Source organism: Kogia breviceps, chromosome 17 (assembly GCF_026419965.1).
Source record: "Kogia breviceps isolate mKogBre1 chromosome 17, mKogBre1 haplotype 1, whole genome shotgun sequence".
Classification (NCBI taxonomy): Eukaryota; Metazoa; Chordata; class Mammalia; order Artiodactyla; family Physeteridae; genus Kogia; species Kogia breviceps.
The window spans coordinates 70765157-71918589 of NC_081326.1; the positions used below are offsets into that span (position 1 = coordinate 70765157).

Genomic DNA, 1153433 nt, shown 5'->3' on the forward strand with positions numbered 1-1153433 from the left:
CCAGGAAACCACCGGGAACAACAGGAAGCAGAACAAGTATTTATTGTGTGTCACACAATGTGCCGGATGCTCAGATGTACGCTGTCAGGGTTAGCCCTTAAAATGAACGAGGCAGGGCTTCCCTGGTGGCGCAGTGGTTGAGAATCCGCCTGCCGATGCAGGAGACACGGGTTCGTGCCCTGGTCCGGGAAGATCCCACATGCCGCGGAGCAACTAAGCCCGTGAGCCATGGCCGCTAGGCCTGCGCGTCCGGAGCCTGTGCTCCGCAACGGGAGAGGCCACAACAGTGAGAGGCCCGCATACCGCAAAAAAAAAAAAAAAAAAAAAAAAATGAACGAGGCAAACGGGGCGAAATCCTTTACCGCATTGTGTAGATGATGAAACGGATATTCCTGAAGGTTAACCAGCATCACAGTGAATCCTAAATGGGGAAGCAGGATTCAAACCGAAGCCCACCTTGGCTCCCAAGCACAAGGCCCCCGTGACCATTTAAAGTCACTCGTGTTGATAAGTACCCAGACCTGCACATGACCCAGCAGGTGCCCGGCGCATGCCCACTGAACAGCAGCCCAGCACAGTTACCATTCTTCAGGGGGTTTTATAAATTAGAAGAATAAGATCTTTTAATGATTTCGGGGTCACTGAGGAGGCAAAGAATGCACATGTTGGGTGGGACCCCCAGAAGTAGCCAGCTTTTGGGCTTCCCTGGTGGCGCAGTGGTTGAGAGTCCGCCTGCCGACGCAGGGGACACGGGTTCGAGCCCCCGTCTGGGAAGATCCCACATGCCACGGAACAACTGGGCCCGTGAGCCACAATTACTGAGACTGCGCATCTGGAGCCTGTGCTCCGCAACAAGAGAGGACGTGATAGTGAGAGGCCCGCGCACCGCGATGAAGAGTGGCCCCCGCTCGCCACAACTAGAGAAAGGCCTCGCACAGAAACAAAGACCCAACACAGCCAAACATAAATAAGTAAATAAATATATAAGAAGACCCCAAGATCGCTATTTAAAAAAAGAAGAAGAAGAAAAAGAAATAACCAGCTTTCGAGGGTAGCGGCATGCAGGACTGACCCAGCCCCGAAGGCACCCAGACTCTGAGCTCTGTGGTCATTCGTGCAGACAGCCCAGAGCTCCTGCTGAGCGGCTGGGCACCTGCCCCTCCACGTCACATGATCCCACCAGTTCTGGTCCAAGGCCTCGTGTCCGGAGACCTGGGAAGGGCAGGCTCCTCCCTCCAGCCTCACCCCACGGCTTACACCGAGCACGTGCAGTTAGACTCTTCCTTTTGTGCATTCATGTTGCATCTTTCCCACGAGATCAGGACCATTTTGAGTGCGTCGTCTGAGGGATGCTCATATTTGTGGGCCCCGTGACTAGGAGCACAGATAATCATGAACAATCACAGAGTGTGGGCCAGGTGCCCTGCTAATGGCTTCCCGGGCTTTGTTCAGCTAATGCTCTCAGTAATCTTAGGAGTTAGCAATTATCATCAGACCCCTTTCAGAGATCAGTAAACTAAAACTCAGACAGGCATAGAACATGCCATGGTCACTCAGAAGAGTGACAGAACTGGATCTGAGCCCAGACTCTCTGTCTCTGAGCTGGACGCTCAGCCATCTCAATAGAACTTACATGGATACTTGGGCGGGATTAATCTCTCTGGAATACCACTCTGACCTCTGCACCCTGGGTCTATTAAATGGCTACTGTGTCCCCATTTAATTTTATTGAGTTACATTTATTGAATAAAATCAATATCCATCATCTCCAATATCCAACCTGTTCCTCTAGGTTCTGGCTTCTGGTTGACCTTTCTGTCTTTCCCCTTAGAGGACCCACCAGCCTAATGGAAATGCTCATGGCTCACCGTTCATCCTCCATGCTGTCCCACCCTCAGGGGTTAGCGCCCCTGTTACTCTTCTTTGGAATCCCCTCCCTCTCCTTCAACTCCACTCCCTGCAAGTGCAAAGTCTCTCTAGTTTACAAAGCCCCAATCACAGGCCACCTCTACCACGAAGCTTTCCCTGACTTATCCTGAGTGGGAAGTGTCCTTGCTTCCTCTGAGTTCCAGAGGCACTTCTTGCCTTGCTGGCTTAGGGAAAGCAGCCACTCCTCTCCTTGTATTAGAGCAGCAGCTTTTAAGCTTCCCCCAGGAGGTCCCCTCTGACCTGGCTGGGGTGAGAGGGTTGTGACAATGAAGGCCAAGTGCATGGGGCTATGGACTCCACCCTCTTCATCCAGAATAGCTACCACTTCACCTGTTTGTACATCTGCTTATACACCTGCACGAGATTTCATTTGAAGAAAGGGTTCTCGGAGGAGACAAACCTTGACCTCAGTGAGAAGTTACAACTGACACCATACAAATACAAAGGATCACAAGAAATGACTCTGAGCCCCCAAATGACTATACACCCCAAAAATGTACAACTTAGAAGGAATGGACAAATTCCTAGAAACTTACAATCTCCTGAGACTGAATCAGGAAGAAATAAAAAATATGAACAAATTACCAGTCAAAAAATTGAATCTGTAATAAAAACTCCCAACAAACAAAAGTCCAGGACCAGATAGTTTCACAGGTGAATTCTACCAAACATTTAGAGAGGAGTTAACACCTATCTTTCTCAAACTATTCCAAAAACTCCAACAGAAAGGAACATTTCTGAACTTGGTCTACGAGGCCAGCATCATCAATACCAAAACCAGACAACGACAGCACAAAAAAAGAAAATTACAGGTTGATATCACTGATGAACTTAGATGCAAAAATCCTCAAACCAAATTCAACAATACATTAAAAGGATCATACACCATGATCAAGTGGGATTTATTCCAGCGATGCAAGGATAGTCCAATATCTCCAAATCAATCAATGCGATACACCACGTTAACAAATTGAAAAATAAAAATCATATGATCATCTCAATAGATGCAGAAAAGGCTTTTGGCAGAATTCAGTATATATTTATGATGAAGACTCTCAACAGAGTCGGTACAGAGGGAGCACACCTCAACATAATAAAAGCCACATATGAAAATCCCACAGCTAACGTCACATTCAATAGTGAAAGGCTGAAAGCATTTCCTCTACGATCAGGAACGAGACAAGAATGCCCACTCTTGCCACTTTTATTCAACACAGTATTAGAAGCCCCCAGAAAGAGCAATCAGACAAGAAAAAGAAATAAAAGGAATCCAAATTGGAAAGAAAGAAGTAAAACTGTCACTGTTTGAAGATGACATGATACTGTATATAGAAAACCTTAGAGGTGCCACCAAAAATCTGTTAGAACTAATAAATGAATTGAGTAAAGTTGCAGGATACAAAATTAATACACAGAAATCTGTTGTATTTCTATACACTAACAATGAACTATCAGAAAGAGAAATTAAGAAAACAATCCCACTTATAATTACATTAAAAAGAATAAAATAACCAGGAATAAATCTAACCCAGGAGGTAAAAGACCTGTATTTGGAAAACTCTAAGACTCTGAAGACAGCACAAACAGATGGAAAGATATACCATGTTCATGGATTGGAAGAATTAATATTGTTAAAATGACCACACTACCCAAGGCAATCTACAGATTCAATACAATCCCCACCAAAATACCAACGGCATTTTCACAGAACTAGAATAAATAATCCTAAAATTTTTATGGAAACACAGAAGACCCCAAGGAGCCAAAACACTCTTGAGAAAGAACAACAAAGCTGGAGGTATCACACTCCCTGGTTTCAAACTACACTACAAAGCCACAGTGATCAAAACAGTAAGGTACTGGCACAAAAACAGACACGTAGATCAATGACACAGAACAGAGAACCCAGAAATAAACCCAACTTACATGGATGGTCAATTAATCTACAACAAAGGAGGCAAGAATATACAGTGGGGGAAAGAAATTTCTCCAATAAATAAACGAAACCTCCAGCTGAGAAAACTGGACAGCTACATGTAGAAGAATAAAATTAGAACATTTTCTCACACCATATACATCAATAAACTCAAAGTGGATTAAAGGCTTAAATCTAAGCCCTGAAAACATAAACCCCCTAGAAGAAAACATAAGCAGTATGCTCTCTGACACCAGTCAGAGCAGTATTTTTTTTTTTAATATGTCTTCTCAGACAAGGGAAACAAATGCAAAAATAAACACATGAGAATACATCAAACTAAAAAGCTTTTGCACCATAAAGGAAGTCATCAACAAAATGAAAAGGCCACCTACTGAATGGGAGAAAATATTTGCAAACAATATATCAGATGAGGGGTTAATATCCAAATTATCCAAAGAACTCATACAACTCAACATCAAAAATAAATAAACAACCCAATTAAAAAATGGGCTGAAGACCTGAAGAGAAATTTTTCCAAATAAGACATACAGATGGCCAACAGACACATGAAAAGATGCTCACTATCACTAATCATCAGGGCAATGCAAAGGAAAACCACAACGAGATATCACCTCACTCCTGTCAGAATGGCTGTTATCAAAGAAACAGCAAATAACAAGTTTTGGAGAGGATGTGGAGAAAAGGGATCCCTTGTGCACTGCTGGTGAGAATGCCAATTGGTGCAGCCACTATGGAAAACAGTATGCCGGTTCCTCAAAAAATTAAAAATAGAACTACCGTACAATCAGCAATTCCACAACTGGGTATTTTTTCAGAACAAAAACAAAAACACGAATTCAAAAAGATATATGTACCCCTATGTTCACTGCAGCATTATTTTCAATAGCCAATATATGAAAGCAACCTAGGTGCCCATCAACAGACGAATGGGTAAAGAATATGTGGTATATCTACACAACAGAACATTACTCAGCCATAAAAAAGAATGGAATCTAGCCATTTGTGACAACACGGATGGACTTAGAGGGTATTATGCTAAGCGCAATCAGTTAGATAAAGACAAATACCATATGATTTCACTTACATGTGGAATCCAAAAAACAAAACAAATGAACAAATGTAACAAAAGAGAAACGGACTCACAGGTACAGAGAACAAACAGGTGGTTGCAGAGGAGAGAGGGGGTGGAGGGGTAAGTGACATAGGTGAGGGAGATTAAGAGGCACAAACTTCCAGTCACAAAACAAATGAGTCATGGGGATGAAACGTACAGGATGGGGAAATATGGTCAATAACTGTGTAATAACTTTGTATGATGACAGACAATAACTAGACTTACTGTGGTGATCATTTTGTAATGTATAAAAATATCCCACCACTATGTTGTGTACCTGTAACTAACGTAGTGTTGTAGGTCAATTATATGTCAAGAAACAAACAAACAAACATGACACACAGGCTTCTAAACACTAAGAGAAAAAAAAATCCATCATTTCGTTGTACCATTTACCTTTACCAAGACTGGTAAAAATCCACCCCCCTTATTAGAGAAATAATTCAAAGTTCATTCTTTACTGAAAATGGGTCAGTAATGTCTTCCTTGGAAACAAAGGACAGCAAACCATTGAAGGATTAAAAATAATTCTCAGGCTTTTGCTTCATTTGTTACTGAATCAAAAGTTTTGGCTGTTTTTAGTGCCCAAAGAGCATCAAAAACGTTGTTTCAGATGAACAGTTTTGTGAGCCGTCCTATGTAATATAGATGATTTCATTGTCTAGTCTAGAAACGTGAAAATCTAAAACCAAGAGGCAATAGCTTGGTATTTTACAACTTAAAAGGATGGTTTATTCAAACACTTGGTTAGAATCACTATAAATTAAATAAAATTTCATTTGATAGAAAAACGATCGTGACCTCAGTGAGCTGCATGTTGGGTGACAATGTCAGGAGAGCCCGGGGCTGGACGGGGGGCAGCAGGACTCCCCTCGGCGCCTCCACAAGGCTGTCACACGGCAGAGGCGCCAAAAGGTACGGGACTGATCACGAGCACCGGGACCAAAAGGCCGTCGGACTAGAGAGCATCACGAAGGCTCCCGACTGCCGGTTTACCGCTCCTTCCAAGGCGGGAAGGGGCTGCAGCAAACCCGATGCGAGGTGCAAGGACGCGGGGCGCCAGACCATCAGCCTCAAACAAGTGGCCCCAGAGCAAGGCTAATGCTTCAGAGCGAGAACGGCGTCGCTGCCGCAGGAGGTGGGGCCTGGGTCTCAGAGGCGGTGGTCCTGGGTGGGGTCCAAATCCAAGATTCTGACTTGGGAAGGGGAAAGGTAAAGCCACCAACCTAACAGGAGCAGAAGTACTCAGGCAGAGAATGCTTTTATTCTATCCGCCTCACCTCCTTAGAGTAGGAGGTGGATAGGAGAAAGTGCATTTATTTTAAAAGCAAAAGAATTCCAAGATAGTAAGCTGAGGCCACCACTTGCGATGGGAGCGGGAGGGCCATCAAACCATAGTTACTTCACATGATAATAAGCGCCCTTGCTGCCGGAGGAGGGTAGAACTGTGTACAGAACCCCAACCCTCTCTTCTCTCACAGGTGATTCAAACACCGTAAGGTCACTTTCTCTGACAGCTGTCTCCTGGTTACCAGGAGGCAGAGCAGTCCCAGGTAAAGATTCGGCACCTAGACAGGGGTCAAAGGTGGGCTGTGATCCAGGGAAGATGCTGGTGAGAACTGGGGGTCTCTGTTCGACACCTGAAGCAAAGGGGCTATGCGGTATGGGCCGTGTTCGGGGAGTTGAGGCACAGGTCTTTCTGGAAGCAGACGACGCGGGGGGAAGGTGTGTGTGCCTGTGCCGGGGGCAGCGCCCCTGTGTCGCCGGTGATGCTGTTCCCTCGCCCACCCAAAGCAGGGCCACGAGAGCCCCACGCGGCCGCCAGGGCGGACAGTGCTGCGGAGAGCGCTGCTCCGAGGCCTCCCCGCCCCGGGTGTCCCGGGGGCTCCGCAGAGGCCGGCAGCCCCGCCCCGTGGTGCTGTCCCACACTGCGCGTCCGCTAGAGCTCCGGGGCCGGCTGCCCCACGGCCTGCTCCTCCACCGGCTGCATGGCCTCCTGCACGTAGACGATGAACTCCGAGGCCTCCCCGCCCTGCGTGTAGACGGTTACCGTCTCAATGCCCTCCACGTCGTCGGAGGACACCACCAAATGGTGCTGCTCGGCCAGCTCCACGGAGGCCTGCTGGAGGGTCTCCTGGATCATGACCGTGCGGTTGGAACTGGGCTCCTCGTCCGTGACCTGTGGGAGGGCAAGAGAAAGGTCACACGGGCCCCACTTCCAGGTCCAGCAGGACAAGAGAGTCACAGCGACTGCCTATGGAGCATCTGGCACATTCCAGGAGCTGGTCCTTCCTGCACAGAATCATCTCAGCAATGCTCTACGCTTGCGCTCACCCCCGGTTTATAGATGCGGAGAGTGACGCTCACCGGTGCAAAGCAACGTGGCCAGGGGCCCCGGCTGGGGCTAACGGTGGAACCCAAGTTCAAACACCCAGTCCAAGCTCTTCTCGTGAGGCCTCCCAGAGGCGTGGGAGTTGCCGAGGCACTCTAGTAGGAGTTATTTCCTGCAACCGTGTAGAGGGTTGGGTGCGGGGTCTCCTGGAAATTCATAGCTGGTCCATTTGGTGGTGAAAAAGGGACTAGTTTATCCTGGGTTATCTGTCTCTCCACACACTCTGGGAGCTCAGCTCTGGGTATGAAGAAGATCAACATCACACCAGGCAGGAGGACACGCCCTTGCACGCCTGGTTTTTCCCAGGTGTCGTCCACCAACACTAGTGCCTCAGAGCCAGGGGAGGGGTCTGCTGATGCGCACTCACTGCCCCGGGGCTCTGTCAGCGGAGGGAGGGGCCTGCTCACTCCTACGGGCGGGCCTTTCTCTGCAGCTCCAAGCAGGCAGATTCCAGACAAGGCGAAATTCCAGCTGCGGCTAAGGCCCCAGCTCCCTGACTGTGCTTTCTGGTGTGTTTTACAACTGTCTTTGATTTTGAGAAAAGCAATAATACAAACAATATGGGAAAGATTTAGAAAGTGCTGAGACCCTAAGAGCTGCAAAAATGACTGAAGGATTAGAAAACCAGCCCAGGAGGACGGTGAAGGGGCCTGGACTGGCTGAGCTGGGGAATGAGAGCCCTCAGACGTAGGGAGGATGTCAGAGAGACCGGCCTTTCCCAGGGGGTCTGAGAGGCGAGGTGGAAAGAACTTTGTCCTGCACTTCGCGGGGCTTACACAGCAGCTCCCCCGCAGTTAGCTGTGAGCCTTGCCCACATTCCCCTATGACTCTCAGGTGTCTCATCTGTAAAACAGGGACGAAAATGCCCACTTCAGAGAATGGCTAGCAGAACTGAAGACGATTCCGTACGCAAAGTGGGTGCTTAACAACATCACCGCGCTTTTGGTGTCTTCGTTCGTGTACTGAACAACGTTTTCTTAAGGTACTGCGGCATGTCAATTATTCATTCATTCAACAAAACCTTTGTCATTTTATCAGGTCCCAGTGGACTGAGCTCCACGAGGGCTAGGACGGCACTGCCCCGGCACAGCTCCTCCCCCGGAGCCAGGTGGGCAGGGCGGATGCCTGGCACGGAGCAAGAACCCAGTATTTGTGCAACGACGCTCCACTGGGTGCAGGTGCCCTGATGGGCGCTCAGGCAGCACATGGTGGAAAAGCAGTCTAGCGGGGCAGACACAGGAACCGAGCGATGCTCTGATAGAGTGACAGGGCAGCCTCCGGAGGAGGCATGGGGACGGGACTCCAGGCAGAGAGGGCCAAAGGAGCAATGACTCCCAGGACCCCCAGGAGAGACTGGAAGCAGTGGGTTTGCTCAGGTGGCCTCCGTGAGCTCCCATTCATGACGCTTCTGACCCCCTTCCCAGCTGGAGCCTGGCGTGGGACGGTCTCCTCCCTGCCCGGCCCTCTGTAACAAGCCACGGCACCACGGCGTCTCTGGGAACGCCCCATGGGGCTTCCAGGGGTCTCCCTCGGGCCTGTGCCTGCGTCATTCCCTGACAGCAGGAAGGGCTGTTGTCAGACGGGGTCATGTTTAATGCAGAGAAGAAAATGGACGAGGCACCTCTGGGGTGGGCTCCACACCAAGTTACTGATTGGAAGGAACATTTAACTTGGACTGACGGAATTTACCAGAAGCTAGAGAGACACCCTGAGTGGAAAGTATTAATCCATTTAGCCTGAGCTGTTTTTCTGCAGTAGATGGAGGCCTTTTTCTTCTTCTTTTTCTTCTTCTTTTACTGTTTGTTTCCATTTCATTTAAATGGGAAAATGTACTGTGAACCAAGACTTTAGAAGTAAATATTGATTTATTTCACTTTGAAAGAAGGTACCTGACAGAAGGGTGGGAAAGGGGGAAGGAATACTCAACAAATGCTTTTCTCCTAACTGTCAGTAAATTCTACATGAAGAAAGAAGTCAGGCGGCATGGGTGATTTATGCTGAGGTCCCAGGACCTCAGGTGTGCAAAACAAGCTGATGCACTTCAGGTAAACAGATGACACAATGGTGACAAAAAAAAAAAGGGGTGAGATCAACCAATACACGAGCTTTGAGATACACTCCTGGCACTGTCGTTCACACACTGTGATTGCCATCATCAGAAATGAAGCCTAAAATGAGGAAGAAGTCGCCAGCCTAAGATTTCACTGTCCTTTTGGACAACTCTAGTGCCTCGATGGCTGAGTACTGACAAGGTCTGACACTCCTGCCCCGGACAAAGAGACCCCTGCTGGGCCCAGGGCTTTGAGGAGCAGAGGCTGCAGCTCCTGTTCCCATGGCAGCAGGGTGGACACACACCCAGGAGCCATCCCAGGAGACCCCAGGACGACTGAGGCGTGGCCACTGCCCACAGATGTGGAACAAGGGCAGAAACCAACATGAGGCCGCCGTGCTCGAAAGAAGGGCAATTATATGCTAACTCTGTCACATCAGGGCCCGGGGCCACTTCGCGGAAGGCGCCGTCTGCAGATGGTGGGAAAAGGCATGGCAGGCCAAGCGAAGACGGCAAAGAGCAGGCATGTGCCCACAGCTCCACCAGGGCCACTGCCACCTCCCAGTCAGCAAGCCCACTGGGCAGAGTTCCACCCTCACCTCTCCACACGGTCCTTTGCTGTCTGACGCTGCTGACCCAACCTCGGCTTTACTCACTGAGACACCCTCTTCACTGCTCCCACAACCCTCCGATTCCAGGCTTCCCATCACGCTTCTCGTGCCCTCCTTCAAAGCCCTGAGGACTCCTGCACCCCCATCCTGCGTCTCCTGTGGGCCCCTCGTCTGCACTGAGGCTTTGCTCCTAGCTGAGCGAGGGACCCCAGGCCTCGAGTGTGTCTGCACAGGGGAGGCTCCCAGGGGCTGTGTGTCTGTCACAAGTGCATGAGTCACAGGAGAGGCAGTGCTGGGGAGCAGGGGCAAGTGAGGCCTGAAATGAAGTTCTCAATGGTGAAAAACTGAAAGCATTTCCTCTAAGATCAGGAATAAGACAAGGATGTCCACTCTCGCCACTATTATTCAACATAGTTTTGGAAGTCCTGGCCACGGCAATCAGAGAAGAAAAAGAAATAAAAGGAATACAAATTGGAAAAGAAGTAAAACTGTCACCGTTTGCAGATGACATGATACTATACACAGAAAATCCTAAAGATGTCACCAGAAAACTACTAGAGCTAATCAGTGAATTTGGTAAAGTTGCAGGATACAAAATTAATGCACAGAAATCTCTGGCATTCCTATACACTAACAACAAAAGATCAGAAAGAGAAATTAAGGAAACAATCCCATTCACCACTGCAACAAAAAGAATAAAATACCTAGGAATAAACCTACCTAAGGAGGTAAAAGACCTGTATGCAGGAAATGATAAGACACTGATGAAAGAAATCAAAGATGACACAAACAGATGGAGAGATATACCATGCTCTTGGATTGGAAGAATCAACGTTGTGAAAATGACGATACTACCCAAAGCAATCTACAGATTCAATGCAATCCCTATCAAATTACCAATGGCATTTTTTTACAGAACCAGAACAAAAAACCTTAAAATTTGTACAGAGACACAAAAGACCCCGAATAGCCAAAGCAATCTTGAGGGAAAAAAAACGGAGCTGGAGGAATCAGACTCCTTGACTTCAGGCTATACTACAAAGCTACAGTAATCAAGACAGTATGGTACTGGCACAAAACTAGAAATATAGATCAATGGCACAAGATAGAAAACCCAGAGATAAACCCATGCACCTGTGGTCAACTAATCTATGACAGAGGAGGCAAGGATATACAATGGAGAAAAGACAGTCTCTTCAATAAGTAGTGCTGGGAAAACTGGACAGCTACATGTAAAAGAATGAAATTAGAATACTCCCTAATACCATACACAAAAATAAACTCAAAATGGATTAAAGACCTAAATGTAAGACCGGACACTATAACACTCTTAGAGGAAAACACAGGAAGAACACTCCTTGACATAAATCACAGCAAGATCTTTTTGGACCCACCTCCTACAGTAATGGAAATAAAAACAAAAATAAACAAATGGGACCTAATGAAACTTAAAAGCTTTTGCACAGCAAAGGAAACTATTAACAAGACGAAAAGACGACCCTCAGAATGGGAGAAAATATTTGCAAACGAATCAACGGACAAAGGATTAATCTCCAAAAATACATAAACAGCTCATGCAGCTCAATACTAAAAAAAAAAACAACCCAACCCAGAAATGGGCAGAAGACCTAAATAGACATCTCTCCAAAGAAGACATACAGATGGCCAAGAGGCACAGGAAAAGCTGCTCAGCATCACTAATTATCTGAGAAACGGAAATCAAAACTACAACAAGGTATCACCTCACACCAGTTAGAATGGGGATCATCAGAACATCTACAAACAACAAATGCTGGAGAGGGTGTGGAGAAAAGGGAACCCTCTTGCACTGTTGGTGGGGATGTGAATTGATACAGCCACTATGGAGAACAGTATGGAGGTTCCTTTAAAAACTAAAAATAGAATTACTATATGATCCAGCAATCCCACTACTGGGCATATACCCAGAGAAAACCATAATTGAAAAAGACACATGCACCCCGATGTTCATTTCAGCACGATTTACAACAGCCAGGTCATGGAAGCAACCTAAATGCCCATCGACAGATGAATGTATAAAGAAGCTGTGGTACCTATGTACAATGGAATATTACTCAGCCATACAAAGGAACAAAATTGGGTCATTTGTAGAGACGTGGATGGATCTAGAGACTGTCATACAGAGTGAAGTAAGTCAGAAAGAGAAAAACAAATATCATATATTAAAGCATACATGTGGAACCTAGAAAAATGGTACGGATGAACAGGTTTGCAGGGCAGAAATACAGACACAGATGTAGAGGACAAACGTATGGACACCAAGGGGGGAAAGAGGCGGGTGGTGGTGGTGGTGGTGGTGTGATGAATTGGGAGATTGGGATTGACATGTAGACACCGATGTGTGTAAAATGGATGACTAATAAGAACCTGCTGTATAAAAAAATTTAATTTAATTTAATTTAAAAAAAAAAAAGAACACTGCAGTCAGTCCTTTCAGGTGAAGTACTCCGCAATGTGTGTTTAAGCTCTGGAGAAGGAGCCTTACTTTTTACAGCAGTTAGGGTTTCACTCACTGCTCTAATTACAACCAAACAAGAGGTTCCTCTAGCATTCTCCAAAGGGGACTGCAGACCCATTTTACACGGTTAATAAGCAAGCACATTTACTGTCACGTCCCTAGGTCAGGTGTGGCACTGCATATGTCAGAAACAAAGGGAAATGGTAAATACTCTCCTGAATTTATAAACGAATGTGGCTTATAAAAAAGCATCATAAATTCCCAACCCTAAAACTGTACACATATATATGGTACCCAACAAAGGGGTAAATATTATGTGCAAGAAACTTGTGGAAATACCAAAAGATATTCGTAGGCAGGAAGAAACCATTCCATACATCAATGAAGATTTACAGCGTTTTAAGAAAAAGAAAGAATGCGCGGAAGTGAGGAGGGCTGTGATGCGTGCCCGTGTCAGGCAAGGCGCATCTTTCTTGAGGAGATGTCATAATGCCTCCCCCCTCCACCCTGTTTCTCTCTTGATTGTAAGGAGACAGCAGACATTTTCTTTTCTGTAGACCCCATAAACAGTCCAAAGCCCGGGTTGTAAAGACAGCTCACTAAAAACAGTCCCCACCAGTCCCCACGTGTGTGTCCTGGCTCTCGGAGATGCTGCAGGGTCCAGCTGGCCGACACTCGGCCACCCCATGCTGAGGCCCCAGAGCACCCGGGAGCCCCCTGCACAGGGTGGCCGTGTCCGTGGGGTCCCGGCCTGCAGGGGACAGACAGGTCCCACTCTCTTTGCTGTGACAGAGGGGCCTGGAAACAGGAAGAGAGGCGCCTCCTACTGGCCCCAAGCCCATCAGAGGATGTGGATGGAAAGGCTGGCCCGCTGGCCAAACCAACTCGGTAGGCAGCTGAGTTTAGCGGCAGGTGCGTGAGCAGCGAAAAGAGGGTGTGCACAGCTAGGACACCCCGTGTTTCTCAGGAATCTAAGCACAGGTGGGTGTGATCTCGATAACCACGTGACCGAGGAAACAAGACTCCCTCCTTCTCTTGTAAGCGGCGGTACAATGGGAAGGGCAGCGTGGTCTGTCTCAGCACACGTGAGAATAAGAGATGGCGGGGCGCCCGGCGCCTGGCGCAGGGTGTGTGGTGCTCACAACTGCTAGCGGTGTCATCCCCTCCAGGGGCGGCGTCCCCCCCAGCCCCACCTCCCCACTGCCCCTCAGGGTGCACGACTAGCACACCCACCCCCAGACAATGTCCACACAGCATGCGGTTTATAGTAGGCACTCCACACATGCCTGAGTTGAATTCTTCTGATGTCTGCCCCAGGAGATCGTCTCAAACTGAGCTCAAACAGAGCATATTCACAGCGACAGGGACGGAGGCAGGCGGTAGCTTCTGACCGCCTCTGAATATCTTCTGATATTTAGACAAGTCTATCGTGCATAAAGCTGCATGTTGGCGACCTTTCGGCACACTACATTGGATTCCACTTAGTACCACGCACTGCCTGGGCTCTGCACCCCTGTCAGGCACCTGGCCCGGGGGGCCGTGGCTCTCCGAAAGCCTCACCTCTGCCTGGTAGCCCGTCCACAGATGGGCCACGCCCGGGGTCAGGCAGGGCTTCACTGAACTCCCCTCCATGGCAGTTTGCGAACATCTCTCTCTGCACGCGGCTCAGGACAAAAGGCCTCCACCCTCCCGATGCTCACCAGACCCCACCCCCCCGAACCTGACGGGCAGGCGCTCGATGGAGACGTGGGGCGGCGGGTCCCTTCCGCCTGCCACCCCTGTGTGCTGGGCAGGCGCGGGCTGCTCTCCTCGGCCGGTGCAGACTCTTCTCCCCGCGACTTAACAAACTGTTTCCTCTAGCAGTTCCTCTCCCTGTGCTTTTACACAGGTGACGGGCAGCCTCCACCAGTCCCCACGGGCAAGGACATGGAGCTGGCAGGACGCACCCTGTTCCTCCCTGGACCTCCAAGCCGCTGCCCTCACCCGAGGGAGAAAGGCAGCCTAAGTTCCCAGCGATGGCGCACATCCGCGTTCGGTCTGAAGAATGTTTATCGTAACAAAACCGACACCACTTCAATCGCCCCTCAAACCCACCAGGTAAGCTCATTGGTGGCAAAGCAGGTCTAGGAAACGAACGAGGGCCTGCGATGGTCTTAGTCTGAGGCCTGCGCAGTGTTGACACCCAGCCCGTGCGCTGCTGTGAGCAGCCTTTAGGCCCCGCCCTGAGGCTGTGCGCGGATGCCGCCTCCCGCTCACCAAAGCCACTCGCCGGTTTCCCCCCTACCTGTACTTCTCTCTGCGAGCAGGGAGACCTGCCCACCTCGACCCTCTCTGGCCCTTCTCCCTTTGCCTGCTCTCCAGTCCGCTGCCCCTTCTGGCTCAGAGCTCCTCACCCAGCCGCCCCTTTACTGTGGGCAGGCGCTCGCATGATGCCACTCAGCTCCAGCCCTTCCAAATCGGCCTCCTCGAGGGCCCTCTCCAGGGAATGCCCCAGAACGTCACGACAACTGCACGTGGTAAGGGGTCAAACTGCCTCCAGCCACAAACACGGCAGTTTACATAACGCAACCGCCTGCCCGGACCAAGCAACAGGCTCGCCTATGAAGCGGGCAGTGTCTCATCCACCCTGGGAGTCCTACTGCTGAGCACAGGGCCTGCACGGCTGCATCAGTACCTGCTTGCTGAGCAGAAGCTTCCAGAAGCAAAGCAGTTATGGCTGAATTCTACGAGCACCTCGATGAGCTCAGAGAGGGGTTAAGGAGCTACGTCACTCCTATGACAGGAGCCAAGATTAGACCTAACCAGCGCCAGGCTCCCTGCCAACTTCTTCATTTGCATAATTACGCATAACCCCTACATTAGTCCCATGGGGTAGGTTCTATTACTGTCCCACTTTCCAGAAGGGAAAACAGAAGTTCAAACGGGAGAAGCGCTTTGTCCCTAGTCGTACACTGTGAAGTGACAGACGCGGGGTCACACCCGGGCCGTCTGGCCCCGAGCTGTGTCCTCCGGGCACTGTGACCTGGCCCGGGGCGACCCCCGAAATGGGCTTCTCGGGAGACGCCCGTGAGCGGTTCATCCAGGGAGGGGGCCTGTCTCAGAGGCCTGAGGCTCCCCAGGCGGGGCACCCACAGCAGCTGGAAATCACCAGGCTGCTCGGCCGGGCCCCGACGAGGGCACCCCCGGCCCACCCCCCGGCCCACCCAGCTCGGCTTTCCGAGCCTGATCCCCAGCGGTGCTTCTGAGCGCTCGTGAGGCCTTAATAACGCGCCAGGCCCTGAGCTACGGGCTGCAGTCCTCCTCCAACTTGCCGGGGAGAAAGGGCGGGTGGGCAAACCAGCTGACTAGGATACGGCTGGCGGCAGAGTCTCTGAGAACTGACTTCTGCCCACCCCCCGTCCTCCCCACAACCTAGGCAGACGGGAGGCGAGCTTCGGCCCCCTGCCCGGCGCCGGCCCCTCTGAAAACACCCCCTTCCTACTTCCCGACCGCGGAGGCGGCGGTCCGGCCCAGAGTCTCAGATCCAGGTCACCGTCCACGACAGGCCCACAGAGGGGCTCCCTCTCTGAGCCTCTGCTCCTCCTTGGAAGGGGCAGAGCGGCCTTCTCCCGCTGGACGGCCACGCCTCCCCCCGCTTCTCTGGTTACTCAGGGGGTGGACTTGGGGCTCCTGGAGAAGCAGGAAGCCCCCTGAGGCCTCCGGGCCGCAGGTGCACCAGAGCGGCCAGGGCGGTGCCCCCGGCACGCGGCTGCTGACGACGGGGCGCTTCTCTGCCCACGCGCTCCACGACCGCGCTCTCTTTCTACCACCGCCTATAAAACTACCGTAAAGGCAGCGGCTCAAAACACAGACCCTCCAGCCTCTAATCGTGCTGACGCCTGCCCCCAGGTGAGGCAGCACCCTGCCTTCAAGGGCTCAGGGCACTGGATCAGGCCCCCCTGGCCCTTCCCCCGGCTCAACTCCACTGTGCCATCTCACAACACAGGGCGGTTCCGGAGGACGGGCCCGACAGGACCCGAGAGGGCCGAGAGCCCTGGACCAGGAGTCAGCACCGCCGAGGGGAGGCAGGAGCGCCCAGGCCACGGGGCGCGGCCGGCGCGGAGGCCTGGAGGTGGGCACAGAGCAGCCCGGTGGGCCGGTGCAGCCAGAGCGAGGAGATGCCGTGGGAGGCCGGCGGCGGTGGCGGCGGCAGCGGGGCCAGGAGGCCGGGGCGGGGTCCTGTCCCAGCTCACCGGAGACTTTCAAGTTACTGGAGCGTTTCCAGGGAGGGATGCCGGGATCTGATTTACGTTTTGAAAAGATCGCTCTGCCTGAAAACTGCATCTTAGAGCAGCAGGAGAGACAGTAACAGCCAGGTGAAGAGCAAGGCCTGTGACCAGGGAGGAAGGCTGACAGCTCAGAGCAGAGCCCCTCGGGCTCCACCGTGCACGACAGCAGCCTGGGGCCAGAGGGGTGATTTAAGGTGCGTAGTGAAGGGAGCGCCCACAGCAGGGAGAAAACTTGCTGATGGATCAGATGTGGGGCTGAGAGAGGCTGAGGAGGGAAGACAGACCCCCAGCAGCTGGAGTGGAGCGCATGCATTTACTAGCTAGGGAAACTGGATGGAGAGGAGGGGCGGGAAGAGGTGTGGAGTCCACACCGCAGGACACTAGGAGTCCTGCTTAGGGGAACGCCTCTGGCTAGCATGGAGGCTACTGCCCCAGGGGCAGAGGCGCGCAAGACCCAGCCTGCAACAGCACTGCCCTGGGCCGAACCCAAGGAAGGCTGGACCAGAGCCCTCCGGATGGTGACTACAGTTCTGGCTTCTCCTGCCAGGGCCATCACAGCCCTGCCTTTGCCCCCAACCTCAAGCAGACTGAGCGATGTCAGCCACAAGGGGAAGCTGCAGAGAGGGGAGGAAGCACGTTAAAACCCACCCGCCCTGGCCAAGGATGTGGACCAGGAAATGGGCACCCGAGCAAACAGTAACAGGCACAGCAGTATTAAAACTCAAGTAAAGTGGGATTCTGCAAATTGCACCAACCGAGCTGCAGCTTCTTGGGGCGTAATGGGAAAATTGGGTCATAGAAAAAGGGAAAGAGAAGCAAAGTTCAATAACTGAGATCTTCAGGTCAGCTAAAGATGTTCTATATGAAAAAGTGTCAGATTGGAAAAGGGAAAAAGCCTTTATTCTCTACTTTTTCAGACAATTTCCCATATGGCCACAGATATATCATGGAATGTACTCTCACTTTTAAACTTTCACAAAGAAATGGAATTTTCAGTCACTGCTATGGAATAAAGGGGCTCAGCAAGTCATAAAAGAGCTATGAAAGGAAGCACTTTTGAGTATCAGCCATCAGAAATCATACCAGAAACAGAAATCTCTGAAGGAAGTTTTATTTAAGACAAAGAAAAAGAAAAGATTCAAATGGCTAAGGGAGAATTGAACAAGGCTCACAAAGGACAAGAGGTGGCATTAAGTGACAGGGGAGAGTGTAACCCATCGCCGAGACCCTGAGTGAACTGTCTCCATCTACAGGCTGAAGGTCACCATTCAGCAACTGCAGGACAAACGCCCTACAAGGAATGTGAAGTATGCAAATATTTGAAGAGGCTACCTGTGTGTGTAATTAGAAGCTTGATATAATTAAGGCTGGCAGGGCCCCAGGATCAAATAAATTGCACCGCCAAGTTCTTTAGGCAGGAGCCAAACCTCACTAATCAAAATACGCAGTTGAAAACGGGTTCTCACAGGAAGGGATAGGATGAGAGGGGAAAACAGAGAAAGGAGACAGTGAGACTTCCATATTTATACAGCGATCAAAAGGACTGGGAATTAAAAGATCAAAGATGTCTATCTGGATTGCAGGCGTCTCTACCACTAACAGAGAATCCAGAATTAGATCACCTGAGCGTCAGGAAGCATGGGGGACGCCTACACCCTCAGCCCTGCAATATGCACTGGATTTGATCACCTACAAAAGACACGTGGCTCCCCTGCATGGGCCTTCCAAAGGCATGAGTCCGTCGTGCCTGTAATTACACCACGGGGCCAGTGAGCGTGGAGTGGGCGTGCCATTTCCATCACGTGCTGAGGACGGATAGAAAACACTAGCAGTTGCGTCCAGAGGACAGAAACTGCAGTTACTATCAGTTCTTTTAACATTATACATGTATCCTTAATCTTCTGGGAAAGAATCCTTAGATGAACCACAACGATGGCAAAGCCACCGTAATGGGAAAGTGGAATAAATAAACGAGACAACTGAAGATGCAGGGGTTTTGTTATGAGGAAAAGAATAAAAATCAGCGATTATAATGTCACAGTTATGTGTCACTGCCACACTCACAGGCAAGTGATCTGAGGACAAATGAGGTTCTGAGCGAGAGAGGTGAGGAGAGGGAAAAGAACGGGTGGCTCTCCTGTAACCTCCATGCCTTTGGTAAAGTTAGCGAGAGGTGTGTTTACAGTAGGAGTCCAGCAGAGCCTCTGCAGGAACAAGAAAAAGACATCCCGTTAACTCACCGATGCCTGGAGCTTACAGGGATAACAGAACAGGGAGGCTTCACCCGGTCCTGTCCGTGGGCAGGACAAGGGGCCAGATCTCAACTCAGTCCCACTTTACAGCAATGCGGGCGGCCAATATCGCCTATGATCTTCAAAGGACTACAAGGGTATCCCGCTTGGATGTGACTCTTCTGTCAGGTCTTTTGCTGTGTAGTTAAATGATCTAATTCATGGAATGGAGTGATTGTTTTTAATTAAATAGTAATGAAAACAGATTTGGCAGCCTCCCACGAATCACGTTCCAGATCCCTCTCACCATTCTTTGGCCACAAATCTTATGAGATGTTCAACATCTGCCCCCAGAGGGGTGGGAGGCCCGTCCCGGGCTCCCCTTCCGGGTGGATCACAGGAGCGAGGCTCCCGCCAAGCCAGAGGCTGCAAGTGAGAGGTCCCCCCTGCAGAGCGGCTTCTCCCAACCAGATGCCCCTGTACAGACGGACAGTGTGAAAGAGTTTCCAGGGCCTAAAGAGAAAAAACGGACGGGCTGGACCCGAGTTTCCTGGCGAACAGGCAACTGATGTACGTGGTCAGCCACGGCAGTGGATTGCATTTCCTCGCAAAAATAATGAACTGCAAATAACAAACAGCCGTTCCAGTGCTGCCTGCCAACCGACATACGTCTTCCCGTGAGACCTGCTACCGCAAGCGCCTCTCAGAGTGGCACCGCGTGTTCAGCCTGTCAGGGAGGCTGGCGAGTCCCTCTCCTCCAGGCTGGCGTGTCCTGACCTCACCCTCCAGTGCCAGCCAACACAGGGGACCTGCCCGAAGGTGACACAGGGCGCGGGAAGCAGTCAGGAGAGGTGGGCTGCTTTTGACAAAGCTACAACTTCTGCTGTGGGTTTTGTTTTTTGTTTATTTTTTTTAACCAGCAGTTAAAGCAAGTGGGAAGAAAGGTTGGGGTGCTGAACAAGTCGATGGCAGCATAATTCTGGGCCTGCCAGGCTGAGGGTCTGCGTTGGGGGAGTGGGCGGGGTGCCTGCAGCTCTGGACGGTCTTATTGCTCCTTCCTGGTGTCCGCGCCACTGGCGCACTGGCTGCCCGCTTGGAAGCATCCGGCACCTCAGGGGAAGACAAAAGCAGGAGAGTGGCAATTCCAGGAGACGCCGCAGAGCAGCAGGACCGGGAACAGAGACACAGGCCTGCGACGGAGAGTCGCACTAATTACAGTCGCTACTGAACACCTTACTCCACGGGAGGAGGACCACTCAGAATGATGTGGTTGCTCTTGAACTGGGGATGAAAGCGGAGCGCTGGTGCTCAGCGGAGGACCCCTGGGGGTTGCCGCTCCTCAGCCGTGACTCTTTCAAGGACCTGCAAGGTGGCACTCATCCCTCAACCGTGAACGGAAATGTCAACTGCAATTAGAAATAAGGATATACCAAGGTGTACATGCTCCCCAGAAACTACCGCATCACCCCAAAATCTGTGATTCAAAATCATCTCTATGACAACTGAGTATTTCAGTAAACAACAACCTGGATTAACAATAACCCTCCACTGACAAAGAGTACACACTCTGAAATGTACTACATGAACGTGTGTGATGGCTAATTTTAATGGGCCAAGGGGTGCCCACATATCTGGTCAAACATCACTCTGGGTGTTTCTGGATGAGGTTAACATTTAAATGAACAGACTGAGTAAAGGAGACTGTCCTTCCTGATGTGGGTGGGCCCCATCCGATCAGTCGAAGGCCAGAATAGAGCAAAAGGGCTGACTCTCCCTTGAATAAGAGGGAAATTCCTCCTGCTCGACGGCTTTTGAGCTGGACATTGGTTTTTTCTTTTTTTTTTTTAATTGCTCTTCGATTCTAACGGAAACATCAGCTCTTCCTGCATCTCAAGCCTGCTGGCTTTCAGACTGCAATTTACACCATCACACCATCAGTTCTCCTAGTTCTCAGGCCTTCAGACTCCAAGTAGAAACTGCACCATCGGCTCTTGGGTCTCTAACTTGCTGACTGCAGATCTTGGGACTTGTTGGCTGTCAACCTCCAGAATCAGTGAGCCAGTTCCTTATTTTATACACACACACACACACACGCACACACACACGCACACACCATTGGTTCTGTCTCTCTGGACAACACTAACACAGCGTGTTTTCTCACGGGGTCTCAGCAGGGCAGGAAGCGTAACTGAGCCACAGAGAAGCAGGCTTAACGCAGCGTGAGCTCCTGAACAGCCTCCTCTGGACTAAATCTACAACAGGCGGGCCCTTCTACACAAGGGACACCCTAGCCTGTTCACACATGGCACACGGACTGAAGGGCTATTGTGTCTTTTAAAAGCAACACGGGTAAACGAATGACCCGAGCCGCTCCGCCTACAGCCCAGGGATCTTCTCCCAGACAGGCCGCTCCGCACCCCCAGAGGGCGGCACCCCACACTGCACCCAGCTCCGCCGTCTACGGTACAGGGAGGGGTACCCTCAGCAATGATAAATAGCACTCAAGTGTAACTCAGAAAGACCCCGCCTGGATCATCATAACGGTAACCTGTGGCATCATCCGGACCTTCTTAAAAGGAAGCAGCTGTGTGATTGTAAGGTCTTATTAGTCACAGACAAACACCCTGAGTGCAGCTGCCGGCGTGCCGGGCCCAGACCCTGGACGCCATGGCCAGCGTGAGCCGTGGCATCGGAAAGCCACAAGCTGCTCTGCTGAACGCCAGCTGGCAGGGCTGCTCAGTGCAGACTCCCTGCTTGCAAGAACCTGGAAACGGTGATTTGTTAAAAATGCCAACAAGGCCTTCAAGAGGTCAGGAAGCCCACAGAGGAAGGACGTCGGGCTTGGAGAAGCAACAGGAAGACGTGGGCTGCTTGGACTCACCCTTTCTCCGCTGGCCTTTGAGCCAGAGGGAGAGACCAGGCTGAGGCGCTTCCTGGACCAGGACTCCTCCGAACCCTTCACGCCCCCAAGGTGACGACGGGGCGTGTCATTTAACCCAAGTGGTGCCTCACCTGCCACCTCCCCCGCTTCCAGCAGCATCGACCACCAGCTCCTGCTCCCACCTCTGCTGGAGCCCTGCCCCACCCAACTCGCAGCTGCCTTCCAAGACTCTGCTCGGGCACGCACCAGTGCATCCACGGAGGCCGCCCTGCCCAGCACCTGCCGCCACCCCAGACCCAGGGCCAAGCTGGGCCACCCCCCAGCACCACAGAGTGCTCTTGGCCGACCTCCCGGAAGCATTCATCACTCTCAGTTGGAACTTCCTGTTTAAGGTCTGCATTCTCCAGACCTCTGGACCAGTTCTGACCATTTTTTCCCCATTTCCCCTCTAACATACTATCTTACTTACTTATTTATTATATGTCTGGGGGTCAGCTAGCTCCCTAAATTAGCACGTAAGCTCCTCAACCGAGCCATTTACCTGCTCTGTTCACTGAAATATCCCAAGCACCAAGAACAGCAACCTGGCGGGTGGAAGCAGCTTGGGGGCTGTGTGCTGGATGAAAAAAATAAAGCATTTCCCTCACTAGACTATTTGCCTCTTGAGATCGGGGACCGTCTTAACCCTGTAACCCAGAGCAGCAGGCAGAAAAATGCCCCCACCCCAAAGAGGGCGTGTCCTAACCTCCGGAACCTGAGAACGGTTCCTTACGTGGACATTAGCCCATGTGACTGAGTCGATGACCTGGAGATGGGAGAAGACCCTGGATTATCCAGGGGGGTCCGAGGTAGGCACAAGCGTCCTTATAGGAGGGAGGAGGTTGGTCAGACTTGGAGAGGGCTATGTGACGGCAGAGGCAGAGGTCAGAGGGACGGATGTGGGACAATCCGGGCCTGCCTTTGCTGGCTTCGGAGATAGAAGAAGGAAAGCACAGTGAAGGAACGCTGGGTGGCCCCTGGGCCGGAAAAAGCAAGACAGGGGTTCTTCCCAGAAGGGAGGCAGCTGTCGACGCCTTGATGTTAGCCCAGTGAAGCCCATTTCAGACTTCTGACCTCCAGAACTGGAAGGTCACCAATTTGTGTTGTTTTAAGCCACTGAGTTTGCGGTGATTTGTTGCAGCCGCGATGGGAAACGGATGCCCCCAGGCACTGAACACACAGCGGCTGCGCAGTGAATGTCTGCTAAACGGATGTCGGGAATTTCCAGTAAAATGTCATTTTCAGTCTCTACAATAAATTTCAACCCACAAGGACAGCAAAGAGTGATTTAATCCATGAGCCAACGGCGATGGTGGTTGTTATTTTCACTGCTCTTTCTTTTCCTTTAAATAACTAATTTTGACTCCGAGATGCTTGTGATAATATTTCCCCTCTGCTGGTACGTCTTACATTCAACCTACTTAGGCAGCTTTATTAATCAAATATAAGTTTCCTCCTCATAAAACCCTAAAGCAAAAATTTTTTTAAGGACGAAGAAACCAATTTATTTAATGGAAAGTGGTCTTAACAAACGCGCAAGTAGCTGCATTCAGAGTTGTCATGTGACTTCTCAGGCCAGGCTCGTGAGGCACATGCGAGGTTGCTTCTTTCTGAACATTTTTCCCAAAGAGAGAAGTGATGGGAAGTCACTGAGGACTCATTTCTGTGTCCAACTGAAAATTTAAATGGCTTGAATTATGGGCCAAATCCTTCCCATGTCTCATGAAAAACTAAGAAGAAAACAACCTAAGAAACACCCTCAGCTCTTAGCTTTCCAATCCCCTCAGCCTACCTACCAGGCCGGTTAGTATTTTCATCCCAGAAAATGAGAAGCCCTAAAGCCTGGAGATTAATAAATAACTTTCAGTTACCACTGCTAAACTCTGACATGTGAGATTCTTTTCAATTTACATTAATATTTCATGAAAAAATTATAAACAGAGCATATAACTAATTTTTTACATGGGAAAGAAATCTTGAAATTTTTGAACATCCAGAATGAATTCACATAGAACCCAGAATTTATTTTTGCCCCTTTGGAAGAGACACAGATAGACAGATAGATAGATAATAGGAAACTTTGAAAAGTTCTCAAAATATGCTATCCAATCGTCATTTAAAATCATTTTTTTCTACAATATATAGTACATACTTTATGACAGTGTGTTCTTGCTATTTTTTCTACAGGATATAATTGGAGAATCAAAACATAAAGCCCACAGCATACTCCATCCTGCTTAATAAACATTTACTGAGCAACTACGACGTGTGAGACCTTGAGCTGGAGAAAGACGAAGTCCCCAACATCAAGGGCTCCCCACAGGGTGAAGGGAGAGCATCACTGCTTCCCAACAGGTGCACCAGGGTCCACACCTGAGTGGCTTAAGGACACTCAATAAACAGATATAATTTCTCTACTGAAAAATCCTAAACCACAGTTTAATTAAAAGAAAAAGAGTTGAAACGGATTCATTTCTCTAATAAAAACAGCTACATTTAAACTGAAATGAGACAACTGAATCCAGAGGGCATTCCTTCACCGGGGAGAGCCTGACACAACGCACCCCCTTTGCCGTCAGAGTGGGCATCTGACGTCGCCCGCCCATCAGTCCGTTCATCCAATCTCCCATCCATCATTTATCAACAGCCTCGGTGCACCAGGTGCCAACCAGGTAGACAGGAGAATGACTAGGACACACATCCTCGGGAACATTTCTAAATGCAGTTACTCAAGACTGTGTAACAGTGACACTCCTCTTGGCCCTGTGTTTCCAATAAAGCACGAGACTGAGGGGTGCCACTGTTTTCTGCCACTGCAAACACTTTATACCTGTTTACACTGGCTGCGCCCGAGGCTCACCTGCCTTATCCCTTGTCATGCCGTCACTAACGCCTCAGAGCACCTCTAAGCTGCACCCTTCACCCGCAACCTCGTGTATCACCGCATCACCTGCGACACACAATAAATCACATCTCTAACGGCAAGTCAATCCACTTCCTAGAAGGAAGACGCCAGTCACAATCAGTGGCGCCTCCCTGCAGTTCTCTACAGGACTTGGCGCGCGTGAAACATCCAAAGTTCGCCTATCCCCTTCCTGAAGTGCCGGGTCTAGCTCAGGACTCCACACGCCGTGAGGCCAACCAGGAGTTTCAGAAGAGATTTACAAGACCATCTGCAGATTGCAGTCTAATGAATACAAAGAAAAGCTGCAGGAGTGTCTGGCCTAGAGGTATATGAGTCTGTTCTCAAACAATGCAGAACACCAGGCCCCTGCAGCCTGAAACATCAAACTCCTACTGTCCTGTCTGACTTCTGTCCAGGGTCTCGCTGACAGAAAGCACACTAATGGAGGAGGGTTTCCAGACCACGCGGTCCAAACGTTCATCTAGAGGCGCCAAGTCTTGCCTGTGGACCCAGACATCCAGAGGTGAACCAGCATGTGCTAATTCCCCCGGGAACTGCTCAGCCTGAATTTCATGCTTTGCACTGTGGCCCGGGCACACCGGGGGGACGGTCATGGAGACAGCCCTGGGAAGCCCACCGGGTCATCAAAGGCAGGTCGCAGGGGACGTGTCACTCACAGACGCGAGAGCCGAATTAAGAGATTATTTGTTACGTGCCAAGAAAAACTTACCTCTTCCACTGTTAACTGCTTCACGCTTCCTTCTTGTTTTTTGTTTTCAGATTCGGAACCAAGTGCACAGCAGAACTTGGATCATTCTAGTAACACCCACCTCCCCCAGGTCTGTGAGCAAATGTCCAACAGCTGCCCCAGCAGCCCTTTATAAAACAGCCCCCAACACCCCGGCGCCTGGGCCCACGCCCCTCCCCCTTTCTCATTTTACTTTTTTCCACTGCTCCCGTCCACCATTTGACATCTTTTCTGTCTTACTTATCTTTTTCCCAGGACAGCAACCACTTTGATGGCAAACGTCAGGTCTCTCCTGGAACCCCAGCAATGAGAACACCGCAGAAGCTTAACTACACGCTTCCCGAGCGAGTCACTGCGCTGAGAGACGGATATAACTGCGTAACGCTCTGTGCTCTGCAGTTCAACCTTCTCCGCGAGCGTGAACTTTGATTCTAACCCTACACCCTGGGTCTGCCCTGGTTCTGATGTGCTTACCGTCGTTTTCACTCTTTTAAGTATTTGTGTGCGAGCCAGCTCAAAGCTTGTGCACAGGGAAGCCGGAGAGAGTAGAGAGAGAGGTACAGACAGACACAAAGGATGAGCCGATTACCACACACACGCCGCACCCTAACAGATGGTGAAGTCTCCTCCGAGGTTAGAAAGGGAGGAAATGAACCAAAGAGTATGACAATTAACTAGAGTAACCTTTATTCAAACGCTGGCCGTCTTCCTCCTATCAGTTTAGTTCAGTCATCCTGCGCTGATCCCGTCTGGTGACGTTTAACACGTAAGAGGCCAGCCCCTCCTGGCCCCTCTGGCTGTCCGCCCAGTACCCTGCTCCACAGACTCCGGCCTTAGGGACCGAGGCTGCTTTTGACCATAGACGCGTCCAACCGCATCCATATCACGCTCGTTTCACTCTGGGATGCCTTTCATTGGAAGGAAATGAATCAAGTTTCCAGAACTTTTTGAAATATACTACACCTTTCCCCTACAACACAGCCTCACGTATGGCACTACCGCAGATACAATCCCATAGTAACAAGAAGAAACCGCATGAGACGAGACCGATTTCATTCCAAATTCCACCTTAGACAGGTGAAAGCCCTGAAACCCTAAGGGGGCAGGGGAGAGAGAGGGTGCGTGTCAGCGCAAGGAGACAGCGTTTAACGGGGAGGGCAAGGTCCTACCTGCTTCACCACAGTCAGCGTCCCGGGCGCCATGGCGACCACCGAGGCAACGGCAGTGGCGTCGTGGGTCTCGGTGCCCAGCTCGATGATCTGCTGGAGGATGTTTACAGCCGTGGGGTCAAGTCGGTCACCTTGCCAGGAAGAAGCAGACGGGAGACCGGTAAGGCTGTGGGCGATGAAGGTCACTGAACGCAGAAGCAGCCCTTAGCAGAGGCCATCCTTGCGTGGCGCCTTCTGCAGGGATGCACGGGTTCTCAGTAAGCGCTCATTTTGACCACAGAAATAACGTGCATGGTACGTCACAGCCGACAATGCACCCTCTATAAGAACATCTCAAAACTCCAAACAACCTGTGAGGAGATGACACTGTGACTCTATCATCCCCACTTTATAGATTAGTCACCTCACTGCAGAAAAAAATGGAAGAGGATCGTCTTAGGCCACTGGGTCAGTTATGTCACAAAGCCAGGGCTCAAGCCCAGATGTTCTGAATCCAAACTTGTTGATACAGGACTGCCTCTCAAAACAGAAACTCCTGAGAAGCACCAGCTCTGACGTCAAACCACAGAGCTGGTTTTCCTTGAGCACAGGCGTGGTAGGTGGTCAGTGAGCGTGTGCCAGATAAATTACACAGGATACGGGCAGAGCACCCAAGGGTGTCTCAGTTATCAAGCCAGTGGGCTTTAGAATTCTAAATTAATGTAAGCTGAGGATTCTCTTTCAATCATCTCAAAAGACTGTAATCCATATCATCAGGGCAGCTACTGAGTGTGTACCCTTCCACTCAGCTCTCGCCATCTGCTTGGCCATCTGCGACTCTGGAACACAGCACTCTGACCCTGATCATTACTTCACTACGAGGGAAATTACTACCTGATCTCCAGGCTAGCATAATATTATGAAGTCTTGACCTCTATCCCCCAAATACACAGAGGGCTGTGGTACATCGTATTAACTCGTACTCCTTTCCTGTTTTGAAAAGAGCATCAAGAAAAGGTTTTCTAAACGCAATGCCCCAACTGCCACTAGGCTGGCACAGTGGCTTGTTTTTTAAAATTGATCGAACATTTGAAACTGATGACATCTGACGTATAAAAATCCTGACTCGGGGCTTTTCAGAAGAACTGGGAAGAGGGCAGTCCCAACAAGAAGTCGGGAGGCCTCGATTCCAAGACCAGCTCCAACACCCAACAAGTGGGTGATCCTCAGCCAACCATTCACAAGGAGGCAATCTTCCAATCTTCCGCGTCTGCGAAGCGAGGACGCTGGGACCTGCTTCTCCCTGTGCGGAGAGGTGAGCCTATGTGTGGACACCCGGCAACCCCGTCGGGCGGCCCCACCTCGGCTGGGCCCTGTTCTAGAACACTGCAGGAGGGCTCTACCTCCAAGCCTGACAGTGGGGCCGCTCCAGTGGTCAGAAGGCAGTGGAAGGAGATCAACTGGCGGACATAATTCATCCGTAAAGGCATTCGCTCAGCGTGTCTATCAGAGACCAGTTCTAAGGTGTCAGAGGGAGGCGGGGAGCACGCTCTCACCACTGTCGGAGGTGTATCGCAGGTCCTGGAGGGCAGCCACCGCTGCCTGTGTGCCCTGGACGTCCTCTTCGGCTTCGGTGATATGCAGGTACTGGGTGGAGGGCTCCTCCGGAGTTTCTGTTGCTGGCTAAATAAAAACACAGTATCATCCATGTGACCTTCTAGAAGATCACCGGTTACCCAGAAGTCCCAGGATAATGGATTAAGACAAAACAAATGCACATAAGCAACGCTTTTGCAGCAGCTCATTAAGCAGGCACCCCTGAGAAATCAGTGCTCCAGTAAAAACCTACTTCCCAAAGACAAAACTTCTCTTTGCAAGTGCCGAGACTTTTTAAAACCAGCGTCGGTGGAAAGCTCCCTGCAACACGTTTTTGCCGTAGGGAACGGAGCATGCTGTTCATAACTAGAGATGACACACGCTCAGAAGTTCTCGTGTGTGCTCTTCTGCTGTCTCCTCTGCTCTTCCCATGGCCACCAACACTGCCCTAATCCCCCCCCCACCCCGCGCCCGGGCCTCCCGCCGTGAGGCCGAGAGGAAGGCACAGCAGTGGCGACGGTGGAAGAGGGGAGAGGACGGGTAATCACACAACACTCGGCAAGCTTCGAGCTCGGGTCCCGGCACAGAGCAAGATCTCAGCAAATCTTAGCTACTCATGCTGCTCTGATTTTTACAGGAAGGATATGAGAAATACAACTGACCCGAGAAAATATATCTGTGCAAAATCAGGGCTCATGAGAGTAGGAGAAGCTAAAGAGACATTCACAGGTATCTTATACCTAAGGAGAGAAGAGGTGGGATGGAATTTTCACAAGAACTAGATACTGATAATCACCTCCTTCTGGAACTGCAAGGCAGGAAACATGAATGTCGCCAATAAGGAAGAACAAAAAGGAGATTTTACATACAATTTATAGGAGCCAAAGTGATCACGCTCTATAAGCACTTCTCAGTTACTCACGCAGGTTCAGAATAGAAACTGATTATTCTTTTACTTGACCAAGTGGTCAAGTTCATTTAGGCACTTCCAGCCTGACATTTAGTAGACAGCCAATAAATGGCTGATGAATGCATAAATGAACAAAGAGAAGCATATTTCCTTTTAAGTAGCATTAAGCAACGTAGTGGCCAACACTGAGTGGCTCCGAGGAATGGCTCAGCCTGTGATGAACAGGCTTGGCGTGGACTGGCTTCCCCTCTTTGGGGTACTCTTTGTAATAACCATCTGTGGGAAGGACAGTGCTCTACAGGGCACTCCCGGGAGGCTGGCGACAGCCCAGCTGCTGTAACAGGCAGCCTGTCGTCACACGGGGACCACGCCCGGCCCAGCTTCTTAGCTGCTCTACTGTCTCACTTCTGGGGTCTAGTGCGTGGCTTGGTGTCAACTATTTTTATTGAGTCACACAGTTCTGCTGAAGGTGTCAGGATCTGTGAGGAGCGAGACCTCCAGGGGAGAGGGCCACGACTGCGCGAACAAAAGCGCCAGCTGGCCAGGAGAGACGGAGCTCTACGTCAGGAACTGGCCTGCCGACGTCTATGTGTAACAGAGAGCAAATCCTTGCAAGTATGAACTTGAAACACCAGAGGCCTGACTGTCTCCCACAGATGAGGATGTGACATTGATGCTGGTGACACCACCAGCTCCAATAACCGTGGCAGCTGCCATTTACTGGAGGCCTACTAGGGACTAGACAGTAACCCCAGCGTTTTACAGACAGAGCTTTAACATACTCCTTAGATTTTCTTATATAAAATGTCAAACACACACAAGACAGAGAGGTGAACCTCCATGTACACATCACCCAATCTCAACAATCATCAGCTCATGGCCAGTCCTGTTTTGCCTATCTCCCCATGCACTCCACACAACTGTCCTTTGATTTTGAAGCAAATGTGGATGTCATATGAATTTATCTAGAAATATTTTAGAATGTATCTGTAAAAGGTAAAACTCTTTCAAACCGTAACTACAACACCACCGCCACACTCAGAACACTTAACGGTAGTTCCTTAATATCTTCACATATCTAAATGGCGTTCTAATTTCCCCAATTACCTCATTTTTTTCACAACTTGTTCTACAAATCATATTTAAGTAAGTTATTGAAATCATACATTAGAACGGACTGATAAAAGTCTCATAAGACTTGTATTTATAGGCTCTCCCTCCACTCTTTCTCGCCTGCTTTTCTAGTCTTTGTTGGGAAAAGTGGTCGTTTGCCTTCAGAGTTTCCAACAGTCTGGCTTTTGCTGACTGCACCAGCCAACATGGAGTCACTGAATACGTCCCCTTGTCCACTGTATTTCCTGCAAACCGGAAGTCAGACGCAGAAGCTTAATTAGGTATCAGTCCCCTTTTTGGTAGGAAGGCTCCGCGGGTAACACTGTGCACTTCCGTCAGGAGACGCGCTACGTCTGAGTGTCTCTGTTTTTGCCGCGTTGGCAGGAGACTGACGGTCCTCGCTTAGACCCATGACGTCAGCAGAGGGCAGCAAAATGGCAATACTGAAAATCTTCGTTTGTTAGCTGGAATACTTCTAGAAAAAGAAACGTCTCTCCACAAACATTCGGTTACTCTGAGATATAGTTTATTCAGATGAGGTAGAAAAACTGTTTGATTCTGAGCCTTTATTTACCAAAACAGAGTTTTATTTATCAAAATAGAGTTGATTCCCTAATACCCTACAAAGGTGACTAAGGATTTTTCTCCCAGTATCATTATAAACTCATGGATTTAAACGCACTTGATGTGCTGCACTCCAGTCTGTGAACACTAACAAGAGCCTCAGAGTGACAATATCACCCCCACCACTGACAGTGGAATAACTGAGAACAGTACATTTTCTTGCAGTTCTTTTTGCCCTTAGGTTATATCCCAGTAGGGAGGACCAATCAAATTTCTATCTTAAAGTCTCTTGAAATAGTCCTTCTCTATGAGGTTCTGCCATCATTTCGATATATAGTTCAGATACTTTATTTCATTCTACTCTCAATTTGTAGGGTTAGGGTTTGCTTTTTAAAGTGTAATTTTGTTTTTATTATTATATAAGAAATGTATTTCTTATATTTATATCAGAGTTTTAGAGTCAAATCTGCACAGTGGGTCTCCTCAGACAAGTTTAGCTTCTCTCCTACCCTCTCCATCTTGTTATCTCCCTGCCTTTTCTACCTATGCTTTCCTCCCTTTTTATAACTGTTTCACTCTGAAATAATTTTAGATTTACAAACGAGTTCCAAAACAAATACAGAGACTTCCCACATACCCTCCCCATCCCACTTGCCCTAATGCTGGCATCTGCTGCAACCACGGTACAATGATCGAACCAAGATATCAACCAGATTCCACTGGCTTTTCCCCTGGCGTCCTTTTTCTGTTCCAGGATCCAATCTAGGACCTCACAGTGCATTGAGCGGCCACAACTCCAAAGTCTCCTCCAACCTCTGACAGCTCTTCAGACCCACTCCCGAAGAGAACAGGTCAGGCAGGTATCTGACCATCCACATCATCACTTCGTCTGGATAGATCGGATGTTCTCCCACGATTAGGGGGAGGCTGAGGACTTTCCGAAGAGCACCATGAGGTGACTGACCTTCTGATCACATCATATCAGGGGCACATAAAGTCACTACGTCTTACCACTGAGGATGCTGACCTCGATCACGTGGTGAAGGTGGTGTCTGCCAGGCGTCTCCACTGTAAAGTTACTACTTTTCCCTCTATAATGAATAATTATTTAGGGGGAGATAGTCTGAGGCTACATAAATACTGTATTTCTCCTTAAACTTCTGTCTACTAATTCTAGCATTCATCAATGGATTTTGCCATTATTTTGCCATTATTACTGTGGTGTTCTAATGGTGATTTTTCTACTTCCCTCATTCTTTCTACATTTATTAATCAGAATTCTTCTGCGGGGAAGAACTGTTCCTTCTCCACCATTTACCCAATCATTTATATATGTCAGTATGAATGCAGAGATATTTATTCTATTCTTTCACTTTTAGTCCAATACCATCATGATTTACTTTGTTACTCAAATTGTTCCAGCTCTGGGCCGTTAGGAACTCTTCGGGTTGTCTTGTGTGTCCTTTTGCCATGCCTCCATCTTATTTTTGTGGAGCACGCTGTTACTTTCTAGTACTGCAAAAATGCTCCAGGATCAACTTATGTAATTTCTGCCTCAGCCCTGGAATCAACCACTTTTCAAAGGGACCCTGGTTCCTTTTGTTGGAGAATCCTGAGAAACCAAGACCTGGATACTAGGTGTGCTCATTGCCAGCGGGGTGTCACTGCTTCTAGGCCCTCTAAGTGCAAAAAGCTAAGAAATACATGTATGTATAATAACCATGTATACACATATATCTGGAATTATTTCTACATCAATCTATTGTACACACACACACACACACACACACACACAAAATCTATCTACATATTATATATAACAGTGTTGCAATAAATAGCCTTGTGCAGACACCTTTCCTCATTTTTGCCAGTATAACTTTGGGATAATTTTCTAACGGTGGGATCGTCTAGTTAATGGAAAAAGAAACACATACGTAATTTTAGCTAAATTCCCCTTCATAAAGGTCACATCGTTTTGCATTCCCACCAGCAATGCATGAGAGTGCGTATTTCCCTTCAGCCTCTCCAACTGAGATGATGTCGAAACTTTTGGATTCTTGCCAGTCTACTAGGTAAGAAATTCTATCTCTGTCAAGTTTTACTTACATTTATTATGTGGGAGGTTGATCGTGCTTTCAGATATTCAAGGTCACTTGTGTTTCTTTTTCTATGAACCTTTCTCATCTCTCACCCACTGGGGCTGTCGATCTTTTTCATCAGTATTTCTAGAAGCCTTTCATAATGTAAAGATATTCACCCTTTTTTCTAGGATATGACTGAAAATATTTTTTTGTCATTTGCCCCTCTACTTCTTGAGTGCTTTTACATAGTAGTTTTTAAATTTTTTTACGTGGTCAATTTTTTTTCAGTCTTTTCCCTAATTGAATCTGGATTTTGAGTTACAGTTAGGAAAGTTCTCCACACTCCCAATTTATAAATGAATTCACTTATCTCTTCCTCTCGTATTTGTAAAATATCTCTTTTTTCAAATCTCTGTTCCTTTGCTCTAGGTTCTCTCGATAGACAAGTCATTGATTATTGTATATTGATGTTTTAATCTGCTGCTTATTGTGTGTAGAAGATTTTTGACTTACTCTTTCAGATTTTCAAAAACATAATCCTATGTCTACAGAGGTACTTTATTTCTTCTCTTCCAATTCTTACGTCTCTATTTACTCTGCCTTTGTCCAACACACCAGCTGAGGCCTCCCATGTGATGCTAAAAACCAGAGCCCCTGAGGCACCCTAATCCTGTTCCCAACTCTAACGAGAAACCCCCTAGTCTAGGATGCCAGCTTTTGGGCTGAAACACATACATTTTGCTTTTCATCTTAAAGATGTATTCATCAAATTCTACCTTATTGACTGCTTTTAATCAATGGATGCTCAATTTTGTCAAATTTTCATAGGTGCCTTTTCTGCATCTATGAAGATGATCATTTCATTTTTCTCCCTAGTTCTCTCATTATGATGGGTTACATGGACACATTAACACATTCCCTCCTACTGGACAACCCTTCCCCTGAATTCTGGAATACTCCTCACATTGTCACGATGTATTGTTGTTTTGCATGGGGTGTTGGATTTGTTTCAAAGCCCTTACTCTTAACTGGAGTAAGCCCACTGGATACTCTAATGCCCTAGAAAGTTCTCAGGTAGTGGTCCTCAATTGGGGGTGATTTTGACTCCTGGGGAACACTGGCAATGTCTGTGATAGTCTGGTTTTCACAGCTGGGTATGTGAATGGATCCCAGTGGGGAGAGGTCAGTGATACTGCTAAACATTCCGAAATGCACAGCACAGCCCTCTACCACAAAGAATTATCCGGATCATAGCTTTAGCAGGACTCAGTTTGAGAAACTCTGCCTAAGGTAAACTGCAATTTGGTGCGACCCCTGGTACTTGAAAAGAGAAACAACTACTGGCTTTTAAAAAACAGCTACTGGCTTTTATATAATTCAGTCAGGAAACTGGTTCCAACCCCTGAGGGGAAAACAAAGGTGACACGTAGGAGCACATGCCTCCGGTGGAAGGAGAGGAGGGCCTAGAATCAGCAAACGGGGCCCCTCCCTGTCCTCTGGGTGAGGACTGACAATATACATGCCCTGTTGAGCATTCTTCTTTCAGATGCAATTTCTGAAACTCTGAATCCGTGATAACAGAAGTGAAAATATCGATGAGTCCAACCCAGACGTTCACAAACCATCCTAAATGCAACGCAGAGTAAGAAGTCACATGCATGGCCTGGCTCTCACCCAGTGGTACCCCTCAGATATGAGACAGGGTTTGAAAAGATTTCCAAGTTTCCCCACCAGAAAACCCACTGCTCCGAGGAACAGCGCTGGGCTTGCCTGGTTTGTCACCTGCGTTTAGGAAAGTCACAATCGATACCAGGCTTTAAGAAGTACCTCCCACTTGGGATCTCCTTCGTTCTCCACCAACTTCAGGCCATGCTTGTTCTTCAAGTGCCTGTTGAACTCCCATTTGGTGCCATAAACGAAGCTGCACACAGGACACTTCAAACAACCTGAAAGCACAGACACAGGTAAAAGGAAGCATTCACAACACATGAATTCTGCCTTCCATTCAAATGCTTCAAATCTAAGGAATGTATTTTTCTGTCTCCAGTACTTACTTTCAACCCAAGCTTACCTTAATATTAAACAGAATAGCAACAGTATACGTGTTTTTCAGGGCAAAGGTTTAAAACTTAATGCATTTCTTTTCGTTTATTAAATGAGAATTTGCAGCGAACCTAATACACACGTAATATTTTAGGTGCCAGAGAGAATTAAGATGGGTAATATAATTCCCTTGGCCAAGTGGCTGAGCAGCTTAAGTGATTTTTTCATGTTTTTATTCGAAAACAACAAATAATTTGGAAAAGCAAAACAATAACTGAAGGACAACGGGTGCTGTTCTCAATCTCCTTCATCCTAAAACACTAAGACCAAGGGCCAGGTTCTCAGTCTCCTTCACATCAGAAGCGGAGCCAGTGATATAAATTCCCATGTGAATAGCCCGCTAAAGGACAAATGAAAAAGCTGGTCACATCCTGAAATGTCACGATTTATTTAATTGATTAAATCTTACACATGTTCCAGGAAGTATCTGGATGCTTTCATTAAGAGAATATAAAACTCTAGGATAAAAAAAGAAAAAACCAAAAAAACCGACACACCAAATCACACAAAGACTATCTTTCTAAAATTATATCAGAAGCAGCAACTAAATTAGGAGCGGGACAAAAATCACTGATTTATTTGTCTGTTTATGCGAAGTAGAGTTGATGTACAGTGCGGCGTTAGTCTCAGATGAACAGCAAAGTGATTTAACAGGTTTGCACTTCCAGAAGCAAACGCTAGCCCCTCGGGAGGCTAACTGTAGCCCCGCATCAGGCCTGCAAATCTACCAGGCATTTAGCAGGCCAGAGTCAGGCTAAGCGCTGGCGCCCTCAGGTGTGCACCCTGAGTTGTCCGGGGCAGTGAGATGGGACCACCAGGCACCTAAGTGGTCTCCCCGCAGCCACTGTGTGTCTGCTCTACACCCAGCACACAAAGAAAAACTCACACAAAATCACATCTCACGTAGGTGTAAGACCCTCTACTGCCTCCCCATCACACCCAGAATAAAACCCCAGCTCCTTGCTGTGGCCTGTGACCCCAGTGGCCTGGTCCCTGCCTCCCGCTCCAGGCTTGTCCCTTCCCCTCGCCCCCCCACCCCCCATCCTCGCCTTTCTCTGTCTTTTGCATTCCCCCAGCTCCTCCTCTTCTCAGGACACCTGCTGTTGTCAGTCTGTCTGCTGACCCGGTGCCCTGTCTCTGCTGGACCTGCTGTGCTTCCCTGTGCTCTCCCAGCATCAGTATTTATTTCTTGCTCACTGGGGCACTAAGGAGGGAGGGAGAGGAATTCTGTCCTCATGACAAGGTGTCTTAACAAATTATATAAGAACTAGCCAAATCTCATGGTATACATCACATAATTTAAGCATCTCCCAGATGCAGCTGGGATGTGCTAGCTCTCCTGAATCCATTCCATGTCAGTGACTCTTAGCACCGTTCTGTAACTGGGGTTTCCTGTCTATCACCTGAGGTGGTGGGCGATTCCCCAGAAAGTCATGAGAAGGAACGGAAGCCACCCCAGGTGGCCGACAGCACAACCCCTTAAACTTTCGGCCTCTCACGCTGGGAGGCCACAGGAGAGCACAGCGGATCCAACAGAGACAGGAGCCAGAGTCAGCGCAAAGACTGGCAACAGACACCAATTCTGAACTTCCAGAACATTCTACAGAAAAGGCAGCTCAAACAGATGCTTGGGGGGCTTCCCTGGTGGCGCGGTGGCTGGGAATCCGCCTGCCAACGCAGGGGACATGGGTTCGAGCCCTGGTCTGGGAGGATCCCACGTGCCGCGGAGCAACTGGGCCCGTGAGCCACAACTACTGAGCCTGCGTGTCTGGAGCCTGTGCTCTGCAACGGGAGAGGCCACGACAGATGCTTGTTTTCTGAAACTCAAATACACTGCACTTTTTTTTAAGGCAAAATCAAATGGGCTTGTTCTTTCTTGCCCAGAGGATAATTAAACTTACTTTTTAACCTTCTTTGTTATTGCTTATTAATCATCTAAAATGAAATATTTTCCTACAATCATCTTTTAAAACCCTCCAAGGTATGAGAACCATTACCTTTTCTTTTGGTTAAGCTGACATTGCTTCTATAAAGACTTAATATGAGGCAATGAACACAAGCAAACTACCTAAGGTTAAATTTAGGCTTTAAAATGAAATTGAAGGTTCCTTCTGGGCTATTCTTTAACAGAAACTAATTTAGGGAGAAAAACATCCTTATATTATGTTTAAATTAAAATTCATATGAGAATGCCTCCACATTAATTAAAACGTCCACCTTTGCCATGGTGGCTTTAATTAAAAAACAACAAATGGAAATATGTAATCTAGACCGAAGTGTAACTATGCCAGTTAATTGACATTAAAGCTGAGAAATATTAATTTCCATTTCAATTCATTAAATGTTTACTTAGGGCACACTCAGTAAAGGTCACGGAGAGGCCTGGTGAATTTCCTTGCAGCACTGATATCAAGTGTGCACCATAAAACCCTAAACATCCCCCCACCTACCGCCCAAATCGCAAATTCCTCCTGAGGAAAGACAAACCAGGCCAAAGAATAGAATTTCAGGAGCAATTTTAAAATTCCATCATGGAACCCTTTGTTCTTTTTGGAACGCAGTATACCCTGGAGGAATTCTGAGCATTAAACTATTTGCACTCCTTTGCAGTGGCTGACATTATGGAAAATTCAATTTCATTTTCAATAATATAACTCCCAGAATGGCACGGGACACTGGGTTGGACAGTCAGAAGACCTGAATTTGGCACTTGCTCACGTGACTCAGAACCACTTCCTTAAATTCTCTGGGTCTTGGTTTTCTCTTCTACCAAGGGAAAAATGCTAAAGCTTATATCCTTATAAAAGGCAGCGAGGTCAACAGAACAATGGGCCCCCCCCCCAAAGATATTCATATCTAAATGCCTGGAACATGTGACTATGCGACCTCCCAGGGCAAAAGGGATCTCAAAGGTAGGATTCACCTAAGGATCTTGAGATGGGGGGATTATTCTGGGCTATGTGGGTGGGCCTAATGTAATCACAAGGGTCCTCCTAAGAAGGGAGTGGGAGAGCAGATCCCAGTGACGTTACCTGAGAAAGACTGCTGGCTTTGGAGGAAGGGGCACGAGAAAGGAATGTGGGCAGTGTCTAGAAGCTGGAAAAGGCAAGAAATCAGATCCTCCCCTAGAGACCCCATTAGGAATACAGACTTGTTAGCAAACTTGACTTCAGCCTGTGAGGACCATCTTGGACTCCTGACCATTAGAATGGTAAGATAATAAATCCGTGTTGCTTTAAACCACCACCAAGTTTGTGGTCATTTATTACAGCAGCAATAAGAAACTAATACGGGCACTCAAGGGTAACTGGACCAAAAGCAGCTTAATTATCAAAGGAAAGTGGATACAGAGTAATTTGATTTTATTAACAAGTGAGATACGAAATTGAAATCAGACTTGGGAAATACTGCAGAGGAAAAACAAAGTGCACTTGACTATAAGCCAGGCTGACGTTCCAAGCCCCAGTGAGGAAGTGGTAAACGGAGCTTAAGCAAGGTCTCCCCCATCCCTCCTGGTCGCCTCACACACTCCTCAAAATCTTGGGGTCTGAGATCCAGCCCATCCGTGGTGAGAAACCAGACTCTGGATCAGGACCGCGGTCTGGCTTGACCACCGGCTCACTTTGTGGCCGGGGCCGGTCCTTCTCCCTCCCTGCATCTCCTCATTTTAAAATGGAAATGATGACGCCAGCCCCACAGAGCTTCGTGAGAGAGAAGATAACGTATAAAATAACAACCAACAACACGGCGTAGCGTCACCGCCCTGGAAGCGCCTGCCAATGATGTATGGGGTCTAGGCCCTAATAAAAACAATTTTAAAATAAAAATGTCCAGAAGTCAAATAAAGGACTCTGGGGTAACTGATAGTTTCTGGATTTTCTTCTATACTATTTTCCCTGAATCTGGTGTGAATGTACACCTAAGGTACAGATGTACACATATTTACACTTTTCTAATACAACTGTTCAAAATAATGCAAAGATTTTAGCAGATGCCACAAAACCAAGCTAAGCCTTCTCCTGGTCCTCTTCCTCACATCTTTTCTTATCTTAATTACCTACCCTTCCTCCATGGCTCCCCTAAAACGGGGAGCCTGAGGTAAGGCACACCTCCCAGGAGAAGCAGATAATTTTCCTCCTATGAGCAACACGGGGCCTGTTAAAAGGAACGTGTACTTTCTGTTAGAGGATCGGAACACAGAGGAGCCGCCCAGCCCTCGTCTCCAACCCAGAGGCAGGAACATGGCAAAAATGCTACCGCATCCCAGTGCCTTGCACAGTGTGGGACACACGAGCAGCTCAAGATACACCACAAAGAAGGACTTTGGGAATAAACATGACAGGGAATTTGAACCATTTATCAGGCACTTGTTACATGTCAGGCACGGTCTGGAATCTTCAAGAATAAGATCTCATCTTTGCAAGCGGATGCTCCGAGAAGGTAAGTGACTGGTCCAGGGGCCACAGTGATCACAGACCCACCTCCAGGGTCTGTGGTCCCAACCCTCCGCTCGTGCCAACCGCCTGGGGCGACTTGAAGGAGGACCTTGAGGTCACCGGAAAAGGACCAGCCCGCTAAGCCCCATCGTTAGCCCACCGTGTGCTCCAGGAATGAGCTGAGAGTTTGTGACACTTAGCATCAAAGCATCGGATGCCTCTCACAACCGGTGATTTAGTGACCCAGCTCCTGAGCTAGCTTCATCTGGGGGCGTTTTAAAAGGAGGAAAGGGGCAGGCCCACTGAAGCGATACAACGTGAAAAACGTGCATTTTGTGGGAAAACGCCTCGAATCCATATTAATGAACAAGTGATGGGCTGAGAAGAATAAACAAGAGATTGTCTGATCTGCTTTCAAAATATCAGAAGTAGGGCTTCCCTGGTGGCGCAGTGGTTGAGAGTCCGCCTGCCGATGCAGGGGACGCGGGTTCGTGCCCCGGTCCGGGAGGATCCCACATGCCGCGGAGCGGCTGGGCCCGTGAGCCATGGCCGCTGAGCCTGCGCGTCCAGAGCCTGTGCTCCGCGCAACGGGAGAGGCCACAGCAGTGAGAGGCCCGCATACCGCAAAAAACAAACAAACAAACAAACAAACAAAAAAAACACCAAAATATCAGAAGTACATAAAACACAAGCAGGGAATAAAACGCTTAAGTAGCATTCAGTACAAGTCTAATTGCCAAAAAGCACCGGAGCCCGAGGGAACTGGTGCCTCCTGACGGGGCCCAGCTGGCATGCGGCTGGAAGCGGCACCTGTGTCCCCAGGACCAGAGGTGTGCTGGGGCCGCTGGAACCATCTCTTCCCAGCTCAGCGACCTCACACCGGAAGCTTAAAATTGGCCCTGGGAAATATGCACGGCCCAGAAATTGGCTAATGCTACGAGTCAGGTTCCCTTCTCCCTGCCCCGGGAGAGCCAGCTGGTAAACACTCACAAAACACGAGGAGTGGATGCCCTAGCAGCCCCCATTCCCGAGTGCGCTGAAAATGACCCAAACTCCGTGGAATACACCATGTGCCTTTCCTCAGAAACCTACACGGAGCAGAAACCTCAGCCTATTCGGCCTTCTTCCCGCCTCTCCTGCGGTGCTGTGCACGGACACCCTCCCCCAAACCCCTGAGCGTGTGGGCAGTAGAATCTTTCCCAGCAATTGATGGCTCTGCCTGTGTCACAGTGCGACACCATTTAAACACAGCTGATGGACAAGGAGTCCCTGCACTGGTTTCAGGAGACTAGCATCATTTTGATAAAACTACATTTTATTTGTGGGTTTTTTATTACATCATCATTTTAACACATATTCCTCTATCTGAAAACCAGAAATTATAAAGTCCCACAAAGATATCTTTTGAGGGGTGATCTGAAGATGAAAATGAAACCAAGTGGGGGTAGGGAGAATTACATGAAATTAATCAAAAGGAAATGAACAATTCCAGTGGTACCGAACACCTCATCATTTCCAAACAGTCATTTTATCCAGTTCCACTTTCTTCCTGCCTCCTTCACTCTCCACAGTGAGAGCTGTGCGCTCTTGAGATCTCTGAGCTGCACTCACAGTAAACCAGCTCTCTGCTTTCAGAGACAGTTTTCCCACCAACACACAATGGCACAATGTCTCCTATGAGCCAAGAGACGTTTAGTTGTTTCCGTCCACAGTAGGTCTCTTAAAGGGGGGCACAGGAAAAATAAATAACACACACACACACACACACACACACACACACACACAGGCCAAAAATAGCCCTGCAAAGATGAGAAATAAAACCCAGACCCTGTCAGGGAATGCCAATTCGTTATAGAGAGTCTTGGAAAGTTAAGTGAAAACTTAGGGCATGAAGCAACTTGACCTCAGCACATTTTCTGCAAGGCAACGATGAAAGTTTGGAAGCCCGGAGCTACGACACTGTCATCAATCAGATCCCCACGCCTGTCCCAAGTGCCACAGTAAATGTCTATTTCCTGCCAATCCAACCCAAGAGTGTGAAGGATGTTAAAACGAATCGCTAGCCCGCTACTCCAATTATTTACTGTGACTCTAAGGCGATCCATCCTCTCCTCTGTGATTCCTAGACAGGGGAGTCATCAAAAATGATGCACCAGCTCGAGAAGGACTGGCATATTTTCAGAAAAAAAAACAAAAAAACATAAAAACAAAAGAAAGGAATGAAAATGCATTGAGTGCCAGACACTCGAGTGTCCTCGTTTCACTCTCCCCGCGATCACAAGGGATGGCTGCTGTGAACTCCACCCGAGGTGCGGGGCCTCAGGTAGAGAGGAGGGTGACTTGCCCAAATGGCACCGCACCCTCCTGCCCTCCAGCTCCGTGAAGCTGCCACTCAAGCCAACGCCAGGCCCACGCTCCCGTTACCCCAGACGGATGGCTTAAAACGATCCCGACTGTTCTCTGCTGCTCGTCCGTTTCCGTACATCAGCCCTGCCACCGAAAGTGCTGAAGGATACAGTCAATTCATCTGTTTTACATTAAGATGTCTTTCACGGCGATTGCAGCAAGTGGAGCTTCACGCTGCGTCGGAAAACTAGGAGCGGCCCCAGCTGCAGCCGAGTTTACAATCCCACAGCTCTGTTTACGGGGGCAGATTTCTAAAATGGTCTTCAGCTTCAAAGAGTCACAGGATTCAGGAAAGAGTAGCAACTGGCGCATGGCACGCTGCAATCATTTTTCAGCTGAATTACCGAAGCACAGATATAAATACAACAGCATGTCTCTGTGTGGCAACAGCACGTGAGCTAAAGCCTCTCAAGTGGGAATGTGATTATTTATTTAAAAAAGAAGCAAAACCCCGCCAAACTTCTCAATGATATTAGAGGTGTTCATCCATTCTCTTTAGTTTAAATGTTCTAAATAGTTTTTCCTTTTCAAGATGCATAAGTAATCTGAGCACTCAATAAATATTTTTGGATAATCTAAAGAATCCCACCTATAAATGTGATCAGTACAGCATTATTTACAACTGCAATAAAAGAAAAATCTGGAAACCCTACAGCGTTCAACAACAGGAGCCTAGTTAAATAATACTGGATGCTGTATCGCAAAAAGCCCTCAGAGGTTAGAGTAGGAAGACAGCGTACCGACGGAAAACAAAATGTGCATGTTAATCATTGTTAAGTAAGCCATGAACTTTCATTTGTGCAGAATGTGTGCACGGACCGAGGACCAAAGGCAATACAGTCAGCCCTTCGCATCCCCGGGTTCCGCATCCAACGCGGGGCCGCAGATACAAATGCTGACTGTTCTCTGCCATCGTACACGAGGGATCGAGCCTCCGCGGACTGCGGTATCCGTGAGGGTCCCGGAGCTGATCCCCCGCGGATACCGAGGGGCGACTGTACTGATAAATGAACATTATGGGAAGGGTGGTAAAACCCGTGGGTTAACTATCACTTTGTTCATTTAAGAGTTCCATTACGGTAGCTGTAATACAACCCCGGCATAAGTAACATGATATAAACCGCGAGGAGGAGGAGGAGGAGGAGGAGGAGGAGGACAGCGGTTATGATGAGGACCGTTCAGGAACAGGGCGGCGCTGCAGGAGCTCGCAGCGCCGCCCCGTGGGGCTCGGCCGGGCAGGACAGGGGCGGCCCGCTCGCCTACCTTGCTGGATGAGCGCGTCGGCCGCCAGCTCCCCGGTGCCCACGTTGGTGTACTCCTCGTTGGGGTGTTTCCTGTTGTAGTGCCGCTTCAGGGAGCCTGAGATGTTGCACGAGTAGTGGCAATGGGCGCAGCGGAAAGGCTGCGGGGACAAGGAGGAGGGTTAGGGCCCGGCCGGCCCCCGTGCGATCGAGCCCCCGCGAGAAGGAGGCCCAACTCCCCCCAGTCCTCCTCCACGACTCTCCCACCTGGGGGCGCCCGCTCCCTGGAAGGCCTGGGAGGGGCAAGCCGCCCGCTGGGAAATGCTCCAGGAAGAGACGCCAAGCTGGGGCAGCTGAGCCCTGCCTCTGCAGGGACCGTCCAAGTCACCTGGCAGGGGTCCCCAGGGTAGGAGGGTCTCTGCTAAATGAGGCTGCTCTGATTTCTTTTCTTTGCTGTCCACCCCAGATTTACAGTTCTTGTTTAAGAAGAAAATGACAAAAAGCAACCCAGGAATCTATCACTTTTCTTTTCTTTGCCATTCAAGCATCTCCCCTTCCCATTAACTCCCTGATGCACCTGCTTCTTTAACTAAATGGACTCCTCCACAGCGTTTACCTGCAGGCACCACGTACATACATCACTGTCGCCCCTCAGGGAAATGTGCCTGATAAAATCTATTTCCAACACGCCCACCTGGGCAAGACAAGGCTCTTTTAGGATCAGGGCACCAACGGGTCGTCTGTGCAGTCTTATCTGCCGACTCGCAACTGCTTCGGGGGACGCAGAGTGGTGAGGGGAAGGGGTGCCTGCTCAGGTCTCCTGGGAGGCCCACTGAGAGCCATCCACTGGCCAGGCGATGAATGGACAACTGGATCCCTGTCCTTTCCAGGCCCTTCTCCTGGTCAGGACGAAAGCAAGCGTCCCTCTGAGCCACGTGCTACATCGCTGTACAGCACAGGGCGAGGGCAATCCCAGTTTTGCATTCGGGGCCTGTCTGGTGACACAAGCAGCTTCTTGGCCCAGCGGGAACGGAAGAGCACAGAGTGGCCCACAGGACAGCAGGGGACTCAGATGCGGCAGCTTCCCCTGACCCCCAGCACAGCCTGGCCATGGAACTTCAGACAAGTAGTGAAACTCCTGTGAGCTCTGAGCCTCTTACCAGTTCAAAGGGGATGATACCACTACCTGGTAAGGCTGCTGTGAGAATTAAACGATCCAACATAAACTGGTATCTACGTTGCCAGAGAAAGCATTTACCGTTTTCACAATTTTACATTTACCGTTTTAGCAATTTTACACGACCCTTGCTATGTCTGCGGGAGCTGAGGCACCACTGTGTCTGGTGAGACCTCAAATCCACCTCGCCTTCTCAACTGTCCAAGTCACCAATATTCCTCCACTGTCACCTGGAAGAGCTAAAGCAGAGCCGTGCACCTCTGAAGCGGGGTGCACCGACTATGGGAAAAGTCCTCTCTTTGACACTCCAATCAGCCCCTCTTTCCATGGTTCTTCAAGCCTACACATGTGCTGAAGTCTCCCCATGGAGAGAAAGAAAGAGATGGAGGAAGGGGAGAAAATGAAAAGAAAAGCCATCTGCCTGTTTAAATCTCTCTACTCCTTGCTTCTAGGCCACCTCCCACCCCATGCTCTCGAAGCGCGGTCCTGCCTGCCGCCTCCATACCATCCCCTTCCTCTCAGGTCCCCCGATCTCCCAGGCAAACCGCTCCTGCGGGTACAGCCCGGGCTCCTCTGCAGACCTCGCCCCCCTCCTTCCCCACCTCCTCCCACTGGCTGCCACCTCCCACCAGGACGCGTAACGTGGTGACAGCACTGTATCACCAGGTTCTCTTTCTCGGGTTATTTTACTAGATCTGCTTCCCATTCCTGAGGTGAAATGCTGACTGTCTCCAAGTTTCTGCCCTGGGGTCTGTTGTGTTCTTCCGCTGTTGTTCCAATGATGGCTTTTACATGCTGATATAGCCATATATATCCAGTTGTGATGGCTCCCAAACCACAGATAGGAATTTTCAACTGTCTTCCAGGTATCTCTACAGGGATGCTCTGGAAGCACCTCAAAATGAACACACACGATTTCAGACTCACGACCTTTCTGCAGAATCAGCTATTCATGCAAAGACAGAAACCTGGGCGTCACCCTAGACTCTTCCTTCTCTCTTACCACCCAACCAACTACCGAGTCTGCCCAGCTTCCTCAGACACGTGTCCAGAGCCCTCCTCCCCCCCCGCTGCCCCTCTCATCTGTCACTCCAGCACAGAGAAAGTGCTGACCTGGCCTGTAAGGGAAATGCTGTGACTCCCAGGAAAGCACTTCTCAGATAGCACGACTCGGTGGAGGGTGGGGGGTGGGGGGGGAGGGGGTTCTCTGGTGAGCCAAACTGCTCCAAAAACCCTTCCCCAGGGACCCCACCCTCCGTCAAGGCCACACCTTGGTCATCGGATGCTTTGTGTTACACTGCACGTGCCACTTTCTGTCCTTCATGGAGAAGAAACCCATGGTTTGGCCTATGAGGGCTTATTAAACAAAAGGACCTGGAACAAAGGCAAAAATTAGCCAGGCTTCTCACCTATCTACTGAGCAGAGAATAAAGGACCTAAAACGCCAATATATGATTATCTGCAAAGTTAAAATAAAAGCTAAAACCTTCTGAAGTGCTTTCATCTCCATATAAGCAAGTTCTATGAAATTATTTTGCAAATATTAGTGTTCGCATAGCAATCAAAAAGAACCACCAAAACGGCTCCCCTGCCGGTGCTGGGTAGTCAGCGAGCACGGCCGGAAGAAGCAATTAAGATGAGAAATGGTCCTACAAACCTAACTTCAGGCTTGAGAGCCAATTCCATTCTTCTTCTAGCAAAGCGGATAAAGTGCCTCATGAGACTTTCGACTCCTTTAACTCCCCACGCCTGCTCCTTGGTAGAACTGCTAATGGAAAGAAGAATGGCCAAAACGTAAGCAGATAGGCCAAAAAATGTAGAGGTGAGCCCAAATGAGAAATCAGTTTCTGACCTTCTGATTTCTATGAAAATCTTCAATTCTTAAAGTTGAAAGGGACCCTTTCAAAGACTGACTTTGACCAAGCCTCCCTCCGTGACAAAACAGCCTTCTGCCGCCTCTGACAGTCTGTGATCTCAGCCTTTGTTAGAGGCAGGGAGGTCAGACCCCTGGCCCCTTGCACTGCTGAATGGCTCCAGGGGTTTAGGAGGATAAACCTTCCCGTTCTCTTCTACTCCCTTGAAGCCGCCATCATCTTTCCCACGAAATCAATCACCACCTAACTTCTTCTTAGGACCCTCTCTCTTTAAATGGTGCAGCTGAGCCGCATCTGGGCCTTTCACGCCGAACAAGTTTGAACTTGTGGGGCATTGCCACGTTCCAGCAGGGAGTTCTGCTGGGGCCGTTGCTGTGGAGCAGGAGACGTAGGCGAAGAAAAGCGTGGGTGACGCCCCTGCACCCACCCGATGACAGGCATAGAGTCTGACTGCATTATTAACAGTGCACATCTTGGGATTTCGCTTATGGAGCATGTATTTACTGACCTCCTGCTATGACTCAGACGTTGTCCTCTCACCCTGGGGACGTAGTAACGAATGAGAGAGATTCGTGATCCCCTGAATGCACAAGAGCGTGGGGACTTCAGATACCAACTGCAAAGATTAAATGTCACCCAGGCAAACACTAAATCGCAAAACTTGTCTCCTAAGTCTGATTACTTGCAGATAGCAAAGGACGCTGCAGCTCAAAGGGAAGTTATTTATCGAAAGCTTTCAGGCCAGAATCCGGCCAAGAGTTATGAGGAAAATATATGCAGGCTATAGTCCTGTAGTGCATGTGAGACAAAACATCCAAAAAGAAAGTGGATCAAAAACAAGGCAGAGACCCGCTGTCTTGCCTACAACGCAGTGTTGCACTAGATTTGTTAAGTAATGTGACCTAACATAATAACTATTTTAGCTCACCTTCACTGACAGCTTTCATATGCCAGACAGTTCTAAGTTTTGCATGGGATTAGTTCCTGGAAATCTCACAACCTCCTCATGCAGTAGGTGCAATTGTTATCTCCATTTTACAGATAAGAAACTGACATGTATAAGGATTAAGGAATTTGCCCGAAGTTTCACAGTCTCCCAGCCTGGCCACTTGGTCTGCACTGGATTTGGGGCCCCAGACCAGCCAGCAATGAAGAGATGATCTGACTTCCCGTTTGTCATTTCCTGAACATCTATCTTCCCTGGGAGGGGCATGGCTTGGTTTGCTTGGATTTTCTAGACATAAGGCGGCCCACATCTCACCATCAACTTCTACGAATGAGGACCGCCAAGGTGAGCTGGGAGGAATGCTGGCCGTTCCTGGGGGGCAGGGACGAGGCAGGGACAGGTGGAAGCCAAGCGGAGGGCAGACACAGCCAGGTCACAGCGGGACGTGCGCTGAATCAGGAAATGAGGTTTTTAGGATATGGGGTTTCCGGTGGCTATCGAGCAGGGGGTGACGTGCCAACTTCACAATGTTCACTCTGGAAATTAACAGAGGGTGGATTTGAAAGGAACAAGACTGAAGGCAGGGAATCGACCGTCCAGTTGCTGCAGTGGTGTAGACAAGGGATCTAGAGGCCTAGAGTGAGAGAGTGGAACAAAACAAGGGGAAAGGAGGAGCGAGTTTAAGAGAGATGGAGGAGGGAAGATCAGCCGACCTGAAGATGGAGACGCAGTGTGAGAAGACAGAGACGGAGAGCCTCGGGATGACTCCCGAGTTTCCAGCGCGGATGACACAGGAGGAGGGTATCCGGGCAGCTGTGGAGGAAGTTCTACAGATACTGAGAGAAAGAGGGAGAACGCAGAGCCCTGGACATCCAGGAGGGCAGCCCAGAAAGCATCTGAAGCTATAAGGTGTTCGGAGTCTAAAGCTCAGAGGGCAGTTCTGGGCTAGAGGTACAGATCTGAGCTCGGGCAACCAGAAAGTGCCCTAGGACAGAACACACCCATTGTCAGCGAGTGTGTAAAGTGATAAGACAAGTGGCCTTAGAACAGCACCCGGGAACACAGGAACAGCAAGAGAGGAGCTCGTGAGGAAGGACAAGAAAGAACGGCAGCAGGCTGAAGAATCAGGGGTGTCTGGAGACGAATGTCCTTCATGGAGGGAGGGGGTGACAGCGTCAAGTGCACTAAGAAATCCGACAAGGCCTAACAAGTGTCCACTGGGACTGGCCATCAGGGAGGTGGGCTTGTGGCCTGACTGAAAAGAGCTGGTTTCAGGAACACGCTAAGAACAAAGGCCAGGTCACGGGGAGGAGGCAGGGGGAGAAGCTGGATTTGAGGTCAGGCGTCAATGATGTTTCAGCAACGCAAACGGTATGCCTTCTTCAAAAGGCGCATCAAACGATCCCCCCTCAAAAGGTACACTGACAACCATCCGAGGTGAAAGGAAAAGTACAATTGAACTTGTGGAGGCTGCAACTCTAAGTTCTCAGACTTATGTCAAGAAAGCGAGGAAAATACACTTTGTCACAAGTGGAGGATTTGCTGTTCTGGTTCTTCAAACAGAAAGAAAGAAAACAGCAGAGGACAGGAAGTCCTATCTCACATGTGAAATCGGGCTCTGACAGACCTGATGAGAAGACATCGAACTGCATGAGAGAGGCTAATGCAATGTCCCTTGGGCGTCAAGAGACGGACTCAGAGGAATGTTTAAAACAGACGAGAAGCTGGTGAGGAGGTGATGTCCATGGTCGTGACGTCGGTAAGCAATCACAGAGCACAGGATGGCTTTCTGGTAGAAAGAGAGGGTGCCCCGCTGGCTTCCGTCCACAGCAAGCCGGAAGGCTGTCACCGGGCAGGACCCCGCGGGCCGCTGTGTGGAACCACGTGTGGCATCACGGTCCTACAGCTACATCCACAGGCTCAGAGATCAGAATGTGAGCCTCTCCCTCTGTGATGGGCCTGACGCTCTCTGAAGAGGACGGGGAAGCATAATGGCGAGGGAGAAGGTTCCGGATGACCTGTGGGTAAAACCTGCGGCCACGAGTCAAGATTTCACAGCCTAAGTTTAACAACCTTGGCCAATGGAGAGACAGAGGTAAAGAAGGAGATAAACCACAAGTCTAATTGGTATTCAGATGACTTTGGATCCAAAATGCAGGAAAAGACTATATAATGGTTACAGCCTAAATTAAGTGGGCTGGTTGGTACGAGACCATTTAGACGCTGTTTGGTAGAAGCCAGCCTATTAGAACGTGGCAGCTCTGCACCAGAGGGAGACCTTGGTGTTGACGTGTGTACAGAGCCCCAGAGGGCCTCACCTGCCACGCCGCTCTCACAAGGTGAGTCAGGCTCCGGGCCAGGTAGCGCCCAGGGGCTCCTCCACATCTCTCCTCTGCTTCTACTCATGCTGTCAGGCTGCTCCTTTTTCTTAGCAACACCCCGGCCTGCCCTCCTCTAGCTGGCTAACCTCCAGGACACCTCGTGGGGCCCAGGTGAGCTGCCCCGGTCGCTCGGCGGGCCCCCCGGGCTGCTGTACGAGGCATTCATCCCTGCCCTCTGACACGGAGCCCCCTTCTACTTGAGTTCCTTGCGTCAGGCTCCATCTCTCTTTTTCTCAGTAACCTCGAGAAAGAACCGATTGATTCTAATACCACACGAGCCAAGACAAGAAGGGGACGCGGCTGTCTCGGTGAAACATGTCGCGACAGTGGAGATCAGCCCCTCGTCCGGAGGAGCGCGCCGATCCGGTGAGATTCAGCGCTGACCCGGTCATTCGAAGCAAAGCCTCCAGTCCTGCATCCCCACAGCATGAATCACCGGCTTATACCAGCGGATATACCCACCCTCCCCCCACTTAAAACAAAGCGCCTCTTGGCTATGAAAGAAAACAACACCACTGTCCTTCACAGACCCCAGCCCCACTGGATGAGCTCCACTTTCTCTTTATCCCGAAGTCACTCACTAAACGTGTCTACGCTTCGTCTGGAAACGTTCACCAGACAAGCTACCATCCATTCTGCAAAAGTCTTAGCTCACAGGCTACTCCCCGCACCTTCACCTCTGAAACCTTCCCTAACTCCTGGAAGATGTGACTTTTCCTTCCCACGGGGCCCCCAGCACCTAGGAAAACCTGGCGGCATGAACCCTGCTGCGGCGTAACTGTTCTCTGGAGGCCCAGCGCCCGCCTCCCCGACCCCCTCCAGGCTACAGCGCCCGGAGAGCAGAGTCTGTCCCCGCGCGGCTCGCCTGTGTTTCCTTGGCAGCCAGGCCGGCCCCGCACGGGTGGGCCCCCTACTACACCCAGGTGGCCAGAGGAGAAAGGGCAAACCACCTTCCTCTTTCTGTGACTGACTGGTAAAGCCGCCCAACAACTGAAGCTAAAACCCTGGATAGGACGTTTCTTCAAACGACATTCAACTTAGCAACTGTAAAAGATACGGTGTGGGGGAAAAAAAGCCACAGCACGGGAGACTGCATTCACAACATGCAACCAAAAACATGACCCACACCCCCGATATATAAAGAATTCCTGAAAACAAATAGGAAAGCAAAACCACCCAATAGAAAAAATGAGAAAATAGTTGAACAATATATTTTTTTTAAAAAGGAACGAGAAATAAATACAAATGGCCCAAAAACATATGAAAAGGGGCTCAATTCCACTAACCACCATGAGAATGAAAATACAGCCACACAGAGAGGCCAGCGCAGGCCCAGCAGGTCGGCCACCCTGAACGTTCACCCCGGGGGCATGGAGCAACAGAGGCTCCAGGCCGTGCACCTCTACTGCTGGCGTGACCTGGTGCAGACACTGTGGAAAACGGCTGGGCGTCGCCTCGTAAAGGTGAAGAGGTGCCCACGGCCTGCACGTCCTCTCCAGGGGTGTTCACCCCGCAGAATCTCGTCGACGAGCACACCAGGACACGCACGCGGACAGTGCACAGCAGCAGAGCTTGTAACGGCGACACAACAGAAGCAGCCCCACTGTCCGCCTACGACTCAACGGACGGGCTGATCAGATGGACGTTCCCGCAAGGGCTGCGCAGCACGCGCTGTGTCCCACCGGGGGGTATGACGCCACAGAGGGCGGACAAAGGAGGGAGACATGCAGTCTCGCCAGCATAATGCTTCACAAGGCTTTTGAGGACTACAGGTAACTTAGATCAAATGCCTTGAATGACACAGCACCCAATGAGTGGCAGTAATGTTAATAACAACAACAGCAAAGGCACTCACACCCTGACACGTAAAGCGATCTTTACCCTCATTTCTCTCATCGGTGTGACAAAGATCACGTTGATACTAGAACGGGCTTCTGGCATATCTGCCCTTCATAACCCAAAATGTCCAAAAAGAAGACTGCAGTCGGGGTGTCTCTCTAAAGAGAGACCTGGTCACAGGCCTGGAGGAAATATTAACTGTAACACTGGCATCGCCAAACTTAAATCACGTTACATGGTGGAGAGAGACGGTCCTGGATTATGCAAGCGCTTCCCTGGGGTCTGGGCTGTAGAACATCTATAAGATTTACAGCCGCGCTTCTGCAGCTGAGAAAACCCGACAGGAAGATGGAATTTTTTTTCATCAATGTCTGAGGTAGCCATCAATTCCCTCAAATGCAAGCTAGCACCAAGTCACCCCGAGAAGCGTGCAGCTGGGCTGGGGGGAGGGCAGGACCTGGGGTTCTCGAGCACTGTTAATTCAGGGCTCCCCTCTCTCAGAGACTTAATTCAGTTATGTCTGAGACTTAAGAGGCAGTTTTATGTCATCAGAGCCTGGAAAGGACAGGATGAAGTGTGACAGCTTCTTCTAACTGTCTTACCTGGATTTTATTTCTGGAAAGAAACAATCAGAACAGATGCATCCCCACCGTTGGCTACGGTGAGCTCTGTGGTCCAGAATGTTTTGCACAGACTTTGAGTGGCAGGGGTTTCGGGGGGGCAAAGAGACCTGGGCTCAAGCGGGGATCTAGCGCTTCACAGCTGTGCAACTCCGGGCTCGTTTCCTCATTTTAGCACAAGGAGTAGCGGTAACGTAAATAGAGCGGCCTGCGTGGAGACGCTATCAGATTATTATCATTGACGGTTTAGACACAGAAACTCAGGGCAAACTGCCTTATTAAAAAAAAAGAAAGAAAGAGAGAAAGAGAGAAAGGGAAGGGGAGGGGAGGGGTATTCCTTCTGGCCTGCATACTTGCATGTGGGATTTGAGGGTGTCCATGTTTACATGTGGAGCACTGGGAGAGGCCAGATCAAGGAGGGGAGCCAGAGTGCACTGGTGACAATGACCGTGAACCCCGAGTCCCCACCGCAGGCCTCACGACCACCTTGGCAAGAAACCTCCACTCCCCAGGTGAGGACGTAGAGGCCCTGGGAGGGCGAGTGGCTTGCTGAAGGCCGTACAGTCACCAGGAAAGCTGGCTGTGAGCCAAAGTCTGTCTGGGCCCCAAAGCCCACGTGCCGCTCCCCTTGGCCGCTGGTGTACTAACTGCAAGGCCCCCCGCCCACAAGCCCCGCTTCAGCAACCATCTCCCCCATGGGAGGATTAGACAGGTGATTTCTGGGGCTCTCCCTATCATGGTATATTTCCAGCTTCGCAAGTGACTTCGTGTTTCCAATTATAACAGGATCAACAAGATAGTACTGTTTTCACAGCAGTATTTCCAGCACATAAAGTTCTGGTACACAAACTACTCACTTTCCTTCCCCTTGTCTCCCTACTCCCCCCTTGGGGACCTGGCTCTGCACAGCTCCCCCATCTGGACGGCCCACGGGGTTGCCTGCTACCCACCACTACCTCTAAAACTGCAGGTTAGACAGTTAACAGCACTGCCATACTGAAGTCCATCATGTCTGCATTTCCACAGATTTTCAGGGAACACACCAGGAAAAGATTACCCACGCTCCCTTTGGCAGGAATCTCCTCTGAGATATATGTCGAACATAACACAATGATGAAGCGAGGCTCACCGTGCCTGACACAGGAAAACAATACACTTCCCGATATTAAATCTGCTTTTTGCTAAGAGAACAGCTCCTGGTGGGCTGCACTGAGCCTGCGCCTCACGCAGTGCCTGACTCTCAGCAGGGGGCCAACGGCGCTGGGTGAGTCTAGAGAACCCCACGACCTTGGCGCCACGCTTGACTACGTGTGCTTTTTCTCACTTTAAGCTCACTGCCCCTCGCTGCTGAGGGACGGAAGTGCCGAGAGCGCGAGGCCACACAGTGAGCTGAGAGCAGAGTGGAGAGGAAGTAGGGCCCGGTGGTGAAGAGCCGCTGAACCCCGTGCCCTTGTGGCTACAAGCCCTCCGAGGAGCCCAGAGGCCCACCTCCACCTAGATGACCTCCAGGATCAGCCCATGTCACTAAAGTGCTATAGAACCTATTCATCTACTCATCTGTTCACACAACAGGTGTTTATTCAGTGTTGCCCCCCTGCTGAGACGAGAACAGAAGCTAACAGCGCTCCCACAGAATGCACATTCCAGCATCACAAACAAGGGACTACACAACCTGCCAGATGTTGTCAGACAGCAGGGAAAAAATAAAGCATTTGAACCAAGACCAGAAGAAGGGGAGAGACTCACGTGGCTTTCTGGGAGAAGGGCAACGAGAAGAGGGCAGGGCAGGGGTGAGGCCAAGTGAGGACGCGCTGTGTCTGCTGCAGGGGCGCGGGGCGCGGCGGGCAGCGGGCGGACCAGCAGGCGAGGCCAGGCTGCGCAGCCACCTGCCGTCTGCAGGGTGTGGGCTTTAACTCGGGGGCTGATCAGAGGCCTCTGCAGGGCAGATACATGTGGGGTTCGATACACTATTTTTTTCTACTCTTTGATTCTCCGATAACCAGCATTTCCCAAGTTGTTTCACAAAACCGAAGTGCTGGGAGGGAACACCGGGGGGAAGAAAAGGGAGGAAGGGGTCCTGCGGTGAGATAAGTTTGCGAATCCCTGCACGCTGCGCCCCTCCACACAACGCCTGAAACATCCCACAGGACCAGTGTTCTAAGGAACACACTCTGGAAAATCCCACCTTATGCCATCCTCCATCCCCCAGGTGGACCCTGTCCCCCTGAGCCACATGCCTTACACTTCTGCTGAGTCGCCCACTGTAGCCAACAGAGATCAGTGGGTACCAGAGACTCGCAGAACAAGCCATGCAAGACAAAAACCCCGACTGATTGGCCGCTGGCTTCAAGATCTCCCTACTCAGCGGTAAAGGCGCCCGTGAGAAACTTCTTTTCCACTCAGAGAAATGTCACCGCGTTGGATCTGTGAACCGCCAAGTCCCGTTACCCGCACAGGGGCATCCAGCAAAGCTCGTGGCCCTTTGAGAATGTTCTGGATGATGACATGGGCTGGGAGACTGACATGTTTCGCAGATTTACAGAGTGCATCCCCACAGCTGCTCCGAGAGCCCCTTCAGCAGAGCCACATGCAGGCCCCTCACCCTGTAGCAAGAGAAAAACACACTGGGCCAGGTCAACCGCCAAGAGACTGGATCTGTACCCCTGGGCTGGGAAGTGAGCCACTCAAAATGAAAAACATGCATATTCATAGGAAAAAAGACGGAGATGGTAAATCATAAGACACGCGGTGAGGCCGATATGGGAAATTCCTAAAGAGCATCTGCGTCTGGAATCCTGGCTCCCTCACCTCCTCCTCTAGCCTGGGCTCAGAGGTAGATGTAAACGACACACACGCAGAACCAAGTGGGGGGACGGGTAAACTAAGCCCCAACCTGACATACACACAAAGAGCCGAAGGATGCACAGTCACAGGGGACCGACAAGGAGAAAAGGGACACAGGCGCAGAAGCAAAGAGACACACACCAGAAAAGAAAGGACCTGCATCCCAAGGAGGGCCGGGCGCAAGTGGACGTCCACAGACTCACGTTCCTCGGGGTCAGCCCTTAAACAGGTTTGTGCCAAAGCTTTCAAAGCAATGCTGTCAGTGTGAATGCGAGTAGCACCCCGTCTCCTTGTCCCACTCGTCACCCTGTGGTCTGTCTACAACCCAAGCCTTCAGTCAAAGCTGCCCTGTACCATCTGTGCAGAAGAGAAGAGTTTTGTAATTTTCTTTTTTTTTTCTTTTTTTTTTTTTTTGGCCCTGTCTCTTCAGGATTACAAGCCTGAGAGCACAAGGTTGGAACTTCATTCCTGGCTTGGCCACAACTGGGACAAATCCAAGCTTAGGGCCAAGGATCCAGAGAGAAAAAAGCCAGGTCTTCCTATATTTCACCAAGCACAAAGTCACCTCTGTTGTAAAATGAGGCCCAAGACAATTAAACAATTTAAAAGAATAAATGTTTTAAAACCATGGAGTACCACAAGTTCCAAAATGTCTTATGTTGAGGCAATTACCTCATCACAATAAATAACAGTAAATCAATCCATACTAATTGCTTCTCGTGCAAGAGCTTAGAAGACTCTTTAAATGTTCTCCAATTATTGATTCTTTTGTAATCGCTTATGCTGTCAAAATGCAATATTTCCAGAGAATATACTGCACACTATTAGACAGGATTTTAATTTAACATAAGACAATCCGATTTCATTTACTTTATCACCCAAAGTGCTTAAAAAGTCTAAAATACAAGAAAGCTGAAGATGGTGTAACAGGTTTTCAGCAGAGACATTCCAGTTCAAAACAACTTAATGAATGGCCCCTCTGACCACCTGCCCCCCTGCCATGGCCCTTCTTCCTCCTCATAGGCATACACATGCTTAAAGGAAAAGAGGGAAACACGTAATCTCAGATTCTCCACTTTCAGTGAAATTAAGAGCTGAAAAGCAAAATAAACACCACCGAGAGCAGCCCTACAATGGACTTCTAACTCTCTTTGCCCCACGGTTCAGTAATTTCCACTCATTTGGGGAAATGCTACAGCTGCTAAGTTTACACTCACTCAGCATTCTGCTTAACGATTTTGCTTGAGTCTTGATAGCTAAACATCTAACTGCAGGCTTATATAATCTAAGCAGCGAGGGGAAAAAAGAGACGAGGAAGCCAGAACGTCCCTCTGCTTGGCTTGAGAGTAGAAAAGTGGAGGGTAACGCATGGAGGGGTAGCTTTGTCTATAAAGACACAAGGCTCAAAATCCCAGCTCCCGCACTTACAAATCGTGTTACTCTCGAGTATGTTACTTAACTGGACTCTGGGCCTGTCTCCTCATCTGTAAAATGGGAAGATGAATATCTACATCATAGTAGTTTTGAGGGCAAAATAAGGTAACATACATGAAACACCTGTTGAAATACCCAGCAGATGGCTATTATAAAAGGGATTGGGGTCCACCTGTCTTTTTTTTTTTTTTTTTTTTTTTTGATATGCGGGCCTCTCACTGTTGTGGCCTCTGCCGTTGCGAAGCACAGGCTCCGGACGCGCAGGCTCAGCGGCCATGGCTCACGGGCCCACCCGCTCGGCGGCATGTGGGATCCTCCCGGACCGGGGCACGAACCCGTGTCCCCCGCATCGGCAGGCGGACTCTCAACCACTGCGCCACCAGGGAAGCCCCCACCTGTCTTTTTTATTCTGACACAAGATACTTAAACATTCCAACACTGTGGCGGAAGTTTCTGATGGAAAGATGGAACCATCTCCTGGGTGACTGAAGAAGTTATAGTAGAAATAAAGCCACAGTGCTTGCTATATAAGCAATGCCAGGTGACTCCGCATTCTGGGGGATACTGAGGATTTCAGACTGAGGAATAACTTGAACTCTTTATAAATGTGTGGTTCTAAACATTCTGCTTCTTTGAGATCACTTCTGTACTTTCACTTCCTTGTTTATTAAGTTTAGAGTGGAAACTAGGAGTAAATTAGTTCACTTCCTGGCTGAACTCATCCAAACACCACCTCTGTTCAATTTAGTATCCAAGCCCCTTACACAGCCTATGAGCTCAGCTGCCTGGCATCTTCTATATATATATAACTTGATTCTGCTTTACATGGACACATTATGAACGCCTTTGGGACCCATTTCATTGTCAGAAATACAACAAGGGAGGGATTACACTAATCCCTTTGATTTGTGGATATCAGTCGATCAGAAACTTTTGGTTACTATAGGTTTCAAAAGCTATAGATTTTGCATGATAAGATAATACTATATTAACTCAATTAAAACATAGCTTTTAAAAAATGACAGAATTGTAATAATTAGTTAGTTGGTCTTCTGGGTTCCTACAGAGCTTAGTACCTAAGTTTCTTCCAGCAGTTAACATACTTGCTGTTGCTTTTTATGCACAGGTGGCTCTCCCCAGACCCGTGAGCTGGGCAGACAGAGACCTGGCATCATCCCAACATCCTCTACCCTGGCACACAGTGGGTGTAGAGAAAACAGAGCAAGGGCTCCAGGGCTGGAGCAGGTCGGGGAAGAGAAAGTCCACCACCATCCTCATCAACAGTACAAAGCCTTCACCAAGTACACTGTAGGCTCTCCTGAGGTCGGGCTGGGCAGAGAGGGGAGAGAGCTCTGCAAGCGGCAGAAAGCCAGAGGACTGTCTCAACAACCACATACCAACCAAGGGCCAAGCTCGCAATTACAGCTTTGAAAGGACAGCAGTCAGTCCTGCTATTCTCTGTACAATCCCCACTCTAATGGCCTGATACAAAGAGGCATTTACTTTCCCATGGACAACAGTCTCTACTGTTCTTTCACACGTAATATCTAGCGTCCAGGTAAACATTATGAGATATGCAAAGAAGAAAACGTGACCCAATTCAAGAAAAAAGTCAACAGAAACTGATGCACAGATCACTCAGATATTGAAATTATTAGACAGAAACATTAAAATAATGATGATAAATAAGTTAAAGGCTCTAATGGAAAACATGTGTGAACAAATGATAATTTTTAGCAGAGAAAATAATTATAAAAAAGAACTAAATGTCAATGCTATAAATAAAAAAAAATCAGAAATGAATAATTCATTTGAGTATCTAAATAGCAGAACTGACATATGAGAGAAAGGATAAGTAAACTTGAAGATCAATACAAATCATATAAACTGAAACACAAAGAGAAAGAAGAATTAGAGACAGAAAGAGAGACAGATCATCTGAATGCTGTGAGATATCAAATAGTTTAATATATGAGGTATAGGCCTAGAGGAAAAAAAGGAAGCAAATGAAGCAGAAGTAATACGTAAAGACATACTGGCTGAGAATGGTCCAAACCTCATGAAAGGTATCAACCCACAGATCCAAAATCTCAGCAAGGTAAACACTAGGAAACCACACCTAAACATAATGTTAATATGATGAAAAAACAAAGAACAAGAGAAAAATCTAAACCAGAGGGGTAAAAGAACCATTACCTATAGGGGGAAATGATAAGGGTTAGAAATAATGAAGGACAAAACATAATGGGACAACATCTTTAGAGTGGTGTCCTACTAGAAATCTACAGTCATCAAAATATTCTTCAAAAATGAAGACAAAGAATTTCCAAATAGACAAAAGCTGAGATAATTCAACTCCAGCAAAACAGATATATATAACAAATGCTAACAGAAGTTCTCCAAACTAAAGGAAAATTTATCAGATGGAAGACAGGCCTGCAGGATAAAAAAATAAAGAACACCAGAAAGGCTAAATATGTAAGTAAACATAAAAGACATTTTTAAGATTATATTTTCTTACATATATTTTAAATACCGACTACACCAAAAAATAACACTATATTGAGGAGTTTAGAACACAAAGAGAAGTGATCTGCATGACAACAAGAACCCAAAGAGTAGGAGGGGTGTAACGTAAACTATAATGATTCATGGTTCTTCCACTGTTCATAAAACAGTATATTTGCAGCTAGCTAGAATGTGTTAAAATACAGATGCATACTGTGATGTCCACAGCAATAACTAAAAAGAAAAACAACAAACAAAGAAAGTATAGTTAAAAAGCAAACAGGGACTTCCTTGGTGGCACAGTGGTTAAGAATCCACCTGCCAATGCAAGGGACACAGGTTTGAGCTCTGGTCCAGGAAGATCCCACATGCCAGGGAGCAACTAAGGCCATGCGCCACAACTACTGAGCCCGTGTGCCACAACTACTGAAGCCTGCGTACCTAGAGCCCGTGCTTCGCAACTAGAGAAGAGAATCCACTGCAATGAGAAGCACGTGCACCACAACGAAGAGTAGCCCCCGCTCTCTCCAACTAGAGAAAGCCAGTGTGCAGCAACGAAGACCCAACGCAGCCAAAAATAAATAAATAAAATAAATACATTTATTTAAAAATAAAAAAGCAAACAAATCCTAATTGAGGGCTATACTATAAAACACCTCATCAGTACTCCTCAAAACTGCCAAGGTCATCAAAAACAGAGAAAGTCTGAGAAACTGTCAGATCCAAAAGCAGCCTAAAAAGACATCATGACTAAACTGGATCCTAGAACAGGAAAAGGACATTAGGTAAAATCTAAGGAAATCTTAATAAGATATGGACTTTAGTTAATGATGTATTAATATTGGTTCATTAGCTGTAGCAAATGTACTATTGTAAATGTTAGATGCTAACAACAGGAGAAACTGGGTATGTGGAATATGGAAACTCTCCATATTACCATAACAATTTTTCTGTAATTCTACAACTGTTCTTTAAAATTTACCTGAAAAAGAAAATCTCTTCTCTCAGGGGAAAAAGTCAAATGGAATACTAAAAAATACCTGATTCACCCAAAAGAAACCAGAAAAGGAGAAGAGAGGATCAAAGAACTGACATGACAGAGAAAATAAACACCAAGACCACACTTTTCAAGTGAGACATGCCAAAAATTACATTAACTGTAAATGGACTAGGCACTCCAATTAAAGAGCAGTGATTGTCAGACTGGTTGTGTGCGGGCACATGGACACACATGGACACACATGGACACACACATACACACACACATATACAGGCAACAACAAGATCCAGTTACATGCTATTTACAAGAACACACTTTATATAAAAACTCAGAGCGGACCTTTCCTTCACACAGTTCAAAACCCAGTTCAGTGGCTGGCAGATAATGATTTGTGGAGCCTCTGCCTCAGAACCACATGGGAATGTGGCGTAGTCAAGGATGCTGGGCTGGCCTCCAGGTTTACTGAAAGCGAAGAACTAATCTGATGGGAAGGGTGGCAGGAGGCCAGAGCTGCTCCCATTAAAAAGAAAGCCCCCCAGCTGTTGTTACCAAGAGAGCAAGCCTGAGGCCCTCCCAGCACCTCCTCCCTGGAGCTGGCCTGCACAGGGCTGATGGTCCAGGTCTGTCCAAAGCAATGGGGGCACATTCCTTCCAATCTGCTCCCTCAAATCAACCTCTCCTTCTTAATGTAGCCCTTGAAATAATGGTATCATTGTTCCCAATTTTCAAACAAGGAGACAGTGACCCAAAAAGGCGAAGGATCAAAATCCCCAAAGGTCAGCTAGTTAGTAAGTAGTGGCATTAAGATTTTGATCCTTATCTGCCTAACTCCAAAGCCATAAGCAACAACAAAAGTAAAATAACACCAACATCTAAAAAAATATATAAGGAAAACACAACACCTGGAAAATATTTAGAATGAGTGATTTACAAACATAAATTGAAAGCATGATTAAACTGGTTTATAATCCTTGCTTTGGTTCTTTTAGGTACTGGAGTCATTTTTAAGAGACAGGGGAGAGGAAAAAGAGCCAACATTTACTGATCATCTACCATGTACCAGATCCACTTCTCATAAAAGTGATATTGCCTTTAATATCTTCAATACCAGGAGACAGATATTGCCATCAACATTTTACAAACAATAAAACTGTATAAAGAAGTTAAATAACACAGCCTATAAGTGGCACAGTCTGTCTAGTTCTAAACCTGAGTCTGCCTTGTTCTAAAAGCCTGTGTTTTTCTACAAGATCTCATTGCTCTCAGAAATTTTCAAGTGCCAAACAGAATCTCAATGAACTTCCAAATGGCACAGCTACCGTGGTACAAATGGCATGGTCACTTCGGAAGAGAGTTTGGGGGTTTCTTACCAAACTAAACACTCTTACCATACAATCTCGCCATCGCACTCCTTGGTATTTACCCAAAGGAGCTGAGAATATATGACCACACAGAAACCTGCAAATAGATGTTTATAGCAGCCTTATTCATAATTGCCAAAACTTAGAAGCAACAAAGATGTCCTTTAGTAGATAAATGCATAAACTGTGGTCCATCCAGACAATGGAATATTATTCAGTGTTAAAAAGAAATGAGCTATCAAGCCATGAAAACACATGGAGGAACCTTCAATGCAATTACTAAGTGAAAGAAGCCAATCTAAAAGGGCTACATACTGTACCATTCCTACCATATGACATTCTGGGAAAGGCAAAACTATGGAGACAGCAGAAAGATCAGAAGTTGCCAGGAGGCAGTGGGAAGAGGGCGATTAACAGGCAGAGCACAGAGGATCTTGGGGGCAGTGTAACTATTCTGTATGATACCGTAATTGTGGAGACATGTCACTATACACTTGTCCAAACCCGCAGAGTGTACAGCACCAAGAGTGAACCCAAATATTAACTATGGGCTTCAAGTGATTATGATATATCAATATAGGTTCATCGGTTGTAACAAATGTACCACACTGGTGGGGACGTTGAAAATGGGGGAGGCCGTATGTGGAGAGGAAGTGGAGCCAGGTGGTATATAGGAAGTCTCTATATTTTCCTCCCAATTTTGCTATGAACCTAAAACTAGTTTTTGTTTTTGTTTTTGTTTTTTCGGCTGTGCCGCATGGTTTGTGGGATCTTAGCTCCCCAACCAGGGATTGAACCCGGACCTCTGACAGTGAAAGCGCCAAGTCCTAACCACTGGACCGCCAGGGAATCCCCCTAAAACTACTTTTAAAAATAGTTTCAAAATTTAAAAAAATAGATAAGACTGGTAAAATCCAAATAAGGTCTATAGTTTAGTTAATAGTAGTGTCGCCAAGTCCGTTTCCTAATTTTGACAATATGCTATAGCTAAAGATGTTATCACCAAGGGAAGGTGGGTGCTAGGCACACAGGAACTCTGAGACTTTTCGTGAGTCTAAAATTATTTCAAAATGTTTTTAAATTAAATAAAGCCACTCTTGGGCTTCCCTGGTGGCGCAGTGGTTGAGAATCCGCCTGACGATGCAGGAGACACGGGTTCGTGCCCTGGTCCGGGAAGATCCCACATGCCGCGGAGCAACTAAGCCCGTGAGCCATGGCCGCTAGGCCTGCGCGTCCGGAGCCTGTGCTCCGCAACGGGAGAGGCCACAACAGTGAGAGGCCCGCATACCGCAAAAAAAAAAAAAAAAAAAAAAAAAAAAAAAATAAAGCCACTCTTTATTATTGATGTGTGAGGAGACTGGCACAGAATCCGCCAGCCCTATGACTGAGAGCATTTCTATCAGCAGAGTTATGGGTTCATATGAGCCTAATGGAGAAAACTCCACAAGTGCGTCTGCCTGGTGATCACATTGCTTATAGAATGGCATGCGGCTTGTTTATGTGCGAGAAGCACAGAGCTGAACAGCTGGGCCGAGGGAACAAGCCTGTTCCTGTTTAGAGACTCCCGGCTCAGCACTGGTTCTTCTCATCCGACCATCTTCTCTGGTACATCTTTAAGGTCGATTGTGTCAGCCCCACCCTAGGGAATGCATTTTATTTACAGCTGCAAGAAGCACATAAACACCTTCACTGTCTGTGAGCCCTCAGTGGTTTGGTGGGCTTTGCCCAGTGTTTCATAGTCTTTGGATTTTAGGGTGACATAGAAATGCTTTTGGTATGATGTCCACTGTAGGGTTATTTCTAACAGCAAGAACTGGAAACGACCAAACTGTCCAATTATGAGGGGAGTGTTAAATTAAACTATGATACTCATCCTTATGCAGCCATTAAAGGTAGTTAATAAATGTATTTTCATAAAATGAAAAAAGGCCTATGAAATGAGGATAAAGAAAAAAGGCAATATTTATAATGCCTAAAGTATGTAGGTGACCCTGTCTGGCCTTTGACTGTGAGGTTATTCTAACTCAGAAGTGAAGTATCCTTAGCAAGCCATCTGGCCACTCATCTAAGCCACATTCTCCAGTAGAGCTTCATCACTGATAAAGCTGACGTTTTAATCTCCATCAAAAAAAAAAAAATGCTCATTGACAGTGTGACCTCAACCATGTCTAAAAATATACCCAAAAATTCCCCCAAGAAAAAGAACCAAAAAGCATTTTCCAAATCTTATTTAGTGAATACATTATTTTTTTATTTTTATTTTTATTTTTTTTTTTGCGGTACGCGGGCCTCTCACTGTTGTGGCCTCTCTGGTTGCGGAGCGCAGGCTCAGCGACCATGGCTCACGGGCCCAGCCACTCCACGGCATGTGGGATCTTCCCGGACCGGGGCACGAACCCGTGTTCCCTGCATCGGCAGGCAGACTCTCAACCACTGCGCCACCAGGGAAGCCCTAGTGAATACATTTTAATTTCATTCTTAAAATAAATACATGAATGACACCATGTAATTTTAAAAGGCAATACAGGAGTTTGCCTTTATTACAGTGCTCCCTGACACAAATTATATATTGAACATTACACATCCAGATCTGGAAAGGCAAACTGGTTTCCTCTAGCAAGCCAACTGCAATGAATTAGCAGTATTTGCCCAAGATGTTGAAGTCTCATCTCGGAGCAGTAAAACAGTGACGCTTGATTTCTTCATACTGCTTGCTGTGGGTAGGAAAAGGGAATGTAGGAGATGCACACTACATACTTTCTGATATGGATGAAAAATTTCTACCACACAGATAGATGTGAAAGGAAGAAAAAAGAACGGAGGAATGCAGTGGGCAGAAAAATGCCCTCCCCAAAGATGACCACGTCCTAATCCCTGGAACCTTATGTGGCAAAAAGGCATTAAGACTACAGCTAGAATTAAGGTTACTGATCCTCTGACTTTAAGATACGGACATTGTCCTGGGTTATCCAAGTGGGTGTGCTGTAATCACAGGGTCCTTTCAAACTGGAAGAGGACAGCAGAAGAGGAGAGCCAGAGGAGGAGAGAGACGAGGAATGCCCACCTGGCTCTGAAGACAGACGAAGGGGCCACGAGCCGAGGAGTGCGGACGGCCTGTAGGAGCCAGAGAAGAGCAAGGAAATGGATCTTCTCTTAGAGCCTCCAGAAAGAACATGTCACCTGCATGCTAGCTCAGTGTGACCTGTGCTGGAATTCTGAACCACAGAACTATAAGACAATAAACTCGTGTTGTTTACGTTACAAAGCTGGAGTAATTTATCACAACAGTAATGGAAAACTACTACAGGGGTGGACAGAGAGGAAAGGGAAAGGGCAGTTACAGTGAGGATGAGGGTGGCTAGCAGGAATCAATTTCATTTTGCCTCATCAGCCCCAGTTAACTGAGAAGCACGACTTACACGCACGTGTACAAGAAGAGCATCCTGACCTGGAGGAAGGGAGAAGCCCGGGACTGAACTAGTGGTCCTCATTCAGGCTAAATTTCATCCGCAGCTGGGGCACCACTCCGCAGGGGGACGCCTACATCCACAGAGAGTCCGTGGGAAACTGGTCGTGACCCAGGGCCCAGCTTAGTTGGGCTCCCGAGGCCCCGGAGCACAACCATGTGACGGCAGGAAGAAGCCGAGAACCGCACGTGAGGGGGCGCCTTCAATCAAACCACCCCCAAGTGCACTTCTGCACACCAACCAAAGAGTCCACAAATCTGAGGAACAAGTCAGGGAGGACTTCAGGGCAGAGAGACCGTCTGCTGTGTCTGGTTAGGAAGGGAAGATGCTCCACACGGAACCTGAGGAAGGAGTGAGAAGTCTGGCTCCGATTCTGAAACAGCGAGGACAGAAATCAACCTGCCGGGGTCTACATTTCTCATCTATAAAGTGAGAGTTGCCCTAACTCTGCATCCTCTAGTCCTACAATGGCACCAGTCTAAGAAAATCCAGAGTCCCCCAAAGAAACACATCTATGAGAGGTGGAATGCAACATTAAGCTCTTAATTTTAGTTATGTGCAAAGTGTGCAAAGATGGAACATCCCAGTTGAGACATTTTGCACTCCTGCTGGGTGACACGTGGGTCTCACCTGAGAAACTCGTGTTCGGTGCAGACCTGAAGGCAGCTACAGAAGCGACAGGCACAGCAGCCTCAGGTTCCCCAACTGCCCCCTTCCTGCCGCCAACGAGGGACTGAGAAGATCTGGTGAGAGACGCTCAGGCCTAGGACTTGGAGGCTAAGCCCCAGTTCTCCCTCCCTCACCTCCTGGATAGTCAAAGCACGTGAGCCCTCATCCCCCCCAAGCCACCTGGTTTCTTAAGTACAAGAGGAGAGATCATTGAGGCTTCACGTGACTTCATCCCAAGGCTGTTCTGAGCATAAAATGAGCCTGTCGTCAGGGAGGGTCCTCGTACCTCAGAAGGGGTGACAGACGGCATAGGCTGGCCACAATTACAACGGCGACTGAGGCCCGTGGAGATGGGCCTCGAGGGAAGATTCGTGGGGGTCACTTAACTTATGTGAGATGCAGGTTGTTCAGTGGTCCAATCCGGGCGATGATATCTACCGTGTGGAGATCAGAGTGGAGGGGGTGAAGCTCCTGGCACAGTGCAGGGACACAGTAGACGCTCAATAGATATAATGCACCTCTGAGTGTGGCAGCCCAGGGTCCTTCCACGTTCTGCCTACCGCCCTCTGGGACTTAGCAGCAGACACGATTTCAACAAACATCTCAGAGCATCGTGTTCCCACCTTCACATGCACGTGCCAGCAGCAACAGCATCGATTTTAAGGGTCAAGCTGCTGAGTGCTGAGCAGAATTTTTTATCAAACAAATTCACTGGACCGGCGTTCTTGCTGTCAATAACTGCACCATAAACAGTGGCCAAGGGGATATTACCATCTACATGAAAGAAACATCAACTGGAGGTATTAAAAGAATAAGGAAAGCCGCGGTCTCCCGAGCCCCTGTTACACGCTGGCACCGCGGCGGGCACACGAGCGCCATTTCCGGCTCTTACAAGCGCCTGCCTACCAGGCATCATCACACCTGCCGTATCAGGGGTTCACCTGAGACAATCCAGGATCTGACAGCACACACTTGTCCTTAAAGCACGTACTCTTTGCTCTAAATCACTCCAGGTTTTTACGGTGAGAGGGTGCCTATCTCTAGTCTGCGTCCTCTTACACTCTGTTCCTGGACTTGGTCCCCGAAGTACAGAGGAGCGCTACCCTTGCAGAGGGAGAGGGCATGCAGTCAGCCGAGCCACGCCGCAGACTCCACGGGCACTGGCTGAGCAGGCCCAGAAGGGAAGGGGACGCTCCAAAACAACGAGAGGAGGCTCCCTCCGTCTTTATTTTGAAGAGCGGCGCACTTCCAACCTGAACACCCGCCCGGCGCGGAGCCCCCTTACCTTGAAGGAGGCGTGCTGCTCCATGTGCCGCAGCAGCTGCGGCTTCTGGGCTGCCGTGTAGTCGCACACCGTGCACTTGAACTGCTTCCCTGAAAAGGAGGGAGAGGAAGGTGAGCGCCGTCGGGCTCACAGCCCCTGAGTGTGAGTGGAGCGTGCACGAGGGCACGGGGATGCCCCGTGCCGTCGCGGGTGCCCGGAACCTCGGGGGGAGCTGGCAAGGAAGTGCACAGCCGCAAGGCAGCATATGCTCCGTCCAGCCCGGGGGAGGCTGGGGGCCCGGACGCCAGGGGCCTCAGTGTCTCCCGAGGAGTGTGGACGCCATCCCGAGAGCCAACAGCACCTGCAGAATGCCCTTCAGCAAGAGAAGAGATCTGTGTTTTGGAACTCGTAGGAGTGAGAAAGGCCGATTTCAGGAGAGGCTAGAGAGAAAACGACAGAGAAGTTTGAGACGTGGGTCTTTTGAGAGGATTCATGTTTCAGCAATTTATAAACATTCAGTAATGTAATAAACAAGCCCACATGTTAAATCAATGGATATATGGGGCAGGCTACATTTTTTTACCCCGGAGGAGCAAAAATAAAACCTCAACTTGCAATAATACAAATGTGCAACCAAATAAAAACATGGCCTACTTCTCACAGCAGCGGCGTTCACCACGCGGCTTCTAATGGCTCTAAGCCTCTGGGGGCAGCAGTGACCACAGTCACCGCACGTGGTCCACAGAAACACTGGCTCCCTCCGGGAACCTCTCACACCTTTCCTTCCCAGACAAGCGGGGTGGAAAAGCTGTCCACCTCTGCAGCCTCCATGCTCCTTTTCTATCCACTCCTAAGCCCACCCCAAACTGGCAGATGACACCAGCTCGCCCCAAAAGCTGTCTCGCCAAGGTAGCCAGGGGCCTCGACGACGCCAAGCCAATGGCGGACTTCAGCCCGTACTTGACAGGACTCTACCGCACGTGGCCCTGCAAACAGGCCACGCTCGGGAAACCCTCTGCTCCTCTGACGCCACGCCGCTACTGCCTCTCCGCGCCTCTCTGTTCGTTCTGTGTATCCTCGAAACACTCTCTCCCAACTGCAGCTTTTATACACTGAGGCCCCAGAGCGCTCCGGCCCCCACCCCCACTCCTCTCCTTCTACAAGCATCCTTGCATGGGAACCTCTGAGGTCAAAATCTACATTTTCTACTCATACTTTTACCCCTTCTACCCTTCCCTAAACTTGAGATTTGAGTATTCAGCTATCTGCTGGACTACTGCCTAGCTGTCCCAAATGTCCTAATTTGGACTCTTCGCCTCACCCATCATATGGGTTCCACCTCCAGCTTTCCTAGTTTATCACCCACCTGATCGCCCAAGTCAGAGACCCAGTAGCCTTCCTCAACATCTCCATGACCCCAACTACACTCACCTTATTTTTTAAGCACCTGATTTCAACTCCCAGTATTTTTCTATTTCTCTCTGTTTCTGAAACCTCCACACTGGTTTAGGCCCTCCTCGTTTCTTTCCTGGACAACGGCAAAAGCCATTGCTCAAATAAATTGGTTTCCTTTCTTTCAGGCAACCCGCCCATCCATCTATCACCCACCCAGTGCCCCCCCCTCCATCCATCATCCATCCATCCTGGTGCCCCATCCTCCACCCTTGATCTAACACACAAACTCGTCCACAGCCCTTGCCGCAGAGCCCACGGATGACTCCAAATACAGATCAAAGTTGAAGTTCCAAAGCATGGCACAGAAGGCACCCAAAAGCAAAGTAACGCTCCCCTCCTGATCCCTCTCTCTGATTTCCTGTTTTGCCTTTGCAGTCCAAGAAGCCTGAGCCTCTGCTAGCATCTTCCATGCCTGAGATGCACTGTCTCTTGGCATGTGGTCACTCTTCACTTTAACTCAGAACTCCAGTTGAACATCATCTCTGGTATAAGCGCGCTAAGAGCCAGCCCCCTGCAGCCCCCCGACACGCTGTCACACGCTCTGTCCACGCCCTGGCCCTGCAGCACGGTCACGACCTGCCACTGGCCTCCCATCGGCAGGAACCACATCTTAGTCACCTTGGCACCCCTAGTGCCTGAGCGCCCGGCACACACTCAACATATTCTGTGCATTCTACTAAACTGAGCTGGGCAGGAAGCAAAAAGGAAACTTTGTACATCTTACGTGACTAATGCTCTCCATAGCAGCAGCAAAAGGGAAACAATAATACAGGCATGTTAATACTGCAGCTGTACCTATCATTCCAGGCGAGGGACCCCCAAACTCTAGTGCTACTGATTCTGCGAGTCCACAGTGTGAGGAAACCTTTTTCATGTGTAAAAGGCAGAAGAGTCATAATCAGAGCACAGTTAACACCTTCCCCTGAACACAGGACCATCTTTTCCAAACAGAAGGGCTACGCATGGCTACACGTCTCCTGTATAAACTCGGACCCCATGCTTCCCCACTGGTGTGTGACTCCCCTAAATACCCCACGACTGCGCCAGGCACAGCCTGAGCAGAATGGTGTCTAGGCTCCCCGCCGGCACCATGCGGAGAGGAAAGCGGACAAACCCATTCTCCACGTTGATAAATGTTTTCACTCACCACCAATACACTTGGATCAAAGAGTAGGAGGTTAAGCTAAAAATGATTAGTGCCTGAGATGAAGAAATGGCATCGCCTCGTTTGAGGTCCACAGGGAACCTTTTATGAATACACTCCCAGGGCTCGCCAGAGACAAGGAAAGAAGGCAGCTCTTAAAAGCCATCCCTTATGAGGCGTCAGAGCGCAGGCAATAAATATTGCAAATGTTTTCAGCGACCACTGACGCCCCCCCACCGAACAGGCTGGGAGAGCGCTTGACATCATCTTTTGCTGCCTAATTAAAATATGCAATATAGATGCATGACTAAACATAAAAATGTAATGATTTGAGACTATCAGATTGTTTTCTATCAAGACACTCCTGAGAGGGGGCTTCCCTGGTGGTGCAGTGGCCAGTGCAGGGGACACGGGTTCGAGCCCTGGTCTGGGAGGATCCCACATGCCGCGGAGCAACTAGGCCCGTGAGCCACCACTACTGAGCCTGCGCGTCTGGAGCCTGCGCTCCGCAACAAGAGAGGCCGCGATAGTGAGGGGCCCGTGCACTGCGATGAACAGTGGCCCCCGCTCGCCGCAACTAGAGAAAGCCCTCGCGCAGAAACGAAGACCCAACACAGCCAAAATAAATTAATTAATAAACTCCTACCCCCAACATAAAAAAAAAAAAAAAAAAAAAAAGATACTCCTGAGAATCACAGGGAGAATTGTCTAGAAAACGTAGTGTTTACCCGAGGTTAGAGTGGCCTCAAAGGGCTGGTAGGGGCACAGCAAATGACTGTATAGGATGCGAGTCACAGAGCAGTCCAGGAAAAGAAAAGAATGATGACAAAGAAAAAATGAGGTGGACTCTTTAAAAAACTGAATTCATTTTGCACACAAGGTGCCCGCCTAGCTCTACCTACCGAGCTGCTGGCCGTCAGCAGCTGTGTCGGGACGTGGCGTGTCTGAACTCCTCGTGCTCCCCAGAACCCGGGGAGGCAAGGCAGGGCACCTCTCTTATGGATGAGGAACTAGGAACAAGAAGCTGAGGAACTTGCCAGGTTGTGAAGCAGTCGGTGGCAGAGCCTGGATTTGGACCCCAAAGCTCTGACTCAGCTACCTAAGAATCCCCTCGGCTCATAAGGACATGGCGCGATTTCCCCAAAGGGAACAAGGAATTTCCAACAGCAAGGGGCACGTGGGAACCACACGCGTAAAGCCTGGTCCCGCAGGATGGTGGCCCCAGGAAGCACCAGTGTGGCAGGGGAGGGGCGCGCTCCTGCAGCCCTGGCCAGCTCACCTGTGAGGCCTGGGGCTCATTCCTCCCTGCTGCTCGGCATGTCCCCACTAGAAAAACGGGGAGGCAACCTCTGCCTGCTGCCAGGATGGGCTCAGACTCTGGGCGGCAAGCACCCGACAAGTGGTCCCCTGAGAGAAGAGGCTGAGGGTGTGCGCAGGTGACCCCTCAAATCCTAGCGCTTTGACCTCCCTGACACTCTCGGGGACAATCCAAGGATAGGTCCAATTAAGTCAGCCTGAGATAATATTCCTTAAAATAGAAAGAATACAAACAGAGAAAGGAAAATGATAACATGTAAGTAACTTATAATATCAAAGAGTTCACAGAAGGCCTTCCGCATCCTGCCCCCAGCAACTGCTCTGGGCTTGTCTCCACCCACAGCAAGCCGTGACCACCTGGCAATGGCCGCTGGGACCCTCCCCGTTACCTCCCGTGCTCAGCCATGATCCTCGCCCCTCTCTCTCCACCCCAGGGACATAGCACACTCACGCCACCTCTGGGCCTTTGCACCTGCTGTTCTGGGGCCTGGGGTGCCCTTCCTTCCATGCTCTGCTGGCTGGTCTCCCTTCCGTGACCATCCCCATCTTCCTTTACTGATTCCTTTGTGACATCCCTCATCTTGTAACATTTTCATATTGAAATTGAACCATTTCACATTTTCATATCTCATTTTTCTCAATATTTAAGATATTTTTGTCATATCTCAATTGTAATATACCCCCTATTTTATGGATTTATCTTGTTTCTCATTTAGCTTCATGACAGTGGGGTGTTTAGCTTCTGCTTTGGTTGTTGTTCGTACTACCCGCTGCTGTATCCAAAGTGCCTAACTCCAAGTGGCTCACCAGTTCATCTCCGGTTGGTCCATCTGGCGCCCTCGGTGGGTTGCAGGTACTTTGGGGACAGGGACAGTAGACTTCTCACTCCACATCCTTGTGGCCGGCAGCGAGAGCATGCCAGCTATGAGGCTAGCAGCAAGTCACAGGGCCGTCCCAGCAGGACGTCTGCTCAGCCACGTGCCCTCCCCCTCCCCACCGTCACCACCGTCACACAGGGCACACCAGAGCCTTGTATATGGCCCTGCCCACCATCCCTGCACCCCCAGCCACAGGTGACGGGACCGCTGTGGACCAGTGACCCAAGCTGAGCCAGGAATCTGAACTGTCGGGATCCGAAGCATGTAACTCGGAAGCTATTGGTCATTGTGTTTTCAATCTGTGGATGAAATAAGAACACAAACCAGTCTGCAAAGGGAGGCAGAGACAGAACGTCAGAACAAGGAGGCAGAGAGGAGCAAAGGTGAGTGACGGAGACATCCACTCAGCAAGCACTCCCTGAGGGCCCACTGTGTGTGGGGACCAGGCCAGGCCCCTAAGCACAGCAGCGAGCGGACAGCGGAGCCCTTGCCCTCATGGAGCTCACGGCCTATAAGGACAAGAGGCAAATCAACCACGACAAGTCACAATGGGCTATGGAGGAAACGGACAGGGCAGTGGAGGATGAGGAGGCCAGGACGGGGTGTGGCCACGGGGCTGAGCCATCAGGGAAGGCCTCTGTGAGGAAGCAACGGGCAAGCTAAGGTGGGAGGTTGACGGGGCCCAGCCACACGAAGAGGAGGTGAGGTTAGGACAGTCCTGTGAAGAAGCAACGGAAAACGCAAGGATCGCAAGTCTCTGGAGTTTAGAATAAATGCCCCTTTTCTGTCTCAGTGACCTCAAATAAGTTTCTGACAATGGCAACCAAGAGTCCCAGCAAATGCAGCTGTTGAATGAATCGGTGGGTGCATGAATATAAAACGCAAAGACCCCTCAAGGCAAAGACGTAAAAAAGGACACGAACAAACAATGCACTCAGGAGAGGATTAAATCCGACTTAATTAATCAAAAGAAGTCCAATGGCAGCAAACACCTGCACACAGCGCTAGGGACCCATCAATGTTACAAATTCCTCCCGCACGTTACTCATGTCATCCAGCTAATCCTCTAATTCACCTGATTGACTTCATGATTCTCAAATCCCTAAAAAGTATAATAAAATGGTAAGATCTGATATCCATTAAACTAAGAAACTGAACATGTTTAGTATCATGCAAAAATGAAAGAGTTCAGTGAGAACACTGTCATGTTTCTGGTACAGTTGTTTTGAAAAGTAAGCTGGCCGTGCAATGCATGATTGAAACCACCAAAACGAAAGAGCCACCCCGCTCCTAGAAATATGTCCTAAGGAATGAATTCTTGCATTAATTAATTAATGCAAGAAAGCATTCCCTGCAACATAAGCTGTAATAATGGGAGGAAAAAAGAAAACAATACATTGCCCCAAAATAAGAGAATGGTGGTGTAACTCATGGATCACCTTTCTTAATGGAACATTATATACCTCTTAAATGTATTATTCATGGACTCTACAGCAACAAAAACTAATAGTAATTTTAAAGCTAAAAGAATGATATTTATCCTTTAATCACAACTACGTAACCATTCCATCTGAACAGGAATAAAGGTTGAAAAACAATTTTTAAAGAATAATTCATTTGTAGAATTGTGGGCATACCTGTAGGAAGGGGTTAGATTTTTGTGACTGCGGTTTTAACGTTTTCTGCGTAACAGAAAGGCACTTCTGGTGAATTATCACCCGTCTCTGAAAGGCTGGGATGTTGGATCCCATCTGCTATTGCCTGCAGTCCGGAAGACGGGTCTTTCAACGTGGAACAATAAAGTGCTATCAGTGGTTTGCAAACCTGAAGCTCAAAAGGGTCCACTGTCTTTTAAAACACCGCCCAGCCTTGACTAGCTGTACACTGACTGAGGCATCTCTGCCCCTCCTCTTTGCACGGAAAAGACAGTGGCCTAATTTTACGAATCATCTCAGGGTGGTCATTTCTTGTCTTCTGAGTCAGGCTTGAGCCTTTCTAAAACAGTCAGAAGTCACTCTGAGCTAATGCTCGTCAGTAAGGAGAACAAAAGAAAGCGGAGTCATACCACTCTCTGGAGAAGCACTCTTCTGAGGGAAGCACTGCAAGCTTACCGCGAAAACACTGGCACAATGAGAAAAGCGAACTGAAGGCACAAAGTCTTCCTCACTACAAACTACAGAATGTAGGATCTCAGTTACTTACGAAATTCTCATTTGACGCAGAGGTCCAGATGTTAAACGTCAAAATCACAAGCACCCAGATAAACCTTACAAACTTAACGTGCAAAGGAAAAAGCCAGACACAGAAGAGCACGTTTATATGAATCGGTTTATATGAAGTTCAAAGACAGGACAGATCACCCTCCGGTGTCAGAAGTCCAGGTAGTAGCTACGTTGAGGAGCAGTGAACGGGAACAGCGGGGGTGGTGGGTGAGGAGGGCTCCTGAGGGGCTGGCAGTGTTCGTGCCTCACGCTAGGATGCGGTTACACGGTGTGCTTCCTTTGTGATAATCCACTGAGTGGAGCACTTACCGATTATGCATTTTTGGTATGTGTGTGATACTTTAGAAAGGTGAAAGCAACAACAATACAAGAACCCGACAGTCTGGCTACCTTCCCCAGAAGGGGCTCGGGAACTGGCACCACATTAGTTCAGGAAAGAAAAGGTGTGACGGGTAGTTCAAGGGTAAAGTGTGAGGACTGCATGGCGGTGTGTGAATGACCCTGGCTGCTGCTGCTGGTGCTAAGAAAAAAGACACAGTCGGCAACCTCTGCACCTGTGCCTCCCGTCAGGCACCTTTCTGAGTGCTGGGCTTGCTGGAGGTGTCCCCTGCGGCCACTGCTGCTCGTTCTGGGAACACAATGTTTCACCAGCGGCTCCTATTTTCCTCAAAATGCGTGATGGTGCAACTCCCGTTCAAAGATGGGAGATCGGGGGGTAGAAATGTCACCTCCACTACTTCTGTTCATCCCTCAGTAGGTGAGGTACCATCTTTGCAGCATCTCCGTTTTCAAGTTTCCTCTGGGAGGAGTCTGTTGCTCTAACTTGAGCTCTTCAGCCAGTACTTCCTGGCCAAGTGGCTGATGGAACAAAGCTGATCTCTGTCCTGTGGACACTGGCTGCACCTGGCACTGGGATGCTTGGCTAAATCAGGTGCCACCAGAAAAAGCCCAGGGTCTGGAGGCAGGCAGTCCTGAGCTCAGCCCTTGACTCAGGTCTCAGGCAGAAATCTACTCAGCTTGTCCTGCCAGGTAGCGGAGACAGGATTTGGAGGTGGGATGGGGGAGAAAAAGAACAGAAGTTCGTGCTATTCTGCCTTGGGTTAGATATCGAGAGGTGCCCCCACCCCTGGGAAGGTTAGGACTGCCCTTCCTACTAAATTTCCTTCTGCTTTGGAAGGAAAGGTGAATGTGCCAGAGCGCGGGGCCGGGGGTGGGTGGGGGGCAGTGGAGCACCCGCCCTGCTGAGGCCCCTGTGCTCAAGCAGAAGATTCGCCTGAGTAGAGGAGACGGGCTCCACTCCTAAAAATAAAGATAGTCATCCTCACCTGCTGGCAGCTGTGTGGGGCTCACTCCAGGATATACAAAGCCCACAGCGTCGTGACCAGCACTTAGAAAACGCACAGCACCCTGGCGAGGATATGGTGAAAAGGGAACACATACACTGTTGTTGGGAATGTAAACTGGTCCAACCACAATGGAAAAAAATATGGGGTTTCTCAGAAAATTAGAAACTGATCTACCGTATGATCCAGCAATTCCACTACTAGTATATACCCAAAGGAAATGAAAATAGGATTTCAAGGAGATACATGCATTCCCACGTTTATTGCAGTATTCACAATAGGCAAGATATGGAAACAACTTAAATGCCCATCAACAGATGAATGGATAAAAAAACATGTGGCGTGCACACACACGCACACACACACACACACACACACACACACACACACACACTGGAATATTGTTTGGCCATGAGAGAGGACAATATCCTCCATTTCCAACAATATGGATGGATCTTGAGCACATGGCGCTAAGTGAGATAAGTCAGACAGAGAAAAACAAGTACTGCATGATATCACCTATACGTGGAATCTAAAAAATCAAAAGCAAAGAGTAAAATACTGGTTAATGGGGATGAGGGAGAGAAGGAGGGAGGGATAAAAACTGATGTTATTTAAGGGTACAAACTTGCAACAAGTAGTACATATGCCATAGTGATGCTTTTTTTTTTTTTTTCACTTTTTGGCTGCACCACACGGCATGCGGGATCTTAGTTCCCTGGCCAGGGATCGAACCCACGCCCCCTGCAGTGGAAGCACAGAGTCTTAACCGCTGGACCACCAGGGAAGTACCACCATAGTGATCTAACACACAGTATAATGAATATAGCCAACAATACTATCCTACAGCTATGTAATGAGATAAATATCACTGCAATGGCAACCATGTTATTGATACAATATATAAATGCATCAAAGCAACATGTTATACACCTTACATTTACCTAATGTCGTATGTCAAATATATTCAATAAAATTAAAAACTACTTAATCATCTCAAGAAAGAAATTTTAACTAGGTGATGGATGTTAACTAAACTTATTGTGGTAGTCACTTCACAATATATACATATATCAAATCATTATGTTGTACACCTTAAGCTAATACATTATATATGAGCTATATTTCAATAAAACTGGAAAAAAATACTTAAAAGAAAAGGGTAACACACACCACCTGCTGGCTTCCTTTGTTTGCTACTGCACCCTCATCTGCTTGATGAGTTTCCCCGAGGATGGTTCCAGCTGCTTAGTTTCTTTAAATAGAGCTCCATATGAAACCAGGGCTGAATGGAATGGCAGAAAATCTTAAACCGTCAGAAGAAAATCCAACTGCCCCCTTGTCTTCTGGCATTTGGATTCCATCAGAAACCAAAGAAAGACAGTGATGGGAAACTTCTGTTTTAAGGCAACATGTTTGGAATAGCTGCTAAATTAAATAACTCCGGCCAAATCAAACTTCATGTGTACCTCAAACTTGAAGGAACACTAAAATATTTAAAGAAAGAAATCTGCATAAATATGAACTATTACTGGTAATATCTGGAGGCATAAAAGTGAAAATGCCTTCTTATGACTGTTTATCCAGTCTTACTGAAAAAGGTGATATTTTGCATAAGCAAATTTTTCAGAAAACTGCCTTTACCCTTTTCAACACTGATATTCACTCTTTAAATATTAACTCTTGCACTGTGCCTTCCTAAAGAAGGAATATTTGAGAGAAGAGTAATTTGATATTTCCCAAATGACACAGTTGATGTAGATTAATCACCACAAATATCCATCTGTACACTGTGTCGAGTGGCTGGGAACATGAGAATACCGATCCCTGACGGAGCAGGTATACGTACACCACTCAGAATGAACCCACACTCCATGTGAACCCAAATTAGCTCCCCAGAACCCCGCTGCGGTAAGCTGATAATGCCCTCCCCCCAAAATACCCAGGTCCTAAACCCCAGGACTTGTAAACATTACGTTATATGCAAAAGGGATTTTGCAGATGTGCTCAAGTTAAAGATCTTGAGAGAGGAGATGAGCCTGGATTATCCAGGTGGGCCCAGTGAAATCGCAAGGGTCCTTATAAGAGAGAGGCAGGGGGTTCGGAGTCCAAGAGGAGATGTGATGAAAGAAACAGAGGGGGGGGGTGAGAGCTATGAAGGGGGTGCTCATAAGCCAAAGGCTATATAGGCAGCCTCTAGAAGCCAGAGAGGTTAAAGAAAGAGATTCTCCCCTGGGGCCTCCAGAAGAAATGCAGCCCTGCTGACAGCTTGATTTTAGACTTCTGACCTCCAGAGCTGTCACATAATACATCTGTGTTGTTTTAAGCCGCTAAACTTGTGGTAGTTTGTTACAGCAGCCACAGGAAACTAATACATCCCCACACACAGGAAACTTCATCACGCCCATGTTACAAATAGGGATGACAGACCACCTGTTCAAGGTCATGCAGACAGGAAGTGGCTCCGACCTGGGACTGGCCCCGTAAGCCCAAGGTTTTACGCACTCTGCCGTACTGCCTCTCTACATAGCCTGGTACACACGGGTCTGCCGCCTAACGTGAGAAAAGCACCCTGCAGGAAGCTTAACAGGCATTTTGCAGCAGGCATTTTGCAAAGCACACATCTTCGCAGTTCTGGCATCTGCACTAATTTGTGCGATGGCAACTCAGAACAGAAATAGCTACAGCAATAAACAGGCAGTTTAAGAAGTCTCTGCACTTTAACAGCTGAACTTGAAGCAGCTTAGAGACGGATGACTCTCTGTAATTAGTACATCAGTTTCCATACAAGGAGGAATGGATCAGCATTAGACAGAGAAAGAAACAGAAGGCAGAGCTCGATAAAAGACCAGGAAAGAGCAAGGCACCAGAACAGGACTAAATTAGAGTCTCTGTGCCAGGTATTTGCAGCTGAGACTCCTCTACCCAAGTGAGGTTGTAGGTAACCAAGCCTTATTCAACAGTTAATCTGTGTATTAGTCTAAGCTAACTGTTCAGTAAGCTGTACAGTTCATTTTATAGTATGAGCTCAGTTATTCTTTTTTTTTTAATTGGAGTATTTTTGCTTTACAATGTTGTGTTAGTTTCTGCTGTGCAAAGAACTGAATCAGCTCTATGTGTATACATATATCCCCTCCCTCTTGGACCTCCCCCCACCCCATCCCACCCCTCTAGGCCATCACAGAGCACCGAGCTGAGCTCCCTGTGCTCTACAGCAGCTTCCCACTAGCTGTCTGTTTTACACACGGTCATGTATTTACGTCAATCCTAATCTCCCAATTCGTCCCACCCTCCCCTTCCCCCACTGTGTCCACATGCCTGTTCTCTACATCTGCCTCTCTATTCCTGCCCAGCAAATAGGTTCATCTGGACCATTTTTCTAGATTCCACATATATGCACTAATATATTCTTATGGTTTATAAAAACCTCAGGAAAAGAGCTTCCGGTGGCCCCAGACAGGGTACACACAGAAACCGGGACTCCTGGGTCCTAAAGTCAGCCTCCCCTCTCCTGCCCATCACCCAGACACCAGCCCGTGAGGATAAGCCACGGAAACCTACTGTGTTCACGGCTGTTGCCCCACTCCCACCCCCGACCCTCGACCTTTTCTCCAGGAGTAAAAGCTGGAGGAAGGCTTAGAGGGACGGGAGCAGTCTCACCGAAGCCTCGTAAATGAACCTGGTCAGATCAACCATCTGGCTGCTCAGGTACCATTTTCTTTTAACTTCTTGGTTCTAGAGTGTATGTTTATAGACGTAAAAAGACTATGGATAAGTGCAGCTACTCTATGCTAGAGTGACTGTGTTTTTCAGAGAAAGAGGAGATTTTAAAACTCCATACTTACATCTCCTAGAATATTTCAATGTGTAGCCATGGGATCTCTTATTATAAATCGAAGAAGCAAGGGAAAAAGTGGTACTTCCTCCACTCAGACCTAATTTCCACATTCAGCTTCTCCACTTGCCCAGTTACTACACACACAAGAGTGGTTGGAGCTTGGATAATTCCTCTTTGTAAATTTTACCAGAAAACTTCTTATCTCCAGTGTATGAGGGCAGGTTGGACTGGGAGAAGGAGGGGACCTAAAGGAATTAGCACTGAACTTCAAAGAGCTTTTTATTTCATGATTAGAGAATTCTTGTTTGATTAGGTAACCTAAAGGCACCGCACCACTTAACCTCCCCCATCTGCTCTGGGTGGGCTGAATCATGTATAAAACTCTGGACCACACATCACATGTCTAGACCCTCTTTAAAGTCAAAAGCGGGGAGATGTGTTACCAGCATGATTTCTGCATTAAATTCTTGCACCCACTGGCATACACGCAAAGGGTTTAATCGGGCCCTTTATAGCTCAGTATCTCTCTTCGTACATATCAACTGGCAAACGTTTCTAACAGAAACCTTCACCCATTCTGGCCTATCTCTTCTAAGACACAGTAATGAGCTCCTCTGGGAAACAGAAATGAATAAACAGGAATAGATCACTTTAAAGAAGCCAATACAAGTGAAAAATTAGATTCGCAAGCAGGTAAAGGAGAGGCTAATTACTCAATTCTTTTCTACTTCATTAAAAGATACCCAACGGCTTCCCTGGTGGCGCAGTGGTTGAGAGTCCGCCTGCCGATGCAGGGGACACGGATTCGTGCCCTGGTCCAGGAGGATCCCACATGCCGCGGAGCGGCTGGGCCCGTGAGCCATGGCCGCTGAGCCTGCGCGCCCGGAGCCTGTGCTCCGCAACGGGAGAGGCCACAGCAGTGAGAGGCCCGCGTTACACACACACACACACAAAAAAAAAAAAAAAAAAAAAGATACCCACAAAAAAAAAAAAAAAAAAAAAGATACCCAAGAGGATTCATTTAACAGTGAGTTCCTCTACCGTATTTTAAGATTTCTAACTCACAAGCATTTGATTTGCTAGAACTATCTGGGAGATGAGATGCAGAAAAGAAGTGGCACTTTCTGAGTGCTCCTACATCCCATCCACTTTATGTAAGGCACTTTACATTTTCCTTCACTCTGTCAATCAACAAAAATTTATTGAGCACCTACTACAAGTCAGGCACTGTTAGGTGCTGGGGATACAAAACAAAACCAATAGAGTAAGTCAAAAATCCCTGCTTGAGGAACTTACAGTCTAGTGGAAGACACAGAAAATCATGAAAATATATATATATTACACATTAGAGAAAGACAGCTCTAAGAAGAAACAGTAAGAAACATGGAAGAAAGTATGAAGTTAGTGGGAGAGTTCCAGTGGGAGAGACAAACAAGAAAACTACACAGTACACTAGAGAAAGATAAGCCAAAAGAAAAACATAAACACGAGGGGATTTGGGATGATCTGGTGGAATGTTAAGATTTCAAACACACAGTGTAGCCAGGGAAGGCCTTCCTGAGAGAAGGACTCTCGCGTGGGATCTGAAGGCCGTGAACGAAGTATCCATTCAGGAATCTGGCGGGGAGAGCACACCAGGCAGGGGGAGGGCAGGTGCCCTGAGATGGGCATGTACGTGGCAGACCTGCAGGGCAGGGAGGAGACCGATCCGTCTGGAGAGGTGAGAGTCAGGGGAGAGCAGCGCAGATGAGGCCAGAGAAGGGGCCGGGGTGAACGGGTCAGAGAGATCACAGTTAGGATTTGGCAGTTACTCTGAGACGCGTGCAGCAGGACAGACTGTGGGGACAGGGCAGGAGAAGCAGGAAAAGCAGCTGGGATGCTCCTGCAAGAACAGACGCAAGAGGGGCCAGCGGCCAAGCCGTGGGGACGCCCAGAAGGGGCAGAATTCTGGATCACGTCGAGGCAAGGACACACAGGATTCGCTGAAGGACCATGTGCAGGGTGGGAGCAAGACAGCCAGGAGTGACTCGAAGTTTGTGACCCGAGCGCCTGAAAAGGAGCCGCAATACCGAGATGGGGTAGAGCGGGGGTCGGCAACCCACGGCCCATGGGCCAACTCCAGCCTGCTTCCTGTTTTGTAACAGCGGGGGGTTAAGAATGGCTTTGACATGTCTGTTTAGGTCTTCTGCCCATTTTTGGATTGGGTTGTTTGGGTTTTTTTGTTATTGAGCTGCATGGGTTGCTTATAAATTTTGGAGATTAATCCTTTGTCAGTTGCTTCATTTGCAACTATTTTCTCCCATTCTGAGGGTTGTCTTTTCGTCTTGTTTATGGTTTTCTTTGCTGTGCAAAAACTTTTAAGTTTCATTAGGTCCCATTTGCTTATTTTTGTTTTTATTTCCATTTCTCTAGGAGGTGGGTCAAAAAGGATCTTGCTGTGATTTATGTCATAGAGTGTTCTGCCTATGTCTTCCTCTAAGAGTCATTTCTACAAAGAAGATATACAGATTGCCAACAAACACATGAAAGAATGCTCAACATCATTAATCATTAGAGAAATGCAAATCAAAACTACAATGAGATATCATCTCACACAGGTCAGATTGGCCATCATCAAAAACTCTAGAAACAATAAATGCTGGAGAGGGTGTGGAGAAAAGGGAACCCTCTTGCACTGTTGGTGGGAATGTAAATTGATACAGCCGCTATGGAGAACAGTATGGAGGTTCCTTAAAAAACTACAAATAGAACTACCATACAACCCCGCAATCCCACTACTGGGCATATACCCTGAGAAAACCATAATTCAAAGAGTCATGTACCAAAACGTTCATTGCAGTTCTATTTACAATAGCCAGGTCATGGAAGCAACCTAAGTGTCCATCAACAGACGAATGGATAAAGAAGATGTGGCACATATATACAATGGAATATTACTCAGCCATAAAAAGAAACGAAACTGAGTTATTTGTAATGAGGTGGATAGACCTGGAGTCTGTCATACAGAGTGAAGTAAGTCAGAAGGAGAAAAACAAATACCGTATGCTAACACATATATATGGAATCTAAGAAAAAAGAATGTCATGAAGAGATTAGTGGTAGGACTGGAATAAAACACAGACCTACTAGAGCATGGACTTGAGGATATGGGGAGGGGGAAGGGTAAGCTGTGACGAAGTGAGAGAGTGGCAGGGACATATATACACTACCAAACGTAGGGTGGATAGCTAGTGGGAAGCAGCCGCATAGCACAGGGAGATCAGCTCAGTGCTTTGTGTCCACCTAGAGGGGTGGGATAGGGAGGGTGGGAGAGAGGGTGATGCAAGAGGGAAGAGATATGGGAACATATGTATATGTATAACTGATTCACTTTGTTGTAAAGCAGAAACTAACCACCATTGTAAAGCAATTATACTCCAATAAAGATGTTTAAAAAAAAAAAAAGAATGGTTTTGACACATTTCAAGGTTTGTGAAAACAAACAAACTAACTGAAACGAAGAATATGCCACTGGAAGCCCTAGGTGGCACTCAAAACCTAAAAAAAGTACTGTGCCTTTACAGAGTTTGGTGGCCCCTGGACCGCAGGAGATGCACGTGCTAAGTCTGAGGGGCCTTCCCGACACAGGCGCAGAGGCCGAGCGGGCAGCAGGAGACGCAGGGCTTAAGGCCGGGGGCGAGCACGGGGCTGCAAATGCAAGTTCGGAAGCCTTCACGGAAACGGTGCGTGAAGCCACAAGGCAGAGAGGATCGCCTAGGGCGAGGGTGCAGCAGGAAGAGTCCTCGGATTGCGCCCTGCGGCCCTGCAAGATGTAGAGGTCAGAGCTGAGGGGGCACAAGGAGAGGGGACTGAGGGGCGGCCAGAAGCGTGGGAAGAAGCCCAGACGAGGGGGGCGCGTCGCCTGCCCTTCCAACCTCGCAGCCACTAGGCGAAGGAGGTATAATTATCCCCACTTCACTGAGGAGGAGACTGAGGCTCAGAGAAGGCACTGGGCCAAGGCCACCCTACCAGGCAGTGGCAGGCAAGACTGAAGCCTCCCCAGCTCTGCCTGCGCCACGTAGCTTCTCTGAGAAGCAACCTGCTCAACTGTTACTGGTACAACTGCACGGAAAACCAGATAATTTCAGGCAGGCTCTAAAGCCAGGCCTACTTCTAAATAAAGAGCTAACTATGGTTACAGGCTGGGAGCCTCATCGAGGTGGCCAGGCCCCTAGTAGGAGCATATTTCCCCGAGGAATTCAAAGCATGTTTCAGCTGGTGTCAAACAGCTCGTGAGGCCATCCAGTTTACCCGAAGAAATAATAACTAAATGAGAAAAAACGAGATGTCCACAAAAAAAAAAAAGAAGAAAAAGGAATAATATATGCATGCATAATATTATAATTTTTAAAACAGTATCTTGCAAAACAATGTACTAGAGCAAAGATCATCAAAACAATCCAAAATCCCAGAATACCCCCAACATCTTGAGAAATTCTGGCATTTCAGAACAAAATGGAAAGGACTGATTTCTCAATAAATATGCTGAGTCAACTGATAACTGTTGAGAAACAAAGAATCCTATGACAGACCTTGCACCAGAATAAATGTCAAGAATATTAAGTTTCTTAAATGTTATAAACGCACAAAATAAAACTTGAAGAAAATACAAAAGAATTTCCCCCTAAGATGGGGAAGGTTTCTTTTAACATAGAGAAATAAATGGAAATTGGAAAGAGACTGATAAATTTAAATATGCTAGTCATCCAGCATCTATATATAAAAAGATACACTAAAAACACAGAAGCAAATGGTAAGTTGGAGGGAAATATGTGCACACTATGACAAACCAGTGAGATACAAAAAGCTTTCAGAAGTCAGCAAACTAAAATGTGAGTACTACCAAAAAATGGGTGAGAGAAGTAACTAAAGTTTTTTAAAGCTTTTTTAAAACTGAGAAGGAAAAGAATAGCCTATGTGATGTACAGAACAGATCACCAGTGGAGATGAACAGCTGGTCTACAACCCAGGACTCCACTCACTCACCAGGCTGGCCTTTGAGACGGCCTGACACCACAGCAAGCGTCAAAACAGACACACAAAGGAGTCCCAGCAGGCCTGGGGAAGAAGTGGTCACCCCAAAGTTAGACCAGAGAAAATGACATTGCACCGCACATTTCCACATCCGAAGCACTCCATTACACTTGCCTCCTAGAATCACAGAGCGTCAAGGCTAAAGAGACCCAAGAAACGTTAAGGTGTCACGTCCTTATTTTGCAGCATAACAAGACCGAGGCCCAAGCAGGGAAGCAGGCTGCCCACGAGGACGCCCCTGTCCCACTGTCCTCCCGGGGGGTCACACCCGAGGACCGATGCCCTGCTGCCCAGACTGGCGAGTGTGTGAAAAGAAGACATGACTTTACAAATACCTCATCCTCCCAAGAACGTCAGGAAAGAACATGAAGAGTAACAGTGCAAACTTCCCGCTTTGTTAAGAAAATATTTCATGAAGTCTTTTGGGAAGGTCGTGTTACTGCTTTGACTCCACACAGGTATCTGTCCATCTGAACTCCCCTTCCTGCTGAAGAGCTCGGGGAAGCAAGTGAAGTGACAGGCGGGACAGGCTGAGTGTCCCTGGGATGCCTGCTGTGACACCACGACTCACACCAACCCCATCCCTGCATGACCCAGGACGGCCTGTCCACGATCCCTGGTCAGACGCGCGCCCCACCTTCTCAAAGCCTTTCGGCACCGAGCCCAGACCTCGGAGCCGGGCACGAGGCCACGGTGCCCTTCCCAGCCCCCCAGACCTGCCCTCACAGCCCAGTGGACACGCCACACCTCCCTGGCTCTGGGGACGGCTGCTTCTCGTAACTGGCACTGTTTTCATTAGGGATTTCAGTGAATATCGTGCGACCATGTCAAGAAATACCATTGAGGCTTATTGCTGGCAGAGGTGTAAGAACTCACGAATAACTACGGGACTTAATGCTTTCGTTACTCAGGATATGACCGCGTTACTGTCGTTGTCTCTTTAATTACTTTGACTATGGATTTTTAAATTTACAGCGCACTGCTTAAGTCTGAATAGCAGGGCTCTGGCTCTGGTTCAGCCTGAGGCAAGCCCCCATCCTCAATTCTGACGAATCCCAGGCCGAGCATTCGGCCGAGCCCCTCGAGCTCCCGGATGGCACACAGGTGTCACAGCAGGCAGCCCAGGGACACTCAGCCTGTCCCGCCTGTCACTTCACTTGCTTCCCTGAGCTCTTGGAACAATCTTAAAATAAAGGTAGAGCCTAACGGCTGGATCATCCTCTACGCTCTGAAATCAAAACTCTCTGTTGAAATCACTTCAGTTTTTATAGTGGACTCCGATTTTTGTATATCATTGTGCTAAAATAACAACTCATTGGTAGAGCTTATTAATCTCATTACATTTAATATTGACGAGACCCTGACAGAACTGGGGTTCTGAAGGAAAGTTTTAAATGTTATAGGTTTTTTATGGTTTGGCTGCCTGTCTTCCTAAAGTAATTTTGTGATTCAGCCTTTCTTTCTCTGTCGGGCCCCCCTCAGGGTGGCCCTTCCCAGTCACGGAGACGCACACCCTCCTCCCAGAGCTCCCCGCGCCTCGCGCCGCCTCCCCCATGGCCCGCCAGCTCCTCTGCCTCCTGCTGGCCTAGACACTTCTGGAAGGCAGGAACTGTTCCTTCTTGACCCTGTACCCCAGGCAGAGGGCAGCACACAGGAGGAACTGGGTCAGTGGCTCTTGGTGAATGAATAAAACCCGAAATCCATGTAGGTGTACTTTATCGAGGTCAAACCTGCCCAAATGCTGTTTGTATGTTAGACTGAGTCTCACTGTGGACTGAGTACGGAAACCCTGAGGTAGCATCCCCTGGAAGCGTCAAGTCAGGTGTGGTCACGGCCACCCCTCAAGACCGTCAGGCTCGGGTGGGGATGGAGGGCTGAACAGGACTGAAACTTCCAGATCAAGGCCTCCCGAGGATGCCTTATTCCCTGAAGGAGCGTCCCCTCCACATCCACCCCCAACAAGTGCACGCACACGCGCACACACACACACGCGCGCGCACACTCTCTCTCTCTCTCTCTCACACACACACACACGCACGCACGCACGCACGCACGCACAGAGCGAGTGTTTAGCCAGCACCGGTGGGGCCGGCACGGCTCCAGCACTGAGCACAGAGCAGTGAGGAAGCAGGTGAGCTCACTCTGGTCTCCTTCACCACGGACATTCCAAGGACAGAGGCTCCTTCCTGCTCGAGGCGCAGCCACGGTCTCCGCTGGACTCCGGATGTAAGATTCCAGCCACAAGTCTAGGGGAAAAGCTGCCTGTGGGGTCGCTCACTCACCGTCAGCCGTGTGCAGGAGCTTGTGGCTTTTCAGCGTCCCCTTTGACTTGAACTTCTTGCCACACAGGTCGCACAGGTGGGTCTTCTCGGCGCTGTGGCGGTTCATGTGAGCCTTGAGGTTGCTCTTGCTGCGGGCCGCGTACTCACACAAAGAGCATTTGAAGGGCTTCACGCCTGCCGCAGGAGAAAGAGCAGACATACACGCGTATTCACGTATACGTGTGTGTATCAGAAGGAACATATACGTCTACACATGTGCACACACACCTCCTGGTCCCTTCTGAACAAACCCGTGCACCCGCTGGTCCCTGAGCACGCCGCACACTTCCCCAGGCCACGCTCCCACCCGCGCTACGCCTTCCACCTAGGACGCCCTCTCCTCCTGGGCCTGCGGTAGAACTCCTTGCGCCCCCAGCAGCGCACCCAGCTCCCGCCTGTCGCTGCTGCTGCTGCTCTGCTCACAGCACTGGACAGCGAGTAGCGGACACCTCCTCTCCCCACAGTCTGGAACCTCTGAGGGCACAGACTCGAGCATTTGGAGCAGCAGACGTTCATTCACCTGAGTTGAGTTAAAGTGACAAAAATTAACCAAGGGCCTTGGCAAAAGTCACCAGGATCAGGCACGCAGGATCACATGTGAGAGCATATTGTAGGTCATGAAATAAGCAGAGCTTTACAACGCTAGTCGCCGCGGTTGGGCTAACGGCTCGACTGCGGGGGCGTCTTACCATTTGGCTACTCCTCCTTCGTTCCACAGACATCTACCGAGGACCTACTCTGTAGTAAACACCGAGGGCTGATTTCAAGGCGAGAAGCCCTGGCCCGGCCTTCCCTGCCCAGAGGGAATGGACCAGCAAAGGGCCCTTACCACCCGGTGTGACGCGCTGATGGCGGAGGGGAGCTGTGCCTGCACCTGCCCGCGGGGTATGACGGGCACGTTTCAGTGAGCCCAGCACGGCCACCCCTCGTCTGCACTACCTGCGACCTTGCAGTCGAGGAGGCCAGGCTTTAACGAGGCTGCGGGGCGCGCCCGGCGGCACAGCGCGGAGGCGCATGCGTGCTGGTCAGCCGAAGAGCAGCTCCCAGCCTCGGCTTCGGTCCTGCCCCTCTGCCGTGTCCAGGTTCCTATTGCATCAGCTACCGCTCTCGTGGCCGAACCGTTCACTTGATCCCATATCGTAGGAGAGACTTATTCCGTCCCCCTGCGGAGCCGTCCTTCCTGTTGGCCTGCCAGCAGCACGGCAGGTTGCTAACTCACAGGAAGGGCTCTCCCGGGCCCCAGGGCTCCGAGCCTCATCACCTGGAGGGTGGCGTCCTCTTCCGGGGAGCAGAGGCACAGCCCCGCCGTCGCTAACTGCACCCTGACCTCCAACTGCGCAGCGTCCCAGAGCGCGGCCCACACCTCCCTTCACAGGCGAGCCCCCCAAGGCACGGCCTACCTTCCTCCTCCCCGCCCGGCTTCGTCTCCACCCAGGTCTTCCCCCGCCGCCGGAATCAGAGGACCCGGCCGTCCTCCTGGCCTTCCTTCACCCGAGACACCAGCAGCTGCCCCCGCCCCGCCGCGCCTACCAGCACCAGCGCCCCGGGGCGGCCACCAGACTTCCCACCGTGACCAGGCCAGCGCGGCTGCTGCTCTCCTGAAGCTTGCTTTCCGCCCAGGAGCTGTGGTGATTTGCTCAACTACAGCTCCAACCAGAGCCGTGAAGAATGCACAGAGCTGCCCACCGCAACAGCAGCTGAGTAATGCCTTAAAGCTGGCTGACGGACACATTTCTCAGCACACTAAAGAAATTCTAACCACAGGGGATGTGGAGGTACAGCTTCCTCCTAAAGAATCCCCAAAGGAAACACAAAATCACAACGGGGCTCCATTTTGATGGAGGAATACTCACCTTCATGAGCCCAAATATGACGCTGAAGGTCTGAGCCATTCTTCATGAAATAGAAATCACAATACGGGCATTTCATGGCTCTCTTCCCAATGAGCCCTTTCAGCTGCACCCTCCTCCCGAGAACCTCGGAAATGGTGCTCATGGAAACCTCTAGAAGAAAAGCAGGATGATAACCAGAAGCAGCCCAAGAACCTCGGTTCAAGTTCGATGTAAGTGAGCCTCCTGACAGAGCCTGAACCTCCGGTCAATCCCAGCAGCTCTGAGGCGGCGAGTTAACATGTGCCTCGTGGCGTTCACGTGATAGGACTTTTGCCTAAAAAGTCAAACCAGAATCTAAGCGAGTCTCGGATCTAAATTTCTGTTAACACAAACTGTGAGGGATGGAGAAACAGTATCACAAGGCCACAGTAGGACAAAGGCAGAATGTGAAACCTCTCAGGAAAAGAGACCCAGTTTCCCCAACAAATCAACGTCATGGGGAAAAAAGCAGGGCTGGGGGTGTCCTGCAGAACACAAGAAACTCAGGTGACATAACAACTCGATTCAAACAAACCAGCTGTAAAAAGGAAAGTCTGTGTCAACTGAGGAAACTTTAAATGGACTAATACTAACTGATAATAAGAAACTACTTTTAATACTGTTCTAATGGTGATGTGTTAGTTCTGTTTTTTAAAAGTCCTTGTTAGTTGGAGATGGAGGCTGAAGCTTTCTTATGGGGAAATCACATCATGTTGGGATATACTGTAGAATATTTGAGGGAAAAAAGTGAGGGTCAGTTCCTGCCAGCAGCTTGACCAAACGTAGACAACTGTGGAAGCCGAGTTATGGGTACCTGGGTGTTCTTTATATTATTCTGCGTATTTTGTACACATTTGAAAATTTACATAATAAAAAATTTAAAATAATAAGCAAAAGTTGAAGGGGTTAAATGGGTATCCCTGGCCCACACTGGACACAGGTTCCACAGGACGCGGGTTAACACGGGGAGGACAGAACTGGGCGGTCAGAGAATCCCATAACCCACGGGGTCCCCACGGGGTCCCCACGTGGAGGAAGGCTGCAAGGCTCCCCGATCCCAGAAGAAACATGAGGGTTACTGCACTTCCGTTATTTCTTCATTTTTCTCCAATATCATCTTTAATCAGTGGGTCAGCTCCCCAGTAGGAGGAGCAGACACAAAGTAGGAGAAAGAGAAAAGGGACACGGACCTAGCTGCTCTGTTCCCCAGTTATGCGCACACAGCACACATCTGCACTCACGGGCCCCGAGCGATGTGGCACCGGGGGTCTGGGGACAAGCCAGATGGATGGCGGCCCTGCCTCAAGGCTCCTGGGCAGCGGAAGGATACCAGTGCCTAGAGTGCAGGGGTGAGCGCACCGTGACGGGCCACGTGGAGAGGGGGGCACCAAAGTCTCCCCAAGGTGACTCTGAGGGAGGACGTTGAGAATACACAGGAATTGACTGGGCAGAACCAAGGAGCGGGGTCCCAGGCGGTGAGAACAAAAGTGACAAAGGCAGGTGATGCCCAGGGAGTTTGGGGGTTGAGGACACTGACGGTGACGCTCACTCCAACTCACGGGGTTCCTTGGCCTGGGAGGGAGCCTACACCCCTCGTAAAGCATCACTTGGTTCAGGAACCAACAAAGGGCGCCAAGGAAGTAGAATCTGTGTCGGGTCTGCACTGGGTAAGTGACCCGTCTAAAGGCAGTCACAGTTACTATTAAAAGGGGAGGGGAGCACACAGAATTCTACTCAATACACTGTAATGGCCTCTATGGGAAAAGAATCTAAAAACAAAAAGAGTGGATAGATGTATATGTATAAATGACTCACTTTGCTGTACACCTGAAACTAACAGAACATTGTAAATCAACTATACTCTAATAAAAACTTGTTAGAAAAGCTGGGGGGAACCATGAGACTGGGGTAGACGTATCTGAAGACCAGATAAAAGGATAAAATGAAGCACATAATTATATAAACTCCTGAGCTTTAAAAGAAAGTTAATTCTTGCCCTTGAATTTACTTATATCTTTATTCCCTCTTATACTTCCACTTAATACAGTTGATATATAATGCTGTGTCTTAAAACAAACATAAGCATTTAAAAATCAATCTCCCACTCTAAGATGCATAACCTTACCGGGATGGTTGGTCTTGATATGTGACTTTATCAATCGATCTTCTGAAAAAGACTTTTCACACACAGGACAAGAATAACTCCTTTTGTCCTTAACAGAAAGAGAGCATAATCAATGGACTGTCTCGTTTAAACTCAGGCTCTGTGGAAAAATACCACCACCACCACCACCACCGTCACAGCTAGATGCACAGCGCGCCTTTCCCAGCGCCTGGCATGCAGCCCGCAGCCGGCCCTGCACAGCCCGGGGAGCTCAAGGGCAGTGGGGCAATGGGCTCACCTCCATTTCAGGAGGGAGGGACGGGCCTTAGAGACAACGGACCTGTGGGGGTGGCCAGGCCAGGGGAGGGCGGGGCTCGGCCTCGAGGTCTACCACGCAGACCAGGGCTGCTCCACAGCCCGACACGTATTCTGCCCTCCAGTGCTCAAGGCATGGGATGTGTGAGGGGTTCATAAAGTTATCTTATTGAGACTCATGACCACTCTTGAAGGACAGGCAGTATTTTGCTGTTACAGGTTAAGAAACCAAGACCAAGAGCAAAGAGCCCCAGGTCTGTGAGAAAGAGGCAGCGTCAGAACCCGCGGGGACGGACGCCCACACCAGCCTCCGACCACTCCAAGGGCAGGTCCCACCCAGGCTGCAGGTAAGGGGTTCGCTCTGTGCAGCTGCTGGCTCGTCAACCCACCTGCCTGCAGTGCTACGCTCTCAATTAGGAAGAAGCTTTTGTGAAGGATCACGCTATTGCTCATCCGCCTTTCCTCTCAGAGCTCACTTTAATGCCATTTCACATGACAGTTCTTCAGAGGGTGGGTGTTATAGGTTAAATTCTGCCCCCACAGATTCATGTGTTGAAGTCCTAGCCCCCAGTACCTCAGAATATGACCTCATTTGGAAATATGGTCATTACAGATGTAATTAGTTGAGTTTGCAGGCCCTAATCCAATATGACTAGTGTCCTTGAGTGGCATGGACTTATATATACACTACCAAATGTAAAACAGATAGCTAGTGGGAAGCAGCTGCATAGCACAGGGAGATCAGCTCGGTGCTTTGTGACCACCTAGAGGGGTGGGGTAGGGAGGGTGGGAGGGAGACGCCAGAGGGAGGGTATATGGGGATGTATGTATATGTATAGCTGATTCACTTTGTTATAAAGCAGAAACTAACACACCATTGTGAAGCAATTATACTTCAATAAAGATGTTAAAAAATAAAAAAGCTTTTAAAAAGAGGAAATGTAGACAGAGACCTGCAAGAGGGAGAATGCCATGTCTTCATGCGAGAAAGAAAATACCCAAACCCACCCCAAGAGAAGAAAATTACAAGCCAGTATCTCTCAAGAACATAGATGCAAATATTCTCAACAAAATATTAGCACATAAAACCCAAAATGTTTAAAAACAACTATACATCACAACCAAGTGGGATTTATCCCAGGTACAAGGTTGATTCAACATTCTAAAATCAATTAATGTAATCCATCACATCAACAGGCTAAGAAATAAAAATCACATGATAATATCAATAGAGGCAGAAAAATAATTTGGCAAAATCCAATGCCTATTCATGATAAGCTATCTCAGTAAAGCAGGAATAGAGGGGAACTTCCTCAACTTGATAAAGAATATCTACAGACAACCTATAGCTAACATTATACTTAATGGTGAGAAACCAGAGACTTTCCCACTAAGATTAGAAACAAAGTAAGGATGTCCCCTCCCAGCACTCCGTTTTAACATCATAGCTGAAGTCTTAGCTAATGCAGTAAGACAAGAAAAGGACATAAAAGATATAGAGATTGAGAAAGAAGAAATTAAAATTGTCTTCGTTTGCAGATGACATAATCACCTATGTAGAAATTCTAAAAGAACAGACAAAAACATTCCTGGAACTAACAAGCGATTATGGCAAGTTACAGGATACAAGGTTAATATACAAAAGTCAACTGCTTTCCTATATACTAGAAATGAACAAATGGAATTTGAAATTAAAAACACAATACTATTTACATTAGCACACAAAAAAATTCAGTGCTTAAGTATAAATCTAACAAAATATGTACAAGGTCTATTATGAGGAAAACTTCAAAACTGATAAAAGGAATCAAAGAACTAAATAAACGGAGAGCTATTCCAGGTTCAAGGATAGGAAGACTCACTGTTGTCAGACGACAGTTCTTCCCAATTTGATCTATGGATTCAATGCAATCTCAATCAAAATCCCAGCAAGTTATTTTGTGAGTGCTGACAAACTGATTATAAAGTTTATATGGAGAGGCAAAAGACCCAGAAGCCAACACAAAATACTGGAGGAGAAAAACAAAGTTGGAGAACTGACATTACTCAACTTCTAGACTTACGATAAAGCTACAGTGATGAAGAGTATGTGATATTGGTGAAATAACAGACAAATAGATCAAATGGAACAGAACAGAGTCCAGAAATAGACTCTCTTAAATACAGTCAACTGATCTTTGACACACGAGCAAATGCTACACAATGGATCAAAGATAGTTATCTCAGGCCTCCCTGGTGGCACAGTGGTTAAGAATCCACCTGCCAATGCCGGGGACACAGGTTTGAGTCCTGGTCCAGGAAGATCCCACATGCCACAGAGGAACTAAGTCCATGCACCACAACTACTGAGCCCGCGTGCCTAGAGCCCGTGCTCCGCAACAAGAGAAGCCACTGCAATGAGAAGTCCGCGCACCACAACGAAGAGTAGCCCCTGCTTGCCACAACTAGAGGAAGCCTGAGCGCAGCAACGAAGACCCAATGCAGCCAAAAATAAATAAATAAATTTTTTTTTTTTAAAAAGATAGTTATCTCAACAAATGATGCTGAAATTGGACAGGCACATGCAAAAGAAAAAAAATGAACCTAGACAAAAACTTTACACCCCTTCCACAAATATTAATTCATAATGGATCACAGATCTAAATGCAAAATACAAAACTAGAAAACTCCTAGAACACGTAGGAGAAAACCTGGATGACCTGGAGTATGGTATTGATTTTTTATATATAACACCAAAGGCATTATCCTTAAAAAAGAAAAGAATTGACAAACTAGACTCCATTAAAATTAAAAATTTATGCTCCGTGAAAGACGCTGTCAAGAGAATGAAAAAACAAGCCACAGATTGAGAGAAAATATTTTCAAAAGTTATATCTGATGAAATAGGCCAAAGACCTGAACAGACACCCTACCAAAGAGGATATACAAATGGCAAGTAAGCATATGGAACGTTGTTCCACATCATATGTCATCAGAAAAATGCAACTCTAAACAACAAGGTACCATTACATACCTACAGAATGAGTCAAGTCTAGAACACTGACAACACCAAGTGCCGGTGAGGATGTGGAGCAATGGAGACTCTCATGCTTTGCTGGTGGGGCTGCAAAATGGTGCAGACATTTTGGAAGACAGTCTGGCAGTTTCTCTCAAAACTGAAATACTCTTTACCATATGACCCAACAATTGCACTCCTTGGTATCTATCCTAATGAACTGAAAACTTATGTCCACACAAAAACCTACACACGGATGAAGCAGCGTTATTCCTAACTGCCCAAACTTAGAAGCAACCAAGATGTCCTTCAGCATATGAATGGACAAATTGTGGTGCAACCAAACAATGCAGTTATTCAGTGCTAAGAAAAGATGAGCCATCGAGCCATGAAAAGATGTGAAAGAGACTTAAATGCATATTACTAGGAGAAAAAGCCAATCTGAAAAGGCTACATAGTATATGATTCCAACTATAAGACATTCTGAAAACAGCAAAATGATGGCGACAGCAGAGGGATCCGCCCGCGGTAGCCAGGGAGTAGTGGGGAGAGAGGGGTGGACAGGAGGAGCGAGGAGCGTTTTCAGGGGAGTGAAGCTATGCCGCAGGATACTATAATGAGGGATGCGCATCATTAAACATTTGTCCAAATCCCCAAAATGTGCAGCACCAAGAGTGGACCCCAACGTAAACTAGGGACTCTGGGTGTCACTCAACGTGTCAACGTAGGTTCATCAACTGTAACGAAGGTAGCGCTAAGGTATGGGACGTCAAGAGTGCAGGAGGCTGTGCACGTGTGGCGATAGCACGTACGCGGGGAAATCTCCGCACTGTCTGCCCAGTTTTGCAGTGGCCGATGCCACCGACTTCCACCCAGGCTACATCACAGGGTCCAGCCTTGTCAATGCACTCCCGTCAGTGACCTCCTATGCCCGTGACCTTCGGGGTCACCCCATCCCTCCCGGCACCTGCAGGCAGGAACTGGTGCTCTCACGCCCTTTTGAAAGACGTCCGGGCGGCACACATCCTGGAGGAGGTCTGTCGCCACCCCCGGCTGCCCCAGTGCCCTCATTATCAGAGCTGATGGAGGCATTCAGAAGGGCTTTGAAGGCGTTTACACGGATCGCTCCTGAGTCCTTGCTATTTGATTTTTTTTCTTTTAATCTCTGATAGTCTGAAAGCAATTTATCTTAGCGCTCATCAGGGTCCCTCATTTCTTGATGCCTTTGAGGACTGTCGGAAGGGTGCCCGCAGTGGGAAAGGGTGCTGCAGAAGGGTGCACTCTAAGGACTCATTTATTTCTTTTTCAGAAACCTCGGTTCCCGACCGGAGATGAAAACCCAAACTGACACAGCAAACTCAAAAAGCACAGTGGTGAAAAGAGTTCTCGGCAGAGGAGGAGAGAGGGCCCCGTGCCGTAATGGCGGTAAAAGAGCCCAGCCCTCGCCGTTTGTTTGCTCCGATGGAAATGGCCTTCAAAGCCACACAGGACTCTTTGAAAGAAGTTAGGTGGCAGCAGGAGGCAGTGGCCGTGGGGTGTGGGGCGGAGGCGGGGTGGGAGCAGCTCCGGGGCTGAAGCTCCGAGTCCGGCTCGCAGCCCTGTGCGAACCCCGCCTTGGCCTACGCCTCTGTGGCAGGTTCCTCGGCCCCCCAAGCCACAGGGCGATTCTCAAGTCTGAAACCAGCGGTGGGTGGAAAATATCAAATCTACCTCCACCCTGCCACCACGTGTAGTAACGATCACATAAGTAGACCTATAAAGTATCTGACATCATGTTAAAAAAATAAGGTGGGAGATTCCACTTTGAACAATTTCTCAGGAATAAAAAGGCCACGGTTCCAGCATCTGCTGACCTCTATGGACTCACTCATTTATTCCTCAAACCTTCCGGGGCCCCTGTGTTGCGGCAGACACAGCACTGGGGACAAAGGTGGGAGACTCTGGCCCTGCCCTCAAGGGGTTCATAAGCTGGTGAGAACTGCCAGCACACAGCGGCCACTAATCATCGTGGGACACAGAGAAAGTGTGACGAAGACAGGAAAACTGACACATTGTGGCTAATTTAACAAGTTAGAAAAGAGCCAGAAAGGTGCTCCATATGGGATTTCGACTCCGGGCTCTTCCTGTCCACTGAGCGCTGCTCTGCTTTGCCAGGCCGTGCCCCTCACTTCTGGCCCTCGGGCTTGCTAACAGGCAGCTGTTTTAGACCCAGGAAACTCCGCTTGCCCGAGGTCCGCAGCACTGCGGATAGATGCTCAAACAGGGCAGCACAGGAACAGGCAGTCTGCGACCAGGTAAGAAAAGACCGTACTCTTGCAGCTCTTAGAAAGGAAAAATATTTTGTCCGATGGCTTTAGTTCAGTAACATTTTACTCTACTAAAAAAAAAAAAAAAAACTACAGACAGATCCATTTATTTCCAGAAAGATACTGGAGGTCGCTCCCTCTACTCCTCTGTGTTGGCAGTATATTATTTTAGTTTACTTCCAGCAAGCACATGTAAGATTTCATAAATACATTTACCTTTATAGCCAAATACAGCCTACACACTTCTCGAAGACAGGCATTAATTGTAAACGTTTATTGAAAGGCCACCACACCCTGGACGGAAGCACCACCACCACTGTTACTATTCCTCCTCCCTCGTCCTGCTACCGCTACTAAAAAGGAGGAGCTGGTGTAGACTGGCCTCCCCGTCACGCCTGGACCTGTGCTGGGTCCCTCACAATCGTTATCCCACTAACTTCCCACAGCCACCGCGGAGGCGGGGACTGCCACCCCACTTTACAGACGAGGGGTCAGAGAGGTTAGGCAGTGAAGCCAGAGCACTTGCAGATGGTGGAGTCTGAACGCAAGACCAAAACGTGCCCGCTCTTCCCAAGTGTGGACTTGTAACTGCTACAGTGCCCTGAGCGTCGGGTGCCTGAGAGATCTTCTGAGAAGGAACACAGGCCAGAGACAAAGGGGACAGGCTGACATATCCTGAACATCCACCATAAGCTCGACTTCCTGCTATGTCAAATGTCTGTATCAGGGCGAACTTATTTAAATAACAGGTTCCCAGGTCCGCCCCCCCCCAATTATGGTGGAGGTCTGAGCCAGGAATCTTATCCATAACGTGTACCCCCAAGTAATTCTGATTCAGGATGTCATAACTTACATGACCGGGGCCAATGACTTACAAAGTTATTTAATGGGACCTACACAGGAGGTCACCCATTTGACATCACCACCCAGAACATACTTTCACACACAGTGGCATATAAACACACTGAAACACAGGACAAATGGTCTCAGAAAACAATACCTATTACCTTGTCATGGGTAAACAGTGCTGATCGTTTCTATTTCATTCTATTCCATTTCATTTTTAAAATAAACTGGTTGTAATCCACTAATTTCACAACCCTATAATGGATCGTGACCTGGGGGCTGAGAAAACACTGACATGGCCGTTCTATACTTATTTTCTAGCTTAATACTCACAATCCTGAGAGGTTGGAGAGAGCACCATATCTCCATTTTAAAGGTGAGAAAACGGAGGCTTAGGGAAACTAAGCAGTTTGCCCAAGATCACAGAGGTGGATATGGGGTCTTAACTGTAACATGCTAGAACCCAAAGCCTGCCTTTTATTGTACAGAAAGCATGTGTTCTCAAGCCTCCCGTTCACAAAGTTTGCACAGTGCTGTAAATAAAATGGGTTTGCTCCAGTCATTGACTGACTACTTTGACCAGGTCCCCACGTTCCCTTGATGCCAACACATCCTCGACTCCAAGCCACACCACTTGGCTACCAATGGGAGGGAGGAGGTGGTAGGAAGAAGTTACATTAAATGTACACGCACCTTCCAGTCATTAGGTGTATCTTTAGCTAAGAAACGGCTGTTGAGAGTCACAGAAACGGGCACTCAGCCAAATTATCCCGGAGTCCTAGTGCAACCGGAACGGACGTGGCTATAGGCTCACCGTGGGAGGGACAGAGGGGGATGCATTCTACTTCAAATTTCCTTAGTTCTTCCACCACATGGGAATCTGCGTTGCAAAGAGCTAAGTGTTGGTTGGAATGTGAGGGCCCAACCAGACCTTCAGCGCACCTGGCCCCATCTCTCGGGTCACAGGCAAGGAAACCAAGGCCCACACGGACGTGCGGACTGGACCCAGGTCAGAACGGCCCCGGGCTCCCTGCCGGAGAGACGCCTCCCCACGCTTGACCAGCGTCCTTAGGCACCTTCACATCACAAAGCTCGTTTGTGCTCTGTCCTTGGAGCGTCACCACCACCCTGAGAAAGTGGGCTGCGGTATGCACACCATTATTGCATGTGTGTGTATATATATATATATATATATATATATATATATATATATATCTTAGGACTCCTTTTCCAGGAAGTGTCCAGAATGGGCAAATCCACGGAGACAGAAAGTAGACGGGTCATTGCCTAGGACTCAGGGAGGGGAACTAAGCGATAACAGACGATGGGAGGTCTTTCCGCCGTGTCACCGTCCCCTTGGTGCCTGTGGCTTCTTCACAGACATAAGTGATGGGCTCTAAAGACAAATGCGGTCTAAACGCAAGATACTGGAGCCTGTTTTCATCAAGAATGCTCTCTTCCCACGTCGGCGATGCGGTCCGCCTGCCTCAGGGAGAGCACGGAGTCACTCGGTGCCCCAGGTAAACGCGCGTGCGGCCTGTGAGTCAACAGGAGTAGCACATCTTTCGTGCCCCACGCGCACGGGGGGAGGTGGGGGGGAGAACAGGAACTGAGAGGTACCAAGTGACACACAGCCGCTGCCACGCAGTCACCCACACAAGCTCTGAGCCAGGTTCTTTACCTAGAGCACTCCATTTTAACCTCCCAATGACCCGGGAGGCCCGTACACATACACAAAGGCGTACACGTGCGCACACGTGCGTTGTGTGTTCAGGGGTGTGTGCGGTACGTGTGTGCACATCTGTGGATGGCATGGGTGGATGTGTCTGCGCATATGTGTGTATAGATACGTGTGTGTGTGTGTGTGTGTGTATACAAAGCTGGTATACTTTTTAATACATATTTTATATAGAAGGCTACCAAGTCTCAGAAAGGACAAGTGACTTGTCCAGCACCACACAGCCCGTGCAGATACTGGAGACAATACCTGAATCCAGGTATCCAACCCCAAAGCAGGTGCTCTCACCTACCCGCGAAACCCAAAGCACCCTGACTTCACCCCTGGTAACAAACTGCTGGAGCGTTCGTGATTTTTAGGCCAGAAAGCGGAGGTGGCGCATCAAGTTTCTGAAGCCTCATGGTGCGCAGTCTGCGGCCTAGAAAGGAACGCAGTTAAAGCAGAACCACACCTGGGGCCAGGTGCGCCTCCTTTAGAACTTGGAGAGTCTCAAATCACTCTCGGGTGTCAGCCTCTCAAGTTACAGTAGCATTTGCTAAAATGAACACTCACTCATTGTGTTACATGTCCAACACCCACCAGAGAATTACACACATTTTGCCACCATGAATATTAACAGCACCTTGAATTAACATATCACTTTTTTGGAAAGTGCTTTACAGACATTCTTCCATAGACTTTCCAAGAAATAGCACGGTAATGGCGACAACGGTGATCATCAGCGTTTCCCGTGCTCTCACTATGACCCGTACTTAGCACTTGACAGGCGCCACCTAACTCACTCTCTCAACAGCTTTTAGTGGCGGCTATTCTTATCATCACCCCTGCTATGAAGGGTTCTTTAAAAGGTCATTTAAGAAACCCTTGCTTTATTCCTATTCTGTAGATCTTTCTTCTGTAGATTTTCTCCGATGCTTAAAAATCTGCATAGAAAAGCAAATTTATTCAATGTAATCTTTTTTTCCAACATATGTGCGACTGTCCCTGTGACAGGGACCCTGGGATGGAGGCCTCTGTAAAGTGAAGGGCCTGCTTCGTGAGAAGGACCTCTCCGTTCTCCGGGGTGGACGCCCACACGCTGGGCTCACAGGGGGCAGGGCCACCTGTGTACGCATCACCGTGAGGAAGCAGGGGGCACCCGGGGGAGACGGGGCTGCCGCTCGGGCATACGCTACTTACCAGCTCTGTGTGCACTTTGAGATGTGCCTGCAGCTTATATTTATCTGGAGTCGAGTAGTCACAGCCGTCAGTGGGGCACTTCAGCAAGATGTTACTGTGTTTCTGAATTACATGGCGTTTAAGGCAGTTTTTGGTGATGGAGGAATAGTTACACTGGGAGCAATGATACAGATGTTCCCGGGTGTGGGTGCGGACATGCATGTCAAAATGCACTTGGTACCAAAAAAGTTTGCCTAAAAAAATATTTTCACATGAGAACAAGGAAGTTTCTTTTATCCTGAAGTTGATCTCTTTTAATTAGTATTATTTTTTAACTACTACATTTCTCTCCCTCTCGTGCTTGTCCGGGTCACCCTTCACACTTTGCACCACATCTCTGGCTGGACATGACTTTTCAAAGGTGGCAGGTGGCAAATATTCAGGGTGCTACTACTTCTGCATGACGTCACAGCTGGGAGAGGAGGAAACGGATGTTTATCGAGGACCAGTTACGGTGCCAACTACCTTTAGGCACACGCGTGAAATCAACGAGGCTCTAAACTCTGCTGACACCTGGGCCATCTACATCCTGTCCTGCCAGCTCTCCACGAGACCCAGAGGCCACGCTTTCACGGCGAGCTGGGAGGGTTGCATTCGGGGTCTCCCTACAAAGAGCTGCCGCCACTTCTGTGATCTCTCTCTGCTCATCTAGGACATGGCCACAGCTTAAAGCTCGACTTTAAACCTGTCACGTGCCAGAAGGAAGCCGCTTCTTGGCTAAAGTTCTGGCAGAGGCCGTGGGCTAAGCGTCCGCCTGCACGCCTGGCGGAGCCAGCACGGTTAGCTGTCCCGCCGTCCTGGCTGCCTGCACAGGCTTCACGTGCTAAACTGCACGCACCACGGTGCACATCACTATCTACGAAGGACGGCTAGCTCACTTAGAAGGCGTTCTGTGCAAAGAGACACGAGCTCAACTCAAACACCAGGTGACCCACAGCCAGGCGGGGACGGGAGGGGCTGCTGGGAAGAGAGCCCCCAGCCGCGCGCCCCGGCGCCCCCCTTACCACAGTATTCGCACTCCAGGTCGCCATACACCTTCCGGATCCTCTCGCACAGGCCGGTATTCATGCGCCTCTTCTGTAAACTGTCCAGGATCTTCATGAACGCAGTGATGCCCGCCCGGTACTCGGGGGCGGGCGTGCAAGAGCCAGGCCGGCACGGGGCCGCGTCCCTCCCACCAGCTCCCGGAGGAGGGTCCAAGGCCTCGGCTGGGTTCGCCCTGAGAGCCCTGCCGGGATCTGGGCCGTCGGATGGGAGGGCGGCCGCTTGCTGCCCTTCGGCCGGGGGGCTCTCGGCGCCCTGGGCTTCCGGGTCTGCTGCGGCGCCTTTGGCCTCGGACAGCAGCGGTGCGACGTCCTGGCCCCGAGCTGGAGGGGAACCTCCCCGCTGCGTGTGCAGGGTCTTCTCCGGAGCAGCCAGAGCTTCGGCAGAGGACGGACCGCTCTTCAACAGGAGCTCATCGGAAACCCCCGCGTGCGGACGAAGGTCCGAGGACACCGCGGAGGCGGCCAGCTCGCAGGGTGCTGGGGCGGCGGCTGAGCGCACAGGCGTGGGGGGCACCTCCGTTGGGGCCTTGGACCCCTCCTCGGGACGACCGTCCCCAGCGCCGGCCGCCTCCTTGGGCGCATTCACCCCCTGGAACACAAACTCCTCTTCGGCCAGCTGCGGCTGCCCGCCCAGGGCCTCCTGCTGGATGTCCCCGCCGGGCCCCAGGAGGCAGAAGCTCTGGTTGATGGAGCTGGTGAAGACCAGGGTCTCCTGGGCGGCCCCGTGCGCCTCCTTGATGTGGGCGCGCAGGCGGATGGAGCTGACGAACTTCTTGAGGCAGAGGGCGCAGACGTACACGAACGGGTGCTTCCTGACGTGCAGCTCCAGCGCCTGGTACTTGGTGGCCCCGTGGCCGCAGAGCTCGCAGGCGAAGGGCCACTTGTCACCGTGGACCAGCATGTGGCGGTCGCGGTCCAGCTCGTTCTTGAACTTGCGCTCGCAGATGTGGCAGTCGTAGAGCAGCTGCCGCTTGCCCTCCCTCGTCATCAGGCAGAGCTCGTCCAGGGCCTCCTGGACCTTCTTGTCCTGCGGGTCGTGTGCGTCGCGGATGTGCTTGATGAGGTTCTTGACGTCGGAGTACTTCTTCTTGCAGAAGCGGCAGTGCTGCTTGATCTTCTTGTGCACCCGCTCCACGTGCACCTTGAGGTGGCCCTTGCTCAGGCAGGTGAAGGGACAGCAGTCGCAGGCGAACTTCTCGCCCGTGTGCTTGCGCAGGTGCACGTTGAGGTTGGCCTTGATGGCGCTGGCGTAGCTGCACTGGGAGCACTTGTACGGCTTCTCGTTGGTGTGGATCCTCAGGTGGGCCTGCAGCGAGTGCTTGAACTTGAAGACCTTGTTGCAGTACTCACAGGTGAAGATCTTGAGCTGGGTGGGCCCGAGCCTAGGAACAGAAGACGGCACCGTTACCGGTGGAGGTCCCGCCCCTTCCTGATGACCCCTACTTCCTTCCAGCTGCCAAACACCAAAAAGGCTTACAAGTGAGCTCAAAGGGGCTGAGGATGGATGCATGCATTCACTCATCGGCACACGGGACGGGAAGACCTGGAGCGGACCAGGCGCACACGGCGAAGGAAGAGCGGGTCGCTGCTCCCCTGGCGCTGGGAGAGAGGAGACAGGCCTGCACACGGCTGCGGGACACTGTGCAAGTGGTGACAGGTGCGCGTGCAGGTAGAAGAGAAGGAGCCCTCTAACGGAGATTAAGGTCGTTGGGACGAGGGGACGCCTGAGTGGAGGGTGCAGAAGGAGGCGGAAGGAGGCAAGAGAAGGCGGGGGGGGGGGGGTGTCATCTGCTAGGCACACAGTAGCCAGCGGTGCTCCAAAGCTGACCCGGACGAGTCCCGAGCTGTTCTAACAGGACCGAACTCAGTCTGCTCCACAAAACTAGATACGACCTGCTTGGGTTTGTTCAATAGTTTTGATCATCCAGACTCGCCTGTTCATTCCATCAACTGTCAGGCTAACACTCTTTCTCTCTGCTGCAAGTCTCCACGTGAGGGCCACTCTTTCCTGAAAGACCCCTGGCCTTTCTCCACGTCCTCACTTCTCCCAGGAAAAGGGCACTGGCGTATCTGAGCGGGGACTTTAGAACAGGACCAAGCCTCCACGGCCGCGCTCACTCCTGCCTTTCTGGTGAGAAGGCGTCTGCCTGGGGACAGCACGTGACACGGTAGGCACTGAGCCGGGAGAGTCTCACGACAGCAGTCAGGGACCGAGGTGGGGGGAGGCGGGCGTGCAGGGCAGCCAGCGGGAGCTCAGCGTGACCTGCCCCAGGCTCCCTTCTCCCATGGCCCCACCGGTCATGGGCCTGATGTGTGAGCCCCTGTCTTCCTCCTCCTCCAGCATGGCTGGCTCAGAACTCAGACAGGGAAAATAAGGTTGCTCAATTGCCATTTGTTAAACTCAGACATCATTAATTAATAAATGATTGCCATTTTATTACCACTCGCCTACGGGTTTCGGGCACTGTGTTAGATTTTGTGTATGCGATAGCGAATGAAAGCCTGGTCTGCCTCACGGGTCCTCTCTCTCTCAATACGGCGACGTGTATGCTGAATGAGACGGTAATAGTAATCACAGCTAACAATTACTGAGTACTTACAACACTCAAGACTCTCTGCTAAGTATTTAATCTCAACGCTATCGTTATGCCCATTGTACAGGTGAGAAAACTGAGTATAACCCAAGGTCATACAGTTAGTAAGTGGTGAAGCCAGGATTTGAACCCCAGCGGACTAGAACCTGCACATTCTTCCACATCCTCCTACTGTCTGGAAACACTGTGAACACCAACCCCCCTCGCCGGTGGGACCGTACACGCGGAGAAGACCTCCTGTGCGGGGCTTCCATGGCTATTGGAACCGGTGTGCCTTGTTTCTGAAATCAACAAATGACAGTCACCAAAGTGCTGCAACTTGCACCCAGGACAGGAGTTGGCAGGTGAGCCCAGGAGGCAGGTGAGGCTTCCTCTCTCCATAACTGCTCCCTGGGGACTCTGCCCAGGATATCCAGGTAGGTCCTCGGAAACACTGACCATCATTTAGTGCCATTAATCAGACACCGTTAAGCTGTACCCACTGTAACTGTAAAGTCTATATTTATGGAACTATCCATACAACTGTGTTTGACCAACACAGGTTACCTTATGGTTTTTTTTGTTTGTTTGTTTGTTTGTTTTTTGCGGTACGCGGGCCTCTCACCGTTGTGGCCTCTCCCGTTGCGGAGCACAGGCTCCAGACGCGCAGGCTCAGCGGCCACGGCTCACGGGCCCAGCCGCTCTGCGGCATGTGGGATCTTCCCGGACCCGGGCACGAACCCGTGTCTCCTGCATTGGCAGGCGGACTCTCAACCACTGCGCCACCAGGGAAGCCCTACCTTATGTTTTAAATGAAAAATATTTAAGCAAACTGCCCATAAACACCAGAGGGTAGAAGTCTCAAGTTGTAATTAAAACATGCAAATCTGAAAGTCAGTACTATGCCTGCATGCTAAACCCAAGGCTAATTTAAGGAAACTAATTTGGACCCTTCTTAAATGACAAAGATACCCAGAAGGCGATCATTTTACTGGAGGAAGAAACTCCGGATCCACAGCATTAATTAAACAAGTCACGGTATTTCCTTCTCTAATGCAAGGTCTAAATGGTCTGAGGAGCATCTCTGACTCTGATGTTGTCGTATTATTACCCGAATACCTGGTCAAGCCCTCAGTGCTGCCTCCCACCGAGGGCGATGAATCGGAAGAAGTGGCCAAGCCTCCAGCACCAGGCTCTCAACCTGTCCTGCGGGCTGATGCACAGAGCTGCGACGTCGGGTGATTCCTATCACATTATTTCACTCCGAATGTCCCCTATCCATTGAGAGAGGCACTCTCTCCCACTGCATTTTAGAAAGCATTCAGCCAGAGCTTTAAAAGATCAGACCCCTTGATCCGGTTATTCCACTGCTGGCGATCTAGCGAGAGAAAGAATACGGAATTCAAGCAGAGGTGCTCATTGCATGAGTTTTCACGATAGTTTAAGAGTAGAAGCTGCTTGAAGGTTCCAACGTAGGGAACTAGTTTGGACATTTTTTTTTTAACTCACATTCATTCATTCTTTCAAAAAAGTATTCCAGGGCTTCCCTGGTGGGGCAGTGGTTGAGAGTCCGCCTGCCGATGCAGGGGACGCGGGTTCGCGGGTTCGTGCCCCGGTCTGGGAGGATCCCACGTGCCGCGGAGCGGCTGGGCCCGTGAGCCATGGCCGCTGAGCCTGCGCGTCCGGAGCCTGTGCTCCGCAACGGGAGAGGCCACGACAGTGAGAGGCCCGCCTACCGCAAAAAAAAAAAAAAAAAGAGCAGGATACAAAACTGCATATAAAATATAAACTCGATTTTATAAAATATATGGGCTGAAAAAAGGCTGGAAGGAAATAACATTAAAAATATTAACAGTGCTTATCTTAGGGAACATTAAAAATATTAACAGTGCTTATCTTAGGGTAGTGAGATTACAAAGAATTTTTTTCCTTATAGATTTCCGGACTTTTGTCATACGAAAAGCCTCTTTTGTCACTGTTTTACAATTTAGACTATAGAATATTAATAGAATGCTTGACAACAGGAATACAGTCTCAATCTACTGATTCAATAGTGACTATATTTACCTGTAACTAGATTAGCATTGAATTGAAACCCTCCCCAACAGACCTTGAAATATTATGAAGATAATTAACTAAGGTCTACAGATCAACCTGCGTTGAGACAAGAAAGATCTTCAAAATTAATTCCATTTCAGTTTTGCCAAAGGAGTGCATATTTTTACAGCTTTAGCGATTAATTCAGCTGCTCACATTTGCAAGAAGAGAGGAGTGAGGCTACAGATTAATGAAGCACCCAGATGACATGATGTCATAATTCAACAAGAGCACTTTCCATACGTGTTACCATTTATTCCCACCACAAACCAGATGACATGATGTCATAATTCAACAAGAGCACTTTCCATATGTGTTACCATTTATTCCCACCACTAACCAGATGACATGATGTCATAATTCAACAAGAGCACTTTCCACACGTGTTACCATTTATTCCCACCACTAACCTAAGTCAGATTCGACTGGACAATCTCGTGGCCGGTGTAAGAGAGGCTCAGAGGCAAAAGCATTTGTGTCCCTTCACAGCAGAGCCTCATCCAGGCAGTGGCCGTGTCTGTCCTAATCTCTCTCACATCCCCAGTGCCTGGCACATAGAAGGTGTTTAACCTGTTGAACTGAAGTCCAGCAGAAGGGCCTAGAGCCAACCCAGGTCTGTCTGGTGCTAGAGCTTACGCTCTCATCAAGAACACCTCATTTCCCCTCTTCCAGAAACAGAAGGAGCCCACTTGCACTGGCACTTTGTCGTTCCCCTCAGCTGGAAAAATGTGTACAGAACTCAGGTGATGAGAGTTTGCTGATCTGCGTCAGCAGGTACGTATCACAGCTGAGCTGGTGACCATGGGGAGGGTGGGGGGACATGCAGGCTAGTCACCTATGGGACATCGACTCACCCAATGTATTTGGAGGACAGTTTTCAATGTCGATTCAAGTTTTAAGCACTCATATCCTTTAAGATGGCAATTTTAATTCCAGCAATTTATCCCACAGGAAGTCTTGAAGAAGTATTGAAAGAGGGAGGGGCCAAAACCTTGTCCGTCAAGCAAAAACTGGCTATATATAAACTGTAGTGCATCTACATAACAGCAAACACACTTTAAAAAAATATGTACTGAAAAGGAAGTCAAGGTGTGGTAAGTTAAAAAAAAATAGGTTGATAACAGTGCCTTTGGTATTTTATGCTAGGAAAAAAAAAATAACAAAATTGAAGTGCTATATTTTAGTATATCATGAAAAAATTATGGTGGCCTGTGAACCACGCTGTCTATAGAAGTGACCGCGACCAGAAGAGGCGCTATGGGTTACCGTAACTGCACATCACACGGATGCTGGAACCTTCTACAGGATGCTTGTGCTACTTTTGAAAGTAGGGGGGAAAGAGAGATTTTCTTTTTCATTATAAGTTGTGGAGCTATGAAAATCTGCTAATTTACTAAGTAAGGCCTTGTTCACACCTCTTTTTATTCAGGTGAAGTATATATCTGCCTTAAGCAAAACGCTCCACCTTCCTTAAGCCGCGGCGCTGCGTTTCCCAAGCGAGCTCGCTGATCTGCCGCGCATCCCACAGAGGCTGCCTGCGCTCGGCCAGCACTCTAGGGCCGTAATGGAGGGGCTGGTTCTCAGGTTCAGTCAAGAAACCAAAACCCCTCACAGATGGGTTTGCACACAGCGTCCTGAAAAGCAAACACGCCCGTCTCTCGCCCTCTGCAGCGGTGGCTGGAGTCGCACGGAACAGATGCTTTACCTGCTCGACTTCATGGGCTGCTCGTAGGGTGTCTGCTGGATGGCATACTCCTGGTACCCTCTCCGGGGCGCCAGGTCGGCCGCCGCGGCCTCGGGGTCTGCGGCTCCTGCTTCCGGGGGTCCAGCCTCCACCGGAACAATCTTGGTAGCACCTGAGATGGAGGTACAACGCACCGCGTATTAAAGAGGCGCCGTGAGGGCCCTGACCACCCCCTGCCCCCAGAGCAGGGGACAGAGCCTGGGAAGCGTATTTCTTTACTGTGTGGCACCCATGCAAGGGACTAGTTTTCCTTCAGTTCAGACCTTTAACTTGTGTGTTTGTATATGTGTATGCGCGCGCGCGTGTGTGTGTGTGTGTGTGTACGTGTGTGTGTTTGGGGGGACAGGGCAAGTTTTCCAATAATCGAAACCTTCTTCTGAGATACATTTTCACTTGCTCTCTTTATTAAAAAACAAAAAAATAGATCCATATACACATATATGCTTCCCTGCAAGATTTCATATAGATCCACATGTGTTAAACTTTACGTAAATGTAAAACAGCATGAAGACAGAATGGAGCAGTGGAATCAACTGTGCACAGGATCTAAGCTGCCTGGGATCTGGTCCCAAATATGACATCACCCTCCTGCCTCTGGTGCTCTGTGTCCACCCTGTGAAATGAAAGGTCTGGAGTGGAAAACTCAAAGGTTACCTTTATTCGTGCAAGTCCAGGATGTGAAACGATCAAAGACCGTTTATAGCAGCGTGTGTGCACAAGGGTACATGCACACGCACGTTACATATCAAGTGCACTAAAGAAAAAGCTCCAATCTACCCCTCGTTTCTGGAATAGCAAAGGAAATTAACCACTTTTCACCCCCCCTTACAGAAATCTCCAAATACTACCATCAATTCTTAAGAAATCATTATAGAAACTTTCTCTAGAGACAGCTAAACACAGGAAGCTCTCTCCTGGCATTTCCATTTCCCGGAACAACACTTCTCTGAAGTAGGGTGGGGCAGACAAAGCGACTTTCCAGAAACAACTTCTAGTCACATAATCTTATACGGCTTTTCTCTACTGATTACCTTACCCTGCACTGAAGTATCAAGAGGCATTTACTTAGCGTTTTCATTTTAAATAATGAGTTATCAATACTATTAGCACTGAAAAAAGATGTTTAAAAAGGCTCTAGCTGTCCTCAAAAACCTAAACTTGATTTTTTTTAATTTTATTTAACAGCTATCACCTCAAATGGATAGGAAAAAACCCATTATTATACTTTGGAATCTACTATCATAAACTGCTTTTTGTCTAAAGTAGCCTTTCCTGGAAGAGACCTTTTTAAAAAAGGGTAGTATAAGAAATCCACTGGCTATTTTAATGTGAAAGGAAGAGGAGATAGGAATTTCTAGTATCATAAAATATATGATGAACCCACTAAAAAATGCAAAGAAAGAGGAAAAAAAAGTTAGGTGGAGGGTTTTGGAGAAGCAGCCGACCTCCATGTGGTGCGAGTGGTCTTACAGTCAGGATGGGGCGGCAAGGGCGGGGAGGACATCCAGGAGAGGGGCCCGTGAGGGGCAAAGAAGAATCACTCTCCTTGGCCGCTGCTCCTCTGAGCGGCCATTCAAACGACAAGGACAGGTCGCGGCTGCGGAGGTGGTGGAGGTAGCAGCAGGGGCAGCCCTCACTCCCTCTCCTCTGGACGCGCTCGCCCACCACAGCCCCGGGCAGTGACAGGCCAGCCATCACGCCACGTTACTGGGTAGTTCAGTGGAGAGCCCGGCGGTGACGAAGCCGCTCAGGGCACAGCGCCAGCTGTCAGGCTGCCTGCGGCACAGCCCCGCCCAGAGAGCCCCATTCTGTCCCCTCCCGCTCGTCTGCTCACCTGGAATCACTTCGTGAGCCGTTAAAACCACACTTATGATGGGCTTCTTGGCTCCGGAGATCTGCGCGGCCTCTTTTCCCGAGCAGACCTTCTGGACTTTCTCCACTCTCTGAGTCCGCAGTCTCTTCGGGGCCTTTTCTCGATCATCTTCCTTATACTTCTTCTCCAGTTCAAGGTCAGATTCGTTACCTAAGGAGCAAATACCAAGATGCATAGAATATCCTCTTATGTAACTGACAGAGTCAGGGAGTGCATACAACCCCAACCCTCTTACGGGACGACAGTGAAGGAAATATACACGTGTGATACAGACACTGGCCCACGGTGCCGTGCAGGCCCCTTTACCACTTGGGGCATCATCTTTGCTTCTTCAGTCTTTCATGTGATTCAATAAATGTCATCCCCCTGCCACAGGCCACCACGTGGGCACGGGGAATACAGCTGACAGGGCAGGCAGAGCCACTCATCTTGTTTTCATGAAGCCAACCAGACCACAGAGTCATCTATCATCAGTCAACACCGCGGAGAAGACATGGTCTTCTTCAGATTTACAGCCTAAGAAGAAGTCGCTTAGTTACTCATCTCCCAGTTAGTAGGTACCTTCCGTGTGCCAGGCAGGGTAGACATAAAGGCTGACAAGGTTTTGTTATACAGCAGAAAATAACACACCACTGTAAAGCAATTATACTCCAATAAAGATGTTAAAAAAAAAAAAAGAAAACAAGAAAACAAGCTTAGCTACAAAACAAATAAATAAATAAAAGTAACCTAAAGAGATTGTTAAAAAAAAGACTGACAGGGCACAGAGCCAGACCCTGCTCTCGAAAGCCCTGCAGCCTGAGAGATAAGAAACACTTCATATCAAAGTGAAGCATAAAGGAGTGCGTGCTATTCCCAATTCCTAAGTGAGAAGGAAATACGGGGAAGGAAAGGACAGGAGTTGTCTCTTTCCAAGAATCACAGCCACAAACCTGAAGTAGCCTGCCCAAGAACTACTTCTTCAGAACATTCTAACAAGGAGACAGGAGCCACTCGGCACAGCCCTGCGTTAGAGACAAACACGGGGGTGGGTGGATGGTCACGGGACAGGCACGTGGTGCAGGCTTGGAAAGCGCTGGAATAGGCGTTGTCAGGGAGGTGAAGTCAGAACCAGGAGGTAATAAAGCAGAAGTCGGAGCAATGGGAGAAGCCAGAGGGAGACACAGCCTGAGGCAACTCAGGAAGCCTGCGCTTCCCACGATTTAAGTGCCCACAGCCGGGCCCACACGCCTGAACGGAAGACAGAAAATGGAGAAGTGCAAGCTCCTAGGACGGCATGCTGGCTGAAGGAAGTCTCTCTCAAGACGAGGCCAGGAAAAACCTTGGCTAATGGGGCAGGTGGATTGAAACGAACAATTCTCTGTGTTCTATAAATGAGAGTCTTTTCGTGCTTCTCCCAATCATCCAGGCGCTTGAACATTTTTAGACCTGGTAGAAACAGTCATGGGTTTTTTTAACTGCTGGAAAAAGGTCCTTAGTCATCTAATTAGTGTCAGCACCAAACATGATCACAGCAAACTGAAAAGAAATGTTAGTAAATGAGATCATGACTCAGAGTGTATGTACTCTGCAAGGCCAAAGGGAAAGTCAAGATGGTTACATATATCCACCCTTTGAAGAACACAATGACTCCTAAAAAGCTAAAGAACGGGGCAAAACAAGTTACCCCCAAAGTCACTGCCAATGCTTCCCTGATGTCCTCTGATTTTTGATCTGCATCGGGCAGTTTTAAGAAATAAGTGTGCATAAATAATTACAGAATATACTGCATGCTATAAAGAGGTAGAAACATAATATAGGACTTTCTGCTTTTAAAAATGACGCTTTACTTTATAAAAGAATTCACCACAGATTACAATTCAATACGTGGATGACACAGCAGGAATAGATAACGTTTACATAAAAAAAAAAAAAACAAGAATTAGAGCTTGCCAAAAGCTGAATCTGGGTTTACATCATGAATCAATTACAAAAGCCGAGAGCGTACACACGATGGCAGCCGGCGCGACCACGAAGTAGCTGAAGCGATCACGGTTACACTCCCCACGCTGCCCTGGGTTGACCATGTCTGGACTCACCTTTACACACCGTATGTTAAGAATACACTGCAGAACTGGGTGCACGAGGATGGTGGACAGGAGTGGAAGAAAGTCTGGAGGACTGAAACCCGCTAAAGACACGGGAGCTGGACTCCGGCCTCTCAGCCCCACTATTAGCACAGCTCCTATTCGTGTCCTTGCTTCAGCCGCCTTGCCGGGTCCCCAGGACAACGAAGAGGCCGCTCCAGCCATTCTGGCAGCGGGAACTCCAGGCCCCCAGCATGGCCAACGGGCTCTGGGGTGAAAGCTGCCAACGGCTTCTGGGAACGGTTTCCTTCCCTAAGAAAACCTCTCCTTCACTGGGCATCACTATGTCCACTGCCTGGAACCGAGGCAACCACCCAGAACCTCCAAGAGATCAAGGGAAAGCCCAGGTCGACGCCTCGAGGGTCCGGAATGAAGGATGGACCCTGGGACGGCAATGGCACATCTGCGCTCCCCGACCCGACCCGACCCTGGAACCGCCGATCCCCATGCATCTGTGACATGGGAGAATGGACATTCCCACTTTCCAATTCGTTTCTAACTGATGCCTCTACGGAAAGTATCTCAACTAACACACTCTCCAAACCATTTTCCATCTTGACCAGAGAGTGAATCGTTTTTAAAACCCAAATCTGGGGGCTTCCCTGGGCGCAGTGGTTGAGAATCCGCCTGCCGATGCAGGAGACATGGGTTCATGCCCTGGTCCGGGAAGATCCCACATGCCGCGGAGCAACTAAGCCCGTGAGCCATGGCCGCTAGGCCTGTGCGTCCGGAGCCTGTGCTCTGCAACAGGAGAGGCCACAACGGTGAGAGGCCCGCATACCGCAAAAAAAAAAAAAACCCCAAATCTGACCCTGTCACTCCCCTGCTTAAAACTCTTCAGTGGTTTCCCTCCCACCTCCATGAGCAGAAAGTGCTAGATAAAGTCCTCCAAGATTTGCCATCAATCATCTCTCCCAGGACCCCTGCACCCTCAAGGCCAAGATTCCCAAGTACGCACCCACGTGTACTCATCTGCTCACCCCTTCAGGCTCCAACAATACTGAACTACTGCCCCTGGAACTGCACGCAGGTCCACATAACATCTAACACCCAATCCACAGGCCCCTGCTTGTGCAGATGACAAAGGCAGTTCAGATTCACACACACACACACACACACACACACACACACACACACACACACACACACACCCCACAAGTTATCAACATTGTCAGGGGCCGGACTCCCCACACTGCTTTGCAATTATCTGTTTGGATGCCTCCTCTGTGCTGTGACCTCCAGGGAATTGGGTCTGTGTCTTCTTGTTATTTTATTGAGCCTGACGCAGTCCAATAGCAGAGGACCTAACCTAGAGCACAATGAAGACCGGCTCTGTTGTGCTCAAAAAGTCGAAGCTAGGACCAGTGGGTAGAGGTCAGCAAGAGACGTCACCAGAGGGAGAGATGTCCCACAGTCAGAGCCATCCAACAGGGAGGGGTGGCTTTAGAGATGCGTTTCTCGGGAGTTTTCGAGGAGCTTCACATAGCAATCGTGATGCTGTGAGAAAGACTGAACCACATAAGGGGTCAAATCAGACAAGCTCCGCATCTCTGAATTCTGAGACCCTCCCGACAGGGAGACGGAGCTGCTACATAAGGAGGACGGCAGGAGAAAGGAGGTGGAGGGGCGGGCAGCACGAGACAGTAAAAGAAAACGCGGAGCAGGACAGCGGGCGACGGGGGAAGATGCGCCTTCCACCTCCTGGGCGGCCACCAGCACCCTCTGGGCCCACGTGGGCTCTGATCCTCCCCGCAGCAAATGCCAGCGGCTCACCACGTCCCCGCGGCCCACACACGACCTTGGCAGCAGCTACAGTGGACCCTCAGGCTCACCCTGCACCCCAGCGTCCGCCCTCAAGCTCGCAAAGGTGTCTTGTAGCATTCGAGCTGGGACCCTGCGGCGCAGAGGTGGAGACGGGTCGACGTGGTGGGGACGACCCCCAACCAAGGAGAGATGGGAACCAATGCACAACCATGCTGGGCCCCAGCCTGAGTGCACATTTCTGGGACACATTCTGGAAGCTTCGAGATCCTGGCAGAGTCAAACGCCCAGTGACCACGGCTGGAACCCAGCAGCAAACCCCTGTCTCTCCCCCCTCCCTGTCTCACCCTCCCCACACCTCACTCCTGCTTCCTGGGATCCCCACCCCAATAACTGCCTGCAGCCGGGGCGGCGTGCAGGGAGCATAAGCTAAGTCAACCCCACTCAAAACTGTCCCAAACGGGCTTCCCTGGTGGCGCAGTGGTTGAGAATCCGCCTGCCGATGCAGGAGACACGGGTTCGTGCCCCGGTCCGGGAGGATCCCACGTGCCGCGGAGCAACTAAGCCCGTGAGCCATGGCCGCTAGGCCTGCGCGTCTGGAGCCTGTGCTCCGCAACGGGAGAGGCCACAACAGTGAGAGGCCCGCATACCGCAAAAAAAATAAAAAATAAAAAATAAAAAAAAAATAAACTGTCCCAAACGCGCACCTCCAAGCCCCCATGCCCTCCATCAACTCCATGTCGCATGGGGTCCATTCGCAACGGGCCCATCCACAGCCCATTCAGCTACATTCCACTCTCGAGAGCTTCCAGAAATTTCCACAGTAAGTCTTCCCACCGATCCAGGCACCACGTGGCAGACACTGTACAAGCAGCCTTGGAAATGATTCTTGGAGTTATCTTAGCCCAGTTCCTTGATGACTGGAGCACGGTGGAAAGAACACAGCCGCTACAGAACAAGAAGCGCGCGCATGCAGGCAACAGCAGGTAATTCCGGGTAAAACACCCCGCATGTAAGAAAGGGGAGCCGGGAGGTGGAAGAAGGGCCGGCAGGGGCAGGGCATGAGGACCCTGGACGACAAAGGCAGGTGCCGCCTGTAGAGACATGAGGGTTCTCTGCCCCGTCCCTGAGCGCGTCCTCCTCGCAAGCCCGGGGCCCGGCCCGCTGCAGCCCACACGACTATCTGTTCTCATGCCCAGCAACAGGTCAGGCACGTAGAAGGTGCGACACACTTGTGTGTGGAAAACAGGGAGGGCGGAGGGAGAAAGAGAAGGACTTCTGAATAAAAGTCGTGTGGGCAATTTTGTGCTCACTCCCTTTGGACTCCAAAGAGGTCCTCATTTCCACTTGACCTGCTTGTCCGGGGATTTCCCTGCATCCTGACTTGACCCATCTTTGTACTTTTCCAAGTTGCCACCGAACCACTCCTGCATGCAGCCCAGGAGTCCTGCCGGCGCCCACCTCCCTCCCTCGGCTCACCTGCACCACGGTCTCCCACACAGAGCCTCTACACAGGCCCCTGCTCCAGCCACGCTTCACCACATGCTAAGGCGGCACAGAGGAGAAGTGCGGCAACGGGCACGTCTGAGTCTCTGCCCACCTCCTACCCACCAGGCTGTCCTCTTTCCCCGTCTCTCCCTCCACTCTGATCTCCTGCCCTGGTGTTCTGGGATATGCTATGTGTAGCACTTGCTGCAGAATGAGGTAGGGGTCGATTCTCTGGTTTCCAGCCTCTAGAGGTAATTGGACTTAATCAGCAAGGGTTCCCACTGCCACAGCATCACTAGTCCTTTGGGAGTCGGGAGAGGAGAGAGTCCCAGGACCTCACAAGAACCTCCACTGACAAGTCCCGTCTCTCCGCCCACATCTCCCACCCAAACTAGCCCAGGATGGGCCCGCTCTCCAGGCTCACGGTGGAAACACCCTCTCACTCCAGACCTGACACTGCTGGAGCCCGAGACAAATTAACCCATCAGGCTCTGTGGACACACTCACTTTTATTTGTAGGACTCGTCCTGGCTGTGACTCAGAAAGGCCAAGTCCACGATGGGTCTGACTCCAGGTCTGCCTCTCCAGTTTCTCTGCCTGTTTGCTACTTATGACCCTCTCCTCAATCTCGTTAAGGACTCATGTCAAGCAGTGTTCTTCTGAAAACAGAATTTCTATTTCTAATACCAAGTTCAACAATGATTCCCTCGTACTTAATAAGACATTCTCTTTGTGAGCTTTTTTTTCCTTGTTCTCCCATTTCCAAATTTTCTCAGGGTCCATCTTCAATCAAGCCATCATTTCTACACAAAAGAAAGAAATACTTACTTGTAAATTATCCCAGCGCTACAGAATGTATTTGTTCTTTAGCAGCCACAGTTCACTCAACATATACTCATGGAGTGCCAGGGCCTGTTCTAAGCATTTGTGATACTGCAGGGTACAAAACAGAGAGACCCTTGCCCTCTGGAGTTTACGTAACTGGTGGGGAAAGACAGACAATACAGTTAAAACATAATAAATAAGTAGATTACATAATATACCAGAAGGTAACTTTAAAATTTCTCATTTTACCAAAGCCTGGTGAAAGAGCACAGGCATTTAGAAGATGAACAAGTCTGAATTTTTTTTTTTAAGAGAACAATTCTTTAGAGGGCCCTACTCCATTCTACAAAGGAAAACCAATCTTTGATCAGAATCTCATAAAATCAAAATAAAAAGGATCTCATAAAATCATCTGCCCCTTTTGCAGGAATAAAACAAGTCTGAATTTTTAGGCGGGGTGGTCCAGCGCTCTCACGAACACATCTCACGCGACCAGTCTCTACCGATGGGGAAAGTAATTGTGACAGGGCTTGTTTATTTACCTGTTGACTTTGCTTCTGTCCCCCTAGACAGTGTAAGTGCAAGGCAGCCTGGCAGGGTTGAGCCCGTTTTGCTGGACACCTGCCACCGGGCCACTACCCTGAAGGGCCCCGTGAAGTGGAAAGAGATGGGTGGGACCTCACCTTCACAAAGCGGGAGAGTCAGCCCTTCATTCAACAGATTACAAGGGAAGGCCGCTCAGACACCTGGCCCTGTGCTGGGCTCTGGGGGCCCAGAGAAGAACCCGGCCCGTCCCTGCCCTCGGGGAGATGAGCAAACGCGGACGGCTGCCCCACCCATCAGAAAGCCCCTCCCGCCATCTTCTCCTTTAGTCCTTGGGCCCTAGAGAAGCTGGACTGTTCCTGAGTCTGTTACAAACACCCAGCATCACGCCTGAGTCCCTCTGACTGCAAAGCGCGGGCTCCCCGCCGCCCCCTCCTGCCTCCGATGGGCCAGCAGGAGAAGTTTAGACAAAGGACCAGAGAGGAACCAACAAACAGAGGGTCCCGTGGTGAGAGGCAGTGGTCAAGTGGCAAAGCCTAGTACTGTCCTACGGGGACCAAGAGGACAGGTGCGTCTGGCTGGCCAGCCGAGAAGTGAGGTCCACGACCACTGCTCTGCTTTCTCCGTGGGGAATGGTGCTCAGATGAAAGGCTCTTCGTGCACCACGATGCCTGGTCTTATTTCTAAGAAGCCCCTCTCCTCCCCCCTCCTCTGTCTGACAGGGCCCTGGTCCATCTGTGCTGGAGGCTGGCTGAGAGAATAGAGGCTGGCACTTGCTCAGTGCGTCCTCAGCTGAGTCCCCAGAAGCAGCAAGAGGCCATTTGCTCCTGATCACTGTGTAGACGAATGGCCCGGCTGGGCGCCCGCCTGCCCGCATGAACACACACTGTGCAGGGACTGCACAGCTGGCGGCCCTGGTGCAGCACGCGGCTGCTCCGGGCCCCGCTTCCAGGGTCAGGCATTTAAAGTCCTGTCATGCTTGGCGACGGCGGCCCAGTTCTGCTCTGCAGTCACGCTCCTTGCTACAAAGAAGCAATTCTTGGAAAGTGAAGAAAACTAGAGTTTCTGTTCTGTTCAAACTGGTAAACGTCTATCTTCCCTGCACCGAGACAGACTAAACCCTCTGGCGACGCACAAGGCTAACTGAAGGTGGCTCTTCTGACACAGTCGGAGAACCCCAGCTGACACCCAGGCTCCCGGGCTGATGCCAGTGGGTAATCTGGGGTAATTTACTCACTCTTGGTTCGGAGAATGCCCAGCTGACCCCCTGGGCTGACCGAGAGTGCCTGGTGAGGAAGGGGCAGCAAGTGGATCTCTTTCAGTAAGTACACCCAGCACGGAAAATAAAGGCAGTGAGGGGAGCTGGGCGTGAGGGAGCGCCCGGGCCCCCCTCCAAGTCCTCTAGGTAGTGCTTTCCGGATGAACCGCCTCCCAAATATGCTGCTATTCTGCATGTGTTCATTACGCAATGAATGTTAAGGTTGTAGTTTATCTTCAAATTGTATGAAACATCTGTAATACCTTCACTGAGCTCTACAAAAGACTCTATCCAAAAGAAAGCAGGATGTGATTTTAAGTGAGATCAAGAGCGGAAATCTGTCTGAGGTGCTTAGAAGGCAGGAGAGATGGGATACCGTCAACCCGCCCCGGTGGACCAGCAAGGGCACAGGAAGGAAGGTCAGTGTTAATCCCACCAGCAACACTGGGTTTCAGACTGAAATATCTGACAGTGGTCTACGCCTGTCTGGTATTTTTCCTTCAGTCAATAATCATGAGAGGGAGGTAACCTGTACCACTATAATAGCACGACCATATCTTCTGAGAGGCACATTACAGTTTGCAAAGCACTTTCACGAGCATTAACTAGCGCCTGTCACTCTACTGCATGTGTCTTTTTAATCAATCCTCTTACATTTCACTTTTTCCTCCAAGGCTCTAATAAAATGTGCTTTTCCAGAATACGAGGTGCTTGGCTGAAGTGCCCTTGTCCAGCAAATTTCACACCATGCTGCATCACCCTCTGAATCCAACTGTGATCGTCACTGCCTCAGGATGTGGTTTTCAAACATTTTGTTTTTTAGCAGCAGGACATTTTGAGTGAATTCTTTAAGCAATTTCAACATAAACAATCAATAAAAGGGCATGACTGCTCTGGTTACAGGGGGTAGGGCCCAAGCTAGCCCCCCGCTAGCTCCCCCCCTCCACGGCCCTCCCAGCCCTCCATCTCAGCCGCAATTGCCTCGGCTTTAAAACACGTGGGTGAGGACGCAGGAGGGACTGTCAAATACCACTTTCACCACAGTCACTGCTCTGAGCGGCCAGTGCAGAGTCAGGGCGTGTGAGCTACACTCCAGCTCTGCCTTCGAGCTGGACCAGTCTGGAACTCTCTAAACCTAGGGTCCGAATCTGCAGAGTGAGTCACTGTGAGGTTTAGGTGAGGGAAGGTCGCGGAGTCCCCTCACCGGGGGGCGGGGGGGGGGGGTCACGCAGTCGCCCCCAGGCCGCACGCGTCTGGGGCCGGCAACTTCATGCCTGAAGACGCACGCGCACACATGCCGCTCAGGGCTGGGCTGGGGTCATGGCTTCGCGGTGGTTCTGGCTGGTCTGTGCCAACAGGAGGGGCGCAGGAAGGGCTGCCTCACCCCGCCCCCTAGCCTGGAGGGTTCTGCGGAGCCACCAACGTCCCGGGAACGGTATCGTTCAGTTTCGTGGCATCTGTGCCTCACTGCTCTTCAACCACAGCACACTGACGGAATTCTTCACATTTCCTTTCCTTCTGAAAAGACGGCGTTTAAGAAGTGGCAACTCTGCAGCATGGAAGCGGGAGTTCCCAGGTGGGTGCACGCGCCCCTCGGTGCCAGAGGCTCCTACGACAGCACCCGGGGCCCTCAGGAGGGGAGGCGTCCTGACTTCAACCGCAGGCGGCCCTGCTTAAGGAGCAGAGACCAAGCATGTGCTCCATTCTAAGGGTAACGAGCAAGGATCCAGGGTCCCCAGTGTTCTAGAAAGTTCCCACTTGCCCCTCCAGGCCCCCCCTCATCTGACTCCACCCAGCTCCCGGAGGCTCACCTGTACGGGGCACACAGGGGCTCCACTGCCCTCCGGCTTCCCACAGGCTTTGGCCAACAGTCACCATCAGAAGGCGGGAGGGAGGGAGGGGAGTGGGGGACGGATATTCTCCAGGCCCCCTCCCTCCCACAACTGCCTGCTTCCTGTCCACATCAAGCTGTTCCCAGAGCCTGGGAATCACACTTCCTCAGCAGCTCTAGAATACACCCCCTTCTTTGACGCCCACTGCCACTGCTGAAACCAGATACGGCGGATGCCCCACCAGGCCCTGCACCAGCCTCCTACACAGTCTCCCCACAGGCACACGCCGCCAGCAGCCTCCTCCGGGCCTTACGGGACGTGACTTCCTTGGCCAGGCTGCCTTCCACACGCCTCCCCGGTCTCACCTCCAGCCCCACCCACCCTTCAGAACCCCAGGCCCACGTGCACGGCAACGCTCTGCCCAAGCCTTCCTGACCTGCCCTGCTCTCCCAGGCTGCCTCTGAAGTCCCGTCTCTGAGCTCCCTTAAGAGCCCACGTGGCCTCTGCTCATCACACTTACCCCAAAGGGTCAGTGTCACCTGTCTGCCCCGCCCACCAAACTCTGAACAACTTTACTCTACAAACTTCCCTTCACTTGACATCCCATAGCCCAGCAACCACCGCACACCTGGTACACAAACGGTAGGGGCTCAGTCGATGCTTCCGATGAATTAAGGAAAGGTCTACAGCAGCAGTTCAAAAATATTCCCACTTTTCTCAGCTCCTAACCATACACACACACGCACACGCACGCACACACACACACACACACACACACACACTCCTTTAACTCTGATGAGCTTCTCTGACTTCACTAAGAAAAACGAAGCTCATTTGATACAAAAGCTCTCAGCTAAGTCCCCTTTATCTCAGAGTCTCCCTGCTCTTTGCTCACCGTGCCCTCCTGTCCTCGAGGAGCTCCTCTGGGAGGGACACTGCTCCCTTTTCCAACCCCCCACTCTCAGCAGTGGGGTCTGTGTCTGTGTTTACCCTCTAACTCCCCAAGGGACTCCGCAGAGTCCCTGACGTGGAATAACGTGCAAGCAAGGCGAGCTGATTGAGGACAGGGCAGGTGCAGAGTTAACCGTATGAGCAACCACACATTTGTACAAGTTAGCTCCTACACACTCCTTTATAATCAACACAGCGCTAATATTCTCAAGTACCTATTCCAAATTGCCCAAGAACTAATTAAATCTCAGAACACCCCAGAGAGTCAGGTGTTATCAGCCACATTAATAAAAGGCCCAGAACAGTGGTCAGAACAGCAGCCTGATATGGGACTATATTCTGGGACCCCGCCGCTGATGCACGCCACACGGCTAATGCAGCAGTCTAAGAGACTTACTAACCCAAGATAGTTCCATCCAACCTGCTGACTATGCATCACTCTCACCCTGCCTCTTCCCCTCAGGCTTTCCCAAGCCTTCCTGTCTCTCTTGCTCCGAGGCAAGGACAGGCGAGCACCTGCTCCGAGCACAGCGCTCCCACAGGCGGCAAACTGCGGGCATAAGCACACGCAGAGCATGAGGCCGTCAACCTTAGACACGGAGTTCACGGCCCCTCTCTCCAGGGAGCCCTCCAGGATACGCCCTGCCCACACCCTGCGTGGTCCTGCCCTGCCCCCCCTGCACTGGGCCGGCCCCTCCAGCGTCCTGTATCCATTCACCCCTTGGTCCTCCTCCCCAGGCTCAGCTGCTCAAGGGAAGAGACTCCGTTTACTCACTTTGATCTCCGAAGTCTGCCTTAGCGCCCAGCAACAAGCTCAGGAAGGAGGAGAAAAAAGAGAAGAGGATCGGCCGCTGCAGGGACCTCACTCAGCCCTTGGCTTCAGACAGCTCCTCAGCAGCTGTGAAGCACCAGGCACAGCAGCAAGTCCGGCTTTAAAGGCCGCTGGACCACAGGCCACGGGCCATTCATTGCAGCACTTCTCAGTACTTGGGTTGTTAATGGTGAGAGACTCCTTTTCAAAACGGGGGTGGTGGGGGGGAATAATAAGTAGCTGCTACTTGTCTGAAGAGCCATCACTTGGAGCAAAGGCCGCCTGTGTCACAGGCTCCGTCCCTCCCATCACGTCCCTCGAGGAAGGATATAGGCAGCCCCCTGAACTGCAGACGGCACAACGGAAAGGGGCTGCAGCACAAGAGGCCGGCCTCCAAGATGCTGGACAAGATAGTCCTCCTTCCAAAGTCCTGACATAAAGCCCCGCTTGGGTGGGATTTACTTAGCTCCTCTTCTCCCCTGGCCCCTGCCCCCCCCCACCGTGAAAAAAGGCACTGAGTGCCCTCTGGTCACCTGAGAGTCACAGCAAGTCTGTAGTAGAGAGCACGGGGCCAGCTCCACGTCTGACTTATGTCACGTGTCTCACGTTGGGACACTTAGTCACCAAAGGGACGGGAGGTTTAATTCAGGTGACTCTGGGCCAGGGCAAGGTGGAGAATCAAGAGGACCGGCATTCGAAGACGGCTGGATCCACGTGACAAAAGCTGGAGCTCGGAAGTCGAAGGGACCAGGATTCTCATAATTACTAGCTGGCCTCGGGCAGCTTCCTTTGTCTAGCAGAGCCTGTATCTTCATCTAAGCGATGAGCCGGCAGCCCTGCCTTGGCACCCAGCAGGAGGATGAGAACAGATGCTCAGCACCCTGACAGCAGCTGGCACAGACGGGCACAGGGTAAGAGGAGGCACCATCACCCCTGCGGGGCCCAGCTGGGGCCCACAAGCACCACGCTCCCGCTGACCTGGGTCTAGGATTCTGTGGACCTACAGGAAGCTCTGGACCAGCTCGTCTCTGGAATTATGGACGCATGTAAACAAACATCTGCCAAACTTAGCAGCCTGAGCCATACCCACAGTTTGCTCAGCCAGGGCCCGTCTCTGGGGCCTGTCAGCGCTCAAGGCTGTAGATCTCACACTCTCTTCCTTCCATAAACAACTCTGACAATGGATCCCATTCTCATTTATCTGAATTTTATTCCAAGTGTCAGGAGCTACTGGAGAGAGAAAGGTCATGTGCAGGTGTTTTCCTTCAGCGGACGTTTAGCAGGGCTGCCTGCACTAGGGCACCTAGTGCCGGCCTCAAGAATGAGAAACAGCTAGGGAGCTGGCCTAGAGGGCTGAGGGCAGCTTTCCAAGAAGAAAAAGCTGCCTGCGCAAAAGAGCCCATGGGGCAAGTGGGGCGGAAAGCAGGCAGAGGTGAGGCCCCTCCATGCAGCGGGGGAGGCCACGGGAGGACTCTCAGCAACAACGTGACGTGTCACCTTAGCATGTGACATCCTTCTGTGAAGGGCGAGCTTATGGGGAGCAGGTCTAGAAGTGGAGCAGCCAGTCCGCTATGCAACGAGTCCATGTGAGAGATGAGAAGGCCAGACCCGGGGCGGGGAGGACGCCCGGAGAGGAGACCGACCGAGGGCTCCAGAATCGTGGGGAGGGAGTCAGCAGGCTGACGGGGCCGGCAGGCTGGAAGTGAGCCAGAGGAGGACTCGGGCTGACTCCAGACTCTAGCTCAGATGACTCCCTAGCACCAGCAAAGGAGAGGTAACTTTCACAGGCAACCCTCAAGTACAGGTGAAAAGAATGACAGAGGAAACCTGAAACGTGAAGAGCAGGGTAGAAGGAGGAAAGAAGGAAAACAACTAGAGAGTCAAAAGCCGAGCGGAAGCCAGTACAGTGGCCAGACAGACAGTCGGCAACACGGACCTGGGGCCTCTCCTGCGTCACGTGACCCACTCCGCACAGAAACGCAAATGGAAGCGATGGAACGTGCTGAGTTTCCCCCCATTAGACGCTGCACAGTCCTAGTTTCTGCTCTATGAAGATTCATGCTTCACTCACAAGACGTTGACTGGGCACTGGCTGCGGACAAGTGTAGTTTTTCAGAGGCAAAGGGCGTGAGCGAGGAATGCCCCCAATTACACACAAAACAAAAAACCCTAATAACTGCAGTGAGAGAGTCCACGAGTGGCCCAATAGAGGCAAATTAAAATCATTAAAGAAGATTGTTCGCATTAGAGATTAACAGGATAAAAACGGACACAACCCAGGATAAGAGGGTAAAGGCAGATACGAGGACACAGGCAACGTAGGAAAAATGACTGACAGACACAGTCTACCGGGTAGCTTGACAACATGCGTATGTGTCAAAAGGTAAAAGATGCCCTATTTTTTGTTTGTTTGTTTTGTTCAAATAGTTTTATTGTTATTTTATCAACTAAAGTTTTCATATGATTTATTCAGATAAAACTCACACACCCTAAAATTAACCATTTTAGAGTGAATAATGCAGGGACACTGAGGACATTCATAATGTGGTGCAACCGTCACCCTTATCTAGTTCCCAAACTTTGCTATCATCCAAAATATAACCTGTACCCATTCAGCAGTTTGTCCTCATTCTCCCCCCCCCTCCAGCCCCTGGTAACCACCAACAGTCTTCTCTCTCTATGGATTTATCTCTTCTGAATATTACATATACATGGACTCATAAAATACGTGACCTAAAAGATGTCCTATTAACCCGAGAATTACATTACTAGGTATTTACCTAAGATAATAAAGACACAAGTGCAAATATAGTAATAATAAAATAAAAATGCATGCTCGATTGTACACCTGGGTAGTTTTTTGTTTGTTTGTTTTTAATCAGGGAGAAAAATCTAAAACAATATTCAGTGTCAATCAACTGGAGACCAATGAAGGAAAACTTATGGCCCATGCACACAGTGAAATGCTGCGTGGCCTTTAAAAGTGACAAAAATCTACATTTACTGACTGTTTTCAGTCAGAAAGCAGAGCATCGCAACCAAAAGCACAGACCCTGCAGCCAGAATGTGTGCATTCAGAGTCCAGCTCCACCCCTTACGGGCTGTGTGATGTTAGCAAACTCCTGAACTTCTCTGTGCCTCAGTTTCCTGGTCTATAAAATGGGAATGATAGTAGTGCCTCTGATGTTGCCATGATAATGAAATGAGCTATTGATAATAGTTGTAAAATACTGAGAACAGTATCTGCAACATAGAATGTGCTACAAAACAGCTTGTTAAAGAAAAAATACTGACATGAAAAATTTATCTGCTCCATTAGTGAGTGAAAAAAGATCACAGAACATTATATATGACCTCACTTCTGAAAAATGTATATGAACATACATAGAAGTGAGAAAGATCTTTCTTCACTTTTTTTACATAGTGTAATAGATCTTATACCTAGGCAGTGAAATTTTGGATTATTTTGACTTTCTTCTTAGTATTTTTTGTATCATTCCAGGTATTAAAAAAGAAAACAAATAATAATGATAATATCCAATTGGTACTCTTGGATACTTTTGGAATCTAAATTGGTGTGAGCTTTCTAGGGGGCAATTTGGCTATAGGAAATACACTTTCTGGCCCAGTAGTTCTACTTTTAGGAATTTATCCTACAAAAATAACAAATAATAACCCACACATACACATATATACACATACACAAACACATACATGTACATAAGGGAATGTTTATCAGAGTAATATTTCTAACAGCAAAAAATATGCAAATAACCTAAATTTCACCAGATGTACGGTGGTTGGCCTCAACAACGGAACACTACATGGTGTGGAAACGTGGCGCCGCAGAGCTCCGTGAAAGAGCCTTTCGGTGAGGGCTGTGAGTACCCAGGTGAAGAGTTTGCACTTTGCTGTGAAGGGGAGACACTGCAGAAGTGTGTTTCGGGAAGAAGCCCCGAGGGCAGCACAGCCTGGGGCAACATCCATGGACCGGGCTGAACTTCTCAAGCGCCCTCCAAGTTAGATCTAGGCCTAAGGCCCGGAGGAAGAAGCAGCCGGAATGTTCGGTGTTGCCAAAGAGGGATATCCCTGATTTCTAACCGCAACTGCGCAGAAAGCCCGGGAGCCTCTCAGAGGGGGACTGACAGGACAAGGCAGCCGCGTGAGGGAACAAAACCAAACCAGACTCTCGATGGGACAGCCCTGCCTGAATCTGAATGAGCAGAGAGACTTGGGTTCTCAGAAGGCCTCGGGCCAGTACAAGCAGAGCTGCCTTGATGGCTAGATCCGGCCCCTCCGGTTAAAACGAGACAACCGTTGAGTATCTGTGCGAGAAAAAGAGAGCGGGGGCCGGGGCGGGGTGCGTGTGTGTGCGCGTGCGACACACTCAGAGGGTGGGGCGGCGGTGGAGAGAGGAGGGGAGCAAGTGCATGGCCAGGGCCGGAGGGAACGGGTCCCCTGGAGGTGAGCGCCTCAGGTGCAGGGCCGTGGCCTCCTAACCCTTCCGCCATCGGCCACCTTACTGCTCAAACCCTGTGCACGTGCCCAAAGGACATTAGGCTCTGAAGCAAGAGACGCTGCTCCCCCCGAAGCCACCGTGCTCTGCCCCATCTCTCACACGGCGAGGACGCGCGCTCTATCTCGCGACGGCTGCCAGCCCTCTGCCTGATCTTGTCTGAACCCGTGTCCGCTATTTGCATCAGCCCCTGCAGCCTCGTAAGAGTTCACGTGGTCACCTTGAGAGCAGTTCTTTAAAGGAAAGAACAACATTTTGTGTTTTCTACCACTTGCACGGGTGTTGGCAATGAGCCTTGGCCACCAACCTAGATGTCTGATAAATATTAGGTGATGTCTTACCTCAATAATTCACCCAATCTGTGCTAGGATTTTACACACCAAGGGTCTTGCTCCACTGTTGGGAGGTGTTTCTAGGACTTAAGAATTGGGGTTCAGAGTCAGACAGTCTGGGCTCAAAGGCCAAGATCCCTTTCAAGCTAAAGAACCTGGGACAAATTGCTTAATGTCTTGGTGTCTGAATGCTCTTATCTATAAAACAGGAAGAACAGCAGTAGCACTGTGTCCATATGGCTATGAGTAACAGCTAACATTTATGGGGTGCTTTTCTTTTTAACTTTTTATTTTATATTGGAGTACAGCCAATTAACAATGTTGTGACAGTTTCATGTTCACAGCAAAGTGACTTAACCATACGTAAACATCTATCCTTTCTCCCCCAAACTCCCCTCCCATCCAGGCTGCCACGTAACATTGAGCAGAGTCCCCTGTGCTACACAGTAGGTCCTTGCTGGTTATCCATTTTAAGTAGAGCAGTGTGCACATGTCAGTCTTATGGGGTGCTTTTGAAATGGCAGGTACCGTCCTAAGCATTGTACAAAGTCCTGTCTCACTGAATCCTCAGAGTAATCATATTAGCTAGTGCTGTTTTTATTCCCATTTTACAGATGAGGAACATAAAGCAGAATGAAGTTAACAAGTACCAGAGCTAGGATTCAAACCCAGGCAGGCATAGTCCAAAGCCCAAATCCGTAACCAGAACTGCATGCTTAACGTGGTACAAAACACAGTAAGAACTTCCTGAATTCTCAGACGTGGCTTGCAAACTCCAAAAATGGTGCAAGAATCAAACAACAGCAACAGCACGACAGCAGAGGCCCTCAGATCTCCGGTGCAATCTTGCCGTTTCAGTCCTCCTAGAAAGCCGTCTAGGAGACGTTCCCCGCTCACACTCACACGTCCTTCGGCCTCTTTTAGAAGTTAGTTACTTCAGAGCTGAAGCCTTGCTAAGTACTTACCTGGAGGAAGCACCTGGTATCCTTTACGTTCTTCAGGAATGCCTGCCACAGTCTAGGCCATCAAGGTCACTCACAGGGGCCTCGAGCACCCCAGTGCCTGCTCTTCTGCTCACACGGTCCCACTCGTCCACAGAGACACCCTCCCTCCTTTACTCCAAATGCCACCCAAACTGCGACACCAGGCTCAGTCGGAATTCCCATCAGAACACTTTCTCAACTCCTCATTTGTTATCCTGTAACACTTTGCATTTTAAAAGCCCATCGTCTTGCCCCAAACATAAGCTCGAGAGCACAGAGACTGTCTTACCCTCTCTGCAACCCCCCGCAAGCGTCTACTCAAGTACCCCCGTGAGCTGTGCTCTGTGGGCATCAGCTACCAGATGATACCCTCGATTCCAAGATGACGTACAGTAACAGTCAGTAATCACTGCAAACATGAGCACTTTCCAGATAGGTGGGGCATGTATAAATATGTGCGATTTCCAAGTAACAAGTGAACCAGTAAAAACGGATGTGAGTAGTTACATCCGTGTGAGTTATCAGAAAGCGACGCGGTCGGCCCTCGGGCAGCACTTACCGGCCTCTCCCTCCTCCTCGCCCAGGTTCAGCACGATTATGCAGATATGCTTCCTCAGCTGGCGTGGGTTGGAGAACTTCCGGCAGCACTTGCTGCACTCCAGGCTGCTGGGAGTCAGGCTGCCCCCTCCCTCCGGGGCCCGCGGGCTGTCCCCGCTGGGAATAACGTTGTTTTCCGCCAGTTCCTCTTCGGGGCTGGCCTTCTTCGTGGACCCCTTTGGCCTGCCTCTCTTCCTCTTCATGACCGAAAACTCTATGAAGGAAGCAAGAGGGCACCATGTAGTCACAGGAGGAGACAGTGCAGGGCATGCACTCAATTTCCAAGAGTGGAAGTATGTTTGGTTCCACGTTTTATTAAAAAATGAAAGTCTGAAGCAGTTCCAGAAATGAACAGCTGCAAACAATCTTTAGTGCTAATATCTCCGCACCTCTATGCTATTGTATAATCCATTTTGTAATAATGTGATTTAAGACTATCACTTTAGGGCTTCCCTGGTGGCTCAGTGGTTGAGAATCCGCCTGCCAGTGCAGGGGACACAGGTTCGAGACCTGGCCTGGGAAGATCCCACATGCCACAGGGTAACTGGGCCCATGCGCCACAACTACTGAGCCTGCGCGTCTGGAGGCCGTGCTCCGCAACAAGAGAGGCCGCGACAGTGAGAGGCCTGCACACCGCGATGAGGAGTGGCTCCCGCTCGCCGCAACTGGAGAAAGCCCTCGCACAGAAACGAAGACCCAACACAGCCAAAACTAAACAAATACATAAATAAAATTTTTTAAAAGAAGAATATCCCTTTATCAGAACCTTTGCACGTGCTTCTTCTGTAAGGCGGGGAGGATGTTTTTGTTTTTGCTTTGGCCGAGCAGCCTGTGGGATCTTAGCTCCCCAACCACAGACCAGACCTACGGCCCCTGCAGCGCAAGTGTGGAGCCCTAACCATCGGACCGCCGGGGAAGTCCCGGGCAGGATTTTAAGTTGTGACCATCAGGCCCCAGTTCACAAACCGGGCTCCTTGTGAACCACCATTTCCACTGAAATCCGGTTCTCAGAGACTCGCCAAGGACTTCTTTGCAAAGCATTCTCAAAGGCTGCTTGGTTTTTCATGCTCTTAATGAGTTACACAATTATTCAGACTATTTCAAGGCATCATAATTATTAGATGCAAATTGTTCTGATGAAAAAGAGAAAAAATAATTACAATCTAAAGCCACCAATTATAGGACTAAAGACAATATTTTTCAAGTTTCCTAGAAACCAAATGATTTAAATGTCATGATCAGAGCTGCTTCAGAGTAAGCTTCAAATCATTTTTCCTCTTGTATTTCTTCTTAATGAGCATTCATCGTTAAGGCACTTGTCTCCAAGGGAAGGTGGGAATTAAGATGGGTGAGTGGGGTCAGGGGGCACCGTGCTGCTGTGTGAAGGTGGAGTGGTGTGTCTTAGGTGATGTGACTTGAGGGGTACCCAGAGGAGGCCAAGCAGGGGGCCAGCGCAGCCTGGCCGCCGTGCCATCTTTGGAGAGCCATCTGTCTGGCTAAGGCACGGCATGTCAGCAGCCCTCTTTGCATCTGAACATCAGGGCCGAGGAAGGGTCCTAGGTTCTAGCACCATCTTGAGGGAATGTCATCTGCGGAATTATGATACATTCAAGGTCCCTCCTGCTCTCCCCAAGGCTACGGTTCTGCCCAGGAAACATCAGCCACAGTGCCCACTGCTACCACCGTGAGGACCCCTTAAGTGGGTCACTTGTGCTCCCAAATCAGACAGGAAAGCCATGGGGCGGGAGAGGAGGGCAGGCCGGTTCTGGAGCAAAGTCTGCAGGGAAAGAGCAGCGTGACAGTGAGGGCTCTGGACAGAGAAGCCCGCTCTGACGTGGGGTTGCCAAGAGCTCAGAGGGACCAGGCACCAGCGTGGGGGAGGAGCCGAGAGAGGGGAGCTCCCTGGGGAGCAGAGTTTCCACCGAGCTGCAGAGCCAAGGGTGGCTCCCCCTTGACCTAGAGCTCCGAACCAGGGCCTTCCATGGCCAGGGAAGCCCAGCCCAACACACAATCACTGCCTTCCCTCTGTGTCACCGCATGTCAGAGACGAGGATGGGGGCCGTCAGGAACAGGGGAGAAAAAAGTGCTAAACAACAAGAAAGCAGACAAAGAGTCCAGAACAAACGAGCAGGGGCACAAGCCCCCTGGACCCCTCTGCCCACACTGAGACTTTACCAGGGAGAATGACAGCTGTGTGGACCGGAAGCCCAGCCGCTGCGGAAGGGAGGCTGGAGGGGGAGGGGAGGAAAGGGGGGTGCAGAGTAAGGACAAACTCTTCACCTCGGAGTCGGTACAACTCTCCTCCTCATTATTCTTTCCAACAGCTACTTACTGAAGCCGCAGCTAATAGAGGAGTGGAATTCACGAAGAGGCTATAAAGGCCCACCTCATGTCCCATCTGCTGAGCTGCAGAAACGTGATGCTTAACAGTTTGTAGGAGACCGTGGTCCAGCCCAACCCCGACGCCAGACCCCGCACCCCGCCATGCAGACAAAGGTCCTCCTCTGAAATGTCCTGAGGATGCAGCTGTGTAGTGAAGAAGGGGCTTTACCCGTGGACAGGTCTGGCTGCTGCCCTCAGCCACTGGGGGTGACCTCTAGGCCCCTGGAAGGCCCTGCTTGACAAGCAGTGTGCATGTGCACAGGGGCTTTAGCCACAGGACCAACACTGTGATTTGTTTCAGGGGCTCTGCAACAGGTCAGGTCAGTTCTGGCCTCTGGATGGACTGGAGAAGAGAGGTACTAGTCTGACCCCCAGGAGAAGCTGGAGACTGGGGGCCAGCCACGTGAGCAGTGCGTCATTGAGCCCCAAACATCTCTGGACACCAAAGGCTCAGGCAAGCGTCAGCGGTTGGAAATACTCTTGAATCCTGTCATGTAATGTAGCCAGAAGAAGGCAGCGGCGTCCAGGACACCACGGGTGTAGGAGGGAGACCTAAAGCCCCTTGTCTGGAACCCCCCCCAGTCCCGGCCTCACCCAGGCATCTCCCCCTTTGGCTGGTTCTGACCTGTACCCTTGTTGTTTAGAACTGTCATCACAAGTACAGTGCTTTCCTGAGTTCTGTGAGTCGTTCTAGAAAATTATGCAACCTGAGGGAGTCCTTTGGGTGCTTCAAGCTTGTACCTAGCTGCAGAAGTGTGGGTGGCCCTGGGAACCCCCAAATTTGCAGCTGGCGTCAGCAATCCTGGGCAGATGTCGAAGTCTTGCAGAAACCGTGCCCTTCACCTCAGGTTCAGATTCCGCACTCATGGCAGCAGGGTACCCAGCGCCCTCTCCCGGGGGACGCCCAGAGCAGCGGCAGCCGCAGTGCCCACGGGCGCGACCCCTCTCCCCGCACAGCGGGAGTGCAGCACGGCCAGCCGGACCCGAGAGTCGTGCGTGTGTCTCCCCAAAGGCAGGACCCCCTGAAGACTGAGTCCCGTCCCGATGGCTTTTTATCCCCCAGCACGTGACCCGGTGTCCCGCCCAGGAGGCACCCCGTAAATCGTGGTGACTGCATCCCAACAAGCAGGGTGCAATCTGTTGTCAAGGAAGAAACATAAAATCAGCCCTGAAAGCTCTGGACAACCTCTAACACGACGGTGACAAAACTAATCTTACATCTTGCTTCATCCATAATTCAGATCCTCAAGACCAATTAGTTAGCTAAAAATGAAATATTCATAAATGAACTTGGAATCATTTAAGCACTGAAAACAAGTTGCTGCTGTCAACTACCCCCATGGTACAGAAGAGCGGAGAAGCCTAGAACTGGGCGAGGAAAATCCTGTCGCCTCTAAATCGACACATTTTAATGGTGTCTGAATGGAGGAAATTTCAATTCCTGTTCCTGCTCCCTGAATTCCTCTACTCAGGCATCACTGAACTCTGTGTATTCTGTCCTGAAGACACCTGCCCGTACACCCCGTCTCCGCTCACCTAGACCCCTGCACGGCATCTCAGAGTCCAGCTCTCTGCTCTGGTCTCTCTCAGCCTCCACCCCCTGTCTCACTGCCACTCCCTTGCTCTAGAACTTTCCACTGTTCTTGAGGACTTTGCCCCACGACTCTGAGACCTGGCTTTCCAGGCCCTTTATCACACAGTTCACCCTATACATGTGTGCACGCGTGCACAAACACACACGCACGCGTGCTCACTCGCTCTCTCAACCACTCAGGGCAGCGTTCCAGGCCTCCCTAAACATGCAGAGGGAACACCTGCCTCTTTCTTACTTCCCTGTGCTGTGCGCCGTCCTGCACCCCAATCAGAACCCCAACTCCAGGCCCAGTTCACATCTCAGTACCTCCTCTGTGAGGCAGCTCGGCCAACCCTGGCTGGCCCCGCGGTGGCGTGTAAGGCACACACGTGTGCAAGCTCACCCACACCATCTCCTGACTGTGTTTCTCTCCCCCCACCTTCCTTCATACACCCTGAGGTCCCACAGGATCTCGGGCAGAGCTGGAGATGTAGCAGATACTTAATACAGAAATGCACGTGGATCAGCCGCTTAATAATAGGAAAAGATGCACTTCGAAAACCAGGCATTTCCTAGGTCCCAAGTTTCCAACAGGAAGAAAGGGGCAAGCCACGGTGCATCTCGACCCCGTCCCAAATCCATTACTGGGGACAGCTTCCTCACAGGCAGAAAATTATCCTTGTAGATCCAAGGCCCGACCTAGCAAGGGACAGAAAGAATCAGCCCAAGGTTTTTAAATTTAATCAAAAGACGACATGAGCATTATGAAAAGAAAACTCAACATTATCAAAAATCTAATAAGTCCTTTATTTGTACATCACTCAAGTTTGTGAGGCACTTTCCTGGCTATTATCACATTTTATCCTCATAAAAACCTTCAGAGATAGATGCAGCAACTCTAGCTCCTCAATAGGAAAAGAAGGACGGACCCAAAGGTTGAAGGGACTTGGGACATTTTCCAGAACCTTCCACTGAGCTGGCAGACCCGGGATCTGGGTTCCTTCTTCACCGCCCAGATCTTTCTGCTGAGTCTTGTGGCCCTCGGGTCCGTTCTGGACATGGTAGTGGAGGCAAGAGGTGCACTGCAGAGAGCAGCAGCTGGGAGTCAGGCAGACCTAAGTTCAAACCCCGCCAGCCTCAGTTTCTAACATGAAAAATAATCACAAAACTGCCTCTATTTTATAGAGTCACTATTAATAAAAAGCAGTCCATTAAAATGCTGAGCACAGCTCTTAGGAGGTGATCGATATTTGGCGACAGCTTATTACTATGGCTACAGGTATGAGAGCTCTGACTTGGACTGTCTCTCTGAAGACACTATTGCCTCCCCAGTCCGTCCACTGTTAGGTCGTGTGATTCCTCGGCATACACCCATTCGTGTTCATTAGGCACTTTTTCCTCGATTTCTTCATTTTAAAACACCTCACACACCGAGAAAGCCAATATAGAATTAGAGGTGTATAAATTCCACTCTGCCTAAGACCAAGGATAAAGCCAGCCTTCCAACTCCCACTTGCAGCTCAACCTCCAGTCACACCAACTCGAGAATTTAGGAATATCCTGAACCACTAACACTGCCAGGCGCTGACAGTCAGCCTCCCCGACATTTAGTTCCCAGGAGCCCAGGCAGCAACAGAGAGACAGTGAATGATGTCAGAAACAAGGGACCGTGGGGCTTTTTGGGGCATTTAGGTTTACAGGGATGTAGCGCCCCTTTACAGGACAGGCTGCAGCCTGCCCTACAATGCAAGGCTCCAGGGAGGCAGAGGGCACCCCAAGACTGCTCCCTGTGGTTTTAGCAGCAATAATGTGGAAATGCCACATAAATAACAGCAACAATTAATAATCACTGGGCACATACATCTCAGGCACGTGCTAAGCCCTTCACATGCATTGCCCCAGCAAATCCCTGAGGATTTCCCATTCTACAGAGGACACTGAGGCTTAAGAAAATTAATCAGGACTTCCCTGGTGGCGCAGTGGTTAAGAATTCACCTGCCAATGCAGAGGACACGAGTTCGAGCCCTGGTCCAAGAGATCCCACATGCCGCGGAGCAACTAAGCCCGTGTACCACAACTACTGAGCCTGTGCTCTAGAGCCCGCGAGCCACAACTACTGAGCCGCGTGCCACAACGACTGAGCCCGTGCACCTAGAGCCCATGCTCTGCAACAAGAGAAGCCACTGCAATGAGAAGCCCACGTACCGCAACGAAGAGTAGCCCCCGCTCGCTGCAATTAGAAAAAGCCCATGCGCAGCAACGAAGACCTAAGGCAGCCCAAAATAAATAAATTAATTATTCTAAAAAAACTGAGAAAGAAAATGAAGCAGTCTGCCCCAAGACCCAGAAGTAGCCGAGCGAGGATTTGAACCCTGATCTGTTTGCCTCAGTCCGTGAACCTGACGTCCATGCCAGTCAGGTTAATATCAGAACACAGAAATAGCACATTTTGACCTCTACTCTGAGATCTGCAGGAGAACGATGATAGTTCACCCAGCCACAAGCTTCAGTGTGACCCAACTACCGACCTGAACAGCAAATGGATACACAGGGGTTGGGAGGGCTAGAAGGGCACCGTGCACACACCAGGTTCTAAGATGTTAGGTACTAACATGCATTTGTCTCAGAATCCGTTTTTAAAAAGGCTAATATCTTATCTCCCCTTAACAGATAACAAAAGCCACTTGCCTAAGCTACCAGCAGCCCCTCCACGGCTGTGGTGCAGGCTGACCCCTGCGTGAGGGCCACAGAGGGCAGGCGGGGCCCTGTCCCCATCCCTGTCCCTATCCCTGTCCCAGGCCAGGCTCCACTAGCAGGCAGAGCGCCCTGCACTGCCTGCATCAGCCCTGAGCACACTCTATCCTTGTTCACCCAGAAAGAACGCCCATTGCTAACTCATCGGCCCAGGATGGAGGCACCTTTTTGTAATCCCCACAAAAGCAGCAGGTGCGCCAGCGCAGCCGCAGCATCCCATGAGAGCCCCAGCACTGAAACCTGAGTCCGTCGGAGCCCGCTGCCCCCAGGCTGCCTGCCAGAGCAGACGAGAGGGCTCTCGGGGTTCAGCGGCTCCTGGGACAGCAAGTCCAAGATGCCTACCGCTCAGAGTGACTTTATTCGTGCTAAGTGCACAGAAGAGACAACACAGAGATTTAAATTTAGACGCCAACCTCCCCTGGGAAGCCTCCTTTCACCCTCCAACTAGACCATGTGTCCCCCCTCTTTAGCAGCCCAAACCTAATCCCAGAGAAGCACCTTCCAGACTGCCTCTTTGTCCAAATGCTACCCACCGGCCAGGAGGCAGAGCCAGCAGGAACAGTGCCTGGGCCTGCTCTGTGCTCCCAGCACCTAGCACAGCACCCAGGCGCACAGCACCCAGGCGCACAGCACCCAGGCATACAGCAGGTGCAATTAAGGAATAAATTAAGAAGGAGGGAAGGCGAAAGGGAGAGAAGAGAGAAAAAGGAGAAAAGAAGAGTTCCTATTAAAAGTATGAAAGGGGAAGATGATGGAAGAACCAAAACCCAGCTCTCAGCAGACCCACGTAAATTCCTGCTCAGGTAAGCCCAGTGTCTCCTCCTCCACCAGGATGAACAAGTGTGCGCACACACACTCAGATACACACACTCACGTGCACAGATTCTCTTTTACTCACTCAAACATACACACAAGAGGGAGAATGAACTTGGTCCATTAGGGAATTTTTTTCTTGGACCAGAGCCAGAGATTTGATTAGCAAGAAGGGAGAAAAATAAAAGGCTCTTCTGCAGACCTTTGCCAACACGAGCAAAAGAGATTAAAAGGCTATAAAATAAACCAGAGGATTTAGGAACCTTCATGTTATAAAGGGAGACCAAAATAATAAATCAATTACTACTCAGTTAAAGGTTTAATTAAACCATTTCAAGCATCTCTCAACTTAAAATGAATTGTGAAGGTTAAACCTGAATGGAAATCATTAGAGAGAAACTAAGATTCTGGAAGTCTCAAATTTTATAGACTTGGACAAAGAGGAGAGGAAGGACTTGGGGTTCTTAATGAAAGACTTGAAGAAATGTTCTCATAGTAACAGTCTAAATCTAATTAAAGTCTTAAGAAATACTTTTTTAAATTAAATTACACAGGCAACTAATCTTCCAGTATACACACACACACAAAGAAAATGTATTCAAGAAGAATTTAAGTGAAAAGTAAATGAGTTAATAAAGGAAAATAACTTTTAAAAGGAGTTCAAAGGTAAGAATCTGATTATACCAAGAGTACCACAAGAACACCGTACGGTCAGACCGCTCAAGATGGCTGCTCTCTTGCTCTCTGTCCATCCCCTGCCCTACCAGGGCTGCTTCCCCTACACCCTGCTCACATGACTGCCCTTCCTGTGTACTTGACCCAGGCCCCAGCTAGTGACAGCTTAGCAAAGGGGTGGTGAGGGGCGTGCCCCTCGACTGGTTTCCCTCGTAACTAATGAGCCCACCTGATGTCAGGTCCCCTGTAACTGGTAACCTCCCCTTCCCCCGGGAGCAAAGACTGCCCTATGTCCTGCCCTCCACGCCCCGCACACGGTGGGGTGTCCCTCCAGGACTTTGCTTCAGACCTGTAAGCTCCCCCACCCATTAAACCCCTGATGTCTCTGTTGCTGACTCGGGGCTCTTTCTTTGGCCTTGAAGCCGGGCGAGCACAGGCCTTGCAGGCCTGCAGGGTGCAGCCCAACAACTGGAGGAGCAGCCAGGAGACGGAGGAGACTCCTGTGAGCGCCGCGATGTCAGGAATGGAGAGTTTCCACCTTACGCCACTGACAGTAACAAGTCGAATTTCTCCTCGCTTCCCAACAACTCAATCTTCTGTCGGGCACGTTTCTCTGAGCGCCCTGGGAACGGCCAGAGGGACCCGACCAAAACATTTTGTGTCTGGAGTCTCTCCTGGTTAACCGTGTCAGACAGATGATCAACAAGCCAGCCTCTTTAGAAACGCCAGTCCAAAGATACCCAGGAAAGAGCAATTGGATTCGCGTGACTGACGAATCCTGCGGCGGGACGTTTACTGCCACAGACTGAGCTTCTGCACAGGAGACTGGCCATCATCTCTCATCGTATAAAAACAGTTCTGTGGGGACGTTTTCTGACTCCGGTTTTCAGCTGCTCCTCCTATACTATACATTTTCTTTGTCTGCGGGGACCTAATTACAGTGCCTGGATGGTTTCTCTAATCCATCCACCCGCTGCACCTGACGCCATTCAGTGGGAAGTGTCTGGACACTGCAAACAAGGTGTATCTCACTTCCGACGCTGACTGTGAACCTGGAGCACTCTGCGAATCAAAGCTCTGCGACGGGAATCCCTGTTCCAGGGACCCATGAGCAGTCCAGCCGTGCTGTTTCCAAGATTATGTATCCTTATTCATTCATGACGTACGTTAGCGTAACAGCTTCCCTTTCGTCTTCTTTGTTCCAGGCATCATCCTTGCCGCTGTCACCATATCTCTGACTTAGTCCTCGCAGACCCCCTTGCGACAGGCAGGTCTGTCTTCATTTTTCAGATGAGCCGAGTGAGGCCCAGAGGAGTAACATCATTTGCTTCAGGAAACGCTGTAGCAGGTGCTGGGGCTGCGTTAAACACGCTTCTCTGACAATAAGCTCGTGCTTGTTACCCAGCTGGCTGGTGTCGACTCCTTTCATTCATTCATTCATTCATTCATCCCTCCTTCCATCTACCAACCAGGCATTGGAGAAGCACCTACAGAGACTGGGTACAGGGATTTCAAACACACAATCTTACTTGAGCAGATCTACAAATGGAAATTATTGTGACTTCTGGTTGGAGATTTGGATTTTTATGAGACCCTATGCCCACCAGACAGAGACTGAGAATCAAAGTATTTGAGAGCAAATAAGCATCATCACGGCCCTCAGGCACACCGTGGGCATGGCGCCCTCTCCCAGCCCCCCAGCCCCCTTACCATCTCCGCTTTTGCCTGGGTTGGTGGGTTCAGGGGTACTCAGAGGCCTCAGGGGAATGATGATCTCATCCACATTAACCCCCTCTTCTGCGTGCTTCTCAGAAACGTGGGAGAGGAGTTCCGACTGACTTGGTGAGAAAAGGTTACAACATTTACACATGAAGATGGCCGGGTTTTCTGTAAGGAAAAAAAAAGCAAAATATGTTATTTCATCTTCACCAAAACAATGACTACATCCAAATGCCAAAGAAAGATATTGAAGGTTGCTCTTCTGAGCAATCTCCAGGCACCAACAGGTGTGTCCTTCCGGCGGACGCCACATAGCCAGGCAGCTCACTTCTAACTTCAGGTGGCCCCGGTTGCCAGAAAATTCTTTATTCAATATTCCAAAACCTCAGTCCTTCTGGACCATGTCTAACGTGGACCTCCCTGTTACCCTAATCTACTCAAGAGCCTAGATTCGGGATTCACATAGCAAAGTAAAAAATGAATATGGAACTTGAAAATTAATGCAACCTTCAAATGAATGAACCACACTGACAACAATGAAGTATTCTAGTGAGACTCACTCAAATTAGGTGCAAGGAAAAAATGATCAAAACAGCACTTCTTAAGAGCCAAGCACCTTTCACTGGCGGGCACAGGAGCTAAGAACAAGAAGAATGGGAAGCTGTTGCTTTTTTAAGCCATTTAATTGCTATTGAAAGCATTATCACCGTTCACAAATATTTATTAACAGTCCATTATGTTCCTCCCATTATACTAGGCAGGAAGACATATGGGGAAAACAACTCATTTTTGAGTCCAATAAAATAATTACGGGCACATATAGGAACATTAAATTTAGGATCCAATAACAAAAGCTAGATGGTTCCTCCACATTTACACTGAAAGGAAGAATTGGTGTGATGGCTTCGAAGGTTCAATTTCCAACTCCAGACCCTAAATGCTGTAAAGTTGGATGACCTCGGAGAGGTAGTGATAATCTCTCGGTTGCAACGCTGAACAGGACATGCAGGTAACAAGTCTCCTCTGCAGCGGGAACCCAGGAGGCTCAGTAAGCCGCGCCCTGATGCAGTGCAAGCCTCCACCTACTCTGTGCTCTCGCCCGGCGGCTGTATCCGCTGAGAACCCACCGCACGCTGCCGGGCTCCCGACACGCGCCACCGCCAGCCTCACGGGGACTGTTAACACGGCCTCGTGCAAGGCGTCGAGGCCACCGACTCTGCCAATGGCGAACAAGTCTATCGCGCCTCTTCCTACCCCCTCGCCCCCGTGCTCACCGCCAGCTGCCGACCGGCTTCCCATTTCACTGAAGCGGCCAGAAGACGGTGCCAGAGCCGCCTGGAGCAGCCGCCCCCCTGCCGCTCCTGCCGGGAGGAGAGGGGTCCCCGCAGCGGCACAGAGGGGGCTGAATGCGGCGTGGTCCGCCCCGGGGCAGGCAGAATGTTGAACACGGTCCAGCAGCTCGTGGAGGTGAGAGAAAGCAGACCAGCACGGAAACGCTGCTGACGCTTTCTCACTTTCTAAAGACAACGCACCCCGGCGCCTACACCTGGAAGACTGCTCGGCCGGCCCGCACCCGGGAAGGCACAGGACAGAGGGCAACGCCGTGGCCCGTGCGCTCCAAACCCCAGCCTCTCCCACCGCCTCAATGGCATGTTCTCGAAACTCTGCTTCTCTCTCCAAATCACCGACTCTTCTCTCTCTGCTAGCCTCCGCACGCCAGGACTGCTCCCATCTTACCGCAAAACCAAACAAAAATCTCTCTTGATCACCACTCCCCCAATCTCCCCGACCCCATTTTCCTCCTCTTTACAGCAAGAGCACAAAGGAAGCGAGGAAGCAAAGCAGTGGACCTACACGGTGCCGCCACAGTGAGGACGGAGCCCACGAGGCCCCGTCGCAGAAATGAGGCCCTCTCTGCCTTCAGAGAAAGGGTTTCTCCATGAACAAGCAGGCGAGATAATGACCTACGAGAATTCTTTCCCACCAAACGGCACATGAAATAGAAATTTAACAAAGCAGAACATTGCTTCGTCAATGAAAATCTCTCATGAATACCGTCAATCGATATTTTTTTCCAAGAAATGCTTGATTCCTAAGGAACTCAAAATGCTTCCACAACAGGAAGAGATTAAGTGATAGCGTTTTTCTCTGTAAGAGGCCATGTCGTTTTCAACGTGCGCCCTGCTGATCCTATGACGACCCTGTGATTTAGGCAAAGGGGGTCTGTCATGCCCGTTCCACAGCTGAGGAAACTGAGACTGGGAGGAGAAGCAACCTGCCCAAGTCGAACCCAGACTCTCTGCCACCTGCTTTTTTTTTTTTTGCAGTACACGGGCCTCTCACTGTTGTGGCCTCTCCCGTTGCGGAGCACAGGCTCCGGACGCGCAGGCTCAGCGGCCACGGCTCACGGGCCCAGCCGCTCTGCGGCATGTGGGATCCTCCCGGACCGGGGCACGAACCCACGTCCCCTGCATCGGCAGGTGGACTCTCAACCACTGCGCCACCAGGGAAGCCCTGCCACCTGCTTTTGACATGAACTCTGTTTGGCTACAGACCATGAGCTGAGCGCCTCCAAGTTACAGCTAAAACGCTTATCCCTGTAGCCAACTGAGTCTGAAATGGAAATCATTACAGAGCGGAGCATAATCCCCAAATCACGTATCAAGTTCTTTCTTGGTCATTTCAGCTTCCACAGAGCAGCGGCCACAGGGTGGGCCCCAGTGCAGGCACCAGGGATGCAAAGATGAATCAGGCATGTGGTCCTGCACAGAGGAGGCCACCAGCCCACGGGGGAAACAGACGCACCCAGAACAATGGCATCTCAGGGTTTTTACTGAAACAATTTCCCTACAGACCAGGACGTATTCTTGATTGCCGTTATGCTTTCAGGGGAAAGGGAATTCTGCGACACGTAACAGAGCAGCACTGCCGGGGACCACAGAGTTACTGTGAGGGGTCCCTTAGTTCCCAGGCACACCAGGCATCGTCTGGAGACCAAATAAATACAACTGCTTTTGCATCTGCATGTGACCAAGTGCTGGCATCAGCTGTAACTAACCTACTGCCCTGTGGCGCACAGAGCCTGGAGGCCTGAGCAGCCCAGAGTGCCGCCTGGCCCTGGCCATCTGCCATCAATCAGTATGTCTCCCGAATGCCCACCGTGTGTCCAGCGTGGGGCCTGGGGTCCCCGAGGTGCAGGCGGAGACAAGCACACGTGAGCACGGACAACTGTCACAGAGGAGAGGGTTCAGCGTGCGAGGGAGACGGCGTGGGGGACCAGCATCTGCACTGAGACCACGGAAGCCGGCGGGTCCCGGGGAGCCCGGCTCAGCAGCCCCGCTGCAGGGCCCACGCTCGGGATGGCTGACAGGAACACACCCTGCCACCAGCGAAGGGGCCAGGAGCCCTCGAAGACGCCCGCTCGTGTCTTCTGAGCAGCGGTTCCACTTCTCAAGATCCAGTCTTCAGGAGCATCCAAAACGCGGGCAAGGACTGTGCACAAAGATACTCAACGCGGAGGTCCCCGTCAAGTCCCAGAAGCCACCACGCGCTCTGCAGCGGGCACGTCAGGGCTCATCCCCCAGAGAAATTCCACACAGCCACTGGAAATCATATTTTCGAAGACACTGAGTGACACGGAAAATGCTCAGAATAAACGTTCAACTCTACAGAGTGGGACACACCACAACTCGGTATGTACATGACTTTGTTCCCAATGGAGAGACGTGGTTTATGGGCGCATGGATGGGAGAACAGACGGCCAGGCTGAAAGGAAATACAGCAAGATCCTCCTGCCTGCTGGGCTCTTCTTTACAGGCACTTATGGATTTTCCACAATGAACCTATGTGAGTTTTAAAACTCAGGGAGGTTGCTAGACCTCCTGAGAAGTGAGGTGACAGGTAAACAGAGGAGTCAGGACACGGCTCCGAGTGACGAGCGCTGAGCAGCTCCGGCAGGCGGCCTCTTGTTCAAGGCCGCGTCCCCCAGCCTGGCCAGGAAAGGTGTTCAAGGAACGTGCAAGCCGAGACGGGCGCTGCAAACGACAGATGCGGTGTGAAGAGGGAAGGCAGGGATCCTCGGCTAAAGTGCCCGGAAGGCTTCCAGGAGGAGGCACTGACTGGACTGTGAAAGCGGCCCTGGGGAGGGCACTCGGGCTCCAGGCCACTCCCCACAACATGACCTCCCGGCCAGCCAGGACTCTCTTCCCCACGTGACTGGGGCAGGCCTGGGGTTCGGAGAGGCTGACCTCGAGGCAGAGCCCAGCTTCACCTGGCCAGGCCCAACGTCTCCGATGGGCCACTCGGTCCTTCCGGGGTCAGCACTGGGAGGGAACACGGCTACACAACAGGTGGCAGGACCACAGAACGCTCCTGCACCGGGCCAGTGGGTGGGCCAGTTTTGCTCCCAGCGGTGCAGTCTTGTGCTAGGAGCAGCCTGTTCAGAAGCCCCGGCAGTGTTCCCGCTGGAACATCATCTGTGACGCGCCCCCAGGCCTCTGACAAGGAGGGAAGCTGTGCACTCTTTAGCTATGTTCGTACAGCAGTGTATCAGCAAGACGCCAAAACATGCAAAGAAAGTGTCAGATCAGGCTGCATCCCGCAAATATTAAGAATTGTTAACCTACCAAAATAACAACAAAGCAGCTCTTTTCATTTTTTTATAGTAGACTAATATGAAAAAAATGGATCTTATACCCTGAAATATAATCATAATTATGTTGTCAGCAAATTCTGATGAAGATGCCACAATTTGGATGCATTTTTTACAACAAAGCAGCTCTTTTCATTTTTTTTATAGTAGACTAATATGAAAAAAGTGGATCTTATACCCTGAAATATAATCATAATTATGTTGTCAGCAAATTCTGATGAAGATGCCACAATCTGGATGCATTTTTAGGTTCAATTACTGTGTACTCGTCCTTAACAAAAGGATTCAAAGGGAGAATGACGTGTTCAGCACAAGGAAAATCACAAAGGTTTGGGGTTTGAGCATTCGATTTCTATGAACTTGTGCCAGTTTTTAATCAGCTACTCTGTACTGTTAAAAAGGAAAAAAATCTTAAAATAACTGCATAAAGTCCTCATTTCTGCACTCTGATTTGCAAACACTCCCAGCCAGGAACAGCCAGGTCCTGTCTGCGACCTCTGACCCCCTACTGCTCACCCCTGCCTAGGAACCAGAGACGAACAAAGGGCCTCTGACCACGCCTCCCAGAGGAAGGTCATGAACTGGGGGGCCTGTGGGTCCCGGGAGTGCGGCTGGGCCGCTCTGACCCTAGGAAGGCCACCAGGAGCTGACAGGTCACCGGCGTGGCGTGGCGTGGCCAGGCCTCCCCCCTCCTCCCTTGGCAACGGGCAGCCCACACGTCGGCCGGAGCTGGCCTGCCCCTGAGGGGCGCCCCGCATTCTCAGGCCCTCGAGTAAACAGGCGAAGAAGGTCAGTCCAGCCTTGAGCTGAAGTCGTGCGCTCCGGCCGGCTCACAGGACGTCCGGCCCAGCACACAATCAAGGGCGTCCTTTCCTTCTTGCTGTTGTCCTTTGTAAGTGCATCTCCCGTGGGGGGACTCAAGGGTGGGACGACCAGAGCAGGACGCGATCCAAGTGCTCCAGGTCTCTCGGCCCTTAAGCCACCTTGTAAATTGTTATCATTAATTATCACGGCAGTCACAGGATGAATCTGCGCTCGCTGGGTCACAGGCGACACAAAGCACGTGGCGCAGAGACAACCACCTGACCGCCCCCGAGAAGAACAGCATCGCTGAGCGCAGAGCTTGTGCTGTGCGTCCAGGGACAGACAGAGACAGAGACCCCCCACGCACACGCCTCTGCTGCCCGCTGCCCCACCTCCCCCCACGCCCTGGGCCCTCCTCCCTCTCTCCGACCCCCAGCGCTGAGCTCCACACAGAAGGAAGGGACGGGGTGTCTGGTGTCGCCGACCTGGGGGCCTCAGGGACCCCGAGCAGAAGCTCAAAAGACGTTTCTGACAGAAGCAACGTTAGAAGTGGCCTCAAAGTCTGCGAGGTCTCATGGGGACAGCCGGGGCTGGGCGGGCAGGGTCCGGGATCCCAGCCCCTGACTGGCTGCGTACCTGTGGGCCCGGCACTGACTCTTTCACTCACAGTATAAAGGGCTGGAGGGGGTAGCCCAGGACAGAAGTCCGCCCTGTGGTGCTTTTCAGTCTGGGTTTAATGACACAGGCGTGACACAAACACAGCAGCCAGATTCACTGGAAACACACAGGCATCAGAGGGTTGTGGGGAAGGGAGACGGCGCAGGTAAGCTGGTTCCGACATCCCAACTTCCTCCTGCAAAGCACCAAGAGAGCAAGGGCGCACGGGAGGGCCCACGCATCTACCCGAGGCCGGGCCAGACCATCGGAGACCAGCATGCGGGAGGAGAGCTGTGGGACCTACTCAGGGACACAGACGCTCAGCCACGCCCTGAAACGTGCTTCATCCAAATGAAAGCTGACAAAACCCCAACAGGGCATCACGGAGGTAAGAAAAGGAAGTGGCAGGAAGGTAGCCCCAGGGACAGGTCATACACGGCAAGGCCCTCCACGTGGGAAGGCAACCGGCGGAAATGGCCGAAGCCGTCAGGGGTTAGATAACGGGGCATGGAGGGACGTGGCAGCCTGCATGGCCTAAAGGCTCCCAACGTACACGGACGTGGTTACAATCTCTCCTACGCTGCTCGTGGGGACGCAGAACGGCACGGCCACTCTGGAAGACAGTTTGATAGTTTTTTATAAAACTAAACGCACTTCACCGTATAATCCTGCAGTTGTGCTCCTGGGTATTTACCCAAAGGAGATGAAAATGTGTGTCCGCACAAAAAACTACAAACAAATACTTATAGCAGCTTTGTCATAACTGCCAAAGCCTGGAAGCAACCAAGCTGTCCTTCAGTAGAGGCAAATGGATAAACCGTGGTGCATGCAGACAGTGGCATATCATTCCGCACTAAAAAGAAATGAGCCATCGGGAAAGGGGAAGGGGCAACACAGGGGTACGGGAGTAAGAGGTACAAACTATTAAGTGTAAAATAAGCTCCAAGGATATATTGTACAACACCAGGAATATGGACAATATTTTATAATAACTATAAATGGAGTATAGCCTTTAAAAATTGTGAATCACTATATTGTACACCTAAAACTTATATAATACCGTACAGCAACTATACTTCAATTTAAAAAAAAAAGAAAAAAAACGAGCTATCAAACTATGAAAAGACATGGAAGAGCCTGAAATGCATATTACCAAGTGGAAGAAGCCCATCTGAAAACGCCTCATACTGTATGATTCCAACTCTATGACATTCTGGGAAAGGCAAAATTATGGAGACAGTAAAAAGTCAAAAGACAGTAAAAAGGTGGCCACACTTGGGGTGGAGGGGATGAACAGGCAGAGCACACAGGATTTTCAGGCTCGTGAAAATATTCTGCATTACACCATAATGATGGATACATGTCACTACATATTTGCCCAAACTCATAGAATGTACCACAGCAAGAGTGAGCCCTAATGGAAACTATGGGCTTTGGGTGACGCTGATGTGGCAGTGTAGGTTCTCCACCTGTAACAAACGCAACACCCTGGTAGGCCTGTTGATATCAGGGGAGGCTGTGCATACGTGTAGGCAGGGGGGATATGGGAGATCTGTACCTTCCTCTCGACTGCACGACCTTTGAAACTTCCTGTGAATCTACTCTTATTTTAAAATACAAAGTTAATTAAAAAAATACTCCAGCCAACAAAACATACCAATGGCTGCCAGCTTGGAGTCTCTGGAAAAGGCACTAAATTTGAGAAGAAGCGGGTATACTGTTTGATATACCCACGACCCCGTCGAATCCCAACCACCCTATGAGGTCCAAGAGTCCCGCGGAGGTGGACTGAGGTGGCTCACGGGGGCAGCCAGGGCTCTGCTCCCCAGCACCTTCCACACCACCTGCGCTCACCACCTGCAGCCAGAGCCCCGCCCAGGCCAGTGTCATCCATCCTCTTAGCGACGCTGCTGCTAGGGACGCAGTAGGCACTCCACGTTAGATGAACTAATGATCATAAATAGCCTTAAACATTTATCAATAACCATAAGAAGACAAAATGCTCATTACTAGACTATTAAATTCCTCTATTTAAAAGTGACAGTGTAAAACAAACTCTCTTCCTTCCTCTCCTTGATTAGTATAAATCATTCTTCGCTGCTTTTCAACTATGTTTTACTTGGATTGATTAACTTTAAAGAGAGTTCAAGAGCCAAAATTAAGGCCCTATTAAATTGCCTACCTTATGAGAAGAATAGGATGGCAAGTTCTTTCGGAGTTATATTTTTGTTTTCTTGTTGTTCACTTGCCCTTAAGTTATTAAATTCAAAAGAGCTGGCAGCTTCCCAATAGGAGTGGAAGTATTTTAGCAACATGCAGCCAGATTGCTGTCACATCCAAGGGAATGAATAAACTCTCGTATTGTGCAGCTTACTACAATCGAAAATACTCTTTTCCTTTATCTTCAGGAAAAGAAACCTGGGCTTGGACAAAACACTTTCCTTCCATTTAGTTTATTTTGCAGAACTTTTCATGAGCTGTGGATATGCCGTATGACATCATCATCACCATCACACTTACTGAGAACTTGCTGTAACCAAATAAGGGAATTCAAAGAGGAAGAGGGAGAGGAAAAGGAAGCTTAAATCAATTAAACCCTCACCGTGAGCTGGCACCACGCAAGCCTCATGCTAAGAGCATTCAATCTTCACAACAATCCTATGAAATAGGTTTCTTTATTGTATCTCCTCAAATCTAGGACAACATCTATTTTAAGAGGCACTGATACTTTACATACCACTAAAAAAGATTAAAATGCTACCAAATAAACTAAAACACGCTGGTTTCTTATCACACCAATTTTAAGACACCACCTGATTTTAGGGATGTTAAAATCAGTCTTTGAATCAGTGAAACTCAGGAATATTTCCAGATTCCGATGGAGATGCAGCATGGCCAAAGTGCCCGGGAGACTGGACTCCTAACCCCCGTTCTTTCCTTGTAAGGCCCCATTTCCCCCCTCGGCACCCACAACAAACACACCTGGGGGCCCTGCCTCTGGGCTCACCTCTATGACCTCCTGCTTTCAAGAGAGAAGGAGACAAGCATTTCCTGAGTACCAGGCACTTTCACACTCCTTATCACATGTAACCCTGACAGGCAGGGTAGCTGCTAGCAAGGCACCTCTGTGAGAAAAGGAAAAAGGCACCCTTTCCTTAAGACACTAGCTCCCCCTGTCAGAAAGTGGTCAGATACACTTATTTTGTCAGAACAAGACACTACCATTTGCAGAAAACTGTCATAATGAATATACAAATCGATGATGTGAAATGATCCCCTTAGAGGTGGTACCCTTGTGCAGTGTGCGACCTGCACAGCTGTACACAGTGGCCCTAATGAGTCAGCCACGAAGATTCTATTATCCCATGTTACAGATGAAGAAGCTACAACTTGCCTAAGAGGATCAAGTTCAGGCCTATATGGTTTCAAAGCTACCTGGTCAACTCACAAGGGACTTAAAAATCAGGTAGAAACACAGGTTGTATGCATGCATGTGTGCGGCGGTGGTGATGTCTATACAGGAACATACTAACCACGTGCCACCAGAGAGCATGGGGAGGACGTGGAAACCCCGTGGCTGAGGCACCTGGGGAAGGCTTCTCGGGGGAGGGAAGCTGAACGGATCCAGGAGGTAAGGAGAGCATGTGAGCAGAACAGAGGAGAGCCTCAATCCCGGGGAGCCTTGAGTGTGTAGGGGGGGGAACAAAGTCAAGGTCGGGGGGCAGCAACGCCTGGTCCTCGGAACACCCACCATGGGAGCCTGCCCAAGAAAGGCAAGGGCGCCCAGCCTCCAGAGCAGGAGGCCCATCGAGAGGGACGGGGACGGGGCACGGCGCACAGGAAGCTTGCCCCATCGGGAAGTCCCCAGTCCCGCTGACGCGGGCTGAGAAGATGAATCTGTAGTTGAAATCTGTGGATTTTTAAATGCTGGCAACTAAATGAGATTTTCCTGGGGAAAAAAAAAAAAAAAACTGTGCAGGCCAAACAAATCAAGTCTTCAGGTTACACCTATCCTGAGAGCTGCCAATTTGCAACTTCTGAGAAAAGGTTTTCCACCTGGGTGACTAGGACCACTGTTAAGTGGCAGGAGGAAAGCCAGAGAGCCCGGTCTGAAGAAACAGAGAGACAGACAGACGGACAGACACAGAGACAGAGCTGAGGCCCCAGACCCTTTCCCCACCCCTCTGGCTCCCCAACACCCAGCAAAACGCCGGGCTCTGGGTAGGCAGATTCTGAATGCTACTTATTTCCTATTTCATACACTCTGAGTTTTTCAGATCTTCCACAATGAGGCTGACATGTGTAATCCAAGAAAAAATTAGATTAAAAAAATGTACATTGACATTAGAAAATAGAGACACAGTAAGTGACAAAATAAGGTCTCCCTCTTGGGGGAGAAAGACACTGATCCCCAGACACCCTGGGCCCCAGACAGTCTGACAGGCTCACGGCCAAACACCAGCTGAGGAAGGAGAGCAGGGCCACAGCGGCCGACGCTCGCGGAGATGCAAACTCTGGTCACAGACAGAACGTGTCTCCCAGCTGATGGTGCTCTGACAGTCCTCCCTGAGGCTGATTAGACATTTGTGTGTGGCGGTGAGGTGGGGGGGACATCAAACCTTACGCCTGTCCCTGTCGTTCTCTCATAAGGATATATTAGGGTGACACCAAAAGTGCATAGTGTTCAGGTGACAAAAAAGAAAGAAAAAAGAAAAGGTGACAGATTTAGAATCGATGAGGAAAAGGCATTCTTGACACAAGAGTTATATTTGCTACAAGAAGATAGCTGGTAGGTGAGGACGGCCAAGCCTGGAAGTGCCCAAGTCCAGAGCTTGAATGCGTGGGCCAGGTGAGCCGGTGCCCAGGTGCACAGAGGGCCCAGGTGCACAGAGGGCCTCCTCGGAGTAGGGGAGGCCAGGCATGGAAAGGTACAGGAGCTCCCAGAGCTGGTTGTCCTCAGAGAGTTCCCACGTGTCGTCCATGGGAGGGGAGGTATGAAGACAGCATAGCCCGAAGCGGCTCCCCCAGCCTCCCTGCCCACCCCAGCTGCAGAGTAACATTGGACTGCCTGCTTTGTTCACAAAGATCTGCATATCAGTGAGCGCCCTTGACCCTGCCCGCTATCCTGTGGAGTAACCAAGTAGATGGTGCCACCACCACCATCACCACCACCACCAACAACATCATCATCACCACCATCACCACCACCACCACCATCACCACCATCATCACCACCAGCACCATCATCATCACCACCACCACCATCAGCACCACCACCACCATCACTACCACCATCACCACCAGCACCACCACCAGCACCACCACCACCATCACTACCACCATCACCACCAGCACCACCACCACCATCACCACCAGCACCATCATCACCACCATCACCACCATCACCACCACCACAACCATCACCACCATCAGTACCGCCACCATCAGCACCATCACCATCACCACCACCATCACTACCATCATCACCACCAACACCATCACCACCACCACCACCACCACCACCACCACCACCACCATCAGCACCACCACCACCATCACCACCATCATCACCACCAGCACCACCACCACCATCACCACCAACACCATCATCACCACCATCACCACCACGGGCACTGGCATCGCTATCACCGTCATCCCCATTTACAATGGAGAGAGCTAGGGCTCAGAGAAGTTAGCGAGATGCCAAGGAGCCCCGGGAAGACAACACACAAAGTCAAAACCTGACCAAGACCTTCCAAGTTGACCTCCGTATGCGCCCACCCACGTGGGTCCAGCGCTGCTCCAGGAGGGAGTACTGACAGTGGGGCCCTGGGAGGGACACGACGAGCCTCGGGCCCCACTCTGCACACCGCCTCGTGGCTAGAGAGACATTCCGAACGATTTGTTACAACTAAGAGTAGCTACACCAAAAAGGGAACTTGACCCTCTGTGTGTTTACTATAACTTACAACAGGCACTCACTTCAGGGAGCAGTAAGCTGGAAAATGAGAGTGCCAGACGCAGGGCCACCAACCCACCGGGAACACATAGTTAATATGCATGCCCCTGCACGGCCTGGCAAGAGATCTAGAACTAGGGACAGGGAGCCGCCACATACAGGGCATCAGCTTTTCTTGGCCAAAAAAAAAAAAAGGGTACCAACACACAGTAAACCCAGGGCCTTCAGGCAAGAGTGGGCACCATACATGTGCCAGCAGCACCCCCCGGTGGCCAGTCTGAGCACTACACCCTCCATTCCCAGGATGAAGCCGTTCCCAAGACTGAGCAGACAGACCCCAATGAAAGTACGGCTACCATTCCCTGAGTCCTAACTCTGCGATGCTGTGCTTTGCCCGCCACCCACTTCATCTTCACATTAATCCAGTGAGGGAGGGGCTGCTATCCCCATTTGCAAATGAGTAAACTGAGCCCAGGGAGGGGGCTGCAAGGTCACAGAGCAGGTGGGCACACGGCAGAAGCACAGCCCGGGCCTGCCTGATGCCTGTCCTGAATGACAAGTCACCACTTGGTGCACAAAAGCGGTCGACTTCTCTGCACGGAGTCGGCCGGGCTTTGCTTGGCGGGGCTGGGGCCGCGGGCTTCTGCCCCACTTCCATTTGGTCTCACAGTGAATTCAGTCTGTGAACGTTCACAGAGCTGTTCATCTCTTCGATACACACCTTTCTATGTGTAGGTTATACATCAATTCTTAAAAACTTAAACAGCAAACTTTAAAGGGAAAGATATAGGGGGGAAAAGGGGATTCTGATTCACAAGTGAATCTCTTATTTAAAATGACAAAGTGAGGTGAGAAGCCCAGACCTGGTCGTGAACCCACCTTGGCCATGTGTTCTTGGCCTCCCTCCTGAGCTTCCGCTTCTACATCTGCTGGGGCTGCAGGAGGACTGCAGGACACTCCCAGCCCGGTGACCAACACCTCTGAGGCACCGTGTCACAGGAAACCATAGAAGAACACCTGTCTGGGTCAGGACCTGGGTCCCCGGCCCCTAACCAGCCCCAGCTCCGGAGTCTGTGTAAGTCTCTGAACCTCTCCAGGCCCCAGTGGCAAGTGGCCTTCACATGGTTTAAACTGGAATCTGGTCTCCGAGCCTCACCCAGAGGCTAATTTACAGGGAGACAGACAGAGCCGCCTGGACAGAAGCCAGGGTGTGCAGACGGCTCCAGCCTCCCCCCTGGCCTGGAGGGGCCCGTTATGCACCTGCCCTCCCACCTGCTACCCCACTCATGGATCACCTCCAAGCTGCCCTCCCGGGTCTGAGGTTCAGGGGCTGAAGTTCCAACAAACGCACACCCTAATTTGTGGTATTATTACCATGCAGCTCATGAAATGCTGATGAGCGTGCTGACTTCTACAGCTCACAAAGTTAACATTTCTGTTAAATGCAAAGGAGAAAGCCCATGGGTGTTCCTCTGTTGAAACAGGATTAACAAAATAAAATGAGAAAGGCTCAGTATCAGCTATAATTAAGGCTGGGCCAAGAGTTGCATTATAATTTTATGCATGTTGAAACTTGACATAATTTTTCTAAGTTATTTTTAAGCACTCTCAAAGTGAGAGCCCCAGGCAATAGAGTCTACTATTCACATTTAACATAATCATAGCTGAAGAGCAGCCCCAGGGCCCTTTCCTTCAGAAAGTACCACAAATAATTTTATGTAAACAGAAACTGCACCCCCATCACCCAGTTCTCTAAGTGGCAGCACTGTCCCACCCCAGCGGACGTGTGGGAAGCTCTGAGGATGTGGGAGCCTCCGTGAACACTTCTGACACCACAGCTCCCCTTGTGCACATCACCGAGGTGGCCCCAGAACGTTTGACGCCATGCCTCCAAAGCGACCCAATCTCCGGGATCGTTTCCATGGGAAAAACAAAACGTGCAAAATTCTCTCCTGTTTTGCGGTATATTTTAGGGGGACTGCAATGCCTAGGGCTGCCACCATCACCAGGCCTCTGAGTTTCCGGTTTGGGGTTTTTGCTGTTTTCGTTTATTTTGGTTCCTTTCTGTGGTGTAGGCACCATTAGTCTTAACTTCGGAAGGTAAAGGGCTGCCTGGAACCGGCTTCAGCACTGGGCCTCAGGACAGAGGCTCCGAGGTCCAACCCCACCCTCATGGCCACTTCTGCCTGGCTGGAGGGACCTCTCCCTTCCCGAAGCCCGAGCCCGTAGTTCCCTGGCTGGAAACCCACAGTGGCAACCGCAGCCGCCCTGCTGACCTCATGAGGACGGCGGAGGCAGGGGTCACCACGTGGAGGGATGCTGGGAAAAGGGCTTTGTGGACTGCTGCACGCGATGCAGATGCAGAGCAGGGCTGGTTAGAATGGGTGACAGGGGCCTGGGAACACAACCCCCCAGGCAGGTGGGCAGGGCTCGGCACGCACACCATTGCTGTACAGACTCGGCAAGTTCTTGCAGATGGCAGGCGGGTCCCTGTGCATGGGTCACTGCCTCTCACGGGGAGACGCACACACGTGTGGCTCTCTGCAGAAGCTCTGGGAGGGCAGCCACCATGGCTCAGGAGGCCCAGCACCCCATCCAGGCCAGTGCTGTCCCACAGAAATAGAACCACTGGGGCTTCCCTGGTGGCGCAGTGGCTAAGAATCCGCCTGGCAATGTAGGGGACACGGGTTCGAGCCCCTGTCCAGGAAGATCCCACATGCCACGGAGCAACTAAGCCCACGCGCCACAACTACTAAGCCTGCGCTCTAGAGACCGCGAGCCACAACTACTGAAGCCCACGCGCCACAACTACTGAAGCCCACGTGCCTAGAGCCCGTGCTCTGCAACAAGAGAAGCCACTGCAATGAGAAGCCCACACACCGCAACGAAGAGTAGGCCCTGCTCGCCACAACTAGAGAAAGCCCACGTGCAGCAACAAACGCCCAATGCAGCCAAAAATAACAATAAATAAATAAATTTAAATTAAAAAAATTTTTTTTCAAGAAATAGAACCACTGGTGTGATTTCAAATTTTCAAGCAGCCACGTTAAAATGAAAAGAAACAAGTAAAATTAATTTTAATAAAGTTTTGTTACCCCAGTATATCCAAAATATTATCACTTCACTTGTAATCCATTTTTTAAAAGAGATGAGAAATTTCACATTCTTTTGATGTTGCTGCCGTACTAAGTATTCAAAATCTGGTGTGTATTTCCCACTTCCAGCACATCGCAGTCTGGACTAGAACACAGATCCAGGATTCACATTATTTCCAGGAAGACACCTGGCAACTTTTTCACTGCAGATCAGAGGAATGTGGTTTGCAGGTCCCACTCCCCGACAGCCAGTGAGACAGGAGAGGGCCTCCAGCACCCCGAAATCTTTGGGACCCACAGAGTTAGGAAAATGGAGACAAGGAATTAGGAAGCTTAGACCTTGCCGACCAGAGTTACTGCCCACACTGTTGAATAAGAGGCAGAAAATGAAGACATTTTCATTTATTACCATCACAGGCTTTAGACGCTGGCTGTCTGCTCCAGGCTCCTGAGGTCATAATCAAAGGAGATAAAATAATAGCCTGGGCAGGAACTGAAGGAAGATGCGGGAAACATGCAAACACAACTTCAAATTTTATTATTTTTTAAATAAGTTTATTTATTTATTATTTTTGGCTGCATTGGGTCTTCGTTGCAGTGCACGGGCTTCTCACTGCAGTGGCTTCTCTCGTTGTGGAGCACAGGCTCTAGGCACGTGGGCTTCAGTAGCTCTGGTGCCCGGGCTCAGCAGTTGTGGCTCACGGGCTCCAGAGCACAGGCTCAGTAGTTGTGGCGCACGGGCTTAGTTGCTCCGCGGCATGTGGGATCTTCCTGGACCGGGGCTCGAACCTGTGTCCCCTGCACTGGCAGGCAGATTGTTAACCACTGCTGCCACCAGGGAGGCCCCTAACTTCAATCAAATTTTAAATACCTGCTTTACTTATCATGAAAGCCTGCCAGTTGTCTCAGTTACAAAGTATTTTGAACTTGCAAATTAATTCAGGAAGAACTGCCCTCTAATATTCAGACGTGTCTAAGGTCTGTTCAAATTCCAGAACAGAGCTTTAAATTTAAGCAAGAGCCACAGGGAAAAGAAGAATTTTCCAAATCCCACCAGCCACCCAGCTCCAGCCTTCCAGAATGATCTGGTCCGTTCTTCCTGGTCACCAATATATGAAGTAAGCATTAGGTGTGTTCTCCACATACCTGGGCTATTCAGTTTTTCACTAGGGAAAAAAAGTAATTTTTAACTTAGTCTCACAGTTCAACGTTGAATGAATGCCGAATATATACCACATACTATGTATGCGAAGCACATTTAGAAATGAGTAAGACACAAACTCCAGAAACATAAACAAATAATGCCATGGTGTTTGTGAACACAATTTAAAGTGACTGTGGTTTTATTTGTGGCCCAGATTCACAGACTGCTGCCTTGGAAGGGACAGAGAGCCCAGACTTGCAGCCAGTGCCCGACCTGCCCCTCACCGGGTCTGGGCAGCTGCCACTCCTTTCACAGGGCAGGGACCTTTAGAAGGTCAGGCAGCCTGTCCTCCTCCCTGACTTGGCTCCCGCTCGTGCAGCCTTAGGGTGACCCTGGCAAGGCCAGCTCCTCCCACTGCCTCTGACCAAGCCAGCGGTGGCCCCTGGACCTCCTCCCCTGCAGGTCCAGCGTCCCTGTCTCAGCCATGCCCTGCCATGCCTGACGGGGCCCGCTGCCAGGACAGCGCCCACACGGTGGCCAGGCCAGTCCCCACGTGCGGCCGCCACCTCTGCAGGCACAGCTGTCTCCTAGGCTATCTCCACTTCCGCAGGGCCTTTCCCATGCATGTCCCCTAGGGGGCGATAAAGCGCAAAGGAGAACTCCGGCCTCAGGGCGCTAGTCCTGAGCTGCCTGCGATTCTGCCAAGTGGGGAGGGCTGGCGAGTGCCTGCTTTCTGATTACCAAACATTTTTTTTTAAATCCAGAAAACCTCATGCTTCAAGTTTCAGCTCCAACCTCAGTCTGTCAGAGAGGATTTTCTTAAATCCCCTTCAATATAAATTAGGTCCCCATTATTTTCTCTTGCCCACTCCCCCCATCCTCCTCTTTGAAGCAATTACCGCAATCTGTAATCATGTAGTTAACGGTGTATTTATTTATTTGTTTAGCCTGTCCCTCCTAAAAGACTGTAAACTCCAAAATTATCAATATCATTTAATTCAAAATACAGTTAAAAGCTTAAAGAGATCAATGTTTAAGGTTAACAAATGCTGCATTTCCTTTGTCGTGAGGACTAGAGCATTTCCAGAACGTTCACGTAAGAACCCCGGAGGCTACGGTTAACCAAGGCAGTCAACTCACACTTCCCAGAGAAACAGACAAGACTAAGGGCTGGGGAAGAAAGAGTGGCTCAGGGTGGGTCAGCCGCCAGCCGACCCACATCCCGGTAAAAACAAAACTTCTCGGGTCCTCTGACTCCTGCCCAGCGATGGGTAAGGGCTGCCGCATGGCCGTCCTGGGGCAGGGCTGCACAGAACTTCGGCTCCAGGGGCCCCTTCAGAGTGGAGGGAAGGGCCTCAGTCCCCAGGAAGGGTCTCTCTGAGGTGCTTCCAGTAACCCAGCAAGCCCTGCACCAACTCAGAAATAAAAACAGGGGGCAGAATTCAAAAGCTCTTCTCTCTACCACTGCAGGAGGGAATTGAGAATGAGGGAGCACGGCTCTGTGTATGGAGCCTGGAAAGTTTCATATCCCTGTACCTGTTCGGTTCATCACTGCTCCTTCCCTGAAACCAAACACAGATGCAGGCTGGCTGGTCTCTAAGCTAAAATCCACTCAATCACCAGTCCTATGGGTTTTTACTCTGGTCTGGTCCCTTTCTCTAAATCTGCCCCAAACCTCCACTGCCTTGGGGTGAGGGCCACCACCCCTGGGATGCCCCGTTAACAGCACCCGATGCCGGCGCTCGCTCCTGCCTGCATTTCTGCCCCGCCAGAAAATGTCCTCCTATTTATTCTCCATAATTTCAGAAATTACTAGACAGCTACAGTAATTCACAGTGCGGTGCTGATGAAGGATAAACAAGTAGATCAGTGGAACAGACCAGAGGGCTCAGAAATGGACCCGCATGTAATTTTCAACACAGGATCACAGTAACTAGGGGGCTGGGCTAGGTGCACCGCACCCCCTCGGGCCTTCAACTTCTCCGGGCTTACTTCCATCACAGTCTCGGGCACCATCTCCTAAAGGATCGGTTTCCCACTGCCAGGACTGTATGAGACCCTCAGGAGGCAACAGCGAATCATACCTGACTGCATTCTCACTTCCCGGCACAAACTTTGGCACAAACATCTGGGTGAACCAAGGAATCTGCTTGGAAGAAAAACAAAGGAAGAAAGAAGGAAGGAAGGAAGGAAGGAAGGGAGGGGGGAAGGAAGGGAGGAAGGGAGAATCCTAAGGAGCAGAGAAGTGGTGGTGGCCCCAGAAGAAGAGGCCTGCTGGCAGAGATGGGAAAAAAATATCTAACAGAAAGAAGGAAGCCAGCTAGGGCCCTACAAGGAGGCTTGGGGCTGACTTACAAGCTCCTCCATGTTGCCGGGAGCTCCAAGACCCTCTTTTTCCAGAATGCTGCTCCCAAAGCCCCCTGCTCCTTGGCTCCAGACGCAGTGGCTGATTTGGTCCCCTCATCCCCCTACACCCCCAACAAGGCCAGCAGCTGCCTCTGAAGTCTGGACCCCACCCTTCCCATCCTGCCTCGGCCCAGACCCAACTGGGGCACAAACATGCCAGATTCCAGAGTTCAAAAATTTGTGGCTCCATTTGTTACATGATTTAAAAGAAGAAAAATCTGTCACCCAAGGTAAAATCCTTTTTCTATTAATATGCCAAGCATAATCTGTTTATAAGCATATAATTATATATTTTGTTCCTTGAAAAAAAAAAAACGATGTAACTTCAAACCTACAATAACTGTTTAATATGACAATTTGTTTCACCCCCAGATTACTTTTCTTTCTTTAAAAAAAAAAATCAATCAGTGGGAATTCCCTGGCAGTCCAGTGGTTAGGACTCAGCGCTTTCACTACGGAGGCCTAGGTTCAATCCCTTGTCAGGGAACCAAGATCCTGCAAGCTGCACAGTGCGGCAATAAATAATTTTTTAAAATTTTTAACCAATCAAAGTCTATCCCACTTTCCAACCACAGCTGTTTTCAGGGAGCAAGTAGATCTCAATGCACTAAGCTGCAAAACAGAGAGACTGGGGTCTCGGTGAAAGGGATAAAGAACAGTGCCCACAGCATCTACAGTGCACCATAAACCAGGTAGTGAGTGGGCAGGTCATGTCTCCTGCAGACGAAGTGGTGGGTTCCATGAGTTATGTGACTCTCTCAGGTCAGGAATCTGGTGAGTAGCAGATCTCTGGCCCGCCCGGGAGCACTTGTTCATTCCACCCTCCAGACGGTTCCAGCCCTTAAAGTTGACACCTGCCCTTGAGAAATGGCAAAGACAGTGAAAGTTTAACAGAATAAACAGCTGCTAACAAAGAGAAAACAGCTCTAGGCTAAATTCCTTCTACATAATTAAATCAGCCCCTCTTGCTGCGGAGGTTTTCAGAAGCAGCATGCATGAAACTACCTACAAAGGAAATGCAATTAAGGAGAGTCTTTTTAATATACCCAATTCTTGACTGCCCTTGCCCTAGGCAGAAACTTAATTCTACTGAAGAAGAGCTGTCTTTGAAAAGTTGTTATGTAAATTGTAAGGGAAGGGAAGAAAAGACACAGGAACCGTTTTATAAGGTAAATGGGAAACCGGCTGAGAAGGGAGCAGTGCAGTAACAGGTCTCCAGTTCACGGCAATGACCATCGCGGCTGGCTTACCATCAAAAAGCTGGACCTTAGAGACCAAATGCGACTCCATCTTATCATTTATTTTACTGGCTCTCCTACGTTAACCCAACAAGCAAGCAAAACAGGAGACTCTTTTCAGGAATTAGCTGACCACAAGTTAACAGCAACGTATTTTAAAACATGATTTTTGGTCACTTATTACAGCTGAAAATTGAAGGAAACTACAACAAGTGCCAGTTTTTTTTTAAAAAAAACTGTTAAGTGAACTCCAGAAGAGGAGAGGTGGGCAGGGCATGTCGTATATCATCAGCAGTAGCCCAATGTCTTGGGAGAGGGAAGGCACCAAACAGAGAAGAGAGTACAATAGGGAAGAACAAATCTGACTCCATATTGGATCTGATTTCCTTTAAACTTTTTATTCTCTTGCTTTTGCTACAAGTTAAAAATGTTGCCTAAAATATACAGGTTAGTCCATTCTCAAGGCTCTGACCTTTAAAGGTACAACACTTCTCCATTCACACAAAGATAAAAAGTCATGACACACAGGATACCATTTGTCTTGGAGGTTTATAGGAACACTGTGACCAGACCTAGGTGCACAGCTGCAAGAACAACAGATTCCAGCACCAAGAAGTTCGCAGCAACCAACCAAACGCCCTCCACTTTGGGTATAAAAGAAGGCTGAATTCTAACTCAGGTAAGATGGTTCTTTGGGACACTAGTCCACCATCTTCTCAGTCTGCTGGCTTTCCAAATAAAGTCACTACTCCTTGCCCAAAAAACTCATCTATCTATTTATTGACCTGTCGTGCAGCAAACAGTATGAGCTTGAACTCATATCATCATTGTCAGAAAGAATGCCTGGCGTAGTTCAGAGCTCCTGAACCACCACTCCAGCTCTGGGTCTGCTCCATCACTTCACACACTCACACACACACACACACACACACACACTTGCTGGAATCTGACACAACAATGGGATGAGGGCAGGACCAAGGGTCAAAGGACTCTTTACCATCCCTGCCTGCCATGTCGAGAGGAGTGTCATGCAAAGCTGTTGGATTGAACTGAAGAAGCCAAGAAAAGTGCCCCCGGGGTTTGGGCACCAAACACCCAGCAAACATAAGCTCTAGGTGTCTTCTGCAGCCCTCAGCATGCAGGACACTCAGTATAGCTGCTTTGGTATGAACCCGTAGGCTCAGAAGGTGAAGCTGGAGAGGCAGTTGTGGAGGGTAAGCCCTGTGACACTAAGCTTATATTTCCGAAGTCACTGGGCTCTGCCAGGGAACCAGGCTGGAAGGGGGCAGGAGGCAGTCAGATAGTTCATTCATTCTTCCATTCAATAAACGCACCCTGGGCACCCAATCGGGGCCAGGCGCTGATCCAGGGGTTGGAAGTACAAGCCAGGTAGACACCCAGAAGTTTGGATTTCATCCCAAGTCAGAGGAAGTTGATTTTTAAAGCCTCAGCTCTGCCATTTCTAAACTGTATGAAGTTGACCTCTCTGAACTTTTGTTCCTCGTCCGTAAATGACACATAAATTAGAGGTGTCGGGAAAACTGAGTAGCAAAAAGCATGAGGTCAGTGCCCCAGTGTGGATGCTCACTGTTAATTACACAGGAAGGAGCCCCAAGGTCAACGTTAAGGGGCTTTGACCAGGTGTTCAGTGGAAGATCCATTCGCGGTCCTGCATCCAGCCAGCGGAAAGGCTGCGTCGCCCAAGAAGCCAGGGACGGCTGCCTGGAGGAGGTGGCATGTCAGCTTAACTTTAAAGAGTGAGGAACAAGGGCCCACAGAGCTAGGCGGCAAGTAGAGGCTAAATTACAATTTATTGGGCTTCCCTGGTGGCGCAGCGGTTAAGAATCCGCCTGCCAATGCAGGGGACACGGATTCGAGCCCTGGTCCGGGAAGATCCCACATGCCACGGAGCAGCTAAGCCCGTACGCCACAAGTACTGAGCCTGCGCTCTGGAGCCCTGCGAGCCACAACTACTGAAGCCCGCGCGCCTAGAGCCCGTGCTCCGCAACGAGAAGCCACCGCAACGAGAAGCCCGCGCACTGCAACGAAGAGTGGCCCCCGCTCACCGCAACTAGAGAAAGCCCGAGCACAGCAATGAAGACCCAACGTAGAGAAAATAAATAAATTTATAAATAAATAAATTACAATTTATCACAGGGTATTACTGGGTTACCAGCAGTAACCAGCTAACCTCTGGCGTTTATGGCTCCCTCCACAGGACACAAAGAAACTTTCCTTCAGCAGCTCGATGGAACCCTTTCCCTTCAAAACATCCTGGCCAAGTACATGGGTCTAAAGGAACTATCCATTTCACAGAGGAGGAAACTGAGGCCAGGCAACAAGGAGGCCGAGCCAAGGCCCACGCGGCCAGAGTCAGCAGCATCGGATTCGAACCTCCCGCCCGCCAGGACGCCTGCGCTGGGTCGCTAGCGCGCGCCCCGACCCCGCCCGTTGTCCCGGAAACGGCCCCGCACGCGCGAGCGCACTGCTTTCCCTTGCTCGTTCTTCCGCTAGCACCCTCGTTACTTTTTTTTTTTTTTAATAAAACCCCAAGGCGGCGGGATACTGCCAGCAATTTAACGTGCCGTCGAAGGACGCCGCTACGTCCGCTCTCCGCCCTGGGCCGCGGATCCCTCCGCCGCCCAGCGGCCTGCGAGCTTCTTCCCGACTCCAAGCTCGAAACAGCTTCCCGCGCGCCGCGCCGCGCCCCTCCCCCACTTCATCCCCACCCCAACCCCCAGCCCGGCTCACCTGCCGCCCTCGTCTCCATGGCAACGCCCCCACCGCGGAGGAAAAAAAAGCCTCGGGCTCTTCCGGGCCCCCTCCCGCGCCGACCGAGAAGGCTGGGCGCTCCGCTGATGCTTCGCTTTTTATTTTTATTTTTTTAAGAAAAGAGCCGGCGCGGTTATGGCGAATCTGCGGCATCCAACATGGCGGATGGAGTCTTCGCCCTCCTCTTCCCGGGGCGTCGCGGACGTCAGTCTCGGATGACCCTCCCCCAGCGGCGAGAGCGGCCTGGCTGGGCCGGGCTACTGCGCATGCTCGGCTCCGTCGGTCGTGCTTTGTGTCCCGCTCCGCAGATTCCGTCGCTCCGGGTTTTGAGCCTCTCCTGGGAAGGGGCTAACGAGAGGCGTGGAATACAGATTGGAGGATTGGGAGTCTTCACAGTGCTGCCAGAGCCAGCCAGCATCTACCTGCCGGCCCATCCTTGGACCCAACCTGGCACTCCACCGGGCTGGACGAGGTTAAGGCAGCGCTCCGGTCCCAGTTCCCAGTTCCCAGCGATTTAACTTTTCTTGGCTTTAGTTTACTAATTTGTCCATCAGGGCGGTAACAGCCTGCCTACCTCTCAAAGGTTGCAGTGTTTCCTGAAGTGGGATGCTTTCTGCTAGGAGTACCCAGACTGAATTAAACAACTGGAACCGCCTCGACAGAATGACTGCCTTCTCTCTGTCCTCCTGTCTTGCAGAAAGTCTCAGTTGGGTGTGAGCACGCCTCCCTAACCTTTGCTCGTCTCCCTGAATCTTGCTCACAGTCTTCTTTCTGCAGGCAACAGTATCTGGTTGAGATGTAATGACCTCGTCTTCCTTTTGGTCTACCACTTCCTTCAGATCTCTGCTCAAATGATATCTCCTAGCGGGCCCCCCCAGACCACCCCATCCAAAGTAACCCTCCTAAGTCACTTTCTGTTTTCTCCCTAGTATCAATTACTGCCTGACATTAATTTATCTCCATCTCGTCTTTGTCGCCTCTTTAATCCCAGAATGTAGAACAGCCTGACAGTAATTTATTGAATAAACTGAGTTCCCGTTGCCTATATTTTTAAGGTTAGCTTTTGTTTTAACAATGTTTTTCATTTATGGTAGTAATGTATAAAGTTTTCTTTTTAAACCCAACTTATATTTTTAAAAATTGGTCAACTTAAAATGGTGCAGGACCTCCCTGGTGTTCCAGTGGTTAAGACTCAGTGCTTCCAGGACTTCCATGGTGCGCAGTGGTTAAGAATCCGCCTGCCAATGCAGTGGACACGGGTTCGAGCCCTGGACCGGGAAGATCCCACATGCCACGGAGCAACTAAGCCCGTGTGCCACAACTGCTGAGCCCGCGTGCCGTAACTACTGAAGCCCATGTGCCTAGAGCCTGTGCTCCACAACAAGAGAAGCCACCGCAACGAGAAGGCCGCACACCGCAACGAAGAGTAGCCTCTGCTCCATGCAACTAGAGAAAGCCCGCGCGCAGTAACGAAGCCCCAATGCAACCAAAAATAAATAAATAAAATTTTTTAAAAATACTATTTAAAAAAAATGACTTCGTGCTTCCAATGCAGGGGGTGTGGGTTCGCTCCCTGGTCAGGGAGCTAAGATCCCACATGTCACGTAGCATGGCCAGTAAATTAAAAAAAGAAAAAAATAGTGCATGTGGTACAGAGACAAGGCCCCCAAAAATGTAAAAGTGAACTTCAAGTGAGAAATTTGGGAAATACTGATTTATTTTTATGGTTCTCTTGAAGTGCTAATCTGCGCCTGTTGTCTTTTCCAGGAATAGCTTTCCCTCTATTGCTGCTCAACTTGGGAAACTGTCCTTCAGTTCCTGCCTGTGTGTTCCCACACTCCCACTTCTCTTCACCCTCCCCACACCCGTTGCGTTTATCTGTTTGCTCAGCCCCCTCCCCATGAGCTAGACCATGAACTTCATGAGCACAGGTTTTTTTATCCTTGTTTCCCAGCTCCTACTGCACAGAAGTGTCTCTCAGCACATTTGTTCCCGCTGTCACTTGTTTTCCAGTTAGTAAAACTCCCATGAACACGTAAGCTTTAGGATGACGCTCTGATTTCTCAGGAATATTCTGCCTTGCTCCTTAATCCTGTTCTTGGGAAATAAAGAGTCATTATAAGACCCCAATTACCCAGTCCATTAAATATATGTTCAGGGATATCTCCTACCCTAACCCCTTCGTTTCATCCTCACAACAACTGGAGGGCTAAATTGGACAGATCTGATTACTGTGCTTTTCTTGAAGAGAAAAGGAATGTTCAGAGAGGTTAGGTGGCTTTCTGAGATCACACAGCAAGCCAGTGAAATCCCAGGTGCGGAACTGGACTTTGCATGCCCAATATTCTCCCCACATGGCCGTCTGGGATGGGCCCACAGTACCCACTACACCCCCAAAAGGGCCAGTTTCAAGGCAATCATAGGGTTATTGCCACCCACCGCATCCTACATCTCAAGACAGATGGCGAGCGAGGTGGAGTCCATCACAGTCCTTCATTTGCAAATGATCTGCGCAAGAAGCTGCACTGATGAGCTTTCCTTTTCAGAACGATGAATATTTGCAATAACCACTATTTTGCTGTGAATCGAATTCTGTCAGGAAATCAGAGTTGTTCTGAGTTGCTGACAGTATTGGTTTTGTGCTCGGTTGCCTTTCTGGCGACAGCATTTAATTGTTAGTTATTGATTAGCATATGGATTGCTCCTGGATGTTGTGACCAAAATGAATTTTGGAAATGAAGCAATTTAAAGTTTGTCTCAAAACCCCATTGCCTCCGAATATTAATACAGTCAAATTTTTAAAAAAAGAAAGTGTGGATTATGAATGACAGTCCCAGGTTAATGATTTGGCCAGTTATGATTTTCTCCGTTATTCTCATGGCATTTTCTTCCTTCTCTATTCAAAGAAGAATCACTGAGCACCTATCATAACTGAAAACTGGCCTGGCCACAGGCATACAGAAATGATGAAGAGCCGGTCCCTTTCTATGCAACCAGATCTGCAAATGGAGAGAAGAATCCACCCCTGGCTTTGCCGGGTGATTTGCACATTTTGAGTCAGCAAAAACCTTTATTCTTTCCATTTGCGTACTGTCCCAAAATGCCTTCAATTAATGAAGGCGCATTAGTGGAATTAAATATAAATTGCTCAAATTTGTATTATTAATGGCATCCTGCTTCAACGACAGTTCTTAGAGGAGATGAGCTTCCCAGCTGGCCCTCTGGTATCCATCAGCCTCTCAAGGCTAGCAGGGGAGTGAATTTGTGCCAGAAATGTATCACCATGAAATGGCATTTGGTTATATAATAATAAATTAACATAATTGAATACATTTGTTTCAATAATTTTATAGTTATGTCTAATAGGTATATGACAAATGAGCATTTATAGGAAAAGAGAAAAATTTAGATATATCATTTTATAAGATGTTTTCTTGAAAACAGATTCTGATAAAGTATAGATATGAGTGACCTCAAAATAATGGGCCTTGAGGCACACAGAAGTTGATAAAATCAGAGGTTGGGATAATCACAGTCTGAGTGAAGTGTTAAAATCCGAATAGGCACGTTATAGAGAAAAATCTATTTAAAACTGTATAAAAGAAGAGGTTGTAATAGTGGCATGATTTGAGCAATTTGAGAACATAATTATGACCTCAGGAAGCAACATCCTCTCTAGTTCTTCCTTTCAGGGGCCACAGCGGGCCATCTCATCACCAGCACGCACATACTGTACCCTCAGCACACACACATTGATCTCAATAGCATTTTTCGTTAGCGGTACCCAGGGCTCCTTCAAAGGACCTGAGTCCACATCTGGAAGCAGGGGAAAGTCAGAATGGCCTGAGACAACTTGCTCTCGCCAGAAATCCAGGCTGCTGTCAAAAGTGCTGGGCTATTGCTGAAAGGACAAAGGAGTTGACTGAAAAGGAAACGGGGTCCCTCTGGTCAGGTTGTGACAACTTGGATATAACAAAGAATAGCTGGGTCTACAGTTGTCGATTTACCAGAACAAGTTGAATCTGTGAAAAGCCATGAGTCCTTAATGATCAAAAAGGAAAAGTTAAGGACTTCCCTGGTGGCGCAGCGGTTAAGAATCCACCTGCCAGTGCAGGGGACACGGGTTCGAGCCCTGGTCCGGGAAGATCCCACGTGCTGCGGAGCAACTAAGCCTGTGCGCCACAACTACTGAGCCTGTGCTCTAGAGCCCGTGAGCCACAACTACTGAGCCTGTGTGCCACAACTACTGAAGCCCATGAGCCTAGAGCCGGTGCTCCGCAACAAGAGAAGCCACCACAATGAGAAGCCTGCACACCACAAAGAAGAGTAGCCCCCCTCACTGCAACCAGAGAAAGCCTGAGCGCAGCAACAAAGACCCAACGCAGTCAAAAATAAATAAATAAATTGATTTTTTTTAAAAAAAGGAAAAGTTAACATGTGTAGTGACAAAGCTAGTTATAACTCAAAGAAAGGATAAAAACAGAGTGTTTTCCTAAGTAGGTAAGTTTGGCATAATATGGGAATCTGTTCCTTACTTGAAGTTCGGTGTACCTATTTATGAAATGGTATATCTATATAAGTTGAGAAGAGCAGATAAGTTTACTGTGAGTCAAATATTTCCAGAAAGAGTAGGAACTGTACCCAAACCAGGAAAGGCAGGTCAAGACCAGTGGTCTCCTAAATAACCAAGTAGAAAGAGCGTTCATAATTGGTGTTGCAAGTTAATGGACTGGCCAGATGTCCTACGGGAATGGCTGACAGATTAAACTGCTCTATGGCCCTGCTAATTATAATGAATGCTAATGAGGCATAATGAAGTTAATTGTAAACTGAGGCCAAACATCATGTACCCAAAATTCAACAGATGTAGAAGTGAAGATTGCAAGAATTTGCTAAGTCCTGTTGCCTTAGCAGTTGAACCTGCTCTGAGAGAGGGCATCCCAACCAGCAAAAGCCTGCTGCCATCTGATTCACCTTGAAGGATTCAGTGTTCCCACTAAGAATCCATCAATCATTGATCCAGAGGCTGTGATTTCCATGCACCTGGGAAGGAGATAATCTTTCTCTTTTGGGTCTGATATTACAATCCTGGAAAAGTACAAAAATATGTTTTATATAGCTAACAAAGAAATTGGTCAAATCCATTGTTCTGATTTTTACAAATAAGCTTAAGTATGGGTACAGTAAAAACTTTTGTGTTGTTAAGGTGTTTGAAGCATTCAAGAGAAGTTATATTAGACTGAAAGTTGTAGTGAAACAAGATAATCTAAGTGTGTAAATGTTTAAGGACATTTGATTCATAAGGTTTTAAGTTTATCAGTCGCATTTAAATAGTTTGCCAAAAAAAAGAAGTTAATAGATTTATAAGTATAATAAATATCCTGTAAACCAACCGCAAGCAATAGTAACTGGGCAATGTAAACAAAAAGTGGCGGGGAGGGGTGGCCTTGGATCCCAGCAACAAGGAGGATAAAACAGGAGGACTGGGCTTCCCTGGTGGCGCAGTGGTTGAGAATACGCCTGCCAGTGCAGGGGACAAGGGTTCAAGCCCTGCCGGGAAGATCCCACGTGATGCAGAGCAACTAAGCCTGTGCACCACAACTACTGAGCCTGTGGGCCACAACTATAAAGCCCGTGCACCTAGAGCCCGTGCTCCGCAACAAGAGAAGCCACCGCAATGAGAAGCCCGCGCAACGCAACGAAGAGCAGCCTCCACTCGCCACGAGAGAAAGCCCACATGCAGCAACGAAGACACAACATAGCCAAAAATAAATTAATTAATTTTTTAAAAATTAGGCTGGTCTCTGCAAAATTCAAATATCAGAGGGGGCTGACATCCAGACTTGCTGGCCTGTTCTTCCATCCTTACACACACTGACACTTATGTCAAAAAGAAAGCAGAGGGGCTTCCCTGGTGGCGCAGTGGTTGAGAGTCCGCCTGCCAATGCAGGGGACACGGATTCGTGCCCCGGTCTGGGAAGATCCGACATGCCGTGGAGAAGCTAGGCCCGTGACCCATGGTCACTGAGCCTGCGCGTCCGGAGCCGGTGCTCCGCAACGGGAGAGGCCACAACGGTGAGAGGCCCACGTACCACAAAAAAAAAAAAAAAAAAAAAAAAAAAAAAGAAAAAGAAAGAAAGCAGAGAGCAGTAAGCAGAGAGCAGTCTGGCCTGGGAGTCATTTGCTGCAAACAAACAATCCTGAGAAGGTTGAGGGTGAAACCCGCAGGCCCCCGATGCCTCAGGCTACCATCCTCCAGTGACCAGGCTCGGGCAAGCATCAACTCCTCCCTCCCGAGTCACCCTCCAGCCTCTGGTGAAGCTCATCAGTGCCAACGTCTCCCATGATCTCACCTTCTTAAAGTGCATTTGGCACACTTACAGCCTCCCATGGACGATACGGGGTCCCCCCGGCACACAATCCACTTTCCCCTCCTGCTTCCTGCTGGAGCTGTGTGTATGACAGGAGAAACCCAGATCAGTGTTACCGTCATGAGCTGCTTCTGCCACAACTGGAACATCCTTGGCTCTCAGAAACTATGTCGGAAGGAAGAGAAATGGAATGAATATATGTCTCCATTTGCTACTGTCAGCAGATAAACATTAACAGGAACATTTAGGGGAGGGTGGCCCCTGTTTAGAAATGTATATGGGCATCTCTGCAAAGGTTCCCAAGGTAAGGTTTAGCACAGAATGTTGGAGTTAAAATGACTTTAAAGATCTTTGACTCAAACCTCCTTACTTTACAGATGGGTAAACTGAGGTCCAGAGATGCTAAGCCTGCTGTTCACCAGGCAACCAGGATGGTGCGGGCACGCAAACCATGTTTTCCAAGTGACTTTAAAGAAGCTGGAAATGTTTCGTGTTCTTTCCCTGGGAGAAGACAGCGTTCAGCGGGGACACACGTGTTGATCTTTAAATATCCAAAAGGTGATTCTATGAAGAAGAGCTTCTTAAGAAAACAAAGTGTCCAAAGATGAAACAGTTGCCCCCTAGATGCAGTGAGTGCTCTAACCCTGGAGGTGCCCAACCACACACTGAGAGAAAACTTAGAGAAAGAGGAGAAGCATCAAAATGGGAGCAGGGAAAATGGCTAAAGTGATAAAGGCAGGAAATACCAGTGCAGAGAGCATACAGAGCAAGTGGAACTCTCGGACACCGCTCATGGGAGAGGTGACGGCACAGCCACTTTGGAAAACTGATGGACGGTTTCTGATACGGTTAAACTCACACCTGCCCTGTGATCTAACAGATTCACTCCCAGGAACAGACGCAACAGAAGCGCACAAGCATGTTTCGCCAAAAGACATTTAAGAGATGTTCTTAGCACATTACTCTTAATAGCCCCAACTTGGAAACTACACAACTGCTCGTTAACAGTGAAATGAATAAATAAATGTTAGTATATTCGCACAATGGAATACTATATAGAAGTCCCAGAGATTTTTCTATAAAGGGCCAGATAGTATCTCCAGCTTTGTGGACCTTATGGTCTTCTCACCTTTTATCTCTGTAGTGCAGTGCAGAATGCAGCCACAGACATGCACAGAACTTAACTGGCATGGCTATGTTTAAAAAAACAAAAAACCCCACAACTTTATTTATGACAACAGATGGAAGGTTGAATTTGGCCTGCCAGCCGTAGAATGCCAACCCTACAATACAGTAATAAAAATGGACGATCTACAGCCACACCCAACAATATGGATGAATCTCACAAACACAGTGTTGAGCAAAAGAAACCAGACCCAAGAGCACATACTGCATGATTCCATTTATATAAGGTGCAAACACAGGCAGAGCTACAATCGAGGGTGTTGGAGGTCAGGATGGTGTACATGCTCTTGCAGGGTGAGCAACTAGAAGGGGGAGTAAGAAGGTTCTGGGGATGCTATTGCCCATCTGGGCCCTGAGTATACAGTGAAAATTCATCAAGGTGGAGAGTTATGAAAATTCATCAAGGTGCAGAGTTATGATATGTATATTTTCCTTCTTTTTTTCTTTTCTCTTTTTCTTTTTTTTGTGATGCTGCACAGCTTGTGGGATCTCAGTTCCCTGGTGGCACAGTGGATAAGAATCCACCTGCCAATGCAGGGGACATGGGTTCAATCTCTGGTCTGGGAAGATCCCACATGCCGTGGCGCAACTAAGCCCGTGCGCCACAACTACTGAAGCCCAAGTGCCTAGAGCCCGTGCTCTGCAACAAGAGAAGCCACCGCAGTGAGAAGCCCACGCACCACAATGAAGAGTAGCCCCTGCTCGCCAAAACTAGAGAAAGCCTGCGCACAGCAACAAAGACCCTATGCAGCCAAAAATAAATTTAAAAATAAAAAATAAAAGAAAATAAATAAATGGATGCATGTAGTTAAAAAAAGAAAAACAGATGAATGAATAAAGAAGATGTGGTGTATATATACAATGGAATATTACTCAGCCATTAAAAAGAATGAAATAATGCCATTTGCAGCAACATGGGTAGAGCTAGAGATTGTCATACTGAGTGAAGTAAGTTAGACAGAGAAAGACAAATATCACTTATATGCAGAATCCAAAAATAAAAATTGATACAAATGAACATATTTACAAAACAGAAACAGACTCATAGACTTAAAGAACGAACTTATGGTTACGGGGGTGGGGGGGAGGGATGGATTGGGAGCGGGGGATTGACATGTGTACACTGCTGTATTTAAAATGGATAACCAACCAGGACCTACTGTGTAGCACAGGGAACTCTGCTCAGTATTATGTCACAACCCAAATGGGAAAAGAATTTGAAAAAGAATACATGTGTATGTATATGTATGTATAACTGAATCACTTTGCTGCACACCTGAAATTAACACAACATTGTTAACCAACTATAATCCAATAGAAAATAAAAAGTTAAAAAAGATGTGAGATATATATATATATACACACAACAGTATACTACTCAGCCATAAAAAAGAATGAAATTTTGCCATTTGCAGCAACATAGATGGACTTGGGTATTATGCTAAGGGAAATAAGTCAGAGAAAGACAAATACTGTATGATATCACTTACATGTGGAATCTAAAAAATACAACAAACTAGTGAATATAGCAAAAAAAAGAAGCTGACTCACAGATACAGAGAACAAACTAGTGGTTACCAGTGGGGAGAGGGAAGGGGGGAGGGGCAATATAGGGGCAGGGGAGTAAGAGGTACAAACTATTGATGTTAGGCATAAAAGAAGCTACAAGGATATATTGTACAACATGGGGGATATAGCCAATATTTTACAATAACTATAAATGGAGTATAACCTTTAAAAATTGTGAATCACTATATTGTACACCTATAACATATAATATTGTACAGCAACTATACTTCAATTTTTAAAAAGGGTTTTCAATTTTTAAAAAGTTTACAAATAAATAGGAGCAGGGCGGCTGTTGGCTTGTGGTCTCCGATTTGTGACTAATTCCTAGACACAAAGTTGGATGATAACAAAGCTGGAACTAAAACCCAGGTCTCTAGCTCCAGTAAGGAGCAGACAAGGAACCGATGCTCAGTGAACATTTCTGTGTGTAAGCCACATGCAACACTCAATCTTCTTACCAGCTCTCAGAGAAAGCATTTTTGTGCTCATTTTTGCAGATGAGAAATCTGAGGCCCAGAGAGGGTATGGATTTAGCTAGTTAGCGGCAGCAGAAATGTCATCTGAGCCCAGGACTGACTGACTCCAGCCCCATGTTCTTAACCACAAGTTTTAAATGCAAACATGGTTCTTCTTATATGAATGTTGCATGAGCATAAAAATAAGCTGTCAACCTCATGTTAAGAAATATTATCCAGGTATCACTGGCTTTGGCTGCCGGCAGCCAGGGCTGCTAAATCTTATTGGGGGATGGCTCTGCCGGATGCTTCTGGGCAAACCCTGGCCACGGGCACAGCTGGGAGGGAGAACATAGGGCCTCCACGGGCATCTTCACTGTGCTTTCTCCCTCTGAATCAAGTGGGGTGGGTGGGAGTGGGGGAGAAAGAGGATGGAGTGAGAACCAGGTGGGATTCTGGGTGAGGCAGGCACACTGAAGGTGGAGGGGCTCATCCCAAGCTGAGCGAGCTTGAACCAGAAACCAGAAATCGGAAACCGGAAACCAGAAGCAAAACTGGAAACTGGAAGCCATGCTTCCTTCAGGAACAATTTCTCCCTCACGTTTGCCTCCACTTCTGAGATGACCCTTTCCCTCTCCCCCATCCCCCACCTCCAATACCGGTTGTAAAAAGCGAGAGAAAGGGTACCTCCTCATCCAGCCAAGAGAGGTGTAGGATGAAGGTCTACCTTTCAGTATTTTGTGACTATTTCAATTTATTTTCAGTAGTTAAAAATCGGGGGTTACGTGGAGGAAACTTAAATCCATATTTCCAAAATGAAAGAGGCCCATCTGAACAGGCTACATACTGTACAGTTCCAAAGATATGAACATTCTGGAAAAGAATAGAGACAGTGAAAAGATCAGTGGTGGCCAGGGGTTGCCGGGAGGGTAAATGAAGAGGGGTGAATGGGTGGAGCACAGAAAAGTTTTAGGGCAACGAAATGTCTCTGCTTGATACTGTGTTGGTAGATACATGTCATTATACATTTGTCTAAATCCATAGAATGCACAACACAAAAAATGACTGTAAACTATGGCCTTTAGTTAGTAATGATGCATCAATATTGGTTCATCAGTTGTGACCAATGTACCACACTAATGCAAGATGCTCATAATAGGAGAAACTGGAATGGGGCTGGGGGAGGAAGTATGTGGGAACTCCCTGTACTTTCCATACATTTTTTCTGTAACCTAAAACTTCTCTAAAAAATAGTCTATTAATTTTTTTTTTTAAGTCAGGTGAGTTCATGGGAAAATCTGGATTTCTGGCTTCAGTGGAAAAATCTGGTCTGTGAACACAGAGCCGGCTGCATTCCTCGGCCTGCCAGAGTCCGGCAACAATCAATCCCGTAGAAGCAGCACAGCTTTTCCTCTGGGGCTCCCTCTATTAGGACACCCCAATTTTGTCAAAGCCCAAACAAGCCAGTGTCACTCTTTTATGTTGTCCATCTGGACTTTGGGGTCATTCGAGTTTGGGATGCCAAGACTAAGACCAGTAATTTAGTGCAATAGGTTTCAGACTGGGTTCCTAAGAGACCTTCCTGCCTCCAGGGGTACTGGGTTCGGGGAGGAGAGGGGGAAGTGTGGGGGCTCTGGCCCCCTCACTGCTGCTTCTCCTTTATCTGCTGGACCTGTTGGACTCACTATATAGGATGTACTCCAAAAAAGTGGTCTGTGGCTAAATACACGTGCAAACACTGGGCTAACGCAATGCCTAGGGTTCTGAAGCTCCAAAGGGCAGTGTCCGGCTGAAGCTGATTGCTCAGAGGGGAGGTGGTGTTACTACGTCTCTTGATTGTCCCTCTTAAGTTCCCTCTATCAGACCCCTCAATTTCCATTTATGTCTCATCACTAACAGTTCATCATGGTGTCACCCATTTCTGATGTGACTGGTTTTGAGGGCTGTTTCCTGCTGATGGACCATCCCTTCCGGTCCGTACAGGACTGCCTCGTTTGCTGCACCAGCTTCGTCCTCCTGCAAAACCGCTCCTCCCAGACCCTCTCAACCCAGGGTTAAGGCCCAGAGATTTTATTAAAAGAAAACGAAAGCATGTAGGCCTGATAAACGTTGGGTCTGTGAGATGCACTAGGAAAATGAGACCTCTGCATGAAAACAAACTTTCAAATTGCTCGCTCTTGGGAAGTCCCTGGTGGTCCAGTGGCTGGGACTCGGCATTTTTATTGCAGGGGGCCCGGGTTCGATTCCCTGGTCAGGGAACAAAGATCCCACAAGCCACGGTGCAGCCAAACCAAACCAAACCAAGTGCTTGCTCTTGTTATAGAGCATGGGGAAGGCAGATGGAGACACACAGGACCTTCCTGCTCCAGGAAGCCCTTCGGGGACTCTGCTGTAAGCTGCTCTTGGGGTCCAGGCTCCAGGTTCAGAGCCTCTGGCCTGCCAGGTGCACCGTCTGTGTCCCCTTTGAGCTGCTCACGTATCACACTGCTCCCTCCGCTTCACGCTGCTCTTACATACCCTTGTGACTTGTCTTTACTTTTAGGAAAGAAGTTTCCGTGAACTTGGTGCCTCTCCGGTGTGTCTGTCTCCGACACGTGTGCTGTAGCATATACTGCTCACTTTCTCTTCGTAGGTTGACCATATATATATCACTCGGCCATAGCATCCCCCAAACTTTTTTTTCCTTTTTGGCCACGCTGCCCGGTTTGCAGGATCTTATCTCCCCTACCAGGGATCGAACCCGGGCCCCGGCAGTGGAAGCGCAGGGTCCTAACCACTGGACCGCCAGGGAAGTCCTACCAGAAATGTTTATAAAGTAACCGTTATGCGCCAGACGCTGTGTAGGAAGCTGGTCTTTGTCCTCAGGAAGCTCATCCTCTTGATAGACAATCAGGTGAAAAAATAAGTGCTGTAGGAGTCCCACACTTACCCTGTAATAAGCACAGGAAGAGAGGGGTGGGTGTGGGGCAAGAAAGCGCCAGAGGGAGCAGCTAACCCCCACCCCAGAACTAGGGCAACAGCTCAGAAGTGAAACCTGAGCCAGCCTCGAAGAGCAAGTGGGTACTCGACCGGAGGGGCGGGGCATCGCCCACAGAGGGAATGCCTGGGCAAAGGTGTAAAGAACATCGCCATGTGTTTCAGGAAAGGCTGGTGCCTCTGGGGGCCAGCGTGCAGCGACTGCCTGGGCAGAGAGACGTCTTGCATCCGAGGAAGAGCTGAGCTGGGGCAGCTGCTTAGTCCGAGGGCATGAGGGATGGTGGGAGGGAAGGCGAAACTTAATCCTCTTATCAGATCAGCACAGCCCGGTCCCGCCTCTGCTCCGTCCTTCTCACCGTGTCAGCGGCTTGCCACGGGGGCAGTGAGCCACACCTGCCGCTTGTCCAGTGCCGGAGCGAGCTGGCAGAAGTGAAGTCACGTGGGTCCAAGTGTGTGCCTGTCACCTGTTCCTCCTCTATGATTTATTAGGGTCAGCTGTCCAATTTGTGCTTCTTCATATGTCAACTTCATCGTCATCTTCCAAGGTCGGGGACTGGAAAGCATGAGTTTTTCTATCTGGGTCCATGGCTTTGGGGGGGATGTATCAGCATCCGGAAATTATGTACAAAGTTGAGTTCCCATGGGCACTTTCCCCAGGGAAAGGCTCCCAAGCTTTTATCAGAGCCTTAAACGGTTCTGAGACCCTTTGCATTGGAGGAAAAGGCAAACAAAACCTCCCCAGAGCCGTGGATGCTTTTTCCCAAGAACATAAGTACAGGAGGAGCAGCGCTGAGATCAGCACTGAAGTTGGACAGCGGGCGTAGCTGATCCTAAGTCCAACCAAATAAATACGTACTTCAAAAAACACTGTGCTTGCTAAAATTCAAAATAAAACGTGATCTTGACAATGCTGGACTCTCTAGTGTAACCATTATAATAGCAGTTCTAATTGGCTTTTTCGTATGTATGTGTGTGTGTTTTCATATTTTATTACCTTTTTGCTTATTAAGGGATTTCCTCTCATACCTAATCTGCAAATGAAACACTGAGGGAGCAGAGCAACCTGAGAGCTTGGGGTTCTGTTTGTTCGCTTGCTATAAAATAAGATCAATAGGGCTTCCCTGGTGGCGCAGTGGTTGAGAGTCCACCTGCCGATTCAGGGGACACGGGTTTGTGCCCCGGTCCGGGAGGATCCCACGTGCCGCGGAGAGGCTGGGCCCGTGAGCCGTGGCCGCTGAGCCTGCGCGTCCGGAGCCTGTGCTCCGCGACGGGAGAGGCTGCGACAGTGGGAGGCCCGCGTACCGCAAAAAAAAAAAAAAAAAAAAAAAATCAATAAATCCCTCATGAGGGCTGTAATAGAGATTAAGTGCATACGACTATGCCATGTCATGCCATTACCGTTAAAGTAAAGCTGACCTCATGATCCCAAGAGGGTGAAACATGATTTTCACTGGTTCCAGGGTTGCACGAAATAGGAGTCAGAATTTTTAAGAAGTAAAAATAACGACAACAACAAAAATGTCAAATGATATTGAATGCCAACTGTAAGTGCATCCCTGATTTATGCACTTTATAACCATCTCAGGAGGAGAGGCACCGGATCCAAGGAGGTGGGCAGAGACAGAAAAGGCCCCGCCTCCAGTTTTAGTCGGAAACCGGGGTCTCAGGCAGCTGAGAAGCAGACTGGGAAGCAGGGACCAGGGCTCTGCTGACCCCAGATGTTAGAACTGCCATTCATTAACAGGGTCATGAGGGTGAGGGTAAAGACCATGGCCACAGAACCCCAGTTATCAGAATGGGAACATGGTGGGTAGGGAGAGAGGAACGGATGCGGGTTGAGAATTTAAATTTAAAATGATCACCCCCCCGGCCACCTACTGCAGGTGGCCTTGCCTGTATGTTCTTTCCAGCACTGGGTCCATTTTCATGAATTATACACTGACGCTCACGACCACTATCCATGTGCAAAGGCAGACGCATTCACACATCAGAAGGTTTGGGGACCACAAACAAACATTTCAGGGCAGGACATGGGGGTCCTGCCTGCTGTATGTGAGCTCAGTCTCAACGGTCGACACCTTTGTTCTACAAACTTGGCCGCAAGTGGACTCGAGTGATTATTTGAGAGTGATGGCTTTCCCACTGCTCCCTAGAGCTGGATTGGCCTGGGCTGGCCTCCAGGTCCCCTGAAACCCTACAACACCAGCAGTTCCGCCCACATTGACCTCTATACTGAGGCGCCCTATAAGATATCACTTGGAAAAAAAAAAAAGGTTTTGCTGTTAGAACAACTTTTTTTTTTTTTAATTTAAAAACATGGTTCTAGGGCTTCCCTGGTGGCGCGGTGGTTGAGAGTCCGCCTGCCGATGCAGGGGACACGGGTTCAAGCCCTGGTCTGGGAAGATCCCACAGGCGGCGGAGCAACCAAGCCCGTACGCCACAACTACTGAGCCTGCGCTCTAGAGCCTGCAAGCCACAACCACTGAAGCCCGCACGCCTAGATCCGTGCTCCGCAACAAGAGAAGCCACCGCAATGAGAAGCCTGCGCACCGCAACGAAGAACAGCCCCCGCTCACGGCAACTAGAGAAAACCCACGCTCAGCAACGAAGACCCAATGCAGCCAAAAATAAATAAATAAATAAATTTTTAAAAAACACCACCTTTAAAAAATATATAAATAAATATATAAATAAAATAAAAACACAGTTCTATTGATCTTTCCATAATATTATTCTGTGAAGATCAGTGGAAAGGGGCCCTGAAAGCAATGACACTCATAGTAAGCTGGTCAAAAGCAGCGGCTTGTTAAGCCCAATAGGGACAACTCTTCAGACTTAAGCCAGGGCTCTGTGTGTTCAGCCTTCGGGGATAAACAAAGTTAAACAGACACAAAATGCTGGGGCACGGCAGGTGTCAAAGACTGTGTCTACAAAGTAATGAGTCCTTAAGGAACAGCTCCCTTTCTAACACGTGGTTTTCAGTGCTCATCATGTAGGTTCTTTTTGCACATGCAAGTTGGCACTGCCCAGCTGCGGCAGGCGTGGAGGTGGGGTAAATCTGAGCAGGATAGTGGAGGGGCTGGGGCTGATTAATTCATTTTAGTTTCCAGTCAGAATGGGTCTGGGGTCAGACAGCTGATATGCGTACCGAGGGTGATGGGTGGTGGATACAGGAGGGGTCTGACACTGCTGCACCCAGAGCCCCCATCTCTCAACTCCTAGGCCAATCATTGCCTACAAGAGCAGTGAGTTTCCAGCCTGCTTACTTTGCATTTATTTATTTTATTATTATTATTTTTTTTCTTTTGGTCACGCCATGCCGCTTGTGGAATCTTACCTCCCCAACCAGGGATCGCACCCGCTGCATTGGAAGTGCAGAGTCTTAACCACTGGACCAGACCACCGGGGAAGTCCCCACCCTGCTTACTTTGTATCCTACCAATTATTCAAGCAAAGAATGCAGTTCCCTCAAGATAAAAGAGCAAAACAAAACAAAACACAACACACACACACACAACCATTTTTGTGCAAGGAAATCGCTCTGCATTGTGTTGCTGTTCAGGTCTCTTGGTAGAACTGTTAGAGTAAACACCTGGCGCCCCACTTCATTGATTCCCACGACAGACCAAGGCCGAGCCTCACCTTCTCAGGATCTCCATTCCTCCAGTCTAGGGTTGCTTGCATCTCAGTTTCCTATCAACACAGAGAACTAAATAATTTCATGAGCATCAACAAAGAAAACAAACAGGTGGGACTCAAATTTCCCTAAATGACTCCATCCAGCCTTCCTCCCCAAGGCCCCCAAGCTGTTGAAATCAGGCAGCTCTAAATCCAAATGCTGAGCTGCCATCCTCAAAAGCTGTCTGGCCTTAGGCAAGCCCAAACCTTCTGAGTTTCTGTCTCCTTATCTATAAGATGAGATTAATAATGGTTATCTTGGGAGGAGCTGGTGAGGATTAGCTTTTAATTTGATCATTAATCCATTCATGCAATCCAAATATTTGAACACCAGCTCTGAGCAGAAGTGCTGAGCAAAACCAGACAGTTCCTTCCTCTCAGGGAATTTAGACTCTAAAAGGGGAAGTTGTCCTGCCCACAGATGATGCCAATAAATAGTGTCCACTTTTTTTTTTCAAACCCCACATTTGTTTATTTATTTATTTATTTATTTTTGGCTGTGCTGGGTCCCCGTTTCTGCACGAGGGCTTTCTCTAGTTGTGGCGAGCAGGGGCCACTCTTCATCGCGGTGCGCGGACCTCTCACTCTTGCTTGCCTCTCCCGTTGCGGAGCACAGGCTCCGGACGCGCAGACTCAGCAGTTGTGGGCTGGGCTCACGGGCCCAGCCGCTCCACGGCACGTGGGATCTTCCCGGACCGGGGCTCGAACCCATGTCCCCTGCATCGGCAGGCGGATTCTCAACCACTGCGCCACCAGGGAAGCCCAATAGTGTCCACTTTTAAGCTGGAATAATTGCCAAGAGGAAAGTAGCACAGTTTCCAGGTGAGCGAGTGTAAGAGGGCTCACTCAGGTGTGGAGGGTGAAGGAGGCAAAAGGATGCGTAGCGAGAAGTCTTCCCTCAGGAAGACACCAGAGCTGATCAATGGAGGGGGTACAGGTAATTAGGCAGGAGCAAGGGAACTGCTTTCCAGGCAGAGGGAATAGCATGTGCAAAGTCCCCAGGGTGGGGACAGCAAGACATTGGCTGAGGGATTCCCAGGAGCCCAGTGTGGCAGGAGAACAGAGCGACAGAGAGTGGTAGGACCAGGCACAGGGCCTGCACTCAGAAGCAAGCTTCAGAAGTCCTTCCAGGGTCAGAAAGAGAAAACCAAATATCATATATTAACGCATACATGTCGAACCTAGAAAAATGGTACAGATGAACTGGTTTGCTGGGTAGAAACAGAGACACAGATGTAGAGAACAAACGTATGGACACCAAGGGGGGAAAGTGGCAGCAGGGGGGTGGTGGTGGGGTGAATTGGGAGACTGGGATTGACATGTATACACTGATGCGTATAAAAGAGATAACTAAAAAGAACCTGCTGTATAAAAAAATAAACAAAATAAAATTCAAACATTCAAAACGGAACAGAACAAAACAAAGAAGTCCTTCCAGGAAAAAAGCCAACTGGCACCACTAAGCCTGCTAAGAGTCACCGAAATCCAAAACACCTTCAGGAGATACAGGGTGGGTATGACTCCAGGGGACAGTTCAAGGTGAGCTTGAGGGAGATAGAGCTGAAGCCACTCTCCTTCCCTTCCTTTTACATTGTGAAGTCCATTGGGGGCCATCCTGAACGGCCTCAAGATGGACAACTCCATAGACCCCGGCCGGGTTTGCAACCTGTAAATATCGATTGAGAATATTCTTGTTACCCCAAAACTGGGTTCACCTCTTGGTGGGTGTCGAGCCAAAAGACACAACCAAGCCAAAGAGCAGGAGAAGGAAGGATTTGTTACTTGCAGCAAGTGAGGACAATATCGGGGAAATTTCCCAAAGCACTGTCTCTCCAAACAGCTGTATTGGGGAAGTTTTAAGCTTCATGCATGTTCACGAAGGAGCTTGGGCTGTCAACAGAGTCAGAGCTTTAGTTGACTGAAGTCAGGAGGGTCAGAAAAGGTCAACATCATCATCTCTTAGGTTCCAGCTGATCTGGGGTTGAGCGCTTCAGGCTAATCTTTACCATACCATTGAAACTGATTGGGAGTCTTTACAACTGATACATTATCTTTGCTGTTGTTACTTCTCTTGCCTGGTAACAGTTTGTTCCTGCATGCTTTTGTTCCCTTAAGATCATGAATTACTGAGACCTGTTCCAGGGCAAGCACTGTGGCCAGGCTTAGATCACAAAATGGCTTAGGTGAAAAATGGCTTCTCTTCTGTCAAGAAAGCCATGCCTGCTTCCAAAAAAAAAAAAAAGGTATCAAGTATGTACAGATTGAGAGTCAAAAGTGTGTGTAGGTGTGTGCATGTTAGAGTGGCATGGGGGTAAGGAATGGAGATGAAAATTCTAGGTAGCTGTAATCAGACAAAGAAGAACCAGGATTTGGAAGTGGGAGACCTGAGTCTCCTACTGGTTAGCTACATGACCTTGCGCAGGTCACAGCACTGTCAGACCCTCGGTTTCTTCATCTATAAAATGAGGATAAAAGCAATCCCACCCTGGGGTGCTGTGAGGGTCAGAGTCATGCATTCCTCATCTTCTGGGTACTGAAGACCACACTCTACGATGAGGTTCAGAGATCGAGGGAACAGCCTCTGTCTCAGAGGAGCTCAAAGTCTAGGTCCTAGACTCTCTGGAGGCTGCACGCGGAGCACAGGCTGCTGACTCCGTCCTTGTCCAGCTGCCCCAGCCCAAGCTCCCTGCCTGTTCTCGCCTGGAAGCTCTCTGCACACTAGAGCCTGCAGGCAGGAAGTGAGGAAGGATTACCACCAGCAGCTCTCAACCTGTGCATGGCAGCTTTGCGTTGACACCAAACCCTGGGCCCCTAAGTGCACTGACTCCGAGGTGAGTGTCCCCCGATTTCTCAGAACTTCCCCCAGCAGGACCAAGGCCAGTTGCCCCCATGATGACTTGCTTATCATGCCCCCTCTTAGTGACTCCTTCCCTGCCTCGTTTCATTTGCCCAATCTCTTTAACAATTCTTTCTGGGGTCATTTCCCAGTAATCTCCAAGCACTCAAGTCCTTGTCTGGGGGCCTGTTTCCCTGGAAACCCACTGGAAGGGGGGGTGAGACAGAGTCTCTGGAATGAAGGCTCTGACCTGAGCTCGCTGGGTTCTGAAGGTAAACACGGTGGACCACCCCTAACCCCCCACCCCGGGTCACGGGTAAGGCGTCCAAATTAGCATCACTATTAAAAGAAGAAATTGACCAAAGCCAGGTCGTTGAACCAAGGCATGTCCCTGAACAATGTGTTACGGGTCCAATGACAGGAAGTGAGTCTACACCAAGAAATTAAACAAAACAAACCTTTATACAGATAGTTTGAGAAGCCCAAGCTTAGAATGCCCCATTCCCTTCTTAGCCATGTCTTTTTGTTTGTTTCTTTTGTCCACAAGCTAAACAACGGTACTTTGTCCCAAGTCTTTCCCAGGATAGGTCAACGCAGAGAAAAAATAAAGCACAAGGGCCCCTTGCATGGAATTTAGCCTCAGGCCTCCGGAACCATGGGATGCTCTGGCCTTAGGAAGGACCCTCTCCGCCCCCAGCTTTCCAAGGGCTCCAGCTCACGTGCTACCCCTCGGGAGGGCTGGGAGCCGCATCAGCACAGCCTGTTAATCACCCCTTGGCAGAGCCAAGCAAGCAGTTCTGGGAAGCCAATTAGTGGAACAATGTCTAGAAGACTGAGTACCAAATAACATCAGAGGCAAGGGTTGATGGTACCTTATCTACCAGAGCCAACCTGTTAGCATAGCTTTGAAGATGTTTCTAAGAATAGGGTGGAAAATTATTAACCTCGAATTGCAACCTTTCTCCACCCCTCCCCAACTACAGTATCCAACGCAGCCGGGGCCTTACACACAGTAGGTGCTCTGCAAAGTTTATAAATACATAAGAGAAAAATATGTTTCTATTTTTTTTCTTTTGATTTCCATCTTAGTTGAAGACCTTCTCTGTGATACAAAGAAGCAAATTTCAGATATGTAGTTGGATAAGTGGGTAAGCACCTTATTTCATTCGAGTTGCAGCCCAGTTTTTTTTGAGGAATTAAAAACTGTACTGTCTTACAAATCAAGTCTTCACAAGAACAGAAATGCGGCTCTAAGAAACAATTTAAAGCCCACCTATCCCTTTACCAATCCCAAATTCTCCCTCATCGTCTCAAAAGGCTTGCAGATATTGTAAAAGACCTGGGCTTAGGGAACAAAAGTCCTTCTTGGTGGAAGCCTTCTCCATCTACACTGACTCCTTCACGTCAGAATTCAAACCAATTCTTGCTCCCCCAAACAGAGTCCCTCACTGTCCTCCTCCTCCTGTCTCTCCCCACCCTGCACAAAGTTCTTTTTTTTTTAAAAAAAAAGATTTAATTTTATTTATTTTTGGCTGCATTGGGTCTTTGTTGCTGCACGCGGGCTTTCTCTAGTTGCAGCGAGCGGGGGCTACTCTTGGTTGTGGTGCGCGGGCTTCTCATTGCTGTGGCTTCTCTTGTTGTGGAGCACAGGCTCTAGGCACGTGGGCTTCAGTAGTTGTGGCACGTGGGCTCAGAAGTTGTGGCACACGGGCTCAGTAGTTGTCAGGCACACGGGCTTAGTTGCTCTGTGGCATGTGGGATCTTCCCGGACCAGGGCTCGAACCCGTGTCCGCTGCATTGGCAGGCGGATTCTTATCCACTGCGCCACCAGGGAAGCCCCAGACAAAGTTCTTGAAATAATGATGCTCCATCCTTATTCCGTACTGTATTTACCCGTCACATCACCTCGCTCTGGCTCCTGCCCCAATACTCCTCTGAAACTGCTCTGGCCAAGATCTCTGACAACCTCGTCAACCTTAAGTTGAATAAGCCCTTCTCAGGTCTGCACTGTACCTGCCTCTCCGCCGTGTTTAGTTCTTTGGATCCTCCCTTTTTCTCTCCGCTCTTCCTTGCCTCTCGTGACATCACACCCTCCCCACTTCCTTCCTGCCCCTGCATGGCTCCACTGCAGTTGGCTTTGCCAGTCTGCTCTTTTCTGGCTGTTTCTTAAATGTAAGTGTAGGTGTTTTCCAGGATTCTTTCCCACATCTTCTGTTCTCACCATTCACAATCTTTCTGGCAATGGAGACATCCACTGCTGCAGATTCCTTACCATCCATATGCAGATGCCTCCTAAAGTCACATTCAGTCTGGACCTCTCTTCTTAGCTCTGGACCCAGAAGCTGCCACATCTAGACTGGTAGGGAGGTACGTGGGTCTAGGCCTCAGAGCCTGCTTCTCCTCCTTGGCCTCCGCAGGACAGTGAAGATAATAGAACCCACTTATCTATTTCTTTCTACTCACCAGGCACCTGGGGAACCATATCTCCACGAGGCCCTGCCAAAATTTACACTTCCCTTCCCTTCTGAGCAAAGAAGGACATTGATTCTTTTTCCTGCAACGCCACAGAAAATGCAGGCTCTCAAGAGAAAATGACAGCGATGGCCAAATGGGTTTCTCACTCCTGCACACACTTTGCATTGCATGTAGTTACTGCAAAACATATTACCGCACATTTAGAGACTTAAAGCTGTACACATCTATTATCTCCCACTTTCTGTGGGTCAGAAGTCTGGACACGGGTTAACTGGGTTCTCTGGTCAGGGTCTCACCAGGCTAGAATCAAGGTGTCGTCTGGGCTGGGGTCCCATCTGAGGTTCGGGGTGTTAACGCTAAGCTCACTGGTTGTCGACAGGAGTCATCCCCTTGTGATTGTGTGGTTGAGACCCCCATTTTCTTGCTGGCTGTTGGCTGGGGCCCACTCTCAGTTCCTAGAAGCCTACAGTTCCTTGTCAAGTTGCTCCCTCTCTAGGCTGCCTCATGTGGCAGACTAATTCTTCAAAGCCAGCAGGAGGATCTTATGTACTTTAAATCTCTTCCTTATGAAGTGCCAGGTCCCTTTAAAGGGCTCCCCTGATTTGGTCAGACTCACTCAGGATAAACTTCCTTTGGAGTAACTCAAAGACAGCTGGTTTGGGACCTTCATTGTGTCTACCAAACCTCTTCCTCATTTTACCTAATAACCAACAGGAAACCCATCCTATTCACACTCCAGGAAGGGGACTCTGCAAGGATATACACCAGGGGTCAAGAGTCTTGAGCCACTTTGGGATTCTGCCTAGCACATCTCCTCATGTTAATTCCTCCATGACACGCAATACCAAGTCACGTCCGGGTGTCGCCTGCATTGCTCTTGCACTGTGCTGTGAGGGGTTGTGCAATCTGCCAAGCTTGCCTGGCTATGGAGACGGATGCAGAAAGATTCTGCCCTGAGTCTACAGCTGAGCAAATATTCCAGCAAGGAGAGGGTCGAGGTAAGTGCGAAAGATGGCTTTGAACCTATTACTGTCTCCAGGACAGAAATGGCAAAAATGGGGGCTGATGATAACATGAAATCACAACTTTTTTTGCCTAATTTGGGTAAAAGGGCCAAGTACTCCCAGTTTTTATAGAAAAATTCACCATAGGGAAATGTGATTTCTAGGCAAAGGAGACTTTATCAGGGGATAAAAATCGTTCTGCCTTGCAGGTTTGAGGATCTGAAGTAATTCCACTGAAGTAATTTCCACAAGGGTTATCAAGAAGAGCATTGTTTTATTTAATCATCAAAAAAGTTCTGTGAATTATATAGAAAATGGATATACAACAAGGTCCTACTGTATAGCACAGGGACCTATATTCAATATTTGGTGACGAAACATAATGGAAAAGAATATTAAAAGATAATAGATGTATATATTATATATATATAAATCACTTTGCTATGCAGCAGAAATTAACACAACATTGTAAATCAACTACATTTCAATTTTAAAAAAAGTCCTGTGAGATGAGTATGTTACTATTCCCATTATATAAATAAGGAAACCAAAGCTCAGAGAGATTAAGTAACTTGCTCAAAGTCACAGAGCTATTAAGTACAGAAAGATAGGATTGATGGCAGGTCTGTGTGGTTCTAAAGCCCGTGCCAGTTACCATTCGTGAGGTATTTATTATCCCTTGTTCTTACCTCGGTCCCTGTGCACTTGCTCTTCTGGATCCCTTGTGTCCAATACTTCACAGGGATGCCCCTTCCATGTTGCATTGGCCCAAACTGTAGGCATTCTTTCTTAATTTGAAATCTACCATTCTATGAAATTTCTCTGAATTCTACCCTTTGCAGCATGTTGGAAAAGCAACCAACCAACCAATGAAAAGAACTTCCTCCTTCTTTCTGATAGCCATCCAAATATTTAAAGACGGCTCCCAGGTTCCCTCTGAGGTGAAATATTCTCAGGTCTTCTCACATGGCTTGATTTCCAGATCATCCATAATCCCACTTGTCCTCTGCTCAGTTCTTGGTTTATCATTTCCCTCTCAAAATGAGACACTCCAAATTGAAGCGTATTTCTGCTCTAATGAGTCTAGAACCCTGTGAGAACATCACCCACTTGATGTGGACACTATGCTTGTATTAATACAGCCTAAAATCACGTTAGCTTTGCATGCGGCCACATCACATCGTTGGCTCAAATGTAGACTGCACTTGGCTAAAAGTTTGGGTCTTTTCCAACTACACTGATGTCAAGTCAGATTGTCTCAATCCTGACCTTGTGTTGCTGAACTTTTTCTAATCTACTGTTTTTCAATAGTTTCCGTCCTCTTTTGGAACATGTTTAGATCCTTCTACGTGTGAGTCTGCAGTGCAAGGTATAAACTCTTCTTCCAGTTCTGGGTCACATGTACAGTTGATAAATACATTTTCTTCCTCTTAATCCAGATATTTATCAAGTGTTATATGGGCAGGCTGAAGCATTGAGTTCTTTGAGGTTGGCATGACAATTTTAGTAACCTGACAGCTTTTAAAAAACATTAACTGCTTAACTGAACCAGCACCCATGCCTTGTGAACACTGAGATGTGGTATGTCTGTAACATTCTCTTTATCCATGAACCTCGTAACTCTCTTAAAAATGGAAGTAAGACTAATAAGAAAAATTTTCCCTAGAAAAACCATGCTGACTTTTAATCATTGCTAATGATCACAAACCGTCTGCTAACGTCCATAGGCTGCTGCTTTTAGAGGGTTGATGCTATTATAACGTGCTCCTGTAGTATACCTCCTTCACTTTTCTAAAGATCATTAGACTGTTTGGAAACCTTGTTTAAGCATTCTTTCGGAAATTTCATTCATGTAAATAATTGGCTTATATGAATATTTTTCCTAATAGATTTTCTAAAAAATTCAATACTTCTCCAAAACACCAAGTCGGCAAAGTCCTAACAAGGTTTCTGACTACTATTATTTATAACACACATACCTCCAAAAGATAGCTAAATATACCAAGCTTGTGAAATACAGTTATGGAACTTACAACTGTGAAGAACCAAATCAGGTAAATCACAGCCTCCAGATCAGCAGGGATGGAATCTAGGCCACTCGTTTTACTTCTTATTTTGAGATAATCTTTTCCACACTCTTTCTGGGGCCCTGGAATTTTGTGGTTTTAATTCCTTTTTTTATCATAGTGAGGCATCATCATTTTATTAAGCTCCGAGTAAACCAAAGGAAATGTAAATTAGTCTGAAGCCTCTCTGGTCTCTGGTGCTGGCTGACAGCCGCTTGGGCTTCAGTCTGGATGAAGCGCAGAGTTACTGAAAGGTGCATGACAATGATCAAAGCTTATTTCTGGTACTGAATATGCCTGGTGTGTTTGGATAGTTAAATTTGTCCATTTTACTACAGTATCATATCTCACTGCATCTTAAAAATATCTGGGATTTGAGATCGTTTTTTTTAAAGCATTTTGAAGTTTAAAATACATTACGTACACAAAGCATAAAATGTACATATAGAGTTGAATAAATTATTGTAAAGTGAACACCCATGCAATCACCCCTGGGCCAAGAAACACTCTTCTGCACCCCAGGAGTCCCCTCTATATTCTACCGATGACCATGTTCTTGCTGTGTCCTCACATGACAGAGAGAGAGGGAGGGAGACAGGGAGAGATCTTTGTTCTCTCCTTATAAGGACACTATCCCATTATGAGGACCCCATCCTCAAGACCTCATCTAAAAGTAATCACCTCCCAAAGGCCCCATCATAGGGTAGTTCTATTTGTAGTTTTTTAAGGAACCTCCATACTGTTCTCCATAGTGACTGTATCAATTTACATTCCCACCAGCAGTGCAAGAGGGCTCCCTTTTCTCCACACCCTCTCCAGCATTTGTTGTTTGTAGATTTTCTGATGATGCCCATTCTAACTGGTGTGAGGTGGGATACCTCATTGTAGTTGTGATTTGCATTTCTCTAATAATTAGTGATGTTGAGCAGCTTTTCATCTGCCTCTTGGCCATCTGTATGTCTTCTTTGGTGAAATATCTATTTAGGTCTTCTGCCCATTTTTAAAATTGGGTTGTTTGCTTTTTTGATATTGAGCTCCATGAGCTCATACAGAGTGAACTAAGTCAGAAAGAGAAAAACAAGTATCGTATATTAACGCATATATGTGGAATCTAGAAAAATGGTACAGATGAACCTATCTGCAGGGCAGGAATAGAAATGCAGATGTAGAGAATGGACGTGTGGACACAGAGGTGGAAGGGGAGGGTGGGACGAATTGGGAGATTAGGTTTGACATAAATACACTACTATGTGTAAAATAGCTAGCTAGTGGGAACCTGCTGTATAGCACAGGGAGATCAGCTCCATGCTCTGTGATGACCTAGCTGGGTGGGATGGGGGGGGTTGGGAGATGCAAGAGGGAGGGGATATATGTATACATACAGCTGATTCACTTCACTGTACATCAGAAACTAACACAACATTGTAAAGCAATTATACCCCAATAAAAAAAATTTTTTTTTTAAGTAATCACCTCTCAAGGGCCCCATCTCCAAATACAATCACACTGGGGGTTAAGGTTTCAGCCTATGAATTTGGGGAGACACAATTCAGTCCATAGCTCTGAGCAAAGAGGATAAAGTTTTAGGGGCTTCCCTGGTGGCGCAGTGGTTGAGGGTCCGCCTGCCAATGCAGGGGACACGGGTTTGTGTCCCGGTCCTGAAGGATCCCACATGCCACGGAGTGGCTGGGCCTGTGAGCCTTGGCTGCTGAGCCTGCGTGTCCGGAGCCTGTGCTCCGCAACGGGAGAGGCCACAACAGTGAGAACTCCGCGTAACGCAAAAAAAAAAAAGAGGATAAAGTTTTAAAATGACTATTTGTCCAGCATTCTGTTGCAGTACAGCACCTATGGTAGCAGGAATATGTTCAAAACAAGGTATCCTGCACGTAAAAATCTATGTACACTTTGTATGGATGGAAGCGAGGGAAATGAAAAATTGAGGAGTGTTGAGAAATGAGAGAGAGAGACAGGCAAAAGCCAGTTTGGGGGTGGGGTGGAGGGGGTCCCGCATTTACAAAAAAGTAGGGATTTTATCTCCTGAATGACTGGGAGCATGAAAAAATAGAGTCAATGATACAGTCACACGTGGTCGGCCGTTAGCTTTAAGAGCTCTAAAAATGTTCATCCTAATGATCCCACTTTGGGGAATTTATCCTAAGAAAATAAACCAGAAGATCAAGAGAGGTATGTACACAATGACATTTATCACATTAACAATAATAAAAACTGGGAGAAATCCACAAAGGAATACTTAAGTAGTTATTACGTAAACGTTTGTTGAGTGAACCAATAAATTCTTGCTAATATAAAGCGACAGTTAAAACAGTGAAGTCCAGGTTAAAAGAATGGAAAAACCTTTGAAGTAGGTCAAATAAAGAAAATATAAAATTATAACTACACAATAGTACAACTCAGTAAATACAGTAACAAAAGATGGACAAAACTAGGAGTAAATACAGATAAAGGTGACCGCAGACTATTTGTTAGGTTGGTGCAATTATGTGCCACCGACGTAACATGTCTACGAAAGATACTGCCATGTTACAAATAAAAAACAACGCATCTTGTGAAAGGTAATCTGGTCAGCTGGACTGCAGTCACAGCCTCACGGAGTAGCCTTTGTTTGTAGCCAGCCTGAATAAACACTTGGCTTTCAGTGACACAAGTGAATTGATGAAATACTTGGGGTCACTGTCGTGGAAAGAAGGATGTGTTTTCTAATGAAGCACAGAACAATGTGGTAACTGGGGGAAGCAGGGTAAAGGAGGAAGAGGATTTGCGCTGTTAAATGAACTACATGCTTCAGGACAAATCGTCCATTATCTCTCATGGGCAGAGGGTGAGACATAGGGAACCTAAACAGCATGATGACGGCAGAGCAGAACTGTGCTTATCCTCCCTGTAAACAAATACTGGAAACAGAGAGAACCAGATCCTTGGCACTAGTTAGACATTACTGGATGGTGCCTTATAGCTCATTGCGTAATACCTTCCCTCAAGGTAGAGCTGTAGAATTTCAGAGCTAGAAAAGGGGTTAGGTGATTCAGCCAAGGTCACATAGTTGATGTTTAACACTGAAATAGAAACACAGCCTCTCTGCTAATGGGTGGGGTTGTGTTCCTGTCTTGCTAGTTGTTTGGCATAAGGTGTCCAGCACTGGAGCTTGCTGGTCGTTGAGTGGAGCTGGGTCTTATCACTGAGATGGAGCTCTCTGGGAGAGCTTTCGCCGTTTGATATTACGTGGAGCTGGGAGGTCTCTGGTGGACCAATGTCCTGAACTCGGCTCTCTCACCTCAGAGGCTCAGGCCTGACACCCGGCCTGAGCACCAAAACACTATTTACGATAGCCAGGACATGGAAGCAACCTAAGTGTCCATCAGCAGACGAATGGATACAGAAGATGTGGCACGTGTATACAATGGAGTATTACTCAGCCATAAAAAGAAACGAAATTGAGTTATTTGTAGTGAGGTGGATGGACCTAGAGACTGTCATACAGAGTGAAGTAAGTCAGAAAGAGAAAAACAAATACCGGATGCTAACACATGTATATGGAATCTAAAAAAAAAAAAGGTTCTGAAGAACCTAGGGGCAGGACAGGAATAAAGGTGCAGACGTAGAGAATGGACTTGAGGACACGGGGAGGGGGAGGAGTGGGCTGGGACGAGGTGAGAGAGTGGCAAGGACATATATACACCATCAAATGTAGAATGGATGCCTGGTGGGAAGCAGCCACATAGCACAGGGAGATCAGCTCGGTGCTTTGTGACCACCTAGAGGGGTGGGATAGGGAGAGTGGGAGGGAGATGCAAGAGGGAAGAGATATGGGGATATATGTATATGTATAGCTGATTCACTTTGTTATACAGCAGAAGCTAATGCACCATTGTAGAGCAATTATACTCCAATAAATATGTTAAAAAATACTTCATAGAAGTAAAAAAAAAAGAAGAAGAAGAAGATCTTTAAAGGAGTTTTATAAGCTGAACTTGTGGGTGTTTTTGGAGCATATTTTTTCTTTAAAAAGATGAACACAAGCCAAGGTTTCAGGCAAACAATGGGCAAGAAATTCCCCTTCATCTTGGAAGTTCATTACAAATCCATTGAACACTCTGGAATGTACAGAATCAGAGAGCAAGATCCAGAAAAGTGGCTGAACGGCAAAAATTAGGAATTTGCCCATTGATCAAGGTTTGCCCTATTTCATAGTATCAGGCAAGATTAGAATTCCAAAGTTGACACGGATGGATTTCAGAATATTTAAGGTTAAATGTAAACTCTAAGTCAGAGGTTTTATTCTTTGGACTAACTGTGAAGAAACTGATGGAAGATTTTTTTATTATGTTATAAATGGAGTTTTGTATACTACTCAAAATAAAGTGATTCTCCTTAAAAAAACAAAACCAAAAATCTCCCCTGTAATTCTGAATATATAAACCTTTCAAAATAGATAAAATAGTAAAACATCTATTTTTAATATTTATTACATTGTTTCTTTTCCATTAGTTTATTACAAGATACTGAGTATATAGTGCCCTGTGCTATACAGTAGGACCTTGTTGTTTATCCCCCTCTCCTTTCCCCTTTGGTAACCGTAGGTTTGTTTTCTATGTCTGTGAGTCTGTTTCTGTTTTGTAAATAAGTTCTTTAATATTTATTACATTTTAACTCATATTTAAAATCACATTATCTAAAAATATATTAACTAGAAATATCGCTTTTATCCATTTTCACTTTACCTGAAACAATCTTTACACTCTACATCAATGTCTCTGGTACTACTAGAGCCACTTTGGAATATAATTTGTCATTAAAAAAAGAAAAAAAAAAGAAACACAGGCTTCAGAGTCACAGGGACCGAGTTTCAAACTCCAGAACCACCGCTTTCTCGCTATTTCAATTATGCACTCCCTCAAACTACAACTCCACCACAACATGTCAAGGGCTGTCAGCCTCCCCCTACCACCAGTGAAGGGGTCCTCACTGCCAGCTGGCCAGTAAGTGGTCCATCTCTAAAATCCCATTTTATTTTACTTTATTTTTAATTGATGTCCAGTTGATTTAAAATGTGTTAGTTTCTGGTGTACAGCAAAGTGATTCAGTTATGTATGTATTTTTTCAGACTCTTTTCCATTATAGTTTATTACAAGATATTGAATACAGTTCCATCTGCTATACAATAGGTCCTTGTTGTTCATTTCACATATAGTAGTTTGTATCTGCTAATCCCAAACTCCTAGTTTATCCCTCCCCTCCACCCCACCCCCCTTTCCCCTTTGGTAACCATAAGTTTGTTTTCTATGTCTGTGAGTCTGTTTCTGTTCTGTAAATAAGTTCCTTTGTGTCATTTTTTTGATTCCACATATAGGTGATATCTTATGATATTTGTCTTTGTCTGGTTTACTTTATTTAGTATGATAATCTCTAGGTCCATTTATGTTTCTGCAAATGGCATTATTTCATTTTTTTTTTTTAATGGCTGAGTGAAATCCCATTTCAGAGTCGGCTTCCCAGGACCACTTCCAGTACCAACTGCCTCAGACTGAGATCCCTGCAGACAGACTCTGAGATGGGGAGTTGCATGTTGAAAGTTTGTAAGGAAGGAAGTAACGACGGCAGGAACAGGTGGAGGGAAAAGTTGGGAAAACTGACATTGGCCGTGAATTGGGATGGGATACCGGTGACAGGGGGCATACTCCTGGTATAATATTTCTGGCACTAGAGAGGCATGATGAAAATGGTAACTAGAAAGACAGTGGAATTGGCTGCTGCAGAGCACCACTGATTTGATGGAAAGAGGATATAGGTTCAGGATGAGATAAGGAGAAGGGCTCCTATTCTGCAGAGTGAATTGCAGCAGGCAGGTTGTGGGGCTGGAGCTGCAGTGGCTGCTTCCTGATTATGCTGGTTTCCCCCTCGACCAGGACAGTGGCAACTGAGGCTCTGGAGCTGCCAGCTCCCTTGGCGGCTCAGGTTGGCAGTGCGGCTTTGGTTATTGCTCCTAGAAGCTCATGCCAGATCTATTTCTTTAGCCCTCCCAAGGATTCTGCAACTGAAGGCTGGTCAATTCCAACCCAAGTCTGCTGGATTTCAAAACCCATGTTCTGTCCTCAACACGTCGTGGTGACTGGGAGGACTGAGCTTTCATTACCTAAGATGAACTAAGTCGAGGAAAGGACACGTAGTTGGAGGGCACTGGAGGGTGAAATGTGCTCAGTTGTAGGCACAAGGAACTTGAAATAAGACCGTTGATTGGACCCTCTAGCAGAAATTTGAGGGTGAGGGATTGGCTCTTATTAGAGAGCCCGGGACTAAAAATGTAGATTTTGAATTCTCTCCTAGAAGTGATGGTTGACAGCTTGGTCCTGGGTACGACTGCCTAGGAGGAGTGTAGGAAGAGAAAAGGGCTGAGAGGAGGACTGTAGGCAAGGAAAAGGATTCAGTGGAAAAAATAAAAGCAGCCATTTGGGGATAAAATACTTGGGTTCAAGCCCTGGCTCTACATCATACTAGCTGTGTGATGTTGGGCAAGTTACTTGACCTCTCTGTGCTAGGTTTAGGAGAGAGCTTTAAGCATCTCACACTCCTGGCTCCAATCTTTGGTTCTGTTTGGAGGAGAGTAGAGAAGTTGCTTGTTGCCTCATATTTGTAAAATGGCTTTTCACGGCTCTGGCCGTTGTGTCTTCACATAACTGTGTTCAAGACAGGAAGAAAAGAAAGAGAGTGAGTGGGAAAGAGGGCCCTTCTTTAATTTGGAGGCAGCTTTTCTCGATATTCTTCAGCAAATGTGTTCTCAAGTCTCATTGGTCAGGATCAGGTTGCATGATCACCCTCAGTTGCGTGGGAGGCTGGGAACAAGCCAAGTTCATTCCTCTCTGAGAGCTTTTTTCTTGCTGGTCTCCTTAGAATGTTCTACCTCCAGACTCTGGAACGGCTTGCTCCCTCATTTCACTTAGGTCTTTGTTCATATCTTATATCTGACCTCCTTAACCTTCTCCATCACTCTCCTTACTCTTAGTAATTTTTTACAGTGTTCGTTGATTGATTAATGTTTATTTATTTAGCTACCTGAATATACGTTTACTAGAACGTAAGCTCCACAAGTGCAGGGATTTCGATAGACTCACTAGTGCATCCTTGTGCCTACAACAGTGCATGGCACAGAGAAGGTGCCTCTTGTTGAAGGAATACATAAACGGATGGATGGATGATCTTTGCCAACAGCTGTATGAGTCATGTGAGCATATGAGGTGTCACCCCTTTTATGACTGAGGAAACAGTGGCTTGGGAACGTCCAGCAGCTTGTCTAGGCTTTATAATCAATCACCCTATAGATTTCTAGGATTTCCCGTCTATCTGATTCTATGAAAACACACTTAGTCTAAGAGTTAGGATATCGGGCTTCCTCTCGTGGCTACGTGGACAATTTTCTGTATGACCTCGGGCAAATTAGAAAAGTTGAATTTTCTAAGCCTCATTATTCCAATCATGTGAATAAAGGCAAGGTGGTTGTTGTGTGGTGGTGTTTTTTTTTAACCTCCAAGGTCCTTACCAGCTTTACCTTTACTTCAATATCAAATAATTCACACTCGTAAGTTAATCATTGTTGTTATATTTGCTTCCTGCCGTGGGACGGAGAGTGTAATCGATATGTAGGGTGCAGCCCAGTGGTCCCACACTTACCAGCAAAGTCCACATGGGCCTTTCTTGTTCTCCCTGGCAGGGGACCTGGTCACTCCTGTATTCGCTAGACAGCTGCAGCCCTTGTTCTTGCTAGTTCTTTCATCTTGGGGAAAATGTGGCTTCTCCGAGCTTCAAATCTTTTCTGGGAAGATTAAGGGGGATAATATACATAAGACAGAGTTGAAACTGCTTGTTGCTCAGAAATTGTTAAAATGAATATCGGCTACATAGAGACAAATGGGCCATGATGTTGTTACACTTTGATGATTTCTATGTGTACCTCCTATACTGAAAATATTGCTTAACTGTGGAAATATAGTAAACACAGGATCCATGTATTGTTCTGGAAAATTTTTTGAAATGTGCAACCTCACACAGCTCATTAAAGGACGTGGCTCATAAAACCAGCATAGCTTTTGCTGGCCAGGGTGAGGGAAGAGACCAAGTGGCAAGTATCATGTCGGATGCTTATAGATACACAATCCCATATAACGCCCAATAAATACTGCTGACGTAGTGAATCCCTGCCCTCCACGGGCAACAGTTCAAACATATCTGATGTGCATTTTTTGTCTGTTCTTGAAAAGAAAGTCTGTTGTTTTGTACGTACTGAAATGAATAGTATTGTGTTATAGATCTCCTTCTGCTTTGGGTCCACGTTCCAGGACAGATGCTTGGCTGTTTCTTGGAATGCTGCACGGAGTGGCTGTGTCCGTCCTCATCTTACTCATCCTGCAGTGATGCACCTTGCGAGGGGGCTCTGGAAGCCCTTGGGCACTGCTGATGGGAAGGAAGGTAAGCTGCTATGGCCATTCTGGAGAACAATCTGGCAGAGTACTGAGTCACATGCCAGTCATACATCCTGTGATGGGGGTATAGGTGCCATAGAGAAATCTGTTTGCTGCAGTGTTGTTTATGAAATCCAAGAGCTGGAGCTGGGCAGTTGTGTGCTGGAAACTGGTATGCAGCTCACAAAGGACAATTGTTAAATTTTCAGGAATTTGATGAGCTGGTGTCTATATTCAGCCATTATTAAGAATCTAATTATATAAGTATTATATGTTACGTCTAAATATATGTTGAAACCAAAGGTAATAAGTACTTAAAATTCATCACTTCCTAATTTTTTATTATCAGTCACTGTTTGACTATCATCTGGGCCCTAGAGGTGATGACATCTACTGTATGGTGGAAATACTTTATCATACTGTACTTAACTGTCCGTCTCTTCCCCTCTCTGTGTTCAGGGACATCACATTGGCAGTTTGAAACAGGCCATTGTGGGAATAATTACACCATGAAAATTAGCAAACGCTAAAACCAGGGTTTCAGTTTTTTGTTTTTTGTTTTTTTTTTGCCCTGAGAGCCATTTGTTAAACATTTACCAGTTCACTGGAGACTGGTGTTCTCTCTCCTTTCCAAATGAGGAAAATGAGGCTCAGACAGGTTATGAAACTTGCCCCAAATCATACAACTTTTGAGTAGGAAAAATTGGATTCAGACCCAGGTCTGTCTCAGACCTTGTACTATGATGAAAATTAGAAGTGAGTTATACCATTTAGACTATACAATTCTTACCTTATCACCACCAGGGCACTTATATTTTTAGTTTAAAAACAAAACAAAAAAACTATTGGCTGCCAGTATCTGGGTACAGTGTGAAATCAAGAAAAGCAGACTTTCTAGAAACATGTGCTTTTACCCAGTGAGTGTCATTAACTGCTCACGTGAGGGCTCTGTCCCAAAACACAGGTGCTGTTGCTGACAGTACAGATGAAAAATAAACGAGCTGCTCTTCAGGTTTGTGTTGTGAGGCTGCATAAACTAATCATTCGACACCACAGCTAAGCTATTTCAGCTACTGTTTAACCTTATAGTATTTGTGAAGTAATACTATCTGCACACTGGAGGCCTTGACCCTGTCCCTGTCTGTTGGTGTGTGTTTACATACATGAAAGTTACTTCCTAGATTTTCCTTGGAGAGCAACTTGAAATTAACCACATTTTGTTCTCATTGTCAGATACCTAGTTCCTCCCTCATTCAGTCATTCAGTTAGCCCTCAAAGAACCGTTCTAAAGCCCCTGTTATGTACAAGACACAGGGGAAACAAGGATCAATAAAATATGTCTCTGACCTTCAGAAGCTAACAGTCCAGCATGAAAAACATACATTTTAAACACGGAACTCTGATTAAAGGCCCACAATAAAGGCAAATACAAAGCCTATGGGGATGTCTCAGTCCCCTCGGGCTGCCATAACAAGATACCACAGCCTGCTTGTAAGTAACAGACATTTATTTCTCACAGTTCTGGAGGCTGCGAAATCCAAGATCAAAGTGCCGGCATAGTTGGGTTCTGGTGAAGGCCCTCTTCCTGGTGGCAGATTGCTGACTTCTCTCTGTGTCTTCACGTGGTGGAAGGGACAAGCAAGCTCCCCGGTCTCTTTGGTAAGGATACAAATCCCATTTACGAGGGCTCTGCTCTCATAACCTAATCACCTCCCCAAAGCCCTACTTTCTGTCACCGTCACCTTGGGGGTTAGGATTGCAACATAAGAATTCGGGCAGGAGAGCACAAATATTCAGACCATAGCATAGAATAACGAATTTCATAGTATAAACTGAACCTCACGACAGTATTGGGTCTCTTTGGCCAAGGAAATGGTAACTTGGGCCCAGTACCAAAGAAACGAGTATAGAAACATCTAGCTTGAGTGAGGTTACTCTGGCAGAGATTAGACTACGTATTTATCAATTAAGCAAGGGAAGGTGTACAATGCGATGAATATTCGAAGGCACTGGTTAAATTTCTGACTCTGCTGCTTCCTTACTGTGTGACCTTGAACAAGAGGAAATTTCCCCTATCTGGGACTCAAACTCTTCATCTTGTGTATTGGTTAGAGTGAGGGCTAGGTTGTTATAAAAAAAGATACAGTAGCTTCGAGAAAATGGAAATTTCTCTCTCCAGTAATAGTCTGGCCAACCCAGTTGGCAGGATAACTGCTCTGTGAGGTCATTCTGAGATACAGGTTCCTTCCATCTGGCTGCTCTGGCATTCCTGAGAGTTGCCTTATTTGCTGAAGAAGGGCTGCAGGCATGCCCGTGTTCAGGCCATAGCGAGGTGCACACACCCTTCCTGCTTCCATCCCATTGATTACATGCCATACCTGGCTGCAGGGGAGACTTGGGGTGCTCTAGGCCCAAGAAAAAGGAAAGAAAGGACTTGGAGAGGAGAACCAGCTGTCAACCACAGCTTGAGACCAGAAAGTTGAGCAAACTGTTTCTAACATGACTCAGCTCAACACTTTTATGCATCAAATTCTCTCTGAAATATGAATGAGATGAACATTCCTTTTTTTTTTTTTTTAATCCTTACATCAGTTCTCCACCTCCCAGACCGCTAAATGGTTAAGTACAAAGATGAACTGAAGTGAGGGCATATAGATATGAAACGACTGGATTTCCTAGGCTGATATATTTTTTTAAGTATTTTTAGTAAGGAAAATTTCAAGGTACACCAAAGTACAGAATATAGTATAACAAATCTCTGTGTACCTACTCCTAAGCCTCAACTATTTTCAACGCACAGCCAATTGTGTTTCATGTATACCCCCAATACCTGGGCATTTCATTTATCCCATTTATATATAACTTAAGCGTATCCTCTATTCTAGACACTGTGTACTACATACATGATTCCACCAGAGCAAGCAGGCTTTCTGGTGCTTCTATAGTAATTGCCATCATTCATTTTGTAAGTTAAGGCATTTAATCTTCCAATAATCCTACGCAATAGATACTACCATTCTGCAGATGAAAGAACTAAAGCACATCCCCCAGTGGGTTAAGCACCAGAGCTGAGATTCAAACCCAGGCAGTCCGGTTTCGGTTGCTGTGCTTTTAGCCGACACCACAGTGTATCACACAGGAATTTACACTGCTCCACTGGATGCTGAACTGCTTATCCAGAGACTCTGCATTAAAATTGCTCCTGCCCTGCTTTTCCCAAGATCAATGAATAGGACTGTCCTTAAAACACTCTTCGGGTGGTCCACCTTCCCCCAAACAAAGTAACAACTTACTCAAAGCCATATTCTAATATATTTGTAATTTTGAAATGTTAGCTTCCTTTTCTTCTTCTTTCCCTTTAACTACTACCCATCACGGTTTCTTCACAAGTCTTAGAACTGAGTTTCTCTTAGGGCACGCTATTAAAATAACACATTTGTAAGTGTTCTAAACAAGATTATTAATTTTAAAAGTGTTTACACTTATCCAATCTTATCCTAATTAAATAATTTATGTGAAGTGCCTAATACAGTGGCTAGCGGAGTTCACTATAAATATTAATTTCGTCATTTACTCCGATAACCATATAAAGTAGGTTGGACAGGCTCTATTAATCAGACTTGACAGATGAAGAAACTGAACTACAAAGAGGTCCTATTGCTCAGCAGTTCGTTAAGATCCCCTCCAACACAAGGTCTCTTGATTCATGAGGTCTCCTGGTTCGCATTAGTGCATATTAATCAAAGCTTGCAATTCTCTGGGTGTATACAGTATTTCTTCCTAGAGAAGGAGTTGGATCGCCCCCCTTGGGCTGTGCTTGACCTGACTGCTGATCTGGAGGAAATAAGGGAGGTAGAGACAAATCTCAGGACAAACATCATCTTGTGAGGCTCTTGTTGCTGGTGGTGTCTCTGCAGTGTCTGCAGCCAAGAGAGACCACTGTCGGGACTTCCCTGGCCGTCCAGCGGTTAAGACGCTGCACTTCCACTGCAGGGGGCGTGGGTTTGATTCCTAGTCGAGGAACTAAGATCCTGCATGCCACTTGGCAAGGCCAAAAAATTTAAAAACAGCAAACAAACACACCCCCCCCCCGAAAACCCCACTGTCCTCTAGGAAGAGGGAGGGCACTGCTTCTATAGGCTAACCTATATGCGAAGACAGCCAGTGTCACACTGGCATATAGGAAATGCTCATTAAATATGTGCGGGGGCTTCCCTGGTGTCGCAGTGGTTGAGAATCCGCCTGCCAATGCAGGGGACACGGGTTCGTGCCCCGGTCCCGGAAGATCCCACATGCCGCGGAGCGGCTGGGCCCGTGAGCCATGGCCGCTGCGCCTGCGCGTCCGGAGCCTGTGCTCCGCAACGGGAGAGGCCACAGCAGTGAGAGGCCTGCGTACCGCAAAAAAAAAAAAAAAAAAAGAATTATTTTGGTCTAGGTTTTTTGGTTGTCTTCTGTGGGAAGATTGGTATAAGTCATTGAGTTTTCCATTTACCAGAAGGAGAAAATCCTTCTATTATTATTATCTCCTCCCAGAGCCCGTAATGGTTAAAATTATTTGAAAGGATAAAGAACTGTTCTCTATTCTAATAATACATCAAAACATGCATCTTTGATGTTGAGAGTAACAAAGAGAAATGAAAGGAAATTTTATTTCATTTTATTTATTTTGGCTGCACAGCATGTGGGATCTTAGTTCCCCGGCCAGGGATCGAACCGGTGCTCCCTGCAGTGGAAGCATGGAGTCCTAACCACTGGACCGCCAGGGAAGTCCAAAAGGAGATTTTTAGACTCACCTTGTTTTGCTTTCTTTATCATCATAATAAAATAGCAAAAGCTGTGACTTGAAATAAAACATTATGGTTAACAAATATTTTCCAATAAAAATGGTAATCTTTAAACCAACTCCTGGACTTTATTAACACTTCCCCCCTTCTTTGCTATGGATAGGTCACACTTCTTGACCTTATTTATATAAATGCTATTTCCAGCTCTTTTTCAGATTGTTACCCCTAAGTCTTCTTGGGTACAAACACAAGTTCCTTGGTCCATACATCATCTCACTTAACATGCTCAACACCGTTGTGTGGCATTATAGTACTCATTTTACAGACATGGAAAATGAGGCTTAAAGAAGCAGACTGCTCTAATATGAGCTCCTGGATCCAAATCCAGTGTTCTTCACACCCTGCCAATTTACCTGTTCATTTTGGGCAAGTCATTTCAAGGCCATCCCCCCTCCTTATTTTCTTAGAGTAAAATGTGAAGGTGAGACAATGCAACCACTACAGTCCCCCCTCCTCTGACACCTTCTGGAAAAGGCTTGGGCTTGTTTAGCTGGTGGACCTTTGTAGCAGTTACATAAGAAGTCTCAGGGAGAAAAGTGGGCTGGACACTCTTTTGGTGGTTAGAATTCTAATCTAAACCTCCTCCCTCTGCTCTGCTGAGGACCACCCTCATATCTTTTGGAGTAATGATGGTTTAACCATTTGCATGTGTTCCACTATGCCCATTTGTGGAATGTTTTGACATTTTTTGACGGAGAATAGTATCTACACATCCAGATAATTACAGCAGCATATGGAGAGGCTTTGTGAGTGAGGCATATGATGAAGCTAATAAATTTCATGTCTTAGAAGGATAAGCTTTTCTTGAGAAGAAACAAATGAAGCTCTGCAGAGTGAAATCCTCTTCATCCTTAAAGAAAAATCACGCATGTTCTCACTTGAGGATGCAGTGGAGAGAGTATCTGGAATCAGGACTTCTGGATTTAGTTAAAAGTCCTCTGCTATTAATTAGCTTTGTGACTTTGAGTAAGTCACAGATTTGGATTTTAATTTTCTCCATTGAAAAATGAGGATGAAATGAGATGTCGCAGATTCTTAGTAAACTCTTGAATTACTCTTCAAATGTAAATTATCATCATTTTATAACATCAATCTAGACACTGAATAGATTAGTGATGGGGGTGAGGGGTGGGAGGGGTAGCCAGGGACGCAGGTTTGCTCATCTTCTCCAAAGAAAGGAAGGGAAGAGGTAGAGAAAAGAAATGAACATCTTAAGGCACTTCTTTTGCTTCCTATATTTACATTTGATAACCAGGTTTCCGACTGCCTGGTCATTGGAACACAGTAAAATATTGCGAAAAAAATGGAGATTTAAGCCAGAGAGAACTGGTCCAACCCCTGTTTGTGCCACATGTTGTATGAGTGACAAAACTGCCTAACTTCTCCAAGACTGTCTCTGTATCTATAAAATGGAGATAGGCTTTTAGGGTGATCATGAAGATTTCCTGAGACACCTTATGAAAAAGTACCTAACAGTGTTTTGGACATTGTAGATGCTCAATAAATTCAAGTTCCATTCTCTCTTTTATACAGGTGAATTGCTGCATTTACAAATTTAATTGTGTTAACCTTTTATTGAGTGTTCACTGAGGCCCATCAATGGAATTACATACGAAAGGGGAAAACAAGTAGAAAACCTCCATAGAACTTTCTGCTCTGTGATAATTATCTGGGGGAAGTAATGTGCCAATTAGACTAAAACAAGAGGGAAGCTTAAGTATTATCTGAGTGATTTTGAAAACTGTGTTATACAATAAAATAATAATATACATTAGGTAACACAGCTTCCAATTCATGCCATTCCATGTTTCATTGACTCTCATCATCCTCTGAACTCAAATGTAGAACACTCTTCCTTTCAAGCATATGATTTACTGTGTGAAAGGAAAAAAAAAAAGCAGGCAAAACGATGTATCACTGGCCTTCTTCCTGCCAGCTTTCAAATTATCCCCATTTAACCTCAGAACAATCCGAAGAGCAGCATCCCTCAGCTGAAATTTCCGCTTAAATGTTTCTGTGGCTTCCCAGCTGCATTGTCATTTGTATGCCTCTTAAAAATTATTAAAACCATTTCCATTAGTCTTTTGCTGGGCCATCATGCAGTCATTTTTCTTGTGCTGTTTAACAAGTGACAAACCACCATCATTAGCTATAAATACACGGCACCAATATGGAGAGAAGGCATATGACTCATGCTGGACTGTTCCCTAGGGCTAACCCGGTGATGACTGTATTCTGGGAAGTGGTGTCAGGTCCACTCTTCATCTACACACAAACTCCAAAGCAGCTGGCCTTATGAAGAGCATTCTCTTGTCAGTTCCTTCTACTCCCCCTGCTTGGTTCAAGGTATTGGGACACTTCATGCACTTGGTCTGTTGGTAAATTCCTTCTTCTACCTGTTCATACTCCTGGCTGTCCGTCCACCCATCCATCCATCCATCCATCCATCCCTCCCTCCCTCCCTCCCTCCCTCCCTCCCTCCAGTAAACATTATTCATTACCTTACCAACCACGTGCTAACACAGGAGGCCGAAGATCAAATAAGAATGTGTTCCTGCCCTCAAAAAGAACACACCTGCAGGGGGCCTTCCCTGGTGGTCCAGTGGTTAAGACTCCGCCTTCCATTGCAGGGGGCATGGATTCAATCCGGGCTGGGGAACTAAGATCCCATATGCCATGGGATGTGGCCAAAAATTAAGAAACAAAAAAGCAAAAAAAACACACCTGAAATGTGGGAGAGTTGGACAAATAAATCAACTGTTACAGTGTAGTAACTTCTGTGATAGAGGGATGAAGTGAATGGTCTGGATGCCCGGACAAGGATATCAGGGAAGACTTCTAGGAAAAGAGCGTATCAAGAATGAGTAAATGCCATTAAAATAAAGATTCAGGAGGGTGGGGGAGCACTCTCAGTAGAAGAACAGCATATGCAAAGGCACAGGACTGCACAACAGGACTCTCTGGAGAAGTGGACATGGGTAAGAATGGCTGGACTGGAGAGTTTGTTAAGGCCAGTGGCCAAGGAGGAAAGTAAGGAAGGTGGCCTTACACCAATGGTGGTAAAGTCCTGCCCTTCCCATGCTGTGAGGGACAACTGGGGAAGCAGCCTAGCAGCTGGGCTCACAGGCATGTGCCTTATGTTGGACTTTGGTGAAATATTTCTTTTTTTTTTTTTTTTTGTGGTACGCGGGCCTCTCACCGTTGTGGCCTCTCCCATTGAGGAGCGCAGGCTCCGGACGCGCAGGCTCAGCGGCCATGGCTCACGGGCCCAGCCGCTCTGCGGCATGTGGGATCTTCCCGGACCGGGGCACGAACCTGTGTCCCCTGCATCGGCAGGCGGATTCTCAACCACTGCGCCACCAGGGAAGCCCGAAAGATTTCTTTTTAAAGAATATGTTCCATTATAAGAAATATTTGAAAACCACTGGTCTAGATAATGAAGCGTCTCTGCTAAGTCAAGGAGTATGATCCTTCTCCTCCAATGTTTAGAAGTTTGAGTGACACAGATGGTCTCGTTTCTGTCTCATTCCCCACAGGACAGTGAATCTCAGCAGGAATGAGTCTCAACAGAAGTTTAGGTCATGAAAAACCTATGGGCTGTTCTTAACAATACAAACTACAAGAAGTGAAACCTGACAAAACTGGCTGGTGGAAGAAACAAACAAACAACAAAAATAAAGCTGGCTGGTAGAATATGGGTTAAAATGTTACAAAGCACTGCTAGACAGGTAAACACAGTGCAGGATACACTGCAGGTGAAGGAATCTACTCATCTGGTAACTCACATACCCTCCTGACTCTGGTAACCAGCAGAGAACACGTAGGGTGGGGGAATTTACCATGTGTACTTTCATTAATCCGGTCATTAAAAACCTAAAAATTGAGCAGTTACAACACTCACAGGGCCTTATGTCCAAAGTGAGGTTTCCCCTGGCTTCAGGTACCACTTTTACTTGGAAAGTCGGGCTACCAGAACATGATTTAGTTCTCTTTAAAAGTCGTTGCCAAACAAAATGAAAAATATATAGATACCTATTTTATAAGCCTTTTTAAAAAATAAATTTATTTATTTTAGGCTGCACTGGGTCTTCGTTGCGGTGCGTGGGCTTCTCATTGCGGTGGATTCTCTTGTTGCAGAGCATAGGCTCTAAGCACACAGGCTTCAGGAGTTGTGGCACATGGGCTCAGTAGTTATGGCTCGCGGGCTCTAGAGCACAGGCTCAGTAGTTGTGGCACACAGGTTTAGTTGCTCCGCGGCATGTGAGATCTTCCCAGACCAGGGCTCGAACCCATGTCCCCTGCGTTGGCAGGCGGGTTCTTAACCACTGAGCCACCAGGGAAGCCCCCCATAAGCCTTTTAAAGTTAGGGGAGAAAGCCTTTAGAACCATATTAGAGCATGTTATGATAAACGCCCTATCATCATCTTTGCAGTAGGAATATGTCAGTGCTGCTGGAACATGAAACTCAACATCTACATCAAACTTCATATATTTCAAAGTATTCATATATTGGTTATTTTATATTCATGACCCAAAAGGTAGGACACGTGACTGAAGCTCAATACTCTCATATAATAAATGCATATAATCAGTGACTCATGCTAAGGGAAAAGGTATAGTATCCAGGTCTACTGCATTCTACCCCACTGTTTCCAAACCCCAACCCCTGTCCACCTCACATCAATAACTACTTTATAAAGGATTTTTAAAAAGGTATAAACTTTCTGTTATGAGATAAATAAGTACTGGGGATGCAAGGTACAGTGTATAGCTAACACTGCTGTATGGTATATTTGAAAGTTGCTAAGACAGTAGATCCTAAAAGTTCTCAAGGAAAAAGCTTGTTTTTTTTTGTTTTTTATATGTATAGGATATGATGGACGTTAACTAAACTTACTGTCGTTATCATTTCACAGTATATGTAAGTCAAGTCATTATGCTGTACATCTTAAACTTATACAGTGCTGGATGTCAATTATACCTCAATAAAACTGGAAGAAAAAATAAATTAAAAAATAAAATGACAGACTTAAGCAAACACTCAAGTCGGTTGCCATCCACAAAATGTTTACATGGTTCTCTGATGTGGTGTGTTTACAAAATTGTGAGAGTTACAGCATACGCTCTATCCTGACCTTGAGGCTGGGCCTTGTTCTTGACTTCTGGAAATGAGAAGAATCTTCTGTCATTCCTCCCTGCTGCCTCAGTAACTCCCCCATTTATCCACGCCTATTTCTTGTCCTGGAACCAACTGACTGCAGAGGCAGCACACCTTGTGAGTGTTCTCATCCCAAAGACGCACACTGCTGGGCTCAACTAGGTAGCAAACCCGTAAGTGGTCACCATAGTTACCACTTTCCCTTGCTGACAATGTTCATTCTCCTTCACCTTCCTACTTCCAGCTATCCTCCAGGGCCACCTGAAAGTCCTACCTGTTTCAAGAAGCCTCTCCTAACTGCTCCCCTGCCCACACTAGTGTCTTCTTTCACTTACTCCTCTACTATTGCTTCCCTTCCCCAGACTATTTAACTTTTAGATCCTAGCTTTCTTGTAGGTTGTTTTTTTCCTTTCTCTTTTTTAAATTAATTATTTTTTAGCTGCATTGGGTCTTCATTGCTATGCGCGGTATTTCTCTAGTTGCAGCAAGCAGGGGCTACTCTTCGTTGCGATGCATGGGCTTCTCATTGTGGTGGCTTCTCTTGTTGTGGAGCATGAGCTCTAGGCACGCAGGCTTCAGTAGTTGTGGCACGTGGGCTCAGCAGTTGTGGCTCGTGGGCTCTAGAGCGCAGGCTCAGTAGTTGTGGTGCATGGGCTTAGCTGCTCCATGGCATGTAGGATCTTCCTGGACCAGGGCTCAAACCCATGTCCCCTGCATTGGCAGGTAGATTCTTAACCACTGCACCACCAGGGAAGTCCTTGTAGGTTGTTTTTCAAAACGTTTTGAAAACTTTTTCAAAACGTTTTGAAGCCAGAAACAATGGGTTCAAATGCTAGCTCTGGATCCATTCGATTTTGAGTTAACTTCTCTGGGCCTCAGTGAGAAACAAGGATAATACCTCGTCAGGCAAATATGAGGACAATTAATATACCAAGTTCTTGGCTCCCCCCCCCCCACCTACATATAGTAGGTGCTCAATAAATGATGAATTGAAAAGAAGGGCATGAGCTGTGTCTTAGTCTCCTTTCATCTGTCATGCAACCTGGTATGGACTACAAAGACAGAGCTAGATGAATGTTAATCACTTTTCCTTATTCATAGCTGACAGGTCACCTCTGGCCTCAGGAAACCAAGAAAGCATGTTTTGTTTTATTTCCCTTCACAATTATAATTAGCCCACATGAGTGTCATCACAGCCAGGGTGATGATACTTTTTTATAAGACTCATTTACATAGTATTTTGACATTTATAAAAGGTTTCCTTTTTTTTTTTAAAACATTTATTATCTCATTTGATTCTCCCAGTAACTCCCTGAATATTGGTAGGGAAGGTATCATTAAATTTTATATACTAGAAATCTGAATTCAGTGTGGTTCACATTAGTACCACTTTACAGTGGTACTAATTTACAGTTTACAAAGCATTTAAAAAATCATTTTCTTATTTCATGATTACTTAAGATCCTAATAGTACTTAACTTTTTAGTACCCTTAAAATCTTCTAGATATCACTGCACACTAAACTTGGCATGATCACTATGACTGCTTCAAAGAGGAAATTTTTTTTTAAGAAATACAAGTTAGGTATATTTCCTCCATTGTAAACCGAGGGTGGATTTAGCAGCTCACCACCAGCATAAAGGAAATTAACCCCTGAGAAGACAATGCTTATAGACTGACAAAATTAAAAAGAGAAATTGATATATCTCTGGAATGTATACCATAACCCTTATGTCTTTATGAGAATCAATTTTCAAGTTTCCACAGTTCAAAATAACTGACCCTGCCAGCACTAACATACTTCCTACGGAACAGCCTCTTTAAACAAATAAGAATTCAGCAGGACCTTGGGCAATCCACTTACCAAGACCTGTTTCTTAACTGAGAACTTGAGGAATTTGAAGCAGCTGAGGTCTTTAGCACAATCATTCTATAATTCCAAGCTGATTTGGGGAAATAAGCCAAAAAAAATTAGTAAAATAAAACCTTTTCAGTTGTTTTACGAAACCCATTTTTCCCCCTTGAATCTCTCTCTTTTTTTTTTTTGTAGTACGCGGGCCTCTCACTGTTGTGGCCTCTCCCGTTGCAGAGCACAGGCTCCGGACGCGCAGGCCCAGCGGCCACGGCTCACATGCCCAGCCGCTCCACGGCATGTGGGATCCTCCCGGACCGGGGCACGAACCCGCGTCCCCTGCATTGGCAGGTGGACTCCCAACCACTGCGCCACCAGGGAAGCCCTACGGGGGCTACTCTTTGTTGTGGTGTACAGGCTTCTCATTGCGGTGTCTTCTCTTGCTGAGGAGCATGGGCTCTAGGCACGTGGGCTTCAGTAGTTGTTGTGCACAGGCTCAGTAGTTGTGGCTCGCGAGCTCTAGAGCACAGGCTCAGTAGTTGTGGTGCACAGGCTTAGTTGCTCCACGGCACGTGGGATCTTCCCGGACCAGGGCTCGAACCTGTGTCCCCTGCATTGGCAGGTGGATTCTTAACCACTGCACCACCAGGGAAGTCCCTGCATATTAGTTTTGTAAAAAGGAATCCTTTAATTAATGTTGTGTCAAGGTCTCCAAGACTACCCTCTAGTTCAATGACTCAGAAAAGTCAGAAAAGTGGTTATGCTGACAGATACAATTTATAGCAAAAAGGTACAGTTTAAAATCAGCAAATGTAAAAGGCACATAGGGAAGAGTCCAGGAGACCAGGCACAAGATTCCAGGTGTCCTCTCTGGAGACAGTGCATGGACAGACAGCAGTTAATTCTCCCAGAAATGACGTGGGACAACACATATAGACTCTTGTCAACTGGGAAACTCACCTGCGACTTCATGCCCAGGGCTTTCAGTGAGGGTCAGGTCTCACAGGCATGGAGCATCCACATGGCTGACCTTAGTTATTCAGTTTCCAGCTCCTCCAGAGATCAAACGGATCCTGTGCACTGCAGCGCCCCCACCAGAAATCACTGTTAGCATAATCCTTCTGACATGGCTCAAGGCCCCAGGTAGACACAGGCCCTCACAGAAGGCAGGATATTCCAAGGGCTTAAAGGTTATCTCCCAGGGACTTGGTCAAGGGGCAGACTTATCTTTGGAATGTGCAGGGTTTGAGTAAGCCAGACTTGCTAAGTCCTTCACTGCACACCTGTAAAACCGTTCTTAGCTTACAGGCCATAGACTTGATTTGACTGGAGACTCTAGTGCTAGGGTCATGTAAGTTACTTTTTTTTTCCCGTTACTTCAAACATTGCTGTAAGAAACATCCCTGTGGATGTCTTAGTGTATAAATACACAACATATTGTGGGAATAAAGACACAGGTAACTTCTTCCAGAAATAAAAAAATGAAATTAGAAATATGTGACTCTCTTTAAAAAGGAAATCAATCTATAATGCTTATCACTTGGACTTAAAAATTATGTATTTAGGGCTTCTCTGGTGGCACAGTGGTTAAGAATCTGCCTGCCAGGACTTCCCTGGTGGCACAGTGGTTGAGAGTCTGCCTGCCGATGCAGGGGACACGGGTTCGTGCCCCGGTCCGGGAGGATCCCACGTGCCACAGAGCGATTGGGCCCGTGAAATATGGCCGCTGAGCCTGCGCGTCCGGAGCCTGTGCTCCACAACGGGAGAGGCCGCAACAGTGAGAGGCCCGCGGACGGGGGGGTGGGGGGGAATCTGCCTGCCAATGCAGGCAGGGGACAAGGGTTCAAGCCCTGATCTGGGAAGATCCCACATGCGGAGCAACTAAGCCCGTGAGCCACAACTACTGAGCCTGCACGCCCCAACTACTGAAGCCCACGTGCCTAGAGCCCGCGCTCTGCAACTAGAAGACACCACAATGAGAAGCCCGCGCACCGCAATAAAGAGTAGCCCCGGGCTTCCCTGGTGGCGCAGTGGTTGAGAATCCGCCTGCCGATGCAGGGGACACGGGTTCGTGCCCTGGTCCGGGAAGATCCCACATGCCGCGGAGTGGCTGGGCCCGTGAGCCATGGCCGCTGAGCCTGTGCGTCCGGAGCCTGTGCTTCGCAACGGGAGAGGCCACAACAGTGAGAGGCCCGCATATCACACACACACACACACACACACACACACAAAAAAAAAGAGTAGCTCCTGCTTGCCGCAAGTGGAGAAAGCCCGCTCACAGCAACAGAGACCCAGTGCAGCCCCCCAAAATAAATAAATAAATAAATTTATTAAAAATGAATAAATAAAAATTATGTATTCAGATGTAAGACTATAAAATCTCAGCCTTTCTTAATAAGGAAAGTGAATTTACAACTAGTGAACTAAATATAAAATCTGTGTTAGATACTAACAGATTAAAGCAAAGGTCTCAAAGAGATATTAAATTTGAGTATAGTTACTTTATCACAAGCAACATGTTGCTGTTGTGTTATTCTGCTATTATATATGAAGGAACTTCTTTTGTCAAATTAATTTGTATACATATTTTCTTTTAATCTGAACTGTAACCTTCATCTGAATGAATGTCAAAGTTATGCAATGTCTTACATAATTGTGGAAAGTCAAAGCATGACCAATGTAGGAGACACTGGTAGTTCACAAACTGTATTTATTGTTAATATCTTCAAAGGTAGCTGGATTTAAAACAAAATATTAGACTTCTTTTTTATCAAGAGCTTTTTTTAAAAAAAAATCAATGAAAACATCAGTGTGACTTCCCAGATTTTGGAAAAAGCACTTCAATCTTCTATTTCCCTGCTACAAACGTCTGTAACAAGCTTCAAGTGTTCAATAATTTCTAAACCTAAGTATGATGCAGAACTTTAGTGTTGTAAAAAGACTTACATGTGGAACTGTTGTTATAAGCAATGTGTAATTTCAATTTTACTAAAGTAATGAAAAGAAAGTTGTGTCTCGCGGGCTTTAGAGCGCAGGCTCAGTAGCTGTGACGCGCGGGCTTAGTTGCTCCAGGGTATGTGGGATCTTCCCAGACCAGGGCTGAAACCCGTGTCCCCTGCACTGGTAGGAGGATTCTTAACCACTGCGCCACCAGGGAAGTCCCTAAATAGACTGTTTTGAGTGGAAAGGAGCACTACTAATTCTTGCATATTGATCTTATATTCCATTCCCAAACCCTCAACTTTCATATTAGTTATAATACTTTGTAATTTCCCTTGAACTTTCAAATAATTTTCTTGCCCACTAACAGTAATTGTTTCTTACTTTCCAATCCATATGACTATTTCTTCTTTTAATCTTACTGTACTGGCCAAGATCTCAGTGCAATGTGAAACAGATGCACAATAGCCATCCTTGTCCTATTGCTGACTTTAAAGGAACATCTCTAAAGTTATACCATTAACTCGTCATGTTAAACAGGGTTTTTAGTTATCGTTTATCATACTAAGGCAGCTTCTGTCTATTCATAATCTACCAAGAGGCTGTTTCATTTGGTTGATTTTTAAAATGAGTGTTGCACTTTGTTGTTTCCTCCTGCATTCACTGAGATGATAATATGTTTTTTCTCTTTAATCTATTAATGCGGCATATTATATGAAAAGATCTTCCAATGCATACCATTCTCCCATTTTGGCAATAAATTTTACTTTGTCACAATGAGTGAATTTTAATTGGTGAATTTGAAATGCTAATATTCAGGCTAGTTCAGCCATGTTCATAAGAGACTGAAGTATAGTATTTTTTCCCTCACATATCCTATGTGACTTCAGTATCATAGCTGAGCTTCCCCCATCCTTCCCCCTTTCTAAAAATTCTCTATTGCAATATTTATAAAGATTGTTTCTTTTGAAGGTTTAACAGACCACATCATAAGCCATTTAGATCTGGTGGATTACTCGGGAGTAGATTTTTAAAAAGATTCAGATTTAGTGTTATTTTATATACACACAATATCCTCATTTAAAAAATAACTAAAATTTCAAATTTATCCACATAAATTCACAAGTTTTGTCATTTAAAAAATCTTAACTATATCCTTACTCATATCATTTCTTTTATATTGTCTTTTTTATTGAAAAAAAAATTTTTGTGCCAGGGTAGTGGTAACCTCTATCTGATCCTATCACCATAGATTAGCTTAAAACCTTTTTACCTTTATGATTCTATGTGCTTTAATTGTTGCCTGCCCCAAAATCATTAAGATATTCTCCTATGTTTTCTTTATTTCTCCTTTTACATTTAGACTATATTCCATATGGGACTGATTTTTCTGCCTTGTGTCTGGAAGGGGTCTAGATAATTTTTTTTTTCTCGTATGGATATCTCACTCTGCACTATTTATTGAAAAGACCATCTTTTCACCCATTGCAGTGATGTCCCCTGGTCATAAATCAGATCATCTATATTTTTGGATTTGTGCCTAGGCTTTCTGTTACATTGGTCTATTTATCTATCCTTATGCCAACCAACTTTACAGTCATAATTATAACTATAGCTTTATAACAGGTCTTAATATCTGTTGGTGAAATATTTTCAGTTTTGGTGTTGTTCGTTTACCTTGGATAGTCTTGTCCTTTGCATTTGTCAGTTGGTTGATTTCTCAACATCCTGCTGGGATTTTGAAAACTGTGAAGTTAGATAACAAGCCAAACATTTATATCTTTTCAAATTTCTCTCAATATTATGATTTTCTTTCAAAAATTTATTTTTAGGTATTTGATATTTTACACTAGGGTAAATTGTATCATTTTAACAACTTCTATTTCTTTGTTTCTGACATAAATACAGTTGGTCTTTGTATATTGACTTTGTATCCAGCAACCTTGCTAAATTAATCTGTTCATAGATTCCTTTGAATTTTCTATGCACAATAGCAGTTGTCTATAAATAGTGTTATTTCCTCCTTTCAAAACATATGCTGTTATTTCAGGCCTCATTTCACTGGCTAGGATCTCAAATATAATGTTAAACAATAGTGGTTATTATTGCTATTAGACTTCAATGAACCAAACTTTTGGCTTTGTTGACTTTCTATGTTGTATGCTATTTATTTCATTGACCTTAAATCTTTTACTTTTCATTCTTCTTTTTCTAGCTTCCTGAAAATAGTTTAGGTCACTGATTTTCAACCTTTTTTCTTTTCTAATATACACACTTAAGGCTATAAATTTCCCTACATACACTGCTTTAGCTGAAACAAGTTTTGGTACCTTTGTTACTGTTCACTTCAACATATTTTAAAATGTTTTTTTTTGATCCAGATACTGTTTTCAAATGTATTACTTAATTTCCAAGCAGTTGGGGTTTCTTTAGCCGTATTTGTTACTGGTTTCTAGCTTAATTCAGTGTTAGGGAATACAGAATGAAGGCTTTTGATCTTTCACGATTTGTACAGGTTTGTGTTATGATTCAGCATAGGGTCAACTTTGGTAGATGGTTCACGTTTACTTGAAGAAAATGAATTATGCCTTTTTGATCAAGTGTTCAGCATACATAAATTAGTTGAAGTTCAGTAATGGTATTGTTCAGATCTTCTGTATTCCGATTTTTTTTTTTTTTTTTTTTTTTTTTGCTTTTGGTCTGACTATTCTATCAGCTATTGCAGAAGCTGTGTAAAAGTTACTAATTATAATTAGGGATTTACTTATTTCCCCTCTCCTGTCACTTTTGCTTTATATATTTTACATTTGTCCTAGGAACAAACACATTCAGGATTGTGTGGTTTGGGTGCATTAATTCCTTTACCACTTTAAAATGTCCTTTTTATCTCTAGAGATGCTTCTTGCCTGAAATCTCTGTGCGGGATAAAAGTATAGTTACACTGTTTCCATTTGGTTGTTTTATGTGATCTTAGAGTTGTGTCTCTTGTAAGAAGTGTGTAGTGGGATATTGATTCAGCTGATAATTTTTCAACTTTAATTCAAGTAATGAATCACTTTATGTGTTTGGGTTTATATTCTGCAACTTAAAAATCTGACCTACCTGTTTTATGTTCCCTTTTCCATTCTTGCCTTCTTATATTTTATCCTCTATTAAAGTGTTAGATACACATTCTATTGTACTTTCAGTGCTCAAGATTATAACATGCCTCCTTGACTTTACAGTATAATAACAGTATTAATTTTATCACTTACCTATTGCTAGAACCTGAGAGCACTAACTCCATTTACTCTCCCTGTGTCTTTTGTTATTATATGATATATTTTAATTCTACAGATATTTTAAATCCCACAGTTTTAGTTAATATTTACATGTACACATCTACCATTTCCATTGCTTTTCATTTATTCCCTCATTTCTAGATTTCATCTGGGGTCATTTTGCATCTGCCTGAAGAATATCCTTTAACATTTCTTCCAGTGTATGTCTACTGGTAACAAATTCTTATTTTTCCTGGAAAGTCTTTATTTTGCCATATTTGAAGTGTATCTTGCCCTTGCCTCTTCTTTCTTATCTGGAATGTGAGCACTGCAGCTGCCATCTCTTCACAAGGACGGAAGCCACGCACTAAAGATGGTGGGTCATAAGTAAAGAACAGAAAAAGCCTGGAGCCCCACTGATCTTGTGGAGCTACTGTACTGGACACCTGGACAACCAACATGTGAAAGAAAAGTAAACCCTAACAGTTTAAGCACCATTCTTACTTTGGTTCTGTTACAAGACAAATATCATTCCTGATAAAATGTCTTTGATCAATTCTGGAAGATTCTTAGCCACTTATCTCTTCCAATGTAGCTGTTAAGATATCTGTAATTTACAGTTAAATAATCCAGCATTTGTGGCACGAGTTACTCATGTAAAGTTGTCACGTAGGTCCTGCTAGTATTCTAAGAAAGTACAGTCCAGGATGATCAGCTCACACTCTAATTAGAGAATCCATAATCCAGAGGCAACTTCCCTAGGTACTGTTGTCTGTCTCTTGACCAACATATAATGTGCTTTGCTAATTTACATACTAAAGGTGAGAAATTTTTATTGGTGAAATTAGTGGCCTGTTAACTAAAATGATAAACTGCAAAAATTGGCCCCTGATGGTTAAAGGTTTTCAAGATTATGTGGATTGGCTGAAAGTAGAGTTGCACACCCACCCTGCAAGAACAGGACAAAGAATCCAGCTTGGTCTGTAGCCCTTACCCTTTGGGAAGATGTCCCAATATAATTCCCTGAAAGGTCCTCAGTGTCCAGCCAAGAACACAGGTTTTGTTAAGGGTAACAGAATTCTGTTTCTTGAAGGGCACTTTCAGGCAAGGTGGTTAGAGCATCTCAAAGGGCAGAGAACAACTTCCTTAAGCCTGCAGAACAGGCAGTTTTTTTTTTTTTTTTTTTTTTGCTTACTTTATATCTGTATTGGTGACAGAAGTTGGTGAGAAACTGCCTTCATTATAACCTGGCTGTTAGGGGGCGATCTGGGGGCAGGAGTGTGTTTGGGGTGGGTGGGCATTCAGTGGGTACTATTATCTACCAAGGGCTGTACACGAATACATTGCCTTAGGTCAGTCCACAATTGCCTCACCTCCAGTTCTATTTCCTCCTGCTTAAAACTCCTAAAATATATATGTACACTGGATCTTACTTGTGTGAATCTTTCATTTTTTTTGTTTTTTTTAAAAGATGATGTTGGGGGTAGGAATTAATTAATTAATCAATTCTTTTTGCTGTGTTGGGTCTTCGTTTCTGTGCAAGGGCTTTCTCTAGTTGCAGCAAGTTGGGGCCACTCTTCATTGCGGTGCACGGGCCTCTCACTGTTGCGGCCTCTCTTGTTGCAGAGCACAGGCTCCAGACGCGCAGGCTCAGTAGTTGTGGCTCACGGGCCTAGTTGCTCTGCGGCATATGGGATCCTCCCAGACCAGGGCTCGAACCCGCGTCCCCTGCATTAGCAGGCAGACTCTCAACCACTGCGCCACCATGGAAGCCCCGAAGCTTTCATTTTTTTTTCCATCTCTTTTATGCTGTATTCTAGCTTATTCTTGTCATGTCAAAAATTATCAAGTGTCTGAAATAGTAAATTTCTTCCCCGTGACACCAGAAGAGAGGCCCCGAGAGGGCAGAAGTTTGTTTTATTCATTGCTTTACCACCAACACCTTTCTGTGCACTGCACATTAAGGAGGTGGTCACGATAATTTTTAAGCTAAGCTTGGATACTGTGAGAGCAAGACTGTAACGGACATTTCAGCTCTTTGTCGTGGAAATCTTCCTTTCCCTCCCCCTAGTCTTAGGTTCAGAAGCTGCTTTGCAGCCCCCAGGCTGCTGTGCAGAGCTCTGCGCCCCCCTTCCTGAGGCTGCAGTACCTTGTAGGGTCTTGGCTTCCTGCAGAGGTCTCAGTCCCACCTTCCCTGAATTGTCAGGTCATGTCTCACTGTTAAAAGTCCCAGAGTTCACTGGTGAGGCTCTTAGCCCAGATGATAATCCTGCAGGTCGGAGGCACTTTGAGTGCCTCCGTTTACTACTTTGGCTTTGTTTTCTCTTCACTTCTGGCAGTTGGTATTTCCTGTTTTTTCTTTTGCTGTCAGCTGCGTGTACATGTTATGCTTTATTTGGCATCTTTCTGAGTTTGGAGCTATGGGATGGTGGTGGTAGCAAGGTTTATGTTAATTCAGTCTGCCATGCCACCAAGATTCCTGGAAACAAACTATGTGAGAAGGTAAAACAATAAACCACCATTTTAAGCCACTGATTTGCAGTTTTCTATTACACTGCAGTAAAATTCAATCACTAATTGATGCACTTTGAAAAGCAGAACAAATGAAGAAAACACAAACTGAGACTTGGAGGAAAATGTTTATTTCGTAAAAAGGTATGAAGGTACAAAACCAATAGGAACAGGTAAAGGAGAACTTACAAGTGGGGGATTTTGAGTCAACTGGGAAGTGATTTGGACAAAACTTTCATAGGCAACAGAGCTTCATATACCATAACCACTACACTGAAATGCATCTAATAACCAGCCAATTTTATCTGTATCAGTAGTAATAAGAATAATTCTCTTTACACTTCCACCTTTTCTAAGGAAAATGTAATCAGTGAAGACCTAGTTGGCTTTAATGTTTTCAGTGTGTGTCTCGAGTTATCAAAAACTAACTGTAGGAGAGTAGGATGAAGTAGAGACCTGCTTTTTTGTGTTGAGAAAATATTAACCTTTAATCGTGCAACTTGATTCTTGGGTACGCCTTTGCTGATTGACTTTTGTTTATTCTTCCCTACAACATTAGCAGGATGGAAGTATAATTACTTGGTCACCACTGAACATTTCAGTTGTTTTTCAACGTGTAACCAAGGGTACAATTAATATAAACACTTTTAACAGTAAACAATTGTGTACATGGTAAAATAAGTTGGCTTTTCTCAAATTTAAAGGGTATAGTATCAACTGAAACTAACTCCACTCAAGAAATAATTGAGTGTCTTCTATTAAGCAGGCATAGTGCTGGTACTGCATGAACATTACCTCCTATTAATCATTCTAAGAACTTTAGAACAGACTTGTGAAACCAGAGCACTACCAGAGGACTAACTGTAACCCTTCACACCCTGTGGTCTATTTTTCTTGCTGTTACAAGTAACATGAAGTACTCCCACTTTGTAGAGCCAGAGAGATAAAATCATTGATCACTGTCATATGGCTAGAAAGTAGCAGATGCTATAACATGAACCCAAGGCCTTGATTCCAAGATCAGCTCTTTTATACTGCCATTATGATGCCTTTATACAATTCTTCAGTGGACAGTTTTCTCCACCTGGCAGTCATTTTCTTACTTTAATTCTTTATAAGGAAAACACTATGAAGAAGCAAAGTAAAAAACTGATTTCATCCTTGGCGGTACAGTGGCAATTAAATAGCTGTTAAAAAAACAGTGTTTTAAGAACATGCCCAGGATTTTTGAGAACATTTCTACTGGACACCTTTGCTCTAAGCTTATCTTCCATTGAGAGAGGGAGGGGACCATATTTAAAAACAAGAATAGGGACTTACCTGGTGGCCCAGTGGTTAAGACTCTGTGCTCCCAATGCAGGGGCCCGGGTTCGATCCCTGGTCCGGGAACTAGATCCTGCATGCCGCAACTAAAAAAAAAAAAAAAAAATATATATATATATATATATATTAATAATAAAAATAAAATAAAAACAAGAATAAAATTTTCTTCTTTCAACAAAATTTATCATGTCAGACACTGTATTTATGAAGACAAACTTGTCTCTGTCTTCAAGGGGCTCATAATTTAAGAGGAGAACTATACATGTAAATAAATTAGTGATAATTTTAGTACCATCGATAGTGCTAAACTAGAAGATAGTAAAAGACATATTTATGACACAAAGAGAAGAACCCTCCCTCCCTTTTACCTGGAAGGTCCAAGATCCAGGTAATATTAAGACATCTGAACTGAGTTTTGAAGAGTCAGTTATTTCCTGAGGGCTTAGTTTGTGCCAGATAGTGTGCTAAGTGATTATCTGGATTATCTGATTATCACTGCAATGTAGGAAACAGGTAACCCCATTTTACAGATGAATCCAGGTGGTTTAACCTAGAACTCAATCTGCTAAATACTGTGAGCTACTGACATACGCAAACACACAGTAAGACCACTGGAGTCACAGAGATAAAGGGACTTATAAAACTGTAATGTTCGCATTTACATACAAGGCATATGAAGTGAGTATGCTTCAGGAATTAGCCAAAGGTCACATAATAAAGATAGAGATAATCTCTTATTCTCTCAAGGGCCTGTCCATTGTATGATCACGTTTCCCTGAAAATGTTATTCTCTTCCTGCTTTTCCCTTTAACTCCTTCAAACTCTCCATCACTGAAAGCCACCTCAAACCACATGCCAACTTACCAAAGGGCGAGGTCATTAAATGAGTACAGCGCAAGGACACACGGTTTGACAGGGTTAGCCTGTATTTAAAACAAGATATTTACTGTAAATGTCAGTGTTTTATAAGCAATGATCTGAAAAGATTGAGAAACAAGTAAAACAGGTTTGCCAGCTTTTATGAACACTGCTTCTTACCTACGCAACCTATTACACACGAAAATAAGTGCAAGGCATGAATTCAAATCCTAGATATCCTGAAAACTTCAGAAAAGACTTGTACTCTGGTCTACCCAGAGCTCTACCTACAACTGCACAGTACACATTCCAGTATGGCATGGCTACATCAAGTTTTCTAAGCACTTGGATTAGTTTTCCTAATGTCAGCCCTCGGAGCCGTCTACCTGCCCTGTCTGAGCTGCCTGGGATCTGTTCAACCACTTTTTTAAACATAAGTACAAACTGTTCATTGTTTAGTTTGAAACGAAAACTTTAAATGCTTGTGTGGAAACAAAAAGCTGAAATAGCTTCCTTAGGGTCATAATAAAACTCTATCATTCTTATTATATGTGCAGTTTTAAAAACATACTTTAAAGGTTCACGGTGGGTGACTATTAAGACTTTGAAAAAAAAACCAAAAAACAAAGACTGACTGGAATTCTAACGTAGATGACTCTGCGCGGGGCTAGTGCGCATGAGCACAGGAAACCTGTTGTGGGTCAGGTTTAACATACAGATGGAGAGAATGGATATGCAACATTCTCGGTACTACTGCGTTTATTTCCCACCTTAAAGTGAAGACCCAAGTATAAATCCTATTGATTCTACAACAGTAACAATATGAAAACTGACAGGAGCCAAAGAATCTCAGCAAACTTATTAATAAGAAAAGGAGAAAAGTGAGCATTTATTTGGTAGCAGAGCATACACTGGTTCTGAAAGGCATGAAAATTAGAATCACACATTTAATCACACACCTTTAAAAAATTATAGATGCTCCTTTCTAGATTGACTGTATATCTGATATATCTGAGGGTAGATCTCTCCCATGCATTTATTTCTTTAATCTCCACAAATGCCTGAGACCCACAGCCTGCATATATGAACCATTTACGGTACCCACGACACTTGCTCTGAGGTCAGGGATCTCCATCACTTTAACTGCTCTGTGATTATAAGCAACTTAACTTTCCTGAGCCCCAGTTTCCTGAACTGTAAAGTATACTAATAACACTTACCCTAAACCTAAAGGGCTGCTGCAAGGGTTAGATGAGAACATTATGAAAGTAATAAGTACCTGTACGGTAATAGGTGTTCCATATACACGGTGGTATTTATGAATACTCAGCAATAGTGACAGATGTATTAAAAGGAGTGACAAACTCAGGGGAACACCCAAGGTCTAAGGACTGTTAACGCAAAGATGAAGAACTGATAGAACAGACTTTCCTTTTTATAAGAGTTTTATGATTTTAAAAAATTGATCAGAATAAATGTCTTAAAAGAAATCTTTGGGTAACTAAAAATAAAATTTGAAATGAGGAGGGCTACTTAATTGCGGCCCCAGGGTTCCTTACTTATGGCTTGCCAGCTCCCTAGTTGCGGCACACAGGCTCCTTAGATGCGGCATGCATGTGGGATCTAGTTCCCTGACCAGGGATCGAACCTGGGCCCCCTGTATGGAGAGCACAGAGTCTTATCCACTGCGCCACCAGGGAAGTCCCCAGCATAATGTATTTATAATACTGAGGGTGAAATGGGCCTTCCTAAGACAACAAAACCAGAAGTTACCAAAAATTACATAGTGATTTAAAATACAGTTTTAAAAAACACATGACAGATTAGGAGGAAATATCTGCAACACATTTAATAACTTAGAAAGAAAAAAAAATCCAAAATACATACAGTTCCTAAAAAACAATAAGAACAAATTAACAAACCAAAAGAAATATGGGGGCTTCCCTGGTAGCACAGTGGTTGGGAGTCCGCCTGCCGATGTAGGGGACACGGGTTCGTGCCCCGGTCCGGGAAGATCCCACATGACGCGGGAGCGGCTGGGCCCGTGAGCCATGGCCGCTGAGCCTGCGGGAGAGACCACAACAGTGAGAGGCCCACGTACCGCAAAAAAAAAAAAAAAAAAAAAAAAAAAAAAAAAAAAAAAAAAGAAATATGGGCATAGGACATGAACATACAATCAAAAACATAAAAATGAAAGAAAGAAAACCAATGAAAATGTGAAAAGATATTAGCTTCACTCTTAGACAAGGGAATGAAAATAAAAACAGATACTTCTTTGCAACCATCAGATCAGCAAAAACGAACACAAATGGTAATGCTTTGGGGCAAGGACGTGAGGAAACAGGCACTCTCTTACATGGCTAGCAAAAGTATAAACTGGCACAGACTCCTTGGAGAATAACTTTGCAGTATCTGTAAGTATTTTAAATAGACATGTTCCTTGACACAGCAATTATACCTTTACAAATGGTTTTGTAGAAATAATCACACAAAATATGAATCAAAATATTCTGTATTTTGCTAGACTGCCTAAAACAGTGAAATACTGGAGCAACCTATGGTTCCACCAATAGGGAAAAAAGTACATTATGGTATATTTATATATGGAACTAAAAAAATATGTGATGCATAGATATGGAAAGTTCTCCAATGCATGAAAAAAAGTATGATTATATATACAGTATGATTTCATGCTATTATAAATCCCACCCATATCACCAAGGTATATGTGTGTAAAAACACAACAAGCGCTTGGAAGGATCACCACTGTTAATAATTCAGAGTGTAAGAAAAAGGCAGGCCGTGGTATGTGAATGTGAAGAGAATATTTTTATATACTCTTCACGTTTACTCTAAATATTACAGAATGAATGACCACACATTTAGAAAGTTATCTGAAGGGACTTCCCTGGTTGTCCAGTGGGTAAGACTCTGTGTTCCCAATGCAGGGGGCCCGAGTTCGATCCCTGGTCGGGGAACTAGATTCCACATGCGGGCGGCAACTAAGAGTCTGCATGTCACAACTAAGAAGGCCGCACGCTACAACTAAGACCCGGTTTGGCCAAAATAAATAAATAAATAATGAATTAATAAATAAATATTTTTTAAAAAGGAGTTATTGTTAACTTAAAAAAAAAAAAAAGAAAGTTATCTGAAAATGAAGGATTTGCCAGTACCCAGTTCCCAAACTCTGTTTCTCATTCATACTCATACCGTTACTTGAAAATAACCCAGTATTCTGGTTAACATGGAATCTTTTTGTGCTACTGACTATATTACTACATTATTTTATTTTATTTTATTAAATTTACTTATTTAATTTGTTTATTTTTGGCTGCACTGTGTCTTCGTGGCTGTGCGTGGGCTTTTTCTAGTTGCGGCGAGCGGGGCCTACTCTTGGTTGCAGTGCGTGGGCTTCTCCTTGTGGTGGCTTCTCTTGTTGCGGAGCATGGGCTTTAGGCATGCGGGCTTCAGTAGTTGTGGCACGCGGGCTCTAGAGCACAGGCTCAGTAGTTGTGGCACACGGGCTTAGTTGCTCTGCAGCATGTGGGATCTTCCCGGACCAGGGCTCGAACCTGTGTCTCCTGCATTGGCGGGCGGATTCTTAACCACTGCGCCACCAGGGAAGCCCTACTACATAATTTTAAACAACAATTATTAAATATAAACAGGATACCCAAAACAAAAATTTTCAGAGATAACCTATAGCATAAGGAAAATTTATGTCAAAATTATTAAGACAACTGTATACCATTAGCAACCTTTTATACTTTTTCAATCAAAGAAACCCTGCAAAAACCCTTATTTTCCCTGGGAATTTGAGCTCCTATAAAATTTGCACGAAGAACAAGTAGCAAAGAAACTTTCTCAAACTACTTTAAAAAAACAAAACAAATAGCCCAAACCCTGTTTTTAAGTATTTTTAGACAGTAGGACAAACACTAAACACATAGCTTAACAGTCTTTATAAAGAATCACTTTGAAATAAGCAAGGAAAAGGTCAGAACTTTTAAGCCAGTTATAATTGCATCTGGTTAGTCCCAAGACAGACAGTTAAGTGACTGAACAGGTTCTACTGCTAAGACTTTGATTCCCGGAACAGTTTTACTCAGCCTCACAGGAATCATGTGTATTAAATTATACAAATACCCTGGGATGTGTTCTTTTCCATAAAATTAAGGGAAGTTAAGGCTAATGTTAATGGTAGAATTGCTTTTTTAAAAAAATGAAATGAATAGAACTAAAAGGTAAACTCATGTGTATCAGATTCCCCATTTTAACTGACATTTTTCAATTACTGAAGCCACAGGACACATTTGTTTGGAACCATAAAATCCTACTATTGGGAACTGATCAAATGAGAAAGATATAATGAAACAGGTGGAAGTTAAATAATTTATGCCAAATGCATAGCAAATAATTATGAGGAGAGATATCAAATCTTCAAACTTGATAGAAAATAGTTGGAGTTTAATTTCGGAACATATTCAAATACTATTGAAAAATTCAACTTTATATTATGTGCTCTATCAATCAATTAAATAAAAAATGACAACTGGAAAATAAGGGGGGAAAACTGGGACATTTTAACATTTACCCAGATTCTGTAACATTTAAAACCGATAAGCACATGTTCATCAGAAAAAAATTTCTTTTACATTTCTAATAAATGTATGGTTTTTAAAGAAATCAAAGCATGTATTTTCTAAAGGATGGGAGACAGCTCAGTATAACAGAATAATTTACTGTATTAACTAAAAGAAGATAAAGTGAAAAAAATTTTTTCACTTAACTATAACTCAACTTTCATGTGAAGCTTCTTCTAAGTGATAAAGTGAGGCAAAGCTGATAGCCCAAATGATCAAAGACCCCACAATATAATCAGGAAAGTATGGAATATAAAGATATAGATACAGGGCTATTAAACAAAAGAAAAAAGCAATAAATTAAAAAACACTATAAATTAGGAATTTAACCTATAGGCCATTTGGGAGCCTAAACCACATGATACGCTAAATATTTTTTCATATTGGAGAATATGAAAGAAAAATTTTATATTTTGTTCACTGAGGTTCAAAGGTAAACTGATGGGGAACTCTCACATACGCTTAATCTGAAAAAATATATTTCATAAAACTACCCTTAGGTTATATGATGCTTCCATAATGCACTGCAATATTTCTCTTGAAGTATTATAAATTAGAAAATAACCTAAGCACTTGACAAGTTTTAAATGAACACGTGGAACTTACTGAAATATACATTTTACATCCAAGTACATAACAGAACAGCTCCCACTTAATAAAAAAAAAATTTTAAAACTTTAGTATATTGAACAAACAGAATACAATTAGAAAGATAGCACTCACCTATTCAAGAACAAGTCTCCCTGCCTTGACTTCACATTTTTATTTAATTGTGAATTTTTCATAACATATAGACATCTTCCAGAGGAGAAGCAGCAAACGTGAATTCTAATTCTGGATTTAGGCACAGATAAGAGTTTATGGATACTTGCCAATAATATGTACGTCTTAAGTCATTGTGATTTTGTGGTTGTTGTTTGCTTTGTGTTTTACCTGTACAGAATGTGGATGTGCCACCAAAAAAAGAAAAGTAGAGCTGATTTCATGGAGTTGAAAAACAAAGTTACAGAAAATTAATTTTAAGTAGAGTGTTTTCAATAAAAGCATGAAATATGAAGGTTATCATTTAAATCAAACAATTCATACTTAGAACTAGTTATCAGGTATTAGCTTGTCTTTATTTACAAATGTACAGCACAACTATACTCTGAAAAAAAACAAAAGGATAACAGGGGCTTCCCTGGTGGCGCAGTGGTTGAGAGTCCGCCTGCCAATGCAGGGGACGCGGGTTCGTGCCCCGGTCCGGGAAGATGCCACATGCCACGGAGCGGCTGGGCCCGTGAGCCATGGCCGCTGAGCCTGCGCGTCCGGAGCCTGTGCTCCGCAACGGGAGAGGCCACGAGAGTGAGAGGCCCGCATACTGCCAAAAAAAAAAAAAAAAAAAAGGATGAGAAACACATGTTTAAAATAATAATAATAGGTACCATTTTTCAGGAGCTTAGTATGTGCCAGGAGTTATTCTAACACTTTACTGGTATTAACTCATTTATAATTTTAATCCATTTAATCTCATAACAATCTTATTAGGTAGGTACTCTTATAATCCCAATTTAGCAGATAGAAGAAACAGAGAGAGTAATAACTTCCCCAAAATAACATAAATAGTAAGTGGCAGTACCAGGATATGAGTTCAAGAAGCTGGGCTTCAAAACTCTACCACTAAGTTACAGTGATTTCAAAGATTCAAACCATTTCCATTAAATCAGAAAGTTGGTATCATCTTTATTGCTAAAATAAAAATGAGTTAGATGTACTTTAAACAAAATAGCAATTGTTTACTGAACACCTGAAATATGCTATGTACTATTATGAGGCATTATAGCTGTTGGCATTAACAACAGCGAGCATGTTAGCATGTTATCAGGACTTAACGTGACAGGAACTGACGAATGAACCACTTTGCACTCATCACAGAGGTCGATCCTTACAACAATCCTGTGAAGTGGATACCATACCTATTTTGCAGATGAGAAAAACACCAAGGTGTGACACAGCGCGCTTCCCTCCTCCAAATCACATACCAACTGACTGGCAGGGCCCAGATGGCTACAAGTGTCTCATATCAGAGCCCCTGCTTGTCAGAGGACCCTGAAAGGGCGACAAATGCGATGTCACCGACCAAACAAGACATTCTTTTGCCCCAAACCCCAGACTCTTATGTCATGTTAGAGATACAGTAACACAAAAGATATGACAGTAATTAAAATTTATAGTTATTACATTAAAAAAAAAATCAAGCCTCTGTGTGCTATTTTTGCCAAATCCTGTATCAATGTTAATGGTTGATATTCCAAGTCAGCTGAAGTAAACATCCACCTCCCAGCCGACCCATGTATTACAGCTGAGTGTAGGATGTTTACATGAACTGAAAACTTGGTTTAAAGCAGGACTTACAATGATTGACATAAATGAGGCAAATGTCAAATCAAAAAGTATTTTGAGACAAAGTTTAAACTCCAAGGGAAAAGGCAGAAATGACATTCTTTTCACTGAAATAATTTATGGCAATGTAAGCAAACGTCTTGTAAATGTTCCCAATCTAAATGTGGCTGATTTTACAGCCTCTCATCTTCCTATATCCCTCTCTTCAAAACAACTGAACTTGCATTTAGAGGAACCCGGCTGATGGCCTTGACCATGCATCAATCACCCATTCTTCCTCAGGAAGGAGATTCCTGTTTTGGGTAAAAGACAAAGTTAACAATACACCTCGGAGGAGCTCAGAGCTTAGCTGTAGCCTTCCTTTTCCTCATTTCTCTTCCCCCTCCTCGAGCCTCTCCCCGTCTCCTCCCTCAACTCATAATTCAGTTAAATTCGCCTCAGTAACATCTCTCCCAGACTCTGGTCTCAGTACACCTTCTACTGGCCCAAGTGCTGCTAAATTGCCTCTCAGAAATCCCTCGTCTCTTTGCATTCCTCTGATTAAGAAAATATTACCACCGATACCTCTACAAAGTGTCTGTGGCCCGATCAGCACACTTGCACCAACGAAGAGGAACTCCTCAAATTTGGAAGTAAAATTAAATATTAAGAACCACTGCCAGCAAATTCTAAAAATCTCCGGAATTTCAGAGGCATTCCAGGACCTTCAGGAGCCTCCCGTCTCTACCTGGCCTCTCGTCCTCTTCGGGCTACTTCTCCTGAAGCACCAGTTCTCAAGATTAAACACACACATTTCTCTTCTCTACAAGTGTATGGTTTTCTTGTTTCAAGTATCCCACTGCAGTACTATTTTTCCCTTCTGCTTTTCTTTGCAAATCAAATAGGTTTTGTGGGCCAGACAATTAATATGATGCTTTCTCTGGGAGAAAAATGGGTCTCAGGTTTCCAACAAACCTTTTTCAAAACAAACGTTTGGCTTACTACATGGTTTTAAGTTGGGGATTTTATGCATATTTTTCTTCAGTCGCTAACTGGGCATAATACCGAACAGGGAAAAGAATGTTAAGATGAGCTCCGCGCTTCTGAAAGCCTGGACCCAGGACAGCAGCATCAGCAGCACTTGGGAATTTAGGAAAAACAATGCACATTCTATTCTCAAGCATCACCTCAGACCTACTGAATGAGAAACTCTTGCAAGGCCCAGCAATCTGTATTTTAATTAATAATCCCTCCAAGTAATTCTGATACATGCTAATATTTGAAAAGCAGTGGATTAAAGATTAAATTGTTTCACCAAATATGCTGGAAAGCCAGAGCAAAGATAGCAGTGAACATCAAACTGTTAGAAAGTCTGTCATATGCTACAGATTGGGGGGCGGGAGGGGGAAGGCAATGTCAAAACACCCATCACATGTCCACCCATAATGAACCAGCCTTGGGAAACTGTGGCAGAGACAGCCTGAAAAAGCATAATTTTGAAAAGTAATTAAGTTCAGACTGATACTCAAACTTGAAATTTTTTTCTCCCTGAATACACAAAGCAAACAGAGGCACATTCACTCAGTGAATAAAGTTTTAACCAGAGGAACGGAAGGGGCCACAGGCAGAGCCCTCTGCATGCAATGAGGACGGCACGCTGGGATCCGAGGCTCACCGCCCACTTCTGGGTCACCCCACGCCACCTCTGGCTCTGTGTAAAAGGGACTCGGGCATCAAGACCAATGAAGATCCGTCCAACAATGTAATTTTAACCAAGAATATTTGTACACGAGCGTATCTAATTGGAAATGAACTTGAAGACAATTCTGTAGTTGTCTGCTTAAAAAAGTAACCCCTAAGGAATCTCAAAGCAAATGCTAAGGACAAAACCTGTCATTTTCAGAAAACGGTATTCAGTAACTAAAAATGTTTTACTTTCAATATTAACTAGATCAAAATATCTTCTTAGTAAAGAATTCCTGAGGTTTCTAAGACGTGTCAGTAAAGACCACACACATCTTCCTCAATACTAAGTTAAAGAATGGGGAAATAAGCTGTTACAGGTTCACTGGCAAATACTAATGCTCTAACATTTTAAAGCGTTTGTTCTGTATAGTCAATTGCTAAATTTGCAGGCCACTGGGAAGTCTGTGGTTCTTCCAAATTGAAACATAAAGAAGTCATCTGCAAATGACTAAAAGGTTGCACTGAAGTACACTGAAGCAAGGGCATCCAGAATTAAAGCTGGCATGGTCCCTGATTCACCTCATTAAGGGCAGAATAACATGGAATAAATGTTACGTAAAACAGACTGTACATTAATCCTGAGCATCCAGGGATGAGTGGACGGCTGTGCAGTGTCACAGCTTTGTGCAGGACACCCACCCTTCTTTTAGCATAGATCTGGGCTATCATTTTAAACAGTCTTTCAAATTCAGCTAGGCAAATTATTAAACTAGGAAGTTTCTATCTACCTCACTGAATTTCAAAGCTATGTGACAAAATTTTTCCTAGGAAACAATGTCACCTTGTCTAACAAAATAACCCTATTACCAGAGGACTCTTTCTGTCTCTCCAGGGAACACTCCCTGGGCTCTTAGAGCAAATGGCCCTGTTTGCTGCTATCTGGAACCCAAGGCCTCCAATGTGCTAAATCAGAGGGTCAACTCTTAATAGAGCACGTTTATTAAGATTTGAGTATGAAGGGATACTTGCTGCATGCTAATCACCAAGCTTGAAAATTATACTTCAACTTGCAAAGCTACCTGTGTCTGAAGCAACTACCTACGCCACTTCCCTCCACTCTGGCCACGTAAGTCTTGTAAGCTAGCACAAAGGAGCATTTAAGAATCAGTGCTGCAGCACGAATACATCTGGGCAGCTACATTATGATCCAAACTGTCATTTGCTCATCTGTATAAAAGATATAAGCAAATGGTAGACACTGCTGCAACAAAACAAAATTGTTAGTGGGGCCGCATACAGGCAAGGTGCTCTACTGGACACAGATGGCAAGGAAAACTGGTAATTATAAAGATATAATGTCCTCACCCTCAGAAAGCTTATGATCTAATCAAGGAAGATATGCATGTAAAAAATTAGCAAGAACTTTACCTTTTGGTTTAATTATGCACTGAGCCTAACACAGTAAGATGTTTAGCAGTTTAATATTAATACATGATAAAAATACCAAAGCTTTATTGAAGAGAAAGATTTCAATAAAATTAGAAATGTTTCCCAGTGTCTAAAAGACAGAGATAAGAAAACAAATTTTCAACACTCAGAAAAAGAGCTGTTGTAAAATTATACGTTATCAATAGTCTGCCCTGAATGTGAGAAAAGCCCTGTATCGTTCAGCACTGTGAGGGAACACAAAAAATAGATACAGTGCACCTGCTCACAAGGCATCAGCATTCTAATGAGGAAGAGAAAAGGCAAGTGATAACCTGAAAATACTCAGGAAAATATATTCAATAAAGACAAATATAATCAATGGTGAATGTTGTAAATAGGCTCAGTGATTTGAAGTCCTGCAAGTTTTTAGAGGACAGTTCTGACTAGGAGCTGTGACATCATTCCGGGTGGAGAACAGGAAGTTGGGGCGGGCAGGGGGTTGAGAGGCGAGAGACGAAGTTTGTACACTTCTTCACTACAGAGAAAACTGAAACGTCTCAGTTGTGTACTGCTGGGCGGTAGGGTGGGGTGGTGGTGATAAATGTACTCTCAATAACGTCTCCAGAATTTCTAAAGGAGGAAATCAGTCTTCTGAACTGTTGGGAAGTTAAACTCTAGCCTACTTGGAAAGGCAATAAAGAATGAAAGTTCACTGCCAGGGCAAAAATAGAAATAAGAATTCATAGTGGAAAAAAATTTTTTTTGACTAAATTCTCTAAGGCCCAGCAGCAGCAGCATCTTAAGTCTGGGCAGCTCAGATGGCATCTGCTGCAGGATATCCTGTTCTTAGGACGGCATCCCACACTAAAGTCTAGCATAAAACATGCATTCTCACAGAGAGCAGTAAATGAAGAAACCTAAAGATTCCTGGTGTTTTTCCACACATTTTATAGCCTCCCCTGTTCCACTTCTTAGATATAACTATCCTGAAATGATGTCTGTGAAGAGCCGGTAGCAGCAAACATCTGACTGAAAGCTTAGCTATGTCTTACAGCTTCCAGTCGGGGATGTTTACAACAACAGACTTTCTGGACAACAAATTAACAGAAGGAACAAACACAAATGTTGCCACTCAGCATCTGTATCTAATGATTGATAGGCTTTTTAGTCCTGAACGCTATCTGTGACATCTTGGGACAAAAATGATAAAGTTAATGCTATTCATTGGCAAGAGATAAGCAGTTTATCAACAGCAATTTTTTCCTAAATAAATTACAAAAGACAATATGCATTATAAAGCTGTCTTGGCAAATATGGAACATTAAAGATTTTACCCAGTTATCCTACAAGATACATTTTCTCTTTGCTACATTCAAAAATGAGGTTTTCTCTCCCTAAACCCAGAGTTTCAGAACTAATAATAAACAACACACTAGAATGACAACCCCACTGATCAGACTGACCATACATCTGCCTGCACAGTCTCAGTTTATGACTGTTGCCCTGATGTTATCATTAAAAGCGACTCTCTTCATCAACAAAAGTGTCCTAATTTAGATTGCTAATACAGTGGGTTTTACTGGTAGCTGATCTAAACCGAGTAAGTGTCTAATATTTTCTTCCCCTGTCCCCAGCTGATTTAGGTTAGGGATGTGCAGTCCATGGAAATGAACAAAGCAAAGTAGATAATAAGCAAACAAACTCATGACCTTGGCTTTGTTTATAAAACAAGAATACACTGAAACCATTTTGTTTCCCACACCACTTTCCTGAAAGAGAGAAGGAAGACTAGGTGAAATATAAAAAATCTGCACTCCAATGAAACCAAGATTTGCTTTAATCTAAAGCATGTGAAATTACTGTCTCTTAAAAAAACCAATTAAAACAATTTGAGTCTACAATTTTCAGTGATTTCCAAGAAATGAACATACACACACACACACACACACACACACACCCTCTGCAGGATAAGTACCGAACACACCAATATACACAATTTTGAGAGGCTACTAATTTTCTAATATTAATTAATTTCTCTGAGAAACTATGGAGTAATTTCAGTCATTGATATTTACCGTGTGATAATATTTAAAGTTGCTTTCTGAAAAAAAAAATTTTTGGTTTAAATGTCATAAATAACTCTACCCATTACAGAAATAATGCTGGAAATAATGAGGAAAGTGCATGTGGTCTCTATGGATACAAGATGACCTTCACTGTTTCTGAAGACAAATACCTTAAAAACAAAAAAACAAAAAAAAACCCCAGTGGCTATTTCCAACGAAGGCTATTCAAGCTGTTCTACAACTGAATATTTCCAGATTTAAATTAGGAAAAAAATAGTCATTTCATGCCTAGGGAGGCATATGTTACTTGACTAATTAGGATGCTGTACATTAAGTTGCAATAAACCAGTGATTACAACTCTCTCCTTCAAACAATTTCCCCTCTGCTCTCAGTTTAATTTTTTTTAAAGGTTGATCAAATGACAAATGTTTATCAGAGCTACTATATTTAACTCACACATAGTTCTATAATACACAGAATCTTTTCTTCAGGGTTATTAGAGAATTTTGTCAAATGTTATACATTTGCTTATGATGTATTACTTTTTTAAAAAAGATGTTGGTTTTTATTTATTTTATTATTATTATTTAAATTTATTTTTGGCTGCATTGGGTCTTCGTTGCTGCGCGCGGGCTAGTTGCGGCGAGTGGGGGCTACTCTTCATTGAGGTGTGCGGGCTTCTCACTGCGGTGGCTTCTCTTGCTGCAGAGCACAGGCTCTTGGTGCGCGGGCTTCAGTAGTTGCAGCACTCAGGCCCTAAAGCACACGGGCTTCAGTAGTTGCGGTGCATGGGCTCAGAAGTTGTGGCACGTGGGCTCCAGGGCACGTGGGCTTCAGTACTTGTGGCCCGCGGGCTCTAGAGCGCAGGCTCAGTAGTTGTGGTGCGCGGTATGTGGAATCTTCCCGGACCAGGGCTGGAACCCATGTCCCCTGCATTGGCAGGCGGATTCTTAACCACTGCACCACCAGGGAAGTCCATTTAGGATGTATTCTTGAAGACAGTTGAAAATTAAATGCACAGAAGTTGAATAATTACATATATAAGAAAATCCATTATGAAATACATTCTATAATTAAAAAGTATCTTCTAGACACAAACTATAATAATAATATATAATCTATATTTCATAAATGTTCTTTTATTCATCATCAAAAACAGTAAGCAGGTCAAATCTAATGAAGGTATAGTTGAGGCTAAAGATTAACAATTTTTGGTGTGCTTAATGATTTCTATATTTGTCACAAATGTATTACATACTTGAGAGCTACCATTCTTACTACTAGTGTTAGCACTTTACTTTTCCCTTTACAAATTTTTATAAGAACGGCAAAACACACATTAGATTCATACGAACAATCTGCTGTTCAGACAGAAATGGGTATGAACTGTTGGCTGGCATAGTGCTACTGTGCAGAAACTGGAAATGTTTGCCAAATCAATCTATCAATGATAGTTTTGAGTATCCACATATAAATGTATGCCAGGCCACATTTTGCCACAGATTTTGTCACACCATAGATCCCACAAGTACAATGCTGAAAATGAGTTAGATACCTAACACATTCCCTTCAATGTGACAACCGGTTCATAATGAAGACATTATTCCTCAAAAGTACAGCTGACATTTGAACAACAGTTTGAACTGCTTGGATGCACTTATATGCAGATTTCTCCCAATACTTACATCCATACAGTATTGCAAGATCTGCAGTTGGCTAATCTGCACACACTGCAGCATGGATGTGGAGGACCGGCTAGGGGACTTGAGCATCTGCAGAGTTTGGAGTCTGTGGTGGGTCCTGGCACAAATGCCCCGCAGATACCGAGAGGCAACTGTATTATTATAAGGAAGTTTTCCTGGGTACAGGAACTTGTACTGGACTACGTAAGAAAATAGCTAAGAAATACCATTTTGTAACTTAAGATAAACATGATGAAAAAAAAAATAACTTCTCAGTTGGCCTAGATTTTGCATCCTCTAAGAGAAATCTAAGGCAGGGAAGCTGCTTGGACTAGTAGCAGAGAGGTTATATGCCAAGTCTTAAGGGAAGCAGGGTGAGACTGGGAAAAAAAGCTGGCAAAAGGCAAGAATTCACAGACCAGTGATAAAGGTTATGGAGCAGAAAACATCTACATTAAAAGAAAAAAAAAAAAAACCCAGATACCCCAGAAGATGTTCTATTCTCTTTTTCAACCTATTCAATAATACTTATCATCCTCATATGCTTCATGTTAAAAAAAAAGCAGAGATTAAAAAAATAAGGAAAAGAAAATGATATTTAAATTAATAAACTCAATCCATTTGAAAAATTTATAAAGTGATGAGGTGCTTAGGATAGACAGATGAAAACAACATGCTTCCTGTTCTTTGAGGCTTATTTATGATTTACTCATTATTACCAATTGCCATATGTAACAGAGGCCTGAACGTGTTTTCATACAGTTTCTCAAGTTGGTTTTATAACTAGTTCTAAGGTTAGTAGTAGAACAGGCATTAATTCTACCCTACAGATGAGGAAGAAGGTACAAACTGGAGAAGTGATTTGAGCAAGCTCAGCCATTGACTATGAGCCACTATCCAGGAACCACCTGCATGGTGACTACCTCTGAGGACAAAGCAGCCTGGCAAACCGAAACACCTGAAAACAATCAATGAGGTGATGAAGATGAAAGGGCTGAAAAGCAGTGCTCCGTTGTAAAGTACATGATAAGCATCGCCATGACATCTCATGTCTGCAGAGCACGTTCACACCTTTCATATGGATTTTCACAGTGGTAACTCTGAGAAGCAGGCAAGGTGGGTACTAGTATCCCTACTACACCCAGCTTAAATCAGTCCTGCTGTAAGAATGAATGTGTTCTCTGGAAGCAACGACCCATATCAGATACTTCATGTGATATTCAAATGAAAGTTTACCTAAAAAACGTACTATAATATGTGTGTGTATATACAGTGTGTATGTGTGTGTATACATACATATGCATGTGTATAAATGACTTGTTTTTAATTCGACTGTTTTTTGTTGTTTTTCTTTTAACCTTCCCCCCCACTTCTGTCACCTCTAACAGGATCAGCTGTTTTTTGTGCTGCGTGATCACAGCTCAGACACACAAACACCCTTTGGGATGGTTAGTGCTCAGGCCCGTCAGCAGAGAAGCAGTTCCTTTTCCTCACAAGTCTGAATACAACACCATCACACTCACACTGGACATGGCTTGACCCCAAACCAGCAGCCTCGGCTCTACCTCTGAAACTGTTAGAAAAGCAATTCTCAGGCTTCTACCCCAAACCTAATGGATCAGGAATTAGGGGGAACGAGACCCAGAAATCACTGTTTTACAAGCCTTCCAGGTAATTCTGATACACACTAAATTCTTTTAACCACTGATCTAGGTTTTCACCATAGTTCCCATAACATGCCTAAAGCCCACTGACAGAAGAGCTCTCTGTTAGGGTGACCACTAGCCCTGCATTAGGGTTTGTCTGGGACTGAAAGAGACTATCAGTTTTAAACAGTCCCGGGCACACAAGGACTAACTGGTCACCCTAATTGTCATTACAGATCAAAAATGAAAAAAACTATTCACTTAAAATGAAGCATTGATATTATGGACGAAATGCATGTTGCCTTTTGGGTGGAGAAAGAAGGTTATATTAAAACCCCAGGAAGTGTTAATGGATAACTTAGTTTACCATTTCAGTGTAATTATGCATTTTCTCCGTTAATGCTCGGAACAAAGAAAGTGTAGCTTTCCACGATAGGGGTGCCATATAGCTACATATAAGCACTGATTTGTTATGGACTTACTGAAAAAAAGTTTGCCCAGGAATGCTTCAAAGCTGAAAGGAGGTAGGGTAGGGCAGTGTTCTGGATAAAATGATCAACCACTTTTTATTAAACTATAGGGCAATCAGAAATTTGTATTTTTTAATTAAAAAAATTTTTTTAATGTTTTTCGCCACACCACATGGCATGTGGGATCTTAGTTCCCTGACCAGGGATCGAGCCCGTGCCCCCTACAGTGGAAGCCTGGACTCCTAATCAGTGGACCACCAGGGAATTCCCTGTATTTTTTTAAATAAAACTCTCTGACCACAGTCAAAACTGATAGTGAGTTGAACAGCAGCCAGATTTTTAGATTCTCAAGATTATTAGATTTTTAAGAATCCTTTCAGATTCTTCAAATACTGCCCACTGAAAGTCCTAGGTCATAAACAGGGTAAAATTAGTCACCAGTGACACACAGCTGGCTGTGAGTGTTAAGACCACTGACATCAGGTAAGCTGAGCAGGTCTGTGGTCCCACAGCACTCAGGTAACTGAAAGGCAGATTCTCTTTTTTATGAAAAATTATTTATTTATTTGCCTACATCGGGTCTTAGTTGCCGCACGTGGGATCTTCGTTGTGGCATGTGGGGTCCTTCATTGCGGCACGCAGGCTCAGTAGTTGCAGTGCATGGACTTAGCTGCCTCGCGGCATGTGGGATCTTAGTTCCCTGACCAGGGACTGAACCCATGTCCTCTGCATTGTAAGGCGGATTCTTGACCACTGGACCACCAAGGAAGTCCCAAGGCAGAGTCTCTTCAGCCAACAGGATGCAAGAGGCTCCAAACTCTTTTTCAGAGACTTAAACACCGTGAACTGCACCCAGAACAAAACCGATAACTCACAGACCTAGAGTGCTCTCCATGATTCATATATACCATACGCCAAACTACAACGGTGAAAATTTCCCATAATCCTGGAGGGTAGCACCATATAAATGCATCACGATGATGCAATTCACATTTCAACAAGTGTACTTCATTTTCAAAATCCACACCTGGAAGGAAAATTGCCAACTTCAGCCTCAATGTACAAGCAAAAGGAGATTTCAACAAATAAGGATCTAAGAAACCCTAACTGTGAACCTTAGTGACACAGAGAATATATATCCACACACTTATATATTAGACATACCTCTACATGTGAAACCTTAAATGGATGTCATGCTTCTCACTATGTATATCCTAATTTCAAAGCTGTTTTTTTCCTAAATTTAATTTTTTTCAAAGCTGTTCAAATCTTCAGAAATTATCCATTTATATCTATTTAGTTTTAAATACTGTTTTCAATTTTTCAGGCTTTTCTAGTAAGAAATCTACTTAATGCTTTACTTTGAGAAAAAGAATCCTTTCCGAAGGACAAGAGGTATAAATGACTCTCCTAGTAATTTATCTTCCATGAAGTCTGTTTACATTGTTTCCCTGAAGTCACACCTGTTCGATCAAATCCTTGCACTTCCACTGATGTACTGGCTGTGTGACTTTTAAGTTACTTAACTACTCAGAATCAGTGTCCCAATCTGTAAAATAAGAAAATCCTATAATGTGAAATTAAAAATAACCCTCACAGAGTAGCTGTGAAGTTTAAACAAATAAAATTATGTGAGTATAAAAGCATATTTGAAACAATAAAGCACTATAAAGATGTTAATAGCGTTTACAGGTTTGTACCTATACTTTCTGGAGATTTGGGACCCATGGAATGGGTACCACGCAGTATTACTTTAAAGGGTCTGTATTTGCTCACCCAACCTCACCAATCCTCTCAGCCCCAAGAGTGTCCAGCCTTATGTGTCATCCAGCTGTGGGTCTAGATGTGGTCAATCTAGGTTGCATCACAGCCCCTGAACGAATTTTGTAAGAATTTCTCTCTCTTTCACTTTTTTTTTTTGTAATTTATTTTTATAATGGGGTTTAGCTGATTTTCACTGCTGTGTTTATTATGCTGCTTTACACACACTTGATTCACTTACAGAGAGATTATCAATAAATAGTTTTTAAGATTAAAAAAAAACCAAACAAACTTTCCCCCTGAAAGCATGAGTCTGCATCTGAAAGACCTGACAACCATGAGGGTCATGGTTTGTGTGAAGACAACAGAGTTCTACAGAATTCTCTTTGACGTGGCATTAACTGACCTGGGCAAAAAACAAAGGAACGTCAACAACTCTGGCCGCTTTCACACTAAACACGCTAACTAGGCCCATCCATCAGTAATGATATAATGACAGTAATGTTGGGTTGGCCAAAAAGTGCCCTCAGTTTTTAGGTAAAACTAAAAGACCCATTTTTCATTTTCACCAAGAACTTTATTCAACAACGTATTCACCCTTTTGTTCCACTACCTTCTGCCATTTTTCAGGCACTTTCATAATTCCAACTTCCCAAAACATTTTATCTTTTTGAGCAAAGAACTGGTGCCTTATACAGTCTTCCAGGAAACTGAAAATTTCTCCATTAAGAGAATTTTGTAAAGACCGAAATAAATGGAAATCTGAAGGTGCAATGCCTGGTGAATACAGCAGATGAATCAGAACTTCCCAGCCAAGCTGTAACAGTTTTTGCCTGGTCATCAAAGAAGATGCGGTCTTGCATTATCCTGATGGAAAATTATGCATTTTCTGTTGACTAATTCTGGGAGCTTTTCATCGAGTGCTGCTTTCAGTTGGTCTAACTGGGAACAGTACTTATTGGAATTAATCGTTTGGTTTTCCAGGAGGAGCTCAAAATAGAGGACTTCCCTTCCAATTCCACCTTATACACAACATCACCTTCTTTGGATGAAGACCAGCCTTTGATGTGGTTGGTGGTGGTTCATTTAGCTTTTGCCCCACGACCTTTCCCGTTCCACATTATTGTACAGTATCCACATTTCATCCCCGACACAGTTTGTTTTAAAAACGGAATGTTTTTGTTACTTTTAAGTAGAGAATCGCATGGGGAAATACAGTCAAGAAGGTTTTATTGGCTTAACTTATGTGGAACCCAAACATCAAAGCGATTCACATAACCAAGCTGGTGCAAATGCTTTCCAACGCTTGATTTGGATTATTTTGAGTGTGTCGGCTATCTCCTGCTTAGTATAATGTTGATTGTTCTCAATTAACGTCTCAATTTGATCATTACTGTGGAGCATCGTCCAGTGAGAAATCTCCAGCATGAAACTTCGCAAACCACCTTTGACACGTTCGATCAGTCACAACACCTTCTCCACACACTACACAAATCTTTTTTTGCGTCCTGGTTGTATTTTTACCTTTCCTGAAATAATAAAGCATAATATGCCGAAAATGTTTTTTTCTTCCATCTTCAATATTAAAATGGCTACACAAAAATTCACCAATTTTGATAAGCCTTTTTTTTGAAATGCACGCTGATATGACGGCTGTCACATACAATCTAACAAAATGGTTTTGAATGAAGTTAAAGACAACTAAGTGCTACTAGAGCCATCTTACGGAAAAAACCGAATGAACCTTTTGGCCAACAAAATACTATAAACACTACTCTTCGTTTTCACTTTAAAGTGAAGAAAGGTTTTAAAATCTAAAATTATAAAAGATAAACTTGGTTTTAATTATATATAGTTCATGGACTGATCAGCCCATGGCTAACTTGAATGCTACTAAATGGGAATATGAGCACAGAAGTAACAAACGTATCCAACGTAAGTGAAGACAGAGGAGGCTTCTACCAGAAGCTGGGAAGCCCGGACTGACCTCCTGTGAGTCTACCCTCACTTCTGAGTAGCAGCACCTCTGGCTGTGCTGCTCAGGCACCTGTATCATAAGCTCTCCAGCAGCCCCGCGGCCCCTCACCTGCGCGGGCGGAGGGGCGCTCTGAAGCGGGTAGCTGAAGTAGGTACGCAGGTCGCAGAGCATCTGCTTGCCTGTGCTCAGCACACCACCAGTCAGCAGGCAGAGACCTAGACTCCAACTACTCTCAGGGGAGTCCCGGACGAGCCAGGCTCCACCCAGCCATCCCAAAGGTGGAAGGCACCCACCAATGCTTCTCAACAGACCTGTAACCTATGAGAGCCAAACCTAGGACCTGTTTTGGGGAAGCCCTGGCCTAGAGTATTTATGGAGAGAATAGCTGTTTCAGACACTGGTCTAGCTATGGGGGAAGTGGTGGATAAAACACCTGTTCTCATGGAGCTTACCACCTCTAGAGGAGGCTCCAAGGTTGAGTGCCGCATGTTAGGGATTCAGATAATACTACAGGCAATGAGGAGTCAGAGAAGACTTTAAAGCACAAGATTAGATGCCTGTTTAAGAAAGATGAGACTGCTGCTGATATATGTGATCTAAAAGAGGGGAGGTGGGCAGAATAACTGGCTGTAAGACCGCTGCAACGGTCCAGACGGGTCATAAAGGCCTGCTTCAGGGTACAGTAAGGTACGGTAAAAGTAAAAACCTTCAAAGTTTCTTATGGCCTACACGGCCAACATGAATGGTAAATTCACTGATAAATCCTGCTTGTTTCTGCTTTTTCTTTTGAAATTTCTGGCTAAATCTCTGATTTTTTTTTTTTTTTCTCTTAAAAGCAGAGAGAAAGATATAAATTCTAGGGAAAGATACTAGTTACCAAGATTCTAGTTCATTTCAGTCTGATTCTAGTTTTATAAAGGCTAGCACCTGAGTTGCTGGTTGTATCTTCTGGAAAGAGTAGTTTTAAATAGTATAGAAGGCATTAAAACTACAGAAGGAAAAAAACAGCCATCAGCTAATTAACGGAAGGAAGTAGTACACGGGGACAGAACAATTTAAAATTCAAGTCAAGGCCAGGGAGCTCCTTGAGACGAAAAGTATGAGGATGAAATGATCGATTCCATTAAAGGTTCAAAAGGAAGCCAGCGTGACAAACTAGTTAGAGGACAGAAGGAATAAATAGCAACAGAATTACGATCGTCCTCATTATATTCCAGACAAACCCCATGGACATGAAACCAAAAATGCTGAAGACTGGGAAGCAGAATTGCAGACACACCTAAGACGTAGGAAACTGAAAAGGGTACTCAAACAGCAGTTAATTTGAGGCAACTTAAGTTGAGGCACTGTAGTCCAAGGGAAATTTGTATAATTTCTGATGAGAAAAATCATGAAAACTTCAACAACCCAGTACTGCCATTCTCAGTTCAGAAAAAACAAGCACCTCCACACTGTTAGAATGACGGGGAACAGCGATATATTCGGCAAGCATTGGCACGCATGTTTCTCTTCAATCTTTTGAAATGACTAGCATACACAGTATCCAGAGTCTTTCACTGTGGCAAAGTGATCACTTGCATCCCTGTTAATCCCCAATAATCATAATTCTATGAATGTCTAGAACGCCAACCCCAGAGCATTCTTTTAAAATATTTTTTGGAATCATCTTCTGATAGTCTACTCTTAGGAAGGAAGTGCTGGATAATAATTAAGAACCTGAGCTTTACAGTCAGAACTAGGCCAAGCATTTAACTTGGTGACTCTGAAAAAGTGACTTTACTCTTCTATGGCTACTTTCCCATCTGTAAAATGAGATTTTAAAATACCTATCTGGTAGGGTTATCGTGAGGGTTGAATACGATTACGTAACACTCATCAACGCTGAGCTCTGCGGCAGGTGTAAAGCTAGTAAGCGATACATGGAAGGAGAAAAGGAGGGGAAAAGATTCTTCACCTCCTCTTTGCAACTTTTTTTTCATACAGCTTTCCCCATTTTAAACTCTTTATATTTCATTTTTACAAATCCTGTTTATCCTTTAAGGCCCAGTTCAAATGCCAAACTCTCTATGAAAACTGGCCACTTAAAATGTTATGATAGATATGCATCAATAATAAGAATAGTTAACACTTATCTAGTGTTCTAAGTGCTTCACACATATTAACTCATTTAATCCTCCTAGCGGCCCTGTTAGGTAGGTAGTATTATCCTCTTTTTGCAAATGAGCGTGAGACAGAAAGCAGTCTGCCCAGAGCGACACAGGAGCTGGTGGACTGGGCTCTGAACCCCTCACACAGCCTGGCTCCGGAGGCAGCGCTCACCTGTGCTACACGCCGTCGCTGTCAACTGAGAAGGATGAGTAATTACTGCAGAGACCTTCAGAGAGTTGACAGTTTTATATTTAGTAGAGCTGGAGATGTTTTCTGTACAAGCTACGGATGGCTCATTCACCTTTCACTAAAAACACCCCTATAGCTCAGTTCCTCAGTCTGCACAAAATAAAGGGGGAAAAACTGTTATTCACACACAATTTGGTTTTACTGTTTTTTAGGTTGCTAACTTGAGTCCAATTTTCTCAGTGCACACTTCTAAAATTCTAGTTCCCTTCTCTTATAAGGCCCAGGAGATGGATAACGGAGACCATAAAATGGAGATTTTACCCCCATATGACCCAGACGATAGAGAATGCCGTATCACCTACTACATTAGACAGTCAAAACTGGTTGTCATCTGATAATTCTATGCAAATAAAATATAGTCATCAGGAATTGACATCCTCAACAATGTATGCCATATTTTCAGGTTTTGATTTTACACACACACACACACACACACACACACACACACACACACATACACACACACACACACTGGGAGTGCCTTCACCTTTATCGCTCCTCCCTCTTTGGTCTTCCTCACAGTTCTTATTCTGACTTGCAATTATGTACTTTGCTTATTCCTTTACTTGTTTACTGTCTGCTTCTCCTGTCATAACCTGCCAGGTTGGAAGCTTTATGAGAGCAGGAACCTTGCTTATCCCTTTTCCTCCTGTAATTCTAGAGCACGGAACAGTGTCTATAGGCTTTTTTGGAGAATCTGACAAACTTCTTCTAAAATTCATTTAAAAAATGCAAATGTAAGTGTTAAACATTTGTTGAATAAAATAATAAATGTAATGGGAGCTATTATGTTTAAAAGCACTACTCCAGGCTCTTTACACAAAGCGGCTCGAGTAACTTCACGATGGCTCCATAAAATGGACGTTATTATTCCATGTTACAGATGAGGAACTGAGGCTCAAAAACTTAATCAGAAACAGAATGGCATAAAGGTGATGCCTACCGCTCTGAAATTTTCTAGGTTCTAGACCCTAAATCCACTTACATTTCTAATCTCTAAAATATTTAAGAACTGTTATAATGCTATGATAAAAAATAAATAAAAAGATGACTCAAATGAGGTAAGAACAGATTCTTAAAATGAAATTGCCATTTCTGTCAGATGATTCCAATAAACGAGAGAAGTGAGAAGTATGACATTATGAAGTACCTAAATAATTCCTATTTTTAAAGGCTACGTCTGAAAGGATGGAAGGTAATCCTACAGTAGAATGAAAAGACTGCCATTCATCTGTTTAAGAGTTGTGAAAAGGGGGCCACAGTTAAAAAACAACAACAAACTAGTGAGCTAGCAACACTGAACTTTAAAAATACGTATTTATAATAGCATTAAAAATATGAAATATTTAGGGATTGTGGTGGTTAAATTTTGCGTGTCAACTTGGCTAGGCTTTGTGCCAGCTGTTTGATTAAACACTAGTCTAGGGACTTCCCTGGCGGTCCGGTGGTTAAGACTCCATGCTTCCACTGCAGGGGGTGCAGTTCGATCCCTGGTCAGGGAACTGAGATCCCGCATGCCGCCCTGGGGCCAGAAAACACGAAACAAAACGAACACTAGTCTAGAGGTTGCTGTGGAAGTACTCCACAGATGTGATTAACATTCACAATCAGCCGACTTTACGCAGAGGAGATCACCTTCCACAATGTGGGTAGGCCACGTCCAAGCAGCTGGAGGCCTTCAAAGCAAAAAACAGAGGTTTGCTGGGGAAGAAGGACTGCTGGGTCAAGACCAGGACAGAAATCCTGCCTGAGTTCCCAGCCCCCTGGCCTACCCTACAGATGTTGGACTCAGGACTGCAACAGCAACTCGCTTGCCAGACACAGCCTGCTGGCCCATGCCGCGGATTTTGGACTTGCCAGCTGTGAGCCAATTTCTTAAAATAAATCTCTCTTTCTCTCTCAAGCCCTCCTTCTCCCCACCCCCCACCCTGACACCCCTACCTTACGATTCAGCCACTCCACTCCTGGGTATTTACCCAAGAGAAACAAGGGTGCTATGTCCACATAAAGACGTGTACATCGACGTTCACAGCAGCTTTATTTGTAAAGGCCAAAAACTAGAAACAACCCCTATCAAGAGGTGAATGGATACACAAGCTACAGTATATCCACGCAGTGGAATACTACTTAGCAATAAAAAGGAATAAACTATTAAATGCTACAAAATGGATAAATCTCAAAATGATCATGCTGAGTGAAAGAAGCTAAACTCTTTTGAGCGCATACTGTATTCTAGCCCATGCTGACTAAAGTAAGGTAAAAGAAAATAAATAGTAGTTGCCTAGGTAATAAAGCAGGAGGTTACCAAGAGGGACTAGAAAAATTTGGGGGCTGACAGATATGCTCAGTATCTTGACTAGTGATGGTTTTATGGGTATACACGTATGTCAAAGCTTATCAAATTATACACTTTTGATATGCACAGTTTACTGTATAACAATTATATCTTAATACAGCTGCTTCAAAAAAAGATATCTGTCAGAAGTGTTAAGGAAAATTTTTAAGGCTTAAAAATGCCTTCTCGGCGAATTCCCTGGCTGTCCAGTAGTGAGGACTCAGCTCTTTCACTGCCAAGGGCCTGGGTTTGGTCCCTGGTCAGGGAACTAAGATGCCACAAGCCCCGAGGGGTGGCCAAAAACTAACTAACTAAATAAAAAGCCTTCTCAACAAAATGAATAACAAAGGCCATCTCCTTACTTGGGATCAACTGTCAACAGATAACCTAAAGAACTATTTCTCTCCTATCTTGAGTCAGCCTTTTTAAATAAGAAGACTTCAATCTGGAAGGGTAAGTTAAGGATTAAGGGGGAAAAAAAAGAAAGAACAAAAATTGAAGCCCAAGATAGGAAGGAGACAGGAACAGAAGAAGGAATTGCTTTCAATTCATATTTATAGATTAAGAAAAATCACATCCTGAAATATATCTGAAAATTGGGTAATTTCCAAGGAATCATAAAGAAGTGTCATGAGAATGGATGTAGAATCCATGCAGAATTCTAGAACAGAGTTTTAAAAACCTGATTAATAAGGAACTTCTACAACATTATACTTGCTCCTGGTCCTCCACCCTTTCTAGTTCACCCTTCTGGGACTTCTTTCTGTGTTCTGGTTCCACCTGCCCCTTAAGCACTAGCGCTCTCCCGAGATCCTCGTTCGACTTGTATGCTCACTCCACAACAGGGTTTGCAACCTTCCATGGGAGTCATAATTCTCTTTGATAATTTGATGAAAGCTATAGCTCAGAACAATGTATATTTACAGAAAGTTTTACATGTAAATATTTCAAAGGTTTCAAGAGCTCCCAGGACCCTGGCCATGCAGTCCTTAGCTTCTCAGGGCAAGGAAATTCATCACAGAATCCCAGCCTGGGCTCCGTCTCTAAAAACCCATGCAAAGCGAGGTGCACACAGCTGTGGCAATGGAAAATCTGAATGCTAAGAAATAAAATTCAAATAGCACCTAGGATCTCATGATATTTTTTCTGGGTATGTTGGAGAAATAGTTCAGCTAGGCAGATTCTTGATTACCTAGTGGATGCTAATTAATAAGATTTATGAAGGAAGTTTCTAACAACTATTCTGCAGAAGCCCATCCTCTTAAACATTCGATTTTAAAAAGGTGATTTGAATGAGGACACAGAAAACATGTGTATCAAATTCTGGATGAGAAGTTGTGACAGTGAAGAGCTGGACCTTAGATGGTCCTTAGCTGGACCCAGGATTTAAAACATATTGACTAAGTTCAGCCTAGGGGTGAAGTGGAGTCGGGAAAGATCCTCAACTCAAAGACCTTTTCATACACATACTCTCCTCTTCCTCAGATACAAAAACTGATGGAAATTTAATGCACCCACCAAGACTGCACACTCCTTGAGATCAAGGCCTAAGTCTTATTTATCTTCATATATTTATCTTCATATAGCACCTTGAATAATGTCAGTATCACGGTCTGCTTGGGCTATATTATGTATGCTATGCTATCCAATAGCTCCAAAATCATGGTGCCTACGACACAAGGGTTTATTTCTCACTTACATTAAATGTCAATTGTGCATTGGCTTCAGTTCTAGCTGCTCCATCATTCTGGAACCCAGTCGGAAGGCTCCATCACTCTGGGACCAGCCCCAGCTAAGGCAGGCTGGTTCCATGACAGAAAGAAAAGAGCTACCGGCAGCACCACAAGATGGAATTTAAAACAGCTGCTCAAACATGGGACACATCACTTCCTCCAACATTTTACCAGTCTAGGAAAGCCAAGTGTCCAAACTTGATGTCAGCAGAGTAGGAAATACAATCCTCCGACAGAGAGGACCCTGGTAGAGACGCAACAAATACTGTGAACAATCATACAATCTACCGCAGTGCCTTCGTAAGAGAAGGTGCTCAGTAACTGGCAGTAATTATTTATATGCCAGGCCATAAATACCACTGGGCAGAGACTGTAATCTGTCTCGCGCACTGACGCATCAGCGCTGCACGGTGCCCGCCACACGGCAGAGGACACGCTAAATGTTTACTAAGTGAACAGGGATAAGATGAGCATGGGATCTGGAATCAAAAAAACCTGCGACCAAGTACTATGTCTGCCAATTCCTGACTTAGCAGAAAGCCGTTTTTCTCTTGATTCTGGGATGGTTGTTGTAAAGATTAAATAAAAATACATGAGAAACAGCACCACGAAAACTGTGCTCTTTTACACAGATGTTATTTCTCCAGATAGTCAAATGGGATGAAATTTGATAAAAAATAAACTCATTTAAACTTCTATAGTAATGCACTACATAATATCCTGCATTTATTTTCAAAGCATCAACTGGCAAGTAAAGAATGAGAAAGATTAGACTTAAAGCAGTTCACATGAAAAAGAGACAATGTTTTAGTTGACCATAAGCTAAATGTGATCAAAGGGTAATGTTGCTGCCGGAAACTGTAATGCAAACTTCAGGCTGCATTAATAGAAGGAGAGTATCCAGATAATAGCTTCACTGTACTCAGCAATGGGCAGTTCACATCTGAAGCAGCCAGTCAGTCCTGGCCACCGTATTTTAAGAGGTATACTGACAAAGTGACTTTGTCATGAGTTTAGCAATGTGCATGAAAAAGGTCTGTAAACCACGTCATGTGCATAAGGTTCGAGAATTGGGGCTTTTTTTCCCTTGGCGTGGCAAAAAGAAGACTCGAGTAGGATTTAACAGTCATTTTCAAACACCTTAAGAGTTAACTGTGTATAAAAAGAATAAGTTTCATATATATTCCGCTAGACTTCCAAGGACCAGTAAGTGAAAGTTAAGAGGGGAAACAGATCAAGCTCAATGAGAAGTTATTTCTGACACTTAGAAACCTAAAACAAGGAAGGGTGGATGATAACACGGTTACAGACGCTACTGAGGAAACTGAATTGGGTGGGAGTCGTACAAATCTTACTCACTCCTCTATGGAACCAAATATTTCTCAGGCATTTGAAGACGTCCAAACAGTATTTGTCTTTTCTGATTAAATAATAATACTATTAATACTACTAATAACAACAACAAAGAACAAGAACTGAGGTTAAGTAGTGAAACAAGAAGTTGTTTGGCCGGACAAACACAAAAAGGCGTGCTGTTGGAAGGAAATGAAATTTCAAGCCTAGATAACATTAAACATAGACACAGTGTCTAGGTCTGTACAGAGGAAATAGGCTTAGTCAAAATTGTATTTATTCTGGAAGTTGGTTTTCCTTGCATGACCTAACTCCTATCATTTTCACAGAGGTACAAAAGATTTTTTTAAAGTTCCTACAATGGCACTTAAGCAAAAATTTGCTAACATTAAACTAGTGCTCTTGTTGCAATACAGTACTGGCGTTATCGATCAACTTGTATAATCATTCAAACTTCCCACGGCAGACTATTACACAGAACACCACTGTCATTTAAAAATGGTCCCTCATAATATCTTATTTTGTTTCCTTAATCTATTCAACATCCAGCACTTTTCCAGTCTCATTCCCAGCTTTCAATTCCCAAGCATTCTCTGCATACTCTGGTCTCTCTAATAGGTCCTAAGTAGTAAAGATAAATGCCTGACTTATCTTTGTATCCTGGCCCCTCAGCTTCACATCACTCACAGCATAGCAAACGCTCAAAACTGTTTGTTAAATTCCTTTCTTTAATGAAATATATTTTTAAAAATAACCTAATGGGGCTTCCCTGGTGGCGCAATGGTTGAGAGTCCGCCTGCCGATGCAGGGGACACGGGTTCGTGCCCCGGTCCGGGAAGATCCCACGTGCCGCGGAGTGGCTGGGCCTGTGAGCCATGGCCGCTAAGCCTGCGCGTCCGGATCCTGTGCTCCGCAGCGGGAGAGGCCACAACAGTGAGAGGCCCGAGTACCACAAAAAAATAAATAAATAAAAATAACCTAATGAACTTTTCATTATATTTTAATTGTTACACAAGAGAGAGAAAGTCATAGTAGGCTGTAAGGATATACTGGATATTATATTCTTGTTATACTAAGTGAATAACCACTCTTTACAAAGTATCTTGGAATACAAATTTCCTTCTCCTTTAAAGTCCTCTTGGCATCCGAAAAGGGCACACTGAAAGCGATTTCACCGTACACAGGATTTTCAGAGTACTGACACAAGATGTTAACACCCCACTTACTTCCCTCACTACAGGTACGTGTGTAAAAATTGAGCTCAAAAACCAGGTTCATTGACTTAATAAAGTAAATCTGTATGTGCCTTTCCAGATTATATGTAAATTCAGATTTAAAAAAATCTATTCTTCCAAGCCAAAAACGTAAAGGAAAGTGTAAAGGAGAAAAGTTCAACACCTATTCTCTACCAAGAAGTATGAAAGTTTAGGACTTACTTGGTACAGGTTAAGGCTTGTTTAGGAACTTGTCACTGGATTCCTGTCCTTGTTCCTTCTCTCCTTCCTCTTTTGTGGCACTATCGAGAATTGCACAGGTCACGGGGACACAATGCTCTGCTGCAGAAATCAGGAGAACACAGTTTCACATCTCCCATGTCAATCCAAAGGACAGAAACGTCTACATTCCACTGGGAGACGGCAGAATGAGTCAGTAAGGAGATAAACCAGTTATCAGTTAAAAGATACAGTAACTAACTAAAAGTGTTAATTTTCTTTTAAATTAGATACTTACATATTAAAGCAATTATTTTTAAATGATGGAAATGATGTACAACTAAAAACTGTTTAAATAAGAAGCCACTAGAAATTAATTATAGCTAATACGTATTGAATGTTTTCTGTGTGTTGGGCATTCTTCTAAGTGCTCAACATACATTAACTCATGTTTACCCTTCATCACAGCCATATAAGGTAGTATCCTCATTTTACAGATTAGAAAAAGGAGACATAAGAAAATGTGGTACATATATACAACGGAATACTACTCAGTCATAAAAAGGAACAAAATTGGGTCATTTGTAGAGATGTGGATGGACCTAGAGACTGTCATACAGAGTGAAGTAAGTCAGAAAGAGAAAAACAAATATAGTATATTAACGCATATGTGTGGAACCAAGAAAAATGGTACAGGTGAACTGGTTTGCAGGGCAGAAATAGAGACACAGACGTAGAGAACAAACGTATGGACACCAAGGGGGGAAAGTGAGGGGTGGGGGTGGTGGTGTGATGAACTGGGAGATTGGGATTGACATGTATACACTGATGTGTATAAAATAGATAACTAATAAGAACCTGCTGTATAAAAAATAAACAAGATAAAATTCAAAAATTCAAAAAAATAAAGAAAAAGGAGGCACAGACTAGTCAGATAACTTGCACAAATCACACAGCTACTGACAGGCAGGAAAGGGACTGGAATTCAGGCAGGACAGCTCCAGGGCTCATTCTTTAACCTTTATTGGTAGGTATCACTATGGTATACTTTGACATTTGAAGGTTTTCTTGAGTCTATTAACATTAATCACATAGAAAGAAATTTTTTCAAGACTGCATAGAATTATTATTAAAATGCTTCCACAACCAACTTTTAGGATTAGAGGACCGAATCCAATACATTACTTCACTTAAACCACTAGTACCTAACCTAATCTAATTTTCCATATACTCTATCTTTTGGCTTTATTATACTTCCTGATAAGCGCAACTGGGCACCTCTTACACACTTAGCATCGTGCAAGTGCAACTGGGCACCTCTTACACACTTAGCATTGTGCCCGACAATATGTCACTAAAAGTACTTTGCACAGACTAGAGCTGCGATGTTTTATTCATATGAGTGTGCATTAAAGTAATTCTTCTACTTCTCAAGTACTGAATACAATTATTCAACAGACATTTGAATACTTAATGAACACCAAGTAGTATGGATACAAAGACAAATTAGATGGTTTCTGCTCTCAAGGGAGGCCACAGTTACAAAACAATGAAGCAAGTGCTTTTATGGAGCGAAGACCAAGGTTCCAAGGGAACAGAGTTCCCCCAGCATGACAAGGATGAGGGCAGCTCCATGTGCAGAGGCATGGAGATGTAAAAGAACATTTCCCTCTTGGGGAACATCAAGCAATTTAAGTAGGACTACAAAGCAAAGTTTAGAAGGAAAGCAAGTGAAACAGTGATAAGAGATGAAGGATGAAGCTGGAGCTAGATAAAGAAGTCTTGTATACAGTCAATATAAAAAGACTCAAGCATCTCAAGGATTTAAGGGACACTGATAAGATCAAATATGCTAACAATAGTGGTTATCACACTTTTTATTTTAAACAATAGTACCCTGATTTCATGAAATCATATGCAAACGTCCACACTTAAAACTGATCAACATAAAACTGCACTGGTAGAAACTGGAATGAATATGCTTGGAATGAACCCTTCACAGAATAGTTTCAAAACCACTGCTTTTCAAAGGAAGAATATAGCCACACAGTTGCGTTTTATTCACTTTATGCTTCTCCCAATGTGATTCTAACTTCTCAGGTGCCAGGATTCATTCTCATAGTTTCTCTTCAATCATAGAACTAGGAATACATAGAACTAAGCAAATAGTACTAGGCCTTCAAAATCAATGACAAAAGTTATAATATAGGAAAAGGAAGACAATCAGCTTTTTCACTTATGAGTTAAGCTATAATTTAAGTGACTACATTTTCTAACCTAAAAGTTAGGATTTATGGTTGAACAAATACTAGTGTATTTATGGCCACAGAATATTCAAAATTGGTACAGTGCTGGAAAATATAGGATATATGAATGTAATTGGTATTATGTAATTTTTTAAAGATTGGTATACTTGTTTTCTTAACAATGACTTTGTACCTGAAAGTGCTTCCCCATCTATCCCTTGAGAATCTGTTATCCCACCTTATAGAATTTGGAGCTCTAAATAAGATCTCTGAAAATGACCTTCAGTGTGAAACTGCTTCTCTTCCTCATAGCCATCTAATATGTCCCCAGCAATAACATGGAAAACTGATTAAAGATATGCATATGCCTCTCCTGCAATTCACTAGTCTTGATTCTTCACAGTGAGATGTGCTAATAAAAAAAAAGCAAGATTACCATTCTATGGAAAAGGTATATAATGATTAATTTAACATGTTTTATATCAAAACGATTATATTCACTTCATACAATTTAATCAAATCCCTATAATCCTTCTCTCTACCCTTCTCCTTCCCCACTGCGGGGAACATAACCACTTACACAGTCTCAAGAATTTTTAAAGTATCATCCCCTTTAAAAACAGACTGATTAAAAACAAATGTTCAAAACAATGTTTAACACACATTAAAAGAAAGTTAAAGAACAATCTCACTTTTCTCGATCACATAAGATACCAACAACCACCCCGGGCCACTCTTACCATGCGTTAAAAGTTGTCTCATAGCATGGGGTTCAAAGCCAACCGGTGACAATTATTAAAAGGAGGAAGAGGGGAGACAGGCACAGGATACAAATTAAATTCTTCCGTATATCATTCGACCAACATGTACAATATATTCACTTACAGACATGTTTAAGAAATGTTCCTTAAACAGAAACAATATAAATATTACTATAAGGAAAATACCTTCTCCATATGATACAGCAAACTCAGTCCAAAACTTAGTATTCAATGCATCATTTCGGGGCACACTCCACACTCCCTAAATTTGCAAAAATGCCAACTATTCTGCTATAAATTTGTTTGGGATGAAGATAACTCTCTTCATTATAGTAAAATAAATTTTATCACATGCATTTTAGGGAAGCAGCTTAATAAGTTACTCATTTATATTTCTTTCAAACATAAAAGTCTGAGGATTCTCAAATAATCATTAACAAACTGACTTTTAAACAAAAGCTTTTTATAAACAAAAATATACTGGAAAGTAATCCTACAAAAACGTACAGAGTCCTCATATGTAACTATCAAAACAATACCCAATATCAAACATTTAACTATACACATTTAACTACTGATATATATTCAAGTAGAAGGTTTCAGAGTAAAATTTCCATGTCTTTTCCACTTAAGGGCAAGTTTTTTGAAAAATATTCCACAGACAAATAGATATTTTTTAAAAAGACTGTACAACCATTATGTTGATTTTAACAATACCTCAAGTAAAGTTAACTTAGAACAAATACTAATAATAGTTAGAAATATTAAATTATATACAATGTTTAATTGCCCTTGCCTTAATACAAAGAAGTTCATAAATTATCTTAAGATAAGTCTATATTTTTCCCTAGTTTGTGAAAACGGCAATAACCTTTCTATTTAGAATAACTTCTGATTAAACCACCCTCAATAACTGAGATTCAAACAATCTCCCAGATGGAGCAGCTGGGAGAAAATAAAGAGGACAGTTTTAAAAAAGAACTTTGATGCTGTAGATAAGATGATATGACATTAAAAACCAGTGTGACTGGAGTCTGCAAAATATAAATACGTAACAGTGAAAGAAAACCCTTTAAGGCCAACGAGGAAAACGCAATTTACAGGATCATCTATGACTAAAATTCTGAGCTCAGCCTTTCTTATTTCTAAAATTTTTGCCCAAATTTCTGCGGATTACAAAGTCTAAAAACTTTTTAAAATCCTATATAGTGGACTTAAACATAGTTATTGGTATTAAGTAATGTTTTATGGTTAAGAAGTCTACCAAATATTATTTAAAAATCCAATTTTACATAAAGTATGTTGCACTACCGATTGCATTTTATAGAAAAGAAAAATTAAATGATATTTGAAAGTGACATTGGGTTAAATAATGAAATTGAGAACATAAATCAGCCTTAAGTTCCAATTAAAATTTCTCATCATTATTTCTATTCTCACAGATCTTGGCACAAATATTTTAAAAATGCAGTAGTCTACTTATTTTTTTTGCATGTATTTAAAAAAATTTTAAATTACATTCCCTCAATAATGATAAATCCAAGTAATGAAATTTTTACCTATGCTCTAAATTAGCAATTCTTTGAGACAGTCCTTTGAAATTAAAAAAAAAAAACAACGAAAAAAGAAAACTTGAAAACATTTCTTTTAACATCACAACTTCAATCTTCATTTTTTTTAAAGGAATAACTGGGTTTTCTTGTTTTTAAAAAATATTTATTTATTTGTTTGTTTATTTATTTTTGGCTGTGTTGGGTCTTCGTTTCTGTGCGAGGGCTTTCTCTAGTTGTGGCGAGCAGGGGCCAGTCTTCAACACGGTGCGCGGGCCTCTCACTATCGCGGCCTTTCTTGTTGCAGAGCACAGGCTCCGGACACGCAGGCTCAGTAGTTGTGGCTCAGGGGCCCAGCTGCTCCGCGGCATGTGGGAACTTCCCAGACCAGGGCTCGAACCCATGTCCCTTGCATTGGCAGGCAGATTCTCAACCACTGCGCCACCAGGGAAGCCCCAATCTTCATTTTTACTCATTTGTTCAACAAAGGAACTAACAGCCTATGCTAAAAAAAAAATCAATGGCATCATTCTAGCTGTTCCCTTAATTTTTATAATATTCAATTATGTTAAGAGCAATAAAACAGTGCCTGTTATCCCAAAGTTGTGCTCTCAACCCATATTCAACATGAAAATAATTTCTTGCTTTCTGTCTCATGCACAAGAACAAAACAAAAAACTATTAAAGTGCTCCAAAGATACTCCAGACAGTTACATACCCACATGCTTAGCTCTTAACCCTTAAATCCCTTCTCTAGAAATAAGACTTCTCTAAAACTGGGGAGGAAGGGTGTCACTCTTACACAGCCAGGCATGAAGAGCATAAAGCAAAGTAAATCTGACTGATTATCCTTAATTAAGTTTGTGTCCAGTTCCTCCTTTTCCCCCTTATCCCACCATAAAGTTTGAGCTAACTCATAAGCAAGTTCTACTCATATTAACTCACATTCCATTTTTCACAGTCATCAAAGTAAAATGATTTCAGAATGAAAACTCCCCAAGAACTTCATTCAATATCTCCTGCGATCTCAAATAAACCCAACTGCACTAACAAAAAGAGAAAAGGCTCCCTTGAAAGTCAGAGTATGCAGTTGCTCTTTTATCAAAATAGATTTTTCACAAGTGACCCAAACACAATTACAGCTTAGGAAAATCAAGCCTTTAATTCTGAAGAATAATTTGCACCTAGAGAAAAATTCAAGGTGATGGTTTTCAGTGCATGTGGACTTTAGACCAAATCTATTTATTTTGACTTTGCTGAAGTCTGCGTATAACCACTTGTTGGCCTATGTTGCAGGACCACCGTCCTAGTGAGAGCATCTTACAACAAGCTGCTTTTGATACCTTACTAATTAAACTACATTGGATAGGATTCCAGACAAACTTGACCATAAATTTGGGGATTCTAATTTGGTTTCAATGTACTCTAAATGGTACAACTCTAGATCACATGGCAACTTTTCCATTCAGGTAAAACCTTAATAGGTAGCATATAAGTGGCACAACTTTGAATTTAGTAAGCCCAGAAATATTAACTTTGCCCCCAAACACTTTGGGGAAAGATAATTCAAGGAACACATTGATAAATCTTAACATTATGCAAAATATGTTTTTTTTTTTTTTTGCCATACTGCACAGCATGAGGGATCTTAGTTCACCGACCAGGGATCCAACCACTGGACAGACAGGCACATCCCCAAAATCTGTTCTTAAATTGTTGTACGACAACGGACTTTTCATAAATCAAATCACATTTGATAAGTACCATATAAAAGGGATTATTTGAAGGTACCTTTTAGTAAAACCTTTTTGTAAAATTTAGAAGTCTCGTATAACATAACTAACCACTACTTGTTTTGTAATCTTACACTTGTAACTATCAAAGCTCTTGAACTGAAGCATAACTGCTTTCTTGGGCTAAATACATCCCAGCATTTCTGCCCTCCTCTCTCTTTCCCAAGTTTTAAAAATGTCACCCGAAAAACCAGCTGTTCGTCTGCAGTAGAATATACAACGCTAGGAAAGTCGAAAAAAGAAATTAAGTGATTTTTTAAATGTAAAATAGAAATGTATGTACTGCCAAAGATAGGTCAACGAATTATTTTTGGCAGTGATCACAATAAATGCCGAATTAAAATGATTTTTTTAAAAATCAAGATATGCATTTCTTAAATCACTTTCCCACGTGCCTTTGTCACCTGGAGGAAACTGTTCAAGAACTGTTTATCTCCATGAACACATGACCTCCACAATGGCACCAAGGTCAACGAGACCTACAGGAGGGGGGTATGCTGAGTAAGTGCTGATTTGCCCAGTTCTACAGTTCCCTTTAAAAAGAGAGAAGGAAGAAAAATAAAAAAACCTTTGGTACCCTGGCTACATGCTACAACGACTAAATTTCAAAGGGAGAGTCTCTGCTGACAGAACTTCTTGAGAAAAGACGAATAACCAAAGATCCATAAACAACCGAAGAAGCACCCGCATATCAGAAATGCTCAGGTAAGAAGTAAATTTGTATATGCTGAGCCTGCCAGTTAATGTGAAAAAGTTCACCAGGTGTCCCGGTGTTCCCTCATTCTTTATCAAAGATTCCTTCGGACATTTCCTCAGCTGTTACAATCCCCAACCTTTCACAAACCAGAAGTTTTCTTGGACGAGATTTAAACTCTAAAACACATTACCCACTTGGTATAACCTGTTTAAGCTGGACTTATACGCAAAAAATCCTTATCATGTGAAATTACTGTATTTCAAATTTCCAAACAACTTTCAAATATGAAACAAACATACGTCAGAGGTAGCACCTGAAAATTTAAAAGTGACTTAGCGGAGAGCAATTCAGCTATGGATAATTCATTCCAACGTTTGGTAAATAGGTTGCGTGCATTCTAATAGAAAACTAAAGAGGGAAAAAAAATCAGCAGAAGCACTGGGTATTCACAATCAGCAACTGGGCTGACAGCAGTCTTCCAAGTTACTTTCAGGGAAGCTCCTGATTGGTGGGCGGCACTGGGTCAATGTGATTACTTAACCCTGGCAGTTACAACTAAACTCCACTTTGACGGGCTCCAAAACTTATGACAAAAGGACGACTGCTTGAGCATATCAAGTACTTCGCTGTCCTGCTTCTATTTCTCTCTCACACAACCAGGAGCCTGATACCTGAAACTCATCAGAAAAACATTACCTCGTTTCGGGGCTTTTAGAGTTTTGTATTTATTATTTTTAAAGTCCACTGGGCATAGGTTCAGTTGGGGGGGGGTGATGTGAAAGATTAATCCATTTCCTGCACACACAGGGAAGAACTCATGACCATTCAAGCAGTTCCCTCTCTCCCTAGTAATAACTTTTTTAAAAAAATATCATTCAGTCCTAAAATAACCATAAGCAACAAACATCAAACATTGGCATGGCAACGTCCACACATCATGCCCTAGTGCTACCCACAGGCAGATCTGTTCGTCTCTGGTGCCCATCCAGGCGGGTCCTCCGGTCCCTCTCGCTTTCGTCCAGTCCAGCAAGGCTTCCCCTCGAGTTTTGCTGTAAAATCCGCCACTTTCGATGGCCCGGGCAAAAGCAAGGCGCCTCGTCCCCAGGGCAGAGTTTCTCCCAACTCCCAGCAAACATTTCCTGAGCGCTTCCAGCGGGCCTCCCGCGCGCACCTGGCCGGGCCCCTCGCCCCTTCCGCACACTTTACCAAGCCCCAGACAGGGGCCCACCTGCCTACCGTCGCCTGTCCCACGGCCGGGTCGCCCAGCCAACTCCCGCCCGCAGGCTGCACTCCCCCGGGTCCCGAGCCCCCATCAATCCGGGCGCCGACCCCGAGGGTCAGGGGCGCCAAGAGGGGCCCCCAGACAGGTTGACCCCGTGACGCCCCCCAGAGGCCGGGTCCCGCGCGCCTGTCAGCGCCCCCGGAAGGGGTCAGGCAGGGGGGCTGAGCTCGCCGGGTGCCCTGTACGCTCCTGACACCCTCTCCCCCCACCGCACTCACCTGGCGGGCTCCGGCCGAGGGGCCGGGCTCGGGGCTTGGGGGTCGCGCGAGGAGGCCGCCGGGCCGCCCGCCGCAGCCCCCACCCTCCCGCTCCGGCCGGCGCGCGCCCCGGGCCCGACGCGCGCCTGGAGCGCCGGGGAGGAGGGGGCGCGTGGACGCGCGAGCGCCGGGGGAGGGGGCGCGGGAGGCGGGGGCAGGGGGTGCGGCGAGAGCAGCGGCTCGGCGGCGTCGGCGGAGAGAAAGCAGCCTCGGCCGCGTCCGTCATGGCGCGCGGCGGCAGCGGCGGCTCCCTCCGGCTTCCCGGCTCCCTCGCCTTTAGTTTGACCTTTCCCTCCAGTGTGTCTCAGGGAGAGCGGCGATGCGCGCGCGTGTGCATGTCTCTCTGTGTGTGTGCGCGCGCGCGGGGAAGGGGCCGGGTTCGCTCCCCGACGCCTGACGTCACTGCTATGGCAACGGAAGCCCCGCCCCTTGCGCCTGCTTCCTGCCCCGCCCTCTGTGCACGTTCCGGGGCCTCACGTGCTCACTCACACGCACGCACGCACGCACTCTCGGAGCGCGCGCGCCCAGAGCGTTGACGGGGGGGAGTTGCGAGGTCATTTGGACCTCCTGGTAGCCTCCCTGAGTTCAACCAATCCAGTGAGAAGAAGCCGTGGGCGGGGCGGGCTCGGCTGCCAGAGCGGCGTGAAAAATTTCCCAAGGCAGAGCGAAAACCTTTCCTGAGCGACTGAGCATGCCCGGTGGTGAAAGGTGAGAATTGCCTGAGCGTTTAGGTGGCTGGAGGGGGAGGCGGTCCGGTTGTCGTGGGAAGGGAACTCCGGGGCCCAGTATTGGGATGTTTAACTGGTATGGAACTGGGACTGCGTGGTGTGAGACTCAGGCAACCCCGGTTGCAGTCCGGGTCGGCCGCTGTTGCTGTGTGACCTTGGACGTGGTACTTAACCACTCTGAACTGAATGTCTTGGGTAAAATAGGGTTACTAAAATCTACCATTGTGGTTGTGAGAAGTAAAAGCGTGGAAAACGCCTCACCCGGCAAATTGTAGACCCCAAACACTTAGTTATTAGTATGGAGTCCACAGCCTCCTTATTTTATGAATGGGGACACAGGACTCAAGGAGATTGAGTGACGTGTTCAATGTCAGGTAGTGGCAGAGACCCAGGCTTCAAGTTCAGTACTCTTTCCTACATGGTCTTCCCTCAGGGAGAGGGGGAAAAAAACACAGTACAGAGAAACATGTAAAGATGCTTCCTTTGCTCTCTGTGGATCCCTTTTTAATCCACACCAATTCTCTTCCCATCCCCCCAAAAGTTTAGAACTCTGGATATAAGGGTTGGACAGCCTTGGTGCAATTTTTGGAGGGCCGTTATTTGGCTCTCGATTTGCCCCCTGAACAAGCAACAGAATGGTGCTTTCCTCAATTCCCTTGGGGAGCCTAAATTTCTTCTAAAGTTTTGGTTAAAGTGTAAACACAGTAGCAAGGAGCTCCAGTTCCTCCACAATTTCTAGCTACCTGAGGAAAGATTAACTCAGTTAACCAATGTTTACCCAGCATCCACTGAGTAAGTAAGAATGCTTCTCCAGCCCACAGAAGGCCTGTGACCTCAGGTCTGTGCAGGTACCTTATGATTCAGACCCACTGGTGACCTCATCGTCCCTTGTGCTTCTAGTGCTTTCTCTGACTTAGCTCTTAATCACTTACTGTCTCATGGTACTTCTTGAATGATAGAGTGCTATTTAACTCTAGATTTGCTGTTAACTTTTTAAAAGTATTTGTCTCCTTTCCTGTCTTATACATCCCCCCCCTCCCCAAAATACCTAAATCTGATCTTGGTAAAGGACATCACCAGCTCCTCAAACATGCCCTTATATTCCCCACTTTCTCTCCAGAAATTAATTCACTTGAGCCTTTCAAATTCCACCTAAAACGTACTTGCTTCCAAAAGGTCTTGCTGGATCTACTCAGAATGAATGAGTCCCTTCTTCTGAGCGCTTGGTACATTCCTTGCTTCAGACATTGTTCCTAGTAGACTTTGTTTCCGTGATTTGTGCACATGTCACCTAGAGAAAACTTCTCTGAACATCCATGTATGGGTTGGCTGTTCCTATTCCTTGCTCTCATAGCATCTTATGGTTTAATATATTGCTTCTTACCCGTTCCTTTACGCTTTGATTTATTTACCTTCTCCATCAGATGTAAAACTCTCTAATGGCAGGAAACATGTTTAGTTCCACTTTGCATTTCCAGCATTAACCTCAGTACCACAGCTATAGAATGACTAGGTATTGAATGGCTGAATGGGCTCCTTGCCTACTGCATAAAGTCCTTAGGGGCAGACTTTCCTTTGTATTTATACCTCAGAACCAAAGATTTTCTGGGAAGTTATAAATCTTGGACTACTCTAAAAGGCACCGGAAATCACATGGTCACACTCATGGCTTTGGCAGTAGCATAAGATACTGAGCAGAGCAAAAAGTAGGAAATCCAGGGGAAAAGAGGTGATTTCGTAACTGCTGCTGTGGACGCAGAATGAGAGATTTTCAAATGTTGTTAAGGATATCAAGCAGATTCCTCCAAGGTGTGTGTTAGTGACGTTCCTCCCAGAAAAGGGGGACAGTTATGCAAAGAGGAGTCTTGGAAAAGAGATCAAGCAGTGTTTGCTTACTCTGAACTGGTAGCATTTGTTCCTTTGCCTAACTGGGCACAAGAACCTAAAGCCTGGTGCTATTCTGGTGTGTAATATTGTTCTCCCTCTGCTCCGCTATTTAACTACCTGTGTGTGTGTGTAGATGTGCGTAAATCCTTACCAAATCTAGTCCTCTTATTCCTCATCATGTGAATGGCACTGCCAAACACCCAGTAGCAGAAGTCATTCCCAGTTTACCCCCATCTCCGTTCTGTCAGTCTCTGAGTCCCATAACATCTTCCTCTTAAATGGCCGTGGTAGCCATGAACTGCCCTCAGGCTTCATGTGAGCCCTCATATCTCTCATCTGGACAAAACCCTCCTAATTGGTCATTTCACCCCATCTTGGCTGCTCCAGCCCAACTTTCACCACATCCCAGACTCCAGAGGGACTTTTCTGAAACCCAGAGAATTGACCATGTCAATTCATGTCAACAGCTTAAAAATCTTCCATGGCTCCTCCATGCCTCCTCAGGAAAAAAGATCACACTTCAGTAGTTTTTTTATGCTTCATCCTCAACCAATTTCTTCAGCCACGTCTCCCACTACTTTTGCAAGAACTCTTTTGCTCCACGGGTGTTGAAAACTTGCAGCTTCTCATACATACCATGTTCTCTGTGCACACAGGTCCACCTACCTGCGATTCTCTGCCCAGGCCCTCTCTACCAGGTTAATTGCATCTGTGCTTTCTAGGTCTATGAGGACAGTCATGCTCCATCCCTCTGGCATAGCTCTTCTTAATCTGTGTTGTGAATATACTCTATGTGCTCACATGTCTTATCTTCACTAGAATGTGAGCTACTTGAGGGCAGGGGTCTTGGCATATTTTATACCTGTATGGAACTCTAACACCTACCAGGGTGCCTGGCACAGGATAGATACTCAATGATTGTCTATTGAATAAATGAATGGATTATGAGCTCCATGGAGGAAAAAAAGTATTACATTTCTTTGATTCTTCACAAAGCCAGGCCCAGTATCACGGAAGTAATAAGTAGGTACTTAAAGTAACAATGAATGAATGAAAGGGTAGTAATGAGGCATTAAAAACCTACCGTGCACCCCTCACCTTCCGAGATGGCCCACACTCTGTCTGTGGAGTGTGTATCTCCCCAAATAAAACTTCTTTCAACAAAACAGAACAACCTACCATGTATCAGGGACTAAACTTAATACTTTCCATTCATTGGCTCAGTTAATCCCCCAGCAACCCTATACAGGAGACATTGGTATCTACATTCTGCCGATAAGGAAATCAAAGCTTAAGGAGGAGACATGACTGGGCCAAGGTCACACTGTTAGTTGTTGGCCAAGCCAGGATTTGATTTCAAGTTCACCTAACTTGGAAATGGACTATTATGGAAGGTGTTCAGCAGCTGCTGCCGTTGTGATGGTGGTAGTACTGCTGATGAGGGTGACTTTGACATCTGTTTTGTCATAACCAAAGGCTCCTACTTTTTATCAGAGAAATCAGTGCTCCCTGCGGTCCAACAGGAAGAAATGTGATTGCATTACCCATTACCTGCAGTCAATATGTACAAGTCAAGCTAAATGGAGGGGTCATATTTTTTCTTTTTGTTTTTTTTTTTCCAGAATCATTTTTCTGTAACTGAAATAAAGATTACTTAGTCTTAGGATACAAACGTTGCACATATAGGGATAAAATGTTTAAAATTGGTCTTTGGGATAAGAAGGACCCAGCGGAGGCCATTTTGGAGGCTAGAAAATGAAAACTTTTTTGGGTTAGTAACATGGGCAGTTCCTGAAGAGCTAAGGTAAATCTTAGTATTTAAAAGGCAATCCTTAAAAAGTTGGGTTAGGAAAAAAGACACTGGGTAAGTACCTCATTAGGAAGAGGCGGAGAACATTTGGTTCCTGTCTGGAGGGAGTCTCTTGCTCCAGGCTTACAGTACCAAGAGGTCCCTGGAGTTGGAACGGGGCTCCCACAGAGTTACAAGCACACCCTTGACTGGAGGGCATGCTCCCCTCTCTGGGAAGGTCAACATCTTTGACCAGAACATAGACTTGTAGGGGGAGGTGGTGAATGAGGAAGAAGCGGGAAAGGGAGAGCCCACATCTACCCAGTTAACCGACCAGTTCAATCAGTCCTGGTGTTGAGCAAGGGAAACCAGCTGTTCTACCCTCATAGCCTGTTCAGACTGACACATTGAAATTAGCGGCTATGTGGATGCTGTACACTGCACAACCCTATAGGGGGCGCTATTCACATGGGTGTCTATATGAATGACATCCTCTGTACCGTACTCAACGTGTAGCTGTCCTGATGGTAATATACTCCAGGCACATCTCTGTCTACTCTGGCAATTTAAATGATCCTGATTAAACCTTTGATAATACAAATAAATAAATATTTATTGACTGCCTGCCAGTTATCATCTCAGAAATTTAAATGACTTTTATTGTACAAAGTTATTTCTAACGATTTGTGCATATTTCAAAGTGCTTATTAGACTAATAGCATTACCATTCATTTATTAATTCTAATAAACAACAATTGAGCAGCTAAGTTCCAGGCATGATTCAAAAGGCTAGATTCAACAAACGTGTCGAACACTAACTACAAATCTTGCAAAAATTATTAACTGATTCCTTCGAGAATAAAAGCTTATGCATTTTTACAGTTTGTTTATGCCACTTTACATACGAAGGTAGTCTCCAAAGCCTCTTTATTTCATAGACAGTCATCTACTAAAACCTGGTTCTTGCATTTCTAACAATCCTATATACTAGGATGCCCCAGTGAATATAAAGCTTCCACATACTTTTTTTTTTACATACTTGATTTTTTTCCCCCTCCTAGCTCTATCAAGAGAAGGGCCAGAAAGTTAAGTTGGCTACTTTAAAGGTTTCCTGGATGTACTAGGGAAACCATTTTTCATAAAGTGTGTGACTGCATTGTCCAGGAAAGAGAGTGTAATCAGTCTTGGATCCCTGGATCCAAGCACTCTGGAAGAATGCTGATCTCCACCTAAAAACATTTCATTTGGACTGTTAGATGAGCAAGAAATAAATGAAAATTTGGGGGTTGGTTTGTTTTAGCAGCAAGCTCTACTCAACACCTTCACTGGAAAAGGAGACAATATGGCCATGTTTGTACCCCAGATTTGCTGAGCTGCTCATACAAGTAACATTACATTCTTAACTTTGGAACCCAATTAAGGATGGCTCTGCCTCCAGTCTTTATTAAATTGCTTCCAAGTGTTTGGATGGTCTAACTATGTGTGACTGTCAGTACTGGAAAATTGTTATGTGCAGTTCGAAAAGCTGATAATTAGCTTAAAAAAGCCACTCAGGAGGAACAAATACACACGTACATACATAGGGTCTCTCTCTCTCTCTCTCTCTCTCTCTCTCTCTCACACACACACACACACACACACACACACACACAGTAGTATGCAGAATTTCAGGTAACTTTTACCATTTTAACTATTGTCATTATCAGCATCTTCCTCATCATTATTTTTTAAGTCAAGAGGCTTAAAGAAATCTGGAATAAGAATCTAGAATATTCGCAACAACTCAGGAAGAATGAATGAGGTGACCCCAGGAAGGTAGTGGGCTGTCCTTTTAATGAATCGTCATCACAGTCTCCCTGTGCTGTGTGTCCTCTGACCTCAGGTGGCAGGCAGCCTCACGCCAGGCATCTGCGTCTGAGTGACCCTCCAGCTCCTCCAGAATTACCGTAAAGGTGGAGGTAGTAGTTGCTCCTGATGTTTTGTGTGAAGCATCGGTACGAAAGGCTGCAGCATGGGTGAGTGAGCAGTTTATTCTCCCTGAGGATGGGGCTCAGGATCCACCCCCTGCAGGCCACAATTTTGCCCTGGGGCAGACGGTTCCGTCTTTCTGTTGGACTGGCAATTTGAGCCAAGCTAGGGACCAAAAGCCATAATGGACTAAAAACTAGGGAGGTGAGTTCTGTTAAATTACAATAACATCCACACTTCCAGGGAAGCTGCAAAAGTCATTCCTGTCAGATGAACTCAAAATCAACAGCCAAATGACTCCTGCTAAATGCTCTGAGCTACTGAATAAAGCCCTGTACTGTTTTAAATAGTAACTCAAACCCTCCAGTCCCATGCCTCAATAATAATTATGAAAATTCTCATCAGTATCCTCTGTAATGCATGGTAATGATTATTTAGTTGATTGACTACCACGTGCAAGGTACTCTTTTAGGTGCTTTTTGTGTGCCGGATGCTTAAGTCTCATGACAGCCTTGCAAGGTTATAAGGAATAGCAAGAAATAAGGGTTGCTGTCCCTTCTTATAGATGGGGCAAGAGAAATTCACGGCACATAAGCAACTTGCTCAATGTCACCCCAGTGGTGATATCCATGTAGTTAAAGTATATTCTTCGGAAAAAAAAAAAAAAAAAGACTTCTGTATGTAAGAGCGGATTCCAAGCTCAGGGACATTTTAAACAAAGTTTTACTAGAAAAAAGTTACTATGGTAAACATTAAGAATAGAGAGGTGTCCTCGTCAAGCAACTCCTATCGTGAATAGTTTGGAATTAAAGGGTTTTGAATGATCTCTATCTTATTTTCCTTGGAGCAGAGCCAAGTTCTTAATAAGAGTTTCTGCAAAAGAGGAACCCGGGGCTGAATCTTATTTATAGAGGCAAAAGATTTTTAAAATTTCAGTCTCACATTCTTACTCTCCACTTGAATTTGCCAATTAACACAGGAATAGCAAATGATGTGAAGACTAAATCTTAGTTGTCTGGGTCCTATTCCTCCTTACTGCAAATCCTTAGTTTAGGTTTAAGGCAGGGTTATGCTGAGTCGTATAATTGCTCTAGTCCACAGCAAGACTTCATAGTCATACTGTGGAACAAGTATAGCTAACTTATGTTTAGTATGGTAATTTCTCAGGATCCCAGGGGATTGGTCCACGACTTCTACAGACACCAAAATCCATGAATGCTCAAGTCCCTTATATAAAATGGCATATCATTTGCATTTGACCTACACACATTCTCCCACATACTTTAAATCATCTCTAGATTACTTATAATATCTAATACAATGTAAATGCTATGTAAATAGTTGCAAATACTATGTAAATGCTATGTAAATATTGTCGTGCATGGCAGATTCCACTTTAGCCTTTTGGAACTTTCTGGAATTTTTTTTTTAACATCTTTATTGGAGTATAACTGTTTTACAATGGTGTGTTAGTGTCTGCTTTACAACAAAGTGAATCAGTTATACATATACATATGTTCCCATATCTCTTCCCTGGAATTTCTTTTTTTTTTTTTTTCAAAATATTTTCATCCTATGGTTGGTTTAATTCACAGATTCGGAACCTGTGGATACGGAGGTCTGGAGGCCCAACTGTAACTGATTTAATTAAAATGCGGGTAGATTCATTGCTGTGCTATAGCCTCTGTTCACACTTGTTCACAGAGCTGACTGCACACGCTACCTCACTCTGTGTTTAGTGAGGTCTCATTGGTATTTTGAAATCAGCCTTTGTGGGAGTATTTACCCCATGTAAACTGGCAAATGCTACAAATCAGGACTTTTGTTCCCCAGAGGCAGTTAAACGTTTACCAGCGGGCTACTGACTAGATTGTATTATTTGCTCAAAAATATCTGTTGTCTTCCCTGTGGGTCTGTATACCACCTTTCCCTGTGAGAGGACAATATTTTTCACCTACTGCAGTCAGGCTTGACTATATGACTGGCTTTGGTCGATGGAATGTGACCGGAAGCACGTGTGCCATTTCTAAGCAGAGGAGAGTGGGCCCATTTTTATTTTCCTCTGCCACAAGCTGGCACGTCCCACATAGTGTCTGTGCCTACAGTCTGAGTCCTAGAATAAAGAGGATGTGGAGCAAAATCACAGCCAACCTGTAAAGGACATAGACATAAGCAAGGGATACAGCTTTCCTTTGATAAGGATCTGGGTCTTGTTGTTACTCTGGCATTACTGAGGCTGAGCTGATTGATACAGCAATTGGGACTTAAAATTGAGGCTGCCAGAGTGGGAAACCTAAGTTGTGGGGCATTAACTCTGGGGCTTGGGAGTGGGAAGCAAAAAAATAATGCACTGAAGGATGGAAGAAGAGCAACTCATGTTATCTAGTGGGAATACATTTGGTAAAACTCTCACCTATGATCACTGGGAGGACAGATAGGTACTGGATGACCTTGTGGCTTTAGACAAAGAGGTTATGAAACGGAATGTTACTGACATGCCTGGGATGCTACGGTCTGCGTGGTTTGAAATATTATACGAAAAAGTTGAGTTTAGGAAAAAATTGTACATTTTGGAGAGATTGAAGGGAGTAGAAATGTCCAGAAATCTGAGGGCTCAGAGGAGAATGTAATTGATTCTGATTTCCGTACAAAAGATAACAGTGAGGACTTTAAGTGACAAAAAGGCTGATTAAAACTCGTACCAAGGGTCAATGGAAGGCATGGTCCCTCCATGAAAACCTCTGAATTGATGAAGGTGGCCCCAATTAAATCTTCTCAACTGGACAAAATGACTCTGGGAAAAGAGATTATAAATATGGTTCTCCCACTGAAGAAAAATGAACTCAAAATACCTGCAATTAAGTCTACAGAGAATATTAACTAGAAAAGAATTGGGGATGTGGCCATAGGCACATGACGTTTGATTTTGCAGTCTACCACTTGCAGCTAAGAGCATTCTCCATAATAAACTGCATTACAGGGTTATTGGCAGAATAAACTGAGACTGTATACATAAAACATTTAGCAAGGTAGAGTAGTTCTTTCGACTAACACGGGCCAGAGAGCAGGTAAAAAGTAGCCAAGAAATCTCAGTTAAAAGATTCAATGCTAATAATTTCAGCAGATGAAAATGATCCTGTATTGGGTCTGTGTGGTGGAATGGAAAGAACTTGGATTGTAGAATCATATAGAGTTGAGTTTGAAATCTACCTCTGCCACTTGACAAGCTGAATGGCACCGAGCAAATTGCACACACAAAAATTCTGGGCCTTGGTTCTCTCATCTAGAAAATGGGGATAATATGGTCTCCTTGTAATGATTAACATAAATAAATAATAAAGCATGAGACATCATTCTTGGTGTACATTCTTGGTATACATTCAGTATATACTGGACAGCTCTCTCCTCCAAAAGTACCTGCCACCACCACTACCTCATGCTGGCGCCTCCTGACAGAATATGATTTTACCTGTCAAAGGAAAGCAGGAGGGTTATTGCCCCAAAGCATCTTCTCCTATGATGCCTCTGACGAACAGGAGGGCTGTTGAAGGGCTGGAAAGAGGGGTGTATTGTTTTACACCCAAGGTGCTTTCTAATGAATATTTTATGATTTTCTCAGTATTTACTATTTTGCCAGAATTCAAACAAACAAACTTGATTTGCTTTAGAAAAGAAAAGAGAGAGAATCACAAAAACTAAGAGCAGAGCTCCTGGGTGATACAGAGCGCTGATTTGGTGAGCCCACCTCTGACTGCAGGGAGTTATCTATCCCAGTCAACGCGTAGCATTCCCACGGATGACCTGTGTTGTCTAAGGATGCTCATTTGCCTTCACTGGTACAGTAAACTGAATTAAAGTGTATATATTCCAGTATATTCCATGCCTGGGGTGAAGACTTCTCTCTCTTGCTGGCCATGAAAAAGAAGGCACAAAGCTTCAGGACTGTTGGCTGCCAGCTTGGAACTATGAGGGGACCCAGCCTTAGAATGAGCCCAGATGCTGAGGACAGTAGCACACAGGAACGGAAGCAGCTTGCACCTGTGATGCCATCTTTGAGCTGATAACCATACTGCATCTGGATCCCCATTCAACCTCTGGGTTTACAGTTACAGGAGGTAATGGATTTCCTTATTTTTATGCCAGGCTATCAATGAATAGAAACTGATCAGTAATGAGAGTGGGGCAGCACCAAAGGGTAGAGCACACCAGGGGGGCTGAGGGTCACAGCCCCAAAGTCTAGTCACCTGGGTTCCTATCCTGCTTCTACATTGTGCTAGCTGTGTGGCCGTTGGAAAATCACTCAGCCTCTCTCGGCTTCAGTTCCTGCATCTGAGAAGCAATGATAATAATAGATCTTATCTGATAGAGTTCCTGAGAGAATACGTTTGCACAATTCACACACTACAGTGCCTGGCACATAGTAAGTTTTAAGATAATCTGATGCATTATCATGATTACCTCCAGATGCGAAGATCATCTGAGGATCTACAGAGTGATGCTGAACTGGGGCCCCAATTCTCTTCCTTTCTGTCCTTGACTCTGTATCTCCTCAGTATGTCGGATTTTGTTCTCATTCCCTTTCTGGAGCGTCCTTCCTTCCCTTGTTCCTTTCACTAGCCATAATTGGCATTGATTCATCGCATTATTTGCTGTATATATTTTTTTAATTTATTTTTTTGGCTGTGTTCGGTTTTCATTTCTGAGCAGGGGCTTTCTCTAGTTGCGGCGAGCGGGGGCCACTCCTCATCAGGGTAAGCGGGCCTCTCACTGTCGCGGCCTCTCCCGTTGCGGAGCACAGGCTCCAGACGCGCAGGCTCAGTAGTTGTGGCTCACGGGCTTAGTTGCTCCGCGGCATGTGGGATCTTCCCAGACCAGGGCTCGAACCCGTGTCCCCTACGTTGGCTGGCAGATTCTTAACCACTGCGCCACCAGGGAAGCCCCTGCTGTATTTTAAAATATGTAATTTTGCATTTCTTCTTTTTAATTTACAAAGTCAAAGATAGAACATTTTCTATTTCCTTCAATTAAAAAAAGAACGTTTAGATTTGCTTTTTTTATATCCCTATTACATTCATCTTCTTGGCTTTGGTCCAGTGTTCCACTCTGTCAAAATCATTTTAAAGCTTGACATTGCCAGTTATTGCCTTCACCATCTTTCCTGGCTTTATATCATCTGCCTTTTAAGCTTTCACCAAGTCCTTGACAAAACCTGCAATTAAGGACTACTCTATCAGTTATCAGGTTAGGCATATGTGGTGGAAAACTCTAAATCAGTGCCTCTCAAGCTTTATTGAGAATATGAATCACCTGGAGAGCTGTTGAAACACAGATTCCTGGGCCTCAGAGCAGCTCTGTAGTGGGGACTGAGAATTTGCAGAGAAATAGTGCTGAACAGGGCTGCCCTAAATAGCGGCTTAATCAAGTTAGTGGTTTATTTTCTCTTATGTTAAAGAAATTCATAGGCACGTGGTCCAGGGCTGGTACTATGGTGTCAGAACCTAGGCTTCTTCTGTCTCCTTTCTGCTGTACATGCATGCGGTTTCCTATTCCAAAATGGTTGCTTGAGCTCCAGCCATTGTGTCCACATTCGAGTCAGTAAGAATGAGGAAGGGGGTGAGGATGTCCCCTCTTTTTAAGGACATGTTCCAGAAGTTGTTCATGACACTTCCACTTACATCTTCTCGAGAAGCACTTGGTCATATAGTTAAATCACACTAGTGAAACCAGTGCGGGGGTGGGTAACTTTGGGCTCCTGGGCACGGAAGCTTTTTTTTTGTCCGTCCCCCCCCCCCCCCCACCGTATGTTGTAGGCAAGACTCCCGCCTCCATGACCTTCCCTGAGTTCCAAAGGGCTATTCAAACAGTTGCTAATCAAGGGAGGAGCAGCCAAGAGACCACCTGAGGCGAGATTAAAAGGACCAGAGAAGTTCATCAAGATTAGGAGACCCACAACCTGAGACCCTGCACACACCCTAATCTCATCAGCAACCCCACCCTTGAAGTATTGTTATAAAACTCATCAAATCCTCCTGGGTTGGGACACACAGTTTTTTGAGACAGGAACCTGCTGTGTCCCCCTTTGCCTGTCAAAGCAATAAAGCTATCCTTTTCCACTTCACCCAAAACTCTTCTCCCTGAGATTTGATCCGGCACCCATGCATAGAGGCTGAGGTTTCAGCATCACTAGTTGCAAAAAAATCTAGGAAATACAGCTTTTATGTTGGGTGCCATGTACCCAGATAAAAAAATCAGGGTTTTTTGACAACATTAGAGGAGAATGCATTTCTGACATTACTGATTTTTCAATGTAGTCACATTCAATCTCTTCCCAACTCTCCAGCTAGAGGTTTGTGATCCAAACCCCACTATGTGCTAGGCAGTTAACTTTAAATTCTGAATTTCTAGGTCTGATCATCTTGTTTGTCTGTTCAGGCTACTGTAACAAAACACCATAGACTGGCTGGCTTAAACAACAACATTTGGTTGCAGGTGAGAATCTCATCCTGGCTTGCAGACAGTGAGAGAAAGAGAAAGAGGAGATAGATTGTGCTTTGGTATTTGGTGTCTCTTCTTATAAGGACACTAATCCTGTCACATCAGGGCCCTACCCTTATGACCTCATTTAACCTTGATTACCTCCTTGTAGGCCCCATCTCCATATATAGGCACGGTGTTGGTGAGAGGTGGTTTAGGGCTTCAGTATATGAATTTTGAGGGTGAAAATTCAGTCCATAGCATCTCCTTATAGGTAAGTATTACTACTTTAATTTTAGAGTTCAGGAAATCAAGTCTCAGAGAGTTTTTGTTTTTGTTTTTTAAAGATTTTTTTTTTTTTTTTTTGATGTGGACCATTTTTAAATTCTTTATTGAATTTGTTACAGTGTTGCTTCTGTTTTTTATGTTTTGGTTTTTTGGCCACGAGGCATGTGGGATCTTAGCTCCCCAACCAGACCAGGGATCAAACCCGCACCCCCTGCATTGGAAGGCGAAGTCTTAACCACTGGACTGTCAGGCAAGTCCCTCCTTTGAATCTTGGTTTGCGCATTTAGTTACTTTGGGACCTCAGGAAAATCATTAAAACTCTCTGAGGGTCTTCCCTGGTGGTCCAGTGGTTAAAATTTCACCTTCCAATGCAGAGGGTGTGGGTCTAAGATCCTACATGCCTCGTGGCCAAAACACCAAAACACAAAAAGCAGAAGCAACATTGTAACAAATTCAATAAAGATTTAAAAAATGGTCCACATCAAAACAATCTTTAAAAAAAAAAAGATTCAAATGAATTCTGTCGGAAGTTCAGGATCCTTCTACTGCATCATTCTGCATCACAGGAATGATACATTTGTTTGCTGGATGAGCCTCGCATCAGCCATATTGTTGCATAATATGTGACCACAAAAAAATCTCGGGGATAAGCATCCATTTCACTCCTGTGTCTGCATCATCTGGGGACCGGCTGATCTAGGCCGGGAACGACTGGGTGCCTCTAAGCCGGGGCAACGTCTGCCCCCACAAGTCTCTCCTCTTCCTTGGACCCATGAGCTTGTGAGGGTCTTATGACCCACCCCTCAGGCACATTCCAACCCCTGCTTGCAGTAGGTCTGCTTCTATTCGAAGGCCAAAGAAAGTCATGTGCGAAAGACCCAGGTAAGCAGTACGCTTGTCCCAGGAGGGAGTAAATATTTTGGAATGTATTCTGATCTCCCCCAAGCCTGTAGGCATATGCATTGAAGTGGAAAGAGCCAGACTGAGAATCAGGAGTCCTGAGCTCTGGGGCCAGGTCTGCCATGAATGGCTTGTGTGACCTTGGACACATTACTTATCCTTTCCTGATCTCGAAGGCCTATTCAGACTTTGGCCTTAAGAAGCTATGGCTTGAAAAAACAAATCACTGCCTCTCAAACTCCTAATCTCTTCTCAGTGTAGCTTAGTCTCTTTACTTATTCTGAGCTAAAATACACACAGCTCTAGAGCCCCTTCTCAACTGCTGGGCGAATGGTCATGACTGTTAATGATCAAACCGGAGCACCGTGCAGCAGTCCTGCTGGTCACGTGAAAGCTCAGGAAGAAATGAAGCCACTGGGAAAAGCCACTGATGCCATGACCCTCTGCTTCCAGGGCCCGAGTGCAGGCCAAGCCTCTGCTCAGACAGGTGAGCTTTAATTTTGGTGATTTATGGTAATGCCTCTGAGCGCATGGGTAAACATGCCATGGTTTATTTTGCAGAATTAATGAAGTCTGATTAATCTTTCAGTCCCCAGCATATTCTGTTCTGAGAAATGAAGCGAGACTGTCAAGCTTTTGTGTGAATTACGGAGGGAGGATTCACGACACGGGAATCATCTGGTGTCCTCACAAACGTGATCTTTTAAATCCCGAGCATCTCTGGGTGGAGGCTTTGCCATCCTTAGACGGGATGACTGCTGACTAGGGAGAGAGCCTTCTAAGAACACCATGTGATACAGTAATAGCTGCTACGGTTAATTGAGCTATTACCACGTGTCAGGCGCTCTGCTTGATCCTTCGCACACGCGGTCCCAATTATTGCACAGAGCACCCACCTTTTTTTTTTTTTGTGAACGCACCGCGCATGTGAGATCTTAGTTCCCTGACCAGGGATCAAACCCGCGACCCCTGCACTGGAAGCTCAGAGTCTTAACTACTGGACCACCAGGGAAGTCCCAAGAGCACCCACTTTGACTTGGATACATATTAGCTCAAATTCCAGCCTCATAATTTACAAGCTGGGTGAACTTCAATGTGTAGCATGGGCACGGTTTTTGCCCCTCACCCCATCTTTCAGCCACAACTTCTCTGCCTACCCACGTTCTATAGCATGGATCATTCCAGCACGTTGACATCTCACACTTTGGTAGGAGAGATAAATATGTAAACAGCAAACTATATTGAAAATAAAACTCATGAACCCTTGGATGGCTCCATGCTGCAGGCTGGAAAACTCAATTTATCTACAACACTGGGGCTAAATCTCTCTTAAAAAGAATTGGAGGTTATAAAGACTTGTCTCAAAATTTGTGGTTGCTATTACTGGGATACACAAATGAGGTGAAGGAGGTCATAATGTAATGGAAAGGTCATTGGGATAACCATCAGGAGAGGTGAATTTGAGACCTGATTCTATTGATCAAAATGTGTTATTTGGGGCAAGGTCACTAAGCTGTCACTGATTAGCGACTCCATTTTACAATTTTTTTTTTTTTTTTTTTTTTTTTACGGTACGTGGGCCACTCACTGCTGTGGCCTCTCCCGTTGCGGTGCACAGGCTCCGGACGCGCAGGCTCAGCGGCCGTGGCTCACGGGCCCAGCCGCTCCGCGGCATGTGGGATCTTCCCGGACCGGGGCACGAACCCGTGTCCCCTGCATTGGCAGGCAGACTCTCAACCACTGCGCCACCAGGGAAGCCCCATTATACAATTTTATAGATGGAGAAACTGGGGACAAAAATATAATGGGTGGGACAGAAGAAAGACAGGTCTCCTAGTATTTCTCCAACCTCATCTTGTACCACTGTTCTCCCCACTTACTCTGTTCTAATGATGTTGGCATTTGGTCCTTTCCTTGAATAAACCAAGCTCATTCCCACCTCACGGCCTTTGCCCTTGCTGTTTCCTCTCCCTAGAGTGTTCTTCTAGATCTTCATGTTCTTCAAGAAAGGTTTGGCCCCCTGTCCTTCAGGTCTCAGCTCCGACATCACTTGCTCAGAGAGGCATTCCATAGACACCCATCAAAGGTGTTCTCTCTCCCAGGCTCCCTTTAGCACATCATCCTGCTGTATTTTCACACAGCATTTATCATTTCCTGAGATTATCTTCTTTACTTGTTGGCTTGTTAATTTTCTCCCACCACTCTTTCTGCTTGAGAAGAGAGACCCTACTCATTTTCTGCTGCATCTCCAGTGCCAAGAACAGGATTTGACATGTAGTAGACACACAATCTTTTCTTTTTAATGAATGAACTAGCATGTATAGATTTAGCTTATTCTTTTTAATGACTTTATTACATCCCGTATGGATGTACCATAACTCACTTAACCAGGCCTTTCGAGATGGATACTACATTTGTTTTCACTCTTTCTTTTCCACTCTGTTTATTTTTATTAATTATTATTTTTTTTTTTTGCTATAAGAAACAAATGAGTATAATCTGTGCGTACTTTGTAGGTTTAGCTTTAGGTTTAGGAATGCAAAGTGCATGTTCATTCACTAACTGTGAGGTGTACTGACAAATTTCCCTATATAATGTTCCCATCAGCTCATGTCCCCATCAACTGTGTATGATGACACCAGAGCGGAGTTCCCTCCAAGTCCCTGCCAATAACACATTCTTTATTTATCTATTTTTATTTATTTTTGGCTGCACTCCATGGCTTGTGGGATCTTAGTTCCCCAACCAAAGATTGAACCTGGGCCATGGCAGTGAAAGCACTGAGTCCTAACCCCTGGACCACCAGGGAATTCCACAATAACACATTCTTACTGAGAAGATGTTATTGCCCTCCCCCGTGCCCTCCGAAGTGCTCCATCTTCTTTACTCGTTACCTGAGGAGAGGCTCTGTGCTCTGCAGCTCTGCTCTGTTTCTGTGTCATCTGAATGCTCTAGGCATGTTTTCTGCCTCTTTATTTGCATTCTACAGGCTGCTATGGCAAAAGAAGGGATATTTTAAATGCATTAGTGTCTGTAGAGATTATTTATTGTTCAGCAATATTCACTCCCTTTCCTCTACCCCCATGAGAGGAAAGTACTGTCTCTACTCCCTGACTTTGACCTTGCCACGTGATTAGCTTTGGCAGATAGGATGTTAACAGATGTGCTGTGAACAGAAGCTTGAACTATGCTTACATGGTTGGGCTTACTAGCGCTCCTGCCTTTTACCATGAGAATAACGTGCCTTAGGAAGTGCCTACACCAAGGAGGATGAGGGACACGGGGAGCACACCTGGACTCAACTTGCACTTGGGGCTAAACCTGAGGAAGCTCTGCTTAGATCAACAGAACTCCAAAAGCCCTGTAGATGTGTAAGCGTACTGTCATATGATGCAGAGATTTTTGTTCTTATTTGTTACACAGCAAAAACTGACTGGTACAAAGCTCAGGTTGAACATGGAGCTCCCAATTTGCAGCACCTTGGCACTTCCTATGTCAAATATTAAATATCTCCTAGGACAGTGGTAGCAGAGGAATATTTAAACTACTCATATTCACTTTGTGTGGGTTTCATTGGTCTTTGAAGAAAACAAAGGGCTAAGTGAGTCCTAGGTGAGGTGAGAAAGCAATACCACTGCTGGAACAGTATGAGCAAAGTTGTAGAGGAAGGAATGTGAAAGATCTGCTCTAGGACTTCTGAGCAGCCTAGATTTTAGATCACTTGTTGAAGAGTATTGGGAGGAGGCAGTACTCAGAGTATTTGGGTTAGAAACTAAGAAACTGAGGAAGTTAGAATTAGCTTTTTTACTCTTTAGCTACTGGCTTGAGCAGAAAAATGTAAGCTACAGAGCACCCTGGATGCTAATTGTACATCAATTATGGACAGTAAGTCACTGACATTCAGAGGTCAACTATATAATGCAGATGGGTAAGGGCCTAAGAATAGGCTGCCTGTGCCAGGTAGAAAAGGCTGGCAGGCAACTTCATTTATAATTTCTTTGTTTCCATTTAGAATATCATTATTAATTAAGTTGTGTCTAACATAGTGCCAGCCCACATTTTTGCTCCTAAAATATGGTATGAATGTGGGTTTGTGTTTACAGAAAACAGACATCAATTTTCATACTCAGAAGTCCTCTTGAACGTGGCCTCATACTTATCTGATTTTTAGTAGAGTACAATTTAAAACAATTATTCTGTGAGTAGTTTTTGGTATTTAATCAAGTAAATTATGCTAACATTCGTTCACTAATTTTATTTTATTTATTTATTTATTTATTTATTTTTAAACATCTTTATTGGAGTATAACTGTTTTACAATAGTGTGTTAGTTTTTCCTTTACAACAAAGTGAATCAGTTATACATATACATATGTTCCCATATCTCTTCCCTCTTGCATCACCCTCTCTCCCACCCTCCCTATCCCACCCCTCCAGGTGGTCACAAAGCACAGACGTGATCTTCCTGTGCTATGTGGCAGCCTCCCACCAGCCATCTAATCTACATTTGGCAGTGTACACATGTCCATGCCACTCTCTCACTACATCACAGCCCACCCTTCCCCCTCCCCATATCCTCAAGTCCATGCTCTAGTAAGTCTGTGTTTTATTCCTGTCCTACCACTAATCTCTTCATGACATTTTTTTCCCTTAGAGTCCATATATATGTGTTAGCATACGGTATTTGTTTTTCTCCTTCTGACTTACTTCACTCTGTATGACAGACTCCAGGTCCATCCACTTCATTATAAATAACTCAGTTTCATTTCTTTTTATGGCTGAGTCATATTCCATTGTATATATGTGCCACATCTTCTTTATCTATTCATCTGTTGATGGACACTTAGGTTGCTTCCATGTCCTGGCTATTGTAAATAGAGCTGCAATGAACATTTTGGTACATGAGTCTTTCTGAATTATGGTTTTCTCAGGGTTATATGCCCAGTAGTGGGATTGCTGGGTCGTATGGTAGTTCTATTTGTAGTTTTTTAAGGAACCTCCATACTGTTCTCCATAGTGGCTGTATCAATTGACATTCCCACCAGCAGTGCAAGAATGTTCCCTTTTCTCCACACCCTCTCCAGCATTTATTGTTTCTAGAGTTTTTGATGATGGCCAATCTGACCGGTGTGAGATGATATCTCATTGTAGTTTTGATTTGCATTTCTCTAATGATTAATGATGTTGAGCATTCTTTCATGTGTTTGTTAGCAATCTGTATATCTTCTTTGGAGGAATGTCTATTTAGTTCTTCTGCCCATTTTTGGATTGGGTTGTTTGTTTTTTTGTTATTGAGCTGCATGAGTTGCTTATAAATTTTGGATATTAATCCTTTGTCAGTTGCTTCATTTGCAAATATTTTCTCCCATTCTGAGGGTTGTCTTTTGGTCTTGTTTATAGTATCTTTTGCTGTGCAAAAGCTTTTAAGTTTTATTAGGTCCCATTTGTTTATTTTTGTTTTGATTTCCATTTCTCTAGGAGATGGGTCAAAAAGGATCTTGCTGTGATTTATGTCGTAGAGTGTTCTGCCTATGTTTTCCTCTAAGAGTTTGATAGTGTCTGGCCTTACATTTAGGTCTTTAACCCATTTTGAGTTTATTTTTGTGTGTGGTGTTAGGGATTGTTCTAATTTCATACTTTTACATGTAGCTGTCCAGTTTTCCCAGCACCACTTATTGAAGAGGCTGTCTTTTCTCCACTGTATATCCTTCCCTCCTTTATCAAAGATAAGGTGACCATATGTGTGTGGTTTTATCTCTGGGCTTTCTATCCTGTTCCATTGATCTATATTTCTGTTTTTGTGCCAGTACCATACTGTCTTGATTACTGTAGCCTTGTAGTAGAGTCTGAAGTCAGGGAGCCTAATTCCTCCAGCTCCATTTTTCGTTCTCAAGATTGCTTTGGCTATTCGGGGTCTTTTGTGTTTCCATACAAATTGTGAAATGTTTTGTTCTAGTTCTGTAAAAAATGCCAGTGGTAATTTGATAGGGATAGCATTGAATCTGTAGATTGCTTTGGGTAGTAGAGTCATTTTCACAATGTTGATTCTTCTAATCCAAGAACATGGTATATTTCTCCACCTATTTGTATCATCTTTAATTTCTTTCATCAGTGTCTTATAGTTTTCTGCATACAAGTCTTTTGTCTCCTTAGGTAGGTTTATTCCTAGATATTTTATTCTTTTTGTTGCAATGGTAAATGGGAGTGTTTTCTTAATTTCAGTCTCAGATTTTTCATCATTAGTGTATAAGAATGCCAGAGATTTCTGTGCATTAATTTTGTATCCTGCAACTTTACCAAATTCATTGATTAGCTCTAGTAGTTTCCTGGTAGCATCCTTAGGATTCTCTATGTATAGTATCATGTCATCTGCAAACAGTGACAGTTTTACTTCTTCTTTTCCTATTTGGATTCCTTTTATTTCTTTTTCTTCTCTGATTGCTGTGGCTAGAACTTCCAAAACTATGTTGAATAAGAGTGGTGAGAGTGGGCAGCCTTGTCTTGTTCCTGATCTTAGTGGAAATGGTTTCAGTTTTTCACCATTGAGAACGATGGTAGCTGTGGGTTTGTCATATATGGCCTTTATTATGTTGAGGAAAGTTCCCTGTATGCCTACTTTCTGCAGGGTTTTTATCATAAATGAGTGCTGAATTTTGTCAAAAGCTTTCTCTGCATCTATTGAGATGATCATATGGTTTTTCTCTTTCAGTTTGTTGATATGGTGTATCACGTTGATTGATTTGCGTATATTGAAGAATCCTTGCATTCCTGGGATAAACCCCACTTGATCATGGTGTATGATCCTTTTAATGTGCTGTTGGATTCTGTTTGCTAATATTTTGTTGAGCATTTTTGCATCTATGTTCATCAGTGATATTGGCCTGTAGTTTTCTTTCTTTGTGACGTCTTTGTCTGGTTTTGGTATCAGGGTGATGGTGGCCTCATAGAATGAGTTTGGGAGTGTTCCTCCCTCTGCTATCTTTTGGAAGAGTTTGAGAAGGATAGGTGTTAGCTCTTCTGTAAATGTTTGATAGAATTCGCCTGTGAAGCCATCTGGTCCTGGGCTTTTGTTTGTTGGAAGACTTTTATTCACAGTTTCAATTTCAGTGCTTGTGATTGGTCTGTTCATATATTCTATTTCTTCCTGGTTCAGTCTCGGCAGGTTGTGCATTTCTAAGAATTTGTCCATTTCTTCCAGGTTGTCCATTTTATTGGCATACAGTTCCTTGTAGTAATCTCTAATAATCTTTTGTATTTCAGCAGTGTCAGTTGTTACATCTCCTTTTTCATTTCTAATTCTATTGATTTGAGTCTTCTCCCCTTTATTCTTGATGAGTCTGGCTAATGGTTTATCAATTTTATTTATCTTCTCAAAGAACCAGCTTTTAGTTTTATTGATCTTTGCTATTGTTTCCTTCACTTCTTTTTCATTTATTTCTGATCTGATCTTTATGATTTCTTTCCTTCTGCTAAATTTGGGGGTTTTTTGTTCTTCTTTCTCTAATTGCTTTACGTGCAAAGTTAGGTTGTTTATTCGAGATGTTTCCTGTTTCTTAAGGTATGATTGTATTGCTATAAACTTCCCTCTTAGAACTGCTTTTGCTGTATCCCATAGGTTTTGGGTCGTCGTGTCTCCATTGTCATTTGTTTCTAAGTATTTTTTGATTTCCTCTTTGATTTCTTCAGTGATCACTTCGTTATTAAGCAGTGTATTGTTTAGCCTCCATGTGTTTGTATTTTTTACAGATCTTTTCCTGTAATTGATATCTAGTCTCATAGCATTGTGGTCGGAAAAGATACTTGATACGATTTCAATTTTCTTAAATTTGCCAAGGCTAGATTTGTGACCCAATATATGATTGATCCTGGAGAATGTTCCATGAGCACTTGAGAAAAATGTGTATTCTGTTGTTTTTGGATGGAATGTCCTATAAATATCAATTAAGTCCATCTTGTGTAATGTATCATTTAAAGCTTGTGTTTCCTTATTTATTTTCATTTTGGATGATCTGTCCATTGGTGACAGTGGAGTGTTAAAGTCCCCTACTATAATTGTGTTACTGTCAATTTCCCCTTTTAAGGCCGTTAGTATTTGCCTTATGTATTGAGGTGCTCCTATATTGGGTGCATAAATATTTACAATTGTTATATTTTCTTCATGGATCGATCCCTTGATCATTATGTAGTGTCCTTCTTTGTCTCTTGTAATACACTTTATTTTAAAGTCTATTTTGTCTGATATGAGAATTGCTACTCCAGCTTTCTTCTGATTTCCATTTTCATGGAATATCTTTTTCCATCCCCTCACTTTCAGCCTGTAAGTGTCCCTAGGTCTGAAGTGGGTCTCTTGTAGACAGCATATATATGGGTCCTGTTTTTGTATCCATTCAACCAGTCTGTGTCTTTTGGTGGGAGCATTTAATCCATTTACATTTAAGGTAATTATCGATATGTATGTTCCTATTACCATTTACTTAATTGTTTCAGGTTGTTCTTGTAGGTCTTTTCCTTCTCTTGTGTTTCTTGCCTATAGAAGTTCCTTTAGGATTTGTTGTAGAGCTGGTTTGGTGGTGCTGAACTCTCTCAGCTTTTGCTTGTCTGTAAAGGTTTTTTTAATTTCTCCATCAAATCTGAATGAGATCCTTGCTGGGTAGAGTAATCTTGGTTGTAGGTTTTTTTCCTTCATTACTTTAAATATGTCCTGCCACTCCCTTCTGGCTTGTAGAGTTTCTGCTGAAAGATCAGATGTTAACCTTATGGGGATTCCCTTGTGTGTTATTTGTTGTTTTTCCCTTGCTGCTTTTAATATGTTTTCTTTGTATTTAATTTTTGACAGTTTGATTATTATGTGTCTTGGCGTGTTTCTCTTTGGGTTTATCCTGTATGGGACTCTCTGTGCTTCCTGGACTTGATAGACTATTTCCTTTCCTATATTAGGGAAGTTTTCAACTATAATCTCTTCAAATATTTTCTCAGTCCCTTTCTTTTTCTCTTCTTCTTCTGGGACCCCTATAATTCGAATGTTGGTGCGTTTAATGTTGTCCCAGAGGTCTCTGAGAATGTCCTCAGTTCTTTTCATTCTTTTTTCTTTCTTCTGCTCTGCATTAGTTATTTCCACTATTTTATTTTCCAGGTCACTTATCCGTCCTTCTGCCTCAGTTATTCTGCTATTGATCCCATCTAGAGTATTTTTCATTTCATTTATTGTGTTGCTCATCGTTGCTTGCTTCCTCTTTATTTCTTCTAGGTCCTTGTTAACTGTTTCTTGCAATTTGTCTATTCTATTTCCAAGATTTTGAATCATCTTTACTATCATTATTCTGAATTCTTTTTAATTTAGACTGCCTATTTCCTCTTCATTTGTTAGGTCTGGTGTGTTTTTATCTTGCTCCTTCATCTGTTGTGTGTTTTTCTGTCTTCTCATTTTGCTTATTTTACTGTGTTTGGGGTCTCCTTTTTGCACGCTGCAGGTTCGTAGTTACCGTTGTTTTTGGTGGCTGTCCCCAGTGGCTAAGGTTGGTTTAGTGGGTTGAGTAGGTTCCCTGGTTGGGGGTCTAGTGCCTCTGTTCTGGTGGATGAGGCTGGATCTTGTCTTTCTGGTGGGCAGGTCCATGTCTGGTGGTGTGTTTGGGGATGTTGGTAGCCTTATTACGATTTTAGGCAGCCTCTCTGCTAATGGATGGGGCTGTAGACCTGTCTTGCTCTTTGTTGGGAATAGGGTGTCCAGCACTGTTCGTTGCTGGTCCTTGAGTGAAGCTGGGTCTTGGTGTTAAGATGGAGATCTCTGGGAGATTTTCGCCGTCTGATATTACGTGGAGCTGGGAGGTTTCTTGTGGACTAGTGTCTTGAGGTTGGTTCTCCCACCTCAGAGACACAGGCCTGGTGCCTGGCTGGGGCGCCAAGAGCCTTTAATCCACACGGCTCAAAATAAATGGAGAAAAAATAGAAAGGAAAGAAAAGGAAGGAAGGAAGGAGGGAGGGAGGGAAGGAAGAAAGGAAGGAAGAAAGCAAGAAAGGAAGGAAGGAAGGTGGAGAGGAAGAAAGGGAGGAAGGAAGAGAGGAAGGGAGGAAGGAAGGGAGGAAAGAAGGGAGGAAGGAAGGAAGAAGGGGAAGGAGGGAAGAAAGGAAGGAAGAAAGGAAGAAAGAAAGGGAGAAGACAAAGTAGAATAAAGTATAGTTATTAAAATAAAAAATAATTATTAAGAAGAAAAATTTATATTAAAAAAAAAAGAAAAACGGGGCAGTCTAACCCTAGGACAAATGGTGACAGAAAAGCTATACAGACAAAATCTCACACAGCAGCACACACATACACACTCACAAAAAGAAAAAAAGGGGAAAATAATAGTATATCTTGTTCCCAAAGTCCACCTCCTCAACTTGGGATGATTAGTTGTCTATTCAGGTTTTCCACAGATGCAGGGCACTTCAAGTTGATTGTGGAGCTTTAATCCGCTGCTTCTGAGGCTGCTGGGAGAGACCTCCCCCCTCTCCTCTCTGTTCGCACAGCTCCTGGGGTTCAGCTTTGGACTTGGCCCCGCCTCTGCGTGTAGGTCGTCCGAGGGCCTCTGCCCTTTGCTCAGACAGGACGGGGTTAAAGGAGCAGCTGATTGGGGGGCTCCGGCTCACTCAGGCTGGGGGGAGGGAGTGGCACGGGGGCGGGGCAAGTCCGCGGCGGCAGAGGGCGGCGTGACGCTGCACGGGCCCGAGGCGCGCTGCACGTTCTTCCGGGGAAGCTGTCCCTGGATCCCGGGACCCCGGAAGTGGCGGGCTGCACGGGCTCCCGGGAGGGCCGGTGTGGAGAGTGACCTGTGCTCGCACACAGGCCTCTTGGTGGCGGCAGCAGCAACCTTAGAGTCCCACACCCGTCTCTACTGTCTGTGACGACAGCCGCGGCTCGTGCCCGTTTCTGGTGCTCCTTTACGCGGTGTTCTTAATCCCCTCTCCTCGCGCCCGAGGAAGCAAAGAGGCAAGAAAAAGTCTCTTGTCTCTTCGGCAGCTCCGCGCCCGCCTCTGGGGCTCCTTTAAGCGGCGCGCTTAATCCCCTCTCCTCGCGCCCAGGAATCAAAGAGGGAAGAAAAGGTCTCTTTCCTCTTCGGCAGCTCCGGACTTCAACCGGACTCCCTCCCGGCCAGCCGTGGCGCACTACACCTTCAGGCTGTGTTCACGCCGCCAACTCCAGACCTTTCGCTGGGATCCGACTGAAGCCCGAGCCTCAGCTCCTGGCCCCGCCCGCCCCGGCGGGTGAGCAGACAAGCCTCTCGGGCTGGTGAGTGTTGGTCGGCACCGATCCTCTGCGGGAATCTCTCCGCTTTGCCCTCCGCACCCTGTGGCCGAGCTGTCCTCCGCGGCTCCGGAGCTTCCCCCTCCGCCACCCGCAGTCTCCACCCGCGAAGGGGCTTCTAGTGTGGGGGAGTCTTTCCTCCTTCACGGCTCCCTCCCACTGGTGTAGGTCCCGTCCCTATTCTTTGTTTCTGTTTATTCTTTTTTCTTTTGCCCTACCCAGGTATGTGGGGAGTTTCTTGCCTTTTGGGAGGTCTGAGGTCTTCTGCCAGCGTTCGGTGGGTGTTCTATAGGAGAAGTTCCACGTGTAGATGTATTTCTGATGTCTCTGTGAGGAGGAAGGAGATCTCCGCGTCTTACTCTTCCGCCATCTTTAAGCCGTCCCGTTCACTAATTTTAAATATCTAGCATCATGAGAAGTCCAAAAATGGGTGTTTGAATTCTGCATCCATCACTTACTGGTTGTGTGATGTTGAGCAAGTTGTTACTTGATGAGACTCAGTTCTTTTCATCTGAAAAACAGGGTGAATAAAATCCATCACATAGTGTTACTGTAATTCTTAAATGAGTTAATACATATAGAGCACATAGCACTGTCCCTGGTCCAAGACAGGGCTCAATAAATGCCATCTTCCATCATTCAGTTAAATATTTATTGAGAAGAAGAGGCAACTGTGAGGCAGGTGCTGTGCTGGGCATAGCAGAGGAAATGGGCTCTTTACCCTCGAAAATCTCAAGACCAGGAAGAAGCAAGTCAAGATTGGCTAAACGAAGTGAGAAGTGAAATGAGGGCTATGTCCTCAGTGCGGTGGACCCCCGCCTTTCTGTCTGCATATCTCAGTAGCAGTCATGCTTCCAATCACAAAGCCACCTCTTTGGCTGCCATGAACTTACAACCTCTGCTAGAGTGACTGATCCAAGGGGGGGGGGGGGCACCTGACCCTAACTGGGTCCATCAGTCCTTCTCTGGGATTCCATACTTATTCTGGATGGCAAGTGGACTTACTCCAGGCTGTAGACCACATTTTTTTTAATTTGATTTTTTTTTGGTTGATAGGAGTCTCCCATACCCACCTTGAAAGCAGAGAGGACCCTTTCCCTTGCTGTCTCATCTCAGTTTCTCCTTGAGGGGGTGATGTGAGTTTGTTGGTCAGAGTCTGAAACACGGATTAGGCTGGGCTCATCGCTGCGGGGTTCACAGTGTTTTGAAGGTGGTAGACTGGTTTTCATGTCTCTCTTTCTGACTTCCTTTTTTCCCGCAGGGTCTGGTTAGATAAATTGAGCCCTACCTGAGGACATTCTTCTCTCTCTTGTCCTCTTGTTTCCTCCAAGGTCAACATTGTGTAGTGGAACTTTCTGCAATGATAGGCATGTTGTACATCTACACTGTCCAATATGGCAGCCATTTGTGCGTGGCTGTGTTTTATTTAATGTTATTTTATTTTTGGCTGCGTTGGGTCTTTGTTGCTGCACGCAGGCTTTCTCTAGTTGTGGCGAGCGGGGGCTACTCTTCGCTGCGGTGCGCGGGCTTCTCATTGCGGTGGCTTCTCTTGTGGAGCACGGGCTCTAGGCGCGTGGGCTTCAGTAGTTGTGGCACGCAGGCTTCAATAGTTGTGGCTCGCGGGCTCTAGAGCACAGGCTCAGTAGTTGTGGTGCACAGGCTTAGTCGTTCCGTGGCATGTGGGATCTTCCCGGACCAGGCCTCGAACCCGTGTCCCCTGAGCTGGCAGGCGGATTCTTAACCACTGCACCACCAGGGAAGTCCCTGTGTGTGGCTGTTGAGCACTTGAAGTGTGGCTAGTGTGACTGAAGAGTTGAATTTTTATCTAATTTTAATTAATTTAATTTTAAACATAAATATCCCCATGTAGCTAATAGCTACTGTATCAGACAACACAGCTGCACCAAATAGAAAAGACTGGCAGGCAGCTTCATTCATAAACTTTATTACTTCCATTTAGAAAACCAGTATTAATTAAGCCATGTTGAACATAGTGCCTGTCCCACATTTTTGCTCCTTAAATGTGGAAGAGACAGTGGGAGAAGTCAAAATTTGGATGTGGATTTTGGGGGAGGAAGAGGTTACACTTAGTCTGTGGTCTAACATGTTTGTTTTAATTCCTCTTTAACAGGGAATGCTGAGTTCAGGTGCTGGGTGCTGCCCCAGCTAATAACAGAAAGGTATTTTATTTCCTTTGTGGCCCCTCCTTCTTGTAGATCTATTGGGACCTCTACAGTGGGGAGGGGTGATTGGCAGGGCAGGATTCAGACATTCAGGGGCCCCAGAAATACTACATTTGTAACTCCATCCCAATTCCCAGCACGTATTATAGCTTAGGTGGTGTCACTTCATCTCACGTGCAGCTTTACTAAATGCAATGGGATGAAGCATGTGCGACGGAAGTGCTGGCCCAGCTTGGGTTGCACAATGTCTACATTTGGGTTGAGTGGGTGGGGCGTCTTTTATCCTTGTCTGTGGTGCATCTCCAGGTAAGGGGACTCTACTGTGTCCAATGGTGAACCTCTGGAAAAGGGTGCAAGTGTGAGGTATCTATATTACCAGCTACACCCACCTCCCAATTTCTACATCCCTTGTCTGAATTTTGTCCACCTGGGCCAATTTTGAAATTAAAAAAATTTCTCTGGATTCTATTATTATGTTAGTATTATTATTATGTATTATTATGTATTATTATGATTATTCCCCTTAGCGTCAGCTGACACCTCCATCACAGCACATAATTACCGTTTCTTTTTTGTGATGAGAACATTTAAGAAAATATTCTCTGAGCAACTTTCAAGTATATGATACAGTATTATTAACTATAATCACCATGCTGTACATTAGTTCCCCAGAACTTACTCATCTTATAACTAGAAGTTTGTACCCCTTTGACCAACATTCCCCGCCCCAGTGCTTGGTAACCACCACTCTACTTTCTGTTTCTATGAGTATGGCTTTTATAGAATCCAAATAAAAATGATATCATACAGTTTTTGTCTTTCTCTGCCTGACTTAGCATAACGCCCTCTAGTTTCGCCTGTGTTGTCACAAATGGTAGGACTTCCTTCTTTTCTGAGGCTGAATAATATTCCATTTATCTATATCTATAGCTATGTATCTATATCTGTATTTCCAGTCATTCATTCATATCCATGAGGGATTGGTTCCAGGAGCCCCCATGTATACCAAATCTGAGGTTGCTCAAGTCCCGTAGTCAGCCCTCTGTATCCATGGTTCTGCATCCACAGATTCAACCAACCATGGATCGTGTAGTACTGTACCTATTTATTGAACAAAAATCTGCGTATAAGTGGATTTACATAGTTCAAACCCATGTTATTCAAAGGTCAACTGTATGTGTGTGTGTGTGTGTGTGTAAAACTGTATATATAATAGGTATAGATATATATAATATATATAACTATAAATAACTGTGTATATAATAAATATATAATTATAACTATATATATATGTGTTACATATCTCACATCTTCTTGATCCGTTCATCCACCAATGGATGCTTAAGTTGTCTCCATATCTTGGCTATTGTGAATAATGCTACAGTGAACATAGGGATGTGGATATCTCTTCAAGGACCTGTTTTCACTTCCTGTGGATATACATCCAGAAGTGGGCTTGCTGGATCATATGGTAGTTCTATTTTTAGTTCTTGAGGAACCTCCATACTGTTTTCCATAGTGGCTATACCAGTTTATATTCCCATTAACAGTGAACAAGGGTTCCTTTTTCTCCCCACCCTTACCAACATTTATCTTTTTTTTTTTTGATAATAGCCATTCTAACGGATGTGAGGTGATATCTCACTGTGGTGTTGATTTGCATTTCCATGATGATTAGTGACATGAGCACCTTTTCATGTACTTGTTGGACATTTTATGTCTTCTTTGGAAAAATGTCTGCTCAGTTCCTCTGCCCATTTCTTAACTGTATTTTTTTGTTTACTATTGAGTTGTATGAGCTCTTTATATGCTTTGGATATTAACCACTTAGGAGATATAAGCTTTGCAAATATTTGCTCCCATTCTGTAGGTTATCTTTTCATTTTGGTGATTGTTTATTTTTAATTATTATTTTTTATTTATTTATGTTTGGCTGCATTGGGTCTTTGTTGCTGCACGCGGGCTTTCTCTAGTTGGGGTGAGCGGGGGCTACTCTTCGTTGTGGTGCACGGGCTTCTCATTGCGGTGGCTTCTCTTGTTGCAGAGCACGGGCTTTAAGCACATGGGCTTCAGTAGTTGTGGCACACAGGCTCAGTAGTTGTGGTTCATGGGCTCTAGAGCATAGACTCAGTAGTTGTGGCACATGGTCTTAGTTGCTCTGCAGCATGTGGGAACTTCACAGACCAGGGCTCAAACCCATGTCCCCTGCACTGGTGGGCGGATTCTTAACCACTGCACCACCAGGGAAGCCCATGTTGATTGTTTCTTGTGCTGTGAATAAGCTTTTCAGTTTGATGTAGTCCCACTTATTAATTTTTGCTTTTGTTACTTGTGCTTTTGGTATCATATCCAAAAAAGACCAATGTCAAGGAACTTCTTCCTAGGATTTTACTATTTGAGTTCTTAGTCTTTAAGCCTTTTTGAGTTAATTTTTGCACGTGGTGTAAGATGCAGGTCCAGTTTCATTCTGCATGTGGTTATCCAGTTTTTTTCAGCACTATTTATTGAAGGGCCTGTCCTTTTCCTAATGAGTATCCTTGGCTCTAGTGTCAAATATTAGTTGGCCATATATGTGAGGGTTTACTTCTAGGCTCTATATTCTGTTCCATTGGGCTATGTGTCTGTCAAATATTAGTTGACCATATATGTGAGGGTTTATTCTAGGCTCTATATTCTGTTCCATTGGGCTATGTGTCTGTTGATAGGCCAGTACCATACTATTTTGATTACAATAGCTTTTCAGTATAGTTTGAAATCAGGAAGTATGATGCTTCCAGCTTTGCTCTTCTTTCTCAGAATTGCTTTGGCTAGTCAAGCTCTTTTATAGTTCCATGCAAATTTTAGGACTGTTTTTTCTACTTCTGTGAAAAATGCCATTAGAATTTTCATAGGGGTTCTATTAATCTATATGTGACTTTGGGTAGCATGGGTATTTTAACAGTATTAACTATTTGATCTATAAATAGGGGGTAACATTCCATTTATTTGTATCTTTTTCAATTTCTTTCATCAAAGTCCTATAGTTTTTAGTGTGTAGATCTCAGATATGTTAGTGTTTGCTTAATATGTTTAGGTGCTTTGATGTTGACTGCATATGTATTTATGATTGTTATAGCTTCTTGGTGAACTGACTCCTTTATCATTACATAATAAACTTGTCTCTTGTTACTGCTTTTGGCTTAAAGTCTGTTTTGTCTACTATAAGCATAGCTATCCCTGCTCTTTTTTTACTTCAACTTGCATAAAATATTATTTTCCATCCCTTCACTTTGAACCTATGTTTGTCCTTAAAGCTGAAGTAAGTCTCTTGTAGGCAGAATATAGCTAGGTCCTGTTTTTTGTGGTTTGTTTGGTTTTTTTTTTAATGCATCCATCCACTCTGTCTTTTTTGATTGGAAAAGTCAATCTATTTACATTTAGAGTAATTATTCATAGGTAAGGGCTTACTAAAGCTATCTTATTGTTTTCTGGCTATTTTGTAGTTCCCTTGTTCATTTCTTTCTTTCTTGCTGCCTTCCTTTGTGAACTGATGATTTTCTGTGGTGATAGGCTTTCATTCTCTTCTCTTTATATTTTGTAAATCTACACGAAAATCTCCTGGTTTTTGCTTTGGTTACCTTGAGGCTTACATAAAACATCTTATAGATATAACAGTGCATATTATGCTGATAGCAATTTAATTAACTTCGATCACAGAAAAACTGTACCCTTAAAGGAAATTTTTGTAAATATACTCAAATGCCTTACATGGCCTAAATGAAACTGTTTCAAACAGATGCAAACACTTGATTGTATCTTCTAAAGGAACTGTACTTAATTTGAGAGACCAAGAAAGAGTTAGGTGGCTGAGAGCTTGAAGGCAGAGCTGCCGAGAATTCCATTCCGCTGCAGATGAAAAGTAGCCCTCCACCCCCTTTTCTTGATGGGTGGCTTTTACTTTCTTCTGCATGAGAGATGAAGTGGTTTTGAGGGCAAGACCTATGTCTTTTTCAATTTTGCAGCTTAACACCCAGCATAGTGCATGAGTAGAGTAAGATGTTTAATTTTATGTTAGTAAGGTATTTATTTAAGTTTATTAATGAATATTGGACAAATCGGGTTGTGTATGCTTCATTGTTTTCATTTTGTAAGGCAGGAGTTCTCATCCTTAGTGCACATTAGCATCTTCCGGGGAGATTTTTTAAAATACCCGCTCAAATCTGCGTCCCTAGATGATCTGACTCACTTGGTCTAGGGGAAAGCCTGCACATGGTGATGGTTATCAGCTTCCTAATTAGTCTGAGTGGTCAGAGGTGGGCTCCACTGGTAAGGAGGAAGATGTAGGGTTATGATGAGTCAGCAGAACTGAATTCTGGTCTGTGTTCTGTCACCAACCTGTTGTGTGGTGTGAAGCAAGTTACTCGTGACTTGGGTCTCTGCTTTCTCAACTGTAAAATGTGAATGGTGAGTTTTAATCTTTTTAGTTCAGGGACTCATGAATACTGATCCTCTCTCTAGGAAAATATACCTCTGCATATTTACAGAAAGTTTGCATACTATTTCAAGGAATTCATGAAATCTCATGTATTGGTCAGGGTTCCTTTGGTTTCAGGGACCCACCTGAAACTGGTATATACCAAAAGGCAATGTCGTGGTCTGTGGTTCTCAAAAGTTTTGGAGAAGCTTCAGCTTTAGTCTTGGCTGGTTCCAGGAGCCCAAGGGGTGCCATTAGGAACCTATCTCTTTCTATCTTTTGACACTGCTGTTTGAGTTGTTGACTTTCTTTTCAGGAAGGGTCTCCCCAGGTGATGGCAAAAATGTCCATCAGCAACTCAGGCTGACATTCCAGCAGTTGAGCAACCCCAATATATAGGGCACAACTTCTTCTCATGGTTCTGTCAAAAGCCCAGCCCAGGTCTGATGTTCTCCCTGTGTTAGAGGGATGGATGCTGTACTGGCCACATGCCTGTCACTGTGACAGGCGAGGGCAGGCTCCACTCGGACCACAGGGAGAGTGAAATGGGGTGGTTTTCTCCCTCAAAGTTAGGGTATTGTTTTCATGAGATGAGACAGTGCATACTGGAAAGGCAAAGACTGCAGACGTCCATCTCACGTTTGAAGGCTGTGTGTCTATGGAACCCCTAGAGGTGCATTGCTCCAGGTTGAAAACCTCTGGACTCATGAGCCCTGAGGTCTCTCTCAGCACTAACAGTCTACAATGATAGGTAACACGGTGCTCTCATGAGCCCTATATTTGAAAAGCAATATATATATATATATATATATATTATATATATACATATATAATATATATATATATATATATGTAAGAAGAGCTGTTGATTTTTTTCCCATCTGTGTTTAATTTTATATTCCCCTTATTTTCTGGAGTGCTAGATCTTTTAGCCCTGTGTTTTTGGATGGCAATAATGAAGATTAAGGATGCTTGGGAACTATCAAAAAGAAGCCATGGAGGAAATATAAGGACTTGGGATTTGAGTCGTGGACTCCCAATTCCAAGCACAGCACTGTTTCCATGAAAATACTACCTGATGTCTTGTCTTACACGTTTTCTCTGTCTTGAGAGATTTGCCTCATGGAATACTGGTTAACATGAATGAATTGTTCCTTCTCAATCATTTAGGTGGAATTGTTTTCCTAGTGACAGTGGCCTGGTACCCCATCATTTAGAAACAGGGTAGTTTTTGTTTGTTTAAAGCTGACCCTTTTATTTAAGAAAATAATACATCCAGTGATTTTTACCTACCTCTTGGGGCTATACTTACCTAGTTTATATTACCTCCTGTTATTCAGGAAGTGAGCCTCAGCTAGGGGCACATGTCTGCAGTCAGTGAGGGTGACAATTAAGACCATGTCCAGAAAATCCTGGGTAATTAGTGGGAGAGGAGGTTGTTAGGTTTGGCATGCTAGAACATCTTGGGGTTCCTGAATTGCTAAGACCAGGAGAAATGAACTATATTTTTTTAAATAGTGTAATTTCAAAGGCAGTGATACAGCCCAGAGAAAAAGGACAGGATTTTTGTCTGAATTATGAAGTCATTTAGCTATGTAATCTAGTACCTCTAATGACGATCTAATGGAACAAATAAAAAGATTCACTGCTTAAGTTGCCAAAGATTTATTGCTTAGCTTCTACAGATATTTAGAGGATGAGTCTAAAGGATGAACAAAACATGGCTTCTTAATGTGTAAACAAATTTTGCTGAAGGAAAGGAGTAAAGTGAATGATCTGGAAAAAATACATTCACTTACTTTATTTGATTATAATCCATGGTAGAGTCCATGATAGATAACCAAGAGGATTTCTCTAAATAGGGTCTCTCGGTCCGTGTCACAATTGCGATACTTTTGTCTTTGAATTCTTCAACGTACTGGATGTTTATTATTCATGCTACTTCTCTAACAACTTGTACACATACTCTCCCCTCAGCGACCTGGGTTCGAGTCCCAGCTCCGGTGCTTACGTAGTCGGCTGAGTCAATTAACCACTGTTCACATCTTGTGACATTTCCTTCTAATCTTTGTCTTATGCATTTTTAATTATTGACATATTATTGCATAATTCTGCATCCTGCCTCCCTCACCTAAATTAAGCTCTTCGTTTCCCCATGTTATTGAAAGCTCCTCTTTATGTTTTATTTTAAATGACTGCTTATTATACATTTGCGTGGACACACCATGATCTTCGTGTCCCTTCCTCTGCTATCAGAGGAGTTTCACACAGTGGGTGGCACAATTAGATTGACACTGGTAGCTGTCTGGAGGGTGACTAGGAAGGGTGCGGATTGGGAGGGACCAGAGCGACTGAGAACTACTTTTATTAAATGATTATCCTAGGTGGAGTCGGAGCAGCTCTGCTGAAGAGGACCCTAAAGGTCTTTTAGTCCAGCTCCCTCATTTTATGGAGCTGGTTGAAGAATCAATGGGAGACTCGGGTAAAACGACCTCCCCAAGGTCTCCCAGCCTCACCTGGGGCTTCCTACCCTGGTCCAATCACAGCCAAGTAGTGGCTGAACGTCAGCTGAAACCCACTCCCAGGGGAATGTTTCATTAGCACATAGAAGTCTCGTCTTGAATTACATTTGACAGTTCTTTTTTTTTTTTTACAGATTGTCAGTGTGATTAGTAATTACTGGCTGCTGGCTGCAAATAATTTCCTGCCTACCCAAACAAAGCAAATTAAGGAGAACAAATGATGTAACCCTGTTCAAAAAAAAAACAAGGCCATTGGGAAGCTATTATTATCTCAGACTTATAAATGGGAAGATGAGAATAGGGAGGCTGGACAACTTGTCCAAAGTGATCAGCCCAAATTAGAAGTTAGAACTCCTGACGGCTACCCAAGGGCAAGACCTCTGCTGACAGTTTAGCTTTGTTGGCTACAGGGAAAGCCAAGTTAAACAGGACATAATTAGGGGCAAAATTCCGTGCTTTCTCCTGCTCTGTGACCCCCTGACTAAGAAGCTTTTGCCAGATTTCCTCACTGCTGTATCAACCTTCTGACCCCCATGCAGTCAGCAAGATGAGGCCGAAATATCTGGTGTGGATAAAACTCTTCCACTGCTTCCTAACCATGCCCCACTGGGCAAGTGGCTTCATCTCTCAGACCTCAGATGTCCCATCCGGAAAGGGGGATGAGAGGTAATTGCCCGCCCAGCACCGTGATCCAAAATGTAAAGTGAGAGAGTACATTTCCAAATCACATTTGCCAGGGCTTCTTTGCTGGCAGGCAAGAGAATGCCTGTTCAAAAGAGTTTAGGCATACAGAGTGAAGTAAGTCACAAAGAGAAAAACAAATACCGTATGCTAACACATATATATGGAATCTAAAAAAAAATGGTACTGATGAACCTAGTTGCAGGGCAGGAATAAAGAGGTAGACATAGAGAATGGACTTGAGGACATGGAGTGGGAGAGGGAAGCTGGGGCGAAGTGAGAGTAGCATCGTCATACATACATTACCGAGTGTAAAATAGCTGGCTGGTGGGAAGCAGCAGCATAGCACAGGGAGATCGGCTCCGTGCTTTGCAATGACCTGGTGGGGGTGGGATAGGGAGGATGGGAGGGAGGCTCAAGATCTTGGGAGGGGATATGGGGACATGTGTATGCATATGGCTGATTCGCTTTGTTGTGCAGCAGAAACTAACACAGTACTGTGAAGCAATTATATTCCAATAAAGATCGATTAAAAAAAAAAAGTGTTTAGGCAAAGCAGAAATTTACAGCAAGAACTCGGTGCCAGCAGTGACCACCTTTCCCTGCAAAAGTTAAGGTAATAAAAATAGGACTTGGGCTTCCCTGGTGGCGCAGTGGTTGAGAGTCCGCCTGCCGATTCAGGGGACGCGGGTTCGTGCCCCGGTCCGGGAGGATCCCACATGCCGCGGAGCGGCTGGGCCCGTGAGCCATGGCTGCTGATCCTGCGCGTCCAGAGCCTGTGCTCCGCAATGGGAGAGGCCACAGCAGTGAGAGGCCCGCATATCGAAAAAACAAAAACAAAAACAAAAAAAATAATAGGACTTGCTCCCAATCCCTACTAGAGAGGGAGCCTAAGTCTTGCATGACTTGTCTCATTAAATCCTTGTAAACTACGAGATGCCTCATTTTACCAACCTCTGGAACCAAGGCCTGAAGATCAGGATGCCATCAGACAGAACTGCAAGGTTGGATTATCTGACTCCAGACCCAGGCTCTAGGCCTCCACGCTCTTTCGCCTTCAGGATTTGAGGAAGGACAGACAGGCATTTGTAAAGCACTTGCGTCCTGGCATTGTGACAATTTTTTGAGGGAGGTATAATTATCCTCTTATCTCTACAAGAGAAAAATATTTGTCCTATCTTAGGAGTTTGTGTTTAATGGAGCAGGTGCATTACGTACTCTTTTCCTTATGGTTTGGGTCCAAACCCAGTCAGCAGGCCAGTGTGTCTGTGACTAAAAAGAAAGCAACTTGACCTTGGTCGGCTTAGGCTGAAGTCCTGCAAGTTGAGGGTGGTGGCTCCTCAGACCTTCAGTGTAGCTGTGTGAATAATTAATAAATGGACATTTGCTGAGTGATCCCTGTGGGTGAGGCTCTGTGCTGACCAGTCACATTTGCCTCCTCATTTAAGACTCACAGCCACTCTGTGGGATGGTATTATTTCCATTTAACAGATGAGGAAATCGAGGCTCAGAGAGTTTAAGTGACATATCCTGGGTTATTGAGCGAGTAAACAGCAGAGATAGAGTTTGGATCCACAAATGTCAGATTCTGGATTTAGGACACTTTCTATCATTCCTCAGTGGCTTCATTCAGAATCAGCACCAGAAACCTTCTAGATCTCTGGTTAATGAGATCAAAACAAACCTCAGAGATGCTTTATGTCCCACTACGTCACAGAAAATCAGACTGGAAGGGCCATCTAAGACCAGGAAATGTAGTGGTCCTTGAGTTTGGGGGGATGCCAAAATTCTCTGACACTTTTCTCTGAAAAATGCACATAGCACAGATACACAAACTCTTGCTTACAAGTCTGGGGAAACAATTGTCCTTTCCTTCATTTTCTTGTGCCTTCACATCAAGTGTGAATTTAGTATGATGAGAGGAAGTCGTAGTCAGTACCCTTCCCACTAGACTGTGAGTTCCTGTGTTAGTCATAGCTCTCTAGAGACACAGAACCAATGGGGGGGGGGGTGTTTGTCTATCTATCTATCTGGAGTGGAGAGAGTTATCTTAATGAATTGGCTCATGTGATTGTGAGGGCTGACAAGTCCAAATCTGCAGAACAGGCTGGCAGACTGGAGCCCCAGGAAAGAGTTAATATTGTATCTTGAGTCCAAAGGCAGTCTGGAGGCAGAATTTTCTCTTCTTCCAGGGACCTCAGTCTTTTCTCGAAGACTTCTTCAACTGATTGGATGAAGCCTACCCACATTACCCAGGGGGCATCTGCTTTATTCAAAGTCTGCTCAAATGAACAGTAAGCACATCTGAAAAATACCTTCACAGCAACATCTAGATTGATGTTTGGCCAAACCCCTGGGCACTGTGGCCCAGCCAAGCTGATACAAGAAATTGACCATCACAGCTCCTCAAAGCGGAGCCTGGGTCTTATCTGACTCTGTGTCCCAAGGGCTGAGCAGTGTGCCCTGCACAGTGGGTACTCAGGACATGTAGGTGCGTGAATGAGTCAAATTCTAAAGCTCCCAGGATGACCTTGGAGGAAGCAAGGAAAGAGAAAGGAACATTATGCTCAGCTCAGAAGAGTGGATGTGAGTCCAAGAAGCAATTGGGAATCATTGAAACTTTATTTTTTTAATTTAGTTTTTATTGGAGTATCCTTGCTTTACAATGTTGTGTTAGTTTCTGCTGTACAATGAAGTGAGTCAGCTATATGTGTACATATATCCCCTCCCTCTTGGACCTCACTCCTACCCCCCATCCCCCCATCTAGGTCATCACAGAGCACGGAGCTGAGCTCCCTGTGCTCTACAGCAGGTTCCCACTAGCTGTCTGTTTTACCCATGGTAGTGTATTTATGTCAATCCTAATCTCCCAGTTTGTCCCACCCTCCTCTTACCCCGCTGTGTCCACACATCCATTCTCTACATCTGCGTCTCTATTCTTGCCCTGGAAATAGGTTCATCTGTACCATTTTTCTAGATTCATTGAAGAGTTGTGGGTTAGGGAGGTGAACGTGGCAGTGACGTGCAGGGACCTTGGCAAAGGTGACCTTGCAGATGTAGCTCGTCAGAGCAACCTTGGCGGGGATCCACGCCTGCTGAGACCTGCAGAGCGAGGGCTGGGCTGGAGCCTGGCCGTCAGGAGGTCTGGTGTCCATGCTGTCTCTGCCGCAGGCAGGCTGTGGACCCTTGGTCGCCTCACCTCCCTGGACTCAGGTCTTGCTTCTGTGGTTGGGTCATCAACTGGCCATCTGTAGGCAGGATCCAGGCTGCAGTGGGGTTTATTGACTCAGGTAAATTTTTAAAAGCAGTTTAAATAAATGGCCAATATTTTTAAATGAGGGGCTTCCCTGGTGGCGCAGTGGTTAAGAATCCGCCTGCCAATGCAGGGGACACAGGTTCGAGCCCTGGTCCGGGAAGATCCCACATGCCACAGAGCAACTAAGCCCGTGCGCCACAACTATTGAGCCTGCACCCTAGAGCCCGCGAGCCACACCTTCTGAGCCCACGTGCCACAACTACTGAAGCCCACATGCCTAGAGCCCGTGCTCCGCAACAAGAGAAGCCACCACGGTGAGAAGCCCGCGCACCGCAATGAAGAGTAGCCCCCGCTCGCCGCAACTAGAGAAAGCCCACGTGCAGCAACAAACACCCAATGCAGCCAAAAATAAATAAATAAATTTATTTTAAAAAATAAAATAAAAATGGGTAGATTTCACAGAATATTATGGACCTATGGCTTCTGAAAAATTGTGAAGGGCTAACAGCTCTGATCCTGACTTTGCTGGGCAGACAGGGCAGCTGCTGCCTCGCCAAAGCTGTTAGGCTCTTTCCGCTGTGATGCAGAGCAGCCACTAGTCAGCACTGAGCTGGCATGGCTGTCGTTCATGCTTCTCTATTACCTGCTAGGCCTCTGCAGGCCTTGGAGTTGATGGTCCTGGCTCTAGACCCCTCCAAGGTCTTTTTACACCGATGCCAAGACATCCGGTGACTTGCCGCACTGCGTGTCGGGCACGGAGCGAGACAGTTTATGTGCATCTCAGAGGCAACACCCCAAGATTCTAAAGGCATAGACTGAGCAGGCTCGGGGTGGGGTGCGCACAGGGGTCGGGCTGGCAAAGGCTAGGGAGGGAGGAACGAGACAGACCACCGGCAAGTTGGTGGCTCCCAGCTGGGACGGCACTGAAATAATTTTTCTCTCATTTCCTGGGAATTCTTACATAACATGCTTTTTTTTTTTTAATTTATTTTATTTATTTTTACTTTTGGCTGCGTTGGGACTTCGTTGTGGTGCGCGGGCTTCTCATTGCAGTGGCTTCTCCTATTGCGGAGCACGGCGCGCGTGGGCTTCAGTAGCTGTGGCGCACGGACCTACTTGCTCCGTGGCATGTGGGATCTGCCCGGGCCAGGGCTCGAACCCGTGTCCCCTGCATTGGCAGGCGGATTCCCAACCAGTGCGCCACCAGGGAAGCCCCGTGCTTTGTAAATATACATCTCAACACCTTCAAGAGTCTGGAAAATTTTTATTTCCCCAAATTATTCAAATTTGGGGAATTTGGACTGGAAATGTACACAAATGCTTAGTTACAGCCCTTCACTGCCTTGTATGAGGATGCCCAGGGTGTAGCCTTATTACCTCCCGTAGGTGAATTCTTGAGCTCTACTCTCACTCAAAGTTGCTCAGTTAGAAGGACATTACCAAACTGCATTTTCTAGGATTCTTTTGGTGACAAGTGACAGAAAGCCAATTTGTAATGGATCAGGTACAGGGGAAAATTTAGTGGGAAGACTTCTGCCTGTATCCAGCGGTAAGAACTTCAGGGACCATAGGGTTATGTCCTTGATCTCAAGGAGTGTAGGCTGTTTCCCAAGAGCAAGGGGAGCCCATAAGAAAAATAACTACATTTGATTTCTGCATGGAAGGCGTGGGGTTTGGGGCCAGGAAGCCCGGCTTGGTCGCCCACTAGCTCAGGTAATAGGGTAAAGTCTGTTTCTTCATCTTTAAGATGGCTTCCTTCCTGGCAGGATTGTTTTGAGAATTAGCACCATGCCTGGCAATGCTCTGGCACACAGTAAGGGCTTAATACGTGGCGCTGTGGTCATTATTATTCTAATAGCCAATCGGTGGTTCTGGAGCTGCTGAGACCCCTGTGGTCTGGGGGTCTGGGGGTCTGGGGAGGGCTCCGAAAGGAGCTGGGCTGCAGCTGGGCCTCGCAGGGTGGAGAGGATGTGAGTGGGCTGCCAGCAGGGTGGAGTCACCCCAGGGGAGGGCACCGTGTGTGCCGGGTTGAGGCAGGAGTGAGCACTGGGTGCTCGGGGGAAAGGGCAGACTGGCCTGGCTGGAGAGGAGGGTTCACACAGGGGCAGCTGGTTAGAACAACACTCGGCCCTTGTGACAGCTGGTTAGAACTGCCCTGTAATCCTCTTTGAAACGCCTGCCCCTTTGCCAAGTGGAAATTGGCATCCTTTGCTCTGGCCTGGGACTCTTTCTCCCTTGCCTGCGTACATGTAGCCTTGGGCAGTGGACCCAATGAATTGTCCTCATTCTCTGCCAAGTATCCAATTAAGAATTGCATACCTGGCATTGGCATTGCTGTGGAGCTGGCCTTAGGAGTGCGTCCAGAGAGTGGGTCAGCCAGGCTCAAGGAGGGCAACGTTCAGTGACCACAGAGCGGCCAGGCTGGGGTCCCTCTGACTTGGGATGGCTACTTGCCAGGCTTCTCTCCCTCTCTCTGTGCAGACCTAAGGGACTGGGGTGTCAGAGCAGGATTTAGACACCTTGGGACCCAGAACATTTTTCTTGGAGGAGCCCAGGGAAGTCATGCAGTGCCTACCAATATCATGTGCAGCTTTCACTGCAGGCAGCGCTGCAGCTTTTCCAACTGGTGGTTGCAGCTCTTGTTTGCAAAACTCCCAGGGGGGCAGGCGGTGGGGTGGGGAGGCGGGAGCGGGGCTGTCCCGCAGCTGCCCTTCATTCTGTTGAAAGCCTTAGCAGTTTGCAAGCTTTTCCTTCCACTGGATTACGGACCAGCACGTATTCTTTTTCTGGTACTGATTTTTGTTTCACTTTTATTTATCGCATAGTTACAAGCGTGGATGACGTTTTCTTAATAGCTTTTAACAGGGTCTAAACTCTAGGAGGGGAGATGTGTAAATAAACGATGCAATGAAGGGAGCTGAGAGGGGAGGGAGTAGGGGGGTTCGGGCTGAGAACAGAGGCACACCCATCTCAAGGCTCCAAACTGGACATTTGACCTCAGGGGTCCCTCTGAGGCAAGGCCAAGTTGCCTAGTCCTGGGACAGGAGAGCAGGCTCGCTGGACATGGCTCTTTAGGATTGTCGCTCTGTAACAACCACCCTGTTGATTTCTACTCTCTGCCAAAGAATGAGTGACTCCCTTTCATGTGTGACGGCGCTTCTTTCCCTCCATGGGGTGAATAAGACAGTCCCTGCCCACAAGGACGTCACAGTCTAGTGGGGAAGAGAGATCTGGAAAGGAAACTGTGCTGACAGGAGTACACCCTGGGATGGGGCGTCTATAAGGCACTAACAGGAGGACGAGGGCCCTAATCCACCCTGAAGGGTCCTGTCTTTCCCACCTCACCCCACCTCTGGTCCATCTCCTGTACTTTGCAGGTAAGATCAGCGGTCATCTTAATCTTTCCTTTTCTAGCTACTCTCTGTCAGTCGTACTCTACTGAATACTCACTGCACTGGGTCCTGTGCTAGATGCTTCTCATAGATTATTTCAGTTAACAACCCACTGAGGAAAGGATTTCTCAGATTCCCCCCTTCATGACTGAAGAAACCTAGGACAGAGCCATGATGCAACCTGCCCAGGTACACAGCTAGAAAGAGGCAGAGCCAGAACCTGGATCCCAGCCATCTGACCGCACAGCCTACACTCCCGGCGCCCCTGATGTCAAAAGCTCTGCCCCTCTAGAGCTGAATCAAATCTCAGAGACAGAATTTTGGGCGAGGTAGAAAAGGATATCTTGATTGCTTTGCCGGGCGAAGGGGGCCTCAAAAAACTACGTGTGTCCCAGCCTCTGGAGGATTTGACGTGGGGTTTTATAACAGTGGTTCAAGGGTGGGGTCTCTGAAAAGATTAGGGGGTGTGCAGGGCCTGCTCGCCTCGCCTCTGGTGGTTTCTGGCTGCCCCTCCCTTGATGAGCAACTGTTGAATCCTCCCTTTGGAACTCAGGGAAGGTCTTGGAGGCTGGAGTCTTGCCTACAAATCAACAGGGGACAAAACAGTCATCCTTGCCTGGGAGCCCCAAAGGGTCCGGCTCCATTCCCCCCACCCCCCCATTCCACACGACCTCAGCACTCCACAGTCCTAATACATCATCCCATGACAGGTTTCTCCTAACAAATTAGGGCTAGTCTTGGGGGGTTATTCAGAAGCAGGTGAGACGAGAAAAACACATAAGTAGGTTGGAGGAAGTCGTGCAGAGCCTCGTATTTCACAGCTTCCATTTGGATTCAGTTCTGCAGGCCTCAGGGAAGCACTGCGGTGTTTTGAAGAGCGGTGCCCTCGGATTTGTACTCGAGGACTGTGTTTCTGGAAGCGGTGTGGGGAGTGCACTGTGTGGAGGAGAGGGGGCAGAGAGGCCGAGGGAGGCTGGTCAGGTTTTCCAGGTGAGAGGTGAGGGCGCGGGGAAGGCAAATATACTGAGAAATGCTAAGTGAGTTCCAGGCGTGGTGCTGAACACGTTCCTAATAATTGCATTTGATACTTAGAGTTTGTGTGAGGTGGGGATCACAGCAGAGTCTCTCAATGTGGATATTCCTATAATTACCCAGTGAGCTTTAAAGAGTGGTCTCCCCGTGTGGTCTGGACCCAGCCTCCCTAGGGACTTGTTTAGGCAGCAGATCCTCCAGCCCCACCCTAGACCTACTGAATCAGAAACGCTGGGGGTGGATCCTGCCAGCAATTTCTGTTTTAACAACCCCTCCAGGTGACTGATTGCAGCTCAAGTGGATTAGAGGTTAGGTATCTTCTCTGGCCTGGGGATTAGGCCACATGCTTCCCAGCGCCCCCAGCCCAGGTGCGCGGTTGGTCTGAGGCTGTGAGGACGAGAGTTGCAGGGTTCCCAGGGGAGAGTTGTCCTTCAATCAGGAATTGATTGAGTGCCCTGTGTGTACTCAGTGTCTCGCTAAATGCTCTCAGGCATTCGAAGGCCCAGCTTCAGAACCCACTCCCAAGGAGTTTAAAATATTTTATTTATCTATTCACTCAACAAACAACTCTTGAGCCCCTATGATGGGACAGGCAGTCACCGTGCTGGGCATGGGAGGTGACTGTGAACAGGATAGAAAAGGTTGCTGCCCTCAGCTTCTGCATCCTAGGTGGGGAAAATAAAAGGAAACAAGTAAGTTAGAAACAGTGACGTATACTGTAAAGGAGGTGAAGCTGGGTCAAATTCAAGAGTATCTGAGAGAGAGAGGCGGAAGGCATGGAGGGTATCTCTCGGAGAAAGAGAAACTTGAGCCGGGATCTGAATTACAAGCCAGGCGTGCAAAGATGTGCAAAGGGCAAGCCAGACAGAAGCTGGTGCCCAGTGTCTGAGGTGGGTGAGCGCTCGGGGAGCTTGAGGCGGAGGCGGGGGGCCCGTGGGCTGGATGCTGGTGAGGAGGAGCCCAGGACAGAAGGCCGTGTGGACCAGCTCTGCAGTGGGCTCGGGGGCGCAGCCGTGAGATATCAGCGGTGCCTGGCGGGTACACACGGGACCGAGGAATCCTCCCTAGGCTGATGGGCCCCAGCTGTGATTCCAGCACCTGCAAGTCGTGCGATCCGTCCTTGACCTTGAGATGCAAGGAGCCTCTGGATCCCTTAATCCAAGCTCGGCCTCCAGGAAACCCAGTTATGTGTCTGTCGACCTTTCTCTCTCTCAAAGAAAAATCAACCAAGGGAGGGCACCTTCCAGAAGAGGAGCCCGTTGAAGCCTTTACAGAGGTCCCACACTCAGAAACTCCCGTGTCAGAGATGAAGCATCCACAGCCTAAGTCTAACAGTCCAGTTTTACAGGTGAAATCGTGGTGCAGGGAGCAGACAGGGCTCCACGCCACTCAGAAGGGGCTGCCCCTGACGATGGCTTTCGTGCCCTTTTCTCCACCTTCTAATAATGCTGGACATGAACTCACTGACCCTCGGCCCTAAACCCAGCCTTTTCTCCTCTGCTCTGAGATGCTGGGACTGGGACTCTCAAACCACATTTCTGTCCCGCCACGGGCTCTGTGTTAGGTTCTTCCATAGCAGGTGCCAGAGGGCGTCTATGAAGACACGGGACACTGTGCACTCCAGTCTGTTCCTCCTCCCAGTTGTCAGTACAGCTGACCCCAGGAGGCAGATGGGTTGCGGTGACAGGTTCCACACTCCAGGGTCAACTTCCGTGTGCCCACGGCAGAAGAAGGCCCCCACTAGCCAGCTGCAGCCCCTTCCTTAGATGTCCGTGTTCCAGCTCCACAGGGGCCCCTCCTCGGAGCTTCGAAGCGTTAATAACCCCAGACTCTCCTTCCGTGTCCCAGCCCCGGGCTGCTGGCTGCTTCTGCAGTTGTGACTCTGTGATTTCCCAGTGTTCCCTTTGTTTTCTTTTCATTTCTCTCGTACCTGGTTGATGATTCTTTATACCAGCTTCTTTCTGTTCAAGTGGCTGGTAGAATTTCTGTCCTCCTGATGGGACCCTGAGATGTACTACTTCTTAATTTCAAGTATAGTTTTAAAAAGCTCCTTTGCATCCTTTTTCTCCTCTGGTCCTCATTTCCTTCTTGTAAATCAAGGCTTGTTCATGTTACCAGGGGAACTGAGGCCCAGGCCGCCCAGGCCCCTCAAGAAGTAAGTGGTAGGGTCAAGTAGTAAGAAGTCAAGTGGTAACTTGACTTCCGGTCCCCTGCCGTGAAGGGCACTGTGCGTCCTTCCAAAGCCTGGCTGCTTGTCCTGGTTACAAGGGAAAAATCCAGGATTCCCACCTTGACCCGTGAAGTTGAGGTTATTATGCACTTTGTTACAAGCATTATAAAACCTATGCGTTAGGGAATACATTCCTTGGAAATAAAAAGGCAAGAACTAGAATTTGTTAGTAAGTGCCCATGATAAATTCCAAAAGGAAGAAGACATCTCAATAAAATAGGATTATTCTATGAGGCTTACAGTTCTAAAAGGAATTTACGGTGAAAATGATGTACTTTCCAGTTTAACTCTTGTTCTTCTCTATGTGACATTATATTGGTTGTATGTTTTACAGCGAGTATTTTAGTTGTGCATTTTTCTGTATGTCTTGTATTTATAGGAGTTTTGGAGCACATAAAGAAAATGTGTGTTAACATAGTATCAGGGAATAGAGCTTCTCCTTAGGGTATTCTGTTGGAATGACTGTAATCATTATTTCGATCGACCATTTAAAAACAGAATAACGTGGCAAACACTTACATGATATTTACAAGATCCCAGGCACTGTTCTTAGTGCTTCATGTATACTACTTACATCATTTCCAAAACAACCCTAAGATAGGACTTATCTTATCCTTATCTTTTTCACTGATGTCACTAAGGCACAGGGAGGTTAAGTAACTTGTCCAGGGTCACACAGCTGATAGGTATGAGAGCTGGGACTTGACCCCATGATACCTGGCTCCAGAATTCTTGTTCTTATCCAGTACACTGATCCTATTTCCAGACTCCTCCTTTTTTTGCGTCTGCAGTTGCTGGCATAGTCAGGTTATATGATCTCTAAAAAATAAGAAAAAGCAAGGCTGATCCAAGTTTGTAGAGCGTGCAGTCGTGGTGGTGCAATGTTACTTTGACAAGGTGCTGCCAGCATTGGCCGACCTCGTTGGTGCTGGAGAGGGTGATGGATGGCATGCGTTCATCCTCCCAGCTGTCCACGTCTCTCTGTATCCCACCCTTTGGAAGTGCTCTGCATGCTGGCTCTGGGACTGGCCATGCAACTTGTTGTATTAGATTCCTATCTTGCATGACAAATCTTGACAACCTTAGCAGCCTAAAACAACATACATTTATAATCTCAAAGTTTCTGTGGGTCAAGGATCTGGGCATGGCTTGGTGGGTCCTTGAAGTTTCACAAGGCTGCAATCAAGGTATCAGCTGGGCTGCCTGCCTTTCTATAGCTCAGATTCCTCTTCCACGTTCGGAAGGCTATTGGCAGAATCCAGTTCCTTGCAGCTGTAGGACTGATGTCTGTTTTCCTGCTGGCTGTCGGCTGGAGGCTACTCTTCAGCATCTAGAGGTCACTCGTGGTTCCTTTCCATGTGGCCCAACATGACAGCTCACTTCTTCAAGGCCAGAGGGAGAAACTCTAACGCCAATCTGCTAACAGGTAGTCTGTTGGCAGGAAATCGCTCACTGAAAATCATGTGAGTGACAGTCCCACCTATGCCATATTCTGTTGACCAGAAACAAGGCACAGGTGCCATCTGTATCCAGGAGTAGGGGGTTATACATGGGTATGACTCACTGGGGCTCATCTTAGAACTCTGTCTACCATGATTGTTTTGACCAGTGGGACAGTAGCAAACTTGACCCAAGCAGAAGCTTGGAAATGTGCTTGCATGTTTCTGCTGGGCCCCTGGCATTACTGTGAGGCCATGGCTGCCTAATCTCCTGGAAGGAAGTAAGAGACATGTAAAGAAGCTCTGAGGCATCCCAATCAGAGCTTAGACCAATTTAGAACCAGTCCAACTCCAAACATGTGGAAGAGCCCAGCCAAAATCCGCAGAGTTGCCTGTCCAACCTTCAGCTGACTGTAGATGCATGAATAAGCCCAGTCAAGACCAGAACCATCATCTGGCCCATAAATTCATGAGCAGTAATAAATGGTTGTTATTTCAGCTGCTCAGCTTAGGTGATTTGTTATGTAGCACGATTGTGTCAATGCTAACCGATACAGAATTACCATCTGCTGCATACACACTCTTTGCCAGGTGCCATGTTAGTTTTTCCATGTCTGTTTTCTCATTTAATCCCCAAAACAGCCCTGCAGGAGAGCTTGGGTCTATTCAGTATTTTCATTATTGATGTGGGTAGGATATTAACGTTATGATTACTAAATGGCCAACAAGCACATGAAAAGATGCTCAACATCACTAATCATTAGGGAAATGCACATCAATACATCGAGATACCATCTCACACCCAATAGGATGGCTACTATTAAAAAAAAAACCCAGAAAATAATAAGTATTGGCAAGGACATGAAGAAATTAGAGCTCTTGCGCACTGTTGGTGGGAATATAAAGTGGTGCAGCTTACAGGTAAAACAGTGTGGCAATTGCTCAAAAATTAAACACAGAATTACCATATAATCCCGCAATTCCACTTCTAGGTTTGTACCAAAAAGAACTGAAAGCGGGATCTCAAAGAGATATTTGTACACCCATTTCAGAGCAGCATTATTTACGATAGCTAAAAGGTGAAAACGACCCAAGTGTTTGTCAATGCATGAGTAGATAAACAAAATGAGGTATGTATATATTATATATGTGTGTATGTATATATATATATATATATATGTGTGTGTATATATATATGTGTATATATATATATATATATATATATATATATATACATACATACAGTGGATATTCAGCCTTTAAAAGGAAGGGCATTCTGACACATGTTAAATTCTGGCTACATAGACTCAAATATTCTGACACGTGCTACAACATGGATGAACCTTGAGGATATTATGCTCAGTGAAATAAGCCAGTCACAGGGGGACACTGCATGATTCCATTGGTATGAGGTATCCAGAATAGTCAGATTCATAGAGAGAGAATGCAGAATGGTGGTTGCCAGGGGCTGGGGGGCAGGGATGGGGAGGGGAGTTGGGGAGTTAGTGTTTAATGGGAACAGAGTTTCAGTTCTGGAAGATGAAAAGCGTTCTGGAGATGGATGGTGGTGATGGTTACACAGCAGTCTGAATGGACTTAGTAGCACTAAACTGTACACTTGAAACGGTTAAGATGGTAAATTTTATGTTACGTTTATTCTCCCACAATTCAAGATTATGATTTCTGTCTCATCTGCTTGCAACACAAATCCTCCTGTCAGCAGTAAACAAGGCATGGAAGCTGCGGAGCCCTTACACTCCTAGGCTCTGATGGGAGCCTAGCTGGGTTCAACTCTGGGCTCTAGCTGTGTGCTGCAGCGGTAGGATCTTGGCAAGGCTACCTCAGCTCTCCAAGCTGCAGCTGCCTCATTTGCAAAAATCAAGATAATAATAGGACCTGACTCCTAGCATTATTGTGAGGGCTGAGTGGTGGGACACAAGGAAGATGCGGAGCGCAGTGCCTGGCAAGAAGAAAGCACCCGGCAAATGTCAGCTGTTGTTGGTACCTGGTGAAAGATAACACCCACCCCGGTGATCCTAAAAAACCACCCAATACCTACTCATCATTATGCAGAACATAATTAAGAATCTTGGCAACTGAAAAATAGCATATGGTTTCATACCTACTGTGTGATCATAAGAACAAACAACTTGTTCTTTTCCCTTTGGGTCAGTATTTAAAATTAAGGGAAAATTGCCCACAGTCAAGCCTGGGCACGATGAAAATGGGTCACAGTACAAAGCCTTCCACAGTCAAATGATTCAGTTAGAGTTGAAACAGCCAAGCCGCAGCTCCGGACCCTCCCTTCAACTCCCTCCAGCTTACAGACCCCTCTCTCCTCTGAAGCCCTGAGCCTCTCTTGAAGGTCTTGGGTCGCTATGTCTCACATCTGGAACTACGTCTGATTTACCCTCCAGTACATCACAGTGCTGTGGACACGAAGAAGGCCTTTCTGAGCACCCAGAGGATTGGGTTTCCTTTGCCCTGAGCACTTGGGGGACATAGTCAGAGGTTCCCTGAGAACTTGGAGATGAGTCTACACCCAGAGTATTCAACTCTAAATCCCGCCCATAATGGATTACAACAGAGATGCAAAATGTGGCCATTTAAGCATGAAGACATCCAGGTCACCTTCGACCGCAGTATCATCCCCTAAAGAAGAAGCGTGTCCATAAGTAGGCAGCCTTAGCTCCTGGTGGTGGTGGTGGTGGTGGTGGTTACTCAGCCTTGGAGGAATGGAAAGGCTATTTGTCATAGAGGCAAATATTGTCAGGACCAGCCCAGCTCTCATCAGGGAAGGAGTCATACCTGCGTCCACTGGTTAAGCCATGTCCATGGGGGAGGTGGACACCCTGGACTGTGTTAAGTCTGACACCATTGTGGCTCCAGTTTCATGCTCACCAAGCCTTTCGGGTAGACCTGTCTGCAGGGACATAACGCACTGGTTATATGAACTCAAGTATTCTTGTTCCCAGATGTGGTATGCAGAATAATGTCTCCACCCCCAAAGGCGTCGGGTGTCCTGATTCTTAGAACCTGTGACTATGTTATGTTAAATGGCAAATGCAAGTTAAGGTTGCAGATGGCATTAAGGCTGCCAATCAGCTGATCTTAGAATAGGGAGGTTATCCTGGATTATCTGGGTGGGCTGCATGTGATCACGAGGGTCCTTAAAAGCGGAAGAGGGAAGCGCGGCAGCAGCAGCAGCAGCAGCGTGAGGTCAGAGCGCTGAGATGTGAGCAGGACTCAGCCAGTGTTTCTGGCTTTGCAGATGGAGGAAGGGGGCAGCAAGCCAAGGAATGCAGCCACCTCTAGGAGCTGGAAAAGGCAAGGGAACAGATTCTTAGAGCCTCCACGGGAACGCAACCTTCTGACAGTTTGATCTTAGCCCAGTGAGACAGGTGCCAGACTTCTGGCCTACTGAACGGTAGGATAATAAATTTCTGTTGTTTTAAGCCACTAAATGTGTGGTGATCTGTTACAGCAGCAAGAGGAAACTAATACACCGTGGCAGTGATTTCTCAACGTAAATGAATAAATTGGCATTTTGATTTATGTTTCCGTTTCAGGGCATGTGGTTTAAACTCTCCATGGGCTGACAAAATCAGATTTCTGACTCTGCAAATCTAAGAAGACTCTGCTCCTGGAAGGCCTCTCCACTGACAGACTGTAAGATTAATTTCCATATTTTGAGAATGTCTATGTGTTGAGTGCTTTTGGTATATTTCCTAGAATTCTCTCTACAGCCCTGTGAGCTGGGTATGCTTATGCCCATTTTATAGATGAGGTAACTGTGGTTCAAGCCGGACCAAACAACCTCAGATGGTCTGGATTTACACCGCGTGTGGGTGTCTCTAGCGCACATAGCTCACCGCAGTGCTGTCCTAGAGAAGCTCCGTCCCCTGGGGGACAGTCCACCGGGTCCCGCCTCATGAGAAGAGGGCCTGGGAAGAGGCAGGGCGGCCAGCGTTTCCGTCTTCGTGCTCAGCTGGGGCTTTTACCGTTCTGTAGCGAGAAGGGGCTGGAGTGGACCCCACACACATTCTGTTACTTGCAAAGTGCTGCCTGTCAACTTCTGAACGCTCTCTGTACGTTAACTGTCTTACACACCGTATACAGTTCGTCGCACTGTGTGTTCTGTTATTCTCGATTGTTATTACTATTATTTTTGTCTTAAGGATTTCTGAGTGAAAGAACTCCCTTAGGGAACCTGAGCCAGATATATTTACTCTGAACCAGGTGTGGTTCACCCGGACCAAGAGTAGGCAACCAGCAAATGGTCAGAGACAGCAGCCTCGGAGCCCACCATCCTGCGTGGCTGAGGGCCTCCTTTTTCTACATCGGTCTCTTGGTGGGATGCTCACAGATAGGAAATCAGGGCCAGCAAACCCTCTTGGTTTCTCCTGTGCCTCCAGGAATGGGATTGGTGTACAGAACAGAGTTGAGGACAGATGTTGTTTGATCACGGCCTGCTCCAGTGGGTCTGCATGTCATGGAACATGTGACTGCTGCTCCCCGAGCCTCCTGACTCACTTGGTCCAAGAGGGGACGTGCCCTGAGGGTCGGGGCGATGTGCCCGAAGCCCTGCAACTTCAAAGTGGCAGGGCTGGGATTCCCACCCAGACTCCAGGCTCCAGCATAGCCCTTCCAGCTGTATCCCAGCCTCCGCTTTCCCCACGGAGCTTAACCTGGTGCCTGGCGTGGGTGGGGAGCCCCGAGGAGCTTCCTCGGTGAAGCTGAGGCTGTGCATGAGGGAGACAAGCATGACTTCCTCTCCTTGTCTGCCAGGGGTTTTGCTTGGGTGACTGTAGGCGTCGCTCAGCTGGCTTTCGTCATCTACCACTTGGGGGGGGTACTCACCTCTGGAAGGCATTCCGTCACTTGTGTTCTCAAGTCACTCCAGAGGTAGCTTGCTGGGGCCTTGCAGCTTTGCTCCGAATTTTCCATACAGATAAGCACGTACGTGCAGAAGCCCCTGATTCCAGCCACACCCCAGATTGCTGCTCTCTTTCCCAAAGGAAAGAAGGGAAACGTGTCTCGCGCTGCAGCCGGGCTGCCCGAGCGAGTCAAGAGCTGGGAGGCACTGATCGCTTTGGGGCCGGCATCTTCCTCGATTTCATCTTTTCATTTTTCTGCTGGGCTTGAGGAGACCCGGCTCTTATTATTATCATGCGCCTCGGCAGAGATCTCGTCCTTGCCACCTTCCCCACGTACGCTAGGCCCAGCCAATTCAGTTCAGCCCCAGAAGCACCGACTGTGTGCCCATCACGCCCGAGCCCTGGGTGGGGCAGAGGAACACAGAGCTGAGTGAGGGGCGCCTCCTCCAAGGAGGACGCACCCTGGCCGGTGACCAGCCAAGGAGGGGCTGGCACAGGCAGAAGTGTCTGTCCTCCCGTGCGGCTGGGGAACTCACGCCGGTTTGGGGAGGGGAACCTGTGTCAGGTGCTTCCCTGTGTCGCCTGCATCCTTGCTGTTCCCCCTGCTGCGCAGACAGGAATCCAGGCTCGGAGGCAGCGGCCAGAGCACGGGAGGTGGCAGGTTCCTGAGGCCCTGGCTTCCAACCCAGTCCCCGCCACTCCCTGTGTCTGTGACCTTGGGCGCTTTCCCCAGCTTCTCTGAGCCTCAGCTTGGTCATCTGTAAATGCAGAGGTACAGGGCCGTGGGGCTCAGTGAGAAAGCAAGGTTGGAAAGTTCAGGGCAGCATCCTCAGCGCTCCTGGAGGTCAGACAGCTCCTTGGGGGCGAGCTCGGGTGCTGCCTCCCCTCCGGCTGTCTGCTCGGTTCAAGAGGAGCTGGGCTCCATCACCCCGGAGGAAATGCCTGCGTGGATCCCATAGGAATAGGTTTAGTGGCCTTGTTCTTCATTATTAGCCTCCCCAGAGGGACGTGTGCCTTGCCTGCCTGGCAGGCGTGGAACTGATGGATGAGAGGGGAGGGCAGAGCGGCCCGATGGGTCTCCCCGCAGGAAGGAGCCTGGCCCTGAGGACAGCCACCCACGCAGCTGTGGCTGCACAGCCTTCCAAGCTCCGACCCAGACCTCCACTCCCTTTGCCCCTTGGGAGGAGGTGGTTGGAAAGCTCATTTGCCGGGACTGCAAGACGCTGTGCGGCCCTGGGTTTGGTGAAGGTGGCAAGGGGCCTGCGTGGGGGTATATCTATGGATTCCAGTGGCTTTCATTTCCTTCCTTGTTTCTCTCATCTTATTCTGTTCCAGCAGCGGCTTTCTTTTTGCTGCCTCTGAGAAGACCCTCGGGAGGGGCTGGCTCGGGGTCTCCCTCGCAAATGCACGTCTGGCTCTGGGCTGCTTTGATGGATAGAGGGCAATTCGCCTTGGAAATCAGCTGCAGTGTTGGCAGTTCTGCGGGACATCCATTACGTTCCTCCCGGAGAGAGCTTTTCCGGGGGGCCTCGCGATGGAGTGATGCTTCTCACAAGGGGGTGGGGAAGCAGAAATAACCTAAAGGGAAAGGCATCTATTTTAATGTTTTTGCAGAGCTGCGTCTCCTGCATATGGGTCCAGCCCACTCTTGTGAAGCGGATCCTTTTGGAAAACAGGGGAAAGCTAAGGAAACGAAGAGGAGAGGATACAGAAGCGTGTGTAAGCAGAACCCAGCGCCTTCAGCTGGGTTGGCAGGCGCCCGAATCCAAAATCCCTTGGTTTTCATTGGAGACCAGAGAGGCCTCACTTATCCTCATGGGATGGAAAGTGCCAGGTAGCCGGGAAGAAGGGGGCACCGTCATCCCCGCTGCCCTCTCTGAGTTGACAGCTTTGCTAGGGAGACATACACAAAAAAGCCCTCTTGGTATAAGAGAGCAAGTATGCCTAATAATAACAGCTAACATGCTTGCTGTATATTGGTGCTTTAAAAGGATGAAGTAATTTAAGTCCACCAAAACCTTGCGATGCAGATATTATGATTATCATCTCCATTTTACAGATGAGAAAACGGGGGTGCAGGGCAGTGAAGTAACTTGTCCAAGGTCATCTCTAGTAAGCGGAGGAGCTGGAATCAAATCCATGCTCTCTAGAACCCATGCTTATGTTCCTTACTACTCCTTGTTTCTGTCTCTTGCTCACCTTGGAAAATCCAGGCAACTCCTAGAGCTTTAAGTGGTGCATTTGCTGGCTCTTAAATCCCAGATCCCTGTTTGGTCGGCTTGTTGTACTTTTCTCCAGACTCACTTCTTTTTTATAGAAATAAATTTATTTATTTATTTATTTATTTATTTTTCGCTGCGTTGGGTCTTCATTGCGGCACGCGGGCTTTCTCTAGTTGCGGCGAGCGGGGGCTACTCTTCGTTGCGGTGCGCAGGCTTCTCGTTGCGGCGGCTTCTCTTGTTGTGGAGCATGGGCTCTAGGTGCGTGGGTTTCAGTAGTTGCAGCACGAGGGCTCAGTAGTTGTGGCGCACGAGCTTAGCTGCTCCGCGGCACGTGGGATCTTCCCGGACCAGGGCTCGAACCCGCGTCCCCTGCACTGGCAGGTGGATTCTTAACCGCTGCGCCACCAGGGAAGACCTTTTGTTTAAAATTTATAAATTGAAGTATAGCTGATTTACAGTATCATTTAAGTTTCAGGTGCATAGCACAGCGATTCAGTTATACACACAGATGTGTGTGTGTGTGTGTAACTTTTTCAGATTCTTGTCCCTTATAGGGTTCTACATAATATTGAGTACAGTTCCCTGTGCTGTACAGTATGTCCTTGTTGGTTATATATTTTATGCATAGTAGTGTGTATATGTTAATCCCAAACTCCTAATTTATCCCTCCCCCCACCCCCTTTCCCCTTTGGTAACCAGACTCACTTCCTCTTGAACCTTGGCCTTCTTCCTCCTGTGTGACTCACCTCACTGTGGCCGAAGGGCAGAGTCTGGAGTCAGCACAGGGTCTGGAGTCAGCAGGGTGCAGGCTGGGAAGGCAGAGGGTCTGGTCCGGGGGTGGTTGTGGGCTTCGTCTCAGAAGCATCTGCCTGGCACATAGGAGCTTGCTCTGAGCCGGGCTCTGTGCTGGGCACTGGGGATACACCTGGCCTTCTGGATCTTGCCGTCTACTTGGGGAATCAGACAATAAACGAATCAACATATAGAAACCCGGGTGAATGATATACAGAGCATCACAACTGGTTCACGTGTTCAAGAGTGATGGGTGTCTGTTTCGAGCTGGATGGCCAGATGAGGCCTCTCAGAGAAGTGACGCTGAAACTGAGATCTTCATGTCGAAATAGCCAGCCATGGGGTGCTCAGAAGGAGGGGTGTTCCCGGGAGAGGCGCCTGCGTGGCTCAGCGCTCCACCGGGAGGGCAGGATGGGTGTGTGTGGACAGCGGCTGTGTCGCGGGAACGTGGCGGGTGAGGAGTGTGGCGGAGATTAGGCAGCGGAGGAGGCTGGGATGCAGGGCTTCGTAGGGCACGGTGAGGTGCTACGATTTCATTTAAGTGCGTTAGAAAGCCACGGAGGCTGTGAGAGCGGGAGGGACAGGATCGCATGAAATGCTGCCATTTTGCTGACACCAGCCCCTCTGCTATGGTGCATGTGTCAGCCTCAGAGGCCAGTAGTGCAGCCTCATGGTTAGAGCTCTGGTCATGGAATGAGAACAGCTAGTCCATTCATCCTCTTGTTCTTCCTCCAGCAAGCGCCCTTGGGCACCGACCACGGCCCAACACCTTGCTTGGCACCGATGATACAAAGTGGGCTGGGGTACATCCCCGGCCTCCAGCAGTTCCTGCTGTGGGGACACAAGGAAAGTATTGGCCCAGCACTGGTCAGCAGAGGTTGAAAGTCAGCTTCCCAGAAGGGTACAGGACAAAGGTCTTTTACGAGATGCACCTGAGACAAATTAGAAAATAAGAGTAATTTTCTGACTGTTAAGAAATCTTAATTAAAATGACACAAATACAATCCATTGGAATAAATATTAACAGAACCACTAAGTTTGTCTGGTTATGGGGACTCAGAGAGCAGGTGGTCCTGGAAGATGAGGAGGAGAAGGGGTTGGGGGGACATCTGGGTAGAGGGGACCGGTGCTTGGCCTGGTGTTCTGGACCCTCTTACTAGGAGCGTCGGGGGAAGGAAGGGAGCATGACGAGGTCAAACTTGGGAAAAAATCCTCTGTCATCTCTCCTTGCAAATGTTACAGCCTCACATTTCAGTCAACACCCTTTCATGGTTAGGGACACTAGCAATGCTCCGGAGTAGCCAAGTTCCCAGCAGCTAGAAACTTACAAGACCTTGCTGACACCTGGGCCTGGTAGAGAAAAACCAAAACCAAAACCAAAACCAACTTTCTTCCCCTAAGTCCCAATGCATGTTATAGTGCCCTCCGGTGGCTGAAAGTGAAATGACAGTCCCACGGATCCCCGACAAAGCGCTCCATTGTTCTCTACTGTTTACTAAGTAACCAACCTATTTATTGTGCTTCACTCCGTGTACCTACCATTCACAGACCTGGCAAATGCTGTCTCTTCCATGATGTCCGCCTGTATTTCCATCCTCAAATAACTTCTGCCTACTCAGTCCTTATTACTCATCCACACATCTTTCCCTTATCTTGAGAAACTACTCTTATATGATGGGCTTTTCAGCATCTGCCTTGAATTCGGGGTACCTGTGAGTATTCCCCTGTCTTCCCAGGAGCTTCTGGAAGGTGGAGAATCAAACTGAGCCCCTCTGTGTTTGATAGAGGGGAAGAACATTAATAAGAACCAAACCAAATATGGCCACTTGTACCTGCACGAGGGGTGTGTGAGGCACAGTTTGTGCAAAAAGAGACATACAGTTCTTTTTTTCCCCTATGTTTAATTAAAAATTTTTTAAATTGAAGTGTAGTTGATTGGCAATGCTGTGTTAGTTTCAGGTGTACAGCAAAGTAATCCAGTTACATAGAGAGCATTATATACATATATATGTGTTCTTTTTCAGATTCTTTTCCATTATAGGTTATTACAAGATATTGACCATAGTCCCCTGTGCAATACAGTCGGTCTTTGTCGTTTATCTGTTTTATATATGGTAGTGTGTAGGGACATAAGTTTCTATTCTGGCCTTTTTCCTTTGCTGAGCTTTGCTGGAGAAGAAGCAGTTGTCGTGACTGCTGCTGATGCAGGGCCAGCTAAGGTACTGAGTGCTTAGGAGACCCGAGTGATGAACCTTTCTGCACCTCAGTTTACTCCTCTGTCCAGTGGAGATGATAGCCCCTCTTTCATAGACAGCTCTGTGAGCGTTAGCTGAGTTTCTGCACGTGATGTGGGTAAGAGACGCTCTGCTATCGCCCAGAATGGGACTGGCTCGTGGGAATACAATAGAATAATGACTGCCTTCTCGGTCTGCTGTGAAGATGACATTTGATAATGCCTGTAAAGCCCTAGAACATCATGAGATACAGTCAGCCCAGAGAGGCGTCCATCCACCCGAACGGGTGATTTGAATATATAGACTGGAAAAACGCATTTGGAGACATTTGTGGTTAACTGAACACAGGCTGGCTATTAGATGCCATTGGGAAAGAGACAAGTGGTCCCTGACATCCAGGAGCTGGCCCGATGCTCTCAGCCTGGCCTGGCTGTTGTCATCTGTTCTGTCTGCTTTTCGTGGCTACGGAAGTCTCTGTTTGCTTAGCTTAGTTGTGTGCTCATAACTGGACAGTTATTTCCCGAAATGCCGGGTCCCGTGAGTCGCCCAGACTATGCCAGAGGGCTTTGTGTGTGTGTGTGCGCTACTTGCCTTAAACACCCATTCACACGGGTAACAACCCTGCCTTGGCCTTCGCTTCCTGCTTGCAGGAAACCACGAGCGCAGCCAGAGGGGGGCGTGCTCAGGGCCTTCCCGGGGCTTTCCTGAGGCTGAGTGCGGCCCTGTGCGCACGTGTGACCTTCTACGTCCCTAGGAGTTGTGTCAGAACTTTCCAAAGCCACCTATGAGCATCTCGCTCCCCTGCTTGGTCAGCTGGTTGCTTCCCCAACCCTCCTCGGGCAGCTGTCACGTGGAACATTTGCCATGAAGTGTTTCCCAGAAATGTCCCAGGAAAAGGTCTCTTCCCACTTGGCGAGCTCTGAGTCAGGTCAAATAAAGATAGGCCGTGAAAGTGGAGAGTTCCAGCAAATGGCCAGACAGGTCCCAGAGTGACCATGCTTGGAGAAGGGGGCTTTGGAGGGGCTTCAGTCCCACCCTGTCCCCCTCCACAGGCTGCTGGTTTCCACTGTGACTTAGGGCTGTGGTTTCCAAGCCAGTTGTGAAGCTGGAGAGGAAGGATGGGAACACGGCAAGTGAAGATGCCACTTGGCTCACTTTTTTTCAAAAGAATGGACTTAGCCTTTTTTTCTGAAACAACTGTTTCCCAGATTGTTGCGTTTATGGAGGAGTGATTTTTTTTTTTTTTTTTTTTTTTTTGCGGTACGCGGGCCTCTCACTGCTGTGGCCCCTCCCGTTGCGGAGCACAGGCTCGAGACGCGCAGGCTCAGCGGCCATGGCCCATGGGCCCAGCTGCTCCGTGGCACGTGGGATCCTCCCGGACCAGAGCACGAACCCGTGTCCCCCGCATCGGCAGGCGGACTCCCAACCACTGCGCCACCGGGGAAGCCCCTGGAGGAGCGGATTTTTGAAGGGCTTCACTCCACCTCATCCCCATGGACGTCATCCGCCCAAGCCATTTTTAGGAATAATTAATCTAAGTCACTTGCATTGTGCTGGTGCAATCACTCCTTTCTTCTCTCCTCACATATTCAAACATTCTGCAAGAAAGCCCCACGCCTTCCGCAAGTACGTTTCTTTGTACGAGTCAAGAGGAAGGGTCTAGGGCTGTATCTGGGGCAAGAGGATTTAAAACAGGGACAAGAAGAAAATAGAAGCTACCCTTCTTCTATTTCTCTGTCTTGCCTCTTCTCCCAAATTCTTGGGGAGATTGCCCTGGTTGTGGGACTCAGGGTAATTTCATTTAAATTTCAAAAGACTGAGAACAAGGCAGATACCTGGGATGTCTCAAAAGAACACTTCCTGAGTACATAATGGCAGCCAGGGGTTGAGTATCCAGTGATGAGTAAGACACAGACTCTTTTGAGTCTCATACTTCAGGGGAGACATAAAGGTATTTGATTAAGGGAGACGAGGCAGGTGCTATGAAAGAGAAATCCTGAGATCTCAGTTGTTTAACATGAGGAATGTTTCTCACCCACCCCCAGCCCCTCCCCTTTGTGATGCAGGCTGTGGCAGGACAGGGACCCAGGCTCCTTCCACCTTGTGGCTCCTTCCTCTGTGGACCCTCAGAGTCCTCTCCATTCAGCCTGATGGACGGGGACGTGGGGGGTGGGGAAGGGGATCAGCACGTGGCTATGATGCGAGCCTGGAAGGGCTGGGTGTCCTAAGGGAGATCACGGAGGTTCTGGGTGGGGAAGGACTTCTTTTTTTTTTAAAGGTCAAGTCTTTTAAAAATTTATTTATTTTTGGGCGTGTTGGGTCTTCGTTGCTGCGCGCGGGCTTCCTCTAGTTGTGGCGAGCGGGGGCTACTCTTTGTTGCAGTGCACATGCTTCTCATTGCGGTGGCTTCTCTTTTTGCGGAGCACGGGCTCTAGGCACGCGGGCTTCAGTAGTTGTGGCTCACGGGCTCTAGAGCGCAGGCTCAGCAGTTGTGGCGCACGGGCTTAGTTGCTCCGCGGCATGTGGGACCTTCCCGGACCAGGGCTCGAACCCATGTCCCCTGCATTGGCAGGTGGATTCTTAACCACTGTGCCACCAGGGAAGTCCCTAGGGGAAGGACTTCTAACTGAGCGCTCTGGGATAGTTTTTTTGAGCAACCGATCTTTCAGCTTGGCTTCAGTGGCCCTGGCCTCATGCTGTAGACAGGAATACAGATGGGCGTGGGCCCTTCAGAGTTCAGCTTAGGCATCTCTAAGGGAGTCAGGATACATACTCCATGAGCTATCATGGCAGCTGGGAATCAGCAACATCAACACACTTTCTATCCTTTCTTTACTTGTGCATCGGGCTGGACTCTCAGCTGCACGGGACAGAAATAAAGCGGGGTGGGTGGGAGATGGGTGAAGAGGGTCAAAAGGCACAGACTTCCAGTAATAAAATAAACAAGTCACAGGATGTCAGGTACAGCGTGGTAACTGTAGTTAATGATGCTCTATTGTATATTTGAGAGTTGCTAAGAGAGTAGATGTTAAACGTTTTCATTGCAAGGAAAATACTTTGTAACTGTGGTGATGGATGTTAACTAGACTGATTGTAGTGACCATTTCACAATATATACAAATACTGAATTATTATGTCGTGTACCTGAAACGAATATAACGTTGTATGTCAATTATATCTAAAATATATATAATAGAAAATATTTCATATTATATAATATACAGTGTTACATATATACTATATATGTATGTATACTATATCCATATATTCATACATATATTATACAGTGCATATAAGTATACTGCCATGGTCACAGGAAGTATAAATAAATCAAGTACAGGTGAATTTAAAAAAGAAAGAAATTAGTTTGAGCAAAGAGGGGATTTATCATGTTGATAAATTGTATCAGTTTAGGTTCTAGTGGTCAGGGTACAGTCAGGAGAGAAAGAACCCAGTGCCCAGAACAGGGCAGGTTTGATAGAAAGAAGCCATCCTTGTAATGAGGGATTGGAGTGATGGAGGATTGGCCTGAGGAGGGCAAGAGAACCCTAAGAGGATGTAGCAAGAGGTGATGTAAGGAGCAGCCATCGCCCCTCGGGCTGAGATAGGGTGACCAAGGGAGGCCCAGACTGCACTGGACACGGACGGCATGGCTTCGACCCCCTGAATGGCAAGAGAAGTTGCTGCGGTGCTGGGCCAGCAGAACTTACTGGAACTTGCAAGGGGCTGAAGGTAAGAGAGAGAAAAGGTATACAGCCCCCATTATTTGCTTAACATCCTTCAGTGACTCCCCACGGCCTCACAATTTGATTCAAATCCTTGGGCTTGCTCCCAAGAGGAAGAAAGGAGGGAACTGAACTATGAATATCCAGTCATTTCCCTGTAACTTACCAACCAGGAAGTTCTCCACCTCCGTTCTCTCTCCCTTTGGCAGATTTCCTCCAGAACCCTCCAGCCAGTGCCTTCCTGCCATTATCTTTTCTATTCCCTTATCCTCTGCGGAGAGTGGCATGAAGAGGGCACACACCCATCCCACCCAAACAACCATTTCAGGGACAGTGGGGTCCAGATGCAAACTGAGACAGAACCAGAGGGGGTACGACACTTCTCCTAATGAAGACAGCGCAGTGTGTAATGTACAGCCCAGGGAATATAGCCAATATTTCATAATAACTTTAAATTGAGGGCTTCCCTGGTGGCGCAGTGGTTAAGAATCCGCCTGCCAATGCAGGGGACATGGGTTCGAGCCCTGGGCCGGGAAGATCCCACGTGCCGTGGAGCGACGAAGCTCGTGCACCACAGCTGCTGAGCCCGTGTGCCACAACTACTGAAGCCCGGGCGCCAAGAGCCCATGCTCCGCAACGAGAGAAGCCACTGCAATGCGAAGCCTGCACACCGCAACGAAGAGCAGCCCCAGCTCACTGCAACTAGAGAAAAGCTGGCGCGCAGCAACGAAGACCCAACACAGCCAAAAATAAATAAATAATAATAAATAGAGTATAATCCATAAAAAATATCAAATCACTAAGTTGTACACTTGAAACTAATACTGTAAACCAGTGATACTTCAATTAAATAAACAACAAAATAAGTAAATATTTAAATAAAACTATAAGAGATTTTGTTGTTGCTTCTCTAAAGATGGCGTCTTGATAGGACTTTTGGTAGCAAGGACAACCTAAGGAGGACAGCCGCTGACGTCTTTTCCCGGAGCAGTCGGGCTCCTCATTCCCAGCCCATTCCAGAATAGGGTGTTGCCCCTACCTTAGCACGGGCACCACCATCACGATTGCTTTTGTTATTATTATTTTTTAAATATAAATTTATTTAATTTATTTTTGGCTGTGTTGGGTCTTCGTTGCTGCGCACGGGCTTTCTCTAGTTGTAGCAAGTGGGGGTTACTCTTCGTTGTGGTGTGCGGGCTTCTCGTTGCGGTGGCTTCTCTCATTGCGGAGCACGGGCTCTAGGCACGTGGGCTCAGTAGTTGTGGCACATAGGCTCAGTAGTTGTGGCGCACGGGCTTAGTTGCTCCGTGGTGTGTGGGATCTTCGCGGACCAGGGCTTGAACCCGTGTCCCCTGCATTGGCAGGCGGATTCTTAACCACTGCGCCAACCAGGGAAGCCCTATTATTATTATTATTGCTATTATCCTTTGGTGGCAGTTCGCTACCAAAAGTACTATCAAGATATCTTTAGAGAAGCAACAACAAAATCTCTTATAGATTTATTTAAATATTTATGTATTTATTTGTTGTTTATTGAATTGAACTATCTCTGATTTGCAATATTAGTTTCAAGTGTACAACTTAGTGATTTGATGTTTTTTATAGATTATACTCAGTTTAACATTATTACAAAATATTGGCTATATTCCCTGGGCTGTACATGACATCCTTGTGTCTTTTGTGTTTCATATTTACATGTTTGAACACCTTAATCCCTTCCCCCTATCCTGCCCCTCTTGCCACCCCGCTCCGCCAGAGTAACCCCTCTGTGGTTACCCCATTGGTAACCACTAATTTGTCCTCTGTATCTGTGAGTCTGTTTTTGTTTTGTTATAGTTTTAAAATGACAGCTTTCTCAGTCTGTCTCTATCTCTCTATTCCTTCCTCCCCTCCACCAACTTCATTTCCTTTTTTTTTTTTTAATATGGAAAGTTCCCAAATCTATGTGAGAGCAGAGAGAAAAGTGTCATGAACTCCCATGGACCCATCAATCAACTGCAACAATGATCACAATTTTGTCAATCTCATTTATCTGTACTCCATCCCTCTTTGTATCTTTCACCCCATGCTGGGATATATTAAAGTAAATCCCAGACAGCAAATTATTTCATCTATAAATGACTCAGTACGTGTAACAGATAAAGTCTTCAAAAAATATAATGATGATACCATCATCACTCCTAAAACTTAAAAATAATTCTTTAATAGCATCAAATATACAGAGCGGTTTCAAGTTTCCCTGAAGGACTAAAAAATCTTTTCACAATTGATTTTGTTTGGATAAGCCTGTATATTGTATTTGTTTGATGTGTTTCTAAGTTTCATTTAATCTCGGATAATTTCTCTCTATCTCTCACTCTTTTGCTCTCTCTTACTCTTGTCAATTTCTCATTAAAGAAATCAGGTCATTTATCGTCTAGATTTTTCCATGTTCTGGATTTGATGGACTGTACACTAACATATTCCTGTATCTTCCATATTTCCTATAAAGTGGTAATTAGATATAGAGGTTTGATCAGATTCACATTTAACATTACGGCAAGATAAAATGACATTTTTTTTCACTTCGATCCATCAAGGTTTTGCACGGTGCACAGCATTACGCTGGTTAGGGAACTCAGGAGAGAGGCTAGTTGGGTGATGCTTCTGTGTGTATTATGAGGCTGGGTTTTGCATGCAGAGGGGCTAAGGGCTATCCCAGGCTAGTGATGCAGGGAAGGGCCAGTGCTTACAGAGACCCCCCCACACACCTCAACCCCCGTGCAAAGGGAGCAGAATTAACATGTGTTTTCTTTCATCTCTGTCTTCTCATTGGACATGTCTGCTCATGGTCTCCTGCAGACTGATTGTACTAGGAAAACAGAGGCAACTTAGAACTGACCATAGGATCTCCAGCAATAATCAGGCCTTTGAATGATGACATTTACCTTAGAAGATCTTTTTGATGACATGAAAGATATTACACTGACTCAGGAGCATGTGTTCACCATCATTTGAATGTTTTTCTTGGACTTAGCCTGACTTCCTCCCGATGCAGAGCCTGACCTGAGCTTGTGTACGTGTAGTTTCTTAAGGACAGTGATCCCAAGGAAGCCGACGGGGAGTTGAGAAGACTGAAACAGGGAAAGAGAGGAAACCAATGTAGGTGAGCAACTGAGTTGTTTGATGCTGTGGACAACTGGAGCTCAGTTTTTCTGAGGAATTTTCCACCTGAGAGATGAGAGTGAGCATCTTCATAACTGGCTATCACCTCCCATTCAAAAGTAGACACAGGGGGGCTTCCCTGGTGGCGCAGTGGTTGAGAGTCCGCCTGCCGATGCAGGGGACGCGGGTTCGTGCCCCGGTCCGGGAAGATCCCACGTGCCGCAGAGCGGCTGGGCCCGTGAGCCGTGGCCACTGAGCCTGCACGTCCGGAGCCTGTGCTCCGCAACGGGAGAGGCCACAACAGTGAGAGGCCCGCGTACCGCAAAAAAAAAAAAAAAAAGAAAAAAAAATTGTAGACACAGGGGACGTCTACATGCACCTTCCAGGTTTGCACATGCACCAGAATGGCTGATTTAGTCCTCAGCTGTGTCCCACAAGAAGTTGAAAAACCAATGCTGATACTGAAAACCAGAGTTATATGGTCCAACAAAGGCAAGGCCCTGTTCAGATGTACCTGTATGCTGCTGTTTGCTGCATCTTGAATTAAAAGGTGGACCATCGACAGGCATGTGAAAAGATGCTCAACATCACTAATTATTAGAGAAATGCAAATCAAAACTACAATGAGGTACCACCTTACACCAGTCAAAATGGCCATCACCAAAAAGTCTACAAATAATAAATGCTAGTAAGGGTGCGGAGTTAAGGGAACCCTCCTGCACTGTTCGTGGGAATGTAAATTGATACAGCCGCTATGGAGAACAGTATGGAGGTTCCTTAAAAAACTAAAAATAAAGTTACCACATGATCCAGCAATCCCACTCCTGGGCATATATCCAGAAAAAACCATAATTCAAAAAGATACTTGCACCACAGTGTTCATTGCAGCACTATTTACAATAGCCAAGACATGGAAGCAGCCTAACAAGCTACTGGGCGATGCCTTTGGTGACTGTCCCTGGACAAAACTTCGGAACTAGCTACACAGTATCTGAATGAATCTGTCCCCAGTACTTAGTAACTGTCACCTGGTAAACAGTGGGTAATAGCTAAATTTTCACTGGATGGATTAAAGAGTTATTTCAACCTAATCATAAAGTTGACAATAAAAGCCAATGTCTAAGCTTTTAATATCTGTCAGCCACTGTGATTTACATTAATTCTAACTAGCACTGTGTGAGGAACTTACAATCATTATTCCCACTGGGCAGATGAGAAAACGCAGGCTCAGAGCGGTTGAGTGATTGTCCTGAGGCTGAAGCCAGCATGTGAACACAAAGCCTGGGCCCTGAACATCTGTGGTATCCAGACTCTCAATGGGAGGGGCTATAGGTTATACTTCTGTGTCCCTAGCCAACTTGTAAGGGAGTTTTTTGAGTATGTTTTGGGCCCTCCATAATTTCTCTTATTTCATTGATGAACTGCATTTAAGTCAATGACATAGTTCACTAAAGTAGAAAGAGTTACCACTTTGCTCTAAAGCACAGATTTCCAAGTAATCAGGAGGAGGGAAGATTCTCTTAGTTGGGTGCTTGGAGGATCATCACGGAGCCTGAAAAACTCTAGATTGAAGTTACATGCAGCATGTTGCTCCCTATAACGTTGGCGCATTTTCTGGGAGGACAAACCCACAGACTTCACCAGATTCTCAGTATGTGAACTCAGAAAAGCTAAGAACAAGTGCTTTCGACGGTTAAAACTAGCTCTATCAAGAATTATCCGGATGGATATAATTTACGCTCCGGAATTGCCAGAGAGAGGAAGTAATTTTGAACATGTGGACAAAAGGGGCAGGATTGCCTAAGAGGGGTTGACCTGATTACAAACTGTCAGGCACGGTGGGCTCTCTCTTCTAGCTTCTACCAGATCCTGCTGAAACCTTTGTGTCACATCACGCTTCTCCCGTGAGACGGGGGCCATGTCCTACTCATCATCGATTCTGTGAAGCGTGGCTTGGTGTCTGGCACACAGCAGGACTATGAAGATGTCTGTGGAACTATGAGGTCTGGGAAGCAGTGGGCCTTTCTCTAGAGTTCGATTTCCCACCAAAATGAGGTCGGTCTCTTGTGCGTTCTGAGTCTCGGACGATGGGGAGATGAAGTTGTCGTCTTTTAGTCTACCACTAGGCGGCGCTATTGGTCCGCAGTTGGGTCCCTCCATTGTCTCCTCCTGCTCTGTGACAATGCATTATTCAGAAGAATGGTTGCTACCAACCGTTAGACTTACGGTGTATAATGTCACATAAAAATGATCAGTAACGAATGGGACGGGGCCGATGATTATCTGCATCCCGCCTCCCTTGTACCTGCTTTTGCGTGGGTGGTACCTGCAGGACCGACACCACCTTGCCTATGCTCTGAAAGATTCATAGATTTGTCGTGAGAACCCACGGGTTGCTGCCAACTATTTCAAAGGGATTTGCCTTCCTCGCTCCATATGCTCGTCATGAGGAGGATGGAAAATGATCCCTCTCGTGCAAGGTGCACCTATTTCCAGTCTCAGTTTTAGGTTAGCAACATCAGATTGTAGAACTTACAAGAGTCTCCCCTGGAGGGACGTGCAGGAAGTTTTAAGCGTGCAGGCAGCAGCGGGAGGCAGAACTAAGGTGGGGTCCCCAGCTAGGCCGAGCAGTAGATGAAAGGTGCCTTTGAGGATGCTCTCTGAGTATCCCTTCTTCCCCACCGCGGTCCTGCCCTCGCCGAGACATCCTGCCTTCCTTCGGTCCCCTTGCTCTAAGCTCTTGCCTCTAGGGGGCAGCATGGCATAACGACAAGCACTCTGGAGCCTGGGTCAGGGCACTGGGGTTCTAGCTAGCGCTGCTTTTGCCTGGAACTTCTGCTGTGTGATTTTGGGCAAGTCGCTACCTGTCCCAAAGACAGTCTTTGTTTCCTCGTCTGCAAAATGGAGATGTTAATACCTGCTTTATCAGAGCGTGTGAAGGCTCTTCCTATACTGTGCTAGGCTCTCTCAGTGGGAGGCATCTAGAGGATTAGAAAAACCCAGATTCTAGGTCCTTTTTAAATTAATTAATTAATTACTTTAAAAAATACAGCAGGTTCTTATTAGTTACCTATTTTTTTAATTTTTAAATTTTTTTATACTGCAGGTTCTTATTAGTCATCCATGTTATACACATCAGTGTATACATGTCAATCCCAATCGCCCAATTCATCCCGCCACCATCCCCACCCCCACACACACTGCTTTCTCCCCTTGGTGTCCATACGTTTGTTCTCTACATCTGTGCCTCAATTTCTGCCCAGCAAACGTGTTCATCTGTACCATTTTTCTAGGTTCCACATATATGCGTTAATATGCGATATTTGTTTTTCTCTTTCTGACTTACTTCACTCTGTTTGACAGTCTCTAGATCCATCCATGTCTCAACAAATGAGCCAATTTTGTTCCTTTTTTATGATTGAGTAATATTCCGTTGTATATATGTACCACATCTTCTTTATCCACTCGTTTGTTGATGGGCATTTAAGTTGCTTCCATGACCTGGCTATTGTAAATAGTGCTGCAATGAACATTGGGGTGCATCTGTCTTTTTGAATTATGGTTTTCTCTGGGTATATGCCCAGTAGTGGGATTGCTGGATAATATGGTAATTCTATTTTTAGTTTTTTAAGGAACCTCCATACTGTTCTCCATAGTGGCTGTACCAAATTACATTCCCACCAACAGTGCAAGAGGGTTCCCTTTACTCTACACCCTCTCCAGCATTTGTTGTTTGTAGATTTTCTGATGATGCCCATTCTAACTGGTGTGAGGTGATACCTCATTGTGGTTTTGATTTGCATTTTTCTAATAATTAGTGATGTTGAGCAGCTTTTCATGTGCTTCTTGGCCATCTGTATGTCTTCTTTGGAGAAATGTCTATTTAGGTCTTCTGCCCATTTTGGGGTTGGGTTGTTTGTTCTTTTAATATTGATCTGCATGAGCTGTTTATATATTTTGGAGATTAATCCTTTGTCCGTTGATTTGTTTGCAAATATTTTCTCCCATTCTGAGGGTTATCTTTTTGTCTTGTTTATGGTTTCCTTTGCTGTGCAAAAGCTTTGAACTTTCATTAGGTCCCATTTGTTTATTTTTGTTTTTATTTCCATTTCTTTAGAAGGTGGATCAAAAAAGACCTTGCTGTGATTTATGTCAAAGAGTGTTCTTCCTATGTTTTCCTCTAAGAGTTTTATAGTGTCTGGTCTTACATTTAGGTCTCTAATCCATTTTGAGTTTATTTTTGTGTATGGTGTTAGGTAGTGTTCTAATTTCATTCTCTTACATGTAGCTGTCCAGTTTTCCCAGCACCACTTATTGAAGAGTTTGTCTTTTCTCCATTGTATATCCTTGCCTCCTTTGTCATAGATTAGTTGACCATAGGTGTGTGGTTTTATCTCTGCGTTTTCTATCTTGTGCCATTGATCTATATTCCTGTTTTTGTGCCAGTACCATAATCTCTTGATTACTCTCTTGATTACTGTAGCTTTGTAGTATAGTCTGAAGTCAGGGAGTCTAATTCCTCCAGCCCTGCTTTTTTCCCTCAAGACTGCTTTGGCTATTCGGGGTCTTTTGTGTCTCCATACAAGTTTTAAGATTTTTTTTTTTGTTCTAGTTCTGTAAAAAATGCCATTGGTAATTTGATAGGGATTGCATTGAATCTGTAGATTGCTTTGGGTAGTATAACCATTTTCACAATATTGATTCTTCCAATCCAAGAACATGGTATATCTTTCCATCTGTTGGTATCATCTTTAATTTCTTTCATCAGTGTCTTATGGTTTTCTGCATACAGGTCTTTTGTCTCCTTAGGTAGGTTTATTCCTAGGTATTTTATTCTTTTCGTTGCAGTGGTAAATGGGGGTGTTTCCTTAATTTCTCTTTCAGATTTTTCATCATTACTATATAGAAATGAAAGAGATTTTTGTGTGTTAATTTTGTATCAGGCAACTTTACCGAATTCGTTGATTCGCTCTAGTAGTTTTCTGGTGGCATCTTTAGGATTCTCTATGTATAGTATCATGTCATCTGCAAACAGTGACAGTTCTACTTCTTTTTTTTCCAATTTGTATTCCTTTTATTTCTTTTTCTTCCATGATTGCCATGGCTAGGACTTCCAAAACTATGTTGAATAATAGTGGTGAGAGTGGACATCATTGTCTTGTTCCTGATCTTAGAGGAAATGCTTTCAGTTTCTCACCATTGAGAATGCTGTTTGCTGTGGGTTTGTTGTATATGGCCTTTATTATATTGAGGTAGGTTCCCTCTATGCCCACTTTCTGGAGAGTTTTTATCATAAATGGGTGTTGAATTTTGTCAAAAGCTCTTTCTACATCTATTGAGACGATCATATGGTTTTTATTCTTCAATTTGATAATATGGTGTATCACATTGATTGATTTGCATATTTTGAAGAATCCTTGCATCCCTGGGATAAATCCCAGTTGATCATGGTGTATAATCCTTTTAATGTGTTGTTGGATTCTGTTTGCTAACATTTTGTTGAGGATTTTTGCATCTATATTCATCAGTGATATTCGTCTGTAATCTTCGTTTTTGGTAGTATGTTTGTCTGGTTTTGGTATCTGGGTGATGGTGGCCTCCTAGAATGAGTTTGGGAGTGTTCCTTCCTCTGCAATTTTTTGGAAGAGTTTGAGAAGGATGGGTGTTAGCACTTCTCTAAATGTTTGATAGAATTCACCTGTGAAGCCATCTGGTCCTGGACTTTTGTTTGTTGGAAGATTTTTAATCACAGTTGCAATTTCATTACTTGTGATTGGTCTGTTCATATTTTCTATTTCTTCCTGGTTCAGTCTTGGGAGGTTATACCTGTCTGAGAATTTGTCCATTTCTTCCAGGTTGTCCATTTTTTGGCATAGAGTTGCTTGTAGTAGTCTCTTAGGATGCTTTGTATTTCTGCGGTGTCTGTTGTAACCTCCTTTTTCATTTCTAATTTTATTGATTTGAGTTCTCTCCCTCTTTTTCTTAATGAGTCTGGATAATGGTTTATCAATTTTGTTTATCTTCTCAAGGAACCAGCTTTTAGTTTTATTGATCTTTACTATTGTTTTCTTTGTTTCTATTTCATTTAATTCTGCTCTGATCTTTAAGATTTCTTTCCTTCTGCTAACTTGTGTTTTGTTTGTTCTTCTTTCTCTAGTTCCTTTAGGTGTAAGGTTAGATTGTTTGTGTGAAATTTTTCTTGTTTCTTGAGGTAGGCTTGTATAGCTATAAAATTCCATCTTAGAACTGCTTTTGCTGCATCCCATAGGTTTTGGATCGTCATTTCATTGTCATTTGTCTCTAGGTATTGTTTGATTTCCTCTTTGATTTCTTCAGTGATCTCTTGGTTACTTAGTAACGTATTGTTTAGCCTCCATGTGTTTGTATTTTTTACGCTTTTTTCCCTGTATTTCATTTCTAATCTCATAGTGTTGTGGTCAGAAAAGATGCTTGATATGATTTCAGTTTTCTTAAATTTACTGAGGCTTGATTTGTGACCCAAGATGTGATGTGCACTTGAGAAGAAAGTGTAATCTGCTGTTTGGGGATGGAATATCCTATAAATATCAATTAAATCTATCTGGTCTGTTGTGTCATTTAAAGCTTGTGTTTCCTTATTAATTTTCTGTTTGGATGATCTGTCCATTGGTGTAAGTGAGGTGTTAAAGTCCCCCACTATTATTGTGTTACTGTCGATTGCCTCTTTTATAGCAGTTAGCAGTTGCCTTATGTATTGAGGTGCTTCTGTGTTGGGTGCATATATATTTATAATCGCTATATCTTCTTCTTGGATTGATCCCTTGATCATTATGTAGTGTCCTTCCTTGTCTCTTGTAACATTCTTTATTTTAAAGTCTATTTTATCTGCTATGAATATTGCTACCTCCGCTTTCTTTTGATTTCCATTTGCATGGAATATCTTTTTCCATCTCCTCACTTTCAGTCTGTATGTGTCCTTAGGTCTGAAGTGGGTCTCTTGTAGACAGCATATATATGGGTCTTGTTTTTGTATCCATTCAGCAAGCCTGTGTCTTTTGGTTGGAACATTTAATCCATTCACGTTTGAGGTAATTATCATTATGTATTTTCCTATGAGCATTTTCTTAATTGTTTTGGGTTTGCTTTTGTGGATCCTTTTCTTCTCTTGTGTTTCCCACTTAGAGAAGTTCCTTTAGCATTTGTTTGTAGAGCTGGTTTGGTAGTTCTGAATTCTCTTAGCTTTTGCTTGTCTGTAAAGCTTTTGATTTCTCCATCAAATCTGAATGAGATCCTTGCCGGGTAGAGTAATCTTGATTGTAGGTTCTTTCCTTTCATCACTTTAACTATATCATGCCACTCCCTTGTGGCTTGTAGAGTTTCTGCTGAGAAATCAGCTGTTAACCTTATGGGAGTTCCCTTGTAAGTTATTTGTCATTTTTCCCTTGCTGCTTTCAATAATTTTTCTTTGTCTTTGATTTTTGCCAATTTGATTACTTTGTGTCTTGGCGTGTTTCTCCTTGGGTTTATCCTGTTTGGAACTTTCTGTGCTTCCTGGACTTGGGTGGCTATTTCCTTTCCCATGTTAGGGATGTTTTCAACTATAATCTCTTCAAATATTTTCTCTGGTCCTTTCTCTGTCTCTTCTCCTTCTGGGACCCCTGTAATGTGAATGCTGTTGCATTTAATGTTGTCCCAGAGGTCTCTTAGGCTGTCTTCATTTCTTTTCATTCCTTTTTCCTTATTCTGTTCTGCAGCAGTGAATTCCACCATTCCATCTTCCAGTTCACTTATCCATTCTTCTGCCTCAGTTATTCTGCTATTGATTCCTTCTAGTGTAGTTTTCATTCAGTTATTGTATTGTTCATCTCTGTTTGTTTGTTCTTTAATTCTTCTAGATCTTTGTTAAACATTTCTTGCATCTTCTCGATCTTTGCCTCCATTCTTTTTCTGAGGTCCTGGATCATCTTCACTATCATAATTCTGAATTCTTTTTCTGGAAGGTTGCCTATCTCCACTTCATTTAGTTGTTTTACTGGGGTTTTATCTTGTTCGCTCATCTGGTACATAACCCTCTGCCTTTTCATCTTGTCTATCTTTCTGTGAATGTGGTTTTTGTTCCACAGGCTGCAGGATTGTAGTTCTTGCTTCTGCTGTCTGCCCTCTGGTGGATGAGGCTATCTAAGAGGCTTGTGCAATTTTCCGAATGGGAGGGACTGGTGGTGGGTAGAGCTGGCTGTTGCTCTGGTGGACAGAGCTCAGTAAAACTTTAATCCACTTGATTGCTGATGGGTGGGGCTGGGTTCCCTCTCTGTTGGCTGTTTGGCCTGAGGCAACCCAACACTGGAACCTAGCTGGGCTCTTTGGTGGGGCTAATGGCCGACTCTGGGAGGGCTCACACCAAGGAGTACTTCCCAGAACTTCTGCTGCCACTGTCCTTGTCCTCACGGTGAGACACAGCCACCCCCTGCCTCTGCAGGAGACCCTCCAACACCAGCAGGTAGGTCTGGTTCAGTCTCCTATGGGGTCACACTGCCCCTTCCCCTGGGTCCCGATGCACACACTATTTTGTGTGTGCCCTCCAGGAGTGGAGTCTCTGTTTCCCCCAGTCCTGTTGAAGTCCTGCAATCAAATCCCGCTAGCCTTCAAAGTCTGATTCTCTAGGAATTCCTCTTCCCGTTGCCGGACCCCCAGGTTGGGAAGCCTGACGTGAGGCTCAGAACCTTCACTCCAGTGGGTGGACTTCTGTGGTATAAGTGTTCTCCAGTTTGAGAGTCACCCACCCAGCAGTTATGGGATTTGATTTTACTGTGATTGCGCCCTTCTTACCGTCTCATTGCGGCTTCTCCTTGGTCTTTGGATGTGGGGTATCTTTTTTGGTGAGTTCCAGTGTCTTCCTGTTGATGATGGTTCAGCAGTTAGTTATGATTCTGGTGTTCTTGCAAGAGGGAGAGTCTAGTTATCTATTTTATACATATCGGTGTATATATGTCAATCCCAATCTCCCAGTTCATCCCACCCAGGTTCTAGGTCTTAATTTGCTGTGCCGTCTTGGGAAAATCTCTCTGGGCCTGAAATTGCTGATCTGAAAAAGACAAGGTTGGAACAGGTGATGCTTAAAGCCTTTTCCATTCCAACCATTTATAAAATCTACCTGTCCTGTGTTTTACACCTGCACAGCCTTGACCTGGAAAGCAATCAGGGAAACTAAAGAATTATGGAAGCAAGTACATGAATGGGCTGTTAGGATGACCTGGTTTATTCCTCTTTCATAATTCATTTTTTACCAGGGGATGAAAATGTCCATGATACTTTCTTTTCGTGGTTTGCTGGTCTTACTACTACAGCTCAGAGACTACCACCCCTCCCCGACAAACCATTTCTAATATCCCCAGGCAATGTCAAGGCTTTTTGATTCTGTGCATTCTCATTGTCACCTCAAGACACTTGTGTATCTTTGAATTGTCTTACTTTTTTATTGCTTTTATAGTACGTTATAGATAAAACTTATTTTCTTTATTTTTTATAGCATGTTATAGATAAAACTTATTTTCGTTTTGTGATTATGTGTACATTCTTGTTTCACTCTGTATGTGTAATGGGGTTGCCGATAATTTCTGTGCTCTCAACAGGTAACACAGTGCCTGGCATGTGTAATCACTTGAGAAGAGATATTTAGATGAATGAATGAGTGGAGAGAGTTGATGGGAGACAGAATTGATAAATGAATAAATGAATGAAGTGTCTCTAATAATGGGTTTCAGGGTCCCTGGCAGTGCTGTGGTGAGGATGGATTTTAGAAATCATCTGATGCATTCATCCTCTACCAACACAGATGAAAATAATCCTTTTATGCTGCACGAACAATGGATGTCAAGTTCATACATTTGCAATCCCAGGTTCAGTCTTTTTTTTGGTATTGTATGTGTTCAAGTATAGAGTTCATGTTCTCTTTTATTTTCCTTGAAGGTTAAACTTTTGCTTCTTTTCATCTATACAGATGTTTTAAAATCCCATCTTGAAGCTTTAAAGATTTTTTTCTCACCAGCTAGATATAGATATATAAAATCCACCCACCTTACAAGTGAAAATGATTGATATACATCAAAAAAGTTATCTGCATCAGATAATAAAACCCAGCTCAAGTCCCTCTTTAACAGCTCACTCCAGGAATTTCACTGAAAAGCCAGGTTCCTTGGAGACTCAATGGTGGGGAATTTAGGAATGAGGAGAATTGGTGGTGGGAAGTGTCAACTGAAAAAAAGAAGCACAATGTGAGAATTGTGAGTTAAGTTATATCTGGGGCAAAATGAGGACTATAGCCTGGGAGACAGCATTTCAGATAACTCCGAGAAACCACTCCAAAGAGGTAGGGGGGGAAGGCCAGTGTTCTATAGGATTTTAGTGAAGGGGGGCGTGTGCATCAAGCACACATGTTGGCAGAGGCTGGCTGCTAGTCACAAGGAGCACATGCCTCCATTAATGATTTTAGTGCTTTTTCTAGATATGAGGAGGTGCAAGAATTGAGCTCATAAAATCTTCTCCTGAAAATATCTAACTATCTGAAGACCTGTTCTGCCAGTTTCTCCCAGAGCACAGAGGGCCTCATTCCTGATCTCCACCCTGAACTCCTTTCAGGGGATGTTGAAGGTCAGCAGCTGCAGCAGCTCATAATTGAATCCTTGTAGAGGTAGATGGCAAGTGTCAATTTGTAGCTGGCAGAAGGGAAAATCATATTTATGTAGGATTTATTTATAAATGTATATTTATTTATTTGTGTATCCTAGGCACTTTATATAGGATACATCATTTAATCCTCCCTCCTGCAAAGCAATTAGCATCAGCCCTAGTTTTGCAGGGAGGGGATTTGAGGCTCCGATATCTTAAGCAAATTGTCCAAAGTTGCACGTGCCAGCTGGTGGTACTGGCCTCCAGTCAGGTTTCTGAACATACAGATCCCTTCCTCACACTGTATGATTCCACCATTGTGGAACTTTGTGAAAAGAGACATCGGCAGGATTTTAATGCAAAAATTGAGTTCATCTGGTAAGTTTCTTTTGATTCCCTCCTTGCCCAAGGCTGAGTCCTGGTGTGTCTTTATCATCCATAGAGGTTAAGAGTGAGGGCTGAGAAGTCAGGCAGACATAGGTTCAAATCCCAGCTCTTCCACTTACTAGGTGTACAGTTCTGGACAAATTGCTTAACTAATTCTTGGTTTCCTGACCTGTAAAATGGGGGTTGTAATGTTGTCTACTTCATGGGATCATTTGGGAGATTATGTGATACGATATGCATATAAAGCACTTAGAGATGTGCCTGGACTCAGTAGGTGCTCAAGTTAACAGGACGAGGTATTGAGAAATTAATGGTGTTTTGACTTTTCCTGCTTTGCTTTGTGGTGGATTCATCCTCTCAGCCCCACCTCTAGCCCAAGAGAGAGTCCTCCCCTTCCTCAATTTATTTCAGTATTCTAGAAATGGCCTTAATGAGTATTTCAATCCACGATAGCTACTGATATGAATGGCGCCTCCTGGACTGATGCAGTGGACCACTTATACAACAGTTCTCTTGGGGGAAGGAGAAGTATTGTCCCTTTGCTAAGGGAGACTGGAGGTCTTCATGTCTTGGAGGGATGGACCTCCCTTGCCCCAGGGTGGAACTGGCCAGTGGATGAAGGCTCAGTCCCTTCTTGGTGGGGCTGAGGGTGGAGGCTGATTCTCCAGAGGGGAAAGGATCAGGGACACAATCCAAAACAAAGAGAATAGAAATTCCCGGGCCACCAAGAAGAAGGTGAGGGGTTTGCCGAGGCAGCAGGACCTGGAGCTGGGGAACAGTGGGAGGGTGCTGGGTGGACTAGGTTTGGGACTCCTTTAGTGGGGGACTTTGGCTGGTGGGCTCCCCATCAGCCTGGCCAAATTTTTCTTAAGTTAACTTTCTCTCCTTCCTAAGTGTCAGAGTGGCATGGTGGCTCTCCCTTCTGTCTCTGACTTGCTCACTGTATCCTTTACAGGTGTTTCCCGCAATAAATATTGTGCACATCTTACAGTATTTGTTTCTCAGAAGACCCAAACTAACACACGTAACATGATGACTCTGTGGATAATTTCGAACCCTGAGTTAAGTAATGTACTGTAGAAAATTTAAAAAAAAACATTTTGTGTCTTTCATTTATCTACCTTTAGCTATTACTGATAGCTGAAAGTAAGCTAGTACTTGCTTTTTTTCCCAAGGGACCTAACATCACACATGCCGTCAGTCTGTCTTATTTTCCTGAAGACCTCCCTCCAGGAGCACTCCGGCCCTTTCCACCGTCTGGGGTGGGCGTCCTTTGGGCTGGGATGCTGCTGGGATGCTGCTCTCTCTAGATCTTCCCTTTGCCTGTGGTAGATTTGCCGTCTTCCTCTTGACTTTCTTGTGTCACTGAAGCACAACTTCCAGTAGCTTCCCAAGAAAGGATACATAGAAGATAATTTTTGACTCTGCAAATATCTGTAAATGTCTTTATTTAGCTTCTTCAGTTAGAAATGGTCTGATGGTGTTCTGAGTCCAATTTTTTGTATGGGACCTCTTTTCTTTTTTTTCTGTCTGGAAGTTGATAGAATCTTATAATAGTGTCTTAGTGTGGACCTTATTTCCTTTCCTGTGCTGAGCATTTATGGCCCTTTTCCACTTGAAGATTCAAAAGTTATGAGAGCATGAACAACGCAAAGTTTCTCTCCTAACCCTGTCTGCTGGCCACACACTTTCTTTTCTCAGGGCATAATTGTTACCAGTTATTCATGTACCTTTTGGAGACTGGCCGTTGACACATGGACGTTCACATTATTAACATTTCCTCATTCCTTTAACAGGTCTTTGAAAACATCCCTTTAATCACATTGCAGTATTCTAATAAATGGATCTGCCATGAAATAGATGTAACCAATTCACTCTCGTGAAGTTTTAGGCTGTGTCTACTTTTTATACTGTCGATAGTGGTGTAATAAGCGTGTCTACATATCTTTGTGTACATATCAAATTATTCCCTTATTTTCCAAAGCGTGTTGAGGATCTCAGCTCTGGGTTAGAGTGGGCCTGGCTTTGTCTGGTTTCATATTCTTTTTTCCCCGTGGACAGTTGAGGATGGGACTCCATTTTTACTGGTAATGAAGTGTGAACGCCAGGGAACATTTGGTTGTCCTGTGCCCACACGCGGTGTTCAGAAATTCCCTTCCTGCAAATCACTTTTTGCTAAAGGGAGGCTTTCTCTCTCATGCCAGATGACATCATCTCCAGGCCCAGCTGTCCACAGAAACTCAAAGCTGTGAGCTTTGGAAGTCACAATTTCGAAATCCCTCATCGAGCTTCCAATAACCAAAAACATTACGTACCTATTTCTTCTTCTCCACACGTATCGAATGCTTAGAGTATTCAGATGCTTTCAGAATTGCGCTTTCAGCGAGGTCTGATGCACGCAGGATAAGCACCATCTTATATTGGTTGGACAGTTTCCCTCTTTAAAGCATTTTTATATCTGGAAACACATCTGGTCCCACCCACATCTCTGCAAGTTTTCAGAGCCAGGCTTGCAGTTCCTCCTGGTAATTAAATGGTCGCACAGGGGGTCATGGTCACAGAGTGACTTCAGGGCAGATCTGGGTCTTAATCCCTGGCTTTCAAGCCAACCTAGAACTGATTCCACTAGGCAACATAACTGGGGTGTTTTCAGAAAACAGAAAGAACCATCAGAGAATCAGAGCTACTGGTGAAAAGATTTAGGGGCTCTGGAGTCAGGAGGACCTGGCTGCAAACCCCGGAAACTCTCTCATCCTCTCTGTCTCGAGTACTTCTTCTGAAAAACAGGAATAATGCTACCTGCCTCACCGTGTTGTTAGGAGCATTAGGACACATACATGAAAGTATCAATCATGGCGCCTGTTGTACAGCAAGTTTCCAAGCACATGAATAGGATTGTTATATGAGTGATTTGAAATGCAAGTGAAAAACTGGAGTCAAAGTCTTTAGAATCATGAACTGCCACAGGTAGAATGGACCTCCCATATGGCAATCCGGACCCAGGAGAGGAAAAGGGACCCCTTAGGGGTAGAGCCAGGATTAGAACCAAGAGTGTATCTTCCTGTCGATTGTTCTTTTTGCCACTGCACTGAGATGGCCCAACCTAGGACCCCCATGACCTGATTGTGGCCAAGTTTAATAGACGTGGCTGTGCATGTCCATCTTCTTTTGTGTGTGTGTGTGTGGTACGCGGGCCTCTCACTGCCGTGGCCTCTCCCGTTGCGGAACACAGGCTCCGGACGCGCAGGCTCAGCGGCCATGGCTCATGGGCCCAGCCGCTCCGCGGCATGTGGGATCTTCCCGGACCGGGGCACGAACCCGTGTCCCCTGCATCGGCAGGCGGACTCTCAACCACTGCGCCACCAGGGAGGGCCTCTTTAACATTTTTAAAATTGGAGTATAGTCTTTCATACAGAGTGAAGCAAGTCAGAAAGAGAAAAACAAATATCATATATTAATGTATATATGTGGAATCTAGAAAAATGGTACAGATGAAGCTATTTGCAGGGCAGGAATAGAGACACAGACGTAGAGAATGGATGTGTGGACGTGGGGGGGGGAAGGGGAGGGTGGGATGAATTGGGAGATTAGGTTTGACATAAATACACTACCACATGTAAAATAGATAGCTAGAGGGAAACTGCAGTATAGCACAGGGAGCTCAGCTCGGTTTTTGTTTTTTTTTTTTAACATTTTAAAGAATTGTTTTTACATTTTAAATGGTTGAAAACATCAAAACAAGAATAATATTTTGTGATACATGAAAATCACATGAATTAAAATTTCAGTGTCCATAAGCAAAGTTTTATTGGAACACGGCCATGTCCATTGTCTCCTTGTTGTCTACAGCGGCGTTTATAAACTCCAGTGGCGGTATCGAGTCCTTGTGACAGAAATTTTGTGGCCCACAAAGCCTAAAATCTTTACTATCTGGGTCTTTAGAGAGAAAGCTTGCTGTCCTGTGTGCTACATTATCCTGCTGGGAAGACGGAAAGAAGGCGCCACCACTGAATTCAGGGAGTGAGGGGTCTGGTCTCAGCGGAGCTGGGCCTTTTTGCTGCTGGTGCACGGCAGGGTCGCTACCCAGAGAAGCTGCGTTGGAGAGCCCAGGTGGGGTGGCCGGCAGAGTCCAGTGCATGGGGAATTCAGGGACTCAGGTGCCCGGGGACTCAAGAGCTGGCTCAAGGTGGGGAACAAGGCAGGGGGGTGGCAAGAGGGCCCAGGACTTGGGTGGGACCAGAGCATGCATGTGGACGTGTCAGCAGGAATTGAAGGTGAGGTGGGTTAGATCAGCAGAAGTTCCTATCTGGAGCAGGTCAGGCCCAAGAGTCTGATTTGGGGTGAGCTGTGGGGTTAGGGAGCACGTATCACGTCACATCTTCCGGGGGATGGAGGAGGGAGGGCTGGAGATTAAGGCGTCAAGTCCAGGTGAAGAGTGTTTGAAGAAAGCTTGGCCCTGTGCCTGCAGACGTTCCACTGGGCCGCAGCAGGGCGTCGTGGTCTGAACTTGGCCCCATCTCTGAAGGACTGAGGGAGGACGGTGAGCATCGCAGGGCCGAAGGCTTGAGTGTCAGGGCTCCACCATCAGACGGCCGTCAGTCGCTGTGTGGTTTCCTTTTGCCGTCCTCCACGTGCAAGGGTGGGCCACGCAGATTTCCCTCACCTTCCAGGAGGGTTGGAGATAAAGTGCCCCTTGCCCTGTAGTTTTTACAGGAAACTATTTTTTCCCGTAAAAGATTTAGCCTCTAGTATAGTGAGTGATCCAAATCCATCATGGAAAAGTAGGAGGGAGGCTGGGGCCAGAGGGAGGAGAACGTGTTTGTGAGCAGGAGGAGGTGTGGAGGGGACATCTGCCAACTCACAGGACCAGCCCCTGGGAAGGCTGGGGCAGGGATAGGAGGCATCTGTGGGTCCAGGAGCTTTGAAGCCCGGTCCTGTTCCTTGGCAGGGCTTGGAGACAAAGTGGAGCAGCGTGCCGAGAAAGGAGGTAGGAAGAGGGCCGCTGCGTCCTGGGGTGCTGGTGTCATCACAGGCCTCCTAGTGCCCAGGCTGTGTGGGTGTGGATGCAGCCCCCAGGCTGTAAGGGGCCACGTGCCCTTGGGGCGTGAGGATGGCATCCGCAGCCGGGAATGGGTGGAGACAAGAAGCTGCTCCCTGTTCTCTGGGAGCCACATGGGACCCCTGGACTTGGGTGTGTCTTAGAAAGTGAAAGGGCCCCAACCACGCAACCAAGAGGGAATTTCCTGTCAGCCCACGTGGGATAGGGGCACAAAGTAGACATTAGGTTGATTTCAAAGAACGGAAGAGAGTGATCTTTCCTAAACATCTAAATCTTTGGACTGACAGTTGTGTCTGCTACACAAGCAAAGTGCGTATTATGGTAACGTAGCACCTAGCACCTAGACACTCAGTGTCAGTTCCTCCCCTCCCCCTCTCCCCCTCCTCCTCCTCCTCCCCTTTGCACCTCCTCCCCTGTCCTCGCCCTCCTCCCCTTCCTCCTGCTCATGTTCATCATTATTATTGCCCAACTGCAACCTGGGAGTATCCCCTCAGGGACACAGTGGAGCTTGGGGTTCCAGTGACATGCTTTTTCTGGCGGGAAGATCTACTTTACACCTGAGAACTGGTCCAAGTTCCTCTAAACAAGATTCCTTTGGACTCTTTGCCCACCACTCTCCGTTCCCTTCCAGAGCACTCGAGACGCAGTGGTAATCATCATCATCATCATATTATTATTATTATTAAGGCTGATCTGTGACTATTAACAGGACTATTAATAGGGACCTCTAGCCCTTATTGAACATGCATAATGTGCCAAACACTCTTCTAAGAGCTCTCAGTGTAACAACTTATGTTTTCCTCACAACTCTATCCCCATTTTACGCAGAAGCACAGTAAGAGCCTAAGGTTGCACAGCCAAGCGTGGTGCCTCAGGGGTCAAACCTGCTAGTCCGAGCTGCTGATTCTTCTGCCCCACTGCGTCTCGAGTGCTCTGGAAGGGGACGGAGAGTGGTGGGCAAAGAGTCCAAAGGAATCTTGTTTAGAGGAACTTGGACCAGTTCTCAGGTGTAAAGTAGATCTTCCCGCCAGAAAAAGCATGTCATTGGAACCCCAAGCTCCACTGTGTCCCTGAGGGGATACTCCCAGGTTGCAGTTGGGCAATAAATCAGATGGGGTTCCCAGGGCCCCTGAGGAATGCCTGGAAGATTCTGCTGGGTCTAAAAGACCTTCCAGAAATGCAGTGTTGGATATGGCGGCGGCGGCGGCGGCAGCCCTGCAGTGTCATCCCTAGGCCCCTGTCTGCCTCCTTTTGTTTATAGATGCTGAAGTCTTTTGCAGGAAAACGGGGTTTTCTTGGTCTTTCGAGGGCTTGGTTTCCTGCTGCTGATTCTCACCTGAAGCCATAATTCTCCATTTGTGGCTCAATAACCTTCTCCCGGGTGGTTAATTACGGGCCATATGCTCCTGGGGCTGGTGTGCTAGAAAGGCAGATGGGCACGTTCCGATGTCTGCATCCTCTTCCCATTTCTCTTTTGGGCTCGCTAGCTCCAAACCTGTCCTCCTCAGTGTCTCCCTGGGGCCTCATGAGACTCTTTTCCTTCTCAGGTAGTGTTCCATTTTGCAGATGACCCCAGCTGGGCTTAACTGGGCATTCACTAGTCTGTCTGCCAGCATCTCAGGGTTGACCAGTTGGCAAAAATCAACCAAAGGGCAGATGACGTCTGCCGTTTAAATCCCCTGCAAGTGAGGTGATGAAGTGGAAAGAGCCTTGGCCTGGAATTCAGGGAAGTTGACTTCTGCTACTAGCTGTGCTGGGAAATTGCTTTTATGACTTTGGAGAAATCTCTTTACCTCTCTAGTTCTTAGTTTTTAAATTTTTAAATAAAGAAGAAGAAATTTTGGTTAGATCAATGGTTTCTAACCTGATTTCTAGGTCTCTAAAAAGATAGTGATGGGCATAGGGGAGCTTTAAAACAGCGTTTGGACTCCCTCTAATTGCAGACTCTTAGAAGTGATTGCTGCCTATTCATCTTTGAGTCTACAGCATAAAAGAGTGCTTGGTACAGAAGACACAGACAATGAATGTTTGTTGAAATACTGAGGACTTTCGGAAAGTCCAACAAAAGTTGTTCTTTGGCCCTGATGAAGCTGTGCAGACTAACAGAAACCTTGGTTTCTTTAGTGGTTAGCATTACATTAAAGATGTAAAGCTGTCTCTGCGTACCCGACTGAGTAACTTAGGCAGGAAAGGAATCTTTGAGAAGGGTGCTGGCTAGATAAAGCACTGATGAAAAGGCTGAAAACCAGGCTCAAAACCTTGATGGACACCAGGGGAGCCAAGGCATCTGAGACCACAGGTGAGCTTCAGTGTTCAAGATGGGAGGTCCAGGACTTCCCTGGTGGCGCAGTGGTTAAGAACGTCCCTGCCAATGCAGGGGACACGGGTTCGAGCCCTGGTCCGGGAAGATCCCACATGCTGTGGAGCAACTAGGCCTGTGAGCCACAACTACTGAGCCTGCGCTCTAGAGCCCACGAGCCACAACTACTGAGCCCGTGCGCCACAACTACTGAAGCCTGTGCTCTAGAGCCCACGAGCCACAACCACTGAAGCCTGTGCACCTAGAGCCTGTGCTCCACAGCAAGAGAAGCCACCGCAATGAGAAGCCTGCACATGGCAAGAAAGAGTAGCCCCCGCTCGCTGCAACTAGAGAAAGCCCGCGAGCAGCAACAAAGACCCAATGCAGCCAAAAAAAAAAAAAAAAAAAAAGTACACTGGTAATAACATTAAAAAAAAAAACGTGGGAGGTCCAACTGGACACTCTGAGGCCATGTGACTGCCCACCTGCTGGGTGGGGAAGAGGCGTTATCTAGCTTCCTTAGGTTTCCATAGATGCGGTTCCCCACCAAGATTATCACACAGTTTGGGGATTTCCGCCAAACAGGAAAGAACTTTGGATCCTGGGTAGCCAAGAAAAATGACAAAGGACCACTGCGCCTGTTACTCTAGTCCTGCTGTGCTTACCTGCAGCTCTGTTTGGTAGTTATGGTGGCTTTGGTGAAAGGGAATCGGAAAACAAACTTATGCATGAATTTTGATAGAGAAAAACATCCGTGTCCCTGGATTCCATATGCAAGAAATTATACCAGGATGCTCGTAGATGAAGGTGGACACATTTCTAGTCTACAGAGCTGAGGTTTTCTACCAAGACAAGTCATGGGGAATCCCCTGCAGAGATGCAGGTGCAGGTGCCAAGGGAGACTCCCCTTTCGGGATCTCTAGCTGTTTAGTGGAAGCCTCAGTGAATTGCCTTGCCTGTTCTCTCTCAGTCTCATAACCCCAAACTGGATGACTTCACTGAGACTCTGTGAGAATAAATAAGATAATGGATTCGAATATGTACAACCCTAAGTGTACTCACGTTTCCAGTAACAATCAGCAGTGATGTCAGCAATACCGATATCTGTCTTGGTATTTTCCTGGAGAGTGTGGCCGGATAGCCATGGATGGGAAACACCTTCCCCTTTCCTTGTCCTTCTCATTAACTGATATTCTTTCTTTTGAATCAAGTGCTCTTATCTTGCTGTCCTCTTTTTTTTTAATATACAAATTTATTTATTTATTTATTTTTGGCTGCGATGTGTCTTTGTTGCTGCGCGTGGGCTTTCTCTAGTTGCAGCGAGCGGGGGCTACTCTTCGTTGTGGTGCGCGGGCTTCTCACTGCGGTGGCTTCTCTTGTTGCAGAGCACGGGCTCTAGGTGCACAGGCTTCAGTAGTTGTGGCTCACAGGTTCTAGAGCGCAGGCTCAGTAGTTGTGGCATACGGGCTTAGTTGCTCTGTGGCATGTGGGGTCTTCCTGGACCAGGGCTCGAACCCATGTCCCCTGCATTGGCAGGCGGATTCTTAACCACTGCTCCACCAGGGAAGCCTTCTGCATGGTTTTTTAAAGGGCATAGGTTGTGCCTTAATTATCTCTTCCAAGATTATAGGATTACTGCTCCATTTATGCTTTTCACAATACAGAATAAATGAATGAATAAGTGAATAAATGAATGAATGCATGAATACATTATTGGATAGAGGAATCACATCTGTGTTTCAGTATGATACTAAATGCAAGGAAAACAAAAACTGATATGTTAATTGAAATTTAAAAAATTTTTTTAAATTTCAAAAGTAAAATTAAGTAAAAATAATATATATGTTAAGTAAGATGAGGCTTAAGCATACTCTCAGTGGTTAGGATTTAAACTTGGGTATGCCTGATTCCAAAACCATGTTCACCATTTAATCTCCCCCAAATTACAGAGCCCCTGTCTACTACATGCACTGAGAATCACCTTTGTGCCAGATACACCCTTGGAGGAAAGTTCCTCTATTTATTTCTAAGACAAACTGAGTTCTGTTTTCCCTACGCATCCCAACCCACACATTGACATACACAGGCCCCCAAGTCACACCACCGCGCACAACCGTTTTCTCCTTTTCCTTCAAGCTGTCTTCCAGGCCTGTCTCTCTGGCAAATAGCCATCACCCGTGAAGACCTTTCTAGTGAGTACACATGTCGGGGAGGGTTTTCCTTAACTAGCTTGCCTCACCAGGACGCAGGCTGTCTGGATTTCTGTCTCCTCGCATTTCCTGGAGTGAGGACTTGTGACAGACACAATCATAAACAGCCTGTAGAGTCTATTTGTTCAGCTGGGCATCTCTTGACTGTGTCAGTGGACCTGACTCTTCATCCCCATTTAGGTTGTGGGGGGACCTTTTCCCTCCGCAGCCCCGTTCTCCACTCCACTGGCTTTCCTGGCCTGGGGTTGTGCAAGAGACTGGGAACCCAGAAGAAGGCAAGGAAGGGGCAGTTTTATGAGAATATACGGCTTGGTTCTGTGTGTGTGCATGTGTTTCTGCGTGCATGCACTCAGGGAGTAATGGGAGGGTACACTGAGCTGGATTCGGAAGGTCTTAGTTTGTTCTCTGGATTGTTTCACTGTTGCTGGACCTTGGCTGTGACAGCTCACGTGGGACCAGTGGGTAGAAGTTCTTGGAGTTATACTTGGAAACATACAATTACAATGTAGTATTATAGTAGACATGCCTTTGGTTGCCCTGAACCTTTGAACACTGGGGTGGGTTAGATGAGACCCCCAAATCTTCATGGCTTAAAGCAATAAAAGTTATTTCTCATTTATGCTGTGTGTTCATCATGGGACATCCGGGGGTCTACCTCACTCTGGGACTCAGGCTGACAGACAGGCCACCATTTGCCAGTGGCCCTGGTGGAGGAAAGTGAAAGAGCAGGTGCATCTCACACTGCTAACAGTAAGCTTGTTATTCAGAAGTGTCACAATCTCTTCTCCTGTTTCAGTGGCCAAAGCAAGTCCTAAGCGCATGACTATTTTCAAAGGGAACAAGGAAGTACAATATTACCATGTGACCAGAAGGAAAGAGAACTATAATATAGGTGCTAATGACCATCAGCATATCCCTTCCTGATTTTGGAGAATTTTCTACTTTCTGAATTCTACTTTTCTAAGATAGAAGTCAGAGATTCACTCTGATGGCGGAATAATGGCCACCCAGAGATGTCCAGGTCCCCAGAACCTGTGAAGATGTCTTACATGGCAGAAGGGACTTTGCAGATATGATTACATGAAGGATCTTGCGATGGGGAGACGAGCTGGGATTATCCAGGTGGCCCAACGTCATCACAAGGGTCCTTACAAGGAAAGAGGGAGGTGGGGGAAGCAGAGTCAGAGAAGGAGGTGGGAGGAGGGGCACAAGCTTGCAGTGATTGATGCAGAGAGCCTTGGGCCCCGGAATGCGGGCGGCTCTCAGGAGCTGGGGCAGTGGAGGCTCGTTCCAGGGGGAGGGTCTGCAGGGATCATTTCTCCCTACAGAGTAATGACGTGAGCAGATCTCTGTAAAAAGGCTGACTTGGGTTGTGAGATAATATAATTCACTTTGCTTTTACGGTTGCATTCAATCATTTTCTTCTTTTCACCTCATCTGAGAAATATTTGGATTATTTACCCATTAACGATATCCACAACCTACCACTGGCATATGTTATAGTGTATGAGAGATTTGCACTAATACATCTGGCTTCTGATTCAGAGCACGGTGCAGAGCTCATCAGGATCGGTGCTGCCCCCACTTGACGAGGATTCCAGTCTGTTTTGCTGTGTAACAAACATCCACAGAATCCCAGGGGCATAAAGCAATGGGCAATTATCCCCATGTTCATGGCTCTTCCTGTTGACTGTATCTATGGTATCTAGGCCGACCTGGGCTGAGATCACCTGGTGGCTCTGGCTTTCTGTAGGTCTGACCGCAGCTTGGGCTCAGGTCTGGGTCCTGGGCTGAAGGGACAGAAGCTCTCCCAGGTCATGGTAGACCACCAGGGCACAGAAGCAAGCCCACTGGCACCCCAGTCACATTCCGAGTCTCCACTCCTGTCCTGACAGCTAATGCCGCATCGACTAGAGCAGCACGTGTAGTTAAGCCACAGCTGGGGTGTGGTAAGGGGGAAGGGATGCAGACACTGTTATTGGGGTGTGAAGACCCGGACCTAATTCAATCTACCACAATAGAGAAAAAAACGTAGGTTCGGGGAAATTAAAGTTGTTTTCCTGGATCTCATAGAACTAAGTCTTTTGAGACAAGGCTACTTCTCCACTCATTACTCTACACTGTCACCAAGGCAGATCTCATGAAAACCTCCAGCAGGTAACCTTCTGGGCACTAATGTCTCACTTTGTCCTGGCCTTGTCTTTCTGTTTCTGGAGGTTTGTCTGTTTCCAAACCACAGTGTTTCAACAACTCAGCTCACCATTTATCCCTTGGGGGAACTCTCTCTCCCTCTGTCTCCCCGATCAATTCCATCCCTGTTTCTGCGATGACACATCGCTCTCCGGGTCTGTGTCTACTCATCTGTAATGAGATCCAGTTCTCGGCTGCACGTGTGGGGCGGCAGCTCCCTGCAAGCAGAGGATCTGGATCCTTCTGGTAGCAGTTTGCAGGCTGCTCCAGCCCTTCCTCTGTGCAGTGCTCCCCTGGTCCACGGGGTGGGGTGACAGCGCTGCCAGAAACGCAAACCGTGTCTCGGGCATACTCTGAGCAGGGGACTGTCCACAGGGAGGAGCTAGTTCTGCTTTGAGGGCCCTGGCCTGCTCAGACCCTGCGTGGAATACTGTGTTATAAGGGTGGCCCTATAAAGCAGAAGCTTGTTTCTGGGTGGAGGTTCTGATGTGATCATGGGGTCCAGAGGGGCTGAAGACTCTGAGTTGCGTTTGGCGGGGCAAACAGATTAGGTGGAGTGATGGCATGTCAGGTATTCACTTAACTCATTTCAATAAGTGTTTCTTGAGCCCTAGCAATGTGCCAGGACAGCTTCTGAGACCCGAGTTACAGAAGTGCCCAGTCAAATACAGACCCGGTCCTCGTGAGGCTTAGGTCCAGTGGGAGAGATGAGGGCATTAAATAAACAGTTACATGTTCTCCTTCAGGCTTGGCAAAAACCATGCAAACAAGAGCGGGAGTGTTGGGGGGTATTCTTAAGAGCTTTAGGGCCTTGTCTGAGAAAAGTAAGTCATTTTTTTCCTGTCTTGCTGCAAATAATGAATGGCTGTGTTGCACGGGAACCCTTAGTTTCAACTCTTTGTGTTTCTGTAGCGGGAAGGAAAATCGTGCTTTCCAAGAGGGGATGGCTTGGGAGGAGCACTGCTGACATTCTCCTCCACGCCTACAACCCACTCGTTCCGTCCCAGGGAAGGAAGAGTGATTCCGATCCAGTGAGTGAATTGGGGGCAAGGAACCGAGTGGAAAGCAGAGTTCATGATGAGTTGTAGGACCTCCAAGGAGAACTGGAACCTGTTTGGACCTGAGGTTCAAGGAAGTGAAGTGACTTGGCTTCCTTTGTCCTTGTGTGTGGCAGAGACAAGAGGCGAACCCATCTCTCCTGATTCCCTGGATGGGCAAAGAAGGGAAAGGCTGGCAGCCGGGACAGTTAGTGGCCGTGGTAATGATGGTGAGACAGATGGGCACAGACCAGGCAGAGTCGAGGAGATGTGGAGGCTCTGAGGGGTGATGGACAGGCATTCAGAAATGGTTCCAATGGGGACCTGAGGGAGGAGGGGCTGGGAGTGCAGGTTCCCAGCTCAGGTAAACGTATGGAGCATCTGTGGCCTCGAGACGGAGCCACGATCACTCGGTTTTGCAGTTGCAGGAGTCATGACACTGGACTTGGGCTCTCCCTGAGCAGCTGTGCAAATGGGGAGACTCTTAAACGGAATTTATGAAGTGGTGGTCTTCAGGCTGAATCTAGCTTGTTGATGTTTTTTTGTTTTACCCAGACAAAATTTAAAGCTGTGAATTAGCTGGAGGAAAAAAAAAAAAAGTGGAGGATTATAAGTCAAAATCTGAATTTTGATTTATTTTTTTAAGAAGAAAAGACTCAATTATACCCCAGTAAAGATGTTAAAAAAAAAAAAAAAGAAGAAGAAGAAAAGACTGAGGAATCCTTGGGCCCACACTCCTGATTGGCAGTTATCTCTTGAAGCTGGTCGGGGGTCATTCCCTCTCGCTGGGGTTGGAGCTCCCAGTTTGCCGCCGTCCTCGTGGGTCTGTCTGTTTCACACACTCATTCAGCTGCTCTTCCAGGGTACCTGCCTGGATCCAGTGGGCATTTGGGTTGGCAGCCCCCGTTCCACCTTGAATGTTGGGTTTAAACTCTCCTGGGTTAGAGATGCTTCTGAAATTTTATTAAATTAGAGACCTTTCCAGAGAGATGTGCTTTGCACTTGAAACTTTTGCATAAATTACTGGTGGTTTCCAGACCCTCTAAAGCTGTTTAGAACCTGATTCCCAGGTTAAAAACCCCTGCTTGGAAAAAAGGATCGCCCAGTTTCTTTGAAACTGCAGGAGCATTTTACAGCTTTTATAAAGCATGCCCCCTTTTCCCTGCAGAGCTTGTGGTGTCCCCTCTCTTAATTCCCATAGCACCTCCTTCCACATCCTTGCCTTATACCTTCTGTAGGCAAGTGTAGGGGTCATCCAGCCTTCTTTACAGATGAAGAGAGAGGTCCAGGGACTCTGAGTGACTGATGCAGAGCTGCACAGGCGGGATCTGTAGGGGCTGGCACTCAGCTCACCCCACGATTCCAGCTTTAGTCTTCCTTTCCTTCCATTTGCCAGTCGGTTATAAATAGCTCAAAGAAGATTTTATTTCCAGCTTGGAAGTGACATGTGCTGTCAGCAACACCACAAAATACTTCATTGATGTTTTTAAGGGGGTAGGGAAGAGGGAATAAAATTGCTTATTTGCCCAAAGCAATGTTCAGTGAAGTGAAATCCATCGACTCCCCGTGGGACTCTGCTTTTCCCAAGTGAATGGATTTTCAAATTTGGAACACAGGTGGCCTTCAGGCTGAATGGCCGCAGCCCGCCTCTCTGATCAGTGCCACACTTGGGGGAGCGCTAGGAGTCGCGGACACGCCCACTCCTCACCACCCACTGCTGGCCTGGGGAAAACCATGTGGACAGGAGCAGGGGAGTGGGAAGGGGGCCGTTCCCAACTGCTTTGGGGGCCTTGTCTGGAAAGGGTAAGCCGTTGTTTTTCTGTCTTGCTGCACGCACGTCTGGGTGAAGGCAGGAGGGAGAAGGCGTTTCTCTTCATGCTGAGCTTTCCCAGCACAAGAGGAAATCACAGCCAAACCTTTGCAATCACAGAGAAGGGTTTGTGTAAGACCATGTGGTGACACCGGGTGATTTTTGATGATATAACAGCCAGGGGATCCAGGAATAAGCTACAGGGCTGAGCACCAACATAGAAAAGGGAAGGAAAGTAACCCAGGATTATTATATAAGTAACCCCGAGACACAAAACCTGGTGCAGAAGGGTGGTAAATGAAGAAGGACGTTTGGGGCCCGTTAATAGCCGAAGAAGCCCGTCCTTGGCCTGAACTACTAGAAACAGCCAAGAGTTATGCAGTGCTTTACATACTCTGCAACTCGTGAGCCGCTTCTCCAAGACTCTTTGGAACGAAATTCATTCTTATTGCACCCATTCGGTGGATGAGATAATTGGGGCATGAAGCGGCTCAGTCATTTGCTCGAGGTCACACAGTGGTGTGTGGTTGAGTCTGACAGTTTCGCCCCAGAGTTTCTCTTTAACCTCTTTGCCGTATTGCCTCAGGGCTCAGGTCGCCTGTCTGAGAAAGAGAAACAAACCACTGGAAAGAGGAAGGGGCAATGAGACCCCCCCGCTGAGGGCTGACCCTGGGTCTGATCCCTTTGGACTCTCCAAAGGGAGAGAAATGAGAGCTGATTCATGTCCTGACCTTTTAACACTACTCTGAAAGAGGGTGGTGACCTTATTTATCTTGTTCACAGCTGTGTCCCCACGGGCTCCTCACAGGTGCTCAGAAAAGCCTTGTGGAATGAATGTGGAAAGTAACTGGTCCAATGTCAGCCACCATTACTTAAACTGAGGTCTGTTTGCGCTGAGGGTAAGCTGCATGTACTCATCTCTGTGCATTCAAGACGGTGAGAACCGATGGAATTTAGGTCCACGTGCCCTGGTGGAGCAGCTCGCTGGGAACCAGCCCTATGTCACCCATCAGAGTTTTGGGGGAAGTTCACCGCATTTATTATTCAGCTCGACTCAGCGTGCATCTATTGGGCTCCGACCATGTGCCCAGCATCGAATTTGGCGTCTGAATAACACTGAAGAAACAGAAGACAGGCGTATCTCAGCCTTTGAGAAGTTTCTCCTATAGACATGGAGATAAAGTGAATATATCAAGGAATCTTATTCTCTTTCTTCAAATGTGAAACGAGGAACTTGTTTTTACCAGATGTGTCTTCTTACTACGCTGGAAGCTCCTCCCAAAACTGACCCTGAGGCAAGACTTTGGGTGCAGTTTGTTTATTATGGATGTGATCCCAGGAAGCACCTGCATGAGAGTGGGATGGGTCCTGGGGAAGGAAGGAAAGCCACAAAGACTGTGTTGATGAAGGGCTCCTGTAGCAGGCGGCTGGAAGTCCATCTCACTGGGGACCTCTGGGAGCCAGTTTCGGACACACCCCAGCGCTGTCCTGCTGCAGGTCGAGGAGGCCGGGGTCTTCATCCACCAACGCCACCCCTGGGGTCTTCATTTACTGACTCTATCCGTGGTTGGTTCCATGGCTGCTCCTGCGTCACTGAGTCCCCGGCCTGTCCAGCCTGCCCTTTGCCCAGGGCACATCCTTAGGTGGAGAGATGCAGGGAGCATGGCAAGTACAGGGAGTCAGTAGGAGCCCCGGGTAGGCTGAGCGGGTCACAGGGAAGGGACCCAGCAACGCCTGTGTCTGTGACAGGAGCCATCCCCATTTTACCCACCTCTGTATCTTCATGTAGGAAGTGCTGGGTGCATTCGTGTTGAATGAATACATGAATGAATTCTCCCTCTGATTCTGACTTTCCCCATTTCGACGGCCTCTGAAACAACACTGATCGCTGGATAACAGAATATAATATAGTGCTGTCCTGCAGCAGGGCAGACCACAGGTGATGGAGGAGTCGGCCAAAGGGGGACTCAGAACTGGCTGGAGAGGCCAGGAGGCTGTCTGTGGGGATGGGTGGGCCTGAGCCAGGCTGTGAAGGACGGGTGGGGCTTCCAGAAGGGTGAGAGGGAGGCACAGCAGTCCTGGGCACGCAGAGAGGCAGGAAAGAGCGCGGTGTCCCGGATGGAACTCTCAAGGCCACACTGGCTCGTATCCCCCGCGGCCCGGGCCTCAGCCCCCTCTTGCTGATGGCAGTCTGAAGCGGACACCACAGGCCCGAGCTGCCCCGTGAATGCCATCTGTCCTGCTCCTGGGGCTCCAGCCTCTGGCCCTGGCTCCTCTCGCCCTTGATTTGGGGCCTGAGCGTGAGTCTGGAGTCTTTCCACGTGGCCTCCAAGCCTGGCTCTGCTCTTACTGGTTGAACGGTCCTGGGGAGGCTCAAGGATCACGCCGAGCCCTGTCTGTAAAACGAGATCATGACGGCACACACCTCTCGTTGTGGTGTTGTGAAACCAGCTAATGCACGTGACGGGCTTAGAACAGGGCGTGGCCCACAGCGCGCGCTGCGGGAGGGTTTCCTATGACTGCAGCTCAATCAGGATCCGGTTTCTCGCCCCGCCCCTCCAGGGGTGCTGAGGATACCCGGAGGGGCATGCGCAGTTCTCGGCACATCGTAGGTACTTCGACGGCACTTGTTATTGGAATTTATTTTAATAAATTTATTTTATTTATTTATTTGGCTGTGTTGGATCTTCGTTTCTGTGCGAGGGCTTTCTCCAGTTGCGGTGAGCGGGGGCCACTGCTCATCGCGGTGTGCAGGCCTCTCACTGTCGCGGCCTCTCTTGTTGCGGAGCACGGGCTCCAGACGCGCAGGCTCAGTAATTGTGGCGCACGGGCTCAGTTGCTCCGCGGCACGTGGGATCCTCCCAGACCAGGGCTCGAACCCGTGTGCCCTGCATTGGCGGGCATATTCTCAACCACTGCGCCACCAGGGAAGCCCTGGAATTTATTTTTATTTCACAGATGCTTCTCATTGTGTCTGAGGCCTGACCTTGGTTTCCCAGTGATCACTCCGCCTTTCCCCGCCCTCACCCACTTCCCACCCCACCCCACCCCCACCCCACCGCCGGTTAGCAGCTCACCCCGCTCCGCTCAGCCTCAGGCGCTGGTACCCGGGCACCCAGGCGCGTGTGGAGGGTGAGGAGGAAGGGAGCGCGGGTGGGGAGGACGTCCTCCGATCAGCGGTGGTGTGAGGGCCGGTGCTTCGCTTTCTCCCGCTGTGTGTGACCCGAGCAAGTTACCCACCTCGCTGAGCCTCAGGTCTGCTGCGAATCTGGAAAGGGGTCAGTTGTACCTATTGCCTGGGGCTGCTGGGAGAATTAAATGAAAGTGACAAAGCGAAGTGGCAAGCCCCGTTTCTGTCCCCGCCCCCTCAATTTCTTCCATTTCTGGGAGAAAGAAGAGGAGGAGAGAGAGGAAGCTGGGAACACGGGGCCGGAGGAGGCAGTTGGTGTTGGGGACCCGGTTCCGGGGCTGCCTCTCCTCACTGTGATCTTGGGAAAGTTGTTTTACTGCCCCCAGTGGGGTTCCTTGTTTGAAACATGGATCTAATCATGCCTGGCTTGTTATTTTCTTGCAGGATTGGGATGGAGATCAAAGCTCCAGTGCGTGAGAGGATGGCTTGTAAAATGTAATGCAGGATGCACATGTCAGGTGGTTGTTGTTGCTATAGATTCTCTTTTTTTTGGTCCAGCAACCTTTCCCTTTCTTTTCAGTAATATAATCCTGCTTTTCCTTCGCACAACCTCCCCTTCTTGTTCTCAGTTCCCAAGATTGGGCTAGGCTACTCCCACTCTCCCGGTTTCAGGAGGGACCTGGCTGGTTGTTAAATTCCATTTCTCTGGACTTACCAATTGACTTAGGGATGGGCAGGGGTCAGTCTGATGAAATGCAGTCCTGTGCTGGAACAATCCGGAGGGAGGATTTTTCTGCTGTGATTGTAAGATGCAAGGATCTCGTATGGCGGTGGTTTAAGGTGTCGGCTAGTCGTGTGGGCTCTGGAATCAAATTAGATTCTTGTTTCAACTCTGTCATTTATTAGCCGTGTGACTTTGGGTGAGTTACTTAACCTCTCAGTGACTCAACTTTGCCATCTATGAAAAGAGATTAAAATATCACCCACCTTGTGGCATTGTTGAGAGTTTTGTTTTTTTTATTAATTAATTAATTAATTTATTTTGGGCTGCATTGGGTCTTTGTTGCTGCGTGCAGGCTTTCTCTAGTTGCGGCGAGCGGGGGCTACTGTTCTTTGCGGTGCACGGGCTTCTCATTGCGGTGGCTCCTTCTGTTGCAGAGCACGAGCTCTAGGCACGTGGGCTCAGTAGTTGTGGCCTACAGGCTCTAGAGCGCAGACTCGATAGTTGTGGCACATGGGCTTAGTTGCTCCGCGGCATGTGGGATCTTCCCGGATGAGGAATCGAACCCTTGTCCCCTGCATTGGCAAGCAGATTCTTAACCACTGCACCACCAGGGAAGTCTATGCTGAGAGTTTTAAATGACTGAATATTTAAGAAATATTTAGAATATTGTCAGGACTGAGTAGGCACTTAATAGATATTAGCTAATATCAGTTGTTAGGTTAGCTTGGAACTGCCAGCAGTCACCATGAGAAGAGAGTCTGTCTGACATTGAAGTCAGTACAGCTTTATGACATGAGGAGACTGAGTCCTGATGTTATCACTTGAGCACCTGGATCCATCCATGCCTGAAGCCAACCATCTCTAGAATTTCTTATTTAAGCTGATTAGATTTGATTTTTCTATTACTTGCAACGGAAAGAGTCTTAACTCTTGTAACTATTATTCCCACATAAAAAAGACTGATTGTTGCTAGCACGTTAGAACTTTCTGTGATTCTCCTTCCTCTTCAGGCTAAAGTTCCAATTCCTTGGCTAAACCTCCGAGAGTTCATGACCTGGCCCCTGCCTAACTCATTGGCCTCCCTTTTCTCTGTATACACTTGTCCTCTACTTTCCCACCTTTCCCACCTTGCGGAGCCCTAAGCGCATCCTGCCCCCTCTTCCGCTGTGACTTTGCACATGCAGTTTCCATTCCTGGGAATGCCCTTCCCCACTGGCTTGCCTCTTTTGCACGTGCTCTTGCTTTGAGGAGCTCTCACCAACTCTTCTGAGAGTGGCTCAGTTTCCCCTCCTGTATCTTTGCATAACAGGCACTTTTTCCAGCAAGGCTCTTCACCCTTATCCCCACAGTGCGATTTCCTTGAGGGCAGGACCATTTAGATAGGAATAATCAGTGCTACATCCCCAGGGTCTGGCACACAGCCTACTGCATAGGAAGTGCTCAGTGTGCATTCCCGGATGGACTCAAAACCACCCATGAGAGTGGGAATGAGAGATGAAAGACAAAAGCAAAATGACAGCGTTTTGATATGCTAAGAGCCCCTAATGTGATTTGTTAAACAACCCCAAGCCTTTAGGGTACCAGAGGAGGCAGCCCGTTCAGAAGCTCTGCAGCGGAGGAGGTTCCTGTTGGATATTCGCTCATGGCTGGTTTGGCCATGTCACTGACAGTGAAGCCAGCTTCCCCCTGGCAGGTGCTTGATTTAATAAAACCCCCAGACTCATATAGGCCCTGACATGTCCAGTGAATAAGACAGCAAGTTAGAGAGATGGAAACTCTAGAGCAAGCCAAGATTTAAAAGGTCCTTGCAGCCCTTATTCATGGAGTTTGGGTTTCCCTTTAACTCTTCAGTGAGAATGGGATGGCTTGCCAGCCCTAAATACTAATGAATTTTGGGCTGTGTTCTGCCTCCTGGCAGGCAGTGCTTAATAAATGTTCCCATCTTTCTGCAGGGAACTCTCTCTCTCTGCTAATTGCTGTCAGCATCCATCATGATCACCGAGAGAGCAGTAACCCAGCCAGAGGGGCTTTGGAGCCGAGCTGAGCTCCATCACCAGGAGGCAAGGGGGCCATAAGGGGTTGTACCTGCTGGACATGTCCGCCGGGAGGCGCCAAGGCACATGCACAGCTGGAGTCTGGACCAGCAGTTCACAGACTGGGCACCTGGGAGCCCCTTGCTCTGGGAGAGGGCTGAGCAACCACCATGGGGCCTGGGGGTGGCTGAGCTGTGGGTACCAGATTCCATCAGCCTCTTAGTCAGACCAGCCCGCCTTTATCTCTTTTATACCTCAGACCAGCCCTAAAGATTTTGTCAAAGGAGTTCTGCTTATTTGGAAAGAAAATTTGAAAACCACAGATCTAGTCCAATTCTGACCTTTAACAGGTGAATAGACACAGTCTGGGGGCCAAGGAGTGGTGAGGAGGGAGGTGCCACAAGGTCAAAGAGAAAGTCAGGTTCAGACCTGGGACATGAACCTGGGTCTCCTGGTTGCACAGACAGCATTTCCGGGGTTTGGTTTGGTTTAAATTTTCCACATCCCACGTCCATCTGTTTTATACTTTAACGAATGCACAAGCACCAGGCCCCGCGTGTCAACCTTAGCGACTGTTAAGTGAGGGAGATTGAGCGGCCAAAGGGCAGAGCACAAGTCACACGTGCTGGTCATCGGTTGGGAACGTCACAGACCTACTCTCATTTATTTAGCGAATTTTTTTGCTGATTGCATGTTATACGCTGAAGGTACAGGCAAAACATCACACAGGTCCCGATGTATGAGAGCTTATGGGCCAGTGAAGGAAGGATAAGGAAACAAACAAGTGAACAGAAATAAAATAACTACAATCTTTGTTTCATGTAGTGAAAGAAACAGTGTTCTGTGACGGAGTGTGAGGGCGACGCACTTCACAGGGTGGTCTCGGGAAGACCTCTTCTGAGGAGGGGCCGTTTGAGTTGGGGCCTGAGAGCAAGGCGCCAGGCAATTCCGAGCAGGGAAAAGTGTTCTGGCAGCGGCCTCCAGGCAGATCCAGTGCCATCCAGGGGGAGCACGTGTAACCTCCTGGCCTCTGCATTCCTCGACCCCTTCCCCTCAGTGATTTTGCCCCAGGCATCTCCAGCCACTCACGCCAGGGCCATCTCTGAAACCTCCACTGAGAAGATCATGCTCTCTGGCCACCACCGCCCACTAGGTGTCCCAGCACCAAAATGGCATGAGTGAGAAGCAGTCAGATTAGGAATCCTTCCTGCATTTGCTTTTGTTCTCTCTCCATCTCCCCCTGTTTCAGTGGATGATGCTTCCTGCTTCTATCCAAGGGACACTCCCACCTGTGGTCTGGTTACAGGGTCGCTCCTCTACTGGGATGATTCATGTTCTGACACTTCCTGCCTTTACCGCTGCCCCCCTAGCTTCGGGTGCTTTCCTCTGGTCTCCATGACAGGGTCACATCTTCCGTGTCGTTTGATTTCCTCATCCTCCATTTCCTCTTCTGCCACCACCGTCTGGGCTGAATATGACCCCGTCCTCCGCTACAGCACCTGCTTTGTCAGGTCACCATCAACCTCCAAGCTGGTGAGTTCGAGGGTCTGTTCCGTGTCATCACATCTATTTCCTAGTCACATGTCACATGCCTGGCTCCTCTGGCTTCTTGAAACTGCTTTAGCTTCCCTCCCAGGCCATCTTCACACAGTCTTCTCTGCCGGATGCCCTCCCCTGCTCTGGGTCTGAATGTTGGATCAGCTCTGGGTCCCTTTTTCTTCTTTACCTGCACACTGTCCTTAGGTGACCTCATCCACTTCCATGGCTTTAAATACCATCTTCATGATAATGACTTCCAAATTTATATCTCCAGCACTAACATCCTGAAGCTGCAGACTCATATATCCTGTGACTTGACATCTCCACTTAGATGACTAATGAGCATCTCAACTTAATACATCCAAAAAAGTCTTAATTTTCTCACCTTACCTCCACAGTTGCTCCTCCTTTACTGTTCGCCATCTTGGTAAATGTCGCCATCTTCTCCCCAGTCACTCCAGCCCAAGCCCCGGGAATCACCTTTAATTCATCTAAGCACTTCACCCCACATCCAGCCCGCAAGTGAGCCCTGTGGGTGCTCCCCTTACGAGAGACTCTGAATCTGTTCACTTCTCTGCAGCTCCCCTGCTGCTGCAAGTGGCCCAGACGCCACCATTTCTCCCTCAGTTTTTACGGCAGTCTCCAAACTGGTCTCTATGTTGCCAGCATTGCTTCCTAGAATCTGTTCTTTATATAGCATGCTGAGTGCTCTTTGAAAACTGTAAATCAGATCTCGTCACTCATCAACTTAAGGACCTTCAAAAATTCCCACTTGCATTTAAATTTAAACCATTTGCCATGCCGAACAAATCATTATATGAGCTGGCCCCCGCCTGCCTTTGGCTTCATCTCATACTGCCCTTGACTTCTCTCAGCATATTTTGTCCACTCTGGCCTTTACCCTTTCTACCCTCGCTTCCTTCCTTCCTCTCCTCTCTTCCTCCCTCCCTCGTGCCCTCCCTCCCTGGTTTCCTTCCCTCTCTCCCTCCCTCCCTTCTCTAAACATCAAGTCCATTTCTGCCTGAGAGCCCGTGTTAGTTTTCTCTTGCTGTGTAACAAATGGGCAGAAACTTACCAGCACGGATAGTGGCTCCGTAAAGTCGGCAGTTTCTCTCTTCTTATTTCCAGTCTGCCGTGGGGAATCGGCCGTCTCGGGGCGAGTGGGGTGGAGAACAGGGGACAGCTTAACAAAGGGACCTGAGAGGGAGCCGGATAAAGCCATCCGGAACCTTCTTCCTGCACCAGCGTCTTCAGCAGAAGTCACACGCTATGACTAATCAGGAGCCGCAAGTCCTAAGGCTGCAGAGGACAAAAGGAAATATAAATGTTACATAAAGATAATAGCACCGATCTGAAAGCTCTGTGGTGAGGAGTTGCTCTTACCCCGTAATTGTCACCAGGCTGTGTCAGCGCCAGAGGCAGGGAGTCACTTTGGAGGGCCTGACAGATGGAGGGATGTTATGTCTCTGGGGATGCTTGCATATGGGTCATTCTGGAAACGGAGACAGGGCCAAATTCTTCTTCTGCCAGCACAGCTCCGTGCTGGCTGCTGGTGGGGCAGGAGCAGCATGGGGGAGAGATGGGAAGGGAGAGCAGCCTCCACCTGGTGCCTTCTGTGGTCAGGTAAGGTGCTGGGCACGCTACCCACCTCAGCCCCAGCAATGCCGGACTTGCAGTCTTGTGATAAGACCAGCTCTTGCTGACCATTGATCTGGAAAATATTTCTTCTCCCCTTCTCCTTGCATAAGCCCTATGGATTCTTTCAGCCTTGACTGAGATAATACACCCTCCAAAAAGCTTTTCCTGATTTCTCTTCTCCAGACTGGAAGAAGTATCTCTCTACCCTCCCTTAGCCTCTAGAACTTCCTTTCTTACTACCATGCCAAGTCTGCTGCTTATACTTTCTGAGCCTTTGCAGGCCAAGGACTATGGTTTGCTGCTTACACTTTCTGCGTATAGTTTGCCACTTATACTTTCTGAGTTTGCTGCTTATACTTTCTGAGCTTTTGCAGGCCAAGGACTATGTCGTTCTTTTTTCCATCTCTCTTGTGTCAACGCCAAGCACATTGTTTGGCAATTAGCAGCTGCTCAGTTTGTGCTAATGTAATGAGTCTCTAACGTGGCTCTCATGGAAATCCTGACATCCACCTTGTTGAATCAACATTGTAACTGCTCTCACGTTTCAGATGAAGAAACTGGACACCGTAGCAGTAACATAACTTGCCCAAGGACACAGTGCTAATGAACCCTAGAGCTTGTTTTTTTTTTTTTTTTTTTTTTTTTGCGGTATGCGGGCCTCTCACTGCTGTGGCATCTCCCGCTGCGGAGCGCAGGCTCCGGACGCGCAGGCCCAGCGGCCATGGCTCACGGGCCCAGCCGCTCCACGGCACGCGGGATCCTCCCGGACCGGGGCACGAACCCGCGCCCCCCGCATCGGCAGGCGGACTCCCAACCACTGCGCCACCAGGGAAGCCCTAGAGCTTGGTTTTGAGTCATCATTATTATTATATTGATAGTTTCGATTCTCTGAGCACGTCCTATGTGTCAGGCACCATACTTCGTTCTTCACATGTATTATCTCTTCTCCATCCTCACATTAATCCCGGAAGTTATATATTATCCCCATGGTATGGATGGAAAAACTGAGGATCAGGGAGACTTATTACCTTTCCGAGGTTATACAGATAGTGTAGTGGTGTGATGGGTTGGGATCCAGGTGTGTCTGCTACCAAAACCCATGGTCCTTTTGCTGTAGCGTGCTTTCTCCTAATCTACTAATAGAAGGCAAGGTGGATACAAAACGGGAACAGTCGAAGAAGTGGTTGATGGATTCAGAGTACGATGGTTGAATGTCCTCAAAGTCAATGTGAGGTATGAAGACAGAGCATCGTATAATCTTTGCTGGCAGGCACTTGACTGTAGCTTAAGCAATGATAGAAGATCATTAGAAGAAAGGATGTGTTCCCAAAGGAGGGTGGATGATCACCACAAGAAAAAACCTGAAATTCAGAGGAGCAAAATTGGTCAGTGAGTAGGGCCAAGAGACATAACGCTTTGAAGAGTGAGTGTGAGTGCCATTTTGCTGTTTTTGTTTCTCACCGGCTTTCTCTGCTGGAGTTTGCGCTACAGAGGGCGGGGTCTTTACTGGTGCATCCCCAGCATACAGCACATGAGTGGCACATAGTAGATACTCAATAAAGAAGTCTAGAGGCACAAATGATCCCAATCCTTCTGGTCACTAAAGGGGTGTCTTTTGGTCCATCACCATAATATTTCATTGGGTCTTCCCAAGTGGAGGTGAACTACTTTTCACCTCTGGAAAACCATTCTATTTTTGTTGTTGTTTTTCCATGCTCCATGCTGTTCAAGTAGTTTTTTTTGTTTTTGTTTTTTTTAAAGAGCTTTACCGAGGATCATTGACTTACAGTAAACTGAACATATTTAAAGCGTACAGTTTGATAAGTTTTGATATATGTATGAAACTATCATCAAATCTATGAAACATTTATTTTTATTGAAGTCTAGTTGATTTACAATGTTGCGCCACCCTTCTGTACAGCAATGACTCAGTTTTCCACATATGTACATTCTTTTTCATTATGGTTTATCCCAGGAGATTGGATATAGTTCCCTGTGCTATACAGTAGGGCATTGTTTGTCCATTCAAGATAAGAAAGATTTTAATCACCTCCACAAGTTTCCTCATGCCCCTTTGTGATTTTTCTCTCCTGTCCTTCTTGCTCTCTTGTCCCCTTTCAACCACTGATTTGCTTTCTGTCACTATACATTAGTTTATATTTCCTGGATTTTTATATAAATAAATCATACAGTATGTACTCTTTCTTGCTTGGCTTTTGTCATGGGGTATAATTACTTTGAGATTCATCGAAATTGTTGAGTGTGTATCAGTAGTTCATTCCTATTCATTGCTGAGTGGTATTCTGTTGTATGCAGGTACCCTAATTTGTTTATCCATTCAACTGTTGATGAACTTGTGGGTTGTTTCCAGTTTTCAGCTACACAGGTGAGGTTCGCATGAATATTCATAGATAAGTCTTTGTAGGAACATATGCTTTTACTTCTCTTGGGTAAATACCCAGGAGTGGAATGGCTGGGTCATGTGGTGGGTATAAGTTTAACTTTTTAAGACACTGCCAACAGTTTTCCAAAGTGGTTGTACCATTTTACAGTATATTAAAGTTGCAGTTCCTCCACATTTTCACCAACCCTCGGTGTGGTCAATTTTCCAACTGTTCTCCATTTGAATAGGTGTGTCAGCGGATCCTATTGTGCTGCTCGTTTGCATTTCCCCAACGAGTAATGATGAGGCGCTGCAAATATGGGGAGATCTTAGGTCCTTGATAAAGTCCTTGAACTGAGACTTAACCAGTCCTGGAAAACCTATGCTGAGATTCTTCTATGTGAGCAGATAACTCTTCTGCGTTGCCTAGGCCATGCTGAGTGTGTCCCTTACAGGAGACAGCATTGTCGCTGGTTTTCTAGGTTGACCAGCCTCATTCCCTACAAGCTGGAGTGGGTGGAAGCTGCACTGGCCTTCAGCCCCAGGAGGTCTCCGGGATGAAATGGTCATTGTGACAAGGGCAATTTCTCAAATCGTGATATCCTTTTGTAGCTCTTTCACACGTACTATGCCTTTATTCGTCTTTACTCTAAGACCCCAAGATCGTGGCATGATCTTTGTCTTACAGATGAAGAAACTGATATTTCATTCAAATTAAAGTGTAACAGCTTTGAGATAGATTACAGCTTCGATATGACTCCCACTAGGATGTTTTGTTGATGCAGCAACCAAAACTCTGCTAGTGGAATTTCAGGTGTGAACCTGCAGAGGAGATGGAATTGGAGGGGAATTAGGACTCTTTGTGCATCCCTGAGAAAGATCACCAAGGACGTTGTGTACTGTGCTATATAGGTAGACCTGGGGCCAGGAATCATGGAGATTCTCCTGGTTTCTTGGAGAATGACGTTTTTAAATTTTTTTGAATACTGTGTAATTTCACAGAAAGCTCGAGGGTCTGGAGCAGAAAGGAGGTTGCCTCTGATTTGGGGAGAAGTGGTCCAGTCCAACAGTCTCTCCGTTGTTGTGAGGTTATTTCTAGCACCCATGAAGGGGCTAGAGGGAAAAGGGGTTCCGCAGTTGCAAACCTTGGAACAAGCACTCGTGTGCAGGTGGCTTTTGAAGGATGAGCTCTCAGAAGGTGCCAGAGAAGGAATGGGGAAGCAAGCAGGACTGAGAAGGGGAGGCACAGAGCCAAGTTGCCATTTCAGCAAAGTCCCGAGGAGGACAGCACAGCCTGAGCCTCCAGGGAGCTCTGGGGCCCAGCGGTGCCGCAGCCTGGAGGGTCACGCCCAGAAGCAGGGGGGCTGGGTCAGTCTCCAGCACCTGGGGCCACTGGCTGAGGCCCTCCAGCAGGGGCTGCTTCCCGCTGTCCTTGAGCGTGAGGCAAAGTGCTTCAGAGCCGGGAGAGGAGTCCTCCTGTGAAAAGTTTCAGGTTTGGGGTTGAAACAAAAAGTCCACAGAAGCTGGGGAAGGGGGAAGGTACACTCCAAAGAGATCTACAGAGTCTGGCCACAAAGGAGGACTTCCCTCTCTCCTCTGGGTGGGTCAGAAGACTCTACTCCCCTTCTGGTGTGAGGTGCAAAATAAATGCAAAGAAGCACAGACCCAGAAGGCAAAGATTAGTGTTTGAGTCGTGGCTCTCTTATTCGTGACACATATACCTGGGCAAAGTAATTACTCTGAGCCTCAGTTCCTCATCTGTAACATGAGGACAAACGCATTCACCTGCCGGCTGCTGGGAGCATTAAATCAGATTGAGAGCTATGTAAACCATTGTTTAAGCTTTGGGTGTCAACGTTTTCTGAACAGAGGGCATCCTGTGATGTTGGTGACCACTTCTGGGGGAGCTCCTGGGTGAAGGAATGTGTCCTGATTTGGGGGAGACCCAGACAAGCACAGGGTATTGGTGAGAGGAAATGCAGAACAGCTCCTGTGTTCCAGAGGACATTATTTTGTTGAATCTTCTCAGTAATCCTATGGTTATTACTGCATCTCTTTTATAGATATGGAAACCACGGCTCAGCTTGTTCTGGGTATCTTCCCTCCTCTCCCGGAGCTGAGCTGGATGGACTGCTTCCATGGGTCCCTTGCCCCTTGGCTTCTGGTTGGGCATGTCAGGGGGGGTGGTGCCAGGAGATGTGAGATGGGAGGATAGGAAGCTTCTGGTGTTTCTGCTGCGGGTTGGCTGCCTCCCTCTACTGAAGGCTGCAGCTCCTGTCCACACAGAGGCTATTCCCTTCCACCCTTCAAGCTTTGGGCTGGTCGGGGTTCCCCTCCTGTTACTGGTCCTTTAGCTCTCCTGCAACGCTGCCCTTCCCGTCTGAATAGTTCTCCGTTAAACTCTCCCCATGGCACTCATTCTGAGTACCCTACCTGTTCCCTGTCAGAATGCAGAAACCAAGTAATTGGCCCAAGGTCACACCTCTAGAAGTGATGGGGTTGGGTCTGGAGTTCAATCACACTTGAAGCTCATGTTTCTTTCCACGACGTCATGGGACTTGTGTCTGTGCTCTTCTTGGACAGCCATCAGCAGGCTGATTAGCTGGAGAAGACTGCCATCCCCAGGGGTCTCCTATTCTCGTTTACATCTGACATGTCCTTAGGTCCAATCAGAGCAGGAAAAATCATCATGCAGGGGAAAAGAGAGAAGGCCTCGATGGGATGCGGTGAGTGTGACAGATGACCTGCCACTCAGGGCCTGCCCGTGTCTCGTCTGTAAAGCACACTCCTTCCTGAGAAAGCTGCTGAGTTCTGAGATGGGGACTCCCGGGGGTCCACCAGGGTCGGCCAGCTGTGGGCATCATCCGCCGTAATAGCCGAAGGGCCTGCACAGCCAGCTGACCTTTGCAGTGACAGCCCTTTCAGTCAGTGCGGGACCCCCCCCTTCCCCCGTCCACCTGGCCTCCCTCTCTTGTGTGGGCGTCCTGCGCTGAGGCATTACCAATAGACAGGGCCCTGGCCGAGGGAACTCGGCCCGTGAAGGGAAGCCCAGGGAAGGACATGGGAGGGGCCAAGCTGAGCATCTGGTGGACACTGTCACGGCTCCTGCCAGAGGTCTCTTTGGAGGCCCAGGGCCCCCAGGGGCAGGGCCGAGCCGATCAGCAAAGCCCAGGAGGAGGAAATGGGGCTTCAGTGCTCTCTGACTAATGAACAGATGCCTTTGCCCTTCAGGGAAGATTCCCTGGACACAGGGAAGGAACAGGGATTTTAAGGGCTTTGGGGAAAACTACCACCACCTGGCGATACTGGCGCAAATATATCGATTTTTTCAGGACCGATTTTCTCCCCACCTTGCAGGAAATTAGCTTTGATATATAAAACAGAAAGTGATTTTATGTGTATATATGTGGAAGAGATGCAGAGAGGCAGGGGAAGGAGAAAACAGCTGGAGGAGAGTGGAGACGCTGAGACAGGGACAGAGCAGAGAGCGATGGAAAAGCAGGCAGCCCCTTCCAGGATGGCACAAGAGCACCAGGAGCCGGAGAATTTCTGTTGAGCTGAGTGGGTTGAAGTGTGAGCTGATGGTCAGTGGGGTGGGGGGAGCCCTGTGAAAGGGCAGGTAAGCCCAGCCCAGGACGAATTCACTGCTCTCGGCCTCTCCTTTCAATTTGTTTTGGAGGGAGGAACCTAGAAGACCCAAGGAGAGTATTGACAAGATCAACTTCATAATAAAACAGAAATTGATTTGTGTATTTAATTTCATAAACGGTTTGGCAAATGCTATATGCAAAGTTATTATTTGTTTGTTTGTTTTTGTTTATTTTTTTGTGGTACGCGGGCCTCTCACTGCCGTAGCCCCTCCCGTTGCGGAGCACAGGCTCCGGACGCGCAGGCTCAGTGGCCATGGATCACGGGCCCAGCCGCTCCGTGGCATGTGGGATCCTCCCGGACCGGGGCACGAACCCGTGTCCCCTGCATCGGCAGGCGGACTCTCAACCACTGTGCCACCAGGGAAGCCCGCAAAGTTATTTTTTAAAGGCATTTGTTCTTTTACTGGGCTTCAGCCAATAAAAAGCATAGGACCCGTGAATGACAAGGTAGAGTCAGGTGTCACATGCCACCTTGTCAGGTCCTGGATGAAAAGCCACCCAGGGCACAAGCTTGGTAATGCCACTCACAGACCAGGTGACCTTGGGCTAGTTGCTTAGCTTCTCTCCACCCACTTTATCCCAAACATGGGGTGTCATACATGGACACGTCGGGGTGTTGCTGTGAGGAAGGAATGAGATGGTACCTCAAGTGTGAAGTGGGTGAGGGTTAGGGACACAGATGGGACACAGACCGGCTTGCCCGCTGACACCTTGGGCTTGTGTTGCTCTGTCCATCCTGGGGAAGTCACTCCTCTTCTAAGTTCGGTCCTTACTGCCCCCAACCCAGTAGGAAAAATGAAACAAAGCAAAACAGAGGCGGGGATGAAACTCTAAGGTACTATAAAAAAGCATCTTCACCTCTCTATGTGTTTGGGAGTGTATACACAGAAAACAGAGGTCAAAAGAGAAAGCACAACGCTATGAATTTGGGCAAATACCTTATAATTTCTAGAATGTGGGGCCTCTATTAAACTGAGCTGGGGACTGTGGCTTCTAACTGAGGCCAACACAGGTCTTCCTACCCATCTACCCTGAGTGCAAGAGAACCAGGCCTACAGAGGAGGTGAGCTCTGCCTTCTCCACCCACTCAGGGGTCAGAGCAGAGAGCCCACAGAGGGCATCTTGGACAAGGGTGATGCAAGAGGGAGCGGGGGCCCTGTTCATAAAGCCCACTTGCCAGCTGCCATGGTTTAACCCTCTCAGTCTTCAATGTCCATGAACATTGAATGTCAAAAGGTTAGGGCTTAGGGTCTAAACCATTTTGTTCCCAAGAGGCTCTTGGGTTCCTAGGCCGATATTTCCATGTTCTTCTTAGAAGAGAATGACAGCTATTGTCCAAGTCCCAGTGTACCCTCCCCCCAGTGCTGTTCTTCCTTGCTTCATGTGCATATAATTATATGGCCACTAAAGTGGATTATCTAAGGATTTGCTGTGTTCACTGTAAAAATAGAACAAAGCAGCAGGCAACCTTCAAATCCTGAAAGCTTCTTTCAGTTAAAAACAAAGCCATAAACCAAACTCCAGAGCTGCCCTTCCAATCCCAGACTACATCAACTCTCCAAGACTATAGGCTATGGCCAGGAGGGGTCAGAGAAGGATCACAGAGAAGGGAGAATTGGCATCAGGAAGGAGGAGACCCAGGTGGGACAGCCATTCCACCTTCTTTGAGGCAATTCTCAGAGGTGGGGACAGTCCACGTGTGTTTGGAGGAGGTGCTCTGTGGACCGTTTTTGTCTAGGATCGAGGGTTTGGGTAGTACAGGCTTTGCTGGTGAAGGCAGTGAGGTTGGCAAAGAAGGACCTGGTAGGGTTTGGTGATACCTTGTATTTATAGCCTGACTGGCGCTACCCACAAGGCACCTGGACCCAGTTGTCTCTAAAGCCTGAGCCGTGCCCTGCACATCCCAGGCATAGGAGTCAATGAATTCCCTTTCTGTTCATCTTGTTTGAGTTGAGTTTGTGTTGTGTTCAATCGAAATCGTTCTTATCATTTAGAAATGACGGGAGAAGCCAGGAGAATGTGTGAGATGTGTCCATGATGGGGGAACACACAGCGTGAGGGGTCGGATGATCAAGAGCGCTCATGGATAGAATGTGTGAAGAAGGGTGGAAAGAGCATGCAATTCCAGGAAGTTGGAGTCGGTTTCCAATCTTCCTGAGTCCTACGTGGGGCTCCCTGGGAAAACCATGGTAATATTTGAGCCTCAGTTTCCTCATTTGTATGATGGAGGCAATATTGAAATATGGGTACAGTCTGAGGGTCAGATGAGGTACAAGGTGCTTCGGCAACCCGGTGTGTGATGCCGTGTACACAAGCAAGCACAAGCGCAGCGGGCTTTCGGCCACTGTGATTTGCCTCTGTGCGATACCTGTTGTTTTCTTCAATAGTGAGAATGGTGATTACAGTTTACACACTGGGGTTTTACTCACCTCAAAATGCTATCTCCTGCGGTATCTCGTTTTCCTTCAGTGCATTTTTCTTTGGGTTCAAGTGGCCGCCATGCTCGGGGAAGCGGCTGGGGAGACGTTGGAACTGACATTTTAAAATCATTTATCTCTCCCAGGCTTCATGCACACTTAACCCTGTTTAATTATCTCAACAACCCTTTGAGGCTGGGATTGCTATTTCCATTTTCAGATGGGAAACTGGGTTTCTGCGAGGTTCGTTGACTCACTTTGGGTCACACTGCTGGCAAGTGGTGGAGCCTGAACCCAAAGCCAGGCTGGAAGGGGAGCGAAGCCCCACCTCCCGACCGGGAGCGAGGGGTGGGCGGTCTTGTCTCCGCCTTATGGCTTCAGCCAAGGAAAGCCCCTGACTTGGGTTGGGGGAGAAGCGGGGGTGAGATGCCATCCCTCCGTCTCTTCCGCCACCAGCATCCCTGGGCTGGTGCCTCGATGCAGGGCTTGCATGGACCTCCTTCCTCACTTCCACCTGTCTCTCTCCTGTGCCTTCCCTGAGGGAGTGGGACTGGCCCCATCGCTGATAATTAAGGCTTTTCTTTTCTTGATTTAAACACCAGCAAAGTCACCTCCTCTCTCTCCCACCTCTCAGGATGGCTGCTCGAAAGGAGTTGGCTTGACAACTCAGCAGAGAAGGTGCCTCAGACAGTAGCAAACTTTCTCTGACAGTTTCCCCTAAGGAGCCTGGGACGGGGAGCTGTCTACACCTGCAGGAGCACCAGATACTCTCCAGTTGTTGTTGTTGTTGTTTTATAAAGAAGAGGGTTTATACAAGCCCCCACACACATCCTCTTATTAAATGGAATAAAATTATAAATGGATATACTTCCCTGGGGGGATATGTGGTGGAGTCTTTCCTGCACTACTTGTATCAGTATCATTTTTCTAGACTGGGAAGCTGCCTCCACCATATATAAATATATGTGTATATACATGGTCCACTTTATATACATATATACTTTATATATATGTATAATAGCTCCTACTATGCACTGGGCATTGTCCCAGATATTAGGGACATGAAGGTGAATAAGATTCACCTTCTTTAAGGAGGTCACGGCTCATTGGAGGTGAGACGGGAGACACCAGGTAAATGGGAACTTGTAGTGAAGGATGTCACGAGGGTCAGTCAGGGTGCCCTGGGGGCACAGAGGATGGGAGGATGTCCCCTTGCCGTGGAAGGGAGCCTGGGAGAAGCAGAGTCTGAGCTAAAAGTGCGTGAGAAGTAGGTAGGAAGATACGGGAGAGGTGAGGAGGAGGAAAGAGCATTCTTTTTTTTTTTTAAAGTAGACTATTTATTTATTTATTTATTTTTGGCTGCCTTGGGTCTTCACTTCTGCGTGTGGGATTTCTCTCTAGTTGCAGTGAGCAGGGGATACTCTTCGTTGCGGTGCGTGGACTTCTCATTTCAGTGGCTTGTCTTGTTGTGGAGCACGGTCTCTAGGTGCACAGGCTTCGGTAGTTGTGGAGTAGGGGCTCAGTAGTTGTGGCTCATGGGCCCTAGAGCGTAGGCTCAGTAGTTGTGGTGCATGGGCTTAGTGAACTCCACGGCATGTGGGATCTTCCCAGAGCAGGGACTGAACCTGTATCCCCTGCATTGGCAGGAGGATTTTGTGTGTGTGTGTGTGTTAGTTTTTCCTTTACAACAAACTGAATCAGTTATACATATACATATGTTCCCATATCTCTTCCCTCTTGCATCACCCTCTCTCCCACCCTCCCTATCCCACCCCTCTAGGTGGTCACAAAGCACCGAGCTGGTCTCCCTGTGCTATGCAGCTGCTTCCTACTAGCTATCTGTTTTACGTTTGGTAGTGTATATATGTCCATGCCACTCTCTCACTTCCTCCCAGCTTACCCTTCCCACTCCACGTGTCCACAATCCATTGTCTACATCTGCATCTTTATTCCTGTCCTGCCCCTAGGTTATTCAGAACTTTTTTTTTTTTTAATATTCCATGTATATGTGTTATCCTATGGTATTTGTTTTTCTCTTTCTGATTTACTTCACTGGGTATGACAGTCTCTAAGTCCATCCACCTCACTGCAAATAACTCAATTTCATTTCCTTTTATAGCTGAGTAATATTCCATTGTATATATGAGCTACATCTCCTTTATCCACTCATCTGTTGATGGACACTTAGGTTGCTTCCATGTCCTGGCGATTGTACATAGTGCTGGCAGGCGGACTCTTAACCACTGAGCCACCAGGGAAATCCCGGAAAGAGCATTCTTGTAGAAGAAACAGTCTGGCCAAAGGCTTCAGAGATGAGAAAGTACACTGCTTTGGGGAGACCTGAATGCAGCTTGGCTACTTCCCAACGTTTACTGTTTCTAAATAGGGGTGAGGCAGGCAGACTCTGGGAACTTTGTGGTTAAGTGTGTCTGTAAGGAGATGGGATCAACCAGCAACTTTATGGCATCCAGCAATTCACAAATGCTCTCGTAGCTAAACCCCCATCTCACCAGCATCCCCCAATGGTCCAGAGAGGTGTGCGTGTCTGATCTTGTTGTGACAATTCCAGCTCTATGCTTGGGAAAACCAAGGCTTAGGAGATGGCCATGTCTCTTCTGAGCTTAAAAGTGTGTTGCCTCACACTTATATTGGGGTTTATTTTTTTTTTATCAATGCCTAGCAAATGAGCACACGTGTAGCAGCTTTAAACAACATATAGTTATTGTCTCACAGTTCCATAGGTCAAGAATCTGGGGCAGAGCTTAGCTGGGTTCTCTGCTTCAGGATCTCACCAGCTTGCAATCAAGGCGTTGGCTGGGCTGCATTCTTATGTGAAGGCTCAGCTGGAGAAGGATCTACTTTCAAGCTTTCTCAGTTGCTGTTGGAATTCGTTTCCTTGAAGCTGTAGGATTCACAGCAGCTTGCTTGTTCAAAGTCGGCAAGTATCCTAGGGCAATCTGCCAGCAGGACAGGGTTTTATATAATGTAATATAGTCACAGGAGTGATATCCCTTCTGCTTTGCCATTTTTTATTGGTTAGAAGAGGCTCTGCCCCTTCTCAAGGGAAGGATATTACCAAAGGCATGAATAGCAGGAGGTAGGGATCATGGGACCACCGTGAAGTCTGTTTACCACACACACCAGCCTTTACCCATGCTGCAGTCCCCTCCCCGGCTCTCTGTGGCACGTCCCACCCATCCTCCAAATTGCAGCTCAAATGCACCCCCAGCTCTCCTTGGGAAGGCTCTCTGACTGCCTCTTTCTCCTTCCACGGAGCTACTGCTCTCTCCCACCTCCATCCCAGCCGTTACTGTGAGGTATTGAACTCTCACCGCTGATTTGCAAGTTTCTGTCTCTCGAGGTGGGAACAGAACCTTCTCACTTCTGCATCCCCAGTGCCTGATGCCTGGTGGGTGCTCAGTAAGTATTTATAACTAATCAAATTGATGAATTAAGTGATTTGCTTTGATGGGTTAGAAGCAGCCTGTGTGGCAAGAGCTTAGCTCATGACGGAGCCTGTAGATGTGGGCAGAAGCCAGGTCGTGAAGGGTTTTGTAGGGCATTGCTAAGAATGGCATTTATTTGCTATAACTGGAAGTCTTTGAAGAGCAAGAAGCAGGGGAATGACATAATTCTCTGTATATTTACAAGGTTGCCCTGGTTCCTCTAGGAAACCTCACGGGAGGGACCACAAGTAGAGGAGGAGAGGCCAGATGGTGTATTTTGAAGGCAGGAGTGATGGTCGTTGCTGACGGGTCACATGTGGGGCAGCGCACGGAGAGCCTCTGACGGATGCTCTTGACCTGGACAGTCCCTCCGTTAGTCTCTTTATTATACAAGACACTTTCCTTCTCTTTGTTAAGCACAAGGCCAAGGGCAAAGGCTGACAGATTTGTCCAGTCCAGATACAATGGTCCATGTTTAGATGGAGACAGTTTATTACGCACACAGACAGTGAAAGGAAGGGGAGCCCAAGCCACCAGCTAGCTACTCAGATCCCCGTCCCACACCCCAAAAGGAGAACGCCAAAGCCACAGGGCCCAGATGACAGTGCAGCAAAGTGGTGGGACACGCCCTGCTGAGTGCAGCTGTGTGGGGAGGGGGAGGGGTGAAGGGTCTCACGTGTCATCAGAAGTCATGAGAAAGTATCTCCTCACAGCTTCCCGGGGGGATGGGGAGTGAGTGGAGATGAACTTGTAGTGGCTTCTTAAAAGCCTCCCATCCTCAGGTTCTTCTTTCTGCCAAGACTCAGACGGGCTGTGGCTTTGAGGCTTTGTCTGCCTGGTTTATGTGCCTATGTGTAAGGTCCCCAGGGCACGGGGGGAGCCCTTGTTCTTTAGTATCACTTATTACAATGAGCATTTGTATACAGCAAACACACACGGTACCCGCTATGAACACTTAACTGTGTTCTAAGTGCTCTACGCGTATTAACTCACGTATTGAATCTTCATGAAAATCCTGGGAGATAGGCACTATTTTCTTAGGTTGATTTGAAAAATGTTTAACTTGTGGTGAAAAAGACACAATTCACAACTTATCATCTTGACCATTCTATTTATTTATTTAGTCAGAGTCAACCTTGAGACTTTTATTGGAACTACAGGGAAAGAGAGGCTTTCCTTCTGCAGGGATTGCTGGGCTGTGACAGGACATAAACCTGAAAGCCAGTGGCTCCCTGGGGTCAGGCCAGCCTGAAATACCCCCATCACCCTTCCAGGAAGGCAGAGCCAGCAGAGGGGGCCCAGGCCCTCCCTGACCACATCCTCTGAGCCCCTGAATCTAGCCATGCTTAAACTTACGTCCATCCCAGGGTTTCTCAGTTTGGCGTCTTGACCATTTTAGAGTGCACAGTTCAGCAGTCTTAAGTATATTCACACTGGTGGGCAGTAATGCTCTTCAGCTTTTTCATTTTGCAAAATGGAAACTCTATACCATTTAAATAACAACTCCACAGAGCCCCTTTCCCTCAACCCCTGGCGGCCACCATTCCACCTTCTGATTCTCTGAGTTCGACTCCCTTAGCTACCTCATCGAAGTGGAATCAACACTATTTGTCCTTTTCTACGTGGCTTATTTCACTTGGCATAATTCAAAATTCATCCATGTTGTAGCATGACATAGGGTTTCTTTCCTTTCTAAGGATGAATAATATTCCATCATATGTATGTACCAGTTTTTAAAATTCATTCATCCATCCAGAAGTAGGCACTATTTTTAATCTCCATTTTTCAGATGAGGACCCAGGGCCAAACAGAGGATAAGTAATTTTCCCAAACTAGTAAGGGTTGGAGCTGGATTTGAACCCATGAGGAGAGCCATAATGTCCACCCTGATTTCCCTGGAGCTAGAATGCATGGCACACGTAAGGAATCTGACAAATGTCAGGGAGTTAATTGAAGACTGAGGCAAAGACGAATCAGATTTAGGGCTGATGGATGTAGGGCATGAGGAAGTTCGGGGGGTCAAGGGTGGCTGATCACCTTCTTGCCTGGTGATTAGGGTGTTTGCAGTGCCATCAACTGAGGTAGGGTATTCGGAAGAAGGGCAAATATGAGGGACAGTTAAGGAACTCACTGTTAGACATTTTGATTTAAAGACGTCTGTGGATCACCTGTGTGGAGATGTTCAGTGAATCGCTGAGTAAATAAAGAAAAATGAGATACAGTGTTCTCCCTTCAGGATGCTGACAGAAGTATCAGAGATATAATCACAATTCAATGCGCAATAAATAAATAAAGCTGGGAAGAGAAGAGGAGAAAGAATGAGAACAGGTAGAACAAACCTCACCTTTTGTATCATCTTTTATCATCCTACCTTGATGCTCTTTCACAGTGTTGGAGAGGAAGTGGAGTCATCGATCAGACTTTGGGAAGCTATTCTGGTCTTTACACTTCAGCAGTGGGGTGTCTGGAACTGAATCTACCCTGGTTAATAGTTCTTCGCAATTGTTCTCCCAATTAGGTGATGTTTCAGCTCTCTGTCGTACCGGATTTCCTTTTTTTTGTTTTGGAATAGGGCCTCCCTATAATAACCTGCTTTCCTTAATTAGCTTAAGTTGCTGTTCACCCACCTCCTGGTTGATGTCCCCGTGGTTTTGGTAGTCAGGTGTCCAGTTAAGGTGGACACGAGGGAGGACCCAAGATGTGTATTGAGACACAGATTCAAATGGTCCTTTAGGGACACATGGGTAGGCGATAGTTGTCACAAGAGACTCCGAGCTCCTAAGAGAAGAAAGAAATTTGAGTGTTTACTGCTTTTAGCATTCCTGACCATATTCTCCTCCATCCTTGTCCAGGGAGGTAGGTTTTTATGATGGAGATTTTGAAATTGGGAGAGGACGGGGACTTACAACAGAGGACTTTTGGTTAACATGGACTATTCCTGTGAAGCAGGCTTGAGGAACTCACATTTCTGCCTTTGTGTTGGCTCCTTGTCTCTGGGAAGATTGAAAATTCTCCCGAATGACCCCAGGCCTGATGAGTATCTATCTTCCTGCATCATGTGACTCTGCAAAGCCTACTTCCTGCATCATGTGACTCTGCAAAGCCTACTTCCTGCATCATGTGACTCTGCAATGCCTACTTCCTGCATCATGTGACTCTGCAAAGCCTACTTCCTGCATCATGTGACTCTGCAGAGCCTATAGGGACGTCCATTCATAGATGAGGATATAACACTTCCACTAATGTACACGGTTCCCATTTCGGTCACCCCCCTCCAACCCTGTGGGGTCTAAACTGTTATTTATCTCGTTTTATTGAATGGGAAGTTGGATGTTTACAGTGATGAGACTTCTCCAAGATCGTATAGCTGGTAGCGGCAGAATCAGAACTGGTTTCTAGATTTCTTGATTCTTGGTCCACAGCTTGTTGCTACCACACCATAGTGCTTAGCGGGGGCTCATGGACAGAGTCCTTCATCTCCTGAATATTTTCGTTTTTCTCCTTCCTTTACCTTACTGGCTCATTCACCTGAGTAGATAGGGCAAGCGTCTGACCCTCAGTGTGGGGCATGAAAATCGCACGAATCCCCTCCCATGCCCTGACGAAAATCTACCTGACACGAAGACAAGCCTGAAATGTGGGCAGGTCGCGTGAGCACTGCATGATGACTGGGAGACAAAGGCATGTTTGCGTGATACCCCTATAGCTAGGTGGGCAGGTGGAAAAGAGAGGTCGCTGACAAGGAAGTCAGAAGACCCAACCCCCAGGCTTTGCCTCTTCCTCGTTGTAACTCTGTTTGTAAGCCAGGTAGTCTCCCTGGGGAACAGTGTCCTTGTCTGTCAATTAGGAGAGCCACCCTGCCCGTCCCTACAAGGCAGAAAGAACTAGGTGATCTGTCAGGCTCTATACAACTCGAAAGCAGTGCTGTAATTATCCTAGATGCACTTGAACCTGAAACCTGATATATAATTGCTTCTCTCTCTATAGGAAATATGATGAGACACTTGCTCATTTCTTTCCCCCACTGGGGAATAGCAGTTATCTAGGGGGCATTTGGTTTGGTTTTTAATCATGCACAGGTGTTGTAAGATTCTGGCAGAATAGATCCTCTTTAGGTGCCCCTTCACAGTCTCTGCATGTAGAGACAGAGATAAGATTATTTACACCCCATTCCATTATTCACAGCCTCTTGGAATGTAGCATTAAATAATTCAGAGACCATACAAGCTTGGGGATTGATGGTGAGGCTGATAGTTTTTGCAGATACAGCATGCAGCAGCTGTAGAAAAGTACAAGTGCATCTGGGAACAATTACTGGGTACCCACATACTCATCGGGACCTTGGAGAGATGCCTTCTCACTGGTCTAAAAATGACTAGATCAGAGGGTTGGGAAGCCTTGTGTCTGGTGTGAAATGTCCACCCTCCAGCCACCTTCTAATCTGAAGCTCCTTGAGGGCTTCAGAATTATCCACCACACCTGGCATAGATCCAGACCCCAGTAAGTGTTTGATGGATTTTAAATAGCAAGCGGTCTTCATTTCTTAGCTGCTTTTGGTCTGCACTACGGCACGCGTGGGACAGGCAGGGCCTTTGGCCATTGGAAGACAGGGTCCTAGTTCTTCTCCTTACTAACCTGGTGATTTTACTGACAATGGGAAAGTGTAGAAAAAGAAGAGGAGAGGACGTGAAAACTGAATCCAGAGAAGCAGAGAGCTGGGAGGACGCTGAAGAGGGGAGAGGCTCAGGTAGGAAGGGTGGTCCGGGAGGGGGCGTGGGATCAAGCAGTGTGGCATCTGAGGAGGAAGAGTCCTGGGAAGTGATCACTGGGTTTGACGATGAGGAGGCAGTCCACGCGCATCTCTGACCTCGTAAATGAAACCTTCTTGCTCAGGCACTACACCGAGGCGGGCACGTGGGCAGCAGGCTGGCTCGGACCCACCCGGTCACTTAGCTGTCTGGCCTCTCGCTCCCTGCATTTAGCTCCTGAGTTCCCAGCCCCTCCGCTGGCTCTGATGTCCTCTTCTGGTCCTGCCCTCGGCTTTCAGGCTGGCCAGACTCTCCTCTGGCTCCGAGCCCCTTCCTCTCTCGTGAGAGTTCTGGTCCACTCTCACGCTGGCCTCCAAATTGGCTCTTGATTTCAGAGCTGCCTGCAGCTCTGGACAGGAGGACCTCCTTCTCTGTCAGCCTTCTGACCCCACGGAATCTTCTATGGCCAGGATGGTTCCTTGTTTCAGCGTTCAGATGGACATCCCTGGTGACTTGCCAAAGGGAAATTTAGGTAAATCTTTGTTAAGGTGCTAGACTTTAAGTAATTAGAAGCGCAATAATCAGCATGCTTAGGTTGCAAGTGGAAGACATTTGATGAGGGAGCAGGGTCCCAGATGAAGCGTGGGAGTTGTCAGAAGTCTCCTCCCAGGGGAGCAGGACCACGGTGCTATTGGATACGTGTGTGGGCAGTGGTCAGTGCAGTCCTGTGGTTTCCTGGAGCCATAAGGAATTTGAGCATCGCAGCCAGGTTGAAGGAGCGAGACAGAAAGAAGCAGCTTGGAGGTACAAGCCCAAAGGAGTTAGGCTGAGAGGCAAGAAATGGGTTCTGTCGTTAGCAACAGTTAAGACTGAGCTGTGACGGAGGAGCTTAGAAGAAGGTGGAAGTAAAGACCTTCTGAGGCTGGTTAGGTGGACGGAGGGCCCTTTAAGAGAGCGCTGCCGCCTTGCTGGAATGTGAGGAGGGACCAGAAAGAACGCAGAACCAGTTTGGACCGGTAGGGCCTGAGTGTGGGGGTTGAGGGGCTGGACTTAGACAGGAGAAGGGAGACCTTTTCCTGAGAGGGGAAAGCAGGATGCTGAGGGGAAGAGGAAAAGGAGCCCGAGGGGCCAGCTGTTGATGGCGTAGAATTTTCGCGATGCTGGCAGAATCTCAGGGAGCAACTTCCCTGGAGATGAGCATGATTTGGGGGTCAGGAAATGCTTGGCTATGTGGGGTCACTGAGAAGTTGGGGAGTCCAGCTTCCCGAGGGGCAGGGGGGGAAGCTAACGTTGCTCACCTAGATTCACATGGTAATGGAGCGCCTGCGATATCTCAGGTACTTGACAGGGGCTCTTTTACTCCTCAGAACACTATGCTATGGAGAATGTATTGCTCTTCCCCATTTTGCAGATGAAGTCATGGAGGCTCAGAGAGGTTAATCCACATCACCAAGGTCACAAAGCTGAAAGTGACCAAGATAGGATTCTAATCTTTGTCTTCTGATTGTGATGGCCATGATCTTTCTGTTTTGCCCATGGTAAGGGAAGTGGACACATCATCACCACGATTTATCATAAACTCCATTTAAGAGCATGGTCCAGCTTCTGAACAATAAGAATCATGACGGTTATAAGAGCATTCATCATTTCTACCTGGATGGCTTTCCACGGCTTGTCATTTACTTGTTTCATCAGATTCTGATCTTTACACCATTAATTACCATGGGACGACTGGTGTAGATACTGCTGTCCTGTTGGCAGGTGAGAATAAAATTGACCAGGGAGGCCCAGGGAAGTTGGTCCCCGGTTGTGGCTGGAACCAGATTTCTCCTATATTTTTATTCAGGCCTCTTTGCTTCTCACACCGCTTCGTGTATATTTTGGGGTTTACTATGCTCACAAGGGACGGATTAGCAGAGTGACTCAGTGACTGTGTGTGTCCTGATACCACTCCAAGCTCAGGCCTTGCGGTATGGGGCTGGTGCTATCATTTGCACTCCTGGGCACAGAGGACAGGAATGACTACAGGTTGAAAATCCAGTATGTTCCAGATTTGGAACAGATGTCATCTCATTTAGTTCTCCCCACCCCCCCCAAAGAACAAATGTGAGAGGTAGATCTTGCTGCTATACCCATTTTATAGGTGACGAAAAGTGTGTCCAGTGAACGGTGGCACCTGATCTTGTCTGAATCTAAAGCCTCTCCTCTTTCCACAGCTTCCTGATTCTCACCACTTTTCTTCCAAAATGCTCCCAGGCACTGGATGTAGCTCTGCTTTCGACAGCCTGGATGAGTTGGAAACATCACCCTCCCGGCTCTAAGAATCATGCTTCCTCTGACTGAATGGTTATCAAATTGATCGCAGTGATTGATTTCATTGCTTTCCTTTCTTGCTAGGTTGTAGATTCTATGAGGCAGGAATAGGTTCATTTTGCTGACCATGAATTCTATGTGTCTGGCACATTATAGGCCCCCAATAAATACGTGTTGAATGGATAAATCCTATTTTATAGCCGAGAGATCTCCATTCCTGAGATGTTAATAAAATGCGAAGTTGGGATTCAAATTCACCCTCTGCTTCTGAGTTGGCCCGCCTTCCACTTTTAGGAGGTTTAGAGATGGGTGGCGCTGGTGTGTATGACGGGGGGAGGGGGAGGCCAAGGTTGGGAATAAATAATTAAATTAAAACGTCCTGGGGAGACTGTATCCGTGCATGTCTGAGGGTGGCTCTAATAAGTTGACAAGGAGAATTTCCAGCAGAGCTGCTGTGCTGGTTGATATGTAATCCCCAGGCCTGTGTGCAGGGAAGGAAGAAAAGCCAGTGATTTGAAATGTCACAGCCACCGGGGTGGTATCTGGCGTCTATTTGCCCAAACTCTTGCTCTCCGCAGAGACTGTAGGCTGTGTGGGTTTGCTGGAAAGTGGCCACACGAGGAGTAGAGAGAGCCAGAATGCTGGAGGTGAAGATCCAGCCCCCCAGTTCGGACCCTGCCTTGTATCCTCGGTGCCTCTGGTGATTAGTTATTAACCACCTGAACCACGTGGGCGGCAGGCGCATGGTGAAGAGCGTGGCCCTTGGAGCCACAGGGCCTGGGTCTGAATCCCATCTCTCCAGCTTTGACCTGGGGCAGGTAACTAATGGCCTGCTGCCTTGGAATGTGGTCTGCAACATGGGGATAGGAAGGATATCCCCTGCAAAACCCTGATGGGAAGAGTAAATTAAATGATAAATGCCAAGTATTCACCCCAGAGCCTGGCTCTTTACAAGTCCTGGCTTCATGGGTTCTGGGCTATTTTAAGGATAAAATAAAATAATGAGATGAAAACACTTTGCAGAAAATCACAGGTGCTGCACTCCACCCTGTGCACCAGAGGACCCCATCACCAATTGCACAGGGTCTCCTGAAGGATTTTCACACCTGTGACCATATATTACTTGTCTTCTCTGCTCATGATGACAATCTACTACCTTGTCTCTTTGGCAAACTCCTACTCATCCTTCAATGACCATAAATGTCACCTCTTCCATGCAGCCTTCCTTGACTTTCCCAGATACTGCTAGTTGTTTGATCCTCTGTTTCCACAGAACTTGGTGTAGATGTTCAGACTCACATGTGTTGCATTGTCCTGTGATGAGCTGGTTTGGTGTCAGCTTCTTCACCCCTAAGCTCTGAGCTGAGAAGACTCAGCTCCTTGAGTTCTCACCAATCAGTCTTCCTCCCCTCTGGAGCCAGCACAGGGACTGACATATGGGTGGTCTGAAATCCATCCATGCTGTCTTGAACTGAAGCTCTGGTGATTCACAGGAGATAAGAAGTCATTTGGGAAATTTGAAAAGGATTATCTGATCTTTTGCAGACCTTGATACAGAAATACAACTGGGCTATGAATAGAGATTTAAATTACTTGCTTTCTTCAATTTTTTAAAAAACCTTTTAATAATGGAAGAAAAAATCACCAATGGGTTGTGTGGATATATGCAATTTTTTTCTTCCAAGAATTTGTTTTCTGCCTCATTAGTAGAAACTCTTTCATACATTGCAAGAAGAATCTTTTCCTCACCTTCGCTAGGAAGGACAGTCAAGAAATGACTTGTGCTTTATTTTTTCATGGGCGTGGAGTAGATAATTGCTTAGAGCTGAATTTTGGGCTGCTAATAATCCAATTAGGGTCTTGGGCATAATTGTTTCTGTGTAACCTGATGCCTTCTGTTCTCCATGGTTCTGACTTTTGAAGCTGGTTCTCTTGGCAACAGCCTATCTTTCTGGGGGAGGAAGAAATACAGCCCTTTGGGGGTATTCTTTGCTCAGCAGATAGGAGGTAACACCTGAGAAAACAGCAGCAATGGTGGGCATTATTCGAATAACCATTGAGACTTTATGAATATGCAGATACATCAGTGTCTGAAAGAGAATGAAATCTCTCTGAACCTTGACAGGAGTCCAGTGTTTCTTTCCTCCCATTACTCACCTCACAGTCAGAAGACCAGGAAGCAAATCATCTCTTTTCTGCCTTGTACTCTGGCCAAATGACCTGGCCAGGTAGGAGGGTGGGGCATCTGAGTTTTCTTGCTGCTATGTTGAATTTGTAATCTTCCTTTTCCAGTCCACTCCAGAGAATCAAAGAAGCAGCTCTGCTATGCAAAAGCCCAGAACTGGGTGACAGGACATGTGGATTCTGGTCCTGGTGGTGACAGGCCACTCTTCACCTCACAGAATCTCAGTGTCCTTGGCTGGGTTCGGAGGGAGATGGGTTAGGCTCAAAGGTCATGAACCATCGGCCCAAGGGACAAATCTAGCCCTCACAAATGTCTGTTTGGCCTATATGGTCCCTAAAATACTTTGATTATCAGCATTTAAAACTCAGAATAGGTTTTATACATACACCCCAGTGTTCATTGCAGCACTGTTTACAATAGCCAGGACATGGAAGCAACCTAAATGTCCATTGACAGAGGAATGGATAAAGGCATTGTGGTACCTATGTACGATGGAATATTACTCAGCCATAAAAAGGAATGAAATAATGTCATTTACAGCAACATGGATGGACCTAGCGATTGTCATACTGAGTAAGTCAGACAGAGAAGGACAAATATTGTATGATATTGCTTAGATGCGGAATCTAAAAAAATGGCACAAATGAACTTATTCACAAAACAGAAATAGAGTTACAGATGTAGAAAACAATCTTATGGTTAACAGTGGGGGGGGGAGGGGGGAGGGATAAACTGGAAGATTGGGATTGACATATACACACTACTATCTATAAAAAGATAACTGATAAGGACCTACTGTATAGCATAGGGAACCCTACTCAATACTCTAATGGCCTATATGGGAAAAGAGTCTAAAAAAGAGTGGATACATATATATGTATAACCGATTCACTTTGCTGCACCTAAAACTAACACAACCTTGTTAATCATCTATACTTCAATGAAAATGTAAAAAAAAAAAAAAAAAAGAAAGAAAGAAATTTCTGCCTTCCATTGATAATGGGAGAAATCTAGAATTCCTGAGCCCCTATTTCCGTGCAAAGCTGGAATTCAGCAGTTCTCTCTGTGAGCATCCTTAGTTCACCACAATCCCCACCACTCCCTATTGTCTAACACTAAGTTTGTTTCACTCATTTTATTATCTGCCCAGCACCTGTAGGCATTTGAGTTTGTGACCCCTGGACCAGAGAATCTTGAACTTCCAATTTAAATTTGTCAGTATCTGGCTAAGACACATGGGACTATGTTGCCTTTTTTGAATATCAGTCCTCATTTTACGGATGCAGAAACTGAGCTTCAGCACGGTTGATGAGCATGTCCTTGGTCACGAGGGCTGTAAGTGGTGGAGTCAGCAGTAGGGCTGCGGGGTTCCAGACTGCTGGTGCTGTAGCTGTGTCTAGGAATTACATTTTTCTACTTCATACCCAGGACCTTGTCAGTCCTGCATGTACTTATGCCACGGCAATCAGATGATCTGTATGTTCGGAACTATAATCAAATGACCTTGAGAAACCACTTGAAATGAGCCTGAGTTATCACTTAGCAGAGCGTTCTAGAGATGAAACTGCTGATTCAGATCGATTTTGACTCTGAGAAGGACCCCCACCACTTTGGATATTCTGAAAAAAATGGTCAGTCCTTAAATTCTGAGCACTTGGCCGTTTTTGTAGTGCTTTCACTACTGATTTAAAATCAGGATAAAGAAGTAGGACTTTCTGAGGCGCACAGGGTATAATAGCATTTAACAGCTCCTGTTCCTGATTTTGTGAATTGTGAGTGAATACCGAATCTGCCACTTTCTAGCTGTGTAAACGTGGCTTCTTAGTCTGTAACGAGGGGATGATCATTGCCACTCCTGACCTCACGGTCAACGTGCAATGACGTAAGACATGTGTGTTCCACACGCGTCGTACGGCATGTGGCCAATATCAAGACCCAACTGTATGCCCAGCCCTGGCCCACTATTTTCCAGACATTCACTCAGTGGGTGATATTATCCGCATTGATATTTGTAGAGTTCAGTCTCAGTGGCAGTAAGAAAGTTATGAAGGTTACACGGCTAAGGAATATTGGAATTCTGCTTTATTTCAAACTGTATCATGCTTTTCACTACATCCCAGCTGTTCCTCATCATTCTTGGCTTTGTACTATCTCCTTTACTAAATTCTGAATCAGTCCAGCACTGAGCCTTGGTTTCCCTTCTGCAAAATGAAAGGATTGAACTAGATGAGCTTGTGGGCCTCTCACAGCCCTGAGATTCTACGATTCAAGTAATGAATGAAGAGGAAAAGGACAACATTACAAGGCTTGTACAAATACAGCCTTAACTCCATTTTAGTTCGTTACTTAAGTAGGATCAGATAATTAAAATAATTAGCTGGAGTATAAAGAAAATAGTTTTTTCCCTTATATTGTATTCTCATTTTCTCTCTCTCTGTCCCACTTGGAAGGTTCCTTTGTACAGGACAAGCACTGGGGCCTAATCAGAAATCCTCCTCTTCCACGGCCCCAGTTTTGATTCAGAAAAGGGTTCTGGCACACCGTTATTGACGAAGACAAGCTCAGTATTACAGGAGCAAAAGCCCAGTGCCTTGTATTAGCACTCAGCCGGCAGGAGACAAAAGGGTAGTGACTATAAAAGGGAATTCGAACACATCCTCTGATTTTTAAAATTAGTCACAAGATCCGTTCTTTTTCCGTTTTCCTGGGGAGATTATTACAGGGGCAACAGCGAATAGTCCTCCGTGACTTCCTTTTTCTTCTTTGTCTTTGGAGGTGACAAAGCCAGGTTAGATGATCCCAATTTTGGTGATAACACCCCAAGCATCCAGGGCCAATCGAATGTCCTCCTCTTCGCTCCATCAGACCCAATCAGGAGGTTGACCCTGGCTTGTCAAGGTCATCGAGCTTTATCACAGCTTGTTTGTTCTGGTGCTTGTTGACCTGGATGTCTGCAGTGGACATGAGCATGAAGTTGTCTTTGATTTTGTTCGTGGCTGACTCCGTCGTCAGGGGAGTTTGATGATAGAAGAATGGTTGAGTTTGTTCCTCTCGGAGGGGCTTTTTAATTTTTTTTATTTTTAAAAAATTTTATGTATTTATTTATTTATTTTTGTTTAAAAAAATTAATTGTTTAACTTATTTTGAAGAGGAACACAGTGATGAAATATCAAGATTTATAACAAGTCTACATAGTACCTTTGAACCTCATCCATCCACTTTCTATCTGCTACAGCAATGAATCTGTGTGATTATTTTCAGGGGTAATATTCTAAATATTTACCAACAGACTGAACAACTGAACAGAACAGACAACGTGCCTGGCTGTTATGATAAGAACCAGCTGAATATCAGCCCTACATTAGTTTTGTATTTGTCCTTAGAGATTTTTGTTAAGTAGTATCCATTTTCCCCTCCTTCTTTTTTTTTAAAACATCTTTATTGGAGTATAATTGCTTTACAGTGGTGTGTTAGTTTCTGCTTTATAACAAAGTGAATCAGCTATACATATACATATGTCCCCATATCTCTTACCTCTTGCATCTCCCTCCCTCCCACCCTCCCTATCCCACCCCTCTAGGTGGTCACAAACCACCAGGCTGATCTCCCTGTGCTATGCGGCTACTTCCCACTAGCTATCTATTTTATGTTTGGTAGTGTATACATGTCCCTGCCACTCTCTCACTTCGTCCCAGCTTACCCTTCCCCCTCCCCGTGTCCTCAAGGCCATTCTCTCGTAGGTCTGCGTCTTTATTCCTGTCCTGCCTGTAGGTTCTTCACAACCTTTTTTTTTTTTAGATTCCATATATATGTGTTAGCATATGGTATTTGTTTTTCTCTTTCTGACTTACTTCACTCTGTATGACAGACTCTAGGTCCATCCATCTCACTACAAATAACTCAATTTCATTCCTTTTTATGTCTGAGTAATATTCCATTGTATATATGTACCACATCTTCTTTATCCATTCATCTGTTGATGGACACTTAGGTTACTTCCATGACCTGGCTATTGTAAATAGAGCTGCAATGAACATTTTGGTACATGACTATTTTTGAATTATGGTATTCTAGGAAGGGCTTTTTTTAAACTTGGGCTTCCTTGAGAGCTGCCAGGTCTTATCTGATGGAATGTGTGTGACATGTGGGTCTTTTTTTTTTTTTTGAGTGGACGTCTTTTATCACTGCTTTCTTGGCCTTTGGAGCCTTCCTTTGCTTTGGGCTCCGTTTTGGAGAGCAAGGGCTTTCTTTCAGCACCACCTTGGTGAAAATGTCTTTTTCTTCTTAAAAATGGCTTTTTTTCCCCCTGGAATAAAAATAAATCAAAGAACTGAAAGAAAAATAAATAAATGAAATACTATTTGTGGTAGAAATTTTAGAGAATCTGAAAGTTTAAAAAAATTGTGAGCATATCATCAGTTCTAAACACTGTTATATTTATAATATATATGTGTGTATTTGTGTTTGTATATCCTTCCAGTTTTTTCCTGTAATGAATATGTATGTATATATCCTGCCGAATATACAGACTTGTATCTAGATCTTTCACTTAACTTTATGTGTGAACATTTCTCCCACGTTATTGTATATTTTTGAAAATGACTTTGATGGCTGCACCCTTCATACATGGATCTGCTGTTTTGTACTCAATCTTTTGTCCCACATTTAGCTTGTTTGTAGGTTTTTGCCATCGTAGATGATGCTACCCTGAATATCCCTGTAGGTTTATCTTGGCTTGCACCTCTGATTGTTTGAGCTGGCAGGCATTTCTCAAGACTCTTGAAGTGTGGGACTGAGTGTCCCTTTTGCTTAAACAAAAATCCTGGCAAATTTCTTGACTCTGTCCTCTCCCTGTTGCTCTGCCCTCAGGAGAAATCCCAAGCTATTTGGCAAGTGTTTGAAGGCTTGCATGACGTGGTCCCTTCCAAAGCACCCAGAACCATCCGCACAGCACCCCCCCATCTAGTTTACGATTTCATCAGTGTAAATTACCTGTAGTGCTTACCTGCTCCGTGCTGTTTCACACCTCCCTACCTTTACTCAGTGCTTCCAAAGCTCCAGGTACTCTAGTATCACCTTCACAGTTTTGCCATAGTCCGGTACCACCTGTGCCGTTATTTTGTTAATATTTATTTTAAAGATTAACTGTTCCTTAAAAAGTAGGTTTTACCTTAACTACTATAGGTGCAAAAGCATGGGTTTAATGTACTGAACACATGTGTATGTGTGTATGCATATTTTTTTTTCCTAATGCACAGGAAAATAAATGTGTAACTATTGAATTAAAAAAAGATTCTCCCCACATTACCTAAAATTGTCTTCTCTGGTGGCACATACTCCCTATTTTGGGAGACATTATATTAGATCCATCTTCCTAGTATATTGTCCCCTCTTTCCTGATAGACTAACTCCTATTCATCTGTTGTGCACTACGTAGGCTGCCCTGACCCTGAGTCTGAGTTGGGGCCATTTTCCCCAGGGTCCTTCAGTACCTGGTGCTTTTTTCATCTTAGCACTAAGCACACAAAATTGTAATTGTCTATTTACTTACAGTCTTTACCCCTAAATAAACATTTATTGAAGTCCTTTATGTGCTAAGCTCCACATGACGATGTAGTGACAGCAAAAGAGTGATTGCTGCCCTTGCGTAGCTGGTAGTCTGGAGTTGTTTCTGCTTTGGCTGTGGGAACCCAGGAAAAGTCTTCCAGTTTGGTCACGGGCTAGATTAAAGACAGGGGCAGGGAAGGCTTCCATGTGGAGGTAATCCTGAGCTGGATTTTAAGGAGAATTACATTAGAAAATATCTTTTTTTTTTTTTTTTAATTTTTGGCTGTGTTGGGTCTTTGTTTCTGTGCGAGGGCTTTCTCTAGTTGCGGCAAGCGTGGGTCACTCCTCATCGCGGTACACGGGCCTCGCAGCATCGCGGCCTCTCCCGTTGCGGAGCACAGGCTCCGGACGCGCAGGCTCAGTAGGTGTGGCTCACGGGCCCAGTTGCTCCGCGGCACGTGGGATCTTCCCAGACCAGGGCTCGAACCCGTGTCCCCTGCATCGTCAGGCAGACCCTCAACCACTGCGCCACCAGGGAAGCTCCCAGAAAATATCTTTTTAACACAAAGGAAGGAAGTAACGAAGAAAGGAATAAGTCAGACCAAACTAAGTTTGAATTTCCGCTCTGCCTCTATTGTATAATCTCGATTAAGTCATTTTGCTCCCTAAACTCTAGTTGCCCTGCCGAGAAAATGGAAATAATAACAAGAACCTACTGTACAGCGAAGGGACCTATACTCAATAGTCTATAATAACCTATATGGGAAAAGAGTCTGAAAAAGAATAGACATATATATATATATAACTGAATCATTTTGCTGTACACCTGAAACTTACACAACACTGTAAATCAACTATACTTCAATTAAAAAAAAAATTAAAAGAAAAAAATAAAAAGAAAATGGAAATAATGATAGTATTTACAACACAAAATTCACCCATTCACTTTATTTATTTATTCATTCAGCAAATGGCAATTGAGCAAGATGATGATATTATACTTAAGAGCTTAGCCAGATGTCAGGTGCCTTAAGTTCTCTCCACTCTGAGATTTTCCCTATATTTGGTCCTTGACTGTTTTTCCTTCTTACGCTGCAGCCTTTCCTTGTGTGATGTCATCTACTCCATTGCAGGCCCTGGACCTGCCTATGCTTGGGTGACACCCTCAATCATAAAATCCCAGGACACTTTGCCTCTGAGCTGCAGAGGCTCGTGTCCATCACCTACCAGCCACCTTCTCCGAGAACGTACCGTAGATTTTCCCCAAGTGATGCCGGAAGTGAGCTCCTTATCCCCTTCCACCCACTTCGTCTGTTCCTCCTCCCATGCTGTCCCTTCTTCCAGAAAGTAGGGCCACCAATTCTCCAAGAGCCAGAAACTCTTCCTGAAAACCTTCCACGGCTAAGTATTTCCCTCTGTATGAAGAGTAGCTCTCCAGTGCTTCTCTCAGATGGGCATGCTAGACAGGGTCCAACTACAATTTCAAGTTTATCTCGTACAGTTCTTGTCAAAATCAATACTGGTTGAATTAAATGAGTGTGAACTAATGGTGAGAATTTCAGGCACCATAACAGGATTTGAGGGAAGCTATTTTGGGGCATCGAGTGCGTCACTGATCTCTCTGAAATCACATCACTTAGACAGCTACACATTTTATCATTCCTAAGCTGAGAGCTGGGGCTTCATAGACAATGAGATTGGCTCAAAATGAATTGATTGATTGACTGATTGATTGATTCTCTCATCGGCCATACATGTTTTGAATACCCACCGGGTGTCAGACACTTTTCTGGGTTCTGGGGATACTGAAATGAACAGAATATAATTCCAATGATCTCATGATCTGTTTTGGGTGAAGACTTGAAAAAAATATATGTAATTCAATGTGTACTCTTACAAAGAGCTGTACAAAATGCTCTGTGTGCACAGGGGACAGTGTGAGAGGGTCTGTCTCTGAGAATCAGGGTGAGCTTTATGGAGGTGGTAATCCTTGTTTGGGGCTTTTATAGGGAGGAAGAGTTTGCCATTTGGAGAAAGAAGTGGTGGTGGAGGAGGAAAAGGAAACCCTCGGCAGGGGGCGCAGCATGTATAGGTGGAAGTGGGAAGAGATGGGGCCTTTGGACACTGGTGAGAATCTCTCTGCAGCCACAACACCTACGGTGTATGTGAGGGTGAGTATAAGCAATGAGGTCAGGGTGGTCCATTGGGGCCCAAGGCCGTATATGCACAGTTGAGGAGCTCTCAGTGTCCGCGTGCATCAGAACCACCTGAACTCCGTCTACGGAGGCGGACTCCCGGGCCCCCCACAGACCCAAAGGACCACCATCACTGGGCTGGCACCTGGTATCCTGATGTGGAAATTCTTCAGAGGTGATTCAAATGCAGAGACGCGTTGGAGGTTCAGTCAGCGAGGTCAGCGACCTGTCCATCGTCACACAGAAAGCAGCAGAAGCAGATTTCCCGCTCAGGTCCCTTGGGTGATTATTAGAAACACTGAGGTCCTGGGACTCCACAAACTGTCACAAATCCTGATTTTCCTGGAAAGGCAGTGACTTCCTTGGTCTGCCTCGAGCTAAGGGCTGCGGCTCAGTCCAGAAACTGGCATCCTCACCAGCCTCTTCGGTTCCTTAGATAACGACACATTCCTTCCGCTTGCTCCCCGTTATTTCACTGTAAATGAGAAAGTAAGAAAGTGAAGCTGCAACTGGACTAATTGAATCAGCCGTTTCTAATCCCATCGATCCAGGGAAAGAGGGCTGTGGAGGGCTGGAAGGGAGAGAGGCTTCTGATTCCGAATAAACCACATACATTTCTGTGACAATGTGGGCCTCCAGAGTGAGCAAGATAGGGAGGGTGGCAGGGAGGGAGACACAAGAGGGAGGAGATATGGGAATGTATGTATACGTATAACTGATTCACTTTGTTGTAAAGCAGAAACTAACACACCCTTGTAAAGCAATTATACTCCAATAAAGATGTTAAAAAAAAAAGTGAGCAAGAAACCTCGCGGGATCTGGGATCTGGGATCTGAACTCTGCTGGGTGAGGGGCAATGTACTGTGGCTGTAAGGGAGACCCCGCCCCTCCTGGGAAGCTGCTGAACCACATTGCTCGGCATTGAATTTAAAGGCATCTTTTCCATTCTCTTCCGTGGACGCTCCCAGGTCCCCTCCACCCCACCCCCAGCTGTGGTCTCCAGCTTGAACTCCCTGGCCTCCCATTTGGAACTGTTTGCCAGTCCTTGAAGACACCAGTGTGAAGCCACACACCCTTGCCTTCATCCATGCTACACCCTGCCCCTCTTCCAGAGGTCTCAAAGTGTGACCTGTGCACCTTTTGCCCTGGAAAGCCTTGGAGACTTTGCTGGAAGTGTGAAAGCCTGACCCCAGCCCATTCCTGCTGCATCTCTCTCTGGGGGCTGCTGCACAAGAGCTGAGATTTTAGCAAATGCGATGGAGGCTTCTGATAACTCTGGGGTTTTAGAACTAATGACCGCCCTGTGCTCTCTGTGTGGGAACACCTGTTAATCCATCCTTCACAGATCGAGCGTGCTGAAATAGGACCAGGGTTCCCTGTTGCTTTAGGTTTAGAAATGGGCAAAAGCATTTCCTGCTTCCTTATCAACATACCCTAAAATATTTTACAGCCCAGCATCTGAATAACAAAGTACTTTTAATCCAAGTGATTTGCCTCACAGGCTCCTTTTAAGTAAAAGCTGATTCTCTTCTTTGAGGAAGTCACACTTCTGATGAATCTTTTGCTTTCTCAAGGAGGGAACTATCCTACCACCACAGAGCATCACCTCCATGAAGATGCTTTTTGAACATCCCTAGTGGATTGACTGACCCCCTCCGCTGAGCTCCTAATGTGTTACAGTTGTGATGCCTCAGGGCACCTCGACATTTACCTGCGGACCTCTAGGCTCTTACACTTTGGCGACAGGGAATTTACCTTCTCCACTTCTGTACAGTAGCCCCGCTTATCTGCAGGGATACTTTCCAAGGCCCTCAGAGGATTCCTGAAACCGGGGATAGCCCTGAACTCTCTATACACTATGTCTTTTCCTATACATACATGTCAATGATAAAGTTTAATTTATAAATTAGGCACAGTGAGAGATTAACAACAATAACTATTAATAAAATAGAATATTTATAACAATATATATACTATAGTAAAATTTATGTGAATGTGGTCTCTCTCTCAAAATATTGTATTCTACTCACTTCCTTGTTCTTCTTTTTGTTTCGTTTTGTGTTTTTGCATGCGGGATCTTAGTTCCCTAACCAGGGGTGGAACTCGTGCCCCCTGCAGTGGAAGCGCAGAGTCTTAACCAGGGAAGTCCCCTCCCCCTTCTTTTTCTGATGATGACGTGAGATGATAAAATACCTACAGGAAGAGAGGAAGTGAGGTGAATGGTGTAGGCACTGCGATGCAGCCTTAGGCTGCTACTGACCTTCTGAAGATACGATACGTCAGAGAGAGGATCATCTGCTCCCGGTGAGCCTGGATCATGGATGATGGCAACGGTTGGATGTCAGGAGCAAACGATGCCTATGGGTGGGGATCCAGGTGGGGCAGATTGCGAAGGAGGAAGATTTCATCACCCTACTCAGAATGGCATGCAATTTTAAACCGACGAATTGTTTACTTCTGGAATTTTCCATTTAATATTTTATGACCTGGAGTAACTGAAACTGTGAAAAACCTGGGGGATGGTTGTATTCTCAGAACTTACTGCAGTGTTTCCCATGGAATAAGTGCTCAATGGATGCTTGTTGAATCAAATAATCCATGGAAGATAGAATTGTGGCAAGCTCTGGCGGTGACCCATGAAGGCAGGTCCTTGGAAGGTATTTAGAAAACTAGGTTCCCTCAGCTCTGCTCTGCTTTCTCTGTCAATGTCCGCTTCTTCATATTCACTCACCAAGGGCGTTCTATTATCTATTGTGGAGATTTATGCAGGAAAGTAGCACAGTTGTGTCTAGGTTTTAAGCAACATCTCTTTGGTCGCATTGGAGGAAGGATGGGAAGGGCCAAGACTACGGGCAGGGAGCCCCCCAGGGTGGATACTGCAATAGTCCAAGTACCAGATGGAGAAGAGGGGATAGAAGCAAAGATATTTTAGAAGATAATAAAAATGCTACAATTGTCCACTCTGTACCAAGCTCTCGTACACACCGCTTCTTTTCTTCATAACAGCTCCGAACTGTGTTCAACACTGCCTTTCCTCATAAGGAAAGGGAAGCAGCTAGATTTGTCTACAAACCCAGAGCTCGTGAGAGTAGAGTCAGTGTACTAATCCCAGGGCATCTGGCATTAAAGTCCGTGCACATTCCCGTGAACTTCACGCCTGACCTGGCTGCTGATCTGATGGCCTCCTTGTGCCTCTGAAAACTCCAACATAGCAGTGACAGAAGAGTCACAGCTTTGCCAGGCATGTGGGTGCTGGACCAGCTGGACAGAAGGGCAAGAGGCAGGTTGCAATTTAAACATGTGCCGCTGCGGAGGGAGAGGGGTTTCCAGGGTTAGGTCTGCGATATTTCATACACAGGACGGCAGCTGGGGTGGAGGATCTCTGCTCCACGTCTGGTCTTCCCTGATCGAAGGCAGGTTGTGCCTACGTGGCCAATCTGAAGTTGAGTGGTCACTGCTGATCCAGATGTACGCTGTGAGCTGGGCTGGAACCTGGGGGTCTTGCACCCTATGAAGAGTGCAGGCTTCAACCAAAGAAAGAGAAGAGAGACATTAGCTAGGGCTTCTGCAGTTTATCATCACAACGGGGGCACTGTGCGCGACACAGCGGCAGTTTTCTCATCCACCTCACCCGTGATTCTTTGCCTACTGGCCTGTCGGGCTGGGACTAGAGGTTAGCTGGGTGCTTAGGGCCCACGATGTAAGGATGTGCTCTCTCTCAGAGTCGTGGGCCTGGTGGACCTCCCTTGTCCAGGCCCCGCTGGACTCTTTTGGGAATCTGTGCATCTGGGTCAGGAATGGACATTCTGCACGGACCCTGCTAGTTGCAATTGTTGAATTCTACAAATCTCCTTCGAGTCTTTCTCCTCATTCTCCACCGCGTTGCTTCTTTTTCCAATGTGAATGAATATTTCAGGAGACCCTGGTGTTTGAAACTTAACCATGTGATTTTGACTGTTTGTCAGAATCCCTGAAGATCCATGTCTTAACGACAATTTGTAACGCTGTGGAGGCAAAGTGTGAATGTCAAGGGCTGCGAGACCAGCTCGCCGGAGCCAGCGCTGGGCAGGTGAGAGGGCCGCCGGCCGAGCAGCATCTGGACATTGCCGTGCGATAATTAGGAAGCGATGCTGACGGTTCTCAAGTGTGCACTCCAGGCCAGACACTGTGTTACATGCTCCACATGCATCATCTCGTTTGTTCCTCAGAACACCCTTGAGAAATAACGTCTCATTTTGCAGAGACGTGGTAGCTCAGAGGTATTAGGTAACTTTCCCTTAGCATCTCATGCAGCACGTGCCAGAGCCAGGGTTCGAACACAGCTCTCCTTCCCTCCAAAGCCTGTGCTTTGCATTGCTGGAGAGGCTGCAGTGTTCTTTCTTTGCTGGCTCAGGAAGGGTCACGGTTAAGGTGACTGCCATAACGTTCTCAGGGAACCCCTTTATTTAACAAATATTCACAGAGCTCCAACTGTGTGCCCGGCACTGTTCCATGATCCGTGTTATTACAGCTGTGAATAAAAAGGGACAAACAGCTCTGTCCTCATAGAGCTTTTGTTCGAATGGGCAGAGACAGGTTATAAACTGTATAACAGACATAGTATATGTTGGATGGTGACAAGTGCAATGGAGAAAAGTAAAGCAGAGAAAGGGTAGGGAGCATAGGGCTGGGCTAGTTGGGGGTAGTGGTTCAATTTTAAGTAGGGGGGGGACAGGCACCCCCCCCACAGAGAAGGCGGCATGTGCAAAGGCTCAGAGGTGAGGTGTGCACCATGCACTGGGGAGAACGTGACAGAAAAAGGAATGAATGCATAGGCCCCCGGCCCTGGCAGGGCAGTGCCTGGAGTGTTCAAGGTCAGCCAGGATGCCAGTGCAGCTGGGGGGTGAGAGAGAGGAGAGAGTCGGGAGAGGAGGCCAGAGAGGCCACGGGGACAGATCACGAGAGGCCAGCATGGCACTCTACTGGCTGCAGCTTCCACTCTCATGGAGATGGAAACCATGCGGAGGTTTGCAGCAGAAAAATGACTCGCTCTATCTGATGTTTTGAGTCAATGAGGAGAATTGACTACAGGGGAGCAAAGACAGGAAGAGCCAAGGAGTCCACTGGGGAGAGGATGGTGGCCTGGACCCGGGTTTGGTCTGAGGGCTAGTGGACGCGGTCAGACTGCGGATGCATTTTGAAGGCAGATCCAGTAGAATTTTCTGACCGACTGGATGCAGGATGCAATACTGAGTTTATTTCAGAAACAGAATTTACTTCAAAAGCTTTTAAAGTGTCCTTCATGCTATCTTAAAAGAATCACTCAAGTCTCACAGGCGTTCCTTAGATATTTTGATTATGCTTGACTGCATTTAGAGGAGGAAACAATCCTCCACCACACATGTGGACATTAGCCAAGATCGCGGCTTGTGTGTGTGACTTGTGTGTGACTGTTACCTGGTCTGGGCTTGGATCAGAGACACAGACCAAGAAGATGCTGCCAGGATTGAGAAATTGAAGTGGTAGTTCATCCTTGAGGCGGTGAGAAGCCAGAAACCGCACTGGGAACAAGCTGAGGTGGTGACGGCAGCCTTCTGTGCTGGAAAGACCCATTGTTCCAAGAAGAAGGTGCCTGAGGAGGGGGTGGGGGGCCCATGTTGGCAGCACAGACCCACAGATGTCTTTGAGTTTCAAAGCAGCAGATTGAAGAAAAGTTGAACGCCGCAGAACAATAAGGATGGGGCTGGAGAGCCCACATTCTCTATTCTGCTGGCCAAGCTGGCTGGAAGGAAACATCTCTGAATGGGCACCATGGTTACCAGTCTGCTTAGGGTGGCCAGCATGCAGAGTCCAGTTTGCCCAAGAAGTGTGGTGCTCTCCTTGGGCGTCTGACATAGGATTTCCAAGCCTTTCCAGGCATGTCAGTTCATCTCTGGCTGAAAGTGCTCTAGACGGAGTTGGAAACCCTGATTCCAAATCCCTGCTGTGCCACCTCCTAGCTGAGCGACCTTGAACACCTCATAGAATCTCTTTAAACCTCTGTTTTTCCATCTGTACAATGGGGTGGTAGAATATATCACTGATGCCCCTTCCCGCAGGGGGGATTATACTTGTGATCATGTGATTTGCTTTGACCAATGAAGGTGTGCAAAAGTGACGTTGACACTTCTAGGTTAAAGCTTTAGAGTCAGTGCGTGGCTTGCCATATTTTCTTTCCCTTGTCTCCGTGATTGTGGAAGTATGGATCTAGATGAAACCTCCATCAGCCTGGGTTCCTGAGTGATTACAGTGTGCAGAACCCTTGTCCACCTGTGATGGATATGTAAGAAATAAACTTTTTTTGCTTTAAACCTTTAAAGATTTCTGGTTTGTTTGTTACCATGGCATAACCTAGCCTATACTGACTGATACAAATGGAAATGCTAACCTCTCTTCGTATATTGTAGCACAGGATTGTTCTGAGGAGTGAATGTAAGCCTTCCCTCTCTCTGGAATTTTATATTCTCTTCTCCACTCTAGGTTAACTCTTACTTACTTTCTAGCTGTCAGCAGCGGACATGTTGCTTCCTTAGCAAGACTCTTCCTGACCTTCTCAATGAGTTGGCTCCTTCTGCTGTTAGAGCTTCTGTACAGCACCTTGTTTCCTCTTTTGTAACCTACAGCTCATCTATAATCTCTTCTTCTTCTTCTTTTTTGGTAAGCAAATGAAATTTTCATTTTACTTTGCAAATACTCCCTTTGCTAAACCTAGTGTCTCCACAGATGATCATACTTTTAAGTGTAACGTGAAGGTATATGTGTTATTAATATTCACAATAATCCCTCTTGAATAGCCTGTCACACCACTGTCCCTAAAACCTACGAGGGCAGGCCCTTGCCCGTCTTGTTCATGGGCACCACCGCCTTGCACACTGCTAGGCATAGAGTAAGTGCCCAAAAACGAATGCATGTGACAAACAGTAGCTGACACAGTAATGGTGGCCTTCTTTTTCTCTTTCACCACCAAAGATTCCTGTATACTATTTCTCTTCTTCCTTCAGGAGCTCTGTATTTAGAAGGGTTTCTGTCTACCAAACAAACTGCATTTATTACAAAGCAATTCATTTCACTGTTTATTATTATTCAAAGGCACATGCGGCTACTGATAAGAGCTTCTGATCAGCAGGAGATAATCACCGTGACCACATCAGTAGGTATAGTTCCAGCCCCAGGCAAAGCAAACAGATGTTTGCATTTGTGTAGCTTTACAGAATCCTTAAGTAACCTAGTTGCCTCACCACTAGGACATACAATGTTTGTTTAACCAGAGGTCCTGAGGAGACGCTTCTGGGGATGGTCAGGCAGGTCAGCGATGGACTCGGTCTCCTTCTATCTTTCGCCTCTGCCATCCTTAGTCTCCTCTTCATGCTTGTTGCCTCCTGGATTTCCCAAGATGTCTGCATCTGCTCCGGGGACCCTGAGTACAGTGAAGGCCAGGTGAAGGGGCAGAGCCGGCAAGCTCTCCTCTCTGCCACTTTCCCCAGGAAATCAAAAGCTTCCTCAGAAACCCCTCTTCAGACTTTGTGTTTCCTTCATCGCAACTGGATTCCATGGCTACTTCTAGCTGCAAGGGGTTCTGGGAAAGTGAGCATCTGGCAAAGCATCCTGGGAGTCATCCCGGGCCATCACATGGGCCTGGCATATGGTCATGCTGGGAAAAATGTGGGTCCATTAGCAAGGGAGAGAGTGGGGAGAGCGGCTTCTGGGCGAGCAACAAACAGCATCTGCTGTGTCTGCTATAAGTAACAAGAGCTCATGACCACATTACTTCTTTCTCGTTCATGTAGTCAAACCCACTCTATTAACAGATGAAGAAAATAAATATCCAAGAAGAGGAAATGTCCAAGTTCTCATCTTGCTTTAGGGGCAGATAGGGGTTAAACTATAAGTCCTCAAGGTCTCTTCAGTCTTTTGGAGAAATGATCTCAAGAGGACCGTAAACCAGGCAGGTTGCTCAGTGCAAACAGAGGGGCAACGCTGAGTGTCTGTAAGGGAAGTAGCATGAACAGGGGACCTGGGTTTCCATCTCGGTTCTGCTTCTAACTAGCTCTTAGGCAAGCTATGTCATCCATTTAAGTTCTGTTTTAGTATCGTTATTTAATTCGATTTTCCAGACAAGGAAACTGAGACCCAGGGAAGTGAAGTGACTTGTCCAAGGTCAGACAGTTCATGAGTGGCAGGGCAAGGGCTACAGAAAATCGGGACATCTCCTGATTTCCTGATTGATTGGTGTTCCCTCTTTGATTGGTGTGTTTGGCAGAGTTTCAAGTTCTACCCGAGTAAGGGGTTTGTGAGGGCTGCACATCCTCTGCATTGTTTAGGGCATGACAGTGACCTGTGTCAGGAGGAATGGTTGACCAAGTTCAGCTGCATTAGCAGGAATCGACCACTTTTAGCTGTTCAGACATGGACTAACAACAGTGGCTCTCAAGTTGTATTTATAAAGTGGCTCTTTGAGTGAATAAATCTAGGTATCATGCATGATTGCAGAAAATGCCCGTGTTAATCTATGCATCAGGAAATTACCCACTGCTGCAGTCACAGGGGACAGTAAGAACAGAACAATTTTGACTTTTGTTTTTTTGTACATTTCAGTGATGAATTTTATTTTACTTTTTTAAATATAAGACCTACTATTTAAACCACATGTAACTGTACAGTTCAGGGGCGCTAAGTACATTCACATTGTCCCGCAGCTCTCACCGTCCTCAGTCTCCTGAGTTTTTCACCCTCCTAACCTGAATAAGAACAAAGAATTCCGGCTCTGGCCATGATTCCCACCCCTTTCTAATCACCACAATGTCCTAGAGAGAAATTTTTTTAAAACACAGATTCCAGGGCCTCATCCCTGGGACAGGACTTACAAATAGGTATCTTTACGAGGTTTTCTCAGGAGATTCTGAGAATCGGCCTTGTATTTCAGCCACTCAGTGGACAGGATGGGATTTCGCGAAGCAGCCTTTGGACGTCTTTGAGTTTGTTCGTTGGCTTTGCTTTCAGACGCGATGTGCGTTAGCTCTGGGCGGCTGGGTGTGCCTCAGTGAGGACCGGGCGGAAGGAAATCCGGACTTCTCGGAAGCGCCGTGTTCACCACGGGAGTGATTTTTGCTTTATAATTTGAAAAATATATACTTTCCTTTTTTAGGGGAACTGAAGGTAAACATTGAGTACTATTCCAGTCAAGCAGAGGATGCCACCAAAACAACATTTTAAAAAAATCAAAGCTAAACTCCTGAAGTGTTATCAATCCTCACTCAGATCAGTGGTTCTCAACGGAGGTGGGTACGTTTGACAACGCCCGGAGGCGCTGCTGGCCGTCACAGTTGGCAGGGCTGGGGCTGCTGGCGTCTGGCGGATAGAGATCAGGACGCCGCTGTACACCCTGCCACGCCCATGACAGAGCCCCCAACAAAGACTTATCTGGTCCCCTATGCTGATAGTGCCGAGACTGAGAAAGTCTGCTTTAGAGGCTTGAATATAATTTCCTCATCACCAGTCTCTTAACTTGGCATATGATTGTGTGTGTGTGTGTGTGTGTGTGTGTGTGTGTGTGTGTGTGTGTGTGTGTGTGTGTGTGTATGGGGTGTGTGTAGTGTATGCATGTATATGTATGGGGTGTATGTGTGTGTGTATGTGTATGGGGTGTATGTGTATGTGTATGGGGTGTATGTGTGTATGGGGTGTGTATGGGGTGTGTGTGTGTGTGTGTGTATGTGTGTGTATGTGTATGGGGTATATGTGTGTATGGGGTATATGTATGTGTGTAGTGTATGCATGTATGTGTATGGGGTGTATGTGTGTGTGTATGTGTATGGGGTGTATGTGTATGGGGTGTATGTGTGTATGGGGTGTGTATGGGGTGTATGTGTGTGTGTGTGTGTATGGGGTATATGTGTGTATGGGGTATATGTATGTGTGTAGTGTATGCATGTATGTGTATGGGGTGTTTGTGTGTATGAGGTGTATGTGTGTGTGTGTGTATGGGGTGTATGTGTGTGTATGTGTGTATGGGGTGTATGTGTGTGTATGTGTGTATGGGGTGTATGTGTGTATGGCGTGTATGGTGTGTGTGTGTGTGTGTGTGTGGTATGTGTGTGTGTGTGCATGAGATGAGGGTCATGCTGTCCATGACTCTAGGACATTCTTGTATGAATGTTTGTGTGAACCCTGCCATCTTTAGGCGCTATTGAGGAAGACTTTGGGGCGCTGCTTCTCCTTCATTTATACGTGGCCATCAGTCCACCCGGTGACCAGTTGCCTCCTCTGTGGGCTCCTGGGACTCTGCTGCAGCTCCACAGGGCCTTCCTTGGGCTGCCCTTGCCCAGGGTGAGTCGCTAGCTCTGTCTGACTGCTCCTCTTCCTTACTCTGCTAAGAGACCTCATTCCGGCCGCCTTCTCTTTGGCTTGTGTGAGAAGCCACTTACAATCCACTTACATCTCTGCTGATGATGTGTCTCCAGTCAATCAGTGTTTACTGGAAAGGACTTTCTTTTGTTTTTGAAGGGCTTAGAAAACACCTACCAGTTTGAGAAATTCAACCAAACACAGGAGGTGTTTAAGACCTATGCGCTAAGCGGTGCATATTCCAGAAGCTGCTGGCAGAGTAGAAATAGTTCTGCCTAGAGAGCCAGGAGCCCTGGGTTGGGCTCACCTTTTACCAATTTGCTGTGTAGCCTTGGGCAAGTGACTTCCCTTCTCTGATCCTCATTTGACTCTCTGTACAATAGATGGCTGGTTGAAGAGAATTCTCAGGTTCCTTCCCAGTCTCAGATTGAAAACTCTGAAACCGGCAGAAGTTTCTCCCTGACAGGGACCCACAGATCGACCAGAAACAGCACATCCCGTGAGCCACAACCTGCTCCCATGTTTTCCTCCTAAGTGCTAAGAGGAATGGTTAAGCTCATCATTCTGCAGAACCCTACACCCACACTGACGGATGTCAATTGTGGCATTTATTAGAGTGCCAGGAAATCTGGAAAACAATAAATATCTCATTACTTTGCTGATGATGTGTCTTTAAGTGCTACTTCAAAATGCCTGTCTTTGCTGTGCATGGTTCATAACAAGAACTTGTTTTAATCTTGCAGTCTTTCATCCTTTGCAAGTGCCTCGTTGGACCCTAATCAGATTTCTGTAAATCCCTTAGAGCAACTGGTGAGGAGGCCGAAGTGGGTATTCCAGGGAGGCTCGGTCCTGAATTGTGGCAGGTTTGGAATCTGATTTCCTGACCTATGACTATCAGTTGAAAGGATGTCAACTTTAATGTCACACAGACCTGGATTAATATCCCATATCCTCTTCTGTCACAGGCTGGCTGGGTCATCTTGGACAAACTAACTGAACTTCTCTGAGCCTCAGTCTCCTCACCCGTAAAATACGGGATCACAGTTCTTTGCAGAGTTAAGGTTAAGAGGAAATGAGTTGATCCATGGAGAGTCCCTGTCCCAACGACGGAATGGAGTAGATGCTCAGAAAATGGTGAACTTTGAAAATGATTATGACTCTGAAGAAAGAATTGAGAGCTTCTACTCAGAAAGCCCTAGAGGCTAATGTCAAGGGCTGTAAATCAACTCCTCTTCTGTTTTAATACTGAATTAACAACCAGGCAGGGGGAAAAATGAACACTTAAATATTTAAACCAAACATTTAATTTTTAAACATGAATATTCTTTTTATAACTTGCACGGCTCCAAGGCCTGTGGAAAATTCCCGAGCCTCCGCTTTTGGCCCTCCTTCATGGTGTGCGCAGAAAGACACTGCTAGCCTTGGGTGCCTGAACTGGGCACGGGATAACACATTTGTTTTATTCAGAATAAGGCACGTTTGTGTCCTAATAAAGATATCCCTGACGAGTTTCTGCAAAGAAAGAGGAGTAAATCCCTATAAAATCAAAATGAAACTAAATCTAAAAGAAGGAATGATTTCATGTGATTTTTGCTTCCCGCCCTCTGCCAGACACGGTTCCAAGCTTTGAATGTGATTTCTTTCAAATGGCACAAAAAGCCTGGCAAGGATTTCATTGTAATCATCTTTTTGTGCACAGGAGACTGAGGTTCAGTGAGGCTAATGAAGTAACCCAGCATCGCGCGCTTTGGACAGCGGACAGTTATGTGTTGTCTCTCGCTGTCTACGCCCTCTCCTTCCTGCAAGGACCTCTGATTTTTGCTTCAAGATCCACTCTTTCCTCCCGCTCCTTGTTGCTGCTGTTTGTGGAACTAAATCCACCTGTAGTTTGTGTGTTCTCTGGTTCTCAGTAAAGTGTCTCTCCATGGTGACCACAGCGATCAGTTCAGGAATAAGCATGTGAACAAATAGAAGCCAAAATAGATGCACTGCAATGTCGCTGGGGTCCTGGGAGAAGATGTTGCTGCTTTTGGCCATCTCGCCATCAGGAAGGGAGAGCCTGCTGAGGAAGAGGCTGGTAGAAGCTAGAAGAAAGAGATTGTAACTAGTCTAGCTCAATCTCTGGGGTCATCACTTCCCTTTAAGACAAGGGTTTCTTTCCTCTTGATGGCTTCTTATTTATTCATGTGTTACTTTCACCCACTTAACTAATGCAACAAACAATAGCAATGGCAACTGTATAACTCTGAGGATGTGACTTCTCTCCCTCCCATGATTTTTGGTGCCTACTTGTAAGCTGTGCCATTGGTCTCAGATGCCCAGGCACACGGCTGCTTTCTGTTGCGAGTGTGATCCTTGACGTGGGTCATACACCCTTTGCTGTCATAAATCTGAGTTTACTGCTGAAAATCTTTGATCTCTGCCTTCTCCAGGGAGTTTTTGGCGTCTCTCTCCAGCCTTTATTATACCGGACCTTGGTTTTCTGTTTGGCTCTTCTCCCCTACGGATCCTGAGTGTCTCCAGGCAGGGCTCGTCTCGCTGGGCTTAGGCATCGTGTAGAAGGCTGAGCGGCATGCCTAGTCCCTCTGGATTTAGAGGGAAGGGTCCTGCATCTCTGTCCCAGGTCTCCTGCTTTTCTGCTTGCGTGGCCTTGGGCAAATCCCTCACATCTGGTAACTCCAGTTTCCTCAGCTGTAAAACGAGGGTAAACGTCACTGTGGTAACTGCAAACGCGGTCACCGTGGTTCACACTTGCCCACACACACCCTTCAACGTGTGGCTCTGAAACCTTTTCCTTTAAAGTTGGAGTCCGTTTCTCCACCCCTTGCGTAGGGGCAGGTCTTTTAATTCGCTTTTGCTTATAAGGCTACTGTGAAAGGGACAGTTTGTCTGTTTGGAACTCAAAGTTCAAGAAGCCTGGCTCGCCTCTGCTTGCCCTTTTGGGCCCCTGCCTCTGCTATGAGAATAAGCCCCCAGAACCCTTGCTGGAGCAGACGGTCTAGGACGCTTTCCTAGACCAGCCAGCTCCCTGCTGATTCTGCAAACCACATGTGCAGGAGTGAGCTTCAGGAGACAGAAGAGCCACTACGATGAGCCCCGTCCAAACTGCCAACCTGCAGAATCGAGAGCTGAGTAAATAGCTGTTGTTTTAAGCCATTACGTGTTGAGTTGGTTGGTTATGCAGCAAAGGTGAATACACCGCCTTGCTTCTCAGATGATTGTGGGTAATAAATGGATGGTGTGTGTGAGGGCTCAGCAAACTGAAGCATCACCGTTGCCATCTCACCCTTCTTGCTCCCAGGTACCCCTCCCTCCTCACATCAGTGGGCTCACGGTCCTCCCGCCCTCAACGCTGGACAGCACTCTGGACGGAGGGAGACGTGGCACGTGACCTCCTCCCCCTGATGCCCGGTGCCAGCTTCTCTGTCTCATGGAATTTCAGACCTTTCGTCAACTCCAGACTGTTCAGTAACTGTTCAGTCCTTAACGTATGCTTTGTTGGATTGATTTCTCCCAGGACTCTTGCCTGATTTTAGACCCTGATAACTAAAAGAATGAAACACATCCAAAAATGACACTCCAAAGGCTTTTGTTAAACTTGCAAGTTTAGGCTGTCTGACTAGCCAGTAGTGGGAACGCGGCGTAGCTCTCTGAGACTCAGTGCCCTCGTAATCAAAACCAGTGACGTGCTTTTTACCCAGCTCTCACACGGGTGCCCTGGCAATCACATGGTAATCATGTGTGTAAAAGCACTTTTCAGCTATAAATCCTTGAAAAAAATGTATGGTATTACTTGTCCATTCCACAAATATTTATTAAGTGCTCCTGTCTCCAGGCACTATTCTAGAAGCTTGGGCTATTTCAGTGAATGAAGCAGACATCAATCCCTGCCCTCCTGTGGTCATACTGTCATTATTTGGGGTTGTCCAGCCCTACTGTGACCCACGACCTTGATGTGTTTTTTTTACTAGAACTTACCTTTGTCTTAGGGTGGGTTTCTTCTTCCTTTTTAAAAAATTGTATTTATTTTTTATTTTAAAATTTTTATTGAAGTATAGTTGATTTAATAGCGTGGGTTTCTAGGAGATGGAGCCTCTGAGGAAAAACATATGTGCTAATGCTCTACTGGTGGGTAACATCCTAAAGAAACAAGACTGGGGGTAAGAGGGAAATTGAGGCAGGGTAGGGGAAGCAAACATAAGGTGTGATACGGAGCTGCCCACGCCTTCACTACAAACACAACCATTTACTGGCTCATGGAGGATGTCTCTAAAAAGGCCCCATGGAAACATTGTGTCCTATAAGAGCCCATCTAGGGGTGAAAGGAGCTTGCGCCTTCCTGTCTCCCATCCCTCAATGGTCAAAGGTCACCCAATGGGAGTTCTTCCATACCGCCAGGTGTGTGACCTGCCCCTCGTGGCAGCCACCTGGAAAGCAAGACCCGTCACAGCAGTGGCAGCACTGAGTGGGTGTGAGCCTACGGCACTCCCTGCGGACCTGCCGCCTGCATCCCCGTGGGCCTCGCTGGGGGAGCCAGTGAGTATGGAAATGTGCTATCAAGCGTCTTTCCCTTAGTGTTGATGGGGAAACCCTGCACGCGAGGCTCGAAGCAGGTGGTATACGGCATGAGGTGGGGCACTGTTTGGTCAGCCACGTGACACGGCCAGGCTGCGGAGGGCTTGGCTGGTCAAGCAGGAGGAGTGCGTTGACAGCATGGCCTGTGTTGTGAAGCTGGTGAGGAATGTAAGCTTTCTTGCTTTTTTTTTTTAGAACTCTCTCTCTTTTTAAATAAATTTATTTGTTTTTATTTATTTATCATTTTTGGCTGTGTAGGGTCTTCATTGCTGCGCACAGGCTTTCTCTAGTTGAGGCGATCGGGGGCTACTCTTCGTTGTGGTGGGTGGGCTTCTCTTGTTGTGGAGCACGGGCTCTAGAGCGCATGGGCTTCAGTAGTTGCGGCGTGTGGGCTCAGTAGTTGTGGCTCGCGGGCTCTAGAGCGCAGGCTCAGTAGTTGTGGCGCACGGGCTTAGTTGCTCTGCGGCATGTGGGATCTTCCCGGACCAGGGCAGCACAAACCCGTGTCCCCTGCATCGGCAGGCGGATTCTTAACCACTGCGCCACCAGGGAAGTCCCCACGTAAGCTTTACTGAATGAAGATGAGAAGCTTTTCTTTCAGTCTCTCCAAGAAATGTGTTTGGTGCCCTGTGATCTTCCCAGAGCAAGTTGGGGAAGGGGCATAAAGAGGGTCCAGAATGCTTTCAAGGACCCATTTGGACAGTGTCACAAAAGCTGGTGTAGCAGAAGGGAGAATGGCCTCAAGCCAGAGGTCCCAGGTCCTCTTCTCCCACTAACTTGCTTTGAGACCTTGAGCACGTCCCTCTGTGCCCCGGATTCCCCACGTGTGCAATGAGAGTGGTCTCTAGGCAGAGCCCTTTACTTCTCTGCCTTTCTGGAGCCCTAGGGCTATATGTGGATGCAAAACCATCCTTCCTTACCCCAACCTGTTTTGTGCGTGCACAGGGAGAACAGAGGAGATGCAGGCTCACCAGGAGAGAGTCACAGAGGATGATGAACATCCAGGGTCGTGGGCAACTTCATTCTGCTAGTGTCGTTACGGTCCACATTAAATATAGCCACCAAAGTCCTCCATCCGATGCCGACCGACTGCAGATATTTAACACATCCTGCAGTGGGACAAATGGCCACCAGTCACCAGCAATCATTGGCGCTGACTCTGGGAAGGAAGCTGAGGGCAAAATTTCATTGATGTCAACATTCACAGTTGGCATCTGTAATGACTAAGAGATGCCTGAAGCCCCTGTTGGCTGCATGTTTAAAGGCGGCTATTTATTTATGAGCCAGTGGAGTCCTTTACCTTTTGAACTTTTTGATGGGTTGAGCGTGCCAAAATATGACTCCAGAAGCATTTTGAGTTAAGTAATTATTTTTCCAAAAGAACTAATATCAATGACTAATGATTGTTGTGTGTTTGCTCTGTGCCCATCGTGCATTTTTATGTGTATCTCTCACCTCCACACTGACTCTATGAGGTGGCTCTTAATTTGTCCTCACTGTATAGGTAAGGAGACTGACATTCATAGAGATTGAGTGATTTGCCCAGGATCACCCAGCTGCTAAGTGACCCAAACTGCATTACATCAGAATCCAGGTTCAAGCTTGTGACAACTTCACGATTCTGTGTCTTTTCCTTTTATTTCTTTTTCTTCCCTGATTGCCGTGGCCAGGACTTCCAAAACTATGTTGAATAATAGTGGTGAGAGTGGACATCCTTGTCTTATTCCTGATCTTAGAGGAAATGCTTTCAGTTTTTCACCATTGAGAATGATGTTTGCTGTGGGTTGGTCGTATATAGCCTTTATTATGTTGAGGTAGGTTCCCTCTATGCCCACTTTCTGGAGAGTTTTTATCATAAATGGGTGTTGAATTTTGTCAAAAGCTCTTTCTGCATCTATTGAGATGATCATATGGTTTTTATTCTTCAATTCGTTAATATGGTGTATCACATTGATTGATTTACATATTGAAGAATCCTTGCATCCCTGGGATAAATCCCACTTGATCATGGTGTATGATCCTTTTAACGTGTTGTTGGATTCTGTTTGCTAGTATTCTGTTGAGGATTGTTGCGTCTATATTCATCAGTGATATTCGTCTGTAATTTTCTTTTTTTGTAGTATGTTTGTTTGGTTTTGGTATCGGGGTGATGGTGGCCTCCCAGAATGAGTTTGGGAGTGTTCCTTCCTCTGCAATTTTTTGGAAGAGTTTGAGAAGGATAGGTGTTAGCTCTTCTCTAAATGTTTGATAGAATTCACCTGTGAAGCCATCTGGTCCTGGACTTTTGTTTGTTGGAAGATTTTTAATCACAGTTGCAATTTCATTACTTGTGATTGGTCTGTTCATGTTTTCTATTTCTTCCTGGTTCAGTCTTGGAAGGCTATACCTTTCTAAGAATTTGTCCATTTCTTCCAGGTTGCCCATTTTATTGGCATGGAGTTGCTTGTAGTAGTCTCTTAGGATGCTTTGTATTTCTGCGGTGTCTGTTGTAACCTCCTTTTAATTTCTAATTTTATTGATTTGAGTCCTCTCCCTCTTTTCTTGATGAGTCTGGCTAATGGTTTATCAATTTTGTTTATCTTCTCAAAGAACCAGCTTTTAGTTTTATTGATCTTTACTATTGTTTTCTTTGTTTCTATTTCATTTAATTCTGCTCTGATCTTTAAGATTTCTTTCCTTCTGCTAAATTTGGGTTTTGTTTGTTCTTCTTTCTCTAGTTCCTTTAGGTGTAAGGTTAGATTGTTTGTGTGAGATTTTTCTTGTTTCTTGAGGTAGGTTGTATAGCTATAAACTTCCATCTTAGAACTGCTTTTGCTGCATCCCATAGGTTTTGGATCGTCATGTTTTCATTATCATTTGTCTCTAGGTATTTTTTGATTTCCTCTTTGATTTCTTCAGTGATCTCTTGGTTATTTAGTAACGTATTGTTTAGCCTCCATGTGTTTGTGTTTTTTACGTTTTTTCCCCGTAATTCATTTCTAATCGCATAGCGTTGTGGTCAGAAAAGATGCTTGATTTGATTTTAATTTTGTTAAATTTTCTGAGGCTTGATTTGTGATCCAAGATGTGATCTATTCTGGAGAACGTTCTGTGCGCACTTGAGAAGAAAGTGTAATCTGCTGTTTTTGGATGGAATGTCCTATAAATATCAATTAAATCTATCTGGTCTCTTGTGTCATTTAAAGTTTCTGTTAGCTTATTTTATTCATTTTGGATGATCTGTCCATCGGTGTAAGTGAGGTGTTAAAGTCCCCCACTATTTTTGTGTTACTGTCGATTTCCTCTTTTATAGCTGTTAGCAGTTGCCTTATGTATTGAGGTGCTTCTGTGTTGGGTGCATATATATTTATAATCGTTATATCTTCTTCTTGGATCGATCCCTTGATCATTATGTAGTGTCCTACTTTGTCTCTTGTAACATTCTTTATTTTAAAGTCTATTTAATCTGATATGAGTACTGCTACTCCAGCTTTCTTTTGATTTCCATTTGCATGGAATATCTTTTTCCATCCCCTCACTGTCAATCTATATGTGTCCCTAGGTCTGAAGTGGGTCTCTTGTAGACAGCATATATACGGTCTTGTTTTTGTATCCAGATGCCGGAAGCCGTCCAGCATTGCCAACTGTTGCCTGAGCAAAGCTCGGCGAGAGGTTACGGCACGAGGAAGCAAAGCTCCTCTCCTGGTGGGCGGCGGAAAGCAGCTCTTCTGATTCTAGGAAAATTCTTGCTAAAAATTGAGGGGGTTTCTGGAGGGTTTAGGCCAAGAAGATGGAAGTATTACAAACCAAATCCCCCTCGGTACGAGACCACAACAACCCCTGTAACCACAACAGTAGCTATACCCACTGTAAATAATTTACTTTGGAAAAAAGTCCCTTGGTCAGGCAACACAGGAATGTTTCCATTAAAGAGTAGAAGTTTAAAGGAAGAATTAGATGAGCTATGGCCCAAAGAAGGAATAAGGGATAAAGAAGGGAAGCAAATAGTGGGGTATTATGTACAGGATGCCCCCAAATGGTGGATTATGTGGTATGCCCCCTCTCCGGTATATTGGAGGAAAAAGAGAGAAGCGGAAGGAATTTACTGTAAATATGTTATGAATGAATTATATGTAACTATGAAAGTTAAAATTGATTGCCCTACGTAGAAAATAGAATTGTATTTTTGCACAATGTGTTTTGAACAAGGTACTGAGAATACTGGGACACAGGCCAATATATGTTGCTAGCTGAAGTAGAAAAGAATAATTAGCTTTCTAGACCTAAACATCCTGTTTGCGCGAAAAGATCTTAAGACGGAACAATGCTCGCTAATGTTTCTGTGCATAGATGTAGAAATGAGATTATGAGCCCAAATCCTATATAAGTAATTATATGTCAAAAATAAAGTTGTCAGAAGCTTAACAGAAGCTCCTGCACCTACCCCCTTGCCCCGTCTATTTATTTTTCTCGCCGACGCCGTTGCCTCCATCTCAGGGACCCCTGGATCTGCTGGGGCAGGACCCCGGTATCCATTCAGCCAGTCTATGTCTTTTGGTTGGAGCATTTAATCCATTTACATTTAAGGTAATTATCAATATTTATGTACCTATTACCATTTTCTCAATTGTTTTGGGTTTGTTATTGTAGGTCTTTTCCTTCTCTTTGGTTCCTGCCTAGAGAAGTTCCTTTAACATTTGTTGTAAACCTGGTTTGGTGGTGCTGAATTCTCTTAAGTTTTGCTTATCTGTAAAGGTTTTAATTTCTGCATTAAATCTGAATGAGATCCTTGCCGGGTAGAGTAATCTTGGTTGTAGGTTCTTCCCTTTCATCACTTTAAATATGTCCTTTCACTGCCTTCTGGCTTGCAGAGTTTCTGCTGAAAGATCAACTGTTAATCTTATGGGGATTCCCTTGTATGTTATTTGTTGCCTTTCCCTTGCTACTTTTAATATATTTTCTTTGTATTAATTTTTGATAGTTTGATCAATATGTGTCTTGGCGTATTTCCCCTTGGATTTATCCTGTATGGGACTCTCTGTGCTTCCTGGACTTGATTGACGATTTCCTTTCCCATATTAGGGAAGTTTTCAACTATAATCTCTTCAAATATTTTCTCTGTCCCTTTCTTTTTCTCTTCTTCTTCTGGGACCCCTCTAATTCGAATGTTGGTGCATTTAATTGTTGTCCCAGAGGTCTCTGAGACCATCCTCAATCCTTTTCATTTTTTTTTCTTCATTCTGCTCTGCGGTAGTTATTTCCACTACTTTATCTTTCAGGTCGCTTATCCCTTCTTCTGCCTCAGTTATTCTGCTATTGATTCCTTCTAGAAAAATTTTAATTTCATTTATTGTGTTGTTCACCATTGTTTGTTTGCTCTTTAGTTCTTCTAGGTCCTTGTTAAATGTTTCTTGTATTTTCTCCATTCTATTTCCAAGATTTTGGATGATCTTTATTATCATTACTCTGAATTCTTTTTCAGGTAGGCTGCCTATTTACTCTTCATTTGTTTCATCTGGTGGATTTTTACCTTGCTCCTTCATCTACTGCATATTTCTCTGTCTTCTTATTTTGCTTAACTTACTGTGTTTGGGGTCTCCTTTTTGCAGGCTGCAGGTTCATAGTTCTCACTGTTTTTGGTGTGTACCCCCAATGGCCAAGGTTGGTTCAGTGGGCTGTGTAGGCTTCCTGGTAGAGGGGACTGGTGCCTGTGTTCTGATGGATGAGGCTAGATCTTGTCTTTCTGGTGGGCAGGACTACATCCTGTGGTTTGTTTTAGGGTGTCTGTAAACTTAGTATGATTTTAGGTGGCCTCTGTGCTAATGGGTGGGGTTGTGTTCCTGTCTTGCTAGTTGTTTGGCATGGGGTGTCCAGCACTGTGGCTTGCTGTTCGTTGAGTGGAGCTGGGTCATAGCGTTGAGACGGAGATCTCTGGGAGACCTCTTGCCAATTGATATTACATGGGGCTGGGAGGTCTCTGGTGATCCAATGTCCTGAACTCGGCTCTCCCACCTCAGAGGCTCAGGCCTGACACCCGGCTGGAGCACCAAGGCCTTGTCAGCCACACGGCTCAGAAGAAAAGGGAGAAAAAAAAATTTTTTTAATAAACTTATTAAAATAAAAAATTTTTTAAATTATTAAGATAAAAATTTTTTTTAATTTTTTTTAAAAAAGAAGAGAGAAACCAAACCAATAAACAAATCCACCAATTATAACAAACGCTAAAAACTAAACTAAGATAATCATATAAATCAGAAACTAGTCAGTCGCATACAGCAAACCCCAAGTCTACAGCTGTTCCCAAAGTCCACCGCCTCAACTTTGGGTTGTCTCTTCAGGTATTGCACAGATGCAGGGTACATCCCGTTGATCGTGGAGATTTAATCCGCTGCTCCTGAGGCTGCTGGGAGAGATTTCCCTTTCTCTTCTTTGTTCGCACAGCTCCCGGGGTTCAGCTTTGGACTTGGCCCCGCCTCTGCATGTAGGTCATCGGAGGGCATCTTCTCTTCGCTCGGACAGGACGGGGTTAAAGGAGCCGCTGATTCGGGGGCTCTGGCTCACTCAGGCCGGGGGGAGGGAGGGGCACGGAGTTCAGGGCGAGCCTGCAGTGGCAGAGGACAGCGTGATGCTGCACCGGCCCGAGGCGCGCCGTGCGTTCTCCTGGGGAAGCTGTCCCTGGATCACGGGACCCCGGCAGTGGCGGGCTGCACGGGCTCCCGGGAGGGGCGGCATGGAGAGTCACCTGTGCTCACACACAGGCCTCTTGGTGGCGGCAGCAGCGGCCTTAGCGTCTCATGCCCGTCTCTGGGGTCTGTGCTGATAGTTGCGCCTCGCGCCCATCTCTGGATCTCATTCAGGCCGTGCTCTGAATCCCCTCTCCTCGCGCACCCCGAAACAATGGTCTCTTGCCTCTTCGGCAGCTCCAGACCTTTTTCTGGACTCCCTCCCGGCCAGCCGTGGCGCACTAACCCCTTCAGGCTGTGTTCACGCCGCCAACCCCAGTCGTCTCCCTGCGATCCGACCTCCAAAGCCCGAGCCTCAGCTCCCGGCCCCCGCCTGCCCCGGCGGGGGAGCAGACGAGCCTCTCGGGCTGGTGAGTGTCGGTCGGCAACGATCCTCTGTGCGGGAATCTCTCCGCTTTGCCCTCCGCACCCTGTGGCTGAGCTGTCCTCCGCGGCTCCGGAGCTTCCCCCTCTGCCACCCGCAGTCTCCGCCCGCGAAGGGGCTTCTAGTGTGTGGAAACCTTTCCTCCTTCACAGCTCCCTCCCAGAGGGGCAGGTCCCGTCCCAATTCTCTTGTCTCTGTTTCTTCTTTTTTCTTTTGCCCTACCCGGGTACGTGGGGAGTTTCTCGCTTTTTGTGAAGTCTGAGGTCTTCTGCCAGCATTCAGTGGGTGTTCTGTAGGAGTTGTTCCACATGTAGATGTATTTCTGATGTATTTGTGGGGAGGAAGGTGATCTCCACATCTTACTCCTCCACCAACTTGAATGTCCATCCATAAACCATGCCTTTTTAAAAGATGAACAAACTAAGGCACAGAGAGGTTGGGTATTTGCCTACGGTCACACAGCATAACTGGTAGAGCTGAGATTGGAACTAAATCAGGCTGAATCTAAAGACGCTGCCTCCTCTGTTATACTATCATACCTTCATACAGGTTCTACTGTTCACTAGCTCTATAGCTTTGGATAAATAGTCTTTCTTTTTGGGGACTTCAAACTGTCCCTTCTATAATATGGTAGAACTGGATGAGGTAACTAACCAGGTCCTTCCAAGTCACATGTTCTCTGACGGTGAGTCTCTGGGAGGGGAAAAGATGGGAGTTTCAAGGGATGCCCAAAACTTCCAGAGAGGTCTGTCTGGCTGGAGAAATGGAGAAACCTGCTTCTTTTAATGTCAACTTGGGCCACCCACTCCCAGAAAGTGAAGGAGATTACAGCTCCTTCCACGAAGAGGCCTGAGGCCCATTGAATGCATGAAGGTTGCCCCCTTGCTATGAACAGCCTACAGCTGGTATTTCAAAGGCAGCTACCTGACAACACAGGCGGAGGAAGAATTGCCATCGCCCAGGTAACCACAAAGCTGGTTTCGTTGCCACCGACTTTGGACCCTTCGTAAATTATTCACATTTGGGTTTGCCGTGACCTAACGTGAACCGTGCATCTAATTAGAACTAATTAGGGAGGTGACTCTGCATCTGAAAAACTAATCCTGGAAAGTAACAAAATGAAGCTGCTTCCACCTCTTCAGCAGCCTTGAAGATGCCTTGGATAATGAGGGGGAAGAACAGACATTTTTCTATCCATTTGTAGATTTGGGGAAGTTTGCATTAGGATGTTATTATTGGTTTCCTCAAAGCTGTTTTTTGTTTTCCTTAAAGTGTTATTATGGTATCCTAAAAAGGGCTCCAGTTTTGACGTTAGTCAGGTCTGGAATTGAATCCTGGCTGTGTCATCACCATCTGCTGCGACAGTACTAGTTGAGGTGACACTAGTTGCTATGCTGTAGGTTGATTGTAAAAGTGGTCCCCCTTCTTTTTTTTTTTTTTTTTTTTTGTGGTTGGCGGGCCTCTCACTGTTGCGGCCCCTCCCGCTGCAGAGCGCAGGCTCAGCGGCCACGGCTCACGGGCCCAGCCGCTCCGCGGCACGTGGGATCCTCCCGGACCGGGGCACGAACCCGCGTCCCCCGCGTCGGCAGGCGGACTCCCAACCACTGCGCCACCAGGGAGGCCCATGGTCCCCCTTCTTGACCTCTCACAGTGCCATCTTGTTGCTCCTCCCATCAAGAGATGGGCTCTGTTCCCTCATCCCATGAGGGCGGTTGGCCTGTCGCTCACTTTGGTCAATAGAACGTGGCAGGGGTGACGTTCGTCAGTCCCAGGTCTTGGCATCAAGAGGCCAGGTGTGCTTCCGCGATGTCTTGTGGGCCCCTGTCACCACCATGAGAACCAGCCTGGGCTACCCTGCTGGAGTGAGAGTAACCACGTGGAATGAAGTGGGTCCATTCTAGACCAGCCAGCCCACTGCTGGCATGGCACTTGACCTCAGATGAAAGAGTGAGCTCAGCTGAGACCAAGTCCAGCCCATTCCAGATAAGTCAGATGTGCATATGACTCACTAACTTATGAGATATAACAAACGGTATTCTTTCAAGCTACTGTCTAGTCAGTTTGGGCTTCTGTGACAAAATACCATAGGCGGGCTGGCTTAAACAGCAGAAATTTATTTCTCACAATTCTGGAGGCTGGGAAGTCTGAGATCAGGTCACCAGCAGGGTGGGTACAGGCAACAGAGCTCTCTTCCAATTTGCAGACGGCCGTCTTTTTGCTGTGTCCTCACATGGCAGAGAGCAGAGAGAGAACTTTCTGGTGTCTCTTCTTATAAGAACACTAGTGCCATTATGAGGACTCTACCCTCACGACCTAATACCATCCTACTAGGTGTTAGGGTTTCAGCATATGAATCTAGGGGGACACAGTTCAGGCCATAGCGGTAAAAAAATGTAGGAGGGGTTTGTTTCACACGATAGCCAACTGATATATGCAATAGAAATCTCAGTGGTTTGACATAAGTGAACACTTATTTCTTGCTCATGTGGACCAGTTGGTAGAGCAGAACCCCTGTACCATGTAGTCAGAAGGCCACGAGGAAGATGGGAAAGAGAGAGAGAGGGAGAGAGGATCTCATGGGAGTTTTGTATGGGCAGCACATGTATTTGCTCTGCGTACTTCTTTGAAGATGCTTTGCATCTGTATAAAGTAGGCATTGCTTCCATTTTGTAGACAAGGAGACTGAGGCAAAGAGAGCTTAAAATAACTCGCTGAGGGTCTACAGCTACCCGCTGAACCACCCATCTTCCTGATTCCAAAGTCTTGCACCGCTATATCTCTTTAAAGATAGCTTGGCTAGGCTTTGGTCCCTACCCTGCGGATCTCAAAGGATGAAGGGAGAAAAGCACCGGTTTCTCCCTGCCTTTCTCTTATAAACAGGTAAGGAGGCATTGTCTGACTTGGTTTCACAGGCCCCGAGGACTTTGAATCTGTAGTGCCTTCCGCAGACAATATATGAGAAGATATTGTTATTAACTCTTACTCATTCCTAAGGAAGATACTGAAACTCAGTGACCACCTGGCCTTCTGATTGGGTGAAGTGCACCATGGGACCCCCTAGATCCTCAGCCTCCAACCCCAGCAGGGACAACTGGGTCTTCTCTTGGGCAGAAAAAATAATATTTGTGCATGGAGCACACAGCTGGCTTGGGAGAGGGCCAGGATTCAACCCCACATCTACATGACCCCAAGCCTTTGCTCTTTTCACTCCATTGCACTGGAATTTCACCAGCCGGCACCCTGAGAAATGGGGGTTTGTCTCTTACAGTGGCCACCCTAGGGCTTCAAAGTCATCTAGGTTTGCTCTCTCGTCCCCTTAACACTCTACCTGAGCAAGGGACGGATGGTGGGAAAGACATTTCGGAAAAGTTGTCATTGATTTTCAGAATGACGGTGGGAATGACGTGTAAAATGGTCTGAAAGTTGGAGGAATCTGGGTCACCTTAGCAATAGAGAGGGAGGCAGGTGATTTGCTGCGAGAATCAACTCCCAATGTTTAATGAATTAAACATATAGCAAGGGAAGGGCAAACAGGCTGCTCTGGTTTTCCTTCTCCCCTTTTATTTCTCTTCTTTCTGAGTGTTCCACTCAGAGAACAATCCCATCTACATAGTCAGTTGGGGCTGGAAGTGAGCGTGGGAGGAATAAACTAGAAAGTTTCTCTCCACTTGTTGTCCTAAATTTAGTCTCCACTGTGGCTCTCACCCCTCAGTAAGAGCTCTCCAACAATGTTCCTGGTAGGAGGCACATTTGCAGAAACTTACTGCTCTGCTTTGCAGATCCAGACACGAGGAAGGTGTTGCTGAGGGTTAGGGTAGCTTTTTAATTTTTTCATCCAAACAGGAACTCTTTTAAAAGTGAAAAAGGGCAGTATTACTAATTATTAGGACACAGGTATAAACCAGGACTGTCCTGCACAAAGCAGGACATATATACCCTATTCACTGTGGGCTTCCATGGGACCAGAGCTGAGACACCCCATTGAAAAGCAGGAACATACCCTCAGATTCACAATTAGCTCTACTAGGATGGACTGGAAAAGGCTCAGGATTCAGAGTCAGTCCTAATGTCTAGTTAGGTACTTGGCAAGTCACATCCCCTACGAACCTTGGTCACTTCATCTATAAAATAGAGGCTATGATAATCCTCACATTAAGAGTCATTGTTGGGGCTTCCCTGGTGGCGCTGTGGTTAAGAATCCGCCTGCCATTGCAGGAGACGAGGGTTTGGTCCCTGGTCAGGGAACTAAGATCCCACATGCCGCGGAGCAACTAAGTCCATGTGCCACAACTACTGAGCCTGTGCTCTAGAGCCCAAGAGCCACAGCTACTGAGCCCTTGCGCTGCAAGTACTGAAGCCCACGCCTAGAGCCCGTGCTCTGCAACGAGAAGCCACTGCAATGAGAAGCCCGCGCACTGCAACGAAGAGTAGCCCCTGCTTGCCACAACTAGAGAAAGCCCGCACGCAGCAACGAAGACCCAACAGCCAAAACTAAATAAAGTAAATAAATAAATAAATAAATAAATATATATATATATATATATATATATATATATATACACATATATATATACTTTTTTTTGCGTTACACGGGCCTCTCACTGCCGTGGCCTCTCCCGTTGCGGAGCACAGGCTCCGGACACGCAGGCTCAGCGGCCATGGCTCACGGGCCCAGCCGCTCCGCGGCACGTGGGATCTTCCCGGACCGGGGCACGAACCCCTGTCCCCTGCATCGGCAGGCGGACTCTCAACCACTGTGCCACCAGGGAAGTCCAAAATAAATATTTTTTTTTTAAAAAAAGAAAATAGTCATTGTTAAGATGAGGAGAGAGGAACTCAGAAAAGATTTTGTAAATGTAGTTACTCTCCAAATATTCTGTCCTGCCCTGAAGTTCTCTCTGATACATTTTATGGCTCTTTTTACTTTCCTACATTACTTCAGCATTTTCCATCAGGACTCCAGAGTTGAGGACTTGACTACATACTGGCTCCTACTTTTCCCTGTCATTTCTCAGTTTTTTTGGTTTCAATAATAACCCTACACATGTGATAACTCCTTTTAAAAGTTTGTGCAGCATCTGCACCTATTATTTTGTTTAATACTCTCTGCTACTTAATAGTTGTGTGGCTTTTAAGAAGCTGCTTAATCTTTCTGTGCCTCAGTTTCTTCACAGTGGAGATAATAATACCTCTTAGGTTTACAGTAACCTCCTAGGGTTACAGTAAGGATTGAATGAATTAGCCTGTATAAAGCATTTAGAACAGTGCCTGCCATGGGATTCTCATTCTGGACACTCCAGCTCTGCAGCTGCTGTGAAATGAATGTTCTTACCTAGAAAATGCTTATCCATGGCTTCTAGGACCTCCCTAGAAAGCTACCATGTATCTCCGAAAGTTCCCCATTTGAGAAGGGTCATTCTATGCCATGTCCATGCACTATCTAACCCCTTAGTTATTTTCATTCACCCTGAGGAGGTCATTTCTCACCAGGAAATATGTCACTGGAACCAAGTGGCAGAAGGATATCGTGAAGTCTGTTGCATCCACATGCAAATCTGCCATCTTTGTGAGACACCAAGTTTTCGAATAAGGAAAGCTGAATCAATGAAGGTCATGACAGTGGAGGACCGAGAGGGACCTCTCAGGAGTGATTTTGTCACCAGCAGTTGGCGGGGGTGTGATTAGTTGGATGCCAAGTCTCAGTAGAGGGAACCCATTTGGCTAGTTAATTACCCTTGAAAGAGTAAGAAGGTCAGAGAAGGGAGTAAATGACAAAGTCCATTGATCCTGCTGGGTGGAGACCAAATCCAAGCTGCTTTGACTTCTTCTTTCTCCTCCGGAGGTGGCAGTGGCTGCTTAGGCAGTGGGTACCAAGAAAGTATTCTGATGCCTTGGAGAAGGCTGGTCTATGGGGGAGGGCTCTGAGCTTGGAGCCAGGAGACCCTGGTCCTCATCCTTCCTTTCCTGCTACCTCGGTGTGTGACTCTGAGCAAGTCCAGTTCTGTTTCTTGACATGACCCTTCTCCCTTAAAAATGAGAGATTCATCCCAAATGATCCTGGGGGGATGGTTTCCTGCTGCAACACTCCTTGGCTGTTAATCCGGGGAAAGCAGAGGCAGCTCATTGTCAACCATACATTTGGGATTCATCTCTTAGAAACCTGCCAAGAAACAAGATTGACGACATGTTGAAAATTGTTGAAACTGGATGAAGGGTACATGGAGGTTCATGATGTCTTTTGCTTTATTTTCACGTATGTTTGAAAATTTCTGTTTTTAAAATTTATTTATTTTTGGCTGTGTTGGGTCTTCGTTGCTGTGCGCGGGCTTTCTCTAGTTGCAGCGAGCGGGGGCTACTCTTCGTTGTGGTGCGCAGGCTTCTCATTGCAGTGGCTTCTCGTCGCAGAGCATGGATTCTAGGCACGCAGGCTTCAGTAGTTGTGGCACATGGGCTCAGTAGTTATGGCTCGCGGGCTCTAGAGCGCAGGCTCAGTAGTTGTGGTGCACGGGCTTAGTTGCTCCACGGCATGTGGGATCTTCCCGGACCAGGGCTTGAACCCGTTTCCCCTGCATTGGCAGGCGGATTCTTATCCACTGTGCCACCAGGGAAGCCCTGAAAATTTCTATTTATAACAGAAGTTTTCAGAATCTTCTAAAACCTTTTAAGGTTAATGACAAGAATAATCAGATCTAGTACATTTGCAAGTGACCAGAATTTCTCATACATCAACTCTGGTAGAATGTGGTATAATTCAAGGAAAGCCCACTTGATAGAAAACTATCTCTACCACCCATTTTCTCACTGCCTGCTTGGCTCCCAACATCTCTTGCTTCAAGAGGGAGTGTAGTACAATGGAGAAAGTACTGGATTTGGTTATTTAGACAGGACTGGATTTGAATCCTGAGCTTCAGTTTCTTATCTATAAATTGGTAATACTTGTACTGACTTGTAGTACATTTTTGGTGAGAATCAGGAGTGGTATAAAAATGCTAAGCAAATGGTAACTCTTGTTATGATATCTTGGTTTCCAGAAGATTATTTAAAATGCAAACACTGCAGGGAAAGGCTCACTCTTGTAACTGAATTTAAATGAACATATTTGCAAGCTGTAAAACAGCATATTTAGTGGGGTTCTGGGTCCTTGATTTCTAGGGGTGTGAGAGGAAAGGGAACCAGGCAAGCGGCTAGAAGCAGAGACGGTGCATAAGAGATTGAGCCGCTGAGACATTTGCCAGCATTTCTGTTCTTCCCCATCTATCTTTACAATAAATGTCTATTTTCATACGGAACCTGGGTGTGTCTCTGTTCCTTTGATCCTGAAAGGGCCTAAAAGCAGCATGATATGGTGTCAGAACAGTACAGATTTGGGTATTAAAGAGATGTGGGTTCAATTCCTAGATCTGCCAATTCTTAGCTCGTGAACTTGACCAAAGTCACTTAAACCCTCTGAGACTTACTTCCTCACTTCTAAAATATGGAAGGAAATGTGTTTTTTTGTTGTTGTTTTTGTTTTTTCTTTTTTGCGGTACGCGGGCCTCTCACCGTTGTGGCCTCTCCCATTGCGGAGCACAGGCTCCGGACGCGCAGGCTCAGCGGCCATGGCTCACGGGCCCAGCCGCTCCGCGGCACGTGGGATCCTCCCGGACAGGGGCACGAACCCGCGTCCCCTGCATCGACAGGCGGACTCGCAACCACTGCGCCACCAGGGAAGCCCAGGAAATGTGTTTCTGAGAGCATTAAATAAATTTTCGGATTCATGGCAGCTGCTCAATGTGTGATCCCTTCCTTATTACCTATATGAGGAGCTCTGATGGTTCAAGGGTTCTTCCTTTTGCATTATGTGACTTGTGCCATTAACAATAATATTTCTGTATGAACCTATTCAGAACATATGTAATTCTTCTTTTTTTAAAAAAATTAGGGCTTCCCTGGTGGCGTGGTGGTTGAGAGTCCGCCTGCCAATGCAAGGGACATGGGTTCGTGCCCCGGTCCGGGAGGATCCCACATGCCTCAGAGCGGCTGGGCCCGTGAGCCATGGCCGCTGAGCCTGCGCGTCCGGAGCATGTGCTCCGCAACGGGAGAGGCCACGACAGTGAGAGGCCCGGGTACCACAAAAATAAATAAAATTATTTTATTTTATTTTTGGTTGCGTTGGGTCTTTGTTTCTGTGCATGGGCTTTCCCTAGTTGCGGCGAGCGGGGGCTACTCTTTGTTGCGGTGCGCAGGCTTCTCATTGCGGTGGTTTCTCTTTTTGTGGAGCACGGGCTGTAGGCACGTGGGCTCAGTAGTTGTGGCACACGGGCTTAGTTGCTCCGCGGCATGTGGAATCTTCCCGGCAGGGTTCTAACCTGTCCCCTGCATTGGCAGGTGGATTCTTAACCAGTATGCCACCAGAGAAGTCCTGTAATTCTTCTTACCTGTGAGCTCTCTTTAAATACTTGAAAGTAGAGGTCACCTTTTGTCAACCCCTTATTTATCTTCTCCCACCCCTAGTTTTCACTTTTCAAGGTGAAATCCCAGTGAATTTAAACCAGTTCTCCAGTGTCTAGATGGTAAAACCGGTAAATCTGTAGTAGATTGTAAAACTGGCCACGTTTCCCCCTCTCTGTATCTCTATATTTACTTGACTTTTTTTTTAGTTCTTCCCATCAGGAAGTGTGACATTTTTCCACCCCTTGAATCTGGAGTGGGCATATGATTCCTTTAGCCGATGTGCCATGAGGCTTGAAAAGTGATCATGGCACTTACTCTCCTGAGATTCCTATCACCAACATCTGAATAGTCCTGGACGATGGTCCATGCAGATGAGAGAGAGAGTCCAGCCAAGACCATAAAAACCGTCCAGGTACCCTGACCCATAGAATAATGAGCTAAATAAGTGGTTGTTTATTTAAGCCACGAAGTTTTGGAATGGTTTGTCTTGCAGAAAATCGGATATATCAGACTTTCAGAACATTCATTCTTCTCTACCTCCATGGCTTTGCCCATCCTGCCCCCAATTGTTTTCTTGGCATTTTTAAACCATCCATTTTCTTGGAACTTTCTAGTTTACTGGGTTCTTGTCACAGCAGCACATTCTGTCTGTTCTTGACTTCCTCCCACTCAATTCAAACCATATGGTATAAAAGTACAGATCAATGTCCAAAAAGTCTTTAGAGCCTCATTGGAAGCTTAAAAAATCCCACCCAAAACTTTTGCAAGGAAATCGTGCTTGGCCAAGGAGAAGGGAACTTGAACAGCTTGAGTTCTGCTCAGCTTTTCCTGCGAATGATAAATAATTCTATACTTAGGAGAATTTCTTTTCTAGGTTTGAATTAATAAGATGGCCTCTGCACGACACTCAATGGGTCTGCACGGAATTTTGGAGCTGGAAAAAGCCTCAGATTTTCTTTGGTCCAAGTCTTTTTTTTTTTTTTTTTTTTTTTAAATTTATTTATTTATTTTTGGCTGTGTTGGGTCTTTGTTGCTGCACGCGGGCTTTCTCTAGTTGCAGTGAGCGGGGGCTACTCTTCGTTGCTGTGTGCGGGTTTCTCATTGCGGTGGCTTCTCGTTGCAGAGCATGGGCTCTAGGCATGCGGGCTTCAGTAGTTGTGGCACATGGGCTCAGCAGTTGTGGCTCGCAGGCTTAGTTGCCCTGCGGCATGTGGGATCTTCCCGGACCAGGGTTCTAACCCGTGTCCCCTGCATTGGCAGGTGGATTCTTTACCACTGTGCCACCAGGGAAGCCCCTAAGTCTATCTTTTTACATATGGAGAGTTTAAAATTATGGTAGTAGACTGTTGGAAGTGACACTAGTGAAAGGACCCCAGATTCCCTGAATCAAAGATTAGTGCTTACAATGGCCATATTTGAGTCTCTATAGATGTAGATTCCTGCTTTTTGGAGTATTAGATGCACGTGTGTATGCAAGTGTGTCTGTAAGTGTCTGGGAATAAAGGCATGGAGGGAAGAAATGTCGAGTTGGCCATTTCTTCCTGTTGGCCATTCAGGAAGCCACTAGGTCCAACCACGAGCTGTATGAGAACAAGGATATGGTTAATTTTGCACCTTCAAAGCCTGGTGTGGTGTTTGGCACAGTGTAGACACTCAGAGTGTTGAAGGAAGACATGGGTTATAGGTTCAATTCCAAGGGTCAGAATCTTGGATAGGTCTTGGCAATTCTCGTATCAATAGCTCCTTTCCATTCTTTTTGCCATAGACCCTTTATAAGGCAAAATGTTTACAAAGGAAAAGACTCCTGAAAGAAGGGGGGAAACGAATGGAAGAGCTATTGATTATATCATGATAACTGTGATAGGATGGAGATACATCACCACGTTATGAACATGAGAGGGACACGGTGATATTTATGCTTTAGAAAGAGCATAAGGATGGGAGGATGTGTGGCGGAGAATGTTGATGCATATCAAAGATTCATGAGCTGCTCTACATTTCCTAGCCTTCTGTGAAATTAGGTCAATGCCACATAATGGGGTTCTGGCCAGTGGATGTGAGCAGAGATTTGTAAGACACTTCTAAGGCTTACAGTTGTAAAATCCTCCGTGTCTTCCTCTTCTATGAAGAGTGCGGAGGCCACATGTTTCAGAGGGCACAGACAAGATGTGGAAGAAGTCAGCCTGACTCGTATCAGATGATGGCTCAAGTGAGAAGGATTTTTTACTGCATCAGGTGACTGACATTCCAGGATTCATCCCTTGTTGCAGCAGAGCCTCTCCTATCTTGACTAACTCAGGGGACTGGACTAGGGACAGAGACCAGTTAAGAAAACTATCGTGGACTTCCATGGTGGTGCAGTGGTTAAGAATAAGCCTGCTAATGCAGGGGACACCAGTTTGAACCTTGGTCCGGGAAGATCCCACATGCTGTGGAACAACTACTGAGCCTGCGTGCCACAACTACTGAGCCCGTGTGCTGCAACTACTGAAGTCCACGCACCTAGAGCCTGTGCTCCGTGACAAGAGAAGCCACTGCAATGAGAAGCCCGTGCACCACAACGGAGAGCAACCCCTGCTTGCCCCAACTAGAGAAAGCCCGCACACAGCAACGAAGACCCAATGCAGGCAAAACTTAATTAATTAATAATTGATTGATTGATTAAAATAAATACTGAGCCTGCATGCCACAACTGCTGAGCCCGTGTGCTACAACTACTGAAGTCCACGCACCTAGAGCCCGTGCTCCACAACAAAAGAAGCCACCGCAGTGAGAAGCCCACACACCGCAAGGAAGAGTAGCCCCCGCTCGCCGCAACTAGGGAAAGCGCATGCACAGCAACGAAGACCCAACGCAGCCAGAAATAAATAATAAATAAAATAAAAATAAAAAAGAAGCTATCGTAATATCTTATTATTAGATTTTAAATTTAATACAGTTGCAGTTAAAGCATGTATGTGTTTATTTATAATCCTTTAAAATTTACTGAAAATCCGTTGATGATCAAGTATATTGTCTTCCTTGGTGAATTTTCCGTGTTTAATTGAATCGTATTAAGCAATTGTTGGTAATTCTGTTTTTAAACTTGCATTACAATTTCTTCTCTAACCACCCCCGACTCCCCCAAAAAAGAAGCTACTGTAATAGAAAGGCTAGTGGTGACAAGGGCCTGAATTGTGACACAGTCAGTGTAGATGATGAAGAAGAAACAAATTCCAGACCATCATGGAAATAGCATAGCCAGGTCCCAAATCTCCCAGGCAACTTGCCTGGACTAATACAATAGCCCTTGGCTTGTACCCCCGATTCCACCTGTCCTCTCTTACAGTCTATTTTTAGTTCAACAATAAGAAACATCTGGTTAAAATGCCAGTCAGATTATGCCACTTTCCTGCACAAAACTCATTGCTTCCCGACTCTCTCAGAGTAAAAGCTGAGAAAGGCCTATGGGCCAACAGGATCTGTCCTTTCGTTGCTTTTCTGGCCCAGTATCCTTACTGCCCTTTTTATCTCATTAACTCCACTTTAGTCCACACTGACCTCCTGCTGTTCCTTGACCCCCCCCACAGGCTTACTCAGACCTCAAGACCTATGTACATGCTGTTCCCTCTGCCTGAAATGCTGTTCCTTCAGATTTTCTCATGACTTGCTCCTTCACTTCCTGTAAGTTACTGTTCAACTGTCATATTTTCAGCGAGGACTTTCTGAGTGTTCAATTTAAAGTCACACCCCACCTCCTTCCAACACTCTTAACTTCCCTTCATTGCTGTATTTTTCTCTAGAACCCCTCACACTTCCTTAAATAGTATATGTTTTACTTATTATTTTGTTTAAAAAAAACCATTCAGATGTTGTCTATCTCCACCTGCTAGAATGTAAGATCCAGCAGGGCAGGGTTTCTTGCTACTCCTCTGTGCACTGCTATATATTCCTCATGCCTACAACAGTACCTGGCACGTAGTAGGCACTCAATCAGTACTTACTGAATGAATGTTCACTAAAAGAACAACTGAATCTGAGGAATATTATTGGCACTTAAGCATAGGTAGAAGAATTATTCTTTATAAATGCAAACTATGTACTGGGTAGTAAGGTTATAGAGTAGGACTGGGAAAGCTTGGTGTGCCTTCAAGGAGATTATGCTTCACAGTTTATATCACTCAACACAACTTCTCTTGGCCATTCTGGGCCAAGAGAGCAAATTTGTTGCTCCTTAAATGTCTTCTATATCTTCCTATCCTAGCGACCCCTGAATGATCATTACTAATTGGTGATCTATCTAGATTGCTCTAAGAGTCATATGAGAGGCTGGATGGAAACTCATGCCTATAATGGTGCATAACAGACAGCAAGTGATCAATTAGCCTGCATTTCCTTCCCTCACACTTTTTCCCTCATCATTTCTTCCTCTCCCCCTGCCTTTTCCTCTTCCCTTCTCTGCTTGTTGGCTACCTCAGAGGTGAATGGGTTGAGGACTATACTTATTGCCAGGTTAAGAATGGAGGCTGAGAGGTAAGGAAACCAAGAAGGAGGGGAGAAGGGGAGGAGAAAATGCGGCAGGGGTTCTGCTCATGATTAATAGTTATTTGAGTGTCATTTCACTGGGTTTAGCTGAACGTTAGGCCGTATAATCGTGGTGAAAAAGCTTTAATCCCCAACTTGAGAAGGATGGGTGGATACTCCCCAATCACTGCGACACTCAGCCTGCAGACTATTGAGAAACCCCACTGCAGCGTTCATTGAATTATTCCATTCCTGATAAATTCTGCCACGTCCATCCCAGATTCAGTTTGGATGTTGCAGATGCAGAAGACGTGATGACTGTGGGGCCGGATCTAATATCATTAACTGAAGCCTTCGTAGCCCGCATTTCCAATAAATATCCACGTAGGATGTGATGAAAATGCATGTAGCTGGTGGCGTTCTTCAAGCCTTATCTTGCCAGTGGAGTATAGAGAAGCCCCCAAAGGAATGTAGCTCAAGAGGCTTTGGGTTCTAGTCCCAGCTCCACTGGTTCCTGGCTGGATGACTCTGTGTGACAGAGCCTTCAGTTCTTCAACTATCAGTAGACATAATATCTGTTCTTCAGAAGGTCCAAAGGAGAAAGTGTACCAAGGGCCTGGCACATTGCCTCTGGCATATAGTGTGTTTAAGGTATGTAATTTCCCTTTTCTCTCTCATCCTAAAGACTTCAAGACCATCCAGTTATCTGGTCCATATTACCAATGACATTGAGCTCATATTACTCATGCACAAGTCTCATCAGCCTTTGTGGTCGCCTACTACTGCTTGCTGCTGCTAAATAGATGCCTGAGTGTGTCCCATTGGGAACATCACGTGTCTTCATAGGGCATCCAGCTTTAGGGATAAAATTTTGAGGTTTTTTTTTCCCCAGGAGTGACAGTAGACTCTCTTGAACCAACTGCATGTCTGTCAGATGCTGCTGTGGCCTATGGTATCAGTTCAGACAGGCTACGTAATGCCAGTCACCAACCAACCCCCAAGTTTCAGTGCCTTACAAGAACAAACACTTATTTCTCACTCACGCTTTATGTTCAGCATGGGTTGGTTGTAACTCTACTCCATGTCAGCTTAAATCCAGATCCAGTCAAATGGGGCAGGCTGGCTGTGTAATATCGCCTGTCCCATGGAAGAGGGGAAGAAGTCATGGCAAACGACGTAATGGCTCTTCAAGTTTCTTCCTGGAAATGACACATGCTACTCTTCCCGCATTTCACTGGCTGAAGCGTCACGTGACGATTCTTGAGTTCATCAGAAGAGGGCTGTGTAATCCTCACATATGGAAAAGCACCTTGAGGAGAGAAAAATGGAAAACTTGGTTAAACAGTAAAACAATATTGATCTGAGCAGTCTTGAATGGAAAAAAAAAGTAACACAATACCATGTTCTTATTTTTCTAAAGTTCAATCATTTATATCCACCTTCATAATTTCACCATACTTATTTGACAGCTGTCAGTATTTACTTGTCATTTTTCTTTAAAAACCAGTATTACTTAAAGAGGTTACCATAAAAGGTAAAACCAGGGATAACGAAAGAATGATATTAAATTCTCCCTGGATATTTCATTTTTGAAGGCTCTGGACCTAAGGCAAATTCTCTGTCTCCATCTCTCTATGTTTTGTTTTGTTTTTCTCGCCGTCTCTCTCTCTTTCTGTTAAAAGAGACGGAAATTGGCAAGTTTTAAGATGCTAACAACATATGGTACCTAACTTAGGCTTTCTTCTCAAAGTAATCAGTGGAGTTGGGGAAAAAAAATGAAAAAGAGGATGGCTTTCATACTATGTAATTTGGTTATTTAATGTCTTACCTGTGCACAAACAAAAATTCTCTCTGTAGAACTAAAAAAAAAATTAAAATCATGTGTATCCACTTATGGTAAGTCTCACACATTTAGAAACACTGAGTCATGAGGACAATGGAATGGCCTAGATTCCAGGCTTATTCATGTTTATATCTCTGCACTGTACCTGGCAAGTGTGTGCTCAATAAATGTTTGTGGAATGAAGCAATGGCCAATTCTTTTTCTGGTATAGATTCTTGCATAGAAAAGATGCTCAAAAATAAATGCTTTAAATCAATAAATGAAAAGGTCTGGGATCCCCTCGTTTCGTCTCTGCTCAAGGCCCAGGCCCTCCTGGCATCACCCTTTTGCTTTTTTCTGCCTAGCCTAGAAGCTTAGAGAAAGCAAGTTTTGAGATGGGTTTAGATCATCATCTGCCATCAAGGTATGGATCTGTCGTGTCATGCCCCCAGGAGAGTACCTTACAATAGTCATGTCAAGGTTGATCTGAAGGTAACACCAACGTGAGTTTAAGCCATGGGTGCCTAGGTCGATCAATGGAGCTTCCCTTCTTGAAGTCGCTCAGAATACCTGGGTTGGTAAGCCTGTGTTTTGAATCATAGTGGGTCTTGTCACCCATCCCCTGCCCCTTATCAAGGCAACTCCTCTTGTCGTTCCGTCCAGTGAGCAGAGGTGCCAGAAGCTGGGAGGCTGCCCCTCAGGAGGCTTCAAGGGTGAACTGCTTTCATACATTTAACTCCATGAAGGTCAAGGGTCTTTTGCAGGTTCTTAAACTAAAAATTAAACTAAAAGAATTTCTGAACACAGCAGAGGAAAATTTCAGTGATAGACTGACATGAACCTAACATACAAACAGACACACACACACACACACACACACACACACACACTGGTACATCAAATCAGATACCAAAACACCCATTTACAAAGAGAGATATATTTTCAGTGAGAAATATGAGTGTCCTCTGCCAGAAGCTTGTGGCTTCTTACATCTGGGATATGCCCGCCTAGTATAAAACCACTAGTTGTTGGGAGATTGGGATTGACATATATGCACTATCAGTAATATGTATAAAATAGGTAACTAATGAGAACCTACTGTAGGGCGCAGGGAAGTCTACTCAGTACTCTGTGGTGACCCTAATGGGAAGGAAATCCCCAAAGAGGGAAAAAGATGAAACCACTAGTGGATCCTTCCCTCAGTGGGGCTCATTAGATGCAGTGGGGCCGGGAGTCAAGAGTTTGTAGTTCGTGTCAGTTTCTGGAATCCCAGTGCCTTAGAGTTCACTTTCCCAGGTTCATATTGCAGAGGATTTGGGACTTGAACCCACTTCTGTTGGGCTCCAAAACACGTGCTCCTAGACAAGTCACTGAACTGCCTTTTCAGTGACAAGAATGGTATCTCTGCCCTGGACGCTGGTAGGTATGACCAACAAAGATGGCCTTTCTTTCCTATTTTGCATACTGAAGTAGTATGCTGAAACATTGATGACCAAACTACTATCAGTATATTTTTCCTCACGGGCTTGGTAGATATATTGTCTCTTTCTACTCCGTATTTTCTATTTTGTTTAACTCTCGGAGTGTGGGTCAACTGAAGCTTTTTTGGTTGTAATTAAGAGAAAATCCAGCTCAGATTGGAAATATATTGTTTTTGAGCTGAAAAGCACAGAGGCAGGGCTGGGTCAGAGAGGCCTGTACAATGGCTTAGTGATGTCACTATAGGTACTTGGCCTCATTCTGTCTCTCCATTCTGCCTTTGATGGTGCCCACTCCATCCCTTCGTTGCCCTCTTCATGGCTCCAGTCATTCCTCCACATCGGAGGGCTTCCATTCTTCCTTATTTATAACCAGCAGGAAAGCAGGATTTTCAGTTCCCAGAATTCCAAGGAAAAGGCTTGTAGCCAACTCAGACTTATGTCAAACGTCTATCCTGTTTCCAAGGGGATGCAATATTCTTTTTGTTATTGTTTTTTTGTTTTGTTTTTTAAAGATTATTTATTTACTTTTGGCTGTGTTGGGTCTTCGTTTCTGTGCCAGAGCTTTCTCTAGTTGTGGAGAGCGGGGGCCACTCTTCATCGCGGTGCGCGGGCCTCTCACTGTCGCAGCCTCTCCCGTTGCGGAGCACGGGCTCCAGACGTGCAGGCTCAGTAGTTGTGGCTCACGGGCCTAGTTGCTCCGCGGCATGTGGGATCTTCCCGGACCGGGGCTCGAACCCGTGTCCCCTGCCTTGGCAGGCAGATTCTCAAACACTGCGCCACCAGGGAAGCCCGCAGGGGGATGCAATATTCTGATTGGCTTAGCCTAGCTTGTATCTTCCACACCTGGAACTGGAGTCGGCTTCCTCAGAGCTGTCAGAAAAGAGGGAGGGGAAGCTGGATGCTGGGAAGGCCAGCAAGAAGTCTCTACTGAAGATGTTAAAATTATTTCCTCATCCTTAAGTGCCTGGTTGGAGTATGAGGGAGAGGACCCCCTGTCCTTCCCCATCCCTTCCACCCTTTCCCTTCCCTCCGCATCTGTCTGCCGTAATGAACTGCCAAATAGTGAGGTGCACACACCAAACACGATGGGGGGGGGGGTTGACTTCATGGACTCCTTCAACAGGCTCACCTGCCCTCCGACGCCTGGTTGAGTTTGGCCAGTAGGGAGCTCAGGAGGGAGGTTGGTCAACTGGGGCACCCATTCTCCCTATCACTCTTACTGAGGACCTCAGCTCCTGTTGGGAGATGGTTCTCCATGTAGCTACGCTTGGGATTCTGGTAACTTCTCCCCCTCTTTGCTTCTTTGGATCTGGGGGATGGTAACTGGCCCTGCTTCTTCTAGCACGGAGATTCTGTGCCGTCCCTTATTGGTTTCCCTCCTGCACGTAGTTCCATTGTTGAGCCCTTGTGCGTCCAGCGTGCATGTGCCACACTTCCGCGCCAGGGCCCTGACCGCTGCATAGCGTCATTATTCACACAGGGCTATTTCGGGGCAGGTGAAACACGTGCCGTCTCGTGGCTGCATTCTCCCTCTGCCTCAGGGTCTTGCTCTTCTACTACTTAGTCCATCATCTTTTCATCATCAGAGTCTTAACACTGTTACAGCCTTAACTACGTGGTAGTTTAAACCACACATCTACGAAGACACCACTTTTAGAGGGCACGCTGTTCACCTTGCTGTCGTTACTGAAACCCATGCAGTTATCCTGGCTGAATTGTAGTGGTCAGGCAGGCTCTGTGCTGTGAATGGTTGACTGAGCTGAAAGCATGAGTGATCGAGTGGGCAGAGGAAACGTGCTTTGATATTTTAAATGCGGACACAGAGCTAAAGCTTGGGCTTAAAAGGAAAAGTGAGGGCTTCCCTGGTGGCGCAGTGGTTGGGAGTCCGCCTGCCGATGCAGGGGACACGGGTCCGTACCCCGGTCCGGGAGGATCCCATATGCCGCGGAGCGGCTGGGCCCGTGAGCCGTGGCCGCTGAGCCTGCGCGTCCGGAGCCTGTGCTCTGCAACGAGAGAGGCCACGGCAGTGAGAGGCCTGCATACCATTAAAAAAAAGAAAAAAAAAAAAAAAAAAGGAAAAGTGAGAAAGCCCAAGTTAAGGATGGGGCCTCCGGGGGGGTGCCTCCTGCTTTTGCAGCTAACTGTCTTAACTGCAAAATGCACATTTAAAAGAGCAAGACTTCCCGGGCGGGGGCGGTGGAGCTGGGGTGCGATGAGAAGATGATGCCAGAGAAGCTGTCACACTCACTCAGCCTCCATCCCATGGATGAGCCCGTGGGCCCAAGCCCTCGTCCTGGGAGAGGTGGCACTGCTCCCTTTGACGCTATAGCTCCCTTGTCACCAGAGCTCATTATCCGCTCATTGTGCGTCACCGAGTCCCGCTGGGCGGCCCCCGACACCCTTTAGCTGGAGGAGGCTCCGCGAGCCTTCCTGGTGGGAGGACGCGCGGAGCAGGGAGGGCCCCAGGCATGAGCCTCCCGGGCCCCAGGCACAACTTGGGTTTTCTCTCTTCTCCTTTTTAGAGACGCTTGTGGAACAAGGGAGGGGAGAGGGAGGGAGAGAGCTTCGTGCAAGTACCTGGGCTCCTGCGTCGGGGCTGGCAGAGGAGAGGGACCCGGGCACGTCCCCGGTTCACAGAGGCCGCCACCTGTCCAGCGACATCAGCACTGCCTGGCTCCGGGCCACGTCCCCCTCGCTCAGACCGCGGCCACCGCCTAACCGCGCTCGTGACGGCCGTCCCCTCTGGTCCCGTGAAAGCGCCGCGTCTGACATGCCTTTTACCCCGGCGTCGGCTGCGCTCGCCCCTCCCACACCCGCCTAATGGAAGGCGGTCCTCACGTCGGCGTCCCTAGACCAGGAGTCTTGGGGGGGCCCTCGTCCCGTTCATCTCTGTGCATCCCTAGTACCTGGTATAACATTCAACCAGAGCCGTTGAGCTGGAGCAGTTGCGCTCCCGCGACGTTGGACAAGGTCCGGAAACATTTTTGGTGGCAGAACTTGGGATGACACTGCCAGTTATTGGATAGAGGATGTGACTAAACATTCTGCAGTGCCAGGGACGGTGGCCCTGCCCACCCGCGGCCAAGAACTGTGCTCCCCAAATGTCAATAGTGACAAGGTTAAGAAGCCCTGCTTACGCCCACGGTAGGTACTCAAGGAGTGCCTGCTGAATGGATACTTTGTAGGAAAGGCTATGAAATATCGGGTGCTTACCATCTGTCACATGCTGTGCTGAGTGCTTTCGCCCTGTCTTGTCTTGACTCTTCCCTTCGACCTACCGGGAGGGTGTGGGTGTATCTTCCTCATGCCTTGGCACCCCTGCATCTAACATTATCCCTGGCACCTGAAGGGGCTTAATGGATGTCTGTAGAAAGTGAAGCCCGGAGAGGTCATCTGACCTGAGTGTGGTCCAGCTGGACTCCGACACTGTCCATGTTCCTTCCATGACACTCTGCCCCCTTTAGAGACCGGAAAGTTGAATTATGGGATCCTCAGTGAGGGCTCAAGCCTTCCAGGAAGTCAGTGGTGGGTCCCCAATCTCAGTCTTTTCAGAAAAAATAACAGGTGGGTGGGTGAAGGGAGAGGGGTGGGATCTATTTCTTTTGACGCTGAGATGAATAGCATTTCCTCTGACAGAGCCCCTTGACTAGACTCCAAAGTACCCGTGTCAGGGTCCGTGGTTAATGTATGTGGGGCTTTATCCAGTTAACTGGGGGTTTATTGCCATTTCTAGCCTCAGGAGGGAGGGGATATGGGGATATATGTATACATATAGCTGATTCGCTCAGTTGTACAGCAGAAACTAACATATCATTGTAAAGCATTTATACTACAATAAAGATTTGAAAAAAAAAAAAAGTGAATTAGAAAGACCCCCTGAATTTGGGTCAGAAGATCTGCGGACAGAGGACCTGGCTCTGTCACAGTCTGGGTGGCCTTGGTTAAATTCCTTCCACTTGCCTAATCTCATTTTCCTCTTTGGTTAAGTGCAGAGGAGGTAGTTTGGAGGCACAAAGGAGATAAGGTGTGGAAAAACTTGCATCCCGTCTCGAGTGCTATTCCAACACACAGGATCTGTACAAGGGGCTGATCTTCGCGCTTAAAAGTGACCCCTGGTCGTCCTAAGTGAAACAAGCCACAGAAGGGCAAATACCATGTGATTCCACTTATGGGAAGTATCTAGAAGAGTCAGATTCATAGAGACAGAAGGCAGAACCCCAGTTACCTGGGGCTGGGGGACGTGGGGATGGGGAGTTAGTGTTTAATGGGTGCAAGGTGTCTGTTTGGGGTGATGAGATGTTCTGGAAATAGTGATAGTTGCACAATGCTGTGAATATACTTAATGCCACTGAATCGTACACCTAAACTGGTTAAAATGGTACATTTTATGTTATTACAGTACCACAACAAAGAACAAATTAAGAACTGAGTCTTGGTTTTTCAAAAGGCTTTGTGTTTGGTCTCATCAGAGTTCTTTTTTTAAATATATTTTTTATTTATTTCTTTTTGGCTGTGTTGGGTCTTAGTTTCTGTGCAAGGGCTTTCTCCAGTTGCAGCAAGCGGGGGCCACTCTTCATCGCGGTGCGCGGGCCTCTCACTATCGCGGCCTCTCGTTGCGGAGCACGGGCTCCAGACGCGCAGGCTCAGTAGTTGGGGCCCACGGGCCCAGTTGCTCCGCGGCATGTGGGATCTTCCCAGACCAGGGCTCGAACCCGTGTCCCCTGCATCGGCAGGCAGACTCTCAACCACTGCGCCACCAGGGAAGCCCTCATCAGAGTTCTTAATCCAACTTTTCATTTTCTGAATGAAGCTGTCTAGGTGAAGGGAAACCAAATGACCAGCTCAAGGACCCACGCTAGGTTGGACCACGAGGAACACAGGACCCAGACCACATGACTTCCAGCTTGCTGCATTCCTCTCTGTCCAATCAAAGCCTCCTTAGCTGTGGGCAGGCTGCTGGTCATCAGAGAAGCTGCCTGCAAAGATGCTGAGACACCCTTTTTTTTTTTTTTTTTTGCGGTACGCGGGCCTCTCACTGCTGCGGCCTCTCCCGTTGCGGAGCACAGGCTCCGGACGCGCAGGCTCAGCGGCCATGGCTCACGGGCCCAGCCGCTCCGCGGCATGTGGGATCCTCCCGGGCCAGGGCACGAACCCGTGTCCCCTGAATCGGCAGGCGGACTCTCAACCACTGCGCCACCAGGGAAGCCCTGGGACACCCTTTTTATGAACTAGGAATCCAGGACAAAGGTAAAGAATATTCACAAAGACCAGAAACCAAGCAGATACAAGTGTTTGGGTCATCAAGGCACTTGCTGCATGAAACAAGGGGCGTCTGTTTTGTTTTGTGTGGCTGAATCTACACCAGGGTGTTTGGATCAGATGAGTGACGGCCGCACGAGCGGGTACAGTAATCCCAGAACCCACACGTCTGTCCACCCCCGTGTTCTTTGGGCTTGGTGCCCAAGTGTTTGTTGAGCAAATGCATGAATAAGCAAACACACTGAATGGAAGGAGCGGGAGTCACATCCAGTGTTGAGTCTCAGGTTTGCCCCTTACTATCTGAGACCTGGATTAGAGTCACTTACCCTTTCTGAGGCTCAGTTTCCTCACCTGTAAAATGGGATAATAATAGTGCTTAATTCACAGGCTGGTCTGGAGGAGTAAGTATCGAATGTGATACACTTATTGAGTAATCTATTTTGAATAGGCAATAATGATGTATTAAGCATGGATTTATACTCAAGAGTCTTCTCTTAAACATAGCACCAAAAACAGATGTCTTCAAGGGGATGCCAGTACAGTGGGGGGTGATGAAATAGGTGGAGGACGATCCGAGACCGCATTTGAATGCTGCTGTCCAAGGTGGTGCAGAGAACAGCCTCTGCCCTTGTGATTTGGGGGAAGTCTCTCCTAATTCTGTCTTCAGTTGTCCAGCAGACGTGATGTTCGTCTTCTTGCTCAGCCAGCCCTTCAGAATTGCTGCAGTTTCCACAGGAGATAAAAATCTCCAAAAGGCTTTTGTGAGCAGCAAAGCACTGTGTGTGTGAGCTGTAGTCACGTCAGGCGCTGAGGGAGGGAGGAGTCAGGCCACGAACCGCTGCCTTTGTGCCTCTGGGGCTCCACATTCGCCATGCGAAATGGGGGCCCACTCCTCCAGGGGGCCGGGGGCCCAGGTGAGCTTGTTCCTCCAAAGATGCTGTCCCCGGAATAGCAATGTTTCTGAACTTCTCAGCAGAAAGACCTTGCAGGCTTGCAAGACAAGCCTATAATTATAATTTTTGATTTGGAAAGTAGCGTGCCTCAAGCTTGAAGCGGCGGGCAGTTGTGGGTAGTCACGCCTTGGTTTCTTTTCCAGAAAGTCCTCAGCTAGTTACAACACACCTTTGATGAATGTACAGTAGAGTTTTTTCTTTGCTTGATTTTGAAGGCCTCATTAAAGCCTTCAGAATATTAATGACTTCTATTTTCAGCCCTGGAGCATGAACCCGAAGCTGAAACTTTTTAGGATCTTTCTCACTCCATGTGATTTTCTTTACCAGCCGTCCTCAGCTCTGGTCGTACTAACACAGGCAAGGTGATAACAGGGAGGGGAGAGGACTAGCAGGGGGTGAGGGCCTACCATGCCTGCGGTAAACTCACAAACACCCTGGAAGGGTGCCACTAATATCTCTGGTTAAAGTCAGGCAGCCATAACTCAGGGAAGTGAAGCACATTGATCAAGGTCACGAGGATGGTGACAGACTAGCCTGAGAGGTGGGGCATGTCAGACACCGGCTCGTGCACCCCTGCTGCTGCACGATAGCCTCCTAGGCCTCCGCAGATGGGCCGGGTGTGTGGGGTGGGAGTGCAGAGGACGCATTGTAAAGGGAAATGCTCTAAATGAATGAACGGCTGGCAACAGAGACAGAGGAGAAAAGCACCCCAGACAACCTGGGTTCGGCTGCTTAAAATAGGCAAAGAAATTCTTCGGCTAATGCATAATCACCACAGGGATTAATGCAGCTCTGCTCCTTGGGGTTAATTTATACTCCATGAGCCCCTATTAGATGAGATTTCTAAAATGCATAAGAGCACGGGGCTCATTAGGGACTTCCATAAACGCCTGGTATGGGAGAAGACAGGGAGGCTGGTGCCGTGAAGCCAGCCCAGAGTAACCTGGGTTGGGCTGCCTATGGGGGCAGGTGCAGGAGTCGCTGCCGCTGCCGACTTGCGAGGCTCTGGTTGCCGGTGGAGTCTTCACTTTTCCTGGCCCCATTTAGCATGAAAGGAAAGCAGCAGGGGTGGTGAGCAGGGGAGCTGGGTTCTCCTCGATTCCCAGAAGAGTGGAGCCAGAAGGGACCTTGGAGGTCATCTGCTCCGATCCTCCTCTCCCACCCACTGCTGGATACAAGGGGACACTGAGGCCCAGAGAGAAGTAAGCTCACAGTCGACTGAGCTTCTGGATACAACCAAGCGCCCTGCAGTTCCGTCCAGCCTTCCCTGACAATGTCTATTGCTCCTGTCTTCATCCCTCCATCAGCCATAAGTCCAAGTTCTTGCTCTGGGATAGAAGATGTCACTCATTGGTTTGTTCATTCTCCTATTCATTCACTTGTTGAACAAACCTACAGCCCATCTCCTGACCGGGTGCTGTGTTCTGCTCTGGAAAAGGCAGTCAGGCATCACCCTGCCTGCTCCCTCAGAGAACTCGGTCTGGTGTGCAAGGTGCAGTTATAACATAACAACGGTTTCTTTTTCTTTTTTAAAAAAAAAAAAATTTATTTATTTGTTTGGCTGCGCTGGGTCTTAGTTGCAGCATGCAGCATTTTTAGTTGTGGCATGTGAACACTTAGTTGCAGCATGTGGGGTCCAGTCCTCTGCCCAGGGATCGAACCCGGGCCCCTGGCATTGGGAACGCGGAGCCTTAGCCACTGGACCACCAGGGAAGTCCCAGAACAGTGACTTCTAAGTTTTCTTCTAGCTCTGGCTATTCCAGGAATCGGTGCTGAATAATTAGGGAATCTCCTGATTAGTCTGGCTTCTCCAGTCTCTGTCTGTCAGCTCAGGAAACATGCACTGTCAGGATAACTTTCTGGAAAACAGCTCTGGGCACTCGGCATCCTCACTGGCTCCCTGTTGCCTCGACAGACTCCAAGCTCTGAATCCCCTTTAGATCGCGTACCCCTCACGTCTGGTCAGTTCAGAGTCCCTGGCTGGTTCTGGAGCACACGCCATCTGCTATCCTTCCCTCAATGGTGGGACACCCGGGTTCTTGTTGGTCCACCTTCCAGGCCTTCCTTCCCCATGTCCACCTATGGGAATCACACTCTTTAAGGCTCACATGTCATGGCACCTCTTCCAAGAAGACCTTTCTGAACTTTTTCAAGACAGACCATCCCTTACATCTCTGAACTCTTCTTAAAACTCTTAACTCTTGGTTGTATAATTTCTAGAACCTTTAGCTCACACTTAAGCCCTGTGTACCTCAGTTTCCTCATCTGTAAAATGGGAAAATGGTAATGCCCATCTTACTCGTTGTGAAGACTGAATACATAGGTTCGTGAGCTGGAGCAAATCGACTAGGTCAATCAGCGTTATTTGCTGTAATGATTGTGTCCATTATTGTTACGGCACTTTCGGACATAGAGTCATACCCATTTATTTTTACACGTTACTGCACCTGTAGGCCGTTTCTTCCCTGTAAGTGAGACCTGGCACCTGATTGTTCAATGAACAGTATTATTTAAGATAGTCAACCCTTTGTTCATTGAACAGAGGTGTCCTGGTTGCCCGAGAGGCCCTGGGTGTTGAGAACACAGAGGGGAAGGAGGCACGGGCCTGCCCTCCAGCAGCTCCTGGTCTGGAGGGGGACAAACACACAGCACAAAGCAGGCTGCCCTGGGCCAAGGGTCACAGGAGGGGTCGGTGCTCAGGGTCCTGCAAGTCTAAGTTGGGGGTTCATCGTACTCAGGAGCAATAAAAGTAATGGCTCACCCCGTGGGAACTTAAATGGCATTTTTCTTGTTGCCTAAACTTTGGCTGAGCCTCCAAAGTTGAGAACAAATGATACTAAGGGGCCACAGATTCTGAACAATGAAGAGAGAGAATCTATGAAGAACTGCCAAGGTGTGGCCCCTAAATCAGTCCAGACGCCCTGGCCCTTCCTTCCCACCCCCAAGGAGGGTAGAAAAGAATTGCAGGGAGGTTGATGGAAGGGACGGAGGTGGGATTCTCTGCAGTGCTGGGGCATCCTGTGCCCTTCCGACGGGGTCGGCAGGGCAGGAGAGGGGGCCGCGGGCTTCCCTAGTGCCATCTAAAGAGCTCGACCTTGGGCATTCAGGGTGTAGGAGTGGCCCAGGGGAGTGGAATGAGAGCCACGTGGCTCACGCAGGGCAGGCAGCCAGCCACGAGTGTCTGGCCGTGGGCCCAGGTGTGTCCTGGGATGGTCGGCTGGATGCGGGGGCTAAGGGGACATCATAAGCCACAAGCCAGAGGTGACATCAGTCAAGTCAGGGGACTGCAGCCAGAGGTCCCCAGTGGACATATTTCTCCCGAAAGAGCTCCACGGGGAAAAGGGTGAGTATTTAGACACCTGCCATAGCCTCAGGGCCTCCATCGCTGGCTGACAGCTCTAGTGACGGGGACATTTTCTGCTCGTCCTCTCCTCACAGGGGCCCCTCTCTTCCCACCCAGCCCTGGAGGATTCAGAGGCAGCCTAGAGGGAGGAGGAAAAAGGAAGGATACTGACGAGTGCCGCCCTTCCCCCGAATAGGGGTCTCAGCCTAGGGCGGGCAGACGTGGGGGAAGAGATGTCTGAACAGGGTAAGGCTCTGAGGTTTTGGTGTTGGCGGACAGGACAGTTCAATAACTGCACCCAAGAGGTGTCTGGCAAGTCAGAGTGCTTCCTCATGTAGTCGCTGAGTACACAGAAGCTCGGAAACGTCAAGTAAATTGCCCAGAGGGACAGAGCAGGCAGTCAGGAGCTGGGTCCTGAAGCAGGAACGAATTCCAAATTCAAATTTGTGGGCTTCCCTGGTGGCGCAGTGGTTGAGAGTCCGCCTGCCAATGCAGGGGACACGGGTTCGTGTCCCGGTCTGGGAAGATCCCACGTGCCGCGGAGCATCTGGGCCCGTGAGCCATGGCCGCTGAGCCTGTGCGTCCGGAGCCTGTGCTCCGCAACGGGAGAGGCCACAGCAGTGAGAGGCCCGCGTACCGCAAAAAAAACAAAAAAAAAACAAAACAACAACAACAACAAAAACCAAATTCAAATTTGTGATTAGAGGCGGGGCCACAGAGCGCCCAGGGAAGAGCCGGCCCCTCTGCCAGGCTCGGAATAGAACCTCGTTTTGACATAGGGCATCACAGCAGAGAGTGATTTTTTTTTTTTTAAGATTTTTGTTGTTGTTGTTGTTGATGCGGACCATTTTTAAAGTCTTTATTGAATATTGCTTGTGTTTTATGTTTTGGTTTTTTGGCCCAGAGGCACGTGGGATCCTAGCTGCCCAGCCAGGGGGTTAACCCGCATCCCCTGCATTAGAAGGCGAAGTCTCAACCCGTGGACCGCCAGGGAAGTCCCCCAGAGAGTGAGTCAGGGTGCTGAGTGGCTGACCTCTGGCCGGAGACTGTCCACCGCCGCCTGGAGCAAACGGAGGAGGGAGGGGTCGGGCTGAGAGTGGGCGCACGGGGACGTCGCCTGCAGTGGGGTGGGTGCAGCTGCGCAGCCGTCTCTAGCTGTGGCCGCGCAGGTCCCTGGCCTGGTCTCCAGGAGGGAGGCGGCAATCACCACCTATGGGGAGATGGATCTGCAGAGCTCTTGATCAGCCCGCGTCACTTCCGTCAGAGCTGAGGGCAAAGCTGGGCGTGGAAAGGGAACCTACAAGTCACTGGTGCCCCTGGGAAAGGGTGGGGCTCCTGGCTGGGCCGTGGCTCAGGCTGGTGTGGACAACACCGGCTTCAGGGAAGCAAAAGCAGAGTGTCGGGGAGGCCCTGGGCGGCTGGGGAGTCCGTCCTCCCTCAGCCGTGCTGGAGACCCGTTCCACCTCCGGGGCTGGGTGACAGGGAGGGGCTGGCATTTGAGGGGTCCTCAGGTGGTCCGGCACCCCGTTTGTCTCCCATCACTCCAGGGGGCCAAGGTTTACCGTTCCCTTTTGGCAGAAGGGAATAAGGAACCTTCAGAAGGGTGAGAAACACATGCAAGATGCCAGGGCTCGTGGGTGACCGCCTGGATGGGAACTGTCACCTGGCTCTCTGAAGCCAGTGTCTCACCAGGGTGAGGAACAATGGCCGTGTGTCGCCTTCTGACTCAGCTGCCCCATCGTCAGCGGCGTCAGAGGCAGGGCGGCCTTAGCAGCAGATCAGAGAGGGGTGGGGCGTTCCCCGCAGACCAGACCAGCGCCTGGGTGCCCTCCCCACCGCTTTTGCCCACCGGGCCAGGCCTTGGGGACACGAGGTGGACTAAGACGCGCTAGGCCTTTGCACACGCTGCTCGCTTGGCCTCGAGCAGCATTGTCTGCTCCTCCCCGGGCCCTGCCCTTGCCCGTGGCCAGTGCTCTCGGGCTGGCCAAGACACTCCTTCGGGTTTTTGCCCAACGTCGTACAGAAAAACCCGAACGAACGTTTTGGCCAACCGATAACAAGGTCCAGCTTGGCCGGCGCCCTCTCTGGAAACCCCTCCGACCACAATTTCCTGCCTTTTGCCCCTGTCACACGTAGAGTTAGCGACCCAGGGGACCCAGTGTCTGAACACTTACTGCACCCCTTTGTAATTGCCTATTTGCTCATCTGCCTCTCCTGTTAGACCACAGGCCCTGGGGACTGTCTTTCACGCCTGTGGCACGATGCTACATCACCTCCACCCTGTGTCCCCCGTTTAGCTCGTGGCGACAGTGATGGAAACTCCTTGTTTGTGCTTTTATTCTAATGTGGGAGGTTAAGTAACCGAAGGCCGCACAGCTAGGAAGAGGCCAGGCTGAGACGGGAGAGTCCCCGGCTGATCTTTCTTTATCTGCAGAGTGAGAATGACAGTCCTTGCCCCTGAAGATCAAAACAAATATGGAAACAGAGGTGAGGATGACTTGGAAAGGCAGAGCGAGATGGACCAGAGATTTGAATGTGCTTCGGGGGAAGAGACCCGGACACCTTGGCCTCTGAGGTCTGCAGGGCCCCTGCCCGGAGGAGGGGAGGAAGCGGCTCCTCCCCAGATGGCCTTTCCTCTTCAGGGCAGTGAGCCTGGGGGTGGGGAGGGTTCCAGGGAGCAATTTCCAGGGATTTCCTAGCACTTCACTGAAGGGCTTTTAGGCAAAGCAGCGGCTGTCAACACCGCTAACTGCTGGGCGCTGGAGGGCCCCAGTGTCAGAGGCTGCGAGAGCGGAGATAGAAGGAGAAATGCCGGGGAAGGGCGCGGCCGAGAGCCAGTCATCTTGGCAGCGCTGAAACACGCACGGGCTGCATTTCCAGGGGGCTGGAAAATGAGGCTTCGGAGAGCACGGGAGGGGTGGGGTGAGGGGAGAAGCAGCCCAGCTTGTGGGGATGGCAGCCTCAACACACACGTGTTGTGAGCTGAGCACAGGGTATATGAGGGAAGAGATGTGAGTGCAGCCCCTGATGAGCCCTCAGATGTTGAGGGAGACAGAAATAAACAGAAGATAACAATACAGAGTAATAAGGAGGGGGAACACAGGGCCTATGGAAACCCAGAGGAAGTGCAATTAAAACAGAGGCATGCAAACTGTTCTCAGCCCAGGCTGCATAGTAAAATCACCTGGGGAGATTTTTAAAAAATACTGTTGTCCAGGTCCCATCCTAGATCAATTAATTCAGTATCCCTGGTGGTGGGACCCAAGGGTCAGTATTGGTTTTTTGTTTTGTAAAGCTCCCCGGGAGATTTTGGTTGGCAGCCAAGCTTGAGAACAATATTGGGCCGAGAGATCTGGGGATGATTCTCAGAGAAGGTCGAGCTTGAGTGGGTCTTGGGCAGGAGTTGGATGAAGAAGTTGGAGGAAGGGCTCTCTGGGGGTGGGGGGTAAGTGTAAGGCGGGCGGAGACCAGAGGAGACAAAGCAGGACCCACCAAAGGAGACGAGAGAAGATTCCACAGTGAGGGCTGAATTAGAGGCTGTGATTGCATCTAGGAAAGCCGCCTGTGCTCAGCCCAAGGGCTGAAAGCTTCTTGGAATCTATGGGGCAGCGCTGAAACATTTTAGGCTAAGGATGATGTTATCAGGACATCAATGAAGGAAAGAAACTGGTGGGTAAAAACTCCCTCCCCAGTCCTTCAGAGGGATGGTTCCAGAAGGAGTTCTGAACCCATCCAGTCAAGCTCCCAACTGCCACAGCAACAACTTTGAAATGCACCCCAATACTGGTTTTTCCCCCGTCTTTATCTCATCCTCCCTGATGCTGGCCTCACTGCTCCTTTCCAGACTCATCTCCTAAACAAACTGCCTGCACCTGAGACTCGGTTTCAGGCTGTTCTGGGGGAACCACACCAAGACAAGCCCCAGGCAACACCCAGACCTCAGAGAGCTCCCTGTCTGCTGGTGGGGACAGATGAGTGTAGAGAGCAGCTCAATACATGAGACACATCTAGGGATGGGCCAAGCACAGGGTGCTTTGGGAAAATAAAGGAGGGGTGTCAGGACCTATCCTGGGGCGCTGTGGAAGGCCTGCCAGAGGAAGTGGTATTCAAGGTGAGAACTGAAAACCAGGAAGATATTGGCCCGGTAAAGACCCGTGTGTGTGGGTGTAGGGCCAGAAGGAGGGTGTGAGTATGAAAGTCAGCGTAGGCAGAGAGCAGGGGCTGCTCTCAAGCTGTCTGGAGATGGTGTGACACTGCCTAGGAACTGCACAGAGTCACTCGGGCCTGGAGTGTAGAGTGAGAGGGTCCAAGTGGCCCAAGATGGCACTGCCACTGCAGAGGCTGAGGCCATGGTCTAGGTCATTAGGCCACCGTATCCTGAATGTCATACGCAGCCCCCGAGGGTTGTGTATCATGGATAGGAGCTGAAGTCTGTGAGTTGCAGGTGCCTAGCACAGGGCGTGGCCCAGAAATCGCCGGCTAATATAACAATTATTTATCATTATTCATCTTGAGGGTCATTCCTCCTGTTCTCTTTACCGACTATCCCTCTTCCTCTACAATTTTGCCTTCACCCTCAATCTATTCTTTCTGCTGTCTGGAAATATCCAATTGCCTCCAATTTAACAAAGAAAAAAAAAAAAAAATCAACTCACCCAAAGAGGGAGAGTCTGTAGATTCTGTTGCCTGGTTCCTGGCTCCTTCAAAGGCAGGTAGGGATTGGAGGAGAGAAAGAAGGTCTCTTTCCCGACAGGTGGGTGACCTTTTATGGGGAATAATAGGAGGATTTCTGTCAAGCAGTCACGATGGGTCCTAACAGTGTTTGGGTGTTTGTATACGGGTGAGTATCTGTTACAGTGGAGCCCCTAGGCATACAGCATTTCTAGCTGGGCATGCTCGGGGAGGGGTTTCTGGGGTGGGAGCCTTTGACTTTTTAAGTACTCCTCTGGCATCTCGGGGTCCCCAGCCCTGGCACAGCGTCCGCCCTGGAGTGAGGACACCACTTCCTTCCATGTTAACTGGCAAGATAAGGGAAGGGGCACATATATTTATTGATGACCGACCATGGGCCAAGGACGTCTGTTACCATGAGAATAAAGATGATGTGAATATCGTCATCCCCAGTGAGCAGACGAGAACGCTGAGGACCCGAGTGGAAGGTTGAATACACCGGTCAAGGTTACACGATTTGCCGGCCATCGGGACAGGACTTGCACCCACCTGGCCTGAGACCACGGACCTATGATTCCCCTCTCAATATCCCTGCCTCCCTCTCCACCAGGGTCAAATTAGGTCATGCCCTGTCACTTCTCCATCCTGTCTTAAAATTAAAATCAGACCCCTATGCTTATTTTAGATGTTCTCCCCTCTCACCTGCTCCCAGCCTGCACCCCAATCAGCAGACAAAGGTACAAGGAAGCTCTGCGAAGCCGTCTCCATCCATGGATCCCAAGTAGCCCCAGATGCCAAAATTGAAACCACGCCATGACTTAATGAGCTTTACACCCTTCACGTTTGCTGTGTTTATAAATATCAACAAAGTTTGAATTTATTTTCAGAGAAGGGCAGGAAAAGGAATCCCTTGTGGTTTTTATGACAACATTTAAAATAATCAAGTACCCAAATAATCATTAAAATCACATGGTAGTCAAGAGCATGAGGTCTGGAGCCAGGTTGCTTGGGCTAGAATACCTTCACCTCCTCTTGCTGTCTGTGTGACCTTGGACATGTTTCTGAACTGCTCTGTGCCTCAGTTTGCTTACCTGTTAAGTGGGGATAATAATGGCTTCTGCCTCCTAAGAATTAAATAACAGTGTAAAGCACTAAGAACAGAGCCTGGAAGACTTAAGCACTAAATATATATGAACTTATTTTTTCCTCCTCCTCTTCCTCTTCCTCCGTCATCGTCATCATCATCATCATCTTACAGCCCACCTCCCTACTCCCTAGACAGAGGCATCTTGTTGGAAAGCTGCCCTTGCTTCGAGCTCCCAGCACTGCCTGGGCTTACGTTTCCAGGCGCTTTTCACACTGAACTACAGTCGTCTGCCTAACGATTGCCTCCTCTTCTGAAAAGTGTATTCCTTGAGGGCAGAGCTGTGGTTTAAATTGGAGCTTCTTTTCCTGGGTCCATGGAATTCAGGGCTTCCGTTAAGTTGAATAGGCGAAATACATCTTTACTTCACTAACTTCCATGCCAGTGGTTCTCAAACTTGCAGAATGACCTGGAGGGCTTCCTTAAACACAGATTGACGGCCCTCCACTAGGGCCGACAGCCCTCCTGGTTTGTCGGGGAGTAAGCGGTTCCTAGGATGTGGGAGTCTCAGTGCTGAAATTAGAAGCCTCCTCAGCAGATCGGGATGAGCCAATCACTGCAGCGCCAGTCCCAGAGTGTCTGACTCAGCAGAGCTGAGGAGGTAATTTGCATATCCGACGGTTCCTACATGATGCCTGCGTTGCTGGGACCACACTCTGAGAACCAGTGGTCTGCCTGAAGGGTCATTCATTGCTACTATATGTAGCAACGTAGTAGCAATGTAATACCAAACTACAGTATTATTTGCAATACCTGGGACTTCACTACCAACAGAAATGATATATATTTTCCTATTACATTACGGATATCTCAAAATATCATTTACACTCACTACCTTGAAATCAGAGTTGTTATGAGACAGCTGATCAATCTCATTATTTAACGTGTTAATGGTGATGTGCATAAATTATTATACTACCACTTTCATTTTTAATATTTTGATAACTACATTTTGATGTAATTGGTTTCTTTTGTAATCTTAAATTTTATTCTTTAACAAATATTGCTCTGAAGACGTATGGACACCAAGTGGGGAAAGCGGGGCCGGGGGGGGGTGGCAGGATGAATTGGGAGATTGGGGTTGACATATGAACACTAATAGGTATAAAATAGAAAACTAGTACAAAAGTTAAACTTGAAAAATATATTGTTCTGAGAAGCTGCCGTTGGTTTCTGTAGACTCTGCCAGAGGAGGTGATGGAAGAAAACGTGTGAGAATCCCTGCCCAGCACCATCTCTGTGCCCTGGCGCCAGGCACAGGGACTAACATAGAGCAGGAGCTCAATGAGATGCTGTCTGGAGAGCTGGTCTCCTCATTAACCCACAGAATGTTTACTGAGCGTCTAATAACTGTTAGGAATACAATAGTGAATACATGGACCTATTCCCTGTTCTTCAAGGGCTTACAACCCACCACAGGACATCTATAGACAAGCAATCAGGTGACACAATGTCCAGAGGCCACAGAGACCCAATATCTCATGTAAAGATTTCTCTAACTTCAAGTGTCTCTCATTCTCCACTTTCACACCCTCATTCCACCTTCCAGACCGCTGCCAGCACAATCTTTCTAAGACTCATGTCTGGTCTTGTCACTTTCAAACTTAACACTATCTAACGGCTCTCTGAGTTCAGAGGAGAAACTCGTACTCTACAGTAGGGCGTACTTGGCCTCCCTGTCCATCTGCTACCCTCACCCTTATCCTATCCAGAGCTGCTGGTGGTTCCAGACATCAAGCCATCTCACACCTCCATGCCTTAGGCAATACTCTCTGCTAGAAGCGCTGTCACGATTTTTTACCTTATTTTAAGTGGCTGATACCTACCTTTCTTTCAAGACTCAGTGCAAGTTACACTTCTTTATGAAAATTTTCCTCTTCTGACACCTCTTCCTGCTGCACTGGAACTGACCCCTGCCCATGGGGATACTCCCTTGGGGCCTTCTGAGTCCACTTGACCCAGCCACTCTCCATGGTATAAACCATTCTTCACGTCTGCCTCCCCCACGAGAGTGGTACAGTACCCTTCCCAGCTGGATGATCGTGAGGTGGAATTTATCAAGGTATTTATTGCCTGACACCCATAGGTGCTCACCAAGTGTTACTATAATATTGATTACATCAGTTATTTCTCTACCTTTCCCCACAGAAATCCATTTCAGCGAGCAATCAGTCTTTTCTCTTTTTAAAATGAATTCATTTATTTATTTTTGGTTGCATTGGGTCTTCGTTGCTGTGAGCAGACTTTCTCTAGTTGCTGCCTCCCGTTCTCTGTTGAGGTGCATGTGTTTCTCTTTGCGGTGGCTTCTCTTGCTACAGAGCACGGGCTCTAGGCGCGTGGGCTTCAGCAGTTGTGGCGCGCAGGCTCAGTAGTTGTGGCTCGGGGGCTCTAGAGCGCAGGCTCAGTAGTTGTGGCTCACGGGCTTAGCTGCTCCGCGGCATGTGGGATCTTCCCGGACCAGGGCTCGAACCCGTGTCCCCCTCATTGGCAGGCGGATTCCCAACCACCGCGCCACCAGGGCGGTCCTGAGCAATCAGTGTTAACACCCATTTTACCATGACCTTTGCTCAATCCCGAACATTGATGACACCTCCTCTTTGCTTGTCAGAACCTTCTTCTCAAGCCGGCTTTCGGGGGACTCCATGATCGGCCAGCATCCTCTCTAATTACCCTGCTTTCCCCCACTCCTCTGCTCAGGGCAAGAGAGGCTGCCTCCTCTTTTCCCCAGGGGCACCATGTTCCTTCTTAACTCTGCTTCCATCACCACTGACATACCTTGCCCGCCCCCATCGCTGGCTAATCCGAGCCACAGAATCCCCTCCCATTGAAGTGGGCTCCCACTGGCGGATTTAAGGGCTTGATGATGCCATCAAAGACCCAGGTGTTCAGCACTTCACCACGGTCCCTGGTTCTGACTCCCTCCTGCGTCAGGACCCGGATGGCTACCGAAGTTTGAGGTGCTGCGTTCTGACAAGATACTTCGGAGAGCAAGAAGACTGTTGCTGTGGCTCTCCTCATTGAGAAGTGAAGATCCCCTTTTTTCTCAATGACCAGAATTGGGTCATATGCTCATCCCTTTACCAAGCACTGGCCAGGGGGAGCTCAGGCCAGCTCTGCTGGAAGTCAGTCAGCAGAGAAGCAGCAGCACAGCATCTACTTAGAAACTCAGTTCTCAGGCTCCAGCTGGGACCTATGGGATCGGAATCTCTGGGATCAGGCCCCTCCCAGATCCGCATGGCTGTTAGCGAGAAACAGGTGACTCTGATGATTAATTTGAGAAGAACCTGCTTGCAGTGAGACCTCCTGGGATGGAAATTCCATTGTGGTGTGAGCTATAGCTTAACTATCTTAACAGCTTTACGTTGCATCACTCTCAACACCAAGCCTCCAGAACGTGCCATTCTCTCCCATGCCATCCAGACGTAGCCTCGGTTGTGTTCCCTCCAGAACGTTCCTTGACTGTTGGACACGTTTCCACCCATCTTTTAATACACGTTGTGTCACCCCTTCCGTAGGTGGGCCTTTCCTCTGTGCCCCACACACCCCTTCTCACCCCCATCCCTTTGGACATTCCCCTTTCCTCACTATGTCCCTACATAGATCCGTTTCTTCCTTCATGCTCCTGGAGAACACGTCCTTCTTAAGTTTGTAGCCTGAGCACAGAGTGGATACCCCATACGTGCATGTGGAATAAACAAGATGAGTCACATTCTTGCTTTGGGGCCTAGGGAGGTGGGTGATAAGTGCTTGATCTAACCTCTTCACTTCTGATAAAGATGCTTCTATACTCACTGCACACTGCACTGGAAAGACCACGGGCTTGGGGACCAGACTGGCCCATGTTGGAATCCTGCTCTGCCCTGACTAGCTCTGTAGCCTTGACTGATTCACTTAGCTTCCCTGGGCCTCAGTTTCCTCAGCTGTAAAATGGGGCTGGTGATGTTTACCTTCTCGGACTCCTAGGATTGAATGAGAAACTGGTGATGACAGCCCTAGCACGTAGAAGGCAGTCAATCAACAGTACTTGTTACTTCCCTGCCTGACGGCAGCCCTTTCCACAACTGAAGCTCGCCCCATTTCAGCTCTCTTGATCCAAGCGGTAATTTTGGTAACTGATGTTGGAAAACATTGTCACTTGCATTTCACAGTCCTCTCAGCTGACCGCGAGCATGTGTGTCTACTTTGAAAGGTGAGCGGCATCTGAAAGAATTTGTCTCAGAGACGTGGGGGGGGGGGCGGCTAGGTGGGGAAAGGAGAGAGAGAGAGAGAGAGAGGAGGATGGGAGGGAGAAACAGAGATAGAAAGAGAAAATGATGGCCCTTCTTTTGTTAGTCTGAACAAAATGGTGTTGAATATTGTAAATTCTACACAGTTTTTGTTCTTTGCTGGGAAATAAGTCCAGGTCCTTCCTCAAGGGCAGCGTACTGGACAAGGGTCCTCGATGCTGGTAAGTGGTCAGCTGTGTTCCACAGTTTTGAACTCACGGTTCCGGAGGGAGCTGACTGGCTTGCTCTAGTCCTGGAACTGAGTGATTTATTCTTATGGCCATTGAGGGTCTTAGTGGAGAATCACTCATTAAGAATCCCAGATGCCCTGGTCTCCTCTCCTGGGAGGCCTGGACTAAGAGAGGGTGGGACAGGGTGGTGGTGAGAGCCTCAGCCCAGGAGTCTGGAGATCCTGGAGCCCAGAACTGGTATCTGTTCACCTTCTGTCAGTGTGAGCTTGAGTGAGCATCTCCGCCTGCTGGGCTCTGACCCCTCATCGGTACAAATCATCGGAACCTTGTGACCAATGCTATCAAGTGGTCGGGCAGGTGAAACGCACAAAACCTGTGATGACATTTTGAAAAACTAAAGCGCTTGGAAAATACTGGTAGAAGAGTAGTGGCAATAATAGCAATAATACCAGCAGCGATACTGTTACCAGTTATGCCAGCTAACTCTGGCCGGCTTTGTTCAGACTCACACACTCGGTCAGTGTCTGGGCTTCACTGCTTCCTGAGCCCTTTGGATTTCACCTTTTGGCATCAGACCTTCCTGTTACATGTTCATAGACACCCTTGCTTTTCATGAAACACATTTTTCTTGAAGTCCTGTAAGTGGTTCTGGGTTCACAATTGTGAACAAGGTACACGGAGAGGTTGGATAAGGGAGCCTTGCAGGATTCTGAAGTTGAGGAGTCATTTCCTCATTTTATAGATGAGAAAAATGAGCATCTGAAAACTGAGTAACTTGCCCGGCCGGAAGGGCAGAGTCTGGCTGGAGCAGCTCCGGCTTCAGGTCCAGGGCTGTTTATCATGCACCCACTGCTTCTCCAAAATCCTCCCAAAGATCTCCTTCTTTTCTCCCAATGCCCAGGTGTTGAACTAAAAGGGAGTTGGGAGAAAAAGGAAATGAGGGAGATGACATTTTTAGAGGCAAGATGGTTTTCAAAAAAAAAAAAAAAGAGAGAGAGCTTTTTCCCCCCCCTCCATTTGCAGGTGAAGTAAAGTGAGAAAAAGGATACATGGGGAAATGATGGGGGTGGGGTATATGGGACCGCTCACTTTTGTCTCCAGTTAAGAATATCTTCCTGACTTTTTCCTTTCTTCAGATGTCTGTGCACTAGCAGAAAATGATCTGGGTTTTTTTTGTTTTTTTTTTTTAAAGCATATAAAGGGAGAAAAAAAACTTTTGGCTTCAAACCAGAGCTATGAAATGCTGTGTTCACATGCAGGCAGGAAACGGGATTCTCTCTAGAAATAAACTTCAGGACTCTCAGTATTAGGAACTTAGCTTGATCTTTCTTGTTTATGAAAGTCCTTGCACTGTTGTAGAAACCTAGTGAATTCATTAATTCATAGCACTGATTTTTATTAATTGCCTGGGTCTGAGATGCTCTGAACTTAAATTTTCCCCTTATATCCTGGCACAGGTCTGGACCCATTGCTCAGGGTTTAATGCATTGTAAATGGTCAGTACATGTTTCTTAGGAAATCAGATAAAGGAGGGTGGAGGTGGGTAGGTGATCTCAACCCCAGCCCCCTTTGGAGAGTCCCTGTTCATTGGCACCTTCCTTGTACCTCTTTCCTAGGTTCTCTCTCCTCCTCCCCACCTCCTGGTCTCTCTCTTCCAGCCCTGCTAAGTACCCCTGTGGGAAAAGTGTACTTCAAGAAGGACTCAAAGCCATTTCATACTAAAGAATAAACATCTGGATGTAGCTCGTGTTTGTCCCTTCTACAATGGTTTGCAGAGTTACTGCGAGAAACATGCTGTGGGAAGTCTAGGAAGCAGCCACTCAGTATGAAGGCATAGACTTGGAATAAAAACACCTGGGTTCCACACTGGTCCGGATGTGAGCTGTGAGTTTCACCATCCCCTCCGCTCCTCCTTCTACCTCTGTCCTCACTGGGACAGACACGGCTGCAAGGCACACTGGGATCTCTGCCCAGCCAGCTATCATGGAGTAAGAAGAAGCAAGCCAGGCAACAGGGAAAATAGGAAAACAGGGCAGGAAACACTTCACTGGGGCCAGGGAGGGGTGAGCAATCTGAGAAATGTCCAAACAGAAGTTCAGGAGGGAGAGGCATTAACTAAACAGGTGAGCCAACAAATCAACGTGTAATTACAAACCATGCTATGGTCTACGCGCCAGAACGCGGAGCCTCACAGAGGAAGCTAGGTCTGAGCTACAGTGGGAAGGATAAGAAGGGGGTATCCACGCAGAGACTAGCAGAAGAGTCGGGGGACCAGAGGGAAGGAGTCGGGCCCCAGGGAGGAGAGAGACTGTGGTCATTTTTCCCACCCTGTTGAGAAAGTGGCTTATGGATGCAGAGAGAGCAGTGGGTGCCTCCCAGACCCCTCCATCTCTTCTAAGTGACCACCCCAAGCCTGGGCATTTGCTACAACGCTTAATAGGAGGCAGGAAGGGGAGGAGGGAGGGAGGGAGGAAGAAAGCCAACCTTTCCTGGGTACTTAACTTGTATTTGCTGCTTGGAAATACATCATTTCTTTTACGTATATTCCCATCATCCTGGACCTGGGTGGGAATTTCCCAGTTTGTTCAAAGAGCAAACTGAGCCCCGGAGCCAGGGTGGCAGAGCTGATAGGCATTGGCGTCAAAATTTGTCTTTGGTTTTGTGTTCTTCTCACCCTTCCTTGTGCTTCCTCTAGAAGGTGTAATGGGGACAGAACGCAGGTTCAAAGGTTTGCACCTCCTGCCTAATAATACCTGAGGCTCATTAGCAGCTTCTCATAATGGGCTTTGTCACACATCCTACCTGTGTCTTCACAAAGGTCCTGGGTTTCTTACTCACAGCCTCCTCTCCTGTTACTGTCTTCTCTCACCCCTGAGAGCACTTTCCTCTTTGGTTCTCAGGAGTCAGGAAAGATGGAGGAAGATGAAGATATGTAGTGGAATGTCACAGAGATGATAATAACTGTCCCTTCTGAGAGCCCCTTTGAGTATTCCTTCTGGCTGAATCTTTTTTTTTTTTTTTTTTTTTAATAAATTTATTTATTTATTTTTGGCTGTGTTGGGTCTTCGTTGCTGCGCGCGGGCTTTCTCTAGTTGCATCGAGCGGGGGCTACTCTTTGTTGCGGTGCGCGGGCTTGTCCTTGCGGTGGCTTCTCTTGTAGCGGAGCACGGGCTCTAGGCTCATGGGCTTCAGTAGTTGTGGCACGTGGGCTCAGCAGTTGTGGCTCGCAGGCTCTAGAGCACAGGCTCAGTAGTTGTGGCGCACTGGCTTAGTTGCTCCGCGGCATGTGGGATCTTCCCGGACCAGGGCTTGAACCCGTGTCCCCTGCACTGGCAGGCGGATACTTAACCACTATGCCACCAGGGAAGTCCCCTTGCTGAATCTTCTAAGAAGAATCTGGATGAGAAGTTATTAACCCCACACATTAGCTTTATTTCCTCTGCAAGCCAGCAGTAGAAATTAAGTCAAAGTAATTTAAACCCCAGAAAACGTGAGGGGGTTACTATTAAGGTAAAAGAGTGCTTCAGGCAGCCCAAGAGCAAGAATTATTAGGAAACTTCCTGAAGATTCTCAAACCACAGCCTGCAAACTGGGATGGACTTTCTTGCTGTTGCCCCATCTCTGCTCCTCTTGGAGCATCTCAGTGTGCACCTGTGCCTGCCTCTCACTCTCAATAAAACAACAGGGTAGCAACATGGGTGTCCTGATTTTACACGTCACGGATGCAGTCACTCAACAGGCCTTTCTCTCTGTACCAATTCTAAATACCCAGGAAGAGGGACAATCGGCTGCAGCTGGACGGAAAAGGTATTGCAACAAGAAACATGACTGCTGTAAACCCCCTGTGGGCGGGGGGCGGCGGGAAAGGAGAACCATGCGGTGATTCCCAGAGAGCGGGCCAGGCAGAAGAGTCGATGGGTGCATTATACTCCATCTTACAGGTGAGGAAACTGGGCCCCAGACAGGTCAAGGTTATCACATCATACAGGGATTCAGTCAGCAGAACAGGTATTTGACAGTGACTATCTGATTCCCAGTGTGCTTTCTTTGTGCTGTTCCAGTGTTTTGCACAGTTTGGAACACACGCCAAAGACGGTATTTGAAATGATTTGGGGCATTACATAAATGGACATTTTACATTTAATGTATTAGAAGAATAATAGCCACCACATAAAACCCATAATATAGAATTTCATTTATAAAAAGATTGTAAATGGAAAAAAAATGTGAGCCAATTAAAATATACATTAAGTAATTCAAAGGGTAGGTGGTGTAGTACATATAGATATGGTAACCATTGTGAAGATTGTTTGCAAAGGACCAAAGTTTGACAAATATTATTCTGCTACCAAGTCATTTTCCCCCCGAAGTCCAAGGATCTCGTCACATTCTTTATTTCTCCTGTCTCATCTTCTCTCCTCAATAAAAACTAAGCGTAGGGACTCAGTTATCATTTCTATTTCCATTTCCAAAGCAAAACAATAGACATCCACTGAGAATCTGTTCTCTGTCCATCTGTCACATACGGCACATCCCCGCAGGACGTCCCTTTATGCAGACTCCATTCTTCATGGGAAGAGTTTGGTTTGTGTCACCAGCTGGGACGCAGATGCATCCCCTTAATTTTGCAAATAAATGAAGCATGACATTCCCCATACTTCTCAGAAAGTCCGTGGCTCCCTATAAAGTCCCAAGAGTCGAGCCCGACTGTCATCTTCTCTCTGGGCTCTGTTCAGGACACTAGTCCAGGCCTTTCTGCTCCCACCCGCAGAGTGAGTGCCTTTTCTGCGGTCCTTACTCATCAGAAGGTGTTGGCTGAGACTATCCCATTTCAACCCAACAGGTTTCTTTAGCTTTTCGTTTCTAAATGGGATGAGAGTTGAGGTGTTTTCCTCCAAGAAGCCTTCTTCTGGCTCCTTCTGTAAAATGGCCACAGCCACCCCAAATTCCAAAATGTTTAAAGGGGGTGCTAGTTCAACTCAGTTAAAAATCCATTCACTGAAACCCAGCTTCATAGTTGATAAATTTGCTGTAGGACTATTTTAGTAAATTATCAAGTCTCCTGATTTAACCAATCACTGATTGTAACGAGTTGTCACTTTGTAACAGTTTGCAGTGTGTGTGTGTGGGGGGGGGGGGGGTTGGTTGGTTCCAAAGCTTGTTTCTTGGGGTACTTTGGAAGAATGGTCTCCATTTTGTCTAAGGGCAGCATTTCAAGAAATGTTTAATTAGCCCAAAGTTCAGTGTTAGCAGGCAGTTCAGTCTTAGCATGGAACTTTTAATAGACTGGCCCTTTCAACATCCAGCTTTAGCTTCAAATAGACATTTACTGATTTGATGAGGTACAAATAAAAGAAACTCCTCAGCTGGATTGAGTCTCACTAAACCCAAACTATGAAATGAACACTATGTACTCTACAATTTTCTCATCCAAAAGGGATCCCATGTTTGAGTGTATTCATACATAAAACTGGATGGAAATTGACCTAAATAACAACAATGAGGTTCCTTGGTTTTGTTTTATTTTTTAGTGAAAAGTATCACTTGAGTTAGGTTCGTTCATTTTGTGAAGGTAATGCAAGAATGCACCATGGCCATGTGAAAAGAACTTTAAGCGTCTCTTGTTTCCCGTGTCTTAAAATGCACACTTTCCAACACTTGAGAATGCTGATCCCTTTTCCCTGGAAAGGGGTGAATCCATTTGCTGAGAATCTTTAAAGGCAGGATGGGAAAGGTAAGGCCATGTACCATCTCATCCCCCTTTGCCGCCAGCCGCAGGTAATGCTAATCTATCACAGAGCTCTTTCCTACCAAGCCCTGAGCACCTGTAAAATCTTTCTTAAGTCTGTTCCAGGCAGTGCAGATCAAATGGTGAACTTTGGAATGGGATAAATCTATTTGCCATCTTAGCTTTGGTTCTGCTGGATTATACACTTTCATCAACCTGGTTCTATTTTCTCTCATTCTTCCCCACTGTTCCACATTCTATTTTTTTTTGCTCTGCTCTAATGGTTGCTTTTCAGCTTCAGCATACGTACATCAAATGCAGAGAATTATCTTTCATTCTACCAGCCTTTGCTCACCCTTCTGAATTTATGTACAGAGAGTTTACGTCTCCCTCACCTGTTCTTGCTAACTTGCTCCTGGGAAAGCAGACCTGTCCTTCTCAAGTCCAGTGTGGGAGCAGCCTGGCTCAGAAAACTCACCTCCACCTGTTTTATGACATGTTCATTACCAGTGTGTCTTAACATTCAGCACCGGAAATCTCAGGACACTAAGTCTTGGCCACAGCCTATACCTTGGATTCCACTGTGCTCCAGGCTGTGGACCTTTGGTCTTTCTACATACCAAGAAGCTGAAGCTGCAGAATTGCCTGAATCAATGTCCAAAGAGCCCCTTTGGGGGTAAATAATCCTGGGAGACAGGAGTTTATTTTCCTGGTTTTGCAGAACGGCCCACCCGCCCTGGGCAATATATCCTGGAAAGATCATAAAAGTCTTCAAAGCCACATTCAAGGTTTTTTCTTTATCAAATCCTAATGCTTTATATATATCTCTGATTTGGCCTTTCTTGCATCACATGTTAATGATATGTATATCTTGTTTCCGTACTCTCATACTGACTGGGATGTCCTTCAGGGCAGGGACAGTTTTTGTTCACCTGTGTGTCCTGAGGGTAAGTCACAGAGCCTATTATTAGTGGGCAGCAAAGTATACTGGAAAGAGTCAGGCTTAAGCAGGAAACAGTTCCCAAATTCCAGTATTGACACTTACTGATTGTGTAGTTGTCTGTGAATTACCTGGGCCTTTTGTAGTGATTTGAATAAGTCACTGGGCTTTAAAAAATTAAATAGAATAAAACATTTTTATAATGAAAAGGGCAGCCATTGCCTGCTCTCCCAACCTCTGTCCTGCTTCTTAGGAGCCATCATTTTTAACTCTTTGAACTGTTTCTTTTGGTGGTTATCTCCATATTTCTAAATATAATTTCTTATATTACTCTTTTGGTTTTGCACATTTTAGACAGCATCTATTGATGTATTGTTATAATTAATTAGGATTTAACTCCTTCATATATTTGCACATTTTCTTGACAAATTTATATTACGACAATCATTTAACTTTTTAGCAGGGTTTTCAGTATTATGACTATTTAAAATTTGCTCTAAAGTCAGGTGGTACACTATGACTTATTTTCTTTCTTATAGAGGTTTTTATTGTGTGTGTGTGGTACGCGGGCCTCTCACTGCTGTGGCCTCTCCCGTTGCGGAGCGCAGGCTCAGCGGCCATGGCTCACGGGCCCAGCCACTCCGCGGCATGTGGGATCTTCCCGGACCGGGACACGAACCCGCATCCCCTGCATCGGCAGGCGGATTCTCAACCACTGCGCCACCAGGGAAACCCTCTTATATAGTTTTTATGTCTAGTTTCTTTTTCCCTAAAGTTTCTGGTTATCATACTTTTATTTTTCTTATTGCAAAATCTCCTTTATAACTTTCCTTCATAGTTTTTTCCAAGAGTTCCAGCTGATCAAATATTCTACTAAGCAGTTTTATTAAAATCATTATCATCCTTTCCAGGCTGAACCAGTTTCCCTTCTGGGTGGCATGGCCACCATCCTGGATATCCCTCGTACCCTTGCCTGACTGGGGACCTCTGTTTCCTGAATTCCATATTTTCCTCTTTCTTGGGTTCCTTCCTTATTTTGCTGGAGCACATCCTTCTTTACTTCCCAAAATGTAGGTAAATTTTCAGAACCCTTGAATGTGTGAACATACATTTATTTCCTGGTTGGGTTAGGTAAGGCTGGAAGTGACTTGACTTCAGTGTTTAGAACATGCTCTCTGGGCTTCTTCTTCTTTTTTAAAAAATAAATTTATTTATTTATATTTATTTTTGGCTGTGTTGGGTCCTTGTTGGGTCCTGTGCACAGGCTCTCTCCAGCTGTGGTGAGCGGGGGCCACTCTTCACTGTGGTGCGTGGGCCTCTCACTGTAGTGGCCTCTTGTTGCGGAGCACAGGCTCTAGGCACACAGGCTTCAGCAGTTGTGGCACACGGGCTCAGTAGTTGTAGCTCGCCGGCTCTAGAGCGCAGGCTCAGCAGTTGTGGCTCACGGTCTTAGTTGTTCTGCGGCATGTGGGTTCTTCCTGGACCAGCACTAGAACCCGCGTCCCCTGCATTGGCAGGCAGATTCCTAACCACTGTGCCACCAGGGAAGTCCCTCCCTGGTCTTCTAATATTCAGTGTTGCTGGCAAGACACCCACCACTATTCTGATGATCATTCCTTTATAGGGGACCATTATGGGTTGAATTGTGTCCCCCACCAAAAGATATATTAAAGTTCTAATCCCCGGCACCTCAGAATGTGACCTTATTTGTGAATGGAATCATTGCAGGTGTAATTAGTTAATTAAGATGGGGTCACACTGGAGTATATTTTAGGCATCTTCGATGGATTTCCTCTTACGGTGGTAAGTGAGGAATTGTGCTCTTTTTAAGCTCTTCTACCTTATTCTCTCAAAGTAATTATGTCACATTTTAAAATCCAAATTTATATCAAGTCACTTTATTGCTATAATTATATACACTGTCCACTGCTGAGCCTAGTAATGCATGATGACTACATTTCCTTTTTTTTTAAGTTTTTAGTTTTTCCTTGAATTAATAATTGCCTAATTTTTCATTTACTTAGTTAATATATGTAAAATAATTGGAACAGTGCCTGAAAAAGAGTAAGCACTATTTATGTGTTTGCTCTTATCATTTGGCTATTTTCTTACACCCTGTAACAGCTCTACTAAATTATGTAGAGATGGGTCAATTTTTCACATCATCAAACCTATCAAATACTCAATCCATCCTATTTTTCTCCTGCAGGTTCCTGGTGCCTTCATCCTCCTGCTGCTATCTGGGACCCACTGCTCTCTAAATGAGTCCTTAGCTGTGATCCCAGACATCCACCTGCCATCATCCTTGGAGCTCCCTTCCCCACTGCCCTGAAGTGGGTTTTCCATTCCTTGGTTTACCTTCCCATTTTGTTGGAACACCTCCTCCAGTAACTTCCTGAGAAAGGGTAAGTGAGTGGGAATTTCATTTTTGAGACTTGACATGTTAAAACATTTTTTTCACTTGATGCTCACACTTGATTTACAATCTGGGTAGCTATCGATGTCTAAGGTGTAAATTGTTTTCCCTTCGAATTTTGAAGTAATTGCTTCATTTTCTTAGCTCCCTATGTTCCTATGGGGAAGTCCAATGCCATTCATATTCCCATACTTTTCAATGTAATTGTCCCCCTACAGGAGCATTTAGGATCTTCTTTTATTCTGAAGTTTCACAGTGATATACTTTAGTTTGGACTTTGGACTTTTATAATTTTTACTTATGACTCAGAGAGAATTCGTGTATCTCCATTCTAGGAAATGTTCTTGCGTTTTTTTTCTGTGATAATGTCCTCCCTCTATTTTCTATGATCTCTCTGAAAACTCTTATTAGTGGGATGTTCAACCTCCTGGATTAATCTTTTAATTTTCTTGTCTTTCCTCTTTTTTTTTTTTATCCATTGCCTGTCTTTTAATTCTACTTTCTGGGGAACTTTCTTGAATTTATTGTCAAGCACTTATTTTGGATCTTTTTTAAAAAATTGACTCATCATATTTTTAATTTCCAGGAACTCTAAATTATTCTCTGAATGTACTTTTTATGATTGTACTTTTCTTGTTTTATGGATTATAATATCTCCTTTTATTTCTCTGAGGATATTAATTACACTTTCTTTGAAGTTTTTTATGCTCTCTACATTAATCCTGTTGCCTCTTTGTTCAGATCTCTTTTATCAAGCAGGATGATTTTCCCAATTTTTAGTAATTCGCAACTGCCTGTTCACATTAATGAGTAAAGGTGCTTAAACCCAGATGTAGGCCCTGAGCGCACTGGTGGTCTCCAGTGAAGGGCAGTAGAGGCAGGCGACATTTTCATTAGAGATTTATAAGCCTTTCCTGGAGGAGGTTTATTTTTTCTGTAGAATGATCCTCAAATCAAGGGACTGTGGATGGTCCCCACCTCATTTACATATTTATAGGCGTTTACTTTTAACCTATTTTCAGCAAAGTATAGACTCAAGGAGAAAAAAAAAACCTATGGTGTCTTAGAGGGTAGGACAGGGGTTGGGACAAGGACCCAAGCGTCTAAACTGTTGTTATTCACACTTTTCACTCTTCTCCGTTCAGCTGCTCACAACACGCTTCTCACCTGTGCCTCGTTTGATACCCCATCCTGTCCTGTTAGTTTCTAAGCCTTTCTCTGTTCCTGGAGGGGCAAATTGGGTTGATTCCTCTCTTTGTAGGCACTTAGGGTTGAAATGTTCTCTCTGCTAAGTCACTTGTTTTCCTCCTTCTGTGGTCCATCTTACCATATAGTGTGTTAATATGTCTCTTAGTTTCATTGAAGATGAAATGCATTGCTTTTTTCTAGTTCTTGCTGTTATTGGGGGAAATTTTTGGAAGGAGAAGGTAGCCGAAATGGATTTACTCCGCCATCTTAAAATGAGAACTTTTCTGTAGAAGCTTTTAGAGACTTTTCTTTATTGTGGTGCCTTAAAATGTGATAACTTGTTAGTAAAATATTAGACCCTATAGCTATGTCTCTTTTCTTTCATATGTTTTTAGCTCTTTATATTTTTAGCTACTATGCTTGGAGAATCCCAAATTCTCAACTAGAGATCTTTCGCGGGGGAGGTATCACTCAAAATCTTCAGGTAAAAAGAACAGCCAGATGTTCTGCCTGAAGTGGAGGTTTGAGGTTAGGAAGACAGGTTACACACCTGGATGGCAGTGCTCTGCTCACAGAGGGTGTGTCTGGGCAGGAAAGGAAACTATTTTGAGTCCAGTGTTTTAGCTAATTTCCCTGGTTCCAGCCCCCCTATCTTGGTGAACCTTGGTTTCAGCACCCTATCAGTCTCACCTACCACTCCCAAGTCCTGGACTTCTCCAGAGTTTTGCGTTACAGGATATAGTTTTGTCATGCACATGTCACTCTGCTATGCACAGAGCTGAGGCTCCATCCATCCTGTGGCATCAATCACCTTTCTCCGTGCTATTTCCCAGAACTTTAATGAAATCCCTTAACCGCTAATGGATTTTCTGCAGGTACTGTCTTCATTGTGAGTTTAAATACTTTCTACTCCTTTACAGTTGTAGAGCTTCAGAGCACAGGGCCTGAAGATGCAGTGCTTGAGAAATGCTACTACTTTTTAACTGTGTATCTTTGGGCAAGCTAGTTAGCATCTCTCTGCCTCAATTTTTTTAATCTGTAAAGCGAGAATAATAATAAGACTTTCCTTGTAGGATTTTGTGAGCATTAAATGAGGTAATCCAGGGACTTCCCTGGTGGCACAGTGGTTGGGAGTCCACCTGCCAATGCAGGGGACACGGGTTCGTGCCTCGGTCCGGGAAGGTCCCACGTGCCGCAAAGCGGCTGGGCCCGTGAGCCACGGCCGCTGAGCCTGCGTGCCACAACTACTGAAGCCCACATGCCTAGAGCCCATACTCCACAACAAGAGAAGCCACTGCAGTGAGAAGCCCGTGCACTGCAACCAAGAGTAGCCCCCGCTCTCTGCAACTAGAGAAAGTCCGCGCACAGCAGTGAAGACCTGAGGCAGCCCAAAAATAAATAAATAAATTTTTTTTTTTTTTTAAATTGAGGTGATCTAGGTAAAGAAAGGAAAACTTGACATGTAGTAAGCTGACTCATAGCTGACCTTTCAAAAAATCTCATTCATCATTATTTTAGTGGATTTTTAGCATGGAGAAAAAAATAAAAGCTTGTTTCAATCCTTTGTCATTAACTGGAAGTCTGATAAACTTTCCTGATATTTACATATTTCAAGCAGTTGCTTGAGGAATTAATGAGCTAATATATGGAAAACACATAGCACATGGCAGAGACACAGTCGTCATTATTAGTAGTCTCTGAATAGGTGTTTGTTGAATGACTGTTGAAGATAGAGTGTTATACAGGAAGCAATCCCAAGCCTGGATGTTGAATGACCTGCATTTAGTCCTCGTTGCCACTCTCCTTCTGTGACTTGAACAAGTCAATGAACCTTTCTGAGCCCCAGTTTCTTCTTCTGAGAATAGGAATAATAATAGCAGGTACTTAATGATGTTATAATGATGAGTCCTACGATAAGTGTTATGCAAACTGTAAAGTGCTTTATAAATAATAAGCTATATGTGGGTGTGCACACCCATGTGTGAGCATGTGAGTTAGGCAGTTCGAAAGACAAAATGCAAAGGGGATACATACACCCTCATGATGTTGTTAGAGATGTCAAGAAATTACACCACTTCTTAAAAATGTTGCAATTTCCAGATGTAACCCAGACGTCCGTGCCCATGAACAAACCAGTCAGTGCCCCCAGCTCCAGACTTGTGTTCAGTGCTTTCCCTCTGCCTGCGGCTCTTAGTGAACCCAGTCAACGGGGAAAGGCTGCTCATCATTGATCAGAGTGAAGGACTAGTCACCTCCTGCCAAGTTGTTTCTGTCACTGAAACGTACTGGACACAATTTTGATGAAAAGGCAGAGACCAGAGGCTATCTATCTCTGAGTCTTTGCATGGAGACTCAAGATTACAAATCGGTTCCCCTTAACCAAGAGAATTCCAGGTTATTTATCTATTTATTGGTTTGGCAGGGAGAGCTCTCAAAGATGGGTTTTATTTTCGTCATTTTTCTCAATTAGCACTAAGCCATGCTCACAAATGACCAGTGAGAGAATAAGATGAGATGGGAATCTAATCCCCAAGCAGCTCCCACCAAACTCCCATGAAGTGGCCGCTTATGTTGACTCCTGAGGGACCCCCTCCTCAGCCCTGCGTCGTCTCTCTCCCCCTCAGACAGACCCGTGCACTGACTTTCTCCACGGAGCTTGTTTACGGGGAAGCTAATTATTTTTCCTCATACAAAAGCCCGCTTCTGACTTTGCAGCTGTGCTCCGTCTCCTGGGGGAGAACAGATCTGAATTTCAGTGCTCCCGACTGTACATTGGATGGCCTAAAAATACCCACAAATTTGTCTTCTCTTTCCTAATCGGGCTGGGCTCTTATGGAAAGGCAAACTCTTCTGAGAATTCCGAGGGACTATTACTTCTCACGGATGGCATCAGCTATAAATAGCAGTGCCTTCCAGGTAGCGTGCTGCTGGCTGGCACAGCTCTGCGCTTGCTTTATTTCAGGGAAGATTGAATGCCGCCGGAGGATTCTGGGAGCGAGAAGGCTGGTCTGGCACTCGGGGCTTGGAGGAATTCTCAGGGATCCTCCCTGGAGACGCTTCTCTGTACCAGCTTCCCTCCCAGCGGGGTACCAGGGTCACAAGTACGCATAAGACAAGCTTGAGCTTTTCAGGATCTCAGAGCAGAGAGCAGAGCTGCCCAACAGGAGTGCAATGCAAGCTACATATATGATTTTTAAATTTCTAGCAGCCATATTTTAAAAAGTACAAAGAAACAGGCAAATTCATTTTACTAATATATTGTATTTAACATACATATCGTATACATGTATGTTATATATATATAAAACATATATATATATATATATATATATATATATATATAAGGCCTCATATATATATAAGGCCAAAACATAGCCTTTTCAATGTGTAGTCAATATGAAAAAGATATTTTACATTCCCTTTTTTTGGGGGGGGAGAGGATACCCACATTGTGACTGATTTTCATTATTTGACATGCTCATAAAAGTCATAAGCTGTACGAAAAGGTAGACTGACAGAAGTGTTCCCTCTCCCTCTCCCTACCTACTACTTAGTTCCTAGGCCAACATTCTTTATACCCTGTTCTTGTGCCTTTGCCTTGAGAAAGCATTCTCCCTAGTTTCTGGTTTCTCTTTCCTGTCCTCATCCTATCCTTTTCCAAAAATGAGCAGATATACTTTTAAAGAAATATTCCTCCCTTTCCTATATGAAGGGTTCACACTATAGATATTTCTTGGCACTTTGTAGTTTTGACTTAAAAATATATCCTGGAAATCTCTCCATATTGGTACACAAAGATTTCTCTCTCTCTCTCTCGTTTTTGCTTTGTTTTGTTTTGTTTTGTTCTCCACGCTGTGTGGCTTGTGGGATCTTAGTTCTCCGACCAGGGATCGAACCTGGGCCCTCGGCAGTAGAAACGCAGAGTCCTAACCACTGGACCGCCACGGAATTCCCAAAGATTTCTCATTCTTAATTGAACTTCAGAGCCCTTCATTGTATAGATGTACCAAACTTGTCTCAACTCTTCTCCTATGCGTGGTCTTTTAAGCTGTATCTAACATTTTGCAATTACAAAAAATACTCCTGACAATTCTGATTCCAAATACAAGGTATGTGTTTTTTCCCCACACCAAGCGATTTTCTGGCACCAGCCGGGTGTCTTACAATTCAACTCAATTCTGACGCTGTCTACCTGGAGAGAGCATCAGACCCTGCAGATTAAGGGCTCAGTCCTGCAAGACTCTCTCCCTCACCCCCACATCAGATACTAATTGCAAGTCCAGGCTGTCACCTGTGCTTCTGCTGGCCCGGCTATAGATCCGAGGTTCCAACAACCCCTCCTTATGTTGGAATAATGTGCTAGGGTGGCTCACTGAACTCAGAGAAATAGTTTTCCTACTAGATGATTGATTTATTATAAAAGACATAAGTCAGCAATAGCTATAGATGGAAGAGATGCATCAGGCAAGCTGTAGGGGAAGGGGGCGGGGCTTTTATGTCCTTTGACCTCTGAGCACATCACTCTCCCTGAATCTCCGCGTGTTCAGCAACCCAGAAGCTCTACCTTCCCTTTTTATACTAAGTCTTGGAAATGTGTGAATTTTACACATTTAACACATCTCTCTTTAGATTCTAACTTTTTATTGGAATGACTTGAGTTTTACTTAAATTTCATAAAACTTGCAGTAGGAAAAGTGGATTCACAACAACCCAGGTTGTTTCAAACATTCCTACAAATTTTCCAATAACTGAATTGAATATCAGTTTTTAAATTTATATTTAAATTAATTAAAAGGAAAAATGTGGTTCATCAGTTACACTGGCCACATTTCAAGTGCTCACCAGCAGCATGTGGCCGGTGGTTACTGCACTGGATTGTGCAGGTCTGGGATAAAGAGGCTGTAGGCTGAACCCCCCTTGCATGGGGCAGATTTCAGATCCATCACTGGCTGGGTGACCGACTGACTGACTCACTAACACCATCTCATCACCGTGCACCAGCCACGTACTTTTTTTTTTTTTTTTTTTTTAACATCTTGACTGGAGTATAATTGCTTTACAATGGTGTGTTAGTGTCTGCTGTATCACAAAGTGAATCAGTTACACATATACACACATCCCCATATCTCCTCCCTCTTGCATGTCCCTCCCACCCTCCCTATCCCACCCCTCTAGGTGGTCACAAAGCACCGAGCTGATCTCCCTGTGCTATGCGGCTGCTTCCCACTAGCTATCTATTTTACATTTGGTAGTGTATATATGTCCCTGCCACTCTCTCACTTCGTCCCAGCTTACCCTTCCCCCTCCCCCTGTCCTCAAGGCCATTCTCTACGTATGTGTCTTTATTCCTAGGGCAGGACAGGCATACTCTTTTTTTAACATTCTAATTTTAAAGGCTAACAAGCCCCTCCCCTCCACAGACCTTTGCCTATGCTGTGTTCTTCTTCAGCAGCACCGTCTCTTTTCCCTCTCTACCTCTCTTCCCGTCACCTCCGATTCATCTGTCATCCTCAGCCCAACTGTGACCTGCCCAGACTACATCAGGTCCCTTTGTCCCTCCTGGAGCTTATGTTCTGATAGAGGGAAACAGAGAATAAATAATAAATAAAGTCATGTTAGGTTACTGGAGAAACTATTAAATGCTACGTTTAAAGTAGAGCAGGGTAAAATGGAAGGGGAGTGTGGGGGTGGAAGGAGGACAGGTGTTCGGCATAAGAGAGCTGAGCCGACTTGAAAGAGGTGAGAGAGGGCTTCCCTGGTGGCGCAGTGGTTGGGAGTCCGCCTGCCGATGCAGGGGACACGGGTTCGTGCCCCGGTCCGGGAAGATCCCACATGCCGCAGAGCGGCTGGGCCCGTGAGCCATGGCCGCTGAGCCTGCGCGTCCGGAGCCTGCGCTCCGTCCGCAATGGGAGAGGCCACAACAGTGAGAGGCCCGCGTACCACAAAAAAAAAAAAAAAAAAAAAAGAAAGAGGTGAGAGGGAATCAGCCGTGCAGCTGCCTGGAGGAACAGTGTTCCAGGAAGAGGGAACAGCCAGGGCCAAAGCGTGGAGACAGAAGGGCATCTGGCCTGTTCCAGGGCCAGCGGCAGGCCAGAGGGAGCCAGGAAGAAAGAGGCTGGCATGGGTTGGACAGGTAGTAGGGGGTGGGTCATGTAGGGCTTCTAGACTTTGGCTGAGATGTGGTTTCTCCTGAGTGTGAGGGGAGCCACTGGCGGGTTCTGAGCAGGTGAATGGTTCTCACTGCAGAGTTAATGTGTTATTTCTCCCACCAGGAACTCCCCAAGAGGGTTTGTATAACCTGAGCCAGGGAATAAGAATGGTGATCAAGACAGGTTACACAAACCCCCCGGAATTTATATGTTTGTCCACTATGAGATACAGCATGTTATGGCCAAGGACTAGAGGTCTTGGGGCCATGTGCTCCTGTGTTAGAATTCTGGCTTCCTCACCCACGGCGCTGTAACGTCGGGCAAATTATTTAGCAATGACCAAGACATTGAGCGAGGCTGCAGGACTCTGCTTCCTTCTCTCTCTGCTTGGTTCCTTTGGAGAAAAGTCTGAAGAACTTTAGGTGGCCTCATCCTGCTTGGCTGGAGATGCCAGCTGGTTGGGGGCAGGAAGCCCAGCTGGCAGGAGGGAGGGCAGATGAGGGAAAGGAGAGGAAGAGGATGGTCCAACAGTCTGGGCATGCTGATTCTCAGAGGTGGGTGAGGGGTGGCCAAGAAGTTCACTGCGGCTGTCCCAAAGTGGCAAGTCCTTCTCATACCACCCCCGAGACGTGGCAGAGTGCAGGAAGGCCCACAGATTGAGTCCCAGTCATTCAAAGAGGAGAAAGGGCAAGGAACTGGTAAGACAGCTGGGTTGCATCAGAACTGCCCTGTCAAACCCCACTCTCACATGTGCTCTGCAGGAACCACCACGGAGCCTACTTTCAGATGGGAGTGCACGATTGAACCCCCTTTTTCATTTCCTTTCCTTTGGCCAACGGCATATCTCCTCATAAATGAACTTGGAGCTGTGGTTTGTTAAGAGTATCAGGTATTTTACACGCCCTGATTGCATTTGTTTTCATCTTTGCAATAACCCTCAGGCAAGAATTATTATTTGCATTTCCCAGGAAGGAAACTGGGGCTAACAGAAATTCAGTAACTCTCCCAAGGTCAGCCAGTTAACCAGGTTTGAATCTAGGTCTGTCTTACTCCAAAGCCTGTGCTTTGTCTTTTAATTCATTTGTTCATTCATTTATTCACCCACATAGGTGAGGAAGACAGACAAATGTCCTGCTCGCATGGAGCTTTCTTTATAATAGGAGAGGTATACAGGCATAAACAAGAAACAGATACAAAAATGTCATTTATATAGTGATAAATTTTATGAGGATAAAAGTGGCTGGGGTGGGAGTGGGGGTATTTTAGACTGGATAATTCGGGAAAGCCTCTCTAAGGAGTTGGCATTTGAGTTGACACATAAATGAGAAATAGTAGCCAGCCCGTGGGAAGATCTCAGTGTAGAGATCTTTTATCCTGTCCAGATAACCTGAAAGCCATACTCATGTAGAGACACAAAGGTTCTCTTTCCAATCTGATCACCTATTCTCATATAATCATGGAAACCGAGGAGTCGGGGTTGGAAGTAGACTTAGCTGGCATTTCATCCCATAAAATATCAAATTTTTATGCAAGTCTTTGCAATTTATAATTGTCATATGATATTCAGAAAGGTCTCATGAGGTAGGAAAACATGTATTTTTGCCCCAATTTTTCAGCTAACAAAATAAGCAAAAAGAGATTTTGTCCCTTTCAGGGCAGTTTTTTGCTCTTAAATTCCTTACCCACTGGGCAGGGTCTGTGCTTATTTATTGTGCCTGGCCAATGGCTGTTTGCTGAGTAGGAACCCAGGGATTTTAAACTGCTTCCTGTTTGCCCAGGATCCTGTAATTCATCCCTCCTCTCCACCTACAGAATGAGTCTACATTCTGAGGAGAGTACTTTGCCTTTTTTTTTTTTTTTTTTTACTTATTTTATAGATCTTTCCATATATATATATTTAATATTTAATATTTATTTATTTATTTATTTTGGCCACACTGGACTTTAGTTGTGGCATGCATGTGGGATCTAGTTCCCTGACCAGGGATTGAACCCAGGCCCCCTTCATTGGGAGCAGAGTCTTACCCATCGGACCACCAAGGAAGTCCCGAGAGTACTTTGCTTTTGATCTCTGCTTCCTCTCTCTCTTTCACCAAAATTACATTATCCATGCTCAATTCTTCCAGAACTTGAAGTGTGAGTAGTTAAACTGAAAAATTAATATATTTATATATTCCAAATTTCATCCCCTGCAAAAAATTTAAGATGGTTTAAAATTTAAGAGGATTAAAATTACACAATAATGATATTAAAAGTAAATATACTGAATGGGGGAAAAAATCCTACTGAATAGGAGAAAATAATTACAAATTGTATATCTGATAAAGTGTTAATATCCAAAATATATAAAAGACTCATACAACTTAATAGCAAAAAATCAAAATCATATTACAAAATGGGCAGAGCATTTGAGTTAACATTTTTCCAAAGAAGGCATACAAATGAACAACAGGCACATGAAAAAATGCTCAACCTCATTAATCATCAGGGAAATGCAAATCAAAACCACAGTGAGATATCACCTCACACCTGTCAGAATGGCTATTATCAAAAAGACAACAAATAACAAGTATAGGTGAGGATGTGGAGAGAAGGGAACCCTTGTGCACTGTTTGAGAGAATGTAAATTGGTGCAACCACTATGGAAAACAGTAGGCAGTTCCTCAAAAAATTAAACATAGAACTAAATAGAACTACTATTTGATCCAGCAATTCCACTTCTGGGTATTTATCCAAAGAAAATGAAAACACTAATTCAAAAAGATACATGCACCCCTTTGTTTATTGCAGCATTATTTACAATTGTCAAGATGTGGAAAAAACTTATATGTCCATTAATGGATGAATGGACAGTGAAACTGTGGTGTGTGTGTGTGTGTGTGTGTGTGTGTGTGTGTGTGTGTGTGTGTGTGTGTATTTATTTATTTATTTACATACAATGAACTACTATTCAGCCATAAAAAAAAATGAAATCTTGCCATTTGTGACAACATGGATGGACCTTGAGAGCATTATGCTAAGTGAAATAAGTCAGACGAAGAAAGACAAATACTGATCTCTCATAGATACAGAGTGATTGCAAGAGGCAAGGGATGGGAAGGTGGGAGAAATGTATGAATTTTTTGTTGTTTTTTTAGTTTAAATAATTCAAGTAAAATTTTTTTAAAAGTAAGTATAGAGTAGGGACTCTTGAGCAACGTATAAGAGAAAGGCTACATGTTAATCCTAAAGGAATTACCTCTCTGCCTTTTCTCCTGTTACTGTTTATGACCAGTCTTGTCTAAGAGTAACCTACACTTTGGTTTCCTAGTTAGCACACACTCTTGCATATTCAAGGGTATCATTTCATAAAGTCTTCCTCTTCTTTCCTAAGTCATCCATTTCCCCCCTTCAAATGGATCACTCCCATCAGCATGGAAATAGGCCATGATTTTTGCTACCTTAAAAGTACCTCTCTTAAACCTATATTCTCTTCCAGATACTGACCCTTCCTTTGCTCAAAACAAACAAACAAACACATCTCTGTTGTTTAGTGCATACGTATTAAGGATTCACCAATTTAGAATTAAATAATGTTCCTTTTTATCCTTGGTATATTTCCTTGCTTTGAAATTGTCTGACATTTGTCACATATTTGTCTTATATTTGCCTAGTATCAATACAGTCACTCTAGCTTTCTTTTGTATTTGTATGGTAAGTATTTTTCATCCTTTTACTTTTAACAATCATTGTTAAAGTTTGTTTCTCATAGATAGCATATAATTGGTTCTTGCTTTTAGAATCAATCTTATAATATCTGTCTTTTAATTTGAGTGTTTAGACAATTTATATTTAATGTAATTATTAATACACTTGGATTTAAATCTAACAGCTGTTTTCTATTAGTCCCATTTACTCTTTGTTCTCTTTTCTCTCTCTCTCTTTTTTTTTTTTTTTGTTGTTGCCTCCTTTGGATACATTGAGAATTTTATGTTTCCTCTTTTGCTTTGGCTTCTGGTGTTTTACACTCTCATACTAGTCCACATCTAGCCTTTAGCAATTTGTTGGATTTTTTTTTAGCTGCTTGTATGGTGCCCAGCATCTCTTTCTTCTGTGGTCTGCCACAGGTGAGCCAGGTTTCAAGGTCTATCTTTCCTTGGATTTCAGGTTATTATTTAGCCCCGTGACTTCAGCTGTCTGATGGGTTCAAGGAAAGTAATAATTTTGTATTCTATCCCCCTTATTCTTGTTGTTAGGATTGAAGTGATGCTCTTTACAGCTTTTGTACATCTTAGGCCTAAATTCTCTGATTGTTTTTACAACAAAATGATGAAAAAGAGATGTCTATATTCATATTCTCCAAAGTATCTCTCTTCATTATTTCTTGAAACTTACTCCAATAAGGCTCGTACCCTCATCCTTACACCAAAAATTGTTTTTTTTCTCTTTTTTAAGGTTTCCAGTGAACTCTGTGTTGTTAAATATGATGGTTAGTTCTGAGTTCTCATCTTACTTTACCTTTCAGCCTCATTTCACACAGATGACCTCTCACTCCTTCCTCAGTAAAATACTTTAGCTTGGCTTCTGGAACACCATACTTTCTTGAATTCCCTCCTACATAAGTGGCTGCTCCTTCTTTATCACCTTTTTGAGTTCCTTCTCTTTTCCTGACCTCTAAGTATTGAGTATCCTAGGTTCAGTTTCTGCACCTCTTTTCTTCTTTAATGATACTTATATTCTTTTTGTGATTTCGTCTAGTCTCAGAGTTTTAAATATCATCTATTCACTGACAAGCCCCCTGAACTCCAAATTTATACCCTACTAGACATCTCATTTGAATGCCTGAGACATCTTAATTTAACATGTCTAAAACCAGATCTTCCCCCAACAAACCTGTTCATCCTCCAGACTTCCCAAACTTAGTAAATATATTCTCAGTAAAAGTCCTTCTATTTGTTCAGACAAAAACCTTGGAGTCATCTTGGCACCTCCTTTCAGATCCCACATCTGATCAATCAACAACCCTTGATGACTATACCTTCAATATATTTCCAGAACTAATTGTTTCCTATAATTTCTGCTATTACTACCCTCATCAACACTGCAATCATCTTTGGCCTGGATTATTGCAATAGAACTCTAACTGGTTTCTTTTCTCCTGCCTTCCCTACCTAGTCTATTAATGTACTGGCCAGTAACAGAAAAGCAATGGCAATTATAATTAGTAGTGTGATATTAGGCAGGTCACAACCTCCCTGTGTCTCATTTTTCTCATTTGAAAACTAGAAATGTGAGCAGAATTCTAAAGGTGTTCTCCCAAAATTTTAGTCCCCTGGCTACTCAATTGAACATTAATTTAGGTACCGTTGTGAAGGGATTTTGCAGATATAATTAACGTCCCAAATAAGTTGACCTTAAAATATGGATATTAACTGGGTGGCCTTACTAACTCAGTTAGGTCTTTTAGAAGCAGAAAGTTTCCTCCTTCTAGTGGTAGAAGAGACATTCAGAGATTAAAACTTGAGGGGAATTCAATGTGCCATTGTTAGCTTTGAAGATGGAGGGGCACAATGCAAGGAATGCCTTCAGCTTTTAGGAGCCGAGAGTCAGCCAGCAAGGAAATGAGTACCTCAGTCCTACAACCACAAGGACCTGAATCAGCCAATCATCTGAATAAACTTGGGAGCAAATGCTATCCCTAGAGCCTCCAGATAAAATCCTAGTGTGGCCTGTGCCTTGATTTCAGTCTTGTGAGACCCCAAGCAGAGAGTCCAGATGAGCCTGCCTGAAATTCTCACCTACAGAACTGTGAGATAATGAAGTTGTGTTATTTTAAGCTACTTAATTTGAGGCAATTGTGGTGCAATGATAGAAAACTAATGCTAGGAATAATAAGAAACTTGTTCTCTTCATGGTAATTGCTCCTTTTCCGCGATAAGTCAGATTATGTTTTTATATTTCTTTTGAGAAAAGGGTTTACCATGTCACATTGAATAAAAACCAAATAGGTTAAAGGGTTCAACAAGACTCTACTTGATCCTGTCCTTTCACCCCTTTGACTTAATTTACTACTTTCCTGCTTATTCACTCATCTCCAGTCAAATTGGAATCCTTGCCTTAGAATGCTTGTACTTGCTGTGCCCAAGGCTCAGAGTATAGGCTCTAGTATAGAGCTTAGATGTCTTCATGGCTCCACCATAAAGTAGTGGAGGTCTATCTCAGGTCTTTGCTCAAGAATCTGTGGCTTGATACGTTTCATTAGCTCATTAGTTGTGGAAAGTCTACAGTCACAATCTTTTCAAATGCTGTCTTTAACTGATTTTTTCTGTCCTTTCTTTCTGGGACTTTAATTACTGTTAAATCTTTTGGCTGTGTGTCAAATGTATCCTATTCTTTTTTTTCTGTGCTTTTCACCCTTTGGCCTTACTGTGATTTAGTCTGAATATTTTCTACTGACCTGTCTTTTAGTTCATTAATCCTTTATTCTTTTGTGCCTAGTTTTCTTTTAAACCAATCTATTAAGTTCTTAATCAGATACTATATTTTCAATATTGCAGTTTCCATTTAATTATTTTTTAAATAGTTTCCAGTTTTATGGTCAAATTTCCTGCCTGGTCATTTTATTTTCTTACACATATTAACCACAGTTATTTAAAAATTTACTTCTGGACCTCTTTTGGGTCTGTTACTATTGCCTGCTTTTTTTCTCTTGCTTTTGGTTCTGTCTCCTGATATGCCTGGCAAATTTCACTGAGTTCCAGATACTGTGTGTGAAAAAATTCTAGAACTAACATGAGACTCTGGGAGGAAATTATCTTCCTCTGGCAGGAATTTAGGGATTAGGAGGATAATAAGCCAGTCTGGGATTGAGCTGAGTTGAAGCTGTGTCTTCAGTCTTTGTGGAAGTTGGCAAATTTCTAGTATGCCCTTATTCCTGGGTTGCAGAACTTTAGTGGTTCCAACTGAAAGCCCATGGTATTTACCATGTCCCCTCCTCCATGACCTGTTCTGAATTGCAATGTTTTCTCCCTAGCCCTTTGATATGGCTGAACTCTCAGCCTCTCAGCACAGTTTCTTCTTGGTTTCTTGGCTTCTTGGTCATTATTTACTAATGAGCAAATACCTCAAGCAGAGGCAAGTGTAGGGCTCACTTCTCTGTGCTTCTCTTCTCTCTTGAATCTTGGCCCTTCAAGTTAAATAGCTCTTTAATATTTTAAAAATAATTATCTTTCTTTTTTTTTCTGGTTGTCTTCAGGGAGAAGCTTGGTCTGATCTAAGCTGGCTAAGATATAGCTGGAAATGGGAGAAATGTCACCACCTTTATGATAACTTTCTTGACACCCTGTAAAAATGGCAACCTATCACCTCCCCTCCTCTATTCTAATGCTTTTTGTTTCTCTTCTCTGCATTTTTTCTGTATAGTATTTATCAGTATTTTGTGCGCTATATGTGTTTATTATTTAAGTGTATTCTCCACAAAATATAAGCTCTAAGAGAGAAGAAATTTATAAATATATTCCTTCCATTGCAGTATACTTAGCCCCTAGCACAATGCTTGGAACAGAAGGTAATTAATTAACCAAATTAAATATTTGGTTAATGAGTAAAAAAATTGAATGAATAAATATGAGAAAATGTTGAGACACTTCTTGGTGGCAGCGACAAAGGAGAAAATGTGATAGATTGAAATGCTCTTATTATCTGTTAGAAGAAAGGATACCATTTATTAAAGAAGTACAAATTTATTTCCTGACATGACTTTCTTAAAGGAATTTATTACCTGATACAATATATGAGTCTTTTAATGACATAATAAAAAATACATTTAATGCTACTTTCATAGTAGATTCAGAAGCAAATTTATATGATTCTTTTGGTTCTATTATCCATAAAAATTGAGAAAATGAGTTTAAGCTGGAGAGGTAAGGGCTGAAAAGAAAACTCAAGGTAACTAGAATGGTAAAATTTGTATTTTATAAGTAATTCTCAGAAATTATGAGAATTACCAGTAACATCAGCAACAGGAACAACTACAAAATCTAGCACGGTGACAAAGAGCAGGTTAATTACCTCGTTGAGCCTCAGTTTTCTTTCCTGTAAAAGAGGAATAACGAGAACTCTGCTCTTTCCGGAACTGCTGTGAATATCAAAGATAGAATTCTAAATGCTGGTTAACAAACAGCTGAATTGGTTAATCACCATTGACAAGATGCTTTTATGTGCATTTTCACATTCACATGAGCAGGTTCTGTGTGCAAGTATTGTCATCACTCTCCGTTTTCCAGGTGAGGAAACCAAATTCAGGAGGCCCATTTGGCATACCCAGCAAGCAGCAGGGATATAATTCATCCCTCTGTCTTTGATTCACGTGCTCTGTCTCCAGAACCCATATTGTCTCTCCATTGGAGGGATTCTCAAGTGGTAGAAACTCAGACATCAGGGCAGACACTGATGGGTCTGGTGGCCTTTCTCATGCTCCTGTGGCTACTCCATATAGCTCAGCTCATTGACTGTTGCAGATGTGGAAGTAGATAAAAATCCCAAGGACTGCTTTCACTTCAACACCTAACCCCAAGGGCTAGGGACCAGATGAATTCCTCCCAGTTGTGAGAAATCTACACAACTTCTATTTTTTCTTAGTTAAAAGGCAACACATTTCATTTTTCCCTTACAAATTAATATTTGGTCTTTATCTAGAGCTGAATATAAAGACCCTCCTGATGTCTGACTCAGTAAATTGACTCTATCCTTTGAACTCTGCAATGGCCTCAGGCTACAAGAGTAGGAGAAATGCCTTCACAAATATCAAAGGCACAGCAAGTTTATCTCTCTAAATATTAAACCTAAAATAGCCACGACTCTGGGAGAATAGACCTCCTTGCTCTCCTGGCCTCCTTGCTGGAGGCTGTGGTGCTATCTTGGACTAAAAGAGTCCATTCTTTCCCTGGAAGAAGGGGAGAGGTTGTTATTCCTGGAGTCTTCCAGAATGCTTTTGAGCCCAGAACCTGGGAAAGCACATATTTAGGGTTTTCTGTTACTCTCATGACCTAATCCATTGGCATTTTATCTCTACTCCTAAGATCTAAGGAACCGGAAGCAGATGATGCATTTATTTCATGGTCTAACAGATTGGCCAGTAACTCATACAAGCCAATTCTTTAGGAAAAAAATGTGCCAGGAAAATGCAATTACATTTAGCTGGAGCTAAAAACCCCACACAATATAATAATGATGCCGTCATTTATTTTTCCTCTTCCTTTGCGCCGGATGCCACACTATGCATTTCATATCCATTGTTTCACTTCTGTCACATAGTATCTATGCAAAATTCAGTATCATCCTCTGTTTACAAGTGAAGAACTGAACCTTTGAGAAGGTAAGTGACTTGTCCTATGTTCACATTTTAGGTGGGTCGTAGAGTTGAGATTTGAACCCATATTCTTTCTGATAGCAAAAATAACACTCTTTCTCTTCACCATTATTATTATTATCAGTAGTACTTGTTAGTACCTTATTATTTGTGGCAGGCAGCCTCTAAGATGGCCCAATGGTCTCTGCCTTATGTTGAGTGTGGACTGGACCTAGTGACTCAGTTGTATCCAATGGGATACAGCAAAATGATGGGGTGTCACTTTTGCAATTAGGTTACAAAGAGACTACAGCTTCTGGCTTGGGTATCTCCCTTTGGGAAAGCAAGATGCATGTTGGAGAGGCCCATGTGACAAGTAACTGATGTTTCAGACAGCCAGTAAGGACATGACCTGCCAACAGCCACAGGAGTGAGCTGAGAAACAGATCCTACCCCATTCAAGCCTTGAGATGAAAGAAGCCACGGATGACCACCCGATCATAGTATTGTGACAGACCCTGAGTCAGAACCATCCAGCTAAGCCAGTGGCTACCCAGGGCAGATGCCTTCCTTTATGTGTCTCATTCTTGGTCTGATGATCTGAGTGGGTGGCCTCTACCTGGGGCTTGTTCCTCCACGGTGGGAATCTGAAGTTGTCAGAAGGGCAAGAGGAAACACATGAGTGCCTAATGTGTGGACTTAGAGCTGGCACACTGTCATTTCTGCCCGTGTTTCATTGGTCAAAGTAAGTTACAAAGCCAAGCCCCACATCAAAGATCAGGAGGTACTCTCTTCCCATGGAAGCAGGATGGGGAAGGGAGTCGTTGGACAACTAAACTTCCAAATCCTCGGTTATGGCTGAGGAAACATTGAGCTCAAGGATGATAGAGACCGTTGCTTAGATGCAGCATTTTGTGGCTTCAAATCCTGTGAGCTTTTTCTTAAAGAAAATCTTCCTCGGTTCAAATATTATAGGGTTCTTCAATTCTCTAGGCACCAGATAGAAATTAGGGTGAGCATCCTGGTGCTCTGAGAAAAGTCAGTGAATTCTGGGTCAGTTAGAAAAGGAACTTAGACTTGGAGCAATCGAGAACTGGTTTGACTTGAGTAAGCAGGGATGCTGAGCAGTGAGGAAACAAGAGGAATGAGGGGTGCTCAGGCCTACAGAGTGTGAGCTCCGTGTGGGTGAGGATCTTTTCGTATAGCGCTCCCTGATGAATTCCAAGAATAGCGTCTGGTAATAGTAGGGGCTCAACGCGTATTTGTGAAGTGACTGAATAAATATTGCTAATGAAATAAGGAAATGTTTGCTCATGAAATGCTGCTAATGAATAGCAGGATGATATAGACCAAGGGCTTCGGAATCAGATGTGTGAATGTAAGCTGTGCTACCTGTCAACTCTGTGTAAACTTGGGCAAAGTATTTACTCTTGATGACTCTTTTTCCCTTACCTGCCCATACCCGATTCATTATCAAGTCCTATTGACTTGACCATCTAAATATCTTTTCACTCCATCTCTAGTAGGAGAGATTTTGCTCTAATCCATTTTACTTTCCTTTTGCAATAACCTCTCAATATCTGGATAAAGGCAAATTGGGTGCTAGGGTTGACTTAGGAAGGGCACCTAAATTAAACCAGGGGGACAGGAAGGGCTTCCCAGAGAAACTGATCCTTGAGCTGAGTCCTGAAAGATGAGAAGATGTTATCCAGGCAGAAGGGAATGGAGTGGGCTTTCTCGTAAGAGGAGTTAGCAAGTGCTGAGGCAGGAATTTCCACGAGTTGGTTATATGGGGGCTTCGTGGCACGTGGGAAATGTGAGCATAGAATGGTGGGACGTTTTGCAAGAGAGGTCATAACTCACCTGCATGATTAAATTCAGCCTCCCAACGCCCCTCCCCCCCACCTCTGCAAGCTACAAAGGCAGAAAGAAGAGTCTAGGAGGAATCATTTAAAAAAAGACATCTCTGTTGAGCTTGATGGTCATGCTTGCCGAATTCACTTATTCTTCTATTCATTAATTCTCTCAACATGCAGTTCTGAGCCCCTGTCATATACCAGGTAATTAGCTAGCATGCTGGGAGGGTATAAAACCAATATATAGGATGCAGGCCTTTCCCCCAAAGTCAAGTAGGGAAACATGCAAGCAAGGAGTAAAATGCACTGTGGTAAGTCCTGTAATTGATGTGAGTACAAAGTGCTGTGAGAGAAGCCAAGGGCCGGGGAGAGCAGTTGGAGAAGTCCTAGAGGAGGTGATAGAGAGTACTTGCAAGATGAAGGTGTGCCAGAAGGAGCTGGGGTAGAGGGAAAGGCACTGCGGGCAGAGAACACTGGGTGCAAAGGCATGGACGCGTGAAAGATCACCCAGTGCTCTGAGAATAATAAGCTCAGTGATCCCGGTAGGGAGAGATGGGGGGTCAACGAGTAAGTAGTAGGAATAAATCAAGAGCAGGGAGAGAGGACAGCCCACAGCTTCCTCTGGCTTCCTACTTCTCTACCTCATATTTGTAGTCGATGTTCCTTCATCTCCCTTTTGTCTATGTGGGTTTTCGGGCTGTAACTGTGTCCATGGACTCTTGATGCCCATTATTGCTGATGATCAGTTTTGATCATCACTTTAAGGCAGTTATGAAACCTACCGAAGACCTCTCTCTATTGGGTTAAGTAAAGCCAATTCCTTTTACTTTTCCTTGGGGCTTTGGTTTTATTAGAAACGTTAATGAAAAAATATAGTTTTTTTTCAATGCAAATGTCCTCTTCCCCGGGCCTTTGGACTCTTTTTTTGACTATAAGGTTTTATTCTCATGTCCAACATGGAAGGTTGGCCTGAGGGGGTGTTAGGAGACTTTATTGATGGAATCAGGGGAAGGGAAGGTCACCTGCTGGGCTCTGTGCAAGGTGCTTGAAATGTGAGATTTTTATAATCCTCCCAGCATCTCTGAAAGGTAGGTGTTACTCTCCCCAGTTTGCACGTAGGCAAATACAGCCTCAGGAAGGTTTCTGTGATTTTCCCAAGGTCACATCATTAGGAAGAGGCAAAGCTGGGGTCTGCACCAATGCCTGTCTGAACTCAGAGCTCAGATTCTCCTCATTAAACCGTGCTGACTCTCCTTTGTTTGTCCAATGATGCAATTTCAAGTTACTCGCTGCTGCCCAAATTTCACCAAATATGGACCAAACAGTTACCCAACAGCAAGAGTCATGATGACAAGCAAACACATCCAGGGCCACCACAGCATATATTGCTTGCTTTTTGGTAAAAGGCCACCCAAACTACCTTCATTTGGGATCCTCCCAACCCTCTGCAAGAATCGCAGGGCTGTCATTAGTATCATCATTTTACAGAGGAGAAAAACTATTGGGATATCAGCAAAATGAATTTTGTATTTGGTGTGTTTTTTAAAAGTAGTTTGATAATTTCTGGGATCACAGGATCTGCAGAAGGCAGCCTATTTAAGTCACTGTGGGCTAATGGAGAACAGAAGTTGAGGAACTGTGTGACCTCTGGTAACTCACTAACCCCTCTGATCATCAAATTCCACATCTTCTAAAGTGAGTTCCTACTTTGCATCGTACCACACTTAAATGGACTTGTGAGACTGGCAAAGAAAGTACAGCAAACCTTGGACCAGGGAAGGAACAAAACCTCGAGGTTTTCTTTCAGTGGATGGAACATAGGCATCTACCTTCTCCCCTTCCCCAAACCGTTCTGAAATGCAAGTAAAGCAATAAAAAGAAGCACAAACCTACAAAAAGGAAGAATAGGAGGGGTAATAACATAAGATGAAAGATGACCAGTATCTGGTCATTTAAAAGTTGATGAAAAATTATTGAAACTAAGATAGTCAGGCAGTAGGAGCCTTGCAATAAAAAAATAAGTTGTGTTGCTTCCACTGAAACTCAGAAGTGCTCTGGAATTAGAGGCGTGAGGCATAGAGAAAGGTAAGGATGAAAACAAGGAACTTGTTAGTCTCTAAGAGGAGCAGTGCCCTCTTTTCCATATCGCATCTCCCATCCCACACAGGTGGATCACAGCTTTCCCCTCCCCTGGAAAAGACAGGTTTATTCTGCAGAAGCCATCAAAAAAAGCAGAGGAGGGAATAAAAGAGGCAAACTCCCCCACCCCTTTCATTGCTGGGCTCTAGGAAGGGAGAAGAGACTAACTATCCCCAAAGGAAATGCCTGTGGACACTAGCATCTTTCATTCCCCCAGCAAATTATTGGGGCCCTACCCACTCATCCTAAAGTGAGTGAGATATAGCTGTTAACAAGCCCTGCCCACACCTAGAGAACTCTCACAGCATTTTAGTGGCTTCCCTTTTAAATATGAACAGACAGGATAGAATCCTCATGTTCTTGAAGAAAACCTCCAACAAGAAAGAGAGAAACCATAAAAGTAATTCAAGGGAAACAGAAACAATACAAGGAGCAGTGTTAAAAAAAATTCAGGACTTCCCTGGTGGTCCAGTGGTTAAGACTCCATGTTCCCAATGCATGGGGCATGGGTTCAATCCCTGGTCAGGGAACTAGAGCCCGCGTGCCGTTCGGGCAAAAAAAAGATTAAAAATTCCAGTTAAAACAGATGTTTAAAATAAGATATAAAGTCTTATAACACAATATGAAAATATGTTATGTCCAGGGTTCAATCACTCATTATGCCAAGAACCAGGAAAATCTTACACTGAATGAAAAAAGAAAAAATATTCCAACAACATCTGATGGTGAAATGGCAGAAATGTTAGAATTATCTGACACTGATTTTAAAGCAGCCAAAATAAAAATGCTTCAAAAAGCAACTACAGACATGCTTGAAATGAATGAAAAGATAAAAAGCTTAGCAAAGAGAAAAAAGGAGTTTTTAGCAAAGACATAGAAGATAAAGACCAAATGGAAATTTCTGAACTGAAAAGAAACACAATAACCGAGATAAAAATCTCATTGGCGGGCTCAACGGCAGAATAGAAGAGACAGAGGAAAGAATTAGTGATCTGCAATATAGAATAGATATTATCCAATCTGAACAACAGAGAGAAAATAGATGAAAAAACAAACAGAGTCTCAAGGACCTGTGGAATTTTCACAAAAGATATAACATTCATGTCATCACAATCCCAGGAGAATAAAAAGGTGGGAGAGGACTGAGAACTTGAAAACTTGAAAACTTCCCAACTTTGGCAAGAGACATAAATCTACATATTCAAGAAGTTGAGTGAATTTAGGATAAACAGGATAAACCCAAAGAAATCCAGATCAAAGCACATCATAATTAAACTCTTAGAATTAAAGACAGAGGTGAAAAAAATCGTGAAAGCAGCCAGTGAAAAATGGCAACTTACATGTCGTGGAAAACCATTTAAATGACAATGGATTTCTCATCATAAACCACGGATGCCAGAAAAGAAGTGGCACAATGTTTATCAAGTGCTGAAAGAAAATTGTTGAGCCAGAACACATGGTTAAACTGTGGTGCATTTATACCCTAGAATACTGCTCAGTAATAAAAAGGAACTAGCTATTGTTGCATGAAATAACGTGAATGAATCTCCAGAGGATTATGCTGAGTGAAAAAAGCAAATCTTAAAAGGTTACACATCGTATGATTCCATTTACACACAATTCTTGAAAAAACAAAATCATACAAATAGGGAACAAAGTAATGGCAACCAGTGGTTAAGGAGGGAGTGGGGGAGGGAGGGAAGTAGGTGTGGCTTATAAAAGGGCCACATGAAGGATCTCGGAGGTGAACTTTACTGCATTATTGTTAATGTTATATTGTTAACATTGTCCTGTGGTGGTTTTTTAATTTTTAAATTTTATTTATTGTTTATACAGCATGCTCTTATTAGTTATCTCTTCTATATATATTGGTGTATACACGTCAATCCCAACCTCCCAATTCATCCCATCACCACCACCCCTGTCCTGTAGTTTTGCAAGCTGTTTACTATGGGAGGAAAGTGGGTAAACCGTAGCTCTCTGTATCTTTTCTTATGAACGCATGTGGATCTACAGTTATCCTAAAATTAAGATTTTAATTTAAGAAATACTATAAGAATATTTCCCAGGACTGAAGAATGTAAGTTTCCAAATTGTAAGGTCCACCTGAAGATCCAAAACAGACTTCTATGAATTTTATGTGAAATTCCAGAAAAGAGTAAAGAAAAGATCCTAAAAGCACACACAAGATAGAGAGAGAGGGGAAATAGGAGGGGGAGGGGCACAGAGAGGGAAGGAGAGGGAGAGGGAGGGAGGGATAGTCAGGGAGTTTGGGATCGACATGTGCACACTGCCGTATTTAAAATGGATAACCAGGGCTTCCCTGGTGGCGCAGTGGTTGAGAATCCGCCTGCCGATGCAGGAGACACGGGTTCGTGCCCTGGTCCGGGAAGATCCCACATGCCGCGGAGCAACGAAGCCCGTGAGCCGTGGCCGCTGAGCCTGCGCGTCCGGAGCCTGTGCTCCGCAACGGGAGAGGCCACAACAGTGAGAGGCCCGCATACCGCAAAAAATAAAATAAAATAAAATAAAAATAAAATAAAATGGATAACCAGCAAGGACCTACTGTAGAGCACAGGGAGCTCTGCTCAGTGTTACGTGGCAGCCTGGATGGGAGGGGAGTTTGGTGGAGAACGGATACAGTTAATGTATGGCTGAGTCGCTTGACTGTGCGCCTGAAACGATCACAACATTATTAATCAGCTGTACTCCAATATAAAATTATAAAAGTTTAAAAAAATTTAGGTCTTTAACCTAAAATTCTCTAGCTCTTCCAATTAAGCATGAGATTAGGATAAAGATATTTTCAGGCATGCAAATCCTCAAAATTTTTACTTTCAATTTAGCTTTTTGTAGGAAGGGAGCAAATCAAGAGAGAAGATATAGGATCCAAAACAGAAGGTCCACACCCAAGTGAGTTGAAGCGAAGTCCTTTGGTGGCAGCTGTGCTGTGAGTGAAAGGTCAACCAACACAGACTAAAGGCAGGCCAGTGAGGGCTGCAGAAGTATCTGTTTAGGAAATAAATTAATTAATGAGATTTATGGCATACTTGTTTGTGAAGAAATATTGTTTAAAGTGGTTAGAAAATTTGGAACGTGGAAAACTAAGCAAATTCCCAATGCCAACAACTGAAAATGAAGCAATTAATTACCCCTGTGATAAATAACAAGCTGTATAAGGAAAAAAAAACTGCATTCTTAGTTTGACTTGGCTTAGTCATGAACATATTTACATCATCATAAGAAACACTGGATTTAACAAAAAACGTTGATAATAGGAGAGAGGGAGAATAAATGTGGAGGGTGTGTGTAGGGGAGACTTAAAGGTGCTGTCTTGCATTTTTTATATGATAGATTTAGATAATGTCCAAAATCAAGAAATCAAGAATCACAGTAATAGCTAGCATTTTAGGTAAAAAATCTAATATGGTGGGAAGTGCAGAGTGTATAGCTAAAAAAGTGAAAATTGGTTGCTTTTAAGGATAGGGAGAGATGGGGCAGTCAGCTGCTGATTTGATTGTAAGCCTTCTAGCGATTTTGACATTTTAAACCATGCGTGTGTATGACAGCGATAAAAAAAAATTCTTAAATTTGAAAGGTAGGACCAAGAGGCAGTTTTCTCTTTTTCTTCCTTTTTTTTTTTTTTTTTCTCCATTCAGATACATTGTGGACACAGGCTCAGTTGGGTCAGAGGCATTTACTTGTCTAGAGATATTTCAGAAGATACAGACACACCTTCCAGACAATTCTTCAGGACCCTCTGCCCTATATTAGTAGTAACCATGGTAACCTGACTAGATGCTCTAGTGGCCGAGCCAAAGATAGAAGGGCAAGATAGAAAGATGGTGGATATTTTCTGGTTTTTGTCTCCTTGGCCCTTCCCTTTTGGCTCCTTGCCTCTATAAAGACAGAGGACTTGTGGTTATGATAATAGAGCAGATCCATGTACCACCTTAATGATCCTGTTTTTCTTCTTTATGACCTGCTGAGGGCTGAATGATTAAAAAAACAAGTGCGTTAAAATGCGGCAGCTAGCACAGCTAAACCAATGAAGAATAGCAAGAGAAAAAAATTAGCCCGAACAGATGGTTTTTAAATCTGACCTAAGGAGGAGTCATTTCTTGCTGCCTCTGCTCTGGTACAGACGAAGTTTTCTGATTTGCACCATGCTGTTCTCATAATATCAAACTTTCTGCCAACAGGTGGAAAATCCTTTGTGTCTCACTGAGCTGGCAGTTCACAAATAATCAGTTGCCCTGTCTGCATGGAAGCAAAGAACATCCCCATTTTACAGCTGAAGAAAGTGAGATTTAAATTTTTTCATCCACGTGGCAAAATATTTAATAGGCACCAGCTATGAGGCAGGCACTTTCCTGGGTACCAAGATATGGAGATGAAAGTCAGATGCTATGTGAGCACAGAAGAGGGGGGCTGACTCATTCATTTATTCATTCATTCAACAAATATGTATTAAGGATTCAGTGCTTAGTACTGGCTGGATGCTAGAGATAGAGTTTGGAATAAACTAGACTTAGTCCTTGCTTTCATGAAACTTATTTTCAAGTCTGGTGGTTCTTGGCTGTGCATTGGAATCTCCTGGTGGAGAGTTAAAAGCTCCTGATGTCCTGGTCTTATCCCAGACCCACTGCACCTGGAGGAGGGAGGGGTATCCAGGAATCAGTGCTTTCCAAAGCTCCCCAAGTAATACTTACGTGTAGGCTACAGTCAATTGTATAGAGGGTCTCATGGTTCAGATTTGGTAAGAAGCCAGGGTTTATGGAATTCTGGAGAATAGCCCGTTTGGGTTCCTTGGCCAGAAGCCTTTTTCCTTCCACTTTCCCCCTGGGTAAATTCCAGAAAGGAGCATCCCGCCCGTTCAGACTCTCCTTTTTTCCCGCCTGTATCGAAAATCAGAGCTCCATTAATGGTAGGTGCTGCTGCTGATTCGACAGCATGATGCTTTGACGATTACTTCTTTTCTAAGAGTTGCACTTGAGACTTTAACTGTAGAAATGCTTAGAAATTTTCTAGATTTCTCATGGCTCAGGCCGTGTCTTTGATACACCTGTCATCTGCTGGTGTCTATTGTCCATGGTCTTTAAAATATATCTGACCTTTCTCCACCTCCACGAATAGGATCAGACAAAGATGACCTGGAAGCAACAGCACTTGTCCAGGTGTTCACGACAGTCCCGGGACAGGTGGCTTGTACTTACTCTCTAATAATCTTGATTCTGAACCAGCCCCCACTTTGGCTTATTATTCAGGAGTCTTTGTTGAAAGTGGCAGAAAACCAATCCAAATGAGTATTAGCCAACAGGGAACTTCACAGCTGGCTCCAGGATATCAGACATTGTCAGGATGTATCTTTCTCCGTCCCTTTTCCTGCCCTCTTCTCTGTCTTGGGCTTATTTTCACAGACGAGAAAGCACAGAGCTGGTGAGCAGAGTAGCCGGAATTCTCTCCCATGTCTTTATGATTCCAAAGTTCATGCCCTCTTTGTCCATTACAACATCCTGCCTTCTGAAGCCCTTGGATTCCACTTCTCCACAGTACGTACGACCCCCCTGCTGGGGCTGCGTGCGGAGCTGAACGTCACCAACAGCACCCGCCGCCAGCACGTTAGCGACACCACCCTTTCAAATCTGTTCTTTCCTGTCCCCCTTTCCCCACATATGGCAGCTCCCTCTGTTCCCAGCCCTGAGTACTGGGCAGAAAAAGAGGTGCTTTCCTTTTGCCAAATGCAGGAAACTACAGATCTCCAGATTCTTGTTCCCATCTAACTGCCTGTGTCTGGTCCGCCTTCACCCAGATCCTTCCTCATGTGTTATATGCTCATCTGTTCAGTTAATAGTTTATTAATCACTGTTTTAGTTCACTGAACCTTTACTGAGCAGTAACTCTGAGCCAGGACCTCTGTTAAGTGTTGGGATTAAGAGAAGAATAAGGCACACGTTCTATGTCTTCCATGAGCTCGAAGGCCACTTCAGGAGGCAGACAGCTCCCGTGATGCAATCAAGGATGTGTTGGGAGCACGAGAAAGGCATGGCTATTGCCACTTGGGCATGGCGTGTCAGTGACACATTCTTAGACAAAGAGGTAGCAATATTGGGCAGTTGCTGCCACTTACACAACCATGACCCATCCTTCTCTCCATCTGACAATTGCACTTAAGTCCGTTTTTGCCTAATGAACTCTGGCACCTCCTTGTGATGGTTTCCCCAGTATTTGGGGTCTTCTACAGGTCAGCCTCCAGGACAGACGTAAGTGTGGGAGGGAGCACGTCCTCTGGGAACTTAGAGTTTATGGAAGTCAGGTTCCTGATTGTGTTGAACTAGTAGTCACCTGGGGGCTGTATTAACAATTAACAACACAGATTCCCAAACCTCACTTCCAAAAATATGAATAATTAAGTCAGGAGAGCAACCGTAGGACCTTCATGCTTAGGAAGCACCCCAGGCGAATTTAGGTGGATCACACTTTCAGAAGCATTGCTCTCATTGATGTCTAGGCCTTGAAAAGTGAGAAGTTGAAAGTAAGACTGGACATTCCGGGTAGAAATACATCATTAGAAAAAAAAAAAAAAAAAACAACACCCAGCAACGCAAAAGTGCAGGGGTGAGTTTAGGGAGGGAAAGAGATTCAGTGACAAGATAATAGGGTAAACAGGATTCGGGCAAGCAGTGGGCAACATGAGCTGAAAATGCTGGAAGGTGGATAGAAGCTAGGGGGTTGAGGTTCATGCCGACAAGCTTTGGCTTCATTTTATAGGAATTGGAACTTGTAGAGGTACTTTAAGGACCCGATTTCTTTTTTCTTTTTTTTAGTATTTTTAAAAATTGAAGTATAGTTAATTTACAATGTTGTGTTAGCTTCAAGTATACAGAAAAAGTGATAGAGCTATACATACATTATATATATATATATATTCATTTGCAGATTCTTTTTCGTCATAGGTTATTACAAGATACTGAGTATAGTTGCCTGTGCTACATAGTAGGTCCTTGTTGTTTACCTACTTTATGTATAGTAGTGCATATACGTTAATAAGGAGTTGGTTTTTTAAAAAATCCCCATGAAGTTACACAAGCTGGGGCCTTAGTCGTTTTGTAACTTTTATGAGCTTTGGTGTCTTCATCTGTGAATGGAAGTTTTCTTCACTCAGGAATAGCCATGCCCACCTTATAAGGTAATTTTAGGAATCTGATGTTGGCACAGAGACACAGTAAACAGCGGTGTCCTTATGTGTATTATCACCCGGGTAGGCACAGCAGCTGTGACCGTTCCCACTGGACGTGGAGGACTCGAGGGACAAGACATGGTGAGGGGCTCACTGAATTAAGCATAATATAAAGTGAGACATAAAGTTGGGGGTATGGATCCTTGCTCCCAGGGTTAGTTTGTGTGAAGACGACACAATAAAGCAAAAGAGAATCAAAATCTGGGGGCACTTATTCCACGCTTGGCTGTTCATATAAAAGGCTCAGTAAGTCTTCAAAATGACTTTAGACTTACTAGTGACACGTAGTCTTAATAGGAGCGACCCCGGCAAAAGAGAAACAAAAAAATTTGCTCACAGCCCTGGCCTTTACACTGCTGTCTCATCCTCGTGTTATCCTTCTCCCTGCCCTATGTCCCCCCACCAGTCCTTCCAGTTCTCTGCTCCAGCTGCCTCTTCTGGCAGCAACTGGTTCCAGGAAGGTCCCTGAGGGACAGTGGGCCGGCACATGCCTCCTCTGGTTTCCTTGAGTCCCGGGAGGGCAGGACAGTCGTCCTGGGCATCTCTTGGGCCATTTGGCTTCCAGGAGCCCTGTCTTTACCAGCTTTGGCCATCTCTTCATGGCAGATGCCCTGGGCTCTTCTTCTTGTCGGCAGGGCTCTGGGTTCTGGGAATGGTACCTCACTTACAGGGTCTGCTTCTCTCACTAATGAGTGAGCTGGGTGGATGCCAAGAAGTCTATTAAAGTTGTTGATTCATTAATTTTTTTCCCCCTCCCATGGCCTAAAGACTGCAGCATAATCACATTACGATTGGGTGGCTGCACCCCAGTGACTCAGTGAAAGGAGGGAAACCCAGAGGGGAGGGGCTCTGGCTGCAGGACCCTCAGTGCAATCACTTCTGTTCCTCCTTCCTCGGAGTTCAGGCGGTATCAGCTATGGGCCCTGCAAAGCAGGCTCAGCGATGAGAGGGAGGAGGGCCTTGCTCCTGTGGGATCTACAGCCCAGTGGAGAAGACCTGAGTGAATGAACGGATGAACACAAGCATGAGTGAGCGCATGTGCCTTCATTTACACAGACTGCTGCGGGCACCGCCCGGGTGTGTGTGTGTGTGTGTGTGTGTGTGTGTGTGTGTGTGTGTGTGTGTGTGTGTGTGTCTTCATTTATTTATTTATTTATTTTCACATCTGTATTGGAGTATAATTGCTTTACAATGGTGCGTTAGCTTCTGCTGTATAACAAAGTGAATCAGCCATACGTATACATATATCCCCATATCCCCTCCCTCTTGCATCTCCCTCCCAGCCTCCTTCCCTATCCCACCCCTCTAGGTGGTCACAAAGCCCCGAGCTGATCTCCCTGTGCTATGCGGCTGCTTCCCACTAGCTATCTGTTTTATGTCTGGTAGTGTATATATGTCCGTGCCACCCTCTCACTTCATCCCAGCTTACCCTTCCCCCTCCCCGTGTCCTCTAGTCCATTCTCTACGTCTGCGTCTTTATTCTTGTCCTGCCCCTAAGTTCTTCAGAACCATTTTCTTTTTAGATTCCATCTATACGTGTTAGCATACGGTGTTTGTTTTTCTCGTTCTGACTTACTTCACTCTGTATGACAGTCTCTAGGTCCATCCACCTCACTACAAATAACTCAATTTCGTTTCTTTTTATGCATGTACCTTCATTTATACAGACTGTAGTGGACACCGCCCGAATGTGTGTCTTTATTTATTTTTTTTAAATTAATTTTTATTGGAGTATAGTTGATTTACAACGTTGTGTTAGTTTCAAGCGTATAGCAAAGTGAGTCAGTTATACATACACATATATCCACTCTTTTTTAGATTCTATTCCCATAGAGGTCATGACAGAGTGTTGAGTAGAGTTCCCCATGCTCTACAGTAGGTTCTTATTAGTTATCTATGTAATACATAGTAGTGTGTATATGTACATCCCATTCTCCCAATTTACCCCCCACCTCTTTTCCCCCTTCTAACCATAAGTTTGTCTTCTACATCTGTGACTCAGTTACTGTTTTGTAAATAGGTTCATTTGTACAAAGGCGTGTCTTTAAAATACACAAGGTAAAATTCTTGGGTGGTTCAGGGAGCGAAAAAATGGTCTGAACTTCCAGCCCATTTTTGTTCAACTAAAACAACATGGACAGGCCCCAACAGGCCGGTGATTAGGAAGCTCCTGGGACTCACGCATGAGGAGTTCTGAAAACCTCCCAAGGATGAGTGATGCAAAGTTTCAGCACTCTCCACCTTGTGGAGTGAATTGATTCCAAGTCCTAGAAACCTCAGGAGGCTAATTGCTGGCCCGAACGCTGTTCGCTTCCAGCCTTCAGAGGTCCTACAGGTGAGGAGAAACATTCATGAGAGAACTAATGGATTGATTGAGGGGAAGGGAAGATAATTAGCGGTTGGAATAGTCGTCAGTAAGAGGCTAAGAATTCAGCTGGAGTGAGATCAAGGAATCGAGAAGAATGGAGATAGATACACCTTCCAGGCCCTGCATGCCGAGAGCAGAGGTCACCAGATGAAGTACAGGAGGGGAAAATTCGAGGGCATTAAGGGGAGCTTCTCAACTTTACAAGCCTCTGGAGACCCCCCAGGAGGAAATATTTCAAATTGAAATGACACTGTTTCCTTTCTGAATAGTACTTTTATTTAATATTCATCCTCTTCCTCTAATAACTAACTTTCCTTTTGGCTTGTTCAAGGAGCAATTATAGATATTTTTAGATATCGTGTCCATGAAGAAGCTGAGATACAGAGGTGGAACAGCCTAGCTGGGACACAGAGCTGGTTTGTAGAATGCACCTGCTGGCCACTGAAATCTATCGGCTTATTATCAATGAGCCAATTGTTTTCAGAATGATTTTGCTCCAGACAGAAATATGTCTTTTTAAAAAATGTTTTCACTGAAGTTTACTATACCTACAGAAAAAGGCATGTATCGTAAGTGTGCAAGCTGGATGAAGTTTTGCAACCTGAATATACTTACGTTAACTAGCACCCAGATCAGGAAACTGAACGTACGAGCACAGGGAAGCCTCTGGTGCCCCACTGTCCTGATTTCTAACAGCCTAAATTAGTGTTTCTGCTTTAGGAACACAGAATGAGAGAGTCCCGTTTGCTCAGCGTGTGTTTGTGTGTTTCTTCTACGTAGTTGTAGCTTGCTCATTCTCACTGCTGGTAGCATTCTAGTCCACGAATATGCCACAATTTATCCGTTCTACACCGGTGAGCATTTGGGTGGTTTCCAGGGTATGGCTGTTACAAACAGTGCTACTATGCGTGTTTAAATATTTCTTTGGGGGGCTTCCCTGGTGGCGCAGTGGTTGGGGGTCCGCCTGCCGATGCAGGAGACACGGGTTCGTGCCCCAGTCCGGGAAGATCCCACATGCCGGAGCGGCTGGGCCCGTGAGCCATGGCCGCTGAGCCTGCGCGTCCGGAGCCTGTGCTCCGCAACGGGAGGGGCCACGGCAGTGAGAGGCCCGCATACCGCAAAAAAAAAAAAAAAAAAAAAAAAAATTTCTTTGGGTCAAAATATGTGTGCATTCCTGGAGCTGCTGGCTCAGGGGGTGTGCATATATTCACCTTTAGTAGACGCTGCCAGACTGATGTCCAAAGTGGCCGGACTAATGTTTCCCCACCAGCAGTGCATAACCGTTCCTATTGCTTGACTACCTTCCCAACTTTTGCTGTTTTCCGTCGCTTTCAGTTTTAGACATTCTTGTGGGTAGTAGTGGTATCACATTGTAATTCTAATTTGAATCTCCTGATGACCAGTGAAGCTGAGTGCAGTTCATACCTTTCTTAAGCCCATGGTTAGTGCTTGGTCAGCTCAGGCTGCTATAACAAAATACCACAGATCAAATAGACAATTTGTTTCTTCCAGATCTGGAGGCTGGAAGTCCAAGGTCCAGGTGCTGGCAGATTCAGTGTTTGACGAGAGCCCTCTTGGCTTGCAATGGCCACCTGCCTCCTCACCTGGTAGAGAGGAAAGAGAGGACTAGACTCTTCCTCTCCTTGTAAGGACACTAATCCCAACGTGAGGGCCCCAACCTCATGACCCATCTAAACACAGTTCCCTCCCAAAGACCCCGCTTCCACATATTATCACACTGGGGGTTTAACATAGGAATTTTGGGAGGACACAAACATTCACTCCATTAACAATCGGGAAGGGACCTAGTCTACCTTCTCTGGGCACCAAAATCTTGACTGCAGTTGTCAGTGGGAACCATCTATTTCAGTTACAATTCATAAGGGAACATGTAGGAATTCGACAACATGGGAAGATAAAAATACCAAAAAAAATCATCAAATTACCTTAACTAAAATCAAACTCATCCCATTACCTTAACTTAGTCTGTTGACATTCACTTAGGCTTGACTCCATACCAGGCACTGCCTGTGGGTTTTATTTAAACCAGACCATGAAATGGTCTCAGTGCAGCTTGTTAAACAGTGAAATTAATCTGATACCCGTGCACGTTTCTGCACACAGGAGTGTGTGCACAGAGAATGCACTCTTCGTGCTGCAATCCTGGTACTGCTCCTACTTCCCCACACTACCTTCCCAACCCCAAACGCAAGAGAGTTAGTAAGACCCACGGTTAGATATGGCTAAGTAAAATATTTCCTTCCCGACCCCGCTCAGCCTCTCGCATTCATTCACTCAACATCTATTTATTGGGCATTGTCGAATGCCGAGCGCTGTCCTATGCATGGGATACAGCAGTGAGCAACCCAGGCAAGGTCCCACCCTCATCTAGTTCCCAGGATACATCTTTGTAAACTGTAAGAAGAAGAAGAGTTCACAGGGACTGTCACAGAAACCAAACCATAGCACAATGCATCGGGGTTTTCTGGGAAGATTAAACCCGTTAACAGACAACTCCCAAATGAAGTCAGATTTCAGTTCATGTTCATGGCTTGGGAGGTGATTCACCTCCATCCCCCCTCCCATGCCCTGTCCCACTAGGCTGGGGTTCCACTGTGCAGGGGAAATTCAGACCCTAAATTTTCATGCTTTTTATCATAGAAATGAAATGAATACTGGAGTGAAACACCTTTTTAAAGTGAAGCTGTGCTGGAAGAAAGACGAGCTTCAGGAAAGAGAAGTGACTGATTGGGGGAGGAAACACATCTAAAATGATCTATGAGAACACATATGCAATTATTTATGAAATTTTTGGAAATCCTCCTTTGCTAATGAAAGATAAAAGGAGGAAACTCACAAAGCTCATCTTCAATGCAAGATAACATAATATTTTCCTCATACAATTCTTGGGGAAGATAGATTAGTTCCACTTTTTAAGAGCTGCAGGATTTTGGAGGAGGGAACTTAACCTAATCTTGGGGGCTGGAGGCAAGTTCTACAAGGGGACCCATCTATGTTATAAATCCATACGTGGAGGGCAATATCCTCTCATGAGTTCCAGTCAAAGACCATGCTTTTGGCAGTTAGAAGCAAAAAATTGGTCAGTTTCTTCTTTGACTTAGCTAATTGGAACATTTCATTAAATGGGCTTCCTCCCTAATTCTGGCCTTAAACCTGCATCAGCATAATCATGACATAATCATAACGTATCTTCTGGCTTTTATTGCATCAGTTCCGGCCCCTCTCACTCAAAGACCTTCTGTGAATCCACTTTGTCCAAAATCCTACCTTCTCAGAGTGTCATTTGAGAGCCCCAAAGTCTGACTTCCACCTACTTTTTTGCCATAATTGCCTGCTGCCCTTTACATGAGGGTGGGCCATGGCAGAAGCAGACCTGAGTATCTGATCGGTTGGAAAGTTCTTTCTGGCTTCCTCTGGGGGCCTTTCCATGGGACCCTCTCCCCTTGTGATGCATCCTCTCAAGCCCATTTGCCATCTGGGTTTTTTTCTGCTATGATCTGTTTAGTATCTTATTTTGTGTTTCACTCTTCTGGATTTCAAGTCAATTGTAAACTTTTTGAGGAAGGCTTTTCTCCTCTATAGGGTCCAGATAAAAATGCCCGCAGCAAATGATACCACACCACTTAGGTAGAAACGCCTGAGATCGCAATAAAGCCAGATCGACCTGACCTTTAATCAGATTGTTGACCTTGGGAAAGTTCTTTAGCCGTCATGGAGCCTCAGTTTCCTTATCTGGCGCGTGAGCGTGACCACGCCTCGCTGCATTCTTGCCAGCATTAGGCAAGAAATCTAAAGTATTTAGTACGTGTGGAGCAATTCTCACTGAAAACTACTTAGCATTGTGCAAAAAAGTACCCATGGCCTGTTGCCTCCTTCAATAGATCCTCACATAAAAAACGGATTACTCTTACTCTGGGACCTAGTACTTCACCCATAATACAAGATCCAGAATAAAATTTTACATTATTATGTATTTATTATCATGATTTATAAAGAGGAAAAAAATTACAGTACAGAAAATAGAGGTGGGGTGTATGCAGGCTGCAAAGTTTTAAACTAAGACGGAGCCCCAGAGCTGAAAGAATGAGTAAGTGCGTGGAGGGATCTGATGAGATAGAGGGATTTGAAGTGAGACTCTGCATTGGACGAGCTGGCATGGACTCTCCCCTGTTTCTTCTTCCAGCTCAGTCTGCAGAAATGTCACCTTGAGGAAAACCCAGGGAGTGCTGATGCTTTGAAGGGTTTTCAGAATGTTCTCGCCTGCTGTGAGGGTTGGGACCGAGGAAGGCAGCCGAGAGCACATCAAAACCCGCAGCTGTCTGGAGCATCAGCCGGACAGGAGTTTTGGTCTCGCTGGACAAGTTTTGATAAAATCTCAAAGCAAGATCTCTTCCATTTTGCTAGCTCAGGAAAAGACCCTAAGGTTTTTCACCAAAGTCAAAGCGCAAATAAAGACTTTCTCTGCCTGACAAGGGAAAGAGGGGCCCGCAAAACTAAAGACAGGGCTCTGTAAGAGATGCTGGGGGCAACCTTAGGAAACTGTCTTATTTTCACAGTGGCTCCTCCTCCCACATTTAGAGGCCGATTCAGAGCTGATCTGAGGCCAAGCCCACGGGAAACCATGTGATATTATTTGAGCGACTTAGGGAAGGAACCCCACCCAAAATATCACCTTCATACTCGATTTCCATCATTAAAAGTCATGCCCTTGAAGGCCAAGTGATTTATCAATTCACTTGGTAAATGTGTTTATTTATACCAGGCTGCGTACCATAAAGAATTTTAAGCACCTTTCCAGGACATATTTACTATAAGCTAAGGCATAAAGAAGAATTAAAAGGGACCAAATAAAAATAAAGGTAAAAAGTTTCAAAGAGAGGTAAAAATAATACAAAGGTGAAAGGCATAGGGTATATATAAGTGCTATAATTGAATCTAAAATTTTTCTCTCAGCTGGGAAAACAAAATAGAAGACATAGTCTTACGATTCTTGCTATCAGGGAGGAAAAACTTATAAGCCAGCCTAGTAAAGGCTCTGAGAAGTCCTGCAGCAGATCAACAGCAACACAATAACAGCCATTTGTGGTTCTATGTTCCAGGCACTGTTCAAAGTGCATTGCACATATTACCCCATTTAATCTCACCGTGACCCATGGCATGGAGAGCTGGACATAGTCATTTGGCACCTGGCACTGCTGTCCCCTCCATCTTGTGAATCTTCCTGAAATGCAGAGGTTGGGACTCTGAAATGGCATGGTCCACACTCTCTTACACATGGGATCCCAGCTGAGAAAAAAGTTCCACTAGCAAGATGCTCTGTGGTGAAATGGGGAAGGAGGAAGTGAAGATGGAACCAGTTCCTTGTGGGTTGGCTATTATTAGTGTCCAGTGGGCGTGGTCATGGGGACCAGGGTCCAGCTGCTGACTCTGGGTACAGAGAGACAGTTGTGGTGGTGACAGTGACTGGATTGACTTCTTGATGGTCAGGCCAGTCCAGCAATGGCAGTGGTGGCTTCCTGAACCCTGAATGGTACCTACCATGGTATTGCAAGCATGGCCCTATGATTCCTCCCATTTTTGATCATGACAGAGGCACAGTTAGTTCCATTTTCCTTTTTTCTGGACATCACTCCTGGAGGTCCAGCCTAGAATTTCCTCCTCCAGTCTTTCCCGGGCTTTTTGTAAGCACCTAATTTCCTCTATTGAATCCTTTTCCACCCAGAATGCTTGCAATGTTCTCTGTTTCCTGCGCTGAACCCTGACTCACCACGGGAAGGTAGCGATATCATTTCTATTGTGTGGATAAAGAAACCGAGTCACAAAAAGCTTAAATAGTTTTCACCAAGTCACAAAGCTAATAAAAAGCCAAGCTAGGACTCAAACCTGGTTCAGTAGTCTGATGCCAAAATCCACTCTCTGAACTGTTTAATTTTGTTTAACTCAGAATTTCCCAAACTAATTGATTCCAGAAACTGCTCTTGTGTAACACCTATTAATATTCCGTGGAAGTAATCCCCGACAGGACCACCTTCAAACATGGTATTTTCAGCTACTTTTTTTCACCCAGTGGGTTCTGGCCAGGTGGGACATGGATGTATCAGTGGCGGGAGAAGAAAGGGGGTGTGTCCTCCACCAGATTCTGGAAAAAATACATGAATTGGGAGCTGGGGACAAAAAGCACAGTCCAGCCAGAAGCGCACAGGAGCCTCTGAAGTGCAGAGCATGAGGTCAGTGTGGTATATGTTTGAGGACAGGACTTGCAGTGTGTCTTAGGGACAGGTAATCACTTTTCTGCACTTCCGTTTCTGCACCTGTGAAATCAAATCAACAATAGTGTTCACTCGCTGGTCTTTTGTAAAGAGATGATTTGGTCAGAGTTCTTCCTGATGTGAGCCGTGGAAGGTCAACTCAAGCTATAGCGCAAATAAAAGAAAGACGTTTGGGTCTACGTCCTCGTGCACATCCTCACCCCTCCTGCGGACGTACAGCCAGCATCGGGGTGTGGGTCCAGAATTCTTTTGACCTTCAGGGCCATTTTTTCTTTCCAGGGGCTGATTTTTCCTTCCATGGTTCTGGGTCTGGATTAATTGAATCTATGGAACTGATTTCCTTAGTTCTGAATTTTGGAAAGAAGGAATAGGGTTCTTGTTTAATCCCTCTGGAGGCATCTGGATATGTTGTGCAAATTGACTCCCTTCTCCCGAGCTCTGCATGCCCAGGGGAGGGGTAGACTTTGCTAAACCACACACACACACACACACACACACACACACACACACACATACACGCAGAGGCATGCACACACGCATCCATGAACACTCACGCATGTGTACATACATGCACGCACGCACACATACACACTACTGAAATTCACGGTGCAGTGGAGATCTTGGGCTCTTGTTGAGAGTGGAGATTGTTAGGAAGGGGTTTGGAGGAGGCATGGAAAAGGGGGCAGATGTGTTGGGAAAGGGGTGGAAGAGCCTCTCCCTCAAACTTTATCTTGGGATTCTGGGTCGTAAGAAAAGACTAACGTAAATGGTCTTATGCTCAGCGAGTAAAGACGCATTCTAAGGCCACCTGCTTGTTTCACTTCAGGCCTTCGGGCCACCTTCCTCGCCCCGGTTGTGTCCTCCCTCTGTCTGCTACCCCCCTGGGGTTCATGGTCATTATGTTTATGGTAGGCATTCAGGAGGATGCGGAGATTGACGCTGGCTGGAGGCGCCGTTAGTCCAACACTCCCTCTCCCTCTGGCTCAGGCCTTCCTGGGCCTCTCTGCCAGGTGGCTGCATGGAACTGGGGCCCCAGGGGCTCCAAGGCAGAGAGATGCCTGGTTAACCATTGCATTGGAACAGGCACTAGACCATCTGAAATGAGGAAGAGGCAATGTCAGCACGGCAGGGCGGGAGAAGCACATTTCTGGAAGGAAGGAGGCCCAGGCTGGCTTTGTCACCTGAGAGTGCGGTCACCTCGGACAAGTCCTCTTGCTTCTCTGAGCCTGGATTTCCTTCTCTGCAAAACGCTGTGGTTGGACCAGCTGAGTTGAAAATGGCCGAGTGACGCTACCAGCCCTGGGCCATGACCTTCCCAGTCTTTAGGTGAGAGAGAAAAAACTTCCATTGTGTGCCCATGGTGGCTTTGGATTTTTGTTGTTGCTGTGGCTACAGCGACTTAGCCTGTACTCCAGTCCCAAGAATGACACCGATTCCAGTCGGGGTGGGGAACCTGAGACCGGGGATGACCTGTGCCCCATACGCAAGGGGAATTCCTGGAAAGCAGCAAGACCCCGGAATGTCCTCTGGACCAGTATGGCTCAGGCAGCAACGCAATAACTGGACCAGGTGCCTCCCACTGGCATACTTGAGGGGTTTAGATCCTGAGAGAGGAGCAGGGGGGAAGCTGAACGTTCAGGCGTCAGATGAGGAACCGACTGGGTCTGCTTGGAGGTGAAAAGGCATAGAAACGTGAAGCTCATCCAGGGTCATTCTCTTTTTCCACGTGTAACCTCCTGTCTAGTTTCTGCCTGCTTTGGGTCGTTCTCCTGTACTGCAGGTAGTTGTTTTATGTATGTTTTGCTTGTGTCTATGTCTATGTTTATGTCTATATCACCAAGATCTAGCTAGCTAGCTGTCCTCCAGAGGCTATACTTATTATCTATGGGAGGAGTGGTCCAATGTGAGCTAGTTCACCATTACTAGAAGCAGAATTGTAAAACTCAATTTTCCTGGGCCATAAAATGTTATTTCTGAGGCAGGAAAGGACCAACTGTGGCCACACACATTTGTTCACTTATCACTTATGGCTGCTTTTTAGTTCTAACAGCAGAGTTGCGTATCTGCAGCAGAGATATGCAAAACCAAATGGTCTGCAAAACCTAAAATATTTACTATCTGGCCCTTTATGAAAAAATTTCCAACCGTCAATCCACAGGGATGAATGAACTACATAATTATCCATAAATATATATATATTTACTTATTTATATATATATATACCCAGGATATAATTATCCTGGGTAATTATCCATAAATATTTCTTATTAATAGGATTTTGAAAAGAATTAGAAGGTAGAAAGTTTAATGTTACATTTTCTGGTAAGAATTTGGGCTACAAACAGTGTGTGTTGTATGCTTTGATAAACTGAGTGAGGCTCGGAGGTTAAAATTCTTCACCAGGTTCACACAGGTCGTGAGGCCAGGCCGTGAGTCAGACGTAGGGCCTCTCGCTCCTCGGTGTGTACCCTTTCTACTACACCTGCAGAACTGCCTCAACCTGGAGGGAGGAAACGTTCTGCCAACTCAGCCTTCCGTGATGTTTGTGGAGAGAACGCAATTAAGATTCTGACTTGAACGACTGGATGCTCTGTTCTTTTGACTCTCTCGAGGTCAGAGGCCAATTGACTAGTCCCCTCCTCCTGCTTCCTTCTTTGTCCACGTTCCTCTCAGCTCTCTTTTAAGATAGATGCATTGGCTCTTAGCCTTCGGCCCCTCACTTCCCACTCCGGCTGGGGCTGCCATGAAAGATTCACGCTACCATTCATGTATTTTTCACACGCTATCTGCCAAGTCATAGCCCTGCATATCTCCTTCCTGCTGAAACATCTCCTGCCTCTCAAATTGGGTAAATGACTGCCCTTTTTCAAAACAAGAATTTTGTCCCAATTTCCTTGTTCTTACAAAGCAAGTAAGTGTTTTTTAGACCAGTAGGCACATGGCAGAAATTACCACTCCATTTCTTGGCACTCTTAAGTCTTTCTCCAGAAATGTGCTTCCTGATACAAACACATTATTTGTAATTTATTCCTCCTATTGTTCCTTGGTGAGGGGCAGTGGGGGAAAAAGCACAAAGAGGAAGAAAGAGAGTGAGTGAGGTTGGGAGATGATGACTTTACCTACAAACACGGATAAAGCCGGAGGCCTCGCAAACAACAACTGAGCCAAATCCATGAATGGGACCTTGAATTTTTCAGCATTTTCACGTGTGAGAATGGTTATCATTTGTTAACTCTGTAATTCATGGTTGCTGTATCCTTCTCTGTTTTTTTTTTGGTATATGTTCCAAACGTACAAATATATATCTCCAGCCAGGAGCTCTGCTCTGAGTTTCAGTCTTATATGTATAGCTACCTCAACACTGTCTCCACCTACAGTACCAGATACATCTCAAACTTAAAATAAACAAGCCAAAAAAACAAAAAGCAAAGGAGAGAAAGAATGGAAGGAAGGAATGGAGGAGAGAGAGAAGGAAACATTCATTCACTGCCACTCTTTAAAACCTGTTCCACTCCTTTTTCCAGAGCCCATTTTTTGAAACTGGGATCCAGAATGTTTAGGACTGAAATGCCTGTGTGTCTCTTAGGTTTCCGGACTACGTGTTAGTTAAGCCATTGGAGATGAACGGTGGTAGGTAATTCTTGACCTCGCCCACCGCATCCTTGCTTTTGGCACGTGTAACTTGCCCCGCCACTCTCTCCAATCCCCAGCACTCCCCTTGCATTGGAGGGGGAGTAAAAAATACGAATGTTCAGAGACGAGGATATAAACTGGACCACGTTTACTGGTAGACTTGGACGTTGCATTGAAAGATGTTGTCAACCTGTTTCTCACTCTCTTTTCGCTCTTTCTCAGTTGGTGGCTTGGGTGTGAGGGCCTCCTGCAGCTGCCTCCGTGGGGAGGTAAGCTTGGAGCCCGCTCTGCGGAAGCAGCTTCTGGGCCTCGCAGGCAGTTCCCAAGGTCGAGATTTAGAGTATGAGTGGAAGACTCCACTCAGCCCTAGTCTCCAGTCCAACTGTGGGTCCAAAGCTATTGTTTGTTCTTGTTTCTCTTCCTGTCCTCTTTTTTCCTGAGTATTATCCATCGTCAGAACACTTAAAAAGAAGCAGTGTGGGTTATATTTGGGCACTGAACCCCAACCTCAGATCTTTAACAACGGGAAATATATGAAGAGGAGAAGAAAATTGACATACACTGAGAAGCAGCTGTGTGCTGAGTACTCTACGTATATTGTTTCACTTAATTCTCAAATGATGCGTATCTCAGCCGAAATAGCTTTTCTTCCCCCACGTAACAGAAAAACCTAGCTTCATCTCATCTCTAAGAGCTACGATTCTCGTATCCGTTTAGGTGAAAATGGGGGTGGGCGCTCTCCTCGCCCTCTGTGCTCTGGGCACACTCAACTCCTTGTGTTCTCCAGACATGCGCAGCCCATGCCCCCCGAGGAGCTCTGCGTGCTCTCCTCTCTGGCTTGTGCCCGCCTCCAGCTGGGCTCCCTCACCCCCTTCCAATCCTTTTCGCACATCTCACCATCTCTACAAAGCCTAGCCTGATGACCCTATTTAACACTGCAAACTGCCTGACGCTTTTGCCCATCATGACATGGTTGGGCCCTCTTCCTTTAGTCTCTTTTGACTGTTTTTCCATAGCGCTATCCCCCTCTCACCTACCATATAATTTACCTATTTTAAGTATTATTTATTCTCTGTCTGCCGCCTCTGAAACGTAAGGTCCATAAGAGTTAGAATCTTTATTCTGCTTACTGATGTATCCTGAGTACTTAGCAGAGTGGCTATCTAACCTACAGTAAATGCTCATAAATATTCTCGTGGAGAGAATGAATGAATGGCCTCCTTCCTTTCTTTGTCCAGTTACGGATGTAGCCCACTTCTCTGCTGCCACTTTCTCCTCACCTAACCTTCATCTCCACCCTGGACCTCCACTGACATTGTGGGCCATCACCTCCTAGAACCCCAGAACCCCCTTCTTTCCTTGATGCTCTGCTGGTACCACCCCTCTGGTTTCAGAATGAGGGAATTGTACATGTCCCTTTACCTCCTCACCCAAGGCATGAACATCTGTAACCTTTAATTCCTCCAAGACACCAACAATCCACGTTGGCTGAATAAAGGACTTTAAATGACAATTTGGAGGAGAACGATGTGAATGGCCATTACCCACTGCGTGGGGATCAACTCCAAGTCAAATGTCCAACCTCAGTCACTGATTCTAAACATTCACCGGCCATTCCTGATACACAGGAAATTTCTTTTTGCTGCGTCCTCTTCGGTTCCAACCTCCTGCCACCCCCTTTCACCCCATCTTGGTTTGATGACTATTCCCTGCTCGCCTCTCTTGGCTGGGTTTACTGGATCTGCTGAATTCCATCCTTTGGAACAGTCACAGGACAGCCCCCCAGTTCATCTTCCATTATTGTCCAGAGTCGTGTTATTTTCCTTTCTTGCAATCATCACCTTCCAAGCCATTATGGTGCGTTGCTGTCCAGAAGTAGGAAACCCCTGTGGTTTTGCTTAATCAAACCTCCACTGTGTTCAAATCTCCACCCAGTGACATGAGGAATAAGAGGAACTTTGAAGTTCCAACTTTGCTTTCTGAGTTTTGGTTTTTGTAAAGGCCAGGTCAAAAGTTTAGCCAGGGCTCTTACCCTTCTCTCTATGGGAAAAGCATTGATGGGACCCTGGAGAGATGAAGAACCCAGGAGTGATGGGGTTTAGTTTCTTTCCTTTACATGGGTGATTTTTAACCCTCGCTGAACACAAAGCATCACCCGGAGAGCTGTTGAAAATCTCGGTGCTCAGGCCATACCCAGGCCAATTAAATTAGAATCTTAAGGGTGGGGCCTACTTTGCAGTTAGGCTGAGAACCACACCGTTTTATATTTATAGCAACTATGAAGTGGCAGCTGTCTGCTTTAGGGAGGTGAGACCGAAAATCAGAGAAGTCTGCTCAGCTAGCTCCTTGTGGGAGGCATCAACCCAGGGGTCCATACCCCACACTCCAGATGCCACGCTTTTCCCGTGAGGAGCAACACCTCATCTCATAGGGGAGTCAGACATGGAGACAAAAAATTTCAATATAATGTTACAGTAGAGGCATTGTAAGCACTTTGCAGTCACAGAGGGGAGACCATCTAACTTTATGTGGGAGGTCAGGAAAGGGGCTTTTGTGAACTTCTCCCTGTTTTAGGGCAGCCTGGAGGAGGTTTTGTTCTAGCCTGGTTGTCCTGGGATAAGCAGATTAAGCAGCCAAGGGCGTTGGGAACATAAGGGATGAGTTAATGCAGCGCTTCATCCCCCGAGACACATCCGCATCAAATTCCCACCGAGCTTGTACTCCTCTCCTCTCAAGCACCAGGGAGGGAGTTGTCCCTGCTCCCGCTTCTGTTCTTTCAGGATGGCTCATTTGCTACTGAGCAGTTCTCCTTCCGCTGGGGTCTGACTCCTGTAAATGGCCACCTGGGAATAAGGGGAGTCGGTGGGATCAGGACCTCTTTACTTTGCCAGCAGGTTGGGGAGAATGCTGCTACATTCTGTGGAAGACTGTGCTTTTCCGGCTTTCTTTCTTTTCTTTTCTTTTCTTTTTTCTTTTTTTTTTTTTTTGGTGGAGATGGGGGTGATGCCAAAAGAAAGAGATGGTGTAGCAGAGACAATAGGAGGTGTTCTCCAAAATCCTGTCTCATTTTTCTATGCGTTGGCACACAAAGGACTGCATTCCTCAGTCTCCCTTGAAGTTAAATCAGGGTCACGGACTGCATTTGGAGGTCAATGGGATATTTAGAAATATTAGCTACTTCCAGGCCTGACTCTTAAAAATGCCCCCACCCGGCACTCCTGTTTTCTTTTCTCCTGCTACAACAACACTGTAAGTTGTATACTGAGGTAGGGGAATACGGATCCCTTGCAAAAGAACTGTACCATAGAATCTGCTGGCCTGAATGAACTTCACATACGTAAAGTTAAGGCACTGAGATTATGAGGTTTGTCCATTGCAGCAGCAAGAGATTACCTATCCTGACTAATACACCTAGACAAACTTTAGCTCCTATATTCCAGCACAGATAATCCTGAAATATATTTGTACACACATAAATAGACACATAGACAACTTCATATACACAGAATCTAACTCATATACATAAGTACAGGCGCAAATGCACTGACATCCTATGCACACACAGAAGCACAGTTCATCCATACATACTTTCTTCAGCATGGGAGATGCACACATCGACCTGCTATGGATGGACAAACGTGCACACAGAGTGATCCAATTTCTGATCAGCTGCGTTACTTGTAGCCCAAGACTTAGGTTGATTTAAACCTCCACCAATTTTCTCTACCTCAAAACTCTGCCAATTCCCCCTAATTGATAAAGTTTCCATTGAGGGACTGTTCTTTCTATCTAGGGGGAAGAGAGACCTCAATTTATTCCTCTACAGCCCTTTCAGGTTGAAGTCTTCCTTGGAAATAAGTGCCCTATGGTGCCACATCTTACTCACTGTGTGAAATGAGCCAGGCTGAGGGACAGAGGCAGTAGGATGTCCTCTGAGACAGTTAAATGGAAAAGGCTTAGTGTTTGAAGTCAGAAGACCTGGATTTGATCTCTGGCTCTGATCTTGGGTGAATCACTCCACTCTGAGTGTGAGTGTCCTCCAGTAAAAGCAAAGATAATGTGATCCCTACCTCACAGCTTTATGAGGTAAAGTGAAAGTGAAAGCTTTATGAGCTTTCATTGAGGTCATTTATCTGAAAGTCCACTGTTAGTATTTTAGATCAATGAGCATAGCTTGAGTGCCATGCTTGTGGACGAATGCTATGTTCCATCTCTGTGCTCGATACTAGAATTACAGAGGTAAGCAGTTCTGTTCCCCGAGTTCATGGGGCTATGAGTGTAGGGCAGAGAACTTATATATAAACCAATGGCCATATTGGAGGCCACACAAGGTACAAAGAAAGCGTAGGAAAGGGGCACTGAAGTGGGAATGTTAAGGAAAGCTTCTCACCGGAAGTGATAGTTGAGTTGTCTCTTGAGAGGTGAATAGGAGTTTGCCAAGTGGACAAAGCATAGAAGAAACCGTAAGCAGAGAAACAGTGCTCACAAAGGCCTAGAGACATAACCACATGACCTGCTCTGTGAGGCTCGTGGAAAATTGCTCCTATTTCCTCAATTTCAGATGCATGTTTTTTATATTTTAGTATTTTAAAATTCCATATGGGGGCTTCCCTGGTGGCGCAGTGATTGAGAATCCGCCTGCCGATGCAGGGGACTTGGGTTCGTGCCCCGGTCCGGGAAGATCCCACATGCCGCGGAGCGGCTGGGCCCGTGAGCCATGGCCGCTGAGCCTGCGCGTCCGGAGCCTGTGCTCTGCAACAGGAGAGGCCACAACAGTGAGGCCCGCATACCACAAAAAAAAATTAAATAAAATAAAATTCCATATGGGTCTTGAAACTAAGGAAATACAATATAAAAGATAGATTGGCCTTAAAGATGTACAATTCCAAACATAAACATAAGATTTTTAAAAAAAAGTGTGACTTGCACAGTGAGAAAGCAAGGATCAATGACCCAAGGAGTAGAAATCCTAATTTTTTGGGACAGCCCATTTTTACATGTTTTTGAGGCTAAATTTACAGACTTGGACGTTTCTAATTTACGCTTGTATAGTAAGTTGTTGAATAACAGCTTCTGGACCACTATCACCTAACTTAAAATTCAGGTCCACTTTTCCCATGAGCTCAAGGATTTAGGTTTCAATAGCTCTGATTCATGAGTCACTCCTGTTGGGGGTAATTGTCCAAAAAAGATATTAGGCAGTTTTTTCAAATAGCAGCTCAATCATGACAATTTAGTAAATAAAGGTATGGCTTCACTTTGTTTTTGGCACGGGAAGTTATTTCCTCAGACCGAAATAAATGCCATTCGCTCCCATGGATTTTGACATCTCCAAAGTGTTTCTAAGCCAACTGCCCTGTCAAGGATTCAAGTTCCTCTCTGTATCTGGAGCCATGGTGGGACCTGAGAGGCAGAGTCAGAAAATTCAAGGCATAAATTAAGAAACGCATCAGACAATATCACAGGGGAGCAGGGCTGGTGGTGGGGATTAAGGGGAAGGCCTTCTTTGTGTGAGTGTTATCTACAAGAAAACCAGAAATGTTTCTGAAGATTTTATTGAAATGTAAGAATAGGAAATCACTGAAAAGCTTTTAGCAACTAAGGTTACGAATAGCATAGGTTCATTAGAACAAAAAAAAGGGATGTCGTCAAGCTCTGCATTTTGGGGGTTACTTTCTGTGTATTTTTCTGAAGTTGCAAGTATTTGTTAGGGTCCTCATAGGCTCTCTGGGGATACGGCTCCCTCTAACACTTCTCTCTCATTGGGAATCAGGTTTCTAGGCTGGGAATGCTCCTACCACATTGTGATTCCAGAAACTTATCTTTATGGAAGGAAAGGGCTGATTTCCTTCCAAACTCTTTGGTGCATAGCTGAGAAAATTGTTTTCTTGCTCCTCCCCACCCCTGAAAATTTTGTTGTGTCTCTTCTGGCCAAGAGCTCAGGACAGGGTCATGTATTTATTAGAGCCTTTGTAAAACCTATATCTGCTTTTTTAAACGTCAGGGCCAGTTTGCCTGTGCCCTTCTTCCCGTTCACATGACTCTGCTTTGCTTTTAGCAACGGAGCATCTCCTCCTCAAACAGGAATTGTCATTATTTCCCCTTATTCTTGACATCTTCAAGTTGTTTGGCAACCTACTTGGATTTTGTCTCACTTAGAAGCAATGACATGTGCCCGAACACACCTTCTTTCTGTTTTCATGTGTGTACTCTCGGGGGAACTTTGCTTTGTGACAGTTGTAAGAGAACCGATTTGAAAGAAGAGATACTTGACATTACCACAGAAGCTTCCTGAAGGCTGGCGAATCTGGGCATTGACAATCATCTTCTCACTTTGACTCAGGTTACTTGATTGATTGATTGATTGATTGATTGGTTGATTGATTTTTCTTCAAAACTCCAAAGTAATGGGCTAGGGTAGGCACCTTCTATGTGCCAGAGGATTTACAAACATAATTTCAGGCATTGCTCACAATAATAACCTTGTCACGTTGGTATAATGATAGTAACCTCACTTTATGAATGAGGAAACCAAAAGCTTGAAAGGTTGAAGATCTTATCTAACCCTCTAGTCAGAACCTCTGATTAAAGCATCCGCAACTGAAGGAAAGAAATCAACGCTGCAGTTCTGGAATAAGTGCCACGAGTCAATAAATATAATTCTTATTATTTTCATTTTTAGTTTTAATGATGCCTGCTTCTTGTTTCCCTTTTTGTACTAGTTGCAGTAAAAAGCTCTGCTGAAGTAATAAGAAGGACAGTAATAATATGGTTTAAAGCACAAAGAAGTTTACTTCTCTCTCATGTTAACAGTCTGAGGAAAGCATTCTCTTCAATGGTAGTCTTGCTCCACAGTCATTCAGGGATCCAGGTTCCTTCCATCTTGTGGCCCCTTCACCTCCTACAGCATAGTCCTCAACTGTCCGGGCAAATCTGGGCCACTGTCAGGTTCCAGCTCCAGCCAGTGCAGAAGAAGAGCAGGTAGGTAGAGGAGGCATCCATCCCTCCAAGGCATCAGCTTGGAAATGGCATATATCACTCCCACCGTAGTTGAGCTGGCCATGTCTTTAGTACTCTTAAAGAAGAGAGAATTGATTTAAGGGAATAAAAACCAGTCTCCACAAAAATATCATTATCCTCAAATTTGTATATTCCAGCAATATCTGAGTACCCACGCATTTCTTCAGAGTGGGTTATCTTTAGAATTTATTTTCCGTATGGGTTTTGCTTAGCACTGGACTGAGGTCACAGTAACTCTGTAGTGATTCGTCGCAAACGTGACTAGATGAATATAATTTAGAATTCTCCAAGTGCCTACAGTTGCTAGGGTCTGTATTTTTCTTCTCTTAGTTCACATTCCCAGTTTAACACAAAAGGGACCGAGACTCAGGGGGGCTGTGTAACTTAGATGAGGTGGGGCAGCTAACCAGTGCACAGAGAGGTCCGCCTGAAGCTGAAGTCCAGTGGGTCTCCCTGCCCACCAGCAAGACTAAACAGAGGAGGATTAGTAAACAGGGCTGCCTCTCACCTCTTCCTGGTGGTAGACCAAGGCCCACGCTCTGGGGAGAAAGACTGGGGAAGGGGTGAGCGTGCAGTCCTGGCTGTTTCTGAATCTATTAGAGTCAGGGAGTCCATTTCTGCCTCTTCGGGTCACAGTCATTCACCATTTTTGATGGATTGCTGCAAAGATGGGGCAGAAGGGTATTGAAATGAAAAAATATATATGTTTTCGCTGTTCAGACCTCCCATTGCAGAGAAAAGAGGGATCCTGGTAAGAGAGAGAGAGCAAAGCACTTGGTGTCAGCAGTCTGGGGTTCAAAGTCAGACATGCAGCCTTTGGTAAGATAATGAATGTTACCCAGCCTTTGCTTCTCATCTTGAAAACAGGCATTATAGCTACCTTTTGGGTGTGTTGGGAAATTAGATTATAGACATAAAATCCCTGGCAAAGAGTCTGGCTCTCATAGTAAGCTGTAAATTATAGCTGTTACGATTGTTACTACTTTACCTTTCTGCATTTTCCCAAACTTTTTCAATGAATATGAATTAGCCTATTCAGTGAATATGTTTGATACTATAAAAAGTATGTGTACACCAGAATAAAACTAAACCATGCTAGGCTTACTTCATACTCTAGTTCCTATAGGGGACAGTGCTCTTAGAGTTGCATTACTGAAGGGAGTCTGAACTTGGCTTTCCCTCCCTTCCTTCCTTCCTTCCTTCCTTCCTTCCTTCCTTCCTTCCTTCCTTCCTTCCTTCCTTCCTTCCTTCCTTCCTCCATCCACCTATCCTTCCCTTCCTTCTTTCCTTCCTTTCCTCTTCCTTCCTTTTTTCCTAACTTATACTCACCTACCTTAAAAAATTGAGGCAGTTTGCATCATGAAAACAAGCGTGCGCTGACATGGTTTACACAGAAAAGACTAGAAATATTTTAAGAGATGAGAAAGAACAGAACAAAGAACATAGGTTGAGAGTCATTCACTCATCAAAACTTTCAACACTTATAAATAGTTTTATCAAATTTAGAAGAAACAGGGGAGTGGAGGAGTCAGACAGTCTCTATCTCCCGAGAAGCTATTGTCTAAGGAGAGACAGAAAGTCATTAAAAACACGTATTGCCATTTTTAATATACACAGAGTCCAACTCTTGAGATTGCAACTGAGTTCTCAATGGAGCTGTGTTTCCTGGTAGCCAAGGCAAAAATGTGCCTAGAACACAGTGAGTTCAGTCTTTCCTTTTATCTGATCAAAGGGCACATGCCAATCCTTCCGGCAAGAAAGCTAACCTGGATTCACACTAGGAGTCACTGACTCACCAGGATTCTTGGTTACTGTGTTCAGGCCATTCATAAAAACCTTTAATTCAAAAGTGGTAGTTACAGCCTGTTCTGTCATCATGGGTGATGTTATGCAAACAGTGTGTGCATGGCGGGGTGTGAGGGTCACCGCATTTAACAAAAATAAGAGCAATAGTGATGTCATTCTAAGCAGTCTAATTTTGCCTTTGCAGTATCTTGGTCCTCCCCCTCTGGGCTCTCTCTGTCCCTAAGTTGTTTTCCGTCTCTCTCTCTAAGTTCCCTTTTCTCTTGGGATGCCTGATTTTCCAGTTTTCCAGGGCTGCCCCTCTGCTGCCCTTGTGGGCTGCTCATCTCTTAACTGTCCTGATGTTACAGCCTCAGTAATGCCTCTTGGGTCCACCTGGGTAACCTGTCCCCTGTTGTCATTCTCTGGAGTTGATTCTCTGTTGGGGCTACTTTGAGAACGGAGCCGGCTCGTGAAGAGACTGGATGCATGAGCACACGTGGGCAGGCAGGCCTCCTTTGGCTGCACCCTGTGGGGTTCTTTTCACGATCACCCACTCTTCTTAGACACCAACTGGCCTCTGACCACCATATCAAGTCGTGCAGAAGGCTTTGCAATTTACAAAGCACTTTCACACATCTCGTACATGCTAACTTGGTGAGATTATGCATATTTTTAAATACTGCTTTTTCCCAGTTAACTTTACATAGTAAGTATTTTTTCCATGTTTGTCTTGAAAACTTCATTTTTAAAGGTTTCCATTGTATACAGGCAGCCAAAAGTTCTCTATTGTTGGACAGTTAGGGTGTTTCCAGTTTTTATTTAGAAAGCTACATTGAGAATCTTCGTGCAGAAATCTGGGCTCCGCATCTCAGATTATTTCCCAAAGTTGGATCCCTGTCAAGGGGATTTCTGAGTCAAAGATTATAAAGCATTTTAAGATTCTTGAGAAGTATTGGATCTTTGCTTCATTGGTTGTATTTTCACGTGGATTCCCTTGCAGATATTTTAACAATACCAGGAAGTGTTCTTCTAACTGGATGGTGTGAAAGGATTCATTCAGAAAGACACAGTTCAACTAATACTCAATGCTAACAGTAATTCTTTCTTTTGGAGGAACTGGTAAAATTCCTAGTCAAGTGTGACCAAGGAAAGTACCCGATCCTGCCGGAAGCCTCTTCTTCAGCTGTTTGCCTCTGTATTGAATATTAATTCTCTTTCTGTTTAGTTTGTCTCATGTACCAGGGCAGTCTGTGTTTTGGTGGTTCCACCTTGGGTCAAGGATTTTATACTTTTTGCGTAGGACTGTTTCTCTCTGTCTACATAGAGTACAGACTCTCCTGACACTGTCCTTTGCCACATCCATTCCTAACTTGCTATTGTACCCATGTGTGCCACGATGGAACATAAGAAGGCCTGTCACCTTTGGGGAGGGCTCTGCAAAATGTCTGGTCCTGTTGTTTGTCTCCGTGAGTAATTACTTTCGTGAGTCCCATGACTCTGTGTGTCCTGTGACACTTTCCATTGATTCAAGTAGCCCACAAGCTATGTCCTAAGCTCCTATGTCCCATGAATCTCCACTCCTCCTAAATATGTCATCTAATCCAGTCACCTAGTGGCTTGTTGTTTACCTGTTCTCACACTCATAGGGCTTTGCTGGTGTATGAACAGAGTTTTAATTTTAATTATTTGTCCAGCTTTGCTGTACAGGTAACTTCTGCATTTTCACAGTGATGTTGTATCTTACTCATTTTTGTGATACTTAGTACTGAGACATGGTCGGTTTTTCTATTCACTTTCTGGCATTTATTAACGTCATCTTTTGACCAACTGCAAGCATTGGTGCTACATGAATGTGCCCTGGACTGCAAAGTCAGGAGCAGCACTGCAAGCGGAGCCGCAAGATGGAGTCCCTTCAAGTGATAAAGGTGTCAGTGCCAGCACCTCTTGCTTCAAAGAGGGGGGAAAAAAACACAGCATGTTAGAAACTGAGGGAAGAATTTAGCTCATATGTTTGGAATCTTTCACAAGCCAATTTGCTCCCTGAAGACAGGTCTGCAAGAAGGAAAGTCAGTCTGAGCAGAGGAAGCCAATTGCAAGGAGTTACAGCTCTCGGCTCAAGTGAAATGGTTGGGGAAGAAACCTCTGGCGGAAACCAGTAAACACGAGCTTTGCAAGCACCACCTCCAGCTGGTTGCTTGCTCGGGGCTGGAGCCTCCAGAGACAAGTCCGGGACAGCCCCCCAGAGCTGCCAAATGAATGTGGCCACTCGGAGCTGAGGGGAAAGGGTTAATTCAGCTGAGACTTTGCTGGCTTCTGTGGGAAGCTGAAGGGAAAACCGCACAGAGGGACTCACAAGCCTTCATGAAATTTTAATTTGATTTCATGAAAAGGTAACGACTTGTATCTGGTCTTGCTGTATTTACTAAAGCAAGGATGAGGTCTTAGGACCGGGATGGAGCTGGGTAAAACCATGACCCCAGAAATAGAGGAGTGTGTGTGTGTGTGTGTGTGTGTGTGTGTGTGTGTGTGTGTGTGTGTGTGTGTGTGTGTGTGTGTGTGTGCGTGCACGCACGTGCATGTGAAAGAGAGACAGACAGCGCTAAATGGAAGGCCCGAGGGTCAAACCCAGGCTCTGCTGGGGGAGAAGGGACTTCTGACTCAGGCCTCATATTCATAAAATTCCTCACATGCAGCCTTTTCTCCAAATGGCACTTAACCTTCACAGGGATTTCTCAACAAGACTGACTGAAGTCAATTTTCTCAAACTTTAAAACTCATTGGGGACTTCCCTGGTGGCGCAGTGGTTAAGAATCCGCCTGCCAATGCAGGGGACATCGGTTCGAGCCCTGGTCCGGGAAGATCCCACATGCCGCGGAGCAGCTAAGCCCATGTGCTACAACTACTGAGCCTGTGTTCTAGAGCCTGCGAGACACAACTACTGAGCCCACGTGCCACAACTACTGAGGCCCACGTGCCTAGAGCCCGTGCTCTGTAACAAGAGAAGCCACTGCAATGAGAAGCCCGCGCACCGCAAAGAAGAGTAGCCCCCGCTCCCCGCAACTAGAGAAAGCCCGCGCGCGGCAACGAAGACCCAACGCAGCCAAAAATAAATTAAATAAAATAAATTAATTTTTAAAAAAAACTCATTTGGGGCCCGAAGTGTCCTCCACATTCGTCTTTTAAAATAAACTGTAGAATTATACTATGCAAATCATAATTATACTGCTTTGTAATTTTCTGTGCTAAAAGCATTTATTCAAAGTCAACATTTAAAACAGGCCACAATTTTTGTAAGCCTGTTTTGGCAGTTTTCCATCTTTTTTCATGTAATGAGAAACTCTTAAACGGGAAGTGGCTGAGGCTGCTAAGTGACCCCCATTTGAACCAGAACCCAAATAGCAACCACAACAATAATAAAAGTAGCTGCTAATAATAATAATAATAGTGATATTTACCAGTTAGTGAGTCCTGTGAACCAGATACTCATCAGCTCCATTCCAGGTGCTGCAACACACCATCCCCACCTACAAATCCCGCTCTTTGAAGCCCACCCCATACTGAACAGGAGTGGGGGGGAGCGCACTACCTTCTAGTATATGCACAGACATCTTTTAACTACTCGATGTGTTTTATACTTATTAAGAGTATAGCTATGTTAGTTGGACCTAAGAGTCACAGCTATGTTAGTTTTCCTGGTTATCAAGTATTTAATTGGCCACTAGGTAATGTGATGAAATATGATGTCAAGAAACAAGTTACTATTGCTTCAAACACCAAGTTGAATGCATTGGAAGGAATTGATTGAGTGCTTACTATGAGCTAGGCTCTCTGCTGATCAGGTTTTACATGCATTATCTTCTTTTCCCGTTGTAATAGCCACCCCCCAAATTAGATATTACCTTTACTCTAGTGATAGCCAAAATGAAGCTCAGAGATCTTAAGCCACTTACTCAAGGTTACACAACCAGTAAGTAATGGAACCAAAATATGAATCCAGGCTGTCAAACTCCAGAGCCCACTGCAGTGAACAGCCAATGCCCATCCATGCCTGACGTTGCATTAGGCAGGAGGAATAGGGCTGAAAAAGACACAAGTCATGCCCTGGAGTAGCTCAGAGTCGTAGGGGACAGGAAGACAAGTAAACAGACCACGACAAAGAAGTACACATGCATGGTATGAGGGAAGGTCCTGGAAATCAATGGGACCCAATGGGAATGCCAATATGGAGTGTCTGACCCAAGCTGAGGGTGAATGAACTGGAGAAATCTTCTGGAAGGGGAAATTCTGGGTTGAGCCTTACAGCTTGAGCAGGCAGTTATCAGGCCTGTGTGCTACATTCTGCCCCATCATAGCACCCCGTTTTATTAGAACCTTTCCCTGGTGAAATTCTGTCCTTGCAACACAGCCTGGCCAGGTGCTTCGGGTGGGTGTCTAATGGAATGATGACGGGGCAGGTGGGAGTAGAGGCGGGGGCTGCCCCCTCCATGCCTGGGGTCTGGATGACACCGCTGCCCCAAGGCCTCCCCAGATGCCGCTGTGCTCTTCCGTAAGGTAAATGGGACTCTGTCAAAACAGCTGGAAATTGCTGACCTTGTCTCATTGGTCAGTATAAAGACAATGAGCCAAGATGGGTAGCAGGGGCTGGGTAGAGGTTCTGGGGACTCTTGCAGCCTCGTTTGAAGTGAGATGTGCTAAGCCTGCCATAGTTAATGGCAGGCCTGGGAGTGCAGTTGAAAGCATGGGAGCCGTACTTCCCTTGAACTCTCGCCTGCCCTGTAACTTGCCCTGTAACTGCCTCTGGGCCTGGCTAAGTGGTAGCGCCCTCCTCACTGTGGGCAGGGGCCAAGGGACCGGCAGAGATTCTCAGACAGCCCCTTATCTGCCAAGGCTGCAGATTGCTTTTCCTTTTGTTAACTGCTTTAAAGAAACTGCCTTTTCTTCTTGCGGGGTCCCTGAGGTTTTTGGGAGGCCATGAAAAGCTTCAGAAACTGTTCAAAATGTGGCGCTGATGAGAAGACAGCAGCAAGGGACAGCATCTAATGGAAACTGAAGTCAGACCTCAATCCCCTTATTGTCAACTGCCTTTTTTTTGTTTGTTTTTTGCTGTACGTGGGCCCCTCACTGTTGTGACCTCTCCCGTTGTGGAGCACAGGCTCTGGACGCGCAGGCTCAGCGGCCACGGCTCACGGGCCCAGCCGCTCCGCGGCACGTGGGATCTTCCCGGACCGGGGCTCAAACCCGTGTCCCCCGCATCGGCGGGCGGACTCTCAACCACTGCGCCACCAGGGAAGCCCTGTCAACTGCCTTTTTAAAGACGAAATCTTGATGACTGGTCAAGACAGCTAATTAGAGGTTATCCCATTACACAGCGTTCCTGGATTAAAAGCTTTCTGAGGTCTCTGAGATTGTGGCAGGTACAGATGTCAATTTGATTCTTTGATTATGTTTGAGCTCAGTACCAGTTCTACTGGGAATTGCCCAGAATGCCTCTCCCATTTCTCTGGGGTCTGGCAACAGCTGGGATATGGACCCAACAGAGAAGATGTTTTCTTCTCTGCCTACTGACACCTGATCAAAGTCTTAGCCCATCAATTACAAAAAAAAAAAAAAAAAAAGGTAAAATAAAAGCTGCAGAATCAACACTTTAAAAAAGCCTTCTTAACTTTTCAGGATGTCTAATTAATGATGTGAGTGGGCAATTTGCTGCAGCCCTCGCTGATTAATTTATCAAAAGCTGAAGCCTTTCTTGTTTGCCTCTCAGTCCAATTAGTTAAGTGTTGCATATGACAAGCAAAAGCAGTGTCTCTGGGAAAACGCTGGCCGCTCCTTATCGAGGTCCTCCTCCCACTCAACCCAGTCCACTCCTGGGGCATGTTTCCCCTCCCTATTCTCCTGGGTGAATTGCCCAAGGCTGGTGACTAACAACCCCACCTTCTCTGGTTGAGTGGTCCAAGGCAGGCTGTGGCTCAGGACAGAGCCACACGCTTGTTAGCTGTCCCGGAAGGGCCACTGCCACTGCTTTCCTGCCAGCACTCCCCAGCTCACCACTTGACTAGGCTCAATTTAGCTCTTCACAACAGATCAGCGCGTGTTGTTCTCTAATTAATAACAAGCAAGAGCTCACATGTGCCTGGCGTGTCATCATCTGTGAAGTGGCTTTCACACCTGTTGTGATGAAGAATCTAGGACAGTAATTATTAAAATCTCCACTTAGCAGAGGAGAAAAAGCTGATGCTTAGATAGGCAGATGTAAGCTGTGAACGTTCACTGCATCATTTATCTATAACTGCTACAATTGTGATGCTTAACATCCACCCTAAAACTCAGCATACAACAAGAAGCATTTATTGAGCTCACTTACCTATGCATTAGTTGTGAGTCAGCTGCTTTAGACTGGGTGTGGCTGGTGCAGTTTGCTTCTGTGCCCTGAGGCCCTCGTTCTTCTTCTGGGACAGAGGGCAGTCCTGGGTGTGTTGTTCTCATGATGATGGTAGAGACTGAAGAGCCTAGACGTGGAGCTGGCACACAGTTACTTGAGCCTCATTCTGTAGGTCAAAAGGAGTCATATGGCTGAACCAACGTCAAGGATTGGGAAAATATACTCTATTCCCTGTAGTGAGAAGTAGTGCCAAGTCACATGGCAAGAGGCGTATTTACATCAAGGAGGGGTGAAGAATTGTAGTGTTGGGGCCCATGGCAGGCTGTCCCCAAATATGCCACAACCGGCATAAAGATTGTTTTGAATTAAAGTTATTGATACTTACAAAATGGCCAGTGCAAGTGCAAGTGCAAGACGGATACCCTGACCCTTTTCTCCTGTCTCCTTGAAAGCAGGAAATAAACCCTTCCTGTGAAAGGTACACACCCTGCATCTGGAGGTTGAAGGACACCCTTATTACCAGAAATTGGAAATTTGGTGCAAGAAGCCTGTATAAAAACATCTTGTTACTTCTTAATTTCCTACCCCAAGACCAAACTGTTTAGATTCTTCACTAATTAAGCAATCAAAACTTTTGTTTCTTTGTCCTGTTAATCCCTCACAAATTTATTGTTTCTTTACCTAAAAACTATAAAAGCTGCCTGCTTTGGCCACTTCTTAGGTCCAATTTCTGTGAGACCTCCACGTGCATGAATCGAAATTTGTTTCTTTTTCTCCTGTTAATCTGTCTTGTGTCAATTATTAGTCCAGCCAGAAGAACTCAGGAGGGATAAAGGAGGAAATTTTCTCTTCACCTACAGTGCCCAGCAGTGCAATCTACTATAGAACCAAAAAGCTGGTTAGGGTTTTACTCCAAATCCTCACCTCTTTCATGGTGCAAATATTTTGGGAGCACCTACAGTGTGTAAGACACTTTTTAAAAAATGGGGATTGAGTGAGAAAGACAAAATCTCTACTGTTACAGGATTTAATTTCTAGTATAAAGAAAGAAAAGTAGCTAAACAAGAAAAAAAAATAAATCAGCTCGTGATATAGACAATGTGGACCAAGAGCTGGAAAACTTCTGTGAAGGACTAGAGAGTAACTATTTTAAGTTTTCTGGGCCATCCAATCTCTGTTACAATTACTCATCTCATAGTTGCAGCATGAAAGCAAGGACTGAAAAGATGTTGCTGCTTTTCAATAAAAATTTATTTACAAAGAGACCTGGGGGCAAGATTTGGCCCTTGGGCTGAAGTTTGCCAAACCATGATGTACAGCATGAAAACAGCTACGGGATGGAGTGATTAGGAGTGGTTATTTCAGATTGGTGGGGTCAGAGTGGCCCTTTGTGGAGCTATGAAGTTCAGACTGAGGCCTAACGAATAAGAAGTCAATCAGGTGAAAGTCATGTGTAACGAGGGCCAGCACAACTGCCCCAAGGTGAGAAAGACCTGACATGTGTGCAGAACCAGCGGAAAGTCAGTGGGGTTGGAGCTAGTGGGAGACAGAGAAAGCAAGTGAAGATGATATCCAGGTTAATAAATCTGGGTTTTATTTTAAGTGTACTGAGAAATGTAAAAGAAAAAATTCGCACTGAGTGTGTGTTAAAAATAACAAGACAGGTTTTATTTGCGCTATTGCAGTAAGGGAGAGAGACTTTACTGTAGGACTGAACTCAACTCCAAATACAGCAGTGATTGCTGGGGATCTGTAGCCAAGGAACAGAGTGTGGAGGTCAATGGCTCAAAAACTACTAAGGAGAATTTGATTAGACATCAGGGGTAGGGGGTTCTTGCTAAAGGCAGGTAGAGAACTTAGATGTCATGGGTGAGGAATGAGAAATTTGATCATGTATCAAGGTTTGGGCGAAGTCTTGCTAAACTGACTCACATGATTCTTTGCACCACCGCCAGGTAGGTGCCTCCTGCTCTTCTTTTCCCTCCTACTGTCGTTAATGGCTCAGCAGTGCCCTGCAACCAAATCCTCTAAGGAAATCTAAGTTCTCCCCGAGAAGCAAACAAACAAGTTCATTCCATCTTGGCAACAACCAGAAAAATCAGATGGAATAAAATCCTTGGGAAAGAAAAACGTATTTTGCCAAAACTACAGCCCACTCAGGAACTTTAAGTTCCAAGCTTCCAACTCAGCTGAAAGCTTTTCCATTTCTAGTTCTTGTCAGAGTTGGCAAATGGCAATATAGTGAGTGAGGGAAACGTCCCTTATTATTAGACTTTCTGAGCCTTTTTTGCTCTTGCAAAGCACTATTTTGAACGACCCTCAAATGACTCAGAAGTGAAGAGACTCCACTGGCTTAGCGACAGTGCCAGTGCTTCATGCAACATGCACCGTGGATTTGTCCTCCTCTCGAAGGAGACATCTTCCCGTCTCTCCTGCCTTGGAATAAAATGCAATTTATGGATTTCAGGGTGTCTTTCTTGTTTCACAGATTATGGCAGTTCTGTGGAATCTCAAGTGCACAGATGTCACCACTAGGTTGCAAGCCTCAAATTTCCAGCTAGATTTATCACATGCATGGAAAAGTACTCAAGTCTCCAGTGCACCCTGTGAATCCTCTTGTGCCGAATGCTTCTAAGAGCAAAATCCATACTCTGTAGCGTCACATTAATGAGCCATCAGGATCTGACCCTGACCTTCCGCCAGCTGTGCTTTCTCACCACTCTCCACAGTTAGAGATATGCTGCCCTCTGACCCTACAGACATACTCCTTACCATAACCCATGTTGACCCACTGTTCGATTCCTTGGCTTCTAACTAACTTCCCCTCGTTCCTCCCGATTCAGCAAAGGCATTTGTCCATCTTTTGGTTCTTTGCACAAGCCAAACTCATTCTCAACTTTGGGTCATTACACTAGCTGTTCCCATGGCTTGGAACGCTCTTCTCTCGTGTTTGCACTTGGCTGACTCCTTCTTGTCACAAAGATTTTAGCGTGAAGGTTTCTCCAGGAGCCCTTTCCTAGGATTGTTGCTAATCATTGTCCATGCCTGCTGTGCACTGCGCAGTTTCAGGCGGCACTGTTCCCATGACAGTTCACGTTAATGGTATGTCTTAGGGTTGTAGAGGCACAGTCAGCACAGCCATGCCGGATGGCCCTTGTCTTCCCTGACGTGCACTCTGGTAACCTTCCAACCCAATCCCAGTCATTTTATATTTTTTCACCCCTTTAAACATTTTTCCGCCATACCTACCATCATCCAAAATAATTTCATTTAATTATTTATTTACATCTCGACTGTCTACCTGCTCCTATGAGACTGTAAGCTGCATAAAAGCATAGCTTGTGACTTTCCAGGTCATGCTGTAGCCCCATTGCCTAGAAGAATGCCTGGGAGATCCTAACTGCTCAATAAATATGTCTTAACTCCAAAGAGCAAAATGTTAAGAGGCACCAGAAAAGACAGCAACCAGGAAATGAACAGTCACAATGGACCTGCACAGAAACTCTCTCTCTCTCTCTCTCTCTCTCCTCTTTGTCTTTTGGTTTCCCTATTTGTCAAGTTAGTATCTGCAGTTGTCTGCAGATGAGCTTCTCAGCTTTGTAGTCCTCTTGTTAGATGATGATGACTCCTTCCATATTTCCAGGTCCAGCCACAAGTAGGGAAACACTCAGATCTCTCTTGACCCTGATCCCACATTTCAGAATAAAGAATGTGATTATTTCAGTTTGAGCCAAGTGTCCATCACTGGTCCAGTCAGGTCTGGTCAAGAGAGTGAGGCCACATGATTAAACATGGCTGCCAGTGAACGGTAGTCCTGGGAATTTCCCAGAGAAGAGGAATCTTCATGATCCAGTTAGACTCCAACAATTTCTGATCCAAGGTGGCAGCAGAGCCTCAGGTTCAGGTGAGAGCTGATGAGTCCAAATGCTGAGTAGAAGAGGTCATGGGATAAGGGTCCAGATTCAGGTAGCTTTTGGTAATCAGCAGTGTGATGCCGTACAAGTGTTTAAATTTATTTTCCTAATCTGAGAAACAAAGGCACTGGATTCAATTATTCCTATGCTCCTTTCCAACTCTGCCATTTCATGTCTTGCAACCTGCTAATCACCCAGGTTAACCTGCTCTCCCACTGAGTTAACCTTCCTTCAACTCCATCCTCTAGTCCTGATCTACCTAGTCCCACTGGCAATAGCAATGTATCAGGGAAAACAACTTCCACACTGCCAGCCAGAGGCCAGAAAACGCTGAGGAGTCTCAGAATTAGGGACAGAAAATCATGTTAAGATCCACAAGAAAAGAGGTTGTTGTACTCTGGGACATGATAAAGACCTCAAAGGAAGACCAGTAAAAGGTGTTCAGACCTCTAGACCCAAATGAAGTGAACGTGCTTGAGGAAAAAAAGAAAACATTATGAGAAAAGGTAAAAGCTGAGAAAATGATCAAGATGCTCAAATGGAGATGATCACAACGTTCCCGATGGAGACACTTGGCATAGGGACAGGTGTAATCCATTCTCCCAAGTTGTGAAGGTCGAGGCCTTCAGACAGTGTGTTCTAAATCCTCCAAACAGCCCCAGCCATTACCCCATTAGTGCCTTTGTGAGTGTGCTTGGAGACGTCTTTTCAGCTGAAAGATCCTGACAGACAGAGAGCTCTGTGCAGCCTGAAGATCTGAGGAGGCTCAGGTGCCTAAGTGGTTCTGGCCGCCATCAGCGACTGCAGAGACGCCATAGGAATAGATGAGAAGTGACTTTCTCTTCCCCAAACTAAGGGCTTTATTTTGATTGTAGACATTAGAGAAGGTTTCATCGGAGAAGGTTACCTTTCCTTTGCTCCAATAAGACCTTCAAATTTGCTTTCCATGATATTTTACCCTACACAACGGGCAAAAGGACCGAATTCAGACTGTATGTGCACATGGGTGTATGAGTACATAACCTGAAAATGTCTCAGGTGTTCAGGAAAACAAGAGATTCTTGTATTTCACTTATTAAAGCTTTCTGATTACTCGACCATGGTCATATAGGGTGGCATATATGAGTGTGAAAAGTGGGTAAAATTAACAAGGAAAACGCTTTTACATTCAACAATTAGTAGCTACTGTTACGGATATAAACGGTAATATAAATAAAGCATTTCAAGAGAACAGCGAAGGAAGTTATTCATTTTGACCTTGGAGGAAGCCAGAGAGGAATCTGAAGGACAAGCCTCACTCATTCTGTCATCCTCCTCCTCCATCACTTACATTTGGCAGCACTCCAACTCTGACTAAGAAGTGTCTTGGAATCTGGGCTGTGAGTGTGAAAATTATAAAGTCATATAGCATTTGTATTCATCAGAATTCACACTCATACCCATGGGGAATAAATTCATCTTTGCCAAACTCCAAAGAGAGGAGCTTAAGGTTGTGTTCGTATTAAGCGTAAATTGGTGGCTGAAATAGCGCCAAGAGGAAAATTATCTTAACAAGAGCCATTTGTCCAGTAAGGTGGCCCAGAGTACAGAGCGGCAGGTGCACCCCATGGCCAGTGCTCGCGGGGTCCAGCAGGTGGGCTCTTTGTGCAGGCTGCTGGCCCCCACTGCCTGAGTCACCACAACATGTAGGACGGGGACGTTTGTGAGTCCCTCCAGAGCATTCCCATTGTCAGCTCATCTGCCACCAAGCCCAGCAAGCTGCACAAATTTATCTACCAAGGGTGAGGGAAGACATCATTTGTCCTTCTTCTGCTCTTGTTTTCTGGGGGAAATGGAGATGAAAGAGAGCGACAACAGCCCTTTTTATAGAGACGAAGAGTATTAGCTTGTGTTCTGGGACTGACATTAACAGTTATGAGGGAAAATTGTCTGCAACGCAGGAAAATGATGGAATCTTAATTAGTGCTTTGAAATTCAGACTCAAGACACAGGGAAAGGTTTGGAGTCAGGAGTAAGGTTTCCAGAGACAGAGAAAGGAGAGTGGAGGAGAGCTTTCCTGGGGAAGAAAAACCAAAGGATACGAAAAGTACAAGACCACTGTTCAGGGTGCTTGGGGAGGGGATGCTGTCAGGAAACACTGCCTGGTTATGGAATTCTGAAGAATTGTGGTGCACGGGATGGAACTTAAGATGGGGAATCAGAGCAGCACTGGGTACAAGTCCCAGCCAGGTCACTCACTCACAGGATGGCGGAGGTGGGGTGACTTATTTAACCCCTGAGCCTCAATATCTTCATCTGTAAAAGATATCCCCTTTGTGATGCCTACATACAACATCCGGTCCATACCAGGCGCCCACTGAGCAGTCAGCATGGGGAAAGGAACCCCCCAGTGCGGGGGGGTGGACAGTCGCCCCATGGGGAAACTTCCAGCAGAGGCTCGGTTAATTCGGAGCGGAGTTTTAGGGAGATAGCAGTGACAGCCGTGAAGGTCTGGAGAAAGACTGCAGTTTGCAATCGTCTGCTTCTCTCCTCCAACACCTTCACCCAGGCTGTCCGGTGCCTCTGTGAGCTGACTCACCCCTCACCTCTCTGGAGTCCCTGAGACTGAGTCTTCCAGGAAAAGAGGCAGCCCTTCTGTCTCAAGATTTGTTTTTTTTCCCCCAACAGATGGGCAAGCTCACTGCCTGGGGTCTTTAAACAACGTGCTGTCAGCTGTTAGGTGTTTTCCGCCGTGCCTTTTTATTCCCTCGCCCATCTCTGATAGGTAACCTCAGACCTTCTAAGAGGCGGGTCAGGAATTTCACTGTCACAAGCCCCCCTGAGGCCTGTCTGAATGCACACTCGGGAATAATCAGGGGAATTGGTTGGACTAAGAGGCCTCCAAATCTGAGAAAGTCCTAGAGAGCAAAGAACTCCCCTGCATTTTACATCCCTGTGGCCTCTGCCCTGCAGTTGAGGAGAAACATCCAGAGTGGAGGTCCCCCCAGCAGTCTTGAGATTTGAGACACTCTCCACCTGCACTAACCATGCTGGCTTTTTGTTATATTGGCATCTTGGTTGAAAATGTGCTAAGTGCCAGGCATGGGTTGGGCTCTGGAGCCTTGGAGGTGGAAGAAGGTGGAAGGTTGCTCTTTCATCTCCAGGTGTAGACTTCTATTAAAGAGACAGTCACACAGACACATGTGAGCACAACAGGGCATTTTTCAGTGAATGATAAGACTACCCACCTGGATGCCCAAACCAGAAATCTGGTTGTCATCTTTGATACCTTCCTGGATGGAGGGGTGGCCAACTGCCCATGACATACCCCCTGGGAAGGGGCGGTCCATGTGGAAGATACGAGATGCTACCTCCTACCCCCACTTTGTTGATGTGGCTATAAGATTGAGTGTTTTTTTAAAATGTTCTCAAGGGATGTTTATTTGCACATGAAAGATCACTCACAGATTACCCTGGTTTTAAAATTTAACATTGAGTTTATTAAATTTTAAAACAAAGTTGGGTTCTTTCTCAATCTTTTATGTTCAGTTTATGAGTCTTATTTTGTCTGTAAAAGTCTAGCGAAAATTAACAATCACATATAAGGAGACCTTAATTAACACCTAAGCTTGTTTATAAACTTAAAGATTTTCAATTGTGTTTATAATTTTGATACATTCTATTTTCAGTACTTTAATTGTCTGATTAACAAACAAAATTTCCCAAGTACTCAAGACTTATAAATCTAATAGATTCATTAAACTCATAAACATGGTGATTCTCTTTTTTTTTTTTTAATTTATTTATTTTTGGCTGCATTGGGTCTTTGTTGCTACACGCGGGCTTTCTCTAGTTGCGGCGAGTGGTGGCTACTCTTTATTCCAGAGCACGGGCTCTAGAGCGCATGGGTTTCAGTAGTTGCGGCACGTGGGCTCAGTAGTTGTGGCTCGCGGGCTCTAGAGCGCAGGGTCAGTAGTTGTGGCGAACGGGCTTCGTTGCTCCGCGGCATGCGGGATCTTCCCGGACCAGGGCTCAAACCTGTGTCCCCTGCATAGGCAGGCGGATTCTTAACCACTGAGCTACTAGGGAAGTCCCATGGTGATTCGTATGATATCAGAAATGCTTGAGCATTATACATCAATCTAGTAAAAATTCAACTTCAAACAGCAAGTCTAAATCAATTCCTAAATTAGTCATTTTAATTATGATCACAAAGTTTAACTGCTATCCCAATAGACCAAACACTCTTAAAGACAAAAATTTCTATATGAATCATACATTGCTTTTAGAATAATACAGGCACAACTTTTTTTCTTGCACTTTGCAGATATTGCATTTTTTACAAATTGAAGGTTTGTGTCAACCCTCTGTCAAGCAAGTCTATCGTCACCATTTTTTCAGTAGTATTGGCTCACTTCATGTCTCTGTGTCACATCTGGGTAATCCTCACAATATTTCAAACTTTTTCATTATTATTATATTTGCCATGGTGACCTGTGATCAGTGATCTTTGTTGTTACTATTGCAAAAACATTACGACTTGCCGAAGGCGCAGATGATGGTTAACATTTTTTAGCATAAAATATTTTAAAATTGAGGTATGTACATTTTTTAGATATAATGCTATTGTACACTTCATAGACTACAGCGTAGTGTAAACATAACTTTTATATGCACTGGGAAAGCAAAATCTGCGTGATGCACTTTATTCTGATATTCACTTTATGTTGGTAGTCTGGAACCAAACCTTCAGTATCACTGAGGTCTGACTGTAATCGGTTAATAAAAACTATACATAATTATTTTACTTTTTTGCAAAAATGTATGCTAGCAATTACATAAGCGTATACACTAACATGTTAACAACTAATAACTCTGGGTGGTGGCATTTTGGCTGCATTTTATTTTCTTATTCAAACCTTTCTTCATTTTTGAATGAATATGTGGCGCGCTCTCTCTCTCTTTTTTTTTTTTTCCAATCCAAGGAAAGACATAATTTTCAAACAAAAAACCACTTCGTTTCTGTTCTGGGATAGAGTCTGTGCTGGGATCCATCTCACAGGGTGGTCCCTGGATACCTAGCCCCCCCCTGTGTAGTCTTCCTCAGGGGCCATCTGGACCCTGGACCCATTTCATCACTGCAGCAGGCCTCACGGGACTTGCGTTTCATGAATGCACTTGTGCAAAGACACTTCCGACATCAGGCTTTGAAATTTATTATTATTATTATTTTTTTTAACAAAGAGAGGAAGTTTATACCTAAAGCCATCCCGAACAGTCTGAGCCTTTGAGACCATCACGCAAATTTAAGTTTAACTGAAGAAGAGCATAGATTAGAAGCTGTTCTTTCTCTGCAAGCCTGGTGGACAAGCTCACAATGACTAAGGAACTGAGTGCTTGACTAAGTAACTGTCTGACGAGCTGAAGGACCCATGAATAAATGAATCAATACATGGACACAGTGAATTAGTGAGTGGCTTTGCAAGTCTGAATAAAGTAGTGAATGGATGAGTAAAAATAACGAATTGCTTAATAACCGATGGATGGACAGAAGCAAGGCCTAACGGGATGTGTGAATGAGTGAGTAGGGATCAAAGACTTCCTGAGACTGACCGTGGCTGAATGAATGAACTGTTTGAATGGAGGATGAGTAAATGATTGAGAACACTGACGGACTAAATTGTCTACTGAAGACCGAGTAAATGAATAAGTGAATGAGAGAATGAATGACTGAGAGTGAACTCAAGGCTAGCTGACTTACTGACTGTGCTTATCTGAATTAGTTGACTGACTGAATAATGGCTGTCTAAAACAACAAAACAACTAACTACGGTAAATGGGACACTGAATGCATGAATGAACGAATGAGTTTGAAGGAGAGGGCCTCACGGGAACTCTTTTGTCCTTTTTTTTTTTTTTTTTTTTTTTTTTTTTTTTTTTTTTTGCGGTATGCGGGCCTCTCACTGTTGTGGCCTCTCCCGTTGCGGAGCACAGGCTCTGGACGCACAGGCTCAGCGGCCATGGCTCACGGGCCCAGCCGCTCCGCGGCATGTGGGATCTTCCCGGACCAGGGCACGAACCCGTGTCTCCTGCATCGGCAGGCGGATTCTCAACCACTGCGCCACCAGGGAAGCCCCACTCTTTTGTCCTTGAAGTTGCCATGCCTCCACCCCAGCGCTGCGGCTTCCACCCAGGGGTATATGGCCCCTTCCCTCCACACTCCCAAATACCTTAGATTTATTGATGTGGTTACTCAGGACCCCCCGGTTGCCTTCCCAAGCGCTCTCTTTTCACTTCATTTTTGTGGGTGAAACCTGATACCTGACTTGTGGTCTATTCTTACTCTTAGGATTTGTCAATCAATCTTGATTTTTTGGCTTTGCTCCCCAGGGGATCTAAGAACATTGAGTCACACCTGAGTCTTGAGTCTTTGCTTCTGGGCACCTTGGGAAGGATCCAGGTCCTGGGGATGCAAATCTTTCCCAGGGTGCTTCCCAGCCTCCGGAGGAAGCCGTTCAAAGTCCAGGTCTTAAGGTCTCTATCTGGTGGGTGAGAGGCCCTACTGCCCCTGGAGCTCTGCTGGGGGGCCCGGAGCTCGTCCATCTCCGTGCAGGGGCCTGATGACCGGATGCACGGCTATTCTCCGGCCACTGGGACGTGGGGAACGGTGTGCACTTGCAAGCTTCCTGGTGCACATTCTGTTGAGAAATTCCAGGGTTTGCCTGCCCTCATCCTTTTGTTTGTTGACCCTTGTGAGTTTGCCTTTATTTCTCTGGCTTACCTGAAGCGGACTGAGCCTTGAAAGAATTTTCATTGAAATAAACTCCTCCTCGGATCTGGGAACGAAACCTCCCACCCCTCCTCTCCTGCCTGCTCAGAGCTGCCTCCGTGGACAGAGAGATTTTGCTAAAAGAGGCTCTATGTGTTATCAAAGGATTCATTAATTGGGAGCTCACTGTTTACCTCTTGTTCATCAGCTTCGGATCACGTAGCGGATCTGTTGTCTATTTACATTTATTAAAGGAACATTTCAGAAGAGTATTTCTTCTTAAAGGGAAGCTCAGAGGTTACCCTTGAATTTCAGAGTGAAGATCTGCCAAAATCCATGGCCAAGAGGCTGAAAATAGACAAGGTGTTTATTTGTCTGCAGCCCCTTTGGGTGTGTTATTAGCTGTGGGCACGAAATTAGAACATCACCTGTAGTGCCAGGCTGGAATGAAGGTGGAACTGACGTGACCACGGAGACAGGGCCTGATGACCGTGTGAGAGATCATCTTGCTTGGTTCAAAGCTAATAAACAAAAAGACATTCTAATTAGATGTCAACTTTTACGTCAGGATTTGTAGAGTGGGCTTAACGTCTCAAGGATGTTTACATGTGTGAATACTCACGCTGACCTGGGAGAAGGGCAGGAAGATTTAAACCAAGTTCATCGTCTGTCTGTCTAGGGTGACTTCCTGATTTCTGACCCTCCAATTTCCATAATCTGTTGAATTCTAATTATACATATATTTATTCAGCCTACACAGTGTCTGGTGCACGATTGGTGTTTGATAAATATTTGTTGATGGAATCAATAAATGGCTAAATGTCCAACTCAATTCATCTTTTAAGGCTTAGCTCAAATTCTATATCATCGTGTAATCATTCCTTGAATTTGCTTACAACATGACACAAAAGGAAAATCAAGAGCCTTGGAGATAGGCCAACTTGGTTTCACTCCCCAGTTCTTTTACTAATTAGTTGTGTGTTTAACTTTTATCAGCCTGTTTCTTCTTTATCATTATCTCTGTCATCATGATCACCATCATCACAATAATGAATACTCCTGAGTGTTTACCATGTGCCAGTTTAGCACATGCCATGCATCTTCTTTTTAATCTCCACAAAACTCCACTATGTAAGTTCTAGTATCTTCCATGTACAGAGAAAGAAATCGATGTGCATGGAAGATCAGCAGTAGTAGTAGCTACCTCTTTGCTATTTGCCAGGCACCGTGCTAAGCATTTTAAAATCCATTCAGCCATCGGATGAGCAGCGTCTTAGTTTGCCTAGAACTGTCCTGGTTTTAGCACTGAAAGACCCATGCTCTGGGAAAACCTTCAGTCCTGGGGCCACCAGGACAGCTGATTACTCAATCCTCACAACAAAACAGGAGAAAGGTGATACTCCTCCAACTTACAGATGAGAAAACTTGCCGAAGTTCATGCTAGTAAATGGCAGAACCACGTCTTCTGGTTCTCTGAGCCTCATTTTCTGCACGGGGAAACAATTTCCCTGTCATTGGATTGTTGGGATATTAGATACTCTAATATGTAACAAGAGTATAGCACTTACTTTTCTACCTCTTGCCATTCAAAACTATCACCTTTTCTTCTTTCTCTTTACATCAAGAGCCTTAAAGAATCACATCTGGTGGCCTCCACCTCCTAAACCTTCCGTTTTCTCTTGCGGTCCCAGTTTTACTCCTTTCCCCATCACTTGTCTAAGAAAGAACTCTAGTCAAAGGTCATCAGCTCTCCACTGGTCTCTTCATTATCTTCATTCTACTTCCCTGGAATGTGAGAAGCAGTCTATCTCTGTTTTAAAAACTAAAACAAACGGAAATGAACTGAATCAGAATGAATCCCAAAGCATTTGACACTTCGGACCTCTCCCTCTTCTTAAAACTCTTTGCTGTCTTGGTTCCCATGACTCTCTTAGTTCTTCCACGTGTCTGAATACTCCTTCTCAGACTTCATGGCTCCTCTTTATCTTTCATCTTTGTAAATATTGCTGTCTTTCAGAGTCTTTCCATTTGCCCTCACTTAGCAGTCTCTCACGAAGCCATCTCATTCATTTCCCAGACTTAACTGTCATATTTATACTGGTAAAATTCCAACACTTTCTCCTGAGTTTCATACATATATATCCAACCATATTAATAGGGAGAGAATAGGTCGTGCTGCAGTTAACAAATTTACCGTCAACTCAGGGGCTTTATGTATCAAATATGCAGTTCTCTCTCAAGATTCACATCCAGCAGAAGTTGGTAGACAGAGCTCCATGGAGTCACTCAGGGACCCAGGCTGGTGGATGCTCTGTTACGAACTCTGAACTCATGACCTCTAGTCTCTGTGGCAGGGGTGGGGGGGTGGGGGGGGGTAGTGAGGGGGATGGTTGTACAATGGCTCTTAAATCCTCCCATCTGCAAGTGACACAGATGACCTCTGCCCCTGCTCAGTTAGCAGGAACTAGTCATATGACCCTGCAAAATGCAAAGGTGCTGGGGAAATGGAGACATGTAGTGAGCCATGAATCAACACATCACCTGGCCCCTGGACATCTGCATGTAGAGTTTACTAGGACAGTTCAAGTTCAGGTTCCTCACAGAATCAATATCTTCTTCCACCAACTGCTCCATCTTCTAATTTCGTGATCTTAGAAAAAGGGCCACCATCTGCACTGTATCCTGGACTGTAAGCATCTCTGGTTTTTACCTCCTCTCTCCTACTTTAGGCCACTTGTGAAAACTTACTGTTTTACCTCCTTGCCTTCAGTGTCCCTACCTCTTTGACTCTAAACCTACTTCTCAACCTGCTGCTCTTAACCAGCTTCTTATCAGCAGGTTTCTGGATTTTGGTTTTAGCACATGAAAAGCCTCCCCTTACTCCGGAGCACCTCTTGCTATTCGTACTTCCTCTCTAATTCATCCTCCCTAAGGCTCCAGAGAGGTTTAGCTTGTTTTTCCTCAAGTGTTAATCCAATCACACAATGCCCTTGCTTTGGTGTCTACAGGTTTCCTGAACCCAACTCTTGTAACATCTAACTTCTAATCTTCCTCCTCAAACTTGCTCCTCCTGACAGCCTCCCCCGCCCATGTACAGGAATTCCATCCTTCTAGATGCTCAGCCAAAAGCCTTGAAATCATCTTGATTCTTCTTGATTATCCTCATATTCCACATCCTATCTACCAGCAAATCTTGTTGGCTCTACCTTCAAAATATATCCAGATCCAATCAATTCTCAAGAACTCTCTGCTCCCTCTGTGGTACAAGCCAGCAACATATTTCACCCAGATTAATGTAAGACCCTTCTCATGAGTCCCCTGTCTCTACTTTTGTCCCTTTTGCTCTATTTCCTAGATTAGCAAGAGAGGGCCTTTTATAAGTAAGTCAATCTTATCACTCCAGTGGTCAAAGCCCTCTAAGCGCTCCACATCTCACTTGGGATAAAAGCCAAAGACCTGGGGACCCTGCAGGCCCTCTACAGTCTGATCATCTTGGTGGAGCTCTTCTTCCAGGACCCCCCTGCCCCCAGAATCAGTCCACCTGGTCGTATTGGTCCCCTTTCTCTTCCTTCAATACACCAGAGTCCTCTGCCTTCAGGAAGATCCTCAGAACCAGGCCCCATCCTTTGGGTCTTTGGTCACATGTCATTTCTCAGTGACCAGCTCCCTGACCAGCTGATATAAAATCCTTATCTCTCTTTTCCCTCCCTCCTTGTCTTATTTGTTTATCCATGGTGCTTATCACCATTTAACACACTATATATGATACCTATTTATCTCGCTGGCTCTCTGTCTCTTTCAGGGAGAAGGAAAGCTACACGGGGATAGGGCTGTTTTTTCTACCTTGTTCACTGAGAGATCTCCAGTGCTACGAAGAGTGCCTGGGATGTAGTAGGCATTCAGTAAATATGTGTAAATTGTCCTGAAGATAATGGTGAAACGTCTTAGTCCAGCCTTCACCAATCGCTACAATCTCTTCATTTGCCATACTACCTTCTTAGTACAAAACCAACATTTCCCAAATTACTATCTAGACAATGCCAGTCGTACTTGCATATTTGCCTTTAAAAAATGTTCAGGAAATACTTTACATTCTTGGCTCGCCCACCATCCCGCAAAATTGGCCAAAATTCAAAATACATACTAGCATATTATAAAATCTAAGACGTACTACAGGAAGTTTAACTTTGTTTCTAAGCTTACTTATTCAATGAATCCTTTTAGATGATTTATATTAGCATCCTGTACAACTGCAGCCCTTTGTGGATTTTCGGCTACATAGCTTCCAACTCCCAGAATGCATCAGACTGTTTTGTTTGTTTTGTTATGTTGTTTTCTCACTTTTGAATTGCCAAATACTCTCCCTCATCTCTTTCCCCTCTACATAAGCACACACACAAGCACACACTGTCCAGGAAAAATAGTAACTTGCCTTTCCTGCTTTTGTGTGAGCTTACAACTCTTTTAGCAAAGGCTACTCTGATTCCCCACCCTCCGAAACTACGTTTTCCTTTAGTGCCCTCACCTTGGCCTGGTGAAGTCTTTATCAGCACATCCAATTTAGTTAATCCCAGATATGAAATCACATGTCTATTGTCCTGGTTAGTTCTTAGCTTTCCAAAGGCACAGGCTGTATCATTTTATCCCTGTAGGCCCAGTTTGTACCCCTCTTCCTCACACAGAGAAGGTTGGCCTGCATCAATAGAACTGACCTGTTGGGCCTTCTGAAGTTGAAGCATAAGCAGCCTTGAAAGCCTCTGCCTGGAACCCTTGCTTGTGGGATACTCCCTCTCAAAACCCATCCACCAGCTGTGAGAAGCCCAGGGCACATAAAGAAGCCACTTGTAGGTATTCTGGTTGAGAACCGCAACTGAGCTCCAAGCTGACAGCCGGCACCACTGGACGTCCAGCCCAGTCAGGCCTTCGGGTGACCACATCCCCAGGCCTCCATCTGACTGCTACCCCTGAGGGACTTGGGCCTTTGGGTGAGAACCATCCAGCAGAGCCCAGTCAACCCACAGAACAAAGAAAGATGAAAGTAATTGTGACATTAGCCCATTAATTTTGGTGGTAATTTGTCACACAGTTATAGATACCTGAAACAGTCTCCTTATCCCACCTTAACATGTAAATTGTAAGCAAACTTGATTTAAGCTTGTCCTTTCTGGGCAACCCTGCTGTTCTTTTTTTTTTTTTTTTGCTGTACGCGGGCCTCTCACTGTTGTGGCCTCTCCCTTTGCGGAGCACAGGCTCCGGACGCGCAGGCTCAGCGGCCACGGCTCACGGGCCCAGCCGCTCCGCGGCACGTGGGATCCTCCCGGACCGGGGCACGAACCCGCGTCCCCCGCATCGGCAGGCAGATTCTCAACCACTGTGCCGCCAGGGAAGCCCAACCCTGCTGTTCTTAATGAAGGAACTTGTAATATGAATCACATCCCTTGTCATTCAAAAAGTCCTGTAAGCTTTTACATCTGCCCCGTGAGTAGTAATCCCCTTGTATCCAGTCGCCAGACTCCCCACAAAAAGGCCAGCCCCCTCCCTTTTCTTAGGTATGTCTCATCCTACTAGAAGAGCAGGATGTCTTTTTAGAAACTTCATTCCGTAAATATCATCTACTCTTGAGCACTAATCAAAATGTGCTCCATGAGCCGGTGCCTGGTGTGTTTAAGTTGGTGGGACACGTTATCCTGTGGTTGCAGCCCACAGAACACAACAATGTGCTTTCAGTAAGCTCATTTGAAGACTCCTACGTGACACATTCTTGCTCGGGGCTCACCCAGAATGCTCCAAGTATTTCCTGCTCTGTAGTCATTTGTGGACCTGCCTTCCTTCCCTGAGTGTGGGAGCCCCTGGGGGCTGGACATGTGCTATATGTTCCTATATCGTGCTGTTTACAGAGCTCTTCTCTCCCATGAGGGCTTTCAGTTTTCATGGCCGTTTGGTTTTCAGCGATGTTATAGTTTAATCCCCAGAGCTTCGCCTTATTTTCCTAAAGCGCAAGTAATCGGCGGGGCCGGGTGTGTGCTGCTCGCTGCTCCCTACCCGGTACCACCTGCAACAGTCGCGAGTCTCAGCGTCGGGAAAGGGGTCACTGCAGGATTTAGGATCTGAAGAGTCAGCTCTGGGGCTTCCTGGATGTGTCTCTGTGCAGCTGGCACGGTTCCCCTGAACCTCAATTCCCTCGTCTGAAAATAGGCAAGATAGGCACCCCTAAGCCTAACCCATGTCCTGGGGAATATCAGGCGAGATAAAGGATGTGAAAGATTTGGGACACTCACTGGATTACCTCCAAGTTACCTCTCCACTGAGGCTCTAGGACAGGGCTTCTCAGTGAAAACCGGCAGGTAGAACCGGAAGTCAAAAGAACCTCAAACTCACTCTGACGTTCTTTACTCTTCTGCTAAATTCAGAGAGCGGGGACATATCTGATTTATAGTGAGCTCCCCTCCCACACAGTGCCCAAGGCAACCCTAAGCATCTGGTAAACCCAAAAGGGATTACGGTCCTTCAGGGAAATGGGTTAAGACCCAGGACAATTGGATATATTGGAACAGAAGCTTTGGGAGTAAAAGAGTAACCTCCATACAACTGATCACTTTGTCTGCATTCCACACGTTCCCTGATTTATCCAATCTGTCCACCAGGGAGAACCACCACCGGTTGGGGAAATCAATCATCAGGTTCAAAATACAAGATTCAACACATGAGGGACTTCCCCGGCGGTCCAGCGGTTAAGACTTTGCCTTCTGATGCAGGAGCTGAGGGTTCAATAGTCAGGGAGCTAAGATACCACGTGCCTCGTGGCCAAAAAACCAAAACATAGAACAGAGGAATTTTTTTTTTTTTCGGTACGCGGGCCTCTCACCGCTGTGGCCTCTCCCGTTGCGGAGCACAGGCTCCGGACGCGCAGGCGCAGCGGCCATGGCTCACGGGCCCAGCCGCCCCGCGGCACGTGGGATCTTCCCGGACCGGGGCACGAACCCGTGTCCCCTGCATCGGCAGGCGGACTCTCCACCACTGTGCCACCAGGGAAGCCCAGAAGCAATTTTGTAATAAATTCAATAAACACCTTAAAAATGGTCTACATCAAAAAAAAAAAAAAAAAAAAAAAAATTCAACACATGAAAAATCTGTAAATAACCAGTTTTTAAAAAATGATTATTACTACATCCATTAAAAATGTGTGGCTCATACTTAATAAAACTAACTCTGTTGCTTTTCTCCGCTGGGCCTTGTTCTGCCTGTTGGTGACACTTGGTCAAGTTCCCACCTTCCCGGCTACCAGCTCCTTAGACATTTGCAGGCAGTGACTATGCCCGCTCTCTTTTGCAACCCAAACACCTCACTTCCTTGATCTGCTCCTCATGCAGCTGTTTCCAGTCTAGCTGCTATCCTGGAGTCCCTTGTTTGGGGGTAGTTATATCTGTTTCTGTCAATCTTAGAGCACATCTTCTTTAGCACCTTTTATCCAAGAAAAAAAAATTGTTGCATGGATGAATCCAGAGAGTACTCTTAGAAGCCATGGCTTGCAGAGAACCATGGGATGAACATACCTGAACCTTGGTGAGATTTTCTAGGTGTTTCTACATCTCAGGAGAGACCATATTTCATCTCTGATTTGACCCAAAAGCCCATGTGAGAAAGTTGACTTGAAGCCAGAACCACCTTAAGCTAACAGGGCTGACACAAGCTTTGCAGAGACAGACCTAGACCTCTTGCTTGGATGGTGGCAGCACTGAATGGAAGACCAGAGGGAAGGTGGACAGGGTTGGAGGAAAAGAGAAAAGAAAGAAGGGAGGGGAAAAGGAAGAAAGGAAGAAAGAGAGGGAGGAAAGAGATCCTATTTTTTTCTCAAGTGTCTTCCACATTTTTTTTTAAATAATTGTTTTATTTTAAATTTATTTATTTATTTATTTATGGCTGTGTTGGGTCTTCGTTTCTGTGCGAGGGCTTTCTCTAGTTGTGGCAAGCGGAGCCACTCTTCATTGCGGTGCGCGGGCCTCTCACTATCACGTCCTCTCTTGTTGCGGAGCACAGGCTCCAGATGCGCAGTCTCAGTAATTGTGGCTCACGGGCCCAGTTGTTCCGCGGCATGTGGGATCTTCCCGGACCAGGGCTCGAACCCGTGTCGCCTGCATTGGCAGGCAGATTCTCAACAACTGCACCACCAGGGAAGCCCTCTTCCACATTTTGAAGGCTCACAGGATGATTCTGAAGCTGGAGGTCTTTAAGTCATTCCATGATTCACTGTACAGGCTTCTAGTGATTGATTCTACTGAATCAAGTATTGCACTAATCATCAAGGATACAGAGATAAAAAATTCAATTCCTGCTCTAGGATCTCAACATAGGTATAGAAAATGCACAGGCAAATAACATTATGGTAAATAAAATAGTAACCTACACCCTAGTGGGCATGAAGCAATTATATGATACTGAACTGCTTCTGTTGCTTTAGACAGGGCTGAATGGTGTTATCCAAGAAGTGAGTCTCCTTTACCCTACCCCATCCTCAGACAGCCAGGGTCTCCCATGGTGGAGACAAAGACTAGTCTAGCTTGGGGTCTGTTAGGAGACATTGCAAAGTTTGTGATACTTGCCGCCACCTCAGGCACAGGTAATGAGTGTGGGACAACCATACATCCTGGTTTACCCAGGACAGATTTCATTGACACCTGCTCTCCCAGTGTAATTCTTGATAGTGCACACTTTCACTCTCAGATACATCCCAATCTGGATGAGGAATTATATGGTCACCCTAGTGATAAAACATCAGGAGCCAGATGCGTGGGTTAAATTCCAGCTCTCTGCTTATTAGCCACTCTCTTAGGAGTCCCTTAGCTTCTATGTGTCTGTCTCCGCATCTGCAAAGTGAGGCCAATATAATCTGCCTCACGTGGGTTGTCGTGAGGATTCCATGAGCTAAAATATGCAAAGCCTTAGCGCAGAGCGCGCGTACCTGCCCAGATGCAGAGCTCTTGCCCTCTCCTTGATTTCCATGGAACACAGAACGCCTAAGGTACACAGGCATTTCTGTGTCTGGTGGTTTCATTGAAGACCTGGGGGGTTGGGGTTAGACATCAGGGTGCAGAAATGTAGAGCCCAGTGTGCCTTGGAGTCCCCGTCCCCTCCACCGGCCCCATGACTGTTCCAGACTCCATTCGTGGCTTCTTTCCTTCTCTGCCTCTCGGGTAATAGGATGCTAGGCTGAAGGGACCTGCACCTGGCCAGGGAACAGTTTTCTGCTTTCAAGGGGGAAGCCCTGGATTTTTCTGTGATCCTGGGGAGAAATATTAAGAACTTCTCCTGTGTGTACCTCCTCAGGAGGGGTGCCGGAAAAAAATACAGGACACCCAGTGAGTTTGAATTTCAGAGGAACAACAAATTCCTTTTTTTTATTATAAATAATCCCCCAAATGTCATGGAGCATACTTACACTAAAAAGACATTTGTTGTTTATCTCAAATTAAAATTTAACTGGGCTTCCTATATTTTTACAGGTATACCTTGGGGATATTGCAATTTTTGTTCCACACCATCACGATAAAGTGAGTATCACAATAAAACGAGTCACACGAGATTTTCTAATTCCTAGTGCAGCTGAAAGTTATGTTTACATGATAGTGTAGTCTATTAGGTATGCAATGGCTTTATGGCTAAAAAACCAATGTATATACCTTGATTAAAAAATACTTTATGGCTAAAAAATGCTAACCATTATCTGAGCCTTCAGGAGTTGTAATCCTTTTGCTGGTGGACAGTCTTGCCATATTTCAAACCCTCCACCAGGTGCCCGCACTCATAAGAATATCAATAACTTTCCAAGTGCAAGGGTCTTATTTCATTTCTTAAGCAACCACATGGCATTTTTATACTGAGGACTCTCTGCCCCTCCCCTCCATGGCCTCATGTCATCCCAGTGTCTCAGCAAGGTCTTGAAATCGTGAAAGGTCAGAGCCCTCCAATCTGTGCTGATTTGGGTCACCATTTCCTTGAGACTTCCTTTGCCTCTTCTTTGATTAAAGCTGTGTTTGCCTCGCCTCCCGCTTTTTAAGCAATTACACTAATTAAGCTAATTTTTCTTTGTTCTCTCTTTGCAATTTGCATAAGTGGCAAATTTATATATAGTGTCCTTAATTCTCCTTTAACTGCTCTGTAATTAACAGGATGCTCAGGCTAAATATAAATAAGTGCAGAAGGAAAAACAGCCTTCTGCTGGAATACCGATAAAGGCTGGGAGAAAAGAAAAGCAGAGAGGAGAAAACAGTTCTACGCCCTGCTCTAAACTCATTACGCCTGATTGGGTCACAGTTGGAGGAGACTAGCTAAAGGTCAGCTGCTGTAAGAGCGTCTTTCTGAGAACCCTGCCACCTGGAGCAATTTCAGGATAGAATTCGGGCTGTTTGCTTGCAGTAATAATACTGCACAATTTTTCAAGGGAGTAGAGCAGCTTGGCATGAGGGAGGTAGTGGTATGACAGTCACTGGGGCTCAGTCTGAGGCCCTGATCTAATTCCGACCAGTTGAGTCACCTTGGGCTAAGGAACAACAAAACCCAACACCTGGGCTTCAGGTGCTTTCCAGGCAACACGTACCATAACACTCAGTAACCCCATAATCCCATTATTTCCCAGATATAAAAATATCCCCACGATGGAGACGTGCTTAAAATATACTCCTAAATCCAGACGAAGTCTTTCTTCTACAAATGCACACTCATATATTGACACAGGGCTTATGCAAGAGTCCTTTGGGAATCAGCTTGGTGTAGCGATTTAAAAAGTGGTTCTTGGGGGCTGGTCTCAATTCTACCTCTAGCTTTAGCTCCGTCACCTTGGAAAAATTGCTCAACGTGTCCAAGTCCAAGTTCTCTTTTCTGCAGAGTGGCATACAACACACTCGTGAGGCAGTTGGCAAGATTACAGCAGCAGCATTAAAGTATCAGTACTTAGCACCATGCCTGATGCCAGCAAGCCCTCGATACCGTTTAACGTTCATCTTTGTCAGGTCACGTGTTTCAGTTGGCACCAGTTTCAGGTGAACCTCATTATGGTTTCAGAAATACGGGGTCTCAAGACCTAGAAACTTGGGTGATCCAACCAAGGAACCATGGGAAGACCTGTCTAAGGACAGAATTGTCCTCTCCTCCAAATCCTGGAGCTGTGGTCACAGTCATCGTAACAATATCGATGCCTCATTTGTGTGTATATTTCCTGAGAAGTCTACAGAGTCCACTCTGTGACTGGGCACACAGAGGGATGAATGAGACCGTCCTCGAGGTGGGGAGTTAGACAGGCTTTAAACAGTCAATTCTGAAAGGGTGAGTGAGAGCCGTGCTGGTCTCACGTGTTGGGGAGTCAGGGTCCCTGAGTGGACCAGAGGATCCAAAGAAGGTTGTGTTCATACCATGTGTTCACACGATTTCTATGTGGGGAAATTGCTTAGGACTTCTCTTCCCCCAATTTTTTACCTGTGTTTTTTAAAATTGATGTTTTGTATACAAGTATCCCCTACTTTTCGAGAGTTCGCTTTATGCCACTTTGTTATTAAGGAACACTCACATTAGTACCTGTCTTTGATAACCAAAAGAAATCAAAAATAGCACATTCAGCGTTTGCTTTGCAGCAGCCATTGTAGAGGGAGTGAACACCCAGAGAAGCGAGAGCTGCTTCCCTGGGAACCACACTCAGCATCTCAGCGTGGAGCCAGCGTAGCTCTGAACTGTGTCTATGAGCATCTGCGCTGTATCTCCATTTATTTTGTGCATCCATGAGCAAGACATGCCCTAAGGTAATTGATTCTTTGCTTTGCACCGCTTTGGCTTACGAAAGGTTTCAGGTAGTGGGGGGGATACCTGTATTGTTATATTATACATTAGAATATGCATATAATTTGTAAATAAGTAATACATATGCAGAGGAGTGTGTGCTCAAAAGGTTTTTACTGAGCTCAAAGGATACAAAGGAGAATCAGCAAAGGGAAGATCAGAGAAAAGAGGGTTAAGTGAGGAAGGTTTCCTGGAAGAGAAGCTTGGAAGCTGTAAGCTCCATGAAGGTAGGGGCTGCTTCTCTCCTGTCCCTGGTTACGTCTGCAGCATATAGAGGAATGTCTGGCACACAGGGACACTCAGGATCTGCTGAATGAGTGGGTGAGGTAAGGGGGTAGGAGGGGAGAGGAGATGCCCCCTGAATTGCCCATGCTTTATGGACTGAATGCTTGTGTTCCCCCAACTTTATAAGTTGAAGCCCTAACCCCCAAGGTGGTGCTATTTGGAGGTGGGACCTTAGACAGGTAATTGGGTTAGGTGAGGTCATGAGGAGGGGGCCCCCACAATGAAATTAGTGTCCTTGTGAGAAGAGAAAGAGGCAGCGGAGCTCACAGTCTGTCTCTCTACACTGAGGGAAGGCCACATGAGGACACAATGAGCAGGTGGCCGTCTGCACCCCAGGAAGAGGGTCCTCACCCAACCATGTTGGCGGCACCCTGATCTCACAGCCTCCAGATCTGTGCTTAACTCACCCACTCTATTGTATTTTGTTATGGCAGTTGAGCGACTAAGAAACCATGGCTACACAACCCATAACATGGTCATGACCTGTGTGATTTCTGAAATCAGAGAAGGAAGAGACGTGTCCCAGGAGGAGGAAGGTCATGGACTAAAGTGCATAGGCTGGAGACAGCCCGTGTGTTTGGGGGGCCACAGCAGCTTCCATAAAGTGGGAGGCAAGAAGGAGGGTGATGACATGGACAGTTCCACTCTGACTTGGGCTAGAATCCCACCTTGGCTTTTAGCAAGTAACTCGGGCTCTCTAAAAATCATAATAATGTCTGGTTGCTCAGTAAAATGGGATTAATAGTAGTTCATGGTGTATTTATGAGAAACAAGATAATGTATGTAAAGTGCCCTCTGTGCCCAGAATGGTGTTTGGCACAAGAAAGTCTTCCAATAAACCCTTATTGGGACTTCCCTGGTGGTCCAGTGGTTAAGAATCCGCCTTCCAGTGCAAGGGACATGGGTTTGATCACTGGTTGGGGAAATAAGATCCCACATGTCACGGGGCAACTAAGCCCACGTGCTACAACTAGAGAGAAGCCTGCGCGCCACAACAAAGAGCCCGCATGCCTCAAAGAAGATCCCGTGTGCCACAACTAAGACCCGATGCAGCCAAATAAATAAATACATATTTTTTTTAAAAACCTTTATTGATTTGCTGAGGCCCCTTTAAGCAGATGGTCAGCAGGGCATCTTTTAGAAGACTAGAATCATGGCTGACATCAGTCAGCAGAAATTGTTCTCCATGGGCGGATGTTTCCAAGGATCATTGAGAGTCTCAGAGATACTTCCTTATTTTCTGCCTGCTAGAATTCAAAGATCCCTTGTTTCAACATTACATCACTGGGGATGTACTCAAAGACTCAATTATAAAAAAAAAAATTTAAAAAATTAAAAACTCCCAAAAGAGTTTTTTTCATTTTGGTTGGGAGAAATATTTTCAATAATTTGGGGGAATGGGGGAATCTCTTTTACTAAGTTGTTTTGTGATAAATATTTTAATGGTGTCAGGAGGGAAATGCCTTTCGTGCTGAATGTAGCTCATTACAGGCCCCTCAAAGGAAGGCTTTGTTAGCATCCCCAGTAGCTGACAAGTGCTACTTTAGCATGATGTGAGGGAAAGAATACAGATTTTGTCTGAATTCCAGGCCTATTTCAAATCCTGGTCATCCTTTGTGTGACCTTGAAAAAGTCAGTTAAACTCTTAGTTCAGTTTCTTCTTCTGTAAATGAGACTAGAAATACTTCCTGCATAGTTTTGTTGAGAAGGTAAGGTAGGATAATGTATGCAAAGCTTGTACAGAGTAAGTGGTCACTAAATGTTATTTCTCTCACTGGAGTAAGAGTTTGATTGTTTAGGATCCCAGTTTAGGCAATAGTTTTGTCAAAAGGCCAGCTAATCCCAAGAGACCCCCAAGGAAATACCTCTTGATATTTGGTTCAATATCATAATCATCACTTTTCCCTGTTAAGAGATGACATACTCACACTGTGTTAGACAGCTTGGCTGAGTGACAAATGACCCCCGAATCTGGGGGTGATGTTGAGCCTGAGACTCAATGATGCTGATCTTCTTCCTAAGCTGGCTTTTGCCTGACACACTCCCTGTTTGGTCGGGCTCCTTCCTGCTGACTCTTGCTGTCATCTCTCCAAATCGTGGTCTCCAGTATGGCCGAGTATTGTCAGCATGAGAGCCAGTCACCAAGGCCACCTGGGGTTGGGTTCCAACTCTGCCAGTTCCTGGCTGTGAACCTGAGCGGGTACCCAGAGTCCCTGGGCCAGAGCTGCATTAACTCGTCCGTGTAATGAGTGTACCATGATCTGCAGAGAGGGTCCCTTGTGAGACTAGAGGTGACCTGTGTCCAGTTCCTAGCGTGGTACCTCCAGGGACACAATGGATAGCCAGGATGTTAGTTCCATGACCTTCTCCCCACACCTTGTACATAGATATCCCCCAGTATCCCTGAATGATCAATTCCTTCACCTCATGACCTTCCCAACACATGCCAGAGACCAGTTTGTTTTGTTTTGTTCTGTTTTTTTCTTGCCTGGCTGGGGACTTACTACAGCTGTGGTTGTTTTAAGACACCCTTTTGGATCGACTCTGGAACCTCTTTGAAGCTGTCCCAGAGCCCCACCACTGACCCCTCCTTTGGCAAGAGTCCTGTGTCCAGTGAACACTCTTCTTTCAGCTCAATACAATGATACCAACAAAGTCCCTGGCTGTGCGCTCGACACAGGGATGAAGGTGCAGGGGTGGGGGGGCAAAACCTGGTTATGTGGACCAATGGCACCAGGGTTCTGGATGGAGAGAACCTCTCTCGCTAGTGCCCTCTGCTGTCCGGTGTGTCCTGCCTCTGCTTCTCTGCTTGAGGGCTTTTTCTGACCTCACATGGGCCACCCAGCCTGACTATCACTGGGTAGCCCCAAAGGGCAAGGCATGTAATGCCTCCCATGGGAAACTCCCCACCAATGGGAAGGAGAATCCACAGATAAATGCTGCAGCTTTGCCGTCAGCCCTCAGTGGGTCAATTCTCAAGTTCAGTCCATGAGGTTCTTCAGAGGGTCCTCTGTGGGACAGGGCTCCAGCTATAAACACACCCTGCTGTTGACCTTTCTCCTTTTACTTTCTCACTTTTCCCATTCCTCACAAATGTTTCCTGCAATCAGCCTCCAGATGAACTGCCTTCCTCCTCGACCTCGTTCCAAGATCTCTTTGCAGGAAAACCAAGATGCATGTAGCGTGGAAGGTCAAACAGAGCCTGTGCAACACAGCACAGAAGGGGGTCTGAGTTGTGAGGGAAACAGACATTGTAACCCAGTGTGTCACGCTCAACCAGAAAGCAAGCCCAGAAATAATGGGAAGACAGAAAGCGGGGAGCCCGGCCTTGGGGGTGGGCGTGGCCAGGGAAGTCTTCCTGGAGAACATCTGAGTCCCATCTTCTTTCAGAAAGAAGTTGTCATTCTCAAGACTGAAAATCTTGTGGTGCCTGAAGGTGAGAATTCTGTTCCCCACCTCGTCTCAGAGGGTGAGGGGCTGGTTGGCCTACCATTTGCAATCCTTCACTCACGCTGCTATTTTGAAAGGCTCTTATATGCGGGAAAATATCCTCTCTGGGGAGCCCTTGCCCTTTCATGGTTTGGCAGACACCTCCTCAACTTGCAAGGTACCCAAAAGCCTGCTGTAACCAATTGAGATTCCGAAAGGAAGCGGATCTAAATGGAGGGTTGGAGTGAAAAGACCGTGTTTATCATCGCTCTCGGGCACCTTGGCAATCTTCACCGGAGGAATTTCAGCACCGCGTTCTCGGACTGCCAGGAAACGAGAGCGATTTCTCACCTGAGTGGCAGACAGCTCTGTTGTATAGGGAAAGGCTTGGCATGGTGAACTGGAAGCTGATGCATTCAGGGCAACTGCCCTAACTGGCTCTTTGATGCTTCTCTCTTAATAACCTCAGTTCTGACTGACTGTGACCCGTGCGATCTCAGAGATAAGGGAGCTTAGAAGAAGAGAGGAATTGGGGGCCTTTGGTTTCAAATCTCTCATTCATAGTGGGAAACTGAGGTCCGAATGGGGAAATGACAGGCCCCGGGTCACATAACGTGTAACAGACCAGAGCCCAGTTAGCGACTTCCAACCCCAAAGGCAAAAGGGCAGGGTGGTAGATAAGTTTTTAAGCTCTGGCCTGATTTGTTTCCCTCCAGAAGCCTTTAGACATTCTCCTGGATTCTAATATCCTCAAGGACGGAGATCCCAAAGGCCAGTCTCGCAAAAAATATGACTGTAAATCAATGACATTTCACACACGTGTACTGAAGGTCAGTCATAAACATGGCTGTGTGCTACATGCTTGGTAGAGGAAGGTGTAAAAAAACAAAAGCAGGGGACTTCCCTGGTGGTCCAGTGGTTAGGGCTCCACACTTCCACCGCAAGGGGCACGGGTTCGATCCCTGGTCAGGGAACCAAGATCCTGCATATGCCATGTGGTGCGGCCATCAATCAATCAATCAATAAACAAAAATTAAAAACTGGGCTCTGTTCTCAAGATCTCACCATTTGGCAGGAGACAGAGACTTGTAAACAATGGGTTATTACACATTGTGAGCAACCAGCCAGAGACTGGTAGTTCAGTACAGAGACAGAACAGAGGAGAAAATCACAAGGGCCTTCATGATCATCACCACGGTACTGGGTTGAATAGGGTCGCACAAGAAGTCATGTCCACCCAGAACCTCAGCATGTGGCCTTACTGGGGAGCACGGCCCTTGAGTTTGAACTTTCCGGACCTCAGATCTATGAGAGGATACCTTTTGTTGTTTCAAGCCACCCTTTTGTGAATTTTGTTATGGCGGACCTAGGAAACTAAGGTAGTCAAGCCAGGAGGCTTGGTTTCATCATGAAGCCATGGGGAGCAGTTGAAGGGCAGATTCTGTCTTTGATATAAGGCTGCCTCATAGTTCTATGCCTGTTTTCTGCCTTTCTCCCTACCACTCGGGCTCCATAGCCTCCAGGGCACCCCTCTCCATAACACACCTGTATCCTGAACCTGCTGTACAGATCTCCCACCTACAGAAGACAGGCCAGGCCCACCCACCATCCAGGAGGGTGTCCTGCCTGCACTCTCTTCCTAGCTCTCCTACCTCACCCATCCTCTGAAAGGAGCGTGGATATACCGAGCAGCTGCATCTCATGTAACTCAATCTATCAACAACTCTGTGAAATGGGACTTCATTTTATAGATGAGGATGTGTCAGCTTCCATATTCCGTCTAACACATCTCAGGAATCTCCTCTCGGTTTACTTGACTGACAACAAATTATCCTACCAAAGACTGACTGTACTCCAGGTGTGAAAGGCTTGGCTATGCCTTAATTTTTACCTGTCCCAGATGACATTCACCTTCCAAAACGGGAGCCTGGAAATGCAGTGCTTCTGTCCACTGGTTCCCTGCACCGGTTCCCGGCCCTGGCTGTGTACTGCAATTACCTTTGTTACAAGGTTAGAAAAAGTTGCACTCCAGAGACTCTAGTTTTGTAGGGCTGCATGGGCTCTATCAGCTGTACGCTAAAAAAAACTCTGTAAGAATTCTGAGGCCGACTAATTGTTGTAAAGTGTTTCACCTCCTAAGAGTTCAAGCGCTGGGACAGGCTACATTTGGGGTTGAAAATTTTTGAGGTAGATGGGACTCAGAAACGTTGAAACCGTGCTGTTTCAACCTGCTGTCCAAATGTACCATGGCGATAGCAGTAATATTTCAAACAGGTACCAATTATTAAACTTCCAGCTGGGCCAGATGCTGTGCTTGGTTCCTTAAACATGTCTCTAATCCTCACAATGGCTACACGATGCGGTTTATTTCCACTTTATGAAGAACTGAGGTTTGGAAAGCTCCCCAGCTCCATGTCAAAGCTGGCTCTCGTTGCAGTGCAGACGACTGCCTGTGCATAAGCCCACACTTTTCTCACTCTGGCTTCAGCAGGCAGTTTCCCACCACCCCCTAGAATCTAGCATAGCCTTCACAGCCATTCTTGGGCTCCTGCCCCCTCCCAGGGACAAAGCTTCTTACAAATGTGCTCAGAACTGGAAAACAGACAATTAAATCTGTGTAAAGCCCCTCGCTCCTACCAGTCCGACTTACATAAATGCCCTTTTCTGGGTCTGGAAATCCTTCGGGTTTTTTCTCCACTATGAACATCTTTCTTTTCACACAATTACTCAAAATCCATCTTTTTAATCTGTTTTTCCCAGGCCTTCCCTCCTCTTTAGACTTTCTCTCCATTCATCAGCCTGCATTAAACATCAGCCATGCTTAGCTGAATGATTTATAACGTATTTACGAGATGCAACAAGCTTACACATATTATATCTCATAGAAGCCTTACAATAACTCCCTAGGATGGTACCATTATCCCTAGTTTTCTGAGGTCCAAGAAGCTAAATTGTGACTTGGTCAAAGTCCTATATTTAGTGATGAGAAGAAAGGGGGTTAGAACACAGTATTGTCTCTCCCCAGATCTGATACAGTATCCGTGACCCACACTAAAGAGTTACCCAGAGGCCAGTATCAGAGTAAGACCTCCAGTTGTATACTCCAGGAAGAATCAACATCCTGGGGTATTTACGTACTTAGTCAACTTTTCCTGGCTGTGCACATGCAGTGGGTCCACTCTTCAAACGAGGAACACCTAGTGGATGCCCGCTAAATGCCCAGAGCTATTCTAGGTACTAAAAACATTAAGGCAAATAAGATCCATTCACTGTACTCAAGGTCTGGCAATCTACTGGGTGACAGGCAACATAGAGAGAGTTACAGGGACGCGGGTAGAGCGACAGAGACAGGCACACATTGTGGGAGCAGAGAGAACTGGCTTCAAGGGATCAAGGGAAGCTCCAAGACAAGATGGCCCCAGGTGAGGTTCTTCAAGGACGGTTAGGAATTAACTGACAGGGATGGAAGAAGGGTCCACATGGAAGGGACAATATGGCAAAGGCTTGGAGTCAAGAAGTAGGGCTGTGTGACTCAGTGGGCGTGTATGTGTGTCCATGCACACAGGCGTGTGCACATGTGTGTGAACACGTCTGTGCCTGTGTGGTATAGCAACAAACAGCCCCCCATGGCCTGCGGATTGAGTGTAAGGCAGTGAAGACATAGGGGATCTTCTTCAGAGGATCTTCTTTCTGGCCCTTTTTTTACAGTGTGTGGACTTATCCAGGGTGCCATGGGGAATCAGGATACAGTGGAGAGACAGGCATTTTACTGTATTATTTTCTATCGTAGAAATTTTCAAATACGGAAAAAATTATAGATAGTATTGTTATGACAAATAACCATGGACCCACCACTGAGAATTAACAGACGTTAATATTTTGTCCTATTTGCCTTAAAGTTTTGTGGTTTTTTTTTTTTTTTCCGGTACGCGGGCCTCTCCCTGCTGCGGCCTCTCCCGTTGCGGAGCACAGGCTCCGGACGCCCAGGCCCAGCGGCCATGGCTCACGGGCCCAGGCGCTCCGCGGCACGTGGGATCTTCCCGGACTGGGGCACGAACCCGCGTCCCCTGCATCGGCAGGCGGACTCTCAACCATTGCACCACCAGGGAAGCCCACTCATGTTTTAATATGTAATTTTATCATCACTCACTTCTAGATTTCCATTATGAGTTATGCTTTAATTCATGAATTATTAATTGTGCTTTTCAATTTCTAAACATATGTTGTGTTTCTTTGCACAGTTTCACTCAGGCAAGGTGGTGGCTGTCTATTCTTACAGCAGTAAAGCAGGTTCCCAGAAAAAAAATTATGGTGGAGGTAATAAACATATCAGGTTTATCTCACAGAAAAAAGATAGAAATAACTTTGCTAGATCAAGTATACAACTGCATAGAATAGTATTTACTTACAACTGAGTTTAACCTTATTTTTTTATGGATATGTTGTCATTCAACCGACATTTATTTACAACTCAATGTATGCAAGAAATGTGTTTGGGACTGAGGAGACAAGAAATCAAATGCAGAAAGAATTCTGTGATGGGGACCAGCAGAGAGTCTACAGGGTGAGAAAAGCGGCACCTAACTCAGAGAGGGCTGAGAAATGAGGCTCCTAGGAGGGAAAGAAGCAGGTCAGCCAAGTGGTGGAGAATGTTTCTCCAGGCCTGGGAACAGTCTAGACAAATGCGTGGAGAATCACAGAGTACATGCACTTAGATAAGAACGAAGAATGGCTCTAGCATGAGTTACTTTTTAACAATGCCTAGAAATAAGATGAGAAAAGCAACAGGACTTAGAGTAGGATAGGCTTCTTGTTTTGTTTTTTTGTTTTTCCTCCCCCTTTGGCTGCACCTCACAGCTCGTGGGATCTTAGTTTCCTTACCAGGGATCGAACCCATGCCCTCAGCAATGACAGCACACATTCCTAACCACTGGACCACCAGGAAATACCCAGAATAGGCTTCTTAAGTGATGGTTTGAATGTTGAACTTCTCTTCTATCCATAGCCCTCTAGCCTCTCCAAGGATTCATGATGCTGCTCCCTTTGCTATGAGGCCCAGGTGAGCAGTCCTTATCCTAACTTGCAAGGGAAAACAAGAGCTAGCCAGTTTCCAAGCAACTGAAAGTCGTTCAGCACTCTCACACCTCCACAGGTGGAGGGCAGAAAGGGCATAGCAGGGACTGAGTTCTCACCGCCTGCCGGGCGCTGTGCCGGGTGCCTTATAGCATTGTCATCTCATTCAATTCCTCAAGAGTTGGAGTAAGTCCTGCTGCTATGCTTCGTGTTACAGATGAGCAAACAGAGTTTCAGCGTGGCGAGTACCTGCTCAAGGGTGCACAGTTGGAAAGTAACTGGAGGAACGTTGTCATTGGTTAGGCAGCCGGCAAGCAGTGTCGGCTACAGAAGCTCCATTTAATAGTGTTTTACTGCTCTTTCCTGTTTTGTGTTTATTGTCTGCCAATTTACACCCATGTATGATTAATTTAGGAAGAGGAAGGAGTTATCACTTAAAAAATAATATTTGTTTGGTGGAAACTCCTTCAAAGCCGAGTATCAATCATGATGTTTCTTCCATTGAGCTTTAAGCTTCTCCCCTAGAGAATCTCCCCACTGTTCCTACTTCTACCCTTTGGGGCCATCCAGAGAGTCTGAATAGTATCGTATGTGTTTCAAGGAGCAGTGGGGATGGCAAAGAGGACGCGGACTGAGGAGATATTAGAGAGACAACCTTGACAGAATGGTCCCCAAGGACCATTTTTCCGGATGGGTTTGCAGCTCACTGAAGGTGAGACAGATGCCCTGGACTCCCACCTGCCCCATAACCATGCCTGGCCCATCATGTATTACCTGCAAGTTTCTCCTGATGAAGATTCGTTCTGACTCCAATTTAAGCCAGAGGATGCTTCGTTGCCTCTTTCTACGGGCTGCCTGGGCAGGGGTGGCAAAATAGGGTGTCACTAAGTAAAATTGGGTAATACAAACTAGGTGATACAGCTTTTGAAAATGTGTCTCTCGTGCAGAATGCAAGATGTGGCAGCTTTCCTCCACGAGAACTGAGTGTGACAGTGCGGAGAAAGATGATTTTTTTTTTTTTTTTGCTGGACATTTTTAGTGTCTTGGTGCTTTTAACGGATATAGATTTTTATTTTATTTTATTTTATTTTATTGCCACCTTTGAAATCCTTGAAGACCGATGTCCCCTGATCTGAATTTATTCAGATTGCCATTTGTAATGAAACACCATTTAATTTTACCTCTACAAATGTATTCTACTTCTGCTCTCCCGGTCTCTTGAAAGTTTGCAGAAATGTTATTTGTCACTGGCCCCCATAATAAGGTCCCAGATTAGAATGCACCTGTGGAATGAATGTCTTTATCATATAACTTCCCTGGCTTTCTGCATGTTCACGCATTTTTCGATTACGAACCCCGATGTGTATTCGGTAACGAAGATGGATAAAAGACAGAATGTGAGCTGGTTAGCAGGGCCGGAGTCTGAGGAACTAAGGATATTTTCACTTAACTGAATTGGTAAAATTATGGACAATAGTTTGCTTTCAGAAAAAGAGGGAGACCAAGCTCCAGTTTCTTGGGCATACACCATGACAGGAACTAATTTGCCTATGAGGTCAAAGTTAGAAGGAATCTGTCCTATTTACTCTTTCCCTTTCTGAAGGCTCCATGACCGTGAAGACCCATTTCATGGGAGGCTGGGAGCAATCCTTCTGTAGTTTTGGCCCACAGCTAGAACAGGATTGATTACAGGGGCAGAAAACACCCGGGAGAGGAGAAGTCAGAGGAGCTATGCAGTCACGTCCTGAAAAGAGGAAGACACCCGAAGCACCTAAGCAGTATTGATGTTCATGACCCCACCTCCACCCCCCAACCACATCCACCCCCCAAAAGTACCCGGGATTGCCTGAGAATTTCAGTGGCCCAGGGCAAGCCCAGGGCAGCTGGTTAGGACTCGGCTAAAGGCTGAGCCTTTGTTCAGCCAAACTAGGAGCAGGGTATGTAAGCAGATGGGGTATGGAATGGGAGGAGGGTTCCAGCCAACGGGGAGGGATGACAGCTGCTTTAGGAAAGGAAAATTTGAGAAAATAAAAAGATGCTTAAAGAAGAAATTTAGGTCTGGGCATTGGTATACGTGACTTATTACTCTCTGTAATCTTAAACAGCCTTCAGAAATAATACTTAAACACAAACAAACAAACAAACAACCTTTCTCTTTCGGGTCTTAAGAATTGATTCGTGATTTGACAGAGGAGGAGGTAGTTTGGAGTGTGTGTGTGTTTGTGTGTGTGTGTTGGTTTGCTTTTTTGATGTTTATGTGGTGAAAAACGACTTTCGTGTAAACTGAGGCAACCCAAGAGGTATAGCTAAATGCAGGTTACAGCAATAGAAAGGCCCAGAAACCTTAAAAATGGCTCAGAATAAAGGTGGGCGGTGCAAGTGTCATACACATGATTTCCTCACCCTGCAGTGCCCAACCTGGAGGGTTCTGTCCCTAAAAACCTTCTTGGTTGAGAATTTCAGGTTGACAAACTAGAGTCCCTAACAGGAAAGGATGAGAGTTGATACTAAATCAAGAAAACACAAGGGACTTTTGTAACATCCTAAGTGAATGGTAAGGAGCACTGTACAGTTGGTATCCATTTGCCATTTCTTATTCTTAAGTAGTCTTTAAGGATCTTTCTTCCTGAAGTTTCAAAGAGACGCTTGAAAATCCCTTATGAGATACGGGTTGAACGAGCACAGCTTATGAAGCAGTTCAAATGCACTTGCGGTTTGTTCTCCCACCACTTCTTTAAAATGTCTTCAGTGGGGCAATCTTCTCCTGCCCTTGGAAGAAAATAAGGTTACGTCCAAGACCTTTCTGAGAACTCTCAAGTCATTGGCATTTCCACAGCCATTTTAGGTCTCAAAAATTAAGTGCCCAGTCAGAGGTATTAGCCAAAAGTCTAAACCAGATTTGGTAGTAAACCTTCCTTCTCCCCGCAGCTCAGACTTTTTTAAGTTGGAAGCCCGTGCAGGGAAAGGTGGGGAGTTCGGGACTGACTTCTCCATTCCTCTGTCCTGTGCTTTAACAATTTCCAAAACCACAGCTTCTCAGCAGCTTCTGACTGCTCCAGGATGGGAGGGGGAAGAAGGTGAGGTAAGAGAATAGGATGGCATCTTTGGATGACACCATCATCGGCTGCCCTAGCGCCCCAGGACCTGGCAGGAGTATCGACATTTGGGGGCTCTCAGAAATCCTACCACTGAGAATTTCCCCTGAGGCTCCCCCAACCCAGCTGGAAGCAACTCAGACCCTCGGAACCCAGGTTGTGGATAATAGACTCCCACCCCCCGCCCCGTCCCCCTGGGAGCCTGATGAATTGAAACATTCCCACCCTGGCTTTCCCTCACCCCAGAGTCCCACACTGGCTCATGGGAAACACCAACATCCTTTTCTCCAAGAATCACTGAGTCCTTGCACGGCAGGATTCCCAAAATTCCACCCCCAAAGCAGCATATTAGCTCTCTTCTAACCTCTGCATTTCCTCGTTGGGAATCAGACCTCAGCTGCAGGGAACATACTTCAAATCTCTTAGAAGGATTCCATTGAAGGCTCTTACCACACTTTGGCTGGGACCCATGAATACAATGGCATCTCTGAAGAAAGCTCCTGGATAATTTTCCTCCTTCCATCCCCCTTAACTCTCTTTAAATCCTCAGTGAGGAAGAGGGTCCTAGAACTCTGGGGACAGGTCTTCTGACATTTCCTTTGCAAATTCCCAACCCAGAGATCTGGCTTTGAATTTCTTGTCTGTTATCAGAGCCTTCAGTTTCAACATCCTATTATAAATTTATTTCAAGATAATTCATATGCCAAGAACTTTTATTTTTTTTTCCCTTTGGTCTTCCATCCAAATGTTTCATGACTTTATAATTTTATGACTCAGTTTCTAAGACATATTCCCTAAGTCACAAGATGGAGTGACTCATACCTCGTCTGTACTATCTCTGAAGCCCAAAAAATATAGGATGGCTGTATAAAGCAAGTCTGGATATTCTAGAATTTCAAGTAAAGGGAATTCAGAATAGAGAGAGGATTTGGTGCACTAATAATTAAAGGGAGAGACTGTTGCATTTTTCTGGGAAGATAGTGACTAGATCCAGGTAAAAAAGAGACGGAATTATTTATTGACCATGACCTTCATAATGAACATATCACTGAATCTTCAAAACAGCCCTGCATATCCCGTCATTCATTCTTTTTTAAAAAAATTTATTTATTTAATTTATTTATTTTTGACTGAGTTGGGTCTTTGTTGCTGCGCGCGGGCCCTCTCTAGTTGCGGTGAGCGGGGGCTACCCTTCGTTGCGGTGCGTGGGCTTCTCATCGCAGTGGCTTCTCTTGTTGTGGAGCACGGGCTTTAGGTGCGTGGGCTTCAATAGTTGTGGTGCACGGGCTCAGTAGTTGTGGCTCACAGGTTCTAGAGCGCAGGCTCGGTAGTTGTGGCGCACGGGCTTAGTTGCTCCGAGGCATGTGGGATCTTTCGGGACCAGGGCTCGAACCCGTGTCCCCTGCACTGGCAAGCGGATTCTTAACCACTGAGCCACCAGGGAAGCCCCTGACATTCATTCTTTAGGTTCTGACTAGATGTTACTTTCTTTAAGAAAGTTTCCCTGACCCCAGACTATATTAAATTCTCTTTCTCTATTCTCTGAGAGCAAATTGTATTTGAGTACATATCACACTGTGTTGTAATCATCTGTTTACCACATTACTTCATCACTAGTTCGCTAAATGAAAACGGCTCATGAGTATCTTTGTTATCACTTATCCTAATGGCCTTGTGTAAAGCAAGCAATAGTAACTGTTTAATAGATATTTCACCTACGTATTAGTTAGGATAGGTTAGGTTACGCTATAGTAACTAACAACCCCCAAATCTAAGCAGCATAGCACAGCAAAGATTGCTTAGTCATGCAGAGTCCGGGAGAATCTCCAGGCCAGCTTTCCTTCACACAGTGACTCCGTGAGCCAGGCTCTTGGATCACGTGACTGCATTTCAACAAGGGTATTGTAATGAAGAAAGAACACTTAGAAGATTGTGTATCAACCGGGGAGTGATTCCAGACACCTCTCATGGCCCATTGGTCAGAACTGGTCATGTGAAATGCTCATGAAATGCTTGGTAAGCCCCACCGCAGCTGCACACCCTGGTTCCCAAAGCCTCAGGTTCATCTTTTTTTTTTTTTTTTAGATAAATTTATTTATTTTTGGCTGTGTTGTGTCTTCGTTGCTGGGCGCGGGCTTTCTCTAGTTGTGGCGAGCCGGGGCTGCTCTTCGTTGCAGTACGTGGGCTTCTCATTACGGTGCCTTCTCTTTGTTGCGAAGCACAGGCTCTAGGCACGCGGGCTTCAGTAGTTGTGGCACGTGGGCTCAGCAGTTGTGGCTCGCGGGCTCTAGAGCGCAGGCTCAGCAGTTGTGGCACACGGGCTTAGTTGCTCCGCGGCAGGTGGGATCTTCCTGGCCCGGGGCACGAACCCGAGTCCCCTGCATTGGCAGGCGGATTCCTAACCACTGTGCCACCTGGGAAGCCCTGGTTCATCCTTTTTATGCAGAGATCCCAGCGTGCTGAGCCCCTGAACTGACCTCGGTTGGCAGTAGTTCAGAGTTGGAGAGCAGCATCCTGACAAGTATTCAAGAGGCTGAGCCTGGAAAAGCGTCAGTGCCAGGCTGAGGAGTTAGGAACTTTCCTTTTTAAATAATATGAGCTCTCATTTCTTGGATGGCTACTCTGTGTCGTAGCTGCATTATTATGCTCTTTGCAACAAACCTCTCAGGGGAGGACAGCGGCAGCCACATAGCAGAGCTGGGATTTGCGATTAGGTCTGCACAGCCTTCACTCTTTATAAGGGAAGGGCTCGGGGCAAGTGTGGAAGTTTCAAACCTGTGTGGGAGGAAAATCCCAGGCATGTTGTGAAAGAGAGAAAGAACAGGATACTGTTGAAAGAGTTCTGGAGTTATTTGTAATGAGGTGGATAGACCTGGAGTCTGTCATACAGAGTGAAGTAAGTCAGAAGGAGAAAAACAAATACCGTAAGCTAACCCATATATATGGAATCTAAGAAAAAAAAAAGGTCATGAAGAGACTAGGGGTAGGATGGGAATAAAACACAGACCTACTAGAGCATGGACTTGAGGATATGGGGAGGGGGAAGGGTAAGCTGGGATGAAGTGAGAGAGTGGCAGGGACATATACACACTACCGAACGTAAAATAGAGAGCTAGTGGGAAGCAGCCGCACGGCACAGGGAGATCAGCTCTGTGCTTTGTGACCAGCTAGAGGGGTGGGATAGGGAGGGTGGGAGGGAGGGAGACGCAAGAGGGAAGAGATGTGGGGACATATGTATATGTATAACTGATTCACTTTGTTGTAAAGCAGAAACTAACACACCACTGTAACACAGTTATACTCCAATAAAGATGTTAAAAAATAAAAATGACCATTAAAAGTGAAAAAAAATTTAAAAAGAAAGAGTTCTGGTGAGAAGTTTCGAAGGGCTGAGCCAGGGCAGGGGCGGTGAGGACTGCGCTCTTCAGAGACGCCGCTGCAGCGGCTGTTCTTTCAACCAGCTATTGGACATCCCCCTGCCCTGTCCCTGAGGGTATTTCAGATACATAAGGTCAAGTTGTCAATACCTGATCTCTTTCCTCTGCTTTCTTCTTACCAGCTCACTGGCCCAGATCAGGGCGTCAGAAGAGTGGGGGAGGTGAGGCAGTAGCAGGGGGTGAGGGGTGCGATGCAGGGTCTCTGGGGGACTCTGTGGCTACAGAACTTCTTAGGCTACTGTTTGGGCAACACCAGTGTCAGTAAGTGACCTAGAAAGAGTCTCTTTCCAAACCACAGCCCCAGTTCCCCCCCCGACAATGCTTTCTTTCTTTTCCAAAGACAGCACATTTCACGTTTTACAAGTGAACAATGCAGAAGTCAAATTTCTTTTGATAGATTGCATTCTGGCAACTCTCTTGAGTGCCGGTAGGAGCCCGGCAGGAGCCTGTGACAGGAGGGCTTACAGATCCTGCCCTCTTGGCATTCAGCGTCTGAACGGGAGCCATGATCAGGTGGGTGCCTTGAGCTCCCAGCAGCCCGGGGAGTGGGCACTGCAGGATTTACCCTCCTCACCTCGCAGACGACAAAACAGTGTTGAAAGGAAGGATAGAGCGCTCTGACTTGCGCCGTGCAGTTGCCCTGCAAGGTGGATTCTCATCACTTCAGCTCACAGATACGATGGCACACTACACAGACTCAGTGCTTTTCCCGAACTTGTGCAGCTGGGTTAGGCGCAAACAGCTGTTCCACACCCGTCAGCTGGCCTCCAGACAACGTACCCTTCTACTTCTGCTCACACCTTTGCAGCACAAAAGCTGGGGCGTGATTTGCAGGAAACGTGACACATCACCTTCTCCAGAGTGAAGACTTTTCATACTTGTAAAGATGTGTAAGACATTCTGCCTCTAGTACCTTCTGTGTGGACCTGAAGCCATTTTACGAGTGGAATACTGTGAAAAAGGCCACCAATCTTTATGCCTCTATGCCTTTGAGGTACCACGAATATTTTTCCTTTCTAAAGCAAATTAAATATTCTACCAGTGAAGCATAATTAACAAATCTATGAAAGTGAAGCTGGGGCTCTCATTAAAATGAAAGCCATTCATTTACCTTGCCATCATTTGGGGAAATTTTTCCATGACCTACTGGACCCTGAATCACCTCCAAAACCTCCAATCAAAGCCATCTGTGCTATTAGACTCCCAAACTCTTTCTTCTTCAAATACTATTAAATTTGTAAAATCTTTAGTAGAATGGCTTTGATCTAGTATTCCAGTATAGAAAAACCTCATTAACTTAGGTGTTCCTAATTCATAAAAGGTGGAAATCTGGGCTTGAGGTGGGCTGAAGTTGACTTTCTAGTTTGTACTTTTCTGAGAGTCAAATGTTTGCAGTTACAGAAACTCATCTCACTTCTGATATTTTCTGTTGACACTGATCCCAATTTTTTTTCATGTTGGTTCGCCTTCTCTTCATCTTTATCACTTCCTCAGTAGCTCTGGTCACTGTCTTGGTCCAATTCCTCCAGCCTCCCATTTTTCAATGCCCAGATCAGGTCTACCGAGTGCAGCCGGATGGTTTGTCAAAAGTCCGAATCTGCTCATGTCACTCACCCAAGAGAACAGCTACTCACCTTCATTATCTACAGGATGAAGTCTAATCTCTTCTGCAGACTTCTGAGGACCTTTATGTCCTGCATGGGTCTCTCTTCTCCAGCCTCATCCCTCTTTACTGTCATCTTTACTCTGAGCTCCACTTTAGCTACATTAACCACCATACTTTCCCCACTATGACTCACTCTTTCTCATCCTGTGTTTCTTCTCACGCTGGTCCTCCAACTAAACGATGCCCCTCCTCTACCTCTTTGCTAATTCTTGGCGCTGACTCCTATTCAGGAGGTCCAAACTCAGACTAAACTCTAAGATCGTCTAGGAAGATTGCTTGATTTCTCAATCCTGAATAGGAATGAATCCTCTATGTGCTTTTAATCCGCTGTTGCTTCCAACTTTGCTGATTTGTGACTGTGAACCGTCATTACCTCTTAATTTATCTGTTTCCCTGATGAGACCATCAGCTCTCACAAGCTGGAGTCATCAGAAGGTACCACCGGGAAAGAACCCGGTGCACGGTAGATTTTCCATCTGTAGTACTTGGATGAACAGATAAGCAACGATGAGCACCTTGATGAAACTTCAGATGAGCCCCGCATACAAGGAAGCTGCAGCGTTAGTGATGACCCCCAGCCAGGTGGGGTTCTTACCTCACTCCGTACTTGACTCATCTCCGTGTCCCCAGCCGTACCAGCATAGTACGTAGGGCACACTAGGTGCTTAGTAAATTTTTTGCATGAATAATAGTGTGGGACAAGTAGGGTCTGGTGATGAGCCCGGGGTTTTCTCGGACCTGGAGTCAAGTGTGGCCACGGGGCTGGCGGACGTGCATAGAGCTCAGCAAGTCCCGATGTCCTAAAAGTGAGTCTCACGGTCTCTGCTTTTGTCCTCTTCTCTAGGGTCACCTCAAGAAGGATTGGGAGAAAGTTAAAACCGCTGGGTGATTCCATTCACAACCAATAATCTGGGAGTGCTGCTGGATGCTTTTGAAACTGAAGTAGCAATAACTCCCCACAGGTCCATTAACCTGCAGCCAAAATTAGATTATGTAGAAATAACATTAAATAAAGAGCCACAGTCCTCAGTTAATTGAAAGGCAAACTTGTGAATGATACGATCATTCTCTTTGAAAGGCAGAATATGCCATCGCCCCAAGACCCTTGAGACCACTCTTGAGTGTCCAGCTTGAGGTTCATTTTAGAGAAGACACATTTCCTACAGGGACGCTTTAGCAAATCTATTTGTTGTCGAAAACGGTTTGAAATGGGGAAAATTAAGAGCTTTGGAATGAGACCAAGGTAAGGCAGGTTTAAATCTTGGATCTGCCACATCCTAGCTCTGGGACCTTAGGGAAGGTACTTAATTCCTCTGAGTTCCAACCGTCTTGTCTGTTTATGAAGGATGCTGGTGGTAATAACGTGTGTCTTGTGAGGAAGGTTGGCGTGTAAATAGATCATTGCTATACGAAGAAGGGAGGACACTGAAAGAGAATAGTGTGGGAGCATCCAGGGGACCATCTCACCTGGCCAAGGTGATTAAGAGATGCCACCTGGGCTGAATCATGAAGCATGAACAGGGGAAACTGGATTAAGGGGTGGGCCACTAGTACTTGCCTTGGAAGTCACATTTACTGGTACTAGGTCCCGATGGCTGAAAACACAAGGAGATGGAGGTCAGGTTACCCATCAAACTCCCTCCTTTCTGCTCTCACTTCTTTCTAGGCTTTTGTATTTACTTCCTACCATCCTTCCTCCTAAAATTCTCATGTTCCTTCTCATCTTGGTTTCAGTGAAGCCCGAAGAAAACTGTCAGCAGCCATTGTCTCGGGATTGAGGGGGACAGAACATTGTCTCCATATCCCTCTGCCTCGGGCAGATGGTGGAGAGTGCAGTCTGTTCCCACAGAGGAGCATGCTGTCCTTGCTCTAGAGTCTGTGGGCGAGTCCTACCACGGAAAGCAACCAGGACAATTTGGGACTCTGCACCTGCCTTTTTAAAACACAGGCGCGTTCGTGACCCGCAAAATCCCATGGCTGGCCTGAGACACTAGGGACCGAGGTCTTGAGACAAGTGGCTCTGGGGAGTGACTCCACACTGTACACTGTGATGGCGGTGGCAGGAGTGGCTCTCACTATCTCTATTTTATGGATTAGGAAACTGAAGCTCAGAGAAGCTTGGTAATTTTTCCCCAAAATTACACAGCAAGATTAGACAGACAGAGGTGACATGCCTGGTCTTCTGAATCTAAATCCAATGCTCTTTCATGAGGATACCTTGTCCTTGCATGTTCATAAATATCTGGATTTTGACCAAGGGTAGATAAACAACCTGGGAATTTGATTATATTTTTACTTCCTGGTTTTGGCTTTGCTTATACCGAAATTAAGATCCAATCTTTTCCGTGCAAAATCTGCCCCTTCTTCTGTGACTCTATGTCTTCAGTGAGGGTACCACTCTCATCCAAGAAAAAAGCCTGGTCATCATCTTAAACTCTTCCTACTCCTCAAACCCACCCAATCCTCTGCTCACCACTTGCAACGCACCCCAGGTCCTGTAGATTTGACTTTCCAAATTCCTCCTGAGTGGTCCCTCCTCTCCTTTACCCTCCCCCAGGCCACTGCCCTACCCCAGGCTCTTTCTTGTCCAGTAAAGCACAATGACCTTCCAAGGGGTTGCCTTTCTAACGAGTTTCCCCTCAATCAATGCTCCATTCATCAGCGAGATGATCTTTCAACACCGCAATAAATACTTTCAATGACCATTCATTTCCTAAAAAAAGCAACTCTCTACAGAAGAACATCTCTGAGCTAGGCGTGGCGCCACAGTCCGCACACATCTCTAATCCTCAAAATAACTCTACAAAAGAAGTCCTGTTATCCCAATTTCACAGCTGGTAAGTAGCAGGTCAGGACCTCCAATACAGGGGGATTTGACTGCCCAGCTGTGGTCTATTCACTGCACCGCACCAGCTACCAGCTGAAATCCAATCTCCTTAGCATCAAGTACAGCCTTGCCTCCTGCCACCAGACCCTTCTCACGCTGTGTTCTCCAGATGTACCTCCCTTCCTGCAGTTCACCCATCTCTTCAGATGGTTTTGCATTCCATAGTTCCACTCATGCACTACCTCTTCCTGGAAGGCCTTTCTCTTTTCCACTGCCCTTCCAAACCCCACTCAGTGGGCAGCTAAGCTTCAAACTCAGGACATTCTCTTTCCCACTGTAGAGCCCTGCATCCTTCCCACGTGGACAATTTTTGATTTGTTCTAGGTTATAATGCTGTAACTGGCATGGATGAGGAAAGGGAAATACCACTGGGGACTGTTTCACTGGGTAGTTAACATAGAGGGATAGGTCTCTGTTGGCTTCCTCTGGAAAATTATTTCAAGATTTAGATAGCTAGTGGGAAGCAGCCGCATAGCACAGGGAGATCAGCTCGGTGCTTTGTGACCACCTAGAGGGGTGGAATAGGGAGGGTGGGAGAGAGGGAGATGCAAGAGTGAAGAGATATGGGAACATGTGCATATGTATAACTGATTCACTTTGTTATACAGCAGAAACTAACAGACCATTGTAAAGCAATTATACTCCAAAAAAGATGTTAAAAAAAAAAAGAAAAATGTAAAGGAAACAGGACTTGATTCCCTGGTCGAGCTAATTACTGCACTCCTAAGTCATGCTGATAAGATGGCTTCAGGAAAAGAATGGTTCTCCCACTGAGCTGCAGATCAGAGAGTGCTCGACCAAGGAGGGGTCATTGCTGGGCTGGAATGCACTGTTTCTTGAGGAATAAAACTACCAGAAGTGGTCCATAAAGTGTTTCTGTGTGGCGAAGAGGTCTTATTCCTCAGCAGTGAATGACTCAAAGAAAGAAGGGATGTATGTGGCTTGTGGGCACCATGCTGTTGGACTTGCCAATACCAAGTTTAAGGACAAAGAGAATAAACAGAAGAAAAAGAGTTTGCCTTTACAAAGTTATTTGAACTACTTCTCTACCTTCCTAACCATCACAGTTTTTCTGTATTCACACACTGCTGGTTCTCTAATGTTTTTCCTTTAATTTCACTTAAATCAATCTGATTTTAAAACTTTATTATTTCCTAAGGAATAATATTCATAAAATCATGGGTCTGCTTTGCTAATTACATGTTTTCACATTGAATCAGTTAGAAGGTCTCTGGTTGAAAACAATTGAAAAAAATTCCAGCCATCTTCAGCAAAGAGGTTTTACTGGAGGGATACTGTGGCTTCAGGTAACTTTCAGGAGGCTCGAAGATCCGACTTGAAAGCAGCAAGTATCAAAATGTTCCAGTTGACAAGGCAGCAGAAGCATGGCAGCAGTGGTCTTGCAGAGTAACCACTCTGGTCTCTGCAAAATGTCACTGCCACACCACAGCCACTGTATGACAATGACCATCAGCCACCCCTCAGCCATCACTGTGCCACCTGCTCTGAATTCAAAATCCCAGAGAGATTCTCTTGTTGGCCAAGCCACGTGTATAACCTGTCTCCCTCGGGACAGGTGGGGAGGGTGAAAATGTGGTCTCTTTGCCTGCCATAGGTGATCGGGGATCCCCAGGACAGCACAAAATGGGAGATTCCCCAGTAGGGAGAACAGGGTGCTAGTTGAAAGGCAGATTGAATGATGAACAGCAAAAAGCAAAACAATACAAAACACACACACACAAAATCCCTCTTCATTACATTCATTAAAATGAACACATAACATGAAAATTAAAGGTCGATTCAGGTATCATAACATCGTAAACTCATGCACCAACCGACCTGTGTACCACCCTTCAGGAAGTGCTGAACCAGTTGCCCTGCAAGGACCTTGTAGCTTTGGTCTTTATTGTATACCAGTGGACACCACTCTATCAGAAAGTACAGACTCATCTGTACCTTTCTGCAAATAAACTGACCCTTGTCTATTTTTGTTCGGTTGGTTTGGTAGCTATTTTTTTTGGCTGGTTTGGTAGCTGTTCTTTATTTGCTTTGTACAGAGCCATTTTTTTTTCTGTATAGAGCCATTCTTTGACTCTTTTAGACTGACCTTTTACTTCCACCTCATTTATGATGCGTTTAGATCCTCATGCACCCTCACGGTTTTGCATTTCACTAAGGAAGTAGCAGATAGTTGGCAAGGCGGAAAGAACATGAGCCTTTCTAATGATCTTGAGATCTTGCCATTTTGTAATCAGAGTGTAGCTTCCTGGAATTCCCTGAGCCATTCCAAGGAGTGCATATTCCGAATAGTCCAGATATGATCTCATTGCCAGGATTCCTCTAGGGTTCCAGAGAAAGCATGTCTTGCAGAGGACTTTAAAAACTCTTCACTAAGTCAAAGTTTATTCTACTCATTCTAACCTGTATTTGGTATTTCCTATTACACTCATCAAATAAATGTTTGCTCTGGAGGAATCTTAACAACAATATTAGTCACTTTTATTGATCCAGAAAGTCAATCTATTACCCAAAGTGACCACCAAAGAAATGATACACTAGGTGTAGAATATTCTGGAAACTCCTCTGAAACCCATAATAGGAGTTCTAGCTCAAGTATTAAGTTACCATTTTTTCTAACAGACCCTCTCCCCTTGCCAGGAAAGACTATTCCCCAGTTAACCTGATATTTTATGCAGAAAATGAAATAAAATTCTCCCTTTAGATAGAGTTATGGCTTCATAGAAATTAAATAATGTATCTTAATGCATAGTCTCAACGGTAAATGATGAGTAATTTCCATGCATGTATATTCACACACACACATACACACACAGCCAAAAGAGAAGGTACATGATGCCAAACATTTTAATTTTTGTTACAGAAGTGAATATTAGATATAAAGGTCAAACTCCAAAGTATTGTTGGGAAGGGAAAGGTTAGCAGTTGGAATTTCAACCATTCTTTTTACCAGGGAGGGATGAATAAAGAAAAATGAAAAGAAGAAAGAAATAGGCAGGTCAAAACTGGTAAATATTCCATCAGAAATCCTGATGGTCTTTATTGATGAAATGATAGCAGAGAGACCAGCCTCTTCAATAAGTGGCACTGGGAAAACTGGACAGCTACATGTAAAAGAATGAAATGAGAACACTCCCTAACACCACACACAAAAATAAACTCCAAATGGATTAAAGACCTAAATGTAAGGCCTGACACCTCTTAGAGGAAAACATAGGCAGAACACTCTGTGACATAAATCACAGCAAGAGCCTTTCTGACCCACCTCCTAGAGAAATGGAAATAAAACCAAAAATAAACACATGGGACCTAATGAAACTTCAAAGCTTTTGCACAGCAAAGGAAACCATAAACAAGACCAAAAGACAACCCTCAGAATGGGAGAAAATATTTGCAAATGAAGCAACTGACAAAGGATTAATCTCCAAAATTTACAAGCAGCTCACACAGCTCAATATCAAAAAACAAACAACCCAACCCCAAAATGGGCAGAAGACCTAAATAGACATTTCTCCAATGAAGATATACACATTGCCAACAAACACATGAAAGAATGCTCAACATCAGTAATCATTAGAGAATGCAAATCAAAACTACAATGAGGTATCACCTCACACCAGTCAGAATGGCTATCATTGAAAAATCTACAAACAATAAGTGCTGGAGAAGGTGTGGAGAAAAGGGAACCCTCTTGCACTGTTGGTGGGAATGTAAACTGATACAGCCACTATGGAGAACAGTATGGAGGTTCCTTAAAAAACTAAAAATAGAACTACCATAGGACCCCGCAATCCCACTACTGGGCATATACCCTGAGAAAACCATAATTCAAAAAGAGTCATGTACCACAATGTTCTTTGCAGCTCTATTTGCAATAGTCAGGACATGGAAGCAACCTAAGTGTCCATCAACAGATGAATGGATAAAGAAGATGTGGCACATATATACAATGGAATATTACTCAGCCATAAAAAGAAACAAAGTTGAGTTATTTGTAGTGAGGCGGATGGACCTAGAGTCTGTCATACAGAGTGAAGTAAGTCAGAAAGAAAAACAAATACTGTATGCTAACACATATATATGGAATCTAAAAAATAAATAAATAAAAAATAAAATGGTTATGAAGAACCTAGGGGCAGAACAGGAATAAAGATGCAGAAGTAGAGAATGGACTTGAGGACACAGGGAGGGGGGAGGGTAAGCTGGGACAAAGTGAGAGAGTGCATGGACATATACACACTACCAGACATAAAATAGCTAGCTAGTGGGAAGCAGCTGCATAGCACAGGGAGATCAGCTCGGTGCTCTGTGACCACCTAGAGGGGTGGGATAGGGAGGGTGGGAGGGAGATGCAAGAAGGAGGAGATATGGGGATATATGTATATGTATAGCTGACTTTGTTATAAAGCAGCAACTAAGAGACGATTGTAAAGCAATTAAACGCCATAGAGATGTTTCAAAAAAGTCCTTATCGATGGAATTATTTCAGCAGGATATACGTGATAAGATTAGATTGCTATGGTAAGCAAACCTGGAATTTATAGATTTCTGGACCATAGCTTGCTGGAAAATGTCAGCTTCAGGTATGTCGTAATCAGGGTAGAAGACAGAGACTTCATGCTGAAAATATCCCTTTGGGAAAGTGATGGACCCCATGTGTTAAATCAGAGCATGTCCTGGTGATGGGGAAAAGCCTAAGAGGAAGGGTTGGTGGTCTTGGACTTCTCATGCTCCGTTTGTATGTCACCTTCACCTCTATCCTCTGAATTATTAGTGCAGTTTGGTATTAGATAAGATCTTTGATTCTTGTGAGTCTAATTTGAGAATGTGACCCTTTGCATAATCTTAATAGCAAATGTGGTAGAAGGCAACAATGTTCACAAATTCTTGCCCTCCCTGTGGTCCCCTGTCCCCTTCCCCACCCCTCTCACTCTATTCTGCCTAGGCTCAGCCATGTGACTTGCCTTGGCCAACAGGATGTTAGCCATTGTGATGCCAGGGAGGCTTGAAAAACACTGGACAGTAGAAATTCCATTCTCTTGCTGCTGTGGAACTCTGTGCCATGGGAGTACACCTGAGCTATTCAGCCGGAGGACGGAAGACCATGTGGATGAGAGACAAGAGAGCTTCGCTGAGGCCTCCCTAGACAAACCAGCCTCGGCAGCCAGCAGGACTTGTTAGTTGACTACAGATGTAGGAGTGAAAATCAGCTGAGCCCAGGCTAATTGCTGACCTACCAAATTATGAAATAAATCAATGGGTTTTTTTTTAAGCATCTACATTGGGGGGTGTTTCATAGCACAGAAAAAGCTAATTGGCACAATATATGCAAAATCCACTGTGATCACACTCAAGCCTTCTCACAGCCTCCTCACCTCTACTGCGCATTCTTTCTTTCTTAGTTTGAGATTAGGGCTTGTAAACTGGTGGCCTAGGGGCAGTCCAGGTGTGTCCCGTGCAGAACCAACGTTCAGCCAAGTGTCACTGGAAAGTCCACACTTACTGTTTATGTGCAGTATACATCTTATTTTTAAGTGCCCTCGCCATGCTAACTGCGAAATATCTTCACTGTCTGTCTTGGTCCTGTGAACACAAAGTGTAAGTCAGACTTTCCATGGATATCCGGATTTCCGGCTCACAGAAGAAGAGGAAGAAGAAGCAGCTGATGAAGGAGAAAAAGAAGCAGGAGGAGGACGACAAGGAGGAGGGAATAAGGAGGAAAGATCTGGGAGTACTGAGCTAGGATCTGGGACGAGTGAGCTGGAGCTGAGGAGGGGCTGCTCATTTGCATGGGACACATGCGGCCCGTTCGCCAATGTCCCCATAACTTCTGTTGCACAGATGCATATTGCCCGACTGGCCCCTAGAGGAATTGGACTGTGTATATATGTCACATTGGCTAATGCCCAGCTTTAGGGCATCACCATGTACCGTCTTGTTTCCCCACGTATTGATCTCCTTGCCTAAAATGTCAATCTCCTTAGACACGTCCTGAACCTTTGCACATTCTTCAAATCCAACTCAAACGCCTCTTGTTCTGTGAAAATTTCCTCGTGGCTCTAGATAGATATGGCTGGTTTACTTTCGTCTGTTCCCTGGAAGGCTTTGCACACGATCTCTCCTGGCAGCCTTGTCATCACATCCGTCATCACTATCATTGAAAAAGCTGCCTGGACAACGGGAAAGGGACCTCCTTGAGGTTCAGCACCGCCTTCTCCCCTTTATCCCTTGGGTGTGGCATGTGGTGAGGCCCCTCAAATCGGGGATGAATGAAGGACTCAACCAACTAGACATACGGGCTGAACTTCAGACCATAAATTCGATGCAATTTATTTTTTGCATAAAACCGAGTTTATGATTCTCTACTTTTGTCATATTCTCTGAGGATTACTTTACAATTGCCAACATCCTGTTTTGTTTTGTTTTGTTTTGTTTTTACATTATTTTTATTGGAGCATAGTTTCTTTACAATATTGTGTTAGTTTCTACCGTACAGCAAAGTGAATCAGCTATACGTATACATATATCCCCGTTTTTGAATTTCCTTCTCATTTAGGTCGCCACAGAGCATTGAGTAGAGTTCCCTGTGCTGTACAGTGGGTTCTCATTAGTTATCTATTTTATACATAGTATCAATAGTGTATATATGTCAATCCCAATCTCCCAATTCATCCCACAGCCCCTTCCCCCTTGGTGTCCATACGTTTGTTCTCTACGTCTGTGTCTCTATTTCTGCTTTGTAAATAAGATCATCTCTACCAATTTTTTTCAGATTCCACATATACGTGTTAATATACGATATTTGTTTTTCTCTTTCTGACTTACTTCACTCTGTATGACGGTCTCTAGGTCCATCCACGTCTCTACAAGTGATCTGTTTTGTTTTTAAGGAAGCTCTTTGCTTTAGGGTTAGCAGCTTGTAAAGGAAATAAAAAGTGTTTTAAAGTATAAGAAAACCTGAGTCTAATAAGTTTGAAGAAATGTATTTAAAGAAACCAAGAGGAAACAGAAAGCAGAGTAGTCAATATAAGTTCCCATCTTGCTAATAAAAGAGCATCTACACTGAGCGGTGGGGCAATCAGCATCGAGCAAGACAGGCTGGACTATACTTTGCTAGCAATCCCCAAATCTAAGGGACTTAACAGCAAACATTTGTTGCTTTACTTATGCTACTTGAACACCACGGGCAGGCAGAGAGTGGTGTATTTATCTTGGTCACTCAGGGAACGAGGCCAAGGGAAGCTCCCTCTCAGCACATGCTTCCATGATCACTCAGGCAGGATGCAGGGAATCTGTGGTCCACACACTGGCTGTTAAAACTGCCATCTGGAAGTGACACACATCATTTCTGCTCCTATTTCATTGGCCAAAGCAAGTCTTCATGCCAGGCCTAACTTCTACAGGCCAAGGAAGAGTAATTCTTCTATGTGTCAGGAAAGAGAAACGGTGACATATTTGTGAACAGAAAGTGAGTATCACAATTAGTGATTTTGCAAAATGTCCTTCGGTGTTCAAAATGTACTACCACTGTTGACCTTATAATGACCTTCACCAGTGAATTTAAAGTAGAATTTAACATCAGTCCAATGGATACAAGTACTCCCCCACCATTGTTTCATAAAGCAAGATTCCTTTGTTTCAAACTCTTGCAACTAAGCAATAAATGAAAGGGGGGGAACCTGAGACTGCTTCATGATTACACCCACCCTCCAAGATGCATCAACAGGCCATCGCAGTATAACGTGGAAAATGTTATGTTTTGTGCGAAACTGGTGCTACAAAACACAGGTTGGGGACACCAAAGTTGGCAGGAGACCATTGAGAAAAAGAGTGGAATCTAGGAAGAAGTGTACATGAGCAGAATAACAGCACATTTCTTCCCTGGTCCTTCCAGATAAAGGAGGATCTGTCGGTGTTTGTTCAATGGACAAGGGTAGGGAAGATATGTGGTCCCAGAGGAGGTGCACGTGGATGAGATCCTTAGGGTCCTGACTCTCTGGTCAGGACAGGGCGGCTACCCTAGAAATGAATTATTTGCATGTTATTTACACATATGTGACCTTGAATAAATGCCTTCTTTTCTCTGATCTCAGTCCCCCTTTATAAAATGAAGAGGCTAGAATCAAAATCCCGTTTTAAAAAATAGAACTCAACAAGCTGATTCTAAAATTCACCTACAGAGTACATTAGTAAGAATAGCTAAGTGTATTTTGAATGTGAAATACAATAAGTTCAACCTGCCCTATCAGAAATAAAATCATATTCTAGACATATGGAAATTAATTTTTTCTCAAAGCCTGGCATTGTCCAAAGACTAGACAAATCTATTAAGAGAACAGAAAAGAGAGACCAGAATCCAATCTGTGGTATTTAAGAATTTATGATAAGAGTTTCATTTCAAATCTGACAGGAAAGGAGTAACAATTCAAGAAATGGTGTTTAGACAATTGAATAACCATTGAAAAAATTATCTCTCTAATTCACAACATATATAAAAATAATACCCAGATGTATTAAAGATATGTTTTAAAGACAAAATTTGGGAAGCATTATAATAACTATAGAGGAATAGTTTTATTACCTTAGGTTGGGAACGTTGTCCAATGGAGGATTCAAAACTTTTGAGACCATAAGGAAAAGACTGATATACTTGATTATAATACATTTTTTCATTTCTTTTTTGTGAGACACAACATAAATTTAAAAGAAAAATGCAGAATAAGAAAAATATTACAGTATATGTAACAAATGATTAATAAATCAGAATATACGAAGAACTCTTTACAATTATTTTAAAATTTCATAGAAAAATGGGCACAGAATAGAAAAAGACAATCAATACAAGACATACAAAAGGCTAATAAACATATGAAAAGTTTTCAACCCCACAAAATATCAAGGGAATGCACACTGAAATAAAAAACGTAAAATTTATATAGTTAGTAAAAAATATATATATGTATCTAGTTCATTAAAGCCAATGTTGTTTAAGTTGCTTGAAAATGGATATTTTCATTAAATGACAAAAAATTAAAACGGATTAGAAATATGGGCTGTGAAGTCAGACCACCCAGGACCACATCTGGCTCTGTGTGACTTTAGGCAAGTTACTTAACCTCTCTACACCCGACTTTCCTCATCCATATCAGAGTCTACATTAATAATTCTAATGTAGTTTGATTAAATATACTGATCCATGAAAAATGCTGAGAGCAGTGCCTGGCACATAGTGAGTACTCCGTGATGATTAGTTTTTATTTTTTTCACTGTCAATGAAAGCACTAAAATTAGAAATGCATATGCAATTCCATTTATAGGCATCTGTCCTACAGACATAACACCCATGAGCATACATTTCTCTTTATAAGAATATCCATTTCAGTAGTTTAATGGTAACATTTTGAAGACATTTCAGCTGTTAATAAAAAGGAGAAGAGTCACATAAATTATGACAACTCCCCTTTATAAAATTGCATTCACCCATTTATAAATAATGGGCTAGACCTGTATTTACTGAGGCGGAAGAATGACTAAATATATAGTATTATGTTGAAAAGTCAACCAGAGAACAATTTGAATTGTACGATTTCTGGATATCACTTAAAAATATAATATTTGTAAATATATTGACTTTTCTGTAAGGATTCACCCCAGACTGTTAGTAGCAGTTACTTTTGGGGAAGGGAGTGGGTTGAATGATGGTAAAGGCATATTTTTAAACTTACTTCAGTAGTATTTGTGTGTCTCTATAACAACTGCATATTTCTTTAGGCACTTTAAAAACATTATTTTTCAATTAAATGATGGTTGAGCTATATAGGCACCAACTAGACAAGCTTCTAACTCAAATGCTCTGATTCTCTAATTTTATCCTCCCGGAAATGGGGAGTCATGGATGGCTTTTGAGGAGGAGATTGACTTGGTCACAGCTACAGGAATTCTTGAATATGCAGCTTCATGTCTTACTCTGTCTCGCTTTCCTCACCTACTCTTCCAAGTGCCTACACGCTCCTTTTTGTTGCCGTTGCCTGAAGTCGGTGGTTTTCCTTTAATTTTCTCTTAGCCAGGCACTCACCACTCAAGTTTATTTCCCTCGTAAGGTCTTTATTGTTCTCCTCTTTTCAGATCAAAAAGAAATTGGTTTCTGAAAGTATTTCTTCCCTGTTGCTCGGTGAGATCTCAGTGAGGTCACTTATGGCTAACAAGCTTTCTTTCCTACTTCCCCACGTGGTGAGGGCTAGTGGAAACCCCTGTGCCCGGAATTAGGAGACCAGGCTGTGGGCCGTGGCTTGCTGCTGGCCTGGGGATTCGCCCTCTCTGAACTCCAGTTTCCACACGAACCATCTGGAGAATTCAAAGCAGACATCCTCTACGGCCACGTTCAGTTGTGATCATCAAAGTTCACAAGGCAGTTATCGGGTATGGGAGTTCAGTTGATCCTAGAGAAAGAAGAACTATAATCTGATGTCTCCATGACTTTGCCCATCGTATCCCCTCTGCCCGGAATATAGTTCCCCTCATCCTCCTGCTGGCCAACTCCTACTCATTCATTCTTCTAATCATGCAGTTAATACTGAACACCTACTAAATGCTAGGCTCTGCCGTAAGCATCAAGAAAACAACAACGAACAAGACCTACAAGAATATGGCCTCCGAGTAGCTTGCAATATAGGGGGGGAGACAGACTTTACTCAAATAACCGCAGAAATAAAGGTATCATTGTAATGTTTATTTTGTGCAACGAAGGAACATAAATGGTGCTTTGAGGGAGAGTTCAAGGGTGAGTTCCTCTAGACTGGGGATCAGGCATTGGCTCTTGGAGGATGTGTCCTTGGAGGGAATGTGTTCCAGGCAAAGGAGGGGACGAGTTCGCTGTGTCTGAGGCAGAGGAAGAAGTCCCTTGTGGTCAGAGCAACGGGATGATGGGGCAAACGAGAACAGGGAGGTGGGGAGGAGGGCAGGGGGCAGGTCCTGAAAGCCTCCGTGGGATGTGGTTCTGAATCTCAGTTTTCTTATAAGTGCAATGGGATTTTAATTAAAGAAGTAACTGGTTCCGGTTCACATGTTTAAAATATCACTTAGTCTTTTATGTGGTGGGTGACCTAGGGGTTTCAATCATAGGAGTTGGGTAGTTATTTAGACTATTGCTGTTGTCCCAGGAGGAGAGGAATGATTGCTAAGACTATCACTCATTGTGGAAGAAATAAGGAAAGTGGTGGATTCAAAGGGAAGTCGAGGTTTATCTTGAGTCAAGTTTTCAGAAAGCATTTTAAAAAATGCCCCCTGGTAATATTAATATACTCACACACATACATATACACTTGCACACATACAGGCACCCTGCCCTCTGTTCCAGACAAGTGATGCTTTATGGAACATGGGGCCACTATTACAAGATCATCTACTGTTTTCAAAAGAACCCATACTGCATAAGCCAAAGAAAACAAGCCTGTGGCTAGAACCAGTCCATGGGCCACCGGTGTGCAAATCCTTAACCTAGATAAGCTTCGAGAAGGCAATGATCAGCTTTGCCCATTCTGAATATGCAGGTACATAGTGCTGTTCCTGGCACGTAACTGATGCCGAATACATACTTATTAGATGAATGGATGGACAGAAAGGTCAGTGACAGCAGTGCTTGGAAATAGCTGGGTATAGGGATGGCACATCTGTAGAGTCCACTGGAGAAACAAACGAGAGCTCCCTTAGATTCACTGGATACTAGGGCTGAAAGTTCCTGAAGAGCTCATCTAGTCATGGCGTAAGTTTGTGCAGCTAGGAGGAAGCAGAGCCTGGGCTAAAACGTAAATCTCCTCCTGGGTGGATTAAAAGAGTATATAGTTTAGTTTGCCATAGGTACAGTCTCAGTGACTTCTCAGGAAAACTCCTTGATTCTTTCACGTCAAGAGCTCAAAACATCCTGTCCCTAACCGAGCCACGGGGAGAGCCTCTCAGTCACTGGAGAATCTCTGGGTCGTGACCTGTTCTACGGGCAATGTCTGGTCAGATATGGCAGGTACCTCTAGTTAACCTAACACTCTGTGCTCACCAGAGCTTGAGGCCGCCACAGGCATCAGGGGAGACCAAATGCTTCCTTTTCTTGATAGGAAAAGGGGCGTTAAAGAGATGGAGTGACTTGCCAAGGTCATGTGCCTGCACTGGGGATGGGAGCCAAGTCGTTGAATCTGGAGCTCTCGGGATGATGGAATTCCCACATCTCCCCAGTCACCCCAGGTCCTACCCTTCTGCCACGTCTATCTACCCAGGGAGAGTGTTCTCCAGTGAACTGGCTTTAAACAAATCTACACTGATTTCCTGCATCTAGCCTTACTCCTTGTGTTAGCCAAGTTTTTGCTACAGTAATGCTGCATAACAAACAGCTCTATAATTCTAGAGGTTTATAAAGCAATGTTTTATTTGGGGCCCACGAGTGTCAGGTTGGCTGTGGTTCATCTGATCTCAGCCAGGCTTGACCGACTCCAGGCTTCAGGCTGGTTCAGGCCAGCTACACATGTCTTCATTCTGGAATCCAGGCTGGAAGAGGCTACCTGGGGCCTGCTCTTATTATGGCATAATAAGAGTCAACTGAGACAGGAAAGAAGGTTCCTTTAAAGCCGCTGGTTCGATGTGGCATATATGACAACTGCTCACATTCCACTAGCTCAATCAAACGGATCAGTTGGTCAGAGTCATATATTCCAACTTTTTCTAGAATGGCAGTTTTAAACTAGGGGAGTAGGTGGATGATTTTGCCCCCAGGGTCACTTTGCAGTATCAGAGATATTCCTATTTTTTTTAACATCTTTATTGGAGTATGATTGCTTTACAATGGTGTGTTAGTTTCTGCTGTTATCACAAAGTGAATCAGTTATACATATACATATGTATATATCTCTTCCCTCTTACATCTCCCTCCCTCCCACCCTTCCTATTCCACCCCTCTAGGTGGTCACAAAGCACCGGAGAGCTAATTTCCCTGTGCTATGAGGCTGCTTCCCACTAGCTCTCCACCCGACGTTTGGTAGTGTGTGTATGTCAGTGCTACTCTCTCACTTCATCCCAGCTTATCCTTCCCCCTCCCTGCGTCCTGTCCTATAACTTGGTAGAATCCCTGTGTTTATTATGCTATTAATTCCCTTTGCTTTTCCTAGAGTTGTTATTGGTAAAATCACAGGGAAAACCTTTAAAGAGGTTTTCTTTAAAGGTTCTTGAAAGAATGTCTAAAGAATGGGCAGGGAAAGGAAGGGAAGAAGTCTTAAAACTGCATCTCAGTCCATGGCAAACTGTGTAGGAAAGGGATGGGGACAGGAAGCAGGGGTAGCAATTTTACTGGAATATAGTGGGTAGAGATCAAGGATGCTGCTAAACATCCTACAATACACTGGACAGACCCCACTGCAAAGAATGACCCAATACAAAAGGCCAATACTATTGACGTTAAGAAATCCCACCCTAGAGGGAGTCGCTGCAAAGCAGCATAATGCAAGCTGTCGATATAAAATTATAAATACAGGGAGAAAGTTGGGAACCATAATCTGATCTGCCGCACGCCCAGCCACTCTCCTCTCCGAGTGAAAGTCACATTTATCTTTTCATTTCTCTGCTTAAAAACCCTTAGTGGCTCCCTATGACCTCTAAGTTCAAACTTCTTAGTGAGACTTACAGGTCCCATCATGAGCTTATCTACTTCACCAACCTCGCTTCTTGTTCGCCTTTCTTCTTTGATTTTATACTCTTGCCACATGAAAAAAAAAAAACCCCATCATTTCTTGATTTTTTAAAAAAAGACAGCTTATATCTTCACATAAGCTGTTCTCAGTTTTTGATGTTCTCCCTCTTCTTTGTCTATATCCAGCTTGCCTTTGTCCTTTAAGTTTCGATTAGGAGTCTCTTCCCCTCTAAGTTCTTCATACCTTCTCCAGGAAGGCTTGCCCTCCCCTTCCAGTCTCTTGCTGTGTCCTTTAGTTAGTTCATCTCTCACGCTGGACTACGATGCTCTTTTCCCTTTGCTATCTCCCAGGCAAGAGTGTGAGCTCCAGGTAGTGAAGAGTCTTGACTTATGTACCTCCACCAAAAAGAGCACAGAGTAAGTGCTCCAAGAATATGACACATGAGACTGTTACAACCCAATACATAGGGCTCTGAGACTCCAGAGAAGAGAACGTATCCATTGCATGCTCCCTACGTTTGTCAATTCCCTAAGGGTGTAGAATTTATCCATGGCGGGTGCCAAGCACAGTGCTCTGCACAGATTGTTGTTCTCCAAATATTTAATGAAGAGTTCAGATGTGAGTTGTTTCTATCGGTCATTTACACCTTAGTATGAAATTGGCACAGCTGTGCCTGCCTCTCAGGGATGCTGGCATCTTAAGTTTTTCTCCTTGTGGAATTAAAAGGTTGTCCAGGGTCAAACATCAAAAAGCAGGGGAGAGGGGAGGAGTATGGAGGACAGGGTAAAGGGGGGGGGGGTCATCTTCTCTGAAAAGACCAGTTTAGCCCCTGGGTCTGTGCCTCAGACTGGCCTCTCTTTCCCACTTAGAGTTTCTTTGCCTGTGCCTCCTACCCCTCTTCCTATCCAGAACACCAAAGATCTCAACAAGGCAGTTTCCTCACATGATACTCCATCCTGAGCCTGCCAGAGGCAGTTTACTTCATTGTTTATGTGCTGAGACACACAGCCCTTATTTAGAGGGAAGTGTGAACAAACAGACCTGCGGCAATTTCTTTTCTCCACGGCCTCCCCCCCTGGAACAACTGTCATTCCTTTCTCCCTCCCACCCCTCCTCCCTCAGCAGGCTTCAGTGCTGAGAACACCATGTGGAGATCACAGTTCTAGATCTGAGTCCTAGTTTCACTACTGACTAGCTCTGTGACATTCTGCCTTGGTTCCTTCATCTGGGAAAATAGGCAAAATCCCTGTCATCTCCTCCACTATGCAGTCAGTTCAGGTAAATGTATCAAATGAGTTCGGTGAAGGCATCATATCTTTATTGATACGGGCATTGAAGCGACAGAAATACCTAGGATGAAGTTTGCGGAAAGCATTTAAAAAAACAGTTTGGTTTTTCCCTTTCTGGCTTACTTCACTCTGTCTGGGGTACAGATGCACCTATTTGCTGGGCAGGAATAGAGACGTAGAGAACAGACATGTGGACACGGGGGTGGAAGGGGAGGGTGGGACGAATTGGGAGATTAGGATTGACATAAATACACTACCATGTGTAAAACGGATAGCTAGTGGGAACCTGCTGTACAGCACAGGGAGCTCAGCTCGGTGCTCTGTGATGGCCTAGATGGGTGGGATGTGGCGGGAGGGAGGTCCAAGAGGGAGGGGATATATGTATACACATAGAGCTGATTCACTTCATTGCGTAGTGGAAACTAACATAACATTGTAAAGCACTTTTAGTCTAATTTTTTTAAAAAAGGGTAGGGGGAACAATTTGGGATAGTGAGGAAGAAGTGGAGTTTGATTTCAGAAGACCTTGTGTCCAGGTTCTGGACCCACACCTTCCGGATATTAGGTGTTGGGGTTAGTTTCCTGGAGAGCACCATGGTGTAGGGATGGCATGCATACTTATGCTTCCCTCCAACCCATGGCAGACATCACTAATCAAACCCAGATGCCATCTCAGTATTCTCCTCAACACAGGGCACCTGGGACCCACTGACAATCAGCCAGAAGCCAAAACCTATGTGCCATTTTGGGAAGAAAAAGCACAGCTTTGTGGTCAAGCCATTGTGGTTAGAATCATGGTTCCTGTGTAACATTAAGCAAGTCCAACACTCTCCTTAAATCTCAGCATCCCTCCACATCTGTATAAAGAGTCTATTGTTACCTCCCTCACAAGTTTCCTGTGATAACTAAATAACATTAAATAGGACATGTCATATGGCATGTCATAATTACTTAATACTCATTTTCTACCTCTTGTCTTCTAGTTTTAAATAGACCTTCTCTCTTACCCTCAGTTTTTACCCCCTGTAAAATATCATTATGAATGCCATTCTCACGAGGTTATTTTAAGGATTCAACATGTTTCTTTGGATCTCATTAACGTAGGAGATCTACAGACTCTCTGCTGTCCTGACTCCCCCTCATAGTTTCTCTCCCTACAGCAAATGCACTGGCTCCCAGCTGAAGGTCCATCCTGCCTCAGTTTCCCTTCCATCCTCTGGCCAGTTTTGAGAATTATTTGGAGAAGGGTCATTAGCTTCAAGCTAGCCCAAGTGCTAGATCTTGGTCCAAATTGTATCCCTCAGTCCTCTCAGGCCCTTCAGTACGTCAGGGAATAAATGCCCCACCGCATGTCCCTTTGGAAGGGAAGACAGCAGAAGAGGCCACCAGTGTCCTTCTCACCACTTTTCAGTTATTTCTTCTTCCCCTTTGGCTCCCACTAGGGCCTGACCAAGGTGAATAAGGAGAGACTTTTAGGTGGCAGATTTAAGGAGGCCCTTACCCTCGGGGGCCGTGCAAGGGCGGATTGCTCAGTGAGAGTTAGGGCCTCCTTAAATGGAGTAGCTTCAGCTCCCTGCTTGCCCACACCCTGGTCCTGGTCCTGGCAAGTCGGGAAGGAATTTAGGAAAAGTATTATCTGCCAGATGGGAACATTTGAGGGTATGGGCTTTGGAGTCAGGCCTTCTGTATTCAAATTCTGACACCTCCACTTGAGTTGAGGGGTTTTGCATAACTTAACTATATATATATTTTCCTTTTATGTAAACTGGTGATAATACTAGTACTGCCCTCAGTGGTGTTGTGAGGATTAAATTAGGGGCTACGCTGATGATAACCAAGAAAGCATTGGTAATCCTAAAAACACAATTTTAATTAGACTGTGCAAAACTGGAAATAGTAGAGACCCTAGGAGAAGAGAAAGGGATCAAATTCCCACTGGATATGTTTTTCCATTTTAAGCCTCCAAACTATTCTCTGTAGTGCTATGATCCCCACTTAACGTGTTAGGAACTTAAGGCCACAGAGAATAAAGAACTTGCCCCAGGATGCTCAGCTGGTATGAAGAGGCTACAGTACTTGAACCCATGTCCCCCAAACTCCAAATTCTTTGCTCTTTCCTTCCACCCTGAAGCCATCTCTGATTTGAAATCCATGGACTAGATTCATGGTTCCTTCAGCTGCCTGTTGAGTCACTTGTGTGGCACCGTAAACACACACTTGACAGAGCTCCACTCTTGAATTAGAATCTTCTGGAAATCTGTATTTTTAATAAGAAGCCCTGGGATTAACACAAGTCTCCAGGTTTGGGCATCTCGGGAGGCTGGGTGATCTCAAAGCTCACTTCCACCTCCAATTTTCCAAGTATAGCCTCATGAGAAAGTGAGAGTGAAAGTGATGATCAAATTGCAAGAATAAAGTGCCTTGCTAAGAAAAGGCTGGCACTTTCTAGGGGACGTAAAATTAAAGCTCAATAGATTAAAATTCCTTTAAGAAATGAGTAATACAAAGATTAAGGCACATCTGATACAGCTTCTTGAAGGGCTGCTCAAAGATTTATAGGCAGAGTATAAATCAGCTCTGATGAGAGAAAGAAGAAAATGTGTCTTATCGCTCTCATCTTGCAGCAGAAGGTAAAGTATGCAGAAAAGGAGAGTTGGCAATCGTCAAGCAAGGCACCAGAAGCGCTTTTGCAAATATTTGCAACAAAGAGAAAGCAAATCCCCTTCAAGTGAGCAGGGGAGGTTTGGTTGTCAGTCAGGGGCTGAGTGACTTCACAAGTCAAATCCCTTTCTTGGGAGGTTTTTTTTTTTTTTTTTAATCACACACAGAAAATGAGCAAAGGAACTTGGAGTAATTAGGAGGTAATGAAGTTGTCAGAATAAGCTATTGACTAAAGAGTAGACAAGGGAATAGATGAAAAATTTAAACATTTCTAATTTAGCTGATCTGGAAGCTGCACATCTTTTGTCCGTATGGGAATTATCCTTGGTGCCTAATGAATGAGTTTTCTGGGCAAAGCAGGGAGAATCCCAGAAGGCAAAGGAAGAAGGAATTGGAATCAAAGTCCAAAATGGTAATAGTGACAGTAATAGAAATTATAAGTCATCCCTTACATTTTTATTCAGCTTTGCAAAGCGCCTGAACATATATTACCTAGTTCAATGTGTGCAGAAACCTAAGAAGGTGGAAGAAATATCCACAGATGTAAGTGTGGAAACTCCAGGTCAGAGAATACAATGCCTTGCCTGAGGGTCGTCCAACCTACTCGTACTAGTACAGAGCTGAGGCTTCAATTCTGGTCCTTTCAACCCAGAGCAAGTATTCTTTCCATTACAGATTAAGCTGGGGGACACTGAGGGTGATTGGAAACTGATAAGAAGTTGATAAGCCAGTTTAACTCAATATTTAGAGCTAAAACAGTCAGACTGTGCTCTATGCTTCCTTTCTTCCTGCATCCTTCCTTTCCTGCCAACTCAGTCCCTTCTTCCCTCTCTTATTGCTCAAGAGTTTTAACAGAAGGACGTGCTTTCTCTGAGAAGAGCCTGGCTATCCTCTGTTTATTCTGGCTGGTGTTGCTAGTGAGGGAAAGAGACTAAGAGAATAATCATTTGCTCAGTACAGGTCCTGGGCTTTGTCTATAGGATCTCATTCGGTCTCAAAATCACTCTGCAAGGGAGGTGTGCGTATGCCTCCTGTTATGGATGTGCAGACTAGCATCCTGAAAGACTAGGCAACTGGCCCTAAGCCTGCTGCTGTGTGGTACCGCCCCACCCAATCTCTCCAATACCCAAACTCACGATCCTTCACTATTATTTCCACCTGGCAGACCATCTAGGCTGAGGACATCAGACCACAAAGATTACTATTTGGTCTGGAAAGCAAAGGCTGGGAGGGAATAAGGCTCAGTGTGCAGCCAGTGTTAGTCGAGCCCCCAGCCAACGTCCAGCACTGATCTGCCACACGAATGAGCTGTCTCAGAAGCAGATCCTCCAGCCCCAGGGAGCTGTTCTCAGGAGGTTTTCTGGAGCAGAAACAAACAGGGCTGGTTGAGCTCTGCCCAAATTGTAGGAAAATAAGCAAATAAGATGGCAGTGTCTGGAGCCACAGAATTGTGGTGTCGTTTGTTACACAGCCAGTGATCCCTGGGGTACCCGGTCTACACTCTTCAGAGGAGGGCTTATCTCTGCAGGTGATATTTTCCAGGAAGAGTTTGGCCAGTGGAAGCCACTGACAGGAGAATGAAGGGTGGAAGGAAGGAGGAAGCCTCAAGCGGGTTATCTGGCAGAGGCTGCATCTCCTCTGTCCTTCTAGCTCTTCCTAGAAGGATCTTCTGTGCTTCAAGTTTTGCCAGGTGAGCCCTGCCCCCGTGCTGCCTTCGCCGCCTCTTCCCTCTATCCCTCCAGGCTAGGGCTGGGAGTGTCTTCTGTTATTGCTGATGACCTCCCTGTTTTTCCCAATTTTCCCAACGGTCATGCAATTAATGTCCCACATTAAATTCCCTCTGTGGAAAATAAATGAGTAACTTCTGTTTTATTGGTTAGATTCTGCCGATGGGTATATCACAAGTTACAATCGATAGTCCAACCCAGTTCTTTCCCACATGTTCATTCTTTTCCATGTCCTTGAGCCCCCATCGGCATATAAACACACCCTTATCCCTAGTCACTGGCCCCTTCTGGCCTCTGTCATACACCTCTGGCCCTCTCTCCTCAACTCTCCACTTTGCCTTAGGGCTTTTACACTGGCTGTTCTCTCTGGATGCTCCTCCCTCAGAAGTGTGCAGGATTCACTCTCTTATCTCCTCCAATCCTCTGCTCAGGTATCACCTTCTCAGTGAGGCTGGCCTCAATACTTAGTTCAAGTGACACCCATGCATCACCCCCCTGCATTCCCAGTCTGCCTTACCCTGTTTCTTTTTTCTTTTTTCCCCCATAGCACTGATCTTTGCACATGCTCTGTAATTTTCTTGTTTATCACATTTATTACCCATTGTCTCCTCTTTCTACATCAAGTTCCGTGAAGTCAGAATCTCCCTTGTCTCTGGTCACTGATGCATCCCAAGTGCCTCGGACGCAGCTGGCACATGCTGGGAAATATCTGCTGAATAAGTAGATGACTATTTTATGCAGAATCTCAGTGTCCAAAGCAGAGAAAAGCTGGACCTCTCTGTCTGAAACAGAGGAAATGGGCTAAGGCCCCAGGCTACTCATATCCCACCTCTTTCTCTGCAATGTTCTCTTTAGGATAAAACAAACCCTGCAGTTGTAAAACCCACAGCTGCAGGGGACTCTGAGAGCCCAGATTCTTTGCACGTATGTACCTAGTTGGGCTTATAACTTGTGATCCATTTACTACAGTTTGTTTCACAAACACTTTCACTGAGTTTTAACAGGAGATATCCTCCAAGGCAGTTTGGTGGGCAAATAAAAACATACAGACAAACAGATTCCTGTCCTGCAGTATTTCTCAGAGCCTTTTAACGTGCTCCCGAGTGTGGTGAATTTCCAGGAGGGACTTAGAATATTTCCCCAAATTTTGTGACCACAGAACCCTCTCTCTATGGACTACCTGGTAAGAAATGCTTTGGGAAATGCAGATCTTCTGGCTGATCTCAGTCTCCAACCTGTTACTATGATCATTTGAATCATCATAAATATTCAATTCATAACGCTTATCTCCATTTCTAACATAGTTAGTAACTCCACATTCATATCGCACCTATGAGCGTAATTATTAACTATTAATTCTAGAATGATTAACTGTAGGTGAGCCTCAGTTCACATTAAGTACACTTCAGTCCTGAGAAGAGGTAAAGATGGTGGATGGATGGGATTAGGACTCGCATGGGATTCAGAAAACCTGGACCGCGTCCTGGCTTTCCTGCATGTGTGTGGCTTGGGGCAAGTAACAAAACTCCCGGGCCCCAGTTTCTTCTTTCTTAACTGAGCTGTTCTGATTCAGTTGGGATGTTTAAGCTAATAAGGTCCCTCCGAGGAGTGCAATGAGGGAAGGAAGCCTGGGGTTCCCATCCCTAGCCCCAGTAGCTCTGCTGCCTAAAAGTGGTTGATGGCAGCTGACAGGCATGGTTCCCTCAACACCTGCCAGGCACCGTCCTAATGCTCCCTGTCACAATGTCCACAAAAGCCAGTGGCAAACGCTCCAAATGAATCAGAGTAACGAGGTGGAGACTGACTGGGGTACTTTTCTATGAAGTCTCTAGCTTCACTCTCCTCTATTAGCAATACCCCTATACACACACACCCACCCCAAATGTGTTCACGTGTGCGTGCACGTGCGTGGGTGTGTGCCTGTGCCTGGGTGTGTCAGGGCTGAAGATCAATACATTATAAGAGCTTAAATGAGTGTCAGAGACCAGGCAGGCAAGCAGAAGTTTAGAGAAAGGAGAGGCGATCTTCTCAAGGACGGTTGTCAGGTCAGCAGCTTGAGGGCGCCTCAACCAGAGTATTTCCATCTACGATGAGAAGCAGGTTCCCAAAGGTCGAGAGTGAGTCAACAGCTGAGAGGTAGAATGTCAGCTGGATCTGCTTGGTTGTTTAGAGTCAGACTGGAAAAGCGGCAAGAGCACGTCCTTCTCCAAACGCTGGCGGGAGTCCCTGAGAAATCAGATGTTGCTTCAATGTCCTCACACTCTCCGTCTGGTCCTTCCACAGAGATAATAGCTGAGCCCATCTCTCAGCAGAGGAGAAACTGACACTTGGACTGAAGCCATTCAATATGTCTGAGTCTTGGAACCTCTCTGAACCCTGTGGGTGACGTATCAAACACATCTAGAGAGAAGAGCCCCAAAATATAGACTTGCACTCATCTGGAGATTATAAAGCATGCTTCCAAAACTATTAAATCTAAAGGTAATAGATGAAATGGCTTCAGATAGAGACTTGTCCAAATTCCCTTTTCAAAAACCTAGGGAGGTTCTGGCCAAGCAAGATGGTAACCCAGGATGGAGGTAGGGTAATCTGTCTTCCCTGAGTTCCCGGACCTGAGGGGAGATTCTGAGCCAAAATCCCCCAAATGTGCCATAAATCGAAGCCAAGGGCATCAGTTTCAGTGTAACAGGTAAGTCTAGGGTCACAAATCTGAACCCCATGCCAAACATGAGTGGGAAAAATAGTACAAACTACTCAAGGAGGATTCTTAGGTAAGACCGGGCCCTTCCACTAATTTCCCACATGACCTTTAGCACGCGGCATGCAGAGCTTTCCATAAAATGGGCTTCGGTTTGCCCAACGGTGAAGAGTTGGTACAAGATAAAATACAGTAGATGCATAGTGTGGATTCCTGTTTTTGTCATCTTGTTGCAAAGACAGACATTGTCATTCAATCAAAGCGCTCTTTTCACCAAGGCCAGGTGGTGCTTTCTGAACGCTGTGCTCCAAGGAACCACACCTGAGATGACCTGGGCACCCCTGAATTAGAAATACCCCAAATTCCTTCCAGTGCAAACAAGTTTCTTAATTCCATGAAAAATAGGCTTCTTTGTGTTAGAGCACTTTGGTCACTGAATTTTCCTCTCACTGTATTGCTGGCACCTTCATATGCTTCCTTCACCCTTGTGATTGGTGCCCCAAACGTCCTCACCATGAGCCATCTACCTTAAGGTATTTGCACCTGAAGGTCACCTGTAACCTGAAGCCCTTGATGCCCAGAGCAATCTTCCCGATGAAGAATAAAGTGTGAAGACAGAGTCATAGGTGCTGACAGACATCTTAATGACTAAACCTTGGGCGCTTTTACAACCAAACACATTGTTAATTGGACTTCCTCGGAGACCACCTCTTATGTGATGTCTTGAGGAATGTTCTTCCCTGGCATCCTTGTGTGAAGGGTACCTCACAACTTCCGGTGCTAATTATCCTCTGGAGAAAAGGGGAGAGACCCTGGCCAGCAGCTGGTTCCATAATCTAGGTCAACTCTCTGGAGTTGGTCTTTTGTTATTTCAATTTCCTCAAGCTCATTATCAGAAGGAACCTATAAACTCTTGATTAACTGGGCCCTAACTGAACAGAACACTCGATTTCCAGTAAATTTTCAGAGGCCCTCCTCTCTAAGAGCAAGAGGTAAATGACAGCCATACAAGTCAATATGAAGGAACCCAGAACAACAAAAGACTCTAGGAAAAAAGCATGTTTGACTTTGTGGCATGTGTTGTATTATCATGTCATTTTTTGTTTTGTTTGTTTTAGTAACTTAAAACATCAGCCATGTTTTTGCCCGTGCCAAAAATGGGCAGGAGTTCAGGCCAGGCTTAGCAAAGATGGTTCATCTCTGTTTCACATGGTGTTGGCTGGGCAGCTTGGTGGGCTAGAGCATCCAAGATGGCCTCACACACATCTGGGCCCTTGGTGCTGGCTATTAGCTGGGAGCCTTGCTTCGTCTCTGCCAGGCATCTCTTTCTCACCAGATGGTCTCTCATCAATCAGGAATCCAGACCAAGCTTTTTACATGGAAGCCAGCTTCTAAGAATGCACATTATTTTCAGTTTGCATTTATACTCCCCAGGAAGCAGCAGTCTGAGGAAGACCACCAAGAAGTTGTGGGCACCAACAATAGTGTTAAATAAAAAGAATCTTTGGTTCTTACACCTACCGTTGGGATCTGATGACTCTCAACTCTCAGGCTTCTTCTGCCTCAGAGATTCAAAGTAACTAGGATGCTTAGACTGGGAAACCATTGCATAACCTTCATTAATTTGCTTTCTTTGGTGTATATATATATATATATATATATATTTCTTAAATTATGTATTTTTTTTTTGCCGCACCGTGCAGCATGTGGTATCTTAGTTTCCCAACCAGGGATCGAACCTGTGCCCCCTGCATTGAGACTGCAGAGTCTTAACCACTGGACTGCCAGGCAAATTCCATGCTTTTTTTGGTATATCTTTAGAGTAGAAGTCTCAGTGTTTCACTGCGAGATTTCTCCAAACTTCTCCTCACTACATAGCATTATGGAGTGTAAACCATAAGTTTAAGGATGAAGCCCATCCTTCAAGTCCACTGGCCACATACTGTCTCTGAGTTTATCTCATTACCCACCTGGCTGCAGACTTCAACAGCTGTTCAGCTCCCCCTAAAGAATCCACTTATACCAAAGCATTAGTGAGCAATGTGGATTCACTGACAACTATGGAATGGAAAAAATCTAAATAGCACAGCCCTCAGCAAAATTAAGAAAATGTATGTATCCCCTGTTAGATGTTTGTCTTTCCCAATTTCCCTTCTCTACAGGATCCCTGGGAGTTCTTTCCCTTTCCTGTTTCCTCCCACGATGCCCAGGTTCCCTGGATCCTCGCTCTTCTCTGACAAATGTTATCAGGTCCTCCAAATTCATCTTGCCTCTGTCATCCAGAACAATCAGAACAATGCAGCTCTTTGCTCCAAAATCCTTTACCTTTCTCAGTAAAACTTTTTTTTTTTTTTTTTTTTCTGTTTCGAGAGCTAAGCTCATAAAAACCATGGGTAGAAAAGTGAAGAACATTCTGACCCAAGTGTACCCACCTATCCCACCCTTAGTACCAACACCATCATCAAGACCAACACAACAATGTGATGTGACAGTAGAAGCCAGTTCAGTGGGCCAGGTCTGTTAATTTATTCATTTACACAGCAAACATTTTTTAAAATTTATTTATTTTTGGCTGCGTTGGGTCTCCGTTGCTGTGCGCAGGCTTTCTCTAGTTGCCGCGCGGGGGCTACTCTTCGTTGCGGTGTGCGGGGCTTCTCACTGCGGTGGCTTCTCTTGTTGCAGAGCACGGGATCTAGGCATGTGGACTTCAGTAGTTGTGGCACACAGTCTCAGTCGTTGTGGCACACGGGCTTAGTTGCTCCGCGGCATGTGGGATCTTCCCGGACCAGGGCTCGAACCGGTGTCCCCTGCACTGACAGGTGGATTCTTTTTTTTTTTTTGCAGTACGCGGGCCTCTAACCGCTGTGGCCTCTTCCGTTGTGGAGCACAGGCTCCGGAAGCGCAGGCTCAGTGACCATGGCTCACGGGCCCAGCCGCTCCGCGGCACGTGGGATCCTCCCGGACCGGGGCGCAAACCTGCATCCCCTGCATCGGCAGGCGGATTCTCAACCACTGCGCCACCAGGGAAGCCCTGATAGGCGGATTCTTCACCGCTGTGCCACCAGGGAAGTCCCACAACAATTTTGAGAGCCCTACTGTGTTTCAGACACTGTGCTGGTCACACATGCAAGAGTGAACAGCATACATCTACATGCATCTCACATTGTAATGCAGGGAACCAGAAAATTTAAAATCATACACATTCGGGATTTCCCTGGCGGTCCAGTGGTTAAGACACCAGGCTTCCACTGCAGGAGGCTCGGGTTCGATCCCTGGTCAGGGAAGTAAAGATCCTGCATGCTGTGTGGTGGGACCAAAATAAATAAATAAAAGCAACCATATTAGTAGAAGAATGCATAGATAGACTGAAGGGACAGGCAAACAATGGAGTGTTGTGATAGGAAACGTGAGAAACTTTCTTAATCGAGGTAGTTAAGAGTCTCAGGAGGACGGGGCCTTGGGGCTGAGATCAGAAGGGTGAAAGGGAGTATTTTCCTCCTCTTGCCAAACTCTTGCCAACATCCTGTCACCTTCTTGCTCTCCATGGATAAATCCCAAGGGATGTTCAAAGAGAGACATCAACTTGAAAGAGTTTAAGCTGGAGAAGAACATGGCACGTTGTAGGGAGAGTGGCATAGAAGGAGGAAAGTAGGCCAGAGTGAGGCTGGAGAGGCGGGCTGAGCCTCCGTGGGCCAGATGTGCCTTCCAGGCTTCAGCTGGGGAATTAGAACCACTGCAAGCACTACAGAAATAAGGGATTGATTATAGGAGTCAGACTTTCCATGCATGTAGGAGGTGTGGGGAAGTAGGTGTCTGGAACGAGGGAGTTGAAGGACCAGAGGAACAGTCTCTGAAGCACAGCCAAGGCGGGGATGTCAGAGCTTGTGGGGAACCCACAATCATAAGCACGTCAGCCTCCCCAAATAAGGTGGGTGCTCAGTGGTCTCTGGAAGCTGCTGTCTCGAGGGGGTGGTTGAATGTGTGTAACTGCTACCACTGCGGAGGCACAGCCAAGTGCCTGGGTTGTGGGCAGCGGCTGCGAAGATGAGCCGGCTGCAGAGGAGAGCATGGGCAGGCGGGGGCCGCTGGCCTTCTCTGCGCCCGTTCATCGCCCTATGTGACCACGACATCCGCCTGAGAGTGATACCCCTGCTTTCCTTCCACCCCTGACTTCCTCTCGTGGCCAACTCTAAACCAGAACCACAGAACAAAGGGGATTCTGGGAAACACAGATCCCAACACCCCAGATGAGGGTTTGGATTTTATTCTCATGGAAAGGAAAGCCCACTCACCTTTACGACTCCAGAGCCTACCGTGAAAAACATCAGTTCTTCTCTGCCATTTACCTTTGCTTCTTCACTACCAGATTCCTTCTATATCTCCTTATTACTAACACAGTTCCTAAGCCCCAAATCCCTCAAGTTTCCCTTTTCCTGGTAGAAAACTGGTCTACCACACATTCTCCTCTGGAGCATTGAAGTCCCTCTCTGGAGTTAACAGATGCAAATGCATGTCCCACCCCTTCAGAGGCTCAGAGGCTGGGGGGTTGGAGAGGGGATATATTTTGTCGGCTTGAGTCAGGACACCCATGTACTACTCAGTAGATGGTAATCAGGGGCAAGTTACCTGTCTGAGCCATAATTCATCCACGTATAAAGGGGCACAGCCCTTTAGACCTACCTCACAGAATCTAGGGGGTTAAAATAGAAATGCATTATAAGCAGACAGCATATATGCAAACTGTCTTATTCCCAGCAAGTGCTCAGTCTAAGGAAATTCACCTTTTCTTTTTCTCTGCTGTGCTTTCTACACCATGCTGGGGTTCGTCATTGCCCCATTCGCACCACTTGTTCCTGCTTTTTATTGCCCGACACCAACACTGCAGCTGTTTTATGAAGCTTCTAAGCAGGGGGTGAAACAACTCTTTCATGCGTCAGGCGTCCCCAGTACGGCAACCCCGTAGTCACCTTCCTCGACTTTAAACAGGCATCGTCGTAATGGCACCTAACTCCTTCTAAGGGCTGAATGAGATATAGTATGGAAAGGGCTTAGAACGTAGCCTGGCCCATGGAAAGGACTCAAAGAATGGTAAATATTGTTATTATCACAGCCATTATCACCGTGTGCATCCTTCCCTCAAAGGTAAACTGTCAAGTCCCTGTGTTGTGGGTAAGAGGACCCAGCACAGTGCTGAACTCTGCAGTGCCTCTCCCCTCACGTAGTAAGTCAGGTCATGAGAAGAAAGCCAAATACCTTAGTCACTTTCTTTAGGAGAACTCTATGCCCACGAGGGTGTTCTTGAGAAGTCATAAAATGGACTTCATTTTGTCTCCCTCTGATTTGAAACTCTGGTTGCCTAGGGCAGATGGGCAATTTCAAGCTCCATTAATGACTTTTCCCAGGAGCCGACTATGTCCTTATATAAAAAGCTAAGAAATGTTAGCTGAAGAGACAGACACATCATCATCCCTTTCTAGGATTCTCCAACATGTTTATAATTATTTTCCCAAATGTGTATGTCTTGTTTCTTTTTTTATTTATTAATTTTTATTGGAGTATGGTTGCTTTTATGTCATGTTTCAAAAGGAACAATAATAATGCCCAGTATTTATTGAGCATTTACTATGTGTCTGACACTATACTGAGTGTATTAGTTTCATTAGGTATTTTATCTTCACGCTGACCAATGAGGTAGAAGCTGTTACATCAGATTTATAGAGGATGAAACAGATGTGTATGTATGCATTGCTCTAACACTAGGTACTTGGTGGTGTGAATAATCTAGAACCCTTCCTGATATATACATACTACTTACAAATGGAAATGATGGGAAAAGTATAATAACTTAAAAAGCAAGACACATGCACATAGCTTACTTAGTATTCAAGCAAAGAAAATTACCAAGTGCCAGAAACAAAGAAAGAATTGAAAGCCAGTGTGATAACTGTAAAATCTCATGCTGTGGCAAACCTAGTAGGCAGGGAATAGTATTAGACCTAGAAAAAAGCCCACATGTTTATGGGCTTGGGTTTCAGTCTCATACAGCCACGGAGTGTCAGCTTAAAAAAAATGCACAATGTGAGAGTTGCGAGTTAAGTTTTATTTGGGGCAAAATGAGGACTGCAGCCCAGGAAACATCATTTCAGATAGCTCTGAAAAACTGCTCCAGAGAAGTGGGGGGGAAGGTCAGTATGTCTGTGATTTGGTTGAAGGGGGAGTACCTGCAATCAAACACATACTTTTTGCAGAAGGTTTCTGTTAGTCTCACAAGGGTTTCTGCTAGTCACGAGGAGCAGACCTCACCATGAAGGTGCTTTTTCTAGATACGAGGAGATGCAAGAACTGGGCTCATAAAATCAGCTCCTGAAAATATCTAACTATCTGAAGGCCTGTTCTGCCGGTTTTTCTCAGAGCACAGAGCGCCTCATTTCTGCTCTCCACCCCGAACTCCCTTCAGGGGGTGTCGAAAGTCAGCAGCTGCAGCAGCACATGATTTAATCCTTACAGAGGCAGATGGCAAGTGCCCATGGCAAGTGCCAATTTGTAGTTGACAGGAGATAAGGCCTGGAGTCTGTGATAGGTGGAAAATTGGAACTGTGGCTGCATAAAGCTGGAACCATCACAAATTAATTCTTAGTGAAAATAGAAAGACTTGAACCATCAACCCTGAGAATTTACAGAGAAGCATCTCTCTACCCAGAGCTCTATAAAGGTAAAAAAAAAAAAAGAAGAAGAAGAAGAAGTCTTTGGTGAAAAATAACCCTGAACTTTCATTACAGATGGGTTTGGAAACTGAACTATGTGACACAAATAGTTCAAAAATCTCAAGGGCTTCCCTGGTGGCGCAGTGGTTGAGAGTCCGCCTGCCGATGCAGGAGACACGGGTTCGTGCCCCGGTCCGGGAGGATCCCACGTGCCGCGGAGCGGCTGGGCCCGTGAGCCATGGCTGCTGAGCCTGCGCGTCCGGAGCCTGTGCTCCGCAACGGGAGAGGCCACAACAGTGAGAGGCCCGCCTACCACAAAAAAAAAAAAAAAAAAAAAAAAAAAAAAAAAAAAAAAAAAAAAAATCTCAAAACAACAGATTAATAGAAAAAGTGATTCCTGGTTTGTGGTAAACCTGGAGCCCTTGACAGGGGCCAAAACAAGGGCTCAGAAACACAGATTCACTCCCAAAACACAGGAGCTTCCCACCAGACAGAAAATTAGCCTTCAGTGAAGATGAATTAACAATAAAAATATACAAAATACATGGGGAAGTGACTCACCACAAGGGAGTTTGAATAATCACAATCATCAGGGAGATGAACTCCCAAGAATTTAAGGCAAAAGAACAGTCCAAAACAACTGCAAAATAAGAATTTTTAAAAGCAAATAGAAGTAAATAGAAGAATAGTAACCACAAGAAAACAATAAGATATTATTTTAAAAGGCCAGATTGCTTTGAAAGATAAAGACGTTAAAGGTAAAGAGGAAGACATTAAAAATTGGGTTCCCGATATTCAGAATCCAATGAATAAATTAAATATCAGATTAGACACAGCTGAAGAGATGATTAGTTAACTGGAAGAACAATCCAAAGAATGCATCTCAGGGAATCCAGAGACAAAACATATGAGGGAAGCATAAGGATACCTACAGCATAGAATGAGAAAATTCTATCATTTAAGTAGAATATAGAGAGAATGAGGGAGAAGCAATGTTTAAAAATGTAATTATGAACTTTCCAGAGTGGATAAGATATAAATTCTTGGAACATAAGTTCTGAGAAAGAAGGGGTAGATAACTTCCTCAAGGCCACATAACCAATAGGCAGTGGAGTCAGGTTCATACTGACTCAATCTGCATGAGCTCTTCATTTCAACTAGCACCCCCATGCTGCAAACAAGTCTTTGGTATTCTCCTTGAGGGCTCAAATCATGACTAATTCATGGGATCCTTGTTGCTGTAACAAACCTCAAACTGTATCTGGTCCAAAACAATGATAATTATGAAGCTGTCAACCCAGCATTTCCTAAAATGTGTTTCAAAAAACATTTGTCCCATAGTGAAGGGTAGGGGTGAGGAGGGTTCTCTGGTCAAATGTTTGGAAAACACCATACATGCAATATCTCTTTGTGGAGGCATAGCAAATATCAGTGTATTAAACTTTCTGGTAAGTCTGATATAAAGACTCCTGTTTGATTCCAGAGCAAATTTCTCCCCAAATACCAACAACTATTGACCTTCAGAAGTCTCTCTCTCTCTTTTTTTTTGTTACAATTCTGTATAATATTGGAAACAAATAATTATTCAACTTTGTTTGAATACTTCCATTGTTATGGAATTCACTATCAACCAAGGCAGTCCTCTCTACTTTTAGACAGCTTTTATGGACAGAAAATTATTTTTTTATTGAAAGGAAATGTTTCATCTTCTACCCGTTGGCATTAACTATGCCCCATAAGGTTATAAAGAAAATGTCCTGACCTTGTTAACGTCTGCTGCAGTAACAAATGACTTCTAGATTTCAGGGGTTTACAACAACAAATATTGTTTTCTTGCTCATGTACTTACCAGCTCCAGGTGAGCTGAGTCTCTGCTCTTTGATCTTACTTATTTCAGGGCTGAAGGAGCATTCTCCATCTTGGTTAGGGCCAAAGAGAAATTGTGATGGAGGTTCCTAAAGCTTAGCGTGGCAATCTCCACTTTCATGTTTAATTGGTCAAAGCAAGTCATATGACCCAGCCAATTCTCAAAGATGAGAAGATATGATCCTGACATGGAGAGGGTAGCCAATATTTTGTAACTATAATACAATCAACTATCTAGTCAAATCTGTCATTCAGAAAATGTGAAGATGGCTACTGACTAGGTTCTGGTACCAATTCCAATGTTTGGGGTTGGGGGGATCCCCACCCCAACAAGCAATTCTCCTGATATGAGTGGGTGTTCTGTAATTCAACTCAATTCTGACACTATCTACCAGGAGATAGCACCAGATTCCACAGGTTAAGTGTTTATTTAGTTCCACAAGGCTGACACCCCCTTGCCCAACTTCAGACCCCAGTCGCAAATCCCGGTTGTTACCTGTGCCTCTGACACACTGGCTATAAATCAGAGTTTCCCATCTAGACCCTCTCTTTGTGTTCAATTAATTTGTTAAAGCAACTCATAAAACTCAGATAAACATTCTACTTACTAGATTAATGGCTTATTATAAAAGGATGTAACTCAAGAACAGCCAGATGGAAAAGATGCACAGGGCAAGGTAACAGGAAAGGGCATGGGACTTCCATGCCTTCTCCAGGTGTGACATTCTCCCCAAATCTCCATGTGTTTACCAACCCTGAAGCTCTCTGAAGCCAGTCCTTTTGGGTGTTTATGGAGGCTTCATTACACAGACATGATTGATTAAATCATTGGCCGTTTGTGATTGATTCAGCCTCCATCCCTTCTGGGTGGGAGTGGGCATGAGGGGGGAACTAAAAGTTCCAAACCCCTAATCAAGAGGTTGGTTCCCCTAGCAACCAGCCCCCTCATCCAGCTTACCTAAGGGCTTTCCACAGGTCATCTCATTAACATAACAAAAGATACCTTTATCATTCTTACCACAGGAAATTCCAGAGATTTTAGTAGCTGTGTGCCAGGAAAGGGGATGAACACCAAAAACATATTTCTTATTATAAATCAAATATCACAGCTACCATGTGCTCCTGGTGTTCCCCGGCTTCTCCAATTTCCAGTTCCTTGTCTGTTCTTTTATGACATGGTTTTGAGTATCTTGGGATCTCCCTTCCCTGAATATATTCCAGGTAATATTAATATTAATAATAATGATGACTGGTGAATATAAACCTGTGGCTATGCTCCACTCTTTACCGGCATCGTCTCTTTTAACCCTCTCAACAGCCCTGGGGACAGGTGTTATTATACTCATTTACAAATGTACAGGTGGGGAAACCGAGGCTCGGCAAGCTTGATTAACTTAACCAATTTAGAGCTGGTATATGGCAGAGACTGTCTGACTATAAAGCTCAGCTCTTAATCTCTACTGTACACACTGCATCCCTGTGTAGTTCTGTTCCCTAAATATGTATGAGAAGCTGAGGAAGAGATGACACCTTTCTAGTCTCAAGAACATATGCCATGGGGCACAAGTGTCCAAAAGTGAGATAGAAATTCTATGATTCAACACTTGAAGTAAGAATAAGAATATGTTGGCACATCTTTCAGAAGCACTGTGTCCTCCAAGCACATGGAGGTCCATTTGCACATTTAACGTACATTAAAAACCATCTGTGCATACTTGGTGCAATAATCAACAGAGTAATTTATGGACATGATCTGGATCACAGATGGAAAAAGTATTTTACTTTCTATGTGAACTCCGATTTTTTATAAATGACCACCTTGAGGGTTGTGTTGAGAAGGATCCTGAGGGGTTCTTAAGAAAGTGTGGCATAATCAATAAGCAATGTCTGCTAAAAGAAAATAAGAAGGGAGCTGTGCTAGGCTTAGCAAGCATTTGTCATCCTTACACTAGAAAACACCACCCATATGATTCAGGGAATAAAGCCTCTCAGAAAAATACTGAACTAAGATTTAATTTCATAAAAAGGAAGGAGAAAGCTAATAGCACCTACCATTGAGCATATACTTTATTTCACTTACTCCATACAACACAAGGCAAATGGGTATTATGTCCCCATTTTATAGACAAGAAGATGAAGTCTTGGAGATGCCAATTAACTCCTCCTGAGATCCATAGCTAGTCTATGGTAGAAACAGGATCCAGCTTTAGGTCTGATGGATTCTTGATGCTAGACCACAGCATGTCACCTCTAAAATGCTCTGAGCTACATAAATTGTCCTGCTAGCTGACCTAGCTCTTTTGCCATGATATGGCCCAATTCCAGGACATCCAACACTTTTCTATTCCTGCCTTTCCTCCTTCTCACTGGCTGAAGACTCATTCCTCTCGGAACACAAATGGCTACAAGGCGAGACACTTTGTGTTGGACCAGATCATGCCTCCTAAAGGTGGCAGGTTTGCATCATGACTTTACATACATGCTCTGAGCGCCGACAGCAGGAGGCAGGCAGCAGTGTGGCTCTGCCATGAGGCACATATAGAGCTGCTGTCCTTAAGCCTCAAACAAGAGACTAACGCTCAGGGGAGACGCCACGCAATAAATAATTTTTGCCATGACACATTCCTTCCCTTTGCATAAATTTAACACCCCGCTCTCTGTACAATATGTGATCTTCCTGCTAACTCCCCATAGACAGAAATAGCTCTGGTAAGATGTGATAAAATACAAGTGGCAGAAAGGAAGGGAGACACGACACATAGGAGAACTTGACTTTAGTGCCGACTTTTCTACGATGGATATTTTTTTTTGCATTCTTTACAATGAACAATGTACAAAGGCCAACCACAGTGGGTCAGATCACCAGTCCATGGGACCCCCCAAAGTATGAAATGCATGTATTTTTGGACTCTGAGATGCTGGTTCCCTGTTTCTTCTGCCAAGTAGTATCTGGCTGCCAGTCTCTGCCTTCCTTCTTTTCTCCACAGCAATGGCCATGGACCACTTCCCTCACTGTAAACATGCAGTCCAGGCACCAGCCTCAAGAGCCAATCCTGCCTCCATTGGAAGAGTTCTATGCAGGTCTAGCAAAACTCATATATTCAGCTGGTATATCTCTGGATTTGGGGCTCAGTTTAGATTGCTGTGCAACTTTGAAGGGACTAGGCACATATGTATGTATGGGGTCCTTCTTTCTGGAGATCAGACCGCTAACACAAAATAGTCTGCCTTAGATGTTTCAGATCTCCCTAAATAAAATTTCCCATAATTTATATCCTCCAAAGAGGGACTTTGGCACCTGGAAAATCTTTCACTGTTGAGTAGTACCCTGTGTTCCCTTTGATCCAGATAGCCTGCATAATCTTGGTATTCCCATCTCTAGGGAGGAAGCACACTGTTTGAGAAGAATCCCTTGTTCCTGCACACAGAGGCACCCTGATTAGGTAAGAGCATCTGTTCTATATGCCGTAATTACCAACATCCTGGTAATAGCACCTTTCCTCCTATATTGCCCTTCTCCTCTCCCATGTCATTCTGTTTGGGAATGTCAATCAAAGTAACCCATCCTTCTCCACCTCCAAGCTTCAGTGTGACCATGTGATCTATTTATTCCACCCCCTGGAAACCAGATGAGGAGAGCTCCGAGGGATGGGCACATGAGTAAAGTAAGAGTAACCAAGTCACAGGTGTGAACTGGCCAGAAGTTTTTCAGCTTCAAGTGACAAAACTGCCAACCCAAACTTGGGTAGACAGAAAATAGAATACATGGGCCTATGCAGTAAACTGAAAACCAAGAGTAGATGCACTGCAGAAACAGTTAACTCGAGGGTTGCAAATGATGTCATCAGATAAGTTCTCTTTCCATTGATGCTTTGCTTTCCCTCACCCCCATGTCCAGGTCTCTGCGTTTCTCTGCACTGGATTCACTATCAGGCACTTTCTCTTGATGTATGGCAAAAGTGCCACTAGCAGTTCCAGGCTTACGTTCTATAACATCAGCTATGTAGAGGAAGTAGGGCATTTCTTTCCCAATGGATGCAGTCCGAGGACTGACTCTCATTTGCCCAGCTTGTGTCTATGGGTCTGTTCCTAAGCCCGATCAAATGGTAAAGCTTTTCTTAGGTGGAGTTCTGTCACATGCAACTGGAAGAGATGGACCAATACCAAGGTTCCTTTCTGATGAGCTGTTGACTTAGACCTTTGGTATATCAAGAACCCAGAGGAAGGAGATAAGGTTACCAGAAGACACATCAAGACACAAACAGCAGAATTTGGAGAGATAATAAACAAGACAGAATTCAACCCTACCTCACTTTCCTCATCTCTCCGGACAAAGGCACTAGCTGCCTAATATGTGAGAGTTTCTGTCAAATGCTGCACCTGCCTGGTATGGTGCATGTGTCTCTATGGTGACCAAAGGGGGTTTAAACATTTTCTAGAAGTTACTCCTGATGAGCTTGAGAGCATATTGCCTCCTAACACAATGCTGGCTGGCATCAAAGGTCAAAAGAACCTCCTGGCTACTGCTTTTATTACCTCAGTTATCCACAAAAAGCCATAAATACTGAGTGGTAACACTAATAATTGAGCCCTGCTGCTTTCCTATGACCTGGGTCCGCACGCTCATCACAGCAATTCCAATTCATGCTCATCACTCAAATCACTGTCTAGGTCTAGGCCTTATGTTCCAGTTATAGTTTTGTCTGCTGGCCTGGTATATCAGTCCCTCTAGGACTTTGTTTCCTTAGAAATGGAAGCTGTGTCCTTGAACCCCTAGCCAGTACTGAGGGGCTGCTGTGTGCTGGCATTGCTGCAGGGTGACCATAGGCTGCCACACTGGTGTAAGTTGAGCCCCAGACTCAGTTACTAAACTGCCTGCTTGACATCTCCACTGACGGCACCTCTCTAGCTCGACATGCCCAGAATTGATTGCACTAAATCTCTTCTCCTCAGTCCGCTCTTCTGCTAACGCTCTCAGTTTCAGTAGATGGTATCACCATCTTTCCATTTGCCCATCTCAGAAATGCAGAGATCATCCTTGACTCTTTGCTTTCAGTTACCCCCATGTACAGTCAATCACCCCATCCTATTGATCCTATATTCCCAGTAAGTTGTCAGGACCACCTACTTGTCTCCATCCCCACATCTAGCACCTTGGCCCAAGTCACCAGCATCTTCCACCCTGACTGTGGGCCCATCTGTTTCCATTCTTGCCCTCTAGTCCATTTTTCACACAGCAGCCAGAATAACCATTTCAAACCACAAGTTAAATTGTCTCAATCCCACACATAGTGTCCTCCAATTGCTCTTCTTTGTCTCAGACCCTGTTCATCCCCTAGGTCTTAGACTACATGCAACTTCCCTGGGTCACTTTTCCCTGACCACTTTCATAGCATCCGATATGTAATCGTCATAATATCTATCAGAATTACCATATATTGATTATTTGTGTTACTATTTATTGAATATCTACCCTCCCAGGTGAATTAATTTCTATAGAACGTGAGTGCTATATCTCGTTTTCTCCCCGTTTTCCCCAGAACCTAGTTCCCCACATAGTTAATGCTCAATAAATATTTAATAAATAAATTTATGAATGAATATCATAGCACATTCAAACAGTATCTAGGCAGAGCCTAAATAGTCATCATTCTGGAAGGTTGCAAAGAGAAATCTCTGTTTTGGAGGTTGGACTAGATAATTCTTCAAACTCCTTCCAAGTAACCCTTTTAAATTCTTTCTAAGAGTCTCATCATCCCAATGCTAAACACTAGGCATCACTCAACATCACAGCCACAAACATAGAAAATACAAGAGGTAATCTCAGCATTTACTAAATTAACCTATCATAGGAGATACCATTAGTTGTTATATCGTGTCATCAAGTCATCTGATTTCCATTCTATTTTCAAGCCCTTTCTTCTGAATATGGGAGAGGGAATAACATTTATCACCATCTAAAAAAAAAAAATTTAAACCTACCAACCCAACATATTTGAGGATTGTCTTAGGCCTTACCAAAGAATTCACCAAAGTGGTTCATTGAAACAACAAGCTCTCTGAGGGCATTTTAAATTGCATTTGGTTTACAAAAATCTGATTTGCACATAACCATTCAGGAACATATTGATTGATTAAAGTGAGATACACCGGGACATAAATACCTTTAATCTTTTATAACAAAGGCAGCAATTAGAATTGCTTTTGCTAAGCAAGTTTTGAAACAGAGGGTTCGATCTCTTTGGTGGCACCCCCCAACCCAGAAGACTCCCTCTCTCCCTACACGCTTTTCTCCTAATTAAATGAGGTAAACATTTTGGATTCTTTGTAGAATGCAGTTTCTGACAGGATCACACTGCTATCTTAGAGATATTGAAAAGGCTGTGTTAGGGGCTTAATTTCATTTCCATCCCTCTTTGTTAATATAGTCCCTTCTCATTCTCACTTCTTGGGCGCATTGCTCGAGAGGGATCCATTTGTCGGCTATTAAACAATGGTCAATTCCTATGGTATTAGATGGCCTCGTATTCCCCAGCCACAGTGCCATTTTCATCCCCTGAAAAAGTCTGCCCTTTGTGTGCGTGTCTGTTTGTTTGCTTTATTTAGCTCGTGGTGCGAAGTGCCTAATAAGGAATCCTGACGATAGTTTGGTCCATCTCCAGATTGAATTTCTTTATAGATCAGCCTCAGTAATTCATTTCCCAACTGGTTTGAATCAATACAGCTTGACTCAGCTTAAGGTTGGAGAAACTAACAAAAACGTACTGACTGGTACTGCTTGGGTGTCTCAAAGCACCTTCTTCATAAAGGCTCTCTTTGATGGTGACCTGTCAGACTGATCCACAGCCTCTTAGTGAAGTCGGGGTCTGAGCTCTACCCAGGCCCCAAAGCTGTCATGGCCTTGTTTTGTTTGATTCTGTGAAGCCAGAGGCCAAAGAGGCTTTTGCAAAAACAGCATGGTATGAGGGAAAGATGAGTAATGGTGTATCAGGTTGCCCTCAGAACTTGCTGTTGGGCTTCAGGGAGTGGCTGGACCATTCTGAGATTACATTTCAGCATCTACAGAAGAAGGTAGCTGGACCTATGCATATATGAGGTCTCATTGAGCTCTGAAGTGCTAAGACTCTGTATGGAGATAGAAAGACTGGCTGTATCCCTATCCTCCAGCCCACTTTTCAAGTGCACGTTGCAATGACCCGCCATTTGGATAAAGAGATGGAAAACCATTGTTTCTAAATAATGGAAAAAAATACTTGCCCTCTGCCACAGGGATTCCAAACCCGGCTCTCATATTTTCTAGCTATGTGGCCTTGGCTAAATCATGTTATCTCCTTCGTGCTCTGTTTCTCTATCTGTAAAATGGAGACATGTAATAATGCCCTTTGTCCATTCGGGGGATGCTGTGGGGATCAAATGGGGTCACAGGGGCAAGAAGCACTTTGGAAAGTAAAGCAGGATGTAGAAAAGGAACTGTTAATCAGGTGGCCAGTGCATTGCCAGAGAACAGAGGCTTGAACATCACCCTGGAGCTTCATAAATCTGGCTTCCTCCTGCTCCCTCCTCTCCCAGCTGCCCCGCTGCAGTTGTAGTTCACGCTGGGACAGAAATCATGGCTTGTTTACAAGTTATTCGAGTGCAGAGACTCGTAAGTGTGGGCAGCTGCGGAGATTCAGCCAAGTCAGCTCCGCCAGCCTGCTCACCCTACCAGGGCAAAAGTCCTAACACCCACTGGTCTACCAGCCATTCAGCCATCAATGCTCTGCCTAACAAACTGGGAACACAGGGCTCACGAATGTTCCAGATAAGGGATCAACAGTGAGGACGGGCTGACCCCATACATTTCTAGATCAATGATGGCATTCGTAAACTATTCAGTGATGTTCTAACACAAGGCATGTTTATGCTTTTTACCTAAGATCCTACTGATTCTTTTTTTAAACAGAATATCTGTAAGCCCTAGGGCCTAGAAACAGAATTAATTTCAGTTTTTATTTCTTTTAAATATCTATAATGACCTGGATCCTTACTCTGAGCCAAGTTTTGTACTGATACTACATAAATGATTGACTTTATTCTTAACATCTCTGTGACGTAGGTATTCACTTAGTAACATTTCTTGAATGAATGCATACAGTTAAATAATGAACATATGTTCAGTGCTTTCTACATGAAACGTACTGTGTGGGTCATTGGAGGTTCAGAATAAGCAAAGTAAACAGTGTAGCTGTTATCATGGTCTAAGTATTATGGTCTTCATTTGTAAATAAACAAACTGAAACACAGAAGATGAATTAACTTGCTCAATGTTACACAGCAACACAGTAAGTCTGGCTCTGGTCACAATGGAGGAACTAGTACAACGTACCTTCCTACTTCAAACAGTGATTAAAAACTTAAAAAAATATATAAAGCAATTGTTTTCAGGCCTTGGACATCAAGGAGCATAGGGCTGTGATACTTAAGAAAAGAAAATCACACAGAATAAACCTCAAGTCTGGTCTGGTTCTCTGCTTTAAGACACTTTCCCAACTTCAGCACAGAGAGATGAGATCTTCAAGGAGGGCAGGTTGAGACACATGTTTGGGGCTTCCCACTGCATGTGCACAAGGTGAGACTCCACAAAGTCTAGCGGAGAGCAGCTTCTATGGGCTGAAATTGCACAGATCATGGAAAACTGGTAGATATGGAAGTTTAAAACCAGCCAGAGAGAAGAGAGCTCACTGAGCACCTCAAGGATTTAGTTGAGACTTCATAAAGGCCAAGATTTAGGAGTAAGGACCAACTCCTAGAGTCAGGATCAATCCCTAGAATATAGACAAAATGAAAACAAACCAGCCCTTAACAAAGTAAAAATCTTTCCAAGCCTGGAAAGTTGAGAGGATCTACCAATAACTTAATACCTCCCCAAGCAGAATGTAATACTCTTTAAAAGAAGACAATATGATCCAGATTTCCTACAATGCATCTTTCTGAATGTTCACCATATATTCAAAAATTGTTAAATATGCAAAGTAGGGAAAGGACCCATAATTTATAGAAAAATAAGTCAGTAGATGATGCAGTAACTGGAAATAGCAAATAAGGACTTTAAAACAGCTATTATAAATATATTCAAGATGTAAAGGAAAAGATAGCCATAATGATTAAAAATAGAGGAATGATTTTAATTCTAAAACTGAACATTATAATACCTAAATAAAATTTATCTAATGACAATATATTAGAGATGGCAGAAGAAAGAATCAGTAAACTTGAGATAGATCAATAGAAGTGTTACAATCTGAAGAATACCGGGGGAAAACTTGAAAAAAGGAAAAGTGCCTCAGTGCATGTGGGGTAATATCAAGTGTCTAGTATATGTGTGATTGGAGTTCCCAAAGGAGAGTCTAGAGAGAATATGGCAGAAAAAATATTTCAAGGAATAATGGCCAAAATGTCTCAAATTTGATGAAAATATCAACCTATAGACCCCAAAAGCCCAGCAAACCTAAAGCAGGATAAATATAAAGAAACCCTGGAATGGAAGAGAGAATAACAGTACAGATCTTGAAGATTTTAAAAAGATAATAGATTCCATAACTTAGAAGAAATGGATAAATTCCTTTACAAGCGTAATTTAATAAAAGTTACATAAGATTTTTACAAATTGAAAATTTTATTCTAAAATGTATATAAAAATTCAAAGGATCTAGAAAATGAAATAATCTTGAAAAGGAAAACTTGGAAGTCTTATACTATCTGATTTCTAGATTTACTGTAAAGCTACAGCAGTCAATACAGTGTAATACTGGCCTAAGGATAGAAAAATAGATCAACAGTACAGAATTAGAGAATCCAGAAACAGACCTACACATTTGGACATTTGGATCAATTAATTTAAAAAAATTCATGCTAGAAATTTAATGAAGAAAGAAAATTTTATTCAGCAAATGGGAAAAAAAAAAGAAATTCCAATACTTTCCTAATCAAACACAAAAATTAATTCAAGATGAATCATGGACTTACATGTAAAAGCCGATACTATTAAATCTTTTTTCTTTTTAAAAATTTATTCATTTATTTATTTATTTTTGGCTGCATTGGGTCTTCATTGCTGCACATGGGTTTTCTCTAGTTGCGGTGAGCGGGGACCACTCTTCGTTGGGGTGTGCGGGCTTCTCACTGCAGTGGCCTCTTCTGTTGTGGAGCACGGACTCCAGGCGTGCAGGCTCAGCAGCCGTGGCACATGGGCTTAGCTGCTCCATGGCATGTGGGATCTTCCCGGACCAGGGCTCAAACCCGTGTCCCCTGCATTGGCAGGCGGATTCCCAACCACTGCGCCACCAGGGAAGTCCTCTTCTTTTTCTTAAAGAAGAAACATATTCATAGAAAAAATAGAAGAAAAAATATATTCAAACTTTAGCATGGCTAAGATTTCTTAGAAAAGACACAAAAATAACCCCAAGAGAAAAATTGGACTTTATCAAAATTAAAGACCCCTAGTCATTACAAACAAACAAACAATAAAAAACAAAAACAAGCCTGTTAAGAAAAGGAAAAGGCAAACCACAGACTGAGAGAGGTTATTCACAGTGCATATATCTGACAAAAGACTCATGTCCATAATAAAACTAATCCCTATAAGTCAATAATTTTTAAATATTATAAAAGCAGACAAAAGACTTGAAAAGACACCTCACAAAAGAAGTATAAAAATGGGCAGTGAGCTTAAGAAAGAGCTCAACATCCTCTGACATCAAGTAAAAGCCAATTAAAACCACAATGAAATACCACTACATATCTACTAGAATGACTAAAATTTAAACAATAACCCCAAATGTTGGCTAGGATGTAATGCCACCAGAACCCTCATACATGGCTGGTGGGAATGTAATAATACGAATGCTTTGGAAAAACAGTTTGGCAGTTTCTTACAAAGCTATACATCTCCCCTATGATTTAGCAATCAATTCACAGGTATTTTACCCAAGATAAACGAAGATATGTCTAAGAAAAGACTTATCCAAAATGTTTATAAGAGCTTAATTTAATAGCCCCAATCTGGAAACAACCCATCAGCAGAAGAATGCAGTATATTATAATATATTGCATTATATTAATTCAACAAAATACTAATTAGCAATAAATGTTATAAAGTATTGTTATCCACAGCAACATGAATGAATTTTAAGAACATTCTACTGAGTGAAAGTAATCATATATAACACATACTGTAAAATTCATTTGTTCAAAGAAGGCAAAACTAATCTTTGGTGACTGAAATCAGAACCCTGGTTGTCTCTAGGGTAGTGGAGATTGCATAGGATGGGTTAATGGAGAACTTTCTAGGGTGCATAGGATGGGTTTTGGAGAACTTTCTAGGGTGACAGAAATGCTCCTTATTTTTATTGGTGTTTTATGTTGTATCGGAGAATGCATTTGTCAAAACTCATTGAACTATACCTTTATAAATCTGTTTATTTACCTGTATATAATTTTTATCTCAGTTAAGATAATCCAGTCTGTCTGATCCCAATGCCCACATTTTTTTTTTTGCTATCCTATGCTGAATATCAGGCAAAAAGTTAGCCACTGGAAATTTTACAAACCTGAAATGAGTCAGCACCTTGTGAAGTAAAGAGAATGGATTCCTGTATTAGAAGAGCATAAGTGAGGAAGCTGTTTATAAACTGTAAAGGTGACAGAAATATATATTTTTAAAAAACTATTATTATAAACTGTTAAAGCAGTATCACACCCTAGGGGCTTTGGAAAAAGTAGCCATTTGCCTTATCTGTTGTTGCATAAGTGGCTTAAAGCAAAAAATTTTATTCCCTCATTTTTCTGTGGGTCAGGAATTTGGAAGTGGCTTAGCTGGGTGAATCTAGCCAGCCAGCCCTCAGGCTTTTCATTTAACCTGGAGAGAATCATTTGTATAGGGTCAATAGGAATATGTGTTGCAGCGAATACCAATCAGGTTACTCCGTAGCTCACCACAATTGCCCTTCTTGGAGAATAGCCCCAATCACAGAGGTGGACCTGCAGTCACGATGTGCAATGTTCTTGCAACTTAATCCTGACCTCTGGCCACCTCCTAGGGGTGGACAACTGTTCTAAGCCGGACCAACGTTTGAAACTTGAATGGAGAGACTGAAGCTGGGTTAAGCTGTTACCTTAATAAGTGTCCATATACTCCAGCTGCTGAGGCCTGAGCGGACCGCGACCCATGGAGACCACCGCCGCCATTAGGTCGCGGGGGTGGGGATGGGGGAGGGGTTTGCTGCTGCTTCACGGCCTGGCCCCAGCCAGTGGGCGGCCGTGGCGAGGGCTCTGGAGCTCTGCAGGACACAGCCCTCAGCCTGTCCCCGGGCCCCCCCAGCTCACCTGTGCGTCCCAAGGATGGTGGGCCTGGGAGGACCCCGGGGAGAAGGCCACGATCTGCATCTCACTGCAACCTCTGCCACAAGGACCACTGCCAGGCTGACTGTTGTTGGAGCGGGACCCTATCGGGTCTCGCGATAACGGTCTCGGTCTCGCGATAACGGTCTCGCGATAACAGTCGAGCGCTGAGTGCCGGGGCCTAAGGGCCGCGCGCCCGCCCGCCCTGCCCCTATTACAGTCCGAGAGAAAGAACGCAAGACTGAAATGCAAGTCTCCTCTGTACCCTGACGTCCCTTTTGCAGTATCCTGTTGCTCACACAGACCAAGCCTGGTACAAGCAGGGGGAGACTGTACCCGGGTAAGTCCTGGGGGCAGGAGGCCCGAGGGCCCTCTTGGAGGCCTGGAGGCCCGGTACCGCAGTGTTTCATCCCTGTTCCACAACTCATTAGACGTGCGATTTGGAACAAATTACTTACTCTTTTTAAGCCCCAGTTGCTTAATCTAGGAAATGGAAAGGAATAATTGTACTTACCTCAAGGGGCTAAATTGGTAATGTTAGAAGGTTCTCAGAAGGAAACCTGGAATGGAGTCAGTTTTCATTAACTGTATCTTAAAACACAAATCCATTAGTACCGCCCTATGGAATGTCTAGTATTGTAACAGGGGAGGGGCGCTCAGACACCGGTCCGCGTCACGGTGGGTGGTCCCCGCGAAGGTGGTCTCCCTGGGTCGTGGTCTGCGGACACCACCACCCCCGCCCCCCCCGTTTGTGCAGCCAGGGGAGCCTGAGGGCTGGCTGGGTCCTGGGCGCCCGGCTCCCTCAGTGATGGCAGCTGGGCAGTGTCTGGGGAGCTGGCCCCGAGGGCGCCACCAGTTGAGACCTGCCCCTTCAGCAGGCCTAGCACTGGCGGGAGAGCTCCCAGGCAGGGTGACTGGCCGTGCGGGACCCCCCCACCCTTAGCCAGGGCCTGGACCCCGGAGGGCAAGAGTCGGTCCTTGGAACGTTAAACAAGTAAAATGAGGGGTAACGATGTCGCTTTGTTTACAGGATTTGTTAAGGGTTAAAAGCCGCCAGGAGGCATGGAGACAGAGCTTAAAGCCTCCCCTTCCCTTTCCTGTATAATTCTCAAGCCTTCGACCTTTAAGAGTATTACACCTTTAGATAAAAAGTTGCAGAACAGAGAATAACACTGTTTTGATGGAGGTTTACAGGAACATCGTGACCTGACCTTGACCTGACCAGTTGCAAAAACAAAGGATCTGACACGAAGAGGTTTGCAACTAATCAATCGTCCCTCACCTTTCCTATAAAAGGGCTTTGCTGAAAGCCTTCAGGGAGTTTGGGGTTTTTAAGGCTTGAGCCACCTGTCTCCTCACATGGCCCCTGCAATTAACCTTTCTGTGCTCCAGGCTCCGAGGTTTTGGTATTGTTTGGCCTCGCTGTGCGTTGAGCATACGGACTTGCGTTTGGTGACAGTATTGCTCCCTTGGCCAGGTAGCCTGCTTAAACATTCTGCCACTGACTGCATATCTGGATCAGCTTTTTAAATTGGCGCCTTCCTCTAATTTGGATCCTTGAAGCTGGATAAGTTCTATACTGAACCCATATCCAGTGGCTCCTCCCCATTCCTGCTTTTAAAAAAAAATTAATTTATTTATTTTTGGCTGCGCTGGGTCTTTGTTGCTGCGCGTAGGCTTTTCTCTGGTTGCAGCGAGTGGGGGCTACTCTGTTGCGGTGCACGGGCTTCTCATTCCAGTGGCTTCTCTTGTTGGCGGAGCTCAGGCTCTGGGCGCACAGGCTTCAGTAGTTGTGGCATGTGGGCTCAGTAGTTGTGGCTTGTGGGCTCTACAGTGCAGGCTCAGTAGTTGTGGTGCACGGGCTTAGTTGCTCCGTGGCATGTGGGATCTTCCCAGACCAGGGCTCGAACCCGTGTCCCCTGTATTTGGCAGGCGGATTGTTAACCACTGCGCCACTAGGGAAGTCCCCCATTTATTTACCCTGTGTGTTTGGTATCTTTTGCCTTCTCTTCTCTCCTTAGACTGTGAGCTCTCTTGAAGGAAACTTGTGCTTTAATCTCTGAATTTCCCAAAGCCACTGTTTGAACTTCGTATTGATTTTTACATAGCCCATGCTCACATAGCATTTGCTGGCTACATTTTACGAAGCAGAACATCCAGAAGGTGAAAGCCACTATCATAAGATAATCAATCATTGTCCCCCAAATGGTGTATAGTAAGCCACCCCCAAACTCAAAGCCATACAACCACAACCGCTTACTTGCTCATGGGTCCGCAGGTCAAAGGAGAATTGGTTGATCTTGGCTGTGCTGGGTTGGGTGGTGCTGCTTTGGGCTGTGAGTCAGCTGGGCTTGGCTTCTTGCTGCAAGTCTCAGCTCAGGTCTGCGCTGCCTGGGTTTATTCCAGGACCCAGGCCGAGGGGCAGTGCTTACCCTGGATGTGTTCTTTTCAGGTAACAGTAGAAGCACAAGAGGGCAAATAGAATCCTGCAATTCCTTTCAAGCCTTTCCTTGTTTATGAATGCTACTATCTAAGTGGCTGAAGTAGGTCACATGACTGAGCCCAAAGTCAAGGGATGCAGAAGTATTTCCTCTGCTTCCAGTGGGAAGAACTTCAAAGTCACTCAGAAAGTGGCATGGGGCTTCCCTGGTGGCGCAGTGGTTGAGAGCCCGCCTGCCGATGCAGGGGACAGGGGTTCGTGCCCTGGTCTGGGAAGATCCCACATGCCGCGGAGCGGCTGGGCCCGTGAGCCGTGGCCGCTGAGCCTGCGCGTCCGGAGCCTGTGCTCCGCAAAGGGAGAGGCCGCAACAGTGAGAGGCCCGCGTACCGCAAAAAAAAAAAAAAAAAAAAAAAAGAAAGTGGCATGGGCAAACTGATAAAAGTTGGGTCCAGTAATTCTACTATATAGGGTATTAAGTTATCAGAACTAAGAACCAAGTGTTGCTGGGAATACTGGACCTTCTGAGTATTGTTCTTTCACTTCTAGAACTGGGAAACACTTGAGAAATGAGTTTTAAACTGGGAGTCTGCATGAGAGTGACATGACCCAATGCATGGGTTTTAGAGATTCGACCCTACTTTCTTCTTCTGTGGACACTTCCACTGGTTTTTCCTTTGAGCTCTTTTTCCTCAGACATGAAGTAGAGATACTAAAACCGTCCCAGGGTGTTGTGAAAATTAACATTAATTAACATATAAGAAATTACTTGGCATTACAACGTGCTCAGTGTTTGTTTCCCCCTCTGTCCTGCTGGAGTGAGGGTGGGGGGAGGTGAAGGGTGCTTTGACTTTCCAGCAAGCTTCCGAGGCAGGAACTCAGTCAGGAAAGGACTCAGCTTTCCTGACTGAAAAAGAGGTAATGACAGAGAATCTTCACCATATTCATCCACTTGTTGCTTTAAGGTAGATGAGTGATCAACTGTTGCCTATTTTGGGTTCTAAAACGCCAAGTTATTGCCATAGAAACATAATTATAATGAGTCATTAAATGAAAATGTTTTCCAAAATCTTTTATAATTGAAGTTCTAAATTTCTACCTTTTCAGTCAGTTCATATAAGCGTAACCCCAAAACTGTAGCACACATCTTATTCTCTTCCAAATCAAATCAATGAGTTATTTGTGATAATTTATTTTTAAAAATGAAATAAATTCTCTCTGACCTTATCCTGAATGTGCAACTTCCACCCTTTCCGTTAAGAAATGGCATCTAGCCTGCTGAAACAATCTGGATTTTAACCTTGTTTTGCTTTGGCGTCCCAGGAAAGGTCTGTGAGCAGGTCACTAGCTGTTGACAGGGATCTTTCATCAACTTTAAAATATATCTGGGCTCACTTTGCTGGAGAATGCCGTAGAGGAATCCTTGAAGATTTGCAAGAGACTTGTTGGCTCTCCTCTCACACTCTGCAGCCAGTCCCCCACCAAGCCAAAGTACCTCCTACACCCAAAATACATTTCAAATCCATCTGTGCAACCTATGAATGACATGGGCTACGATGATATCCTCTCAAATGCCACCCTGTGTCTACTCTTATCTACCATCCCCATTCATTTTCACAAAGCAACCACAGTGGTCTTTTGAAAACCTAGAATCACATCACTTCTCCCTCTGGAAGAAGTGATGAAGGCTGTTTCTTGAAAAGCTTCCTATGGCTTCTTATTGTAATTAAAATGAAAGCCCAGATTTGCTAAGAGGCCATCAAGGGTCCACTTGGGACTGTACCATCTTGCCCTGACCTACATCTCAATTTCTTCCTTAGGTAGGTAAGCCCACCATAGTGAGCTTCCTTCCAGCTCTTTAATATTCTAACTTCTTCCTTCTCAAGATCTTTGCATAGGTTGTTCCCTCTGCCTGGAATACCCTTTCCTTTACTCTCCACATGTCCAGTTTCTTCTCATCTTTCATTTCAGCTTAAATGTCAACTCCACAAAATTGACATTCCCAGCAGACCCCCTTATTTATTATTCTCTGCTACCATCCCATTTACTTCTTTCGTAGTACTTACCCCAATTTGCTATTATAAATGCATTTGTGTTTTGACTTGTTTAACATCTGACTCATCCATTGGGTGTAAGCCCCATAGTAATAGCAGTAATATCTGTGTTTTCTTCACTGTAGTACAGCAGGGCATTGTCCTGTGCCTAACCCTGGAAGATGCTCAATAATTGCTTCTAAAGTGGATAAGTGATTGAATGAATGAATGAATAAATAAAGAAGGCTAAGTCATCAATATTTACCAAGAAACCTAAAATATCCCTGAAGCCCCATCAGATAGCCATCACTGGAGCATTGCCCAAGGAAACTACACAGTGTCTTTTGGAGGAAAAAGCACCAGCTTGGGGGTAATAAATCAGGGATACCAGTCCAATTACCCATGGGACTATCTGCAAATTTTAGGGCCTTTCTGCACCACAGCTTGCTTGTAGTGAAAATGAAAGTTTACGACCAAACTAGGAATGCTTAACCAGGAGAGGGCCATGGTCTACTATGGACATGCATTTTATGTTATTTTATAATAGTGAGCTTCCATCAAATTTTAAAATATTCTCGACTCCAAAAAGGTTAAGAAACACTGGATTAGATTAATTCTAAAGTCCCATATGCCTCTGACAATCTATGTTTCTATAAAAGGAAGACCAGCGTACTTCTCAATATTAGATGTGGCTGCATGTCACAGAGTTCCCACATAACAGCATTTCAAACAAGATTGAGGTCTATTTTGTCTCTCTTTCCTTTAGGTCTGGAGATGAGCGTTCCAAGATCAGTAAGGATTCCAAGCTTCCGGAGACTCCAGTTGCTGTCTTGTTGCTCCACCATCCCTCGGGCATGGCCCTTGTCTGAATGAATATTTGACCACATGGGTGGATGGATGTTCCAGCCAGGAGGACTGAGGTAGGGGAATGTCGCCTGTGTTTAAAGACAGAAGTGAAAATGTCACGTAGCGTGGGTCCTAACTTCCTATTGGCTGCATCTGGCTGGAAGAGAGTCTTAAGAGATACAGATTTCACTCTGGGTGGTCATGTGCTCAGCTAAAAATCAGAGGTTCTAATACTTCGGAAGATCAAGGCAATAAAGAATCTTTGCCAAAATCAGAGATTCTACATAAGTCTTAAGTAAAGAGATGTGTCTGATGCCTGCTATCATAAGAGACAGACTATGCAGAGGGAAATTAGGTTTGCAGACTGCCTGGCATAAGTAACCAGAGAATTTACATCTCATAGAATTTCAGGTTGCAAGAGACTTAAGAGTTTTGTAATCAAGCCCCTTTTGTCTGCGTATTTTCCATTGTGGTTTCTTCCTGAATTTAATTTATTTACACATAGAATGAATATTTACTGAGTACCTACATCTACTGCATTGTGCAGGCACTGTATCAAACTCTACATACAGAGTCCCTGCCCTCGGGGAGTGCATAGTCTACAGTAGACGAGGACAGCAGACCTTCCCACTGTGGCCTCATGGCCAGTTCTCCCAGGAGACAGTGGAAGGAGAAAGAAGAGGAACCTCCTCAGCCTTGTTTTGAAGGGTGATCAACAGGCACAGTGCCTGACATGGGGAAAGCAAAGGAGGTTTTCACATCACCTCCAAGGGATGGTTAAGAAGGAAGGAGGGAGGGAGGAAGGGAGAAAGGGGAAAGAGGGACGGGAGGGGAAGACAGAATTTTTTGCACTGGGTAAAAAAGTCACTAGAAGATTTCAGATCGTTAATCTGGTAACAAGTAAAAACCGATCTTGGGCTTAAAAGTATACACTCTATATAGTATTTTTGTTATTAAAAATGGTGTTAATGTCCTACGGAGTAGGGAGGCTGTCTTTCTCTTTTCTTTCTGTCCATCTCCCCTCCAGATGGTGAGCCCCAGAGGGCAGAGTTCGTGTCCGTTTATCTCTGTAGACACAGACTCTAGCAGTCTGACATAACAGCGGGTCCAACGGTTGCTTGGCAAATGAGTGAATGAGCAGATGTTAGGCTGATGAAGAGGAGCAGGCCTTCTACACAGAGGAAGCAGCCTCCAGAATGATGGGAAGGCTGTAGAGAGCAAAGAGCAGCAAGGGGTTCATCTCTGTTGGAGGCCAGTGCGCATAATGGGTGGAAGGAATGAGGGCAGTTGGGTGAAAAAAATCACTTTTGAAAACTGTGTCCTCAGGCTCCTGATCACTAGCCGCACACTGATAGTAGCCCAAGCCTTTCTTCTGCGGCACCTCTCACCGCCTGTGACCATGACTGGAGTCGCAGCAGGTTGTGAAGAGCCCAGGCCACTTCCTGGGCACAGATCCTGGCCTTCCCACTTCCTAGCTGCGTGACCTTGGGCACGACACTTAAACTGTCTATGAGGCAGTTTTCTTACCTGGCAAATGGAAATAAAAATGCCTATCTCATAGGCTTGTTGGAAGGTTTAAGTGAAAAAAATACAGTTAAAGTGATTAAAGTAGTTCCTTGATCATTACTGCTTAATAAATATTAGTTACTGTTAATAGGTGAGGATGATGATGATGATGATAGTTAGATGATAGTTAGAGAGAGAGAGATAGACAGACAGATAGATCAGGACAGGTATCTGTGTGGTTAGTTGATTATGGTATGTCTAACCCTACTGCATTATAAGGAAGGGGCAGGACCACCTCTTACCTTTATAGAGGCAGCCCAGCAAAAGGTCTGGGATGAGGAAGGCGCTCAATAAATATCGATGAAAGGACGAAAGTGACAATGCAGCTGGAGAGGTAGGTGGGAGACAGATCATCTGGGGCCTTGGAAACCGGGCTAAGAAGCTTGGATTTTCCCCTCAGGGCTAGTCTAGGCTCCTGAAGGGAAATAAAATGGTCTTATTCTCAACATCACCGAGGCTGGACTGGAGGGGAGCAGGCTGGGAGGTCCCCAGTCACACCAATTGAACAAATAATCCAGGCACTAGCCGATGAGGGGCTGGATTGAGGAAGGGGCAGCACAGAGGAAAAGAAAAAAAAAAAAAACAGTTTTCCCTCTTGGGACTTTATCCAGGTTACTTAACGTCTCTCAACCTTAATTTCCTTATGGGGAAAGCAGAGCTCAGAACTCAATTCCGACAGGGTTTTGGGGGGAATATATATACTATATGAAGAGTGACATACATATTCTCGGTCTGATAGGTAATCAACGTGTATTACGGCCCTTCTCCGCCCCTGCTGATCAGTAACACACTCTCCTCCCGGTACCACCCCCCTCCCCGCAACCAGACACACACGCACAAATGTCAGTGGCCGATATTTAGGGACATATAGCCTACTCTTCTAATCGTACGCTCTTAAAAATGGAAGGACCCGTCAAGGTCAATGAGTCCTACTCAAAGATTTTTAGGAATAGAAAAGATCCCGGATCTCAACTACTTCGAACACGTACAGACACAGAGAATCAGAAAAGTAAAGTGATTTACCCAGCACGCAGCTTGCAGGCTTTAGAGCTGGTCCAATTTATACCTCACTGTTTTTTCTAGCTTCAGTATTCCAAAAGCTAGCCCAGTGTGCCATGGGATATGATTACCAACATCCAGGGATTTTTATTAACCATATTCACAAATAGCGAGCCCAAGGTAAAGCAGAGACTCTGCAGCAATAGTATCTATGATGTGTTACACATAAATTGTGAGCTGGGCACTTGGCCACTTTCTTTATTTACATTAATTTGTTTCATTCTCAATATAATTCCCAATTTACAGATTAATAAATCAAGTCTCAGAGAAGTAAAATAATTGCTTGTATGTGACATAGTTGGAGTCAAATACATTAAAACATTTAACAGGCTTCATTAAGTAGTTATTACTGGAAACATTTGTTGTGTGGCAGATACTCTACTAGATCCTGGGTCGGTCTGGCTCCAAACCCAGCTCTGTCTTATCGCAAAGTCCTTGCTCTTCATCACCGCTCACCCACACAAAACCTAGTTGAAAACAGCAGGGATTGAATTCCCAGGCCAACTTCTCTTTATCATTCTGGTTCTTCCATATTCAGATTTTTTCCATTATTTTCAACTATATTTTATTATGATTTATTTTTATTTCCTGTCCTACAGCATGTCAAATTTCAAGTCCATTTAATCCAATAGATGCTTAGTCGAGTCATAACTATGCAAAAGCAATATGTAAGAATAGAGGGTAGGAAAATGTAAAGATTAATGAAACAGGACCCTTGCCCAAAAAGAGGTGACAGTATAATTCCAGACTGTAGGAGGATTAAATAGAGGTACTAGACTGGGAATATAAAGGAAAGAGAAAATGACATTTAACAAAGACCCATATTGTGCTGGATGCTGTTTCTTGGGGCTTTCCATACATTATACATGTAGCCCTCATAAGAGCTATTTCTGGTGGAGAACAAAAGAGAGTCAAGGGTTCGGAATGAGTAACTAACTTACCTAAGTTTGCATGGCTAGTGCTGGTGAGTGACGGAGTGACAGTCCCCTACCGTTCATCTGAGCCCCAAACCTGGACCCTATTCACTACACCACCCCATCACCAGAAAGCGGCCAGATGGGGACAGAAGAGGGAACCATAATTCTGACTGAGAAGTTCTTCACTTTAACCCTTGATTATTCTTAACCCTTAATTCTTAACTTTCTTAACACTTAACTATTCTTTCACTCCCATGTTTGAAACCTAGACACACAAGGTTGAAATGGAAAGGAAACTTAAAATTCAGCTGGTTCTAGGAAGACAAATAGATATTTATCTCATGGTCAATGGAAAAGGCAACTCCAACCAACAACTAATGAGTCTTCTAACTTATGAGATGAGAAGTCCAGAGCCAGAGAAGTAGTTGTCTTTGTGTGTAGTGGAAGATGATGACATGAATCCCAGGCGTGTTGATTTGCTTCTCATCCCCGCCAGTGTGAGCTGCTGGTCTGAGGATAACCTTGATTTAGTTCAGGTGGCTGGAAAGGTGATAGGATAGGAGAGGTTCAAGTATGGAATAAGCCTGGGAGAAAATAGTTGAGATGGAGCCGCATCTCAGAACCCGATGAGGGATTCATAATGGAGACAGATCCAGTGGCTGGAAGGATGGCTGTAAGAAGTTCCCAGTTCTGGGGAACGAGGGAGGATCCGAGGCCATGAAAACAGGCAAGTGAGACAAAACCAAGGGGAGAAGTAGGGCTCAAAATGAGTAATGAAACCTGGCTACATGAAGGAGTTCAGTCCCAGAGCCAAGAGGGAAGTGAACACTAAGGGGACACCATGCTGGCTATTTGGGGACACATTACCTCGTTTAATCCTCACAACTGCACTATGGGGTGGGTAGTCTAACCCCTTATTTATAATGAGGACTGGGGCTCAGAGAGGTAGATTACTTGTCACATAGCTAGAACTTAAGGGCTGGAGAGATTTTTTGTTGTCACAAGTGGGGATTTCTACGGGCACCGAGTCGATAGGAGCTGGGGATGGTGCTGAACATCCTACGACACACAGGACGGGCCCCGCAAACAGAATTACCCAGTCCCAAAGGCCAACCGTGGTCAAGTGGCTGAGAAGCTTTATTCTGCATTGCCAACCTCGGAAATGACAGAGAATACAAAGCAAGTTCTTTGTATTTGAAATTATACATCGTTCACCCTTCACACATTGATTGAGTGCCTACTAAGTTCCAGGACCAGTTATATTTCTTCTCCCCAGCTTTATTATGGTATCACTGACAAATAAAAATTGTACATATTTAAAGTATACTCTGTGGTTTTGATATATGTATACATTATGAAATAATTACCACATCAAGTTCATTAACATATCCACCACCTCACATAAGTACCGTTTTGTGTGTTTGTGGTAAGAACACTTAAGATCTGCTCTCAAATTTCAAGTATATGATACAGTATTATTAGCTGTAGTCACATGTTGAATGTTACATCTCCAGAACATATTCATCCTGCATAACTGAAACTTTGAACCCTTTGACCAACATCTCCCATTTCGCTCACCCGCCCCTGGCCCCTGAATGTCACCATTTTACTCTCTGCTTTTATGAGTTCTACTTTTGGAGATTACACATGTAAGAGAGGTCATGAAGGAGTTGTCTTTCTGGGTCTGGCTTATTTCACTTAGCATAATGTTATCTGGTTTCATCCCTGTTGTTGCAAATGACAGGATTTCCTTCTTGTTTCAAGGTTGAATATTTTATTATATTTTATGTGTGTATGAACATAAATAGCTATTTTCTTTTTATATATAAATTTATTTATTTTTGGCTGCGTTGGCTCTTTGTTGCTGTGTGCAGGCTTTCTCTAGTTGCAGTGAGCGGGGGCTCCTCATTGCGGTGGCTTCTCTTGTTACAGAGCACAGGCTCTAGGCGCGCAGACTTCAGTAGTTGTAGCTCGCGGTCTCTAGGCGCGCAGACTTCAGTAGTTGTAGCTCACGGGCTCTAGGCACGCAGACTTCAGTAGTTGTGGCTCACGGGCTTAGTTGCTCTGCGGCATGTGGGATCTTCCCAGACCAGGGCTCGAACCTGTGTCCCCTGCACTGGCAGGCGGATTCTTTTTTATTTTATTTTTTTCAGTACGCAGGCCTCTCACTGCTGCGGCCTCTCCCGTTGCGGAGCACAGGCTCCAGATGCGCAGGCTCAGCGGCCATGGCTCACGGGCCCAGCCGCTGTGCGGCATGTGAGACCTTCCCGGACCGGGGCACGAACCCGTGTCCCCTACATCGGGGACATCTCAACCACTGCGCCACCAAGGAAGCCCTGGCAGGCGGATTCTTAACCACTGTGCCACCAGGGAAGTCCCTATAGCTATTTTCAAAAGGACAAAAGATAAGTCTTGGTGAGGATGTGGAGAAGAGGGAACCCTTGTACACTGTTGGTGGGAATGTACATTGGTACAGTTATTATCCAAAGGAAATGAAATCCAGGCTCTGTTTCAGACTCTGTAGGTACAGAATTGAATAAAACAGTTAAAATCCTACCATGTTGAAACTTACATTCTAATGAAATACAGACAATAAACACATCAGCCAGCAAGTAGACAGTATGGAGAGCCATAGGCCCGAAGGAATTTATCTAATGGGAGCGTGTACGTGCAGGAGAGGGACAAGGACAGAGTCCTAGGCCCTTGACTTTAAAGATTAGAAAAAGGAACAGGAGAGTGTGGGTTTCCTAGAAATCCAGTGAAAATGTTTCAAAAAGGAGGAAGTCATGTTTGAGATTCTGGCCTCACCTCCGCCTCCAGTGAGAAGGGTCACTAGGCTTCCAAGAATCTCAATTTAGTGTTGTTTAGAGGCTCAGTGTGTCCCCCCGCCCCGCCAAAATGGGGCCGCTGAATGTTATCATAAGAATAAAATCAGTGAATGAAGATGGAGTCTCTTTGTAATTGCCTTATGGATGAAACAGATCATCATCGTGCCCTGCAGAAAACCTGTGTGTCCAGATCTGGTTTCATATTTTTTGTTTTTTGAAACCATAACAAAGTGAGACTACGGATGGGAACAGAAGGGAGATCTTTTCTGATACAGCACATCTCATAAAGTGCATCAGAAACAACCCGGTAAAAGAGTGTGTTGGTGGGGGGGGGGGATTTTATTCAAGTTTACTAAGGATGCTGTGGCCAAATATTTTTTTTGCAATTCATTTTTAAGAAATTTACAGAGTGACTTGTTTCCCTGTCATTGGAAAAGAGTCAGTACTGTCTGTAACGGTGCTGCATTGTCACACAGGGGGTTCTTGTGGGTGTTTCTACAAAGGATATTTGGGGCTTTTGCAACAGGGAAAATAGAGAAATGAATGCTGGGTAGGCTGCCAAAAATATCCATTGAGGTAATGACTCATCTTTTAAATCTAGAAGGGAGGAACCTTAAACAGCAATCCTCTGCTCTTAAAAATAGCAAATGTCTGTGTCGCACTTAACACGTGCCAGGCACTGTACCAAGCACTTTACATATATTGATGCATTTAATCTTTACAACAAACTTATGAGGTACTGTGGAGCTCCCCATTTTACAGATGAGAAGGTGGAGGTTGAGCGACTTCTAGAGGCCACCTTGCTACTAAGAAGCAGAGCTGGTGGGAACATGGAGACTGTGTTTGTAGCCACTATTCTGGGTCCCTTCTCATTGTAGAGGTGAGCTAACAGGTGCAGAGAGGGGAACAGGCTTAGCCAAGCTGGATCACTGGTCAGTGATGGGGCAAAGGCAAGCTTTCAGTGTCTCTGTCTTAGCTGTCAAAATGATCAAATGGGCAACTTTTTAAAATAAAGATTTTAGGCATTTTTAGGTAATATATAGAGACATCTGTGCATAATGGGAAAGGAGAGGAACGGACAGAGGGTCAGACGCTACCTCGCAGCTGCTGGAAGCTGTAAAATCCTCCACCCCAACAAGGCTCAATGGATGTTCCTCTGCCTTTCCCATCCCTTACCCCGGGGCTGCCAGCTTCTGCCCGTTAAACCGCGTGGACTGGCTGTCCTCTGGAGACATGGCTTTGCTGGTTTCCAAAGGCTAAACTCCCATGAGAAACAGAAGTCTCTGCCCCTAACCATTCTGTGCGTTAAGATTCCCTGAGTACAGCTTCTCAAGCAATCCTGGGGAAATCATCCCCTGAAGCAGACAGCCAGATAAGTGTGTTTCCCTCTGGAATCCACACAGGCTACAAAAGAATTAGCGAGGAGAATTAAGGGTTGTCAGAGCTTGGAGAAGTCAAGCTATTTTCTACCCAGGAGCAATCTGTTAAGATCATAGAAATCTGGACAAATAACTGGGAAGCACATCTCAGGGAACAATTTTGGGCCAGTGAGCAATACGGAATGATTGTCTGGCTAAACCTTGTTCATTCCTGTTACCTCCAATCCTATTTCTGGCAGGTCTCTGTAGAAGCCCCTAGTCAATAACACCTCTCAACAGGGCTCTGCATCGGCTCTGCCTGGGGGGTTAATACTCTTTCCTTTCTCTGATTCCCGACTCCTCCCACTCTGCCCGGAAAAACACTGAAACGAGCTCTGCCACGAGCAAGGCATTTCATTTCTGACTGACTCTGGTTCATAATCAACAAAGAAGGATATGAACATCTGTGCTAAGGTTAATGGGAAAATATAGACAAGAGTGGAATTGCTTCTGTCCTTGACCTTTAAGCATGTTTTTCTGATTGATCTCGGAACCTACATTTTTCACTCAGCAAAGAGAGGAATTTTTAAAACATGCATTTGTTGTGTTTACCAGCTGAGCAAAGAACATCAGTGAACTCCCTTGCCTAATTAAAAAAAAATTTATTGTTGGACATTTACCAAAAAATACATGTGGATGGATGGATGGATGGGTAGATGACTGGTGGGTGGGTGTAGTGATGTACAATGTGCTGACCTTGAGGTTTACAGAAGCACTGAAGGCTTATATTGAAACAGAGAAAAGTTATTAGAAGGTAACTAGAGGCATTTTTCTACTGTGTGCCAGGCACTGTGTGGGCAGCTGTGGTTTGGGATTAACGTAAACACACTACTGTATATATAAATAGACAACCAATGAGGACCTACCGTACAGCACAGGGAATTATACTCAATATTTTACAATAACATATAAGGGAGAAGAATCTGAAAAAGAAAGTATGTATATGTGTGTACGTATATATATTTTATATATGTATGTATAACTAGATCACTGTGCTGTACACCTGAAACTAATACAGCATTGTAAATTAACTATACTTCAGTTAAAAAATAATAAAAACAAAAAGAAAAAAATGCACAAGTGGGTCTAGACTGCTCTGCATTGCCTAATTTCCCACACCCACTACACTCCCCATCACCCCCAGCCCGATAAATGACAAATGTCATGGAGGACACTGCCTTACCTTGGACACGTGCCTTGTCTAACATTCGTTCATTCATTCGGCAGATATTTATTGAGCATATACAATGTGCCGGACCACTGGGAATAGACCAGTGAACAAGAAGATTAAAAATCCCTTCCCTTTTGACACTTACATTCTAACGGAGGGAGACAGACAATGAGCAAATAACCATAACAGTTATACAGTGAAATGAAGCAGGGTAACTAGAGCGGAGGCGTGGTGGGGGGGGGGCGGTCATACCTGTTTTTTTGGTAAATTGCCATGATCCCTGACTACACAGGAGATGCAAAAGGAAGCAGGAACTGCACTGGATTTCAAGGAGACCGAGAGCCGTGTCAGTTCAAGTAAGGGCACATGGAAAGGAGCGATCACTTCTTCTGAGGGCAAGGAAGTGGCATAAGAAGTTAAGAAGGTCTTTGAGATCAGGGGATACTTAAGCTGAATCTTGAATTTGTTCTCTGAGCAGACAAAGAAGGAGGCTGTATTCTAGGTTGAAAGATATTCAGATCTGGAGGCTCACAACTCAGAGTGTGTTCTACAGACCAGTGGCACCAGCGTCACCTAGGAGCTTATTAGAAGTTAAGAATCTCAGGCTGTCCCCGTCAACAAGATGCCTAGGTGCTTCTCATGCAAATTAAAGTTTGAGAAGCACTTTTCCCAGCCGGTGGCTTTCGAACTTTGCAGCACGTTAAAGTCACCCAGGGAACTCCTAAGAATCCTGACGCCCAGGCCACACCTTCTGTCAATTTTACCAGAATCTCTGAGAGTGGCATCAGGTATCATTATTTTTAAAACTCCCGGGGTGAAACCCCTGACTTACATTTCTTCTCACCCCTGACCTGTGTGCCTTATCCTCTATAAAAATTCAGCTGTCATCCTAAGAGTCTCATTTGTGAAACAAGAAATCTTAAAACCCTAACTTTGCTGATATGGCTGCCTTGGTCACACCCCTCCCGCCCCCACCCCCACCCCCAGAGAGCTTAATCAGAGAAGAGAGAACTTCCACCTGGTAAGTGGGGAAGGATGCGCTGTGGATTTCCCTGCGTGGTGACAAGTTGGCAGCTCTGGCTCCCGCAGATGGCTGGGCTGTAGCAGACAGTGTGCGGCATCTCTGACACATACGTGCTGGGTTTAGCATTCTTTCCTGAGCCAGAGCAGACAGATTTGGGGAGAGAGGACAGCGGGTCTTCAGAGAGAAGGAGAGCACGCCGGCCCAGGTCGTCATCGACAACAGGCTCCGTTCTTGAGGAGCAGCCAAAACACTTATTTCTCACCAAAACTGAGTCATGCTGGAAAAAGCAAGAAATTGAGCCAAGATGCAAACTTTTCCCAAGAACTCTCTTCCCAGAACTTCATCTTCTGCCATTTGCCCCTGTGTATCCTTTGCACCATTCCTCCCTTCTCTTCAGTCCCCCAACACTAACTCTATAGGAAGGACCACGGTCAGAGGCAGGAGGGAAAGGAAGACTCCCCGGACAGGAGTGCCTGAGCCTGGACGGGACGCCATCGCTGTTACGCCTTGCAAAGTGACGTAAATCTCTGAATTTATGTTGGAACCCTGTAAGCGTTCCCTTGGAACATTGTAATGACGACGTTTCTCATCGATTGACCCTCTGCTTATACTCTTGTCCCCATCCCCCGTTGTTTCAAGTTTGGGGACCAGAGATCTACTGGCTGTCCCAAGGATGCTATAATAGATATGATCAAGGGAAAAGTCAAAAGCCAGGAATTCCAGATTCTTCATGGGGTTGGTCATGATGGGTCAACGTGTCTCTAACTCCTTCCCCCGGTAAAGAAGTCAGAAAATTACAAGAATTGGGCTGAAAGAGAAAAAGGGTAGGGACCACATTCTTTAGCTAAGACTTGGCCTTAAGGAGCTTCTGAATAACTAAACTATTACTCCTCTATCTAGAGTATTTCTCTCTTTCCTACCCCACAGGAAATCTTCCTCACCACATTTATTAGACTCTACTTTGGAATTTTCTCCCCAAACCATCAAAATGGCCATAGGCAACCCCTTTAAGGACAGAGTTCTGGGTAAACGAAGGGGGGAGGCGTCCAACTTAAAGGAAGGACACCCATACAAGCAGCATATTATGGTATAAGAATATTATTAGCATCAAAAAGACAGCACAGTACCTGGATTCTCACCTGAAGAATGCAGAAAGGCAGGCCATAAACACCAACTGAAACTCTACCCCATTTCAGGACTGTGCTAGTCCCCAGTTAACCTGAAGTCCCTGCAATTTCCTATGGAAAAATAAAATGACTCCTAGTTATTAAGCACTAAGTTGATAGGCCAGTGCCCTCAACATTTGTATGCATTACCTCATTTAATCTTGCCAATGTCACTAGAAAGTAGACACTTATTTTTCACATGATACTGTTTCTGAAAATCTGAGGAATGGGTTGGTCAAGTTCTTGTCTAAGTGATGAGTGATAGACCTTGTATTCAAACAAGTTCTAGTCTGACTTTAAGCCTCTGCTCTTTACCATTCTTCAATAGTTTCGTAACCAACCTCAAAAAAAAATGACTCTAAAGCTCCCTCTGTCACCTTGACAATATCTTGATTCTTACAACTGTAAGCCTGGTCCTAGGATTGAACGCATTAATTAACAGTGCTCCAGGAGTTCCTTGGTGTTTTGTCATTAGAGGCACAACACCTTCTTGAACGCCATTTATCTTATATGCCTGGGAATTGAAGCAAAGGGTACAACTGGAGTTTATCACCTTAAACTCCTTTCCTGTAGGGAGTTCTACAGATGACTACAGGAGAGATCAGGAGGAAAAGTGAAGGGCCTGGTCTGCACTGGTGTTGGTGATGGATGGATACAGGGAGAGTCATGGGCTCACCCCTTTACTGATGCAATCTGCAAGCTGCAAATAAAAGTGCCTGGAAAACTGACAGCTTCTTAAGTGATTTCTATACTGGGGAAATTTGAGGAATAAATATTGAAGGAAATGATGCCTCATAGCATCTTTCTCCCTGGGGGGTCACTGACCATGGAAATGGCATTGATGGCCCAATATTTATGTGAGACAGGCTTGATTCAAGACCTCGTTTACCCTCAAATGCCCTTTCCTTGCCTCCTTCTGGGACACTAGGATGCTTCAGGGGATGACCTCATACAGAGACTGAGAAAATGATTGCCTGTGTGATGTGATTTACCTCCAAATGCCCCCCACAGTTTTTCCATGAAGGCTAAAATATTGTCATCAGAGGCACAACTTGCATTGGCAAGATAACTTTGTAAAACGGAAAGATTACGCTCTGTCTTTAAATATTCTTTGCAAACGTGACATTTAATGAAACATAATATGCCATTGAATATTTCTGTAATTAGAAATTAAGGCTATTTCCATTTTTCACTACTTTAATGCTGCACTAATTTAATACTTTTATATATACATATCTCTTGTCAAAATCTATTATTATGTACTTCGGAGAATGTTCTAGAAGTGGATTACTAGGTCCTGAAGCTGGTGGAAATGTTCGTTGGTGAATTTTTTGAAAAATACTTTTTTAACCTTTACGATTCAAAAAAGTTTCAAATACTTTGCGTGTGGGTTGCTGTTAAACCGGCTCTCCCCTGTCCCCCACCTGTGCCGTTGACTTTTTGTGCCTGTGTTCACTCAGCACGTTGGATTACCCTCATATCCTTATTCAGTGTGATCTCGTCAGTGTGAGTCCATCATCACAGTCTGTGTAATCCTTTAGAATTTTGCTGCAGCCCTCAGACATCTGATCTGCCCCTTCTAGCATTGGGTCAAACATAAGTTTGTCTTCGGAGCTTCTAGCTGGGTCATAGTTAGAGCACCCCCCATGAAGCGTCCTCTGGCTTGGAATGACTTCGTTAATACTCATGAGCACAAAAGCTCACCCGGCTCCGAGCCAGCGTCGCTGCGTTCCGGGTCACAGGCCGCCCGCAAGGATGCCCTTGCGAATGGTGTGTGATCAGCCCATTCATACTGTTTCATGAGGAAGAGTGTCCGTAGTGGAAAGTCATCTGACACAGGGGGTCAGGTTGCCTCCCGGCGATTGCCCCTTCTTCTGTGTACTCCCCGTGCTCCAAGGTAATCTGTAGAATACCATGCACTCTACATAGTGTGGTACATGATGCGACGTCCTAAAGTGTTTCTAGACAGGCAGTGATATCCCCTCAGAGGAGATGGTATTTAAGCTTGGCGTGAATGACAGGGAGGACCAGTCAAGTGCACTTCAGGGAGGAGGAGCCACGCTGAGGACTCGCGGAGTCTTCCAGGCGCAGGTTCAAGGGGCTGAGGGGAGACTCTGAGAGAGGATTGCAGACAGGACCTTGAAGCGGTGGCAGGTGGAGCTGAGAGAGATACCAGCTGGCCGGAGCCGGCAGGAAGGAGAGCGGAAGCAGTGAGCCGTGGGCGGATGCTGTTTTTATGGCGTTCTCTTCAAGTGGTTTTCTTTCTGCTCTGAGATTTTGTTCTTCCTCAATCCAGCTTAGAATTTGTTTGCCCCTTACTGAGGATTTTATATGCCATGTACTTGTTTATTCCCTTTTAGCTTATGCCGGAAGGACTCTTACCTACTCCAAACCTGGGGGAGTGTTTGTGTATATACATGTGTGTGTTCCTTAAGAACATGTGACAGTGCTCAAGGTCAGGGTGGGAGGTGATTTGCATGTCAGCTGTGGATCATTTCAGGAGACCAGGGCCGCCCCTGGCACTTCTCTGTGTGATGGAGTGATACAGAAGGGTCATGGGGGGGCTTTGACACGTTGGGTCAAAAGATGCCTCCTGTTCCTAGTGAGCAAGGGCTTGGGAGTCAGGAGACAGGGTTCAAATCCTAGCTCAGCCACCGTGTGTACCTTGGCCAACTTCCTTTACCACTACAGGCCTCCATTTCCTCATCTATATAACAAAGATTCTTTAAATGAGTCCAATAAACCCACTATTATATCCATCCTGAGCAATGAAAGCAAGTCCTCTGCTATAGCAGAAATTTGGGTCACCAACCTGAAACCCTCCTCCCATTCCTATCCCGACCGTATTCTTATCCCGATGAGACCCTACTTGAGTTCTCCCTGGGTCTGAGCTCTGAACTTCTTACCCTGCCCTGGAGGACTCACCCCCAAGTTTCTCCCTGCCCTGGATTCCCCAGGCAGATGTACCAATTCTGCGGAGCTAGCATGCAGGCACCTCTCTGGCAGGTTGCCGCAGGGCAAAGGAGCCCTGTGGTTTTGGGCAGAAGTCCAGGCGTATGAGTCAGAAAGTTTTCGTACACTTCTCGAATTCTTTCTGTTTCTCTGCCTTTTGCTCAACTTACTGTTTATTAAAGGGCGTTTTGAGCTCTCTGCACAGAACTGGAGTTTTATCCAGGCATAAACAGGACCGCAGTCCCTTGGGACTAGTGTTAGGGACTACTTAATCCCATTCTTTGAGTGTCTACTTGAGGCATCTTTCTGACCTTCCTTCAACCCCAAGCCCCTTCTCCAGGGAACTCAGTAGGGGAAGTCAGTGCTCTGATGAGTGAGATGGCGAGAAGTCCCTGAGCCTCCCGATGGCCTCAGGAGAGCCACATTTTCTGCTTATCCAGGTGACGAACTCAGAGAAGCAGCAGACACTCCTGCAGTGGGGATGCCTGGAGACCGAGCCGGCCACGTTCAGGGTGGCAGAGGAGAAAGGGGTAGGAAGCTCGGATTATGGCAGCACCTCGAAGCTACAGTCCCCAAACCAGCCAGTTCAGCCACAGAGCTGATACTTGATTTCCATTTTTCTGACTCCTATGTGTCGTATCTCGATGTATTTCACACTCTGGGGGTACACGGGTATTATGTAATGCCCCCCTTAAAATCCCACGTATAAAAGGTTTTGCCTGGAACTTCAGGGGTAGGCATTGGAATGATCATTTGGGGCCCCACGTCGTGTGGGGAGACGTTGCTTCGGGCGCGGCCCAGGCGCTTCAAGCTTGTCCTGCAGCGTCTTCGCCCGCAGGTGCTCCAGTGACTGCTACCATGACATTGGAGCCCGACCATCAGTGAGTCCTGGTTCGCAGGGGTTGCTGGCTGATTCTGACTTGAGCAAGTACCAATGAGGCAAGCCTCCGCTTATGGGAAAGAGAGAGTCTTTTAGCCTGCGGAAGGCCTGCCTCAGAACAGGCAGAGCTTCAGTGCATGGGCTTTCTGGTCGACAGTGGGAGGAATAATTTTTTGCTTCTTTTACTGTGTTCCTCGGCACGGACCATAAGCCAGGACTTAAAATTGGAAAAACAGCTATAACTTCCCTGTGGGCTACAGAGGCGGAGTCATGTATGGAGGTTATGCCTTAGAACGGGAGCGCTGCACTCAGATTCAGTCCCTCCCCACACGGATGCCTGAGCCCAGTCGTGACTTTAGATTTCCGAGACCCAGATTGCTGCTCTATCCACTACAAGGTGGTGGATGTCATCAGAGACAAAAAAAAAAATAAGTAGCAGGGTCCCTATTATGTAGGGTTTGTGTCAACTTTTCATGTTGAATTAGAAAACAATGTAATAACAGTTTTACAAATGTGATGAAAAAGAAAGATATTTAAAAGTTCTGTATATGGAACTCTCTTTCTAATGACGGTTTGCCTTCAAAATCACGGAAGAATTAACAGGTTGAAAATGTGCCTCAGATTTATTACCAAAGCAGGAAAGGGAAATGAAGGAGGTCAGAGTGAAAAGCCCAGGAGAAGGCCGGTTTCCTTTGCAGGGGCTGAGATCTGGGTCCACTCCAGACAGCTGAGGAGGTGAGTGAGATATAGAGGACAAGCTGGACAGGTATGGAAAGGAAACGAAGATATACCTGGGCCCAACCATCCTTAAAGATGGAGCCAACAGGAAAGGTGTGTTTTAGTTGTTGCTAGATCATAAGAAATGGCAGGGACCAAATAACCTAATACAGAGAGAAAGTGTCAGGAGCTGAGGGAGCAGAGGAGAGTGAGTCTCAGAAGGGATTCTAGGTCCGGAAAGAATGGTTGAATAGAAGCTCATTCCCAAAGCCACAGGTGGAGACCATCGATGGAACAACTGGACAGGCCCTGCTTGGACCCAAGGAGAGCCAGGCCAAGTGGTCACGCACACCTAGACAGATTTGAAAGGGCTCACCTGAGAAGGCTGGCCATATTAAGTGTCATCCAAGGGAAACAGTGCAGAAAAATGTGAGCGTGCACACGCTCAAACGAAGTACGGGATTGGGGTCCAGAGAAGACACGGTTACTCCAGGGGAATAAACAAGAGATGAGAGATGATGTCAAGGCCTGGGCTAGAGGTTGGCCTGATGGAGGAACCGTTTCTGGGGGGAACGTACCGCTCAGAGGGACACATGTGGTCAGGATTCATTTTAACAGTGGATAGTGTCCTGGAAGGCCCGGCTCTTCTTGACTCCATCTGCTGTGCTGTGCTGTGCTTGCAAAGGTAAAATACAGACAGTGCTTGAAAAGCAAGTTTTCTGAACAGTAAGAGAGCAAATCAAAAGAAAAGGAGAGAGAGAACTCAGCCAGGGGGCATAAAAGGAAAGAAGCAAGTAAAACTTTCAGCCAAATGATTTTGAAATGAATTTAGAAATAAGGGGAAAGTGGACCATCAGAGGCACATGCCATGACCACAGGGAAACGTACAACGGAGGGAAATTTTTCGCTTCTACTGAAGCCGTGCCAGTTACCCAGGCCTGAACAATAGCGAAGACGGGAAGGGCAGAGCTCTGGGGACGGGGCTGTGGTGGAGGTGTCAGACCTCACAAAACCCGGAGGTTCAGAACTCCAGAAGCCTCACCTGCCTCTTCAGCTCGGGAAGCTGCTAAGGATGCTGCTTCAGCTGCAACAAACATCAGTTTCACGGACGAAAATGATGCCACAGCTCAAGGTAGGGGCAGCAGCCACCAAAGCTCAGGCCTGTGGCACTGGACAAAGCACACGCATCATGGCAGGAGGAGCCAGGATCCCCCCAGAACTGACGGGAGCACGGACTTCAAGAGGGTCTGAATGCAGCATGAGGAAGGGGAGAGTCAGAGGGGGTGACCCGCAAAGAAAAAAAAAAAATTGTATAACACAAGGTTACCACTGCAAAGTCTCAGCTTTACAAAGAGACTAGTTCAACTGCCACCTTCTGAGAGAGGAAGTGTGTGAATGGGAGACATTAACACAGCACCCAAAGTAACCTCCTGATGGGAGAGTTCTTCACTTACACGTGAGGACCCTGGACCACTGGCTTAGACTAGGTGGCATCCAGAAACCAAGTGTCTCTCTGCTGTCCTAAGATGCCCCTGAGATTCTGCTTGTCTTTGATGACAGTGGCACCCGACAGTGGTATATGGCTTAGGAACTGGGCCCTGAGAACACCGTCTCCCCAAGCATAACTAGTAGACGGGGAGGGGGTTCAAAACTGGTCGTCGGGGTTGTTGAGAAGGATTGGCACCGTGATCTTATTGTTCTGTCATCTGTTTAGACTCTTCAGGTGGTGAGATGCATCTAAGAAGATCCTCGGGTTTGGATCAGCTTGGAGGTCTTTGAGAAACTATCACCATTCTAGTAAAGGGCCACACAGAGAAAGGCCAGGCAGGCTGAGTTACCTTCCTCGGAGGATCCTTGTGTGGCCGTTGAATCCCAACGCAGGACCTTTGGGTGTCTCCATTGGGCAAGCACTGGGTGTCATTGGAGATCCAGAGTGAAGAATAGAGAATGCTTAGCCTAGATTCAGGGAACTGCATTATGGAGTCTTTGGCAAAAGTTCACAGGCTGCCAGGAGTCCCAGGAGAAAGAAGAGCAGGGAAGGGTTTGAGGGGGGCACTTAAAAAAGTGAGGGCGGCGTTTCCTGGAGCTCCTCTGAAAGTCAGAGTTGCACCCTGGCTGACCATCCCAACGGGTGGAGAGAACCAGAGGCCCCAGCAAGTGGCGCCTTTCCCTCTCACCCCAAGCTTCTACTCACAACTGTCTTTCAGCCCCTCACTTTTCCTACCCAAGAGAGGAAGCGAGACTAATCTAACTGGAGAGCCTGGGAGGAGGCACAGGACATCCCGCACGTCTGTGGGGAAAACTTGCCAGGGCAAGTGCTGCCCTGCCATTGGGGACAGTCAAGTTCAGTTCACAGGGAGATGGATCAGGAAGCCCAGGCATGCTCACACAGCTAGTATCCATTCTGAAATCCCTACTTTTCCATAATAAATCTCATATAATTTTGTAATTTTCTAATTTGCGAACTATCATAAACCGATGTGATGGTATGAGTTACTGCTGGCTTTGACCCCAAAAGCAGCCTATTGAGTATCACGGATAGTGTCAGAAATTATGGAAGGACATCAGGAAAAGTGAAACTCAGAGGATGCCGCTTGATCCACCTGCTTTCCACACCCAGATCCTTTTCTTTTCCTAAAGCTTCAGAAACTCTATGCTTTGATAGGTTGAGAGGCCTTCCTTGGACACAATATAATATTATGTGCTAATTTAGCTTCGTGTGAGCTGTAAGTCCCTATGCTTTATTTACACCGTCCTATCAAATCTTTACACAAATACCATGAGGACGTTCTATTTCTTCCCCCATTTTACAGATAAGTAAACTGGCTCAGAAATGTCAAATGACTTGTCCAGGGTCATAAGAAAAGGCGGTGGAGCTGGGATTCAGCCCTAGCTCAGTCTGACATGGAGCTCATACCTGTAACCACTCCATTTTAAGGTCTTTCCTGAAATGTGAGTTTTAACTCTGCAAAGAGGGAAGGATGAGCCCTCTAACCAACTTCCACAGCACTTTACAACCAGCATTGAAAGGGTGCTGAGGATAGAAATTAACAGCAATGGAGAAACCCCCATGTTGTCAATGGCTTGGATAAACTGGAGCTCGTATACACTGTTGTAGAAATTTAAATACTACCTTTGCAGAGCTCAATCTATTGATGTATAGGAATTTGTTCTAGGAAAATGATTATACCAGAGCAAAAAGATACATGTGCAAAGCAGTTCTGTAAAACGTTATTTGTAATGGTTAAAAAAAAAAAAAAATTAAACAACCTAACTATCCATCCCCAGGAGGACTGGTTAAATGCATGAGAGTAAACCCATCTGGCGCAGTGAGCCATGGCCATTTATAATGATAATAGAGATCTGTATGTATTGACGCAGAAATATGTTAACTGAAAATGGCAAGTTACACAAGAGTATGCATAATAGAATCCCATTTTTCTGAAAAAAAAAAAAAGAAAAATCATGAGTGAGTCTGCACAAGAAAAAGCTAAAAGGATGCTCCAGTCAAATCTTGGCAGTGAGTCATTCTAGCCTAATAGTTAGAGGTGGGGGACTCTGCAGCCAGGAGACCGGGCTCTCATTCTCGACTCCTGCTTGAGACCTAGGACAAGTTCCGAACCTTCTCTGCCTCAGTTTCCTCATCTGGAAACTGGAGACTGTGATTCTTACCTTATGGTGTTGACTTGAGGATTAAATGAGATGATCAATGTCAAGGCTCAGCACAGGGCATAGCACATGCTGGACACTTGGTGGATGGTGGCTGTTGTGATATTTACGTGGGCACATGTTCCACTTTTCTAGTGTGACGTAAGTAACTATCCCCAAACTCAGTGGGTTCAACGATAACCATTTTATTATGTCTCACAAATCCATTGGGTCCCAAATTTGGGCAGGACTTGGCAGATGATTTGTTTTCTATAGCATCACCTGGGGTCATTCTTGGTACTTAGCTGGTGGACACACTGATTTGGAGCATACAAAATAGCTTCACTCACACGTCTGGCATCTCCATATGTGTGGCTGGAAGGCTGGGCTCAGTTGAGACTCTTGATTGAAACGTCAGTACATGGTCTCTCCAACATGGTAGCCTCAGGGTAATTGAACTTTTTCCATGGGGACTGGCCTCCCCTAGAACCAGTGGCCCAAGAGAAACTGGTGGCAGCTGCCTGGCCTTTTCTCACTTATCCACAGAAGTCACACAGCTTTACTTTCACCACACTCTACTGGCTGAAGTAGTAATAAGCCCTTCCTGATTCAAAGGGAGAGAACATAGGCCTCAAGGAGAAGAGTGTCAAGGTCTCATTGTGGACAAACGTGCGGGATGCGAGATATTGTTGTTGCCGCGTCTTTGGAAAATATAATCTGCCACAAAACCTATATCCTTATGCCCTAGTATTTTGCAGGCATATAGTATGTATATCTACAATCTAACGTATATCTCTATGTACAGAGCTGGATGTACTTTATATAACTAAACACTTGGGCACACAAGTAGATGTGTACAAAGATATGTATAAATCCTGTATCAGAATTGCTTCAGTTGAGCAGACAGGCCTGTTGCATGCGAAGTCTGAAATGTTTGTGTGGGAAAGAGCTGAAAAGAGGAAGGAGATGCTGGCTTGTTGTATATATAGCATAGATTTTGCCCTTTACAATAAGATGATGTATTTCATTTTGCTTGCCCTGTTGCTATGGTATCTGTCACTTTATTTATAACTGTGTCTGTTCAGTTACATCCCTGTAGTTGAGAGGCTTTTCTGCTCTAAGAAAGAACTACAGCAAAAGCGCCGGAGGCTCCCTGGGTCAGGAGTGGGAGGAACGGGGCTCAGGGAGCTCCTGCTCGTTCTGGTTTGCTGACCTCCCTGAGTTGCCTTTCTAGTCCCCCAGCACCCCTCAGACACCATGGTCTTACCTGCATCCCGCACCCGCCAGCTGCTCATGCAGTCAGCACTGAGGTCGGTGACCTTGCTGGCTGTGTGAACCTGGGCAAGTTACTCAGCGTCTCTGAGCCTCCCTTTTCCTTTCCCCCTCCCTTTTATAAAACAAGAAGGCGAAAGCAGACTTTACCAAGACCCCTTCCCAATCCACCACTCTCCACAGCTCTTTCAGTTTCTGGAGAACCCAGTCCTCTCCATCTGATGGCTTTTACATGCCTGGCTTCTTCTGCCTCTTAGACTCACCTCTGCTCCTCCTCATCTTTCAATGTCACCTCCTCCAAGGAGCCTTCCTGGTCTGCCCATCTGCAGCAGATGCACTCAGTGCTCTTATGCTCATATCCCCTTAGATCAGAACCCTCAACTATTTCTGGCACATTGGCTTCCTGGGTGTGCTTTCACTCCCAACAGGCAGCACCCGAGTCTCTTCATTGACAGGCTGCCTTCTTCTGGTCCCAGTGGTGCCCAGTGCCTCCTCTGGGCCTCTGGCATCACCTGCCTCTCCCAGCTGAGGCTACCCCTGTCTCCTCTCAGCAGCTGTCGTTCTAGAGCATGGGCCTGATAGCCAGTCCTCAGCTTCTCCTATCTGGGCTCACTGCTAAGTAACTGGGCTGTACCAAGTGCAGTGGTTGATTTTGTATTAGTTTGACTGGGCAACAAGATACCCAAATATTTGTTCAAATGCTATTCGGGGAGTTTCTGGGTGGGTGTTTTTCGATGAGATTAGCATCTGAATCGGTGAACTGAGTGAAGCAGATTGCCCTCCCTCATGTGGGTGGGCCACGTCCAATCAGTCGAAGGCCTGAATAGAACAAAAGGACTGAGCCTCCTCCAGCAAGGAAGAGGAAACTCCTCCCGCCTGACTGCTTGACCTGGGACATTAGTCTTTTCTGGCCTTCAGACTTGAACTGAAAGTCTGAAGGCCAGAAAAGACCTTGGCTCTTCTTGGATCCCGAGCTTACTGGCCTTCAGACTGCAATTACACCATCAGCTTTTCTGGGTCTTCAGTTTGCTGAATGCAGATCTTGGGGCTTCTCAGCTTTTATAATCACATGAGCCAGTTTCTTAGAATAAATGTGTGTGTGTGTGTGTGTGTGTGTGTGTGTGTGTATGTATATCTATATTTATATCCATCCTGTTGGTTTCGATTCTCTGGAGAACCATGACTATGACACCAGGATAAAATAATAATAATAATAGTCTACTCTGTGTCAGGTGTTTTGCATCTATTATCTCTAGTCTGTAATTATTGCCATTTTACAGATGAGGAAACTAGAAGTCAGAAAAGTTAGGCCTCATGCCAAGGGCACAGCGTTAGGAAGAGGCTGAGCCTACACTGGAACCCAGAACTTGTGCCGAGGGGCTTCATGGGGCACACCTCAAGCCAGAAGTAAGTCGCACGAAGCATTTGCCAGTAGGTGAAAGTCCAGTTCATCTCAGGTCCACCCTAGATTGACTTATGCTTTATTATTCCTATTTCCTCACATGCACAGGCTCAGGAAGGGTGGGTGAAGCCCTTTTTTGCTCGGAGAAGCCAGGGAACGTTACGGGCAGGCAATTCCATCAGCACAGATACACTTCCAAGTGCTAATTACCAACATCGGGGAAACGAGGTCTAAAAACAAATGCCAACCAACTGGCCCACGTTACCAACTGCAGCCTCGTCTGAGCACTGCTCCCTAACAACCAGCTGCTCTGAAGAGTAGACAACAAAGCAGTCAAGTCTACTAACAGCTCAGCGTCCTGCTGGGCTTCTCGTGCCCTACGGCCCCTCAGCCAGGCTCCAACACGAAGGCATGGGATGCTGCATACCAGTGTGTGGGGAAAGAGCCCCCAAACCTGCCCTCAAGAAAAGTCCCCTAGTGACAGGGCCCCAGCTGTGGGACAAGAGGGCATTAGATGGACACTTGGAAAGAGACGGGGTCCCAGCTGGCTGGGATCTGAGTGCTGACCGCCACCCACTAGCTGTGCCATCTGTGTGCCTCTCCTCTTCTTCCTTTTCATCCATAAAATGGGCACAGGAAGGGCTGGTTCTGCATCTTTCTGGGGATCCTGTGAACCTTGGTTTTGGCACCCAGCACGGCACTCGGCACGTGATAGAGTTTGGGGCTCCTGGTCCTTCCTTACGAATGAGCCCCAATTTTGCCTGCAGGCCTAGAACGAGACGTTTAACAGGAGGAGGGTAGGGAGTTGTCGTCCAGCAGGGTCGGCAGCCCAGGGCAAGGCCACGGGGTTCGGCCTTCTGGAGCACTCATCCTTCCCCTCACTGGTCTCTTCTCACCTCACACCCTCCCCTCCTCACTGGGAAGTGAGACCCTGAGGACCAGAGGGCCCGGGACCCTGCCCTTGGATGCAGCAGGGGCCAGGAAGTTGCGGGGGGGGGGGTGGCGCTGCTGCTGCTCTGCCACCAACCTGGAGAGAGCGGAGGGGCCAGGAGGGGACTGGGGAAATAGCGAACAAGGGTATGAGAGGGAAGGCAGCCAAGTCTAGGGGCCAGCAGGGCTCAGCAATGGACTTGGGAGCTGACAGTGCTGGGCTCCCCAAAGCAGGGACCTGCCAGACAGGACCTTCGGGCCCTGGTGCCCCCTTCCGTGGGACTGAGACTCCTTCTGCCACAGGCAAGAAGCATCGTTTCATGTGGTTATACCCCATAAAGGTGTGAAGGAGGGAAGAAGGGAGAGGGTCATTGGCTGGAGTTCTTCAGGGGCTGTCGGGATACAGGTGTACCCAGTGCCCCCCAGTCCTCTACACATTCTCTCCTTTGTCTGCCAGTTTCCCTGCACTCCCTGTTCTGTTTGTGACCCGATGATGGTAAAGCCTCTTCATTTATTGATGAACCCTTGGGAAGCAAAGTACTCCAGAGACTTCTCAGATCAATACACAAGGGCGAGAAATCATCGGAGGATTACAAGAACCGGTTTACTTTGAACTCCACCTAATGTGAAAGGAAAGACCGAAAGGGAAGTCGTTTACTTTAATATCTGTGTGGCTTTTTTTCAAACGGCAACAAGATGCACCCCTGGCCCACGCGTGGCCCTTGCTCTTCCAGCTGTAAACAGGTCTTTTAATGGAAAGACAGCACAAGTTTGAAGTTCAAAGGACCGAGTTTCCGTCCCACCTCTGCTAAATGAATAGCTCTGCGATCCTGGGAAAGTTACTTAACCTCTCTGATGATCCCAGGTTTCTCCTATAAAACTTTAATGGTGATCATAACTAAGTCCCTTTGATGGTGGGGTTATTAAATTAACTAATGTAAGTGAAAATCATTTTGGAACTTTAGATCTATTTTGGTATTAGTTTCTTTTGTGATTTTTAGTTTGTTTCTTTAAGCTGCGCGTGACTCCTGTCCCCACCGTGTCGTCCTTCTGAGAATCGCTGGTTACTCGTTTCTCCATCTTCCCGACGTGAGGGTGCCTGCAGCCTCGGGGCCGGTTTTCCTCAGTGGACTTACACGTAGTTCAATACCAGTTTGTTTAGCATCTTCACGGGCGAGGTGTTGGCGTACTCTGAGCAGTGTCTCTGCTCTCGCGGAGCCTACTGCTCAACCACGACGGTTAAACAATGAGCCCGTGGCAAGGAACCGGCTCCACCACGGCGGTGACCTCATGGAGCCGACATTGCTTGAGAGCTTGTGTGGAGTCAGGCGTCGTGCAAAGGGCTCTGGGTGCAGCATCTCATCGCAACCTCGCGGGAGCCACGCAGAACAAGTGCTACGGCTGTTTCTTGTTTCACCTGTGTGCACGCTGAGCTCGGGAGGGGTCAGGCCATCAGTGCAAGGCAGTGGCTAATAGGTGGTGGACCTGGGATTGAACCTGCGTGGTCTGTCTTCAGCCTATCTTCCTAACCTCTAGATTGTATTGGGTCCCCTGGTAGATGGAGAAGCCCGATGAGCTATGAGAGCCAAAGCAGAAGCAGTGCAGTAGTACGTGCGGTGTCCCGAGGCTCAGGGACAGAGCTCACCTGAGGAAGTTCCCCGAGGCAGAGCATCACGTCAAGGGGAACAAAAGGTGGGAAGCTCATATCTGCTCCTCCTCCTCCTCCTCCTGGGTTTGGGGAGCAGGCAGGGCCAGTCTGGCCTGGAGCCATCCTAACTAACTGCCTGGAAGTGCTCCTTCCTTTTTGCCTCCTGCCTCCTGGTCCCAAGACCTCTCTTAGGTTAGCAATTTTCCTCTCTTTAGTTTTTTGTTTCCATTTTTTATTAACCAGACCTGACAGGCACAAGGATGGGGCCACCTCTCTTCCTCAATTGTCTGACGAGCCCATAATGAGAATCACTTATCAGAGGAATATGCTGCAATGAGCCTGGAACCACAAGGCCATCTGTGTTTTTTTAACGTCCAAATGTGGTCGAAGTCGACGGCAGGAGCTCTCCTGATGATGTGCAAAGAGAGGCAGGACAGCACCCAAGGGTGATTCCAGGCAAGGACGCAGCCAGGTGTTGGGCACAGAAGGCTGCAGGGTCTGGGACCTCTCCTGGTGACTCAGCTGGTGGGGCTTTAAGGTCAACTCTGGCTGGGGAACTTGAGAAGAAACTGCCACTTCTTGAGGCTTGGGGCTTCTCAAAAGAGAAAGGTGGGCAGGGATACATCTGTTTCTTTCTTTAATCACTTTGTTAATTGGCCGTTGAAGGGAATATGTCGTATTTGATGGAAAAACCAGTGAATTGTACATAGTTGACACTTGATAAATATTCGCAGGATTGGGCTGCATAGAGGTTTCTTTTAAGTCCAGACTGACTCTTTAGAAGTCTTGGGCAGGATGCCCGAGCTCAGAGAGTTCCTCAAGCACCCCGCACGGAGGTAAGCAGTGGGGAGGAGACACGTGTCAGAAGTAGAACAGATCCAACTTTGGAGAATATAGTTTTGTTGGGTTTGATCTTGGACAATTGGGTATTAAATTAAATTAGAAGATTCCTTAGATCCCTGGGCAAAATCGTGAAGCTGGTGAAGTTTGTCCTTTGAGACTCCCCCTCTCCCACTTGATCTCCAGGTGGTTCCTGGCAAGTCAGTTAACACTGGTCAAAAATGCCTCCCTTCCTTAGGAATGACATTTGGCTACAGGCAATAAAAACCCAGCCAGGGAGACTTTGATGAATGCGGATCTGGAAAAGGGTGCATCCCACCAATCGGAGAAATAAAATGAAAACAACAAGGAGATGCCTTTCCCACGCAGCACGCTAGTAAAGAACTCATAGTTGTAGACTGTGAAGGTGCAAGAATTTTCATAATCACTGGCGGTGATGTAAATGAAGGAACCCATTGGGAAAGCAGTCAGGTACTATCTGCTAACGTCAAAGAGAGGCAGGCTCCTCCGCGCTGCAAGCCTGCTGTCAGAGTGCCCTGGGGAGATGCCGGCAGGGGTGCTGGTCGTGCCACGGTGCTCAAGCCAGCACTGTATGAAACAGTGAGTGAAAAAAGAACCTACCTACACATCAATACAGAAATTGTGTCTAATTGTGAAATTAGATGCCCAGCAATTATAATCAATGAACAAGACATATTTATCAACATAATGTGGAATGAGAAAAGCAAATTACAAAAAGATTCATATGACCATAAAAACATAAGTGCTTTAATATACACAAAACAAAAATATCTTTGGCTTGTGGAGCTATATATGGATAGTCCAAAGATCAAAACATGGTTTGATCAGAAGTGCACAACTTTTAGATCGTGATTTCCTCAGGAGAGAAGGAGAACGGAATGAAGGGACTTCCATTTTATGTTTCATTTCTTTTACTGTTGAATAATTTATGAAGCAAATATCTGGATGGAGAGTTTTTGTTTATCATTCACTGGACTTTTTAGTACATTTCCTAATTGAAGCAATTCAGGAAGGCACACAGATGATTGCAGGTCTGGCTGACAGAGCCCGAGGAAGGAGAGAGCCTGGGGGAACCAGGACCGACCCCCCAGCTGGCACAGGCTGCATATCTCCAGCCTCCTCCAAGGAGCCAGGTCTGGCCTCTTCTCCTGGTTCATGAAGTCTTTTTTCGGGGGCGGGGGGGGGCGGTCTCATCTCAGATTTCAGATGCGATCAGCGTCTCCACGTCAAATCCCAAATATTTCTGTCCATCTTGTACTTTCTGGAGCCAAGATCAGCCTCTCTGACTTTCAAACATCTTACTTTGCTTAACTTTTAGGTACCAAGTGGTCTGACTCCTTAGCCAGGACTTTGAAAGGCTGTATGCAAAACAATATGAGGACAACAGAGGTATTCTGCAGCAATTATGTAGAGGGAAAAAGAGAAAAAAGGGAAGTTTTTATGCAAGTGTCTGGCCTCTTAACCTACTCTACCTTTAAATAAAGTCAGATCTTTGACATTCCCCGGGGAAGGGGGAGGAGAGTCGCGAATACCTCTTGCCTATCTGCAGAGTTGAATCCATTCTGTTTGAATACTAAATTTCCTTAAGCACAATATTTCAGGACAACTGATCTTACTCATAGATAACTGATTTGTATTAATATTACTAATAGCAACTATTTTTAAAATAAATTTATTTTATTATTTTATTTATTTCTTTATTTTTGGCTGTGTTGGGTCTTCGTTGCTGCACTTGGGCTTTTCTGTAGTCGTGGCGAGCGGGGGCTACTCTTCGTTGGGGTGCACGGGCTTCTCTCATTGTGGTGGCTTCTCTTGTTGCAGAGCACGGGCTCTAGACACACGGGCTTCAGTAGTTGTGGCACGTGGACTCAGTAGTTGTGGCTCATGGGCCCTAGAGCGCAGGCTCAGTAGCTGTGGCACATGGGCTTAGTTGCTCCACGGCACGTGGGATCTTCCCGGACCAGGGCTTGAACCTGTTTCCCCTGCATTGGCAGACGGATCCTTAAGCATTGCGCCACCAGGGAAGTCCAGTAATAGCAACTATTGATATAGTGCTTCCAGCTGGCCAGGCATTGCACTCGACATTATATACATTATCCCTTTTAATTTCCACAATTGCCCTAGGAGATATGTACGCTTATTCTTATTTTGTGAATGTAAAGGGGTGAAGAAATGTGCCCAAGGGCACATGGCTGCTAAGCGGCAGCGCTGGGACACAACAGCATGGCTTTGCATGTTGGTGGTGGACAGCAAGACATATGTAACATTCCTTATTGAATGGTGCCTTCTTGGACCATCTGTGGACTGAAGTAAACTCTGTCTCTGGTCCTTACCACTCCTGTCTGCTCCACACTGCCTACGCAAATGTCTGACCCACATCTTGAATTTAACATGAATTCCAAGAGGACTCTGTTTTCTTTCACAATCTGTTCCCCTATAGTCTTTCTTGTTTCCGTAAATGGCATCAGCATCCACTCAACAGCTCAGACCAAAAACTTAGAAGATGCCCTTATGTTCTCCCTGACCCTCAAACTCCATTCAACCCACCACCAAATCCTGATGTCTCTACCTCCAAAAAATACCTCGGATCTAACCCCTCCACTGCCAGATCCTATTTCAAGCCACCCCTTTCTCCGATGACAGTGATCTCCCTGTTTCCATCCCTCCCCTGCCGCACCTGCTCCAGAACATTCAATGATTTAAGTGAAACCGTTCGTTGTACCCCCGGTTTCAGCTCTCCAGTGACTTCTCACTGAGTAGTCCAAGTGGTAAGCGGTGGCTTACCAGGTCCTACACATGGCTGTCATTGTGGTGTGAGGACCATGCAGCCGTGCTTAGAAGGGCCCGTGATTGCTTTGATGCTCTGAACAAGGGGCCCTGCAATTTCACTCTGTCCTGGGCACTATGAATTATGCAGCTGGTTCTGTCCACACACACTGACCCCCTGGTCTTTCTTTGACCTTATCTCCTGTCACTGTCCCACTTGCTTCATCGGACTTCAGAGCCCTCACTCTTGTTTCTGCATTACTTAGTATCTCCTAAAGAACACTTCATGCCCCATGCACTCTGATTCTTGCTGATTGAGCAACAGTATCAGAGTAACACTTTCTACATTTGGTAAGTCTTCACCAGCACATAAATAAAATAGGTGGCCCTTTCTCTCTCCCTAGATGACGACCTCACTGAGCATTGCACTGTCTGCAGCCACCCGACTACAAAATTCTACTCGTAACTCCACAGATCATTCCTTACGCCACCATGCACAGGGAGGGGTAACGTTTCCTGTGGATACCACGATCCATATGGGTCCCGCTGAAAGCCATCAACCCCTAGGAGAACATCGTGTAACACTTCCTTTGTGGAATATGTGTTGTGATTCCTCCCACATAATTGGCAAATGATGAAAATACCGATATCCTCCCAGGCATTTAAGCTTGCTATTGGATAACTACTCAGAACGTAGCCCAGGTCTAGAAGGTAGAGTACAAGGAATGTTGCTTTGAAATGAATGAATGGGCAGCCACTATATCTAAGCGCTATGTGATGTACGGGAAGCACATATTAATGGGACACGGAAAGAGCTGTAATCAAAGTTAGAATAAGACACAGGAGTGCCCAAGAGGAGGTGTGTGAATGAGGTGTAAGTAACGTCCAGTTTGTGCCAAGCAGAAGGGCAGGCATCCCCGGCAGAGGGAAAATTCTTGAAAAAATCCAGAGGCTCGAACTGCCTAAGGATCTCCACAAGCGCTTTCACAACAAGCCCCTGACGTGGGTAGAACCGTGGGAATCATCCCCCACGTACAGATGAGGAAACTAAGTCTCAGAGAAGTCAGGTAACTTGCTACAGGCCATGCAATAAATATGTGGCAGGGCCTGGGTTGAGACCTTTGTGATGAAGTTTTTCAGGCGCCTGGGATGAGCCTGTGCACGCTTCTTGATCCCCTCGGGGTCCCTGTCCCGACTTCCGGAGCTTACAATGACATCGGCTGAGCCAGAGAGGGCGCTACAGCAGAGAGAGGCAATGGCCGGGGTGACAGAAAGGACTCATCTAAGGTATCTGCGTCCTTAGCTGGCGTTTAATGAAGAGAAAGAGGTCTGAACAAGGAGTTTAAAATCCTGGTTTGAGCCCTGGCTCTGGCACTAGCTTGCAAAGTGTTCTTAGATACATTATTTGCCCTCTGAGCTAGTTTTCTCATATGAAAAATGAGTCTACCCTCATTAGAGAGTTGACACAATAAATAAATGAGCTACTCTGTGTGATGGTAATCTGTGTGCTCCGAAGAGCTGTACACACGTTAAATTTATTACTTTATTATTATTATTACATTTTGTTATATCTTCTAATTCATGCTATATATTATATAATAATATATAAAAATATTATCTCATGTATCATTAGTAATATCATTGCTAAAAATATTCTCCCAAGTAAGACATAGTTTAATAGGGGATTGCATGGGACAGAAATATCTCAAGAGTTTTTCAAACTTCAGATTACAAACCACTAACAGGTCTTGTAAACAAGTTAGTGCTTTTTAAACATAAGGCAATACAGTTCCTGACCGAGTAAACGTGGTCAATTGTGATGTAAAATTTATTACTGCTGGCAGGTCATGATCAAAAACGTCTTAAAAACTCTACAATCAGAAGAAAAACCTAGAAATGTTAAGGACCAGCGTATCAGTTGTTCGATTTAAAAGGACCTCGGAGTTAATGGGGTCCCACCGCCCTTACTGATTGGATAGAAAACTGAAGGTCCCACAGCTGTGCTGTGGCAAAGGCAGGTCACCAAGTCCAGCTTCCAAACGAGGCAGCCAATCCTGGGGGCTGAACTGGAAAGGGAGGGGCTTGGAAATGAGAGCTCCTGCCTTCCGGAGTTTGCATGTTTAACATTGATTTATTAGCTGCTACTCTGTGCCTAGCACTGCCCCTGACTTCAAGGGACTGCTTACATTTTAACAGGAGAGAGAAAAATATTAATAGAGGGGTCCTGAAAAATAAATTCTTTTCCGCTTGAAATAAATTCAGTGAGGGAACCAGCAAAGGAAGAGATATAAAGAAGCATGGAGTGAGGGTCCATGTGAAGGTGGTCAGGGAAGCCTGTCTGAAAAGGTGATGCTGAAGTTGGAACCTAAAGGATGGAGGTCTTTGAGCTCATCTTGGACACAGCACCACACACTTGTTCAAGCCAGAAAGAAAGGGTAAGGGGAAACAGTGATGCCATATACATACTTGTGTTTCATAAGGAAACAAATATTATCAGAGGGAAGATTTTTGATTAATTTTCATAGATCAGTGGACGCAGAGGAAAGCAAGTGGCTCTCTAGAGATGGTCGTGTTGCATCCAAACCAAACTAGGCTTTGATTATGAAGGAAGAGAGGGACAGGGTATACTGGGTAGATGGCTAAATGTGGTTGCTACCCATATCATTCTCTCACACATTTCTGTGCATCTGTTCATGTGATCGCTTCTACTCAGCACATGCTTTTTCGTCTAATGAAAGAGAAATAAGCGTGTGGCATCAGCGTTCTCCTCCCAGTGCCAGCAACAGACAACCTCCACACATTCTAGTTCCTGAAAAAAGCAAGGTATATACTTATACAAACCACGGTGTCCAGCTTTCCCTTACTTGCAGCCAAATGGACTCTCAACTGACATGAGGCTGTGTGGGGGAAGGTCAGCATCTCTGGGGGACCCATCCCTATGCTGACACTCGTGACTAAAGTCTTAAAGGTGAAGTCAGAGTAACCTTAGTTTCAAGAACTCTATCACGGATGCCATGTCTCTGCTGCCCTGACCCCCTGCCTGGCTGAGGACCTTCAGCTGATCTCTGGCCTTAATCCCCGTGCTCTGTCCTTTGTTGGATTGCTTCCACAGCTTTTGATCTCCACCCCATAAGTCCAGAACACCCCACAGACTGAGCTGGATCCCATGTCTCATTCCTAACTTTGCTTCCCCACTCTACCTTGACCTACCCACCCTTGATTTCTAGCTCTGTCCCAGGAAGGGTCCTGGAATGACATGACTACATCTGATCATATTTTATCTCCACCCTGCAAGATGGTGGACTTGGTTTTTCTAATAAGCAGCACATGGCTCAATTTATATTTTATTATACATTATTATCCTCAGCTTTTTGTCAGTATGATTATTTCACAAATTGCAGGCTCCCTCTTTAAATTAATGCTGATTGAGAGTTTTCCCAGGTACATTCTCTTCCGTTTATCTATATTAAATCTCATCTCATTTGCTTCCAAACTTGCATTCTTCTCTGTTCTTTTAGCCTCTCTGATACTCATTGTAGTTTGGAATTTGGTAGCATCTGAAATACAATAAACTTGTCTTTCTTTCTAAATCATAAATGAGCTTAGTATAAGTGCTTCTAACATGTATAGAAGAACTAGCATTTATCGTCCATTGACTACGAGCCTTAGCTGAGATTCCCCCCAGAGCATACACTAAGATGAGGATTTGGTGCCTACGGTTTATGTGGAAGGAGATCCTGGGAAGCAGAGTGAGGGGATGTGAAGGGGAGACAGGGAATGGAGAAAATGCGATTAAGCGTGCGTCATCGAGTGGATTAGCACTGCTGGCTTCTGGGGCTCACCCGCTGAAGACCCTCTGAGACCATGTAGAGCCCACCCCATTGACTCCTGCCCATCTTCCCTAGATGGTTGCTCCTGGGGAACATTAACTCCGTGACATTCACAGTCATCTTGAGCCTAGCAAGCTCCTGTAGCCGGAGGAAGCTCCCAGGCAGAGATGCGGATGCTGGAGGAAGAAGGTTTCGCATGTATGAGATTTGTCCATAGAGCTTCAGGTGACCTCTTCGCTAAGGGGAAATGAGCTGGGTACCTGCTACAGTCCATCCTGTGCACCACCCGGGTCTACTCTTGCCACACATTGTGTCTACTTTGTTCCGTCCCTTACCAGCAAAGTTGTGCCCTGGATACTCCCCGTCTCCCTCCTCTACCACTCATGTGAGATTGTCCTCCACCTTAGCCAGTACTTCTACTAGTGTAAGTTTCTTTCCCAATAAGGGAACTCACTGAGGTGTCTGAGCCCCTCGTTACCATGCCCGTGTTGCTCCATGGCCGATGAATTGCCCTTTCAGTTACCAATGGGCATGGAAGCAACAGTAAGCCCTCCAGAGAACCTGCCGAGTTCCATACTATTATCTCTCTGTTCTCGTTATGGGTAGGAGCCCCAGGACCCCATGTCATTTACCCATGCAAATAGAGTAACTCTTTATTTTTTCCCTTCTGGTCTACTGGCATACAGAGTCCAGCATTAACCAGGCAGCAACCATAACTTTAGGCTCAGTAGAACCCTTCATGTGTTGCCTGGCAGAAACATCCATCTCTTGGAAACTAAGACAGCTAGTCCAGCAGAGCCAAGAGTTGTAGGTTTGAGAGGTTAAAAATATTGCCCAAGAGGTCTTCTGGGAGTGACGGTGACTCCAGCAATAGGACCAATGCTTTTTATACTTGCTCCTATAGGCGTCTGTCCACACGCCTCTTTCCTGGACTTCCTCGTCTCCACTCTCCCAATTATGTTCCTCTTAGGTCTCTGACCAACCTATTCATACATTCATCGCTGTATGTATTCTTCCCTCAGACCACTTGCGCCCCCACCCAAAGTGGAGGAGTGCATGTGCTCAGACATCTGAGTGCTGAGATTTCTCCCTGCCACTGTCTCTCATCAACACTCCTGAGAGGGACGAGAGTATGGCAGCAGACCATGCTTAGCATGCTAACAAATTGTGCTGGACCATCCAGGAACCAGGATGGAGACTTTTCTAATCCATCACTGGTCATAAGGAGCTTTATAAGAGGCCACAGGTGTGAGTGGTGGGAGAGGTTCTGATGCAACAGAGGTAGGTGACAGAGGGTCAGGGTCATCTTTTCATGTAACTTACCTGTACCTGGCAGGTCTGCTTGGGCTCGATCTAGCATATGGGACATTTTCATCATGTGATGGATTATTGCTGTATACACCCAGCTTCCGACCCGGTAGACCTGACAACACCCAGCTCTTGGTAGGCAGTTCCAATTACATAATCACTTGATGCCCCATGATTAGGAGCTTCTTTCTGATCAGTGTATAATTCTCTGTGATAAAGTATGGTTTTGATCCAGAAACCTAAAGGTCTGCTCTGTGGTTCCTCTACTGAAATTGCCAAACCCTCCACACAGCGTTTGTGTCTACCTCAGTAGATCTGGCGCCCCGTAAGGTCCGCCTGGTTGTATAGCTCCATGTCAGAGCAGCTTTTACAATAGTCTGATCCTGTTGCAGATGTTGCTTTTGGCCCCAATCAAAACTTGCAGCCTTCCTAGTCATCAATAAACTGTTGGAACAGTATTCCCAAATGTGGTATGTGCTGCCTTCCAAATCCAAAGAGGCCCGTCAAGCACTGTGCCCAACTTTTATTTGCAAGGAACTCAAGGCACAGTAACGTGCCTCATACCTTGTGACGTGCCCCACGTGGTTAGACACCATTTTTCACCTAATTTCACCAATGTGGCCGTCACCAGAATCTTCATGGAGTTTATCTCCCACCTTCTGGTGTGGGATAAGTATGTGTCTTGATGAACACATAGCAGTCTCTGACATATACTTGCATACGTATATGTGCATGCATATATAATTGTATAGACTTGTCAAATAGTGCATCTCAAGCTTTACCAAAGGGAAATGTGAGTAGAAAAGGGAAGAACAGTGACTGTCCTTCTCTTCTGTCCAAACACATTTTACTTAAACTTACCCAGAGTTTCAATAACACCTGAGTGTTCAATATTGTAGATTCATTCCCTGAAACCCAGAAATTATGCAGGAGTGCACAGATGAAGTAAACAGACTTCAGCACGACTGATATAGTTAGTGGAATCACCAAACCCCCAATCATTTACATATTCTTTTTGAGCATAACAGTAAAAATAATTCAAGGCAACAAAAAATATGAGATATTGAGGAGGACATAAGTGTCACCAAGGGGTCTGAGAGAACTTTCTAAGCAAGACAGAAAGCCCAGAAACTGTAAAGGAAGGAAAGAATACACATGGACCACAGAAGACTTAAGATTTTTGCACGACAAGAGAGTGTAAAACAAAGTCAAAAGACAAATGAGAGATTGGTAGAAGTATCTGCAATTCCCATGATAGATAAAGGTTAATATAGAAAGAGCTTTTACAAAGTAATAAGAAAAATGCCAACAACCCAATAGAAAAAAATGGGCCTAGGATAGGAATAGTTAATTTACAGCAGGGATTATCCAAAAGAGCAATAGACATAACCGTTCCCAGGTAGAATCTGATCCATTTCAATAAAAAGGGTCCTCTTCTGCACCTTGAAGAACAATTTCACACAGCATGCAATGGAAATAAAGTGTCTAAGCCTTTTGGAATGTGGATAAGAGAATTGCAAATGTGAGCTCCCTCTGACTTGTGCTCAGTGGAGCAAAATAGTACTCCCAAGGGAAAGTACCTGGGAGACTTAACAAGTGCCAAGGACTCTACTGGAAGGACTTAGGAAGGCTCAGAAAAGCCATGAGGGGGCTTCCCTGGTGGCGCAGTGGTTGAGAATCTGCCTGCTAATGCAGGGGACAAGGGTTCGAGCCCTGGTCTGGGAAGATCCCACATGCCGCGGAGCAACTAAGCCCGTGAGCCACAATTACTGAGCCTGCGCATCTGGAGCTTGTGCTCCGTAACGAGAGGCCGCGATAGTGAGAGGCCCGCGCACCGCGATGAAGAGTGGCCCCCGCTCGCTCGCCGCAACTGGAGAAAGCCCTCGCAAAGAAACGAAGACCCAACACAGCAAAAATAAATAAATAAATAATTAAAAAAAAAAAAAAAAAAAAGCCATGAGACTTGTTCACACACTTATTCATATGCAGACTCCATCAAGTCGGGTGAAGAGAAAAGAGCCAGATCTGTATTTGAGCCCATTGCTGCCATTTACCAGCCAAAACGGCTTTGGCAAGAGTTCTGGGTTGAATTGTGTCCCCCCCCAAAAGATACATTGAACTCCTAGCCACCAGTACTTGCATATGACTTCATTTGGAAATAGGGTGGTTGCTGATATAATTAGTTAAATTAAGATGAGGTCATACTGAAATAAGGTGGGCTCTTAATCCAGTATGACTGGTGTCCTGTTAAAAAATGAGGAGACACAGAGACACACAGGAAAAAGATGACTATGTGACAACAGAGGCAGAGATTGGAGGCATGCCTCTACAAGCCAAAGAAAGCCAAGGATTACTGGCGTCCAGAAGGCATAATACTTTTCCCTCGCAGGTTTCAGCAGGAGTATGGCTCTGCTGACACCTTGATTTAGGACCTGTAGCCTCCACAACTGTGAGCCAATGAAGTTTTGTTGCTGTCGTCTACCCAGTTCGTAGTATTTTGTTACAGCAGCCACTGAGCACATATACAGCACAAGTGTTAAAGAAAACTCATTAATGACACTTGTCAAGATGCTAAGGCTGTCCTACATTTAGGACAATCATGATAGCTGTAGGAACCACTGCAGTGGGGTCTTACAGAAGGGGAGAGAGACTGGGCTCATCTCTGAATGCAACAAGGAAGAGTAGGAATTTTATAGCCAAGGAGTCGGGAGAGGTGGGGATCAGGGGGTACTTCTGGCTAACTGGCCTAACAGGATTCTTGCTGAAGACAGGTCAGTGGTCAGATACTACCTGGGGAATGGGTGGCGAGGAGGAAGGGAATCACATATTCTGAGTGATCAGACACGGAGAGGAGGAGATCGGGCTAAACTGACTTAGCAGGATTCTTGTTAAAATTGGACCCTTGAGGGGACAGTGCCCAAGGATGGGTCCTAGTCAGGCTCAGAGGAGCCTGTCCAGAGCTTGGTCAAGAAGAAGGTCTTTGTCGCAAGTCACCTGAATGAGCCTCGGTTTCCCATCGGTAATAGACATATCACACTCCCTCCATCCCAGGAGTGGTGTGAAGGCGAGTGTGTCGTTCAATAGAAATTCTTCCCACATAGCAGCCTCCCCCCAAATCAGCCCTCCATTCAAGTGCTCATGTGTTCAAAGGAAGATAAAGAGGTGATTTTGTATTTTCTCCCTATTAATCTGTATATCAAATACATTTTAGAAACAAAAAGTTCTAGAGCAGTGACTCCCAGATTGGATCGTAGAACCTGCAGCAAATTCCCCTATTTAAAAATACAGAGTTGTAGGGCTCCTCTCAATCTTTGGTCCCAGGGACTCTGCATTTCATTACAGAGGGCTCGGGAGAGCTGACGCCGAGTCAAGTTTGGAAATCGCTGCGTCAGAGAAGAAGCTCTGTAGGAATCTGAATGGTGTCAATGAGAGTGTGGTACAGAGCATCCAGCAGGAAGCAGCAAGTCATGGTAGGAGCAGTACCAGGTTTGGAGTCAAAAGACCTGGGCTCAAAACCTGTTCTATTTCCTGGCTGTGCATTGTTGGCTAAGACACTCGTATTAGTTCCCGATGGCTGTTGTGACAAAGGACCACAGACTTGCTGGTTGAAACAACACACGTGGATTCTCTCATCGATCTGGAGGTCAGAATTATGAAATCAGTCTTACTAGGTGGAGATTGGTGTCAGTGGGCTGCATTCCCTCCAGATGCTAGGGAAGCATCCATTTCCTTGCATTTCCAGCTTCTACAGCTACATTCCTAGGCTCCTGGCTCTTCCTCCACCATCAAAGTCAGCTCACTTGACAGGGTTGCTGATATGATTATGTAATTTAAACTATGCATTTGAAAGCATCCAGCACCAGCTCTGGAAAATAAGAGCTGTGCAGTAAACGCTAGTTGGAATTTTAGGAATCGTCTTGTATGGCATGTAGGTCAGGGCCGGGCGAGCCTGGCTCCCTGCCATGCTGTTTCTTTAGTAGCTGGTCTACCCCGACCTGCTTCAGCCAGGGGAAGATGCTCTTGGGGTCAGAAAGAGCCTTCAATTTCCAACCCACACCCAATATGACTCTTGGATGAACCAGACTCTTCTTTCCCTGAGTCTCGTGTGAAATGGATCTTGCAGTTTTATTTTACCAAGTAGAAATTGCTTTACTGTTATTGGTCTTTTAACCTTTAGGGAAAAGTAGTGCTATTTTTTTAAACCCTCAAAACCTTTTAATAGAATCTGCCAGCAGATACCCATGGCTTCAAATAACTCTGCAACACCAGACCCTCTTCTATGAACAGTTTCCACCTCTCTCTCTCTGTGTGTCTCTGTCTCTCTCTCTCCCTGTCTCTCTCTCTGTCTCTCCCTTCCTCTCTCCCTCTTTCCCTCCCCCATCTCTCTGGAATAAATCTTTATTACCTTTATCTATTCTTGATTCATTCAAGTAGACACACTTTTCATACAGCATTCTTTAATCAGAGTTCTGCTGTTGTCCTGTTTTAATTAGATCTCTTAGAAATGTGGTCAGCACATAAAAGAACCTTTTTTTTTTCCTTTCAACTGGGATTGTAGCAAACACTATCTATCCAGGTTGATAAGTCAATTGTGAGAATCCTTCTACAGGTCTCTGTAAAAACATCAGGTTTGAAAATTCCCTTCAAAGAGAATTTCTCAAAACTCAAATCAGCTTGATGGTTTGGCTAATGCCGTTGGGTGATAGAGAAAGGAATGTGGAAGGAGGCAGCCGGAAGAGCCCCTACTTAATTAATAGTCTGACTGAGCTGTGTTCGATTGCTCTGCTGTTTTCTAACTAAATGTGCAACCTTGGGCAAGTGACTCGGCCTTTCTTTGTCTCAGTTTCCACATCAATAAGTGCAGGAAAATTCACCTTCCATAATTTTGTTGTGAAAATTAAACATACACACACACACACATATATATATTTATATACACATACATACATATGTATATACACACACACACACACACACACAGTGCCTGGCACAGTTCTAGAGATGCATATGTATGCACATACATATTATTTATCAGTCTATATCTGTACCTGTATCTAGATCAATAAATATATAGATATAGACGTAGATATAGATATAGACATAGACATAGATATAGATATAGAAGTAGCTATGGCCATGGCTGTAGATCTTTGTTCTCGTCCACCATGGGAATAAGTAAATCATCACAGGACATATTAATGTACTTACCTATCACTCATTTACCTTGTTCCTTCTATAAACATTCATTGAGCATTTGTTATGACCTAGAGGGTGCTCAGGGGTGTAAGGAGGGGGCCACAACGTTGCCGTCCTCTTTCTGGCAAACACTACTCACTGCCCAGTGTGGCGGATGCTGTGAGAGCCCCGCTCCTATCTCTTCCCTTTATCTTTTCTGTTCACACTGCTTCCCTTCCAACTGCCAGCATCTGCATTTCTTTTCCTGAGAGATTTTCCTTGCTGCTGGAGCCCCCTTTCCTGCTGGCACGGAAGGCAGAAGTGCTAGGGAATTTGCATGTCCTGGGAGTAGCTCTCAACCAAGGGCCAGCAGGAGCTGGTGTGTCAGTACCCCGGCGCCCTGGGCCCTTGTGTGAGAAAACTCCAAGGTATATGTTTCACGCGAGCTCCAGGAGCCCTTCTGTGGGATGCACTGCATCCCACACGGTGGTAGATGAATAGACGATGCACCCGGTATTACCTGCCTAGTCTTCCTGGTCTCTGTTCTCCACTCCTCCCAGATAAACCACTAGCATCAAATGCTCTCAGGGTCCGCCTCTGGCCACCCCCCACCAGTGGATTGGTGACTCAGCTCCCCTATGTGCCAGGGGAAGGAGGGGCCACAGAAGGGGAGGAACCTGGACTCTAGAATGACTAGTGGACAAGGGCTGCCTCCTATTCCTGGGTGGCTGTCACCTCAGAACTGCTGAGTGACAGAGAAACAGAGGTGTTGGTCTTTAAATCACGTGTTTTTGTTGGGTCTTTTTGCTCCAGAAACCTAACTTTTTATCCTAATTGGTAGAGCCTCAGGAGCTTTCATCTAGTGGGGAGAAAACAATAGTGGTAACAATCAGTACCTAATAAATGCTAAAATAAAATTGCGTACAGGCTCTATCAGGAAAGCACATCTCCTCCGGGACTTCACAGGAGCAGTTTTGTGAGACTCCTCGCACTTGTGTTTCTCGTCTGATGCATGGCATCTGCCTCGCCCACTGCCTGGTATATAATAAGTGCTGGAAAACTATTTTTTGAATGAATAAAGCTCAGAGAAGTAAAGAGATGGAGTCGAGTTACAACGGTGCAAAGCCTAGAACACAGCCTGGCTACCTGCAGATCCAGGGCTCAAATTTCACTTCTCTCTTCCAGCCGATTCCCACGGTGAACAGGACTTTCCTCTCTCGTGGCAGCAGCCTCCCGAGGTACTGCGTGTGCCTGTGTCTTAATTCCTCTGCTATGTGGGAGCTCCTCGGGGCAGGGGCTCTGCCTTAGTTGTCCTCATGTCCCAGGACAGGGGTTCAGTAAAGGTGTGTGGAAGGGCGGAGAGGAAGGAAGAAGTGAAAAAGGGAGGGAAGGAAAGGGAGGGAGGAGTTAATGAGGAACATTAGTCCCCTAGGTACCATTTCTCCAAATTAATGAAATTTTCTCACTAGGTTTTTCAAATTCTTTCTCACTTTAATTCCACAAACAGCAACGTTGCTGTCAGCGCAGTAGAGTGAGAAGGGGAAGGCTGTGGACCCAACAGACAGAGGTTCACATCCTCCCTGGATGACTTCTAGCCGTATGACCTTAGGCAAAGGCTTTGACCTCTCTGAGCCTCCATTTTCACGCTAGTAAAATGGAGTAGCCATACCACAGTTACGGTAATTCAATAAAATATTTTTACAAAACACTCAGCTTGGTGCCTAGAACACGGTATGTACTCAATAAATGGCCATCATTAGTACTTTAGTACCTTTTGGAGCTCCCCCTCCCACCCCCCGTATGATTGGCACCGTGAGGGAGCGAACATGAACACGGCTCAGACCCAGGAGAACAGCCAAGTGTGGAGGGTGTAGACCACAACAGTTTGAGTTTCTTGTTGCCGCTGTGACAAAGTACCACAAACTTGGTGGCTTAAAACTACACACATTTACTATTTTAATTCTAGAGGCTAGCAGTCTGATGTGGGTCTTGCTGAGCTCAAATCACGGTGTGGCATGGCTGCTTTCCTTTCCGAAAGCTCCGGGGTGGAATCTGCTTCCTGGCCTTTTCCAGCTTCTAGAGGCTTCCCACATTCCTTGGCTCCTGACCCCCTTTTTCCATCTTCGAGTCCAGCCACGTTGCATCTCTGTGTGCCTCTTTACTGTAATCACACCTTCTCAGATGTACCTGTTCTGTCTCTCTCTTCCCTTTTTAAGGACCTTCAAGATTACACCTGGATAATCTAAGGTCATTTCTCTATTTTAAGCCCAGCTGCTCAGCAACCTTAATTCTATTTGGATCCTTAATTCATAGGTTCTGGGGATTAGGATGTGGACATCTTTGGAGGTCAATTATTTTGTCTGTCACACTGATAAAAAGTACAGACTCTGGGGTGACATAGACATGGGTCTAATCCCGATTCTAACACTTTCCAGTCATTTTCCCCTCTATTATGTTTTAGATTCCTCATTTGACAAGAGTCAACTATTAACAGCCAGTGCAGAGTTACTGTTAGAAACCAATGAGTTAATGCACTGCATCAATTAGGTTTTGCTATATGACACACTCACACACAATCCAGTGATCTAAAACACCAACCATTCATTTAGCTCTCAATTCTGCTGGGCAGTTCTCCTACAAGAAATCATCTAAAGCGTATCCTGTAGGACTTTGCACAGCGTACACTCTGCGATGTGTAGCTTGTCGCTATGGAGATTACAGCAGAACAAGCCTTGGGCTAACAGCCCCATCTCTGACACTTAGAAGCAGTGTGACATTGGGCAAATGATCTCATCTCTCCAAGTCTTGGCTTCCTCATAAATTGAGGGGAAATGAGTTGGAGAGGAATGCCTGTCTCACGGGAGTGGGAGACTTAAATGAGGAAGTGCAAGCAAAGGGCAGTAGTGTATCCAAGCTTCCATTGTTACAAGGAATGGGCTCAGGAGCCCTGGACTGGCTCCTTTGTCTGCCACCCACAAGCTGGGACACCTTGGGGAAAGCCCTTCTCTTGGAGCCTCGGGACCTCTCCAGTTAAACAAGAGGATGGGACTCGGTGATCTGTAACTGAACTCCAGACCATCCCGCTAGACGGTTGGCAGCACTGTAAGCTGGCCAAGAGAGCATCCTTGGCCCCATCCACTATGTCGCCCTCGCCTCCCCACGTGAAGGATGCTAAAGTCCTTCTCAGGCAGGTGACCAGCTTGCCAGGACTTTCCCGGTTTTAGCAGCGAAAAATCTCACTTCCTGGGAAAGCCCTAGTCCCAAAGACTCCTCGGGACTGAGGGCATGGAGGGCAAACAGACCCACTGGAGATGCCCTGTAGAAATTCTGAGTCAATGAGGGAATGGTGAAGAAGGCATGAGGACTGACACTTCTCAGCGGAGGGGAAACTGGTTGGTTCAGCACTTCACAAGGAACGTGTTGGGACTGATTTTGGGCTCGAGTCAGCCAGGTGTCATTACAGTTAGAAGCAGAGACACCACACTGCGAACTGTGAAGAGCCTGAAGTTGGAGTCAGCCAGACCCAAGTCCAGTTACAGAATGTAGTTGCGTGGTCCCAGGGGATCCACAAGACCCCCCCCCCCCCCACCCGCCCCTCTGTAAACTGGGAATAATGACTCTGCCTTTCTCGGAGGTGGATATGTGAAGATCAAACGCATGCGGAAATGCTTTGCAAACAGCAAAGGGCTACAGAAGTGCTCGTACTGACTTCTGTTTTTAGATAACTCAAAAAACACATTTAAGTGAGAGTTAGGTGAGAGATTTCAGGTTTTCTTGGTTGTTTGTTTTTATATTATCGACTTTAGTTTTAAAAACTTGAGCTAAGCTGCATAATATCAACCCGGGAAACAATAGCAGTCTGGTGGCTAGAGATCCTAATCCCTGGGAGAGAAAAATCTGAATCTAAATGAGAAACAAAGTCTAGTTAATGAAAAGGCTGCAGGATATTTACTCAGGATGTCAACGTGGCTTATCTAAGAACCAGGGCCAGATACGCCTTGGAACAAGGATGCACAAGTTTCTGTGACACACACCGGAAAATACCCTTTTTGCTTATTTATTTAGCCAATAAGCAGCCTAGAACTCAATTTTACTCTAACCCGCAAAGACTCATGGATGCTATCTTAGAATCGCGGAGGAAAATCTGAACAGGCCTTTGAAGATCACCCAGGGCAGGTACGCGATGCCATTTCCCCCTCCTATGCCACTCAGAAAACAAACTGTGGCCGTCGTCTCCTGATCTGTCCGCCTCTCCGTACCCTGAATAAGAGTAAAACTTTCATTTCAACACACCTGCCAAACGTACAACAGACAGCTAGTGGGAAGCAGCCGCACGGCACAGGGAGAGCAGCTCGGGGCTCTGTGACCAGCTAGACGGGTGGGGTAGGGAGGCTGGGAGGGAGGGAGACGCAGGAGGGAGGAGATATGGGGCCGTGTGCGTACGCGTAGCTCATTCACTTTGTTGTACAGCAGAAACTGACACACCATTGTAAAGCAATTGTACTCCGATAAAGATGCTAAAAAAATACATAAAAAATAAAACACCTGCCTCTTGCTACCCTGATATCTTATCCTCTGATAAACATTAGTACTTAGGCTGTGTCTCAGGCTGATTTTCTAGGAGACTGAGCTAAAGCATTACTCAAGGGAAAGAAGACATGGTTTCCTTGCTAGCCTACTAAGTGCCAGGCAGTGTACTCAGACCTTCATTTATGTGACTTCATTAGAAGTAATTTGAAGTAATTTATAAGTCAAAGAAAATAGTTTCACAAACCCAGTTGAATTGCCTTTTTCTCCAGAAAGATTAAGCAAAGTAAACTCATGTTTCTTGGCATCCCTGACAGCATCTGTTTGTTACTGCTTATTCAATAGGTGTTCTGTGGTAAATTAGAAGCTGCTTTTACTTAATGTTACCTTAATAGCTAATGAGGCTATGCACTTAAAGTGACAGTTATTTTGTTTGTTTGCTTGTTTGACTGCCGAAGTGATATATCAGGCATAGACTTCCTGGGACATAGCAGACTTTCAGGAACTTACCTACTTGTTATACTAAGTTCTAATACTGGCCTCTCAGAAATGGTAGGGGCCCAAATTCCTGACCTGTCGGGGGCAGTGCAGGGCAGAATCTCAGCCCTGAGGCCCTCTGATCCAGGGACCACGTCCCCTGCTGCCAGGCTCCTTGGTGAGGTGAAGCTGGTGTGATCTCACCACTTGCTCCTCCTGAGTTCCACCCCTGGACTAGGGTCTCCTTTAACCATCACTGGCCTCACGCTCAGACTGGAATGTGAGCCCCCTGACCTGGGTGCCTTCGACCCCCACCCCCCTGAAAAATAATGCTTGTTGATAAAGCGTTTTGAGATTCTTCCAAGAAACCTAGGTTCTCGGGACAAGGTGTTATTATTTAGTTGATGGAAACAAATATCCACGTAATCACCATTATTATATTGTCAAAACTGTTTAAAATATCCACCCTGCTGGTGGAGTCGTGATGTCAGGATTTCTGTGACTAGTAAATTGGAACATTAACATGAAATTTAAAAAAGAAAAGTTATATTACCAAGTAATTCATCGCAATGATTTGATATTTCAAGGATAACCACCAAGCAGTTTCAGGAACATGTAATTATTTTTTCACTCGCTATTTTATGATGCATTACTCAGTAGCTGTGCAGTTGACTGTGCCTTTTAAAATGGAAGAATAACGAATAACAAGTCATTAACAGATCAACGACTAGGTGGGAATACAACTTGGATTTCCTTGATCCTCTCCTGCTTGGGGAATTAAAACTCATGTGGCAACAGGGACTCTGTAACCTCTCGTACCTGAAGCACGGGGACCATGCCTGGCACGCAACAGGGGCTCAGTAAACACTGACATCCTGGTGGTTTCCGCATTATTCGATGGTGCAAGTCTCTTTGCCCTGGTACGTGCCCTACTGCTGCCTGTTGAAATCCCAGTTTTCCCTCTGGCAAACCTTTAGTTATTCTTCAAGTCAGTCCAAGGATCACCTCCTCCATGTAAAGCATCTTCTGACTTCCCCAGGCAGATTTAGGTGTTCTTTCCATGGTGCGCTGCTGTCCTGTATACACGCCTGCATTTTAGACCCACCACGGTGGATAAAAACTGTCTGTTGCCCTGCTGTTCCCTGACTATGTAGTAAGCTTTTTTTTTTTTTTTTTTTTTTTTTTTTGGGGTATGCGGGCCTCTCACTGCTGTGGCCTCTCCCATTGCGGAGAACAGGTTCCGGATGCACAGGCTTAGCGGCCACGGCTCACGGGCCCAGCCGCTCCGCGGCATGTGGGATCCTCCCGGACCGGGGCACGAACCTGTGTCCCCTGCATTGGCAGGCGAACTCCCAACCACTGCGCCACCAGGGAAGCCCTGTAGTAAGCTTCTTGAGGGCAGAGACTGCCCCCTGCCTTCCCGACTGCTTTCTTTCCTGCCTCCTATTAGCAGATATTGACCAGTCCCCTTTATGAGTTGGGCACTGGAATAGGCACTGTGGATACAGTGGAAACAGGCTAGACGTGGCTCCTGCCTTCATGGAACTTCTGGCTTAAGGAAACCTTATTTTACATTGCAGTCTGCGTTTCTGGCACAAATTCCACTTAATTAATGTTTAAGGAAGGACTGAAAAAATGATGGAAGAAAGCATGGCAGAGGGCAAGAGGCCCTTAAAAGGATCTACACGGTGATGTCAGTAGAATTTGAAATTTCACTTCCCATTCTGAAGGGTGGTCATTTGGAAGTCAATCTCAACTCTGATTTCCCAGGTGGCAGAACTGGGGCCAATGGCTGGGAGTTACAGGAAAGCACATTTCTCCATCATTCCATATCAGTGGATATAGACGGAAGCAGCTGAATAGTATCCCATAGGAGAAGCTGTGAATGTTAGAAGATTGCTTAGCCCAATGCCCGCACATGGTAGGTTCTGGAGAAAAGGAGAAGATAGAGGAAGCAAAAGAGTCCCCAAAGTGTAATTGTGAAGCTTAGGGGAGATACAGCTTAGAAGAGGTACGTGGGGAAAACAACTCTCGCTTTTAGTTTGCTTTACATTCAGTCAGTTAACGGGGAAGCCAGGTCAGGTGACAAAGGCATTCATGTGATCTCAGGCTGTTTAACAGAGCTCCCTTCTGTTGTCAGAGTCATAACAATGTCCCTGACCTCACTGAGATCACAGGCGTCTTACAAGTCCAACTGACTGAGAGTAAAGACTGCAAGAGGTTGTGTCCAAAGCCAGTGTGGGGCTCCTGCTGCCTGTGAGCCTCCTCTCTCAGCCGGGCCCTCCGACCCCAGAGCACGGGAGCCAGGATGCAGGACACCATTGCATTCAACAAGACCACGGTGCAGACAGCTGTCAGTCAAGACCCCTGTATGGCCCCTTTACACTTCGATGTATACCACTTTGGTTTGTCTTTTCATGCACATCCTGATTCTATTCCAGTGAGAGCAGTGATCCTGCTTTCACATTTCCCCATCTTAACGTCAGCGGACACACAATATGGCCCTTTTATGGACTGAACTGTGTCCCCCACAAATGCATATGTTGAAGTCTTAACCCCCAGCACCTCAGAATGTGGCTCTGTTTGCAGATTAGTGTCTTTGTGACACTTACCTTTGTGACACTTTGTGACTTAACTTTGTGACACTTCCAGCTTCCAGAACTGTGAGAAAATATGTTTTTATTCTTTAAACTACCCAATTTGTGATATTTTGTTGTGGTGTTCCTCATAAATGAATACAGGCTCCAACACTGTAGAGCGTGTTTAGTCATCTGACATAAGTAGTTTGCCTGTTATCTACTTCATTGGAAATCCCTCGCTCTTAAATTTCGATTAATGACTTCATTTGAAAACACTACCACTTCCTGCCAAGGGCTGTACCACGGATCAGATATGACCAGTTTCCCAAAGAAATACTACTTGTAGGAAATGCAAGGAGGGACCATGCCCTTCTCAGGCCTGCTCAGTTCCTGCTTGTGTTATAATACTTCTTTCTTGTACTCAATTCCTGTTGATAAGCGTCTCCCCCATTAGACCTCAGGCAACTTTGGTGCAAGTGTTCTGCCTTCAGCATTATGGTGTGTGCTCTGTTTTACACACACACACACACACACACACACACACACACACACACACCCTATAGAGTTCCTGGTGCAAACATTGCTAGATTGGATGAAAGTGCAAGTGTTCTGCCTTCAGCATTATGGTGTGTGCTCTGTTTTACACACACACACACACACACACACACACACACACACACACACACACACCCTATAGAGTTCCTGGTGCAAACATTGCTAGATTGGATGAAAGTCCACCAAACAAATTTCCGAGAATAATTCATTTCTCCATGATCATCTTCCTCCCGGAAAGGGGAAAAAACAAAGGCCAGGACAAACAAATCCACTTGTAATCTGGACTCCTGGTGAGGAAGCAGATTTTCTCATTAAAATTTAATCTGTTGATCTGTCTATTTGTCTATCACTATGGTTGGTTGAGTACCCATAAGGCCCCCTAAGAATGGATGAGGTCTGTGTAAACTCCATTTTTAAATGGAGCTTTGAATAAACTTAAGAGCATTTTAGAAATCTCAGGCGTTAACCCAAGATTGGACTTTGACCTGTGGTGGCCTCTGCTGGGGGACTCTGTCCTCCTCATCAGGCCTCACCAAGCCAGGCTCTCCCTTTTCCATCTCTTCTGTTGCCATAACGCCTTAGTCTAGTCAGGCTGCGGTAACAAATATACTATTAACTGGGTGCTGATAAACAAGAAACACTTATTTCTCACAGTTCTGGGGGCTGGGAAGTCCAAGGTCATGGTGCCAGCAGATTTGTTGTCTGGGGAGAGCTTCCTGATGCACAGCTGTCTTCTCTCTGTGTCCTCACATGGCAGAAGGGGTGAGGGAGCTCTGTGAGGTCTCTTTTATAAGGGCACTCATCCCATTCATGAGAGCTCCACCCTCAAGCCCTAATCACGCCCCAAACCCCCTTCTCCTAATACCATCCCATTGGGCATTAGGTTTCGAGATGTGAATTTGGGGGAGATACAGCATTCAATCCATAGTATGTAATCACCACAGTCTTCTTGGGCTGCACAGCTGAAGGCAGGCACTTCCCCCAGCCCAGTTCAGAGAGCCCCGGCACGCCCGTGTGTCATGCTCAAAACCCTCAGTGGTTCTCTGTGGCCTCTGACAATGGATTTCAAAACTACGTCTGGAAAATAAAACCATGCTCCGCAATCTTGCTTCCATCGTATTTTAGTAACAATACCTAATTCATCTTGCAATTTTCAATGATGTTAGGAGGACATGTCATTTGGATGTTTGTGGGTATAAGGAAGCTGGAAAACAAGCAGTTGTGCCTGATAAAGTCTCACAGCAGATATGACCTGCTTCCTTCCTTCCTGTCTCTCAACCTCGTCAGTCCCACTTCTCCACGAACCCTAAGCCCTGGACACTCGAAGGCACTCAGGTCTCCCAGGCCATTGAGTGCTGTTCCCTCCATCCGAACCATCCTTCCTCCTCTTTCTCCTTGGTCAGTCCTCGTCATCCTTCAAACCTCATCACCTACGTGATGCTGCCCTGCTTTCCCTCCCAGCATCTGGATTGCCCTCCTGTGATAGAATTTGGGTGGGTTTTTGTTTCTGAGTCTCTGTCATCTTAGTAGCAGAGATGGTGGCTCCTCCAAATCTGCTCAGAATCAAGCACAGGGTAGGTGCTCAAGGGACACTAGGTGCTTGAAGAAATGGGAACCAGAGTAAGTCTGAGGCACGTTGGAGCTGGAGGCCCCTCCCCACCGTCCTCGAACTATGCAGCTCCACCTGCCTCATAGGTCTGCTGAGGCCCCGGGGGTCCCCGACGCATGTCTCATCTTCCAATTACCACGGGCCCATCAGGGAGTCCCTTTGTTGAGACATCTGCCTTATTCACTTACATCAGCTTCAATTACTTCCCTGGACTTGCTGCCCTCCCTCAGACTTTGTGTTTGATATTTGTTCACCAAGTGTATCAGCAGTGTCGGGGATTTAATCAAGATGTATGGACTATAAGAGAATTCACAGCATTGGCACATATGTATGTTGGGGCCGGAGCTGGAGCCATCAATCTTGCCTGAAAACTTGTCAACAAGGTGAAATGGCCAGATGTCTTGTTTTCGCAATTTTGTAATTCTCTCCATCCAGGAAATATGCTGCCCTTCGAATAGCTATGAGCTCCAACTCCAACTGTCTACAAAACAGAATGCACTAGGTGCCCTCTATAACTCTCCCTGCGCAGATCTGATTCGGACCCAAACAATGAGACTCGGGGGAAAGTACAAAGAGGGAGATGGAAGCCGAGCTGCTGATGGAATCAAGAGTGACACAGTAGTGACACAGAAGCTCAGCTCATCGTATGAAACTGAGACAAATCACAGCTGTACGCTCTGGGTACTCAGCGAGGCCACCACGCTCCTGGGGCTGGTGTTCAGCTCTCGTCCCGGAGACTCCACTTCGGGGAGTCCTTTCAATATGATTCCTTTTAAAGGCTTTCTCTCTCCCTTCAAAACTCTTCTGACGGATGCAGTATAACATAGCGGATAAAGAGATATAGTTTGGAATCAGAGATGACCTTGAGCGAGAGGCTTAATCACTCTGAAATCTAGTCTTCTCATCTGCTAATCTGACCGATAATAGCAATTATCTCCTAGAATTGCCATGGGAATCAAAAAGAATAATTCACGAAAAACACGAAGCAAAGTACCTGGCAGGTAGCAAACACATTATTATTATACGTATGAAATAGGAAATAAACAATGAAACAATCGTTTGTAGTAGGAGAAAGATCAACAGTGTCATGTTATGATTCTTGGTAATGATCAAACTATCCTCAGTAAGTTTTTTTTAAAAACTGACTTCCTGGATGAAAAGTGGAAAATGTAAGATCCTGCAGACAAACAGACATGGGTTTGAGTCCCAGACTCTCTACACTTCAGTTTTGCAAACTTCGTCCCATCTTTATACCTAATCTTTAAAATGGGCTTAATAAAATCCTCCTCATAGGGTTCATGTGAGAATTAAAGTAATAACATACAGAAAGTGCTAGGCTTAGAGCCTGGCAACTGTTCAGGAAAGGGCTATCGTTAGTATTAATGTCAATTCTCTCTGGTTTCTGTTAAAGGTACAGAAGGAAGAGACCGTACTAGAGGGAGGGCCCTGAGTCGGAATCCTGGTATTTTATTAAGAGGTGTTAGATATTTATTTCACCTTATAGAAGCATCAGTTTCCTCATCTGAGAAGTCCGCATTTGGTTGTGCTCTTGGGCTCAGTGCTATGGGCACGCGTGGCTCATCCTTTCTGGGCACTTCTGAAGAGTGTCCAGAATGTTTCTCGGCTTTTCACCCAAAGACCAACCAGCAGACGTAGAAGCGCCACTGTTGAGAGTTGCCCCTGTGGGTGCTGACACTGCATTTCCCAGTTATATGGAGGCGTCTTGCTGAGTAGAAACAAGCCAGTCTCGGGGCATCAGCGGGGCCAAGAAAGGTGCATGACGTGAGCTCAAGAGAAGAAGCACCGGCATGAGGGGATTTAATCCTGCATGACGGCACCCGCCCGCTGGGGCTGGGACCAGAAATAAAGTTGAGAGGACATGGGCATGAAGGGGTCTGATACACTATATGTAGGAAGTAATCTTGAAATGTCTCAAAGGCTTAGAATCAAACTATTCTCTTCCAGTTCTGAAAATTGGGCTCGTCTTACCCTGAGTTGACATAGCAACAAAAACCAGGTGTTGGGTGAAAATGTCCTTCAATCAAGTATGTGATGACAGATTTCTGAAGACATCTGGATGCTTGATGAAATTTGCATTCAGTTTGTTCTCTCATTTGCACACACAGTTGCGTACAGAGAGAGAGAAGGGAGTGGAGGGTGGGGGAGGAGGAGGAGGAGAGAGAGAGAGAGAGAGAGAGAGAAAGTTACTCCTAGCAATATCTAGTTGGAGACATTATGGATTGAATGTTTACATCCCCCCAAAATCCATATCTTGAATTCCTCCTCCCCAGTGCCGTGGTGTTTGGAGGTGGGGTCCTTGGGAAGTGATGAGGTTTATATGAAGTCGAGGGGATGGAGCCCCACGATGGGATTGCTGCTGCCAGCACTATCTCTTCCCACCATGTGAAGACACAGCAGGCAGGCGGGCGGTCATCTGCAAACCAGGAAGAGGGCATTCACCAAAGACCTGACCATGCCGGTATCCTGATCTCGGGCTTCCAGCCTCCAGAACTGTGACACGCAAACGTTTGCTGCTTAAGCAGCCCCGGCTGCGGTCTTCTGTTATAGCAGCCCGAGCAGACCAACAGGGGGGGAAGCCCAGCCTCCGCCTGCCTCAACCACTTCGCAGAGTTGAACTCCCACTCGGAGGCGAGTACTGGGCTGGAAGTTTCATCTGGCAGAGATGATGGTATAAGGGTAGAGGTAGGGAGGAGAGACATCTATATATTGAGTTCCAACTAAATCATTATCCTAAAGTCTTTGAAATCTCTCATTTCAAAGCTTTGAGGGGCTTCCCTGGTGGCGCAGTGGTTGAGAGTCCGCCTGCCGATGCAGGAGACGCGGGTTCGTGCCCTGGTCCGGGAGGATCCCACATGCCGCGGAGCGGCTGGGCCCGTGAGCCGTGGCCGCTGGGCCTGCGCGTCTGGAGCCTGTGCTCCGCGGCGGGAGAGGCCGCAACAGTGAGAGGCCCGCATACCGCAAAAAATTTAAAAAAAATTAAAAAAAAATATAAAAAAAAAAAAGCTTTGAGGAAGTCTCTGTTACAACAGGTGGACAATTGAATCCACCTTTGGAGCAAACCATTCTTCTGTTGTCAGAATACCACCTTCCGGGGGGGGAAAATAAGAGTGCCACCGTTCAAACTCACCCCTTGCTTCCTTGCCACCTACGACTATGCGTACGTAGAGCAAAGACCTTCTTCTCAAACCGAGGGTTTTAGGGTGCTCTGGGTCCCAGCAGCTGACTCTATGAAAAGGGGCGTGTATCATAGGCAGAGCTGAGTGTCTGCCACTTTTGTTTCCTAGAGAAAGGTTTCTTCTCTATATATGGAATTAGAATTGAAATGTTTCATTTGTTCTCGGATGTGTGTGTGTAGAGGGGTGTCTGTGTGGCCATTTTCTCACAGGACATCAGGAACTGAGCCCCTAAAGATGCAGAGATGACATGTGGACCCAAGCACCATCTCCAGCTAAAGGAGAACCTGCAATGAGCCCCCATTAGATTGCTAATGTCCCACCCATAGTAAAACAGGATGGGCAGTTCCAGAATGAAGATCGACCGCAAGGTGCCTTGCATTGCGTTGCATTTGGATGACTGTCTTCTGATGGGATGGCCCTGCTGGAAGACACAGCACAAGGCCAACTCTTACCAGAAGGAGGTGGGGCTTCCAGGAGGGAGGGGTGTTCTCCGGAAAGAGCAGCTCTGAAAACAGAGAAGCCTCTGCTGGCAGACCTTAGATCAGGGAAAGAGAGGACACTTTGTCCCGTGGAGGGACAGAGACGTAGCCACCACCTCACCCCAGTGGTGCAGAAGGCAAAACTGACTTCTGCTTAGTGAAGGGAGCCGGGAGCAGTCACCGGGCGCTTCATACTGGACGAGCCCCTGGGGAGAGGCTCCACCATGGAAGGAGGTTTTACCCAGCGTAAGTACCTCCGAAGTAGGGTTTCCTTATTACTCAAGCCTGCAGACAGGTGCCGTTAAAGGCCACGGAACCACTTGGCTTGAGACTGAAGGATAGAAGGGAAAAGAGTTCTTCTTTCTCCCCAGAAGGCACTGACCCAACAAAGGTTGTTGCTTCCAGAGCTGCAGTGACCAGTAGAGCATCTACAGTGAAAACTCACCTGAGTGAGAGGTTCCACCCCGGCGTGGAATGGGAGAGAGCCCCCGGCGGGGAGACACCCCAGATACCCTCACACACACAGGAGGAGGGGAATGGGGGGGTGGGATTCCCACCCTCACTCCAGTGGGGCCACAGGAGCAGCAGTGATTTGGGTTTTCTTCTTTGCTTTCAAAGTATTTAATGAATAGTGGAACTCAATTCACTACCAGACTGATCTCCCCTTAGGCAGTCGGAATACCGAAAGCCAAAGATCCTTCCCAGTGTCTGATGTGTGCTGTTACCATGTTTTAGCAGAAAAGGGAATAGTTAATGAAACCTATATCTTCATAAACTTAAGCCATGTTTTTCACCCTTCCCATCTCCCTTTACCCCATTGAATAGGGGAATTGAATCTGAGATGAGCTTTTAATTAAAAATCTCATAATAATACATACAAAAGCCAGGAGATAAGGAAATTAAACAGTAAATTTTTTTTCTTTTTCCTTCTCCCTCCCTCTCCGCATTTCCTGTTGTTGGCATGCACAAAGTTTATTAGAACAAAAGGACACAAAAGAACTTTTAGCATCATAAAGGACAGTGTTGGAGAGGGTTGTTTTGGAGCAGTGAAGGCCTTGATGGGCTTTTAACTCATCACTCCTGACCCAGACCAAGGGGTGGGCAGCCCCTCCTGTACCTGAGGGTTTGGAGAGCCCACTGCACCCTCAGCCGGCTAAATAAATGACAGTCCACACCAGAAGTCAAGTGCCCTGGGAGGTGTGGGGCTTGGGGGAGTAATGAGGTTAATGGACAAAGGGCCTTAATAGAGGGGCAAGAGGGAGCTTCCAGGGGAAACCCTCCTGATAAGGAAGGGATTTGTTCTTGTTTCCTTCTATATCTGACAGGCTGGCAGTGACATGATTTGATTGTGGGACATACAACCCCTTTCTTCCATGATAGAAGGCATAAGAATGTTGTTACAGGAGAAACGATAAAAATAAATCTTAAGTGTGTGATTTTTATAAATGATGTTTGTTATATTGTTTGCAAGGAAATTTAAAGGAGAAAAATGATCATATTTTGCAGTTCTATAGAAAATTCCAAATATTTCGAAATTCACGATGAAGGGAAGACTCTGAGTTCCTTAGTTTGGATTCATAGCTGAACAATTCCTTCAGGCACCCGGAACTAGAAGCTTTAGAAGTCTGGAACGCAGGCCTCCTGTTGACATTCTCTGGTGTTGTCCTAAGCCAATTCATGGCCGGTGTAAAGTCAAGAGACTTGAAACTCTATAGTGGCGATCAGATCAGATCGCCGGCGTAAAGAACTTATCTGGGACGACAAGAGTAGGCTTACTAATGTCTCCGGGGTGTGGGGAGGGGTGGTGGTGGTGGAGTGGAAGCCATGAGAAGCTGACACACCTGAACGCTTGTCATTGTAAATTCAGGAGGACACATATTTTTTTTGTTGTGTGTTTGTTTATTTTATTTTATTTTATTTTTTTTGCGGTACACGGGCTTCCCACTGTTGTGGCCTCTCCCGTTGCGGAGCACAGGCTCCGGACGCGCAGCCTCAGTGGCCATGGCTCACGGGCCCAGCCGCTCCGCGGCACGTGGGATCTTCCCGGACCGGGGCACGAACCCGCGTTCCCTGCATCGGCAGGCGGACTCCCAACCACTGCGCCACCAGGGAAGCCCTGTGTGTTTGTTTAAACCTGACCTCACTCTGAAAAGAAATTGAGGAAGTTCTTACATATAGCACAGCAAGATAAAAAATAAAAATAAAAATAAATTAGAAGACTAGGGCGAAGAGAAAATAAGCTGGAATAATAGGATGAAAACACAATTTTAAAAAAAGTTGTCAGGCAGAAAAGTGTGCTGTGAGGTTCTGCATGACGATTCCAATTGAGCCACAAACTGACTTCTTAGCAGGATGCACTCATTTTTCTACCGGTGGAAGCACATAGGTCACCCCATATTTAGCATTTGGACTTATTTCCATGCAGTAGGTAAAGCTCGATGGGAACATTATTCATCTGAGTAGAGCTCTGTCCTTACTGCTCTGGGTGGAAAGCCGCACACATTCTTCCTTAAGACATTTTTTTAAAGCTGTGGTTTTCATTTGATCTGGGGGAGTGTGAAAAACTTCCAAGTCAGTTTGATGGATTGTAGATGGTGCATTCATTCACTCATTCAACAATGTATTGAGCACCTGTTACTTGCCAAGAGTCCTGCTAGGTGCTGGGATAGAGGAACAGATGAGACAGAGTTGCTGCCCACTTGAAGCTGTGGGAGACAGACAAGTGAAAGGTCAATTACTTGGCAAGGGGATGGGTGCTGGTCACAGGTGCACCTGTGGGTACACAGAATTGGGGCACACTGTAATGGGAGCATGGCAGGAAAAGGACAGTTTCAAAGAGGTAGAGATTGATATTCTTTTGGCCTCTGTGGATTTCTTATATTCATTCATTCATTCATGCATCTACACCAGGGACTTAAAGAGCCACATCCCTTGAATTTTACTGTTGACTGATACAGCTTCAACTGCACGCCCTTCTTTCTTACTTCCTCACTCCTATTATACCTGATTTTCAATCACAAAGAGAGAATTTGGTAGGCCAACATTTTCATTCTAAGAGTATTTCTCTTAGAATATTTCTACCTCTTAAAAAAAAAAAGTGATTTTGCATCTATCCTATTATCGCCATTACCACAAATACCGTAAAGGGAAAAAAATGTCAAATTGGAAAAAGTCCTAGAACCTGAGAGCAGAGAATCTTCATTCAGGTCTTAGCCTAGATGATTTTCGCTATGTGACGTTAAATAAGTCCCTCAGCCTCTCTGAGCCTCAACATCTCACCTGTAAAACAGGGATTAAATGGTACCTGCTTCATAGAATGAAAATTAAATGAAATAATGGATGCAAAGTGTTTAGTACCCAGAGCATGTTTGGCAAACGCCAGTTTCTCCTTGGACTAGGAAGTATCTTGGAGAAATGTTTCTGTAATCAATTCAGTTTTTCACCAATTCTTTTTCAATGTGTGCCAAGCAGAGTAAAGGGCATAAGAAGGAAAAAAGACATAATCCTGCCTGCTGGAGTCAAGTCCAGCTGTCCACTGGCTCAATGGCACCCACCTTCATCGTCACAGCATCACAGCACCTCCTTCCCAACTCCTACATGAAAATTGTTCCCCTGTAAAGGATTCTTGAAATTTCCCCCAAAGCAGTCTGTCAGACACTTATTGCCCAGCGTAATAGCAAGTCTCCAATAAAGGGCCCCCAGTGATCACCACTTCCCAGAGGTGTTCTTCATCATTGTCCAGAGTTTACCCATGGGGTTGAGCTCCAGTGCCTGCTACGGCAGTTGATTCCAAAATGCACTTTTTTGAATCAACTTCCTTCTCCAAGAGAACCCAGTTGAAGACCTTCATATGGGACAACTGTCATTCTGTTCCTGTCTAAAGCTTCTCTTCACACCTTAGCACATATGAACTTATTTAATTTTAAATAAGGTATTAAGAGATGCTACGTAAAGGTAGAAACTTACTAGCTCAGTAAGCTGAGCAACCTGGCTTCAATTTCCTCACTTACAAAGCAGATGCTGTAGGTTGTGAATGGATGTACTGGTTATTATAATCTCAGAAAGCCCCTAACATTCTCCCTACCACATAGCAGGTGTTCAAGGAAAGTATTGTATGTTTGTTGAGCACGTACTATATTACAGACACATTCTAAGCATTATTTATATATGAATTCATTTAATTCTTACAACAACCCTTTCCGGTAGGTATTATTATCATCATGTCCATTTTGTAGGTGAAGAAGCTGAAGCTAAGAGAGGTTGAGTGTCTTGCCCCATGGTCACACAGCCAGTAAGCAGCTGAGCTGGGATTTGAACCCATGTTGTGGAACTCCAGAGCCCACCCTGTTAAGCACAGCACTATCCCACTTCTTACCAAAACGTAACTATTAGCTATTAAAGTAGCCCCAGGCTTTAAATGCACTTTACTTTAGATGCATTCAAAGTATAAAAATCAAGAGGAAAAGGACAAGCCTTTCCTTTGGTTAAATAGGTCTGTTATCTAACAGCTAGCTACATAAACTCAGCCCAAACATGATTTAGACTTTTTTCTGCCTAAACCCAACGATCAAGTATAGAAGGTGAAGAGTAGCAGATCTCGGCTTATTATGTAGAACTTTCTAATGGTCAAAAATGTTCAACAAGGAAACAGTCTGCTTGAGCAATTTCTCAGTCCCTAAGAGCATTCAAGCTGACGCTGTGTATCCCTCGTCCTGGGGTTGCAGAGAGGTTTTGCACATTTAATGGTGGTCACACAATAAGATGTTTAAGATCCCCCCTAACCTCAAGATTCAACAAGACAGATCAGTTGGTGCTTATTACCCTAGACTGTTCATTGTGTGTGTCACTGAGATACTACAGCCTCTAATATGGATCTTAACTCTCCAAATGCATACCTCCCACCCCGCCGCTTCCTCGCACGGTTGTTACAAGGATAAGAAATAATGCACGTCAAGTCCCAGGCGCACAGTAGGCAAACATGGTGCGGCTCAGGTGGGGCTATTATGATGCGCCTGGGTGCTCTCTGTGTTGGCCACATAAATGAACCCCTCTTATTTATTACAAGAACTCTCTGAGGTAGGTTACTTATCCCTAGGAGGTGAGGGCACTGGGGCTGAGAGAGGTGCCTGAAGTGCCACGGCCAGTCAGCGGCCACACCTCCTCTGCCAGGTTCCAGGTCCCCTCCTGCCCCCTCGTGCGTCCTCTCGGAACGCCGAGCCCAGAGGCAGCCCCAGTCGGTCCTCCTCCCGCACCGCACGGGAGTTTTTGAGTCTTGGTAAGAACAGCAGGAGTGACTTAATTGAAAGAAGGGGCATACTGTGGTAAGGAAAGGTGGTCATTTTGTTCCTTTGACTGTTGGCCCTTAAAACGCACCCGTGATTAATGAACTCCCTGAAAGCCTTCTCTCTCAAATTATTTTTTTTTTCCTGAATCCCACAGAAATTGTGATTGTTTTATAATAACTGCTGCTGTGACACAAATTACCTTTAGCAAACACCCAACATGGTTAATACCTTCACCAAGTGGCACGGCTGCCAGTGTAACACCCAGCCAGGGTGGGGTTTCCAGCTAGGTGGGCCTTGTAGGAGGGAGACCTTTGAATGTCAAATGGAACCCAGCTCAGGTGAGCTTCCCTTGGAATCAAAACTCTGTATTGAAATACAGCTTAAAAATATTAGCTGGACAGATTTTTTTTTGTTTTTGCAAAAGGGGTTTTTGCTTTATAAATGATTTTGCTTAATGTTCTTCAAATTGCGACCCTACAAAATGTGCAAAAGACTCTAGACTGGAATGTAGGGACATTAGCTTCCATTGCTCACCTTGGGCAAAGTCATTTAACTTCCTCAAACCCCTATTTTGAAGGAAAAAAAGGGAGAAGGGAAGGAGACAAGGGAGGTGAGAGGGGCAAGGATAGAACTTAGAGGGGCAGAGGAAGAGAGGAAAGAACAAAAAGGAGGAAGAGGAGAAGGAGAAAGAAGAGGAAGAAGAAAGGAAAACTCAAGGAATTGGACATACTCCTTAGACCATCCTGGATCCAGAAGTCTGGGACTCTGGTCGCATGTAAGGGTTAGCACCCACATCTGATTGTCTGATTGACACGGTGTTTCCTGAGCCACATCTGTTGCTGTGCACACAAGCACGCAAATGAGACACGTCTGCTTTTTTTAAAATTCATTTACTTATTTATTTATTTCTTTATTTTTGGCTGTGTTGGGTCTTCGTTTCTGTGCGAGGGCTTTCTCTAGTTGCGGCGAGCGGGGGCCACTCTTCATCGCGGTGCGCGGGCCTCTCACCATTGTGGCCTCTCTTGTTGCGGAGCACGGGCTCCAGATGCGCAGGCTCAGTAGTTGTGGCTCACGGGCCCAGTTGCTCCGCGGCATGTGGGATCTTCCCAGACCAGGGCTCGAACCCGTGTCCGCTGCACTGGCGGGCAGATTCTCAACCACTGAGCCACCAGGGAAGCCCAAGACACGTCTGCTTAAAAGCATTCGCATTCCTAACTCCTGGGGCCCAGTGTTCCCCAAACTCCTTGAAGATAAAAATCACCTGAGGTCCAGCTGGACCTCCAGAAGCCTGATAGTTTTACTAGCCTGTAGGTTATTACAGGAGCCCCAGGTGATGTTTATCTTCAGGGAAGTCTGGAAAACACGGGGGAAATAATGAAAACTTGAAGTGGTCCAGAAGGTGACAGAAACACAGGGATGGGAAATGACAGTGCCTCACCCCAAAGCTGAGTGGCTTGAAGAGAAGGGAGAAAAGGACTGGGGAGACGTGTCAGACCTGGCAGAGGGCAGGAGGAGAGTGCCGGGGCCCCTCCCAGATCCCTCCAGGATCTAAGCTGCTCCTCCAAGAGGAGGCCTCCATCACCCCGAGTCATCACCGCAAACATCTGGAACTTCAGAGAGGGCAATGCGGATAGACCTGGGACCCTGCTCAGCAGCAAGGAGTCCTCCTGGGCCCCATCTCTGGGGTCAGAGGCTCTGCATGAGCTAAGTCAGTTCTGCTGAGCAGGGACTCCTAAGGCCACCGTTGTCTCTCACTGTCCAGCCTGACCCTCTTCTAAAAGCAGCAGCTCATGCATCCCTGTGTATCATCAGAACAGGCCCTTGGAGGTTCCTGGGGTTCGGCAACGGACATCCTGTCCCACTCTGCCTTGCTTTTCTCTTCACCCCTGTTCAGGTCCGCAGGCTGCCCACTTTTGATTTCATCTCCCACGTCTGGCCTCATTCCTGGCCTCTAACCTTGGCAATGACCAGGGTCTTCTCAGCTTGAACTGCAGCATCTGTCAGGCCTTTGGCTCAGGCACAACGCTCTGGCTTCTCTCCCCCCTTGGTGAGCCCTCCTCCTGAGCCCTGCCCATCCCACTGGTGCCCCCATCAGTGAGCAGACAGGGCCTCAAAGACTGGACACCCCAGTGGGAAAAGATCCATTCGGCCAGTAACCCAGGACCTTCCCTAAAAGCCATGGCCAGTTGTGCAAACTCTTTGCTGGGACACAAGTGAATGTAATTGGAACATATTGGGTTGGCCAAAAAGTGCGCTCGGAATTTTGTAAGCCGTTACAAAAATCCGAACAAACTTTTTGGCCACCCCAATGCTTTGCCCAGATCAAAGCTTCTTTGCATTTTAACGTGCAAATGAATCTCCTGAGGCGCTTGTTAACTCTGAGATTCTTACCTGAAGAGAAGGTGGGCAGGGGGTGAAGAGTCTGCGCTGCTAACAGGCACTCGGGTGATCTCAGTGCTGCTGGCCCCGGCCCTCACTTTGAGTAGATAAGCAGCACTGCCGTTTATTCTCAGGCGAACTCAGCCCTAGATCATATCCAGGAAGCCCATCTGACCTCCCACCCCATCCCATCTGGGCTAGGTGTGCTCTTGGAAACTTCCGAGGCGGCCTGCTCTGCTTACCATTTTCATAGCAATTACCACTTATGTAGCAATAACCAAGAGTTCTCTGAAGGCGAGAACTGGGTCTTCTAGCTCGCCCGTCCCAGCCCCTGCACATTTCACAGTGAAGCCGAATCCAGCCTCTGTACCCCGACACCGAAGTAATTCCCGGAGATAGGTTTGGGTGAAGTAGAAAAGAATAGCTTTATTACGTTGCCAGGCAAAGGGGGCCACAGCGGGCTCGCGCCCCCAAAACTGTGTGTCCCAACCTGGAGGGGGCAGTGAGGAGTGTTATAGTAATGGCTCAAAGGGGGCGTGGTCAGCTCGTGGACATTCTTCTGATTGGCTGGTGGGGAGGTGAGTGGGAGTCCACATCATCAGCCTTCCGGTTCCACCCGGTCTGGGGTCTGCGTGCTCGTGGGCAGCAGACAGTTCACTTCTCCCACCTGGTGAGGGTTTCAGTCTCTGCAAAACAGCTCAAAGATGTTCTTATGTGTGTCCCTTGAGGGGGAACCAGGACCCTGCCCCAAGGCTGCACTGTGGTTTCTTTTGACGGTTCCTCCCTTGTCTCTGCATCCCTTCCCTTCCCTAACTAGCAACTGTTTGAACGTGCCCCGTTGGAATTTGGGGAAGGTCTTGGAGGCTGAATGAGGCCTATTTCCTGTAATCAAGAAATGGGGGACAGAGAAAGGTTTTTGTGCCCAGGAGCCCCACAGGGTCCTACTCGGTATCAATAGTAAGCTTTCAATTAGCATGTGTTGCATGAAAGAATGAATGAGTGAATGAATGCATCATGTCTGGGTAGATAAACTTCAGTGCACTGAAGACCTAGTGCAGGAGTTGGCAAACTTACACTGTGAAAGGCCAGATAATAAATATTTTAGTCTCTGTGAGCCGTATGGTCTCTGTCACAACTGTTCAACTCTGCCATAGACAATACAGATACGAATGGGCATGGCTGGGTGCCAACAACTCTATTTACAGAACAGGCTGTGGGTTGGATTTTGTCCAAAGGCCATGGTTACCGACCCACTGGCCTAAAGAATTCTCTTTAATTTGGACAAACAAGTTTGGTTATTGGGTTTGGTATTTGAGTTTGATGTTTTTTTTTACAGTGTCAACCAATTATTTTGCTGAATGATATCAGGTCTACAAGGATGACCGGATAAAGGATTGGTTTATTTAATCCTTTGTAAAATGAAGACTTCATATCTCTTGATTTAGCCTCTGACACTCTCAATCTGGGCTAAGCACAGAGGTGTCCCTCTGTGCTTTGCGCAGATTGAGATCTCAGCTTTCCTCGCAGACGTGGCCTTGGTTAGCTTTTAGCTTTAGCTTTCGGCTCTTAGCTTTCCTCTCGGATCAGGAAGCAACTCTAGGCCAAGGCTCCAGCTCAGAGATGCCAAATCTCCTTTCTGGCTTGTTAGCTCAGGCCCAGCCCATGGCCCCTGGCCATCGGAGGGGAGCTAGGTGATTGTAGTTGAGAGAGGGGCTGAGAGCAAATATGAAGTGCTGGTAGGGCACCTGGCACCCTGGAGGAAATCTGTCCACGTCCCCTTTTCTTCTTCCTCCCATTATCAGCCGGAGGAACACATCGCCTGTCCAGAAGATGCTCTGATTGGAGAGAAGTGATGGCTGTTAGGCAAGGTCTCTTGGCTTCCCTGGGAGGGTGACAAGAAATGTGACAAGATCACAGCTCGCACCTTCTTGTCCAACTGTTCCCACCAGATTGGCTTCTCTCTTTGAAAGATTCCCCAGGCAGGCGGCACTGGACAAAGACACACCTCTACGTTGCAGTGCAAACAGCTTCTGTCGTAATCCTACAGTCTCATGTAACACTTGTCACTTTGCATATTTCTCATAGAGCCCTTTCACCTATTCTAGTGTTTCCCAGATTTGGATCCATGCAGATCTGTGATGTTTTCACCAGTCCAAGGTGGAAAAGAAAAAGAAAGCCTCTGAGAGCCCTGCCCTTTAAGCACCATAAGTGCATCCTCTGTGATTTCAATACTCTTTCAGAGCACTTGTTGAAATTTTTAATTGTAGATTTCTGTGTGGGTTTGACTATTTAATATCCTGAAAGCCTGGATTTTACCTGAGGAAAGGACTTTGTTTGTCTTGTTCACCTCTATAGGTCCAGCGTGAAAGATGATTTTGAAAATATGTCACAGCTGGTGTGGCACGCAGGTCCTGCAAGTCAGAGCCAATGAGTCAGTACCCTGTACCAGTGGGTTACAGCTGATAACCAGCTCTGCCCAGCAGCCAAGCACAGTGCCTGATGTAGGCTAAGTGCTCTATCAGCAGTTTCTGAATAAATGAATGAATGAATGTAGTACATTTTTCATAAAAGTAAATTTAGTCAATTTAAAGAACTGAGCTTTGTTCTAAGCATATGTCCTTCCCTCTTTCTGATGTGGGAAATCAGAATACCCTTTAAAAAAACAATTGTGGTGGTAGCAGATAAAAGAGGTTTCTTTTTCTTTTAACATCTTATTTAACAGCAAATAAAATTTTTTTAATAGGCAAACCATGTCCCAAAATTATTTTGAAATACTGAAAGTTTACCAAATCCAGGATTCAGGGAGCCTTTGCCCTACACTGTCCTTTTATCACGATGATGATAATGATGATTAAGATGTAATTCTCATACCATAAAATTCATCCTTTTAAAATGTACAATTCAGGGGTTCTTAACATATTCATAGAATTGTGTAACCACCATCATTTTTTAATTCGAGAAAATTGCCACCACTGTAAAAGAACCTTGGTACTTATTAGCAGTCATTTCCAATTTCTCCTCCCCCCTGCACCCATCCCCTGACAATCACTAATGTGTTTTCTGGCACTATAGATTTGCCTATTTTGGACATGGTGTATAAATGGAACCATAAAATACATGACCTTTTGTGTCTACCTTCTTTCAATTAACATAATTTTTTCAAGATCCATCTATATTATACCATTACTTCATTCCTACCTGTGGCTGAATATTACTCCTTCGCATGGATATACCACATTTGTTTATCCATTCATTAACTGGACTTTTTCTACTTTTTGGCTATTATGAACAATACCGCTGTGGACATCCATGTACAAATATTTGTTTGAACACTTGTTTTAATTCTTTTGAATATATACTTAAGAGTAAATTGCCGGGGTCATATGGAAACTCTATATTTAACTATTTGAAGAATTGCCAAACTGTTTTACAAAGTGGATGTACCGTTTTGCATTCACACTATCACTGTAGGAGGGTTCCAGTTTCTCTACATCCCCACCAATACTTGTGAATGTCTGTATTATAGTCATCTGTCTTGGTCAGTTTCAGCTGCTATAACAAAAATACTAGAGACTGCATGGCTTAAACAACATTTATTTCTTATAGTTCTGATGGCTGCAAAGTCCAAGGTCAAGGTGCCAGCAGATTCAGTTCTGGTAAGGGCTGTCTTCCTGATTTACAGATGGCCGTCTCCTTACTTTCTCCTCATGTGGAGGAGAGAGATTGTCTCTCTCGTGTCTCTTCTTATAAGGACACTAATCCCATTCTCAAGGGTTCCATCCTAATTACCTCCCAAAGGCCCCACCTCCAAATGCTATCACATGAGGATACGGCTTCAACATATGGATTTCGGGAGGGAGACACAAACATTCAGTCCATTAACACCATCCTAGTGGGTGTGAAGTGGAATCTCATTTCCCTAATGGCTGATGATGTTAAGCATATTTTCATGTGCTCATTGGCATTTGCATATCTTCTTGGAGAACTGTCTGTTTAAATCCCTTGTCCATTTTACAACTGGGTTATTTGTCTTATTGGGTTTTTTTTAAACATCTTTATTGGAGTATAATTAATTGTTTTACATTGTTGTGTTAGTTTCTGCTGTACAACAAAGTGAATCAGCTATATGTACACATATATCCCCATATCCCCTCCCTCTTGCGTCTCCCTCCCACCCTCCCTATCCCACCCCTCTAGGTTGTCACAAAGCACCGAGCTGATGTCCCTGTGCTATGCAGCTGCTTCCCACTAGCTCTCTATTTTACATTTGGTAGTGTATTTAAGTCCATGCCACTCTCTCACTTCGTCCCAGCTTATCCTCCCCCCTCCCTGTGTCTTCAAGTCCATTCTCTACATCTGCATCTTTATTCCTGTCCTGCCCCTACGTTCTTCAGAACCATTTTTTTTTCTTTTTAGATTCCATATATATGTGTTAGCATACGGTATTTGTTTTTCTCTTTCTGACTTACTTCTGTAAGTAATCTGTATGACAGATTCTAGGTCCATCCACCTTGCTACAAATAACTCAATTTCATTTCTTTATATGGCTGAGTAATATTCCATTGTATATATATGCCACATCTTCTTTATCCATTCATCTGTCAAAGGACACTTAGGTTGCTTCCATGTCCTGGCTATTGTAAATAGAGCTGCAGTGAACACTGTGGTACATGACTCTTCTTGATTTATGGTTTTCTCAGGCTATATGCCCAGTAGTGGGATTGCTGGGTCGTATGGTAGTTCTATTTTTAGTTTTTTAAGGAACCTCTGTACTGTTTTCCATAGTGGCTGCATCAATTTACATTCCCAGCAACAGTGCAAGAGGGTTCCCTTTTCTCCACACCTTCTCCAGCATTTATTGTTTCTAGATTTTTTGATGATGGCCATTCTGACCAGTGTGAGGTGATACCTCATTGTAGTTTTGATTTGCATTTCGCTAATGATTAATGATGTTGAGCATCCTTTCATGTGTTTGTTGGCCATCTGTATGTCTTCTTTGGAGAAATGTCTATTTAGGTCTTCTGCCCATTTTTGGATTGGGTTGTTTGTTTTTTTGATATTGAGCTACATGAGCTGCTTGTATATTTTGGAGATTAATCCTTTGTCAGTTGCTTCATTTGCAAATATTTTCTCCCATTCTGAAGATTGTCTTTTTGTCTTGTTTATGGTTTCCTTTGCTGTGCAAAAGCTTTGAAGTTTCATTAGGTCCCATGTGTTTATTTTTGTTTTTATTTCCATTTCTCTAGGAGGTGGGTCAGAAAGGATCTTGCTGTGATTTATGTCATAGAGTGCTTGTCTTATTGTTGTTGTAAGAGTTCTTTATGTTTTCTGAATACTAGTCCCTTATCAGATGTATGATTTTTGCAATTTGTGTGTTTTCTTCCTATGGGTTGTCTTTTTAACTTTCTTGACAATGTCCTTTGCACATAAGTTTTTAATTTTAATGAAATCTAATATATCCATTTTAAAATTTGTCTCATTGTCCTTTGGGTGTTATATCTAAGAAACCATTGCCAAATCCAAGATCACAATGATTTACACCTGTGTTTTCTTCTAAAAGTTTTATAGTTTTAGTTCTTGCAGTTTGATCTGTGATTTATTTGTCTATGATCCATTTTTAGTTAATTTTTAATGTCTGATGTGAGGTAGGGGTCCAAATTCATTCTTTTGTATAAGGTATGAAGTTGTCTCAGCACTATTTTTTTTTTAAATATATTTTTCTCACATTGAATTCTTTTCAGCAATCAATTAACCATAAATGTATGGGCTTATTTCTGTACTCTCAATTCTATTCCATTGATCTATATATCTATCTTTATGGTAATACCACACAGTCTTAATTACTGTAGACTTCTAGTGAGTTTTGAAATTAGGAAGTGTGAGTCCTTCAACTTTGTTCAAGATTCTTTTGACTATTATTAGAACTTTGTATTTCCTTGGAATTTTAGGATCAGCTCATCAGTTTGTTTTTTTTTTTTTTGCGGTATGCGGGCCTCTCACTGTTGTGGCCTCTCCCGTTGTGGAGCACAGGCTCCGGACGCGCAGGCCTAGCGGCCATGGCTCACGGGCTTAGTTGCTCCGCGGCATGTGAGATCTTCCTGGACCGGGGCACGAACCCGTGTTTCCTGCATCGGCAGGCGGATTCTCAACCACTGCGCCACCAGGGAAGCCCAGCTCATCAGTGTTTGCCCTACACTATCTTACTGGAGGTTTACCACAATTCTGAATGTAACTGAACAGGGATGATGATTCAGGTCAGGACCTGGAGGGAGTGCATGATGGGCCACGACCAGAACCTTCAGCTTGTTCCAAGACTGGCTCTTTCTATGGCAGAACTACAGAAAGGCTGGAGAATCCGAAGAGGATGGGGCCCACGCTGATACTGTGGGGCCCCTCACCCTGAATTCTACTTGTCACAGAGCTGCTGGTCCCTGAGTTTCCAGGGTCCCTGTCCTTCTTTGTCCCTGTGTCCAGGGAGAAATTCCAGTGATTGCTAAAGGATCTTGCTACCATGGGTGCCCAGAACGCACTGCAGTTTCCCCTTATGGCCCACCTTATACTATTTTCATTAGTCTTTTTTTCACTTATCACAAGCCCCACAAGAGCAGAGGCTATGTCAGTCGTCCTCTGGACTGTTTCTGGCCCTGCCACCCAGCTTCATCCTCACTTGCTCCAAGTAACTGCTGATTTTTTTAAAAATGCACAATGCTAGAGTTGCTAGTTTTTATTTGGGGCAAAATAAGGGCTATGGCCTGGGAGACAGCATTTCAGATAGCGCTGAGAAACTGCTCCACAGAAGTAGGGGGGAAGGACAGTACATACATGATTTTGGTGAAGGGGGAGGACATGCAATTAAGCACATATTTTTGCAGAAGTTTTCTGCTAGTCACGAGGAGCAGACCTCACCATGAACGTGCTTTTTCTAGATACGAGGAGATGCAAGAACTGGGCTCATAAAATCAGCTCCTGAAAATATCTAACTATCTGAAGGCCTGCTCTGCCGGTTTTTCTCAGAGCACAGAGGGCCTCATTTCTGCTCTCCACCCTGAACTCCCTTCAGGGGGTGTCGAAGGTCAGCAGCTGCAGCAGCACATGATTTAATCCTCGTAGAGGGAGATGACAAGTGCCCATGGCAAGTGCCCGTTTGTAGTTGACACAATCACTGACCCGCAAAGTAGAAACAGTGGTCTAGACAATGGCCCCAAACCTCTAGCCAATTCCTGATGTGCTTGTACTTAAACCCAGTCTCTTACTGGACTGAAACGCATGACTCTGCAATCACAGGCTGCGTCCCCAGCTCTGACAATCCCCTCTCCCGTCCCCCAAAACCAGTTTGAGTCTGAGCTCCCCTGAGCTGCAGACTTCACCACTTCCCTGCACCCTTCCAGCTCCCAGCTTCCCTCGGACTCATCCAAGATAAGAGAAACCAAATCCACTTTCTAGCTCCTCAGTTAGCATCTGGCTGGGCCACGCACAGTCCGCTCTCCCCCTCCATCAAAGGGTCACAGGTGATCATTCTTAGGGGGTAGCCTGGGGGAGAGGGGCAGGGAGGGAGGGGAGAAAAGTGACGGGTGCTCCCAAGGGAGAGCTAATGAGAGCTGCAGGGGGTGAGTGGGTTGTGGAATGGGAAGAAGAGGAGGAAGAGCGTGGAAAGTGTCCCATAACTCGCAGGAGACATTCACTAACCATATAATTTGGGCCATGGACTGTGCTACGTGTGAATGTGGAATCAGTCCTGCCTTCATGGGGCACCCGACATTTTAAAACACAGAGGAACATCTATCTTTTTAAAACTTAACACAAATCACCTCTAAATTCCATTGTAGGAAGTGCTGCAGAGAAAACGTTTGGATGCTATTAGAGCATACATGGTGGGCATGTAGTCGGGCCGGCCCGATAGCTGTTCCCACCCCCCTTTCAAAGCCCCACACTTTAGCAACCTCCCCTGTAGCTAAGAGTGACAGTGAGACGTGGTGCTGGCCAATAGGATGTTAAGGGGAGACTGCTGGGGATTTCTGAAGAAGCTTTTGTTTTCCTAATGAAAGGGACCTTACCATTTGGAATTGCTTCCACTTCCTTTTTACTGTCTTAAACATGGTGTGATGCCTGGAGCTGTGTCAGCCACTTTGCAACCATGAAGTGACAAGCATGGAAATGAAAAGACTGATGGTAAAAGAGCCAGCATTTCTGATGGCTTCTTTGAGCAACCAAACCAACATCAGCACTCACCTACCTCTAGAATTCATTTAACTGATCTGTGAATTATAGAGGAAGGATCAGAGGTGGCAGAATAGGTGTATCCCCCAGCACTCTGCAGCTGCTGGTGCATCGTGAGGATTCAGTGAATATGTGTTCAGCCTGTAAGTAACATCTTCCACCTCCTACAGCTCCCGGCACTCATTAAAACTGCCTGACTTGCCCAGGCACTGAGAGGTGAAGACCTGCCCAAAGTAACTTGGGATTAGTGGCAGAGCTGGAAACAAAGCCCTGCTCATTAGGCATGACTGTCCTTCCTAAGCTGTATTCTTCTCTGGGTTCTGGCAACAACATCACTCTTAATGTACATCTGCATCCTCCCAAGGTCCCAGAGTACTTCACTGACTTCCAGGAGAATGCAAGACAGTTATTGGGAAGGGAGGAGATAATAAATTCACAGAACATCAGCGTTCAAAGACATCCTCAAATCCTCCCAGCTGGGGCGTGTAAATTGGTGCAGCCAACTTTGCAGAGCCCTTTGGCAACCGCTAATAAAACATATGCATAAGCAATTCCCAGCCATCCACTCGTAGGTGGACTCTCCAGAGAGACGTTCCAACGTGGGCATAGAAGACATGCACATAGACGTTCGCAGCCACAGGTTTTATAAAAGCAAACGCGTTGGAAACTACCCAACTGACCTTTCATAATGACTGTATCAAGGCTGTGGGTCTTGTGGGCCAATAGAATACACACAGAAGATAAAACAAATACACTGATACTCAAGTGGGGATGTGGGCACGGCTCCAAGTGTACCACGGATAGAATAAAGCAAGTTACAGAAAAACAACAAAGGCTGGGCTGCTGCTTTCCCCAGCTCTGGCTGCTGTAACAAGATGCCGTCGACTGGGTGCTGAAACAACAGAAATGTGTTTCCTAAGAGCTCTGGAGGCTGGAGTTCTGAGATCAAGGTGCAAAAGCATGGTTGGATTCTGCTGAGCGCTCACCTTCTGGCTTGTAGATGGCCTCCTTCTTGCTGTATCCTCATGTGGCCTTTCCTGGGCACTAACCCCATCAGACCAGGGCCCTGCCCTCATGACCTAATCACCTCCCAAAGGCGCCATCTCCAAATACATTGAGGGTTAAGGCATCAGCATATGAATTTTGGGGGGATACAAATAATCAGTTCACAACAACTGCGAATTCCTGTCCCCCTACTTGGCAGACAGGAGGACTCAGGTGTGCAGAAGGTGATAGGCTTGCCTATAGCCACCCCGCCCACCAATCACAGATCAGGCCTTCTCACTCCCACCTGCGTGCTCTCTCTGACACCGTGTTGGTCTTCAGCAGCCATTCCCGTTCCTTCCTGCCAGAATCGTCCTAAGAATATGTACTATTAACTCCTTTCTTCCCTAGTGCTGCTTCCCACTCTTCCCTATCCCAATCTCCTTGTCCAGGATATAACTGGGAATGTTTTTTACCTCTGCATCCCTCTCCTATCCCTGGGAAGGAGTTCTTCTTGGTCTCTGAGGTGTGCCTACGAGTCCCTGCCCCTTCTCCCAAGAGCTGTTTGCATGTGTACTCATTTAGTCCACGGCAGTTTACTGAGCACCTACTATGTGCCAGATACTAGGATTCAGAAACGAGGCTCTTAGGACAGTGTTTGCACATGGTAAGTGCTCTTTATCACTGTCATCACCATCACCACCGTCATCAGTTGGTTCATTCATTCGTTTGGCCTGTTTGTTTAAGTTGAGTTATGGAAGGCAAGTCCTGAAACTCACGTTTAGAGTCACTGTCACTAGAAAGTGAACTCGAGGCTAGAGAGGGGAGGGACGTGCTTCCAGCCTGTCACTTGCAGGAATGAAAAATGTCCCCACATGTCCCTTTTCGATGAGAGCAAGCAAGGTCACTGCTGAAAGACAAGGACTTCTATTCACAAGGAGCGCAAAGGCGCTGGGTATATTAACATTTGACTTTGCAGAGGGAGAGACAAGGGCGCTGAATGGGTCTCAGAGGCAGATCCAGCCTCATAGGACCCTTCGGGGATCATGATCAATAGAGAGGTGCTCCACAGGGGCAACAAGGTGACCCTGGAACCCACAGGAGGGACCTGTTAGTGATCATCTCAGTATCATCATCTTCGCTATTTTGGACAAGTGAGTCATAACTTACATTTCTAGGATTACTGTCAGTGGGCACTTACATCTGTTAGTTTGTCTGAACCTCACCATACCCATGTTAGTGAGGAGAAGCTGGTCTTATTTTTCCTATTTTGATTTGCAAACTGAGGACCAGTTATGTGACCTGTTTAGTGATGTGCTGAATCATGATCAAGACTCTCCACACTTCAGGCTAAAAATCTTTTTAGTATAAATATATCCCTTCAACTCTCTGACTGTTCCCAAAGTACAGACGAAATCCAGGCTAGTTCGTGTTCAACTTAAAGAGAATTCACAGTCCACACGGCTGCTGCTAGCTGGCAGCTGCCTGGCCTCCCTCCACTAAGGATGCTGAGTGGAGGGAGGAGCATGGCTTTCACCCATGGGCTCCCAGGCTTTGGAATTTGCTGTGTTAATACAATTTCAAAGAATATTCTGAAGACAAACATAGGGTAGCCAATTTGTGTTTTTCAAAACGAGGTTACACACAAAATATAATTTTAAAAATATAATATTACAAAGAAAGGATATTTCAGCATTCCCACAAAACCCCAAACAAGTAGGAAGCACTCAACATCAGGTAGAGGACATTCTCTGCAAGACGGGCAAGGGTGAAGAACTTAGACAAATGCACATCCTGCTCAGGACTGCTGGGAATAATCGCACAGGTTGTGCACTGCACAACTCCAGGGTCGGGAGTGCCATTCACAAGAACTATGCTGATTTTGCCCTTATTTTCTCATTTCCCCACAGATGGGCAGAAATCGTTTTAGAAGGTAAACTGGCAGATGAGAGAGTCCCTTCTAGCATGCCGATTCTAAATTTCTCAGTGTTCCAAAGGAATATTGACACGTTCTGGTCCAGAAACTTTAGGTGTGCTTTGAGAATCACAAGAAAAACCACCAGGTCTACTCAAGGGCCCCCACACTCTAAGGAAAGCTGTGCTTTAATTCCCTTTTGTTCAGTAGCCTCTTGAGCAAACGTCTAAGAAAGTGCTTTGCGGTGAACAAAAGTGGGGAAGCCACTGCTTCTGCCCACCCGCCTCATTTTACAAAGTCCCTGAGAGGTCACATGACTTGTCAACAAACCTAGTCTGTTTGGCCATGGCTGGAAAGATGGCGGTCACCTTTGGGCACTAAACATTGACACATCAATCTAACCCCTTCCTATACCCATCTCAACTCCACAGGTTCTCAGAACCTAGGGAGCCTACATATATATACTCCTGGGTATTTCTACCATATATCTGACCCAGCAATCCTACTTCTGGCATATATTTATCCAAAGGCAATGAAAACACGAACTCAGAAAGATGTATGCACCCCCATGTTTATTGTAGCATTATCTACAATGGCCAAGACGTGGAAGCAACCTAAGTGTCCATCCATGGATGAATGGGTAAAGAAAATGTGATATATACAGTTGACTTTTTTTTGGATAAATTTATTTATTTATCTATTTTTTGTTTTTGGCTGTGTTGGGTCTTTGTTGCTGCACACGGGCTTTCTCTAGTTGCCGTGAGCGGGGGCTACTCTTCGCTGCGGTGCGCAGGCTTCTCATTGCAGTGACTTCTCTTGTTGCAGAGCACAGGCTCTAGGCGCATGGGCTTCAGTAGTTGTGGCTCGTGGGCTGTAGAGCACAGGCTCGGTAGTTGTGGCGCACGGGCTTAGCTGCTCCGCAGAATGTGGGATCTTCCTGGACCAGGGCTTGAACTCGTGTCCCCTGCATTGGCAGGCGGATTCTTAACCACTGTGCCACCAGGGGAGCCCTATACAGTTGACTCTTGAACAGCTCAGGGGTTAGGGGTGCCAACCCTCCACACAATGGAAAATTTGTGTAGAACTTTACAGTCGGCCCTCTGTGTCCCTAGTTCGACAGCCAAGGATTTAACCAACCACGAATTGTGTAGTACTGTAGTATTTACTATTGAAAAACATCCACGTAAAAGTGGACCTGCACACTTCAAACCCATGTTGTTCGAGGGTCAACTGAATATAGAGTGGAATATTATTAAGTTATAGGAAAGAAGGAAATCTTGCCATTCACAGCAACATGGATGGACCTTGAAGACCTTAGGCTAATAGGTGAAATAAGTCAGACAGGGGTAGACTGTCTGCTTTCACTTATATGTGGAATCTAAACAAACTCATAGCTACATGGAGCGGTTTGGTCGTTGCCAGAGGCGGGGGTTGGAGGGTAGGTCTAATGAGTAAAGGGAGTCAAAGGTGCAAACTTAAGTCCTGGGGAATAAGTAAGTACAGCATGGTGACTATAGTTCATGAGGCTCTACTGTATATTTGAAAGTCGCTAAGAGAGTAGATCTTAAAAGATCTCACAACCAGAAAAACAACTGTTAATTATATGGTGCTGGATGTTACCTAGAGTTCTTATAGTGATCATTTTGCAATATACACAAATATCAAATCATCATGTCTTACACCTGAAGCTAACATAATGTTATAGGTCAATTATATCTCAATGAAGAAAGAAACGTTAATATTTCAAACAAACAAAAAAAGCCTTTACCCTTTCTCCTCCCCAAAGGAAACAGATTCAATGTATTGCTGCGTGGTTTTCTAGTTCTCTTCTAAGCCCTTAAACACACACACAAATCTGTATATATATATATATCCAGGAGATAATACTGTAAGCATGGTTCTGAAAATTCCTGTTTTCCCTTAAAATATTTCTTAGCAGTAATTCCATGTACCGCCTGACTCTTTTCGAATAGATGAAGAGATTTTCCTGGACATGCCAGGAATTGTCTTAACCACTTCCCTTCTCATGGGCTTTCAGGTTGTTTGCACTTTTCAGTGTCAACAATAAACTTCCAGTTAATATTCTAGAGTTACCGTATTTGTGCCCAAGAATGAATCTTTATTAAGATGTTTTCAGAGAAGTAGAACTCTTGGACCAAAGGTACATTTTAAATTTTGATAGCTGTAGTCAAATTTGTTTCAAAAATGTCTTTACCAATTCATCTCCCATCAACAACATATGAAAGTGCCTATTTCCACACATTTCCCCAGCCCAGGATTCTCAAGCTTTAATCTTTGCCAAACTGAGAGGTAAAAAATGTTAACTTATTTTCATTTGACTGTCTCCAGTAATTGGAGAAATTAAATATTTTTTCACGTGTTTATTGGCCGTATGTGTTTCTTCTGTGACTTTGCCCATTTTCCTATTGTTCTTCTTCGTTTCCTTAACAATTAAAAATATTCTTTACATATTTCAGATGTTGATGAAAATATTTATAATTTTTTATTTCAGTAATTTGACTGTCTTCAACTTTGTCATGTAATTTTTCAAACATAAGCGATTTTTTTCACTTTTTAAACTTTTAAATTTAGAACAGTTTTAAATTAATAGAAAAATTGTGAAGATAATACATAGAATTACCATATACCCCACACTTGATTCTCCCTTTTATTTATATGTCACATTAGTATAGTGCATTTGTTACAATTAAACCATTGTTACAGTATCATTAACTAAAGTCCATATTGTATTCATATTTCCTTAGTTTTTACCCAATGACCTTTTTCTCTCCAGGATCCCAAGCAAGACCCCACGTTACATTTAGTCATCTTTTTAAAAAAAGTTAATTAATTCATTTATTTTTTGGCTGCGTTGGGTCTTCATTGCTGTGCGCGGGCTTTCTCTAGTTGCGGTGAGCAGGGGCTACTCTTCGTTGCAGTGTGTAGGCTTCTCACTGCAGTGGCTTCTCTTGTTGCGGAGCACAGGCTCTAGGTGCGTGGCTTCAGTAGTTGTGGCTCGCGGGTTCAGTAATTGTGGCTCGCGGGCTTAGTTGCTCTGCGGCATGTGGGATCTTCCCAGACCAGGGCTCGAACCCATGTCCCCTGCATTGGCAGGCGGATTCCCAACCACTGCGCCACCAGGAAAGACCCACATTTAGTCATCTTGTCTCCTTAGGCTCTCCTTGACTGACAGTTTCTTGGATGTTCCTTGTTTTTGATGAGTACTGGTCATGTATTTTGTAGAATGTCCTTTAACTGGAATTTGTCTGAGAGTTTCCTCATGATTAGATTGGGGTGATGGGCTTTTGAGAGGAAAAAATGCCATTTTCATCACACTGTACCAAGGGTACGTACCATCAACATGACTTATCACGGTTGGTGTTACCTCGATCACCTGGCTGAGATAGTGTTTGTCAGCTTTCTCCACCACAGTTACTTTTTTCTTCCCCCTTTTCCTTATTGTACTTTTAAGCACAGCCCACACTTAAGGAGTGGGGTGCTACCCTCGAATTCCTTGAGGGCAGAGTATCTACACAAATTATTTGGAATTCTTCTGCACTGAAGAATTGTCTATTCTCCCCCATTTATCTGTTTATCCAACCATTTATTCATGAGTATTTACTTTATACTTTAGGTTATAATCCAATAGCATTTAATGTTTTGCTTGACGTGTTCCAACTCTGGCCATTGGGAGTCAGGAATTCTTTCAGTTGGCTCCCGCATCCCTTTGATAGATGCCCCTCCGTCATTGTGACTTTTTATTTTTTTAACACTAACTTTCCAGCATTACAAGGCTCATCTTGTATATTTCATGACCCAGTCTTAGAATCATCTGTTTCTCTAAGGAATCCTGGTTCCTTTTATTGGAGAATGATATTAACAACCACGATCTGGGTGGTAGGTATGCTTGTTGCCAGAAATTGGTATTGCCAGTTTTTTTGGACTTTAACCACTTAATGGGTGTGAGTAGTCTCTTATTGTTGGTTGAATTTGTAATTCCCTGAAGTCAAATGATGTGCATCTTTCCACATGTTTATTTGCCTTTATATATCTTCCTCGGTGAGGCATCTATTCAGATTTTTTTGTCCATGTTTTAAAATTGTGGTAAAATAGACATAACAGGAAATTTACCTTTTTAACCATTTTAAGTGTACATTCATATTCATGTGCAAACATCACCAAGATCTATCTCCAAAACACTTTCCATCTTCTGAACCTAAAACTCTGTACCCATTTAACAATAATTTCCAGTTCCCTCCTTCCCATAGCCTCTGGCAACCACCAATCTACTTTCTGTCTCTATGAATTTGACTATTTCAGCTGTCCTTTTGTGTCTAGCTTATTTCACTTAGCATAATATCTTTAAGGTTCATCCATATTGTAACTTGTCTCATAATTTCCTCCCCCTTTAAGGCTGAATAATATTCCATTGTATGTATATGTCTCAGTTCATTTATCCATCCATCCATCAATAGAAATTTGGTTTGCTTCCACTTTTGGTGATTAAAAATAATACTGCTATGAACATGGGGGCATAAATATCTCTTCAAGTCTTTGCTTGCAGTTCTTTTGGGTTTGCTGAAGTGGAATTGCTGGATCATAGTATGGTAATTCTATGTTTAATTTTTTGAGGAAACATCCTGTTTTCTGTAGTGGCTGTACCATTTTACATGCCCACCAGCTATGCACAAGGGTTCCAATTTTTCCACATCCTTACCAATAGTTGTTGTTTTCTATTTTGTTAGTAGTAACCATTCTAATGAGTGTGAGGTGATTTTGATTTGCATTTCCCTAATGATTAATGCTTGTTGGCCATTTTTATGCCTTCTTTGTAGAAATGTCATCTCATGTACTTTGCCCATCTTTTAATTGGGTTGTTTGTCTCTTAGATATTGAGTTGTTTGCCCGTTTTACAGTTAAGTTGTTGCTTTTGTATTGTTGAGGTTTAAGAGTTTTGGGAATGTTTTGAATACAAGCCCTTTACTAGATATATGCTTTCTAAGTATCTTCTTCCTTCTGTGGCTTGACTTTTCAACATCTTAACAGTATCTTCCACAGAGCAGAAGCAAATGTAGATTCTCTCCTATGTTTTCTTCTACAAGTTTTAGAGTTTTGCATTTACATGTAGTTCTTTGGTCCATTTTGAGTTTATTTTTGTGAAAAATGTAAGGCATGTGTCTAGGTTACTATAATTATTATTTGCACATGGACACCCAATTTTTCCAGCACCATTTATTAAAATGGCCTTTCTTTCTCCATTGAATTGCCCTTGCTCCTTTGACAAAGACCAAATAACTGTATTTGTGTTGGTTCATTTCTGGACTCTATTTTGTTCTGTTGATTGACGTGTCTGTTCTTCCACCAATAGTTTGCTGTTTGATTACTGTAGCTTTATAGTTTGTCTTGAAATTAGATATTGTTAGTGCTCCAACCTTGTTCCTTTTCTTCAGTATTGCGGTGACTATTCTTCATCTTGTGCTTTTCCGTATAAACTTGAGAATCATTTTGTTGAGATATAAAGAATACCTTCCTGAGATTTTCATTAGGTTGCAATGATTTATAGAATAAGTTGTAAAGAATTGATTTCTTAATAACATCGGGTCTGTCGATTTGAGAACATGGAATATATCTCCATTTATTTAGATCTTCTTTGATTTCTTTCATCAGAGTTTTATAGTTTTCCACATACAGATCGTATACTTATTTTATTAGTTTTATATCCAGTTATTTCATTGTGGGGATGCTACTGTAAAAGATACTAATTTTCAATTTTTAATTCCAACTGTTCAATGTTGGTATAAAGGAAAACAATTCACTTTTTGTATTAATCTTGCTTTAATCACTTATTATTTCCAGAAAATTTTTGGCCATTCTTTAGAATTTTTGATATAGGAAATGTGTCATCTGTGAACAAAGAAAATTTTATTTCTTTCTTTCCAATCTGTATAACTTCTGTTTCCTTCTTAGGGCCTTTTGTGTGTGTGTGTGTGTGTGTGTGTGTGTGTGTGTGTGTGTGCGTGTGTGCGTGTGTGCATCTTATTACACTGTTAGGACTTCTAATGTGATGTTGAAAAGAGGATATCCTTGCCTTGTTCCTGATTTTAGAGGGAGAGCACCTCGTTTCACTCCATTAAGTTTGGTGTTAACTGTGTGTGTTTTATAGATTTTTTTTTTATCAAGATGGGGAACTTGTCCCTTATTTCTAGTTTACTGAGAGTTTTTATCAAGAATGGGTATTGTCAAAAGCTTTTCCTGCATAAATTGATTTGATCGTATGAGTTTTCATTTTTTAGCCTGTTGATATGGTGGTTTGCATCGACTGTTTTTGCAATGTAAAACCAACCTTGTATACCTAGAATAAATTCCCCTTGGTCATGGTGTATAGTTCTGTTTATACATTCTTGAATTTGATTTGGTAATATTTTGTTGAAGATTTTTACATTGATGTTCGTGAAAGATGTTGATCTACGACTTTCTTTTGTTATAATTCTTTGAATTGGGTATTAGGGTAATGTTGGTTTCAGAGAATGAGTTAGAAAGTATTCTCCCTGATTCTATTTTCTGGACGAGATAATGGAGAATTGGTTTCATTTCTTTCTTAAATGTTTGTACAATTTACCGGTGAAACCATCTGACCTTGGTGCCATCTTTTATGGAAGGTTATTAATTATTGATTAAAATTCTCTAATAGATATAAACCTATTCAGATTATCCATTTCTCTTTGTATGAGTTTTAGTAGTTTATATCTTTTTAAATAAATTGACCTATTTCATCAGTCATCAAAGAAAATTATTCATAGTATTCCTTTTTATCCTTTAATGTCCATGAGATCAGTAGTGATGACATCATCTCTGATAGTGTAATTTGTGTCTTCTCTCTCTTTCTCTCTCTTTTTTTCTTGATTAACCAGGCTAGAGGTTTATCAGTTTTTAGAATCTTTTCAAAGAACCAGCTATTTCTCTTGTGTGTTTTTTTTTTTTTGCTTTCAAGTTCATCAGTTTCTGTTCCTAATTTTATTACTTCTTTTCTTCTGTTTTAAGCTTAAATAGCTCTTCTTTTTCTAATTTTATTGATTTTAGATCTTTCTTCCTTTTAATATATGCATATATTGCTATAAATTCATCTTACAGTACTGCTTTTACTACATCAAATGATTTTCGATTAGTGTTATTTTCAATTTAATTTAGTTTGAAATATTTTTAAGTGTCTCTTCAGATTAGGGGAGCACTTAAGGTGAGGGCATTCTGAATCAAGGACACAGCCTACCAAGGAGGAGTGAGAAAATATGCCAAGTTCCTAAGATAAAGATTAATTTTGTATTTATAGGTACAGAATATGCAGTGGTATCCAACCAGAGGCAAGATAAGAGGTAAGGAGTCAGATCCTGAGCACCCTCACGTGCCATGCTAAAGAGTGCAGGTTGTATCTTGGAAGTAATGGAGTAGAAAGCATTCTACCTATTAGTTTTGAATCTAGACCCTGTACTTCAATCAGAATGCTATGAATTTTTGCTACCCAGCATCTAATCAGTGTGGCTTACAAGAGCCAATCTTCACAATACCCTCATGTCAGGGAAATGTGGAATGCTTGTCCCTGTCATGCTACTGAAGCCTAAACAAAGGAATTAAGAGGAGTCTATTCCTTATGCCCCATATTACACTAGTTCACCCAGCTGTACACTCTCAGAGTACCCCAGAACTTCTTTTTATATAACATGCATCATAATATTAAACAAATAAATACAATTGCAGTTTAACATCTGCCTCTCCCCTCTGAAGGCTTGGATGAGGGTGCAATGGATTTCATGACCTTTCATCCCTAGCATTTACAGTGACTGGGCAAAATTCTCACTGCCTATATTAAATCCATTCCTGCTCAGAGCACCTGGAGGGATTTCTCTTTTCCTTAGACACAACACAACTCTTAATATTTGGTACAGGGATGGATCCAAGAAACAGGACATTTGATGTGGGTTAGACCTGAAGATAGTAATGGTCTCATCTCTGGTGGAAAATTGAATGTTGGAAGTGCTTGGCAAATGTTGGCTGTTTGACAAGGCATTGCAAGACGCACTCAGCGGACCATTAGATGGTTTCTAGGCAAGAATAAAAGGGAATAGAGAGAGTCCAGAAATGTGGGACCTTGAGAATCAGTAAAGCTGACTGATTCTAGACTCCAGATGGTAGAAAATAAGAATTAGAAAGCCTTTTGTCTAAATAAACAAGCAAACAAACCTTGCAACAAAGATCAGATTAAAACTGTGGTCTTCCCACTTAACCCCGACAGCCTCATGTACCATTAAGTTGAGAGAAGGCATGGGGATGGGGAAGCAAAGAAATAAAGTAGATTCGAAAAATATATCCAGGAAAGATGTTTGAGTATCATTACTGGCTCTTTGAACTGACTGGAAGCAAAAAGATCAGACGTCTGCTAAGGTTTGGGGAGGATTGTATTACCAAGGAACCCGTAATTTCAGACTAAAAAGATCCTTGATGATTTAATCCTTAAAACAACACTTTGTCCTCCAACCTTCCATAAGCAAAGATCAGCCTCCAGAAACTTACAGTTCCCAAGGAGAGCTTCTCCCCAACACACATCAGAAGTGGTCACAGAAGAGAATGAGCAGAGGAAAATCTCCCTAGAGGGTCAAGCCTGGACCACTGGGAAAAATGGACATCATGATTCTGCTCAAAGAGCAGCACAGAAGTGTAGGGAGCCTCCCCCTCTCCTAAAACAAGGAAGCTCACAGTGTCTGCACTACAGGATCCCCACACCGCTACGCATCAGTGACTGTTACGTGCCTTCTTTCCCTTCTTTCGTGAACGTGAGACTTTACTGTGGAATTCCTGTTGCTGCTCCACCGTTGTACTTCAGGAGAAAGAGATCATTTGTAATTTTAGTTTACAAGTCTCAAGATTCCTAATATCCTTTGTGGTCCTCAGTACCCTTTCTCTCTTTCCCACTGGCAGGTTAGAGGTTAATACCAGGGTGATCTTGAGAATCATGTGCTAAAAATGGCAGGGTGTCCATGAGCCTGGGCCCCCGAATGACCATGTCGAGCAAAGCCCTCTCTTGACCCCCATTGCATGATGATATCAGAGGGACATGCGTGTTTAATGTGTCAGTATGCTAAGAGTGTGGATTTGTTTGTTATAGCATCTGGAGTTAACTACCCTGACTAATATATTGAGTGACTATTTTAAGCCACACAATAACTCAGAAAAAACACAGGTCCAGAGCCCAGGTCTCCTGATCCCTAGTCCAGTAAGTTTTCTGCTTTTGGAATATGTCTTGTGCTGACTCTGAAATGACAAGTCACTCCCCCGAGGCTCCGCCTGTGTTCACTAGAATCATGACATGGTCCCACTGTTTCTCCCCTGGCCCATCTTGTCTAGGTTGGCAAGCGTGATGGAGGCATGGGTCTGCTGACCCAATTTCTCTCCCTCTGCTGTGTTGAAGGAGTTTATGAAGGTCTGTAACTACACAATCACCCTCCTCCTTTATGAGCTCAGACAACATTTCCCCCCTTTTATTACATTTACTGTCCTTGCTTTTGCCGAGGCACTTTTATGACTGTGGGAACGATTGCCTCGCTCTTGAGAAACTCAGGAATATCCCTCAGCGCTTCATATAACTTGTCACGGTATTTTTAACAGCGATCCTTCTTGTGTTTTTCTGTGAGAGCCTCCCGCCAGCCTCTCCCCTGACAACACTGTGAGAGGCTGGAGTACTCTGACGAAGGCAGTCATCCTTCTTTGCAGAGGCAGCTATTTTCCGAGGCTCCGCCCACAGCCGGCTTCTCCATTCTTCTAAACCCACTACCCACGGTCTCGTGGTGAATTTAAAGGCTTGAGGTTAGAGTCTGAAGGTTTGGGGTTTTCTTTGCATGGGTAGAGAAAAGAAACAGACCATCCTGAAATTAGAGGCTCGGAGGAGCAAGGGCCAATGTACAGCCTTAGACAAAGGTTACTAGCAACAATATTAAGAGCAAAAGTTTGTTTACAAAGCAGTTTCATATGTAATCCATTCTTACCTGGTACAACAGTTTGGGGGAGGGGGGGCGTTACAATTTAGTACACGGTCTTCGAAATTCAGGTGTTTTTGGCCACCCTAGGAAGTTTCTGCCACCCCCATCGTCACCCCATTTTATTCAATATGTGGATGTCTTTGTCTATCCTTTGTTCTCCCATAATATCCTAAGCTTGTCTCTCTTGCAATATTTATCTGTTTTGAGAACAAAACAGCCATTCACCTCTCTGAATTCCGGACACTTTAACTGGTGCCCAGCACACAGTGAGCGATCGATATGCATTAAGCCAACATTGATTGAGCACCTCCTCTATGCCAGCACCTGTCCTAGGCTCTGGTGATACAAGGGTGACCGATACAGACTAAGCACCTGATCTCAGGTTTAATTCAGTCGGGGGGAGAGAGATAGGAAAAATGATTTAAAAAAACAAAAAAACAAGAGGAGAATGTTTGGGAGTGAGAGCTGCCGGGGAGACAGTAAAGTGGTCATGGTCAAAAGGTGATTGGGCTGGAGGGGAAACCAGGGGGTCAAGGGGCCTCTTGGAGGGAAGACATGTGAACCGAAACGTGAATGAAGACACAGAGGAGCCAGGAAAGTTCTGGGTGAAGGAAGGTCCAGGCAGAGGGAACAGCCAAGTCCTTGCTGCGTTAGCGGAGCAGGAGGACAAGAGCGTTGCCAGGCGGGAAGGAGTGGAGGGCAGAGCCCCGGCAGGTGGGGCTGGATGGGCAGCCGGGAGGGGCCCGGGCTGGAGCGGCGGATTCACTGTGACAGCGACAGGAATCCCTGGAGGCTCCAAGCAGGGAACGTCATGATTTACTCCGCATTTTTGGAAAGGTCCCTCCAGACTGCTGGGCAGGGGACAGATGGCAGTCAGAGGGGCTGTAGGACCTTAGGGAGGAGTTGGCCGCTCCCAGTAGGGGCTGAGGTTCGGACAAAGGCATACGGTGGGGCTGGAGGTACTTTCAAAGGTAGCGCTGAAAGGAGCGCAGTTTACCCGTTGAGGCGGAGACAATCCAACCCCTAAATACAGTGTGACATTTTTAAAGCATCTGCCACGTACAAAGTGCTCTCCGTTTGTTATCTCACCCCTGCATTCATAGACCACGTATGGACTATCCCGTAGGCCAGTCACTAGGAAGTAGACAGTATCTTTGTTTCTATACTTGGGAAACTCGATGACAGAAAGATACAGCCGGAGTCTCAGACTGGGGACAGGATACAAGTCTAGCTCAAATGTCTGTGCCACTGTTATTACACTCAACTGTGTTTCCTCCCACGGTTTTCAGGGAGGACAAGATTTCCCAGGGCTTTATCTCTTCTTCAAAGTGCTGGAACTACGAATAATAATCACATCTGACATTTCGTGAACACTTACTAAGTCCTGGGCACTGTGCCCAGAGAATGATGGACAGCATCTCATTTAACTCTTGATAACCCTGTGAGGCAGAGGATGGGACTGAGGCGCAGGGAGCTAATTAGCCCCAATTATACGAATAATATAGAATGTTTGCAAGAATTAAGTAAGTAGTAGAGCCAGGCTTTAAGACCCAGCTCTTTCGGACTCTTTACCGCCATGGTTTTCTGTCTCCAGTAAGACACAAAGAACGTCTGTATTGCTCTTCACAGTTCATAGAGCTCCTTCTGAAGTCACATCGGCTCCTGTAGGATTTGGACTGTGGGCCAGTGCAGGCTTAGGCAACTGAATGGCCCGACACACAGGGAGGTCCCATGCAGATGTGATGTCCGCTGAGACCCTCTCCGGCTCAGCCCCCTTGTTTTCCGGAAAGAAAGCAGCAGCGCGGCATTTCCCATGTGGGTCAACTCCCAATAAGCACATCAAAGCCCTGAAAATGTATCCCAGACATTTTTTCAGACTGACATAGGAGAACCATCCCCAAAATGTTATTGAAAACATTGCCAATAAAAGTGATGAACCACTTTTGCAAGTGACCCACGACTAAAACTTTTTTTCTTCTTTGCCTCGAAAGGCATCCCCTTCATCTGTCTTAAATTGCAATCAGATACAACCTTGATAGAATGAAAGCAGAGGTCACACTGAACAAACTGGCACTTTACGTGCTCTGAAAAAGGCTCCTTTGTAACAGGGAAATTATAGCATTTCTATAGAGGGATTTTTCTTAAAAGGACAGGCTGCTTTGTTCAAATGGTGCTGATTTCAGCGCTCTGAGGAGAGGGCGCTTTCAGACTGTCGGCCTGCTGAAATGTGTGGGGTTCCTTTTGTTTGTACAAACCTGCATATATTACAGGGAATATATTCAAATAGAAATTGTAAACCATTTCTAGGCAATGTTTTGCTCGTCCAGGGACATCAGACAAAACGCAAAATGGTCCCCACTTTACGTCTTGCTTATCTATAGTATCAGATGCCGTACGAGCAGAGGTAGAATATGGTTCCTGGATCTCTGTGGGACCTGAGTTATGTGTTTTGTCCACACACGTGCTGCTTCTCTTGGGACTGGAGCTGACATTTGCAAGCAGTGGTATTCCAGATCACAGAATTTGATTTGCATTTAAAAGGGAAAACAGCAACAAAACAAAACTCTTGAGTTTATGTAATGTACAAGAAGAAAGGAAATATAACTTGGACCCATGGCACCCTGCAATCTGCGTGAGCGAGGCCAAACTTTGGGAAATCATATTGCAAAGCAGAGTGTGAAAGTCGGAAATGTGTTTGAACTAAAAAACAAGGTTTTGTGTCAATTGAAATGCCAGACATGTCATGTCTCAACATGTAACGTTATCAAAAATTAAGCAAAGTGTTTCATTTTCCCGGTGTCAATTTTAACACTTAAAAATATTTTTGGCATTGTAATTACTGTTTTCATTCCATTAGGTCTTCTGTGAGTAGAAGTGTTTTGTCTGCAACTCTAATAATCATTTATACTTTGTATGAGCAGATGTATTGCTTCATTAAATCTGATTGTTTATAGCTAATTATAAAAGTTTTACCAAGCCTACTAAACCCCATATTTGGGTTTTAAGTGTTTGTTTCTCACCCCGTTAATTATGTCATGAATGAAATCAGTATTGTCATTTTTCATGAAACAGCTATATTTGTGGTGGGGTGAAGTGAGACTTCTAAATTTCATTTCCTAGGTAATAAAAAGAAGGAATTCCAGTGTGATATTCTTTAATTTCATGCACAATGAGTGCTTTTAAATCTAAGTCTGGGCAGGAAGGAGCTGCCTTCCCCCTGGCATCATAAGGCCATTGTATTGTTTCCCAAGAAATAGGGTAAAGGTTTCATTAATAGGAAAGCTATGAATGTCTTGTGTGGTCTAGACCATAAATAAGTAGGAAAGGGATCAATCCTAGAGGTAGCAGGATGAACTTGATTTTAGCTATAGCAGGAGAGACCTGGCCAAGAGAAAGAAGATCCTGTAATGCATCCATTTCACAACCCAGTCTGGATTTGCATGACTTGTAAACTTTCATTATGTGCAGCCACTGAGATTCCAAGGTTTATGCATTACTATCACAGAGCCTAACCCGTTCTTTTTTTTTTTTATTAAAAAAATTTTTTTAATTAAAAATTTTTTATTGAAGTATAGTTGATTTATAATACAATGTTGTGTTAGTTTCAGGTGTACACAAAGTGATAGTTACATATATGTGTGTATATATATGTAAAATGATATTTATGTATTGTTATATATTCTTTTTCAGATTCTTTTCCATTATAGGTTATTATAAGATATTGAATATAGTTCCCTGTGCTATACAGTAAGTTCTTGTTATTTATCTATTTTGTATATACTAGTGTGTATCTGTTCATCTCAAACTCCTAATTTATCCCTCCCCCGCCCCTTGCCCCTTTGGTAACTATAGTTTATTTTCTAAGTCTGTGAGCCTATTTCTGGTTTGTAAATACATTCATTTGTATCACATTTTTTAGATTCCACATGTAAGTGATATATATGATATTTGTCTTTGTCTGAATTACTTCACTTAATATAATAATCTCTAGGTCCATCCATGTTGCTGCAAATGGCACTATTTCATTCCCTTTCATGGCTGAGTAATATTCCATTGTATATATGTACCACACCTTCTTTATCCATTCCTCTGTTGATGGACATTTAGGTTGCTTCCATGTCTTGGCTATTGTCAATAGTGCTGTTATGAACACAGGGGTGCATGTATCTTTTCAAACTAGAGTTTTCTCCAGAATATGCCCAGGGGTGGGGTTGCTGGATCATATGGGAGCTCTATTTTTCGTTTTTTGATGAACCTCCGTACTGTGCTCTACAGCAGCTGCAAACATCTACATTCCCACCAACAAACAGTGTAGGAGGGTTCCCTTTCCTCCACACCGTCCCCAGCATTTATTACTTGTAGACTGTTTGATGATGGCCATTCTGACCGGTGTGAGGTGAGACCTCATTGTAGTTTTGATCCGAGCCCAGCCCGTTCTAACCAATAGATACTCACTTCTTAGGCTGATGAGGATCGAACGATGTTCATGCAGGGCGCCTAGGGCCGTGCCTAACTTCTTGCCTGTGATCAGTAAACCGTGCGCCTCCCTCACACAAGCTGCACCCACTGGTTCATCAGCATAGGGGTGAGAAGAGGCTCACCTCTCACCCCGGTGGCATGTCGTTCCTGCCTCACCTCTCTGAATGTCTTGACAGCCTAGGAATGTTATAGAGTCTACGGAGGCATACACGCAAATGCCACTGCCAGATTTATAGAGTTGACAGTAGAGCTCTTGGGCTAACAAAGGCAGTGCTGGAGTGAAAGGTTGCAGAGCATTTTGATGCAAACGTATGAAGAGGTGTTTTGTCTCCCAGTCAAGCCTTCCTTGGCTGAGATAATAAACTGAGGCAGCTTGGTCCTGTCGTAGGGCCGTTTATCGGTTTTGGCCTCCAGTGGAGAGACAGCCAGCTGGGTCCTACCAGGCCACTTGCTGGAACCCGGGAGATACCTTGGGGGGCAAACAAAGTCTTCCTGGAAGGAACTCATCCCATTTGCTCCCTTCTGGACGCTAGGGAAGGGTGCCAGGCTGAAGTCCCTTGTCCGCCCCAAACTAGCTGTGTGCTCTGGGGGCGCTCTGCTCCCACGAGGACTTCCTTTCTTCCTCTGATACACTGGGTGAATCAGAATAGAGCAGAGCTTTGCACATTTCCTGCAGCAACAGCAGAACCGTATGCAGAAATCCAACATAAAGAACGTAAACGTAAAGGTGTTCAGGTTGAAATAGGAACAAGGGCTGAGAGACACTCCACGGCCACCGCTCCTGGCAGCTCTGCAGCATCCTGCGCCCTGCGGGAGAAGGTTTGTGACTCTCACTTCCCGCTCTGCTCTGGACGCTGGCTGTGGTCTCGATGGCGTTATTCCTCACTCCTACGGAAAGCAGCCCGAATCTGGTGCCCCGGTCCTCTCGAGAGTAGGAGACCCCTTCCCAAAGTCATTCTGGGCACCCTGTATGTTGGATTCTGCTACCTCTTTACAGGCACAGCCTAAGTGCCCTCCCCTACCTGCCCTGCATCTATCCTGCTTGGAGCCCTCCCAGCTACAGAGGCTCTGTCCCATCCTTCCTTTCCAGTAAGACGTGCAATATCATCTTCACAACTATGACCTTAATTTCTGTGCGGCTTTTCTCATTCTCCACCCCTGAAATAAGCCTCTGAAAGTGTCAGATAACCTCCTCCAATTTCAGCTGTGACACCTGCAGGTGAAGCTCTCACCTGGTTCTGCCTGTTTCTGTCAAGAAGAAAGTAGGAGAAAAGAAGGAAGGGGAGAGGGTAAAAAGGTGGTTTGCAAATGCCCTTTAGCCTCGAGATGTGAATTTTATTTATTCCTCTTCTCTTGAAAGGAAAATGGAAACTATGAAGAGGACAGACAAAACAACAATAGGACTGCTAATATGAGTAGGACAGCTGACCCTCGAACAACACGGGTTTGAACTGTGTGGGTCCACCTGTACACGGATTTTTTTCAATGGTAAATCCTCTGGTACTAAAGGGTCCGCGGTTGGTTGAATCCGCAGATATGGAACCGCTGGGTACAGCAGGCCAACTGTAAATTGCACGCACAATTTAGACTGTACGGGGGTCACCACCCTAATGCCCCACTGTTCAAGGTCAGCTGTGTATTCTGTGCCAGGAGTCGTTCTAGTCCCACGTTACCTATTTGATCCTCACAGCGCTGTGGGCAGGCGCCCTCCTTGTCCCTGCCTTCTTTTCCCAAAGTAATGTAGTGGATCTAGGGTCAGACGAATATGAATTCCAATGCAGCTCTGCCACTTTTTGGCTTTTCAACCTTGGAAAAGTCACTTCATTTCTCTGAGCCCCAAGCTACCCTATGTGCAATGGAAATGATAACGCTTCGTGTCTCACAGGATAATTGCAAGGATTAAAGGAGATTTTCATGTTAACGCTTAGCACAGAACAGGACATAATCAATACATGTTGGTACTTTTCTTCATTCATAAACTTACTCAATTCTTGAGCATTACAGAAATTAAGAGACCTTAGTGACAAGGGTAAAATCATAAGTTAAATGGATCTCAAGCCCTATGGATCCAATTCATTCATTCATTCAACAAACGCTGTCTGAGCAATAGCTATGGGTCAGGGACTGTGCTAGGACACAGGAATACGGTGCTGGACAAGACAGGCAAGTCTCTTCTTTTATGGAGCTTATATTCTAGTGAGGGAAGCTGACAATAAACAAACAAATCATGTTAAGTATCTTGAAGCAGATACAATAGGGGCGATTTTATGTATCTCCATAAGTCAGTACACATAAGCGCATGTTTATACATTCACACATGGCACACACAGGACACACACATACCTATGCACACAGATGACACACGCGCAGGCACCAGTCACATGCAAACTCAGCAACTCTCACCCATGCTCCTTCACGTGTATGTTTTTTAATGCTTCCTTTTACACTATCTTTACACTGCTCAGCCAGAGGAATCCACTGCGTTCGAGAGGGTTAGGAGACTGAAAGCAGGAACACTGAGAAGGATTCCATATGGAACTTTCGATTTCCAAAATAGTCACCCCAGGGGGCTTCCCTGGTGGCGCAGTGGTTGAGAATCCGCCTGCCGATGCAGGGGACGCGGGTTCGTGCCCCGGTCCGGGAGGATTCCACATGCCGCGGAGCGGCTGGGCCCGCGAGCCGTGGCCGCTGAGCCTGCGCGTCCGGAGCCTGTGCTCCGCAACGGAAGAGGCCGCAACGGTGAGAGGCCCGCGTACCGCAAAAAAAAAAAAAAAAAAATCCTTTTTTTCTTTTTTGCTCCTGAACCATATTCACATCCCTCCCTAGCCATCAGGACTTTTTTTTTTCCAGCTGCAATTGACAAATCTGAAGAGCTCTCCCTTCCCACTGGCGACTTTGTTTAGGAATAAGAAGGAATGAGGGTCTTGCTGTGACCTCCTTCTGCCTCTGTCTTCCTTTCTCTCATGCAGGTGACATAGAAAGAGAAGAAGGAAAATTACACATCAGGAAAGGCCCCGAATGTAAGACAGCAAACAGACACAGTGAAATCTAAACCAGGGTCAGTGACCTTCTTTTCAAGTTGGGTCCTCAACGGGGGGGTGAGAAGGGAGGGCGCTGCTTTATGGAAATGTGCCGTGGCCCCCCGGGGAGTAGTGAATGTGCCGGCATCTCCCCCTCCCTCCCCGTCAGCCCCCCGCCTTCACGCCCTGCCCGGACACAGTTCTCTTACAGAAAAGTAGGATAACGAGGCCATAATGTTGTTTCCCAGAGGTAAGTGAAAACACCTTCAATGTGTCACTGGTATTTGGGGGAAAGGGAGATTAGGCTGGGGTTGGTGCCCAGGAAGGGTGGTGGGTACGCTAATTGCACCTCTGCATTAAACTCTCCGGGCCCTAGCGCTGCCTGCCCCCTGGCAGAAACATCACAGAGGTCTCAGAAGCGGCTTTGAGGCTTTTCGGGGGCTCGGAGATGATCCTCTGGAGCTCAGGTACGATGATACCCGAGTTTGTCCCGGCCTCACAGTAATGGGGCCACTGGGAGTCTCTCTTGTACAGAAGAGGAGGGTGGGGCCGGCGGGCAGCAGTGGCGAGGCGGGGGCAGCAGGTAACCGCAGGAGGCTCTTGCGGGCGCTGGGCCAGCCGGGTCTGAACCTCAGAGAGGGCTGCTCGCAAATGAGCTCAGCCCTGGCGTGGTGCCGGCACCCGACAGCCCCTGGCTGTTAGGGGCATTTTGAAGTCAGACAAATATATCTCCCAGCGGCCTGGAACGGAGGAGGAAGAGGCACAGGGAATGGGATGGCAAAGTTGAAAGCTGCTCCTGCTGGGTTTGGCAAAAGGGAGGGTGGGGAGAGGTAGGGAAGAGCCCACCCTGAGCCTTACAGATGCTGTCGGGGAGCGCGACCCTCCCGCACCGCTGTTCACCGGGACGGGGAGCTCAGGGTTGGAAGGGACCTGGGTGCCAGCCAGTGCAAGGACGCTGCTGCCAGGGCCAGTGCCGGACGGTGGAATCCAGCGCGCTGCATCTCTGCTGCAGCTCCTTCACACACCCCATCTTTCCCAGGCTCCGACGGAGTTTATCCTCCTCATGCAGCCCTTCAGACAGACGAAGGCAGTGTCTAGAACCTCCCCCTGCTCTCCCCCTCCCCCAGACCTTCCGTCTCGCTCATGACTGCCGCCGTGTCGTAATGGCGGTCCCGAGGCACCGTGACTGGTGAGCTGCTGGGGAAGGAACGTGGCTTGCCTTGTGCTTAGGAGGGAAGCATCTCACCCTGGAAGTCCAGCTTCCCTCTGGCTCTGAACTTTAGGCAAGCTTCTCCCCATCTTTGAACCTTAGTCACCCAGCTGTCAAATGAGGGGGTGGACCGGCTGACCCTCAAGTGCCCCTTGCGCCTCCCATGCCCAGTGGCCCTCTACCCTGGCCATGCGACCAGAAACCGGACATGGGCTGATGGGTTCGACCCCCTGTGGCTCCCCCAATGCCTCTGCGGTTGGTGTTGAAGCGAGTTAAAATGATTACAGGGGTTCAGAGGGCACGGGATAGGAGACAGGAAGTAATACCCCAGGAACCAAAGGCTCTGGAGACAGAGTTGGATCTGTATTCGTTTCCTGTGGTTGCTCGAACAAATGACCACAAGCGTACTGGCTTAAAGCAACACAAATTTATTATCTTACAATTCTGGAGGGTTGGGAGTCTGAAATAGGTCTCACTGGCCTAAAATCAAGGTGTTGGCAAGGCTGCGTTCCTTCTAGAAGCTCTGCGGGAGAATCCGCCGTTTCCTTGCCTTTCCAGCTTCTAGAGGCTTCTGCATTCCTTGGCTTGGAGCTGCTTCCCTCACCTTCAAATCCAGCAAAAGCAGCAGCTCCCAGTCCCTTCGTGACCCTGAGGACCACCCTTGAGCTTTTCCACTTTAAAGGACCCTTGCGATTGCGCTGGGCCCACCCACACAGTCCAGGGTGATTTCCTTATTTTAAGGTGTGCTGATCGGCGATCTTAATGCCCTCTTAACAGCCCCTTGCTGTACCACATCTGTATCCACAGATTCTGGGGGATTAGGACATGTGCACCTTTGAGATGCCATTCTTTCACCTTCCATGAGATCCACACCTCAGCTCTTAAAAAAGCCAAGAAACTGCCCAGGCCTGTAGCCTCATCTGTGGCCCCTGACCCCATAAATAGGACGTGGTCTCCGGCTGCACGTTCCCATAGCCCCTCCCTCGTCCACCATGGGTCACTATGTGCAATTTATTATAACTACTTTTTTAAAAATAGATCTTTATTGGAGTGTAATTGCTTCACAATACTGTGTTAGTTTCTGTTGCACAACGAAGCGAATCAGCCATATACATACATGTCCCCATATCCCCTCCCTCTTGCGTCTCCCTCCCACCTTCCCTACCCCACCCCTCTAGGTGGTCACAAAGCTTCCCGCCAGCCAACTGTTTTACATTCGGTAGCATATATATGTCCGATGCTACTCTCACTTCACCCCAGCTTCCCCCTCCCACCCCATGTCCTCAAGTCTTTTCTCTATGTCTGCCTTTTTATTCCCGCCCTGCAACTAGGTTCATCAGTACCATTTTTTTTCTTTTTTTAGTTTCCATGTATAAGTGTTAGCATACGGTATTTGTTTTCCTCTTTCTGACTTAACTTCACTCTGTATGACAGACTCTAGGTCCACATATAACTACTTGTTTAATAGCTTCCTCCTTAGATTATAACCTCCATGAGTTGGAAACAGGGTCTGTCTTGTTCAGTCTTTTACTCTCAGCACATAGTGTATTTTTTTTTTAACATCTTTATTGGAGTATAACTGTTTTACAATAGTGTGTTAGTTTCTCCTTTACAACAAAGTGAATCAGTTATACATATACATATATCCCCATATCTCCTCCCTCTTGCATCTCCCTCCCACCCTCCCTATCCCACCCCTCTAGGTGGACACAAAGCACTGAGCTGATCTCCCTGTGCTATGCAGCTGCTTCCCACTAGCTGTCTATTTTACATTTGGTAGTGTATATATGTCCCTGCCACTCTCTCACTTCGTCCCAGCTTACCTTTCCCCCTCCCCGTATCCTCAAGTCCATTCTCTAGTAGGTCTCTGTTTTATTCCCGTCCTACCACTAATCTCTTCATACGGCATTTGTTTTTCTCTTTCTGACTTACTTCACTCTGTATGACAGAGTCCAGGTCTATCCACCTCATTACAAATAACTCAGTTTCGTTTCTTTTTATGGCTGAGTAATATTCCATTGTATACATGTGCCATATCTTCTTTATCCATTCATCTGTTGATGGACACTTAGGTTGCATCCATGTCCTGGCTATTGTAAATAGAGCTGCAATGAACATTGTGGTACATGACTCTTTTGGAATTATGGTTTTCTCAGGGTATATGCCCAGTAGTGGGATTGCTGGGTCGTATGGTAGTTCTATTTGTAGTTTTTTAAGGAACCTCCATACTGTTCTCCATAGTAACTGTATCAATTTACATTCCCACCAGCAGTGCAAGAGTGTTCCCTTTTCTCCACACCCTCTCCAGCATTTATTGTTTCTAGAGTTTTTGATGACGGCCGATCTGACTGCTGTGAGATGGTATCTCATTGTAGTTTTGAGAATCGGGAATGATTGGCCCATTCCTGTATATGACCATTTCTTTTAATTTTTTAACAAGTTTGCCAGGAGGTCTTATAATTTCTATCTTCAGACGAAACACCATCATGTTGGAATAAGAATTAAATCTGGTTCTCTCTGGCCCTAACGTCCATGCCCTTCATCTGATCTATTTTTCCTTGAAGAATTATTTGGAGGATAAGGCGTGCTAAAAGGTTGTCTTAAAGGAATGAAGCTTGATGAATATGAATATGTACTGTGGAAACAATAAGGAGCTGATTTATTAAACCTTTCGAGTCCTGTTTTACAAACATAAGCAATGCTCATAGAAAGAGCCCGAATCCAGGTTTCTCATCCATTCAGATCCTTTCCCACTATGTCTCTCTAGGCCAAGGCTTGACATGTAACTGGTGAAAATTGCATTTGCTTTTCACTGTCTAGTAGGATATAACAGTCAACAATTCAGTAATCCAACTGTCTGGTGCCAATTTCATTTGAAATAATTGCTAATAAAATTGAAAAGAAAACTTCAGCAAATCTGCAAACAGATTACAGCAGAACTCAGTAGCACGATGGGCTGATATTAAATATTGTTTCAGTGCTTGGGATCAGATTTCATATCGAATCTCAATGAATGCTGGGTCACAGGCTTTGGAGTAAAGCCAGGCAGAGTCAGGTGTTCTGTCATTCATGGTACTTGGATCCTGAGCTGGGAGCTGATGCTTGAAGCAACTTACCCGTCTCCACCTCAGGTTCACAATGATTAAAGATCTGCATTCAAGAATAGCAGTACCTGAAATTAAAGTAATTCTACTGAATATTCCACTTACAGCCTCATGCCATCACTCATAAATGGCACATCCTAGGAAGTAAATATGATTTCCCTCTTATGGCAGAGGAAGAATTTGATTCTTGCCCAAATTCACACAGACGGTGAGGGACCGAGCAAGGATTCCAACCTTGAAGGTTTGTCCAAGGGAGCTGTGCCTCCCACTCGACCACACTGTCTCTCAATCTGTCCCCAATACTGGTCGCCATATCATATAATTGAGGGTCAAAATCGACCTTGGATAATCCTGTTTAGCTTTCTACACTGATTAGTTTAATTATATTACTGCCACAGTCCACTTCATAAATGTTGCCCAGGAAAAGCTGAACGTAATTAAAATAACCAGCTATTGATGTGCGTCTGCAAAGCTGAGCACAAGTTGAATTTTTAAGCAACATATCATGTATTATATGCAAAAACATCTCTATTAATTTGTTTATTCAACAAATATTTAGTAGTGCCTTGTTGCTGACAGGCACATAACAGACCCTGAGAACAGAGAGATAAATGTGACCCAGCATCTGTTTCGAGAAGCAGAGACTCTAGTGAGGGGAGACGAACAAAGGAAACCAGTGTCATGATGAGGCTCCCCCTCTGTCTCTCTTCTCCTCCCCACCCTAGACCATCCTCTCTCTGGATTCCTGCCCCAGAGCAGCCTGCAGCCCTTCCCTGTTCTCTGGTTGAGCCAGCGAGGCTGTACTATCTCCAGACAGTGGTTTGTTCTCATCCCGGCTGTGAGGGTCCCCTGACTCTTTGCATAAGTACTTGTTCTCAGGTCACGTAACCCAAATGTCAGTCGTGGTCCCCTGCCCCCGGGAGACCCCGGTGCAAAAATGTCAGCCACCTTCAGATACTTCCCTGGCCCACGGAAATCCACATGCACCTGTGCAATTTCTGCTAAGCCCAAGAGGCTAACTTTCCTCAGCCTCGAAGTCTCTTACTTTTTGTGCTGTTCTTACCTGCCCCATGCTGACCCCAACTTGAAAGCAAGCTTGTTCCCCACTTCTGCGTGACACACACACACACACACACACGTGTACTCCACTCACAGGAAGCACGTATGAGTTTGGTAAACTTTTCTGAAGGTTTGGCAGCTGCAGGAAGGCCTAGCATCGTACACTGCACAGCTTCCTGCAGACCAGTGTCAACGGACATAGAGAGCTCCTTGTCCCCTTCCCTTTCTATCCTCAGTCTCACGTTCAAGCTCAGTCCAGAAACCTTTCCCATACAGTGGCCGCTTGGCCATCCCCCAGGCCTGGGAGTGTCCGTGGTGCTGTCTGCCCAAAGGAAGACAGACTAGGTGAAAAGTCCTGGAGGCCCGGCAAGTGGATGGGTTAGAGGCTGCCTGGGCTGGGAATTCTGGAGTCCGGTGCACCCAGAACACGGTGTGGAGGGGAGAGTGGAGGATGCCAGTGGAACGTCCCCTTGGTCCCCTGGGAAGGGCGTGGCTGGAGGAGGCCAGAACAGGTCTTCCCAGAGCACGGGAGCCAGGTTGCCTTGGTCTAAGGCAGTACTGTTACTGTCATTGTCTCCATTCTTACGGATGCGGAAACTGAGGCACAGGGTCTCCTGCCTCCTGAAGCTCAAGATAATTGCGTGTGTGTGCGTGCGTGCGTGTGTGGTGGGTGTAGGCATGTGTGTGCGTGTTTAAAATGATTGCTGTCCTCCGTTCTGCGGGCTACACTCTAGGAAAGCGGAAAGCCGAGGGACCGGGGTTGCCCAGGGTAAAGAATCCCTGACCTAACTCTCCTGGGGAAACAGGGTCAGCAGGAGGAGGTCAGGGAAAGTGACCCAGGGGACGTGACACAGGGCCTGAGACTTAAGGGAAGGTTAGGGAGAAGGTAGGGAAGGGAGTTTGAGGCAGAGAAAACACCCTGTGCCAAGGCTCAGAAGGCTAAGAGCATAATGCCACTCCCTAGAATATCATCATCGTCATTTATATTTATTGAGCTCATTACTCTCCACTCTTCCTTACAACCTATAAAGGAGGTATTGCTGTTAATCCCGGTTTTAGGAAAAATAAAACCTGAAACTGAGGTTCAGAGATGCTGACCCAGGTAGTAATAGGACCACCCTGAGGTCAGTCAGCTAGTCAAGGATGCAGCCTGTGTTTTTACCACTCGGCAGGGCTGCCTCCAGCTGGTCGTGAAATGTTTGTTGAGCTGGGTTAGTTGGATTGAGTTGGACTGAGAGGGAGGCAGTGGCCAGGGCACCACACACCTGGTCAGGGAAGGGCCCCCCAAACGTTCCCCATGAAGTCCCTCTTAAGGGGCTCAGGAGCCCCCCCCCCACCACACACACACACACACACACACACACACACACACACACACACACACACACAGTGGGAAGTGGCTAGTAAATGTCAACTTTAATCTGAACAATTCAAAGTTTGCTTGCTAGACTAAAGTATCTCACTGCTTGTTTTAAGTTAACCACAATGTCAGATTCATTAACATTCAACACAACTCCCACTCCAGGAGGGCATCTGTGTTTTCCGTATCCGGCCCAGCATACCGCTGAGGACCCCATTTGAGAGCGGCGGCGTGAGTGATGCAGGCCCACGGAGGTACAGGGCGGCTTGATTAGATTTCCCTTCTGAATTAACATTTTCTTCTCTTGTCTTATCTACACTGATCAAATTAGCTGTCAACTTCCTTCATTTTGAGGGGTGGATGCTACCGGCTTCCACTGGCAGAAATTCTTTTATTCTTCAGCCCTGTATGAGGCACCCCCATGAACTGCGGGAGAAACAATCCAGAATCAAGCCTTCACTGGAGCTCGCGGTGTTCGTTCGGGTCTGTTCCTTATCTCCTTACCAACTGGTGGGAGCGAAGCCCAGGGCAGCCTCCTCCCTCCTGATGGGCCCCGTAACCCCAACCCAGCCCGTTTCCTCCTGTGCCCGACCTCGCCCCGCTGCCTTAACCTAGGAGCTGAGATACACATAGAAACTTCCACTCTGCTCTTCCTCCTGGGTCTTAGGGCCCGCCCTGCCTCCTTGGCTCCCTTGCGAGGACGGGCTGCCCGCCTTGTTTGATCGCTTCAGGAACAGCCTCTGGGCTGTTGTGAATGATGATGCTGTGAACACTGGTGTACAGGTACCTGTCTGAGCCCCTGCTTTCAGTTCTTTGGGGTATAGATCCAGGAGTGGAATTGCTGGATCATATGGTACTGATCCGTACTTTTCATACCAGACTAAAAGTAGCAAGAATATAAAGTGAATCGTTTTGGATACAAGCCTTGCCCGGGGCTGTAGGACCAAGCAGGGTCGTGCCTATTGTCAGCCAATGAGGGTCCCTCACCTGTCCAGTGGGAAGCCCCTGACCCGTTAGGATGGAACATTCAACATCTATCACACGTGACACCCATGTAGTCTTTAGTAAACAGGAAAATGCTTATATTTCCATAAAGTATAAAAAAGCAATAAAAATTGTCTACGTACAGTGTGATGTCTAAGACCGGAGGAGGGCCAGGAATCTTTGCTAGACCCCTCTTTCAGGGTGTAGCTCTCAGAAGTTGGATTGGTCAGATTCCAGGCTGTTGATTGACTGCACCCTGATGGTCAGGACATGAGCGTGACCCCCTCTTCTCTCTCTCCCTTACTTAATAGGATTCTCTTGCCCTCTCCTCTCTTACACCCACGGCGGAAGTAGCAAGAGATTCTCTTGCCTTGACTTGCAGGTGATAGTCAAGGTGTGATAAGACTGGAAATCTGGTTTGGGTTGAGGCGGTAGAAGATCTCTTAGGCTCCTACTTGAGGCCACCTGTTCTAGCCCAGCTTCCCAGAGTGCTTCTTTGGGGTTGGAACCCAGGTCAGCTGGCAATAACATATTACATTAATTTTTGCCTTATATTGTTTCTTGTGTATACAGTTGACCCTTGAACACCACCGAGGTTAAGGATGCAGTCCCCCATGCAGTTGAAAATCCAAGGATAACTTATAGTCAACCTTCTGTATCTGCAATTCCTCTGTATCTGCAATTACGTGTCCGTGGATTCAACCAACCTCAGATTGTGTTGTACGGTCTTATTTATGGGCTAAAATTTGCGTATAAGTGGACCTGTGCAGTTCAGACCTCTGTTGTTCAAGGATCAGCTATATATCTTCCTCATGGATCTCACTGGGAAGGACGTCTATATTTGGACTAAGACTCAGATGGTCCTGTATTCCTTGGCCATTCTATCATCTTGATACCACTGAACAGCGCCGCAGTCCAGTCTTTATTCCTTTATTTAACATACATTTATTGAGCACCTACTGTGTGACAGGCACTTGAAATACATCAGAGAACCAGGAAGCTGAAAATTGCTAACCTCATTCTAGAGAGAGATGAAAGACACTACATGGAGAAAAGAAAAGTAAACTATATAAGATGTCATAAGGTGACATAAGATGTGAATCAAACTTTGCCTGTGCAAATGCCAGGAGCAGGAGGGTGTGAAGAGCAGAGACTGTGGCAGGGGGTCACAGGGATGGTAGGAATGGGGAGGAGATAGAGGGCCAGGTCAGGCAGATCCCTGTAGGCCGTGTTAGGACTTTGGCCTTGACTCGGACTGAGGTGGGAGCCATCGGAGGTGGACACAACCTAATGTCTACTTGCAGAGGCTCCCCCTGGCGGCAGAGATGAGAATACACTCTCGGGAGCAAGGGCGAAGCCCCGGAGAGGGGTTTGGAGACCCACAGCAATTCACTGAGAGTCCAGAGAGAGGTCATGAGAAGTGGTCAATTCTGGTTTTATTGGGAAGGTAAAGGCAACATGAGTTTTTCATGGATTGGGTGTGGAGCATCAGAGAAAGTAAATTTCAGCCTGTGCAACAGAAAAAAAGGACTCATCATTGAAATGAAGTGGGAAAAACCATAGGAAGGGAAGTTTTGGAGGGCAAGTCCCTTATACCCCTTAATAAATACATTTTTTATGTGCATGAGGACTATTTTGGAATTAGAATTGGACTCCGCTTTTTACTAATGGTATAAATATGATTAAATTGTTTAACCTCTTGACCCTTAGTTTCCTCATCTATACAGTGGGAATAATAATAACTACCTTACAGCTTTGTAGCATGGATCAGCAATAATCTGCTAAAGTACCTTGCACAGTGCCTGATGCATAGGAGATGCTTTGTTTATGTTAGCGAAATAAGTGCTTGAACAAGTGAAATACCTGTGGGCTTGATAATGAAGTAGGAAAGGCCAGAATTATGGACGCTATATGTTCACTCATTCACTTTTTAGTATGCATTTAAAAACACTGGGACTTGTAGAAAACTTTGATTCCTAGTTCATCCTATAATCCACCCAAAGGTGCCTCACTTTGATGGAGATTTTAAACCTGTAAGAAAATGGGAAAGTAGCTGGTGAGTTTCTTGTCCTATCTAGCTTGGCGATGGGCCAGAAAGACAAGGCAGCTATCGTTCTTGTTTCTCATCTCGTGTTTCAGACAGAGAAGGCAGTTTGTTGGAGTCAATTATTTAAACCCTTCTTTCCATTTGCATCCAGGGGAGTTTGCAGCTGGCCCAGTTTGTTACCAAGTAATGAGATGGATTAAATGATCCAGTCAAACATAACGATTACTTCCTTGATGGCTAGAGCCCTGTCTTAGTTTTTTTGTTTTATCCCTCATAGCAGCACACCTGTGTAGGTAGAGCAGGTGCTTAACACATGCGCTGGTAGAAGTTTGTTTATTCAGCAAACAGAGAACAAATGGGGAGCCTCAAGTTACACCTCACAGCTCTACCCTCCAGGTGGTAGAGGTGATAAGGCTCTGCTTGTAAACGTGCGTAGGAAACCTATTATGTGTCAGACCCTATAACAGACCTGGTTATGACCTTCTCTCTGATCCTCCCAGCGATCCAATGAAGTATTATTATCCCTGTTTTAAGATGAAGACACTGAGCCTACCAGTGTTAGAGGATTTGACTTACGTTTTACCACTGCTGTGAGTCAGAGTCAGGACTTGAACCCAAGTCTGTCCAACACTTTTAATCACACCGTGAAAAGAAAAGACTTGTTCCCACTTGAATAAATATTTTCTCATCAGCCAGCTGAGCACAGTAGAACCAGATCCAAATTCTATAATTCGCAGCCAGCCAGTCTAGATTGAATTCAGTTCAATAGCTTCATTGTTTGAGCAACTAGAGGGTGTCAGATGCTGTTCCATGCACTGTGCAGAGGCGAGGAAGACCTTTCTCTGGGGCTGCCATATGGTCTAGGCAAGTTGGGAGCCCTGGACTCATCCTGAGCCTAGAGGTGCTTTGCTGGCTTTGAGTGGGCAAGGTCTGGGCAAGGGTGCTAGAGGGGATTCAGTTTCCATTTCGACCAGGAATGCTGAGATGTTTTGATATTTGGGTGGAATGGAGATAAGGATGGAAAGAGGAAGGGATAGGAGAAAGGGAGGAAGAGAGGAAGAAAGGGAGGAGGGAAGGAAAATGTGAGTTACCTGTACCAGGGAATTTCTGTTCAATTTAAAACAAAGCCTTAGCTAGAAAGAATGAAACCACTGTGGTGAAATCTCAGAGAACAGTTAGTGGAAGAAGATGGTATTTGGGGACCTGAGACACACTCCAAAGATAATGAAAATACTCTGATGAGAACTCTGCCTAGTTTAAGAAATTCATTGCAGTCAAGTACTAAAGAGAGAGAGAGAGAAAAAAGAGGGGTCAGATGCATTATGGGAAAAAGCACTTTGTATCAGAAAAATAATGGTGTTGTTATCCTTTCAACAGATCTTTAAATACAATTTGTCCCTTTGCTTAATTAATTGCAGATTGCGGAGAACTTATTTTGTGACAAGACTTTGTCCTAGGAACACTACCATCTAATGAAATATAGATTATTTCAAACTATTTTAGAAAATGTCTTCTGCATATACAGTCTGATTACACAGATATCAGAACAAGCATGGGTTCCCTGGTTATATCTTTCCTTCCCCTAATTTCACCTTTGTGGATCTTCATTCAGTTGTTTTGGGTCTGTACCTGTTAACACAAAGTTAGAGTTAAGTCGTGTAAGAAGAAAACAGTTTCCAGATATTATGAGAAAACATTTTTTTTTTTTTTTTTTTTTTTTTTTTTTGTGGTACGCGGGCCTCTCACTGTTGTGGCCTCTCCCATTGCGGAGCACAGGCTCCGGACGCACAGGCTCAGTGGCCATGGCTCACGGGCCCAGCTGCTCCACGGCACGTGGGATCCTCCCGGACCGGGGCACGAACCCGCGTCCCCTGCATCGGCAGGCGGACTCTCAACCACTGCGCCACCAGGGAAGCCCGAGAAAACATTTTTTAAAAGGAGAGTGGGAATAAACATAATCCCATAATGGAATTACTATCATTATTTTATTGTCAGTGGTTCATAATAGGATCAGAAAAAAAGGGAAATAGTCAAAGGGTGTCTATTTGAGGGGATTTAATTGAATAAGATCACTGACCTCTAGAGGTAGACAGATCTTAGAAATAACCAAGCCTTATGCTGTGTTTGTGAAGATGAATCCGTTAGGTAAGGGAGGACCATGACTAGTGGAGAAAGCTCAGGCTTTGGAAAGAGGAGACCTGAGTTTTCCCTCATCTCTGTCGCTTGCCTTCTACAACAGTCTTAAACCCTTGGGTCTCTATCTTCCCAACCGTGAACGGAGGACAGGGGACCCAGTGCTCTCCTTCGAGCCTGTCACTGCCCTAACTAACCACCTGATTTAAGTGGGTCACCTGCTGTTCTTCATTCAGAGCACTTATCACCATTTGTAATTTCCATATTGATGTGTGAGCTTATTTAGTACCTGTCTTCCCCAGGGGAAGAGCAGAGACCATAACTCGATGAGGATGCAGCCATCTCCCTGGTGCTGCCCAGGGCTCAGCATACGGTACCCAATGATGTACTGAATGGATAAGTGAATGGACAGTTGAAAAATATTCTAATCATTATGGAGGTAGAGACTATAACCTGAATTTCCTGAATAGCTGTTAAAGGAAAAAGAAAAGCAAGCTTTTCTGGCTCACATAGAATTCAATTTTATTAAAATACATGTGGACTTTTTTTTACATAATTGGCTTTCTAGACCTGATGTGTAACAAACTATTAAGTAATTTAACACTCTTTTTCACACTCTTAGCTGCTAAAAACACAGAAACTTGATGCTTCTCATAAGTACAGGGAAAAATGCCCCGTATTTGAAGCCCTCCCCACCTCCACCTCCTTGAAAATTTTCTAGATAATACCTAGCGGAATTTTCTAGATAATACCTAGAGGAATTTTTTTTTTTCTAAATGTTGAAACTGGTTACCCATAAGCAGTATCTTTCCCTTTTGTATCGGAAGCTGCCATGTCACAGAAAAAATCAGCCCAGTACAAATCTGTTGGATATGAAATGTATGCAGATTGCTTAAGTAGCACGCGTTAAAAAGTGTTTTTTAACCGATTGCATGGGAAGACTTGCCACAGACGCATGGCTACAACAGTAATGGGTCACTTGTCCATTTATCCAGCTCACGTGTCCGGAGCAGAAACACGGCCCAGGTGGGAGAAGGATGAGTGTTTGGAGGAGGCTGCTCTACAACGTGGAAGCCCCTCACTCTGGGAGCCCAGGGGAGGGACACCTCCCCAGAAAGGGCGTGCTGTCAAGAGGACTTGTCCAGGATGAAAGCAAGGAGCCAGCGGAGGGAGGAGGGTTGGGAAACAGGAGAAGTGATTCTTCAGCATATAGAACAAGGGCAGGAGGACGTGGCTGTCCCGGATCCCGGAGCACAAACGTGAAACAGACACTCTGTCTTGGGCTCACAGTCCCAGGGGACAGGGACAAGTAAATAGACAAGATGAATGCTTTGACGGGGGAGGTCAGAGTCTGGGATGGGCTCTGAAATGTGATGAGAAGTCATGGCCGTATGTAGACTGAGGCTCACATCGTCAGTTCTGTGGACCACGGAAGGCTTACCAGGGACCTCGCAGGACAAGATGTGAACACACAGAGTGGAGAATTCTCAGGAGGACAGCTGCACCATTTAGTTCAACACCTCCAGCAGCTTAGAAGCTAAATGGCCTTTGGCCTCGATTTCTCTGTCTGTGAAATAGGAATGATAACACCCTTCGGTAGCTACTCCGCAAAAACGAATTTCAACTGCTCCCTCACCTCCATCCGAAGAACCCCAACATTGGGGCCATCTCCTAACCTTCCTTCTCTGAGATGCATCCTGATTCTCATTCCAGAAAACATGGCCTCCTCCGGAAAAGCGCTGTTTTAATTCTGAGATTATTCAGACATTACTTCTGGCCGTGAAGGATAGAGCAATTCACACACGCCAGAATCACGGGGATCATTTTTCTCTCCTCGTCCCCCCTCGCCTCTTATCCAGCACCATCCAGACTTGCCAATTTAGCACATCCCCAGACCCGTGCGATGCACAAAAGGAGATGCAGGAGAACAAGAATGAAAAGGGAGGAGAGAGGGAAAGGGGTGAACTAATCGGGAGTGGGATTCTCTTGATAGTTGGAGGGAGCCTAAGGACACAGGAGGACACCCTTCCGGAAGGAGGTCTGTCGGGGGGGCAGGGGCTTGGGAAACAGGCTGCGGACGCCTGGGCAACATACCGCTGGACACGCTGCCCACATCCTCAGGGCCCCTCTGCCCTGTAAAATGAGGGCAGAGAATAGAATCCCCTCTACCGAGACACCGTGAGGGGTAAAGAGAGCATCCACGAAAAAGGCCCGGGTTAGGGCACGTGTTCCACTCACGTGATAGCTACTGTGATTATTCTGGATTTGACCGAGTGGTGAAGTGGGAAGGACCCAGGGTTTGCTTGGCTTTGAAGCCTGGCTGACTGGTTATGTGAATGATCCCAAGGAGGCAGTTTTTAATTTTGGAGGATGCTTAGCACCAGGCAGCAGATGCAATCCAGCGTTTAGTAAATCGCCTCCTGTGCGTAAGCTCTCAGCTTGGTGACGGACCTGAGCTCCTATTTAAAATCTACCACGCTGACTTTATCTTCTTCATTACCATGACCTTCATTCTCTTTATTATTGACGGTGTAATTTTCCTTTTGCAGACGAGAAGACTGAGCCCCAGGGAAGGGACGAGGCTCTCCTGAGGACCCAGGGCTGGAGAGCCACAGAGAAGGCGCTTGAACCGGATCTGGGCGTCTGGGGCCCTTACCGGTCCTGCCCCTACGGATTCCGAAGGCTGACTCCTCTACGTCCTAACAGCTACCTCTTCAGAGGGGCCTTCCCCGGCCACTCCGCCTACGTAAGTCCCCTGCGTCAGCCTTTATCACTGTGCCGGCTCTTCTCCCTTCAGGGAGCTGATCGCAGTCTGCAATTCTCTGTTCCTCTGTTCACGTAATAATAATATGAATCCATCATTTATTGAAGAAATATTATCCTGATATGATTCCAAGCACTTTTCTTATATTATCTCATTATCTCTCACATTAGTCTTATGAAGTCAGCACTAAGCAATTGACATATGCTATTTTACTTCACTCCATAACAGTGCTGTAAAGGTGACATTAATATTTTCATTGTACAGATAATGGAACTGGGATACGGGGAGGTTAAGTAACTTACTCAAGGTCATAGAGCTTGTAAGTAGCATGTCCGTCTCCTCCACTAAACTCTATGCTTTATGAGGGCAGAGACCCTGTTCCAAAGCCTGAAGCAGACACATAACATACAGTCAGCAAACACTGAGTCAATAAAGAGATGAATACTCAGGAAGAAGAACACAGATGAGTTCTTAAGTGGTGAGGAGATGTTTCCTCTGTGCTCAGAAATAGCTGCTTTGTCTCTGACCACACTGAGTCCAGGCACTGGTTTTAGGTGCTGTAGTCTGGGGAGTGGTGTGTAAGAGTGTGTGTGTGTGTGTGTGTGTGTGTGTGTGCGTGAGAGAGAGAGTCCATGCATGCGCTCCCTTGTGTGTGTCCTTGTAAGTGCAAGCATGTGCATGGGTGTATGTGTGTGTGCCTGTGAGCGTGTGTACGCAAGCGTGTCTGTGTGTTGCTGTGCATGTGTGATGGGCTGATGGTTCGAGGTGTGGAAGGTCACCACCACGAAGTTCTGAGAGCGGGACTGGAACTTGACCCTATACCACCTCGGCTGCCCCCAACAGAGAAAGGCTATAGCCCCAGAAGAGCTGTTGAGCTCTGGGTGCAAAGCGGGGGAGAGGACATGACAGAAAATGGGTTTACAGAGTCCGAGCAATGTTCAACGTGGAAGCTACAAGCCGAAGAGAGCCGCTGTGGGTTATGGAGCGCCCATTCCATTAATCCCTGGTACATTCCCCCAAACCCAAATCTGTTTGGCTGCGGTGAGAAGAGAGTGGGCTACGCAGGGTGAATAACGGATTTGGACCTTCCTCAAAACAAAGAGCAAAGGCGGCCACGGATAGCTTTTCAGCAAAGGAGAGATGACCAGACTTGCATTTTTATGGCTCAGCCTGGGTGCAGGGCAGATAGCAGACAAGACGGAGGCCAGAGGGCAGGAGGCCGATGAGAGGACTGTGAAGAGGGAGGGAGAGAGAGAGGAGGAATCTGGGGATGCTTAGGAGGGGTGTCAGCAGGAATTGCTGGCAGTCGCTGTGGTGGCTGAAGGAAAGGGTGGTGGCCTCCAGGTTTCTGGAATAGTGGAGAGGCCGTTCGATGAGATGGAGAACACGGATAAGAGAACAAGGTTTGGGAGGCTGAGGGAGAAAGAATAAAATTGAAGCTATTTGTAAGAGAAAGGCAAAAAATGCAAATGCAGCGTAAGACCACAAAAATCCTTTAATCAGAGATTTGTTCGTTCTAAGGACTTTTAGGCAAATCTGAGGGGTCTGTTAGCAGAGTGAACGTGACATCTCGGAGAGGCTAGTCAATGACTAACAACAGCTGCTCCCCACACAGCCTCAGATTCTCACCTAATTGTACAGACCTGTTCAGGAGCAACTTCTCCAGCATTGAGCATCTGCTTGGACTTTACTTGAAGTAAATGGTCCTCATGTCATTAAAACCTACCAGCTTCTTCGGCAGGTGTGGCATTATTGCTTTGGAGTGTAATGTTCTATTCCTCCCCATATTTCAGGAAATCTAGAAAATAAATCATCAGGGAAAGAAGCAATTAATGTGGATTGTTTTTGGCTTCATCCACTTTATACAGTCTGTTTGATTATATGCACTTAAGATAACCGTTACCATTTACTAAGCCCCTACTGTGTGCCAGGCACTTTATGTGCATAACATTAGTTAATCAATCTCAATATTCCTGTAAGGTAGGTATTTACAGTCGAGGAAACTGAGGCTTAGAAAAGTTGTCAGTGGTCTTGACTCTTCAGAAATTAAGACTCTTAAATGATAAAAAGAAGGAAAAGAGAAGAAAATTTAAGTCACTTGCTAAAGGCTGCGACACATCGGGGAGTTGAAGAGCTGGGTTCCAAAGTCTGTGTTCTTCCTACTATGCCTCTGAGGCATCAGCCCTTCTTTCATTCAAAGTAAAACAACAGAGCCAGAGCCTTCTTCAGATTAGCACAGGCAAGAAGCATCACTGTGCATTGCTTAGTTAAAAAAAAGACAAACCCTGCTGTACACTTGGTTTCAAATTTGTTAACACTTAATTAGCTGGCACCATCTGTGAAATTCAGTTTCCCAAACTAGTTCTCTCTCAGACTTTCTCATCGTTTACAGACTTAGAGATACAAAAGGTAGAAGGGGGTCTTCCCTGGTGATGCAGTGGTTAAGAATCCGCCTGCCAGTGCAGGGGACACGGGTTCGAGCCCTGGTCCTGGAAGATCCCACATGCCACGGAGCAACTAAGCCCATTCGCCACAACTACTGAGCCTGCGCTCTAGAGCCCGCGAGCCACAACTACTGAGTCCGCACACCACAGCTACTGAAGCCGGCGTGCCTAGAGCTGGTGCTCTGCAACAAGAGAAGCCATGGCAATAAGCAGCCTGCGCATGGCAACAAAGAGCAGCCCCCGCTCGCCGCAACTAGAGAAAGCCCACGCGCAGCAATGAAGACCCAGTGCAGCCAAAAAATAAATTAATTAATTTTTAAAAAATCAACCGTTAAAAAAGAAAGGTAGAAGGAAAACTCTTCCATTGACTGAGCAACTGTTGTGTAACTGAAGGAATATTTGATATAGGAATTAACATCCCCATTTTACAGATGAGAAAATGGAGGCTCAAAGAAAGATGAAATAACTTGACCAAGTCACACGCACAAGCTAGTAAGGGAAGGAGTGAGAATTTCATTTCCTGTCTGCTAAATCTGTTGTTGTTGGTGATCAGGAAGTATTGGCAGAGCTTTGTTTTGTTCACAAGATGAAAAATCAAAGCATTCTCAGGCTATCGAATGCCGCAGAGTGATGTCAGTGAGTTGCATCAATGAATATGGACCTCTTGATTTTGCTGACATAAGCATTTTCTATCTTTTCCCCTGAACAAACACAGTTTTGATTTGCTCTTAGCTCCCAAGGGAAGACAGTGTCTCAGACCAGTACTGATCACAAAGGAAATCAATTGGTCAAAATTTGTTTACAGAACCTAGGTTATTCTATTTATTCAAGAAACCTTTATAAAGCACATACTATGTACCTGGCTCTGTTCTAAGCACTTACAAGTATTAACTAATTTCACCTTCATAACAATCCGAAGAGGTAGGCACTATTGTAATCCCCTTTCTACAAGTGAGGAAACTCAGGCACAGAGATGTCAAGTAACTAATTCAAAGGCACACAGCTAGAGAGGAGCTGGCTCTTTATATTATGGTCTTAACCACTATACTAAACAGCCCTGTACTTGAACTAGGCTCGGATATTTCTTGGGCAGAAGCAGGGAGCAGTGGCTTCTGTATTGATTTTCCTTTTCCTGAAGAACAGGGAGCCACCCCTCATGAAACCTGTCATATACTTTGTTCCTGGTCAGATGCTCTGTTGTATCTACCTGAACAGGGTAAAGGAGGAAATTCCCACCCTCCCTTTGGAGGAGCCCAGGGAGGGCGCTGTCCATGCTCTCGGTTCTGATCATGTAGGAAGGCTGTGGAAGGGAGCTCAGTATGTATTAAGTGCACAACTGCATCTCAGTGCTTTACTTATAACAGGGTGTTGATGAAAAGAGTCACACGTTGTTCTGATCACTTTTCATGTAATAGCTCATTTAACTCTCACAACAACCGTATACAGTGGGGACAGTTTTCCTCCGCTGTGTGGATGAGAAATCTGAGATGCTAGAAGGTTAAGTAACTAGTCCAAGGACACAGCGTTTTAAATAGCAGAGCTGGGACCTGAATCCAGTCACTCCATTTCCAGAACCTGCACCCTCAGCCACTGTGCCCTCGGCTTCCACAGAGTAGTAAAGGCATAGGGATCCGGTGTCGTTTCATCTCATGTTCGCAACTAGCCAGGGAGGCAGCTGCTTTTCCTCCCGTGGTATGGATTAGAGAGCTTGGTTCAGAGTGGCCTGTTAGCTTGCACTAGGTCACTGGCTAGTGAGTGGAGGAGACACGGTGTAAAATTTTGGGTAAGGGGCTCTCGACCTTTAACACCACGATGCCTCTCTGCCTCTGAACTCTCACAGAGGCCACGTGTTCACATAACCTGAACGTGGATACCAAACACCCCAAGCAGAAGAGAGAATTAACCGGAGCGCAGATCCAGTAAGTCAGCTCCAGATAGCTAAGGTGAAATCTTTTACTGTAGCACATTGCAAAGTAACTGGGTCATTCTCCTTTTGCACTTCTGGATCCATTCTCCACCCCTTTCAACACAGCTCTCTGCCCTCCTGGCAGGCTGCTATCTAGGGAATGCATCAGTTGGGCTTCCCCAGTCTCTGGCTTCAGTTTGGACTCAGTCGATGGGAGGCACCTGCAGGAGAGGAGCGGGTAGAAGACTGAGGTCAAGGTGTGTACTTCCCGGGCTCCTTCCAGGTCACATCACCGTTTGGCAGGGGTTGTGCTCTCTGTCTGCAGCTGTTGCTTCTACTGCAAGTCTTCTCCTACTTCTACAGCTCTTGCAGGTTCTGGGACCTGCCTCCTCAGGTGTCGATTGGCAAGGTTACCCAGACTGCTTAACTCTTCCTTCTTAGTTTCCCTTTGCCCTGCACATACCTTGTAAAGGGCCCCTTTATGAAGCTCTCTTTATGACTCCTTCTGAGAGCCCTGTTTGTTTCTTGCCAGGCTTCTAAGCAATACACAAAATGATAGAGTGGACAAAAGGAAACACAAAACTCACTCTAGCATGATAAGATAAAACTCAGAATAATAATTTATTGAGCACTTTCTATGTGGTAAGGGCTGAGCTAAGCATTTTGAATGCATTAGCTCATTTCATCCTCACAACTGGACTATTAAGTGGTCCTATTATTGCCCCCATTTTAGGATGAAAGGGAGGCTTAGATTTTAAGTAACTCTCCAAGAACAAACAAGGTCATCACCTTGGTGACATTGAGGTTGGTAGTGTATCTTTTCCTGCTCAGCGATGAGCAGGGGTGTAGTGCGGAGACCAGGAGATAGGAATTCAGCTTCCCACGAAAGCCCTCCAAGCTGCAGCTGAGCCCACAGAAGCACCCTTAGTGTCCGTGAGAAGGACCCTCAACAGGAACTAGACTTGATTTCCATAAAGTGACCCTCCCGGTTGCTTAAGGCACATTTCCTTCCAACACTCTCTTGAGCTGTAGCATCTGCGCCACCTGCACAAAGGAGCTGTTTTCTGCCCAGGCCACCTTGTCCTGCCCACCCAGGGAAGCGGCCAGTCCTCCTGCCTTCCCTGCCCTGTCCATCCTGATTCCCTGCACCTCACCCAGCTGCATTCTAAGATGTGATGCAGTCAGTGTATTTCTGTTTTCTTTATTCAGCAGAAAAACAAAACACAACACAACACAACTCGATTACTTTCTTTCTTTAAGGATTCTTTGTGAGTGCCCCTTGGAGTCTGGTGGCATGAGTAATAATCATTGCAGGTGCCACTTCGGGTAGAGGCTGTCAAATGCCTACCAAATATCCATTGTCCCCTATTCCTTACTGAGGAACTCCACTTTTGTTGGAGGTGCCAATGTGCCCAGGTAAAACACTATGTTTACCAGCTCTGCCCTGTGCAGATAAGGGTGTCCGTGTGTGATACAGTTCTGGTTAATGACACTTAAGCAAAAGCCATTAGTTGGGGCTTCCAAGAAAACTCCTTAACAGCTGAGCAGACTCGACAGGTGATGGTCATTTTCCTTTTAGCCCCTTTTCTCCCCCCTTTTCCCTGCCTGGAGTGAGGTCAGATGCCCAGGGTGTCATGGGGATAACCCATCCTGCCACCCTAAGGTGGGTGGAGCAGAAAGACTGAAGGAGCCTGGCTCACCGATGACACTTTGTAGCCATTGCACCAGCCCCGGGCAGCCTATTTTAGGCTTCACGTGGGGTGAGACCAGGACACATCTCTTTGGTTAAGCAGTTGACAGCTGCGTTTTCTATTCCATGCCCCTGAATCCCTTCCTCTGATCTGCACTGCCTGATACCATAGCTACTAGTCACATGTGGCTAACAAGCACATGAATTAAGGCTAGCATTATGAAGAACCAGTGTTGTTATTGAATTTTAATTAATTGAATTTGAATTTAAAAATGCAAGCAGTGTTAAATACTTTTCCATTAAACACAACTCCCCATTAAAATGTAGGACCGGGGCTTCCCTGGTGGCGCAGTGGTTGAGAATCCACCTGCCGATGCAGGGGACGCGGGTTCGTGCCCCGGTCCGGGAGGATCCCACGTGCCGCGGAGCGGCTGGGCCCGTGAGCCGTGGCCGCTGAGCCTGCGCGTCCGGAGCCTGTGCTCCGCAACGGGAGAGGCCACAACAGCGAGAGGCCCGCGTACCGCAAAAAAAAAAAAAAAAATGTAGGACCACATTTTACTTTGCTGAAAATTCAGAGATGTGCTGTAGGTGCAAATACACATGTTTTCATAGAATAAAATTTTGTAAATAATGTAAAATATCATTAATATTTTCAAAATTATTGATTACATGTTGAAATAGTATTTCATGTTGAAATGTATGGTTAAACCATCTTATTAAAATAAATTCCACCTGTCTCTTTTCACTTTGCTGATGTGGCTGCTATAGGAAATTTACAGTTACGCCCATGGCTCATTATCTTCTATTCTATTCTATAGTCTCTTCTATTTCTGCTCTATGGCTACTCCATCCATTCTGTGCCATTGAGTGCCAGCTCTCGGTTAAGCGCGTTACGTACATTTACCTCAAGGAGATCCTAATGGAACTCTTTGGGACGAGAGGTGTTCCCTTCATTTTACGAGTGGGGAAAGAGAGGCTGGACAAGGCAGCTTTGCCCAGAGCACCCAAGCTTCTGTTTGGCTCCTCAGCTGGTGGCTCCAACCGTCACCTGCTCAAGGGTAACTTACCAGGTCGAACTGGGCATGGATCACTGTGGTTTATACGTCCTCAGTCGCTGCAGGTTGGCAGACCTGTTACCAGCGAGTGTGGCGAGGGAGACCAGGAGAAACTTGAGAACCAGGATAAGGTCTGACAGAGGAAGCTGGAACTTCCCACATACCAGCTGCCATCTGAGGCTGGAGCAAGTCCACCAAGATTGCCTGAGTACACCTGGCACCCTACCCCCCTCCCCTATCAAGAGCAAATAAGAGATTTTGAGGTGTCCCATATCACCCCAGTATAAACCCAGACAGGGTAGCAGGGAGGGATGAGATTTGTGGGAAGGCTAGTGCCATGTTACACAGAACCCAAAGAAAATAATCCAGAGACACTTAGGAAGTCCACAGATGGGATACTGACAAAAGTCCACATTTGTTTTGAGAAGAGATGTCTTCTCATGTAATTCAATGTACATGAGTATACAACTTCAACTTTATGTCCGTTTTCCTTCCTCAGCCATTTTTTGATAAGATTATCTTTACATTTTTTAGCTACAGGAAAACCCAAACACAAGCTGGCATTTTTATATGAGACCAGGATGTGTTTCCTTTTGCAGTGGACTCTAAAAATGTCATCACCCCCTTGGTAGCTGTTTGGACACTAAAGGTACCTTGACACTTCCAAAAATATTTTGTTTTGTGATCATTTTGCCGAACTCAGACATGTGCAGTTTTATTGCAGAGTATCCTGCTAATGTGGACAGAATTGTTTTGCGTGTATCTCTATGCATACTGGGAAGAAAGAGTGGGTTAGGAGATGGACATAGATCTTTTTACTACTGTGGTAGTAATGTTTTACATTTCAACAGTGCCTTTCAAATCATGGCATCTTATAGAGCACCAGAGGTCGTGATAACTTGATGCATTGTTGAAATACAGCAAGTGCTTTGGCAGTCCAGCATCACATATCACACTTTTGGTCCAGGAAGTAGAGGATAGAGGGCTGCTGTTGCATAGAGGAAAACAATAAAACACATTTCTGTGATGGTTATATCTAAGAACTTTTCAGAGCACTTTTTGGGGTTTTCTCTGCAAATCTTTATTGTTCTCATTGGATCTCAATAAAACAGGAAGAGAACAGCTGCTATTAGCGCACCTTTACAAGCTCAAAAATAGAGACAGAGAAGGATTTGGATCTTGAAAAGATTACCAAGTCAGGCTGTGATGGGGTCAACTACATTGCCCCTCCCCCTTATTCTCCCCTGGCTCCTCTGTCCCCGCCTGTCGGTGCCACAGGGCAGCCAACTGACCACGGGCATGTCAGTTCTTATTTTCCATTACTGTTTTCTTGAGTGTTTATCTTCGAAATAGAGAAAGGCTGAGCACAGAGAAACGTCCCTCTAAGCCTTCCTTATTCTCTTTCTCTCCTATTCTATGTGTCTTTTGCTTTCTCTTTTTTTTTGTTCTCATCTTCTTTTTCTCCCTTTCCCTCTCTCCTTTCCCCTTTTTCTTTACCTTCTACCTTTTTCTCTCTTTCACCTAAGATCATACTCCTCTGTCCCCTTTTCTGGGAACGAATTAAAATCCTATGTGAGGTTCCCTTTTGGTGGAGACCAGGTTCAACGCGGAGGTTGTCAATCTGGTTCAACACAAACTTTGGGGGGCATGTGCTTTCACACTTAGCCACTAGGGGGCGCCTGCGCAATATCTGTGGTTTTATTAGCTCCTGCAAGAAAGTACCAGGATGGCTCCCTTCCCGGAGAAAGAAGAAAGTGGCTGGACTCTAGCCGCTACAGGAACTGGATTTTCCATCCACCAACTAGCAAGAGAAGGAAACAGGCTTGTAGGGAACATGGATACAGAGACAGGATAGGAGTCTTCAGGTACGTGAGTGACTGGGCTGAAAGGTTTGATCCCATTCATCCTTAGACATGGCTGGAGGGTGTGTGTGTGTGTGTGTGTGTGTGTGTGTGTGTGTGTGTGTGTGTGTGTGTGTGTGTGTGTGTGTGTGTGTGTGTGTGTGTGTGTGTGTGTGTGTGTGTCCAATTCTGGAGACATGGCTGGAGGGTGTGTGTGTGTGTGTGTGTGTGTCCAATTCTGGAGACATGGCTGGAGGGTGTGTGTGTGTGTGTGTGTGTGTGTGTCCAATTCTGGAGTGTGTGTGTGTGTGTGTGTGTGTGTCCAATTCTGGAGGGTGTGTGTGTGTGTGTGTGTGTCCAATTCTCCACTGAACACTTTTGGGTCACTTAAATGTTCTGAGCAACTGTTTCTTCATCTCTAAAAACTGGTGACTTGTGAGCTAGCAGATCTCTGTGGTTCCTTCTAGTTGTATTTCTATATCTTGAATGCAGGAGGTTAAGGAAGGTTGGTTGAATAAAGTAGGAGAGAGCCACCAACAGACTAGCCAGTCCTCGGTGAAGGCGTTCCTGATTTATGGATGGACTTTGAACTTTGCAAAGGCTCCCAACTTTGAAGAGTTCCTCTGTGCCCTCCTCCATGTGTGCTAAGCCTTTTCAGTCATTCTCAAGGTTGGAAAATGCATTTCCTGCTGTAACTGACTGGATCTGGGATCACAGTGAACATTTGTGGTGCCTTTTTCTCCCTGACACACGAATGACTGATTTCTGGGTAAGGCTGTGCCATGTTTTGCTGCTTGTCTTACACGACAAACTCATTGACCTCTGGCATTTTTATATGAGACCAGGATGACTGGTCGCTGGGAAGAGGTGCTGTTGGGGGGCTGCATTTCAGGAGAAGTGGACTTGAACGAGTGTTGAGTACTTGCTGTGAACTGACTGCCCGGCTGGGCACTGGGGCTGTGGAGGTGAGCAGGCCCCGAGGACAGCATGGTGGCAAGAGCGGCCCACAGGTGCCCGGAAGCTGATGTGTTAAGTGTGAACAGGAGCACTTAACTGCTTAAATGCTGGTGGGGCGTAGAGGAGCGAGGCTCAAAACGCTTTAAATGCCATCAGTGCATATGACAAGGTTAATGCTTCAGTTGAAACCTTGCAGAATCCTGGGAGGTTGGTATTTACTCTCCCTGTGCTCAGAGACATCAAGTAGTTGGCTCAAGATCACACAGCTAGTAAGCAGGAGAACCGGGGGCCATACTGAGGTCTCTCTAACCCTCAGGCCAGTCAGATTTGGACACCATCACCCATGGCACTGCCGGGTCTTGTGGCAACTGGGATAGGATTCACCATTTTTTTTTCTTTTTTTTTTCAGTACACGGGCCTCTCACTGCTGTGGCCTCTCCCGTTGCGGAGCACAGGCTCCGGACGCGCAGGCTCAGCGGCCATGGCTCACGGGCCCAGCCGCTCCATGGCATGTGGGATCCTCCCGGCCCGGGGCACGAACCCGTGTCCCCTGCATCGCCAGGCGGACTCTCAACCACTGCACCACCGGGGAAGCCCCCAGGATTCACCTTTTTTAAACAAAAGGAATAGGAGGCTTGTAGTGTGAGCAGCAATTCAGTACAAACATGACAGTGACCTCACAGACTCTCTTCCCGTTTGTTATCCTCTGATGACATGGAGTTTCTTTGGCTGTGTCTGACCCACTGCTGTCACAGAGGCCGGGGAAGTGTTAGCCATCTTTCTCCAGAGGTGGGCGTGGTGGTGGTGGTGAGGGTGACAGGCGGGGATTTTGGCACACACTGCCATGTGGTGGTTGGCTGGAGCTGGAGGGACTTGCCGTGGGAGCAGTGCAGTTCCTGAGATGGCCCAGTGACAACTGGCGAGGTTGATTTGGGAAGTGCCCCTCTGTCTCTGATGCTGAGAGGTTGTCTCCTGACTTGTGGACGTGAGGAGAAAGGGTAGCTGGAGTTCCTTACTGCAGCGTTGGGCCTCCGGTCCAGGGCAGACACAAACCATGCAGATGGAGTAAGTGGCCCAGTGCCTCTGGCTGGACGCGGCTTTGGAGAAGCCTGCTTTGTTCATGGCTAGTCCTTTGTACCCAGAGTGCTGCGTGCACCAAGCTGTGCTCAGCGAGCCCTGGCGTGCGCCTGCAGAGATCTCTGTCTGGCCCGGCAGTCGTTAGACCTGAGTTGGAGCACTGCCTATAGCTGCTTGAAGAAAACCCACGACCTTCCCCAAGACCTGATTTTCTTGTCTTCAAAGGGATCAGAGGGTTAGTGCCTGCAGGATGGCCATCTCAGGAAGACCAGCAGAGTCTGGTCAGTAAGGCGTGGAGGTGCCCCACAGCCAACAGCTATGCCAGGTTGGTGGCTGGGGATACCTTCATGAGCATCTCACAAAGACATCTGTCTCCTTTCTCCCTGGAGAGTCCCACACGGATACTTGCTGTGCTGGGCACCTGCCCTCTTGGAAGGCTCTGTGAGAAGGAGGGGCCGGAACGGAAGATTCAGTGCTTTGCTGTCAGCTTCCCAGCGTACAGCCCTCCTCCCCAGCTGCTGGCGAGACATGTCTGCCAACTATTTGGATGAGGGAGGGATGGGGTGTCCCAGACTGCTACCTGGGAGGGCAGGACAGGGAGGGCAGGGAGACGAGGCTTTGGAGTCCCGTGGGCTTGGGATCCCTCGCTGACAGCGGTGGCACTTAAGCAAGGTATTAAACTGCTCTAAGCCTCGGTTTCCTCATTTGTAAGTGCTGATAAACAGTATCTTCCCTCAGGGTGTTGAGAGAACTGAAAGTAGTGGGTACAAAGCCCCTGGCCTCCCACCTGGCATGTAGTAAATGCTTAATAAAAACAGCAGCTACTCCAGTGCTGGAATGTCACTGGGGCAGAAGGTTAGAATGGAAAGGAGGGTCTTAGACCAAGTAGTGAGGGGAGCAGCAGAGCATCTGGTCCCCCTTACGGATCCCAGACTCTCTCCTTCTCCCTTCCTCCCTCAAAAAGTGGCTGCCAGGGAATCACACCCTAGAATGTAAATCCTGTGCTGTAAGGCATGGAAGCCAGAGGTCTGTGCATTCCACTCTAATGTTAAAGGAGAATACATTTCCCCTCAAATCCTTCCAACTGCCCTCCAGGACTGCCGGCATAAGTTGGGTTTTGGAGAGGTGGGCTCCGAAGCTCAGACAGGTTATTTGACTGAGGGTACACAGTGGGTCCCGGAGGATCTGGGACTGCAGAGCGTCTGTCCAGCTACACTCTGGGCTCCTGGTCGGAAACACCCAAGTGTGGTCCCAGGCCCTTCACTCAGTCTGCTGGGGCGATGCAAGTGCCCCCAGGAGCTAAAGCTGGTTCAGAAAACCCGGAGAGCAGCCATGCATAGGGAAAAAACTCAACAAAGAACGACCAAGCACTTTCTATGTGCTGGAAACTGGGGATTTCATTGAGAGTTGATATGCTTAATCCTCACAATTCTCTTAGGAAATAGGTTCTATTATCATTTCCACTTTACAGATGAGGAAATCAAGAGGTGAAGTAACTTGCCCAAGATAACACAGCTAGTGAGCAGCTAAGCCATGATTCTAAATGCAGGCTGTCTGGTCCCAGAGGCCACACATTTAACTGTCTCATCTGACTGGCTCTTGCAAGTTTAGCCCAAAGAAAGACATGAAGCAGATTCTTACTGGGGACTCTGAAATGGCACCTCACCTGGAGCCAGGCCTGTCAAGGGGTGGAGCTTAAGAATGAGGGAAGTCCGGCTGGGACTCAGGGGCAGCTTAGAGCCCCTTGATTTCCACTCCCAGCATCTTTGGGTGTAGAGCTGCCTCTGTTTACATCAGGAGTACAGGCAGTTGCCTGGGGGGCTGGGAGGAAGATTCACTCCCGGAGAAGTGGCATGCCCATGGCTTATTCCTTCATCAAAAATTTCTGGTGCCTCTCCACCTGTCCTAGTGCACTAAGCGCTGGGAACTTTCCCCATAAAACAAAACTCTAGCCCTGTCCCTGAGATGCTCGTGGTCTGATGAAAACAGAGTTACAGTTCTCTGTGAGCGAGGCTTGATCAGCGCTGTTGGGACACAGAACAGTAACCAGCTTTGCTGGGGAAGTCCGGGAAGGCTGTCCAGGGATAGTGACATTGAGGTCAGGACTTGAAGTGGGGATTTGGTGGGGCAAAGGCAGGACACATGCGGAGTCTTTGGCCTGCTGGGGGACACTGACTCTACACGGGAAATCTGAAAACGGCCTGATGGAGGATTTATCGGGGATGGGGGTCGGGGCGTGTATGGACGGAGGACATCAGCACCCACGTGTGTCCAGGGGACGGGCCTGGGGCGCAGCTCCCTCCTCCGCATCCGGGCACAGCAGGTTTCTGCGCGAAGAGAATGACAACCCGACTGCAAGTCGGGATGACAAGGCCGTCCTGAAGGGCACGCGCTTTTATGTAATCGACCTCGGTACCGAGGGTCTCGGGGGTCGGCGCTGAGCGCGGGAGGCGCCGAGGGAGGACCGCGTGCCTACGTTATTTCCTAGCACATAGGAGGGGACAACAACGCGAGATAAGTTAGGGAAGTCCAGGGAGCTTAAAGAGCAGGGCGGCTCGCCCCTCTGCCTTTCCCCAAAGCCCGCTGCGCCGAGCGCGGGCGCTGCTCGGCGTCCTCTCTCCCCGCCCGGCCCGTGACCCGACCCGGGGCCGAGCGCGCAGCCCTCCTCCCGGAATCGCTCGCTGGGTGACCTTGGGCGAGCCGCTTCACCTCTCTGGGCCTCAGTTTCCCGGCCTCTGCGTCTGGCCACGCGGTAGCCGAGCCGTGGGGCTCCCCGCGCGCCCCGCGGGCCGTGGGCGAGCGCGGGGCGAGCGGGAGGCGCCGGGACACCCCTCCCCCGCCCGTCCGCGCAGTCTGCAGCAGCCCCCCCTGGCGGCGCGCCGCGGCGGGCGGCGGGGCGCGGGCGCAGCGCGCAGGCGCGGCGGGCGGGGCGCGGAGGGCGGGGCCGGGCGCTCGGCGGGGCCGCTCGGAGAACGCGGGTCGGCGCTCGGCGGGCCGGTGGCGGCTGAGCTCGGCTCCGGCGCTGGCTGGCGGGGTTCGCCCGGGACTGCCTCAGGCTCGCAGAGTGTGCCGCCGGCCCGGCAGGAGGGCCCGCCTGACCGCGCCGGCCCGTGGCGGGACCGCGGGAACCGCGTCCGGGAGGCAGTGGCCGCCAGCGCGGGGCAGTCGGCGGCCACCCCCTGGGGACCGGGGCTGCACGGCCGCTTCCCGCCTCGCGGCGCCGCCGTTGCCGCGGCCGCCGACGCCGCGGCCGACGCCGCCGCCAGGCCGACCGCCCGGCTTGGCTCCGCCGCGCCCCGGCCGCGGCGTCCGGCCCGGGTTCCGCGCCGCTAGGGCGCGGGCGGGGTCGGGGGTTGCGTGGCCGGCGCTGCCCGCCCGCCTCGAGTCCGCGTCCCGGGCCCGGGCGGCCGACGAGCATGGAGGAGAAGTACCTGCCGGAACTGATGGCGGAGAAGGACTCCCTGGACCCCTCCTTCACGCACGCCCTGCGGCTGGTGAACCAAGGTAGGGGCGCGCGCCGGCCGGCCGTTACCTGGCGCCCGCGGCCGTTGGGGACCCGGGAGCGGCGGGCCAGGGGGCCGGGGACCGGGAGGGTCGGGACCGGGGGGCAAGGCGGGAGCGTGGGGCTGGTTGGCCGTCTCCCTCGGGGCGACTGGAGGGGACCCAGGTCGCAACCTGGCGGCGTTCGGGTAGGGACCTGGGAGCATACGGGACACCTGGGGAGCGCCGAGGTGTGTGTGCGCGTTGGGGAGACTCGGGAAGGAAGGAGGCTGAGGCGTTTGGCTAGGACTTGAAGGAAACCTTTGGGGCCTCGAGGGTACCCAAGGGAAACTTCTGGGTGGGGGACGGCGAACATCTGGGGGCTTCGTCGGGGCGGGGTTGAATGATCTCATTGGAGGGAGAGAGTGGGGCGGGGGACTCGGAGAACTAGTGCGTTTGGCTTGTCTGGAGGGAAGGAACTGGAGCAAGCTGGAGGGAAATGGAAGGATCTGAGGGAATCGAATGCAGAAGAGGTGAAGGGAGCAGGTGCTTGGATTGTTGGTGAAGTTAGAGGACCTTTGGAGGAGGTTTGGGGTCAGACCCCAAGCACTTTGGAGGAGCAGGGCCAGCGGTCCCAGTGGCAGAGACCCGTCTCCTGTCGCATCCCCTCTTTGTCCCTGGTCCAGGCTCTAGCCGCCCACCCTGGGGGTGGGCAGCTCATGCCAAGCCTTGCAGGCTGGCCCTCGAGGGCCATTAGGGCAGAAGAGGCCCACACGGGAGCCCGCTTCTTGGCTTGCCTGTCCTCTCTTTGGGAGGCTCTGGCTGGGCCTCTCTCCTTGGCGGGTCTGGCTGGGGATTCGGAACGCCGGCCGCGGAGTCTCTGCTGCCTGTGCCATCTTAGCACTACTCCGGCCAGCTCAGGGTGTGAGCAGCCCTGGGGAATGCAGGCCACGGGGTGCGGGGGGGTACAGGGGCGTGCGGGCCCAGGACAGTGTTCCCAGGCTTGTTTCTCCTCCGGCTTCCTGAGTAATCTTCTGGGATGGACGGTAAATTAAGCCTGCCTTCCCGGGAGCAGCCCTTTATTCCTCCTGGATCTGGAATACGTGTCTCAGAGAAAGCTGGGTTTGGGAGCCGCTGGTCTGCTGTTCTCTGGGTGACAGCAGAAACATTGTCTGGTCGGTTCTGTTACCTTTTGCCTGAATCACTCACGGTGCCGTGACAGTCCGTGCTTCCCGACTCAGGCGGGTCTGCTGATCTTCATGCTGGCCCTGGCTCTTTTATTGTTGGAAGTGAAAGATGAGGCAGACATATTCTGCTTGTGCACAGATATCTATATTTTAAAACAGCGACCTCCGGTATTTGCGCGTTGCAACCAGTTCTTCCGAGTAGGGTGTGCGTGTTGTTGACTGAGGGTGGTGGTGGAGAGACTCACTGTCTTCAAGAATTTCAGCTTGATATTTAATTTGTTGAACGGAGATTGGTTCACAGAGCTTCCCCATTTTCTTTTAATTGCAGGCTTATTTTTATTTCTTTAATATCATGGGCTTGTGAAGCAGTAATGGGCATGCATTAAAGTAAGAGAATTCTAAGTTTTATTGCCACGCTCTTCCGAACAGCCCTACAGTTCGGTTTGTACTCCTTGCTCTTTGTGATTTACATATATCTTTTGTTGCCTGCTGGGCTGTCATCTCTTTGAAAGATATTTCTTTGTACATTGTGTGAGATCACTGGCGTTAGAAATATTCTGGATTGTAGAATGAGTGCACTTTTCTTAATAAAGAAGCTGAATCGAAGTTACGTTGTACTCAATTAAGGAAGCAGTTTAACAAAAGTGTAGTAAGTTATTTTATTTTAAAAGTCAGAATTATTTTTCTGTGCCAGGTTGCTGCAGTACATTCATTCGAATGCATTCAGAATTCCTTTGGTCTCTGTGTTTCTACCTGTGGTAATTGCCTCCGGTTATTTGAAACAGATCTTGGACAGTGTTGCCATTTCGTGTTTTTTTTAAGACCTTAAACCGGATTACCTTTCTTTTCCATCAAAAATGTAGCTCTTGTAAGAAGTACGCTTCTCACATTGAACAGTTATGTGGAGGAAGAAAGAGATACTGCTCAGGTGCTCTTATTACTGTTCATTTAGATTATTTCAGACTGAAATGTTTTCCCCTTAAATCCCAGGCTGGTATCTGGAATGCAGAACCCTATCATTTAAAATATTAATTATGCTCTGTTACGTAACTTCAGAATTACAAGTGCATTTCTAAAATATAGTATCTTAAATCTGAATTGGCTGTTAGGAAACTTTGATTTTAAATCTGATAATCATCTTGTGAGTGGCTATTGAGAGCATTTTTATTCTTTTTTACCTGTATTTTTGACTGTTTGCATCTAAAGGAGGCACCTGGTTTTTCAGATGTTATTCTGAATCTCGATACTGGAATCCAAAGTCGGGCACTAACTTGTACAGTGCTGATGAGTCAGCAGTGCACACCTCAGTTTTATTATGGAGTGGCATGTAATAGATAGACATGATGGTGAACATCTCCAAATGCTAACAGTACCTTTGCTTGCATAGAGTTCTAAAGTTTCTGAGGCTCTTTCAGGCACATGCCGTCTACTTGTGTTTTCACGCTTGCTTGCTGGTGAGGCAGCCTTTGATGTCTCCATTTTTCAGGGGAGGGAGCTGAGGACCTCAGCTATGGGAGCTCGTAGGTAACTGAGATAGGTTAATCTGAACTCAGGTGTTTGGTCTCATAAGGCCCTTGTTCTCCCTACTTATGCCTTCCCCAAAAGATGGCTCTGAAACACTTCACACATGCTAATTTACCTGCAGAAATCGATATAACTCATATGCTTGTTTCCTGTTGACTCCTGTCGACTTCCTGTTGATTTTGTTAAAAAGTTTGTTTCTGTGCTTGTCTAGTGGTCTTCTTTGAAGAAACAAACATTCACGGTAGATTTATCCTACAGGATTTTAGTGCTCAGGTCAAGAGGCATTTTTGAATTAAAGCTCTCTGGAGACCAATATGTGACTTCAGTAATCAACACACTGATAATGAAACAGTTGATAAATGAAGTGTGGTCATTTTTTTTTTAATTCAGCATTTGTAAACATGTTCAACTTCCTAGCCGAATTACTTTTTTTCCCTAATAATCCTTAAGTAAGAACTTGAGCTGGGATCACATCAAGATGTATGCTTCTCTGCTAACATAGGTCGGCTTTTACACTTTCCAGGCTTGTGTTTCGTAGTGGACATTAGTTCCTGACTTTTATTTCAGTTTTCTCAGGATAACTGATTTTCCCTCCCCCCACCCCTCAAATATCGAATGCTTTTGTTACTTTGCCAATAGTAATGGGTAATGTTTACTTGATGTTAAACCGAATCAAATAAAATAGACTTTATTTAATCGCCCCTCTGCCTCCCCGCAAACACCACTGCCTATAGAGTGAGTTGACATTGCAGTTTCTTGCCAAGGAGGTTAATTGGAGATGAAAGTAGCATTGCATGTTTTATATTATATTTGCTAGTAGGGGATGTGCTGACTCTTACTAAAAAACATCTTCAGAAATGTCTTAGCATTATAATTTAATCCAGTTCTCTGGTATTGCTTTGGATGTTTTTCAATCCAAGCCAAGTAACCATTAAATAAGATTACATAACCCTGTATTTTTAATTATCTGATGTAATATATGGATTGGTGGCTGGTTCGCTGCCAAGTTATATTTAGTGGTTGGTTACAAGAGGAAGTGGAGCAAAGGACTCCAGATTATGGTGGTCTATTCATGTCGAGATAAATAAGTGTTTTTCATATTACATAAATTTCTCTAATAATAGGACTCTTAGCATTACTCAGGATATGTGTGAGGGGTAAACATGTATAAAGGAAGGATCAGTATTTTGCCTTAAGTGCATCTCTTTGTTCAACAAAACTCAATGGCTTAAGAGTTTCATTTTGGGGGATCCTTTTTGTAAATTTTTTTGATTGCTTGCGTGTTGTCAGGCATTCAAAGTAAGAGGGAAGAATGAGAATGAAAATTGCAGAGTTATATTTAGCTGTGGTGCCTTCATGCCATAGTGTGTGATTCTCTGCTTCATCCAGAGAAGGATGTGGTTAAGTTTTTAATAGTTTTTCTTAGGGTTATCAGGTTTTGTTTTTTGTAAGGAAATGGATGCATGACTCACATTTTTAGATAAACCATTTCTGAATGTTTTAGAGTGTGTTATGATTCAAGGGGATCCAGTGATTGTCAGTTACCGTGTTTTGGTATCTGGACGTTAGTAGCAGGTTTATTGAGAACCTGCCATGCGGGGCATTTGTGCTGGTCCTGAAGGTAGAGAGGGAAAAACAGTCTCTGCTCTTGAGGAACATCTGCTCTCTGCATTAGATTGAGAGTGAGTTTTAAGTTTATAGATGCCCTCTCCTTTTCTAAGGAATGTCTTTTTAGCCTTCAGCTATTCTTTTGAAATATTTAGTGACAGGCAGTTTAGATTTAACTCTCAGTCTGGAAACATTTTCGAGGTGCTTCTCTGTGCCCGGTTAGGTCTATAATCTCAATACTGGGAACAGCCCAGAAATGTAGAGGCTATTAGCCTAATATTTCACTTGTAGAAACCAAGACTCCAACAATAGAATTGAGTCACCCAGAGTGACATAAAATGTCCAAGTGGAGGTTCAAGCTTTGTTCTCCTCCAAGCTCATTGTTCTTTACCATATCACACTGACCCTTGGACGTATAAAGGGTCAAGCTCTGACGGTACCGTTAGTGATGACAGAAGGGGGATGCAAACTCTGACCTCTTCTGCGCAGTTCGTTCTTTTCTCCCCAGCCTGTGCCGGAATTGAAAGATGGGTTATGTGGCATCCGTTGTTATATACTTTATCCTTCCAATTTCTGCTGTAGGTACCTCCCCTGACCACTTACCCACCCCCCCAAATGGGTTAGAGTGCCTATTTTCTGGTCCCGAAGCAGCCCAAGTCCCTGATGGGGTGATGGTCCTCACACTGTACTGATTGGATCTCTTTGTCCTCCCTGGGAGAGTGTGGGGTGCTTGGGAGGCAGGGCTTGGTCTTACATGTCTTTGCGTCTTCAGCGCCTCATATGATTCTTGGTGTATGTATCCCTGGCAAACTCCAGTCTTCGTTTCAGTGTTGTGTTTTAATTCTCATAACGGTAGAAGAGTTAGAAAGTGTATTTGGAGTTTGGCAGTCATTAAGGGCTTGGCTCTTTACCACTTTAGAGCCCCCGAGTTGGGGGTAGGAGGAAGTCACCAACAGCTCTGCAGACAGAAATGAAAGAAAGTTCTAAGTGAAATACAGTGTTAAACAAGCAGAAGCATATCCCAGGGCTCTGTACAAGTGGTGGAACAGTAGGGGTCCTTCTCAGGAGGTAATGAGAAGATGTTATCAGATCTGCTTTGAATCAGATGCTTATTTACTTCTATTCTTTCTTGAGGAACTTATTAGCCAGTGCACTGTAGTACAGTTAGCTCTCCTTCCCTAACTCCTAATGAGATTTCTTATGACAGGATTAAACCAGAAATTTGGAGGCCCTCATCACTTGCTGAATAAGCCTTCTTTCCTGAAGGAGTTAATCTTCAATCTCAGATGCCAGGTAGACACCCAAAGCCCCAGGAGCAGTTGCGGTCACAGATGGAATGTGCCAGCGGCAACTTGGATATCAAAACACCCTTGGCTTGTTGCCATCGTTCCCCTGAGTGGAGATAGAATGCTTTTTATGTTTCATCAAAAAATAGAAGTAGAGTGTTCCTCAGCATTGGAATAATGATTATAATAAAAGCTGCCAAATCCAGGGCCTCTGTGCCAGGTGCTTCCTATATGCATTGTCTCTCATCCCCACAAGATCTTGCAAGGTAGCTGGTTTTATCCCCTGCCCGCCTCCTTTATTTTTTCCAGTGGGGCATCTGAGGCTCAAAAGGGTAAAGTAACTTGCCCAGTCTAGGTATGCAGCTTTAAGTAGTCAGGCTGAACTTTTAAATCAAGTCTGCAGTGTTTTGATAGGATATTTTAAGAGGCAAAGGGTTGGAACCCAACATTGTTGTTTATTTTAAAATAAGAGTTTCATTGTAGTAGAAGCCAGTTAGGAATTTCCATTTGTGATGATGAATTTTTAAAAGAGGTTCCTGAAAATGTGTTTTACCAAAAAAGGCAAGCTCCTTTTCTTCCTGCATTCTCCGGCAGTACTTTTCAGTGTTCAGTAAGCATTCAAGGTAAGGATTTTTAATTATGTATATTTCAGTAGTCAAGGAGAAAATAGAAAACTTTCTGTGTTGAAAATTAATCAGTCATCTCTTGATAAAGCTCTGTCTCTCTTGAAGGATTCTCTCAGAGACACAGGGCTCTTTGTATTGGTATTTTAATACTCTATCACAGACACAATTGGTATGATACCAGGGGTTTATAGTCAGTTTATGGTATGTTTAAAAATTCTCCATCTTCTAAAAATAGGCTCATAAAAGGACAAAAGAAGTGCTAGAACATACAAGAACATATTCCCCCAGATAATGGTTTTGGCCTTCTGAGGGGGGGTGGTGTTTGAATATACTTGAGTGCAATTGTTAATAATCGTAGTTACTGTTAATCAAGAACCTTTTCTGGGTTAGATGCTTTATGTACATTATTTCATTTAATTCTTCTAACAGTTGTCTTAAAAGAGTAAATCATTTTACCTTATTTTATAGGTGAGAAAACTGAGGGCAGGAAGGTTAACTAATTTGCCTAAGGTCAGACAGCTAACACGTGGTAAGCTGGGATGCAGATCTGTATCCGCCCACCTCCAGGGCGCTGCACCGGGTAGCTTCCCTGCGAGCCCCAGGCGGAGTTGGGAGCTTTCGTCATGGCTGGGTTTCCCCGTTGACTCCCCTGGGAAGATCTCTGTCCTGCAGCTCTTACAATGCGCTGCCCGGCGTCGGACTGGTCATCCGTGAGCAGAGCTGACTGCACAGAGGGGCAGACAGTGGTGCGACCACGTGGGGTACGAGCCGTGTGACCGTGGGCAGGGCGGAAGGTCTGGTGGATGCGTTTCCATGGGGAGCGGTGTTACTTCACGGGGAAGAGCTTCTAAAAGGGCCACGGGATTATGGGAGGCGACAACTTTCGAGTCTGTAACCCTGTGCCAATTACGTAACTTCTCGGAGCCTCAGCTTCTCATTTGTAAAGTTGGAGACCTTATACCTGCTTTGTGGGCTGGTTGTGTTAGGCGTGAGGTAAGTACAGTGTCTGACATGCAGTGAGTGCTAGACAGACGTTAGCTGCTCATTTCACGGAATTGCCTGAGACAGGTGTGTGCGTACTGGCAGCACTTTGCCGAGTAAAGTATATATTAAGAACTTAATACATAAATCATCCAGTTTCATTCCTCAGGTTAATTTTATGCTTTAGAATGATTTTAGTTTCCCAATCCTGGAGATATTGAAGGGGAAACTCATTCTTTAGGAAGCCTCTTTCATTAATATCATGTACAAAATTAGCAGCAGCTCTGACTGATTTTTATTATGCTATTCAAGACGCAGCACCTGAAGCTTCATTAACAAATGTGCCTTCCATAAACAGATTTATGACTACACTTCTTAAAACATGTCTGGACACTCAGCAGCCTCTCTCCACAAGCACAAGGTATCTTACTCTGAATTGGTAAGCTTTAAATTTCCATAATTTTTTACATTTCCATAATTTTTCACCAATCAGCCCCTGCTGCTATTTTAAGGACTTTAAAAGATGTTCCTGGCATATTATTGATGTTCCTCCTTGGTATGAGAAAGAGCATGAGTGTGTGAGAGCACCCTTTTTGATATCTGTGTTTGATATGAATCTTACACTTGGGGTCACTGTTGGTTCAAGCTCCCATGGAGAAATTGTAATGGAGAGGAGGAGGGGGAGGGGACACTTGTCATGCTCGTCATTTTTCCTTATTCTCCGGCGTCGGCTTCAGTTACTTATGCCACTTGTGCTCTATTCTTCTTCCACTAGGTGGCGCGCCACATAGCCAGGTCACCCTCTTCCTCCACACAGGTAGCTGCTCCTGAATCAGTGTTAGTCTTGATCCATCAACAAGCTTGCACTGCTTTTGAAATTCACGTACTGATATTAACCTTTCATATTTCTGACATTTTAAGAGGCATACTCTGTAGCCAGCGCTTGTAAACTATTATGGCCTGTTTCTGTTTTGTGCCTAAGGTGTGCCTGGCACTGCTGCACGTTCTTTTCCACACGATACCTCCTTTAATCCTGGGGCCTTGGGAAGTCGTTTGGTGGTTCTCATTCTACAGCTAAAGAAATGGAGGTGAGGGAGATGCATAGCTTGTTCAAGGTCATGCGGCTAACTTACCTTGTAGGGTTTACTCACATTATAGGGTTTACTCACATTATAGGGTTTACTTACATTATAGGGTTTACTGTGCCCTAAAGAAAAAATATTTCAGAAGCTTTGAATTGAAATTTTTTTTAAGGAAAGTATTAGGGTAGTCTGATTTATGGCTACCAGCCATTGTAATCTGTTTATTTTGTTGGGGAAAATTATAGTCCTGACAGTTATTTGCATTGGAGTATAAAAGTCAAATTCTTTGACTTGTGTAAGCAAGCAAGCAGTAGTAACAAAAGCTTTGTCAGCTGGTGTGGAAGTTGCTGCTTCCCCTTGCCTTCCCTCGTCTCCTGACTTGCGTGGCCGAGGGACTTGAGCGGTACCAGGTACAAAACCAGGGAACTTTGGACAAAGCCATGGTTCTACTTTTAGTAATTTTAGCAGAGCTGAGTACTGGATTGAGTCCATAGGAATTCAGAAATTTATACTGAGGTTTCTTTCACTCCATCCGTTTATTTAATATTTGTTGAGTATCTGCACTGCTAAATTGAACTGTTTGTTCTGGGCCAGTTTCTTCTCTGAGCCTGTGTTCCCCGCTCTGCACATGTCATTAGGGTGAAATGACAGTGGTTATGTATTTGTTTAATTTTACTAAAACTTTTAAAATTAGAATATATTTTTACATCCAATATATGTTATTTTTTTCTATCTGAATTTCATACATCAACTCTTGGTCACCTACCAGTGCAGTGGACTACGTGCCCGTAATTTTTTCAGGGCTGGCTTTCTCCTGCCACCTTTTGCCACCCTTGTCCCGTACTCTCTGGTTGGGTGTGCTCCGCGAACACAGATGGAAGCGAAATGCTTACAAAAATTCCTCTCACCTTTTGTTTGCTTCCTGTGTGCAAGTCACAGCTAACGAAAGACTGAGGCGAGAGTGGTTGAGGACATCATTTTAAATCAGACACAGACCCGAGTTCACATCTGAGCTCTGCCACTTCTCCTCCTCTGTGCTGTGACTTTGGATATATGGACCCCTCTCTGCCTCAGTTTCTGTGATGGAGAAATGGTGATAAAAAAATGAATAAATCCCCTTTGAAGTTTTTCGAGGTTTAAATGAGATATGTGTTAAGAGCTGTTTAGTGTCATGCCTGACATTTAGTGAGTACAGGGCAAGTAGCTGCTCTTCCTGCCCTCCTCCTCCTCCTCCTCCTCCTCCTCCTCCTCCTCCTCCTCATTTTTTATCAAGGAATTTGTAATCCAGTGAGGGAGATAAACATGTGGGGGAACAATTTTAAGAGTGTGTTAAGCACTGTGATAAAAGAAGGCTGGTTGTAGGGGCTCAGAGAGCGGCCTCTCTCATCTCAGGACCGAGATAGGCTTTCTGGAGGGGAGGCTTTTGCAGAGACGTTGCGAAGACCAGGCGAAGGACTTGGGCAGGGATGGATGAACTGTCTGACTCCTCCAGGTTCTTCATTTCCGTCTCCCGTGTTTCCATAACTTCTTCATATTCCTAACGTGCCACAGCATGTTGTAGGTATTGATCTGTCTTCTTTCCTCTCCCCCTCCCGTTTTTTTTTTCCTGGCATTAAAATTTTTATTTCGAGACAACTTTAAACTTACAGAAGAGTTAAAAGAATAGTGCTAAGAAGCCCTGTATACCCACTTGTCTGGATTCACCAATTGTTTACGTTTTCCCACATTGGCTTTGCCATCCTCTCTGTGTCTGTGTATTTTCATGACTCATTTGAGAGTAAGCTGTGTGTGTTATCTCCCCTTTACCCCTAAATACTTGAGTACCTTGGTGTGTATTTCCTGAGACTAAGAGCTGTCTCTTACGTAACTGCAGTTGCAGATAACAGCGATGACAGAAGTTAGTCATCGTTTTGGTACTTTTATTATCTAACCTGCAGTCCATGTGCTGCTCTTGCTGCTCGTTCCCATTTTGTCTTTTATAGCAGCGGTCCCCAGCCTTTTTGGTACCAGGGACTGGTTTCGTGAAGACAAGTTTTCCACGGACCTGGGGTGCGGGGGATGGTTTGGGGTTGATTCAACCACGTTTCACTTACTGTGCACTTCTATTATTGTTACATTGTAATATATAATGAACTAATTATACAGCTCACCATAATGCAGAATCAGTGGGAGCCCTGAGCTTGTTTTCTTGCAACTAGATGGTCCCATTTGGGAGTGATGGGAGACAGTGACACCCGAAGTGTGTTGCTTATGTCCAGTCTACTCTGTAAGATGCAGCTTAACTGTCACTTACCACTCGCTGATACGAGTCTGCAAGCACTTGATTTATTATGGTCTCTGTGCAGTCAAACCTCTCTGCTAATGATAATCTGTATTTGCAGCCACTCGGCTCCACCTCAGATCATCTGGCGTTAGATAGATTCTCATAAGGAGTGAGCAGCCTAGGTCCCTCACATGCGCAGTTCACAGTAGGGTTACGCTCTTAGGAGAGTCTGAGGCTGCTGCTGATCTGACAGGAGGCGGAGCTCAGGCGATAATGTAAGTGATGGGGAGCGGCTGTAAATACAGGTGAAGCTTCACTCGTTCGCCCGCCCGCCGCTCACCTCCTGCTGTGCATCCTGGTTCCTAACAGGCCACGGACGCTACTGGTCTGTGGCCCGGGGGTTGGGGACCCCTGTTTTATAGGACCCAGTTCAAGACCACACATTGCTTTTAGTTGTCAAGCCTTTTAGTTTCTTAATTTGGAACAGCTCCTCCGCTTTCCATTGCCTTTTGTGGCATGCATGTTTGAATATTGCACAGGCCAGGATTTTGTAGAATGTCTCTCAATTTGGGTTGTCTGATGTTTCCTTAAGTTTAGACTCACGTTGTGCACTCTTTAGGGAGGAGTTCCACTGAGGTGATGGTGTGTCCTCCTCAGTACATCATATCAGGAGGCACACAGGGTCGGCGTCACTTTATCCCATTATTGATGACATTAAGCTTGATCACTGGTGTAGGTGGTGCCAGTTTTCTCCACTGTAAAGTTACCATTTTCCTTTTGTAATTAATTAGTACTTTTGTGGGGAGATGCTTTGAGACTATGTAAATACTCCTTATTAAACTCTCCCTCACAAATTTTAGTATCCATTAATGTTTCTTACCTGAATTATTACTATGATGGTTGTAAAATTGTAATTTTCTAACTGAGATAGTCCATCTGCATTTATTGGTTGACATTCTGCTGAAAGGGAACATTTTCATTTTTTTCTTTCCTTTCTTTACCTCTCTCCTTCCCTCCATCAGCTGTCAGTATACATGCAGGGATTTGTCTTTAATTCAATTGGTTGTAGTCCTTTATTGTCACTAGATAAGTTGATGCTTAATTTGTCCCAGATTTGGCCATTGGGAGCCCTTTACCCTGACTCCTGGGTCCTATTGACAAGATCATTCCATACATTTTTTTAGTTGTTGTTGTTGTTGTTGTTTTTAACTTTCTAACAGCATTTTGTTCCAGGCTCATCTTGTACTTGCCCTGCCCCAGCTCTGGAACTGACCATTTCTTCCAAGGTTCCCTGGTTTCTTTTAGTGTGGAACGGTGTTTAAAAACCACAATCTGGGCTGCTGGTGTGTCATGGCTTCTAGGCCTTTCACCAGGCAGAGCCAGAAAACGGACATGTTTCTGTAGGTGTATCACCATTGTCTTCGTGTTAAACTCTAAGCCTAGGGCTAGCAAACTTTTTCTGTAAAATGCTCAGTAGTAAATATTTTGTGGGCTGTATGTTCTACTCAACCCTGCTGTTGTAGCAGAAAAGCAGCCCTGCACAGTATGTAAGCGAGCGAGTGTGGTAGTGTCCTGACGGCACTGTTTGTAGAAGCAGGCAATGTGCTGGCTGTGGTGGCCCTGGGCTGTGACCTGCTGCCCTTCCCTGCTCTCAGCCACTAGAGAGTAGGGACCGGGCCTTATCTCCGCTTACCAGTGCTGTCCACATACGGGCACAGAGCTCTTTGATGAACGCATTCATAACTGTTAGCTCTTTGTATCACAGACTCTTTATTTCTCTTACAGATCTTTTGGATGTCGATCTCTTCTGACCTGCCAATTTGTTGAGGTCCTTATTTGCAAGATGGGAGTCTTTAAAACATAATATGCACAATATACAAAGTAGTACTGAGAAAAAACAATTTTGTAGAACTTCTGAGGGTGTTTTTCTTGTCATGGTAAAAAAGTTACCTTTTTCTTGATGAAAGCATCTCAAGGCAGAGCCTGCACACGCAGGCGTTATTAGCACAGGCCCTGCTCTGGTCTGGCATCACGCTCACCCCTGTAGTCTCAGCCGGAAGGCAGAACTCCAGCACCAATCAGGTGGGCGGAAAATCTTGAAATGATACTCCTTTGATTGTCTCAGAACTGATTTATTTCTCTGCAGTTTTCTTTATGTAATTTAATGCTTGAATTTATTCCCAAAGAGACGTCATTACAGCGGAGTGACAAGTGGGCTTTATGAGAGAGTGGGCCCTTTCTCAGGAAGCCTGTCGTTAGGAAAGACCACCTGACGGGTCAGGGTGGTGTGGACCCTGAGAAGGAACCACACGCACCACGGCAGAGAGCGGCGGCGCTGGCACAGAAAGGTGCGGACTGGATCAGGTTAAGTGTCTCCGATGACTGTCAGTCAGTCAGACTTCCAGTTGTGTCAGTTGTAAGCTTGCTGGTGAGCAGTTTTTCTGTTTGTCCCCAGACCGTCTCAGTGTTTATCAGAAGCAGCACGAGGTTTTGCTCTCTCCTTTCTCTAGAATCCAGAAAAGTGGTTTTAAAGTTCTATGTCTCAGAGCCGTTCATGGTTCTGCAGGGAGTCCTGCTCTGGTGAGAAAGGGGAAGGCGGGCACGTCTCCTTCCCCCTGGGCTTTTGTCTTCCACGTCCTGAGGTGCCTCGTACGATTTTGATTTGCTTAATGAATTTTACTTTTTGTTGTTTGAAGCGTGAGAAGTGCTGTCGAGGAAATTGCACCTCAGCGACGGACTCTCGGCCAGAGACAGGGATCTGTCCACTCTGTGGCTCACGGCCCCTCACGCAGTGCGCGGATGGCGTCAGCGCGTCCGCGCGGAGCAGCTGCGGAGCCAGGGCTGCACGCCCTGGTGATGTGGGCTGCGGCGGCGCAGCGGGGCCAGGGCGCGGGGACATCCAAGGCATGTAGCTGAACGCAGTCATTTTCCGTATTGTACTTTCTTCCAGTTTCCTTTTCACCCCCGTTCGGGCTGCGCTCCTTACATGCGAAATGGGCGCGCTACTCTTGGTAACAACAAGCTGTCTGGGCGTAGGTTTCTTCGTGTGTAAAATGAGCGTGAGAGGGTCTGTGTCCCGCGCCTGGCAGGGTACGGGCCCTCACAGTCAGTCCGCTGTGCTCCGGGGCCCTCGGCCAGCAGGGTGCTGCACCGAGTTCCTGTCCTCGGGGAGCCCGGCACGGGAGGCGGGGACACGGTGCGGAGCCGACCCCTGGACAGTGTGTGGCTTCCGGGCTGCCGGTCTTTGAGGTGGCGGGCCCCACGTTCCTTTCCACGAAGCCTGCGTGACAGAAAGTAGCGCTGCCGCCTTTGGGAGTCAGCCTCCCGGCAGCAATAGCACCGTCTGCTCAGCACGCTGCAGCCGCGCAGACTCTCAGAAACCGCTGCCCGGCTTCCAGGGGGGACCCTGACGAGGAGGCCGGTACGGTGTGTATTTCTCTGCGGTTGTCCCCGCTGGGCCCCGGAGGCTGTTCGGTTCTTATTCATCAAGGATCCAGTTCTTAGGCTGGGCTCGGTGCTGGGACACAGGGCCGGTAATCCTTCACTCCTGCTTAAAGAGTGTTCAGCCCAGTGGGGAAGCAGCCAAATTAGAAGACATTTATGTTGTGAGGTGGGGGGCGCTGTACCAGGACGGTCACAGTCCTTATGTGGTGGTGGTGGAGGAGGAGGAGACTGGGTTGCAGTGTGCCTGCTCGAGCCCCTTCCGCCGTGTTAGACCGAGGCCACGCTGTGGAGCACAGGCCTGGCTGCCTGGTGTGTGGTCCCCCCCAGCCCCCCACCCTTCCGTCCCCTCCCCCACCTCTCCCCCCTCCCCTCCCCCCTCCTCTCCCCCCTCTTCCCACCCCCCTCCCCCTCCGTGTTCATTCCCAGTGCCCAGTACAGCCCCTCCTCTTTTCAGCCCTGGTTGTGTTTATCACACTCTAGATTACAATGATTTGTTGGGAGTTATTTCTCCCACGAGAGTCCCAGTTCCTTACAGACAGATCTGCCTTAGCCTCAGTCCCTTCTCTAGTGCTGAGCACAGTGCCTGGGAGATGGTTGGTGCCCAGGAGATGTCTGTAGAACGAATGGTCAGCTGGTCTCAGTTTCTTCTTCTGTGCATTGGGGCAATGAATTCATTACCTCAGGACACTTTGGTGAAGGAAAACTGAAAAAGGCTGTTCTCCTAATACTTGAGTTTCTGGCTGCTGATTTTGAGGGGAGATCCTCCGTTTCTCAGGCACGTGTGCCAGGCGTGTACATCCTGGCGGTGTGGGACTCAGTCAGACCTGTGGCGAGTCTCCCTGGGCTGCTTAAGAGTTCCTGGATCTGGGCACATGCCTTCACCTCTCTAAACACTAGTGCTCTAGTTTGTTAAAACAGGCATGAAACTACCTATGACCCAGACTTCCTGTGAGGTTTCAGTGACAAACACTGAGTCTGTAACCAGACTCAAGGCTTCTTCTGAGCCAGCAACATCAGACTGGCTGCATCTGTCCACACGGCCTTCTCTGTGATTCTCTCTCCTGCTTTTCTCATCCATTTGTAAGGTCCTTTGTGATTATATTGGGCTCGCCTGGATAATCCAGGATGATCTCCCCGTTTTAAGGTCGGCTGATCAGGAAACTTAGTTTTCTCTGCAACCACTAATTCTCCTTTGCCTGCAACTTAACATTCTCCGGTTCTGGAAGTCAGGATGTGGGCATCTTTGGGGAGCCACTGTTCTGTCAAGCACAGAGGGATTGGGGAGGCAGCAGAAACTGATGTTCATCGAGTACCGAGTGTATCTTCAGCCTGGTTTCAGGGATTTTCATATATTAGGACATTATTTCAAATTATACAGCAGGGGTTTTAGAGATGTTAAAATAACTTGTTCGTGTCATGTAATTATTAATAATAATGAGGTATTTTGTTGAGTTCTTGCTAAGTGTCATACACTGTGTCAGGAGATTTACAGAGCATATTTTTCTCAGTTCTCCGTACAGCCTTCTGAGATGAATGAAATAAATTCTACCTTATAGGCGAGGAAACAGGCTTTCGTGGAATTGTGATTTGCTCAGTGTCACATGGCAGACTTGTAACTGGATGCTTTGGACTTTGTCAGTCTGACCCCCAAGTCCATACTCTTTCTGTTAAGTGACCGTGGGTTAAGATAAAAGGACCTTATGGAGCTGGTTTCTCTTGCATCCCACCTCATATTGAAGTTTTTGTCTGGATAACATTCAGAGCACTTCTTAGGGTATTTGTCAAAGATTATTTGGTGTCACATATCACAATGACCAGGTAGTTAATTGACTGACTTGACAACTTCTCTTTCCTTTCCTCTACGCTCCAACTTTTTATCCCATTGTAGGCCATAACAGCCTTTTGTAAGTATTTACTGAGCTCCTCCTCGGTTATCATTCCTCCCATCTATTTCCTTATTGTTTCATACATTATTTTATTTAATCTTTGCAGCAGCCTTCTACAGATAACTATTAATACTCCTATTTTATAGGTAATGAAACAGCCCGACAAAGATTAAAACCAAGCTCTGTTTTGACTCAAATGCCTGTGCTATAAAAAGGTGTATCTTATTTACAGTTTTTTGCTTCAGTCCTACATATTCAACATGATCACTTGAAATAATTTCATAAAATATGAGGAAAATATAGATAGAAAAAACTAAAATGACTGATGTAGTAGTAATTAAATAGGTAAAGAATGCCCGAAGAGCACAAGTTTATATATCAAAAGGAGGGCTAAAAAGTGCTTGGTTTACCTTGACCCTCATGAGCTCAGTGACATGGAATAAACTAGGACTTGATTCAGCAGTGTGTTTCAATTAATGTTTGTGGTAGGCTGAAGAGTGGCCCCTGAATATGTCTGTATCCTAATCTTTAGAGCTGGTGAATGCTACTTTACATGGCAAAAGAGACTTCATAGATATGATTAAGTTAAAGATCTTGAGATGGAGAAAGTATCCCTGATCATCTGGGTGGGCCCAGTATAATCACACTGGTCCTTATAAGAGGAATGTGGAGGAAGAGTCAGAGTCAGACAGAAGACAGTGTGACAGTGGAAACAGAGATTGGAGTGATGTGGCCACAAGCCAGAGAATGCTACCAGCCTCTAGAAGATGGGAAGGACAAGGAAAAGGATTCTCCCTTGGAATCTCTAGAAGAAATGCTGCCTTTTTGTGCCCATTTTAGACTTCTGACTTTCAGCACTATAGGGCAGGGGTCCGCAACCCCCAGGCCGCGGACCTGTAGCGGTCCGGGGCCTGTTAGGAACTGGGCCACACAGCAGGAGATGAGCAGCAAGCAAGCAAGCGGAGCTTCCCCTGCCGCCCCCATCGCTCTCATTACCGCCTTGCACCGTGCCCCCTTCCCCCGCCACTGGTCCGTAGAAAAATTGTCTTCCACTAAACTGGTCCCTGGTGCCAAAAAGGTTGGGGACCGCCACTGTAAGATAATAATACATTTATGTTGTTGTTTTAAGCCACTAAGCTTGTAGTAATTTGTTACAGTGGCAATAGGAAACTAATACAATGTCCTTAAATAATTATGAACTGCTTAACAAAGTAATAGTTGGGGACTTCAATACCCTTGTTTAAATAATGGAGGCAACAACTAGGTAGAAAATTGGTAAGGAAATAGAAGACATGAACAACACTATAAGTTGACTAGACTTAAGGAACATTTATAGAACATGCAGAAACTACATTTTTCTCAGGTGCACATGGAACATTCTCCAGGATAAACCATATGCTAGTCTGTAAAACAAACCTCAGTACATTTTAAAGGATTTAAATCATGTAAAGGATGTTCTCTGACCACAATGAAATGAGATTGGAAATCAATAACAGAGAGAAACTTGGGGAGTTCACAAATATGTGGAAATTAACAGACTCCTAAATAACCAATGAGCCAAATAAGAAATCACAAGGGAAATAAAATATTTTGAGATGAAGGAAAATAAAGACACAACATTTCAAAACTTATGGAATGCAGCTAAAGCAGTACTTGGAGACAAACATATAGATATAAACATTTATATTTAAAATGAAGATAAATCTCAAATCAGTTACCTAACCTTCGATCTTAAGACACTGGGAAAAGAAGATCAAATTAAATCTGAAAGAGGCAGAATGAAGGAAGTAATACAGATTAGAATGGAAATTAATGAAAAAGATAATAGAAAAACAGTAGAGAAAATCGACAAACCAAAAATTGGTTCTTAGGAATGGACTTGAGGACACAGGGAGGGGGAAGGGTAAGCTGGGACAAAGTGAGAGAGTGGCACGGACATATATACACTACCAAATGTAAAATAGCTAGCTAGTGGGAAGCAGCCGCATAGCACGGGGAGATCAGCTCAGTGCTTTGTGACCACCTAGAGGGGTGGGATAGGGATAGGGGTGAGAGGGAGACGCAAGAGGGAGGGGGATATGGGGATATATGTATATGTATAGCTGATTCACTTTGTCATAAAGCAGAAACTAACACAACAGTGTAAAGCAATTATACTCCAGTAGAAATGCTTAAAAAAAAAAATGGTTCTTTGAAAAGATCAACAGAATTGCCAAAATTGTAGCTACATTGACTAAAAGAAAAGAGAGAAGACTCATGACAAAAATCAGGGATGAAAAAGGTACATAACTGCTGACTTTACAGAAATGAAAATGTAAGGAAATACTGTGAACAATTGTATTCTCATAAATTAGATGACTTAGATGAAATGGGCAGATTCCTAAAAAGATACAAACTACTGAAACAGACTCAAGAAATAGAAAATCTGAATAGAATGGTAAAGAGATTGAATTGGTAAAATAAATAAATAAATAACCAAACTACTCAGTAAGAAAGGCTCAGGTCCAGATGGCTTCACTTGTGAATCCTATCAAACATTTAAAAAACTAATTAGTACTAGTTCTTGACAGACTCTTCCAAAAATTAGAAGAGGAAGGAATATTTACCAATTCATTGTATGAGACCAGTATTGCCCTGATTCCAAAAATCAGACAAAGACATCACAAGAAAACTACAGACCAGTATCTCTTAGAATATAGACACAGAAATCCTCAGTGAAATACTAGCAAACCAAATCCAGGCAGCATATAAAAAGGATACACCTTGATCACATAGGATTTATCCCAGGAATGCAAGGTTGGTTTAGCGTCTGAAAATCAATTAATTTCATATCTGTGCCAATAGAATAAAGGACAGAAACCACATAATCATCTCAGCAGTCACAGTAAAAACATTTCATGGATTCTAACACTCTTTCATGATAAAAATGCTTAACAAGCTAAGAAGAGAACTTCCCAAAACCCGATAAAGTGTGATCTGTGAAAAACCCACAGGAGACATCATACTTAATTGTGAAAGACTTTTGCCCTAAATCAGGAATAAGCAAAGATGTCAGCTTTCGCCCCTTCTACTCATCATTGTTCTGGAGGTTTTGGGCAAGAAAATGGAGTAAAACATCCAGATTGGGAAAGAAGAATTACAGTTAACTCTTCATAGATGACATGATCTCGTATATAGAAAATCATAAGGAATCCACTAAAAATCTATTAAAACTAACAAATGAGTTTCTCTCTCCCTTCCCTTTTGTATTTAAATTTAAAATTGAATATTTCTTCTGATAATACAAACAGTACATACTTTACTGGACTATAAGTTTCACGAGGCCAGGATTCATATCTGTTTTGTAGACCATTGTGTACCCAGCACCTGCACACATGCCTTGTCCATAGAAAGTGTTCTTTACGTACTTGATAAGTGAATGCTTATTTTGGAAAAAATAGGAAGTATAAAAAGTAAAATACAGTTGTACTCACCATAAACCAACCATTTGGAGATAGTCATTGTTAACATTTTAGACAGTTGACTTCGCCATAGAAAATTTCATAATTTCATTTTTTTAGCTTAATTTTTTTTTTTTTTTTTTAGTGCTGGATCTTTTTATTTATTTATTTTAAACATCTGTATTGGAGTATAATTGCTTTACAATGCTTTGTTAGTTTCTGCTTTATAACAAAGTGAATCAGTTATACATAGACATATGTTCCCATATCCCCTCCCTCTTACGTCTGCCTCCCACCCTCCCTATCCCACCCCTCTAGGTGATCACAAAGCACCGAGCTGACCTCCCTGTGCTATGTGGCTGCTTCCCACTAGCTATTTTACGATTGGTAGTGTATATGTGTCCATGCCACTCTCTCACTTTGTCACAGCTTACCCTTCCCCCTCTCCATATCCTCAAGTCCATTCTCTAGTAGGTCTGTGTCTTTATTCCCGTCTTACCCCTAGGTTCTTCATGACCTTTGTTTTTTTTCCCTTACGATTCCATATATATGTGTTAGCACACGGTATTTGTTTTTCTCCTTCTGACTTACTTCACTCTGTATGACAGACTCTAGGTCCATCCACCTCACTACAAATATCTCAGTTTTGTTTCTTTTTATGGCTGAGTAATATTCCATTGTATATATGTGCCACATCTTCTTTATCCATTCATCCGATGATGGACACTTAGGTTGCTTCCATGTCCTGGCTATTGTAAATAGAACTGCAATGAACGTTTTGGTACATGACTCTTTTTGAATTATGGTTTTCTCAGGGTATATGCCCAGTAGTGGGATTGCTGGGTCGTATGGTAGTTCTATTTGTAGTTTTTCAAGGAACCTCCATACTTTTCTCCATAGTAGCTGTATCAATTTACATTCCCACCAGCAGTGCAAGAGGGTTCCCTTTTCTCCACACCCTCTCCAGCATTTATTGTTTCTAGAGTTTTTGATGATGGCCAATCTGACCTGTGTGAGATGATATCTCATTGTAGTTTTGATTTGCATTTCTCTAATGATTAATGATGTTGAGCATTCTTTCATGTGTTTGTTGGCAATCTGTATATCTTCTTCGGAGAAATGTCTATTTAGGTCTGCCCATTTTTGGATTGGGTTGTTTGGTTTTTTGATATTGAGCTGCATGAGCTGCTTGTAAATCTTGCAGATTAATCCTTTGTCAGTTGCTTCATTTGCAAATATTTTCTCCCATTTAACTTAATGTTTTGCTGTTATCATTTTCTTAGATCATCAGAATGTTGGAAATACTGTTTTTTCATGGCTGAGTAGTACTCCATGGTATGTATGTCATCCTGTACTTAGCTGATTCCTCACTAATGAGCATTTCCAGCTCTTTGAAAAATTGGTAATTCTGATTCGTCTCTTCTGTGTCCTTACATTGTGTACATTGCTGCCCTCACCTAGATCACTTCAAGAGCCTGAATGTTTCCTTACCACTAGTGTTCTTTTCTTTTTCAAGATTTGCATTTTAAAAAGAAGCGGTACAAAATGCAAATCTTTTTTAAAAAATATTATTTATTTAATTTTTTTAAAAAGAAGATATTGGGGGTAGGAGTTTATTAATTATTTATTTTTGCTGTGTTGGGTCTTCGTTTCTGTGCGAGGGCTTTCTCTAGTTGTGGCGAGCGGGGGCCACTCTTCATCGCGGTGCGCGGGCCTCTCACTGTCGCAGCCTCTCTTGTTGGGGAGCACACGCTCCAGACGCGCAGGCTCAGTAGTTGTGGCTCACGGGCCCAGGTGCTCCGCGGCATGTGGGATCCTCCCAGACCAGGGCTCGAACCCGTGTCCCTGCATTAGCAGGCAGATTCTCAACCACTGCGCCACCAGGGAAGCCCTGCAAAGCTTTTTAAACATGCAAATCCAGTAAAGTCATTCCTGTGTTTAAAGTTTTCACTTGTATATCATATCCTCCAGGTAACTTGTATCCTCAAGACCTTTCTCAGGATGGTGCTCACTGTCCTACTTACCTATCCAGTCTCATATCTGTCAGCCCCCTCTTTGATCCTGAGGTTACAGTGATGCTGGATTTCTTGTCTGATTCAGGAAAGCCAGTTGTTCTTTTCTGTAAGGGCTTTGTTTGCTCTTCCGTTCTGTTTTGTGTGACACAAATGCCCTCCTCCCCCTATGTGCTTAATCCATTTATGTTCTTGGGGATTCAACTCAGGTGTCACCACCCAGAAGAAACCAATTTGCCACCCACTCTCAGTTTTGGATTGGGTCCGCCCTTCTGTGCTTTCCTGATCTCTTAGAGTGCTCTGCATAACTCTGTCGTAGCCTTTATCGCCCTGGATTGTCATCTCCTTATGGCTCCCCTGAAGAGGGTAAGCTTCTTGAAGGCAGGGGCTGTGTCCACTGTGCCTGGAACACAACAGGGACTCGGTGAGTGCTGCGGGGAACCTCTTTGCACATCCGTCTGCACTGGCCATTCAGATAATTTCTTTAGGCTAATAGCCTCCCAGAAGTTTAGTAACTAGGTCAGAGTTCATCAACTTGGACAACCCTCGTTGTCAAGTTGATTTATAGGTGAGATGTGCCAGTTAAACTTTCTGCCAGTAGTGTTTGTGAATATACTTAAATGGGACCTTCTGAATCATATTTTGAGGTGAGATATGTTGGATAGTTTGTGTTGTTTCTGCTTAGGCATGGTTATTTAGGGAGATACTAGGTAGAAAGCGTTATTTGGCAGGCTCTCAGCCTGTCACCTTTTATGAGTAATTGGTAACGGGAGCATAATGTACTAAGCTGGAAAGCTGGGTATTGGGTTTTCCATTTCCCACTCTGCTGTGTGGCTGCCTTTCAGATGTAATTTGTTGTTCCTTCATGTTGTAGACAGGCAGAGAGCTTTCTTGGACACTCAGTGTAATGATCAAAACAGTAATAGGCACACTGCCAGGATTAATGCTTTTTCAGAATTTGGAGAAACTCTTGGAGAAGCACTTTTGTCTGATCTCCCTATGGTTTTTCAGAGTTAAAAAAAAAGTGTTACGGTATCATTGAGTATTAATAGGTAGGTTCAGAACTGCTGGTTGGGCTGATGAACTTATAGTGGCTAAGAGTTGTCCACAGGGCAGAGAGAAAAATAATCAGCAATGATGTGTATAGCGTTTGGATTTGCATCTGATAAAATCCACAGTAGAATTACAAAGCATTTCACAGTGCTGCTTTGGGAAATAGGAAATGGTTAGGTCTATGGGCTTAATACTAGAGAAAAGGGGTGGTGGAACTGAGCTCTTGGTTACCAGACCAGTTTGTGGAAGAATATTCTTTATCAGTTCTATGTCCATTCTCTGTATACCTCCATAGTCCCAAATGTAACTGGTGTCTTTTTTTCTCCTTCACTATTTCTTTCTCTACGTTTTTAATCGGGTGTTTGTGTGTTGGGATGGGTGGGAAGTGGCCGTAGGGCCTGGGAGAAGCTTGCTATGTGAGATTCCGATTTCACTGTTTGAATAAGTAGCCTGATGCACAGCAGATGGGCTCTGGGCCAGCTGTGAGCCACGTGGATGTGGGCAGGTACGTTCCCTGCCGCCCTTCCCTCCTCTGTGAAAGGGGCAAGCACCCCCCAGCCGGCCGAGTTGTCAGCAGGTGTGTGTGGAGATCAGGGAGGTGAAGGAACTATTTGCGAAGGGTCTAACTAGTGCCTGGCATGTAGCAGGTGCCCAGCCAACGTTCAGTTTATGCCTTTCTTCTTCACGAGGCTTTTCCCATCAGAACATCTAGAAGAGAACTCAGTGCATTAAACAATAGGTGTTGCTTTGTTACTGTTCTTATGCCTATTCCTGGGGATGACAGTATTTTTCTTTCTCCTGTAGCATTCCTAGACATCAGGTCTCTTTCGTCCCTTTCTTTCTCTGTCTCCCTCTCTCTGTAAATCAGTCCATTAAAAAAAAAAAAGGTCAAGACTATTGGGTTTTCCCTGCTGAAACATTGTATTTACTAATCAAATCCTCTTTACACCTGGCTCATGTTTGAAAGTTGCTGATTATATTTTATGGACTCTTCTTTTTTTCCACGTTAAACATGTGGCACAGTGGTCAGACCTGTCTGAAAACGTCGTCTTCTCAATCCAGTACTTATTATATTATAGTTGCATTGCTGCACAGCACCCAAGCCGAAGATGATGGATTGTGGTGAGGAAACACAGCCGGCTGCCATTAGCACGGGTGCTGTGGTTTGCAGCTGCCACACTGGCTCCTAAGTGCTGTCACGTTGTGGTTGCTGCGGCTTTGTCATGGCAGTGCCGAGGGGAGGTGGGGGGCATTTTCTGTGCTTTAGAATCTTTGAAGCTAATTAGTCTTTGGAATGAAAAGGTATAAAGTATGTGAATCAGATTCATACTCTGAATTTACATGATCCTGTCCCTCGTCATTATCAGGGCACCGTGCCACGAGGCTGTCGTGTCCAGGTGCCTGGCACTGCCTCGCCCAGACCGCCGCTGCCCACCCACTGGCTCCTGCGGGGCTACGCTCACTCTTCCACACCCAGACCTCGGAGTGCTGGGCTCCAGTCGGGACCTGCTCATTCTCGTCCCTGGCCAGGGTCGTGAGAACTCTGTTTCTGGGCCAGTGCAGGACATTTTAGATACATTACAGAGCACAGATGTACAATTCCAATCTGTTTGGATGTAAGATGACTTTGAATGTCCAGTATTTTGGAAGACAGTCTTGGATTGTGACTAGGAATGAGGCCTCTAGAATCAGATGGCTTAGGTTTAAGTCTGTCTTGTCACTCCTACTTGCTGGTTGTATGCCTGGGGAGAGTAATTGAACCCTTCAGTACCTCAGTTTCCTCAGTGAGGTGAAATGTGGAATACTGTAAAAATACTACCTTAAAGGACTGTTGCGAAGATAGGCTAACATATGTAAAGCATTCATTACATGGTAGGTGGTAACATTCAATTAATGTCAGGTGCTATTATTTTTATCATTATTATTTTTGCAATTTGTATTTGTCAAGCCCTGAGCTGACTGCTGGGGAGGTGGCGATAAATAAGAAAGAAGGAGCGACCGTCTACTAGAATACGCGCAGTGTGATAAAAGCTGCGCACAGAAACACCCTCTCCCCATCCCAGTTCTTCCTCACTCAGTTCACTTCTCTTCAGAGCCCTCCTTTACCTTCTGGCAACTGATATATTTACGATCCGTCTCTCCCTCCTAGAGTAAAACATGCATGTTGCCTACTTGTGGCTGTATCCTCAGCACCTGTAATGGTGACTGACACATAGTAGGTATTCAGTAAAAGATATGGGATGAATGAATGCCAAAAGTGCCCTGGGAGCCCTGATGAGAAAGCAGTGCATTAGTATGGATGGGACAAGGAAAACTACAGAGATGATACTTTTTACGTTGGGCGTTGAGGGGTGAACAAGAGTTTGCCAGCTGTCTACAGGTATCGCAGAGAAGGGCATTGCAGCCAGAAGAGCAGAGGTTTAAAGACAGGAAAGTCTCTGGTGTGTTAATGAGAGGAATGACTCACACCTGTTGTCACATCAGATGCTCTGATGGGTGGTTTGCATGGGGATGATAGGAATTCATTTTCTGTTTGGTTACTTAGTTTTCAGTACAAAACTCTTCCTTTGCTTATTGTAGGAAATTGTTTTTTGTAACATTTCATATGGTAGCTTCATCTTTTTGGGTGAAGTTGATTTCTAGATTATTAGCTATTCCTTAGTGATATAATCGAGCACAAATAGGACTAAGTAATGCTGGTAAAGGTGATGGAGATGATGATGGTGATGATGGCATTTGCAGGTCACTTTACAGTGCTTTTACCAAAAATTTTTACGTGTTACTTCACTAAGCCTCTTGAGAGCACGATGAGGTGTGCAAGATTGAGTAGCATCCTTGATCTGTATATTTGTTTCGTTTGCCTAGGCCTTTGAAATATATCCTTTTATTATTACCAGAGGCCTTAGCTCCTGAGTGCTACACGTATTGTCTTTGCTTCACCTCTGCAGTCCTGGCCCCGGGCCGCCGGGGGGTAAAGAGCAACGTGTCCAAGAAGCCTGGTCCATGTGCTCCATTTGGTGTTCCCCCTAAGCTTTCCAAGGGTGGGGATGCTCATGGTCCTGAGGGACTCCAGGCCTCGTTGCCAGCATGTGGACCTTGAGTGTGAGAAGCAAGGCAGAAGAAGTGGTCGGTGAGACTGTGGTTGATGAGCCCAAGTCCCTCTCCAGTACCATTTAGAATCCTTAATTTTTCTCTCCAAAGGCGTCATCCCTTCCACAGAATGTAAGCTTTATGAGGGCAGGGTCTTTGTTATTCACTCCCGATGCCGAACAGTCAAAACAGTGCTCGGTACATAGAAGATGCTCAGTAAACATTTTGGATGGAGGAGTAGCAAATGGGCGGTGGCCTCGTATTGTCTCTGCCAGAAGTCCATTTTGTTCCTGGCCCTTGTCTTAGCTCCTGTTCGTGGGTCAAGGGGAGATTGGGGAAGTCTAGACTCCTCCCAGAAATTAGAGGTTTGTTAGTAGTCGGGGCGGATGTTTTCTCCATTTTCTGAGCGACAAGACAGAGGCTTAGAGAGGTTAAATAACTTGCCTTGGGTTATATGGTAGGCAGGTGGCAGAAACTACTCAAACACAGGTCCCTCCAGAGCAATTGAATGGCTTTCTCAGCTCCTTTAGAAGGGAATAGTGCTAGTTTATCATATAATATGTGCATATTTAGATATGTATGTCTTGTGTTTTGTCTCCCAGATGTTCCCAGTATATGAGCATATACTTATAATGACAATCATGTTTACCTGTGTAGCAAAACCCATTCTTATACAGTGTATATTCATTTATAAGTTGGCGTGCTTAATTGTGACAGAAATTGATTCGTGGAAATACTGTTATCAGATCTGCAGCTGGGCCCGTGAGCCGTGGCCACTGAGCCTGCGGGTCCGGAGCCTGTGCTCCGCAACAGGGGAGGACACAACAGTGAGAGGCCCGCGTACCGCAAAAAAATAAAAAAGAATAAAGAAAACATGAATAATACTGCACAAAAATACTCATTTTCACAAGCATCTCTGATGAAAGACAGCAGTTTGATTATTTTCTTTTATGTTCTCTCTTTTTCTAGAAGAGGGAATTCGAGCTCATCTGTTTGGACAAAATGATTTTTCTCTTCTCTCTGGTATTTTGACCTTGAACCTTTAGACCTATGTAAAACAAATTTTCTTTCAGTATTCTTTATGTTTCTCTTTAATTTTTCTCAACATTTAAAATTAAATATTCTTATATAATGTCTGAGTATATTTATCATCTGACATCATTTGTCGGTGGTGGTTAATATATTTAACATTAACATTTAAGGTCCGGCAGGGCATGTGATGTGTCGCTTTCTGCTCAGTGTTGATTTCCTAGCACATAGTGGGCTTCAAATGTTTGTGGAATAAATGACATTTGTGTTACAGATATAGGAACACTTCAGCATTTCCTAGTTACAGAGCACTTATCACAGTCCTGATCCCTCCAAATGCATCAGAAGGGCCCCTTGTGTCTGGGAAAGATTGGAGTTCTTACTTGGAAAAGAGAAGCCATGGATCTGTATCTATACGTGGAGGGAAAGTGCCTTATAATCCAAGGCCAATGACTGTTTTGAGGACCCCTCCCGCTCTGAAAAAGGACATGTCTACCCAGTGTCACTTACTTTTGACATATGTTGTCTTCAGTTTGGGTTTGTAGCTTTTTACCATAGAAAATGGACTAGTCTTTGTTGAGTGCAGTGTGTTCTGGTTCAAGAGGTGTTAGGCCTGCCCTTCCTCGCTGCACACCTACATGGGTGTCTGATGGTGTAGTGCCCTTCTTGGAGCTCTGTGGCCGCAGACAGATGACTTCCCTGCCCTGCTCTGCTCCCTCATCTTTAAAGTGGAGGTAGTGGTGTCTAGCTTGCTCACCCCGTAGAGCTGTAGGTTGAGATAAACTGGAAAAATCTGAAAGGCTTTTTAGTCTGTAAGCTGCCACACAAAGCCAGAGTATTATCCTTACTGCCATCATTGTTATTATTAGAGTTATTAAAACACAGGTGTGGGAGTCAACACCTTTTATATAATTAGGTTTGAAAGATTAACAGTATGAAAGTGACTAATACAATGCATTGTGGAGTCAGGTGTTAGAGGAAAGCCAGGGAGCAGACCGAGGGTATGTTGTTTAGAAAAGGCAGTGTCAGCGGAGCTTGAAATCCTGGACTTCACTGTCTGTCAACGTTAGTACTAGTGAATGATGGAGAATTGTTCTTTATTTTGTTTTAATTGGATTTTTAAAAAAAAACACTTCTTTGTTTAACACCTTTAGGTTTAAATGCAGATCGTTGAAACAGGCAATGACAATAATAGCATTGAAAACAAATGGCGATTAGCATTTGACTCTATGTATCCGATATTTATTTTGTATATGTTATATGCCACTTGGTACACATACTTATTTTGAACAACATTTTAGAACCAAATAATTATTTTTAAATTAATGTTTTTAAATTTCTCAGTTTTAATTTAGAGTATGGTGAATACTCATAGATTGTAACACAGAAACAAAAAGTTCTCTGGGCTTCTTAAAATTTCGTATGAGTACTACACTTGTGGGTTGTAGTACTTTGCTCCATTTTATATTTTTTCACCTGAACTTTTTGTATCTTAAAGCAAAATGCATTTTTCATTTACTTTCTGACAGCAATTAAAATACTTGTGTATCTGTTGAAGTCATCCAGGTTGAGAAAGCTCTATGTATGGAGAAAGAGTTAAGCATCAAAGAAAACAGGAAGCAAAAAGGGAATATTCAGGTCTGTGTTCCATTTCAAGTTATTTCTTGTATATGGTAGAGCTTGAGATTAATTTGTTTGCCTATGTATATCTAATTGTTCTAGCACAACTTGTTGAAATGACTATCCTTTCTCTACTGAATTGTCTTTGAATCTTTTTCAAAAATCAATTAACCATATGTGTGGTTTACCTAGTGTATATGTAGGACACTGTTCTTTTGTTCTGTATGTCTTTCCTTGAGCCAACACCACACTGTATTACTTACTGGAGCTTCATACTAAGTTGCTGAAATCAAATGAGTCCTTCAAGTTGTTCTTTTTCAGAATTTTCTTCCCTGTACTTATAAGGACCTTATATGCAAGGTGCTTTGAACATGCATATACATTTTAAAATCAGCTTTTATCAATTTCTACAAGAAAGTTTACTGGTCTTTGACAAGGAATTACATAAAATTTATAAATCAATATTGGGAGAATTGACAACAATGTTGAGTCTTCTGATCCATGGACATGATTCTGTCTTAATTTATTCAGATCGTTAAAAATTTCTACCAGCAATGTTTTGTAGTTTTTAATGTATAGGTTTTACTCATATTTTGTTCACTTTATCCCTCAGTATTTCATATTTTTTGATGCTATTGAAATGTTATTTTTGAAGTTTCTTTTTTTTTTTAACGTGTGTGCTCTTAGAAATACAGTTGATTGTTGTGTAGTACTTATATCCAGCAATTTTGCTAAATTCACTTGTTACTTCTGGTGGCTTTCTTTTTTTTCCTTTTCTTTTTTTTTTCTTTTTTTTTTTTTTTTTTTTTGTGGTACGCGGGCCTCTCACTGTTGTGGCCTCTCCCGTTGCGGAGCGCAGGCTCAGTGCTCAGTGGCCATGGCTCACGGGCCCAGCCGCTCCGCGGCATGTGGTATCTTCCCAGACCGGGGCACGAACCCGTGTTCCCTGCATTGGCAGGTGGACTCTCAACCACTGCGCCACCAGGGAAGCCCTGGTGGCTTTCTTGTAGATTCCTTGGGATTTTCTAGATTATTCTTTCTTTAAATAAAGGTACTTTTCCTTTTCCAATCTGAATTATTTTAATTTTCTTCTCTTATTGTGCTGGCTCTGTCCATCCATATCAATGAGTGGATGTTCCTGGTTATGGTGGGGAAATGATACAGTCTTTCACCATTAATTGTGATGTTATCTGTAGATTTTTCATAGATGTTCTTTATCAGATTGAGAAAGTTTCATTTTATTCTTATTTGCTGAGAGTTTTTATCACAATGAAGGTTTAATATTTTTAAATGCCTTTTCAACATTTATTCAGATGATTGATCACAAGGTTTTTTTTAGTCTGTTCATGTAGTGAATAACATTGAATTACTTTCTAGTGTTAAGCCAGCTTACCTTCTTGGGACGATCCATACTTGATGATCTTGTCTACTCTTGTAAAATGTTGCTAAATTCAATTTGTTAGTATTTTGTTAAGGACTATTTCATCCTTGTTCAGGAGGGATATTGAGATATAGTTTTCTTTTCTCCTAAAATCTTTGTCTCATTTTTATATTAGGCTAATGAAATGATTTTGGAAGTGTTCACCTCTTCTCTCTATTCTGGAAGAGTTTTTTTAGAATTGGTGGTATTATTTATGCCTTACGTATTTGGTCAAATTCACCAGTGAAGCCCTTTGGGCCTGGGGTTTTCTTTGAGAAAATTTTGTAAGCTGTGAATTCAGTTTCTTTAATAGATAGAGGCTTATTTGTGTTGTCTTTTTCTTCTTGAGTGATCTTTGGTAGTTTGTGTCTTTTAAGGAAATTGTCCATTTCATCTGAAATATCAAATTTATTAATATAAAACTGTTGGGTAATAATTGTAGTATCTGTGGTGATGTCACTCTTATTCCTGATGTTAGTAGTTATGTCTTCACTCTTTTTCTTGGTCAGTTTGGCTAGGGGCTTATCAATTTTATTGAGCTTTTCAAAGAACTAGCTTTTGGTTTTATTGATTTTTTTTTTTCTCTATAGTTTTATGTTTGTAATTTCACTGATACCAGCTCTTTAGGATTAGTACATGATATCAGTCAGAAAGGCGGTATTGTCTCCTTGCTGAACTTGTGCCGATAAGCAGCAGATATACTCCCTTTTCTTTATGGTGTTGGTGGGTCCTTTGTGATTCCGTATTTTCCCTTATATTATAACATGACTTTGCCTTTACAAGTCTTGTTTGTTTCACCAGGGTTGAATTCCTTAAGGTGAGGGGCTGTTTCATTAAGCTCTGTTTCCCTGGCTGGAGCACAGGCCTGGCACCTGGGCAGTCACTGTAGCAGGATGAATGGGCAACTGAACGTGTGAGTGATGGGGAGAAGGGCTGTGTGTGAAAAGCCTATCTTTGCCTCTAGGGAGGTGATTAGAGAATTTGGGGAATGAGTCACTGTGATATAGAAGTAGTTGCTTGTGTTTTAAGTGCAGATGTGTGGTATTTTTAATATTTTAGAATGTATAGTTTAAGCAAGTAAATATTCCTTTTGAAATGTAAATATGTGCTATGGAGCATTGTGTTACTTCCTAGGGAAATAAAAGTAGACTCTGCAGATAAGCTAAGGGCCAGGTTGGGGACAGAGCTGGCAGCCTCCAGCTGAGGGGCGCGTTTAACCACTGATCTCTATTAGCAGGAATTGGAGGAAAACTGCAGGGAAGTGGAAAGGTCAAGCTGAAGAAGAAAAAAAGCTCATCAGGAAGATAGATCAAGGAATTGAAGGAAACTCTTCAGAAGCATTTTTTTAAAACAAGTACCAGGGTTTTAAAAAAAGTAAATGTCTGCCATGTTGAACTTGGCGGAGGCTAGTTCATACTCTGCAGCCACAGGGACTGCTGGGGGGATGTTCCTCAACTTCGCATCCGCACGCCCTGATAAATGTGTGTGTGTCCTCCCGGGCCATGTCATAAGCCACCCCAAACTTCAAGTGGTTTAGAACAGCGTGTTGTGGACTGGCACAGTTGTGTGAGTGACGGGGTTCGGCTGAACAGCTCTCCCATGGAGCGTCTCATGTCGTGGCCGCCACAGTGGCTGGGCTGCAGTCATCTGAAGGCTGGACGTCCGGGTGCTTCCCTCCCGCAGCTGGCAGGCGACGCCAGCTGTTGGTGGCTGGGACCTCAGCTGAGAACTTAGCCCGGGTTGTCGGCCATCTAGCCTACTTACAGCCTCGCCGTGCATGGCTTGGGCTTCTTAGAGCTCCGACGGGGTTGCCAGAGGGCGTCCTGTCCTCATGGGCAGGACCCGCAGTGCTTCTCATGACGAGACTTGGAGGTCCCGGGGTGCCACTTCTGCTGCGTTCCGTTGGTTGACTGAGTCACTGAAGTCAGCCCAGACTGAAGAGGAACGAATTAGACCCCCATCTCTCCATGGGGGGAGTGGCAGAGACATCGCTGTCCTCTGCGTTACTTGAACTGGGATGAGCACAAACAGGGTTTCAGCACTTGACAGGACGTGCTGCTCTCTGGGGCACAGCAGCGCTGTCCAGTCAGGGTTTTCCTACTTCACCCCCACGCTTCGCTCTGAGTGCCCTCTGGGGGCTGCAGAAAATCAGTGGTGCTGTCGCCAGTGGATAAGGCAGAAACGTCCCATATGTCCTAGCGGTAGACTGATAAGGGCATTTCTGAGAGGACAGTATTTCTCAAGACCTTAGCAGCAACCCTTCTGCATGCCTGTTCCTCGTCTTTATTGCTACATTTTAATGGCTGTTTTGAAGGCTTTCAAGGTTTGTAAATGTTTGCTTTCTGCATGAATTCAAACTTATTACCTTCAGTATAAGCATCTTGCGGTCTGTTACTAATAGGAAGCAGCATATGTGAAAGCTCCGTTCTTGGGCTGGGAGAGGGAATGAAAGGCACATGTCCTGTAAGTTAAGTTTATTAGGCTGTCTATACAGATGAAGTGGCCCATCGGAAGAAACTGATGGTGTTTTCATGGAAATGCATATGAAAGCAACAGTCATTTATTAACACCTGCTGCGTGTCAGATCCTGTGCTTAGTAGTTTTTTTCCCCCAGTAGTAGGTATTCCTTTATACACTGAATGTATTTTTTTCAATAATCATGAAAATTAGGTAGTATTTTCTCTATTTTTAAAAGTGAGTAAAGTTGTAACCAAGTGAATAACTAACTTACCCCTGAGGTCATGAGGGTAGAAATTGGCCATTGATTTTGTACTGTCATATCCAGCTTCTCAAAAATATATTCTTCTTCTGTTAGTAATCAGGTCATTGTCGGATGATTTACACGTGACGGGAAATCCGCTGAGTCACCATGGCGCGCGGTGGAGCTGTACACACACCTCTTCTTTATGCCGCGCTGTGGTTTGTGGGTTGATTCTTAGGCTCATGTGTTCATTTAAGGATATTTCATGTCTCTGTGAAGGGAATGAATGGGCTTCAAGATGTTCACAAACTCAAAGGTGGAAAACACCTGGTTGTGTTCTATCCGTATTATTGTATTGCTCTGGGACACTGAAGCCGTAGTACGTAAAACATACTTTCTTTGGGAGTTTTGGGGGGATGAGAAAGAGAGCTTTTGGTCATTAAGAAATGTCTTTGCAGCCATCTCCTAAGTGGTTCATCCACCCTACTGAGTTGTTCCTCCCCAGCAGACCCTCCTCTCTAGGGCGGCCAGAGTGATCTCCTGACATCCAGACCTGAGCGTATAATTCTTGTGCTGAAAACCTCTCAGCAAGTCTTAAGTTGCCTGTCCGTCGCTGACCCTGCAGTGGTCTCAACTGAGCTGTGGGACTTGTCTTTCACAGCCTGGGGACCCCCAGCCAGAACACTGATCGCCTTTGCTGTAATTCTCTCCCTGATGGCTGCCTTCCCTGCTCTGCCTTAAGTTTCGGGATCGCCGAATCTCTGTCTTGTTTCTGGAAGAACTCCGCAGCCAGCAGAGCCCCTGGCATGCAACAGGCATTCCATACATAGGTGAATGGAAATGATTTTGAGGGAGTAGGTAAAGATTATACTTTTTTACTTCCTCTGTTGTTTGTTTTGAATATAAGTACGCATGTGTTAATCATTTCTTCATTTAGTCGTCTAAAACATATTGAGCATTTACTCCGAGGTATACAGGGTATGGAAGAGGTAAGAAAGATATTATTATTAACCTGTCCCCAAGGTGCAGGGTCTGGAGCTGGGAGAAGACATGTTACTGGGAGTGCCGTCACAGCAGGGGCTCCGGCGCACCTGTTTCCCTCTGTGCTGGTTGGGCCTGGGTATTTGAAAGAATGCTCAACATCATTCATCATTAGAGAAATGCACATCAAAACTACAATGAGATAACATCTCACACCTGTCAGAATGGCCATCATCATAAAATCTAGAAACAATAAGTGCTGGAGAGGGTGTGGAGAAAAGGGAACACTCTTGCACTGCTGGTGGGAATGTAAATTGATACAGCCACTATGGAGAACGGTATGAGGGTTCCTTAAAAAACTACAAATAGAATTACCATACGACCCAGCAATCCCACTACTGGGCATATACCCTGAGAAAACCATAATTCAAAAAGAGTCATGTACCAAAACGTTCATTGCAGTTCTATTTACAATAGCCAGGACATGGAAACAACCTAAGTGTCCATCGACAGATGGCTGGATAAAGAAGAAGTGGCACATATATACAATGGAATATTACTCAGCCATAAAAAAATGAAACAGTTATTTATAGTGAGGTGGATGGACCTGGAGTCTGTCATACAGAGTGAAGTAAGTCAGGAGGAGAAAAGCAAATACCATATGCTAACACATATATATGGAATCTAAGAAAAAAAATATCATGGAATGTCTAGGCGTAGGATGGGAATAAAACAGAGACCTACTAGAGCATGGACTTGAGGATATGGGGAGGGGGAAGGGTGAGCTGTGACAAAGTGAGAGAGTGGCATGGACATATATACACTACCAAACGTAAAATAGATAGCTAGTGGGAAGTGGCTGCATAGCACAGGGAGATCAGCTCGGTGCTTTGTGACCACCTAGAGGCGTGGGAGATGTAGGGTGGGAGGGAGATGCAAGAGGGAGGAGACATGGGGATATATGTATATGTATAGCTGATTCACTTTGTGATACAGCAGAAACTAACACACCATTGTAAAGCAATTATACTCCAATAAAGATGTTAAAAAAATAAATTTTTTTAAAGAAGAATCCTCATTGTCATAAACTTGGGGTAGTTCTGTTTTCAGAGTGGTTCTGTTCATTGGGCTTTACTCTTAGAATTGACTTGCTTTTCCTATTTCTTACCCTACAACCCACAGGTCAGTTTTGGTGCCTATTCTAGCAGGCAGGGCACGTGACTGTGCTGGAAGAAAGGGTTGGAAGATGGCAAAGAGCTTTGTGTTTGGGAAGGGTAGATATTTACAGTGTCTTTTTGGTGGAGGGAGGGGTATCACCTTAGTTGTGCCTAAATGAAATATAATAGCAATATAAATAGGAAACATAAGTATCTACTGCCTGTCCGGCATTGTTTACACTTGTTTTCTGTTTTAGTTGCGTACCACAGTGTGCATATTAGACATCATTATCCACATTTTGCCAGTTAAAAGGTTAAGTAATTTGACCACAGTCATGCAGCTTTCTGTGTTGGAGATATAATTCAAGTCCACTTAACACTTATTGTTAAGTTGATTTTTCTACTGATCCACTTTCTTGCTATTAAAATTCCTGAATTCTTGGCTGTTTGTGTATGTGTTTATCTATACAAAAAGGAAATTGCAGTTCTCATCTCTAACTTTGTCTTTCATTATAATTTCCTGTCCCCCGTTCCCCCACCCCCACCCCCTGTACACGGGCCTCTTACTGCTGTGACCTCTCCCGTTGCGGAGCACAGGCTCCGGACGCCCAGGCTCAGCGGCCATGGCGCTCGGGCCCAGCTGCTCCGCGGCATGTGGGATCTTCCGGGACCGGGGCACGAACCCGTGTCCCCTGCATCGGCAGGCGGACTCTCAACTACTGTGCCACCAGGGAAGCCCAATTTCCTGTTTTTGAAGATACAAAATTTTAGATACAGGATATGGCCAGCAGGTCATCTTTTTGTTTATGGCATAGTGTCTACACATCTTAGTTTTTAGAAAGTATTAATTTTTACTCCAGAGACAACATCAGAGTGCCTTAAACTCATTTATCTTACTTACTTTCTCTTCCTGAGTTTTTAACCTTGCCTGGAGGGAGGAGATTTACTCTGGATTTTGTTTGATCAAAGAGACTTTTTATATTAGGTGGCAAGGAAAAAATATTTTTTTAATAGTTTCCTTTTATCTTGTTCTCCTCCCATGCTAGAGTTCTTTTTCTTTTTTTTTTTTTAAACATCTTTATTGGAGTATAATTGCTTTACAATGGTGTGTTAGTTTCTGCTGTATCACAAAGTGAATCAGCTATACATATACATATATCCCCATATCTCCTCCCTCTTAGTTCTCCCTCCCACCCTAACCCTATCCCACCCCTCTAGGTGGTCACAAAGCACCAAGCTGATCTCCCTGTGCTATGCGGCTGCTTCCCACTAGCTATCTGTTTTACATTTGGTCGTATATATAAGTCCATGCCACTCTCTCCCTTCGTCCCAGCTTACCCTGCCCCTTCCCTGTGTCCTCAAGTCCATTCTCTACGTCTGCATTCCCGTCCTGCTCCTAGGTTCTTCAGAACCATTTTTTTTTTTCTTTTTAGATTCCATATATATGTGTTAGCATACGGTATTTGTTTTTCTCTTTCCGATTTACTTCACTCTGTGTGACAGACTCTCGGTCCATCCACCTCACTACAAATAACTCAATTTTGTTTCTTTTTATGGCTGAGTAATATTCCATTGTATATATGTGCTACATCTTCTTTATCCATTCATCTGTTGATGGACACTTAGGTTGCTTCCAAGTCCTGGCGATTGTAAATAGAGCTCATGCTAGAGTTCTTATCCCCTTTATGCTGCCACAAAGTTAAAATGAGAAAGAATTGTTACACTTAACGTTTACCTTTGTTAGTTCTTTGATAGAATTAAGACTATTATTTAATAGCTACAATGACTTTCAGGATTTTTTAATAGAAAATCATATTCTCATACTGAATGATACTATATCTCTTTTATTACTATATCGTTGATCCTAAAAAATCACTGCAGCTAAGGAAGGTGAGACTTAGCCTCAGAAACATGAACAAAGGGGCTTCAAGAAGAGATGAAAGTTAAGTCAGAAGTAGAACAAGGGCAGTCGGGAAGAAATGCAGTTGATTGTGAGGTATTATAAGGCAGGGTCTGGTTGTAGTTTGGCTACAGTCTTTTTTTTTTTTTAATGGGTTAGTTGAAAAGGAGTAATATTGGAGCACTTACAGTGTGGAGGAGACCGTATTTCCCCACTGTGTCACTCAGGGTCCTTTGTTTTCAAAGAATGGAAACTGAACCTGGCTGACCAACAAAAACTTGAATTTTTCAGAGGACTTGAGGAGTTCACAGGGTTGATGGAAGATTAGAGGTGGGTTTTGAAATGGGCAGGGAGAAAGGCCACTCAGAAGAGGAGTTTGGCTGTAAAGGAAGCAGAAGTCCACCCCATCCTCTTCTCAGAAGGCAGTTTCCCATTGTAGGCCTGGGCTGGGCTGGCATGGGAAGAGAGAGAGAGCTCAGAAAATATTTACTAGAAGAAACGGAATAAAAGCCAGAGAACTTGTCATTTGGTCAGGGTCACTTAATAGTTCATGGCAAAAACCAACAGGGAACTCATATCTTACAGTTAAGACTCTTGTATATTCATTTATTCATTTAATACTTGCCATGTGCAAGACACTATCCCAAGTACTGAAATTTAACCATGATTAAGACAGATGTAAACAATTATGGTAAATGTTGCAAAGTAGCATGGGGTGAATGCTTTGGAAAGATGAGTGAAATGATTATCCAGGAATTAGTGGAAGCTTATATTAAGTGTATCACACTTTTATCACATGTGGGTGCAATACCTGTTACTTTCACTTACTAGCTCCATAGAAGAAAGTACCCTCCTTTGTTTTTTTTACTTCCCTCAAAGATTAAGACAGTGTATTTAAAAGTGCCAAAAATATCTTTGTCTGCTTTTCAGGAGGCTGTCAATAAGTGCAGACATTTAATTTATAAAATAAACAAAAACAAAAACAGCACTGGCTTAATTCTGAGCCCTTTTTTTCTTTTTCTTTTTGTAATATTTTCTTTCTTAGAATTTAGGGTCTTTGAACATATTCAGTTGGTGACTCATGAACATACATAAAGGTGTGATGCCTTGGCATTCAGACTTTTGAAAGTCCATGTAAAATATCAGTCATGATTCTTGTCATTGTTGGTTCTTGTTTCAGGCAAAGTTTTTCTCTTTTAACCTGTTTTTTCTATGACTCGTAAAAATCATTTCTGGAAGAATCAGGTGTAGCGGTTGAGCAAGAAACTTGAAAGGTATCAAAGAATGTTTAGGAGATCTGAATGCATTTGAAGGAAATAGGCATGAATTCAACAGATTTAAGCTAGAAGTAGATTAGAGGAAAAGAAAAATGAAGTCAAACATTTTTACCCATCCTTCAGTAAGATTTATATCTGTTTTACCAGCTAGTTATAGCTTATCATGTTTACCAAACATGTAGCTGATCACTCCTTTTCTTTCTGTCTTGTAGAAAAGTTGTAGTGTAGGGATTTTTTGGTGGTTCTTTCAGAGATGTTATATAACAGAATTTTCTTTAATATCTTATTTTTTAGTCTCAGAGTAAAATGACCTTGTATTTACAAGAAGGCATTGCGGGTGCTATTGAGTAGTAATTCTCACTGTTTTTGGTGTTCAGCCCACGGCCTCAGATTTAACATACAATGTGTGAGTTTTTTCACTGAGATTCATACCAGCACATCTTGCACTTTTTGCATGAATTACTGAAGTTTGAAAATTTGCTTCACTCTTCTGATGTAGGTAGTTACAAGGGCCTGTAGAGGGTCTCAAGACCCACCTTTTCTTTATCATATTTGTTCATTCCTGTGCAGCTTTTATGTGACGTCCTTGTTTGTGAAAGTAGCTTAACCTTAGTGCAAACAGCTGCAGACACTAAAGCACCAGTCCCGACCCAGTCGCCATGGGGCGTTGCTGTACGAGGCCGCTTCTCCTCTTCTGAGCCGTGGAGGCCTTCCCGCTCCTGCCCCGAGTCAGTGCCTCCTGAGGCTCCAGTCCTGACAGGAGAGCTGTTCACTCAGCAGAGCACTGAGAGTCTGTCTGTGGTCTCCCCACCTTCTCAGCCGCGTCACCAGGTGCTCCGCCTTTGCACCGCGTGGGTTTGTCGCACTCTGCTGCTCGGTGGCTTTGCAGACATCACCACGGTCCTGTGGGCACGCGGCGGCTCGTGCGCCCCCCTGCGTAGGGCTCCCTTGCACGGAGCCAGGCCCGTTCGTTCAGGCCCAGCTGAGGGACCGCCTCACAAGCTGCACCTCGGGTGCTTGGGAGCCACGTGTGGCCGAGACACCGCTGTCGGGCTGCACGGGTGCGGTTCCCCCGGGACGGCGCTGGTCCAGGTGGTCCTGACTCCCGTCTGAGTGGTCCCTGCACACATGTGGAATGACTGTGCCGTGCTTCTAGCCCGGGAGTTAACGTGGCAGGTCAGCGTCCTGGGTCAGAGTCATCCCAGAAGCACAGTTTTATGCACACCTTGTGCAAAGGCACGGTTCTATGAGCTGTTGCAGAGAAAGCGTCCTTTACGCAGCACACCACCCTCACTGCTCTGCGGAGGGAGCAGATCTGCTTTTCCTACAGAGCCCGGCAGGGCGAAGGGAAGGTCTAACCTGCCAGCCCTCTGTTAACTGCAGTTGGAAAGCTGCCCTGTGAGGACCGATGGCCCTGCAGCTTGCTTACTTGTCCCACTTAGAGGGACCCTCCCTCCCACACAGGAGTCACCTCGGGGCCCTTGCTGTGGTCCCACTGATGTTTGTTTGCATGGCTCTTTCCGGTTGTGAATGGTTTTTGCCGTGGTCTCAACTATGTGAGGTAATAGGGAGTCCTCATTTGACAGGCAATGAAACTGAGTTTCCGAGAGAGGATAAACAGCTCACCCAAGTGAACTCTAAGCAAGGAGTGAGTTAGGACAGAGGAGTTAAGGCCCTCTGACCTCATGTTCGGAGAGCTCCCGATTTGACCGTTGGTGCCCAGACCCTGCCCGGGGGCGGCACGACCAGGTGTCTCACTACAGGGGGATCCGGGTGGCTGTGACTGTGATTTCCTCCGGTGATCTTTGCTTTGATCGTATTAACGTTTTAAATGTCATTGAGTTTGTATTAGCCTTCTCTTCCTGTATGCCTCTGCTTGAATTAATACACAGAAATCTGGAGTGTGCAGGGGGCGAGAATTTGTCGTGTGTGGCGTCGAGGCGGGGCGCTTAAGGTGTATCATTGATCCCCTCAACTCCAGACGGAGCTGTCAGTGTCCCTAAGTGATAGCCCAGGGGACCGAGAGCCCACTGACTTGCTTATTTTTTCCCAGTGTCGTAGTGTAAGTAAGTGCTGGTCTGTGATTTGAACCCATGTTTTTATTACTTCAAGTCTCACTAAATTAAGCTCTTCTTTCCATATTATCATTAATTTATACACTCTCAAAGCAGGTGTCAAAAAGCTAGGCAGTCATGCTTGTCTGCAGGCTGTGGGTTAATGGGCTGCTCTGGGAGTGCCATGAGCAAAAACAGGTGATAGAATAACTCGATTAAGCATTCACTTAGGGCCATTTTTGAACTCTCCTCTAAGCCACTTAATTTTACATTCATTTTATGCTCATGTTTTGGCTTCATTTGTTCCCAAGCTTGAGATCATGGAATTTAAAGGACTTGGCTGGTTGTAGCATTTGTATGTAATACCTGTAATACAGTTTCTTTGTCAGAGGCATAATTAACAATATGATTTGTACATCTCCTGCCTTGTGGTGTTCACAGTACCAGACTTAATTAGTTTGTAAACTTAATTAGTTCTTGGAATAGCAAATGTTTTGAAGATGATAAACACTTTCCCTCTGAATAATGTGTTGAATGGTTATATATTCATGGAAATGTACTCTGTGCGTCTCAAAATCGGATGCTGATAGGTCTGCTTTTCAAGGTAAACATCACCTGCAGTTGCATAGTCCCAGATTACATTGTCTTCCTGTGCTTTTCACAAGGGAAATCAGAGATGTAGCTCAGATAATTCAGCCTCCAGGATATTCATTATGGTTACCCTGAATAGAGAGTGTCTATGCTAATGTCATCACGTAGGTGCCGTTTTCCCAAACTCTGATGATCATCACGGTATGTGCTGCAGGTGGAGAGGGGAATAACAAGCACGCCACTCCCACAGTACTTGCGTTACCCCCTCTTCTCAGCTCTCCAAGATGCGGTTGAGACCCAGGAAGCAAGTGGGAAAGCACTCTCAGCAGGTGAAAGAGATGCTGCCCAGGGAGACCTTCTTACCATTCATAAATCACTGGTCTGAAAATGTTTATTTGGATTTCCAAGTAATATTGAACTAGAAGCATCAAATTAGAAGGTGCTGATGCCATTAGATTAGTGACTTCCAACCCCCAGAGTTGGGGATAGATAGATCACACAAACCTGGGTTTCCACCCATTGTTACACACGAAGAAAGGAGGGCTCAGCGAAGCTAGTGACTTGCCAGAGACTTTCCTGTGGCCACGCTGGGGCTGCCCCCCGACCCCTGTGCCCTCCTCACCACTTCACTGCCTACCTGGTTTGTGGCTGACGGGGGCCCAGCGTGGCGCCTGACACATAGTACTGAGACGTCCAGCCTGTGGATTCCAGGGACTTTCCAAGGTGGTGTGTCCGTCGGCGTCTAGTCAGGTAAGCAGGAATCACAGCAGGCATTTTAACAAAGGAGATTTAACATAAAGGGTTGGTTAGGGAGGTGCTAGATGACTGAAAAAGCAAACGAGGAATACTGAAGTAACAGAAATAGTAAGGCAGGCTCTGCGACGAGCCAGCACCATCAGGGCTGGAGACACAAAGAGAAGACACATAGGAGGAAGTGTTCTGTGGAGCTGGGACCAAGGCCCGTTGAGTCTGGTTACTCAGGAGCTTGTAAAGGGAGCTCAGAGGGCTGGGGCTCGGGCCTCTGAGGAGAGGGTCCTGGCTTACTGAGGAGGTACAGAGAATGTGGGGGAAATGTGGAAATCAGTCATTGCCAGAATCTGGAAGCCCTGTTCTGTATGCTGCCAGGAACTGGAGCAAAACAGAAGGGATGGTACCCCTGCCCCCCTCCTCTGGCACCCCAGATGCAGAAGCTATAGGGAAGCCCTGGCAGCGGAGAAACGGGGCTTGCAGATTCCCTGCCCAGCCTTCCCGATGGTGTGTATGGAGCTGAGAGATGGTAGCTTAGTAACTGGCATAGATGGTTTGCTTATGGAAATGAAAGATAGATAGAGGACTTCCGTTTTGCTTAATTCGAACCTTGGGTGTTCTTAAATGTTCATCAAGTCTTACTGGGCCTTTCCATGAAGAATATCATCATTCATTCTCACTCAACAAATATTTTTTGAATGCATGTTATATTAATGATGCAGAACCAGGTACTGTGCATGTGATGATTAATAACACAGTGTTATGTGTATAAGAGCTAGTCAGTGAGACAGATGACAGGGACGTGTGTAAATCTCAGGGTCGAGAGGAACCTTCAAGTTCAGCTTGCCATCAGGCATTTGAATCCTCTCTAGAACATTCCTGCCAAGTGGGTCCAGCCTGTGCTGGTCAGGCCTCTATAGATGAACTTAAAATCTCCTCAGGATAGCTGGTTCCCTCTTCAGAAAATGCTGTTTTTAGAATCTTCATCTCTAAAATGAGTGGTAGCTCCTTTCTCTATCTCTGCCTTTTAGTTTTAATTCTATGCCACTGGCCTTCTTACCGACCAAATCTAATCTCTCTTTTGTATGACATGCAGAAATAATTGTATATAAGTTAATGGTTCTCTCTTGAATCATTTATCCTTTAGGATAAGCATTTCAGTTATTTCAGTTGGTTTTTTTAGATAGTACTTTTCAATTTTTTTCCATTATTTCCTCCCTTATAGAACCTTTTAGACTTCTTTTTTTTCTCTAATCCTCCTCCTCCTCTCATCCCCCTTCCCCAATGAAATAGTGATACTTTACATGTACTGTATTTCTGATGTATGGGGACCATTTGGTGAGCCAGTAACCATTGTTGCTGTGGAAATTGGTAGATTCTTGAAAGTCTAGGGGAACACTTCTCTGGATTCCTGTCCATGTTATCAGTCTCTGTTCTCATCTTAGTTTGTTACTCATTCATAGAGTAGATCAATAAATTATCCCACCTCTATGTTTAAGAGAAGAGAATAGAGGACAGTCAGACATTAACCTAACATGCTAGCTGTTAGTTTCAAAGTAATGCTCTGTGTTTATCCTTGGATTGTGTCTCATTTACCTGGACAGGCCATGCGGTGCAGTTCTGTGAAGTTAAAAGTTATCTGTATTTTCAGCCTTAAAATAGATGGCCCAGCTGTCAGTACATTTGACAAGTGGAACCCACTAGAGTGCATGATCGCTTAACCAGATACTTCATGGTCGAAGGACAAAATGAAAACAGAAGAATGCTGTTTACTGGCCTCAGTGTAGTTATTTTTCTGTAAAAACCCTAGATGATTTTAATGTACAGCTTGGTCTAGAGTGTGAAGATCTATACGTAACTTGACAAATCCCTTTTAGAAAACCCTCAGTGGGAATGTCCACCATGGAGAGATAGCATCTGACTCATAAGGAGAAGGAAAATATGAAATGTGACTGGAGAATGACCTAGTATGGATAACACATCCTGGCTTTAAATTGATGTGGGAAGATGTCCTCATTTTCAATATTTGTATGTATCCGTGTAGAGATGTATCCTGTCCTCAGAGGCTGTGACTATTAAATAGTGTGTTTAATAGTGTTTAAACAACAGCTGGATTGTTTATCAGTGTTTTAACTTTCTATGATGATTAAATCTAAGTGACAAAATATGTTTCTGCTATAATTGTATTTTGTTTTTAAAAAGTGTTTTATGCTTGTTTGGCAGTTTTTAGGTAGCTTAGAAGAGCATTGAGTTGTGAGGGAAATATAGTATTCTAGGCATCTTGTATGTTTTGTACAAATATTAAGCTGCATTTTTTCTTAGTGATGTTTATTATTCTAGCATATCTCTCATGATTTTGTCAATGTGCCTTTTAAACAGCATCAGAGGGCTTCCCTGGTGGTGCAGTGGTTGAGAATCCTCCTGCCGATGCAGGGGACACGGGTTCGTGCCCCGGTCCGGGAAGATCCCACGTGACGCGGAGCGGCTGGGCCCGTGAGCCACGGCTGCTGAGCCTGTGCGTCCGGAGCCTGTGCTCCGCAACGGGAGAGGCCACGACAGTGAGAGGCCTGTGTACCACAAAAAAAAAAAAAAAAAAAATTAAACAGCATCAGAGTCAGTGTTCTTGGGGATCTGGTTGCAATCCTTGATCATGCTATTTATTTTTAGAATTATTTTTATAAAGGTGAACCTGTAAGTAATCATTATATGATTTAATGTTTTAAGGATTATTTCCCCCCAATTATTCTAACTCTTTGCTGCATAAATAGGGACTGGCTATGATTCTGAAACTGACCTAAAAATGTAGAGCCAAAGCATGATCGTATCCTACTTTGAATTTATTTTGAACAGTCTGTCACACCCATAGAGTTTGTATTATTGTATATCTAGCCAATAGAAAATATTCATTGGTAATCTTACTAGATATGAAAGTGACAGAGAGCAAAGTGCTTGTATTACATGGTTGTTATAGAATATCATTGGTACAGTCATATTTCTATCTCAGTGTGATCAAGCCAGCGCGGTAAATGAAAAAGACATTGAATCTTCACACAAAGGAAATGGGTTTTATAATGAGTGCAGTCTGAACAGAACTAATCTCTTTCTTGGATCATTACTTCACCTAATCATAAAACCTTTTTTTAATTCAAATCCTTGCAGGGTTCTAATTGGTGACCTCTGGAGCCTGATAATTGTTCAAGATAGCTGGTCTTTTGCAGTATACTTAATGATGTTTGCAATTAAAAGTGAGAAATGTGGTTTAACCCTTAGGCAGGTAAAACTAAACAGTAGATTTTCCTTTTCTTGTCTTTAGTAGTTAATCCCATTCCTCCTCCCAATAGTTACTGACTTAAGTCATTATTGACTTAAATTAACCTGATGTATTGTTGTCTTCATTTAGTCTGTGGGTTTACCGAATCTTCATTTGACAAATGCGTTGGGGGCTTCCCTGGTAGCGCAGTAGTTAAGAATCCACCTGCCAACGCAGGGGACACGGGTTTGAGCCCTGGTCCGGGAAGATCACACATGCCGCGGAGCAACAAAAGCCCATTCGCCACAACTACTGACCCTGCGCTCTAGAGCCCGCGAGCCACAACTACTGAAGCCCGCGGGCCTAGATCCCACGCTCCACAACAAGAGAAGCCACCTCAGTGAGAGGCCCGCACACCGCAATGAAGAGTAGACCCCTCTCGCCGCAACTAGAGAAAACCTGTGCGCAGCAACAAAGACGTAATGCGGCCAAAAATAAAATAAAATTAAATTAAAATAAAATAAGAGTAATCCTGAATCTTTTGGAATAGCCGAGGGTCAGTTTGTGTTGGCAAGAACTCCTAGCCTCTTCTTTCTCTGTTGTCTAGGTTCATCTTTCTGCCTTTTTTGGGTGACTTAAGTAGAAGCTGAGACATTTCTTTGCTACCAGTTTCAATAAATACTTATTTCAGAACTTTCCTTACTACCAGATGAAAGTGAGTCGAGAGAAATTTGCCAGTGTTAACCATTAGGAATGGTAAAACTGGGGGACCCTGAGCCCTGATCTTTTGTTGTGCCTAGAAGCATCCTGGAAATTAGTTTGCACTGTTGTCCTTTTATTATATTTTTGTCTTCCTCTGTTTGCTCCTGTTATGTTTCTCAGTAAACAGCGGGCATTCAGTGAATGCAGTTGACGGACTATTCCTATAAAATTCTGTTCATATATTGGAGGTGGAATTTAATCTGTTATGTTACCTGTTGGTTTAGAAGGTTTTGTTTTGTTTTGAAGTGTCAACAAAAATTAATCAGTCAATCTGAAATTTTATTTGAGCCAAATTGAGGGTTATAACCCAGGAACAGCGTCTTCGAAAGTTCTGGGAACTGTTTTGCCAGTTCAGGCTCCAGAGGTCACGTATATAAACCAAAGCACAGTTATATATGTTTTTGAGACAGAGGGCTGTATTCTAAATGATGTATTATTGACAGTTTACACAATCCAGATCTAAGCTTACAAAGCAGGTAGTGGGCCATGGGTCAGCTTGACCCCTTACAAGATTAAGAAGGAAGGTTGTCTTTTAAGGAGTTGTCTTGTTGATTCCAGAATGTTGCTCCTTATGGTTGAGCAGGTATTTCTGCCAGTGGGGAGGTTTGGTTGATGCCTGATGCCGTTACACAGTGCACAGTAGAGGGGAGAGAGGAGGCCAAAGGGCAGAGAAAAATCTTTATGTTTAAAGTTTTCTTTTCTTGCCATAAAATGTGAATTTTATTTCACAGAAGCCAGGTGTATTTTGAAGGAGAAGCAAACCTTCTGAGAGTCAGACAGTCCTGCAGTCAAACTTCAGCTCCGCCACCTACTAGGTATATAGGAGAAAAGGGGATGATAATTCCTGCCCCAGCACTCGGAGAAGTCGTGTGGACCTCGCGTATGCAGAGCCTCCAGGCTAGTGTCTAGAATATTGTAATTGCTCAACTTGTTAGAGTCCTTCTGCCAATTTTAAGGAACATCTCACCTCTGATTTACATTCCTTGCTGTTCATGGTTTTAAAATTATAAAAACCCTTTGCAATCAGAAGTTTATTTTGAAAATTGCTAGACTTTAGCACCAGAATCCAGTGACCTCCTCATTTCTGAGGGTCTTTGAGGCTTTCTTTCCCCTTGTTTAGATGGTAAATTTACATTTCACTGGGGCATTGAATGATCAACATGTCTTATCTTTGTATTTTTCTTTTTTCTGCGTGATGCCGTTTGTTTGGTGAATGACTGCATATATGTAAGGGGAAGAAAAGGGTCCAGGTCCAGTACACTGGAAGCATTTTTTTTCTCTTAAAAATAATTTGATAAAATTTGTTATAATAATTCTGAATAGTGCTCAGAATTTTTTAGTTACCTGGATTTGAATTTGTAGAATCATATTGCTTTCACAAATTCTTCTTGAAATCCGTTCTACAGTGAGATACGTGTAAATCAGTCATCACAATTTAGGCTGTGTATTAAGTAAACAAGAATAACCTGTATTTGCATTATGTGGTATAGTTTTCAAAGCACTTTGATAAACATCATTTCTTTTTTTTTTTTTTTTTTTTTTAAATTTTATTTATTTATGGCTGTGTTGGGTCCTCGTTTATGTGCGTGGGCTTCCTCCAGTTGCAGCGAGCGGGGGCCACTCTTCATTGTGGTACGCGGGCCTCTCACTGTTGTGGCCCCTCCCATTGCGGAGCACAGGCTCCGGATGAGCAGGCTCAGCGGCCATGGCTCACGGGCCCAGCCGTTCCGCGGCACGCGGGACCTTCCCAGACCAGGGCTTGAACCCGTGTCCCCTGCATTGGCAGGCGGACTCTCAACCACTGCGCCACCAGGGAAGCCCCTCTTTTGATACTTGGAATAACTTGGTTAGTTTCCCCCAAAACTAAGTAATAATCCAAAGAATTTTTTCTCACTCAAAATCAAGATCCCTTTACTACAGTGATACTAAGAAACTGGAGGGGAGCGTGGCTTTAGGAATCAGATACACTGGGGTTGGAATCCTAGATCCGGGTCTGCTCTGGGACCGTAGCTAAATCACTGGATTCTGTAAGCAGCTGTTTCCTTTTTGTAAAATGAAGATTACGTCTACTCTGCTGCATGGTTACAAGGATTAAATACCTGGACAATAGTCAGTAAATAAATTCCAGCTGCCAGTATTATTGTTATATTTTTGTTAATTATCCATGATGGGTAGAATTACAGTTGACTATTGAACAACAAGGGTTTGGACTGTGCAGGTCCACTTTTACTCAGATTTTTTAAAAATAGAAAATAATGGTTTTCTCTGCAAGTGTGGAACCGTGGATACAGAGGAGCTGTGGATATGGAGGGCCAGCTATAAGTTACATACAGAGTTTGGGCTGTGGGGAGGATCAGCGCCCTCGACCCCCCTCCTTGTTCGAGGGTCAGCTGTAATTCCTCCCTCCCTCCCTCCTTATAAGTCTTTCTTCCTCCGTGGAGGAATTTGACTGTCATTTCCTTGTGTGTATGTTTTAATCTTATGCGTTGTGTGTGTATTTAAAGATACTTTGCATACAACTGTTAGCACTGTCTTGTCTTCATAAAAAGAGGTTTACTTCCAAGCGTTTTAATGCTTAAAGTATTGACTGTTTTTTGCTCCGTGGATGTTATATTTTTGTGTATTTATGATGAGCTTATTCTTACTAGATAGTGATATGCATCTCTATTCTGCTGTGCTGTTTATTTCTGTTTGTGGAAGATTATTTGCAAGATCATGGGCTGTATGAATCAGTCTAGTCTGGGCAGGTTTTAGTGTACTCAACTCTGGTTTGAATCTAATAGGTGTTCTGTTAGGTTTGGATTGCTTAAAATAAAAGAATTCCTTTGTGAAAACATTTGTCATGTTGGAGATTAAGGAATATCTTCTCTGACCAGAAGGCACAATAACATTTTAGTAACCTGTCAAACAGAAGTTACAGTGGCTGTGAACACTATATATATTTTAAGATCATTTTAAATCCTCCAACTAGGCTCTTGTATTATTTTGAAATAGCTCTCTGAATGTGGCGCATGTAGGTATTATTATGCTGCTTATGTGGACTTCTTGTTTCATTATAGATCCAGGCTAACCCCTGTCCTTTAGTAAGTTCACACATAGCTAAGGTCCTTGGGAAAGGGCGGGGGGCGGCTTTTGACCATATTACTGTCTACCCTCGTACTTAATTGTGCAGGCTGATCTGTATTATTTATACTTACCTGAACCTTCCGTGAATTTTTATTACATAGCTTTTAAACAGCTAATGAAACAGGCTTTAACGTTAGCTGAATCTTAGCGTGAATCCTGCCTTGGCACTTACGAACTGTCCAACCTTTGGCAAGCTTCGAACCCATTTGAATCCTCGGGGTCTTATTCTGTAAAATGAAGGTTATAGATCATAAGTTCCTTAGAATAAAGAGAGACCTTAAGTCAAACATGCAGCCCTTAACCTGGTGAATCATTGTCAACAAAGTCATAATAATTATTATTTACATAGTACTGTCGTAATAAGTGATCTCTAAAATGATTTTGGTTACTTTTCAGTATTTTGCTGTGTAATATTATATGTGGTGTAAGCCCAAAAGGAAACTTTTGTATGTATAGGAGGCATCAGACACTCTGTTTAAAGCTTCCTTCAGTTACCAAAGATGCGGGGCTGGATTGCTGCTTTGTGCCTCACCGGGTCCTCTTTTCCCCCTCCTCCGCTCTGTGCCCGGGGCCGAGGTGGGTGCCTGAGGACTGCAGCAGCAGACACTGTCACCCTCTGGCTTCTGCTTGGGTGGCCCCTCCCCCGTGGAGCCACCAGCAGCAGGTCTGCAGGAGGAAGTGAGATCCCCGTGTGTGTCCTCTTTGGCTTCCCCCCTGTTAGCTTAGCTCAGGCTGGCTGCTTCCTCTGGGGAAGGAAGTCACAACCCCTGCCAGGCTGCCCTCTCTCTTTTCCTTTCCTTGCCCCTTCCTGCTTCCCAGCTTTCTTAGGACCACGAAAGGAGTTAAGGGTGGGGAGGGGACTGACAGTCTGTTGGAGAAGACGGACATTGAGTAGGAAGTTAACACCTGTGGTCAGTATCATGCTAGAATGCTGAGTTGTTCTGGGTAACTAGTCTGGGAATTCAGACAGTCTTTCTAGGAAGTGGAATTTAGGCAGAGGCACCAAAGAGAAGGCGGCTATTGTGGGGAAGGTCCCCAGACGTCTTGTCTGTCTCGGGGAACAAGGGCAGAAGCCTGAACCTCGGTGAGCTGGTGCTTTAGAAGCCGTGAAAAGCGGGGCATTAGGGGTAGAGGGCAAGGCAGGGGAGAGGTGTGCAGGGCACGCCTGTGTGTTTGCTCTAGCCGGGTGTCCTGTGGGCTTGATGCCTCCTGAATACGAAGGGTTTGCCTCTCTGATGGCTTTCTGTCCAAACAGAAATAAGCCCTCTAGTTCCATCCCTCATGGGTTGTTCATGGGGCAGATGGTTGTATCGTCCAGCTGTGATGTCACCCGCGCTCTCTCTCCATGTTCCATCCGTTCCATTTCTACTCAGGCCCCCCTTTCCTTGAGGATGGCGCTCATCACGTCACGCCTTAGCTGACCGCTTTCAGTATCTCCCTGTTTTTACTGGACCCTTCGTATATCAGTGTTGACGTTAAGAACCTGGCCTGCCGTTTCATGGTTTTGTCCTCATTTCTCCTCTCTCTTGACCTCAGAGAACTACCCCCTTTTCTCTCCCTGGTTCTTTTTGCAGGAACCCAGGATGTGGGGTGAGGAAATGGAGTCCATGTCTCGGCTTGTTCACTGACTGGCTCTGCAGTGGCAGAAGCTCGTCATGATTACTTGTGTGATTTATTCTATTTTGTACTGTTAAAGGAGAAAAGGGGGGGGGAGTAAAACTCCATGTATCAGCTGTACAGTCTAACTGGTCAGATGAGGGAATGTGAACTGGTGTTACCCAGGGTCACTTTACTTCACTGAAGAACTCATTGGCTCTTTGCCTGGCAACTCTGTTCCTCATCCTTTAAGAACTTAGCACGCGTTTGCCAGCTTTTTGAATGATTTTCCAAGTTCCAAAGCTGTTAGTCCCTTTTCTGCAACACTGTGTACATTATATTAAATTCGTCTGTTTACATGCTGCAGATTCTGTGTATTTTCTTCCCAGCACCCAGTACAGTTTCTCCAATGTATCAGACCTCAGTCAGTGTTTTTTGGTTAGATACCTGTTCCTCTCTCCCTCACTATATGAACCCCATTGCATTGGAAGTATTATTGGATTCTCAAGATAAAATATTGTGCATGTAGTTTCCAGAAACACATTTGTTGCTTCAAGTGGGATAGGCAGTCCAGATAAATTCCTCATCACAGTTTCAGTGAAAGAATATTTTAATGAAGAACTTAAATGAATGATTAAGAGAGAGTCAAGCTCTGGATTTTCAGCCAAGACGCAAAATATAAACATGGCAGTCTCTGTATACATTCTTATTTTATTCTGTTTCAATATTTTTAAAAAATTCTGCCAAAGTGTTGAAAGATTTAAAATTTGACAGGTAAAATAGTCACATAATTCAAAATTTTAATACAGTGTAAAAGAGAGATACTGTGAAAGTCTCCTATTCCTGTTTCTTATCCACTGCATTTCCCCCTTGACAATTAATCACTGTTACTCGTTTCTTATATAGAAGAAGTGAGCTATTTTCTGTGCAAATAAATATGAACATATATTCTTACACTGTTTTACACTGTGTATGTGTGTACATGTACTAAACAGTTATTTGGTGGAGACCTTTTCCTATCAGAACGTAAAGAGTTTCCTGATGTTGTAAAGTAGCTGTATGTGATTTCGTTGTATGGCCGTGCCCTAGCTTAGTAACCAGGTTCTTAATTGTAGACATTTAGGTGATTTCCAGTGTTTTGCTATTAAAGACAGTGCTTTAAATGGGTAACTTTGTATATAATATTTTATAATCTATCCAAGTATATTTGTAGGGTAAATTTGTAGAAATGGAGTTGCTGGGACAAAGGAAAATGTCAGTTTAGTTGTGCTTGATTCTGTGAGAGAATTTAAGCAGTTTTAATGAAAATTTACTAATTTTTTTTATATTGGAAATTTAACTTATTTAAATTCAAAGATTATTTTGCTGTGTTTTAGAGGATTAGTGGATTTTAGTATATTGGGTAGGCTAAAATGTAAGTGGCCATTGCTTAGGGAGGCTCCGTACGGGACCAAGACAAAAACAAAAAGAAATGGAAAAACAAAAGCCAAAAAAGACATAACAGACACTAGATTTCCAGGTTGACAGAAATGTGGTGTCCATGGTTTGAAAACATAGCATTTTAATCCCCTCCATCATCTAAAACCTAATCACACATTTGCTTATTATTTCTGCGCTGGGAGATGGCATTGGTACATTAAACTGTATGTAGCAAATGTAATCTAGGGATCAGTGAAAGTCAAATCCCCTGTGTGTTCCACCTAGAACATCTGGCTGGATTTTCTGTGGTTGGCCTTCATATGCTCCAATTTACTAAAAGGTTAAATCCACCTTGGTAGGTGTCCAGTGCCTTCCCTTCCCTAAGGAAGACCGGACAGGTAGTAGCCTGAGTTTTAGAATATGAAACTCCCAGTTGGGGACAGTTTCAAGATTTCATTAAATCATCTTGTGCACTTCCTGTTATTTTGCATTTTAGTTTATTGGACTTCATAAAAACATCAACCTACTTACAATCTTCAAGTAGAAAATGCAAAACTGTTGATTGAACAACGCCTAAAAAAACAGAAGTTTTGAGCAGTTTTGAATTGTTACCACAGGAGGTCAAAGGGCCTGAGCTGTGCTGAAAACCAGCTCTGTTTGATGCCAGTGGCAGGGGTGTGGCTCTCTCCATTGCTGTGTGGTGTGTTAGGTCTAGTACATGCAAACCTACGTGCTTCAACATGACATCAGGCTTTAAACTTTTCTCTTAAACCTTAAACAGTGAAATATTATATATCAACATATTTCAAAGCTTACTTAATGTAACAACTAGGTATTTTAGTAGTATAAGATTTGCAAAGTTGCCTGGAGAGGAAATGAGGTATTTTATATATTTTTTCTTTTAAATTTTACTTTCCTGTTTAAAATCATAGGCATATCTCAAACTTTAATGTAATATATGGTAAAACATATAATTTTTTCTAATTTTTTAATCTTACCTTTATGACTTTCCATGTTATTTCAAATGTTAAACGTCACTGATGCAAAAGGAGTAACATTTTGAGTGCCGATTAGGGAATTAAATACTAAATTATGCATCTAAGTTCTCAAAATTATAAAAATGCTTTGTTATTTAAAAAGAAAATAGGTAGTTAAATCTATTTTGACAAATGTATACATAACATTAAAAATTCTTTTTTCTAGGAAGTTTCAGTGTACCTAATTTTGTTAAGTCTTCTAACTCGCTAAAGGTATTCCCAATTATAGCATAAATGGATAAATAAAAATAAAATGTGGAATTTATTTTCTTCTACTGATTAAAGCTGAAGTCAGTGGAGCAGGTGACATGTGACTTATTGCTTTTTACTGAGGAAAACAAAGCTAATTTAGCTCATATCCACCATTAGTTCTACGATTTTCAAACACATTGTATATGTGCATGCCCGTGTGCTGATTTATTCATGGAAAATTTCTGAAAGAGTATATAACATTCTGTATTATTACCTCTGGAGAATGGGTATAGGAGAGACTTTCTTTTACTTTTATATTCTGTGATACTGTTGTAACTTTTCACCGTATGTATATTTTATTTTTATAGAAAAATGTCAAAATTAAAAGTACCCTTGAAGAATTTTTTCCAGCAGCAATAACAAGAATTATCTATGTAAATGTTTTCATTTCACACACTTCTGTTTCAGTGTATATTGTTCCCATGCAGATTCTATATAGAATGATCAGTTTTACAGGATCAAAACTTAGGATAATAGAAGAAAGCAAACAAAATGATCAGCTCATTTGGAGACTTAGTAGTTATCTTTATTTTTAGAAGCTTTGGTCGGAAGCTGCAGAGCTAAGCTAGAAATGATAGTAGAATTGTGCATGAAGTGCTTACTGAGTGTCGTGGTGGGACGGACTGGTTTTCCCGCTGCTGCTGCCCAGTGAGGAAAGGGACCGTAACACATACAAAGCGGTATTTTAAGTGGTTGAATCTCCAAGGAGATGTGTGAAATTGAAATCATCAGAATAACATCACCAGAAGAGACAAGAGCATTAACAAAGCCATGAGCTCGTAATTGGGCTTGCCACTTGCGAGGAGGGAGAATTTGGTTGGGGAGGTCGACTGACAGAAGGTTGTCCAGGGCTTTTAATGCCACCTTAGAGAACCCATTCTTGATGGGAAACGCCTTGGAGAGCCAGGCGGGGTTGGATAAATGGGGATGTCAGTGCTTGGTAACGGTGAACTGAGAATAGTTTCTGGCTTTTCTTTGCCATTTGATCAGCCTTTTCCTAGGATTCCAAAAGGCCCCAAAGAGTCTATTTTTACGTTTGTGTTTGTTCCCTTCCATTAGCTTGGGCGATTGAGATTTCACATTGTAGCGCCCTGGTATGTGCGTTTTCCTGCTGTACTGGTGGAGAATCATACAATGGGACATATGTCATTACTTGAAAAAACTGTAGCCATCTGAAGTCCATATTCTGTATTTGGTTTCTTGCCACCATAGAGCTAAGGAGGACCCCCAGCCTCTGGAGTTCTAAGTCAGACACTTCACAGTTATCTGTTTTTCTTCCACAGAAATAGAAAAGTTTCACAAAGGAGAAGGCAAGGACGACGAAAAGTACATTGATGTGGTGATTAATAAGAACATGAAGCTGGGACAGAAAGTGTTGATTCCTGTAAAACAGTTCCCTAAGGTAAGACCGTGAGCCTGCACTGCAGGTGTGTCAGACCTTATCACAAGGGAGCGCATGCTCAGTTTACGTTCTGTTTGGTGTGTTCTTGAGGTATTCTCCCTTCTTAGCACGACGCCCCAACACACATACTTTTACAGTCAGGTGTGAAACCTTATTTGGTGATTCTGTCCTTTCTGTTTGACTTTGATGTGAGTTGCGGAGCCCCAAAATTTATTCTTCTGAGTTATATTTTGGACTTTGGACAGCCTGTTCAACTTCTTCCTGCTGTAGTTCCTTCATTTGTAAGATAAGGTTGGATTGATAAGAAATAAGCTTATCCATGTTAAATGCTTGGCACAGGGTTTGGCGCATAAATGCTTAAAATATTCCCTAATTATTCTAGAAAAAAGTTTGATTTTTATTCACTGCAAGTGTTATTTTATGACATTTGGCACAGTTACAATAGGTGCTTTAAAGTCTAATTCTAAAATCTTGATCATCTCAGATTTGGCCTAAATTGATCTTCTTTTTACTCTGCTTTTCTTTTTTCTTTCCTCTGAGTGTCCATGTACACAATTTATGCATACTGTTTTATATATTAGTAGTTAATTTCTTTTGATGGCAGAACAATAATCCAGTACCTGAAAATACCGCAATGTATTTATCCATTTGCCTGGGCAATTTTCAGTTTGGGGTTATTATAATTAAATTGCTGGGAACCTTTTCGTACATTTTGTGACCATACGTTTTCATTTATTTTTAGTAAATACTTAGGGTTTAAATTGCTGTGTATTTAGTTTTATAATAAATTGCCGTAATTTTTTTCCCCAAGTGGTTGTATTTGTGACATTTCTAGGACAGTGCATGCAAAGTTGTGGTTGCTCCATATATCTAAATCCATATTTCATGTTGTCAATCTCTTTAATCGCAGCCATTCTGATAGGTTATTGATATTTTCTTGTGGTGTTAATTTGCATTTCCCTGTTGATTAATGATTTTGTGTTCTTTTTCATGCACTTATTGACCATTGATATATCTTCAATTTTGAAGTCTCTTTTTAGATCTTTTGCAGCTCCCTGAGTGGGCTGTATGTCTTCTTATCATTGAGTTGTAGGAGCTTTTTTTTATATATCCTGGCTACAGATCTTTTGTTGGATATACGTTTTGTGAATATTTGACTCAGTCTGTGGCTCGTCTGTTATTTTCTTAACAGAGTTTTGTGATAAGCAGAAGTCTTAAATTTTGATGACGTCTCATGTATCAAGTTTTTCTTTTAGGATTTTACCTTCTGTCAACTAAGAAATCCTTGCCAACCTCAAGGAAATGTTAGAGTCCTTAATAAGTTATAAAGATAGTCCCCTGTGTTTCCCCTAAAAGCTTTATCATTATAGCTTTTAATTTTACATTTATGATACATTTCAAATTAGTTTTTGTGTATGGTATGAGAAAGACAATCAAAATTCATTTCTTCTTCATATGGATACCCAGTTTTTTCAGTACCATTTGTTGAAAGATATTTTCCTCCCACGGGTTGTGTTGGCATCTTTGTTGGACATTGGATGACTATGTTAAGTGAGCGTCTATTTCTGTACTTTCTATTTTGCTTCATTGATCTATTTATGGATCATTATTCCAGTACCATACCGTCTTCATTACTGTTGCTTTTTATAGTAAGACATGAAGGTAGGTAATGTAGTCCCTTCAACTTTGTCCTTTTTCAGGATTGCTTGCATATAGATCCTTTGCAATTCTATATAAATTTCTTGTTTTATTTTCACAAAACATTCTGCTGGGATTATCATTGCAGTTGCATTGAATCTGTTGATCAATTTAGGGAGTTCTGACATCTTAACAATATTAAGTCTTCCCTTCCTTGAACATGATATATCTTTCCATTTAGATTTTTAATTTCTATCAGTGGTGTTTTGTACTTTTTAGGGTAAAGGTCTTGTCTTTTGTTTGAACTTATTCCTAAGTGTTTGATGTTTTTTGAACACTCTTGTAAAGTATTTCGAAATCTTATTTTCCAATTTTTTGGCCTCTAGTATACAGTTTTGCCTCTAGTATAAACCTTTTATTCTGCTACCTTGCTAATAAATTCGCTTGTTCTGGTAAGTTGTTTTATAGATTCCTCAGAATATGCTATGTACATAATCATATCATCTGCATAAACAGTTTACTTCTTTCTTCCCAATTTTTATGCTTTTTATTATCTTATTATTTTATTGGCTAGGATCGCTAGTATAATGCTTGAATACAAGTGGTGGCGTTAGGCAGTTTTCTCTTGTTCTCAGGCAATGTGGAAAACATTCAGTATTTTACCACTGAGCATGGTAACAGCTGTGAGGTTTTTTTGTAGATAACCTGTATCTGGTAGAGGAAGCTTTCTTGTATTTTAGTTTTGCTGAGAGATTTGATCCTGACTGGATGATGAATTTTGTTGAATACCTTTTCTGCATCTGTTGAAATGAACACAGGAGGTTTCTCCTTTATACTGTTAATATAGTGAATTTTATTGATTGATTTGGCTAAATTAAACCAGCCTTGCATTCTTGGGTTAAACCCTACTTAATGATGTATTATCCTTTTTATACATTGTTGGATTCAAATGCATCTGTATTCATGAGTGATAGTGACCTGTAATTTACACACACACACACACACACACACACACACACACACACACACACACACACACACACACACACACACACACACACACACACACACACAGAGTGTCCTTTCTCTACCTCCTGCCCCCAAAAGAATGTATGTCAGTTTAGTGCTGTTGTTTTCTTTATTATTAGATAGAATTCACTAGTGAAGCTATCTGGGGCCTGGAGTTTGGTGGTGAAAAACTCTTTTCAAATACATATATATGAATCAAATATAAGTTCTTCAATGTCTTTAATTGACAAGGCACTAATCAGATTTTCTATTTCAGGTATTGCTTCTTTAAATTACTTTTTCTGATCCTTTCACTCCCCTCCCTTTGAGACTCTAAGTACAGGTACTTTCAACCTGTTGATATTCTTGAAAAGATTCCTGTGACTCTGTTCACTTTTGTTATTAGTTTTTTCCCCCTCGTCTTCAGTTTGGATCATTTCTGCTGCTGTATCTTAAACTCATTGACTCTTTCCTATGTTATCTTTATTTTTTTGGTAAGCCTATCAGATAAAATTTTTATATCAGGTATTGTACTTATCTGTTTCAGAATTTATATGTGATTCATGTATAAATATATGTATTTGGAAACATGTTTTTTTCTTTGCCAGGATTTTCCATTTATTGCAGGTGTTATATTATCTTGTGTAATTGAGCACAGTTAAAGTAGGTGCTTTAAAGTCTCTAATTCTCAAATCTTAGTTATCTTAGATTTGATGTGAATTGATACTCTTTTATCTTGATAATGTCATATTTTTCCTATTTTTTATATCTTGAGTAATTTTGGATTGTATACTGGACATTGTGAGTGTTATATTGTGGAAATTGAATTCTGTTATGTTTCTTTGAGGGGTGTTGATATTTTTGGATTCAGATGCAGACTCTATCGGATAGGAGTGCAGAACTCAGTTTACTTCTCAGTTTGACTTTTGCGTTTATTTTTGGCATACATGATTGACAGATTTTATACACAAAATTTGGGGGTCCTCAAGTCTAACTCTCATTTCTAGTATTCCTCCCACACATTTCAGCACTATGGTTGCCTCAAACTCTGCTATGCAGCTAAAAGCTCTACAATCAGTGAATTCACCCAGCCATTCCCTTCTTCCAAGTCTTGACTCCCTTGTAGAACCTCCTTGTTTTTGAGCATTCTGCTGAGGCTTTAGATGGTTGATTTTTGTATTTTGTTCAGCGTTTGAGAATTTATAGTTGTTTACCTAGAGACAGTCAGCCTGTTAGGAACTTACTCAGCCATACTTTCAAAACTGAAGATATATAATACATGTTAGTAAACAGAAAACTGTTATGAGCATTTTATAGACATACTAATTACTAAACACAACATGGATTATGGAAACTTTTATATATTGGTTCACCAGGCTTGATATGCTCTATATGCTCAATATGCAGTAGGTAGAATGATACACAGACACCATCCCCAGCTTTCAGAGAGTTCATAGACTGGTAGATGATTAATCTGAAGTTAATACTCTGTTGTGTATGAGTTAAGTATATGAAATAAAACCTCAAATGTTGTTTTCAGTGTCAGCTTTGATGAGAGTAGGGGAAGACTAATTATAATTTCTGTGTCTCCCAGAGAGCAGAGTCCATGTCAAGTCCTCATAATGTCTGAAGTAGGCTGCTTAGAAATCTGCTTTCAGAATGCTCAAAAGGATATTTCTGCTTAGCAAATTGAGCATTTGAGTTTCAAGCCAGCCTTGTGTAAAAGCTAATATAGGACTCGCATCAGTTCTAAGAAAAAGCTTTCATGCTGGTGTCCGTTAATAGGCTGAGATGGAGGAAGCTGGCATTGCCCCTCTGGAATAGCAATGGGTAGAGGCAGCTTGGTGTGGAATTGAGGCTATTGTACACTTGCAGCTTCTGGGGCAAGAGAGAAGCACTGTTTGTGAAACTCCAACTAATAAAATGATTTCCATTAATTGAGTAATTTCTCTTAACTTCAGCACTCTTTCACTGGTAAAACACTGAACATGAGTCTTTAAGTATTCAAACCCCAAATATATTTGCTCTCTTGAGCGTATGTGCAAGCTTGTAAAGTGTGAAACGCAAATAAACACTGTTTAATGATTTTTTTTAAAAAAAGACTTTAGCTATAGAAATTGCCCTCCAAAGTTTCCCCGTGAGTAAACCCTAACCCTTAGTTCTGGGCAGTGACTCGATGTGACAGAGTTAACCTAAGAGCCAAAGCAACATTGGGACAAGGCAGCCTGTCTGTGAGGACCTTAATTGCCTTGTGGTTTAGATTTTACATTGATTTTTTAAAAAAATTCACTGTTTCCTTCATCGTCGGTCCCATCTATCCATTCATATACTAACATTTATTGAGGGTCTTCTCTGAGCCAGGAATTGTGCCTGGAAAACAAAACTGATTAAGACATGTTCTTTTGTCACAAGAAGCTCTCCGTTTTGTGGGGAATACAGATGAATAACTTAATTTCGTATAATACAGTGTGAGAAGTTCAATGTTGGGGTGCTCTAGAAAGACAGAGGATCATGCTGACATTGTCAGAGAAATCTTCCCTAAGGCTCTGAAGGAGCTGGCTCGGTAGGGGTCAGAAGTAAGACAGGGTGAGACGGAGGGGTGGCCATGACAGGGGGATACAGGGCAGAGGGCATTTGAGAAACTACCAGCCATTGTACTTGGCTAAGCAGGTTAATTTCAATAAGATGTGCAGGTTTTTATTGAGGACTTACAAATAAAGTGATAAGGGAGCAGTGTATGGGGGCTGATGCCTCATCACTTTTCTTATATAAGGTAGGGTTGGCCAAGGCAGGGCTGTGAAGTTTGAACAGGAAGTGACCTTTGAGCTGCTTTGGAGTATGAGGTGGGTTTCTCCAGGTGTGTAATTATTGGAAACTATTTCAGGAAATGGAATGCCACATGTAAAGTCATGCTAGGGTAAAAGAAGGCTTATGCACCATTTTAAAAAGTCAGTTGTCATATGAAATTGAATTATATCTCTATATATCATTATGCATACGTGCTCTACTGCTATGGTAAGATTGTCTTTATTATACTGTTAAATAGAAGAAGGAAAAGCAACATGTAGGACAGATAAAACCCTAGTTGAACATTGATTTTAAGAAAAACTAACTTGAATCTGACCAGCAGTTATTTTCTGGAGGGCAAGGATCATGTGCTCTTTCCTACTTTACATGTTTCTGCACTTTAATGTTTTAATAATAACTTGGTGTCACTTTTATAATTAGGATTAAAAAAAAAAAAGATTCCCATTTTGGGGGAAAAAAAGTGCCCGAGATTGTTAACTTAGGAGATAACCTGTGTACTGTGATTATGGTTTTTAAGATTTAGTGTACTGAGTTAGATTCTACAGGTTTAAATTAGATTTATTAATTTTTATAATTTGGTAATTGTCGAATCTCTCAGCATTCTAATGCTTACGTATTCTTTTCAGTAACTTTATATTAGGCAATATGGGTTCTTACATTAAATATTTTCCTATTATGTGCATATTTTAAATTTGATATATTTGCTGTCTCCTAGAAGTTCTTTGGTTAAGAGTCTTTGAGAGAGAAGAGCGAAGTATATATAAAACATGTGTTCTCTGGAGTTTGAATTAAAGCTCGAGAAGCTTTCTTTTTAAAGTTGGCTTGCATTTTTCCCCTGTGGTGAATTGCAGACAATTAAAAACCCATGAATTTACTACTGGGTGGAAGGAAGCCTATTCCATAGAAATCATCATGGCTATCAAAATTTTCCTAGAATGGTAAATATTTGACAGTCATATCAGTATGTTAAAAGTTGCCTTTTCTGTGACTCTTAATTAATTTTTGGAGGCAAATAATGTTTTTTCAAGAGGATTCATGTGAAAATACTTTTTATTTTTGGTGTCCAGTTGATAGTTTACCTGTAGAAATGAAGTGAGAACGCACTTGTTTGTTAGTCCTTACGTGCCATTACCGAAATCCGCAACGCTGTCTAGGGGGGATTTTGAAATTTGTTGGCGTCGAGGAAGCCTGATAATAAAAATCATCACTTAAGGACACATGTATTTATGACAAGTCATGATCAGTGTCCCTCCTAGTATTCATTACATCCTGGACCCCTCTGGGGAAGCAGAAAGGCCAGTCTGGAACACAGAGCCTTAGGAAAATGTCTCGGCCCGCAGTCCATTGCTTCACTGAGCACAGGTGCCCTCCCAGGCCAGCCCTCTCCCACCTTAACAACCCGTGTCTTACAGTGGGAGTGGGAGGAAAGTGCAGCTGTAAGTAGAGATGAGTCTCTTGGAGGCTACTTCTGTTCTTTTCTCAGAGGTCTTCTCTGGGCCCTTGAGATCTTGTGATACATGCCCCTATGTCATGAGAATTAGAAAGTTAAGTTGATATTTGTGAATATGATAGCTTTTGAAAAACATTGTGAAGGAATTTCAAATCTTATGCTGTGACTTTTCCCTTCTTCTCTTTTAAAATGCTTGATTATTGACCCAGAAAGCAGCCCTTGAACTTAAAGTTAAGTGGACTTCAGAAACAGCAATGCATATATTAAGGGGCTTGTGAAAGAATTTACTCACTTTTTTTGGGGGGGGGTTATTGTTATTACTATCACTATTTTATTGAGTCAAATGAGTACTTACAAAATTTGGTTATATACAGGTCCCCCCAAATCTTATTACATTTAAAAGAGTAGAAATACTACCATTATATGTACTTTGGTCACAATACAGTACATTAAGAAATTGAAGTCTGTGATGAATATCATTCTGTGTAAATCTTTTATTACATCACTGCTTATTTTTGAGAGGTGATGGAGGATCGATCTCTTAAGTGTATTGCGGAGCCAAAAGCTAAAACAACTTTAGTGCTTAGCAATATATTACTGGCTTAGATGTGTTAAGTATTACTGGACTGCTTATTTTGGCTCTGGGCCCCATGAAGACCTCCCAGTTGGATCACCTGAAAATTGCACAGCTGTACTGCTGGACACAGGAAATGTGAACAAAGCTTAACCTCTCTCTTCTAGGATTCCACCCACCTCACCTCCACGCCCCCCCAACCCCACCCCACCCCCGACCCAGCAGTGGAGTAAAACGGCAGAAATTCATTAAATGGCCCAAACTATGAACTTTTATCAAAACAAGTAATTGACACACAATTACCTGAAACAGAAGGCACTTAGTATATACCTTGATACTGAGACAGTTACAGAGGGGAAAGCAGTCAGGTTTAGAAGTCAGCCCCTCTTGTTATGCCTACTAGCTCTGCCATTTACTTGCTTTCTGACACCAGTTGTGTCACATCATCCTTTACCTCCCTCCCTCCCTTCCTTCCTTTCTCTCTCATTTTCTTTCTCTCTCTCTCTTTCTTTCTTTTTCTTTCCCTCCCTCCCTCCCTTCCTTCCTTTCTCTCTCTCTTTCTTTCTTTCCCTCCCTCCCTTCCTTTCTCTCTTTCTCTCTCCCTTCCTTGCTTTCTTTCTCTCTCTCTCTCTCTCTCTCTCGCCCCTTCCCTCCCTCCCTCCCTCCCTTTCTCTTTTCTCTCTTTTTCTCTTTTCTCTCCTTCTTTCCCCCCTCTCCCTCCCTCCCTCCCCCCTTCCCTCCCTCCCTCCCTTCCTCTCTCCCCCTCCACCCCTCCATCTCATCAGGCTAAACACCTACTACACCACCTCCACTTGGATATCCTGCAGACTTCTTATATTTGATGTGTCCATAAGTGAACTTCATACCTCTTCTTGGCAAACCTGGACCTTTCCCTGTGCTCCTATTTTAGTGAGTGACAGACAACCCCTGTATCTAAGAGCCCATGCCAAAAACTAGTCTACTACTAATCGTTTTTGTCTACTAATTTCTCCTTTATTTACCTCTCCCCCTCCATTCTTGAAGTACAATGCCATACACATTTTATTACTTATACTTCTGAAGCAATTCACATCTACTTCTATCTCTGCTTTCCACTGCCACTCCTTACTTTAGATCACTATCATCCATCACCCCGTCTTCTATAATAGCCTCTTAGCCAGTTTCGAATCCTCCATCCCTTTCTCCACACTGGAAGCCAGACTATTGCAGTCTGGGATTTTCTGGGTTAACAGTTTCAAACTTAAGTACATATGGGCTGCATTGCTTGTTTTATTTGTTTTGCCGTCCACCCAGTCCCTCACCCCTGCCCAAAGAACATAGCGCAGCTTCGAGCGCATATAGAGATTTAAAAGTACATAAAGTAGAGGATTTCAGATGGTGTGTCCCTGTGTGTGTGATTTTGCCCATGTCATATCTCCTGAAGAAGTTACTTGTGTACTTTACTTGATTGATTTTCAGGGTTGCTGATGTCTAAATAAGTAGGGTTGTTTACCATTTAAAAGTAGATACTGTGTTAAAATTACAATCAGTGGAGCAATACCAAATAATCTCAACCACTACCAATAATGCTTAGTGATTTGTGGTTGGCAAATTAATAAATTTAAATAATAGTATTTATATAGCTCTAATATGTTGCAATAATTTCTGCAACAAAGAAAATCAATAAAAGCTGTTGACTAATGCCATTTGGTTTGGGGCAAAGTAAACTTTAGTTTCACAAGTATGTATTGAGAAATCATTATGCAGGAAGGATAATGAATAAAATGTGGGTCCTAATTGCTCCTCCAGGGATTTACAGTCTAACAGGAGAAACAGTAAATTTTACTAAATAATACAGGGTAAAGACTGAACTAACATAAGAGAGGTAGATGGCCACTGCAGGATTTTAAGAGAGTGCGGGTGAGTTATTTCTGGAGAAAGAATTACAGGTGGAATTAAATGTCATCCTTAAGAGTAAATTCAGGATGTTGACAAGCAGAGATCAGGGGGAAAGGCAGAGTGACTCTTGGGCCAGAACGATTTAATTATGGGGAATGGTAGTTGGTAGCAGTCTAGGAATGGTGACGACTAGCGTGGAAAAAGCCTTCAGGGCTGGACCTGCGCGATAGAGTCTTCCATGGCCTCGGGAGCCGGATACAGATAAACAAGGAGAATATATAGTAGGAAATAGTCTGCATTATAAAAGATCTTACCTTTTTTTTTTTTTTGAGTCCTCAACATTTAGGGATGATTGATTTAATCACAAGTTGGAATGACTCTTATTCCCTAGAAATTCAAGTTCCCATGTAAAAGTGATTGTTATTGTTAGAGGTGATTATCAGAATCGTGAAAATTATTGTCAGTAATGCAAAGCTTGACTCAATTACTAACTATCCTAAGAAACAAGTGTTCTGTTACCGAAGAGGCTGCTCCATTTCATGTGAATGCCGCGGTCCCAAGTCTGTTGTTAGGTTTACTACTGTTTGGAGTTTTGCGTTTATGACATTGGTTTAATTCAAATGAGATCAGTATTCTGAATACCAACTAAAAGGTGGATTTATTTAATTAATCATTGTGTTAGTGGTTAAATTATCAGAACGTAAAATGGCTCCTACAGCTAGTGAAAGTAGTGATCTGGTCTTTTCCTTTCAAGAGAAGAAGACAGGTAAGACAAACCTCGTTTATTTTCTTTTCATTCGGAATTAGGTGAATGTGGAGATGATGAACCAAATGTGTTTCCTGACAGTTTAATTCTTTCTCTCCAGTAAGGTCTAGAAAGAGAATATGGGGTGACGTTTTCCAAAGAGGGATGTTATGTCCAACCTTGCATTTGGGTGCTAGAAGAACATGCTAGAACTTCTGTTTTAATGTATGTATGTAGCGTATGGTTTCTGCATCTCAGGCACTGTTCTAAGGACCTTACATGTATTAACTTTTCACGTGTTAATCTTTACAGTTTTAGGAGGAAGGAATGATTCTCTCCTGTTCGCTTATGAAAAACTAAAAAACAGAGACGTTAAGTAACTTGCTAAATGTTATTACACAGTAACAGGCATTTGAACCCCAGAAATCTGGCTCCAGAGCCCATGAGCTTAATCCAGAGCTTAATCAAGAGATTAAGCTTTACTGATATTTATTACACAGGTTAACGCTAGTACTATCACCTGGCACATGTGAGAGCGGGACAGTTGTGTGCACAGTGAGACAGGATGCTGGAGTAGAACAGGGGATTCTCCGAGGCAGAAGCTCCCACCAAGTTTTAATCACTGACTTGCTTTCAGTAATTGGGGCAGATAGCTGTGTATGTGTCTGGGTATGGATTCTTGGATTGCATCTACTAGTTTTAGTTAACTTACCTTTTTCAGTGGGCAAAGATGGTTGCAAAAGAGACTGTGACTTCAGGGCCCCTGTAGATGCAGAGTCGAAATGAGCAGGAAACGGCCGAGCCGCTCCGTCCCCGTGCCCAGCGCAGGCTCAGCACCAGGATGGGGAAGAGCAGCTCCCGTCCGGACGGGTGTAATAAGAACAGTCTTTTCAAATTGGGACTGTTTCTCTACATCCAGTATCGTTACTGATGAATCTCTTGACCAAAATATTATTACCCAATGGTAGATCAGGTGTAGAATTTTAAAATAAATAAGTGTATACATACATATATATGCACACACACTCACATCCATTTTATGTGCATATAAACTGTAGTGCAGGGGCCAGGGATCCTTCTTGGCTGCCTAACTCAAGATCTGGAACCTTGGACGTGATAGTCTGTGGGGAGCACTTAGTCACCATGGACAGCTCTTCATTAAACTTGAGACATATACTGTATCCAAACAAAGGTTTTTTTATTTCTTTATATCCTCTCCTTTCTCACATCCTACTTCAGACCTGCCTCTATAGAAATGAATTACATTGTTTATCTATTACAGTACCTCCTTATTTTCGTCTTTGTCAGATGCCTTTTTAATCATTTTTAATAACCACGTAGATTTTATACGACGCTCAAGTACAAGATGTTGGACAGTTAGGACCATATACCCAAAATATGCCTCCTTCCATCTGTGCCTGTGTGGTGTATTTTAGGGTTCGTTTCAGTTAAATCTTGGGTAGTGATGGGAACGTTTTGGGTGTTAACTTTGGTTGGCACTCACTCATCATTCACTTTCAGCGCATGAACTGCTGCTTGCCTGTCGGGAGCTAGTGCTGCTCTCGTCTGTGGCTGAGGCACACAGGGGGGTGAGTCAGGGTCTCTGCCCTCAGAGAGTGCCACCTCCATCCCCTCTTACGGAAGGGAAGGCAGGCAGGTGGTTGCTAGGCCTAGAAAAGACCGTGATGTTTGAGGCTCTTAAACTTGTTGATAAGTGACTGCTCTGTCGTTTTTCGTCTGTGGCAGTGCGCCCCCCAGTGGACCCTCCCTGCGTCCATGCCCTGTGTCGTGCGTGCCCTTCCCCTGAGTCTGTCTTGACCCTGCAGCTCCCTGTAACTGACAAGATGTGAACTTCCAGGCTGGAGCTTTAAGGATGCCTGGCAGCTTCTGCTTTTCTGACCTCGGAAGACATACCATGCAAAGGTCCTGTCACCCCGAGGCCACCATGGGAGGTGGAAGCTTGCGATGCCCAGGTGGAGGGGAATCAAGCCAAGAAGAACTGCGGTCCCCTTCTGACGGCCACCACCAACTTAAGAGACATGGGAAACAGCCGTCTTGGAAGTGGGCCCTCCAGCTGCAGTTGGTCTGGCTGTTCCCACCTAGAACTCCCCCCAGGGCTCAGATTGCTGAGTTGTGAGCAAATAAATAAAACAGTCGTTGTTCAAGGCCATTACATTTTGGGTTAGTTTTTTGTGCAACAGTAGATGCCCAAGATGTCATTAAAGCATAACCTAGTCCCTCATTTTCCAATTACCAAGGCAGGTGCGGCTGTGTGGATGTCGGCTGGACTGGGGTTTTAGGGTCAGCTGGGAGGATGATGTCGGGGAGAAGGGACTGTAATGGACCAAAGGAAGCTGCTTGTAGCACATACGAGATTTATCCCAGACTCTTCTGCCGATGAAATAGTGAAGTGCGTTTAAGAAAAATAACTGATGTAAAAGGAGCGTTAAGTAGTTCATGTTACAGTCAGGAAAGATACCGTAGCGCTTTTGAGCATTTTTGCCATAGTGAGCAGGAAGGACTCTACCATTGAGAGGACTTTATGTTTTGCAGTGCCTTTCCTTTTGTGCCAAAGAGTGTTTTGATTTTATGTTACTGCTGATACAGCCGTGGACTTTTTAAGGTAAAGCAACGATAGGCAGAAGACTAGGTTCCTGGACCCAGAATTTATTAACCTGTTCTTTTGCTTTTGTTGATCCAGTACAGGTTTTCTTTTTTTGAGAATTACTATGTGAATTAAGACTGAAGACTGGGGTTAAGATGTGGAGACGATTTCACAGTTGAGTAGAACACATTTCCTCTTCCAAGGAGTACAACCTGAAAGGAAATGTTTTAAACCATAGTTTGCTAAGTGGGAGAAGAGAAGGCAGGAGGAGAGGGAGTGGGGGGTGGGGGTTGCTGAGAGTGTCGAGGAGGTGTCTGGAGGAGCAGCCCCAGGCCCGTCAGACTCTGCTGAGCCCAGGAAAGGGCCGGCTGTGTTGCGTTTGTTCTTTACAAAGAAAAGCTGAAAACCCTCTTAGCCTCCAAATTAAGTCCAGGCTCGTGGCCCGGATGGATGACTCTGCCTCTTACTTCCGCACCCTAGGTGCTCTTCTCCACCAGGGTGGCCGTCTTCTCATTTCAGGGACGGTCCGTAGTGCCTGAGGGCTTTGGCACTTGCTCTTCACAGTGCAGGAAAGTCTCTGTTTCCAGGTCCTTGCACAGGACGCCGCTGAGCTGACCACTACAGGCCAGCCTGCCTGACGTCGCCCAGCCGTCCACGGTTACCCGCGCTCTCTGCAGCTGCCCTGTGCCCACCTCAGTAGACGCTTAGCAGTGATTAGCAGACGTCGTGTCTACGCTTCTGTTTCTCTTGTCATCCGGCTCTTCTGTGAGCAGATGGGGCTCAGTAAGGATGAGGCCATGGCTCGCTTCGGTTCTCCACCCAGCATCTAGAACATGTCTGCACTTCGCCAGTGCCGTAGCAAGAGTAACACTTCCTGACGGCTGGACGCTGATCTCAGTACGTGTTTTGTTGATGTTGCCAGTATTTTAAGAAACAAAGCAAAGTGGCTTTTGTTGCCCTTCCTCCTGCAGATTAAGGCTTTTGTTTAGGAGGGGAGATAGGGGATATGGCTCGGAGCAGATTTCAGTAGAGGCTGTTTTCCTCTCGCCCACTAGCCAGGGCAGGCGGTCTCAGGATTCTTCTCTGATCTTCCCTGTGAGCACTTGGGGGTGGGGGGGTGGGGGGCTGAGTTCCTGCAGGAAGAACCTTTGAGAAGCTTTCAACTCTCTTAATTCTGGGCTTTTGGTCTTCTCTGCTCTCATGCTCGTCCCCCGTCCAGAGAAGCAGATGCTTGAGTCTTACCTCTCCCCGCAGGTGTCTGTACTCTCTCCAGCTGTGTGGTTAGTGTTTGCCTCGGCACTTCAGCATTGGTTTGTATTCTGTTCCGTTTTCTTCCTGTTTTAAGGGTGAGAGTGACGTTCTTTACAAGCTCTGCATCTGAGCTGAAATGGGTGGTTCTTGGAACACGGGCATTTTGAGAAGCTGAAATGAGTCCAAAATGGCTCAAGTCAGAAGCAGGAGAGTGCTGAGGCCGGGGAGGCGAGCAGGACTGCGCTGCCGAGGGCCGCGTGTGGCGGCTCCGGGGCGTGAGGACCTCCTCGGAGGGGAGTCGGGCAATCCTGTCTGAAGCAGAGATACAACAAGGTCTCCTTTGGGTCAAGAGCTCTCTGTGATCCAGGGAGATAGAAGTGGATACAGAGACGGAATTCCGCAGTGGGCAAGGTGAAGGGACGGTGATGGCGGGACTAGTGGTTGTGGTGAGGCTACAGGAAAACAGGCAGGTTTAAGAGAGATTTCGGAGGTAACATTGTTACGATGTAATTCATTGGTTCACTGGACATTGACTGAATGCCCTCGCCGATCGGGTGTTGGATCAGTGACTGCAAAAGGCCTCGTCCCTGCCCTCATGGAATGAATGTCAGGTTTCTGGCTTGAGTTGCTGCATGGACGGTAGTGCCATTTGCTGGGAAGAATAACGTATTTGCTGCTGCTACATTGGCAGAGATTACAAGTTCAGTTCTAGTGTTGAGTTAGAGGTCGAGAAAGCATCCCTTTGTTAGACTAATCAACTTTTTGGTGAGCACCCAATTGAGGGAAACTTTTTTTTTTTTAAAGAAGAAACCAGTTTTTTGTTTTCTGTTTTTAAATTTATTTTATTTTTGGCTGCGTTGGGCCTTCGTTGCTGCACACGGGCTTTCTCTAGTTGCGGTGAGCAGGGGCTACTCTTCGTTGCGGTGCACGGGCTTCTCATTGCAGTGGCTTCTGTCGTTGTGGAGCACGGGCTCTAGGCGCGCGGGCTTCCGTAGTCGTGGCAGATGGGCTTAGTTGCTCCGCGGCATGTGGGATCCCCTGGACCAGGGCTGGAACCTGTGTCTCCTGCATTGGCAGGCAGATCTTAACCACTGGGCCACCAGGGAAGCCCAAGGGAAACGACAGTGACATGTCCTTGATTGAAGCTTAGTTGTTTATGAAATGACAGCTTAACTGTAATTGTCCCCATGGAACAGTGTCATGTCACACATGTTGTTTAGATCAATTAAAGCTAGTTCTTCCTTGATCTTTACTGGGGAAGAACATACTTATTGGATCTTATCCGTTATGTGGTAAAACTCAAATATACTGTATGTTGGTTTACCATCTTCATAATCATTTGAAAACTTTCCTATTTACAGTTGTAACATTTGTAATACGATAGTATATTTGTCATATAATAATTGGCATCTGGAGAAAAATCATTGGTCTTGGAGATAACACTTTTACCTTCTATTCAAATCTGCGCACAAATGAAATCCTTAGTAAAAATGAAGGCTAAAATGTATTAGGTTCTTACTGTCTGTCTTGCCAATACACTCATCAAATAGAAAACAAATCCTGACTTAAGGAAGGACAGACTTTCTAATTGGAAGGGTTTCTGGAAGACCAGGGAAAGGGGCTGCTCTTGTGACAGGGAGAGCTCTGAGCCTGAGGCCTGTCGGTGTCTCAGAGGTCTGACCACAGAGAGAGGGTGGACGGGGGCAGGAAGGGACAGGTGCCGGAGAGTCCCGCCCAAGGCTGGTCCCTGGGAGCAGAGGGCCTGTCGCAGAGGCCTGTGCCGGCCCAGGTTGCCTGTGTGAGGAAAGGACAGAAGCTTAACTGAAGTTTGATCACGTCAGGGTAAGGGACATTCTCTGACTGATCAGTGGAGACAAAAAGAGCAGCTGATCTTTCATGGCGCAAAGAAGGAGGGTCTGTGCCCGGCCTAGAGAAGCAAGGGGGTCGCCCGCATCTGGGGAAGAGTAGTTCTGTGCAGTGAGCCGTTTTCAGGAATGCAGAGGGCGCGTGGGCTCAGGTGACACTCAGCAGGTCCCAGCCCTCAGCGCTGTATGTGCCACCTCTTCCTCTCCGTGATGCCCCTTCAGCGTAACGACCCCTGTGGAGCACAGCCGCGGTACACTGGGTGGAGCTGAGGACACTGCGGGCGAGAGGGAGCCCTCGACACGCCTCAGAGGTCGGGAGCAGGTGGACCGGACCCTCGCTGGGTCGCAGAACTCGGCAGATCGGAGGGCTGTGCTGCTCAGCTGCTCATTTAAAGTCTGAAACGTACTCAGCCCGTAGGCCCTGGCGCAGGTACAGGCCGTGGTGGGCTTCAGGGGTGCGTGGGGGGGGTATCTTCTAGAACCCCTGGAGGAATTGAACTTGTGATCTGAGGGAGACAGCAGCAAGGGCTTTGAGCCGAAGAAGCAGAGTAAACAAGTGTGTGGCTCCTCCTTGCAGCCAGCAGGGCTTCTGAACAGGCACCACTGACGTTTTACACAGGCCCCTTCCTCGCTGTGCAGGGCGGCCCCATCCATGCTGATGTGTGACCGCTGGGCCTTTGACCACGGATGCAGTCAGTGGTGGCCCGCAGTCACTGTCACCAGCTGCTCTGGCTGTTTCCAAACGGCTGCCAGGGAGGCGACGCAGCCTGCGTGGAGGCCCCCGTCAGGCAACCAAGCCCATCACCGTCGTGCGGCTCAGCTGTGCAGACGGTCAGCATCCGCATGCCTGGTCCTACCTCACACCCCGACTCCCAGACAGAGCTCAACCCCTCGACCCACCTGGGTGGCCTGGGTGCGGCCGTGTTGTTCCAGGTGGGGGCTTCTCGGCAGCCTTGTACACATACAAGGTGGGCATTGTTCACCCCAATTTGTGTATGTTCACGATAGTTACATTCATCCATTCATTACTTACTGATTTGTCGGCACAGAGAGTGCACAGTCTGCCGGCTGCTCTGCTAGGTGATTTTTGTGCATTTTCGTGTTAATTCGTACATCAGGCACCCGCCGCAGTAAGCAGTTGACCCCTGTGTTGTGGATGAGGCGTCTGCGACTCGCGAGGGTAACTTGACCAGGCGGGCGATGCAACTAAAACGCAGCGTGTGGTGACAAAGAAGAGATAGTCAAGATGCGCGTTGGTCAAAATGGTCCGATGGTCACAATGCGCGTTTATATACTTTTTGTGAGCAAAAGACTAATAGAAGTTAAATGGAGAAAGAAAACTGCAGATAAAATGCTCTTCCTTCTTATATGGAATCTCGTGGTTTTATGTTTTATCAAGTAACTGAGTAAATCATATCATTCTGTGGACTTCAGTTTCCTCAGTATGAAATTATATGTTTGGACTGGATGTTTTCTAAGGTCTCTTAATTTTTATTAATTGGAAGATATTTAACTGTTCCAGACGTGATATAAATATGGTTGTTTGAATACAAATTAATTTTTATGCTATTCTTGAAACCCGCTAAAATGAATATAAATGAATTTAAAAGGCACTGATCTATGAAGATAAGAAAGGGAGTGTGAGACAACAATGGACAAGCGATGTTAGTAAAATTTGGTGCTGCACTGTATTTACAACAGCCAGGACATGGAAGCCACCTAAGTGTCCATCGACAGATGAATGGATAAAGAAGATGTGGCACATACATACAATGGAATATTCCTCAGCCATAAAAAGAAACGAAATTGAGTTATTTGTAGTGAGGTGGATGGACCTAGAGTCTGTCATACAGAGTGAAGTAAGTCAGAAAGAGAAAAACAAATACTGTATGCTAACACATATGCATATGCATGGAATCTAAAAAACAAACAAACTGAAGAACCTAGGGGCAGGACAGGAATAAAGATGCAGACATAGAGAATGGCCTTGAGGACACGGGGAGGGGGAAGGGTAAGCTGGGACGAAGTGAGAGAGTGGCAGGGACATATAGACACTACCAAATGTAAAATAGAGAGCTAGTGGGAAGCAGCCGCATAGCACAGGGAGATCAGCTCAGTGCTTTGTGACCACCTAGAGGGGTGGGGTAGGGAGGGTGGGAGGGTGACGCAAGAGGGAGGGGATATGGGGTTATATGTATATGTATAGCTGATTCACTTTGTTATAGAGCAGCAACTAACACACCATTGTAAAGCAATTATACTGCAATAAAGATTTTTTTTAAAAGAAAAAAAATTTTGGTAGCTGCAAAGTACATGGATAGATGGTAATGACTTAGACCAGAGAAAGCAGAATCCTGAGCTTGCAGGGCAAGAGAAAACCAACCAGAAACATGCCTATTAGTGTGGGAAGACCTGGAGAAGACTCGGGAATTGTAGATACCAGTTAGCTGCATGTGAATTTATGGGGTGGAACTGACAAGAGGGAACTTGGTGGAAAGTGTGCATGGAAGTAGTTAGACACCTGGATCCTCTCCCCAGCTGAGAAAACCAGGCATCTGCCCTTCTTAATCTAGCAACAGACGAGAGATTTCCTGAAGAGTTTGAATAAGAGAAGCTTTAGGTTCTAAGACCCAGATGGATACAGCTGAGGGCTGCAGTGAGATGCCACACTGAAAATGTGGGAATTATTTCCTTTAAATAGAGGTGTGTGCATCATAATGGGATTCTTTGTATTCTGGCAGCCAGGCTTATATACCTCCTCCTAGGAAGTTGGGAGATTCCTATTCAGGGAAATGCCTAGCACAAGGAAAAAGAAATACAGATATTGATATTTGAGTAGCTTTGGGTGAAAAAACTGGGCTGCTGTGTTGCAGTGAATTGTTATGTCCAGTTGTCAGATTGCATGTATGAAAGCAGAACATCCAGTTAGCCTGTTTGAGCCTCAATTAAAAATTTTTAGAAACAAATAGCAGAGGATTACCAGTCATGTGAGGAAAGGCCATAGTGTAGCAAGAAACAGATTCTCAGAACGTGGAGGGTAACAAGGGGAATCTGTGGGAAGCAGCAGGCTCTGTGAGCTCCACAGCGTCGGGGTGGGGTGGGGGGCGTCGGGGAGGGGACAGCTACCTCCATTGGCGCCTCAGGAGGATAAAAATTTGTATCACCTCTGTGAAATGTCTCCAAAGTGCCATAAGGAAGGGACAGATATAAGAAAATGATGTTAATAGTGAAACATGTGATAGCAGAAATGAGAGAATCCTCAGATATGTAGGAAGCGTAATTAAATCTCCCAGAAAGTAAGACAGAGAGAGGTGAAGGAGGGAGGAAAAATCAGAGAAACTTAGAGATCCAACTCAGGAGGCCCAATGTCCGATAGTAGGGTTTCCAGAAAGATAAAGCAGAGAAAACAGGGAACAAGAATGAGGGAGGATGGGTTGAGACATTGATTCCCCACCACCACCTTGTAGTATTATTTGATATTTTAAACTCTGTAGAACTCACTTCTATATTTTTTAAGTGATTTACTTTAAATTAAATTTTAAAAAGCAAAACAAAGATGACATGTAAAGGTTAAAAATAGGTAATCTAGTTTTTGCTGAAGACCAATACAATTGAAAGTGGGCAAAGGAAAAAATACCATTTTGATTTTTTAAAAGTACATATTTCAGGAAAATTGCTTTAATTACCATAGTTAGAGACATGAGGAACGATTTTCTCTTAAAAACAGCAGCAGCACAGCAGTGGCATGGCTCATGGAAGGTGGCTGATACCACAGCAGCAACTACATGAGTTTGTGATCAAGAATCCTGCCAAAGAGAACAGTTTCTCTTGTGGTAAATAGGGCTGACTTTCTATTTGGAAGCAAGGAGAATTCATAATTATTGTAAGGCTTTTAGAAGTTGTGTGAAATTCCTATCAATAATTATTTCATTCAGTTGTATGTATTTATTCTCTATTAATGTGCTAAGCATTGTTCTAAATGATTTGTTTATGTTGACCCATTTAATCCTCAAAATACCCTGCAAGGAGAGGTCCTATTGGCGTTCATCATTCCCACTTAACAGATGAGGAAACCAAGGTCTAGTGACCCTGAGCCCGGGGTCACTCAGCAGCAAAATGGAAAAGCCAGCTTTTACAACCATGGCAGTCTATCCTCAGAGCCTGTAGTACCCTTAATTAATTCACTGTTACTCTGCATGCTGAATAAAGAACCCTCCGCATCTAGGCTAAATAGATAGGTGGATTTTGTCACAAAGCTTTGGTCAGCCGCTGAAGACGTAGCACTCATCTAGGCCAGTGCACTCAGTGGTTGATTGACCGAGACTTAAGTGCTCACCAGGTAGAAGAACCCAGACACTCCATGGCGACCAGTTTAGTGCACATTACAGGACACTTGGTGTCGTTTTTCCTCACCAACAGTCTAATTCCAGCACTGTTCGTGGTTGATATTGATTGTGTGCTGAAATTGTCAGGATGGCAACTAAGGAATTCTGGGAATTAACTTCATTTATTGATACAGTTTGTAAAATACAGCCATCACTGAAGTGATTTGGTAGAAAGAAATACGTCGTTTTTTTGTTTGTTTGTTTTAGCCCTGTTTTATGTGGTTTGTGGGAAACATTATAGGGTGATGCATGTAGCAGGAACTTAAATACTTGTCGTTAGTCAATGATGTGTAGCATACTGACTGCAGAGTTTCCTAAAATTCAAGAAATAAATTATTTTCCTCAGATATGAATGTTACAAAGGTGTTCTTTTGTTTCTCCTAGTTCAACTTTGTGGGAAAACTTTTGGGGCCACGTGGCAATTCTCTGAAGCGCTTACAAGAAGAAACCTTGACAAAAATGTCCATCCTTGGAAAAGGCTCCATGAGAGACAAGGCAAAGGTAATACTTATTATAAACAATGACTACTGTTTTAGTCAAATTATATAATGTACTTTTAGATCATCCATGGTATTAGTACATATGATATAAAAGCTAACTAGGACCTCAAATGAAATTATGTGAAAATGCTATATATAGTGATATATTTGTGATACTATTCAGAAAATTCGGTCACTCTGGCCAGTTTCAGAACATGTAGTATCTTAAACCAAAATCTGTAACTATTATTTTTATTTATGGAGTGAAATTGTAGCAGCTGTGCTTTTGATTCTAGAAGCAATACGTTCTAGAAAGTACAGTGGTATTGAAATTATCAGGAAGAGAAATAAAAAGTTATCTATAGTCTCACCATCACTATTTGCATTTTAGGTTAGTTCTTTCAGGTCTTTTTTTCTACTCCTGTGTTTCATATTGTTGACTTTATAAAGTATATGCTTTTATTTTCTCTTTTTGCCTTTCTTTCGATATCCTATGCATTTTCCCAAGTTAAAATTGACTGTAAATGTTTTAATAATGACTTCCTATTCTAACACATAGTTGTTCTTTGTGCATGTATTCACATAACCGCCTCCTCTTCTAAATAAGCTAAAATTACTGAGTTATTTTTATTGATCACTTTCTTAAATATACCAGTTCTGAAAGAAATTTTCACATTTCATAATGTGCTGTTGCTTATGTTGTTCTGTTATTAACTTTGTTGTTCTCTCATTATTAAAAGATTTATATTACAGAGAACAAAATCCACATTGAGTGATCACTTTCCATGAAATGATTGTGTCAGACAAAACAGTTACTTAGACAAAATCCAGCCTCCTCACAAAAAAGTCCATTTAACAGTAGCTTTTATAATTTAAAAAAAAACACGCCACCATTTGTTTATTGAACAGCCACTGTGAGTCACGCACCCTGTGAGACATTTTACATGCATTACTCCATGTTATCCTTGGAAAAATGATGACAGATACATAATATTTTCCTTATTTTATATAAGAAAAGTGAGATTCAGAGAAACTTAATATATTATTGGGTTAATCAGGGAAGTTCATTATATTATTTGATTAAAACACGGCTATATGTCAGACTTATATGGGATGCTGTTTAAAAATATAGAGTCCCGGACTTCCCTGGTGGTCCAGTGGTTAAGATTCTGCGCTTCCACTGCAGGGGACATGGGTTCGATCACTGGTCGGGGGACTAAGATCCCGCATGCTGCGCAGTGTGGCCAAAATATATATATGTGTGTGTGTATGTGTGTGTGTGTATATATATAGAGAGAGAGAGAGAGAAAAAGAGAGAGAGAGAGAGAGAGCGCGAGCGAGCCATGCACCAACCTGTTTAGGGTGAAACCTCAAAATGAATTTCCAGCAGGTGTTTAGAAGATTCTAACATGTGGCCAGGCTAGGTTGCCTGCTCACTAAACATCACTACCTCAACTGATGTTACTCTGATTCCCTGACTCATCTGTTCTGGCAGAGTAGGAGCAAGGGGGTCAGTGGGTCAGAAGTTATGTGTGTCTTGTTGGAAAGTATCCCATCCTTGCTGATATCTTAATTAGGTTTTCAGGAAGGCCGTCTGGCAATGAGGCCCGTGATATGAGCAGTGAAGCCTATAGACTTTGTGCTGCTCTTGTTTGTTATTAAGGGAGTTCCTTGGTGAGAAGCAACAGTTTGTGCTATGGCAGCGGTGATCAGGGCCCCCAAAGATCCTCTTACAGGTAGAAGGGAAGCTGGGGAGGCAAGTCTTTAGCCAGATTATATGTCCCAAAATAGCAAGTGCCTGGCTGTGCGTTCAATGAAAGGGATCCTAAATAGCATCAGCTTGCTAGCAGGGCTGGGTGGTTCTCCCAGATCATACTGCCATTTTAAGGGCTGGTGGTGGTTCTCTGCTGCTGGCGTATTAGACAGTCAGCAGGGGCAGTAGCCTGGAATCCTTTTTGAGGGGAATCTGTGTTGTGGAGTCATGCATAACCGCTCTCCCTGTGAGGGTGAGATGAGCTGGGAGATTGGGACTGACGTATACTCGCCACTACTCATAAAGTGGATCACTAATGAGAACCTGCTGTGCAGCACAGGGAGCTCTACTCGGTGCTCTGTGGTGACCTAAATGGGAAGGAAACCTAAACAAGAGTGGACATACGTATACGTCTAACTGATTCACTTTGCTGGACAGCAGAAACTGACACAACATTGTGAAGCACCTGGACCCCCGATAAAAACTAAAACACACACACAAACAAAAACAAGACCTCTTTCCCTGTCACCATCGGTACTTTGTTCATGAGTTCTTTGAGTAGCGCTGAGGTGGCTGGGGAATGAGGTGCTTTGACATCTGCTGCAGTGGGTCCCCTCGGCTGCCTGGTCACCGAGTGTATGCTCCGACTCACGTGGTGCTCCCTGTTCTCACACACTTGGGCCTCTTCCCGGACCACTTATCACCCCTTCACTAATCCTCTTATTTCTGCGTCCTTGACCGCATGGGTCAGCAAGTCCGTAGGGGGATTCTGCAAGGGGCTGATCATTTACATTCCGTCAAGACACCTAGGAACCACCTAGGAACTGAGGAGGTAGCATAGTCCATTGGGCCCTCTGTCAGGGGCCTGGGAGCAGAGGCCCTTTACCTCTTGACCCCTAAACCCCACCTCCATCGGTGGCCTCCATCTCAGTCAGTGTACAGTCATTCTAGTAAAAGGTCCCAGATCCTTATTGGAAGACTGGGAGGAAGTGTCCAGTGCGTACACACCAGGAGACGTTACAGTTACTGCACTCAACGTAGCCTTCTCCTCTAGATTTAGCTTATTAGCTCTTTTGTTCTCTGCTTCCCTGGGGCAAGCAGGGGTCTGATCTTGGGCCAGGAGGTGATAAAGGGCAGCAATAGTCAAGCATGAGGATTGTCATCTCCTTTCGAGGAGCTACCTTCGCTGTTCGAGACAGGCTTCTGCCGGTGTGGAAGGCTCGGTGGGACTTCAGCGTTCGCATACTCAGAGTCATTTGAATCTTTCCAGATGTTGCGAGTCCAGCTCTCAGACTTTCACTGTCCTCCAGACATCAGCCTCAGTCTCCCATAGCAATGACCAGGCAACCTGCTGGTCGTTAGCACAGCCTGAACTCTGCCTGGTCTGTTGACTCCACCAGCCTGTGACCATAAGCAGTAAGACCTTCCGGGATACTTCTGGCTCTTTGGGCCTTGAACTGATAATGCCAAGTGCTGAGTCTGTCATTTCCTTCTTTAAGTTCTTCAGTACAGTAGAAACAGCCCCTTTCACCCCACCCGGCCCACCACGTCTCCTTCTCGCCGGTCATACTGTGCCAGGTGGTCCATCAGTTACACCTTCAAAAGCATTTCACTGACCGTAACCACAGGTGATAATTTAAGTAGACAGGTGTCCCATCTGCTGTATCGTAATCAGATCCTCACTGCTTGAACTCTTGAATACTGATTTCAGTTGATCCTTTTTACTCATTTTTAGTCTACAGAAAATTCTCAGTTAACTTTATTTCTAAAGAGATTTCCATTCCTTAGTATTAAAATCTCATCCTTTTAGATTTTCAAAGTGTTCACCATTTAAATTCTAATGTGAACATAATTCATTTTCTTCTCGTATATGCTGCATTGGTGATATTATAGGAGTCATGTGACATGTGTCAGGTGGTTATGTAGCATCACAATCACTACAGTGCTGCGGTGCGTGGAGCCTTCAGTTTGTGCCAAACGTGCTAGACGTTTTGCTCACCTCATCTATGTCATAGAATAATAGAATAATTAATACTGTTGTTATGTAATAATAGTTACCATTACTATATTTATCATTTGAGTGCTTATTACGTGGTAGGCATAATTCTAAAGATTTCTTGTGTCTTTCCAACTACTACAATTCCTTTATTCCTAATGAGTCCTAATGACTGTTAAAATCACTCCTTTATTACTACAACAACCCTTTGAGCAGTAGGTACTACACTATTATTATCCATTTTAAAATCACCTCTTCAAGATGGAGATAAAGCAACGTGACCAGTTGTTGGATTTGGGGTTTGAAAGCGGAACTTCAAACACAGTCTGTGTTCTTCCCCAAACGCTGCATTGCCTCTCATCATTAACCCAAGAAGTAACCCAGTCATAACTGCTCACTCTGTGGGGCTGTGTGACAGCTGTGGTTATGGTAAGAGGGCCTTCCTGTTCCAGCTTAAGTTTGTAATAGCAATGAAAATGTTTGCCTATGAATCAACAATTATAATCTCTCATTAAAAGCGTTAGTTTGGTGCCATATTAGAAGAAGATAAGAAATGTTCATTTCAGTAGTTCATGCTTTCAAAGATGCATAGAATCCAGTTTCTAAAACTTCAGCTGTGAAAGGCAGAGTCAGATCAAATGATTGAAAATGTTCTGATTAGAACAAGAACTAGTCTACCGTCCTTTTCTTTTTTTAAAAATTTAGTTTTGGCTACGTTGGGTCTTTGTTGCTGCACGTGGGCTTTCCCTAGTTGCAGCGCGCGGGGGCTACTCTTTGTTGTGGTGCGCGGGCTTCTCATTGCAGTGGCTTCTCTTACTGCGGAGCACGGGCTCTAGGCGCGCAGGCTTCAGTAGTTGTGGCTCACGGGCTCAGTAGTTGTGGCTCACGGGCTCTAGAGCACAGGCTCAGTAGTTGTGGTGCATGGGCTTAGTTGCTCTGCAGCATGTGGGATCTTCGCGGACCAGGCCTCGAACCCGTGTCCCCTGCCTTGGCAGGCGGATTCTTAACCACTGCGCCACCACGGAAGTCCCAATAGTCCTTTTCATACTTGACAAATTTTGAAGGAAATGCGTAGGATATTATGGTAGCTTATGTTTGCTCTCCCTTCAAATATATTTTTCTTTTCTTTCAGTTTCTGGCCCACTTCCAATAAATGTGAAGGAAACTAGCATTTACTGAGTGCCTGCCACGTAGAAGGCAGTGTCCTGGGCGCTGTATATACTGTCTCCTGGGCGAGGCCGTTACACAAGCTGCCTTTTTAGTCTTCTCAGTGGACCTACATTAATATACATATGTTAACACCAAATTGATTTTGCAAACTAAGTGTTGGATTACATATAATCTGTTCAAACTCACACACACACCTGGTGACCACCATGGCTAAACTTCAGGCATATCTAACTCTAAATCCCCTGCCCTTTTCATGCCCTATATCTTGATCTGTCTTTTCTTTGTAAAAATTCAGATTAGTTAAGTAACAAAAGTTGAAGCCTTAAAGCCTTAAGGGGTGAAGTCAAGGGTGTGTGTGCCTCCTCGTCCTCTTGGCTAATTTCGGAATCAACAGGTGCTGTTGCCAGGAATTCCTGGGTTCTCTCTCTTACGGGGTGGGTTTTTTGGAGAGGCTAGGAAGGTTTCCTGCCTTTTAGAAATCACTCTAGGTGTAGGTTCCTACTAATCTTAATCTCTCTGTCTGATTTTAATGTTGAGAACAAAGACTATTAAAAGAACCAGATTCTGTAATTGCTACTTTAACATAGGCTTGTTAGAAAAAGATAATGGAGCAAAGTTAGTGGTCCCTTAATGATGTGGGGGTTTTTTCCCCCCTGAATTTCATTATATCCACCAAAATTTTTTTAAATGTTTCTCAAAATCATATAAAATCCTGTAACACAATTTTTCATTTATTTTATTCACTGTTTTATTCTCAGATAGAGTATAGTGCCTGGCATGTAGAAATGTTTTTTGTATGAATGAGCAAATGAACATAGAAATGAATAAATAATATTTACCTATTCATTCAAAAATATTTGTCGGGCATCTGCTATCTACCAAGCACTTTTCTAGACAAAGAGCATATGCAGCACCAAACAAGACAATCGTGGGTTCTGCTCCACGGGGATCACCTTAAGTGAGGAACGTTAGAAAATGGACGAGCAAAAAGCAAGGCGTTTTAGATAGTGGTAAATGCTTTGTGACAGCTCAGGGGCACACAGGGTAGCCGGTGCGGAAGTGAGCTTGGTTGCTTGGCCAGTCTGAGGAACCCAATGGGGTTCTCCGCGGCGCCTGGGGGGTTGGGCCGGGGAGGCTGGAGGAAGTGGAGCAGCCAGAGCCCGGAGCGTGTGGCCTTGGGGAGGCAGCCGGCCGGAGGACTCCGGGGCCAGAGACAGGACTTGAGACCCCTCCCACAGCAGCAGGAAGCCTTTGGGGTTTCCGCTTTCTTCCTTAGGTGGTGTTTGCTGTTGGGTGAACCTTTTGTGATAACCACGTGCCAGATAAGCTTGGGTAGTTTTTATTTTCCTTTTCTTTTCTTACAGTGACACCCTTTTAAACATGATTTTTCTTTTTTCAGGAAGAAGAGTTGAGGAAAAGTGGAGAAGCAAAGTACTTCCACCTCAATGATGATCTCCATGTTCTGATCGAAGTGTTTGCCCCGCCAGCAGAAGCCTATGCGCGGATGGGACATGCTCTGGAGGAAATCAAAAAGTTCCTCATTCCTGTTAGTACAGTGTTTCTTGATAGTTAATTTGTACTTTAAAGTCCTCCCTTTGTTTTAATCCTTGACAGTTCTTATCAGTAATTGTTATTTGCATAGCGCTCTTGTCTGTTACAGTGTCCCTGTGAATTACTTGGCATCATTCCTTCTTTACCTGTGAGGCCAGGGATTTTTAAAGAGAGTAGGTGATACAGCAAGAAGGTTGAAGGGCACGGTCACTGGGTGTGCCTTGGGGGTCTCAAGCCCTAAGCCGTGCCGTGATGCTGAATCACCTCCCAAATTCGTGGGAGCGCGCACGCGTTGGTGCGGTCCTGGCGCCAATCGCTGTGCTCGGTGTTGGTGTGTCGCGTGAGTAAGCGCAGCGCCTCAGGAGGCCTGTGTGGTTTAGGGGAGCGGAAGCACGTGGTTTCTGTGCGCGTGAGGAATGCGTGGCGGTGACGGAGCCGCGGGCACAGCGAGGAAGGCTCTGTGCGGGCGTTCATGTTTTTGTTAACAGTTGATGGTCTTTTTTAATCCTTTTCAGACACCCTGACATTGCTGAGAATGTGGTAATTTAAAGGGAATATGTCCCTATTTCCATTACAAAAGTTAATTTTGGTCTTTTGTATAATTTGCACGTTCTAGATTTAAGAAACAAAAACTTGAACACGTTGGCTCCTCAGACAGTTTATTTTAGAGAAACTCTCACATCTGCCAAACAGCTGTCTGGGATAAGACTGTGTTCAGCAGTTCCCGGTGGTGTAGTAGATGGACTGACCTACTGTAGCTTGTGTCATGATTATGTTATCTGTGAGGAAGACTGTCATATTTATAGGGAAAGGACGTTTTAAATCATGATTGTCTTGGAAAAGCCAGGGCATAAGACTACATTAAGCATTTTAATTTGGGAGCTTAACAGAGTTTTCATTAATTCCCTCAAGCCGGTGTGACGATCCTATTATTCATGTAGTTTAAAAACAGCGTTTTTGAGTGCTCTCTATTTGATAGACACACGTGAACTAATAAAAGACATGGCCCCTGCCTTTATGGAGTTTATATAATGGGAGAGACAGGTAAGAATCAGATATTTATATAAATGACTTTAAAATTGTAACTCACAAGACCAAGGAGAGGTGTAATGTCCTTGTGGTCATTCAGTGTGGACGAGGGAGTGCCGACTTAGCCAAGCAGGACAGACTCTGTTCTCCAAAGGTAGCAGCAACAGTCCTCCCACCCCATCACTTCACACTCTTCCACCAAGAGGTGGGCTCCAACTGCCTTCACCCTGAATCTGAGCTGGCCAGAAAACTCTTTGCCTAACCCAAGGTCGCAAAGAATTTCTGCTGTGTTTTCTTCGTAATGTTTTATGGTATTAGCTCTTGCATTGAACTCTGATCCACTTGAAGTTACTTTTTATGTTGGGTGTTAGAAGATTAGGATCTAAATACATCTTTTTCTATGTAGATATCCAGTTGTCCCAGCACCATATGTTAAAAAGACAATTCTGTCCCTATTGAATTGCCTTGGCACTATTGTTGAAGATTAACTGAATATAAACGTATGAATTTATTTCAGGATTCTCAGTTCTGTTCCATTGATTTATATACCTGTCCTTACGCCAGTACCATACTCTTAATTACTTCAGCCTTATAGCAAATTTTGAAATCCAGGTTGTGTAAGTTCTGCAACTTTGTTCTTCTTTTTCAAAATTGTTTTGGCTATTCTGGCTCCTTTGCATTTTTATGTATATTTTACATTCAGCTTGTCAATTTCTACCAAAAAAAGAAAAGCTTGCTAGGGTTTTGATAGTGCGTTGAACTTATAAGTCAATTTTGGGGTAATTTTCCATCCTAACAATATTGCACCTTCTTGTCCATGAACATGAAATGTCTCTCCATTTTCTTAAGAGATATTAAAAATTTTTTCTCAGCAGTGTTTTATAGTTTTCAGGATACCAGGCTTGCATTTCTTTTGTTAAATTTATTTCTAAGTGTTATATACTCTTTGATGTTATTGTGAACGGAATTGTTTTTTTTTTTTTTTAATTTCATTTTCAGGTGGTTAGTGGTGTATAGAAATGCAGTTGATCTTGTTTGTACCTTGTGACTTTGCTGAATGTGTTTATTAGTTTCAGTGTGTGTGTGTTTAATGGAGTTATCAGGATTTTCTACATACAGAATCATGTGATCTGTGAATAAAGAAAGCTTTACTTCTTCCTTTCATATCTGATGCCTTTAATTTTTTATTTAATTTTAGTTTCTTCCTTATTACACTGACTAGAACTTGCAGTGCATTGTTGAGTAGAAGTGAGGATAGACACCCTTTCCTAGTTTTCAGTCTTTTACCAGGAAGTGTGATGTTAGCTGTAGGGTTTCTTTTGCTGCCCTTTATCATGTTGAAGAAGTTCTCTTCTGTGCCTGGTGGTAAGAGGTTTGGGTTTGTTGGTTTGTTTTAGTCACAGATGGGTGTTGGGCTGTGCTAACTGCTCTTCTGTCCATTGAGCCCGTCATGTGGCTTTTCTTCTTCATTCTGTTAATAACGGTGTATTGGCATTTGTGATTTCAGATGTCAGGCCAGCTTTGCAGTCCCAGGTGAAACTCTACTTGGTCGTGATATGTAATCCCTTTTATATGTTTCCAGCAACATATAAAAAACCCTAATAGTTTAATGATTATTACATCTGTAATCATGAGGGATATTGGCTTGCAGTCCAGTATGTTTAGACATTTATATTAAAGCACACATCTAGCATTTCTGGTGCTCTTTGTTTCTTTATGTGGATAGAGTTGACATGTGGTGTTACTTGTTTTCAGCCTGAAGGACTTCCTTTAGTCTTTTTTGTAACACAGGTCTGCTAGCAAAAAAAGTTTTTTTCTCCGCATGTCTTTATTTCACCTATATCCTAAAGTTTAGCTTACAAACGTACCTCTTTTTATTGCGCTTCACTTTATTGTGCTTCAGAGATACTGTGTTTGTTTTGTTGTGTTTTTTTTTTTTAACAAATTGCAGGTTTGTGGCAACCCTGTGTCAGGCAAGTCTGTTGGCATCATTTTTCCAATAGCATTTGTTCACGTCATGTCTCTGTGTCACATTTTGGTAATTCTCACAATATCTCAAATGTTTTTACTAATTTTATATCTGTTATGGTGATCTGTGATCAGTGATCTTTGATGTTACTACTGTGACTCACTGAAGGCTCAAATAATGGTTAGCATTTTTTAGCAGTATTTTTTAATTAAGGTAAGTACTTTTTTCTTTTTAGACATAATGGTATTGCACACTAATAGACTACAGTATCGTGTTAACCATAACTTTTATATGCACTGGGAAACTAAAAAATTTGTGTGACTGGCTTTATTTCCATATTTGCCTTATTGCGGTGGTCTGGAACCAAATCTGCAATACCTCCGAAGTATACCTGTATATAATTCTTGGTCGACGGTTTTTTCTTTTAGGTGGTAGGAGGCCATTCTTCTATTTTCTGGCCTCTACTATTTTTGATGCGAAGAGTCATTAATTATTTTGTTATTTTGTATGTAATCTTGTTTTTCTCTTGCTTTTGCTCAGACTCTCTTTTTATATTTGATTTTCAACTATTTGACTGTGGTGTACATGTTTATCTCAAGCAAATATGTGAATATGTGGGTTTATGTTTTTCTTCAAATGTGGGTAGTTTTCAACCATTGTTTCTTTAAAATTTCTCTGCCTTTCTCTTCCTCCTCCACAACCCCCAACCCCTGGATTCCCATTATATGTATGTTGGTACATTTGATGGCGCCCCACAGATCTCTGAGACTCATTTTTCTTCATCCATTTTTCTCTTTTTTTTCAGACTGAATACTTTTAATTAACTTCAAGTTCACTGATTCATTCTTCTGCCATCTTAAATCTGCTATTGAGCTCCTCTGATTAACTTTACATTGTAATTATTGTGGATTTTTAAAATCTCTCTCTTTTTTTTTTTTTTTTTTTTTTTGCGGTATGCAGGCCTCTCACTGTTGTGGCCTCTCCCGTTGCGGAGCACAGGCTCCGGACGCGCAGGCCTAGCGGCCCTGGCTCACGGGCTTAGTTGCTCCGCGGCATGTGGGATCTTCCCAGACCAGGGCACGAACCCGTGTCTCCTGCATCGGCAGGCGGATTCTCAACCACTGCGCCACCAGGGAAGCCCTAATCTCTTTTTTTTTTGCTAGTCCAGATTTGGGCCCTCTCCTAGGCAGTTTCTTCCTGCCCTGGGTATAGTGACATTTTCCTGTTTCTTTGCATGTCTCTTAGGTTTTTGTTGAGAACACCACATTTTAGGTAATGTATTGTAGTAAATCGGATTCTGATTAACTTTATTCCCAGAGGGTTATTGTTGCAGGTTTTTTTTCCTTTAATAATTTAGTTGGACTAAATCTGCAAAGTCTGTCTCCTTCATGGTTTAAAGTTTTGTTAATTTTTTTCCTTCTCACTTTTATTTTGAAGCCTGGCCTGCTAGGATTTTTCTCTGGGTCAGCATTGCTGAGAGATCAGCCAGTGATTGGTCAGAGTGTGTGCTCACACACCTGTGTCAGTAAGGCTTCCCCCCTCTGCTGATGGAACTGGCTGTGCATTGGGGAGTACATCCAAAGGCTACTCATTTTCCAGTCTGCCCTGGCTTCTCCTTTCTGCCAGGAATCCCTGTGTCTCCTTTGTATGTACACAGACGCACTGTCTGGCGAGGAGGTGTGGGGCACTTGAGCTTTCTTTGTTCTCTGCTGTACACTGCATAGCCCTCCATTCAGCTGGAGATGTGCAGAGAGCTTATCAAGGCTTTCCTTGGCTGTTAAATTTCTGGCTAATTGGCCAGTCTGTTTGTTGCGTGCCCCACCCAAAACGTGATTATTAGGCTTGCTGATTGACTGGTCTTCTCTATTTATTTGCTATCAGAATTGCTACTGATATTGACAGTGCTGCTGGGCATGGAGTCATTTCACGCTTTCTTCAAAATTACGTGAACATCCTTCACTGGTTTTCGGGCTTTCCCCATCCCAGTGGAACTTATGCATCATCGGGGCTGGGGAGGAGGGGTGGGAGCACTCCCAGACAGATTGCCACAGACTCCCACTCTTCTTTCCAGAGTCCTGAAGTGATTGTTTTTAACTGTTTGCTCAGCTTTTGTTGCTTTTTATGGAAAGACTTTGCTGAGCTCCTTGCTTAGTTATCCTGAAAGTCCTGTGCTCTCTCATAACCTTTCTTTTTTTTTTTTTTTAACTTAGGTTGTTTTGGATCTCTGTCCATATGAGCATATGTAAAGTTTCACTTCATTCTTTTTAATGTCTGCATAATTCATTATATGTGTGTTCCGGAATTTATTTAATTAGTCTTCAAATAATGGACACTTTCTTCGTATAGATTATAACTCAAACAGTGATCCCAGGATTAACCTTGGACATAAATATTAGCACATTGGGCAAATATGTCTGAAGAGTACATCTCTGGCTAGATAGAGGACCCACTGAATTTTTAATAAATTACTTTTAATGATTTTATTTTAATACTTTTTTCCTATTCTCCAGGCTAACACATTTAGATAGATCCTAAACTTACTGGCTAGAGAAATCCTATTTACACATATTTAATTAGAATTCTAATCAATTTTCTACTCTTCACAACTGGTGACAGTGTTGGTGTTAATGTTATAATAGTTTCACTTTTCAGGCGGGGAGTTGAAGTGATAATTTACTAATGACTAGTTTAAAATGTAAAATTGTAAAAATAATTTAGTCTATAAGCTACCATAAGTGATTTGGTTTCCCTACTGATTTAAAAACATTATTTCAGAGACCACTAAAATTGTAACTGCAGTGTGTATGTCAGTAGTGTCTGTCTGACATCAGAAGAAACAGTTACCTCACATTTAAAGAAGTTGTCTAAAATCACATAGCTGGTCAGCCCGATTGGGTAGGGTAAATTCAGGCTTAACCCTCAGATGTGATTGACTCAGATTCCGTTTTTGGGTTTTTTTTTTCCCTCCTAACTACACTATCTGCTGTAATGTACTTTTACACAGATGATGTTTAAAATAGGCTTTAATTCTACTTTTTGTGGCACCATTGTAAATCACCTAACTTTACTTAGAGCAATGCTTTTCTTTTTTTTATTTTTCTTTTTAAATTTTTAATTGTATTTTTGAATAGGGCCTCAGTTATTTTCTTTTCCCATGAATCAGTTTTTAACCACATACGATTTTGTGTCCTGCCTCCTAACACTTTTCAACAAGGCCAATATTTAGCATTTAGGTAGCACATTTTATTTAGAATGTGCTTTACAAATAATTTATTAATCACACATTTTTGGTAAAATGGTAAGGAGCATACTCTTAGTAGGCAGAACCCACAACGGATTCAGAGGTTGTCTGCCAGGAGCCTGCCAAGGGCCAGCCGTGATGACACACCCTTCTCTGTAATGTGCGGGGCCTTCCTTCCCACTTCTGTATCCGTATCTTTAACTTCTGAATTTACAGTTCCTATGTCTGATTGCTCTAGAACAGCTCAATTTTTGTGTGCTATAGACCATTGCAGACTCGACCTGTACAAATCGATTAAATCATGATGTCACTTTGTTACTCTCCTTATCTTCCAGAAACCAGTCAAACTTATTTGCTCATATACCCCCATATCCAATATTTTACCATTTCTAATAAAATTAGACATTATAAATAACTCCATATCTACCTTTCGCCATCCTTCCTGCCACTTCCCTACTCCAGGCCATCTTTACCACATACTGGGATTACTTAAGTGCTTCCATCTGCTGTTTCTGCCTCCAGTGTGTTGTTTTTTCCTTTTAATATCTTTATTGAGATATAAATCACACGGCATAAAATTCACTCATATAAAGTATACAGTTCAGTGCTTTTAAGTATATTTGCAGAGTTCTGTAACTGTCCCCCTAATCTAAGTTGGGCCATTTGTCTTACCTCCCAAAATGAACCTTGTAACCAACAGCCGTCACTCCCCATTCTTCTCCCGCCTTCGGCAACCACTAATTAGTTTTTGTTCTTTTCACACAGCTTTTATGGAGATGTAATTCAGGTACCGTACAGTTTACCCATAAGGTACACAGTCCATTGGATTATTGTGTGGTCACAGTTTTGTAGCCGTGACTACAAACTTGTTTAGATCTTTATCACCCCCCAGAGGAGCTCCAGACCCAGTAGCGGCCCCTCCCATCCGCCTCCCCTACCTTCTCACACCCCTCTGTCTTACATAGCCGCTCATTTATCTCCCTAGATTTCCCTGGGTTTTTCTGACATTTCATATAAACACATACAGTATGTGTAGTCTCTTGCCCTGACTTCTTTCACTTAACAGACTGTTATCAAGGTTCGTTCAAGTTGCTTTTTATTGCTGAGTGATATTCCATTTTACGATATACCACATTTTATACTACGTGGTTTTCCAAAGTGGCTGGACCATTTTACATTGCCACCAGAAAGTTGTAAGGGTTTCAGTATCTCCGCAATCTTACCAACACTTGATATGGCTATCTCTTTGATTACTGCTATCCTAGGGGGTATGTTCGTGGTATTTCATTGTGGTTTTTGTTTGCATTTCCAAAATAACTAATAATGTCGAGCTTCTTTTCTTGGGCTTTCTGTTTTTCTTAAAGAGAAATGCCTATTCAAATCCTTTATCCTTTCAAAATTAGGTTATGTGTCCTTTTATCATTGAGTTGTGAGAGTTCTTCATGTATTATGAATACAAGTTGCTTATCAGGTAATAGGATTTCAAAATATTTTCTTCTATTTTGTGGGCTGTATTTTCACTTTTTTGATGGTATTTTTGTAGCACAATAGTTTTAAACTTTGACTTGGTCCAATTTGACTGTTTTTTCATTTGTGCTTTTGGTATCTTAGCTAAGAAATCATTATGTAATATAGGACCATGAAGATTTACTTTCATGTTTTCTTTCAAGAGTTTTACAGTTTTAGCGCTTACATTTAGGTCTGTGATCCATTTTGATATAATTTTTGTGTATGGCAAAAAGTAAAGGGCCCATCTTATTTTTTTGATGTGGATATACATTTGTTACAGCACCGTTTGTTAGAGACTATTTGAAAATCAATTGACTATAATTGAAAACTGGGCTCTCAATTCTATTTCATTGATCTTTATGTCTATCTTTTAAGGCAGTACCATACTTTCTCCATTGCTATAGCTTTATAGTAAGTTTTGAAATGAGAACATACCAGTCCTCCAGCTTTGTTCTTCTTTCTTTAGATAGTTATGGCTAAACTAGGCTCTCTGTAACTACTGGTTGAATGAGTTGTAAATAGTAATGCCCATATATCAGTTATGTGCCATTTTAATTTTATTATACATATTTCACTTGGAAAGTATGCACAGCAGAAGGAGACATGGCTGACTGTAGAAAATTCTAGTTTAGGGGAAAAATACTGTTTGGTTTTTTTCTTTTTACAACAATTTATTGATAAATTTTCATTTCAACAAACTCAAGTCTTGTTTTATGAATTTAACTATTTTCCTTACCTTATTTTTCCTATTTAAAATTATTTGCTTCTTGTCCTAAATTCTTTGTTATCTTCTGTCTTTTGTGTAGGACTACAATGATGAAATCAGGCAAGCACAGCTCCAGGAATTAACATATTTGAACGGTGGCTCAGAAAATGCAGATGTACCAGTTGTTCGAGGGAAACCTACCTTGCGTACAAGAGGTGTACCAACCCCAGCAATAACCAGGTAGGTGTGATTAATTGACTTACCTTTTTGTTGTTAGAATAGGGTACCATGGCAACAGTTTTAATGTTTCCTTTATTAACAGGCGAGCAGCTTTACCAGTGTATTGGTACAAAGCCTGTAGGAATGCATTCAGGCAATATGGTGTCCTTTTAAGAGGATTCACTGTGGACTGAGGTATTCCTGGGCTTCGATATAACCTGTACCACTTACTAGCTAATGACTGTAGATAAGTTTATTTAATCACCCTCACGTTATTAATCCCTTAATTCTTTGAATGTAAGTCATAGCTCTGATGCACAAATGGAGATAGTGGAAGCTTGTGTTTCCCCAGTGAGTGCAGACAGTACCAGGCTAGTTCATTGCCGCATCTCCGGTGTTGAGCAGTGTCAGGTACCAGGTGAGTGTCCGATGCTTGTTGTCTTTTTATGCCGTGTAAATGCTCTGTGGTATCTGAAACTCCTAAGCTCGTCCAGGCACACCGAATTTTTATTTCTGTCTCGGAATCATGACTGCTTTTATCATGAAAAATACGTTAATGAATTCGTAAGTCAGTTGAAGCAAACTAAATTGAGACGTGACTCTCAAACTTATTTGAAAATTATTTTTTATTTTTGCATTTTTGCCCCCAGAAGAACTCAGTGGAAATGAGTCACACAGACTTTTTTTCACTGGTGACTATATATATTTTTTCAGGTAGAGTTTTGCATGAAATAATTTAAAATAGGTTTCTTCCATATATCCAAGTTCATTTGCAGGAATAAGAAGTGAGTTCCCCTGCCGAGTGCTGCTGATCGACACACTGTCAGAGCAGTTACAGACAGGTGTTATGGCAAATGTTAAATAAACACAGATCTGGGCATGGTACCAGGGGGGTTTTCTCTGTAAAAACAGGCTAATAATAATAGGATTGCTGCTGGTGATTTAATGAAATAATTTATGTAGCTGTTCAGTAAACGGTAAATCTCTATCATTTCCGTTTCTCCTGTTAAATAATTTACTTGCAATCATAGGAAATTACATATTTGCTGTATTCGTTTCCAGTGGCTGTTACAATGAATTACCACAGATTTGGTGGCTTTGAGCAATAGAAACTGGTCTCAGTTCTGGAGGCTAGGTGTCAGAAATCAGCTTTACTAGGCTAAAATCAAGGTGCTGACCGCTCTCCCCCTGGAGGCTATGGGGGGCCCTCTTGTTGACCCTCCCAGCTCCCCAGGTGCCTGTAGGCAGCCTTGACTTGAGGCCGCCGCACTCTGCTCCGTCCCCGTCTTAGCGCCGCCTTCTCCAGTCTCCAGCTGCCTCCCCCACACAGGGATACGTGTGATTGTATTTAGAGTCCACCTGGCTGATCCAGGGTAGTGTTTCCATCCCAGCATTCTTGACCTGTTGTCACATCTGCAAAGGCCCTTTTCTCTAAATCAGGCAACGTTCACAGAATGAATATCCCTTGGATAGAGAATATAGAGAAGAAAGCACATGCAGTGCCATCATTTAGGGGATGCCCTGTTCCTTAGACCAGGTCTGCCGTTTTTACTGAAGATCATTTCTAAGGTAGTTGTCTCATTTTCAATTAAGTTGAAAATGCTATGTTATGAATAGACAAAGAAGGCAGAAACTTTCTGTTTTGAGGGAGCGTAGCATCTGAAGAGATACCGCCATCTGCCCAGGTGAAAAATTATTCCTCCTGACGACAGCCTATATACCCTGCTTGCCATTTTAAGCTTTTCCGTCGCCTTGGTAGTCGGTATTTGGGGATGGAATTACCGTTCAGGTCACACTTCAGACCCAGTGGTTCGCTTGTGGAGCAGTGGCTGGTTCGTGCTGATCCAACGCCCTACCCGGGGCACTTCCGCTCTCCGCGTGCCAAGGAGCCAGGCACCGCCTTCTTCCCTCCATGTGATTGTGGGCGTGCATGGCACCCAGATCGTTCAAAGACTCTGTTTTCTACAGTGTGAGATTCATGTTCCTCTAAGAGGCCTTCGGTTGCCCTTCTGTATTTTTCTTAAGACCTCTCTCGCAGTTGGTCTTTGTTCATGACTTTGCCATGTTTCCTGTCTGTAGCCCCTGCCTCCCCCCGACACTGCCACCGGGTTAGAGGGTGCGCTCTGCCCTTCCAGACCTTTGTTCACACTGCTCCTGTGTCTGCACGTCTGTGGTTCCGCTCTCTAACCCTCTCACCTGTTGAAGTCCTACTTGTCTTCACATCCCGAACTGAAACTTACTTTAAGTGTCAGCTTAAAGTAAGCTGACACTTAAAGTAAGTTTACTTACTTTAAGTAAGTAGCTTTTTGGGAATGGTCACACAGACACTCACGTTGTGCCTACTGCTGACTGAGTGCTTTCCAGCACATCACAGATATTAACTAGGTCAAGCCTCATAACAGCCCTGTGAGGCGGGCACTGTTTTGCTAAAGTCACCATTTCACAGATGAGGAAACTAAGGCCAGAGGAGTCAGTTACTTGCCCCAGTCACTCAGCTGGTGATTTTTAGAGCCTGGCTGGAATGCAGGCAGTCTGGTTCCAGAAACCATGCCTCTCCCTCTCTTTGATCCTTCCCTTCTGTTTTTATCCAGAATCTTTTTTTTTTTTTTCCTTCCACCCATTCTCCCCTTGCAGTTTTTCCATAGAACTTTCATTCTGTCACTTTTCTTATATTTTAATTACAGCACAATTAATACAAACTACGATGAAGACTTATATTTTTACTGCTTTTTCTCATCAGATCACATATAGTAACTTGCTAAGTTAATGTCCATCTACCAGAATAAAAATAAATTAATATGGAAAATAATTAGGATAGAAAATTACAAAAATCCTAAGGGTGAGATTAATACACAAAATGGTACGTTATTTTGCAGGGTTGGCAAAATTGGTCTTCGGATTATGCTTTGAGCTTTCTAGTGGCCAAAGCGGAGGAAAATGTGCTTTTAGAATTCACAGCGTCTAAATGGCTAAAAACAGTCATAAAACAAAAGACAAATGTCCTTATTGCAGCCTAGCGCTTTCCAGTCCTGGGACCACTGGATGGTCATAGGTAGGTCCTCGCTACACCCAGTCCCTCAGTAAGTCATTTTGATTTTAGCTCTAAAATAAGCCTTAAATCTATTTTTCTTTGATCACCTTTTCCACCCGGCACTCCAGCCAGACTGGTCTCCTTTCTGTTCCTCGAACAGGCCGAGCTCGTTCCTTTCCCTGTCCTTTGCCTTCCCTCCTCCTCCTCGGAAGGCCTGTCTGCAGCTGCCTGCCTGCCCCTCAGCATCCTGATCTCAACACACACAGGCACCGTGTCAGAGAAGCCTTTGCTGGTTGCCTTGTTTGAAGTGGCCGCCGCATAACCCAGACACAGGCCCACAGCAGCCTTCTTGGTTACATGGTAGCATTTATCAAACTGAATTTACCTTTCTGACTCGTTCACTTTTTCATTGGTTGCTCCTCAGTATTATGTAAAACCTTAAAGGCCCTTGTGTCGCTAATGTTTGGCATATAGGAATCACTCAGTAAATAGGTGTTGAGTGAATACAGTACACTCGCAAATTCTCCAGCCTCTTCTGACCGAGGGTTGACCATTTACAACAATTTTCGTTAGTGTAGTTCCTGTCTGTCGTGTGACTAGATTACCAGGGGATTAGCTTTTGGGGAATGGTCACGTGGACCGCGTCGCGGCAGAACAGGTCATCGCTGTTCCCCACTCTTATCGCTTCAGGGTAGCTTTCTGCTGAAAGATGTAAATGATCTAAAATTAAATCCTGCAGAAGGGAGCAAGAAGTATTTTAATAAAACCTTTTCATTCACTTTCAAATGAGAGGACTAAACTTACTTCTTTTTTACTTAGGAGAGAAGGAAGTTTATTTTTTTGCGCTCTGCCCCGTGCAGCCCTGTGGTACGTCACCTCCCTAACTCCCTGCACGGACCCAGCAGAGGACACGTCAGGGAAGGTTAGGACTGATGCCACTCCAGGCAGACTCTCTGTTGAGCTCTGTGGTTTTCTCCGTGGGGTCTCCGCTGCATATATTGCCTGCTGCCCTGGTGGTCTGGGCTGGACAGTTTTGAGCCCTCAAGGATGCTTCCTTCCTTTCCCCTCTTCAGAACAGCTGGCTAGTTCTCTGTTGCTTCTCCACTGGCCTTGTCTGGCCCTTTCCCCAAGTAGCAGGCAGTGTTCTCTCCCTGCATTTGTTACCAGAAAGAGCAGGAAGGAAAAGTGAACAAAGCAGATGAAGCCTGTCTTTCTAAGTAGTAAGTATGCATTCACCTGCATCGGGTGCTGAATGTGTTGGTTTAGTTTCAACTTAGGACATGAGGCTGACCCATTCACGCAGCTTTTATCAAATGGGGAAAATTTTCAGCTACAGTTTCTTTAAAGAGTTTGCCTTCCCCTTATCTCTTCTTTTCTTGGACTGCAACCCCGTTAGATCTTGCGATTGCACTTCCCAGACTGTATGCCAGGGTGCTGAGATGCTGCCTCACACCCACAGGGCTGCCGTGGAGAGTTGAACGTTTCATGGGACCAGTGCAGTAACCGGCTGCTCTCAGACACTGCGTGAACTATCAGCTTAAGTTAATCATTTATTGTTTTCACACTAGGTCATGCCCCACTGATTTCACTGACATCGTATCTTTGTAAAACCGGCATCTCGGCAGCTGCTGTGATAAATATTAGGTAGCCACAGTGGCTCTGCCTGTTGGGCACCACGTGACTTCCCAGACCAGGGGATCAGATGGGACTCGGTCACTCTCATTTTCTCATCCACACTGATTTTCACATGGTACCTATTCTCTTTTTAAAATGGATTATGAATAATATCATAGATGCTAAAGTTGGTTTTAATGACAGAAAATGATACATTCTTCTCCGCAGTATGTGAGAAATGTTATCAGGAAAGCTGAATAGTTAATATATGGGCCATAAGTATTTCACCAGCATATGATACGATTTATATTATTCTACCAATCTCTATTAGAAAGTCCTTCTTTATCATTAAGGAAAGGCTGGATATAGGAAAATGATAATATATTTCTTCTCCTACTAGCCAAAATTATAGAAATTTCCAATTTTAAAAACGCATTAATTTGGGACGTTATGCAAACTATATGATTGCCTCCTGGATTTACCTTCTGAGGACCTTGTACCACCTGACCTGTCAGAACCATCACTCTCCTCTCCTTCCTTTCAACTCTGTGTCTGCTGTCCGTGCCTTTGTGAAAACCCAGACAGTGGTTGACCGCACGCATGCCCCACGCCCCAGGCAGACACGGGAGGCTTTCCTCGGACACGAGCTTCTCTGCTTCTCTTGCCGTAAGACTTGGACTGCCCCTCCGTCCTCAGCGTTCACCCCCTTTGGTGGTCCCCATGCTCTCCGAGTATGTGTTAGTGCAGCCACGCTGGAGTTGATTAAGGGGAGGCAAAAGGAGAAAAACGTGTGCTTTCTTTTAAAGTCACCTTAATAGGCTTCGAGAAGGCAATAACTGAGGCAAATAATGTGGCAAACAGCGAGAAAACTTCTGATAAGAACTTGTAACTTAAGTGCAGCCTGGAACAGACACGTGAGAAAAGCCGCTGAGCACAGTTCTCCTGCTTACGGTGCATCAGCACAGCCTGAAGCCGGGTGTGGGTTCCCGGTCCTCCTGTCGACTCCAGTGCCGGCTGAAGGAAGGCTTGGATACCCATCAGGCCAACTGACTTTTCCTAGAATAATGTCAAGCAAGCGCCGCCGACAGGCTGCAGCCCTGTAGGGTGGAAGGAGCCTAGTGAGTGTTTCCTGTGCAGTGGGCGTCTCCTACCCTCCCTTCCCCTCCCCTCCCCTCCCCTCTCCTCCCCACCCTGGCTCTTCAGAAGTTGTAGTCAATTTTTTTCCTCTTTGGCCATCAGTCAGTTTCTGGTGTTAGGTCATTTAATGTCACACATTTTCCTGAGCTCTTTCTCTGACAAATTGAAATTGCAGAGATGATGACCAAGTCATTGTCCTGCCATCCTGGGATTTTTAAGGAGAAAGAGAAACAAGCAGTTATGGCAGAACGGCTGAAATAGAGCACGAGGGATGTGAGGAAAAGTGAAGCGGAAGCAGAAACGATAGCACAGATCATCCTGAATGGGGAGCGTGGGTACAAACACACTTAGGATGAAGGTAAAGTAATAAGGCAGGGCAGTGCCAGAGGGAAGTCATCCTATGCAGAGGGGCAAAGGCTTGAAAGCAGGAAAAATGGGGCCATCTGCCTGGAGTTAGGGTGTGGCTATGGGAAAATCAGAGTCACCCCCAGCCCCTCCTAGCTGCATGGTCTCAGGGAACTTCCCTCGCTAAGCCTAGTTTCTTCGTCTGTAAACTGGAGATAGGGCGTTGAGCACACATTAATCCATATCCTACTTAATTTTTTAAATGTCCCATTGAAGCCCAGACTGTGGCATGATTCCTTTTCTGATTACTCAAAATGATCCCTCGCTAAAAATAGAATTCCTGTAGCACAGATATTTGATCAGTCCTTGGGCAAATTGCACATCTCTCTTAACTCCTTTATTATCAATTTCACCATTATCACTGAGGAAGAAGACTTGTGCTGCATAGTTCCAGAAGGCAGAAGTAAGGCTGATACTTAGAAGCAATAAAGATTTTTGCTATTTTTGTTTATAAGGAAGAAAAGTAAAAACATGCTAACAGTCAGAATTGGAAGTCAGAATTGGAAGTGACAGGCTTCCGAGTACCGAGCGAGCTCTCTGACTTCAGGGGGATAGTCCCTGCATGAAACGATAAGTTTCTTATACTTTTAAGAGGGTGGACTCTCTCGCACTGTCTTATGTTGTCAGCAGTTTTACTAGTAACCAGTTTGTAACTTGTTAGAGAAGAAACAGATTGCATTGGATTTCTTACAGACTGTGTACAGTGCAGGATAACGTAACACTTAGTCTTTTTTTTTTTTAAATTGCATTGAAGGTTGGATGGTTCGCAGAATAAAGAAAAGAGATAACCAACAGGTTTCATAACAGATCTATAAGCTCTGGGTCCAAGCTCCCCACAGCAGCACTTGAAATGCAGAGTCTCATTCCCCAGCCTAGGTGGACTGATGCAGACTCTGCCCCTAAACCTGGCCCCAGGTGATATGCGTGCACCATAAAGTGTGAGAGGAGAAGCACAGCCCTGGCACCGCATTTCAGATGATCTGTAAAGGTGGTCAGAGAGAGAGCTGCCAGAGTCCTCTATTCAGAACTTCTAGTCTCCATCAGCCCCGATGGCTTCTTATGTTTGTTCTGAGGGATTATGACCATAGGCTGTGTTTACCTTTCCCTTCTGTCCAGCTTCTTGTTCCCTTGTCAACCTCTGGCAAGAAAAAAAAAATATCTCAGTGATTAAGCTTTCAGAGAGGTGAGGGACAGTTGTCACATGTGTTAGGGATCCTATAGGAAAATAAATTAGCCCTCAGGTCATTACTGCATCAAGCATGGCTCCTCGGATGGATCTCTGGGATAGCTTATTCTTACTGTGAGACCAGCTAGACCTTGACACTGGATCCGGCAGGCACCCCCTCTGTGATCAGCTGTAGGCCTTTCTCTTCCTGAGGCCCAAGCGTCCCCTGTGTTCCCAAGGTCATACAGCCGATGATGCTGGAGCTAGCTTGAGCTAATTCCACGAAATTCATTGTTTTATCATACGCTTTTGCTTCTCATAAAATATATAGACAAAAGCCAAACAATGTGGTATATATACTGTACTCTATACCACACTGCATCACTGTTGCTAATTGTATGAAATGTACATAAATGTGCTGCTGCTGAATGGATGAAATGAGCACAAATGCGAGTTGTACCTTCTGTCTTCTCTCTGTCCTCACCCTTCAGTTAGCAGCCAAAAGGACAGTGTTCAGGACAGAGTCCAAGTAGAAGTCCACAGGATAATTACCACTTACTGAGTGCCTGTTTTAGCTTAGGCACCTGATGTAGTTGTAAACCTCCCAACTGTTCTGCAAGAGCTAGATGTTATTAACTGGACTTGTAGATGGGAAAACCAAGGCTCGGCAGCCCAGTGATGACAGGACTAGATTTGAGTATTGAGTGTGGATGTGCTGGAACCCACATCACGTGCTTTTGCATCATAGCCTAAAACTTCCTGTTAATATATAAACTGAATAATTAGTTCCTAATTGACTGAATACAAGAAGTTATTGATCATCCAAAGCACTCTTCCCATGGAAAAAACTTTTCTCAGTTATTTTCACATCTGAGTTTCAAACCAGAAACCAAGGTCACCCTGCTGAAAAATGCAAACAGAAAGAACCATTACAGTCACACCCCTTTGCTTATGAAACTTTCTACTCAGATGTGTTCTGTTTCTGCCTTTCCCTTACCCCGTTCTGAGCAGTGTGGCACCCAGTCCTGTCAATTTGAATCAACTTTTCAAGTAAAAAGTTAAGTAAGTCCCCATTGATTGTCATTATAAATGTCATCTACCAGACAGGTTTTCTGTTCTCCTCCCACGTTCTCGGCCCTGCTGTTCAGCTGTACCCTGAACCTCATTTGTAGCGTGGAGTGAGCACTGGGCAGTGCAGCGGGACCTTCCCGTTGGCCCGTCCCGCCGCCGTGCCTCCCTCTCACCAGAGACCACTGACAGCAGCGCTAGGACTGTGCTGCTTGACACCGTTCCCGTGGATTTCAAACCCTTAAAAACGGATCTTCAAAGTGTCTTTTGTAGACAAGTATCCCAAGCTACATATATCAAATGACGTGTCTAAAATTCTAAAATGGATTCTTTTTTATTTTATTTTTTTTGCGGTATGTGGGCCCTCTCACTGCTGTGGCCTCTCCCGCTGCGGAGCGCAGGCTCAGCAGCCATGGCTCACGGGACCAGCCGCTCCGCGGCATGTGGGATCTTCCCGGACCGGGGCATGAACCCGCGTCCCCTGCATCGGCAGGAGGACTCTCAACCACTGCGCCACCAGGGAAGCCCTAAAACGGATTCTTTAGTATGATTTCCATATACCTAGTGGGTACATAACCTAACAATGTCGATGATGATAAGAAAGAATGGTGAGCTTCTTAAATATAAAGTAATGTCTTTCAGTGTGGTAAGAGACGTGAATTTATTGAAATACTGAATATTTTGTGATCGATATAGTACCTTGGACGGCAGGGATGGGGTATTAGATAAAGAAGCAGGAGCCTTATTTACTTTGAATACACACAGATTGACTGAAATGTCACAGATGAGTTAGATGTACCATAAGTAGAAACTACTCCTTTCTCTAATCACACTGAAGATTTTTCTAGATGTATACCAGAGATAAAAAGGTGAGTAAGACTATTAGGTATTACAGTGTCTATCAGTACAGTTCAGAGAGATTGACATTAATCTAAGTTGCTGATATTCATTGAGTAGGCAATGGGCTAAATACCGTGTATGTCCTGCCATTTTTCCTTCACCATAACACTAAGAAATGGGTTCTGTATCCCATTTCACAATTGAGGAAACTAACTGTCTTGGAAAGTTCAGACTCTTGATTAGTTTGAATGTTAATTGGAAGGCAGAGGTAAATAAGTACAGTCAGGAAATCGATCTGAATCCAGTGTCCTTGCTCTAGACCACCAATTTTATTGCACCGATTTTTATGACCTAGTATGAAAACAACAACAAAAAAGATCTAACTTACAGTGGCTCAAAAAAGGGATAACACAAGTTGCCTAGAGGTGAAAGTCATGGATTTTGACAGTTTTGAGAAGTACCAGTCAGGTTTTTTGTAAGGTGTCCCTCCTTTGGGATTTGTCTAATATTTTTCTCATGATTAGCCCAGGATTATAGGTTTGGGGAACAAAAACCGCAGAGGTAAAATGCTATTTTTATTACATCATATTATGGGAACATACTGTTCACGTGACTTACCACTGTTAGCTCTAGCTCATTGCTTTTTGTTGCTGAATCATATTCCATTGTATGAATGTACCCCAGCTTGCTTATTTATTCACCTGTTGAACAAAGGGCAACTTGGTTGTTTTAGTGACTAATTTCAAAATTTCAAATTTCAGGTATTCATTGCAGCTGTGTAGGAATGCAGTTGACTTGTTAACTTTGTATTCCAAGACCTGTTTCATGTGCTTATTAGTTCTAGTTTATTGTTTGTTCGTATGGTTGCTTTGTTTTGTTTTGATCTGGTTGATTCTTTGGGAATTCTTACATGGAAATGTCACCTGCAGACAAAGTTTTGTTTCTTCCTCCACAATCTTAAAAGTTTTATTTCCTTTTCTTGTCCTATTGAATTAGGTGGGACTTCTAGTACAGTTTTAATTGGAGTGGTAAGGCTGGACATCCTTGCCTTGTTCCCAGTCTTGAGGGGAAAGCATTCAGTGTCTCACCGTTCAATATGATGTTAGTTGTTCTTTTTTAACTTAAGTAAATTTACCTCCGTTCCTAGTTTGCCGAGTTTTTATCACGAATGATGTTGCATTTCATTAAACACCTTTTCTGCTTTATGTGACCTTACGATTCTTCTTCGTAAGCCTTCTGGGCGGGCTGGTCACATGGATTTTCACTAATGCTGAAGCAGCCTTTCATACCTGGAACAAATCCCATTTGGTCGTGACGTGTTTAATACATTATTAAATTCAATTTGCTGCTCTTTTTGAGGATTTTTGCATCTTTGTTCATGGGAGATACTGATTTATGGTCTGCTTGCTTGTTTGTTTCATCGTATAATGTCTTTAATGCCTTTTGCCTCCTCTTGGACCACATGTCTCTTCTTCGGGATGTCAGAGACCACCTTGCTCAGCCCCCTGCCACCCTTCCTCGACCTCTCTGTCTCCCAGCCCCTTGACCAGTTGTGGCTTCCACAGGTGGACTTAGAAAAAAAATCTTGGGAGGCACCTCCTGTGACAGGTCCCCCTAAGGGCTCAAGAGCAAGTGGAAGCCGGTCACTTCTGTCTTCCTCGGTGGCCTAGGCCAGTCCCAGCCTCTGACTAGTAAAATGTAGAAATAATTTCCAGGAGACACGTCCGGTGACCACCCTCAGAGAATATGAGTTCGGAGATGTTTCCTCTGATTTTATTTTCTGGAAGAGAGTGGAAAACTGATATCATTCCTTCCTTTCATATTTGATAGAATTCACCAGTGAAACCTCTGGGTCTGGTGCTTTCTTTGTTGGAAGATTATTAATTATTGATTAAATTTCTTTAATAAACATAGGTTTATTCCGATTATTTAATTCTCTTTGTATGAGATTTGGTCATTTGTGTATTTCAAGGAATTAGTCCGGTTCATCAGAGTTAACAAATCTGTGGGCCTAGAGTTGTTCATCATCTTCCTTTTTTATCTTTTAATGTCCTTGAGGTCAGTAGTGATGACCCCTCTTACATTTATGATATTGTTGGTTTTTCCTTGTTTAGCCTGTCTAGAGGTTTATTGATTTTATTGATCCTTTCAAAGAACCAGCTTTTGGTTTTGTTAATTTTCTCTGTTGTTTGTGGAATTTGAGCTTTCAGCTGTGTATTTGCTATCCCAATCAAACAAGAGAAGAAGAGAGAACTGGTCGGTAGGCAGCCTCATTATCTGCTTGGTTCTCCTTGTTTGGAGGACATTGTCCATAGGAGGTGGGTCAGGCTATGCCTTTATTTTCTGGTGGAGCCGAATTTCTGTCCTCATTTCTTCATAGGACTTGCACACTTCCTCAAGTTTTAGCTTATGTTGGGCTCTTCTGCCTCCTGCCTTCCTCTCTGACTTGGAAGTCTCATATTTTATGTTAGAAGTACATGAATATGTTGAATTCTACTTCAGAAAATATATGTGTTTATTTAACCTAAGAATGATGTTTTCAGTCCCTAGGTAGTAGGTCCACTATTTGGGAAAGTTCATTTTATTCCCTCTCGTGGAATCTGATGTGTTTTGGTCCCGGGTTTGCCAGCTATGTGTTCTCAGACAGTCTTAAGATCTGTTTAGGCCTCCGTTTCCTTGTCCGTAGACAAGCCAGGTAAGGCCCAAGTCATCACAGTGTTGGAGTGAGGGTTGGCTGTGACCCTGGCAGGATGTGATGGAGGGGTGCTTGGTAGATGGCAGACTCCCCAGATGTCAGTTTCCTGTTCTGTGTCCCAGACAGACACTGACTCCTGGGGTTTCTTTGATGTTACCATATTTATTGTTGCTGGACTAGCTGCCTAAATGACTTAATTTCCTTCCTTTAGGTAGGTACCTGTTTCTCATTGGCTTTCAGTTTTCACTTTGCGTATGTTTTCCTTATTTCTTTTTGCAGAATTATGGAACACTGATTTTTGTGAGGTATAAATGCATGCGAACAGTGGAATGCTAGAGAATACCATGAGTATTGCTAATTTGACCCTCTTGCTTTCAGGGGAAGGGGAGGAGTCGCAGCCCGGCCAGTGGGAGTTGGGGTACCGCGAGGGACGCCGACTTCCAGGGGAGTCCTTTCCACCCGAGGGCCAGTGAGTCGAGGAAGAGGACTTCTCACTCCCAGAGCAAGAGGCGTCCCCCCAACTGGGTACAGACCTCCACCGCCGCCCCCAACACAAGAGACCTATGGAGATTATGTAAGTGGAGGTGTTCTGATGATCTGTGACCCAGACATAGCGTCGGGTGTTGTGACAAACATCCCTCACCTTGCTTTAGCTCTTTACCAAATGTTTATTGAGTGCTAAATAAGTACTTAGTACCAGAGGCATGGAAAATGTGAAAGAAATAACCTCTTTCGTCAAATAACTTAAACCTCAGATATGGAAGATGAGTTTGGGCGGTGGCGAGGTTCAAGACCAGGGTCAAGGAGGCATGTGGGCAAGCCCCCCAGGAGTGTAGCAGAGCATTCGTCCACGGTCCTCTCCAGGTTGCCTCTGAGTGATTCAGTCATTTAAACAGCAGCTGCCTGCGTATACCAAGCTGTTTTTACCCTTAAGTGTTCCTCTTAGGCTGGTGCTGCTGAATACCGATTCTTAGTGGAAATTCTTTTCAGTGAAGAAAATAAAAGTTCCCAGTTTTTTAAATTAATGCATTATCAGGTTTTCCATTTATCATTCCATAATTCTTTGATATGGTTCATAGACTTATTTAACGTAAGAGAAAGAACATACATCCATGGAAAATGGGCGGCAGGGGGTGGGGAGGGCGGACTCTTTAACAAGAATACAGAACCCCTGGGATTCTTACTGTAACTTTCTGGTTAACGTAAATGAGGAAGATAAGTACTGGATAGATGTTTCTTATTAGTAATTGAAAGTATTAAAGAAAGGGTATATGAACTGTTGTCAAAGAAGGGGGAAGCAGTGACAGGCCTAAAATGCCAGAACCAGTAGGTTTTCATGTCTCCCTTTGATGGAGGTCTCTTGCTAGGAAGGAGCTCAGCACCTCTTTGCACAGTTTCTGGAACTTGCAGTAATCCCTGGGCCACAGACTACTTCTTCAGTGTCATCTGCAGCCACTGAAGGAGCTGAGTCTTTGTTCTGGTCATACTGAACTTCTTACAATTCCCTGAATGCGCTGCGTCCTCTTAGGCTTCCAGAACTTTCCTCCCGTAGCAGCCTCGGCCTCGAGTGCTCCTCCCCCTCATCTGGCTGTTTCCTGTTTGTCCTTGCAGACTTAGGTCAGCTGTTACTAGGGGATCTCACGGGAGGCAAGAGCTGGCCTGTTGAGCGTCACCGCAGTCTCCCAGCTGACGGTGGCCGCTGGCGGTGCAGGGATGGAGAGCTGCACCCCTTTGCGCTGGCAGAGCGCACGCTGGGAGCTCAGCGAATTCTGTTCTGAAAATAAGTGCCATGTGGACAGCTTCACCATTTATTTGGCTGTTCACTCGGGGAAGGCCTTTGTCTGTGCCTCGGCTCTGTGTTCTTTACAGTTGGACGTGGTCCTCTTTACTGGTATTCTTACCAAGCTGGCAGTTGTGCCTCAGATTCATCCACAAAGGCTGAGTCTCATGAGAGTAGCAGAGACTGAAGGAAAGGAAACGTTGTGAAATTCCTTTGCGGTGGCCCGGTGTCTGCTTTTTTCCACCTCGGCCTGCCTTGAGTTCTCTCAGGTTTGGGTGCTGTAGATGTGGCTGGATGGTGTCGCCGTAATCGCCAAGGCACAGGGGGTGTGGGAAACCTGGATCCTAGGCCCCCCTGTGCTATAAACATGGTACGAGTCAGGCAAGGTACTTAGCTTTTTTTGGCTAAATCCACCAATCCACCTGTCTCAGAAAGAGCTAGTGCCTTATTTCCATACATTAATTCATCTTTCCACTCGGCAAAGATCGATTGAATTCCTACAGTGTGAACCAGACACACACATCCTCTTGTCTCAGCGTGTATACCCTGGTCAGTCTCGAATGAAATTAGATGAATACAAATAAAAATTTCTTGAAAGGTTAAAGTCGAGGGGAGCAAAAGGAAGAGAAATTCAAGGCACTTGGTTTTTCTGTGTTTAGCTCTGAGTTTTATTGATAAGTGATGGGAAAGGCATGAAAAGAGTCGATTTGCAAAGTATTCTGCTGAGTTAATAACACCCCTTCCCATCCACTACCACGGCTAGTGGGTTGGTGGCCGTGCAGAAGAATGTGTCCTGTCAGGAGCAGACGAGGGCTGGAGGGCTCTGAGCAGAAAGGCAGCCTGCATCGTGTGAGCCCACACTCACGCCTGCCACTGGCCAGGCGCGTCTCGTCCCTGAGGCTGCATTTCCAACACAGCTCGTACACCACAGCGTGGCCTTCAGATAACACACGGCCACGTTGGCTCTCTTGCTTATAATTTGCCATTGGTCTTAACCGTCTGAGATCCTAAAGATTACTCAGACCGTACGCTTAGCTTTGCAGCATGGGAAGGGGAAAGAAAACCCTTAAAAAATTGTTTTGTTTATTTGCTTATTTCTAGGATTTTAGATCATGTGGGTATACTACAAAATATCCAGCTTATTATCCTGGGTCCTGGAACCCCCCCAGAGTGGCTACTCATTCACGTGGCAAGTGGGAAAGTTGAAGCTGGTCTTCTTAGAGTATACTAAAATACCTATTCCATTGGACTGGAATAATCATAAATTAGACTCTAAACTCCTATGGGAGTCGGGACTCCCCGACCCCACCCCTGCACCCATTTTTATATTCTCAGCACCTAGTATAACGTCTAGCACATAGTCGGTCCTTAGTACATGTTTGCTGAATAGATGAATATTCTCAAGACCGAGTTTTTAAAAATTGCCACCTGTGGAGAACCCACCCCAAATGCCTCCTGTGTGCTTTGTCGTTTTTAGTCACTTAGTGGTTTATATCTAACTTATTAGCATGTCGCTGTGTAGTGCAGTCTTCGCTTAGGATACATCTGTTTCTCAGAAGATTGTAGACTTCTCAGGAAAGGCACTGTGTCTTGTAATTAGTCTCGAGCCACGAGCATAGTTTCTGGCACATGGTAAGCACTTAGTAAATGTTTACTGGACTAGACCACCCTGCACAGAGAACAGGTAAGTTTTCCTAACGAAGGTTGCCATGGATCTTTTCTAAGTCAGTTACTGTGACCACCCGGTGGGAAGAATGTGATAGTTGGCCCTTGAAAAAAGATCTTCCCTTCCTTGTTCTTGCGCTCAGAGGGCAGTTGCAGGTTACGAAGATGTAAGACCGATTCTGTGCAGCTCCTGAAAATAACAGTCACGTATTATAAGTCTGATCTCAGTATGAGAATGAACTTTGAAGAAGGACGTAACATTTAATGAGAAACTGCTCTCCATGAGGCACTTTCTTATATGTCATGTCATGTTGTTCTCACAGCCACTCAGAGAGGTATTGTGATCCTGTTGTACAGGTGAGAATTTCAGGTGTGGGAAGTTAGTGTCTCTCCCCGCGTCGCAGGGGTGATACAGAAGGAGCAGGTGGGGGACTCACAGCGGGAGGCCTGTGTGTTCTACCTTGAACAGCCCGTGCCTGATGGAGACCAGCGCTCTGCGAGCTGAGATGATAAGGTCTCCTCACCTTTGGGGACAGTGCAGCAGGTCCTGTGCCCTGCTGTCACCAGGAGTGCAGCAAAGGATGGCAGGAGATTACGTAACCTCTGTGCTCCCTGCCGTTTAATAATTCTCTGGTTACAAGCTACCTTAAGTAGGGAAATGGAAACTGAGAACCATTAGGAAGAACGGGATGGGTTAGGATTTTAAAAATAATAATAAACAAAGCATTATTACATTGATTGGCAAAAAAAAAAAAAAAAAAAGAAATAGCGCTTTCACTGTTTTAAGAATTTCCGAGCATCTATAGCTCTAAAAAAGGCTTGTCATTCCTTTGGAACTCAAAAATGTAATTTTTAATGATTTCCTTGAAATACATTTGTAGTAATAAATGTTCTGTTTCTATAGAACTTGTTGGTTCTATCTCACCAATTCAGTTTACTTATTTTAACTCTGATTTAACGTTTAGTATCTGAGGCCATTATTTCCAGAATAAAAGATGCAAAGAAATCATATCAGTTGCTTATTTAAACAAAAAAGGGGATGAAACCTGTTCTTTCAAATCCTGCCACAACTGGTGCTTTTTTGAGAAGGTATACATTTCAGTCCTTAAAATGCTCAGTGTTCTTCAGATTATGTATACTAAGATGAAGGTACTTCAGTACAGTTTTAGGCCCAAGAAAAAACTGAGTGTATGGTATACGTTAATATTATTTTTAGCAAATAGTTATAATATGCCAATCATAAAAACGTTCCCTATTAACCCAAGCAAGAAAGCCTGATAACTTAAAGGTATTTTCTGGTCAAAATGCGCCTATTGAAAGTGGACTGATTTTTCTCAAGGTGAGTCGGTGACGAGAACTCGATCGTTTACAGTGTTGCCTGAGCCAGCTGTTCCTCATCCGAGTCACTGTCACAGAATATTCCCTGAGTGTGTGTGTGTCATTGAGAAGAACATCTGTCAGCAAATCTGTTCCACTGGGAGAACGTTACTATCGCAAAAGTACCTGTAACACACGGTAGCCATCGGAATAGTATAGGCTCACCACCTCTCTGTGAACGCTCGTCTTCTGAGAATAACTCTAAGAATACAGGGCAATTCAACACGATCAGCTGTTTTTCCAAAAAGGAAGAAAACAGATAATGGATGTGTTTTCAACCATTTGAGTACAAACGGGGACCTTCTGCTCCACTTTTAACTTAGTAAAATTAGATATAATTACAGTAACTTCTCGTCTCTTTTTCGAGAATAAGAAGCACCTCTTTCCCAGAATGACATTGATTCATTACTTATGTCCAAATAATTAAATAGCTGACAAATAATTAGTGTAACCCAGAATATATTCAATGAGAGCACTTTAACAGTTCAAAATGTCGTTGTGATTACACAAAAGGACATGTTTGATGCTTGTTGGCCGAGCCCAACTTACATAGGAATTTCTAAAGTGAAGTCATTTTTCATCAATTGCTTTAGGCTCTACATACAAAGAAAACACACAAGCAAAGTACAGTCAGCCCTCCATTATCCGCAAGTTGGGCATCTGTGGATTCAACCAACCACAAACGGAAAATATATATATATATATATATATATATATATATATATTTTTTTTTTTTTTTTTTTTTTTTTTTTTTTGCGGTATGCGGGCCTCTCACTGTTGTGGCCTCTCCCGTTGCGGAGCACAGGCTCCGGACGCACAGGCTCCGTGGCCATGGCTCACGGGCTTAGTTGCTCCGCGGCATGTGGGATCTTCCCGGACCAGGGCACGAACCCGTGTCTCCTGCATCGGCAGGCGGATTCTCAACCACTGCGCCACCAGGGAAGCCCTATATATATATTTTGTGGTACGCGGGCCTCTCACTGCCGCGGCCTCTCCTGTTGCGGAACACAGACTCCAGACGCGCAGGCTAAGCGGACATGGCTCACGGGCCCAGCCGCTCCGCGGCATGTGGGATCTTCCCGGGCCGGGGCACGAACCCGCGTGCCCTGCATTGGCAGGTGGACTCTCAACCACTGCGCCACCAGGGAAGCCCGGAAAATAATTTTTTTAAAGTTCCAAAATTGAAGCAAAACTTGAATTTGCCCCATGCTGGCAACTATTTACATAGTATTTACATTGTATTTACAACTATTTAAATAGTATTTACATTGTATTAGTTATTATAAATAATCTGGAGATGATTTAGAGTACAAGGGAGGATGCGTAGGTTATATGCAGATATAACTACATATCCGGTTTATATAGGAACTTGAGCGTCTGTGGATTTTGGTTCCGAGGGGGTCCTGGAACCAATCGCTCGTGTATACCGAGGGAAGACTGTAGCTGCGTGTTCCCCAAACACTCAGTCTGGTCGTTTTATTTTACTGTCTCTGAAACATCTTGCCCATTGCCGTCATTTCCTGTGACATTTGTGTGTTAGTGACTACTAGATCTGCCGCTCCCCCGAGCTCTCTCTGGGGCCCCTTCCTGAGTCCCTCCCTACAGGCCCGCAGCTCCGTGCAGGCTGTGGTGCGGCCCCCAGGGGCCTTGTTCCTCCCAGGGCCCTTGTTGCGAGAACAGCACCGCCATGAACCCAGGCGCCCAGGATCTCGTTCGTTCATCGTCATTCCCTGCATTCACACGGTAAACACGGCTCACTTCTTCATGAATAGCTGATCTCCAGTTAATCTATGTCACAGCTGCTTTAGGGAAGACGCTTGTCCTCCTGCGTCTTAGGAAACATTCTTGCCAACCTCCCCCGTCCAACTCCTGTGCTCTGATGATGGCCTCTCACAGTGCCTGCACTTTCCACAGTTGGTAGTTACTTGTTTGTATATCGTTTTCACGTCTGACTTCTCGCTAACTTTAAGTCTTTGTTTAATCTTTTATTCCTACCACCTAACATATAGTAGTCCCTCAGTAAACGCTGGTTGTTTATTTCTTTTTAATTTTTAAATTTAATTTTATTTATTTTTTTATACAGCACGTTCATACTAGTCATCCGTTTTATACACATCAGTGTCTACATGTCAGTCCCAATCTCCCAATTCAGCACACCACCACCCGCCGCTTTCCCCCCTTGGTGTCCACACATTTGTTTTCTGCATCTGTGTCTCTATTTCTGCCCAGCCAACTGGTTCATCTGTACCATTTTTCTAGGTTCCACATATATGCGTTAATATACGATACTTGTTTTACTCTTTCTGACTTACTTCACTCTGTGTGACAGTCTCTAGATCCATCCATGTCTCAACAAATGACCCAATTTCGTTCCTTTTTATGGCTGAGTAATATTCCATTGTATATATGTACCACATGTTATTTATCCATTCGTCTGTTGATGGGCATTTAGGTTGCTTCCATGACCTGGCTATTGTAAAGAGTGCTGCAGTGAACACTGGGGTGCATGTGTCTTTTTAAATTATGGTTTTTCTCTGGGTCTATGCTCAGTAGTGGGATTGCTGGGTCATATGGTAGTTCTATTCTTAGATTTTTAAGGAACCTCCATACTGTCCTCCATAGTGGCTGTATCAAGTTACATTCCCACCAACAGTGCAAGAGGGTTCCCTTAACTCCACACCCTCTCCAGCATTTGTTGTTTGTACATTTTCTTGTGATGCCCATTCTGACTGGTGTGAGATGATACCTCATTGTAGTTTTGATTTGCATTTCTCTAATGATTAGTCATGTTGAGCATTCTTTCATATGTTCGTTGGCAATCTGTATGTCTTCTTTGGAGAAATGTCTATTTAGCTCTTCTGCCCATTTTTGGATTGGGTTGTTTGTTTTTTTGTTATTGAGCTGCATGAGCTGCTTGTAAATTTGGGAGATTAATTCTTTGACAATTGCTTCATTTTGCGGATACTTTCTCCCATTCTGAGGGTTGTCTTTTGGTCTTGTTTATGGTTTCCTTTGCTGTGCAAAAGCTTTGAAGTTTCATTAGGTCCCATTTGTTTATTTTTGTTTTTATTTCCATTACTCTAGGAGGTGGATCAAAAAAGATCTTGCTGTGATTTATGTCAAAGACTGTTCTTCCTGTTTTCCTCTAAGAGTTTTATAGTGTCCCATCTTACATTTAGGTCTCTAATCCATTTAGAGTTTATTTTTGTGTATGGTGTTAGGGAGTGTTCTAATTTCCTTCTTTTACATGTAGCTGTCCAGTTTTCCCAGCACCACTTATTGAAGAGACTGTCTTTTCTCCATTGTATATCCTTGCTGCCTTTGTCATAGATTAGTTGACCATAGGTGCGTGGGTTTATCTCTGGGCTTTCTATCTTGTTCCATTGATCTATGTTTCTGTTTTTGTGCCAGTACCATATTGTCTTGATTACTGTACCTTTGTAGTATAGCCTGAAGTCAGGGAGTCTGATTCCTCCAGCTCCGTTTTTTTCCCTAAAGACTGATTAGGCTATTCGCAGTCTTTTGCGTCTACATACAAATTTTAAGATTTTTTTGTTCTAGTTCCGTAAAAAATGCCTTTGGTAATTTGATAAGGATTGCATTGAATCTGTAGATAGCTTTGGGTAGTAGAGTCATTTTCACAATATTGATTCTTCCAGTCCAAGAACATGGTATATCTCTCCATCTGTTGGTATCATCTTTAATTTCTTTCATCAGTGTCTTATAGTTTTCTACATACAGGTCTTTTGTCTCCCTAGGTAGGTTTATTCCTAGGTATTTTATTCTTTTTGTTGCAGTAGTAAATGGGAGTGTTTCCTTAATTTCTCTTTCAGATTTTTCATCATTAGTGTATAGGAATGCAAGAGATTTCTATGCATTAGTTTTGTATCCTGCAACTTTACCAGATTCCTTGATTAGCTCTAGTAGTTTTCTGGTGGCATCTTTAGGATTCTCTATGTATAGTATCACGTCACCTGCAAACAGTGACAGTTTTACTTCTTCTTTTCCAATTTGTATTCCGTTTATTTCTTTTTCTTCTCTGATTGCTGTGGCTAGGACTTCCAAAACTATGCTGAATGATAGTGGTGAGAGTGGACATCCTTGTCTTGTTCCTGATCTTAGAGTAAATGCTTTCAGTTTCTCACCATTGAAAATGATGTTTGCTGTGGGTTTGTCATATATGGCCTTTATTATGTTGAGCTAGATTCTCTCTATGCCCACTTTCTGGAGAGTTTTTATCATAAATGGTGTTGGATTTTGTCAACAGCTTTTTCTGCATCTATTGAGATAGTCGTATGGTTTTTATTCTTCAGTTTGTTAATATGGTGTATCATATTGATTGATTTGCGTATATTGAAGAATCCTTGCATCTCTGGGATAAATCCCACTTGATCATGGTGTATGATCCTTTTAATGTGTTGTTGGATTCTGTTTGCTAGTATTCAGTTGAGGATTTTTGCATCTATGTTCATCAGTGATCCTGGTCTGTAATTTTCTTTTTTTTGTGGTATCTTTGTCTGGTTTTGGTATCAGGGTGATGGTGGCCTCCTAGAAAGAGTTTGGGAGTGTTCCTTCGTCTGCAATTTTTTGGAAGAGTTTGAGAAGGATGGGTGTTAGCTCTTCTCTAAATGTTTGATAGAATTCACCTGTGAAGCCATCTATCTGGTCCTGGACTTTTGTTGGAAGATTTTTAATCACAGTTGCAATTTCATTACTTGTGATTGGTCTGTTCATATTTTCTGTTTCTTCCTGGTTCAGTCTTGGGAGGTTATACCTTTCTAAGAATATGTCCATTTTTTCCAGGTTGTCCATTTTATTGGCATACAGTTGCTTGTAGTAGTCTCTTAGGATGCTTTGTATTTCTGTGGTGTCTGTTGTAACTTCTCCTTTTTCATTTCTAATTTTATTGATTTGAGTCCTCTCCCTCTTTTTCTTCATGAGTCTGGCTAATGGTTTATCAATTTTGTTTATCTTCTCAAAGAACCAGCTTTTAGTTTTATTGATCTTTTCTATTGTTTTCTTTGTTTGTATGTCATTTATTTCTGCTCTGATCTTTATGATTTCTTTCCTTCTGCTAACTTTGGGTTTTGTTTATTCTTCTTTCTCTGGTTCCTTTAGGTGTAAAGTTAGATGGTTTATTTGAGATTTTTCTTGTTTCTTGAGGTAGGCTTGTATAGCTATAAACTTCGCTCTTAGAACTGCTCTTGCTGCATTCCATAGGTTTTGGATTGTCGTGTTTTCATTGTCATTTGTCTCTAGGTATTTTTTGATTTCTTCAGTGCTCTCTTGGTTATTTAGTAACGTATCGTTTAGCCTCCATGTGTTTGTTTTTCTTACTTTTTTTCCCTGTAATTGATTTCTAATCTCATAGCCTTGTGGTCAGAAAAGATGCTTGATATGATTTCAGTTTTCTTCAATTTACTGAGGCTTGATTTGTGACTGAAGATGTGATCTATCCTGGAGACTGTTCCATCTGCACTTGAGAAGAAAGTGTAATCTGCTGTTTCTGGATAGAATGTCCTATAAATATCAATTAAATCTATCTGGTCTCTTGTGTCATTTAAAGCTTCTGTTTCCTTATTTATTTTCATTTTGGATGATCTGTCCATTGGTGTGAGGTGTTAAAGTTGCCCACTGTTATTGTGTTACTGTCGATTTCCTCTTTTATAGCTGTTAGCAGTTGCCTTATGTATTGAGGTGCTCCTGTGTTGGGTGCATATATATTTATAATTGTTATATTTATTTCTTGGATTGATCCCTTGATCATTATGAAGTGTCCTTTCTTGTCTCTTGTAGCATTCTTTATTTTAAAGTCTGTTTTATCTGATATGAGTATTTCTACTCCAGCTTTCTTTTGATTTCCATTTGCATGGAATATCTTTTTCCATCCCCTCACTTTCAGTCTGAATGTGTCCCTAGCTCTGAAGTGGGTCTCTTGTAAGCAGCATATATATGGGTCTTGTTTTTGTATCCATTCAGCAAGCCTGTGTCTTTTGGTTGGAGCATTTAGTCCATTCATGTTTGAGGTAATTATCAATATGTATGTTCCTATGACCATTTTCTTAATTGTTTTGGGTTTGCTTTTGTAGGTCGTTTTCTTCTCTTGTGTTTCCCACTTAGAGAAGTTCCTTTAGCATTTGTTGTAGAGCTGGTTTGGTGGTGCTGAATTCTCTTAGCTTTTGCTTGTCTGTAAAGCTTTTGATTTCTCCCTCAAATCTGAATGAGATCCTTGCCGGGTAGAGTAATCTTGGTTGTAGGTTCTTCCCTTTCATCACTTTAAGTATATCATGCCACTCCCTTCTGGCTTGTAGAGTTTCTGCTGAGAAATGAGCTGTTAACCTTATGGGATTTCTCTTTTATGTTATTTGTTGTTTTTCCTTTGCCGCTTTCAGTAATTTTTCTTTGTCTTTATATTTTTGCCAATTTGATTACTGTGTGTCTCAGCGTGTTTCTCCTTGGGTTTATCCTGTATAGGACTCTCTGTGCTTCCTGGACTTGGGTGGCCATTTCCTTTCCCATGTTAGGGATGTTTTCTACTATAATCTCTTCAGGTATTTTCTCCGGTCCTTTCTCTCTCTCTTCTCCTTCTCGGACCCCTATAATGCGAATGTTGTTGCATTTAATGTTGTCCCAGAGTTCTCTTAGGCAGTCTTCGTTTCTTTTCATTCTTTTTTCTTTATTCTGTTCTGCAGCAGTGAGTTCCACCGTTCTGTCTTCCAGGTCACTTATCCGTTCTTCTGCCTCAGTTATTCTGCTCTTGATTCCTTCTAGTGTATTTTTCATTTCAGTTATTGTATTGTTCACCTCTGTTTGTTTGTTCTGTAATTCTTCTAGGTCTTTGTTAAACATTCTTGCATCTTCTCGATCTTTGCCTCCATTCTTTTTCCGAGGTCCTGGATCATCTTCACTATCATTATTCTGAATTCTTTTTCTGGAAGGTTGTCTGTCTCCACTTCATTTAGTTTTCTGGGGGGTTTTATCTTGTTCCTTCATCTGGTACATAGCCCTCTGCCTTTTCATCTTGTCTGTCTTTCTGTGAACGTGGGTTTTTTTCCACAGGCTGCGGGATTGTAGTTCTTCTTGCTTCTGCTGTCTGCCCTCTAACGTTGGTTGTTTAGATGTATGCACAGACATGGATGGATGGATGGATGGACAGACACACAGACAGATGATTGCCTTAATCTCCTTAGTCCCACCTTTGCTTGTTGTCCTGCCCTAATCCTGGGTCCTTCCCTTAAATGATGTATTACTCATATTACTTCTGGTGTACTTTCTGGTATCTAAAGTCTGACGATGCTACTGCCCTGGCAGCCCCAGAACGTAAGAACTAGTTGAGAAGTTTAGGAGGATAAAGTTGAGATTCTTCTGAGTGATGTCTGAAGGCTTTCTTGACTGCCCTCTTCAGCCTCTTAACCCCCTGCTCTCCCCACATCATCATTTTATTTCAATCAGTACCTATACTGCAGTTCCTTAAACATACCAGGACTGTGTGGCTATCTGTGTAGGTACTATTGCTTCTCTTCTAATGCCTTTTTTTGTTCTGTCCCCACCAATTCTTTTTACTATTTATTCTTCAGCTGTGAAGCCTTCCTGGTCCTACTCAGGCACCCCTGGGTGCACGTGGTGCCTGCCTCAGTGTCTGTTTACTTGTCTTTGTCCCCTGTAGGCTGGATTTCTTCAGGGCAGGAACTATGTCATTTTAAAAAAAAATCTTAGTTTGCCCAGAGCCTATCACAGGGCCTGACATTTTGGAGATACTAAACATATGGAGGATGGCTTTTATTAATGCCAACTAATTCTGTCATTCCGTGTGTCATGTGCCTTGTTAAACATACTTAGTGGGCTTCCCTGGTGGCGCAGTGGTTGAGAATCCGCCTGCCGATGCAGGGGACACGGGTTCATGCCCTGGTCCAGGAAGATCCCACATGCTGCGAAGCAGCTAGGCCCGTGAGCCATGGCCGCTGAGCCTGCGTGTCCGGAGCCTGTGCTCCGCAATGGGAGAGGCCACAACAGTGAAAGGCCCGCGTACCGCAAAAAAAAAAAAAAAAAAAAAAAAAACAGTGAAATAAAATTAAAGCCAATTTTAGCAAACATTTAATGACCTAATAAATAGGGAAGACAATGCAGTTTAATAAAGAGGATATTATTCTGAGATGTAAAATACTTGGTTTCTAATCCTCATCGTCTGTATCACGTCTACTTTTTTTCTTGTGTAAACTATTTAACCTTTTTAGTTTCTTCATCTGCAAAATGCAGGTGATGGTACTTTACCTATAAATCAGCAGGTTAGAGCGGATGCTGTTCTAACCTCTTTTCCAAGTTTAAATTCTATAATTGGTTGTTTTCTGAAACTTACTTAGTTTCCACTCACCCTAAACATGTTCTTTTAATAAGAAATTGTATTTTCATCAAATAGAAATCTTGATATTGAAAGGGAAGTCACAAAATAAACAAAGCAAATATTCTAATGAGAGAAACAAGCTTAAAGGTGAGTGGCTCTGAATCTTTTGAATTCTGAAACAGGTTTTGAAAAATAATTTTAAAAGTGAGATCTTTTTTTAAATGCAAACTCATCTTTCAAGATGTATAAACCAGAATTGTCTTCGAAATTTTCATCATATTATTTTTAAACTCATTTAATTATGGTTGCATCAGCCTTCTATTCATGGGAGGTATTTACCATCCACTAATATCCCTTGATATCTTAATATTGTGTAATCATTCTAAGCTTTTGAGCCTGAGCTGATGGGTTAATCACCTTTAAACATACATACAGTGGGATGTTCTAGATGAAGTCGTACGAGTTCATCAGAATTCGAAAGCTCTCTCAGGTACTTGAAATGCCCTGATTATCCAGCTGTATGATGTTTGCTGAACAGAATGTGGAATTGTCCTCAAACCACCCCATCTGGTGTGGCATTGCCTACTTGAGTGAGGCAGGGGATGGCTGGGCCCACGAAGGACTTCTCCGCGTTTTAGAGAAGGATGTGCAGGCTCCCTGAGGCTGCTGGGCCGTAGGAAGTAGCAGAGCCAAGTACATCTGACTAGAGCACCAGGCGCTTTTCTCTTCAGATCCTCCGATCAGGGCCTCCCCACGGGGGGATGTGGTGTGCAGTGGAGCACGTGGTCCCCCCGTGCTTCCCCATACGCTGCTGCCCCAGCCCTCACAGTGCTGCCGGGTGGTGTCTTCTCCCAGACAGGAGGAAGGAAGGAAGGAAGGTCACTAAGCCCACAGACACAGGGGATAACCCAGCCTGCGCTGTGCAAGGGTGGACATCCCGTCCAGTGGCCTGTGGGATGAGAAGTGGGTGAACTCAGATTGGATCCTGGGTTCCCTAACCCGGGGTCTAAAGCTTTTATTCACAATATTCTAACTTGTGTAGTGTTTATGACCTAGAAGAAGTGAGAAAATAAGTGAGGAAAGAGCAGAGCTGGAGACACAATTGTAATTGTATAGCAGAGGCATCCCTAGCCATGGACCTTTCTTCCAGATTGATGCCCTTATCTGGTCTGTCCGACTGACTGAAGAGGGTCCTGAGCTTTCTAGGTGCTTCTTTGTAAAATCATCAACTTCAGTCTTAAGGCCAGAAGTTGCTGCTTTAAGTTATTACATGTTTGGAAGGACAGTATCTGAAGGAGACGGCTTCATTTGGAAACGATCACAAAAGTGTAGAACAGTATTCTCCTAACTGTTTTAGTCTTCTAATATTTTTCTGATTCCGTAACCCCAGAAAAACAGTGTACTCTTCAACTTTTAGAAGTTGATGGAAGAAAAGGCAGCTGCCATTTGTTGGGTATTTACTTTATAGAACACATTGGTGTGCCGGGCACTTCTCCTGTATCATCTTATTCAGCCCTCACTTCAGCCCTGTGAGGTAAGGATGATCACCAGACCATTTAGAGAGGATAACTAATTTTTCCCAAATCACACTTCTAGTTAGTAATGAAACTCACGTGCCCTTATTTTTCTTCACCAGCACTTTTCTCAGCGCTTTACATGGATCTGTCATATCCTTAAAACACCACATGAGGTGAATATCAGTACTTTCTAGAAGTCATACAGCTGATTAGGGCAGAGCTAGAATTTAAAGCCCAGCAGTCTGGCTCCAGAGCCCACGCTCTTAACCAAGATCTGGTGCTTCCTGGACAAGTCAGTTTCATCTAATTTAAAACTCTGTTTGTGGACAGAGAAACTGACAGATGAATGGGAAAAATTATTTAAATACTTCAGACATGAGGGTTCCTATGCCAGACTTAGAGCAAGAGGCCCATGATTGGGTAGTAGTTGGTTTTACTAGCCCTTCTGCAACTACTGGAGGGTGTGTCCTCAGGACTTCTGCCATTGGTTAACCTAACCCAACTGTGAAGGGTCAAAGAGACAGTTTAAATGGGAGCAGAAATCTATACCTTGTGTTTGTACACAAAGAGATGCCTTTCCTGCCTGTTCTCTAGAGTCAGACTCATTGAAGCTGTAGGAAAAGAAACCGCCATCAACAGTGTCCTTGTTTATAACATGGCTCCGCGGGGACCACCATTTCTCCGTCGGCCCTAAGAATAAACTCTTCTGAAATTTTGTCAACTAGGAACATCAATGAAAGCCTGTAGGGGAAAACCAAATATATCTTTAGAATGTACACATAATTCTGTAATGTAGACTTTGCTTAAAGACTCAGGTAAGGCACATTCCTTGTCATTCTTCTGAGAGCTCACCTGAAGTTTTAATTGTATGACTAGTCTGGGAGTTTTGGTCCAGATGAGAGTTGTACTAATGGCAAATTTTCCCATTGCAGTGACGACTGGCGTAATTTTTTTGACAATTAAGTAATCTCTAAACCGCTTCAATTATCTTGTTTTCCACAGTGAGAAATTTAATTAAAACAGTTACAGATTGTGAAAAGGTTATTTATGAAAATGCATTTTAAATGTGGATTGAAAAGCCTAGAGACACCTTTTTATTTTAGATAAAAAGATGAAGGTTCTGTAATTTTTTATATCCATTTTACCAGAAGCAAGAATAAGAGCAGTGTGCAATTTACTTGAAATGTCTATCAGGAGCTTCACAAGTCTATCTCTTTCCTAAATTGCTTGAAAAGTTGACCTCTTTTAGAAATGTAAAACTTTAGGAAATAATTTCAGATTTTAAAGTTGTGAATATGAAGGGATTTTGTTTTTGTTTTTCCTCCTTTAAGCAAAAGCAACCCCCCAAAATGTGCTTTATTGAGGGAGTAGAGGACTCTGAAATGGCAATGTCTCTAAGGCATGGAAAGCAGATTCTGTCTCCCTAACTAGGCTTGCCCCCCATCCAAGTAAGGTGAGCAAGCGATTGTAGTTGAGCTAATGTGAGGGGCGTGTCACATCCCTTGGGTGAATCAGGGCAGAGGCCGGGAGGGGAACTTGAGAACCATTAGACTAGTCCTCTGTTAACAGTGGATTTCCCACAAGAACCTGCCATCTTCGTTTTATTGTTTTCCTTGAGCTTTTCACCAGCATGCGTAGAAGAACTCAGTCCTCGCCTGCAAGTAGACCAGAGTCTACGAAAGAACAGTTAATCACCCTCACTTTGAAGCCTTTCACAATCCCCTGTAAACGTCAGGTGGTCATTATTAGGATCTACGTGTGTACATCCTATTTAAGGTACTTACCTTAGAGTGATGTCATCACTCCTTTATTTGTCTTACTGTTTCCCATTATATTTTAAGCTGATGATAGGGGCCATCCCTTTTTATCCACAGAGCCCAGAATTGAGTAAGTAATCAATGTTTGATTTCTTGATTCAGAAACAAAGCCCAGTGATTATTCAGGAGAGGAACACCTGAAGTTGACTTACATACAGAGTGTTTAGGGAGGACAGAGGAAGGAAGGCTAACTGCTTGATGGAACGTGGGAAGACTTTCCAGAGGAAACTGTGTAAACCAAACAGGAAAAGGTGCTGGCAGCGCTCAGGGAGAGCTGGGGGGCAGGGGGGGACACTTTCCATGAAGACTCACGTGTCATTCAAAGGCATAGGCACATGCAGGTGCAGGCGTGTGCAGGGACAGCCAGAGCGCTCTGCTGGTACAGTACTGGTGAGGTTTACTAGCGTCTTTTTATTTAATACCTTTATTTTTATACTATTCAGTTTGTTTATAGGTTGAATAGAGCTGAGGTACATAACAGTACATGGAATCTTGAAAGGTACTTTAGGGCTAAAGCAGTTTAAAGTAAAGCCACATCATCAGGTTGGGTGATACAAGTGGAAGACCAGCTGGCCATCTCGCTATGTCCTCATAGTGTGACATTATCTTGGGGAGTTCATTAAGGTACAGGGTCTGACCCTCAGTTTTATAGGGTTAGGCAGAATATCAGTGGTTAAAAGCAAAGTCAGGAGCCGAATTCACTAGTTTGAAATCCTTGCTGTGCCTTTAATTGCTGTGTGACCTTAGGCAAGTTGCTTAACTGCTCTGTGCCTCAATTCCTAATCTGTAAATGGAAATATTAGTGCTTATCACATGGGATTGTTAGGAAGATTAGGTAAATTAACATATGGAAAGTATTTAGAATAGTGCCTGGCACATTAAAAGTAATATTTAGTTCTTCAGTTTACCGGTATTGCTCCATCTTTCAGGGCCAACTCTTGCTAACTGTGCCCCAAACATTAATAAATGAAAAAGAAAATATCCAGTACTATTCACACCCCCCAGGAAGATTAAAGTTAAAAAGATAGTTTCAGGTGTTAGCTGGAATGGGGTGCTATAGGAATTCTCATCCACTGTTGTGGGAATGTAAGTCGATACAACTGCTTTGGAAGAATGTTCGGTACCACATGTTAAAGCCGAAAACATGCCTCCCCAAGAGCCAGTGATTCTGCTCTGGGAACCACTCAACAGAGACTCATACTTGGATGCACCACAAGACGTGCCTGCGAGGCATGTAGGCAAAACTAGAAAGAAGCAAAGTATTCATAACTGGAGTGGATAAAGAAGTGGTAGTACAACCATGCAGACCAAGTTTTCCAGCAGCGAGAAGGAACCAGGGGTTGCTGCCTGCAGCACCGTGGACAGATCTCACGGGCAGGCCGTTGACTGAAAGAAACCTGGCAGGAAGGAGTAGCTACTCTGATTCCATCTCTGTGAAGCTTGAAAGCAGATTAACCTCCCTGGTGGTGTTGCAAGGCAGGATGGCGTTCCTTTGTGGGGGAGGTCGTAACTGAGGGTGCGTACAAGGGGGGCTGTTGATGCTGCCTTTCTTGATCCGGGTGCCGGTTACATAGCTGTGCTCACTTGGTGAAAGTTCACTAAGCTGTGCACTTAGGACCTGTACCTTTCTATGAATTATTTTATGCTTGAATAACAAGTTTAAAAATGTGACCAATCTGTGTATTAAAAGCATTGTATTAGACAGACCCGATACTCTTGTTTATAACAGAACAGCACATCTTCCTTCAAGCAGATTTGTTCAAGCCGAACAAACCTTCAGCACATCTGGTCCCTCTGCTGTTAAACCAGATGAGAATCTGAAGGTTTCTGGGTGAGTCTAAAAGCTGAGCAAGGAGTAATCTTAAGACTAACATTATGAAACTCTGATAGTTGATGTTTTCATTGTGGAGCAACCTCTGCACCATGAGTCAGGTGTGCATCTAGGTGGGCCAGGAGCCCCTTTGCCTTCGTCACGGGACTGGACGCACTTGCTACCTCTCTCCCGGCCAGTCCTATAAGAACACTTGGGAGGATGAGTGAATCCATATCAATCCATCACTGCCAGCCAGGCATCCGTTCAGGAAGTACTTACTGAATGCTTTCTTGTGCCAGGCACCGGGGACACAGTAGTAAACAAGGTAGGCGAAGCCCCTGTTCTCAGGGAGTCTACATTTCCAGGGGAGGATATAGGTAATAATCACATATGTTGGGTATTGATAGGAAATCCGCTGTCAGACCCTTTCAGCATTTCTGGCTGATTTTCCCTTGGGGCAGCCTTTCTCAACTGGGGCTCCAGATCCCACAGAACATAGAAAAGGATGTGCATAATTATTTCCTTAGCTTCCCAGGGGTGGTACAGATGACTCCTGTTCTAGATGCACAGGAGAGAAGTGAACTCACTTTATACACAGTGGACACCTTAGGGCACCGGGCTTCACTCTCTGGTGGAACCCTGGTTGAGAAAGGCTGTGAACGCTTCTACCAATTCCTGAAGAGGTAGCTGAGAAGCTGAATTGAGCCTTAAAAGAAATCCAGAATTTGGGAAGGATAAAACAAAATAGTTGGAGTTTAAGGCTCCCCAAGTTTGGGTTTAGGGGGCTGATTAATCCCCTAGGCTTCGGATCAGAACCCAGAAAAGCTGTACTCCCAGAGGAAGGCGTATCATCTCAGTCCTGTGTGGGGTGCAGGTTGCTAATTCTTCTGTCCTCCACCAATAGCAGATACACATTCTCTCTAGAGAAATAGAACAGTGTAGGCCTTAAATTATTTCTCTTAATTTTCATATGTAATTGCAGTTAATCAAAACTTACAGGCATACAAGATGAGGAAACAGTAAAAAACAGACCACGATAGATTCGTATAGCAGACGCAAACTTTAAAATAACTGTGCTCTTTATAATCATGGAATTAAAAGATAAAGTTGATGATTTAAGCAGACAACTGGAAAATACGGAAAACAGCTATTTTAGAAATGAAAAAAAAAAGGAATGGTTTTAGTTGCAGATTAGACACAGATGAGGGAAGAAACAGTGTACTGGAGGTTAAACCATTGAAACAGAAAGACAGAAACCTGGACGACACAGAAGACTGCATGAGGCACAAAAGCCTCCAGCGGCACCTCATTCCCTTCAAGCCCCAAAAGCGTGGTGTGGCGCCTGCACTTCTCCACTGGCTCCCCCACTCTGACCTCCCCGCCTCAGGCCTCTGTGTCTGCTGTTCCTTCCGCCTGCGATACCAGCATAGCTAGTGTCTCCATCGGCGGTCCTTTCTGCGAGGGCCCCTCCGGCACCTGCCCGAGGCCCGCAGCTCCTCCGCGCTCGCGCTGTGCTGTGCGCTGTGCACCTGAGGGTTGATGTGTGTCTGCTTCCCCACTGGAGTGTAAGCCCCATGAGGACAGAGGTGTGTGTTTTGTTTTGTTTGTTCAACACGACATCCCCAAGGGCTTGGAACAGTAGGCATTCAACAAATGCCTGCTTCCTGGGGAAAATGGCAAAACCAATACAAAAATCCTTAGCATGGGTTACATAATGGGGGCTTAATAAAATTTAGTTACCCCCTTTTTCTCATCTTTGTGGAATTTCTGGTTTAATTTTATTTTCTTTTATTTTTTATTTACAAGTTTTCCCTTCCCTTTGTGGGATTTCTGGGTTAACCTCTTTGTTATTTTATTTTCTATATTGTATTTATTATATTGTATTTCTTGTCAAATCTAAATAAATCTAGTTCTATCTCAGATACAAACTGAGAGAAGAGAAGACTTTCTGTGAATAATTGATGTAGATGTGTTTTTAAAAGCTGTGTTCAGATGTGGATAGAATTACAGCTACTGTTGGTCAGCCATTGCTTTATCTAAAAACCACAGTAGCCGTTAATACTAGTATTTGCAGAATGAAAATGTAGACACCACTGTTAAGACAACATTTTAAGAATTTATCACATTCAACGAAAGAAAAATATCTGGATAGCTCTGATGTTTCTCTGGCCTAATAGCTTGAGAGTGTTAAAGGGAACAGGTCTTCAGTAAAATGGAACTAGCTTTATTGGGCAAGAACTGTGCCAAACAGCTTTCACAGATTTTTTTTTTTTTTTTTTTTTTGGTTAATCCTCCCACAACCATTGGAAGCAGCCAGGATGTGGATTATGATTATAAAATTGAGGTGGAAGGAGGGTAGGTGATTTCCCCGAAGCCACATAGCCAGTTAAGAGGCAGAGCTGGAATTTGAACATGGGCATCAGACTCCAAAGACTGAGATGAAGAAGTTGTTATGAATCTAGAAGCTGCATAATACACTCCTCACAGCCATAGATCAACAAGTGGGGATGCAATTTGATTGATGAATTAATGATGTCTTATTTAAGTGACTATGGGGGACAGATTCTTATTTAGCATTGTAATTAATGTTGTGATTTTGTCCTTAATTATAAAATAACTTGGTTATGTGATATGTTCACGGTCATTGCTGATACTCTATGAGGATATTAGTATTATTCAGAACCCCAGCAAGAATGAATTTCTCAAAAGACTGTTTTTAGCTAATGTGTGTGTTTTATAATCTCAAAATAATCATGGTAAGAATAGACTTAAATAATCTTTTAACACTGTATTTTATGTGAAAACTTTTTACATTTTGAAATGACCAGGTTTCACCCTGGTGAGGTGGTGTGTAGCAGCATAATTGTCTTCTTTTTTTTTTTTTTTTTTTTTTTTTTGCGGTACGCGGGCCTCTCACTGCTGCGGCCTCTCCTGTTGCGGAGCACAGGCTCCGGACGTGCAGGCTCAGCGGCCACGGCTCACGGGCCCACATGAACCCGTGTCCCCTGCATCGGCAGGCAGACTCTCAACCACTGCGCCAGCAGGGAAGCCCTAATTGTCTCCTTTTAAAAGGACTCAAAACCTAAACATTATTTTCAAATCATGTAAATTCTCTGTTTAAAATGGTTTTTCCCAGCTTAAATTTTATGCTTGATTTTTACTTGTGACAGAAATAGAATTAAACGCTCTTTCCTTTATCCTAGAAGATCTTTTCTCTTCAGAGCAAGATTCCTTTGGTATTGGGCCATATGTCGGTGGAGTTTTCAGGTCGGGAATATGGCAGATGAAGGATCCCTACCTGTGTTAGGGCATGTGTTTCGCCATAATGAGACCCCCCACCCCGGCACCTATCAAGTGTCCAGTCACCCTACCAGTTCCATTTAGACATCTTCCTTATCGAAGACAGAAACTCCGAAGTGGCTCTTGATGAATAAGTCTCTTATAATGATTCAAGAATGTGTATTAATATACATTTATTTCTTGTCCATCTTTGTTCACTCTTTTTAATAATGTTCTGACTTTCAGGAATAGAATACAGAGGGTTATTTTTTTAATATTTATTTATTTGGATGTGCCAGGTCTTAGTTGAGACACGCATGTGGGCTCTAGTTCCTGGACCAGGGATTGAACCCAGGTCCCCTGCATTGGGAGCGCGGGTCTTAGCCACTGCACCACCAGGGGGAAGTCCCAAATACAGAGTTTTAATGGGAAATTTTTTTCCTGAGGGCAGGGAATGTAAGATTGATAGGTAATGTTTGAAAAAAGAATTCAGGTGAGGTCTCCTTATCAAAATTTACACTATTTGAGTAAATATTGCATTTTACTCTAGCACATCTCCTCAATTTGCATTCATCTTAGAGAAGCTATTGCTATGTTTCCTGCCACTGGGTCTTTAGTTAGTTCCTTTCTTTATTCATTACTGTGTTCCGGACATTGGGAATACAGGAGAACAAGGTCTGTTCCTTCCTTTTAAGGACCTTGTAGACCAGGGGGAGAGAAAGGAGGCAGAGAAATAATTGTGGGCGCTGTGAACGTGCAGGTTATCAGGGGAGCACAGAGAAGGGAGTGATAACTCAGCCTGGAGTCTCCCAGCGACAGACCTGAAGAGGGAACAGCATGTGCGGAGAAGTTGCAGCATGGAACAGACAGGCTTCCTCGGGGCCCTTAACATGTTGGTGAAGCTTACAGTGCACTGTCTCGTAGGAACCAGGAGAGAGGAGTGGAGATTGGTAAGCAAGGAAGCAACAAGCTTAGGTTTGCGTTTTAGCAGATAATTCTGGAGAAAGGATTAGATAAGGAAGTACTAGACAGCTTCTGAGTGATTCTAATGCAGTCACGTTGGGAATGTAGAGGAAAGAAATGAGAGAGAAATAGGAGATAAAGGAAGATGGACTGGCAGGTGGAGTGGTGGTGGGATGGGAAAGTGGGGCATGGGTGCTGTGTAGGACAGGGTCCCTCAGAGATTCATGCAGACCGACGGTTTCCCAGCGCTTGGTTAGAGAGGCGCGCCTGCAGTACCGCCTCACTCACAGGTACAGGACCCTGTTTTTAAAGCGCCAAGAAGGGGCATCTTTGCAGTGCATTTTAACAACCTAAAGGAGCTCTGTTAAGCTTCTTCCAGAGGAAATTCAGTTAAGTTGCTTAGAATAAAGGCGTTTATCATGCCCCGTGTCCTCACTCCGGGCCGTCTGAGGAGCGTGGCTCCGGAGGCGCGTAGACAGGCTGAGGCACTCGGGGCAGCGGAGGGGACGCGGAGCAGCAGGGATCTGGCGTGCTTTCCTCAGGGGCGGTCAGTCCAGCAGTGTAACGAGCATTTACTCAGCGGGCCTCATTGTGTCCCAGCCCCGCCACTGCTCGGTGCCAGAGAGTCAGTACCACACAGTCCGTGTTCATAAAACACAGGAGGTGAAGCCAGAGCCAGTCAGTCGTTTCTGTACAGCAACAGCAGCATATGTTGGTCCATTGTTGGCATAACAGGTGTGGTGGACTCTGCGTTTGTGGGAGAAACAGAGGAGGAGGTTCATTGGAGCTTCACCCTGAAAAATTGACTAGGCAGAGAAGGCAGGTACACAGACCCACAGGGAACGGCATGTGACCTGGAAGGAGCTTGCACGTGCAGCACCGGACTCACCGCAGAACGGGGGCTGACACAGAGACTTTGTGACATGTCGTGAGGGGGGATGTTCTCTAGGAGAAAGCGGAAATACGAGAAGTTACGCAGAGGCGCCCAGTGTAAAAAGAAATCGTTCAGCACAGCTGAGCTCGGCCGACAGTGGAGTCCTGAGTCCCCATCCCAGGTCCTGGCGCCTTTTAAGAGTGGACTCTAAGCTTCCCTGTGATGGAACTGTTGATACCTCAGCAGCTCCCCGCTACAGTGGGTGGATGATTCCACTGGATTGTTTGTTAACTTGGGACAAAGAATGCATTCACTCTTCTTTAAAATTTCTAACTAGCCTCAGAAAAATCTGAAGAGGAGTTTCATAATGTCAGATTATTTACAGGAAAGCAGCCAGTTGTTGGGAACCCTGGAAGATAAGAGCATTAGGGGAAGAGAGACAGAGAGAGGGGGCTGCTGTACCTCAGACCCCCAGCCCTCAGACAGAAGCCCTCAGGCCGCCGCCACCCTCACCCTTCCGCGTCCCTTGTTACCATTTGCTGGTCTTTTGCTGGCTGACCTCCTCCCCAACTGTTCTTAGCCAGTGACCTCGTCTCCTTCAGGCAATAAAATAGCGGGTGATCAACAAGAATCGCCTCCCAGAAAGGTACACATTCATCTGCACTCGCACTCCTTTTCCTTCTTCTGTCTGTCACAGTCTGCTTTATGCCTTCCTATATTTTTCACGTCCTGTCCGTTGAACAGACAATACTTGTGATGGAAGAGGCTGCACCCCCAAGGCCAAAGCCACCTGTGAAAATCATCGTCATGAAAGAAATACTGTGAAAATTGCGTTTTTAATCTTTAAAGTCTTCACTGTAAAATATGAAAGTCAGTAATTCAGTGACCTAAACAATTTGAAAATTCAAATAAACTAGCATTGTAATATCTGACAGAATAATTGAACAAGGAATGAATGACATAAGTGTAGGTTTTAAATAGTCTACTACTTTACATTTCAGTTACTTAAGAAAATTCCAGTCGTTTACTGGAGTTTAAAGACTCTTGATTCTTTTAAATAAGCATAGAAAGAGAATTCTGCATGGGTGAAGCCATATTCTTTTTAAGCTGCTAACAAATTACTGAAGCAGCCGTGGGCTCTGCATTTTGCCGGGCCACATGCTCGAGGCAGTGACCTAGTTGCAAGTCCTGCCCTCCAGACTGACCTTCCCGGCTCCACGCCCACAGTTTGCAGAGAGAGTCCTGAAGCGCGGAATCTAAAGCCACACTCCGGAACTTGGCCGCGCGTGGTCTGGTATATGGGTGTCTCCGGCTCATTGCTCTCCCCTTTCCTGTGCATTCCAGTGTGCTCACCTGAGCCCTGGCTGAGAAGGGTTCTTGTGTCTGTGCCTCCAGGGTTTTGCACCTGCTGTTCATTCCGCCGAATTTTTAATAAATTTTCTCAGCTACGTTTGCTTTTCTCTGCTTTCAACACTCCTGGGAAATGTTCTCCCCTTTCCCTTTCCCAGTGCCACCCCGGCTGCTCCCCTTCGCCACAGCGTGTGACACGTTGCCTGATATGATAGTTCCCTTCGGTCGCCTGCCATCTCCACCCCGCCAGCGTACTCACTAGACGGGACACCCCTTTCCCGCCTTGGTGCCTAGCAGGAGTGCCAGCCACAGGGTGGGGGCTAAGGAAAGGATTTTTTTTGGTGTTTGTTTTTTGGGTTTTTTTCTTAATGCGGTAAGATTACTTTCTTTTTGTTGAGATGCTAGCTGCTTCTGTTAATTCACCAGAATTGTAATATCTGCAGTTTGCTGCTTATAACTAAAATCATCTCAGATATGTTTTGTTTGTTTGAATCTTGTCTGAGAGCTTTCTCCTCCTTGTGTTGGCCACTGGAAGATCATAGCTATATTAGCAACCTGCCTTCAGCCTGCTGCAAGGGACACCATACCAACAGTATGTTCTAAGGATATTCTTGACTTTTATTCTTCCTCTGCCCCTATTTAATGAGTATTCCTTCTAGATTCTATCCACGTTCAAAGTTCTGAACACGTAGCTCTTCAGCAAATATTCAGTTCCTCCTTTATGAGAAAACATTTTAAAAAATTTAAGGTGGTCACGTACAAATTGTATAAGTCCTTACCCCTGCAAAGATAGTATCATCCCTTCAGCTTAATTGTTGTCTTACAGAATGGAGCACATTACAATATACCTTGCTATTCAGATACGTTTGCTTTTCTAAATCAAATAAATTGAGGTATACTATTTAGTAGATGCTTCTTAATAGAGAGTAACTAAGGTCATCACTTTAAAATCAGTCATTTGGCTCCTACCCTTGTATGTAGTGGGTCCTGGTGTTCATCACCTGTGAGTCTTATCATTTTAGAGATCCAGGAGAGAGGTCTGCAAGGGTAATGCTTTACTATGATAGTTAATAATATAAGCTATTCTTTATAAAGTTCTTAATACGTATCTGGCATTTTGCTGGAATACATACATATGTATATGTAATTTCTCATCCTTTCGGGATAGTTATTAAGGATTCACATTTTACAGGTAAAGAAACAGATTCTGAGGAAGTGGATGAACTTGATTGAGATCAGTGACAGTAAAACACAGAAGCCCATCTGACTCCACATCTTTTCTCTTGCCCCTTGACCACATTTCTCCACTTCAAAAGCTCTGGTGATGATCATGAAATTGATTACCATTGATAATACTGATGTTCCAAAATACTTAGATTATTTCCTGGCTCTTTTAAATATTAAATAAATACCAGTAAGTGCAAAGTCACTGTGTCATTGATTATCCCCAGAAACTTAGAAATCAGCTGTAGGGTGGGCTTCACACATTCATAGATATAAATGTCATTGAGCAACATACCTGGTTTGATCTTACAGAATGATCATTTCTCTGGACCTTTTTCAGTTCCAAAATACCTTTAAAATAACCATAGTATATTTGTTATCACATCTGCAAAATGTCCTCATAGAACTAGGAGAGTGGCTTTAGCTCTTTTTGGGTTGTTTTTTATTGTTGAGTTATGAGAGTTCTTCATATATTCTGGACACTAGACCATTATCAGATATGTGATTTGCAAATATTTTCTCCCATACTGTAGATTGTCTTTTCACTTTCTTGCTAATGTCCTTTGACATACAAGTTTTTAATTTTGCTGGAGTCCGTTTTATTTGTATTTTTTTGGTTGTTTGTGCTTTTGTTAGCATATCTAAGAAACTAATAACTAAGGTCTCAAAGAGTTACACCTGTGTTTCTGCTGTTCAGCCTGGCTAGTGAATTTTTCGTTTGAGTTGTTACACTTTGCACCTCAAGAATTTCTTTGGATTATTTTCTGTATTTCTTATATCTATATTAATATTCTCTATTTTGGTGAGGCATTGTTCTGATACCCTTCTTTAGCTTTTTAGATACAGGCTATCATTTAGTTCCTTGAATATATTTCGAATAACTGATTTAAAGTCTTTGTCTAGTGGGATGAATTGGGAGATTGGGATCCACCTAATTGGGATTGACCTGTAGACACTAATATGTATAAAACAGGTAACTAATGAGAACCTGCCGTATTAGCACAGGGAACTCCACTTCGCTGGACAGTAGAAGCTAACACAACATTGTAAAATGACTCTGCCCCAATAAATAATAAAAATAAAGTCTTTGTCCAGTAAGTTCAGTGTCTCAGCTTCATCAGGGATATTTTTCTATTGACTACTTTTTTTTTTTCGCGTGTATAGACTATACTTTTGTTTTTTCTTTGCATGTTGCATAATGGTTTTTGTTTGTTTAAAACTGGACGTTTAATATAGTGTGTCCATGTGAAAATCAAATTCTCCTTCCTCCCTAGGATTTTTTTTTTCTTGGTTTAATTACTTTTCCAAACTAATATTGTAAAGTCGATATTTACCATGCGTTGCCACAGAAGTGTCTTTTCTCTCTTACCTTAGTGGTCAGCTGATGATTGGACAGAGATTTTGTCAAATGCTTGGAAATTAAGTCTGTCGTCTTTACCAAGAGGCTGTGGGTTCCTGCTGGGGCTTGTCTTCGACACTGAGCCAATCAGCGCACAACTAACTGGCTTGGCCTTGACTTTCCTTCTTATACTGAACCTCAAGGTCAGCCAGAGGAGAGAGCTCAGGGCCTTCTCAGGTCTGTCCTGGGCAGGTACATGACACTGTAGCCTTTGAGATTCCAGAAATATGTCAGAACTTTGCAGGGCTGGTATGGACATCTCATTCCCCCCACTTTTCCTTGTAAGCTTTTTGGTTAGCCTGTTATTTGTTCCACTTTTTCTCCACCACTTCAAGCAGCTGAACTCATGAACAATTGCCTCTAATTATTTTCTTCAAATACCCTGAGGGAAAAGGCTTTGTGCCTGGATGAGCTCCCAGTCAGGTCAAACAAAGGCAGTCCTCTGGGGCTGGGGTTTTGAAAGCCTCCACCCTGCCCTGCCCTCTCCAGTGACCTCCATCCTGCCGGTTTCCTCCTTGCTGGATTGCAGCCCCTGCAGAGCTGGGGGTGAGGGGTGGGAATAGGACCGAGCTCACCCTTCATGCCAAGGTGCAGCCAATTTTTTAAATATAAATGCTCCCTAGATCTCTGCAAGCCTTTGGTTAATTTCCAGGGATCTAAAAATGTTGATTCTAACAACTTTTTCCAGTTTCTCTTTGCTTTTTCAGGAGAATTTTTGGAGGTTCTTACTCTATCATTTTCACTGATGTCACTTTTATATTTTTGCTTACATTATAATTAGATGTATAGTTAAATGGTAGCTGAATTAATTCACTTAAAGCAGAATGCGTCTTCCTTTCCAGAAATTTCTCTGAACTTTTTTGTTATTTCTCCTGTTATATTTTAGGACTATGATGACGGATATGGCACTGCTTACGATGAACAGAGTTATGATTCCTATGATAACAGCTATAGCACCCCAGCCCAAAGGTAAGAGTCAATCTTTATGACCAGACCCCATAGCAGACACTTGTGCCCTTCCACATCTGCTGTACTCTGGGAACAACAGGGTGATGATTGGCCAGTGATGGTGATTTGACTCAGCCTGCTTTGTTTTTGTTTGTTTTCATTGGAGAAGCACTATCTGTCCTACCGAATAGCATGTATTGCTCTCAACTTTACTATAGTGCTAAAGCAATAAGTCTTGGAAAATAAAATTTGAAATTTTATTTGCTCTAAAAATTTAACTTAAGCGTTCAGTATATTCTAAGGAAGAGCAATGTCTACCAAGTCTGTGGCTCTTCAAGTCCTAAGGCCCAAAGTCATATCAGAAATGTGTAAATATCCCACATTGTCAGTGCCTGGGGATGGAAGTGACAAAAGTTTTTTTCAGTGTTCATAGATCATTTCTGTTTCTTAGCAGCAGTGCTCCTGTTTTCTAACAACTTCAAATTCCTATTTGTGAAAAATGAGTGAGTTCTAATTCATTTTCTAAAGAAGTGTTGACTTAGAGATGAGTGTTATTAGAGGGAAACACAGCTTCATAGTTATGTTTTCTGATAGTAGACCTTGATGTCCGTTGATACATGAAATCCGTGTTCTGTTCAGAATGATTTCCTAAATGCCTAGAAACCTCTTGCTTTATGTTTAAAATTCTAAGTGGTAGACAAAGACAGACATACGCAAACCAAAATACTGGCTTTATGAAGCATAAATAAGTGCGGACTACACGGTTACTTCGATGAAGCGGGACTCATACAGGGCCAAGGCAAGCTGGGAACAGAGAGGCACCCTGGTGCTGAGGTTGACAGGGATATAATTTTTCCTCTTCTTGTTCGTGCCAGATTTTTTTACTTATATAATTTATAACAATTAAGTAGCCTTTAAACTTTGACTCCCAACTGGTCTTCTTTACGGGAAGCCTTGTGCATGGTGTTTGCATCCTTGCGGGTTTTGGCACGCCCGGGGGTGACTGGCACACAGTGGACGCTAGACAGGACTCTACGTGTCTCACCCTGTATAGGTGTCCCGGCAACGTCACGAGGTATGTGGGGCTGTTCCCGTTAGCACAGAGCATAAGATTAAGTAATTAGCCGGAAATCACACATGGAGTGCAATCCTTTAACGACTCACACGTCTCATTTAATCTGAACGGCAACAGCAGGAGTTAATGTGCCTGTTTGACAGACGATGAAACTGAGGCTCAGAGAAGTAAATAACTAACCCAGAATGTGAACCAGACTTCTTCCCACTTCAAGCTGTGATAACATATTAATATGACTGATCACAGGCATTCGTTCCTTTGGTCATTTATTCATTCAGCCAACATTTATTAAATATCCACTGCGTGTATTAAATGTAGGCACTGTGCTCGCTGTTGGATTACAAAGATTACTGAGACAGAGACCCTCTCCTTGGGAAGTTCACAGGCTAGAATGAAATACAAATATTTAAAAGCAATGTAATATGGTAATCACATGAGAGTCTGAGGAAAAACACAGTATTTCCATAAGAAGACAGTGCTCAAGTCTGGTTGGGAACACTGGGGACATTTCACTGAGAACGTGAAGGGGAAGTAGGGGTAAGCAGGTACAAACCGGGAAGGACATTTCCCAAAGCCAGAGCAAAAAGGCACAGAGCCTGACACAAGAAGTGCTGCCTGAGCTGGAGGGCGTGATGCGTGGGACAGATGAGGCAGGCGAGGGGGTGACCGCACCCTCCCCAGTCTCGGGGTGCAGGCTCCCGACCGGACCGTGGGCAGCAGCAGGGAGCCAAGGGAGTGGTGTGTTCACACCTGGATTCGGAGAAATGGATTCGAAGGCAGTAGAGAGGCCAGATTGGCAGATGGCAAGCCTGGAGGCAGAGACCCATTAGGAGGCTGGCATGTTCCGAATTATAAGCCCTTTAAATGTCAGGAAGACTCACGTGAAAGAAACACCTTTCAGGACAGCCAGCCCACCTGCCCGGAAGTGATCTTTTCAGCGCTACCCGAAGGAGTTACAGAGAATTGTATGAGAATTCCACACGTTGGCAAGTGCAGAGGTCACTGTTGGTCGGTTATTCTTAATATTCATTTAATCCTCATAACCTGTGAAATAAGTGTCAGTCCTTTTAAAGAAGAAAAACTGGTTTACAAAAATTAGGTAACTTGCCTAAGATCATGCAACTTACAAGCGAAGGGGCCCGACTGAGCACCTCGGTCTGTCTGTCTGTCTGTCTTCCTCTTCACCGTCTACTGTAAATCACAATGAAGCAGCTATATTACAGAGCCGTGTGAAGAAATGGTTCCAGGTGCTGTATTAGTTTGCTAGAGTTGCCGTAACAAAATACCACAGACTGTATTTAAAGCAACAGACATTTGTTTTCCCAAGGTTCCAGAGGCTGGAGGTCCAAGATCAAGGCGCTGGCAGATCTGGTTTCTTCTGAGGCCCCTCTCCTTGACTTGCAGCTGGCCACCTTCTCACTGTGTCCTCTGTGCGCCTGCATCCCAGCTTTCTCTTTGTGTCCAAATTTCCTTCCTTGTAATGACAGCAGTCAGATTGGACTAGGGCCCACAAAAGGCCCCATTTTAACTTAATCACCTCTTTAAAGGTGATTGATTGTCTCCAAATACACATTATAAGGTACTGGGGGTCAGGGCTTCAACATATGATTTGGGGGGAAACACAGTTCAGCCCATAACATGCACATGTTATAACATCGGTTTAAGTACAACACTATGTATCTCATAATTAGAAATCTAGTATAAACCAGTTAGGAGAGCAGATTTTGAAATCATCCCCGGGATTGAGTAGTGGGTGTTGACCAGGAAATCACCATCACTATCACCTTCAGTAGTGAATGTTGGCTGTGTTGCTTGGTGTGTACTATACCATGGGCTTCACATAGATTCTCTTCCCCCTCTCAGCGTGCCCTGAACTATTGCAAAATTCAAGTCTAAACATGTCATTCCCTTGCATACAGGTTCAGAGAGGTTAAATCGCTGATCCAAACTCACAAGGCTGAGCAGTGGTAGATCCACATCGGCCCCAAGCATCCTTGCTTGTACTTCCATTGCCTTTCAACTCTCCTCTTGTCATGGTTTTGATTTCAGTTACTGAAACTAGTTCCTATTAATATTTTCCATATACAGTATTCAAAAATCTGATATTTTGTGATGCTTTTAAATCCCTTAGGAATCATGCTTTCATCTGAACTGGAACTGTTGCCTTATCAGACTGTGGAATGCCTTAATCAAACCAAAGAATTTCATTTATCCTGCATATTAATGTTGCAGGCTAAGACAAATGAAATTAAGAACTTTGTTTTTCCAATTTTACATGAGATCCTTTCAGCAAAGAACATTCACGGCCACTACGTTTTCAAGGAGCAAACAACCTGGTATCCACTAACAGATAATACCATGTAACACTAGATATTCTGGGGTTTAAAATGTCTTGGTGTTTATACTCCAGGTTCTATAAAATTTATTTCAAACTTCAATAATTCTATCAATTCAGAATTTGAAAGTACAGTCTGTGCTGTAGTTATATAGTTCAGCATTACTGCAGAATTCTTTACTTGGTCTCCTTTTATATCACAAGCTGTTCTGAAAATGTTCTTTGACACGTAAAGACGTAGTGGAAAGAGCACAGAGCAGAATTACTAGGACGGCACTGCCCACCCTGGCAGCCTCCAGCACACACGCCTGTTGAATGCTTGAAAGGTGTCTAGTCCAGAGGGGGATGTGTTGGGGGTGTCAGGCACATACCCGATTCCAAAGGCGGTGTGGAGTACATAAAGGATGCAAAATAAATGCACGGTTAACATCAACATCACCTGTTTCTTTTTACTTTTTGTTTAAACATGGCTACTAGGAAACTCTAAATTACAAATTTCCCTTGGACAGCGCAGAGTTAAAAGACAGCGGTGTCTGTGGCACCAGCACAGAGGAGCTGTGTCCCAGGGTCAGGGCACCGCACTCTCGGGGCAAGCAAGTCAGCTCACCAGGAGCAGAAAGAGAAGTAGAGAGTGTCCAGTTACATTGATCCTTTTGAAACTTGTATTTTGAAGTTTTGTACTGTGTTACTACTGCTATAGCACACGTTACCCATAAATAGTTTCAGTTACAAGCTCAAAAACCATTTCTTTCTGATGCAGATGTGTTACCAGACACGTCTGCAGACCCAGGCCACGGTGTAAGAGTCTGACGGAGCTGGGTTTAGGTCCCACTTGAACGCTTACTGGTTATGTGACTGTGGGCAAGTTATTTCACCTCTCTAAGTTAAGCCTCCATTTGTAAAATGTGTAACTTGGCTTTTTCTTTGGAGGATCGACCTGAAGGTTGAATGAGACAGGAAAGCCCACAGCCCTAGTGAACCGCGTGGAGGTGGGCGGGCTGCCCAGCATCTTCTCTGTGAGGGACTAAATGAGACCTTCCCCGGCGTAGTTCCGTATTCCACCAGGTGGTTAGCGTAGCGCTGAGGGAGCCCCAGTGCCCGCCCTCGCCCGCAGCTCTGAATTTCTTCTGCATCCCATTCTGCGCCGGGATGGCCGCGAGAATTTACCGGTGCTGGTAAATCTGGAAGGACCAGGGAGAACGAGAAGGGAGAGGGCACCCTGCGGATGCTCCGTATGGATGTCAGCCGTACGCTGGCGGGAGCGGGTGAGCAGCCATAGCCTTTCCAAGGGGGGGCACTTGGGAACAGGAGAGACCGAGACGGGGGGCACGGCTGCCGCCCGAGTCGTCACCTGTGTGTGAAAGGCCTCTCTCAGCTATGACTTCTACGCTTCACGCACTGTAATCATTTTACAACACTGTTTTTGTTGCAGAAAAAAGTTTCTCTGCGGAGGTTTTACAAATTAGGAATTTTTTCTCCCGATTTTCAAATACCCAAAAGGAAAATTAGAGTACAGGTGAGAGTCCCTACATAGAAAATAGAAAATTCAGCATAGTTCAGCTACGTTTCCCCATCGATGTTTGTGATGGCCTCCATAGCGTAAAACAAAATGTAAAACAAAGCATTGTTTATCTAACTTCACACATTTAATGAGTAACAAGCTGTCATCTATTACTGTGAAGAGAAATATGAACTATTCTTTACAATACTGGCATTATTCTAATATACATTGGCTCAGAAATAGTGATTGATTAATTCCTGTGGACACATGGCTCTGGAGTAGCTGTGGTGAATTAAAAAAGAGCAGGTGATAAATGGCCTCAGCCCTCAGGGACCTGCACCTGCCCTGACATGACTAGAGCCTTCACAGAAATCATAGTCTGACTCCTGGAAGCCCTTTGTAAATGTATGTATTTCATTCTAAACTAAGTGGAATTAGTTTTCATTTGATATCTTATTTATAATCCTAATAACAGTCGCAATTTTATAGCATGATGACTAAATAATACAGTATTGAGTTCTGGAAATTTGCTAAGAGTAAATTTCAGGTGCTCTCATCACATGAGAAAATGGTAACTGAGAAAATCTGTTAATTATCTTGACTGTAATAATCATTTCACTGTGTTTTTGTACCTTATGTACAACTTTTATTCAAATTTCACAATATTTTAATCTGTGTTTCCAAATAATTGTAAATTCTCCAAGGAGTTACTTGATTCCTCTGATGATCCGTCATAAAGAAGGTAGAACAAAAAGGGCTTCCAAAAAGTGCTAATAACCCCCTGAGCATAAGCGGATGACTCTGTAATAAAAAGTTTATTTTCTGGCGGGTTTAATGTGGACGTGGTAATTTCCCATAACACTTTGTGGCTTGACGGTACTTTTGAGTACCTATTTCCTTTCATCCTCCAGAATCTCTATGATTTTCCTGAAAACACTTAGAAATACTGAAAAAGGGAATTAGAAATAATAGTTGCTAGTTTTGTAGAGCCTGTTAAGTCTAGCACTCAGCCATCTGCATCCTTTCTATACATTATCTCTAGTTTTCACAGTGGCCCTATGTGCTAAGCTTTTCCATGTACAGAAGTTGAAGATGTGATGTTTAGCAACTTTCCCAAGAGTACGCTGCTGAAGAGTACTGAAGCTTAGGTTTTTGTCTGACTCTAAAAACCATTATCCAGCTAAGAAAAAATTTTAAATGTAAAATCATTGACTTGTTTTTGTGACAGAACAACACCTCAGCCTCTTTATCCAAATAGGCAGAGTAATGGAAGCTGTCAGAAGCTACGAGTACTCTTGGTGTGTTTTCAGATGCCAATTGCAAGGAAGGCAATGAGACAAAAATTAGTGTTGCCTTATGCCCAGCTGTCTAGTTTGCAGTTGCTTCTGTTGGCAGCTTTAGCATTGTATGTGCAGCAATGTCTTCTCAAAAGCTGACTTGTAGAGGTCTGAATATAGTTTGGAATTTTCACTTTGGAAATGATGACCTGGTGTTTTAGTTGAGGATATAACATTTAAACATCAGTAAAACTGTCTTTTGGAAGATACTGCTATGTTGTATCAGGGTTGGCTGCTTTGGATTTTTAAAAGCAGTAATGGTTTGGCCTGGATTAACCATGCCTTGCAAAATTTTTGTGAAATATACTTTTACCTAGCCTGGGTTTTTGGCTACTTGCAGCACAAGTACTGAAGGAGCCTCTTAGCACAAACTAAGCCGTATAGCTATTGACAGACAGATACTGCTAACACAGTATTATATAGACATTGACCAAATAACAGAGACACCCACCCAGATTATACTGTAAAACTGTAAATATAAATTCTCAGTCAAGGACCATATGGTAAGAAAAAAACAAGGAGAGATGGCTATAGTGAAAATGAAGCTACAACCTAAAAGGAAAAAGGGAGGGAAAAGCCCAAGGGCCAAAATTTTAACATGTGTAAGTATTGCTGTTAATGATAATTACTGTGCATTGACCACATCTACTGTAGCATTGGTTGTATCAGGATACGTGTGTATGTGTATGTGTGTGTGTGTGTGAGTGCACGTGCACACGAGCATGTATTATCCCCTCTGGTCTTAATTTTAACTTTAAAAGGTGGATATTCTCATCCCCATTTTTTTCTTGAGAAAACTGAGACACAGAGAGAGAGGTTTAGTAAGTGGTCTGAGTACACACTTCGTGACATTACTCATCTCAGTCCATTTTCTTTCTACTGTTATCGTGCTTCTCAAAGAGTCGTATACACCTATCACTGATGTTTTGCAACATGATTTCAGGTGGTACATGGCAGACTTTTTTTTTTTTTTACAGTTTTAACAATTAGATTTTAAAGTTACTGGAAAAGTATAATTACCATATCAAGCACATGATTTTATGAACAGTATTGCTATAAATAAATTACAGTAAGTTGAAGTTAAAATAAAATCAATATAGAGTAATATGAAGTCACTAACAGGATGAGTGGTGGACATGGATGGGAAAAGTCCCAAAAGTGGTCCATGAAGGGCTGAAGTTGGGCAAACACTGCCCTCAGCACTTTTTTTTTTTCAAGACTCATTAACAAAATTTGAAGGAATGAGATATCTATTGAGTGCTTATCAAGTGTTAGTTACTATATTAAATGCTCTCATGCCTATCATTTTATTTAATTCCCAAAGACATCTGTAAGATTATCAGTTTTTAGTTTTACAAATAAGGAAACTACTGCTCAGAGTGTTTGAGCTTGACCAAAGCCACATAGCTAATAAGTAGCAGTCAGGCCTCATATCAAGTTCTCTTTAAGATCAGGTTCTTGTGCTTAACCTGAAAGCAGCTAAGATGGGGGTGGGGGGGGGAGTCCCTGCAAATACAGAGAATACCAGAATGCCTGAATTGGCCACGTGGAATCTTCAGACGTGATCTCCACAAGTGGATGAAACAGCAGCAGGGCAAAGGCGTGCTAATGGCAGTAAATGAGTTGCCACTGTCAACTCACTCTTCCGTGTTCTTGAGAATCCATGAGATCGATCGCTGAGGGCTGTGGAATAATGGTAGTGTGTGAAAACAGAGCCCACCGGGGAGGTGTACTACATCGTTTGGATTTAGCACTGCCATCTGCTCAAGAGCGTCAAGAAGACGACAGTGGTGCTTATGATCACCCACTCATGGCGGTGACAGGTGCTGCAGGGAGTACAGGACGCCTTCCCGGAAACGAGGCTCCTCACCAAATTGCAGATTGTGTGACAGGCTTTCCAAAAAGTGGGGCTGTTGGTTATCACACCACCAGTTTAAAATCTTCACTATAGAATTTTAAGTTCTGTTAAATAAGGGTCTACTTGGTGAATCTCCCGTGTTTTCTTTCCCCATGTTTCATACATTCTTGAAACGCATTTTTATTAGTTTTAGAATAGTTTTCCTGACGAATTCTGCCCTCTTTTTAGTAAAAGAAAATGATAGAACTTTTGTATAATTCTTGACTCTTACAATTAGTCACATGACTTAGTTTAAAAGACTTGTGGGCTATGGAACCACACAAACCTGGATTTGAATCCCAGCTGCGTCACTTCCTTACCTCTGTTATTTTGGCCAGGTTACTTCTTTGAGTCTCCATTTCTCCTCTGTAAAATGACGGCAGGAATATTTGACTTGTGAGATTGTGATTAAATGAGATAGCGGATGTAACGTACATAGTAGAAGTCCAGTAAACTGGCAGAGATAACGTACTGGGTGCCGCACGCTGTTCTAAGCATTGTACAGCCTTATTAAGTAGGTTACTATTATTATCATCCCATTTTATAGATGAGGAAATTGAAGCACAAAGATCATGGAATTTCCCTCAGGTTACTGGAGAGTAAATGCTGGGGCTGGCATTGAACACAGGCGGTCTAAGCCCTCTGCTGTACTGCCTCTCCGTGTAACCTGTTCTTATCAGTTCAGTTATCCCGTCTAGCAACTTGTACAGTCCTTTCCTGAGGAAGACTCCAGTCAGTAAAATCTCAACAAAGAAACAACCTGCATAAAATTATACATGCCATTTTGATTCCCCATTTGTGAAATAAAAACTTGTTAAAGGCTTCATTTAATGTCGATTGTTTAGAGTTCTAAGATGTTTGGAAGCACAGACTTGAGGTCAAAGCTTGAAGTAACTGGTGAAGAGTGATTTACAGTAGAGAAGGTCAGTGTGCTTGAATTTCTCAGAATCTCGTCAAACCTCATTTACTGGACTCACAACTCCAGAAGCAGAAATAATTCGCACATGATGTGGATGGTGTTTTTCCCTTTTATTTGACCTCATGAAGGGATGTGTTCTTTTGGAAAGTAAGTTACAAGTGTCCATCAAGACCCTTGAAAGTGTTTGTAACCTTTGACCCAATATTTGCACAGTAAGTGCCTGAACTTAGTATATAATGAGTGTTTGACAGTGTAAATATATTTAAGACCTCTTTAAAAAGAGTAAGCAGTTTCTGGCAAAGTTCAGGGAAAGTAATATGGCACTTTAGATATGGGGGGAAAAAAACAACCTGTGCATATCAGCTTGGCCAAAGTAATGTAGATAAAACAGCACCTCAATTTAGGCTGAATCCAGACTTGGCTAAATGAGAGTGAAGGGCAGGAAGGCCTGGCTTTGCATCACGGCTCTGCCACCGGCTAACAGTGCAGCTGTGGTCAGGTCGCTCTCCTGTGCTTCAGGTTTGCTCAGCTGCGAAAGGGGGACGGTGATAACAGTAACCACCTCTTAGGTTGTCGTCATGTTAAATGAGTTGATATTCAATATGTGGAAAGCACCTGGCACTTTGTATATGCTATCAGGAGCTAATCATTAAAATTCTATAATATTTTATCTAAAAGCCTTGGGGCTATAAGTGTCTTACACGTAGAATGTTTGAATTTTGGAAAGATAGCGTGTTATACAACTCTGGGCGGGGGGTGGGTGTCTGTTTGTGGTTCTCCAGGACAGTGATTGCCCCTTGGATTAATTGACATTTATGATCAAGGAAGATGTGATTACAGAGGGATGGAAAGCATATATGGCAAATTGAAAAACAAGGGGATTTCTGAAGCGGGGAGCGTGGTTGGAGTTCAGCCCTCGCAGTTTGTAATCCTACCAAGTATAACAAATGGTTAGTGCTAGCAGTTAATTTTTAAACAGTACAGATTTAAGGATTAATAACAGGACTCTCCCTTCTATTAGAAGCCATTACATTAGCGGGGCCTCTGTTGATCTGGCCCTGATCTTTCTCTAACCTCATGTCAAGTCACCCACTCATACAATCTAACCTTATATTGAATTGCTCAGTCATGACTCATTTATAATTTGCTCAGTTACGCACAAAGTAGGTCTCAAGGCATAAATATGAGAGTGAATTTAATTTTGTCAGATTCTTCCTGGCTCCTTCAATCATTTTCTTCGCGTACACCTTTCCAAGACATTGCAGTTATTCGGCACATTTCTATAAAAATTACACGCAGTGTTTTTTAGACTTTTCCACAGTGATGCAAACAGGATAATTTGCCTTTCTTTACGTTTTAGTGCTTTTCTCGACTGCTTGCAGCAGAGCAGAGGTTCCTTGACTCGGCGGTTCCCTCATCCCACAGGCTTCCTCGATGCGCTCTCTGCCCGTCACGTCCCCTCCCGTGTTTACTGGGTACTCAGCCAGTCCTTCCGTGTTTCCACAGTACTGTATGCTGGCCTCCGCTGGCCCCTAGTACCCGCTGGACTTGAGAGTCTCCCTCCCTTTTTTACAGAGAGGCCCTCAGTGGCAGAGACCCTCTTGTGTTTATCCTTTCATCCCCAGTACCTAGTGTGCCGATCAGAGAAGGGACCTGTCTGTGTTTTTCACTTAAATCGATAACTTTCAAGAATCCTGCATCTGTTCTAAAAAGAAGTCTGATACCATTGAATGTCTAATGTGAAAATGCAGGTAGCCCTCCTTCAACTTGGGCTGTATGGAAGAGTCACTTATACAGCCTTTAAAAAAAAGTAGGTGCCCAAGCCAATGTCCTGTTTATTGTTTTTAATCTGAGTCTTTGGATGGCACAGCTATCTGAAAAATTTTAAACTCTACAGTTAATTTTTATGAGCAACCAAGGTTGAGAACTACTCTTCTTGACTAGTAAGTACTATGCAAATGAGATATTATATATAAAGCACTTTTCAGAGTGCCTTGCAGATAGTTGCTAAGTAAATATTTGTTTCCCTAATAAGTAAATCATTGGCATGTCTTCCATTCATTCATTCAGCGAACTGTTGAGGACCTACTGTGTGCCAGCAACCATCCTAAGTGCTTGATAAGTACCAGTGAACAAAAAGGGATAAAGAATGTGCCCCTGTAGAGCTTAAGTTCTAGTGGTGGTCGTGTTCAGCCTTCTGAGAAGATGATTTAAGACTTGAAGGAGGTAAAAGAGTTTGCCTAAGGATATATCTGTGGGAGCAGTGGTCTGTGCAAAAGTCCTCAGATGGGAGTGTCTCGTGTATTCTGAAATCCTTGAAGTTATAATTTTCTTCCATTTGAATTTGTAATGTCAACTTCTCCTAACAGAAAGCTTGAGATTTCCCTTTGGAGTAAGGTATTTTTGAACAATTTGGAAGAAAATGTTTTAGCATTTCAGGAATGTGTTGTAATAACTTTTTCCTATCTAAAATTAATCCCAGTATGATTAAAGGAGCTTGCAAACTTAAAACTGTGAAGTTACAGGAGAAAACTGTGGCCTGTACATGCTGATATCTTGGCCTGTAGCAACTTCGGTAGGCAGAATAATGGCCCTTAAAAATACCCATAGACGAATCTTCCGAACGCGTGGATATGTTCTCTTACGTGGCAGAAGGGACTTGCAGGTATGATTAAGTTAAGGACCTTCAGGTTCCTTTTTGAGCCCATTGTAATCACGAGGGTCTTTAAAAACGAGGGCGGGAGGAAGGCAGCAGTGTCAGAGGAAGAGGTGGCTGTGGGAGAAAGGTACAGAAAGATGCGGTGTTGCTGACTCTGAAGATGAAGGGTGGGGGCCATAAGCCAAAGAATGTGGGCCGCCTTCAGAAGCCAAGATGGGTAAGAAAACAGATTCTCCCCTAGAGCCTCCAGAAGGGAATGTGGGCCCGCCAATACCTTGATTTAACCCAGGAAGACCTGTGTGCAACTTCTGTCCTATAGAGCTATAGCATTATAAAGTGTGTGCTGCTTAAGTTGCTACGTTTGTGGTCATCTGTGACAGCAGAAATAGAAGATTAATAAGCAACCTACAGCCTGACGGAAGAAGAGAGATGTCCTTTACAGATGTAAAGCTTATTTATCTAACTCTCTCTCTCTCCTTTTTCATAAACATCCAGCATTCAATTATGAATAAAAATTATGCAATAAGAAAATACGACCCAGAGTCAAGAGAAAAAATGGTTAGTCAAGAGAAACAACCCAGATATTAGAATTGTCAGACAGGGTCTTAAAATTGGTATGTTCAGTATGCTAAAGGATATTGTGCGAAAGGTGGACAGCATAGCATGAGTGAACAAATAAGAATCTAGCCAAGAGAACTCTTAACAAAGAGCCAAGTGGAAATGCTAGAAGTGAAAAATCACAATGTCGGAGATGAATAATTATTTCAGTGGGCTTATTAACAGATTGTACACCATAGAGGAAATAGTAAGAGAACTCGAAGACAAATTAATAAAAAGTATCCAAACATGCAAAGAGGAAAAAAAAATGAAGAGTAAAAGGAACATTGCTTGTGAGATCTGCAAGATGAGGTAAAACAGTTTAACATGTTATTGGATTGCAGAATGAGAAGAGAGAAAGTGTAGGGTAGAAGAAGTACTTGAAGAAATAATGACAAACATTTCTAAAATTAACAAAAAACACAGATCCACGAAGTGCAGAGAACCCTAAGGAGGATAAATATGAATAGAAACACACCAAGGTATAACATACACCAATTGCTATAAAAAGAAAAGATTGAGAGCAACCAAAGGAAAAAGAAATATAAATGTAATCAAAATATATGATCTTTTACATCAGGTATTTTCACATAGCATTATGTTTTTGAGGTTCATCCACATTATAGCTTTTATCAGTATTTCATTCCTCTTTATTACCGAATGGTTTTCCATTTATGGGTCTACCATGTTCTGTTTATACATTAACTAGGTGATGGATACTGGGGTTTTTTTCACTGTTTGGCTATTGTGAATAGTGCTGCTTTGAACACTTATGTGCAGATCTTCATGTGGACTTGTGTTTTAGCTTCCCTTAGATAGATACTTAGGAGTGGAATGGCTCAGTCAAATATTAATTGTATGTTTAACTTTTTAAGAAACTGCCAAAACTGTTTTTTGAAGTAGTTCTACCATTTTAAATTCCCACCAGTGGTGCATGAAGATTCTTAAGGATAATTTTAACCAAAATGTTGAACACCTCTATACTGACAACTATTAATAAAACATTACGGGCTTCCCTGGTGACACAGTGGTTAAGAATCCGCCTGCCAGCTCAGGGGACATGGTTTTGAGCCCTGGTCTGGGAAGATCCCACATGCTACGGAGCAGCTAAGCCCGTGCACTACAACTACTGAGCCTCCACTCTACAGCCCGCAAGCCACAACTACTGAGCCTGCGCTCTACAGCCTGCAAGCCACAACTATCGAAGCCCACGTGCCTACAGCCCGTGCTCCACGACAAGAGAAGCCACCACAGTGAGAAGCCCATGCACCACAACGAAGAGTAGCCCCCACTCGCCACAGCTAGAGAAAGCTTGTGCGCAGAAACGAAGACCCAACACAGCCAAAAATAAATAAATTTTTTTAAAAAAAGTTGCTTATAGAAAGTAGTGAAGACGAAACTAAATGGAGAATACCCCATGTTTTTGAATTGGAAGACTCAATATTCATAAAGATATCAATGCTCCCTGAAATTATCTGTAAATTCAGTACAGTTCTAATCAAGACCCATGCAGGTTTCTCTCTCTCTCTCTCTCTCTCTCTCTCTCTCTCTCTCTCTCTCTCTCCCCCTCCCTCCCTCCCTCCCTCCCCCCCTCCCTCCCTCCCCCTCTCCCTCTCTCCCCCTCCCTCCCCCCACCCCCCCACTGCTCTCTCTCACCTGCGTGCTTTTTTTTTTGGTGCAAAATAACAAGATGGTTCTAAAATATGTGGAACTTCAGAGGACCTGGAATAGCCAAAACAACCTTGATAATGAAGAACAAATTTGGAATACTATACTGACTTCCAGATTTATAAAACCACAGTAATCAACACACTGCAGTACTATGAAAGGATAGATCACAGGTCAATGAAGATCCACAAATGGACTACACTTGATTGCTTTCAAGGGCTCCAGAGCAGCTCAGTGGGTGAAGAATTGTCTCTTCAGTAAGTAATGCTCTAACAATTAGATACATGTGTAGGTGAGGTTAGCTTTGATTGCCCCCCACCAAACACACGCGGCACCCTCACACGATTTAGCTGGTTCATGACTTCTGTTTAAAAGTTAAATTTATGAAGCTCCAAGAAGAACATATTGAAAAAGACACAAATCATAGAAGAAAATAATTTACAAATTTAACTTCATCAAAAGTTAAAACATCTCAAAAAAAAAAAAGTTAAAACATTGCATAATCAGAGGACATCATGAAAAAATACATAGATAAGCCACAGCCAGGGAAAATATATTTGCAACACACAAACACACACACACACACACACATATATCTGACATGATTTTTATGTAAACTATATAAAGAAACTGTATAGCTCAATAAGAAACACATAAAAGTATATATATTCAAATGGCCAAGAAGAATATGCAGAAGTGCTCAAAATTACTGGTCAAGAAGGAAGTGCAAATGCAAGTTGAAACCATATCAGGACACACTGTCCTCCCACTAGAATGGCTGAAACAAAATTGTCGACAGCACCAAACATTGGCATAGTTATAGGGCAACTAGAACTCTCATACATGCATGAAGTGCCACAACTGTGGAAAATTTGGCAGTTTCTCTAAAAAAGTTAAACATATATCTGCCCTGTAAACCAGTAATTCCACTCCTAATAATTTTATCCTGGAGAAATGAGACTATGAATCCAGGAAAAGCTTTATGTAACAGTGTTCAGCATAGCTTTATTTGTAACCGCCAAAAGCTGGAAACAACCCAGATGCCCTTACACAGAGGAATAAACTGTGATGTATTCATATAAGGGAATGCTGCTCAGCAGAGAAAATGAATAAAGTCATGATAGCTGCAATAACATAGATGAAACCATAAGAAAACTTTTAAAACATACTTCCTACAAGGCTTTCAGTGTGAGTAAGTTATCGTGTCGCACTTATCCACACGTAACCGTCACCAGTAGTACGTGAACGTGTTTTAGTAGGCGACACAGGAGGAGGAGAAGGGAACAGGCAGCGTGGAACGGTCCTGTGAAGGGGACGGACGTGGTGTGTGTGCTGGTGCTGGCTGGCCCCTCACGCAGGCTGTAACCTTCGTCTGGGTTGCCTGATCCCAGGCTCCGGAGTTCCCTGAGCCAGTCGGTCCTTACAGACCAGGGTGCCCTCCGTACCCGCCACCACCATGGGGCCCCCGCCCAGCGCCCCCTTAACTCCTGGAGCACCAGGAGTCTGCTTGCAGCCTTCCCCATCTCCACTTGCGAGCCGTTTCCTATCATTTCTTCATGCTGCTTCATTACATCATTGTTAAAAGTAACAGCTATACTAGAAATACTGAAGCTTGAGTCAAAGACAGGTCTAACCTTGAATCGCAGCTTGGTCATTTAGTGTGTGACCTGGAGCCACAGCCACCAGTGAACCCTGTGGATCCTTGTGTTTAATTAATAAAGTTAAAATTATGAAACTGCAGAGAACTGTGCAAATAGAAGGAAATTATTAGTTATTGTTGGTATTTTTGTTAGACTTGTATCACTGAAGGTACATTCCTCACTCTAGCAAATAAGCAGAAATAGATTGTATAACATCCGAATGAGACTCTGGGAAAAATATTACTCATTTAGAAAGAACCTCTACTTCAATAATATTGGTAACAGCTGTCCATGAATAAGAGCTTAATATATATGTATGTAACACATAATCTTATTTAAACCTCACAACAATCTCATGAAAGATTTATTTTTAAACCTGTTTTACAGAGGAGAAAATTGAGTTAACATTGCCCAAGCTTATACACAGAGTACCTGCTGAAGCCTAGATTCTGATGATATGTGTTTGCTTGACTCCAGAGCCTGATTCTTTTTTTTTTTTTTTTTAGTTTTTATTTATTTATTTATTTTGCGGTACGCGGGCCTCTCACTGTTGTGGCCTCTCCGGTTGCGGAGCACAGGCTCCGGACGCGCAGGCTCAGCGGCCATGGCTCACGGGCTTAGTTGCTCCGCGGCATGTGGGATCTTCCCGGACCAGGGCACGAACCCGTGTCTCCTGCATCGGCAGGCGGATTCTCAACCACTGCGCCACCAGGGAAGCCCCAGAGCCTGATTCTTAACTATTAATTCTGTATTGTCTTCCAAAATGATTATAATAAGACGAGAAACCTGCTGAAAAGTGAAAATGAGTATACAGAGTAAATGTAGCGTTGCACACACATCACATCACAGCCTCGGTACATGTTGCTGTGAAACACACACCCTGAGTGAGCATCACTGAAGCCTCTTTGCGTGCGTGCCTGCCTCAGGTGTACGGGAAGAAGAAAAAGGCACAGAGTGAACCGAAGGGACTCTTGTAGACAAAACCCTTTTCCTTTTTCTCTTTCATTTTTCTTGGAATGTAATCAAAATTCATAGTTTTTTAAAATTGTATAGAACCATCTGCAATCTTCTAAGCAACTTTTGATAGAAAGAAATAGCACAACAGAGTGCTACAGCTAGAGAAGAGTAGCTCACAGAGTGCTGTTAAAATAAGCATAACTGGATATCCCTGCAGCAAAAAAATACAGATACTCAGCATCCCTCAGTTCAGAATTCTTGCACCACCTTTTAGGACTGGGATAAGCTCTGAATTAACCATAAATTCAAACGAATTAGAGGTTTCATCTCTGGTGCAAGAATGGTAACAGCTGCGGACTAATGGGAGAACTCTTTGTAGTTACTAAGGACCCAGGCCTCTCCCTCTGTTTTCACTATCCTCACCCTCGCCTTGTGTCCTTAGGCTCACCTCGGTTTCAGGGTGGCTGTCAGGGCCCCAGCCACCAGGCTGGGTTTCAGGCAGGAAGAAAGAGGAAGAGGAAGCCATACCCGCTGGGCGGGTCGGCCTTCTGTTAGCGAGTTTCCTGGAAACTTCACTTCCTGAAGCTCACTCCTATCTCGTTGGTGGCCTCATCTGCAGAAATGGATGAGAAACGGGGTTTTGGGATTGATATGTTATCGCTAGCACTGCACCCTCAGTCTTACAAGGAGTCTTTTGGTAAGAAAGAAAGGGAAAATGCACACTGAATAGGCAACAACTGCACATTGATCCTTCCCTTTTAACATATGTGTTAGCTTTCTTCTTTTAGATTTGTTTTCCTTTTTCTGAAATACAATGTACATACAGCAAAGAGCATAAATTCACACTTACCTGAAGCATGTATAAATGTCTCCAGAGTATATACACCCATGTAACCAAGGGAGCGATTCCAGCACCCAGGCAGTTCTCGGGCTTTTTCTTTTGACTCTGGGATATCTCACCTCATCATCTCTTTTTGTCTCCCTGAATTGCATGGCTTTTCAAGAAAGCACCCGAACGTATTTCTTACTATTCGGCGAGCGTAGTGATTGGTAGTTAAGTTAGACAGCGGTGACAGTCGCCTGGGGGAGTGGGGGAAACCAGCCTTGCATCCTGACCCCCCGGCACCGTGGCCAGTCACTGCTTTCCTGTCACCGAGGCAGACCTAGTGCTGTGCTTCTGCTGGGGATGCTTTTCTCTTCCTTATTGCCTGGCTCTTCCCTCAGGTGGCAGTTTAGACCCCAAAACTGGCTCAGGCACCCCCCCCCCCGAGTTCCTTCAGAACTCTGGGCTTCTCAGGATCGCGGCTCTCCACTGGCCTATTTACGGTGGTCTGACTCGCACACTAGGCCAGACGTGTTTTATCACAAAGACCGGGTCCTGTTCACTGCTGCAGCCCCAGAAATACCTGCTGGACAGATGTTGAAACAAGGTGATACCCGAACTTCCTAAATTCCTACCAAGAGCATCCTTCTCAAGAGAGTGTACGAAGTGAGAGTTTCTCTCTTAAATGGTGGGAACATGTTGTGTTTAACCTAAATTTATAAAATAGAGATGATACCAGATTGTGAGTTTGTTTTAAATATGAGAGAATTTGTGTGGAGTACCTGGCACAATACAAGGCTCCTACTAGGCATTCGATAATATCTAATAGATACTATTTGATAGTATCTATACTGTTTGATGGTGTCTCTCTGTACTGTTTGATGGTATCTCTATACTGTTTGATGGTGTTTCTCTATACTGTTTGATGGTATCTCTCTATATTGTTTGATGGTATCTATACTGTTTGATGGTCTCTATATACTGTTTGATAGTATCTCTATACTGTTTGATAGTATCTATACTGTCTGATGGCATCTCTCTATACTGTTTGATGGCATCTCTCTATACTGTTTGATGGTCTCTATCTACTGTCTGATGGCATCTCTCTATACTGTCTGATGGCATCTCTCTGTACTGTCTGATGGCATCTCTCTATACTGTCTGATGGCATCTCTCTGTACTGTCTGATGGCATCTCTCTATACTGTCTGATGGTATCTCTCTGTACTGTCTGATGGTATCTCTCTATACTGTCTGATGGCATCTCTCTGTACTGTCTGATGGCACCTCTCTATACTGTCTGGTGGTATCTCTCTGTACTGTTTGGTGGCATCTCTCTGTACTGAAGAGTGTTAGGTTAGCTCTTGCCCGCGTGCCTCTGCCCAGCACCACCTGACCCTAGTAGCTGGCGTGTAGGCCCTTTTGCTGCCGAGCCGCATGCTTCATTCACACTGCGCTGTGTGTGATCAGTCTTCCGGAGCGGTCTCCCACAGGAGGTGCTACTCTCGAGCTCTGAGGAGAACAGAATAAGAGAAAAAGGACTCTGAGTGTCTCATGAGAGATTAAGGTTAAACATGGAACTTTCTGGCAGGCCTGTCCACATGTGTTACTGTGACAGGTTATTCAGGCTCTGTTTCTGAAGTCTTGGAAAGCGCGAGGGGATCACTCTCTCAGATGGCTGAGACAGTTTGGCCTGAAGCCCGGAGGGTGGATCACGTGGCTCCTCAAGGCCGGTTTCTCCCCTTTGATCAGGCCAGTACCAGTAAGTTCCCGCACCTTGATAGTGAGGTCAGATTGGGACGTTTCTCACGGTGGATAAACGGCAAACCGCGTGTCTGATTCTCTGGCAGACGTCCTACGTTAACATTTAAAATCTCTTGACTTGACAAAGTAAGTGTCGCCTCTGAAATGAGGCTTTGCAGACTTCATTACAACACCAGGGCTAAGAACGATCGCTGCCCTCGATCTGTGCGGAGGAAGCGGCCGGCGGCGAGGGGCGCTGAGTGTGAGCCCACTGAGCCGTCGCTCGCTCCCTGTCGCCCTGTCGCGGGAGGCGCCGCTGCGCTCCTCACCTCCTGCGCAGCACACACTTTATTCCCTCGTTCCTGTTGCTGTTTTTTCTTGAGCACCTTTTACGTTTCCGACACTTGTAGCAGCTGCAACTCAAAAAGACTAAGCTGCCTGTCCAAGATCACACTACTTCCAAATGGAAGGACAGATTGAAAACTAAGTGAACCTTTAATCCGGGATCCGAGCTCTCTGTGCCTTTGCACGTATTCCCTAAGGGATCGCATCCTGCCTCATGGTTTGGAGTACCTTCTATATGGTGATGACTGCAGATTCCTGTTTCCAGTTCAGACCTCTCGATTTCTCTTCCCGGCTGCCTCCTGGAGGACTCCTCTGGGAGGTCTGCGAGGCCCGTCAAACCTGGCCTCTCCCAGGCCAGACTCCCGATGGCTTCCCGCCCAGAGCGCTTTCTGCCTCAGTCTTCCCCATCTCAGGAAGTGGCAACGTGGTTTCTCCCTGGAGCTGTGGAAACATCCAGTAACTTCCCATCTTACTCAGGATAAAGAAACCAAAAGCCTTACAAGAAACCAAAGGCTTTCAGTGGCCTGCGTGACCCTGCATGACTCACCCCTGCCTCCCCCTCATCCCCTCTGCTCCAGCTGTGCTGCCTTCCTGGTCCCAGATGGACCAAGAATGCGCCTCCGTGGGACCCTGGCACTTGGTAGTCCCCAGCCCAGGATGCAGTCCCTCGGGTGGCGTCTGCTGTGTGCGATCAGCTGTATCACATCTACTGACCAGTCACATGACAGGCCTGAGAATTGACCGTTGAATTTCAGCAACTTGGAGTTCACTGGTTGCCTTGACAAGGGATGAAAATGTTAAGAACAGTGGTGGGATTGATTGCTGTGTATTAGAAGGGACGGTCAGCATATGATCCTTTTGAGGGAGGGGTGAGCCTAGAGAGGGGGAGTTGCAGTCAGAGTGGAATATACGAAATTGGAGCGAGGTGGGGCAAGACTGAAGTTCTCATACGACAAGATCTAGGGTGTGACCTGGGAGTTGGTGGCCAAAGGAGACTAGAGACAGGATCGGCGGACAAGAGTGGTCCGGGGACTCAAGAGACCAGCTTGTTTGAAGGATTGTCTGCCTGCATATGGAAAGCACCAAGACTTAGGACAGCGATACTATCGGAAGGTTCCGGGCTGGGTGTTTGTACGGAGGCGTGGAGCATCCTGGTCCAGAAGTAGCAGTGGTGTGTCTGTGGGGGGCGGTGGTCACGAAGAGAACACTCACCCCTCCTGCGCCCCCAGTGGTGCGTGGGCCGGGGGGCATAAAGAGGAGGGCAGGGCTGCCAGGTGAGAGCTGTCATTAGAGGAGAAGCAAGTTTCCACTGAGGAAGAAGGTAAGAGAATGTCCAAAGAGGAGGCTGAGAACATATAAGGCGTTTTGCCCACGATGAGCCATGAAGGAATTCCGAGGGCGCGGTCGGGATGGAGATGAGGATGGACGGGGGTGAGCAGAACTTCACAAGTACTGGAGATAAAGCATAACTAGTGGTCTAGAGTTCCCTGAGCTGCACCAATACAAGCAAAGGGCCTAATGAGATTAGTTCCAGTGACTTGAAACTAGAAATTCTGGAGAGGCTGGAAGAGGTTGAAGGGATATGGGACAGACTCGTGTCAGGAGTTCCTTCTGAATCCCGCTCGCGGAGACAGGGTGATCTGGGAACTCGGAGTCTTTGTCCTCCTCTTGAGCGCCTTTCGATGGCCTGGGGAGCTGTGGACTTGGTCCCAGTGCTGCTGTTTGCTCCTGACCCCCCGTGTTTCCGTCCAGTGCCGGGCCCGTCTCTTGACTCTGGTTGACGGGATCGAGAACCCCCAGGAAAGCCAGGAATCATGCTGAACGATTGGACTTCCTTCAACCCCTGATACGGGGTAGAACGCAGAGGACACACGGAAGGCCTGGGGAGACATGGCCCTGGTGCCAGTGAGGGGAGCCCATTCTTGATCTGTTGAGGGAGGGGGCTTCCCTTGACCCCTTGTGATGGAGTTGGGGCATGGTCAGCCTAGCGTGTTTTCTTGCGTATAATTAATATTGTGAGTGCTGTACACATAAATGAAGAAATTTTTAGAATTTTTCCCCCTTGCCGTATGTTGGGTTTTTAGTTTATCCTTGGCAAATAGGACACGTCTTTGGTTAATAGACATTTGAGGTGCACGGAATGAAATGCTGCAAAAGCAATTCACATGGAACTGACAGGTACGAGGATGGGGCTCAGCTGCTCCCAGCTTCTTGGTTTGATGACAGTCTTGAAATAAATAATCAGAAACCGGGTGAAATGTTAGCAAATGTCAGTTTAAAGTTTTCACTTGTCAAAACTAAGACTGTCTTCTTATCAGCAAACCATTGCAGGACCAAATTATGCTACCTTTTATTCTCCTGTTCCTCGGGAAACATTCTTCACCCCTGATTTTTTTATGCTGAACCATGTTAGAGCGCTTCCCAGATGGACTTCCAGCCGACACTGATGTTCATTACTGCTCCCTTCATTTAATAAAGAGGACTTAGTTTGGTCAGAAAGCAGTGGTTTGATTCCTGTTTATAGGGCTCAGTACCTGTCACTGACAGTTCCAAGTTAGACAGTGGGGACCTGTCTCAGTAAAGAGAATTCTTTTCAGTTTTATGAAGAGGTCACTCTCATTGTTTCTGTGCAATGAAGATAAAATTTTAAAGAGCATCTCAGCTTTATTTGTCTAAGGAGCCATTATGATATAACTTCTGACCTTTGGAAAGAAGACTGAGGTTCACTTAATTTAGTGCTGTGTTTTTCAGAAGCAATAGCCAATTTATTTTCAACAAAATGAGAATTTATGTTGACTGCTTGTGTCCAGATGCTGTACGTCAGCCATGTGGAACGTTAGGGCTGCCCAGAGCCTGGGCAGTCCAGCGCAGTGGGATTCGGCGGTGTGGGGGGGGGGGGGGCACTCAGACTCAGCTGGAGGGTGGGCGGCTGCCCCAAGTCTGCCCAGCCCTGAGAGGCCCAGGTTTAGACTCAGATGTCTTGACATTGTCTTGGCAGTGACATTTTATCAAAAGTTTCGCTTCTAAATTTCTATCCGCAAGATGAGAAAAACCTTCTACTTTAATAGCAGTTCTCATATTGAAAGCTATTAAATCTTAAGAGGTAGGGATGCCATATTTTTTTGCTGTTGCTTGTTTTTGCTGGATTTTTTTCCTTCTTGAATATGAAGGTCTCTCTGTTCCTTTTTCAGCTAGTCCCTCTTTTCTTCTCGCCATAAATGTGTATAATACCTGGATGGAAAATTAGGACTACAAAAAGGGAGAGGGGAGGAATTTGAGACCAGAGAGAGGACTGGGCAGTTACCATTTGCCACGGTCGTGTGGCACTGGGCTTCGCGTGGACCCTGACTCTGTCTCCGGGCGTGAAGAGGGATCGCGCGCGCCCCGGGGGAGCGAACAGGACTTTCTAGAAGAGTGGCAGAGCAGGTGGGAGTCAGGCAGGACCCACCAGGTTCAGGGGTCCGGGCACGGCGAGCGCCGTCCGCCTGCAGCGTGGGTAGGTGCTCAGCACAGGGCAGAGGTGCATCCTGAGCCTTGAGCACATCTGCTGCCCCGATGAGCTGTGTGACTCCGGTGGGGGGGGGGGCACCCTCACTGAGCCTTGTCTGTAGAAGCACGGAGATTCCACGTAGACCCGTGAGACCGTGCCTGTGGAGAAGCTGTCAGGACGGCAGGGGTCCAGCTCAGGGTAGCCCACTCCTCTCAGGCTCCCTTCCTTCTCCCGGGGTTCTCTAGGAGTGAGTGCCAGCTCTCAGCTGTCCTCGGAAAAGATTGCAGCTCGCCGCCTGGTCTAACAGGTCAGCCGTGGGAGGGACTGCTCTGTCCCTGGGCTCCAGTTACAGCAGCCAGTGGAGCCCCCAGCACACCCCAGGCCGGAAAGCCCACACCGTCCCCGGCAGGGTGCAGTGTATTGATTAGCTTGTGAGGACGTGATGAAACCAGGGTGACAATCTGGCCCGTGTTTGCACATGGAGGAAGCATTCTGTACTGAGGAACATCCCAGCGCAGGCTTTTTATCAGTGCTTCTTCACCCTGCTTAACACGACTCCTTACAGACGCTCAGCTTGCAGCCCGCTTCCGCCTCTGTGCCCGGCACGCCACGCCCACCGCTCACCCCGTCTTCAGCTTCCCCGGGCTCTCGGAACAAGCTCGGGCATCGCTGTCTTGTCAGGACACAGCAGAGGGCGGAGGTGCCCCTTCCTCTGTACCCAGGCGCTCAGTTCCTGGAGAGCGAGGGCCCGTGGGGGCCGGGAGAGGGGTGAGACGCGGAGGAAGGGCTGCGATGGGGACACGCCCACCCCCAGGAGGTGGCCTTGCTCTCTGAGGAAGCTGCAGTTGGGCTGAAGAGTGGGTGGGAGGTGCTTGGGAGGAGAAGGGAGAGGGACGTTTCTGGCAGAAGGAAGAGCCCCCCCGCAGGCTGGCGGCGAAAGGGCACGTAGCTCCCGGCTCAGGCCCTTTCGCCCATAGGACTTGCCCCCTTGGGCTGTAGTCAGTGGAGTTGATTAGCCGCTGGTGATATTTACCCGGGAAAGCAAAGGTGGGAGGACAGGACCAGGTGTGGGTCTCACCGGTTGTGGCCCCTCTATGTTCCCTGTGAGCTTTTAGGCTGGCCTCCCAGCGGCCGTGATCTGCGGCATCCTTGTCTGTAACATGGGCACAGCAGCCCTGCTCTCTCACCTCGGGAGCTGAGGTGACGGCTGCTCGTGGGGTCTCGGAGCTGGTGCAAGGCAACACCCACAGCATGGATTTTATTACTCACTCCGTGGCTTCCTAGGGTGTTAAACAGCTGAGCTGGATCATTTTCCATTTTGATTAGAATTTCTTACTTGATTGCATCAGGTTGGAATAATGAGAATGTTTATTTCCAGGACAATCCAGGATAACAAATTCAGGATGATTGTTTCCCTACAAAATTAAGAAGAGTGGGAAAGGGGAAAGCAGGAGGGAGTGCGCGAAAGCCCTCCTCGGGTACTCAGGATAGCGTTGGAAACTGCATTATACCCGCCGTGGTCGAGTCATCCAGATTTTCCACAGATTCGTTCCCGTAAGAGGTCATGCCTCATTCACATATTTCATGTGTGTGTGTGGCCTGGTTTGCATCATCTACAGAATGGCCGTGCTGACAGACCCCCCCCGCCCCTCCCGGTGTCTCAGCGATCTTGTGCCTGGGAATAAATACAGCTGTGCCTGTGCTTTGGAAAGATTCTGTCCTCGCAGACTTGGCCAGGGCTGGGCCCTGGACCGCAGGGGCCTTTCCCGCCCCTGTCACACACAGCCCTCCTGCTGGGCGGCCACTCCCGGCGGCACCGGGATGGTGCTGGGCACGTAAAACATTTCCTCCGGGAATGTTGTTACTTTATTGTAAAGGGAGCTGCCCCCGGGTCACACAGCATCGAGTTGTCTGGTCGGTAGGTTTGTGCCTTCCGTGAACTTTGCATCGGTTGGAAGGAAGCCGTGGCTGTCCTTCCTCCTGTCCCCCGTCCCTCACACGAGCCCAGCCCAGGTTCCGGGTGCACAGGCTGTGGCTGTCCACCGCACACGCGTCTCCTCTCAGGCCACGTGTCCTTCCAGGACAAGGACTCCGCATCCCGCAGGCACCATGGGCGCTCCCTGTGGCCCGGCCAGTTGCTGCGGTTAAGGTGTCAGGCACATTTACTGTGAATTAAAGTCGGGGGCCACGGAGGGGCCTGTGATAACTCTAAGGCCTCTGTCTTCTCTGTGGGAATTCCTTTCCGTGTTTATCCCTGCCCGTGATTAGTTATCTTTAAGTTTTAGAATTCTTCCTCGAGTATGATTTAAACTACAGGCGGCAAGTCAGTTTGTCCTAACTATGTTTTTGTCTTTCTCTGCTTGTTTTGTTTTGTTCGATACAGTGGTGCTGATTACTATGATTATGGACACGGACTCAGTGAAGAGACTTACGATTCCTACGGTGAGTAAATGGCCAGAGTGGAACTATAAATAAATAGAAAGGTCATAGAAGCAGCTTAAAGATCTTAACTCAGGGGAAATTCATACAGACCGAAATTGAGACAGCAGCTCCCTCTCGGTTCATCTGTGCTTATCTAGCTATTTTCAGAAGCTCCTTAAGGTTTAAATTTAATATTTAAAGAGGACTAAAGACTTGCAGAAGATTACAGGAATTCAGATTCTAAACTTAGATTTTCTGTTTGGGATGATTGCCATGTGCTGATTTTCTCACTATTGAACAGTTTGCCAAACTGCAGACACTTGATAGAATGGCTCTCTCTTTGAGAAGTGTCTTTGCTTCTCGACAGTAAAGAAAATGAAGCAGTTGAGACTACAGCCCTACAGTGATTCCACCACCCCCATCTTTATATTTTAATTTATTGGCAATCTCAAATCCTCTAAAAACATTACGGTGGGAATCTTTCAGTAAAGGTTACGGGGGCACTGAGCCAGGAAGGAGATGCACGTCTCTCTCAGGCTTACAGGGAGCCATGGAAACCCCACTTATTTCGGTGGGAGCTGGCCCGAGATGCCGGGGAACCCATGTTCAGAGTCTCAATATGCAGAAGGACAACGGGTTTAATTAAAAGGGCGGCAGCAACCTAAGGATACTGAGAAGCTCCTTTGCCACGGGGCAGAGATCAGAGAATTGGAAGCTTCAGTCATTTGCAAAGCTCTGATGAATGCTTCCTGCCCAGTGCAAGTGAATCAGGATTCTCTTAAATGGATGTTATGACATTTCTCTGAACATAACTGAAAAACGTTTTCCACTGTTCCTTTTGAAGTGCATTTTGTTGTATCACCTGCCCCAAGCCTTGATGACCGCACCTTGGTTTTTTTGTTGTTGTTGTTATTTCTAACACACTTAAGAGAAATACCTCGACTTGCCGAATGCTGTCTACTTAAATTGATACAAGTTAGCTTGAGGGAATGACGTTGATTGCATGTTTGTATCAAATAAGAGGTCATTTTCAGCGTTTTTTCCTTCACAGCTTTTTTAAATTGGTCTCCATGGACGCATGGCTTTTAAATCGCTGTGTGTTGCAGCACGGATGTTAACTGTTTGTTGTCAAAGACCCGCAGCTCACTCAAGGCCCAGAGATGGGGGTGATTGAATGTCCCTCTGTTACAAATAACATCGTCCGGTATGGATTTAGTATTAGGATGAAAGCAATTTGACATTATGTCATTGAGGTTATTTCATATCCAGGAAGTATTTTTGAGGCATAAGTCTCCACCCAATACAATTTTCATTTACTCTTTCTTTGAAGGACCTGTGAAGAATGAGGCATCATTTCCCCCTCCCAAGCTGCCCGTTTGCATTTTGTGCTCCAGTTTTCTCTCCCTTTGCCTTCACACACTGTTATCTGTGTTTTCTTTGTGTTTGAAGAAGAATCCAAGTGAGCCTTTTCCCATTCTCTTTCCCAGCCATCGATGTCTTCACGTTTAGCAAGAGGCAGTTCAGTTTGCTGCTTGAGTTGGCGAGCATTTGTTAAATGAGTGGCCGAAAGGAAGTTCTGCAAAGTTGGTTGCCATTTAAGATACAAAAATTATTTGTCTTCCCAGGCTGGTGGGTTTTGCTAGTGAGAGGACCATTTTCCATTGTGTTCCGTAATTTTTTTTAAAGCAAATTCCCTTGGGTTTTTTTAGGACCTCAGGGGATACATACCTTCAGTATGGCATCTACCACTGGTTCAGGGCTAAGTTAGATTCTGAGAAATGAAGCCAGTGGGATCCCTGGCCGTGGTCTAACTGTGAATCATCTGACTGACTTTAGGGCAAGAGGAGTGGACTAACTCAAGACACAAGGCACCCTCGGCGAGGACAGCAAAGGGCGTCTACAGAGACCAGCCGTACAGCAGATACTGACTGTACTGTCTGATGTTGTGACCTAGCCAGTCTCCACCAGTCCTGTATACTGTTCAAAGTAATTGTTTTCTATGAACAATCCCTTTTTAAAGAAATCAAAATGCTTAACATCTGAATGGATGGAATTTAAAATTACTTTGTTGAAACATCAACCTGGGCAGAAAAAAAAAAAAAGACATGTAAAATTTTGTTATTTCCAGTCTGTATATGAAAAAATAGGTCATCAAAAGGAAAAAAAATAACTTTGATTAACTAGTGTTAAACAAAAAAGATAGGTTTACTAAATATGTTAATCCATCCTTTTAACATAAGCCTCACCTTTCATTTTAAAGGTTTCCATAGAAATTTAGTTATTTTATCTTTCAGCCATATGCTAGTTGTTTTTTTTTTTTCTCTTGCCAACATGCGTAAAAAGGGAAGCCAATTACAAGTGCAAATAATGTGGTATTCTTTTGTAACTCAAGTCTTGAAATGTTCTGTAGTGTTAAGCAAAGTCTCCTCTTGCTTGATACTAAATAAACTTTTGAAAGAAATTTTGTGTGTGTGAGCTAACAATTTCATGTCTCTCTTATTTAAAAAGGCCTTCATAAATAGTCGTAAACAGGGAAAGGATTCATTTAACAACGCTTGTCAAAAAAGGGTCACACTAAACATTGTACAACTTATTTAAAACATGGTATAAAATTAAATGTACCATTATATACTCACCGTAGATTTAAATGCTGTTTAAAGAGTCCAAATGGTGTCAAGCTGCTTGAGTGGCACGTTAAAAACTACGCAAAACCAAATCTTGTTTAAAAACTGGTTTTAAAATAACTACTGATTTTCTGAAAAAGATGTGATCAGTTTTCATCTTGTTGAGCGTTTTTTCACTAGTGCAACTTTGGATTTTTTATGAGAATTTTGGTACCTTAATGAACACCTCGCTCCATGCTGGAAGCAATAAGCACAAAGCTTTTAAAGACATTCTGACTTGACTAATTGAGGTCGCACTCGCCAAGGCTGAGGATGTGTAACCCTTAAACGGTCTTCATTTTCAAAGGTAAATAAATCAAATAAGATTTTAATCTCACTTAATTTATCTTAATATAACTAATAAAACCAGGGAGGTTACAACTTAGCAAGTTTCATTATCCATTTTAGAAAGGTTTTAAGATCACCTAAATTCTCATTTTAAAAAGTTTAATTTGTTTTAGTAATCTAAAAAGCCTTAGTTTAGTCAGTTTAATTGGGGCCAATTATTCCCTATTAAACAAATGTAAAACCTCATAACTAGTTGTTTGTAATATCTTTGGTTAGTAATTGAGGGCACTTCTTAAAACTGACAAATATTTAATAAAGTTTTGCTTTAATTTGGCTAAGTTTTTTTAAATTGTAGATTATGTAAAATGTTTAATTTTTATTTTCTGAGGGGTTTCCTTCTCTTTGAGTAAAAAGGTCTTTTCTTTTGTTAGGAAACGTTGGCCATCTTGGAAAGTGAAAGGAAGGTTGTGTCCGTGCAGCAGCCACAGGTGAGTGCCTTTGTTCCAGTCGTTTGATGGGCTTCTCTGAAGTCGCGTGGAACATTTCCCATGCTGTTCCCACCACCAGCACTGGTGACTGTGGCTAGCTAACTTCCTGAATGTAAGCAAGTCAGACCCAGGGAGCTCTGCGTAAGCTGCAGAGGTGGGAGGCTCGGCCATCACACTGTAAGTAACTCGGTTACTTTGCTCAGTAAACTCAGTAAAAACGTAACAGGCTAGTCGGTAGCATGAAAAACTTTTCAAAAATATCAAGTGAGGGCTTCCCTGGCGGCGCAGTGGTTAGGAGTCCGTCCGCCTGCCGATGCAGCGGACGCGGGTTCGTGCCCCGGCCCGGGAGGATCCCACGTGCCGCGGGGCGGCTGGGCCCGTGAGCCATGGCCGCTGAGCCTGCGCGTCCGGAGCCTGTGCTCCGGCAACGGGAGAGGCCCCGACAGTGAGAGGCCCGTGTACCGCAGGAAAAAAAAAAAAAAAAGTATCAAGTGAAAAAGCAGTTTACTGCTAGCGACACTATCGTCCCAATTTTATTGTTTAAAAATAGATTGTATATATTCTCTCTATATATATTCATAGGCAAAATATTACGTGGATATGCTGGAAATTTTTGACAGTAATCATCTTAAGCTTGTGAAAGTACGATTTGTGTGTGTGTCCTTTTCTACTTTGAGGTTTGCAAAACAAATTACCGCTTTTAATAAGATAAATATGATAAGGTGTATTTTATGTTGTTTCATAAAATTTTGAAAATAGAGATCTGTGAAGGAAAGGTGTCCTTAATTAGGTCTCACTTTTTAGACATTCTTGTTTTTTCCTACACCATCAGAAACATTGCTTAGGCCCCAGCGTTCCAGAGAAGTTTACTTAAGAGTGTGTGTATCTGAGCCCTGCCCCTCACTGGGGGACGCTGGCCAAGACCCCCTTTGGACTCAGCACAGGGAGGACCTCGCTCATCTCCCGCAGTTGTTCTGAGCGTTAAGTGAGGCAGTGTTGTGAGAGTGTTTTGCAACCTGGAAGGTGATAACAATAATGCAGAGTTTCATTGTTGAAGTTGAACGTGCGTGTTTCATATGAAGAGGAAATATATGAGCTTTTTTTTTTTTTTTCCCTTAATCACCAAAATTAACCTGAGATAATTAAATTACTTTTAGGAAGAAAATAGTTCTCTTCACTCTCATAAATCAAAATAAGTGTTCTGGGTTTTTTTTGTTTCTTTTTTGTTTGATTTTTGGGGTTTGTTTTTGTTCTTTTTGGTGCTTCTTGTACAGAAAGGGAATGTGATATATAACATTTTTTCAATTCGCGATGTTATATTGAAATGTTTTCACTATTTTCTTTAATAAGTGATTTTTATTTTTTATTTTATTTTATTTTATTTTAGGAATTGGCATATTGCATAGTAAGTGTAGGTTTCTTTAATCAGAAATTATGGACAGGTCCCTGGAGGGTAAATCCCCAGAGAATCTTCAGAGCTAATTCATAGCGCTTGTTCAATTTCATGTTTTCATTTTATTAAAGAATCCACAGCTCCATTGGACTGTAAAAAGGGGTTGTGAGCCAGAAAGGTCAGGAACCACCAGGAATGCTCTTGGACAGGAGTTCTTCTGCTTGGCTTTCTAGGGCTTCCCTTATTCGGCAAATACTCTACTGAGCCTCATTTTTCCCTGTTTCAATAGGAGGACTTGCAGACGAGCAGCCTTCTCCTGTCCCTAAGCGCACACTGCATCCTTCCCAGATCTTTCCCCTGGCCTTTGTCTACCCCCTTGGGATTCGTTTATCTTCTGATTTGACAACGTTTACTGAGCACGAGTTCTTCCCCAGATACAAAGGAGGCACCAGGAACACAAAGGTCTATAGGACGTGGACCTTACGCTCAAGTAGTTCAGCATGGATGGGGGTGGTAGATGGCACACCAGCACTTGCTGCCCCTGGGCCTTTGCCCCTAGAAACCATGCCCATCCTTCAGGACTCGGCCCTACGCCCTCCCCTCCGTGTCTTCAGCAGTGAAACCACGATCCCTCCGTGCTCTCTGAAATAGTGTGCTTAGTTTATACTTCTTCATTTTAGTATTGATACCATATGACTTAGATTGGTTATAAGTTGCCATTACGACCAAGCCTGTGCTTAATCACTTTCTATAAATGATTTCATTGAACCCTCACAACGATAAGAAGGTGAGTGTCATCTCCATGTTATGGAGGAAGATGCTTAGGCTTCAAGAGGTGAGATCACTGTGTAGTATCCCAGGCCCTATGACTGGTAGAGCCAGTTTTGGACCATCCACTCTGACCCAGAGTCTTTGTCCTAACCAGTGCTGTTAAACTGTCCACTCTCTGGCCTGGCACTCGCTCTCCCATTAGATTAAAGGCTCCTGGAGGGCAGGGGCTAGTTTTTATGTCGCCTTGTAGTGTAGAAGTAAGCTTCACAACACTGCATGTAGGCAGACGTGATTGATAACTAGCCCCTCCGTCTCTGTCCCCCCCCGCCCCACATTCCTCCCTGGAGAGAGTCTTTGGCTGTAGTTAGGTTCTCAGTCTTGCTTTGTTCAAGATGTTGCAAGTTGAATAAGTATCAGCGCTCATGCAGACACGTTGGCTGAGCATCTGCTATGCTGCAGGCAGTGGTGACAACCGTCTGCTGGGGAAGTGGGCCAGGCAGGTGCCAGTGACTGGGCGGCGACAGATGTAGCGTGGGAGAGACATGGAACGCCAGGCGGGGTGGCGGAGGTGGGACGGGTGCCAGCAGGGCGGTAAGGACCAGTAGAAGGCAACCGCGTAGGGAAGGTCTTCTTGGAAGCGGTCGTACCCAGCTCTGTCATTTACCAGCTTTGTTACTTAACCGTACTGAACTTCAGTCTAAACTGCAGTTTCCCCATCCATACAATGGACACAATAGTGAAATCTACCTCAGTACAGCTGTGAGGATTAGAAGCATGCCTGGCACAAACGTACGTTCGTGCTCTTGCTTGTTGCTTTATGCAGATACTTGGGTTATAAGGAAACACGGTTATCTAGGAAATGTCCATTATTTAGGTAACTAGAGAAAGCCGTAGATGATGCTGTTTGTGTGGGCAAGGGGCACATAATGAAGGATCTTGCAAGTCCTGCTAAGAAGCTTAAATACCGTGAGCCACGTTGAAATGTAATAAATACCCTCTTCACCCTTGAGCTGGCCCTGCTGCATTCCCCCCTAGGCAGAGGTGGTGCCTTTTTCAGCCTGTGTTCCAGCAGGAACTTTGTACACACCTCTGTTTGCACTGGTTATTGATCTGATAGCCAGATGGTGAGAGCCTTAAAAGACGGGGGCCTAACCTTTCCATCCTTTTGTTCCATCTCTTAGCGCAGGATTTGGCAGCGGAAAGCGTTGAGCAAGACAGTGAATGTGAAAGAATGACATTGTCGGTGTGATCAGTACGATTCGTAATAGGCAGTGTTAGGAATGGTTAGAAATAGTTCACAGAGACCCAGAAAAAGGAAGAAAAAAAATCACTCATGTAAATAGTAATAGTCAACTCAAAATTAGACAGTGACTCTAGTCACTGTGTACAGAGACAGGTCCCAGAATTTAAAACAGATGATTTGAAGAAAAAAATTAAAATGTAGTCAAAAATCTAATTAACCACGTTAAGCTGCTTTACAGGTTATATGTGATAAGTATAAATAATAAAGTTAGTTATTTTATATACAAATCATATCTACTATTTATAGTGATATACTATTTATATTGATTTATATTGTAAGAATAGAAAAGAAAAAATCCATCATCATGTTTAAAATAACAAAATCTACTTTATGTTTGATTCTGTTTCCATCTTTGAGGAAGGTTGTGGAATATTTCAAAATCTGAATTCCATCCTCCCCTTATCTAATGGAAAATCCTTTCCACCTGAAGTTGGTTCTGAATGGGATTCTTATTCCAGGAATCTGGTTATCTCTCAGGGCTCAGCACCGACTGCTGTACCTGTTTTTCTTGTCTTAGCGTGAGTCCTTCCGTGGCTCCCAGCACATCATCCCGGCCCGGCCTGCCCCAACCCCCGCCGTTCCGCTCTCAGCCATGCTCTGCTCCAGCCTTGCTCTCCTCGAATACCCTTCGCGGTGCTTTGATGTCTGTGTCATTGTCTGCCTGAAATCACATTTCCTTACTCTTCTCCTCAGCTCTCGATATAGCTGGTCAGTACTGGTCTGTCCAACTTTGGAGTGAGACTTGCAGCATCACCTCGCTCAGGAAGTCTTCCTTGGCCCAGTGTCTCCACATCTCCCTGGGTGCAGAATCCCTACTGGAGGGCCCTCATCTGCAGAGTGGGGTCCTACGGTTGACTGTTTACTCTCCTCTCCATCCCTCCCCCCCACCCCAAATGCGAACATCTTCAGTGCAGGTACCATGGCTTGCACGGCCGTCATGTATGTGGTGAGTGAAATGAACAAGGTGGCGTGGTGTCTCCTGGTACGGGACAGTGGATTTAGGACTTCACCGGCCTCATCGGGTCAAGTTAGAGTCATTCTTCCACTGGAAGAGAGTTTACCAGGTTGTTAAGTGTTGCCGTTCGCATGTGCACGTCTGTAAGAGCTCAGCCGACCACCGCGGAGGGGTCCACGCCTTTCCTCACCTCCCCACGTCTGCTCCCGGCCACGCCTCCTAGCTCCTGACGGGCTCTGAGAACGAGGAGGTGGGACAGATGAGCAGACGCTGCCGTGACGGGCGCGGGGCTGGAGGTGCCCCCTCCTGAGGCCGATCTCTGCTCACTCGTTGACCTGTTTGTCTTTCTCACCGGCGGCAACGCTTCAGGTTCCTTAACGACGGAACCACGTCTCGTTTGACTTTCCGTCCAGATCCCAGGGAGGTGCCTGGCGCAAAGCGGGGGCCGACAGGGCTCACTGAGGGGCGGACGACTGGGTGAATTAATGAGCCAACGACGCTGTGATTCTTAAAATGCTGACACTGAGCCCTTCTCACTGTTAGTTTCGTTTATCAGTGGAAATGAGATAATTGACTTCTATAACCATTGGCTTTTTCAGTGGAAAAAGAGAATTTGGAAAACAAAAACATGCCCTTTATTTAGTAGGTGAGATAGCATGTGCTCGGTGCAAAATCCAAAACTTCGGAAAAAGGGTTCAATGAAAAGTTGCTCTTACTTCCCCCCCTGCCCTCAAACACCCAGAGGCAGCTGTTGGTCTTGGGGTGTTTTTTGGTTTTTTGCTGTTGTTGTTGTTTTTCAGAGATAGAAAAACATGTGCTTTGCCTCTGCACAGACTAATGGTTACTGTTGTTAACATACAGAACAGTACACTGTTTTTTATACCTGCCTTGTTTCACTTTAGAGTATATCTTTGAGTTCATTTTCTATCATTTTAAATTCTAAAGGTGGGTTTTTCTTTTTATTGGCTGAATAATATTTATATGAATGCACCATAATTTAAGCAACTGTTGACAAGTAGCTTTGCTTCCAGTATTTTGCATTCATTAAAGACCGTGCGCTAGAAAGCAAGCCCTTCATCTCGGTTCTTGTGCACGTTCGCACACATCTGTAGAATAAGTTTCTAAGGTAGATTTATGGAGTCATTACATTTTCTTAGCGTTATTACTGTATTGCTCCCCGTAGAGGTAACGGGGTATCTTAATATGCTTTTCTGAAGGAAACTTGAACCCTCAGCGCTATACTCTCCATCACCACGTACGCCTGTTAGCACCTGCGGCCACACAGAAAACTCACCCACGCAGAGTGGGTTCACAGTGGTCTTTCCTTCCCACAGGGGTGGGCACGTGGTGGGCTGGATCCCCGAGTGAGTGAGTGAGGACAGCTCTGGGTGCTCAGCTGTGTCCTCCAGGGACGGTGAAAGACCACCCTTCCTCGGGCTCCCGCCGGTCTCCTCTCGCTCCTGGAGCCTTCTTTCACGAGCCGATGGATTCTAAGGCCGACCCGCAGCGGCAGGCCCTGTGCTCAGCACTTGTGGACGCACCCGGGGAGGGGAGGCCTCCGCTCTTAACGGGCCCGCGGTCTGTCTGAGGAAGCCGGCCCCCCAGCTGGCCCTTCCGTCCACCGTATCTTTGCCCACCTCTCCTCTTCTCTGGGTATCCAGAGCCTGCTGGTTCCTCGAGATCTCTCTCTCTCCTCCTGCCCAAGAGCCCTTGTCTCTCTTCACCCAAGCGGCGAACCCCTGATTCTGATCTGCTGGTTGACGTGTGGGTTGTCCTGCAGCCCCGGCAAGTCCTCGAGGGCCAGGAGCAAGTGCGTCCTGTGTAATTTAAGAGCACGCAGTCATCAAGCCGTTCAGGAAACAGGCACTGAGCCTAGTGAACAGATGCACCGTATTCGCTGTTTCCTTTTTATAAGTGTTAGCCTCTAAAACAACTGTCTGTGTCTGGTTCGTCCTGGCACACCGGTGCCACGTGCGGGGGCCGAGGCTCACTGTCCCTGGCTCCGCAGGCGGTCATGACGGGCAAGGTGGAGGCAGAGGGTGCAGAGGCACAGGTCACGAGCTCTGGCCGAGGAAGGGCGAGGAGGGAAAGGCTTCACAGAGGAGGAGAAACCTGAAGCGGGGTTTACAGTTAAGTCGAAATCTTGAAGCAGACACGGGAGGAGGAGATGTCAGAGTTGCCAGGCTGGTGCAGGTCCGGGGGAGGAAGGGAGGGGCCTCGTGTGTCTGGGGACCCGGCCGAGGAAGCAGTTGCTGGGAACTAAGGGGCAGGTGCTGGCGGGCGGGGGGGGGTCTGCGTCACATCACAGGGAGCCTCGAGGACGCTCCCCCCTCCCCCCTGCACATCTGTGGCCAGAGCAGTGAGGAGCAAGCCTGGCGAAGGCCGCGTCTTCCCTTGTGATGAGGTTCCGTTTCGTGTTTTGTTTCCCTCGGGTTGCGGCTTGGGTTTTTGTTTTGTTTTTTTTTTTTAAACATCTTTATTGGAGTGTAATTGCTTTACAACTGCTTGGGTTTTGAAACAACAGTTTTGTTGTAATTAGCACGGCAGAATATATCGTTTGGTGTTAGTTAGTAAATAAAATGTTGTTTAAATACACCTGAAAGCTGAGTCTCTTCTCAGGTGACAGGAAGGCAAGGACAGTGCCAGTGTGTATCCATGGGAAGTCACTGCACGTTTCAATATGGGCAGCTCCGGGTGCAAAGAGGCATGGCCGTTCTGAAAGCGCCCTGCCGTGCATGTCATCACGGGGGGGAGTCGGGTCATCACCACACTGCTTCATCATTCATCTGCCTGACTGAACACAAATATTTTATGTCCTTCATCTCTACAATTCTATTTCGCATTGTTTTCCATAAGCATATTCTCATTTCTATCAAGTTTCAGTTTTTTGCCTGCTTCGTCTGCCTCCGTCCTGCCATTCCCACCAGAGTGCAAATAATCTGTTACTTGAAGTATACAAATATATATCATTTTCCTCTCTTTCAGGAACTTTCCTTCCAATTATGGACTGCTTAAGAATAATCAACTCACCAACGTGCCTAGTCAGTAAATGAATTCACTTGAGAACTTGAAAATCATCTCTCTTTTTTTCTTTCTGTACAACTTTGTGTTTCATGGAATGTTTTATAAAATGGTATGCTTTTTAATTTGGGGAGTCTGTTTGAAAAGGGGAGAGAAAGTCAATCTCTTTGTCTCCTCATAACAGAAAACAAATGATTTGTGTATTGCTTAACAAAGGCTGCCCATTGCAATCTCTTCTACTTTAACATAAACCTAGAAAAACAAAGGCTTGTTATTTCAGCCCAGCTCTAAATTCTGCACACTTGAGAACCATATATGGCTGCAACTCACAGCTCACAAGAAGTCAAGCCTCAGCACAAATTCCAGCTTTGAAAATGATCTATCCAACTCACTTATGGACCAGTCAATGTGAACATGTTATGCCAAAAGTACGCCGCCACATAAAAGGTTAATTATGAAGGCTTCTGCGGGAAGCAGCGGCACTGTCAGAGTAGAAACCCGACTCCCATGCCTCTGTAATTCGTTGTGGAACATAAAGGTCGTCGTCCCCATGGACAGTTTTATTCAGTTCCTTCTCTTTTCATCACTTACTGGTGCTTTGTGATTTTAATTCAGTATATGCCCCGGGAGGATGCGTTTCATTCCTTCTGCTAGAAGTTCTCACAACACACTTCCTAGTCTTGGAATTTCGGAAACAGTCTTGGGCGTTGTTAAATTGTCACTTTCTTACCTCAAAGACACATTCCCTCCAGGCGTTCACTTTTTACAGGGTACCGTGTTGGGAGCATTGTGTTAAAAGCACAGAACAACTTCTGATAGGTTTGCTCTTCTTATCCTCTTGTGATGCACCCTTAAGACATGATCTTCCACTCCTGCGGTTGGCACTTTGGCGTTTGTCAGATACGTGTTTCTCCGTCTCAGAAGTGCGAGGAATAAAGGCCCGCGCCCCGGAGGGCCGTGGCGGTGCTGCAGTGAGCGGGTGTGGGCGCTCACCGGAGCACGGTCGGCAGCGACTAATCCTAAACAAGCAGGAACTTTAGGATGGGAGCCAGACTGTCGTAAGTGGGGAAGAATTTGAGCTCCCTTTCTGCCTGCGGCCTTCTCCCCTCCTGTGTTGGGGACACAGTCATAAGGCTGCAAGTGAAATCCCAGGGATTCGAACTGTCCAGCTCACCTCCCGTCTGTCCCCCTTCTCCCCGCCTCACTCTTGCTGCCTGTATCACTTAACTTCACTGAGCACACATGTACCGAGAGCCTCCTACGTGCTGGGCACCGCCCTGCGTGGGAGAGCACAGGACGGAGCAGAGGGGCCCCTGCCTCGAGGAGCTTAACATCCCAGTGGGGGGGAGCCAGACCATCACCCGCAAACAGGAGGACGCCAGGCAGTGACAGAGCTGGGGGCGACGGAGCACAGTCACGGGAAGAGGGGTTGCACTTGACTTTGGGCCACGGGGGAATAATAAGGTGATGTGTCAGCCGGGACCTAGACAAGTAAAGAAATGAGCTACGTCCAGACGCTAACAGGCGCCAGGATCCTGAGGTGGGAGCAGGAGGGCTGGAGGAGCCCCAGGGATGCAGGAAGGAAGTCAGGGCGGGGGCGGGGCCCGGGCGTGGCGGGCCGTCTCTGAGCTTTACTTCAGAGAGAGCTATCGGTCACACTGAGCCGAAGAGGAACGCTATCCATCCGATGTGTATCTCCACAGGATCACTTAGGCAGCCACGTGGAGAAGAGGCGGTAGGGGGGGGACCTGTTGGAAACCGTGCGGTGAAGTTCAGAGGGAATGCTGGCGTGGCCCGGGGTGGCAGCCCTGCGAGTCCCGCGGACTGGCCGGGCTTGAGACGCACTTAGAAAGTAGAGCCGGTTACCCTCGGTCTACAGGTTGGATGTGAGGCACAGAAAAGAAGGGGTTGGCTGATGGAAAGATGTTGATCTAGAGCCATTGGGAAAATAGAAACTTCCTTCTGAGACGGGAAGATCGTAGAAGGGACTGTTTAAGATACAGATCTGAAGTTTGAGGGGAGATCTCAGCTGGAGATGGGACTTTGAGAGCTGTTAGAATGTAGATGTCTCGTAAAGGTGCAGCCTGAGTGTGGACATCAGAGAACGGGCCCGGGGAACACACAACACGTACAAGCCAGTGAGATGGCGAAGAACCAGAGCCCGGGAAGGAGCTGCCGGGAGGTAGGAAGAGAACCAAGAGTCCTGCCCTCGACGGCATGTGTAGAGAGGGTTTCCCGGGGGAGGGCCGTGAGCCTCCGCTGCAGGGGGCAGGTGACATGAGGAAGACTGGACACGGCAGCCGCTGCAGGGGCCGTGTTGGCCATGCTTTGCTTCAGAGTGAGGCCTGGGCGGATTCAGGAGAGAGTGGAGCAGGCAGACCTCAGAGGTCCTGGGGGTTTGCTTCCAGGCCACGCAGTGAAGGCAACAAACACTGCGGTAGTCAAGTGAGTCACAAAGGTTTTGGTTCCCCAGTGCGTATAAAAGTTAGACTACGATGCGGTGGAAACGTGTTAAGTGGGCAACAGCATCATGTCTAAAAAAACATACATACTTTAATTTTAAAAGACTTTATTGCTGAAAAATGCTAATAACCATCACCTGACGACGCAGGGTTACCCCAAGCCTCCAATCTGTAAGAAGCGCGGTATCTGCGAAGCGTGGTAAAAGCGAGGTCCGCCTGTGTAGTCAACTCTTCCAAGGAGTCCGCTTTAGAGTATCGCTGGAGAGGGAGGGCTGCGGCCTCGAGATGAGAGATTTGAGAGCGTGGGAGAGAGTGAGGGTGCTGCGGAGACGCCCCGACAGGAGCACAGGAGCGGGCCTGGCGGGCAGCAGCGCAGAGGGCGGGGATGGGGCCGGGCGGGGAGGTGGGGACGGCTCGGCGGCTGGGGGCAGGTACGGGGCGCCTGCTGCCAGGACTGTGTGGCACCGCCCTTCAGAGGCGCGGCCAGCACCCTGGGGGCGCCCGCGGCTTCTCCGATTGTCGCGCAGGCCCTCCAGCCTGAGGCTCCGCGGGCGACGACCATTCTCCGGCAGCTGTAATTCTGTGCGCTGGGCGGGGGCGGGGCCTGGCCCCCCACTCGGCCGCCTTGACGCTGCGCCCCCCACGGGGGCTGCTCAAGGCCCTTCGCCCGGACCCTCGGTACCCGTTCATTACGTTTCACTTCGGCACACGCGTCCTGTCAGCCCGGCCACCTCCCCGCTTGCTCCGTGCTCCCTTCCGTTTCAGGACGTGGCAGGGAAAGGAAATGATGACATACACACAGCTCAGAGCCCCAAGGCCTCCCTGCGTGGCCCCCGGGGGAGGGAGATCTGGGACCTGTTTGCATCACGGGGATCTGGAGGTGCTGAGATTCCGCCAACTCGTGTGCCTCCTTTAAGACTTGGCTCCAGAAGCTCTGCCCCAGAGACCCCTGCCCGGTTGCCACACTGCATTGGAGTCACTGGCCTCCTCGTGGGTCCTGTGCAGGCCCCACTTCATCCCAGGTGACAGCGTCCCCAGCTCAGCCCCGGGCCAGACCCCTAACGGGCTGGGGAGGAGCTGTGAGAGGGTGCGGTTAGCCCTGAACAACTAGACAAAAGTCTTTCGATTTGAAATTCCACTTTACTTTTCTCCAGCTAAGCTGGTTTTGGTCCGTCTCAGCAGGGGTTCCTCCTTGGCAGCAGCTTTCAAGCATGGCAGGCTGAGATAGCCATTCTAGTGTTTGATTTTTGAAGGATCTGAGCGACTTCCCGTGGTTTTAAAAATAACAGCTGATGGCTTTTTCAATGTGTATTTAACTGTCTTCAACCCCCAGAGCTAGCTTTTTAAAGGGATGCCTTGGTGGAGTTGTGAAAATCACGACCACGATGCCGAAGGAGCGCCGCTTTCTGCTAGTCCGACGGCCCTGCCTTCGCTGTGACTTAAGTCTTCTGCTAAGTGGCCCAGGCCTGGTACTTTTGCATTGCATTATGGGAAGCTCCGACAAATGGATGCTTCTGTGCAGAAGCTAAGAGCTTCTCGTCCGTGCTCCGGCTCCACGGTGATTTCCAGAGTCCCCTCCCCGGGCCGCCTGGCTCTGGCCTCTCTCCCGGTGGCCCAGGTCCGCGCCCACCTTCCTGCCTGTAGACAGCACCTTCCCGGGCAGCCTGTCCCAGATGGTTTGCTATCCTTGCTCTACCCTCACCCCAAACGCTCTTCCTCCAAATTGTCCCTCGTTTTGGCTCATGGAGGTGACCCAGCACAGGGCATCCTCTGGAGGCACAGCACACCCCCTGCAGACCATACCTGGGTGCACTTGTTATCCACTGCCGTGTAACAGACCACCCCAGGACTTAGTAGCTTAACAGAACAAATGTTTACAGTGTCACACATTCCCTGAGGGTCGAGAATCAGGGACGGTTTCTGGCTCAGAGTCTCTCACGAGCGTGCGAACCGTCAGCCCGGCCATGCGGTCCCTGGAGGCTGGAGAATCCACTCACCGACTCACTCAACGGGGCTGCTGGCCGGAGGCTCCGGCCCTTGCCCCGCAGGCCCCTCCACAGGCCGCCCAAGGGTCCTCACGACACGGCGGCCAGCCTCCCACAGAGCAAGCGGTGAGAGAGAGAGAGAGAGAGAGAGAGAGAGAGAGAGAGAGAGAGAGAGAGACCCCAAGCGAGGGGGCCACAGCCTTGGCCCTGATTTCAGAAGTCACATCACGTCGCTTCCTCCACAGGCCTGTGGTCCTTCCCACCCCTCCCCGCCGCCCCCACCCGCGGGATAGTGTGGCTGGGGGACTGCTCCGGGCTCCCCCCACCCCCCGGGGGGGTTACTTGACACCTCTGTGTCCTCCTCCACAAAATGGGGAGAGCCGTGCCCCCCTCCTGGGGATCGGGGATGTCAGGAGGAGGCCTGGCACGTGGTAAGCTCTCGGCAGATGTCAGCTGTGCACTAGGCTGGGAAGAAGTATGAGGCAGAGGCACTTCCCAGGGGGACCCTGGACGCCACTCTCCGCCCCCCTCCCCAGGTGAAGAGCCTCAGCCTTCATTTCCGTGACAGTGACCTCCTGAGGGCAGGTCAAGGACTCGCCCCTCCCCGTCACCACGACAGCAGGCGCCTGTGAAGTGCCCGCCAGGTGCAAGGGCCCCTTCCACCCACCAGTGAGTGGGCCCCCAGCGGCTGGGCACGCGCTCGGCGCGCTGGAGGGACTCTCAGAAGCCAGCAGTTGGGGTGTAGGGTGGGGCCGGGGGCGGGCTGAGCACCTGCACTGTGCTCGGTGCGGGGAGGACACGCCCACCCTCACGTGGGCAGGAAGATCACACAGGGTTTCTAAAAACCGGAGCCCCTTTAGCTCTCCGGTCTAGCCTCACGGGTATTTCTGCTCAGCAAAATGCAGGACCATCTCCCCAGACAAAATGCTATGCTGTGCTCCTTCCTTCGCCCAAGGCCGGGCCCCTGGGGAAGCCGCCGGCGGCTGTCGAGGGGACATCAGTGTCAACACCCAAAGCGAATCCTGACGCAACGGTGCAGGCAGAGGGGATTGGATCTGCTTCCCTTTGTGGGCAGGAAATTCATGATTTCCAAAGATGATGACGCAGGGGGCAAGATCCAAAGTCTTCCAAAGAGGGACACGAAGGGCAAGGCCACCGGGCAGCTGAGTCCAGAGCCACCTCGGGCCCCCCGTGGTCGCCGCGGTGCTGTCTGCAGAGCAGCTGTAGGGGAAGCTCCAAGCCCAAGAAGATCCCAGGAGCGTGGGCCCTGTGTAGGCCTCTCCGCCTGGATTCTCTGGATAGGAAGGGATTCCGAGTTCACAATGGGAAACCACAGACTATTTTCATAATGACCACACATGCCCTATCAATCGTTCCTAAGGCTGTGCAGGCTTGATCCAGGCGAGCTGTTCCTTCCCTTGCTTAACTTCTCCATCTTAAACCAAATGGTGCAACTGTATCACAGAATATTCACCTCTAGATACTTTTTCCTACACGTCTGTTATACTGAATAATTTAGGTCAGGCTGTAGATACCTTAGAAAAACTTTTGCGTTAAGTATCAAGCAGTGTGCCTGTTTTCTCTGCTTCTGACTTGCCAACAACAAGTGTTGTTATTTTCCCAGTGTTTTAGATTATTTTCATCTGCTACCAAATAATGCTACACGATTATCTACATTTCTGACTGCACGATGAGCAGGGGACCTGCAACCTCAGCCCGCCCTCTGCGTGCCCTGGGTCTGCTGGGGCGTGGAGCCATGGAACCGAGGCACAGGCCCCGGGGTTTTGCCCCAGTCCCCACGCTTCCCTATCGCCTCCCACCCAGCCCGCTGCAGGCATTTGCTGGTAACTATTTGGCCCCATTTGCTATTTGCATTTGAAGTCCATGGCCCAAGCAATAAGGTTTTGTTCCATTCTTTCTACTGCGTGGTATGAAGGAATCCAGTTAGCAGGAAAAGTCACAACCCAGCCCTCCCTCTGTGTCACAACAGAATGGTGACTTACACCCTTCAGCAAAACATAACTCGTTACGCCTCCTGGCTCACCGTGAGCTCAGCAGGGACAGGACTCAAGAAAGGAGCGGTGCCTTGTCCGGGTTCCTGGTGGGTCAAGGGGAGAGGATCCCCCCTGAGCAGATGGCACCCAGCGCGGGAGACTGTCAGGGGCATCCTCTACCCGCCCCCGGCGGCAGCAGCCCCTGCCGGTGAGAAGGGAGGGGCCCTGCCACACTGGCCAGAGATGCCAGGAGACATGCCCCCACCTGAGCAGGAGCCTAATGCAGAAAGCTGACCCTGCCCCCCACCTAGCAGGGCCTCGCGCAGCACCGGCCTCCGGACGTCCAGACACTCCCACACCAGGGGGAGCGGGGCTTCTCAACCGCACAAGTTCTTGTTCTCGTACTTTGCTTTAAGGTTGCGCCGCGCAGAGCCTCCGTGGAGACAGCAGCTCCCGGGTCTCGGGCCCCTCTTTGCCCTCGCTCATGCCCAAGGCTCCCGCGTCTCCTTTCCTTCTCAGAAGGCACCAGATGCCATCCCCCATCTGGAGAGCTGTCCTTTTGATCCGCGGCCGCAAGGCTCTCCCAGGCACAGGGCAGGCACCCTCGGTACCCTGCGGGGTGGATCCCAAGCAAAGACGTGCGTCAGGGTCCCCTACCCCGCCTCCCAGGCAGGCCCCCCAGGAGGGGGCGAGCAGATAGGGGCCCCGCACTCCCCAGGGCCTCTTCATGGTGCCAGGGCCCACGGCGCTCGTCCCAGAGAGGATGGTCCTTGTGGACGTGAGGTGGCGCCCCTGGCGTGATGGACAAATCCCCTGAGACGGACCTGCCACTCCTCCCAGCTCTGGGGACCGTCCCCTGCCGCCCAGAGCCTCGGGTCCCTCAGTGGACGAATGGACGAGAACACTAGCCTCGGGGGGAATGTCGAAAGAATCAAAGGGAAACCAGGTCCTGCCCGGGCTGGGCTCTGGGACGGGGCCAGGACCCAGGTGGAGGTGGCGCGGCCCGTGGGTGGCCCGGTGGCCCGTGACCTGCAGCTGCCGGCGATGCTAGGCCAGGAGGGGCTGGAGGAGCAAAAGGGGAGAAGAGGAGGCAACAGAGTTGCCCCAGCTCGCAGCTCTCGCAGGCCAGGCCGAGCTGGCGCTTCTCTGCTGCTGCGTAATGACTTTCTATTTTTAGACGGCAGCGTGCTCCTCAGATCTGACCTGCTTTGTAAATAGCCGCTTCACAGGAGAGATGGGCCGGCTGGGCCCGTGGGGAGGGGCTGATGGGAGGGGGCGCCGGGGCCCAGCCTCCCTCCGCCTCCAAGATAGAAACTCCACCTTGAGTGAAAAGCTGCAAGAAAATCAGGGAGTGGGGAGAGGACCAAGCGGTCTCCTGGGCCTCACCCCCTCTTCTGGGGCCACTTTGAGGGCACTGGCTGCGTCACAGTTGTTTGCTCGGTTTTATTAGCATTGTAGTAAACGCAGCCAATAAGGTAGAGAAGAGGGGTCCGCTGGTCACAGCCGGCCCAGCCTGACGAAAAGAGGGTCAGACCAAGCTCCAGGAGGAAGGAAGGGACTTCACCTCGGGGCCACTTCCCGGGGCCGGGGGCGGCGCTGGGCGCCGGGGACAGTGCCGTGTTCGGTCACCCATAACCCCACAGTGTCCCCTCTCCCCTCCCCCACCCAGATGCTGACCGGCCCGAGATGCGGTCAGGCCGGGGCACCTCCGGGACAGCAGGTCCCCTCCCGCTCCTGGAGGGCCGCACAGCCCCACTCCTGGCATCTGGCTCTCGCGGGTGACAAGTGAGGGGCAGTAGCAGGGCCACCTGTGGGCCGAGGCGCTCAAGGACACACCTGCCTTCTCTGCCCTAGCTCCCCTCTCGGCATCGGTGGGCTGAGGCCCAGGAGGGCAAACGACACCTGGGAGGGGCCGAGCCACCCGGACCCCAACGTGGGCAAAGGCAAACTTCTCCGGGGGGAGCGCGAGAGGGCAGGCCTTCCGTCCTCGTGCGTGCAGGCTGAGAGGCCTGTGCTTTTCTCCTCCACGCTCTGCTGTGATGGGTTCTAGGAAAGTTCTGGGGAGCGGGCTCTGTTCTCCGAGCTCCGGCAGGAGACGGAGGTAGTGCTACAGCCGCGTCCAAATCCAACAGTACCGTATGCTGTGTGCGCCTGGGCTTCTCGGGACCATTCTGCGCCCAGCCCGGCTCACGGGCTGGACGTGAAGGCCACGGGGGAGGTGGGGGGCCGGCTCCACCCCTCTCTGTGGGGACCCGTGGCTCCAGCGCCCCTCCTCCTGCACCCTGTTCTCGGTCGGGCCCCCCTTCCTCCCATTTCAGCAGCTGGTCACGTCACCTCTCCAGGCTCAGGGCCCCCGTGGCAAATCCCACAGAAACAGACGCTGTCGGCACCCCAACTGCCGTCCCTTCGGCCGCTGGGGGTCACCGAGGCCTGTGCGATGAGTCCCTTAGCCGTGGATGGCCTCCTGCCTCGAGCACGGAGGCTTCCTCACCTCAGGAGGGGCCCACGCGCTGACGGCCCCCAGGAGACATCCTCAGCCACGGGGGGACGCGCTGGGTGGGTATCACCGTGTTCCTTGCATCTAGGTATGAAACTGCAAGGCGTGTTTTACCCAGCTGCTCAGAGGGACCTCGGTGGGACTGAGCCCCAGATGCGCCAGCAGTGACCTCCCCTGGCCTTTTCCCCCACGCCCTCTCTCTCTCTGTCCCACCTCCCCACATAAACTCTTTGCACCCAAGTCCCAATCTTAGGGTTGGCTCTCGCGGGAGCCACAGCTGTAGACGACAGGATGCCCCCCGTGTGGCCATGCTCTGATCCCCCGAACGTGTGAGCGCGCGTCACCATCAATGACAGAACAAACTCTGTAGATGCGATTAATTTCAGGACCTTGAGATGTGGGGAGAAGATGCTGGATTCGCCAGGTGGACGCACTGTACTCACAAGTGTCCTTACGGGAGGCAGGCAGGAGGGTCAAAGTCAGAGAGAGAGGAGACGAGAGGGCGGATCCAGAGGCTGGAGTGATGTGCTTTGAGGGCGGAGGACGGGGCTGTGCGCGGAGGAAGCGCAGCCTCTAGAAGCTGGAAGAGGCAAAGCAAGAAGATTGTCCCCTGCAGGAAGCTACCAGGAACGCTGCCAGACCTTGGTTTTAGCCCAGTGAGACCCAAATTGAACTTCTAACTACAGAAGTTTCAGATAAAGTTATGTCAAGTCAGTACGTTTGTGGTCATTTGTGAGATGGTCTATTTGTTTCCTGTTGCCACCCTAAGATAACTTGGGTGGCCTTTACTGGTATCAAAAATGCTCAGGTTTTGGAGAGAGGCTGATCGACCTTGGCCTTCCTGGCTCCGCTAATGAGCAAGGGGGGGGGTGTCAGTGATTTGGGCCACCTCCCCACTTCTGATTTTCCGGGACTCCTAAGGTTCCTTAGGAGAAAACTCAGAAGGGGAGTGGTAGGAAGAGGCCAGGGCAATTTATCTCTTGTTTCCCTTACACACGAGCAACGCTTCGCACTCCGTGAGCCGCAGACACGCCGTCTTGTTTCCTCTCAGGAGAACTGTATTGCTCCACACTCCTCGTGTAAGTGGATTCATAGAAGTTGGTGGACTTTTATCATTTCCATTTACTGATTTCTGAGCTTTGTCTCATTCCCCATAGCAGGATTTGGGGATGGTGTTCTGCAATGCAGGCCGTACAGGAGGATAAATGGAACAGAGGAGGAAATGTGGGGAAAGGCAGGTGGGGCTGAGGAAATGAGATACAGCCAGAGGGAGGTGAGATTGGTGAGGATCGTGCATTCTGTAAGGCCTAAAGGGGGTCCCTGAGCATCCCAGCAGCCAAAGCAAAAAGGGACTGAGGCTAATTGCAAGGTTCAAGTGTCCAACAACATGCACCCTTCAGGGAGGACACACGGGAGCATCCCCATCAGCCTGGGGGCAGGGGCGCTGGGGAGCGTCAGGGGCAGAAGGCAGGACGGTGGGACCAGGAAGACTTCCTGGAAGAGGTGATGCCTGAGCTTCATCTTGTAGGTTGAGGAGTGTTGGTCAGAAGAACGAAGGGCGATCCAGGCAAAAAAGCAGCACGAACAGGTCTGCGTAGCTGAAGGAGGGGGATATGGAGCCAGGAGGTAGGGAAGGGCCCGTTGAGAAGCCCAGGACCGCTTGCTGCCTTGCCAAGGAGCTAGAACTTGACCCTGTGGGCAGTGGAGTGTGTGTGTGTGTGGGGGGGTGTTAGTTTTGGGCAGTGGCATCCTGAGATCCACATCTGAGAAGGAGCCAGCTGCCCTGCGGAAGGAGTGTGAAGGGGCCCGCCGGGGGCAGCCCCTGTGAGAGAAAACACGTTTGTATGAATCCAGTGCTTGCTTCTTCCCGCCCCCCAGGCTGTGTGGTAAACCTTCTAAAGGGTGCACAGGAAGGAGAGCAGATCAAGGACCCGCCTATGCCTGGCGGGGGCGGCAAGGTTTGCTCCAATCTCCGTTCCCCAGCCCTCCTGGCTCAGCCTCGTTCCCCGAGCCCCCGGCAGAAGCCGCGGATGAAGCCCGGGGCGTTTTCCCAGCAACGTGGAGGGAGCCTCTGCCCGGCAATGGCCAGTCCAGAAAGCCTGGGAGACACCAGCCCCAGATCCTGCCACCACCTGGTGCCTGGGGAAGCTCTGTCCACAGGACCGCGCTCGAGCAGCCCTGCGCTTGCTCTCTCGCTCGAGCAGGCAGAGCGCGCGGCCCACGCCTTCCTCCCGAAGGCGCTGAGTCCTTACGCCTTCCCCAGCTGTGTCTGCACGGTCCCTGCTCTCACCGAGGGTGGGAACATCCAGGGGGGCCCCGATGAGCCCCCTGAATTCCAGGCGTCTCTATCCCTTCGCCGTCACCAAGTGCGGACCCCAGCTTCTTGTGCTCAGAGTTGACTGTCCCATCCGTAGCGTAACCCCGTCCTTCGTCTGCTGGCCCAGCTGCATGGGGACCAAAGTGGCCGGGCAGCGGGTGCAGTTCTGGATTCAGGGGAAACGTCGCTGTGTTCCCTGCTGGGGGCACCCACCCTGGGAGCCAGGCCACTGAGTCCAGCACACGCTGGAACTGCCGGGACAGAAAGCCAGTTTCCGAGGAGGTCACTGGGAGGTCAGGCCCAGAGAGGTTAAGTGACCTACTGGGGGCCACACAGCCGGGAAATGGCAGACCTGGGATGCCAAACCACTTCGGTCGCCCTTCAAGCTGGCTGCTCCTCTCCACACAAACCCCCACATGGAATTCTCATTTCCATCCATCAGAATCTTGGAACGGGGGCTTCCTTCGAGGTCCTCTGAGAACGGTCTACAGGAGAAGCAGGGCAGTGGGTGAGGGTTGGAAACGTGTCTGAAGCACCGGGCAGAAGGTGCGTATCCCAGCAGTGCAAACCTCTCTGACAGAATCGGGCGCGTGCCATGTTGGTCCTGTGACCTCGGGATGTCCCATCACCTCTCTGGATGCTCACTTCCTCATCGGTAACGTGCACAGGGCCCTACCACACACACTTCCCTCCTAGTTCCAACAGTCTATGGTTACGTCCGTCCAGCGGTGCTTGATCAGCCCCCTAAGCACAAGAGGCCAGCAGGGCAGAGTGGAATTCTGATCGAGTCATTGCAAAGAAATAAAATTCATCACGTCACGGAACCTCCTTCCGGAGCAAACAATTCTTCAGGTAAACAGTCTTCATTCTTTGTTACAAGCTGAGCCCGCAGACAAAATTTTCAAAGCCCCCAGACAGCGTAACACCTTTGAGAATGGAGGTGGACAAACAGTGGCCTGCCAGCAGATCCAGTTGACAGCCTGGGTTTGTAAATAAAATGCAATGGGCACACAGCCATGCCTGTTTACCTGCTTTCTGTGGCTGCTTTAGTGCCACAAGTTGGGCACTAAAGTCTTATCCCTTCCACTTCTTCATTTAGAAATGGCGTGATAGTAATGATGACCTCACACGGTAATTTTGCCGGCAAGTTTTTAAATGGTTCAGTAGCTTGAAATTGGCCATGGTGGGAATATTTACCCCATGTGAATGGGCAAATGGATGGATGGATGAGTGAGTGCGTGAAGAACGTGGTGACAACAGCGCGATGGGAAGAGGCCAGCGGGGGGATGAGTGCTGCCTGGTAGCTCTAATGATAATAAAAATGGACGTCATTTATTGAACCTTTCAAGTAGTACTTTACATGAGCGCTATATATGAGTTAGCAAGTCTCTAAAGTAGTTAATATCTTCATAGTTTACGGATGAAGGCACGGGGGGATTAAGAAAAATTCCCATTTATTGCACACTTGCAAGAGGCGAGTTTCAACCCGCGGCAGCGCAAGGCCAGCAAGTCCAGTTGTGGTCGCCTTAGAAGATTCCTGGCTACCGACTCCTGCCTGTAATGGTCCAGGTTGATACGTCCATCCCTCCTGCCCTGAGATCACCATTACTCTGTGTGTGTGTGTGTGTGTGTGTGTGTGTGTGTGTGTGTGTGTGTGTGTGTGTGTGTGTGTGTGTCATCTCCTTGCTTTACAGTTTTTATAACTCATTTTTATATCCTCAAATACATTTTCATTTTACTGTTTATATAAATTTACATAAATGTAAAAATACTGGATATATTCTTCTGTAACTTGCTTCTTTCACTCAAATTTTCATTTGAGATTCATCTGTATTGATGCGTTCAGCTATTATGCTATCACTTTCTCTTCTGGATGTTCAACTGTGTGAATAAATCATAATGTGTTTATTTAGAAAAATAAAGGTAGCCTTGGCTTCTGTACTTTCAGGCAGAGCTTTCTTGGGGACGTGGGGAGCGCAGCTCTGGGAATCGGGGCTGGTCAGGAATTCAGGAGACAGTCCTCTTGCTAAATTTTGCTTGAAGGCATCAATCTCATCAGAGGCATGCGGGACATTTTATTTGCCCAGGTAGAAATAAAGTGGTCCCCCCAAAAAAGGATAGAAAGGCCAGCTTGACTCTCTGAAGGCCTAGAAAAACCAGTGGTAGAAGCATGACCTGCATTTCCTTTTCTCCTATTTGTACTACAAAGTCTCCCCTTAGACACAGTCCTGCCCTGTGGGAACTTAATGTCTAGATCAGATCAACAATTCACGTGATGAGCGATGGCCCAGATGAACTCAGCATCTTCTGTCCTGAGCTCTGTCTTGGAGGGCGTTCGAATTCTGTGCACTTACAAGGAGCCCGCGTGGAGGATGCATGACGCCGCAAGATGAAAGGCCGCCCCTGAAGAACCCCACAGCGGATTCGTCGGGATCACCGCCCCGCCCCACCCTTCCGCATACCGTTCCCCCCTGTTCCATTCCGTTCTGTTTGCTGCACAAATTTTGACTGTCCCTCCAAAAGTGCCCTGATTCCCCACCCAGGCTGCGGGCTGTGGCTGAAAAGCTGTCCTCTGAGACCTTCAGTCACTCATCTCTGCTGCAAGTTTACTTTGGAGCTGTTGGGGCTGCCATGGAGACCTGCTTGCTTATGTCAGCAGTGGTTTCAATACATCATCCTTAGACTGACTGACTGAAGGGTGGGGCTAGAGGGGGAGGGAGAAACCCATCAAATGCTGGTTGTGGGTAAATGTCAGGAAAGAGGTACATCAGCAGAAATAGCCAGGGCACATTTAGGAACTTTCTTTTGCTTGTAGCTTTGGTGTGAATTTCCAAACTCAACTTTGCAATTTCAACCCCAGTGTTTGTTGCAACTTGCAGGATGTAAGGACCTAAGAGGAGAGAAGGTCAACAGTTCAGTCAGCTTTTTAATGTGTGCATGTGGTTTTGTTGTTGTTGTTTTAATTACAAGTGCACAAATGGAGGGCGTCAAAAAAAAAACACAAAACCAAAACCAGGGTAGGATTTCTGGTTTGAGCACTGGGCAAATGCTGGGAAAAATAGAATTCCCAGTATTGGTGTATTGCTTCCTCTGCCTCTTGCAGACTGAGCTGGTCTGACACTTCCCTAGAAAACCCCTCGCCTCTGCAGGCGCACTGCCCTGCTCCCTGTGCTGTGGCAGAGAAGAGTAAACATAAGTGCATTCTAAGCCTTTGCTTTGCTCACCGGCCAGTGGGTGAGCTCACTATACTGAATAAACCATTTTCTTGGCTACCTTTCTATTTTTAGTATTTTCCACTTTCTAACTATCAAAAACAATAATTCAATGAACATTTTTCCTTGGATTCTTAAGTCACTGGTATAAGTTTTTCTCTGGAAGCCCATCTTCCTTATGATACATCCCACGCAGGACCGAAGACCAGAAAGTGCTCAGGAAATCCATGTGGGATAAATGAATGAATGAAAAAGTGAATGCTATTGAAGGATTGTTGTTTTGTACAAAATTTGCTTAGATTTGCTTATATATTTATACACTTATTTGCTCACTATCTCTTCTGAGGGACTTTCCGCTTTCAGAGGATTTTTTTGTGTGTGTGCCAGAAACTCTTCCTTCAGAATTTCCTTCAGTGAAGGGCCACTGGTCATAAATGCTCTCCGTTCGAACTTCTCTGGAAAATGTCTTGATTGCATGCTCCGTTTTAGAAGATTTTCGCTGAATATAGTTTTAGGTTGACAAACGTTTTCTCTCAGGACATTTGTGATATTATCTTATTGTCCTCTGCATTTCACTATTGCTATCCAGAAGTCAGCTCTCAATCTGTGATGGTTCCATGAGAGGGAATCTGTCTTCCATCTCTGGAAGCTTTTAGAATCTTTGTTTTCAGTGTTCTTCACTTTCATCCTGGGTATTTTCTTGTGGTAGGTTGAGCTTCCTGAATCCTGACCTGTCTTTCATCATCTCTAGAAAATTCTTAGATTTTCTCTTCAAAATTTCTTTTTCCCCATTTTCACTGTTCTGGAAATTTGATCATAAGATTGTAAGCCTTTTCACATGAGTCTTCTTGTTTTTTTAATCTTGCTTTTATATTTTTCAGCTTGGTCTCTTTATGCTACATTTTGAGGCAATTTCTCCAGAATTATCTTCCTGTTCATGAATTCTCCCATCATCTGTAGCCAATCTGCAATTTGACCTGCTGAATTTTAAATTTCAATTATTATTCTTTCAATTTAGAGAAGCACTGCTTTTTAGATCTGCTTGTCAATTTTACCATCTCATATTCCTGTGGATAGTTTCTTTTATTCCTTTAAACAGTAAATGTATAAATGATACTGTGCCTAATTATTTGTGGGTCTGGTTCCACATTAACAGTGTTTTGTTTCCTTAAGTGTTTTGAGATCTTTTTTTTTTAAATTGTGAATTCATGTTCCTTGGATATTTATCTGTAGAAATTCTTCCAGTACTGGAATGAAGTTGCATTTTTCTAGAAATGATTCATATTTGCTTTACTTTAAAATGAATTCTAAGCTTGTGATTGGTTATGGACTAAACAATGTCCCCCTCAAATTCATATGTTGAGGCCCTAACCCCCAGTGCGACTATATTTGGAGATAAGGTCTTTAGGGAGATAAGGTTAAATGAGGTCATAAGTGTGGAGCCCGAATCCAATAGGACTGGTGTCCTTATAAGAACAGGAAGAGACACCAGAGCGCGCTCTCTCTCTCCACGTGTACACAGAGGAAAGGCCGCGTGAGGCAGAGAGAAGAGACGTCTCACCAGAAACCAGCCCTCCAGGAACCTCGATCTTAGGCTTCTAGCCTCCAGAACCATGAGAAAACAATTTCCATAGTTTAAGCCCCTGCTCTGTGGCATCTTGTTATGGCCGCCCTTGCAGACAAAGGGTCTCGGCGGAAGACAGTGGCGTGAGCTGCTCCATCAACCCAGAAGCAGAACCCCTCTCTCCCCGAACTCTGTGTTCCAAGTGCCAACCCAGGCCCGGGCCCGGCGGGGGAGGGAGGCCTGTGTGTTTGGTTGCTGAGGAAGAATGAGGAGACATAGTAAACTGATGTTTTCAGCCACTGAGCTCTGGGGAGGGCGCTCTGCGGGACAGGTGACCTAGTCAATGAGAACTGACCTTTGTCTCCCGTCTCCTCTGAGCTCAGGGCACACATGTCAGAGAATTAAAGGAGAGGCTGGTGGGGGAACTCCTGTCTTGGCTATCACCTTCACATCCGCAGGTTTTAGGGATGCGTGACAGCTTCATCTCTCACTCACTGGGGACTCAAGTCGGCAGTGTCCCCCCTCTGCCCCCTTTTCTTCATTCAGACACAAAGGCTTGGACCAGTGGTTCTCCGAGTTCCTCGGGTCCTTTGCAAACCCAGCCTCCGGTGTTTCCCATCTTACTAGGACCTCAGGGAGCTAGGAACAGAAATCTAAAGTGCCACCCCTGGACCTGTGAGTTTGGTCTCAGCTGGGACTGGAGCACGCCTCAGGCAGGCACTGACCAGAGACTCGTGGGGGGCAGCAGGGAGCCCTGCGTCGTCTTGGGAGGTTCTGCTGCCTTTTCCCCCAGCCAGGCCAGTGGACGGGTAGGGCCTCTGCACAGAGGGCACCAGGGCAGGGGCTTTGCAGCTGAGACCACAGTGTGAGGGCAGCTGACCCTTGAACAGTCGGGAAGTTTGCGCCAGCACAGGGCCTGAGGGGAGAGCAGGAAGGGAAGGATGGCTTGCGGCTGGAGACGAGGGAATGGAGGGGGCACAGGTCAGAGTGGCAGCAGGGCCCGTGGCACGGACAGCCTTCGAAGCCATGGGGGGAGTCAGGCGCCTTCCTCGACGGTGATGAGAAAGCGACGAAGAGGGTCATGGTTTGTCTTCTGCTGCAGGAGGTCACCGCTGACTGCTGTGCAGACACCGGCTCTGGGGAGGCGAGAGCGGGCGCTGGGTTAGAGGGGCCTCAGGAGCCACGGGAATCAGGTCAGTCTCCCTCCCACCTCTGCATCGCCCACCGGGGCGGGGAATCGGGGCTCAGCAGGGGTCGCCCGTAGGAATTTGAAGTGGGGATTCGGGTGTTCGTGGATGTGGGAGGGGCTGGGGAAGGGAGGGCTGGAAGGGGGGTCAGAGGGCCACCCTCGGGCGCGATAAGCTGGGGCTGGTGGGAGATGCAGGACGCCGAGCCCGTCCAGCGGCTGGACTCGGATCAGGGAAGGGAGGGGGCGTGGCTCCTGGGAAACAGCCCCGCTGTGGCGGCCGCTGACCCGCAGGCTCCCTGCCAAGTGCCGGGGTCTTCCTGGAGGAAGCAAGATTTCTTTGCTGAGTTGAGGCGGCTTTTCTTTCCTCTCTGGACTCCTTGGCCCTCGTTTTTGTTCCTCATCGCCGCTGCTTATAAGGTAAAGAGATAGAGGTGCAAAATGCAGCCGCAGCAGCAGGTGCCACCCCTCACCGAGCTCTCACTGTGATAATCAACGTACGAAGGATTTAACACTTCCACGACCTTATGATATGTGTACTGCTAAACCCGATTTATAGAAGAGAAAACTGGGGCTCAGATAGAATAAGAACTTGTCCAGGGCGCCACATCCAGTGAATGCCGTGACAACTCAAAAGCCTGATCCCAAGCTTGGACTTGTGTCTCCTCACCGGTCTGCTGCTGACCGGGAGTGGGGACACGATAAATGCATCTCCGTAACTATACAGATCACTTTCTTGGAAGTAGGCCTTGCTTTTCCCTCCTGGGAGCAAACTCTGCAATTATTGCTACAGGTAGTGCTGTCGTTTCTTAACTCGTGTCAAGATCAACTGGCTAGTCTCCATGGCTCTAGCTCTCTGCGAACTTCAATCACGTGGCAATGATCAAGTCTCTCAGCCCAGTAACTGTTTTCCTTGCTGCTCTCTTTCATTTCTCCTGTTCCCCTAGTGAACTTGTAAGAGAAGCGGGTGAGGTGACCTAGAGTAATATGAAATTCTGCATCCCAGGGGCTCTGGAGAGATGTTCGGAGCCACAGCCGAGCTCTCCATGCACCCTGCTGAGAAGGAAGGGCAGGCCGAGGGGTTCCAAGGGCCCCCGGGGACGGGGGTGGGGGGACCCAGATCTGAACCTCGCCCTGACTTTGATGGCCTTGACACCTTTGAAAACGTCAGGCCACTTATTTTGTCAGTATCCCTCACTTCAGGCTGATGTTCCCTCAAGGCTGGGTCAGGCGCCTTTGACGGGAATGTCACAAAAGTGATGCCACACTCGTGGCTTCAACTTGTCCCATCAGTTGGAACGTCTGGGTAGGATGGGATGTCCGGAGCTTCTTTACTTCCCATTTCGAGCAAATTTTGTGAGGAGATTACATTCAAAATGTGTAAATAGCCGTTGCTCAGGAAGGCCTGATTCCTTTAAGACAAGGGTATCTAGAAGCCAAGGGCTGCGTGAGAGGTGTGCTTGGTGTTAGTGAAGTATGGCTGCCTGGTGGCATCAGACGTTTATATGGATGTTTCTTTCTTTCTTTCTTTTTTTTTTTTTTTATTGCGGTATGCGGGCCTCTCACCGTTGCGGCCTCTCCCGTTGCGGAGCACAGGCTCCGGACGCGCAGGCTCAGCGGCCACGGCTCACGGGCCCAGCCGCTCCGTGGCACGTGGGATCCTCCTGGACCGGGACACGAACCCGTGTCCCCTGCATCGGCAGGCGGACTCTCAACCGCTGCGCCACCAGGGAAGCCCTGGATGTTTATTTCTAATCCTATCTGTATGTATTGAAAACTATGAGTTGGGAGTTCCCTGGCTGCCCAGTGGTTAGGGCTCAGCGCTTTCACTGCTGAGGGCCTGGGTTCGGTCCCTGGTCGGGGAGCTAAGAACTAAGATCCCACAAGACATTCAATTCCAATCCGACCCCAGAGCGTTTAGTCTAGCTTTCACTCGTCCTGTATTTGTAAGTCCAGTGGCGAGAAACCTGACTTCCCTCCGTCCTCCTTAACGTATTCATTTATTTATCACCCCTCCTGTACGTGAACTCTCCTCTGTCCATTCCCACCACCTCCCCCAGGCTCTGACGTCTCCTGTCAAGCTGACCCACAATGAAGCTGTTCTCTTTCCCCCAGTTTGGGTTCCACCCCACGCTGGCTGTCCCCACGCCAGGGTGCCCTCCTCACCCTTTCGGGCTCTGACACCTCACACAAGGCTCCCCTCTCAGGTGGGCAGCTCGTCCTGTGCACACTGCTTTTCGATGATCTCTTTATGTATTTGTTTTCCCCACTGGGCTCAGCAGCTCTGCAAAGCTTGGAATGTATCTAGTGCATCCTTATATAGTGTTCCTTGTTCCAATGTCAGGTACACAGAAGGCACTCAACAAGTGCTTGTTGGGTGCATGAAGGAAGGACAATGTGGCTCAAGGCTCAGAGGTGTGAAGGAGGGAAGGAGTGAGTGGGTGGGTACTGAGGGAGCAGAGCCAGGAAAGAGGCAGCAGGGGAGGGAGGCCAAGGTCAGACCACAGAGAGCTCAGGACTCTGTGGAAGGAGGCCATTCCCAGGCCTCGGGACAACAGAGTTCATGGGCGTCTTTTGGTCTGAAAGGGACAGGTCAGCTCTGCACTCTGGAAGCAGCCCTCTGGCTGCCTCCCTGCCCCCCGACCCTGAGGATGCACTGGATGGGACAGAGAGGAAAATCCAAGGGCCTCCAAGGGGCCCAGTAGCGATGCCATTGCTACCTTCCACCAGACTTCTTTTTTTTTTGCCGTACGCGGGCCTCTCACCGCTGTGGCCTCTCCCGTTGCGGAGCACAGGCTCCGGACGCGCAGGCTCAGCGGCCACGGCTCACGGGCCCAGCTGCTCCGCGGCACGTGGGATCTTCCCGGACCGGGGCACGAACCCGCGTCCCCTGCATCGTCAGCCGGACTCTCCACCACTGCACCACCAGGGAAGCCCCCACCCAGACTTTTAGTCCCAAGGTTCCTTCTGCAAATGGAAATGCAGGCCCTCTCAGATGTGGTATTTTTGATGTTCTCATGTATAAATGCATTAAAAGGAGAGCTTCTTTTCATACTTCATCTACTTTCTTGTACAATCTCAGCTTCATTTCCAATTCCCCACTCGAGTGTCCTCATTTCCTCCTTGATGGATTGTTTGATTCCATCCTGACTGACTTGGCTGCTGAAGGAAAGCTCTTCAGGGCCGGTTTTCTTTTTTTTCTTTTTCAATCTTAGAAGCAGCTGGGGAATCTTGGTAGGGTTCGGTGAAGGTGATCTGTTTTCAGACCCTATACATCATCCTGCCCCGGCCTGGTTTGGGGCTGACTGTGGACACTTTACAAGAAAACTCAGGGGGCTTCCTTGGTGGGGCAGTGGTTGGGAGTCTGCCTGCCAATGCAGGGGACATGGGTTCGAGCCCTGATGTGGGAAGATCCCACATGCCGCAGAGCAACTAAGCCCGTGAGCCACAACTACTGAGCCCGTGAGCCACAACTACTGAGCCTGCTCTCTAGAGCCCGTGCTCCACAACAAGAGAAGTCATCACAGTGAGAAGCCCACGCACCGCAACGAAGACCCAATGCAGCCAAAAATAAATAAAACAAATAAATTCTTTTTAAAAAAGAAAAGCATTAAAAATATATATATATCTTAAAAAGAAAACTCAGGGCTAGGACAAAGGGTTACTGGGTGCGACGTCCTATGGCCATTGTCTCTGCTCTGATAAATGCATTTGCTTTCTTCTGGAGAGAGACGGTTACTATTGACTCCACTGTTCTCCATTTTTGCCTTGACGGCTAGGTTGCCCAGGCTGCCATCCTTTCATTTATAGACACATCTTCCTTTTACAGACCAGAGACAGCTTAAGGATGCTGTCAAGAACCCAGGTCCTTTCCTTCTTTCTACTCTGTCTGCTTCGTGCATTTTGAAGTCCTCCATGTCACAGGATTTCTGCCCTCCGCACATAGCCAGATTAAAAAATCAAGATTAGAAAAGACAGGGCTGAGGCTTTCTATTTGTGCATCTGTAGCTTATCGGAGAGAAATGTTCCTCAGAAGCCTCAACAGGGTTGCCCTCCACTCTCACTGGCTGGCGTCGATCACATGACCACTCTTAGCGGCAAGGGAGCCTGAGAACTTGAGGACCTGCCTTTAGAACCTCTCTCACTGAGAAGCAGGTTTTGCTGGTCAGGAAGGAGGGAGAGAAAGGTAGCTATTGGATGCAAGTAGCTTCCTGTGCCCAGCACTCGCTGGCCAACCTCCTCTTCCACCCATCGTGGGAAAGGCTCTCCAAGGAAGCACGCTTGCTGGGGCCACTGGCTGGGGACGAGTGAATGCTCCTCCCTGCCTTGGTGCACTCTCTTCCCTCTCGCGAGAGTACGAGCCGCGTGATTGCCTCCCCAGGGTTGAGGTCGTTGCATGCTCAATAAATCTTGATGAAATGAACAAGACCGGGGCTGAAAACGACAGCTATCTGGGAAAAACCCTGTTAGCATCAAACATTGCCAGGAAAAATGCCTTTTGAAACGGACCTTGTTCTGGGGAGAAGTTTGCCATAAGGTCCAGTTCAGATCACCAGACCAAGGGAGTAGCTGGGGACTTGGGACTTTTTCAAATCTTCCCTGGAACCCGTGGAAATAGGGGGTTGGTGGGGTGCAGGTGCAGCTGGGGAGAGTGGAGGGGCTTCCCACTTTAGAGCGTGAGGAAGTGTGTCAACCTTGGGGGTCTGGGTCTAATTTCTGTGACGTGGTGGGAAACATACAAGCTCGGGTTCACATTTGGCTCGTTAGCCACCTGTGCCAGCCTCTGATCAGAGCGCTCCTCAACCAGAAACACGGGGATAATAGCAGCCTGCCTTTCCTGGCTATTTCACAATCTACAGGAGAGAGCTCTAGAATAATTACCACATACTGGGATCTTTCAATAAATGTTAGTGACAATAATAACAAGGAATATTAATACTAGCTATTATTGTTCTTAAAAGCCAATTTGCATTTACTGTGTGTTCAATGAATTATTCTGGCTGGTTTAATTTCCTTTTGATGCTCAAAAACACAGGAAAGTCCCGACTGCAGAGAGGAAGTCTCACTCAATGGACTCTGTGCGTTGAAGAGTCAATAAGGGCAGGGAAAAGGCATTTTTTTGCCTCACGTTTTTATGATCTCATCATCTGCTCTGGTTTTTAGATGGGAAAATGTGATTGTCAATTAAGAATCTGAAAAACAGTTCCCTTTGTTAAACACACACACACACACACACACCATAAGCACCGTATTTCATGCTATATCAGAGCTGCTGCCGGCTAGCTGAAATTTACTGCCTTGGGTTGCAGCAGAGAAAATTTGCAGCTGGATTAATACCCCTTTCTCTGGTAGTAAATCCATTTCATACATGTGGCCATATTTTCGCCCAAGTGAGGCAGCAATGGCTGCTATTTTGAAGTCACCGTAGGAAAACCGGGGATAACTTCCAAGGCACTTGGAACCTCCTCTGTGAATAGTGTAGAATTGCAACATTTTCCTGGGGAGAGGCACTTTGGAAAACTTGGCCCGGTCACTCCAAAGATGGGAAAACTGACGATGGGGCCTCTTTAAGCACACTTCATCTCTCCATCTGGCCCGTCCCTTACCGTGGCCTCTGAGGACACATAGGACCATCCAGAGAGCCTCCTGGGGCCACCCTCCTCTTTGCTTCCACACTCTGGGAGCTCTGGACTTCTCGTGGCCTCATACACGCGCTTCCTCTGTCTGGCCTCTCTTCATACTCTTAGAGGCATCTTCTAGGTTAGACCCCTGTTGTGTGCTCTCATCACCCAGAACGTCTCAGGCAAGGCCCCCTCACATGGACGTAATGAATCGTCACATAATCAGTCACTTAATGTTTAATGCCTGCCCTCGCCACTAGTGTCTTCCTTGTGGAGACACTAACCTCCCTGAGGACGAGCGTCCCCCCAATCCCTTGCCCCGAGCGTCGGTGCATCTTTGTGGAAGGAGCGAATGAATGATAGGTGAATGAATGAATGAAAGGGCCAGATGTGGGGACACACAACAATAGCGTCTGGGGGATGGTAAGTAGCTCGCTGTATTTGGAGTGGAAGGTTCTAGGGGCTCATGGAGGGAGGGGAGCTGCAGGAGAGGCAGCTGGGAGGGCTAAGGACACTGTGTCTTTCAGGGTCTGGTGAAGGTGCCCTTGACGCCGGGGTGACGTGGCACAGTTGGGGTGTGGGTTACAACAGGGCTTCTCACACCTTATTGTACGTGAGAATCCCCGGGGGACGGTGTGACAGTTCAGACGGTGTCCTGTAGGTGCACAGTGGGGCCTGAGGTTCTGTGTTTGTAACAAGCACCCAGGACCACAGCTCTAGAATCATCCCTCCTGGCAGCTGGTGGAGGATGGCCTGGAGAGCAAGGAAGACAGACACAGAGACACCAGTTAGGAGGTGATGGAGATGGTCCAGGACCAAAGAGATGAGGGTGGAGGCAGAGCTGGGGGGTGGGGGCGGAAGTAGAGGCTGAGCACTGAGGCTTGGAGGGCAGGCCAGCAGGACTCAGTGACCACCCGGAGGAAAAGGGAGTTGCTCCGTGTATCAGTGTCCGAGTTGTGTACTCAGACGCGGAGTATCAGTGTCCGAGTTGCCGGTTCTTGCATTTTAAAAAATTTATTTTATGTTGGCGTAGAGCCGATTAACAATGTTGTGACAGCTTCAGGTGCACAGCAAAGGGACTCAGCCACACATACACACGTATCCGTTCTCCCCTAGACCCCCCTCCCATCCAGGCTGCCACATAACACTGAGCAGAGTTCCCTGTGCTCTACAGCGGGACCTTTTTGGTTTTCCTTTTTAACTACAGCAGAGTGCACATGTCGATCCCACACTCCCCAGCTATCCCCTTCCCCACCCTCCCCGCTTCCCCGGTGACCGTAAGTTTGTTCTCAGTCTGTGAGTCTGTTTCTGTTTTGTAATTAAGTTCATTTGTATAACTTCTTTTTAGATTCCGCATGTAAGCGATATCATAGCTATTTCTGTGTCTGACTTACTTCACTCAGTATGACGATCTCTAGGTCCGTCCACGTTGCTGCAGACGGCATTATTTCATTCTTTTTTATGGCTGAGTAATATTCCACTGTATAGATATACAACACATCTTCTTCACCATTCTTAAAAATTAGTGTTTAGTGGCATTGACATCACTTTTCAGTGCTTGTGATTAGTATATTTTAAAATGGAAAGAACTAAAAAAAAATTAATAAAATGGAAAGAACTCCATTTTGTTGAAAATAGTGGAGTATAAATCCATGCAGCTGCTCTCCACACCCCAGCCCTGGGGGCTCACACAAGATCCAAGACCCCAGCTGTGGGATTGGAACCCTGACCCTGAACCCAGCTCCCTTGTTTGGGACCCAGGCCTCCCAGACCTCTCTCCTCTTGGCCTCTATGCCATCCCTTGGTCCCCGCCCCCTATGCCCTGTTTTAAGGAGATGAGCCAGCCAGGGGGGCCAGACAGTGAGTCCTGTCTCCTCCATCAGCCTGCAGCTCAGACCCTCCTGGAGTCCTCGGTGGCCCAGATGCTCAGGCCCCCTTACCCCCCAGCATGATATTGACAGCTATCTGGGCAGAAGCCACCTGTGACAGAGTCTACTCTGCTCTTCCTCCCTGCTGACAAAATAGTAAAACTCTCATTTTGTTAGTGGGAGCCCTGACCTGCTGAGAGGTTACCTTGCTCACCGCCCCCTGCAGATGGGTTTGTCCACAGGAGTGAGTTGAACCAATGGACAGGCTTCTAGAAGTGCTCCTTGCATTCCCCATTTCCCTTCCTGCTACCTGGAATGAGGATGTAGTGGCCGGAACCCCGCAGCCATGTTGTATGGAGCAAAGAAGCAATCCGTGACCCCCCCCCCCAGCTGCAGTGCTGTCCCCTTATTTTTTGACACCACTAGCTGCTCGTGTGGGTCTCTTACATTCAGTCTTATCAACTTGGTGTTTTTCTGGGGCTTTTTTTTCCACGAGAGAACCTCATTTCTCTCTCTACAGGACCCTTGACTGGTTCTGAACCTGCACAAGAGACTTTGGGCCTCTCAATTCCCTGCTCTCCCTTTGCTCTGGGAACACCCAGCCCCAGTTCTCCCCGTGGCCCACAGATGGCTGCCTCCTGTCTCCACTGGCAGACGGAGCGGCCCAGGTGTGCCAGGCATGGTGCTAAAGTTCTCACCTATTTTGGGCCGGTCATTAAACTGCTCCTAGGGGTAAGAAGTAGTTGCATTTCCTTACTGGTGGGAAAGTGGCCTCCAGGAGATTATATAACTTCCCCAGTGTCCATCATTTGTTCACTCAGTAATCATTTGTGGAGCATCTACTATGCAGCAAACATTGTTTTTTTTTTAAATTTTTTTTTTGTTTATGGTTGCGTTGGGTCTTCGTTGCTGGGCGCGGGCTTTCTCTCGTTGCGGCGAGCGGGGACTACTCCTTGTTGCGGTGCGCGGGCTTCTCACTGCGGTGGCCTCTCGTTGCAGAGCACGGGCTCTAGGTGCACGGGCTTCAGGAGTTGCAGCGCGTGGCTCAGTAGTTGTGGTGCACGGGCTTAGTTGCTCCGGCATGTGGGACCTTCCCGGACCAGGGCTCGAACCTGCATCCCCTGCACTGGCGGGCGGATTCTTAACCACTGCGTCACCAGGGAAGTCCCCTGTTTTAATTGTGGATGGCACCCACAACGTGTCACTTTCTGAGACAGAGGAGACGCAGAGACACAGGCTTGGTCATGCCATGTCTGAGTCAAGTTAGGACACCCAAGGGGGATGCTAGGTGTGCCTCTGGACACGGGGGTCACCCGGCAAAGCCATGATGGCATCATGAGTGGAGCCCAGCTCTTCCCTGCCTGGTGAGGCCTTTGGAATCAGGTGGGACCACAGGGGAGACGAGAGAGAAGGAAAGAAAAAAACCTCCTCAGGCAGGTCTGGCTCAATTTGAAAATAAATAACCAGTTTCCTAAGGGGAAAAAGGCAAAAACTTTTCAACCACCTCAAATAAAAGATCTCAATCTAATTCTATGTCCTCCTGACAGCTGCGGTGACGGCCTCATCAGACGGTCAGTGGCCACACTGTCCAACTTGAAGAGTTTTCTGTTCTTATTTCAGAAAATGAAGGTGCCTCGGGCACCGTGAGTTTGGCGTGTGGAGCTGGGGCTGTTTCTATTGACCTCTCTGTGCCTTAATGGCCCGGCATTGATTGGAGCTATCGACCTCTTGGTTTCAAATAATTGACACGGTTTCCAGTGGATCCAGATAATTAAGACTTCTCAAAGGGCGACCGACAATTTGCAATGCAGTGTGGGCAACCCACGCTGGTGGACATGAAAGCAAAAGCTGGTCCTGGTGGTCCTCTGATTCTTGCTAATGGAGCCTTAGAAAAATCATTTTGCCCTCCTGACCCCTCTTCCCCAAGTTATCAAGTGACCGAGGGGAGTGATTCTCATTTACTGGAAAATGCCTGGGGCTGGAGTGCGGCACCGGGGAGTGTGGTCTGTTTCTCAGATTCATCCCTCGGTCACTCACAGGGGCCCGGCTGTGGAACTCCCAGGGGGTCCACGGTAAGAGGTCTTTCTGCTTCGAGTCCCTCTCTCCTCTAAGGCAGCCTTCTCTCTGTAACCAGCACGGTCTTCTTGGGGCCTTTATTCCTCTGCTTTCACACCTCCGTTGTGTTCAGAATGAACTGAAGTCCAGGCTCCCATGGAGATTGGCCCCAGTTCTTTTTTTTTTTTTTTTTTTTTGCGGTATGCGGGCCTCTCACTGCTGTGGCCTCTCCCGTTGTGGAGCACAGGCTCCGGACACGCAGGCCCAGCGGCCATGGCTCACGGGCTTAGTTGCTCCGCGGCATGTGGGATCCTCCCGGACCAGGGCACGAACCCGTGTCTCCTGCATCGGCAGGCGGATTCTCAACCACTGCGCCACCAGGGAAGCCCGGCCCCAGTTCTTTGCACCTGCGCATTCTACATCCACACCCCCTGCCCAGAACCATGTGGATGCAGTGAGTGTATATCCTTACACCTTGACTTTGGGCTTGCCTGTGTGAATTTCTTTAGCCAATGGGATGCTAGTGAGTGCATCTCAGATGGAGGCCTGAAACGTGCTTGCACGGTTGGACTTGCCTCTTGAGGTTGTGATCTGCAGAAAAGAGCATGCCCTGGGCGGCTGCAGGTCCAGGAGGAGGAGAGACATGTGGCAGAGCCGAGCACAGGGTACATAGGCTAAACAAACAGCACCACAGGCCATGCTGCAGGACTGAGCGGTGTGAGAAGGTGACTGTTGCTGTAAGCCACAGAGTTTAGGGAGTGCTTGTTACACAGCACTGTGTAACAATAGCTGAGAGGTAATGACCCCATTGCATTATGGTTATTTATGAGTTTGTTTCCCTTCTAAGACAGATATTGAAGGCAAGGACCACACTCTTCCTCACCCCAAATACAGCCCAGGGTCTGCTATACAACGGAGCTCAGAATTTGCTTGTAGAACTGAAATAACCATGTGAGAAGCAAACCAGGAAAGGAGAAATAGCTTGGGGAGGGGTGCATTGTTTATACAACAGGTGTAACAATGACAACAGTACTTATTGAGCACTAGCTGTGTGCCTCGTAGTGTTCTAATGTTTTTAAATCTATTTTCTCATTTAACCATCATTACCCTTGTTTGCTTTTCAGGCGAGGAAGCTGAGGCTCAGTGACGTTACGGGGTTTGCCTGTGGTGAGTGACCACTAAGGTGAAGGAAGGCCCACGCCTTCCAGCTCCTAGCTGAGCATCCCTCCTTTCGTGTGTACAGTAAGGACTGGCCTGCCCCACCTGCTGGGACAGAATCTTCCCAGTAAATGCTGTAGCTCACCAACTAGAGCAGGGTGGAACCAGGATTTGAGCTGGTTTCTTTGTTTTCAAAACGCTGCCGAGCTGGGGGCGGGCAAAAGCCTCCAGGCAGAGAATGAGGGGGAGAGCTTCCTGAGGAGAGAGGGTGCAGGGTGCAGTGCTCCGTGGGGCTGTGCTGGATGGAGCAGAGGACGTGGAGGGGGGCAGGGCGCTGACCGGGAGATGCTCCCTTGGGCCTGGGTTGAGGAGATCTTGGTGAGCACCTGGGTTTTATTCTGTCTCCTCTTGGTAAAGCCTCTGCCCCTGAATGTGCAGGAGATAAACACAGCCCTCATCGTCAGCTTGCTGTTCTTTGGATCTGCTCTGTCCTGAGGGGCCTGGCTCCCAGGCTGACCTGACTTCCTGATCTTTGATCACAGCCCCTGGAACCAGCTGAGATCCATCTTCGTTTATGAGTCTGCCTCCCAGGATCTGTCTGGTTCATCTGTGGGCACCCAGAGCCCAGCGCACGCCCATCACAACAGCAGACAGTCACCGAGCACATGCAGGGTATCTACCAGCACCCTCCCTGCCCCCTGCTTGACTCACTTAAGCCTCAAAGAGCCATCAATCCCACTTTACAGAGAAGGAAACTGAGTCGTGGAGGTAACTGTCAAGGTCGTGCACTTGGTAGGTGTCGGGGCCAGGATTTAGCCCCAGGAAGCGTGACCACAGGGCCCAGGCTCTTAACCACCAAGCCATGCTTGTCAGATGAATACAGGATCCGTCTCCCGTTTCCCCTCTCCTGTCCTCCCCTTCCTTTCCTCCTTCCCTCCCCTCCCTTCCCCTTAGGTACTCAGCTCCCTACAGGAGGCCTTTTTGTGAACCAGCACACGTGCCCTTCTGTTGGCCAGGTGTACCTCTCACCACATGGTGCATGGCTTGGGCAGTGGGGACTGGGGCCTGGGTTTCAGTTCTCTTCAAACTTTCCTTCAGGGCACAACACTGCCCCCCCCTCCCTCTGCTGTTTTGGACTGCTGACCCTCTGGTTTGGTGTCTCATGCGTGGCTATCTTCCAGCCTCCCCCCCAGATGGCTGTTGCTGCCCCCATCCATGGTGGCGTGGTGGGCAGGGAGGACCCACAACTTTCTCCCCAGTCCCAGAATCCAGGCTGCAGTACAAGGGTGGCCCTAGCTGGGGACAGCAGGGAATGGGGCAAGCAAGGTTTTATGTTGAGATTCTACACCATTTAGTTTGGAAAAAAGATCACACTTTCTTTTAAGTTTCAGATGTCATCCTGGAGTCAGACAATTAGACAGAACTCCTGACCAGCCCTTCTGCTAAACATTTTTGAGAATTAACAAATGTTACCTGTTGCTCAAGCCTTCTCACTGCCCTTTGCTGAGAGTGTCCCAAACCGTGATAATGAAAACGGCATCCCTAGAGCCTAGAGCTCTGCAGTGTACAACCTGTGCAACTGTATATGGCAGCTCTGACCCTGACGAGTTGCAATGTTTTTGAGCCTTGTTATCTTCACCCATAAAGTGGGGTTTTATAGTCCCAGGAGAAATTGGTTAAGTATTAACTGATATATTACTATTGCTGTTATGACTTCAATTCTGATAAAAATGATTAAGATACTGATGAAGACACTGGTATTTAGAGAGGATTTAGGCTTTTCCAGTGGGGTTCCTTCCAAATTTTCTAACTGCCTTGGTACAGTCACAAAGCAATCATTAGTATCTGCATTTGACAGGTCAGAAAGTCGACCCGTGCTTTACTTCATGACTGAGGATGAGGCCATCAGGAAAACCGAAGGTACCATATCAACTCGCAGCGTTCTCGGTCAGCTTCTTATCACTCCACATCTGGCTTCCTGAAGCCATGGGGATGGTGGTGATGAGGACAGTGGTGGCAGTGATGTGTGTTCTTGTTCAAACTGTGCTTTTGTTGGAAAGGCTTATTAAATTGCCTGTCATTGTTCCAGATTTATTGCTTTAATTTATTTTGGCTTTTTATACACAGGAGCTGCATTTTCCTTTGTTCTACCTCAGTTTCAACCTGCCTGTCGGGTATAAAAATGTTTATATTTTTATATTTCATCCTCTATCGTTTTCTTCTCCGGTGCCCGATGTTAAGAAAATGATTTACTTTGGACTTGTGGGTCAGCAGAATGTGAAGCCATCTGTATCTGTAGTACTCACATGTTTACAGATAAAAAGAAATACACGGACATGACTACTGAAGACCCTGGAATCCTGACGGACGAGGCACGATTTTCAGGAGACTCTCTCTCTTCTTACCTAGACAACCGTCATCTCGTTCTAGATCACCCAGCATGGCAGAATTCTCCCTCCACCCCCTGTGCGACGCCCACTCCCCAGGTGGGTCTCTGGGCCTCTGCAGAGCCCTCTGGTCACCGGGGGTCAAGTCTGGACTCTGCCTTTCCTCCCGGCTCCGCAGGGGCTGCCCATGAATTGACTACGCCATCTCAGAAAGAGCGGATAAGGTCCTCAGCACAACGTGCCATTCGTAACTTTTATAAAACATACAAGTACTAATTTTATGTGGGGAAGCCACTGGGGGAAGGAGAAAGGTAAGAAAATAAGGAGGGAAGGGAAGGTGGCAGGGAGGGAGGAAGACAGACCAGAGCCTGAGGATCTGAGTTTTGAGAGACAAAAAGCATGAATTCCTGTTCTTCCCTTCCTTGTAATCTTCTCTGCAGGAATGTGGGGACCCGTGCCCCCCTCCCTCACCAGCCCATCTCCTGTTGCAGTGTATCCTGTGATCCTCCCGGGCCTGGCCCGTCCCGCGGACCCCTTCCTCAGGCACGTCTTGTCTCCCTGTCTCCCGCTTTTGCCTTTAGAGCACCTACAGCGACATGTCTGGGGTCAGCCTCGCACATCAGAGAGCCAGAAAGGAGGGCTGGTGTGGGGGTGGCTTTTGGCTGCACTTGGGTTTTTATTGCTGCACGCAGCCTTTCTCTAATTGTGGGGAGCAGGGGCTACTCTTGGTTGCAGTGCATGGACTTATTGCAGTGTGCGAGCTTCAGTAAGTTGTGGCACACAGGCTTCGTTGCTCTGCGGCATGTGGGATCTTACAGGACTCGAACTGGTGTCTCCTGCATTGGCAGGCGGATTCTCAACCACTGGCCACCAGGGACGTCTGGATCTGTTTCTTTTACTTTAACCTTTGCTTCCCGTTGCTTTTGTTCACTAAAAGGATACTGTCTCTACATAATGGCCTGCCCCGGGGAACCCTGCCCCTCTGCCTGAAAGTTAAACCAAAGTGCCTTTGTTCAGGGAAACATCCGCACCCTGTCCACCTGTGGGTGGCTGCAGGAAAGAAGAAATTAACACATCCCCTCCCCGAGGCTGGCCATTCCAGGGGATATTTGCAGAATTTACGGGCCTTTTTACTTTACTTCCTCATTTCCTCCCCCTCTCCGTGCTAAAAAAGAAACTGGCATCCAAACCCCGACAGGATGGTTATTTTGAGATTTTAGTCTGCCGGCTTCTTCCCTGCCTCAACACCTCGTCTCCGACTCTTTGGCCTGTCGTGCAGCACGAGCTTGGACTCGGTAACACAAACAGGCGGAATAAACCACAAGCCGAAATGCAGAGCAAAACCAACCACAGCTTCCACCTGCAGGGACTAGCGCATTCTGCCTGATCCCGGAGAGAACAAAACGCACACACCTGGGTGGCTCTCGTTCCCCTGCGGGGCTGGAACGCCCTACCGCGAGGGAGGAAGCCTCCCCTCCCCCGGGCTGTGTGAGCAGCAGGGGGCAGCCCAACCTGGACGGGGGCGTCAGCTCTTTAAAGCAGGGCTTGCAAACCTTTTTCTGTAAAGGGCCAGGGAGTAACTGTTCAAACTTTGTGAGTCGGGCCGGAAGATCTCCTCCTATCTACTCAGCTCAGCCACTGGAGCAAGAAAGCAATGGCAAGCCATCAGCGAGTGCGTGTGGCTCTCTCCCAGTCAAACTTCATTCGCAAGCGAGCAGACTGGGTCCACTGGCCTCACCCTGCCGCCCCCTGTTCTAGGCATCTCAGGGCTCCCACCCCGGCCCCTCTGATGGGCGGGCAGGTGTGACCTGCCGCCCCAGGACGCGCTCGCGCGCAGCTGGCGGGAGGGCTGGACTCTGACCTGGGCTGGGGCAGTGGCCGCTCGTCTGAAGGGTCGCCTGAACTTGTCTGCGCGCCTTTCCTTCGGCACCAGAGCACGAGCCCTGTGAGGGCAGGACCCTGTCCCGTGGGCCGTGGATTCCCGTTCCTGGCCCTCCACTCTCGACTGTGTGCCCTTAGCCAAGGGCCTCAGCCTCTCTGAGCTGGGCTCCTCTGCCAGCAGAAAGCACGGAGGAGAGGTGCTGAAACCAGCGCGGGGCACGGGGGGAGGGGACGCGGTGGCTGAGCTAACGTCGAGGGGCTCATGTGAATATGGAGGGAGGTGGCTCCAGGCAGAGGAACCAGCGTGGCTACAGGCTGGGTGGTATCAGCTTTGCTGGAGACTCTGCCTTTATAGAACGTTTTTTAAAAAAAAGAAAAAACAGTAAGAGGACCTCTTGCATTGATACTGGCCCATCAGGCCTGCCCACTTCAAGGGACTCGTGAGGCCCCTACAAGGTAAAGCATGTGCAGCTGGGACCCAGGGGAAGGTAAGCAGAAGCTGGGGGTCAGTATCTGGTTGTTCGCTGAGTCCAGGAGCTCTTAGCCCTCAGGTGTTTGACTTGCTGGAGCTAATTTGCCAGGGGAAGGGGGCGGGGATGGAGGTTTTTGCCCTGTGGCCTGGGCTCTCCTCCCATTTGTGGACCAGGGCTGAGTCCTGCCGGGAGGGAGGGGCCCTGGAGACGGGATGGAAGGCCCGCAGCCTGCATGCAGGGGCAGGGGAGGCTGTGTAGCTGGGCTCTGCTCCTACACCCCAGGAGGGCCCGGCCTGGCCTGGCACGTCTTTGCTAGCAGAGAGCATGACCCAGAGTGTTGGCTCCTGCAGCCCCACGTAACACAGAGACATGGGCCAACGAGCCAGGGAAGTTTACTGCTAAAGGATCCAACTGCCTCATCGTCCTCTCTGACCCCTCTGACTGTGAGGCCCGGGAAAGCCGGGCAGAAACCACCTACAAATCTGGGAGCTACGCGGCTCTGGCCCTTTGGTGGGTGTATTAGTTTCCTAGGGCAGATGTAAAAAGTTACCACAAAGTTGGTTGTCTTAAAACAAGAGAAATTCATTCTCTCGCGGCTCTGGAGGCCAGCGGCCTGAGACCAAGGTGCCCAAAGGCTTGGCTCCTGGACGCCCTGAGGCTCATGCCAGGCCTCTGGCTTCCAGTTGCTGCTGGCAAAGCCTTGGTGTTCTTGGCTTGTAGATACCTCAGTCCAAGCAGTGCCACTAACTTCACGTGCTTTCTCCCTGTGTCTCTCTCTGCCTCAAAAACTCCCTGTGCTTTGTCTTATAAGGATCTGTCAGTGGATTTCTGGCCCACCTTAAATCCAGGATGATCTCATCTCAAAAAAACTTCTGCAAAGACTATTTTCAAATAAGGTGAATGCACAGGTAGGGAGTTGGGACTTGGACCTATTTCTTTTGGGGACACAGTTCAACCCACTGCTGTGCATGTGTGTCATCATGAAGACACCCTCCATCCCCCGTCTTTCCCTCCTCCTCCCCTTGAATCCCTCCGGGTGTCCTCTGGATGTCCCCCTCTCTCCAGAGACACCCCAGGCCTGACTCTAATTCTCCCTTCGGTACTTCTTTTGGGGGTCTTCTGCATGGGTCTCCACTGGGAAAGACATCCCATTAGTCTGGTGGCCACAGCACAGTGTCCTGGGGCTGGGCTGGGCTTTTATTGAGGCTTAGCGGATGAGAGGCCGGCTGATGAGCCTCTCCAGGAGGCTGATGAGATCAGAATCCGTTACCGCCCTTGTAATTTTCTTGTTCTGAGGAAAGACTTTTCTCTGGGAGTGAGTTTTCCCATTAAAGATTTTTTAAAACAGCCTAAAAGCTCTTCTCAAAAACCACACCTAAAAACCAGAAGGCTTCCCTCCAGCCATCTTGATTCCTGGCAAAGAAAAACTAAAAAGGCAAAGGAAAGAGCATAAACCGAGAAGGAAGCACTTGAGGGTGGATTCTAACTGCTGGACTCGAGGGGCCAGGGCTTGTCTGGTGGGGGGCATGCAGACTTCTCCCCCTTCTGTTTTTGTCTAGACTGGTTTTTCTCTATTTTTTGATATTTTTTATTTTTTGCAGTACCCGGGCCTCTCACTGTTGTGGCCTCTCCCGTTGCGGAGCACAGGCTCCGGACGCGCAGGCTCAGCGGCCACGGCTCACGGGCCCAGCCGCTCCGCGGCATGTGGGATCTTCCCGGACCAGGACACGAACTCGTGTCCCATGCATCGGCAGGCGGACGCTCAACTACTGCGCCACCAGGGAAACCCTTCTCTATTTTTTTAAAGATGGGGAGAGTATTATTAATCCTGTGCCAGTGGCTTTGGGCAAGTTGCGGTAGTCACTAGGGCCTCGGTCTCCTCTTCCAGAACATGGAAGTAATAACACTCGCTTTGCAGAATGGTCTAGAGAGTAAATAAGATTGCAAGAGTGTCCAGCACAGTGCCTGGCGCATAAGCAGCGCTCAGTTGTATTTATTGCAACCTTTTAATTTCATGAGCTCTTGATGAAATGGGTGCAATTCTCTTTTCCACAGATTTGAACACATCTCACAAATGTTACGTCACTAGTCCAAACTCGCCCAGCTGGGCGGGAGAGATCCCAGTTCCTGATCACCTCACCCCTGCCCTCTCCTCATCCCCTTCTTCCTCAGCCGTTCCCTATCTGTAAAATCAGAGTTTATGCTCGGGATTGGAGCAGAGATGGACAGAGGTCACTTTGTGGAGAAAGCACTGGATTTGCAGTCAGGAGCCTAGAGTCGAAGTCCAGCCTCTGCATGGAGTGAAACTTGGGCAGTGCCTCCCTGTCTGGCCCTCTTTTCCTCCCCTGTGACCAGCTGCGGTAGGACCACCCGCCCTGGCCACCTCTTGGGCTGCAGTGAGATCATGCAGGGGGTTTGTGCCCTGCTCTGCGCAGGCTGCTGTAGGTGAGGCACAGAGCCTTACAGTCGGTCTGCCTCATTTCAAGCCCGGGTGTCATCAACATACTTTGCCCATCACTAGGAGGCTGGAGAGGGCCCCCACCTGCAGGCGGTTTTCCAAATCCTCATTCCTGACTCAGCACTCTGCTCTCTAGAAAGGAGCTATTGCCAATTTTTCTTGTCTGCTTCCTTCTCCCCTAACACCAATGATCAATGATAGATATCTTTAGTTTTTATCATTCAGTGTTCCTAAAGGGAGAGAGAAATCCCCCCCCCCCCAGAAAACATGCAGTCCTTCATGCCACTGGACCTTTGCACATGCTGTTCCCTCTGCCTGGAGCACCCTTCCCCCATACTTCACTTAAGTCCTACCCACCCTCCAACCTGTAGCTCATGTCGCTTTCCTCTGTACCCCTGGGCTGGCTGTGGCCTCCCTGCTTCTTCCAAGCTCTGTGCTGGGGGCTTTCATTTCCTGCCCACATCAGTCTCAACTCCACCCATCTTTGTCCCTGCAGTGGACAAGCTGTATCAGAGGGACCCACTTCTTCTGTGTTCTCAGTCCCCACTGCCACGGGGCAGCAGAGTGAAGGAAGGTGGCGTTGCTCATCCGTCTCTGCTCCAGGCAGCCTGGAGGACCAAGCCACGGGGGTTCAGAAACGCAAATCAATTTACGTCTGCTTCAATTTAAGCCCATATTCTGGTCTAGTGGGGACAGAGCTGTTTCTTAGCCAATAAATATTAATAAGAAAAATAAACCAATCTTCTAGGCTTCCTTCCCTCAACTGCCACCCCAGAATCATACACTATGTACTGCCCGAGTCCATTTTGACACCTGTGATAAAGTGGGCTTCAGATTTGGAGAGCATTTCTCCTGAAAGGCTGCAGCACTGCGCGTTTCCCGTACAGTCACCCCCCACCTTTTCCTGTCTAGGAGGAAGACCTGACTAGAGGTTCTCTACTCTGGGGCCTCCCGTCACTTTTTCTGACAAAACACTGACTTAAAAAAAATTCGACCCTTACCACAAAAACCTAGAAAAAAATTCTATACAGCAAGAAGGACACGCTCCCCGCAGAGGACAAGTCGGGCTGTGATCGACCCCCTCCAGTGACCCTTGTGCGTGGTGCGTGGTCTTTCCCCTGCGGGGACCAGCCCCCTCTCGTTGCCCGCCGATCCCCACCGACAAAACCCAGCTGCTCGCTGAGGGCCCAGGTCAGGATCTGGCTTCCTCCATGCCTCTCCAAGCGTCATTCCCTGTCGCCTCCCTTCGCTCGTTAGTCGGGACTAACGAGACGAATCTTCTCATCTTCCCTGCTCTCCACCCAGCCGGTTCCCCTCTTGCTTCTCCCACTGTTACCCACCCAGGGTAGCTTTAGCCCCCAGCTCAGCAAGCCACAACAGAGGTTTTCCCGAGACAGACGGACAGAAAGACAAGAAGACAGGAGGATAGATCAGAAACCCACCTCCCACAAGCCAGGGGCTGAAGCATTTATGCGCTGAGGACTAAGGCAGCAGGGAGGTCCCGGCGGGGGGGCGGGGCGTGGGGAGCGTGGGGGGCGGGGCGTGGGGGGCGGAGCGTGGGGAGCGTGGGGAGCGTGGGGAGCGTGGGGGGAGGGGATTGCAAAAAGGTGCGGCAATCGTTGTTCTGCGCAGGCGTAACTAAGCCACGGGCCTCTGCACGTTCAAAAATGAAGGCGCTTGGCACGAGCGGAGGGTGGAGTTTTCTGCCCTCTGACGTCAAAAGGTCACTCAGCGGGCACTCGCGCATGCCCAGTGGGAGGGTGCGTGGTCCCGTGCAATCTTAACCAGCTCAGCTCCAACAAGACGCAACTGAGTCCACGTTCCAGCAGAACCACTCGGGTAAGCATCTTCTGGTTTACGCTACTTGCGGCCTGGAGGACGTGCAAGTCTTTTGTAGACGACCTTGATTAGGGAAGGCAGGGGAAATGGACTTCATCTCCACGGGTCACCACCGCCCCCAGTAGGTGTCAGGTGCCTTTCTTTTCCATCCCCAGTGCTGCCCACCCGCCTCGCACTTCCATCCTGGCTCACCTCGGCTTGCTTTCTTCTTCAATGAGCTATTACCTGCATGAGCAAAGTGCACAAACCCTGGCACTACCTCCAATGAATTTTTACATATGTCTACACCTGTGGAACCTCCAGCTCGAGACAGATTTCCAGCACCCCTGCTGCTCCCTTGGGCCCTCTTTTTGGTAACCAAGGGCTCAATTATCTTTATCCCGTACATCAAGGTTACTTTCACCTGTTCTTGAACTTCTAAATAGAATCAATGCACTTTTTTGTGTCTAGCTTTTCTTTTTTTCTTCTCCGCATTATGTCCATGAGATAAATCCGACTTACTGTATTTAGAAGTAGATTTTTTTTTCGTTATGACCAAGGGTTCCACTGTGTTTACTCTTTTGGGTTGCTTTAACAAAATACTGTAGACCCAGGGTGCTTGTAAACAAGAGAAATGCACTTCTCACAGTTCTGGGGACTGGAAGTCTAAGGTCAAGGTGCCAGCAGATTCAGTGTCTTGTGAAGGGAAGCTTCCTAGTTCATAGCCACGTTTTTGTCTTTTTGCTGTAACCTCACATGGTGGAGGGAGCAAGAGGTCTCTTTTATAAAGGGTACTAATACCATTCATGAGGGCTTCACCCTCATTTCCTAATCACCCCTTCAAAGACCCCCAACTCCTGATACCATCACATTGGGGTTTAGATTTCAACATACGAATTTCAGAGGGACACAAACAGTCGATAGCATCTGCTAAGGAAGAAAATCTATCTGTATTTATATCTCTATATCACAAATGATTTATCCCTTCTACTTGTAGTCGGCATTTAGTAATTTCCATCTTTTTGTTATTATGAATGATGCTATGAACATTCTTGTGCCTGTCTTGGTGAAAGAAGTTTTCATTTCTCTTAGGGACGAAGCCCAGAGTCGAGTTTCCAGGTCATAGAGTATCTATGTTTAGCTTTAGTTGATTTTGCCAAATAGTTGGCTGAAATGGTTGAACCAATTTACACTCCCACCAGCAATGTAGGAGAGGAGAAATTATTCCATGTCTTCTACACTTTGTTTTTGCCTTTAGACTCGTGTGTGTGCATGTGTATGTTTGGTCCATTTAAAGAAGTTGAGTTTTAAGTCTCTGCATTGTAAGAATTATTTATATATTCTGGATATGAGTCTTTTTTCATACATATGTGTGACAAGTATCTTTTCCTACTCTGTGGCTTGTTTTATCACTCGCTTAACAGTGTCTTTTTTTTTTTTTTTTTTTTTTTTTTTTTTGCGGTACGCGGGCCTCTCACTCTTGTGGCCTCTCCCGTTGCGGAGCACAGGCTCCGGACGCGCAGGCGCAGTGGCCACGGCTCACGGGCCCAGCCGCTCCGCGGCACGTGGGATCCTCCCGGACCGGGGCACGAACCCACGTCCCCTGCATCGGCAGGCGGACTCTCAACCACTGCGCCACCAGGGAAGCCCTGATTAGTTTATTTTTAAACATAAGAAATATTCTCTATTTACTCACTTCTGAGATGCACATCTCCCCCACTTCCCACTCATTTGAACATTTTTGACTTGTGTATTTTACAGTCGGTGTGGTGCTGTTTCCTTTCCCCCTGAACCACGTCTGTTAAGCTGATAGTACCTTCTTCAGTTGGCAGCAGCTTAGCGCTGAGGAGTACGTATCCATGCACACTCCGTGCGAGGCTGGGTACTGGGCACTTAGCCCCCATCGGTGAGCATGGTGCAGACTCAGTGCTTGAGGACAGAGTTCTTCAACCTTGGTACGATTGACATTTGAGGCTGGATAATAATTTTTTTTTTTTTTTTTTTAGTTTGGGATTGTGAGAGGCTGTCCTGTGTATTGTAGGATGTTTAGCAGAATACCGGGTTCACCCATGTTAGCTGCCAGGAGCGCCCTCATCCCAGTTGGGACAACCACAACGTCCCCAGACATAGCCAAATGTCCCCCGCCGTGGAGAACCACCCCTAGTGGGGAATCAGTGCTCTAGAAGGCAGCTCCCTGGGTCATCACAATCTTTGGTCTTCTTTCTCATGTCACTCATCCATAAACTGGAGGTTTACCCAAATTGAACCCAGGCAATTTTTTTTCTCCATGTGCCCTGGGAATTGATTAATGACCACTATTTTTAGGGCACTTACTATGTGCTAGACACATACTATGCTCTCTGCATACCCTTAGCTCGCTGAGTCCTGATACAGAAGGCTGGGATGTATGAAGAGGGGTTAATAGTGTGGGCTCTGGCACCGTCTGTCTGGGGTTAACTCCTGGCGTGTCACTGTTGGCTGTGCGTTCTCATGCATAGGGTCATGCATGATCCTCTCTTCTGCCTTGCTTTCTCCATCCATAAAATGGGAGTGCTAGTAGTGGATGTTACAAGAATTAAACAGTTAAAACGTTAGAAATGTTTAGAATACTGGGCCTATAAGAAGTACTCAGAAAACTCGGTTTTAATTCTTAAACTCAGTGATGTAGGTGTTGCTGTCTCTGTTTTTCAAATGAGGAAATTGAATCGGGGAGGTTAAGTGGTCCACGTTCACACAGCTGGGTGAGTGGCAGGGCTGAGACTCAGTCACCGTTACACCTGCTTTCAGCGCTGATGAAGAAACCCAGGGAGCACACACGTGGCTGTCCTCCTGCGTGTCCGCTGTGCCACCTTTCTGGCCGCAGCATTTGCAGGTGGCTGGAGTCTGAGGCTCGCACGCACTGCCTTATCCATTCAGGGTCTCCGGGGGTCACGGGTTAGAACCTTCGGGGTGGCCCTGCAAAACAAGGTCATGGGAAAACACCATGGGCTGTGAACAGGGTAAATGAGAAGCACACAGAGAGAAAGGTGGAAAATAAGAGATGAGAGCCAATATGGGAGAAATACACTGGCACCCGGCTGGGGCTTAGCTGGAGACCAAGGTCAGTGTTCCTTCTCCGCGGTGCACTCTGGGTCTGCCCTGTTGAGCGTGTGGCCAGTTGTGGCTGTGTCCCCTTGCTCAGGGTGCGTGTGCTGTGTGTGGCTCCCAGGGTCATGCGTCTCACCTCCACGAAGATGAGCTGCCCTGGGCTTGGAGCCACTCACTGCTGTGGGCAGCGCCTTCCTGTCCCCGTGTCACCAGTGTGAGAGCCCTGTGGTGCTTGACTGTGGCTTGTTTCGTAGAGGGAACAGTGATGGCATGTGATTCTCGTGGGGATGCTCTGACTTAACGTCTCGCTTCATAGTGAGGAAGCTGAGGCAGATGAGAACAAGGTGCTTGAACCCAAGTGCATACGGTCAGTGAGGGGTAGGATTAGATCCCGGCACAGGCTGTTCATGCAGATGGATAGATAATACGTAACCGTAACGCGTGACATATTCGTTCGTTCATTCATCTAATGAAGTTACGGGCCCTCAGTGTGTGCCAGCCACCTGCTGAACTCCCTGACCCCATCTTATCTGAACCACTCACCCCATTGGCACGTGAGCCTGTTGGGGATCTGTGGAGAAGCTAGACCTGGTCCTGTCCTCGCGGAGCTCCCGGTTTAGTGCTTGAGCCACACTGATAGGTAACCATTATTTCATCTGACAGTTGTTAAAATATGCACAAGGCAGGGTGGGGGCAGGGGCTTGTCAGTTGTTGTTAGATGTGCATCTTCTCTCTGCAAATGGACGGTGAGTCCCTTGCAGGCTGGGAACACATCTGCATTTTTCTGGTGCCCTACTAGGGTCAGCTTAGGCTTAGACTGTCATAACTTGGTCAGGTTCAACTGGTGTCTGCGCTATAGGGCCTTTTATTGAGCATCTACTATGAGACAGACACTCTGCTAGATACTTCACATGAGGGATCTCACAGAACCCTCACAGCCACCTAGAAAGAGTCTAAGTCCCATTGTACATATGAGGAAGTTTAGGCTGAAAAATTTTGAACTGATTGGTTTAAAATGTTACGGAGACTTCATGTTTCCTACTCGATATCCGTTCTCCTTTCTTCTTTAATGACAGCAGCCATATCTATCTATCTATCTCTATATATCTGGACATGGCAATGTGTCAAAAGTGTATTTTACATTCTCTCTTGCTGATGAGAATGGCCAGTGAGATGTGGCAGGAAGTTGTTGCTTGAGGCTTTTGGGGGGAGCTCTTTAAAAGGAGATAATGTGGCTCAGAGCAGCATCCTTTTCCCTGTTCTTCCTCCTTGCTTGGGACAAGGATGTGATAGCTGGAGCACTTACAGACTTCTTGCACCATGAGGGGAACTTGAGAATGGAAATCACAAGTGAAGAGAGATGGGGAAAACGACAGAATAAGTCTGAGCCCTTGATGACTAGGGAGCCACCAGCCCAGCCTGGGATTGCCTACCCCAGGCTTATTTTAATGAGAGGAAAATAATTACTGTTTCATTTACTACATCATTTAGGTTTTCTGTTCTGCACAGCCAAGATGATTTCCTGAGGTCCCAACCCCAGGCTTATTTTAATGAGAGGAAAATAATTACTGTTTCATTTACTACATCATTTAGGTTTTCTGTTCTGCACAGCCAAGATGATTTCCTGAGGTCCCACTGCTAGTAAGCGGTAGAACTGGGATGTAAAGTGAGGTCTTTCTCAGGTGAAAGCTCATTTTATTAATCACAATGCCGTTTGTTCTCTTGGAAAACATTACATGACTGCCACTGTGCCAGCTACTAAAGACACCAAAATAAATAAGACCACATGATATTAGAATGATAACACATGCTAGAGGCACATGATAGAGAGGATGGCTAACTAACTATCTGGGTCACAAAAGGAAATTGCAGACTGAGTAATATTAGCAAGGATTTTAAATGTTTGAGTTCATCAGCAAAGTGGGGTAAAAAGGCATCTAAGACAGAGGGGATAGCACACTCGAAACAGCTAGATGACTCGGGGTTATGTTCCGAGTGGATAGAAGGCAGAACTTGATACACATTATAGCTGCCCGTCTTTTAAATGGGCAGCTTTGTTAGCGTGTCATCCTTCGCCGTCTAACAAACCACCCCATAATATAAAGATTTAAGACAACACATATTTCATTTGCTTTTACTCCCATAGGTCAGCAATAGTGGCTGGGCTCGGCTGGGTGGTTCTAATGGTCTTGTCAGACTCTTCAGGGTCCTGAATGATGGACAAAGATATTGGCATTGCTCCAGGAGTGTAGTGTTTTCTGGTGGTCCTTGTATTAGAAAGCATAGTTTATCATTGTGTTTTCTCGTTAACCAGCTCTGAGAAGTCAGTTTGTCTTTTTCTTCTTTTTCCGTTGACCAACACCTGGCATCTGTCAGAACCTGTGTAGGTCAATGATTGCAAATTATTTGGGAAGGAGAGAGATTCTGAACAGTGGAGCAATGGGAGAGGCATTTTGTAAGGTATTAAAGTTTAATAATGGCTCAACATTTTTACCCCAAATTTACATCTTCACTAATGCTCTCCTTAGGTCTTGTTTTTTGGGGGCTGCATTGGGTTTCTGTTGCTGCGTGCGGGTTTTCTCTAGTTGTGGCGAGTGGGGGCTACTCTTCGTTGCGGTGCACAGGCCTCTCATTGCGGTGGCTTCTCTCGTTGTGGAGCACAGGCTCTAGGCACGTGGGCTTCAGTAGCTGTGGCATCTGGGCTCAGCAGTTGTGGCTCTAGAGCGCAGGCTCAGTAGTTGTGGCGCATGGGCTTAGTTGCTCCGCAGCATGTGGGATCTTCCCGGACCAGGGCTCGAGTCCGTGTCCCCTGCATTGGCAGGCGGATTGTTAACCACTGCGCCACCAGGAAAGCCCTCAGGTCTTATTTTTATATACAAGATATTATTACTGCTCTTAACATTTTGTGAGGCCTGCAGATTGCACAACTACAGGGGCTCTCTTTAAGAAAAATACCACAGGATTGTGAACAGAAAATTAGACATAAAATAAATATTTATTTAGAGCTGGAAAAGAAATAAGTTATACAGATTGAAAATCTATAAAATTCAATGTAATCGCATAAAAATCTAACCTAAATTAAAAAAAAATATTAATAACTTCCAGGCACACATCTATAACAAGTTTTCCCCAAGATTTTGGGTGCATACTCTTTTATTGTCTCTTCACAGGATGACAACTGCATAGTAATTTTTTAATGAGAGAATAGAAAGCTTATTCAGTCTTTCTTCTAGCATGGTAGACTAAAATAGTTTTTCTTCATAATTTAGAAAATGTCTCTTCAGTATCCCAATCCACTGCTGGTCCTGTCATGTATGTTTTTAGGATTGTTACCAACTTTAGGAAAAACTCTAACTTCTTCCCTAGATGGGCTATAACATATAAGGACATTTGAAGTTTTCTTGTGTAACAACTAAATACTGAATCATCTTTGAATGACTGAGGTTCAGTGATTTCCTCTTGTAATGGTATATTTTGAGTTTTGTGTGACCTTATTGATGTCAGCATTTTGTTTCAGATCAGCCAGGCATTTGAATATCTCCCCAGTATATTCAGATGATCCACTCCTTTAGGCTGATCAAAATATTAAACAATTTAAGAGCCTATGCATTATGTCTGTGAGAGTCACTCTTCCTTCTAATGAATGACCACATTTAGTTTTTGTTATAATTCACTTTTAAATGTCAGATTAACCCTATTGCTTTTCTTCCTTCATTTTTTTTCATTTTGTTTCCATTAATTTTTAATTGAATTTCCTCTCCTCTCCTTAGCAAATGAAGATGGTAAACTGGATGTTCATAAACATCCAGTTCAGGAGCCTGTATTTCTTATTTGTTTTTTGTTTGTTTGTTTGTTTGTTTTTTGCGGTACGTGGGCCTCTCCCGTTGCGGAGCGCAGGCTCTGGACGCGCAGGTTCAGAGGCCACGGCTCATGGGCTCAGCTGCTTCGCGGCACGTGGGATCTTCCCGGACCGGGGCACGAACCCTTGTCCCCTGCATCGGCAGGCGGATTCTCAACCACTGCGCCACCAGGGAAGCCCTTCTTATTTGTTTTATTGAAACATTCCAGAATGCCTTTTCAAATTGCAGTGGAAATGGTGTGTTGAAGCCTTATCAACTTTTTGAATACATTCTTTTTTTTTTTTTTTACATTTTCTTTGTGCTCAGATTTCTCTTCTGAGTCTTCAAAAGTGTATGTCAGAGTCCTTTTAGTGTCTTTATGTCCATGTGCAAGACTTGAATAGCTTTATAATGGCCATTTTATGACCCTTAAAATCTTTAAAGAAAAATCCAAGTTGGCATGTGTGGATAAAATAACACATCTACAATTCAAATCTGGAAAGAAAACATTTAGTGTAGCAGAACACCAAAGGCGGCAACAACCTCAGCACCGGGGAGACAGCTTTCTCTTCAGTAGGTTTAAGGCAATGACATGCTCACTGCACACATTGTGCCATTTTTGAATGTTTTAAAAGCGCGCGTGGAGTCCTTTGTTCTCCATGGTAGCCGTGTTTTCACACGACTGACCATGGGTAGCATTCAGGGGCGCGCTACAGTAAGTAGTCCCAGACTTGTTTCCCTTGGTTGAATGAAGTCATCGATAGATAGTTGTCAGTTCGCAAAAAAGTTAAAATTTTCTCATAGGATTTTTGTTAAAAGACTAGCACATAGTACTAGCCACAGCTCAGTGTTGGCTACATCGCAGGTAGGACCTACAGTAGTGGAGTAGTATGATATCTAGGGGGTGGTTTATTTGATATATTAGCTCTCTTTTTCCCCACTTGGATGTTATTAATTAATTTTGATTGTCTCAATAGTTACATTGATTTATTGCATTATATAAATTTCATGTGTACAGCATTATATTTCTACTCCTATAAACCGTAGAATGTGTTCACCACCAAAACTTTAGTTTCCATCTCTCACCGTACAGTTGACCCCTCTACCCATATGGGCCTCCCCCAGCCCCTCCCCGCCTGGTAACCACTACTCTGTTCTCTGTATCTATGTGTTCTTGGTTTGGTTTGTTCACTTATTTATTTCCCACTCAAATGTGGAATATAAAAAATGAATAAACAAACAAAAAAGCAAAATGTTTAATACTTCTCTTAATAGAACATGATTTATAACCAAAACAGCACCAAGCCATACAGGACACACCTATAGGACATCCTATGGGACAGCTAAGATCTCAGAAGTTTGGTCATTAATTTTTTAAGTGCTTGTTTCAGAAACATTTGTATGTCCATTTTTGTTCTGTTGGATTCTTTGTATTTCTTTGTAATATGACGCTTCATATTACTGTGATCATTATATTAGAAAAAAGTTATTTTTATTTTTTGGTGGTACGCGGGCCTCTCACTGTTGTGGCCTCTCCCGTTGCGGAGCGCAGGCTCCGGACGCGCAGGCTCAGCGGTCACGGCTCACGGGCCCAGCCGCTCCGCGGCACGTGGGATCCTCCCGGACCGGGGCACGAACCCACGTCCCCTGCATCGGCAGGCGGACTCCCAACCACTGCGCCACCAGGGAAGCCCTTGCTTTGCTTTTATTTCATCTCCCTCCTGACTTTGTTTTCTCTTTGGGAGTGTCCTGATTTTCCAGTTTTTGTTATCTTTCAGTTGTCATTTTAATTTTATCCTTTTGGTTACCAGGATTCTTTTCTGCATCTTTCTCATTTTGTCCATCAGAATTTTAATTCCTGTTGTGATATAACAGGAGAGTTTTTGACATAAAGATTCTGCCAGTCTTGGCTTGTTTAATTTTTTTTTTTTTTTTACTTCTACTAAGATATTTCCCATCAAATTTTCATTTTGCTTTGACCAGTACTTCTTAAAATGTATACAGTTATTCTGAAATTAAAGCATACACAAGAGCAATTCAGATGCTTTTAAAAACTGCCTTTTAACTTTGTATTGAGCTACTTAATAGAGTAATCCAATTATTCTTCCTCCTCGTCCATTGACTTACGGATGAATGTGTAGGAGATTGTCACTTGTTTCTTCAGGCTGTTTTTCTGTGTCGCTGACAATGTTGCCTTCTCTTTAATCTGGGACCAGCAGACTTCCTCAGGACAAGATGTGTTGGCTGTGGTAGATGCAATCCAATATGTTAGGATACATGAAACACACAGCTTCTCACACAGACATACTTGCTGTGATTGTTATTCTTTTATCGTTCTGATACTGGTTTCCATGTGATTGTTATTCTTTTATTGTTCTGATACTGGTTTCCACTCTACAAACACAGGGATTCTGAAAAATTCTATTTTGTTTCAAAGAAAAACGCATACGGTACATTTATGATCGTAACTTCTGAGATTTTGAGCATATTTGAGCATATTGCCGACAGGAGAGGGCCTCTGTTTTGATGAGACAAGGAGAAACACACTTATAGTTGTTCACAGTTGATGACTGGAAATATTTTCAGCCCTTGGAAAATTCTGGCCTCTGGCTGTGTGTACATTTCAAACCTTGTTTCTCTCCCACTATCAGGGTCAAACCCTGAATCTTCAAGTCACCGTGCAGGGTAATTTGGCACAGAGGGAGGTGGAGACTTCTAGAAGTTCTTCCTCTACCAGGATGGCTAGCAATGACTCAACTATAAATGGCAGTGACAGCAGATCACATAAATAATATCAATAAGTCCCCACTAAATATATCCCCAACTCAACCTCCCTTTAGCCAGACCTCCAAAGCACTTGGGGTAATTTATCACAGCAGAATCATAAAAGGCCCAATCAGTCAAAGAACAGGGTACACGGGGAAAATTCAGAGGAAACCGGGAACAAGCTTCCCATCCTTTCCTAAGGCAGTCACACGGGATGTGCTTAAATCCTCCAGCAGTGAATTGTGACGTACCTGATGATAGAATATCCTAAATAAATATTTAACATACAATTCAGCTGCACAGTAAAAAAAAAAAAAAAAAAAAAAAAAGCACAGCATGACAATATGGCATTTATTCCAGTAATCAAGTGTGGTGTGTTATAAGGTAATATGTTTAATTCATCATATTGGTAATTCTAAGGAAAACAACTTACGATAATCTTCATAGTTGCTGAGCAGGCATTAGGTAACACTGAAAATCCATTTTTAACTTTAAAAAACTTAATAAAAGAGGAATTCATGATATTTTCCTAACTTGGCAAATGGTATTTCTTTTGTCCCAAAGGCATTTTCAGGATGAACGTGAAACATTCCCACTAAATTCAGGAAAAAGACAAGGATGCCATCACTCCCATAATTTCTCATCATACCAGACATGTTAGTAAGATAAAGAAATTGTATGTACAAACTTGGAAGGAGGAGGTGAAACAGTCAATAGTTAAATATATGATTATATACCTGAAAAATTCAAGGCAATTAACAAAAATGAATAAAAATAGTAAAAATAATTTAATAAAATAGCGTGATTCAAAATTAATATCTAGAAATCAAACTAATGGCATATAATATACACACACATGCATACACTGCTGTGTGTCATAAGCTATTTATGACATTGTGATATGTGAAGGAAGAATATTATCAGTGGGCTATGGATAGCCTCGTTTAGTCCATTCCATGTTTCCGAGTGCGTTCCTTCTGCCACTTTCTCAGAAACCGTGTCAGCAGGGAACCAAAGGTTCTGTATCTGCAGGAGGCCCGATTCCCCTCCGGTGAAACTCCACGCCTGCATCCTTCCAGGCTGCAGGTCTGTGCCCGCGCAGCAGTAGAAACTCCGGAGCTGAGAAGAAAGCTTCCTACTTGGAAGTGGAGACATAGAGGCACGGGCTGCAAAAGGGCAGCTCAGGGAGGGTTTTGAGCGTCACGGTGAAGACCCTGGACTGAAGGCAGTAAAGCCGTCGAGTGAGGCTGGGGGCAAATGTGGAGGCAGAGAGACCAGTTCAGAGGCTCCTGTAGAAAGGGTCCCGCTGAGAGCTGATGAGGGGGCCCATCTCGTGGAGCCATGATAGAGATAGAGAACAGATGGATAAAAAATATTTAAGAAGTGAAGTTGGCCAGGTTTGGATAGTTGGTTTGGCCTATGTTGGAGGGCAGGGTCTAACTGGTGCTACGTCTTTAGAATTCATCCTTCTAATATGGTTATTAGAATTTTAATTATTATTATTATTTTAATAAACTGACAGAAATCAGAAGCCAGTGTTTGTGTCTTGATAATTATAAACATGCTTCACAGATCCCCTCTCGGTAACTGTGCCCCCCCGTTTCTGTGGCTTTTACTATTACTTATAATTCACAAGGTCAGATACCATCCTAATTCTTCTTCCCGGGGATGTTTCAAGTCATTGATGGAATAGAAAACTGGGAGACAAAAATAAAGAGTGAATTCCTAGGTAAAAATTGAAGTGACAAGTCTGGGATGAAATGTTTAGAATTGGAGTAATTGCCACAAAGAGCCCTGGAGTTCGTTCAGCTCAGTTTTATTAGTTTTCTATTGTGTGATCTGTTGGGGTGCTTTAAAGATATTGTGTGTTTTTTCGTGAGCATGGGGCTACATGTTAATTTGCGAAATGAGAAAAAGAAATGGTAGGTGCATCCTCATGCTTTTTTGCACAAAAACATAAGAATGCACTTCACATTTTTCAGTGATATTTTATGAGCAATTGCCTACCCATTGACTTGTGAACTTATTTTTTGCCCAATGAGCCATTCAGGATGGGCACTGCAATTTAGAAGAACATAGACTGAAGTTATCCTTTAAAATGTCTTGCTACACTGGAGCATTAAAAAATACATATTCATTTGGGAAGCAGACGTTCACAAAATTAGAAAATCATAACTTTTCAAAGTCCTTAATACCCCAGTCCTCAACTTTTTTTGACCTGAGTTTCACAGACAATCAACCCAGGCTGGCAGTGCAGTTTATCACCACCGAACTTTGCCACCTGGCTTAATTTCCCTTTCAGCTTGACTTGGTAATAATATCCGCCTAATGGAATCCCGTCTCCAAAATCTCCAGTCATCCCTGCGTTGCACAATGGATGAAGCTAATCATGTTTTAAAGAGACTAAATATTACAGTGACATAAAAAGGTTCATTGTGTCTTGGTTAGGCGTATGAAACATCTGTGACCTGGGGGAGGAGAAAGGCAGAGATTAAGTTTGACTTTTGAGTGAAAACCAGGTGATAAAAACAATTCGGGCATTAATGGAGGAAGATTCTGGGCATTTTAGTACCACTGACCTTTTCCAAGCCCACTGCTTCTCTTTGCATCGTCTCTTCAATTGCTACGTTTCCTGAGAGGGGAGAAGGATCATTTAGCGGACTGGATGGAAATTCACTCAATTTCTTCAGTGGAGGAGGGGCTGCCGCTCCATCCCATCATCCAGGGGTTTGTCTCTCTGCAGGCTCGTTTCCTGATCAGCGAGCCTCTGAACCATCAGGACCCACACCTGTACTGCCTGATACCGTGAAGACAGTAGCGTCTGGATGACCAGTCTGATTTTTTTTTCATTTGTTTTTGTTTTTTTGCGGTACGCGGGCCTCTCACTGCCGTGGCCCCTCCCGTTGCGGAGCACAGGCTCCGGACGCGCAGGCTCAGCGGCCACGGCTCACGGGCCCAGCCGCTCCGCGGCACGTGGGATCCTCCCGGAGCGGGGCACGAACCCGCGTCCCCTGCATCGGCAGGCGGAGTCCCAACCGCTGCGCCACCAGGGAAGCCCGACCAGTCCGATTTTTAACCCCCACTCGTGCATGCGTTTGCAGACCACGCTTGCGGGGTGGAGGAAAGAACAGATGTTGAAAGACGGAGCTGCTGGCAGTCCGTCTCCACCACTGGCTCTCTGTATGAACCTCTGCAAGCGGCTTAACCTCTTTGAGCCCCATTTCCTCATCTGTAAGAGGGAGGCGATGACATCAAGGCCTGTGAGATCAAATGAGACACATAAACAAAGCACCTGGAAGAGTACTCAGGACAGTCTCCATCTCTTTCCGCCTCACTTTCTAGATTCCTGTGAAGACCTCTTTCTCTCTGAGGATATTCATTCACTTACTCATTTTCCCCGCTGTGTTTACATAGTACTGACTATGAGCCAGGTACTGGGCTACGTGGGATTCAAAGACCATTAAAATGCATATTTTTTTAGTAGGTTCTAGTTAAGTTGATCAGAGAATGGAAGGAATAGGATCAAGTTCATAAATTTGAGCTGAAGATGAGTCACTTAATTTTGTTTTGTGTTCTTGCTTCAAATGTCTGTTAAGAGTAACAGCCATTTAATGAGCACCCGTTGCAGCCTAAACACTGTACTAAGTGTTTTAAATGTAACGCTTGTTTTCATTTTAAAAATATTATTTTTGATTATATAACAAGATTCATCATGATTACAGAAGGATAAAAGTAAAATTTGGGATATATTTGAAGACAAAAATAATGGCTTAAAATTTTTCTTGCAAGAACCATTGCCAAAACATATCCATTTTTAACATTTGGGTGTGTAACTTTCCAGAACTTTCTGAGACTTTCTAATTATATACATAACTTTGTATTAATTTTTGTATGTGTATATATGTTAGAAAATGCAAAATTTTGAAAACAAAAATGGAATCATATCACGAATTTACAGCATGCTTTTTCTGTCAGTAGTATATTAGGAATCTCCTTTTGTGTTCTATAATTCTTAACTGGTTATATGTTTGTTTCCAATTTTTATACCGCAAGCAATTCAGAAACAAATGGTTTTGCACATAACATCCTTTTGTGCCGAGCCAATGATTCCCTTATGATCCATTCCTAGAACTAGAATTCCTGGGCTAACTTTTAAAGTGTTTTTATGGCTGTAGCCAAATTTGTCTCCACTCCAGAAATGTTTTGCTTTTTACACACCCACCAACAATCCATAAGAGTGCTGATTTCTTTTCAGTTTCACCCTCATTTTTATTGTTCTTTTCCATTCCTTCAGATGTAATAGCTGAAGGTATTTTCTTATTTTACTTTTTATCTCTTCACTTACTGGCTAGGTTGATCATTTATTGGCCATTTATGTTAACCTTGCCAATTCCTTTTTTAAAACCATTAAAAAAAAGTTGAAGTAGAGTTAATTTACAATATGTTTCAGGTGTACAGCAAAGTGATTCAGTTATATATACATTCTTTTTCAGATTCTTTTCCATTATAGGTTATTATAAGATATTGAATATAGTTCCCTGTGCTATACAGTAGGTCCTTGTTGCTTATCTGTTTTATATATAGCAGTGTGTATATGTTAATCCAAGACTCCTAGTTTATCTCTCCCCCTCCCACTGCTATCACCTTTGGTAAACCACAGGTTTGTTTTCTATGTCTGTGAGTCTGTTTCTGTTTTGTAAATAAGTTCATTTGTATCATTGTTTTAGATTCCACGTATGAGTGGTATATTTGTCTTTCTCTGTCTGACTGACTTCACTCAGCAAGACAATCTCTAGGTCCATCCATGTTGCTGGAAATGACATTATTTCATTCTTTTTTATGGCTGAGTAATGTTCGATTGTATCTATACACTACATCTTCTTTATCCATTGGTGTACGTCTGCTGATGTACATTTCGGTTGTATGTGTCTTGGCTATTGTAAATAGTACTGCTGTGAACATCAGGCTGCATGTATCTTTTCGAATTAAGAGTTTTCTCTGGATATATGCCCAGGAGTGGGATATATGCTGGATAATGTGGCAAGAAATCTGAAGTCGGCAGTTGTTGCCAGGTCAGTGTCTCTGCATTCCTTTTGATCTTACCCTCCTGGCTGTAAAATAGCTGTTGCACCTCTAGTCATCACAGCTGCATTCCAGGCAGAAAGATGGGGAGAGGTGTGTACATCTTTTTTTATTAAGAAAGCCAAACAATTCTCAGGACCAGTCCCAGAAGACGTCTGCTTCATCAGCCTCAGAGACCAGAACATGGCCATACTTCTCTAGGAGAGAGGCTGGGAAACGAGAGACCACGGATATCCTGATGGCTGGGGTCAGTCACGATCTATTCCTTGGGTTGGGTGTTTTGCTGCTCCAAGCCAAACTGTCTTTGTCAAGCAAGGAGGGGGCTAGAATTTGGATGACCAACTAGCTCAGCTTGTTTCCTGCTGGCACCCCTCTGGGCAGGTTTAGGGTTAAGATGCTTGCTTTCCATTGTCTAAAATTTAGTGTGCCCCTCTCATTGGCTGGCCTCTCTTCTCTCACCTCTCTTGTCTTTACAGGTTTTGATTTAATGAATTCCCTTACTGTCATTCTTTCAGGGTTTCGGAAAGCGGCTGCTTTTAACTGCAAAGCCAGAATGCATTCTACTTCTGCTCTGGGCCATCAAAGCACTACTTTTGCCCTCCATTTAAAAAATTTTATTTATGTACTTATTTTTGGCTGTGTTGGGTCTTCATTTCTGTGCGAGGGCTTTCTCTAGTTGTGGCGAGCGGGGGCCACTCCTCATGGCGGTGCGCGGGCCTCTCACTGTCGCGGCCTCTCTTGTTGCGGAGCACGGGCTCCAGACGCGCAGGCTCAGTAGTTGTGGCGCACGGGCCCAGTTGCTCCGCGGCATGTGGGATCTTCCCAGACCTGGGCTTGAACCCGTGTCCCCTGCGCTGGCAGGCAGATTCTCAACCACTGCGCCACCAAGGGAGCCCAGCCCCTGCACTCTGTTTTTAACAATATATTTTTTCAGAGACGACTTCACACATTCCCCGGGGGCAGGAAGGCTCCCTGCTCACCCTTCCTTTCCTTCCAGAGCCAGACCGAGGGCCTGGCTCACCGCAGGTGCAGAGAACGTCGTTGCTGACCGGAGCCACTCTCGGGAAAGGAAACCTTCCTTATATCTTATTCAGGTCCTCCAGGTGACAGCTTTGCCAGTGTCTTCTGAACATCGCTGTCCTCTGCAGAACTGTAAAATGGCAAATCCTGTCTTTTAAAGAGGAAGCAAGGAAAGTAATAGAAGCTCCTGGGGGCGGAGTTTCAGCGTCCAGAGCCAGGCCGAGGTATATTTTTAGTTCCAGACTTCCGAGGCGGCAGATTGGAGTTGCGGCTGCAGGGAGGGAGGGGGCGGGGTGCGGCCCCCGCCTGCGGGAGCTCCGCGGAGCTGAAAAGCCCTCAAAGCGCCTGGCTGGCCGCGCAGCGGGCGGGGAGGGAGCCGAGCATCAGAACCTCAGACTCACCTGCCCGGGCCTGAGGGGTGCAGAGTGGGCGTGGCTCCCTGCGCAGTTCCGCCGTGGACTGTGTGCAGGGCAGCAAAGGGAGAGAGCGCTCGGACGGTCGTTCAGGGCTCCGAAGGGGGGACTGCCTCACCTGGATTCATACGATGGGGGCCTCGGAATCTTGACTTAAAAACTCAGTAGCATCCACCCAACCCAGCCCCCGTGTAGGAGTAATAGTGACATTTAATAAGCCGTACACATTAACAGTTTGTCAGCTCTCCGTTACACGTACACACCCGTGAAACCATCACCACGACTGCCATAGTGAACACATCCATCGCCTCCGGAGCGTCTTCCCGTTCCCTTGTAATCCTTCCTCGCCACCCTGCCATCCACCAGCAGCCACAGATGTGCTTTCCATCGCTGCACACGGAGCACAGTCTGATAAGTGAACTACGGGGCTGATGGAAAGAGCCTGCAGGCCTGTCCATGCTTCCTCACGGACAGCTCCTCTTGACTCTTCTTTCCTGGGTTTGGGACATTTGTCTTTGCAGGTGAAATCACTTTTGTTGAAAGCTGTTCGTTTTCAACAATATAATGTGGCTGCTCTGGAAATGTGACCCCTCTTGCTAGGGTTGACTGTTGTTACTCTTTGTTGCTGTTATTGATGCTACTTGTTTATTTCGTGACTTTTCTGGACTAGTCTTCTAACACCTGTATTTCCTGTCCTGTGCCGCCACTGAGGTCTGTGCCCACTTAGCTCCATGGTCAGTTGAAGATTGGACAGAGATTTCCTCAAATCCTTGAACCAATAAGCCTCCTGCTTTGCCAAGGAGCTGTGTTTGTGTGAGCGTGTTTGGACACCTTTTCGCTACTCTAGCAGTTTGTAACTCTGCCTTAATCATTACTTCCTGTTTGCACAGAGTCTCAAGGGGAGCCAGAAGGGGTCCTTCCTGGGACCGTGCACGTGTGTGTGGCCCGTGAGATCCCGGGGATGCGTGGCAGCTTTTCAAAGTCCCCTGTGCACATCGCATTCCTCGGATCTCTCAGAGGTTTTGGCTCGCCTCTTGTTTGCCCCAAATGGTATCACCACCTCAACCTGTTGCATCACAGTATGAAACAATTGCCACTCATTTTTAAGTGTACTTTTTTTCAGAGCAGTGTTAGGTGCACACAGTAAAATTGAGCACAAAGCACAGAGAGTCCCTGTATATCCCCAGTCCCCACGAACACACAGCCTTCCTCATCATCAGCATCCCACCCGAGTGGTACCCTCTCCCAACCCACAAATCTACACCGATGCAACATCATCACCCTAAGTCCGTAGTTTACATTAGGGCGCACTCTGGGTGATGGACGTTCTGTGGATTTTCACGAATATGTAACGACATGCACCTACTGCTGTAGTTGCAAACAGAATAGTTTCAGTGCCCTAAAAATCTCAGGGCTCTATTCCTCCTTCCCTCCTCCCTGACCCCTGGCAACCATCGATCTTTTAAATTGTTTCTATATTTTGCCGATTGCAGAATGTCATGTAGTTGGAATCATAACAGTCCATAGCCTTTTCAGATTGGCTTCTTTCACTTAGTAATTGCATTTAAGGTTCCTCCATGTCTTTCCATGGCTTGATAGCTCATTTCTTTTTAGCGCTGAATGGTATTCCATTGTCTGCATGGACCACAATTTATGTATCTGTTGACCTGCTGAAGGACATCTTAGTTGCTTCTAGGTTCTGGCAGTTATGAATTAAGCTGCTCCAAACGTATGTGTGCAGGTTTTTGTGTGACCATAAGTTTTCAACTCCTTTCAACATCCCTTCCTTCCCAGCTCCACAGGGACCTTGAAAACCAGCTGCCTTGCTATCTTGATTGTTGGGCACACAAGCAGCCTCGCAGACACTGAAGGGTCTGGGGCTCTTCAGAAGTCCCATCCCCATCACACTGCACTGTTTCTCTTGCCTGGCAACTCCCTGGAAAAGCCCCATTATTTGATCTGAGTCAGAGCTCACACAATGAGAAAAGTTCTATCCCTAGGGTGTTTGTCAAAAACAATCAGTGGTCAAGAGGATGAGAAAGCACGCCACAGATTAGGGGAAAATACTTGTCAAAGACGTATCTGATAAAGGACTGTTATCCAAAATATACAAAGAATACTTAAAACTCAACAGTAAAAAAAAAAAAAAAGAATAACCTGATTAAAAAATGGGCAAAAGATTTGAGCAGACACCTCATCAAAGAAGATATACAGATGGAAAATAAGCATGTGAAAAGATGCTCAACATCGTCTGTCGTTAGAGAACTGCAAATTAAACAGTGAGATGCCATTGCACACCCATTAGAATGGGCAAAATCCAGAGCACTGACATCATCAACTGTTGGTGAGGACGTAGAGCAACAGGAACCCTAGGAAGGAGGAGCACAATTACTGGATGATACGGTTAGAGTAGGTTTAGTTTTGTAAGAAACTGCTAAACTGTCTTCCAAGGTGGCGCTAGCATTGTGCTTTCCCAGCAGCAGTGAATGAGAGTTCCTGTTGCTCTACGTCCTCACCAACAGTTGATGATGTCAGTGCTCTGGATTTTGTCCATTCTAATGGGTGTGCAACGGCATCTCACTGTTTAATTTGCAGTTCTCTAATGACATACGATATTGAGCATCTTTTCACATGCTTATGTTCCATCTGTATATCTTCTTTGATGAGGTGTCTGCTCAAGTCTTTTGCCCATTTTTTAATCGGGTTATTCTTTTTTTTTTTTTTACTGTTGAGTTTTAAGTATTCTTTGTATATTTTGGATAAGTATTCTTTGTATATTTTGGATAACAGTCCTTTATCAGATACGTCTTTGACAAGTATTTTCCCCTAATCTGTGGCTTGCTTTCTCATCCTCTTGACCACTGATTGTTTTTGACAAACACCCCGGGGATAGAACTTTTCTCATTGTGTGAGCTCTGAATCAGATCAAATAATGGGGCTTTTCCAGGGAGTTGCCAGGCAAGAGAAATAGTGCAGTGTGATGGGGATGGGACTTCTGAAGAGCCCCAGACCCTTCAGTGTCTACGAGGCTGCTTGTCTGCCCAACAATCAAGATTGCAAGGCAGCTGGTTTTCAAGGTCCCTGTGGAGCTGGGAAAGGAGGGATGGAAATAGGGCAAGTTAAAACATCACAACACTCCCGATTCTTACCAAGATTCAGCTATTTTTTTCTTAAATAAATGCTCCTTGGATTATTGCAAGATATTTGTTAATTTCCAGAATTTTGAAAAATGTGATTGGACTTTTTTTTTTTCTTCTTTTGCCAGTGCTCGTGTTGTCTTTATGGAGGAGTAGATCTTCAGAGGTTCTTTCTCTGCTCTTCTGGAAGTCTGTCCTCATTCGTTCTTTTCTCCATAATGGACTGAGTATTTTCCACATGGTGTGTGACGTTAAAAGTTGTTTCAGGGCTTCCCTGGTGGCGCAGTGGTTGGGAGTCCGCCTGCCGATGCAGCGGACACAGGTTCATGCCCTGGTCCGGGAGGATCCCACATGCCGCAGAGCGGCTGGGCCTGTGAACCATGGCTGCTGAGCCTGCATGTCTGGAGCCTGTGCTCTGCAGCAAGAGAGGCCACAACAGTGAGAGGCCCGTGTACTGCAAAAAAAAAAAAAAAAAAGTTTCATACAGCAAGGATTCTGCGCTCAAAAAAATTGAGAAATAATACATAAGCAGATTAAAAAACATCTCCTGTGTTATGTGCTCTTCTCCACCTTTGATTGCAACATGGTCTTGGTACCCTGTTCCATGCCCGCTGGGGTCCTATCTTCTGCCCCTGTAGTAGCATCTTATGCTATTCCTCTGTAGTTTTGTCTCATGGTTTCCCCTAAGCTGCAGCAGATCTCTTGGCCTGTGTGAAGGTGTCCAGGGGTGTAAGAGAGTTAATGCTTTGGGGGTCAGCCCTCAATCAGTAGAGGATCAGAAGTGGTGGTTAAATGCAAGCTTCGTGAAGTTGGAGAGAAAACTCTGAGGGCATTTCCCTCTATTCCATGTAGGGACCCTCCAGAGACCAACCCCCAGGTAACCATAGTGGTGGCCACCTCCATAGTGCAGCATTTATTACCTTTTCCTCCTTCCCCGTCTCGCCGTTCCTTCTATCCTGATTCCTGTGATCACCTTTCTAACTCTGTGCAAATCTGTGTCTCAGACTTTGCCTGTAGGGAAATCGAAATGAAGAGATATGGTTTTAGGGAAAGCTAAATAGTTCCTCTTTATTACAGTTCTCAGAGAGTTTTACTACTATTTCAGATTATCATTATCTAAGAGGAGGTTATAGTATGCTTTTAGCCATTGAACCTTTTAAAATTTATCAGCTGGGGACATGTGCCCCATGGAATATGAACATGCGCCCCACGGAATATGAACGTGCTTTCAGAAGTGTTGGTTTAATGTATACAGATACCTACCCGAGCTTAGGATATCCTTTTAGGTGCCAGTCAACGTGAGGTAAGAATCATCCAGCATTAAAGGCATATAGTCTCCCCAGGATAGGAGCAAAGGCCTCTGGGGCTTGGGCAAAAATATCATAACATCAAGATGCCTCAATATTTCACACGCTTTAGAATATCCAAGCTCACACACAAGCCAAGGCATCGTGATGCGTGAGGCTCAAGCTGATGTAGAGATGATAGATCTCTCCATGAGATAGTTAATACTTTATATTTTATTTGATTTCTCATTTTATTTGATTTCTCATTTGATGAAAAATTTATGATGTCTATTCTACAACAAAACAATGTGATTGTGATTTAGCTGATTTTATCTGTTGTGCTATATTAAAATGTGCCATGTTTTATCACTTAGCATATGCAATTATGGGGATATTAGAATTCTATCGTAATGCTGGCTTGTATGCATGTGTGTATTAGGGAGGTGGTGACAACTTCTTGTCAGCATCTCAGGGTTTGGGGTACCCCTCCCCCCTCCAAGTGACTTTGGGAATACCTCCCACTTCTAAGTTATTAGAAGAGTCTAGTGATTTTCAGCCAGTTGGGGAACCTTCCTGGAATTTTCCATTATTGGCAGTAGTTGAGAAGTTGTCTTTTTCTTTTGAATCAAGGGTGGTAAACATGTAGGCTTGGGGCTGGTGATGGCTGTTTCGACTGCTATGTGGAGAAAGCTTGACTACAGGAAGAAAATCCAGTTAACAAAGGGAACCAGAGAAGGACGTGAGTGGACAGAAAGGTGGAGAGCTACTGTTACTGCTGAGCCCTTATCCAGAGCTGTGCCTGAAGGCAGCTTTGTCTCAGGACTTGCCAGTTGCATGCGTCTATAAATTCTCTTTATTGCAATTTGCTGAACTAGTTGGCCTTAAAATTCTGTCACTTGTCACCAAAATTCTTGACTTGGTGCATGGTAAATATCTGTGCTTGGTTCTGACTTCCTGCCCACCCCCCTCTCCTATCCTCTTGTCCTTTCTAGGGGAGAATGTGTTTGCTATGGACTCAGGCAGACCTGGGTTTAAAATCTGGTTTTAGCAAATGTTGTTGTCACTGACAGTTTCTGAGAGAAGTATGACAATGTCAGAGCAAAAGGTATGTTTTGGGCCAATCACATCTAGGGTTAAAATCCTGGATATGTCACTTTTAATCTTTGTGCTATTGGGCAAATTTCATAAATTCTTTGAAACTGTGTTTTCGCAATATAATGTGCAAATTATACCTCTTAACTTTTGTAGTTACTTTGATGATCAGAAACGATTTGCTTTGCAAGCTTGATAAATAATTGTTACATATTTTGAATACCTCATCAGTTTTTCTTATTCCATAAAAGCAGTTCTCTTAATAAAAACAAACAAAAAAACAAATGAAACAAAACCAGAACCATTCACCCTCAGAATCTTCTTTCCCAGGAATGAATGGAGGTCTAGCAAACAAAGGTTCCAGGACAAAATGCCTCTGATACATGATACTGTTTCTATTTTTGCTCTCCCAACAAAAGGACTAAATAGGGAATGTTTGTTCATTGACTTATGATCTTAACAAATAAAATAAATATTTGCTTTGTGGGACAGTGGTATTTTTCCTCCTAAAATAACAGAAGGGAGAGAGAGAAATTGCTATGCCTCTTTCCTCCCCACATTCTGTTGCTAATCCTCCACAGTATTGAAATCAGATATAATTACTCATTAAGAAAGGGTCACGAGATTGCTTGTGCATGAATTGTGTGCCAGGTAGTTTATATTCCTTTTTTTCTTTTAACTCATCTCTGAACAACCCTGTGATGCCAGCAGCCACCTTGCTGCAGGAGCCCGCTGAGGAGTTACTAGGTCTCTGCTAGGTCTCTTCAGCGCCCTCTGTTGGCAACGTTCACAATGGAAAAAATGTGTAAAGGGCCCAGCTCCATTGTTTTGCAGAACTGACATTGAAGGATTAATTTTCAGTCGAGAGGCAATAAATTGATAATAGACACACTTATAAACCATCACAAGAGGCACTCAAGTAAGGGAGAATAATTAATACCAAGAAAAAGACACCCTAGGAGACTTTCCTTTTAAAAGAAGAAAATGTCGTAGTAAATAGTGGTATTTTAATTTAGAAACATAAAATTCAAAATTTTGAAAGTGAGCACATTTTACTTATAATGAATCATAGTTAGGTTACAATTAAAACTATGATAACCGTCCTGTGCCTTAGTTCTCACGTCTGGAAAAAAAAAAGTTTATAATAATGGAACTTATTAAGGTCGTTATGAGAAACTTAATGACATTACACATAATGGATTTAGAATAGTGCATGGCGTATATTAATCAATAAACAGCTACTATTTTAATTTTTAGAATGCACAAAATGGTTAATTTTGAAAAGCAAAATAAATATTTGTATTATAATAAATACATTCAATAATTTCACTTATTAGATATTTGTCAATCACCTACAAATGTGTATCTAGATCAGTGGTGAAAATGGGAAAAATCTCTAGTAGAATTAATATTCTAGCATGGACTGTATAAGCACTAATAACCTCACGAGGTGTGTCTTGTCCTTCTCTCTTTCCTTTTTTTTTTTTTTTTTTTTTCCTCGGTACGCGGGCCTCTCACTGCTGTGGCCTCTCCCGTTGCAGAGCACAGGCTCCGGACGCTCAGGCTCAGCGGCCACGGCTCACAGGTGCAGCCGCTCCGCGGCATGTGGGATCTTCCTGGACCGGGGCGCGAACCCGCGTCCCCGGCATCGGCAGGCGGACTCTCCACCACTGCGCCGCCAGGGAAGCCCTCCTCTCTACCTTTTGAGTAACGAGAAGGATGAAGGTCTAGAAGAGAATTCGGCAAACCATGGCCAGTAGAGGCCATAACTGGCTCACCGCTTGTTTTTGCAAATGTCCTTTCGTTGGAATACAGCTAGAGCCCAATTTGAAAACCATTGCAACAGAGGACAGGATGCCAGTGAGGGCTTTGGAACAGAGGAGTGGCCTGAGGAGGTCTGTGTGTCAGCAAGACCACACCGGTGTCACGTGAGGCTGGACTGCAGGAAGGAGCCGGGAGCATTTAGGAAAATTGTGTGCATGTTTACTGAGACTGCATTCAGAACCGAGAATGATACGGGTCCCTTGTAAATATATGGAACCATACCTGGGTTGAAAAAAATCCATAACCATCTTAGCAGTAGGTGGAACACCTGTTATGTATCTCATCTGAAGAGCAAGAGTCCTCCATCACTGTTTGTTAATTATCAAGGTCATCAAGACGAAAGTTCAAGGTGAGTCTTGGTGTCCTCCTTTAGAGGCAAGAGCATTTTGTTGAAAGGAGGGACACCTGCCCCGACTTTGGGCCATCTAGGTGGGAGAATAAAAATCTGAGCTGACTCTTGACTATAAAGAGTAGACTATGAGCACAAGCAATGGTCTTTTGCCAGTTCAACCGAATTCTAGGAACTAATGCTAAGCTCAAGGCTGAGCGAACCAGGAGCTCGACATCCTCCATGACTGCGCAAAAGCCGTTAACATGACTTCCTCATAGGTAAGACATACCAATTTCAAACTCATACATCCTGAGACTCCAGTCAGGATAAAGTATAAAAGAAATAAAATGGAAACACTAACAACTGACATATCCATTTGAGACTAGCTAGAGTATCGTCATCATTATTATTATTAGCTGCCATTTATTTAGCTCTCACTGTGGACCTGGTGTTTTGCTTATGCTGCCTGTAATTCTTACAAGTGCCCTGCTTGGCTTAATTGGTTCAGTCTCCAGACATGCTCCAAGTTTTGGTTCACATGCCACTTCCTCCAGGAAGCCTACCCTGACCACACCTCCCCTCTTCCCCAGCAGTAGCTACTCTCTAGTTCATGCTTCTAAAGGCTTTCTTGAGCATCTCTCATCATGTTTTTCACTTTGATTAAGATTTCTGTTAATATTATTCTGTTACTACTTCCCCTTCTAGACTCTTCGTTGATGGCAGAATCTGCGTTTAAATCCTCCTTTCTTCATTTGCCCATGTGTTCTTTAAGAAACACCTATTATCCGTCTACTTTTTCAAGGCAATTGATAGGTACAGGAAGTACAAAGTGAATGAGGCCTGGCGTCTTTGTGGAGTTAGTTCCCATTACTATGGAAGAAGCAGACTTTTAAACATAATTTCAGTGTGCACGGACTGATCTCAGATGTTTAGGCTGGGCGTCAAGGGACGAGATGGTAAAATACAGGCAAAGGGTTGGAGATATTATGGTCAATGCCATGTTTGCATTTGGACTGCAGATCGCACTTTGGATGGTTGGAGAAGAGGGCAGATGGGGGGTGATGGGCCATGAGTCTAGAAAGGTAGTTTGAAAGTCATATTTTGTGACTCTGCTGGTGCAGCAGAAATGTCCTCACATGTCTGTTGACAATCTCACTTTCACTCACAACGTGGCACCTCATATAAAGCCCTTTGATACCTACCTGTGTGATATTTCAACTCAAAACTTTGTGGAGTGTGGAGAGAATAAGAAAGTAAGGTTTTGAAGACCTGGGTTTGGGATTTGATTTCCTAGCCCTCTTTTGGCCTCTTCTGCTTTTGTTCCAACCCAGAAACCCTCCTTGAAGTCAGCAGAAAGTTTGGGATCTTGGCACGAGGTAAGTTCAGGCCCTTAGACATTCTATTTTTAATAGACAGGCATGGTTGAGTTTTTGTAAATGAAAAAAAAATCAATAAGGCTTTGATATGAAGACTTTGCTTTTCTTTCTTTCTTTTTCTTTTTTTTTGGTCCGGAGTGAAAAAGTCACTCTGTACCAAAGAAAAATGATGTCCATAGATGAAATATGTTTTCCCTGATGGTTTTTGATCAACTCAGTGCATACCAAGTGCTTTCAAGGACTCAGGACCCCGCTGGAGCTGGGCAGGCCTGTGGAAACTGAATTTGTGCATCTCTTGGCATTTTTGTGGACTCTGATTATTTTAAGGTGTCTGTTGGAAGTCAGAGTTTTCACAGTTTATTAAATTTAGAAATAGAGCTCACCAGATAAATGGAGACTCTCACCTGGAGGGCAGGAACTCTTCTCCCAGGTCGGGTCCTTGCCAATTATGACACACTTTTGGCGTCCAGCCCTGATGGGTGATTCATCATGTCACTTCTTGATAATCTTTGATAAGTTTCCATTGTTCATAGGACAAAACTTAGATGCCTTCATGGTACAATACAATTTGGCAGCAACAAAATCTCTGGGCTAGCAACTGGAAGATCCAGGATCAAGGTGTAGTGAGGCTACTTGACTGGTCATGCTGCTCTGGAAGGATCTCCATGCCTCCCTGGGATTCAGAACCTCCATGAAGCAGTTTTGTTGGGGAAAATAATCTCTAAATTCTATTTTAATTCTTTGAACATTCTGTATCTCTCTCTCTGAAATTTTCAAACTTATCTCCTACCAATACGTGCTGGAGGTCTACCATGTGTCAGAAAATGACAATACATGATTCTTTTGGCTCTTCGTAGACTTACAACAAATATTTATATGTCAGAGGAAAGGAAGCAGAGGTCCAAGGTCACACAACCGGGACAGGGCAGAACTGTGACAGAATAAGGGTTCTGGTGATCTTGGTGCCCTCTTAAGCTCTGCCCAATGGTCGATATTATGAGTCTTACTAAGCTGAGACCACTTAAGCAAAAGGAGGCCAGAAGACCTCAATGCCATCAGGAGGTGAAAACTGACTCTAGTCTTCATTAAAGAAGTCCAGGACATTTGTTGTTTTAGTTTTCATAGAGACGTAAATATAAACGTGTAAGGACAGGTTGGTTTAGTGGAGATCGTCTTGTCTTAGCCACAGGACAGAGATTTTGTCTGAGTTGCATGTGGTCAGTACATGTTGAACTGTACTGATATACTGTACTGAGTGAATGTGGCCTGTTTTTATTTATTTATTTATTTATTTATTTACTTACTTACTTACTTACTTGCCGTGCTGTGTGGTTTGTGGGATCTCAGTTCCCTGACCAGGGATTGAATCTGGGCCATGGCAGTGAAAGCCCAGAATCCTAACCACTAGGGCCACCAGCGAACTCCCTAAATGGACTACTTTGAAACTAGAGTTCATGGGCCTGGGGATAATTTTTATTTCCATCACTAATTTATTATAGTATTTATTATTATCACCTTGGTGAAGTGGAATAAGTTCTAAGATGGCAGTTTTCTCTTTAGTAAAATGAGATGGTTGGACGCCAGATAATTCTAATTCTCAGGTTCTGTGAAATAATGGGGAATATACTGTGGTAGTAAAACTTACAAATATTGCATCTGAAAGACTCAGAAATCGTACTTGATTATTTAGAATAACTCCTTTGAATAGGCTGGGGGCCAAAGGAAACTACCAATTAACTCCAAAGCAAAGATGACCCAACTTCCAGCTATAAGGGAGGAGGGCTTAAATTCTCCCCATTCAGAAGGTTTTTGTTCCATCAATTAAGGGCTGCTCTTATATTTTCTTTTCTTTTCTTTTTTCATTAATTTTTATTGGAGTATAGCTGCTTTACAATGTTGCGTTAGTTTCTCGCTGTACAGCAAGGTGAGGGCTGCTCTTAGGTTTTCAGATTTTCTTTCCATTGGCTTCTTCCTCTCACCATCTTAATATGTTAAGTCTCTGCATCTTGAAAGTAGATTATTTATTTGTGCCTATGCTTCCTCTGGTGGTCCTCTTCCCCTCATCTGTCTCTAGCAGCCATTCTTTTCTCTCCCTCACCTATCACTCACTATACAACCTGGGATGTGCAGACTCTGGCCCTCACCACTCCACTGACATTGCATTTCCCAAGGTCTCCAATATTGTCTTTCTTGGTAATTCCAACGGACCCTTTCTGGACTTCTGGCAATCGGCAGTGTTATGATGAAAAATTTTCTAAAACAATAGTTTGAAAGACACAAAATTTAAAGTTATTTTTATCTCTGGACTTGGGTGGGTGGTGAAGGCAAGGGACTGGGGTGAGAAGAGCCTTAGATTAAGGCTTAGATACCGATGTTCTTATTCATGGTCAGGCGATATATATGCTCTTTATGTAACAGGTATGATTTTATCAAAACCCTAAGAAATAATAGAAGGCATGGATCATTGGTGAGAGTGTTTCTCGAGCCAAGAATTACAACTTTTGTGTGCTTTAGGTTCATAAAGTAAACAACACAAATATAAAATTTTGATTTACATTTTCCTGTAGGCTACATGACAGTGTGTTTTATTTCTCTCTGATTCACATCAGGATAGTGCAGGGATTTAGAAGGGGCTGTAAGGAATCAAAATGATACGTAGGATATTTCAGAAGGAAAACACATTTCCCCCTCCCTCCCTCCATCCCTTTCTCTCTCGTCTGTCTACCCACCCCATGCATCAAGCCAACAAGGGTCATTCTGCCTTTTACCCTAAGGTAACTGATGGATTTAAAACCTGTGTGTAAACTGCTCGAGGGCAGGGGTCACACCTGTATCTTTGCACTCTCCACAGTCTTGCCTTTGTTGTAGCTACAAAAGTGTTTATTATATACCAAGTATGGAACTTTAACCATTTTCTCTCTAAATAGGATATTAGGGATATCATTCATCTCACATACTTCACAGATGAGAAAACCGAGGTCTAGACAATGTAATGAATTTACCCATATGCTCACATGAGGAATTAAGGGCAGCTTTTGGAAGCAGCATTCATTTCGGTAGCCCAGAAGTTTTCCAGCATGGCTGCACTTCATACTCACATAAGGAGCTTTTAAAACATATTTAAGCCTGGGCCTTGCTGCCAGGTAGTATGATTTAATTGGTCTGGGCTGGGATTTGGGGATGTGTCTTTAATGAGCTTCCCAGGTGACCCAACTGTGTTCAACTAGTGACACTCAAGCCACGTTTTCCCTGTTAGGCCTCCTTGGGTTGGATCATCCACAGATGGAGCTAACAGTCAGGGTAGGCTTGTCCCAGGCTCCGATGTGAGTCTCCAGTGTAGAGTCTTCCTAGCTTTCCGCGACAGGGCAGGAACCAGAAGAAGTGAAGAGTTCCTCAAGGTGCAGGGGAAAGAGCGTGGATTTGCCGCATCGAAGGAGAGAAGCTGGAATCTGTCTTGCACGTCATGGCGTTTTGAAGAAATGTAACTTACTCCTGACCTTTATGCTGTGCTCTGGTTAATTTTAAAAGAAATTCTTCATCAATCTTCTATGCTTAAGTTAAGTGAACTTCCTGTGATGAGAAACTCTAAAGATTCTGGTGCTTAGAGAATAAACCAAGTCAGGTTTCTCCTTCCCTCCCTCCCTCCTTTCAGTTTATCATAAATCAGCCATTAATTGGGTGCCTACTGTATATTAGGATGTTGCTCAAATAAAAAAGTGGTTAATGAAGAGAGCAGTGGATACAGAGAGCTGAAAAAAAAAAAAAAAAAAAAAGCATGGTTCTTACCTCCAGAAGCTGTTCAACTTGAGTAAATTGGGAATACTTACGAGGGCATGTCTTGCCAGAGAACACAGAGAGGTGGTCAAGCAGCTTGGGTATGATTGCAAAGCAGATCTCTATTTATGTATTCACATAATCATATATTTTTGTAAAATGCACACACTTAAGACTTCTCTGTATTTTTCTTAAAGTAGTTTCCCCAATTGTATAAGCTTTAGGTTTGGCAAAGCATCAACTGTGCCCGTCCCCAGGCCCCCTGTTCCCACCATTCTTTTCCTTTATCACTTACGCATTTCCTGCCCACACTCTGCTAGAGGTGCTTTGACACAGGTGATGCAATCGCCTGGGCCAGCACACAGGGCAGGTGGAACTAGAGAAGACAGGCTGGGACGTGGCCCTTAGTGGGCTCGCATCTTGGCGGTGGCCACGCACCTTGCTATTTTAAGTGCTCTGAGAACTAAAGACACCCGGACAGTTTCATTAAAGCCTGAGTTCCTGAACTTACTTCATCCACATTGAAAAAACCAGTTTTTTTCCTTTTGGCATAAGACCTGGAGCTAACGATTTTGTTTCAAGACTTTTTTTTGATGTGGACCATTTTTAAAGTCTTTATTGAATTTGTTACAATATCGCTTCTGTTTTTTTTTTTTTTAATGTTTTGGGTTTTTGGCCGAGAGGCATGTAGGATCTTAGCTCCCTGACCAGGGATCGAACCCACACCCCCTACACTGAAGGGCGAAGTCCCATCCACTGGACCGCCAGGGAAATCCCCTGCTCTGTAGACCAGCGGTCCCCAACCTTTTTTTGGCACCAGGGACCGGTTTCGTGGAAGACATGTTTTCCACGGACAGGGCGGTGGGGGGGGCGGTGACGGTTCAGGCCGTTATGCGGGTGATGTGGAGTGATGGGGGGGCGGCGGATGAAGCTTCGCTCGCTGGCCCGCAGCTCACCTCCTGCTGTGCCGCCCGGTGCCCAGCAGGCGGCGGGCCTGGGGGTTGGAGAGCCCTGTTGTAGGGTGCACTCCAAGAACGCCTGAGCTAGGAATGCCTCCGCTCTGGCTCGGCAGCCCACCCTGGTGTTGGGGAAGACAGCAGCATTTTCACTCTATTCATTATGCAGTGATCGTTGTGGAGCCCAGTTACGGGTCGAGCCCTCAACTAGATGCTGAGGATTCAAGGGCCGGCACAAGCCGACCTGGTTCCCGCTTTCAGGGAGCTCGCAGAAAAGACAGGCATGTCACATAGACGCGTGGGGCGTAACGTGAAAGCATAGAGCTCCAGGGAGAGCCTCATAAAGAGGGGGAAGGATTTGTTCTTGGAAGTCTAGGAAAACATCCTTGAAAGGGTGACAAAATATTTGAGATCTGGAGAGTGAATAGGAGAGGAGTAGATGAGGCTGAGGGGACAGCCAGAGTGGGAGTCGTGTACACAGCATCCCCGGGGTGGAGAGAGCACGCCATAGCTGGGGAAGCAAAGAAGAAGCTGAGAGCCATTCTCATCCCACCCGTTGCCGAGTATCTAGAGTCTTCTGGATATTTTCTTCTTCCAGCACCGTAGGATTATATGTTGACTCTGAGTCACCCTCATGGACTGCTGGATTATATCCTCGTGTTAATGCCCTGAAGGCATTTCAGAACTTTAGAGAGATGTTGTTTCCATGCCAATGGCATTGGATTCCCAAGGCAGGTACCATAGGCTCCTGTGAAAGGCCTAGCTGCCTGTTCTGTATACCTTAGCCAAGGGAGAGCCTTCCCTTAGCTTATTACCTACATTTCGCTGGAAGAGTATAAAATGTTGCTTATTTTCGTTTTTTAAAATATGAGATCACATGTAAAAGGTAAGATGGTAGTGAGAACTCTCATACAGGGGGAGGCTCGTAAAGCGCGGTGTGTAGCTAGCAGCACCACCCTTGGGCCCTCGAAGATACTCGTTAAATATCTGTGGAGTGAGATGCCTCTAGGGCGTTTGAGTCTGAGGTGTCAGCGACCCATTCTGTTTTCACCCCCTGTGGATGCTGAAGCTTTGGTTACTATGTGTGCCTCAAGTTGATTTGACATTTCCCTACGTCATTCTTTTACAAATTGTCCCCTTCCTCAGCTCCTAACTCTGCACCTGAAGGCAAGAGAAACCGTGCCAGGCCTGGATTAACTGTGCAGGTTAATGGAACTGACCAAGAGCTCAGATCACCAAGACCTTGCCCATCGGGGAGGGAGATCTCTGGAGAGAAGCCCTGAAGCAGGACTCTTGTCCAGATCAGGGCAGCGGCCTGCCATCGTTGGGCTCCCCGAGAAGCTGATCCTGAGATCAGAATTTTAGCGCTGGTGACTTAACTTAAAAGACGATTCCCAGAAACACTAGCAAAAGAGGGGCGAAGTGATACAGGGAAAGAAGGAAGCCAGCGAAGTGTGTGTTGCCATGAAAATGACCGCTGTGGCTGCAGGAACTCAGGCCTTCTGAAGAGCTCTGGGAGCCAGGGTGGAATACACACTTCTGAGTTATCCACCTGGGCTGTGAGGGGCTGGGGTTTTAGCCACCCTCTCTGCTTCTGTCTTTGCTGAGAGCCACTTTTCAGGGTTCTCCAGCTTGCCTGTGTGCAGGCAGAGTCACGGGTGTCCAGGAAGAGCCCTCCCTGTGTAGCGGTTCATAGCGGGGTCCCCAAACAGTGTCTGCCTCAGAGCTGCTTCCACAAAAGCCTGGACTTGCCAGGGGTCCCAGGGAAACATAAGGGCATCCTTAGAAGGGGCAGATGTGAGTGGCCAGCTGACTGCATGTTGGGCAGGAGTCTGACTTGTGAAAGAGGGAGGCACTTCCCCTAATGAGGCCATGACCTTCGAATGCAAGACACATCTCCACGTTTAATACACACGGTGCCAGGTTCCATGGCAGGGCGTCAGTTCTTTCTTATTTTCCCGGGTGATGCTACCTCTTTGTTTTTTTTTTTTTTTTTCGTGCTAATAACTATCAAGAAGCTATCAGAATTCTTCTTGTTCTATTGTTGCAATCATGGCACTGTTCTTTGTCTTACCTTTGCCACCCAACAAGATCTCTGTGGACCAGAGATGGGAAAACTGGTGAAGAGGGTCATACGGGGACCGGAGAGGCATTTTACAGTTTAATCAGGGAGGGGAATGCACATTTCTTTTCCCCAGATGGAAAGCATTTAAATAAACTGGACGTAACACAGCCATGGTTGCTAGAGATAGAGAATTAGGTCTTGCATATGCTGCTTCTTAGGAACAGAATTGCTTTGTTCTCTTGGGGCTTGTTACAAATAGAATTGGGAAACTCTGGCTAGTCTCATACTGACCTTACTCTGAACAGGTACACTGGGGTTTTCGTCTAAGACACTTGCCAGCTGGTTGCTTGAGACACCAACGCTGGATTAGAAAAAAGAGAAGCAGGGTAGAGCTGTGAGCAAGTCAACATTATTTTGCATTTTTTCTTATTAATCCTGTCTAATGTGACTTTTCTGCCATCTTTTCATGGCCGCCACCAAAATCAGGTTATTTCTGGACCTGAGAAAACAGTGAGCAGAGGTCAGATCAATCCATTTTCAGTTTACCTAACGCTGTTAAGGCGCTTCTCTACCCCAGGGTCTGGGTAGGAAGCTGGTTCAGAGGAGTAGACATCACCGATTCTGCCTCTGGAAATTTACAGCCCAGTGGGGAAGATGATAAGTGATGGGAAACACCAGAAAGCTGGTAGCGATTGTAGGAGAGCTTTCCACAGTGTGTGACGGACAGTGAAGGAGTAGGAGGCCTTGAATGAGTCTAGGTGTGACCCAGGGCGAGGGTGGTAAGAAGGGACAGTGTGGAGCTTCAGCAGGATTGGCTCATGGTTGCGTGGCCTGGATGACCATGATTTCTGCACGAGTTGGGGGCCTGGTTGGCAGGAAGTGATGAGTTCTGTTACACGTTAATGTTTGGAGTACTCCTGGGACATCCTTGCCGAGAGACAAGTGGGAGCTTGGAGGACAGATCTGGGCTGGAGACATGGATTTAAGTGTCGGCACCATAGGCTTCCATCTGTGGCAGCTGGGTGGGAAGCGATTCTTTTAATTAAAATGGGTCTCTGTTCCCCTGTCTGTAAAATGGGAATAACACTGCCTGCCATCAGAGTGTTGTGGGAAGTAAACGAAACAGCCTGTGAAAACCATGGCGCCAGAGAGAATGTTAGTACCTTCCTCCACTGATATACTGATAATCAGATCCTGTGATGTTCCTGCTCTACTCGCCTCCTTCTTTTCCCAACTTAACCAACTCAACTGACGCAATGAAGAGACGCGATCCTACGTAAGTCATAGGAGAGAAGCTCGGGGTCTTTGCACTCCGCCATCTTGCTCCACATGCCTGTTGCTTAACTTTCCCCACTGCTGCTTTTGCCCTTTCAAATTCCTCTCCTAAGGAGTGGTTTCTGGAGCGAAAGGCCCTTCTCGGCGCAGTTCTTCGGTCTGTGGAGCCTCCAACGGGTGTCCCTTTTAGAGTGCTTTGCGAGCATAACGGTGCCCGAGCCAGGATGGTGGCAAGATGTGTGCACGCACGTGTGCATATGAGTCTTCTGAGAACTACATTAATCAATTCTGATCAGTCAAACGCTTACTGAGCACCTACTGTGTGCTAGGTATGTACGATATTGGAATAGATGCAGGATATTAAGGAGGTACTGAGGGAGTACCTTTGACCCAAACTGGGGAGGTTTCTTAGAGGAATTGATATCTGAGTTTTGTTTCAAAGGGTGATTCATAGTTATCTAGGCAAAGAGGGAACACAAAGACATTCTGGACAGAAGGAAGGACACAGACCAAGTCTCAGAGGTGATACAAAGTGTAGGGCATTCCAGGGCTTCCCTGGTGGCGCAGTGGTTGGGAGTCCGTCCGCCTGCCGACGCAGGGGACGCGGGTTCGTGCCCCGGTCCGGGAAGATCCCACGTGCCGCGGAGCAGCCGGGCCCGTGAGCCGTGGCCGCTGAGCCTGTGCTCCGCAACGGGAGAGGCCACAACAGTGAGAGGCCCGCATACCGCAAAAAAAAAAAAAAAAAAAAAAAAAAAAAAAAAAAAAGTAGGGCATTCTAGAAATTCCAAGAAGTTCAATGTGAGTAGAATGCGGGGGCAGCAGCCATGGGGCTGGTGTGGAGGGGACGAGGCAGGGACCTTGGGAAGGTGGGTCATGCTCGTGTCACAGACAGCTCTCTGTGCTGTGCTAGGAGTCTGCAAAGGAGCTGAGCTTCAGAAACGGATTCCTTGCCTTAGCTCACAAATGGCACCCCCGGTGACACACTAAACCTTCGCTGAAACCTTCCAGTCCCCCTCCGTACTATACTTTGGCCAGGTGTTCCAGCCCTCACTTGCAGTCTGCCTCCTCTGTGCCCCCCCCCCCCAATCTTTTGGTAGCTGCTTCATTTATTTATTTAGACTGCTCCGGGTCTTAGCTGCGGCATGCGGGATATTCGTCGCGGCATGTGGGATCTTCAGTTGTGGTGTGAGTGCGGGATCCAGTTCCCTGACCGGGGATTGAACCCAGGCCCCCTGCATTGGGAGCGTGACGTCTTATCCACCGCGCCAACAGGGAAGTCCCTTTTGGTAGCTTCTTAATTCCCATCTTTCTAGATTGAATGCTGCTTTCCAGATTTCCAAACAGATTACTTAACCTAACTCTTTTCCAGAGGCAAAGAGCCATTCTGGATCACTGATATTTTGTGTTGCTGGTTAGAGCCCATTTTAGAGCACCTTTTCATCTCCTTATGTATCCATGATATTCCAAATAAATACTTATATTTTAAGAAAACCAGAACTCCCCCCCACCCATTTTTGATGGACTCAACCATTCTAATGTAAAGAAGAAATCTGACAGGGACCTACCACTTGAAATAAAGACACGCAGTACAAAACAACACAGACGCAAGTACTTAGTGTTGAATTTGAAATCACGCAGGGCCCCTTCCCCCCGGTTTCCAGAGACGTTAAAACTGTGGAAAGGGGCAGAGCCAGGACCGGAAAGCATGTCTCCTGTTGCCTGGATGTGGACTCCTTCCGCAGCCCTGTGAGCTGGGTCTGTTGAATCTGCGGGAAAAGAATCCCCAGCTGCTGTTAGGGGCGTCCTTGCACACTTAAATGCACGGCCCCACGGAGACTTCCTGCACCCGGGGTCATTCAACCCTGAGTAATGTCTAATTATATATTTCCGTGGTTACTTTCAGAGATAATAATGAAACCCGCAGCCCCCTAAAACATCACAAGGACTTTAGGAAGCGTGTTGAAGAGAGAACAAAACCAAACCACACAATTACCATATTCAAGTAAATAATCAGAGGCGAAATTGGCTATGGAGGCATATTATCTCTCACTAATTATCATTTTAAATGATGAGAAACTCAAAATGGATGGTCCTTCTCCCACTCCTACGCTGCACAGAGCTCTTTGCTTCCCAGCTCCAGGAACAAAGGGCCTAATTATTTGCACTTAATAATTCAGCCCCGTCCATTCGTCGCTGTCAGTGGGGGCCGCGCTCCTCACAAAAAGTGCATCATTAAAAATAAAACCCTCGCGTTCCCTCCCCCCCCTTTCCACTCCCTAGCATGAAAGACCAGCCCAGTTAACAACCAGAGCTCCGAGTCTGTCCATCCCCAACCTCGGCAAGAGGACCCACTCTTTGCCTTGAGATCTGGAGTGGATACCCCTCCCGAGGAGCCAGATCGGACGTGCGCTGCAAATGGCTGCAGGCTCGGTGGAGCTTAGTCAAGTGCCGCGTGCCCTGTCATGTATTTGCAAAGGGGGTTAATCAAGTACTGGAGCCCCAGGTACTAAGTACGTATTCAAGCATGAGGTAGATTTCGAGTTGCTGTTATTTACATGGAAATGAGAAATGGTTTCACTTGGTCGCTGGTTCCGGGTGTTGCTTATAAATAGAGCACAGGGTTAGTCCCTGTCATGGGTTTAGCATCCTGCAAGGCGGTGGCTTCACAGAGACGCATCCAAAATAAAGTCTCCGTTCAGGGAGCTCACGTTCAGTCAGAGGGAGATGGATTCAAAAGCGATCGGGGTGCAGTGAGATCACTGCCTCGAGACCTAGGGAGCTTCTGCCGTGGGCCTGATAAGGGTAACTAACATTCGTGAACACGGCAGAATACGCTTTCCTAGGTCCACCTCTGCAAATGAGGTCTGGCTTTAACAGGGAAAAGGCGGAATTGTTATCATTGAATACTTATGGGGGGATGAGACCACGAGGCAGCAAAGGATTCCCAGGGTTTCACGTTCTGTCCCAAGTCTCAGCCACGTTGTCCATGTCCGTCTGGGGTCCCATTCTGCTTGGGCTGTCCCAAGCATTGCACGTTTTTCTAACTCGGTGCACCTTCGGGCCTCTGCCCTTGTTTCTTCCACCGCCATCCCCCTCTTCCTAGTCTGTGTCTGTGGAATTCTCAACCATCTTCCGAGGCCTGTGTGAAGCAGCTTGCTGTCATGGAAGACATAGAGACTCCCGAGAGAAACCCTGTCTTCAGCATTGGCCCCACCAGTGACCAGCCGTGGCCACGTAGTTTACTGCCCCCGAGTTCAGCTTTCTCACGGATGAAGACAGGAGTCATGACCCCTGGTTCAAAGAGCTGTTGCAAGGATTAAATGTAGGGAACTCACAAGATGAGACACATGGTGGGTACTCCATAGTTGCTACTTCCCCCGCTGCCTTTGTGGAATCAAATTGCATAAATTAGATTAAGGAAACATACCAGGAGCTCCATTTCTACCAACAAGAAGATATGAACCATCTCCTATGTCCTAAGCCCCAGGCCAGCAGCTGCGGGAAGGCAGGATGTGAGACCTGGGAACCCATTAAGGTGCTGAGTGTCCAAGAATGGAGCTAAGACCCATCACACACATGAAACACACCAGCCCGGAGCTGTGTTACAGCGTTCAGCTGAGCAGCTTGGGGGCAGCGGTATTCACCTTTGAATGTCCAGGGACGAGCATGGTGCCTTTTGCTGAATGAAAGCGTGAATGACTGAATTGAATGGGTAAATGAATACACAGTATTGTGGCAGCCTCCATAGCACCTAGTGCAAAATATGTGCTTAATAAGTGATTACATATTTGAATTAGTGAAGGAATGGTTCACATTACGTGTAATAGGCACTTTATGATTTTAAAGAGGTATGCAGGACATTCGGGACCAGGTAGAATTGGGTTTTGTCTTAGATGTGACTACCCCTTAACTATCTGTGTGACCTTCAGCAAGTCAAATGTTGATTGCAACCCCAAGACGTGGAATAGCAGAGATCACAAAATGGACAGCTCTCTCTCTCTCTCTCTCTCTAGCTCTCTAGATCTATCTGTCGTCTGTCTATCTGTCTATCTATCTCTGAATGGGTTTCTAATGTGCCACAGTCTACTCTACTCCCTATTACCTACTCTCCACCTGCAGCTTAGATGCTTAAGTAAATTCACACGTGGCATTCATGGAGGAGGCCGTGCGTGAGTTGGGTTTCAGAGGATGAGTAGGAGTTGACCAGAAGGTAATGGGGGAGAGGGAACCCTGGTTCGGAGATCAAGGTCCACTCAGGAAATAGGGAGATGTGTGATGATAAAATGAAGAAGGTCAAGCTGGGGTTGGGAGGGTGGGTTGAAGATTCAAGGACAGTCTGTGATGTGGGCAGAGATTTAAGTGAAGCTGGAGCATGGATGCTCTTACAGGATGCTCTAGGAAGCCTTGATTCAGATCAGAGAAAATGAAATTATTTAATGATGCCCTGTTGTATTCCAGGCAATGTCCCTGTCACCAGGCAACGATGGACGGGGAAGGTGCGCTCCTCACAGTCCCACTGGGAACGGGCAGACAGGAACAGAAGATCGCAATGTAACGCGGTGGATGCTGCCAGGCAGGTAAGTACGGGGGCCTGGAAAGTACAGGAAGATTCTCACCGCCGTACTGCGATGTAGCTACAGTTACAATCACCACTTTACAGATGGACAAACCAGGCTTTGCTGGACTCCCAAGCTTGTTCCGCTGCACAAAAGATGGCCAGTGACAGTGGCTGTGTTCCAAGCTGGGCTTTGAGTGTGGAATCTAGCTTATTGGCTTCCAGGCCAGAGACCTGCAAACTCACCCCTCTGGTCGCCCTAGCCATCAGTGGAGCGGGGCGGAGCGTTGTCCCAAGCGGGTCTCTGCGTGTCCTGTAGTACCCAGGCCTTGGTGCCTTTTTACCTTCCATCTCCCTTTGCCCCCCTGACATACCGCCAGGCAGTTGCCTAGCAACCTCTCCAGCCAGACTGAGCCTCGTGGCATAAATTGCTGCTCTGCACCGGGAGAGGTTTCTCCCTCTTCTCTCTCCTACGTTTTAAGCAAAGAGACATCCTAAAATAGGGCATTTTTTTCTATTCCTTTTTTTTTTTTTGACAGACAACTTCTGTGTAAATGTTGAAATCTGTGTTGTCTGTCAGGGGCAGTCAATCTGAAAACTTTGCTGAAGAGAATGTATATTTAGTAACGGGAGACAAAGAGAAGAAGACATTGAGATGTCAGTTATTCTGGCGAGTTAATGCAAAAGCTGGGTGTTTAAATCAAGTGATTTAGGGAAATGAGAAGGACAAAGAGAGATGGGCCCAGTTGCCGATTCCTGCATTCTGAACAGCGCCGGATCTGTTTTCTTGAACCCCATCTGTTGCTAAGGATGTCTTCGGTGTCAGTCTACCCCTGTGAGTGACTCCAGACCATTGGCTCTTTCTCTTGTGTCTTTAAAATGTGGCAAAACAGGCCTATGAGAGTCAGTGTTTCCACATTTCCTGTGTAGTGAGTTGAGCAGTGGCTCCCACCTCCCCAAAAGGTCTGTCCAAGTCCTCACCTCCCAGTAACTGTGACTGTGATCGTATTTGAAAAAAGGGCCTTTGCAGATGTGTCAATAATTAAGGCAGGAATCTCGAGATAAGATCTTCCTGGATTTAGGGTAGCCCCTAAGTCCAATGACATGAGGCCTAATAAGAGAAACATAGAGGGAGATTCAGGACACAGAGACAGCAGAGAGAAGACAGGAGGAGAGTAGATGCAGAGATTGGAGAGATGTGTCCACTGGGCACAAAATACCAAATATTTCCAGGAGCCGCTGGGAACTAGGAGAGCGGTACGGCACAGATTCTCCCTAGGATGGTTGATTTTATGTGTCATGTCGACTAGGCTATGGGGTTCCCAGATGTCTGGTTAAACATTTTTTCTGGGTGTGTCTGTGAGAGAGTTTCTGGAAGAGTTGACTCGTTAAAGCAGACGGCGCTCCCCAGTGCGGGTGGGCACCAGCCGGTCCACGGAGGGTCTGAATAGAACAGAGAGAAGAGGAAAGGAAGATTTACCCCTTCGGCCTGACTGTACGAGCCAGGACAGTGGTTTTCTCCTGCCTTGGACTGAGACTTATCTCTCCTGGTTCTCAGGCCTTTGGACTAAGGTTGACCTACACCACTGGCTTTCTTGGGTCTCCAGCTTGCAGATGGGAGACTGTGGGACTTCTCAGCCTCCGTAATCATGGGAGCCAATTCTTCATAATAAAATCTATTTATATTATACTTATAAAAATATTAGAGTTGACCCTTGAATGACATAGGGGTTAAGGGTATCAACCCCTGTGCAGCAGAGAAATCTGTGTATCATGTTACAGTCGCATCGGTACCCGAGGTTCTGCATCAGGGGATTCAACCAACCATGGATAGAGTACTGTAGGACATATTTATAGGGAGAAACATCTGTGTATAAGTGGACCCGTGCTGTTCAAGCTCCTGTTGATCGATGGTCAGCTATGTAGAGAGCTATATCCTCCATAGATATCTCAGGTATCTATTTTATATGTGTATTTTAATATCCTATCCCATCCTATCCTATCCATCCCCTCCCCTCCCCTCCCCTCCCCTCCCCTCCCCTCCCCTCCCCTCCGAAAGAACCAGCCCTGATGAGAACTTGATTTCACGCGTCTGACCTCCAGAACTGTGCAATAATAAGTCTCTGTCGTTGTAAGTCAGCTAGTGTGTGGTAACTTGCTACAGCAGCCGTAGGAAGCTAATACAAGCACACACACACCCCCCCCCCATGCTCCTGGGTCCCATCTCCTTGGATGGCATCATCGGCCGGCCAGTTGTTCAAGCCCGAGCCGCGTCCTGACTCCTTCGCTGCCGTTGGGCCCGAGGTACCCAGCCAGCTAACGCGTTCTCCCAGATCCACCCCCTCGTAGCTCCTCGCCTTTCCCCTCCACCCACTTCACGTTGCCACTGTCCGGTTTGAGGTCTCGGTAACGACCACCTGGCTCACGGCAGCGGCTTGACCACCGCCCGCCGGCTCTCTGCACGGCCGGCCAGCCTGCCCCCGGGCCTCCTGCTCCGAGAGGCAGAGCTGAGCAGATCGCCCTAAAACTCTGCATCGCTTGCTCCTCACAGCTGTGACCCATTTGGGCGCTGTAGCGTACCTGTCTTTCTTCATCATCCTCTTCTTAATTTTATTTTTCTACTCATTTTTAAGGTTAATAAAGGACATTTAATTAAACTACTACAATGCACCGTTCCTTGTGCTCAGCCCTGGGCACAGATGAGCGAACAAAACCGAGCGCGTGCCTGAGTTGGGGCAAAAGACGCGGAGAGTGATTTCATTCCAGTAGAGAGAAGTGAAGGATGAGAAGTGACCCGTGTTACGAGAGTGACCGACGCGGTGGGGTTACTCGATCGCTAACCTAGTTTAGGGACAGAAGAAGCTTCCCCTGAGGAAGCTGGGGGAAGAGCTGTCAGAGGAGGGGGTGGAGGAGGGATGGACCGGGAGCCACGTGACCTGGGACGGGCTGCAGCGTGGTGTGCGGGGAGCCTGGGGGAGGCGAGTGAGCCGTGGGGACAGAGGCCTCGCAAGGCACGCAGGAGGGCAGGAAGGGGTCGGCCACGCGGACGCCTGCGGGTCACGATAAGGGACCTGGATTTTATTCTAAATGAAAAGAGAAGCTATTGGAGGGTTTTACGTGGGGAGCGAACCGGTCAGATGTGTCTCTAAAGTAGCACGTAGGCTGCTCTGTGGCAGCGGACTGGAAAAGGGCGAGCGTTGGCCTGGGGACAGCCAGTTAGGAGGCCCCTGAAGTCGTGGGAGGTGATGGCAGCTCCCCCCAGGGTGGGACCAGGAGGGGAACTGACCGGACCTGGACGGGTGGTGCAGGGAGAGGCTACGGGAACACCTACGGGAGGTGTCAGGGCGACTTCCCGGCTTCTGACTGAGAAACGGGGCAGTTGGCCCCATTCGCTGGGATGGAGGAGACGGGGGTGGGGTGGGGGGGGGGCGGCAGGGGAGAGGAACCGCCGTGTTCCGCGTGAGCTCCCTCGTCTCCCCAGGCCTCTCCTGTGGCTTTTTCTCCTTTTCTCCAGCTCTTGCTCCAGAAGCCCCCAGGCCCACTTGTCTGTGGGCCTCCCCGCTGCTGCCCCTTTGGTGTGGAATCCTTGGTGTGTTCTTGCTTCCCTAACGGGGCCTCAGAGAGGCCTTCCTGACTGCCCCGCTCCTCTGCCTAGGACAGCGGGGGTGCCCCCTGCACCCGCCAGCACCCTCTCCCTCCCGGACCCCTCCCTCCACTCCTCAGGCAGGTGCTGTGTTCTCACTGTAAAGGCGCTTCTCCAGGGTGAGTGCACCCCGTGCACCAGCGGGGAGAGCTAGGCAGGAGGAGAGAGGCCCGCCCCCTCACAGTGGCACATGTGTGCCCAGCTCGTAGCCAGCCTGGACCGCAGGTGCACGTTTCTGAGCAGGAATGACACCGGTCTACCTAGCGACACGCAGCTGCTGAGCGCGCCCAGTGAAATAACGGACGTGCAAATGTTTTATAAACTCAGGGCACTAATGATTTGTTTGGTGTTGCATGGAACAACATAGAGTCCTAGCAGTCTTGACTCTGTTATTGCTGGAATGTTGAATTCAGTTATGGACGTTTCAAAGAGACCTTTTATTACCTGAATGCATTACTTAAATATATCCTCTAGCGTTACTTAAATATATCCTCTAAATCATGAAAACTGGCAACAGGGATGTGGTGAGACTCTAGCAGACATATATTTTCAGGGCAAAGGTTCCCAAATACTGGTCTGTGGAACAAGACTAGTATGTAATGAAGTTTTCACCTGTTCGCGGTGTATCTGCCAGTGTAATAATATTGCCAACTTACCTATTTTGGGAAAAACAGTCCTTCTTTTAAAATTGATTTTAGGTTTTGTTTTTAGTGATCTGTACTGCAACATCAGTTAAGTTGCCTTACCTTGATCACTCAGTTATTATTATTTTTTAGAAATCTGAAATATACAATAGTTGTATCCATCGTTTTTCGGGTACTCTTCATTTTGGAGACTTTTTTTTAAACCTGTTGAATTTTTGGTAAGTGCTGAAGAAACCCTGAGGGAAATAAATTGAGCTGGAAACATTGGTCTGTTTGCTCAGGCTCTTTGCGGGGCTGGGAGTAGAGAAAGAAACTATGATTTTTTGGGTTCTGGCTGAAATGGACTTTATAAGTTATCTAATTCCACATCCTCTCTAAGAGATGCTTTCATGCGCTCAATTACGTCCCTAAAAAGTGTGGTCTGCTTCCAGTGGCCAAATACTCACTAACTCCCGGGAGGACCGTGCCACCTTTGAACCGTTACGGCTCTTAGAATGATCTTCCTTAAACTGAGCCCCAATCCATCTCTACCTCATTCCACATAATGGATCCAAATTAGCCCTGTGGAATCCCAGAGAATATTTCAAATTTCTTCTTCATGGGTGTTATTCAAGTGTCAGAAGTTGGTTATCCTGCTTCTTTTCTAAGGTAATCAGCTTGGATTCCCAGGAAATACATTGGAATGAGTCAAGTTGATTACCTTCTCCACTTCGGTGGTTCTTTCCGTCATTGCCTGTTTCCTACCCCGGGGTCCGGGTGGCCCTTTGATGTACCGATTCCCTGTGGTGATGATGCCTTAGCTCCTTGGGCCATGAATCCTTGGTGACGCACCCACTTGGACTGTCACCTGTCTGTTCTTCCTGTCTGGCGTATCTTCCCCGATTTCTGCCTTCCTGCCTGCCCACGGCTACCTGCAGCCTCTGATGCATTATCTCTTTGCCTGGTTGAGGCGCATGGGCCTTGGATGCTGACTTAGCTCAGGTCCCCCAGGCTCTCTGAGGTGGAGATTCGTGAAGGAAGTGCTTTGGGGAGGACCCGCATAAAAACAGGGTAACGGGATAGGAGAGGGAAGAAGCCAAGCAACGGTACAGCTTCCACGCGTCCCTGACCTGGGCTGGATCCCGGGGGGAGCTCTGGAGGGTAAACCGCGCCGCACAGAGCGTACCGGTCAGCCATTGGACGGCTCCAGGGTCGTAAGCTTTGGCTCACAGTTTGCCCAAAGGAAGTATAGCTCCAGGACCACAAAGATAGTCCTTTCAGTAAGGTTTCGGGGTGAGTCGTTTGGAAAGAAGTCCGTAGACGCTGGGGGCTGGGGCAGGAGGGGCTGGGCAGAGGACTGCCAGCCTCTGCTTCGGCTCCTCCGTGGCATGCGCCTCAGTTTCCTAATCTGCAGTCTCGCCGCATCCTGCCTGTGTCACTGCTGAGCAAAGGAGTCCGGTCGGAGTCTGGCCCCTGGTCCCCTCTCATCCAACTGACCGGGGCGCTCTGAGCATGCCCAGTGTGCTGATGGCTTTCCCTAAACGCTGAAGGGGGCTCCGGGGTGCCCTTTGATCAGGTTGAGTTCAGGCCAGAGTAATCCCACTTTCTCTCCATCCGTTAATGCCACTACAATGGAGGTGTGTGTGTGTGTTTCTTTTCAAGTGGGGAAAGCATGTTTTGATTGTCTCCTATTCACACCGCTGGGGAGGGATGGATTTCCTGCCCTAAATAGTACATGATGGTCAAACACAGGACCCTGGACGGATGAGCTTGACAGCAATTTATGAGGCAGGTACTCAGAGCCCAGCGGAGGAGCATACCTCGAGCCGCGCAGGGCCACCCAGAGGTTGTCCTTGGGGACAAGGTGAACTGGCAGGGGAAGTGGGAGACAGGCTTTGTAGTGACAAGAGGGTGGGGTGGCCCCTGGTTCCTGAGGGAGGATGTGGCCGGCTTGTTGGAATGATTCTGTGGGCTGGCAGGGAAGGGAAAGCTGCTGTGTTGAGGACTGGGTGGGGTGCAGCTGGTCCGGCTAGTAAGGGGAACTCGCTGGGTAGGGAGCCTTCCTGCTGGGTGGGAGCATGTCTGGGGAGAGCAGGGGCGCTCGTGGTTAGGTCTTTGGGGCTGCGTGGGGCTCAAAGATGTCAAGGCAGCTGCACGTGGAATTTTAGACTTTACAATTTTGAGCTTCCCGTTGACCGAAACATCTGAATCTTTGATCACATATGCTGTGGCTACACCGTATCCCCATCCAGCCCCCGTGGCTGCCCACGTGCCCAGGGGCCCATCTTTGCACTTGCTCAGTCATTGCAGGCCTCTGGGAAGCATGGATAAATCCATGTCTCGAGGCATGTGGACTCCAAGGAAAGGGGCAGGCAGAGAGGATAGAGAAGAAGGACACGGCTGGAGCCAGATGACCTTCTCGCTGGAACGGATAGCATCCCCCACTGCCTCTGTCCTCTCGTGCCGTCACTCACGGCTGGCCTCTTCCAGGGATCCAGGAAGAGAACAAGAGGATCCCATACACACTAAGGCACAGGAACCAGCTGTTCAGTCATTTGGGTACAAAAGTCCATTTGTATCAATAAAACAGTCCTGGAAGCACAATGCAAATTTCATTATTGGTACACTGAGCTGGCGGCGACGCTTGGGTGCCTCCTTAAGGAGAACGCTATTATTATGCCTGATTTGTGATTTCACAGCCGTGGAGGCAGAGGCGCAGGGAGTCAGATTGGTGTTCTCAACATTAGCCTGATGGAAAAAAAAAGTCTCACAGAAGCCATCATCATCTTGCGTTATTTTTTTAACTGCAAACTGTAATATGTAAAGAAAGCCTCAATCTGCAGGAGACAAGAAACCGAAGTGAAATAAATTATGCTCCGTGCCAGGAGCGCTCATCTCCAGGCATGGTTAATGAGCTCGCCCTGCAGATGTGTTAGGGGTGCCGAGCTGCTGACACAGAGAGAAGATGTGGATTCCTGGTGTTGAGGTTGACTTCATATTTTTCCCTTGCTACTATTCTCCAAGGTTTGCTTGGTTCTTTTTTTTTTTTTTTTTTTAATTTTATGGAGGTATATATTAGAAGATATTTAAAGTGTACGTCATGATGATTTGATATCTTCTTACATTGTGAAAGGATTCCCTCCATCTAGGTAATTTTCACATCCATCACCTCGCATATTGATTTACTTAAATCTTTTTTTTTTTTTTTTTAGTGAGAACATTTAAGTTCTCCTTTCCTAGCAAATCTCAGTGACACGATACGGTGTTACCAACCCTGGTCCCCGTGTTATATGTTGGATGCTCGGATCTTATTCATCTTATAGCTGAAAGATGCACACCCTTTTACCAACCTTTCCCTCTTTCCCCCGCTCCTGTTCCTGGCAACCAGCCACTTTTCTATTCTCTGTTTCTGTGAGTTTGATTTTTTTTTAAAATTGTTTTTGTTTGCTTGTTTCTGTTTGTTTTTTTTTTGTTTTTTGCTGTGCTGCGAGGTATGTGGGATCTTAGTTCCCCGGCCAGGATTGAACCTGTGCCCCCTGCAGTGGAAGCGCAGAGCTTGTTTTTAATTTGAAGCATTCCCTTGAAATCTCTTTAGGACAATGTTGTGTGGTGAGAGATGAACCGGATTTGTAGAAACCAAAGAAGCTGGTCTGTCTTGTTAAGAGAAGTGATCTGGCCTAAGGGTGAGAGATGATCTAGCCTTGAGGCTGATGAGCTTTACTTGGGGGTCCAGTCAAAGCCCAGGGAGTCTTGTGCAGTGGAGAGAGTAGCGTTTTCGTTAGACTGTCTGGATTGGGTCCTGGCTCCCTTTCTTCTAAGCCCTTAGACAAGTTGATTAACTTCTTTGATCCTCAGTTTTCCTTGTTTACAGAACTCGCTAAGGAGAGGAGCCCTATAGCCCTGGGGGTGCGTGTGGTGTTGAACAATCCGTCAGCAGATGTGTGTGAGCAAATGCACATGGCAAAGCCCTGTGTAAAGCGAGCTTATTATCAGCATCCCTGGGCCTCGGTTTCCTCACTTGTCAAGTGAGATAGCGGACCAGTTTCTGAGCTCGCTTGCAGTTCTGAGATGGCCAGCCTAACGAGGGGACAAGGCAGCCTGCTCATTTTATAGTGTGTGTGCAGTGGCCCCTACAGCTTGCAGTGCATTAAGTTGAGAAGAGCAAAGAACCAAGACGAAGAAGGTAGTGTCTGCCCTCCGAGTGATTCGCAACATACAGAGGACAACGGGCATATAAATAAATTCACCCCAGCGGGATGTGGAGGCCGTGGGCGGGAGGTGGGGAGCCATGTGTGTAGATGCAGACAAGACTGGACCACCTCGTCTCCAGGTTCCATACTGAAATCAGTCCTAAAGCTTTTGACCTCCTCTCAGATTTTGGCACATGAGGGTTTGGGTCCAGTTTTTAAATTCCCTCTGGGCAGTGTTATGAGATATGGGAGTTGCACAGCAGGAGAGAAGGAGGGGGGCTTTTAGATCCCCCTTCTCGGGGTGGCCTCCTAGGAGCCATGCTTGCTCTGCCTCCCAGCTGTGAGGGCAGGTTAAATGTCTTATTCTGAGTCAGAGAATCAGGAAGTATTGCAGAGTTGGGCAGATGGGTTCTTAGGAAACGTCTAGTCCAGAGAGGGAAGTAGAAGCCCTGGGGAAGGGAGCTCTGTTATCATTATTATTATGAATCTGTCTTCTGCAAACCTTTCCTTCCTCTGTGTTGTCTAACGCGGGTTCCTAATCTTGACTGCGCCCTAGAATCATGGGGAGAATTAAAAAATCTCCAGGCTGCGCCCTTGACCAATTGAGTCAGAATCTTTGAGGGTGGGACCAGAGGTATCAGTATTCTTAAAACTCCCAGGTGATTCCAACACGCAGCCAGGGTTCAGAACCCCTAGCCTAAGTCTTCCCATCAACTCCAGCTTTGCCCCATGTTGCTTCAGTCCTTCCGGAAGACTCCACCCTTCCCAATTCCTGAGCCAGTGTGACTAAGGCAGGCTCACCCCAGGGCGTGGCGTCCGGAGTGGGTATCATGGCCCTAGTCCAGTACCTGGGACCATCTGAGTCCACCTCTTTGACTTCACCTCCCGTGACTCTCTCCCTGCTAGCTCTGCTTCAGTCCAGCTGGTCTTCCTTTGGTTCATCCAACACACCAAATGTGTTTCCACCTCAGGACCCCGGCAGCTTCTCTCCCCTTTGTCTGGAAGTCTCTTGCCTTTGACAGTTGTATGGAGGGTCCTTTCCACAATTCAGATCACCTTCCTGACCCTTTCTCCACTAGCCCCTCGGCCCGTGTACCCTCAGTGAGTCACCTGATTTATTTTTCCCGTAGCACTGATTATTCGCTGAAAGTTTTTGCTTACTTGGTGATGGTCCATCTCATTGCACAAGGATGTGCTCCGTGAGAGCAGGGGCTTGTTCTTTGGGTCACGCATGAGCTCTCGGATGAGGTCATTGCCTCTCACGGGTCTTCATAAATACTTACGATTGGTTGATGTCTTCTGTCATATACCCAGGCTGTCCACCTGGCAGTATCACTGACCTCCCTCCCTCTTTATCCATTCCTGTGTTTCCCATTGTCCTTTTCCCCCCATAGTGTTATGCACACAGTAGGTGGACATTTGCTGGCTTGGGGGGAATCTACAACATTTTCAAGCACCAGTGATGACGCCTGAAAGTGTTAAGTATATAGAATCTTCCACTCACAGAAGTGACATAAACTTTAAAAACATTTTCTTTTCCTCCTGCTGCATTATCACCAAGTTTGGGGGAAACAAATATTCTGGAACAAAATGTTTCAGTTGTGAGCTGTTTGTATGCTTTGCTACATTTCCTTCCTTGGGGGGATTTATTAACTTAAAATGGAAACCCTCCCCCTGTGAAAAGTATTCAATCATGTTTTCAAAACATGTGGACTGCGGAGTGTAGGTCAGTCACCACCAGGCCTCATCCCCTGTCTCCATTTCGTTGGCCTTGGGGCCTTTCCCGCAGGCAGGTGGAGGAGGTGCTCTCCAGAGCCCTCGGCCTGAGTTTAAAGCTTGAGTCATCTTGTCACAAAATAGAAGGGATTTTAAGTAAAAGGAACTGGAAAGAAACTTTCAGGCCCTAACCCTGGACACGGCCACAGGGAACAAAGGCCTGGTCCGCTTCAGCCCTGGTCCAGAGCGCAGATGCTATAACCATATGCAGAATCAATGCCGGCCCCTTCCTTGGACGTACTCCACTCTGCAGGAGCAGTCCCAACTTTAAAATCTTACTTTGCGTCTTTTAGTTACTTGTATAACACCCTCTCACGGCTGTTCACTCGCAAGGGAATTCGTGAGTAGGTGGACCTGGTATTAGGGTGGTTTCTTGCTTTGGTATAAGGAACGAGACTCAAAGGGTTTAGGTGGTCTCTGCTCAAAGTCACGTGGCGACGGGCCCATAAGCTGTGGCTCAGACCACATCCCTGTGCGTTTGAGTGCATATTGGGTCCACGGGTGCCTGTGTGCTGACAGAGGAAGCCAGCAAGGAATAAAGACTGGGATCCACCGCTCCCAGCTCTCAGACTCCCAGCTGGTGGCCCCGAGCCGGCCTCTTCCCCTTTCGCAGCAGCAGGTCTTTGGTCTGTAAAGTGATGGCGTCTGAACGGCGGGCGTCCGAGATTCTTTCCTCTCCTCTCCTCTTGTGTCTCTCTGATACTTTTGTGTACCGTTCCCCATAAAACCATGGCGGGGCCTCATGGTTAGGGTGGCTTTTAGGGGTGAAGAGAAATTTAATATTGTAATGGATGCCCACGTTCTGACCATTCATTGGTAAGATTTTCCCAGAGTAAAGGACTACTCTTTGCTGGGACTTATGCGTTAAAAAAAATGCACACCACAGAGGAAGTGGGATCACAAGCCTTTGGTTGAGGTCCCGGCCTGTCTCCACCGGCTGATACCCTCTCAGGGCCTCAGTCTCCTCGTCTGTTGAGTTGTGTGTGGTGTTGATAACCTTCCTCCTAGCGTTGCCAAAAGACGAAATGCAGTCGGGAACCCGAAGGTCTTGGACGCCACTTGGACATCATGACGTGGAGAGAGGCAGGGAGTGACCAGTACCAGGGAGGGGTGTCCCTGTTCCCCTAGGGGCCCCCTTCCTTGCTGGGGAGCCCACTGGACGTGATCCCTTTGCTGCTTTCCTTCCTCTGCCCCAGGCACAGGAGTGGCCTCTCTGACTGGCGGACCGACCAGGTCACACTGGGCATGCTCGGTTCCGCTTGGACCTCACTCTCCTTTAGAGGGCGGTGTGCACACAGAGACACAAGGCTGAGGGCCCGTCCAGGGCTCTGACCCGGTGCGCGGCGCGCGGCGCGAGGGCTGCCTGGGCCTCGCTGGCTGGCCGCCCCCTGCAGCTCATCGCACAGGCCCCTTAGGCCCTTTTTAACCCCCAGGTGATAATATGCTGACCCTCCATCTGCCTTGCCGTTCATCCGATTTCTCAGTTTGTTGAGAACCTGGGTGGGAAAGAGGGGCGCGATTTAGTATCACGTGCCCCCCTCGCAACCACCACGCGCCCTACCCCCATCAGAGACCTCCAACCCCAGTTCCCACTAGCCTGGGCCTGGGCTTGTTCACCAACATCTTACTTAGAGGAGAGCCTTCCGTCTCCTTCCCGGCATCTCCAAGGAGAGCAGATGACACCACCCCATCCGTCACTCCCGCTGGTGTTCCATAACCCTTGCCGACATGCCCTCCTTCTCGGGTTAACCTGCATTCCACCCGCTGCCATTCGTTAGGCCCACTCCCTCCAGGCTCACGGCACCAGCCTTATTCGAGGGAAGGTGAATAACTCGCTCACAGTCACCCTCTCCTGTGTTAAAAAGTCACCTTTCTGCCTGGTGGTGTTTGTTGTTTAGAGAGATGTCCAGACACGCGGCTTCTGTCGCATTGTCTTTCCCAAGCACAACTGAATCTCAGATTCATAGGCTCTTCCAGAATTAGAAGAGTGTACCAGGACCCCCAATCCAGATGGTCTTGGCCTCCCTCTAACGAACCAAGGTGCCACCGGTCAGCTTTGTCTGTTCCTTTGCGTGGTGTAGCCAGGAGCACATACAGCTGCCCCATATACTAGAGACACACGTGATTTAGATACTCCACAGCCCCTGTCCTTGGTAATTACCAGCTCTTCCCAGATGCCACCCAAACACCAACCACATCACCGAATACTCCAGGTCTGGAAGTTCCTGGGGAATGAGGGTCTTCGTGTATGTTCTAGAGATATTCCACAGCCCCTTGGCAATTCTCTGGTGAACTGCTCTGAAAGCTGGCCCTGCGTGCAATTCAAGGACCGTCTCAGCTCTTGATTTTGTTGGTTCCTCCTCTGACCAGAATCCTTTGCTTCGGGATTGGATTATCCTTCCCTCCCTCACTGGAGTTCCCTCCATCGGTCAGGATAGGCCGGGTCGTGCTGCAGTAACAACAGCTCCACAATCTCATTGGTCAGCAGGGAGGGTTCTGCTCACTGTGGGCATATTCAGGGCCCAGGCTGATGGAACAGCCACCATCTCAAATATTGCCAGTTGCTGTTAGAGGGAGAAAGAGACCGGGGTGAATTGTGTGAGTCATCGAACCTTATGACCAGTGGTGACACCTGTCACTTCTGCTCACTTCTCATGGGCCAAAGCAAGTCACACGGGTGTATCTAACTTCATCAGGGGTGGAAATAGCAGTCCCACTGCAGGTCTGCAAGCAAAGAGCCAAGAATACTTGGTAGACACGCGAGCGATTCTAACCACACCAGCTTTCTTTCTCTTTCCGGAGGGGGAAGAATTCCATAAACCATCTGTGAAAGAAAAGAAGCTATCTAATCCTGTTTTCCAATTTACTTAATTTAAAAGGAGCAAAAAATAAAAAAAAAAAAAAAAGAAAATAAAAGGAGCATACTTTGACCTAATTAGGGAAGGTGATTTTCTCAAGATCATACACTGAGCCAATGGCACATTATTATTACTAGAAACCAGGTCTGCTGACGTGATGTTGGTTTTTCCTTTTTGGACCATAACGTCATGTGGACATGTTATCTTGTTGATTTATCCATATGCCCGTTTGGGTTTCTGAATCAGTAAGGTTGTTACTAATTTTAGCTTGACTGGCTGGTGGGTAGTGGTACTGTGGTTGATTATCAGCAAGGGAACTATTTAATTTAATAACTCCCCCAGGCTCGTAAAGTAAAAAAATCTGATGGTTTTCTTCATGGGAACATGCATCTGTGTTTAAACAGCAGTGCTGCCGGCATCCTCTGTCAAAAAGCCCAGCCTCAGAGCTCAGCCTGTGTAAACTGAGCACCCGCTAATAGCCCAGTATAACGGTAGCACTTACATTGGAAATGCGGGTGGACAATTACATTGGATAGTGATAGCAGTGGCATTAAAGGTCTTCTCAATGCCATGTGCGGCGCTGTTTGTATTTTCATTAACTGACTTAACCCCAGGGCTTATTCGGCAGGTAGGGATTGGTAGCCACGACTTACAGATGAAAACAGTGATGGTCGCAAAGATTAAATAACGGGCTGAGAGTGTAAAACCAGTGATTATAGAGAATAACCTTTGTCATTCTCACCATACCCAGTTACTGGGTAGAAAATCCCAGGTTGAGATCGCTGTGGTCGTTCACTCATTTGTTATCTCTGACCAGGCTTCCCCAGCGGGGGCATGTACACCCTCGTAGCGCAGGGACCGGGTATGTCTTGATACCACTGTATCCATAGCCCCTAGCACTGAGCCTGCCCTGTAACTGGTACTCTGTAAACAAGAAGTTTTAATGATCATAGGTCTGGACGCCCTGGATCCCAGGCAGAGATGTGAGTTTAAGCTTCTCCCTGGTTTAGTCACTTGGTTTTGCAGGGTTTGACCCTCCCCCATCTTCTTACCTCCATAAGCCCCACCCATTTCTTTGGAGTATCTTGGGCTTCTGCACACGAAATATCTTAATTTTAATATTTTTATATCTCTCTCCCTTGTTCTTGCCCTCGTGCCCTCTCTTGTTCTCTCTCCCTTGCCATCCCCTCTCTCTCCGTGTGTTTGCTCTTTCTCTGTTTTAATGACCATGATAAAGAAGTACCGACTCCAGAACTCACATCTGAGGAGTGGCTTGTTGCAGGGTCATTGAATTCTGCAATGACAACGCTCACCTCAGGGGCGTCCAGAACCAGTCTTCGATGCGGCGTCCTGCAAGCTCATTTAGTGTCTCTGCTCATTAGCCTGCGGAAATTTCCTTTGATTGTTTCATTCATCCAATTTTAAGTTTGTAATTTAACTGTGGAATATGATAATTGGGTTTAGCGTATCCAGTCTTGACTGAAAATGGATGCAGCCTGGAGTAGACTTTTGGTCTGGGCTGTCCAGCGACTTGTCAATTCAGCATCAATGCCGTCAGTTCGTGAGTTTGTCACGTGTGTACTGAGTATCTGCTGTGTGTGCCACAGGCGTTGTGCTGCTTACAGTGATGTCGTAAGCCGGACACAGTGCCGCCCAGCAGGAAGCTCACGAGTTAGCGGGGGCCAGGGAGGCACGTGAACAGAAAATCATTGTGTTTATGTAGCAAAGCTAAAGGTATAGGCGTGCCTGAGGCCGTGGGCGCTCAGAGGAGGGTCCATAATCAAGTCTTACTGGCTGTAGTTGATAGACTCTGAGATGGCCCCCCTTATCCCCAGCTTCTGGTGCTATGTCCTTATGGAATTACCTTCCCCCAAAGGACCTGTGATTTCCATCTATCTGGTAGAAGACAGCAAAGGTGACTGATGGCACTTGAGTAGGTGCAACAAGAGTATAATGCCCATTGTGCTACCTTCCTGGCCTTTGCTGGCTCTGATGAAGGGAGTGGCCATGTGAACTGCCCTGTGGAGAGACCTACACAGTCAGGAATTTCTGCCAGCAAGCACGTGAATGGCTGGGGTGAGAACTCAGCCCCGACAGATGCTTCAGTTGCAGCCTCATAGAAAACAGCTAAGCCGTGGCTGGGCCCCTGACCCGCAGGAGCTGTAAGGCAATAAATACAGTGTGTGCCGGTTTAACCCCCTAAGTTTGCGGTAATACCATTATGTAGCAATAGGTAACCGACACAGTGTTGGAGGAAAACTTCCTGCAGGAAGTGATGCCTGAACTGTGCCTCGAAGGATGAGTAGGAGTCGGCCCAGGTGCCTCAGATCTTCCCGGACTGACGATGGGGTCAGGCCCTCATCAGTCGCGAATGACTAGCTCTCCACCTTCAACAGCTTCCTTAGCCATCCGCAGGCCCATCACATGGGCAAGATAACGTGTGAAGAAGGAGTCAGCCGGTCTGCATGCAGCGGGCAGTGATGCAGATTCCAGCCTCCTGCCTTGATGATTCAGCGAGATCCTTTCCCCTGTTCCCTTTACAAATCGTCATGGCTGCGGTTGGTCTCCAAGCTGGTCTCAGGGCATAAGTGCTCTTTCTCCCCAGATTGCCGGCTTTTCTGATTAAAGCAACGTTCCTCTCTTAAAAAAAAAAAAGTAAAAATGCGTCTACTATCGCTGACCCACACAACATCACAGCTTAGCCCAGCCCACCTTAAACGTGCTTGGAACACACACGTTAGCCTACAGTAGGGCATAATCATCTGACACAAAGTCTGTTTTATACTATAATGTTGACTGCTGCATGCAGTTGAACACTGTACTGAAAGTGAAAAACAGGACGGCCGTCTGGGTACAGAATGGTAGCCAGGGTGCTGGTCTTCTACCCGTGCGATCGCAGGGCTGCCTGGGAGCTCTGGCTCGCTTCCGCTGCCCAGCATCGCAAGAGAGCATCTTACTGCATAACTAGCCCGGGAAAAGCTCAAAATACAAGATTTGAAGTCTGGTTTCTACTGCGTGCTAATTGTTGTCACACCACTGTAAAGTCGAAAGACCCTCCGTCAGACCATCGAATGTTGGGGACCATCCGCCTGGGGGGGGGGGTGAGTGGGGTGCCCTGAGGAGAAGGACATTGAAAAGAGCGGGGACCCAGCACGGATGAAGGTTTGGGGCAAGAAAAGGCCCGGGTGGTAAGGGGACCCATTAGGTAGAACGATCAGAAATTGCTGCGAGTTGATGCGTCTCGATTTGCAAAAATGCCGCTTTCGTTAGGACTGACCTATTATAAGCAGCCCCGTGCTGCCAGAGCTTAAACTTTGAAGGAGTTCCTGTTAACACTCACTTGACTCACGTAATGTGGGTTTTTTGACTTAAAAAACATGAAGATGGTCTGTCTCCGTGGAGTCTCTCCATTTCCTTGAAGTAATGTGAAACGTCGGAATTTCTCTAGGCGTGTTCGAGCTTCACAGACTAGCATCTCACACCCGCACGGCAAAGGAGAGCCTCAAGGATCCCCTGGTACCCTTCCGTCCCAGCCCACTGCAAGCTGGGAATACATCCTCTGCCCTTGGCAAAGGAGAAAGTAAATCAGAGCCAAGGGAGGTTAGTAGCCAGGGCTGGAGGTGGGAATGAACGACCTCACTTACTTCCCGGAAGCTTACCTCTGTCTACCCCCTGCACGCTTTCTCTTTTCGAGCCTGAGTCACTTTTCCTCCTGTACAAGGCCAGCCGCTCACCAGAGGGCTTGATCCCGGCACGTTCTTCCTGTTCTCGGCATCACTCATCAATCACTTCCTCCCCTTGTCCTTGACCTTTTGCTTCCTCCTGACCTTTTTCTTTTTAGATTGCAAAGATGGCCAAGCATTTCCAATTCTAAAAACATGTTCTCTCTTGCCCCTACATTTTCCAGGTTTTGCTTTGAGTTTCTCTCTCCCTATTGACCTTCTCAGTGGTGGTTCTTGAGTGAGTGGTGAATTCTCTCTGCTTCTGTGTCCTCATCTCCCATCTCTGCTTTGGTGCATTGAGGTCTGATCGGCCGACTTCCCACCCGCTCACCTCTGCACTTCGCCGACGCCCAGGGCCAGCGTTCTGTGCTGCAAGTGACCCGGTGAACTGTGCCCACTTCTTCCTGCGGCTTCTTTTTTTTTTAATTTTTTTTTTTTTTTTTTTTTTGCGTTATGCAGGCCTCTCATTGCCACGGCCTCTCCCGTTGCGGAGCACAGGCTCCGGACGCGCAGGCTCAGCGGCCACGGCTCACGGGCCCAGCCGCTCCGCGGCACGTGGGATCTTCCTGGACCGGGGCACGAACCCGCGTCCCCTACATCGGCAGGCGGACTCTCAACCACTGCGCCACCAGGGAAGCCTCCCCCCCCTTTTTTTTCTGCGGCTTCTTTTGCTCTTGGCTTCCACGTCAACACACCCTTGTTCTCCTCCTTTCCTCTGATTGACTCTTCTCTCTCTCCCCTGTCTGTCCTCCTTTCCCCATTCTGTCTCTTAATTAAATGTCGATGTTCCTCTGAGTCTGTCCTTCCTGCCATATGTCCTGGCTGAACACGCTCATCTTCTCTCCCGGATTTAGCCTTCGTCCTGAGCAGATGACCATCAGAGCTGTGTTTCTAGCCCTGATCTCTGTGCACCAGCCATGCCAGCCTCATCACCTGACACTCCCCACGAACATGAAGCTCTGTTTGTACAGAACCGGCTTCCCACAGATGCCAGGGTAGTGGGGTTCCCTCTGCCTTCGATTCATGCCAAAGCCTAGGCTGTCTCTCCACACTTGCTCATCACTACTCATCCTTCAAGACTCAGGTCAGGCGTCGGCTCCTCCTGGAAGCCTCCTGAGCCTCTGACGGGGACCAGATAACGTCCCCCCTCCCCACCCATATTCCCACTCTGGTGGCATTGCTCCCTTGTGGTTGCCTCTCGTTGCTTCCCGTTTGTCTGTAGGCTTCCAGAAGGCGCCAGCTTTCTTGTCTTTAGCCCTGTACGCTCAGACTCTATCACTGTGCCATTCATTCATTCAGCAAGTAACGGTACGCACCTGCCTTCGCTAGTACCCTCCTGGGCCCCGGGGGTCCGTGCTGAGCAGCGGGGTGTGGACACGCGCCAAGGTCACAGCATCCTGGGACTTGTGTCTGGTAAAGCGTAGCTGGGACTTTGGTTCTGACGCAGACAGCATGGTCGGGGAAGGTCTCCCCAAGCTGAGACCAGCCGAGGGATCGGATCGGGGTTAGCTCGTCGGTGCCCTTAGGGTAGGGGGCTGAGGAGGAGGGAGGCTCCAGGTAGGAGGAACACCTGTGCAAAGGTGCAGAGGTGAAAGGGAGTATGACCTGCTGGAAGAAGAGAAAGCAGCCCCGAGGCTCGACCTGCTGTTTGAGGTGGGGTCTGCCGAGAAAGGAGGCAGGAGAGGACCACGGCCGGAGGGCAGCACGGGGAGCGGGTGGAGGGGCCGCGGGGCACCCAGGGAGCCCGTCAGGAGGCCCCGCGGCAGCTCGGCTGAGAGGGGATGGCACAGAGTGCTTCCGAACTCAGACCGTGTTGATACGCGTTGGTCAAAGGTGTTCGCAGGTGCCGGGTGTCAAAAGCCGAGGTCAGGATGTAGGACAAGCCGGTGCTTCTCCTGGCAGACTAGTGTGACTAAGACACAGAGGCATCAGATGCTTTTTTTATTTTTTAAAAAAATTGTTTATTTTTATTGATTTATTTTTGGCTGTGTTGGGTCATCATTGCTGCGCTCAGGCTTCTCTCTAGTTGCGGCGAGCGGGGTATACTCTCCGTTGCGGTGTGCGGGCTTCTCACCGTGGTGGCTTCTCTTGTTGCGGAGCCCGGGCTCTAGGCGGGTGGGCTTCAGTAGTTGTGGCGCGCGGGCTCAGTAGTTGTGGCGCACGGGCTTAGTGGCTCTGTGGCATGTGGGATCTTCCCGGACCAGGGCTCGAACCTGTGTCCCCTGCGTTGGCAGGCGGATTCTTAACCACTGCGCCACCAGGGAAGTCCTAGGCATTGGATTCTGACTAAAAGCAGCCTGTGGTTTTCCCTCCGAATAGAGGATGGAGCGAAGTTTTAATTCCTCGTGCTGCGATCAGGCCTTCTTGTATTGGGAATTCACTTTTGCGTTGGTTTTGAGTGGCCGCACTGACTGCAGGTTTTTGCCGGCTTCGAGTGACAGGAAGAGAACAGATATCCCTGTTGCGTTTTTCTCGGTTCCTTGATCAGAAGCAGTCAAGGCGACGGGGCCGCTGCTGGGATCTGTGGGGAAATCAAGCTTCTGCTGGCCTTGGCGCCATCTAAGCTGAGAGGCGCGAGCGTTACTGAAGGCAGCCCACAGCCCAGCTGGCCCAGATGCAGCCTTCCTAAGGCGGGTAATAAAGGCAGACTCAGCAGGACAACTTAGAAGTAAATTTGTCTGTTTCTGGAAGCAGGGGAAAGAGCCATGAGAAATGATATTTATGTTAGATGTTACCTTTCCCTGGGTTTTCTCTCAAAAGTCCTGATGATTTCTTTTTGTGTGGTTGCCTGGGGATATTGTTTCCAGCCCATCTCCCACAGCCGAAGGAGGCTTTGTGGCTTGGTTGCCTGGGGCAGTGGAGTATGGAGGAGGGGGCCATGAGCGGAAAATGGCTTTTCTCCTTCTCTAAAAAGAATGTCCCTCCATTTGCATCTGCCCTGCTCACCTCTTGACATCACCTCTCCGATCCCCCTCAAGCCTCAGCTAATTTGTACGCTTCGCCTCCCCGAGGCACTTGCTGTTCCTCTTCTTGGCCTGCTTTTCCCCTAGGTTTTCGCACAGAAGGCACCGCTCATTCTCACATCACAGCCGGAATTGACTGTGGACACCCTTCTTGATTATGACAGTTAATTTCCTGGGTCAACTTGGTGGGGCCGTGGTGCCCAGAGGACGTGGTAAACACTATCCTGGACGTTTCTGTGGTGGTGTTTCTGTGGCTGAGAGTAACACGTAAACGGGTAAACTCTGAGTAAAGCAGATTGCCCTCCATAATGTGGGTGGGCCTCATCTAACTAGTCGAAGGTCTTGCTGGAACAAAGACTGGCCTCGCAAAGCCAGGGGGTGTTTTGCCGGTAGATAACCTTCAGACCTGAACTGCAACGTGGGCTCTTCCCTGGGTCTTCAGCCTGCTGGCCCTCCCTGAAGATTTTGGACTTGCCAACCAGGACAATGGCCTGAACCAGTTTCTTAAAATAAATGTCTCTCCCTATATTCACATCCTCCTGGTCTTCCTCCTCTGGAGAACCCTGACTGATACACTGAATAGCCTGCCTAAGGTCTCACTTCTCCTTCCTCCACAGTTTCTCTGCCTTATCATTGCCCTGTTTCCATTCAAAAGACTTGTCAGCACCTGCAATCATCTTGTTTATTTGTTTGCCTCCTCATTTACTGCTTCTCTCCCCCAAGAAAATGTACATACGCCAGGGTCAGGCACCTCACCTGTCCTGTGCATGGTTCTACACCCCAGAACCTAACACACCCTCTGGCACATGAACGGTGCTGAGTGAATAATGAAGTGAAGTGCATGCAGTCTTTTAGCTTCCAAAGAGGCATTGGAACAAAAACTTGTACACCAGTGTTCACAGCAGCATTATTCCTAATAGCCCCAAGGTGGAAACAACCCCAAATGCCCATCAGCTGATGAATGGATAAACAGCATGTAGAATATGCACGCAATGGAATGGTATCAGGACATGAAAAGGAATGAAGTCTTTTTTGTTTTTGTTTTTGTTTTTGTTTTTTGGTGGTACGCGGGCCTCTCACTGTTGTGGCCTCTCCCGTTGCGGAGCGCGGGCTCCGGACGCGCAGGCCCAGCGGCCATGGCTCACGGGCCCAGCCGCTCCGCGGCACGTGGGATCTTCCCAGACCGGGGCACGAACCCGAGTCCCCTGCATCGGCAGGCGGATTCTCAACCACTGCGCCACCAGGGAAGCCCAAGGAATGAAGTCTTGATACACGCCACAGTGTGGATGAACCTTGAACACATCATGCTAAGTGAAAGAAGTCAGACATGAGAGGCCACGTATTGGATGATTACCTTCAAATGAAATATCCAGAATAGGCAAATCCATAGAGACAGAGAGTGGATTAGTGGTTGCCAGGAGCTGGGGGTGGAGGGGGATAAAGGAATGGGCAGTGATGGTTTCGGGTACAGAGTTTCAGTTCAGGGTAATGAGAATGTTCTGGAATCAGGTAGTGCCAGTGCTTGCACAGCATTATGAATATACTAAAAGACACTGAATTGTACACTTTGGCATGGTGAATTTTATATGTTAGGTGAATTTTACCGCAATTAAAATAAAGCAGGTAGGTATCCACTCTCCCATTTAATCCTGACCTCACCTTGGGAGTGGATCCAACAGCTCATACTGAGCAGAGAGTTGAAATGATGATTGTCCTAGAATCCCACAGCTGGCAAGTGGCAGAATCACAGATGCCATCCAAGGATCCCTGGCCGCTATGGTTTCTGAATCCATCTGTGTTCGTCCACTTCCTCTGCCGTGCCTTTGATTTAATTCACTCTTGCTTGTCTTTGGACTCTGCTGATAGGCTCCTGCTTGGTGGTCTCCTGGCTCATAGTCAGTCGGCCTGCATCCTATTTTCCACCCTCCACCACAGTGATCTTTGTTGAGAAAGCATGTACCGTACCGTGTTACTTTCATCTGAAAACTCCCATATTGGACCCCCGGTGCACCCCTGACAGTGAATGCCTTTCTCCCTCCGTCAGCAGTGGCCCCTCAGGTTTAAAATCGCACCACCCAGTCCCGTGTTCGTGGTGGCATCACTCGCAAGCCAGAAGATGGAAACAACCTAAAAGTCTGTCAGTGGATGAACGGACCAATGGATAAATAAGATGTAGGGGACACACACGCACACACACGCACGCGCACACTGGACTATTATTCAGCCACGAGAAAGAAGGAAATCCTGCCGCATGTGACAGTGTGCCTGGACCTTGAGGAAATGATGCTAAGTAAGATGAGTCAGACAGAGATAGACAAATACTGTATGATATCACTTATATGTGGAATCTAACAAAGATAGTCTCGGAGAAACAGAATAGAGTGGTGGTTACCAGGGGTCTGGAGGGGACCTGGGGAGGGGAGGTGTCGGTCGCAAGGTACAAACTTGCAGTTAGAAGAAAAATAGGTTCTGGAGATTGAGTGCACAGAATAGCGATTATAATCAACAGTTCTGTATTTTATACTTCGGAGTTGCTCAGAGACTAGACCTTAAATTTTCTTACCACAAAAAAGAAATTATAGTTATGTGACATGATAGAGGGGTTAGGGAACGCTACAGTGGTGATTGTATTGAAATACGTAAATGTATCAAATCAACACATAGAAATGTATCTTTTCTTTTCTTAAAAAATAAATAAATTTATTTATTTATTTTTGGCTGTGTTGGGTCTTCGTTGCTGCGCGTGGGCTTTCTCTAGTTGTGGTGAGCGGGGGCTACTCTTCGTTGCGGTGCGCGGGCTTCTCATTGTGGTGGCTTCTCTTGTTGCGGAGCATGGGCTCTAGGCGCGTGGGCTTCAGTAGTTGTGGCACATGGGCTCAGTAGTTGTGGCTCGCAGGCTCGGTAGTTGTGGCACATGGGCTTAGTTGCTCCACGGCATGTGGGATCTTCCCGGACCAGGGATTGAACCCGTGTCCCCTGCAATGGCAGGCGGATTCTTAACCACTGAGTCACCGGGGAAGTCCCACATGTATCTTTTCAAATTAGTGTTTTGGTTTTTTTGGATTTGTACTCAGGAGTGGAATTGCTGGGTCATATGGTAGTTGAGTTAATTTTCTGTATATGGTGTGAGGTAAGAGTCCATCTTCATTTTTTGCATGTCAGTATCCAGCTGTCTCAACATCATTTGTTGAAAAGTCTGTTTTTGCACTATTGAATAATCTTGGCACTCTTCAGCTGGGTTAAGTACTAAAAAATCGACTAAGCTATCTTTATGCTGATTCTTACCAGAAGCATCCCAGGCATTACCATGATCTCTCTTTTACAGTTGAAGAAAATACAGATAGGAGAGGTTAAGAAACTCGCCCTAAACTTATATGGCTGGTTAGAGACAGAATTGGGTTGAAAATCCAGTTCTCCTGATTCCTACTTTGTTATTCTGTTATATGAATTACATCCATCCAGCTGAATGACTATTTTATTATAAACCATCCTGCATTATTTAAAATGTAGAGAAATTATTTTAAATGGATGGAGAAAACTCTATCAAATTTTCTACAGCCCTTGAGAGTTGAGACTACACTTTCAATTTCAAAATAATAATAAAGCTAGACATATTTCTAAGACTGCTTCATGTATTAACTCCTCTTACCCTCACAGCAACCCTAATGAGGGCAGTACTTTTACTGCCCCTGTTCCGTGCATCAGGAAAGGAGGCTTGTTGAGGTTAGATGCCCTGCTTCAGATCACACAGCTGGTGAGCGTGGCCAAGACTCCTGAAAGCAGGCAGTCTGGCCGCTGAGTCTGGGTCCCGCGCTACGGTGCAACTGCAGACCCTGTAGGGGTCTCCTTGTTTGATGAATCTCCCTGTCTCTCTTCAAGCCCAAAGCCCCATACAGGGCTCAGCAGCGGCTTCTCTGTTTCCTTTGCTCTGGGTCACCCCTTAACTAACGTCCCTGCTTCCTCTGCCAACGAAAAAGCACCCCCACAACTAAAACCAGAAAGGAAAAAGAGAGAGAGCAAGAAATGAATTCCCTCAAACCCACCAGCCCAGAGGGCATCCCGGCTCATGTATGCCTTCATCAAATATGAATTAATTTGGTCCCTGGTCCCTGGGTGAGGCACATGGGAGAAGGGTGGTCCCCGAGGAGCTCAGGGACCAGTGGGGACTAGCTCCAGGAAGAGCTGTGCACAGAATTAAGTTCCGTGGAGTATTCGGTTCCCTCATGGGCACTGTGATGGTGGAGAAGGTGCGTGTCCCCTCGGGCTCAGAGGATCCTCCTAAGCAGAGGCAGTATTGAAGCTGAGGCTGAAGGATGAGGCGGGCTTGGCTCAGAAAGTACTGGGTGGGTGTGTCGCCGTGTTAGGAACGCGGCTCTGCAGGCAGACCGTCTGGGGTCAGACCCACGGTCACCTCTCACAGCTCTGTGGACTTTTCGTTACTTGACTTCTCGGAGCCTCTCGTTTTGGACCGTAGAGTAGGTCTCAAAGCGTAATGCACCTTGTTGGGTGGCGGTGAGGATTAAACAAGGAAGTCCTTTGCAGCATGCAGTGCAGAGTCAGTAGCCGCTCTTTGCGGCTACTGATATTACCTGTATCGTCGTGATTTCAGGACGACGGCGCTGTCTGTGGACAGCCTGGGGTGGTCGGGGGCAGACACCTGGACGGAGTCTGGAGAGGTAAGGGGGGGTGTCACATCTGCCATCATAGTGGACCCCCTGTGGCAGGTGATGGAGAGCCAGCCAAGGGCTTTACAGAGGGTGATGCGGGGGTCCTGGCTGTAGGAGGGAAGCTGGGTCAGAGCGGAGGAAAGTTCGTCGGTGTGGGTGGGCGATGAGGGGGGCCCGCCTCTGTGCGTGGCCAGGTCACCCTGCAGAGACGTGGAAGCTCTGGAAACAGCAGCCCTGGTGGCACCTGAGAGAGGAGGGTCCAGGCAGAGGTGAGTGGCTGTTAGCTTTCTGGCTTTTTGGTCTCAGCGTTTTGTTGTGATTTATTGGAACTGTGGAGTCCAGGGAAGGGGATGACAGTAAACTGAGACGCGCCTCGTCAGGGGGTCGGTGGGACGCCCAGGTGGACGTGGGCAGCGCGTGTTGCTCTGAGCTGCCCTCGTCCACGTCTGTGTTGTAGCCCCACTGGCGTGATTTCCTCGAGGTGGGAACCGGGCCTCTCACTTGTCTATTTCCAAGCCCGGGCATGTGCTCTACCATCGATCCACGGGGGCTGAACACACGGATGGGTCACCTCTGCGCGAGGCTCAGAGTCACAGAACACGACAGTAGTGAAGCTTCTCAGATTCTGGACCCAAGCCTTGCTGGGGGAAGCTGGGGTGTGGTGGGTACAAGCAGGGGCTCTGGGGCCGACCTGACACCACCTCTGTGAGCGTGTGCCCCGGCGCTAGTTCCCGAACCCTCCTGTGCCTTGGCTTCCTCGTCTGCGAAATGGGCACACTCATTGCACCCACGTCAGAAGGGGGAAAAAAGATAACGTGTATGAGACCCTTGGAGAGGTGCCTGGCATGCGGTACCCGCTCAGCAAGTGCCCCTTTTCGCTCCCTGTTCTCCATCCTCAGAACTTGGTCTGGCCAGCGCAGACATTTTATACAGCCTTCTCTGGAAGAAAGGGATTTAGTTCAGTTCTTCCCCTGCAAAGGCCAGGAAGCAAAGGCTTAACACATTGAAGAAACTGATGTACTGTCTGTCCGGCAAAATTACGGAACAGCATATGCTGCCCCTAGACTAACAGCTCAGACTGCTGTTTGAGCCCCCATTGCCTTTCCACGAGGTTTTTTCGTCCTCCTGCCGTTTCTCCCTTCGCTCCCACACCACGGCTTGCATGGTTTTCTACTGGCCTAGGAGTTTCTAGCTGGGGCTTACAGTAGAGGGAAAGGTAGTCACGCAGGGGTCAGAAGGTGGCGGCCCCCAGCCCAGAGCCGAGCACCGCTGCCACCTCGCCTGCCCAGGCATGGGGCCAGCTCTGTAGCGAGCAGTTGTCCTTGTGTCTTGGAGGAGGTCAGAGCTGCCAGTCTCAAGTCAATGTCCCTGATGGCTTTGAAGGAAAGGGCAGAGGGGAAGTTCAGAGATCGGCCTGGAGCCAGGGTGGCCCCCAGCCGCCCTGAGATGAGTGCAGCCCCGAGACCGTCGGCCTCGCCTGCCGGCAGAGCATAGGCAGTCGGCCCGTGGATTTGGAAGCCAGAATGCTGGGGTTTGACTCCACCGCTACCTCTTACTAACTGTGCGGCTTTGGCTGAGTTATTTAACTTTTCTCTGTGCCTCCAGAGACTCCTCTGTGAGATGAGGGTTAATGATAACATCTATTTCACAGGATTGTTGCAAGAAATAACAACATGTTAAGGTGCTTAGAATAGCACTTGGCATACAGCGAATACCCAGTAAACGTTAACTGTTGTTGTTCTTTTCTAATGTTTATTTTATATTGGAATATAACTGACTTACAGTGTGTGTTAGTTTCAGGTGTACAGCAAAGCGACTCAGTTATACATATACAGGTCTCTGTTCTTTTTCAAATGCTTTTCCCGTTTAGGCTATCACAGAATATTTAATTGTTGCTGTTCTTATGACTACTGTTGGTGTTACTTGCCAGGATGGAAAGAAGTGGTCGGGGAGGCCGTCGTGCGCTGTGCCGGAAGCTCTGGAGGGGGCGCTGGGCCGCGTGCGTTTCAGTCCCCACTCTGTCATCCAGGGTGTGTGACCCTGGGCTCTCTGCACGTACAGGGGCTGAGTTCTTCTAGGCCATGAGCTTGACCTCTAGGCCCTCTGTGCTCTGGCCCAGCCACGTCCCCCGTGTTTTCTCCCCTTTTGCCTGCAGTGCTCTCCGCACCTGCTCTCTTCCAGTTGCTGTAGGCTCACATGTTCAACTCTTCCTGAGAACCTAGGGCTTGCCACAGAGTCGGTGCCCAGTAAATACCTCCTGATTCACTGCTACTGCTCGCTAACAAGCATGGACACAACAGGCTGGCGGGTGCCCCCTTGCATCACTGCCTTTGACCCGGTTAACGCTCAGTCCTGTGCCAGCCGCCCCCTCAGGCATCACCTGCGCCCAAGAAAGTCCCTGCCCTCTGGGGCCCTCCCATGCAGCGGACCTGGCTGAGCTGGGAAGCTGCACCTCTGTGTCATAGTCAGGAAGCCAGCGGCCGCTCCAGGGAGGGCACTTCTTGGGGGAAGTGGTGATGAAAACAGATCTTGAGGGAGAGAGATTTAGGGTGTGGGAGGCATGGAACAAAGACCTAGGCATGAAAAAAAGAAATGAGAAGAAAGGTTCTGTTTGGTTGATTTATTATTTTTTTTCTTAAAGGTAAAAAGCGAAGCGACAGTGGGGGTTTGAGCCTCTGAAGCGAGTATGTCTTCTTGCCTGGCTGGCTTTTATTCTGCATCCAGGGATGCAGTGGTGTCTTAAAAGTTTTTTGATTTCTGTTACGAGCCCATGAGCCACTTCAAAAAGCCCTATAGCCTGTCTGCCCGGGCACAGCCTGTCCTCCCATCTTCAGAAAGAGTGGGTACAAGCCTCGTGCAACAAGAACTCACATTTAAAGCCCCTGCTGCATACCAGCGCCTGTTTTAATGGTTTTGTCTGAATTAAACTCATGACCATTGTTCCTGCTTTGCAAACTGAGGCGTAGAAAAGTTAGTGACTTGTTCTAAGTTACCAGCTAGTAAGTGGGAACTTCGAGCCTCCGTCAGGTTAGGGTGGCTCAGGGCTCCCCTTCACTGTGTTCCCCTTTCCTTTCTTGCCTCTTTCTTGCTCAGGAAAGGAAAGAGCTGTTCCAGGCTTCTACCCCCATATGAAATGTGGAAAGGACGGGGAGATCTGAGCGCTCAGAGGGGTCCCTGCAGAGACAGGCCTTGGCCTGGGCTTTTTTGATAACATGACAAAAGGCCTTTCCAGGTCCTGGTGGTTTCACTTTCCCAGTCTTAGGTGGGGGCACTTTCCTTACCTTTTGTTCAGCAAACAGACAAACATTAAGTTTTTTTAAACTTTCGCTTCTGCCTCACATGTCCCTTCAACACAAAAAATAGAGAGGGTGCTACGTGGAGGAGGACGTGCAGTCTTAGGTAAAAGGGAGAGGAGAGATGGATGCAAAGAACAGGACAGACCGGGGAAGGCGCCTCAGCAGCACTGAATGTGCAGACGCTGGTCAAAGCGGACAAAGGCCTTTTGGGGCCTAGGCTGACACACTGTGGCGTCCAGGGGCCGTGTGTACGCCCCTGCCACAGCCCTGAGCACATCCCTCCATGAACTGCTTCCTCCTCTGAACCCTCCCAGACTCCGACAGCTCCAAGGCAGGGCCTGGGGCCTGGATCTTTCTTGTTCCCTGTTGTATTTCTGAGGCTTAAAGCACGTGCACGACGCACATACGTTACTAAGAGCTGGCCTGCAGCAAGTGCAAGTAGTGGCCAAGGACAGGGCGGGGCAGCTGGGTCACGCCTGCGTGCCACGGTGGGATGTGAAGGCAGAGAGGGGGCGGAAAGGTGGTGTTTATCAAGGGCTTTTTCTGTCGCAGCCAAAGAAGCCCAACCAAAGTGGCAAAGCAGGGACTTTCTAAGCCCCGACTTTAGTGTTGGTCCACTTTTGCTCAGATACAAGCCCCCAAATGTGGGTGACGTTGCAGTCTCTATCCATTTTATTGCTTCTTTTTCAAAATTTGTGTTGGAATTTAGTTGATTTACAGTGTTGTGTTAGTTTCAGGTGTACAGCAAAGTGAATCTGTTATACATATACATGTATCCACTCTTTTCTTTCACTTCTTTTCCTGTATAGGCCATTACAGAGCATTGAGTAGAATTCCGTGTGCTATACAGTAGGTCCTTATTAGTCAGGACATGGAAGCAAGCCAAATGTCCATCAGCAGAGGAATGGATAAAGAAGATGTGGTACATTATATACAATGGAGTATTACTCAGCCGTAAAAGAGAATGAAATAATGCCATTTGCGGCAACATGGATAGACCTAGAGACTGTCATACTGAGTGAACTAAGTCAGACAAATACTCATATGATATCACTTATATGAGGAATGTATTGCTTCTTTATCTCTTAATTTGTCCTTAAATTGGGTGGAGAGTTGAAGAGCTATTGATTAGCTCTTTAAATTTTGACATTAACTTGCTTTATAATAATAATAGTAGATATTAGTGTTGTTACTGTTATTATTATTGCACATCTCAGTGTTTCTCAAAGGCCAATACCTCTGAACACCATCACGTACAGATGCTTGCAGATTCCTGAGCGTTTTTCTAGCCCTAGTGAGAATTTCTGGGGGGAAAAGGAGAGTGGCCTAGGATTTTCCATTTTTAACAACCACTCTGATAATTCTTAGGCCAAGCAGAGTTTGAAAGCCGCTACCTGTAAAAAAAAAATTAATTAAATAAGTAATTAATTTATTTTTGGCTGCGTTGGGTCTTCATTGCCGCGTACGGGCTTTCTCTAGTTGCGGTGAGCGGGGGCTACTCTTCGTTGCGGTGCACGGGCTTCTCATTGCAGTGGCTTCTCTCGTTGCAGAACACGGGCTCTAGGCACGCAGGCTTCAGGAGTTGTGGCACACGGGCTCAGTAGCTGTGGCTCGCGGGCTCTAGAGCGCAGGCTCAGTAGTTGTGGCGCACTGGCTTAGTTGCTGCGCGGCATGTGGGATCTTTCCCGGACCAGGGCTCGAACCCGTGTCCCCTGCACTGGCAGGCGGATTCTTAACCACTGCGTCACCAGCGAAGTCCCGAGAGCCGCTGCCTTTTCTTATTTAACTCCCACTGAGTCGCACTAGGGAGATTTATGTATATTCTTTTACAGGTGAGGGACCTCAGACTGGGAGAGGAGAATAATTAACTGCCCAAGGCCACACAGACACAAAGTAGCCAGATTGTGACACCTGCATGTCCTCCTAAACAGTTGCCCTGCTCTTCCCAAATTTGGGCTGATCTGTGTCCTTAGGACCGGGTAAAGCTCTGAGGCTTGGAAGCAGTAGAATAATGGATTCTGAGCTCACATTGGTTATAATTTAATTGGGGACATTGGAGGCACATGGATGAAAGAGGACCAAACAGTTTGACGTGTGGGCACAAATTCAAAGATAAGGAGCAAATACCAGGAGTGACAGGAGTTGGGAAGAAGGAGAGCTGATCTCAGCTAACTGGAGAGAATTCCAGACAGAGAAAATTCCAAGGAAGAACGCCAGGTTTCAGATGGAGTCTCTAGAATGAGTCAGACTGGCAGGGGTAAGGGGGAATGGAGAAGGATGTCCGCGTGGAAGGAATGTCCCAGACAAAGGCAAGGAGGGAGGAAGTTAAAGCACGTTTGAGAGTCCGTCCAGCCAGAGCCCATCAGTCGCCCAGCTGGCAGGCTGTAATGACTTGGGCCTGGCTTATTAAGCACATTGGGAAATTGGGTGAATTGCTTGATTTGGTAAAAAATTACATGGTACATTTAATCAGGCCTCCTTTAAGGAACAAATGTCATTAAACACCCCTTAATTAGCTGCCCCTGCAGCCTGACTGGGTGAAAATTATATCCTTGGCAAACTACAAAACATTTTTAAGGTCAAATATGGAGAATAAAAATACCACTAGAAGCCCTCTGGTGATAGGCCTAGAAAATCTTACCTCATTTTCATTCACTGCAAAGATTCATTCTGGATTGCAGCTAATCAGAACTTGGTGGACTTTCTTTGGAGCAGAATCTTAAGACCCAGGGTGTGTGTTGGTCTTTATGCTAAAGGAGTGAAAAATAAAAGAGCCAGAAAAATAGACACACACACATTCGATAATATGCTTATTTATCAGCCTGCTGATTTGTTATGGGAATAAAAATGTCTGCTTGCTCTGTTAACCCGGGATACTATATATTATAGCAATCTGAGCTGTGGCTGTGCCCAGGACAAAGAAAGCAAATCAGAGAATTACTAAAGAGATGAAGTGGATGGGGTCATCGTTTACTGCATTCCTAAAAGTACTTCCAAGTAATTTACAGTACGCATGCAGAAAAGCACACATATCGTAAGGGCCCGGCTTAATAAATTTCCATAAACTACAATCACCCTTGTCACCAGCACCATCAGATCAAGAAAACAAGCATTACCACCTGTCCAGAATCCTAACGCTTTCTTTCCATCCTTCCCTTTTCTCGCCACCCCAGGGGTAATTGCAGTCCTGGCTTCTCCCAGCAGAGGTTGATGTCCCCTGCTTCCTCTGAATGGCCTCGTGCAGCCTGCACACTTCTGTGCCTGGCTTCTTTCACTCAACATGCTTTGAGAGGTTCAACCATGTTGCTGCGTGTGCTGTAATTTGCCCACTCTTACTACTGTGTTGCGTTCCGTTGGGTGAAGAGGCTATAATTAATTTACATATCTTTTGGCTCACAGGTATTTGGACAGTTTTATATTTGGAGCCGCTATGAATCATGCTGCTATGAACCTGCTTTTTGTTGAGTCTGTCCCGGTGTATGTGGGTCTATGTAGGCATGCGATTCCTGTGGCTTAGCATATGCACCTGTGTAGCCAGAGTGTCTATGACTTCACAGCCGTGTGATATTTATATTAGTGGAAAGAACATTTATATATAATATATTAACATATTATTTATAATATTGTGTGTGTGTATGTATTTGTTGACCATCTATTATTTTGATGGTCTGTTTCTTTGGACCACGAACTCCTTGAGTGCAGAGACATCTGGCTTATTTCTCTCTATCCTGGAGACAAGTGAACTGCTTGGCACAGATAAATTCCAATGAGTAATTGTTCAACAAAGGAATGAGCATCGAGCTCAAGTGACCTGAATTCTAGTTATTCAGCCTCTCTGGGTCTCCCGTTTCTTCATCTGTCCAGTGGGGAAGATTTGTTGATTGAAGTCTGCTGACTGAGAGGGTTTAGCTTTTGTCTCAAGGAAATTATATAGCACTGACCCCCCCGCCTCCAGCCTCCTCTCCTTATAATGTAGGGGTGGTTCTTATCTTATTCTTATCTTTCATCAGACTTCTTATTAAAGACAGTGTCTACTTAACCTAGATTGGGATTCTGACATGCTATTCCCCAAACAGAGAAAGTGTTTTAAGTGCAGTCACCAAAATCAAGCCATAATTAAATGCTCTCAAATTGTTGTGTTAGTGGAAAAAGCATTTTCCCTTCCTTCTTGTCAACACCTTCCCCAGCCTGGCTCCCGCCACAGAAGTCCCTATTGGTCACTCTCCCACGTTTCACTTCATTTTTAAGGGTTAATTAAATATATTATTCTATGTATTTAAGATAAACCTGTAATCCAAATGCTGTAAACTAGCAAATACAATTTGAACACAGTTCCTCTTTTAAAAAAAAGAGTGGCTTTCAAATACTTTTTGATGTAATTTGATTCCCTTGCCTTGTTCGTAAAGTGGAGAAAAGAAGACTTACGTGGCAGAGTTGTTCTGTCAGATCACAATACACCTGACGCAGATGGTCTCGGAGACTTCGTGGAATGATTTCAAGCATCTTATCCCTTCTAGGGCCCTTTCACAATCAAGAGCTGGCATTTTCGACCAGACACTGGATTGAGTGGGCCGATGCCTTCTCTGGGCCTTTAATTACTTATCTATAAAATGGAGTTTTTAGGTAAAATTATTTCCAGCTTTCACATTGTTTCCCAAATTTGGGAATGATTTTTAGGAGGAATTTGGGGTGAAATAGATGATAGTATGTGGTAGATTGTGTTATTATTTCTGATTGTTCTTCCTGTGCCTTTGCCTTACGACCCTGCACTTCCATCCCCCCACCCCATCTGTGCTGGGCATGGCCCTGCTGTTGGCCTTGGCGTCCGAGACGTGGGGGGATGGACAGAGGGTCCGTTCCAAGCCTAGACCGTAAGAAGCGTGGTCTAGTGCTTCCAGCCTCCGCCCTGGAGAGAACGTGCTCTTGGATAGAACTACCACCCCTTCAGTCGAGACCCCAGAGTGAACACATCTTTAGTAGAGTATCTGCAACCGTTGTGCTGACCCGGGCCTGAGAGTGAAAGCTCACTGCCGCACCGCTGATGGATACGTACGACGAAAGTGTACCATTCTGCCATCAAAGGGAGCAATGGCCATACCTCTCTTTGCTTTGGGCGCTCACTCTTGGTGTGTGAAGACCATGAGGATGAGATCCATGAAGAAGAGCAGAAACCTGTCACAGGTAACAATGAACATCACTAGCAATCGGTGTGAAACTCCTCAAGGAGCCATTGACTTGTGTTGTCTCACTTACCCTTAGTAACGCCTTCGAAGGAGGCATGCTCATTGCTGTTTTGTAGAGGACGAAAATGATGCTCCAGGAGGTCCAGAGGCTTGCTCAAGGGTGTGTGTCACGGACAGGTGGGGGAGTCCCAGGCCAGCACCTAACCACTTTGTGCCACCTCTTTTCAAAGACGCGACGTGAAGTGTGAGAGGTCGGCTGTGCTCCGGTGCCTTCTCACGGAAGCCTTCTGTGCAAGGGTAGTTCACGCAGAGGGTGCCAAGGGTGGGGCTACTGCTATAAAAGTCAGAGGATGAGGGAAAGGTTTGGGTCAGACTCCTGGACCGTGGATGTGGCAAGACTCGACATTCGCTGAATACCCACGAGTATCTCTCTGTCTCCCCGCCACACTTAACGTTGGTTGCACTGGGCCAACGTGTCTAGGTTCTCGCTGGTTAGACGTAGGTGGATATAGCATAAGCAAGGTCTAAGGTTGGCCCTTAAACTCCTTCTGCAGATCCTTCAGCCCTCACTTTCCTGTTGACAGTCTCCTTGGAAGACGTGTGTCTCGGAGGTTATAGGTAAAGGACAGAAGCAGCCTGTGCCCCAGTCACCACTGAGAAGAATGTCACCCAGAGCCGCATGACCCTCATGGGACTCTGACATGAGTGAGAAAACTTTCATTGTGTCAACGCAATGAGATTTGGGAGTGTATTTGTTGCTTCAGTATAACCTGTTCTATCCTAACTGAACGGTGTGATTTGCCTTTTCCGGTCGGGTGAGGAAATCTCTTGGTTCTTCCCTCCAGGGTGGGTACTCAAGATTTTCTGGTGTCTTTTCGCAACAATTTAAGATGAGTGAGAACAAACATCTCTAGTATTATATAATCTCTCTGAACGTCACCGCAGAGGAATATCTGTACCTTTTCAACATTTTCTAAGTCTTTCAGATCACTGTAAATGTATATCAAATAAATGAAATAGTAAGGTAGATGGATAAATGAAACAAAGGAAGAAGAATGATGAAATTGTATCTGAGAAAGTCATTGGAGGGTATAATGCGAGATGGAGGGGGACCAGGATGAATGAAGGGCATGCCACCATAGGTCTTGTCCCTTCTTCCCGACTTTAAGGTCAGTTACACCGAGGCAGGAGTTGTTTCAGTGGATGATGGTGATGGCGGCAAGGCCCCGCCATGTTTCATGGTCAACCACTGCCTCTGAATAAACAGCTTATCAGCTTGAGGAGCTCACAGTGATCCCCGAATCCAGCGGGAGCTTCCTCTAGACGATGCCTTTCTTCGTGGCTTTAATCTGAAGCATGTATCTCCTTCTGGGGACTGTGTCAAAAGAGCTTTTCACGAAAAATTGAAATCAAAAAAGTTCCATTTGTTTTTTTCTAAAATTTATTTTAAAAATGCGTTCTTTTTTCCTTTCTCATTCTGGAAAGGCAAGCTGCAGAGTGTTTATAATTAATTCCTCACACTTCTTGACCTCTTGTTCACTGAACATTTATTGAGGAAACTTTGAGGAGAGTTTTTTTTTTTTTTTTTTTTACTGTCCATGGGGTAGAGTAATAGGATTTGAAATTTATGCAGACTTGGCCGTGGGAAGAATAGGCAGCACACGAGCTGTGTGATCTGAAGGTGTTCTGAACAGGGCCCTGGGCCCAAACCACCTCCTTTGGAAAAACCAAGTGTCAGAGAACCTGTTCTCAGAAAGTTCTGCGTTGAAGAGTTATACCTCTAGAGGCTGCCTGTTTCTGGGCAAATATGAGTGAGATAAACAAGTAGAGATTCTCTGGGATTTTGGCAGATAGATTTATAATGCTAAAATGTACATACGTAGTCTTTTACTTCTTCAAGCTCTGCAGTAGACGTGAGCTCACGTCTTGTGCAAAACAAGCCTATGAGTTAGGGTTCATTGCGCCCATTTTATGGATGCAACTGAGCTGTGACTTGCAATGTTCTGGCCGAGTGGGCCATCTCAACGCTGGTTCTCGTCAGGGCTGTGCAAGGATGGTTCAGAGGCTTTCCCTTTCAAACGATGACCGTAAATAAATTCCATCGGTACCACCACCACAACCCTTACCATCCCCGTCCCTGTCCCTACCGCTACCACCATTATGACCACTGCCAGTCTCGGCATTAATGTCACCCCCCCCCCAACATCACCATCATCTCCACCACCGCCAGTGCCATCATTCCGGCTATAGCCATCACCACAATAAATACCACCGTCACCCCCGCTACCAATAGCTCCTTGTGCAGTGATGCATACTCACTTACGGGGAGTCTCAATGCCCATGCAACTCCCGGGTGCTGGCATAGAGGTGCCCTTAGGAGGGGAGGCTGAGCTGTCTACATACTCAGACTCAGCTCCTCTCCCCATCTGCCTCTTCCTGGATTCCATTTCCTACCAACTTAATGGTTGTGGTTGCGTGTCAATTGTCTATTTTTTTTCCTAACCCCTCTGGGGGGATCATCTTCTCAGCTAGGGTGGAGGGTGAGAAAACTTGATCTTTAGGAGTTTAAAACCAACAGGAAGAGATTTTTTTTTTTTCCTTTACCCTTTTGCTCTCTGTCCGTCATCCCTTCCTAGAAGCAATACACGTGAAGAGTGGTCTGACTCTTTGTTATTCAAGGTTTGGTCTTTGGAATAGTAGATTACCGTCATCGAAAGGCATATTAGAGACAGAATCTCAGACCCTGTCCCAGACCTACTGAAGCAGAATCTGCATTTTGACAAGATTCCTTGGAGAATCTTAAACACAAAATTTGAGAAGCACTTCTCTGGCTCTCTGGCTGGGGGCTGATAAATGGTGAGAATACAACTAAAAATCTATAAATAAGACTGGGGTTTCAAAACTATTTGCCTCATGGACGAGAGAATGGAGGCATAATAGCAGGGCAATCATGTGCTCGATTTCCTACTGTTTTGGGAGATGATGGGGTAAAATGAGACCCTGAACTTCTCCCCACAAACTCTGAGCTCTTTTCATTACAGCTTGCTGCTTCTCACTGTCCAGGTCAGAAAACTGTTCTGTGCCCAGAACCCAGGGCGTGTACAGGCGGTGGGTTAGAGCAGAGAACACCCACACAGCATCAGGAGCCTGGAGTCTAAGTTCTAGTGGAAGGTACAGTGCCAGGATATTAGAATCAGAAGGATCCTCCAAGCAACGTTACTCTGCATATGGTGCCTCTCTTTCACATCATCCTGGCTGTTTTATTCCCAGCTTGAATCACTGTCTCACATTATTTTGACTATTTACTTATTTCTTGTGGCTGCTCCCACCAGAATGTGATTTCATGAGACCATGAACCTTATCCACCTGTTTGTGGCTGTATTGCCAGCACTGTCACGTAGAAGGTGCTTCATGATAATTTGTAGAATAAATAAATGTAAGAAAATTGAGGTCCTAAAAATGAACGTAATTTATTAACATCATTTGTTCAAGTCAGAAAGGTAGAAAATTGCCTGCCAGGCACTGCCCTGGGCACTCTTTTTTTTTTTTTTTTTTTTTGCGGTACGCGGGCCTCTCACTGTTGTGGCCTCTCCCTTTGCGGAGCACAGGCTCCGGACGCGCAGGCTCAGCGGCCACGGCTCACGGGCCCAGCCGCTCCGCGGCATGTGGGATCCTCCCGGACCAGGGCACGAACCCGTGTCCCCTGCATCGGCAGGCAGACTCTCAACCACTGCGCCACCAGGAAAGCCCCCTGGGCACTCTTTATGTACAATCCTTTATGATAGGATTTATCATTCCTATTTTTTTTTTTTCATGAGGATGGATGTCCCAAATGACAGTGATTGTTAAGAACCAAGATCTTTCCACAATAACATATTTCCTTCCCTTTTAGACTGAATAATTGAACCTGGGTCTGTTGACACATAATGATTTTTTAGATGCAGGGAAGTAAAAGGAAGGAGGGAGGGAATAATTGGTATCTATGCTAAGCATAAACTCCGTGCCAGCCAGAGAGGGAAGCTTTCCCTATGTGTTATCTCTTGTAATCTACCTAACAGCGCCACACAGAATAGGTATTATCAACTCAAAGTTTCACTGAGAAGTTACTGAGACAGAGAGCTCTTGTCTCGAATGTAATCGAAACATATTGTGGAATCAAAATTGTTTTATTCCAAAGTCTGTGTTCTTCATCATATATGATTTTGTCTCCTCATTCCTTATTTAAAGGACTAGGTCCTTATATAGAATGCTCAGGGAAGTCTCCATTCATTTCGGCTGAAGTTTTACCATAAGGAAGAAAAGTTAAAGCATAGGAAGCTGATTTCAGGAATTTATTTTAAAGCAGTCATCTCCGTGTATTTTTCTTGGATCCAGCCTGCATCTGCCCAATCTCCCGTACCTCCTTCTTCTACTGACTCCGGTCACGCGTCCTTCGCACTCGTTGGCTCTTCAGCCTGTGAAGAGAGCCACCTTTGTTCTCCGTTCTTCCTCGGCAGGGCGTTGTCTGATGTCCTGCAGAAAGATTTCCGATGAGGATTGAAATTAAATTGGGTTTCCGAGGGACACCCAGCGAGTTAAATCTCTCTCTCCTCATGGCGTTTAGATTCAAATGGACTTGGGTCTGAATCTCAACTCAGTCAGGTATTCACTGTGACATCTTGAGAAATTGGGTCGTTATTGCAATTCTCAATTAATTCATCTGCCAAGTGGTGGACATACCTGGCTCAGAAGGTGGTTTTGAGGTGTACGTGTTCTGCTGCACGGGTTCCCTCCTCTGTGCCCGTGCTCCAGGCTGGTTCACTGAGATTTGCCCGATCGTTTGAGGGCTGCACAGTCTTGACGAAGGGGACCAGGTGGCCTCGCGACGCTCTTGTTGTGGTTTAAATAGAGATGCTGCCACCCATGTTGCGAAAGTAGAGGATAAATGGGAGATCTGGAGAGTGATCTCCGTGCCGCCTTATAGCATGTGATATGTTCGGATGACAAACGTTGAAAGAGAAGGCAGCAGGCGGTTGACGCTGTAGTCACTTAGAAAGAGTCAGCTTCATATGCAGCACAAGTAGGTGAGAAGAAGGGTATCTTTTCAGACGGACAGACAATAACTATGTTTTAACAAATCCTTAGAGGAAGCAACCATGGCCGAATCTGAGGGACTTCATCAACTAAATGAGTTAGTGCAGGCCAGGGCAAAGAAAGGCAGATAGGAGAGATATGTGTTATGTGACCACAGTAATTTTAGTGTACTTATAAGAACTAATTTGGAAAAATACTAGCCTAAAGGTTACCCAAGACACAGAAGATTGTTAACCAGATTACATAACGTTGAAAGACTTTAGAAGTGAAAGAGAAGAGAAACATTTAAAGAGTTTTAAAACAAATTTCCCGATTATCTGTAGTGCCATTTGTAAATAATCGCTCTGCTAGTTGTAAAGAAAAATCTTATCTTTTTATTAAAACGGATCTAAGACTCTCTATGGAAAAGTAATTTTGGGGTAAAAATCAGTATTTTTTTTCCTTTTGCTTTCAAATATACACAGTGACGCAAATAAAACTTTTGCTAATCTACTTCCAGTTACCCGGTGTTCTCAGAAGCACAGGCAACACATTTCCTTGATTATAAATGTGAAATTTGGACTTTTCACTAACTCAGACTGTGGTCCCCGGGCAGTCTCAGTTAATGAAGTTTTACTCAACTTGTCACCTGGTAGCAAATTTATCCGCTGGAAAATTAACAGAAAGACAACCTGGGGGCTTTTAGGAGTAATTAATGTGTTTGGAATCGCTGTGGTACTCTAATTGCTGGTTAGAAAAATCTGCAGTCTTGTTACTGTCGTTGCTGGGCGGCTGCGGTTTTGGCCTGGGTGCCAGGGGAAGGGCAGGGTGGCGGGTTACCACTTATTAATAATTCTGTTTCCCACTTATTAATAATTCTGTTTCACAAACAGACTCTTTCATGCCAGGCCCCGTTGATTTATCTTCCCGATGCCGTGTTGAAGGCAGCGGCGGATTTACGGCTGATTTATTTTGGCTGAGTTAATGTGAGCCCGTCACTGGGCCTAATGATTAAGTATTCGCGGTTGGCTATAAATTACTCTCTTTCTTTCCTCTCGATAATAACTGATTATTTTTCACCACTTTTGCGTGTGAATTATGAAGGACAGTTACCTCTTTAATCTCCAGCACGTCTAGCCACGCAAAGGTTTGCGTGTCCGGTTCTTCCGTTTCAGAAGAAGGCAAGCTGCTGCTGCTACCTAAAAACAAATAAACAAACAAAACCACCCCCTGCAAAAACCGTGAATGAACGAATGCATTGCTGCTCCTGAAAATTTGTCTAGGCACTGTTGCTGTTGTGCTGGGAAGAAAAAAACTGGGTTGTGTGACAGTAAATTGGGAAGTTTGCCAGAGTCTGGTGCCACCAGCTGTGGAAATAGCTAGAAATTCAATTTTGTCAGGCCTCAGTTTCCTAATCTGTCAGTCAAGAAGGACAGTATATTTGCCTCTACTGTGAAGTTGTTGCCAGGATCAAAGAGGACAGTAGTAATACTTCATACCAGAAAAATTGGAGGATCATTATATATACATGTGAATGTGTGTGTATTTTTATATATGTAATGTATATGTATGCATGCATATAAGTGTACATATAGAGAGTATATATGTATATGACATATAATGTATATGTATGTATGTGTGTGTATATATATATATAGATTTGCTCTGAAGTATTATTCAGAGCTAGGGTTTTTGCTGGAATCTCTAGGAAAGCATGAAATAATTTTAGAATTCATCATATTGAGAATAGCTACCGTTAATTAGCACTAACTATATTCTGAGCAGTGCATTAAGTGCTTTTCAAAGACTAGCTCACTTCGTCCTTAGAACGCCTGTGTAAGTTACTATTTTTTATTATTCCCATTTTGCACAGGAGAACAAGGACGCTCAGATGCGTTAGGAGCATGTTTTCAGGTCACACAGCTAGATTGTGACACGGTGGGGGCTGAAACCCCGGGTGCGGGGCTGCCATCTGAGCCCTCACTCCGCGAGTTAGAGGTCACCTCTCAATGTGGGTGGTAACAGCACCCAGAACTGCCTCCAAATCCCCTATACCTAGGTTTCTCATGACCATCCCATTTTTGTGCAGATGAGGGAATGGGTTTTGAGAGAAATGAACATAAACCGCTTAAGCAAATTAGTGCAGAATTAGGATAGTTGAGATCTCGGTGGAACAGAGCATCACACGTGTAAGGGTGCGAGGAGACGTTCTTGATACACTGGTCTCCGTGAGGGGAAGCGTGCAATGACTGATGTAATTGGAAAGTTCAGGCCTGTATCTTCCTCAGGCATGGCTGGATCTGGGGAGCCAGTGGCACCCCCGGGACACTTCCTCACTCCTCTCTGAGTTCCATCTTCTCATGCATTTAGAGCACGAGAAATTCTGGTCCCAGACACAAGATTAAAATGCTGTCTCCTCCAACCCTGTATTGTCCCTCCCTGAAGACCTTGGCCTATCTTGCTTTGGCCACCCTCCCATCTCTTAAACTATTCAAATGATGTCCTCTTCGGTAGAGGGGAGCTGGTCTGTGGACTCTCGGTTTGAAGGCATTAAGATCCAGGTGAAATAACAATAGGAGAAAATGCTTTTCTAGCAAGTAAAGAAAGCAAGTGTTGTAGAAGAAGGTTGAGAATAAAAAGAGAAGACTTGCTGGGGGCAAGAAAAAGATAATTTCTTGCTGTGGGCAAGAAAAAGATAATTCTGAGAGATCTCTAGGGCCTAATGTCATGTGTCAATGAGATATTTCTGCGGGTTTTGCTTGTTTGTTCCTTGTTAATATCTGTGTTAACGATGTCCACTCCTCTGATGGGGTGGGGTGCACCTGAAGGTATCAGCTCAAAGAGCTTTGATCTAAACTAGAATACATTTTTTCTTCCTTGTGCAGGGGAAGTGAAATGTTAAGTGGATGTGACTCCATTACTTGTGTCTTATGACTAGAAAATTCATGCCACCAAAGGATATCACTGATGGGCCCAAGACAGATTCAGGGCTTAAGACAAAGGCGTAAACAAAAGACAGATCTGAAAGTGGTTTTTTAAAATGTTAAAGCACTTTGCAAATATGAGAGATTTTGTTGGTCGAGGTCAGTGGCTGGGGTCACTTCCGGCTGGGGAGAGTCAGCCTCCAAAGGTGATGGATGGGACAGATAGCCAGGGAGCCCTCCCAGGCTGGGGAATCCAGTGACTTGCATGCCCTCCAGGAGCTGGGACTGACCTCGAGCAGATAGCCCATCCCCCTTATTACGACTGCAGCCTGCTTGACACTTGGGATTCTCAGGCCACTTTTGTCTGTGGAAAGTTTGCATATCATAACCATTCCTTCCACTTTTACAGCCATTACCTTGTATGCAGGTATATAAGGTAATATAGATTTTATGTATATCTGTATATATATTGTATAATATGTACAAGGCTTCCTGCCTTGTCTTGTTCCAGGACTGAAAGTCAAGGGTATCTCAAAAAGGGATGCTTTCAGGGCTTCCCTGGTGGCGCAGTGGTTGAGAGTCCGCCTGCCGATGCAGGAGACACGGGTTCGTGCCCTGGTCCGGGAAGATCCCACATGCCACGGAGCAACTAAGCCCGTGAGCCATGGCCGCTGAGCCTGCGCGTCCGGAGCCTGTGCTCTGCAACGGGAGAGGCCACAACAGTGAGAGGCCCGCATACCGCAAAAAAAAAAAAAAAAAAAAAACCAAAAAGGGTTGCTTTCAGATGGGAGGACAACAGAGGGAAGACATGCCAGGCGGATGTCCTTCTCGTCGGTGGGTTTAGGGCAGGTTAGAGTTCGATTTGCATGTAGGACATATAGACAGAGGCTTCCAGCAGCCACGATCAGCCATTATAGCTAGAAGTTTGCAGCTTAGAGGAGAGGTAGAGACGGAAGGGGGCCATTTAAGAGATGGGTATTTAGACGGCACTGAAGTGAACCGCATTTGTGGAATGGTTAGGAAGTCCAAATAAAGTGTAAAAGAAGGCCCAGAACGGACTCTGGCCAAATACCCAATATTGAGGCAGATGGGGAAAGGGCCAGAAAGGAGCAGTTGGGGGCCAGAAGGAGCGCTGCAGGAGAGAGAGCCTTCCCAGAACCCAAGAGGGAAATGATTTCTGGAAAGAGGATGTAGCTCACAGTTTCCAGTGCTCCAGAGGCTCGGGCTGGGTCTTAGCAAGTAGGAACATGGACCACCCACAGCCTCAGTGAAAGCCCTTCCCGACAGCGGGTGAGGGAAGGACCTACCTCTCTCTGACCAGACTGAGACTTACTGAAATCCCTACTGTGCCGTGGTGCCGGGGGGGACAGGCAGAGAGAGAAACACAGGCGCAGGGCCTGGGGCCCCCCACCCTTTCTAACGGCACCACCTCACTGGGCCGTGTGGCACGTCCTCTCCAGGACTGTCTGTGCCCAGAAACTCATCTCTCGGCCACACCTGGCTGCAGGTGAGGTGGGACATATTTTCTGTGGGTGGTTATGGGCCCAGCTAAAGTCAGGGCTTCTTGTACAAAGGGAGGAATGGGAGGATGCAAACTGGGGTGCAACCAGCAGTTCAGCTGCAAGCGACATCCCACAGTCACCCTCCCAAAAACTTTCAGACTAATCTTGGCCACAGCTTGTCAGCCTGTGTCGGTCTAAATACCTGCTCTGTCATTTACGAGCTGGGAGAGCTCATGTAAATTACCTAATCATTCTTTGTGCCATTATTTTTATTCGTAGAATAAAGATGATAATTCTTTTTTACTTACCTCATTTGGGTTTGTTCACAAGGTTCAAAGGACAAAAAAAATCCCTCCGCCTAAGGCCTAGCTTAGAGTTGTTTATTATGATTTTTTTGGTCAATAAATACTATCATAATGAAACAGTTACCGTATACATTTTATGAATAGTTTAACTTATTATTATGAAGGCTCTGCTTGCTCCCTGCTAAGAGTTTGATTTAGCCACCGAAGATATAGTTTTGCCTTTGCTGAATTCTCCAATTTTTAACGGGATACATACAGTATGCTGGTGGAGGAGAAATATAAGCTAGTAAACACAATGACCTGTTCTAGATGCTCTGCCCAAAATGAATAGTTTTTCTTCATTGATTTTTTTAAACAAAAAATAGGGTTCTTTCCCCTTTTTACATAGTCATAATGATTATGCTTAATCTCCTTAGCCAAGGTTGTATCTATCACTATTATAATTATTGTTTGTTCATGCTATTATGGGGTGGGGAGAGAGAGGGAGGAAGAGAAACCAGTGCATTAACATGACATTGAGAAGAAAGTTACTTATTACTGGAGAAAGTTACTTCTCTGGTTACCAATAACCAGAAATAATTTTTTTCCTTCAACACTGGAACAGTCATTTCCATTTTAATTAGAGGAAGAAATTTTAAAATTATGGGCCATTAGAATTTCAACTAACATCAGCTGGAAGTTCTTTCTCTTTAAATCCATTCAAGTAATGGAGGAAGAGTTAAGTGCCATAAACTTAATTTTTTGTTTTTTTTTACTTTTCATGTTTTAAAAATAGTTGGACACTGTGAATTGAAACCAGCATGAGCAGAAAACAATTTTTATTTTTAACCAATAATTATTAGTTTGGTCGCTCCTCTGTTATGATATGCAACTTACAAGGTTTATAAATGGTGGTTTAGAATCTTTTGTCAGTGTCTCTCTAGGCAAATATTAAGTGTCAGCTGCAGCAAAAGGCTTAGCACACACACGAAAAAGGTTTTACAGGAGGTAAAGTTGTTTCAAGCTCAGAGCCTTCCTGCCTCTGGATTCTGGATTATGTATGCTCCACTGTGCTGCCTGCAGCTTTCTTGACTTCCTGGCTGCATTCCTTCCCTACCCATAGCATGACCCCTCTCGCATATTTGAGCCGAGTCTGGCTTCTTGAGCACACAGCAGTATCTTTGCACTTGTCCTTATCTCCTGGCCACGTGGCACAATTAAGTTGATGAGTCCTTTTGAAGTTTGCAACCAGCATCAGCCCCAAGGATTTCCTGCAAAAGGGTAAATGCAGCCCTCACTGAAAAGACTCCCAGGTCTTTGGGTAGTGAGGGAACCAAGTTTGGAAGCACAGTCTTGGAACTTTAAAAATACACTCTTGTCTGCCAGCTAGCAACAGCCTCCTAATGTGCCACATCCCACATGCATTTGGATTTAATATGTTTGCTTTTTCTCAGCGATTGCTCTTTAATTATTGCAATGTTGAAACAACTTTCTCAGTCTCCAAAAATAATCTCCAGGAGGTGGGGGAAGGATGAGGAGGTAAAAAACAGGTGGCCTGGAGGCTTGGGTACAGCTGACTGAGGAGTGTCCCAGTGCTGCTGGGGGGTGGGAATGGCATTTGTCCCGGGCCTTTTATTCTCACGGCTTCACCTTCCAAAGGATGGCGTATGACAGTCCAAAAGGGACTTCCTTGCAGTCGGTTTACAGTCTTTTGAAAAATCACATGATCGTTTTTATAAAGATGTGGTGGATTAATATGAGATCCGTTACGCTGGTTAGAATATGTCAGCAGCAGTAGGAAGATACAAATTCCACTTCATCCAAAATCCAGACAACAAAGCTCAACACATGACGTCTGCCCCTCCCGCGTTTACTCTCTCTTTGTCTACTCTCTCGAGATGAAATGGTGAAACCTTGAGCTCCTTGAGGTTCTTTGTTAATGCTCTGAGATGAAAGAGACTCACAGTAATGGCAGATGGCAAGACTAACAGCTGACGATATGATCACACATGGATTTGAACAACTTGTTCCCCCCCATTTTTGCCCAGGGTCTGCAGGCTCAGACAAGTTCAGCCGTGTCCCCAAAGTTATAAAACTTGGAGTTAGTTTGAATCTAGACCTGTTTCCAAAGCCTGGCTTTTTTCCATTAAAACATATGACATGATAGGTTGGGTTTCAGGCACTGTGAGATTTGTGTGGGGGAAGTTTGTTGGGAAACGCTCTTGAGAATCGCTTCTCTAAGGGGGTGAGGGGAGCAGGACTGAGCAGAGGACAGGTTGCACTGTGACGCAGCTGCAACGCCAGTCCCATAGGGAGGGCCTTCTGGAGGTAGGATGACCCTCAGACCTGCCCAGAATTGAGGCAGAAGCATTGAATTTTTGACCAGTTTTTTGGTCGTAGGCTACCCTTGGGGAAGATGAGGCAGTTTTCTTTGCCAAGGGCAGTTCATTCTTAGAGAGGCGCTCAGCTTTGAGAGCTCAGCAGCCAATGCTTCCTGCAGCTGGAAGAGTGAGTATTTTGGTGCTGAGGAGGTGGGGGTAGGATCTGTGCCGCACCAGCCACTATAGCGCACCTTTTGCAGCACTTGGGTCCATTTGCTTTGCACAATAGTTGATCCCCTCTGGGAACAGCTCCTGCATCATTCTTGTTGGTCTCTCTGCCTCGGGAAGGTTATAGTAGGAATGTCAATAGTACAAACGATTCTCCCCTCAGATCTGCTCCATCAGGTCTTGAGAATACAAGTGATACCCATTGTGTCCTTTCTCCACTGCTGACCCCTAGGTTCCTTCACTCTTAGCACATCTGCGGGTCTAAGGGACTTCCCTGGTGGTGTGTCGCAGTCTCTCATCCCTGATGTCCTTGTTTACCACCCTTTTGGGGGGATGTGAATGCTGTGCTTGTCCATTTACTGTCACCGTTTGGCATGGGAGTGCCAAGAGGCACCCTAGCAGATCACTTAGGTGCCAAACCTTTTTTCCACCTCCTCCCATGTGTTGGACAAGCCCGCTGCCTTCCGGACGACCAGGGTCAGTGGCCCCTGTCAGGATGGTGGCATTTCCTTGCCTGCTGGGCTCTTGGCACAGGGAACCTGCAGTGATTGGTCTGTAGCCTTGGCTGAAGATCGAATGGGAATCTCATTGTCTTCCTGATGCAAGCATTTCTCCTATGTGACCTAGACCCTCTATAGACTACAGAGCCTTATGTTTGGGGGACAGCAAGCGGTGCATCACTGAGCGTTATGGTTAAGAAGCACTGTCCTGTTTCTACCCTTTGGCTCCTAGACCCTGTATTCTACAAATTGGGGACATGATAGTATACAGTGGTCACATTAGTTTTCTTTTGCTGCATATACCAAATTATCACATATCTGGTGGCATAAAACCACACCCATCGATTATCTCACCGTGCTGTGGTTCATAAGTGTGGGTGGATTCAGCTGGGTTCTGCTTAGGGTCTCACAAGGCTGGAAACGAGGGGTTCGCAGGCTGGGCTCTTACCTGAAAGTTCTAGGGAGGAACCTGCTTCCAAGTTGATTTGATTGTTGACAGAATTCAGTTCCTTATACTTGTGGGACTGCCCCGTCCCGTAAGCATCATCACCATAACTCTGCAGGCGGGGCCACCCCGGCTGCCATTCTGACGTCGCCTCTCCTTACGGTAATCGTGCCCATCTCGTTTCAAAGGGTCAAGTGTCTCCATTTGGCACCTGTTACATCAGGACCCTGATGTACGGTACCCCTTGCCACCGCTTGTAGTGGCACGTCCTCTTGCCGGGCCTGGGATACAGAGGGTGGCCACCGCTGAGCAGCCCAGGGATGCCTGTCTCATCAGTGCCTTCATTATCACTCTGGTGAGGGGGTCTCTCCGTGGGAGCATAGACCAGGCACAGAGCTCTAGCCGGTGGGCTTCTCGTTCTTACGTGTGGTACGTTGACTCTGGAAGCCTCACTCCACTGAGCCTTTGGATTCTTCTCTTCACCATTGCCCACCGCACTTCTGGCATTTCTACTTCATGTAGTATTAACCATTTCCACATTTCTAAAAGCCATTTTATCAGTGTATGGGTGTTATTTCCTTGCCAGTTTATTGGCATGTTGTGTCACAATATTTAACATCTGTTTGGACCTTATCCAGCTTTACGGTCTGCCCCCTCCCACCTTGATCCGGCGCCTTCAGTGTCCGGTCTCTGGCTATGTATGTATTCTCCCAAATGTTGGCTAGTCTTGCTTCTCCTTAAACATGCAGCGCCTTTGCTCCCTCAGCACCCCTACGCTTCCCCGGCCACATTATATTATTACTTGACTTGGTAACTGATCTGTTGACCAAAAGAAGAGACGGAGACAGATCCTGAGCGGGCTCATGTTTTTTGCAAATCAAAGGGCTCTCCATCTCGTTCAAGAAAGAGGAAGGTGCCAGCTGTGGAATTCAACAGAATCTAGGAATTCAAGACTTTCGTGATCGTTGACTGAGATTCCAATCCCAAATCTCAAAATCCCTTAACTTCCCTGTCAGGGACCTGACCTAGGCACAGGCAGCCTCTCCGGGCTCAGGAATTCAACCTTCGCTGGGGCTCCTGGACCCTCCTAATTAAGTCCTCCATCCGGAGGATGTGGACGTCCCCAGATATGCTACCAAGATGATGCTGTAACTTCCACAGTTTAAAAAAACTGGTCATATCAAGAGGGAAGAGATATGGGAACGTATGTATATGTATAACTGATTCACTTTGTTGTAAAGGAGAAACTAACACACTATTGTAAAACAGTTATACTCCAATAAAGATGTTAAAAAAAAAAAAAAAAAACTGGTCATGAGTCATCCTCAGCCTCTCGCTGTCTTGTTTCAAGGCATCAGTAAACATCCCTCAGCGACAGCCATCCCCTGCCGTACTCCTTACAATGACCGCTTTCTCTGGAAACTCTCAGACACCTGAGAAACTGTACGAGCCAGCACACCCCCTTCCACAGTTACCCCACCCCGGTTCCACTGGAGAGATTTGAACGGTCACACTGTTAACAGAACGCAACCAGTAATGGGTGCTTCGCCAGTCACCAGCAGTGGGCCCTTCATGGAACAGTGACTGTGCTCCCAAGCTCGTTTTAGCATTGGTTTCCTAGCAGCGCTTCACGCATCAGCCGTCTTAGATCACATCCACTGGAAACAAGAGTCTGAGACGGTGATCTGCCTGCAGGAAGTTTACTGAGAAGCGCTCTGCTCTCAAGAATAAAGCCCGGGTCTTCCCTGATGGTGCAGTGGTTGGGAGTCCGCCTGCCGATGCAGGGGACGCGGGTTCGTGCCCCGGTCCGGGAGGATCCCACGTGCCGAGGAGCGGCTGGGCCAGTGAGCTGTGGCCGCTGGGCCTGCGCGTCCGGAGCCTGTGCTCCGCAGCGGGAGAGGCCGCAGCAGTGAGAGGCCCACGTACCGCAAAAAAAAAAAAAAAAAAAAAAAAAAAAAAGAATAAAGCCCGGAAGGGAGTGGGAATTCGGTGGAGGGAGAGGTTGCACTGTGATGCCATTGCTTCCATGGTTCAGCAGAGCCTGCAGGGGACGGGGTTCTGGGGCTGGGACCTGAGGCCAGGGGGCCAGGACTCTGTGGCCACCTGTCCAGCAGTCACTGGAGGCAGGTCACTCCCAAGGAGGTTCCTCTCAGTCATCAGCCATTAGAGGTTAGCGTTCTACACTCCCAAGGCAGGACCCAGGGGCCTCGGTCCTGGACGTGGGGTCTGGGAAACGCATCACAATGGCTGTCCCGTGCCGCGAGTCCTCTTCCGGACCCGCCGTGGACTTTGCCTCTCTGATCTCAGTTTCTTCAGCCGTAGAGGAGAAGCCGTGTGTTTGTGCAAGTGGACTAGACACTATCTAAGGAACTCGCTTCCTCTCAAAATAGGACTGTTTTCTTTGAATTTTATGAATGAGCTTCTTCGGAATGAAACATGATGGAGTGGAAGACAATTGACAAGTGCCTGGTAAGCCTGTCTCGTGACCCTTTTCTGTCACTTAAAACCATTGGGGCTTTGACCAAGTTTCACAAGCCTCTGTGTCTCAGTGTTTCCAGCAGTAAGATGGAGATCTTGATATTGAGTTCAGGGGGTCACTGTGAGGCTTAAATGAGATTAATTTCTCCTGCTGTTTCATCTAAACTAATCCTAAGTGAAGACTTTGGTTTGAAAGACTCGGCTCTATTTTGATACAGAAGTGTATTTGTACCATATGCCAACACATGGAGTAAGTATCTGGCTGTTTTTCCTGCACGTGATTAGCTGTGCCTGAAAAAATCCACCTGATTATAGAGAGGAGGCTCTATCAGTGGGTATCAGGGCTGCTTCAGGAGATTTCGGTGCAGGTAACTTGTCTGAGGCAGGTCCTTTTGCCATTGTTCCTCCCTCTTGGTGACGGGTTGCCCTGACACCGTCGTCGTCTGCGTGGGGACATTCCCCTGAGAGCACATCACTCCTTTGTTCTGCTTGGATGACTGTGTTTGATGAAACACAGCCTGGGGGCGTGTCTTCAGAGAGAAGCACTCGGGTGGCACCAGGACTTGCCTTCCACAGAAGGGCAGAGGGCAGAAAATCAAGGCGGGAGGTTATGTGCTTTGCAGGGATAAGGGAAGCTCATTTGCACCTTTGCACAATTAAATTTGTTCAAGGGAAGTAGACTATGCAGAGCCAGAATGGAAGGAAGGGAGGGAGGGAGGGAGGGAGGGAAGGAAGGACCTCAAAAGGGAACTCCAGACCCAGAAAAGCTCTTGACTTCAGCTCCTCCTCATGGCTGTGACTGTTAGATGTCTGCCGCATCTGAGGTCACAGATCTGCCCCCAGAACTCTCTAAGAAACGAGGCTCTGAATACCTTGCATATAATTTATAACATCAGTGATAAAGTGGAAAGAGCACTTATTTTGGCACTGAATAGAACTAACTGAATTTCTAGCTGTTATTTATTTGCTGACAAGTAAGTTTTATATAATTTAGGAGAAATTGTTTGCCTTCTCTGCACCTCGTAATTCTTTGCCTGTTAGAGATAATCATACCTACTGTAAAGAGATGATGTCAGAAATGCATTAAACCACAATGTAAGACACCTGGAAAATGACAGATGGTCAGTAAAGTATATCTTTCATTATTAAGTCACTTCAGTCCCTTCCTCCCAGTCCTCATTCTTGGAGAGCCTCTGTCTTTATCATAGGGCTGTGGCCTTGGTCTCCATCCCAAGTCATTGGCTATGATTCCTGTCAATGCAGCCCCGCCTGGCTTTAGCCTCTCCTGTGTTACAGAGAGGTGTCTCTGAACATTCAAGCCTGGATGTCTCTCCTGGACGTTGTCTGTCTACCTGGACTTGATTATAACCCAACACAGATGCTCCCTACAAATTGGGAACCTTGCTTAATTTGGCTCCCTGTGCGCCATCGCCCACTTTTATTGTAAATACATGTGTGGTGGTTGCCCTGTGCCTTTCCTGTGGCCCTGGGCTGCACTTTACGTGATTGGGTTGGTTCCTCCCAGCTCCTTTGCTGTCTGTCTCAGCGGGCAAATGCAATTCCAGGCACCTCTCCGTTTTCTCTTCCAGCTTGGGAAGATGTAGGATCAGGAGAGCTCTGTATCCAGATCTAGATGTTTCTAATTGGCCCTGGTGAGTCACTGTTCACCTGCTAAGGTTCTTGGAAGGGCTAAATGTGATAGAAATAATGACGTGTCACATCTTGAGCTCTTACTTACTATGTGCCATGATACTTACTGTGTGTGTGACAATAAGCTCATCACACAAATTATTAAATCCTCAGAGAATCCTAGTATCCTCAGTAGGCAAAAATCTCAATTATTCCCATTTTACAGATGAGAAAAAGAGTCAAAATGAGGACAGGGAGAAGGTACGCAGATGTGAGAGAAGGAAGATGTGACGAAGGGGAAAGGAGGAAAAAAAAAAGTAAGATGTCTCAAGAAGAGGAGACCCAGTGGTACATTGAAGCAAGTAGAACTTTTTATTTAAGCTCTCTGTGCCCTCTGCTTTGTAAGCGACAATCCTTTATAAACTCTGAAAATCAAAAGAGAAATGAAATAGAGTCAGAATTTGAACAGGATGAAGGATTTCTCTGTGTTTTGTCTGAATCCCCAGATGCCAACACTTTGCAGCACCCTTAGCCAAGGCAGTGAGTATTTTGCCTGTTTCCTCTAGTGTCTGGTCCAAGATCTCAGAATTGATACTTGATAGGCTGGTGGCCAGATCCCGCCTATTGGTAGAATTATTTCAATGTTCAGCTAGTGCCTCATTCATTCAGCCAATATTGACTGAATGTCTTGTATGGACCAGCTGTGGACCAGGCACTGGGGACAAATCTGAGAGTTCATCACAGGGATCTTTTAAAATGGCCAGCCCCTTCCGCAGGTGATAGATGAGGAAACAGATTCAGAGAGAGAAGCAGTCGGAGTGAGCTGACAGTTTACTAGATTCAGGAGGTAGGACTTAAATGTAAGTCTTGGAGATTCTTGATAATTGGTAGGATTTTTATGAAAATATTATGGACCGTGCTGAAAAAAAAACTTGCCATTTTTCTTTAAACTTGTTTAAAAAAATATTTATTTATTTATTATTTTGGCTGCGCCGGGTCTTAGCTGTGGCATGCGGACTCTTAGTTGCGGCATGCGTGCAGGATCTAGTTCCCTAACCAGGGATCGAACCCAGGCCCCCTGCATTGGGGGCACAGAGTCTTACCCACTGGACTACCAGGGATGTCCCTAAAACTTGCTGCTTTTTAAAATGCTGTCAGAAGAAAGGGTGAAAGAAGCTAACATAATTTGGGCTCCTATCATGAGCCAGGCATCACGTGATTTAACCCCTCATCTCTGTGAAACAGAGGTTATATATAGTCTGTGCATTACAGGTGATAAAGAGAGACTCGTGTATTTATTTCTAGTCCAAGGTCACTTAGGTGGTACATCAGAGAGTGTGACTGGAGCCCCCATGCATGTTTAGCAATGTGGCTCCCTCCTCTGCAACCGCTGTGAGAACACAGTTCTCACCTCTGAACTCTTTTCACGATGCTCTGCATTTTCTGATCAAAAGTGCCCAGTGGGAATAGACACCGGGAGGCAATTTAGCCAAAATCCTTTTTAGCAAAATGATTTATTTACTGCTGCTAGGACAGCATTTTCTCCTGTTCTTTCTCTGGCCCTCTGTGTTGCTTCCAGACCTCTTTGTCTGTTTCTCGCCAAGAAGCCTCTTATCTTTGCTGATTTGGGGCCAGTACATCTGCTCCCCGCAGTAAATCTGAGGCTAATGGGCACCCAGAAGAAAAGCAAAGCTTAAGCGCACTCAGAACACAACTGTCTTTTCTTGGAACAAACAAGTTATTTTTTCCTTAAATGCCTAAGCGGGACGCCTAATGACCTCTTCCCCTCACACGACCCACTTTTTCTCATACATCCATTTTTCTGCAACCACAGGTAACTGAATAAACTTGGATTATTTTGGAAATAGGAAGTAGTTTTGATAAAAATTAGTGTGCCCTTGGTCTTTGCATAATTTTTAGTATGTGAGAAGATGCATTTGAGAGAAAGAAGGCTGTATTAGAGGCTCCTGTAAAAGAGAAGAAGGTAGTAAAAGACTGGATGCTTCCTCTCTACGATCAGGATAAAGACAACAAGCATGGCTACTTTCACCACTTCTATTCAACGTCTACTGGAGGTTCTAGCCAGGGAGATTAGGCAAGAAAAGGAAATAAAAGGCATCCAGATTGGAAAGGAAGAAGTAAATCTCTATTCACAGCTGACAGGAGCTTGCATATAGAAAATCCTAAATAATCAACTAAAAGCTATTAGAATTCATGAGTTCAGTAAGGTCGTGGGGTGCAAAATCAACATACAAAAATCAGTTGTGGGGCTTCCCTGGTGGCGCAGTGGTTGAGAATCCGCCTGCCGATGCAGGGGACGCGGGTTCGTGCCCCGGTCTGGGAAGATCCCACATGCCGCGGAGCAGCTGGGCCCGTGAGCCATGGCCGCTGAGCCTGCGCGTCCGGAGCCTGTGCTCCGCAACGGGAGAGGCCACAACAGTGAGAGGCCCGCGTACCACAAAAAAAAAAATCAGTTGTATTTTTATACACTCACAATGAACAATACAAAAACAAAACTAAGAAAACAATTTCATTCATAATAATAAAAACAAAAGTGAAAAACCTACACTGTGTAGACTATTAAAAAATTGCCGGAAGTAATTACAGAAGCTCTAAATAAATGGAAAAACATCCCACATTCATGGTTTGAAAGACTTAACAATTGGCAGTTTTAATGGCAATCTTCCCCAAACTAAACTGCAGATTCAGAGTAATCCCTATCAGAATCCCAGATGCCTTCTTTGTAGAAGTCAACAAGCTGATTAAAAAATTCATATGGAATTGCAAAGGACTCAGAATAATCAAAACAATCCTGAAAAAGAAGAATAAACTAGGAAAACCCACTCATTCTGATTTCAAAACTTGCTACAAAGCAGTGGTAATCAAGACAGCATGGTACTGACACAAGGCTAGATGTATAGATCAGTGGAGATAGAGAGTTCAGAAATAAACCTGTATATCTTTGGTCATCTAATTTTCAGCAAGAGTGCCAAACCATTCAATGAAGAAAAAATAGACTTCAAATAGTTCACAACATATATAAAAATTAAGTCAAAGTGGATAAAAGACCTAAACATAAAAGCTAAAACAATAAAACTATAAAAGCAAAAAAAAAAGTTTGTATTTACTTACATATATACATATTTCAGGTGTTTTTTTTTTCTGTGTGATAGATCTCAGTTTCTAGCTGGTGTCATTTCTCTTTAGCCTAAATAACTTCTTGTAACATTTCTTGCAGTGTAGGTCAGTTGTCCACAATTTTTTTCAGATTTTGTTTCTCTGTAAAGGTCTTACTTTTGTCCTTATTTTTGAAAGATATTTTAAATGTGTGTACAATTTTGGGTTGACTTTTGTTTTATTCAGCATTTTAAAGATGTCATTCTGCTGTCAACTGACTTCTGTTGTTTCCATTAAGCAAATCTTCCTGACTTCATTTTTCCTCTCAATGTATAGATTTTGTTTGTGTTTTTTCTGTTTTTTTTTTTTTTTAAAAAAGATTTTCTCTTCCTCTTAGGTTTTCAGATGTTTGATTATGATATGTCTATGTTTCATTTTACTCAGCAAATTTACCAAGCAAATTCCTGGATCTTTAAGTTAAAGTCATTATTATTTTCATTATTAACTGAATTTGGGGATATTTTGGCCATGATTTAATTTCCATGTATATTTTTATGCCTCATTCATTCTCTTCTATTTTCTAAGGAGTGTGACTTCACATATGGTAGACTATTTGTAATTATCTTAAATCTCATCAGGGCCCTGATCATTGAAAAATATTTTCTACTTTGTTCATCAGACTCAACATTGTACTGATTTGTCTTCAAGTTCACTGATTCTTCTGTTCTCTCCAATCTGCTATTAAGCCCATCCAGTGAAATTTCTGTTTCTAAAATATTTTACTTTTTTATTCATAGACTTTCCATTGTTTTGGTAGTTTCCATTTCATTGTTGAAATCTCTCATCTATTCACTCATTATACCCATATTTTCTTTTAAATCCTTACACATATTTTATAGTTCTTTCAGAGTTCTTCTCTGCTATTTTCTCCTTCTGTGTTATTTCATGGTTGTTACTATTCACTTCTTTTTCTTAAATGATGTGCTGCATTTTCCTGCTTCCTCACATGTCTAAAAGTTTTTGTTACATGGTGGCTCTTGTGGGTGATAGGTTGTAGGAATTATAGATCACATGGTCTTCCTTTAGAGGGAAGACAGTTAAATTATTGTTTGTATCCTCTCTATCTTGTCGTATCGGTTTTTATACCTTTTATGATAGAAGTGCCTGTTATTTTACCCTTATTAATAAAAAATTGTTCTCACAGAAGAAGACCTTATTCTTAAAGTGAGGTCTTTCTGGGGTCTCAGCTGCATATGCAGGAATGCTCAGTGAAGTCTCTCCATTCTGCTAACTTGGAACGGCAGTGTCTTCCAGCACTGGGTAATCTCTAGATTGCCTTTCGGCCTTCAGCCCTGCAGCAGCCACTCTTTACTAAGCATGCTGAGTTTCTTCCTGTAAATGTCCATCCTGAGTTTCTGCTAAGAGCTGCAGTGACTCTCACGCAAACTTCTGGGGCCACCTCTGTGCACAATTTCCTCCTCTCTGGTTGCCTTCCCCACAAATTCCAGCGACTACAAACACCGTTATATACCTCCCCCCCCCCAGTTCAGCTGAACTCCGGCATTCTGCTTGGGTGCAGCTCCGTGGTTAGGAACATGCACTCAGGAGGTGGCTCAGGAGGTGGGGGGCTGTCATGGTCTCACAGCAGATGTTTCTCTTCTTATTAAGACCACAGTCTTCCTCTGGCTCTTCTCCAGTTCCTAAAAACATGCCTCGGACTTCTCTGGTGGCGCAGTGGTTAAGAATCCGCCTGCCAGTGCAGGGGACATGGGCTCGAGCCCTGGTCCGGGAAGATCCCACCTGCCACGGAGAAGCTAAGCCCATGTGCCACAACTACTGAGCCTGCGCTCTAGAGCCCGCGAGCCACAACTACTGAAGCCCGTGTGCCTAGAGCCCGTGCTCCTCAACAAGAGAAGCCACCGCGATGAGAAGCCCGCTCACTGCAAGGAAGAGTAGACCCCGCTCGCCGCAACTAGAGAAAGCCTGCGTGCAGCAATGAAGACCCAGTGCAGCCAAAAATAAATAAATAAATAAATTTTTAAAAAAATGAAAACATGCCTCGTTGTTGATGATGATGATGATGATACATTTTATCGTTGCTTAGGGTAGTAAGATAAGTCTGGTAATAATATCTCTCACACGGCCATGATGAAGTCACTACCCATTGAATTTTTATTTTCTATAAATATATTGCTTTCTTTTCTCTTTTTTTAAAATAACCTTTTTTTAAAATTTTTATTTTATATTGGACTGTAGTTGATTTACAATGCTGTGTTAGTTTTAGTTGTACAGCAAAGTGATTCAGCTATACATATACATATATCTATTCTTTCTCAAATTCTTTTCCCATTGAGGTTATTACAGAATACTATAAATATATTTCATTTCTATAATTTGGAGTGTATTTCATATTTGCCCCTTAATTCCCGATAATGTCCTGTTTTGCTCATCTTTGTGGTGATGTCTTTATTTCTTTAAACATTTTATACATGCTGATTTAATATTCTGTATCTCCCAGTTCCGATAACTGCAGCCCATAGAGACGTAAATGTGTTCTTTCTACTTTCTGCTGACTCTCATCCATGGTGGTTTGGTATCCAGGGTACTTTCTGATTTTTGATTCTGAGATCATTCCTTGATCTTAATTTATCAGAATCGGTAAGAACATCATCGGGGAAACGTTCCTCTGAAGCACGTGTGTTTCTTCTGGCTTTTAGGGGTTTCTTACCAGCCAGAGACCACTGCAGTGCTCCTCAAAAGTCTTGGCTCAGTGCTGGAGCCCAAGGCTTTCATCTCCCATCTCAACTTTGTCCCACAGCTCCCGGTTATCAGCATCCGCCTTTAGGGAACCTCCCAATTTCCTGCCAAAATACTGACTTCATGTGCACCATTCTTTAGCTCTGATTCTTTTTTTCCCCTTTGCTACTTGGGATGGGAAAATAATTGAAAATGTACATTACCTTTTGTAAGAAGGATAATGCTTTACCAGGTTATGTCCTCTTCAGCATGGCTTATGTTAGGGGCAGAGGTTGAGGGTCTGTTAAAGCACTAAGCCTATGAAAGTGACAGAAAATGGACATTGATTTATTTCCTACAATCATCTGCTTTTTGTTAGGATGAGGATTCGCATGTTATAGTGTTCCGATTTGTATCAGATTTTGCGATGATATAAAGAGTGGCATCCAGGATTCTATATTTTGGTATTTAACCACATTGGAAGTTCATATAACAAGAGAGAGAAAAAGGAATGCATTTTGCTGACTCTTAGAAGGAACGAGAGCTACAGCTAGAAGAATGAGGATGGAAGAAGCACATATTAGGTCTGTCTTACTGAGAGCAAGAAAGATACCTGGAGACTGAACTACTACTTCACCAATTTGGACTTCACATTTAGTGCATCAGTAAATGTCCTGTGTAAAGTGCATACAGGAGTCAGTCTGCATGTACTAAATGTACCTCTAGAGGTCCAGTTGAGAGAGATTAATCTAGTTAAATTAGACCGGGTCTTGAGAAAATAAAGACATTGACAGACAAGTGCCTACTTAAGAAAAGGCATGCAATAAATGAATGCATTTTTTGAATGACCAACTGAATGGCTACAGACAGATTCTGATAATTACCAAAACTAAGCCTCTAGAGTTTAAATGCCTCACAGGTCACCTGAAGTTCCAAGTGATTCTGTCACAAACAGTTGATTCCCTTTGTCACGCAGAGTGAAGGAGCAGGTGAGTCTGACCTGGTACACCTGACACGCCTCCGAGTACCTGTCTCCACATTGTTCCGACACCCTTGGGAGGCTGTGACTGCCAAGAGGAGATGGGGTTTCCAGTGCTCAAACTGTAGAGGACGTATTCACGAGGAAGCAGAAAGAGCACAGGACTCGGGAGCAGACAGCTGGGTGGTCTCCGGGAACTTAGACGGTTTCCTCAATCACGCAGCACTTCAGTTTCCTTCCCTGTAGAATGTGACTAGGAACGGCTCCTTGACAACAGAATGGCAGTGACAAATGACAAAATACACATGAAGGTGCTGTGGAACCATTTGCAAACTATACAAAGAAAACGAGAATAGAAAAGGCTGCTCGGTATGTCCTGAGAGCAGATAAGGCAGCACTAAGACATATGGGGTCAGTCTTCTCGGGATTCCTAGTCAGCAGGAAAATAGGGGAGAACAATTGTGAGTTTAACTTCCAAAGTAACTTCGCAGTGAGTCTAAGCCAGAAAAATCTTTCAGATGGTTAAGGGAATTCGTTCTCTATAAATTAGGTTAAACACTCAAAGAAAAAAAAGTAATTTTCCGTGCTGCTACTTTCTGGAGGATATTTAACTACTGGGAGTTACCATCCGAAAACCCTCAGGCTCATGAAAAATGTGGCCATTTGCAGATTGGACCTCAGAGGCTTCTCTCTCCGTAGCCGCTGCTTTGCTCACACCCTCAGGGTTGGAAAAGCTGAGTTGTTCTCAGCCAAGAGAGTTGTGTTTGCTAAAAAGAAGAAAAATAAATAAAAATAAGACAAAGCAAGAAAGTAACATTGGGTTGACAGTCACGTGTTGCCGATGCTTGACTCAGCTCTGCCTGCCAAAGCAGTGTGGCCTTGTGCCCGGGCTGGGGGGCCGCCGTCCGGGCTGGTGGGCCCTTTTGCGGCTTCCTCTCCTCTCATGCCAGGGCCTGCAAAGCCTGGCAAAAAGGGGTTGGGCTGCTTCCTGCTGACCAAGCAGTTTTTCCAAGTACCATCTTCCACCTTCCACTTTTCCCTGTGGCCCAGATTCTATCCCAGCGACCCGCAAAAGGGCTCCTCTGCCCGTACCACAGTTTACCTAGATGATCTGCCTCACTTTGGGGCTCCCTTTCTCCCCAAATGCTGTCCCCTGATCGCCCTTCCTCACTTTATACCCTGCAGCCTCCCAACTCCTATTCTGTCCTGTTGCCCACACTGAACTCTTGGTGGTGGTTCCCAGCTCCGTGCCGCCCAGGCCCAGCGTGGATCAGGGAGCTGGATGGGCATCTTTTTTTTTTTTTGCGGTACGCGGGCCTCTCACAGCTGTGGCCTCTCCCGTTGCGGAGCACAGGCTCCGGACGCGCAGGCGCAGCGGCCACGGCTCACGGGCCCAGCTGCTCCGCGGCACGTGGGATCCTCCCGGACCGGGGCACGAACCCGTGTCCCCTGCATCGGCAGGCGGACTCTCAACCACTGCGCCACCAGGGAAGCCATGGATGGGCATCTTTACGTTCACATTCTACAGCGCTTCGGGGAACTTTCCCAATAGCCTGCAGCTGTTAACTGTCTCGCTGTTCTCTGAAATCTAATCACACTGTCTCACTGATGTAGTGTGTGGGACTTAACACTTTATCAGGCATGTCTTATATCCCTACTAGATTAGGAGCAAGGTAGGATGTGTATCCATGGGTGATTCATTTTTATTATTATTCTTATTCTTTTAACTTTTTCTTTTATATTGAAGTCTAGTTGATTAACAGTGTGCTAGTTTCCGGGGTATAGCAAAGTGATTCAGTTATACATACCCATGTCCCTATTCTTTTTCAAATTCTTTTCCCATTTAGATCATTACATAATTTTGCGCAGAGTTCCCTGGGCTCTGCAGGAGGTCCTGGTTGGTTATCCGTTTTAAATATAGCCGTGTGTGCATGTCTCTTCACTGCCAGTTTGTAGATGGCAGCCCTCATCAGATGCCTTTGCTAGCACAGCCTCCTCTGATGAATCAGGACTAGGACCTCATCTCATTTTCGTACTCTGGGCTCTTGCGCATCGTACTGTTTTGTCTCTCTGGAATGTTCTTCTCTTCCTGTATTTGGTCAACTTCCACTCATCCTTCAGATTCTAGACCCATCATCACTTTTACTCAGAGACGTCATCTCCAACACCTGCAGATTCTGCCCCCCTCACTCTCATGGGTCTGACTCTCTTTGCACTTGTCTTTGCGGCGTTTTAGACATTATTGCAAGGCACTTAGCTCCAGATGGCGGGCTTTGCTCACTCTCTTATCATCTCCAGCCTTTACGACAGAGCTTGGCCCACACTTTACTTTAAAAAGAATAAAATAAATGGTCCACAAGTGAACGGCAAACTTTTATTCGATAAATGAATGAATAAATAGTCACGTGGGTTTGATGTTTTCATCAGTGACTGTGGCAGAGTCTTTCCACCTTGGTCACCCAAAGAGCTTTGGTTCACGTTGGAAAATACAACTAAGGCTCACAGTTTCCGGCTCCCACAAGCCTCCTGATGTCAGGAAATTACTCTCCCTGAAGTGAAAACAGCAGGCATCAAGTCCAGGAGCCTGCACATAAAAAGATCCATTATGCTGGGAGCCAAATGTCACTGATGGAATGGCTCCCAAAAGCTGCTAAAAAGAACAATATTAATAACAGTAATGATAATAATAGTGATCATAGTAACACATATTAAACTTTAATTTATATGGCACCCAAGCTCCACAGCTCTGGGAGGGAATCACTCTCACAGCAAAACTCCAATTGAAAGGAAATATGATACAATTTGGGCCCAGAGCCAGGCTTTAAGCTTCTGTGTGGACATAGAAAAAGAAAAAAAACCTCACCAGGCTTCACACTAAGTCAGACGATGTGAGAGTTTTGAATTTCAGGGATACAACAGGGAGAGGTGAAAACATATGTTTTAATCTCATTTCAGGATAAGTACCCTTCATCATTTCAACTCAAAGCATAGAACATATTACCCAAAGATGGCCTAAAGGATGCAGGAAGGAAAACAGTCCAGAGGTTGTCTGAGTCTGTGTCTACACTGGGTGCCCACTGCAACACGATTGGATGGGTTGAAAGATCAGCGGGCCATGCACTGTTTACAGGTAATGGTCAAACGTTTAAGGAGTAAAAAAAATAAAGTAGTTGTTTCAGTGGTTGTTAGGACACTTAAAACATTTTTCACAGGTATGAGAGAATTCAATGACTAAAAATGGAGTCGAGCTAAAAATGGAGGCAAGCGCTAAAAACAGGAATAACTTTTATTTATTGGGGCAGCATTGTGTAATGTTGAGCTGTGGGCCTTGGGGATCAGTCACATCGGATGTGGGTCTCGTCTCTGCTCACTGTGTGATCTTGAATGTGTCACCCTACACTTCCATTTCAGATTATCAAATTGAGAGCGATAACGGTATTTAACCTCACAGGTTAGAAAATACACAGTAAGTGTCAATATCTCTTATTCAATAGAAGTTTACTGATAAACCAACATCTTCCAGAATTGCCTGGTGTCCTTTATTTGTGTGTGGTAATAATACTTAATGTGAGGTATACCCTCTTAATAAACTTTGAAGTACAAAGCACCATATTTTAAACTATAGGTACTATGCCTATTGCCTTGATTGTGGTGATGGTATCATGGGTATTTGCCTATGTCCAAACTCATCAAATGTACACTTTATTTATTTATTTTTGTAACATCTTTGTTGGAGTGTAATTGCTTTACAATGGTGTGTTAGTTTCTCCTTTAGAACAAAGTGAATCAGCTATACATACACAGATATCCCCATATCTCCTCCCTCTTGCGTCTCCCTCTCACCCTCCCTATCCCACCCCTCTAGGTGGTCACAAAGCACCGAGCTGATCTCCCTGTGCTATGCAGCTGCTTCCCACTAGCTAGCTATTTTATGTCTGGTAGTGTATATATGTCCATGCCACTCTCTCACTTCATCTCAGCTTACCCTTCCCCCTCCCTGTGTCCTCAAGTCCATTCTCTAGGCCTGCGTCTTTATTCCTGTCCTGCCCCTAGGTTCTTCAGAACCATTTTTTTTTTAAGATTACATATATATGTGTTAGCATACAGTGTTTGTTTTTCTCTTTCTGACTTACTTCACTCTGTATGACAGACTCTAGGTCCATCCACCTCACTACAAATAACTCACTTTCGTTTCTTTTTATGGCTGAGTAATATTCCATTGTATACATGTGCCACATCTTCTTTATCCATTCATCTGTCGATGGACACTTAGGTTGCTTCCATGTCCTGGCTATTGTAAATAGAGCTGCAATGAACATTGTGGTACATGACTCTTCTTGATTTATGGTTTTCTCAGGCTATATGCCCAGTAGTGAGATTGCTGGGTCATTTGGTAGTTCTATTTGTAGTTTTTTAAGGAACCTCCACACTGTTCTCCATAGTGGCTGTATCAATTTACATTCCCACCAGCAGTGCAAGACGGTTCCCTTTTCTCCACACCCTCTCCAGCATTTATTGTTTGAAGATTTTTTGATGACGGCCATTCTGACTGGTGTGAGGTGATACCTCATTGTAGTTTTGATTTGCATTTCTCTAACGATTAGTGATGTTGAGCATCCCTTCATGTGTTTGTTGGCAATCTGTATATCTTCTTTGGAGAAATGTCTATTTAGATCTTCTACCCATTTTTTGGATTGGGTTGTTTGTTTTTTGATATTGAGCTGCATGAGCTGCTTGTAAATTTTGGAGATTAATCCTTTGTCAGTTGCTTCATTTGCAAATATTTTCTCTCATTCTGAGGGTTGTCTTTTGGTCTTGTTTATGGTTTCCTTTGCTGTGCAAAAGCTTTTAAGTTTCATTAGGTCCCAAATGTACACTTTTAATATGTGCAGTTCACTCTATATCAATTAAGCCTCCATAAAGCTTTAAAAATTTGCAACATAAAACATAGATAAAAGTTTATTGAGTATGATGAAGCGGTTCATATTTGAAGGAAAATAAGGGAATAATTCAACAAAACTTCCTGTGTGCACAGGACTAAGATTTAATGAATACTTGCAAAGCAGAAGTTCAGTGTAACCATTTTTAACTTGAGTGGATCTGTGGGCAAATTTATTTTGAGACTGAGAACTTGGAGGACAGGACTCCTGCCTGCCTGATATCGGGAGATAATGTGGGATTTGAGGACAGAGATGGGAACAGATGATGAATTACTTTAAGATTAATCATTGTGTGACCTTTTTCCCCCAGACCACAGCCTCCCCCCAACCTAAATTGTAATTCATTGTGTCATCCTTTTCTGCTGAGACCGTTCTAGCTAAAACTGGAATCTATATTCTGATCTTAATCTATAGCCGACACAGAACATTATAATTTCTTAAATAAAAGCATATGTGCATATGCTAAAAAATTCAAACTATCAGGATGTATGATACAGTCTGCCCTCCTCACCAAACCTCTAATATCCTTTCTCACTAGCACGTTCTTGCTTATCTTTCCATAATATTTCTTCTTTGTTGTTATTTTGAAACTTGATTTAATGGACATGACTCCATATAGCTTGCAAGCGGTCAAGTTTTGCCCATTATGTTATATATAATATTAATATCGACTATTATTGAATGCATGCTATGTGCTGGTCATTTTTCTAAACACCTTATATGCATTAGCGCATATAATTTTAACAGCAACACCTGGTTTACACACTGTGTGGCTTCTGTCAGGTTTCCTAACTTCTCTGAAGACCAGTATCCTTCTTGGTGAAATGGGCATAGCATGGCCATCCTAGCAGGGTTGGCCCATGTACAATGTATTGAGTGGTATCTGGTACCTAGGGCTGACTAGGCCATAGTGATTACAGCCTCTTACACCTATCTTTTTCTCTGCCCTGATAATACGTAAGACGAGGCGTGATTCTGGTTCACTTAGATTGTGCCGTATGGAAAGGAAGATCTGTGCTATTTGAATCTTTTGGGTAGGTTTACTCTAGATAAACAAGACTGGTATGTATTAGGCAAGTATAATTATTCTGTGTTTCCTGAACACACAGAGGGTTCATTATTATCCCAAGCACTAGGTATGAGAGCTTCCTTTTTTACTTTTATTCTTTTACTCTCTCTTTTATAAAATCACTTTCGTGTTTTCAGACACTACTAGGGAAAGGTAATCCCGGTTTTTGATTTGTTCGTTGACTCACCAAATTTAGTTGGAGAAAAAACTGGTTGGATAGTCAATCCTTTCATCCAGGCTAGTACATTAAATTATGTGGTCATAGACAAAATTTGAATAGCAAAATCAAAGTCCTTGAGGTTTGGATTTGAAAAAAACAGTCCAGAACTCCCTGCCTGTTCCTCTAGAGCTTAAATAATTGCCCTGTGCCTCCCAGAAAGATCTCAAACTCACCGTTCACCAGGTTGTGCAAACCCCACATTGAGACATGAGATTTGCCAACTAATTGTTTTATGATTTGTGGATCTTTTTATAATAAAAGTCACAAAAATATAAACTTGAGAGACATTTAATTATACTTTTTAAAAACCAATTGATTGAATATTTTGCAATAAGAAAGACACAAGTCAGTAGAAAGGATACACTGAGAAGTATAGTATTTGTGTTGTCATTTTTGTCCTTTTATCTGTAGGTAGGTGATCTTCAGATAAGAGAGGGAGAAGCCTTTTAGGTAGAGGGAGAACTGTCTACAAAGGCAGGGAAACACGAAGCAGCAAACTCTCTTCAAAAAACTGAGAGTCATTCTCTTTGTCTCCTGTGATCCTGTTGGGGGACCACGTGTATCATTCCAGGGGGCCTGGGTTCATTTGGTAGCAGTGGGGAATGGCTGATATATTTGGAGTAAGTGAAGTGACGTGATAAAATTTACATTTCACTGAGAGAAGTCTTTCTAGACCGATTGAATAGGTAAACTAGAGAAATATTATTGAATTAAATTATGAAAAGTATTAAATGAACTAATATTATTATGGAGAACTTGATAATTATTTGGAAAAGTCGGTTCTACTTGTGGGAGAATGGGAGGGCACTGGCTGAAGGTCCAAGGGACTTTCTGAAAGGATATTGAAAGAGTTGGTATGAAGAATGTGATTGATCGAAGAGGCCAGTAACAGTGAGGGTGATGCAGACGGGATCAGTGAATATCTTTGATGTGAGGCCCTTGACCTCCAATAATTAAAATGATCTTGAACGAAGAGATAGTTTAAAGGAGTGGAATGGTGAGGCTGGGCTGAGAGGTCAATCAGAAGTAAATGGTGAGGGCGTGGCAAAACTTTATGGTCTCTGCTGTGGTGATGCAGGGGAAGGTGAACATCAGCAGTATACAGAGAGTAGCAGAAATGAGTAGGAACTAACACGACATTGTAAATCAACTATACTTCAATTAAAAAAATTTTGAAAACCCCAAATTGCCCAAGGCAGCGTGTAATGAAAATAAAGAGGATCGTGGTACCCTGGGAGCATAGGCATTTATCATAATAAAGGATAACACCTAATGGGTAATTATCATGAGTCCCAGTGTGTTGTAAATGTATCACAGGTATTAATTCATTTAACTCTCACAACACACTTTTGAAGAGGATACTATTATTTTTTTTATTGAAGTATTTACAGTGTTGTGTTAATTTCTGCTGTACAGCGAAATGATTCAGTTATACATATATACACTTTCTTTTTTATATTCTTTTCCACTATGGTTTATCTCAGGCTATTGACTATAGTTCCCTGTGCTACACAGTAGGACTTTGTTGTTTATCCATTCTATATGTAATAGTTTATATCTACTAACCCCCAACTCCCATTCCATCCCTCCCTGAAACTGATACTATTATTAAACCCATTTTACAGGTGAGGAAGCTAAGTCAGAGGAAATTAATTACTCATTTGATGTCTGTGAGAAAATAGAAAATATATATTTTAGTCTTTGTGCCCAGTGCCTGACACAGGGCTCCTAAAACCCTTGTAAATTCCCGAGATAAGAGCAGTAGGGCCATCTTTTGTTCTAATGAGGCAACTCTGGGTGGGTTCCTGGATGGCTTCTGGATGGGGGTGCTGGTCACCAGAAAGACCAAGCCATGATCAGAAGGTTGGAATTTTCAGCTCTAGCTCCCCCCACCGTATCCTCCAGGGAGGGGGAAAGGCTAGAAATGGTGTTAATAATTGATCATACCTACACGAGGAAGCTTTCCATAATATCGGATCCCAAGGGCTGCTGTAACAGAGTACCACAACTGAGTGGCTTACAACAACAGACAGTGTATATCCTCTCACAGCTCTGGAGGCTGGAAATCTGAAACGGAGCTGTCAGCAGGACCGCGCTCCCTCTGAAGGCTCCAAGGGACAATCCTTCTTTGTCCCTTCCCACATCTGGCGGTTGCTGGCAGTCCTCGGGGTTCCTTGGCTTGTTGACACATCCTCCCAGCTTCCGCCTGCATCTTCACACCCCTTCTCCTTCTCCCTGTGTGTGTCTCTGGAGATGCTCTTCTCTTCTTATAAGGATACCGGTCATTAGATTTAGGCCTCATTCTAATCCAATATGATTCATGTTAACTTACCTCATTATATGTGCAGAAACCCTATTTCCAAATAAGGTCACATTCTGAGGTTCTGAGCAGACATGAATTTTGGGATATACTATTCAACCCACTACAGACTTATTTATATTTGATATTCAGTATGTGTCTGCTTTGTTTGTTTGTTTGCTATGACTTCATCCTTCTAAAATATTAATTCCGTAAAGATAAAGCATTGGTAGATCCACAGTGCCTTGTGGACGGATCATCAATATCTGTTGAAACTAGAGTTTCTGTTTAGTTGTGAATAAGTGTAAACAACATATTTTTAAAGTAAAATCTGAGAATCTAATATTTGTTGTGATTAGGCAGATATTTGGACTTATTTCTACATCTTAGTTTGAACTTTCTATTTAACTTTTTCTAGTTTTGTTTCCCTCTTTTTTCCACCTTCTGCTAAAAGATTGAGTTTTATCTAAATCTATTTCACATTTCTTGTTTGGAAGTTACACATAGTTATTGCAATTATTTCATGGCTCTCTGCAGTTGTATTAGGCATTCTTACAAAGTCTAAAGTTAATCAGCACTTAATACAGCCAACTACATAAGTTCCACCTTGTTTTTAAATCAATCCAAATTATCATCTTCATAGTTTTTATTCTTACAATTAACTCTTATTTAAATTTACTTTAGAAGGTGTCACTCTAGGACCTGGCCTCAAATGTAAGTGCTTCATCTTCAAGAAGATCCATAGGAAGAAACTTTTGACAATAACACGTCCCTGATAAGTGTCAGATCATATTGCTGAACAGGGTAGAGGGAAGCCCTTCACCTCAAGTTGGTTATGATTTGTAGCAATTTGGTAAATTACTCCTGTGGGTAGAATTGAAACATTTTCCTTTTCTCTTTGCCTGGCCCCGCCAGAAATTGGGAACTCCAGTTCTGAGCAGCCTAATCAGGTGAGTGGGAAGGACTGGCATGTCTTTCTGGCATGTGCAAGAATCTCAATATTTGGGGACTGAGAAATCCACTGAGGCAGAGCCTGATGTCAGACCTTGGGCTTGACTTTCCTGGTCTTGAGAAGTCTGTTGGGAATTCAGTCTGAGAACTCCTTCTGGGGAGATCTACCTCAGCCAGTTTGGAGGAGCCTATATGATCAACTGACCAGACTTGTTTTGCAAACAAATTAGTCTTGATTTGGCTGTATTTGGCGGAGATGAGGGTGATTTTAGAGAGAACAGTATTATGTTTCAGTGGATGTTAAATTCTAGTTCTGTTCATTGAGGTCTGTATTTATGAAAGTTATTATGTTATCCATACTTTTGCCCTGATGTTCTGGATGGAAAGAAAATTATCTAGTGAAATTATCACACAGTATAACTACTCATGAACTGTGACACTGCTTGCTTTAAGTCTGCAGCTAAAAGCACATGTACAATGCTTGTGTCACAACGAGGTATAAGTGATAAAATGTATAGCCCATTAAGTGTTTCCCCATTAACCTACCTCTGTGAGCCTGTTCATGAGATCGGTTAGTTTTCCCCCAAAGTGAATGCCTAGGCAAATATAAAAGAGGCCTAGCATGGAGGGACATGATGTGAACTGAGGGTAGGAGTCAGCACCCCAGCACCGAGGGATGGATATTTTGATCATCAGTGCTTTCTATTGAAAGATTTGCAGTCAAAAGGGGAAATGATGGAAAAATCTGCACACACTGAGGTCTGAGGAAGTCAGAGGGTTTATACGTGGTTTAATTTAAATTTTACTGATCAGAGCAGCCTGTTTTGTGGCCTTTCAGACAGGCATTGTACATCTGCTTTGACCGTTGAGGAAGGGGTTGGATTTGAAAGTCAAAATGGAGTAGCTGTGGTTCAGACATCCAGGGTATAAAACTAGGTGGCCATTGTGTACTTGATTTGGGGCATATTCCTGTATTACAGAAAACTTGAGTTTTCTGAACTGTATTGCAGACGAGGACAAAAAAACCATAGGTGGGTGTGGTGTTATCTCAGAATGTGGTTTTACTGCTTGTATTTTGTGTACTTGTCATAATCTTGCCTGTGTCGTGCCTGTTATATGTCTTACATTCCCTCCCTAACCTGAGGGAGGAAATCTATTCAAGGATTGAGCAGCGACGCTGGCCTCCCTGTGGAATGACTCTTAACTGCTGGCTCTACAGCGAGGTGCCCTTGTCGTCTTGCTGTGGACTCCCACGGAAAACTGACCCGGCTACTATGACTGTGGAGACTGCTGACCGTGGGGGAGAAAGTCTCTCGCCATCTTCCTGTCCCACAAGCCAGTACATCAGAAGGACCCCCCCCCCCCCCCGCACTGGTAAACGTTACTGTACAACTGACTGTCCTTGAGTCCCCCCTGGACTGTGCTGTGTGGAGTGGAATAGGCTGGCTTCTGGACACATAAGTCCAGCTAGTGAGATTAACTGGTTTTTGTTTGGAAAGACCTAATGGGTCCACCCCTGATGGCACCCAACATAACATGGGGTGACAGATCTGTACTGTGACCAACACAGGCTGTCTGGTGGCTAGGCCACCAGAATATTTCTTTTAAAGCCAGGCCTTCCCCTCCTCATGGGGGTGGCTCTGGGTTTGTGAAAAACAGAGGTGACCTTACCTTCCTTATAACTGGACAGGGCACTGCTGCTGTTGACTCCCTTTCCATTGACTCGGTAAACTCCAAAATGTGCCCATATCCAGGCAAATGACTATTCTGGACGTACTAGGTATCTTATTCTTGATACTCTGGCTGCTGCTGCCTGTATTGAATTTGTGGCATCTGGTTGCAGTGGCCCCTACATGCCTGACCCCGCAGAAGAGGGGAGGACCAAGATGTAAGGGTTGTGCAGGGTATGTAGGGGTGGAGAGTGTGGTCAAGATGGCTGCTCTCTTGCTCTCTGTCCATCGCCTGCCTGACCAGTGCCCGCTTCACCCACACCTGCTCACATGACTGCCCTTCCTACGTACTTGTCCCTGGCCCCAGCGGGTGACAGCTGATCAGAGGGGCTGTGAGGGGCGTGCCCCTCGACTGGTTTCCCGGGTAACTAATGAGCCCACCTGATGTCAATTCCCCCGTAACTGGTAATCTCCCCTTCCCCCCACTCCCCGGGACTAAGGCCACCAACACGTCCTGCCTGCCCAGCGCTTGCCACGGTGGGGTGTCGCTCCAGGACCTTGTTTCAGTCGTGTAATCTCCGTCATCCATTAAACCACTGATGTCTCTGTAAAAAAATAAATAAGTAAATAAATTTACTTTATCTGATATGGGACACTGGGGTTTTAAAAGATTGTAACTGCCTGGAAAACAAAACATTGCTAGGCCAACAAATTCAAACCAAGCCTCAAATACTTTCATAAAATTAATAATCAATTTGGAGTACATCCCATTAACAGGAGGAAATATGTGTGGTAGCCTAGTCCAAAGCAATTCTTTTAAGCCCACAAACTTACATATTTAATTTGTTCACCTGTACTTATTGAACTTCATGCTTTTGTTCCTGCCCTCAAATTCCGTTATTTTGCAATGCATTTCTTTTTATTTAAAGCTTTCTTAGTTGTTGTTTTGTTTTGTTTTGTTTTGTTTTTTTGGCTACATTGGGTCTTCGTTGCTGTGCGCAGGCTTTCTCTAGTTGTGGCGAGCGGGAGCTACTCTTCGTTGCGGTGCACGGGCTTCTCACTGCAGTGGCTTCTCTTGTTGAAGAACACAGGTTCTAGGCATGCGGGCTTCACTACTTGTGGCCCGTGGGCTCAGTAGTTGTGGCTCACGGGCTCTAGACCGCAGGCTCAGTAGTACTGGCGCACGGGCTTAGTTGCTCCGTGGCATGTGGGATCTTCCCAGACCAGGGATCGAATACTCGTCCCCTTCATTGGCAGGCAGATTCGTCACTACTGCGCCACCAGGGCAGTCCCTGCAATGCATTTTTAATGTGGCATTTTTCAGTAAGAGCCTCTGAGAATTGATCTAAAAATGTTTTTATGTTGTCCTCACTTTGGAAGGGTAATTTATCTGGCTCTAGAATTATGCGTTGATAGCTATTTTCCTCAGTCCTTTGAAGATGTTATTTCACGGTTTTCAGACATCTGTTGTTGCTGATGAAAAGTCTGCTAACAGTCTATTTGTTTTCCCTTTCCAGCATTTTTTCCACTTGTTTTCCTTTGATGTTCTATTTTGTTTTTCATAGTAAAACTAGAATTTCTTTGTTTTTATCTTGCTGAGAACTTATTTATCGAGCTGGAGACTCATCTTTCTTCAATGTTGAGAAACTTCTCATTATGTTTCCTCAAATTTGAGCCCCTCTCATTCTCTCTATACTTTTAACTCCTCTTAGATGTATGCTGGACTTGCTCAGTCTCCACCTCTATCTCTCTTTGCTACTGATTTTCCTTCTCTCTCTTACATTCATGATGCTTCCACCAGATCTGTCAGTTTTTCAAAATGTTACTTCAATCACTTTGTTTATTAGTAAAAGTCTTATTTTGGACATTTTCAAATCTGCTTGCTTTTTTCACACTGTATTTCTATTTAATTTATTTTTTACATTTATGCTTTAATCTCCTATGTGTTTTTAATATAGTTAATACTCTTTTTTCATTTTGTTGCTATTATAGCTAGTTCTTTTTTTTACATTTTTATTTTTATTTTTCTAAATTTTTATTTTATATTAGAGTATAGTTGATTTACAATGCTGTGTTAGTTTCAGGTGTATAGCGAAGTGATTGAGTTATACATATATCTATTCTTTTTCAGACTCTTTTCCCATATAGGTTATTACAGAGTACTGAGTAGAGTTTCCTGGGCTATCTAGGTCCTTGTTGATTATTCTATATATAGTAACGTGTATATGTTAATCCCACCTTCCTAATTTATCCCCCCCACCTTTCCCCTAATTTCTTTTCTAAGAATAGCCAGTTATTGAGACATTAATTCTTAAATTCATTACACCTGATAATCTTTATGGGTCTGTTAATTTTTTGAGTTTTTTTTCACTGGAGTACTGTGTGGAGTTTCCTAATTGATTCTGGAGGGGCCTTGGGTTTTTAATGGACCAGATTAGATTTTCGTTTGTTTGTTTTGTTCTGGAACAGTTTTAGGTTCCCAGCAAAACTGAGAGGAAGGCATAGAGATTTCCCATACAGCCGGGTCCTCACACATGCACCGCCTCCCCATCACCAGCATCCCTGCCAGAGGGGTGCGTTTGTTAACAGTTGATGAGCCTACATTGACACATTGTAACCACTCAAGTATAGCAGTTTACAATAGGCCTCACTCTTGGTATTGTACGTTCTGTGAGTTTGGACAACTGTGTAAAGACATGTATCCGTCATTATCAGACTGTTTTTTTGGTTTTTCTTTTGTTTTTGGCTGCATTGGGCCTTCAGTTGCTGCACGTGGGCTTTCGCTAGTTGCAGTGAACGGGGGCTACTCTTCGTTGCAGTATGCGGGCTTCTCATCCCGGCGGCTTCTCTTGCTGCAGAGCATGGGCTCTAGGCGTGTGGGCTTCAATAGTTGTGGCACACAGGCTCAGTAGTTGTGGCTCATAGGCTCTAGAGCACAGGCTCAGTAGTTGCGGTGCACGGGCTTAGCCGCTCCGCAGCATGTGAGATCTTCCTGGACCAGGGCTTGAACCCACGTCCCCTGTATTGGCAGGCAGATTCTTAACCAGTGCGCCACCAGGGAAGCCCCCAGACTAGTTTTTAATGTTACTTTATGATCTTACGACACAGGCCTTGGTTTTGTTTTCTCATTGGTGTTTTTAAACCACATCTAATACCCTTGACAGAGTTATTTCCCAGAGCAGTCAGTGGACTTTTCATGGAAGGAAAAACTCTTTACGAATCTGGAATTTATGCAAGGACTTAGTTCCAGTTCATAGTTTTCATGTACTTAAAGCCACATCTTTTCTATCTTCCTGGATAGCAGAACATTAGTTCTCGTCATCTATGACACAGAGCTTGGTCCAAAGCCCTGAGGGCCCTCCCAGCAGCAGTCCAGGCTTATCGTGCTGGTTTTATTTCTCTTTTATTACTAAAACCCTGTAATTCCCTTTCCTTCTTTTGAGTTCATTTCTGTGTCAGTTTGTTATAATTTTTCAGCATATATATGATTTTTTAACCGGAGTGGGCTTCTCTCTATCACCTTAGGCTGCCCAGGTTGCTAGAAGTATCCTTTATATTTAGTATAGTTCCAGGGATTACACACCGTACTCATGTAGACCTTGGAATATTTTGCTGAAGAACAGTAGGAAATGATTCCGGTCTGCAAATCCCACCTGAAAAGTAATGGAAACTATTACTTGGTGGTCAGATAGGCCTCGTAGAGGGTAGTTCAATGAAAACCTTCCATAACAATAGGGAATTTTAACTTCTTCATTAAAACTTTTCTACTACTATATTTTCTATATCATCTGAAATGAACAAGGATTGTTTTTGAAATGATAAAAGCTGATGTAGCGTAATAAACACAAACACAGGGCAAAGAGTGATACCCATGTGATTGGGAGATGCAGTGTTTCCACCCTTGATTTCTCATTCTAACACCACCCCTTAATAGCACTTGGGTTTGTATTTTTAAACAGAGCCACAGTTGACTGTGATTTTCCCCCTTATTTCCACCCCATGAATCTGAGATGAGATTTGACATTGCGTTGTTGCTTTTTTCCTTCTCTCAAGAATATGTATTTGAAGAATTTATAGGAACAGAGGATAGAACTTCTGTAAAAAGAGGGGCGGTTTCCTCTGAACAGCAGGGATGAACGGGCACTGGATCTTTGGGTGGTTTCCCAGATGCTGGATTTCTGGCGTGCCTGGATTTCCTCTCCTGGCAAGTGCCTGGCATCTCACCACCAACAGTAACTTCTTTTTTTCTCGCCTGCCCACAGCCTGCCAATGTCATTTGAAGGAATGTGAAAAACTGTACCAGGCATGTCTCTTCATCAGATCAAAGTGAATATATGTATATGAAAATCCCATCCGAAATGTGAAGTGATTTAAACTCCTTCTCATTGAACAAGGGAAGATTTCACCAGCTAGGATGGGGGTGGGAGGAGGCAAAATTTCCCTCACAGATGTGCAAACAGTGTTTGTGCTTCTCCTCTTTTTCAGCAAGGGGGATGGAAATGAGGTTAGAGTACCCCAAGACATCCGAGAAAGTAGTTAGTGTGTTCTAGAAGCACTAAGGCTTTCTGCGCCTAACAAGTGCACAAGTTAGTTCTTCCCCAGTCCTTTGGATGGGTGCCCCCCTTGAGCTGAGAAATTGTACACCACTTCCTAACCCTAGTAGAGACTGATTTTCGACTCCAAATCTTTACTTTTTAATTCTTTATTTGCAAACATCTGCAACCAGCAAATTTCAGCTGAATGTGTGCTTGCCCTGAATAGAATTACATTTTCTATTTCGCATGCAGTCCAGTGTATCGAAATGACTGTGTTCTTGAAGTGTCATGTGGGATTTAGAGAAGATGTTTCCAAAGGGAGCATATGTTTGTTCACCCTCTTCCATCCTGCTGGGAGTTGTGATGGCTGGTACTTGAGCAACCATCTTGCACTCTGAGGTAAAGGCTGTATGCTGAGGTTGCCAGAGCAGCAAGACAGAAGAAACTTCTGGTGCTGAAAAATGCAAGAAACTACCCTGCTCTATGTTGCCAATCTTCATACCTCTTTTATGGGTGAGAGAAATATATTTGTGTCTTACTTAAGTTTTACTTTGGATACCCTGTTGTTCTCAAATGGACCTTATCTTAACTGACATAACTTCTTCTAACTGCAGTTTTCATCTTGTTCCATTGCACCATATAACAGCTTTCAGGACAAAGTTCACAATTCTACTCCCAGTTTCCCTTCTAAGAAATCCAGGATACTAATCTGTAGGTTGATCCTCCAGTAGAGAAAAGCCGGCACTCTTGGATTTTGGAGTGCTGGAGTTGTTTAAATATGAACCTTCCAATGTGATCATAAAGCAGTTACTGAACATAGACATTGTGCATTCTCCATCCCCTGCCTTCCCGATTACTTTTTTTTTTTGAGTAGCAAGTAGCTAACTAAGCTAGAATAACACAAATTTAAAATATACACTCTATTAATGGGGAGACGATTACAATGTAAATTTTCCAAGTAATTTAGAAAGAATGCCATTTTGAGAACAATTTGCTGAAGTTTTCCCCCCTTACTTGACTTCAGACGGGGGAAAACTAGTGCTTTAATTACAAGCTAGACAAATAGTCTCTGAAATCTTGTTTAATGAGTTCAGATAGAATGAGCTTTGTGAAAGCAGTGAGAAGGAAAATGATCATTTACTTATGTGGGTTTCGCTTCTTGGCATTTGTGATTGCATTTGTTTGGTATAGTTCACTACTGAGATTTAAAAAACACTGTTTCCAGTGTAAGGCAGAAAGATGCCCAAAGTCAAATCTTCAGGAACACCCTCTGCTCATTGACCAGCAGGGAGCCACCGGTACCAGCGAGCCAGAGGAATGTGGAAGGCAGTGCCCACTTTTTCCTGTTACTGACTCCAATACCTTGCCTATTATACTTGCAGCCAGAAGTGAGACTTGTCTGTATCCCATACCCTGTTATGTCCTCAGTCTGGCCTGCTTGTGTTGTCAGTGTCTTCGGTTTTCCAGCACATTTGTGATTCCCCAGGGATAGAAGGCAGGACCGAGACCACCGGAGGGTCAGTGGTGACATGAAGGGATGACCTTCAGATATCATCAGGGTGGCCAGCTTAGGGTCCCTCATCCAGCCGGGGCCGTGCTAGACACTCACCCTGATGCACTGTCCGTTGTCCCCCTTTTCCTCTGGACCATAAGTCCCAAGAAGACAGAATTGCCTTCGTCTTAAGCATCATCATGTCCTCAGTACCTGTCACAACGACCAGCATAAAACAGGTGTTCAACGCATGTTTTTCAAAATAACCAGAGGCCCCTTTATCTTCAGAATAAAGTTTAGGTTCCTTTGCATGTCATTCAAGACACTTCAAAATCTGGCTTTAACCTTTTTTTTTCTTCTCTTTTTTTTTTTTTCTCTTTTTTTTTTCCTCTTTTTAATTTTTAAAAAATCAGCCTCATGTCCTACTTTCCCCCGACAATTACTGAACCACCGTATTGCAGCTACTACAGTTTCCCAAACAGGTTTGCATTCTTACGCCCTATAGATGTTTTAAGAGTACCCTTGGCAGACTTTTAAGATCCAGCTTAAATGTCACCTCCGTGCAGCATCTCCCAACCCCAGCAAATGCTTGTGAAATGAACTTCCTAACAGACACGTGCAGGTTCGCTATTCTGCCCTGCGGCGGCTCTTACCCGCGGCTTGACGGTGTGTGGACCCTACGCTGAAAGAAAGGAAGTGAGGGCTGAGAATCATGGCCAAGGGCTGGTCAAGTCCACATCAGAAGTCCTACCTACTGTCTCCTTCAGGAAGAAAGGTGAGCTTGTGGAGTGGAGAACCAACAGGTCCCTTGGCTTCTCTGTTCAGCGAGACTTCGCCTGGCTGACTCTCCCTTACCCTCTCTAAGCCCGTTGCCTTCCAGCAGCACCGAATGCTAACCATCCCCTGGGTAAGCCGCCTCGTCTTCGTGGCATTGCCTGTGCTCTCCCCTCTGGCCCCTGTGCCCCCCTACTTCAAACCTGCCTGGCCAGCTCCGACTTCACCTTCAAGAATTACGTCAATAGTCTTTCTCTGGGAAGCCCTCATTGATTACTCCTTCAGTCTGCATTACGTCTATCTCTGCTCTTCCTATTGATAATTAACTATTTCTATGTCAAACCCATCTCTGGAGAGCCACCTGGAAATCTTGTTAAAAACACCAGTGATAATAGAGTCAGACCTTGCAGGAGTGAGGTCTGAAAGTTTGAATTTTAATATCTTCCCCACGTGATGTCAGGTGTGTTCAAAACCGCTTCTCTGGATTGTGAGGTCCGTGAGGCTGGGCGTCTCTCGTAAACGTTGTGTTCTTTAGCAGAGTGACTCATATACAAAGGTGGACGATGTACGCTCCCTGGCTGGATGAGTGAGTGGGTGAATGACAGTGCGCCCTGAGTGGCTTCGGAGCAAACCGACTCTCCACGTCTGTCCCATGCGCTCTCCTCCTCCCCCTGCCTTGGGCCGTCGAGTCTCGCCTCGGAATGCTTCCCTTTCGTAGCTGCACCTGCCTTTCCCTTTTATTCTATCTTAGGATAAAACCCTTCCTTGAGATTTAGCTCTTGTGTCTATGGTAATGTGCTATGTAATTTATGTACTTTTTTTTTTTTTTTTACGGTACGCGGGCCTCTCACTGCTGTGGCCTCTCCCGTTGCGGGGCACAGGCTCCGGACGCGCAGGCGCAGCGGCCATGGCTCACGGGCCCAGCCGCTCCGCGGCACGTGGGATCCTCCCGGACCGGGGCACGAACCCGTGACCCCTGCATCGGCAGGTATTCACTTTTTAAGATAGTTGTCTTTCATCTGTCTTCCCCCAACAGAATACAACCTGCATGACGACAGGGATCTTTGTGGATTTTGTTCAGTGATAGACTCTAATGACCCAGAACAGCATTTCAGTAAATATTTGGTGAATGAATGAATACATGAGTGGATGAATGAATTTCCTGAGATGGATCCACTTTTGTTCAGCTTTTACTCTCGAACTCAATTTGTGCAACTGTGTCCTTTCTTACCTGTTGGCTCCTTTCTGCCCGGCAGTTCTTCCACAATTTTGTCTGCCTGCGAACCTCCTTGCTGGACACCCGAGTTCTCGGGCTCTGTCCGTGACCGTCATTGCAGCCAGACCTGGGACTTACCCCTCCTAAGAACTTCAGAATGTCACTGGCCATTGCTAATTTCTGAGTGATCAAGGAAGGGTCCCTTGCTTTAAAATGGCATCATTTCCATGAAAGCCGAGGTGTCAGCTGCTGTCTTTGATTTATTCCAAGGCTGGGCCAGGAAACCTCTCTTTCCTACTTGGAATGCACAAAGCTCCCCCTGGGAAATAAAGATGACACCAGTTAGATTCGTCACTGCAGATGGCACCCTTCACCGCATCCTCCTAAATGATTCCACGTTTGGGCAAGCCAATTGGGGCAGAATGGCTGGCTTCAGAGGCTTTGTGGCTTGCTGATGACCTACTTGGCTGAATCTTTTTACCTTGAGGTCACTGGTTTGCAAATGGCCCAGATTCCTGGTGATAGAAGTGCTTCTGTTGGACAGCTGGGCTGCAGTGTGTCTGAGACATGATATGCTTTCAGGCCAGGCCCTAGTGAGTAATTGTTTCTTGTTCTTATCACAGGGACAGAGTCAACACCAAGCCTGTCCCTTTCTTCTGTGTGGACCTGGTCCCTGAGGCAGATGGCAGGAGGTGGCCATTTGGAGAGGAGGCCTGGGATCTTTGATTGGGGGGGGGGGGTCTGAGTGGGTCCATATGTGACTGGAGACCTCAGGGGAGTGCAGAAGTCGGAGGAGCAGACGGGGAAGGGGAGGGGGGAGGCGGCAGCAGGGTCTGCAGGAGGATGTGCTGTAGTGGAGAGAACACCAGCTCGGGTCTCAGACAGGCACGGCTGCAGATTCCGATGCTGCCAGTTACTTGCTATGTGGTCTTTCTTTTTTTTTTTTTTTTGGTACGCGGGCCTCTCACTGCTGTGGCCCCTCCCGTTGCGGAGCGCAGGCTCCGGACGCGCAGGCTCAGCGGCCCTGGCTCACGGGCCCAGCCGCTCCGTGGCACGTGGGATCTTCCCGGGCAGGGGCACGAACCCGCGTCCCCCGCATCGGCAGGCGGACTCTCAACCACTGCGCCACCAGGGACGCCCCTATGTGGTCTTGAGTTACTTAAGAGAATGAATTTCAGACTCTACTTTCCTAATCTGCAAAATGGAAATGATAAGGTGAATCTTATGAGGTTATTATATGACCCATGTGTGTAAAAGTTGTATATGAACTGTAAAGTGCTGTAGAAATGGAAATCAGATCACTAACTAGCTGAGCCTTTACCCAACAGTTAAGAAGCATTCGATTCCTTTCTCTTTTTCTTTTTAATCCAAATTCTAACCTTTAGAGACACACCAATTATCTCCTTATTAACTTAGGTGAAGTTAGAGGGTTTTACGCAGAGATCATCTAATCTAACCAGCCGTGGTGATGAGGAGCTGCCACCTAGAGATTTGTCCACCACCCTGTCTGTTCCAGCTTGTGTATGCACAACACTCTGTATATGCGTGTACGCGTACACACAGAGCTGGCACGTGCACAGCTAGTACACGAACAGCTGGTATATGGGCTGGTATCCTAAGTCTTTTGGAGTCTAAATCCTGTGGTTTTCCCTATGTGCTGGAACAGGAAATCAGGGGAGAACAGGGAGAGACAAAGCATCCTTGAGTCAAACATTAGGGTAAACTTAGCTGTCCTTGTTTCATACATAGTTATTCATTTCCTAGCAACCTCAGGGAATACGAGAACCTTCCCCTTGGAGGAGGCTCAGTGAAGTCACTTTCACTTCATTCAGTCAGTCATTATCCAAGTATTTATTGAGTACCTAGTATATGCCTGATATTGCTCTAGGCCCTGGGATACCAGGTGTAATGAGTCAGTCCAGGCTGCTGCCCTCACAGACTTATCTGGAAAAAGATGGAGAATTTCCTGGGCAGGGTTGTTTTTATCGTACATGCTGTAGTACCCCTGCTGGGGGCATTGTGCTCAGCTCCAGGTAATTTTACAAGAGAGCTCTGGGGCTTCCCTGGTGGCGCAGTGGTTGAGAATCTGCCTGCCAATGCAGCGGACACGGGTTCGAGCCCTGGTCTGGGAAGATCCCACGTGCCGCGGAGCAATTGGGCCCGTGCGCCACAACTACTGAGCCTGTGCTCTGGAACCTGTGCTCCGCAACAAGGGAGGCCGCGACAGTGAAAGGCCCGCGCAGCGTGATGAAGAGTTGGCCCCCGCTCGCCACAACTAGAGAAAGCCCTCGCACAGAAACGAAGACCCAACACAGCCAAAAATTAAAAAAAGAAAAATTTAAAAGAGAATTCTGCTCCTAAGAATTTATTTTAAAAAAATTGCAGATTGCACAAGTATCTATTTATAAAAATGCTCCTCACAACATTATTTATGTTAGCAAACAGTGGAGATCTACCTAAATGTAGATCAAGAGGGAAAACTTTAAGTACATCGGCAGCATATCCACTGAATGGTACTTTATATTCACCTTTTCCAGTCCATACAGTATGTTTCCAATTTGAAGGAAAACAAAGCAAAACCAAAGTACGGATATCTATGAGTAGACTAAGCGCGGCGTTTCAATGTGCTGGCACAGTTCCTCCTGGTTATTGGTGGTGGTTATTGTCTTTATTGGTCTGTGGCAGAGTCCTGGGTTTGAATTCTCTTTTCATGGGTGTGACCTCGAGAACATGACCCGAATCCCCTAAGCTTTCTTTCTAAAGTGGGAATGAAGATGAACTTGCAAGCCTCTTGTGAATTTATAATGAGATAATGTATGTTCAAGTGTACACAGTGCACAGTGCCTGGTTCAGAATTAGAAGTTAACCATGATCTGTTTATCCATGTTATTTTCTAAGGTGTCTACAATTAATATGTATTCCTTCCTTAATCAGAAGAAAACCCAATCAGTATTATACAGAGAGAGCGAGGGAGAGGAGCCTGACAGCCAGGTCCTCTGACAAGCAAGGCATCAAAGGTCCTTGCTGTGTATCTACCACATAGTGGGTAATGGATATTAGCTTAATCATGCAGTGACCGTGTCATGGGAGGAACTGCCTTAAGAAGTGATACTTTTATGAATAGGAGTCTGTCTCTTAAGGTCTCTCATGTTCGATGGAGGTTAGGGTTAGAAGGCCGAGCTACCCCCAGGGCATAGATTTTGTCAGTTCAGTCTGGGAAAGGGTGCCCCGCAGGGGATGCTTCCGGTGAGGAGTGAGCTCCTTGTTGCCTCAAGGCGGGGGAAGGAACCCACTTGACTGTGAACTGGTAGGGAGAATTCCTGCACTGAGTGGGCTCTGGACGAGCTCCCTTCCACCCCCCGTGGTGCTGTGAGTTCATGCACTATCAGAATGGAATTTTTTTTTCCTTTGTCACTTCCTGGAAACTGCCACACCCCCACACCTGCTTTGTTCCAATATCACACATGCATGAGTTTGTTTCTGGCACCTTGCATTGCGGTGCAGCCTCACCCACAGGAGCCTGATAAAGTCGTGGTGTCCCCGGGGACTCTGGAGGCCACCCAGAGAGGACACTCCAGGGATGCTTCCCTGACTGCAGTGTTGGGGGGACAGCCTGGCACTGAAGTGGGGAGGCTACATTTAGATCTCGACCGCTCTGCTCACAGGAGAGTTACCGGGGGCAAGTTCTGCAAACTCTTCGAGCCTGGCTTTCCTCGTCTGTTAAATAAGAATTACAAGTTGTTTATCACGGGCTTTTTAAAAAAATCAAATGCAGACCAATTGGAAAAATATGAAAGAACCTCGTACGCAGATAGTTCTTGCACCTCCTTTTCCCTCTTGCATCTTCCCTTTCTTCTTGCCCCCCTCTCTCCCTACTTTTCTCCCTCATTTTTTCTGTGTGTGTGTGTGTGTGTGTGTGTGTGTGTGTGTGTGTGTGTGTGTGTATTTCCCTCCCCCACTCTCCCTGGTAGGAATCTCTTATTTTTGCCTGGTCGTTTTAAATTTGTAAATATGTGTTCCGATGCTTTGTCAGTCAGTCCTCACTGAAAAGTGAACAAGTTTTCAGAGTGGAGGGTAGAAAGAAAGAAAAACAGGATGGAAGAAGAAAGAAAGCCCAAACCATTCATGTGTATGTGGTAGTAGCTCAACTTCACAGGTGAGGGAACCAAGATCAAGAGAAATTAAACTGTGTCTGAAGACACAGGGCAGGAAAGACGGGCGTGAAACCTGGACCACCTCACTATCTCAGGAACTAAGGAAATCCTGGCTTCTCTCATTTGTTTGATGCATTGACTGAATTTTAAGAGAAAAAATGTAAAAATAATGAAATATTGGGTCCTACTTATTATAAATAACTACTTTAAAAACTGCTACAAAAATCCATGCAACGCTTTTTATATTGTCATTTGGGAAAAAAAAAAGTTTAAAATCTAAATTTGAGGATCTTCTTAAATGTCAGACTGAAGCCAAATGTCCTTTTACAGCTCTCCCCCTCCCTTTTGGCGGCCTGTTTACTCGTTGCTGGCTAGCTGGGCATTTTCTGGTAGGAAATCATATAGGAGATGGCCAGATGCTTTGGCAAAGGGTGACTGGTGGACTCTTCTCAATTAAAATAAATCACCGTGACTGAGTCATTGAGCAAAGGTTTCGATGGCAGCAAAAAGGAACATGCTGATGTGTTTTGAAAGGCTGGTGTCTCCTTGCGTGCAGCGTGAGGAATGACATGACCTGGGGCCAGTCCCCCGATGGGCTCCAGAAATCCCTGGAAACACGCTGTCGCCATCCTCCAGCAGGGCTTGTCCTCAAGCGTGGACACAGTATTGTTCATTGGACTTCCGACTAGGCAGCCAGTTTGATTATGATTTGGCAGATGCTAGGTCTCTGAAATAATTTGAAACCTGCCCCAGTCATGACTGAATATCAAGTCCTAAAATGAAGGAGCTGGCAAGGCAGTTATCCCAACCCCTTCATTTTACAGATGAACAGACTGAGGCTCACGGGAGCCCAGGCAGAGCACGGAGTCGGGGTGCGCTGACCCACACTGGGGTTTCCATCTGTCCACTTTCTGGCCCCGCGGCCTTGGCCGTGGCCTTCGGTGGTCCTGGACCCCTGTATCCTCACGTGTAAAATGGTAAAGCCCTACCTCCTTCACAGAATTAAGGGAACCAGAAACACTAGCTGTAAAGTCCTGAGCAGAGGGCCTGGCCTGGAGGAGGAACGTGATACACGGCAGTGAAAGCAACTCGCCCAGGGACACACGCGCAGCTTGGCAATGGCCGAACCAGGGCTGTGTTGGAGTCTGCGACTCACTGCCTCTGTTAGCCTCACAAAGTAAAAGATTGAGATGGCCTGGGGGGAAAGCATGGGGGAGGGCTGTGTCTGCGGGAAGGGAGGTCATCAGAAAATCACCGGCTGTTGGGCTGGGATGCTCCCTCCAACTCTTCATGTGACACACTCAGAAAAATGACTCACGAATCCGGTGTCTCTGCCCTCTTGTCTCTCCACTGATTCTGACCCTTTCCTGACCTGCTTCCAGGGAAGTCCTGGATCAGTTGAATGATTACAACTTTGGTGTCTCTGAGGAGGACTTGCTTCTTAGGTCGGTGAGGACTTTAAGCTAAAAGAGTCAAACGCTGATGGTGGAATTGTAGGCTTTAACTGGTCAATAGGATGGTACTCCTGAGGACTTCGCCCTGGGTCTGTATCCACGAATGAGGTCATTCTTGCCCCTGTGGTTCCTGTGAGTCTTCTGGATCCTCTAACACTCTCTTTGTTTCAATAAACCCAATAACGCACTCATTTAGCCATATATTCAGTTTATTGAGTTAGTAAATATTAAAGTCTACAAGATTCTATACAAGCTATAGCCCTAAGAGAGGAAGAAGTATGAAATGCATCACTCCAGTTCGGTTGGATAGTTCTATGATGGAGAGAGCTCAGGCCTCTAGGGCCGCATGGAGGCTTGGCCCAGGGCCCAGGGGTCTCAGAGGAGGAATTACAAAAGAGGTAAGAAGAGTGGAGACTCAAAAGAGGGAGTTCCCAAGCGGCCTGGGGGGATGGAAAGGACATTCCAGATGGTGTCAGGTGCCTGTGTAAAGGAAGTGAGGTTGGAACCTGCATGGTATGCTTGGGGATTTCAAGTCCTTTCATGAGAATGGTATATACGATATGCAGGACTTTCAGTTACTGAGTCATGAGAATTCCAGAGGCTGGCAAGGTGCACTAGGCTGTGAATGATACTCTTGGAATTGTTCATTGTGGTAGCCCTAAGGCAAGGCCATGAATACCTGCATGCCAAGGAATCTGGGTTTTTTCCTGATGGCAGAGGGAAGTGAGATGTATTACAATATGGAGGTTAAGAACATGGCCTCGGGCACTGTGCTACCAGGGCTTGTAGCCTCATTCCGTCACTGTGTGTTTTTGGGCGCGTTGCTTAACCACTCTCTGCCTTGATTTCCTCATCTGCGTGGGAATACTGAAAGTATCCACGTCCTAGCGTGGCTGGGAGAACTTAATGAGCTGAATTACGTAAAACATTTAGAATAGTGCTTTTAACCCAGTGTGGCTGTGTATTATTGTCATTCATGGGTTTTTAGAAGGAAAAAAAGTTAGGCAGATAGTCTCTCGACACGTGACTGTTATAATGGTGAGGAAGATGGTTTTGAAAAGGATAGGAAAGGAAGCAGGGAGAACATTAATAAGTGATCGCAGATATCCAGGGGAGAGAAAATGAAGATCTAAAGTTTGACGGAGGCCATAGGGATGGAGGGGAGGAAGGTATCAGTTAATGACAACCTCATTAACTGGGTGTCTGGCTACAACATAACCTCATTCACTGAGGTGTTGTATTAATTTGGCTTCTCCAGGGAAGCAGAATCAGTAGAATCAATGGGGGGAGGGGAGAGAGAGGAAGAGAGAGACAAAGAGACGGAAAAAGAGAGAGACAGAGGAACTGGCCAATATGATTATGGAGGCTTCTCTCTGCTTGACTAGATGACCCCTGACATTAAGGGAAATATTCGTTAACTGAGACGTTCAGAATGCTCACTCTGGAGGTGAATTTAGATATTTGCTTCCATCCTTACAGCATGAGAACACGTCTGAGACGCACAGCGTTCTAATTAATCAGTGCTCAGCAGGGCAAAGTTGAAAGAGACATGACTCTCCTCAGAGGGTAACCATGACCCAATCCCACAAGCTCTTTCAGTCTTACTTTTCTCAGTGTGGAAAGTTAGAAGGTTGGGCCAAATGTTACGTAAGATCTTTCTTGACTTGCCTAATTTTTAAAATCTGCGTCTAAAAAAATACAGCCTGATTTCTGTAGTTCGGCTTTATTTCCTCTGTGCACTGTGTCATTTACCTTCCTCTGTTCTTGGCAGGGGGATTAGAGCTGGCACTGCCAAGGAGCCAAGCGCATTCCCTGGGGATGGGATTTGGCAGGAGCAGCTGCGAGAGTGAGCAGGTGGATCCCTAGCCAAGAGGGAGAAAGACAAGAAGAGATTCAGAATCGTCATAAATGAACAATGCCATAGCAAAGGGGTTGGATGATGCCTTTGCATGGGCCCTGAGGCTCTTGGTAGGCATTCCCTAGGACTTGGAATTTGCTTCAGAGAAGCACAAAGCGTGCAGGGAAGGGGCTGGGGGCACATCTCCAGTTGCAAAGACATTACAAACAATGATTTACTGAGGACCTACTATTGCCAAGAGCTGACCTTGGCTGGAAGGGTAGGAGGTCGTGTGAGAAACACCATCTGAATTAGGCCTGCTACCATCCTTTAAAGGACCTCATGGCAGGGTCAACCTAGAAGTGAACAAATATGGAGCAGAGGGAATCAATGCTAAGGATAGGATATGTTTTAGAACACTCTAAACTCTGGGTTCCAAATTGGAATACAAAAATCACAGTTCTTGTGTGGCTCTTTAAAAATCTCCTGTCACTCCTGTGCTTAGTATTAATGTCCTGCACAGTCCAGACCTGTGTGAAAATAGGTTAACTTTATTTGCCACTGAATAGATTTTCATAGTAAGAAGGGAACTTTTACTCCTCTTCCCCAAAGAGGAAAATATTGAATATGAACAATTCAAGACTGAAGCAGAAGTAACTTAACTGATGAGCAAACCTGGGGAAAAAATACTGAACTTGTCCAACTCAGTCTCTTCTCTCCCCTCTTTAAAATCTGTCTGTCTAGACAAAGGGTGAATTTTCCATTCATCCATGGAGCAAACTCATCTGAGTAGATGTTAGGGAGTAGGGTGGTCTTTTAGTCAGGATGGGCCAGGGCATGCTGCAGTAACAAATGGCCCTAAAGCTTCAGTGGCTTACAAGTACCAAGATACTTGTCCGTCATGAGTCAGCTGTGTCTCTGTTCCACAGGGTCTTCACTTCTGATCCCAGGCTTAGGGAGAGCCTCTTTCTGGACAATTGTTGGTTGCTATGGACTGAATTCTGTTCCTTCCAACTTCATATCCTAAAGCCTTAAGCCCCAGTGTAGTGGTATTTGGGAGATAATTAGGTTTAGATGAGGTCATGTGGGTGGGGCCCTCATGATGAAATTAGTGCCCTTATAAGAAGATACACCAGAGAGCTTTTTCTCTCTTTTTTTTTTCTGCTATGTGTGGACATAAGGAAGTAGCACTCTGCAAACCAGGAAGGGAGGTCTCAACAGAACTCTACCATGCTGGCAACCTGACCTTGGACCTCCAGCCTCTAGAAATGTGAGAAAACACATTTCTGTTGTTAAGTCACCTAGTCTATTGTATTTTGTGATGGCAGCCCAAGTAGCCTAATACTCTGGTCTTGAGGCAACTCCCCTCTTACATTAGAACTCCTGCTTATTAGAAGTTATACTTATTACTTCTGCTTACATATTCATTACTCCCAAAAGTCATATGACCAAGCCTGAGGTCTATAGATATATAGACATCAGAGCATCAGGACTGAGTCAGGAAAACTATGTTTGAGTCCTGGCTCTACCACCTTCTAAAAGAACTTCAGGCATTGAAGGACAGAATTTTAAAAATACAAAGAACCAGTGGTAGCTGAGGAACTGTTCCTTACTCTATGCTTCCATGTCCGTTATCTCATTTAATTTCTGCAAGTACCCATATGGACATATATTCTCAGGATGATGGACCTGGGAAAGAATCCTGACTCTGCAGATAGGTTAGGCCCTTTCATTAACCATTGACACAGTACACCGTTTATCAGCAAGTCACTTCCACTCTCCAGCCTCAGGATCCTTGCCTACAAAATACTTCTATTAAAACACTGCCCTACATTCCCTGCTGGTATTTGCAAATAAGACTGGGAAAGTACGGGGACTCTGGAATCAGAGTCTGTTGAATCTCAGCTTCCCCACTTACACCCTGTCCCACATCAACCAAGTGATTTAACTTCTCTGATGTCTTAGTTTCCTCATTAGTAGAACAAGGATAATATTAATCCCTAAGGCAGAAGGTTATCATAAGATGTAAACGAGTTGATTTACATAAAGTTCTTACTACAGGGCCAAGCACAGAGTAACTGTGCCAGAATATTGCCTCCTATTATTATTATTACTCCTTTTAAATTAAATTACCAATACTAATATTATTACTATCATCACTATTATAGCATGTGCAACAGACTTTATTAGCTACCAAGCAGCAAGAACGGAGGTTTCTGAGCTGTCTTTGGTTCAAGGAGCCATGCTCAACACACTGAAATTGGCTCAAAAGATGTGTGGAAGCTGAATATAGTAATCATTTGAGAAGTGCTTCCAGAAGCAATGCTAGATTGGGATCAGGAAGCCTGGACTTCTTATCCCCTTGCTCCGCCACTGATTTTCTGGGAGACAGTGACAGTGACCTGCTTGCTTGGGGCCCCATCTAGACAGGGCATGTCTCCTCTCCTCCTTACACAGCAGGGGATTCATGGTCTAAGGGCTCTTGCAGGGATTAAATGAGACAGCAGAACAGGTGCTTAATAAATGCTAGTTCCTTCCTCCGTACTAGGTGTATGCACAGAGCATTTTTTTGTAAACTGAGAAAGCCCCAGATGAGATGAATCCAACAGTCTCTTTCTCATATAATATGCTTGGCTTCTCGAGAAATCATCATGCTCAGGCAGCCGAGGCAGCTGCGGTTTTCTGAATAGCTGGAAATTTGGCCATGGAGGCCATAGCAGGACAGATGGGATAAGGGAGCCGTGAATTAACAAAGGCATGAATGACCTATTCAGCTGGGAGAGCTTTCGGCAGTGGAAGATCTGGGCTCACTTGTTAACTTCGCCTGATTCTCCAGTTCCTGTTAGGGTCTTTGTAGGCCAACCGGAATACCCAGGGCCTGAATAACAACCATGGGCATTTTTCAAGTTCATTGACAAAGATGAATGAAATGATGTTACTGTCATGGCCACAAGGATGCCCTGTGTTCTTGTGGGATTTAGAGATCATCCAGTCCAAATGCTCAGAACAAAAACACACCGAAACCAAAACATAGTCGTTAGACCTGAAAGGACCTGTGACTCACTTTGGTCACCCTGTGCCTTTACTCTTTTTCTTCTACAAGTTGCTGAGCACGGGCTACGTCCCAGGTTTGAGGCTGGGCCCTGCTGATGAGAAGATGAGCAAAAACACTCTTTGCTCCTCTAGAGCTGCCAGAAACCAACAAGTAAAACCGGTGATCACCAGTGCGTTTAATTATCTTCAAATGTCTTCTGCCCTGCATTGCATCCACATCAAGCTGGCCATGAGCCCCTTCTTTCCTTCCTCCATGATTTGGGTGAGGTGTCATCGGTCTCCAGTCTTGCTTACTAATTTCCTTGCTGCCCCCGGCAGCTGACCTGTAGGGATTAGATCAAATAACACGTAGTGGTGTCAGCCAGTGGGAACCCCAGTAGGACATGGGAGGAATGAAAGTAGAGTCAAGGTATATCTTCACTCTCGCTGGAGGTTCACTCCTCACTCAGGCTGTATGTCTAGAAGGAAGGTCAAGGGGTCCTTTTCCATTAGACTCTCTCCTTCTGGATGTTGATAATCCTTCCTTTCCCTAACCCCTGCAGGCCTATGGGCGGTTACAAGCCCAGAGCAATGCACTGCCCTTGTGGTCTGCCCATGCCCTGCCTTCACCTCTGTAAATAAACCTGTTATTAAACTCCCCTAAAATTCTCCTAATTTGAGTGTGTCCTGTGTTACCTGCTGGGACCCTCAGGAATACGATGTGGGAAAAGCATGATGAAGTGATTGGGACATTGTGTAAAGGTGGGAAGGAAACAGAGAAGAGAAGAGAAGGAAACAAGGAAACTAGTGTAAAACACAGTTGAAGAGAATAAGTTAGGTAGTCGCATGGAAGGATTATATAATTAGCATGAATACCAGGACCACAAGCACTTTGGCTTTCCCTCCTGCCTCCCTCAGGCACTTTTCAGGTCAGAGTTTCATTCTAGACCTGCAAGAAGAAGCAGTTGGGGATGGTCTCCTAGGTGGTAATCCCTCAGCCCTGGGAGTTTGGAGACAGGGGTATAGAGGACTAAACCAGAGGCCAGTCAGCCTGCACGTCCCTCCATCAACTCCTCACCCCAGCAGGTCTGGGGTGATTACCTTGTTTTTCTGCAGTGTCTTACCTGTATCCTTTGAGGGGGGCATCTTTAAGAATTCAGTTTTCTGGATCTTAGGTAATGCTGTGCATACACTGGGTAGTAAGTATCACTGAGTGGTGTCTGGGGCAGAATCCTATAATCAAAACTATTCATATTTTGCAGTGACATGTGAGTTTTCAGGGGAAGTCAGATTAGTAAGCAATGGGTTCAAATTCTAAACAGGGAGCCCAACTGGTCCCCCAGGACAGGAGGTGGCGCCTAACCTTAGAGGCTGAGCCAAAAGGGCAGGGGTGGAGCTGAATGGTCCCCAGGTCCAAGACCCACGCTCTTCAGACACTCCTGCCTCTGGCCGCAGGCTGTTGATGCACTTCCTGGTGCTGTCTTGAGATATGGGGACCCAAGTCTTATGGTGGGACCTATTGGTATTGGTGGCTGGTTGGCTCCCCAAGACTGCAGAAAGCATTTCAGATTTCCCTAACGGGTATGCATGATTTTGTAATGAGCTTAGTTTCTGATAAATCCCTGTCTACCCCATATATCCCTCATTTTTAAAGGTGTAGAGAATATCTCACGGTGGGTTGTGAAGCACGTAACACTGGCCGGACACATAGTAGGTGCTTAGTAAACAATTCGTTGTCTTTCCTTCCCTCCTTCCCCTGTCGGTGTCCTACAGAATTAAATTTAGTATAACTATCTCATCTGCCTGGCAGCCTCCCTTTCTTTCTTCCTGGGGAGTTGCGTGCCACCTGGCATGTATTTACTTCTATCTGGGATTTTAAAATTCAACTGAATAACAATCATCGTGAGGAAGACACTGGCTGGAGGAAACTAGAGGAGAAATCATGGCTGTCGTTCCACTCGTCCACCTGAGCTGCTCGAGAAGATGAGAAGGTAGAGAAATAAAGCACCTCTATTTTCTGAAAGGTACACACAGAGGAAGAAAAATAAAGTGGTGTGCGGCCTATCTGTAATAAATTTCCATTTGAGAGAGGTGCTGACCTGTAGCCGGCTAATATAATGGAAAAATTTGATTGTGCTGAATCTGGAGAAAGAAGAGGCCCAGAAAAGTTGTAACTGGGTGGACAAGGGGTGGGGTGCTGTTCCAAGGGGGCAGAGGTCGCTGTCATTTGGCGGCACAACGGAATGAGTGACTGGATTTGCAAGTGGGGGCATACAACATTTTCACTGTGATTCGCGGCGTCAGTGGGTCGGGGCACCAGTGGCAGTAGGGACTCACAAAGCATAAAGGGAAAGGCAGGAGGCCTAGACTGGCATGTGACATTGTGGTTAGGAGACAGACAGACCCCGTGAAAACTCCGAGCCTCTTCCTCTCTGGATGACCTTGAACCAAGTTTCTTACGTCTCTGAACCACAATTTTCTCAGCTGAAAAAAAATATTGAATAATATTCTAAAGTCTGCCTTGCAGAATTAGTTTGAGGTTCAAAGTGATAAAGCAGGTAAAATAGCTTATTTGCCTGGAGCATTAAAAAGACTCAAGAGATTGTTCATTTTAGAGTTCACTTATCAGGGGAGCCTGGACTCTGCAGAAAGGAAAGAATAGGAGTGAGGAGCCAATTATGGTGACTGAGGTGTGTCTTAAGAAACAGCCTCTCTTGGGGAGGACCTTCAAGATGGCAGAGGAGTAAGACGTGGAGATCACCTTCCTCCCCACAAATACATCAAAACTACATCAACATGTGGAACAACTCCTACAGAACATCTACTGAACGCTGGCAGAAGATCTCAGACTTCACCAAAAGCAAGAAACTCCCTGCGTACCTGGCTGTGTGGCTGACAAGGTCTTGATGCTCTGGCCAGGTGTCAGGCCTGAGCCTCTGAGGTGGGAGAGCCGAGTTCGGGACATTGGTGCACCAGAGACCTCCTGGCCCCTAGTAATATCAATAGGTGAGAGCTCTCCCAGAGCTCTCCATCTTAACGCTAAGACCCAGCTCCACTCAACGACCAGCAAGCTCCAGTGCTGGACACCCCATGCCAAACAACTAGCAAGACAGGAACACAACCCCACCCATTAGCAGAGAGGCTGCCTAAAATCATAATAAGTTCACAGACACCCCAAAACACACCACTGGATGCGGTCCTACCCACCAGAAAGACAAGATCCAGCCTCATCCATCAGAACACAGGCACCAGTCCCCTCCACCAGGAAGCCTAATCAACCAAATGAACTAATCTTAACCACTGGGGGAAGACACCAAAAACAATGGGAACTATGAACGTGCAGGCTACGAACAGGAGACTGCAAACACAGTAAGTTAAGCAAAATGAGAAGACAGAGAAATACACAACAGATGAAGGAGCAAAGTAAAAACCCACCTGACCAAACAAATGAAGAGGAAATAGGCAGTCTACCTGAAAAAGAATTCAGAGTAATGATAGTAAAGATGTTCCAAAATCTTGGAAGTAGAATGGAGAAAATACAAGAAACGTTTAACAAGGACCTAGAAGGACCAAAGAACAAACGAACAATGATGAACAACACAATAAATGAAGTTAAAAATTCTCTAGAAGGAATCAATAGCAGAATACTGAGGCAGAAGAAGGGATAAGCGACCTGGAAGATAAAATAGTGGAAATAACTACCGCAGAGCAGAAGAAAGAAAAAAGAATGAAAAGAATTGAGGACAGTCTCAGAGACCTCTGGGACAACATTAAATACACCAACATTCGAATTATAGGGGTCCCAGAAGAAGAAGAGAAAAAGAAAGGGACTGAGAAAATATTTGAAGAGATTATACTTGAAAACTTCCCTAATATGGGAAAGGAAATAGTCAATCAAGTCTAGGAAGTGCAGACAGTCCCATACAGGAAAAGTCCAAGGAGAAACACACCAAGACACATATTAATCAAAGTATCAAAAGTAAAATACAAAGAAAAAATATGAAAAGCAGCCAGAGAAAAACAAATAGCATACAAGGGAATCCCCACAAGGTTAACAGCGAATCTTTCAGCAGAAATTCTACAAGCCAGAAGGGTGTGGCAGGGCATATTTAAAGTGATGAACGAGAAAAACCTACAACCAAGATGACTCTACCCAGCAAGGAGCTCATTCAGATTTGACAGAGAAGTTAAAATCTTTACAGACAAGCAAAAACTAAGAGAATTCAGCACCACCACACCAGCTTTACAACAAATGCTAAAGAAACTTCTTTAGGAAGGAAACACAAGAGAAGGAAAAGACCTACAATAACAAACCCAAAACAATTAAGAAAATGGTGATAGGAACATACATATCGATAATTACCTTAAACGTAAATGGATTAAATGCTCCAGCCAAAGACATAGACTGGCTGACTGGATACAAAAACAAGACCCAATATATGCTGCCTACAAGAGACCCCCTTTAGACCTAGGGACATGTACAGACTGAAAGTGAGGGGATGGAAAAAGATATTCCACGCTATTGGAAATCAAAAGAAAGCTGGAGTAGCAATTCTCATATCAGACAGAATAGACTTTAAAATAAAGACTATTACAAGAGACAAAGAAGGACACTACATAATGATCAAGTGGTCAATCCAAGAAGAAAATATAACAATTGTAAATATTTATGCACCCAGCATAGGAGCACCTCAATACATAAGGCAGATGCAAACAGCCATAAAAGCAGAAATTGACAGTAACACAATCAAAGTAGGGGACTTTAACACCCCACTTTCACCAATGGACAGATCATCCAAAATGAAAATAAATAAGGAAACACAAGCTTTAAATGACACATTAAACAAGATGGACTTAATTGATATTTAAAGGGCATTCCTTCCAAAAACAACAGAATACACTTTCTTCTCAAGTGCTCATGGAACATTCTCCAGGATAGATCATACCTTGAGTCACAAATCAAGCCTTGGTAAATTTAAGAAAATTGAAATCATATCAAGAATCTTTTCCAACCACAATGCTGTAAGACTAGATATCAATTACAGCAAAAAACAAAAACTGTAAAAAATACAAACACATAGATGCTAAACAATACACTACTGAATAACCAAGAGATCACTGAAGAAATTAAAGAGGAAATCAAAAAGTACCTAGAAACAAATGACAATGAAAACACAACAACCCAAAACTATGGGATGCAGCAAAAGCAGTTCTAAGAAGGAAGTTTATATTAACACAATCCTACCTTAAGAAACAAGAACCATCTCAAATAAGCAACCTAACGTTACACCTAAAGCAATTAGAGAAAGAAGAACAAAAAACCCCCAAAGTTAGCAGAAGGAAAGAAATCATAGAGATCAGATCAGAAATAACTGAAAAAGAAATGGAGGAAACAATAGCAAAGTTCAATAGAACTAAAACCTGGTTCATTGTGAAGAAAAACAAAATTGATAAGCCATTAGCCAGACTCATCAAGAAAAAAAGGGAAAAGACTCAAATCAATAGAATTAGAAATGGAAAAGGAGAAGTAACAACTGACACTGCAGAAATACAAAGGATCATGAGAGATTACTACAAGCAACTATATGCCAATAAAATGGATAACCTGGAAGAAATGGACAAATTCTTAGAAAAGCACAACCTTCTGAGACTGAACCAGGAAGAAATAGAGAATATAATCAGACCAATCACAGGCACTGAAATTGAGACTGTGATTAAAAATCTTCCAACAAATAAAAGCCCAGGACCAGAGGGCTTCCCTGGCGAATTCTATCAAACATTTAGAGAAGAGCTAACACCTACCCTTCTCAAACTCTTCCAAAAGATAGCAGAGTGAGGAACACTCCCTAATTCATTCTATGAGGCCACCATCACCCTGATACCAAAACCACACAAAGATGCCACAAAAAAAGAAAACTACAGTCCAGTATCACTGATGAACATAGATGTAAAAATCCTCAACAAAATACAAGCAAACAATCCAACAGCACAGTAAAAGGATCATACACAATGATCAAGTGGGGGTTTATCCCAGCAATGCAAGGATTCTTCAGTATACACAAAGCAATCAATGTGATACACCATATTAACAAATTGAAGAATAAAAACCATATATTAATCTCAATAGATGCAGAAAAAGCTTTCGACAAAATTCAACATCCATTAGTGATAAAATCCCTCCAGAAAGTAGGCATACAGGGAAATTACCTCAACATAATAAACACCGTATATGACAAACCCACAGCCAACATTGTTCTCAATGGTGAAAAACTTAAACCATTTCCACTAAGATCAGGAACAAAACAAAGTTGCCCACTCTTCTCACCACTATTATTCAACATAGTTTTGGATGTTTTAGCCACAGCAGTCAGAGAAGAAAAAGAAATAAAAGGAATCCAAATTGGAAAAGAAGAAGTAAAGCTGTCACTGTTTGCAGGTGACACGATACTATACATAGAGAATCCTAAAGATGCCACCAGAGAACTACTAGAGCTAATCAATGAATTTGGTAAAGTAGCAGGATGCAAAATTAACGCACAGAAATCTCTTGCATTCCTATACACTAATGATGAAATCTGAAAGAGCACTTAAGGAAATGCTTCCATTTACCATTGCAACAAAAAGAATAAAATACCTAGGAATAAACCTACCTAAGGAGACAAAAGACCTATATGTAGAAAAGTCTAAGACACCCACGAAAGAAATTAAAGATGATACAAACAGATGGAGAGATATACCATGTTCTTGGGTTGGAAGAATCAACATTTTGAAAATGACTATACTACAGAAAGCAATCTACAGATTCAATGCAATCCCTATCAAACTACCAGTGGCATTTTTCACAGAACTAGAACAAAAAAATTCACAATTTATATGGAAACACAAAGACCCTGAATAGCCAAAGCAATCTTGAGAAAGAAAAACAGAGCTGGATTAGGCTCCCTGACTTCAGACTATATTACAAAGCTACAGTCATCAAGACAGTATGGTGCTGGCGCAAAAACAGAAATAGAGATCAGTGGAACAGAATAGAAAGCCCAGAGATAAACCCACGCACGTATGGTCACCTTAACTTTGATAAAGGAGGCAAGAATATGCAATGGAGAAAAGACAGTCTCTTCAGTAAGTGGTGCGGGGAAAACTGGACAGCTACATGTAAAAGAATGAAATTAGAACACTCCCTAACACCACACACAGTAATAAGCTCAAAATGGATTAAAGACCTAAATGTAAGGCCAGACACTATCAAGCTCTTAGAGGAAAACATAGGCAGAACACTCTGTGACATAAATCACAGCAAGATCCTTTTTGACCCATCTCCTAGAGAAATGGAAATAAAAACAAAAATAAACAAATGGGTCCTAATGAAACTTAAAAGCTCTTGCACAGCAAAGGAAACCATAAACAAGATGAAAAGGCAACCCTCAGAATGGGAGAAAATATTTGCAAATGAAGCAACTGACAAAGGATTAATCTCCAAAATATACAAGCAGCTCATCCAGCTCAATATCAAAAAACAAACAACCCAATCCAAAAATGGGCAGAAGACCTAAACAGACATTTCTTCAAAGAAGATATACAGATTGCCAACAAACAGATGAAGGGATGCTCAACATCACTAATCATTAGAGAAATGCAAATCAAAACTACAATGAGGTATCACCTCTCACCAGTCAGAATGGCCTCATCAAAATGTCTACAAACAATAAATGCTGGAGAGGGTGTGGAGAAAAGGGAACCCTCTTGCACTGTTGGTGGGAATGTAAATTGATACACTATGGAGATTGATACACTATGGAGAACATTATAGATGTTCCTTAAAAAACTAAAAATAGAACTACCAAATGACCTAGAAATCCCACTACTGGGCATGTACCCTGAAAAACCCGTAATTCAAAAAGAGTCATGTACCACAATGTTCATTGCAGCTCTCTTTACGATAGCCAGGACATGAAAGCAACCTAAGTGTCCATCAGCAGATGAATGGATAAAGAAGATGTGGCACATATATACAATGGAATATTACTCAGCCATAAAAAGAAACGAAATTGAGTTATTTGTAGTGAGGTGGGTGGACCTAGAGTCTGTCATACAGAGTGAAGTAAGTCAGAAAGAGAAAAACAAATACCGTATGCTAACATGTATATATAGAATCTAAAAAAACAAAAACAAGACAAAACTGGTTCTGAAGAACCTAGGGGCAGGACAGGAGTAAAGACGCAGACACAGAGAATGGACTTGAGGACACAGGGAGGGGGAAGGGTAAGCTTGGACGAAGTGAGAGAGCGGCATGGACATATGTACTCTACCAAATGTAAAATAGACAGCTAGTGGGAAGCAGCCGCATAGCACACGGAGATCAGCTCAGTGCTTTGGACCACCTAGAGGGGTGGGGTAGGGAGGGTGAGAGGGAGGCTCAAGAGGGAGGGGATATGGGGATGTATGTATATGTATAGCTGATTCACTTTGTTGTAAAGCAGAAACTAACACACTATTGTAAAGCAATTATACCCTAATAAAGATGTTAAAAAAAAAAAAAAACCTCTCTCTCTCATTGCCTGGCAGTTAACGGCCAGGTGGGTTTCCCGGAGGATGCTCATTTCCTACAGAGTATGATGTTTATTGCTGAAATTCTGTCTACAAAAGAAAGGTGAAGCCAGCCTTTTTTCAGGCAGGGTGTATCATACATACCAGTCAAAGGAGAGGAATCTTGGCTCGCCTGCCCTGTAGGCTGTTATTTCCAAGCCCATCAGAAGCTAGACATCAATAAATCCAGCAAGGCTGCATTATGTATTACAATAGAAGGAGCCTGGATTTTGAGGTCAGAAAGGTAAAGGTTTGGGTCTGGCTCACCGTCTTTCAGGCTTTAATTTAACGCGTTCACCGAGGCTGGTTCATGGTATGGCGGGCGGCGGAAGATGGGAGGAGGGTATACAGAGATTAATTGAAGCAGTCAATATTTTCGTGATGATCTTGAAGGGAGAGGAAGATCTTTAGACAAATGCATGTGCAATGCTGTGCTAGTTCAGAGATGGAGGGATACAGACAGGAGATTATGGAGTGTGCCAGCTTAAGATTCTCTATCCTAGAAGGTTTCCTGAAAGAGATAATACCTGGAAATAGTCTTAAGAGATGAAGAGGATTTGGGATTGGGGATGGACAATTTAAACAGTCAGAGGCTTTATCTTCTTGGAGCCTCATTTCCCTGAATGTGAAACAGAGATCACATCTATGTAACCGGGTCATTGTGGGCATTGATGTATTAGTGCTTTGGAGATTGTGTTTTGCTGAACATCAGCAGCTGGGAACATTCACTTAAAAAGACTTTGAGAATTGAAGGAAAAAGTGATATTTTGGTGTTAGTGTACGAGTGCAGTTTTTTATAATTAGTGCCGTTAAATATTTTTTGTATAATTATTATCCATTTGTATTTTTGCTTTGTGAACTTCGTGCTCTTGCCCTCGGCCCCTAAAAGCTCAAGCTTTAGAATTCATTGCCATGCCTAGGAGAGTGATACATAATATGAAATAAATGGGACAGAAGGAAGGAAGCATCAAGAGTCATACCTTTAGGTGGTGAGAGGAGGCTTATACACACGGGACCAAGTTATAGAACCGAATTTCTGTGAAATACCGTGAGTTCCTAAGTTGAAGAAGAATTTTGAGCTCATTTCCCCCTCACTACAAAGACAATCTTTTAACTCAAATTATCACACACTCGCACTTGAATGATCTGCGGGGTCTGCAGGTGCAAGTCCTGCTGTGGTCCTGGAGACACCAAGGTGGACAAGGCACTGCCTCTGCCTCGAGGATCATATTCTGATAGAGAAGACAAATATATGGGCAGATATGTTTAATATAGTGTCATATCTGCAAAGACAGGGCTGGGCCAGGGCTGGAGGAAGAGTTCTTAGTGCTTACCATGGGGGTCCAGAGAGGTCTTTTTGGAGAAGGGTCCACCTGGCCTTGCACCTCAGCCTTACAGAAGTTAGTACCAGAAATGTATGGTTGCAAGTGCTTTTCTCCAAGGTGGGATAGAGCGCTCGGGAAATATCTTCCCCTGGAGGGTTGGACTCTGTTGTGAAGAAGGGGCTGGGAGGTATTTCACAAGGATTACTCTTCTCTTCCACCTGCCAGGGCCACAAGGGAACCTCTCTCAGCTCTGCAGTGTGAGAACCCACTAGGATGGCTGGAGCTAAAACCTGCAAAGGTGTGGTGGCCTCCCTAAGACACAGGCTACCCCCCCTCGGCCTCCACCGATCTGTCAAAATTACCATGCAATTGCTCCCACCAGTTTCCAGCTTCAGATGCTTCTGTTCTCAGATGGGACTCTGCATTCACCCATCTCTCCAGATTTTAGGGCCGTAGTTTCCCCGTAACCTCAGTGCTCTGATGGGTGTAACAGAAATCACTGATTCTCATGGTTCAGTTTTCTTTCTTGTTGTAATGATGGGAGTGACAAGCTCTAAGTTCCCTTCAAGCTGAGCTGCAGCCCAGTTGTGCTATATTTGCACAGCGGAACGTGCGTCCGTAATGAAAAATAAGGAACTACTAATTCACTCATCAACGCAGGGAATCTTGAAAACTTTATGCTCATCAAAATAAGACAGACAGGAAAGAGGATGTGTTGTATGATTCCACGTGTAGGAAGTTGACAAATAGGCAAAACTAATCTAGGAGGACAGAAATCAGAGAAGTGACTGTCTCTGGGGGAGGGTCAGGAATTGAGTGGAAGAGAATATGAAAGAAGTTTCTGGTGTGATGGAAATACTTTGTATCTTGTTTGGGGTTGGGATATTGGTTATTCAAGTCCATATGTTTGTCAGAAACCATCTAACCGTACACTTAAGATACGTGCATACATGCATTTCACTTTACGTCACTTACCTTAATTAAAAAAAACAAACTTGAAAAACAGATGTCATTTGAAGTCATGGGAGTATAGGAGATCAGCTAACGAGTGAGGGTGCTGAGAAGCAAGTGGGTCAGGGGATAGAGCCCAGGGGGACCCCAAGGCTGAGAGGTAAGCAAGTGCAGAAAGACTCGGGAAGGGGCCCGAGGAGAAGCAGCCCAGTCGCTTCCTCCCTACAGTGATGCCAGGGCTTCTTCCAGATCCCTTATTCTCAGGGTCCGTGAAACAACTACAGTAAAACGCGGAGCGGATCCTGCTTTAACATAGTCCTGTGTCCGCATCAAATCCCACTGGTTTGTAGGTTCCCCAGGAAGTGGAAATCCGTGAATTGAGGGCTGTGAACCCCCTGGGGTGTTGTCTAAGCGAGTGTCTCCCTGTGTAGGTTACGTGGAGCCCCGGAGCACGGCCACATTTTGCTGGGGTCACGTGTGGAAGAAGATGCGCGGGAAGCGAGAAACAGCTCTAATCCACTGCCTGGAGGGCTCGGGAGTGTGGAGAGGTAGGAATGCGCCCGACTCGCCACCAGCTCTGAGTTAGTAATCAGACCCCGTTCAGCCCCTGCCCCGGGCAGGAGTCCGCTGCCTGCTACACAGGAAGGATGCGTAAGTGACTCTGTTGAACAAGAGAAAAGCAGAATGTGAATTCTATTCATAATTATTAATGGTGAGCCTCATGGAAATGTATGTTTTATGTTGAGATATTAAGTAATGGTAATGATAAATCTATATTATACAACTCATAAATTACAGGTAGCAGCTAGGTAGATGGATGGATAGGTAGGTAGATAGAGAGACAGAGACTGAGGGTGAGAGAGCACGCTGAAATATGTTTTACTGTTGGAGTGCAGTCAGATATAGTCAATAAGGAGACCATTGCCATAGTGAATGTGGGTTGGAGAGAGGTTAAGACTTGAGTGAGGTGAGGTGCTGTCGGTTCGTCCAGGTGAGGCGCTGGAAATGGAAATGGAGATAATGGTGAAGTTTCAAAGAATGTTAAGGAGGTTGACTCCTGAGAGCAAATGACAGGAAAATGTGACAAACGGCGGTTCTTTTGTAGAAACCAGGCTGTGAGTCTGGATAGAAAGTACAGACTAAGGCAAAATCCTTGTCTGTGAGCAGATGGAGGGTTAGCTCAGCACAAACAGGATCTGTGTGTTAGGATTGGTCAGCAAGGGTCCTCTGGCTGTCCGAGGTGACATGCATGGACCAAAGATTCTGGGGAGGAAGAGGAGGAGTTTTGAGCGGTCACCCTGGACCACGTGGAGAGAGAGCCTTTTCAGGGGCTCATCTACTCCCTGATGAGAGCATTGATGAGGGTTATATTGCTTCCTCTGATTAGCTTCCGGGGAAAAGAAGATGACAAAGTACAGTTTGGGGGAAGAAAAGTTTTATCTTGTAGAGGGGAGACAAACCCCAGGCCTCAACAAGACGAGCCTGACACAGGTTAAGAAAAGAAAACGGGAAAGACACGTCTTTCCCTCTCTATCTACACGCTAAGGATGAACCTCAGCTGCTGTCTTTTTTTTTTTTTTTTTTTTTTTTTTGCGGTACGCGGGCCTCTCACTGCTGTGGCCTCTCCCGTTGCGGAGCACAGGCTCCGGACGCGCAGGCTCAGCGGCCACGGCTCACGGGCCCAGCCGCTCCGCGGCACGTGGGATCTTCCCGGACCAGGGCACGAACCCGCGTCCCCTGCGTCGTCAGGCGGACTCTCCACCACTGCGCCACCAGGGAAGCCCTCAGCTGCTGTCTTTAAACAAGGATTGACTATGAATACAATTCAATTTAGCCTCTATTTATCCATTGCCTACTCGACGCGATGCATTGTACTTAGGGCTGTGGGAACTAAGGAGATGAATAGAGCATGGAGTCTGCTCTCTAAGAAACCACAGCTGAGCTGGGGGACACATGTAAACAAGTGGCTCCAACAAGAACCGAAAATAAAATGACAGCTAAATAGAGCGCCCAGCAGCCCACTGTGGGCAAATCCCTCAGGAGGAACTCTGTAATTCCAGCGGGTGTGTTGGGGAAAATTCCCGGCAGGAGCTGTTGCTGGACCCATGTTCGGAAGGCTTTATCTGGAAGGAGGGAGGGGTGTGGAATGTGGGCAGAGGAGACACCGTGAACAGAGGCAGGAAGGCGGGCAACGATGGGGTGCGCTCAACACATCCGTCGGTCACTGTGCCTTGTCCTCAAGGCCATCCCCAGTGACAGTGGCAGGAGGAGTCTTTCCTCCTTCTGGCTGCAGCAGCACTTTCTTCCGTAAGGTATCTCTCCCCAGTATTAACATGCTCTGTTGACTTGTCTCCTGCATCTCACTCAGAAGTTTTGCTTCTGGGGCCAAGGACCAGGCTCCACTCACCGCTTTATTCTCTAACTGGCATCGTTCCTGGCACGAGGCTGGTGCTCAAGGACTCTAAGGAGGGCCGTGAAAGAGTCGACCTTGCGTTCCGTAGGCAATTATGAAACATCGAAGGTTTTGCGTGTTTTTGAAAGACGTCTTGAACAAATTTCGTCCCACTCCTGTGAGAGAGGAAGTGGAAGAGGTATGGGATGAGTTGTCTAGAGGAGAGGGCAGTGATGGTGCCTCTGGGGTAAGGAATGGTGAGACGGTGTGTCACTTATCGCTAGGGTTAATCATAGAGAACTCACGAAGGTGAGCCAGTTTGAGAGCAGAACGGAACTTTGTTTGGATTTCTTGATCAGAGTGAGCTGAAACGAGCTTACCTTAATAACTGGTGATCTTTCTTTTCAACACGATTGAGCACATGCTCATAGGTGATGAATCTGCATATGTAATATTTCCCCCATCACTTACTGTCAGATGTGCTTCACTTTTGCAAGCAGCTCTTTTCTTTTCTGGGTTAGTTTCCACCTGGTGCAGTGGTGATACCCAAACACTCACCTCCAAGAAGAAGCATATCCCACCATACCTTCATCTCTGTCAGAACTCCCTTTACACTTTATGTCTGTAACACGTTCTCTGGAAATGGTCTGGAAGGGAAAGGAGGGATCACTGGGCTAAATGTTCATTTTTTAAAAATTGGAGTATAGTTGATTTACAATGCTGTGTTAGTTTCAAGTGTACAGCAACGTGATTCAGTTATACATACATATATATCTATTTTTTTCCAGATTCTTTTCCCTTATAGGTTATTAGAAAATATTGAGTATAGTTCCCTGTGCTATACAGTAGGTCCTTGCTGGGTATCTATTTTATATCTAATAGTGTGTATACGTTAATCCTAGACTCCTAATTTATCCTCCTCCCTCTTTTCCCTTTGGTAACCATAAATTTGTTTTCTATGTCTGTGGGTCTATTTCTGTTTTATATATAAGTTCATTTGTATCCTTTTTTTAGATTCTACATATAAGCCATATTACATGACGCTTGTCTTTCTCTGACTTCACTTAGTATGTAATCTCTAGGTCCATCCATGTTGCTGCAGACGGCGTTATTTCATTCTTTTTTATACAATGGAGTATTACTCAGCCATAAATGTTCAGTTCACAGTAGCAAAATGAGACTTTGACTTTTTAATTAACTCGCCTGAAACCCCACAGGCTGTCAACAGCAGAACCGAGCATAAAGATGCAAGTGAACAGACCCAGTCATTCAAAACTGAGTCGGCCCAGTGGGTCTTCACTAAAGGATGATGACAGCGGTGTTCCATTAAATCAGGCTGTAATTTGGTGTCACCCACCGTCAGAAAGAAGGCTCCAAGCAGACGATTGTTTTTTGTTGCGATAGATTGTATATATATTTATCAATCACACAATGTGCAAGAAGAAGGAAAAGAGGAACTGACATTTTCAGCCACCTGTTTCATTTGATACATTATGTCAGGAAAGTTGCAGGCATCATTTTATTCTTGCAGCCACCCTGTGAATTAGACATTATTCCCATTTCCAAATGAGGTGACTACTTAGAAACAGTAACCAACTTCCCCTGGGTCACACTATCTGCCAGTCTCCTACTCCCTCTGGGATGTGGATCTCGTGTTGCTTCTGTCAGTGTGTATCAAACGTGGGCTTTCTCCTAACTGGGCTGATGCCCCAAGAATGTAAAATTCTTCTTCTTGGAATATGATGTAGAAAGTTCCAACTGCACGTTTTGTGGCTGCATCTTTTTGCTGTCTTTCAAAGGGTCTAGGTCTGTTCTTGTTTGTGACACTGCAGATCTGCACACATGCCGGGGAGGTCGTATTTTTTTCATTTTTGCCACGATGCCTTCAGCAGCTGCCTCTGTTGAAGCCACAATCAGCCTCCTCCTCCGAGCTGATGAAGTGTGAAAAGTTTTTCAATATCCCTGGCCTTTGAGGTAAGAGAATTCCTCTCAGTCAGGCCAAGCCGTTACTGTCCCAGTACCCAACTGCTGTTCCCCATGATGGCCATTCTGGGTCACTTTCTCCCTGGCACATCCCAAGTGCCACATTTGGGTTTTGAAGTATATATATGGGTTTTCAACGAACCTCAGGCATAAATATTTCTGCCAGAAAATAGGAACGATTTTGTGAGTGTGAAATTAGTGTATAAATGAAGCGGGTGGTATCAAGTTGCTATCGCTCTCCAGGACAAGGAGTCTGGTCGTTTACATTTCCCTGCATGTGTTGTTCTCTTACAGTGCACTGCCGGGCTACATTACTTTTCTTTGAGCCTTTCAATGTCTTTTTGGGAGAGGGCTGGTCAGTGACATGAGGGATGGTGAGCTCTTGCAGAAAGGCAGGCTAACCCCAGGAAGGAGGTGCTCAACACTTCTGAATTCAGACTGTAAATGCCAGCAGGCATTTGACTGCTAAGGCTTCTGGTCACATCTGGCAGCATGATGCATGAGACCCCCAAACTGCAATAAGAGGAAAGTAGATTGCAGCTTGCCTGGTCACCTGAGGTTGATAGTGGAGCTTGGCAAAGGGGCGGGGCGGGAGCAGCCAGGGGTCTGGGAACGGTGCCAGGAACGGAAGCAGTGGTCACCTGCTGAAACAAGGAGGGATGGGACCCCTGTTTGGTTTTCTTCTACAAAAATCGAGATTGACCTGAGGACTGCATTCCAGAGCGCCAAAGTCAAGTCAGGAGGCATCACAGCAAACACCTCAATTTGCTTGTTTGCCAGGAGGGTTTCACTGAGTATTCACATCTTCAAGAGGTGCCTTGGGGATAACGGGGGTAAAGACAACACCGACAGAAGGGGCTTCAAGTCCCACCATCTGTCGACTGAGCAAGGGACTCGTATCTGTTTTCTACGTTGTGGCTCCAAGGAAGGTTTTGCTTCATCTGAAAAATGGTCGCTGCTTCCGAAGACAGTTTGAAAACTACCGATGTCCAAAATACCCAGAGTAGCTTTGAAACCCTACAGACACTTCCTGAACCTACGAAAAGCATTAGATAACTAATGAGAACCTGCTGTATAGCACAGGGAACTCTACTCAGTGCTCTGTGGTGACCTAAACGGGAAGGAAATCCAAAAACAAGAGGATATATATATATATGTATGTATAGCTGATTCACTTTGCTGTACAGTAGAAACTAACACAGCATTGTAAAGCAGCTATACTCCCATAAAAATTAAAACAAACAAACAAAAGTTAAGCATGAAAAGATTAAAACTGGGATTCAAAATAAAATAACATTTTTCAGTTAAAAAAAAAAAAAGACATCCAGTAGACGGGGTGCTAGAGTGATAGGGTCTGTCTTAGGTCAGTTTCTTCCAAGAAACCCACTTCAAGCCAAGGATCTGAGTGCAAGGGATTTTCGAAGGAGAGCCTACAAGTAAAAGAATTGGTGGAGGGTGCAAGATAGGGAAGGGGTAGGAGGGAGGCAAGGCTGAAATTTCAGGAGGAGCCCCAGCCTCAGCCTGGTCCCACAGGGAGACCTGGCGCAGAAGAGGAGGCCGCGTGACCTCCCTCCTGAGAATGACGAGGGTCGTCGAGGGCCATGGGAAGAAGGCTCCTTGGCCGCTCAGGACAGGTTCCCTCTCCCGCAGAGCAGGAGGGCTGGCCGGCATGACCTCTGAGGCCCCTGTGAGCCCTCACTTCCTTTGACATTGGGGTAGCACGGTGCCATTCGCCTCTTCTTCAGACTCCAGCTTTATAGTCATCACTTACCGTACAGAACTCGTCTCAGACTTTGCAGTGTACAAGGCGCAGTTCTGGGCACTGTGGGAATAAGAAAGGTGATGGGGGTAGAACAGCCATTTACACTGAGATTTCACATCTGTTGGTTCATTTCATCCTCGCAACAGCTTGCAACGTAGGCAACGCCCTTCATGCTCGCCGTTTGGCTGGTGGCACCAGCTTGGGGCAAAAACACGTGGAGGTTTCTTAAGTTTTTTGCGTCTTTGCTCTAGGATTTAACTACCAGATTTGAAGAATTGGGGTCTCCCTGTGCCCTAATTTGCTAAAAGTTCTAAGATTCACAAAGCACATTTCACTTTGTCTTCACCGCATCTCTGTTGATGAGGTGCCCAAGGAAGAGGGCCTTTAATTTTTTTTCTTCCACTGGAATGTGGACCTTTTGGGGTCACTGATAACATTTGCTTCCTGCAGTTGGGGAGCATTAATTATCCGTCAGAAAATTACTACTGAAGCTCTTTGGTTTCCTGTCAGGAAAACCCACCACCCGTTCTTCTGCCGAACAATAGGAGCACGTGGCCTTTTGATGTAAATTGAGCCTGTCTTTCTCCTGACCCAGCCCTTGAAGACTTAACTCCTCCTCCTAAATGTGGATTTGTGCTGGACTCTTGGTGTTCTCAACCTGCTCTATGTAAGTTGAGAAACAAATGCCAACAACCACGACGGCCCTGTCTGTCCCGGGCAATCAGATTCCATCCCGTAGGTGGAGGGAAGAACAGGGCGTGTCCTGAAGAAATGGCTGCCCCCTGCTTTCTCACATTCTGGGTCAGAAAAGAAGCCAGCCGGAGCCAGATGTGGGCTGGGAGCTGGAAGGGACCTTCTTTCTGTGCACCAAGGAATGGCTGTCTGGTCTCTGAAGGAGGGATTGGCAGGGGGGTCTCACCCATGACGGTTGGATGCCTCCTCCACCAGGAAGGCTGCCAGCTGTGAAATGAAATCCCAAGTTTGAGTTAACAGTTCTGAGATCCAGGAACAACCTCAGGAGAATACGCCACTCGTTGCTTTATCGTTTGCTATTCCTCTAGCATGGAGTAAGGTTTGCCAAACCCCAGGCAATGCTAGAAACCGGTGGGGTAGCGGGTGGGGAGAAGTGAACAGAGAAGATTGTGCCCAAGCTTAGAACAAAGCAGGATACTTTCTGTAAAAGAAATTGTGGAGCAGTGACAACTTGGACCGTGAATGGCTGGAGCAAGAAGAAATATCTGCAACCAGAGCGGGTTAGTAGAACCATTAAACAATGTTTGGAGAGCCATAGTAATTTCGGGGAGAGGGCAACCCCAGGAGAAAGACTGGATGTTCTGTCGATTCATAGTCGTGGGGGTGGCAGTTTTTCTAATTTGAATATTAAAGGAAATATGTCTTTGATGTCTTTCCCAGGATAGTGAAGTGGAGCAAAGCGATAATATTTTTGAGTTAGGAGTAACAGTGACACTTATTACATGCCATATATTTTGTTTTACATTTATTAGCTCATTTAATCATCATCATAATCCTATGGGGAAACTGAGGCACAGAGAAGTTAAATGACCTGCTGAGATTTGCAAGTGACCAAGGTGGGCGTCAGTTCCATATACAGCTATTTTCTCCTTCTATATAATAGTTGAGGATTCTGAGCCCTGTAACCCATTTGATAAATTACCAGAGGCGAGCTGGGATTCGAGGGCTGATTGTGTCTTCAGATCTGTGCTCTTTTCTCTCCTTCTGCGTCGTGAAAGGAGTGAGCGGAAGCAGTCTTTCTGTTCTGTCCTGTGTCCACTTTGTTGTTGGGGACTTTTCTGTCTTGTCTACACATCCTAGTCCCTATGGCTTCTAAGTCCATAGGATTTAAACCACACACATGCATACACATGTGTTTCCGCATGCACACAAACACACACACACAAACATAGATACACACATGCACTCACATATGTACCCACCCATGCATATACACATGCACATATTCAAATACATGTACACACATGCGCCCACACATATGTGCCCACCCGTGCATACACACAGAGAGACAGATGCACATACACATGCCCACACATGCACATACACACACAAACACACATCTCCTTTCATTGCTGAAATAGCACTACTCAGGCAGGGACAGGGAAGGTAGGCTGATTCACACTGTGGCCGACTTTGTTGGTTTTAGAGGATTTTGAAAAGTTTGAAAGGATATTGTTGGTGGCAAAGAGACATTTAAAAAATGTCAGCTCACCCTCAGAATGGACGCTCCTCCCGTAATAGACTTACGTTGGCCGCTTAACTGCCACACCTCCTCCCACAGACGGGCCCCCGCTCCTGCTCTAGACGTTTCAGGCGGCTGAGAAGGGCGGGTCCGTCCCCCAGAGACGGCGCTCACGGAAATTACACGGAATTAGGCGACGGGCAGAAGGAGAGGCCTCGTTACACGGAGATCAGACAACCTCCCGAAGAAACCGTGGGCTCGCGTGCCTGGGGAGGGGAGCAGATGTGGATTTGGACCTCTGTGCTGTGCTGGCTGTGCGGCCTTCACGTCCTTGACCATGAGTGTCCTTGCCTAAGACGCGTGGGGTCAGACTCCTAATTTCTGCGGAGGATGTGAGGGCGGCGCTCATTGCTGGGTCTACCCCAGTGCAGAGGGCATAGCCGGAGCTCAAAAACTAGCAGCTGAAGTTACCACGATTTCTGCTTTTCAAAATGGAATAAAATGATCAGCACGCTCTTGACAGTATTGGCCAAGTATCTTAGGACTGAAGGGTTCCCGTGATCTCCTAAAGGCTGTCCTGGTTCTTCCCAGATTTCAATCCAGCCAGCATCCGCTGAGTACTCATGACATGAACAGACATAATGTGAGTCCCATCTCCTGGCAACATGGGGCAGTGGACGCCCCCATTATGCACAGGGAGGCTCCCGTCTCTTGCTCCCATGCTGCTGTGTGGTGGAGCTTGGTCCTCTGGTCTCCCTTGTCTCTCCCAGGCGCCACATGGCTCCGCAGAGCCCCGGCAGGAACGTCAGAACTTGGTTGGATTTCTGCTCCCCCCCTTGGTGGTGGAGGAGAAACATTGAGGACGTAGGATTAACAACCAATTTGAGTTTGGGCTGGAGGCTCTTGACTCTGGCTGCATACGAACATCGTTTGGGGAGTCCTTAAAACCCCCAACACCCCCAAAACACAATCCCATTCCAACTTAATCCGAATGTCTGGAAATGGCGTCAGAGTGCCAGGGAGGCTGAAGCTGCTGGTGTTTCCCGTGTTCCCAAGCTCGAGAACCGGGGGTCTGGGACCTGCAGGTTCCACACACCACCATCAAGCCTACACTCCTCTCTCCCACTGTTTCCCGACTTGCGTGATCAGGAGAATCCCCTAAGGTGTTTGTTTGTTAAGGGACCCCTAGCCCTCTTCCTGTAGATTGTAGCTCTTTCCATCTGGGGTGGCCCCTGAAACTTAGAGATTTTTTTTAAAAATTATTTATTTATTTATTTATTATTTTTGGCTGCGTTGGGTCTTGGTTGCTGCGCGCGGGCTTTCTCTAGTTGTGGCGAGCGGGGGCTACCCTTTGTTGCGGTGCGCGGGCTTCTCGTTGCGGTGGCTTCTCTTGTTGCGGAGCACGGCCTCTAGGCGCGCGGGCTTCAGTAGTTGTGGCTCGTGGGCTTAGTAGTTGTGGCTCGCGGGCTCTAGAGCGCAGGCTCAGTAGTTGTGGCGCACGGGCTTCGTTGCTCCGTGGCATGTGGGATCTTCCCAGACCGGGGCTCGAACCCGTGTCCCCTGCGCTGGCAGGAGGATTCTCAACCACTGCGCCACCAGGGATGACCCCGTCGTCTGGAAGCCGGCAAAGACTCAGTGTTTGCCACCGACGCCGTTCTGGCCACAGTGACAAGCTGCACCCGCTCCGTGTATTCCTGGGACACGGTTGTCCCGAGAGTCGGGTCCAAGCTCTTCTTTGACAAGAGGAACAAAACTGTGACTTTGACCTCCTGACGGCGAGTGAGACAGCCAAAGAGCCCCCGCAAGATGAAGGTAACTCCTTCAAGTCGCCCCGCAGCCTGGCCACGGAAGCACCCTACATCAACCACCACTCCTCCCCACAGTGCTTGAGGATGGGGAAGGGAAGATACAACTTGCCCACCCCAAACCCCTTTGTGGAGGACGACATGGATAAGAACGAGACCGCCTCTGTGGCGTACCGTTACCACAGGTGGGAGCTCGGAGATGACATTGACCTCGCCGCCCGCTGTGAGCGCGACGGCGTCGTGACCGGCGCCACCGGGGAGCTGTCGTTCACCAACATCAAGACCCTCAGCGAGTGAGACTCCGCGCACTCTACCGGCGCTGACGGGCGTCAGAAGCTGGGTTCTCAGTCGGGGGCCGTCATTGCCACCGAGCTGAAGAACAACAGCTACAAGCCGGCCTGCTGGACCTGCTGTGCTTTGCTGGCTGGATCCGAGTACCTCAAACTTGGTTACGTGTCCTGGTACCACGTGCAAGAGTCCTCATGCCACGTCATCCTGGGCACCCGGCAGTTCAAGGCCAGTGAGTTTGCCGGCCTGATCCACCGGCACGTGGAGAACGCCTGGGGCGTCCTGTGCTGCGGCATCGACACCTGCATGAAGCTGGAGGCGGGCAAGTACCTCGGCCTCAGGGACCCCAGCCAGCAGGTCGTCTGTGTGTGTAGCCTGCCCGACGGCACCGTCAGCTCCAGGATGAGGACGACGAGGTGGAGGCAGAGGAAGGAGAAGAGGAAGAAACGTAAACCAGACAGTGATGTGGAGCTGGAGCCTGTGATTCTGCGGAGCCGAGGAGGGCCTCGGACACCTGGTGGAATGTTTCTCTGATTGTCACTCTCTGCAGCTCGTCGGTTGGAATAAAGGATAAGTCTATTTAGTCTCTTAAGAAAAAAAAAGAGAAAGTTTCAGTCCCTGAAACGGGGATTTTAACATTCTGAACTCAGATAATTCTCCCTGTGTCAAACTGGGAAACTCAGCCTTTTGCTGAAGGCTTTGGCTCCATTTCTTTTTGTTTTGTGTTTTTGTGTGTTTCATTGGCTTTGGCTCCATTTTAACAGCAGATACTCGTGGAGGTGGTAGTGAGTTGTCGTTACTGACAGAGTACATACTGGCTTAAGTAGTAGGATCATAGATGGTCTTTCTAGAAGGATCACCTAGTCCTATACTCTGATTCGCATGTGAGGAACCTGAGGCTCGGAGGGAGGTGATTTCTCCCAGGTCACACACACCCCGTTGGCTCCGGAGGAAGCAGAGAAGCCAGACTTCTGTCCCCGCTCTGTTCTCCCTTCTCTGGGGCAGGACCCGCCCTGCAAACTCGAAATCACCAGGCAGCCAGAGTGGTCAGCGTTTCCGAGCAGGCAGCCAAAATTGCTTTCCCTTGAACAACAGATCCTTATGACAAAGCGGTCGGTGCTAAACGAGGTCCCCGGAGGAGCGTAAGGCAGGGTTCCCCTCAGGGCCACACCCGCCGGACAAGGCTAATCCATTTTAGTGGACGGCTACCCTCTGCTCGGGCACCCAGAAACCTTCATCTTCGTTATTAACTCATCCGTCACCATAACCAGCAGCAGCGTTGCGAATCCCCAGGGAGAAAGGCAGCCGGTGACGCAGATGCTGATGCTGGATTCCGTGTCCTTTAATACATCCCGTTCTCAGGCCGCCTCACGGCTAATCGTTAGCGCGGGAACCTCGGGGTTGTCCACAGGCTGCTGCGCGGAATGCCCGCGGTTGCTCTCCAAGGAAGGAAAGTTCAGGATAATTTGTGCCTTTTGACGGAGGAAGAAGGAGGCATGGGGTGAGGGGCTGTGGGCGAGAGAACGAGAAGTGTCTCGATTGGATCGGCAAAGAAGAGTCCCAGTGTTAGAGCTGACGCTTTTAGCTTTGTAACATGGGAAAGTCACTTCCTGCCTCTGGACCTCAGTTTCCTCATATTGAAAAGCTAGTCTATTCGACGCACCTCCTAGCAGTGACTCGAGAGGATGGACCAGTCCGTGAGGTGGAAGCAGTGAGCTTTTGTCTCACGCAGAAAGGCTAGACCAAGACCAGGTCCACCTACGTGCAGATTTGTAACTTGGTGCCCACTCCAAGTTGGTATTTATTGAGTATATGCTTCACAGTCATTAAGGAATAGAGTTGCTTACTACTATCACGAATTCTTCTTATTAAGCAAAATTGGCAAAGGGCTGAGTCTTGTGTCCGGGAAATGTGGAGAAGAAGGCCAGCCTCTACCAGGTGCTGCACTCAGACTGTTTGGTTCAGGCACTGAAAATTCAGCCCAACCCGACTTGCACGCTCTACAGGGACCCGATTGTATTCTCCCGGGAAGACTATTTAGTGGCCATCTGGGGTTTCAAGATCTCTGGGGAGGGTTCACTCTCCATCGGTCCCGTAAATGCCTTATCAAAATACCCCTTTCAGGGCTTCCCTGGTGGCGCAGTGGTTGAGAATCTGCCTGCCGATGCAGGGGACACGGGTTCGAGCCCTGGTCTGGGAGGATCCCACGTGCCGCGGAGCAAGTGGGCCCGTGCGCCACAACTACTGAGCCTGCGCGTCTGGAGCCCGTGCTCCGCAACAAGAGAGGCCGCGATAGTGAGAGGCCCACGCACCGCGATGAAGAGTGGCCCCCGCTCGCCGCAACTGGAGAAAGCCCTCGCGCAGAAACGGGGACCCAACACAGCCAAAAATTAATTAATTAATTAATTTAAAAAAAACCCCATGTCTTTGCACAGCATGTTGATAAACTGTATTAACAGTGATAGTCACTTCCCCTGTAGATTGTTAGCAGGCACTGACTGGCCGGCTCAGCCCTTAATAAGAGCCCAGGCATTCAGTATGTATAATTCTCTGTCCGCTTCACTTGCATGCTGTTAATCGAGGTTATCAGTCCGCACGGAGTCCCTCACCACGCCACGGACACCGCATTCTTCTGTTTCACACACTTATACCTACAGCGTTCCCCATCCCACTTCTCGGGGTGAGATTTGGGATCATCCTGGAAAACCCAACCCAGACATCTTTTCCCCTCCGCCTCCCCTCCCCAAGAAGCTGCTGCCTCCCCCCCAAACCCTTGGGTACCCTAAACATACTTCTATTCGGTACCTTCCACGTCGATAACAAGTAGCTCTGACTTACGCTGTGCCAATTGGCGAGCGTGCTGCTTGTCAACAGGACGTTGCCTCGGCCAGCGCCTGCACATAGCGTGTGCAAAATGATACATTTTTGCAGTGGATAAATGTGTGTGTGCATGTGTGTTGTTTGCTCTCAATCTCTGTACATTGGTTTAATTGTTCTACCACATAGCAATTCGTTAATGTGATTTTTGCCTTTAGGGTAGCCTTTCTTCCCCGTTTTGAGGAATTTTTTTTTTTTTGGCATGTTGAAATCGAAGCTTCATAAGGATAAGAAATTAAACTTTTCATAAGCACAACCAGACGAGTGGGTGGGTAGTCCAGGGTGGCTGCTATTCCATTAACACAAAGCAGAGCCCTTTGGCTGGGTGGGCTGGGGTCAGGCTTCCATCCCAGGCTCTTGCACACTCCCTTTCTCTTTTTCCTTTAGTATCTATTTATAGCCAGTCATATAAGCAAAGTATTCGACTTTTGAACTGGGGGCGAATGAGAAGTGTAGGTTGTGGAGAAGTGAGGCAAAGGCGGGAGAAGACAAAGAAGCCTCCCTGCCTTTGTTCATTGCTGTTCCCTCAACAGATGATACTGTGGCTCTTGCCTATGCCTGTTCTCAATGATATACAACGTCATGATAGCAGTCTTATTATTCACTTCTGTATTATCAGTGTCTGTGATGTGGCATGTATTTAACAAATATTAATGAAATAAAAAAAGATTTACTTTTCCCCCAGTGTTTCTTTTTGCCTTGCTTAATGCCAGTGTTATGTATTACAGGGGTGGGGCATAGTCGGTAGAGCACCCCTAAGATCTCTCTAGATCTCTCCATTCAACATGGAGTTGAAAGCTTACAGAACAGTCATTGGTTTATGGCTAATTCATGATATTTATCTAATCACAGAGTGAGCCACCTGTCAGCAGGAGGGGCGGTCAGCATTGCCGACAAGTGTCAAGGACACCCCCCCCTCCCCCCCCCCCCCCCCCCCCCCCGCCGCCTCTACTTATGCTAATTCCACACTCTGTCACAGTGACCTTGGCAGCCATTGACTTTGGTCACCCAGGATCCTTGATTCCAGTGGAGTGGGTGGGGCTTGACTCCTTATTTGTAAAGCCTGAGTTCTAGTTCGTAAGGTCTTGTGCTTTGGCTTAAAGATGTGCATTTTCAAACTCCTCTGTGCTCCAGGAATCCAGTTCATGTTTTCTTCCTTCTGAATGGTCAGCAAGTAGCCATGTTGGCAGAAATATCTTCCATAAATTCAGTCTGCTTGATACTATAACATCTGTATGAAAGATGAAAAATTACCTGAGCTTTCAAATGATGGTCTTTACAATGTCAGGGACCCAGAGGTATTATTGCAGATCTGGAGCAGGATGACTGGATTTTCTCCCTTTCAACCTGACTGTTTGGCACTTTAAAAATCGTCCCAAAATCCCAGAAGTGAGATGGTCAGGCTCTCGCACTTCTCTTCTTGCTCCAAGAGACGTTGTGGGTGGGCTTTTTCCATTATTTAAATTCCTTCATGGAGTCCAACTGAGCCCAGAAACTGTCAAGCTAAAATATTGTAAGCAGAACTGGTCTCTCACTTCTTTGCTCTTGTCTAATGAAAAGCTTCAGAAGTTGAAGATTTGTAACTATTTCCCAGCCTAGAAAATTCAAATATGTTCTTCGGCTTTGGATTTTCATCGTTGGTGTTGCTATTGAGCTCACACCGAAACACTTTTAACTGATTAAGATTGTATTGCTGGCACTTGTAACATTTTTCAAAACATGTATTTGACAACTCTTGTGGCCAGGCACCGTGCTAGGTTCCTCAAAGATGAATAAGTAAAGGTCCTTGCTCTCAAAGAGCTCGCCAGACTGGAGCTATTCAAAAATTATTTCCATAGGATGTAGGATGAACTAAGTGCTTAAAAGAGGCACATGCCAAGGGTGTGGGAGCTCAGGGGAAGAGGTACAAATTCCACCTGGTAAAATCAAGAGGGGCTTCTCAAAGTTAAGTCCTAAAGGATTTCAGAGAATAGGAAAAGTTAAGGAAAGTTGAAAATCTAGGGGATGCCATAAGCAAGGCTTCAGGACGTAAAAGCAGACTGTGGGTAGAAGGATGAGAGGACACTACATCCAGATGATCCTAAAGTACATATCAAATAAGAACAGCTTAGAGCAAACATTTCCCCAGTCCAGGTATATGTGAGTTTTGGGAGGTGTGGACGCAGGAGGCGGCATCTCTGGACCTTCCCTAAGGCTCCATCCTCCCCTCCCCACCAACCGATGACACTTATGCACTTGCCCATAGGTACTTGTGTGGTCTACAGTATCAAAACACCGGTGGTTCCCTGGATATTCCCTGTTCTTTCATGCCTTCGGGTTCTGTCCATTCCTCTGTGCCTGCAATGTCTTCTTCTTCTACTCCTTCCACCTGGATGACGCACTCTTATCACTCTTACCAGGTCAAGATTGAGTTCTAGGAAACGTATTTTTTTACAGGCAATTGTATACTCCTCTTGCTCTGTATTCTCATGAATCTCTTTACATTAGGATCCTTCTGGATGTAAGTGACAGAAACCTGACTCAAACTTGTATAGTCAGAAGGAGGAAAATGTTGGCTTATGTAACTAGGATGAGGAGATGATGGAGATGATTTTACGGTTTAAATGTTACAATTAGGGTGTTAATGTTCTTTCTCTCTCTCTACCTTTTAGCTCTGCTTACCCCAGCTTCAGTCTCAGCAGACCTTTGAGTTGGAGGCAGGTTGGCCCTTGGCAACGCTGGGTCTTCATTGTCTTTACAAGTCACAACCCTGAAGAAGAGACACCCTCTCTCTTTCAGTGTATATATGCTAAATCTCTTGGGGACTCGGTTGTCCCTGCTAGATTTGTACGTCCAAACTTCAGTCACCTTGGCAGTCAGGGAACAGATTTGCCTGCTTATTTTCACCCAGACCACACAGGATGGGTTTCCCACAGTAAAGAAAGCTTCTGTTCTCCAGAGAAAGGGGAAAGGCAACCTAGATGAGCAAAAACAGACCAGCAAACCAAACATTCATATTACCACCCTACCCTCAACGCTTACTTATCACGTGAACGCAATGGTTGTTTACTGGTCTCTCCTCCACTGGACGATAACTGTTGATGGCAGGACAGGGGCCTCTCCATCCCTGTAGTGGGGAGTTAGGTGTATTTGAGGAGGGCATTTAGTAAACCACGGTTGAATGAGCGAGCTAGGCAATGAATGAGAATGAATGAATAAGCACGCACATGAAATAGATGGGTCAGTTAATATCATTTCCATATTACAGTGCTATTCCAGCATTTCTAGCCTGGACAACTTTAATAGCCTTTTAATTAATCTTCATATCACCTGTCTTGGCCTCCTCTAATCCATTCTTTACACAGCAACCAAAGGGATATTTAAAAAAACGCAAATATGATTTTTTTTCCCCTGCTGAAAGCCCTTCCTTGCCTTTGGGATATTGGGCAAACTTTTTTTTTTTTTTTTTTTTTTTTTTTCGGTATGCAGGCCTCTCACTGTTGTGGCCTCTCCCGTTGCGGAGCACAGGCTCCGGTCGCGCAGGCCCAGCGGCCATGGCTCACGGGCTTAGTTGCTCCGCGGCATGTGGGATCTTCCCGGACCAGGGCACGAACCCGTGTCTCCTGCATCGGCAGGCGGATTCTCAACCACTGCGCCACCAGGGAAGCCCTGGGCAAACATTTTTGCAGGGCTTCTAAGGACCTTTATGATCTGGTTTTTGTCTGCTTCTCTAGTTCCATGTCTTGCTATCCTAACACTTCGAACACCAGTTGCCACCTCCCCACTGTATTTTGAACCCTAAGTGCGTGTGCACTTTATATTCTAGTCATTGTGAGTTACTTCTACCTCTTCAAAAGCATTCTCCTTTACTCTCAAGTCTTCATTCCATCCCTCAGGGTGCGCTTTCTTTCCCTGTCCTCTTCACCCAGCTAACTTCAACTCATGCCTTGGACCCCAGATTATACATCCCCTCGTAAATGATGATTTCTTGGACTTTTAACTACTGTCCCTCCTATGTGCTCCTGCAGGACCCCCTCCTCTCGTAGAGATACCTGTAGCACCCCATTGTAACTGTTTATCTCCTTGTCTGTATCACTGCTAGCTATACTGTATGCTCTGAGGACATGGGATACGTCTGTTTTATTCACTGTTAATCTCCACTGCCTAGATAGGACCTAACACTAATGAATGAATGAATGGACAAGTGAACGAATGCATCTATTGAGTCCCAACCGTATACTAGGCATTTGGTATGACCCGAAGCTAGGGGTGATCATGGCACAGCCCCTGCCCCGAAGGAGTTCCCTGTCTTTATGCAAAACAGCTGCAGTTCACAGAGGTTATAAGTGGCACAGCCTGGCATTGAGCCAGTCTTGACTCCGGATTCAGGCTCTTCAGATGTCCCTCTGTTGATACTCAGCCTGGATTCATTCAGAAAGGACAGCTTGTGCTTGGGGACGGTTGGTCTGGTTTGGATGGTGAGTGGGGCTGAGAATCTCAGGGTGGAGTCAGACCCCTATGAAATGATACTGAGGCCAAGAGCCATGTTCCAAACCATTGTTTTCCCTTCATCTGGAATGAGGCTCTGTTGATATGTTTGGCTTTGGGAAACACACCAGGATGAACACTTTACTCCTATTTGTACAGTAAAACATGGGCCTCAAAAAAAATTTAGTGAATAATGAAAACTGCTATTAAAGTTGAGCTGTTGGTTTGCTGGCGGTGTTTTACAGTCAGACTTAGGTTTGGAGCCAATGCTGCGGTCACTGCTGGGAGGACTTGGGGGACCCAAGTTCTACTCTTGGCCTGACTGGCAGGATTTGTGCAGTGATTTTTAGGAAAGGAAGCCCCACCCTAGTCCCTGGAGAATCAACCTTCATTGATCTAAAGCTGCTGTGGAAATCTCGTATTCTCTGCTAGTGTTTGGTCTATCGTATAACCCAGTTCTGTCCAATGAGACATATGAGGAAGTCTGCTAAGGGCTTAGTTTCCAAATAAAAAGACAGCCTTAAGAGAGAAAACATATAGCATCGCGTTACTTTTTCCTGAGAGAAATATCATTGAAAGGATGTGATATCTGGAGTTGTGGAAGTTTTCTTGAGACCCCAAGGCAATAAACAAAGAAAAAGAAAAGGTCAAGGCCTTGAGGATAGTTAACCAGGAAGATTAGAAAGAGTCTGAGTCTTTGCTAACCCAGTTAAGTCCCAGAACAACAGCTTTGGTCTTCTGGTTCCATGAGATAATTTATTGTCTTTGCTCAGAACCATTCTATCTGTGTTGGGTTTCCTGTTACCTGCAGACAAAAGCATTCCTAATGGATACATATGGAATCAATTAGGTCACAGCTGTTATGTTGTGCTTAAACAAACAAAAATGATCTGCTGATTGGAACACATCAGTGATCACTGGATTTGCTCATCTGTGAAATGGGAAAAATACAATTGATCTTGAGAAATGCCAATGAGGGATGAACAATGGTGTTAACTTTTCAGACGCTGGGGTGGTACTTTAAACCTCTGGGGTGGTTCTTTGCTCTACCAGCTGCTCAGTCTGGTTTCATGTGGACCCTACTTGAAATCGGTATTTCTGGAGGACATGTCACGCAGGGAAAAGAGCAAGGCCAGTGGCGGCATTACACGTTGGAGTTAGACCAGCTTAACAAGTTGTGTGGCCTTAACGTAGTTATTTCAGTGTGTTCCACATAAAGTGGCTGCTTAGTTTATCACATTTCCAGGGGTAACGTGTGCTTCTGAGGTTAACTTCCTTGCCCACGAGGAGTGTTGCACAGGTAGTGATTCTGTGCTCATGTAGCCTCATCTTCAGGAGCTGATTTTATCCTCCGATCCCCTTAACCTCCCACATCCGGTCAGTTGCAGAGCAAGGCCTTCTTTTAGTGTGTATTTTCAGAAAGGGAGTTTGGCTGGAGCTTTGAGTAAGTGGAGGGCAGGGATGGGAGGTGAGACTGACAAGGGCAAGTGGAGGCCACAAGGGGCCTTTAATGCAAGTTAAGGTTGTGGTTTCGTGCCGTGGGCACAGGGGGCTGTGGAAGAGACTCCAGCAGCAGGAGGGGGGAGACGGAGCCTGGGGAGAAGGAAAGCAGGAGCGAGGCTGCCGTGAGCCAGTCCACTGCTTTGCGGACACCATCAGTCAGCACATCGAATCCCACAAAGTGCTTTGTGGTTATAGAATAGGTCAGAGAGCTCAAACACTAAAGTAGATTCCAGTGTTTCATTTGTATTTTGAAAAGATAAAACTTTGGGGAGGGGACATAAAAATAGTCAGCCAGGGCAAAACAGGGCTTTTGGGAAGTTTTCCCTTCTCCAGATTACCTCTTCCCCTCACACTGGGTATATAACATTTCTGAGTGGGTTGTAGGTAAAGGGACATAGGCGTGTTGAGTTTTATTAGTGGAGAGAACGACCAGGGCTCAGAAATCAGGCAACGTGAACCACATAGATCCATTAAAAAATAGAGGTGGGGAGGACATTAGGGGTAACGTGGATCATGCCCTATTTCTGTAGATGGGAAAATGGAAACCCGGAAGGGGAAGTGACTTGTCCCGTGTTAAACAGAGCCATGTTTTGTGTATTAATTTTTCCATGTAAAACAGCAGAAAGAAACATTTAAGGCAAAATACCAGTGAGTGCTGATATATTTATCGTTATGAAGCTTTCCCTTGACTCTCTTTCTTGCAACTTTATTGAATAGCTAGTATTTGTGGGGCACCATAATAGATTCTGGAGATACAGAAATATAGATGGTGAGAGTTCTTCAGAGGCACCTTCACCGGTCTGTCCCTTTGTGGATTCTGAATTTGTGTCGTTTCCTTGGAATGCGAGAAAATATATTCAAGCAATATCAAACCCCTGCCTCTCCCCTCAAAGGTCATTGGATGCAGGTGGATGAGGCTCTCTGAAAAAAAATCACCACTGGTGACTGTTCCCTGTAGGGAATTGCAGCACACAGAGTTGGATTGGGTCCAAAGGAATCCCGGCGAATTGCATGTGGTCTAACCCAGATCATGAAGGAAAGAGACCATTTCTCCCTTAGGCCACAGAGACCTGTCGAGGGCTGCTTGCCGCCCCTGGGGCCACTTCCTGCTAGGCATTTCAGGGAATGAGTGAGGGTCCTTCTTCTGGCCCCTTATGCTACAGCAGATCCCAGTGTAGGAACAGAGGAAAAAATACATCCTAAAGGAACAAAAGACATCCCAGAGGGAAGACCATACCACCCACAGGTAAGAGCCTTCACCAAACTTTCACTCCTCTCTCCAAAGTCTCTCCTCCTTTCCCACCCCCAACATCCAGCCAGCCACGCCCACTCCCCAGGTAGCCAAATAGCATCCTTGACTTTGATCCATAGCCAAACTGCTTCTCTGGCAGATGTTGGGGAAGGGGTGTTGGAACTTCCTTGGAGACCAGTGTCACTAACCATATCAAGGAGACCACCTCTGGTCACAGGGTAACTTCGACAGTCCTGCTAAATAATTTTAGACTTTTCTGTGGTTGGAGTTTTAACAGGGGATCCCTGTGGACAGTTCGTTTAGTTGCATTTGCATATAGAGTTTATTTATCCAGTTGCTTTGTTCATGCAATGAGAATTTATTAAATACGACTGTGTGCCAGGCATATCCAAAAAGGGCAGCTTGTTCTTTTACCCATCTTGGAGCGTGAGTGCTATCATGGAGACTGGCTCCTAGTGGCAGAGATACACAACAAGTAAGAAAATTACCATCTTTCCTCAGGTCAAAGACATTATGAATGCTGATTGTAATTCGCATTTCCATTTTATGGGCCACTGAGAAAGAAGTGACACCCAAGAAGCTGAGATGAGCTGTAGTCGACACTTGTGATCCCAGCTGTTACCTGGTCTCTGTGCAGCCGTGGTGGGTCACACCTGTACTGGGCAGAGGCCTGCCTTCTATGAGCACATGGTGATTGTAGGATGCCACAAAACGCTGCTTAGACGAGACCACAGACATAGCCCTGAATTGGGGGGTTAGTTAATGACACGGGGGTATGGGTGTGGGCATCTCGTGCCTCAAGCCCAGTCCTGTTCCTTAGGGGAACCTAAGCCAAGACTCACCATCAATTGTATAATACATCCTGATCTCAAAGATGGTAAAACCAAAAGAAAAATAAATCATCTTAGAAATGCCAAAGCATGGTTAAGTGTTAGTACTTGGTGCTGAGGGGTGAAATTAGCAGGGGAGTTTTAGCAGGGTGTTCAGAAAAAGCCTCAGTGATAGACCGCTTTCGCGAAAAGACTGGAAGGCAGCGAGACTTACCGATATCTGTGGGAGGAGCATTCCAGGGAGGGGGGCAGGCCTTGCAAAGGCTCTGAGGAAGGGGCGTGCCTGGCCTATTCCAGGAGTAGGGAGGAGACCAGTACACCTGGAACGTGGCAAAAGAAAGCACAGAAAAAGAGAAGATGCAGTCAGACAGGAAACCGGAGGTCAGGTTTTGGAGAACTTTTGACCGTTCTCAGGAGTTTGGTCCTGCTTCACCGTCGTCCGATGGTTCTCAGCGGAAGAGTGATCTGCACTTTCTTCCATTCCAGCAGGCTGGCTCTGACTGCTGTGTTGAGAGTAGGCTGAAGAGGGCAAGAGTGGAAGCAGAGAGACCAGTTAGGTGGCTGCTGCTGAGCCAGACGAGTGATGATGAGGACTCGGGCCAGAGCAGTAGCAGGGAAAGTCCTGAGAGGTGGTCAGAACCCGGACATGTGTTCAGGGTAGACCTGGGTGTTTTCTCGGAGATAGCGTGTGGGAAATGGAAGGAAGCGGGGAGGCCAGGACGACGCCCCGATCACTATTTCTATTGTATATCTGTGCCCCCGTTAAATCGGCTCACATGACCCTCTGCACACGCATACACACACGTACACACCTTCATGAGCTTCCAGAACATTCTGTAAGTCTCTGAATCACAGACCAGAGAGCCTCCCTGTGTCTCAGTTTCCTTATCTGTCAAACAGAGATGTTATTAATAACGCAGGCCTCGTGGACTTTTTGTGAAGGTCGAAACAAATAATAGAAGCAAAATCGGTAAAACATGCTAGATGTTTTTCGAGGCTGCTTCAATAAATGTTAGCTATTATTTCTATTATTTTGTTTTCTAATTTCTCTGCACGGAATTGTCTACTGTTGCCTGCCTCTGGATGCCAAGTGCGGAGGAGGCGGCCGCCCAGCCGTCTGCTTCCGCTAGCTGCCCACCCACTTCTTGGCAACCACGCTGGGCCAGAAGAGGAAGAATCGGATGGGTCCCGAACCCAGGACAAACACTGGGCGGCCTGGGGCCGGGGGGCAGGTGTCCTTTGCCGTAGGGGCAGGAGCCCGTGTGTTCCTCTTTCTTCTTCTTCCTCCCTCTCGTGCCCACGGGGAAAGTAAGCAGAGCCGGGCAGGGCCTGTTCCCCTGGCCAAGGTATGGCAGAGATGCTCTCTCTTCCGGGTCCCTTGTAAATGAGGGAGAGAGGGAGGAATGAGGACCCTCCTGTGACCCAACCGTCTGTCTTTGGCTGTCGGGCCCAAACACCACAGTTCTGAGACGTCGTCTGAAGGACCCCATCGAGGTGCCTAGCAGAATGAACAGGACGCCGCGCTGAGCTCCCCGGACAGCTCTCCCTCCTGCACATCTCAGGGCCCCTGCCTCCGGGCCTCCCTTCTCCTCCCTAGCGTCTTCCTAACAAACCCTTCTCACTCTTCAGAGTCCATCCAGAAAACTTGAAATCAGCAGAAGCATCTCCTCTCTGACACACAGAAGGGGGTGAGCAGGCCCCCGTTTTCAAGCCCATTCGGTGTTGCATGCTTGGCCGTGTTCTCCAGTCCCCACTCACTCTCTTACTTGAGCCTTTGTTTCACTCCTTTAAGCGACTGGGGTTTTTACTCTGGAAGAGAAGAGGCAGGCTCCGTCTGAGCTTCTGATGGGTTCAGCCACGCTTTGCTTCCTAAGTGGGAAGACCACAAAGATAGGAATTGCTTAGCTGATGGGTAGGCAGAGGGACAAATGGCAAAGAAGGGGACTTGGCGGCAAAGTGACCCTGCCTGGGGAGATGGGGTATCGCCCACAGGGATGGGGCGGCGTTGGACAACAGCTGCTCCTTGGTGGCCGGGAGTCTGGTGAGACACGCTGAGTGGTTTACAGCTGAAAGATGCTGGCTCCGCCTGGCCGGTGGTCACGTCGGGGAAACCCAGTAAAGGCTGAGTGAGTTAGCGATGGGATGTGCGGGGCGTTTGCTTAAGGGTCCGCTATTTCGTAAGCTCTGCTTTAGGTGTTCCAAGGGGCCAGTTTGGATGGATAAGACTCAGCTCCTTACCATCTCTCCAGAAGTGACTTCCCGTCTAGGAGGGGGGGATCGGATGTGTGTTTTTGCAGGTTCACTCTGAATCTCTCTCTGACCTTCGCCTCACGGTGTTGTACCGGCTCTAGCTGTGATGCAGCAGGACATTTTCTCTCTTCTTAAAAATTTTATTTTATTTAAAACATTTTTATTTTATATCGGAGCATAGTTGTTAACGATGCTGTGTTAGTTCCAGGTGTGCAGGAAAGTGAGTCACTTAGACGTGCACATGTATCTATTCTTCTTCTAATTCTTTTCCCACTTAGCTTATTACAGCATAGACATCAGTGTTCCCTGAGCTATACAGTAGGTCCTTGTTAGTTATCTATTTTGTATATAGCAGTGTGCACATGTCAATCCCAAACTCCCAATCTATCTTTCTCTCCTACCCTGGTAAAAGTTCGTTCTCTAAGTCTGTGAGCCTGTTTCTGTTTTGTAAATAAGTTCATTTGTATACATTTTTTTAAGACTCTGCATGTAAGTGATATCGTATGATATCTGTCTTTCTCTGTCTCTCTCTTTTTTTTTTTATAACATGCCATCAGCCTGGGGACAGCAGAAGTGCTGAGAGGGGTAAAGACCCACTTCTCTGGACCTTAGTTTCCTTCCATAGGACATAGGTTAGTCAAGGGCCTGGGATGCATATGTGTTCGGATCTCTCCCCGCCTTGACGTCTTCTTCTTCATGCCTCCGTGTGTACTGACCTCTAACCATTTTCTATGTTCTGGCTAAAATGGACTGGACGCAGATGCCACACTTTTCCTCAGCCGCCCATTCTAGATTTCTGTCTATCTCCCTGCCCTGAGAAAGTCAAGTTCTTTCCTGTGTTTAATGAATTAAGATCTCTCCTGTTGTAGGCAGTTTCCTCCTGAACATATTTCGTACATGTAGAGAACAATAACTAAATGCCTTTTTCATATAGAACATTTATATGCTCACGTATACAAGTTAATTTTCTTTTACAACCCTATATTTAGCCCTGTTTGGACCTCATTTCCATACATTTGCATGTTAATATTCATACTTATGGAGATGTATTCCTGGATTGAATGGGAAAGAATATCCCACACAGAAGGTTGGAAATGACAATTTATTCACAGAACTTGATCCTAAGATTCAGGAGAAGTTCATTGGGCAGGATTGCCAAGTTAAATACCAAGCTGCTTTTTCTGTACTGTGTGAAAGTGGCTCTGAGTTATATTTTCTCATTTGTCTTCTGCCAGAAGGAGAGTAGAGGTAGAAGCCGCACGTGGAAGACGTCCCCTGGCAAGACAGTTCTGACGAATGACATAAGGTCTCTAGGACGTGACAGGCCTCTGGGAGGAAATGGGCCACCTGGGTGCCAGAAATGTCAGTCCCTTTCCATGTGGATGCCGTTCTGAAAATGTATTGCCCCAGGCAGCCACCACTCGTCTCTTGTGATATATGGATTCCCTGTATGGAACTTAAACAAAAAGAAGCTAGAGAGCTCGGGTGTTAGGATATCCACAGTTCTTACAATACCTAGGAGTCAGGACCCCAAACTAGGAAAGATAATATTTATTGACTACCTATCACGTGCTAAGTGACATACTGGTTCTTTGTATGTTGCCTTTGCTGCCTTTAAAAATGGCCCTATTAAACAGATATGATTGTATCCAGCTTCTAGACAAAGGTACTGAGGTTCAGAGAAGATAAGTGATCTGTCCACGTTAAGCAGATGGCAGAACCATGTATTGAAATTAGATCTGTCCGATCTCAAAGCTTGTCTTTATTTCTGCTTACTAGGATCCCAGTAGCTGGGAATAAAGACTATCTTGGATGCCTTCAAGGCGAAAAGCTTTGAATAACCTCTCTGATTATTCTCCTTGGGTAAGCCTCATTCAAGATGAATGTTCAAACAGGTGGTTTTAGCTCTGTTCCACTAGAAAACAAAAGCTGGAATAAGCATTGCATGTTAAGACTTTATTGGGAGGTACAATATCAGGGTAGCAAGAGAGAGAGAGTGAGACATGGAAGGAGGGAAAGCATAAGAGGAGGTTCATTACCAACCTGGTCATAGGGTCACAGAAACACACAGGTCATTAGACCGGCTAAATGGTAGCACATTACCTCAGAGCAGTCAGCCCAAGGGAGGACGGAAGAGTGTTTAGGGAGGAATGTTTAACTCCCAGCTTCCTCCCATCTCCTGGTTTACTGGTCCATGTTTGCCCTGCAAAGTGTTAGCTCACCTACCCTTCTCAGTGTCATGGCTACACCTCTGCAGGAAGCCACGGAGAAAGACGGACTCGTGTCTCACGGTGAAGCCTTTCATCTGAAGTCAGAAGTGGTGGGAAGAGTCAGATCATCTGTGGGTCCAGCTGGCTTTGGACCTGGTTTTCGGAAGGACTGTGGCAGGTGCGAGAGAGGACGTATCGAAGCCCAGCCCTCAGCCAGGTTAGGGTGAGACATCCAGCAGGGTTAGGAGATGAGACAGCAGGAGCCGGCATCTAAACCTGGGCGGCAGGTGGGCCAAGGGAATCTGATGAAGTATATAAACTGGGTTATGTAAATCTACCTCCTGTGTCACTCAGAGCGACTCACTATCGGAGAACACCTGGATCGCACGCTATGAGATGGGACAAGGTGAACTTATTTATCTACTTTTTCAATATGGTGGCCAATTGCAGTCCCCTCAGGAGATGGATGAACAAGCCCAGCTGCAGTTCCTGGTGCTGCAGCTGATCCCGGAAACATAAGTGAGATATTCATCTTCTCACTCCCTGTCACTCATTTGAGATTTTTCCTCACCCTTGGACAGCACTTTGGCTATTCTAGGTTGCCCGCCTAGTGACCCAGATCTTCATTCTGGAGGGATCTGAACCTTTAATTCTTAGCCCTTGAGAGGTCATGACTACTCCAGTTGACTACTAATGGTACCCAAGAGCATCAAGGGACACTGGACTGAATACTTGGCATCGAAATAAAACTCTTCCCTTCCCCCATTGTGTAGCAACCCTGGAAATCAGGGTCAGTTACATTCAGAAATTTAATATCTCCTTTCTTTTCTTGCTGGTTTATTGGCACGGGGAGCCCACAGAGGACATGTGGTCATCACAGTTTCCTATCTAGTTCTCTCCCTTGGAACTAGGACATTAAACGGGGTTGAGCCTAAGATTGAGGGATGGGAAGCATACATTCTTCCAGGTGGGTCACTGGAAAGGCGGGTCACTGGAAGCTATGGCACGAGGGACCAACTCTACTCTGCAGCCTGTGGTTTCTAGACCCATTTATTCTAGCTGTTGAGGATGCAGAAGCATATAGTTGTCATTGATTTAGAGTAGCACAGTTGTTCTGGAAAGGGCCAGGTAGTAAATATTAGTAAATAGCTTAGACTCTGTGGGCCCTACCTTCTCTCTATCAGCCACTTACGTCTGCCATTTCAGTGTGAAAGCAACCGCAGACAATAGGTAAACAAATAAAATGGCGATTTCAATGAAACTTGATGCACATAACAGACATTGGGTCAGATTTGGCATGCGGACGGTGGTTTGCTGACTCTTAATTTAATGTGTAAATCAAATCCGGGAAGTCAGTAGTCAAACTCCGTAAGGTGTTGTCTCCAGGTGGTGTCTTAGCTATGCCTTTGAGCTTTTAAGCAATGATTCTTTTAGACAATTGACTTCTGGGTGATGGGACACACAGTTAGACCAGGGACGCTGATGGCTGTGGGCCCATTGTTGCTTCTGTATATTAAATGGCTCCCGTGGTCTGAGGCAGTGTTGTGGGGGATAACATGGGTCAGGCATGTTGTAAATCCTGGGAATGGTGCTGCAGGAAGCACGGTAGTTATAGGAAAGGACAACTCGCATCTGGAGTTTGTGTCAATTCCAGTGAAGACAAGTCAGTGTTCCTTCAGCATAGAAAGCGCATGATGTAATCAACCTCCCATTTAGGGGCTCACCTATCTTCCCGAAGAATGATGCCGTAGAGAAGATTTGCGCTGATCTCTGCTGGCATATGTTGGACACCCGACATTGTCAGTGGCTGTCACCCCAGATAGAGGAGACCTGTGTCGTTAAGTTTGTGCATAAACCCCATATGTGCCACCGGAGAACATGTTCATGGGTCCATTGCACAAGTACTGGGGTGTCTGAAGGGAGGGGACAGGATATTCCATGCGCATGACTGTTCAGTGCCTTCTGTGTGGTAGGTGAGCTCTGAACTTGAATTTGAGACATAACGATCCACCTAATTTGTCGCTCATTTTATTGATCCATTCATGTATGTTTCCCAGTCCGTCTTTTCTCTAACTTTCTAATCACGTGCTGACCAAGCTCCTGATTAATTGTCTAAGCCATTACCCACTGCCCGGGAATCAGTGTATACTCACACCTTGCCCACTCTGGCAGGTGCCTCTCACAGCTACTGACACGTTTCTGAACAGCAGGTGTGCTGTCCACAGCAACTCCTCTTCTGCCAGCCTTATCAGTTCTGCTTCTCTTCCCAGCCTGCAAATGATTATTATTTTTCCAGCAATCAGTGACATTCCCCATTTTCTGTTGACTAAGACCCAAGAGTTTTAATTAAGAAATAACTATGTGAATAATAGTGTTTACCCTACAGATGGGTTCTGTATGTTAAATTAGGTAATACATGGAAAGTGCTTAGCTGAGTGCTTGACACATAGCAAGAAGTCTGTTTCCAGTATTAGTTACTAGCACCATCACTGTAGAAATGGCTGAAAATAATTATTGAAAAGGACAGGTTTTCCATTTTATAGAGATCTTTGCTAAGGCTTCATATTAGCTAGTAGAGAACTGGATCTCTGAACAGTTAACAAAATCTTCTGGACACTGGATTGTAGAATATTCTTTTGAAGCCATTCCCCCCGTTGTGTTATCTGCTAGCATTCATTCATGTTCATATTCTGGACTGCTTTATCTTCTCCTCTCCCCTTTGCAAATTGTTCCTCATCCTTCAAGGCCCAGGCTGAGTTTTAGTTCCTCCCTGAAAATTTCCTGCCTGCCCTAAGGAGACTGAAGTTCACTTTTCTCGCTGGCCCTATCGAATCCTATCCATCACTCCCTTACATTTTATTACATTTATCTAAATTCCGTCTCCTCTAATTTGTGAACTTCATAGACGCAGGCACATGTATTAATCACCCTCAAATCCTCAAGGAATATTGACATAAAGTAGGTGTTCGTTAAACATTTGTTGAACAAAATCGATGAATGAATTTATGATGTTACTACATGAGTGTATCTTTATGACATTCAGGCTGTTATCGTTACTGTTCAAAAACAGGCATGAGAAAGGACTTTATTATAATCTGGGATATTCCTACTCAGTCTCAGTAGAGTACCAACTAAATTAAAACGATAAGCCAAGCAATTCAGGTCCAAGGTGTAATTTGACTCCAGGAAATAGAAGGGGAGACGAGACAGTGCTGTTGTTTTCTAAAATTACAGTAATCAAAACAGTATGGTACTGGCACAAAGACAGACATATAGACCAATGGAACAGAAGAGAGAGCTCAGAAATAAATCCACGCATATAGGATCAGCTGATGTTTGACAAGGATTCCAAGAATACACAATGGGAAAGGATAGTTTCTTTAACAAATGGTGTTGGGAAAACTGGATATCCACAAAAATCAACTCAAAACAGATTAAAGACCTAAATGTAAGACCTGAAACTGTAAAACTTCTAGAAAAATGTGCAGGGGAAAAGCTTTCTGACGTTGGCCTTGGAAATGTATTTAATGGATATGACACCAAAAGCACAGGCACAAAAAGCAAAATTAGACAGATGGGCCTACAACTAAAAAGCTTCTGCGCAGCGAGGGAAACAGTCAGCAGAGTGAAAAGGCAAAACCTATGGAATGAGAGAAAATATTCGCAAACCACGTATCTGATAACTGCTTAATTTCCAAAAAATATTAGGAACTCCTATGATTCAATAGCAAAAAAACGAATAACCTGATTTTAAAAGGGGCTAAAGACGTGAGTAGACATTTCACCAAAGAAGATATACAGATGAGAAGATGCTTAACATAACTAATTATCAGAGAAATACAAATCAAAATTACAGTGAGATATCATCTCACACCTATGAGAGTGGCCTTTATCAAAAAGTCAGAAGACAACAAGTGTTGGGAAGGACGTGGAGAAATTGGAGCCCTCTTACAGTACTGGTGGGGATGCAAAGTAGTGCAGCTGCTATCGAAAGCATTATAAAAGGTTCTCAGAATATTAAAAAGTAGGACTACTATGGGATCCAGCCACCCCACTTCTGGGTATTTATCTGAAAGAATTAAAATCAGGATCTCAAAGACGTATATGTACGCCTTGTGTTCATTGTAACATTATTCACAATAGCCAAGCTATGGAAACAGCCCATACCCCAGTCCACAAATGAACGGGTAAAGAAAAAGGTGGTAAATACATACAGTGGTGTATTTTATTCAACCTTATAAAAGAAGAAAATCTTGCCATTTGTGGCAACATGGATGAACCTGAGGGACTTGTACTAAGTGAAATAAGCCAGTCACAGAAGAACAAATACTGCGTGATTATATGAGGTAGCTAAAACAGACAAATCCACAGAAGCAAAGAACAGGATGGTGGTTGGCAGGGGCCCAAGGGAGAAAGAAATGGGGAGCTGCTATACAACATTTATAAAATTTCAGATATGCAAGAGGGGTAAGCTCTAGAGATCTGGGGTGCCTATACATAACACTGCACATAGCATGATTTGCCACTTAAAAATCTATTAAAAGGGTAATGTTATGTGAGGTGCTCTTACCATAATTTTAAAAAATTAAAACATTTTAATTAAGAATAGAGAAACTGAAAGAAGAATTTTAAATCACTCATAAGTGGCCTTTGTTTACTTGAACCTAGCTGAAATCCTTGCTAATCAAGTCACCTGGAATCTGGTCTTCTCACTGAAGTTGTAAACCTTTAGCATATTCTCGAGGGAAGTGTAGAAGTTTGCCAAGAAGTGAATTATGTGTATGTGGAAGTAGAGATGGAGGAGGGCAGGTATGGGTACAGAATCCACGCAGAGGGGTATTTCTGAGTTGCCCAGAACTGCGGTATTTCAGAGGGAACTCTCAGTGGCTTTGTATAGCTGAGATTTAGGTTAAAAGGAGGGCTGTGATGAGAGAGAGAGATGGCCAGATAGGTAGAGAAGGGCCATATAAGAAACATCTTTTATCATTATTCTAAATAGTTTTAATTTTATGCCAAGTTTAAGCCTTGGGGACATAGTCAAGGATTTTAACCACCCAGTGATATCTGGATATCAGTAGGGAGGAGTTCTGATGACTTAAGAAATGGAAGATGAGGTACATCTATACAGTGGAATATTACTCAGCCGTACAAAAGAATGAAATAATGCCATTTGTAGCAACATGAACGGACCTAGAGATTGTCGTACCAAGTGAAGCAAGTCAGACAGAGAAAGACAAATATCATATGATATTGCTTATATGTGGAATCTATAAAAAATGATACAAATAAATTTATTTACAGAACAGAAATAGAGTCACAGATGTAGAAAACAAACTTTTACGGTTACTGGGGGGAAGAGGGCAGGGAGGGATAAACTGGGAGATTGGGATTGACATATCCACACTACTATATGTAAAATAGCTAACTAATAAGGACCTACTGTAGAGCACAGGGAACTCTTCTCAATACTCTGTCATGACCTGTATGGGAAAAGAATCTAAAGAAAGAGTGGATATATGTATATGTATAACTGATTCACTTTGCTGTACAGTAGAAACTAACAAAACATTTAAAATCAACTATACTCCAATTTTAAAAAAAAAGAAATGGACTTGGAGGTAGGAGCACAATATCACTTATTGGGCGAGATGCTTCCGTTATACCCCAGCGTTCAGGGCTCCGCGACAGAACTAAAATCACGAAAGCAGTTTGAACCCAAGTCACAACGAGGCTTCCTCCTTCCTCCCCAGACTCGCAGAGACAGAGGACACATGGTGAGAGCACGATCCGCCGGGAGGACAGTGGTCCCGCCCTTGGAATACAGGTCACGCTGTGGTTCACACACCCATTGTCTCGGAGAGCAGAGGGGCAGAGACAGTTACTGTCCAGGTCTGCACTGGCTTTTCAGGGCAGTGGCTCTGCTCTTAGCTCATGTGGTCCAGCTTGTGTCACGCCTCCAAGCCGCATTAAGCAGACGGGGGTCACTCCCTCTCCCATGGGAGGACAAGGTGGGTAGGTGGGGTCAGATGACCTGAGGTGCTCAAGCCAACTCCGCTCCCCCAGGGAGCGAAATGAACATCTCCTCATCTTTCTTATGGAAACTGAGCTGTGGGGAGGGGGAGAAAGAGGAAGGATGGGGGGGTGGATAAGAGTTCCTTCCTTCCAGTGCGCCTAGAATCAGGAAGGCCAGTCAAAAGGTTATGACATCAATCGCCTGCCTAAAAAATGATGAGATACCCCAGTCAGGAAATGTCACTGCATGGAGGAGAGGTCATCAGGCAAAATGGCAGCTGTATACACCCATAAAGGCATCATGCTTAGAATCTGCTCTCCTGGATTATAATCTCATCCTGGCCATCGCTTCATCCTGGGACCACGACAGCACAGCTCACCACCCTGAGCCTCAGTTTCTCTGTCAACATCACAAGCAGGTTAGAGCTGTCAATCCGTAAAGTCCCCTTTTACAAACACTTCAGCTTGTGGATACTTTTTCCTTAAGTCAAACTTCCCAAATTTTCTTCTGCCATCCAAAGCTGCACAGCATAAAGCTTAAATGACCAAGAACCTATTAAAACATGAGTAGCTGTAACCCCAAGGAAATGAACAGTTTAACAAGAGTGCAGCCAGAGCTGGTGTTCAAATGGGGAAGATGCACTCGCATAGAACCCTTAATTGGCAACTGGGGAAGCCGGAGTTAGGCAGCTAACAAGCTAAACAATTTTGATGACATAAAATTAACACCAGGACACAGGAAAAGCCTGTTTTATTTGCTATTTTATGTGTTAGGTGACAATTTAATTAAACTGTGAAGGAATCCAAGCAGTTCATTCCCCAGAGAAATAAACCAAGAATGACATTCAGGCCTGTCTCCTAAGGAGTTAGGCAAGGGAGTACTTTTGCATTTTATAACACTATAAATCCAACTTTTACCTCAAAGTTAATGAGTGTGATTAAGTAGTCTTGGCCTTGCCTACGCCCCTTCTCCCTTCTCCTCTGGGGATTGACTTGAGGCCATTTGGGGTCTCCGTGTGGAATATGGTAAAGGGAATTTGAATCACACTTCACGGTCTGTATAATGAAGCTTTAATATATGCAGCACTGCAGGCTCACGCTGGTCATTTCTGCTTTTTCCTCACAAAGACGGGTGGGGATGGCAAAACATCATAATAATGATGACATTACAACTGCTACTACCAACAATAATAATAATAAACCAGCAGAAGCAGCAACTACAGAAACACTAGCCAAGAGAGGCTAGGTTACAGTGCAATAGCAAACAGCCCTGACATCTCAGTGCTTCAAACAGCAAAGGTCTATTTCTCACTCATCCTTCTTGTCCACCAAAGTTCTCTGGGATTCTGTCTAGTACCCAGGCATACGGAACAGCCATTATGTGGATTTTTTTGATTTTTTTTTTTTTTTTGGCTGTGTTGGGTCTTCGTCGCTGAGCGTGGGTTTTCTCGAGTTGCGGCGAGCGGGGGCTACTCTTCGTTGCGGTGCGCGGGCTTCTCACTGTGGTGGCTTCTCTTGTCGTGGAGCACGGGCTCTAGGCGGGCGAGCTTCAGTAGTTGCAAGCACATGGGCTCAGTCGTTGTGGCTCGCGGGTTCTAGAGCGCAGGCTCAGTAGTTGTGGCGCATGGGCTTAGTTGCCCCACGGCATGTGGGATCTTCCCAGACCAGGGATCGAACCTGTGTCCCCTGCATTGGCAGGCGGATTCTCAACCACTGCGCCACCAGGGGAGTCCGTCTGGATTGGTTTTGTTGTCAGTGGTATAAGGAAAGCAAGAATCCTGAAGGAGGTACCAACTATAAAAGCTTCCCTCTGGGACTGACCTGTCAAGTTCACTCACATTTCACTGGCCAAAGCCAGTCATGTGGTCACCCCTAAGGGAAGTGCAGTGCTTCCATGTGCCTGAAAGAGGGAGAACTGGAAATATTTGGTGGGCAGCACTTCCTGTGTGCCGGTCTTTGTCCCGAGCAACATACGTATATGCATGCATATGTATGTATATATATGTGTGTGTGTATATATATATATGCATATACCTATGCATCTCATATATGTGTGACACATAAACATATATGCATGCATACATATGCATATATGTATTTATTTAAATAATCCAAATATTATAAAAAGTATTTGTAGTAGAGTCAAAAGATCTTGAAGTCTGTCATCTCAGTATGTGTCAGCATTATACTTTTTCAGCTGTGTGTCTTGGGCAGGAAATGAGCTCTTAGCTTCTCCATTTCTGACTTGTGAACTGGAAGGATCAAATTACCTGTCTCACAGGGCTGGAGCAAATATATAATGCACATGGCATTGTTTCAAAATTATCAACAAGTGTTAGTCATTTTTATCTGCAAAGAAGGTCCAACACATTATCCTATCAAAAATGAGTGGAGACTGATTAAAATGAAAATCTTGCCACTCTGGTTATAAAAAGTTTTATTTGGAATAAAGACTTTAAGGTTTGTGTATGCTCTAGTTCTACTGAAATCTGCATGTCTGTCATCTTAACTTTTAAGTTCCTTCTATGCTTAAGCCATAGTTTTCTCTGCAATTCTATAGCATTTACTTCCTGTCCCATGGGTTTTAACAGTGTATTTTTGAGATTACAATAACCTAATAAAAACTCTAATCAATGTGTGGATCTCTAGTTCAATTTTAAGGCCCTGGAGAGTAACTACCAGGCCCAGGTTCATGGGGGTGGGAAGGAAACCAATAGCAATGGAGTATCACCATGTGCTTCGTAAATAAGGTGTTCAGCTTTATAAATATGTTCTCTAATTTGATCTTCACAATAACTCATTGAATTATATATCATCACTCCCTTGTTACATGAGAACATTACTCAGGTCTCTCAAATGTAATAATGACAACAACTATTATTTATTGAGCTACTATTTCTCTCGCAATGGAATGAGCACCTGCTATTTGTCAGACAGTGTAATAATCACACACGCACACGCACACGCACACGCACAAATGTACATTGCTTAACACAGTGCCTACACGTTAGCTACTTAAATGCTAAGATCGGGGTTGGGAAAGAACATGAAGGCATTTGAACAAGAGGTTAAGCAGCTGGTACTCATCTCAGTCCCATCTCGGCAGCAGTCTGAGGTTTGAGCATCAGCAGCACAGATTGGCAGCGATCTGCAGGATGAGGGGTAGGGAGGGGGGAGACACTGCAGACAGGGAGATCATTCAAGGGATTGTTGAACTAGCTCAAGTGAATGGTGAGAAGCTGCGGGAAGGAATAGAGAGGTGATGATGGAAGTAGCACTGACAGTGGTGAGGCTCCGTAAGAGATGCTCTGAAGTCAGTGTTGAAAGAACTAAGCAGACTAATTGATGCCAGGGCCAAGGAGGAGAGAGGCATGTAAGGTTGGTCGGCTGTAGACTTTGGTTGCCCAGCAGGATAAGGGTGACGTTTCTAGCAATTGGAAGGTTCAGGAAAAGAGCGAGTTTGGGGCGGCACAAAGGATTAATTTCTAGGTGTGTTGCGTTTGAAGTTTAGAAAATGATCAAATAGAGCTACCAGGCAGATGTCAGGTACTCCAGAATTGGGGATTCAGGAGAGAGAACTGTCTGGACCTGAACATTTGTGTATAAACAGCAGAGGGCTTAATGCTTAAAGCATGGGGAGTGGGGAAGAGTTCCCAAGGAGGGCGGGACTGTATAGAGACAGAAGACAAGCAATGAGACAGCGGGCTCTAGAGGAAGTGGCAGATAGAACAGGAGAAGCATCGTCAAAGTCGGTAGGAACGTGGGAGCTGGGCTACTTCATCCAGACTCAACCCTCCAGGCTCGGATGAGGTGCTGAAGGTCTTTTGAGTAGGAGACGGTCATGGAAGCCAAAGGAAAATCAATGACAAAGAATAAGGATGTTATCGATGACAGAGGTGCACTGAGCTCAAGGAAGGTGTTGATCAGGAATGGGGGCAGCTAGGGAGGTGCATTCTTTCTAGATGTTTGGTTGTGAGGTGCAAGGGACAGAGGCGAGTCACTCAATAAATGGGGGTGGGGGGAGGCAAAGGAGACTTGTATCTTTTAAGACAAGGGAAGCCTGAGCACTTCTTAAAGCTGAGGGAGAAAGTCCTAACAAGAGAGAAAGAGAGTCCGGATGCAGGTGAGAGAGAGGAATTGATACCGCAGGTGGCACACAAAGCACTCAGACTGGCATTGAGGATGCAGGTAGGAATCACCCGACAGGCTTTGGTAACAAAGGGAGGAGAACAGACAGACGGTGATGAGAGGAGACTCTTTATCAGGAGGGAAATGGGAGTTGAAGTTCCTCAAATGTCAGAGTCTTCATCTCAGTGAAGGAAGGGTCTGGAGCTTTTGCCAAGAGTAACAGCCTTGGATTAAAATTATGTTACCTTGACAATGACAAAATAAAGCTTTATCTATCTTTCAGTTTTATTGGGGTTAGAAGCCTGTGGTAGTGCTGAATACCTAGAACCTTCATTGAACCCAGGACCAAGGCTAGCGCATGGCAATATTCAATACCTACACCATTGATAGATGTCTGCTTTTAACAATATTTGAATTTCACTTATCTTTGCTCTAATCTTCCTCTCTTTCCTAACTCCCAAATAGATGCTAAAATGAGAAAAGATAATTATTTCTGAAACACTGTTCTGCGCTACCGTCTTTTATTTACGGTATCTTAGACTAGAGATGTCCCAAATTCTCAGAGTCACCTGGTGAGTAGTGGCACACCCAGGGTTCAGACCATTACTCACGTGTCTCCGAAAAGCATGTATGTTCCTTCCAGAGGAGGGACCGTTCTGCAGCACAGAATATACCATGTTGTTAGTTTTCACGATTAGTGCACTGTCTCACATATAGTTAATGCTGATATCTGCTCTTCAAGCCACTTGGAGCTCTTTTTCCCCTTTTCAGGTTTGTTCTTGTTCTCTGTCCCTATCCCCACCCCAACTCTAATTTCCTGCATTTCCAGGAACGGCTGACCATGAATTTATTACTGGTGTTAAGAATCATATGGTGTCAGCATGTGAATCTCTCTCTCGGCTTATCGAAAGAAAACAGCTTTTATTTTTAATGCCGAGGGAAGATTGGGGTGGTAAAAAGAGAAGTAGGGAAAAGGGTGGAGGGAGGAGAGAGATAAGAGTAATGGAGAGTTGTGAGGGAGGCTGGAAAGGATGGAGCGAAGAGTGAGGAGGTCGAAAAGGGCAGGGGACACTGGGCGGTGACAGGAGGAAGCGGGGAGGGAGGGAGGAGGAGAGGGGAGAAAAGGGCTGTGGACAGATGTCGAGGACAAGGGAGAAGATGAGCGAAGATTATTACTGTTTTCAACTGGGCGAGGCAACCTCGTTCCCATCACTGTGAATTTTTGCTACTTAGGAACCCTGGCAGACCAAGACTGTGAAGACAGGAGACAGTCTGTTGGACACTTAATGATTTATAACAAGTACATGAGAATGCCATTAAAAACTGATTCATCACCGACAGGCTAAATGATTTGCAAACATCTGCTCTGCACCAGGACCCTCTTGGGATGAGAATTTCCAAGGGTTGTAAAGTTCCTCTAATGTAGATACTGCAGATGGGAGTTAAGATACAGACCCCGGCATTTAGGTCACCAGCTTTCCATCCAAAGTGATTAATTGTGGTGATGCTTAAATGTTGTTTTTTGACCTGAAACTTTGTCTAAAGCTGGGTACCCTCCCGAGCGAGATGCAGATTCAGACGTGGCTGCCTTCCACCCTGGCAATTCGGTTCCCTGAGATGATTAAATTTCTTAAAAATGGTAGGTCACCTCCATTAAATCTGCTGACCTGACCCTTCTATCAGACAGCAAATCCCAATATGAATGAGCTGTCAGGCTAAATATATGTTCACGTCCTCTTGCTGAAGACTTGACAGTGGATCATATTCTTCTGGAATTGCCTTGGTTTTCTTCCCATCTTTCAGGCAATCCTTCAATTTACCATTCCAGGTAATAACCTATAGATCTTGGTATCTTGCCCTACATACTCTGTGCTTACCCCTTAGTTAACCTGTAGCCATGGTAGAAAGTTTTCTATCTAGATCCACACACGGAGTTATGAGAAATAATGGGCTGTTACTGGAAGTCACTAAGCTTTGGAGTGTTCGGTTATGCAGAAATAGATAACTCCACAGATACTCAGCCATCTAGGAGCCTAGAAATCCTCCCCAGCTTCAGGCTGTGCCCCTTAGCCCCAAGTTGCCATGTCCTTGCAATAAGCTCATTTCCCTGGAATGAGAATCTGTTTTCCTCTTATTCTGGATGGTCTCTGTGTAGCCTTCGGGGATCCGCTCAAACCTCATAGTGTCCATGAAGCCTTCTGTAAGAAAACATAGCCTACAGATACTCTGAGGATTACTGAGAGTTGGTGGAAGACAGTGGAATTCAGTTGAGTCAGAGCAACTCAGTAACTTGGAAATAATCACAACCAACCTCCCTCATCTCACAGATGAAAAATCTGAGTCCCAGAGAAGCGATGTGACTTGCCCAAAGTTACGTGGATCGTTTCATGGAAGTACAGAGAAGGGGTTAAATGCTCAAGTTGGAATCCTGGCTCCTTTGGAGACTATCTGCCTTTGAGCAAGTTACTTAAGTTCCCTGTGCTTCAGTTTCTTAATTTTTAAAATGATATAAGAACAAGTAGCTTTGTTATAGGGTTGTTGTACTCTATAAGATACTATACTTATGATGCTTAGCTCAATGCCTGGCAGATGTAAATTCTCAAAAACCATGAATAAATTATGGAATACCAGAATCTAGTCTAGGTGCTGGGAGTACAAGGGAGAATAAAACAGATAAAGTGTTTGGCTCTATGTAGGTTATATTCCAGCAGGAGACACAGACCATACACAAAAAAAGACCATATGAAAATATGTGTAGGATCTAACGTTAGGTAGTGATAATAACTACAGTAATAAATGAAGTAGGATAAGGAATGAGAGAGTGAAAAGCTACCTGGGTAGGTGGGTTAGAGAAGGTCTCTTTGAGGAGGTCACGCTTGATCAGGGACGCGAATGTCAGCAGCAGCAGCATCCTTGTCAACACCGTCATTCTCACCACAGCTGGGACTGGACACAGGCTCTGGAAGTCCAGGATGGTGTTCTTTGAGCCACATCTTGCTGCCTCCCAGCGACTGAGTAGAGGAAGAGAATTTATAAACAACAAACAAAACAACTAACAAAAGCTCAAGTACAAAGCTAGAGTCTTCTCCCCTCACCCCAAAGTCAGGAAAGAGCTATACAAGGAAGCTCAGTAAACATAAAATCCTGTTTTCAGAATATATAAACTATTAATGTTCGGACAAGGGACCATTTCTGATTCCTGCAGCCATTCAGCATGATTGTAGCTTGCAAACGTCCCTCTGGACTTTTTCTCCTTCCTGGCTAACTATGGGTGTGAGGACACAAAGGGAAGGGGCCTCTCGTTGTGCTGTGGCATCACTAGCGACTGGCCGTAAGGCACGGTGGTTTGGAGCACAGGATTTGGAGCCAGGGGTTACTCAGTTTTAATCCTGGTTCTACCGCTGACCAGCGTGTAATTGGCAAGAAGATAAAGTGCTGAAGTGTGGTATCCATGGAGACGGGTCCCCGCTCACCTGAAGAACATGGCGCCAACACAGTGTGGGTGCCCGGCGGACGGCTGAGTGACTGAATGGATTCACCTTATCCCCAAGACTCAATTTTCACATATTTAAAGTGGAAACGACAACACGCACATCAGGTTTGTGTAGATTAAACGGGATAATGATTATGTAGCCCTTAGCACGATCCTTGGCATGTAGCCAGCAATCCATACACGGGAACTTTATCATTCAATGTTTTTAGCATGAATACAGCTATGAATGAATGAAGACTATCTGTGTTGATGAGAGAGTATAATATGCATCCCTCTAATGAGCAGGAGGGCTAAAGCTAGAACTATCTTTGGAAATAAGTATAAAATAAAATGTAGACCGTGGTCAAGGGTCCTCAGTCCGAGGTACCTGAGAAAGATCCCTGGAATCGTCGCGTGAAAATAAGAGTCCCGATTCAGATGGCATGTAAGGTTATCACCTGCTTGTGCCAGAAAGTGTGCTATATACGCCTCTATGTAGCTTCATTGAAAATCTCGTAACAATCCAGTCGGGTGGGTATGGTGATGGTCAAACTTACAGATGGTTGGGAACAGAGGTAGGGGTTGAGTCAGTTCCTTTACCTGGAAGATATGAGGGTCACATTGACTTCTAGAGTAGGTCAGCTTTCACACCGGTTTTTTCTGGATGAACCTCATCTCATGGATTTATCTAGGTCCTTAGCTATCTGTATTGTATTCTGATTTCTGTTAACAACCTATCCTTTGGATTTTCTAACCCATCAAAAGGAAAAAAAAAATTGTGTGCTCTGTCTACCTCCCAGAATTGTTCAGAGAACCAAGCAAAAACAGTCAAGTGTTATGAAAAGGCAAATGCCCAAATGTAATGCTATTATTACTAAGTTAAGATAATGATGAACACTCCCTATAATTTTTAAAGAAATGTTGCAAGGTAATTATTGTCATGACCTTTTCTCTCTCCAAAGCATATCTGGGACACAAATTTGAGACTTGCCAGAACCTGCCAATCAGTTGCAAGAAGTTCAGTTGTCTATCAACAGTCAATAAATCCTCATATAGATTTTGCAATGTCTAAATTGCACTCGTATATGTTTTCTTATTTGTAGTTCATAACAACACATGAAAGAATTGTTTTGCCTGTTTCTATGAGCAGGTGAGGAAACCAGGATTGAGAGAGGTGAAGTGACTTGCCCAAGGTCACAGGCTCCTAAGGCAGGGCTCACACACACCCCTTCCCACTCCTGGCATCGCGACCGCCATCCTCACTGTGCTGCTACATCAGCCTCTCTTAGGCTCAAGGGGCTCAATTAGGCTAATTATTGGTAACGCCTTTTTACATGATTTCATTTGCCATATTGTCCCAAAGCATAGATTCTGAACGCAGATAGGAAGGGCAAGGGCCTCTATTCATTTGTTCTGCCATACCTGTATTTTTTAAGAAGAAAAATTTAGAGAAAATAAATCTGTGAACCCTTTAAGGGCATATTGATCTGAATGCATCGTGGAATTATAGGGCTTTACAAAGATGTGACCATGTTAATTGGACGATGAAGTATTTGGAGGGCTTAATCAGCTGGGTTAGTAACGTTGTTGCAAAGATAATCCTTTACTTATTGTAAATTAGGAAAAGCTGGTTTGAACATCACTGTAAGAAGCGTACGCTGGATTTTTCTCCTTTGGTTCCTTCCTGCCTCACTAGCCTGCTTTGTGCCCTGGGAGGCTGACCCCCCAAAGTACCGCTTCAACCTCACTTCTTTGTCCTGTTCTAGCTTGAATTCAGCTGGTGGAAGCAGAGACAGGAGATGGAAGGTAGAGCTGGATAGAGAGTTTGGGGTGATTATACACCCTGGGCTGCAGTTGGTCATTGAATGTGCCTGCCCGAGGCCACAGCTCCTACCAGGGGTGCTTCCCTGTAGCTGTAGGATAACGACAGCACTCTCTAGGTCCCATAACCATTCCCCACCCTGCCCCTCGGGCCTAACCACTTCAGTCTCTGCTCTCTGTTGTCATTAGACCATAGTGTTTCATCATCCTTTGCCGGTTGACCTTAACCTTGTCTATGACTTTGTAATAGTTCTGGCATTAAACACTTCCGTTCTCCTTGTTGAGTATGACACATACTTCCTGCTGGTCATAAGTAGTGATGGTAGATGATAGTTGTAAAATTATCTTGCCTCAATCTTGTGTACTCTGACCTAGGAGAGGAAAGTCTCTTCCCCTCCAACACACCAATGAAGGTGAATAGGTGGTGGGGGTCCTTGGGGGTGCTTGACAAGGAGTAGAGCTTGATGCGGTCATTGGATGTGTCCATAATGAACAGAGGGACCCACACGAGACAAAGCTTCCAGCAACGGTGCTCAGTGAAAAAGACAGCGGGAAGAATGTCCCCAAGTTGCTCAAACCTGTCAGCCACTATCAATGGTCTTGGGACCCAGAGCTCTGCAATCCAAGAGCACAGGAGGTGAGAGGAAACTACAAACAATTCCTGAAAGTAGAGAGGCAGCCAAAAATGTGGTTAAGTAAAGATTGAAAATAGAGTAAGGGACAAAATTTATGGCTTCTCCTAATTTTTAATAGTATTTTTGTCATATATCCTTAGTCATATACTATGTTGTATATAATAAAATTGTTTCTATTGTGATTTTAATAAAGAATTGTATTTAGAGAGAAAAGATGACCACTGGTTAGCTTCTCTGGTGCCTTTGTAATGAGTCAATGGGGGTCCAAATGTATAACATTGTCCAGAATCCTCTTTCTGGTAGGTTTCAGGTGAGGGTGGTCCACAGATTCTGGTGCAAAATTAGGAAGCTGGGTGACTGACCATCTCAGTTTGCTCAGGACTGAGGGTTCTCCCTGGTCATGGGATTTTCAGTGCAAAAACCTGGACAGTCCTGGGCAAACAGGGAGAGGTGGTCACCCTATTGGGGAGGGTACAGGTGAAGCAGCAGCTCACACGTGTTGTCCCTTACCTGCTGGCTCGCCTTGGTGGTGTAGAGCAGCGTCGGGTCCTTGGGCTGCTCCACCATCCCACGTCCTCCTTCAGTGTCTCCAACGGTTGGGCCAGATGTGCTCTGGGAAGAAGGGTATCACTTCTCTGGACACTTTTTCTTGTTTCTTGAGGTAAGATTGTATTGCTATAAACTTCCCTCTTAGAACTGCTTTTGCTGTATCCCATAGGTCTTGGATCATCGTGTTTTTGTTGTCAGTTGTCTCTAGGTATTTTTTGATTTCCTCTTTGATTTCTTCTGTGACCTCTTGGTTATTTAGTAACATATTGTTTAGCCTCCATCTGTTTGTGTTTTTTATGTTCTTTTCCCTATAATTGATTTCTAATCTCATAGCCTTGTGGTCAGAAAAGATGCTTGATATGATTTCAGCTTTCTTAAATTTACTGAGGGTTGATTTGTGACCCAAGATGTCACCTATCCTGGAGAATGTTCTGTGTGCACTTGAGAAGAAGGTGTAATCTGTTTTTGAATGGAATGTCGTGTAAATATCAATTAAATCTATCTGGTCTGTTGTATCATTTAAAGCTTGTGTTTCCTTATTAATTTTCTGTCTGGATGATCTGTCCATTGGTGTAAGTGGAGTGTTAAAGTCGCCCACTATTATTGTGTTACTGTCAATTTCCTCTTTTATAGCTGTTAGCATTTGCCTTATGTATTGAGGTGCTCCTATGTTGGGTGCATATATATTTATAATTGTTGTATCTTCTTCTTGGATTGATCCCTTGATCATTATGTAGTGTCCTTCCTTGTCTCTTATAACATTCTTTACTTTAAAGTCTATTTTCTCTGATATGAGTATTGCTACTCCAGCCTTCTTTTGATTTCCATTTGCATGGAACATCTTTTTCTGTCACCTCACTTTCAGTCTTTATGTGTCCCTAGGTCTGAAGTGGGTCTCTTGTAGACAGCATATATATGGGTCTTGTTTTTGTATCCATTCAGCAAGCCTTTGTCTTCTGGTTGGAGCATTTAATCCATTCACATTTAAGGTAATTATTATGTATGTTCCTATTACCATTTTCTTAATTGTTTTGGGTTTTGTTTTTGCAGGTCCTTTTCTTCTCTTTTGTTTCCCACTTAGAGAAGTTCCTTTGGTCTTGCTGAATTCTTTTAGCTTCTGCTTGTCTGTAAAGCTTTTGATTTCTGTGTTGAATCTGAATGAGATCCTTGCCGGGTAGAGTCATCTTGGTTGTAGGTTCTTCCCTTTCATCACTTTAAGTATATCATGCCACTCCCTTCTGCCTTGTAGTGTTTCTGCTGAGAAATCAGCTGTTAACCTAATGGGAGTTCCCTTGTATGTTATTTGTCATCTTTCCCTTGTTGCTTCTAATAATATTTCTTTGTCTTTTATTTTTGTCAATTTGATTACTATGTGTCTCGGCATGTTTCTCCTTGGGTTTATCTTGCCTGTAACTCTCTGCACTTCCTGGACTTGGGTGGCTATTTCCTTTCCCATGTTAGGGAAGTTTTTGACTATAATCTCTTCAAATATTTTCTCAGCTCCTTCCTCTCTCTCTTCTCCTTCTGGGACCCTATTATGCAAATGTTGCATTTAATGTTGTCCCACAGGTCTCTTAGGCTGTCTTCATTTCTTTTCATTCTTTTTTCTTTATTCTGTTCCGCAGCAGGGAATTCCACCATTCTGTCTTCCGGGTCACTTATCCATTCTTCTGCCTCAGTTATTATGCTATTGATTCCTTCTAGTGTAGTTTTCATTTTGGTTATTGTATTGTTCATCTCTGTTTGTTTGTTCTTTCATTCTTCTAGGTGTTTGTTCTTTAATTCTTCTAAGTCTTTGTTAAACACTTCTTGCATCTTCTCCATCTTTGCCTCCATTCTTTTTCTGAGGTCCTGGATCATCTTCACTATCGCTATTCTGAATTCTTTTCTGGGAAAGTTGCCTATCTCCACTTCATTTAGTTGTTTTTTCTTGGGTTTTATCTTGTTCCTTCATCTGGTGCATAGTCCTCTGCCTTTTCATTTTGTCTATCTTTCTGTGAATGTGGGTTTCATTCCACAAGCTACAGGATTGTAGTTCTTCTTGCTTTGGCTCAGGTAATAATCCCGAGGTTTTTTCACCTTAATGATCTAAGTGGGTGGGACCATAACAGCAGCGTGAGCCCCCAGGGAGCAGGGTTCCTCAATCTGATGGAGCATGAAGCAGGTCACCTTATTGTGAAACGCCTGCTTGCATCAGGAACAGCGGATAGCCACAATCTCTTTACTGTGGAAGGAGAGTTTTTGCTGGAAGCCAATGTAAAAGGAAATTTTTCCAATCGGAGCAGATCTCAAACTCTAAATGATACTACTATTATTAATGATAATGACAATAGGAATAATGATGATGGCGATGATGATGATGCAACAGGATAAGTAATTGCCATTTGCTACCAGCATCTGGGATAAACTCTTTACCTGTATTATTTTATCCAATCCCCATAAAAGGCCTAAGGAATGTAATATGACCATTTGGCTCTTAAATGCATTTTATAGTTGGGGAACACACGTTCAGAGAGGTTAAGTAACCTGCCTCACGTCTCAGAGACTAGTAAGTGTGTTCCTGGGGTCTGAATGCAGTCTTTCTGCAGAGCTTCATGTGTTGACTGCTAGTCTGGTCTGGACCATGATGATCACACTGTATGGTAGTTTACAGGTCTGTGTCTCATCTAGTTGGTAAGTTTTTAGAAAGCAAGGAGGGACGGTGACTGTTGATTTCTGTTGCTCCAGTCTTTCACATTGCATCTGGCACAATAACTGCAAAGGGATGTGTAGAAAGCTGGCTGGCTGGCTGCCTGGAAGGGACCTGAGATCATCCCGTCCCACCTGATGTGCCCAAGGTGATGCCACTTGGCAGAGCTGGCCTGAGAAAAACCACGTCTCTGGACCTCCAATCCTTTGTCTTTGCTGGAGGAGGACATGACTGCTGGTTGACCCGTGAGCTAGACCAGGGCAATTGGAGGCTCCTTGTCCCCTCCCCTATCCTAGGAATGTATACTCCGCCCATGGTTCCCACACTAGGAGCTGTTCCAAGGGCACAGCCTTGAGGGAGTAAGGTTTGGTTGAGACCCTCTGGACAGTCTGTGGGACTGAACCCTGTTAAGTCCTCTCTGTAAACTTTTAAGACAGTGGCACGTGGGTGTGGAGGTCTACTCATCTTGCAGCTCATTTACAAGTTCTGTACTTACACAACCTGCCACCTACTCATCTGGGGGGGCTGCCTCTTTCTTCCATCTCTCCTTGCCCTCCACGTACGAGGGCCAGTTTGCGAACCAACAGCCTTTGCCACCACAGCACAGCCTGACGTCTTTCAGCAAAGGAGGGAGCACAGGAAGTTTGTATATAGCACAATATCTGAGCATCGCAAATACCAGCAGAAAGGGGTGAGCATGCTGGCACTTTCCCCCTTCAGGTTAATCATTTATGGCCCCAAACAACTTTCTGTTCTTACACATAATGCAAAAATATATGCTGACTTTGATAGTTAACCCACTGCTTTTAGCTATGGGCTGTGCAAAAATATCAGAAGAAAAAAACATGCTGGGATTTTCCATTTTCCCTCATTGTTGTGCCTTCCTTTTACTGAAACTTGGGAATCAAATTATCTGCTTTTTCTATCAAACAACAAAACATTTACCCAGTTAATCTCCGACCTGAATTTTGTTGTTCTGAGCCTGAATCCATGTCATTATGCATCACTCAAATCCTGGAAATGCAATAGAAGTGGAGACTAAAGTGTATTTTAGCCTCCATTGATCAACATAATGATTCTAAATGTATTGGATATAAAATAATGTACTAATTTTGCTTACTCTTCATTTTTCCCTCACAAACAGAGAAAAATCATAGTGCCTCAGGGGAACTGAAACTCTGCAGTCCCTGCACTTGAGACGTGTAATGGGTTTCAGCAATGATTCCACACAGCCTGGCGGGTGAGAGCGCTGGGTCTCTTTTGTGTTCTGTCTTTTGCTTATTCATTCTGATCCATAGATTCCTGCCAGTCCAGAGCCCTTCATGGGCTTGCTGTAACCCCTGCTAGATAGGATGAACTGCTCAGAATTAATATGAGGTAAAAAGGAATGAATGAGTACACATCTGAATATCTTTGTTTTAAATGTAGAAAATGTATGTGTCTTTGGTGTACTTTTGCCAGTCAGTGGTCAGATAAAGACTAAATCCAGGGATTCCAGTACCCTCTCCCCCGTCCCAAACCCTTCTCCATCCTTTATTGGTCTCGTAGAAGTTCTTCGACCTGGAGACCAAGTCTGTTCTCCACTCCTGATACTGTCTCCACCCACTGTAAACATGGAGTTTCTCTTCCACGCACATTGGCTTTGGCCCCCAGATTCTCCATTTCGTCTTCTTCCTGATGTTTTCAAAGCTAGGATAGGAGTCTCCTTTTGTTAAAAGTTCTAATGATCCAAATGAGTAAAGAGACAAGAGCAATAGGAAAGAACCGAAGGCATTGCTTCCCTACCTCTCCAGGAGTGGAGATGACAAAGGTCCTCAAATCCCAGGTGAATATCCGAGGATATTCACCATCGTGGCCCCTACGTGTACATGCTAGAAATACAGCTCCTAGAATTTCCACTGAAAATTTCCTCTCTTATTCTAGGATGGGTTTTCACAAACCTCCTACCTTCTCTAGGTCGTGGTGAACTTTTTTACCATGAAATCCACTCAGAAGTTCAAATGATAGCTATTTTCTATGTGTCAGGCTATTTAGGACATAATTTCATGTGTTCTTTACAGAATCTTGGAAGCCTGATAAAATCAGCCTTGCTTTAAAGGCAATCAATTATAACTGATATATTCCTTTTAACTAAAGTTTTCTTTTTTTTCTCATGAGCCAGCATTTGTTGGGTAGAAGAAGACAAATGGTTGTACAATTCTGTGGGCAAACTAAGTCTGAGTCTAATGCGGAGAAACGTTTTAACAGCTTCTTTAGCCCAGGTAATGCTCAGGCTTACAAAGGACACACATCCCTTGCTTCCAAGTTAAAGAAGATTTGGTTGTAGGAAGGGGTGTGTGGCTGATATGACCTTGTGGTTGTTTAGGAAAGGGGTTCACGAACGTCTTCTGGTCTTTGCAGCCTGTGGTAGACAGAACAGCCCCTGACGTATCTTTGCTCCAACCCCCAAATCCTGTGACTGTGTCACTTTACACGGCAAATGAGACCTTGCTGATGTAGTAAAGGTTATGGACCTTTCGGTCAGGAGAGATCCTGGGTCATCAGTCTCATCACATGCTCATGTGTTCTTTGCTTAAAAGCAGAGAACTTTCTCTGGCTGGAGTAAAAGAGATATAGCAGAAGGAGAAGTCACAGAAATTCACAGTGTGAGCAGGACTCGACCCACTGCTGTCGGAGGGGGTCACAGGGAAAGCATGCAGAGCGCCGTGGGCTACCTCTAGGAGCAAAGCCTGGCTCTGCTGACAGCAAGGCACTGGGGGTGAGGAATTGAATTTGCCCGATGACCTGAACGCGGTCGGAAGGAGGTTGACCAGCAGAGCCTCTAGGAAAGAAGACAAGCCAGCTGACGTCTTGACTTTGACCTTGTGACACCCCAAACAGAGGGCCCTGCTGAGCCACCCTGCCTCCAGGCTTCTGACCGTAAGTGCTCTGAAATCATCAGTGGGTATGTTTTAGGCGCTGACCCTATGGTAATTTGTTCCAGAAGCACTGGAACTTTAGTACAGAGCCCCAGAGTTGGACAGTCTTTCCTACAGCCTGGGGGCCACCCTGTTATGCTTGGTCCCATGTGGCCTTTTGAAAGGAGGTCTTGGCACCCACCATGGGAACCCATGATCATGATGATTTTTCTCCTGGACATGCTGGCAATCCTAAACCTCCCCAAAGATACAGAAGCCTCTCTGGCTCAATAGGTAGGAAGTAATTTCAAGAAAATACCAAAGAGAAGAAAGTCCCTTCATGTTTCAGAAAATATCACCCGACTACCCAAGCTAATTGCCACGTGTATATCAGGTGTCATGAAAAAAAGTGATAGCAGGAGCATTGAGAAAGGACACGTGTGTGGGTTCATGCACTGGCTCGTGTGTTTGTATTGGGCAAGGCAGGGCGTGCTGAGATGTCAAGAATTCACTTCTAAGATGAAACTTGAGAGAGGACATCTGAGGCAGCAGGAACAGCGTGAGCAAAGGCCTGGAGGTGAGAGCACAGGTGTGGTTGAGGACTGCATATAGTGGGATGGCGGGAGCAGAGCTGCCTGAGAGCTTCTGGACTTTATCGGAAGCCCATGACACCAGCTAAGTGCTTTGTGGCCGGAGAGTAGAGTGATCAGACATATGCTTTAGAATGATTGCTTTGGTGACAAAAATGACCCGGAGGCAACAAAGAGGAGAGTGAGGGAGGACCATCATCTTTAGAGGATTGTTGTATCTTGTGTAAAGAAAGAGAGTTTGTCTCAAAAAGGGGTTATTATGCCTGGGAAAGTTCCAATTACCGTTATCATCTCCTGGCACTCAGGCCCCATCTTCCTGCAAGAGAAGCAAAGGGGCCAGATCGCTTTAGCTAAAGCTGAGGTCAAAACTTGAGTAGCGGAAGGTGCTTATTTTCGTTTCCCTTTCTTCACAGTAAAGACAGTGTCACAACAGAAGAGAAAATAGACCTCCAATCACCCTCCATCTCATCACCCTAAAATGATGATTTTCATTCTTGCAGGTTCATTTCTTGGCTTGTCCAAATGCCTATATAATTTTACACTATTGCAATCAGACTGTATACAATTTTCCATCTCACTCTGGGGACTCAACATGGTAATTTTTTCATGTGTCTGTAGCATCTTTATAAGAACATTTCCTAATGCCTACCTAGCATGCCACTGGCTTTAATGAACTATTCTCTTTCTGTTAGACATTATGTTCCTCCAAGGATTTTTGCACTTATATGTAACAACTCCAGCACATAGCTTGTCTTATTGCCAGTGGGGGCAGGGAGGCATTTCCTAGGATAGATTTCTTCTAATGTTATTGCTAGGTTGATGATTAGGAATGGTCTTTTTGTGTATTTTGTTTTTTTTAATTTTATTTATTTTTGGCTGCGTTGGGTCTTCGCTGCTGCGCACGAGCTCTCTCTCTAGTTGCGGCGAGCAGGGGCTACTGTTTGTTGTGGTGCGTGGGCTTCTCATTGCAGTGGCTTCTCTTGTTGTGGCTCCTGGGCTCCAGAGCGCAGGCTCAGTAGTTGTGGCGCGCGGGCTCAGTGGTTGTGGCTTACGGGCTCTAGAGCGCAGGCTCAGCAGTTGTGGCGCACGGGCTTAGTTGCTCCGCGGCATGTGGGATCTTCCCGGACCAGGGCTCGAACCTGTGTCCCCTGCATTGGCAGGCGGATTCTTAACCACTGCGCCACCAGGGAGGCCCCCTTACCACAGGATACTGAATATAGTTCCCTGTGCTATACAGTAGGACCTTGTTTTTTATCCATTCTATGTATAATAGTTTGCATCTGCTAATCCGAAACTCCCAACCCATCCGTTCCCCCAACCCTTGGCAACCACAGTCTGTTCTCTATGTCTGTGAGTCTGTTTCTGTTTCACCGATAAGTCCATTTGTGTCCAAGTGATACCATATGGTATTTGTCTTTCTGACTTACTTCACTTAGTATGATCATCTCTAGGTCGATCCATGTTGCTGCAAATGGCATTCTTTCATTCTTTCTTATGGCTGAGTAGTATTCCATTGTATATATGTACCACATCTTCTTTATCCATTCATCTGTCGATGGACATTTAGGTTGTGTCCATGTCTTGACTACTGTGAATAGTGCTGCTATGAAAAGAGGGGTCCACATATCTTTTCTAATTATAGTTTTGTCCACGTATATGCCCAGGAGTGGGATTGCTGGATCGTATGACAACTCTATTTTAGAGGAAAACTGAATTTGAAAGAGGTTCAATAACTTCTCAAATCAAGTGCTTAGAAAACACCCGAGCTTGGAGCTGAACCCTGCTTTAGCTGACTTCATAGTTTGAAATCTTTACCACCACGTTGATAAACAAAACACCCTCTCCGTATCTGTTTATCATGAGGCTCATATTTGCAGAAGAGTCAAGAGGCATGAGTAACAAAAACAACCTAAAAATTGAAGCGTAGAGTCCTGAGCACCAGGTAAAACTCTTTTTGACGAGTCATAATTGCTGTCTGTTGTTCAGTCTGGATCAAGAGATGTCAAGACTCCTGTCTGTTGTGTATAAATTGTACCCAGAGAGTCAGTTCCTTGGGGGGTTCATACACCTGGGCTGTAGACAGTTTCAACAGCGTCTGTGTGAAAGGGTCAAGCATCCTGGTTAGCCCTGGCAGACTGGATCCTGTGGGTCAGTGCAGATGACGGGCACAGGAACATATGTTAGCATTGGGAATCTCTGACCTCAGAGGCTGGTGGCAGGTCGTGATGATTCCATGGAGGAGGATGAACATGAGTGTTTTTAGCTTTGGGGTGGGAAGCGTGTGAAAATAGCAAAGCCCCTGTAATTACATTGTGACTCGAGTCTGCACTGGACTCAGACTTTGGAGGAAGCAAAGGGTGCTGTATAACCCATCTGCTACTGTTTAGCTGGCCAGGAACAAAAGTGTGCACAGAAGGCGAGAGAAGGGAAAACCACAGGGGCTTGGGGTAAATAACCTCCTGTTGCCACGTTGCCTGATGTCATGACACTTTGAAAAAGACGACGTTGTCGTCTTTGGAAAAGGTAATAATTTTGTGATCATGTGAACTTATGTGCTTGTTTCTCTGTCTCATGGCTCTGCGTGTGTTTAAGGCCTGTCTCCTCAGTGTGTTTGAGGGCCAGAGACTTTCCTGCTTTCGTGTGCTTCAACAAAGTGACTGAGCACAAATTCCGTGCCAGCCACACCTCTGTGTGGCAGGGACCCGAGGGTAAATACAACAGAGTGGTAGGTGCAGTGGCTTGAGGTGCTGAGAACTGGGATGGTCAGCGCTTCCTAAGTCAGGAAAGGGTGGAAGGGATGAGGTATGTTTTCAAGGAAGTGGCAGAGATAGGCCTGGAAGCTTTGTAGAGATTTGCCAGAGAGGCAAGGAGACCATAACATTTCAGAAGAAGTAGCCTAGGTAAAGGCAGGGTTTGTTTGGGGGTTTTGCAAGCCTTTTGCGGTGTTAAGGTGTAGACAGTAGTGACAGTGGGAGTTTGGAAGAGGTGAGAGGGAGTCAGAAGAAGGATGGGCTGAGAGAGGTGGGCCATGCAGGCATCTTCAGGCAGGGGCTCTGGATTGATATCAGACAAAATAGCAAAAGGGGGTTATGGTAGGCATATTGGAATGAGGGGTGAGCCTGCGGCGGCAGAGGCCAGCGTGACGTTGCAGCAGCCTGAGGCGCGCCGTGCGTTCTCCCGGGGAAGCTGTCCCTGGATCCCGGGACCCCGGCAGTGGCGGGCTGCACGGGCTCCCGGGAGGGGAGGTGTGGAGAGTGACCTGTGCTCACACACAGGCTTCTTGGTGGTGGCAGCAGCGGCCTTAGCGTCTCATGCCGGTCTATGGGGTCCAGGCTGATAGCTGCTGCTCGCACCTGTCTCTGGAGCTCGTTTAGGCGGTGCTCTGAATCCCTTCTCCTCGTGCACCCCAAAACAACGGTGTCTTCCCTCTTCGGCAGCTCCAGACTTTTTCCCGGACTCTCTCCCGGTCAGCCGTGGTGCACTAGCCCCCTTCAGGCTGTGTTCACGCCGCCAACCCCAGTCCTCTCCCTGCGATCCGACCTCCGAAGCCCGAGCCTCAGCTCCCAGCCCCTGCCCACCCCGGCGGGGGAGCAGACGAGCCTCTCGGGCTGGTGAGTGCCGGTCGGCACCGATCCTCCGTGCGGGAATCTCTCCACTTTGCCCTCCGCACCCTGTGGCTGCGCTCTCCTCCGCGGCTCCGGAGCTTCCCCGCTGGCCACCGCCCATCTCTGCCAGTGAAGGGGCTTCTAGTGTGTGTAAACTTTTCCTCCTTCATGGCTCCCTCCCAGAGGTGCAAGTCCAGTCCCTATTCTTTTGTCTCTGTTTTTTCTTTTGCCCTACCCAGGTACGTGGGGAGTTTCTTGCCCTTTGAGAAGCCTGAGGTCTTCTGCCAGCATTCAGTAGGTATTCTGTATGAGTTGTTCCACATGTAGATGTATTTTTGATGTATTTGTGGGGAGGAAGGTGATGTCCACATCTTACTACTCCACTATCTTATGGGGAAAAACTGAAACCATTTCCTCTAACATCAGGAACAAGACAAGGTTGCCACTCTCACTGCTATTATTCAACATAGTTTTGGAAGTTTTAGCCACAGCAGTCAGAGAAGAAGAAGAAATTAAAGGAATCCAAAACAGAAAAGAAGTAAAACTGTCACTGTTTGCAGGTGACATGATACTATACGTAGAGAATCCTAAAGATGCTACCAGAAAACTACTAGAGCTAATCAATGAGTTTGGTAAAGTTGCAGGATACAAAATTAATGCACAGAAATCTCTTGCATTCCTATACACTAACAATGAAAATCTGAAAGAGAAATTAAGGAAAGAATCCCATTTGCCACTGCAACAAAAAGAATAAAATACGGAGGAATAAACCTTCCTAAGGAGACAAAAAGCCTGTATGCAGAAAATTATAAGACATTGATGAAAGAAATTAAAGATGATACAAACAGATGGAGAGATATACCATGTTCTTGGATTGGAAGAATCAACATTGTGAAAATGACTCTACTGCCCAAGGCAATCCTACAGATCCAGTGAAATCCCTATCAAGCTACCAATGGCATTTTTCACAGAACTAGAACAAAAAAATTCACAATTTGTATGGAAGCACAAAAGACCCCAAATAGCAGACGTACAGAATGGACTTGAGGTCACGGGGAAGGGGAAGGGTAAACTGGGTTGAAGTGAGAAAGTAGCATGGACATATATACACTACCAAATGTAAAATAGTTAGCTAGTGGGAAGCAACCGCATAGCACAGGGAGATCAGCTCGGTGCTTTTTGACCACCTAGAAGGGTGGGATAGAGGGAGAGTGGTAGGGAGACCCAAGAGGGAGGGGATATGGGGATGTATGTATATGTATAGCTGATTCACTTTGTTATACAGCAGAAACTAACGCACCATTGTAAAGCAATTATACTCCAATAAAGATGTTAAAAAAACAACAACGGGGTGTTATGTATCCCAAGTCGCCCTAGATTTCCCTTTTCTCACCTTCTCTCTATACTTGGAAGCGATTTGACCCTACAGTGCCAACCACCCAGCTTCTGACCTAGAACGATGACCGAGGAGAAGCGTGTATTGGGAAATCAGGGTGAAGCCCTGTGGGGCCATCCACTAGCCATTTTTGTTATGTTAGGCAAAGTATTTCATCTCTCTGAGTGTTCTAGTCTTCTTATCTTTAAAACAAGAACATTAGTGTTTATCTTACAGAGTTGTTCTGGCAGATAAGAAAAGAAATCCAATGGTGTAAAAGCATTTATATGACCCATTCCTGGTATATAAATAATTACTTTCTTCCCCAGGCATTCAGTTGTTGCCTAGTCAATTCAGACTGAATATGATTTCATGAAACAGAGATAAACAAATGAAAGATTATCGTGATCATTCACAAACGAAAGAATGTGGAGAAAATTGTTATCAAGGAAGAGAAATAGTTCCTACAGAACGGAAGGGATGGAAGGCCATTCAAGGCAGAGGAGTGGAGGGAAGGAGACAGAAAGAAATGAGAGACACAGGAGTCATGGCAGGAAATGTGGACTCCAAACAAGGAAGGGCTTTAGCTGGACTCTAGGCTCAAAGACCTAGTTAATAGAGACACGATCAGTAAGTGCCCTTTGTGATACGACCTCCCTGGACACTGGAGAGCAAGTCACAATTTCTGTCACCCCCTGTCACTGGTTTCTGTGTTCATTCTTTTTCTCTGTCCCCCTGAGTCAGGGAGCAATAATTCTTTCTAAGCTGGCTCCTGAACATGCAGTTAATTTAGATCTATTGAGTTTACAGGGATTACCTTGCTTCCTTTATAGTAAATAAAGCTGTAAACAGCTGGTGAAATTGATTAATGGCTCCGGGTGAACGGCAGCATTTAATCAATGGCAAAAGCTGTGTGTTGGGTACGGTCTGGAGGAGAGGGGAGCTTGGGGCAAGGACCACAGCTTTGGGGCAGGACAGGTGAGCCCCAAGGAGGGAGGAGCTGCAGGCTTGGTAGGCCGGGAGCTTCCTTCAGCAAAAGAAGTGTCGCTAGACTGTACTTATTCAATCTAGACGATGGCCTCATTGCATTTTCTTTTTACATTTGTTTGGCAGGGGATAATTGAATTATTATTTTTTAAAACTCTGTAATTACATAGAAGACATGAAGAGAATTTCAAATAGAGAAAATTTTAAAAAAACACCTCTCATCCAAAATAAGTCAAAGTAGTTTCATTTTATGTTCATATCTTGCCACTGATGGCACACATGTGTCATGTTTGCATTTCTATTTTGTTCCCCTACGACCCGTTCTCCCCAGGCATTTGGAGACATTGTTTTAACATGTAAATCTGGTCATACTATGCACTGCTTACCCTCTTCAGAATCTCCTTCAGAGTCTTCAGAATGCTATTTCAAGTCCTTAACAGGCACAGCAAACACAGCCTTATACAGTCGGGCCCTGCTCATCTCTCTGACGTTATCTCCCATCAATATCCTCCTCATTTGCTAGATGCCTGCAAATGTCCCCCTGAGTTTGCTCTGAAAGCTCAATCTCTGTTCTGCTTTATCTCATCTGGCACACTCTCACCCTATTTATCGCTTGATGATTCCAAGGCATCCTACATGTGTAGGATGTAAGCTTTTCCTTACTCTAATCTAAATTAGATTCTTGGGAATTCCCTGGTGGCGCAGTGGTTCAGAATCCGCCTGCCAATGCAGGGGACATAAGCTCGAGCCCTTGTCCGGGAAGATCCCACATGCTGCTGAGCAACTAAGCCTGTGCGCCACAACTACTGAGCCCACAGGCCACAACTACTGAAGCCTACGCACGTAGAGCCCGTGCTCTGCAACTTCAACAAGAGAGGGCACCACAGTGAGAAGCCCGCGCACTGCAATGAAGAGTAGCCCCCGCTCGCCACAACTAGAGAAAGCCTGCACGCAGCAACGAAGACCCAACGCAGCCAAAAATAAATAAATTTTAAAAATAAATTAGATTCCTTTAATTAAACTATAAAGGGTACTTTCCTACTTTTGCTTCCCTCTGGCTATTGTAGTTTGGATGATTTTTGTGCCATATCCTTTCCCCCCTTAGATTGTAAGCTTCCTGAAGGTGGAGCACATCTATTTATTCATCACTGCAGACGGTGCATCTGCAGAAGGCCTGGATCATAGTGGAATCATTGTTGACGACTGAATTGAATCACAAAGGCTCACTTTTACATTCTTCCCTTTTCGCTTAGCATCACATCATCAACATTGGATGGCAATGGTGCATTTCACTGGTTGCTTCCCATTCCATCAACTAGACCCAACTTATTTTCCCTGTATGTAGTCGGGCAGTTGAGTTTTGTCCATGAGTTCATGATCCTCAATAAAGCTTACTTTTTAACTTCCAGTGACTTGTACACTTGAGAATTATTCCTAGGGAAAATGGGTTAAAATGAACAGAGTATTTTCTTTGTTCCATAATTGGAAACACAATCATCAGAGTACTTGTCCTACAGCATGCTGAGAACTCCTGACTGGAGGGAGGAAAAGTGAGGTCTCACAGGCGGATTTAGGAACACAGCAGGGGGCAGGCCAGGTAGAATAGCTCTCTCCTAAATGCAGTTCGTTGGGACAAACTCAACTTCTGACTGTACAGTGAAATCCACCATAGACCATATGCAAATAAAAGGCTGTGGCTGTGTTCTCATAAAATTATTTACAAAAACAAGACAGGCAGGATTTGGCCCGCGGGCTGTAGTTTGCCAGCCTTTGTTCAAGAGCATTGAATCAGATGTTATTTGTAAAATGCTCAGCACAATGTCTGGAACATAGAAGTACCTAATAAAATAATAGCTGTTATAGAGATTATGATGATTATCACTGTGATTGGCATCTGTCTGTCTACTGGACTTGGCTGCCTGCCATTATCCTGAGGTTTCTTGGATTCTGACATACAACAAACACTTCCCGCCAACAGAGCTTTGCAGAGCCTAAGACTTCCCTTGGCACCACTTGGTAACTCCCCTCTCTTTAGCTGTATTCCATGATCATGCAAGAATTCCAAGAGGCCTTTGCAAATTCCAGTGCTTTCAATTGGACACATTAGTTTAAAGCATATAATCACTTCTAATTGGATTCACGGTCAATGGGCTTTGGTGCTGTTAGAGACGTAATTGATAATCGCTCTGTGGAGCGGTTCTAGCTCAATACAATCTCCTGTCCAGGCCTTCTGATCGGTTGAGATTTGACCACATATTAGGTAACACCCAACAAATGAAGTCTGTGGCCTTGCACTCAGCCTGTGATTACTGCTGTATTTTCCATCTGCTTCGGTGGAAAATTGTTGGCCACAAGCACAAGAGGAAACAACTCTTAGCAAGGTGGAGAAACAGGAGGGTTGATGCCCTCCCTTCTGTGTCCTTATGGCTCCAGAGGCAGAGAATAACGTGGGCGCATGAGAGAGGCAAAGGCCACGGTTATGGTTAATTATGTATTCAGCTCAACAGACCTTGGGAAGGCACTTTAAGGTTCATCTGGGCTAATTCTAAACCCCTGTCAGAAACACCAGGATATCCAGGCCTTTCCTCATTGAGAAACTTGTATGTCTAGGAACAGGGGCCCTGGCTCCGTCAGCTGTGTCACCCATGTTCCAGCGACCTTCTCACCAAAGAGCTTAAGGATGTGGCTTGTTGATCTCGTCCTTGGCTATTCTAGCTTTGCGGTCCTCCTTTCTTTTCTTCCAATGACCATTTTTGAGGCATTCCCCACAGACGACTGGAGCTAAAGATGGAGGAGAGAGTTGAGATTCTGTCTCTAACATTAACCAGATCCGTGGCCTGGGCGACCCACTAGCAGCCTCTGTTTGGGGGGTTAGATTAATGCCAAGGTCACTCCAGCTCTAGCCAGCTGGGTTAATGAGTGGTGCCTGCATTGCCGTGTTTGAACCTTCCTTGCTCACATAAGGGGGTTTATGTCTCTCCTTCATGAACTATCCTATCTGGAGTGTAGACTCAGGATTGTCAAATGCTGTTGAGTATAATCAATGCGTAGGGCAGTTGGAGGTATAAATGGTTTTATAAGCTAAGTCATTCCTATATATAAAAAATGCTTATATAAATAATTTTAATAAGTTCAATGCAGCCAGAAAAGTAAATTAAATGAATGATCGAGTAACACGTTATTTCTTAAGCTCCTAATATAAGTGTTGTTACAGTAAATGATGGACGAGACAGACAAGGAATGAGTGAGGCACCAAGCCTCAGCCTCAGCAGACAGTTTTATTGCTCACATGAGTGGTAAATGGTACAGCCACCAAGACCAAGTCCAACTCCATCCAGTCTTAGAATGAGTTCTGATCAAAGTGGAAACCAACTTAATATTGCTGAGCAAATCTCTGCACACACCAGCTCACTGTGTCATAGCTCACCTCCCATCATCAGATTGGTTGCATCCTTCTAATTTTACAGATAAGAAAGCCAGAACTCAGAGACATTAGGTAATTTAAGGACACACTGCAGGAAATCAGCAGTTGAATCAAGATTAGGCTCAGAACTGTCTGACCCGAAGGGCTATGGTGTGAGCCTCTGTCCTGAAGTGTCTCTCTGCCATCTGGAAGCTTGACCACCTCTGTTTTGTGGGCCTGGTGGCCAACTTGCCCCACGGGAATCAGGACACTTTTCCTGAAGCCCTGCCATATGGCCTGGCTTCTGTCTTGGTTACTTGAGTTTCTCTAGTCCTCCACTGGGACTGACGTTTTCACTTTGGATTCATTTGGTTGTCTGGAGTCTTGAAAAATTGCCTGTTGCTTGCTGGTCATGGTTCTGTGTCCCAGATTCTGTTCCTCGTATCACCAAGCTCTGCGTGAGGTCAGCTCCAGAGAGACTGGTCAACCAGAACTGATGGGTTTGGCGAAGAGCCCGGCTCCTCTGTGCCCGTTTCTCTACCCGCCTACTGAATTGCATTCACCCTCTCAGGGCCACCTGTTTTGCCTGAGTCCCATATGCCTCACTGGACACTCTATCCTGGACTGCTGTTCGCCCAACGTTGAGGCCATCTCTGTAAGAACATCTTAGTAGGACAGAAAACAGTTTTGAAGTTACTTCCTAGCTGTGGGCTCTTGAGCAGACCGCTTACCTCCCCTGAGGCTAATTGCCCATCGCCGAGGGGGGCATGATACAGGTTCCTCCCTCACAGGGCATGGTGAGGATGAGAAGTAAGGGATGTGGTGATTGCTTAGTAAGCAGTGATTTTGTTATAGTGGCTTTAGTTGTTGTTAACTGCTCTTTCTTGGGGTTCACGCTGCTGTGGTGGCGGCCATGACCTTGTTTTGCCCCTTTGCTGTGAAGTCAGCCTCACCCTTACGCTTCCAAAGCTCCCCAGTTTACACAGACACAAGGAAACAAGTCTGGCAGGCACATAGTTAATTAAGAAAATGAACCAAATCAAAGGAGGCAGAGGTAGTTAGGAAGAAAAAAAAGCCAGAGAATTGGGTTCAGAGTGTAGTTGTTAATTACTTGCTCTGGATTTATAATGCCAAGAGCGTCCATCAGCTAGAATACAGAATATGAAGGAGGGAAATAAATGAACGGAGAACCCCGCCTTGTGTTGATACTCTGCAATAGGCCAGAGTCCTTGCAAGTAATTAATAGCAAGTTAGGAAGCTGATTTCCTCAGCAATTGGAGGAGTCTTTGTAGAAACGTTTTTAAGGATAGAAGCGGAGATCAGGGAGGAAACTGGGAGCTGTGTCACAGGAATGAATCACTGTTACTAATTCCTGAGGGACGTGGCACTCTAAAGTAGGGGTTCCTTGACATGCAGGGTGATTGTAGACTTGGGGTCAGCAGAGGACTGAGAAGACGAACTGAGTGGCTGTCATAAGACCAGAGGTGGAATACGTTTCCCTCTATCCCTAAGCAAATGTCAGAAATCTGAGTTCTTCTGACATTTGCTCTGTGCCTTTGGACAGCCTCCTAACCTCTCTGAGCCTCACAGTTTTCCTCTGCAGTTGAAGGACAATACAGACCCATCTAAATCTCAGGGCTCTTGTGACCATCAGGTAGGAGAAGAGCCTTGAGCTCTGAGCACCCGTGATGATGAAGATGATGGTGATTATGGCGGAGATGATGTTGACAAGGATTCAGGATCGTGTGAGGTTGAAGTTGACTCCTAGATGTTTTAACCTAAAGACATTTTACCCTGAGTGTCTTCCCTCTGGCTCCCAGATGCCTTGATTGGGCAGTTTGTTATAGGACATCTGTAATCCCCGGTGACATGTTTTCTTTCTTTTCATTGCATTGCCATTGTGTTTTCTATCCATTCACCAATATCTCATTGTATTGTTTACTATAATCCACCCTAGTTTCTCTTGGGTGAGTGTCAGGGAATTAGGTGAACAGATCTATCATGTGTTGTGCTGTATGCAGTGCCAGGAGCTGTACGTTCCTCAACGTTACTACATCCTTTTAGAAAAACCCTGAGATATATTTTATTAATCCAGTTCTGTTGAGAGAAGGGAGGCATGTCCAGCGTGATACAAATATTAAATAACAGAGTCCAGAGTTAAGACTAGATCTGTTTAATTCTTTTCGATAAATAAACTCACTGTCAGTGTGTTTAACCTTGTTTGTTCAGCTAAGCCATGTTTTAAGCTTTGCATGGGAAAGTAATTATGGCTGCTGTAAAAAGATCCTCAGGAAAAAGCAGCTTTAGTCTCAGCTAAAGGTATATTCGTTGTAGTGAAGGGTTAACCCCCATCCCCAAATTAGCCACCAGTGCTAGTAGGAAGCTTCCAGGTTAATTGAAGAACATATTACTCTGATAGAGGCTGGTGGTGTATTTTGTACTTGCACTGTCTCCACCACCCTACTGCTCACCAAGAGCAAGGGTGCTATTTTCAGAGTCAGCAGTCAGATTTGAGTTGTGCTGTCTGCCAAAAGCAGTGGTGGCTTTTGGAAGCAAACTTCATCTGGATGTGATTTGTAGAGACACAGTTGACACCTCCCTCTGATAAAGGTACCACGCAGCTTCCAATGCCAACCATACAAGCCTCTTGGGGAAATTCAGGACTTAAATGTGAGTTTGCAATTTCTGAAAACACAGATGAGATAAAGCAACACTCTCCAAAGGGGAAAGAATGGAAAGATTTTTAAACGTATTGATTGATAACAAAGGCTGAAAATAGTGTTTCCCCAAGCACGCAGACAGTCTGTGGGCGGATTAATAGGTGTTACATATGATGGGAGTACTGTATGCGTGTAGATGGGATCGAATTTGTATTTAAATAATATTACAGACTTCGGGTCCTGCAGGACTGACAGTATTCCTTAATTTCTTGATCACCCTTCATTCCCGCCACCACCCCATCCCCATAACACCCCCCTGCTCCAGCTCTGCTCTAGTCATCACGAGAGGTCATCGAGATGTTCTGGAGCAGAGCTCAGCAGGTTCCGCAGACGTGTTCTCCCAAGCTCTTCTCAGAGGTGAGAGTCAGCTGCCCCACTTGTTATTTTAAATAAAACATGATTCAGAAAAGAAAATATCGTATTTGTGTGTCTGGATTATGTGTTTTCCACTCCTGTTATTTAGGCATTTCTATAGTCAGCCTTAGAAACCTTACACTATAAGTTACATGCAAAAACTCACATCCCCTGGACATTGCCCTTTAATTTTCTTTCTGAGAACATTCACTAAACAACTACTGTGTACCAGATCTCTGATAGGGATTGTGATTTCAAAACAATAATATATAACTACTAATCTCAGGGAGCTCAGAGTCTGGAGCGTGTGTGGGCAAAACAGAAACAAACAAAACCACCACGGTGATTATGTGCTCTGATAGTAATAAGAGTAGAGATATACGAAGGATATACAACCTACCCTAGGTGAGGGTATTCTAGAAATGAGAAACTACCTTCAGTGGTAAATTGAAAAACCAAAAACCAAAAAAAACCATGAAATAGTTTTGAAGAAACTTCTAGATCAGTGTCATTACATTACTGATGGTCTATGTGAAACTGTGAGGTCTTCCAGATGGAATTCTGAAGATTCTGTGCTAGCCTTCAAGCCTCCCTGGCTTCCTTCTCCAATTTAGGTTTTTTATCTTAGGGCACATAATTAAATTACTCTTATGTGTAAGTAACTGAGTCTGTTGAAATAAACCAAAAGCAAGCAGTTATTGATTTTTCTATAAAATATAAGTATTTTAATTGCTGTGTAAGTTGTTAATAATCTATAAGCATTAGTTTTGTTTAAGCAACAAGCCAAGGAAGAGTACGATTTAGAAGACCAGTGCATCTAAGTAGAATACATTTCCCTCTATCCCTAAGTATCACTGCCATCAATCACTGTTCGGTATTATTATAGGTTTATTGCTAAAGTCTTAGCTGATTTCAGCCTGTCCGTTTTCCTAATGATGAACTTCTGAGCTGTACCTACACTGAAGATTTCCAGAGCTGACTTTTTCTATAAAAACTAAATTAGTGCAGTGCACAATGGAATATTACTCAGCCATGAGAAGAATGCCATTCTGCCATTTGCAACAACGTGGATGGACCTGGAGGGTAGTAGGCTTAGCGAAATAAGTCAGACAGAGAAAGACAGATACTCTATGTTATCACTTATATGTGGAATCTAAGAAAAAAAGGAATGAATGTAACAAAACAGAAACAGACTCACAGATACAGAGAACAAACGAGTGGTTACCAGTGGGGAGAGGGAAGTGGGGGGCAAGGTAAGGGTGAGGGATTAAGAGATACAAACTACTAGGTAAGAAATAAATAAGCTACAATGATATACTGTACAGCACAGGAAGATAGAGCCATTATTTCGTAATAATTTTAAATGTAGTATAATCTATAAAAATATCAAATCACTGTTGTACACCTGAAACTAACATAATATTGTAAATCAACTATTATCTCATTAAAAAAAGCCTAAATACGTGCAGAGGCGTTTGAATTGAAGATGGTGCTCTGTTGTTTACATAGAAACGTGAATGAATCCCACTTAGAGGAACATAAAAGAACAAGTTCTTTCCATATTTTGTTTCCCACCCAGAAAGTGACTCTCAGGGGAGGGGAGGGGCTGTTTCAGTACTATTGGGGAGGAATAATGACTTGTGCTAAACTAAGGGTATTATAGATGGGATATATAGCCGTCCTGGGAGTGAACGTCCCACAGCACAGCAGGCACAGCACACTTACAGTGCCTGGTGTATCGTCGGGGCTCAGTAATCGTTCTAAATGAGTGAAGATGGATTGAATCTATAGCTCTCCGGTGATTACAGCTGACTGTATAGCAACGCTGTTATTTATCAGAGACATTCTCGGAGATTAACTCGTTTGCTTCTTTGGTGTTTTGCAGTTTAGGGAAGTGTCGGGGGAGAGCTAGGTGCCTCCTTTTCCAGGCATGTCGGTGGGAATCGTTTTAATAACTCCTGTGAACCCGTCCAGGAATATCCCATAGCTGTGCTCAGACCTCCTTTCCTTCCTGCCAGCTTTAATTACCTCACCGGTGCTACAAGGAAGCCAGCCTCTTCTTTCCCCTCTCACCATGGCACGGCTTGCTTCCCTGGCTGGGGACCCCGGTGGCTCTCTTATCTCTTTCCAACTCCAGACTCCGAGGCTGGACCCTGAACACTTTTGCTCTGGGTTGCACTGCATGTCACTTCTCAGCCCTTTCCAGCCCTTTCTCATTCGTTCTCTGTCTTTTAGGGTTTCTGTCTAGTCCCAAGACCCGATATCTGAGACAGTGAAGCCGCTTCTGAATTCACTCTGCTTCGCTGGTGGAGTTTTTCCATCGCCCCCCGATGTCCACACTTCTCTGTGTCCACGCCCTGGGGTGTCTCCTACCACCCTGCCACTGAGCTTGGCCATGCAACTTTTCAGCCAGTGCGATAACAGCAAATACGACGGCTCCCAGGTTAGACTCTGCCTTTGGACTCCCCTTCCTGTGTCCACATCCCTGAGGCCCCCACTCTGATCAGCTGATTTTGCCCCCGCCCGCACTTTTACACCATCTCGAGTAACTGTGTGGACCCGTGTTTCCCAACTTCATCTGGTCTGGCCCATCCAGCGGTTGCCCTAGCCTTGGTTCAGCCTTCGTCAGACACTGCAGACAATTCCTAATAGCAGAGCCCCTGCCCTGTGCGACGGGGGAGTGCTTCCGGGAAAGAAGCCATAGACGGGTTAGGGAGAAATAGCTTGAGAGGCAGAGATGCCTCGCCTCTCAGAACCCTGAGAGGATGTGGCCTCGTGGTGAGCAGGGTAAGGGATCGAGAACAGAAACAGGTGTTGGGGGGAGGCACGTGAACTACGCAGCACAGGTCTTGGGGTGAGAACAGCCGGCCTGCTGTTGAATCCAGCCCCGAACACTGATGGGCGCACAGATCCGGAAAGGGCAGGCTTGGGAGAGGTGTGGCCGTCACTGGAGACAGACTTTTGCGGGGCATCCAGGATCCCCGGACGTTAAGACGTCTTGCATAGTCAAGCAGCAGAAATTCGGTCAAACCCTCACAAGTCCTGAAATTGTGTAGCACAGGGGAAGCAAGTTTTCCCAGTGTCACACACCAGCTACTGAGTTAATGCTGCTTAATGTGAATTAAACGTAATAATATAGTTCAACCGTAAGGGGATCTGTATAGCTTCTCAGATATTCCTCAAAAGGGCTGAGAGAGGAGAAATTGCCAACTCAGAAAATGTTCATGAAGGTAATTACATAACAGCAGAAATCCAGGCAAAGATGTACAGAAACGGGTGTTTCATAAGCAAGTTGAAGAAAAATCTGCATTCGTTGCGTCTCATTTTATTTCGCTTCACCCCCATATTTGTGGGTGACACACAGACAAACACCAATCAAATTTTGGGAGTAAATGGATTTGCATTTGAGTATCAACAATGCCATTCAGCGGCGTGCGGCACTGAAGCAGCTACTTCAGCATTTGAAGCTCGGTTTTCTCAGCAAGTGAGAAGAAAAGTTATCTCATAGAGTGAGCCTAAGGATTGAAGTAGATTCAAAAACAAAAACGTTAAAAAGCAGCAAGTACAGGGTCTGGTACAGTAGGAGCACCAGCTGTAATGTGTTACCTCTGGTCTCCTGAGCGTTTGTAAACAGCTGGTCATTTCCCCATAACTTGCAGGAGAAGATCATCAAAGGAAAGCAGAATTCTGACCTACCTGCCAGCTGTGATCCACGCCTCACCCCAGATGTCTATTTGTATGACCACCGTATGGGTTCATTCTTTCTCATTTCTCTTGAGAATGGGAGTCGATATAATCAAATATCCTCCTCTATGAGAGAGCTGAGTGAAGGCAGCTCAGAGATGGATGGCTGAAGAGCATAAAGAATAAGGATGTTAACATATACGTATATGAGCAATGCTTTAAAATCGCTTTCAGAACAAAGGAGAGAGAGAGAGAGAGAAAACTGTGCACAGCACGCTGACTCTTTTGTAGCAGAATCATACCCGGGGTTGATGCAATTCGTAATGAATTATATGGTGGTGATGTGTTTATCCCAAGTGTTTAAGAAACTTGCCGGATTGCCGAAAAATGCATAGGTATTCAGTGTAGTCTGACGCCAGACATGAGGTGGGGGAAGAAAGAACCAGTTTGGAAAGGGAGGGAGACGGCAGGACCAGTAGGAGGCTTATGGGATAGTGAGGAGAGGAAGGAAAACAGGTTTTATTATTAAGACCACACACGTAACACCAGCAAGGTTTCCATTTGACTCTCCCTAGTCGTGTGTTCCTAAGGTCATGATAAGCTCTAAGTGTCGAGATGGATCCAGGGACATACTGAAAGCGGCACCGTATGAATGGGAAAGAGAACGAGGTTTGAACGTGTGCTGTCCTGATTCCTATTCCAACTCGGTCAGTGTCCGGTGTTAGGACTCCGGGGGGTTACTTGCCTTCCCTGACCCCAGTTTCCTTGTCTTTGTAATATTGGCCCTAATTATATTAGTGAAACCAAATGAAAGTTGAGTCAGAATTCTCAAAACAAGCTTGGGCTTGAAACTTAAACAGCAGAAGTAAAATCCAGACAGAGGCCCTTAGGGACCCAGGAATCTGTAGAGAATTTCGAGGTCAAATCCAACCAAGGGTTGACCCGGAAGGCAGACACAGAAACTCCGAAAAGTGAGGGGAAGGACTTGTGTTTAATTCAGACTTGCACGTTACAACACGACCACCCACCATGCTCGCTTTCAGAGCTTATGTATGTGTGTATACGTGAAAACCCGAGACATGCACCTAGCTAGCTCTTAAACTGTACAAAATAGTGAACAAAGCATTCTTTCTGACCCTGTCTTATCCCAGACTCCTGTGTCACACCCAAATCAATTGCTCACATACTTTTCCAGAGATTTAAAGTCATATACAAGAAGAGACACATGGAGACGTAGGTGAGATGTAGATACAGATGTATGTGTAGATAGAGGTATAGGTGCAGATACAGGTGCAGATGTAGGTGTAGCTGTAAATATAGATGAGATAGACGCATGTGTAGATATAGATGCAGTTCAGATATAGTTGCAGATGTAAATGTAGATGTAGGTGGTCAATAGATGTATGTGTAGTCGTGGGTATAGATGTGGAGGGAGATATAGGTGTAAGTGGGAGATACAGGTGTCGAAGTAGATATAATTGTATATGTAGATATAGATGCACCTGTAGATGAGATATAACTCTAAATATAGATGTAGCTGTAGGTTTAAGTGTGCATATAGATGTAGCCATAGCTGTAGGTGTAGGTTTAAGTGTAGATATTTCACCATACCCCCCCTCTTCTGCATGCAGTGTGTAGTACACTGTTCTCACTTTTCCACAGCTTTCTCTCTCACTCTTATCTTGGAGTTGGTTCCGTCGCACTCCAAAGAGATGGACTTATGCTTTGTAAGTACTCACAGTTCTCCACTGTGTACGTGAACTCTCATTACTATTTTTCAGTCCCCTACTGCAGAACATTTCAGTTACATCTGTTATTGCTTTTATAAACAAGGTCACAATATTATTTTTGTACTCGTATTTTTGGAGTATGTGTCTCTTAACAAATTCAATGAAGTAAAATTTTTGTGTCCAATAGTGCTTTTAAAAGCATTTAAAACTTTTATAGATATCACCAAAATATAAGGCCCCAAGTCCCAGATAAATGACTGAATTCGCTTGGAAAGCACAGCACTCCAACTCTGGTACCGACAATAGTCACCGCAAACAAGTCTAGATCACCTCTTTTGTGTCAAGCTTTATTCATCTATTTCTACAACGAGTTAATGCTTAAGTACGAGAGAGCCATCTGACCACAATCATCATTGAGCTATCTATTATTTCTCTGTCTTTAAAGAGTACTCCATTATTCTCAGTCCTTTAATATATTAGCTCTGACTACATCACATTCTACAGATTTATAATTGAAAAATAATGCTAGTTTAATCTCAAATGCAACTCTTTTTGAAAAGTACAAATATTAAATAATACAAGTGTTAATTATATGTGGTAAACCTTGACAGAAATAACCACCTAGGTAAATATACATTTTTCACTAATTCTTAAAATATGTCAGTGATACGGGGATTGAATACAGGTCTTATACAAAATAAAACTCCTTTCTAAATATTATTGTGGATCCAAATGCCTTTCACTATTAGGATATAGCTTGTGGATTTTAGGCTGAAATAAATACAAAATAAAGCAGTAGAAAACTCTTTAGGGAATGATATAACCTCTTTCCTTTGATCAGAGGAAGCTAGGACAGCCGTGAAGTGTGCCTGACTTGTTTGAATTCATGCTGTGTAACTTCAGGTCTCCCTGGTTGAATGCCTATTTACATTGTAAGAAAATGCGTTTTTGAAAATGTGTTTTTATTTTTAAATTATTTTTTAATTTTTTAAATTTTTAAAAAATTTGTTTTATTTTATGTATTTATTTTTGGATGTGTTGGGTCTTCGTTGCTGTGCGTGGGCTTTCTCTAGTTGCGGTGAACGGGGGCTACTCCTCTTGCGGTGCGTGGGCTTCTCGCTGCGGTGGCTTCTTTTGCTGCGGAGCACGGGCTCTAAGCGGGCGGGCTTCAGTAGTTGCAGCACGCGGGCTCAGTAGTTGTGGCTCGCGGGCTCTAGAGCACAGGCTCAGTAGTTGCGGCACACGGGCTTAGTTGTTCTGTGGCACGTGGGATCTTCCCGGACCAGGGCTCGAACCCGTGTCCCCTGCATTGGCAGGTGGATTCTTAACCACTGTGCTGCCAGGGAAGCCCGAAAATGTGTTTTTAAATTCATCTCTCACTTTGAGAGGTTCATTGTAAGGGGCTTAGAGAGGAGATGGCTCCAGAGGCAGTGTTCTCCAAGTGTGGTCCCACAGGTAGCAGCATCACCAACATCAGCATCGCCCGGGAACTTGTTAGAGATGCAGATTCTCAGTCCCTGCGCCAGACATAATGACTCTGAAGTTCTGGGGGGCGCCCAGCACTCTGTGGTTTCAGCGGACCTCCAGGTGATTGTCATCATATTAAAGTTTAAGAGCCAGTGCTCCAAAGCCTGCGCAGAAAGATTGGGGCAGAGGTTGGTCTCTTGCCTCCAAACTCAGAGCTCCTCAAACAAAGTCCTTGGAGATGCTGAGAGTGACCAGGGATGGGTATTCACACCTAGGGAGTCACTTCTGCCTTATCTGCTGTCACGTCTTCCAAGGATTGTGTTCCTCATCCATATGCACCATTCTTAGATTTTCTCTCTTCCGTCCTCCAAATTTGAGAAGATGAAGCAGGAAAAAAAAATATGCCCATACTGCAAGTATGTACCATGATTATGTATATTTTATTCAGAATCAGAAGTATCTGCTTTTCCATTCTATTATTAAAAAGCGCATTTTATCCCCTACACATTTTTATGCGGGCAGTTTGGTGTTGGCCAAACGTTCAAAATGACTCCCTAGTAACAGTGGCAACTTTCTAGCTGTATTTACAGATCGCCTTTGACATAAAGGTTCCCAGACACTGTATGTTAATGTTCTAAAATATAAATTTAAACAAGGTATTTGGACATCCAGTAGAGCCTGTTTATCCACAAAAGCGAATGGTACAAAAACAGATGACATGGGGTGTTTCTTCAGCTCACTTGGACAGACCAGGCAGAAGAGGGCTGTGAAACAGAGAGACTTCTGCCTCAGACAGGAATACCTTATATACTTCCTGTGATAGGAATTCGGAGGTGGAAAAAAGGGGATAGAATCACGCACCGCTGGTCATGCCATTTCTTTGCACGAGCTCCTCAATGGCTGCCAGAGCATATAAAATGCCAGCCCCTCTCCTGACATACGAGTTTCTCCGGTGTCTCAGTGATGCTTTTCTCTCTGTCCTAAAGCACTTTCCACACCCGCCTTTCTGAGTTGTCTGTCAGTTACTGGAGAGACACCTACGCTCACGCTGTCCTCTTTGGAATTGCCTTCTTGCCTTGTCAGGGGAATGAATTGTATCACTCACGCTGTGTGACATGAGATAAGTGATCTCCCGGCTTCCCCCAAACTAGCCAGCTTAGCCAAGCCCAGTGGTCCCATCAGCAGCCTCACACGCCCCCTGCCAAACTGAAATCGGTTCTTTTATTGTTTGTTTCTCTCTAATTTTTTATTTTTTAAATTTTCTTGGTCACACCAAATGTCATGTGGGATTTTAGTTCCCCGACCAGGGATAGAACCCATGCCCCTTGCATTGGAAGCATGGAGTCTTAACCACTGGACCGCCAGGGAAGTCCCTGTTTCTCTCTAATTCAGTATGAAAGCTTTTGGCAGAAGATCATGTCTTGATAATCCTTGAGCTCCCAGAACCTCCAGCAGACGTATCACGTAGCAAGAGCCCCAAAACGTGTTTGTTGTATCTAGAAGTAGTTTCTTGAGTGTAGGATGTGGAAAATACAATCAGAAGTTAGAGCTAATACTTCATTACTGCTCGCAGGATGATTTCTCCAGCTGTTTCCCTGCTGAGGGCCTGCACCATACCATCAGTAGAACGGGGATTAGGGCCACAAAGTTATTCAACCAGATTCACCAGAAAAAACACATTTTTTTTTTTTTCTCATTAATGGATCCAATCCATTTGGAAGCTTGTTAGAGAGCAAAAGTAGGAGACATGATACCCAATGCAGAAAGCTCAGTTTGTTGGGTTAGTTCACTGAGGATTTCATGGAGGAGTGGAGACCCATAAGAGGGCCCATAGGCCAGCCGGGAATGGTCTGGGAGCCAATTCATGAAAGAGCCCTGGGATCAGGGGACTGGGAAGCATTTTATTTTCATTCCATTCAAGTAAATTCCACAAAGGTGTGTCGAGATTTAAAGGCTTAAAATAAAGGATTGATAAGCGCGTGCGCACACACACACACAAACACGTTCTACACAAGTTTGTACCCATCACACCTCACCGCACCAGTGCACAGCACCTGTGGTTTACATAAACGACACGATGAACAGATGACAAATACCCTCCCGCTATGGACATCGCCTGCCCGCCTCCAAGCCCAGAGGAGCATTCACATATGCACGCCCCAAATTACAAGGGTGATTTACAGACACATACCACACCAGCATTCCTACCTGTATTATACACAGAACTTGCCCACATCACTCTTACCACGTGTATACACTCATGTATAAAAACACAGTAAATGAACATTTACATACCACAAAGTGAGAGGGACCCTCACACTTTCATCATAACCCCGTATCTCACACACATTCATATTCCTTCCCTTGTTTCCCGTGTTCCGTACCCCACACAGCCAGTCCTCCATCCCTCGTGTCAGTCTGTGCTCACCTCTCGTTCCTCAGTTGTGACACACACACACAAACACACACATTTACACTAGTGAGCACACACATACCCTTGTTCACCCACAAGGATGCTGCTGGCATGTCAACTACTTGAAGAGAAGCCCTTTCACACTGTAACAAGCAAGGTTTGAAAACCGTGAAACCAGGTGTGTGAAAGAGCCACACCTGTCTGACTGAAGCTTTGCGGCCGCTAGAAGCTCCTAGAAACACAAAGAGAACCTAATGCAGTAGGCATCTTTGTTGCCGTCAAAAGTGTCACTGCCCCTTTGTCGTGTGTTGTAACTCACTGAACATGTTCAAACACGTTGATACGTTCCATCTTTGTCACGCGTATTCAGGAGGGGACACTGAGCGTCTGAGGAAGGAGGTGACCTGTAATGGGACACCATCCAGAGGGGCCAGAGTCAGGGGCAAAGGTGACTACCTGCCTCCTTGTTCCAAAGGCCAGTGATTGTCAGCTGGGGAAGAAAGGCCATTTGCGCCCCCGGGAGACGTTTTTCTGGAGACGTTTTGGGTTGTCAAAACTTTGAGGGGATGGCGGCTGGCATTGGGGTATTAGGTGTCAGAGGTGCCCTTGAGAGCTTGTAATGCCCAGGACAGCTGCCTGCCACAAGAGTCGTCGGACCCCAGATGTCAATCGTGCAGAGACTGAGGAACCCTGCGCTGGACCCAGGGGGCTTCCTGACAGCTGCGTGCAGGCGCCGGAAGAGAGACAGTTTGCTCTTCTCAGTGGGTCATCTGGACACACACCCTGGCTGAGGGGAAAGGCCAGGGGTATGGTGGACACAGAAATGGCTCTCTGCCGACATTATTTCTACGTATGCCCTCCAGAGCCATCCCTCTAAGAAAGGGCATCTTTATTAAAACAGGAGGGCTGAAACCTTCTGAATATGGGCTGTTGTTGAGCTGAAGTATGACTGTCCTTCCTCTTAAACTGACACACCTTCCCTTCAGTAGCAATTACAAGAGAAAGCAGGAAGAACAAATACGAGTTTCTCCTGGTGTGACATAAATCAGCCCGACAGGCCCTTGTGGAGCTGAAATACATCCATCAGGGTCTCCCATTAAATCAATTAGCCAGCAAGAGGGAGGGTAGAGGGGGCCGGCTGAGTTGCCAGCAGCCTTCCTAGCAAAAGAGCCTGCCATTCTGGAGTCCAGATCCTCCCCTTGTCCTTGTTTCTTTGGGCACAGAAACTCCCGGGAGTCAGGGGAAATGAATCATTTTGTAGGAGAAAAAACGCAGAAGCCAGCAGTCGTTTGATTCATTAGAAAGTCTCTGAACAGCAAGAGTTGTTCTCAGGCTCCTACTTGAACCCAGATCCTTCTGTGGTTTGCCATGAAGATGGTAGGCGTCCTCCTTGTCAGAAGATAAGTCGTTTGTTTGTGTGTTTGTTTCTGGAAACAGAAATTATTATCTGCTTCAGACCATCCCCATACTTTCCTTTGGGCGTTCTGCTGGTAGAGGAGTCTCAGCAGGCGTGATTTTGATTTAATAACACCTTAAGATCCACATAGCAGTATCCTGTTCACAGAGACCGTCCAAGTTGATCTCACAGCAATCCAATAAGGCGGGTGACATGATTATTATTATTGCTCCTTAATAGATGATGAAATGAACTGAGGCTGTGAGATATCAAGTGACTTGACCTCAGCTACTCAAAGTGACAGACGAAGGATTAGAATGCAGAGACGTTAAGGTTTTGAGAAGAGCTAATTTCTTACATTCATAGCGCGAAATCAGAAGTTCTCAGGGTTACTTGCAGACTGAAAATAGAAGAGCGCCTAAAAAACTGCTCACGCTTGGGTCCTACCCTCAGACATTCTGATAAAACCAGTGGGGTCACAGCACGAGGATGGGGGCTTGTGGAAGCTCTCTAGATGATTCTAACGTTCAGCCAAGTGTGAGAACCACTGAACCATATATTTAGTACATTGCAGGTTGGGAAAAGGGACCCTGGGCCTCCAGGGATCATTACAGTAGAACAGCCGAGACTTGAGCCCAAAGACGTCTTACGTCAAGTTCATGTTCTTTCCACCTGCTCACGAACAATCTCCAGCTCCCGTAGGGCGCCCAGCGATCTGCACAGGCCTTTCACGGCCAGCGTCCCTCCGATTCTCATGAGCGCTGTGAATTAGGAGGAAGGTGAACATTGCTTTTGTCATGTTACTGATAAGGAAGTTTCAGCATTTTCAATTTTCAGGAAGAGTTACTGACTTTAAATCCTATTCTTGCCATTCTTCGCTCATGAACTTTAAACCCCCGGCTGCTCATGAACTTTAAACCCCCGGCTGCTAACCACACAATGCTCTGAGATCTGGCCGCGGGCACAATAAAACTACAGTCTGATCCCCGTGGCTTTGGGAAGAGGTGGGAGAAGATGCAGCTGGTTTTGTTCTTGTCGTTTTTGTTGTTGTTGCCGTTGCAACAACAACGGCCGGGATAGTCCAGCGAGGCAAATCGGGAATGTCTAGAGTCCAGTGCCTCTGCCCTGTGTCCCGTGCCACTGCTGTCTCCTAAAGTGATCCAACAAGAACATCGATCTAATTTGAGAAGGCAGTGGATGAAGGCATGTCTGTGGTCAACCAAAGTGAAGGGCTTCTGTTTTAAAATTTTTATTTTATATTGGAGTCTAGTTGATTAACAATGCTATGTTAGTTTCAGGTGTACAACAGACTGATTCAGTTACACATATCCATGTACCTATTCTTTTTCAAATTCTTTTCCCATTTAGGTTATTACAGAATATTGAGTAGAGTTCCCTGTGCTCTACAGTAGGTCCTTTTTAGTTATCTATTTTAAATATAGTCGTGTGTATATGTCAGTCCCAAACTCCTAATTTATCCCTCCCCTCTCACCTTTCCCCTTTGATAACCGTAAGTTTCTTTCTTAGTCTGTGAGTCTGTTTCTGTTTTGTAAATAAGTTCATTTGTATCATTTCTTTTAGATTCCGCATATAAGTGTTATCATATGATATTTGTCTTTCTCTGTCTGACTTACTTCACTTAGTATGATCATCTCCAGGTCCATCCATGTTGTTGAAAATGGCATTATTTCATTAGATTTTGAATGGCGGAGTAATACTCCACTACATATATGTACCACATCTTCTTTATCCATTCATCTGTCGATGGACGCTTAGGTCGCTTCCATGTCCTGGCTATTGTAAACAGTGCTGCAGTGAACATTGGGGTGCGTGGAGAAAGTGATGGGCTTCTGAAGTAAGAAAGAGAAGCAGCCAAGCTGGTTATGCAATTTACAGTAAGAGTGACACAGGTAGAGCTTGAGTGATGGAGCTACCTTCTAGGTCAGACTGTCTTTGCTTTCCAGACCCAGAGGGAGGCCATGAAGGATGGAAGTCACGGGGTGGTGGTATTATGTGGTGCCGTGGACCAGCACATTCTACTAGTTGACTGACTTCTTGCTCCCCCTCTTTCTTTCTTAGAAACCCAGTGTGTCTTCATTTGAGCTTGGATGGAGCTTTTGGGGACTTGGGATTAACATGGCGGCCATTGACTCCTTCTGAATCCTTGGACTTAGCTTTCATGTTTGTATCCTCAGGGCCTACAGAATTCCTGATGATATCAGGGGCTCAGTGCATGCTTCTGAGTGAATGAGTTCCTGAGCACATACTGGGCATTTTCTTAAAAAACATAGTTGGGATAAACTTTCTATTGTTTTCTTGGATTGGCCCAAATGTAGCTGTAGCAATCAAGGACATTGTATAGTCTGTTTTACTTCTTAAGGGACTAAGAACAGTGCCTGGGCTACTGAAGAAAAGCCATCACTGCTGTCATAGCAAGGGACCTTGGGCAGTTGTGACACATCTGTCTTCAGTTAGACAGAATTTTCCTAAGCAAGGTCATCTCAGAAAGATGGATCAAAGGGTGAGGAGATCAAAGGGTCGCTGTAGCTGCATTTCTATTTCATAAAGCTAAAGACTGCAGGAAAGGGGCTTTTAGATTAAGCAGCAATAATTAAAATGTATGTCTGGCTGGATGCAAGCCCCAGCACTGCTGTACGTGTCACTTCGTGGATATGGCATTAGGCCATGTTTACCCACTGAGTTGGAAATGATCAGAGTGATTTTTCTTTAAAAAATATCTTATTACTTCATTGTTTATGATCCCTCAGTGATTCATAAATGATCCGGGATTAATTTAAGGGATCTTCGAGATCTCATAGACTACGTATCTGCCTTCTCCAGTTTTAGCATCCTCTGCCCCAGGCTGCCTTCACGCCGCCGTTCCTTGCAGGGTTACACATGCTGTTGCCTCCACAACGCTTGCACTTTCAACTGTTCCTATGTCCTTCAAGGTGAAATAACAGCAACAAATGTTTGCTAATACTTAATATGGACCGGTTCCTCTTGTAAGCTCCTAACATGCATTTATTCATTTAACCCTCACAATAACCTCACAATATGTATAATTGCACACACTTTAGAGCAGAGGAAACTGAAACAAAGGATGGATAAAGTGGTATGTTCAGGAGATGAACCTTCCAGTCCAGCTCCAGAACCCACATTTAACAAGCAGACTTTACTGCTTCTCAAAGAAGAGAGAAAAGAGCAGCTGGCTCCTGCTCTCCAGCTCACACTTTGCGATTGCGTGTCATTCAGATACAATTAACATGTTCTGGGCACAAACACCTTCTCATGTATTGCTCATCCGAGATGCTGGCAGATAAGCATTATCTCCATGTTTCCCACTTCTCAGATCAGGAAACCACGGCTTAAGAGAGGCTCAGTGACTTTTAAGTGCTATTTGGGCCACAGAGCTATGATTCCGGGTCTGTGTGATCCTAAAAGAAGTACTTGTAAATAGTAGTTACACTAGAAATACATGACAGATTTAATTTAGTTTGTGCAGATAAATTCTATTTACTTATACTCCCAACCCTAAAATGAGCATTAAACACATTTGTTGAGTGCCTTCTCTAGGAGAGCTTAGTAAATCACAATCTTGCCTACAAGGCAGGGGGGACGGTCACAAGGAGAGACCTTGTAATATTGGTGGTTGACCTCACTACAGATGTAAGAGCAGGGCATATGCGAGCATGAGGGAGAGGGGTCCAGTCTGTGGCATCAGGGATCTTCCTGAAGCGGGTAATAATTTACTTGAGTTTCAGAGAAAGAGTTGAAGATTCCAGGCAGGAAGTAGGCCGTTTCAAGAAAAAGAATAGCATGGAGCAAAGTGATTCAGTTGCACATATACATGTACCCTTTCTTTTTCAGATTCTTTTCCCATATCGGTTATTACAGAATATCGAGTAGAGTTCCCTGTGCTATATGGCAGGTCCTTGTTGATGATCTGTTTTTATATACAGTAGTGTGTATCTGTTAATCCCAAACTCATCATTTATTCCTCCCCCCACCTTTCCCCTTTGGTAACCATAAGTCTGTTTTCTATGTCTGTGAGTCTGTTTCTGTTTTGTAAATAAGTTCACTTGTAGCATTTTTTTTCCATTCCACCTGTGAGTGATGTCATATGATATTTGTCTTTGTCTGACTTACTTCACTTAATAGGATATCTCTAGGTCCATCCATGTTGCCGCAAATGGCATTATTTCATCCTTTTTTTATGGCTGAGTAATACGAAAAAAATAAAATGGAAATAAAAAAGAAGAAGAGGAAGAGCGTGAACAAGGCTTAGAGGTGAAGAACAGAATGGAGAGTCTTCTGATTAAATATGGGACAATTAACTCACATGCCCGCTTACAATCCCTCCCCCAAACCCACTAAAATTATAGAGAAATGGATACTTCAAAAGATGTAAACCCGGGACTTCCCTGGTGGCTCAGTGGTTAAGAATCCACCTGCCAATGCAGGGGACACAGGTTCGAGCCCTGGTCAGGGAAGATCCCACATGCTGTGGAGTAACTAAGCCGTATGCCACAACTATTGAGCCTGCACGCCACAACTACTGAAGCCCGCATACCTAGAGCCCGTGCTCTGCAACAAGAGAAGCCACCACAATGAGAAGCCCGCGCACCACAACGAAGAGTAGCCCCTGCTCACCGCAACTAGAGAAAGCCCGCGCGCAGCAAAGAAGACCCAATGCAAAAAACAAAAACAAACAAAAAGATGTAAACCCACATGAATAGACTATCAGGAGAGGAAACATAAATAACACTTTGTAGGTTGAAAGAAAATGGACGGGGGACAATTTTTTAGTAGAACTGACAAAATAACAGTCCTAAGCCAAAAGTTGGGAGAGCTGTAAACTCTCCAGCTGATGTAAAATCTTCCAAAAAAAAAAAAGCTTCAGAATACAGTGTCAGGCACCTCTTTTGAAATTTCTTTTATGAAGCTATCGAATCCCCATATTGTCTCACACTAGCTCCAGTGGAAAACTGCCTCCCTGTCACCTGACAATAAAGACTGAAGGTTTATCCCCCAGGGAAGGTTATCCTCTGACCCTGGGAGAGAGGGTCCTAGGACTAGGGGTGAACCATGGGAGGACAGGAAAACTGAGTAAATATTTGCACACAGGGGGTTGAAACCGTGGGCCTTTTCCAATCTTTAGTTCCTGAAATCATAGCAGCCAGGATTTCAGCCTCCAGGCAGTAGATTGCAAGATTCTTTTCTGGGAAATTTGACCACTTCAGACAGAAAGATGTAAAATTAACGAGATTGGGCCAATGCCCAAATAAGCAGCTAAAAGGGGTGGAAGTCGTTGTCTCCGAGAGGGTGAGAAGGGGGTACGTTGGACACCTCTTTGTTACTCTTTATAATCTTCTGAGGAATGAGGTTGGAGACAGGAAGGGCAAATCAGAAGCATCCGCAGGGGTCCAGGAGAGAGAGATGATGAAAGTCTTGACCAGGGCAGAGGACCAGTGATCTGGAGAGACTAAAGCAAACAGTGGGGGAGTGATGAGTTAAATTTTGGACTGTTGCATTGCTTCTGGAAAGAAGCATTGAATTTCCAGGGCAAGACCCAAAGCGATCTCTTTATCCTGTAGCACTGATCAAGGAAGTGCAGGGGTGACAGGGACAACATCAGCCTGAGTTCTTGAGTGGAAAAAAAGCCCTGCCAACCCAAGTTGGATGTGTTGTGAATGAGATTTTACCTTCGTTGTGTCAAGTTGTAGAGACTGGGGCGCTATGATCTCAGCCTATACTAACTGCTAACCAAAGAAAAGAATGAAATATAAACACTCCTCTCCAGACTCCTGAGATCATTGGTTTTATGATCCAATCCAAGTGTTTTCACTTCTCTGTGACTCAGTGATTTTACTTGTGAAATGGATGTACTACTTACATCATCACTTTGGTTTGAGGCTGAATTTAGTTACTACATACAAAGCATTTAGAACAGGGCCTGGAGCATGTTTAGTGTTTATTATTCTTTTGGTAATGATTATTACCATTATTAATATTATTTGTGTTATGATATTATGATAGGAACAAATGTAAGGCCACCTTAAGCAGAGTAGAGTGGAAACCATGCAATGTAGAGGGGAGACCACTGAGCTTTCAGGTAGGTGAACCAGACTCTGGTCCAGTTCTATGACTGGCTTTTGGGGGAATGTAATCCCAGGCTGGGCAAGAAGCTAACCTCTCCCTTCATCTGAAAGTGAGGAGTTGGTCCTGACGACGTTTGCAAGATCACAGTGCATATTTCCCTGTGGCCAGCGTGGGATGCTGTAGAAGGGCTAGATGAGAGGAACAGGCGGAGGTACATGTTACCGTGTGCCATTCTAGGCTGGGATGGTGGGTGGGGAGATGGGCCTCACTCGAGACAGAGTGTGGTGCAGGTGTCCCATCAGTGTTTGGGGACAAAAGGCCGGAGGCTCTGTATTCATGCTAAGGTGTTGCTTTTTTGTGTTGCTACGAACTGCTTTGGTTCTAGACACCTTCTCTCCCAGCTCTTTTCAACCATGCACAGAGGTGAGGGCGTAGAGAGGGAGCACAGAGAGAGAGGGATTTGTAACTTCTTAAAATTTGATTATCGGTCCCTTTAAATATTTTTCTTTTATTTAAAAAAGAGATGAGGCCAGTGATATTTTACATCAGATGTTCCCTGAACGGTCTGGGGGCCTTTCCAAGCCGTAATGAACAATTGTGAACAACAAAGGAAGCAATTATGGCACTCGCCCTGTCAGTTACATTGTCAGCGGGCTGGAAGTCGGCTTCTCTTCATCTTCTACCCACAAGTAAAGGTGCCATAAGCAGTTCTGAGCCACTTCTCCTACTGCCAGGTTTTATGTCCGAGTATCATTCATGCTTCATTCATACCTGGCACTGGTCCTAGAAGGATTTAAGTTGGGAGGCCAAAACAAAAGAACAGTTCTAAAAATAGCATCCCCAACAGCTCCAATACTATTAAAACTTGGAGGACTGTTTTTGAACACTTTTGCTACTGACCAGGGTTCTTGGCCTTCCTTAATCAATAGGAATTGGTAAGAGGCCAGACAAGAAATTCAGGCAAGGCTTTCAGCAGGGGCTCCTGCTGCAGGATGAGCGAGCGAACGCAAGTGACAGGTTCCCTTGCTTGCTCCCCGAGGCGGGGACAAGCTGGCTCCTTACATGGGGCGAGGGTAGGGACGGGTCCAGAGGTCAGGCCAGAGGGGTAGCTTAGGTGGTCTGCCCACCCCTTCGGCGGTGTTGTGTGCAGGGGGCATGCGCGGTATCCTGCTTTGGCTCCCGGCTCTCCGGAAGTGGCAGTAGGGTTTTTGGTCTTTTCGTATCTTGTCCATAATTTGCCCCACCTGCCGTGTGCATACACGCAGCCATTTTTAGTCCCTTATAGTTTCTTTGTATTTCGTTGCTGGAGGAGTCATTTGTCCAGGTGCAAGCACTGCAGCAGAGGGTCCCAGGTCCCATCCCCGTCTGTCTCACTTTGTGCTGGACTCTGCTCCGCAGGTGATGAACGTCATCATGTTGATTCCTCTGGCATCCATGGGCCATGAATACCATCCCTCCCGTTTTTATGTACAGAGAAACTGAGGCTCAAAGAGACATGTTGACTGACTCAACTTTGCCTGTCTTGGATTTGGCTCTGAGTCCATTAACTGCTCTTAACCTCTGTTCTGTCTACACCGGATCACATTCTATGGACCTGGGCTTGACTTTGGAACACTGACATGACTCTTCTATGCCTCAGTTTGGCTTTCAGTAGCCATCTCAGAGTGTACAGTGAAGATTAAATAAGGTTTGATAAAATATTAGATACTTGACACATATAAATACTCAATAAGCGGCTTTTATCTCTGTCCTTTCTCGCCTTCCGCCTTCTTTTCACCTACATGTATGGAGCCCTTATCCATATAAGTCAGATTTCCCACACTACAAAGGCACCCTTTTATCAGCTTTTGCTCTAGGACAGAGAAGCTCTTATTAGCCAGACATCTGAGCAAGTCAGCCTCTTCTGCTTGAGAAAAAGCAGAATTGACTGCATTAAAACTAATGCACAGAACTAGCTTTTAAAAATAGGAGAGCATATCATGACGTGTGTCCAATCCGCCCTGTTGCAAGGCACACTGCAGAATCAGGTGATTTTGCCTATCTGTATTTCCTGCAAAAAAATCTGTTGCATACCTTGGGTAATTTTAGCAGCAGAATTAACTTCCAATTTGTTGACACTTTACCAAGGAGACAAAGTAGAGAAAAATGAGACACCGAAATTAAATTAGCTCCCGATACTGATATTCTAACCTTAATATCCAGCACACAGTGTCCACACACCCACGGAGCCAAGAGTTAATCAAACTCCTAATAATAAAATATTTTTCTTCAGGTTGAACGGATTACTCATCAGCAGATGAAACTGGTGGGAGAAACACCCAGTGTCTTCAAATACACACAGGAAAATAGACATATATCAGTTGCCACTCTCCATTGGCTTTAGGAAATGCCCCACTTTGGGGAGCATGTTCCCTGCAGGCGGAGTCCTTTGTAGGTCTTGGTCTTTGAAGATGTAACGTGGTCCCTGCCCTCAAGGTTTCCATGGTATGTTCTAGACACCGACAAAAAAATTCCCTCACTGAATGTGCAAGCTGTAATAGGAGGCCAGGGGAATGAGGACATGTGTATGTCCTGGGCATGGAGGAGGTCTTCTCAGTGGAGGGGATGATGCTGTGAGGAAGAAGAGACCCGTTCAGGCAGTGAGCAGCATTAGCTAGCTCACTTTCCTAAAAACGAAAAGGGTGGAATGCGAAGGGTTTCCCCTTGGTATGAGGGGCCTCCTAGGCTGCCTCCGCTCTCTGCCAAAACTGGGGAAGGGAACGTTGTACCTCTTCTCATTGCTTAGGGCATTTTGGATAACCAAAGACGTTCCTTTCTCAGAAATCTTGACTTGCCATTCTGTGGTCTAATTGTCTAGTTTCCTTAGGACCTGCCCTTTTGTTCTGCAACACTGCTGTCTCCTTAAACCTTAAATCTCCAGAGTGGGACCATCCTAGACCTGGATATTTCTGTATCAGGAGGCTTTTCCTCCCAAACTACTTCCTTGAGCCTGGCTCAATAGCTGCTATCTCCCTCCTTCTGGAATTAAGGGCAAGAATGATGGATGACTAAGCTTTGAGGTTTTAAGCTCAGCTGATATCCTGAGATTCACCACCAACCATCTATTACACTTTCCTTCCAAAAAATCCTACTTCCTGGACTCCAGGCCATCCAGACTCCAACCACGTTCATGCAAGTAAAGACCTTCTGCTTTCTGAGCTGACTTAATCCGTAATCTTGTCTTTCATGAACCTGCCTTCCCCATGCGTCCCACTCGGCCTGTCGGATTCTTTTATATTGCAAATTAGGTTATCAGTACCTCTAGGAAACAAGAGAACTCGCCTACTGACTCTTTGGACACTGATTATTTATTTATTTATTTACCAGTGGAATATTACTCAGCCCTTGAAAGGAACGAAATTGGGTCACTTGTAGAGACGTGGATGGACTGTCATACAGAGTGAAGTAAGTCAGAAAGAGAAAAACAAATATCGTATATTAATGCATGTATGTGGAATCTGAAAAAATTGGTGTAGACGATCTTATTTACAAAGCAGAAATAGAGACACGTACATAGAGAACAAACGTATGGACACCAAGGGGGGAAAGGGTGGGGGGGTGGGATGAATTGGGAGATTGGGATTCCCATATATACACTATTGATACTACGTATAAAATAGATAACTGATGAGAAGCTACTGTACAGCACAGGGAACTCTACTCAGTGCTCTGTGGTGACCTAAATGGGAAGGAAATCCAAACAAGAGGGGATATATGTATACGTATAACTGATTCACTTTGCTGTACAGCAGAAACTAACACAACATTGTAAAGCAACTATACTCCAATAAAAATTTTTGAAAATAAAGTCAACGTGGGAAGTTTAAAAAAATAATAAGGGACTTCCCTGGTGGCGCAGTGGTTAAGAATCTGCCTGCCAATGCAGGGGACACAGGTTCGTGCCCTGGTCAGGGAAGATCCCACATGCTGCGGAGCAACTAAGCCCGTGCGCCACAACTACTGAGCCTGCGCTCTAGAGCCCACAAGCCGCAACTACTGAAGCCCACTGGCCTAGAGCCCGTGGTCCACAACAAGAGAAGCGGCCGCAATGAGAAGCCCGTGCACCGCAACAAAGAGTAGCCCCTGCTCGCCGCAGCTAGAGAAAGCCCGTGCCCAGCAACAAAGACCCAATGCAGCCAAAAATAGATTTATATATAATAATAATAATAATGATAAAAACTGATAATTTTTGACATCAGTCTGATTTCATCTCCCTCTCTTGAGTCCCAGATTCTTGACTTTGAAGGTCAAATTCACTCCTGCATTTGCATGTATAAGATGATCATCCATGAGCAAAAGGACTGGCCACATGGATGAACTGATCACATAAGAAGACTTTAATAAAATGACTAACTTCCACCAAAATATCTGAGGATTGTTTGGGCAATCCAATTACTCATCCTTTAGTTTGTGTCTCAATTCACTGGTCACACTTTTTAGTTTAAGATCTTCTCTACTGAGACCATCACCCCATTCCCATACCATCACATTTAGACTTTCTCAGGTAGCTCTTTGAGCCGTACCATAGTCAATAATTCATATGCGGGAATATGGAAAATCATCAATTAACTATTGCCACATTCATTTTAGAGCTAAGAAGTAGATGCCATGATAACACATTGCCCCAATGATGTCAAATTCCGACCTTCATAATAATCCTTCTTATTCCAACTGTATCTGTTTGTAAAAATATAGGTTCAAAGCCACATATTAAAGCTCCTTGGAGGCAGATATAGTCTGAAGTTCTTTATTTAAATTTTTTTGAAAGTAATGAATGGGTATACTATATCACGTATACTCCAAGGGGTCTGGGAGAGCACTCCGCCATTAAACACAGCAATATTTTTGACACAAACTTATGAATGTTGACACAAGTAAGATGAATAAAGATTATAAAGAGCCTAGCCTCTTGCCAGGCCAGATTAGGTATTGCCACTAAATGGGCTCAGGTCAGGTTAAATTGTTGCACTGAATAGTTTTACCAAAAGCTTCAGATTTCAGAAATGTAACTATGGGATTTTTGGACTGTATTATCGACATTGTCATTGCTAAAACAATTTATGTTGTACTGAGCTCTTTACAGTTAACCTGTATTGTCCCATTGACTCCTCATGAGATGGTGGTGTTGCCATAGTACTGAAGAGGATACTAAAGTTGAAAGGACGTAAATGTCCTCATGCACATAATTATAGGCAGAGCCAAGATTTGCACTCTGGACTATTTGACTTCAAAGCCAGTAGTCTGGTCACTGTGCCAGGGAGCATAGCCTACCCTCAGCAAATCTCAATTTTGAGTGGCTCTCATTTCAGAGGATCTTTTGTCCTAGGCTAGAGCTATTTCCTTAAGGTAGGAGGATTATGGTTTTCTCTTCTGACAAAGAAATGGAAGTAAAAGTCTTCTTTAAATAATCACTGTAGTACAACATTCACAAATATGTCATTTACAACTCAAAATCTAACCACCAAAACTTCATTCAGTTGGTTCCTTATCTGCCCAACTCTTAGGATCTGCCAGTAATATTCCTTAATATTTAGATAACCTCTTCTGGCTACCATTCTGTTCATTCATTCATTCAACAATTATTTTTTAAGTATCTAATATATGCCAGGCATCATTTGAGGCACTGGAGATACAGCAGTAAGCAAAATAGACAAAATCCCTGCCTTCATGGAATTTATGGTGGGGGGAGAGAGAATAATTAAAATATATGTGTGTGTGTGTGTGTGTGTGATTAGATGTTGGAATGTTATAAAAACTTAAAGCAGGGAGGAGGGGGATGCAGAGGGGTTGTAACCGTAAGTCATGTATTCTTGGAAAGCCTCACTGAAAAGGTAACATTTGGAAGAGAAGCCCCTAAGGGAGAAGTGTACTTGTAGACTTTGAGAAATAGTAAGGAGGCCCACGTGGCTGAAGAAAATGAGAGGAAGAATGCGATACGGCCTGAGAGCTGAGGAAGGTAGCACCACTTCTGTAGGACCCGGTCAAATGTTGTGCTTCTGCTCTGAGTGAAATGGGGGCCTTTAGATCGTTTTGAGTAGAATGATATCGGCCTGCTGGGTTAAGAAGAGAGTAGAGGAGAATGAGGGCAGAATCAGAAAGGCTGTGGGGTGAATCTGTCCCGACTCATCTGCCTGACTCTTCATCCTGCAGGTAGAACATAGAGGGAGCTGGCTTTAAGTCTGGATCTTGAGTGAATGTTTCCTACCCAAGGCTCCCCCAGATATCCACAGCTGGGGAGATCAGATAAGTCAAAGCAATAACAGGAGAGTTAGGATCTAAATTACCTAACTATGAACTATGATTATGAACTATGATTTCATTCATCATACCCCAAGTCTTGGTCCATAAACAGAACCAAACTTGGATTTCCAAGCCAGCACTCAGAGTCAAGTTTGGATGAGATGAAAAGAGGTCTTATGGAGACTTTGCATTGTCAAAAAAAGAAAAAAAAGCAAATTAGAAACTAAAGGAAAGTATTCATTTTATAGATAAAAAAGGAAGAACCCTTACCATGCAAAGGATATGAACTGAGAGTTTACAGAAAAATGTTCTTAAACAGGAAAAGATGCTTTAGCATCACTTACAATGAGACACATGGAAGTTAAAATTGTACTTACTGTTTTTACTCACCATATTGTCAAAGATTGAAAAGGTAAGTTAATGTTGTCTTTGGTAAAACTGTGGGGAAACAGACCCTTTCACATGTTACTTGTAGAAATGCAGAACCCCATACGAAGGGCAATGTCTATCAGAATTATAAATTCATATGCTTTTTGTTCCAGAAATTCTACTTCTGGGAATTTATCTTATAGTGTTAATTAGTCATGTATAAGATGATTTAAGCATTGGATTATTAACTACAGCATTGTTATGCAGTACAACATTGTTGCACAACAATTAATCATGATACTTTCATGCAACCAAATTCTAAGTGGCTATAAAAGAGAATGAGAAAATGCTCATGTGGAGATACCTCTAAAATATAGTAGTACATTTGAGAAAGCAAGTTATGTAGCACGGTAACTTTTTGTGTAAAGACGAAGAAAATCAAGAGTATATATTTTCATTTGCTTTTTATGCATAGGGATACTCTGTAAATATACATAAGAAACTATTAATTGACGGTACTTGTTGGGGACGTAGGGACAGGGAAGAGAGACTTTTCCCTGTAATACTTTCATATGTTTTATTTTGAACAAACGTAATAGATGACTTATTCGCAACTAATTAACTATATAATTAAGTTTAAAATGCAGCACTCAATTTATATCTGCTATTATAATTATTAATAGTAACATTGATATTAATATTAAATACCCTGAATTCTAGTCAGACTCTGATGCAAGCTGACTGTTGCATTCTGGCGAATTCTCCCAAGTCGTCTAAACTTTCCTAATTCATAAAATGTTAATTTCTGAGGGCACTCGCTCATTTAACATCATAGTGACAAGAAATGAGCGGGCATTTGAAGAACAAGATGGAATGTGCTGGAGCTTTGAAAATGAGCACTGCAGTAATGTAGTGATGGAGATGAGAAAAGTCACAATGTAGAGAAATTAAATAACTTGCGTGGAGTTCCAAATCCAATGGGTGTCAGAACTGGGATATGGACCCATGCCCTCTGTGATTCCAGAGTGCCTGGTGATACCACTACCTGAGGGATACTGTCTATCCTAAAAAAGTCTGATCAAAGCATCAGAGGCCAGCACCACGTAAAAGATAGAGGCCGCTGTTCCAGGCTTCCTTCCTGCCTTGGTCCTGCTCCAATTGGAAGACGGACACCAGCCACTGTCAGGAACAGCCCTGTTAGGTTTCTGTGTCTTCCTAGTGGTCATGCCAATTTATTGACCATGTCTTCAAGGGCAGTAGGGCCCATACTTGAGTAGAACATGGATTGATTCAGTGGGTTGTTTTTTTTTTCCCTTGAATTGAATACCTACGTTTTAAGCGGCTCCCTGTTTCCGAATCAGACAAAACATTCCTAGAACTTAAATGACGCCTTAACCGTGCTGGGCAATGTAGATGTCACTTAGAAGTGACAACACCTGGGTGTGTCTAGCCGTATCTGAAAGGGATGTACCATTTATCAAAATGGCTTCCAAACTGCTCTGTTTTGTGTAAGCGCAGCCCACAGGTACTTCCCAGTGTCGAGGCTGAGTGGCGTGGGGATATTCGCTTGTGAGAGGGGCCCCAAAGAAAAGCGTTTGCGTAGCTTCCACTGGAAACTCTAGAATAATTTTCTGGTGGTGAGCGGAGGCCCCTGTGTGCTGTGATCCTTTGCGGGGGCGGTTTGTTGATACTTTTTAATCTCAGCCTCCAGCGTGTTGTGGAAACCAGCATATGATTAATTTCCTGATTGCTGCAGGGTTGTTTTAGGACTTTTTTTTTTCCATTTTAATTTTATTTTAAAGCTGGGACGTTCCAAGCCTCTGTAAACAAAGTAACGGATTGATTGCTATCGGCAGTTCTTGTGAGAGGGCGGGAGAACTTGATGGATTCCGGGCAACAGGAAAAGAATAGTGCAGGCAAGTTGAAGAAATGAATGGACATTATTATCAGCGGAAATGGAGGCCCCTACAGGTGTGCCTCAAGGGGCACGTTCATTCTTGCTCTGAGGCTGCTACATGTCTCAGGCCACGTGGAGTCGATCATGGGTAGAAGTTTCTCATTTACAGTCTCTAGTCCGTTTTTGAGTCGTCTTGCTTTTGTAATTAGACTCTCACCCTGTACTACAGGTGGCAGAGATTTTACATGGTTCCTTGTTTATTTTTAATTTTCATCAAGCCACTAAATGTTAGTTCTAGGAGAACATGCTTTTGCTTTCTTGTACCCTGACTCCCTTCTGTGAGAAACAGAGACTCTGAATCCCAGAAAGGAGAAGAGACTTACTCAAGGTTAGCACTGCTTGTCGTCAGAACCGAGCCTTAAGTTCAAGTTTTCTGCCTTCACGTTCAATGCTCCATCCCTCACATTGCCCCCCAGGTGTTATTTAGGTGATTGTAACGTGAACACCATTGTAATTGTGACCTCTTCCTGAACTTCCTGCTTCCTCCCGCTTTACTTTCTCATCCACCTTTCACATCGCCTCCTCTTTGAATTCCTCCCCGCAACTTTTGTCCTTAACAGGACCAGAGGGTCTTGTTGACTATTTTGATTACTAGCTGTACTCTGACTTTCAGATACCATATGTACCTCTGCACGGCCGTTCCAATATCCAGGTATTCATCATGTGTTTTCTAAGCTCCAGCCAGAACTTTCTACTCCAGCGCAGCGTGTTAGGTTGGCTGATGATCTTACCATAGCTGTGAATACCCACTACCCACAACATTGAGTAAAATCGTACCTGGCGGGCTTCCCTGGTGGCGCAGTGGTTGAGAATCCGCCTGCCGATGCAGGAGACACGGGTTCGTGCCCTGGTCCGGGAAGATCCCACATGCCGCAGAGCAACTAAGCCCGTGAGCCACGGCCGCCAGGCCTGCGCGTCCGGAGCCTGTGCTCCGCAACGGGAGAGGCCACAACAGTGAGAGGCCCGCGTACCGCAAAAAAAAAAAAAAAAAATCGTACCTGGCTTTCAAGATGCTTGTTAAGTGGCATTTCCTTTACGAAGCTGTGACTGGGGCCTCCACACCCCTAGCCTTCCCGTGCAGTCTCCTTTACTTTTCCTGTTTCTGAGATGATCCTGGAGTCCACATGGTGAAGCTGATAGAGCCACAAGATGGAAAGAACCTGGGTGCCTGAATCACCACTGCTTGAAGGAGATTTGTCCCTAGTCAGAACTACCATTTAGGACTTTACATAAGTAAGAAATAAGTTTCTACTTTGATAGTCACAGAATGTTAGGGTTTACCTTAACTAATATGAGACAACAATAAACAATAGAACAATGGAATAAGAGTTGAACGAGAACTGACTTCAGAAGGCAGGGTAGGGAATTATCTGACCAAGGACTATGATTTGCTCAAGAAATAGTGAATTACCCTCTTTATCTAGGGCAGGGGCCTGTATCTGATGGTGCATGGTCCACATTTGACCCACCATCTGTTTATAAATAAAGTTTTATTGGAAGGCAGCTACCCTCATGTGTTTATGGATTACCTAGGGCTGTTTACCTACTACAACAGCAGAGTAGAATAGTTGGGATGGAAGCTATCGTCCATAATGCTGAGAATATTCATTATTTGGCCTTTTACAGAAAAAGTTAGCCACCCCCCTCCTCTAGAGTTGCTGTGCCGGCAAAGGAAAAAGAAAGGAAACAGAAAATAGGACTCTTTTTTTTTTTTGGTTTTTGTGGTACGCGGGCCTCTCACTGCCGCGGCCTCTCCCACCGCGGAGCACAGGCTCCGGACGCACAGGCCCAGCGGCCACGGCCCACGGGCCCAGCCGCTCCGCGGCACGCGGGACCCTCCCGGACCGGGGCACGAACCCGCATCCCCCGCATCGGCAGGCGGACTCCCAACCACTGCGCCACCAGGGAAGCCCAGAAAATAGGACTCTTGATGCCCCAAAGGGATTAGGATTTTACCGTTCTGTGCCCCACCCCCCATTCCATCCATAACCGAGCGTGGTAATAGTACCCACCTCTTGGGGTTCTCTGAGGACAACACGAGTTGATGCATGGAAGGTGGTTAGAACAGTGTTCGGGATGCCACGGGCAATCGAGAAATGTTAACTATCAATATTACCTTGAAGCAAAAAAGGAAAAATCAAATAATTTGTAGCAGATGTGTTCCAAATCATATATTCATTGTAAATTGATTACTTTGGCTTTAGCCAAAAGTGGGGCTAGAAATTTAGGTGGAAGGAGAGGCTGTTTATAGAACCTCTTCCATGTCTTCTTTCTTTCCCAAGTAGTCTCTCAGATGAGCTTTACTTCATTACTTGCTGGTTAAACAACGCCTAGCTATTCTTCTTAAAATAAACTGTTGACGTGTAGAGCAGGCTTGAAAGATCTGAGCTGATCATCTGCTCTCCGTACGCTCGCGTACCTCTGCCTGCGAGGGGAGAGTTTATGCGTCTTAAGAAGCCCTTGTTGTTATTGTATTTATACATTGAATTAATTGCCGTGTAGATGACGAAACGTGAGTGCAAAGATGAAGAGAGTCATTTCTATGAAAACAAATGTAAATGCTTTGGGAAGAATTTGATGAAAGTGAGTTGTTTAAAAATGATGGTTAAATCAGTAAAAATTGGGGATAAAAAAGTAAAAACCGATCCAGAAGTCTGTATTCATATTGCTTTCTGAGTGTCTTTACATTTTTACTCTACTTTCAAGAAACTTATATTGGAAATCAAAGATACACATTGCGAGGAGGAATTATGCAGAAGAGACCAGGGGGACCTGCAGTCAATCAGGGACCCTTCTTCAATGCAACGACTTGATTGTACATCTGAACCTTGGCACACAAGGCCCGTTTTTATGTTTTAAGTCAATACAAAATGCTTGAATTATGTGTGTATCATTTTTATGATTCTCTTTTAACCGATCCCTTTGGTTACTTAGCCCACTATGATAGCCCTGGTTGTATTGGCTACAAGGGCTTCTAATGAATTTTGAGACTCCTTTAAGCCGCCGCTCCTCTAAGAGTTCTGCCCTTGGGACCCCAAACACAGACACACCTCTGCCAGCGCAGCTTCAGTACCTCCTGCTCATTGTGAAACACTTGGAGACAGGACTCAGGCCTTTAGCTTCACTTTTCTAGTTCCGTGTTAATTCTCTTCTCTGCACATCAGCCGGTCCGAGGATTTACATGATAAAGCTGTTCCCTGAGCACCTTCTATGGTTCCTCTTAAATTACCCATTTGTCTCTCTTAGGATAAAACTCTGACAGTCTGACCAGGGCCTAGGAGGTGCCATGTGACCTGCCCTCCGGCCCTCTCCAGGGTCACCTCCTACCACTGTGTTCTTTCTCATTCTTGTGCAACCTGTGGATTGCTGTTCTTCAAAGACCCCCCAACAGGTTCTAACACTGGGGGCTTCACTGCTCTCTCTCTACCTAAACTGCCCTTCCCAGAGCTTCCCATGGCGAGCTTTTCGAGGTCATTAAGTTTAAACTCAAAGACCACTTCTGCAGAGAAGGCGTTCCTGTGCTCCCCCTCTCTTAGGAAGCACCCACCTCTCATCAGTCTCTGCCATCAACTTTGGGGTATAAATAGATCTAAGTATTCGCTGAAATGGTATTACTTATTTGTTTGCTTGCGTTCCCCTCCTACTCAAGTAGGAGCGCTATGAGAGCAGAGAATTTTTAAAAAATATCTGTGCTTGCTGAGTGCCCAGAACATGCCCAGCACAGAGTAGGTAGACAATGATTATTTGCTGAAAGAATAAACTGAAGAAACAATGTTTGTTAGATTTGGACGCGTTGATTTGAGTGGCTATTTTTTCCCTCTTTCAATTGTATTCAACACATTCTTGGAAAGAGAACACAGGAGAGTGAATATAAGTCTGATGATATATGGGAAACTGAGAAAATAAAAAGGCCAAACTGCTGAGCTACTGAACAGTGAATGTTAAGGGGAACTTTCTTATTTTTAATACCTTTATTTCCTGGAATAGAAATAGAATATCTTCGTTTGGAAAGGAAACCCCAGTGGAACTTGCAAAACACGAAAGAGAATTACTTTGCCTTTGAGGGTTTTGTTTTGCTTTGCATTGCTTCAGTGTATGAAAAGAGGTTTCTGTGCATATTTATTAGGTCAGTGTTTGTAATAACATTATCCTTAGGGCAGTGAGGGAGAGATTGGAAACATTAGAAAAGGGAATCGGGCAAGAAAAGCTACTAGTTTTCCAGACCTACTCTGTGCTCATTGCTTTACAGTAGTTATAATAGTGGCTGAAATTGATTGAGGAATTCATCATTGTCCTGTGTTACATGCCTTATCTGATTTGGTCCTGTTGAATCTTTATGGTGTCTGGATAAATCAGTACTGTCATGATTTTGTGGATGATGAAACTGACTGAAACTATTTCACTTGCCAAGTCACATGGGTTTTAAGATCCTCTGCTTGGCATTCCCACGATTTGTGCCCTGATCGAGGCTTCCTGGCCCCTCAGAGGTTCTGTAGTAGCTCTTTGAGCTGATCCTCCTGCCTCCAGACTCCTTTTCTTCCAACCCTTTCTCAAGACCGGACCGTCAGCATGTCACTGGGTGGTTGGGTGCGTTCTCTGATTGCTTCTGACCGACCAGCTTCAGGACATGTGATCCTGCTGGTGTCCGGGCCCCCGGAGGACCTCTGCAGTGCAGCAGAGAGAGCTTGAGCCTTTTAATTAGAGAGATCAGGGGGCACGTTGACAAGCTGGAGGACAGGGCATGAGCCTTGTTCGTCTCTGGATTCCCAGCACTTGACACGATGCCAGGAACAGAGAACATATCCTGTAATTTTTAACTTTCCCGTTAACGTTATCTTACTTTCTCTCTCAAAAATCCTCTTATAACTCTTGTGGATATAGCTGTCAGGCAAGCAATAGCCATTTGGAAAAAGCTAGTAATGGCACATATTGGGGCTAAAAATAGTGTATGCTTTCCATAAAGCACTTCACAGACCACAGACCAGAGGGTTAGACTCTCTCACTTTCCTCATGTATAAAATGGAGATAAAGAATCATACTTACCATATGAGATTTCTGTGGGGTTCAGTGAATTAATGTGCAAAAACCCTGAATGTAGTACCAAGATTATAATGAGTACTTAACAAATGTTAGCAAAAGTTATTAAAGTTCTTACAGAAACCTTATGAGGAAATCATTATGCATATGCCCATTTTATGGATGCTATCACCGAGACTTGGGAGGTTAAGGAAACAGAAGTCCTTGGGTTTGTACCGGTAGCTGTCTCCAACCCCGTAGGATGTTGAGTCCTCCAGAGGATGTTTGACAGCGCCTGGAGACATTTCTGATTTTCACCACTGGCGGCGGGTGGTGATATTGGCATATAGTATGTAGAGGTGTAGGATGTCCTGAACATCCTCCAATGCACAGGACAGACTCTACAACAAAGAATTTTCCTGCCCCAACGTCACTGGAGCCAAGGTTGAGAAATTGTGCAATGATCAATTAAATTGATTCACCACAACACTATAATCACAATCTAATAACCACAGGGCGGACACTCATAGGTAGCACTGCAAACCTTCATGCCCAGGGGATCTGGTCAACCTCAGCTGACTGGAATGTGGTGTCATTAGCAAAGACGATTCAATCAGACCAGCCAGGGGCACCAGCTTGTTTTTCTAAGCAATAATGAAACTCCCAGTAACCGTGTCGTAATTGGAGGAGAACAATTATATTTAGATCACAACCCCAAGATTATCCTGTGTGATATTTGTCACACCTATCATTCCTTAATCCATGAAGTTGTCTCTTAAAATGTCATCTTCTTTTTACAATGTAAACTCTCTGGTGACAGGGACTGTGCTGGGTTTGTCCACTGCTTCTCCATAGCTCCTGGCAGAGGGTCTGGATGATAGTAAGTCGAAAATAGATCCAAGCTAGAGATGTACTCATATAAATAAAGAAACAAATGATCCAGGATAGCAACTGGAAATATAAAAACAGGGTCTAGAGCCCAGGACAAAAGTTTGTGCTGTGTAAGATGTGTTAGACAGTATAGAATGTTTAGAGGATTTGAATTCCAATGTTCATTCATTCATTCATTCATTCATTGACCAGATATGCATTCAGAACCCACAACAGGCTAGGTGCGGTGAGATTGCAGGCATGTAGCCAAGAATCTGAAGATGGGCCTGGTTTGACCACTTCCTAGCTCTGTGAATTTATGTACCTGCTCTGCATCTTAATTTTCCTCTGTAAAACAGGTAAACAGTCATTGCAATGAGATTGCTAAGAGGATTGCTAAAAAGATCATTATAAGGTTAGGTGAAGCTTCTGGGCATCGAAGGTATTCAATCAATGGGTAATCATACGTGGTGGCTTTAAAGCACGTTCACACATTCTTTGACACACCGTCCATTAAGAGGCATCTCTGTCCCTCCGCTTAAACCTAGGCAGGCTTGGGGGTTTCCTTGGCTAATAGAATGTGGCAGAGGTGACGCCATGTGACATCTGAGACTGGGTTGGGAAAAGCCAAACCGCAAGCTTAACAACCTTGTAGAGAGACCGGAGAGGGAGAGAGAGAGACAGAGAGACAGAGAGAGACAGAGAGAGACAGAGAGACAGAGAGAGGTGGAGACAAAGAGAGACAGAGAGAGACAGAGAGAGGTGGAGACGAAGAGAGGTCCGAGGAGCTCCAGGCGCTCCAGTCCAAGTGTGAGTGAAGATACCCAGGAGCCCGACACAGCCTGGCCGCAGACACGTTTCCTGCTCCCGGGGCATCAAATAGGAAAGGGTGTAAGGAGATGGGGAAGGTATTTTGGAAGCTGAGTCTAGAATGCTATATTGAAGTCAGATTTATTTAAAGTCTTCAATGTTGTATTCTGAAGATTGTTCAAGACTTTGGATTTTTGCCAAGGGGTGGAAATACAATAAACATTTAAGAAGATTCAAGAGACTACAAACCACGACTTCAATATTTTATGCTGTAGAATTCAGGTTAATTACAGGTTGTATGGAATAAAGTATCGTCACATGATCTACGCTGAGGAAAGGCAGTTGGATGCCCGTCAAAACCACGTATCATACATGCAGTTGTTTTATTTTTATTGTTCTAGAAATAGACTATTACTATTGCCCTAAACTTTTTAACATTGAAGTATAGTTGATGTACAATATTATATAAGTTACAGGTATACGATATAGTGATTCACACTTTTTAAAGGTTATACTCCATTTATAGTTATTATAAAATATTGGCTATATTCCCCATGTGGTACAATGTATCCTTGTAGCTTATTTTATACATAGTCATTTGTACCTCTTAACACTCCTACCCCTATATTCTTTTGCCTCTCTTTATTCTTCCAATTAAAATGTATAAAATGTAATTAGACAACATTTCAGACAGCCACTTCTTATTTTTTTTATTTTTTTTTTTTGCGGTATGCGGGCCTCTCACTGTTGTGGCCTCTCCCATTGCGGAGCACAGGCTCCGGACGCGCAGGCCTAGCGGCCATGGCTCACGGGCTTAGTTGCTCCGCGGCATGTGGGATCTTCCCGGACCAGGGCACGAACCCGTGTCTCCTGCATCGGCAGGCGGATTCTCAACCACTGCGCCACCAGGGAAGCCCTGCCACTTCTTATTAATGGTGAAAGCAGCTATTTTAACCACTACCCAAAGATTAGTTTCATTAAAAAAAAAAAAAAGGAACCTATTTCCCATTTCTTCTGTTATAAAAGAGAGCAAGAAAAAAAAGCAACGTCAAGAGATGAAGCCAAAGCTTTTCCTGAGGTCATGATCTTCTCTACAGCAATCAAGCGTTTGGTTGCGTATCCGGTGTCAGGGGAGACCACAGACGTCCGCATCAGAAAAGCAATCTTTCCTCCCAGTATTTTGACGTTTGGCTCCACCTTCTGACCTTTGGATAATGTTCCGGTGTGATCTGATGTCATCTACCATTGACAGTGTTTATTTTTACTTCTTGCTTGCAGGAGAGAAAACGCTATTCTGGGTTTAAGACCGTCTGCTTCCCAGCTGATGGGGAAACGGTTGCCTCGACCAGCCCGCAGAGGGTTGAAGGAGCAGGGTTTGTGCAAAACATCAGATATGCAGCTTCTCCAGCTGCTTGAATTACTGATGGCAGGTTTGGCACTGGGCTAGCAACGCCTGGAGCGATTACGGCTCTGGGCTAGAGGAGCTGTGTTTCCGAGCCGGGCACACGACTTACCGGAGCCAGAGCTGGAGGTGCCCCTGCCCTGCGGAAAACCCTTGGCGTTGAGCAGGGAGGGCGCTACATCCGAGAAAGCCCCGTATGGAATGTGCGCTTTGGTGGTAGGCGCCGTTGGGGCTCTGAGAAGCCAAGAGCTCTACATGTGTTCATTCATTCATTGGTTTATTAAATCCCTGGGGCACAGAGGACAGATACGGGCTCGATGTCAATTGTCACTGGTTAGTTGTGTGACACAGTGGGGGGGGGGGTCCCTGAACCTCTCTGAAAATTAGAAGTGACCCCCAAATGACTGAGTCACCATTATACGCCTACTGTTGGGATTGGAAGGTCAGCGGATGCAATGCCTGTCTTCTAAACCAGCCGAGGAATGACCAAAAGAAATCTAGATCGGGATGGGAAAGTCAAAATATCTCCCGATGTAAAATATCCCGCCACCCTCATGGAGGGAGACTGCAGGACTCAGCATTAGCGCCAGTTAGACTTCTAACCCAGATCCAGGGGATGAGTCAGGCTCAGTCCCCTGGTCACCAGACTCTGGCAGCCTTCTTTCAGCCTCTACTGCCAACCTTTCCCCATGTCCAAGAGCAATCAAGGCCTCCAGCTATCTGTTGGCAGCCAGCTCTCAAGAAGAGAAGAGAAAATGCATGAGCTGGGCAGGCTCAAGTCTCTTCTTGTATACATGCCCATCACATGTCTCTAGACTTCTCCGGAAGAGCAATGAAGGAGACACTGCAAAGAGAAGCCAGCGACGTGACCAGCCTCCACCCGAAGGGAGAGAGTGTCAGGTGTGGAAAGAGGCTTTGCTGCTGCCCACCGACATCCAGCGCCATAAGAGGCCCTTCATGTCTGTTATTTCACTGGGATGTTGAGAGGATTAAACACAATGATAGCCATATGTAAAAACACTGTGCCAACTAGAAAACCTTTACAACTCGAAGATGGAATTGTTTTTGTTGTCTAGAAAGCCCTGTGCAATAGGTCTTCGTGAAATAAACAAATGGAAAACTGCATCCAAATGGATTTATATCAAAGTATTTTATTGACTTTATGTCTTCACTAAGTGGGTGGTTACTATAGTCAAATTTCCAAGGTTGGGATTTTAGTTTTACTACTTATGTGAGCTGTGTGACCTTGGGCAAATTGCTTAACCTCTCTGTGTCTCAGACAATAATAGATTCTTAGGAGTGTTGTAAGAATTAAGATGTTACTGTAAGCTTAAACTAATACCTTACATCTGTAGTAAGTACACAGTAAAGGTTAGCAATGATGATGATGATTAGTAATAGTGCAATAGTGTCAGAGTGGTAAACGATAATCAGATGACAACACCCTAATGCTTGAAAGCCTTCCAGTGCTTCCTGTTTCTCTTAGGATAAGACCCTCAGTAGAGTTCCTGCATGGCTTAGCATCTGCCTGCCTCTGAATCCTCCGACCACACTCCTAACCTCCTTGCTCAAGATGCGCTGGAGGCATGGCTATCACGCATGTTCCTTTGTTAAGCCAGGCTTGCTCCCATCCTAGAGGCAGGCTTGCTGCCCCTTCTGTCTGGAAGGCTCTTTCTCCGGCTTCTCTTCTGCTTGGCTTTTTCTCATCCTCTGGGTTTCTGCTCAAGGGTCGTGCCCTTGAAGAGGCGTGCCCTGTGTAAAGAGGTTCTGCTCACCAATGACTAGAGCCTGACATCTTTTCTTCATACAACATATCACAATCTGTATTTTTTTTTTTTTTTTGCCAGTTTGTTGTCTGTCTCCCTCCTTAGAACATAAACATGAAAAGGGAAGGACTGAGTCTGTTTTACTTCCTTTTCTATCCCCAGCATCTCTCACAGGGCCTGGCCACAGGAAGTAATCCAAAAAAGCGTATTGGTTGAATGAACGGGAAGAAGAGGGCCTTTGGACTCAGGCAATCCAGAGCAGAGCCCAGGTCCTGCTGACTGTGGTCATTTGAACCAGCAAGTCATTTCATCCATATCGCCAAGACTCCGTCTCCCCACATGAGAAAATGGGGGACTGGACACCTGTGTTCACTGCAGCATTAGTCACAGTGGCCCAAAGGGGGAAGCAACCCAGGTATGCGTTGCCAGATGGATGGAGAAACAAAGTGCAGTCTGTCCATGCAATGGAATAATAGTCAGCGTTAAGAAGGAAGGAAATTCTGACACGTGCTGCAACATGGATGAACCTTGAGGGTGTCATGCAAAGTGAGAGGAGTCAGTTACAAAAAGCAAGTGCTGTATGATATGATTCTACTTGTAGGAGGTATCTAGAAGAGTCTAATTTATAGATGCAAAAAATAAAATGGTGGTGGCCTGGTCTGGAGGGAGGGAAATAGGACACTGTAATTCAGTAGGTACGGAGTTTGTTTTGTAAGATCAAAAAGTTCTGTGGATGGAAGTTGGTGACGGCTGCACAGCTGTGTGAATGCACTTAACCCGATCGAACAGTGTGCGTAGAAATGGTAAAGATGGTCAATTTTATTTACGTGTTTATTTTTTTTAAAAACAGTTAAAAATAGAAAAGAAAAATTTTAAAAATAGAAAAGAGAGAAAAACACTTCGTCTTACCAAAAGTAGAACTTGGGTAATCAAAAACCCCATGGGGGGCCTTTGCATCCAGACGGGGGGCCTTTGCATCCAGACGGGGGGCCTTTGCATCCAGACGGGTAGCCAAGCAAACTCTGCCCAGGACGGAGCGATGGAGTTTAGGATTTGCAATCAGAAGAGCAAGGCATTGAGAGCTGGGTTATGAAAACCATTATTCAAAACAATACTATAGCATAAACTTGCAATTAACTACATGACATTAAAAACTAATGCAGTGGATTAAAAAAAATGAGGGACTTGGATTTACTGCTCCTTTTTAGTACCTTCTGTGCGCATACAAAGCATACTTTGTTTAGTTTATTCAACATTTCAGATGCTCTTCGCGTAGGAAGCTAGAGAGATCATTTGGCGAAGTCCCTTCACTGCAAAAAAACCCACCTCTCTACTGCATGGTTTTTAAAAAGCTTCAGGAAAGAAAGTCCAGTCGAGTTGTTCCCACGAGTTGTCATGTCCCCCAGTTTGACAGCTGTTCTTCGTCCCCCCACCCACCTGTTGAAGTGTTCTGTTTGTTTGTTTTAACGTGCGTTTTGGTAATAATATTTATAACGCAACTGTGGTGAGGCTAGTCTCGGCTGCAGCTTATGTCTTGCTACACTAAACTCACTTGTCACCTCATCTATTTGCAGTAGCGGCTGTTGCTGTCAGGTTCCTTTTCCTTCATCACTCACCATTTCCTTGCCCTGAGGCCCTTCTGCTGCAAATACCTGGGACTCTTTAGCTGAGTCCTTTGCTGGCCAGAACTGCAGAGCAGAGGTAGCCAGAATGCTGAGGAGCAACTCCCCTGAGAAAAACCCTCAACCAGTGACAGACAGGAGGGGTGGACATACACCCCAGTACCCTCACCTTTGGGTGAGATCACTCAGCAGTGGGTTCTGTCCAGTCTTTCTAAGTCCTCAACGGTGTGGGCCCCCCGACCTGCTTGCAGCGGTGTCTTGCTCGTCAATGTTTGATTCACTGTGTGCCTTCCATCCTCACTTCAGTTCCCCATTCATTTATGGTGCTTCCTGAGAACTCTTCCCACCTAAATGCAATGCACTCAAGTCTTTGTCCAGGGTGCACTTCTGGGGCCACTCAGCTGCGGACATTTGTCCCATTCAAAGCTCTTCTGTCTTCTGCGTTATTTTAGGAAGATTGTATTTTCATGGCAAGTATCGTTGGGGTCTTCCACGTGACTAGGGTGAGGTTGGTGAATGCGGATGGCCTGGCTCAGACAGACCCACTCTCTCCAAGAGCATCACTTCTGCAGGAGTCCCTGTCTGTCACATCAAAGCGTTGTGAGAACAGTGAATATGTTACCTTTATTTCTCCTCTTCTCTCCTCATGGGCAATTCTGTTTAATTTTTTTTTGTTTTTTGAGTTGGAAGCTTGTACCAATACTAGAGGTATGAGTTGTGAAGACCTGATAGCCCAACAGAAGGCAGAAAGGAATGCATATTTCCTGAGTACGTGCTGTGAGCCAGAGACATTGCTTGGTGGTTTAGACTTAATTACTGTATATTATCCTCAGTCTTTGGAAGATATTGTTGCCCTGCGTGATGGTTAATTTTATGTGTCCACTTGACAGGGCTAAGGGATACCCAAATAGCTGTTAAAACATTATTTCTTGGTGTGTCTGTGAGGGTGTGTCTCCAGAAGAGATTAGCATTTGAATCTGAATTGGTAGACTGAGTAAAGATCACCCTCCCCAAGGTGGGGGGGGCATCGCCCAAGCCATTGAGGACCCCAATAGAACAGAGAGACAGAGGAAGGGCAAATTCAGCCTCTCTCTTCTTGATCTGGGACTTCTATCTTCTCCTACCCTCACTTATCAGTTATCAGAGGTCCAGTTTCCTGAGCCTTTGGACCTGGACTGAATGACATCACTGGTTTCCTGGGTCTCCAGCTCACAGATAGCAGCAGATTGTGGGACTTAGCCTGTAATTATATGAGCCAGTCCCCATAATAAATCTTCTCTTATCTCTCTCTCTCTCTCTCTCTCTCTCTTTATATCCTATTGGCTCTGTTTCTCTGGAGAACCCTGACTAATATACCCTGTTTTGCAAGTAATGGAATTGAGACAAGGTGTGTTACCCGGTGCCTCAACATGTTCCTATGTAAAATGGAGATGTTATTACAACTTTATTGCCTTGTGAGAATTACAGGCGATAACACAAAGGTACTGAGAACAATTCCCAGCACATAGCATGATATCAACACATCTCAGCCAATGACTTTCTAGCGTACTATGACACGGCTGGTAAGTGACAAGTGCAGGAATCCCTCCTGGGTCTTTCCAGAAGCCGTGCATGCTTTCATCACTTCTATGAAGGACTCTGAAACTCCAGCGTTTGGGCAGGGAATGGTACTATCTAGTGAACCTCAAGCCAGGTGTCACCAAGTCTTACAAATAACAAGAAAAGGGTTAAAGAACTACATGTTGCGGATGCTCCCCGTGTAAAGTACAGTGACATCTGCATCTTAGGTAACGTATCCTGGGAGCGGTTTGCGCTTGTGAGCTGAAGGTACCCACGCACAGGATAAGCGAACATTAACATTGCTGTGTGGTGGAACTCAGAACGCATTGATTTTATTTTTTGTCATTTTCTTTGTTTTTAAATTTTTTCAGACTGAGCAGTTATTTTTGTAATACTGTAACTGTTAAAAGCGCTTGCCACGTGCAGTCTGCATCAGAGACAAAATAAAATATTCACTGGTTTCTATCTATGAGACATGCTGGCCTTGAGACCATCTCCTTAAGCCCATCTGCAACTAGATGCTATAAAGGGCAGCTCCAAGTCATCGTGGGGTTTCATATTTTTATTAATACTGAGAAATATGGGTTCCAAAAGGAGCCACTTTCCATAACTATAAGTAGAACCATGGTGATGCTTGAGAGGATGTTGAAGTCTCCCAGTAAATAATGCATTGAGCTCAATGACTTAATTCTAGATTCCATCAAATAATTTGCCTTAAGCCACAAAGTACTTCCTATCTTGTTCAGGGTTGGCCAGGGCCTAGAACAGGCCTGGAGGTGTGCATTGGATTCAGCCGTGTGTCTGTCTCTTACAGGGGTCTGTCAGTGAGCAGCGGCCTGGCACATGTGTGGAGCTTCTCTGTACATCCATCCATTCCACAGAGTGAACAAGATGGCAGTTCTGGGGTTCCAGAAAACATGGTGAGCCAAGAAAACGTTGTGTTAAAATGACAATATGATACCATTTATAATCCCAGAATTAGCAGAGAGAGAGAGAAATCTATAAATATTAACTATTGACAAGGATGTGAGGAAACTAGAGTTTTCCTAATATGCCACTGGAAGGATAAAATGGTGTAGATAGTAAGGAAAACAAGTTTCCTTTACCTAGTAATGTTAACGAGATGAGTAACATTTCAACACACACACATTGACACCAATCAATGTGTGTAAGAGTGTTCATTCTTTATGTCTTCAATAAGCTCCTCTTTTCCCAATTTGATTACAGGGACCGAGTTTATAATCACTCCCTTCTGAATACCCTCAAGTCTTTAGACCTGGGGCTGGTCATGTGTTTTGTAAATAAAGTTTTATTGGAAACACAGAGCCATACCATTTGTTCATGTATTGCCTGTGGCTGTTTCCATGCTGCAATGGCAGAGTTCAGTAGTCACTACAGAGAGTCTCTGGCACACAAGGCTTAAAACATTTCCTGTATCTCCTTTTACAGAAAATGTGTGGTGACTCCGGACACCAACCCCTCCTTTTTCCAAAACAAAACAAAAATAAGCCTGGCTAAATCCGAGTCTTTGCCTCCTATCTCATGCAGCTCAATATGTCTGAAGACAAACACACAGGCATAATGCCCTGTCTCCCTTTACAGTTTTAAGCATTAACCCCAACTGGGATCTTAGTATACGTTATTCTAGTGAATTCTACTGTTTGTTTTCTCTCTCATTCTTCTAGATGAATAATTTAGATCTTCTTCTCACTCAAAAACCTCCTCAAAAGCCATTCCTAGTCCTCACTCTCAGTCACTGCCCTTATTTTTTATACCTATGAACAAATAGAAGTAAACAGAAAAGATTCCCACCCACACATCTGCTCTGTCTTTCTATGCATTATATCAGTTAGCTAATGCTGCATAACAAACTACTCCAAACCTTAATACAATCATGATTTACTATTTTTGAGAAGCCTGCAGGTGAACAGAGCAGTTTTGATTATTTGGACCTGGCTTGGCTTATTTCGTTTCATGTGTTTGTGGTCATCTGGTGACTAGCTTTGGTGGCTTTGGGCTTCAACGATTTAATTCTTCAACACATCTCTCACGTCCCTCAAGTAGGCTTGTCCAGGCATGTTGATATAACGGTGACCAGAAAGCAGAAATACATAAGCAGTTTTTCAATCTCCCCTTTATCTCAATCTGATACTGTCCTATTGGCCAAAATAAGTCAAATGTAAAGTCCAAAGTCAGTGTCAGCATGGACTCCGGAAGGTATGAAAAATCAAGCCTGCTAATATATCAATATACTACTGTATTTATATAACTGCATTGCGTCTCACTACAGTGGTACAAGTCACAATCATCCTTGAAGTTGATTTTCACAATATACCTCCCAGCCAGACTCCTTGATTCATCCCTGGCTTTGTTAATGTTCTCACTCAACACAGCAGCCAGAGTGACTCTATCCAAAAATAATTCGTATCCTGCCACTCTTTTTCATCACATCTCCCCAAGGACTTCCCATCCCGCTTAGAGCAAAAGCAAAGATCTTTATCCTGGCCGTTAGGCCCCACCTGTCTTAGCTTCCCTGTAACATTTTTGACCTCATTTTCTCCACTCTTCCTCATTCACCCTGATCCAGGCACCATGGCCCACTTACTATGCCTCAGATGGTCCAAAATCCTACTTACTTAAGGCCTTTGCGTCCTGTTTGGATAACGTCTTCTCCAGAGAGCACCAGATTTAGGTCTCTACACAAAAGTTCACCTTATCAATGAAGATTTCCCTGACTATGCTGTATAATATATGACTACACTATGTTCTCCAGCTGCAGCAATCCTTATCCCCCTTATCCCACTTTATTTGTTTTTTCCACATCTGACATACTGTGTATTCACGTTTATTTTTGTTTGCTTCTTTATTCGAGGATGTAAGCTCCTTAAGGACCCCCCTGCATTGATTTACTCTTGTTTCCAAAGTGCCTAGAACAGCGCTTGTCACTGAATCGGCCCCCAGTGACTATCTGTTGAATATACGAATGGATAAGCGAATTAAAAAAACAGAAGAAAATTGGAAAAACCTGATATGCAGTGGCTATAAATGGATTAATTAATTGTGGTACACTTTTACAATGGAATACACCATGTAGCAGCGAAACAGAACAAGCCACCACTACGCATATCAACAAAGATGAGTTGCATTATATGATGTTGAGCAAAAAAAGTCACTTGCAAGAGAACTGTGGAAATTACCCACACAAAGAATCAGGTTGGATTAACAGAAGCCTTAGATTCCCTTTCTTTTTTTTTTTTTTTTTTTTTTTTTTTTTGCGGTACGCGGGCCTCTCACTGCCGTGGCCTCTCCCGTTGCGGAGCACAGGCTCCGGACGCGCAGGCCCAGCGGCCATGGCTCACGGGCCCAGCCGCTCCGTGGCATGTGGGATCCCCCCGGACCGGGGCACGAACCCGCGTCCCCTGCATCGGCAGGCGGACTCTCAACCACTGCGCCACCAGGGAAGCCCCTCCTTTTTTTGACTATATCCCGGGGGATGAATAATAGATTCACGACAGTGAATTGCAGCATCGGAGGTAGGGTGCTTGGGGAGATGCAAGCCCCTGACTGAGCAGCGTCCGAGGCCTTACTCTCAGCTGACTGTCATAGTAGCCAGTCATAAAGTTATCCTTCAAGTTAAAAATAATGCATTCTCTTGTGTTTAAGTGGCATTACTTTGAGATAATATCTTTCCTTTTGGAACATGCATAAAAAGGAAAAGTCAACAAACGTGGTCAGTACAGGAGACCATAGGTCAAAATCTAAGACCAGGGCATAATTCCTTAACTGTATCAGGCAGAGTAAGCAAGAGATCTCTGTGTTCCTCTGAGTCATCTAATGGAAAAAATGAATAATACGTCTAACTACCTATTTAAAAACCACTTCAATAGTGCATTATAGCATGACCAAAACAAAGCAAATAGGACGATATGTCCCCCAGACACTGTGTAGTATCCACAAACCATGGACTTTTGGGTCAGAAAGACCTGAGTTAAAATCCTAAGTATACAGTTTACAATCCTTAAGTTGTCTAAACTCTCTGAACCTCAGTTTTCAGTTTTTCTTCTGTAAAAATTGAGGCATTAATAATGTGTTAAAGGTTTTTGCAGTGATTAATCAGAAAACAAAATTATAAAAGTACCCAGTATAAGACTGGCATTAAAACTTGAATAATTGCATGAATTAATAAATAAATAAATGAATGAGTAAACTCTACAATCAAGTAGGGGAGACATGCAATTGACAATAAGTCAAAGTTCGAATGTGATAAAGGTACCTGCATTGTTCCCCTGGAGAGCAGTGCAGATTACTGTGTTAGGGAAACAAGGAAGATGTCAGAGGAGTGAATCTGGGATTTGCGATATGGTGAGACTTTTTGGTTGTGGAGAACAGAAGAGGTTTTCTATGTTGACAGTGAAGGGAGAGGTTGCCTAGAGGCCAAAGACAAGGTTGGGGTTTTTACCAACTTGGCAATTGATCATCAATCTGCCAGTAGAACTCACGCTTTCATACTGATGAAAACGACTTGTGTATCCATACACAGTGTCATCAACATAGAGGCACAGTTTCTCAGTCAGTATCTGCAAGTTTCAGGGCTTGTGCTTT

General features: G+C 45.6%; 2 protein-coding genes, 2 long non-coding RNA genes and 1 pseudogene across 22 annotated transcripts; 3 read left to right on the forward strand and 2 right to left on the reverse strand.

The window, feature by feature from the left end:
- Window positions 1-5691: 5691 nt before the first annotated feature.
- On the reverse strand, window positions 5692-159904 carry ZFAT (zinc finger and AT-hook domain containing). The gene is made up of 16 exons (XM_059043620.2): window positions 159548-159904; window positions 136834-137010; window positions 126889-127140; window positions 108865-109053; window positions 106992-107142; window positions 100575-101998; window positions 99532-99764; window positions 90174-90261; window positions 88031-88180; window positions 86139-86312; window positions 66608-66696; window positions 43225-43363; window positions 34844-34962; window positions 28309-28435; window positions 26774-26904; window positions 5692-7161 (listed from the first exon to the last, which is right to left on the reverse strand). Exons 1-16 carry the CDS (start codon window positions 159564-159566, stop codon window positions 6922-6924), a joined length of 3702 nt encoding a protein of 1233 aa, XP_058899603.1. The 5' UTR covers window positions 159567-159904; the 3' UTR covers window positions 5692-6921.
- A 93674-nt stretch (window positions 159905-253578) lies between these two features.
- On the forward strand, window positions 253579-912720 carry KHDRBS3 (KH RNA binding domain containing, signal transduction associated 3). Of its 16 annotated transcripts, XM_067017886.1 has the most exons (18): window positions 253579-253670; window positions 263206-263449; window positions 303038-303137; window positions 441907-442075; window positions 447012-447207; window positions 578969-579029; window positions 593201-593354; window positions 695995-696191; window positions 764344-764462; window positions 785054-785170; window positions 791467-791613; window positions 800173-800312; window positions 812625-812820; window positions 840532-840614; window positions 865962-866020; window positions 867836-867985; window positions 869382-869438; window positions 876846-877440. In XM_067017886.1, exons 9-16 carry the CDS (start codon window positions 764415-764417, stop codon window positions 867925-867927), a joined length of 882 nt encoding a protein of 293 aa, XP_066873987.1. In that variant the 5' UTR covers window positions 253579-253670; window positions 263206-263449; window positions 303038-303137; window positions 441907-442075; window positions 447012-447207; window positions 578969-579029; window positions 593201-593354; window positions 695995-696191; window positions 764344-764414; the 3' UTR covers window positions 867928-867985; window positions 869382-869438; window positions 876846-877440. The 16 variants fall into 16 exon arrangements, with proteins under 16 accessions (XP_066873987.1, XP_058898795.1, XP_066873980.1 ...); XM_067017879.1 differs by lacking the exons at window positions 253579-253670; window positions 263206-263449; window positions 303038-303137; ... (5 more) ...; window positions 867836-867985; window positions 876846-877440 and adding exons at window positions 710507-710683; window positions 904767-904809; window positions 905343-905568; ... (4 more) ...; window positions 910353-910437; window positions 912496-912720; XM_067017878.1 differs by lacking the exons at window positions 253579-253670; window positions 263206-263449; window positions 303038-303137; ... (5 more) ...; window positions 867836-867985; window positions 876846-877440 and adding exons at window positions 710507-710683; window positions 904767-904809; window positions 905343-905568; ... (1 more) ...; window positions 907210-907286; window positions 907366-910077.
- On the reverse strand, window positions 340899-351293 carry LOC136792933 (uncharacterized). 4 transcript variants are annotated; one of them, XR_010837554.1, is made up of 6 exons: window positions 350908-351293; window positions 350600-350823; window positions 345944-346090; window positions 345176-345403; window positions 342493-342700; window positions 340899-342204 (listed from the first exon to the last, which is right to left on the reverse strand). It is a non-coding gene; the product is annotated as an uncharacterized lncRNA (long non-coding RNA). The 4 variants fall into 4 exon arrangements; XR_010837556.1 differs by having other exon boundaries at window positions 340900-342204; window positions 345176-345366; window positions 350908-351212; XR_010837557.1 differs by having other exon boundaries at window positions 340902-342204; window positions 345176-345400; window positions 350908-351214.
- Window positions 912721-937889: 25169 nt separating the features above from the next.
- Window positions 937890-1008878, forward strand: LOC136792942 (uncharacterized). Its single transcript, XR_010837581.1, has 3 exons — window positions 937890-937972; window positions 951599-951717; window positions 1008809-1008878. It is a non-coding gene; the product is annotated as an uncharacterized lncRNA (long non-coding RNA).
- Window positions 1008879-1051511: 42633 nt separating this feature from the next.
- Window positions 1051512-1060214, forward strand: LOC131743812 (eukaryotic translation initiation factor 3 subunit D pseudogene; annotated as a pseudogene).
- The last annotated feature ends 93219 nt before the right edge of the window (window positions 1060215-1153433 follow it).

Excerpts from the sequence above, each read along its gene's own strand:
- ZFAT (XM_059043620.2), bottom strand. Across the intron at positions 127,141-136,833 it reads CCCAGGCAAAAGCGGAGATG|AGTTTTCGGTCATGAAGAGG; the intron begins GTAAGGGGGCTG and ends CTTCCTTCATAG. Across the intron at positions 28,436-34,843 it reads AAGGAGATCCCAAGTGGGAG|CCAGCAACAGAAACTCCGGA; the intron begins GTACTTCTTAAA and ends GTTTTTATTTAG.
- KHDRBS3 (XM_067017873.1), top strand. The coding sequence starts at position 711,699 with ATGGACGGTAAATTAAGCCTGCCTTCCCGGGAGCAGCCCTTTATTCCT. Across the intron at positions 711,835-764,343 it reads GACAGCAGAAACATTGTCTG|AAATAGAAAAGTTTCACAAA; the intron begins GTCGGTTCTGTT and ends TTTCTTCCACAG. Across the intron at positions 785,171-791,466 it reads CCATGAGAGACAAGGCAAAG|GAAGAAGAGTTGAGGAAAAG; the intron begins GTAATACTTATT and ends TTCTTTTTTCAG.